General features: G+C 43.6%; 18 protein-coding genes, 6 long non-coding RNA genes and 1 other non-coding gene across 50 annotated transcripts; 15 read left to right on the forward strand and 10 right to left on the reverse strand.

Moving 5' to 3' along the window:
• Positions 1-18,947: 18,947 nt before the first annotated feature.
• CDH4 (cadherin 4) lies at positions 18,948-478,500 on the forward strand. Of its 4 annotated transcripts, XM_065691453.1 has the most exons (16): positions 18,948-19,069; positions 21,121-21,232; positions 300,546-300,769; positions 315,977-316,153; positions 376,761-376,916; positions 384,493-384,637; positions 399,382-399,554; positions 434,010-434,147; positions 455,708-455,893; positions 460,967-461,220; positions 464,641-464,783; positions 468,139-468,372; positions 469,457-469,690; positions 473,738-473,877; positions 475,702-475,866; positions 477,634-478,500. In XM_065691453.1, the coding sequence occupies exons 1-16, from the start codon at positions 18,998-19,000 to the stop codon at positions 477,838-477,840; spliced, it is 2,760 nt and encodes a 919-aa protein (XP_065547525.1). In that variant the 5' UTR covers positions 18,948-18,997; the 3' UTR covers positions 477,841-478,500. The 4 variants fall into 4 exon arrangements, with proteins under 4 accessions (XP_065547525.1, XP_065547526.1, XP_065547528.1 ...); XM_065691454.1 differs by lacking the exons at positions 18,948-19,069; positions 21,121-21,232 and adding an exon at positions 144,751-144,839; XM_065691456.1 differs by lacking the exons at positions 18,948-19,069; positions 21,121-21,232; positions 300,546-300,769 and adding an exon at positions 375,011-375,062 and having other exon boundaries at positions 315,981-316,153.
• A 15,115-nt stretch (positions 478,501-493,615) lies between these two features.
• On the forward strand, positions 493,616-497,771 carry LOC136020403 (CMP-N-acetylneuraminate-beta-galactosamide-alpha-2,3-sialyltransferase 2-like). 5 transcript variants are annotated; one of them, XM_065691465.1, is made up of 8 exons: positions 493,616-493,852; positions 494,247-494,389; positions 495,337-495,599; positions 495,867-496,057; positions 496,259-496,438; positions 496,702-496,747; positions 496,918-497,037; positions 497,149-497,771. In XM_065691465.1, the coding sequence occupies exons 1-8, from the start codon at positions 493,827-493,829 to the stop codon at positions 497,314-497,316; spliced, it is 1,137 nt and encodes a 378-aa protein (XP_065547537.1). In that variant the 5' UTR covers positions 493,616-493,826; the 3' UTR covers positions 497,317-497,771. The 5 variants fall into 5 exon arrangements, with proteins under 5 accessions (XP_065547537.1, XP_065547538.1, XP_065547534.1 ...); XM_065691466.1 differs by having other exon boundaries at positions 493,654-493,723; positions 494,247-494,445; XM_065691463.1 differs by lacking the exon at positions 493,616-493,852 and adding an exon at positions 494,071-494,149 and having other exon boundaries at positions 494,247-494,445.
• A 1,068-nt stretch (positions 497,772-498,839) lies between these two features.
• Positions 498,840-514,495, reverse strand: ERGIC3 (ERGIC and golgi 3). Its single transcript, XM_065691467.1, has 13 exons — positions 514,331-514,495; positions 514,144-514,214; positions 513,563-513,650; positions 512,739-512,858; positions 511,850-511,943; positions 510,893-511,058; positions 510,116-510,173; positions 504,409-504,440; positions 503,658-503,754; positions 502,266-502,330; positions 501,254-501,390; positions 500,264-500,319; positions 498,840-499,615 (listed from the first exon to the last, which is right to left on the reverse strand). Exons 1-13 carry the CDS (start codon positions 514,416-514,418, stop codon positions 499,536-499,538), a joined length of 1,152 nt encoding a protein of 383 aa, XP_065547539.1. The 5' UTR covers positions 514,419-514,495; the 3' UTR covers positions 498,840-499,535.
• A 523-nt stretch (positions 514,496-515,018) lies between these two features.
• On the reverse strand, positions 515,019-521,651 carry LOC136020402 (centrosome-associated protein CEP250-like). 4 transcript variants are annotated; one of them, XM_065691459.1, is made up of 9 exons: positions 521,566-521,651; positions 520,447-520,608; positions 519,679-519,872; positions 518,977-519,104; positions 518,627-518,796; positions 516,669-517,670; positions 515,937-516,092; positions 515,438-515,551; positions 515,019-515,267 (listed from the first exon to the last, which is right to left on the reverse strand). In XM_065691459.1, the coding sequence occupies exons 2-9, from the start codon at positions 520,519-520,521 to the stop codon at positions 515,235-515,237; spliced, it is 1,872 nt and encodes a 623-aa protein (XP_065547531.1). In that variant the 5' UTR covers positions 520,522-520,608; positions 521,566-521,651; the 3' UTR covers positions 515,019-515,234. The 4 variants fall into 4 exon arrangements, with proteins under 4 accessions (XP_065547531.1, XP_065547532.1, XP_065547530.1 ...); XM_065691460.1 differs by lacking the exon at positions 515,019-515,267 and having other exon boundaries at positions 515,465-516,089; positions 516,873-517,670; XM_065691458.1 differs by lacking the exon at positions 515,019-515,267 and having other exon boundaries at positions 515,465-516,089.
• Positions 521,652-522,168: 517 nt separating this feature from the next.
• Positions 522,169-529,182, reverse strand: LOC136020652 (centrosome-associated protein CEP250-like). The gene is made up of 9 exons (XM_065691926.1): positions 529,177-529,182; positions 527,924-528,006; positions 527,190-527,355; positions 526,378-526,484; positions 525,565-525,783; positions 524,895-524,985; positions 523,568-523,743; positions 522,732-522,884; positions 522,169-522,403 (listed from the first exon to the last, which is right to left on the reverse strand). Exons 1-9 carry the CDS (start codon positions 529,180-529,182, stop codon positions 522,190-522,192), a joined length of 1,215 nt encoding a protein of 404 aa, XP_065547998.1. The 3' UTR covers positions 522,169-522,189.
• A 5,233-nt stretch (positions 529,183-534,415) lies between these two features.
• Positions 534,416-537,942, forward strand: GDF5 (growth differentiation factor 5). The gene is made up of 2 exons (XM_065691474.1): positions 534,416-535,192; positions 536,761-537,942. The coding sequence occupies exons 1-2, from the start codon at positions 534,559-534,561 to the stop codon at positions 537,627-537,629; spliced, it is 1,503 nt and encodes a 500-aa protein (XP_065547546.1). The 5' UTR covers positions 534,416-534,558; the 3' UTR covers positions 537,630-537,942.
• Positions 537,943-555,198: 17,256 nt separating this feature from the next.
• LOC136020619 (ubiquinol-cytochrome-c reductase complex assembly factor 1) lies at positions 555,199-594,675 on the forward strand. Of its 5 annotated transcripts, none has more exons than XM_065691877.1 (10): positions 555,199-555,306; positions 558,197-558,301; positions 560,067-560,171; positions 561,567-561,674; positions 564,784-564,856; positions 568,873-568,930; positions 572,854-572,962; positions 590,048-590,125; positions 591,551-591,664; positions 594,329-594,675. In XM_065691877.1, exons 1-10 carry the CDS (start codon positions 555,229-555,231, stop codon positions 594,461-594,463), a joined length of 963 nt encoding a protein of 320 aa, XP_065547949.1. In that variant the 5' UTR covers positions 555,199-555,228; the 3' UTR covers positions 594,464-594,675. The 5 variants fall into 5 exon arrangements, with proteins under 5 accessions (XP_065547949.1, XP_065547950.1, XP_065547951.1 ...); XM_065691878.1 differs by having other exon boundaries at positions 560,073-560,171; XM_065691881.1 differs by lacking the exon at positions 555,199-555,306 and adding an exon at positions 555,382-555,457.
• An 8,722-nt stretch (positions 594,676-603,397) lies between these two features.
• On the forward strand, positions 603,398-625,810 carry FAM83C (family with sequence similarity 83 member C). The gene is made up of 4 exons (XM_065691876.1): positions 603,398-603,952; positions 610,620-610,787; positions 614,253-614,377; positions 624,411-625,810. The coding sequence occupies exons 1-4, from the start codon at positions 603,398-603,400 to the stop codon at positions 625,348-625,350; spliced, it is 1,788 nt and encodes a 595-aa protein (XP_065547948.1). The 3' UTR covers positions 625,351-625,810.
• A 1,135-nt stretch (positions 625,811-626,945) lies between these two features.
• Positions 626,946-633,340, forward strand: EIF6 (eukaryotic translation initiation factor 6). The gene is made up of 6 exons (XM_065691888.1): positions 626,946-627,101; positions 627,169-627,254; positions 628,107-628,282; positions 629,841-630,017; positions 630,614-630,795; positions 632,016-633,340. The coding sequence occupies exons 1-6, from the start codon at positions 626,995-626,997 to the stop codon at positions 632,023-632,025; spliced, it is 738 nt and encodes a 245-aa protein (XP_065547960.1). The 5' UTR covers positions 626,946-626,994; the 3' UTR covers positions 632,026-633,340.
• Positions 633,341-636,518: 3,178 nt separating this feature from the next.
• MMP24 (matrix metallopeptidase 24) lies at positions 636,519-672,301 on the reverse strand. Of its 3 annotated transcripts, XM_065691872.1 has the most exons (9): positions 672,162-672,301; positions 670,017-670,165; positions 664,631-664,747; positions 662,556-662,860; positions 651,761-651,922; positions 641,547-641,761; positions 640,245-640,383; positions 639,071-639,337; positions 636,519-637,924 (listed from the first exon to the last, which is right to left on the reverse strand). In XM_065691872.1, the coding sequence occupies exons 1-9, from the start codon at positions 672,258-672,260 to the stop codon at positions 637,587-637,589; spliced, it is 1,791 nt and encodes a 596-aa protein (XP_065547944.1). In that variant the 5' UTR covers positions 672,261-672,301; the 3' UTR covers positions 636,519-637,586. The 3 variants fall into 3 exon arrangements, with proteins under 3 accessions (XP_065547944.1, XP_065547945.1, XP_065547947.1); XM_065691873.1 differs by lacking the exon at positions 670,017-670,165 and having other exon boundaries at positions 672,162-672,243; XM_065691875.1 differs by lacking the exon at positions 672,162-672,301 and having other exon boundaries at positions 670,006-670,059.
• A 7,283-nt stretch (positions 672,302-679,584) lies between these two features.
• On the reverse strand, positions 679,585-696,216 carry MAP1LC3A (microtubule associated protein 1 light chain 3 alpha). Its single transcript, XM_065691884.1, has 4 exons — positions 696,093-696,216; positions 686,403-686,458; positions 681,393-681,499; positions 679,585-680,806 (listed from the first exon to the last, which is right to left on the reverse strand). The coding sequence occupies exons 1-4, from the start codon at positions 696,130-696,132 to the stop codon at positions 680,644-680,646; spliced, it is 366 nt and encodes a 121-aa protein (XP_065547956.1). The 5' UTR covers positions 696,133-696,216; the 3' UTR covers positions 679,585-680,643.
• A 4,821-nt stretch (positions 696,217-701,037) lies between these two features.
• On the reverse strand, positions 701,038-706,186 carry DYNLRB1 (dynein light chain roadblock-type 1). Of its 3 annotated transcripts, none has more exons than XM_065691887.1 (4): positions 706,036-706,186; positions 704,871-704,946; positions 703,124-703,297; positions 701,038-701,548 (listed from the first exon to the last, which is right to left on the reverse strand). In XM_065691887.1, exons 1-4 carry the CDS (start codon positions 706,036-706,038, stop codon positions 701,505-701,507), a joined length of 297 nt encoding a protein of 98 aa, XP_065547959.1. In that variant the 5' UTR covers positions 706,039-706,186; the 3' UTR covers positions 701,038-701,504. The 3 variants fall into 3 exon arrangements, with proteins under 3 accessions (XP_065547959.1, XP_065547957.1, XP_065547958.1); XM_065691885.1 differs by having other exon boundaries at positions 705,967-706,061; XM_065691886.1 differs by having other exon boundaries at positions 703,130-703,297; positions 705,967-706,053.
• Positions 706,187-716,207: 10,021 nt separating this feature from the next.
• Positions 716,208-777,162, reverse strand: ITCH (itchy E3 ubiquitin protein ligase). 2 transcript variants are annotated; one of them, XM_065691273.1, is made up of 24 exons: positions 777,055-777,162; positions 752,105-752,195; positions 747,617-747,755; positions 745,328-745,452; positions 744,078-744,215; positions 742,184-742,226; positions 739,644-739,813; positions 738,200-738,449; positions 736,862-736,957; positions 735,471-735,645; positions 734,434-734,500; positions 733,510-733,594; positions 732,016-732,144; positions 731,335-731,407; positions 730,286-730,357; positions 728,434-728,522; positions 727,613-727,772; positions 726,363-726,496; positions 723,687-723,827; positions 721,813-721,933; positions 720,962-721,066; positions 720,653-720,749; positions 720,214-720,286; positions 716,208-719,616 (listed from the first exon to the last, which is right to left on the reverse strand). In XM_065691273.1, the coding sequence occupies exons 1-24, from the start codon at positions 777,154-777,156 to the stop codon at positions 719,517-719,519; spliced, it is 2,775 nt and encodes a 924-aa protein (XP_065547345.1). In that variant the 5' UTR covers positions 777,157-777,162; the 3' UTR covers positions 716,208-719,516. The 2 variants fall into 2 exon arrangements, with proteins under 2 accessions (XP_065547345.1, XP_065547346.1); XM_065691274.1 differs by lacking the exon at positions 777,055-777,162 and adding an exon at positions 771,533-771,550.
• A 10,013-nt stretch (positions 777,163-787,175) lies between these two features.
• Positions 787,176-815,675, forward strand: AHCY (adenosylhomocysteinase). 2 transcript variants are annotated; one of them, XM_065692070.1, is made up of 10 exons: positions 787,176-787,284; positions 788,986-789,176; positions 792,056-792,131; positions 793,934-794,086; positions 798,946-799,058; positions 801,501-801,708; positions 802,490-802,577; positions 803,211-803,328; positions 809,651-809,845; positions 814,679-815,675. In XM_065692070.1, exons 1-10 carry the CDS (start codon positions 787,257-787,259, stop codon positions 814,808-814,810), a joined length of 1,302 nt encoding a protein of 433 aa, XP_065548142.1. In that variant the 5' UTR covers positions 787,176-787,256; the 3' UTR covers positions 814,811-815,675. The 2 variants fall into 2 exon arrangements, with proteins under 2 accessions (XP_065548142.1, XP_065548143.1); XM_065692071.1 differs by lacking the exon at positions 787,176-787,284 and adding an exon at positions 788,215-788,313.
• Positions 803,335-807,814, forward strand: LOC136020716 (uncharacterized). 2 transcript variants are annotated; one of them, XR_010615466.1, is made up of 3 exons: positions 803,335-805,818; positions 805,966-806,003; positions 806,788-807,814. It is a non-coding gene; the product is annotated as an uncharacterized LOC136020716 (long non-coding RNA). The 2 variants fall into 2 exon arrangements; XR_010615465.1 differs by having other exon boundaries at positions 805,966-807,814.
• Positions 815,676-825,426: 9,751 nt separating the features above from the next.
• Positions 825,427-833,942, reverse strand: ASIP (agouti signaling protein). The gene is made up of 3 exons (XM_065691630.1): positions 833,742-833,942; positions 830,097-830,158; positions 825,427-828,509 (listed from the first exon to the last, which is right to left on the reverse strand). The coding sequence occupies exons 1-3, from the start codon at positions 833,920-833,922 to the stop codon at positions 828,333-828,335; spliced, it is 420 nt and encodes a 139-aa protein (XP_065547702.1). The 5' UTR covers positions 833,923-833,942; the 3' UTR covers positions 825,427-828,332.
• On the forward strand, positions 832,924-841,342 carry LOC136020498 (uncharacterized). Its single transcript, XR_010615350.1, has 3 exons — positions 832,924-833,060; positions 836,587-836,639; positions 839,930-841,342. It is a non-coding gene; the product is annotated as an uncharacterized LOC136020498 (long non-coding RNA).
• Positions 841,343-860,856: 19,514 nt separating this feature from the next.
• Positions 860,857-871,161, forward strand: LOC136020620 (adenosylhomocysteinase-like). The gene is made up of 7 exons (XM_065691882.1): positions 860,857-861,008; positions 861,194-861,382; positions 861,809-861,997; positions 866,946-867,058; positions 869,506-869,713; positions 870,495-870,582; positions 870,881-871,161. The coding sequence occupies exons 4-7, from the start codon at positions 866,999-867,001 to the stop codon at positions 871,074-871,076; spliced, it is 552 nt and encodes a 183-aa protein (XP_065547954.1). The 5' UTR covers positions 860,857-861,008; positions 861,194-861,382; positions 861,809-861,997; positions 866,946-866,998; the 3' UTR covers positions 871,077-871,161.
• Positions 871,162-876,732: 5,571 nt separating this feature from the next.
• On the forward strand, positions 876,733-894,712 carry LOC136020538 (uncharacterized). Its single transcript, XR_010615392.1, has 6 exons — positions 876,733-879,094; positions 881,050-881,257; positions 882,545-882,634; positions 891,507-891,663; positions 891,878-892,146; positions 892,715-894,712. It is a non-coding gene; the product is annotated as an uncharacterized LOC136020538 (long non-coding RNA).
• Positions 894,713-921,320: 26,608 nt separating this feature from the next.
• On the forward strand, positions 921,321-932,449 carry EIF2S2 (eukaryotic translation initiation factor 2 subunit beta). The gene is made up of 9 exons (XM_065691440.1): positions 921,321-921,480; positions 925,939-926,119; positions 927,042-927,145; positions 928,097-928,232; positions 928,566-928,666; positions 929,051-929,199; positions 930,097-930,153; positions 931,154-931,239; positions 931,980-932,449. The coding sequence occupies exons 1-9, from the start codon at positions 921,466-921,468 to the stop codon at positions 932,153-932,155; spliced, it is 1,005 nt and encodes a 334-aa protein (XP_065547512.1). The 5' UTR covers positions 921,321-921,465; the 3' UTR covers positions 932,156-932,449.
• Positions 932,450-948,343: 15,894 nt separating this feature from the next.
• RALY (RALY heterogeneous nuclear ribonucleoprotein) lies at positions 948,344-1,058,223 on the reverse strand. 4 transcript variants are annotated; one of them, XM_065691610.1, is made up of 10 exons: positions 1,058,113-1,058,223; positions 1,015,969-1,016,059; positions 972,269-972,533; positions 964,310-964,382; positions 956,125-956,172; positions 955,717-955,877; positions 955,116-955,229; positions 954,439-954,584; positions 949,264-949,312; positions 948,344-949,023 (listed from the first exon to the last, which is right to left on the reverse strand). In XM_065691610.1, the coding sequence occupies exons 3-9, from the start codon at positions 972,522-972,524 to the stop codon at positions 949,268-949,270; spliced, it is 843 nt and encodes a 280-aa protein (XP_065547682.1). In that variant the 5' UTR covers positions 972,525-972,533; positions 1,015,969-1,016,059; positions 1,058,113-1,058,223; the 3' UTR covers positions 948,344-949,023; positions 949,264-949,267. The 4 variants fall into 4 exon arrangements, with proteins under 4 accessions (XP_065547682.1, XP_065547681.1, XP_065547684.1 ...); XM_065691609.1 differs by lacking the exon at positions 1,058,113-1,058,223 and adding an exon at positions 1,057,549-1,057,773; XM_065691612.1 differs by lacking the exons at positions 954,439-954,584; positions 1,058,113-1,058,223 and adding an exon at positions 1,057,549-1,057,776.
• Positions 952,323-952,395, forward strand: TRNAK-CUU (transfer RNA lysine (anticodon CUU)). The gene has a single exon. It is a non-coding gene; the product is annotated as a tRNA-Lys (tRNA).
• A 4,889-nt stretch (positions 1,058,224-1,063,112) lies between the features above and the next one.
• LOC136020624 (uncharacterized) lies at positions 1,063,113-1,086,621 on the reverse strand. The gene is made up of 2 exons (XR_010615421.1): positions 1,086,531-1,086,621; positions 1,063,113-1,064,481 (listed from the first exon to the last, which is right to left on the reverse strand). It is a non-coding gene; the product is annotated as an uncharacterized LOC136020624 (long non-coding RNA).
• On the forward strand, positions 1,078,758-1,087,614 carry LOC136020625 (uncharacterized). 2 transcript variants are annotated; one of them, XR_010615423.1, is made up of 4 exons: positions 1,078,759-1,078,883; positions 1,082,883-1,083,052; positions 1,083,326-1,085,038; positions 1,086,954-1,087,614. It is a non-coding gene; the product is annotated as an uncharacterized LOC136020625 (long non-coding RNA). The 2 variants fall into 2 exon arrangements; XR_010615422.1 differs by having other exon boundaries at positions 1,078,758-1,078,883; positions 1,082,883-1,085,038.
• A 5,184-nt stretch (positions 1,087,615-1,092,798) lies between these two features.
• LOC136020552 (uncharacterized) lies at positions 1,092,799-1,124,601 on the forward strand. The gene is made up of 2 exons (XR_010615407.1): positions 1,092,799-1,092,922; positions 1,122,357-1,124,601. It is a non-coding gene; the product is annotated as an uncharacterized LOC136020552 (long non-coding RNA).
• Positions 1,124,602-1,153,433: the final 28,832 nt, after the last annotated feature.

The following is a 1,153,433-nucleotide window of genomic DNA, read 5'->3' on the forward strand; positions in this document are numbered from 1 at the left end:
CTGCATTTTTTCTGTGTGTTATCTGTAGCTAGTCCTTCAGGCACCTATTTCTTGAAAGCAGATGCAAATCTTCAGCATTAATAATTGTATGTACGCAGTGAGGTTCTCTCCTGAAAATCTGTCTCTATGTTCCTAAGTTGGTAGCAGAAAGGAAGCACCATTTAACTTCTGACTTAAGAAGCTACTTTAGGAACACAAAAGGCAAGAAATCAAGGGGAAAAATTGTGTTTCTGTTGTCATTGACTTCAGAGCTCTTTTTGCCCATGAAGTAAATGCTGATTACTGCTGATTATTTAGTGCGAGGTGTCCCTGCCCATGGCAGAGGGGTTGGAACTAGATGACCTTAAGCTCCTTTCTAACCAGAACTGTTCTATGATTCTATGTAGAAAAGTTGTAAGTATTCCTCATACAGAGAAGATCCCATGGGTCGGTAAATGCAGACTGCCATGTACCAGTCATTATAAAAGGAAATTGAATACAGAGTCAATAAGTTTGGCAAATGTGCTGATTTCTTTAGTGCTTGTAATACAGTAGAATTTTTAAAATGTGACATATCTGAATCCAATAGAATTCAGGAGTTAGTCATAACCCCCCACACACACACATTGTTATCGCCTGATACCCAGAACCAGTGATCACAAAATGCTGTACATGAACATAGGAAGCATTTACATTTGAGTCAGTTTGGAACAGAGGGTTTGATTCTTCTTTATCTTGTGACTATTTAGTACCAGTCCAACCATCTTAGAATGAGGAGGAAAGCTCAAATTCCTCTTTGCATATCCTCTCTGGCATAATGTTGAATGCTTCCTTGATTATTTACAGATGGCTATGGTATAACCATTTCATCATATTGTGAGAGATGCACATAGCTTGTCATATAGAACTGTAGACATTTAGCAGCTTCAAATCATTTTCCCTTGTGGTTAATATAATGATTCCTGTTGATTTCAATGAGCACTGGGCAGGGCCACTAGCACAGTTTTTCCCCATATGTGTTCAAATGAATGTTTCTTGCCAATATTTTCAGGTTTATTGTAGCTTCCTTCTGCCTCAGGCAAGGAAAAACAACAGGACACAATGACAGCACATTATTGGAAGTAGCATGATAAATTCTAAATAGATATAATTAGCATGTGACCCAAAAGAGACCTGCATATAATTAATATTGAAATATGGTGCATGCATTATATAGGAAAACATATTGTGTATTCAGAGCGGATCGTTTGGAGAATGGAGGTTGTCTCTAAGTGGCTTGTCATTTTTCCATTTTAATCGGAATTGAAATTTCGGCATTTGAAGAAATAGAGAACAATCATTAAAAACACTTGGACTTTAGAAATGACACCACCTGCTTCCTTTCCCTCTTTTTTATTGTGACAGTGGGCAAAAATCCTTAAATCTACAACTGGGGAAATGTGCACTAATGGGGAAACAGACCTCTGAGGAGCTAGCAGATTGACAAGCTGTTCAGGAGCATGAGGCTTTTCAGCAAATAACATTCACTTACCTAGTAGGTTTTGGTAGATTATGTCATATCTAGAAGTCCATACTTATTTGAACCAAGCAAAGTGAATGAATAACACATACATAATGAGCATACATGAAAAAGGGAAGAAACATCTCCGATATGAGGTGCAGATGAAGAGGGGTAAAGCCACCAGTGAGCTGTGAATGTGTTGCCTTCTGAGTGACATTCAGTTCAGATCACACAGCAGCTCATTATGCAGTCTGTTTATACCAGAGGGAAACATATATAAAAGTTAGTCCTTTATGTTTAACATTGAATGCAAAGACTTAAAGGGAACTGAAAGACTTCATTATGGAATGTGATATCACCCTTTGTGTTTTGCCGGGTCTTATTTTGAGTAAACTGAGTAATTTTAGTGGGGTTTTAAAAGACTTTATATCAAATATTTAATTAACATTTATTCTGTATCTTTGGAAGCTGAAGCTTTGGATCCAGGATATAATTTTTTATCAGAGTGAATAAATATAAACCAGATGTTAAGCAGAGGCAATAAATTTCTTCTTAATTGTACCTCTAGATATGCCCTTCTCACCAAAACACATTTATTTTTCTCTGTAGCTTTAATTTTCAGCTCTGTAACTGACACCGTCCACTGTGAAGCTGTATTTTTGGTTTTATTAGTTCTTCCAATTACATTTTTGCACTGAGATAAATGCAAGCTCATAGTCACATTTCCCAGTAGTACTCGTCACAAACAGACTATGTCATGGCTTAGAAGTTGCAAATTCAATATTTTGGATTTTGTGGCAATCCTGTCTGCTGAGGTTCTTATGACAGAAGGTATCTGGCATTTTTGTTCTTAAAATCTCGTATGTGTGATTGTATAATAGACTAAAGGATGGCTGGTGTCTGCTTTGTGACCTTGCTAGAAAACTTCATTAGTTAAATGAAGTTTGATTTGAAGCAGAGCTGAATAAAAGCTCTTTAAGATAAACCCAGATTGCAGTGGGAAGTGCTGTCAGTCAGCCACAGTCTAGCACTTTTCTGTGAGTTAGTGCTTGGAAGTGATGTGTCTCTGGGTTTTGAACCATTGCCCAACATAAAATGGAGCTTTCAAAATGTGAGTTCATTAAAGATAGCATAACAATGTTCACAGAAGTGGCATAATTGGACGTAATAGTTTGTTTCACCATGTTTCATGTGTTCTAAATGTTTTCATCAATTAATAATTATTCTGCATTATTTCTTTTTTCTTTGCTAAATAGTTGTTTAATATTATGGTTGAAAACAGTGAAACTCTTCCCTTATCTGTGATTTCCAAGCAATTAGTTCTGGGCAATGGGCTGCCCATGAAAACTCCTGACATGTCTCATGGCCAGAAGAAATAAAAGGATAAAGCAAACTGAAGTTATTATAGAACAAATTATAGACTTCTGCACAATATTGCTCAGTACTGTTGCCTCTTGGCAAACAAAGAAAAAAGCCAATCTGCCTCATGTTTGCTTTATTTACATTAAGTGATTTTAGAATGAATCTGGTTCAGATTTAGGAGACTGCAGAAGAGGTTAAAGAGAGATCTAAGGGGGAAAAAAAAAGAGAGAGAGAAAAAAATGTTCATTGTACTGATCATAATGATATTTGAATTTATCTTGAAATGTGTATTAATTGAGTGTTCAAGCTGCTTGAATCTCCACATGTTCGTGCTTTTCATTATATGAAAATTATATGACAAAGTGCAAATTTTTTTATAATTGCTGCAGAATGTTTTATTAGCTTTATTTCCAGGACTGTCCTGTTACATTATTCAGTGCTAGTAGCAAACTGTTCATCTTTGGTAGACAATGCACAACATGAATCTTCAGACTTCTGTGAAGACAGGCCTGTTAATACATGAAGGGAAATGTTTCCTAGACCAGAGTATCATCCACAGCAGAATTGCTGAGCAGTTTTTATGATGCTTTGATAAGAAATTAAGCAAAGACAATTATAATTCAATCCAATCGTATTGAAATCAGTAGAACCACTAAACTGGACTACTGAACTGCATGACTGGAGAAGACTATTCCTGAAGACCATCAAACATCTAGCAATGCTATGCTCTTAATTCCAAAAAATGTGTGGCTACTGCACATCACTTACAAAATGTGCTGTTAAACGAAAGGCACAGCAGCCTCTAGTTTCCCTGAGTTCTCAAGCCACAAATAGTCCACTCGCTTTTCTTTTGTTGTTAAATTGTAAGCTCCAAATAAGGATCTCTGTCAGTCATACTGCAAGTGTCTTTATTTTACCCTTTTCAAACAGTGAATACAATTTTTGAGCTGTTATGAGGTACTAGTTTTATACAAAATAATGCTTGTGATGGTAAAATTGCCCGTTACACATAGTAATTCCTTCACTGACTGTCAGACCTGTCGTGCTGCAGAAAGGTAGGTCAGTTGAATTGCTTATTAACGAATCTATTAAAAAATAAGCATTTGGTGTTTGTTTCCACAAAATAAAATAAAAAGGAATGGCTACATCATTTATCTGTGGGAAATGAATAATGTCTTTATCCTTTTTAGCCAATTAATAAACTGTGATCCCTAGAACAGTAATTTCAGGATCATGCCATTATTTGCTAATTCTTCATTTCTTCATTTCCTAAGAAAATACTAAAATTGCATTGGCCACAGCAGGACAGGCCCATGTATCACTGGAGAAGCCAGTAATTTATGATGCATTTGGAACTCTATATTAACATTTCAGACTGTAATGAAGTTTCATATTGAACAAGGTCAGGCCTGATTGTATGATTAAATAATTTGAAATTGTTATTAAATTTTGCATTTCTCCAGCTTTTCAGCATGACTGTTTTACTTTGGGGCACTCCATTAATCAAACCCACACAAGCTTTTTGGATCATGTTTGTTCCATCACCTATTTATGTAGCCATAAGTCGTCAGGTTAAACAAACTGCAGAGGGGTTATAAAGTTTTTGCAAGTTGGTGTTTTTTGCTTTTCCTTCAAACCTGGATATTTGATATATATCAGTTGTTGTGGCCAGGTCTTTTTCATGCTTGGGCCATCACACTGTGAAAGCGAATGACTTAGACCTCAACCAGGTATGTGTATCTTTTGAATAGTTATTCTTCTGTTATGCTTCCAATTAATCTTCCCTTTTTACCAAGTTTTCAAGGTACAAAGCTGTGTACCTGGTGTACATTGATAGCTCCAGTCCTCATTGATGCTCTTTATGGCACATCCAGTGCTTCAGAATGGTGGATCTATCCTAATGCCACCTTGCAGTGCTGCAACCCCTGTTTCCACATGGAGAGAAGCAAACTACTGAGCTGAGAGGATGGATCTGAGATTTCTCTGGGCTTCTGAGATAGAGTGGCTGGTTAAACTCAGGTCTCCTAAATCTCTTGCTTGAACCTAATCAATATTTGGGAAAAAAAAATGTAGGAATATTTTGCATGTTAATAAAGTGCTGTTTGTAAAAGATGACACAAATATGGGGTTTGAGCACATTTTGTTTTCCTGTGATTGAGACATTAGTCTCTACAGCCCCTTAAACATAAACTGGGGTACAATATATTAATACTTCATGTATTTTTAATTGAATAAAATCGTTATGCAGTTTGCTGCTGCAAACCCCCACTAATATCCACATTTCTCCGGTAGAAATCTGTGAAACTGAATCTCTCCTGCAAAATTACACTAAGCCATCCTTCATCCTGCTACTTAGCAAGGACCTTTGGTCCTTGTTTCTCGCCTCTTTTCCTCAACTATAGCACTTGTCAGTTTGTATTATGCATGCTTGTAAGTAACAGAAAATGAAAAAAGATATTATCCAGGTAGAAGGGCATGGAAGTTTTACAACGTGAGCTTTGAATAATACCAAATGATAATTAAAGTGTTAGATTTACTGTGCATGTGTATAAATGTATATATGCATTATTTTTTTATATATGTATTTATTGCATAAATATATATGTATATAATATTGTTATCATTTCCTTTTCCAGTAGCGGCTAAGCTCCAATACCGGAATATATAACAGAAGTTTTACTGTTGATCCCAACAGTGTTGGATCATGCCAAGAGGATAAAATAAAAAACAACTGTCATGAATATTTTGTTCCCTGAATTTGCTTTCTTTTGCCTTGGTGGTAGAGCCGGCCATCCTCTTTGGGAAGCCAAAGCATCCAATGAGGAGAGATGCTTAAGTGAACACTATTGTTCAAGTCAGCCCTGAAGCTGAGAAGAAGGATGGGAAGGCTGCATGCAAAAAATAGAGCAGCTCTGACTTTTCCCAGAAAGCTTGTCAAGGAAAAAAAAAAAAGATGTTCAGAGCTGGTATTTTTTGCACTACATATTCAACATTCACAACAAACTCAGAATGCCAAAAACCATGGATTTTAATTGGAATGAAATGAAATGTGGAGCTTTGTATGCTGAATGGCCAGTTCTGTGCCCTGTTCTCCTCTCTTTGTAAAGGAAATGAAGGTTAACTTGAGCAATCAGATAGGGATTCCTTTTGTGTAATTGAATTTTTGATGGCTTTAATCCACCTACCAATGGTTTATTATATAAAAGCGTGTCAGGGAGCAGAAAGGGAATGTCTGGAGAGTTCAGCAATACAGAGCCAACAGAACGGTTCCAGGTGCTGTGAAGAGGAGCAGGCTTCCAGCTCTTGTAACTGTCATTGCAGACCAAATACTCTGTCCCCAAGTCCCAAGTGGGCTGACACACCAGCCACAGCTGAGGTGCATTTGCTGTAGTTCTGGATCTACAAGTTTTGTTCTGCTTTTAACACTGAACTGTGAAATAATAAATGTGCATTTGCAGACTTTATCTGTGGGCCTTGCCAGAGATATGTCATCTGATTGTGCATGTAGGTAGCATTTAACATAATCTGCCCTGGCACATTCATAAGATAAGACAAAAATAATATTTTATCACCATGCAGTAACAGCCTCTTATCAAACTCCAAAGTCTTAATTAGGGATTTCTCTCAAGGTCCCCACTTGTCTGATGACCATATAAATGTCTCAATTAGATAATTAATATAGTCCATACTGCATGATAGTACACAGCAATTTAAAGCAGTGAGCTCAACAGAAACATTTCAGTTTTTTATTGATAGGAATTCAGCTAAATATGGGAATCTACAAGTTCCTCTTCTGATATTGATTCTATTTTTTAACTTCTTAGAATGCTATTGTCTCCATTCTTCATAAACTCTGAGAGATGACAGGATATTGGGTTGTTTATGATGCTTGACCTGAATGCCATTTTATATTTTATTTCAAGTTTTAATCGATTTTTGGTCTGCAGTGTGCAGATCAATATGCATACAAGATGTACACATTCTAGAGTGGGAAGACCTACCCAGTGCTTCATTTATATTCCAAATCTATTATCCCTATTTTTCTTAGCTAAAAGCTTCTTGCAGATTTAAACAGGAGCTTTCAAGTTCCTTATCCATTTCTACCACTATAGGAATTCTGCCTAATATTTAAACAAGTTTTTAGTGAATGAGACTAACACTCAGAGGTAGTATCTTAGTCTGTAAGTCATACAAAGCCATTAAGTTTCCAGAATTTTCCCTTGATTGTTCTTTAAATATAAGGTGTTGTATTTGGGGTTTTTTTCCAAGTAATGACCAAAGATAAAATGGCCATGAAAGCATTCACAGTCTAAGGTGCTTGTGTCTTCTAAGTGAGGAGATTCATATTTGAACCTCCTTGCAGATCCAGTCTGGAACAAGGTGGATCAGCCACGTGGGAAAGAATTTTACATTAATTTCTCAGTAAAAGACAGCTGGATAGATGGGAGCATTGTTTTGGAGCATCTCCATGTTTCCTCCTGGGTAGTGGTAGCAGAGTCTGACCCAGGCTGTGCATAGCCAGGACAAAGCTCTAGAGGCATAAACTGAACATTGTCACTCTTTGAACTTAACACACTCAGAGACATTGATGTCAGAAACCAGAGTTAATGGTATGTAGCAAGATCCAAGGCCAAATTTACAGGCAATCTAATATAAAGAAAATTAGTACCAGAAAGCCAATAAAAATTGAAAACTCATCTGAAGAACTGAGGCTGCTGCTACTAAGTTTGTAGTATCTGCTTAGAGGTACAACAGTAGGAATTCATCAGCTTAGAAAGTCTGCTTGTGGTTGGATTTATCCTGATCAAAAAGCCTACTAAAGAAAAAGAAGGAAGTACAGGAACACTAGGAAAAGCACAGAGACAAGCAAGCTGGCCTGATGCCACAATGCAGTGCTGGCCTCAGGAATATGAATTCTAACACCTGGAAAATACAGTATCGGCCTGCATCACAAAAATGACATTAATGATGAAACACATTGGTTAAATCTTGGGAAACCTGAAGTTGACTGCAGAGGGGCCGACGATCTGCTCTATGTTTATGATGGTGAAGCCATTGATAAACAAGAATTTGCCAGAGGAATTTTGGACCGCTATAATTTTATTTGTGAATGTGTAATGGGCTGTCTAAAAATGTGAAACGTTTCAAACATTCTGAAATAATATTTTAGCTAATTCAGAAATTTGACTCAGAAAATGATTTTTGATCTTTCATGGTTTCCTTGTTTGGGGTAGCTTATTATTCTGATACGTCAAAAGCTTAGTTTGGATGGAGAATAATTTCTACGATCACCTAACATTTATGTGTTCTATTGTTGCTTTATGCAAATTCCTGATTTGCCAGTGCTTTTGGGACAAAAGCAAGGGAGAGAAGGAAATTTCAGAGGAATCGCTCTGGGTTTGGATCTGGGGCTGACCCTGTTCGTGACACTTAAATTTTGCATTTCTGCTGCTCTCTCCAGAGCTCACTTTGGACAGCTACTGTTTCTTATTATGTGTTTGCATCTAGCTATTGTCTGGGGCTCAGAAATTATGCTACAATGTACGTAAAGTTACTTCGGGTGTTGCGTTTTCTCTAAAATTGAAAAGGGTTCCTTCTGTTAAGACTTTACTTGCTTTTTTTCACCTGTTATACTCCTTTTTATCAGACTTTCTGGTATAAAAGCGATTTACCCATGATACTTCTTTCTCTCCTGAGAAATTCACATCTGTCTCTAGCATCTGTCTCTAGCTTCATTCAGAAACAGTGGTGGGGAGAACATTAATGTTATGGATATACTTGTATCATTGAGTCTCGTCAATAAATCATTTCTGATTTTCAAGAAGAACCTGCAGCCTCTACCTACAATAACTTTCAGAAGCAGGGCTAATGCGGAGCAGCTGAAAATAATCCCGTGGAACAAAAGTGAAAAAATACAGAGAAGTCAGTGTTGTGAGTTAACACTGACATATTTTACCAGAAAAGGACCAAAGAATCAGCAACGCATCAGCTTGTTTCAGCAAAATTTATAGTAGTAATCAGTTCCTGTACAGCTTTGATACCCTTTCAGCTTTTGACTCTTGATTTAAATCACTTCTCTGGGAATATTGTGAATAAAGCAGCACCCTGCACACAAGTACAGTTCACAAAAGGCACTAATCCTCTCCCCAGAAGTTCCACCTCTTTTTTTGTAAAGGCATTTTGCTCAGCACAGCAACTCACATAGGCAGATATTCACTGGGTTTCAGTGTGAGGTAATGTTTTAAGGTCCTTAGATTGGATAAATAATGCTGACTCCTGGACTGTGTCTGGGCCTGGCTGTAGACGCACCATCTACATGGGTGTCCAAGTACAAAGTACTGAATTCATTCCATGATGAGCTGAGAAATGCACCAACAGACCAGGTGGGATCCTGAAATGTGATTTATGTTTATATTCACTGCTCTATCCCTTCTTCTCATCCTTTGTTTTCTAGGACAGACAAGTGGCAGAACAAAGGAATAAGCTGCTTCAGAGACTTGTGGTTAAATAAATTCCTCCTCCTTCAATAAAACAGGAGAAAAGCTTTGTGATTCCTGAACTCAGTGTCTCCATTCCTGGGACAGTGAAGTTGCGTTCCCTAATCCCTCCCCCGGATGTATTGCTGCAGCCTCAACTGAGAGGCAACACGTATGTACAGTTGCTTGGGGCAAGAACTCGCATGGGTGTCAAAATGTCAAAACAGTTCCTCTGCTGCCTGCATTTACACTTCTCCTGGGACTGAAGAGAGCAGAAGTTGCAAGCTTGCATTCTCCTTCCAAATTTCCATCCTATTTTTAAATTGCATCTTTTTGGAGGGTGGGAGGGAGTAAATCAAGATGTAGATATATACTCCAGAAAGAGCATGTTCTACTTTTTTTTTTTTTTTTTTTTTTTTGTCAGTTGATATAAAATAAGACATTTCTTTTAAAAACAAGATTACTATTTCTGGAATAATAGCAAGTATTTATTCAAACCGGCTTTTTTCCTTCACTGTCATTTGGTAAGTATTTCTGGTTCTAACGCCCATAAACTCAAAGAAAACAATACTGATTCATTAAAAAGGAACAAAAGTAAGCCAGACAAAGCATTTAAAAAATTAGAACTGTTTTCTGTAACCCTCCACTTCAGATGCTGTATGCCAGGGCTCAGTCTTTGGATTTCTCTAATCATTTGGATTGGCCTGTTCTTCCCCCTGATTAATCCAGTGGTGCAGGAGGATTACATCAGCATAATGGACACTTGTTAAGTGTCTACATCAGTATAATCAGCTTGACAGTGTTCTGATTTATTCCTTCTTGAAAAGTGTGGCATCATAAAGATGCTGTACTGTATATAGCACCACTTAGTGGCAGAAGGCTACTTCAAATTCCCCCTTCTGAAATCTAATCTGAGGAACTTCGTTCCAAGTGAGACCAAACCAATACATCCCTTATCCCTCCTCCCTGACTTTGCACATTCAGAGTCCCCCAGTGCTGCTATGAGTCTGTCTCTCCAGCACAATAGCACTCTGGCTCTGAGCAGAACAATCGCAGCATATCCCTTTTCTGTCTCTTTTCTCCACTCCGCTCATGCATGTTCCTCGTTTGGCTGTGCCCACGGAGACGGACAAGTATCTTTTGCCTGTGTTCGTGGCTGACCTCAAGTTGTGTGTTGTGTGTAAATCAAAAGGTGCTACCCTAACTGCTGTTATACTTGGTTATCAACGCAATGAACAGAAAAGAAAATAGGAAAACATCACAGAGCAGGCTGAGGGTGAATCCCTGCTTTCAGTAGCCAGAGCATTACCAAAACAACTCAGACAGGTATTTTAATTTGCACAACATTAATGTCAGGGATGTTCAGCATGTAATAGTGAAAGTAGTGAAAGTAGTTCATTGTAGCGAATGTTAGCAATGTCAGCAGAAGTTTCTAACTTTGGGGTTCTAAAGAGAACTACTCTGTTTAGGGATAAAGGAACCTATAATAACATCAGTGCTTGGAAAAATTAAAACAGATGGATACTTCATTCCTCAACAAAACTCACTGAACCTTCCAAAGGGGTATTGTGTTGTCATACTACGGCCCCTGCTTGCATGGGAAGAAAGGGTGCTTCATCAAGAAACATAAAGTAAAATCTGCTGTTTATAACACATACTGGACAAGCAACAGCAGGCTGTAAACTTCAGGTTTAATTTTAATGACACTATCTCATGTGCCATTGCGGTAATTTTATTTTTGATGAGTGTTTCTTTACAGTACTTATAGAAATGGCTCTTTTCAAGCCATAGATTAGCACATTATGGTTATAAGTGGATGGGAAAACTAATGGTAGAGACGGTAAGTTCCATTCTTATTGTAAACTTCCTCACAAGCATTTGCAGTTTCTTTCGAATGCCCTATCAGCTGTATTCTGATCGTGTGCTCTGCATCAGTTATTCCAACACAGTACTGAGAACCAATTTTTTCAATCAGTTGTGTCCAAAATGCATATGCAATCTCACATCTGAGTTGTGTGTACAATTACTGAGATTCCATGCGTGCATTGGGTAATTTCTCACATAAATGCACTTAATTAGTCATCTGTGCATGAGCTTTCCTATTTGCATACATACTTAGGGCAATTTTGCATGCAAATTAAGCACTTTATATATATATATGTAAAAGTTTGACTCTCATCATGTTTACTAAACAGAAGCTTATGTTAGATCTGGAAGAAAATAATTAAGTTGTCTGACAGCATACAATACAATGTGGTAGCTTGCATATGGGTTATTATAGTGTCCACATCCTGCTGAGGTTTTCATAGAAAGGTTATTAGATTTATCTCTCATAAAATACTTGAGGATCAGCTGTGTAAATGACCAATCTGTTGAAATATCCGGATAGGTGAAGTACAGGTTATGCAATTCTGCCCATAACTTGCACCAGATATAATTTGTATTTGTTGTTGAAACCTTATAATAAAAATGTCCCATCTCGATCCTGTGCTTCTTGTGAGGCTACAATAAAACCTGCTAGGTATTTTGACATTTCATATTGATGGATTAGTACAATCATTGTACAGTCATGTACAATATGCTTTATTAAACCACAAGTCTGCCTGTAACTCGTAATGGAAGATGGTGTAGGAATATCTCCCTTAGTATTTCTCTCTCAGAGAGATCAAAACCACACATTATCCATTGTCTATCAGAGTTACTTTTTTAGCTGGGGGTTACTCAGTCTTGAATGTACCAGTATTTTTAGTGCCTACACACATGTCCTAGACACAGTTAGAGACAGCCTGAGTTAAAAGCATGTGTGCGGTTTGGAACAGATTAGGTGATGTGAGACCACAGGATCTATTGGTTAGAGTTAACAGGATAACTACAGATAATCTCGTTAGATGAATGCATGAACTCGAAAAATAAATCTTTGGAGTTCAGATATTTCTAGACACTGCCAGAAGGCAGCAGTTACTCTGCACACAGAACTCTCTGGGCTTGCGCAAGAGCCCCACCAACACCAAAACCCAGCACATATCAGTTGAACAGTAGAGTCAGGTCACAGCTACCAGCGGCAGTTAGCAAAATTTTTCACCTTGTGACTCTTTCTCTTCCTTTCTGTTTATGTGTGTGTGGAGGACTTTGAGTTTTATTATTTTTAGCCTGCAATCACCCTGTACTATTCAGCTTACCAATACAACATTCCTAAATAGTTCCCTTTCTTTTATGTCTAGGCTTTATTTCACTTAGGCATGTAATATTAGTAGTAGAACTCCTCCACACCATATTATTATCCTTATTTATAGCTAAATCATAGTGATTCAGATATTCAGTTAAATTTCATATACATCTGTAACTTGGCTGAAGTTGCATGGAGACAAACACTAAATTTCTCACTACCATTTAAAACTGAAAATGTACTGAATTTCTGCAAGTGTGTGATATTTTGTCATAAAGTGATCTCTTACAAAAGCCCATCTCTTCCTCTCTCTCCAAGTTTTCTTTTCTCATTTTTTCAGCTCTCCTATTCAAATCCATAAGCTGTCAAATCTGTCACTTGTGAAGTGTTTTGTCTTCCAGGTGGGTTTTGACCAAAGATGCTGACAGCTCCAGAAAATGACTTCATACTAAACAGGTAACTGGGGCTTTCTCTGAGGAGTTCTGCCTCAGCATTTAGCATGCACACACACACCTTTAGAGTATCTGCTGTGGTGCTAAAACTGTTGGATATATGCAGGAGGAAAGAATATTTGGGAGGCATACAAAAAAGCTGGATGCCACAAAAGGCAGAGAGAGCTCAGAATAAAACTTCTATTTATGCTTTACCAATCTGTGCAGAAGAAAACATGTACTTGGGTTTTTTTCTGATGAAGAAACAGAACATGTATTGTCAGTAATATAAGAAAGCCCGATCAGGGCCTCGCATTTTTGATAGATAGAAGAGTGATCATTTACTAATATTTCTGCTTGTACCATGTAACCTATTTTGAGATGGGGGCTGGAATAAGTTATATTAATGTGAACACTTTAGTGTCGGTAGAGCCATGTTCACCAAAAGGGGAAAGGCAGGCAATGGTGAAGTGTTGAGGAGAATTGCTGCTGTAAAAATTAAACCAGCAAAAGTTGCAAGTCTGAAAAATCCCCATTTTCCTTTGGCAGTCCCTATAAAAGCCTGTTAATTATGTTGATATTCATTTGGAGTGTTCTGATGTGTGATGAGTAAAAATTACAGAGCTGTAAGGATTCCTAGGGTAGACCCTACCCGTTCCCCTGGTACCTTGTTGCATCTGCGAGTATATGCAGTGGTACAGGAGATCACGGGGACAGGACTTGTCAGAAAAACCTCCTCAGCTGCTGAGGAGGGTGCTTGAAGAGGGTGGGGAGGAAATCACTTGGTTTATATCACTTCAATAAGGTTCTTCTCAGATTGCTGTTACAGCGTAAAGCCTAGTGTGAATGCAGCCATTTTTAGATGATGACTACTTTAGGTAACTCTTTGTTTCTGAGGTGATGACACAATCACACTTAAACACACGCTTCTATGAAGAGTGCCTTAAAATCAGTGAGTCTGTGGAGGCTTTGGGAAAACTGGGAATATGTGGCCTTCCTCTCACTTGTAAGAGGGCACAATGGCTGTTAAATATTGCTTGTGCTAAACCCGATGGGGTTTCATTGTTCCTGTGATCCGAAGCATTGCATCACAGAGTGGCCTGGGAAGCTAGCTGCCTGCTGTGTCTGGCATCTCTTGGAGTATATTCTCATGGTGACTTCTTGTCTGAGGCACCCATGTTCGCCCATCAACCAGAGAGGTCATTTTCTGAAGCTGTTACAAGGGGAATATTGACATAAATAGGCACATGTCTGAGAACAAACCTAATTCTGCTTTAGGTGTTTTTTTTTTAATATCAACTGCAGTCTGCTGTAATGACACAGACCTAGGAAACCTCTCAGTCAACTTTTGCCTTTTTTCTCCATTTTTGCAGAAATAGAATATTTTAATAATGAAAAAAGTAGAAATCTTACTGTTTTGCATAGTTCAATTTTGTTTTACAATATTTTAGTAAGAGTTACATTAGTATAAGGTGTGTTATCTCACCTAAGGTGAAAGAGACAAAGAATTGGGATTTTTAAATTGATTTTAATATAGCCATTGCTGGCGTGCTGCCATAAATGCTTGCATAGTTCAGGGAGGACAGCACAGTGTGTCTCATAATTGGAGGTCAGTCTACACTAAAGTTGGCCTCCCTTGGTCAGTGTAATTAACGGAGCAGGAAGGTTTTGTGTAGGGCCTCTGAAGCTGTATTTTCCTCATTGCCATTCACGTTACGAACTCAGAAAGAGAATCAATAGGATCCACAATGTACTTGATCAGTAGGTAGAGAGAGAGTTCAAATTCCTTGGCACTGCAGAAAGCAGGCACTATCTGGCAGGACTGAAAATGTGACTTCAAAAATCCTGTTTAACCAGGAAGGTAGATGTATCTCTCTCACCATTCCAGCACACAGGTAGCACTGCAGAGCAGTACAGAATCAGCTTAGATTAAAGCAAATTCTGTTCCCATTCAGTGCTGCTTTTTCCTGTGGATTTGTTCTTCAAGTCACTTTCTCCTCCGCAACTCATCATTTTGTCTTTAGATTTTGTACTGGAGCCAGGTCATAGGTAATCCAGAATTTTGAGCTGTGCCCAACTGTAGCTGCAGTAATTTGCTGCTGCTTTAAAAAATTACAAATTACATAAATGTACCAAAGTCTGGCTCATACTGTTATTATTTTCCCTCTATGGTTGTGACCTTCCTACATAGGAGCATCCTTTGTTTCCTATGTTGGTTTCTGCCATGGTCTGGTAGATGCTTAGGTCTTTCCCTGATCGTTAATTTCTCTTAAACTTTGATTTATCTTTCATTTCAGTTCCGTCTTGTCCCATCTTCCCTACACATCATAAAAAAGATCCCAAACATGAATGAAATCTGAAAGCATTTCTCATTCATTTCAGTTCTGAAGTACTATTTGCCATTATCTGTCACTCCAGAGCCATCATTATTTGTCTGGTTCTGTCCTTTGTTACTACTTTTGATGCAAATCAAAACTCGTAATAATGACTCTTGAAATCACCGACCAGCTCACTATCTCTTATTTAAGAAGCAAGAACTCTCAGGTCATACAGAAGAAACCTGAAATGTGTTCTGCACACTGTATTAATTTAATTTCTTATTACTTATCCGAGATTTTAGTAAACAACTTTTTATCCTTAGCATCTAGGCCATGACCGTTTACTGGAGCTCAGAGAAACATTTAGTTATCAGAGGATTAAACAGGTTAAGCCAATGGGAATATTTCCCAAATAAGGAATTCAGATATGAGCCCTAAGCTAGGAAGGCAAAAGCCTCTTGAGACTTTGTTTTCTCACCTCCTGTCCATTTAATTTGTTATTCCCATGCTTTCACATATTTGATGGCTGCTTGACAATTCTATTGTATGTTGTACTGTCCCTCAGTGATCACACTTCCCTCTCTCTCATTTCCTATCTGCGGTCACACAGCTCACATCTGATACTCATCTCCACCACTAAGGGTTCTATCGTACCCTTGATATGTACGCACAACTCCCACTGCTGTCAACAGGAATTACACGTGTGCCTCAAGGAGAGAAAAATCCCCTGTGTACTCTACGCTCCTCATTATCTTGGCACAGTCAGTTCTGTAGATGTCTTGTCTATGAGCCTTTTATTCTCTTGAGTGTTGTGCACTATAGCAAGTTGGCTCTTAGGATCAGCAGTTTTGCTCTTGAGGTGTTTAGCAAGTTGATTTACTGTGCATGTGTATGCTCTTCAACGTCTTCATCCAGCCAAATCCACATCTTGCAGCATTCATATGTTAGACAGTAGAGCTTCCTATTTCCTTTTTATGCAGGAATACCAATTCGTAGTCTCCCAGCAGACTCAAGGCAAAGTGAGAGTCTGAAGCTAATCCTCCCAAATAACATATGTTCAGGCCCAGCTCAGACCTGTGCGCTTAAATGCAATGGTTTGTGAAAAATTCAATAGGTACAGAAATGTAAATGGCATATTTTAATTTTTCTTAAAGATCCAATGGAAGATATTTTATAAGCACTTCATGTCAAGTGCTTCCAAACAAAGAAGTAGTTGAAATAGTAGCTGATCAGTTAGCAGAACTTTAATGCCTTCCAAAATTAATCGGAGTGTCAAGAGTTGAAGGAAAATGGTAGAGTAAAAACAAGCACATATGTAAAGCACTGATTTGCACTGTGTGAACACTGGATTTGTGTTCCCTTCTGGTCCTTCTGGAAATACATCAGTTTGTAAAAGTACCCTGTGTTATTAGAAACGTATCTGGGAAGCGTACTCACAATACCACAGCTTAGAAAAGAGGGATGGCAAACTAATTTGGGAAAGAAATCAATTTCCCATCAGATTAGAAATCAACTGTAAACATGTTGAAGAATTCTGGGTTTTTTTTCACTACTGCTCTGCCTTTTCTTCACAATCTGTTGTGGTGTCAGACTTATTTTGACAATACTTGTAGAACTTGTCATATTAGCAAAGTTATCAAACAGAGCCAGCACATGCACAGCAACAGCTGTAGTTCAGCAAGAGTCAAAAGAACTGGCCATAGGTATTCACAAGGAAACAGCCACACTGCACTTTCACAAATCCAAAATACCCCCAGAAGTCTCCAGAGGACTTGTAGTTTCATTTAAATAGCAACAACTGCAGCTGCCCTTCAACCTGGCACAATTTACTCCAAACTTTGAAATTTAGGATAAAAATGAAAGGAATAAATTTAGGTTTTGTATATACAGATAAGGATTTATTTTTGCTGTGATGGTGTCATTCGATTATTTCTGCCTTTGTGAAAGTGCTTCACAAAAAAGGGTATACACTAAATTCATTGCAATGATGGGATTTATTTAACGTTATGTAACAAACTCAGAAACACTTGTTTAAAAACGGAGTAAACCCCATAATCCAGTAAGACTGTAAATTGGTGGAGCAGGAACAATCTTTTCATTATTCGTGTCTACAGAGCTTAACACAATGAGGTCTCAGTTCTTCGCTAACATCTCAAGGTGTTAGCACAACGCTATTAAATCTACTCAATAGCAAAAGATGCTGTCAGTGGATTTATGTGTCTCATTCCTTTGGAAATGTGTGAATATAACAGAATAGTTTAATGGCCAGATTTTTCAGCTGCAATGTCTGATTTTGCACGTACATCAGATAGAATGCATCTCTTTATGCAAATTGCTGTTGGATTTAGATGCACAAAATATACATGCCTGAGAACTCCTATTTGTGGCATTAAGCTGCATTCAGAAAGGAAAAAAATCATGTTTGGATGCTAGGGCCATGCTGTAGGAAAATAGCAGGAGCCATACTTAGCACTCAGAACCACTGCTTTCCATTTTCAGTTGTCTGTGAAAATGAAACTGACTTTAAGTTTCACTTTCCAGCCCTGTTTTGATCTGCCTTTATCTTTACACCAGAAAACCTCTAGTTTAGTGCAGTTAGCTTTATCTGCTACTGATGTGAACACGGACTAGGCCTGACATGCCTGTTTTCCTCTAAATAAAGAAGGGCCAGGCACACACTGGCTCATGGACACAGCTGAGGAGCTAGTTCAGGCACTACCCATTTTTCTACCTGGTCCTGAAACTGACATTCACCCACATCATTCTCTTCTCAGGACAGCACTTGCTGTACCATCTGCTGTTTCTGCCCAGGGTTTAGATAAGCCATGGGCAGAGTTAGCCCCCAGAACAGTCTGGGGAACAGTTCTCCCCTGCCAACCCCCAAGTCCTTGTGGCATCCTAGGGGTTTTCCCAAGACCATGTTTTCCCGGGTACCCCATGGCTGTCCTGCCAGGCCTCCCCCTCCCAACAAGGTGATACCCAGTGAAAGCCTCTGCAGGCCGGGGTGATGGGGCTGTGATTCCCTCTGTGATTCTCTTCAAGTATCTTGTTTTTTCTACTAAAATAGATTTTTTTTTCCTCCCCAGCACATTATTTTTCCCTGTAGATGTGCTGCTCCCCACATGCCGCCTTCCCTTCACGACCTAGGCTATCCTCTTCTCACTGGACGCATCCATCATCCCCGATAGATGTCTCTCCTGTGGACACGCCAGCTTTCCCTCGCTGCATACACTTGCTTCCCACCTGGTCATGTTGCATTTGTCACTAACGGGTACATCTTTCCCTGGATACATTAGTTTTTCCCTGGATACATCACTTTCTCCTCAGTGGATACACCTCTCACGTGGATGTTCTGTTTCCTTCCCTGAACATCCCCTTTGCAGTCTGCACAGGTACGTTTGCTCTGCGCGCATTCTGTTTCCTACCGCCCCGCGTTCTCATGTGCGCGCCCGCCCTCCGCGGGGCGCCGAGGGAGACTCAGACATTTCCCCCCCCTCCCCGCCCCGAGTCCCCTCCGCGCTGGCCGCCGCGGGGCGGTGCCTGTCGCTTTAAGGCCGCGCGTGCCCGCGCGGCCGGTGGGCGGGGCGTGGCGGCGGCGCGCGGCGGGCGCTTCACCTGCAGCCCAGAGCGGGCAGCGAGCGAGCGAGCAGCGGGAGCGGGGTGGCAGCGGCTCCTCGGGCCCGGCTCTGCGCAGCGCAGCGCGGCTCAGCCGCACCGCCACGGCCCGCGGGGCTGGGCCGGCCGGGGCCGCCGCCGCCGGGGCCATGAGGGCCGGCTCGCGGGTGCCGCTGGCGCTGCTCGCGGTGCTCCTTCCCGTCTGGGGCTCGGTGGCAGCGGTAAGTGGGGCTGCACCGCGGGGATGGGGCATGGGGGGAAGCAGCGCCCAACGGCTCCGCGCCCCGCGGAGCTTCCGCCGCAGCTCCGCGCCCTCCGCCTGTACCCGCCGCAACTTCGGGGTCCGTGCGGCCGCGGTGCGGGAGCGTGAGAGTGGGTGAGAGGGAGCGGTGCCCCCGCAGCTTCCCGCCGCCTTCGCGGTTTCCCTCTTGTTTTATCCCCTTTGCGGGTCTAAGTCACCGCTTTTTAACGCCGGCGGTCGCGTTGCATCTGGGGCTTCCGCCGCGCCCGCACAAACTTGCCCTCCGCCGTGCGCGGCTCCAGGTAAACTTCGCGGTAGCGGTGCGTCCCGGTGCCGCCGCTCCCGCGGAGCCTCCGCGCCGCCGCACAGCGCTGCCCGCTGTCTGCCCGGCGCCCCTCCGCTGCCGCCGCACCGGCAACTTTTGTCTTTACGAGCCCGTGAACACCGAGTGGGCCTGATCCGCGCTGGCGCCAGCGGCCTGAAAAGTTTGGGGTTTTCAGGGTGTCCCCCCCACAAATTAGGGGCTGTCCGCGGAACATCAGCAGGTGCCGGAACGCGCGGCTGCAGCGGCACTGGGTGAGGGGGGTGGCTGATGTGTTCGATGCTGGGCTGGCCGCAGGAACAAGAGCCGCTTATTTTCGTCCCTGAATCCCCCTGTGCCAAGTTGAATCCGTGGTGTCCCGAGTGCAAGCCCTCGGGAGGCTGGCGGTTGGGCAGAAATAGCCCCGGTGTGCTCTCAGATGGCGAGCACCGTTTCAGTAATTGGGCGATTTCAGATCCAGAGCCCGTTATTTTGAGTCAGACCTTTTGAAATATTTCTCAATGGCAGCATCTTGCCAGCGATCGCTAGAGTCCACAGAGCCGCCGCTTCGCTGCGCTTCCCATGCAGTAGCTGGCATCCGTCTCCCGAGCGTGATTTTTCGCAGAGTACGTTGGCTTGCTTTCTGCTTACTAAGCTGTTCCGAAAGGACCCTTCGCTCCTCTTCTCTTCTGCCTTTCTCCGTAATGCAGCATAGTCTGTGTCCAAGAGTGTTTCGGGGACCCCGGGGGTGTCGTGCTCGTCTCCCGGGGAGGCAGGAGCACGCCTGGAGTTGCACTTTCTTGGGGAAGTGACTCTCCCGTTCCCCTGGCTTCGGCTGCGGGGACTGGAGGAGTCGGAGGTGCAGCCTGCATCTCCAAGCGATGCTTGGCTTAGCCCTGCCGGCAGCCCGGGAGTGTTAGAAATCCCTTGCCACCGGCACTTGTTTGTGCATAAGGCACCTGGCACTTCTTAGGCATAAATCACTGCCTCAGTGAGTTGGGGTCTGCATCCTTCCTTGTAGGAGAATGGGTGCCTTGTCCCAAGGAGCCTGGAATGCCATGACTGGACTAACCTGTCTGTGTGGCAGGAGCTGGTTCCCTGCTACACAGTCCAAAGTTACAGCAGATTGTTTAGATGGGTGCTTCCCCCGGGTGCTGGCAGGTTGTGTGTGGGGCTGTGCCATTCAGTAACGATGTTGTATTTTTTCATTGGGCATCCCCTCTGCAGTGCTGGGCAGGCGCAGAGCCTGAAGGGTCGAAGAGGCAGCAGCTGGCAGAAGGGGAAGGAAGGGGGCTTTAGGTGGTCATAAGTTCCTGAGGCTGCTGGGAGCTGGGATTTTATTCCTCCTGGGGTTTGCCCAGATTCTTAGTAACAAAACTCAGTGATATGGATGTTGCAACACAGGCCTTTGCGTGGCTTCTGTATGAGTGCTAGCCTTGATGAATTGCTGCTCTTTGTTTCGTCCCCTGTTCTGACAGTGCCCAGTATCCCAGCCTTCCTACAAACAATGCTCTCTTGTAGTCAGGCAACTATGTGCTAGCCCGTTTTATTTTTGCAGTTACAGTATGGATCCGCTCCAAGAGATAGGCACTTCAGCACAAGCAATTTCTACTTGTACACTACGTTACTGTTCAGGTTTGCCTGCGCCTAAACACCTAGTCATCGTGTGCAAAATGTTTTTCCAAATGACAGAAGTCATGGTGTGCATCTTCCTCATTTTGTTTTTGCAGGCACACAATGGGGATCTTACAGTTAGACCCACATGCAAGCCTGGCTTTTCAGAAGAAGACTACACAGCATTTGTCTCCCAAAGCATCATGGAAGGGCAGAAGTTACTCAAAGGTAAGCGGAATAAAAAGCTTAATAGGTTCTGCAATAACTGTATTTTCAGGAGGTGAAAGGAGGTTTGAAGATGCTGGTTTTGATGGTGAAATTGTCTGCAGAATTATGTTTGTAGGAGGATGAAACACTAAGTGGTTTACCTGAGTGCGGTTTTGAATACAGATGGATCGTTCGAAGTCTGTGTGCTGTCTGCCTCAGGTAGATTGTTTGCCTATATGTGAGGTCATAATTTCACTTCTAAGTCTCCCACTCCCACCCTGTCTGAAGGAACTCTACATTTGATATTTTAGAAAGTATTTTATGTATGAAATTCAAAGATCCTTAAATTATCTCTGCTTTGAAATGCATGATAAAGCAGACGTTGTTGTTGGAGATGTGGTAAACAAGCCTACAGACATTCTGTTCACAAATGTGGCATTCATTTTCATTACTGCCCCACTGACAACATGAAAACACAGGCAAAAAGAAGCTACCAATTAGCTTTATAGTAATTGTGGGATTATAACCACTTCTGTGATTGTAGACTCTAAGACATCTTCATAATCCAAATAACACTAGATTATCCTGTGTATTGATGTCTCTCCTTTTCAAGTTAAAAAGTAATTAAACTTTATATTTGCATCGTATAGAAAATCATTGTTTTACTCCAAGGCAATCTGTGAAGATCAAAATCCTTCCCCCACCCAAAGCACACCCCTTCAGTTAAATCACTAACCATTGGTGGATGCCACAGCAGTTCACTTGGTATATTGTGGAAACTGGGGAGCACATCAGGACTTGATGCTCTACTCAAGAGTTTATAACCCTTTGCTACTTTCTTCCGAGTACATTTACTCACGTGCATATGTCTCTGCCAGAAAGCTGGGATTTCTGTCTTCCTCCAGAGCAAACACCTGCTCAGACACTTTGATTTTTCTTGAAAGAGAGAAAGATTTGACAGTGTTCTTTCTGGCTTCAACAGAATCCAGGACTGGACATTTTTTCTCTACATGAGCTGGCAGTCAGTTTTGTTTCTGAGCCCAGTTGTCTTAGTTTTGCTGTTCAGGAATTCTCTTGACTGGCCTGGCATCAATTAGTAAATGTTGGGGAGTTTCTATTTAAAGATAACCAAACAGGGATTTTAAACAGACAAGCCCAAGAATATAGCAACACTTGAAGAGAACCAAGTACCACTTGTTTACGTATTTAGTATCAGTTTTTCCCAAACTTATACACTGTAATGCTGTATAGGTCAGTCTGTAAACAGTAAATTTCATAGCAAATTTCATGCTTTTTAGCTTCGGAAATTGTTTGATAAACATTCTCCTCCAAATACTGTAGGAAGTCTTGTCATTAATGTATTTGCTCAGAGGAGTATTTTTTGCAGTCTAGTGCTTGACAAACTGTGCTGTGTGTTTATGTAGGTGGACAATAGAGATGGAGCAGAAGGTCTGTTCAGGGGAGTTAGCTGGCAGTGACTTCGAAGGCAGCACAGTGGCTGTCATTTCATTTCAGTTTTAACTGATAATTTTTTAAATATGAAATTATATTTAGATAGGCTGTCAAGTTGATTTGAATGAAAATATATTTCTATTTAATTTTATGCTTTAGGGGCCAGCTGTAGTTTTACATTAGTCATGGCAAACCTGGCTCTGATTTAGGGCTGCACTGGCCCTCGGGATATTGTGTATGCATGCGCCACTTGTAAGATTCATGTCCTGATAACGCTGTCACGAGTTATGCTATTTGTAAGCATTTTGTCAACTGGATAAAGGGAAAAAAATGCAAATGCTGTGTTTGATAATAAATAAACACCTTTTAATCTACAGTTAAATACATGCTGTGGTTTATCATAGAAAAAAAAAGATATATAATTAACTTGTACAGTAATGGAGGATAAAATTCCTCTTCATGCTTGTGTTCTTTATATATACTCTAGCATGTAAAATTGGTAGTTTTCCAGTTGAGGTTTAATTTTACTTCCTCACACTTGATGTGTCTGAAGCATAAAATGTTTATCTCTTTCTTCCATCTGGGTGAAGTATTGTACAATAGTTCAGACCAAAAATGGGTTCAGATTGCTTAGTGTATCATATTTGATAGATTGACATATGTACCGTTTCACACCATCTTACCACGCAAAGCTCTGCTGCCAGCTACCACCATCTTACTCATCAGCATTCAGTAATTCATTTTCAGGCCAAATGGGACTGTTTGCCTAAAAAAAAAAGTAGGTAGGAATTCACCTGTCGGTGCTTTCATGGAACTGGGGAGGATAAAGTGTGTGTGTGTGTAGTTCAGATGGCTCTCAGGGGATTCCAGTGATGCTGTGTAGTCTTCACTTGGTCCTCAGCAAGGACTCATTAAAGGTTAGTTCATCAGAAATCGGGTGGTATGAGAGCCTTGGCATAGTGGTGATCTTCAGCCAGCATTGGGAAGTTTAGATGTTACATGGCTTGGGGATAAGCTGTATGGCAATAAATCCAGCATTTTCCTTTTAAGCTTTGTAACCAGCTCTCAAACGTATGCAAGGTTATGAATGTATCAAAATGAAAGTGCTTGTAGTATTCTAGGTTTGAATCAAGTTAAACAGATAATGACTGCTTATAATTGACTCATTCCAATGGAAATAGCTTAGCTTTAATTTGACAACAAAAGCTTTTACAGAGTCATTGTTTTATTATAAGTATGCCATAAGCTATTAACTACTACTTTGTGGTTCATCTTATTTCCCTGAGTCAGCTCTCTAACATCCTCAAAACATACAGATTCTACCAGGAGCTATTTGTTACACAGTAATTAACTTGTTTATGATAAATGGATGGGAGAAATGTCACGGCATTTTGTTTTATGTATAAATGAAAAGCATCTGCATTCTAAAAATTTCATGTTAATTAGACTTAAAATAGTTTTCTCCAGTAGTGCCACAAATACCACATATTACCCATGGCTGCCAACACTGTAGCCTTCTGATGGGGTATTAACTGAGTTGATTTGTGGAGCCGGTGCCCACCTTAGAATTTGGTCTTCATTTTTGTTTGCAGGATAATAAACTTAGTCTTGATCACTGGTACATACTGATGGTTTAAATGGGATCGTTAACTGTTTTCTTCAGCCTGAGGACAAATCTCAAAGCCTGCAGTATGTCGGAGGACAGTTATGGCATGGGTATCTTTCTCTTTGCTAATCATTAATGTTAACATTGGTCCTAAGGGGTGGGAAGCAATGACATGCAGTACTGCACTGAAGGCAGTTCAGCAGTGCCTCAGGGGATCTGATCGCTGAGTATTAACTCAGGTGTATGGGAATGATGATTGGCCTCTTGGGGAAGGAGATAAATAAGGAGTAGGATGCTGAAAGTGACATGTAATATGATATAAGGGGAGCTGACACTCTTGATACTGGCTTTATGCCCTTTTCATTTTTTTGTGAGGTTTTTGAAGATTGTAACTTGGAAAAAAAAAACCCCACCACCATTTTTCAAAATTAGAAATTCCAGTTTTATTGCTGTGCTGTGTGACCGTGGCAACTGGTAGTGGGTGGAATGACATCATGGTGTTAAACACGTTCTTTTCCCAGCATCGTACCATCCCGGTTGTAGCAGGTCACCTCTCAAAAACACAGCTATACAAAACAACTTGGAGCTTCCCCTGTGATCAGCAGACAACGTAAGCAGTTGGGATGTACAGCCCTTTCTTTGTTTTAATGTGCATTTCTTTATCTGCAGTGATTCATGTTTCTGCTGCCCATCCTAGATAGTGCCTGTATGTAGCAGCAGAACTTCACTTGTGTGGGCAGTTACTTTTGGGTAGAAGCGCGTGGAAGCAGAGTTTGTTTTCATAGGAGAAGATGAATAAACGGCGCCAGCATGTTCTGCTTTAAGCAAGTGTATGAAACCAGAGGTAGCCAAGCTTCATGGAAGTGTATAAAAATGTAGTTGCTTCATAGTAAAATTTTTACTAGTATTGGTTTGGGTAAAAAAAAAATGTGTATATATATGTATATATATATAAACTTCATGGAAATATCTGGGGTTTCATTCATAAGAATTCAGTGTGGAGGTCCTATCTTCCACATTTTTTAGAGGTAGGATGTTCTTGATGGTCACAGCTTTTTATTCTTCCCACCTGAGGTTTCAAAGCCTTCATCTTTTTCAGCCCTCATCATCTCCAATAGGAGGGCTGCAAATACTCTTGAAAATACAGAACATATAGATAAAAAACCCCAGATTCCCAGTTCTTCGTGGGATGGTGTAGAAGCAAACAATAAATAAAAATACCAAAAGGGTAAGGAGAGAACATGACCATGCTCTTGCGAGCTAGGTTTGAGTCTGGTTGCTAGTAACTCATGTAATAGTAAATGTAGGGTTATATTCCACCTCCTTTTGCAGGTAGATGCACTGCATTCTTGGGGTTAAGATAAACTAGGAAACTGAATGTTGAGTGTTTGAGTGAAATGTACAAACAGCCTCCATTTGAAAAGAATAGTACAGCTTCAAAATACTATTGCATCTGTGAAAACTGGCCTCTGATAGCATGAGTCAAAGCTTTCAGAAGGAATGCCAACAGCTTTGCAAAGTGTCCAGGGGGAAGTGGCATGCCTCTGTGGTGACAAACCTGTCAAGCAAGTGTGTATCTGAAGTGTTGAGTAGCCCCAGTATGTGAAGTGGTTAATGGGGATGCTCTGCCTGTTTCTACATCTGGCTTCCCGCTTCTCCTGGATCTAGAGTTCAAAAAATGCATAGGTACCCAGCAGCTGTTAACTTTGTTCAGAGCTTGGTGCAGGTCAAGGTCTACCTCTGAAGCATGCTCAGGGGGATGCTCCATCCTGGTGTCATCCTGCCATGGGGAGTGCAGGGTGTCTGCAGTGCTGCATGTGCAGCTGGTCATGCCTCTGTTTTCTGAGTGACCCTTGGGGTGTTATACGGATGATTTTTCAGAAGCAAAGACAGTGAGGGATGTTGGGATTTGTTCTGGTGTTTGGTGGGCCTTTTGAGCACCTCTTGAGGGTTACATGGTCCTCATAGCAGTACAGAAGCTCTGCTGCAGCCTGCTGAAACATCCAGTGCCTTCTCTGAGTTGCTCCAAGTTTAAAAGGCAGAGAGACTTTTCCATTCATGCTTTCATTATTTTCTGGTCTGTGATTCTGCATGAAAAGCAGTAACTGAAGTTATCGTACACATAATTAGCTTCACAGTTCCCTAATAAAGTCTGAAAGTAGGCAAAAGTCCACTGGGAACCCAGAACTCTTTCCTAACCTTTCTTCATTCCTTTCTTAGAGGAAAAAGAATCAGACAGACATCAGCTTTCTATGTTAAACTTGTACATGCTCCAGTGAAGTTGCCTCTCAGAAAACACATCTCACATTCCACAGGACAACTCCTTTTAAAAGCAGTTTCTCTTGATGGGCACACTGTAAATCAAAACCTTAATTTCAATCGAGAGTTCCAGGGGAGACCCCAGAAAGAGCTCGTGCAGATCGCGGCACTGCTGATGCATATTTATTTTTAATGTTATTCTTCAGATCTAACTTCTGACACAAAAATGATGTTTAAGATGACATTTTTATCTAAATAAAACTGCAGTTAATGAGACTGGAGTAGTCAATAATGCTCTATAGAGTTAATCCCCTTACACTGTTTAATAACTGTATATATTGCTTTCTAGATCAGAGCTTTGAACCAAATTCCTCAAACCCCAGTAAAATTACTCTTTTCTGCATTCTGGGAGCTAACTGATTTTTATCTGAATAAATCTGCTTCTCCAACAACAGTCTTGAAGTTTCTCTCTTTTTTCAGGGATTTGTCAAAGAATTGTGCTGCTTCAAATTAGGCACTCAAAATAAATAGATATTAAGGAAGAAAATTAAATGAGCATTTCTAATTTATTCATTTCTTTATGGTTAGGCTTTTAGGAAACAAGTTACGTAAGGAATGGTAGCAATTTGTTGTTTATTGTGAAATACCTGTTATTTTGAACTCCAGACCAATGTTAGGCCTGTAAGGTTACAAAATGTCAATTTTAAAGTCACTTCTTCCTTCAGAAACTGACTGTTGCTGACAGAGCTCCTAAGCTCTGATCTCACAGAGCAGATGCTGAAAGCATTTGGGACATTGTTTTTTTTGCATGTGGCAATTGAAACTTATTTATTCTAGCAGTGAAATATTTTCTTGCTCTATTTTCATTGACCTAGAGCTGGTTCTCATTGTCTAATTTCATTGATACTTACGTGCAAGCTTCCTTCTGCCTTAGTTTCTACCCTGGAAATGAGCGTGAGGCTTTTCTAGAGGTCGCTTATTTCATTGCAGACTAAATCTGGTGAATACATCGTTCACCATGTGCATAGCTTATAATATTTTAGTAATATAGATAATACTTAAGTTTTATTTGAAGGGCAAGAAGAGATTAAAACTACAGAGGATAGGATTTCATTGGAAATCTGCTTCTTAATTTTTTTTTTTTGTATAATAGAATGAATTTGAATAATACAGGGAAAGAAGTGACTTCCTGTTTGATTTGAGGTCACTGGTATATTCAGAGTTAGTGCCATTCCTGTATAAAACTTAATTTTATTTTTAAGCAAATGGGAATATCAAGAACTAAGACCAGAGAGTGATGTTTGAAAATAAAGGCCAGTATTTGCTTTGGGAAACTCCAGTTTTGACTGGTTTGACAAGAGCCAGACTCTTCAGTGGTGCACAGAGAAAGGGAAAAATGAAATGGGCATAAACTGAAATGCAGGACATTGCATTTAAATGTGAGAAGACATGTTCAGTGTGAGGGTTGTCAGACACTGGAGGAGGTTGCCCAGAGATGTTGTGGAGTCTCCATCCTTGGAGATGCTCAGAACCCAACTGGGCACAGTCCTGAGCGTGCGCTAGCTGACCCTGTGCTGAGCAGAGACTTGGATGAGATGATCTGCAGTGGCACTGTCCAGCCCCTGCTGCGCTCTGATTCTGTAAAAAGCTTCACAGGTGAATGTATGAAAAGGCAGAGGGATGAACTGAGCTTTTCTGCAAATACAGATCAAATAGCTTTAAAGAAAAACATTGCAATGGTCTGCAAAAAACCCCAGAAATAATGATCCTTACAGGGAAATTGTATTTCTTTAACTTCTTGGAAGCATAACCTCCAAAGAGAGAATAATTGAAACACCAGGGACCAGCATTCTGCTGTTTGCTTCCATTAATGTCCAGACTTAACTTGGGCATAGTTTGTCTCCTGGCATACAGAAGTGTTACATTTTAAATTCAAAAAGCTCTTGGTTTCCTCTTTATTTTTAGTAGAATAAAAGGAGAACATATGGACTTTCTGTTTTCCCAAAATATTTGTCATTAGAACTGGTTACTTTGCTTCATTCAGCAGAATCTTCCCCTGGAGAGTTTTGTGTAATACAAAAAAAGAGTTGAGTTGAACAAGATTTTACTTATTTATTTATTTATTTTGCCAGAGGCTTCCTGATTTTATTTTTCTTGCTTATATTCATTGTCCCTAATTTATTTATTAATTTTGAATTGCAGTTGCACAGAGGGAGAGAAGTGGCAAATGTTCTGGCATATGGGCTGCTCTGTCACTGGAAGCAGTGGTGTAGCCGCTCTTGCTACCCCATGCCTCATGACCCCAGGCTTCAGCATCCCTCTTTGCCAGCCTGTTCAGATTCCTGCCTTCTGCTCCCTTCCAATATGGAATTGTAATTATTTTTTGCTTTGCCCTCACTACTTTCCTGCCACTGTTCCTCAGCACTTGCCAGCATTTTGTGATAGAGAGCCAGTGGCAGTAATTCAGCACTCGGCTAGTTATACTGTGCAATAGCTTCTGCTCGGAGGGGTCACATAAACTACAACCTATTAACATTAGCATGGTAATAACAGCCACTATGTGGAACACACAGTGGGGATGTTGGAAGCTCCTCCAAGGGCCTTGAAGATATGTATGGGCCACCCATGAAGGAGAAAAGAAAAAATAAATGGCCTTTCTGCTTTGAAATGAGCCAGTCTGTGCGTTTCCTTGATACCCAGAAGCGCTGCAATCATTAAGGCTATTACCATGCCTATTATAAATCACGGTTTTGTAGCAGTTCATAGGTTAGTGACAAAAATTACTTTCAGTCTAAAGTTTTGTTACATGGAGCTTGTCTAGTATAATTCCAATCCTTATTAAACAGAATTATCTTTAAAATAATTATGAATATAGCAATTATCCACAGATAAATAGTGTTTCAAAAATTGTTCCGTACAAAGCTGTGTATGAGCTGGCTCTGTCAGTTCATGTCTAAAGAATTGTCAAAGGCAGGTCAGTGAGACAAACATTTGTTACTTCACCGTGCATCAGAAAAAGCAGATTGGGTTTATTGGCATATGAAATAAAAGCATCAAGAAGCAAGCTTGTGTCAATGTTACAAACACAATGGTTGCACTCGAAAAATTGCAAATTGAGATTAGTTTACAACGTAAAATTTAATAACCTGTTTGCTCCTGATGCAGTCAGTGGTGATTAATAGGTAGCTCTATTTGTATCAACCCTGAGTGTTTGATCAGTCTGCTCCGTAGGTGCTTCTGGCCATAGGTTCTTCTTTCTTTTTTTCCACGAATTCTTTCTGATTTCCCTGAGAGCTGTTTGTGGCATTACCTGGGCCATCTCCTTACAGTCTGTTTACTGGTACTTTGTGAACTCGTATTAAAATGGAGCTGGAGGAAGTCAAGGATGCCTCCTCAAGGCATGAGCAGCTCCTTTGTATCAGGCTTTTTCCCAGCGTGATCCTGAAGATTCAGGCATAGGGACCATAGCTAATATATTATGTTGTTTCCCTTTCCTTCGTGTTTAAGCTGAAGCACTCCTGATGTAATCTAAACCTGCTGCTATTTGTGTTATTTGTCATAGACACAGAGAACAGTTGTTGCCTTTTCTTTATTTTTTTCAGTGTCTGTAGGCTGAACCACTCATCTGTTCCCTTTCACGTGTCGTGCCTGGGCTCCCCTCTCTGGGCCCTTACGTTTGCTACTTAGCTTGATGCCCGGAGTTGATGTGACTATACCAGCCAAGTCTCGCAGTGCTGAACAGACAAGGATTACTTTGCCTGTTTTGCAGGCAATACTCCAGTTGATTTATCTAATGTGATGACTGTTTTGTTTTTTTCCCCCTTCTTAACAGTATGACACTATTGACTCATGTTCAGCTTGGGATCCAGTATAACCTCCCACTGAGGAACTGCTACCTACCCAGTCATTTTTCATATGTGGAGTTGGTTAATCCTGCTGAATTGGGTTACCTTGCTCCTCTTCTATTGAATTATATCTATAATGTATATATATATAATTCAATGTATATATAAAAATATATATTTTATCAGCCTGATCTGACTTGCTAAGATTGTTTTGAATTAAAATCTTGACTTCCAGCAGAGTTTCAGTTGCATCCTGCTTTTGTATCATTTGCAGATGTAACAAGCATATGCTACATTCCTGAATCTGTTCTGTTAGTAAAAGCATTGAACAAAACCAGTTCAGAACAGACTGTCACAGAGCCCCTGTGACAGAGCCTTCTGTTTTGACCATGAACCATTAAAACTTATTCTCTGGGTAAAGTTATTGAAGTAACTAAAATTTAAATAGTGGTTTGTAATCTGAGCCTTTTGTATCTCGATGCCGTGGATCTGGGATCTGTAGGAACACAAATCCAGATGTCTCCAGTTGTCACTAATTTTCCTTGCTTTTATGAGAGTTACATATATTGGGATTGAATTGAGTTTTCACCATCTGGAAACATTCCAGATAAAAACTTAAGTTCTTGCTGTCACTGTTGGAGCAGAAGGACTGCTTCAGTTCTCTGATCAGCGTTGGACACGCTGAATTGGAGGGGCTTTTAAATGCCCCAACTCATCTGCTGGCCAGCACCAGAGGTCTGTTTCCAGGCCACAGGGCTTGCTTTTCAGGCTGGCCTCCCCCAGGACTCAAGTGAGGTCTGCTCAGTAAAAGACATTTTTATTGAAGGAGCAGTTACTAAGCCCAACATGAGCTGAAAGAACAGGATTAATTTAAAGCTAAGTAGCAGATGGGAGTGTTGTACCTGTATGTGAAGTGTGGACTCTTTGGTGTAGTCTGTTTTCACTGTACTCATTGTTGTGGATTTTGACCTTTGCTGTATCCCATTTCCCGTCCTGTGATCTGTCTAATCTTGTACTGTGTTGAGAGCAAGTTGTTCATTCTGTGCAATACACTTAGGTCTTGCACTGCCTGTTTTTATCATATCTGTGTTATTCATAAAGCTTTTTAGACGGCCTAGCTCACACTTACATATTTTACAGTTTAGTATCTGTGTTCAATTTTCCCCATCATGCTGGCATGTTTTTGGTAAATGAAGACATCCAGATGCAAGCTGATCTCTGTGTTAGAGGAAGAGACTCCCTCTGCTGATAAGACCTCATTCTGGAGCATCTCAGTTCAGGCAGTAGAAGAGAGCAGGGCTGGTGGAATTCAAGTATGTCCCCCTCAGTGAAAGTGCTTCCCTGGAAAATAGGAAAAACTCATCCTTTCAGGACCTGTATTCCTTGCTACATGTCTTTCAGAAGCCTAATTATTGCTGGCTGGTTGCTTAGCTCCCCTGAGAACAGAAGATTTACACAATTACACATGAAAGGCAACTGTTTTGCTCATCTCCAGAAACTTTAAATGTTTTTATTTTGTGCCTGAATTATTTGGGTGAATTATATTTTCATTTATTTATCTTTTCATGGGCTTTTGAACACCTTTCAGTTGACTCAATGCCCTCTTTTGCCTTTGATCCTCTGAGGAGGATAAAGAAATGTGGGTAAACAGCATTAAAAAAAAAAAGAAGATATTTTCATGTTATTTGGGTTTTTCTTTTCCTGGGGAGAGGAGGGACTGGTTGAGGATGAAGAAAAATGTGTATCTGGTTGCTTGGACATGACATAGGTCATGGTAAGATTCGGTATGATGAAATCTTCAAAGGTGGCAGCTATCAAAAATATTTGGGTTGCAGCCAAAGATTTCCCTGTTAGGATTGCAGCCAAAGATTTCCCTATACTATGTTCAGACTACAAGAAGAGACCCTCAAACCCTCATCAGCAGAAGCTCGGTGATCTCTAGGTCACTAAATTCTTGATGCTTGTTCAAGTAGCTGAATAGAAGATTGGTTAGTCCTGTGCAAAGGTTACTGAAAGGCATTTTTTGACTCTTTTTTTTTGGTTTTGCCTTTAGTTTGGGATATAAGAGAAATTGAAAGTTAGAAGGCTGGTTGTTATAGCCTGGTTATAGCCTGTTGGCTGGTTGTTATAGCAAGCTACTCTAAATGTACTGGATGGTTTTGATAGCTCCTGACTAGAAGACTAGGGGAGGTTTAGACTGGATATTAGGGAAAAATTCCTCATCAAAAATGTTGTCAAGCACTGGAACAGGCTGCCCAGGGAAATGGTGGAGCCCCCATGTCTGGAGGTGTTTAAAAGATGTGCAGATGTGGTGCTTCGGAACAGTGGTGTACTTGGCAGTGCTGGGTTAATGATTGTACTTGGTGATCTTAAAGGTCCTTTCCAACCTGAACAATGCCATGATTTTGTGAGAGCTGTCTAGAAGGGTTGTGTGGCACAGTGGTCATTTAAGAAATACTGGGAGACATCTTGTATTAGACATAAAATAGAGGTTTAATCCCATGTTGATCGCTGAATACCTGTTGCACGAAGTATTCCTTCTTTGCAGGGATTTCCGAGAGTTATGAGTTAACTGTGGAGTTTTGGCAAAGCTCAGAGCAGATGATGCATTTTACTGGAATGAATTTTCCTAGTATTTTCAATAAAACAAAGTTTTATTTTCCCTTTATGCTGTGAATTGAGGTGTAATGTTTGCTGTATCCTGTTAAATAGCAGCAGAACTTAGCAATAGTGGCACAGCTGGTTTTACTTTTATTATAATATAGCAGGTTTCATTGCCTGAGAAGGCGTGATGATGAAGCAAAGTTCAGTTAATGCAGCAGTAGTGTCCTTTGGCAATGAGATTGTAAGATGGAGAGTTTAATGTCTGTGGAGTGGGGTTCCTTCTAGAAAAAATCCAGATAATTGAAATAGGGTGGGTGGGAAGAAGAGGTGGACATGGGAGAGTGGAATGCTGAGTGCCTGTAGGGTCAGGTACTCCACAAAACTGGCTGGGCCACAGTTCATGTTGGGTTTGGACAAGTCCAGAAGTGGTGTGTATTGTAGAGACCTAAAGAGGAGACAGCGTTTCTGCAACAGCTTATTAATATAGAAGTGACTTTTCAACCTTTCATCTGTATTGGGGTCCCTTGTGAGCAGTCTGTCATTGCAATATATCTGTCCTCCCCTCCATTTGGAAATACTTGTTAGGGAATTGCACACTGAGAAGCCTACTGGTCTTAGGAGAGCTGTCCTGAAAAAGAAGAAAGGGGGGGAAAAAAGGCAAAAACTCAAGGTTATATACAAACATCAGTAACATATGCTCAGAAGAAGATAATACCTGGTGAATGTCAATTAAGTACTTTCCCAGCTAATAAATAGCTTAGGAGGTATAAAATTTAATACTCCTAAAATTGCAGAAGCCTTTGAAGAACACTTAAATTGGACTCACTGGAAGCAGGAGATTTAATACTGACCTGTTTGGAGGTGATTACTGAAAAAAATATGATGGAGTGACGCTACTTCTTGAGTATGGAGTCTTTTGGGCTTCAGCTTTTCTTTTTTTAGTTAGCTTGTGAAACAGTTTACTTTTAAGTTCTTGTGAAACACATTAGCCAAATTGCACTAGTAGCCAGTGTCTTATTTATAAGGCTAATTCTAAGTGTTTCTGAAGGCTCAGCTGGCTTGGGAGTGGGTTGCTCTGCCATGGGAATAGCATGAATATCAACTCCACGTAGTTTTTCACATGGCCATGCCTGCAGGTTCTGCTTACTTTCAGTCTTAAAAACATTAATCTGTTGCCCATTTAAGGTCCTCAAGCACTAGAATAATTTTCAATTTCCTTCTTCTATAAGGAAGAAGCTCTTTATTGTGAGGGTGGTGAGGCACTGGCACAGATTGCCCAAAGAAATGGTAAATGCTCCATCCCTGACAATGTTCAAGACCAGGTTGGACAGAGCCTTGGGCAATGTGATTTAGTGTGAGGTGTCCTGCCCATGGGAGGGGTTGGAATTGGAAGATCTTAAGGACCTTTCCAACCCGAACCGTTCTATGACTCCATTAGTTACCCATCATGGTCCCACCTATGGGAAACAAATGAGAGATGTGCGCACTGTGTTTTGGTCAGTCTCCTCTTTTGAGAGGAGAGCAGATAAGCAACAGAAACTGCTCAGAAGTCACCATGCCGTGATGTAGTAGTTATGAGTTTGTTTGGAAATCAGAGCAATCCACACTTTGCCCCAGTTGGTTTCCTTCCTGTTGAGCAGTGCCCCCTGTTTTTTCCAGATGTGTGGTTTTTCCTAATCCCAGTGGCAGTCGGGTTTTTTTGGCACTTACAGTTAGGAGAAAAATAAAGTTAAGTAATACATGGCATTTGTTTTGGCCCTTGTCATGACTCATAAATAGGAACAACATCTGTGCTGATAGTTTTTTGTGATAAATAACCAGATTGAGCGAACAAAGTTTTCATTTATTGCTCTTCTTTTGCCATTGTTATATTTATGGAGCTCCAGTGTTGAGTGAAATTATATGCTTATGTATATTACTCATGTATAGATGAGGATTTATATACATCTTGTGAATTTTAATTTAGCCACCATATCTTTTTAAACTAAAAATGGCTTGTTGCCTTTCCCTGAGCCTTACAAAACTTTTTCAAGATCCTTACCCAATCTCACTCTGTTGAAGACTCATGCTGCTGCCAAGTCTACACCAGTCTTTTAATTAACAGACAATAAAAAGAGAAGTGAAACTTCCAGTGGATGTAAATCCTTATAATCCTGAAATGATGTAAATCAGTGCAACTCCTGAAGTCATTGGGGCTATTCTGACTTACATCTACTGAAAATCTGGCACATAATATTCCTGCTGGTCTTTTCTTTTGCCCGATAGTTGCTCTACATGGAGTTGGCACTGCAGACAAAGTGCTCTCTTACTAGCTGTCAGAGGGTGGCACGGCTTCCAGCACTGCTGATTCAGCACAGCAAAGGCCATTTTCCTGATTTCTTTGTGCGCTAGATTAAATTACTCTGCAGGCTGGACCCGAGCCACAGGCCATAGTTTTACAGCCTTATAACATGGTATCCTAGCCCATGGCATCTGAGAGGTCTGGCTGTGCATGAAGCTCTTCTGCTTTGCTATAAAGGATTTTTAGATTTGGCGATCTGTCTCTTTATAAGCTAATGCCAGCAGTACTGAAAATATTTTGATTGTCTAGTTGAGGCATAATAAAATGGGATTCTGTTAATTGCAGGAAGGGATATCATGGGGATCAGAGTAGTATGAAAACTCCACTGTGTGTGTTTGTCATGGCAACATTCCATCAGATTTGCCTTATGGAATTGCAGGATAACAAATAATGAATGTAAGTTTTTAATGATTATAACACAACAGTAGCACCAGGGAGACGTCCTGTCTGAGTTCTGGGGGTTGTGCCATGAGAGCTGTGTGAGTGACTTACCAAAATGTTGGGAAATCCATTTCATTTTGTGTGTTGGTATATGGACATTTCTTGTCTAGCCTGAGTGGGTTTGGAATTGAAACAAGGGGGTGAAGCAGTGGGATGCACTTTGTGGCGAGCTTTGTCTTGCTCACATCCTACAGAGCTGAGAAGTGGGATGTCTGTGACTACTATAATAGGCACATGGGTAAAGGCAAAAGCATGTTTTCTGTTCACTGACAGCTACTGGCTTTGTGTATCAAAAAAGCATAGCCAGCTCTGCTTGTACTCACAGGTTTAGCTTCACTATTGCAGCTCATAGCAAAATTGGTCTGGCTTTCTTTGGACATGTGCAGTTGATGTTCTGATTTACCCTTTCCCTTCCTATGCTCATGAATGGAGACAGTGACATTGTTAATGAGGGGAGAAAAGGTCAAATAGATCAAAGAGTAAAAGCCATCTTCACGCTTTCAGCATGAAGAACGATCCTGTGTAAACCAGGTGTTCCAGTGAAGTTACGACCGTGCTTACAGAATTTTCACAATAAGTTTAGAAGTTTCATTCCATCTCTTCACCCTCATATCTAATCACTTTGTTTTCTCACTGTAAGAGCTTTCATTATATCAGAAGGAGAGCAGCCCATACATGTGGTTATTGTTGAGTTGCCTTATTGCTTTTCAGCTTTATCTCTCTGGTTTAAAAATAAATATATAAATAAATGAGTGCCACAGCAAAAACCTCCTGGTTTTAATACAGAGAAGGATGCATTTTTACAATTAAAAAGTGTTACTGAATCAGAACATTTTTCTGAGGGTAATTCTCAGAGTGTGATACAGAGGTGAAGTTGATATTGCTAGTTTCAATGCCAACACGAAAATTTGCGAATCAGGAAAGTTCTTTCAGAGCAGTTTATTCTAGTTTCTGAGCCCTAGTTCAGTCTCGTGGTATCAGGTAGTGCTGCCAAGCAGAGGGTTTATCTATTGATTTCTGAATGTATTTTGCTGTTAATCTAAAACTTCATTCCCCAGTGGTATTTCTATTCAGAAGGCTCTAGCCAAGCTCAAGAAAGTTATTTGATTTGGGAAGTTTGAAAGAATAATAAAAGAAGGATTGATGCCATTGGATTTTCATGAGCTCGCTCTTCTAGTAAAATAGACAGGCATCCGGGATGGTTTGGTTCATTATTTGGGAGGAAAGTAGAACACGGAGATCACTTAAGTTTTACTGGCTGAGAATTTGCAATTATGAAACTGTTCAGAAGAAAGTCTTCTCATAGAGAAGAGTTTTGGTGATATAACAAAATATAAAAACTAATGAGTTAGTGCAGCTTTGTCTTTTCATAAATTTATTGCTTTCGTTCTTGGCTATTTGGCCTTTTCTACAGATTTTTAAACTGGTAAAATTTAGTGCTAGAAATGAATGAATGTAGTTTCCCAGTAAGAGAAGCGTGGCAAGGAAATTGCACTATATATACCGAAGGACCTTGCCCCTCAGATGTTTCCAACATCCTTCAAGTATTAAAGGAAACTAAACCTTTTAAAAGAGCTACAGCAGGGGAGTAAATGGTGCTTTATGGACATTCTAGTTATTAAAATGTTCATTACTTCTAAGAACTTAATACAGGAATAAACAATATGTATTACAATAAAGAACTCGAAAAGGCACTTTTTGCTGTTGACTGGACTGGTATTTCTTCAGCTGTTTGTAGTGCAGGAGGTAAAGAAGGAAGAGATTCAATTGGTAGTGATATGAAAAAAATATTGAGATATTTTTGCCTTTTTGAGACTACAGTCCTGGGTTGCTAGTCAGTTGCCTTTAACTTCACAGTGCCCATGACTGATCCAATAATAGGTTTATACTGTTTCATTAGGATCTTGTCCAATTAAATCAAGGAAAGTGGACTTGTGTCTAAGAAGAGATTCCTTGTCAATGTTCCTTGTCTCTGGAGCACTGTAGTTTGTTAGAGATTATGGTTCTCACTTCCTTGGGTTTAGAGGTATGCTTGTTGCTCTTACTTATGCAAAAAATGCAGCTCTCTGGAGGTATGTAATTAACCTGAGGCATTATTTTATTGCATACCCACGTGGGAAGCTGGAAATTAGAACTGTGCATGAAGAATTATCTGGGTATGGGGCAAAATGTTACAACAGCTATGCAGTTAGTCTTTGTCAGCAGCATTTACAGTTTCTTCAGTCCTTGTGGTGAGTAACCTAGCAGAATTTATTGGTGAATAGTTAAATTGATGAAATAGGCTGATTTTCTTGAGTAGGCAGAAATTACATCTTATTTAATGTCTCAGATTTACTTTAAATGAAAGGCCAAATCCAGTTTTGACTTCCTTGTCTTCCCAAACTCCTGTTTAAGCACTGGGTGAATAGGACACGTAGGATTTGGCTGAGTAAAATGTTCGGAGTAATTTAATTTACTGGACCTGGGGTAAAGGCCTACTAGCATTTAAGACTGCTAAAGATCCAAGTTTTTGAACCAGATAGGAAACAAGTGGGTTTTTTTCTACTTTTATTTTTCTTTTTAATCCCCTACGTAGAAATAAATGCTTTAGAATATCTGAAACATCCACCAGTATCACTTCACTGCTGAGAATTGGGTAGCTGTGTAAAATTATATTGACCTGAGGGGATCAAAATATAGAAGTGGCCGTGCGCTTAACTGTGCAGGAATCAAACTGTTTTACTGATAACATTTTATTGATTCATCCTCTCTCGGTGTTACAAGTAGCCCGAAGCTTTGCAAAATGAGCTGGCAATGTTTTTGTGTTGTGGACGTTGCAGCATTGCAGCTTTTCATAGGTATTGAAATTTTATATGTAGGCTGAGAGCTCACGTAATTATTGTGATTTGTAATGACTGCGACTGCAGATGGGGCTTCCCAGAGGTTTCATTTCAAGCCGGATAACTAGTAATTCCTCTTTTCTGTTTAAGAATCTGTTGTCCGTCCTTTTCTCTGCAGCTGTTGAGGTTTCTCTCTGAAAAGCTGAAAAATGTATCTCTGACTTAATGAAGATGCGTAAAATGATTGAAATTGCCTTAACAAGGCAGCGCTTTTCTACAGTAGCAATGAAAATGTGTCTTGCTGTTCACAAGGGATACTTTGTCCTTTTCATAAAGGAACCATGGTTTTTTTTTAACGATATTATAAAAATAATAACAATAATAAAAAAAAAATCCTTCTTACGACAGAAGCTGAAAGAAAATTAATGGCTTAAAAAACCACAATGGCAGATTGTGAGTTTAACCTGCATGTGTTGACTAATTAGATTCTTTTGAAGGAGCTAATTTTATGTATTTTATTTAATTAAGGCTTACTTAAGATTTTAATGATGTGGGTCTTTTCTCTTCAGTAGAATGCCATATTGACTCATGACATATTTTTACACAGGCTTCATTCTGCCATGAACAACAGTAGTTGCAAATAGGAGTGCTTGATAAAGTATCATTAAATTAGCTTATTGTAGTTGCAGATTTTTATTATGCTACTTCACTGGGATATGAATTGATTGCGTTGTACTTGCTGTTTTTTAAAGGTGCAGCATTGTTATTGGTTATGCTACTTTATCTCAAGTGTTTCATCAGCCTGCTGGCAGGCTCATTCCCTCTACAATTTTAGAAAGTACTAGCCTTCGTATTTTCTATTTCATCTGTGTGCATGTCTTTTTTCCTATTGTAAAGACACGGAAAGATACTGTGTTTCGTGCTTGCACCGTGCCCTTGTGCACAGCGGCTCTCCTCCATCCTGTGGCTTTGGTTGCTAACATAGGAAGATGAAATGGTTGGGGTCCCTCTCAGAAGTGCTGTTGAATGGTCTGTTGTCCTGGTCTGATTTTTCCAAGGAATCAGATTTACCAATGCTGAGGGCAAGATCAATTCTGCTCAAATTTTATGGCATATGCTTTGGAACAGGGGTTTTATCTATGCAGTCGGTGTGATTGTAAAGCAACGTGTGTCACAAATGAAGTTGGAAAAACAAGAGCCTACATCTTGGGTAGTCCAAGCTTTCATATATTTTTCCATGTTAACTTGAATAGTGGATTTCTTCTATAAATCTTAGAATATGCAGACCTACTTCAATACTAAGTGTATTGGAAACGGATTGCTGTCAAGGCTTGTCCATCTAATTAAATTCCCTTATTAGCACTGAAGCTGCAGTCTTCCAGAGACGACATTAGATGAATAATCTTTCCAACTTATCTAGGTTAAAAATAGGTAGCCTTTCATCAAATGCTAAGCTGAGAGTGCAGCCACAACATATGTAAGTGTTGCTCTAGTCTCCCTTTTTGTGTGATCTGTGGTAATTCAATATATTCCTTAAGTATAAATTGGTATTCCAGCTGTTTATGAAACATTTTCAGACTTCAATTTTCACAAGCGCTTCGTGCTGTGAGGGCTGTGTCACCTTACACTTCAGGCTGACGGCATTCCAGCAGTGATGTCTTTTATACGTTAATAAAGTTTACCATGATTCACTTTGACATATGCTCAGCCAACGTAAGAAACTTCTTGTCATAAAGTCCCACTGATCCACAGGGGTTGTTTGTGCTGTGTCATGGTGATTGTTGTCCCCTTAACAGAAAAGGGAATAACAAGAGTTTGATGGGAGGGGCAAAATACTCAAGTTTGAGTGAGAGCACTGATGTATTTTGTAACAGGAGGGGGACTTGCCATTGGAGGGAGCCACCAAGTGAAATGAAATATGCTTTGACCCTTGAGCTTTGCAGATGAGGTTTGAGTGACTGCCAGCAGATGTACTTTACCCATGTGTAATCAATTGACCCCATGGAATGTGTGTCGCAGGTGAGAACATCTAGGGGTACTGCAGGCCTTTGGCTCCAGGAGCACGAGGGGCCTTTCCTGTTGGAGATCAGGGATGTTGCAGGTGTTGAATACCTTGTTTCCTTGTATAAAGGCAAGAGAAAACTGTCCTTATGGCAGAAGAAAGGTCTGCACTAGTTCAGGGTTGGTAATGAAGAGTATCATCATAATACTGAGCAGGAGATGTTTAAAAATTGCCAGAAGTCTCAAGAAACAAGATATTTATGCTAATTAGACTATTTGCTTGTCATCTTTATTCACTACTTTAAACAACAAAAAACCCTCAAGTGAAATCAAAGCGTGGTAGAACATGTTTCTTCAATCTCCTTGATCAAAGCTTATGGAAGGAGGGGAATACTTGTAACTATTTCCTCAAATAGAGATTCAAGATATATTCTCTATTGTAGCATGAGGACTTTTATATAGCCCAGGTGGTGGAAAAGTGCTGATTAATATCTTTCAGGTATTAGGTAGACATACTGCTCCTTTTCAGGTATACCTGTGATCACTTAGGTTGTGTTTTTTTTTTTTTTTTTTGTGGGTTTTTTTTTTTTGGATGTGACAGAAATGAATGGTTTCGAATAATAAAAAAACCCCACATGTGTCTTGTTTATATTCTTACACATTGATTAATACTGGTTCAGAGTGTCCTGCTCTTCTTCTGTAATTACCTCTTAATCTTCTCTTAGATTGCAAGTAATCTTTGAGATGGAGATTACAGCTTTCCTGACCTGAGTTTGTAAGGCATCCAGCATAGTGGGATCCTGGCCATGTGTGGGGTCTCTTAGCTTACATCTTGTAGGGAATAATTAATAGAACAAATAGGAGATGCCTTTGGGTAGCTGTTCAATCTGCTGCTCAGATACTGTTTTAGAGCAGGGTAGTAAATCTGTCCAGATTTTTTTTTAATTATTATTATTTTTATTATTTATTTATATTTTTGGTGGTGATTTTTCAGAGAGGGACATGAAGCAGAAGAAAGGCAGTTGCTAGATTTGAATAATTGATAAAGGGGGCTCTTCAATGTTGATCATCTGTGGATGGGAGAAAGTAATAGAACAGAAATGGACCCAGAGAGGAGGCAGTAATCATGTGCATGGACCCTTAGATAGGAATAGACTACCTGAGTGACATTGCAGAGGTTGGCTTGTCTGGTGCTGTAGCACTGACAGTTTTGTGTCTTACTGTGCAGTCTGGAAGGAGGACTAGAAAATGCCAAGGAAATGGAAAGAAGCCTGCCATAATTGTGACACAAGATAATCGGGAAATAATGCAGTACAGTGCAGGAGCTCATGTGCTGTCAGCCACTGATGTACATCTTACTCCATTCTCAGCTTAATAACTTGCACTGAAAATCTTTAGTCAGAAATCAGCTGATTTCTTTGTTTCTTTTCATTCTGTTCCTTCTAGATAAGGGAATGAAAGGATTACTCCATAGTTGTGTAATTCAAATGTCAATGATCTGGCTCATTACAGAAACTAGCACAGCCTACGGGAAAGAACAAAGCATCAGCATGATACCCCATCTGATCACCTACCCAGGCACTCTTAAGAAACTCAGGAACCCCACCAGCCTGAAGGATTTCCTACTACTTGAATTCCTCACCTGTGCTTCTGTAGCTGACTTGTTTTGAATTCTCAAGTCACAGATGGTGTGTCGTTTCTGCACAGGTCACTTTGAAGGAATTTTTTAAATCCATGTCCTTCAGTCCCTCTCTCCTGCTGTGTCAGTTGTCATGTTTATTTCTAGATAAATAGGTGAAGTCATTTGGAAGAAAAGTGGGCCCAGTGTCCTAAGTAAGACTGTATTTACTAATCCGTAAAGAATAAAGAGGAAGTTTCAAAGTTGGATGCTCTGAGTGGTACTGGGCTGGCCAAAACCAGAACTTCATGGTTTATTTTTGTTTTTTTTTTAGCTCTGAAACTTTTCTCCTCTAAAACTTTAGTTAAATGTCTTTAAATTCACTTCTACTCAAAGGCATGCCTAAAAGCATGAGAGAGGCAATAAGGGATGAGGGTAGGAAACAGGAGAACTCAGTGAAGGGTCTGCTGGGTTTCAGTAATAGTTTAATTTTTTTCAGCAGTTGACATGCTGTGACCTTAAGGGTAGCTCTTGCAGACTGAGCGTTCACTGTTCTGCATGCCTGTTTTACTGCCATATATGGGTCCCGCTGAACTGGGAGGCCAAGGGCAGTGGCTAAAGGTCTGATTTAAGGATGAGAGTTACAAGATGGCACTTCTGCAGAGTAAGGTTCTAAAACCAAACACATCAGTGTCTAAAGCTTTTTAACTGCACCCTGTAGGGTTTGGTTCAGAAAATGTTTTAAAACTGTAAAATAAAAATGACAAACAAAAAAAGGGAAAAACGACGTGTTTGCCTGCTTGCATGCAAGTAGCCCTGAATAGCTGATGGCTTCATTTTTACTTATTTATGGGCAGATTATAGAGGTGCATCTGTTCCTCCTCTGTGTACAGTCAGGTGTCTCAAGCTTTTAAGATATTTTTGACATTCTTTGAAGATTTAAAGCCAGGTGGAGGATCAGTTAGAATTCCAGAGATCCTCAACTTTCAAAATAATGCTCCTGCCTGAAAAACCTTCTTGCTTTTGCTCTCAACTTTAATGAGGCACAGCCTAAACATCAGAATAACTGAGGCAGAAAAAAGGGAAAAAGTCCAACCCAACAAGTCACAAGAAGACAATCTTTTCACATGTTTACAGTAAAGCCAAAATATTTGTGCTGTGTTTATTTAACTTAGATGCTACTTATTGGTTTATTCCAGTAATGACATTTTTGTAAGATGACACATCCCTGAGCATTTAAGTCAGATCCCAGAACAGGAAACACTTAGATGGTCTCAAGCTTTTATTATTATTACAAGTTGCTTATACTGCTGTCAGTAAAGAGGGCAAATAGCCGCAGATAAAGCTCTTTGCCTGCCGTTAATTGTGAGAGTAAGTACATGCCTTTAAATTGCAAACAATCTGATTTGCATGTGCAATCAGGCAGCTAGGTATCCTGTAGCTAGCCTTTCTACATTGTAATTGTGTCTGTAGGATGGTGTCTGCAGAATGTGAGGCTTTGCTTTAAAGATCACACCCCTAGAAGTGAAGAACAGGTAAGCTGTCTGGATGGGGAGTTTTGTTTGCTTTGCTTTTTTTCCTCTGAATTCATTCACTCAATCAAGGAAATATATATGCACCCTTTCAAAGTATGGCCTGAGGAATCTGACACTAGCCATCAGTTAGTGGATTTTGCTTAGTAATTGCTTCATCTATTCAATACTATTGAAAATACCCTTGAGCAGAATATAGCTGCAGGGAACAACACTCTAAAGCAGCAACCTAATTAATGAATCTCATTGCCACTTAGACGAGCATTATACACTTGGCCTTGTTGTCAATATAGATCTGTTCCTACGACATTATATATTTGTCCAGAAAACTGGTGTGATTATTAGAAAACTGAATAAAGTGGGTTTGGGAGGGTGGTGTGTTAGGGTGCATGAGTGCAGTGGATTGTACTCGCAGTATGCAGTTGCATTCCTGACGTTATATGTGTCACACGACATCCTGTGGCTGTGTGGAACACTAAATGCATTCTCTTCATTTTTATCTCAGTAGCCGTGGCCAAAATTATTCACTGCATTTAAACCAAGTGGAAACAGAGTAATCATAGCTGGAGTCTGAAAGTAGGTAAATTGTTTTCACATAATAAATGGGTGAGCAAAACAGAAGCAGGTTTGGTGGGGTTTTTTTGTTATTTTCTATTTAATATTTAAAAACCCACAAGCTTTTGTGTGTATCCAGTGAGCACCTGGGTTTTGTAATCTGGATGTTGGGATGGAGTGTTTGTCTCCAGTTGAGTAAATTGGACAATGATACCTGCTGGGGAGCACATTTATCCTTTGGAATTAGCCACAACACCTTTCAGTGCTGATCAGTCATTTTTAAGTCAGTGAGCATCTGGGTTGGTCATTAAGTAGCAGAGAAATCAAGTAGGGCCAGTGGCAGTGTGTTAGATGGAGAGGACTGAAATACATGAATTTTACCGATTTCTTGTCCTGTACATCCAGGATCCATACAGGCAGGTCTTAAAGCTGTGTGAGAACTCAGTGGAAGTTCTTTTCTGCTCTTGCATGTCTCCTGAATCAAGAATGAATCCTCAAGTAAACAGAGATGACAATTTTCTGAGGTTCAGAATTCCAAACTTTGGTAAAGCAGCAAGCTAATTAATAAAGCATAAATTGTTGGCATTATTATGTGGAGTGGTGCTGAAGATCCATTATTTTATTTAGTATATTTGTCTTAAAGTGATTATGTTACTAATTACAAGGCTCACTACTCTGTTTAATGGCAGTCCAAATAATTATAATTTGCTTGCAGTTCCCACCCTGCGTATTTTCATGCAGCAAGACAAATATTTTGTGGAGTGATTGATCTTGTGCATTCCTTTTTGAATGTTTAGGAAAATGGAAAGTTTAATTTTTGTTCTAAAGTAAATATTTCCAATTTTGCCACTCTTGTTCTGACAGAACCTTGGTAAAGTTTGAAGAAACGTGAGCATAAGGCCACAGGAGGGATGACTGAGCAGGGCTGGAACCAAGTATGTTCCCAATAAAGTCTAACAAAATGCCTTTTTGCTTTTGCATAGTTTACTTTGTTTTTTAAAGAAATAGATCTAAATTCTCAATCCTGGATAATCTTCAAGCAAGAGAAACCCTCCAGCCTTGGAAGCAATTTGGGAGCTGAGTTCTTTGCTCTTACAGGAGTAATTTGAAGGGCAAAATTCTTAACAGGCTTTTCAATGAATGCTCAATTTATGGCGCTTTGGAATCATCAGCAGGCATTTAAAAGCCTACATGAATGTGGGCCATCGAAAGAATGTGTTATTTAATGTTAGGCAAAAAGTTGTCAAGCTCTTATAAAAGACTCAGCAAATTGAGGCTAAACTACCTAAGTCACTCTGATAACTAGAGCTGTACTTCAGAAAATGAGAAGTCAATGTTGTGAAGTTAACTCCTTGTTTTATAGGGAAGGAGTTGTGTCTCTAAATCTGCTTGTAAGTTTGCTGAAGTTTAGGTAGCAAAAAAGCATGATTTGAAAAACTACCTAGCAAAAAAAATGCACAATCTCAAACTTTGATAATAGTTTCTGAAAATAGCTGGGCTGCCAGAATGTCAGGATTTGAAATAAGAAGATTGCTAAGGGGAAATGGCAAGTAATAAAGGGCCTAAAGACACATGAAAAGCCTGCGGCTTCATTTTGATTTGAGGGAGAGAAAATTGCTTAGCACTACTTACAGCATCTTTCATTCAAAGATCTCAAAGCTTGCTGAACCAAACATAATTCTTTGAAGAGAGGTGTAGACTAATGATCACTTTACTCATCATTGAAATGCAGCCGTCTCTGTGCCGGAGCATACTGACTACCTGGCAGCAGGCATCAATGCTACCTTGTAGTTCAGTGCATGAGGTAAAGAGCTAAAAAGCAGTTGGGAAGAGGCTGGGGCAACAGAATGCGCTGAGATGCCAACAGTTAAGTCTCGGCACTACCGTGCTTTTAATTTATGAAAAAATAGTAATAAAAGACCAAGGAGTGCAGATGAGGTTGTTTCTTCTGACATTCATGTTTATTATTCTGCCAAATATTTCCTTTATTAGGAAGAAAATGGGGCAGCCAAGATTCTTAATATTAAAAGACTTTAGTGGAACTTAAAATTTCACCCTGTTCAAAACTTTGATGCCAGTTGGCTGTATTATCTCTATAATTTTCTTCTTCAGTGCATACAGAACTGCATTAGTTGGTCACTTACCAACAGACTTGAAAGACCACTACCGTTTAGCTGGAAAAATAAGTGAGGGAGAAAAAAAGATTGAAGTGTTATTTACTTTTTGATGATGATAGTAGTAGTCTTTATCTCCCACCTGCACTTTTCCCATGGAGACAGGAACTCCCAATTTTATTTTCAGTAGTGTGAACACAAAAAGTTCATCCTCAACTGAGATGCATAAATATAACCCCTTTTACTATGCAAGTAATAATTGAACTTACACTTCTCTTAAGAGCTGTTAAATGCATGAACAAGTCATGAGAAAGCGTTTGTCATGGTTATTTCAAATAGAGACCTTGCTTCAGAGTTCATAATCTGCAGAAGGAACCTTTGTGTGCAGCGCTCTTCACAGCCCTGGGGTTTGGTGGGGGGGGGGAGAACTGATGAACATCATTAACCTGAATACTTTCTCCAAGTCTTGGAAAGTCCTTGCAAGCAAAATATTATTTGATCACTGCCGATAATATATTGCAGGCATTTAAGCAGCATAAGTGTGTTTATGCTGAGCTTTCTGAACCAGAAGGAGAAAGAAACTTCCTAATGAACCTCCTGGAGAGCCAACCCCGGCGCTGGGTCTAGCACTGTTTTTTCTTCTGATACCAGACAGCTCTAAATAGGTCTGCAAGCAGCTCCGACAGTTTGTGCTATTTAATAAATCTAATCTGTAAAACAGGTCATGTAGAAAACCTAAAAACTTTTCTTCTAATTACAGTAAGATTTTATTGAATGCACATTATACATATAGATCATAATACTTATTAAAAAAAGACTATTAAGATTTTACAGTTCAAGATTTTTACAGGCAATGGGAACAGTAGAAGTCTAATGCTTTCGGAGAATCATATCTGCATTAGCAAGATAAAGGACAATTTAGGAAGATTACAAAAGCAATGATTTAGAGTACAACATAAAAATCTGCTGAGAACTAATTCGCAATGCCAGCTGCTGCTAAGCTTCTTAATCTTTATCTAGTTCAATTAAAATCTGAATGTTTGGGATTTCATTAACAACTTGGGACTTGGAAATTACATGCACTTTTACGCTGTATTCAACTGCTTATGCACATTATTGGAAGTTGCCCGAAATGTCTTCAGGTAGACTTGAGATATAATTAAAACTTAAGTACTTAAAGGATAATGCAGAGGTAAAAGAGGATTATTTTAATTTTTCTGTCAGATCCAATTGACAAAAAAAAAAAAAAATAAAAAGGAAAATCTTGCACAAGTCAGAATGGATTGCAAACCAGTAAGAATTTTAATGCAAGTGATATTTATGGATGATTGCGCAATCAGATGTGCGGATCAAACAGCTTCACTGGAGGGTAAAGTGATTTGGATATTGTAATTGTGCCCTGCACTGGTTGTATTTTCTTTGTGGAAAAACCACTTCACATCTATCGCTCACTTCTGTACTGATGCAACCACGCTGCTATCAATTAATTATGCATTTCAAAGAATCTGCAAGTAGGCCTTTCTAAAATTAACCTAAGCAAAGTGATGAACAAGCTTTTAATCACTTAATACTGTGTATAAAAAATAGTTTCTTTCCATTAATTCCTCAAGAATAATTCTTCTAAAAGTTTTTCAGAAATAGAAAAGCACTTTCTTTTCCCTTCTTTATTGTTTTTCTTCTATTTCCCATGAAACATTTGACCATCGTTGGCTGCTGAATTAAAAAAGCAAAATAAAATGTGTCAGTGTTTATTATTTTGAGGCTTATATTTTGAGGCTGTCATTGAAAAGGTTGAAGATTTGGTCATTTGATGGTGTGCAAGAACACTGGCTTTTTCTTTTCTATCTAATGGAATTGTCATGCTGGCTGTATTTCCAGAGTGAGCAGGGGTGCTGGGGAAGTCCCATTGGGCAGGGTTACATGGGGCTGGGGCCCCCACAGTGGAATCTGCTAGTTAAGCTCTGGGTTAAATTCTCAGCTGGTTTAAATTTTCAATGTTTCAAACTGGAATGGGTTTCTTTCTCTTTATTCTGTTGTAATGATCTTAGGTGCCACTACAGGATGTGGAGGTAAGGCTATTTTGGGCACCAGTGAGGGTATTCAAGGTGGTGATGTTTCTTTTGGAAATGTTGAAAAGATGTAGTACTGTGGGATAATTGGTACAAGACTTAGAGACAGACCGGCCGTGTTTAAATGGTGTGTTTTGATCAAGTTAACTTTAAAAATGATACAGTGATAAAAAGAAATTGTTCAGTAGTGAAATTTCTTAACATGCTTCCTTTTCTCATAGGGAATTAAGGCGCTATTCTTAGCCAAAGAAAACAGTAAGGTTTTGTCTGCCTGGCTACTTGATCTTTGTTTTTGTATTCCCTTTATTTAAAAACATGGTGTTAGCAAAGCAAACCAGTGCTAGTAGTGTGTAGGGGTTACTGCCAGATACAATTTTCAAAACCAAAATACCATGTTTGGTTTTTTTTTCCTTGCTCCCTACCTCCATCATGATTTTTTGTGTGTGACTGGGTTGCTCCAGGCAAGTGGAGAATGCAAGAAAAAAAAGTGAATTTTGACTTTAGTGTACTTTGGCCAAGAGGATAGCTAATGCATAATAAAGGGAAACCTATTTACAGAAATAAGTATATGATGGTTTTCTTCCTCCTGCATGTTTGGATTTTGGTTTTTGAATAGTGATGTCTTATATATTATTTAATAAGATCAATTGTAGTTTCAGAATTAAAAGTAGGCCTTTTGCATTCTCATTTAAAAACTGAAGTAAAAGTGTCTAGATTGCAGGATTTAATCTTGAAAAATCAATTACGTTATTGTACATATAGTACAATTACAATTGTACAAGATGTACAATTGCATATTGTGTGCAGCCTATCCAGGGCTATCTTACACTGCAAAGGGAATCTCACAAATGATTTTCCATACTGGATTGCTTGGACTGGAGCTCTGGGAGGCAGGGGAGAACAGAGTAACCAAGCAGTGATGCCTGAAGGTGTTATCAGTGCCTACAGGAGATTTTAGTTGTGATAAACCATTCCTGCTGCTCAACCCTGCTCCCACTTAGAGCAGTCGGTGGGAGCAGGATGGAGTAGTCCTTTCGTGTGGAGCTGATCCTGGGACTTCAGTAAATTGAAATCTAGCTATAACCTTCCTCATGTGTGGATGCTAAGCCCAGTGAGGTGTATAGTATTTCAGCTTCAGAGATATTAATTTCCCATGCTATGTGCTGGGATTGGTGTCCTCAAAAGATCAGAAAATCTGCTCTTTCCTCTGCCTGTAGAATACATTGAGTATTTAGAGGTATTTCTTTAGGGTTTTATTCTCTGATCTTAAAATGGATCAGCCATTTTGTAGGTAGCCCGGAATGACAACTGGGGCATAGGCGTTTGCTTCTTGGATTTAGATCTTTTCAGAAATGTGGGGGTTGTTACCAAAGATTAAAATAAGCTTCCTTCTTTTTTCTTGCAAAGAGAAAACTGAAATAAATAAAATGAAGAATATTGATATTTCACAAATGGAAACAGTAAATGTGTCGCTAGGGAGATGAGTGGGAGTTGAGAGCAAAGATAACTACAGATATGATAAGTATCTGTACATTTGGCTTCAGATATGAAAATCCGTGCCACAGATTATCCTTCAGGAGTAATAAATACACATTATCTGTAATTATTCTTGAACTTCATAAACCTTACTTTAATAACATACTTTGCATCATTTTTTTTCTGAGATCTTTTATTTTTATGGCACTGTCAGGCTTTTTAATTTTAATTCCAAGAAAATTGCTCCAGCTGTTATGGATTTTGTTTTAGCTTCCTTTTCTGTCATGCTCTTGAAAGCTGATGAACTGTCCCCCTTCTGTTCGCTTCCTTTGGAGAGGTCTGGTAGCAGGCTGGAGTGTTCTTGTGTCTGAGCTACCCCCAGATGATTGTTTTTAAATGATTGTTTTTCTTTTTAAAGGAGATCACAGGCAATGAATTTGCAATTTCTATGATCCTACAGCAGGAGCCAGTTTTCTTTGGGGTATATCCCCTTTAGCAGAGTGGCAGTTGTGGAGAGCTGACTTGGTGCATGTTGCTTCTCTTTGTGGTGATGTGGTGACAGTCACAATTGGACTTCTCAAAGAAACTGAAACCTTCTTTGAGTTAATAGAAGAGGCCATCAGACCTGGTGGTGCAAAAAGGTGTGTTACCAAGAGCTGCATTAGTGTTGCATTAAGCTTGATTTGGATCTCACCTGTATGAACAGAAAAGAGAAGTAGTGTTCCTGAACAAGAGTGGAATTTCATGTCTGGGTAAAATTGGGCTGCTTCAGGTAGGAGAGGAAATCTGAAAATTAAAAAAACTCATTGGGCTTGAGTGGGTAGAAGAAATGCTTTTATATGTGAATGTGGGAGACTTGTCTTGATATAAATCTCATGCAAGAGTTTGCCTGTAAATTTGGCAATGTAAGCAATATTTAATATTTTTAACTTGAATCTTACAAATATTCTTTATTTTAAAATATGATGTTAAACAGGCAAAATGTTAGTGTTAAAATAAAAACATTAGTGTTAAATAAAAAAAGTGTTTATCAATGGACACAGTAGAGTGGTATGCATGCTACCAGCACTCCCATGGTTGCACGTTGAGCTAGGATCAGCATGAATATTGAAACTACTGTTGGTTTTTTTCTGCTGTTATAAGTATGATCACATTTCATGATGTCCTGAGGTCTTCAAAAAATCAAGAACCAGCAGTAAGCAGAATTTCAAGTGCAGCTTTTCTGAAGAACAGAAATGAAATATAGATCAGTGCACTCCTGCATACCTTATGACACATTAACTGCATGCTATGAGATAAAGCTGAAGTTGAATTTTAGACCAGTTAATCTGAGTACGCAGTTTTGTTTCCTAATGGCAATGAAGTATTCAAACTTCTCCCATTTTCGTCAGTGTAGTCCTTTCCCAGCTCCTAATAAGGTGAGGTACACAACTGGGGGCAGTAGGCCGTATCTGCTCACGTAAAACTGGCCATGTGTCTAGCCATGTGAGGGGGACTCTCAAGGGAGCCAGGAACATGAATTTTAGTGGAAACATTAATTATTTCACTTGTTCAGGAAAAAGAGTCGATTTTGAGCGTCATGTATGTCACCATGCTGCTCTTTTCTAAACATTGTGTAAAAAAAGAAATTATTAAAAAAAGTCAATTTTAGGATGAAAAGTAAATCCAAGCCTATTAAAGCCCATTATCTATTGTCTTTTTCTCTTTTATAAAATGAAACTTGAATGATTCTGAATAACTTCTGGTCAATTTCTTGAATGGAATATTTATTTATTCTTCATGCAGTTTTAATTTCAAATTTTGCATTTACTAATGACACATCTTTACTGTATCTTAAGATTGCCATCTACTGGTATATAAGAGCTTTGGGGTCTGCTGTTAGTAAATTTGAAAATTCAGTGAAGTTGTTATTTTCTCAGTTGATGTTTCTGGTAGCATTATGCTTCATAGGACAGGGAAAATGGTAGGGAAAACATTAACAGTATTTACTTTATCATACCAGCACTGTGCAATTTCTGCTTAATTAAAAGCCCATGATAACAAGATACTGATGCATCCCACTTGAATGAGCTTTCCAGTCCTCCAAATGAAGCCATGTTCATATATCTATTCTATAAGAACAGAAGAACACATTATTAAAAGGTTAAAATGTACATTTTCTCTAAGCAGTTGGAGTGATCCTGACCTGTAACAGTTAGGTAGCTCAATAAACTAGCAGGATAGAATTTAATAGTGTAAATTGCAAAAGCATGGGAGGTGCCTCTCCCTCCTCAAGTAAATTTATAGTTAACAGTAAAATTCATTAGGTTTCTAGACCCTGATTCCTTCCAGCACAAGGATCACTGGAGGGGGACATACTTTCTCCCCACCAGATTAGAAGGGGCTAATGTAACTGCACCAAGCACTGAGCAGGCAAGGAGCAGTTAATCTTCTGCTCTAAGCTTCAGTATTGATATGCACCTGGAACCTCCATCATCTCAGAAATTTGGGGTAGCTGTGATGGGAAGGTGGCTGCTCTGCACTGATTGCAGGTGGGTGACCTGTTTTTAAGGAGGCCAGTGGGTGCTGGGAATCTATGCTTGCTGTGAAGAGCTGAAGAGCTATAGTCTGTGTGTCTGGCAGGGGCTGCACCTCTCAAGCATGTGAGAACATCCATAAGATAGTCAAAATTGTGGGTTTTTTTTTGCCTAGTTCATTATTCTTAATGGTGAGGTGCTGAGCTTGCTACGTCTTCTTTATCTTACTTTTAGGTGTCAGTTTCCTGTGAGGAAGCCCTAGCTGGGGCTTTGTTTTTCTTCCTAGGGACCTGGCACCTAAAGCTTAGCTTTAACTTACCCTGTCCTGCTGTGTGTGATCTATGTCGAGTATCACAGCTATGTAGCTAAGCTTTAGAAGTAATTTGCAAAGGGCTATGCTGTTCTCCTGGCCAAGAAAGAGTATTTTCAGCTGTGGCTGGTCTATTCTTGCTTGAAGCGGCACTTACCACATAGGCACTAGTACCAAGCGGGTGATACTGTGAATGTGAACGTACTGTTAGTTCTTCCACTGTTATGAAGCATGCAAAAAACTGCATTGCTCTGGTAAAGTGGCTTGTATCTTAGGGGTAAGGCATAGGTAATGTGATGAACTCATTGTTGCTGTACTATAACTATTCAAGCTTTTATTGAATTGGAAACTAAGTAGTTATGTAAAACCTCTGTTGATTTCCTGAGATGTTAACTAAAGCATGTTCACACACACGTTGTGATTGAGTTTCTATCTGCTATTCTGATTTTGTTTAGGAGTTTGCTGTATTTTGTGTATTAGCAGCCATCTTGTCTGAGTATCCGATGTTTCTCTTTGATGTGAGAGGTCTTGTCTGCAGAAAAGAGTGAAAATAATGGTAACACAACACTGTGTGCTTACATGGAAAGGTGTGTTCTAAGGTTCTTCTGTATGAACTTCATAAAGTGTATTCATTTGAGATATTCTGCTGTTGGCACTGTGCTTGGATTTTTGGCTAGCTACAGAGTTGTCAGTTACACTGTATGTGTTTACTGTTCATTATAAATAGCCTTGTTGGCTTTTTAAGGCAAGCAGGCTTTCCACCATTTGCTCACATAAGCCAGGTTTGTACTTCGCTGAGGCATAACTATTTTGAATGTAGAAGAGTGGGGAGATTTACGAAGAGGCTGTAAGGTATGAGCTTTCAACCTGGAGCTAAGTTGACTGTAAAGATAATTAGAACGAAAAAAGAAAATCATCCCATCTTGTGTAGATTGAGGGTGTTTTTGCTATGCCCCAGCTCGTACAAACACCAGATTCATGTGATCATGCTCCAGACTGGAGTTTTCGGCACACAAGAGCAGTGCGAGCCAAGCCATCCAACCAGGTGCATGTTGTTTCTTCTCCCTGCTAGAAAGAACATTTACCTCGGGTTGTTTCTTTCACCCCTCATTAGATAAATATTGACTTTTTCAATTCTTTAAGGAGAAGCATCCTCTGAGACTTAAGTACTGATTCCCACCTTCTGTAAGCATCTCCACAAAGTAAATATGTGTTTGCAATGAAAAATGGAGTACCCCATTAATGTGGTGATTGATTGACATGAAAAAGCAGTTCTGTGATGGATGAGACAAATGGCTCACGATAGCTCTGAGGAAACGCAGTCTAAACCATCCTCGTCACTACAGATTTTTCAGTGGTTCTTTTTTATTATAAGCAGTCAATTTACTTCCAATTATAACATGAGCTATAGTAAATCTTGCTGTGGTGGTTAATCAGAGATCAACAGGCATAAATCACAATAGACAAGACTTGGCTATTAAGAGATGGACCATTCATTAGCAAAAGCAATTGCATCATTCTGGTCTCCTCCATGGCAGGCGGAAGTCTCATTTCCTTTAAGATGTTCACAGTACTCGTGTTGGCCTGTAATACATTTCAGTATCATTAGATGTGGAGTGAAAATTCCCCTGCCTACGTGAATTAGAGAAAGTAGCTTGAAGTTTCTCAGCTGCTGATTTGCCAAAAATTCCTTTCAAAATGCATATCACAAATTATTCAGGCATACACTTGTTCTTTGCATAAGTATATTAAAAGGTGGTGAGATGAGAGCCCTAAATTGAGATTCTACCTTTTTTTCTGTATGGTGGTATAATCTGACCCTTGGGGCGGCCTGAGCCGAGATTTAACAAAAACTTCATGCAGATGATTTCAAACTTGTGAATTGCTGTTGCTCTTTTCAATGTAATTAATTATTATTTCTTTTATTTCCTTTTTTTTTCTTCTAATGGTTGGGATGAGTTTGCGCGCAATCAGTCCAGTTGTACTCCTGTCTGCTGGGTAGTTCTAAATAGGGGTGACAAAACACAGTTTTTACTTAAAGTGAGACTGAATAAATCTTTGGGTGCATGAATAAATCTTTGGTAACTGAATAAATCTTTGGTGGGTAGGAGGAAGGGCAGAAAGAGGAAAGAGAACTCATCAGCTCCTCAGCTTCTTTTTGCAGGCATTCCCTTTTGATTAAATATGCTGCATTTTTTGAAGAAATAAATCACTGTGTTTGCTAAGGGTAGAGCAGGCTGCTATTGGCGATGATGATTTACCAGGGTAGTCATGTCATTGATGGATTCCAATATTTGTTAGTACATAAGCTTGTTAACAAATGAAACATGAGACTATAACTTCAGTATTTCCCTGATTTGTTCACAGGTGTGTGAAAAGGGATTGATGAAATGCCCATTCCAATCCATGAAAGTCTGCGATTCTGATGGACTTTGGAAGAGGATTAAAACTGTTTACAGCTTTTTGGTTGAGTTTACTTACAGTAAAGTGTGCTTAAAGCTAATTGTGTGGTTTTTCAGCCCTTCAGATAGCTGAGTGATGATCATGCTTATAAACATGACCTTAATTACAAACAAAAGAGGTGGGGAAGGGGGAGCTGCTTGGCCTCAAATGCTTTGCCTCTCTTGCTGAGACTTGAAAGAGCTGAAGTACTTCTCTCAAAAATGTTTTCTTGCTGTGCTTTGTTGCCTCAATAGCTCCTTATCTGTGAACCCGTGAAAAATGAGTCTGTGTCATGGACCATCTACCATTTGTGTTTTGATTTGCATTTCAGAATATGGCTTATATCTGATATAATGGGTTCCTCCTTTATTGTGGCATCTATCCTTGGCTACACACTATTACCTCATTGCAGGCTCTTACTGTGTGGAGATCTGATGCTCGCCCTGAGCACCCCCTTTTTGTGAGTCTGTAAATTACATGTGTGACCTCAGGAGGTTTTTGTGCAACTCTTCCATGTGTGGCAGAGATGATAAAGCTTCCTTGTCTCACTGTGGCATTTTGTGGATAAATTCATACATGGCTCTGTGGGGCAACCATCAAATAACCTGCTTGCTGGCACTGTTGCTGGCAAGTAAGCCTGGAAATGTCCAGCTGTGGGTTTAATTCTGTTCGGCATCTCTGTGCATAAATGTCTGCTTGGTGAAAGCATTCAGAAGACTGTTCTTATGTATCTTCACCTGAACATCTGTGGCTTAAACAAAGGAAACAAAAGTTCAAATGACTCCTTTTAAAATTGGGAACTGTATTGTATCTTTGTTGCAGGTTATCCAGCCTTGTTCCTTTTACTGGGGAGATAGAAAAGTCGATTAACTACAGTATTGATGAACCTTCCATCCCTAAATCTAGCATGTACCTACAAAAGGGCATCCCAGGATGTGATTGGATAAATCTATATTTATGCAATATATTGGTTTTATATGAAAATAACTTGACCTTAGTGGCTGTGGTCCCCTTCGTTCTCTATTGTTATCTGGAGTACATAATAATGAGAACATCATTTCAATCAGTGCAATCAGACGAAGAGATTCTGTTGCAAACTCAGGGAAGACTGTGTCCCAGATGGGAACAGCAAATTTAATTACTGACAATGGAATGAGTACAGAATGTATCTGCACGCGCAGTTCTGGACAATGCACTGCTTTGAAACCCTTGCAACTTGACTTTTTGCAATGTTGTGCTGGGAAGAGTTAGTGGATGGTAATACCCTCAACTGAGGATGAGTGTGTGTTACAGAAAAGCTGGCGAAATGCTAATGAATTCGTTGAGTGAAGTCTGCAAAATAGCTAAACATCTAAAGAGCAAATATCAAGCACTGATATTTATGTAGAGATAGTACAGAGGACAGAAAAACTGTTTGTCTTGGAGAGGCCCTGTGCTTCCAGTAAAGCATTTTTTTTTAATAGGGAGAGCTTTTGTTTAGGTGACTGCCTTACCCTGAGAACACTCCTCTGTGGTGGTGCTGCAGTTCTTCCTCTGTAGCAAGAGGGCAAAGGTGTGTAAATTGGGAGTCGCTGAACAAATACTGCAGATACAAAATAAACCAGAAGTTGATGACAAGCTCTAATTCTTCTTGGACTTGCTGAACAGCTGCCTGTTGCCATCCCAGTGTGCTGGAGGTAATGACCTTCTGGATGCTTTCTAATAAAACAGCGAAGAGCTGACTTTATCATCCTTAAAGCAGATTACCTTTGAGAAAAATATGCTTTACAAATACCAAGGGGTGCTCTTCAGATAGGCATGTCTTCTATTATAAAGTCTTGAATATTTTTCTACCATTAAGTGGGAGAGTTTTCCCAATCCAGTGAGGTATATAGGGGAATAGTTCATATGGAGAAAGCAGGGTATTTTCTGTTTAGATCTGTCTATAGAAGACCTGTGTCATGAGGTGGGTTTCTTTTAAGTTGTCTTAAAGAAGGTCTAGTAAATTAAGGTTTTTGATTTGTTTTTTTGGTTTGGTGGGGTTTTTTGTTTTTGTTTTTGTTTTTGTTTTTTTTTTTGGGGGGGGGGGTTGGAGGTGGAAATCACATTTTGCATCACATTTCTTTACCTACAATGATCTTAGGTAAAGATGTTGTGGTAAGTCTAGCAGTTCCTTGCATGTTTGTGTCTTGGGCTCTATGTGATGGCAAGATGACAGCAATAGCACAGTGTGACCAGGGCTGTGGTTTTGCAGGAGGGAAATAGAGGTATTTTCCCATCAGTCAGAATACCCAGTGTCCAGACACGTGTTGGGTTGCTGTCTTGTGGCTCGGCCCCGTGATGGTGTCGATTCTGGTATGCAAACAGCTCTGTTCCCAGTACTTCTGTTCATCTGTTTATGTTAATACTGGGTAACAAGGAAAACACTAGGCTTGGCCCCAGTATACTACTGTGGGCTTCCTGCTGACTTGTTTATGCCTTCTCATCCCACAGGTTTGTCTGTTGTCATAGTTCCCATTTTCTTTCTCTTTTTGAAAGCAGGACAGGAGGTCTCTATGGAGACAGGCATCAGTTCCACTCTGTGCACTAAACTGTAGGGGTTGCTGTAAGAGCAGAGCTGCAAACACATTCTGTCCCCTGTGGAAGCCAAAAATGCTGCCACACTGACATCTCCAATCCCCAGTGTCTCTGGGAATTAACATTTCAAGGTCATAACAGCTTCGCTGTAACAACACTGCGTGCTATTACCTTCACTGGATCAGTAACGTGGTAACAGGAACATCATCCCTGCACAGTACAACTTCAGCTTCCAGGGTTTTTTTTTTCCTGAACTGCATAAAAGACACCATACTGTGCCAATGTGTCTTTAGAAGTAGGTCACATGAATTTCATCAGAAATGAAAGTTGATCGTAGGTACCAGTAAGTCATTGTGGCATGGGCAAAAAGCTTTTTAGAACTGATATTGTCACAGAGAAGGAAGTTCAAGAGTTGTCTTAGCTGGTGTGTGTATGTAGGTACTCAAACTTGTACCCAGAGGAGCTGTGTTGCTGAGCAGTGTTGTGTAAAAGATGTGATTTGAGTCTCCAAAACCCTCTGAGCAGCAAATGGCTGGAGGCAGGGAGGTATCCGTCTCACCTGCTGTCTTTGTTTGGGGTTGAATGTTGTTGTTGTCGTCATCAGCTGTGTGATGGAGATGATGGGAAATGCTGTCAGGTTTGGCTCAAACAACTTTCATTCGTGTAATGACAAGGAATGTGTTATGGGTGTAATTTTCAGAAGTGTCCGAGCAACTCAGGAACCAAAATCCATCAACGGTGCAATCACTGAAGTTCAGGTTCCTATATCACTGACTGCTTAAAGTGTTGCTCTATCATAGTTCTGGTTTGTGCCTAGCTGCGTCTGAAATTGAACCAAGGACATGGAGAAGTGCGTGTGCATATATATATGTATTTCTGTCCAGCTACCTTTCGTGTGTGCTTATCTGTAATCAGACAGCTGTATAGGATGAGCCTTTGTTTGCAAGGCAGATAAAAAAGGAAATCATAACTGAACCCGCTCTGAGAATTGAAGGGTTGAGCTGGGTAGGATGAGTAGAATCTGAAAACTCCACCAGATGAGGAATGAGAGTTATGTGATGTTGTGTTTCATTTTTCTCTCCTGGAGGGGACAGTACTGATCTTGCATGAGGTTTATTTCAGGGTCCTGCATGGATTGGTGGTCCTGACATGATGCTAATAGAAGTATCATCTCTTGTTAGTTTACAGCATATGCTATGAATAATAATTGCACTTTATAGCAAATTTCCTGGATAACACACGTAATTAGCTAAGTGTAATTTCAGTAGGACATTGGCTAAGTGTGTTTAAAGGAGTGTTTAAAATATCCGTGATTGAAAGGTGACACAGTATTTTGTTCAGTGTTGTGATCCCAATTAAAAAAAATATTGTAGGATCTGGTGTCACATGAAGCACAAACAGCTTGTAAATGCAGATCAGCAGTTTGCCTGAAGGATAGCATCTGAATGTTGTCTGTCTGGACCGGTCCTCATCCTGCCACTAGTACTACCAACGTGTAGCGTTGTGCCACATCTAGAGATAGAGCAGAAAGATTGATGGCTCAGTATTGGTTATGGAATAAAGGTCAAGTTCTGCTGCCTGATAAATGTGCTTTCTGTTAACGTCCTTGTATGCTATGAAATTAAGATTAATTCAGATAAAGCCATAAAGGATTATATTGGTGGGGGCTGGTGTAATGATTCCAAGCTGGTGCATAGTTTAAGAGAGGGAGTAGTCCCTTGGGCTGCTGGCAAGAGAGAAAATACCCCTTTTAGTACTGTAATTTCTTTTGTACATTTGCCAGTTGGGTTCTGTTGGCTCCTTAGGCACAGGTGGTTGGATCTGCCTCAGTGCTGGAGTTTCATCAGGTTATTATGAGGTCTCTGAGTGCTCAGTTTCTTGGACTATTTTCACAACTAAGGACAATTAGGAGAATTAAAACCACCTTTACGTTGTAATCTAACTTAGGTCTTCAAGGCTCTTTTAACCAGTACAGAGCAGGGGGGAGTTTCCAGAGGCATTTGTTGTATCTCAAGATAGGTGCTCAATGTAGGACATCCTCTGGGACTGTCTATTGGAAGGGCTCATTGGCTGTGTCCACTGTGAATGGGTTTTATTGTATTTCTCTATACAGGATATCACTGTTCCTTCATCACTGATGAAACGTTACTCAGAACATAATGATTGCTTAAGGCAGTGACTTTGGCCTGCATATGGTATTGAAGAAGTGTCAGAAGACTGTACTTACCACGGGTGGAAAAAATGAATAATAAGTCTTCTGACTTACTGACATACTTCTGTTTCGTAATAATTTATAGATATGAGCAGAAGTAGGAGCTGTAGATAGGAGGAAATAAGAATAGGCACCAAATCAAATAACAAAATTTTGAAAAGGTCAAATAGATATATTTTTACAACTATCTTTCACACGCTGCACGAGGCATTAAAATTCTGATTATAAGTTCTCGTGAGAATGAATTGTAATGAGAACAGGAACTGGCACATTATAAATCCTCTCTCCTGGTAATAATTTAACTAGAACAGTAACTGGTACAAATGTAATTCATTAATTCATTTTTATGACAATTTAAAGATGGAATCTGATTATCATGTGGCCTTCATATGCCATATCTAGGGCATTTTTTTGTAGCTACAGAGTTGAAGAATTGAGACTAAGATACATTATAATAACAGATGGATGTAAACTTTGGAGTCTACCTTATCACAATTGCTGCCTTTTATAAATCTCTTTCACTTTAGATTGGGTTGAAAGAGTATTTAAACAGCAGTTCTGATTTGTGTCTATTTAGGACAGATGGCTAACTTAACCAGTCTGAACTCAGTTTCCTATTGGACCCCATCCAGTGGTCTTTGCTAGTCTGATATCTGAATGCAGCATTTCCCCAAACCTTCAGGTGCAATAACAAAGTAATTAAGGCTGCTTTAAATTGTAAATGTCCATTAAAAAGTGTGAATTTTTGGTAACAACATTTGTGGAGCTTTCGTTATTTTGCATTTTCAGTTGCTCTGACAGTGAAGACTGACACCAGTATCACAGAATCATAGAATGGCTTGGGTTGGAAAGGACCTTAAGATCAACCAGTTCCAACCCCCTGCCATGGGCAGGTTTGCCTCACACTAGACCATGTTGCCCAAGGCTCTGTCCAGCCTGGCCTTGAACACTGCCAGGGATGGAACATTCACAACTTCCTTGAGCAACCTCTTCCAGCACCTCACCACTCTCACAGTGAAGAACTTCTCCCTTATATCTAGCCTGAACTTCCTCTTTTAAGTTTGAACCTGTTACCCTTTGTCCTGTCGCCACAGTCTCTGATGAAAAGTCCTTCTCCAGCATTGTTGTAGGCCCCCTTCAGATAATGGAAGCTGCTTTGAGGTCTCCATGCAGCTTCTCTTCTCCAGGCTTAACAGCCCCAACTTTCTCAGCCTGTCTTCATATGGGAGCCCTCTTATCCTCGTGGCCTCCTCTGGACTTGTTCCAACAGTTCCATGTCTTTCGTATGTTGGGGATACCAGAACTGTACACAGTGCTGCAAGTGAGGTCTCATGAGAGCAGAGGGGCAGGATCACCTCCTTCGCCCTGCTGGTCACGCTCCTTTTGATGCAGCCCAGGATACGGTTGGTTTCTGGGCTGCGAGTGCGCACTGAAGCTGGCTCATGTTCATTTTCTCATCGACCAGCACCCCCAAGTCCTCCACAGGGCTGCTCTGAATCTCTTCTCTGCCCAACCTGTAGCTGTGCCTGGGATTGCCCTGACCCGGGTGCTAGGAGTATTGTTTGTTCTTAATAAATGCTTGTGACTGGGGAAAAGCCTGGAACAATTAAAAAAAAAAATTCTATATTTTAGTCTGTAGAGCTTAGATATGAGCAAACCTTGGCTCTGCTGCAGTCAACAACAGAGCTCCTTACTGATTGTACCTGGATTGTTATTTATGCCAAAATAGAGATGAAATTATAGAAGAGATAAAATTATAAAATCTATGTTAATTTTCTCTCTCCCCCACCCCTTCCTTCAGAAGTACCAAACATGTTTCCCTATCCACAGTTCATACTCTTCCCATTCTGCCTGTGTTGGGTACGCTGACTCTTGTGCATCTGCTGCTACTTCACTGTAACAGGCTTTTGTGTCTTCTTCACCATGGGATGTGTGGCTTAATCTTAATGAAGATGTCCACATAAGCTCCCATCTGAAGAGCTGCCACTAGAGAGTTTCTCTGTAACACCTAACTCACATGTACCAACTGATCAGTGCTTCCAGTGTCTTCATTAATATTATCCACGTTTAGAGGCATTAATGATGATCATAATCATGGGCTTAATAGAAGATTGTTTGGGTAGGAGAAAATGCCAGTAGGGTGTTTTTTACAAGAATTGCTTTAAAAATTGATTTACTGGAGAATAATAGATATAGTTTTAATTATTAAACTGTACACACTAATAGATCTTTCTTGTAAACAACAATGTGTTTTCATGAAATGTTGCTTTGTTGTGCCCTTTGGAAATGTAGGTTCTTCACCTTGTCTAGCCATATATTTACTGTTAATCTCATCAGTGAAAAGTCTGTTTATACCACAGAATTTCATGAGGTTTATATCCAAACTCTCTTTTTTTCCTTCCCATTCTTTAACACAGTCTCCTTATTAAACTGCAGGTTTTCTATTTTAAAGATCTTTCCAAGTACCAGATTGTTGAGTTCTTACTAAATATATATATATATATATAAATATATAAATATAAATAAATAAATATATATATATATATATATAAAAATAATAGAAAGGAAGCCTTGCAATAAGCAAAACCATGATCCTAACATGTCCTGTATGGTGGTATTAAAGTTCTGAGTAGAAGCAATAGATTATTTCCTATAAGCCCTGAACTAATGGAGCAGTAGCTGTAAATTCCACACAAATCTGTTGTATTTAGGAGATGCTTTGTGGAGCCTCAAAATGAGGTATAGACTGGTTAAAATGAGGGGATAAATGTATTTGTATAGAAAAATAATTTTATGCACAAACCTGTCCCTGTAGCTGTGTCCCAGCAGTGTACACTGCCGAAAGGCAGAGTAACGTGTGGTCTTGCCTGGGTCTCTGGTCAGTAATCTGGAGGAAGTGTGGCAGAGGAAGAAGTTTATAGACCTCTGTGAACACAACTAAAACTTCTGCTTGAGGCTATCTGGGAAGATGCGGTGTGACAGTATGCTGTGTGGACTAAAATACACTTTAATTTATGCTGCTAGAAAGTGGAGGGGAGAGGGAGTATCTGTGGTTCAAACTATACACCTATTTATTGAGAGAAATCAACATAAAAGCAGCCTGGTGATGGACTTTAGATCAGCACACCGGCTGCACACTTGCAGGGTTTTCTGGTGAGCAGCAGTAATTCAGTGTACATATGGGTCTTCGATTTGCCTTGAAGAAACAACAATAGCCCTTTAATCAAGCCTGATCCATGATCTATGTGCAGCTTTCCTGAAGATGATGTGTTTTGCTTTGGATTTTTGCCTCTACAGAGTAGTGCCAGTCTACAAGATGGTGGTATTTTTAATTCAGGTTTTACAGCCCAGAACTGGTTTAACTGCATGGGCATTACACTGTATCATGGTGCTTACTAATGCTGTTTCCTTTCTGCTATTAGCATAACTTCATTGAAATTCATCTTTTCAGATGGAAAAGTGAGAAATGACTTAGAATGGTTGATTTTTGGCTTACTGAGACTCTGGGAGTCCTTAGCTCCAATTACTAGGAAGGGCACTTAGTTCTTCTGAGCTGGTGGTGGCTCAGATGTTCCGGATAGAGAAACTGCTGACAGTGGAACAGAGTGAACTGCCCAGTAAAATCTCTTGTTGTTGTTGCACTATTTTAATTACTATATGAACTTTAGACTATTTCTTGTGCCTCAGAAGAGGGATGCAAGGTTTATTTCAGTCAGATGTTGAAAAGAGATAGGAAAAGCTTGAATTTTCACTCCAACTTCAAAAGATCTTACAAGGCAGTGGGAATTTTTGCCATGGGAAATCTCCCATAGGTTTCAACAGGAGAAACAAATACTCTGTATTTTAATATGATGACTTGTTGAGTGAAACTAGAAAGGTGAAATACGTTGACAAGTCATGGGTCTGTATTGTTCAGCCTGAGTTTAACTTGAAAAGTCAGCAATGACAAGTACAGCTTCTGAGAATTTGAATATATGACAGAATTTGACAGGCAATGAAGCCAATTAGTTAATTGGCAACTTAAATGCTTGGTTTTTATATACTGAACAAGAACCAGTAGGTCAATTATAATGTAAAAATGCACATTTTATTTTAGCTTTCTGTTTATAGGATTAAGCCATTTATTCAGCATAACAAGAAAAGAGCAATAACCTTTTGATTTGATGATATACACCTTTTATGTAAACCCATGAAAAGTGATTACTGGTATCTTGAGGAAACAGCACCTTAGGGAGATTACTAGGTAAGGCGAACAGCTGGAATCCATAATCTCCTGAAAGTCTGATTGTCTGTGCATCACCATGTCTACCCCAGGGAGCTGTAAGTGGTACTTTTTAATTCTTCAAAACAATAAATTCTTTGAAAATTTTGACTTTAAAATTGTTAGTAACCACAAAATTTGACCAAGTGCGAAGCTGGATCTTTAAACAGAAAATCTTAGCTTAGGACTCTGTGAAACTTTTTTCATATTTACATACAGAAACATCTCTTACTTTCTTGACATCTAAGATTAATTATTCCATCAGTTTAACTGAAGTTTAATTTAACCGGAGGAATACATATATCTAATCTATTTGACAGTTGGTGTTTTTTTTCCAAGTTAATTTAAAAGAAATTTAACTGCATTTTTCACTGAAATAGGTCTAGCTTTGTGGGTATGTGCATTGATTTAATTAGATAAGCTTTAAAAAAAACAACGGACAACTTCAGTGAAGATAGAGCAACTGTATTTTTCTCTTCTAGGGTACAATTCTCTTGAGAAATGTTCCTGTCTCTCCACTGACGTGGTAGTTTTGCCCTCGTTACTGCTGTGCATTAGTGTTTGAAAGGCTGCAGGCTGTGTGGCTGGGTCTAGTCCATGCACGTTCACTTCAATGATGAAGCATGATCTGTGCCTTAAAAGAGATGTTACATCGTTCTTAAAATCCTACTTTAATCATCTTTTTCGTATTTTAGTTTCTTACTATTAAGGTAAAATATCCAGACCACTTCTAGCACATCCAGTGATCTGAAATAATACATGTTTTGAAAATGATACAAAGCCTTAGTACCCAAAGCTCTGTCCTGTGATTGTTCCTAGCGATGCAGTAGGGTGTTGCTTATGTTGAGGGAGTGTTTCTCTTGGAGCTAATCAGAGTACCAAGCTCCTAGAGATGTGACACAGTATAATGAAACTGAAATCACTATTTTCAGCCAAGCATCCTGCTCCCTGTTGGCTTGGAAGCCCTGATGTCGTGTTGTGCACTGCTGACTCCAGAAGTGTTTCAGGGAGGGTTTGTCATCTATTTGGATACCATGCAGACATCTCTAGCAGGTGTGTTTGTGTCTGTCAGCTCTTTCAGAACACTGATTATTTTCTAGCAGTTTGTATCGCTTCCTCCCAAAATTCTAGTGCCTTTTGCTTGGTCTGGATCTGAGGTGGAACCATCTGGGGGGTACCTGGAGAAAAAGGTATTTGAGCTTCTATTGTTGAAATGCCACTTTGTGAGCCTTGCGGGAGGGTGTTCCATTATCTCTGCAGCTAGAGGTGCTACCGAAATCTTCAAAGCCAGCTGTTGGACTTAACAATATAATTTTCACCTGAAACTTTTTGTTCTAGCAGGTGATAATGATTAGGAATTGGATGTTGAAAATCTGCTTTTTTCCCCCAGGATGAGATTTTAGCCAGGCATCAACACAGGCAGAATGTCTGTAGCTCAGTGCTGCTTTCTCTCATCTTAAATGCCCTGTTGCAAGCACCTGCATCATTCTTGAAATGTCATGGTAAAGCTTGTCAAACAATGTCTGTCCCTCAAAGTCAGATTCCAGGTGATCTAAATGTACAATTTGCATGTTAATTTAAAAATGTCAACTGGTTTGGGGTCACACCCACTGGTTTGGTGAAAGCTTTGAGAAAAGTTTTCAGACAATGAAGATGAGTGATTAACAGGCATTGTGGAAGGTAAACATCCACACCTTCTTGTCAATCTTGGAAGTTCCTTAGGAAGCCTCAGTTCGAGGAGGGTGGTTAAGTCTTTGAGCATTTACATTATCAGCAGTAGAACTGTCATATCATAGAATTAGAATGGTTTCGGTTGGAAAGGACCCCAGGATCATCCAGTTCCAACCTCCTGCCATGGGCAGGGATGCCTAACACTAGACCATTGTCACCCAAGGCTCTGTCCAGCTTGGCCTTGAACACCACCAGGGACGGATCATTCACAACTTCCTTGGGCAACCCATTCCAGTGCCTCACCACCCTCACAGTAAAGAACTTCTTCCTTATATCTAACCTAAACTTCCACTGTTTAAGTTTAAACCCATTACCCCATGTTCTGTCACTACAATCCCTGATGAAGAGTCCCTCTCCAGCATCATTGTAGGCCTCCTTTAGATACTTCAAGGCTGCAATGAGGTCTCCATACAATATCCTTAAAGGTAAGTATGTGTCTAAGCCCATTCTTCAAGAATAGCTCTTGGAGCTCTGTTGGAGGGCAGGGCAGACCATCATTTCCAAGTAGCCATCATGTTTATATGAACAGTAAGCTTAGGCTTGTCCATGTTGAAATTTAGTTGTTGAAACTGTGGTTTTGTTGTGTGTGACTCAACATTTTTCTGGCTGGTGAAGTTATCTGTTGCTTCAGAAAATTTTGAGCTTTCTTTAAATTTCCTCTGATTACGTATCCCTGAGTAGAGACAACAGTTGAGATTCATCATGTTTCTTTCATAGAATCATAGAATAGTCAGGGTTGGAAAGGACCTCAAGATCATCCAGTTCCAACCCCCCTGCCAGGTGCAGGGACACCTCACACTAAACCATCCCACCCAAGGCTTCATCCAACCTGGCCTTGAACACTACCAGGGATGGAGCACTCACAACCTCCCTGGGCAACCCATTCCAGTGCCTCACCACCCTAACAGGAAAGAATTTCCTCCTTGTATCCAATCTAATCTTTCTGTAAGTCTGTCTTGTATTAATTATGCCTAACCATACTGAGAACTTGAAATGGATTTGCAGATGAGGATGAAGGGTATCACTTGTGTACCATTGTGTATCACTGTGTACCAGAATGCTTTTTTTCTTAAACAGTTTATTTCCATCCTGTATTGGTGGGGGATGGCTTGTTTGGCCTAATTGTTCTTTACTACCTCTCATTTCTCTAGTTTTATCATAGCTTGATATTAAAAATCATAATGGGAAGAAACTTCACATGCCAGCTGCTAGACTGCACATAAATTCTACTCTGGGACCAATACTTTTTGCTCATCTTAAATTTTATTTATGATTTTTAAAAAATTCTTCATTATTCTTGTTTTTAAATGTTTCTCATTTCTTTTCCAAATTAATGTGCTGTGTGATGCTCCGGTGAGTCATTACAGGATATTGGAGGAATTCTGAGGTAGAGAAGGACAGATATGTAACCTCAACGGAGGGGTGGGTGGTAGTGATGGTTTAATGACAGTAACACATGCAGAATTTTAGTAAGTTTCCTCCAGGTTTAGTATGTTTAGTATCTCAAGCAACAATAATTCATATAGCATTGTGTTGAAATAGTGCCTCAGAGCCTCGTTGCTGAGCACAAACCAAACCCCTAAAAAGATGTATAGCCTCTGGACTAAAGAAGCATTAATCCAGCCTTTGAGATGTCACGTGGAGACCAACTGATGGAAGACAGAAGAAAAGGAGCCAAAACTGGAATGAGTGAATTGGTGTTGATAGGCTTTAATTCTTAAATATTGGTAGATAATTGATACACTCCCTTTACAGGAGGATTCAGTCCTCCTTTTTGGTGTTACCTGAGAAACTAGGTTTGCCAAGCGTGGATTCTTTGAGATTTTGATGCTGAGAGTCATGAGAGAACACTTAAAAGAATAAAATTGTCATGAGTTCCAGCTTTACTAATGTTCCAGTTCCTTTCATGCTGTGTCTTGCTTTGGAAGGCCTGTAAAAATAAAGGGGGGGGGGTGGAATGGGATAAAAATGTCTCAGAGGAGAGACCTGTTTCACAGGTTTGGCATGGTTGTGTTATAGAGCTTCTTAAGGATAAAGTGAGCAGGGGGTCTGCTCTCCTGTTCTTCCGTGCACACCATTTCTGTGTTGCTTCTAGATTGCTTGCATAGTTCACATCTGTTGTTAATGCACACAATAAAAGTATGGATTGCAGACATAGATTGTATGCATCTTTTATGTGCACCCTTTCTAAAACTGAGTAGGATAATGATGATGAATGTCTGTGCTGTTGTGAAAAGTGCCTGAAGTTTTATGTAAGTGTGGGAAGCTGGGTGTTTTCTGTTTCATCTGGGAGTGTAAAACCTGGATGGGAGAAGGAGGGTCAGATTATGTCTCAGCTGGGGTAATAAGAGTTCAGCTGTGGCTAAGTTGCAGTAGGATGCCAGTTTTCCAGCGTGCAATAATGCCCTTTAGTCATGCTTTGTAAAGGTGTCCTTTTTGCTTAATGCTGACAGCATACTTATGTGCCTGTCTCTACGTTTATCTGAATTCTGCCGCAGCTCTCTAGAGCCTCTCAGTAGGTGCTGAGAGGTAGGCTTTGGACTTTGGGTAGACTCAGCACCAGTGCTTTTACAGGTGATGTGTGGGCTTAGAGGGATTGTGCCCCTGCTCCAGGCACAGCAATGCCTGTGCATGGCAGGTGCTGCAGCCAAGGTGGCGTGGCTCATGTAAGCCTTTGCTCTTCTTCCTGCTTGCATTGGCCATCCCAATCCAAGTCATGACATTGCTTTCCCTTCAGCAGAGGCACTTGAGGTGGTTTTGGAAGAAGTACTGATCTAATTCAGTCTCACTCACTTGTTTAGTTCATGCAGTGAGATTTTAGTCTCGGCTACAGAAATATTAGGTTACAAAGATGGATAAACAGATGCGTATGTTGTCTGTGTACTACTTTGAAAAAAACTGGGGGAATTAATGTTAATATACGTGTGTGTGCATGTGTGTATGTATGTATATACCTATGAGTATGTATATGTTTAGTATCTATAGCCTTATTGAAGGAAAAGCATTTATGGACTTTACCTGCAGAAATTGTCCTAGAGCAGAGTTTCTTGCGAAATATTAATGAAATACCAGCTGTGAGCAGCTTTGTATTTCTCCAGCCAGGACCACAGCAGTGATTTGCCTTAAAAACGAGTTTGATTTTTTTTTTTTTTTTTTTTTTTTTATGACTGTGTTTGGGGAAGAATAATCCTGGTCAGGCTGCTCCAGGCTTCTCCTCTTGCTTTCCTCTTTGCTTTACTGATGGAAAGGCAGTGAAGATGATTGCTGTGCATAAGGAGCTCCATGCTTCCGTGTTCTTTAAACAAAAATTCATGCCCTTATGCTAAATGGAGCTGCATCAGCAGCTTTCTTGGTTGAATAACCAATAGGCTGTTTTATGTTTTTATTTAGAAATGGGAATGAAGGAATTCTGGAATCAGGTTAGTAAACACTTGTGGTCTGGCAATTAGGAAATTGATTTGGGACCTAATTCAGTATAACATAGTCCATCTTTTGCCAGGACTGTAAATATTTCCTTATTGCTTAAATCTACAATATCCTTAATAGGAAGCCTGGTCATTTGTAAGAAATCAACAGTACATGTGGTAGGCTCATCTGTTTGTCTTGCTGTCTTTTTTTGTAATGTTCATTTGGAACTAAAGTAAGTTGGTGCAGATAAAAAAAGAGCAAATGGTAATAGGCTTGAAGCTGAGAGCTCTTAGCTTTTAGCAGTCAAGCCCTCAAAGTGGAGGATTTGGAGATAAAGAGACTTTACTTGTGGGTTAGAGATCCTTTGTTCTGTGCCTGGCTGGTTTTTGTGTTTGGCTTGATTTTCCTGCAGCAGTAGATGGCAGGTTGCTTGCAAAGTAAAGATACTTAATTCTAGGGTCTTCAGCTCATAAAACGCTTTTGCAAATGCAAAGCAGCACTCACTGGAGGCCCTTTGGCACCCATGGCAGTGTCAGGATTTTGGATTACTGCCAGTCCTGCATTTCAGTCTGAAAAATTGTTTTAGCTTTCAGAGAGCGTGCTGATTGTGAGAGCAGGCCATACCACTTAAACTGCTTGTACCAGGCACCCTGGGCCTCCTGAATTCACAGAACCTGTGTGCTTCGCTTGAGGTTTGCAGCATAACTTTCCAGTGATTTCATGAGAAAAGGGGTAAAACTGAATTGTAATAAGAATTGAAATATATATACCAAAAAGATGGTATATGTTGATTATGTACAGTTGATTTCCATCAGACGTGAATGTAGGCAAAGCTTATTGCTGGCGCCAAGCAGCATCTCAATCAATTACAAAATGAACTTTTAAACCCTTGGCTTTTGAAACCTATGGTAAGCAATAGAGGAAGAAGTATGAATTGTATGAAAATGCAAGCACAGGCTTTATTGTTTAGAGGCAGGGCTGACATTTATAGCATCTTCTTAGCCTTTAAGGTGAATCAGTCTTGCTAGGGAAGGAAGGGCAGCCTCAAGCTCCTAGTGAAGTCAGCTTTACTTGACTGAGAGCAGGGTCCCTCTTGGTCAAGCAGCAGTAAATGAAGTGATGGCTCCCTGTTCCTGTGTAGTCCCTCCACTCATCCTGATGGCACTGTGGGCAGCATTAAAACAGATATGTTACAGCCTTAAGGGCTGGCACCGGTGCCCTTCATGTGCTAGATGTGAGGAAGAAATGTTTTTACAAAAGGGTGCTGAGGCGCTGGCACAGGGTGCCCAGAGAAGCTGTGGCTGCCCCATCCCTGGCAGTGCTCAAGGCCAAGTTGAACAGAGGGACTTGGAACAACCTGTTCTTGGGGAAGGTGTCCCTATGACCTTTAAACATCCCTTCCAATCCAAACCATTCTATGGTTCTTTGGTTTGCAGAAAGCATGTTCCAACTCCCTAAATGCAAATATAGAGATGCATGTATTTGGAGAGGAGTTAAGAGTAAGGTGTTTTTTATAACATTTGACACTTCTTCCTCTCGCATGTAACAAAGACGAGGAACAACACAGGATGTGGACTCCCGTGATCTGTCTCTGTGCTTCCTAAATATAAATATCTGTGACAAATTGCACAAGGATGCTTTAATGGCAGTTGTCAGAGACATTTAAAATGGATTAGACCTGTTAAGTTTTTCCTTCTAATAATGAATATTTAGTGAGACTTTAAAGCTGTTAGCTATTAATTATAGAACCTAAAAATACAGTCATGTTCAGTCAAGTAGGTATCGGCACTTCATTGTATGCAAAGGTACGTTCTCTGTCTAGCTTTTGTGACATAGCTTGCTACTTTACATTTTCTTTATAAATACAAGAAATAGGTTTTCAACGATGACAGCTGGTGATGAAGCAGATGTGCCCTTGGAAGTTGTGAGCAGGCTGAGAATATTAACACTAACGAGTTAAAGGGATAGATTAATAGATAAATGTCCTGATACTCCGATAATGTATGATAAAATTAGATTACCATAAATTTAGTTCTGTTGTAGACATCAATTTTGTTCTGAGGCTAGAAAATCAAGTGTGGAAATAGAGGGTTAGTGTTTGCATTAATAAAAATGCAGACCATTGTACTGTGCTAGTGTTGTTGCTGGTTTCTGCAGATAAGAAATCGCCTTTCTCTTTAAATTCATTTATACTACCAAGGGTTACTTTTGCAGATTGGAAATAAATAGGGTTATATTTTTACAGCTAAAATAAATGTTTCTGCCGTTGAAATAAGTGACTTATTCCAACAATAGAAAGCTGATTACACTATTGATAAAGAGGCTGTCAGTCAAATAATTCTCATTTATGTATTCAGAAATCTTAACTAATAGTGCAATGAAAAAAGCTCTAGTGGCTTTATTAAATTTTTGCTTTTCAGGGTAATTTTTTTTTTCTTTGTAGTTAGAAATCATCTTCTGTTTGCATCTTGTGGTCATTTCTCTGAGAAAAGTGTTAGAATAGGTCGAGGAGGCTTAGAGTCCTTGGTTTGGTTACTCTGTTTTGTTGGTAGTTTGATTTGGTCTTTTCATCACCCAAGTTAGTCAGGTAGAGGGGATATGTCTTGTGGGATCTAGTTCCAGTCTTTGTGGGTCTGTTTCTTTGGGAGAAATTGCATCTTCAGAAGACAGCTTGGCAGTACCCTTGTGCTCCAGTGAGACCTAGCCCGGTTACCAATCTTAGTAATCTGTCTGCAAACTCCACAGACCATCCACCTTGGTTCACTTGGCCTCCTGGCACTGCTAGATAGCAGACACTGCTCTTGCTCTTCTTCTGGCTGAAGGATTTCTCTCCTCTGGCATTAGTCATAAGAAGTTAGACACATAGCCTGTGTTAGTTCGATGAGCTCCCTCTTTGGTCAGCTGGGAGAGGGAGAAATGTCCTCAACATTGCCAGTCCTCTCCTGGCAGGGAAATCTGAATGCTTTTTTTGTTCACATGTGTCTTTGGTCATGGAGACTGCTTTAGGTAGGCTGTGCTAAGCTCGGGTTAAATGAGATGAGTCTCAAGACTTGCACAAAGTCACATGGGAAATGTCTGGTGCACCAGCGTCCTGCACTTTATTGTTTACATGTCACTGTCTGATTTCCCAACCAGCGGACCTCTGCTTTGCCATTGACTGAGCCAGGAGTATGACCACAGAGCAGCCCTGACCCTGAATCTTTCCTGAAGTACAGCATCAAAAATATTTCAGTTTCCCCTTTGTCTTTCCTGCTTTCTTCCTGGAAATTTCCTTGTCCTCCAGGTTTCTCATGGAGACCCTTCCAAGCATTTCGATCCAGCAGCCTTGAAAGTCCTGTGCAAAGTAGTTATGGCATGGGGAGTGGGAAGGTGAACTAGACTGAGTTCCTTTCTGGATATAAGGCCAGGTTTTCTGGATGTCGATGGGAATGGGACCGGAGCCTTTCCCAACTCTTCAGCAGAGCACACTATTAACCTCATGAGAACTATCACAGCTCCAGGGAGGGTAGTGGGTGAGATTTTAAGCTTGTCTTGTATAGATTTGATTGCTTTTCCCAGCTAGCTTTTACTGTAAGAAGTGTGAGAAAATAAAAACAGAGAAACACAGAACAGAAACTTGATAGGGGAGAGGCTAAAGAGCTCAAGAATGAGTTCCGAGTCCACCTGTGTGTGTGTGTACATGCATTTATTGCTAATAAAGCACTGACATTCCTCAAAGTACTCTGATTTGATAGCTCTGAGTGCCCTAATGATAATTACATTTACACTAAATGTGGAGCAGCATCAATACTGATATACAAATAATTTAAATCTGCCAGCCAGCTGTCTTAGCTAATCAAATGGAGATTGCCCCTTGTCTCAGGCAGTAAACACAGAAGAATTCATCTTCTTTAAGCAAGAGCTTAAAGAAGGTGAATGTGGTAGCCATTCCATTAAAGGTGTCCTTCTAGGAAAAAAAGATGTGAAGAGGAGCAAGCCGGCTTTGTCTGCAGCCTGAAGAAAGCTGTGCTGACTTGCACCAGCCTTGGGTTCTGGAGCATCGCTGTGTGACTGAGTACAAATGATTAAAAATGTATAAATTTTTATAGTGACTCGTTTTTTTCAGCTCTTAAACAGGAGCATCTCTGGTTCCATCCCTTGCTGCAGTCATACTCAAACCAGCAAAATTTACTTGCTATTGTTTTTGGAAGGAAAACCAGCTTTAACCTTGAGGTGCTGAAACAGCAAATCAGATACTGTGTTCAGGTAAGGATCTGTGACCTGTAACAGGTGTGGGGGGCTGCAGCAGTGACCTGCTTTTACTTCACAGCATAGAGTAGAGGGAACCTTGCTGAGTGCTAATTAATTGTTGCTTTCATGCAAAATAATTTTTACCTTCAAATAGCCTTGAAAAGAGTTCTCCCAGTTTTTTCACCTAGGAAAAGTAGGTGTTGAATTACAGCCCCATAAAATGGGATCCAATTCCAAGGACTGAGCTCTAAAATTATGGACTTTGAACTCAAATAGCTTTTCTACTATTTAAGAAGCCATACTTAGCATAGACTCATAGAATAGTTGGGGTTGGAAAAGACCTTAAGATCATCCAGTTCCAACCCCCCTGCCATGGGCAGGGACACCTCACACTAAACCATGTCACCCAACTGTCTGTCCAGCCTGGCCTTGAACATCACCAGGGATGGAGCATTCACAGCTTCCCTGGGCAACCCATTCCAGTGCCTCACCACCCTTGCAGTAAAGAACTTCCTTATATCCAATCTAAACTTCCCCTGTTAAAGTTTGAACCTGTTACCCCTTGTCCTATCACTACAGTCCCTAATGAAGAGTCCCTCTCCAGCATCCTTATAAGCCACTTTCAGATGCTGGAAGGCTGCTCTGAGGTCTCCACGCAGCCGTCTTTTCTCCAGGCTGAACAGCCCCAGCTTTCTCAGCCTGTTTTCATACTCAATTTAAAAGTAATACTGTCTGTTTCAGTACATTATTGTGAAGGATTTGGTGTGTGTTGGTTTTTTTGAGGGGCCTCATTTTTTGCTATGGAAGTACCTCCTTTTTGGGGGTTCTGTGGCTCTGCATGCAACATTTTTACTGAGATATTGCTGTCATTTGACCTTGTGTCATCAACTTGCATGGGCTTGTTCCTCGTGCCCATGCTTGGAGTGGGATGGGTGCGGTGCTCAAGTATGAGGAGAAGATGAGGAAGCAACTGCCAAGCTGGGCAAGAGGAGCTGGATGGGACTTGGGTGTTCCCAGCCACCCTGCACACATGGTGTTTGGGCAAGCTCATCTGTAGCTGTGAAGGTGCCCAAACACACGCTATATATCCCTGGTAACACAATTCCACCCTAAGTATGGGATGCCCAGCTTGCCTCAAAGCATGTGCCACAGGTAGTTGTGTGGGAATACCTCCAGTGGCATTTGTTCAGTCATTCATTCATTTCACAGTGCACTTCATCCTGAGAAATTGAAGCAGTTTTGTACAGAAGCAACCACCTGCTCCAAATACATAAATGAGACTCTTTGATACGTAGTGTAAAATACAGCAGAGCACAGGGGAGATTTCCGAGGAGTGTTTATTATGGTGACAGGTAGAACTGAATGAATAAAAGCCTCAGTTGGCTCTTGGTTCTGGAAGGTCCTCTTTTGTTATTATAGTCACGATGATGAAGCAATTAAAAGCTAGTGAACATATATTTTCCATGTCTGTGAGGCTTCTGGAATAATTATATAATAAAAAAAAGCCATTAAAGAACAATAATGTTATTAGTGCATCAGTTGGAAGAAATACACAGCTTGGCTGCTAAGTGTAGAAAACAACAGAAGTCCAAAATATGCTGCAGCGTTCAGGACAGGACATGTGTGACCGGGTGGTGTTGCTGAGCTCTCTGTAGATTCCTAACGAGTACCAGTTCCCTAATTGTGCATGGTACCTTGAGATGTGTTGCATAAATTAGAATAGAAAAGCATCAAAGTGCAGCTTTTGTGCTGTGTGTTTACAAGATCATTAATTTTTAGGACTATGTTAAGGTGTGAGCCCTTCTCAGCGTAGATCCAGTCCAGTCTCTTAAAACAGGTTTGGGATCCTGTGAGCAAAATTGTCCTTCAGTACATCATCCAGACCATTCAGCCAGGCCATTCAATTCCGGCTCTGTTGGCACACAGAGGGGACAGAGAGGTTTTTCTTCCTGGACCAGTGAAGTATCTTTCACAGTAGAGCTTGAAACTCTGTAAGAAAGCAAGTAGGGAGTTTTGAGTGAGGATTTAATTTCTGTTGTCAATACTGAGGTGGCGAGCACTAGCGTCAGCTATTCTGGCTGAACCATAGCCAGTTGGAGGTACGCTGATTGATTCAGTGTTGTCTAACCTTGAAGCAATGAAGACCTTGATGCATAGAGTTCGTTAACTTATCCTGAAAACATAGGGGAAGCTAGTGAGTCAAGTGAATGTGAAATAAAGTTGATGAATTCATGGATATTAGGGTCAAAAGGGTCAACTATATTTCATTTGACTTTTCTGAGTACCTTTGTAGCACATCAGGGAATGTGTCACCTGTTTATTCCTCTATGAAGTCTAATAACTATTTAATGCATAAAGGTGCTACAATAATGCCTGTGTCTGTCACTGATTGAAATACTCAGTTATGTTCCCACAAATATTTTTTGAGTGGAACAATTAATTCTCTTTTTCTTAACCTTATCCTGGAAAACGGGCACTTTGAAGAAAGGAAAATTGTTAGCAAATAAATGCTCAAATAAAAATGAAGTTATTAAAATTAAATGCAAATAGGTAAATAGTGTTTTCCCATATGTAGATTTCCATTAACAAAATGGTAGCTGAAATCTATTTGTGTAAAATATTTTGATTTACGAAGGTTGTATTTTAAGGGAGAAATTTAAATTATAGCTGTACTGAGCTTAATGGAGTCAACTCCCAGAATATGGGTTCAAAAAAAAGTTATGATTTCAATGATTTTCAGAGGAAATTTATTTTCTATAGGGCCTCTCTTTTTTTCCTACCCAACATCTGGGTAGGAAAAGGTTTGAACTTGGATCGGTTGCTTTTCATTCATATATTGGTTTCTTTGGTTTGCCTTTGGTAGATCCATACAGTGTCAGCTCCTTTAGAGATTTGCGCCTTTTAAGTATTTGTAACCGATCTATCTGAGAAGAGATGGCAAATAGCAACGTGTTACATCTTTACATTTAAATGGATTTGTATTGATTGTAAATAATGTAAAATACTGTTGGACACAAACACTGATGTCTCCCAGGTATGGAGCTAGAAACAGAGACATGTTCTGTGCCTGTTAATGTATGTGTAAGATACTCTGAGGCACCAAAATATTTACATCTCCAACTGACTAAATCCTTTCTGCTGTGAATCCTTTTAGTGTGTTAAATCTAACCTCCATGTTTGGCATAGTCCATCAAAAAGCACAAGACACCTGAAGTGATGATCCCTGTGTCCTGGCTGGCATTGCCTCTTTTAGTAAAACCACCTGCATGATTAAACCTTGCAAAGATGTGAGATACATTCCCAGAGTGCAAAGCCTATTTTATTCCAAATTCTATGTGGATGTGTGTTTCTGTTTCTAGACCTTATACATTCAGTCACTGGCACAGTCCCATCTTGCATCTACCAAGATGTGCTGTGTCATTAATGAATGCCATAAAGGCTGCTTTAGTCCCATCGGTCCATGGTCTAGGCTCATCATTTTTGAGTACTTCAAGGTTTAGGTTAAGGTGGCAGACCTAGGAGTCTTAATTCCATTTAATCATATAGAGAGAAGAGTTCTTGTTAAATAACTTGCATCCTATTCCCTCCTTCTGGATAATTAATTAATTTGCTCTGAAGGACAAGCAGTGTTGATGAAAGCATTGTAGAGGTAGAAGCATTTAAATAACAGCTGCAACTAGTAATTTAATAGACCTGCAAAGTATCAAATATATGTAAAAATCTATGAGAAGGAAAAATGTTCAAAAAGTCCCTTTTCTGGTTTGATTCTTGAGACCGTGGGTTGATGGTGGCCTGGGTCGCTGCTTGCTCAATATCACCATGGTTTTGTATGAGAGGAGGGCACACAGGATTGTGATGGCTGGTAAATGAATCTGAACAGGAGGTCAGGCAGCAACTTCCAGCCTTAAATTCCAAATCAGCTCTGGAGACTTAATAATACCCTGCCTGAAAGGGGCAAAACGCTTAGAAAGGAGGTCAGGTATGCACTTAAGCTGAAACATAATAGTTTTGCTTGTAATCTTTTTGAAGTTAAAAATCTATTACAAGAAAAGGCATCAGATTACAGCTGTAGGTTTGTGTGTTTTGTTTTAGTGACTCAAAGTACCTTTTTAAAAGCACTTATTCAAGAAGAAACAAACTGACATCTAAGTGAGTGTATGTTTATTTCTTTGAAATTTATTTAGATGTCCAAGAGTAACACAAATAAAACCACAGTGCAAAAGGACCACATAGAGGTAGGATGATCTGCAGTTGATCAGGCTCAGGAGCCCAGACTGTTTGGTCTGGGGGGAAAGCAGCACTGGGCTGACTTTGCTTGGTTGGTCACAGTATTGCCCTACCTTCTGCTGCATGTGGTTTGCCACTGACGATGGAGAGATGATGGAGACTGTGGTGTCCCAAATCCAGCAAATTTATTGTCTAAGGGTAGATGTTACAGATGGGTGAGAGAAGCTCCAGCCCAGCCTCTGTGGGAGGACAATAAGCCATGTGTGGGTTGGGAGTAGGGGTGGATTCTCTAGCTTGGGTTTATAACAAGCAAGGCAACACCATCTTTATTTAGACAGTGCTTACTCGCACATGTAACGAGCCTTTTAATTAAGTTTTCACAATGTGACAAAAAGTCTCTCATCAAAATATTTATAGTTCATTTTTGATTTCAGTCTTCATCACATGTATAAAACAAAATTTGTCATCTGAGGGTGCATCTGGCAGGTTGGTAAGTGTTAGCGCATGAATCAAGTGCGACTATTTTGGGATTGGGAAGTTAGATGTAGTATGGATGTGTCCAAGGAAGGATGTGACTAAAGCAAGGATGGCGAATTTAGGCTGTGTTGTTTTTCTTAAGTCTTTACTCATGGCAACAAATTTAAACACAGCTTATCCAGCTGTTTTTCCAAAGTTTGATTGGAGTCGATAGATACGGGTGTCCATGGGAGCCCACCACCTTGGTAATGATGACAGTTGTGGAAATTAAACTTTTAAGATGGGCTCAGGTCTTAAGGCAATGAGAACACAGGTACACAAAGTTTCTTCCATATTATTATCCTTGCAGTGCTCTGGTGACAGGGAAAATGTGGAAGTCATAGCTGTTTATGATTTGAAGTCTTGCTTATTTTAATCTGGTGGTGACAGTCAGCAAAGGGAAGGGGCAAAGAAGTCTGCTGTACACCTAAGCTGGGAGCAGCACACTGGGACCTGTTCTTGGGCTCCCCAGCTCCTGGGGTCCCACTTGGGCAACTGGCCCCATAGTAAGTAGCTGGAAAAAACCTTGTAAAACAGAAACCTCTGAAAGTTCTGCTTTTGGGGAAGACCTGATTCACAGCTTCTTCCCTCTGGAATTCTCCCAGAGCCGTTTCACATCATGCAATGGAGCAGCCGAAACTGCATAATTTGCTTTAATTTTGATGGAGACGTTTGCCAGTGTTTCTGCTTTTTAATTTCTCTAGCTTTATTTGTAAGCCCTCACAGAAAGCCTCTCCTCTCCCCCCCCCCCCCCCCCCCCCCAACTCTTTTAAGAGGATTTGTTTGATCTGTTATCTTATCTAAGATTACGGATAATTACTCAATAAAGAACTTTTTTTCTTAGGCCTTTTCTTCTCCCCCCCCCTTAAGTATCCTCTCACAGGATGAAATTTCTTCCTCTTTTGATTTTGCTCCATCGCAACTGAGCTTTCATCAAGATATGTCTTGGAATCTGAAGGGAGCAGTTAGTGTAAAATGAAGCCTTTAGATTTTTTTTTTTTTTCCTTTCCTTTTTACACTAGTGATGGAGCATATGGGAAAGAAAATAGCATTAAATCTCCTGCTCCAAAAGGAAAAGCACTAAGGATCTGGCCACTGCAGGAGAGGTTTGAGCTGCATGCTTCATTTACTACTTTGTGTAGACATAACAAAGAATTTACTTTAGTCCCCTTGGTGCTTGCACAACCTAATGTGCTGTAGGCACAGAGAAAGCAATGAGCCCAGTGTTACCGTACAGCAGCAAGATGGGAATTAAGGTGGTTTAAAGACAAACGTTTCCTTAATAATCTCATAGTATAGACCCAGTTCCTTTCCGGTTTAGGTTTCCCTTTTCTGAAAAAGGGGCTTTTGTGCCATGTGCCAGTAGCTTTATTTGAACATAGCGTAAAATGGGGCCCAGAGCAGAAATTTCACTTAATAATTCAGAAATTTAAAGAAAAAGAGGGGAGAAATCCGAAAAGAGCAACAAAAAGTCCTACACAGGAGATCTTTCAGGAGTATTCCTTTTAATAGGAAAAAGGAGAGGGGAAAATGTCAGAGAGCTGAAGTCGGATTTCTCTTGGAATTAGTGAATTAGTTCTATTAAGGAAGGACAAATACTGGAATGTTGCTTAGCCTAAACTAAATTTTGGATTTGAGATTATACAATTTTCATACATGATTAGCCTCTTGGCAAAGTCTTAAACATTAAAAGCCCCCAAAGGGGGTTTCCTCTATTGCAGACTGGGGGGAAAACCTTTAAGATTCCAATCTAAACCTGAAGTTAATGCCTCAGAATACTGAAATGCACAGTGTGGCTCGTGGCCATTTGTGTGGCACTGTGGTGGTGTGTCACAGAATGCAGTGCTGTGCCTAAAGTACTGGGACTAGATGAAAAGGCTGATTGAAAGGCAGAGGGTTCTGTGTGCGTGCATCTTGTTATATTGACAAGCAGAATAATATTGAAAAGCACTAGACCATTCAACTGAGTTTGCAGGAAAATATCTGGGTCTGTACAGATGGATTGTCTGCAATTTAGGCCTTTGTGCTTGCAAATGAAGTGGGCACATCTATTCTTCAAGTTGTTTTTATGCTGGGTGGTTTGTTTTGGCATTAGAAATGCCAAGTAAACAACTTGCTGCTCTCCCACCCCTGCCCCAAGAACCAAACCAGCTGGTGTGGTTTTTATGAGGCAGCTATTCAGACTCGGAAAACAGCAAGCAGAGAGAAATGGATTTGTCTATATCCCGTTGAGAAGAAAGAATGGTAGAAATAGGGGAAATTTAATTAAAAACAAAAGGTCAAGTGATTCAGCTCTCCTCCTGCCATGTTGCCTAGGCTGAAGCATTTTGGGTTAAGGTGTGTCTTGGGGGGAGGAAACTTGTTGAATTCACATATTGAACATAATAATGAAATTATTTTAGAACTTATATTCATTGTGTAGTCTAGAAATATTCTGTGAAACAGTGATCTAAGTTTTATTTTGTGTTCTGGCAGTTCTGAGTAGGCAGTGTTGCATCAAGAGCTTTTCAGCCTGTTTTAAGCAAACAAAGCTCGAGTGCCCCTTGTCTCTCTCCTCTCTTATTGACTTCCTAGTAATTTTTCAGCCTGCTGCCCAATTTCACTATCCAGTCCAGATTTTGCTGCCAAGAAGTACAAGAGTCAAAGATAATAAAGTTCCTGCAAGGATTATAGGTGGGCATATGAGGAGAAAATCTTCTACCAGAGGGAAGAATCTGTGATGTACGTTATACCTGATTTGACACCAGAGCATTTAGGCAGCAGGCAAAACCTTATAAATGCTTCAACTGCGGGGAAACTCTTCTCTGAGCTTATAGTTAACCATGGGGAAGGCGGGCTTTGTTAGTGCTGGTATTTCCAGATCCACTTGTTTCATTAGTGGTGAGGAAAATAATGCTGCTAAGTGGATTGCCTGGGCTTTCATATATGTGATCCCCAGGCCTCCTGTGTGCCTTGTTCTCTGGTTGCATGAACAAAGTGCCTTTTTCTTTTGGTCTTCAGTAAAAATGAAAGCATTTCCTTGACTTGAGAAAACATTTTTGTTTTAACAGCTCTTAAAAATAATGTGTTGGCACTTCATATGTAGGTTCTGCAATGCAAAATATGGAAATGGTTCAGTTTGGTCTTGGCACAGCAATGCTGTGATTTTTACCAGCAGCTGAACCTTCTCCCAGGGCTGCCCTCTAATCCTGTAATGACAATGCACTTAATTTATATGAATTTGTGTCTCTGAGGTTTTCACACAATTTAATCACCTAAATAGATGTTTTTCTGTGAGGGGATATTGAGGTAGACTTTTGGTCTTGCTCAGTCCTTTCTTGTGATATTAGCGCTTGGTTAATTGCCACTGTATTTCAGTACGAAAATAAAGGTGATGAATGATATGAACAGAAAAAGCAGAGAGGTGTTTTGGTATTTAAATTGTAAAGGAGTTTTTCTGTAATAGGATAATGATTGCTGTCAGCTGACAATCAGCTCACTAGTCAGAGCACTTTGTCATTCCTGTCAGCCTGCCTTCCTTCAGATTTTCCAATTTCCTTACAATATATTAGGAGCAAGTCCTGTTTACTGAGGTCTCCAGCATTCCCTGAGGTCCTGGAGCTAAGCCCAAAAGGAGTCCCAACAGCAGATATTGAAAGTTGTGGATTTTTCCAGTTTGAATGAAACAAGTTTGAGCATAAAGATTTGCAAACCTAAATATTTCTTAAAAGTGTGTTTATAGAGTAGGGCATAGTGAATAGAGGGTCATGCATCTTGGGGAGTACCTTTATGATAATAATGGGGGGAGAGGAGTTAGCAGATCTTGGGGCAGGATGGCTGGCAAACGCAGGCCAGTTGGCATGCAGTCTGTCCTTAATGCTGAACTTCCCCTGATCAGACATTCTGAAGCACATGTTGTGACTAGTGAATGAAAAAATCTGCTTCAGATTTGAACTTTACCAAATTAAAGAGAGTGTAAATTTAAAGTTGGCTTCTGAGAGAAGATTGCCTCTTTAATTGTACCCGTTTTGGCAAGTAAAATCTGTGTTTGCCTGTTTAGCCTAGTTTGAGAGATCCTTTCACTCCCTTATGTGAAAATGAAATTACATCCCAAAAGTTCTGTGGACCACTGTATTGCAGTTTCCAAATTAGATGCTGAAATTGCTAACTCCATTTTGCATTTGGTGACCGATGGCTTTTTCTTGGCTAGATTGTAATTTAAACCTTCACATGTTCAGTCTTTGTGACCCTCTGCAATGAGAAGGTCCAATGTCAGAGGCCTGGTTTCTTGAAGTATTTGCAAAAATGTTTTATGAATTTCAAGCCCTGCACTTCATGAAGCTTCCTGGGGTCATCTTTGGCTCTGAGAATTTCTCACTTGTGACCACTGGAATCTTTCTCCTGTGCTGTAATTTCATTATTAGCTTGTGGTTTAGCTCTGCTAGAAGATAAGAGTTGGGCTCTGGAGGCATCAAGACTGAGCATCAGATGTGACAAGCCACGCCAGTAACCTGCCCAAGCTCTATAGAGGCAGCATAATTTGCTTATTGTATTCTTGAAGAAAAACGAAGATATGATTATTTTGTCACCAAATGATAACTTGCATCTGACATAACAGCTTCTTCTGATTTAATTGTAAAATGTGTGGCCAAAGACAATACAGTCTGTGAGCCATTAAAGCGACAGCTTTGGTGTCTTAAAAACTGCTTAATAAAATGATTATGGAAAGGAAAGGCACGGTGTGTACTCCACCTGAATTCTGATGACACCCTGCAGTTTCTGTTGTGACGGCAGCGGTGGCAGCCGGCGCAGACGCTGTTCCGCGTGATTGTTAGCGGCAGGAAGCTGGTATTTTCATTTATCTGCATGCCACAAGCGTTCCACACCTGCACGAGCTTGTTCAATAACTGAAAATTAGTTAAAGCCAGCTGTTGGGGTGAGGAAAGGCACTTTGTCAGGCTTCTGTTATTTTTGTTGTGTTATGGTGGGAGCTTTCTTCAGGGGTCTGAGGCAGCTGCTAAGATACGTCAAACCCAAAAGATGTTCAGCGTGAATGACAAGGAGATGGGGGTGGTTTTCAAGGAAGGGGAAATATGCTGCCTTTGTGGAGTTGTGTGCTCTGTATTTAAATACAGGTATCTTGATTACCTGTGCTTGGCCATGGGAGTTACAATGGCACAGGCACTGCTGGTTATGTTTGAGGGCACAAGGGATTTCTGTTACCCGAGAAAGTGGCCAAAGTGTTCTACCAGGCATCCGTGATCCAGGAGCTGTGCAGGTGACCTGGGTAATCCAGCCCACTTCCAACACAACTGCTCTTTGCTTTCTTTTGCTCCCTATGGGAATTTGGCTGCTTAGGTCTAAGAAGAGAAGCGTTTAATTTTGATCAAAGTGAGCTAAAGGCAAGGCTCTTCATGTGGTTTCTGTTAGGAGGGGGATCTGCAGATGTGTGTTTAGAGGGTTGCAGTTGCATTTGAGTGTAGAGGGATTTGGAACCCCTTTTCCCTGCAAAGCACAGTGCTTTCCTCCTCACTGTGTTTCTAGGGGTACGAAAGGATTTCCATGGGCTTTCTTCAGGGATTTCCAAATTCCTTCTTGGATTTGCACAGGCCATGTCCATGGTTTTGGGGTTTTTTGGTGTGGTGGGTTTTGGGTAGTTGTTTTTTTTTCCCCTTTCATTTTCTTTTTTTCCTCCTACCTCTTCTTTCAGCTTTGTCTGGCTGTGGCACAGCAGGACAATAAATCCTTCCATCTCTTGTGGGTAGTGGGATTGCTCATGTGTGTTGGCATTTTAGGTCTGGTGAGCACAACCAAGTGTGGCTCTTCTGGCTACTTTGTATGAAGAGTATCATGGCATTCCTTGTTGACCTGACTTTGCTTGCAGCAAATTGCTGCTTCATAGGTAGTGCAGTTGGGCCCCTGACTAACCAACATAGTTTTTTGATGACCGTTATTTTTTTTCTCACATTTCAAGCGTGGTTGGAGGTTGAAGCAACTTGTATTGAATGGTGAAAGCAAGGCTACAAATAAGCTCCAGAACTGTTGATTGCATTGATTTTGAACCTTTTAATACTGGTTTATGACACATACAATGAAAATTTTCCTTTTTACTTAACATTAAGTCCTTTACTTAGAGGACAAAATTTATTTACATGTAACTTACAGCACAATAAGCTGTGCTGGAGTTAATACTGTATTAAACTTGTAACTGTTTCATTAACCGTATTAACGGTTAATAACATAATCGGGGCATGGAAGTTTGATGCCTGTCTTAATATCATTGGGTTTCAGCTTTGTTTACAGCTGTATCGGTATTGCTGGAATAAACCACATTGCTGTTTGAGCAGGTATTCTTACTTCATAGTATGCAGACCTTTTAATTGCCCTCATTGCTGAAATTTACTTTCTATTGAATTTTGGGAAGTGATAGCTGCTGAAGCGTGTAATCGGACTGGGATGTGTTCTGCAAACATGAGTCCAAGGTCCCTGTTGCGGCAGCTGCTGTACCACCTTTGTGTTTTGCCATGTGTTGTAGAGATAGGGACGGAGGGAGTACTGAGGAAAGAAGATGATGTTTGACTGGGTCAGCAAGCTTTGCTTCTGCATTTGATGAATAATTAGGTGACGTTAGTGCTATTGTAATAGCTGAGATGACTCTTCTGCTGTGAGTTCTGCCTTTGAATGAAGGTAAACACCTATTTATCCTGCGGCAGCACTGAACTCTGTTTTTATCTCCCCCAAAATTACTTCTTGGAATGAAATTTCTAGTGCTGAGTCACACTCCCTGAGATTTTTTTTCCTATATGAATTTGGACATTAAATTGTATTTGGCTTATTGGAGCATGCCGTGTATACTTTAAAAGTAAATCCTCTCTCCCCACCTGCTGTTGGTCAGCAAGTGCTTTCCAGTCGAGTCAGACTGTCAGAGCTGTTGTTTTCTGTGAAGCCTGAAACTGGACTTTGACAGGGTTCATGATAGTGCTCAAGTCTGGATTTACTTGTGCTTCCGACCTCTCATAAGGAACATGGGATGCTGTGGTTCAGTTTCCTTGCATGGTAACAGAAACTTTGACTCCTTTCTGGAAGTTTTGGCATCCTGAGAGTTCAAGCTCTGCCCTTACAGAATCCTCTGGGGTACAAACCTCTTGAATTTGGTTGATGGCTCGTACCAAGGCTACTGTAGCACTGTCACTGTGCAGCATAATGACATCCAATAAAACTGAAAGTTCCTGCAGAAATAGCCCATGATGAAAATAATTGTGTGAATCCTTTCTAGGAAATAGCTTACAAAGGGATGTAAATAATTGTCTATAAATACCTTACGAATCTGAGAGACTCGGGAGAATAAGCACTGGTGACTGGAAAGGCACACTGATAACTTTTCTCAGGCCACTTTGAATAGGTGCCATATGATAAAACTTGCTGGATTTTGAACTTTGTAAAATACCAGGTTTTCTGGGACACTGTAGGGAATATACACTCAGTTAATCTTTATTTAGTTCCTTTTTTTTCTCTTTGGCATTGAATATGTAGGAGTTCTGGGAGCTGGTGTTCAAAGAATCTATCAGTTTTTCCGCATGGTTTTCATGCAGTCTGCCTGTGAATGTTGGCTGATGCCACTGTCACCATCTCCCACAGGGTGTCCTGACTGAGCGCTCTCCTGGGTCACTTCCCCTCTGCTTCTGCTGCTTGTGGGGAGCAAGCAGAAGGGATCAGCAATTCGCATGCACTATTGAGAGCAGCTTAGCAGGAAATCCCACTATAGTGTGCTTACTGGGGCTGGGAAGGAAAAAATGTGGCTTCCTCTTGGTTTTGACCAGAAGTCCAGTCTGTTTTCTCAGTCATCACATCAGGATTTGGGCCTTTGAGAAGAGCAAGAAAAATCTGCCATCATTTGCTCACCCCAGCTCACCAAGGGGATATTCCAAGCCATATGACGTCATGCTCAGCATATAAAGCTAGGGGAAGAAGAAGGAAAGGACATTCGGGGTGATGGTGTCTGTCTTCCCAAGTCCCCATTAGGTGTGATGGAGCCCAGCCTTCCTGGAGGTGGCTGAACACCTGCCTTCCCATGGGAAGTGGTGAATGAATTCCTTGTTTTGCTTTGCTTGCATGCTTGGATTTTGCGTTACCTATTAAACTGCCTTTATCTTGACCCATGAGTTTTCTCATATTTCCTCCCATTCCCTGCCCCATCCCACTGTAGGGCGCTGAGACAGTGGCTGTGTGGGGCTCAGCTGCTGGCCACGGTTAAACCACAAGATGCTGTTAAGATTGTTAATTTCTTTCCTTCATTGCTGCTATTCCAACCTCTGACAGTTGTAAAAGTTCAGTTTAATACTAGATGCAGGAAAATAACCTCCAAAAATGCTTTTACTATCTCTGGAGGAAATAGGGGCTTTATTTTATATATAAACATTGCATAAATGTGTGCATTGCCACTGCAAGTACCACCTGTAGTTAAATGGCTGCTGTTTCTGCAGAGAATCAGAAAAGCTCTATTTTCCAATTACAAATGGGAAAATCCACAGGGTGATATTGGATTAATTGACAGGCAGCCATGCATGAGTAATCCTGCACTTCCAAATGTAAATAACAAGTGCTTTGGAACAGTTAGAATAAAGATTTTTATATTTATTGAAATTAATCCAAAATCCAGAGCTGTGTCTGTACACAGCAAAGAAATAAGTGATCATTAAACAAAATCCATGGCCTTGTCTATGCTGCACAGGACTTGTGTACCAGCCTTTTAAAAAAAGTCATTGTTAGAGTAATTGCTTTTCTTTCTGCTTTAGCATGTAATGGCTCCAACATCGCCATTTCAAATGGGAAGAAAAATGTGCTATAAGTGACTTTACTTAAGTAATAACATGCTTAGGCGCGTAATTTAAATGAAATGGCTTGATTTGTTAATAAGCTATTTAAATTAATAGGGGGGAAGAAGGTACTCCAGCAGTTCATCTTACACCCCTGTAGTTGAACATGGTATATTACACATTCCTGCTGTTTAACGTAGAATAGTGTTTCATGTGGCAACGGAATTTTGGGGAATAATATGCCACCAACAAAAAACCCCCAACAAAAAACCAAGAAGAGGCATTAAACCCCCAGTAAGACGTATTTCTCTTCCTCACAAAAGTAAATCAATGGAGGGAAATCACACTGCATGGGCATAATTTCATTTTGTTTGCTTTTATACAAATCAGGCTATGGTAGGTGAATTTGTTGTGAACTCGTACAGACCAATTTGATGTTGTCCTAGAAAGATGTACACTTGAATATTTAACAAAAGCAACAATGCAAGTGAATGGATGACACTGAAAGTATTGCTTTTGCATAATTTATGTTCAGTAGTGCTGATATCAGGCTTCACTTCATCACCCGCTTGCACAGAGTGCTAGATGTTTCAAATCTCATTAAGCTATTTATTCGTTGTAATGAACGATTTTAATGTACTGTATTAGGGTTATGCCACACTGCAGTGCTCAAAAATCTATCTTACTGTACATATTTTTATGTTTGCAGCCAAATTAATACCTTTATTATTGCCTCAATGGTTGAGTGGACACTATTCATACATGAATTATTGTTGTCTTTGCTTTATCCCACTCCTTTGCTTAAGTTTATAATGCCATATTCCCTGATAGAGATGTAATAATCTTGCCATCTCCGTTTTGCATGCAAAGCCTAATGTCAGAGGGTGGTAATGGTGTTACTCGGTTGTCCTTAGATCCACAAAATGTGTGGTATTTCACCGCATGCTGTCAGAAAAACATCAAATTTTAAGGTAATAGGTATATACCCTGCAGCCCCTGCTAACTTCCCTTCCAAAATCCTTTGTATTGTTTTCTGTGCCCAGCAAAGACAGGGAGTAATACTCCATTGCACCAACAGCAAGCAATTTAAAGTTCTTCTGTAATAAATCTGATTGGATTTGCCTATTAAATGCATTTTTAAAACATACTAATTGCCAAATGCCAATATTATAGGTGGCTGATGTGGGTTTCAGACCTTACTGTTAACATAGCAAAGGGCAGATGTCAGCTGTTACAACTGTACTTGCAAATTATATATGTTCACTTAATATGGTTTAATAAGTAATGTCTTTTGAAATGATTGTCTTTTCCCTGGAGTTTTTGACTCCTGGTTCTTTATTATCCACTCAGTGCTTGTGGAGAGAAAGGGGGGAAGAAATTTAAAAGCTTCATTTTACAGAAAATTGATTGTGGAAAGTTTAGTTAAATGGGCTTCAGATAATGAAAGACTGATTCTGCTCCTAAGACACTGAATGATTTTGATGGCAAAGACTTCTTAAGAAGTCCAGCAAAATCAGGAAACAAAAAAAAAAAAAACAAAGCAGCAGCTTGGATGGTAGCTAATCTGACTGCCCAAAACATTCATTACCCAAAATCCTGGTTTCTTGCACGGTATTTAGAATTAGTAGTGGTAGCTTTTAGCCTTAAATGAATGCTTTAGGTATCTTCATATAATACCTGTGTATTACAACAATATAAGAATAATGGAGGTTTTTCTTCAGAAGTTTTGTTTCCCGTCATTAGAAAGCAGAACAACTCTGCAGTGTGAGCTGAGAAGCTCTGATGTACAATAGCTGTACAAGAAGTAAACATTTCTTTTGTCTGAAGGCCAAAATCGCCAGTGGTTTCCAGCACCCTTATTTAAGTGCTTTATATTTAATTTTGTTTTTACCTGTCAATGCTGAGAAATGCTACAACACTCACTGTTGTGCTTTGTAAAGGGGAGTTGAGAGGGTTTCAAGTAGGGGCAGATCTGTGAGAAGTGGGACTTGAGGCTCCTGGATGTTGCTAAGCTTGAGCATAGGGGACTTCAAGGCACCAACACTGTCAAATGCAATATTTCTGAGGGCCATGATGGAGGATCTCAAACTGACCAAATGTCTCCCTGCACCTGTGCTCAGTCATTGACATAGTGTTTGAGCAGACAGACTCTGTCAATGGCTCATCTTCAGCACCTATTTCCTAGGTCATAGTCTGACATTCAGATATAGGTACTTTGCTTTCATATAGAGTAACTGGAGGGAGTTACAGGGCAAAATAAAAAGTGAGATATAATTTGTTTGGAATCACAAATGCTATAAATGATCAGAAAACATTCCTGAAGAATACAAGGAAAACCTTAGAGGTTCACAGGCTCCTTAGTTTAAGTTGAACTTCTAATATAATATATAAGTATATAAGTACTTATACTATATAAGAGTATATAAGAGTGTAGGTGCTGCTTAATGCTGTTGGGGTGAAATCAGGTGCATCTTCCATCTCTGTGGGTGGAACCTTCTGTTTTGGTCAAGGAGGCCCTTGCAAGTCCCTCCAACTAGGAAAGGATAGGGGAATTTCTGTCCTTAAAAGTATGTCAAAACCTGGGGACAAAGATGTAGGTGGGCTGAGGTCAGTGTTTTCTAATATGGTGGTACCTGTGTGTCCAAAAGATAAAATATAATTAAACACTTTCTGATCCCAGGTTTCTCCTGACTTGTGAGCACTGTGCTGCTTAAAAGCATTAGTGAAGTTCTCAGACTCCTGACAGTTTACAGGATCAGGCTCTGTGGGAGTTTACCCTGCGCACAGCATTGGCATGCTGCTGAGCAAGCTGGAAGAATTCCTAGCGATCCCAACTTTGGGCTAGGTTTTCTCCTAGTTGACAGAATGTCAGTGAGGCAGGGAAGAAATTTAAAGGGGTTATCTTCTCAAGATATTAAGCTCTTCCCAGCTGACAGCTTTGTTGCAAAGGTCAGCTAGGAGGAACAAGAAAGAGGCCCTGTGATCCAAAGATGGACTGACAGATATGATTTCTTTTCCCTTTACTGAGTTATAATGTCAGTGGTTGTGTCCCATTACTCCTACGAGACTGGAAACTTCCATCTGAAATTGGAAGAAATGGAATTTACTTGGTAAAGATAGATTTTTTTTTTTTTTTAATTGTGTTTTATTGTTGTTGTTCACAACCGCTTTTTAAGGTAACTGAAGTGCAAGCCAGCATGGGGGTTTAGCCTGAGCAGTGAAATCTAAATTAGCTCAGGATATGGCATAGAAGCAATGTGAATGGAAGCACTGAGCTTTATTTTTTTTCCCCAGTGATGAATCTGCTGGGTCACCAACCTCACAGTCCACAAACAAAGGGGTTTGTTTAGCTCAACTCAGGAGATGCAAAGAGGAGATGCAAAGTGCTGCAGGTGTTATCTGTTTGATTCACTCTGTGTTTGAAGGGAAATCGCAAGTACGGTTTTCCTCTGTAAATTCTCTCCCTAGTTGTATGGTTGTAATAACACTGGGTTCCTTTTTTTAGCGTCGTTTTCCATCTAATTCATTTCATTTTGGTCTGTTGCTACATACACAGCAGAAAGGTCATCTTGCCTATTGTGCTCTACTTTTGATGGCACTGGCTCCATTTTGACAAAGCTATATCATCAGCTACAATCATCAGCTTTCTAATGTAATTAAAGAGAAGAAAATCCTTAGGAAAACTGCACCGAATGTGCACAATTATTTCGGGTAGTGTTATGCTCAGTGAAGATAATTGGCAAGCTGGAAATAGCTTTTTTTTTCAGCTATATGTGAAATGTCTAGTACAGTATGGCTATTACAGCAAATATATTACGTATTAAAGCTTTCATATCAACAGCTCTGTCCCCTGAGTAATGGCATCAGGAAAGAGGGAATAGGCTGGGTCAGAGACTGTTGGCCCTATGACTTAGGGGAAACCTCCCAGTTTCTCTTTTCCAGGCCTGAGATGTCTTCATAAAACTGGGAAAGCAATTTGACACATCAGGAGATAACATATGAATTAGGTATATGTAAGAACCATATTTACTTATTTTAAACTACATTTGTTCCTATTTCCTAGTGCTCTGAGTGGCAAGGGTTGCAGAACCTGACTTTAATACTGAACTTGAAAGAGGCTTATCGGGTTATGTCTGGCGGTGATAATTCATCTGGTGACTGTAGCAGCTGAGCTGAAGACAAACTCATGCTATAGAGAGTGCTTATAAGAGAATAATTGATTAAAAAGAATGCTATTAAATACAGTGTGTCGCTGTTCTTGAAAAACCCTATATAAACATTGGAATTGTCTGTCTAGTGGAAATAACAGAGAAAGGTTAATTAGAAGAGTGGGTCTTGTAATAAATTCTGAGACCAAAGAACTATGGATAGGTGAAAAACTCCTGGCTTTTTGTACTTCTTCCTTCCCCAATAACTTTTTGCTAACTGTGTAAGTATATGAGATCCCAGCCTTTGAGAACTCCGTACTCTCCTTATCTGGAGGAAACCCAAAGCATTTTGTGCAATTTTAATTGATTTTATCTAGCTATTACACCCCAGGGACTGATCCCCATTTCCTTGACACCAGTGATCTAACTGAAACATGAGTGCAAAAGAAGAACAAGACTAAGCCATTGTTGTGCTTAAGTCATTAAATAGTCTCATTTGTGCCTCTCTTTCCCTGAGCAGGACAAGCCCAGCCTGCACAGCTTTGATAACTCCAATTTGTTTCCTCATACATCTACCCCTAAAAATGGAGCGGTGAAGGGGGCAGAGCTGATGGGTGTGAGGACCTCTGTGGTAGCTCCTGGAATGGGTAAAAGTTGGGGAGCTCACCTGCAGCTGGGTTTCTGAAAGAGCTGTCGTTGGGACACCCATAGTGCAGACTGGAAAGTGTAGGAGGTGAAGACCCCTCACACTTTGACACCCTCACATGCAGCTTTGATCAGCATCATTTAAAAAGCTGTTGGCAAAAACTGTTTTAAAGCCCTTGAGGATGACTCCTGCTGAAGCTTTCATTGGTGGTGCTGAGTTTGTTCTACCTCCTCTTGCCAAAGCAAGTATGGATCAGGGGGAATGCCAAATGAATAGGCTCTCCTGATTTAAGAGATCGTCCGGGAGACTGGTTGAGTATTGAGCTAGGTTCATGTTGGTGAACGTTTTACGTTTATGTGGTTTTATATCTAAAAGGTTAGTTGCAGTTGTGTTACCTCATAGAGCGGTAAACTTCCCAAAAGAGCTGTAGAGATGCTAGTTGTACGTTGGCCAGTCTTGGCAGTTTGCGAGGGAAGTTTTTCTGATGGAGCAGCTCATGCAAACAGACAAGAACCAACGCCATTTAAAGAGGGAGAAGGTGCAGAGAAGGTTTATTGAAGGGAAAATTGAAAGTCTAAGTGCTTTGCTTTGGTACCTGCAGAACGTATTAAATCTGACAAGAGCAGCTGATGAAGGTGTGGGTGAGTGGCCCCACAGGCTTGTTGACAGAGCACTGCTGGGAATAACAACAGTTTTTTGGTGGTGACTGATGAGGCACAGCACTTCTGTCACTCCCTGTAGTGGGCCAGAATGACAGCCTCCTGTATCCCATAGAAATGGTTAAACCTCTTTATCAGACTAAGGAGAAATGTAGGAAGCAGTGAAATGAGTTCTCTGTAACCCTGAGTGCTTTTCATAAATGCTTACAATACCGATGATGTGTATGGCTTGAGAGATGCCATACATTGCCTTGCCCAGTGCAGGGCAGTGCATTTATGTAGTTAGGTCTCATTCAGGTATTTTGTATAAGAAAAATACATGCTGGCTTTAAACTTTTTTCCCTTCATTTTTCTGAGGGGGTGAGCCTAGGAAATTTGAATATAGTGAAAGGTGAAATACGATGTTTCTTATAGATACAGAGCTAAAGCAAGCAGAATGTTATTTGATACCCATCGAGTTAGATACTTCTCATGAGAAGGATCCTCTTGTACCTCTCATGGTACATCCAGGCTGCTGTTTGAAGCTATTAGGGATGTTTTACTAAGGCATGCTTCTGGGAATGGAAAGAAATGTGGCATGAAAGAGGTTAAATCAATATACAGATTTTCAGAAATGTATTTCAAAGAGAATTGCAGCAGTTGATTTTCTCCATTTTTCAGGGAGGTAATGAAAAATAAATGGAAAGACTACTTAGTACTTCATGTCTGATAACTCGGGGAGCATATATACAAAAATGTAGTCAATTCTAATAGCATTTAAGGAACTATGTATTTATGAAGGCAACGTGGATGTTGTCCTTGGATGTGCTGCCTAAAACAGGGGGAGTCTGTGTGACTGTGGTAACCTGTATATATTGAGTTCTGTATCTATGATATTCTCATGCCACTGACCAAAACAGTCTCATGCTTTGAGGCCTCTCTAATATGCCATCTTGATCCCAGGAGATGGTGTCGACAAAGAATAAGGCGCTGTTCTTGAACAACTGCAGGTGGATACTCTTTATAGTGCTAACTGAAAATGCTTTGAAAGTAGAGGTAATTGACAGCCCACGTTCGTAATATGGTTTATTGCCTCCTACCTTTTGACTACTTGACTTTGCAATTTTTGCATTCTCTTGATGCATTTGTTCTGGATGAATGCTAACAGGAATAATTAGACTTACAGGTCTTATTTGAGAGCAATAGTACTGTGAGAGTGGCCCTGCTTGCAGAAATGGTGTCAGAAAGTGATGTGGGTCCACTGAAGACAGTGGCAAATTCCTGCTGATTGCACTGTGACAGTGATTTGGCCCAGCTGCTGGAGGCTTCAATTCATCCAAAGCCATAAAATAATTGAGTGTATTCAGTGTACATGTGCCAGGATCTTGCAGAAATGCGGAACCAGTTCGGCTGCTTGATTATTATTTTTTTAAATTGCATTCAAAATATGAATTCTATGTATTTTTGAATATAGCTTTAGTGTTCCTGTAGATGCTGCATCTATTTGTTTATTCTAGCTGTGTTATTTTATATGCATAACGCATTAATGTGCAGTAATTAGCTAGGTCTTCACTTTGAGGTCCATCACAAATTCTTTAGTGATGTGAAAATTCAATTCATTAAGTAATTTCCTGAAATCTTAACCTCCATAGTGACTAAAGGAAACCTTGCTGAGAGCTGGAACATTTTATAGATAGCGCTATTTATCCAAAGTTCTATTACTAGCCTAGAAAGAGGGGCTTACCATGTGTTTTTATTAAAAATGACAACGTAGTTAACATCTTTAATGAAAGCTAACCATTGTGATATGAATTTAGAAACCCTGACACCTTATTTTATAGAAATGAAGTCCCCTAGTATATTAAAATTAACATTTTTAAATAACAAAAAGTGATATAGTCTGCTGGAGTAGGGCTAAATTTATCTTACGATTGTACTTGTCATGGCCTTGAGTATTTATTGAGTAGTTTTAAAAGTTCATTAAACTCAAGAGATTAAATATTGCCCCAAGCAGTGCTCCATAAAAGAAAAAATATAGTGCTATTACTTGGTAAAATGTTGTGCTATGTTGTTAATTTAAGTCCCCTGAGTTCTCATCTTCTGATTCAAAAAGACATTTCCTCATGCTGTTGAATTTGACATTTTCAAAGGATCTTGGATGTGGTTGTCCTATGCTGCTGGTCTGCCTGAGTAAAAGAGCTGTGAGGGGAGTTCTCTGCTGCAGCGCCTGTTGGCAGAGCTCACCATGAGGTACCATTGGCAGCGTCGGCCACCAAAGGATTGCTGCTTTTAGTCCTTTCACCAAGAATACACCTTTGAGGCCTTCAGATAGCATTGTATTTCAGATTCTCAAACTGAAAATGTGTGGGGCACCTGTGTAATGTGGTTTTAAATAACGTAGGTAGTGCTGCAAGTGGTCACAGGGCAATCTAGTAAGAGCATCTTGTGGCAAAACCAATGTGCTTCCTATGATGGCTTTCAAATAAATTTCAGTGGAGTCATAAACTGAATAATTTTTAAACAATTCAACATCTCTTGCAAGAGATAACTTTTAGCAGAAATTTTGTTATACTCTCTGTAACTCATGCGAAGTGACTCGTTTTTTAACATATACCTTTGGGTAGCTAGGCGGCTTTATGGGTAGTCTGGAAATCAGCCTCACAACTGAGATTTGCTTATTTACTGGTGTGTGTTTGCTGTGGCAGGTGCTTCGTATTTTCTGTGCTCTTGAATTTGCAGCACTGCTTTCTCCTTATGCAGGTGGCTGAGGGCTTTCTGTAATTATTATTTTTAAACCTCAAGATCTGCGTGTGTAGAAGTGAGCTCGGTAGATGTTTTTCCAATTATGTATGTTTGTATAACAGGCATGCCTGGGGACCTACCGTTTACACATTACACACACGTCAGTCAGGGCGTGTGTGTAAATCGAGGATTGATTTGAAAATTAAACTCGCTGGCCCTGTGGCAAAATCTAAGTTTACAGTGACAAAATTATACCAGGGAATTAGAGAGAACCTCTCCGAAAATCAAATCAAGCTCTTGTTTTGCAGCAAAGAATTAGATTGAAATTTGTTTCATCACAAAACTCACTAGACCAGTGAATTAAACTATCACTTGTCTTGCAAAAATAGTTGCCTTTGGACTGTTTTAAAGTGGCCATTCTTTGCCCAGATTTTCCCTTTTTGTTACCAAATCAAGGTTTTGCATTAGCATCAGTAGCAGCTGCTGCTGTTAAATTTGTAGTCTCAGATTTGTTAACTTAATTTACTGCTGGGCTTAATTATGAAATGTAACCTATTACTGATCTGTCTAATAATGGTATGTATCTTGGGACAACCTGACTGCGTCAGAGCAAGTCCTGAGTGAGTTGCCTTATGCAGGAGTTACACAGTATACTGGAGTTGTATAGCTGAGCCTTTGGGTCAGACACTGCGCATCTCTTCACTATTATTGCTTCAATCTAAAAGGGTTCCTTATCCTAAGGAGTGATTCTCTCAGGCTGTGGTAACTTCTGTGACCATGTTTCAGTAGTAAAGTAAGAGCTATGAAGTCCTGTGAAAACTGAAAATGCATTGGAAATACAGTGATATGTTTCCACTGAAGATTTTCTTCTGTATGTTTGCAGTACAGTAACGCTTCCTATGTGCCTAAGTTTGATTTTGTTGAACTGAAGATCTTTGGTGGAAGTAAACTTTTGTTATACATTTGAGTACAAATCTTCCTGAGATCTCACATCTAAGAGGCATGTTAAATTTGTTTTTAGTATCGTTGATGTGTAAACAGCCACACAGTATTGTTTATGTATACCCAAGGCTGACGGGAGAGAGACCAGGACTTCTGTAAATGCCGGTGTGATTTTGGAAGGTGTGTTCCTTGTGTTGCATTTGTAGTGGTGCAGGCAAAGCTGGATACTGAACTTCTTAGGGGAGTTTACAGGGGAAAGCTGCACACCTGACTTCAGTGTGGGTAGAATCAAATTCTTTCTCTTGACAGGGTGAGATCTTTAGTGCTTGGATGTCTCGACTTCTCTGTTTTTCAGACAGTTTTGTGTTATTTAAGTCCACAAGTCAGTGATGCGGTGACCATGGGCCTCCATTGGTATTTGCATTTAAGTCTATATGCCCTTCTTAGCAGACACTGGTCAAGCCTGTGTGGCTGTTTTCTCATGGTTCAGATGGATTTTTGTGCCTTGTTCCCTTACACAGCTGCTATGAGAGTGCCCTGAAATCTTTCTCTGCTTTTGAGGAATATTTCTGAGGTGGAAAGGCCATTGCTTATTACTGCTTTTGTTGTTTCTTAGTTTTGTTTGTAGGGCAGTAATGCTGCTTCTCACATCCTTTTGTTGGTCTTGGTCATGGATGGTTGTGATGGATGGGACAGAATGGACAGGAGAAGAGGTTGCGGGGTTTGGAGAGGGGCATTGCATTGTTATAGCTACTGAGTGTTTCTGTCTTCCTGGGGTTGTCTTAAAAACAAACCAACCCCCTCAAGATACAAACACATTAAAAAACCCAACAAACCACAAAATCCCCAAAACAAATAAACACAAACAAACAAACCCAAACACCGAATTTAACTCATTAGGCCAAAACACTGTGCTGGACCTTCACCCATGCGCTGGTTTAGACCTGATGAATTTAAAGGAAATTTGACCGGAATCTAGTTTATCATGTAATGAGGATGCTGAAGGAACTTGATCTGTGCACTCAATGTAATGCTCCATAGCACTGCAGAAGCCACATGGAATTAGATTTACAGCCCTTTGTGTTTGCCAAAACAGTGATTGAAATTTTCTTTAGAATCATGAGCTTTGCCACTGTGCAGGACAAAAAATAACATATGGTTCATCTTTTGCCATTATGGCCATTTAATGCCTCCTTCTCTGATCAAAATGTATTTAGTAATTAAAGGAGTTATGTGGAATATTCTATTTATCAGCCAATTGTTTTTTTCTTGTTACTAATGCATTTGTTTGAAACACAAACGTGTTTTTCATTTCTGGGAAGATATATCTCCTGTATGTACAAATAAACATGAGCTTTAGCCTTTAGCAAGATATTTCAAAAGGGAGATATATACATGCTTAACTTACTGAGTTTTGCAGAAAATTGCAAAACAAAATTGTATGATGCTCTATTGCCATTAGTATGTAAGGGTTGTGTGTGTGAGAGAGAGATACAGCTCTTCCATGGCCAGCTAATAAAAGATGATGCTTGACCATTTGAGTTTTGACCTTCTGCGTGCCTCACAGGCCTGAAATGACTCGGAGAATCTGGGAGATGTGCAAGAAATATGATAATCTGTTGAAAATGAAGCATTTCACAGTTACTTGCTGCTGTTGCAGAAGCTTTAACCTTAGTGAAAGCACATTTAGAGGCTTATCCAGCTTCCCAGCAGTGTCCCGGCTGTTCTTCTCTCTTATGCTCCCATCTGTAAGGCAATGGTACTGTTGGTGCTACAGGAGTCCTCATCAATACCAATGGGAGTGTTAGATGTTGATCATGACTGTGCACATCTTGTATCCCATGGATGTGCTGCCAATCATTAATACTGTGTTTTGTGCAACTCTGCATAACAGATAGCTGTTTTTTTGGATTTTGACTATATGTTGGTCAGCGTTTGAGTATGCTGTGCCAGAATCAAGGTCAGTCATATCTGACAATCACTCTCAGTGTGCAGTGCAGTTTTACGTTGTAGCAGCATTTGTCCTTGGAAACGGTTGAGAGAGAATTTACGCTTTGAAGCACAGGGGAACTGAGGCTTTTATCAGGGTAGGAGAGTTGTTTGTGTTTCACTGCTGGCTTTTTTTATTGGCTTATACTACAGCCAGGTGGCTTTATAGAAATGCTCAAAAATCAGTTATATTCAGTGATAAATTTTGCTGTGGTGAAATCCAAGTTTTGAATGGTACTTATGATTTGATGGTGTGCTCATCACAAAATACCGAGGTGTGTGTTTCAACCTGACAAGGTATAAGATTGGAACCCTATTGAAACAAACAGCTAGTTTACGCTGTTATTCTGTGATTTACGTGACTTTTTGGGTGATAATTTATTTTCACAAGTAACTCCTCATAATGTGGGGTGAGTTCTGAAACACCAATCTACATACAGGTTAAATCTTCAACTTCTCATCTGGTTTTGATGTGTTAAGTAAGCAAATTATTTTTGATAGCGTTTTTAATTAATCTAGCTCATGTCAATTCGAGCCATGGTTGCACTATGCTGTGGTTTAAGCCCAGCCAGCAACAAGAACCATGCAGCTGCTTGCTTACTCCCTCCCCTTCCTCCCCCCACTCCTGGAGGGATGGGGAGGAGAATCAAAAGAATGTAACTACCATGGCTTGAGATGAGAACAGTCAGTAACTAAGGTATAACACAAATCACTGCTGCTGCCACCAATAATACTAATGATAAGGGAAATAACAAGGGATAGAATACAACTGCTCACCACCCGCTGACCGACACCCAGCCCAACCCAAGCAGCGATCAAGCCCTTCCAGGTAACTGCCCCCAGTTTCTATATTGGGCATGACGTGCTGTGGTATGGAATATCTCTTTGGCTAGATTGGGTCAGGTGTCCTGTCTCTGCTTCCTCCTGGCTTCCCCTCCTCCCTGACAGAGCACGAGACTCAGAAAGTCTCAGACTAAACATTACTGAGCACCAACTGAAAACATCAGTGTTACGAGGCTGAGAGTCAAAAACACAGCACTGCACCAGCTACTAAGAAGGAGAAAATGCTGCTGCTGAACCCAGGACGCAGTACTGGCAGTTTTAAGTTCAGATAGACAGAGCTCCAGTATTTGAAGCTGAAAGACTGATTTAAAATTGGTTACAAGACTATAGGTTCACACATCTATAATGTAAGTTTTTTCAGGCTCTGATTTGTTTTCCTGTAATGTCTTTTTTGCCTCAAATATATGAACATGGACAAATGTGATTTAATCAGCTCTCATATTAATGCAATAAGTAAATTCCCTTACCAGGAAGTGACTTTTCATAAAGTTTTCAGATTATTTCCCCCCTATTGTACAGTGCGTCTCTTAAGTAATGCTTACATGACCTTGGCTATTGGTTTTGCTTTTTAAGTAAAATCTGAAAACTACAGTAGAACCCTTAGAAAATATGAAGATCTTCATACATTGTTTCAATAATTTCTTGAAATATGTAAGTGACAACTGTGGTAGATTAAAATAAGGATATATACTACTATCACTTGACCATAAAGCTTACGGAGTTGTGACAAATACCAAGCTGTTTTAAATTGTCAGCCTGAAAATGCGGAAGTACTTGCTGGTTTCCCTTTTTCCTGTTTCCATTCATTTGACTCAATTTACTGTGTAGAAGTAAGAAAATTCCATTTTACTTTGAAAAGTGAGTTTTCCTTTCTCCACCCCCACCCCCCCCCCCCCCCCCACCCCCCCCCCCCCGTAGGCAATAACATTGCAGTTGCTGAGCATCCTTAATAATGCCATCTTTGAAGATGGAGGTAATTCGCTTAATTTTCACAGTCAGCACACTGTCACAATGGTGGGTTGCTGTCACATTTCAACATCAGAAAAACGTTATGCTGCTTAGCATTTCAGAAATGACCAGTGACATTAAAACTGTGTATAGCACCTGGCATGGAGGTAATTCTTTGAAACTTAATTGTAATTATGATGGTTGCGAAAAAGCTACATGATGATTCTTGATGATGATTGCACAGTGAAATGGTAACGCTGTCAGGTGTGGGATGGCTTGAAGGATTTGCTGGTTTATGTTTTTCCTCCAGATTTGTAGTTTCACTGTTAATGTATAATATCTCTAGTGCCTCATGTGTATACAGTACATTTAAGAGAGCTACCCATGTAGTCAGAGATTGCAATGTTTCAAACATAGTGTGCAATATATTGTGGATGCGTGAGATTTTTTTTTTTGAGTAGGGAACTTGTGTATTGGGTTTATGATGAGCTGAAGTCAATAGACCCAGTTCAGCTCGAGTGTGTGCATAGCTGTCTGCATTGATATATACATATTTATCATAGAAACCCAGACTGGTTGGAGTTGGAAGGGATCTTAAAGATCATCTAGTTCCAACCCCCTGCCATCGGCAGGGACATCTTCCACTAGACCAGGTTGCTCAAAGCCCCGTTCGACCTGGCCTCTGTGTGTGTATATATATATGGTACTAAGGGAATTGTTACCTTAGGGAAGGACAGGGTGTTTTGGATTTTATTATAAAATCATTTTACTGGAGAGAAGTCTTCGAAGCCCAAATAAGTTGACTGAGCAGTTTGGCTGATGAAGCAACCCTGGTGTAAACTGAATGGACCAGTGTAGAAGCAGTTGTGTTTGGAAAACTGGTTGAAAGAAGGGAGTTTTGTGAGGGATTTGGAGGGTAAAAATGAGCTTGTAGCACCAAGCATCAGGGATGGCTTTCCCTGAAATGCTGCCTGCTTTGAAGCAGGCATCAAATGAAGACGTGCAGCAAGCTCTGGGGGAGCAACATACTCTGAACACACAGCGTGTGGGAGAGGGAAGGTAGGTGAAGAGCGTGCTGTGGGCAGGATGGGCCAGGTTGGAGAATCCAAAACTTGCTATGGGTGAAGCTCACGTGTAGCCGGAGATGTGGGAAGCAGCAGGTGGATGGATGCGCAAAGATATCAAAGGTACAAGAGGGTTGTTGAAGGCAGGGAGGGATGTGGGCTTGAGGAATTGCTCCTTGGCATTGCCTGTGGGTAAGATTAACCACCTGTATAAACACTTTACACCATCCAGGCCCACGCTTTATTTATTTTTTCTTTCAAAGGATGGGTTCTAGCAACATTATGTAGGAAGAAGCAGCATGAGCTGGCAGCACCGTTTCCACTGCAAAACTGTTAAACAAATAAGTGTTACAGAAGTAAACCTGTGAGAAGTGAAACATCTTTGTACTTTACTGAGCCAATTAAAAAAAAATCAGGGAACCCTTCCTACATGTATTAGAAATCTGTTTTAAAATCTGTTAAGTGGATATTTTCAGCTGAAGGAAGTTATGTTGCTGTAATGTTTTCTCATTCGTTTCATCTCAAATATGTGAAACCTGCTGTTTCCTAAATAAGTAAAAGCAGATGGAGCAGCCTCGGTGATAGGTTTTGCTGAACACTTCAGCTCTGTTAGTTCAATTCTCACTTACTTAATGCTATTACATTGAGATCTACTTGAAGGTCGCAGTGTGGAATGTTTCACAAATATAACATTGACTGGAAAAGTCAGTGAAATACATAAAAATAGCATCTATCTAATCTGGTTTATTCTCTTCAGTAGCTTTTACGCCAAAGGATTAATTTGTCCAAATCATAACATACTACATCAGAGTTGTGCCAACCTCAAAATAAAAAACAAATAAACAAACTAAAACTCATGAGTCAGTCTCCAGATGTTTGTGCGATTGGTGGGGAGGGAGTTCTGTTCTCAAGTTCTTTATTTGTTCCTTGGCTTCGAGAACTTCAGATGTGCAGTAATTTAATGCTTTAAAGCTTTTGTAGTGCACCTCACAAAGGTTTCTATATATTCTAAAGGAAGACTTTTTCTGTAACCTCTCGTTTTCAGGGTCAAGAAGTAAAAATAGATGTTGCAGGGCTCGTGATGTCACTGGTAAGCAATTCTCGTAACCATGAAGTGAATTCTATGTGATTTTGGTTTTGGCAGCTTTCAAAGTGAGGTTGGGTATTCATTTATTGGCATGTCAAGGTTAAGCAGTACATTTCTAGTCATGCACATTATGATTTGTACAAATTAAGGCTTTGACCTTTTGATTTTCGTTGCCTTCAGAGAGGGATTGCCAATAAAAGTGTTGAAAAGAGTGTTGTAGAGGAAATAGGTAAGAAGGGAAGGTTTCCAAATAGAATTCAGTCTGGAACTCATGTTCATCAATCTTTGTAAGCATATCAAATCCATATGCTGTAATCCTGGCCATGCATTCCCATTGCTTCCAGTAGGTAAGGATTTCATTCTGGGGTGCTGCTAGAGTATTTTGAGCTTTGATGGAAATAGCAAGTACTGCCTAATATTCATGCTATGGTGAATGAAATTAACATGTAGGGTAAAGAATTTTCCTTAGTATGTCTGCTTTTCAGGTACAGAAATTAAATTAATCCTGAATTTGTGTGCTGAGAAAATCTCCTTTGAGTTACATAAATTTCTTCACATTATTAACAACATTGAACATGGGTAGTAAAAATATCAACCCTAAAATTTGTCTTCCTCATGGAATTTGTTTTGCCATCTGGTAGTCGTGAATGAGAGAGAAACTTTTCATTCCTGCTGAGAGAACTGTGAAGGCTCCCCCCATCCTCCTTTCCACATTTTGATTAAATCCAGTGCTTTCCATGAAAAGAAAATAGCAAATGGTCAAGATGGGACCTGGCTTCCATTAGCAGGACATGACTTTATCTCCAGATGCAGGAGAGCAGCAGGAGTGGAGGGCGCAATGCTGTTCTTGGTCGCATTTGTTGTAAGAGCTCCATCTCATTTCTGTACACAATGCCCATGGAACTAATATATTTAAGAATAGTGGAACAACTTGCATTTTCTTAATGAGACTCATGATAGTCAGCGTTGCGGGTCTTTTGGAAATGTTAGTGTAATAGAAGCTTTCTGTGATGTGTATTGCATCTTCTTGTCTGCCTTAAAGGCTCTCTGGCAGATGGACTACAAGGAAAATAGTTTAAATGGGGACATGGGTTCAAAATAACTAGCCATTTAATTGCTCTCTTTCAAAATCATCGTGTATCCTGAAGGTTTTACCACTAGTTAATGTTGCATTTACAGTTCTTAAGTTGTTCATTATAGAAACACATTCAAGAGCCTTTTCTGAAGGGAGCTGGCTTGAGCGTTCCCAAGATACTGTAAGCTGCGAGGCACAACTTTTTGGTTGGTTTCAAGCAAGGTACTAAGTGGTTTGCAAAGAATTTTAATTGATTCCAGTTGCAGTTAATGTTCAGCTTGCCAATGTTGAGGTGAAGCTTGTTTAGCATGGGGCAAAATATCTCTGTATTTTTCATCCTGACATACAGGATTTTTATCCTCTGTTGGTGTAAATTAGCCTGAAGCCACTGACTGCAGTGGAACTGTGGCGATTTATGCCACTTGACCTCCTCTTTTTGCTGCCTTACACACAGAACACAAAGGGATTACTGACTATTGAGTGCCTGCAGAATCAGGCCCTTCAAAACAAATTAGTCACATCTCTGTCCAAGCAAATTGCAATAAAACAAGAAATAGGAGCAGTGCTTTTAGAATAATTCTGAACATAAATTTTTTTACTGTGTTTCTTTTCAAAGGAACTAAAATGTGGTCTCTTACAGATAAATATAAATGAGCAGACCAGTGAATTTGGATGAAATCATACCTTTTTAAAGATGCAAATTGAAAATTAAGCCTCAAAACAATAGAATCCTCCTGGGCCTTTCAGGAAGGATTGTATATTGCTCATCAGACTCTGCTGCCAGGTTGCAGATTTTCTTTTGCAGCGAATTCCATGGGAGGGCTGCTTGAGCTCACTTTTAGGATGAAAAGAGAAAGATCTATTGAAAATTCTGTGTAGCATTTCTCACAATCTGGATCTTCTTTTTTAGGAAGGATATTCTTTTATGGGGAGTGTTAGTTTTTTCCATGGCTTGCCTGGGTCTCTCCATTAAAACCAGCACTTCTGTGTGAATGTCCATACTGGTAAGGCAGAGTCTCATCTTTTTCCTCAGTTTGGGCCCACAACTGCGGCAGATAGTTTTTTCCCATGCCATTTTAAAGCAGTTTCCTTTCCATTTTTCTCTTAATCTCCATTCTTATTTTCTTTCTCATTTTATTCCAGGGCAGATTTTTCCCAGCTACTCTGTGATGTCTTTTGACCACAATCGTTCAACTTGGAATTGTGTCCCCAGACTGAAAATATAGAAGGGGAAGGATCTGTTGAGGAATTATTCCAAGCAAAGTATAGCCATAATGAAAGATGTTAAAATTAAGCAGTTTACCCAAGTGGTAAACTCCAAGTGCAAGAAGGACTGGTTAAAACGTGAGAAATTTCTTCTTTACTAAGTTATTATATCCTTCTAAGTTATGAGGAAAATGCTGCAGTCTGGTTCACTCTGATGGGGACAGAGTAGGGCTTTTAGGAGCTATTTTGCAGTGCTGTCATCCTGTTTCTGCTGTTGACTGCTGCTTTTTATGGGATATGAATACTGGACAAATATGGGAAGGATAACAGTTGGTTTACAAACATAATTCCTAAGGGTAAGCTGGAAATGTCTCACAAGCCTCCAGTTGGCTATTGGGTATGTCTGAAATGAATCTCAAACTTTAATGTTTTCAGTGATTGATCTTTACAACATATTGCTGTTAAAATAAAGTATGTAGAAACAGTACGTTTTGGGCTTTTATAGTATAAAAAGTACAAAGTACTTTACTAGTACAAAATGGCTGCTGATTGCAGGCAAAGAAGCTTCAAGAGAAAAGTATAATTCTGATTATGGAGGAAATATTTCCATTACTTCTAATGCTGTATTCAGAAAATTCTCCTGCTTGTGGATAGCTCCAGTTAATGCAGATTAGGTTGAACATGCAGTTTTACTGGACAACTCTGGAGCAAAGTCAATAGTTAATTGTTGTGGGCAGAAAAGCATTCAGAACATCTCTAATTCAGCTGTTATAGATGTTCATTGGTAGTTTGACGGACTGAGCCTCTTATTTCTAGCTTCAGTTTAGGCAGTGGTTATAGTAATTCTTGTTGTGTAGCTACAATATTAATAAGCCCATGACTATAAGTACAGCAGTAAGCTGACACACAGAGGAAATAGGGGAAGAAATGGTTTGTGAGTGTGACTTTGCATATGTTTTCAGTTCACTAGGAATTTATTTTAACTTGCAAATTTCCAAGCAAGTGGTGTTACTCACTGAGAAGGAGACTGGACCCTGCATTATAAATCAGTTTTTTCTTCAATAGTTGCATGCTTCAGACCATCTTCAAAACATGTTTGAGCTTTTTGCTTTTTTCCTTTCCCCTGTAACTCACTTTTCACTTCACTGCCAACCCCAGCCTGTCTTTGCGTCTGTGCTGTATCTGAGTGGAAGGAAAGCTCATTTGTGTGAAACTGCTGTAGCCTTTTGTGCTAGTCCTGCTTGTGAGAAGGAGGTCAGAGGGTTGATTGACTTGTGGGTGCACCCAGTCAATCACAGCAAATTCCTTGGCCTAGCGAGGCTGAGATGAACAGAAGCAGGGTCCAGTCACACTTCAGGTGGACTCATTTCCACGAGACTGTTCGGTTGCTTAAATATTCCAGTTTAAATTTTCAATGTAGATAATATACTGCAATTAGAATTTAATTTCAAAGACATACTAGAGAGCATACCTTGGCATGCCTCCTGTATAGAAAGTTTAATTCACATTTTTGGGAAAGTGAAGCAGTAGGTAAATGAGATGTGAGTAATAACTTGCAGATTGCCAGAGAAGTGTATACCTAGGCATTTTAAAAGTAATGGTAATGTTCCACCAGCTCCTGAGATATATATCAAAGATTCATAGATTTTAAGGCCAGAAGGCACCGTTAGATCATCAATTCTGACAGCCTGCGTAACAAGCTAAAAACTTTTCCAGTAATTGCATCAAACATACACAACAATATAAAAGAAAACAATTTTGATTAAACGGCAAGAAATGTGCACATTGAAGGTATTGCTGTTTCCCCAGGCTTCAGTTTGCAGAAGTTTTGTTTGCTTGCATGATGCAAATTGGATCTGCTGCCTGGCTCATCCAGCGGTACCTGAATTTTGATTCCTTGTTTCATCATTTATAGCCTTTAGGTGGATTAGATGTTTTTATATATGAAAAAGTTGTTTCACACGCAGTTGATTGAATCCTGAAGGGGAGAAGCATGAACCGAGCAGCTGAAGCAATCTAACACTGCCAGGTCTGGGGCCTTCTGAACTTTGCCCGATTCACTGCATGGTTTCTGCTAAGCATCACGAAGCACCCAGAGCTTTTTGGAAACAAGTAACAACGATTAAAAAATAATCCTAAATAAGAAACTCATCACGTTTTGAGTATCAGTGGTCTGCTTGTTTTTGGAGCCAATTCCACTATTTCCTGCAGTTTAGATTCAGTTTGAGCTCTTTGTACAAATGATAACTTGTGCCAACCTTCCCTTTTTTGCCTGTTGCCACACCCTGAGTGATTTGATTTGATTTGATTTTGTTTGCTACTGAATTATGCCTTTATACAGACTCTGGGAATGGTATGCATATGGATCACTTAAAATAAATCTGTATATAGAAAATATAGATTGTCAAGTAGGCAAAACATAAAGATGTCTGTGTACTCATAATTTCTTAGTGTTGCTGTGCACCACACTTACACAGGATTAAGAGCTGTGTATCTTCCCTGCAAAACATACGTTCCAACAAGAAAACCACCTGCATTAATTTCATTTTCAGCTGTCACTGCAATGTATCTTCACTGCCTGTCAGGGTTCATATAAATGGCTGATGTTGCATCTGAAGATAACACGCTGTACTGGGAGGAAATATACTGTATGAACTTGATGCTGTAAATAGTGTTATTTAGATTCTCTGAACTTCATCTGCTCAGCTATTCTCAGTGGAGGTATCTAAGGCTACTTGGGTACTCACCTGGCTTTAACTATAGTTAAAAGGTGAGTTTAATACCTGACAGCTGTCAGATAGAAGGCATATCAAATTTCCAATTTCACAGACGGCATTTTATAAAGTGCTTTATGTTGCTAGTAGTGGTGTGCTGATGGTTATGATGAGTTGGTGTAGTGATAAAATCATTCAATGATGCATTTGTCAACTGTGTCAAGGTAATAGAAATTACTTGAACATCATCTCTTGCAGTTTATGCTTTGAAGGAGCTGAACTATTCCCTAAACATGCTTGAATTTCAAATTACTGTATCTGAGAAACATAATTTTATTCTGCAGAACCTTTAGTAGTTAGTCTCTGCAGTTTCATATAGGTACCGTTTCCATTAGTCTGTCCAGTTTGGTCAGTAGTGTTCAGTCTCCTTCTTCCTTCCTTCCTCCTGCCAGCTTTGTTTCTGTATGTTTGACATTATTGTTCAGGCAAGATATACTGCAGATGGGTTGTAGAAAGCTCACATTAGAATAAAGTGAACAAAGATGCTCATTAAAATCACTTACTGATGTGGATGTGGTGATCACTTGAAAATGCTCATCATTTCTTGGTTAAGTGATCGTGGTGAAGTTTTCCTCAGCAATATTTAATAGTCCATTAAAGACTTTGAAATATGGCTTTTCTGAGAAACTATAGATGGAAATATGCTCTTGTTCTTTGTGCTGATTGATGCCAACTTGACCAGCATCCACAACTGAAAAAAGTTATAGCAGCGGTTGAGAGATGTGTTTCTGCCAACCACATTTTTAACCGTGGTGGGACAGGGGTTATTCACGGATGATCTAAATTTACTAGAGGCCATTTAAATTCTGACCACGGCTTGCTTACACTTCTCTTCATAAGGAGACTTTAAGGGCTTAATTATTTTCCTTAATCACCAAAGCTCACCTGTGAGAGGACGTGGAAGCAGCCGTTGACATCTTCATTGCAAGGTTGGACCTATCCCTCAAAAGACATGTTCAGGGTGGTGTGGTTCCGACTGGGTCTGGTTTGGTTTTGGTGCTGGTTAGAGTACTGTTTTATGAGGGTTTCTTAAACAAGTAATTTAATGCAGTAAATCCTGATTCCCTTCATTTCAAATGGATTTGATGCATTAATGGCTTCTATTATACATGAAATTCGCTGGACTTCCTCCTTTTGTTGGTAGCATCACGGTCTTTATTTTGGATTGGTGTCCTCTTGTCCTGGGTTCAGCAGCAGCAGTCATTTTTCTCCTTCTTAGTAGCTAGTGCAGTGCTGTGTTTTGATTTTTTTGGCCTGGGAGCAGTGCTGATAACGCCGATGTTTTCAGTTGCTGCTCAGATGTTTGGTCTGACCAAGGACTTTCTGAGCCTCACGCTCTGCCAGGGAGGAGGGGAGGCCGGAAGGAAGCAGAGACAGGACACCTGACCCAAACTGACCAAAGAGGTATCCATACCACAGCATGTCATGCCCAGGGTGTAACGGAGAGTTACCTGGAAGAGCTAGTTCACTGCAGGGTTGGACAAGGTATCAGTCGGTGCTCGGCTGGGGGGAGCGGGGTGAGTTATTGATCGGCTGGTGTTGAGGTGTTGTATTCTTTCCTCTTGTTATTTCCTTTATCATTATTATCATTGGTGGCAGCAGCAGTGATTTGTGTTATACCTTAGTTACTGGGCTGTTCTTATCTCAACCCGTGGGAGTTGCATTCTTTTTGATTCTCCTCTCCGTCCCTCCGGGTGTAGGGGGAGGGCAAGAAGGGGGGGAGTGAGTGGACGAGGTTTGTGGTTGGGTTTAAACCATGACACCTCTGTCTGCACCTGCCTTCTCATATCATTGCTCATTCTTTTCTTTGTAGCTCTGACTGGAAGGACTAGCAAACATCTCCAGATTTTAAAACAAAACAAACTAAAAATATCAAAAAAAGATCCCACCCAGACATACATTAATAGTTGGTTATTTTTGGAATTTGGAAGAGGTTTCCTATCCTATTCCTGATGAATCTGGAGCAGCTTAGAATTACAGCAAGAGTTGTAACAATCCCACCAGAGAGAAGATATCACTAAAGAATAGTCATTTTTATTACAAACGGCAAGTGGTTAACTTAGAGTAGCAAGCAATGCCAAATGTCTGAGTTTGCAGTAAGTACAAGGGTTGGAAAACATCATATCATGGGGTAGCAGAGGTAGAATCAAAGATGCAGGTAACAACGATGATAAATATTCAGGGCAGATGCAGCTCTTGCCAAGACATAGATCACAATCAAAGAGGTAGATATAAATCTTTTCTGTTTACTTAAATTCCCTGCTAGGTCAGCAGTTTCTCTCCCATTCAGGAGCACTAGTGACATGTTTCACAGTCCTGGGTTTCTTTTTATTTCTCACTAACAGGCTGAGGTTCAAAGCTTTAGTTAAGGTATCAGATACCCTCTTCTAGTGTCCTTCCTGGCACCTCTCTGCTTCCTGGTGGCAGGGTCGGTTGGATTTGCAATGCCAATAGCTTTGGAGCCCTATGTGTGTGCACTGTGCTCTCTGTGCGTAAATGTGGACAACTCGAAGTCCTGCGTCGGATCATCTGAGTAATCATTCTGTTACTTTGAATGTGCTGCCTGGAGCTGCTGACACCCTCCTGAAAGGTTCTTGCTGCTCAGGAAGTTAAAACATGGTTTAAAATGGATACAGTGCAGTCCTGGGTAGGAGGGCTGGCATAGGTGCATATGCTTTGATAATTGATTTAATCAGAAAATTAGGTGTGTGTTAAACATCATTAGTTCAGGATATTTTCTTTCTTTTTTTTTTTTTTTCTTAAAGAAAAAGAGGAACCCAAAGCCTATTTTAAGCCGCAATAACAGCTTTGCCTTCTGAAGTTTGAGAATGAATTCTAACACACCCTGAGGCATATTAAAAAAGGTCCATGTTCTTCATGGATGGGGTCATTGGAGAAGCATGGGAACAAGCTGTCAGTTACAGCATACAAGGAGCTGTTTGTTCCTGTTCATTTTCAGTGGCTGAATGCTGCTGCTTCATGTTTTCTCTGACAGTGCCTTTGTCACGCTGCCTTGCAGAGGTGGAGGGCACACAAACCATCTTAGTACTTCAGACCCATTCAAAGACTTGCGTCTCATTGCTGTTGCCATAATTTCGCAAAGGTTATAATTCAGGCATCTCGGATCCCTGCTGTGTGACTATGAGAGGGGATGGGTTGAGGAGAACCATCTGTGCTGTGGCAATGGTGGTGTCTTCTCTTAGTCCCAACATCTCATGAATGGATCTAGAGGAGATCTGTGCATTTTTTATTGCTCTAGATAATCTGTGCAAGTGACCAAGTGCATCACAGGAGCTGCAGATGCTGTAATAGCCCTTGTGGTGATAAGCTTGGCAGAGTCCTCGTGAGGGTTCTGAAGCTCAGAGGTGGGTGGAGGTTTTGGTCATGGCCAGTCATGAGTAGGTGTCGATTATGGCTTTTGCCATATCTCATCACTAGGTGAAAGCTGTAATTGCTGGGTGGGATTTGTTCTCTGCTTGGGTCCACAGATGGCACTGCAGTCGTGTTTGGCTCACCCTGGGATTCATTGTTTTTATGTGAAGTTTTATAACTGCATTTGACCATACCATGGTGTTAGTATGCTCGAGAGAATTTAACTTTGCTTTGTTTCCATCTTAGCATCAGTTCCCGCCTTCAGTTGCATGTTGGAAATTCAGATGCTGCAATAATTTTGCCAGTTATAAAGATCTCAGCTGATCAGGAAGGCAAGAGCTTCATTTATAGTCTCAAAGTGTTAGCACACTTTGAGTGTAAGTATGAAATCAGAGGATAGCTTTCTGGCACTGTCAGAGTAATCTGGTTGGTACTGCTACTCATCTTCTTGGGTCAGCATGCTAAAGAGATGCAACTGGTGAGAAAAGAAAAAGAAGCAGTTACTCTCAGCTGCGCCCAGGTGTGCAGCACCCTGTCTGTAGGGATGCTCTGGCTTAGTTCAGGGTAGGTAAGGAGCCGCCTTCCCTCCTTTACTAACAAAGCACAGGCATGCAGGAAGTGGGGAAAGGGTGCTACATCTGTGAAATTAAACTGTTCCAAGTATCTATAATGGAATGCATGAATTGGTTTAAATGGAGTAACAGGAGAAAGATAAGAGTTTTGACAGCATTGCTGTAGTATTAGGCAAGGTTTTGAGCATCTGAAAACCAGATTCATCTGCCTATTGTCAGTCTAGAGTTCCAGGTAGCCTTGTAGGGGGAAAAAAAGGGGGGAGGAGGCAAAAATAAAAGCCCAGTATGTAAAGATGTAATGTTACAAACAGGCTTCTTACACAGATGGTGGCTTGCTCTTAGTGTATGCATGGCTTTCATCTCCTCTTAGAGGCAGCTCCAGTTAATGTTGATATAAAACTGCCTGTTAATTGGAGTACATGGAGATAATGGTAGGAATAATCTCTAAGTAAACTCTTAAAAGCTCTGGAAAAAGGGTATTTAAAAAAAAAAAAAAAACCTCTCCCCAAAACCTGAGTTTGCACTCTGCTTTGAAGATAGACTCATCAGTGTGCAAAGCAGACTTCTGCCTCCGGGCCATTTATAGTGCCGAAGCTTGTGAAGCTAAAACAGTTTGATGTGTAATTGCAGGAGGAAATGGAAAACCTGCTGAGCATGGCAGGATATAGTGCCTTATCACCCTTTATGTGCATCCAGTGCTTGCTGAAATTGCCAGTGGATCCGCAACATCGACAGAACGGTGACATTTTTCATGGGCCGCCGTGTTCTGAATCAACACTGCAACAGTGCGATTAGAGTAGGTAAAGTAGGGGGAACAATCAAAGAGTTGCATGTGACAGATCAGGTTTTAGTCATTCGGTGCTCCTTATTGCCTGCTGTCTTGTGTGATATGCAAAACAGCTTCTCCAGACGCATTACACCTTCACATTACCTGAAAATTGAATTTTATTTGGTGGCTTGCATATAATTTATAGCACTCTTCGAATGCACTTCAGTTCTCATTTAGCTAAAAGTGTGTTCTTTATTTCCTACTGGCAAGGAAACAGAGAAATAAAACTGAATATTCAGGACCACTTACAGTATATAAGAATCCAGGCTATTGAAGTTTAAAGCTGCTTGGGTACATTATTGACAAGAACTGTCTATTCTGGAGTTAAGCACACAACGTATTTGATTCCCAGAGGTGGTATCTCTCCATAGTAATTAATCAGGGAAAATGCACTGACTCTGAATAGCAGTACTTGAAGTCATAGGCCACTATTAGCACTCAAAGTGTAAATGGAAATTGAACATACCGTATGAGGAGAAATAGGGGTCCAGGAACTTGGGATCCAGCCTTGCAGGGCAGGGAGGAGAAAGGGTGCTGTTTTCTTTAATTATCCAAATAGAGTACTCCTCCCGCTGAGCGTTCCACGGTGGGGAAGAATGTGCTGTAAAATAATTTGCTGCTTGTGTTTTTTTGTGTGTAGTATCTGCTGTTGGAATCTATGCTCGGACCAGCACACGTCCATCTGTACACTCTAAACCATGTAATGCTTGTAATGCAATATCTGTGCATCAACAGCTACTTAAGTATGGAAGAACTGGCAGTGAAAATTCTTATGGAATATAAAATAAATATTTATAACAAAGAGTTAGGGTTTATGTTTATTTCTCTTCCACCTTAAAGCACAATGCAATGGGCTGTAAAAGATCCTGGGAAGTTTACTCAGTGAGCAGAATCTTAATTTGAGTATTGGGATCCATGGAAAAGCTGGCCGAAAGGCAAAGGAAGTCATGGGAAACAAAGGTGGATCGCAAACTGTGCTGGAGAAGTCGCAAAATTTGTGACTGGTGCAAAAGCAAATCATGGATGAAAAAATAAATAGCCCTGCATCTCTTTTGCACCAACCATCTCCATGCACCAACGTTGTAACGTCTTTTGTATGGAGGTACAGGTTTCCAGTTCGTGGTGGTGGGTGACATAGCTTATGTTGATTTATGCAGCCCTCAGAGAACATCAAAGACAAAGATGCATCAAATACCTTGTCATGTCTTTAGGTCCAATTTAAATTGCTTCATGACAAGTATAGCAATACTGATGTTACCGTGTTTTACAACCAAGGTTTGCAGTGGAGATATCCCTCGTTTGCAGTGCTGCATCATCCAAATTTTAACTAAGGGAACCTGTGTTTTATCTGATGCTTTCTCAGCTTTCTTGCAGCTATTTTTCTTTTAATCATGTGGGTTCCTTCTTACAGTTCTAATTTTTATAAGCTGAATCTACAGATCTGATGTTTGGGTTTTTTTGTGCATGTTGTTTTTATGTGTTCTGAGCATGATTTATATAGCAGGTCATTTGCTGCAACCAAACATTTATTTCAGTCTTGTCCTTACAGTCTGATCTTTCAAATAAACTCAATTTAATTTTATTCTTCAAGAAAAATTCATCTTATCTAATAAGCTTTCAAATTTGATAGTTTGAGAAAAAGGAAACTGCTTAAATGCTGTTTTCAGGCAAAACTTGTGCTGTGTAGGACAACTACTAACAGCAGTGTGAATTTCCAAGTCTAATTACAGATGTTATTATCAGCTGTGAAATTCATGTTGCTTGTGGGGAATTTAACTATACAAATGTATGTTTTAAATTAAAGCAAACCCCCAAAACCAACAAAACAATCTTGAAAAGCATGGAGTGGAATTCATTCCCACTTCTGTGGTTTTATTTTATTGCAAGGGTGAGTTGCAAAGGTGTATCTTGGAGACGATTTCAGAAGGGAGATGATTTTTACTGGCCATACCTACTTATAGATTGGCCCTGTCTACTTCTAAACACTTATCTTGTAATATAGAAAGAAATAGTTAAATGTAGCATGTTCCGGGCTCACCATGGATTTTGAATTTTCCTTCGCTTGTTTTCTGTATCTTTCTGGTCCTTACTAAGGCTGTCCTCCTTCAGGAAAATGCAACTTTCAGTAGAGACCAATCTTGCAGTGTGAGCTGAGAATCTTAGCTGGGGGCTTGAAGGGGGAAGAATTGCCAGACCTCATGAAGACTGTGAATCGTATGAGAGGAATCCTGCTTCCAGTGAGGCATTCAATTAATTTTTCTTTCCTCTTAGAGGATGCAGATGAAGCAGCTTTCCTTTCATCTGATAGACTCAAAGGCTTCTGATTTTTGGCAACACTTTCTACTGATATTTATTTAGCAAAACTACTGCTCCAGCAATACCAGATAATGTTCTTTGCATTCTTAATCTGAGCTATTGAGCAGTTTGCTGGATTGATGTGCTTTTTGACTTGTAACTCTTTAAAAAAGTCCTATATAAGCATGTATTGCTGCACATAGCAAAGGCTGTACGGTTTGCGAGGCAAAGCAGGGTAACCTGAACAGCTGTTCCAGAATTCTCTTCTGGGATATATAGCATCATAAATCAAGAATAAAAGGACTGATAATATAACATATGTTAATTTCACATACTAATAGCACTCTCAACCTGGTCTGTACATACCAAGATATCTGCAAATGTAGGAGTCAGACCTTTCACCCCTCAAACAATACCAGCTAAAAAACTTCTTGCAAAAAGTCTTCAATGTAAGCTTTATAGGTACAGCAATAACAGGGCAAGAGACTGTGGGTAATGTGTTTTTAATGTTTTTGGGCTGTAAAGTGTGACTGTCTTTCCCTTGTAATTATTTTGTTAGGTCTTTACACCATAGTTGTAACCTTACGTGAGCTTTCCTTAGCAAACGAATAACAGAGCTGTTCTATCTATAGACTCTCTTTGGCATTGCTCTGGGATGTTTTACTACAAAACTCTTTTCTGGTGAATTGATTTGATAAATATGGTGGTGGATTTTTTTGTCTTATCATGAGAGCAAATGCAGTTACTGTGTAGGCTTGAATGACATCAATACAGATCTCATCTTCGAAGGGTAGAGTTGATTTTTGTGTCTTTGTGGAAACATAACCTTTGTTTTGGTGGGATAACAAGAATCAAAGAGTTTTTCCTCATTTCCAGCTGTGAGTGACTCCTTGCACTTTATCTTGATAAAACACTTTGTGAACAAAAAGTATTGAAATAGAAGTTAATGTTAAGAGAGGAAAAACAGCAGCAACACCATCCTGAACATGCTCAAATCTTGATTACAGTGCTGTGAAAAGTTGGTAAATTATTAATGAATTTCAGTCTTCACTGAAGAGCAAACAGCTTTCCTCATGCCTATTTAAGGCTCAGATCTAGCACTTTTAATAAATGCACGTTAGCAGCTCTCAATTTCTTAAATAACAAACTTTAAATTATGCATTTCATTAGACATACTGATTTTTTTTTACATTTATAGTTGCATTTTTTGTCATCTCTTTGCTATATATGTGAAGTAAACAACAGTAAACCACAATCAGTCCATCAGAAATGATAATATGTGTCCCCTGTGCTGATGTTATGGAGTTTCCTTTACAACAGAGAGTCATGCTTTCTCCTAAATTTTAGTTTTATAGACTAGGTTTTGTTCTCCTTGAAAGTACATTATAAATCAATAAGATGCATTTTACAGTGAAAGGAAAACATGTGTAAAGTACTCTTTGCAACTTTTCAAGTGTTCAATAAAATGTAAAAGTCTTCCAAAATGGCATGCTTGGAGTAAGAGTAACTTGGCTTTCCAGTGATGCTGACTTCCGATTACTGCATATCGTCTCCTATGCAAAATTTATTGCAGATCTGGGTAAGTTTATTTCAGTATCATCCCGAGAATGTTTATAGGAGTGAGCTGTCCTCTGCAGTAAGCGAAGGCAATACTTGCCAGAGAATGGATCGATATATGTGGAAAACCAGATATAAAATCAGTTGCTGCAAAAATATTCTGGTTGAAATCATAACTCATTGGAGTGAGTGTGAATTTTGCTGTTAAGCTCAAATGAACTGATTGATGCTTTCGTTGTTCATGAGCATAGTAGAATCCTCAAATACTCATACAATGGAAGTATATTGTCCAAAGGGCTCTTCCAAGATTGTACAACACTACAGACCACATCATTAGAAAGAAGCCTTGAGCATGTAGCAGACTGTAAGGGAGGGATATTTCTGGTTTTGTAATTACCTCCTTCTGCACAGAAAAGATGAGAAAAATTGTGAACAGGCTTTGGAGGAGCTTGGGGCTCCTCAGGAATCTGCCCGTTGGCATCATGGGTGATCAGCATCTTTGACCTTGGTACTGGTTTTAAGTATCTTATCCAAGGCTTGTGGTTACCCCACCAGGAAGGAATCCTTGTCAGGCAGAGCTGCTGACCTTAGGGGCACTCACTCAGACTGCAGTGTTTGGTACCTGGTGGTGAGCTCTGTGCTCTGAAGGCATGCACTGATTAATGAGTCTTGTGCAGATGTTTCTCTTCTTGCTCATAGATGTACCTCCTCTTCCATGTGGTTAACTGCTCTGCCCCTCATACTTGAGTACAATCTCCAAGGCTATACAAGGTCTTAATCTGGTTCTTATTTAGCTGAATAAGAATCAAACAAAATTGATTTTCCTGTTCTTACTGTATTTGAAATATGATGTGCATGCCCTCAACAGGAGAAGAAATAAAATCAGGCACTAGAAAAATTAAAACAGCTAAATGAAGTCAAAATCCCAAATCACAGGAAAATACTTTGATTGGTATCTCTTACTTTGCTGTGATGGATTTTTTTTAATTATCAATAAATCTGTCACATCAAAAAGTGTTTATTTAAAGGAAATAGTTACAGCAGTGTTTTAGGAATCATATCATCTAAAATGAAAAGAAGAATCTCTTTTAGCTGTGTGGTTAGAGGCAGTTTAGCAACATTAGAATGTTATATTTAGTTTCAGCCAGGTGATGCATTGCCTTGCTGTCTAGAGGCTCAATCTTTCTCTGAGTGCTTGACCTTTTTCTAATAAACATCTGCTCTATAAAAAGCCTGTGTTGTTCTGTTTTCTTTTGCATTATCATAAAAGGATACAAGTGGAGGGTATGAGGAAGCAGGACCTGGAAACATTTGGAGCCACAACTCTTCCAGTGACATTAATGACATTTGGAAGCAATTAAACTATCTATCTCCCATGTTATTTATTCAGTTTTTCTTATGGGGCAGTGTGGTCTATCAGGATATGCCTCCAGGTGAATACCTGTCCTGTGCATGTTGACTTCTGCCTGGTGGAGGACACAGAATCACAGAATCACAGAATCCCAAGGGTTGGAAGGGACCTAAAAAGATCATCTAGTCCAACCCCCCTGCAAGAGCAGGGTAACCTACAGTACATCACACAGGAACTTGTCCAGGCGGGCCTTGAATATCTCCAGTGTAGGAGACTCCACAACCCCCCTGGGCAACCTGTTCCAGTGCTCTGTCACTCTTACAGTAAAGAAGTTCCTCCTGATGTTAACGTGGAACTTCCTATGTCACTCTGTATGACACTCTGGACATCTACATGCTTTTATTTTGTGTTGGGGACTTGGAGTTTCTGTTTTAATGCAAATAATTACCATTCTACTACAGTTTCATTATATCTCTCTCAAAAGAGAGAAAGTGCAGAATCTCTTAATCTGAAGCACATTCCTACTCGTGTGGTTCTGAAGCCACTAGCTTCAGTGGAGGATGATCTTCAGAGTGAGGAGACCACGGAGGAATGCTGCATTGTGCGGGAAGTACTTCACTAGAAAGGGAACCCCTTTTCCTGGAGCTCTTTGGTGAAAAAGTTCTTTTTGTAAGGTTTTCAGGCATAATCTTCTAGGGGAAGAGAGAAGCCTTTTTTTGTGGAAAAAACTAAACTGTGAGAAGCTTTTAATGCTTCTTGGGTGAAGCCTTGTATTTCAATAAAACCCACTTGTCTGGCTGTAGTTGAATATTATTTTCTTATGTGCACCTGACTTCATGGTCAATACAGACACATTCCTGTGCCTTCCCTGTTGCCTCAGAAGTCTATATGTGTCCTGGGATTAGCTTGACAATGGAAAACAAGAGGTCAGCATCAGTGGAAGAGGCTGGGTGTTTGTACATACGTGCACAGATTCTGTGTCAGTGGCAGGGCACAGCATACTTAGGGTTTTGCTGTGCAGTAACACGAACTGCATATGGAAAGCAAGTTAAAGACACTGCATGTCTCTTGTTAGCTTTATTTCCAAAGATGCTTCATTACTGGAATAATCTTATTCAGACGATAGCCAAGCTCTGTTTGTCTCTGATGATCTCTTGGAAGCTTTGGTGCAGTTTCAAGGATAGGACAAGGGGTAATGGGTTAGAACTTAAACAGGGGAAGTTTAGATTGGATCTAAGGAGGAAATTCTTTCCTGTTAGGGTGGTGAGGCACTGGAATGGGTTGCCAGGGAGGTTGTGAATGCTCCATCCCTGGTGGTGTTCAAGGCCAGGTTGGACAGAGCCTTGGGTGACACGGTTTAGTGTGAGGTGTCCCTGCCCATGGCAGGGGGGTTGGAACTGGATGACCTTAAGGTCCTTTCCAACCCTAACTCTTCTATGATTCTATGATCATCAGGTGTAATCTGCTGCTTGGTGCTCGGACCTGCACAGTTGTTACTGAACACTGGTTCAGAATTGACAGGCTTCTCAAGTACTGGTTGTGAAGGAGCTTCAAGGAGCCATTGTTCTTTCAAGTTAAAACATTTAAACATTTAAATCCTAAAGCTAGGACTGCAGGCTCATTTTAATTATACCTTTAGTCTTTTGGAAATACTTTCCTGCTGATGATCACACAGCTGTCACATATACATTACCTTTAGTCAGAATACATGACAGTGCTTTCCTATTAGCTGTCATTGTTTTACAAGGAAAACTGAACACTACTAGAGCAGACATTAATTTCAAAAAATGACACTGCTGGCAAAATTATTAAAATAAAAATATCTGAAGACTCAAGTTCATTTGATTCATAGCAAAAATCTGCTCTAACGTCTCTTGGTAGTTGAGGTGACTGGCTTTTTTTGATTGTCTTAGGGAGGTGCCTGCAGTCCTGTCTGTCTGATCCGTCTCCATCAGGCTAAAGAACAATACATGAACTAGTCGGTGATGTGTTATTCCTCCTTTGCAAATCATATTTGTCAGCAAGATAAATAACATTACTGCTCTATTACCTGTAGTACCACTTGTGAAATCTCAAATATCTCAGCTATCTTTACTTGCCAATCTTGATTCTCTGCCATTAGCTACCAAACTCAAGGTTAAATATGAAACACTGAAGAAATCCTCAAAAGCAGTAACTGGTTTGGTTAAAAATGTATGGAAGCACTGTGCTTCCAGCATTGGGCTCCTAGCTGAGGAATAATTATCAATAATGGTAGGAAAAGAGTGAGTTTTGTCATAGAAAACTGATGATGCTTTATTCCCCCTTTGAACTCGCTGATATGTGTCAAAAAGCTGAAGGACAAGACCAGATCTTCCTAGCTTTACTTTCCCTCTCCATTTTTGCCTTCCCCATTCCTCTGCAGTGCAGTGACTCTCACCGTAGGGGTGTCTGTGCTCTCCTTCCCTGCCTGGTCTTGAGCACGCAGACCTGCACCCTGCTTTTGCTGTCACAGGTGTTGAGGCGGCTCTGCATTCCTCTGTCTGTGCCAATGCAGCTGAGTCCCATGGGCAAATGAGTGTGCTTTGCCTTGCGAGTTAAAATAGTGGTTCTGAAAATGGATTCCTTTGAGAGAAATTCCTGGTCGGATGGTTTTGGTTTTGTGTCTAACTCATCCACTGGCTTCTAAGCTGCAGCTACAGTTTACTTTCAAGACTGAAACACCTACTTGTTGTTACAGGTAACTGTGATTCCAGTTGTATCGACTACTCTGGGTGCTTTTTGAATTTTTTCTCTTGGAGAGACTGCAGGAGGCAGTGCTGGGTTCTGGCATAGCAGTGGTGTTATTTGTTTTTCATATGTATTCTCGTATTTCGTATGAGAGATAACATAAAATAGAAAATCAAGAGTCTTACACACAAATGCAAGATGGAGTTATTTGCCATGTACTGTCCAGCTAGGTACAGTTCCTCATGTGTGCCTCTTTCATGTCTCATCACCTGAAATATATAATGTAATTTTATTTTTCATTTTTATTTGCTATGTTGGCTTGGAAAGAAATGCATGCAGTGTGTTTTCTGAGAGCTCCAGAAGTATTTCAAAAAGGGCAAACTAAATTGATTTAATCACAGATATTGTTAAAGGCTTTTTTTAATGGAATGTGCTGTGATTGCTGCTGCTAACAGCAGATTTTCGTTGAAGTTGTTATTCAAAGAGAATATGCATGTCCCGAGAATGAACTACAGAATCAAACATAATAAACCCAACAACAAACAAGTCATAGGAGGAAAAGCTTTTTTTGTATGAGAATAGTTTGTGTAAGACCACTGGAGCATCTGTAACAGTTTTCCTGCCCCTGTATGACAAATTTATTAGGAAACAAACTTTCAGAGTCCTAGTAGTTTACTTTAAGTGCAGTGGAGAGAGGAGAGAATGACTTTTCCTAAAAACCACTAAGTTCAACTAGAAATATCCAGGTACCTGGTATTTTGCTGTGAATGTGACATATGGAGTCATTGTCACTAATAGCTTATTAAGAAGACAGGAAAAGTTGGGGTTGGAAGTTGTGGGTGCTGATGGATTACTTTATGACAGTGTTGTGTTTATGGCTTACAATCCTGTGTGAGTAAAAGGTGTTAATGTTGGCAGTGCTCTTCAGGGGGTTTCCACACAGAAGCAGAAGTGTGCCAAGAAGAAGCAAGGGTGGATTTAGCAGAGGTTGTGTTTGATGATGACAGGTAAATGCTATCACACTGGAAGAAAAGGGAATAATTAAAGCTTTTCATATTCTATTATGTAAGTTTCCACTTTAGCTTCATTAAGGTAACAATATGAAAAGACAAGATAGCGTGGGCTGAGATGGTTTTCCTGGGATGCCACAGGAAGAAGAATGTATACACAAATTTGAGGGATCCTTTTCTTAAAAGTTAACACTGGGTGGTTTGTGGGCATAAAGTCAAAGTAAGCCAGAGAAGATGTTTGGAGGATAGCCAGTGTTTAAACATTTTTAGCCAACTGTCTGAAGTGAAGGTGCAGTACAGGTGGCTAACAGAAACCCATGATCGAATCGCTGCTGGAGACCCTAGCCTTTAGTCAGCATAGACAATCAAGGGGGTGATTTAATTTGAGCATGAAATGATGGAGTAGAAATTAATAAATAGAGAGGATACTGTAGATTCGTGCACTGTAGGTATTTCTGCTGGTCCTTATTATCAGTTCAAGTAGATTCTGATCTCTTTTCACATCTTTGTATACAAATAAAAATACTTAAAGAATGGTGCTCTTCAAGGGATAACTTATATGGCTGTGAGCAGCTTCTGATTGTGTTTAAATGCCAGCGTGAACTTGAGCGGCGTTCTGAACTGTAGGAGTCAGTTATAAGGGCTCTTCATGGGTAGAATCATTCTTTTCATGTTCTTCAATTAAAAAAAAACCCAAACCAACAACCCAAACACCTACGGTGTAAAATTAAGGAATTTTCTGTTCAAGTGAAGGTATGGAAGTCACTGGTAATTTCTCTGGGCTTCATTTTCGTAACTGCTGAGATGGGAGCATTAGCAGGTGTTACAGGGCAGAGCAAGTATGGTGCATTTTCATTTAATGTTCTCACAAAGCACGTGTATCAAAATCGACATCCACTTCTTGCCTACAGATGCATTTTTCTGGTGGAAACACTTGCATACAAAAATGAAGACTACTGTCATGGTTCATGTTCTGAGTTGTCTAATAGCCATAAACCTGCAAGTGTTGGTTCTTGTCCAGGCAGTGCTGGTGCAAATTTGAATACGGTAATTGTCTTCTGACATTTGTTTTGGTTTTGTTTTCCTGCTGTGATGCTACACAGTGTTAGTACACTGATATCTGTGCTGGATGTTCCGATTCTGTCTTCTGTATTACGTAACTGTCCATATATCTGCAAATGTCCATCAAATTCTGAGTCCTTATTAAGCAAGGGAACGAAGATAATGCAAATGAAACTTTGAGAATTAACCATGTCAGTTTATAATAAATGACTAAATGCCACAAAGAAATCAAGAAGTACAATCTATTTAGCGAAAACCTATATTAAGTGTATTAAAATATGCAGTGCAATTAAAATATCACTTTAACATGAGACAATATTAGTGATTTATATCTTATACGTCTAGGGCAAGATTCTGACTTGGGTAGTAATCCAGGAAGCTCACTCAGATACCTAACCTTCCACTGAAATAGATCTCATGTTTTGATCTGATAAGGATGCTTTGATGTAAAAGAGGGTGGAATGATAGATTTGTGTTCTGGTGTTTTCTTGTTATGTATTGGTGCGATTCCTTGATGGCCATGTAATGCATCAGGTTTTTACAATCTGACTACAGGCAGATGCAAATGAGGAAGAATCTTCCTTAATGTAGCTGAGTTGAAGCATCTCACTTCTGAATCGTAATCCCTCTGGCATTCTAGAATTGAAGACTTCTGCTCTGGCTGCCAGTTTTGCTGAATTGTGCAATGGCTTTGTGATGTACACGAGTGGTTGTGAGGGACTGAGGTAGATCTTTCGACCTAAGGCAAATAGAATTTAATCTCTGGTCCTTGGAGGTTTCCTTTATAGTTCGAGTGGCTTCTGTGTTCCTAGTCACTGTGCTTAATGATTGTTGGAAAATTGGCTTACCTTATTAATGTGTGTCAAGTGACTTGGATGTAGTATGTCTGCAAATACCCAGGGGTGGTTTTCTCTGATGTATAAAGCTGGTCTTTCACAGCCTGGAAAAGAAAAGGCAGAAAAAAGTACTTTGCTTCGCATATTCCTGTCTTTTCAAAATTTCTTGACATTAATTATGGCAGCTGCTTTTGCAACTGTTGATAAAGTCCTGACCGACTAAGGGCTTGCGTAGATGTTCAGCTTTGTGCACTGACAGTGATCATGTTAACTTGAATAGGTAAAATAGCAGTAGAGAAAGTTACTACTGGTACCAGTTTTGAAGTAATTTGATGCTTTCATTTGGACTTCCCTACTCATCCCAATGTAGTCTCAGGATGCAAATCCAATTGCTTTTGCAGCAAATTTTAGCGAGTGGGTCGGCAGGAGAGAGATAATGTGCTTGGAAAATATGTTCCTTTTCAACTGGGATGGAAGAATAGGAACTTTTTATGTGCCTCTATAATTTTGCAGAGCCTCCAAGCTTAGGGTAGTTAAACTTGTAATATACAGTGAGTTGTTGCTTTTATGCGCATGTATTGAGCTAAAATCTGATCACCAAAATATGAGACAAATTGCTTTCAATTGCCAATAAAATGACTGGGAAGACATTGTATGACTGATCATTATATTTTAATGCAGAGAGCGCCCTCCTTCAAATTGTGTAGAGGGTCAGCTCTCATCTTTGTTATCCCACTACAGACTCTGAAGAGGAAAATGCCTTAAATGAGTTTACTGAAGGCAGAGTTTATAGGCTGGTAACAGTGATGAATTCTGCGCTAAAACAATTCGTCAGTGCCACCATTCGCTTTTCTGTCTTCAACCAAGACTCTCTTATATCTTCCCAGAGGTTAACAACATCTCAGATCATTTCTTTTGTCCCCAACAAGGTGTAAGCCATGGGAGCTGTCTTCATGGGCATTTTTATTCAAATAATCATGCAGCCTTACTCTACATGAAAGCAAAGGCTTATGCAAGGCTGGGATTTCTTTGGTAATGACTGCTACATAATAGAGCCACCTGGTGATTTGTGTGTTGCATTACTCGGTAGGAAACTTGAGCTCAGAAGCTACTTTAGGGCTCCGTCTGACAGGGACCACACTGGGCAGGTATGTTCAGCTCATTTGCTTCGTCTCTGAGTGAGGTCATGCTGACCAAGCAGCACTTTGAATTTTTCTCACCTGCTGGCAGATGTAAGCACCAGCGAGGAAGAAGCATTCCCCAAGAAACTGTTTGCAGTAGATGCATACTGAAAGCTGGCAAATTATGGAAATGAACAGCCGGAGCAATAGCAGGATGTGGATTTTCCATGTATTGCCTGGCAGGAAGGTTATTACATCTAATACTGTTTATTAAACTGCTGTATGGGTTCTGTTGTCTATCTGTTGTATTTTTTCATACAGTGAAAGGGTACAGTAATGAACACAGCTGCCTATGAATAAATGCATTCAAATTGTATTGTCTGGTTTTCATTAGAGGCTGGATTTTGGTACCAGATGATCTGCATACATTTCTTTCCAGAGTTCATATCTCTAAATATGAGACTTAATTACTCTGCTTATCTTATGTCATCAATTGGATGCTCACTCTTCCTGTAGAAAGCACCACAATCACTATGCCTTATGCTGAGAACACTCTGCAGAGAGCACAGTGGACGTCAAAAGAACAAGAGCAACTTTATCAATTTATACCAGATAGAATCAGACTTGGAAAGCAAACCTGAGAAAGGAGTGGCTTTTTAGTATCGTGAACATGCTCTTGGGACCAAACTAGCTTTGCTTTGTTAAAACCTCACACCTTTCTGCTAGCACATCTGGTCAAATTATGCTAAATAGGCAAAGTTGTGTAAATATAGTAAGAATATTTTTGCACTCTTTTTGATAAGTGAATCTTCTTTTTCTTCTTCTTTCCTTCTTTGATGTCTTGAAAATCTTGAAAGAGGAAAAGTCTCTTGGGCACTATGGGACTATGTCTCTTTGCGAGTTTGGGAACAGGATACCAAAGTGCTCGCTCCCTGCAAGGGGGTGAGATGGGTGTAAGTCCTGTACTTATTCACATGTCCTGTGCCAGCCTGGACAAATAGCTTGGTCTCACGATCATCCTGTAAATGGAGGATAACTTTTCTCCTTACAAGAGGGTATCTAGCAATAAAATGAGAAGTATTTGTGAGCATTCAGGTATTAGACATGGGATCTGTGGATGCTCTTAGAATAAACACCTGTGGTGCTTCTCAAAGTTCTGCTTTCTGATCTCTATGGGAATAATCCCCAGAGGAGTGAAACCGTCAGGATTTACCCAACTTGCAGGAACTTTTAAATAATTAGAGTATTTTCCAGCATTCCTTTATGCCATAACCAGGGGATAAAATAGAGCATGCAAAATTCACCACAGCTGAATTAACAGGAAAGGAGGTTGTTATAATTAACTATGCATTTTTCTGTAATTAAATGGGTTTCATAGAGAGAATGTTCCTTCTCAAGGAGAAAATCTCTTAATTGGCAGTTATGTGGGGTTAATAAACTACTTAGAGAGGGAGAAGTAGTGTGTGTGTGTATGAGAAACCCCAAACCCATATTGAGTGCCAGAACTCAGCAAATCTGTTATCAGAAAGAGCTTTAACCAAAAACTGATGAGATCAGACTGGTTCTGAGAGCAGGCACTTCCCAACAGGAATGCTTGGACAGCGTGGGGATGCTGCGGATGAGAATAGTTGACTGCGAAATGCGCGCTGAAGGGGAGCAAGTCATATTAAGGAGGCCATAAATGCCAAAATCTTAAATAAATAAAAGGCAAGGGGTGTGGATTGGGATGGTAGATCTGATTTTATTTATTTTTTTTTTTTTTGAAAGTGCTGCTGTGGGGAAATTGGAACAATCTCAGTTTGTGTTATTTCTGCATTTGTGAGGTTGTTCACTTAACCTGTGCGGTGACCTGGAATACTCAATGCCACCGAGACAGAAAGAGTAACTGAGAGACTTGTGATTTTATTGAACAGCAGCAGATTTACTTTCCACTTCAATAGTAAGCGATAACAGAGGAATTATTCAACATGCTTTCTTATTCTGGTCCTGGGAGATGATGTAAGTTTTGAGGGCACAGAACACAGTACCTTATATCACGAAAGTAGAATCTATTTCAAAATTAACAGAAGTGCTGTGTTTCGTAGACCTGTTTAAGTTTCTCTAGCGTTCCTCTGAAGTTTTAAAGTCATGGTAATGCCTTTTGATGAGACATTTGGACAAGAGAGGAATGCTGAGTGATCAAGAGGTGAAATGTGAAATTCACTTGGAAATTTCAGAGGGCGATGGTTTTGGCAGTAAACATAAACACTGGTTATGATGTGTCAGTCTGTATCAGACCCTGCTCTTCCTATCTTTCCATAGGCAGATGCTGGTTTTTTCACTTCATGGATTTGTTAAGGGTTTTGATCTGCCTTTCTGGCACCCTCAGGCTTCCCATCCGCCTGACCAAAAAATGCATGTCATATAGAGTTCACCTTTTCCTGTTAGATTAGATACTCCTGGGTGGTCAGCTGGAAGATTCCCCCCCCCCCCCCCCCTTTTTTGGGGGGTGGTGAGGCAGGTGGGAAGGAGGGGAAGGAGGCTGAATAGACTTGATGCTTGGAATTTGACTTCATAGCTGGTAAGCATCAAGGAAAGAAGTGGAACAGACTGTTACAACAAGAAGATGATCCATTTGACAAAATAGAAAGGCTGATATGAACAAAATGTACAAACCTAAAACTGCTCCTTATGCACCAGGTAGTCTCCACTGGATAGTCTGTGTCCATATGACTGATAGTAGTTTGTGTTCTATGTAGCTCTGTGCATGCAGGAGAGAGTTTGGATCAAATTTTAAAATTCAAATCAGCTTTCTGCAATTCAGTATTGAGTTCATACATACAGTGCTTCTGATCATGCACTCAGAGATGCAGCATGATGGAAACCTTTTCTTATAGAACAGTGACATGGTTAATAGACCTTTAGAAAGACACTCAAATATCGCTGTGATTTAGCCAATTTACTGGTTAAAAGGAGGAAATCAGGTAATCTCTTTTTGGCAGGTCTTTTCTAGGTTGTGTGCTGACATCACTGGTGAAATTTGTGAGGATACACTTTAGGTTGTTTTAATGAACTCTTGGCTCAAATTCCTCCTTGGTTCATTAGGCTCCAGTCTGCATTCTGCATGCCTGTGTAGCTTCTGTAGGAGGGATGACATCGGTTACACCAGATGCGCACCTTCTGATTGTCAGGAGTTGTTAGCCTGTGTTTGAAGAGTGTGAGCAGCCTTAATATATGTCAGTATTTTCTAAAAGGATGTTTTCAGATTTTCAGAAAGAGAAAACTTTAAAGGCTGATAGTTTTTGTCTTTTGGCTATTAAGTGGGTTGAACCTTTTTCTGTTCCTACAGTGTTCTCATACCAGTGCTAATAAGACATTTTATCTGGTATTTCTAGGTACATCTTTCTTATGTAGAGAAACCCCCTAAATGCTGCCTTGCCTAGGGCATCTTTTCCTTTACATGCGAACTAGGAGATTGGCAATAGTATGTGTTAAACATGCATCTTATCTGTCCATCTACCCACCCTTTTTTCCAGTTTCTGAAAGGCTAAAGATACACATTCTTTGTTAACTCAAAAGTGCATAATGTTTTGAATATGTGTGCATATATATATATGAAAATATGTAAGTATATTCATATGCTCAGCATAGAAATGAACCATTCTATAAGACATATAGGTATTTTGATTTGAAGCTCTGTGAGTCCTGAGTGCTGCTTTGCCAACTTTATCTGTAGAAGAGTTAGCTGACCTAGGAAAAACAAGTGCCAGGGTTTGGGTACAGGGAGTCAAATTTGAGCCTTATAAAGCAAAACAGAACAATATAGTAACAGGTTGTGATTCAGGGCATACCAGTTTGTAATTACCACTGAGAAACCACACTTAGTATGAATTAAACAATACTTTTAAAATGTCTTATATTTAGTTAATATAGTAACAGGTTGTGATTCAGTGCATACCAGTTTGTAATTACCACTGAGAAACCACACTTAGTATGAATTAAACAATACTTTTAAAATGTCTTATATTTAGTTCTGTAGTGCATAATGCTTGCAAAGGTTAATTGGTTTGCTTAATGCTAGAAGCTGTAGTCTTTGATACATCAACTCTAAGTTAGCACAAGAGCTGCAAGATGTTCATAACAACTTTGTGAACAGTCTGATGGCTAATTTGAATGCCTCAACCATCAAAAGTAGTACAGCGTAACTGGGTTGAATCAGGAATTTCTCTAGTGCTGAACTGGATAGTGAAACTAAACTAGGTTGGGTAGTTTAACGATGTAAATTTTCATCCAGCAGAGAGAGAGAGTTCTTACCAAACAAGTTTTATCAAAAAACAAAGTCCCCAACTTCAGAAACTTGGGAACACAGTGGAGAAGAATGATAATTTCATCCAGGTCATGCATTTTTACATTTTTTCCCTATTTAATGTGCTAAAGCCTGGAGATGTAGAATTTGGTGCATGTATTGGGCAAGTCTTTGGAGTTACTGTAGGTCTTCAAAACACAAGGGGTTTGGTTTCAGTGTTAGGTTTTTCTTCTTTAACACTCTTTTACATCTAAAGACTGGGATGCAAATCCCTGCTGAAAGCCAAGAGAAACTTTGATCATAGGCACTGAACACTGGCAGGGGTATTTGCTGTGGAAGCAGAGCGGGTGTTCTCCTGCAGAGCATGGAAATGAATGCCCAAGAAGAATATTCAGGGGACAGGCTTTTTTCTATCTTATTTAAATGGGAAAACCCAGCATACTAGCCTCCACACTCTAATACCTGAAGTTAAAAGTTAATGTATATGTATGGAATACACTGGGGGGCTCTCCTATCCACTTACTAATACAGCTGAGAACAGAGTGCTGGCAGGTAACTCTGCTGGATTGAGGACCTTCCTAAATTAGGACAAAAATTCTCCTTTTTCTTCAAAAAGAGTTCTCAGCTTCTCATTACTCATTGCACTGCTTTAGGTTAGGGCAGTGCTTTTGACCTGCTTACTTTCACCATAATGCTGAAATCTCACACTACAACACAACTTCGTGCTGCTGCAATAGCTGGTTGACCTGCTCCCAATTTAAAACCTGACTCTTCCTGGCTGATTCCAGTGGGATTTCTGAGCTAGGACAGCATTGGGAATAGGCCTGTGGGCAGTTAATTGATAGGTGAATTTTTACAAAAGGCTTTGTATATAGTGTATATGTCTGGATTTCTTCCCAAATGTAAATGGCACGAAGTTTTGGGCTTGCTCATGCGTTATAAGAGAGCAGGTGATTTTCACTGAGTTACATGTACTTCTCTACCAACAGAAGCATTATTCAAAGATGAATGAAGGTATGAAGCCAAAGACACTAAGTACAGCATGCAATACTCATTCAGGTAATGAGACAGGATGAGAACAAAGCTAAAGCTTTCCAGTGCTGCCCAGGCATGAATGCTGCTATCAAAGTGTCCAGGTATGACTGCCTTTGAGCTAACATTGGTGCAGATCTGGTGGAACTGACAGCCATTTAATAGGAAGCAATCTTGTTTGATTCTACATGGCTATTTTTTCTTTTATCTTAAAGTAATTTAGAAAAGAATTATGTGAGTAACAATTATGCATGTAACAGGGGTTAACACGACCTCAAAGACATTGGTCAGGGCTTGTATCTACAAGCTCAATAGAAACTTGAACTGACACTGTGCATTTGACTAGCATATAAAAATTCCTAATAGAAGCTAGGAATTAAAAATGATTATTGTTTAGGCTTTGGTCTACTTTGGAGTTGTTTGTTTGTTTGTTTCTTTGCTCTAAAGAGACGTCTTCTTAATCAAGAAGTGTCATGCACACTGAACTGATTTTCTGCTCTGAACGGGGCATCTATTCCTAGTATCTTCTAGGCAGAAAGTCACCTGCTGCAGCTGATGCAATACACATGCCTAGTTCTACACTGTCTGCAAATCTATACTTAAAGGCACTTTTAGGCAGCACTTTTTATAGTGAAAAGGACTTAACTGGGCAAAATGTGCTAATCTTGTCTGAACCAGGGGAATGACTTTATTATTTCCACCATTCTCATGCCATCATTATGATCTAGTGTTTTCCCTCCATAGATGAGAACAGTAGCCTTGCCTCTGACCTCCATTAATGTGTATCATAAAAGCTGTCTCTATAATATGCTCCTCAGGAAGATCTCATTCCCTTGCAACCTGTTCTTTGGATGGTCATTCAGGGGAATGTTATAGATTCCCATGAAACTTAACAAATGGATGTGATAACCCCACTGTCAAAGACAGGCTGCATGAGCCATTATGGAACATATATTGAACAGTCTGTTTATTATTATATAAACTCCTTAAAATAATATTAACAATAGTTGGATGAAGTCAGACACTGCTGGGCCCTGTTGTAATAGGCAAAACATGCAACTATCAGAGCTGGGGTCTGGGAAAAAGGAAGCTTTGATCATAAGCGGTAAAGGATAGAGATGTTGTATCTTGCGGTGTAGGTCTGGTCCATCCCCAAGTACACTAAAGAAGGAAATCAGAACAAAAATGCTGTTTGCATGGAGGAACATCTCTCCATAACTGCACATATTTAAAGTGATTTACACAGCTTGTTTCTACTTCCAGCTGCATGATTTTGTAGCTATTTGCATATACTTTAATATTGCGGAACTTTATGGAGCAGTGAAACAAGTAGCAAGTAGGTATTGAGCAGCACCTGACGGGAAATGCAGATAAGGAATCCAGGCTGTACGGACATTAAAAAATAAGAATCTGAATTTTCCCATCAGCTGTGAGTAAATTGATGGAAGAGTGGCCAAGCTGCTCTGTGTGCTGTGTAGATTTTTGTGTGCTCTTTAGAAGATTTCCTATTGTTGCTCTTTTAGCATTTTTCACCAATACGATGTCAATTAATCCTAGCTATATATAGCTTTCAGAAATCACTTTATACGCTGTCTCTGTGTTTCTCCTGGGTTTTGTAATATGAGAAATATAGTCTTTCTTTCACAGAAATGTTATGAAACAACTTTTAATGTTGGTTTGTTGTTTGTTTTTTTTTTTTTTTAATACGGCAGTTAAAAATGTATAAAACACTTCTATGTTACTTTGGCATGATTTATTTTGTGAGAACAGAAAATGCAATATGAGTAATGAATCAGAGATTGTATTGATCAGACTGTCGCTGTGATGACCTATTAAAATCTATGATGTTTTATCAGTCTCCTAAATTGGATTCAAAATCTATACAAAGCTAAGGATATAGTTACTAAATGTTGTGCAAGTAATGCTCATATACATGAACAGCAGTTGTGCTGGAGTTCACAGAACTGAGGAGTAGTTGAGGCTGGAAGTCACCTAAAACACCCCTGTGTTATCAGCAATTTTTTTGAGCACAAATCCTGACCAGAGCTCAATACTATCTACTGTGAAGAAAATGAACTCTATCTCAGCCAAAACCAGCACAGTGCCCATCACCCCCTGCCCTGTCACTGGGCAGCCTCGGCTGTGAGGACAGTCATGATGCAGCTTGCAATGCTGAGAGTCTGCGGGAGTTCTGAGAACAGCACTGGCATCTTTTAGCTGTACTTTGCTGGTTCCACTTCCTTAATCCATTATTTCCTCCAGACAGTTCTAGTCATAGACTAGTTACATTTAATGGCCCGGGCTGTCAATATTGAGTATCCAAACACTAGTAATAGTAACTTTTTCACTAAGCTCTGCATTTCTTGGAGAAGATTTTCTATTGTGGCAGAAGTGCCGGGCATGGAAAATCCTGCTTTGGTGAGTCAGAATTAAGTTACTGTGGAGTAAATCTCATTTAATGCTTTGAAACGTAAGAGCACATTCCTATTTTGATACATACAGACAATAAATCTGGTCTCATGAAGCTGTTATCTGTCTAAGAATAGCAAAGTATAAAGAGAAAGAAAATGAATTCATACTGCATATAGATTTAAGTGGTAGCCCTTTCTGATATCCAGGATCTTTTTTTCCTTTACAGTATAATGACTTCTCACAATTTAACAATAATGGGTTATTATTCTACAAGGCCAGCAATATTTCTTATAGCTCATGAAGTACTGATTTATTATGTTTGTTTTTCCTTTCATAGGCTTGCTTTACGTTTTGACCCAGAAAACGTGGGGCAAGAACACTATCGCCTTTGGTATCTTGAATGCACATTTTTAGTTGTTATTGGTGATGTAAGCAGCACCTTTTGCTTAGCTGTGCCCAAATGTTTGTTATTCATCTGAATATGAAATTTCTTCTTTATTGAACTTTGATAGCTCTTGTCTTGGTTGTGTCCAAGCTCAGTAGCAAGCACGGTGGACTCCATGGCATGCGTTGCCCAGAACACAGGGAAGCTCAAACCTGGTATTAGGCTCAGTTGCTGAGCTTGATTTTGTCACCATCTGGAATTTGCATTGTGCTTGTGATAGCCTTCAGCTAAGGCAGTATTTTCATCCTCGAAAACAAGAATCAAGCTAGCTGCTGCTTTTTCAAAAGCACTTGAAAAACTTGCTTGTCCCATGTTTAAAAGCCCGTTATCGGAGTGATTTGACTGCCTTAATAGGTATTTAAAAGTCCTGCAAAAAAAGATGCTAAGTAGTTTAAAGTTACAAACACTTGCATGTCGATATTTTAGAATCGTAAATTCATAGAATAGTTTGGATTGGAGGGGATCCTAAAGATCATCTAGTTCCAACTCCCTGCCTGTTTTGATATCCTGCTTGCTGAGATCTTTGTAGGTCTTTTCTCTTGGGCTCTGCTTTATATAGTTAATGTAGAAAGAACACAAAAGAAAAGATTTCATAAAATTAACGTCGCGTATTAACAGTAGGGTGTTGTCCGCCATGGCATCATCTGCTGCTGACAGTCAAGCAGTTCTAATTACTTTAATGACTCCCATAGGTCCCCTCTGTAACTGCTGGATGATGCCTGAGGACACTCTTCATAGGTGGGAGAATAAAGCTGGGGAGCAACCAGAGAATGAACTTCTCTTTTTGCAGGCAAAAAAATGTTTTACTGAAGGCCTGTGGAGTTATTAGGACAGACACTTTCTGCACAGAGACCTCACAGTAGCTTTCCAGTATTTAAAGGGAGCTTACAAGGATGCCAGAGGGGGACTCTTCACTACGAACTGTAATGATAGGACAAGGGGTAATGGGTTTAAATTTAAACAGAGGAAGTTCAAATTGGATATAAGGAAGAAGGTCTTTACTGTAAGGATGGTGAGGCCCTGGAATGGGTTGCCCAGAGAAGTGGTAAATGCCCCATTCCTGGCAGTGTTCAAGGTCAGGTTGGACAGAGCCTTGGGTGACATGGTTTAGTGTGAGGTGTCTCTGACTATTGCACGGGGGCTGGAACTAGATGATCTTAAGGTCCTTTCCTACCCAAACCATTCTATGATTATAGGGAATGCTTCTATCTCCAAATTACTTTGGATCTCAGAATCTCTGCTGTTTTCTGTTGTTTTTTTATGTGTGTGTATATATATATACATATTTTAATAAATTCTGATTTTCTCAGAGTATTTTTTTTTTTGGTGGAGTTAGGCTGTGGATTTTCCCGTGTAGTTACTAGTCCTAATTTTTTATCCCATTTTTATATGGTGAACTTTGAACACCTGAGACTATTTGATCATTCCATTTGTGGGGGGGGGGAAGACTGGCAGGTTTTCTTGGAATCACAAGTACTGAGTTTTGACTTTTTCCTTTTTTGTAATCTTTGGCAGTGCTCACTTTCTTGAGATTCACTTCCATAATGGAATTGTACATTATTATTGGTGTTCTTAGATACAAAAGAAATTTGATACCTTCGGGGCTATAAATATCATTGATTCACTCCAAACAGAAAAAGATACTGCAATATTCTTTAGATTATTAAGACTTTTCAATTTACTCTCTGGTGGGGAAGAGTTATGAATTTGGTAATCACCATGCCCTAGGTAACTTAGGTTAAGCAATCAAAACCTCTCTTTAAAGCATAATTATGATTGTTTGCAACATCTAATGCCACCTTTTTTATTTTTCAAATATTATTTTTTAATGCCTTGAGCACTTTCTGTTTTCTGTTTCCAAGAACTGCTCCTGTAGCCTTTACAATAGAGGAAAGTCTTAGTAGCTGCACGGCAGAATGTGTTTCTCACCTGCAGAGCTTTTATGGAATTATTGAGCACTTCAAGATGTTGTAGTAGGAATCCAAGCTTGCAGTAAACATATGGATTTCTTTTTGCCTCTTGAATGACTAGTATGAAAAAAATCTCAGTCTTGTCCATATGGATTTCAGTTTCTTGACCAGCTTGTTTTGAGTGCTAGGTTGAATCTTATGCAATTGATAGTTGTTTTAATAAGTGATATGAAAGCATGTGAGGCAGAAAGCTAACAAAAGTTATGTGGGTGTTTATACATCAGTCAATAATATATTTGGAGATACAATAAGGGAAGAGTTTTATCTGTGCATGCACATAAATTCTGTGTAAAATCTAAGTTATCAATATTAAAAGAGTTTCATTTTTAAATTCACCTACACTTCTGCAAGCTGTAATGGAAATGGGTGGCCTGCAGAATGTTCAGAGTCAACAGCTGCACTTTGAAGTCAGTGGTAAGATTTGTTTTGAATTTTATGGGGACAAAAGTGCAGATATGAAGAAGCCTGGTCAGTTTGTGACTCCAGGTACACTGCTGTCCACCACTCTTGTATCCAAGTCAGGTAAACCACAAAAGTCCTGCTGTATGGCATTAAATTTCTTAAACTGATGCTCGTGAAGACTGAGCAGCAAAGAGCTCTCTAGCTAGAATTGGTGGGGTCGACTGCCTTCCATCACATCTGCTGTATGACCAGCAATACCCTTAAAATCAAATATTCTTCCATAAGGAGAAGCTGAAAAACAACAGTTGTGAGATGTGTGCTGTAAAACCACCAGCCTTGTTTGCTTTAAGAAGTTCCAGAAAGCTTTTCTGTAATGAGTGTGAAGCACAAGTTAAAGCACAATAAATGGTGTGTGGACGTTGACATTCAGGAGAAAGCTTAAAAGTTAAAACCCAGGAGGAGGACAACTCTGCTCTCATGGGAGCACTCATACTGGGGTTTAATGTACTGCAGCTCCTGCACATTGCCTGCACACCATTAGGTGATTTCCCTCAACTTTCATGAATGTCCTTAAGTTGATGTGCCTTTAGTCCTGCTCTTGTTGCTGCCTGCAGACATATGGCCATGTCTATCCATGGACAGACGTTACTCTACAGGCACTGTGCCATGTTCCCCTTACATGTCAGTCATTTAATCAACCTTTCAAATCGTCTCTTCAGCCCCAGTTAGAAAGGGCAAAGTCCTGTGGCCTCTTCTAATTTTTAAAATGAGAAAACGATGTTCATCACTGACACTTCCTTTCCTGTAGCATGATGTGTCTCAGAGCCCTTTTATCTGCTGGAGCTGATGCACATGGTGATGCCTTTACTACATTAACACAGACTTCAGCAGCACTGTTCCTAGTTTAGGCTGATTAGGTTAGAAGATCATCCAGAATGTGATGATGATGATTCAATATTTATGGATTTTATCCACTGTGGGCTAAATACAGTCTTTGCAGGATATCTGGGGTTTGAGAGGGACAGTGAAAATGCTCTGCTTTATTTTTAATGGATTTAGTAATGCTCAGTAGAAACAATATCTTCTGTTTTCTTGGTACAGACATTTATAGCAGAGTATTCTGTGCTATAAAGGCATTTAATTGCCTGTCTGATGTGTTTACTGTACATCAAAATCTGCTGTTTAATTGCGAGTATGAAACTGTGACTGCACAAAGGATCAATTTTTGATTTCCTAAGGTATTTAATGTATTACAAATAGGAAAATAAGCCTGCAGTCAATAATTTTATTTCCTATTTTTAAGTAGTTGTCAAAGTTATGAAAATATTTATGCAGGAACTACTGCTTCAGTTGTGTGAGTATATAGAAAATTGTGAACCTGTGGACTTTAATGGTAGAGAATTGAGATTTCCCCACTCCACCCCAAGACATCTACCAGCTTTAGACACATTTTTCAATTAATCCAATAGAAAGCATGAGACATTGACACCATCTCAAAACAGGCATCTAATTCAGGCATCTGTTGGGAACCTAAGTTCTTTAGATAGTCCATTAAGTTTCCAGAGGACTCCTACTCATCATTCAGGGACTGCAATAGTTAAGTGTAAGCTTGGGTTATGGTCTACACCTCTAAACTCACACCCTGTAAGAAGGTGTGAATACTCCTGTGTGTGATTAAAGCCACCTCTTCAGGCTTTGTGTCCATGTAGAAATATAAATTAATGTTAGTGTTTTAGCTGACAGTTGCTGTCGCTAAACCCAGGGCAACTGCAGATAAAAGAAATGTTGTTCTAGAGCATGGTAGTGAAATCTGAAAACCGTATTTCATATGTGAGTCTGTTTTATTAAACTGAGGGCTACATTATAATGGGATTTTGCAGGAAATTTGCAAGTGGTACACTAAGAATTAATTTGCTGCTAGGTTTGGGGACAGAGCAATTTCATAATTATTAATAAACACTGAGGGGAAAAAAATTGATTAGTAAGTGCTTTATGATCTAATTTTGAAGGAGGATGAAATCCTTTGCTCTTTTTAGTTGTACTGTTTCTGGATAGGAATCTGTGGATGATTATCAGCCAGCGTAGAGCTAGAGCAGCGTAGAATTGGTTTGACCTGGAGCAGCAGGAGTCAGCTGCAGTGTGAACTGTCAGAAGGTACTAGAAGTGCTCAGCAACATGTGTGACTATCCAGAAAAGAAAGTGTATATATTTATCCAATTAAAACTCTAGAAATAAACAAGCACTTTAGACACAATCTAATTATCTGGTTAGAATTTCTCCAGGATGCTAGGAGTTGAGAGCCCTTGAGTTAAAGGTATCCACAGGGAATTAACAGCAGAGTGTGGGAAGTTCAAGTCTGCATGGCCAGTGTGGGGTGCTGGGCAGCACTGACAGTACCCACTGCAACGAACTTCCGCTTTAGCCCTGTCCTCCATCAGGGTACCCTGAAATAGCATGAAACATAATTAAAATAATCTTGAATTACCATTATTTTAAGTGTCGCTAATGGCACCATTTGAGACAATAAGATGAAATAGTATCTATTTTTTCTGGTTAATACTATCCTTTTAATTCCTCTTCTATACAAGCCTGTTCCTACAGGCTCTTGAGGAGGATGGTGCTGCAATACAAGGTATCACAGTTTTGGATGCTTCATACTCAGATCTTTAAGGAGGAAAGATTCTTTCTTTAAATTTTCTTTTCGAGCTTCTCTGTGGGGGCAATCTCTGCAGTAGAAAGTCCTGTTTTTAAGAAGTAGTAGTAGATACAGTAATACTACCGTGTTTGTAAATGATTTTTTCACAGGCTGGTTCTTTGCAGTTGTAGCTGTCTCCCAAAGAGCAGCTCAATTATAGAGTATAAACTGGCAAGATTAATTTTTAATGTGATAACTCTGGCAGGGGTTTTACTCTTTAGCAGTGAAGTGAGCACCTGTGGACTCGGGGGATGTCACAGCAACAGAGTTTTAAAATGTGGTTCTTCCCCTCCTCCCTGAAAAACAAGGGGAATGAGTTTAATTCTAAGAATTAGAGGCTTGGGGGGATTTTGTGTTTAATGATTTTGAGGCATTTTCTTTTTTTCCCTCTCATGTTGTTTGGTTTGGCTGACATGCACAAGTGTGTGCTTCTTGGGTCTACTGAATTAGAGCATTGATAGCAATCCCAAATGCCTCCAGGTGAGTTTATGTGCTGTGGTCACCAAGCGTAATTCTGACTTCTCTGAATAGTGGTGTGGTTTCCAAATGAATTGACATATCCTTCCCAAGCAGTTTTACTTCACAGCTGATGATGACTTGAAGTTTCAGATGCAAAATCTAATCTGCATTTTTTGGGATCTTGGCAAATGAGACACAAGCTGCCTTCCTTCCTGCTCCAGCCCTGTTGTGTGCCCTGTGGCTTGGTCATCAGTGGAAACATTTAATTGCTTACCTTGCTCTTGATGCCATGTTTCTATCTGATACTGGTTGGACTAGGAAGAACCCTGAATGTGTTCCTCTGTATATACCCCATAATAAAAGTGTGTATGCTCCAGGAACCAAGGTTCAGAAAGTCCCAGTGAGGCACTAGTAAACCTAGATGTTGCAGTCCCAGTCAGCCCAGGCACTTACCGCTTCAAACACAAAGCAGTGTGGCTTGACCATATGCTGCAGAGCCTAACTCGGCATTAATATCTGATAGATGTGAACAAAGTGTGTACTATTGTATCTGTAATATTGTCAAAACCAGGCTTCTATATATCTATGCATGTAAGGAAGCTATGTGGTATACAGCAGAGACTTTATGATGGCTGTATAGACAGGATGATATTTATCCATAGGGATAAATTCCTTTTTACCAATTATAAAGAAAAGAGATAAACACTGTGTTTTGCTTTAACAGTTCCTAACAGTAACACCATTCTTTCGGTTGGTTGCTCAACTGTTAAGGTGATACTGGGGATATTGAACAAGACTGAAGGAAGTGCTAGCAGAGGATTAGCCAGGTGAGCTTAATAACTGAGCATTTCATATTTGGGTGGGAATGGGAATTCACAGCTCTTTTAGGAGAAACAACTAAATTAGATTTTATTGAGAGATTAATCCGTGTCAGCGCTTATGTCCTGCAAGATTTCCTGTCATCATGGAGACCAGTTCTTAGCAGACCTGGTTGTGGAAGCTTCTGCCTGGTCTTTCAGCCACCTGAGTGGCTGTGGTTTCCCTTAATGTTAGGAAATGGTCTTTCTCTCTGCCAGAGGCAGAAAGAGCCAAGTGCCATCCATTTTGGATAGCACGGGGTGTTTCTGGGTGTGTTGCAAAGCATGGATGTGATTAATGAGCAGACACCATGGGGATGGTGTCAGGGATATCTTGAGATCCTCACTGTGGTCCTTAGGGAACTGATTTCTGCAGACCATGCAGTTACTCCAAAACAGAGCATGGTTGGTGGCCTAAGGGAGCAACTCCTTTCCACTATTTATCTGCCTCTTTCATTTACTAACAAGCTGCTGCAATACTGCACTTCACTGCTTTACACTCATAAGAGAAGGAAACTAGTTCATGCATCCAATGTCTGCCCTACAAGCCTGTCCTTCATGAAGGGGATCCATCATTCAGTTTCCCTCTGTCTGATTAAACAGCCCAATGCTACTGGTGTTGGAAGGAGAAAAAAGTGAGCCTAGTCTTATTCGCCTCTTAAGAAAAACTGTTAAATACTGAAATGCAGGCTATATTTTTTTCATCTCCCTGGGAAGTGCCTCAGGGCAAGGTTACGGTAATTGTATGTTATGTTACCCTGCTATACAAAGTCCCATTATAATTTGGCTCGGTTTTGTAGCATTTATCTCAGGAGGATCAGTTGGAGTAGCTATTGCAGAATGTCATTGTGGGATTACAAAGGGATCTGCTATGTGAGCACATTTGTTGGGAGGATGTCTTCAAGCTGTAGTGGTAAAGATTGCTGTGGGTTTTTTGACTGACAGTTGGAGGGTTTTTTTTTTCATTTTTGCTCCCATTTTTTTCTAACAGTCATTGAAAAATTAATAATTCTTTAGGCAAAAAGGATTTTTTTTTTTTTTTTGTAGGTTAGGTAGAAAATTGCGGTCTTTTAACTGTCATGTGTTATTCTCTGGAGGAGCACACAGTGCGTGGCACTGATACCAAATGATGCTGCACTTCTTTCCTCATTGCTCTTATCCCTGTTTTTCTTTGTACCTGCTAATTCTGGTCCACCTGACCTATTTCTGACCAGTAGTCTTTATCCGATTCAGGGACAAGTTAGTCAGGCTTTATGTGTAAAATGTCAGTTCTTACAATGTAGTGAAATGATCCTGAGCTCATTTGCTAACTTCCTCAGAAGATGAAAGTGCATCGCTGCTCAAATGGGGCCCTTTTTTTAGACTTTACCATGTCTTGGTGTACAGGTTGTCCTTTGGGGACTGCAGATCTTTCATGACAGACACAAATCCCAAGTACTTTGTTTCTTAATGCTTGCTAAGCCTTTACCATTACAGAATGGGAATTTAAGGAGTTGGAATTGGTTTAAGGTCTATTTGTTTTCCCTTAAATCACTGCAGGTGTGGAGAATGGGTTAGTTTATGCTTTGTTTCCTGGCAGGAACATATTTTCAATACAATCTGCACATCTCTGTATGTCCTCATCATTTCAGTTGTGCTCCACAACCCTTGAGACATGGGAGCAGAATCACAGAGTGGTTTGGGTTGGAAGGCACCTTAAAGCTCATCCAGTTCCAACCGCTGCCAATGGCAAGGACACCTTCCAGTAGAGCAGCTTGCTTCAAGCCCCTGTGTCCAACCTGGCCTTGAACACTGTCAAGGATGGGGCAGCCACAGCTTCTCTGGGCACCAAGTGCTAGTGCCTCACCACTTTTATAGTAAAGAATTTCCTCTTAATAGATAACCTAAATCTCCCCTCTGTCAATTTAAAGTCATTTCCCCTTGTCCTATCACTACACACCTTTGTAAGAAGTCGATCATTCCCTGTGACCCTGACCACATTTGTCGCCATCATTTCATTTCAGAGAATGATTCCCTTTTGTCTGAGAATGAGGTGCCTGAAAGTTTTGCTTTCCCTGGTGCTTTTATCACCTATTTCAGATGCCAGAACATCTTTATAGCTGCATCACATACTGTTCTGTACTTCTCATCTGAGCTGGGTGCTTTAATGGAAGGACAGCTTGAAAAATATGGGGTACATACAGTGGTTTTAGATGTTATTCCAGCTGGTGGGAGTTACTCTTATGTTCTTCTCTCCTGCCCTATTTTATGCCAGCAGCTGGAAGCAGCCAGACTTTCTTAACATGCATCATCCAAGTCGTTGCAGTTGTTAAAAAAGAGATTGTGTGTTTCAAGGTGTACAGGCAGCAGTGTTGCCTAGAAGCTCCCTTTTAGCAAAAATAAGAAATTCTGTGAACATGGGATGCATTAAAAATTTAAAATGCAACTAGCATATTTCATATTGTATGTACATCAAGGAGTAACCTGAGCCTTTGCTAGGGGATTGTTTTTATCCTACACAGCTGATGCGCTGTGTGTGCCCGGAGTCCAAACGCTTTCCTGTCCCTGCCTGTTAAACTTCCCTGTGCTGCTTTAGCAATCCACCCCAAACTGACTGCTCCTGTCGTCCCATGGGTAATCTTGCACACAAATCCTTATGCAAGTTTTCAGTCTGACGAGCTTGAGTTTCAGAGAGGTGTTCAGCACCATTTGTATTGCTGTTGGACTGTAAACTCTGCTCAGATGTTTATCGCTGGAGTTTTCAGACCAAGACCACTCTGTTCCACACAACTTATTTTCCTGATGGGGCTTGTCTCAATCTAACTTCATGCATAGCAGTTTCTCTGCTGGACAAGGATGTGTTTGCTTTTTTTGCTTATGAGTCTGTTGTCAAGCTCTGTTGGAGAAGGAGCTGAGTCCTCTTTATAAAACTGGGAAGATAGGGCAAAATATCAAGAGCAGGTTTTTTTTCTCTACAAAGCACACCTGCTTGCATTTGCTTTTGACACTACTACCCTTTGACCATTACTTTGGTATCTTGTCTCACTTCTGACTGCCTCAGTGATGTTAGCAGGAAGTTAAATCTTTGATGACCACATTGGCCATCATTTGGTGGATGGGTGGAAGCCATTCAGAGAGAAGACAAGACCAAGTCTGCTTTTTCATTGTAGAAGTGTTGTGTGGTTTGGCTTTCTGCTTTAGGGAGGCAGAGATGTTGGAGCACGACAGACAACGTGCCAGGAGAGGGGTCCAGAAAAATAGGAACTGGTGATCCAGAGGGAACCAAAGGGCTGGGCAAAGGAGGTTGTGGCTGGAGTGGAGGTGAGGGTGGGCAGGGGATAAAACGAGCCATGGAGCAAGAGTGGGCTGGACTAATGAGGAGATAGAAGTAGGGCCAATTTCTGGGTGAAGCACAAGGGAGGAGACAACTACCAAAGCTAACTGAAATGTGAAAATGAATTAAACGATGGAACTGATCTTTGGATTTGCAAATTTTTAGCTGATTCCAGTCTCTGTTTCCTCTAACTACACGTTGCGTAGCTCTGCAGAGTGCTAGGTTGCTCCTGAGGGATCTATGGCCTGCTCCTAATGAATTACAGGCCTGCTAGATCTCCTGGTTTGTTTAATTTGTTTTTCTTTTGTAAGGTGAGTTTCCTTTGGTTTTGTACAGCGGGTGGAATGATTTTTCTTTTTCACTGTGCACAGAGCATTATTTTATAAACTCCAAGAGGACTGGAGTATGGAGTGTCAAAACTCTGCATAAGTCTTGCATTTGAATTCTTGTGACTTCTTCACAAATGTATCGTTATTCATTTTCACCTTTATGGGTGTTGCTTTCTGTATGAAATGCAGAATAACCAGCTGCTAAGTGAGTTTCAAATGGAGCTTTTCATTTTCTTCTGAGGAAATAGCATGAGCTGTGCTGGCAATAGATCATCTGTATATGAGGTAAATCTATTTTTTATGAGTGAGGTATTTTGATGGTAAGTGCCAAAATGATGTAAAAATAAATATACGTATTGCAGACAATTAGTTCTGAGACTTTTTTTTCATTGTTTTATTTTTATTTTTAGTGTGTTAAGCTCTTAACTTCTTTGTGGGCAGAGATGAAAAGACGTTTACTGTGTTATTGCCTACTGGAGTTTCACCCAGATGACAAACTACATGTCAAAGTTCACAGGATTTACCATGAGGGTGAATGTAGAGCATACAACATCAGAGCCCACTGCTGAAAGCAAATCTTCCCAACTCCCAGCTGCCTTCAGCATCAGGGTGGATTGTATTGGGTATCCAAGAACTGTTGTAGCCAATGTGAGAGCAGGTTTTGGAGATACTTATCTCACTGATCTGGCTGTAAACCCATCCTGTCACTTCAACCTCTTCCGAAGCCCAGTCAGTCATCCCCAGCATGCTCTGGAGTACTTTTCTGGGTTGTTTTTCTGATTATTTTTTTTTGTTTTCAGTCAAGGACACAATGGATACAGTGGTTGTGGGTCCTAAATCCTTTGTAGTGCAGCATGAAAACCAGTGAATGCGTAGCTGGGTCTAGGTGTGGCTGTACAGGCTGTGGTCACTGACGCTGAATAGAGAGCCGTAATGTTAAAAGAATAAAGGCTGAAATACACTTGTTACAACCTCTGTGAAATTTTAAACATTGCTTGGATGCAAAACTGAAGCAAAGCTTCTCCAGGTGATGCCATTTCATGGATGTGCACCTCTCTGATTTGTTCTTTGTAATGTTTTTTATTTGCCAGATAATGAAAAATATTATTGCTTAGGTTGAAAATTAAATTTCTGATAGGATATACTGGGGTAATAAAGGGAAAGAGAATGTAAGGGCTCTTCCGTGATAATTAAAAATTATAAACTCATTACTTAAACTTGCTTTCTGAATTACAAAGAGAATTAAAGTGCTTGTTTCAGAGCAGAATCCTTGTAGCATTCCTTCATTAAAATTCTGTATTGTCAAAATGGATAAAAATGCATATACAATGACTAATTTTGTTCAAATCTTGCCTCTGCTTTGGGCCTTATCTCTCTTCACAACAAAGCTCACCTTGAAGGGACTGAAGTAATGATATATATTTGCTGAGCTGGAAAAAGAAAGAAGAATCTACTTTTTGCAATCTCTGTTCTTTCCCCTCAAGATACTGAGAAGGAAAAGACCTGTGGGGTACTAAAGCTCTCATGTACCATAAAGTGGTATTATAATGAAAAGTATTACTTTTTATGGCATCTCTACAGTATTGGGAAAAGGCATTTTTCTATAAATGTTAATCTTTAATCTTTATAAATTGCACTCTGTGAGACTGGAAGGTCTGTAAAGCATTTGTCCCGAAGGCTTAGAAGGATAAAAATAGTATTGCAGACTTTCTCTTTTTTCTTTTTCCTTTAACTTAGAAATATTAGCCTGTTTGGAAGAGAAATGCATGGGAGTGATGTAAGCCATTAGAATTCCCTTCCAGGTAGCCTGTGAGCTGATGTTCAACTTTCATGTCTGCTTAAGTCCGGTTTTATCACTGGGACTTAAATCTGTGCTAAAATTCTGTCTGGAATAGGAGGATTAATGAATGCAAGCCACAAATGCTGAGCTCCTCTCCCAGATTTCTACCAGCTCTGATTACAAAATACTTCAGGCATATGAAACAAATTCAGCAGTAAATTAAAACTGTTTTATTTATTTTCTGCCTATGAGATTGTTCCTTATTCTTCTTACCGGTGAATTTCATGTTTTCTGCTTTACCTCGTTATGCTCAGCCTTTGCTCTGGGAGGTGGAGCTGGTGTTTTAAAATGACTGAATTGGGTTACACCCTGACTTTGAACCTTAATATTTAGGTTTTACTTTGATACCAGCTTGCCTAGTGTTGTATGCATTTGTAAAAGTCTGGACTTGGGCCTTGCTTTACCAGCTGGTGTACAAGGAGTTGATTAAACCTAAATTGAGAGTATTAACAAATCCCTGCTGAAAGTTGTGATAAGCATCAGCAATTTCCAGTTTTGTTGAACTTTTTAAACTTACTTAGTCATTCTGAAAAATGTGCTTTAATGGTGTATTAATGCCTTGCTATCTGTTTATCAATGAAACCTTCCTGCAATGAAGTATTTATGATATGTAATTTTAATCTATAATGAAATTCTGTCTGCCGCGATCTCATAATTTAAAAGCAAAACTTTCCCAGAAGTTTTAGCTCTGCCTCATGTGTCCTTTATTGTACTTTTTTCTTTTTCTTGTTTTTCTCTAGGTAAGTGTCTCCATTCTGAAACTGCAGGAAAGTTCTCTGAATGCTGAAAAGTTGGATGCCCGTTGAACAAGTGCAGCTGCTGTGTCCTTAATTTTTGGTAAAATCTGTCAAAAAAGATTTTCAGTGCTTTCTAAATCTATAAGAACATTTTTATCTCCATGTAATTTTGTGTGTCATCAATGGGTGTCAGTGGGCTCCTGAAGGAGGAAGTAGACTTGTGCAAAATAGGATTTCAATTTATATTGAAGTTTGAAGCTGACTATAGGTGAAGACTTTATGGAGTAAAACCAAGAATCAACTCCAGTAGGAAGTCCACTGCTGAAACATGCGTGGGGTTTTACATATTGCGATGGTGGTGTTGACTTCAAGTCACATTCATTGTTAAATTGCGTGTGAGTGTGCAGGCAGGCTGAAACAATCCGGTGCTTGTTCATCCTGGTGGATCCTTGATGATGCCACAAAAATATTACTGAGTTAATACCTATAATTTTAACCTTCATACTGTTTTGAGCCGTGGAGGGAGGTTTCAGGGCTGTTGTGCTATTTCTCTTTTACACAGTTGGTTTGCAAAGCACTGTATTTTGGTGTTGGTAGCAGTGCAGGGATCAGTGTTTGAAGAGTGCACTAGAGGAGCACATCTCATATCCTGTGAAATTCAACCTTCCCAAAAAGCTGGCAGTTGGTGGGTTAGCAAGGGCGAGGGAAAGGTATCCAGGTGCAGTGTTCTTACATATTTTTTTATTTTTTATTTTTTTTAAGTGGGAATTGCTCCAAATCTGGGAATTCTTCTCTTTCCCCTGAGATGAAGGTTTTTACTTGCGTCCAGGTCTCTAAAGCTTAATGTCCTGATGCTCTGGTTTCACTTCTGAACCCCGATATCTGAGGTTTCAGAGCAAATCCAGTTGCACTCTGTTAGTTTCTGACTTGATTTGAGTGGCTGAGCTGCATCTTGCTTCAAGATTGAAATAAAGGGGTGGGGGTAAAAGGCTTTTGTTTCATTTTTTCATGTAAGGTTAAGAGGTAAATGCACCGTTCAATGCAGATGTAAATTGTAATTGTGGCTTTACGATGTATGTATTAGACTAATGACCTGAATTGATACTACAAATATAATTACATTGATTCTTTACTGATGGCTATAAACAGTGACATTTCCCTTGATCTTTGAACAGAGCTAGTTACAAAACACATGCTCCACTTTTATATTCACACATTGCATTCTCATCACTTTTGTCTCTTACTCCCCAAGGGCTTGGTTTAGAAGAAGTGTCTGATTTAATGGAAAAAATGATGAAACAACACAGACAGCAGTTCAGAGCGTTTCTAATGTAAAATAAGGTGTTTCTTTTTGATTACGTTCCTCAGATTTCATTGCTTATGTTTTAACATTTTGCTTAAGAAAAATATGAAGCCAGGCTACTTTTAAAATGATTTTGAAACATGTATCTGCTTTCATTGATCTCGGAAATGACTGTTACTGAAGTAAGTGCGACTGTGCTGATCTGATTTAACAAATCATGCTCCAAACTTCCCATCAGGTTACCAGACTGGAAAGAGCTTTTGTTTGAATGGGCAGAAATTAGACACGAGAACCTTGGATGCTGCAGTTTTCACTAGTGGCAAATATATATGTCATAAAAATAAGAACTAAACATTAGGAAAATTGGTTGGTATTACTGTGTGTAATGTAGCCCCGTGGCTTCATTTCACAGATGCTGCAGAAGCACCTCCAAGTGCTGACTGATGTTCTTCCAGGTAGATACTGAGAAAAAATGCTCACAAATAAGCATTTAAAAATATGTAGGTTTGTTCAAAAATAACGTTCCTTTAAATTTACTTCCGTTGACTTCTCTTATTCTTTAGTCTGCGCTGCCGAGTTGCTGTTGTATCTCTGGAAATGGTTCCTGATTTCTCTCTCACATCCTCAGAATCATCATCCTGAGGATATTGTGAAATGAGACCAAAGTAATTGTAACTGAGATTGCTAAATACGCTGTCAGTGCTAAGATTATAAGTGTGATTGTTCTGGCAGTATGCTGTGATCAAGTCACCATGTTGTTTACCCTTACTTAGAGAGGAGTTTTTCTGGAATCTTATTTTAGTAAGCTACAAAAGGAATGATCATAATGTCTTGTTTAAGGAGACAAATGCTTCTGACTGCTTAAACACAGAACAGCTTTGTGTATTGCTCTTGAAGCACTAGTCAAGGGAGTTTTCAATCTCACAAGAAAAATGCCAATAATAGCATAATATTAAAATACTTTTAACATCTCCCCTTTGCAGGGGTTGCCCATTTGACTTTTAAGAGGCACAACTGATGAAGCTGGTGTTTGTGTGTAATCTGGTTTATGCATAAAGAAGTAGAAAATAATGAAAGTGTTTTCCAAAACAATCTGGAATAGCATTTGCCAGTGTCTCTCATTAGAAGATTGCAGAGTAAGCCAGAGCTGTCTTGATTGTAATAACTATCTTTCAGATAATACAGTATTACATTAGCACTTTACAGTTGTTTTGTAAGTAGATTTGCTATGGTTTTGATTTCTAGCAGAAGCCAAGCAAAAGTGGCTTATGCTTTTGACCATAATGAAGGAATTCTTCACAGTCTTTCTTTCTTTTGGCTGCTGCTTTTAGAAAGTGTCAAGTAGTTGTGGGGCAGATGTCTTGATCTTGTGTCAGTGGAAAGGGAGCCAGGGAAGACCCCTGGAAAGATGGACATCTCTGGTTTTAGCAGGGTGGGTGCAGTGAGCTGAGACATTTACTAGCATTTCTCCTCTTGTGTATTAGTCCAGAGGAGCACTGTGTGCTCTCCAGGCACAAATACACTCTGAAATGCTTCATAGCTGTTTATCTGGGACACACGTCCAGTGATACTCACTATTCCTGTGGTTTTGTAACTGGTTGAGGAGCGCTTTGGTATTTCTGCCGTTTTGTGTGTAGGGGCAGAACTGTTCAAAGCAGTGATTGCTTCTTCCTTGGACGTTTGGGAATGTTACGGGTTTGTGTTCCTTGACTCTGCTTGCTTTTGTTTCAGACCCTCCTGCTGGTAATGGTGCTTATGATTTCAGGCATTACCAGGGCTTGGCTCGATGTGGTTTGACTGCATTGACTCTTTAACCTCCCCCACCCCGCATTGTGTGAACACTGCACATTTCTCACTGATCCACGTACAGCACGTTATGGCCCCTAGAAATAGAACTGTGTCTCTTCAGATCATGCTCAAGTGGCCCATTTTTGTAGTTCCGGAGATGCTCCATTCAAGCGTTGCATGTGCACCATGAGGGCAGGCTGGAGTGATACAGAAGGTCTTGTAACTGCATTTCTGGTTTAAGTGTAGCATAAATCAGCCACAGCACAACACTGTGCAGTCCAGGCTAGAGACAAGTGTAGTAAGATTCATGTGGCAGGAAGAAAAAAATCTGTGTAGGTGGGCACACTGCATGTTGATGTGTGTTGGTTTGGGGTGTAGGGGTTGAGGTGGACAAACTGCTGTTACATGAGTAAACGCAGCACTTTTGTCCTCAAAGACCTTGCAGACACCACCTTGCCTTAGTCTTTACCCTGTCTGATACCTGTTCTCCTGGTTTTGCTTGGTTATTATAGAATCATAGAATCATAGAATAGTTAGGGTTGGAAAGGACCTTAAGATCATCTATTTCCAACCCCCCTGCCATGGGCAGGGACACCTCACACTAAACCATGTCACCCAAGGCTCTGTCGAACCTGGCCTTGAGCACTGCCAGGGATGGAGCAACCCATTCCAGTGCATCACCACCCTTACAGTAAAGAACTTGTTCCTTTTATCCAACCTAAGCTTCCCCTGTTTTAAGTTTTAACCCATTACCCCTTGTCCATTATACCAAGTTAGCTGAAGAGAGATCGGCATATTTCAGTATAAAGGCCTTTAATCAGGGGGAAAATTCATAGTCTCATTTATGTTTCAGGTGTAACACTGGCTTGTCTTGCTTGGATTGCAGTACAGAAAATACTGCTGTTGCTTTAAATACCTGTTGCAACTATCACTGGGGGTTTAATATTGCTTATGATATTACTTTACTGTGATTAGCGTAGTGATATATTCCATAACCTCTGGGCTCTTTCTTTGAAATGCATTTCCATTTTAAAAGTATAATAGTATGACCATACGAAAAGGAAAATTTTGAAGTTCAAAAGTCGCAGATGCTGGTTATCTCTAATAGCACATATAACACTATGCTGTCACATTGTGCAAAATGTGCTTTAACCATGCATTTCTCTCTAATTGAACAGAAGCTGTTGTTTTCCATATTGTGTAAAAATACTACCCTTACGTGTGTGTCAGTTCAAAGGAGCTTTCATAGAGCTAGTTATTTGAATTAACTGATCAGAAAGCACCAGGAGTGTACCTGGATGTTTAAAGCATCTGTATAAATCATGTGTCAAATACATTTTTCAGTCACAACAGTGTGTGTGAGGTTGGGCAATTGATTAATTTGGTGGAAATATTCAGCCCTTTCAGCATTCACGGAACAATTTTCCTCAGTGAATTGTTGTACACAGGCATACCTGCATTGAAGGATGCTAGGAAGGCTGTTAAGAGCACACAGACCTTAAGAAATCCTCAAATTAAGATTGTCTGTGCAACCTTTATTTGCATCTTGTGGTCATCTACATTACAATAAGACCTTTATACGGTCTAATGCTATTTTTGCACAACATCCTACCCTCATTCAGTCCACAGAAAGTAGGATGCTTGGTAAATGAGAGGCTATTCAATATTTTGTTTTCATTAATCAATGTATCCCCTATGCCTTATTTCTGATCATAATTCAAACCATGTTCTGAAGAGAGAATTATTAATTTGCTTTTGGGCTCCTCTGTAGTGCTCATCCTTTTAGTATTTGACTGGTTCATAAGCACTTAAGAGTTTCTTTTCTTGAATTAAAACCCCTTGTGAGGTAAGGGAGTTCAAGTTATGCCTCACATTGTAGGATTGAATTAGCCAACAAGATTAAGGTCAAAACTACCCATTAATTTCAGGTGTCCAATCTAAAATGACTTGGACCTGTTTTTTCAGCCTACTTAGCAATGTACAGCGCTTTACACAACCAAATTGCAGCTCCTACTGAGTCCTTTTGCAGCTGTGAATATTCAGTTCCGGCACTTAAGATAATGAAATCATAGTCAGCAGTGGAAAGATTGTGTTCCTTCATACAAGCAAACACTGATGAAGGTGAGGAAGGACTCTGCTGGCAGGGGCTTCTTAGTTAGGCATTTCCTGGAGACCACTTGATTGGACTCTGCAGTCTTTAGCCACCATCTCCCTGCCCATTTCATCCTCTCTGCCTCTCTCACGTGTACCTGTGAACATCCTTTCCCTTCTCTAGCCTCTGCCGTCACCACAGTCTTATCCTCCGCACCTTTGACACCCCTTTAGCCTTTCTGTGCCTGACGTCTTGCCTTGTCTTGCCTGACCCGTCCTATCTTTCATGTCAGTCATTCGTGTTTTTCTCTGGAGACCTGACCTGCTATCTGTGTAATACCAAACAGCTATATACAGAAAAGCTTTTTGCTGATTGTGTGGGAACTGAGATTCCAGTTTTCACAGGACTAGAAGAAAGGTCTATCTCACGTTCAAAGCCCACTGTGTTAAATCCCCAGTCATTACTCAAAACTATGCCGACACTACATCTTTTAAATAAAGATTGCCAGACTGTTTTAGTGCATATAGACATTTTATCCATGTTTATTGATCTTGAAACCAGGTGACCTGTTTCAGTTGGAGCTTTCAACCTGGGACAGGCAGCTGGAAAGCCATATCCTGGCGAGCCAGCTAATGCTTTGGTTAAAAACATTTGAGAAATAGGATTTTACAAAAGAAAGACTTAGTAGTAGTCAGGTTGAAATGCATCTGAAAGGTACCACATGCATGAGACATGAAGTAAAACTTTGGATCATAGGAGCATTTTTTAAAAATTATTTATATTGCACAAAAACCCCACTCTGATAACCTGACGTGAGTTAATGATGGCAGCCAGGTACTCAGTACACAGCAGTTGATATGAAAATTGAATATAATCATTCTCCTTTCTTATGTGTGATAAAGGCTATGATGTTTGCTGTCAGAATGACAATATTGATTGGGTTTCCTGAGAGTTTCAGCTGATGAAGTGCTGTGTCTAACTCAAAACACAGCCCAGCATAAAATGCCAGTTTCTATTTCCCATCCTAATGGAAAACATACTTGCTTTCTCAATCCTATCTTGCTTTTATTCAACAAATGAGACAGTCACACCTGTAATAGATTAGAATTGATCATATGTGGTTCGTACACCACTGTGAGCCCTTGTGGCATCATTATTTCATCATCTTCTGCATCGTGTGATGCATTGTTCCTAGGTTTTCAGGAACACCTGTAGCATTCATTATTCTTCTATGTCTGGCAATTCAGCACTGCTAAGAATGTGAAAGGTAAACGAGGCAGGAAGCCATTATAAAAGGTAGTTTTGTTAATTGGTGATTGCTGAGGTGGGAATGGTTATCTGTGTTTTGCCACAGAAAAGCTGTACATTTCTGTACATAGGTAAATATTCTGTAAATAGGTTGATACAAATGAAGCAGAGTGATAAAGTTCTGGGCTGGCATTCTTTTTGCTTACCTACAGTATATATAAAAAAATAAACTAATATGCATGTATGTATAGGGTATAGATATAAAAATAAAAGAACAAAACACCCTCTCACTGAGTCTCTCTGGGGTTTTAAGTCTTGAGATACATCTGTGTAGTGAATGGAAATTCTTTTTCCATTCACTTCATTTTTTTCACTGTTCACTGGGTTCTAGACAGGGGCTTGTGAGGCGATTTCATAAATTAGAGATAAAATGAGGACATGCAGTATTTCCATGTTCTCAGAATATCTTCTGTGACTGTAGCTATTCCATGCTACTTGGGGACCTGTTCCAGTTTTAATGGTTTCCAGAAGTACCACAGACCGAGAAGGTATTAAAAAGAATTACAGACTTTTGCAGAGATTGACAAAATAAAGCTGATGGGATTTTCTCTTTCCTTGAAGACTGGGTTAAGTAATAATACCTCTGTGTGGTGTTCAGAACTAACATTAATTTTAATCAAGCAGGGATAAGTACTTTTCCCTTTCTGTTTGGGACGCGATAGAGCTGAGAAGTAGTGTCAGAAAGACGTTGTTCTTGGATTCAGGGAAGAGGCTGTGCAGGTCCCTACAGGCTGTTGGGGGGCGGGGGGTGTGGGTGGGTGTTGCACTGCAGCCTTAGTACTGAGCAGAGATTGTGGGGATGGAGAGGGATGCATAAAATCTCTTCTGGTGGTGTTTTTAGGAGAGGAGGAGGAGAGGTGGGGGAAGCTCATAAATACAAACCCCATCTTGTCCACCTGGGGCAGTGCTGGAGCCTCTGGTAGTCAGGTGCTGAGAAAAGTATTTTTCAGTATGTGTGTTTAAGAAGACTTCCTTGGGTTTCTGGTCTGTAGAGCAAGAGGAGACAGCTTAGTGGTTACTGTAAAAGTCCTGTATTTCTCTCTCATAAAGTGAGCTGTAACTACAAGGTCTGAGGAAGAAAGGAATCCTATTTTCAATTCCATGATTTTCCATTATCATCACTGCATAAAATTAAATGCCAAATGCACTGGTACAGCAGCAGCAACTGAACATTTAATTCATGTAAACTGGGAAAGTATATTAAATCTAGCTTTAACTTTCAAATATTGCCCTTTAAATTCTTATTAACTGATGAATGCATTCATAAATATTTTAAAAGCACAAAAAACATACACGGAAAGATGCTGGAGAATGGTGGTCTCCTAGTGAAGCATCAAGTTGGATTCAAAACTTCAACTTTACTTAAAGGTCTTATTGTGCAAGTATGCCAAAGTCCTGTGAATGCTTTCTTATTAGCCCTCTGAAGTGGGTGAATTCACCCATGGTGATGAATTTCCACTTGAAATGAAATTCAAGCAACTTCTGAATAGCAGCCCATATACTTCATCTCCTCTGTACTCACTGGGTTAATTGAGGTGGATCTCACCTGGTATAAAAGTCTTCAGAAGAGCCATGTGCCGATGTTCTTAATAGTATTCACAAAGACAGAATCTATCACCTTAAGGACATTGATACTACAATAAATTGGAAGGAACTATTTCCACATCTCTCATGTATATTGTGTATAATGAGTCTGGGATGTCTCCACGCTGCTGATATGCAGCCTGCAGCAAAGTAGATACAGCTCTTTTCATCTTGATTTCAGACTGCAGCAGTTGACTTCTGGGGCTCAGAAGCTTAGCAGCAAACCAAATAATGCCCTTCACAGGCACGACTTTTCTGGGCTTCATCACCAGTCCAGAGCTGGATGATCCCAAGCTGTTTTCATGCTGCAGAGCTTTGCAAGGGTGCTTGGCACTGTTGAAGACTGTTATGTAGTTGAATCAGTTCCTTGGACTTTCAGATAAAATTAAAGTCTGACTTTAGTGCTCCTGCATCGCTGTGGTTTCGCTCAGAAAGTATTTCAGAGTGAGTGAATTCTGACCATTCCCCAGTGTGACTGCAGGTGACATTTTTTCCTCTCATTTTCTCCGTGTCTATTCCAAAATCTCCCATCACGCTACTGTGGCTGCTGTGGTAGTGTTTGACTTTGCGCAGAGGCACTGCGTGGGGAATCCTTCAGTGGGATTGGTTTTGGTGCATCGAATGTCAGAATTAAAACTGTAAAAATTAGGGTGAGCCAGTTCAATTGACCGAGCTTTATCCAAGCAATACAAGTCCAATTGCTATAATAGGCTTCATTCTGAACAGAGCAGAGAGGAATGAGAGGTTTCGTAACAGGGTTCACTAAAATGTACATTACTACTGTATTACTTACACAATGACCCAGTTCTGCTGTTGTGAGCCTTAAGAAAGATAAAATAGGCCATCAGATGGAGATAAATCAATGGAAGTAAAATTGAATGTGTTCATAATCATTTTAAGATTTTTATATGAGGAGAAGATTAATTAAATAGACAAAAGTAATTTTCAAAAGAGCCTTTTTAATACTAATTTTCAGATAAAAGGGTAAATGGAGAAATATATTGTGAAGCTTGTAAGTGCAGCCTAAAAGTGCTTGTTAGTGGTTGCTTGTATGAGCAGCAGGACAACAGCTAAAGGTCAGGGCAGTGCTGGGACCTGTGTTCTTGGCTTTGCTCACAGTTTGGCCCCAAACTACATTACTTCTCTGTGCCCTGCTTAACCCAGGTGGGCAGGAAAAGTACTTACCCCTGCAGCTGCTCTGAAGCTTGGTTGGTTGGTGTTACAGAATCTTAAAATGATATAATTATAGAGCTATTGGGTTGGAAGGGACCTTAAAGCTCATCCAGTTCCAACCTCCTGCCACAGGCAGGGACACTGTCCACTAGACCAGCTTGCTCCAAGCCCCATCCAACCTGGGCTTGACAGGCTTTGTCCTGACAGTGCTGTGTCAATTACAAGTGCAAATTTATCATGAAAGAGGAGAATACTACAGGACAAAAACCTGTTTGGTGGCTATTCTCAAAATTGCACCATATGCATTACCATCCTTGTATTGCTTTGGGTGCTTCCCCCCTGTGTGAACATGGCAGGAGAGCAGCGAGCATTCACTAACCTACCTGAGCGTGGCCCTGAGAGCATTTTTGTGCAGGAGATTCTCACCTTGAAGTAATGAATGGTTTGGCTTGCATGAAAACCCTGGCTGAGTTTTTTAAAGCAGCAGGTGCCGAATTCTTCATGCAAAACCCCAAAGAGCATCACCCTGTCTCTGTGGACCACATCAAGAGGCACATCTGTAATACAGACCCTGTTCTCCATGCACTTAATGATGGGACTGTGCTGTCTCACATTGTTTCTTACTATGTTAAACCAATTATTATGTCACTAAGTAAAGTGGCATAAATATATTTTACCCCTTACTTTATAAGTCCCTTTGCTTACATAAAGTTAATGATTCTGTACAGTCAGAAGCAAAATTTTGGCCTTTGTTTCACTCCAGGGGATGCAGCAGTGGTCACACACAAATGCTGCGCAGTGAGGTTTGACTTGCAGTGATGGTGTAGAGCAGTGCAGGGAGATGGCAATGATTTCTTCTTTATGCTGCCAGCCTTTCCCTCTGCTTGCTCCTCTCTTACTGCTTCCACTCTACCCACACACATCATTTCACAAAAAAAATCTCATGGATAAAAAGACTTCCATTGAAGTCAGTGTGGTTTTGCAGATAAATCTTCAGGCAAAATCTTGCCATCAGACTCTATATTGCCATAGCAAAGCAAAGCATTGAGAACATGATGATTCATAACAATAAAACATCATTATCTCCATGTGCAGTAATACCTGTATATTCTAGTTCTTCCTCAGCTTCAAGGTATTTTTTTGAAATAGAAGTCCTGATCAGTTAACTCACGTTGCAGTTTTTGTGTTGGCCAGAATCCTCCAAACCTAAACAAATGTACCATGTACATGTCCTCACCGAGGACATGAATGACCTAGTTTAGAATGAAAATTAGTTATTTGTTATTCCAGCAATTAACAAAATAAATTTTATCACCTTTCTAAACACTTTCAGAAGTCTTAAATTTTTTTTCACTCAAACTGGCCCAAGCAGCTAGATTAATTCCTTAATAATATTTCAGATGTTTTGAAACCAATGCATAGGGATTGCTGTAATTTCTGCCTTCCTAGCCCATTTGTCTACCAGTGCCAATTGGTGGTAGCATTTTCTTGAGCTTTAGATATTTGTCATGCAGGTATAATTGAGCTGCGTGCTTCAGGCAGAGATGTCACGGGCACTGAAATTTCATGGACACATCTACAGTGATTCAGCTGCTTCAGAGCCAAGTAAGACTGCCTGGCTGCTACACATCACTGAATTTCATATTGCTGTTACCAGTAAAAAGAAATGAAAACTCCACCATTATTCGCAATTACAAATAAATGGACTATAATTGCATTTGACCTTCCCACACCCCTCCCCTCTTGAAAGGAAGGCAAGCAGGGGGCCTTTTTTCTTTCTTTTTTCCTACTAAGCAGTTAGGAATGGATATATGATATTTGAAAGTTTGCAGATTGTGCTTGCACTTAGGAGATGTGAAGTGTGCTGGCATGGAAGCTCACCCATCCAACATGGCAGATCTACAAAATTCTGTAGTCCAGAGAAGATGGGGTTTGGAGCATGATGTGAACTGGTATGGGCAACAGCATTGCTGCTGATATTTTGTGTGACATTTGCATACAGAGCTTGTTTTGTCCTTGTTTATTGTCTGTTTTATATATATAGTTTTCTTGTTACAAAAGAAAAAAGTAAAGTAATTCCATGCTTAAATGCAGCAATGGTGACAATTTTCCATATACTGTCCATGAAGTCATTTGAACATTTGTATGTTAAAGTATCTGATGTGCCAAAGGACTGTTTGTCCTCAGCTTGTCATCTTGGACATCTTTCCTTGGAAAATGAAACAGTCCTACTACTGTGCTGAAAGATAAATAGACACTAAATTTCCATAATTCTCCATGATTTGATGATATAAAATAGAATACGTTGTACACATAACTACAAACATGAAATAGTGGATTTCCTGATTGTTTAAAATGGTGCTGCTTTCTGGCGGGAGAAAAGCTAAAGTGAATAGTGTTAAGAAACAGCTTTACAAGTGTTCATTTAAAATTTAGATAAATTCACCTTGGCCGTGATTGTATCACTTTGCTCTTTGCTTTCTGCATGCATTTGGGCAGTCAGCTTTTACTGCGGAAATTCAAAACCAAGCTGCGTTTGTCACAGTGTGAAATCAGCTGCAGAGGCTGTAGAAGAAGAGAGAAAGCATAACTAATTGAATTTTAGGCATTTTGCAGAATGGAGGCGGGGACAGGAAGCAGGGGGCATTGATGCTCAGGCCCTGCTCCTGTAGTAAACACTGGGGGAAGTCAGTGGGTGCCTGTGTAGGCACATGCTATAGGAGCTGGTATCAAGGTACATCTGATGGTGACTCTTAAGAGTAGGAGATGCTAAAAGTGCAGAAGCTTCTACACTCAGGAGTTGGTTGTCTGCACTCCATAGGTTTTCCAGAGTCCAAGGCCTGCAGCCTTTGATTGGTTGTCCCTGTCTTATCCTTTGTCGTGGTTTAAACCCAACCACACAGCTCGTCCACTCACTCCCCCCGCTTCTTGCCCTCCCCCTGCTCCTGGAGGGATGGGAAGGAGAATCGAAAGAATGCAACTCCCACGGGCTGAGATAAGAACAGTTTAGTAACTAAGGTATAACACAAATCACTGCTGCTACCATCAATGATAATAATGATAAAGGAAATAACAAGAGGAAAGAATACAACACCTCAGCACCAGCCGACCAATAACTCACCCCACTCCCCCCAGCAGAGCACCGACCGATACCTCCTCCAACCCTGCAGTCCCAGCCCTTCCAGGTAACTCTCCGTTACACCCTGGGCATGCCATGCTGTGGTATGGATACCTCTTTGGTCAGTTTGGGTCAGGTGTCCTGTCTCTGCTTCCTCCTGGCTTCCCCTCCTCCCTGGCAGAGCATGAGGCTCAGAAAGTCCTTGGCCAGACCAAACATTTGTGTTACCAGCTCTGTTCCCATGCCAAAAGTCAAAACACAGTGCTGCACTAGCAACTAAGAAGGAGAAAAATGACTGCTACTGCTGGCCCAGGACATGCTTGAAGACTGTGCTTGTGCTGTGGCACAGAGTGGAAAATATCACTTCCAGGGAGTGGGAGAAAAGTGTTTCCCGCACAGCGCTAACAAGAATATGATGCATTCAGCTGTGTGTATTGTGTGTGTGTGTAAATAAGGTTGAAGTAATAATGACTTTGTAGAATGATAAGAAAAACACCCTTCACTGCAAGCAGCTAAATTTGCAGTGCCTGCTGTTGTTAGACATTAAGCTGTTTGTCCCCCGTTAGCATATACATAATATCGGATCTTACTGTTTTCCACATCTTTATGACTTTTTCCTATAAAAGAATTCTGCTATTGTGCTGGCTATGATGAAAGATGTCAAACTGTTCATAGTGTCTAAACAAAATGCTCCTTACATGGCTTTGTGTTTTCATTATATACATGTTATTGCAGTGCAACTTCTGCTGTGGCAGTATGGGACTTTGCCGAAACAAAATCTTTCCATTATTTAGAAACTGTAGCTCTGGATTCCGGTCATGGAGAAGTGCAGGAAAGAGTATGTGGTTTTCCCAAGAAGGGCTGGTTGAAAAGTTGAATCATGCAGAAAGAAAGTAATATGCGTCATAGTTGAAAGGTGTAAGGGAAAGTGCTGCTCTGTCACCTGCTGTTGCAGTCACTGAAGTTTGATTTTTTTACCAGGTGTGTCTATCTTGCAGTGAAATGGTTAGCATAAATCTACCATGTGCATTGGTATTTCTTTTTTAGTAGCTTTTATTTAATTGGGTAAAAGGTAACCTGTTTTTATTAATTGAATTGCTCTCCCTCCTCCCTCTGTCACGGGCAAAGCTTCCCTTGGAATTTCTCTTGGAGGGGAGAAAACAAGCAAAGCAACCTCAGAAAACACTGGTATACCTGAAAGCTGAGAGCTTTCTGAGTCTTTCCGCCATTTTCCTTGCTCTGCTGTCTGCAGTAGCTGCTTTAATTCACTCTCTGGGAGACTGCTGCCTCTATAATCTGCTTCAGCACTCCCTTTCTCTCCAGTAAACAAAACAGGTAACCCCTAACCTCCGGTGTGTCTTGTCTCAGAATAAGAACATCGCTTTGTGTGTTGAGATGACTCTTGAAGGGCCACTAGCTGGAATGATGTTCTGCCATTCCTCATGGATTGTGGCCACACGAGCTCTCGTGGGTTGTATAGAGGTGCCTTTGAGCCCGTTATGTCTGGGTGTATCCCCGAGCCTTGCTAAATACACTGAACGGGAACTGATGCCTGTTCAAAGTTGCTGCTGATAAACTTAAGAAGAATTTGTAGTACCAGCTATATTCATAAGGAACTAGCTTTGGGATGATAACCTTCAAGTTTGCCCATTGCCTGCGCTGAGGTATTATAAACCATTCAGGAGTGACTGCTACCGCTGATGGATTTTCTCAGGGTAGCCAACACTTCTGAAAGGGAGTGAAGAAGATTTGAATTCTAGCAATGGTTTATTGCCTTCTGTAGAGGGAAGTAAATATTGATACAGAATGCTTATTTACTGATCAGGGGTAGTGTCAGCAAAATTAAGGTGTGTACTTTGCTCTTCATTTTACAGAAGAAATAGAAGCAATTGATAGAGTTCAGAGTGATGTATGAGACAGTGTAATTCAACCCTTCATGGGTTCTTTTATTTTCTTTTCCTTTCCTCTTGAGAGGTGTTACTGGGCAGTGATATGTAATAAATCTCCCTAAAATCTGTTGATTCTCAATACCTAAAGGAGACCAACAAGAAACCTGGAGAGGCACATTTTATAGCTGCATATAGTGACAGCACTAGGGGAGATGGCTTTAAACTGACAGAGGGGAGATTTAGATTAGCTATTAAGAGTACTGTAAGAATAGTAAGGCCCTGGTACAGAAAAGCTGTGGCTGTCCCATCCCCGGCAGTGTTCGAGGCCAGGTTGGACAGGGCTTGGAGCAACCTGCTCTAGTGGAAGGTGTCCCTGCCGGTGGCAGAGGGGTGGAACTGGATGAGCTTTAAGGTCCCTTCCAACCCCAAACCTTTCTAGGATTCTATGACTCCATGATGCTTAACAAATGCCAAATGCTGTGTCAGGGGAGAGTCCTCTTCTGCAGCATCATGTTGATAATGTTTCTATAATGTATGGACCTGTAAAGGGTTGTGGTTGTGGCAATTCTTCTTTACTTAGGCAGCATCACCTCTTCAGTGGGATTCAAAGGCCACTAACCTGGCCAAAATGCCCTTCTGCCTTGGATTACATGCAGGTATGGCCTTTTCCCTAAGCCAGGGTCACAGATAATATTGGGCAGAACTAGGAGCAGAACCTGGATCCTCCTACTCGCTGCAGTGTCCCCCTGCCCAGGCAGTGAGGTTTCACGTTGGTTTTGGGGGGCACTTCAGTGTTAGCAGGGGGTGCTGCACACATATGGCAGGCTGAGGAACAGACACCCTGCAGCATAGGGAAAAAAATAAAGAGAAGGAATTAGTGTAACTTTACTACTACCCTGCTAGTAATTGCTGCTGGATCAATGCCTTGTATTAGCAGGACTCTGCTACAAGGGGAGTTTCAGCAGCATTGCAGTGTAGGCGCTTCCACTGGGGATTAGCACAGTCATAAATGTAGGAGAGCTTAAAAAAGGAGTAGCAGGGGAAAAGTATTCTATATCTGTTAATTATAAACCACAGATTGTACTCGCAGAAACAGTGTCGGGAATGAATAGCTTCTATTGTCCTATTTCCAGCAGCACTTCAGACTATGAAAACTGATTTTATTTTAAAAGGCTATTTTATTTTCAGTATTACTTCACCCAGCTTGACCTGGGGAAGGTTCACCTTCTAGAAATCCGGTGTAAAACAATGCTTCTGACTCAGTGCTCTTAGTAGTAATAGTGTTATTTCTATGGTGATAGCCAGTAACTAAGATCAGGGTTTTATTGTGCTGAGTACAGAGAAAATACATGCAAAACCAGACTGATAACCTCAAATTTCTTACACTGTTAAGAGCTGAACAGTGCAATTGTCCGTTTAAAGAAGACTATCAGGGGTTGCTCAGACTTTTACTTTCTCCATGTTACGAGAATATAAATAAGTAGAAGTCAATACCTATGGATGGGGGTGGAAGGAACATCCGTGAAGATGATGCTTGCACTAAAAAGCTTTTAATTCTGTTAAAAATAGCATAGCACACTTTCTCTTCCCCCCCCTGCCTTTCACCAGCAAAGTTCTGTTTCCAGTCAGAATTTCAAAGACACTTCTTTTTCCAGCAACCCAGCCTCCAAAACTGGGCTGGCAATTAATTGTATTTGTACATTTTGAGGCTTAAAGGCTGATATTAAGCATCTGCTCCATTACTATTTAGCTACCAAAACAGCTACATTGTAGTGCTGAACACTTTATTAGTATTTGCTGAGAGTACGTGAAGAGGAGGTTTGATAGCCTAGAAATTTTAAATGCTAATTTGTCATCACAGATTGTTTACCTTTTATTATTATTATTATTGATGTTTTAAGAGCATTTTATGTAGGCATAAAAGAGAGAGATTTATCACACATGCCTCTGCTTGGCCCTAGCCCATAGTCAGTCACTCTAGTAGTTGAATATCAAGAGCTGGGTGATTCACAAATTGAGATATTGACAGAATTTTATGCAACATTTTTCAGTTGCACCTTTGACATGGTTTTAAATAGTACAGCCTTTCCTAATTTCCTAAAAATAAGTTTCCACCAAATCATCCACCCAGATGACTTGTTTCCTACAAAATTGAAATCACTTACGCGCTTATGTTGGTGACTAACTGCAAAATTATCAAATGGTGTGTTTTAATCCAATTACATTCTTACTAGAGTGAAACTTGCCTAACACTTCACATGCATTCAGCCAGGGCATTGGTTTCTGGCATGAATTTTATGTTAGGGGCTCAACAGCATTTAAAGGCTTGTGAAGTTATGCGTTAATACTTTTTTGAGGTCTCAAAGACAACCCCAAGTAAAAACACGGTGTGACTGACTTAATATGTACGCTAAAGGAAATTATTAACAATACCAACGTATTACTCTAATACTCACAACTGCTGTGATATCTGTGTGAAAATACTTAGAAGGGATGTGTAGCTCGAAAGAGAAAATTCATAGTGGTGGCAAGATTTAATAGGTTTAAATAAAGTTTTAGAATAGAGGAATGTAAGAGTGATCACTGCCTTTTACAGCCTTGTTTAAGAGATGTGCAGCTGTACAGGGTGTATGAACATTAAAAATTGTAGGATGCTCTGTAAGGGCTTCTGGTTATACATCTGTGTGATCAAAAACCCTTTCCAGAAATGTAAAATCTAATTATGTCACATTACTTTTTAAACAGCTCAGTGTATGCACATGCTATGCCCTTATTTTCAGTTAAGGATTCTTGATGCTTTCCACTGTAAGACTTTTTCAGTTGCCTGTAGCTTTGACAAGTGAAAAGAAATGATTCACGTATTTTGCATGGCGTGTGCCTGTGTGTCCCAGGTAGTTTTGGAAAGCATTGGTCATGGTGGTCTAGTCATACTCAACAACATGCTTTGGTGCAAAGCCATCCTGGTTTTCCAAGCTTATGTGATGTGTCGGCAGTTTTTAAGGTCTAGCATAACTCTGGTGCAGGAACTTGATATTTGGCACAAGCTTGGAGGTCACAAAGGGTGGTTTATTTCTTACAGAAGCTGTAACCAGATTTTCTTGGTCTTTGAAAAAAGATTTGTGTGACATGGTCAGTAGAGCTGGGTTAAAGCATGGATTTACTTATAAACACCAGATGGCAGAGGTCTTGTCTTTCTCGGATTTTGCTGTCATTTCTTTGGTGTTGACACAAATGCATGTGTAGCTGTGGTATTGAAAAGTAACCCAGCAAAAACCCCCAAACCTAGACCATGTTAGTTTTGAACTGAGTCCTTAGACCTCACCGGTGGGAAGGGAAGGAATGAGGGACTACAGGAGCAAGAGAGAGCAGACAGACATGGTCTGCATGGAGAGGACACCATCCTTTCTCTGTCATCTGTGTGATGAGATTGCCCTAGGGAGTTCCCCCTTGAGGGCAGCCATAAACTCTATAAATATCAAAACTAGTGGATGCTCTACAGAGGATTCCTTAGCACAAATACATGTCTGCTCCAGATTCTTCTGTATGTGCCCTTTACATTATGAGCTTGAAATATCTGAAAGAATTATAATGAAGAAGAGCTAATTATAAAACAGGTAATAAAATAGCTTATTCAGGTGATGCTGTTTTATTACCATCTCATTATGATTAAATAATTCCTATTAAGTTCTGGATCAAAGAGAAATATCTCACACGAGAGTTTACAGAGTAGTTTAATGGAGTCTATTTATTGTATAATCCCAGGGCGAGTATTGGCTTTTATACTGTCATATTAACCTATTGTGACAGTTCTATGCAGCGCTCCTTTATGAACACTGGAGAGTATAAAGGGGAAATTTTCTCCTTCCTTTCGTTTTTTGGGTTGGTTTTTTTTTTTTTTATTTGTTTTGTTTTTTAACATTGATGTCCAACAGGCTGCAGAAGGGTTTCTTTGGTGGAATATTTTGATCCTGAGCTTCTCTGGCTTTAAACTAACCAAACTGACATGAGGCTGTCTTAAGGCTCAGATTAAGAAAAACTCTGGGTAGCTTTTCTTGTTATTTGTGCTGGTACTTGGAAGGATATAAGGCACAGGTTCTGCCCATGTAGGAGAGAGGGAGCATTGACTTTACAAATAAAATCCCTGTAGATGTGCATGATGAGCTCTTGGCTCTTTAATTTTATTTGGAGGGTTAGTGGGGTTTTCAGTGTGGGTTGGCTTAATTGTGTTTGCTTTGGGAGGGGGTTATGTGTGTGTGTGTTATTTTGTTGGGTTTTTAAGTGGTGTGTTTTGGGGTTGATGGCTGCTAAGAAAAAGCCATAAACGAAAGTAACAAGTTAGAATCCTAAACAGAGAAATCACTGCAAAGGTATAACCCAGATTAAGCAGAAACAGGAGCTTTCCCAGGTACATTTACACCCTGATGTGCCACATGCCAGGGATCCATTTCCTCTGCCAGGGGCATTATTTATTTGACAGCTTGATAACTTAAGGTGAAGAGTGTCCCAGGCAGTGCCACAGCCAGTGTCATCCCCGGGTGATGCTGCTGGCTGCTGTGGTTCACCCCCTGCAATCAAATAACTTGAGAGTACTTAACGGATTTGGGAAGATTTCAGCTCGCTTTCACAGTCTTGGAGCAGCAAGTTGACCTTCAGGATTCCCTTGTGATAAATAGTGTTTTAACCTTCCGGTTCTTGGAACAACATGACTGTAAGAAAATGGCCTTTATCTCGTTTAAGGTATTAAATTCTGTAGTAAATGTCTTAACTTAGTGTTAGAAAAAGGGAGCCTGAAAAGAGTGATATAGATATGTGTAAGATAAAAGGCAGTTTACAAAGAACCCAGGAGTTGGGTGTGTTGTGTTTCATTTCAAGTCACTGAAACGGTTTCGAGTGGAGCTGACTCATGATGTTTGACTACTTCAGGCTGAAATGCTGGCATGGAACCAATATCATGTGATGGATATGAACCATCTTCAAATGAAGGAGATCTATTGAAATACTTGGCGCAAGCATTTTGCAGTCATCTTGATTATTGGAAATGTTTGTACACATTTTTAATGCAGAACTTCAAATGTGTGTGCAATTTGCTCTGTTTGGTTCATAAGCGGAGAAACAAATATGTTTTAATGGAAAAAAACTTTTAATGTATTTGCTCTGTAGATGAGTTTGTTTGGGAATAGATCTTGCCTTGATGTTTATACTTCCTGTTTCTGAAGATCTGGTTTCTCTTATTCCTTAGGGAGGAAAGGAATTATTCACTCATTTCCTTTCATATTTTTTTTTAATTGAAGATTGCAGCAAGGAGATTGTTTAACTGCACTCAATTTATTCTCCGTACAAATTATTGTCTTTCATCCTGTGTATGACAGTTACAGCTCACTGCTTTGCAGTTACCCAAACCTGGTAGCAAAAATAGCCAGGCAGAGGTTTGCAGGTGTAACCCTTACTGAAATGCTGTTCTCTTCACACTACATGTGCCAGCCACGTTTGTGCGCACAGTGGCTTGACCTGCATGTGCACCTCCTTTGATAAGGTTGCACTAATTAGGGACAGGGCTCTGTGAGCTGTGGGGAAGTACAGCATGCCACAAGAAGATCCTGGTTTGAGCAGAAGTCCTACGTTGCTGTAGGATGGGCTTCTTCAGAGCAGAGCCAGCTGGAATATGGTACTGTGGTTCACAGTTAATCTTTAAACAGGACACAAAATTAAAAATGAAGCCGGGCAGAGTTTCCACACTGAAATGTTTCCAAGCTGTGATTGTACAACTCACATTTGAAAAACTGCATTATAGCTGCAGCTACACAGTGAAGGCTACTGAAGGTCTACAGGCCCCATCTTCAAGACCAACCCTAGCCCCTCCTGTTAGAAGAAATGCATCACTTTGACTCAGGGTTTAGTAATGGAGTGATACAGGTTTGGTGTGAATGTGTTCAAGTCACACGTAATTCCCTTGAGATATTGTCATGGAGCAAGCCTCTTGGAAGGCGTGTAGATAAGTTAAAAATAAAAGAGCTTTTCTTCTGTGTGTCCACGTCCTTGTTTTGGGGCAATACTTGCTGGAGGGTTGTTTGGGAAGTGTTCAAGAAAAGGTTTGGAACATGGTGATTAATTGATTGTCCTATTTCGGATGAAGCTTTGCTTCCTTCAAGAATTCTCATCATTCTTACCTAGAGCAAGTGTGTTTGCCCCAGACTCTGTGTGAGAAGGAAGCCTTTCTCTTTAAATGAAAAGACAGACTGGAATCACTGAATATTGCAGGTTTTGCTTTGGGTGCCCAAAGCTGGAAGGTGTTTAGTCAGTGCTGAGGGCCCCGAAATATAAGTGCCTTTGTAAATTCATCCCTTCACCTTCCTTTGCTGCAACTTCAGAGCCATAAAAGCATAATTGCACTTCTTTACTTCCCAAGGGTGTTGAGGGAATAAGTGTTTCTCAATGCTACGGAGCGGTACTGTGAGGAGTGAACATTAGGGTGACCAGTGGGAGTGGGATACCTGGCACCATGCAGGAGGGAGCCCGTAGAGAGCTAAACCACAAACTGTTGGGAGAAAGGATGAAGGTGAAACTCCTGCCAAATGAGATGAGGAGGACCAGAGAGTCCCCATGACTTGGCAGGGGCTGAGGTTAATACTTGCTGAATAGAGCTGGAAATTGGACGTGGTAACTTACTTCCCCTAGCATCACTCAGGGAAGCACTTTTTTTTTAAAGGAGGATTTAGATAAAATTGCTTATTAGTAAAGTGAGGATTATCCAGGATTTTAAAGTTTGTTCTTATCTCTAGTGTTATTCAAGTGTGCAAACTCAAGGATGTTTCAGTCCTTCATCATGGATCTTCAGCTGTAAAAAGCCACAGACAGTCTTACTGGACTGAAACCTGTCTGTAGCTTGAGGGCTTTTACAGCTGTGGAAGATTCATGATAGACCAGGAAGAAAAAGGGTGACAGAATTTGTAAAGAAAAGTGTAAAATTGTAAGCCAGAGAGTCTTTCTTTGATTCCTCTCTTTTTCTCTTTTCTTTTCTTTTCTTTTCTTTTTTTCTTTTCTTTTCTTTTCTTTTCCTTTTCTTCTTTTCTTTTCTTTTCTTTTCTTTTCTTTTCTTTTCTTTTCTTTTCTTTTCTTTTCTTTTCTTTTCTTTTCTTTTCTTTTCTTTTCTTTTCTTTTCTTTTCTTTTCTTTTCTTTTCTTTTCTTTTCTTTTCTTTTCTTTTCTTTTCTTTTCTTTTCTTTTCTTTCCTTTTCTTCTTTTCTTTTCTTTTCTTTTCTTTTCTTTTCTTTTCTTTTCTTTTCTTTTCTTTTCTTTTCTTTTCTTTTCTTTTCTTTTCTTTTCTTTTCTTTTCTTTTCTTTTCTTTTCTTTTCTTTTCTTTTCTTTTCTTTTCTTTTCTTTTCTTTTCTTTTCTTTTCTTTTTTTTCTTCTTTTCTTTTCTTTTCTTCTTTCTTTTTTTTTCTCTTCTCTTCTCTTCTCTTCTCTTCTCTTCTCTTCTCTTCTCTTCTCTTCTCTTCTCTTCTCTTCTCTTCTCTTCTCTTCTCTTCTCTTCTCTTCTCTTCTCTTCTCTTTTTTCTCTTCTTTTCCTTTTCTCTTTTTTTCTTCTCTCTTCTCTCTTCTCTCGTCTTCTCTCTTCCCTCCGCTCCCCTCTTCTCTCCCCTCCCCTCCCCTCCCTTCCCCTCCCCTCCTCTCCTCTCTTCTCCTCTCTTTCTCTCCTCTCCTCTCCTCTCTTTCTCTCCTCTCCTCTCTTTCTCTCCTCTCCTCTCTTTCTCTCCTCTCCTCTCTTTCTCTCCTCTCCTCTCTTTCTCTCCTCTCCTCTCTTTCTCTCCTCTCCTCTCTTTCTCTCCTCTCCTCTCTTTCTCTCCTCTCCTCTCTTTCTCTCCTCTCCTCTCCTCTCCTCTCCTCTCCTCTCCTCTCCTCTCCTCTCCTCTCCTCTCCTCTCCTCTCCTCTCCTCTCCTCTCCTCTCCTCTCCTCTCCTCTCCTCTCCTCTCCTCTCCTCTCCTTTCTCTTCTCTTTTCTTCTTTCTCTTATCTCTTCTCTTCTTTCTCTTCCCCTCTTCTCTTTTCTTCTCTCAGCATCAAATGGATTATTGCAATTTCAAAGTGCATGATTGAAATAGGCCTTTTTATAATTTGAACATTTTCATCTCCCTTGAAGTGTCTTCTCCCCACACCCTCTTTTGCCATCGTCTGTCACAGTGTGTACTTGACATCAAAAAGACATGCACTGAAAAGTCTTCGTGCTGCTGATGCTGCTCTTTTGCCTTGCAGTTGCTTGGAGCTTTGCCCCACGCTGAAATAAAGGGTGGGATGAAGTGAATGGGCCCTTGTTTCCCTCCTGAGTGATGATTTCATGGCTGCTTATATCATGTGACAACACTTCAGAGGTGTGAGTCCGTCAGGCAGAGTTTCTGGTGCCCATCTGTAGAGGTGTTAGACTTGGACATGGCTAGAAGTTTGTGATGGAACTTAGAATGGGGTCCAGTAAATGGTGCAGCAGTCTTTGCTATTGGGTTTATGGGCCAGTGCTGCATTTGTGTTGTGCCCCTAGCAAATTCAGCTGGTGATCCCTTTCTGCCTACAAATTTGGCTGCATGAATAATCCATTTTCCAAGTAAAACCAAAAGCAGAAATATGTATCTGTTTGGATTGATATGCTTTGAAGGATTATTTTTCTACCACTCTATCTCTCTTTCTCCTCATTTGAAATCAAAGAATCTTAGAATGGTTTGGATTGGAAGGGACCACCCCTACAACAAAAGGTGGGAGGGACAAAAATGAAGCTTCCTCAGACAAACCTTCCGTCTGCCCTGGTACAGGATAGTGCATTTCAGGTAGTTATGGGAGAAGCCATGAAACATTAAACTCAAGAGGCAGAGCTATGGAAGGATGTTGTACTAAAATGATCTCTATATCCTCACCTGTGAGCTGAATTCAAGATATGCAAGCTGCCACCTCACCTTCTTCCTGTAAGACATGAGCTCAACTCTCTCATGTCCGTGATGATCGTCCTGATTTCCACATCACTGAGGATCTGGGAGGAGGAGATGGTGCTGGCAGCTCCTCCTGCTGCTGTTGTTCTGCTTAGATCAAATAATCACATACTTGCCAGAGAGGCTCTGGTGCCTGGGTGTGCCAGGTGCCGGGTGTGTTTCATTTGGGCACACATCTCGATGGGTTGAGCACCTCTTCCTGGAGCTGTTCCACTCTACCCTGAATACTGAGATGTGAATTCAGCCGTGTTTAAGGGGCAGAGTTCCCATTTGCTCAAATGTTTTCAGTTGTACCAGTGACATATTTGGGCTCACATTCCCTGTCTGGTGGGAGAGTGCAGGAGTTAACAGTTCTCTCTAAAATGATGTGGTGCACAGAGTGATGCTATTTTAGCCTTGGCAGCAAAGCAAGCTGGAAAGTTACGAAAGGAATTCCTAGAAAAAAGGGAAAATGGGAGTGTGGTCTAAGGCTGTAGTTCTTACTGCTACAGCTGCTGTCGCAGTAAAAGCTATTATTGCTACTCACTGCCCATCTTTCTCCTAGGGGAAGAGCGTGTTGTATCACTGTCCTATAATGCATCCTCCTTGCAGAAAACCTCTTTCTCACTCCCACCCGCTTACCTCACACTTCTGCTTCTTGTCTCTCCCTCTTTCTTTAAGAACAACATAGTTGGTGGCAAAATCGTTGCTGTCTTGGCTGTGTTGTTAGTGCCCTTCCGCACACGGGTAATTTCTGCTTCATTCTATTCCATTTTTGAGTAGGCATCTTGCAGGGTAGGAAAGAAATCTCCATTTTTCAAGGTAGAAAAATAAGGGTGAATTTCTTTCTTTCATATGGCATAACCCAACAAGTGAATATTACACTGCCACTGTCAGCTGTTCAGATAGCTCTGCTCCATACATGACACTTTTAAAAGGAGAATTTTTTAGAAGGATGATTTGAATTCTCTTTCTGTGCTTCCAAAAGACAGAGCAAGCTTGAATTTTTGCTTTTTTCAAAACCTCAGCACAGACTTAGATTGATTTAAATCCAGTCTGTTTCAGATAAAGAAATGCACAAAGGAGTGGAGGCTGTTGGTTTTCTGTTTGTTTGGTGGTGGTTTTAATTATTGTTTTATTTTGTGTTTCGGCATTATCATCCTGTTTCTACTTCCAGCTGGTAATGCTGATTTAATTTTTTTGTTAGGAGAAGTTTATATTTCATATTACATGCAAGTGTATTTGAACTGCACTAATGTAATGTCTCTCTGTGGATTAGGAACATTATTTAGATTGTTATTTAAGGAAATGGTAGGTAGCAGGAACGAACATCCTGTCGTCTCTTATGGCTGAGTGAGCAGTGCATCCCCAAAGAAAACTACAGCAGGAATGAAGATAAAAGTATAAGCTGAATAGGAGATAAAATACAGTAAAAAAATGGAGAAGGAAGGGACTAGGCTGCTGATGTCAGAGTGACAAAACTTGGCCTCAGCGAAGGTGAGAAATGAGTTTATGGCTTTGTGAACGTAATCTAGGTCTGTAGAGGCAACCACCTGGGATTGAGATTAGCTTTTTTTAATTATTACTACTTCTACTACACGTACTACTATTAAATCTTGCATTTTACTCTCAAATTCACTTCCTTTCCCATGTGTTCATTCATTAAGAAAGAGTGTCTATAAAATGCTGTGTTCTCTGAAGATGACCTCCAGTATTTTATTATGTTAATGAAGCTCATATGTGAACTGTGTATTTAGTTCTTTGTGGTGCGCCTTCCTGTGTCCTGGAAACTGATCAGGATCTTGAAATAGTGATATTGTTCTGCTTGCTTCAAATATGAATTCTTCAGCTCTCTGCAGCAGCAGTGACGTTACATGCTCATGTGCCTAAATTTGACAATGTAAGGCTACAATTCTTCAAAGCTTAAGCTTATACTTAACTTTAATCATGTACTTGGCCCCACTTCTATACAGCTAAGCATTTTGGCGTGTGCTTTTGTCCCATTAATACTGATGAGGTTTAGACATATGCTTCAAAATACTTTTAATGCATGGAAGTTCAGTTATCAGTGGAATAGTGCTTTAAGGCAAAAGCAGTGCCTTTAAGGCAAAACAGGACACAAACAAGTAGAAAACCCCATGGGTCCTTATATACTTATCATTGCAAAGATTGAAATTAATTCCTTTGTCTTTCTACTTTTAATTGGCATGTAGATGCTTTATAAATTAGGAGCATGTTGTAATTTAGCAGGGGAAGTGCTGACCATCAGCAGGCACTTGGATTATAAGCAGATGTTGCCGTGCTGATAGGAGAGTTTGCCTTTTAGTCTGGCTTTTTAGCACTGCAAATTAGAGTCCCCTCTCGAGGCAGCACTAGCCAACAAAATGCAAGTGCTACCAAGTGAAGATCACCGGCACGCGCAGCAGTGTCCAGCAGCATAACTTCACTGAGCATTCAAAATATGAAACAATAAATACAAGCGTTCTCATGGTGAGGGTGGTCCCATGTCTTTTGTATTGCTAGGAGGTAGCAGTTGCTATGGCAACTCCTCATTTACTTGTTTTTTTCCCTCCTCCCCCCCCCCCCCCCCCCCCAATTGATAATTACATTAAGCAGCATGTAAAGGCTGCTAGATGGTGCAGGGCTGTGCTGCTGTCCTGGAGCTGCAGTGAACTCTATACCCTTCATTCTGAAAACACTTCCCTTTCTGTGTTTGTGTGCTGTCCTCTCATCATTATGAACTGCCTGGTCATGTAGTCCAAAGCACTACTGAATTGTACAGTGATCCTGTGTATGTGATTATGTTTATGTAGCCCTTCCCATAGGCAGCCACAGCACATGCTTGTTTCTTTCGTGTGCTCGGTCCAAGACTAAAAGCATTGCTGTTGGAGGTGTTCTTGGAGGTGGACCTTCTATACCGCTGCTAGCTGCTCACTGTCTGCAGGGCTGGTGGATCTTGCACAGCCCTGCTGGGAACTGGTGCTGGGAGGAGAGTCTGAGGTTCTAATAGGAATCTAAGACAGGTGGAGCTGAGCTGGAAAATTTGTAAGCTGAGCGTACATTTCTACATCACCAGATTTGTTAAGGCTATGCCTCAGCATTGTAGCTTAGTGCCTGCTCCCTCTAGGGACTTCCCATTTGAATACATTAAAGAAAACAAGGCAAACCAGCCAACATTCCCTGCTCCTGCTCTGGTGCAGAAAGTAAGCCTTCTGACTTAAGGATGTTGCATTTGCTCAGCAGCATGTCTCAGCACTGCTTATGAATGCTGGACCGTAAGTAGAATTGTAGGTCTATGAGAGAAGAGCGTGTCTTTGACTGCAACTTCTAGGAGACTCCATGTCATGGAGCTGACATCTTTTTCAGTGTATCATTTACATGATACTTTTACATTTACATTGGTCTGTCTGTTTGGATTTTTTTTTTTTCAAGTATGGCCATACCTAGATTTTACAGTGCAAGTGACATGCAGTGTACTGCAGCCAGGGCTCTCCGCCACATCTCTCCTGTTCATAAACTGAGGTTGGCCCCATTCCTGGGGTCCTGCCTCTGTGCTCAGGGGGAGGAGGTTCAGGCAAGAACCTGCCCAGTGCTGGAGCCATGGAAGGAGTCTTTTCTCCATAAGATGCTATTAGTGAATAGTCCAACAAGACCCAAACTCCTTCCCAGTTTTGGGGGTGGACTTGTGGCAGGGGCTTTACTTCTCATGTGGAAGGTGTTTGCTCTTGGTAAATATTCTACGAGTTGATTTAATCTGAGCTGTACAGTTGGCTCTCCCTCACCTATGGGTGCAAGTACCCATTACCACAGTATGATGGGTGTAAAATAATTTTATATATTCTCCATTTCACAGCCAAGTCAGCAACCTTAATTGCTTTGGCAGTATTCCAGTAACGCTGGAATTGAATGGCGTTGGTGTTATCACACTGACTTCCAGTTGTGTGCAGCTGTAGTCAGACAAACAGGATATTCACTTTAAAGTTTTTTACTCATCTCTTGAAAGCCATTTTGTCACTGTGCATCACCTGTCATGAGTAACTTCGCCTTCAGAAAGAAAGTATAAGTGGGAGTGTACAAAGGGGGATTTGACCGTTTCACTTGCACCAAGTATCTTCTTAATTGTATATACCAAAATACCTTTATAGTTTAAAAAGTTGTAGTTTCAGACTGTAAGCCTGTCAAGGGAGATAAAAATAAGGGCTTGTGAATTTTTACCTGCTCATCAGAGTCTGCAGATTATTAGAGAGCTATTTATAATCTGCTTGGGGTTTTATTTAGTATCAAGTTGACTGATATAAAAATGGGTATTTCTGATTGTAAAGTTTCTTGCAGCAAGTTTTAACAGGCAAAGATGATGCTAATTTCATCAGTGTCATGTTCTTTCGTTACTTTCACAGCCATGATACATTACCCTTATGAGAGTGGAAACACAGCACTATTCTCTTTAATTTTAGTGATAAAAATAAATTGTAAAACATTTGTGATTTGTTGTTGGTAAGAAAAACAGCTCAGATATTTTAGTGAATGGCCTACTTACAGCTATATGGCAGAATAATACTAGGCTGAAAGAATTTCTTAAACACTGTGTCATTACAAGTAATCTTGGAAGTGTAAATTGGCCTTTTGGAATGTTTATTTCAGCTGAACTACAGAAATGGTACTTTCTTTTACCCTAATCCTGTTACATTAGAGGCACAAACATAAACTCATTTGTCGTAGCATGCAGTGCTAATTTTTTACAACTGCTTGAATTATGCTAAGTGATCCCGTGCAGTCTGAGGAACACCAGCAGAGGTTTTGACCTTGCTTCTTTTTGCAATCAGCAGAGTTGAAATTAAAATATCAAGAGAAACAATTTCTGCAGCAAAATTGTAAAAGTTAATAGAGTTGAATCTACTTTTGCATTCATGTTCCTGTTGAGTCAGTTCTAGCTGCCTTGTATTTCTGAAGCACATAAAAAAAGGAAGCCACTTCTTTTTTGATATCTTTGATGTAACAGATAAAACAGAAAAGCTTAAAATTGAATTTCCTAAGTGCATATTTAATTTGCATTTAATGCAGCAGATACTGTATGTTAATCAAATTGAAGATTACTATTAAAAATATTTGTTAAGGATGAATTCTGTTTGTGACAGTTGTTGCTAGATGTATTTAGAAGTGCCATATAGTACAAGCAAGGGGACAAATTCTGTGCTAGTTTCTCCCCCAACCAGCTTCCTTTGACTTAGTAGCAGCATGGTTGAATTTTGCTTGGTTGACATTGTTTCACAGTTTGTTTAAATGAAATGGATGGGTTGCTTACAGGCTCATACTCCTCAAAACGGGCATGGGCATGGGCATGAGCAGTTTGTCTAGGCAATGAAAGTGTTTCTTTCTCTGTAGTCATTATATGGGGAATTTAGGTGCACTGAGTTGGTTGGATATTAGGCTGAATACCTGCCTGTCTGCCTGACCCACATGTGAGGATCTTCAGGGCTGCAAATCACTGAGCAGTGAGATCGGCCCACAGTGGAACTCACCCCTTCAAATACTTCCAGATGTGGGATGATCTGTTTGTTTTTACAGTGTTAGTTCTGCTGATGAAACACAGGCAATGGCTATTTTATACTCCTCTCCATCCCACAGTCTACTATGTGACCAGATGCAAAACGCATGCAGTATTGTCAGCCTTGAGTAGTAAAGGAGAATAAATTTTAGATTATAGATAACTATCTCTCTTTGTCTCATGCTATTGAAGTGAAATAATACTGGGCTAAAACATGCCAAGCTGCCAATGATAGTTGCAACAGAATAGTCAAAGGAAGATGTTTTAAGAAGACTGGGTAGTCTGATAATATGTATCTTTAAGGATATATGCAGAAAAGGAAATTGTACTTGTCACCATTTGGATCAATACTTTAAAAAAATCATAATAAATGCTACTTATTGCTACTTAGTAGAGCATAATTAGTATTAAGTAAACCAATATTAAAATGTATGCTATGCTTTAAACTGTTTGGCTGTATTAGCATTTAAATACCCTATTGTGTATTTGCTATTTCTTCCCTTCTTATAAAACTGTATTCTCCAGAGTTCAAAATGATTAATTTCCTTTAGAATACGTACAATGCAAGGATTTAACAATACTTTGTATTTAATAATTGCTCGGTAGCCAGGCTTATTATTTCGCATAAGCACTTGGGTACAGAGTCGTCCAATATTAGGTCAATCATGCTAATAGCAGGATCTGCATAGCGCTTCCCTTCTCCCGGCCCGTGGCTGCGGAGCGGCTGGCTGGGGAGGATGAGAACAGCTTCCACTGCACAAGCATGGTATGAATTCATTTCACATGTCATCCTTCATTTTCTGCCTACGAGAACAATTGACAGCTGGATCAGGGGCTTGACATGTCTTCAGAGAGTTTTGCCCTCCTTGGCATTTGCAGACAATTGTACAGCTCTGTCGGACAAACAAAACCTTTTTCTTTTTTCCTTTTTTTTTTCCTTTCCTCAGCAAACTGACTTCCCCTTCTCTTGCTCTTGCTTACAAGCAGCTATTCTCTCCTGTGCACAAGGGGCATCAACCACCAACATTCATTTTTACTCAGACTCCAGCTTTAGCCCTTGCAGTGTGATGAAGGGGTGTCCTGGATTCAGCTTAAACCACGACAACGGGGTTCTCTCCACCGTGATACTTAAAGTATTTATGGAAAGCCCTGTATAACTCTTGGAAATCATATTCCCTCTTCGTTTCCCCCTCATATAATCTAACCTTTTTTTCCCTTCTGCAACTGTGAATAAGTTATTAAATACATGGCAGCTGAGCTGGTAGAGTGATTTACGTCCTGCTTGCACGGCTAGCCATGAATATGATAAGTGTGCCTGTCTGAAAGATGGAGCTAAGAAGGAAAATTCTCCAAAAAAAACCTGGTGAGGCAACTTTTCTTGTGGCAGAGGGTGTTGAGAAAATCTGGTAATAAAAATGAACGTTGAGTTTGGTGGCTCGAGGGCAGTATATTGTAGCTACAGGCTATTTTAGCAAGCAGCTTTGTCATCTCCATATCGTTTTCCCTGAGGTGAAGATAAAGCGATTGGAGCTGCCCTGGCTGCTGAGACCTGGCACCTCTTGGTGCTACACAGGACTGAGTGTCCTCTCTGACTGCTTCAGAGCAGGGGCTGCCTTTATGCATGTTGTAGCTCTGTGCAATGAGAAAGGGCTTTAAAACTCATTTTGCAGTAAGGAAACTGTGGCCTTGTGGTTTCAGCTGGGATAGATTTAATTGTCTTTTTAGTAGCTGGCACAGTGCTGTGTTTTGGATTTAGGCTGAGAATAATGTTGATGACACAGAGATGTTTTAGTTGTTGCTGAGCAATGCTTGCACATAGTCAAGGACTCTTTTACTCCTCACACCAAGCACCAGCAAGAAGGCTGAGGGTGCGCGAGGAGCTGAGAGGGGACACAGCGGACCCCAACTGAAGCAAGGGATATTCCAGCCGATATGGCGGCATGCTGAACAAAAAGCATAGGGAGAATTGGCCAAGGGGTGACCCACTGCTTGGTGACTGGCTGGACATCAGTCAGTGAGTCGTGAGCAATTGCACTGTGCATCACTTGCTTTGTATATTCTTCTATTATTATTACTATTACTTTCCATTCCTTTTCCATTTTATTAAACTGTCTTCTGTCAACTCATTCTCTTCCCTATCCCTCTGAGGGGGAGTGAGCAAACGGCTGGGTGGTGTTCACTGCCTGCCAGGTTAAACTGTAATGGGCCTGTTAAGGGATCAACATGGAAAGCCTGAAATATCATAGACTGGTTTGTGGTGGAAGGGACATTAAAGCTCATCCAGTTCCAACCCCTGCCACAGGCAGGGACATCTTCCACTAGAGCAGCCGTCCAGCCTGGCCTTGAACACTGCCAGGGATGAGGCAGCCACAGCTCCTCTGGACACCCTGTGCCAGCACCTCACTACCTTTACAGCGAATATGGCTCCATTGTCACAGTTCTTGGACCACAAGGGCAGTTTAGTGCATCTTCTATAACTCAGTTTGTCAGCTTCTGGTGGGGGTTCTGTTGTAAAAGCTTCCTCGCAGTCATGTCCTTTATGGAAGTTCTCCTCAGTTGTGCCTCTCCTGAAGGTCCCTCCTGAGGTAGCAGCATCCCCTGTCAACACTGACCTCAAGGTTCCTGCTTTGGCATGCGGCTGCTTTATTCCTGTGGGGCAAGAGTGGGAAAGAGGTCCGTTGGCTTGGAATAGAGGCAGACATATCAGTGGAGGTGTGCAGGGGTGTTTTGGCAGGAGGCAGAGGGTCAGCTGTGCCCCTTCCCAAATGCCTGCTGAAGAGTGGGAGCCAGGCCTGCCATCTGCACTGAAACACTGTGGTTTTGTTTTGACAAACCTGCCAGTGGACATGGAGAAGAAATTAACCATGACAGCCTCTGTTTGCTGTGTAGGCTTTGCTCTGGTTGAAGTTTGAGGATGGAAATATTTCCTTATCCCTGCTATTTCTAGGGGCGGGAAGAGAGTTGTTTGCCCACCTAAATAAAAGTGTGATTCAGCTTTCTAGCTAAACACAATTAGTAATATTTTTTAGGAACAGTTTTAGAGCTCAGCATTTTTAAAAATACACTAAATCCATCTTTTCTTTGATCCAGACACATGAGCACTTAAAAAGACAGGGATGGGATTTTAGAAGAAAGCAAGAGCTTAATAAAGCTACAAATTTATTAAGGTATCCAGTCAAGCAATTTTCAAAAGGATGGTAGGTGTGAGTTAGGGTGCTTCTGCTTCATGATGACACAGGTGAGCCTCTTCTTGTGCACTGGGCATTTCATTTGTGCCCTTGAATTCTTCACCTCTTCTGAGGTGAGAGGCAGAAGACACAGCAAGGGAAATCACTGCTCCCCTTCTCAGAGGGCTTTTTCTTTGACCTGTTATCTCCACAGGCCTCCAGGCATAAGCGATTTTATATTAATGTTCCCCTGAACGACTGAATAATGAAGCTGTGAGTCTGCACCTTTTAAGGCGATAATATCATTCCTGTGCTGTTGTCTGGAAAACGGGACTTCTGCCTCACCCACATGGGATTACTGGGGACCACTCAGACCTGTGGTATCCTGAAGATGCTGCCCAGAAGGGACATCAGAGAGTCAGGGTCTCAAAACACCCTGGTAAACAGCGACGTTATTGAGGGTTGGAAATGAGTGTGAAAATGTTTTGCTCATGTTTCCGGAGAGGTTTTTCTTCCTCACCTGCTACCTGATCAAATCTCCTGCCCTGCTACAGGGTATTCACTGCTGTTATGGATTTGTGTGGCAGGGATATGAGACTCCCTGCTCCGATAAGCCTCTGAGTTTGACTTTCTGGACTGAACATGTAGCTAAAAGCCACCCATGGCCTTGCAGTACTGTTCTGTTTTTCATAAATGTAGGATTTCTAGCCCCTGTCAGTCTGTGCTGCTCAGAGATGGATAGCCTTGCACAAGACTGCGGTTTGCTGAGGGTGTAGTATTGATAGGTGCTTAAAGAAGCACTGTGCATCCTTCTTTATCAAGAGGATTGCATCTCTGATAAGGAAAGGAACAATAGGAGTTGGATTGATATTTGATTTGAATGAGAGGGATTTCTTAGATCCCTCAGTCTAGGGAGGAGATGAGAGATAAGCCTTACAGAAGAATTGCATATGGTTTCTGAAATACCCAACAAAACTTTACTCTCCCTGTAGGCTCCTCAGCCCTATACCTTGTGTGGATAAAATTGCCATCAAATCTGTCTGCGCTCTTTCTGCTTTCAGAAAACATGTCACCGAGGTGAATATTTAAATCAGGCTTTTAAATTCTAGTGGTAGTGGTAAAAATACATTTCACTACGGCACATTAATTGGTGAATTACAATTAATTTCCTGTAGAAGCATGTATTATGTTCTCAATAATACCACATGACACGCCGTAATCAGTATTGTTACGGTGAATTCTGAATTAATTATTAATGTCTTGCTGCTTATTTTAATGCCTCTGCTTGGGTCATTTGCATCTCTGGCAGGAAACTCTTACAGTCCATGCCATTGTGCGTTTACTTTTGCTGTGATCACAACAACTGTTAGCTGAGGATTTGTTTAAATAGAGTCTGAGATTGTTCCTTATGGAAGAACAGGTTTTCCACAGTCCGTGGTCCTTCATACCCTGTTGAGCATGCCAGTGGGTGCCTACTTGTGGTGACGGACTCTTCTAAACTTAGTGAGACCACCAGAATACTGTGTGCTTCCCTTGGTTCACTGCTGACCTGGGGTTTATGTGAGCTCTTGGGTGTGATGGGGAAGGGTGGTGACCCCTTTTGACTTTATGCAGTATACAGTGCCCTTATTGAACTGTTCATAAAACAGGTTTACTTGTGTTTGCAATGAATAGTAAGGGGAGGAGAGCAAAATGGCCGGAAAACACAAAGAAAGCTAGAAGTAGGTGTGTAGTGGCTTTGATAATCCACCCTGATTTACAGCAGCTGAAGGTCATACCCAGTCTCTCATAGGCAGTGGATAAAGATGGAGGCAAGAGTGTACTATCATCCATCAGAAATTCTCACAGTTTTTGTGGTTTAATGGGACAAGTGTGTATTTTCTGTGCATCAAGTAGTTGATATGAGGGTTACTTTACCTGTCTTTCCTTCTTGAAATGTTTTCTTCATTCAAATTGGGTTCCTCTTCCTCTCCACCTTATTTACGCCATATGAAGACAGGCTGAGGAAGTTGGGGCTGTTCAGCCTGGAGAAGAGAAGGCTGCGTGGAGACCTCATAGCAGCCTTCCAGTATCTGAAGGGGGACTGTAGGGATGCTGGGGAGGGACTCTTCATCAGGGACTGTAGTGACAGGACAAGGGGTAACGGGTTAAAACTTAAACAGGGGAAGTTTAGATTGGATATAAGGAGGAAATTCCTTACTGTGAGGGTGGTGAGGCACTGGAATGGGTTGCCCTGGGAGGCTGTGAATGCTCCATCCCTGGCGATGTTCAAGGCCAGGTTGGATGAAGCCTTGTGTGGGATGGTTTAGTGTGAAGTGTCCCTGCCCGTGACAGGGGGGTTGGAACTGGATGATCTTGAGGTCCTTTCCAACCTTAACTAGTCTATGATTCTGTGATTCTATAAGTGAAATACTAACGAAATATTCTGTATTATATCATAAAATTGTTTTTCACTCCCCTTTTTCTTATGTATTTTCTGTGTAGGGTCTTTTGGTTAAATACAAAAAGTGAGAAAGCTTAACAAATGCAGTGGCTTCCTTCAAAGTGACCTGGATTGTGGGAGCATTTAAAGTGGAAAATATAGAGAGTATTCACTCAAGTATATAACAACTTAGGAAATATTTTAAAGACCATAAGTCTTGGTACCATATAAATAAAAATATCAGGGGGGTCATGTTCACCAAGCAAGCTGATACTTGCAATAATGAATAAATACAAATACGAAGTTGAGGTGGTGGAGTGGTTAAGTGTTAAGATTTGTGTATAGTTTACAAATGGAGCCGGCTTTTTGAAGCAAGAGGAGGACTTACTGTATCAGTTTAATAGCAAGCAAGGTACAAGGTTTATTCAAGAATGTTATGTCCAAATGAGTCTTAAGGAATACTAAATCAGTCTGAGCTCTGATAAGCTAACTTTAAATGTGAGAAGTTTAATTATGTGTGATATGGTTTTGATTCTGTTAGAACAACATAGCATTTGAATAAGGAAAGAAAATGTATGCCTTATGAAACAACAGGATCATTTCACAAATTAGCCATTGATTTTATGACATACACGCTATAAACTTATGATGTTAATCATTGTTAAGCATAATGAATAAAAGGCAGTGGTCTCATGCTTAGGGAGCACTAGAAGTTTGATTCTTCCCTGATAAATGCTTTCTGCGATCAATGAAAGACCATGTGCTCTTTCTTCAAATATTTTGTATTGATGATGATCCTTTGTAATAAACCATTGTAAAACGCCAGTATCTGATTTCATTTGTAACTGCTAATTCTGGTAGTTTTTCAAAGATATTTTCAAGGTAGTAAATGGATAAAAGTACAAATAGATAAAATATATATTGGATACAAATAGATAAAAAATATATTGGACTATTAAGGACATGTTAATAAAAAAGCAGAAAATATTCACCCTGTTGTTAAGTAACAAAAATCTCTTTTGATATCAAGATAGAAATCCATCTTTCTGCCAGAAGTCTCAAACTAGCAATAGCTTTTGTGTTTTGCTGCTGCTGCAGCAACCCAGTTTAGCGATGCAGAATCAGGTGCAACTCCTGCACAGAGTTAGTCCTCAGTGTTCTTCAACTCCAGGTCTAGAGACTCAAAGTTCTCATTACCTTTCTGACCTTTGGTACCGACATCAGCAGGTGAGGCAAAACCAGTACATTTTAACTGTGTATGCTTCAGCATGACAATGTTCTCTCCTCTCCTGTGGTCTGACATGACATGAAGCAGTGCTATGTTGTGTGATGTGCTCATGAACTGTTAAACCTGAGCCAGATCTCAAACTATAGACAGGAATTAGTATGAGGATTTTTATACATCTTTTAAGCATATCTGTATATATGTGAAAAGAGGAATATAATGTTGATCCAGAATACATTGGTGTTTCAAAAGGAATATTCCTCAGCCTTCATAGTTTACCACATTGATAGGAGTTTCAGCCACAACTACTTTGGGCTTGATGTGAATTCATGTTCACGTATTTTAAGGGCGAAACCAACCAAGCAATCCAGACCGAGCTCCCAAACCCAGCCATTTCCAGCCAATTTCTGTCTTTTCACAATCTCAGGTGAGCTACAGAGACTTACTGACATTTGAATCTCCACCTCCCGAATAGCAGGCTTTGCACTCCACCCCATCTTGCGGGCAGGAAGAGATGCCTGGGGGGAGGCCAAATTCCTGGAGAAAGGCTTGTTCTGATGCAAAGCCAATGTGGCAGGCTTCATGAGAGACAGAGGAATGCTGTGGAACCACTGAACTCTGAACCTTTCAGCTTGGGTTTGCAGGAGGTGACGCTGCTATAGCTGTTAATCCCTGCCTTTAAGATTACTGCTTGTAATAGGGAAACCAGTTCCATGTTCTCAACAGATGGCAAATGTTTTCATCTACTTTTTTTCCTAAGTAGGTTTTATCTGTAACAGGTTTTTTTATATTATTTCTACCAAGTTTTCTTGGATGCAAATACTGTGTTTTTATTTCACTGTGGTTCTCACTTGGCTATAAAATTCATCTTAAATAATGTGGGTTATGCTTGTTTTAATTTTCCACTATAATTTTAACACTGGCAGCTTAAAGTATATTTATGATGCAATCCAGTGTTAGAAAATGAGCTGTAATATACATTATACTCAGTTTCCTACAATGTAAAAGTATCTTTGCAGTTATATTCTAAGCAATAACTGTCCTTAGGGGCTAAAAAGCACAAGCAGTTTACTTTGCTTCTTAAAGTTAATCATCACAATTCAAATGTAAACTTAAAAAGCATTAACTGCTGCGATAAAATGTAAGGAGTATTTTGTGGTTTAAAAGCACAAAAGATAATACAAAACATTTTATTGCAAAGGGAACTTTGTATTACCTTTTGGAGAAATATGCTGTAATAATTGATGATCACACTCTTGTGTTGGCCATGTATAAAGTGGAAGAATATAGGATTAGATGCAGTGAACTGCAGCATTCTGTCTGAGTAGCCAACCTAGGAGGAAACTGCTGAATTCCTAATTTTCATCCAAGTGACTTGTTACTTTTTGTGCTCTTTGTCATATGTCTCATTGCCAATCTATTGAGAACACAAATTTCACCGTTATGGGTTGGGTTTTTGTTGTTTTTTTGTTTTTTTTTTTTAATTTATTTATGTAAGCTGAATTTGAAAGTAGAAAGAAAAGAGCATAAATATGAAACAGAACAGAGATTTCACTTACCTTCGTGTTTTCAACCCATGTATAAATTTCTAGAGCCGGTAGTAGAAATCAGCTGGCCAAACGCCCATACAGCACTTACAGTGTTGGGCAGCCTCCTCTGACTTGTTTCCTGCATGATTCATGCCTCTTTCCTTGGTATAAATAGTTTGAATTCTCCTTCTTTCTGAGAGAGGTTGTGTCTTCAGAATGGACGCAGTCTTTAAGTGGAGAAATACCAGTATTAAGAGAAATGGCCTTTAGATGGGGACCAGTAAGTTGTGTCACAAAATACTTTATTTTGGGAAAGTTCAGCACAGATCAACTGTGACAAGAGTAAAATAGGATCTGCAGGTTGGCTAAAATATATTTAAAATAATGTATGAGACAAGGAAGGAAATAATCTTTCTCATTAAATGATCCCAGCAAGCAGGATGGCATTGTTAGCGTGGTAAAAGGGATATTTCCCATAATTAAGTATATTCATATGACATGAAATGTCTGAGGCTCAAAGCAATTTATATGTAACTTAAGGAATAATCGATATTGATTTGGAATGAAGAATGCTATAATCTTGTTTTTGAAAGATTCATACAACTTGCAATTGTATGAAAACTTGATTCTATCACACCTTCCCTGCAGCAACAGACTATAAAGATTGATTATACATTAAAAGCAATATTTGGGTGGAAAAAATACATCACACAGGTTTTCAACTGTCTCTTCTGTAGCTGTTTTTGCTTTCTCCTTCTTGATGTGCAAGCATAAATGTTTCCAAGAGGGGCCACAAGCATGCTTAGACTCTGGTAGCGTAATAATACCTAACACTTAGATAGCAGTTTACACAATTGCAGCACTATACAACTGAATGAATTCATTTTCAAAACACCTTTGAAAGAAGAACTCCTTTGAATATTGCATATGAAAAGGGATTAATGAACAATCATATTTGTAACTTATTTTTCATTTTCTAGGAATACTTGTTCAAACAGGTTCCTGCTTACAAGGTGGCTCATGAATAAGAGAAACGTTTGTAAACACTCAAGCAAAATACACTGTATGCTCAAGCGTTTGCATCAGTAGAATTTGATTGCTTTGAAATCTCTTTCGGAGATTAGGGAACAAAAGCAAATCCTGCTTCAAAAGGTTACCAACACATAGTTCAAGGTATAAATGGCATATACTCAAAGTAGTAATTCTGGCAAGTAGCATATATTGGCAGCTTTGGCTGGTATTTGGTAGTGCGTGGACATACCTACTTTATATGCTGTAGCTTGTGCTTTATAATTTCCGCTGTTTACTGCACTAAAAAACCTGCCCCCAACACACAAATAATGCTGTGATTTTGTTTGAAAAACTTACCTTCAGAATATGAAAGAGAAACGTGTAACAGCTGTTTTCATTTCTGCAGCAAACTAGAGGCAACAGTTCTGGGAGAGGCGCACTTTGTATCTTGCTGTTTTGTGGGTTCTTGTTCAGCAGCCTGACAGTGGAACTGAGCCATCATCCGTGCTGCTTGCCGTGCCAGTGCTACATAAAACAGCAAGAAAATGCAGCACAGTAATGTTCTGGAAAGCTGCAGAGTCTCGTAAGAGTAGCTGTTGTCCACTCTGTTTGCAGTAAGTGTTGATGGTTATTTCAGGAAGTTTTATGGATGTGTAGACAAGCACTGTTTGAGGCTTCTCCTGCAAACAAAAGCCCCTGCTTAGGGCTGTCTGTTCGAAGAAACAAAGAAAAATGGTTCCTTTAATGTTCTGCAAACTTCAAGAAAGAAGCACAGCACTACTCCAATTAGCACACCATATAGGGCTTTCATCTGTCTCCATTTCAGTGCACATACCTTCTTTTACTACCTCAACGTATTTGTCCATGAAGGATTTTGATTTATCTTCTGGATTTTTTTTCAATCACTTCCAAATTTTCCATACATCTGGCACTTGGTAGGAGTTCCTGTGCAATAGGTGTGAGTAGACCTAAAGTCTGAAATCCATCCAGCCATGTCCCATGCTTGATCCATTAATTATAAGAAAAGTCATCATTAGGGGCTCATGTGTTAAACAGTTCATTTGAATGTGTGTAGTAGGGTTGCTTCCTGTGCAGTGCTTGCATACGTATTTATTTGTCGGGAAACCTGCACAGAAATATGGCAGCTTTACTCCAGAGCAGTCCTCTGGCTGGAGCTGGATTTTTGGTTGTTTGTTGTTGTTACTGTGGTAGTGCAAGTTTCTGGGTAATTATTGGGATAAAACATGACATTAGCTATTGCCATGGAATGTGACAGATGCTCTGGGACACCTATACCAACAGTAGGTGGAAACAGACTTGGTGTGCAGAAGGTATTGCCCAAGTGTTGAGGAGGATGAGGGTTATTTAATAACTGACGCAAAAAGAAGTCAAAGCCCAAAGTAAATATGGAAGATTTCCAGTATCTCCAAGGTTGCAAGGAAGAAGAAATTTGTTAGAAAGCCTAAATTGAGAATGTGCTTAGGAGTTGTGCTGCTTCACAAGGCTTCAAACCATGTGTGTGCTTCTCCTGCTATTGCAATGTGTTGTCTATTAAAGCTCATTGATATTTTTCCAGAGAAATCCTGCTGACCAGTTGTTATAATTGTACTGTGACAATTCCTTGAAGCTACAGTGCCAAATACTTAAAGATACTTTGAGTCCTAAGTGTAGTTAAGAAGCTGTTTGTCAGTGAATGCTCTGTTTTTCTAGTTTAGGACTTAAAGCAGTGAGTTTTATCATGGCCAATATATTCTGGTAATATCGTATGGTATAATATTAAAATATAGTTTGTCTATGATGTAGAATATTTTTTTCTAGTTTTCTGAACATTCCTGAATTCTTTTCCTTAGTGGAGATGATGAAGGGTATCCATGCTGAAGTGATTAAGAGAGCCAGGTTCAGAACCTGAGCCTCAGAGATCTATTAGCCACACAGAAACAATGCTGTAATCAGAGAAGCAATTTTGCCATCATGGTAATTCCAAACAGATTTCAAAATGCAACCATAAAATAGTTCTCAAGGCAGGTTAGATGTTTTTTATTGTTTTTTAAAAATGTGTTTCTGTCACGTGAGGATACATTCCTGATTTTCCTATTTTAGAATTCTCAATCTTTCATTTTTCATTGTGTTAAATTCCTGAAGAGTTTTGTCTTTTAAATTCAAACAATGTATTGGCTTTAAAATAAATGCATGAGTGTCAAAATAATCAATGAAATAGTATTGAATGCATGAGTGTCAAAATAATCAATGAAATAGTATTGAAGAATAATAGGAATAAGGCGAAAGTTACTATAAACAGGAAACAGTGAAACCTTGATCGTTCCAATTCTACATCTGTAAATTCATGGTGAGGCTGTATGTACGTTAACACTTACATGCATGTAAGAGTTTGCAGGGTTGAGATCTGACTTAATACCATCACAGAAGTGCATAATTAAATGCATATAGAAATTAAAACACATATGAGAAAGTAGACTAAAATGGAATTGAGTAAAGAAGACTTGAAAGTGTTCCCAAACTGATACTATTGTATAATGCTTTATTAAAAACTGTTAGGAACCTATTTTTGTATATGTAATACTGTATCTAAGCAACATGTACCCATTCTTTATAGGATACTGTAATCAGAGGGAATAAGATTGTCTTATTTGAAAGTCTGAAATAGCTTGATACATTATCCTTTCTTTTTCAACTCCCTGAAACAAGGTGACTGCAAACAGTTCCTTGTTGTTACAGCGTAGGTGGTTTTGAAGACATTAAGACAGGAGCTGAGACCATAGTTCTCATTCTGTGACTTTCCAGATTACCTTCAGCAACTTACTTCCATCTACTTTTTAATTCTTCTTTTCCTCTGCTGTACAGACCCAGGGTTGGAGGGCGTGGCTTCCAATGGTTTGTTTCTATGGTATGTGCTGTATGCATGGCTCTAGTCCTTAGAGTACTTCTTGCTGTATTGTATTAGTATAAAAAGTAGCATTTGAAACTACTAGAATAAATCTTAGTTTTGTTCTGTCATCACATTTACCAGCAAAAAAGTGGGTTTGGCCTAGGATAGAAGGGTTTCCTTCTATGGCAGCAAAACCCTACTGAAATTGGGAAAACATCAGATAGAAACCAATACGGACACGTTGCTTAGAAAGACTTGGTCCTCATGTTTTAGTAAAAATATGCACTATTCAGAGAGTTCAGAGCTGTGATGATACACGGGGATCATGTCTCGTTTGTGTGCATGTAAAATCCATGATAGTTGGGTCAGTGCAAAAACTCACCTTCAAACCACATCAGGAGAAAGAAAAAAAGACAGCGCCATGCACAGCAGTAGCCCCAACACCCTGCTCCTGAAATGCCTGTGTTTCTACAAGCCCACCAGCTTTTTGACAGTTTAATCTTGCCATTCTCTTTTCTTTGTTTCTATTTTGTAGCTGTTGTTGGAACAGCAATAAACCTATGGAAAGTGATGGCTGTTGTTGTGCTGCTCTGTGGTTTGAAAAATGTGAGTTGGCTTAAACGCAGTTGTGGGGACTCCGTTCTTGCAGAGCTGGGACAGTCTGGGTTTTAGTAATTCTCTTCCACCACCTCTGTGTGCCCTCCATTTTCTTCACAAGTCTATACTGAGTGACCCAAAGCCAAAAGTGACATTGTAGCACCAGTCAGTGAATTCTCAGGGACATAAATTATATATCAGGCAAGCTCTGGCTACACTATAGAGAGGTCTGAACGTGTACGGTAGCATTCCATAGTGAGTCATTCATCTACAGTGGTCAGCAAACTGCTGTCCCAGCAGTGACTGTAAGACAACCTTTGGATGAGTTTGTTTGGCAGCCTGCTGACCTCAGGCTCCAGTACTCATCTCTGATCAGTAACCATCTGCTCAATGCAACCCAAATGCCTAAGCACTTTTCTAACTGTCAGGGATGACCTGGAGAAACTCATGGGGGAAATAAAACTATCAGCCACTGATTGGAATACTGATAGCAATCATTTAGTGTGGTGCTGCAGGAAACCAAATTATGCCTGCACTCCCTGCCTCGCTGCCCGGCAATATTGTCAATTTGAAGTTAAATCTTCTTGATCAATCTGGGCTCAATTTTGCCACCTTTTATTGTATTGAATTGTGCTTCCTAATAGGAATAGTCTCATGGAATCCAGTGGAATGCATCACTCTGTCAGAAAGTGAAGTTAAAGAATGTGATGTTTTACAAGCAGTTTGTGTGTTTTCCTTATTTGGACTAGGCTCTGATCTGTGTTTTTATGCAAGTCTGGAGTCATACTTCAGAGTGAAAGGTAGTGTGTTAGTTTCACTGTGGTGCAAACATGTAATGAAGTTGGGTCATTGGAAATCTTTGTATATAGAGGAGAGATTTGGTTTGACTTGTCGAACTCTTCAGTTTGCCATAGAGGCAAAGCACAGAGGCTTCTGTAGTTACTCATCTTCAGGCAGGAAACACACTTTTTGATTGTGACATGCTTAAACCCGTAGAAGTCAAACACCTATGATAGGAATCCTTTGTCAGTCAGCATCAGCTAGTCTACAAAATTTCCTCAACATCTGCTCAGGCATTACCATATTAAATCTGAGGTACCACTAATGCCTGCATGTCAAAAGAAAGATCTGTATTTTAGATGCCCTAATTGAGTTTTAAATGTTATTTCATTACCTAGGTCACAGGGCACATAGAGAAATAAAGTTGTTTGTGAAAACTCAGAGCCAAATACTGCAGTCCTCTCTTGCTGTTTGCTCTGGGAAAACTCTGGCTGGCTCCTGCTGCATTTGAAGCCAGCCACAAAGTGTTTGGCCTCGTGTGGGGAGAGTTGGTGATAATCTGTTGACACCCATAATGCAGTATCATGGTGATGCCAGTCAGCACAAGAACCAACACATCATGGTTTTCTGTATCTATAGGTAGAGATAGGTCTTCCTGACCCTCTTTCTCCTGCCCTGTGTGGGTTGGTCTGCCAGTGCTCTGCACTATCTGCAGAAGTCGGGTAGCATATGTGACAGGTTTAATAAGATATTAAAAGGCTTAAAAATAAAAGCAATATGACAGATTTGCATGCAGGAGCGTCTTTTGCTCGGTGTGCCATGTCTGGGAATTTTCTTCCCAGTTTGCAAAGGCTCTGCAGGTATAGGCTTTAATATTGCTGATGTGAAAGATACTGAAGCATATTCCTAGGCTGAATGTGTTGGCAAGTAGTGGTCAGGTGCTCTGTAGCCTTTCTTGAATCAAAGCACTCTTTTTCTTACAGATGAGTCCTGTGTAGGAGTGCACTTCTCTCCATGTTCAGTTTTTGGAAAATTCGAATGGATTTGTCGTGCTAAAAAGGTCACAGGAAGGAATTGACATGAAAGAAGGTTTACAAATATAAAGTTTATAGAGATAAAGGAATTTCTTTTCTGGCGCCTTAATTTAGGCATGGATCTTTGACATGAAGTTGGCTTATGGCTTTACAGAGATTGACTTATAACCATGCCATTTTACTGTGTCATCTTATTTTCTTGTTGTATCGATGCACTGATTACTGATCACATGGGGAATAGTTTCTCTTTCCTGCTAAAGAGTCTCCTTGCAACTTGAGCAATCACTTGTACCTTGACATTTATTCCAAGGTGTACTTAACGCCTATTTTTGTACATATATGTGGGTACTCTTTAGTCTGAATAGTCCTATTAATACTGAAAAGGGCATGAACACCTTGTTCAAATGGACTGTCTCAGGAGTAAAGCTGAAGGATGGACTGTGTTTTTCTGAATATTTGGTGATGACTAAAAATTTACTGTAAACTGCTTGGCAAGCGAGTGAATGTGTGAGAAGGCGCATTAGACAGAATCAAGATGATAGGGAGAGGTGCAGTGAGCGGAAGCAGGGAGACTTCTGTGAGGGAGGTCAGGCACTGAGCTCAGTTCTAAAGGGAGTATGTGGTGGGATTAGCAACAACTGAATTGGACATGCAAGCCTTTTCATGCAGGACCACTCAGCTTCTCCGTTCTGGTGCTGTCTGGTGGCCCCACTCCATGATTAAGCTCCTGAGTGGGACTGACCAAGCCAGCTCCCTTAGCAAATCTCAGGTAACCTGAGCTGAGGCTGTGCTCAGATCCCGCCTCGGCTCGTGGCCAGGGGTGTTTGGATGTCAGTCAGCAGTGCTTCGGAAGGGCAGATGGAGCACAACTCTCATGCCTTTGTGTTTCCATTGCCGCTTGTAGCACACAGTCAGAGCATGGTGTACCTGGCTCCAGCTTCCCACGTGCAGAGGGGCAGTCCACTCATATCTCGTTGGGGCTTTGCCTGGAGACATGACCTGGCTCTGCTCCCAGCTCTGTCTGGCTTTATCTGGTGTGCATCAGCCAAGGACTTGGCAGAGGGTGATGCCAAGTCAGCACCCTTACTGCTGGGGTTGGCAGATGCTGACCCACATATTGTGTTGCAGCAGTGCTTTCCTCCCTGCCCTGCTCTGAGGTCACTGTGCCTGGCTTGAGTTCCATAGTGCTGGGACTTGACATTGGGCAGTGAGTCTCTGCAGCCACAAACTGAGCAGCTGGAACTTAATCACTCCAGCTATCCTTGATTAAGCCTCTGAATAGCCCTATCTGCTAGCCAAGTTACTGTTAGCCCAGTCCTACAGATGGTGAAACTGAGACACAAGGAGGTTAAGTAACTTGCCCAAGGCTGTGCAGTGAGTGGTGACAGATCTAGGATTGGAGCCTGTGAGTTCTTGGCTCGCAGTGGCTCCCGCGGTTTGCTGGACCATGCTGCCCAGCAGCTCGCTCTGGTCATGCATGCTGCTTGCATCAGAGCTCTCCCAGCGAGAAAATCTTGTCTCCCATCTCCAGGGGAAAGTCTGTCATCCTCTCAGCACAATCAAATCATTGAAGGTTGAGCTGGTTTGGGCTTCTTTTTCATTTATTGATTTTGTTTTAACTGTTACATCAGCTCCTCAGATGATTCCCCTGATCCTCCCAGGGTCACCTAGCTGATCATACTTTATAATCCATGCATTACCTGAAGAGTCAATGGGTGTGGAATATCTTTCATTGTTCACACAGTGTTTGAAAGCCTGCTCTGCACCATGCCCTTAATGTGAAATCCCAGGCCAGCAGAAGAGCAGCTCTTTTTATATGCTTTATGCTTGTATAAGATATATATATGTATATATATAAGCTGGGTAAACAGGTGCTTTGCACATGGTGCGTGGTGCATCAGTATCATCATAGGAGATACTGACACAAATATTGGTCTTACACAAGAAGCTGCTATTTTTTCAAAGATACTTTGTGCTGAAAAGGTCACCTCTTCCTGTTACAGGCAGTTGCGTTTTTCACCAGTTAAATTCCTGACTCACTCCAGGGATGTTCTTCCTCTGCCATTCCAAAGGAGGTTCCATCAGCTTCCTGATGCTTTCCCCAACCCCATCATACCACATCTCTCCACAGCACGAGACCCCAGAGTGTAGCATCCTCTGCTTTGCATGGAGACCCTGGTGGTTCCCCCAGCCAGCTCCACACCCTGTCTCACTACACAGTTGATGAGGACGCCAAGGGAACCTGTGCCATCTGCGGTGTGCAGCCTCTGCAGTGCTGCTCCAGCCATGTTTTCTGCAAGGTCTCAGCTGGTGAAATTCTATAACTCTCAGCTAGATTAGGGTCTGCCCCACACTTGTATCAGATGCCTCGGGCAGTGCGGTTTGAGGACGATGAGGTGCACCCCTCAAACACTGGTGTGCGAGAGGCACCGTTTGTCTCTCAGATTTCACGTTGGGAAGCTGCTTGTTCATGTGATAATCTCCTAAGGGCTAAAAAAAAAAGGATAATAAAATTGGCTGTGTGGTTGTAATGCCATGGGTGGATGACAGAGAGCAGAACACAGCTCCTGGCTCCAGGCTTTCACTGCAAACTCTGCGTTGGATTGTTTAAATATTTTTTTCTCTTTCATGCTGCATGTTGTGCATCTCCACACTTCCAGCTTCCTGCCACTATGGCAATATGAAATGTCAAAAGAGAAAGATTATTCCTGCAGTGTCTCTAGCCCAACTGGAAGCAGTCAGTGCCAGAAGTGTTAAGGCAAACGCCTGTTGTGACTAGGCTGCCAGCTTTGTTTTGCTGGCCCAAAAGGTCCAGGTAGGTTGAGTAAGCTTTGGATGAGAACCCATGCTTCTGGCGCTTATCTGAACTGAACAGCCAAACTGTTTGAGATCTGCCCATTGCTTCTTGAGACCAGATGTAAACCCATATTGTGCTTTCAGCAACGGAGGGAAAACTGGCATGCTTGTTTATGCATGCTTAACAGCTATGGGGATATTAATTACTATTATTTAGCAGTATTCTACTATTAGAACACAACTTTAAAATAATTATTTCTGATTATTTTCATCTACTTCATTCTGTATTCACTTGATCAGGGCTAAGTAAATAATTCAAATATTTTCCTTTGAGAAATTCTTTAATAAAGACTTGATCACAAAATCCTTAGAGTCCATTCCATATCTGAAATTCTTTGTAGAAGTCTTTCATGCATCATTCTGGCATTTTGCTTTCTTCTAGGACTGTAATTATCACCAAATTTTGTGCTGTTGCATTTCTGTATTATCTTGTGCTTTGGTTTCCTTTTCTGTGCTTGACTGTTACACGATTAGCCAGCACAGTATAAACTGAAACTTAGAATTGAATACACAGTTGGAAATTATTTACAAGCTCAAAATCTGTTGCCGTCTTATTCCTCAATGTTAGTTACAAAACTGGAATGCTTGAGTGTTTCTAGGAAGAGATAAAAGCTTTGTAAATATTGTTGAGCTGAACCTGAATCTTAGCTTTCAAATCCAAGAAACCTACTTCCCCTCCAGCTCTCTCTAATTTCTACTGAAGTAGAGATTTACAGAGGCCTTGAGTTTATCTGCAAATCTGATTGTATTTTACCCTGCTGTTGTTTCTTGTGATAACAATCCATAAATATATCTTGTGACAGCAATATGTGGATACCCATCATTTTGTTGATGGGGAGCACGACAACAGTTCAGGGCACAGAGGGGGAAGCAGAAGGTGAGAGATGGGGATAATTCCGCCCTTCAGGAGGTGAAATTGCAGCTTCGCATCCTGCTTTCAATCTATGGAAGTTCCTTTGCTGTATAATCTCAGCGTGTAATAACACAGCCATGACAAGGGGACCAATCATATTTTCTATCCTAAAAATAAATACATAAACAAACAAAAATCCCAGTCTAAAAGCTTGAGATGGAAGGAAATACTATATCAAAGAGAATTAAATTCAAACCTCCAGTATGCTTCAGGCATTTTAGGACAAAGAATTGTTTTGTTCTGGGTGGGACTTCAGGGAAGCAGCCACCATCATTTGTCCTTGTCAACACTTGGACTGAAGTTTAAAGGGTCTGAAAGTGTTTTGAGAAGGAAAGTGGTACCCTTGCTGGTTTGGCAGAGCAATAAAAGGAATACTGAAATGTACCAATTAAAAGGTGTGAATGGCATTTTTATAGCTCCATTCTCATGCAGAATTTAAGCAACAAATGGTCTGAAATTATTCACTCTGATTTATATTCTTTAATTAAAGGCTTTTAAGATTTAATTATATTGGGAAAATATCATTGGTTCTTAGGTCAGTTTATGGCACAGGAAATGGTCTTATTTTTATTTTCTAAGCTGTGGTTGCAAAACAGAGCTTCAGAATCTCCCTGAGTGGGCAGACTTCCCAAAACATTAGGTGTGCACAATTGTGCGTGCACTTCCACAGCTTGCACAGCAACCCAGTTACTGCATTTACCTGCTTTGCATGCATAATGACATTAATTACTTGGGCAAGCTAGCTATGCATTATGCATATTTTTACAATCATTGGTTGTACTGTACGCTTGTAAATATAACTGAGTTTTTTCTAACTGTACTATATAATGTAATGAGAAAATTATCTGTGGAGTGGTAAAGTGGTGCCTTCTGTATTGCCAAGAAGGATTTCCAGCATGCAGCAGTTCTAGCTGTGAACATATCTGATTAAATTACATGAGTTTAGAATGAAAGTTGAATCAGTAGAAGGTGTTTTCATCATCTTACTGAAGGCCAGAATTTTCAAGCTGGTTTCAGCGTTCTGGACCAGTTTTTCAGTTCATCATAGTTTCCCCAAATAATAGAAATGAAAGACTGCATAAAATTGATACATGCTTAACAATTAAAAGTCCAACTGATGACACTCAGAATATACAGTACATATTTAGCTTCCAGGAGATGGATGTATTCTGCAAGTCCACTTAGATTTTTATCTTAGATTCTTGGATACAAGCCTACCTTTCCAGAACTCTCAACACAAAACTATCTCACCAAAAACTGTTGAAGCAGGAAGGGGAAAAGATGAAGACTGCAAAGAATCCACACTTCTGTCACTCAGATATACCAGAGTGACTATATTTTCTCTTCCTGGCACTGTTATTTTTCATACCTTTGGTACCATTGTTCCTTGCCGGTCTCCAGTTTTTGTCTTGATTAAGTATGCGGTTTGGATATTGGTGCAGGACTTTTTCATCTGTTAGATAATGTCACAATTTCCGGGCACTGCATATGTTGCCTTCCTAGGTAGCACTTAGCAATGTTTGGATTCCCATCTGTTACCTCAATTTGGCACATTGTGCCTGCACTTTAAACTCTAAAATGTAATGACACTGTTTCCTATGTCTCTGGGTGCCAGGTGGATTGGAGCCATTCCTCGAAGGATGCGTATGTGTGGTGTAAAGGAGTAAATAACTTGGAATAGGCATTTGTCCTTGCTGTGAAGGACTGAGAGTGTCATTGTTCAATACCCAGCACAACCCAAGCCAGCTACTTCCCAGAGTAATATTTCAGCTTCATGTTAATTATTTACTGAGAAGATGACAGCTACTTGGACACTGTGATTGTGTTTTTTTCGCTAAACTGCACGTCTCTCTTAGCAGAGGTACTTTCCTATTACTTCATCTTAGGGGAAGTACATGGCCATGTTAAGCAGGTAAACTACCCACAGTTTATCTGCTTGTTTAATAATCTGTTCCCTAGCTGGCTTGTTGTATATGTCAATTCTCCATGTAAAGGTAGTGAGAACGACATCCCTCTGTGTCTTTGCATCCTGTCTGTCAGCTCATTACTTACCTGGCAAAGCTTTGAAACAGTTCTCCTCTCTGTCTCTCAAGCCATCTTTGCCATCTCCCTTTCCGTATGTGCCTTCTGAGCTTGTTAAAACATACAAGCTATCATTCTCCTTTTCACCCTTTTTCCCCGGTTTGGGTGGAGGGTTGGGCCAGATGACGTGCCAAAGTCCCTTCCAACCTAAATTATTCAATAGTGGTCTTTGCTTGTGCTCTTCCTGCCTCCCAATACGGGTACCTGGTGGGCAACTTAGCAGCTTGTATGAAACCATAAGTGCTGGAGTGGTGAATTCAAAAGCATGTATTTTAATTATTTTACACAAAAAGATGAAATTCCCTCAAAATAACTTCACTAACAGGCATCTAAATACTCAGTTCTGTCTGTATTTCATCAGAATGTAACTCCCTGATGTGTTGGTATACATGAGAGTCGGGTTAAAAGAGCTTGAAAATGGAGGAAATTGTAAACTGGTTTGTACACAGTGCAAATATTACAGTACTAACCCATGTCCAGCACATTATTTTTAGTGTAAGAAAGACATTTTGCATCACTTTGCATTGAGATTTGATGTAACAGTGGTAGTAGACTTAAGAAGAAGAAAAAGCCATTTTTTTTTTCTGGGAAAATACTGCTTGAAATCCTGTGGTCTAAAAGCCAAGGGTAGGGACTGGGAGAGTGGCACCTGCAGGGGCTGGCATTTCCCATATGATCCCTATAAAAAGATATTAGGTAACAAGATGGTACATCTAACCAAACCCCTCAAAATCATCTTCAAATTTAGCAGTCACCGCCTGAGGAGCCCAAGGGATTTAAGCACAAAGAACGGTAGAATAAAGCAGAATCCTATTAATGAAAAGGGCAGCAGGGCTGGCAAAATAGAGCGTTGTTAGGTTTGCCCCAGTCTTTCACACATCTCCTGATGGCAGGGTGGTGGCTCCAACCTGAAGGGCTTGGCAATTAAAAAACCAGGCCTATCTGCACCAGGCAGGGAGAAACAGCAAGAAATAAGAACAAGACACATGCTATCAGGCATCACGGTGTAACAGCAAATACGCTGCCACTGTATGCTGCTGCAGTGCCAGGTCCTGGTCCAGAGACAGGAGGCATATACTTAGAAAATAATCTCTTATCTTTGCTCTGTTACAGGGCATGAATTTCGTAAAAGGCAGGTTCTAATGATGATCTTTTCACATATTTTGTCTGAATTTTCTTACTTTTAAATAGCATTGGTAAATGAGCTGTTGAACAAACCTTGACGCTGACAATAAGGTTAAGTGTTTACGGGACAGAATCAGGGGGCAGGCCAAGAAGGCAGAGCCTGTTACAGACCACGCAACCAGGATGAAGAAGCAGATGAAATGCTATATAAGCAGCTGGGAGAAGTGTAACAATTGCTAGCTTTGTTCTCACTGGGGGACTTCAACTTACCACTGGAAAGAATATCAGTGGAGAGGAAACAGTCTAGGAGTGTGTGGAAGAGAACTTTCTGACGCATCTGGTGAGTGACCCAGCTAGGGATGGCACCCACTGGACCTGCTGTTTGTGAACAGAGAAGGACTGGTGGGTGATGTGATGGTTGGAGGTTGTCTTGGGCAAAGCAATCACAAAATAATAGAATTTCTGATTCTCAGAGAAATCAGCAGAACCACTACCTTGGTCTTCTGGAGGGCAGACTTTGGCCTGTTTAGTAGCCTGGTTAATGAGTTCTTTGGGAGGCAGTTCTGCATGGCAGAGGAATCCGGGAGGACCGAACACTCTCCAAGAAGGAAATCTTCATGTCACAGGAGCAGACCATACCCATGTGCCCAAAGACGACAGCCTGGCTGAACAGAGAGCTTTGGCTGGAACTCAGGGGAAGAAGAGTTTATGACCTGTGAAGGAAGGAACAGGCAACTCAGGAGGACTGCAAGGGTGCTGCAAGGCTGTGCAGGGAGAAAATTAGAAGGGCCAAAGCCCAGTGAGAGCATAATCCCTACTGCTGTAAAAGACAACACAGAATGTTTCTATACAAACTCATTAGTAACAGAAGTAGGGCCAAGGAGAACCTCCATCCTTCATTGGATGCAGGGGAAACATTGTGACAAAGGATGAGGAAAAGCCTGAAGTACTTAATGCCTTCTTTGCTTCACTCTTTCATAGTAAGACCAGTTGTTCTCAAAGTACCCAGCTCCCTGAGCTGGAAGACATGGATGGGGAGAAGAATAAGGGCACACACACACCCTGCCCCCCATAATCCAAGGGGAAATGGTCACTGGCCTGCTGCACCACTGAGAGACAAGCCTGAGGAGCTGGATGGGATCCACCCAGGGGTAATTAGGGAGCTGGTAGAAGTGCTCACTAAGCCACTTTCCATCCTTTATCAGCAGTCCTGGCTAATCGGGGAGATCCCAATTAACTGGAGGTTAGCAAATGTGGTGCCCATCTACAAAATGGGCCAGAAGGATGATCGAGGGAACTGCAGACCTGTCAGTCTGACCTTTCAGGTATTTGCGTGGAGTCTAAATGATTACTTCCTGCATTCCAGATCATGATTGAAATACAGCATTGAGAAATAGAAATGATTTTTTTTTTCAGCATTTGGTGGGTTTCATTTTTTCTAGGATTTGCACTGTGCACATCTTCACTCTGCAGCGGGAGCAGAGCTCTCTCCCCAGCAGTAGCTGTCACCAAGCCCAGGGAAAAAATGCTTGATTGAATTGAAAAACTTACGATTTGGGCAACAATTGAATTGTTGTCATCCTGTCTTGTTTTATCTAAATGGTAATTACTTTCTTCAAGTAACTTTGTGAGTAGGAAACGCTGTATGTTTCTAAAACAGATCTAAGAAATGGGCATGCAGGTGATACTAAAAAGAACCTGCTACAGTTTACAAGAAACAATCTTTTCCTAAACAGTTACAAAGGAGAACAGGCTTCAGCGCTGTGAAAGTGCATGTTATTAGCTGGAGAAGAGGCCAGTTTATCCGCTGGTTTAGCATCTCTTACTTTGGCCATGAAATACCAATTGCTGTTCAAAATTCTTTTGAACGTTTTCCATGATCAGCTTTTTAAGTTAAAGAAATGTGTTAAGCATAGTCATTTAAAGCTAATTCCTGCTGTTCCAGAGAAGAACATTCCTATTTATTCTTGACTGGTTAGTTGTTTTCTTTAGCCTGACCAGACATGTGCTTCTTGCTATATGTGAGGAAAAGATTTCCAACAAGAAGACACAAAGAGATTTGAAGCTGGCCAAAAATGTGACGAGCTTGAAATATGACTTGCTTGTCCCTTAGCTGATTTCTCATGAGAAAAAAAGTGCTACTCTCTGAATGATAAAACTGCAGAGTCTGAAAAATTAATCAGAGGATACGAGATTTTGGGGGTACCTGACTGAGTATAGAGAGGACAGTTTTGAAATTCAGCATCCACTGAAAATCTTTTTTTTTTTTTTTCTCTTTTTAAATTAGGCTTCTGAAGATACAGAATTTGTAACTATGGGCTAGCCTGAGATTTTTATTTTTCTGATGGTATTCTTTTCTGTGTAACTGCTTTTGACTTCCCCATGACCTGCCGTTTTAGCTACAGCTTTTGCCTAGAAGCAGTTCAGGTTCTTTCTCAGGTATTGTGCTGTACATTTAGAAACTGCTGAGCAAAATTCAACCCTACTGTAAATTCCTAAAAGCGAAATCGCCCCATATGAGATGAGTGAGGTTTAGAATGCATCTTAGTGAGATAAATAAATGCCGAGAATGAGATGCAAGGCCGGGAAGTGTGCTTGTGCCTAGGTTTCCAAGGATGTGCATGACCTACTTCTAAATGTATTGCAACCCGTGGCTTATTCCAAGAGGTTTTTTTCTTATGGATTGCTTTTCTGTAGCACATAGGCAAATAAATTGTCAAATGCCCAGAGAAGTGCTGTGAATGCAGTCACATAATTAGTTTAAGAGCACTCATTAAAGCAAGTCAGTGAGTTCCTCAGGAACCATGGGCCTAATCCTCAGAATCCTGAGCTGCTTTAGCATCCTGTCGTATCTACCCTGCATGTGGGAGAGGAACCACCTGCGAAAATGGTGTCTGAGCATTTGTAAAGGTTGTGGGCAATAAAAAGCATCACTTAAAAGTAAAAGGGTTGTCTAAAGTGATAGAATGTCTTAGGGACCGTAAGTGGTTTCAAGCCCTCTCTCTCTTACTTAGATCAGGTTAAATTCACTTTGTACCTTTAAGTAAGTAGAAACTGAGTTTTAATTGTGGCTGCCTACGGGTCAGCTGTAGCTGGGGCTACTGATTGATTGGGTCCTCCAGAGCAAGCTGAAATGAACACAGGACAGTCAGCAGGAGTAAATTCAGGCCAATTAGTTCCCAGTGCTATCGGCAATGCTATGGGAAATCCATTTTTTTATCAGTAAGACTGCAGCTTGCATCAGCAGTCTCCATTCCTCATAAGCAGATCATTGACTTATAAATTCCTCTGGTATCTTTGGGATGTTTTTATCCTCTAGCCTATTGCATGTACTAAATTCGAGGGGACATATCACTAGCTGTAGCAGCGGCAAGGCTAATATTTTCTTTTGGAATATTGTGTTATATGTCAGCTGAAACAGCAAATGCATTTTTACGGTGTGTTTTGCTGTCACAGAACTGCATATAAGAAAGAGAACATGTTCCTACTAGAAGCCTGTGTTTCCCCCGATTTAATGGGGTAAATAATCAAGGTTGCTGAAGCTGGGCTGAAAATCATGCTACGTATTGCAATTCATTTAGAAAGCAATAAAGCTTAGTAAATCAAGGCAATTGATTAAGCATCTATCCTAAATTATAACAGAGCAGATCTTCATGTGGTGTCACTGGTAATGTGTTTTTAGGATTGAGTATGCATTGTTGTGTCCTTCAATTTAATTAGGTACTGGTGCGTAAGGAATATGTCTGGGGCTCACTGCTGAAAATTATCCTTACCAAATACGAGGCACAAGTCCAACTAATCGCTGGGATTGGTATTGGCCAGAACTGACTGTTGAACTTCTGGCACATTATCCCATGCCATTCAGGGCATATTTAATGTCCTGTCTCTGCTGGGAAATTGGCCCCATTCTGCAGGTATTCTGCAGCAGTCAGTCATGCCAAGTGTATGAGGTAACTCACCACCACTTAAAGTGCCTGTCTGAAGGCCATAATGATTTCAGAAAAAGTTTCGCTGGCCCGTGTAGCCCTTCTGATCTTCACTCAGAATGTTTTTGTTTATTCAGTACTTCAGGTATTCTTGATCTCTTCAAAAATGCTTGTTTGCGTTGTCTTTCTGAAAGTTTTGTCAAAAAGAAAATCAGCTAGAAAAGGAGCGAGGAAGTATGGATTGATGGTTACCCTTGTAAAGCATGAGGAATCTGGGATTTAATGGCACAGGTAAATCAAAGCCTCCTTGGTCTAGAGAACTTTTAAGGCAGAGTAAATAATGGGGTGAAAACCATTTTAGCACATCGGTGCATTTCATAATGCATGCAGAGAAGCTAAGTGCATGGCATGTACACTCCAATACATCAGCATTCACATGCTGTTATGTATTTTTGAGTTACTGCTGCATAAATGGTTAATATGTAAGTGATGAGAGGTGTATTTAATGTTTGGCCAGAGAAGGTGCTTAATGAATGTGCATTTGTGTTTTCTAGGGAAGCTGAGACTCGGGGGCCAGTACAATGATGTGACTTTGGGCAAGAGTCTTGTAACAGCTGCTCAAATTATAGGAAAAGATCTGATCCCTTTCCTCATCTGCCTGTTCAAGTGCATGGGCTTTTGTTTGTTCTGACAGCTCCATCATTTATTATCTGTGCCTTTTTTTTTTCTTTTTTTTTACCGTAAAATGGTGCTATTTCCCCATGATCAGCCAAGTGTTTTTTTAGGACTGTCTTTCATGAAATACATGTACACTGTCAAATACAGTGGGCCTGATCCAAGCTGGAATACAATAATTTTGCTGCAAACAATAAGATACACAGTAAGATTTATCCCTTTAATGAAAAGAAATCAACAGTTTAAGAGAAGTAAATGCACCTTCTTGCATCATCAAGGGACATTTATATTCTAAACAGTGATAGATGGGTATTTGAAGTAAAAAGATATTCTATCCTTACTATCAATCACTGTCAATTGGAGGTAGGTGACATTTCCTGTAGGCTGGATTAAAACAAGGACAAGCAGAAAGGGGCTGAGGTTTTCTTCCAGAGTGTATAGGTTAGACATGTTTGCATTCACAAATCCTTTAAACAAGGTGCTTCTTGCTGTGGTGTTTTCAAGATGTTCTGTAGTGTAATGCTTTGCCTTAGGTTACTCCAATTACAGTTTTAACACAACAAAGGTATAGCAGTAAGCACTAGTTATTCTGCGTCCCTGGCGGGGTTCCACAGCCAGAGGATACCTGACATGTTTGTTGCCAGGGTATTTGGTTTTGAATGAAGAGAACTGTGAAGGTTCACCCCTTACCTATTACCTTTTATCCCATCATGATGAATCTAGAGCTTCAGATCATATGGAAGGACCCTGGGAGTTAAATTCAAGTAGAGAGGATGTTTTAAGTATGTGGCTGTTCTGGTACTAATTTATGCTTTAATACTTAGCTTTTATCACAAATGGTCATGTGAAAACAGTGAGTAAGATGTTAACAAGAGACTTTGTCTTGTTTCCCAGATCTCCTGGTGATATCTCAATTCAGGCCTTTTAATTTGGGTAGGTTTCCTTCGTGATACAAATGTAAGGCAGAGGAGGAAGGGCAGATTTTTGTCCACTGCCTGTGAAAAATGTTTTTCTTGGAAGAGTGTTAATGTGGGAGCAGCATTCATCTTAGGTCCTGCTTAAGTGCTCTTTTGGGTCAAGTAGAATGTAGGGCTGTGTCAGCTCTGTAAGCACAGGTTGATATTTTATGTCAGTGCTTTTAAAAAGTGGCTGGTTGACATTTGGCTCCGGAGATATGTTTTTATTTATCCATATGTCCTGGATATTTTAATGGCCAGGGTGGCTTCCCTGTGGTGTCTGTGCTGCTGAATAACTACAGATACAAGAACCTAATTGCTGTATTTTCTCTGGCATAACCCACAACTTGGATAACCTGTTTAACAGTGATGGTGCTTCAGAATGAGCAGTAATGTAATCCACATTCTCAGATAATCAGATCAAATGAGAGACAGAGGAACTACTACAGGAAAGGGCAAGCAGTGTGTGATGAGGAAGTAGAAGGCTATTGGAAGCAAGGAGGCTCTGTGATAAAGTCCCTGTTGTCCCCACCTACCCTGCTGCTGGGTTGCAGTGGGGCTGCGATGTCAGCAGGACAGATAACCCAGGGCATATGCATGAACACATGGTGCTTTTTGTGCCTCTTGTTTTCTTAGCCTTTTTATTAAGACTGAATAATACTTAGGTGCTTCTGCTATGCATTGTCTCTATTTTTCTTAGCTAGATTTAAATGAAAGTGCAGTACATAAAAGCTTCAGATCACTAAAGTAGTCTCCGTGCAAGTATAGTTTAGCTCTGCTTCCCATCGTAGTGTCTCTGAAATGGAAGCATAATGCTTATTTTCCATGCACTTGTCTGCTTCCCTCATAGGCACACCCCTTGCGTTTTAGTCATCCCAAGTCCAACAATGCCAACGTGTATTTTTGTGAAATAAAATGGCTAATTAGATCACACAAACTTTCAGAATGTAAGAAATAAAACTGTAAAACAAGCAGCTGTGCACTTGAGGTTCATCCAGCCCCTTCTGCACAAGCTGCATTTTGATCAGCATGAAGACAGGGAGTTCATGGCAGTCACCCTCTCCAGGATCCAGCCTCAGTGACATTCTTGAGGAACTGCCTTCTCTAAACAAATTGAGCATTTAATTTTGTTGGGCAGGTCCCAGCTGTAGGAGTTTTTCTGTAGCACCTTCTTGTAGCCATCAGTAGAAATTCACCTCTCTGTACTAAGCCAAATAATATCCCTTTAAGAAACTGTATAGCGGTCATGTGTCTCTGAAGGAACATACTACTGAAAAGGAGAATTTGGAGATTATTTCTCCTTAAAATGGGAAGAAAAAATGCTGCCACCTTTCCTTGTGCAAGTTTCCCATTGAGAACTGATTTGCAAAGAAAACAATGAATGTCTTCCTTTGACTGAGGAAGTGAAGTGCATATCCCTTACTGCTGTATTCTGATTAAATAATTCTGTATTAAATAACTCTTTGCCTGACAAACGAGTTTTCATCATTATTCCTGCATTCCCACTAATGCTGAATAGCGTCTTGACCTCCAAAAATGCCTGTATACTCCAAAGCCAGAGGGGATAAAGCCCATATGACGAAGATTTCTCCATGCTGCCTGTTGGCATTGAAAGAACTATGGACCACAGTCAGTGTTACATGCTCTGTTGGCCCAGACCATTGAGCCAGGAGGAATTTCTCATGAATAGGTGTGCTGGCAATAGAGCTTAGAGCTAAGCAGCTCCCATATTCAACTGGCCTAGGATTAGACACAGCCGTGCAGCAGCATGGTGCTTGTCTGGCCTCAAACATCAGTGGGAGCATCTTTGCACAGCCCCACCACCACAAACACATGGGAAGTTTCTTAAAATGGTCTCAGCACGTGCTGCGGGAGCCCAGCATTTCTCTCTTCCTTTCCAGATGTTTATGTCCTTCGCTGAAAAATTATTTCTGTTCTTAGATTTTGCATCGTTGGTATTTGCATTTGTTTTATAAAGCTATTAAAAAAACAAATAGAAAAGGAATATTAACACACACAAGCAGTTACTGTACTGAGAGGGGTAAAATAACTTGAAAGATCCAATTATTAGTCTCAGGATTTGACTTAATCTTTTAAAACAACTTGGCTTCCGAAATTGAGTGAATGGCAGCAATAATTAGAGAATTCTTAGATTCACAGTGCAATCAACAAGTCGTTTGTGTAGACTTCCTTGCCATTTTGAACCGGTTTAGAAGGACAGAAAAGTACGTGTTTAAGGAGATACATGTATAATATTATGTATTTGTGATTAATGTTTGTTACTCTCCAGACTTCATAGAAAAAAACAAGTTTTTCTGATCTGTTTCTTCTTTTGAGGCTGCATACTTTTGTTTCTGACGTAGAATATCCCCCTGGGTTTTGCAGCTGTTAGTTTTTATGGTGTATTTATTTCTCTTCACTGATGATGCGGTACTTTGAGACTTATGCATGTGAACTGCTCCTGAAAGCACTCTGTGCTCAGAAGTCCTACTGAAATCAATATGAGAATAAAGAACAAATACTTGCCAATTTGAGCTCTGGGTGCTTACAGATACAGCTGTAGTGCAGACAAGATTCTAAAAGCTCAAACATATCTGCTTTTATAGTTCTACAGAAATATGCCATACTGTGTGGGATAAAATCTAAACCTCAGCGTAACTGTCTCAGGTTGGTAATTAATATTATCATCATCGTATTACAGATGGCAAAAAAATGGCACCAGAGGAGCTTTAGTTTTCCCAAGGCAAAAAGGCACATTCAGAGCCGATGCTGAAATTCAGGTTGGCTTGATCTCTGCTCCTCTTTGCTGAGCTCTCTAGAGCCAGTGCCGGAGCAGATGCTGTACTTAATTTTCATGTTCTTTCACTTGAGTGAGGAGCGCAGTTGCTTCTCAGCTTTCTACCTTGTTAGTGAGAAGTGAGAGATATTTCCACTGGGCAGTTCAATTTGTTCAAAATCTGAACTGCCATTTTTCTCTTCCTTGGCTTCACAAGCAGCCTATGTGTCCTTCTGTTCTTTTAAAAGGGGTTTGGCCTGAAGTGCATGGAAATTTTAGGCTTGGGGGAAGAAAAACTTCAGTTTGACTCATTGTCACAGGTACTTTGGAGGTACGAAGTTTTCTTCAGAAATTACAAACTTACCTGAGTCTTTCATTTAAAGTGAAATGAGAGGAATGTGCGGTGTTAGTGCAATCATCCTGGCTACCCCACTGGCCGCAGGTATGTGAGCATCCTGGGGCTGTGGCAAGGTCTTTGCAATTCACGATGGTTTGTCCGGGGAACATCTGTAGTCCATGGGAATAGTGACATCAATGCTCCTGCATTGCTGGTTCTGCTGGTGTCTGCCCCAGCCCAGTGGAGCCTGCAGGACTGGTTGTGTGTGCTGATAGACACACGCTGTTGAAATAAATACAAAGCCTAGGTAGTCTGATCATAAAACAGAAAATTGCTGTCCCAGTGAGAGCACGGTCCTTCCGCATTCTTGCTGTCTGGAGGGGTGCTGCTGTTGGAACAGCAGGTAAGAAAAAACTAGAGGCAAATATTAAACTCGTGTTGGAAAAATAAGGGCAAGAGGCAGAAGTTGATTTTCCATAGATTTCATGCTGAGACAGTCTCGAATAGAATGTATTTCTCAGTATGTTGGGACTAATAAGTACATTTAGTTATTTATACAGAAGAGCTGAGAGTGGTTCACAAGGAAGAATAAACATTAAATTACCATAATTCTTCCTTCTTTCTTTACAATAAAATGCATAAAGGAGCTCTAAGAGCCTAGGATAAAAAAAAAAAAAAAAAAAAAAGAAAATTTTTAGCTCAAATGAGATCAAGGAATTTTTTTCCTAAGCAAAGCTTTCAGAGAAAATGCTATCTAATATTTAAGCCTTGAAAAGCAAATGCATTCCTTTGTCATGGTCAATTCAGCATACAAATAATACTCAGCTTTTACTATGAAAATGTCCACTCTTAAGTTACATTAGGGTTTTTGGTTTGGGGTACAGTGTCATAGGGCCACAGTTTAGCTGGAGTTTTGTCTAAGGCAAGGGACTCCCGTGGTGGAATTTATCTTCAGCCTGAGAGCTGGTTGTTTCATACAGTCAGTATTCCAACATTTATTTCAATCTTAGCCTTCATTTCTGTTATTGACCCAGGGAAAGGGTATCTGCAGGCACTGAACACTTCTGCTTGTCCAGTGACATACTTGTTCATGTGTCCAGATCAATAGAAAGGCTCTCCTGAATGTTAAAGACAGCAGGCTGGAACTTCAGGTTCTATTCCACAATAGAAGAGGACAAGGAATGGAGGTTATTGGTGATGGATTGGAGAGCTTCCTAATGAGCACTTTGGTGGAAGGGATGCTTTGAAGCCGGAAGCAGAATAGTACAGTCCACATTAATTTATGCAGCCTGTACTGTTCAAGAGAACACAAATGGACAAATGAACCTACTTTGAAGGGTAGCTAAGATTTTCTTTTCTGTTTTTGAATAATCCCTTGATGTGTTGAAGAAAAGGAAACAAGGGAGTAATGTGTTTTAATTCAGTGAATGTTGTACAGCAAGAGCAGGCTGTGATCTGATTCACCTTAAAGAAATATGCAGAAATATCCACCACTGCCCTCATTAAGCATTAGTCCAACCATTAGGCAATATTTTGAGTTGAGAGTGGGAGAATATATTGTATGAATGCAGTTAAATAAGTATCGTGCACTACCATTTTTTGTTGTTTGTACAGCTCCTTGCACAGTGTGGATATGAGTTGGCCTCATTAGTGGTATTGCGATAGAAATAGTAAGTCATGCTAATCAAAGAGTTTTAAAGTAGAAGGAATGAAGAAACAACAAACTTGCAGAATGCTGATTTATTCTTTGTTTTCATTATATTTTTAAATGCACAATAAGCTGAAGGTATTTGAGTCTTTTAATCATAAAGCATTGTCAAGACAACCAGGGTAATGTGTATCATCTCTGATGACTGCCTTTAATTGGGGGGGGGGGGGGATGGTGAATCAAGAACACTCTCTCCTTCAGGAGAACAGACAATAGTACTAGCAGGATAGTTAAAAATATTTTAAATTGATTTTTTTTTCACTGTTTAGGAGACATTAGACAGGCTTCTTCAGCACTGTGCAGGCTTCAAGAGAATGAGAATAACAGGAACTCATTTAAATTCCAAATGCATCCCTGTCTGTGTAACCAGCTTGTTGTTGTACTCTGCAGAATTGTTCGATGTGGATTAATACTGTTGACTAAATTTACAGAGTGCAGGGGCGGAAAGATTGAACTTTGCTTTGGGGTCTGGATTTCCTCTGTTTCCCGAAAGGAGGGCAGTAGATGCAGCTTATTTGTGCATAGAAGGAAAAACTAAAAAAAAAAAAAGAGTAATTAAAAACCGCTGCCTATTTGCTAAGGGCTGAGAGAGGGCACGGTTTTGCTTTAAGTGATATCTCCACATTTAGCTACTGGAGGAGCAAGTGTTTGGGAAAAACCACATGGTGCTCAAAGCTTGCTCTTCCTATTAGAAAAAAAATAAATCTGTCCATGCTCAGCAGTCAAGATGGAACATTAATTAATGCAATGCCTAAATCACTAGGAACAAAACTGAAATTAATCCCTTAAATATGCTATTTTTATTCCAAGTCTCCCTTCCCAACTTGCATTTATGTGTTTTTCTGTCTCTGATAAAAGTGGAGCAAATGTATAAATGTGGCAGCATGAAGACCTCCTCGTAATCCTCTTTCTCTCAGGGGACAGAAGAGCAGTGAGCCTCAGTTTCTTTTCAAATGAGCTTCAGAAAGAGTTATTTCACAAGGGCTCCAGTGCTGGTGATGGAGTGTTTGCTGCATGCGACAGTTACAGCTGGGCTTTGTGTATTAGTCGGGAAACTTCTGCAAACTTGGCCAGTCAAATGACATGGTGAGCCAGAACGGTGCAGCATTACCAACAAAGTGATGGACACAGCTGATCCTAGAGTAAATAGACTACAAAGAGTAGGTGGGACTTTATGAACACTAGGCGTATCTGTTAATTATTTTAATTTCTTATTGCTCACTGGCTCCAGCTCAATTAAGAGGAGGTGATGGTAATTACTGTCTGAGATGGAGACTATATAATTCCTTCTGGGTTGCAAGGAAAGGGGAAATAGTGAAACTGGAGGCACCCCGAAGGAAAAGCTTTTCTGTAGTGTCTAATTAGTCTGCGGAGCTCACTGACACACAGTATCATTGGGAAGTTTCCAAAACCTATTTGGCTGGAGAAGTGGCAACAGGGAAGATTAGCAAAGAGTTCTAAGCAGGTGAATTGTTAAAGCCTGGTTTCCTGCTGGGTCATCTCTTGGAGCTGGCTGCTCCAGAGCCCATACTGCGACAGCAGCGCTGGATGTGGCTGAGCCTTCATGAGGACCCTGTCCTGGGGGATTGCTGGGAATCTGGTAGGAGCTGAGCTCACACTGCAGCCTTCCCCGGTGGAGTTACTAATGCAGTTTCTCCCCAGTTGCCTGTTATTTGCCTTTTCTGAAACTTGTTGGACAATGAAGTTCTCGAGATCTCTGTCTTTCTGGCAAATTGAGCTGAAGTGGGATAAAAGCTTCTGAAGTTACTTGAAGGGGAGTGAGCAAGGGTGGCACACAGACATAGAGATTCTTAAATACTGTTTCCTAGAGAGATGAGGCTACAGCACCAATAGTCATAACTCGAGGGAAAGACATAATTTCCTGCTCTGGTAAATCTGTGAATTGTACTTGGTCATGTCCTGGGTTTAGCAGTCGCAGTCAGCAGACAGTTGCTGCATTACTCTATGACTGCCAACCACTGACTATTTTGAACCTAGATCTGAATTAGATGTTTTGAAAGAATGTCACAGACATGATAACAAGAGATATTACTGTAGTGCCTTGATCCTGTATGACAATTTCTGTTGCCTATTAATAATATTCCTGGTAAATCAAAAATTGAAAGGGGTAAGAGAAATAGCGGGAGAAGCCACGAAGCAATGATGTTTACACAAGCCATAATAACAGTGCGCTGATGCACTGCCTCCACCAGAAAAGCCTTTCATAAAACAGAAATCCCCAAATAAAATTTTAGCCCTCAACTTGTTTTATTTTTTGAAGTGCAAGGCTCTTCCCATCTTTACATTTCTCCTGTTGCAATATTACTTTCATGACTGTTAACTCCAGCTCTCATGCTTTGTGATCTGCTGGTAGGAGTGAGAAGTAATTTGTTTTGAAAAGAAAAGCAATGTAAATGTGTCATCTCTAGGTTGTCTCAGAGCTGATCTGTAGCGTAGAAGCCATGAGAACTTGAGAATTGCTTTGAGTTTTGGTGCTTCCCATGTCAAATCTGATTCTTGCTCGTTCTCTCCTCAACTTAATTGTTTCAACAACTTTTTCTCCTCCTGTAGTAGAGTGCAGGCTTTGCCCATCAGTTCCACAGCCACTTCCAGTTTGCTGCAGATGTAGTTCTGGTTACACAAGCATCTGGGAAAGCTCTGTGACTGCACAATTTTTCTTCTAGCGCCTTTGCTCTAAGGGCCATTTCAACACTGTAGGTTATCTTTTGACTTGCTGATGGACCAGATCTCTATGAATGTGGGAAAAGTCTCTACAGATCAGTGGCTAAGGTTGCTCTGTTTGTTTTCCTTCTGGGTGACAGCAGTCATTCCTCAATGATTGTGGCAGTACTTCTTCCTAAGCCTGCTACTCAGCAACCTTTTTTTCCTGTGCTTTTTTTGCTTCTATTTCACAGTTGCTTCCAACTAAAAACTTTCTCTGTCATCTTTCTTGCCAAAATGAAATCCTGTCTTGTTGCATTTACGTGTTTAATGCCATGAAGGAAGGACAGACTTTCAGCTTCTGCACTGTCTTGGAAGGAAAGGAGACCAGCCTAATGGTCATTTAATGAGCTCTTCCCAGCAGATGGTAATATGCCCAGAAATAACGTGGCAGAAACACAGTTTTAATGAATAAAGGATGTGGAACAGGTTTTATTATAATTTTCAATTTGCTTTTGAGTTGCGCAAGCTGCATGAATATCCAAAGACATTTCTCTCCATTTGTCAACAGATGAATGCCCTCTGAATTGTTAAGGGCAACATTTTGTGAGCAGAGAGATGTTGGCCCCAGGCATCTTGTCTAAATTGCAATTTGGGTAATTGTTTCACCTGCCTAAATTCCCCCTGTAGTTTCTCTTGGATGCAGAGCTCTTCTCTGCTTCTGCCCTGCACTGCTGTGCAGTCGTAGTATCTACTATTAAACAGCTGCTGCCCATAAGTAGCTGAAACATTTTGGGATCCTCTGGGATGAATAGCACTGTAGAAATATAAAATGATACCATTATCATGTTTGAAGTAAGATTTAATATAAACAAACGATTGTTTCAGTAGATGGTGCTCAGCTGAGTTATAGCAGCTCAGAGGCTCTGGGGAAGCAGTGGAATACCAGCAATCCTTCCCACATATTACTGTGTATATGAGTTTTCAAAGAGGAGAGTAAGGAGAGAAAGCTTTTTCACCCTTCCAGCTGATGAAGGGAATAATGCCTCCAAGGCACTGGAAGCAGTGAGCCAGCTGCTGCTACCAAAAGCAGAGCATACAGAGGTGGTCTCAGGCTAGTACAAATCCATCTCCTGCTCACCAACAGGAGGCGAGTCGTAAAGGCATATATTTTTTCTATCTCGGGAGAGAGGTTCGTTACTACCTTCTCAGTTTTCAATGTGATAGAAAAACGTGCTATGAAGGGAGCATATCAGGTTAACGTTTTCTGTATACCAAGTTACCTGGTACATTTTTCAAGTTGTGGTGTAAGTGGTGGGAAGGAACCGTTCCCTAGGTGCTCTTGTAGATCGGTTTTCATAGGTGCTATTGAGTTATTGCACAGCTCTGCTGCAGTAACAACCTGGCAAGTTGGCTTCCAGACAGCAGCTTCTCTTATTTCTTGAAATGCGTCTGCACACAAAAGTTCAAAATGTCACTTACTTTTCACTAATGAGGGAAAAGTGTGTTGTAATCTATGGACAGGGATTTGCTTAATGTGTACAGCCAGTCATGCTGGACAACACCCAAGCTTCGCAAATTAAACATTCATTTCAATAAATATCCATTTTGCTCACAGCATACTTGGTTTAATAAAGTAGGTGCCATTAAAAACGTTCCATTTAGTGACGGAATCCTTAATGTTTTTAATGGTGTTTTTGATAATTCCCCATTCCAAGCATTAGTGAGGATGCAAATTCCATCAGTAATGGCAAAGAGAAAGTTATTACAGCTTTGCGCTGCACATCGAATAAATAGGTCATTTCTAGGTATTACAGGGAAAGAGAGAGCACTAAATACATAGCCAGGACAGTGGAGATGGAGGTAGCTATTTTGCCATGGCACAGCCACATATGCCCCCTGCCCCGGAGATGTGACCTGCTGGAGTCAAGCCTCCTGCACCTTCTGTCCGAGAAACAGGTGTAGCATGACCCTAGAGATCCTGGCTGTAACTGTGACTGTGGACTCATTACCCAAAGGATTTGAGAGGATCCCGTGCAAGAATGTAGCCTATTCAACTTCACTAATATATTTTTATTGAATAAATGCAGTATTTAAAAGATTACCCTCTGTGTTTCCGACGGAAACCTCTACTTCAAACAGCTCCTTTTTTGTTGCTTACAGGAACACCAGGAGAATCGCTAGATTTACCATCTCATTATCGCCTTCGTGGGGATGCTTCTTTTCTATTAATGTTTTTATGTTGCTTGGCTGCAAAATGCAAAATAAGTATATAGAGGCTGCTGAACAAAAGAAACCACGAGATGGATTCTCAGCTCAAGTCTGGTATTTAACTGTGATTGTAATCAGTGGAACTGTGTTGATTGACATCACTAGAGAATCTGGGTAGGACTCTGGGTGGCTGCTGTGGCTTATCATCGACTCTGGGAAGCTTCTGTTTCTGAATGTCTCTGATTTTTAGTATTAAATGCTCTACAAGGTGCACACCACTTCCTGATGTGTCATCTTTTGAGTCACTAAGAAACCTCTCTAATAATGCCGAGTTATCTCATCATAACAGAAGTAAGTTCAGAGCAAAACATTACAGGTTTAGTGTCCTAAAGCACCCCTTTCTACATGAAACTTGTGTTATGCAGTCCATGCCCCATTTATCACAGGGGAGTGCTTCAATTCCTCAGTATCAGCCTCCAAATGAGGTGACAAAGTCAGAAGCCTGTTCTCTCCAGGCATCCTGTGTAGTTGGTGCAGACAAAGATGCTGCTTTTGTGGATGATTCACCAACTTTCAGGTGAGCCTGTCTTTTTCCTTCATAGAGGAGCACAGGCAGATGTCTGCAGTGGATGGAGTCACACCTGGGGTGCATTACAGTGGCTTCTTTTCTTGTTTCTTATCCAGCATGGCTTCTGCTGGTGCTGATGCTTTTAAGAACCCTTAATGTTTAATCTAGTGGTGTTCTATCGTGATTTATCACTGGGAGGTCACAGCCGTGTTCATCTAATTATTTTCTGCTGATAATTACTACTTATATTTTATGCTTGCTGTTTTATGCAACCACATAGGGATAGAGTCCCACCATGCTAAGCGAAATGCAAACCATAATAAGAAAATGGTGCCTACATGAAAAATTTGTAGCCATTGTGTAACAGGCAGGAGGAGCAGGTGACCTTATGGTGATGATTACATATGATGGGCAGGATACAGCCTCCAACTCTCGATTCTGAAACCAGAGCAAATGTTTACACCCATTATAAGGATGTGTGGACAGCAGCAAGCACTGAAACAATGCCATTTCAACCGAAAATGGGACAGTAGGTGTTAGTTTGATGTCTCAGGGAAGTAAAAACTTTGCTGTGAAAAATGAAAAAGAAAGGTTGATTAGGGTTCATTTTTAAGCTGATTTCCTTTTCGATCAGTCAGTAAAAGAATGGTGTGTATGTCAGATTTATCTGCAAAGGAAGGCTCACAGTATGCTTCTACACTATTTATTGTTCATACAGAAAAATGGAACTTAGTGATTGTAGTGAAATAGCAAATTAAAGGTGAAATTGGTGAGGCATCTTTAAAAACACAAGAAAGATTAAAGAATGCTTATTAACCTGTTTGTCACAGATGCGCAGAAAACGTAAGCCTGCCTGCAGTTCACCACCTCACCTAAACAACACGTTTGATTCCCGCTTCAGGAAGTGCCATTTATTTATAAACCAGGAACAGGTTGTCAGGGCGTTCCTTAATCTTGCTTTGGAAGTGTTGGGGGTAAATATATGAAGTATTCTGAATCAAATCAACATTTTATAGGAGTTACAACTGTCATTTTTGTAGCGAACAAAGAACCAGGAGAATGAGGGGAAAATACCAGTTAATTAGTAGTTGAAATCACCAGAAACATCTTGCAGACTCAAGGCAGTACAGTGATTTATGAAAGCTTACAGCTGCAAATATTTTGGTGGCTATATGTTTGTGTATATATGTATCTGTAGATAGATTCCTTTTTCAAATAATGCCGCCTTCTCCTTCTCCTTTCATCGCTTCAAAACATCATAAAATACATCCAAAACTTGTCCTCATGCAAGGTTAGTCCCATTACTTGCTTGAGATGGGGCTGTGATTCTCCACCATTGCTCTTTTATGTTGGCAGTACCTCACCAGTCCTTCCAGCTTTATTTTCCTCCTATGTGATGGAGCTCATTTTCTCTGCACTCTGATGCACCCCATGCTGCAGGAAATACCAAGCATGTGACAGTCGCCAGGTCTTTTATCTTCAGTGTGATACGAATAAAATGGAGGGAGAAGTAGGAAGGCTTTTCAAACAGAAAAAGCAGCCACTGACTTATTGTCTTTTGAGGGTGTGAGTGGGGCCTTCCTGAGGATTTCAGTGGGCTTCAGGAAATCCAGCACTGCCTTTAATCTGGCTGTTTGATTACAGTTACCAAGGCCAGCCTTTTAACTCCACTTTTCTGCAAACAGGACTTTTCTTGGCCTTTCACTACAGTGTTTCTTTCAGCAGTGTCTTCCCATTGCCTACTATCGGAACAAAGTGTTTTAAAGAGCTGGAAATCTCATTCTCAAGTTAAAAGGGAATTTCAGATGGTTTTACTGGTGCTAAAATTTGGCAGAGTTTCATGGGCCAGGATAACAAACGGAATCGATGTCTGTAGTCAATAGGTCGTCTGCCCATTTCTCCCTGTTGGACAATGAAACCATCGCAGAGAAAGTGGCTCTGGCGAGCTGCAGCATAACATCATGCTCCCAGACCTGTGTGATAGAGAATATAAAACTAATAGTTGAGACAGAAGTACTGTACTGGTCTCAGCATGATGTGTCAGTGTGCCAGAGATCCTGTTTCGGTGCTCCTCAGAGCTTTTTGCTCTAATACCACCTTTAAACAAAGAGATTCCCCATTATTTTTTGTCTCCTCACAAGGCTCGGCTGACCTCCAACTTGCCGCTAACAAGGCTGCTGTTTCTCTCAAGGGGTTCAGCCTACCTTGACTGTTCTGGCTGGAACAATTCTTCAGTCTCCTTCCCAAACCCTGTTTGCTTTGAATTGTCCCCCGTAGCTCTGAACTCTGGTGTGTTGATCCATTTGATCCAGCAGCATCAGGGCAAGTGTTTTAGGTGAGGAATATGTTGGTGAATACCGTGTATAGCTGCCTAAAGATGCTTAAATGGATGTTTGCCTTCTGGCTGCCTCAGGTTTTTTTATGATCTCTCAAGAGGTTATGAAATGCTCCTGAGTTGATACTGGGAAATTTTGTGAAACAGGGAATGTTGAGAGGAAGCTGCTGTGAGATGGTGGGTAGAAAACATTCCTGTAAGACCGTGCTCAACAAAAATAGCCAGTTTTCTGTGAGTCTGTCCATAACAAGAACACTAGAAACACGTATTCTCATTTGTCCTTGCTGTACAGCTTGATGTGGTGATTAAATATAAGAAATAGGTATGCCCTGCGCAATAATAGTTTGCATAATTAATTTTGCTACTTATGGCTCTGAGCATAATTTCAAGAGGAATAGAGGTAAGCCCCATATAGCGGTTTGAGATAGGAATCCAGTGTTTTATCTACTGATAAAGGGTTGGGTTTTGCTCTGCCATCGAGAGGCTTGAGCATGAGTGCGAGGCAACTTGCCCTTGATGTACCTGGAAAGTGAAGTGGACACACAGGTTAGGGCTGTTTGCCCACCTTACCTGCTTTATTAATTTGCCAGCTCAAAGAACCACCATGAGATGGCAGCTGTCCAAGTTACAAGCTAATGTGTGGAATTTGAAACCAGTGAGAATATTGTAGTTAGTTTAAGTAGGAGAAGCAATTTTCTTGTTGTAGGATTAAATATAGAAGCAGTGCAGTGTTTTCATGTTTTTTATTTATTGACAACTTCTCAAAAAGCCCACTTTGAATTTTAATGGTCATTTTAGAGCTATTAGGTCATCAAGTATTTAATGGTTTAAAGACTTTTAAAGACTGTTTAGGGGTTTTTAGACTAAATATTGCAGTATGTGAGTTAACAAGTTGCCTTGCTTTAAAAATGTAGCATTTCCAATTCATTTTTGACATGCTTGGGGCTACTCCAAGTCTTGATACTGAGAAGGAACCAACTACAATATTAGGCTTTAATATTTTATGATGAGAGTCAAGCTGTTTACAAGGTATGTAGGAAAAGTGGATTACATTTTGTCACAGTGCAAGTTTTCAGTCAGGGTTAGGCACAGGACTATAATGGGGCAGGTCTAGCTCCTCCCCACCAGAAAAAATATAATGTGACTGTCAAAAATGAAAGAATTTATTGCAGATGTTGAATAAATTTGATTGCAGACTGTTCCCAGGAGAACAAGCTGATTTTCAGTTCTGATCTAGCAAAACGTCACTTTCTGGCCTGCCCTGCTTGTTCCCAGTCCTGCTAACATGTAAACCTGGAGTGGGGTAAAGGCTTGAATTCATGCACCAGGGAGAAGCTCTTTGATGGCTGGTAAATCCTTGCAGCAGGTGATTTGGCTGTCATGGCCATTTTGTGCAGAGCAAATGCAACTTGACCATAAAGTATGCTTATTAACAGTCATTGAAACATGCCAATAAGTTTATGATTCGTCCAGTATTAACTGCTAGGCACACACTTCCAGCTGGATCCCAGAAATGTCAATTCAGTTTATCAAATGCATGGTTTTAAGTAATTTCTGTATGTTTTCTTCAGGCTACCCTAGAGCCTTACATTCATTCCTCCCCAAACAAATTAATCCTTTCAATATTTACCTATATATACTAATTATGCATAGTTCTTTTTTTAACCATAGCGTTTCTTATGATTCAGTTTTCTTTTGATCGTTTCTTAGACTTAGACAAATCTTTAGCTGGATTCTAATATCTTCACGAAATAGAAGAATGATGGCTTAATATTTTTTTCCCCTTTCTAATAAAAGGTGACCATTCAAAACTGAACTGCCTTAGTGACTGCAGAACTGTTATTACACAGGGTGTGAATTACAGCAAAAGGACTGTAAAACGCAGTAGAATTTCAGGCTCTGATAATAAGGATTCATCTCAGATCTCTGAGATTATAAAGGTGTTAAATGACTTTCTTTCTCTGCCTTTCTAATATTTCAGATTTCATAGTAACATCGCTGTCGAGATCTATTTGACATTCTGTAACACTTTCTCAAACAACAGCCTGTCTCTTCTCCTGACAGAGAGCATGCTTTGAATGGAAGTTCATTAGTCTATTGAAACATCTCAGTTAATTGCTAAGCTAGTACCCAGAATTGTCGAGTTCATATTTCCATCTGTGCCTCATGCATAGCAATAAAGAATTTTTTTTTGGACAGGTTAATTTGCCTAAAATACCACGTAGTCAATCAGAGTAACAAAGTTGTTGATGGGAGCATCTGTCAAACTGGAGCTTTCATCCGAGCTGTCCCTCTTTGCTAGACGAACATCTCTGGCTTCCATGAGTTGGCAGAAATACAGCAAACAATAACAGCAGCTGCACTAGAATAATGTTATTCCGATGCTAAACACCAAACAGCTGGGTGTTGCATTGGTAAGAATGGTTTATAGTTCAGCTTCTTATGAAAATAAAATCCAGTCATTCAGAAATAGCATTGTTTTAATATTTAATTTGGATTGTTTATATTATTTGCATTTTGTTAATTTTGCATTTCATATAATTTGCTTGAAAATAGCACTTTCTTGGAGATTGTTATGTACATGGGCGTGCATAAAGATTCCCAGTACATGGTGCTTTTCTTTAAAAAACAAAACAAAACCAAATTAAATGCCTGTGTTAAAAGCAAATTAGATGTATAAACTGAAATTATTGAAATGAGTTAGGAACTTGCATTGAGATTTCCAAGGCATGCACTACATGGCCCACAGTGTGCCTTTAATTTTCTGACAATCAGAAAGATCATTTAACAATTAGGTTCCAATCTTCTACTGCATTTCTCTCATTATTGGTAGTGCATAACAGTGACTTCATCCACTGTTAAATACATGGAACACATCGATGTTAATGGAGAGAAAAATACAGTAACTTGTTTTCCTACAAATGTCATTTTTCATGCTCTAGTCGACGAGCTCAAAACTCAAGTAATTCCAGTCAAATCAGTGGATTTAGTCCAGATTCACTTAAGTGCGAAAGAAGGTAAAATCTGACCAGTGACATCAAGAGGTGCAGAGCATAAAAGGAATGAGATTAGAGTTACAGTATCCAAAAATAAGCTTTCGTCTGTACCTTTTCACTAGTTCTGAGAGAACAGAGGTTCCTTGAAAGGTTTCCTTGCAGATGCCTCTTTTATCACTGACGACTATAAATTTGTGTGCGAACTGAATGACTGATGAAGGTACTTTGGTGTGTGAGGGCTTGTTTATGGGCACACCTGCATTCTGTCACAAAATTTAGGATCTTGGAGAGCTGAATTATGACTGAAGTGATAAAATTTCTATATTCAGTACTGATGATTTGACTTTATGTGCAGTACGCCACTGTCATCTGCGCAGCAAGAGTTTTAAATGGAATTAGGTCTTTGTCTTTGTAGGTACTTGTCCATTTCTAGTAAGCACATGGAATATTCTCTGCAGATGATAAGTGGTAGGTCTAATAAAATCTATAATATGTCTTAAAAGCACACGTGCACTTGGGGTACAGGTAAACAAGGTAGGAATCAGTTGCCTTCATTTAAGGCAGAAAAAACTTCACTTGAATGGGACCAAGTTTTCAACCAATATCCAAATAAGATTTTTATATCATAGAACCACTTTGGAAGGATACAGAAGACCATGAGGTCTTTGTTGCAGGGTGATACAGTGCCAGCACATTAAGGCCAAATTGCTGCAATGGTAAATATGTGGAGTGTGCGACTAGAAACGAGACAGAGTTTGTAGAGGAGGGAAGGCTACTGTCTTTTTTGGGTTGGGTTTTTCTTTTTTCTCCCTGAAAATAAAAGGTACTATTTCCAATTGCTCTCCTGCTCCTCCTCCTCCCCGCCATACTGAGGAAGCAGGTCTCTCCTGCAGCTGCACAGCCAAGCTCCCTACCCCATGTCCGTCTATTTTAGCAGCGCGATGGGATGACAGCCAGCTGGCATGCGGGTTGGAGAGCGCTGTTTGACAGAGAAGGGTTGTCACACGATACCAGATAATGGATACTGAAGCTTTCCACAGGATTATATAACTTTTGAGGACACTTCTATGAGTAAAGTCTCAAATGTGGGGTTTTTTCTGTTGTTGTTGAAAAACACTAGCTACTTGTGCTGGGTATTCACCAGGCATGTGAGAGAGCAGCAGGGAAGGGCCGTGAGTCTGTATGTCCTATCCCTAACACCTAAGCATGGACTATTAGACTGTTGGAAGCACGATGTGCTTTTTTTAATGCAAGTATGTGAAATGTTTGAGGCTAACCCCAAGGCAGAAAGAAAAAAAGTCACAATTCTCTACATGGGAGAGTTTCCTGAGCATTTGTAGGTTTTAATCTCTGTGATAGAGTGCGAGGCTTGACACTGCAAATTAACAATACTTATCCAACTAAGATGTTGCAGGCTGTTTATTTGCACAGCACTTTTAACATCCTCTTCTAGAAGATGGTGGAAGTGTACCCAGCATTAATACTATTTTGGTCCTTCCTTGAAAAAGCATCATTCCTCCTCCTGAATACATTCACTTCTCAATCATGGCTGGGTTCCCTGGCAACTTCCTCAGTGAAGTCAAACATATGTGTGTTAGAGAGAGAGTCTGCTGAAGGGGAGAGTGTTACAAAGCTCTTCCATGGGATACAGAGTCCCTTGTCATTGCCTCATCCTGATGTTTGGCAGTGGGTGGAAGCAAAGAGAGGACAAGGTGGGTGAAGATAAATTTGTGGAACATTTGATTGCATTCCCCCCACCCACACCGTTCTGTTTCTCTCTAGGCCTTTTAGGTGAGGAGGGGCAGCACTTGGCAAGGGGAGATTTGAGCAGTAAGAAAAGTCCATCAATTTTGAATGAACATAAGCCTATCAGCTGCTCTGTATTCTGCCAGGCTGTGGCGGAGACCTTGCCTTGTCTTATTAATGTCATATCAATATGTCTTATTAATAATGATAGAACCACTCGATACCATCCAAAAAGAATATAATAAGATCAGCTCTGATAAAGGGTCAGGTCATGGAGAATTTTTTTCTGAATACAGACACCCATACAAATGTAGAGATAGGCTTCTCTCTCTCCTTTTCTTCAGAGTTTGTGTTCTTAGCAAAGTCAAAAGAGGTTGTGCAGGAAGCCTCTCCTATTTTCATTGACCTGAAATTGTGACTTTTGCCCTTGGAATTGATCTGAGTATCTCTGAATCCACAGATGTTTTCAGACAGGTAGTCAATGCGTATAGTTCTGAAAGTTTACCCTTGTTTGCCCCAATTAGTGTATCTTGTCACTGGAATCAATCTTGTCCCGAGAACCATTTCCTTATTGAAAATCTTGCCAATAAAACTATGGCTTCATTGTCTTGCAGATCGGTTGGGTTTGGAGTGTTGGTTTTGTTGTTGTTGTTGTGCTTAGGGGTTTTTGTTGTCATTTTTATTTCTTCAAATTTACAGCTTCAGAGTAGAGCTTTGTAGATGCGGTTGGTTTCTGCAAAGCTTTGCAGAGGTCACTCTAGTGCCGGGCTAGAAATCTGGACTCTAGGTATCAGGACATGCCCCAGCTGAAAAGTAAATAATGCTGAAGTCAGTTCGTAACCGGAGAAGAATTTGTCCCAGCAGTGTTCTCTGCTTGCTGTATTACCCATCTTGATAAATCCAGAGTTGGAACTGATTACTTCCAGCTTGCTGTGTGAAAGAGGGTGGCTCCAGATTGTACCTTTTTTTTTCTTGTTTAGCTCATTGGAAGTTGCTGGTGTAGATGAAGGATGAACTGGAGGCAGTTAAGAATTTTTCTGTGTGACTTGCTTAAGTTGAGTCCAGTCATGATTACTTATTTAAAAATAAAATAACTGACCAGCTGTTAATGGCCAACTTTTGAAGGGAAGGCTTGATCCTGTGTTAACTTTACATTCCTGGAGGACAATTTGTCATGAAACCAACATAATGTGTTGCTAATGATTACTTTATTGAGCCCATCAGCTCCCTGGGAACCATTAAGCTGGAGGACCATCTGCTGCTATTATCCCATGCTTGCTAGTCCTGTGGTTTGACCTGTGGGTAGTGTGCAGGGGGTTTGGGCAGGCATGGGCTTGTGCTGTTTGCCCTAGTAAACTCTCAGCCACAACTGCTGAAGCAATGCTAAAGATCATCAAGTCAGACCAGTTCTGAATTTGCAGGAATCCATAAACAGCCATTTACGGAGGCTTAGTGGGATTGTTAAGGCTATGATCAGCACCAGGAGCTAAAGAAAGCTGAAGAAAAAACAATTTCCCAGACAACAGGGATAACAGGAGATTTATTAGAAGTTGCTGCAGTATCCTCATTGAACCAGCCATGCTGTCTTAATTATCTCCTTTTAGCAGATGAACTGCAGCATGGAGTCTGGATGTGCAGAGCCCTTGGTGCCTCACAGGACATGCAGAGGTTAACGCAGCCTGAGGCCCCAAGGGACTGGTAGGTCACGGAGTGACTTTCAACAGATCAGAAGCTGTAGGATTTTACCCTGTAACATCTATGCAGTTAAAATGCTCCTTCCAGACAGACAGCTAGTCATGATTTGAAAGCAGTGAGATGTGGAGCATGCCCCTCCTTTTGACCCATTGTTCCATCTCGTAAGTGCCTTTGCTGTAAAGAAAGTTGAACCCTACAGCTTATTTTCTGCCTTTACTCTGTGGCCATTAATTCTTGCTATTTCATTGGTGGGTGGAGTTCCTTTGTATTTTTGCCTTTTGGTTGTACAGAAACCTTGAAATGTGATTGTTCCAAGCCCAAAGATCTCACAAATACATATAAGAAAGCTTGCATGCTTTTATTCTGTATGTCAGTTGGTCTAATAAAACAACATTGCCTCTTCCTATAATTCATGACAACCTAACCTAAAAACCATTAGTGCTGTGAGAACACACCACCATGTAGAGTTCTTATGTTGCATCTTACACCTGCACTAACGTTTTGGGTATGTGTATAGTTTGGCTTCACTTATTTCTGCCTGTGAGCTCATGCACTTTGTGGCATTACAGATTATGTCATATAAGAACGACAGTTTTATTGGCTTTCATTGTCCACCGTGGAAGCATTGCAGATTTGATTCTAAATTAATCTTTATTGTGTTTTTAAATTTCTTCATATTCCTTGACATAACCTGCTATCTGTCAGACTTAGCTTTGCTGGCTACAATCAATTTATTATTCATAAATTCTCTGTTTTGACAGCAGTAGACTGGATTCAATTACTGCCAAAAGGCCCAGTCATACTAGGCTGCAGTGTTAGAAAATGAATTGCTCAGCGATGTGATCTGTCTTAGTGAAAGTTAAGTGATGCTTTGATAATTATATAGACATACGTATGCTGGAAAAGGGAAAAAATACAAAAGCTTTGGGAACTTTTTTTTGTTAGCCCCTGTGGAAAGCAGCAGAGAACAGTGGAGGAAGATAAATTGGCAGATTGTTATTAGCTGAGGCATCATGTAAAGTCAGCAAAGGCCCTATTGCTCCGGCCCCGCTGTGTGTGCCACTGGAGGGTGGACCGCAGCAGAAGGCTGAAGACTGCAGCAATACATGGAGCAGCAGACAAAATTAACACCATCATTTAGTTTTATTTGTTACAGTTTTAAGTGAGCTGGAAGATAAAAATGGTTAAAATAAGCCCTCTGAGTGAGACTGTGCTGGAGAATCCCAGAATCTTCATATTTCCAAATGACAGAACCATACCTCTTCTATTATTTTCATGGAGAAAAAGGAAGAAGGGAAGATCGGTCCAAGTTATTTTTCAGGCTGACAGGTGAGGGGATTAACTGTAGGAGTTTTGAAGGCTGCACAGGGTGTCTGTCAGAAGACAGCAAGTTTTGCTGACAGCATCAGTTTTCCACACATGGGCACGCACGTATCCTGTACACTGAGGCAGTGACTGAACGCTGACTTCCTTCTTCAGACTACATTTCCCTTCCAGGATAAAAACACTTTCTTACTGAAATAAGACCCTGCGGACACTGTGGGTAAAAAAAGCTATTTTGCCCTAAGGTTTTCGTTGTGTTCTTTTATGAGAATGGATTTTTGTCGTTGCTGCTTTCCCTGTTCAGAGCCGCCTGTGGGATTAAAGCAGGTACAGGAGGAGGACAGAGGAAATCTTGCTCTGTCACATGGTCAGGCGTTTTTCTAGAGCAAGAGAAATTTGGCATTGTGCTGTCTTTTCACCATGTGAAAATACATGGGTTCAGATCCTGAAATGTGCCCAATGGTAATAACAAAGGATGGAGGGATCCTTAGGGAAAACCAAGTTCCAGTTTTGAGTGGGAGTTGGGGGATTTTAGAAGAACCCTTCTGCAAACGGTGGGATCTGTTGTGGGAGAAACTCTCTTGGAAGTGCAGTTATTCCTGAGTGTTTAAAACAGTGACAGAAATTGGAACTCCGGGGAGCTGAATTCTTTTGAAGGTCAAGTCCTAAGTCTTTCAGATAACAATTTCATACAATACCTTGAGGAAAAAACTGAGTTTTCATTACAGAGTCAGCTAACTCACCTCACCAGCTTGCAGCACTTGGCTCAGAAACTGATACTAATTATGCTCAGCTCTTCTAATAGTATTTTTCATGAGTAGATGCTGAGGCAATGAGGCATTTCAGGAAGTCAATATCACTGCAGTTATTTTACGCCCAGAGAAACTGAGGCAGAAAGGTCATTCAGTAACCCACTGGTAGAGCTGTGGATACAGCCCAGTCCTACACTTTTTGAGCTCTTTTAGCTGTTCACTCCTTGTAATTGTGAGAGAGATTCTTTTAAGAGGTATCTTTATCTTTCATGAATGCCAGCAAAATCAAAGCAAGAGAGTCCAGTGACAACTCTCCTCTTCAGTGCTCTCTCACATGCATTCCTTTTCATTTCTGTTTCACTGTTTTGCTTTTCTTCAGCAGTGATTAAGGAAAACATTGGAAAAAAATGAGGAAAAGGTGAAGGAGAGAAAATGAAAAATCCCTGCATGAGCAAAGGAATTCTAGTGCAGGAATTGGAGGTAAATGTACTGATGCTGTAGCTAATAAATGTATTATTGTTGTCAGGATATGAATCCGAAGGTGGGGGTTGTTTGGTTTTGATGCCTGTTCTCAGAGCAGTGGCTAACCTGCTTAATTCAGAATAGGACATTGCAGGGTATCCACAGCCTTCTGAACTTCCTGTAGCAGTTACTGATATAGGTCTAATAATGGATTTCACACCACCACATATACTTCCTTCTGTATTTACTTCTGCTTGCTCGTGTGGACATGCATAAGCACCACTAAGTTAACGTCATCTTTAATTTCTCTGTTGTCGTTGTTTAACCCCAGCCTGTCACCAGAAACCACGCAGCTGTTCGCTCACTCCCCACCCTTCCTCCCCCCACTCCCGGAGGGATGGGGAGAAGAATCGAAAGAATATAACTCCAACGGGTTACTATAAGAACAGCCCAGTAGCTACGGTATAACACAAATCACTGCTGCTACCACCAGTGATAATAATGATAAGGGAAATAACGAGGGATAGAATACAACCACTCACCACCCGCCGACAGATACCCAGCCCGACCCAAGCAGCGATCTAGCCCTTCCGGGTAATTGCCCCCAGTTTATATACTGGGCATGACGTGCTGTGGTATGGAATACCTCTTTGGCTAGATTGGGTCAGGTTTCCTGTCTCTGCTCCCTTCCGGCTTCCCCTCCTCCCTGGCAGAGCATGAGGCTCACAAAGTCCTTGGTCAGACTAAACATTACTGGGCAACGACTAAAAACATTGGTGTTATCAGTGCTGTTCCCAGGCCAAAAGTCAAAAACACAGCGCTGCACCAGCCACTAAGGAGAAAAATGACTGCTACTGCTGAACCCAGGACATCTGTGTTTTTGTAATTAAAGTGGTCATTCTTGCCTTTTTTACCTGTTCACCCATTGCAGCTGCATTTTCCTCCCCGCCTGTGATCAGCCCCTCTCTGGGACTTTCCTCTGGCACCCCCACTGATGGTATTATAGCTCCTTGCAACATCGCTGGGGCATGTTGCATGACCATGAGCAGCTTTTTGGTTGGGCTTTTATGCCTTCCTTGGATCAGTGAAGGTTTTTTCCTGATACTTTCTGTTACCTGTGATACAGCTTGCCAAATTATTAAATGACTGTTCAGTTGTTTTTATTCAGTAATGTATTCTGACCATTAGAATATTGGGGGGGGGGGGGGGGAGGGCAAAAAATAAACTATTCAATTAATATCAATTACCGGCTCTTCTTAGAATTGTGTCATAAAATTCTGCTAAAACTACCTTACCTGGGGGCAAAACCCAGATGTCTTCCATACAAATGTTTCTTATAATGGAAGAGGAAATGGTGGAAGTGGTGAAGGAGAAAAGCAGAAACAAATCACCCTGCTGTATATTTCCTTTATTAACTAACATTCTATGAGAGAGCAGTGCATGTTTAAACAGCCATTGTTCTCCTTGTTACTGATTAACATTAGTCTCTAATACAGCTGGAGTTGAATTAATTGCCACTAAACCGACTTTTTTTCCCATTCCTATCCTAGCTTGACTCCAATAAAAATAAGGTGTTTCAGCACTTCATTTTTTGGTTACCTGGTCTAATATACATTTCAAATTCTCCATGCACAGTTTGGTCTCTCTCTGCATCCCTTCCTTTTAAAATGATTATCCTCTTATTTCAAACGATGAGTTCTCCAAATAGTAAAATGGTTCTAGGAGAAACTAAAGTAGAATATGAGTGGAATTGAAAACAGAAAATAACTTCTTCCTCGAGTCACACCATCATTTGTAAAACTCAAGAAAAGGAAGGGCCAGACATACTTTTGGGGCTGTAGGGGGAGAAACTGTGTCTGCTTGGCTAGACAAAATGGCATTTACAGTGGACCAAATGGGGCTGAAATATACCAAACAATCATGCTGAGACAATGAGACATGGGCAATAGAACTATTTTCCCCAGAAAATGATCTGGAAATATACGTGTACACTAGTTTTTGCTCCTTTTCCTTATTTTTCTTCCCTTTCTTTCTCTCTCCATCAAAGTCAAATCTTCCACTAGAGAAGAGGAAGATCTAAAGAATATCCTTCTTCTGATTTTGTTCAGGATAAAAAAGACAGGGGTTTATTGACTATTTCTTAAATTAGTGGACATAGAGAAACTACCTTTGAACTCATGGGAGAACCCAGCCTAACGATAAGCTCATGATAGCTCTGACGAGGCTCTTATTCCTGGTTAGTAGTTAAAAGAAACAGTGGTTTGAGGTTTCTGCTGTGAGGACAGTGTGCAGCTACACGTGTGTATGTCATAGCAGGAATGTCAAAAGGCATGACTTTGGTGGTTAGTTGTCTGCTTCACCAGTCCTTAGAAGCCTCAGCTCAACATACCTATCACAACAGAAAAAGAGTAATAGCTGAGGAGAAGCTGCTGTTGCTAGCAGGGGGTCAAGTGTCAGAGAGAGAATCTGGAGGAGAACAGTATGGATTGAGGGCACAGTGAGCATTGAGGAGCTGCAGATGAGCTTTGGATGCTCAGTAACGATACTGATTTTTCAGTACCCTGTCTCACTAGGTACCTCTGCAACCACTGGTGGCTTTTCCTGAATGACCTGCATGCTTGAGCATCGCAGGTAGTGAACATGCCATCTTCCTTTCGTTGAAACGATACATTGCCTCCTGAGACTGGGAAGAAAGCAGCAACTCAAAGCTTAGTTCTGTAAGGGCTGAATATTCCAGAATGATCTTTACAGTGCAGTAGATATGTCTTCAGTATCCCAGTAGGAGAACCACTTTTGCAAGCTCAACTTTTCCCTCTCACATTCTCCAGCTAACTGAAATGCTACTGCAGTTTCCACTTCCTTTTGTATATTTAGTTGTAATCCAAATTTCATGCTGTCTTTGGTCATCCACTTTACTACCTACCAAAGCAGTTTCTCAGACTTTATGATAAGGAAATCATCATCAGTGTAAACTTGACTGCAACATCTGCACTCCCCCCTTTACCCCTCTCCCCATCAATGACACCATCAAGTCTGGCTCCACTGATAGTGAAGCAAAAAATAAGAAGAAACCAGTAAGAATGTGCATTGCTGTCAAAACAAACAAACAAACAAAATATATATATGTACATACAGCAAGTACCCAAGTAAAATTATTGCAGTCTATGAGATTCGGACACCGTTTGTGGAGTTCATCAAAAGCAATGAACTAAATATGCTAGAACAATAATGATTTATTATCTGCCTACCTGACCCCTAGCTAACATAATCAATACATTTATGATCCAGACTCTGTAGAGTCTCTAAATTATGTGTTCTGCGGCATCCTACTCTAGCAGTAGCAAAGGCAATTACTCAACAGGCTGTTGATAATACCCACTGGTAATTTAACATCTTATGTCTCATTGAATTAATTGATTTCCTTTATTGGCTGTATGTATAATTTGTGGTGTTTCATTATTTTTTCTCTCTCTCTGCTAGTGAATACTTCATGCCTTTCCAGTGTGCTATAGTAAAAAAAAAAAATAAGTTTATTGAAGTGTTCAGGTCTTGAAGGGCAAGAAATGAATGGGATATTATTTCATAACATATCATGATGAATTTATAAATAATAATCCTAATTGTGTCTCACGCATGAAGTAGCTGCTGAGATATCAGAGCAAACGCAAGTACTCTGGCTTCCACCTTAGCTATGCTGCAGGTTGAGAACTGCAAAATACCTGCTTGTCAAAGGGGTGCTGTGCCTCCCATGCAATGGAGAAGTGCCCATCTATAGCATTTTTTCTCCGTGAGGTGGTTAGTGGGACTTTGCCAGCTAAAGAGATGGTGGAGCATGTGCAGCAGGCTGTATCTGCTAATTGCTGTGAACTTGTTTGCAGATTGTTGCCAACCTGCCATGGGTAAGGAGCAGTTCTTGCCAATTGTTGTTTGCTAACTCTACCTCATTCCTTCATCCCCTACACCTCCACCCCCAAAGCTCCTGTAATGCCACCCTGCCAGGCTTTTTATGCAGATTTTATTTGAGAAAATGATGTTTTCAAAATGCATCTTTCTAATTGTGTTCAAAACCACACAAACATGCTTTGTGAGGTTTTTCATCTTCAAAGAAATTTGTAGCTCTAGCTGATAAATATTATGCTACAGTTAATATATCAAAGCATAGTGTGGTCTGAAACAGAATTGCTAGGTCATCCATCTGTGTCACATGAAAAGAACTGTTTTCCTGGTTTAGTTTGCTATTTACCTCTTTACCAAACTAAAGCAAATAACTTTGTAGTGCATCTTCAAAGAGATGTTAGATTGTTTCTCCTTCCTCCTTTTCTTCTCTTCATAGGGATTTGGAATAGTTTTAAAGCATCAGAAACCTGTTGTATTTGGAGAAGGTTTCATAAGCTGACCATAATCTTTACTCTGTTAACAGCTGTTAGGTCAGTTGTTTAACCAAAGCTAATGTCAATCCCTTTGGAAGCAAATGACTTTCTGGAAAAAATGGTGATATGTTATCAGGTTGGCCACAGTAAGGGGAGGTGCTGGCTGAAGAGGCCTCTATTTTTCAGTTTCACATGAACTCAGTCCTGTCCCTTTAGACATTTGCTGAACATTGGTAAAAGAATATTACCTTATATATGAAAATTAGGAAATGACAAGGTCACAAAATAATCAGAGAGAGCAGTGCATCTGAAAGACCAGCATTTCTGATTCGTGCTTTTGCAGCCCATTAGATGTTTGACTCTAATCAGACACATGAGAAAACTCTAAAGGCACCTGGTGATTAAAGCCACCTTTTCAAAGATAGAATAAAAAAAAAAATACACACAGCAATTAGCTTAGTAAATTGGCTTGCTTCCTGAAACATATTAATTCTTTCTTAATTATTTAAAGTGACTTCTTTTTAGTTTATAAAGATTTTTGGTGATCTTACACTCTGTATCCTCAGACTCTGAATGAAGGGCAAATTTAAAGCCATGAAACCCATGATGACATGTGAACAACTGCCAGATACAGCTCTGTACAGCTTTTAGAAATGGAGATAATCTAGTGCCCTCACCCACTATGTCAGCCTGGTGGAGTTTACAGTGACCCCTACTCGTATCTCTATTTAAATCCATAATCTGATATTCTTGAAATATGGTCTAGAGTTTTGAGAGAAAAACACTAGCTGCCGTTTTTAATTACTATACCTAAGAAAGCCTCCAAATTTCAGCTACCATAGTCTTCTATTGTGCTATCATGCTGTTAAGGATCTTTACAAGCAATTCCATAATCCATCTTGAAGCCTTTAGTTTGAACGAGAAATATATAAACAAGGAGGTTTGGTCACAGACACAGAGCAAATATGAGAAGGGAGAGCTTGAAAACAAGCAGAGGGAGATAGAGTTTGAACTGTTTTGAACTGAATAGAGTTTTGGGAGGCAGATAGAGTTTGAACTCTTTCTCTTTCTTCTAAAACCTCAGCTCTCAGCAGATCATCTTTTGGTCTGATAACTCCCAAAAATTTGAAGGGCAAATGGTTCTTGGCCCTTCAGAAAGCACAAGCACTGCTGGTGAAGGACTTGCCATTAGAATAGGTACTACCTTATCATAAGCTAAGTGATTTGTGTCTGAGGTAATGGATAACAAATGGATTTGGTAGCCAGGAATCTTGTCTTGGACTCATTCCAGTTGTTGTCTTACATACGTTTCTCTTTGTCCTGGATTCAGCTGTAACACTCATTTTTCTCCATCTTAGTAGCTGGCACAGTGCTGTGTTTTTGACTTTAGCCTGAGAACAATGCTGATAACACCGATGTTTTTAGTTATTGCTGAGTAATGATTACTCTGATCAAGGACTTTTCAGTCTCATGCTCTGCCAGTGAGGAGGGGCATGAAAAGTTGGGAGGAAGCAGAGACAGGACACCTGACCCAAACTAACCAAAAGGGGTATTCCATACCACAGCACATCATGCCCAGTGTAGAAACTGGGGGGAGTTACCTGGAAGGCTCAGATCGCTGCTTGGGTCAGGCTGAGTATCAGTTGGCGAGTGGTGAGCAATTGTATTGTGCATTACTTGTGGGTTTTGTTTTCTTCTTTTCCTTTTCCCCTTTTAGTTTTATATTCTTTCCCCTATCATTATTAGTGGTGGCAGCAGCAGTGGTTTGTGCTATACCTTAGTTACTGGACTGTTCTCAAATAAACCACTGGGATTTACATTCTTTCAATACTCCTCCCCATCCCTCTGGGATAGGCGGGGAAGAAGGAGGGAGAGTGAGCAAGTGGCCACGTGGTTCTGGGTTACTGGCTGGACTTAAACCACGACACTCTTATATCTGATGAAAAGTGTTGTACTAATTTTTATTTCCTTATTATGCCAAGGATTAAACTTTGAGAACAGCGGCTGGTTGCATTCACTAGGAATTCTTTAACTATAAAATTATGTTCATGAAAATGGATCAATTAAAGTCAAGGGGACTACTTACATGAGTAAATGCTAATTAAGAAAACTGAGGCTCTAATGAAGAGGACATGATAACATTGCAGATTGATCCTGAATATTAAACATATTTTGCTCAGCAGCAGTAGAGGTGTTTACTCTACAGTATACCAGCACTTTATTGAATTTCTGGTTGTAAATAAATGCTTTGGGTTGGCTTTCTAATTGGTAAATGTTCTGTACTTTTAGACTCAAGTGCTATCTTAAGAAGTTAGAATGCATATGTGCTAAACGTGCTCTTAAGTCAGTGCTGGTATGTAGCTTGGTGATTGCTGATACCATCTGACTATATCAATCTGTGACATTGCCATTACAGGTAGGTGACTTTTCTGCAATAAAAGTTTAAGATACTTCTTGCCCAAAATATAAAATAAAAAAAAGCCTAATTATAGAAAGATGGGACATCCATTATCACATGGGAGAGAGTCTTTAGAACAGCTTGGTAGCTGGATTTTCACATTAATTTCTTTTCCTATTCATGGAAATTCTACTTTCATCACCAAGTGAACTTCATGCTGATTAATTAAATATGAACTATTGATTAATGTATAAAGAACAGCGAAAGCTGTGGCTACAGGACTGGTCTATTTTCAGAGACTTTTCTGTATTTTAACTAACATCTAAAATATTTCATAGTTCAGGTCTGAATTAGCAGAAATAACCCCTTTAGGGGAGATGAGGGGCTGTCTCAGCAATGTGTCTTTGCAACAGGGCTGTGTACAAATAAGAGCTTAAATGGGGACGAAGCTTGGCTTGGTACAATACCCTGGCCGTGATTCCCATCCTGACTTAGAGATGGACAGAGTGTTATAGTACGGCTTTCCTCAGCTCAACAGGCAGCAATTTCCTGCTGGCACCAAGAAAAGCTGGGAATAATGCCTTTGATCTGAGCAGGAGTTGGATACATTGCATCTTTTGCCTAGCATCCTCTCTTAGGTCTGTTGGGGCAGAATTGAGAGAGATGAAGGTAGGATAGGCAGCAGAAACAAGAACTGCTCAGTAGGGGAGAAGATGAACGCTAATATGTCTTTGTCACCAGCTGCTGAGTGTCTCCTCTGGTCTTACTCCTTTGCAGTCCTCTGATCCTCTTCCATCCTTTACATTTCATTTCCATGTTTTTTCTCAAATGTGGGTGGGGGTGGTACACCTAGCAGGTCTTTGTTGACTGAACCTTATTTCTGTCTGCTGCTGACACCACCTGAATCTGGGCTTGTCCTTCTGACCTAAAGCTTAGTTGGAAAGGCAAGCATGAAACCAAGGTGATTGAAGGGCCTGGGCATGCCCCTGGCATAGAATTCTTTCATGTGCATCCAGTGGGAGAGAGTGGAAATGTTAGATGGGTAGAAATGTTAGATGCAAGCCCATTTCAAGATGTTCAAACCAGTAAACATACAATTCCATTGATGTTTGATGAAGTTCACCACAAAAAGGCTTTTCCTAAAGAGGGTCTTTGAAATTGAAGTGACGGACAGATGTCAAGATGATTTGCTAAGCGTGAGATGAAAAATTTATAGCAAAGAAATTATTTAAATCATGTATAGGATGTGATTTCACCCAACCATGAAGAATACGTGTCTTTTATAGATGGGTTGGAGTGTTATCAATCACCTGTGGCATATGTTATTTGTGCATAACTGCATGGCTTTCACCCAATATTCAGTAATAAAGGTTCTGTGCGTGTTTATCATGTCATTTGATCCCAGCCTCATCTGTCATTAAGACATAATATATTATATGTAACAAATTTCCGCTCTCCATGTAGTTATAACTTACTAGCATCTCCATTATAATCTCTAATTGCCCTAATACCAATCCACAGAAAGCTGAACTTCTCTCTCCAAGATAATCCTGTTCCAGCACTCTCAGGGAACGACAGCTTTCGATCAAAAAGGATGTATCTAGGTTTGAGCAGGGATTTCCAAGGTAATAAATGCACTATGATGTTTTGTTGGTTTGCGTGGTACAGTGCCTTTGATGCATGGCCTGTCATGTAGCTTCCTATATTCAGACTTTCAGATCTTCATAAGCCTGATGGGTAATTTCAGGGGTGTAATGAATAGTGGAACATTGGCTGGTTAGCTTGCAGGGCTCTGCAGTGCTAATTAGGATCTCAGACGTGCCTTGGTGACCTTCAGTCTGCTTGTATGTGTTGTGTGAAGGAGCACAGTCAGGTGGGGTCAGGATAGACAGGTAGTACTCTGACATACTAAATATCAGTTCATTAAAACAAAATGGCATTGAAAGAACTTGGGGGTTTAAAAAAAAAAGGATTTGTAAGTTGTGTTACTGAATTAACTAAGGATAGGGGGTCTAAGCCATGATCTACTGAAGTCAAGAATATCTGGACATTTTAATTATGCTTAAAGAAAGAAAAACTAAATTGTTGTTAATCACTGCAGACAGTGATAGAGGTCCCTGGTTTTCTGATGATGATGGTCTTTGTGTTTCACAGTAAAGCACCTATGCCTTTTTTTCAATGAAATCTCAGCAGTGGCTGAACTTATGTATTTTAGATTGGATATAAGGAAGAAGTTCTTTACTGTAAGGGTGGTGAGGCACTGGAATGGGTTGCCCAAAGAAGTTGCGAACACTCCATCCCTGGCAGTGTTCAAGGCCAGGTTGGAAAGAGCCTTGGGTGGTAGAGTTTAGTGCGAGGTGTCCCTGCCGATGGCAGGGGATTGGAACTAGATGACCTTAAGGTCCTTTCCAACCCTAACTATTCTATGAGTCTGTGATTTTACAGCATTTTGGGGAATTAAAATACAAACTTTTTTTCACTTTCTGGGAACGCATTGTCTAACAAGTATCCTTTTCCATTTTCCATTATTTTTGCAATAGCGTTTATAATAAAAGTAAATTAAGATATTTAAACACAACACACTGAAAACATTTGTTCATGCCTTCTGGCCGGATTCCAATTTGTGTAATTAAATCTTGCAGTCTGTTACCTAAATACTTCCCACAGTTTCTACCCAGTGCAGTCTCTTTCCTTAGTTTCTAGCCTCAACTAGTTTTACTGTTGCTTTGCACTGCAGCACAGCTGCCACATTGCATCACAAGGATGGCTGCATTTCTTTGGGAAAAAAAATGACTTTCATATATAAGTAATTGTTAAAGTGCTTTGGAAACCTCCCTGGGGTGAAGAACACCACTGAAAAATAATAAGCCTTACAAATACATTATTAATATTGATCTCATTGGCTGTGTTCAAACCAAGGGGCAGGGAGAAGGTTAGTCTTACAGTCTGTGTCACACCCTGGGACTCAGTAAAGTTGGGGGTGAGACCAAGCTCTATCCAAACCTCCTGTATGGGATTGGGTATCCCTTTGTGCCCTTTGGACTTCTTTGCTCTGTGGCTTATTCAATATGTATTTTAGGCTTTTCACAACAAGGGCTTTTTGTTAGTGTGGGTGGCAGATTTTCTGTTCGTGCTGTTGAGGTGGAAACCATGAAGGAAAGGCTGGAAGGAGCAACCAGAAAGTCCCGATACATGGATTCCAGTTTAAACTACCCCTTTTTGTCACTACCCTTTACAAATGAAGTTAGATATACTGTGTATTTTCTAATTTAGAAAAAGTTCTTACTGTTGCACATAGGATCGCCCAGCAGTGTAGTTTGTTCTGTGTTGATTTTCCGTTCCAGAATGTAGGCATTTAAGGTCTGTCCACCACCAGCTTTTTTATCCTTCTTCACCCCTTACTTGCTCCCTTGCAACCTTGGAAAGCAAGTTGTAATGCATGGGAATGTGCAGAAAATAGTGCTAATTCCCATACAGTAGAGCAGTTACTTACAGCTGTCCTTTAGTTTGAGTGAAGTCCTTCACTTTATGCTCAGATTAACCACTGTTCCAAATGGATTTGATGTTATCTCTCTTTTATTGATGTGAATTATTTATAGCAGAACTGTTGAATCATCAAAATGTGATGCCTGAGACTATTATTTATGCTAAGATATTAATCCCATGTTCCTATTAAGATTTATCCCTCTGTTCTTTCTGGATTCCTGAATTAAATTTAATTATTCCATCTTCCTCTTTTGCAATTCAAGTGCTGCTGGGTTTGCATAGTACAAGTACTATATTGTGGGTGACTGTGCTGAGGTCAACCACAAAATCTGTCTTTCCTGCTTTTACCAGAAGGTGTGGATTTGAGTTTGTATCACAACCAAAAGTAGCTCATGGTTAGTGCCAGGGTTAAAGATAAACCTCCTCTCTACATGGTGTATTTCTGCATGTGTGGAGGCAATATTTGGATTGATCCAGATAGAGACATTCACATTCACTGCTCCCCAAAAGGTGAGAAAGCCCAAGTGGTAACACAGGTGCCCTGCAGTTTTGCTGCTCACCAGGATGCTTCTTCCTGAACCCTCTATTTGTGGCTCTTTTCTCTTCCAGTCCTCCTCCTGCAAGATAAAGCCTCAGGAGGTAGATGGAGGTGGCAGGTTTTTCTCTCCATCTCACACTTCCATGTTTATTTTATGAGTAGCTTCTTGGAACAAGTGTTTGCTTTCTTCCTTATGTTTTTCTTTTGCTCCGCAAGGGAAAATATGCCGTTGGGTCTGGTGTGCAGAAATCCATGTGCAGCCTGGAGGTAGCATCCACAGCCTACATTGTATCAGCTGGGGGGAAGGGTGTTTGGAGATGTGCCTGGGGCAGAAACATGGGCTGAACATCTTTCAGGAAATCCCAGCAGCATGTTTGATGAATGAGTGCAAGCATTATGGGACCATCGCAAAGGCCAGTGCCAAACTGGTTCTCTCTGGTAGCCTGAAGGATCTTGCAACTCCAGGGTAAAATGTGGTTGCTTTTATTTTCCTGCATTGTCTCCCCACCATCAGAGGCCAGCAGGAGTGAGGACACGGGTCTGTGATGTCTCTCCCTCACTTTGGGAAGGAAGAGTAATAAAACACAAGCGGTCCCTGTGCTGATCCCCTCATATCTGCACCATCCTCCTGCCTTTGCCCAGCTCCGTCTAAGTCACAGGGTTCCTGCACTGAGAGAGTCTGCAGGTTATGGCACTGCATTTCATTTTGTGCAGCTACAGCCATTTGCCACAAGCACTTTTGCAGATGATTTTAGGACCTTTGATAATAATTATTGTTTTCTTCCAGGCATTTCTGCATCTTTGTATTCCAGCCAAAACCCCCATCTCTTGCGGAATCTCTTGAGAATGATGCTCTGGCAGAGAGATCCCCCCGGCTTTATTAGACTCAGATTTATACAGTGCTTCTGTCTTGAATAATTCAATACAGGACCCAAACCAGGGCTGTGGATAATAGCCACCCATAAATGTAGGGCAACCCTGGTGTACAAGTTTGCAGCTGTGGTTCTAGTTCATCTCTGGCCTTTATCTACATATCTGATAAAAATAAAAACCCCAAATATCTGGATTTAAATACAAAACAACTCTCAAGAATTCTTCCTCTGCATTCCACATGCATTCACACACAAGGATTTGGAAAACCTTTTGGCTTTAGGTACCTTCAGGTGGTTCCTCAGGAAGCAAACATCCAAAGCAGGAGTAGGGCCTTTTGTTTCTGAGTGTCGTCTAGCCTCTGATGTATGATTGCCTTTCATTTGTTCTGAGAGCAGAACTTAAATGGTCTTCCTCCAGGGTGGCAGGGTTAAACAGCTTCTGATACCACGCGATGGGATATAACAATACTGCCAGCCAATAAAGTGCAGCCCACTTTAAATCATTCCTAATGATTTAAAGAAGGAAGAATGTCACCCAGAAGAACCATTTCTGCATTTCAAAAGATATTTTATGATATTTTCCTGTGAATGATGTGCTGGATGCAAGCCCTTGATCTTCAAATCATTGTTGTGTTTTCAGTGATAAGTGGTAAAGTTCTGCTGTGTTTGAGTGTAAGCACAAGTATTGCTGTGTGGTGCTTGGCATTGCTGGAGTGATGGATTCCCTGCACTCCCAGAAAACATGTAACACTTCATTTAAATAATTACACAGAACATGCAGGTGGTCCTATCCTTTTTTAAGACCTTGACCATTTGAACCATGTTGCAGCACTGAGGTTAGATTAGCATTACTGTTACCAGTGGGGCTTCCTTCATTTACAGTCCTGGCAGTTAGGTTTGGGTTTTTGTTTGCTTTTTTTCTTTGATTCAGATCCAGGATGCAGCTTGTTTGCATTGTCATATGCAAATAAAAATAATATTTAAACCATATAGTACTTTACATATTCAAAACACTGTGGAAACATTTGCAGTCATTCTCACAACACCCTGGTGAAGTAGGTAAATATTGTACTTATTACTTTAATGCAGTTTTGCGTGGGAGATAACATATTGCAGCACTGCCGATGCAAAACAAGCATTAGACCTCCAAAACCGAGAGTGACGTGAAGGGACTTGACACGTTCAATATTATTTGTATCTTAGTTTTAGAGCTTTCAGAAATTACTTTTTCAAGTTTTCTTGACAGTGAGGACTACTGAAAACCCCTTTGCTTTTAATGAGCCATGAAATGATGTCACATGTTTCCTGAGGCTGGAGCCCCTCATAAAGCCAGCAATATTTCACAAGACTTCCAGGCAGGGACTGTATCTTGTGCCACTGAAGTTGGTACAGATATTGTCACTGAATTCGGTAGGATTTGTGTAACTCCTGGGTAGAGCTGACAAAATTTCAGGGGCTGGTCATGGTAAAAATACCAGGTTTCATGATTTGCCATAGATGAATAAAAGAATCCTAGTTAAACTATGCGTGGAGATTAAAATTCCTGGACAAAATGAGAAGAAGTGGTATCATTCTGCCTGAGACAGTGGTATTTGTGGGACTTTGGCCGGCCCCATGCAATTGCCTGCTTTTGGTGTGTGGATCTAGGTGTTTGGGAGCAGTGAGTGAGGAGGCTGCAGCCATACCTCCAGTGGTCCATTATGTTTCTGTAGCTGACAAACCTGTTTCTGTAAACTTCTATTCAGGTGGAGAGGACAAATCGTGTTAAAATTAATGTGCTGATTGAGTGGGAATTAAGCTTACAGATGTGCAATACACAGTATGATGTGCCCTATGAAAGGGCATCTGGTGGCTGGAGAGGTGGCTCTTGAGCTGTCTGCAACTGCTTCTCAGCCTGAGCTACTCTGTGCCAGGTTTCCTCATTTTTATTGAAGGAAGGATAACCACGTTGTAGGAAATTACACCGAGATTCCTATCTAACGTTGGGGAATTTGACAGTGTTACCCTTGCGTTCATCTAACTGGATTTCCATTTCTACCAGGAAAGAATAAATGAAATAACAGTTGGTCCATTTATGCACTGCTGTCAGGAAGTGAGTGACCACAGAAGGAAACCAGACATCCTGTAATCCGTGGTCCATAGGAACCCTTTATTAAAAAGGAAGAGATTTATCCATGATGTTACCCTCCTGTATTTATAGGGCTTTGAATGCATATATGTAGTTATTGGTACTAATGAGCTTAACAGAGCCTTTAAAGTGTTTTCTAAATCAACTAGACAGAGCTCACCCCAGCTGTCCTTGAGGCAGCTTTTTTCTTTTTTCTTCCTTTTTTAAATAGATGATTATATTTCTGTCTCTAAGGTATTTACGTGATCTCCAATACTGAGTACTGATCTTCACTACATCTCCTGGAATATAGATTGCACAGGGAGGAAATGACTGATTGGAGGAGCAGGGAATTGAGACCTACTCTGACATCCTAAAATATCTAAGCAAGGATCCATCCTACTGCAGTTATTACTGTCTTGTAACATTCATGTGGCTATATTCAGAGGCAGATGGGCCTTCCCTCCTGTGAAACACTCTAAAAGTAATTTAAGCTTATGAAACAAAACCAATATTCCACAATTATTAAGAGTTTATCATTTACTTTTTGTAATTCCACTCATCGCAGAGAAGGATTTCAGCAGCTATGCAAAATTGCAGCGGTTCGAATGATGCCACGCTCATATTATCAGTTTTAGCAGACTTAATCTTTTGCTTCTCTAATACTTATCTGATGCTGTAAATGTGAGGTGCGCCTTTCTACAGATTTTGTTCATCACTAGGATAAGTAAATGCAAAAAAAAAAATTATCTTATGGTGCGAGGTCTTTCATCTCCATCTACAGCAGAGAATGTAATTATGTTCATATCCTTGATCAGGGGACCCCTCCCATTGCTCTGCAGTCCGTGTAACATTGGGATTTAGCATTTAAAACTATATTTAAGTAACTGATATATTAGACAAAGGAAATCATGCAGTAACTGGATTGCCATTCTACTTTTAGCTCAGCATGCTTGTTGAATAAGGGCCAAACTTACTCGTTTCCTGGCGTTTCCTTTATTGTAGCCTGAGGAGCAGTGAATATCTGTGTGCAGTTGGAGGTTTCTAGCATTTCACTTCACTGAATTCTCTGTTCCCTGTTGGTTCTTACAGACTGTCAACCATTTGTATTTCTGGGTTGGAACTAATCAGACCCATCTGGTCTTGCTGACAGTGTGAGCCAGGAGAATAGCTCTGCATCATGATACAAGATCCTGGAACTTGGGACACGGAGAAATTTACTGCCTCGCCTAGTCCTGTTTTTTAATAAACCAAATAGTGCATAGTGCAGCTCATTTTCTCCTTTGTTGTTTTTTTTTAATCAAAGAAGGTAATTATCTGTCAGCGCACAGATATATAAATGCTAAGCAATCCATAGATTAAAACATTTCCTTCTTGCTTAACCTGTAAGTGGTTCTTTGCATTCACACTGGATGGAGAATCTTGTGCAGGAATGAGTCTGTCAGCCAAAGAATAAATTAGAAACCAGACAAAGAATAATGATTGTCTTTTCAGTGCTTCTTAATATCAGCTCGTAAATGAAGGTTGGTAGTGTAAGAGCTCCTGTCGTCTCGCCTGTGTTGGAAAGAGCACCCAGGCAGCTCCTCCGTTAGCCAAAGAATGCCAAATCAAAGGCAGTGCGAGACACTAATGCTTCATATTGTATGAAATGTGCATACCTGTGAGTGTTTGAATTCTGTGTTAATTGTACAGTAGGGAGAGAATTCAAGGAAAATCAAAGTTTGTATTGATTTGGGGACTGGGGGAGGGGTTGGTGAGGATTATCTGAATAACTGTATTATTCACCTTTCTTCTGGAAAACTGAAGTGGATAGTGCAAAAAGCACTACTGAGATAAATGAGCTGCTTCATTCCAGAATGAACCCTCGCCTCAGAAAAGTGTTGATATTAAGTGCTTAAATTCCTTATGTACTTAGTAGAGTTATCTGCATAAAATATCCTTTAAATTCAAGAATGACTTCCATCAGCCCTGTAATGATAACAGAGGATGATTGTGCTCCCATTTTACTTCAGTGGGTGTACACAAATACTCCTATTGTATAAGATTAATAAATCACAAAGGATGTGTTTTGTGATTATTTAGGATGGATTCCACTTCACCAGCTCCAAACCTTGCAGCCTTGCTCAGAGCAGTAAAATAAAGCTGTATGATCAAGAGAGACATTGCTGTGCTTTGAGTGAACATGCTGAACAAGAAGGAAATCTGTAATTGAACTTTTACCAGGACCTTTGCCAATGCACTATTAAAGGTACATAATTTTATATAGTCTCTTATATGCCTTCTCACATATCGTGAGGCAGAAATGCTGTGCTGGAGGACTTAGAGATTGTACCTGAAAACATGGAAGCCACAACACAGCTTTGTGGGATCCAGAGGTGCATTTGTGCCCCTACTCCATCATGGCCTTGCAGTGCAGTTTGAGGTAGTTTTGGCATTGGTGAATTTGGTTTGGTGATGTTAGTGCTTTTTACTGATAAGCGTGAAAAAGAGAAAGTTAAAAAGTCCAAAGTCTGAGTCACAGCAGACAGAAAAACTAACCTGACAGCAGAGGGGAAGGAAAAGACCAGGGAGCAGGGAAGGAAACTGAAAAATACCTTTAGGTATCATGCTAATCTGGCATGGAAATAAGAAACAAGAGCACCAGTGGCAGCTATAAAAGTACCTCACGAGGAATTTCTCAGTATTTCTTCAACCCCAAAGTCTGTTACGAAATGTGAAGAATATTTCTTCGTGCTGTAGGAAGGGGTGAAAAGAAGGTGTTATATGGGTAAACAACAGCACTGGTGGAAACGGTGCTGAAGCAAGAACTAAGGCTTTTGCAAAAGCTTTTTGGCAAGAATGCATCTCTGAAGATTTCCTGTGGTTAGCATATCCCATTTTCCTCATCCTAGAGAGGAAAACGTCCTGGGGCTAAACCCTCAAAGTACTTCTAAACATCTTGCAAGGTTTTCACTTTGTTTTCTGAGTCCTGTCTCAAATAAGCTCCTACTCGAGTCAATAGAAATTTGCTTTAGTCCTAACACTATAAAAACTGAGTAAGCACTTTGAGATTTGCCCCATTGATTTTGCCAAGTTTTGGTTGAGTGAGAACTTAATAAAGATTTTGGATTGTGAAGATAAAGAACTGACTTTTGACACCTTGAGTCAATTTCTAGCCCGTCATTTTGCAGATTACCTCCCACTGAGTTCAGCAGGAGCATGTCAGTGCAAGGGCTGAGTCAGGATCCAGCCCCCAGTCTAGTGCCAAGAGTCGATGTCTGCTTCTTTTAATCTGCCCACTGAGTGAGGATTTCAAAACTTCAGGGAAGAAACAACCACTGGTTCTGTGACGAGTTCGATCATGGGGCAGGGGTTGTGCTGGCTCCAGGCCCTGGAAAGTTAAAAGGAGTCAAAGCAGAGGGAGGGATGGGGACGACATTTGGTCTCTAGAACAGGAAGGGGATTGTATGGCCACAGATCAACCCATGTGTATCAGCAGAGGAGAGTGGCAGAGTAGTTGCTGTAGTTAGAGGTGTGATGCTTAGATTAAATCCCGGAGTGTAGAAGGAAGAGGGCTATGTGGAGGTTTTATCTGTGTTGATGATGATCAGAAGGTAACAGGAAGGTGAGTTGAGTGCCTTGCCATGGCGAGGAGTGTTCACCACACTGATTTGCATCATCAGCTGCAAGAAAGGGTCCACATTTGGAGACCAGTGGTCTGAGAACATTTAATTTCTCTATAACCCAGGCTAAGGATTGCAACCTTGAAGGGATTCAGGAGCTCAGTGGGGTTTTTTTCTGTATTACTGGAGGCTATCTGTCTGAGTAGGGTCCCTGAGGTGGGTTACACACTATCTGTGGGGCATGTGTGGCTCTCCTGCTTCAAAGGTGTCACTTCCCCCAGCAATGCATCGTTCTCCATATCCCTGTATTGCACAATATAGACCCTTCAGAATTCCCAGTCAACTTCCTCCAAACCAGAGGAGCAGCAAGGAAGCAGCCACTTATGCTGTAGCTATCCCTCCTTCCTTCAAAGGCAGAAATCAGACTGTTTTCATATGGCTTCCAGAGTTGCTGTCATTATTATTCTTCCTTTTCTTTCATATCTTTTTAAAATCACTTATACCTACCCATGTGAACACATTCTTGATGTATCCAGGATATTTGCTGGAAGATGCCCATCTGAGTTTGGCAGGACATTATGTAGCATTTGTAAAAGTTCTCATACATAGAAAATATATTTGGGAAGTGTGGAAGATCTTTAATTTTGATGGGGGGTGCATTTCTTTGTAAAGCTTCTGGTAAAGACTAATAAATGAACAAGAGTTTGTTTAGAAACATGAATTTTGTTTCTTGAGTTATATAAGCATGACACAGTCTCTTAAACATTTTAAATCAATTTTCTTTGCACTCTTAGAATTCAAAAACCACAAAATGGATTCCTTTCAAGTTTCCTGTATGCCAACGTTCAGCCCAGAGGGATTTTGTGTGTGTGTGTGTGTGGTTTAAAATAGGGTTTTATAATGAAAAGCCTGGCAGATCCTTTACTATACTGTCACTAGGTACAATACTCTAATATACAGTATGAGATTAACTTGGATTTTAATAAAGCATCTTGAACAGAACAAAGGGAGCATTTAAAAAGTATTAGTTGAAATCTCCATTAATTTGGTTTGACCCAGTGTTAAAAGAGGTGTTACGTGAATAAACAACAGCACTGGTGGAAACAGGGCACTGAACGAAGAACTTTCCATGGTTCAGTTAGGTAACAAGCTGTGATATAGGGAGGTTTGGCTTTTCAAATGGTTAAATATTTCACTGCTCTCTTCCTTACAAAAGTTGATTCCTTTTGAAGATGTAGCTCCTCTGTCAGCTTCTCAGAATAATAAAAATGTGCTGCATTTCTTGATGTAACGTATCCCTTCTTCCCAGTTTCCTCCTTTAAAAGAAGAAAGTTTGCTCAACTTTGGCTTTCGCTTGTTTCCACCTGCATACGTGTGTGATTGCTGCTGTTGTGCACGTTGGATTACTGAAGGATTTAAAATTGTTCATGATTAAAAAGTTTATATATGTGTGTTATATGCATTCTAGTTGCATGCATTGGCACACATGTATGAATGTATAAATCTGCCTAGATGTAGATGTTTGTTTATGTGCCTTTGTATTATATGTCTAATATATCTAGTACTGGCCATTGGCAAGGATAAGATGCAATTCACAGCAGGACCTTCGATCTGATCCAGTGTATTAAATCTTACAGGACATAAAGCTTGATGGGCTTTGTGAGAGCCCTGATTACTTAGGTGAGAAAGATGGCCAGAGCTGGATTAGTGAAGAGCATAAACCTTCACTCTTTTGGAGCAAGCTCTAATTAAGGAAGTAATGAACAACATCCTTGTGCTGATAATATCTTCTGTAGCTCACTGCTGGGAGGTTGTTAGATGGGCTCTGCAACTGGGGAGGAGGTTCTAGACCATTGGCCTCATCTCAAATGGCATTTTCTATCTTACAGTTCACATGAGGCACTCAGATATAAACTGCATTAACATTACTACGGAATAACTTCATACAGAGTTATTTCAGCTTTATCAAAACCAGAATCTAGTCCGTACTTGGTGGAACAGGAGTGCATGTGTGAAATACTGTACACCATAACCTTTGTGTTGCAGATATGTTGCAGCCATTGGGCACTGAAGTGATTAAATGTGCACTGAATTGATCTTTATTCTTTTATGGTTGCTGTAAAATGCAGAGCCCTTTTTCCATGTTTCAGCTAGGACAGTTGTATACCGTGGATGTCTGATCTCTGTTGCACATCCACATTGGCTTTGAAAGTGGAAGCTATAACATGTAATCTTGTCTTGAAGGCAAATATTAGCTAATTTAGCCAGATATAATCTACCCCCAAACGTCTGCCCTACTCACTACTGAAGCAGTGCCTTTAAAAGGTTTCTTAAAATAAGCACAAATTTTAAATTGCATGTTTAGCTCACAGTGAAATAACTAGTATTTAACTTGAGCATTGGTTTCCCTGTGCCATGCACTGCTGATTTACTGAACCTGGACAAAGTAATTCCCATCAGCATTGATTGAGAATGTCCAGGTTTTGCCTTTCAATTAATTATGAAACAATCTGTTGTCAGCATTCCCAGCAGATAGTGAGACTTTGCCACTCAGAGCTAATGTGGATGAATGTGGATGTACTTAGACACCAGGAAGAAAGGTTGCAATGAAATTCAGGCTGAACTGAACTGGAGAAAAAGGGCAGAGAGGAGAAAAGAAAGAACGAGCACATTGAGATCCTGAACTAATAAGAGAGGAGCTGATGAATCGTCCAATTCAAGCAAGCAGCATAGCTGCTGGGCTCGGAGGGACTCGGCATGAGGAGTGAATAACTCAACATCTCTCAGTGAGCAAAGTCCATCTGGGGCCCATAAATGAGCTGGGCTGGGGGAAGGGGAGTGGTGGAAAGGGAATGCTAAGAGCTGCTTTCCTAAGCTGTCACCAGGATGCTGGCACATTTGCCCATTCGTCAGCTTCCAGGTGCTCATCTGTGATAAGGACATAGCAGCAGCAGCAAAAGCTTCCAAACCAGATAATGTTCACTTAGCTCCATCATCATCATATCTCTTGTGTTAATGTTTGTTTCTAACTGCTCCTCCCTCAGAGTGCATCAAAAGGTGTACAAATGCAGATCAGTGGAAAGATCCATTGGTGTTGATTGCTGATGTGCTGAAATGTATGAGATCCAGAAAGCTGCTGTGTTTGATGCAAGCAGTATGTGTGTGTGTATGTTCCTCCCTGTCTGTCTTTAGGCAGACGTGTGGACATGTTTAGCGCTCATCCAGCTGTCAAAAGGGATTCAGTTCCCCAAGGACACCAGCAGGTGCCTGAAGGGATTTGCAAAATGCCAAAACCAGGTGGCTCCCTAAACCTGGTGAAGTGAGTTTGATTGGGTACATAATTCACTCATTATAAGGAACTGAGCTGAGTCTTTGGGACAGCAAAATGCTCTTTGAAAATCTGACCTCCCAAAATCGTCTAAAATATTACTTAATTGCACATAGGAAATGGCTAAGGTTTAGCCCTGGAGACATTCAAGGCCAGGCTGGTTAATGTTCTGGGCAACCTGATCCTAGTTCAAGATGTCCCTGCTCATTGCAGTGGGTTGGACTTTGATGACCTTTGAAGGTCCCATCCAACCCAAACCATTCTATGAGTCAATGTTTCTATGTGCACTGCATGATGCAGATATTGCACAAGTTTGCTTTGTGGTATTTTTCCCCTTAGTAACTTTAGAAGTCATTTTCCTTGTGTATTTTTAATGCCACAGGGCTTGTGCCAGCTAGGAAATTAGCAGAAAGCCATGCAGTCCATCCATCATTGCTGGGGGTTTTGTTGGGTTCTTTTCTCCTCACATTGTATATTGAATCCCATAATTAAGACTAATCTTTTAAATGCCTTTGTAGAAAAGGAGCACAGCAGGCGCAGAATGGACTTTTTATTAAAATTAAGAAAAGAAATTAAATTTGTACATAACATATAATTGCTGAACATAGACTTAATAATTAAAATTACTTCTGTAAGCCTGTTCTTATGGGTATTGAGTAAATAAAATTGCAATTTGCTGGTAGATCGATATTTCTATTCACAACAAAAAATTTGTAATTTAGAAGAAACAGCTCTCCCATCATAGGCTATGAAATTCAGTGGATTATGTCCAGCATGTTAACGGCAACAAAAATAATGAAGAATCACCAGCAGTTGTTGAGAATGGTATATTTATAGTTATATCTGGGCAGAAGAAACTCTCAAGTAGAGGATACTATTCAAATACTGAGGTGTATTAGCAGTGTTACTGTTTATAGAGGCCAGTTTTGGGGACTTAGATACAGCTTTTTTTTAAGCACTTGCTTATCTGCTGTCCTGGCTCTAACTAGTGACCTGTGCTGAATGAATTGGAGCACGTGCCAGTATTTTTTATAGCCGTGAAAATTATGGTATTTAGAGCTATCAAGGGAATGGTGCTATAAATAAGCATTAATTTGGGTTTTTCTAGCCTCCCCAATTTAGCATTTAACAGCCCAGTTTTAATAACCAATAAAACTGCTTTGGCTTTTTATTGATACTGATCACTCCAGATTGTGTTTTAATATTATGGAAGAATTTAAAAAATATTTTTATCTCTCTTTTGTCTGTAGCTTTACTTAAAAATCTAGTCCAGATATTAATCTCTTTAAGAAGACATGAATGTTCAAAAGAGGGATTGGGTGATTTCTCTCTTGGGTGGTACAAGTTGATTATCTTGCTGATTGCCATTTCTCCCCGTTAAATGGTTTTAGTGACTACCTAGGAGCGGGAATGTCCCAGATGTAGCTTCTTAGCAGATGATGAATGCCTTTTATAACATGCCCTTCGTAGGGGCTTAGACAGTCTGGAAGGATTCACAGTAATACCTCAAGATTACTCTGAGCACATATACACAATAGCATACCAGCTTATGTTTATTCGTCTTTCATGAAGCATGTGTAGGCAAGAAGAGCAAGGTTGTTTTATGATACACTGGGGTCATTTAACATCAAACATGTCTGAGACCTTTGAGTGTATGATGTTAAGGCCGTGCTGCTAACTGAGCAAAGATTCCATTGTTAACTGGCACAGTCTGCTGGCATGTGTCATTTTTCCCTTTTTCCCCTTGACTTCTGTTTTTTTACTTTTTATTTTTAATTCCCTCTGAATCCTCCAAGATTATACAAGTTTACAATGAGCTTTATTTTAGGATGGAAAAGCTAATATTGACAGCGGGGCAACTTGGTAAAAAACAACTGTGCTAAGCAATCATAGAATCATGGAAAGATTTGGGTTGGAAAGGACATTGAAGCTCATCCAGCTCCAACCCCCCGCCATACCCCCATGTCCACCTTCTTCAGGCACCCTGTGCCAGCGCCTCCCCACCCTCACAGGGAAGAACTTCTGCCTAAGAGCTCAATCTCCCCTCTGTCAGGTTCCCCCTTGTCCTATCCCAGCGTGTCCTTGTAAAAAGTCTGTTTCCAGCTTTCTTGTTGGCCGCTTTAGGCATTGTAAGGCTGTTATAAAGTCTCTTTTTGCTCAGTGACATGGCTTTGGAAAATTCAGGGGTCTGCAGGATGCTCTGGGTAACTTTTGACACTGGGGGTTGCATTCAGGAAGACTTGGTCAGACCTTTATGATATGATCAAGTCCTATTGCCAGCTTGGTTCTGGACTTCAGGGCTGACACAAATGTCTTCTATAGGGATGATCCTGCCCATGTTTCACAGTTTTCCTGAAAGGATGAGGAGGAGGAGAAGAAAGAATGGATATGGCCAATAATTGTGGTTGCATTAACTAGATTACTAAAATTAAGCACATTGTTAGTATCCCGTCTGGATTGGGCCATTGTGCATTGTGATTTGGAGATCAAACTTGAAGAGTGATACTGGAGCTCTCTGGAGACCATAAGGGCTAATTGCTGCAGTCTGGTTAAAGATTAGGAGAAGATCCAGTTGTGAGGCTATCTCATCACTTTTCTCTAGCATCGTTTACAGTAGGGTGCCCTTGGTTTTACTGGGATAAGGCCCCAAAGTTAGTGAAGTTACAATTATCACTTTACAACTCTTGTCATCTCTTAATGATTAAATGTGTGAAATGGAACTTCACCAGAGGAAGATAAAAGAGTGTGTCTTTTATCTTCCTGGGGTGAATGTCTGCCATGGCGCTTATGTGTTCTGCAGTATTGCCTGGGAAGCTTTCCCTTTCTTCTGTATGCTTGATATTTTCTCTTTTCTTCAAAAAACCTCCAGCAATAGCCAATCAAACAAAGAAGGAGGCTTCTCAGCCCTGATCCCCTTCCCCTACCAACACACTGAAAGACTTTAATAGAAATCACTTTTGGCAGCTCTGTTTGAGTGACCAATGTGGAATGGGATGTGACATCGGAGCATAAATAAAATGTATAAATTTAAGCAGGATGCAATACTACAGCTGGAATAAAAGATTCAGATGCCTCTCTTTTTTTGACACATTGCATTGTAAGGTCACAAACCCAGCTGGATATGCAACCTGAGGAATGAAAATGTCTCAGTTGATGTAAACTGGTTTTAACCCCCTCCGTAGTTCAAGATAAAAAACATTAACTTGAAGGAAGCCCAGTTTTGCTTTACATTCAGCCTCCCTGCTTCCTGAAGAACATTTTAAATCTTAGGGGCCTGAGCCAGCCACAAATTAGGGAATAATGGTGGTATCAGCAACGTTGTTTCATGGTGTTGATCTCTTAAAATTAGAAGAACTCTTGGTGAGGCACCAGGAGCTTGCTTTTTTTTTCTTCTTCTTCCTTGCCAGCTTTTCACTGTATTCATTTTAAATTCTTCAATGAAAATGGGCATGGTAAGATCAAAATCAGTGCTGCGAAAAAAGCGAGCTTTTACAATTCAGTCCTTTTTTTCTCTTGTACCAGGTAAGAAAAGATATCCTTGCAATTTTAACCTCAAATGAAATGTCAGATCTAATATTTCATATAAGTCTCTATGTCTTTGTTAAGGTCTCATTATCTCGTGAGCATGTGGACCAAGTCCAAAAGAATTATATCTTTAATATTTGTCTATCAGTCTTACGTCCTTTCTGCTTCTAACAGAGTTGAGACAGGGAGGGTTTGTTAGTGCAGGGGTTACTTCATTAGTTTGATTCGACATGTCTTGGATTCACAGTGCTTTCAAGAGACATCATGAAATAAATTCAGAATGTGTTATGAGGATGCCCACAGAGCAAATAACATGAGCAAATTACCTCACAGCTAAAGGGAAAATAAAAATCACATATCTACTGCAGACAATATGACAAAATAGAGCAGAATGCAGGGAGGGAAATCTCCTGTAAATACTACGGATTCATATTCATGTGTTTTACATTAAGGCAGTGGAACCCATATAAAACTGCACTCATTAAAATAAAATGGTTCTAAGAAAACAAATAGCTAAGTGCTGTGGAAGCAAGCGGAAGCCTGAAAAGCACTGTTCCCTCAAAGAATAATCTTCTTGCGTAACTTAGAGTGGCTTTTAATTATTTGCACCACTCCAGCAAGCAGAGCAGTGGTGAACCTGGTAATATATGGCACTGTTTAAGGTTTAAGTGTTCCACATGTGGCAACAACAGTGTTTTAAGTGAGAGAGGGCATCTTTGTGAATCTTGCTATGCGTAATTAGTTTGGAAATTCTCCCATATGTAGGTAGCTGTTTTGAAAAGGTATCCGTATGGATTAGTGTGATAAGCAGTGGGTATTAGGTTGGATGAAGCAGCTCCCAAAATCGGTTGGTTTTAATAATACGTATCTGTTGGTTTTAATGTGTACGTGTGCATGTGTGTGTGTATTTTGAAAAGAATTTGTGGAGTTGTTGTTTCTGGAAGGATGGATGTAGGTTTCCATAGCTTAGGGAAACTGACAGTGAGCTTGAAGTATGAGAAATGCTATCCCGTAATGGTAAGACTGTAATATTTTATTACAGGTCTGACAAATTGGAAGTGTAATGAGGTTTATAAAGATGTTACTGTTGACTTCAACAGCAGCAAGATTGGGTCTTCAGAAGATTATGTGGGAATAATCTCTATGGATAGCTCATTTACAAACATGAATAGATCATTTAGACTCATGGGACATGTTTATTATTCACGTATAAGTGATTAATATTCAAGCATAAGGGAATATATTCCTCTTAGTTTTTTGCTTTATAGGAACTGACCTTTTTTTCGCATCCAAAATCCCCCTTCCCACATGTCCTGGCAGAAGTTACACCCACAGTACAGTCGGATACAGGGGCTTCGTCTGACAAAGGGAAGGTTTTTTTGACAGGATGCAGCTTGTCCATTTAGACCTATTAAACGTGTTATTTCCTGCCTAAACAGATGCATTTGAGGAGTTTGGAATGCAAGTTAGATATGGGCCTTATTAATTATATATGAGTAAACATCCAATTCTAGCTGAAATTGTGTTCCCATTCCTTTCATTTATTTTGTGATTGAAAAAAACTCCAAACCAAAGTAGGAAATAATTATCTAGAGCAAGGTTGCCTCTTCCTATTGCAAACACTAAGCATTCATGTATTAGAAAGCAGGTATTTAAATATTCAGTTAAAACTAGGCATCATTGTACTGTAAATAATGTTAAAATTGACAGAAAATGAATAGTGTTTAGCTACATGCAAATTATGAAGCATGGCTTTCGGGGCAAAAATTGCATTTGGGGCCTCACTTTGGAAAGCAGCGTTTTTAGATATATCTTCTAAATGACATAATCTCAGGAGGAAGAACATCAGGCACCCCAACTGCTGGTGTTTTTAAAAAGCTCTCCAAAGACTTCATTCCTTAGAATTCAAATGTTAAAATACTGCACTCATTAGTGTAGGGATTAGTTATGTGTATGCTAGCATGTATACACATACTGTAATTAGGGGGTTTATTTGATCTTTTATGTATTTGATGAAAGTAGTATGAGGAAAAGAGTAATCTCAAAAAATATTTCGCTTCTGCTGTGATTGCTCCTCTGATGGTGCTCACAGGGATTTTCTGAACCTCCTGTTACAGCCGAGGCAGCGATGGCCCTTGGTGAGATCTTGCAGGCATGCAGAGCCACTTCTGCAAGTGTGTGCGATGGGGCTGGCAACAATATTCTTCTCAGTTCCCAGTGGGGTTCTTGTTTCTTCCTCTTTCTCACCAGGGAGAAAGGAAGAACCAGTAATTCCTTTGCAGCAGAATCCCTAGCATATATCTGATGGGGTGGGTGCCACCCACCAGGGGATGGAATGTCTCTCATTTGCTTTTGTAGACTGAATATTCCTGGGAGAAAATTTGCTGAAATGACTTAGGGTTTTGCTGTTAACACTAGGAAGGGCTTTTCCACTGAGTGCAAGAGACTGCTCTGCATTTTTACTTCTGTCTTCCATGCTTTGGGTTTTGATAACATCCTTCTGATTAGGCTGCACTTCTGCTTTTTCCTTCTTTATATAACGAGGGAAACAAAAAGTCAGTGTCGATCTAGGCTCAAAATCTTTACCTGTGCCTCAACCCTGCCTCCACCTGTTCTGAAAACGGATTATTTGCTAACCCTCACTTTGCAGGTGCAAGAAAAAACCCCCAAGAAATCTGCTCACATTTTGAAGTCCTTTAAATAGCCTCACACCTACATGCCCCAGAATTCTCTCCTGGGTTAGTATGACACATACTTTCTGCTGCTGTTTATGCCTATTTTGGGGCTCCTGCGTGTGCAAACATGGGTGCGGGTGTGTGCATGCTGATGCTGAAAAGTAGAAATCCATCCCTTTTTCAGAATGAACGTTGTCATTCCAGTATATTCTGTGTTTTTATATTCCGTGTAATTGGGAGATGAGTTTATCTTTTGTCCTATTTCACGGCAATGTCCCATTGACATAAATGGTATCAAACTGTGGCCCTTGATTTAGGTCATCTGCATTTCCACTAGTTGTATGTGGGAAGAATGTGCCTTCCTGTATAATCACAGATTCTCTGTGCAGATGTTACATTGTCATTCTTGCAGGCATATCTTTTGTTCCGTAATACACAGTGGAAGGGAGGATATAATTTAATGTGAATTACCTACAAATTGTATACAGTGCCAGCAAGTAGCTCTTTGCAGTACCCAGTATGAGTTTCCTCTCACTGACAAACTGAACAATGTGTCTTCTCTGAAATTTCTGAATAAAGTATTAAAACTGATGCAGTAGAATACAGGTAAATTGTGAGGTGGCAAAATTTATTAGACAATTTCTCTATCTTCCTCCCTCCCTGCATATTTATATATATATGCATATGCTTCTGATGTTAATAGAACATAATCGATAAATTGACACCTGAGTATCGCTTAAAATTTTGGTACAAGTGCCCTTAAATGGAGAAGACAACAATGGCTCTGCAAACATTACTTAGTTGCTGTTTGTCTTATGCCAGGCATAATGTGCAAGGCCTTGGCAAAAGGATTGTTTGCCCATGAATATACAGCAGCTGAATTCTCGGTATACATGACAGTGCATGTGTGAAAGGATTTAAAACTGTTAAAACTGAAACAATAGTTACCTAAAAAGAGGCACGTTATTCTTCCATTAAAGCATATGGTGAACTTGTAAATTTTGGAAAGCTGGTGAAAGAATGGACTTTAATATAATCAGATTTGTCATCCTGTCCCTACTGCAGTATAAAGGAATTACTGGAGCTGAAAGTGTTCTTGTCATAGGTACACACAGGCTGCAAAATAGCTTTCAGTGCTGCTGCTTCCCCCCAGGCTGCCTCCTGTAAGTGGCTGATGTGCTCATAGCTGCAGCTTGATCTTGACTTGATCTTGGATAGAGTTGAGAGCAAGAGCTGTGTCTGCTGTGCTGGTGGTAGGACATGGTTTTGGGACTTGTGAGCACAAGAAAGGGGCTTGGAGCAACCTGGTCTAGTGAAAGGTGTCTCTGCACATAGCAGGAGCTTGGAACTAGGTGAGCTTTAAGATCCCTTCCAACCCAAACCAGTCAAGGACACAGCTAAATTGCTGTTTGTGCACTGCCCATGCTTTCTGCTGCACAAATGGGCAAGAGATTAATGCTGGTCCCCTGGGATCTCTGTTAATGTGTGTTATGTGAAGTCATACATAATGCACGGACATGGCACTGGAAAGTCAAGAGTTTGAAGGGGGGATTCTGAAGACCAGGTTCAGTAGTTCCAAGGCATTGCGTAGCTGTGTGACCAGTGCCCATGTTGAAGAACCCCTTTTGGATGTCACAGAGCATGGGTTTACAAACCATGGCCCTGGCTAGGGCAGGAGTGCATTTCAAAACTCAGCTCTTGCAGGTGAGTTAGATGTGCTACTGCCCCCGCATTTAGTGATGCTGCCTTGGGTCAGCACTTCCATGCATCCAGATGTTTGCTATCCAGAGACTACCAAAACGTTGCTGAAGGGGAGAGAATAAAATGGAGATTTTCAAATCATTACCTGTCAAATCTGAAATGAATTTCATGGACCAAGGAAAAGCCTTTAGGGCTTTTTCTGAATTTCCAAGGCTAGCTGCAAACAATGACAGTGTTAAGAACTCAAAAAAGGTCACAATCATATTATATATTAGCAAGTGTTAGGTAGCATAAATGCAGTGGTTGGAGCCAGCTCTCCCCATAAATAATATATACAAACAGCAAACCAGGGGAGACAAGAGGCTTGTGTTATTCCTGCTAACATGCAGCAGTATCATTTTAATGGGAAAAAATACATACAGAAAGTACAGAAAATGTTGAATACTTTTTCAGGCTGCTCTTGAGAAGCTCAGTGTCTTTATACAAGACGGGAATGACAGCTCAGAGTACATTAAAGTGAATAGAGTTCCCAAGTCATTCAGCAGTGGCAGAAATTCACTTAATCTCAGTTTGATATAAGGCCATTTTTTTTTCTTCCCACCAGGGTGATTGTCTGGGTCCGTACATGTGCTCTTGCTCTCTCTGCTTCCCTCCCCTGCTCAGGTGGGGTGTTTGTGTGTGCACACACACCACTTCTGACCTTTGGGATGCTAAGAAACGTTACCATTGATTTCATTTGCACTATGCAAAGCTACAGATTTGAAATAGCTTTCAAAAATAATAGACTGTTATGAAGGGCTTGTATTTATCCTTCCCCAAACCACAAAAAAAAAAAAAAAGAAAGAGGATGAAGACAGTCTCATCTCCTTAATTTTATTTTATTAAGTACCTGATAGAATCATAGAATGATTTGGGTTAGAATAGACTTCTAAAGCTCATTGTCGAGGTTTAAACTGATCCACACAGCTTGCTCACTCACTCCCCCCCCCTTTTCTCCTTCTTTCTTTCCTCCCCCACCCCTCCCCACTCCCAGAGGAATGGGGAGGAGAATTGAGAGAATATAACTCCCACGGGTTGAGATAAGAACAGCCCAGTAACTAAGGTATAACACAAATCACTGCTGCTGCCACCAATGATAATAATGATAAGAGAAAATAGCAAGAGAAGAGAATACAATACCACCGCTGAACGAGTGCGACCCACCCCGAAGAAAGACCGTGCCCTTCCGGGTTAACTCTCCGTTACATCCTGGGCATGACGTGCTGTGGTATGGAATACCTCTTTGGCTAGCTTGGGTCAGGTGTCCTGTCTCTGCTTCCTCCTGGCTTCCCCTCCTCCCTGGCAGAGCATGAGGCTCACAAAGTCCTTGGTCAGACCAAACATTACTGAGCAACAACTAAAAACATTGGTGTTATCAGCACTGTTCCCAGGCCGAAAGTCAAAACACAGCGCTGCACTAGCTACCAAGAAGGAGAAAAACGACTGCTACTGCTGAACCCAGGACACTCATCTAGTTCGAGCTCCATGCCATGGTCAGGGACACCTTCTACTAGACCAGATTGTTCCAAGCCCTGTCCAACCTGGCCTTGAACACAAATTGCTGATAAAAGTAGCTTATAGAAGCATAGTGTGGATAATACATGCTTAGTGGTTGAAGTAGAATCATAGAATCATAGAATAGTTAGGGTTGGAAAGAACCTCAAGATCACCTAGTTCCAAACCCCCTGCCATGGGCAGGGACACCTCACACTAAACCATCCCACCCAAGGCTTCATTCCACCTGGCCTTGAACACTGCCAGGGATGGAGCACTCACAACCTCCCTGGGCAAAAAAAAGTAGGAGTTCAAAAAGATTGTGAAGCCTGCCAGTTAGGATGAGCCCTAAAAATCTTTTTCTTCTAGCTATACGACCCAGAAAGCTACTGAAAAGAATGGACATTTGTAGCTTCTTCATAATTTTTTCAACCCCACTAAGAGATGTGGAACCTCATGAGATGCCATTGCAGGCAGACATGATCATCCCTTTAAAATTCTGCTTAATCTTGAATGTAAAATCTTTGGCTGTCCTATTTGCATTTGCAGAAAGCCAGCTGGAATAAATTCAACTCTGTTACAATAAAAATATGTAGGCAAAGCTTCTCTCCAATAGTTTTCTTGCCCCACTTCTCTAAATCAAACCTTGGCAATCCATAAAATTGGAGAGAGGCAAAAACTGAATTTAGGAGTTAGCTGTAGAACAAGGGAGCTTGGGGCTGATGTTTTAAATGGCTTTGGATGGCGATCTGACCTCTGTAATTGCACCTGCACCACGTTGTCCACTCTGGTTTATATATTTTGGGTATCCAGGTGTGATTTTGCCTGCTGGACCCATACAGGCAAATAGCAGTTACAGATACTGAAGCAGGTGCAAGTACAAAACATGCAATGATTAATTTGTAGGATGCCCCTATAATTTCATGCATATTAAGCCAGTTATGCAAAGCAGTTTCAGTACAGTTTGGAAGCACAGATTTTGCACATTCAAGTCACTCAGTGAAAATAAAGCTCATAGCTGTTTGTGCAGATTAGCATTTGAATATCAACCTACCCAGTTTGGGGGGCAGAAAGGGAAATATCCCATATGGTTAGTCACAAAAGTAATTCTGAGTGGCTATTTTTAAAACCCCAGTGTCAGTAAGTTATTTTTGAAACAAAGTATTTCTATTTTAGTGGGTAACTAAACTGCACTTATGTTCCGTTGAACAATATTCAGTATCCTGCAGAATTCATTTGCCAATTACTTTTAAACATCAGCAATTCCGTAAACCATTCCAGCATCAGAGGAATTTGAAAGAGGGCTCCATGCAGAAATGATCTCATCCAGCAACATCAGTGTTATGGGTTGGGGGGGGGGGTGCTCCCAGGTGGAAATAAGACCAGTATGTTTACAAATTGTCATTTTTTAGGGTTTTTTTTTTATTATTATTATTATTTTGCCAAGGTGCAGGAGAGCTGTTCCAGTTTTTACTGAAGGAATAAGAATTTTCACAAAACTCTGTAGATCTACAAACTGTTCATAAATTTATTGACAGTTGGCAACCCTGCTGTGTGTGCTGTACTGTTACATATCTGCGTTCTTCACATCTGCTTTGTCGGGGTATGAGACAGAGTCAAAAGTAGCTTAAGGAGGCTTAGCAGTGTCTGGAAATAAAATGGGGGAAAAGCTTTATTTTTCCCTTCCTTCAAGATTTTCCTTTTTTTTTTTTAACGTGAAAGGATTTTAATGAAATTCTTGAGTCTTAAGAACAGCAAGCGCAAAACAAAGAGCTATAGCTCCTGTGTTTCCTGTGATTAATTCCCTCAGACATGAAATGAAGGAGTGGAATAGAGCATCTTTCAAATGCTGAAAGCAAAGTCTTCATTACCTAGAGTATCATTCTCCTGCTACTGCTTTTACTGTTGATTGAAATAGGTAATATCAGTGCTAGGATCCTTCTGTTAACAGGTGATATCTCGATTATAGTAGTATTCTGGCTGGTTTTTGTCATCTTCCATAAAAAGGCTAACAGTCACGTGGAGCAGGAAAGCTCAGAATATCAATGTATTTCCAAATCTTTCATTTTACAAGAAAAATAGGCTGCTTTGGTTCCCTGCAAAGTTATCTTGCACAAAGCCAAGCCCAGGGCTGCTCCTGCAGTTGCTGGGCTGTGATGCATTGCACTGTGGATTCTGCTGACCACACTGTATAAATCGCACCCCTCCTGGCCAGTCTTGCAAAGTCAAATTTAACTGGTAAAATTGAAGTACAGTGTCTGGGGCTTAGTGAAGCAAGGCAAATCCTTTCTATAAGCTATAGAGGTGACCTTTTCAACCACCTCCCACACCAAGCCTCCTACTTTTATTTTTGACACTAAATATAAAGCATAGGAAGGGCTAGTGAGAGGGCTGTAATACTTGTGCTCTGCTTGTGGCTTTTACAAGAATTTTAAGCAAAACTAGGCAATTCTCCTGTTTGTGGTTTGACACAGTTAGAGGGACTTTGGTGCCATGACAAATGACAGTATTAACTCAACACCCTAATTCAGGTGAACAGAGCCATTGGCCAGATTTGATCCTTCCATAGGCAATGGGTAAGCACAGTGACAGAGCTGCTGAATCAGACAGTAGTTTAAACATCTACTTCACTTTAATTGAGCCTAAGAAGTATTTTTAGGGAATGTTTAAAGTACAAAGGAAAACTTTGTTTAAAAATAGATTTTTGACAATGTAAAATAGGTTAGTGCTTCCTTTGAGGCAAACAAACAACCTACTTAAGAATTAAAAATTTCCAAGCAAATGATTTGGAAATCCTTCCTTCTTGAAGGATGATCAAAGTAAAGCCTTGACAGGTAGCATTTATCACAGGTAGTACCTTCTGCTCAGTAAGTACTTGATGAAGCAAAAAGGAAAAGTAAAATGGTGGTCCATAGTTACATGAGTATCTATTGTACTTCAAGCGTAAAAAGACTCCCTTTAGGAAGAGGTTCAGTTTGTACAGAAGCTGCAACTCTGCCTTGAAACTATGGCTTTGTCATTGCATAACTGGGTTTCTGTTTAGAAGAAACAGAAATGGAGAAGAGGGGTTGAATTGCTCTTTCAGCCTACCCTGCAGAACAAGATTGGTTGGCCACTCTTGTGCGTTTATCAGGATGCTGGTCCTTTGAAATGTTCCACATGGTGGGACTGCAGCCTTGCTTCTGCAGCATCATCCCATAATCTTATGCAAAGCACTTGAGTGCTTAATTTTCAGCCTGGAAATGGACCAAGTGAAGTGAATAAGGATTAGTTAGGGTCTGAGGAGAAAACTTCCAAAGGCATAGAGGACAGTGAGGGCATCTAATTCTTTTCAAAAGCCATAGGAAGTCAAGCACTGAGTACACACATACGGAGACTGTAAATCTTTCCATAAGCAAAAAGCAGGCATTGAAGTGTTGGGCAGCATTAAGAGAAAGAAATCTTCCTACGAAGAATTTCTCCTCTGTCTTAATATTCAGCCTTAATTTCTCTTCATCAATTTAATTCTTCCTCTCCTGGGTGTAGTAGCTGACACCCTTCTAACTCAATATTCACTTTATTCTTTCTTACTTTCCTTGAGGTCAGGCTTTGAAACAAGTGTTTTGTGCTGTAGGCAGTGAAATTATTTTCTTTTCCTCCAACCCCCCCAAGAAAACCAACCAACCAAACAAAAAGAACACAATGATTTTTAAGAGAAAAAAATCTGTTTCCTTCTTCTTTAACTAGATTTAGATGTCAGGACATTCCTTGTTCACAGAATAATGCTTCCTCATTTTAATTGCTTAGAAGCAGAAAATTTGACAGGGAACATGGAGATAACGTGGTAGCTGAGATCCTGTTGAGAATGCAAAGAAGGGGCCTAGGTTGTGCTTTTAAATAGTTCTGAATTGTCATCATGCTTAGAACTTTAAACACCTTTTCAAGAAGACTTACAGTGCAGTCGCAACACATTTCAGATCTTGCTCGTAATGTAGTCAGTCTAGTACTTCTTGAGTGGGTAGAAGGTGTACAGTTAATTACCCCCCTCATAAAAAGCGTGTGTTTTCAAGAACAGCCATGTCAAAATTTAGTGAGCATTGTAAGTGGTTATGAAATGTACCTGCAGCATGTGGAAAGCATCCAAATAAATCTTATTTCAGCTTTTCAGATCCACAATTCTAGATTTATGGGCATCCTTTCCTGTGCATGAAGGGCAGGATCTCAGAGTAAGGAATGCTGATTCTCTTTTCCTGCGGAGAAGCTGTCCTTCTCTGTGTTTTACTGAGCAGCTGATTTTTAAAATAGATGGACTAAATGGGGGAAAGGTTTATTAAGCATCTAACCAGTCACAGCCCCACCCCAAATACAGCAAGAATACACAGCCTAAGTGAGCTCCCGCCTAATGGATCCAACTTAATTTATTTAAAGACATTTTTAGTTGCTTGTCCATCCTTCACAGCAAAATGCCTTCAGTCAGCAGTATTCCCTTCAGTGTAAGTACAGAGCTGCCTGCTGCTGGGGTCCCGTGGGAACCCACGATGCAGAAGGTACACGTTTCTTGGGTACCTATGCCTACAGCTGATGTCAAACCTTTAAAATATTTAGGAAAGTACCAGTTCAGATTGTGAATAGGAACTTACCCATGCAATGCTTTTAGTACTTTTTGTTGGAGGTTGCAAGACTTTGCAGGGAAGGCGTTCAGGCTGTTGTCTGCACTTAAATACCCCAGCTTGCAGTAAAATGAAGCTTTTGAGACAGCTTTTTTCTCTTGCAGATGTAGACACTACAAGCCACCTGATTGTCAGCAGTGGTGAGCAATCACAGCTTCCATTCATCTTTTTGAGAGCCTCAGTGCTTGCTACTGTTGGAAATAAGGCCACTTGTGCTGAGGTGCCTAACATTCTGAAAGTGAGGTTGAAATTGTGTTGCCTTGAAAGGGAATTACAGTGATTTGCCTTCTTGAAGATGACTGAGCCAATGTAAGACACTCATTGTCTGTGGAGTGTTGAGTTGTTCCTGGAAGGCTTTGCAGGTGACTTTAGGGGATTCAGCAGTCTTCAGGAGATGGCACTGCTTTTCTCTGGATTAGATGTGTGCTTCATGTTTGTCTTTGATGTTGATGTACTGGTCAAATCTTGACTGAGCAAATGAAGTGCTACCCTTGCTGTGTCCCTTTTGATCAAAATGAGTAAGAAAGGAAGAGTTAATGCATTCCTAGTGTTCTCCCAGCAGGAGAACAGGTTCCTTCCTTGCTCTAGCACATTTTTGGAGTTGCTCCAGTTCATGCTGTTTGCAGACAACCTAATTTCTTGCTTATGTTCTGTGCATACTGATGTTACAAAATGTGTTTCCATCGGTGACAGACACCAACAGCCAATCTTGTTTCAGTAACCCTGGCTTGTACAAATGCAGTGGGATGTCACTCAGCTGTGGAGGTATATGGCCTTTACAGTTAGCACTGTATTATTTAAGAATGAACACATGCAAACCAGACATAATCTGGCATGGAGATGAACCCATTTCTTAGTGACAGATATCTACAGACTTTTGGCTTTCTGAAGGCTTGGGACTTGCAGATTTCTTTCACCACTATTTAATCTTCAGCCTATCGTGAACTAGGAACCCTTCAGAGGACAGAGGACATTCCTTCATGTTTGCTGATAGGTACAGATCAGACACTTCCCTCAGTACTTGGAAACTCTTCTTTATCTGGTTCCTCATAGGAAAAGTTCCATTCTTAAGGTTTTCTTCAACAAGAGTCCTTACTAATGCCATGTTTTACAACTGTTTGGTGTAGCCTTCTTTGAGTCATTTGAAGGACTGAGTGTTACACAAATGCTACAGGGAAGTTCTGGATCACGTTATGGCCATATATATGTGTGTGTGTATGTGTTTTTTAAAAGATGCTATCCCTGTTTATGACATAAATCGTGTGTCATGTGTCTTTAGATCAAGTCCTTAGACTAACCTTGGCTGAAACCATGTACGGAAGCAAAGCCTCAGGTCAGAAACCCTTCTGCTGACAGGGCCTTGAGCAACCTGGTCTAGTGGAAAGTGTTCCTGCCCATGGCAGGGGTTTGGAACCAGGTGATCTTAAGGTCCATTCCAGCCCAAACCAGTCTGTAATTCTGTAAGGGTGTGTTTTTTGCAACAAGGTGCTTGCACGGGGGCACAGATTCGAATGGCTTCAGGCTTTTCGGCTCCTGATTCCTGGTTGCTGGGTCTGCAGAGACACCTCACTAATTGGAAACATGAGGTGCAAGAACTCAAGTGGAATTTAGACTGTCTAAATCCAGGCTCAAGTGCTTTCATTTTGCATTTTTTTCAGATATGTAGTGGAAAAGTAAATTGATGGTAACGTGAAATAGCACAATTGCTTTTTAATTACTTGTCTAAATGGGAAACAATTACGGGAGTGTATGCAGGAGCCTGAACAAATGTTTAAATAGCAACTGACAAACAATTTTGGTTTTGGTTTTGTCCGGTATTTTTTCCAGAACATTCAGTCTGCTTTGAGAGACAACTGCAGGGAGAAACGAAGATCTTTAAATGTCTTGCTGTAACATATAGGAGTTGGATTTTCAGTGCCTGGAATCTGTGTTAGGCACTGAGCAGATGATTCAGACAATTTTCCAAATGAAAGATAGTGAGAGGCACTTGAAATTACCTAATGCTGTGCCGTTTGCCTGTTGAGATCTCTGCCTTTGTACACATTTTCTCCTCAGGCTGTAAAAGGCTGGATGTTGTCTCTCTTTTGTACTTCACAACGCGAGACTCTGCATTCAGTAAGACGAAAACGCCTACATATTTCAGATACATGTCATGTATTGTGACCTTTAGCAATCTGAATGCACCTAGTTACCTAGTTCTACTTTGCCATGCTTGCCTTGCTTCTCTTCTTCCAGGGTCCTCTTTCCCTCAACTTTTAGAATCCCATGCAAGTAACCTGTATGGAAGTTAGCTGAATAACATTATTGAGATACAGAATTCCCACTGACAGCAACTGCTGATATGTACAAACGTGTGTAAATAAGCTGAATGTTGTGAGTGTTTGAGAAACAACCGTAATGCAAAAATACCCTTCTGTTTAAGGCTATCAAAGGGCTCGACTTCAGGTTTGCTGGGAGTAAAGACGATTCCCACTCGCTTAAGCAGGTTGTGTGTCAAGGCGTAGACTTCTTGGTGGTTTTTATATACTCACTAGACCCACAACACAAAGTGACTGAAGAAAGTCTAAAAAAGAAAGTATTAGAGCAGAGGGAAATGAAATGCCGCTAAAGAAAATTGATTTTGTTTCATCAAATACTTTTTGAAGTTACGAAGTTGCGGTATTTATCTTAGAAGTACTTATTTTCTGCATGGATTTCGGAGCTATAAAAATATACATTCTTCTTTGTCAACGTTTTTTCCTAAAAGAGCTCAGTTTAGATAGCTGGACATGCATTAATCCCTTTTTATTCTACAAAAAGGAAACAATTATTTGAGTTCTTATGAACTCAAACAATTTGTTTAAATGTGTTTTATGCCAAATCTGCATACTGAGCTGGGAAGCTCTTGGGATGATTCATACGGACTTCAGAAGCCCAAGCATTCAAGTGGTACAAAGGACAAGAAGTATGAAAAGTCATACATAATTTTAGGTTCGGTATAAGCCTATAGATTTTTACTTGGATATCGCTTTGTGTTTTGGTGATAGCCTGAAAAGGGTTATAAACTCTGCCTGTCCCTGAGCTATCTGCCTGTCCTGTCATGCTGGCGTTTACCATATGCTGTAGCAAAGAGTTCATTGCCACAAGATGTCACTGACACTAAGAATTTAGTGAGGATCTTCAACAGGAAATATGGCATTTAGATGGCTGAGAAGTTTTCAGAGTTTCAAAGCATCATACTTGATAACTAAGAGATATTGCTTGGACCTGAGCTGATCCTGGGGTCAGGATATATTGCTCGATTTTCCAACTGCCTTCCTCTGGTTTTCCTCTGACCAGGTAGGGTGCAGCATGCTGGGAGAGATGGCTTCCAGGTCTGATCCTGTGCAGTGACTCTAACATCCCGTTTCCAATTTGTTTTAGTCAGCAACTGGTGTTTGCCAGATCCTCAGCCTGTCAGATGGAAGTGACAATAATTACTTGTTTCCCAGGGATGGTGAAAAGCTTAATTGCCTTAAATTGTAGTCTTGAGATGAAAATACTTGGAAACAAAGCATTACTGGGATACTCTATTGCTGTTAAACCAGCAGCTTTCCCCACCATTAATATATCCACCACATTCTGGAAAGAAGTTAATATGAAAGAGAACTGAATTCACAAACAATGGCAAACATTCTAGATAGTGGGTCTATACGGTGTTCCCTGCTAGCTTTGTGGTTAGTCATATCAAAAGACAAGACTGTATCCGGTCTAGCTGCGGTGTGGCAGAGTTTAGAGAGGGATGAATACCCAAGCCTCTGTGCTGAACATCCACACTGCCTCTGGTGTCTACACTAAAGCTGCTGGGGTGGTCTAGTGGAGATGTTGTCAAGATTTCTCTGACTTACAATCACAGGAATACATGGAGTATAGATGGAATCACCCCTCAGCCCCAGATCTCCTAACATTTGCTAAGGAGAGTATCAATATCCTTAGGGTGGGAGGCTGAGAGAAGTGGCTCACCTGGTGCCATGGGGCAGATCAGTGGCAGAGCTGGAAAAGATGGTCCTTACTCAGTGTCGAGTGTGCCATGTCCAGCTGCCTTTGTGTGTGCTGACTGACTTTGGCATGGGGAGGCTGCAAATACTGATTAACTTCAGGAGAGGGGTTTTTTTGCCTCCTCCAAGATACTGAGAGATTTTTCCTTATGGAAACTGTCCTTTGTCAGTAGGTGTGTACTGAGCTGGAAATTGCTGTACACATTTTCTAACATATATACAGATTTATTAATGTGGATGTACTGCATGTTAGGATTCCCACTGAATTGAGGGCAGACTGAGCCTCAGGCAGGAGCACAGTGGAAAGATCTGTTCTGGAAGAAATTTTGAAATTTCACCCTCAAAAAAAGGAATGAAAATTTCTCATGTGACTTTGTGCCTAGAAAAATTCCAACTGGAAATATTTCAATATTCCTTTGGCAAGATTTTGTTTCAGTGAAGCCATGGCAACTTTATCACAGGGCATTTATACTTCAGGGTCTTTTCTGAATTTTTCAAGCCAGCTTTACCTATTGTGGTAGTGTGAGTACTTCCTCGGGGAAATAATGGAACTGAATCTCCTATATAACATACTGTGATGGTAGCCACTGGAAGGTTAACAGGAAACTGCACATGGCACTTCCAACAAGTTATAACTTTTCGATTGAAATTTGTAATGTGTCAGAAGAGAGCCTTCTCAGAGAGTTTAATTTTGCAGAGGAAACTCTAGCGCTTCTAAGCATGTCTACTAAGCAAAAGAGCAGTGAACCGAAAGCATAACACAGTATCAAGTACAGCTTTGTGAAACATTCCCCAGCATCCTGAGGTCTGTATTACGTCCTCGCCTGTGGGGCTCTCCCTTTCGAAGGCACTGCCAGGAGTCTCCTGGGGTCTTTACGGAGAAGAGTTTACCTTTAGAAGTAAACCTTCGATATGCTATGTTTATCCAGATGGGTGGTGGGTCAGGGCGAGATGTGCAAAATCACATTCGAGATGAAGCCAGGTCTCCCTGTGATTGCCAGCTGGCCCTCTGTTGAGAAATGTCCCTAATTCCCATAATAGTGTGCCTATTTCATGGTACTTTAAAGTGAGAGCTCTCAAGTGGCCGGCCACATAAGCAGCTTTCACATAAACACTTCAGTTCTGCTTCACCGAAAATGGCTTAGGTGCTGATACGTGAATCTACACGCTTTGACATGCCAGAGAGAGCCGTTTAGTTTGTGTGCTACAATTAAATTGTCTCAGGCAAGACTCACAAGGTACACATGCCATATAGGTTCCTTTCTAATAGTACTCCTCAATGATCTCCTGTTTTGTCCTCTCGGAATAAGCTCTGCCTTGTTACACACCCCACACCCCACACACCCCACACACACCCCCACACACCCCCATTTACCCTACTATTCTATGATGGGGCTACAGAACTGATGGACAAGGGTAAAGCAGTTGATGTCATCTACCTGGACTTGTGCAAAGTGTTTGACACTGTCCCACATGACATCCTTCTCTCTAAATTGGAGAGATATCAATTTGATGGATGGACCACTCAGTGGATAAAGAACTGGCTGGATGGCTGCCCACAAAGAGTTGTGGTCAATGGCTCAATGTCCGGCTGGAGACCGGTAACGAGTGGTGTCCCTCAGGGATCGGTGTTGGAACCGGTCTTGTTTAACATCTTCATTGCTGACATGGACAGTGGGATTGAGTGCGCCCTCAGCAAGTTTGCCAATGACACCAAGCTGTGTGGTTCGGTTGATACGCTGGAGGGAAGGGATGCCATCCAGAGGGACCTTGACACACTTGTGAGGTGGGCTGATGCCAACCTTATGAAGTTCAACCACGACAAGTGCAAGGTCCTACACCTGGGTCGGAGCAATCCCAGGCACAGCTACAGACTGGGCAAAGAAGAGATTCAGAGCAGCCCTGCAGAGAAGGACTTGGGGGTGCTGGTCGATGAGAAAATGAACATGAGCCGGCTTCAGTGTGCACTCGCAGCCCAGAAAGCCAACTGTATCCTGGGCTGCATCAAAAGGAGTGTGACCAGCAGGGCGAAGGAGGTGATCCTGCCCCTCTACTCTCGTGAGACCTCACCTGGAGCACTGTGTGCAGTTCTGGTGTCCTCAGCTTAAAAAGGACATGGAACTGCTGGAACAAGTCCAGAGGAGGCCACGAGGATGATCAGGGGACTGGAGCACCTCCCGTATGAAGACAGGCTGAGGAAGTTGGGGCTGTTCAGCCTGGAGAAGAGAAGGCTGCGTGGGGACCTCAGAGCAGCCTTCCAGTACCTGAAGGGGGCCTACAAGGATGCTGGGGAGGGACTCTTCATTAGGGACTGTAGTGACAGCACAAGGGGTAATGGGTTAAAACTTAAACAGGGGAAGTTTAGATTGGATATAAGGAAGAAGTTCTTTCCTGTTAGGGTGGTGAGACACTGGAATCTGTTGCCCACGGAGGTTGTGAATGTTCCATCCCTGGCAGTGTTCAAGGCCAGGTTGGACAGAGCCTTGGGTTACACGGTTTAGTGTGAGGTGTCCCTGCCCATGGCAGGGGGGGTGGAACTGGATGATCTTGAGGTCCTTTCCAACCTTAACTATTCTATGATTCCATGATTTGAGTGGAACAAGAACTACACTCATAGAATCATAGAATCACAGAATGGTTTAGGTTGGAAAGGGTCTTAAGGTCACACAGTTCTAACCCCCTGCCATGGGCAGGGACACCTCACATTAGACCATATCACCCAAAGGCTCTGTCCAACCTGGCCTTGAACACTGCCAGGGATGGAGCATTTACCACTTGTTTGGGCAACCTGTTCCAGGGCCTCACCACCCTCACAGTAAAGAGGGTGGTGAATATGATATTATTGCTGATATCTGACCTGAACTTTCCCTGTTTTAGTTTTAACCCATTACCCCTCGTCCTGTGAATACAGTCCTTGGTGAAGAGTCAGTGTCTTTTTAGGCCCCCTTCAGATATTGGAAGGTGCTCTGAGGTCTCCACACAGCTTCTCTTCTCCAGGCTGAACAGCCTCAACTTTCTCAGCCTGTCTTCATATGGAATGTCCTCCAGCCCCTGATCATCCTCGTGGTCCTCTTCTGGACTTGCTCTATGTCTTTCTTATGTTGAGGACACCCCACATGTTGTCTGCACAAAGTACTCCAAGTGGTGTCTCATGAGAGCAGAATAGAAGGGCAGGATCACCATGGGCATGAGCATTATCTACTGAGCACATTCATTTAAGCTCTGCTTTGTGATCAGGTATGTGTGCAAATGTGGAGGTAGAAATCCCTGCACAGCTGTGCATCCTTAAGCTGTGATCATTTAGGGCAGATCTTTGTGCGAATGGCAGTTAGATGCACAGAGCAGTTGTTCTGGCATGCACACGCTGAGTGTATGCAAGCATCTGCCATTATGTTTGTACATCAGTCAAATTCTTGTTTGGATGCTTGACCTTTGTAAGATGGAGTATTTGAAGACTTAATATAGAGGTCTAAAACTTACACAGGTTTTACTTACAAGACATTTTGTACACTGTTCTTTCTACTTTCTCTAGGGCTAAGTCAAGCCTTATTTGTTCAAAACTCCAATTTCAGACATCTATGGACTTAATAAGTCAGAGGGATGTGCATAGAGAGGTCTCATTCTTCACTTCCCATGTACCATACATGGGTTGGTCTGAGCCTCTTGTATCCTGGGCATGGCAGAAAATGTAAGTATTGTCATTTAGGTGATAATTGGACATTGACTTATCAGGTGCTTTGAGTCACTTAAAGTGTTCTTTCTGACTGGTGTGGTCTTGTCTGGTTGGTATCCCTGAAATGCCATTCTTCCTTCCTCGTGTTCCCAGTCAGCTATAAGTATGGCAAAGCTCTATCCTGAAGAGCTTCGCTGAGCAGGTGGTTGTATTCAGACTTATGTGTCTTATATGTCTTTTTCAAGCTAGTGGTGAGCAATAGATTTGGGGTCCCTATGGCTCATTTCCAAATTCCTGGCAGTGGAATTCCCAAGGGAGGCATGTTTCTGGCACGCATGCCTCCCCTTTGACTAATGCACATTTGACACTGTTAGCACACTGATTATTCTTGTCCTGGGACCTGAAAATTGTGAAGGGAAGATAGGAATGAAGACAGGGTGTTTTTCAGCAGAGACTCGGAGATAATTTTTCTCCTGGTACAGCCATAGCACAGCTACAAGGCTTGAGCTGTCAGTCAGCTTCCACAGTGGGACAGGACATATTTGTTGGAGAACCTGCTGTCCGCGGTTTATTCCCTGTATCTTCCATGTGCTGTAGGGCATAGCTCATAGACACTGCCAGAACTTCTCCTCTGCCAGATTTTTCCAAAGCAGATGGCTTGTGAAGAGTGTATATGTTAAGATATTGGCAGTGGGTAGTTAACACTAAGCTGTTAGAGTTTGTGGCTGAATGTTATTACTGAGAGAGGTCCCCTAGTAAAGTGTATGTGGTTTAGCATTTTACATGCTCATGGAATCATGGTGCAGATATTTTTGCATGTTAATAAATGTGGACAGTCAGATTGTTTTACCATGGGAAAACAAGGCATGGACATTAGTGAGAGTGGGATGCTGAGCCTGTGCTTCTGTTTCACAAGCACGAATGGAGTCTGAGGAACATTTTGGGGTAAGTTTGATTCATTCATGCTTTCATGTGAATGAATCAAAGAACATCTTTCTACATCTCTCCTGCATGACCTCAGGTAGACGTAGAGTTGGTGCAGCCACTTTCCTACCCGCTTGATTTGAAATTAGAAGGGTTTGAGGATTCAGCAGGCTCTATTATTGTAGCAGATCATTGCAGGTTCATGTCATCATCTAGTGCGGTGCTTGGTAAGTGGGCATGTCAGGATTTAATCAGCATATCTACATAGTGTAGGAATATTTGCAGACTACAAAGATCAATAAGGCTAAAATGGCATTCAATTATTTTATTATGGGTATCACAGTATACATCTTGAAAGAGGGTGGTTGGTCTCTTCAAGATATTTTCTTCTTCGGCTTTTTATTCCTCATAGAATTACACTGGAAGACCCCATCCAGAACATGGGTTTGACTTTATTATGAAATGCGGTATTTCGGCTATTAGTGGAGTTTTAGTATGTTCTGCTATGAAGCAAAGTTTTCTTATATGAATGCTGATAGAAGCATAGAATAGTTTAACAGTAATAACAGATTGGAGAATCATCACCAGAAGTGATTGATCGTCCCTTGTCAAAATGAATTTCATATCATGCACTTTCTGCCCAGGGAGTTTTAGGTGTTTGTGAGCGGTAAAAAATATTATTCTGTTTCATTTTCTTGTTTTCTTGTTGCTGTTGGCAAATGCCTAACCTGCTGTCTGTTTCTACTGTATTAGGTTGCAGAAGGAGAAAAATAGTGAATCTTCAGAAAAAAAAACAATCTTTTATTAATAGGGAAGGGATTAAAAGCAAGCAAAAATCCATATTTTCATTAAGTGTTTCATGAAGTGTCCTTGTTTTGTAGAAACATTATTAAAATACTTGTCAGAGAACCAGGTTCTTGTAGACTGAGCTATTCCTGCTAACCACAATATTTGAGCGCGGGGAGAAGAGCAGTTGTAAAAATCACCCATTGAGTTTATTTCTTGAGGCGACTGGGGCTTTTGCCTTGCAGCATCACTCATGCCACCACGGTGGCTGTGCCAACTGGTGAGGAAGGAGATTTTCTGTAAGGAAAACCAGCATACCTAAAGCAAACAAACAGAGCTGAACTAACTTCACAGACAGCTTCTTGAAGCCTCCTTTTGTTGGCTGGGAAATACAGTGGGAACATCCATTCCGTGCTGGAGCCGAGCGCATTCACTAAAGTATTTTACCACCCAACTTCTCAGTACTTTAAAGGCAAGATTAATGAGCACTTTATCCAGCGCATATGAGCTGCCTATCAAGAATATTTTCAACAGTGCACCAGTGATACACTGCAGATAGTGCTGACAGAAGCTAAAGTGAAATGTCATACTTTCAGATCTGACGCTGTGTGCAGTTGGAAGAGGGCCTGTACTGCCTTCAGAGACTGACAGCTAAATCCTTCATTCTTTCAGCTTCCAACATATGGCATGAAGTAGGGTGTGAAAGAAAAATTTCTTTGGATAGGTGCAGAAAATATGTGCAACATTTTTACTGGTTGGCTGCATAAAAAAGATCAAAACAGACGTGTTTTCCGAGAGAAGGAATTTAAGGCTTTGAAACTTGTACATCCAGATTGCCCATGTTAATGATGGGTACCTGCCTGGAGGAATTAAGAATTCTCCATAAGCCTAGCAATGATGCTTGAGAGGACATGGGTCCATGGGGCCACGAGAGTTCCCTTTCTGCCCTCAGTTGCCTTGTGGTATAGTTATTGTTAAAATAGATTTGGAGAGCTCCAAATATGACTCATCTTCTCTTTACATAAGCAGGAGGTGTCCATGGTGCCATGCTGGTCTCTGTGTAAGCATAACACTATATGGCTATGGGTATGTGTAGCATATACTCCTGAGTTATTTCAGGATGGGACAGACTATGAAGCAAAACAGTTACTTTTAATCATTTATTACCCTGATACAACCCTGTCAAAAATTTGATATGTGCTTAGTAGTCTGTTACTTAAAAGATTTCATCTTTGCAGCTGAAGCCAAATGCTTCATATAGGTGGGTGGTTTAGCCAGACAGAAGATAAAATATCAAGCTTGATTAACTCAAAGTAAACAGATGTTCTCTGATGCCAATATTGCTAAAAACGATATTCATAACTGTATATATTAGAATCAGTGAAATTTATTCTCTCAGGAGATCTGAGCTATCGTGGGTTTACAGGCAAAGTAAACAGGCAGACAAGGAAACCAGTACAGTATGTGATAATAATATAGAGAACATGAAAATGTGGAATTTGGGAATGAAAAAAAAAAAAAAACACTTTTATATTGTCCTTTTATAGGAATTAAGAAAAAAAAAAAAGAAAACATACTCATCAAATATGCCCCCTTTTTCAAGCCTCCTGCCTTATATATCTCTCCCTGCCCATCTGCAGTCTGTTCTCTTAATTTTGTATTCAGTAGGACAGTACTGACTTTTAGCTCTGCCTTTGCGCTCTCCCCCAGATGACAGTTCCCTTACCCTGTGGTATGGGGTGTGATAATGGTACAAAAGATTTTGTTTGCTTCTGGTATGAAATTTTAGTAAAAATTCTCTGACACACATTTTCAAGTATTTATTTAAACTGCCTCAAATGTTACCCAGAACAAGTTCAATATGTAACGTTTCCTTTCCACCTGCAAGTTGGTAACAGAAGCACCCAGTGGGAATATTCCCAATGAAACATGCAAATGTAAGAGGTCTCCTTTTGGTGAGTGTGGAAATCAGATGCCTCCTGCAAGTAGAATTGCTATTTAAAATGTCATATTCTGAAAGCATGGCTCGAAGATTTCACAGAATATTGGAAAGTTATTATATTTATACCTTTGCCACAAAAACACTGTTCTGTGCTGTTGCATATTCTTATTACAACATAACAGTGATATATTTGAATTTTAACGTGAAATGTGGGCATCTAGGACACACATTGACCTTCTCTGCATTTTATGTTAACTGCCTGCCCATTCCACACTTCCACAAAGGTTACTCAGGCTGCAAACAGATGCACATGGCCCAGGCAAACAAGAGAATACTGATAAGCTCAGCGCAGGGCATTCTATTGCCATGCTTCAGAAAATGTGTAGAATACTTGAAGTCTTACACCTTCATGCAGTAATACATATTGCAGTGCAAACAGATCTAGCCCCCCAAGTTATATAGTTGTGCCATGGATAGCAATAAGACTGGGACCAGGCATAAAGTTAACTTGCTTTCATTACAGCTCTGAGATTTATTTGGCTTTTCTCCTGGACTCCTACCTTTCCAGCAATGGAAGAAGTTCGAATGCTGAATATTCCAACAAACTGTTTGCATTTTAAAACCATCTTCAGATTTATTAAGGTAGCATCTCTGCAGGAAGAAACCTACTTTAGAGGCTAATAGTAATAGCAATAATTTATATAAAGAGCTGCTTTCTAACACAGGCAATTCTAAAGCATTCCATAAATGTGTTTCACCTTGGTCTTGTAGCACTGCTTGTACGAAAAGATAGACCATCTATCAATAGAGACGCTGCTTTAAATTGCCAGCTTTAGGGACAAATATGGGTTTTTTTCTCTCCTCCCCTCTGCAAAAGTAGCTCTTCCCTGGAACAATGATATGTACGGATCATAGACTGTGCTTTAGGCAAGCATCCGTTTTCCCAGTAGAGACAGGATTGACCAAGAAATGTAGCTTCTGTAGGGATTTCTGGAGCCCTGGCCCTGTGGGAACTCTGCTCCCGGAGAGAGGCAGAAAATGGAGGTGGTGCTATTTATTGCAATGTAAATTGGGAATAATGCCAGTGAAATCCATGAATGTGCTACTATTTAAGATAAGACTGAAATTAGACTCCAGCTGCATTTATAGGTATGTACCCTATTAGCTGTAATAACTCAAAGGAGCAGACACCTTTGAGTGTTTTATTCTTTTTTTTCTCCTTTTTGGTTACGAACCACCTCATTTATGTATAGGTGATTCTTATTATTTCTCTACTTAGCACTTTATGAGCAAATGAAACTGCCTGCAAAGTTGCCAGTTAGCTCCAGCCGAGCTTGGAAGCCAGACTGCCAGAGCCAGCTGTAATTCCACATTGGCAGCCACCGCCAAAGGGTGGTGCAGCACCAGCTTTCAGTCCCTGCTGATCCTGGATGGCTCTCTCACCGGGTGAATCAAGTAGGAAAATATTCTATCCCAGTATCATTTTTTGCAAGCTGATCCCTATGCTAATGTTTAGTTTAACAATTCAGGGATGCAGAGGAAGAGGCAAGTATCAATCCAGTGTAGATTCAATGAAAGTATTTTAGTGACAGTGGAAGAGAGACCTGACTGGAAAGCTTTCTTTTCCATCCTTACTGGCACTGGAGGGGACTGAAGATCTCCAAGAGACATGCCACAAAGACAGACTGCCCTTTCATAGAATCATAGCATGGTCTGGGTTAGAAGGGACCTTAAAGCTCATCCAGTTCCAACCCCTTCTACAGGCAAGAACACCCTCCACTAGAGCAGGCTGCTCCAAGCCCTGTCCAATCTGGTCTTGAACAGTGCCAGGGATGGGGCAGCCACAGCTTCTCTGGGCACCCTGTACCAGCACCTCAGCACCCTTGCAGGGAAGCATTTACTTCTCTGTTCTTCCAAGTATCTTAGTATTAAGAGCTTTAGGGAGGCTGGATGCTGAGCCCTGGCGGAAGCCAAGCGAGATGTAAAAGCACCCTAAGGACAGTATGGTGCAGTTCACTGAGTTTTGCAGTTTGCGCATTTGCCAGTGTACAGCAGTGGGAAGTTAGTGGCACATACTGCTTTTATTCTTTAAAAAAAACCATTAATCTTTTCAGTGTTAAGGGAACTACAGAAACAACAAAAAGACCATGAAGGAGGTTGGTAAGCAGTTCTGAGAAAAGCCCAGGAAGTGATTACTGCTGGCCATAGTGTTCATAGTACTCTAGGCATTAATTACACAATTGCCTTGTACTGTTTGTTTTCCTTTTGAGGTACTGAGTCACGGTCTATCTGCATGCACAGATACTGTGATTTGGATATCAGTTCTGCCGACTGTAGTTCCAGTTCCATGCAAAGCATAATTAGAACATGAAGATTTCTTAGAAGGACACCCAGAGTCTCAGAAAATGAAATAATATATGGACCACAGGTTTAAGTTACTTTACCAAGTATAGAAGCATCCTTTGTCACGCCTCGAGATAGGTTGGGACTAATATTATACCTCTAAACAATAGTGCAGGGAAGTATTACTGCAGCCTAACTACAGAATTAGTTTTGCTTATTAAACAGGTTGCTTACAAAATACCTCCATGTTACAGAACTTAGTAGATGCCCCAATTTGCCAGTTGTTCAAACTGAGCTCATGGGGTATAGGTTAACATTACTGCTTCTGTCCTTCGGTTTGCTAGATTTCAGGATGTTCCAAGCAATTTGGGTTCCTGAAAACTGGAAACTGGAGAAACCAAAGTGCTTCTCTAAAAGAGATGCAGCTGATGTGCTTGCAAGGTTGTAACCTTGCCTAGAAAGTGGGATAAGCAGCTTTTTATTCACTTTTCTTACTTAGCTGTAATTTTAAGAACTAGTGTAACAAATAATTAAAGCTAGAATTTTCAAAAGATGCTAAGCCAATTAGACTCAAAATACAATAGAAAGTCAAGGTAAGTTAGGCTTCTAATTCCCTTAGGGTCTAATTTCCAACAAAGTCCAAGAGATTATATTAAGCCTATTCATGCAATATGAAATTATAAGTGTTTTATAAAAAGTTATCTTGTGTAGCTATCAGTTTACTTCAACTTGGCAATGCTGATTCCTTTCAATAAGGAGAAAAGACAAGCAAAGGAAAGTAGTAGAAAGTGTCTGGCAGTTAAATCTGTTTGGCAACAGAGAGGAGGTTTAGTCATAGACCTTTGGAAGAGATCTCATATGAAAGTAGTTTGTTATGGCCATAATGGCTGAAAGTAATTTGTAGTTTTTCATAGTCCTGGGTTGCTCTGAGGGCTGGAGAACCTCTCAACCTGCTTTACATGGCTCCGGGACCTCTTTGTTGTGCTGTCATGGAGTGGGGGCAAAGATCTTGTCCTTGACACCATGCAATTATTGTCTTTTGAATCCCAATGTCACCGAGCAGCACATGGAGTGTAAAATTTAAGGCACCTCTCTGGAGTCTCAGGAACAAGATGCAGGTGTCAGCTGATCTCTGATCACTGTCTATTTCTACCTCTTTACCTCATGGCATAAGCACAGCAATTTGGATGAGCTGAGACCATGGTTCTTGACCCATGTCACACACGTTGCAGGGGACAGCCAGGCAGCATGTCCAAGGTGGCTGTGCTGGATCTAGTATCACCACCTTGCAGGTGATCTGCCCGTGTGCTGTAGCTGTCATGTGCCCTGAGCATTGCCTGCATTCAGGTCTGCTGCTGCGTGTGCTGATACGCTCCAGAACCCACAGGCTTTAGTGAGGGTATCTGCATTTCATGTGTGTGGCAGTCACCAAAGAGCTTAGCTAAGGCATTTAGTTTGTTAACCTGATGAAAGCCTCACTGAAAGCCAAAGTGCTCAACTCCATCATACAAAGATGATGCCCATTGGTTTAGTCCAGTGCACTTGGAGAAAAAAGATGTTTAATACAGTATTCTTAAGTGTTTCTGAAGTATGTCCTTTTTTCTTCTTGTAACCACAGAAATCTGAAACCATCCCTCCGTATTTTCTCATAGCGTGGAGAGCCGCATTCAAACATAATCACTTCTTATGTCACAGCTTTAATTATATGATTTACACTACTAAAATTAAACATGCAAGTACTAATAATAATAAAAAGTGTTCTGGGTAACTCTAAAATTACTTCTGCTGGCAAACAGATCAGTGAATTCTTTGTTCAAGTTTGGGAAATATTTTCCATAGAACAGTTAAGGCTGAAGAATGTCATCTGTAATTTTGTTCCTAAAGTTGGGGGTGTGCCTGTATTTGAACATCCTGTGACTTTAGTCTCAAAATGGTATGTAATTGTGCATGTGCTAAAAGTACCAATGTTTTTATTCCAACACATGGATACAGACATGGATTGCATATGAGAGTAAGTCTTGCATCGTTTTAGCTCTGGATATAGAATCAGAATCTGTTTTGCAGGGAAAAATGCTGACAACTTAAATTCCTTTCTGATAGGAAAGCACAAACGCGGTGGAGCACTGGGTATAATCCACACATGCAATATCCCTGTGGTCTCCTTGTCATTTGGGCAACTTGTGTGTGTAATATGAGAAACTGAATTTGTGTATGTAATGCATATGGGAAACTGAATTTGCTTTCCAAAATCTTCTTTAAAACTCCTCCTCCAAATAGAGGATTGGGGATTTGGGGAAAATTGGTGACAATTTCCAAAGATCTTGTGACTGGGGATGACCTATTTTGGTTCTGCAGACATCAGAGAGCCATTGCAGGGACAGTCTAGCTAAACCCAGAAGGGCTTCATGCAAACTATTCTCTTCACCCAGATGAAGTTGCAGGATGAAGAGCTTTTGTTTGTATTTCTCTGTAATGAGAGAAGATGAGAATTTAATGAAGCTGGATATAAATTGCATGAGAGGTGTGGACACCACAATCCCTGAGTTTGCTGGCAAAACAGCTTTATCAAGTGCTTATGACGGTTTTCTGGTTTTGTATTTTACTTTTAACTTGGTAGGCATTCAGATTTTGCAGTTAATTATTCCATTGTACATGAAACTCTTGCACTGAGTGGATTTTTGCTGTTGAAATTAAACAGGGAAACAAAACAACTGTTAGTAATTAGACATATTTCATGTATCTGCGTATGCATCTTAAAACAACAAAAACTGTCTATGTTTGCACTGGAGCCTCGGATTTGATAGCATTCAGTAAATCTAATTACAGGCTACAGGAGATTGCAAAAGTCCCTGAATGTTTATGTACAGTTTTACCGTTTTTCCCCAAAGTACTTTGATGGATATTGCAATTAATCTTCAGATTCATTTGATTGAAATTTAGAATTCCTGGGTTACATCTGTCACTGGTTGTGTGGAGCAGGTTTACCCTACAGCAGTTACTATTGTGTGTCCTTTGCATACATATGGTTTTTCTTACGTACCAATAATATTTCACATATAAGTTTCAAATGAGAATGGAATCAAAGAAATGGAGCTTTCTTAAGTCCCAGAAGATTTTGAGTACTGCAGGCATTGTTGAGTTGCTGAAGATAACAAGAGAACAAAGAAATCCAATTAAAATAACATTTCTTTTCAACATCCTTTCTTACCTTTTTTCTGTGAAATACACAATCCAGTTAATTTCCTACTTCAGCAGCAGCATCCATAAAATCTGAGGCACTTTGGTCAGTGCTGGGATGTCCTTTTTGTAGAGAGGAAGTTTTTTTCCAGATGAAGCCCTGGAAAACTCATATCTTTGGGTTTGCTTTGAACTCGGGCTTTGTTTGTCTTTGCTGGCTGTTGTTAATAACCCCAGCTCTATCTGGAAGAAAAAAAATGCAAAAGAATATGCCCCAAGAGAAATCAGCCTTCAAAGTCCTGTGGCTTCTCTTCCGGTCTGGAGATGCAGAACACAAGTCAATAGAGGAGCTGAACTTCTCTGTCTGGATTTCTTAAACATATGGAATCTCTTTTTTGGTACAGTTTCTCCACAAAAAAGAGTTCTCAAGCAACTTGTTTTTTAAGCAGCTTATTAAATCTGGATGCTTGCACTTTACCTGCTCATTTCACATTAGGACTTGTAGCATTCTCCCACATGAATACTTGAAACCCTGTTAAACAGCACGGCTGGGATTTCATTGCCTGATATTCCTGCTTGCAACCAGAAGAACACAATTGCTGCTTTGCACCCTGGCAGTGCCAGTCTGCTCATTTCTTCCTAAATTGCAGCACATCCCATGGGCCCGTGCTGCTGCTCAGAGCTGGAGGGTTCTTTGGTTCAGTCGGGTACCACTGAGCCCCAAGGGCAGCTCTTCTTCCAGACTCTGCTTTCCCACCCATAGGATTTTCTGGTTCCAGTTTGTTCCTCGTCCTGCCACCATCTCCTTACTGAATTTGTCACAAAAGCCCTGCCCCGTTGGCTCCTGGCAGATAAAGCTTTTCCCTTCTCCTTTGCCTGACTTCAGCTGCATCCGCCAGCGCCCAGGGGAGCAGGGAACAGTCGAGGGGGTCATGACATGCTCTGATAACAAACTTCTGATGATCACATCACCACCACAGCTACCTGACAGACTGGCACAGCAGGCAAACAGATTTGTTCCTGAGGATTACCTTTGCTTCTTGCACAGGTAATTCCTGGAGTGACCTTCTGCATTTGAACACATTGTAGAAAGGCACTCGTGAGGTGATCCCAGCAGTGTCTTTATGAATCTTAGCAGTACATGACAGACAGCAGTTAGCAGAAACAGCAAGCAGCAAGTGGCCTTTGAGACACTGCAAAAGGGATACTTTGACACGTTACCAGTCAGTGAGGGGAAGTCGCTTGGGAGTTGCTTTTGTATCACTGCAGGGGAGTACAAGGAGCTGCTGAATAAAAAGTGGATTTAATCAGACTTACTTGGTGAGATCCTTTCACCTCACCCTTCTGATTGTATCTTCGAAGTAAGGAGCTAGTTAATTTTGAAGATAAAAACAGAGAATCTCCTTACTGAGATTTAAATTAGGTTAATGACTAGTGATATGGCTAAAGGGTATGATTTACAAAACACAAATCCCTTATGCAGAAGTGTGTGTGTGGTGTTCAGTATCACACATGGAAATCCTTTAATTTTGATTTGAATCATTTAAAGCCAAAAATCAAACACAAAAATTTTAATAGCATTTCCAGAACTGAAAAACATGCCACTTGAGTGTATATTTTCTTCTTTGAAAGGGGATTCTGCCTTTGAGCAGGTGGAACTCCTGCCTGGATGTTCCTCTTTCCTTTCCTCCCCAGGGTAATACCTGGACTGTGAGAAGGGCTCAGCCCGTATTTCCAGAGAAGGCTGGGGTCAGAGGCTCAGATGTTCCCTTCTCATAGGTGAAACCTGATTTTTAAGGATGGAGCCTTCTTTGAATCATCTAATGAAGTTACCAAGTTTACTGCAAGGTTTGAGTCACTGGTGGCTGACCATCTGTCTGCATGTGTTATAATGGGAATGGGGCATCTCTGATATGATGCCCTTAGTTATTTTTTACCTGTGTTTCAGCAGAAACTGCTGAGATGCTGGTCTCTCTTGGCAGTCTGGCCTCTTGTGTTTGCACTGGGCTTTTACATCATTGCTTGGTACCAGAAGATGCTGAAAAAAGTGATGCACATAGATCCTTTGTTATGATAGCAATATCCAGCTTAAACCATAATGCAGAATAATAGTATTCAGCCAAGCTCACCTTCATTCAGTTGGTACACCCCAAAATAATAATATATTCCAAAACATTAGGAAAGAGGGGAGCAGCAAAAGAGTGATGTGCTGAATCACCAGCCTCAGCACTGTTTCTCTTCTGCGTGCCAGTCACCCAATTGCATGTTTCCTCAGCTCTCCTTGCCTCTTGTCCATGCCTTCCAAATTACACTTTTGTTGAGTAAATGGGAATGAAATGAAGTGTGTGGAAGTGAGGGAAAGAAGATGGGGGACTTCGAGCTGTAGGGTTTTCCTTGACTACTGGTGGAGTGGCAACATCAGCTGCTCTTGTGTCCAGCAGTGTGGGCAGAAAAGAGATCACAGAAAAAGGGAAGTGCGGGAGCACCCAGAGCATATTTCCTTAAACCTTCCATGCCTCCTGCTCAGCCCAAATAAACTTGTCATCTTTAATCTGCACAAGCACAGGTGAGCTGTCACACAGAAGGATAGAAAAGGGAGTACGGTGCAAAAACATTTGAGGTACCATTGAATTAAAAGGAGAATTTCCTAAGCTTGCCCATGTGAAGGGACACAAAACTTTACACAGTGGTGTTTTTTGGTTTTTTGGTTTTTGGTTTTTTTTTTGGGGGGGGGTGGGGCTAGTATGTGTATTGCTCATCTCTTTGGCACTTAAAACAATGTAGAAACTAAATCATGTTTCTGTGCTCTCATGGTCAGCTGCAGTGACTGCCTGCTCAGACTTGCAGGAGAGCATCGCTCAGATGGGTTCTGATGGGCAGCACAGTGCTGAAATGAACATCAGTTTCCCATTAGAACCAAATGTTTCCTGGTGTCTCTACAAGCTGTGGTGTGTGTGAAATAAAAACCTCTGACATTGATGAGGTTCTTTACAGTATAGGAGCAAACATTTACTCTTGGTGTCTTAATTTCATATGGCCATTTTATTTGCTGGGTACATTCAGTGGCATCCTTAAAGAACAGGAGTGACATTAAAGCACCGCACTGAATTGCTGGTAATTTGTATAACAGAACTCATTCTTTTCTTATCATTTACCATTTTATGAACATGACATTGTGAACAGATTTGACTTCAAAGTGCACTTAGGAAATAGCAGTGCATGCTTTTCCAAGTCATCTCAGAGTGAAGTTATGCTACTTCCTATCCAGTGGAAGTCTGGAATAAAACATTTTAAAATAGATTAATTAAGAGATGCTGCAGCTTAAATGAGCACAGCAGTTATAATAAAGGTGGGTACCCTCAAACATTTAACAGAGTGGGCTGTACATTTGCACCATGCAAATGCAATCAGAGGAAGGAATATAGAAAGTATTTCAGGAATAGAAATGAAAATGAGTCAGTTGAGAGAAACAAGGTTTATAGAAGAAATGATACCAAGTCATTAGACTGACAGGAAAGACTGACTAACCTCACCTGTGTCCCTAAGAAAGTTAGGAAATGGATGAGGAAGAGTTGCTGTTGTAAGTTGGGCCTCCCCTGTTCACACTTGTAATCTTAACCACCTGTAATAGATAAATCAGTGAATGTTTTCTAAAGACAGTAGGTGAGCCAGTATAACAGTAGCTCAAATCAGAAACTACAAATGAAAATGACCAGAAGAACAGGATGGATTTTAAATCAATGCAACCACTAAATTGTGTTGGGAGTGGGGATTACTCAATTAAAAAATGCTTTCAGTGTTTGCTGCCTGTTCCCTCATGCAGTTTTCCTGGTTTCAACTCAAATGTGAATAGAGATAGGCCTTTGCTGGTATTAAAACATGTAATAGGTAAGTGAGTAAGGACTGTGTATCTTTATATTTGCAGCTACGGGAGTTCGTGTTAGGATTGCAAGGTGAGCACAGGATATGCTACCAATTTTAATCTTCTGTAGGTAGCAGGCTGCTTGGGGCATGGCAGTTGTGGTCAGGGTCTTGCACCGTACACCTGGGGTCTTCGTGTTCACTCCCCATCTTTTTGGAGGCTGAGCAATATGAGTTCTGCACCCTCAGTGTGTTTGAATGTCTTCAGGGGATGTTATTTAGAAATCCTGTCCTGGATGATGATCGTTCTTACTGTTTTCCCTCTGAGGCACTTAGATACTAGCTATTCCTCATCAGATGCTAAGGGCGTCCCTTCCCTTCCTGCCAGAAGACCCCAGGCATGCAGCACTGCGTGTGCAAGGACAGAATACAGCTAACCACTAAACTTGGATTGAAAAGATCTGGAAAGTCCTATCCTGTCATCAAACCATGTAACATTTCAGGGTGCAGCTCCTACTGCCGTTATGTGTAGATGAGCTGTGAGACTTGATCATGCGCCAACGCTTCTTAGTGGAAATGAGAACTGGATAAAATTGGTGTCTTAGCCAGGTATGTTCCAATGTGTTTTAAAATCTTCAGAACTCATCAGTGAATTGTCAGAGAGCTTCAGACTCGCTATTTTTTTAATAGCGCCTTTTATTACTTGCTAATTATAAGGTAGAAACGTGTCAGGCACCTCTAGTATTATAGTTCCTCAAGTCAATTGGAGCAGAAGGTCACAATAAATTGCAAAGTTATTAAGTGCGTAGTTTGCTGGAGACATAATGCTTGTCATTATAAAGCATGGGAATACCGACACTCTGGTTTTTTTAATGTCCACAGATGGCACAAGCTAATTATTCTCATTTGTATAGCACCTTACACCTCTGTAGGGTTTTTTTTTCAGAATGTTGAAAAACAGATGATCACGTCTGTTTTTGTAGCTGTGTGAGAGTTTTTCATTAACAAGATCAGGCAGGACCATCTGTGTGTTCTAGTAAAAAGTTTACCACCAACAGTGAATTCAAAACTTTCAAACAATGGATGAATGCATAATTTGTCATGTGTAGATACAGTGCATTGGCTAACAGCCCGTGCAGCTTAGTCACAGGTCCCTGAATGCATTTCTTATGTCTTGCAAGGAAAAAATGCCAATCACATTCTGCATTGGATTATTGACCGAGCAATGTGTTTAGGTTTGTGCCTTTTATGTAGGTACATGTGTTCACCTGGACCACCTGCAGGTACCTCATTCAGTATTGTCAGGGGAGAGGAATGACCCCAAAGGATGCTGGCTTTGGAGAAGCAGCTTTCTCTCCCCGCCTTATGTGGAGACGTAGGAGGTAGCCAGGAAATCTAAGGGAAGCTGCAAAGCTAGTTTTACATCATAGCTTATGTGGTTTCTCCTCTCCTGTATTGAGCCCAGCAGAAGGATAGGCAGCTCCACGTACACCTTGCTGAAAAAACGCTGCACAGTGTAACTTCAACCTAAAGCAAAATCTAACTGGGACATGGTAATGTTGAACACAGCTGATGATGGAATCAAATAGTGTGTGGGAGTTAATTGTCTGCTCACTGTGATTCTTCAAGAGTGTTGTCCCTGTCCTTTCACACTTCCCATGCAATTTCACACTGCCCCAGCATTTTCACACTCCCCAGCTGCCTCTCCCTCTTCTCTTTGCTTGGGTTCAGCACAAAGAAGCAAAGTGCTTGGAGACGGGCAACTTGTAACTGCTCCATGCAGGCCCTTGTGCAGTATAGATCCATTCTGTTCCACTATAACTGTCGCCAAAGTGTGGCAAATGCCCCACAAAGCAAGCAGACAGTGAGGCAAGCCCCTTGCATCCCCAGTCCAGAGTTGTTCTGCAAAAGGGATGGGTCGTACTGTGGACAGCCAGCTGGGTAGATAGTGCTCATGGGAAGTTGCTTGGAAAAAACAATAAACAGGGAAAACAGACGGAGGCAGAGATGCCTGTGTATTTTAATTGTATTTCATCACTTGTAATTTCAATGTTGGGCACAGCCTGGAGTGTTGGATGGGTGCTTGACAAATACTCAGGAAATCAGTGATTTGTAACCCTGATCATACCAACTTTTCCAGTTTAATCTCTGGCTTGTGCATCTCCCCAGTGAAGTTGTCAGCAGTTGCTCAGAGGCTGTATGGCTTGTTAGCTATAGATGTATATGGCTTGTTAGAGGTAGAAATGCATCTTGTCTTTCCAAGGGAAGCATTAATAATTCCACATTGCAAATTAAGGGGTTCATTTAAGTCTCTCCCAGCATTCCCACGAAAAATTGTGACTTATATACATGCATCCTCAGCCAGTCTTGTTTCCACTAGAACACACCAATTTGAGAGAAGATTTCATCTCAGAGTGTGGCTCTTTAATGAGGAGATACCTTTGTGTCCTGCATTATTAGTGTACTTTGGAGTCAGCTCATGTGGGGGTGTCAATAGCTCAGTGCTGGGGCTGCTCTCAGGTTTAGTTTTATTGAGAAACTTAAAGCTTACCCCAGACTAAAATGGGTAGTTTCCAACATTCCAGTAGCCAGTGGGAAAACAAAGGTTCAGTGTTGCTTGGAGTGTTTCGTGGTTTGGCAACTGTCAGCTGGGTTTTCTTGGATGAACCATGTAACGTTTCTCGTTCTCAGGTTCCCGGTTTTGCAGAGGGGGAATGGTGATGGTTTTGTACCACAAAGAAGCTTTTCTGGATTTTAATTAATGACTGGCATATTTTGATATTCAGGGATGAAGTCTTACTTGAATTCTTGGCTTGTGAGATTATTTGGTTTAGAATGGCATGTGAAGAGTTTCTTCACATATATTTCAACTTCTCTTGGTATCCTTCATCTTCCTTGTTCATATGTCCTAATGTAATTATAAAATGTTCCCTTAGAGAATAAAAATTGTAAGCGGACTCTTTTAAGCCTTGCTTGAAATTTGGGGAAGAGGGGGCTCCTTTTGTCGCTTCTTTTGTTACTTTATTTGTACAGTAATGGTATTTGGCAGCTGCAGTTGTCGACACCATTGTAGTAGGAGCTGTACAAAATACACACAAATAACTTGATCCTTGCCCTTGTGGGTTTGCCGTTCCAGTGTAAGATGGGACACATTTGATGAATTGGGATGGACAGATGAGGTGAGTCCTCAGAAACAGAGACAGCAGTTTCTGCACGAGAGGCAGCTATCCAGCATGCCAGCTGCCTAGCCACTATCAGGACCTCTTTTATCTGCCCTGACAAAGGAGGATGTTTTAAGGAGGAAAATGTGAAGGTACCATTGCTGCTGGCTTACCAGGAGCTCTTCCAAAATGATAGAGCAGCAAGGGAGAAATGAAAAAGCTACTTGGTTGAGAACAAGAGGAGCAAATGCCAAGTCTGTGGTAGCATAGGAGAGGAAGAAGCACTTGAGGGGTCAGACACTGACCTGCTGCTTTGTGTGATGGAGAAAGGAGACACAGGGATGTGCAACGAAACAAAGCAGCATGGGGGAAGGGGCAGCCAGGAGATGTGATCCACACTGGGGGCTTGGAGCTGGGCTTGAGCAGATTGAGATTGCATTTATGAAGATGAGAGGGGCAAGGGAAGCGGGGGGTGAAGCTCTACAAGCAGTGTTAATGGGTGTATTTTTATTATTACAGTCCTATTTTTGTTGTAAATATGGTTGGTTGTAATCCATTTTTATAATCCAACACCCAACCCACACCCCAATGGTGGAATGATTCATTTCTTGGCTGGCACATAGTTTTGTTATAAAAAGATAACCTTCTAAAAATAATAACTAGAAGAGTTAGGTACAATATTCTCCAGCCATGGAGTTCATTTTCAGATTCTGCCATATTTGCAACAAAAAAAGTTAAACCTTCAGGGTATAATAATTCCTCCTACAATTTGGAGATTTCAGATCCATATACAAAATGTTCTTTGCTGTACACTTTTTTTACTTACCCTCTGTGTATGTGTTTTTAATGATAGGCGTGCTTCCAAGTAGCACCCAGCTTCCTGCTTCCTCATTAAAAGCAAGGGCTAAAGACAGATCAAGTGTTATGGTGAGAAGATGTGTCACAGATAGAAAAGAAATCCAGAGAAAACCTGTCCTGGTTGGATACTTACTCTTTCTGTTACAACCTGAAAGGTGTTATTAACTAAAGCATCATTCCTGTAGTTATCCAAAGGTATAATTGAGAATAATTTTGCAGACTGTGTTCTTTTGTATTTAAAATTAATTAAACAGAAGTTATTTATTCATGCCTTTACCCTCACTGAAAGAAAGACCTCTGGTTACTTTTAACAAAGGTTACCAGCCTTAATAGTTATGTTGTAAGATGATCAATAGCGTGGTAATGAGCAAACCCTCTCCACCATAGGAGGTGAGAATATTGCTATGGGTGTGCTCACTTTAACTCAGTACCGTGGGATGATAAACTACCTTTTAATAGAATATTAACATTAATCTAAACAAGATGAGTGGAACAAAGCATTGTACGAATAAGCTTGCTCAATTAAAACAGATGGTCTTCCATGCTGCATTCCATTATGTTAATAAAGCCTCCCTTGCATACCCACACAGTTGCATGTGCTCACGTGAGCTCTCCTCTTCTGGTTGCAAGCACTGTGGTACATATAAATTTGCTTAGCTTTGTGCTGTAGTGCTTATTTTATCATCTACTCTGAGAGCTCTTCAGAATTTCATATTTTTCAAATTATTTCTGAATGATTAACACAAGATCTTTACATTTTCTTCTAATTACGTGTCTGTCATTAATCTTCGCTATTTCTTTTGCCCCAAGCATTTTAGAGAAGGTGGAGAGTGATACGATTCAGCAATTAGAATCGGCTGTAAGCATGATTAAGGCTGTCTAGAATCAGGGGAGAAGAAAAAATCCAGGACTGCAGCAACACTGATGTGTAGCGTTAGGCAAAATTAATGATCAAACCTTGCATCCTAGCATCTTAATGTTGTCTCAGGCAAAATGGCTTTACATTTGGAAGTAAAGCACAGTCACAATCTAATCACTATTTTTCCCCCAGACAAGCTTTTACTGTTCATTACTAGAAGAAACAGAATTTTGTTGCTTCAATAATGATTTTTTTTTTTTCCGGGGCTGAAACACAGCAAGAGTCACGTGTGTGAGGAGGCTCCAAGCTTTATAGATTTTTTTTTATTCCTTGCTTTAAAGAAACATCTTAAGGAGCAATTCATCTCTAATGCAATCCTTTCAGCCCAAATCAGCTAAATTAAAAGGTGGCGTAAACAGACATGAATTCACCTCATGTCCCCACACCCTGCCTTGCTGCTAAAATGGAAGAGAATAAGTCAGTATTCTATCTATCTAGAGCTAAGTAGAATAAATCACTAAATATTGTATAGCTTAAGTTTTAAGGCTCAGAGCATACAGGATGTAGCAATAGAGTAACAGTTTCTGCTTTCTCTTTTGCTTATCCCTAACATACTCTTTGCAGACTTGGTCATCATTTACCATTTAAAAAGTGTCAGAAAACTGCCTAAATTCACAACTAATGGAGATAAACCCTGCTCAGGAGGCAGCAGTGTAGCTGCCTACCAGCCCTTTGGACGCTGGTTATTTAGAGCAGCCCTAAGCCTGCTATGTGTTGGTTGGGTTTTCTCTGTTCCCTTGTAGACTAGGTAGAGTTTCAAAAGATAAAGTGATGGTGTTTGTTTGCCAGGCTGACTTCCTCGGTATCATTGGGTGCAGCTGAGGACCTTTATCCTTCAGTCTTCCCTTTAGATATAAAAGTGAAAACCATACAACGGCATATAATGCTAAATGGAACCAAGATTTTCAAGACTGGCACCACCAGGCTTTGGGGCAAGAGGTTACAGAGGGCACAAGCACTTTCTGTGGCTCTTCTGTGGGATGTTGAGTAGTAGGTGAATAAAGTTCATTAACCCCTTAGTTGTTTTCCTGCTTTCTTTGAAATATTTGGCACTGCTTTATTTGAAGCTCGCTTTTAAATCAAAATGCCCCAAGGGCTTTGCCTGTACCCAGAAACAGAGAGGGGACTTTGGAAAGGAAATAAACTGTCACTAAAAGAATCATAGAATCATAGAATAGTTAGGGTTGGAAAGGACCTCAAGATCATCCAGTTCCAACCCACCTGCCATGGACAGGGACACCTCACACTAAACCATCCCACACAAGGCTTCATCCAACCTGGCCTTGAACACTGCCAGGGATGGAGCACTCACAGCTTCCCTGGGCAACCAATTCCAGTGCCTCACCACCCTAACAGGAAAGAATTTCCTCCTTAGATCCAATCTAAACTTCCCCTGTTTAAGTTTTAACCCATTACCCCTTGTCCTGTCACTACAGTCCCTAATGAAGAGTCCCTCTCCAGCATCCCTATAGGCCCCCTTCAGGTACTGGAAGGCTGCTCTGAGGTCTCCACGCAGCCTTCTCTTCTCCAGGCTGAACAGCCCCAACTTCCTCAGCCTGTCTTCATATGGGAGGTGCTCCAGTCCCTGATCATCCTCGTGGCCTCCTCTGGACTTGTTCCAGCAGTTCCATGTCCTTTTTATGTTGAGGACACCAGAACTGCACACAATGCTCCAGGTGAGGTCTCACAAGAGCAGAGTAGAGGGGCAGGATCACCTCCTTCGCCCTGCTGGTCACACTCCTTTTGATGCAGCCCAGGAATGGCCGTGTGTCTGCTCTGTGTTTCAGGTGTGAATAACTTTTGGGGAAATACTCTCTTGAAAGCCAGTCTGCCTGGTAGATTTCAATTTGGATTTGGGAAACAAGATTATGGGGTGAACAGAGGTTGCTAAATATGGATGGTCACTGGAAACTGATTTATGGATATGTACACCACTGCTCAGTCCACTGTGACTTAAATGTAAATGAAGTTTAATGTAAAATTATGTATGATTGACAATTCATTAACTATGGTCTAAAGCCAGCCAATATGCTGGTAGGAGTGTTGGCTTTTCATTTCTCAGGTTCTATGGCTGGCTTTTCCATAAACTAGAGGCAGAGGTGTAGTTTGTAACTCAGAAATATCAGCTTTGCACCAAAGATAAATGAGCAGTAAATCACAGGAGAAAGGAGGAGGTGTTTTAGGAGTGAAAGGCTGTTTCAGAGGATAAGCTTTCTACCCTTAAAGCTCATAGAGTTTGCAAGATAAGGGTTAGCTCATGAAGAAATATCTATTTGGTTCCTAGTAATAGGGAATGCAGAGGCTTTGTGCAAGTCGTCAATCATTGTCAAAAACAAGCAGTGCCACACAAGGACAAGAACTGTGTGAAGTGAGCTGCAGAGCAGCATCTCACTGATTTCCCTAGCACCAACAGAGCATAGCTGAACGGGATATTGGTCCTTTGCTGCTTAAGCAGCCAGAAATAACAGGGTAGAGAACTAACATATAATATCAGTGCTCCACAGGGGCGTTCTGTAGCACAAATACCCAAGGAGAAGGGCTGCGTAAACATATGACAGTGGTTTTAAGCAAGGCAGTCTGTATTTTTCTTTCCAAAACTACTGGTTGGGGGGATCTTCTCCAGATGGTGGCATCCCTCCCTGCTACCCTCTCATTTTACAGCGTCAAACCCGTTGGTGCTCAAGGAAATAAGCAGCTGGCAAGCCAAGCATGCTGCAGGTAGGTATCACGGAGGTGTCCTGGCTGCCTGCACACACCTAGCCTTGAACACAAAAATAATCAAGGCCACATATTCCAGTAGTGAAATACAGGATATTTTTAAAATCCCAGGACCCTGATGTTTCATACAGACAAGTTAAAGTTGTTTATATATCGTGGAGCATGAATCCGAAGGGCTCATTGAAGTTCATATCCACTTTTGGACAATTTTCAGTAATAAATTCAGATGATAGAGTGTGGACTTTTGCTAGTATTTACATGCAAGAAAAAGAAAATACTTGGTTGTTTGGGCAACCACATTCCAAACAGTGATGTGTCCTTAGCACCAGACTACTTATCAGAAACTTTTGGGGATTAGAGTAACCAAAGGAACAACTGGGTGAGCAATGTGTCTCTCTTCAGACAAATTGAGGGGAGTGACTGGTGAAGTTTTAAAGGCATTTTATTTTTACAGAGCAGAAATGGTTTCATATTGGAGCTGCAGAGGATTCCTCATGATTAGTTCCTCTTTTCTTTCCTGTTTTTTTATGTTACTTTGTCTGTTTGCCCAGTGGACTGAGTTGTTCATATTTCTTGTAAAGGCCAGAAACGTCATTAAAACTGTATCAATTATGGACTGAACAATAGTTTTCTTGTTTCTTATTCCAACTTTTTCCAAATTTTTTATTAAAAAAAAAAAAAAGAAAAAAGTAGAAGATGGTTAATTTTAGTAGACATTTTGGGGAATGTTTTGGTTGATTGATTCAGGTATAGCCCCTGGTAATAGATATGAAATTTCTGGTTGTTGTACTTCATATTGTCACTGCAGGTATGGAACAGGAGGGAAATTTAGGACAGGCAAAATTCTTCATAAATCCTGCACCAAAATCCAACATATAATCTGTTACTGGGTTAATTCACTCCTGATATTGTAGACACTAAGGGCAAAAAAGAAGCAAAATTCACCTTGTAGGCTAAGCCAATAGTATGAGCCATCCCTATGCATAAATATTTTATTGGTTTAATGAAGTCTGTTCATGCAAGCAGATTTTATAGAATATCCTGCTTTTTCTGTAAAGGGAGTCTGGTTTTTTTTTTTGTTGTTTCATTATTGGATGGTTGCTGGGGCTTTTTTTTTTTTTCTTATCAGATAGTGGAAAAGTAACGTGATTAATGAACAACTTGAATTATTTGGTAAAAACTGAGATAAACAAGTGCCCATTCTTCCTCTCTTTGCATATTAGCTTAAATTGAGACCTGATGAATAATTAAATAGTAAGAATTAAAACTTGTGGTCATAGCGCTGCAGTATAAATCAATGCGTACATGTTCTGTGAAAAGATTTATTTTAGGAGTTGGAATAAACCTGAAGGTGGAATTTCATCATGTTACTAAGGAAGTGTTTACACTGAGCTAGACATTACTGACAGTGGTAGCTGACAGTCCTTACTGAGGCCTGGTCTTGGAAGAAACTGCAAATGTGTGATTTAAAGTGTTGAAATGGTGCTACCCCTGTTAGGAACACTGAGCCAACTCCTATGGTCAGTGCCAACTGCTGCCCTCGTATCTGTAGGGAGAGGATGAGTCTCCAGCCCAGGTGTCTTCATCACTCTGTGGTAACTATTGGTAAACTGGGATTGATGTATCTTGAGGCTGTTTTACACAGTGTGTGGTTTGTAAAAGAAATGGGAATCAAGGTTTGGTAGGGCTTTCTTTGATGCCATTCATCACGCTCATTTAACCTTTAAAATACATCAGCCAGTCGATGTTTCTTTTTCAACCAATCAATATATAAATAAATAAAAAATTAAATGACAACCTCATAGCTGACTTTTGTGTCTTCGAATGGCCTGACTTTTTGATGTCAGCTTGAAACTCTCGCAATTGAGCTGATGTGAAAGGAGAGCAGACAGCATGATGATGGGCAATACTGAGGAAACGTGGAATATGTTATATTTTAATCGTGTTTCCTCTAGGAATCACTTCAGAATGACAAGTAGTGGATGTCAGTGCGGATTTGGAAGAAGAGAAAGTATCTGTTTACATGCAAACCTTTTTAATTACAAAACACTTATAGAGACAAGGAATATCTTACATTCATATTACTCCCTCCAAAGAGTGTATTGGTGAGCAGAGGAGGGTTCAGCACACAAGTCTCGCTGTGTGCTGACATTGGGGTGAGGGAATACCAGCTATCAGCTCATTTTGCTTTCCAATTTCAGCAATTCAGACATCTGTAGCAACTTCTGTTTTCCATCATACTCCCAGAAATTCTGTGCCGTGAGTAGGACAGGATTTCTACATAAGTGCTTGGACCTAAGCTGCCCAGTCAGTGCATTTGGCTTAGGGAGAGGAGAGCTGCTGCTCCTTGTGGAGGGTGTTTGTGTGGGACCACTAAACGCTTTTGGCAGACTCAGTCATTTATAGAAGCATTATGACATTTCCAGAAATGGATTTTAGTCTTTTTGTAAGATGGGAAAAAGGTTGGTTGGGTTCGCCATGTCCTTGTTTTTTACAGAATTAGTTTTGATGGATGAAGTGGTGGCAGAGAGTTTTGAGGTTTGCAAGCGGTGTTTGTTTATTGCATTGTATATTCTTTTATGGTGGTAGCTGTTCAACCGTACAGATTAAAAAGTCACTTCTAAGTCAACTTTTAAAGATCAAGAGCTTCATCAGAAAAAAACTCAGGCAAGAAACTTCTCAGTATGAAAGCTTCCGACTATTGCATTCCTGATTGTGTTTGTCTTACCCAGGGGGCAAAGAGTGTTTCATTCTTCAGGCATAGCCTAGGTCTGTTTCATCTGCTGAGGACGTGCCACCTTAGAGAGGTTCTTTAGAATATCAACACCTGACCATTGAAACTGGCTTAGCATGCCCCAGACAGCCCCCAGAGACAGGCAGAATGGTGCAGTAATGATTGAGTTTTATTTGTAACCAGACTGGATAATATGAGGAGCAATAGTTAGTTATTGTAATAAAAAGCTATTTCTTCAGCACCCTATTCAGGAAATCAGGTAAAGGCTTGCTTGCTAATCAGTGGTTTCAGTAGTGCTTTTGCTTCCTAAAAATTCATCAGAGAGATTTTCTTAATAAAGGCCATATGCGTATTTTTAAGTATATTTTTGTACTATTTTTAGAGAGGGCTTTTGGTCTGCAGTTAGTAGCATAGAAAAATATCTAGATGGGTAAAACAAATACAAATGTAATGATTACAAGATCTACTCATAATTAAAATCCAAGGGGAAAGAAGACATGCAATAAATCAGAGTTGGTATGGACCAGATGTTGTATATTTTGGCCAGTGATGAAATTCCATGTGGCTCTCGGAGATCAGGCTGATGCTTTGTGGACAATGAAATACACTTTTCTAACAGCATCTGCTTGCCTGCATGTCTTGTGCCAGAGCTCACACACCTCTGTCATTTGCCACTGTTCACCTTAAAGGTGGCCTCCTTTTAGCCTTCTGCAGTTGGGTAGTTTATGCGGCTTGGTAGTTTTAAAAAGCTTTAAAATGGAGGAAGAGAGGGTTTGTTTTCTGTGAGAGAGACTGCAGAGGTAGTGGGATGCTGCTGTGAAGTATCACATCCTGCTTCAAAGGGATGTGCCATTGTTGCAAGCGTTTCTTAAAAACAGTTCTGTTTTAAAAGCAAAGTAAAAAAAAACAATGTGGTATATCAAGGCTGATGCTATCTGCGCTCAGGAGCAATTTGATCATAACCCTCTTTGTATCTGTCTCTTCCTCTGCCTGAAGTTCCTCGCCTTAAAATGAATTTGTTCCTGAGACTACTCACTGGGGTAATCTAAACTGGTCTTTGCTATCAGCGACACGTGTATAATGACATTTTACTGCTTGTCTTATCCAGCGTGTCTGAGGAATCCTACTGCTAATTGTTGTCTTATCAGCTGCCCACACAGCCCTGGGGGAAGATGTGGATTTGGGGCTCAGACAGCAAGCATGGGAGACATATCCCTCCCGTGGGAGCTTCTGCTTCCCAGTCCCCTCTCAATATGTGTGGGGAAACAGAGGCCAAGGTGGGCTCTGACTGACCAAGAGCTCTGCACACAGGATGCTACCGAGAGGTGGTAAATTGTAAATTACACTGCAGCAAGTCAGTGTTTTCCTTTTGGATTCTGGGTTTTGTGTGCTTTTGGAAAGCATTTGGCAGCCACAGCAAGTATGTTTACAAAAAGAGCAGAACTGGTAAAGTTCAGGTTCGTGTTTGGATTCAGCCCCAGCAAACTGAAGCTGAAGCTGTGCCAGACGTTTGAAGCTGCCAGACGACAGTTCATCTCAAACAGAAAGCTGAAGAGGGGGAAAGAAATTTGTCAAATGTATTCCATGTGGAATTTCAGGCAATTTAATTTGATTCACTACACTCTGAAATGTCTTGGACTTCCCTATTGTTTCTTTGCTTTAACACTAAATTTGATACCTTCTGGGATCGTCGGTGCTTTGTGCTGCATTTGTCACGTTCTCTAATTTACTGGCTTTAGTCTCTCTCTCTGTTTTAATTGATGGTGCTGAGCCCTGCCAAAAGCACTCTGTTAAATTTAAGGTTGCTAGTTGAATCCTGAGTTAATTCTTCAGGAGAGAAGAGTGGTGCCTTCTGTTGGAGACCACTGTAGTAAGGGGGACAGGGGGGTGAGCATGAAAGAGGGCAGGGAAAATTACAGTAAGCTTCATTCCTATGTCTGTGTTGGAAGCATCAGCAGCTGCACCACAGCTGTGGGAATGCAGTTGTCAGGACATGGCCCATTCAAGAATGGCTGCAGGGGCAAGGAGCTTCATTTTTATTCAGTGATGACCAACACCAGAGAGCAAGGAGCTGTGTTTTATTGTGGGTTTGCTTTTCCAGCTAATTTCCTGCTCTGTGGCTGAATTTCCTGTGAGTTCAGTGGACACTGGGGCCCAGCCCTGGGGCAGGATGCTATGGCTCTGCAACAATGCAGCTCTGCCATCTCTCAACTTGCCTAGTATTTATTACCCACTCAAGTACAGCTTGGGCATTGAGGCCACTTTTTCTTCTGCTCCCTCTGACCAAGTGCCAGAAACAGAACCCAGAGCCTCCATCTGAAAATAAAATTCTCTGAGTTTGTCTAAATATCAAAGCAATGGAGGCCACCAGGTACCAAGCTGGTTTATCCTACCTGATTTTAATTTCTCTTGAAGCCTCAAGACTTGTATAGGCTCTAGCTGAAGGTAAGGGCTGCAGCTGCTTTTTGTGCAGGCAGATGAGCAGAGGTGCACAGAAGCTGCAGGTTAAATATAGCTACGCTGCCTTGATTCCTATAAGTAACAGAATTTTCCATTTCTAATATTCTTGCTTGAAACACCTTTTCATTTACTGCATTGTGATTTCACTTTCTGGACCAATGCACGTTTGCTCCTGAGCCAGGCTAAGGAAGACGAGAACAGTCAAGCCCAAAGTTGTCAGTGTTTACACGCAAGTCAAGTCCGTGAAGAGTTCCGTGCCTTTACTGGTGTGTCTTGATTTTTTTTCCCCATGACATGTGCAGTCTCTGTTTCAAGGTGTTGAGAGTTTGTTTGTTTTGAAGAGTGTGAGGAGAGAGGAGCCTGAGGCTATCTGACACGGCTGCGGCTGGAGCATCTCTTTCAACTTCTTTTCCTAGGCTGAAAATGGCCTGTGCTCGCTTTTTTTCCCCCTCCCTACAGTCTTCCTGCAGTTCCCTGTGTCTTTCAAATGCAGTTCTGCAAGCTGAAAAGAGATCTGTCACAGAGAGGAAGAAGCCCCAGGGCCAGCAGGTCACCACTGGTGGGGCAGCGGGAGCTGGCAGGGTGGCTGCGGTTGTACAGGAGCTGTGTGTGCTTTCCTGCTTCCCACCTCTGCTCTGGATGTTCCCAGTACTTACAGGGCCAGGCTCCCTGCTCTGCCCAGGAGTGCTGGAGAGAAGGTGCTTGATAGAGCACACCCAGGGTTTCCCTCAAATACAGCCCCAGCCTCCCAATAGCTTCTCCCAGGGATGCTCCAGCCAACAGATAAGATGGGAGCAGCTGTTGTAATCTGGAGGTTGCCCTGCAATTACATAAACTCCTCCCTTTATCCCGTCAAGCTACCCTACAATCTTCAGTTTCTCCTCAAGAAATACACAGCAGTGTTTAAAATCTTCTCCAGTGTAGGTAGGTTGGCAAACATGAGTGTTGTGGAAATCGTTAGTGCTAAGGCTAAAACCTCCCAATGAAGTGCCCTGGGATTTATTTAATCTGTGCTGTAGTAATAATAATTAATACACATCCTACTGCAGGTAACTGCCACAACTTGCACTTTCCTCTGAAGCTGAGAAACTCATTGATTAATCTATGGGGTCAATCAGTCCATCTTGTTTGGAGAGTTAATCATAGAAAGCCTGTGCACCAGACCAAGAGCAAAACAGGTTTATTTACTGCTGCTTAATCAGAGAACCCAAACTCTCCTGTAGAGTGGTGAGAGGTTTGTTGCTACTTACCCTTTAATTGCAAAATGATCTCATTAGTGCCATGGTGAATGTCAGTACTGTCCTACAGATGCATGGAATTTAAAGAAGAACAAAGGACAAAAATGGTTGCCTGTGAAATCTGAGCATTGGCCAAAAAGTGTGGTGCAATTGGTATCTGCAAGATTACCTAAACCAAGCTTCTCTTTATTAGCCTTTTAATCAAAAGCTAAGCTAAAACATCAGGTCTGCATCCCAGTAGCTTTTGGTCAACCTTACTGTTAAGAACAGAGGACTGGTATAGTGAAACTATTGTGAAAGGATTTTTATCCCAGGATAAAGATGTCTATTGAAAACAAGAATGGATGTCTATTGAAAACAAGAATGGAAGCCAACAGCATAATTACCATGCCATTCACTGAAGAAGAGGGTAGTCCTCTGGGTTATCCCAGCTCAGAGTGCTTCTTTGCAGGGGACTTCAGATCGTATTCATGTCCTTCTTACTGGCCTCTGGCATCAATCACTGGCTTATTGTAGTTAATTTCTGAAATGTCTCAGTAGGGTACAGGGATCCCAAATGGGCAATGAAACCACGATTAAAGCACTTGTTACCAGTGCAGATGCTGGAAACCCAGAGGTGAGGTTGCAGACCCATGGAAAAGCCCTTAGGATAAAAATGTGGAAAACAGTGAAAAAGATCTCAAACATGGGGTGCTAATAGATGCAAGTTCATGCTCCTGTGCTGAAGAAAAGGCTTGAATGTGAGTTCCATATCATCCAAATCCAATTCAAACTCACTGCCCTTTGAAATCTGGGTCATATCTCTCTGCCTTTGTCATAGGAAGCTTCTGGCTTGGGATTTAGAAAATTGGGAATGAAAGGACTACTCTTATCCCAGTGCTAAATACCAGGAAGAGAATAGAGGAGAATATTCCCTTTACTAATACTTGTTTCTAATCAGATAAAAATAAGTGACAGTGTAGGAAGAATCCCTCTTCTAACTGCCAGAACATGTCGATTTATCAAATTTTTCCACTGTTGCTCTTTTTTGAGCTAGCCTCAGAGCTGACAGTGTATGTTTTACAGTGCAGCAAGGTAGATTGATTGATCCTAAATAGAAAAGCCTTTGGGGTCTCAAGCTGATGTTTTAGCTTTGGAAAAAAACCAAGCAAAGCATGTTAATATGGAGAAAGGAACCTGGTTTAATTGGACCAACTCCTGGCTTGCTGAAAATTAATGGCTGGCTGGCTGTTGCCAGAGTGATTCATCTTTTCTATCATGTTCTACAGTCCTTCTCTCCAGGGGTCTGTACTCCCCTCCAATTCCAATGCCAAAAGTGAAATACACTTCCTTATTTTTACTTACTTAAAAACATGTATTTTAGTTGGATTGCCTTCCAGTAAATGAAAAATAGCACTGGTGGGAACATGAAGGAGGCAAGGCAGTGTCTGGGAATTGGGTTTTGTTTACTGTAGGGCTGGGTTTTGTTTCGTTTGAATGGGATTTAGATCTTTTTTTAATGTACTCTTAACTCCTCATTGTTACTGGCTGACTGTACAGATGACAGAAGGACTTTCTAAAGGATCCTGATTTCACTGTGTTGAACTGTATTGTTCCTTTTCATCTGGCCACAGAAACTCTGTGTAAGCAAGAGCTGTTACAAGTGAAAATAAAGCTGGAGAAGATGTTGAAAGGATTTAGGTGACTCTGGAAATGAAAAGATGAATTTTCCATGTAGCTTTATCAAGTCCACAAAAGTATTTTATTTATTTTGAATAAGTGCCTTGTGCATGACAGGGCTTGCCATTTTCCCCATGAAACCTGTTGGAAGCAGTCCTGGCTTTGTGAAAGCAAAACAGCCTCTGAATGAACATGAGGTGGTTAGGAGTTCAGTAGTGTGTTCCCAAAACCTACATGGGTAATCTGATCATGGAGGGGGATGAGCTTTGGCATTTAAAGTGTGGAAATACAAAATGTGGTTTTAAATGTAAATACTTTTATATGCCATTTGACGTCTACCTTAATTCCTGCTGGAGGTGGATTGCTGCTCGTTTGCTGATTCAGAGCAATCTCCAGTTGACTACCACATGGAGGCCTTCTTAACAAGCATATAATAGGTTACGAATGCCATGAATGTTGTGTTATTGCATATTCTATACAGGAGGATTCTCTGTAGCTCCAGATTACAAGAAGATAAAGAAAGATTTTGTTTAATATGATTGCATATGGTAAATTGTCATGGTAATTTATTGTTATTCCAATAAGACAAATATTAGCAGTCATAGCTCAGAGATCATAAATTTGGTAAATTTGATGTAATGTTTCACATTGACCTGAGATATGGAAAATCGGGAAAATTGCAGCAGATTTCTGTACCATTGATTGAAGAAAATAACGTAATGAACATGCTGAACCATGCTAACTATTTTGAGCAGATGACAGACTGGGGGGGCAGTTCATTAATTCTCCTAATTCATTCATTATTTTGGGGTTTTACTCCAGGAACACTTAATGGATAATCAATGCTTTGTGAAGCTGAGGGTGTGGGCATGCCTGTTTTCATGTGCATCCATATACCAACCCAAGTACATACATTCATCTCCAACACTTTTTTGTATCAAAGCATTTTCTTAAACTGTATCCTCTTAAACTTGATCACTAGGGATGTGTTTATTAGACTCTGAAGGAGCCATTTGAATTGCTGTTTTTTACCTTTTACCAGTAGAGCTTGGTTCTCCCTCAGTGTTATAAATAATAAATAAAGACACCGGGAGTTTATTAGTGTAATATTTTTTTATGGGGACATGCTTGAAAATGTAAACTGTAAAATTAGTAACGGGAGGATGAAAATTACACGTTGTTTCTACCAGGGTTTGCAGGCATCATTTTCTCCTATTCATGTGAGGGTGTTTTTTGCTGTACAGCAAGAGAAGGGCTCTGAGTGTTTTGTCACCTGCAAGAAACAAATCTGGTTGTGTATTGTACCACATTGTGGGATTTACCGTAAGCAGGAATGGGACAGAAATAGGATTTTGGACTTATGTAACATTGTGTGTAATGGCTCAAGTCAGTTTTTGTTTCCACTAAACACTGGAACAGCAACATTTCTGGATTCTTTCAGAGTGTTCAGTAGCGTGCAGTAGCTGGATGTATTCATCCTTTTAGCACAAGAGAAAGAATCTTTCAGCATTGGCCTTTTGTAGACAAGATATTTTAGTCACAGAACTCCACCATGCGTTTGCATTTCCTCATAGGACTCCCATTTTACAAAATGATTACAATAGTAAGTTATATGATCTTCCTTAATTTTTTAACCCAGTGCTAATTTGGAAATGCACCAGCAGTTTGTAGGAATAAGAATCTGCCTGTATTTGCTTTTTGAAGTGCCTGTAACAGTCTATTTTCCCTATTTAATATTTTTTTTCTTGTTAACTTGCATGTGAGTGATGGAGACAGCATCACCTGGCAGTTTGAATAAGAAGCGGGGAGGCTGAATTTCAGGATTCAGATCCCGCCTTTGCTGGGGATTTCCAGTGTGGCCATGGGGAATTCACTGACTGCAGGTCATTCCTACTAGTGTGAAACAGTTTTCTCATGGAATCGCAGAGGAATTGCATGAACATAAAGAAAGATACTCGATAATGTGGCTATGTAAAATTTTGTACTGCATACTTACTTAATGAAGCTTCCCAATGAGGCAAGCACATCCTGGTTCACATTGGCACTTAATGGAGGAATTGGTTTGAGACAATCCAATGCAGTCACAGGGTGCCCGGGTATATGGACTTTCCCTTGGCTAACTGAGTGGTTTCATGCATGTGCTAAGGCAACAGGTTCCTATCCACTAAGGAGCTGGGTTTTTTGATTACCGATGTGGTGCATGCAGGGGAATGCTGGCCAGGACTGCCACCCCCCTGCAGAACCTAGTGAAGATGGATGAGTGCAGATATAAGGAGCATTGGGGCAGAAGTGCCAGGGCAGGAATACAAGTGATTTGCTAAAGATCACACGAAAGGGACATTTCCATACGTGCTCAGGACACTGCAGGTTACCTGAACATCTGAAATTTCCAGAGGTTGCAGTTAAGCTGTCCTCATCCTAACAGCGTTCGCAGAAGTGGTGCAAGGGGTGGATTTGGCAGCTTAGGTTTATCACAGCCGCGCCAGAGTGAAGGGAGCTGTTCAAGAGACACGTCTTGAAAAGCAGATAGGATCCCGCTGTAAATAGTGGTGAATGTTTGCTGCTTTGAAGTTCATTGGGAAAGAAACATTTTTTCAGGTTTAATCCGCAAAACCACAGTGAAAAACTGAGTCCTGAAGGGACCCATATCCTGAACTGAGGGATGATGTCCCGCCAGGGGGTATATCCTAATAAATAAGTATTATCCTTCCTGCTTTTCTGGCCCTGTGCAGCTTGCCAGAGGGAGCACTTTTTAATGGACTAGGAGAAGTTAAAGGAGAATCCAGAAGGGTAAGGCTTAAAGCGAGTTCTGTGGTTTATACCATTTGTAGTCCTATTAAATTCAATATATTTCTCAGACATTTGGGGGGCAAGGAAGTTCAGTGTATTCACACATCTTTCAAGATCCTTGCTTGATCATTTGACTCTGTCCAGCTAGCTTAACAAGATAATAATAAAAGGGAACAATGCAAAACTTGTTGGATTTTTTGCCACCCTGTGTCCTTTTTGAAGAATGAAGAAAAATACCATTTTTTTCCCCTCAGATGCCCAGCAGTTTGCTGCACACTCCTGCAGCTTTTCCGCTCATCACTCAATACCTGTTTCAACATATCATTTTGTCTTACTTCCTGCTTTCATAGCGAAGCAATTAAAAATGATGAGGGTAAAGGGTTAAACCGAAAAGCCCGCTAATGAGGGTGCCTTCTTGGTTTTCTTTTCATCAGGCATTTGATGCTGTTTTCAGCATAAGCTTTCGATAAGCATCACTGAACATTTTTGCAGCACATATTAAAAAAAAAGTGGGGTTTTTACCATCCTGCAGAAATGATAGATGTGTGGCTCCGCTGTTTATCTGAAACCCTAATTACTGATGCTGCAGCTTTTGAATGTTAAATTCATGCAGTGTTCTTTAGACTTCAGGCTGGTCAAAGAAAGATGGATTTGTGTCCACAGAGAGTTCTAAGTCTAGTAAACAGAGCCAATATTTGTTTGCTTATTTATTAAATTATTTTAAAGTCAGGAGTTGTATCAGCTGCAAATTACGCAGACTTGGAGCTTTCCAAAGGAGAAAAAGGAAAAGAGAAAGTTTTCTGCCGCTCAATGAAATTTTAATTTCTGTTTCCATGAGAGCAAAGAGTAGAGGTAAGAGGTGGAATTTGAAAGCACAGAGGTCTCTTTTCCTTGAGCTATGTTATTTATTATAGAACAATAGCTTGATTTTTTTTTTTCCCCCAAACCTGTGCTTATATATTTGGAAAAATATCCCATGTATATATTTATTATGTACATATATATGATGTGTGTATGTACATATATATACGGCAGTGCATCTCAGCAGTTACACAACATCCCAAGGACTCATTTTCAGAGTGCAGCAAGGAGGGTGAGCACCGACTGGTTTCATAATGAGAGTCCTTGCAGCCATGTGATGAGTGTGAACAGTTCACCTATACTGTGTTGCAGATGTGTTTTCTATGCTGTGTATGAACAGTGCCTACAGCACCAGCTCCACCTGACAGCCGTGAGCATGGTGATCCTTAAACTTCAGCCCTGATGAGTTTTTGGATCATTTCCCCTGTGTGGCTGACATCTTCTGCAAAGCCACTCTGGTGACCCATGGCCTATTGCTGCTGTTCAGAAAGGAAATGCTATGGACTCCCTATGTCCTTGAAGCTTTTTTGTGCCTGCAGCTCCTAAGGACTCTTCAAAGAGGAGCTGGCTGTGTTAATTCATTGCTGAGCATCCCTCCACCTGCGCTACCCGTGCAGAGCAGTGTGCAGCAGAGACGGTGCTTGTTTAAAAACTCAGACAATTCCTCTCAGGATTTTCTCTGTCTCCAGTCAAGTTTGTTTTAAACTAATGGAAGTAATTAGCGAGTCACAGAGGGACTTTGTCTGAGAGGTAGCCATTTTTAGATAATGGAGCATAAAAGTCGACACAGTGACATATGACACCAGAGCAGCATATTGGAGCCACGTGCTGTGTCTTAAGCAGATGTTTAAGTACTTTGAATACTGAAATCACTACGTACACGTATAGGAAGGGATTTATTCTTTTTTTTTCCCCCTCTCAGACTACTAGTACACTGTAGGGCTTTCTTTTAATCTCGGTAAAATCAAAGTAAGCTCTGAATTGTTTTTAATGTGCAATCGTTATCACACCTTTCTCTCTTCAGATATCTCTTTGTATATGATCTCTGGGTACTTCTGGAGGTATAAATGGAACTTGCTTTTTCCATTGCTGTTACCCAGCAGAGGAGTGCAATAACACACCATATAATGTGCTTTCTAACATCCCTGGCAGTGTTCAAGGCTGGGTTGAATGGGGACTTGGACGACATGGTCTAGGGTGAGGCATCTCTGCCCATGGTAGGGAGCTGGAACTGGATGATCTTAAGATCCTTTCCAACCCAAACCATTCTGTGATTCTATGGTGTGGAGCTGAAAATAAATAATGTATTAGCAGCAAAGCACTTGATGTGCTCACACACATTTATTGTAGCTGTGAATGCAGGGGAGATTCACAGAAGTTCCTGAGAGATGAAGGAGATCTCACAGTAGGGTGGTCCCTGGGGGTGTGAGGTTTCTCCATTAGAAGCACCAGCCGCCCTGCGGGTCTCTGAGGCAATCCTGGTTTCTCTGGGTGTGCAGTGTTGGTTCTTGTAGGTGCCACCCAGCCATGTGTGTGTTTAACCTCACTCAGTGCTTGCATGAATCTTTATTTTTTGGACTAGCCTAAAAACCGTGTCCTCAATGTTAAAGCAAGCAGGGCCTGGCTTGAGTCTGAGAACTGGCACGGATTGCCCACCTGGTTGGATTGATGGTGGCACCACAGGGTTTCGGAGTTAGTGCTGACCATGCATTGTCCCCAGCAGGCCATTGGCAAGTGAAAGCTCATTTGGGGAAATAAGAAATTTTGCTGTCAGATGAGCTGTTGTGTGCTGGTTGACTTAAAGGCCAGAGCCTCGGCGGGTAGTCCTCAACACCAGCTGGATTTGGGTGGGATGGCTCGCATGCTGCATGGCACCTGTCAACTTGAGAAGGGCCTGAGCCCTAAGTTAATATGTAGCATAGAAAGCCTTTGTAAGATGTATGCTTATGATATGATCATAGTTATTGAGAGGTGCAGTTTAGTGAAGAAGGGAATGGATTTTCCCTTCCTCCACTGCAGCGTGCTCCTCATTTCTCAGTATTGTGATGGCGCTGGCGGATTTAGCAGGAGGACTGGTTGAGCAGTTTCCTGGCTGCTTTTCCCTTTTGCCTGTGCCATCCCTTGGGTATTTTTACTCAAACCCAGATTATTCCCTGATCGGGCTCAAAGCAGCACTGCAGAAGCAGTCAGCTGTGGTATGGGAAGGGGGGACGGTTGGGGTCAAGCTGGCTCAGGAGCTACACTCTCCTGGATTGCCACTGCATCCCTTCTCCTCCTACCACAGCCAGTCTAGGTAGGATTCATCTGACTTAGTTTGTCTTGTGCAAAATTAACCCTGGGCCAGCAGGTTTTCCTTATCTTGGGGCAGACTGGGAGGCATCACTGCTGAGCACTCAGAAGCCACAGCATGAGAGCCCCAGTAGCAATCCAAACTGGAAAGCTATATATCCATTCTCACTCACTTGAGATGTTTTTACGGGTACAATATGTTTTCCTTCACCACATGTGTGTTCCACCCCGTGGATTACTCCAATGGCAGAAAGTGTTTTTGTTTCCTATGTGATTAGCTGCAGGTTCCATTTCCATCACATTTGTCAATTTTGTCATATAATAGCTTTTTTCGGCCTAATGTATGTGACATGTTTCATAATGCCAATAAAAACAGTTTTCAAACCAGGCTGTGAAAGAATTTGACCAAAAAATCACCGAAAATACCAGCAACCGGGGAGCTTTGATCTGACAAGTGAAGGCTTTTAAATGACACACTGTCGTTTGTGAAGCAAAGTTTTATGGTTCCTCTTTGCCGTAGCTGTAACGTGTGGAGGGGTCACCTAGGGTGGGATTGTAGCTGTGGCTGGAGGGGGTGGGGGGGTTCCAGCAGCAGATGCATTCTGCAAAACAATTTTATTTTTTTTCTTTATTTAATTTTCTTTTTGGTTTTATATTTCTGATAATGGAATTGTTATGGGCTTCTGAATTTCAGTTAAGAATGTGCAAATAGGCTATCTGGTAAGTAGGTTATTGAAGGGTTAGGGAAATGGAGAACATTCCGTGCAAAAAAATACCCACAGTGTGGGTAATAGACTCCAGTCGAATTTAAAAGATAATGGCAGCAAGGGAGAAATCCACTTGTAGAAATGGGGAACAGCTGTGTTTGAGACCTAATGAAACTGTATCAAATACTTTAAAAATGGCTTACAACTTCTTCCCTGGGGAACGGAGATAAAGCACAAGAGCGCTCCTGAAAGGTCGAAGAAACAGTTAAATCATTTCCTTGATGGTTATTAGAGATATAGAAGACATCAGTGAAAATTAAATGTCTGAAACTTGTATTTGATTGCTTTCCTTATCACGCCAATCTCACACGTTTCTTCCATCTCTTACTCTCTGTTCTAGTAAAATTTAATAACTGTGCCGGTAACAAGGGAGTTCGGTATGAAACCAACAGCCTGGACTTCAAGGTGAGGGCGGATGGGACCATGTATGCTGCCCACCAGGTGCAAATGCCCTCGAAGCAGCGGATCCTGATGGTGACCGCGTGGGATCCCCAGACCCTGGGCAGATGGGATGCAATTGCCAGGCTGCTGGTGGCAGAGAAGTCGCAGCACAATGGGCACAAGGTAGGAAGCTTTCAAAGCTTTCGTTCACTCTTTCTTTTCCTGTGTTCCTCAAACCTTTAGAAGTTACATGAGACGCTGGATTGTGCTCCCTGGCCTGTGCTTCGCAAAGTATCCAGGTCAAAGATACCATAAGCATAACATTTCTTGCAAATGACCCTTGAATCTCTCTGACAGGTATTATTTAAAGTCACCAGTGAGAAAAGTGGTTTCTAAGTTCATACTTCAATATTTTTAAGTGACTGCTTGGCTCTCTTATGTACTACAGGTTATATACCTTGTGTTTGCATCTCGTTCTTTTGACTTGAAATAAAACCTGCAAATGAAGGGTGCCGCCCTCTCTCCAAAGGCAGCCATCTTCTTGATGGTTAAGTTCGGATTTCTTTTGTGACAGCGTAGACCTGGAGTCGCACACAGGCTCCTGCTGCTGTGCTGAGCATCTCCCTGTTTTTTGCTATCATTGCTTTCTCTGTGAGCCATCTGCATGGCCCTGCAGCTTGCAGTGGGGAGGGGGGTGCTTCCAGAAGGGAGATTTGGGGTTGTTCTGTTCCCGTGCAGCAAGGACAGGGAGCGTTGCTGCTGCCTGATAAGGGACATATGCTCAACGTGGAGTATGGGCCAGCCGGGCAGTGAAGCAGAACATGGCACCGCAGTGCCAAACGTTCCCTCCATTCACTGCCAGCATCTTCCCTTTCCCACAGCTGATGAGTGAAAAGCCAGGACCCTTCAGTATTTCAGACACATGGTTACAGGAGCTTTCTTTTATTCTTAGTTTCACATATGTAGCTGAAGAGCAGGAAGGATCTGCCCTGCCTGGCAATCTGAGAGCAGTATTGCTTCAGTTAAGCACAGGGGTGGGCTGCACATGCCATTGTAATTGGGGAGTGCTCCAGGAAGACACATTTCTTCTGGTCTGCTCCTTGAGTAGGTGTCTCTGTCCCACCTCTTCCATATCATCTTTGGCAGCAGCAGCTCACCTTTTCATTTTCTCCTCCTTCCTTTTCAGTGTTAGTCCAGGCTGAAGATTCTGTACTACACTGAGTAAACACAGTTACATTGTCTGGTGCTTACTCAGAAAAAAAGACCAGTTCTGTGATGGCTGGGCAGTTGCATTTAAGCAGGATTTGGCAGGAAATTGGTTTTGAAGAGCCTGATTTAGTGCTGGATCTTGAAGACCTGCGAAGCAAGAATGAAGGTGTGTGTCCTGGCTTACAGCCATGGCTAGTTCAGGGACAGGCAAGGTCACTTGTCCATGGCTGTAGTTGTGATTAATAAACCACAGTAGGTGTCAAAATAGCAAGACTCAATTCTCCTTTCTGCTTTTCTGCAGTGCTTGGGCAGAGAGGGCAGGACAAGAAAAGATGGGGAAAGAGGGAGAGACTTTCTGTGCTGTATTATCAGAACGGTGCCGTGTGCATCTGTGCCATTTGGGAGGACTTTTGCCGCATGTGAGACAAGAAGGAAAAGACTTAGGGAAACTTAAATCTACCAGTAGCCCAGTGGGCTGACCTCTGAGGTTTTGAATGGCTTAGAGTCATATAAGCACACTTCTGCTGCTCTTCAGTAAGGCTCTGGCTTTTGTAAGATATAATTAAGCCCTGTATATTATGTCAACTGAATTTACCATTTACTAACCAAAGAAATACTGCTTTCTTCTAAAAGTAATTAAATATTGCAGGAGCAAAGTAAGATCTCTTATCTACCGCTTTAAATTCCTCCTCAGTGTAGCAAAAAGAAAACTGAATAAGCACACAATTCTGTTTCAGCAAAATATTTGGTCTGAAACTGATCTAATGCTAACATAAGCTGAACTCTTCTTCTGTTGAAAATAGGAAGAACTAAGCTTTTTAAAATTCATATCCCTCCTTTCTAAAAGCCTTATTAGTGTATAGTTTCAGGCTGGAAAAATATGGAAAAACAAGACTAATGACAAGGTCATAAGCAGTTTAGTTTTGGGTCCCTATGGCAGGCATCTGACTTGTGTTTTATTTAAATGCTGCTGCTTTCCACAAGCACAATAATCCTTTGTTTACTAAAGAAATAAATATGGTTATGAGATTACTTTAAAAAATAATAGTGTTTATGCTAAAAAAAAGCATCAAAACCTTACAATATCCAGTTCAATATGTTTCAGACCATGACCCTTATATAGTCATGGCTTTTACTAGAAACGGATTTCACATTTGGTTTTGTATAGTGTAATGACTCCATACATAGTTGTTTAAAAGACATTTTAGAGTGTTGTGTTATATTCAGGATGTGTAGACGGCAAACACGGGAGAGAAGGGCAGAGGTGATGTGGGAGATTGAGAGAGACCATCTCTCTGTTTTGGCACACGTCTCCATTTCCATTTCACTTTGTAAATTTGTGACTGATTTTGTGAAAATGCTCAACAGTTCCCAGCCGTTAAAAATAATTGGCATGAAATTTGCCTTAGTGCACCTGCTGATCCCTGTCTGCTGGCACCAGCAGCACAAACAAGTCCTTTGCCTTGCTCGCCATCCTCTGTGCTCCTGTAGGCTTCTCCATGACTGATGGCCCTCAGCTAGAGCAGCCCTACTGTGTGCTAGCCCTCTGAATCCCATCTAAAAGGATAAATCAGAATCCAGTTCATTATTATCCATGGATTAAAGCTTCATGAGAAAATGATTAGCTCTCCTGGAACAGCAATTATTAGACATTTGATTCATTATGAAGGTTAATACAGAATAAATGTTATAGAAGTCAACATTGTTGGGATACTGGCTGAGGTCCTGGGGGACCAGAAGTGAGGTCCCTGCTCTGCTGCAAATTCCTGGTGTGTTCTGGGGGGGGCAAACCCAGTCTCCTGTAGCCTGCTTTCAAAGTGGAGTCAGTGGTCTACTTCCCAGGAGAGCACAGAGGACAAACCCCTCAATACATGAGCCTCTGGATTTGTGATCCTTCATCATCACATTGTGTAAGACTGGAAATGTCCATAATGAGCTGGGAGAGCTTTGGTGGTGGCCAGCATGCTTTCAGGTGGCTCCTGTGGGGATAATCATCATTGCTGTCATTGCAAAATCAGAGGGTTTGGTGTTGATACCTGCATAGGAGCTCCCACAACTGTGCTGTTACTCTCACACAAGCTGACATTTTAATGGTGAGTGACCCAGTATGACAGCAGCTTCCCCTCCTTCATAGTGTTGGCCTTATAAATGTGCTAACTGCTAAAGCTGACTGTATAACCTGGGCAGACCTGCACATTTTCAGTGGCAACCTCTGTAATGAAAGAAGTCTAACTACTATGTTAAAGTTTAATGCTAGTAGGAGGAAATGATAGCAAAGAAGGTGAATATTCTTTGAAGGTATTTTATGATACATGAAGCATACAGTTTTCCCTCCTCCCCAGCAAGCACTTGAACATAAACTTTTTTTCTGGTTAATACAAGTGATGTTAGTAACTCTGGGAACTTTTTTTGTTCAGTCTTGCAGGAAACCTGATAGCAATTCAATTAGAAAATGCAAATGAGGTCACATATTTCCCACAGGAGTGCTGAATTACCCTAGAGGAAACTGAGTGATATTCTGGCATAACAATAAATACTTAAGATAAAGTTTCTTGTACTGTTCTTGTCTGGCTGCCTGTTGTTGCAATTGAAAGTATCAGTTGGACCTGTGGGTATAATTTGGAAAGAAGAGGAGAAAGAAAAGAAAAAAGATTTTTTTATGAAATAATATAAAGCCCCTGTAGCTTGTGTCAGCATTTATAAAAGATAATCTTGAGTGGGATAATGTTCCAGACGAAAACAAGGTAAAGCCAGGCTTTACTTAGCTGGAATTATCAGTGCAATGTCTTCTTTTCAAAGAGTGCATGCTGTTATTTTGAACAACCGGATATTGATTCAACCAAAAGTCTAAAAATTAAGATTATGTTTGTGAACAGTGACATTGATGAAGATTTTGGTCTTCAGAATGTCCTCTGCCTCTTAGTTGCAGAAGCTCAAGTCTTCCTAAGTACTTGGATAGGTATACACCCATTTGTGCTACAGTCTGAGCTCCTCCACATCGCCCCTCACTAACAGATGTCCTCTGCTCCCTGTGTTGGGTCTTCCCATCTGAAGTTCTGGCCCACTCTTTTGTATTGATATTTTCTTTATTTTTCAGTGCTTGTATGTGTCTAAGTGGGTTAAGGCATATCTGACAGGTTTTCTTATTTATCTATTTTCTGTAGTTCCCATCTTGTGAGTTAAAACCAGGATCATAGAAATGCAGCATAGAAAGGAACTCACAGTGAAAGAGCTTGGAGATACAGGGTATACTCAGCACATGTAGGATGTCAGTCGTCTGCTGCCAGTGACTTATTTTAGAAAAAAACACATTCTTTTCTTTGAATCATGTTTATGTCAACTGAAGTTTCTCATTGTCTTAGTTTCTGAAGTCCTGAGCATTGAAGTATGTAAATTCCTGCAACGTTAAATCACTGGGAATTGTGCAATTAATATCTTGCAAATATGCGGGTATACAGTTACTGTTTAAAACACTCGGAACTGCTGTCAGAAATCAATCCTTGCTTAAGCTCAGCTTGTGTTTTATTACATCTCATTTTATTTTGGGCTCCTTTCATAACCCAAGTATGAGTCCACAGCCATACAATATGAATGTGAAAAAGCTGATTCTTACAGCCAGAGTTTGTTTTTATTTAAAGCCTTTAAATAATCATCTCTGACATTTTACCTGGCTGAGATTTTAAATTCCAGTACAGCCTTTTATTGCTGATCACAAATACAAAGGTCTCTGGGCAAGGAAAGGCTTATTCAGCACTGATCTTGTTTATGACCTCAGTTATTGTGCTAGCCAGGATGCTCTCTCCGCACAAGGCCTGGGAGCAATGAAGATGTAGCCTTCCATTGATGGAAGAAAATGACAGCTAAAGTGAGAGCTGTGCTTCCTGGGCTCCTGGTCCTCCTTATGCTCTCAAGTGGGTGCACCTGGAAGAAACAGGAAAAAGAGATGCTGCATTTGTTCCCTTTCCTTCCTTCCCCTGCATTGGGATGAGATATTACATGTGTCATCGGAGGGATGGAGTTCACCCCATCAACCTGTGTTATCCCTGGAGAGAAGCTGAAGAATTGAGACTGTATTTGTCATCCTGCCTTTTTTTGCCCATATTTATATGCAGAAGTACTGGGTCATTATTCTGGGGCTGTCCTGTTTGACTGCCTCTGGGGGGGATCCAAGACAGTAGCTAAGCCCAGTAAAACAGGAGCCGGCATCAGTTTTATTTCTGTATCCTCATCAGCGAAACAAGGCCTGAACTGATCACAGTCAGTGAGAGTAGATACAGAGCTTTCTGTTTCCTTTAGGTAGCTTGTGAGACATTGTTTGGGGGTTTAACAAATCAGATCAGTGGAAAAGATGAGAAAGCTGATGACTAATAAATTAATATCCTATAATTACCAGTGAGACTGCTGATGTTAATTGTGGGAGTCTAATGAAGATGTTTCAGGTGAACTTGTCTGACCTCACGCTTAAGTGAATTTGAGCATCTAGCATTTAATCATCACATGAGATGAAAGTGATGTTTGTGAAAACACATGAAATACTTGGCCTGATTTTCAGGTGTGTTGAATCACATTGCCTTGCAGTGAAGCCAAGATAAGATCTGACATACAGGTGCTCATTGCCTTGGAAAATCAGCCCACTATAGGAAGTTTCCAAGCACTGCACTTGCTGCATTTAGTTCTTTAATAGTCAGCATCTTACCAAGGGTCAGGCTCAAAGCTGTACTAGAAAGATCATCTGTAAGTGAAATTCACTCCGAATCTGTCTTCCTTCACACAAAAGGAAGTCCTGAGGATTGAACTGCCTATGTGGAAATAAGCTTTTTTTCTGATAAAACAAAACCCGTGGACTGCTGCGTACTGCCTGCCTGTGATGTGTGCCTTGCCCTTGTGAGATCAAAGCCTTTGACCTCTGGTTTCACGTTCTTTGTTGTTAACTGCTGAAGTCTGACTGCCACTTCCAAAAAATATTTCGGACTGAATTTCCTAGAGAAACCTTCACTGCTGTGGTTATCCACTGACGGTTGTGTCTAAACATGAATTTGAGTGAAGACAAAAATTGCTTCATGCAGGCACATCCATTAAAATAAACCTTTTTATTAGGGGCTGTGAGCACCCACTTGTCTTTTTCTGTAGCCCAGCAAGCTGAGACAGCTTGGTAGTTAGAAGCTGAGGGTGAAAAAGGGCTTTGGTTCCTCCCAGCTTCTGAAGGCTAGGTCCTTGCTTACTGGACGTGGTTTGAATGAGGAGGGCCAGGCAGAGGCCAGTGTCCTCAGCTGCATGTCATTGCCACCAGTGAAGAGGAGGTATATCAAACCCTGTCTCCATCCAGTGACGTATTTAAATACACGCTTAAATGTCATCATGCAAATGGAGATAAATTGAATGCATTCACATGTTCAGGTTTAAGCGTTTGCTTAGGTGCACTCTAGAATTGGGGAATTAAAAGAAGAACAGCCTTTTCTCAAGAGCCTCTTGAAATAACCAAAGGATAACTTGAAAGGGCAAACTCACACACAAGCACTGGGGAGACAAGTACTAGAATGAATTACTTTGCTTTGTGCTAAAGTAGCAGTGGTGCTTGTGATCTCTTAAATCTCTTATGATCTTTTTCCTTGCAAACATTATGAAGAGAGGGAATATTTTTACATTTGATTCATTATGATTATTTTAATTCATCTATCTTCTGAACCTCATGGCTTTAGAAAAATAAAATGAGATTAGAATTTCTCACAGGCTTGTTAAGCGGTGGATTTGCTCCCTCTCCTTTCTGTGATGAAGAACAGTTGTAGCAGGCAGAGTTCTAGAAGCAAAAGAAATGTGTTTTGGAACAATTTTTGCATTACTTCTTAGAAGTTTTACCTAGGAGGAAGAACTCAGCTTTCTAGCCCAGATACTGCACACATTTTTCTCGAAAGATACATGCAGAATGAGAGAAGTAATATCAAGCTGGGGTAGTGGGGTTTACTGTATAGTATATGACAAGACCTATTACCTTTATTGCTGTCCTATAGATGTTGGAAAAGGTAATAACTATGTAGTATGCTGTAATTTAATAGCCATGCTCTTGAGAAGTACTTGTAGTTCTGAAGCCATTGTGTTTCTTCTTCCAATTATGAGAATGACATTAACTTGACGATAGAAGTGTCTTCTTGTAAACACTAGAAGGTAGAGTACAACAGTAATTTAGATGTTTCTTAAACAATCCTACCGAAGAAGCACTGTGAGATTAGATCTTACAAAGGGGATGTGAAAAGGTCAAGTTGATGTTTGGAGCTATACAAGCAAACAGTCTCATCAGAACTTTTTGTGTTGGGATAAGATGTTCAAGCCTTAAAATGAAAGTGCATCAAGAGCTGTGCTTTGCAGATGATGTCATCTTCTCCTGTTCATTGAAGGCTCTTGTGATAATCAGAGCCTGACGATGACAAGAAAGGTATAACAGGTGCTTGAAACCTGTGGGAACCATAAAAGATTCCACCAAAGGCCGATGGATTTCTTATGTACCTGCTTTGGTATGTGATTCTTCCACAGAATGGAAGAGGGAGAGCATCACTTGAAATCTTGAAAGCAGTGCGTGGTCCAGCAGAGACCTCTGATCATCACTGCAGCATGCATACCACAGAAGGAGTTTCAACGCAGCTCTGCCTCTCCACCCCAGCCAAAACTTCCCTTGCCTTAGAGGCATCTTTCACATTTCATGTCTGCTCAGTAATGAACATGAGCGTGCTGTTCTGCTAGTACTAAAGCAAAGCGTATTGAGGTGTGCTCATGCCTTAGCAGATTTCAACTTAAAACAGTGATAATTCACCAAATGTTTAGGCAAAAAGAAGGTGTGGGTGAGTTCAGGTGATTTCTGAATTTCAGTTAAGTTGTACTGGAAAATCAGTTTCTTCTGTCCCAGTGGGTCACATGGGCAGCAGCCACCTGAAAAGCCATGTTCTGGCTCAAGGGGAAAGCTGCACTCTGTGGCTACAAGGTCCTTATTTGGGCCATGAACCTTGTTAGTTTTTCTGATCAAAGTGAATAAATTATATTTTGGGGGTTTTTTTTAATGATAGTTTTCTATGGTAACTTTAGCAGACGTCTCTTTAATCTGGAGTCCAGTCTTTAGTTACAGTTGCCCACTAAGGGTCTTGCTGCATCTTTTGCAAAGAAAGGATGTTCTTCTGCCTGAGCTACAAGCCAGAGTGTTGTGTTCTCCCTATTTAAAAATAACTGGTTTAAAATTAACTGGTTTTACCCGTTATTCTTCTTCAGCTTTTTCCTTGCTTTGGATCCTTATAGCAGGAAGGAACGTTTTTATTCCTCAGTCACACTGATCACATTGTATTAGCTGTATCGGATAAAATTGTCCAAAGCCTGCAGAGCCAGACAGGTACCCAACAACCTCAAATTTGCATGCATGCCTCATTTTTCAGCTCTCGAGGAAGAGAGCACATAAAGGCAGTTGCTCGGCTTTGACACAGACTCCTTGGGAGTAACAGGCCTTTGGCGTGGCTGATGCATGTGTGTGCATTTTACGTGGCTCATTCTCCTCCTCTGGGGGCAGTAACTCTGAGATTTTAGGCAAACTTTTTCTTCCCCGTCAGCTAATGTGCTCTGGAAGCTCACGCACTTGCCAAATCTGACAATTTTTCTTACTAATTGACTCTAATGTGAACTGCTCTATGCAGCCCCACTGCTAGCTGATAAAAAAAAAAAAAAAAAAAAAAAAAAGAAGTAATGAATTTTTGCTTAACTAGCTGATTTAATTAAAATGGTTTATACTGTACTTGTATGGTTTCTATAAATGGAGAGGTAATTTTGTTTAATGAGTTCCTAACCAAACATACCGTTCCTGGCTGTACATAGCTAGATTTGATAAAGGTCACAAACACTGCGATTCCACTGTTTGCTTTTGCAAGTCGTGATGTTCAAACAGCTTGTTTTGGCACTTGAGATATCCTGTCAGGATTGGTTGCCTCTGTTCTGTTTATACGAGAAATTATTAGTATAGTTTTAGAAGCAGAGGGGGCTCTTCTCTGTATCTGAACACTGTTCATTATCTTTAAAGTGGAAATCTACTGCCAGAATCACGTCTCATTGTCAATTAGTGGCTTCTCTGCAAACACATTAATTTAATACCCCCGCTGAAGAACTGTGCACATTGGAACATCTTGCTGCTAAAACAGTAGTTTTCAGAGCACTTTGACACAAATCACTCATGAACAGCAATTTATGCCATGATGGTAATGGGACGTGACATGAAGCTATCTTTGATTAAATTTACCACAGCTTACAACTATCAGTAAATAGAGCTAATACAGCTAGTCATAACAGGTTTCTAGAAGGTGGATAAGGAAAAAAACAGATTATGGATTCCTTACCTGTGCAGTTCCTAAAGAATACCTTCACATAGAATGGCTGCAATAAATGAAAGTCTGAAACAAAAAGTCTGATCTTAAAACTACTTTCTTCCTGTCTACAACATTGTCAAATTCAGCAATGACCTAAATAAAAAAGAATCAATTACCCTAACATAAATACATTTGCTGTTTGTTCTCCAACCCTTTCATTATACTGTGCGAGAACACAAAATGAAATATCTCTCTCTGCTAAAAGATCAAAAACTGGGGAAATAGTGCATTTTGGGAAAAAAAGGGCTCATTCGTCCTCCACTGCCATCCCTGATGTCAGCAAAATGTTGTCTCCTTAGAAGAGAATTCATGCAAATGTTTATTTTGTGGCGTTCTCATGTTCCTTTTGTTAAAGAACTAAGCTATATTTTCATTGACTTATTTTCTGTTTGGTAAATACCATTTTCTCCTGTCTTTTCCACAGCTACCATGGAAACAAGCAAAAATGTTTCAGATTAAATATTTTTAAATAGATTTTTTTTTTCCTTTGTAGAAAATGGTACCAGTTTTCAAAATGGGTATTGATACAGGAGATGAAGGGAAAATTGTTTGAGCAATGGACTAAAAGGGGGCTTTGTATCCCCTTGTATCGATGAAAATATATTAAAAACAAGTTGGCTCAGTTAAACCTTAGGTGTGACACTGGGAACAAAGCAAGCCAAGTATTATTTCTTTTCTGAAGAATGTCTAGTGGGAGGTGTTAAAGAGACTATGAAAATAATAAGATGGGCTTATAAATAAGACATGGGTTAAATCGGAAATAATTTTGAAACTTTGGAAATAAAAGCCTTATTACCTCTCCTCGGATTGCAAGTACTTTTTACTCCAAGTGCAAGAATAATATATTTTAGTGCTAAGTGTAAACCATTTTGTTTTGCAGGTTGAGCCCTATAAAATTAATAATCTCCAACAAACATACCCTAAAATGCACTGTTATTTATATGCAGAGAATGGTGGTTTATTTACCCAAACATTAGAGTGATCCAAAATGTTCAGCTAAGCAGGAACACAAAGTATGATATTATATTATGTAAATGGGTTTGTGATACGCTCTGCTGGATAATAACTTCCAGATGTCTCTGTAGCCAGAGGCTGACGGATATCAAAGGCAGGTTGGCTGGGAAGGGAGACGTGCCAGCTGGCGAGACTGGCTACTGCTAAGTGTAGCGGAAGGTGAAAGCTGGTATTTCTTCACACTCACTGGTTTTATTTGTGGACTAGTGAAAATTCAGTGACTTGCATGAGCAGGATAGGGCTTGAGGGGCTATAGGGGTCCTGAGTGTCCTGTTCTTTCAGTGAATTATTTTTTGACCTCTCTGTGAGTAAGGATTGAATTTGGTCCAAGTCTCCCAGCAAATGAAAGGCTGACAAGCCATGGACTAACACTGGCTAGCTGGATGGTTATTCTGACTTCTCTTTTATTGCCAGTGCTAAATGCAGACAAGGAATCTTCCTGAGGTCTCAGTGCCATGACATAAATAGAACTAGTTGGAAAACAATACAACCTCACCAGTTTGGAGTAAGATTTCCTAAATCTGTTTGGCTTTAAAGTCTGACAGTCCCTAAGGGTTTATCTACGTACATCTTCCAAATGCAGCAGGTTGTATTCTCCATCATTAAATGCAGTGCTGGACTGAAAAGGAATTGGAACTTACTCCTGTAAGGTGCAATTGAAGTTACTGGCATAGACTTTGAGAAAGCCCTACATCTTCTGTGGACCAACCTTTAAAAACAAGGATCTTTGCATAATCCTTACAGATGAGACTATGCCTCCTTCAGCCTCACATTGCTATCTGAAAGCTTGACCTGTCATCTCAGTGAAAGGTTTCTGGTTGACTTTAGTTGGGTTTTAATTGACTCTAACTGATAGCCCCAGAAAATCTGAAAGAGTGTCAAGGCAATTGTAGGGTAGATTCTACGTCGCTGTACTGCTGTTAATCCTCAGCTCATCAGTCTTGATCGAACTTGGGGAGGATGGCTTCTGAGAGACTTCCCCTGTCCCACAACTGCCCGATACTGTACAAATATTGTAGTTGAGCTTTTCAGAGAAAGGAGCATTTTGTTAGCAAAAGGTCCAATGGCTGCATTATAATTTGCCCATATTGGCATTGTGCATACATCGCAGTTATGGGCTTACAAGCCCATTGGAGGGAGCACTGGACAACTCAAAGGCAAGTTTCCAGAATGTAGGCTTTCATTAATACAGCTAGCAAGTTAAGCCATAAAAAATTCTGCCCTAATGTGAATACTAAGTCATGAGATTATACTGAATCCAAATTTTCATAACAAATTTACATCCCAGCATGGTGTTTTCTCCTGTTGTTTCAATTCATCACATGCTTTGTAATCACTTTCTCCTTGAACTTGAAGGTTTTCATCTGTTCTTGTTTTTTTTTAATTCTGGCTTATCAGTGTCCCAAAGTAATAGACAGGCATAATTACTGAATTACCTGATATTTGATATCCTCATTTAATTGTCTGTGAATTGCCAAAGACCATGCTCACATGTTCCATGTTTGGTGTTTGATCCTTTTGTAATGTATTACAAATGTCACTGTGTAATTTTCAGCATGGTGAGTGGATTTAATATATTTATTATCTCCATTATTAATAATGGAGTGTAATGTAACACACTGGGCATGTGATTCATAGACTGGGTTCTCTTTTGCTGCAAATGCCCATCATCCTTTGACCACACGTAAGAGGTGATGGCACCTCAGAAAAGCAACTGGATCAAAACTGCCCTAAAGCAGTAGCACTAGAAGTGCTTGATTTTATTGTGAGAAGAGCTTTGCACAGATTGTGTTCCGATGACACTACAAAAGGTAGAGGAATATTTAATCTTTTGAAAATGTCTGTCTGAGATTCTGGAAAGCATCTGACCAGTAAAACCATGAAAGAAGGAGCAGTTTTTCCTCTCAGTGAAAACTGTTATTCAGCAAAAACAGAATTGGAAGCTGTATTTTGTAATTCATTTAATTTGATGTCGCATTCTGCTTTTGAGTTGAACTTGAGAGCCTTGCAAAGTCAGAAGTACAGGAGTGTTTTCTGGGGTTCATGGTCAGTCACTGCTGTTATTCCAGAGATGTTCTTGGATGTTTCAGTCAGAGATCTGAATAGTGCTGGCATTTATACTCACCAGACTTTGTTACTGCATTTGTCTCACAGCTTTTAAACAGCAGAAAACATGTACAACGTATTTAAACAACACCAGAGAAATTAAGGTCATGAGAATGCATTGTCAACAAATGAAGATAAAAAAGAACTGTTGTTTCAAAGAAAAAATTGTTGTTGCAAGACGCTTTTGAAATTCTACATACCAAATTCAGAGTCATGTTGATGATTTATTCTAATGTAGGAAAACATCATCAAGAGTGACAAGCAAGCTAGTCACTGTCTAGTCACCTGCCAGCAAGTATTTCAGAAAGACTAAAAAGGCTGGTACTGCCTTGCTGAGCTGACACTAATTATTTCAGTATACATGGAGCTTTGGGATTTGTGTTAATTCTCAAGTCTGTCTTTAGTTCAGACTCATTCCACTGTGTAAACTCAGCAGAGCACAAATTATTTGACCATCCTTTCATAATCTGTCCCCACGCTCACTTCCCAATTATACAAACTGATCCAAATACCTGCTCTCAAAGGATCCCCATTTGGGAATCACAAGCCAATTAAAAAAAAAAAAGGGAGGGGGGGATATCCACTTTTTTGTGTCGCTCATGTCTGGTATTCCTATTCCATGTTGACATTCATTTCTGGGTCTCTTCTTTAGATAACATTGTTTTCATCAGTGTTCAGAAAAGATATCTTTCTGGTGATAGAACCCTTTTTAGATGAAAACTTTATCGGATATAGCATATTGCATCCCGTAGGAAGGATGAAGTCAACAGTGCCTACCAGTGTGCTGAATATCCCAGAAAATCTCCTACTGCCACATCATGATGCTGTTTCCTTGTTCATTATACATTTAAGTGAGCATGTTTTAGGAAAAACATCTAAATATTGAATAGCGGTGTACTGATCTTGCAGGGGCTTAGTGACAATGCCTGTTGAAGGTGTTTATACAGCAAAGCACAAAACAGAAATCAACTTGGTGGTGAGAGTGTGAGAGGGTTTGAAAAACGTGCTTCTGTGTGTGACTGAAAAAGACCGTTGTTGTGTGTTCTGTGGAAATTCAGCTCTGGACCTGGCTGGCTTTTAAGGTCTGCAGGAAATATATAGCTGCATTTCTGCACAAACGCTTCCAGCGATTGCAGCCAGTGGATATCTGCCCTCCACAGCTAACAAGGATCAGAGTCATGATCAAGCTGTGAGAATGGCCTCCTGGCTGTGATGCCTATATCTCAGCATAGAGAAGGTCCGTACAGCTTTGAGGCCACTACTCAGTTCCGTATACTGTTTAGCTTTCATATACTGTATAGCTTTGAGGTAACCGCCTACTTCGTTGTACTTCCAGTTCAAGAATTGAAATGTGCTAATAGATGGATTTGCATCAAACCATAAACAGTAAAGTAATGATTCCCACTGAAATCAGTGCCTACAGATAACTGCTTGCAAGCGTGTGCAGGGTGTTTGAGTTTCTACATTTGAAGTAAGAGAAAAATTGATTGTTGTTTAAAATTGCAGGAGCCTCAGAAAATACTTTGATGTTTTTTCCTACAGTGTTCTGGGTTTTGGGGGGCATTGGCTTTTGTGTTGTTGGGGGATTTTTTAAGGAGGGGAAAGAAAAATAGCTGAAAATTGTAGATTTCAGAGAATAGTTATTCCCACTGGATCTTGCCTCAAATTAAGAGAATGTGACTTGCAGTCTTTCTGATTTATGAAAGTTTAAACATTTTCTGGTGGGAGTGCAGGTCACCATATGGCAAAAAAAGCTTGTCTTTGTTAGTTATCTTTTCTGCAGACTTAACAGAAGTACTGCCTGGAATCCTAGAAGCCACAGAATATTTAAGTATTAAGACTGGTTAACCTCTGAAGAGCCTCTGCAAATCCAAAGTTCATTGATTCATCATTCTGTAAGGCTGAAGTCTTCTAATAATGAAGCAGACTCCTTAAGTCCAAACCATGGCCCCACAACAAACGTGTTAATGTGCAACAGTGAAATATGCCATGGGCAGAGGCTGTGGTTTTAAAAAAGCTTAACACAGAGGGACTCAAAGGTGCCCCAACTAATCCAAGTTGTTACTGAATGAGACATGTTACTTCCCAGCTTGTGTGGGAAGATGTATAGTTGGGATTTCCATTAAAAACCCAGCTCTTACAAGAAGGTCATTTGTCATTCATTCAGCTTTGCAACCATAGAGCTGACTCTCTGGCTGTGGTTTGGCAGGATACACCCACAGAACCACAAACAGGGTTACTGTATACCTCCTCATGCCAAGTTGCTGGGTAACTCTGCCCTATGAAACTGGACCCATGACATAGGCCATAAAGGAATTCTCTTTTTTTTTTTTTGCATTCTGGTAGGCTTCATTGCATAGAAATTTGGAAACCTCTTTAGCCCAATGCGTTGCTAAATCTCCCTGAGGCTGGTGTAATGAAGACAATATATTCTGAGAGGCATCTTGATTCGAGGGTGACAGCTCCATATATTTGTGAAAATGAAGTGGCAGCAGAGTTGCCGGTAGAGCATGTTTTGTCTTTGTGATGCAGAAATACATCACGTTTATAACAATAACTTTCGCAGTTACGTGTGACCATTTGTAAGCAGGAAAGCACCACTGCTGGGAACGAGGTCTTAAGGACAGAGAAAGACACTAACTGGCCTTGCTGTCCTGTTTCCAAACAGCCAAAAGGAAGGAAGACCGTGCCTGGAGAGCCATCGCAGCAGCAAAGCGACACTCTGCTCCCCTGGCGCCAGCATCAGAGCTCGAATGGCCTGCGGCGGCAGAAGCGAGACTGGGTCATCCCACCCATCAACGTGCCGGAGAACTCCAGGGGACCCTTCCCGCAGCAGCTGGTTCGGGTAAGCGGAAAGCAGAAACAGACATAATGATAGTGGCAATCTTGCAGTGGGTCTAGTGATGTAGTAGGTGCAGTGCAAGCTCCAAGTCCATGCCATGGGAGGTCTGGCTCGAAGCACAGGCTCTCTGCTGTTCATCCCTCGTGCAGGAAAAGTTGCCTTTTGCAGACTGCTGAAATGCTTCTTTTCCAAAGCAATGTGTCCCAGTTTTCCCTCCCGCAGCTGAACAGCAGCCTAATCGCCTCCTTCCAGCCAGTCCCTCAAGAGATGCTGGCATTGCTGCCAAGATGGCACTTTGCCCACGCTCTCATCCAAAAAACGGCTGCAGGTGGAAAGCTGGGTTTGGTGGCACCCAGTGAGGAGGGGGTGCTGTATTCCATCCCTTCCATCTCAGAGCCGGGGTACAGATGCGTGGCGGGGCTGGAGGAGGTTGGCTGCCTGCCGCTGCTGCAGATGGATCCCTCGTCCTCTGTATGTTACTAGTTTCTTTCTTTACAAGCATGATCTCCAAGATCGAGTTTACCCATGTGGTTTTCTGTAACGATTATTGGATGACAGGAAAAGAAGAAGAAGGGAAACGGGGCCGCTGACAGACCCTTTGGGCTGATACATTATTGCTGTTGAAAAGTGTTAGCAAAATACAAATACACACTGCTATTCCTCTTCTGAGAGCTGGTTTCAGGTTTTGGAGCAGGAGAAAGATTAGGTATCCCTGGCAGACTTTTTCAGCTCTTCCCTTGGAAGAAAACGGCAGGTTATAAAATTACAGAACTTATTTTGAACAACAGTAGTGTGCCACTGGCATCCCTTCTCAGGAGTTCACCTAGTCATCTTGAAACAGTGCCAGGATTCAGATGAGTTGTCCTCATTACCTGCTTCACACTATCTGATACTCTCCTGCACAACCCATGTCTGGGAGGAGGAAAGGAGCTTTCTGAGTCCTCTGGAAGTTCAGATGAAGCTTGCAATTACTCATGCAATGACAGAAAGAGCATGTTCCCAATTCACCAAGTATCGGGCAAACCAGTTGTTGGCATCGTTTCTTTGTGCAATTAGGGAATTAAAATTAAATAAAAAAGTAGCAGGTGCTAAATGTTTTTATGCCTGTCCTGGAAAACCAGGGAGGGAAGCCAAGGAGTCTTTGTGTGCTCAGCAGAGCTGGCTATGGAGTGACCCATTAGTGTGTTGCCCTGTGAAGTTGAAGAAATGTCTGAAGAAAAGACTAACCCTGTGTGTCAAAAATGTCTTACTAAATCAGATTAATAATTTAGATTAATTCCTGAATTCCTGTGCAAAATAAGCAGAGTACTTGCAAATGAACCCATGCCTTCTCCCACTCCCTGCTGATTTCTTTTGGGCTTTGACTAGACAGCGAGGACAACTTGGCACAAGCTTACCATGACCTATTTGTTGATTTATAAGGACTGAAATCTCTTTTTCAGAGAGGAAAAAGGGCACTTTTTCCCCCTGCAGACTGGAGATGAAACAGAAGGACTCAAGAATGCAAAAATCCAGTATTAATGAAGGTGACAAATACTAAATTTTATATAGGTACAGAAGAATTTATATTCATCATTTAAACTACAAGTAACCTTGGAAAGATAACCTAGCTGATAGAAACACAGAGCTCCCACACTTTCAGTAATAGAATCCATTGCAGTTTTTAAATACAGATGCTAGAGGAAACACTGAAAATTAAATAAAATATGGGGTGGGTGGGAAAGAAAGAAATTATTTACAAAGGGCTGCTTTCCTTTTCACCTGACATACAGTAGGGAAGATCCTACAAAGAGGGCAACTTCATTAAGCGTGAGACCTCTGATGTTTCAGGCTTGGGTTGAGTTTCTGCTCATCTGCAGCATCTGGTCCATGTGCTGGCCTCTGAATGTGAAGCTTGGGTGATTCCTAGCAGGAGTTACAGCTTCTCCTGTTACACTTTTCTCTTTAATTGTCCAGAATACGACAAATCAACATCTTCAAAGACCAGCACTGTCTGACTATTTCCATCCATATAATCTTCAGATTGCCCTGCAGCATTCTCCTGTCTCCTAGATCTAGGTAACAGTTTTGATCCGATTTCACATGCTTTTGCTCACTGGGTGCTGAGTAGTTTTGCGTCCATCTGCTCACAAACTGGAGCTAGAAGCGCACATGTGAAGTTACAGTTCAGATCCATTTGTACAGAATGAAGTCTGTCAGTTTTCTCTGCTACTTTATATAAAGCATTCAAACCCAATGCTAGTTCCTGGACACTGAGCTTTTCTTTGTCCAGAGAGCCATGCTTTAGCTTACGTTTTATAGGTGTAGCTAATGAAAACCAGTCCCTCCATTATGTTATATTTGGTTCTGGTTAACCCCAAGGGCAGGGAGGGATGGCATGAAAAATCTGAATGCTGAAAACCCCAGAGCCCTACCAGAAGTACATTTTCATAGTACCACTTGCTGTTTGCTTTTTTATAGGTTAGACTACTTTGAAATGCATAGGCAAATCTTTCACTTTCCCTCCTACTCCTGCTTCCTATTGTGAAGGTAAAAATTCCATTTTATGGAAGTTGATTAGTTACTTGTCAGTATTTTTAGCAAGGCTGTACCTGAGTGAAGTTTAAATCATAGCAAAGGTGAATGCAGCTTGATGGGAGCTACATACCTCAAAAGCTGAACCTGTCTGGTTCAGCTGGGATCAACTATAATTCTCTGCTCATTAAACCATTTCATTCTGATAAAATACATTAAATGAAAAGGTGTTTAGAAAGAAAAAGAAAAAAGGAAGATGTCAAAACATTATACCTGCCAAAAAAAAATTCCTCTGTTAATTACAGGGTTTTTTCTTTCAAAGGAACATCCGTGTCTGTTCATATGCATCAACCGCACTAACTAGGAAATGTATTGCAGTAAGATAATACGTAAAAAATAATAATAGGAATTTCTGATTAGTTTTGGCTGTTGCAAAGATTTTCTTATTCGTCAAAGAGTTTAAATAAACATCTGACGTGTATAAGCTAAAAATAATTTTTATTGGTATGAAAATGTTTTGCAAATACTGGTTTTGTCTTTGAGCTGAGAAAACAGTTATCAAAATTTACTGATATATGCTTACTTATTTTGTAAACATTTATGAAAATCTCAGGTTTAATTTCATTGTGCTTCACTTCTACCTTTGTATTAGGAATAATATTTTACATGCTGTGAAATATTTTACTGTAGTGAAGATAATTTCGTTACTAATTGTCAGCTAGTCTCATTATTACAACTATGAGGTCCATAAAAATTCCCATTAAAAATACAAAACCAATATGAAATCCCCCTCCTCCTCCAAGCAAATGACTCACGCAGGCACACTTATCAACTAAGATAATATATTAAATAGTTGTGCCCTTGCTGAGTACCTTCTATTTTTTGACTCATCCATTTTAGCTACATGTGTAGCTAATTCTTAATTATCTATCTTCTAATTATCTATTAGATAATCTTGTATTTAGTCTTCTTTTGCACTTCAGAAAGTATCTGCATGAAAAGCATTAGTTTAAAAGACCACCAGTCTCGCGCAGGACCCGTCTGTGGTCATGGCATGGTTAGATAGTCGTGTATGAACCACTGCAACTGTATTCACCTTTACAAATGCTCTCAACTTCCAACTTTATCTCCAGGACTTTTCCACAGCTCTTATGAATCGCATGTCTCTAACTCAATCCGCATAGACCCTATTTTTTCTATCTTGCTTTCATTAAACTTGAAACTGAAAAATGTGATATTTGCCCATTAGATCTCTTATGATAAACAGCTTGTTCATTATCATTACACCAGCAGTGAAAATCCACTGAGGGTGACCGAGACAGGATCTCGGTGCTCTTACAAACTGCCTTGATTGCGTGCTACAGGCACAGCATGCTCTCTCATATCCGAGCACTGGTAATCTCAGGCACAAGAATGCTAGAAGTTATCTAATGTGTATAACAGGGAATAAGAGGGAAGGATGGTTTTATGTAAATTTAATCAGAAAGTCCTGAAGTGGTTTGGAAAGTTGGTGGAATATAATATACCTGAAGACTCTTGCATTGCTTCTTAGCAGAGGTGTTGATTGGTTGGGTTTCATACTGCACAATGCATGTTGACGGAGCAGCCAGATCTTCCTAGTGCACTAGAAAGCCCTATGATGGACTCATTGGTGGGTTTAGCACATGTAAAGCTCTACAGTGAAATTGGGTACTTAATATGGAAAAGGCTGATAACACATTCTAGACCTCCACAGCCTATTTCTGTGCTGTAGGACCCAGATCCTTCCTTCCTGGCTCAGGAAATAAGAGTAGTGAAACAGTTCTCCAGAAGACTAAAATCCCAGAGTTACGCTGAGCTGTGAAATCCCCACTGACTTGGACCATCAGCCCTCAATATTGCTATTTCAGCTCATCAGGGCTATTTCAGCCTGTGCCTTTGCACTGTTTTACATAGTTTTATTGTAGGAAATCCCTCATGCCTCCTCGATCAACCACATTACTGCTGTGAAATCGGCAGTTCAGAATCCTTTCACTCCCAGCTGCAGGACAGATGGCAGCTGTCTGTGGTGAGAGAAGGCTGAGAAAAGGCCTTGCAAATGCTTCCCAGAGGACATCAGACCTTACTTTTCCTGAGAGACATGGACAGGCTTGATTACAAATAGGCATAGATCTTCCTTGTTCTTCCTAGATCTTGCTAGTTCTGGCTCTCAGTAGGTCTTGTCTTTGGTACCCCTGTGAGCATCACAAGCTGAAATTGAGAAATTGGGTGATTTGATCATTATTGTGACAGACAGGGATAGGAAAGAGCAAGCCGAAAGAGTGGAGAGGAAACAGGACAGCATGCAAGTTGTGTCACTCTGTAGAAGCACAGCCTTTCTTTGAAAGCTGGGTAAAGGGTGTAAATTATAGCAGCTCTTGGCTCTTGACTGTGTTTTCACGCCACAAACCAACCTGACACCAAAGAGAGAAAGATTAGCAGGAAAATGATTCATTAAGCATTTGTGTTGCCACGGTCTTGGCTCTGGTATTGATCTGTCCTCTGTGTGTGTGTTACCAAACAAGGGCTTGGCACATTTAGAATGAATGGAGAAAGGGAAATACAACACATGGCTACTTTCTTGACACATCCATTGAAATTTCTTATAAACACACAGTTTGAAGGAGGTTCCTAAACATATACCACACTATACATATTCCTCAAACAACATTCATTCTCTCTGGCGTGTGAAGATGTCATTCTTAATCTCCAGCATTTCACAGAAATAGAAGGCCAGATCCTGAAGTAAATTCACGTGTCTGCCAAAGCTGGTGGGGCTACACCAGTGAATACCATTTGGGAATCTAGGTCAAAGAAAGCAGATGCCCAGTGCTTTATGGGCTTTACAGGCATGCACACATCCAGCATTATGGATTGAAAAGTGCAGCTACAGCATAAATGCTCCATTTAAAATTCTCTTACAACAGCATTTGAGCCTATACTGTAATTATACATATTGTATTTCCTTGTATTCAGACCCATGGGGAATTTATATTGTCCTTGCTAAAGCCAGAGGGACTGAAGGAAAGCAGTCATTTAATGATTCAGCTGTCTTGGGCTCTATGATTTAATCAATCATATGAAAGAAATTTTTAGATTCTTTGTGTTTAGAGTTCTCTTGTCTGAGCAGAAAATGTTCCCTTTTTGAATTGCTTTAATAGCTGTATTTATGCAGCTGAAAGTTCCTTAAGAAATGAAAGTAAAATCAAATTGCTGAGAATGCCTAGATAATTTATCGGAGAATATTCAATTAGAATATATTAATATTTTAGATTTCCATCATTAATTTAATATTCAGAGATTTAATTTAGTCGTTGAATTGCTGTAGTGCCATGCGTGGGTAGGTTGTTAGGCTGAGTGCTTAAAACACCTGCCACAAATGGGTGAATCTCACTTTGATTCCCAAGAGCACAAATGCCTTTCTACTGACATAAGTCTTGCAGCAAAAACTCAGACACTAAATCTTGCCTGTGCTCTGCATTTTTCCATAATTGCAGAATGGAATAATACAATCTTCCAACAGAAATAAACGCAAGAGCCTTATTTATTTATGCATTCAAATCCAGACTGAAGGGGAATTTGGTGCTTTGTGGGTCTGAGTTTGTCAGTGTGTTACTGAAGAATTTCATTTTGCCAACCCAGTCTTGTTACTTGCTCAAGGAGAACCATTGTAAGTGAGGTTGGGATTTTAAGGTGATTGACACTTTGCAGACAAATATCAAGGACTCCCATTGCACAGTTCAGCTAAAAATACTGCCCTTGAGATTTTGCCATTTTCGAGGATGCTTTGGGAATAGTAACACAAATGGAAAAAAGCCCCGCTAAATAATAAAGAAACACTAAATCATAAAATGCCATTTGATTTGGAAGTGACACATTTCCATCAAACACCGTGTCCCAGCTGCATAAAAGAAATACAGCCAATTTTTAATTTTCCACTCAATATAAAAACTGAGATTCTCCAAAGCCATTGGCAGCAATGAGACTGCTTCCCCTCTGACGGAGAAGTATCCACATGATATTTCAGAAGCCTCAGAATTCATTGGTAGTATTTCTGATTTTCTCCATGGTAAAGCAGAATCTCAGAATGTTGCTTTTTTAGTTGATTGTTTATAGTATGGCTTGAAGTTGGGTTGGGGTCCAGGTGCATCACTACAGGATCAGGGCTTGTGCTTGACACTTGGTGTCTTAAAACTTACACCCATATATGTGGATGATTAGTTATTGTTGGTACAAATCCTGGTCAGATTTGTGCTAATAGATTCCTGAAAAGGAAAGCCATCACATAGCTACCGGTTTTGCAAGCATGAAAAATTGAGAAGTTTTGAAGAATGAAGAACAGTGAAAATCTGGGGTGCAGTGAGTCAAGCCAAGAGGGTACAGGGATAACAGACCTTTGGTCTGACATTATGTCAGATGTTTTAAACTGTTTTGCAGTTGTTCAGCATCCCTGCAGGGCAGTGGGGTGGGATATACTAGCAGGTATTTGTGACCCTGCCACCAACTGCTACTTGTTAAATATATATTGCAAGTTAGAATCATAGAATAGGTTGGAAAAAACCTTTAAGGTCATCAACATGATTCATACATAAGTCTTTGCTTAGGTATTTTGTCATACAGGATCTGATCTTTTCAGCCTGTTTCCCTAACTGGGGATTGTTTTTTGTTCACAAATAAGAAACCGAGGCAGGAAAGATGAGTGGCTTTGTTCAAGACCACAGAGCTGTTGCCATGGCCATGAACAGCACTCTCCGGTATCAGCATCTGGGCCTGTCTTTGGGTTATTTGAAGAATCTCATAATGGACTTGAGTTTTATGGAGTATTCAGAAATCTTTTGTTGATGGCTCTATTCAATCACTTCATTTCCTGTCTGGGTTCAGCTGCTACATCTGTGCATTGGGTCTGCTAATGTACAGGCTTGTTTTTAGAATGATGCAAAGGTGCTTGTCTGCCATGATCCAGGGACTAAGCAGCAGTTCCTTTTCTCTGCTGCGTCTCAGTCTATTCCTCCACCAACACCCCCATCCAGCCCTTACGTTTTAGCTCCTGCTCCAAGTTCACCTCGGGAGCAGGAAATGTGGGAAGCACAGAAGGATAAGTACCCCCCTCCTTGAACTGTCGTACCAGGCATACTGCAAAATAGTTCATCAATCACTCCAAAGAGTATTTAGCTGTAATACCCCATTGCACATATTGCAACATATCATTACATCCCCAATCTCTCCAGAAAGTGAGATAACTGTAATAGCCGTTCAGTATGGCTGTCATTATGCATAGAGGCAAAGACAGGAAGGCGTAGTCAGAGCTAATGTACACAGCTCATGAAAGCTATCGAAAATCTGTAAAGACAAGAGTGTACATGAAAACAGTAGGTTAATTTGCTACGAAAGAAAAGCTTTGGTTTTGCCACCTTTGGTTTGCCATGCTTTTTGCAAAGAAAAACAGTAATAATGAGAAAAGCTGAGACAGGAGCAAAGAACTTGCAACCTGCGTCTTTGCTGCAGTGGTTCATTATTTAACGTTCATCACCCACATTAGTAATAGGTTACTGTGGGACTTGGCTTCATGATGAGTTGAAATGGAGTCCCGAAGACATCGTGGCACTGTGTGGGTGTGAGTTTGGATTTTCAGAACGATGGTGCAGTGTCCTGGGTTTACCAGGAGCCGTTTTGCTCCTTCTTAGTAACTGGTGCAAGCTCTGTGTTTTGACTTCCAGCCTGGGCAGAGAGCTGATAACACCGATGGTTTTAATTGTTGTTAAGTAATGTTTATTCTGGCCAAGGACTTTGTGAGCCTCATGCTCTGCCGGGGACGAGGCGAGGCTGGGAGAAAGCAGAGACAGGACACCTGACCCAAACTAGCCAAAGAGGTATTCCATACCACAGCACGTCATGCCCAGGGAGGTAACTGGGAGTTACCTGGAATGGCACTCTCTCTCTTTGGGGGGGGTCAAACTCGTTCGGCAGTGGTATCGTATTCTCTTGATATTTTCTCTTATCAATATTATCATCGGTGGCAGCAGCAGTGATTTGTGTTATACCTTAGTTACCGGGCTGTTCTTATCTCAACCCATGGGAGTTACATTCTCTTGATTGTCCTCCCCATCCCTCCAGGAGCGGGCAGGGTCGGTGGGGGGGTGAGTGGACGAGCTGTGTGGATCGGTTTAAACCATGACATGCAGATATAACCTCGACAGCTAGGCTGTTGCTGAAATTCACTGTATCAGGTTGGAGTGAGATAGGAAGCAAAAAAAACATCCATGCTTTTTAATTCCTTACTATTGCATATGTTCTTGCTAGTCTGCACCACTGAAGAATCAAATTCAGCACCTTGGAATTTCTGATGTCAGCTTTTAAAATTTTAGACAATTTACTCTTGGGATAATTTTAAGCTTTCACTGCTGCAGTTAATTGTTTTATTTATAGCTGCTGAGATTTTCCCCGATAAAGGTGTCACCATCTAAATCCTTTCTCAGCTGTCTCTAACTCAGACTGATGAGAGCTGTAAGCCTTAGATGGTGGGGCAGCAAAGAGAGGAAGTGCAGTAGTTTACCACAGCTTTGTTAAAGGGCCCATTTCTTTGCAATTTCTTCTTTTCCATAGCTCTTACAATATTTTAATAGCATTCGTATTTGTTGTTAATTTCCTTAATTTTCCTCCTATTTGAACATTAAGACAACTTAAAAACAAACAAACAAAACCTTGGATTCTATTAAGGAAAACATTTTGCCCAAGGCAGTTTGGGTATCTGCAGATGGTACGGAACATTTTGGCCCTTGTTCAGCCAAGCAGAGATTTAAGTACGTGCCTAAATTTCAGCCTTTAAGTAGCTCCAGTGGCACTTCTGAGTCTATTTAGTGCCTGGAAACTAAGGACACGAATAGTGCCATGCTGAATATAGACCAAGCATTCAGCATTATGCAGTACCAAAATCTTTGGCCATGCTTACAGGTTTTTTTCTTAGATTCTCTATTTTACTTACATTTCTTTTCATGTACTGGAAGCATACAGAGACCACACTTCCAGATGTGCATACACATCCAAGCTTTTGCATATGTCATGCAAGCATACTCCTTTTTTCCTAACCAAGCCAGCCAAGCAGAGCTTGGTTTCAGGACCAGGTTGGATGGGACTTGGAGTCAACCTCCTTTAGTGGAAAGTGTCCTTGCTGGTGGCAGGGGGTTGGAACTGGATGAGTTTTAAGATCCCTTCCAACACAAACCAGTGTGGGATTCTATGAATTTCTTTTCCCTTCACAAACTAACAGAAACTCAGGCATCCCCTAAAAGCCCCTGCAGCAGCTGGGCAGGGTGAGCGCACCATTTAAGAGGGATGGGGATTTGACTGCAGGTGTGGAAGGTTTTGGCATCTTCTCCACGGGAAAGTGAGATGTGTTTGATTGCAGTAGACCCTGGCTGTGGGTATTCTGTGGAAAAAGCCTCTAGGAGTAGCAGGGGTTGTTCATGCTTCATGAAGGATGAGAGAGATGTGCTGGCAAAGGACTTCAAGGTGAGTGACTTTTTGGAGCATGATTCAGGGCTCAGCTAAAAGTAGCTGGAAGGTCAAGCAAAGGAAACTGCTCTTGCTCAAGTGTCCTGTGTAGAAGAGAGCAAGCTAGCAAAAGCTTGAAAATAAGGATTTGGTGTGGATTGTGGTGTTATTTCATATCACTGGGGGGCTGCTGAGCATGCACCCAGCCTCACACAGCCCTGGTGAGTCTGTGCAGTGCATGGGGCTGGGCTTCATCACTAGTTTGTTCCTGGATGTTGATGGGAAAGTGAGAAGAGAGTAGCTGAGGGTAAGGACTCAGCAAAGGCTGGTGTGCCAGTAAGGTGGTGGCTGAGAAAACTTTTATATCACACATGTAAGGGGTTTCTTCCCTACCTCAGGTCTGTGCATGGTTTCTGGGATATATATGTGTGTGTGCATATGTATGTATGCATATGCATATATACGGTGTACAGCTGGGAAAGAAGTCATGCAGAGTATTCAGCTTTGTCATAATGAACCGTCGGGGTGTAACCTCCCTTGCAAAGCTTTACCTGATTAATTCCACTTTAGGGACTGGGGTTTGGAAGACTAAGCCTCAGTCTCTATGACTCAAGATAAAACCCCCTAAACTAAAAGTTTCTAGTGGAAATATTAGACCCTTAAATGCCCTAGTGCTGGGACAGTTTATCTTCCTGACTCCTTCTTTCACTCCTGATACCCACTCATTTTAAACAAAGCATTACTTGACCTTAATGAGGTTTTTGCATCTGTGCTTGGTTTTATAGCCCTTTCAGGCTGTTTTGCAGTTGACATCTTCCTTTGTGCTTTGAGGCTTTGTGAGCTATAACATTTCTTTAAGCAAAGAAGCTAACTTTATTGTTGTAAAAAGTGGGGCAGTTCAAGGAAGGAGAAGGGCCGTATGGGCTTGATGTTTCTGTCCAAAATGTCCAGAAAATGAAAGGCACACATTGTGTTGTGAAAAGATTGAACATAAGGTCTGTGGTTTCCCCCTTAGAGAACTGGCAACCTGTGGTCCTCCAGTAGCCCCCTCTCAGCTAATGAAACTCCTGTGGTGAAAGATACAGAGCTGCAGTGCCCCTATTGCTATGGGACTTGGAAGAATTCAGTAGAAATAGCCAATTTCCTGTATTTCCAAGTCACTGTGAAAAGTGTGGCAGCTAAAAGGCAGTGTTCCTGACCACATTAAGCTGTTCAGAGTTGTTTCTCAAGTAGTATCGCTGGCAGCGTGATAGTAGAGAGAGGAAAAGAAATTAAGATTAAGAAACTGCACTAAAAAGTGTTGCTAGTTAATCTACAGCTCTCTGAAGGGATTTCTGTGAGTTGGAAAACAAAACTAAACGCTTGGCCATCTTACATTTTCAATGGTGTGGCTTGCAGTGAAGTGATGATACAATTTACTTACCAGTACGTGGCATTCAACTGCATCTAATGAAAAGAAATTGGAGTAGAAGAATCAGACATCATCAGAGTGTAAATCTTTTATGGAAGATTATAGCAGTTATTTATTACTTGAAAGCAAAGAATTGAGAAGCAAGGTGGCAGTTTGCTTTCAGTGATGGGGAATGTACCCTCTAATGTCTCCATGGAAAAAAGGAAAAGCTGCACCAAAGCATTCCCATTCAGCTTGATGGCAGAAACACTGTTTGTTAGCATCTGTTTTTGCAGGGAAACTCCTGTTAAGAGAGGAATTAAAGTATCGGTGGAAGCATTTCTAACAACTGTCTGAGTTTACCAAATATTTCTCAGACACTGTTATGTTTATGGCACAGATTTTTGTATGCTAAAGGAAAAGGCAATTCAAAATGTATGGAACACCTGCTGTCTTTTGAGCACCTGGGGGACAGGATGACACAACATATATGGATTTCTGAAGTCATTAAAAGAAAAATAACTTTCTGTTATTCCTTTTGAACCATAACGCATGATATCTGCAAGTATTAAAACATTTTCTTATCATTTTTTAATTAGACATGAATACAAAATTCAACGTTCGGTTGAATACAACACAGTATTAGGAAATCAGCTCTTTTCCTTCTCATTCCGTATCTATCCTGTTGTTAAATGTCCCCCTCCCTTCCTTTTTCTTTTAACCTCTTGTTCTTAATGAGACTTCCTCCTTCTCCCTATGACTCTTTATGTAAGCAACCTTGGCTCTTGATTAATCAGTAATTAGGGAAGGAGTCGTACTGATTTCAAGTCTCTAGTATCATACTCTTCAGCTGAAAATCAGAACTAAAATCTAAAGGAAAGTCATAATGTCAATATTATGCTATGTCTAACCATATGACGACAAAATCGCATCAGAGTCAGACCAGGCAATATCTGTTTTTACAGACACAAATGTGTCCTGCTTGATATCGAGTGTAATATAATCATAATTCATTCCCACAGCTGCTTTCCACACACATTCCCCATTATTGCCTGCCTTTTTTGTGATCAACATTCAATATTTCACCTTAAACTTTACTATGCCTTCTGTCGTCTTATCTGACACATACTGTTTCACTTCATGTTTGCTGAGCAGTTAGGGCCTAATTCAAAGTTTAATGAGCCCTCATTAACCTCTGTGAGCTTTGGATCAATCCCTTGTAGTCTAATATGGTATTAATGCCAGGGTATTATGGAGTTAAAAGCTCCCATACAGTGGTCTGAGGATAAAGTCACTGCGGGCGTGCTGCTTAATGGGGTATTAATTGGATAGAGGGTATTCATAAGTACTGAGCACTGAGTGTGTATGTTGTTGGAAAAAGAGAATAAATGCTGGATGGCATGATCTTAAAGGAAGGAAAACTTGAGTTTCCTTTTGCATCAGTCTTTACTATAACTATGTGTTATACTGATGCTACACTATGCATCAGACATTTGAGGAGTTAATGCAGACTGGGGTGAGTTTTGTGGCCCAGGTTAATGGGTGCTGTCGGTCACAATTCATCCTCCCTATTGTAATCCTATTCTGAAGTTCTGCCTGCTTTGGCTCCATCAAAATTGTTCTTGAAGAAACAAATGCTTTGCAAAAAGGTGTAGCATTGGAAAGGATTCATCAAAGGGAGCTGCTAATTGCACACAGCAGCTTCTTTATTTCCTTTTTTCTTGTCTGGGATAGGGTGCTTTCAACACATCATTTAGAGGAACCTAAAATGTCTAGTCTGAGCTCTTGATGCCAGTAAATCTGCTGTAAGCGAGCCATTGAGGCTGGCTTTTGTTTAGGGGGACTACTTAGAAGATTCCCTTGAGGCTGTGCTGACAGAAGACCTACCCCAAGGCATGTCAAAGCAGCCCATATTAAATATTTTATAAAGTTTTCTCCTTTTTACCCTATCCAGATTTGAAAGAAATTTCAATTCTTGGAGGTGCTGTGTTTATTAAGAGCCACAAATGGGAGCTGTTGGAGCCAGGGGTAGAGGAGGCTGCTCACAGCTCACAGCCTCCTTTCCCTCTCCCCTTTACAGCCCTGGCCCATCCAACATCCCGATGACCCGAGCAGAGGCAGAGCTGGACTCTGCCTGCAAGATGCTGCATAGGCTCAGCCTGCCTGACTCCAGTCTCAGCACTTACCCGTGTTGCCCAGATTGCCTGTCTCAAAGATAAGAGCCCTGCCGTGCCTTGCAGGGGATTTGTGAAGACAAACACATTTCTGTATTTCTTTGTGTCAGGAGCAGTGTGGTGATAGAAGCTACATCTCTACCTCGGGCGGTGTGCAGGGAAGGATCAGGCATAGCAAAGAATTAAACCCTGCTGATTTAGATTCCCATATGGCCCAATGGGAGTTAGATACCTGGGTGCCTTAGCAAATCCTGCCTCATACCCAGATGCCTTTAAAGTGTGGATCTTCATAGCTTAGGACCATTTTCCGTTTCTTCTCTGCTGTGTCAGGAGATAGTCCCTTATAAAAAAGAAAGACAGGAAATGTGCATGGCCCTCCTTGACATTTTATGCTGTTTCAGATCTTTAAAGGTAAAAGAACATGAAGGAAACAGCATAGCAGTGTGGGAACATCCACAGGGCAGGAGTGAAACTCAGCCTGGGGCTGTGGAGCTATCCTGATGCCCTCCCAGTTCCTACACATAATGCAGAATAAGGAAGACTGTGGGCTCAGATACCAAACTCTGAGTTGTAACAATACATGTGGACAGGGGTAATCCCCTGCTGGTCCTCAAACATGGTCAGGCCTGAGGGAGAGAGGAACACCTCAATTAAAGCTGGTAGAAATGGCCAAACTACCCCATGAAAGAGGGTGAGGGCTGCTAGTGCCGCCTGTCCCAGTGACATGGGTCCCACCTTCTCACTGGTCTGACTCTAGCAGACGTTGCTGGCTTTCATCAGGGAAGGAGGACTGATTCATTTATTTATCCTAAATATTCCCTGCACTTCTTGCTTTTTCCTTTCCTTCTGTGAAGCCACAGATGTACCAAGTCCTGTGTTCCTCCACTCAGCCAAGTGCTTTTCCCTTTGGGCTGCTGCTAAGTCACTTTTTCTCCATATAGAAAAGAAAAAAAGAACAGTCACATATGTAACCATTATAGAAATATTTTTCTGGAAACTCCCAATACATGTTAACTCCAGAAGATGTCCCAGTTCTGTCTTGCTCTTAAACAAAAGGCTGCGTAGTAGTTGTCTCTGTACTGCTTGTGCCAGCCTGCAGTTCTCAGCACCAATTCTTGCCTATCCTAATCCCATATGTGTGAACGTGTATGCTACAAAGAACTAGGAAATTCTGCTTGATTTGGTGCTGTCCTTTTTATTTGTTGCTTGATGAAGCAGCTTCTAAAATAAGCCTTCCCTTTGAGTTCCATAATTCCCTTCTCTCCCCTCCAGAACCTGCCTTCTGTGTGCCTTGATATTCCCAGTGCTCCCTTTAGACTTGTCTCCTCTCCCTTCATTTTGGGTCTTATCTGCTTGTGCCTTCACAGTTTAATTTTGCCGTTGTGTGTTCCTGGGAAGATTTCCCCATGTGTTTTCCCATCTCAGATGGTACCCATGCTGCTGCTCTGCCAGTCATAAACCCTAGAAACCATGAGGCCAGCTCTAGTTCTTGCACCTTCAGTCTCCAGTTCTACATCATTGCAAACCTTTCTGCTCAGGCACAAGAATAAGAAATATTTAAAAACAAAATTAAAAAAAAATCATTAAAAAAAAAAAAAGGTGGATTTGCAGTGACTCCGGGAATTAAGAATGTAAATACAAAGCAATTGGTCATGAAACCCAGAGCACTCCACTGGTGTCTCTCCTTGGACTTATGTACCAGTTAGATGTCACCACTCGAGTTTTCTTGAAAGGCTGCTGTGTTTTCTTACAGCACAGTGTGGGTGCAAGTGTGGATATTTTACAACTGAGGATATTGCTTTAAGGGTTGAACTAAAGTGTGGGGGATTTAATGAATCTTTTTCATTCAGTCTCTGTGGCTGGGCTTTTTTTATTTATAATTATAGATCTGTCTGATTGAGAAAGATGTTTATCCATTCAATTTGATGATGAATGATCAAGAAGAAAGTATGGACAGGATGCTTTTAGAGGCTTTCAGCCCCGTAGTTTTAGCCACTTATGCTGATAGCTCACACTGGAAGATGGAATGTGAATCAGAGAAAACATGGGAAATAATAGGAGGAAAATGCAGACTCCATTTCTGATGAGTTATATTAAACCCAAAGATCTTCCACTTCATAGAGATATTATTGAAGTTTTATGCAGCTTTTGAGATTATGACAAGCTGAACAACTTGTTCTGGCTTGATGCTCAAGCTCCATATGGTACTACTTCAGCAATTTGATGTGATATTATGAATAAGAGTGCCTGAGTAGTGAAATGTTTGGGGTTTTTTGTATCATATTGGCCTTCTGCAGTGGATGTTAAAAATGAATTCTGTTTAGAGTAAGGAAAGGGGGGAAAGAAACCAGACCTGTGGGTTTCAGTAACATAATGACAGCAACCAAATGGAAATGAATTTGTGGTGATTAAGAGATTAGGTGCTGACAGAATGCCTTGGACATGTGGGCACAACCCGTGTTCTACAGGCCCTGCTCTCCTTTTAAGTGTTCTCTGGTACAACACTAATACGGTCTTTGAGGAAAAATATCTTTATATGTTAGTTTCTATGTTCAGGACTAGTGGTTTGCAAATAATAATTGTTATGCAAGTGGAAATTAACTTTGTGTAAAAATAGAATTTTAGGATAAATATGTAACCTCAGACAAGTATATTAAAGTAATAGCAAAAGATAATAATAAAATCTCAATGTACTTCTGTAGAAGGGCCATCACTATTCCTTACGTTACTTTTCTGCTAGTTATAGGAAGTTCCTTCCTTGCATTGTGTTGCTAAAAGCAGTTCATGGATAGCAGAATGCAATTGCTGAAATTTGGAGGATGAAATAATGTGAAGTCTGTTGCAATTCACAGGTAATGATCTCTGTTAGTGTGCTGAATTCTGTAGGTGCTGCAAAGTGCTCTTCTAAATACATGCATCAAACAAGGATAGATCTGAAATAATCCATTGTGTAAATCATGTATCTGGAGATAGCCATGGCGAATGGAGAAGACCATGTTGGCACATGGCTGTGCAAGGTCCTTGTGGGCTGTAACTGTTAGTGCTGGTGTGCCAAGAGGGGACAGGACTGGTCCTCCAGTCCAGAATTGCTATGAGGAGGAGAGGTGGTGCCCAGGCTGTCTGAGGGTCCATAGCTTTATTCTCTTTCCTATAGCTGAAATTCTTGAGCTGCTGTGAGAGACTGAGGCTTTGACCCAGCAGCTTAGAGGATATCAGCACTGGGTAATTTTACCACTTCTCTGTTTCTAAATGTACTTTAAAATGGACAAAAAAGGTTATTTCCCAGCCTGCCCAGAGCAGAGACCCTAGGGATGTGTGTCAGGCGTTGGCTAAAGACAGATGAGCCTGGGGCTGTTGCTGTTGCTCTGGATGTGCTCCAAAACAAGAGAAAAGTCTCCTGACCCTTGGGGTGTAAAGGAGGGTGTTTTACACATACAGCAAGATTGTGGTCTCTGTGCCAGCTGCAAGGGAAGGAAGGTGTGCCCTGTGGACACCAGCACTGGTACTCCTCCAAGGTGGAGGTTGGCAGCTAGAACCAACTTTACCTGCAGCAGAAGGTGGCTGCTGGGGCCCAAACCTATGGATCTCTGTAGCTGTGGCTTCATGGAGCCTGCCCTAATGTAGACGCCATTCTTTGTAGTGTGTTTTAGTTTCCTCAATATGCAGTTAATAAATAATAAATGTCCTTTTTTTTTTTTGGGGGGGGGGGGAGGTGGGGAAGGGGTTTAAAAGGAGTGAGGATAGCTGAGACCAGTTCCCAATTTTTGTATGTGAAACTCACTTGGGTATGAACTTTGCACAAAGGCTGCATGAGGAGGAGGGAAACGTGGCCAGGGAACATGAAGATGATGGGTTAGATTGATGCAGAGCTGATCACCTGAGTGTTTGTGATGCTGGAGTAACATCTTGTACTGAATGCATGCCTTGAAAATTTGACCCCATTTCTTAGTCTGAATTAGAGCTCTATTAGGAGAGTTTTAAGGGACAAATGCTGCTTCGAACGCAACCTGTTAATAGGGGAAAATGTCTGGTCCTTTTAATTTTTAATAATTTTGAGACAGTAATTTTGGGATTTGTCATGTCTGGATGTTTCCCTGAATTTCTTTTTCAAACGACATTTGATTCAGAATAGAGCTTTAGTTTATAATATCTTGGTTTTCTGCTTTGGAGGATTTATTTTTTCTTGTTCTTAATATATTCCCAGTTGGAGTTTAGTTTCTGAAAAGAATATTCTGTGTTTCTGCAGTGATTTTTAGCAGTTGCACCCTTTTATGCATCATTTTGCCACAGTGTGAACATTTTAACCTTTTCTTACTTATTAGCATTTCCATTCCTGCTGTTCATTAATCTACACTGGGCACGGACCATGATGTGTCACCCAAGGATGCTGCTGCAGCAGCCGCTCAGCTCTTGCTCTGTGGAAACCCATGGGGCAGCTACTGCTTCCCTTTTGAAGTCTGAACTTAAAACTGATTTATTTATTTCAGAATGGGTAGGTTGGCTGCTTGTCCTGGTGAGTTATCTCCTTTTGTTAAGCTATTTGAAGTGCTAGAGAGGCTAAAATGTTGTAAAATCCAAGTTGTTTAGTACTGAAAAGCGGTAACAGCAATGCATAGCATATTCGTAATACAAGTACACAAAAAACAATTGCAGCTGAATTATGGCTGACACATGGTAAAATGTAAAACAGCAAACTGATAGAGATTAAGCAGTAAATTATCCACCAAGGTTGAGGTCCAGCCCCTCTTCCTGTGGCTCCAGTTCTCACTTGTAAATTGAATGTGGCTGAGTCTGTAGCTTTAGCTACCTGGGTTTTGTTCTCTGATATTTAGTTGTACATGCTCTCAGACTTCTATTCACAATTGAATTGCGGGAACAAATGTTGTTGATGCTGAGAGAGACTAAATGACTTGGCAAAAATCAGAAAGGGTATATTTGAGAACTCAAATGCCTCAGTGTAATTCCCATGTCCCCTTTTTTGGCATTTGCTCTGGAGTTGTTAAGATACTGGTGGTGGTAAGTGGAAATCAGAGCTGATAGATGTTTCTACAAAGCTGAGTTATAAAAGTAAAATTCAGCCAAACTGAGATTTATTTTGATTATTCACATTCTATATTATCATCAGCAGTATTATACATTTAGTAACGAACAAAGGCACTGGTTCTCAAAATATAACTGTATTTTAACTGAAATTAAGATTCCAATTTTTATGTAGGTTTAGTCCTTCATTAATTTTCTGCAGATAAAGAAAAAGCCCACTTTCCAAATAGCTTTTATTTAGAATACACCTGGGTTGTGTTCCTGAATAGTAGTTCTCACAATTATTCAGCTCCAGGTTTCTAAACTATTTGTACTGAAAATGGATTGGTGAGAGTAGAGTATTACTATTTTTTCAAGTCTAGTACTGGGCAAACTGTGCTGGTTTTGATGTTAGTGGTAAAGCTTCATTTTCACTTCTTCAATCCTCATCATGTCTAAAATAGTGCTGCAAAACTAACCAGGAACATCATTGCATAAAAGCTGGGCAAACTGGAGTGATTTTTTTTTTCCCCCATTCCAACCAGCATGGTTACAGTTTTCATACTTTGCTTTTTAACGCTTTACCAATTGCACAGAAGCATGTATTCCCTACCACCGTCCAAAGATTTTCGTCCAATCTTATAACTTTGTCCCACTCCCTCCTGCATGGAAACAGTGAAAACTGTATTTGAATCCAAACAGTCTTTAATTTCCCTAAGCTAAGATCTATCTGCAGCCAAGCCGCATTTGAACAGCTTGCTGCGTTCACGGCTTTGCTATGTTTTGAACATGTTGCCTTGTTTGGATGGCAGGAGGTTAGGAGAAGATGGCACCCCTCGAATACGTGCCCTCTTCGGAGAGGTGCTGATTGACCCTTGACTCCTTGTTTTCGTGCCTGATGAGGAGTGCTGTTGTACATACACAATTATATTGGCTGTGTGGTAGGAAAGAAAAATTACTTTAAAAATTCTTAGTAATTGGAAAAAAGGAAGAAAAAAAAAAAGAATATTGCACAAACAATCTGCTTACTTCAGTGCACGCTGATGCTGCACCTGCCAGCAAGCACTAGCAGGGCTTAGTTCACTTGATTAGACATTACTCAGGGGAGATTTTGGGCCAAGTTTCCAGTCTTGCCAGTAGTTTCTTTCTCCAGTTCATTAATTAGCAGCTCTACCTGTTTATATAATGATGTGCGGGGAGAGCCTTTTTCAGGGTGTTGCATAATAAATGTCACGATGTTCTCTTGATCACATTAGAAATGTCTGACCGGAAAGTCTCCAGCATTTCAGGACACTGTGTGTGACCCATGGAAGCGAGCAGTCGATGGTGGTGCTATTGCAAAGTCAGTCCAGGCATGTTTTCTGTGGTATAATTTCTCAAAGCTCAACTATTTGAAAGTCAAAAGATTTAATACTTTTATGCATGCAGTGATTAAATTTAAACTTCTGTTCTCAAATGAGATGTTTTAATTCAATTTTGCTTAGAAATAGACAACTGTAATTTGATTACAAGTCAGGGTAGCTGAAAATAAGCAGTGTCAGCCTATCTGATGACAGGGACAGGTCCTGTGCAGGGTTATACAAAGTTGGTATGAAGTTGACATCAACATATGTAACATTTTGGCAGCTCCCTGCCAGAATAGTGCAGGTGATCTGGTGTACGACAGCATGCCAGACAGGCAGCTCAAACACAAGCATGGGTGTTTTTCAGGTAGGAGCTGCACAACAAGAAAGCTTCATTGCAGGATACACACCTTTCTACTTCAGCCATTGCCAGCTGTGTACACAAACTAGAGCAAATCCCAGTGTGAAGTCTCTCCAAACTGTTTAGCCTCATTAGGTCTCTAACCAGTTTACAATAAATGTGGAGATGCCAGGTTTGCCGTCGTTTTAAGAGTGCCCGTGGTGGGGTTTGTATCTACTTGGCTTTTTCTGACAACTGAGTGTTGACATCCACAGAAGTAAGCACATCTGATGGTACGTACGAAGTGAAATCACAGCTTGCACTGGGGTTCTGGTAACAAGCTCGTATAGGTACATGTAGATTTCTGTAACATTGGTTGGAGAAAGATATAGGGCTGCCAGCAGGAAATATATTTAGGTGTGTCTTTTTCTTTCTTTTTAAAGGGGACCTGTCTCTATTGCGATGTGATTGGCGATTAATTTCTGTGGATACTAGTATTTAAAAGGATTTTCCCTCATCTTTCCTTTAGTCCCTTTTTGCTGAATGTATGCTTCAGTTTGTTCTGTTCTAGACTGAGATTTGTTGAAAGAGATGGGGAAGGAGGTTTGTATTTCCCTTTCTGGCAGCCTGAGTTATATGTGGTTTGTGTAAATTCTTCTTTCAGCATAGAACATTTAAAGGCAAGAACTCCTTTTTGTGTCTGTAGAAGGGTAAAATCAAGCTTCTCCTACAGAGCGTTTCAAAGCAATTCATTAGAAACGAGCATTTTACATTCACATGCCTTAACCAGAATTCATTTTGAAGAGTCTTGAAGGCAGTGACAAATAGAAGGGTTTTATAATGTGTAACTTGGTTGAACTGCTAGCGTTCGGCAGAGAGGCATCCTTTGTGCAAAGCTTAAAATGTCATAGGCTAGAATGAAGCAATAGTAAAAAGTAAAATTCTGAGATTTCCCTTTAAAAATATGCTTCAAGCATTCACAATAGAGCTGTGCTTTTAAAGCAGTCAGACCTATCCCCTACAGATTAATTAGCAGTACAATGCTTGATTTTGAAAAGGAGAAGATGGTAAAGGTGGCTGTATTGAAAAACTTACCAGATGTCTTGAAAATACACAGAGAGATGAACCAGCAAGAGCACTCTGCAAGGAGGCAGAAGGATGGTCCAGAGCTGCACAAATCCTTCTGCAGTGGAAGATTTGTGCAGCTCTGGACCATCCTTCTGCTTCTTACCTGCTCTGGAAAAGGTGGCATCAACCCTTTTGGGTTCAGCACATTGTTCCCTCTGGCATGCAGCCACTGCTCAGCTCTTCCTTATCCACTCAGGACTCTATACAAATGAATGATTCCTTACTTTGGGTCAGGGGATTGTAATATCCCTTGGCCATCACAGCAGATCTGTATGGGTGAGAGATCAAAACCCAGCCTGTACTCCACCCTCTGCCATCCTGGTCACGTTTGATCCTGGAACACGTTACTGTTAAACTTTTCTATTACTCTAGAGGGAAGGAACATTGTCAAACCAGATAGCTCAGCTTTGTGGAGGATTTAACATGCTCTTACAGTGACCTCATGTGGAACAAAACAGACACCTTGGTGCCCTACTCCAGCGAGGGAAGGCTTGTCATCAGTACCTCTCCTCTGGCATGGCACTGCCTGGTAGTCCAGCACTTTCCAGCACTTTTCCCTACTCAGGGAAGGAGAGGTGGATTTCTTTCCGTCTGGATGAACTCTCACCTTTAGAAAAAAGCCTCCATTTTTTGCTTCAGAGCCACAAGCTGCTTGGTGAGCGCATATCTGAGAGGCCAGAACTAGCGTGTGCTCTCAGCAGCTCAAGTACCCAACCTTGTTCTTTGCATAATGGTTTTAATAAATGTTATATCAGTTTTAATATCATGGGTATTTCATTTACAAGGTGATGATGTGTTTTGTAGAGCATGCAGTGCGTTTCATTTAGCAGTTACATGCACTGAGGGATGCATTGAATAAAATATTACTTTAAAATGAAATTATTTTTTTAATTCCATATACATGCTCTCCAGGTTGATGCATATTACATCTGATTCAAAGGGTGATGTAACTTCTGTAACCTAGTTCTTCATGCAGTGTAATTTTTTCTATTGTGTTGTCCAGTGAATTTTATGAGTATTATTTGTTAATATGTTCATTTTTATGCTATTCAAATAAGAAAGCAAGTGATTCCAACACAGTAACTGATCATGCTGTGAAATTAGATTTTCAGAGCAGGCTTTAAAGGGGAAGAGTCTGCTTTGCCTTTGTGAGAGTGTCTGTAGCTCTGATGTGGTTCCTTGGGAGATGGTGCGGCAGCAGCTCCTCAAAAGCAATACCCAGCCAAGGCTGGGAACATGTGATCTGAGGAGGCACTCATTAGTGCAAGGGCCCCTTTGTTCAGCAGAGCCACCACTTGGAAGAGCCAGGTATGGGGACAAGGCAATGGGGAGATCTTGGGTCACATAAGACAGATGAGTGCTTTGAGCAGTGCTGGCTGGAGGCAGGACAGGAGCAGGCACAGGGAACTCTTCACATGAACGGAGCAGAGGACGTCCTCCTGCTGGCTGAGGCTATGAGGACTCTTGTATAGGGGCTCCAGCCTTCCCACAGTACTAGATACATCACACCAGTAGCCTTCCATGTCTGGGATGCACTAAGCAGTGTTGTCAGCTAGCTGAGGGCTTTCCTTTTTTCTTCTATCTTCTGCCTTGTTTGAGAGTGTGTAGAAAGAGAAATCAAGGCATTCAGCCTCTGTGCTTTGTGAGTCACTCATGTTGAGTCACTTTGAAGACACAGAAAGGGGGAAAAAGCCCTTTCTGAGCGTCCTTTGGCTGTGCTGCGGCGCTCCGGCAGTGTGCTGTTGAAGGAGTCCGCAAGACCTCTCAAGTAGCTCCAGACACAGTTTCTAAGCCCTTGAAAGTTTCATTGCTGTGTTGTTTGATATGTTATCCAACAGAATAAAATATTTCCGGTTAATGTTTTAAACATGTGCGGCACTAACTAGCTTGTGCACAGGGGGCAACAGCTAGCACAGGTGAGGCAACCAGCATCCCAACCTGCTCCTGATTCTTGCCAACCAGTTATGAACCACTGGAATCTGCAGTCCCGTCTCTTGCTGCTTTCATGTAGGATGGGGAGAGGAAAGCAGAGGGAAGGGAAGGCTTTGGGGAAGCTGAAGCCACCAGCTCTGTGCTTCACTCTTGCCCCTGTACAAAAGGAAGAGAGGATTCTGCTGCTGTGGAATAAAGGTTTTGTTGGCCTAAAGTCAAGATGATTGGAAGAGTGAACTCATCCTGCAGGTTCTAGTCCATCAGTTTCCCATTCAGAAGATGGACCTTCCCTCCTTAGAATCCTGATCGTTGTTCAGACAGGGTAGAAATGGGCCCAATCTGCATACTGGGAGGCAAAAGACTGTGTTTGGGGCAGGGCAGCAGATCTGAAGGCAAGATCTGAGTTCCATTCACATCCATGGCTGGGTCTGTGCAAGAGCCAAAACTGAAGCTGGGTGGATGATCTCAGGGCTTTGATTTGGGTGAGTGTAAAGTCCAGATAAGCCTCACAGATTTCCACAATTTTTATATAATTCAGTGGGAGAGGCCAGGAAGACTTCACAAGCCGAAGTCATCCCCACTGTGTCCTGAAATTACCACTGGGACCCAGGAGGTGCCAAAAGGCTCCTCTTGCAAAGAGACAGCATCTCCGATTTCAAACACAAAACTGTTATCTGAATAGTAGTAGATTGCCTTAAGCAGATGATACTTCTTCATGTCTGTGTAGTGCGATTTCTGTTGCCGTGTGAATGAGCGTGTGACACAGCAGCAGGTGTTCAGCAAGTTTTAAGCAGATCATTAGTTGCTTTGTAAATCGGCCTTGTCTGATGAAGTGAAGGGATAGAGGAGGGCATTTAACCTGGTGGCTGGAAAGCTGATCCCAGTGAAGCTGTGTAGGAGTTGCATCTTCTGATAACTGCATTAATTATATTCTGAAAGATTTCTAATTTTCTTTGTATTTAAATCAGGTAGAACTTTACTTTCTTCCCCCCATTCCATTTTCACCCTTTTTGCAAGCAGGACTGCTTATCTAATCAGCCACTAGTGTTTTCTCTGACAGTCTCACAGCTGTAGTGACACTCAGTCTCAGTCACATCAAACAAGTAAATTACTTTCATTCACAGCACCTTTTGTCTGATCAAATAGGTAATTACTATGTGAAATTAAAAGCTTCTTTAACAAAAAAGTTCTATATTGTTCCTGACTGACAGAAGTGATACAAAGAGAAACTGCTGTGATTCAAACACCGCAGTGACACCAGCCCCATCTTGGAAGCAATCAAAGGCATTATTTATACACACCCCACTCACTGAGTGAAAATACAAACCAGGCAGAGTCAGACTGTCAGTCTGCCTTTCATCTTTGCTACCCCCCAGAATTCTCTTTCCCCCTTTTTTTTTTTTAAAGGAGAATATCAGTTTATGCAAATAGTAAATATGACGGAAAGATCCAGATATTTGAAATGTATTAGTACGATCAGTGAAGTTCCCACTACCAGTGAGCAGGGTGCTGTCTCTGCTGAATGATAACAGGCTAATTCATGCTGTGGCTTTTGGGACTTGCAGTGTTGATTTTCTTGAAGCAGAAAGCAAAACAAAAACACCTCTTTGAAAATGAATTTCAATATTTATCCCCAGCATCTCTTCTTCAAGGCAACATTTCATCCTCTGTTCTCTCTCTTTTAATCACGTCCTCTCTCCACTGGTGAGCATCATTCTCTGCTCTTTGCATTTTACCTCTGGGAGAAGTAGATTTATCACCAAGGTGCTTTCAAACCAACTTTCACAAAGGACTGATGATAAAAAATAGAATGGATACAGTTTTTTTGAACACTTTTCCTTAGTGAGGGCCACAGGGTTACCGCAGCCAGCAGAACTAATCACAGGGCCTGGTTCTGCAGCATTATCCTGTGCAACAAAGGTAAAAAGAAAGGTAAACATAAAGTAAATATGCCTGTTTGTCTATCGGTTATTAGTGGTACACGGCTGCCAGGGACTGAGTCAAGGTCGTGTTTGAGCAGGTATCTGTGACAAGAGATGGAGTTCTGAATTATGCCAACAGGGAGATACAGTATATTTGCACTTGCCTTGCCCGTGTTGTAGGCCAAGTGGGTAAACTTTCAGTGTAATCTGCTTGCTTTTCCCCTCAGTGCTTACCAGGGAAACTTGGATTTATGGACCTGGTTTTGAGCTAGGGGATGTGATGTTCTGAGGTTAGTTCCTGTGCATGGATGCTCCTGCAAGGGCATCTCCCAGGTTCAGGCTGGGGCTGCACCTGCCCTGAGTGAGGCTGTAGTCATGGAGCTGCTCCTCTTGCCTTCAGTGGTATTAGTCACAGAGCTGTGTATTAACCCGACACACTCTCTGAACCCAGACATTCACAAATATGTAAGGAATACTAACAGCAGTGTGCTACAACGCTCTATGTGCTCAAGAAGAGGAAATGCTTTGTACCCGTGCTGGATACACCTGATCAAGTTCTAGAGGTGAGATGAAAGCACAAAGTTTCTCAGCAGAAATCACAGATCTGGGAAAGAATAGATTCCCCTCATCCGCTGAAGTAGCACAGAACAACCTAAAAGCCAGTACTGTACAGTACTGGCAGGAATTACTGGCCACAAACCACATTGGATCAAACTGTGGGTCATAAATCCAGCTGCTTCACAGACTCATCTGCCATTCTCCAAGCCTGTGTCTTCCATGCCCTCCACTCTTCGCTGTGGTGTCCCCACTGAGCACAGTTGAGTGTGTAGTTCTATTAGAAGCAGGGCTGCTTGTGAAAGATCAAATGGCAATTCTAGCCAAACATAGGATTTTTCCTCATCTGCCTCTAGCTAGGAATAGGAGACAAATCCTTTCTCTGTGGCCGGTGCTGTACATGAGGTTATTCATTAGAACTGGTCGGGAGCTCAAATTAGAACACAGCTGCCAGTCGTTGGGTAGTCCATCATGCAGAAAGCAGACCAGTTCCTGGCTTCCATGACTGTGTGGAATTCCAGTGAACCTCAAGAGGCTATTTTTAACCTGCGCATCACCAAATGGGTTGAGTGGAGGAGAGTGAGCTCCTTGCTCCAGGGAGTCCTTCTGCCTGCTCCTGCCATAGCTGACAGAACTAACCTCCAGGGATCTTGCAGACCATGCCTTCTCACAAGCCCTTATCAGGAGCAGGATTTGAAAGGGAAGGCAAGGTGGAATTTTGTTATTCAGTTATATAGGGTTTCTTAAGCTTTTGAGAGTCAGTTCAATCAGCTAGATAGAATGTATGCAAAAATATGTGCTTGATGTTGAAATGCCTCTAAAGCCCGGGAAGAATCGCAATGTGTGGATGTGAGCTTTCTCTATTCTTGCATGGGGTTTATTGTAGCCAAGATTTAGCAGCATGGGATATTGCTACCTGTAAATGGAAGATACTGCTTTTGCTCGTTGACAAAGGCACCTGTGGTGTTTGCAGGTCTGTAGGAAATGTAGGCTAAAAAGCTGAAGGGAAAGATGTCTAGCAGACTGCTGAATGGGTATTAGAAAACAATTGTAAGAAATACACAAACCAGAAAACTACATAAAATTACTTTATAATGTCCATTTAATGACAGTTTAATAGCTAAAAAGGCCATAGGAAATAAAGACAGCAATACACTTCACTTAACGTAGCAGCGGAGATCCCATTTGCATAGCTTCTGGTGTCAGAGCTTAGCCCGTTACCAGGAAGTGTGCACTCCAGCAATGGAAAGTTTGATTTCTAACCTTAAAGATACAATCTGTTTTCTTGGATTTGTTTCAAACTCTGCATTGCCAGCTGCATAAAATACCACTAAGCTTTTGCACAAAGAGACATTTATAATCACTTTACCCTGTAGCAGAAAAAAATGTCTCTATTTAGACACTCATTTTGAGTTCATACGCACATTAAGGACAAACTTTAGATCTTAATGAGGTGTAGGAGGGCTTTTTCTCCTTTAGTTCTGTTTTCTGTTCTCTCATAAATCATACTGTATTTCAGAGCATTAGGAAAAGAGATGCTGAATCTTTAATGTGATGTGAAACAAAAGAAAAATTCTGAAATGCAACAGAGATGAACTTCAGAATTGTAATCTCTTTAAATCCTGATCCAGCTCTCACTGAAGTCAATGGAAAGTCTTTGATTGATTTCAGCTTCTAAAGCTCAGTGGGTTATGTTGGTTTTTGTCTTGTTAGTATAACAACTTGCACTGCCTTCTTTGGAATTTTCTTTGAGTAAGTTTATAAATATAAAAGCCTTCCAAAACCCACTTTAATAATGTAATAAAAATGCAGTGGTTGTGCTTAGTGCTGGCTGGAGGTAGTGGTTTACAAAGAAGGGGTTAAATGGAAACCTTCTCTTCCTTTCCTAGTCCCTCATGAATCATTTCATCCCACCACACCATTTTCTGTTCACCTCTGGGAGTACTTGCCTGTCCAAAGTGCACACCTGATCCCAACACAAATGGTTCAGACATGCCATGCCCTGTGTGCCCAGCCCCTCGGAGTGCTGTACCAGCTCCCCTTGTGCTGCAAATGGAACAGGTATCCTCATAGTATGTCCCTGCATCTCTGTGTCCTTGGTTCCACCACAGCAAAATTTTCCCAAGCTTCTGAATTTGTGTTTGTTTCATAGCAGGAAGAAAATAAAACAGCTTCACCATCTTTACTTTGGGGAAGCCCAATTGGATGAAAGCATTTATTTTTTTTTTTAATAGAAAAGGACATGCTGTTTGGGGATTTTTCTTTTGTTAGTTTGAATTTCCTTCTCTCTCTGGTGAGAAGTGACCAATGAGCTGTCATGGTTTCAGCCCAGCCGTTAACTCAGAATCACACAGCCGCTCACTCACTCCCCAACCCTTTCTTCCACCTCCTGCTGCCAGAGGGATGGGGAGGAGAATCAAAAGAATGTAACTGCCACGGGTTGAGATAAGAACAGCCCAGTAACAAATACAAACCACTACTGCTACCACCAATAATAATAATGATAAGGGAAATAACAAGGGAAGAGAATACAGCACCTCACTACCTGCCGACCGATACCCAGCCCTACCCAAGCAGCCATTTAGCCCTTCTGGGTAGCTGCCCCCAGTTTATATACTGAGCATGACATGGTGTGGTATGGAATACCCCTTTGGTTAGTTTCCATCAGGTGTCCTGTCTCTGCTTCCTCCCAACCTTTCCTCTCCCCTGACAGAGCACGAGACTCAGAAAGTCCTTGGTCGGCGTAAACATTACTGTTACTACTGTCGACACTTTCCTGTTAGGAAAATGCTGTAACTGTGGAATATTTTCATTTCACAAAAGCTCATCTTTCAGCAGAGACACCAGTCGTGAAAAGCGTGTTCATAATTTTGTGTTAAAGTGCAGATCTGATCAATTATATTAGACTATCTAGAGCATGAACATAAATATTAACCAAGGGCTCTGTATAATTCACTATTTACTTGTCAGCCTGTGTTCCCTTGGCCAGCGTGTTTATAACTGGATACTAAAGGTTTAGGTTTTTTCTAGAATTCTGTACTTCAGGCCTGATTACTAAAAAATACATATCTCAACCCTTTATTTGCATCTGAGCAAATTGGCTGTGGTTTTTGTGTGGCTGGTTGGCTTTGATTCTTGTTAAATGTTTGCAAGTAAGAAGAGAATAAAGAATGTGAACGAAAGGCTTTTAAGGATATATCCTGCTGGAAAAGCAACCTAGAAGTCATGATCATGAAGGAAGAAACTAGTACAGGAGCATTTATATATGGCACCTTTTACTTCTGCAGATCTTATCTTAAATACAATTTGTTGTTGTGTTTCACAACAGATTTTACTACTGGTGGTAGAAATAGAAAAGTTATATACCTGACACTTGTGTGCAGAAGTTAATATCTGAATGGGAAGAGTGGTCACCTCTCACACTGTGCTATATCGAGCTTACTAGATATGTTAGGAAAATCAGTCAAATCCTATTCTAGCTGGTTTAATTAGTAATGAGCCTTTTCAAATAAAAATAGGCCTTTCTGATAACCACGAGACAATTCATATTAAATTAGTACCCAGTTAGGATCCACTATGACTCTGGTTCACTCATTTGAGAAATGCCACCGATTTCCCTGGTCTTAGAGCAGTTGTAGAATTGGAAAATGTTGGAATTTGCCATGTAAAAAACTATGTTCTTATTGAACATAGGGGAACATTTGGTAAAGTAAATAAACTATTAAGATGTGTTACTGTGCCGTGCAATGCTGAATAGTAGACATTAACTTCTCAGCTAACATGCGGACTTGTATTTTTTGTTCTTGTATGTCCCCAGATGCAGGGGCTGTTTTAAGTACGTAACTGGCAGATGAACTTGGTTGCTAGAGCATGAAATTAAGTATTGTTGTTTGTGATATGTACGGGGCAGCTGATGTTAGATGTTGATTTGATGAGAGCTGAGTGCCAAGATATGCTATAGCATGTAAAGTGCACAGCAGAAAACAACATGCAGAGAGTAATATGGAAGGATTTATTGTTTACACCGGAGAGGCTCCCAGGTGATGTTCCCCAAAGGAACGCTTCATGAAAGAGCCACTGGCCAGCTTGCCTGGCCTGGATCACAGGGAACTGGAGAGCATGGAAAACAACATAGCCACTTTTTATTCATGCATAGGTTCAAATGCACAAAGCACAAGGCTGTAAAAGATGTTTAATCTTTGTCTCAAATCTTTTCAGTCTTGACTCTGGCACTGATTTGCCTTTACATTTTAGGAAGATGACTTCAACCTCTTGGTCAGTTTTGCCTATAGAAGGGCAATTCATCCTCTTCTGAAAAGAATTTTAGGTTTGGTTAAAGAATAAATCTCTTAAGGGTTTTGGGGGTGTCTGCAAGTATCTTCTACCTGCTGTATCCTTACAGCTAAGCTGTATACTTATTCCTGTAAGGATACCAAGTCAGAGTCAGCTCAAAGCTTCCCAACGTTGTGGGAAGGAGGGAACAGAGCTGGGATGAGGGTGGAGAGCCCGGGAGGTGCTAAGTTGTGTTCCTGCAGGGAAAGATGGATGCAAATGGAAATGGTTGCCCTGGGCTTTGGCATTGCCATTTTGCAATTTTATGAGGGTTTTTTTCTCTTTTGTGATACCAGTGGCAGCAGCCAGACTGGTTTTCCAGGTCTTAGAAATAGCTAAATGAGGCTAAAGGGAGCAGAGTTGGTTTTGTCACAGCTTCACAAACTGGCTTCCCCACACAGCAGCCTTCTGCTCAGAGCCAGCCCTGTATAAAACTGTCACAGGAATTTCATCTCCTTTCATATAATGTAAATGCAGAGCAGTTCAGCTGCCCAAACTGAATGTTTTTTAGATTGCCCAGAGGTTGCGGAGAGGAAACCACAGCCCGTAACGTGCACTTGGTATTTACACCATTTCCAGCGCACAAGCAAACATGGTTGCTGCGGGATCTGTAACAAGCTTTGTGTTTTGCAGTGTTTCAGGTTGTGCTCAGATGTCCAGCTTTGAGCAGAGTATTGCACGATCCCAGTGCCACGAAGAAGGATTGAGCTAAATAGTTGCTGCCGGGAAGGGACCCAAGAGCCCTGAGGTCAGCGCAGATCTGAGCACTGCTTGAGAACACCGAGAGCTCAGCAGTGCTCTGGGGGGATGTTCTTGGTTTAGATCTGGGCAGAGAAGTAGTTTCCTTATCAAAAAAAAGAAAAGTGGAGGGGAAAAAAGTGTTCTCTCCTGAGAGAGAGGAAAGCTTGCTGGGGTTATGCTGTGTCTACCATGTCCCCTGCAGTACTGGTCTGTAGAAGCTCAGGTCGCACTTAGGGTAATCCGTCCTTGCATCCTGGCAAATGATCTCTTGCCTGACTAATTATTCAAATGTGAAATGCCTGAATTAAATAAGGATTTGAACATTCTACCCTTCTGGTTTCCTGAGAAAGGAGGAATGTTCCTCCGTGTCTGCTCACTGGAGTAAGAGGCAGTGGTAGTTTTGGGGTGACCTCTTGTCTACAGAACATTTCTCTCCAAGCGGGAATCTTGGGGAGAAGGGAATGGTCTGCTGCTTGCAAGGCACATGAAAAGGAAAACTCTGTAACTCTGTGTGCTGTAGTCACTCAAATCTTGTTTAGAAAGGGCATAATATCTTTGCCATACATATTTGCAGTGTTGAAGCTGCTCATAATTAAGACCTTCATGAATTTATAACACTGTATGCTCCAGCAATGCAAAAGGCTCCTACACTTGAGTGATGAGATTTTGATAAAATAGGATTTAAATATTCTATTACCAGAAATGTTACATTAAATGATGAGGAGGCATTCAAATACTGCCTGACTTTCACCATGTGACTGTGAACTACATTATGCTTGGGTCAATTAGGCTATTTTAAACCCAAGGCTTGCTTGCATTAATCCTTTTCATAAAAAGCCTGTGTTCGCTCTGAATTTCACCGTTTCTCTCCTATGGCCTTCCCCTAATACACAGCAATGTGCTAGCAGATCCTGCAGGCTTTCCTTTTTTCCTTTCTTTTGTACTATGGTATGAGTTACAGTGCATGAGCATTGGGAATGGGGTTAGCCTTGATCCAACTTGAAATAAGTTCCTCCAGATAGACTCTCAGCTTCTACGTGAATCTCCCTCCTGTCTCCAGCTGCCCCAAGATAAACTTGTCTTACATTTGTCCATTCCCAGTTCATGCTTGGCACTGCAGGGCTTCAGCATGCTTGGAGGCAGAGGATGGTGCTTTTAAGGGGTGTACAGAGGCTAATCTTTTAGGAAGGTTGCAGATGAAGCAGCTTTGTCCATGTCTGGTTGGCCATTTCTCAGAGGGGAGGGAATGGCTATTCTGAGTATTTGTTTCCTATATTGTGGCTAAAAGCTTAATAAAGATCAAATGGGATTGTGTGGTAAGATAGAGTGGGAATTTACTGCACCCTTATTATTTGCACACACACTCTACAAGGAGTATTTCACTGTGAAAGTGGAATAAGATGTTGCCCGCTGTGACATTTCTAAGGCTAATACCACCCTTGGGAGAGATAGGGGGAAATAGCCACAAAGTGGGAGGGAGAGTAGGAGGGAACTGGGACACGGTGGTGTTCTGGATGAAGCTGGAGAAAAGGCTTCCCCCAGAATTTGTGGTTGTGGTCCAGGTGATCAGTAAATCATTACATTTGAGTTGACTAATCTCGTATGTCTGTGTGCTAAGGTTTTTTAGCAGTTGATGGGCTTTTTCTTTCCTTTTTATACTTTAGTGGTCTCTAGAGCAAAGCCAGCACACCTGTAAGTCGCTGGCATGCTATAATAATGATGGTCAATCTTACTGCTTTGTCATGACCAGGAGTTGACCTGGTCCCTCTCATAAACCAGGTGATTTCAATGATTCAGTATTAAGCCACAATTGCTTTAGTGGATCCAAGAAGGGATAAATCCTGTAATATTAAACTCTTAGTCAAATATTCTGAAATGAACTGAGGCCACATAATTCCTAATCTTTTTTTCATTTTTCAACATGAAAAACCCTACAGGACCGTAAAGATCACTTGGCGATCCTCCACTCAGTGATGTTTTATGGCACAGTTGGTGTACAAAGGCATTGGATCAGAATCAAGCCAGAATGAAATTTAAGCTCAAGAAACTTTGTTCTCAGTTTTGATTCTCAAAGCTGCTAATCCTAAATTATCATGAGAAAACATGTAAAAAAGAGATATAAAGACATCAGAGTAGCTGAGCTTTCAAATGGAAAGTCGTCAGACCTGCAGTCTGCGCCCTCTTTGCTTGCCAGAAATGGGACCTTATAATTGCATTGACATCAGGTGTAATTCTGTTTACCTAAACTTGCCATCAATTTTTTCGTTTACCGAAGTCTTAAGAAAGCTATTTCTGTGAGCCATCACAAGAAAACAAACAGAAAATAGTATAAATCATCTACAAAACCCACACACAAATCAATTCTTGGGGCAGCCTGTATCTTTTCTCAATGTTTTCTCACATTTGGTTGTTGCAGGTGGTCTGCATAGCAGGAATACCAAAGTCTGTAACGATCCCACAAGTTCTGATACCAGAGTTGAAAAGCAGAAGTGTGTGGCTCACCAACGAAATCCAGACAAGCAAGCAGCAAGGGGGAAGGTGCAAATAACATGAAGAGGGGGAGCAAAAGCATGGAAAAAAATGGGCAACATATTTATATTCTTTTTCACCTTTCACATTGACATCTCAAGTAATTGTCTGGGATGGACTTTTGCTAACTCCTATTTAAGGAGTACTTAAAGGTCACGCAATTTGGCCAGGCAAGATTAGCCATCTTTACAGGCTAAAAAAAAATCAATTTTCAGACAACATCATGGCTTGCATTTAGACACAACTTATTCCAATTACATGTTTTAAAAGAGTCATAATGCATAGAGTGCAAATTGATAATGAAAACTTGTTAAAGGTTGTTCCATTCTTACAGGAATGAAAAGAACATTGAGTCCTCCAGTTTGCAGAATTGAGTCTGCTCATGTGCATTCATTCAAGAAGCCTCCTTCCTTGTCTGTCACTGCTTCTCATGTAAACTTTAAAAGCATCCCGTACAGGCAAAATAAATATCCTCAAACCAAAAAAAACCCTCTTAAATCACTAATCCTGGATTCTCTATATTTGTGTGTGTGGTCATGAATAGGCAGCAGCAGTAAATACAAGTTTTTATCCCCATTAGCATCTAGATGTGTAATTATTATTGTTTGTATTATAGCTAACAACAAGTGTCATCCCTATTGCTAAAAATAAGAAGGTTACCAGTAGGTCTCCTGAAAGTTCAAACATTTCATTAAATGGTTTTATGTTAGGTATATAACTATGCTGGTGATAATATAGTGTAATGGTAATATAATAGAAGCTACAAATAACATTTTATGAGTGTTTTGTTCTCTGTACTACTAGTCTAAATGGTTTCCCTTACAAGCCAAGCAGAAGGTGTTTTATAGCAGTGCCTTAAAACCTTCTAATTAGCAGCAGTTTTAAGATACACACTTCTTGGCAATCTTTTGGGGATCGATTGATAATAACTGTAGCAGACTTTAAATCTTCTTCCTGGAAAGATTATCCTAATTCTTTTTCTAATTCCCTTGTCCCAAGGCACTATGACTGGAGATTTCCTAACAAAACATTGCCTTGCTGGCTGCCCTGGCTTGTAGGTCATGCACTCCAGAACCACCACATCCCATGTGCTAATTGCATGGGGTTCAACAAACCCATTTTCTTACAACACCCCAGGAGCTGTTGAACCACCATGTTTAAGCACCCAATTAAAGAAATCTGTGCAGTAGGTGGTACTCCAGTTCATTTGCAATACTTTTTTTTTTCATCCAGAAGAAAATTTCCACATGTATTCACATTCCATGGGGTCTTTTAAGTCTGTGATTTATCATGTCTCCTCCAAATCCATCACTGAGATCATCATATGCATTTACAGAGGCAGCAAAGTTGTAGATGGAACTCATTTTAGGATGACATTTTAGTCCCTGTTTTCTAAGGCAGTGTTTTGCCATGATTTAGTACTTACGTGCATAAGATACAGTGAAGTGTCATATTTGATGTTCTCAGTGTTTCTTTTCCTCCCTTCTATGCTGATTGGTATAATTTATATGGACGCTTTAAACCCCCCACTGTGTGTAGTCTACTTGGAATGCACATATAATTACCAGCCCATCTTCCAGCTTTGTTTGGCTATGTGGAAGTGTTTTTAAATGTATTTTAGTTTTGCCAGTGGATATGCACCTACACACTTACACACACATTTTGGGTGCATGGTTGCTCAGTCTTTATAACATATTGTGCATCATTGATAAGGCCTTCTGAAGGAGTGAACAAAATGTCTTAAAGGTAACAGTATGCTGAAGCACAATGTATGGAAGGGAAAATTGTTTTCTATTCTTGCTAGGCTAGCAGTACGTCTCAAAGGAGACAGGCTAATCTGAATGGGATTCAGGTTTCTGTTGCTTAAGGGGTTTTTTTCTCTAGTTTGTTAGAGGAAAAAATGTCTTAGAAATTATGTTCTTAAGCTCACTAGCAGCTACATGTTCTCATCCTGATGAGCTGGTGAGACATCCTAAGAACAAATACTCTGATCAGGATTCAGGCAAATTCATCACCCATTACTTCTTTTGGGGTGCAGAACTGGAGGAATAACTGCAAGTGACTCACATTGTGCAGTGAATCATTCCTCCAAAGCAAGCATTAAAATGTAAATAAAATACAACAGGGTTAATTATTGACAGGGTCTCAAATGTATCCATTGTCTTTGGAGTTTTGGTATCAGTACATATTAATAATGTAATCTGGAGCTTGTATGCTACAGGCTGTGCTTCTAAAACTCAGGGTCTGCTTGTGAAAATGGGGTTCATGGCATGTCAAGAGTCAAATCTCTTCAGCTTCCTCCTACCTAAAAAAAAAAGAAAAAGCTTAAAAGCTAAGGAGTTGGTGTCCTTCAGAATCTACTTGCAGCACTAGTTTATTGAGGATCAATATACAAATGTTGGAGCTCTAGTTCTGTGTTTCAGGGTTACTCATTTTCTCAGCTGATAGTACATCAGCCTTTAATCCCCCCAAGTGGCTTTCCCTGTTGCACAAACTGCCAAATTTGCATTTGTTTTGAAGAGGCTGTTTGCGCACAGAGGTTTCAAAAGCTGGAGAATCAAAATGTAGCCACTGGTCTCTAGATATTATGAATTCTGTAAGTTTGTTATGCCACTGTGGAGACTAATGAGCAAACTGATTTCATTTGCAATGTAGTGTACAGCTCCCGTAAAGACCCCATGCTCCAAGGAGCTATTGCTGCAGCCAGTGCATCTGCATTGCCCATAGGGTCTCTCTGGGATAAAGAGCAGCACAAAGCTCTGAGTAGTCTCTCTCCCTCCCTCCTGTTATTTTCCTTCCTATAACAGGAATTTTATAGCAACATCTGCCCTTCTAGCATGGGAGGGAAGCGTGCACCTGTATGGAAACACAAGACAGATGAATGATCATGTCTTAGTTCCTTTTCATAAAGATGCAAAAACAAATGTTAGTCATCAAGACCATCAAGTTGCTGCGGACGCTCCCTGGAGTACGTGTTCTCTAAAGCCGCACAAAATCTGCTTTGGCAGTTTGTGAAACATGTCATCTGCTTTCCATATGTTTCCTTTCCAAATTCACAGCAATGTCAGAAAATTTACAGTTGCTTCCCAGCGCAGAGGGCCCAGGTCCCCCTGGTGAAATTCCTTTCCCAACATGGCTTAAATTTACACTTTTCCTCCAAGAAGCCGAGTGCTTTTAATGGCATGTGGGTCTGTGAATTGTTTTATTCCACATTGTAATGTTGCTTGCTGCAGAGGGGGCATGTTGTACATCACTGCACTGCATGCAGGTAAACATCATTTTTGTCTGATTTTCATCCAGTGTTTGATTTTATTTTTTTTTTATGACAAGAACAGAACACATTAGGAAGGGAACACCATGTTTTCCCTCTTGAAGCTCTCTCTGCTTTGCTTCATCTTCCTCTGTTGTGTTCGTTGCATTTTGGTGTTAAACTGGTGTCCTTAGACATCTCAAACATGCATATTTATGTTGTTTTGACCATTCCATTCATTGCTGGCAGACACTGTCAGCCATTTGAATTAGTAAAGAGGAGGGAGTAAAATCTGAGGTCTGTTTGCCAGTCAGATATATCTGGTTGTATTACCTTATTTAGGATTACCTTGTAAAAACACTTAGAGGCGATATCTATCTATCTATCTATATATATATATAGATATAGATATATAACCTTAATAATGTTTTCCAGCAACAGCCTGACATAGCTCTGACCTGTGCAGATGGGTTTGTGCTCCTGGTTGCAGATGTGGCTGGGAAGGTGCCTTGGATAACCAAACGATCCTTATAATAGCTCCCATTAGATAAAATGCTCCACATATGTTTTATGAGGTGGGCAGAGGCTGGGGATGTGATAATGTGACATTATTTTCCTCCTTTTTAATAGGGGAGTAGTCAGCATTACTTTAAATCCTCATTAGAATTCAAAGAGCCCGAACATCACCAACACTGTTTTAGGATTAGAATTTCTTAATTAATTTAATCCTCTCCCATTCTTCACCCTCGCGGATTCTGCGGCAGCAGATGGTAAATCCTTAAGACTTCAGTAGGAATAAAGGGTTAAAATCCCAAAGCCTGGATCAGATGGGATTGCAAAAAGTGCATGAACAATTCTCAGTGTCTGTCTTATGGTTTGCCAGCTTCTTGGGAACAAACTGCTGAAGTGCAAAGCAGGCAGAGTCCCTGGCTATTAGCAGTATTCAGTCACAGTAGATAAGATTTGGGGCTACGTTTCCTGAGCATGTCACTGTCATAATTTACTTGTTTGTTACAACTGTTTTCCAAAATCGCAGGATTGTTCCCTAATGTGTTGGTGAATACTGTGGTTACTATTCTAGCCTGCAGTAAAGGGCATCTCAGTGCCTGGAAAATCACTCGTGTAATAAAACCACTGCCATTTTATCATTTTAATAGAATAACAATTTTGTGTAACGCTGCAAATATTACTCTCCAATAGATGGTGGTGGCAGTAACAACAGAAGACAGCCACTCTTACAGCAAAAAATTATTACCTTGTTTAGATTATAAGATGAAATTTTTACTGTCACATTAAAATGAAAACGAAGTGAAAACCAATAAAACAGAGAAGGGCCCTGTCCAAGCAGAAGTTCTGGGGGATGCCAGCCATCACTCATCCAAGGAAGCCATACTGAGAGGTCTCCAACTGATTTTACATGGAGAAATTCAGTTGCCCAATATGCTATGCCAATCGAGGATGACTTCTTGAAATGTTTTTAGGGTATAGTAGTAGAATGGAGGAATGCAGAGGAAGCCTCAGGCTCTCTCCTGTTGCATTGTTGGGAATAAGTGTGAAAAATAAGGAAGGATCAGGTCTTTTGAAATGTTCTTCCTGTGTAACAGTCAAACCCTTTGGGGGATCAATACACCTCTCGCTGATTTGAATCAATACTAGAGCAACCTGCTGAAATGAGGAGTATAGCATGAAACAGCTGGGTTGTAGGAGAACAACTCAGCCATAATGCATCCCTGGCTCCTGCAGTGCTGTGGGGTTTATCACTCATCTCTGGGTCTGCCAGGAACAGCTGTAAAATTCAAGAGGGGGCTGCCCCCTCAGTCCCTTGTCTTACCCGCTGCTAAGAGAAGATGGGCAGGATTCTGCCCAGTGAATGAGCACTGACACTGCAGCCTGCTTATTTAAAATCAAATCTTTGACTGCTTCCTGAAGGTCAGTGCAAATTAAATTGTTACTTGTGGTCCAAGAGATATAAACCACTATTTTTAGCATCATTATTCTCTTGCTGCACATGTTTCTCCCTTTCATTATTTGCACCCTGTTTGGTATCTGCTGTTGATATATCCTATTAGATTTGTCTGATTCTCATTAATATCTTTCCTATACTGGCACATAGAGATTTTACACTACAGTCTGCAGATACAGTAAGATCTTTCTGCCTTATCATATAGTTGTGACTGATCTCTTTCTCATCTCTTCTTCCTAATATTTCCCTGCCACAGTGTCAGACAAACGTATAGTCTGGTTCAGTACTAGACTGACATTATAGTTTTGCTCCATGAACCCATCTTAATGTTATATCAGCCTTACAAATGGGGTGAGATCAACACAGCATGATTAGTAACGTGGGGTTTTGGAGAGTTGCTCACAAGTTCACCGTCAGTTCAGGCAGGCTGGTCGTTGTGAGGCATCTGAACATCTGGAAATCAGAGGAACGATCTTTAGTGTGATTTGTGTTTAGCCCTGTTTCTTGAGGTTTTTAACCTTTCAGTTGATAGAAGCAAACTGTACAGAAGGGTAACATTTGTTCTTGGGGATATCATAAAAATGGGCTGATGGATGCAGGACTCTTTCTGGGGTAAAGAGAACCATGTGAGCTCAAAGCTCTGACTATAGCTCCCTGATGGCTTCAGTCTGAGGATAACATCGTTTCTTACCCTTGATGAATATCATGCAATGGTCAGTCCCCAGGAGCAAAGCAGGTTTGGTTTTGAAATGCTGGCTTCTACAGTTCAGTTCTTAATGTGTTGCCTAGATGGACAGAGTCTAAAAAACACTATTTATGTCTTTGGGCTGATATCCTCCAGTGTTTAGGATATCACAGTTAGCTCACCAGTCTATAGAGAACGGTATTTGTGTCTATAACCTATGTTAGCATCAGTGGTAAAGTCCCAAACTGAGGCTTTATTAATAGTTCTTAAAAAAGCAGGACAGGTAAGTTTTCTTGCTGAAAGGCCTTGGTAAGTTCAAGGTAAATGCTTCAGAGTACAACATGATACTCTCTACTAACTACATTTGGCATATCTCCCAGCACATCCCAATCAATGCAGAATTAGGTCTACCAAGCATTGGTGAGAGCTGCATATGTAATGTATATGCATATATACTCTGCATAAATCACTGTAAACAGTGCTGAAGCAGATAAGACAATTCGGTACCAGAAATCAATTGTCAGGGACCTGCTGCACAATTCCCAGCTCTCCCAGGATCAGACAGCAGTGCCCTGTTTCCTCCACGGGAGACTGCAAAAGGCAGAACAAGCCGGTAGCTCTGGGCTGCAGTCAGTGAATGCAGCTTCACAATAACAGAGCTCCTTTATCTGCTCAGAGCTTGTTCTGTCATCAGTGCTTGTGGGAGCCAGAGTTCCCGTGGCACAGTCACGGAGTACATCAGCACAGCACAGGGCAGCAGCAGGCGGGGATGGCCATGGTGGCTGTGAGCAGCTTGGAAAGCCCGCACAGCACAGGGCAGTGCCCTACAGAGCTCCCAGCCCCAGTCCAGAAGCGGTACAGCTTCATTAGTGTGGCACTCTGCCCTGGCTAATAGACCCAAAATCTCAGCAGGACCAATTAGCGAGGGCAGCCTTAGATACACGGCTTCTGTTTCTGGTGCTAGCTCACTGTGCCCTGTGGACATGGCATCTAGTGTTACACACTGAGTGGCCAGGCTGCACCACCGCATGTACCTGACCCCTTGGTGTTTCCTTGAACATGGCCTTTCCTGAAGACGGGCTTCCTTTTTCCCATTGCACTCCTCATGCCCAGTGATCCCGTGAGGGCAGGGAGCAGTACAAGCACCACGTGCCACGCCCCAGCAGTGATTCCTGATCCTCAAGTGTGTCCCAGCTGGTGGAGTAAGACACAACTTGCCTATCCCAGAATAAAGGGAACAATATAGTCTCTTATTTCTAGCGTCTTTTTTAATGGCTTTGTTCTGCTAATTCCTTGAATGCGGTATTTTTCACATAAAAGGTTTCTTTCTGACTTCCGTCGGCATTTGTCAGGTTCTTGGGGCAGAGGGCAAAATTCAGAACCTGTGATGGGGAGTGCGGTTCCATTGATGTCAGCAGAAATTTGCCTACTCGCATCAGTCCTGAATTTAGCCCATAGTGGTTCTTTTGTAGCATCCGAAAGCTTTGTGTGTGTCTGAACTGAATGTCCATGCTGGAAGATCAGAGTGTGTCTGGGACAATTGGCATGTGGGTAATTGGTATATTTCTGTGAGAGAAAATGGTTCATGATCCTTATAAAGGAAAATAAAATAATGTTATTCCCCACGGACATATTAAGTGAATTGATAGTGGTTGAAAAGGCAGGTATTAAATCTGGAAGCAGCATGAGCGTTATGAAGTAGCTAGCAGTTTTATCCTAGCCATTTAAAATTCCTATCATTCAGCTCTCACTGATTTGAAAGTCACACATTTATTTTAGATTGTAGCCATGAATTTCTTGGGAATTACCTGACATGAAAGCATGGAAGAGTCACTTGATACGAACTGACAAGACAATATCAAAGAAAACATCCTGATACACTTAATCCAGTTGCAAGCGACTTAATGAAAGTGTTTTCATCCAGCCATATTTTTCATTAGTAGCATTTTGCTATTAGGAAAACTATTAAGTTAGATAAAAACTCTGGGTGTCCTGTAGGGCGATAATCTAAAGCATCCCCAGAGATCTGATTTCAGAATTCAAATGGATTAGGTCTCTTGCTCTCTTTATATATATATATATATATAGTTTACTCATGAACATGAACCGTCTAGCTCTTCATTTCCTTGCTGTGCTGTTAACGCAAAAAATGTGACATAAAGATCCAGCATGTCAGGGAAAGAAACTATCACTGAGAACACCTGGGACCACACCAGTAGGTGGATTAGAAGATAGGACTGATTATTTTTACCTTTGGACTGTACCTGTCCTGTTCTGCCTGGGCTTAATGGTCCCAGCTTTCATGATCACTAGAAATTCACCAGCTGATCCAAGCTTTGAATTACTACAGAATGAAAGTGCGGAAGATGAAGCAAACAAGAAGGAAGCCAGATGCACTTGGCATTATCTGACAGCACCACTGCTCTGATGTAGATGACCAGATGTTTCAGGGCACAGGGGATCTCTGGTTTTCTTTTGACTGTCCTGGTGTCCTGACACAATGTCAGGTTGCAGAGATGTTCTGGCTCTTGCTGCTAGGAGCTGCATCCTCCCATTACTCCACCAGATGACTTGGAAACCGTGACCTTTTTCCCATGTGAGTGATACCCAACACCATCAAACACACAGGCTGTCAAAGCCAGCTGTTGCCCTGAGGAAAGGACGGTGCAGTGCAAAGGGAGGGGGCACACGCTGCTCAAGCCACAGATTCTTCTTCCAAGGATGCAAGATGTTCTTGCAGGCCTTCTCTAGCACTTGCCTGGGAGTCGATGGCGCAGCAGATTTGGTACAGGTAATACAGTGCTTAATAGCTGTGAAGAGCTCACATGTGCTTAGTTAAAGCAAGCTGGAGACCTCAGTCCTGGCTCAGTGTTGCTCTCAGTAGGAAGCAGGGAGGAGCAAGACAGAAGAATGGATGTGTTTGTCTTCCCTCAGCTGAGAGAAGGAAAAATAGTTCTGGGTTGGGGCTTTTTTTGTGTTGGCTTTAACTTTACGGTCAGCATCTGTTGTTGATGAGCAGTGGGAGCTCTGAAGTGCTGACCAGCTCTTTTTGTAATGCTTTAAATAACCAGAAAGGCACCCAAAGTAATAAAAAGAGGAGATGTGAATCCATATTAAAGGCATTAATAACTCTTAACACAAGTCTCTATTTAAATAACGTTTCGAAACATGCTGTCAAATGTTGTTTATTGTGTGGGGTTTGTAACCCAGCCTTGTTTTCCCCTGAAGACCTAGGGACTGGAATGTGCCAAGTCACACAAGTGCAGTTCTACATTAAAGAAATTTTCATTAAAATTCCCAGGAGACAGTGATTCTCTTCTGCCACGACTGTCAGTGGAAACCTTAAGACCCTCGTGCAAGTAAGGATTTAATTGCTAGGGCAATGGATGTTTATTCTCTTACAGAACTTCTTATGGATGTGTTTCTGTGTCAGGACTAAATGGGAATAGGATTGAACAGTCTGCATGCTTCTCATCAGAGATGCCGGGTGTTTGTGTACCTTATAGCCTTTCTAAAAAGCTATTCTGTTTTAGTTCAGTTTAAAGAATGAGCAAACGCTTCCGAAGCATCTGCTAACACCTTTCTTACAAACAGAATTCTTTATTAAACTAATCTTTTTTTATTTAATAGCATTTTCCAGAAAAACAAATTCGAATGCCTCTGTGCTGTGGGTATTTGGCATCGCCAAGATCTCCCTGCATAAATAGGTGTTTTGAAAGAATCTGCTCAGACAAAGGAGCCTATGACTTCATAAGTGTTAATTGTATATTCTAGGTATCATTTCAGTTCTGTCACTAAAACAGTCTTTGTCTGTGTGCCTTCACATCACTCCTGTCTCTGCAGTACCCAGGAACCTCATGAGAACACAACGTGGAAGTAGACTTTTCTTAATCAAATCCATCTACCAGTTTCCAAGGGAAACATACCATTTCCCCCATGCTTATTTTCGTACTTTCACACATCATACACACAAAAACACTTTTGCTAATTTAAGAATTATGACAATTCACCCCTTCTTTCCTTCACACTACAGCAGCAATACAGTTTGAGTCACATCAGTAGCATTCCCGCTGACCAAGATTATAGCTCAGCAGGAAAACAAGTCATTCCAAATTGTCTCCTGGCATAAACATTTTGGATCGTTTTTGTATTACAACTGAAAGGGGAAAAATTTTGGGTCTCAGACTTTTTTGTGCTTGTCATGTGAAAAAGGACAGGGCTTTTATTTTTACAGTGAACATTCCTTTTGCTCCTTTTTTACTGCTTTAGAAGTAGCAACTTTTAAGGGGAAAAAAAATACCGTGTTTTAGTATGCTGTTACTACACATGCATCTGCGGATTAAAGGCTCCCTAGGCACCTATTGATACAATAGACCGTAACAGCTCCTTTGGAGTCATGTCAAACTGTTACAATCAACCCTGTCAGTGATCCACACTTAATAGAACATTAGGAGATGCTTGAACCATATCTTTCAGTCCCAGTCATGGTTATCTGAAGCAACATGGAGGTGAATGCTCTTTGGCCAGTGCTCCAGTTGCACACCCTGAGATGACCACTGAGGTGACACTTGGATGGAAGCAATGTGAAAGAAAGTGATAAACAACATCTCCCTTGGTTGAACATTGCAGTTTAAAATGGCAGCATAGCTACAGAAAGAGCTGCCAACAGCTCCTGCTGTGCTCTGCGTTTGTACTTCTCAAAGGGTTTTTATATAAAGGGTTTGTCTAGAAAGCCTGGGCTTTAGGTAAACAATGTTCTGAATCATTTTCTACCAAAAGACCTGGTGATCAGGGCTCTGGTAGCTAGGTGTTTGTTGAATGTTTGCATTCTTCTCTTGTTGCTAATGGTGGTGTTGGGGTCTCCATCCATCCATCAAAATAAAAAAATCTAAATGAGCAGATTCTTGTACTTATTCTGATACATTTGTGGTCTACAAGGATGATGGAGAGGGACTCTTCGTCAGGAACTGTAGTGGTAGGACAAGGGATAATAGGTTCAAACTTAAACAGGGGAAGTTTAGATTGGATATAAGGAAGAAGTTCTTTGCTGTGAGGGTGGTGAGGCACTGGAACAGGGTGCCCAAGGAAATTGTGAATGCTCCATCCCTGGCATTCAAGGCCAGGTTGGACAGAGCCTTGAGTGACATGGTCTAGTGTGAGGCATCCCTGCCCATGGCAGGAGGGTTAGAACTGGATGATCTTAAAGTTCTTTCCAACTCAAACTGTTCTATGATTACATAATTCTAAAATGTCCCATTGAATGTTGACAGAAGAAGGAAATAGACAGGATGGAACATTTAAATCCAGAATCTTTATTCTTATAATTACTGCCTCAAATTTTCTCAACTATTGTGTGATCAAGAAAGCCAGTACAGCCTCCACTGCCAGTCAAGCACAGCACAAGTGACTTCAAGTGGGATTTATCTGTTTACCAGCTAAACCTCTTCAATGCATGAAAGCTGGGGAAGTGTAATGCTGGAGCTGAGAAAAATATGGTGTTGCTGGTTCCTACATGCTATTTGAAGTGCTCTTTCGGTTTAGGTTCTTTAATAGGAAAAAAAGAAAAGTAATTTCTTTCACAGACTCAACACTTAATTTCACCAGCTCTGGGAAGAACCTAATATTGTGAAGGTCAGTGAAGTCATGAGCCCCAGTGTTCAGGCCTAATTTTTCCCTTATAAAATTTAAAAGAAGAAATCCTTTTTATCCCTCTTAGGTCTTCAGATTTGTGGGTTTAATGGATAGCTTCCATAGCTGTTGGTAGAGCTAATATATCTGTTTGTAGGTCTCTGGTACCTGTGGCTGGCCACACTTGCTGTTAACAGACTCTGTTTTGCTGGTAGCTTTGCTGGATTTTGACTATTTGAGATGTTTGTTGTTTGTCTCAGGCAGAATAGTTTCAGAAAGCTTCAGCTAAAGCAGTTCTTTCATCTCATGCAATTAGGGTTAGACTAAAATACGTTTTCTCATTCTGATGGCTGTTTTCTGTGCTACAGGCTGTTCTACAGCTCTTTGAAGTCGATGGAAATCTGTCCATTAACTTCAGTAGGCTCTAGTTTGTCCCTAATCGATAGTAATTTGATTAAAATAGCTCTGAATGTTCCGGATCCCAGTGGACATTGCAGTTGTCCCTTAGGTTGTAATAGCCCCCAGCTTTTCTGTATGCGGTCAATCCTGTTTGCCAGCATAAGGGAGAGTGTAAGGAGACATGTGACTCTCACAGTTATCGCTGTTCTTGCTAAATCACAGCAGACAGGTTTGAGATAAATTAAACCCACACTGTGCAATGTGGTTTCTAGTGACTGAATCATTCCACAGCCTGCTTTCTGCAAGCAGCAGGGTTATCCTGGTGCAGAATGGGGAGGGGATGGTATCTGCTTTGTTTTCCCTTTTCTCTTTCTCCTCCCAGCCAACAGGCAGACAGGGTTTGTAATGCTTCGTGCGAGTGCAAGACACGGGCCAAGAAAAAAATCATAATGTTTCATTGTATGAGTTTTCTTGTTGCTCTGAAGCATTCCTTGTGTTTAGACCATAATCCTTTAAAAATTGGAGTGTCTTTCCTTGCCTCTACCTGCCTTGGAAGAGCTTCTTCCCTGGAAAGCGGTGTTGATCTTCAGTGGCAGAAAAGGCAACTGTGGTAATTCGTCCATCCTCCCCTTTGAAGCTGAATTGCCAGCATTGTTTTCCCAGCTTGGTCTGGCCACATCCTGGATATCTGTCTGGTCTTTCTGCTGCCTGCTCAAGTATAGCCAGTGAAACCTTTCCATACCAACCTTCTGAGCCTTTCAGGGAATTCGGATCAGGTGGTCAAAGATGCTTTTGGTCTGATCTCTTGTTTATTTACCATCACCCTGAAGTTTGGAGCTGAAATGCTGGTGTTTCTTAGTAAGAGCTACCTGAATGAATGCTCACAACCTCCCATTACTGCTCGCCCCATGCCAGTGCACCAGTTTCTTTTCTCAAGTCCTGTGTCTTTTAAACTCAACATAGAAGTGAAAGAGAGGAAAAAACAGCAACGAAGCTCTGCATTGAAATTGAAGTTCACAGTCTGACACAGATGCACAGAGTCTTCCAAATCAAAGAGAATTGATGAGCCTTGCACAGGCAGGTGCCCCAGCTCAATCACAACCTAAATAATCCTGAAATTAAGATCAGAGCTTATCACTGCAGTTGCTGCCATATGTAGCCACTCTCTGGCTCTGCCTCCTGTGCTGAGGCAGGGAGTTGGGTGCATGAAAGCACCAACCCACAGAGCAATGGGAGCCCTGGCACAGAGGCAGCCCGGCAGCAGGAGCACTGCTCCACTGCAGGGAAGGCAAATTCTGGAGTCCTGGAGGCTTGGGATCAAAGAGGCGCGGAGATGACAAGTGTGGCATGTCACAGTGCACCTCCTGCTAGGCCGATTCAGGGCACGGTGTGGACAACCACACATGCCACCTCCTAATTAGAGGGAAAATGCTGTCCCCCAGTAGTGGCCTCGAACCAAAAGGGATGAGCTACTGCAGGGAGTCATCCTTGGAATAAAGAGATGGGCAAGAGCACAAATGCCTGGGAATGGGGCCATGGAGGGAATGAATAAGATGCCCTTCCAAAGCTACTCTTTCTTTGTTAGTCTTATTAAAAAATACATAAAAATGAGCTGCAACTGTTATGCTCAACACAGCATTTTGAAAGTTCTCATGGTTTTCAAGCATACCCCGCTAAGCACAAACTATGATTCATTTGGAATTTGCTAATTAATACTGGCATGATATTGTCTCCTGCTGTTGCCCAACTTCTTGCTTGAGAAAACTTTTTCTTTTTAAAGAAGAAAGAAAATATTTTCTCTTGGAACAGTAAGGTGCCTCTTCAGATGTGAAGTCTGCCAAGACAGAACAGGAAGGGGGTGAAATAGGGGGGATTTTGTCTTTGCTTTCATTGAGTTCCTTTATCATCAGTAGCACAACCTGACTCTTTAGTAAAGTGGTGACCAGAAATAACTTTGCAAGAAATGCTAGCTCTTCTCTCATCCCTATCTTTAAATATGAAAAAGCTGGGAAAGAATAAATCGTCATTTAAACCCTGGATATTGCAGCAGGCAAAATGATTTGGCTTTTTTTTTTTTATTTCTCTCTGTAAACTAATGGATGTGGAATCTTTCAAAAAGTAAACTGACTCTTCTTAATACAGCTCTGCATATAGATATTTAGCAGCTAAGCACTAAATCCATGGTATAGGGGAAAAGTGCAGAAGTAGTGGATTAATATAAAAAGGATGCTTTTTCCCCTTCAAAGCCTCCTTAAGTGCTGACTGATGGAATAAACCCTGGAAACTTTCTCTCTGCTAATTGTCATGTTCCTTGGCTTGCATCCCATTTGCTGTCCGTCATCCTCTGCAGTTGAAGAAGTTTCACATAAGAGCTCTCTTCTTCTGTTTACAGGCATACCATGTAGTTTATTCAAACCCAGGGATAGTTCAGAGGGTCAGGAAATCTTCCTTCTGCTTCGTATTAAGAAGAAAGAAAGAAAGAAAGAAAAGCCCTGAAGATTTAGGGTTTGAAGAAACATCATTCGCCTGCATACATCCAGCTTCTCAAAGGCACAAGAGCCAACTTTCAGCTTTTCTAGAAATAAACATGAAGCCATATCCCACAAAAATCCTGGGTCAGTTTGTCAGTCAGTGGAAATCAGTGTAAAGCCACTGAACTTAAAGAATCCATGCTGATTTACGCTAGCTTGGAGACCAAGGCATGGCTTATAAAGCTTCACATGGTTTTGGTATGTGACAGACTGTTTTCTTTTCATTTCCTCTGATTAGGAAAGGGTACTGTGTGAAATAATGATAATCTGTTCGTTTTTAGCATCACCTTTTGAGTCTGTGTGAGATTGATAGAGGAAGATGACCTGTAATTCTATCTCAATTAAATGCTGAAAATCAGCAGTTCACAATTCTTTCACTGGTGGATTATTTTCAACCCTCCCAGCTCCCATAGGACCTATTCCCTGCGTTATTATGAACTTTTTTAAATTGAAAGTATTATGAAGGCAATTTCCTGCCACCAGTGACTTTCACAGCACTTTCTCAGGGCCCTGCAGCCTGAGAACAACCGCTACGACTAAACCCATCAGCAAAGGAGGATCGCATGGAATGCCCTGAATTACAAGAAAAAAAACCAAAATGCTCCCAAAAATGCTCTGTAAGAAATGGTTTTCATTGACGCCCTGTTGATGGTTGTTGAGGACCACCATGTTTCAGGTCTGCTCCTGCTGTCACCAGTCTCTGGCCAGGCTTTCAGATGATGTGGGTAGTGGATGGGATGGCTCTGCGAGATCTAGAGGGCATATTTCTGACTTACAGTTGACCTATAAAATCCACTGTGACAGTGGATACAGTGAACAGATAAAGAGCACGAGAAAATACAGAAATGTAAGAGCTCAGTTTTGATTTGTGTGTCAAAAGAGCAAACTGGGACAGGGTTTCCCAGCTTTGTTCCTGGAGGGTTGCTCGCAGGGGTGAGGGCCAGGGTGGGTGCTGCACAGTGAAACCATCTGCAATGCAACACCTTTGCTTTCAGTTTCTGTTAAGTAAAAATCTTGTCCAAGGCTCACACAGAGGCTACAACCAACCTGTGGCTGAACTGTGGGAAGCCAGGGCCAGATTTTCTGCATATTCATAGTAAGATGTGCAGCAAGCCTAGAACTAATTTGACTTGGGTTTCAGGTGCTTCGGCAGGAACACAATTGCACTAATGATCTGGCCCCAATTTGCAAGTGTCGAGTATCTTGAAATGTGATGCTGTAAAATGCACAAAGGAAATAACATTTCCTTCCAGTCTCTTTTACTTTACTGTAATTGTGTGTGTTAGTTGTAGCTGTACTTGACTGAGAATAAAAGTGGCAGCAGAAGCGTGATTTGGGGTTGGTAATACCCCTTTAAATAAAGCCCAGCGTGCAGATTTCTGTACTTCCTACCTTATTTGGCTGTTCTCAGAGATCGCTGCTGGTCCTTATTCTCAGTATTGCCAGAAATATCTCTATTACAGTGTGGAAAACAAGCAGAGGGTCGGACAGGTTCTCTATGCTTGCAGTCTTTCTCTATTTTACTCCTCCAGCTGCAATTGACAGACCCAGCGGTGTGAAACAAACATTGCTCCCATAATTAACTGCTGCCTGTTAGATCTGCAGGTAATATGAAGCTCAGGGGTTGTAGAGGGGCTTTGGTGGCAAACTAGAGGTGCATGTAATGGAGAAATAGATAGGTGATGGACAGACACATGCCATTTCCTCTCATGGGTCGCCTTGAGAAAGCATTGATATGAGTATTGGGCAGCTCTGGTTAAGAAATTGAGTTAGTCCCTGCCAGTTGCATTTACAGTGCTTTGCTAATCTATTCTTTCAGACACCACGAATAGTGTATTTCATTGTGCTGCCTTATTGATTGGAGGAAAGATTCAATTTGACAGCAGTTTCAGAAAAGCCTTCAAGTTGTCCAAGTTGTGGCGGAATTATTAACTACGCTAAGCTGACATATGGTAATTTAGTGTTTAATGTTTGCCCTGACACACTGAGGAGTCACCATGCCAAGCTACCAGCTGATGCCCAGAAGTTTATAGGTACATAAATAATAGCTGAAATAGTTTTCTGGAGCCATGTTTAGATTTAAACAGCCTTTTATATGTTGTGTGTTATAGCTAAACTTTCTTTAGCGTGGTGCCAGGAGCTGGAACCCTGCTGCACTACCCACTACAGTTGGAATAAATGAATAGGATTTTGCAGCTTTTTGCAGCTGTATTTGTACAACTTCATCTTGAAATAATTCTAATTTCTGTGCCTAGGCTTATAATTTTTTCAAGCGTGTTACACAGTTGGCTGTACATAATTATGTCTTACAGCCATAAGCACTGACAATCTGCTTACCTAAACTATTCTGCTCTCAACTTGTCATTTCACTGATGGTGAAGGAATTGTATGTAATTCACCAGATCAGAAATTAAATTATCAATTAATAATACTGCAAAAGAATTAAATAAGAAATTCAGTGTGTCTGGCAGAGTATCTGCAATTAAAAAGGCAGTTGAGCATTAGCATCCATGATGAGACTGGACCCCTCCACCCTTGTTCACCAAGTCCACCAAGCTGCAGGTTTGCTCCTCAGCTGCTTTTTCAGGCATCTGTGCTTTGCTCCTGCTGCAAGCAGAAGTGCCACCATGCACACAGTTGTTGTTACTGGGGGGTTTGGAGGCTTGTGGTTGTGTCCATGCTCATGACTCTTGAGGACTGCTACTGGCTTTGGGGGGTTAAATTCAGAAACTGAATGTGCTGTTAATAGAAGTGAGATGTAAAAATGCTCTAAAAACTGTGAGAAAATACTTTTTTTAATGTATGGTGCCATGTGCTCAAGCAGAGCTGTCTGCCTCTTGTGCATGTGGACAGGAAGCACATCAATAACTCATGTGAATAAGTTTAATGTGGATTCAAGTCAAAGTAAGTGGGGTCTTGGATCTAACCTGCATAGAAGTATAGTTAATGAAAGATAAAAACATGCCAAAAAAAATCAGCCCTGTGAATTCGTTCCAAATGAGCAGATTCAACCAGTTTTGATGTTTCCTAGAATGTGATCTCCCATCCCTAGTGCTCAAAGCAGAATTGCTGGGTGTTTGAGTCTGAGAACACTCATGCCAGAGGGGAAGGTACCTCTGCAAAGTGGAACTGCAGCTCCTGGGGGGGGACCCTTAGCAAAGCCACTGAGCTGCAGGAAAAAGAGATGGGATGCTGGGGCAGAGGAGAGCTGGCTGGGAGAGGAATGCAGGAGGCTCGGCACTTGGAAGTGGTGGGGCAGAGCTTGGACACCACACAAAAGCTATAGACGATCCGGTATTTTGTCTGCATAACATACGAGGATGAGTCCTAGGACCACAGTCATCTCACTGGCATTGTTCAGTGGACAATAAATCATAGAATCATAGGATATCTTATGTTTAAAGGGACCCATAAGGATCATCAAGTTTAAACCTGCACTGATGCCCATTAACATTGCTTCTGTAAGTGCATAGGGGGAACTTCATTTCCTGCTTCTCACACTTGGTGTTTCCCTTTTCTGACCATTGAAATAACTTCTATATATTCTGTGCCATGTAATCTACCCTACAGAACAAACGAATGGATTTGCTTTTCCTGTAATTAAACTTATTAGAGAGACTTTGAGAACTGCAGAGCTTTTAAATCCTGCTCTGCAAGCATCCCAAAGTAGCGTCTCAAATGGGAGCCTCAGCAAATTTTGTTCTCCAAAATATACACATTAGAGGGTTTTATTATTTTTCCTATTGTTAGCTATTTGCAAACAGGTCCAAAAGCTTAATTTTATGCTGAGACTGGCATTCGCAATCATGCCACAGCACCACTTCTCCATGATCAGTAATATATGTGTTCTGCAAAATGTGAATTCAGTGCATGGCTGTACATGATTGGGAAAGCCAGAGCTCATTACAAAGCAAAGGTCATACTAAGACCAATTATATCCCTTAAGTCTGCGAAAAACACAAGTGTGTTTGTCCCTACTGAATACTTTTCCCCTGTGTCTGAGCTCACGGTCCTACCAAGAGGAATGCTGCTTGTGTTAAATTGCTGTGTGGTGTGCAAAGATTGTTATTCACTTCTTCTTCTGCTGCGCGGCTTAATTTTTAAATGCCATGGACCAGGTTTTCAGCTGAAATAAATCAGCATGCCTCTGCTTGAAGCCAGTGAGTCTACACTGATTTGTACTCCCTGAGTGCTTCAATCGTTAGTTACAGTGATCAGGTTACTCCTGTGTAGGTCAGTATTTGCTACCCTTGTTTATCCTCTGCACTGAGCATTCAGGTTTCCTGCTAAGTTTTATCCAGAAAGGTGCTGGATTCTCTTTGCCAGGCTGGCTTTGTGGCAGATGTGGTGTAAGGCTTCAGGGCAGACACACTTCAAAAAGAAGCGAGGACAAAGTCCTGCTACCATGATGTATTTTTCTTGACTTCATCTTTGTTTATGCATAACCATAGCAGACAGCAGTAGGGTCAGCTGTAAGAAGGTGCTGCAAGATCGTGCCCTGTGTAAGGATAACAGCATGCAGCCCTTCATAAATAGATTATGATCTTCTCTTGCCTGCCATGACTTCTCTAACACAGGAATAAGAACAGTGTGGTTTGAACTCTCAGAGGTATTTGCTTTGACTTTGTCGTGGAGCATCCCTGATAGCAGAGGAAGGCTTGTGCATCTGCTTCAAATCCCAGTTAGTTAATATCAGCCCCTTGCATCTTGCACAGGGTGAACAAGTATCAGTTCTTCAGGGCCAAAATTCACCTGATAGCAGCACATGCAACTCCACTGGGATGCCTTCAGTCACTACACTGAAGAATCTGCTCTCTTGTAAGAGAGATAAGAGGAAGAGTAGTAAAAATTAGTTTTGTTGCTTCTGTTATCAGTGTGCTGACAGCGATAAGACATTGGCAGTCATGTGGCAGTATTCTGTTGGTCCATAATAATCTTCTCTTTCCATCAGAGCTGCTCTTCTCCCTTTCACTCACCTTGCTGCAATCTGAAGCATTTACACAGTGGAGTACTTTAAAACTGAACCAGCTGCAAAAAGGCCTGAAGAAAGGCACATGTTGCTTTAGAAATCACTCTGCGGTATCAATTACCATTAAATGTGGAAGGTCCATGAGCACTGGCCAGTTCCTGATACAGGCACATTAGCTTCTTGACCTTCATAATAGTAAGTAATGAAATATACTTAATTATTTAAACATGAAGAGCATGCCACAAATTGCAGTTTAGTTTGTTTTTACTGTAAAGGCAGAGACTTGACAGGGCTGCTCTTGTCTTAACTGCTGTTGGTCCCAAGTCACCACTTGGAAACTTTGGCCTGGCTGGAGAGTTACACAGCAACCAGACTGGCCCTATGAATCCTGCAGACCTCAGTCTTGGTGTGTCCAGACAACTCATGCTACAGCAAAAATCCTTTGCTGTTTCAGCTGGTAGGAAAGCAAAGCTAAACTGCAGCAGATCCTGAGCCTGCTTTCACTGCTGAGCACCAGGTATCCTGTGCTTGTAGCATTTCATCTTATCATGTGTGAAATACGGTTCCCTTAGGCTATTGTTATTTTGTTTTATTCCAAGCAGAATAATGGTAATTTTGAATTGGACCATGAGTCTGTCGAGTTCATTTTCATCCTGTGCTTATGCATGGAGTCACACATGGTTACTGGCCAGAATCGCGGGCAGAAGTTCTTCTATCCCACTGCATTAGGGTCTCCGTATTGAACCTGATTTATACGCTCCTGTTCTCCATCTGTTCGATGTTGCATTTTTGTCCAGGTGGAGCAGAAAACCCCTGGTAGGCAATTGAGAAAAACCTGGAAGGGAGAGAGGAAGTGAGGCCTGTCAGAGCCACCAATAGGCATAGGGGGAAAGCTCCAGAGAGATGTGCCCATGTGGACGTAATTGGCCTGAAGGGAGCTGCTGCGTTGGAGAACAGCCCTTGGACAGAGGGAGGCACATGAAAGCCAAAGGACCTGTGAAACACTGGAAGCTTTCAGCAACTGAACATTTGGAGAAATGCCTTAGCCAAGCTCTCACAGGGTCAGTGCAGAGAAAGCAAACTCGTCCTCATAAGAAGCAAGAGAGCTGGAGGGGGAACCTTCTCCTCTGCAGGCAGCAGAATGTGAGCTGAGTATGAGAGAGTGGTTCTTCTCTTTGGGGTTCAGACATTTTGCTCATTCCTTTTTTGTTCAGACATCAGTTTCATTTCTTTCTCTAATGCAGGCTGTACAGTTAATTACATCAAGAACTTAAATGACAGCTTAAATCCCTTTGACGTATTAGATTTACTCTAGTTTATCGTCAAAATAAATGCATTATAAATCACTTTGCACAGATTACAGCTGGAGCAGAGGAAGATTTAACTTGAGAGACATCCAGCTATTGGGAGAAAGGGAACATTTTTGCAGTTTGGATTTGGATTTTAAAGAAGAGGAAGATATTTAAGCCTTAGTAATGATAGTAGCTAAATGCTGTTTGTAACTGCAGGAAGAATGGCATTCATTGCAGTGACTCTCATCTACGTAAAAATTAGACATCTAGTCTAAGTGTAATCCTTGGTTCTTTCTCTATAGTATGTGGAAAGAGAAAAACACTCGTTCCAGGAAATGTAATGTGTACTTAAGCATTCAAGACAGGAGGATGGATTTTAATCTGGAAAGGCTTCCTTGTCTTCTGTTTATTTGGCTATCTTAGACCAGATACAAAGTTATTAGAAAGTTATGTATGAGATGAAACTAGTCCCTTTTGAGGGAAGAAAGAAATCCACAATTACAAATGTGCATTTCCATCTGTTCTTTCTTTGCCAATAGAGACCTTTTCCTAACTTAACCTTGTTTGCAAATACCACTGCCATGGGAAACTTGGCTCAATTGATAGTCATTTTATCCAGTAGAAGATAAAGACTTGCAGGCTGCTACTAAGACCAGTGTTGTACTTAGTGGAAATAGCTACATACTCAAAATTATAGCTGCCTTGCCAAGTCAAAGCATCTTATTTGCAAGGTGCAGATTAGATGGTTTTCTCCGAAGACTTGTTTTTGAGGATCTTCGTTTTCTTTTTCCTTTTCTTTCTGGGAAGTAGCTTGGGATCATTGGCAAGTTTGATAAAATGGGACAGAAGTTAATAAATACCACACTAACCTGGTTGGGTCTACAAATGTGTCTTAATTTTTCTCTGTCCATTAGACTTTTGCATTTATTTATTGAAACCATATGTGATTCTTTAAGCAGCACGCAGTAATTTGTTTGGAAATACAGGGCTAGAGATGTGTCTCTTTGCTGGCTTCTAGAACAATTGTGAAATAAGAGTCAGGAACTTTTATACAAATGAGTCTTAAACATATTGCAGAATCAGTTAAAAATAAATGAGGAAGTCCTTAGCAAGGATTTCAATAAGCAGTAAGAGTAGCTGAATTTAAGTATTTCCACTAAAATTAATGAGCCAATCCTGGAATGCTTAGACTGACTCTTAAGTGTGCTCTTTTAAAGACTTTGAATATGTTTGCCTGTCTGAATTTCTATGGAGCATTTTGAATGCATGACAGATTATAGTCTTCAATTACTTTAATTTGGTTTTCTTAATGGGCAAAATAGCTAAGAGCTTAATAATAGAAGTTACTTACTGCTTATCAATTACATTATTTTATGTGTTCATTAATAATTATAATGGGGTTTATAAAACAAAAAAAAAAATCAAGTCTAAGTCTCCCCAGGTCATGTTAGTTGAAATGTTGTGTAGTATTCCATGGGAGATCTGGAAAACTAAGTGTTTTGTGAAGGGCATTCTTAACTCCATATGTTATACAGCAATCTGGAGAACTTCAAAGGAAATTTATTTTCTAGTTTGTTCTGTGGATAAGAAATGCAACAGTGTGTAAATGGCTTGTAATGCTTGCTTAGATACATTCCTAGGCACTCACATACACCATCACATGGTGATGGGCAGAACCTGGACCATGTGAAATCCTCTCTGTAGAGTCTGTTAGGTAAAGAAATACTGTTGTTACAGTCCCATCTTCTCTTCTGTAGGCTCAGATGTCCTTGTTTGTTCAACCTGTCATTGCACACTCGTTTTCCCTAGGCTTCCAGGCTTTTCCTTCACTGATATCTAAACGATCTCCATTGGGCCACTTTACCTGTGTAATTTATGGACTTGCTGGCAGCCTCCAATCTGCTGGCTGTATGGCTTTCCATAGTCTGCATTGCCTCTGCTCCTGGCACAGAAGAGCTAGAGATCTTTGGTGGTTCTTATCTGCTAGGATAAGAGGGCTTGTAAATTCAAAGCCCAGCAGTGGGAAATGGAAGTGCTATGAGCACCTGAAAGGTATGGATCGACAGGAGCAAAACAGAATGATAAAATCTGGTTCCTCAGAGGAACTCATCAATTGAAACTTTGCTTACCAGTAAAACTTGTGCGAACAGCTTAGCTACCCAGTAAATCCTGTGGAGATGCAAGAACCATAAGGTTTTACCTGTAAAAGCGGGACGCAGTCCTGCGTCAGAAGCACAGGCTGATTTTCAAGTCCATCTAAATGTGGCATTGCTACAAAGGAGAAAGCCAGCTCTGAAGTGCTTAGCCCTGTATTACTTCAAGAGTTGCAGTGTTCATTTTCACATATTTTAGTTATTATATCAGAGCCTGCAGTGGAAAACACCCATCTGTGAAATCACACTGATTTCTCTTGTTCCTGGGATTACTCTAAAGAATTGAGAGCTTGAGTCAGACTCCTGGTGTTCTGGTTCCGAGCTGCAAATGTTGACTGCAGCCTTTGTGCTCTGTTGTGGATGGTGCATTGATGCTTTGAGCTCAGGCTTCTCTACAGCCCCCCGCTTCACTGTTGGGCTACAAGGCCGCTGTGTCCCTGCTTGCCGCAGCCAAGGGGAGATCTGGCAATTCAAGGTCAGTGCCCAGCTCTGCTGCAGGTTCCCTCTGTGGCTTTGGTGGCCAGTCCTGCAGTTCCCAGATGGTCCGTTTGTATGTTGTCAGTGTATGTGGGGATACTTAGCATTCATCCTGCCTGGAAAATTTCACCTGTGTTCAGGACATAGGATCAGGGGGTCACACCTTCCACCATAAATTGCCTTTTGATCTGGGACGCTTTCCTGCATCAGTGTAAAATCCACTCAAAGCTCTATCCCAAAGGTGTTTTTAAGAGTATAAAAGCTGCTTTACAAGCAAATTCCTCTTACGACAGTCATCAGCCATCATCGTTTATGCTGCACACCATACACAGTGTTGTACCGTGCCTGGCTCAAGGGTCCAAGGGTTATTCAAGTAAAAAAATGTCTAAATGCAGCTAAGGAAAACTGTTCTTCTGCCATCTGTTCTGAAACCCAGAACCCTGCATATCTCTTGTCTACATTCTAAAAGGAAAGATAAATGGATTTTAAAAAGCATGTCTCTTTTGCCCATATAATACGGGTACACCACCATCTTTTCACTTCCCAGACATAAAGGAAGGAAAAGCAACTCCGCTGAACCAGAAAATTCTCCAACCAGTAATTCTCTTCTCCTGATCTAGTGAGCTCCTGGGGAATTGGGAGGGGGGTTTATTCTTAATATTACTATTATTATGGTAAACTGCTCCAGGAATCGTTTCAACAAAAGAAGTAAACCTTACATTGTATTCAGATAATGTTCTAACTTCTCAACAAGATTTACTAAATTACACCCTGGGAATTATGCAAATGAAACTTTTGGTCAAAATGTTGCAAGATTACTGGAAAAAAAAAAAAAAAAAAAAAAAGCACCTTTTTTTAAAAAAAATCTCATTAAAAGTGCTAAAATTACATGTTCTAATATCAAAAGCATGTGCCTTTGTGTGATGAATATCTCACTGGTAGTAATATGTTCTATTACGTTCTGTGCTTCATTGTCAGTGGTCTTTGCAACTTTTGGCGACAAGGGCTACTCCTTATATGTTGTTTTCTGAACACTTCACATCGTTGTATTCTTGCTGGAAGTGGAATTAAGTACAGGCAACAGGCAAACCATTGTAGTATGATGGCAATTAACAACAAATAATGAGCTATTGCTGAATATTTGCAACATATTTCTGCCTGTCTTTGTTTTGCTCAATGCAGTATAATTAGCTCATGGATTTTTCTTAGTATGACTGGGAAAGCTGTGTGGGTCTTATGATATAATTCGTTTCCTAGATCTGTAATGATTTACATACAGACAGCTTAGACCCTATTAATGCTAATAAAAGTGCTGCAAGGACATCCTGTAGCATACACTTTATTAAACTGTACATAGCTTTCTTAGAGAGCTTCTGTTTATTTGCATTTCCTGAAAATAAAATATAGTGCCTTTAGCACTGAATATTTAAATCCAGCCTCCTTTTCCCTGCTCCTCTCTCTCTCTATGCATTTCTAATGCTTCCATCACAATGGGATCTGGGTACTATATGCAACAGGAAATAGAGCAGAAAAACGTCTGTGAAGAAGTAAGAGGCTCTCCCCTTCTGTGATTCAGGTTAAAACTGCTTCCATTTTAGTTCCTTGAAAAGAGACTGGTGTGCTGTTTGGTGCTTGTGCTCCTTACAGCCACAGTTAAGCTGGGCTGGGGCTTGGGGCTGGTGAGACCCTCCCGGCTCCTGTGCTTCAGTGAGCAAAAAGGCAGGAAAAGCGCAGAGACCTTGGGTTTGGTTTTCTTCTCTTTTTCTTCCACCTTTGTTAAAGAAAAACTTTGTTAAGGATGAAGGGCTGGTTTTATCCTGACATGTTATAGGTCCTTTGGAGCTGTGCAGACACACAGTGATAGAGACAGACCCACAACTGTGTGTCCCATGTTACACTTCCTAAGATGGTAACCCCACACTGGCTCAAACCTGGAGGTCCAGCAGTGGCTTCCTACATTTTCACTTACCTTAGGCCTAGATACAAGTGTGTACAGGGCGGGATAGAACTTGAACTCCCTGACTTGAGCTATGCATTTGCCGTGGACATTCACTGAATTCAACTTTCAGCCCTTTCCGCCTGCAGGGTGAAAGATGACTTTCTGAAATGGGGACTGTGGACTTCAGTTATTGAGCTGGTGAGTCAGTTGCCATCATTAAAACACAGTTGTACAAGCAAAGCTTGATTTTAATATACTCTTATTCACCCATGGATTTGCTAATGAAAATTGGATTCATTCATGTCTACTTGGGTCCCTATTACAAATATCTCCTGGGCCCCACAAAAACCTGTATAAACCATTGTGTGCATCATGAGGGCACTTTCACAGTGTCCCCAGTACCTCTTTTAAGTGATTATACCAGTGTAAGTCCAATCTGTTTTTCTTGGTACTAACAGCCTAACAAGCAGTGAATCCTGTAGAGAAAAGACAGATGAAACTGTCTCTGTTCCCTGACCTTCAGCTCCAGAAGTGTAGGTGCAGCACGAATCAATCCCGGCAGTGTCTAGTAATAACTGACATTATTAGCTGTTAACAGGAACAGACTATTTGGTGGAGGCAGTACAAAGAACACAGTGGACAAACTTGGTAATGATCAGGACAAAGGCATCAAAGGAGATTCGCAAAGCCAGGGGATCTGATATTATTCTGCACCAACACATTCAGTATCTTGTCAGCCTCCCGCGTCAGGAGAGGAAGAAATAGCTGTAGGTCACATACAGGAGGAGTGCGAGAGCAGCCCACAGTCCCATCCCAATTCCTTTGCCCGACAAAGCAGAGCCTCCTCTTCTCTTGGGAAATGACCTTCACTCCCCAAATTGGGGCTGTTTGGGGATTGCAGGAGCCTCCTGCATCCCACTGAGGCCACTCAGACTCCTTCAAGCTGCTGTAGCAGAGATGCTAACATGCACTCAGCTACAAGGTTTCTATTATGTTCCCACTACTTTGTTGTATTCATAGACCCGTTGGGGAAAAATTTATGCACGTCGCTTTTACACTGCCAAGACAGTTTGTGATGATGCGGGGGGTGGTAATTTATTTGTACCTTGCACTTTCAGGAATAGTCATGCTGTTGCAAGAACTTCTTTCAGCATTTGATCAGAAAATTAAATTTGGGTTTAAAGAGATAGTCGGGGTTGCTAGGACAACGTATTAACCTCCCTGTTTTATTTTCTGGGCTCTGCATCCAAGGTTCATGTAACTCATCATGCTGCATTCTGTTTGTAGTGGTGCTCTCAAAGTATGGGAGGGAAGAGGCTTCAAAAGCAATGTGCCAAGCACGCTTTTCCGCAACAAGTAGCCGCAGGAAATGGTACCATCCACTGACATTCCTGGCCTTGTCAAGCCAGCAGATTTGGACAAAGAGGGAGCAAACAGCCCCAGTTCTCCAAATTGCATGGGAGTATTTGTGTGCAGTCACAGGTACTGAGCAAGAGGATGTGGGATGTTGCAGACAGCATTTTCAGAAGTGATTAATGCCTGGGAGACCCCAGGTATGGCTGAACAGTTTGGACACTTTGAGGAGCCTAGGGTTTCAAAAACATCTAAACAGCATTTTTTTGTGCGTATAGGTTCTTCCCCATCCTAACACAAGGAGTCAGAATTTCAGTGGTTCCTAGAAAATTGTCATGAATAAAAGAAGAGAAAAATAGTTGAAAATATGTGGAATATACTTTTCCTGGCTTTTCACCAATTCTTTGGCATACAGCTCACTTGTCAAATTGACAGCAGCATTACATTTATGCAGCTTTCAGGCTCAGATCTTTAAAGTTGTTTAAACATCCATATGGCTTTTGTCCCAAAGTTATCGATTGCTGTCTTTGTTATTTCATCCAGATTCGTTCCGATAAGGACAAAGAGATCCATATCAGATACAGCATCACTGGAGTGGGAGCCGACCAGCCACCAATGGAAGTCTTCAGCATTGACCCTGTGTCTGGCAGGATGTATGTGACTCGCCCGATGGACAGAGAAGAAAGAGCTTCCTACCATGTAAGCATAAAATTGGGTTCACAAGCTCACAGTGAAACTGTAGCAGCATTGCTGGGTTCAAGGAGGGACACGCAGCTTTGAGAAGACTGGGGTTTTTGTTCAATATCAGAGCCCAGATCGCAGTTTGGACGGGCTCCCTGTGTCAGCAGACCTGAGGAGCTGACTGAACAGGGGTGCTTGGGCTTAACTGACAGTGCGAGTCTCTGTCTCACTCTGCTGGAGCAATTGTGTGTGTGTATGGAGATGCTGGCTTTGTTTCTGCTTTCTCTTAATGTAACCTGCTAAATCAGCCAAACTAGCGCAAATTGGCATTAAACTGATGTCCTTTTCAGACACAAAGTCAGAGTCATTTCTTTAAAGTGGGACAACTTCACACTGCTTTTTAAATCCATGCAAGTTTATGTGCAGATCAACCCCCCTAAAACTATGAGAAGCCATTCTCTGTGTTAGCGTGCCTTGAGAAAATACTAATTTAAGAATTGTTTACTGCAGTTAAACAGGCAATAATTGGTATAGCCATTTTTCATTTTAAATCACTGGGAGATGTTCAGGCAGTATGATGGGGGTGTGTCAGATAGGTTTTTAAATATGCAGATGGGCTAATATTAAATATGAAGAAATTAATTAAGATTAATTACACTCAAAAGTGGCGCCTCATGCTAGTTCGTAAAATGTTCTACCTGCAGAATATTTAGAGTGTAATTGGCCGTTATGTTTTGATATAAATCCTAGCCCCTATATTGCACAGCATAATTGCACAGCAGGTACAGTCCTGCAGATTGCTAAAAAAATATGTTGTACTTTGCATGCTAGCCCTGCAAAATCTCAAACATTTCCTGCGTCTACACTTTAGTTCTCTCCTGGAGTGGTTGTGAAAGGTTGTTTCATGGATTGCTTTGTATCAGCATTAGCCACGTATATGGGCATCGTAATAGCCGTTCCCAGGGATGCTCTAATGTCAGTGAAGAGGCGTGGGTCGCTTCCAGTGACACCATATTCCTAACTGCACCGACAGAGATGCACATTCTGACAGCTTTATCAGGTTTCCAGTTAACCATGTTGACACAGCTCCTGGACTGGGGTGGAAGGATAAAGAAAATAGATTACCTCTTTAGTTGGGTGGAAAAAGAGATTTCCCCTGGGTAAAGGAAGATCTGAAGGAAAATTATTTTATCTTCTGCGAGCAAGAACAATTATTTTGCTTGTTGTGCCTAGGAAAATATGAAGAGAGGTTGTTTTGAAAAAGGAATGTTTGAGATACAGCGCGTGTCATCTCGGCACTGTTGATATTATTTCAGCAGTGCCAGGTTATTATAACAGTGTAGTCAGTGATACAATACTCAACACTTCTGATGGAGCCGCTGTGATTTCTACTATGAGACACTCTCAGTCAAAAACGTAAGATGAAAAAGATACTGTCCTCCATAATAACAAATCTTGTGTTCCCTAATAACAAACTTAACCTTGTGGTTACAGTGAATTCAGTAAACTTAATTCTTGCCTTGGCAAGGATGGCTGGATAAGTGTGCCTCATATGCACCGCAGGACTTCCAGTCTTTTCTGTTCCTTACAGAAACCTTGAACCAGTGACATGCATATGTAAATAAGCATATTCACTCTCTGAAGGTTACAGGAAAATGTAGCTTATAGAGTAACTGATAAGTATGTTGTGAGACCTTATAGACAGGAGTAGTGATAGAGCATTTTATTAGCAGAACAGTAGAAGGTGATGGAGAACATTTTAAGCCATTGCTGTAAACAACCTTTAGATCCTTCAGCCTCAGTAGCAATGGACTGATGATTTATTGAACTAGCAATTGTTTGAAAACCCTTTATAAAACATTTATAAATATACCATGCACAAAACAATGACTCGCTAGTGCAGAAACTTACAGTAGCAATGAACCATCCTAGAGACTGGAAAAATTAGGCCAACTTGCAGAAAGAAGATAGTGTCCAAAGTGTTGGTTGTTGCAAGTTTTGGAAAGGTAAAGAAATTATGCCACTTCATAGCTGAGTATCTAACTGAAAGACAAACTGGGAACCAGACTTACACGGAGTAATGGAAGACAAGTGACTGAGGTGTAGGCTTGGATCTGAGCTGTAGAGCTTGGCCATTCATAAATTGGTTTGACATCCGCTGTGGGAGATTTCTTTACCTTGGATTAGTAGCCTAACTCTTCAGCTGGGGTAGAGGATGTCAGTGGAGCTGCAAGGCATCATCCATGGTCCTTTTACCCAATAAAACATGAGCTTCTTGTCCGATATGGGCCTGCTGTTTTGGCTGAAGATAGATGTGCCTATAGAGCTTTGGGTTTTCTGCAGTCCTAGCCAGAATGGTCTTCCCAGCATCTCTGTCACTGTGTTGTCCTTGCTGTTTTCATTCCCAGGTAATCTAAAAACTAATTATAAAAAAAAAAAAAAGGAGAATTTGCAAGTGTTTGTCAGGCTACATACAAAGAGTTCTGTTTCATTAACTCCCACATCTTCAACACATATTTTCTTATGCATAATTATCTGTATTGCTTCAGGACTACCATTCTTAAAATGCTAGTGTTTTAACTCTCCCTGCCTTTAGCAAGCCATTTGTCTGATGAAATTTACCTCTTTCCCTAAGGTGAAGTAGATTTATTCTAATTGGATCAGGAGTTCCGTAGCAGAACTTCCCCTGTTTTCAAGATCATTCTTGAACTTTTAGGGACGATCATTCCAAGCATGATATATGCAGAGATGTATATGCCTCTGGGACTTGCAGTGCCTGCCCAGGCGCAGTGTGTGCTGGCATTCCTGCTTTAACCTCCCAGCACAATTGGCAGTGGGAGCAATTGCAAGTTCAGCTGTATTTTGGCCTCATCTGTTTTCTCAGCTGCACTACAGACTGAATACAAACTCTCCAGGGACCTTGCAGACATCCCAGATGCAGAGTCAGCTGCAAGTATGAGCAAAGAGAAACGAGAAGGGCTTTGCAGCCACTTTACCCAACACCATGTTGTGGTGCAGAACTGCGTGTGTTGCACTGAAGGATGCTGTGGGAGCTGCTCCAGCATCTTTAGTGTCTGGCAACTCAGCCTTGGGGCATGCTCCCAGCACAAGCACGAGCTTGCTCTGCCCCATCCTGCTGCCATCTCACTGCAGCAGGCGTGTGTTGTTGCATTTCCCATTGTAGCCAGCCCTTAATGTTTATTGCATGCCAAGTAAGTTTCAGCAGGTAGTAATATTTAATATGCATGAGTTCTCTTGGCCTTACTTAGCTGCGTTCCCAAAATCCCGTTTGTGCTGCTGACAGAATTAGTGACTCTGAATGTCTTTTCTGATCTAGACACCAGCTTCATATTAAGCTGCAGTTAGTCCTGGTAAGTAAAAGGCATAGTAAATTGGCAGGTTAGTTTTCCAAGACTTTCTTCAAGCTCCATTTTCAAAAGACATCAACATAAACGTGTCAGTAAGTAGTTGTTGCTTACAATACTCATGTAATGTCCATTATGGGGAAAGTTTGAAGCAAGTCCTAATCCAGTCCCAGACACATGTATACCTTCAGCATCAGACTAATGAAATACTATCTCAGTAATGGCTGGAGAAGGAGGGTAATAGTCTGTTTGAAGGGCAAGAAGACAAAAAAGTTTACTAGAAATTTAGAGATACAAGAGTTAATTCCAGAATTTTGAACCCAGTTCTAGTGAGTAATGCCAACCATTTGTGTCACAATACTCTAATTTGAACTTTAGATCACAATTAAGAGCACACAAATTAGGCGTGACATTGTATGCTTATTGCTTAGAGGCTCTGTCACTGATTGATAGTGTATATTTGTATTAGTAGTATTAGTGCTGAAGTAATACTCATATTTAACACAATTCACTGTGTTGACTTTGACTAACTACCTTCAGATACCACCAGCCTCCAGTGTAATCAATAATCATGATACTAAATCATTTCTATGCCAACAGCTATGTTTATACTGGAAACTTCGGTACAAAAACCTCAGTCCTGTGGTAGCTGCTGCTGAATATGATAGCAATGATTGTCATACTTTTAAACAATATTTGTTGAATCATGTCTAGCAGCTCCTTGGCTGGTGTAAGCCCAGCAATGCACCAGCTGAAGATTAGCCAGCTACTTGTATTTTTCAGAATCCTCTGCAAGGTATTTAATTTCATTTTGTGTATTCCTTCTCTACTCCTGTCGTGTTCTCCCTCTTGGGGACAATGTAAATATTTCAAACCGACTTTATAAATGCTTCCTAACTATGTCTCCAGCTAGGCACCAGCTTCCATTTAAATACTTGTGCATGACCTGTGTCTGGCATGTGTCCCGTGGCCCAGGTTGTGCTCACCAGCCTTTACACTCGTGGTTTTTCCAACTCTAAATGACGCGTGTGTCTGACGGAGCAGAGCCATCACTTTTTGTGCCTTGCTCAGTGCTGCAAAGCATTCATATGCATCTGCTTTTCATCCCATCCATCATTACCACCCAAACACCCTCTTGGTCACAAGCCTGGGCCATGGAGCACCACAAACTCAAACTGTGCCTAGCACAAATGATCCCTGTCTCAACATCTGAAGAATGACTCCAGAACAAAGTGTGTTGTCCAGTTTGATGATGCCTCATTAATTTAAAGAGTACGGCAGGAGAACAGGGGAGAAGGTGAGAAGGTGAATTAAGGAAGGGAAATCATAGAATCACAGAATGGCTTGGGTCGGAAGGGATCTTAAAGATCATCTAGTTCCAACCACCCTGCCATGGGCAGGGACATCTGTATGTATTATCCCAAATGTAACATCTGATCTGCCTTGGAGATAGAACTAGTTTCCTAGTGGACAGATTGCTCCACTGGAGTCCCTCCTTCCTTTCTCTCTCTCTGCTGGGAATGGTCTCTAATGAGGAATTGTCTCTAACAAGGGAGAGCTCCCATTGAGCCGAGTTGAGATTCAACCATCTGGCTCAAGCCTCTCTTCTCCCTCTGGTGCAGTTGGCACTGCCCACAGAGGAGCAACATGTTGTGGAAGGGTAGGGAGGCATTGGCACATAAGAGCTGCTAAAATACCAATAGAGAAAATTCATGCCAGCAAGCACAAGAGATAAAAAGAAGAAAACTTCATTGATATCAGTCACAAAAAGACTAGCAGGAGAGGGAAGAGGGGTGTGCAGAAAGGACGGCAGAAACACCTGCATTGGAGGGCAGAGAAGTGCAGCTATGGACACCCAGATACCAGCGCAGTGCAGGAGGTAAAGGTGCAGGGTCTGCTGGCTGGGCCTGGGGAGTAGGCACCATCCTCCTGGCTGCCCAAAAGCCTTTAGTCAGGACCCCAGTGCCTGTGTGCCCAAGCGCTGTCCTCCTCTAGAGCTCAGCCTACATACTGGGCTGGGGACAGCGGTGACACTTGCGCATGTCACCGCAGGTTTGATGAGATTCTTCATTTTCCTTATTGAATCTTTTTTTCCCTTGAGTGCAGGCAGCAATGCGTTTGTGCGTACATGTGCTTGGCAAGTGCAACAAGCAGGTAGATGTGCATTGCTGAGAAATCCCGTCCTCCTGGAGCTTTCAAACAAAAGTTTTCAAATGTAATTAAAAATTTGCAGGGGGAGAGTCAGATCTGAGGGGGGAGATAGCAGCTTTGCTCTCTGCTTTATCTCTGAATGGAACCGTTCCTGCTGCTGGAAATGCAGCAAGAGAGAGCCCCGTGCTGCCTCAGTTTGAAGATAATAACTTTAATTTTAGCTCCGAATTCCTCTTTTTTTTTTTTTTTTTCAAAGGCAGTCTGACTTCTACCTGGTAAAGTTACTGAATTGCTCCGTCTGACGTGATGAGGGGTAGCTCAACAGGTGAGAACTGAAGCAGTTTGTATGCAGGCAAGAAATGCAGGTATTAAGAGCATTACAGGTTGTGAAATACAAATTATGCATCCTGTATGGAAAACAAAGCCAGACTTCTTCAGTCTTTAAAGTGGTGCTTAACTTCCTTTAAAAAAGTAGTGGTTTTCTCCTGGCCCATTTCACGTGGAGGTTTGTTCTTTTTGCTTGATTAAATGTTAATCCAGCCCACCCTAAGAGTGTGCAGTTTCTTTTGTTAAGCTCTGGACTTCTGAACACCGTAGATGAAGGAGAGTGGCATCAATCACAGGCACAGCGAGAGCGGAAGACGGAAACCAGTGCTAATGCAATTAGCACATTTATTTGTCATGCATCACTGGAGCTGGAGCCCTCCTTGGCACAGGAGCTCCGACTCCTGGCAGCAGCCCGATGGACCAGGTTGCTGCTGGGAGGGACCAAAGGCCTTGATCCCTCTGGAGGCAGGAGCTGGTGTGTCCTCAGTGCCTCAGCCCCGCTCATCCAGCCACCAAAGGCCTTGATCCCTCTGGAGGCAGGAGCTGGTGTGTCCTCAGTGCCTCAGCCCCGCTCATCCAGCCAGCCCTTGCACCAAGCTAACATCCTCTGACGTCTTCACCTTTCCTCCCGCCAGCCTTTCAGGATGTCACCCTACTGTCCCCGATTGAGGTGGCAGTACAGAGGCTCAGCAACACTCACAGGTGCTGAAATGACAAGGAATGACAAATGAAATCTGCAGTGCTCACATCGGGCAATGCCTCTCGGCTGCCCAGCCATAGCCAGGGGCCATGCAGCCCTTTGCTTGCCTGTCTGAGTTGTTCTCTGAAGCCGACATCCTCGGCTCCATTCAGTGCACTCCATTTACAGTCGCCATCTGTTCCCTTTAATGAGAGAGCTATCAGTTTTTTTCACCTGATTACTGATTGTTCCAGACTATTGTTGATTGCTTTGTTTTATTAATTACTCATTTTGACATGCTGTATCTGTCCCTTTTGTTCCGAAAACAGATGCTCTTGTTTTCGAGCATCATTACTGATGGTTATTGCTAATAAGATAAAGCCGCAGTTCCAGTTTAACTGAGGGGCTTAACACTGTGGCTCCAGTTATTCTAATGTTTTATCACTGGATATTTTATTCAAGCCTGAGAAAAATATTTCATTTTCAGTGCCACAGGGGCTCACATCATTTGAAGGAAAGGGACTTTTCTGTGTTGTTTGACGCATAGAGCAATGGGGTCCTTAGCTGTTGCTGTTCCTAGAGACTGTGATTAAGCAATCAACAATACTAATGTCATTGTGAAATCACTTACTCATCCCTGTTATTGTGGTTATGAAAGGCTGCAGGTTCCCATAAGAAACTTCTCAAGTCAAAATCGTTTCCTCACTGTGTTTGGAACTAAGCAAAAGATGCTTTTCAGATTGTCAGACAAGGTTCACCACATCTTAAAAATGAAAATGCAGTGGTCTATTAGCAGCGGGGGAGGTAACAGCACTGCACCAGTTGAAAGTGTTTCCACTAACAGTTCCTATTTTAAAATACTATCTCGGTCTTGTGTTAAGCCTTGGAAAAACTGTCTGTGTGTGGAGTCAAAATGGAAGCCACGTCAGTGCTTTCTGCTGGAATTAGATACTCACTCAGTTCAATTTTGAGGAAGTATTTATGAGGTGAAGTCGATTCTTGCAAAACATGGTCTCTCATTCTGCAACAAATCCGATTGCTGATACTGTGCTTTCACTGTGCTTATTCCCAGCTCCGGGCTCATGCGGTGGATATGAATGGAAACAAGGTGGAGAATCCTATTGACCTGTACATCTATGTGATTGATATGAATGACAACAGACCAGAGTTTATAAACCAAGTCTATAATGGATCTGTTGATGAAGGCTCTAAACCAGGTACAGTTGAAAAAAAGTCTCAAAGTTTCACAGGCATTCCAGCATTAATCTGGTATGGTGGCTTCACCTCCTCTTGAGATAGAGGGAGAGGTTTGCTGTTGCTAGCTCTTTGTTGAAGGCCGATGGAGGTGAGAACAATCTAACTAGTGTTCTTTCTCTAGATGCAGAGAAAGTGCAGACTGGGTTTAGAGTGAACCTGGGTCCTGGTGGTCCCTTCCTAGATGTGGAATTTGCAAAAGCAGCAGTTTTGTAGAATAATGCTCTGTGTTGCCGTGCTCATGTGTACAGGGTTGTTAGTTTAACTAGAAAGTGCTGACAGCCAACCTGGCAGCGGCCGTTCCCTGACCTTGTGCCTGAAACACTGAATAACTGTCTCTATGATACTTAATCTCGTCATTTGCAAACTCAGTGTCTGGTATCCACTCCAAATAGGTCTCTGTGAAGGTGTGAAGATAATCCTTTCTTATTTGGGACCAGATGCAAACCTGTTGAAGTGGGAATGTTCCCACTGAAATGGTTGATTCACCCTCCACCCCATGGACTTTCTTATGGAGGGAGAAATGGGGGAAAACGATTTGTCGGTGAAAAATTAGTGAGGGAGTAAGCTGTACGCAGAATACAAGTGATGATTTTTACATGACCATGTTTATATTCTTGCAAAAATACAGTTATAAGGGTCTTTCCTGTTTTCTTTTCAACTATATTGTTGATTTATTATTTAAGCGCAGTGTAAACCCTGCAGTTTCCAATATTGGTAGCGGGGTTGTTTTAGCTTATTGCTGAGCATAACTAATCTGAGTGTATTCATTCTCGGAACATAAATTATACTGTGAAAACTGTCAGCAGTACAATTGGAAGCCTCCTGAAATCAGAGGCAGATTTTTCCAGGGCAGATTTTATCCGCAGTTGTTTGTTGGCTGAGGGGGTTGAACCCCGTGTGACTTTATTTGGTGTCAGCAAACATTTATCATGGCTTCTCCCCTGCCTGAGATGTCATAGGAAAGTCTCTGGGGGCCACTGGTTTTAATCAGGTGATTCACAGGCATGATTGATTGTCTTTCAGCACTGTGAGGATTGGGCTGCTGTGGTGGCATGCAGTGGGAACAGAATGTGATGTTATTTTTGAGGAAATAATAGGTACAGCTCCGTTCCTGATGTGCTTTGGGTGGTGATGTACTGGCTTCAAAGTGCTGATCCTGGTCCTGCTCAGCAGAGGGGATGTGAGAAGTCCCTGAGCTAATGCTTCTATTGACATCTACCTAGAGGATTTTCTGGCTTTCGTTTGAAGGCCACTTAGGGGCATATCAAGGTTTGAAGACTGATACATTTCCATAACAAATCATACTTCTTACATCTTATTCTAGAACAGATCAATATTCAAAGTGTTCCCAAATGTTCTAACTAGCTCTGCTCATTTGTGTGAAAGAAGCAGTAAATTGCATCCTCTTCTTGTCTGAAATCCAGATAAGCCTTTGTGCTATTAAATCAAAATAGGATAACTTTGCCTACAAAATACTTCTGCCTCTTGCTTCTATCAGTGATTTTTGGTGTTTTGTATCTCAGGCTGGAGTGCCTGCCTTTAAGGCAGGCAGGTAGAAAGCAATCTGGTTTTATTCAAAAGCAATTACATTTGTCTTTGATGTGTTTGTAGGGGTTTGAGTTTTTTTCCATCTTTCCTGCTTAATCGCTGTTCTTTTAAAGGTTTATATTAGTATTGAATTGCTGTTCTTAGCTTTTGTAGAACCTCATGGGAATTTGGGTATCTGAGGCCCTCATTCCATGTACTTGGCAATAAACATGATGCTGTGTCTTTGAGAAAGTGATGGAGAGGTCACAGAGTTTCTGTGGATGTCTGCATGCTTCTCCTTTGCCTCAAAGTTCCGTTTCCCTGTTCCATACAGAGACAAGTCTAAATAATGTATTTAGCTACGCGTAGATCTTGCAGAGATTTGGAAACATTTTTATGGTTCAGGATGCTTCAGAGGATTATAGTAACAAAGGAGGTGCCACACCAGCCGTTGCAAGAATAAAAATATGCAGCCAGAATTCATGATTATTTGTGGCACTGGTCGACAAATGAAAGACATTGCATATTCCTGGAGTTAACGGCATAATGTGTTCAATATTGATTCAACAGTATGTTATATATGTCTATGCATCTATAAATATGTATATGCATATGTGTGTATATCCATGTATAAAGTACAGATTTGCTTCAAGCAAACTAAAAAAACCTTATTATATGTTAGAGGAGTTCAGCATTCATTTTCCACTGTTCATTGCTACTCAACTATGCCTGAGGACTAAAAATGTTTCCCTGGATATTCTGTACAATTGTTATTTCTCACATCTTCCATATGCCCATTTATAATGGCTGTGATTAAAAATGCAGTGTTACTCGATTACCGCAGTATCTGCAAGGTTCTTCATAATTTTGCACACCTCTGATGAGAAAAGTAGCGTGCTAGAGTATCCCAGATAAATGCTGACTCTGAGGGTAGCTAATGTGAGCAGCCAGTGATTGGTTGAAGTCAGTAGGAATTTTGCCCAAATTTAAATAAAAAAAAAAAAAAAAGAAAAACGGGACATATGGAGCTGGAGCTCTACCCATGGAAATTTTGCAGAGCAAGACCATCAAAAATACGCTGTTGAGCACAGACTGAGCAGGGCGCAGTGACCTTGAGCTGCAGGGAAAGCCCTGTAAAGCTTTAGCAGGATCAATAGAGCAGATCCCATTCAAAGTGAACAGGAAGGGTTCAGTGGTGCTGTCAGAGCACACCCCGGGGTAGAGGGCAAAGCCAAGCACCTGGAGTGCAGGCAGGGCTGTGTCTCCGAGGATGCAGCAGCACCAGAGGCAGCGTGGTCCCCTCATAGCATCCAGTATACTGTGAGCTGACAGCACTGTGCCTCATCTCTGACCCTTGTAGGACAGCTGCAAATTGTGCCTGGCCATGGCAGGGGATGCAGGGTGGCCAAGGAAGATGTGACCTACTGACTCGACACTGAATAAGCCAAAAGGAGGTAGAGTGAACCAAGAAAATGAGGATGCAGGAAGGATGTGTACTCCAACCTGTGGCACAGTGTGATACTGCTGGGCATTTAGCCTCCCACAGAAGAAGCAAGTTTGCTTTAGCCTAAAATACAAATATCCTTCAAAGGGGATTGTCCAAGAGCTGTAAGAATTGCAGCAAGGTGAAGAGACTCATTAGAGACAGTTTGATGGAGTTTAAGTCAAGGGATTCCCAGACTGCAGAGTACTCAGGCTGCCTGGGTTTCCAAAGAGTGTCCTCTTTACAGTGTGCAAGTCCCCTTGAAGCAACCCTTGACAGGAATAGAAAAGAAATCATTAAGTATTATTAATTATAATAGGTTGTTGTTGCAGGTTAAGATTATAATAACTTAATTGAAATAGTGTCTTACACCATGGCCTAATGTTCTTGAAACCAGAAGCTCATTCTTCATGGAGTAAAGTCCTCTGTCGTGCAAACACGTGTGTCAAAGCCTGGCCCCTGTACATCTTCAAATGTGTGCTGGCTCTTAAACTTAATTGCATTTCTTTCTCCTTTTCTGACACTCTCTGGAAAGCATTTTAATGCACTTCTAGCTTATCTAGCCTAAGGTCATGCAGCTGGACAATTTAAATGTGCAAATGCAGACCCTTCCAAAAATGCAGAACAGGAATAGTGATGCAGGGTTTTCTTTTCCAAAAGACCATGTTTCTTCCTTTACTCTCTCCCTCCACGAGCCGTTTTGATTTAACACGACACTGTTTGAAAGTGTATCTTAAAAGACCGTGTTTTACTCATATTGAATAATGTTCTGCCTCTCTGAACTTTGCCTCTATATGAAGAACACAGCCGAGTTTTAAAAATGCAGCTGCAAGCTCGAGCTGAAATCCCCCTGGTCCCTCTGGCAGCCTTAATCAGCAAAGTTCTCCTGGAGCTGCAGAAGTTGCCTTTCAAGCGCTGATAAAGCGGGACGGGTTGCACAGCTTCACTGCCCAGCGCTGCCTGCCCTGTGAGGATTCTGCTGCCTTTTCAAAGCCCATGTCTCTGAGCTGCAATGTGCAAGCTCCACCACCTTACAGCAGAAAGGAGCTGGTGCTTGGAGTCTACAACACCAATTACTGCCTGCTGTAAGCCCAGCCCTGCACTTGTACCTCTGAGCTTGCAGCATCCCAGGGGTGTCTGTGGGGAGTGCTGTTTCAGAAGAAATTCTACAGGTTTTGCTCAATAAGATAGAATGAAAATGCTTAAATGTAAAAGAAAAAGGGGGAAGTTAATCACGAAACAAAAACATGATGGAGAGAAGTTGTTTTGTTCACTGCAGAAGCTCAGCTTTGATATAACCACCACAAAATGTACCTTATGGTAGAATGTGGATGTCTCACTTAACTGAAGCGTTCAGTTCTGAAAAGGTCAATGTGAAATGCACTGCAGCGACTCGAGTGCTTTGCTCTGAGTTGTATCTATTTTGTTTTAACAGAAAGATTGTCAGAAATTAACACATCTCTCCAAAACAATTTGTTCTTGTCAGACTGGCCTTTTCCATTCCCATTCATCCTTTCCACTTCACTAACTTTCTGAATACATCTTTCAAGTCAAAAGCAGAAGTCCAAGTAGCTTCTTTTAAACTAGAGTTTCATCCAGCTCTTTCTTTCTCATGTTGCTGTGTAGGATAGTTTCCTCCTGCCACCCTCCCTGGGAGCGGTGTGAATGATACTAAGTACGGACAGTCCTCCAAAACAAAGGAATATTAGTATTTCCTCCATGAGGAATGTTGTCATTTAAAACCTCCCAGTCTTCTCCTGATTTCATGGAACTCTGATACAATAATTGTTGATGGCATGCCATGTGAAAAATGGAATAGCTGGGAGCCAAATCTATATGTGGCAAATTAAGTTAAAAGAAATCTCATAAAAACAAGCACTATATAAAAAACCAAGGATTTTAAAAGCCGATTATTCTACTAGTGTCCCAGTTTGTTTATTTTATTTCTCTGCCAGCAGAGATTCCCTCAGAGATTAGCACCATGGACTAATGCACAGATGGGGCCAGAAACTTGAAAGTCATCTGAATATTAAGAATTTAAATCTTTAGCCTCAGTGATTTGAACGGAAAGCCAATTATGAGGCTGAATTAGTTTTCAAATTAAACTGCAATTTAAGGCTTGTGAAATTAATCTTTTAAGGCATATAGTTGTGTTTGTATATATATTCATGTGGAGAATTTGTATTCTGCTGTTCTGGCTTGTTCCTCTTCTCCAACCTACACAGTACAATTCAGAAAGAGATGACTCGCGTCCTGCAGGTTGCTCTTTCAGTGAAGGAACAGAGCGAGTGTTGCTGGGTGGCAGGGGAGGAAATGAAAGCAGCAGTGCTGGAGATCTGAAGAGAAGATGCTTCATCTTTAAAAATTAATAGGACGCTGAGTGAAAACCCCTTTCTTCCAGTAAAAACCATTCCAAAACCACCATAGCGCTGCTCATAATTAAAACATTAAATATTCTTTTACCAGCTGGAGGCAAATTAATTTGAGCAGTTAGGGAGGACCTAATTCAACAGAGCACCTGAACAGGTTGGCGGACCTCGGATGACTTGGCCGCTGGCACAGGGCAACCAGGGTGTTGATAGCAGTAGAACCTAGAAATAATCCCAATGCCCTGAGACAGAGAGATTATGTAAAGTTAAAATGGTAAAATCTTCAAGAGCCAGAGTAGTTTTCGACAGATTCTGCCAGTCATCCAAGAGCTCTTCACATGCTGAGTGCATTATTTCTGGGTTCATCACAAGCCTAAATACACCTATCAATGCAGTGCCATCTTCTGCAGCTTGGATAGGTGCTACTCTTATCCTTGCAGTTTATCTGCTGTTAGAAATGTCTTTGTCCAACCCATGTATTCTCTCACACATTACACACAGACTTTAGATGCACAGTATTCTTTTTTAAGTTCTTTTGCTCAGCCAAGAACAATTTTAAGATAAGGAATCATTTTTCTGCAGCCACATGGTGGCCTTCTATGATGGGGCTACAGAACTGATGGACAAGGGTAAAGCAGTTGATGTCATCTACCTGGACTTGTGCAAAGTGTTTGACACTGTCCCACACAACATCCTTCTCTCTAAATTGGAGAGATATCAATTTGATGGATGGACCACTCGGTGGATAAAGAACTGGCTGGATGGCCACACACAAACAGTTGTGGTCAATGGCTCAATGTCCGGTTGGAGACCAGTAACGAGTGGTGTCCCTCAGGGATCGGTGTTGGGACCAGTCTTGTTTAACATCTTTGTTGGTGTCATGGACAGTGGGATTGAGTGCGCCCTCAGCAAGTTTGCCGATGATACCAAGCTGTGTGGTTCGGTTGATACGCTGGAGGGAAGGGATGCCATCCAGAGGGACCTTGACACGCTTGTGAGGTGGGCTGATGCCAACCTTATGAAGTTTAACCACGACAAGTGCAAGGTCCTACACTTGGGTTGGAGCAATCCCAGGCACAGCTACAGATTGGGCAAAGAAGAGATTCAGAGCGGCCCTGCAGAGAAGGACTTGGGGGTGCTGGTCGATGAGAAAATTAACATGAGCCGGCTTCAGTGTGCGCTCGCAGCCCAGAAAGCCAACCGTATCCTGGGCTGCATCAAAAGGAGCGTGTGAGACCTCACCTGGAGCATTGTGTGCAGTTCTGGTGTCCTCAACATAAAAAGGACATGGAACTGTTCGAACAAGTCCAGAGGAGGGCCACGAGGATGATCAGGGGACTGGGGCACCTCCCGTATGAAGACAGGCTGAGGAAGTTGGGGCTGTTCAGCCTGGAGAAGAGAAGGCTGCGTGGAGACCTCATAGCAGCCTTCCAGTATCTGAAGGGGGCCTATAGGGATGCTGGGGAGGGACTCTTCATCAGGGACTGTAGTGACAGGACAAGGGGTAATGGGTTAAAACTTAAACAGGGGAAGTTTAGATTGGATATAAGGAGGAAATTCTTTCCTGTTAGGATGGTGAGGCACTGGAATGGGTTGCCCAGGGAGGTTGTGAGTGCTCCATCCCTGGCAGTGTTCAAGGCCAGGTTGGATGAAGCCTTGTGTGGGATGGTTTAGTGTGAGGTGTCCCTGCCCATGGCAGGGGGGTTGGAACTGGATGATCTTGAGGTCCTTTCCAACCCTAACTATTCTATGATTCTGTAATTCTATGTGGTAATGCTTTCCATTTTGTTTCAAGGTGAGTGGTTATGAAAGCTGTGCTCTTAATTTCCTTTTCAGAAGCATCCGGTCCCAAGAGCAAGGAAGTGAATTATAGGGCTGTAGGTGAGGAAAAAATACAAATCCGCAGGCTGATGGTTTTTTCTTCCAGAAGAAACGGCCAAGTTGGTATAAACAAAAAAAATGTGGAAACGAGTTTTGAGGCCACGCTATAAGGGAGTTAAAACAGTCCACTCTTTGCTGCCTTTTAACCAGCAGTTACAAATGCCATAGTACGATATATGTTACAGTATTTAAATTACTTTACATTACGTTATAATATATTTATTATATCACATGGTATTGTTAAAATTCAAGGATTAGATTCAGGCCTTGTGGATGATGCGTAAAGTCTAAGGTTTTGCAGCTGGGTCTGTATGAATTCACTGGTTCCATACACCTTCAGTTAAGCACGAAACCCAGCCACACTTTCAAGCACAGTTCTGTGGTGGTTTTCCGGATATCTTATCCTGAGTTACACTTTCCCTATATTCTGAATTCGACTCTGGAAATCAAGAGGATTCATCTGCAGGAGCTCAGCTGAGCTGAGGCTCATTGATTTATGCAGTCAAAACTACTTGCTCAGAGGCCGAATGTTTTACCTCTGTTATTTCTCTGCAACATGCAAGGTCTCAGTAGGCTGCAGACTGCTCTACAGGAATTATCTCCGAATCTAGCCGTGCCCACGTGCACGCTGCATTCAGTGCATCCGTTCATTTCCTCTCCAGAGGTATATATTTCATTTCTAACAATAAGAAGGTATTATTTCAGTTCTGGGTGACAGCAACCTCTTCAACTTGCTCAGTCATCTCTCCAGACTGCTTGCTGTCTTTATTCTCATTAGGATGGCTCTTGCCTTGTTGAAGGCTGAGAATCTGATGTCTCCACTAATTAGGAAGTGGCATCCTTTATGAATTAGGTTAGCTGCTTGAAAGGTCAAAATTTGCCAATGATTACAAAATAATGGTGGAAAAGAATGACAGTAGATCTCTGTTAGGACTGAAGGAATATCGTTCAGAAGGAAAGTGCTGTTTCTGTTTAGTTTTCTATCTACAGCATGTGGGGTGCAATTTAAGTATATGATACAGTTTCCCACAGCCTCCTTTTAGAGAAACTGATTTGTTATGGTCTAGACGAGTGGTCTGTGCAGTGGGTAGGGAGCTGGCTGACAGGACACACACTGCAGGTGGTGGTCCTTCTCCAGCTGGGAACCTGACACTAGTGGGGTCCCCCAGGGATCGATACTGAACTCAGTGCTGTTTGACATCATCTTAGGTGATCTACATGATGTGATCAAGTGTCCCCTGGCCAAGCTTGCTGCTAATACCATTTTTCATTTGAAACCCTCAACAAGGAGTACATGAAAGTGCTTCAAATCACTCACTAAGTTTTATTTTTTTCTAACCTGAGGGTACAGATTAGTTTGCCGAGATGTTTTAGTCTTTAACACTACAGCAGTTCTCCAAAAACCGTTCTCAAAATCGCACTTACTGGGAAGATAAATTCACCCATAAGGAGCTCTGTGCTGTGCCATCCAGACTGCTACTGGTATCCCAGGTAGGGCAAGTAAAACCAGCTTGGGATGGCTCATTAGCATTGCAATCTGCATACCTGAAGACAGCTCCCTCCTTTCCCTCACCTCAAATCCCACACTGTAATGGAAGAATCTTCTTAGTTTTATCGATCAATTAAAAAAAGTCGTAGCACAAGAACACTTCAGCGTGTTTATGGGTAAGAAGGATCATATTTTGCATAGGGAAGCTGTATGCAAGTAGTCGTGTATAGTTGTACTCTGAAGACTTGTTTAGGATCCCATCATGCTTCCTATTGCACCTTAGTTTTGATGCCTTTGCTTTTCTAGCGTTCTACCTTTCTGTCCCTGAGATTTACTGCAATGAATGAAATCACTTAAAGGGTGAAGTGTTCCTGTCGTGAGTAGGGGCATGAGATTCCCATCCTCTGTGGGGAGACAAACTAACATCAGGAAACACTTCTGAGTGGAAAAAATTATTTTCAGGAAATGTTGTGAATTTTACACCACTTTTCAGTATTTAATCTTCCCATCAGCAGTTACTGTCTTCTCTCTATCTGGCATCAGATGCAGGGTATTTGCTAAGTGAGATTTCCAATTTGGGGTGAAAAAAAATTAGGAGTTAGGGGAGGTTTCCATTAGTACTAAGACATTATTAACTTGGGTTAATGAAGATCTAATGTAATATGGCCATCACCACATGTCTGCACATAATGATTCAGTCCTTTTCTATGGGGGAATGATTAAATTAAGTAGCTTGTAGGTCAAAATTAGACTGAGAAGGTTAACCAACCTTTAATGATTCTGCAACCATTTACCAGCCATTAAAAAACATAAACTGTAAGATAAAGCTGAGTAGAGAATTAGAATTATCAGTAAAAACTGGATGAAGTTTTAGCTTTTTCTGTTTCTATCACATGAGTAAACTGAGGATTGTGCATTTTTATAATGATATGTGGTATAAAGGGCAAAGTGAAAGGTTTTTTTATCTCTTTTTTTTATTGTTATTTTGACTCCTGGCAAGTGCCCATTAGCTCTTTTTTTAAGCATGCATTAAATCTTACTAATGGGTATCAAACCAGCTTAGAAAAATTGTAATTATAAAGCAATTGAAACACAGACTTTGGGAGCAAAACTAAGGTACTGTTTGTATGCCTTAAAACCATAAAAGCTCAGTCTTTTCAAAGAAGTGAAGTTGCATAGATGGGAGAGCAGAGCTTGCAGATGACTTGATGGGAATTAGCACTCCTCAGCATGCTTGGGGACTGTCTGAGCTGATTTTCAGATTCCGGAGTGATTTGGGGGGGACACTTGTTTACAAATGTGTGCTTATCTGCTTACACATGCACAGGACAACTACCTTGTTTTGCTTGTTTTCACTCAACATGTACAGTTGGAATGAGATATAGCAAACCTAACAAACCTTTCTTGCAGCTTTTTCCAAAGAGATGCAATCAATTTTATAATTGATAAACAAAACTAAATACAGAGGTAAAAATTATCTCCCTTTGCTTCCATCCCCCCAGGTTCTGTAAGGAGTTATTTTGCCTATCCTGTAGCAAGCTTAATTAATCTAAAGGGAATATATTCCATAAGAGGTGCTTTCAAGCATCTCTCTCATGTGTCTTGTTCTTTGTTAGACTGAAACAAAAACACCTCATTTGATAAAATAACATCTAGGAGATGGCAGTCTCTGGGAAATCAAAGGGAACACGTGAAGTTGCAAATTCTTGGGGTCTTGCCTTTTACTGATAGATCTCCTTTATCATGCCATACATTAATTTTAACTCAGGTGATATATGAACTTGGTGCATTAGTTAATGAAAGCTAATGCACAGTAATCTTGTCATCACTAGCTGTGCATGATAATTCAATCTGTTTCTCGGAAGAGCTGTTCAACATGCAACAAATTTGATTTAATATTGACATGATGTACTAGGTTAGGTATTTTATTTAACAGACTGTGTGCCTTATTTAATGAGAAATGGTTTTCTTTCAACAGGTTATCTACCTGACTTAGTAGGCCAGGTGTGTAGTTTAATACAGTTATATCAAACACTGTCTGGACTGGGTATTCATTATGTGAATACACTGCACAGACTGGGGCAAATTCCTGAGTTTTGGCTCTTGGTGCATTCACTTAATGTTATCAGTGTGCTTGAGAGCAAGCCCTTCAGAGTGGAAGAGTAAAGCTGATGCTTCTCTCATGCACTGAAAGCATAAATCCCCTCCTGCCCCATTTGTGCACTTCTCTTGTGGCTTCATCACCACTGACAAGGTCTGGCCCAAAAATCACAGAATCAAAGAACAGTTTGGGTTGGAAAGGATCTTAAAAATCATCTAGTTCTAACTCCCCTGCTATGGGCAGGGTCAACTTGACAAAGTACAGTGGGGGGGTCTTGAATGTGAGGATTTTGCCTAGTGTTTCTGGTCTGTAGTGACTGCTTCCAGTCTCTGTTTGGGTAGGATATAGCAATTTCAAGGTGGTGTGGTTAATACTTTCATTTCCACAAAACACATGCACACATCCTGTGGGCCAGGTTGGGCAGCTTGTGCTTTTTCATTGAAACCCTAACAATACCATCCTCAGTCCTCAAGCGTGTAAGAACTGTTCTGTCTGCCACTGTATATTTGCCTAATTTGTGTAGTAATAGGGGCCGGATATGGGAACGTATTTCCTTTATTTTAATATGAAGTATATGAAGATATATCCCCATGCATAGAACCCAAAAACATAACTTTATTTACTTTTATAGCAGGTAAATCATCACAAAACATCTTAGTATAGTGGGAGACTTTATATAGCACTCAGAAGATGTTTGAGACGGTAACAGTATATATCCACATTGCTCTACTGAGTACTCTTGTGCATAGATATATGTTTATGTCATTCGCTGCAGCACACAGGTACCTAGAAGTTATCTGTTGCTTAAAGACAGCCTAAATGTGCAGAAAATTGAGTGGAAGGTAGATGGTGAAGTAGGTTGCACTGGCACCGTGGAGCAGACCTAAAGAGTGGTACCCTTGGCATGGGTACTGAAAGGAGATGCCATCATGCTCTTATCTTTGGGTCAGCATTGCCAGGTGGGAAATGTGTATGCATAGGAATGGGAAGAGATATATCTGCCACCACCCAGACCACACAGAGGAAGAAACAATTTGAGCCGATTTACAGCAGACTATGGTCAGACAAGCAGCCCGAGGGAGAGCCGGGGAAGGAAGCAGCTGCTGCAGTTCCATCATGCGCTGCAGAGTGCTGCAGCCACACAGGATCCTTTGCAAAGGCCATTTTATTAAGTTACGAGTTAGTAATTAATGCCAAATTCTTCTCTATTTTCTCTGTGGTTGAGTTTCATGATCAAAATTAAAGGCATGAGTTAGGGAGCAGATGCTTCTTGAAGTATAGGTCCCTGGTGCTTAGTTCATGACCTTAGAGACGTTTGTCCAGTCCCATCTCCCTTTATGGGGATGTAGGTCAAATGCTGTTGAAATAGTTCTCTTTTTCTAGAGCATGTGTGCTCAGTCCAGTGCTACACTGCAGGGAAGAAGCAAAAAGGTTAGGGAAAGAGTGAAGGAGACCGACTGTGCACTCCATCTGCAGGATAGCTGCTGTCAGCTCACCCTATGCCTACCGCAGCTGCAGCCTGCTGGGTTCCCCAGCCAAGTTGGGAACATACCATCTTGCACTTTCCTAGTTTATTTTGGAAGCTACAGTGCAGTCTGAGAGATCCCAGATGAAGAAGGACCATAACCGTGGGGTGCCCTTGTCTGAACCTAGTGGCCCAAACAACTTTCTTTTTTGAGGTGTTTCTTGCACAAGAAGTGAATCATAAAATACCACCTATTTTTTGGAATATGTCCAAAGGCTGCACATGTCCTAAAATAGATGCTGTTTTCCTCTTCCACTCCTGTTTTCATTAGCCCCAGGTTTTGACATTCTGTTCAGAGGTATTTTCACAGTATAGAATACATTACGATAACAGAAATTCCAAATCAAACATCTCATTCAGCGTATTTCCTATTTAAATTTCTCCTGTACATTTCCACTGTACTTATCTAAGTCTTGGCTTCTTTATTTGTATCAGTTGTCTCATGATAACTGGTTTTGCAAAAAAAAGGGGGAAAAAGAATGTTTTAGGAGAAAGGAGAAAATTTATTGCTTCTACAGCCTTCTTTCAAGTCAGTGTGCCTTCCCTCTCCTGAAGTTTATTGATCGGAAAACTGTTCAAGTTGTTGAATAGTTTGTTTTCATTTCACAAATGTGAGTCCAGATTATTGCGGAAAGATAGGACTGTATTCATCATTAGAATTTGCTTTACACATTCATTTATTTTTTAATCTATAATTCTTATTGAACTAGGAAAACTCACAGGAACACGTATCACCACAGAGAACAAAAAGAGCCTGATTGAGCCAGAAGGAAGGAGATCAGCAAAGCACTTTGCACAGTGCAAAATACAAATTTATGAGGCCACTTCTTGCTAATACTGAGAAATGTTGTTTTTCCCAAAGTTGGGGAAGATACTGGGGGGATTTTCTACATACCACGTGGTGTAAAAACAGCTGGGGTACAGAATTTGGGCATGTCAGAGCCATTGGTAGATCTGCCCATGTAGAGCATAGAGTGTGTTTTTAAGCTCTCTTGCGAACAGATCTCCAGCTCTCTGCTTTCTCTGAACTGGAAGCTCAGTAGCTTTGTGGCAAGCTGGGGATCTGGGCTAATTAGATGAGACACGATGCAGCATTGATGTAGCCACATCTCCTCGAGTTTGCCAGTGGCTCACATCTAACCAAATGAGCAGAACAAACTGAGCTCTTTCGGCAGAACAGCACGTGGCTCTGTCTTGAATCAGCTCAGGTTCTTGTTGGGACCACTTTGCATCCCTCCAGCACAGCACGCTCCTAAGTTGTTTCATCTGCTCAGAGTTCCCGAATGAGCAGTGTTCAGGCAGTTCCTTCCATCTCTCCATTGCTGCTGTTGGGTTTAGTGGTTACTAAGCGGGGTTATGTCTGGTTTCACTGTCTCTCTCTGCCTCCCATTCCTCCTCTCAGGTCTCATATCGTTAGGTTTAGCCACTGTTGCAGATTGCTTTTAGTAAGCAGTATGTGTCTGCCCTTTTAGTCATTCTCTCCTACCAGTATAGCAAGCGTAAAGCTGGGCCCTATGAGCTCTAGGGGGTCACAGGACCATGCAGCTGCAGGAGTCCATCCAATCAAGTAAGATCTTTTACCCTCATAATGATAATTTCCCACTCTAACACAACACCCTGCTGCCAAACTCCAGTAATAATGAGCCTGTCAGTGCATCAGTGCACTCCCAACAGTATCTAGAAAGTAGGGATTTTTTTTTTTTGCAAGCAAATGGAGACACTGGTGATTAGCAAGAAACAAACCAATGATTCAATGCATCGCTGGCCACACACACCAAATCATTGATTTTCTGTCCTGCTGGGCAGCAGCTGTTCCATTTGCTCTGCAGAAATACTTTCTTCTTCCTCCAGAAAGGGCCAGAAGGGTGGATGTTTCTCCAAGAACTGGAGGCAGCAGGCAGTTGCTTCCTGCGCTGGGCATGATGGGGTCCTTCTGAAGGTGCTAAGAAATCTGATGGGTATTAAATTCAATGTCTGAATGCATGTGAATGCAGTGATTTGATGGAAAGAAATCTCCTGTGAGAAACTATGAAATTGCAGGACAAAAAATGCTGCCCTAAAACTTACAATCACTGAAAGAATTAGAAGTTTATCACAGATAACCTGATATACTTCTCACTATATACCGGTTGTGTGTAATCAGTATCCTTACAGATCATCTAGTCTCAGCAGGGTTGCTATTTTCATAATCCTCGCCTTGCCTAGCTGGCTGCATTGAAATGGGATGTCTACTCCATAGTATTTCTGAGTAAAACGCATGACCTTGAGTCAATAGACCGCAATCTGCTCTAGAATGAGATAGTCCTGATTCATCTTCTCTTGTTCCAAGGTACCTACGTGATGACGGTGACAGCAAATGATGCAGATGACAGTACTACAGCAAATGGGATGGTGAGGTACCGCATCGTGACGCAGACCCCACAGAGCCCATCGCAAAATATGTTTACCATTAACAGCGAGACAGGAGACATTGTCACTGTGGCTGCTGGGCTTGACAGAGAGGTGAGTTTAAAAGCCATCCTACTGGGTTTCCCATTGTTGAGGGTTACTGACTTACAAAGCCCAAATCCTGTTTTGAATACTAAGCCTCTAAAAGTTTGAGTTGTGACATGGAGAACGCGGTCTTTGCTTCTGCAGCAATTGTGGGGCATCTTGGCTTTGATGTGGTATTTTTGTCTGAATCCATATCCAGTCAACGAAACCCTGGGAGAATCTTCAACCTCATGAAGCTGATATTTTTCTTGCGTAAATTTGTACAACTCAAAGATGTAGAAAATATTCCAGAAGGAGCAGGGGGATGAGTAAATTGGCATTTGCTCTTCTGTTGTGAGACAAAGTGCCAGACATCGATAGCCCTTTCTAGACCTGTCTTGCTTAGTTCTTGTGTGTTACCTTGGGAAGGAGTTACACAGCCTATACTCAACACATTTTGCATGTGTCATGATCTTTGTGTCATTTCCAAACTAGGAAAATGTCTTCCAGTGATTTTGGTTTTGCATGAAGCTCTGCCTTTAATGCCTCTTCTTCCCGGTGTTTTAGAATGTACAGCTTTTCCAAATGCAGGAGAAATGTCATTTTTACTGATAAAAACATGCTCCGTCACTGGATGATTCTCAGAGCTCTGCCTTCTCTAGTTGTGAGTATAGCTCAGGGACAAAGCAGTTATACCTCACACGTTAAGTAAAAATCAGTGTAGCATCAGTGGTGGGTTGGAGTGTCTGGGGAAGAATGGGATGGAGGTCAATGGGTGTGAAGGGAAAGAATCCCAGAACTGAAATTCTTCTCCACTGGCCTGTGTGGTTCATGGAGTGTTGCCTGTCCAAAACAATTAGTAGATCTTGATCAACTAAATGATGAGAAGGACCATTTGTTCATTAAGCAAACAGCCACAGACAGTATGGCCATGCAGCAGATACAAAAGTGACGACTTACATAGTCTTAGGTTTAGATATTTTAAGTTCAGGCAGTCCCCAGAGGTAAGAAGTCCAGTGAAATCCATTCTGAGACAGCTCAGTGTGCGGCATTCCTGGGAGGAGGCACCAGAAACTGGCTTTGTTCTCCTTTCTCTCCCTTCCTCCCCCATGACTGATGGCAGGGACGGCATGAGCAGGATGCCCAATATGCAGGCTGGTGCATGGGTTTCCTGCCTGGGACACCCAACTCAGAGGGGTGAAAACTTCCAGCACCTCAGATGGGTTTTTTTGGCTTCAGAGCTGCACAGCAGCTTTGGGGTGAACCCCAAATGCGGCTGCGGAGCCGCTGCTGAGAGGGGATAAAAGCTCTGGCAGCAGCTCAGCAGCAAGCAGAATGCCCCCGGGCAGCCAGTGGGACCAGCATGGGATGGGGCTGCTGGCTGGGAGTGATGTGGATTTGGGTCTTGCCCAAGGCACAGTTTTAGGCAAGTCAACCCAGGGGCAGACACTCTGTAAAACAGTTTTCCAAGGAGAAGGTTGGGTGAGTGAAGAGCATTCCACATGCAAAGACAAGAAGGAGAGCTGGGGGAGCGGGAGGAGCACTAGAGCCTGTTCCTCCCCACCTGATGTGGCAGGCTTTGCAAGCACAACCTGGGGCGGATTTGACCTTTCTCTGCTCTTTTTATGTAGAGAGCCAGAAAGTCAGCTGAATCTTAAGCAGGTGGATTATCCTAGGCAGGGCTGAAGCCTGCAGCGTGCTTGTAGTCAAAGAGGAGAAACAATTGCTATAGAGATTGATGGCAGCCCTCAGGGGGATGGACAGTGGCAGGGTACTCAGAGGAGAGATCTGAATTCTGGCAGGGAAGCACTGATTTTATGGAAATGACAGAAGTATTATTGCCCCCTTCACATCAGTGGGGGCCAGCATTTTGAGGTAGGGCTTTATGGGCAGAGAAAGGTTGTTGGTTTGTATTTATTTCAGAGACATAGATCGAGGTAGCTTAGTGGGAGAGAGGTTTCAATCTTGGTAAATCAGCTGAGAAAAAGAGGAAGGGATAATTAAAGGGGAAAGGATAAGCAAAACATCATCTTTTTCCAGTTTTGTCTTACTGCATCTGAAGTATTCTAAAAACTTGCAGGGGAACCATATGCTTCATGTTAGTTCCCCTATTGCATTGGGTCTCGGAAATCAAGGCAAGCAGGCACATTGTATATGGAGATAGAGTGTTGAGTGTCCCAAGCTGGTGTGAGGTTGGGCAAGAGACACTTGGATGAAGGCAGAACAACCAGCTCTGGGCACAGTCCTGGAGCTGCCCTGAAGCTACGAGACATGCTTATTCCCAGCACTCTATGCCGCCTGGCAGGATAACATCTGGAATTGGCAAAAGTTTCTGGTTTATGAACATAAAATTGCGTTAAGTCTAAATTGAAAAATGTGTTTAAGCACTCCCGTAACTGTAGCACAGATTGGGACTTTTTGTTTTTGTTTGTTTTTCCTGGAGTCTGGAGAAGGCTATTAGAGGAGTAAATTTGGTTTTGCTGCTGACATTTTCTTGTTGTTAGGAAAAGGAGCCGAAGAGCAGTACTTGGAATGCAGATTTGTGTAAATTAAAATGTTAACAAATCTGACCTATTCAGCTGAAACTGCTACAACCGAGATGAATTCCCTGGATACCAGTTATTTCTCCAAATGCTTATTGACACATTTATCAGTGCCTATGACACTATTATGTTAAGCTGTGTTGAAACAGAACCAGGTTTTCAGTCTCCATTGGTCCCTTCTGCCTTGCCTCCTGCAATGCAAAGGTGCCTCAAAGCAGGCATGAAAATAACTGTCAAAGCTGTTCTATATCTGAGACAGGTCTGTGTTCCAGATCCAGCATTTGTCTTTCAGAGGGGAGAAAAGTCACTTCAGAACCGGTATTTCCAGCTCAACCTTTCTGTTGCATGCCTGATACTCCCAGCATCTCCACTTAAATATTTATGGAATCATAGAACAGTTAGTTTTGGAAAGGATTTTAAGATCATCCAGTTCCAACCCCCTGCTATGGGCTGGGACACCTCACACTAGACCATGTTGCCCAAGGCTCTGTTACTGGTTTCTTACATTACTTTCAATTCATGAACTGTCCAAGGAACTGGATATGCTCCAGCTTGCTCTGTGTCATGAGAAGTGTTTTGGTTAAACTGCGAGGAGCCGATTTTAAGACAAATTCGTGTAGTTTGCTGCTGTTTCTAAACCCTCATTTCCACCAACCAAGGAGGAAATTAAAAACTCAGCCTCTCAAATTGTGCTGGTCTCTCTAAATGTCTCTGATGCTGAAAATAACAAAATCAAAAGCCAAGGCGTTATAATAGTGATGGCTTTAAAGTTATCTTATCTGGTTCCCATTAATCTGGATGTAAATATGGTTGCAATGCGTGGTATCTATTCAGTCATTATGTCTCTGCTTAATTGAATGGATCCCCAAGGAAGACAGAGATAATTGGACTGCACTTCATGAAAATTTTTAAAGGAGGGCAGTTTAGCAACAGCCTGATTTAAGCTCCTGGATGCCTAAGGGTGAGAAATGCCAAAGGCGGAACAAAGGAACATCTATCCCTTGAACCAATAGAGAAAAAGATAGGGATTTAGAGTATGCCAGAGGTTCAAAGGTGAATTCAGACAGCCAGGCTTAGATGAAAAGGTTAAAAGCAGATACTTGCTCTAATACAGGGAAATGTAGGAAATCTGTAGCTGATTTAATGAAGCTAGGAGGGAAAGATCAAATAGTGCTAAGAGCACAGAATGTGTGGATTAGTAGGGAAGGCTGTGAACACATGAGCTGAACAAGTTGTAACAAAGTTCAGGGGATAGGAGAGGACCATGCTAGCTTATTGAATTTGTGGCAGGCTGCTGCAGAAATGGGTGGTACTGCTCGGAGATGCTGCCTAACTCATAGCTTAATTTAGCAGCGCGACTGAATTCCATGTCCTAGCTTGCTTTTTTTCAGTGGGAAGAAGATCGTAAGAGGTAACAAAGGGTCGGCTGTCCCCACCTGGGGCTCGGAAGCAGACAGAACATTCATATTTCTGTTTCTATATTCATTCTATATATTTCTATATATATTTCATTCTATTTCTGTATATTTCATTCTATTCATTTCTGTATTTATTTCTATATTCATTCATATTTATCCACTCTAAGTAACATTTCTCCTTACACCCATGCAAAAGGAACCAGATCTGTTCTGTGTGTTAGCTCATTTCGTCCGCCACTGCTTACACTGGCGTCCCAGGCAGGGTTCGAGCCCAGACTGTCAGTCTGACAGTAAGCTCCTGGGGCAGAAATTCAACCCCATCAGCTCTTTTGATTTCTCTGGTGGCAGAATATCTGTCTCAGTAGTACCGTAAACCTGCACTGGGGCTATAGTATAGACAATATCAGCCTCTGAAGAGCTTCCCCTAAATATTTTATGAACACGGACTTTGAGCAAGCAGGAGGAAGAAAAAAGCAAGGAGGGAAAGGGAGCTGGTTAATCCCACACTCTGCTGCCGGGCCAATAAATGTCGAGACAGCTCAAATGTCGTTCAAGCTTATTTGAGATAATAAGTGGTGCCTGTAGTGTAACGTTGCTAACTTTCTGAAATCTCATTGAGAAAGGAGTCCCTTCCCAGCGCATTCATCTCGTGTTGAAGGAATGAAGAAAGTGAGGAGCTCTAAGTTGCTTCTTCCGAATTTCTCTATGTTTATATTTCTTTTTAAAGTGATTGGCTCTCAGCTGCTGCAGATGCTTTTAAAAATACATGAAATCCGATTCTATGATTACTGCGCTTGGCTTTCCAAAAATGTGATGTTGCTACTCTTTCTCAAGTGAGTGAAAGATAAAAGGGAGAGCCTGCCAACAACTGAGTTAGTGGCTTATTTTATTTATGAATGAAATGGCAGTATTTTGGGGGGAAAAGGAAAAGTTCTTATTAGCAGAGACAGTTGATTTCTTTTCCAACACTGGTTTTGGTGCAACTCAACTTTTCTGATAGAGCAGACTTTGGAAACGTTACATTAAAAAAAAAACCCAAAAACAAACAGTATTCTGCTCCTCCAAAAACTGAGCAAGGACTGTGTTTTACCATCAGTAGTAAGTATTTTCGGTGCTTTTAGATCCAGGTCATTGCAACAGCTTTCCAAAGCCTCGTTCCTTCATTTCAAATGTTGGCTGGGAGTAAACAAGGCATTGCACTGGTGATAGGAATTAATTTAGCCATTAAGAGTGCTATAATTTATCCTTTGTGAAACAGTTCTATAGACAGCAATCCACTAGTTTGAGATCACCCAAATACTGTAGGTTTAATCTGGGCTTGTCTCGTCCATCCAGTTGATACTCTAAGATACATACTCTAACTAAGTGTAGCCAACAGGTAACACAGGCTGAGCCTTGCCTATATACTTGCTTATATACTTACAATACCTTACTCCTTATACCTTTCTTATATACTATATACGTACTCTACTAAATGTAGCCAACCGGTAGTACAGGCTGAGATTTGCTTTCTGTACCAGGAAACTTTCCTCTGACAGAGGAGTCCAGCAGCTTTCAATCCTTTTTCCAGCCTTGGGATATAACAAAAAGAATGTATTATGTTCTAAATTATCGTTGCCTGTGTTAATTATTTCCCTTCACTGCATATCAGTGTGATGTTCTGCAGACCCGTGCCACCTCCTCTGAGCAGGGCTGGAGGAACATCTGCTGCAGCATGAGGCTGAAGAATCTTGACACAATGTGAGTAATAGATGAGTGAATCTGTAGAGATTATCAGTCCTGTATGTGTACAGACAAAACACAGAAAATTAGAGAAAGTGACATCTAAATGGCTTAACTGCATCCTAAGAGTTTCCCATTTTCCTCACTCAAATTAGCCATCTCCAAAGAGCAGTGAGGACTAATACAAAAATTGGTAAGAGGTTGTCACCTTGTGACAGGCACAATCTAGCGTGCACCGTGGTTGTTACTTGTATCTATTACAGGAGTTCTTCAAAGTGAGAGGAATTCTGGTTTTTGTGTTTTCTCCATTATTTTTTCCAGAGAAGAACTAAACCAAGCTAGTTAGGTTCTGCTGAGCCACAATTATCTTGTTTTTAAAGATGAAGTTCCCACATCACTGCATTAAAACATGCAGAAGAATGCATCCATAGCCTAACTCACAGGAGGAGAATGAGAGTGAGAGACTAGTGATTATTTTGCCAGTGAGGCACGTCCATTTCTGTGAATTTGGACCCCAAGCTACTGTATTTAGCCTCCAAACTCACAGGCTTTCAAAGTGTTTTCCAGTAACTGAGATGATGGACTGTAACAGAGTTCTAAGGATAAGTGGCTTTTCCAGTTCTCACAGCATTCAGATAATGGTTGTAAGTCTTTGTGGAGCTTGTCTTCAAGCCAGACATAAACTAGCAGAGCCTTAACAGGAATGTGCAGGTAAAATACTATAGAATTCTCTGAACAGCAGGTCAGGCTCTGATCTACTTGTCCCTTCTAGCCTTGGCCTTAATGTATTGGACAGTTTCCCTTTGCTATTGAGAAGCAGTTTGCCCCAGTGCTGTCACACAGCAGGCTCTGCCTTCACTGGCTGCCATGTGCCATCCCAGAGATTTGTGGAGCACAGAATCACTCTAGGGGATGAAAGCCACTCTATAAATGTCATTTATCACTGAACACTGTGTTATTCCTGATACCTTATAATTCTTCAGGTCCATGTAACAAAAATATAAATACTGAAGCTTCATATATTAATATGCCTGAAATCATTACTTAAAGATAAAACTACTTAAATTATTCAGTTATAAAATTATCCCATTTCCACAGCAGCATATCCTGTCAAAGGAAGAGCTGATTAGCCATAAACTGAATTTAGCCAGTAGATTTATGGTTGATTCTTATTTACATTTCCACATTGTATGTAGGACTGATTTGAGCTCACTCCATCATTCCAGCATGCATTTCATTTTCTTATTACAGACAAAAATGACCTTTTTCAGCAAATTATGGTGAGGAGCACTGCCACTCATCAGTGAAGAAGGTTCATTTTATTAAGCTCATTTAGTGCCTGTGGAAATGCATCATGCACACAATGGAGGGCCACTTGTAGTACTTTGAGATACCAGAAACTGGTAGATGGGGAGGGCTTGAATCTGCTCTGAGTGCTCTTGGTCCAGCATTGCTTAATGGATTCCTCAGTAGCCCCTGTTGCAGGATGAGAAAGATGTGAATGAAGCCTCATCATAGAAATGTTGTTGCTTGTTTTAATTAAGAGGGGAATTACGTCAGTACTTCTGAAGCCTTGTTACAGTACCTGAAAAGAGTATGTCTTCCCATTTGTGTTTCTCAAATAGCAATGGCTGTGTGTCTTTTTGCTGGGTGTTTCCAGAATCCTCTGTACCTTCCAGTCTTCTGCATGATGGCTGCAACTTTCTAAATGTGATGCTGCCAATCAGGTGTTGGAGCCTGTGTGTATGGAAAGGGTTTTGGTTTTTTCATTATTTTTCCTGCTAGCTAGGTAGACCAGTGAAATCAATAGAGCAAGGGCTCCGAGGCACGGGCCTTGGAAGATGATAGCTTTAGTATGTGCTTCACTAAAACAAAAAAGATGATTTGGAGATGATAGGAGAAACTTCTAAAGAATCATAGAGTGGTTTAGATTGAGAAGGAGCATAAAGCTCATTCAGTTCCAACCCTCTCCCGCAGACAGGGACACTGTCCACTAGACCAGGTTGTTCAAAACCTCATCCAAACTGGCCTTGAAAAGAACAAAAGAGCTTTCAAAAAAAAAAAAAAAAAAGAGGCTGGAAAATAGCTTGGAATGTATGGAAGTCCAGTGAGTAGATAGGAAAATAACCATAGTATTTACCTCCAAAAATAATTCACCAGCGAGATGATAAGGACACAAATATAATGGGCTGGAGACCAACTGGTTATACAAATTGTGATGATCTGTTGGCACCATTTGAATGTGAGTTTGTGTAAGCTCAGCCTCACTGAGATTTCATCCGCACATATTCACTCATTATTGTCCCTGTGCTTAGACACTAATGTCCCTGTCATCACTGTGGGGTTTAGGAAGTTAATAACATTGACAAGCAAAGATAAACACTAATGAAGGACATAAGCACAGCAAACGCTTATTTAATCATACCGCCTGGACAGGCAGAGCACACTGTATGTTTGCCCATATTGTTAATCCTTGACCAATAGATATGTGGCATTTAATCCTTGACACCTCTGCTTTTGGCAAAGGAGCAATTTGCATGCCCTGTAAAAACATGGCAGAACAGACCCAGTTTGGTTAAGCAAGCTGCTCAGTCTGATAGTTTCTATGAAACCTCATCAGGCTCTTCCATGTATTTCAGTCTATGCAACACAAACTCTTTGGGATTCAGAAATTCATGGTAAACCTGTCACCAAGATAAGTGGTCCTACCCATATTTTTGATGCTAATTTTGGACTTGTCCTCAGTAATTCTTTGTGTTGTTGCTGGCATTGCCAAAGGGCCTTGATTGTGACCAGGACATGTTGTCTTTTTCACCACTCTTGCCCTTTGAAGAAGGAGAGTGTCGTAGTTGTTTGTGAGGGATGAGGAACAACTCATGATTTTGTGGCCATGCTGATCCTCTTGAGAAGTTGGTTTCACATTTGGAGACCAGTTGCTGAAGAGGCTTCATCTTTCCTGATAAGAATGATAATCCCTGTGCTCCAGTTAAATGTAGCTGTTAGAACAGCTGACGGGGAGCACTTCAGCACCTTCAGCACCTCAGCACCAGAGCACTTCTCTCCAGTAGGGATCTCACAAAGTGATCTGCCACAGACAGCTTGCATTTGTATTGGCACTGCTTCTGTCCTGTCATTCCCCATCAAATTGCTTTTAATAACAAGGATCAGCCAGAGTGCTGCTTTTATCATTCTGGTTGCTCTATGAAGTTTTTCGGCTTGAGTCCCTATGTGTGTCCTTTCTGAAGATAGAAGGGTGCTCTAACCGTAGAACAGAAAGAACCAGTACATAGAATTAAACCTACAGCCAGCTTACATCTCCCATGGAGCTGATTCCACCAAGAACGGGTCCTGCCCTTTGGCTGAAATGAAGAGTTTCCTCCTGTTCAGACAGTGCATATGATGCTATTTACTGCCCTGCCAGAGTAGCTCCCAATTTGTTTTTTCAATTCTTTTTCCATTTGATTTTGAGATTGTACTGATTCAGATGTTAATCTGTAATGACTTCTTACTCATATTTGGGCATGCTACTGAAAATATGGTACCAAATTGAAAAGCTGCATGATTTGGGGTTGACCTACTCAACCCCAAACTGGATAAAGCTAACCTTTGAGTGTGATTGGATCCAGTTATAGAGTCTGAGAGAGAATGGGACTGATACCCAACCTAATCAGTCCTGTTTTTTGAAATGTGGAAATCTTCAGAGCCTTTCCTATAAGAAAATCCCACCTGCACTAATAGTCTATAGACGCTTTACTTTCTTCACAAACATTTTAGTATGTTCAGAGAGTTCTGGTACAGTCTGGTTGCATTTGTTTCAAGTTGCTCCTGAAATCCCACCTCTGACTACAGTAGGTTGGTTTATACATTATTCAATAGTAAAATCCCAACTGAATAGGGTGGAGGAAAAAAAAGTTAAGTATCAGAGTGGAAAGCTCACCAGGTCCTTAGCATAATCTCTCTGGTTCAGACCTGCATTTCTTTTTCCATTTGAGCTTGTCTTACAGTGGAGGAGAGTGTATCATTCCAATTTCAGATAGAAGACTACCTGCTCAGCTCAGGCAGATTTAAAGTTTTATTTCCGGTACATCACATACTTTCCAACAGCACCTTCCCCTCTCTAAAGGGATTATTGTCTAAATCTGTACTAGGTCAAGTGAAATAATTAAGCAGAAGCTGGCTCCGCTAATTAACTTATCCACAGACCATTGTCTGTTATTAGCATTTTATAGAGAGGCTCTGTTAACTCTTTCTTCCTAAACTACTATCTTTTTAATAACACAACTAATTTCTATAAGCATCTTGGGCTACATTTCTTAGTAAAATCTTACCATCAACACATCTGCTAGAGCATGAATGAGTTTACAGGATGTTTCAGTCCGCAGCAGTGACTTTTCTTAACAGAGCCTAAGAAAAAGGCATCTTAAATGCGAAGTAATTCAGCTTTCAGGAGACCAGGTATAGAGGCTTGTATTCTGAAAGTATTCTTAAAATTGAAAGTTATCAGTAGAAACGGTGGAGTGGCTATTACGTGCTTTGTAAAATACAGTTAAAATGGAGGTACATCTAGTATCTTTATAGTACATCTCATCGGAGCACTTGAACAGTGCCAGAATCATGGAGTATATAGATGCTGGGGATGTAACACTTCCAAAAAGGCAGAAATTTGTGCATAGGGACAAAAATGTGGGAGTTTGCTATTCAGCACTACAACTGCTGTCTTATTCCTTGAGTTCTGTACTAATTAGTACCCAAAAAGATGGCAGAAGGTGCTCTTTGAAGGGGTGAGCTCTTCTTGTTAGATACTTCCAAGCATCACTAGACGGACTATAAATAATCACAACATCAGGTGCTGAGGTCTGGGATATTCTCCATTCACTACAGTTTGAGAGAAGGGTGTCTTGGGTAAGGCCAGCACGGTGTCATGTGCTGGAAGGAAGGAGCTATGTGTTCTTTTTCCCAGCGTTGCACATTAAAGCATCTAGGAGCTTGTAGCAGCAGAACAGTGAGGCAGTTTGTTCTTTTGTCATGGTAACCTCACTGGGTTTTCTTCCAGTTTTTAGGCTAAATATTTTCCTTTCATTGCTGTTCTGTTATTCTGTTTAAAAAAAAAAAAAAAAAAAGTGGAGATTTAGTGGAAGAAATCCTCATTAAGTAGAGTATGTGTCAGTACAATCATGTTTTATTCAAGCTATTTGTTTTTTGCACTTACAATGCTTTCTGTTTCAAATGCCTTTCCACAAAAGTAAATGCAGCTTTCAGTTAAAGTAAACAGTTCACATACTGAGTGACCTCAGATCTGATGGCTAAAATTTAGAAGGGGAGCTAATTGAATAAAAATGCAGTGACTCATATTATCCAGGCATCCAATCAGTTGGCCCTTCCAGTCTTAATTTATATAGATCTCTGAAAAATAGGTTGCGGTTTTGCTTCATATCAACATGGAATTTATCTGTTTATGAGGAAGGATCTTGTTTAAATGCTTAAAAGTTTGGGCAGATGCTCGAAGGCAGTTCCTGTTGCCTGAAGATAGGAAGCAGGGTTTGTAAGTCAACAGCAAGTGACTCTTGTAGAGTTGGTAAAGCTTTTCTAGTAAATAGTTACTTTTCTAAAGGGAACTGATACCACCCAATAAAGAATATGCCAAATAAAAAGCCTACTTCGGAGGTGTTGTTTTCACCTTCTGAAGGCGAATTTCAGAGAGATAAGGGCAGCAGCATCCTTCTTCCTGCATATCCCTTTGCTTGGCTTGAAGCAGAGTGGAGCTGATCCAGCTGTAGAGATCTGCAGTGTCTGAAATACCATACAATATATTGTATGTGTTTTGCTCACAGGCGAACTTGTACTGAGGTGAACTGAAGTAGTAGATGAGAGGATACTCCAAGCATTGTTCATTCTGAAAGTGGTTTGTTTTGGAGATGTGTATGTTTCTGCAATTATTTTAGCCATTAAACTTCAGCCCTGAAAATGCTTTCATCTTTGCTGATTTGTGGCCATGGCAATGCAGAGGAGTGTGATGGGAAATGTGTTATTAGATTTGTGAATTATGTGCATTTTTCCCCCTTTAATGTTTGATATTGGAAGACATGATGTTTGACAGAAAACATAATGAACAGTATTTGTTTGTAAATCAGCAGCTAGATGTGCTTTGTATGAATCCATATTTGAGCATAAAGAGAAAATCTGGAGAGGTTACCAGTACTCCTCACTACTGGAAAATCTGCTCTACAGATGGGAAGGGAGGCAGCTTCCAGTGGCTTATTCTGGAGATGCACTGAATGACTGTGTGACCTCAACAGATCCCCCATTTGCAAAGCAGTCACTGCCCTGACCATAGCACATGTAGACATACTTACATTGATATTCCATGAGCAAACTTCACTAGTGGTAGGAAAACAGCTCAAAGACCAGGGCAACCTGCAGGAGGCTGGATGGATCTTTGGATTGGTGGTAGCTCCTTTGGCCATGGCAACATTGCTGTGAACCCCCAAAGAGAGCTGGAGAATCTCTTGGCTATATGCATTGGAGTAGAAATTGAAGCATCAGCAATCACTTATGTAGATGATCCTGATTAGGCAGGAAATGCCCCACAGAAGTTTCCCAACCCCGGACTGGGACAAAATAATGAATTTTTTTAATTGTGATTACACATCAGAAAATAAAACAAAAAAAAAAAATTGAGAGAATCAACATCTTTATTTTAATAGCTGCAAAAATGTCACATTGATATTGGTCTGCTAAAATGATGTTTGACATTTTAAAAGATCAATTTTTCTCAAAGTTATCTCAAACCATTAAAACAATTTTAAAAGGGACTATTTGCCATGTAAAAATTAATTCCAAGTGAGGGAGACTTTTTGAATGTCCTTCCTTGGGAGCAGTTTCACTCTTGGCATCTTCTGATGAAAAACCACTTTGTCATTATTCTCCACCAGTTTTCATCCTCAGGCCCCTTCAGCTCTCTATATGGTTTCTGCCACTACTGTCATCCTACCGTATCAAAATGGGTATTTAGGGATGTTCTTCTGAAAACTAATTCCACTGTTTGCAGTAAGAGCCTATTAATGTAACTCAGAGTGACCATTGCCTGCAGTATTAGCATCTTCAAAGGCTGACTGACAGATTTGAGAAATGGATTTCACATTATTGTGCTGACCCCAGATGCTGTATCACGGCAGGTTTAGAGAGGAGCACAGGCATGGTGCTTTTCTTACAACATCCATAGGAAATAAGATAAGCTAAATGACATACTTAATAAGCAGATGTGCAGGGGAGCATTGAGGGAAAACACATCAAAACATCTTGCGAAAACTCATTTAAAGTTACATAAATTATTGTTTGCGTTTTCACATGCAGTTATTTTCAAGTCTAACCAGCTGTATATGTTTGGAGTGGCCCTAAATAAATACATCATTACATAAACACAGAATTTGTTCAGGGATTTTTTCCCAGTGAGGTCCAGGCCCTGCTGGCTTCACAGTATTGCACAGACTGTGAGAAGGAGGTGTCTGAATTTCGATGGGACATTTTGACACAGAAGTTCCCATTCTTACTATGTTTGGTATTTCTAAATTGTATGGTGACAGCTACCTTAAAAGAAGATGCAGAAAATAGTATGGTACACTTTTTGTTAGAAGGATTTGAATGCAGGTAGAAAGCCCAAGCAGGTAACTGCATTTCATTTAACATTTTTCACCCCATTTTGGTACAGCAAGCCAACATCTGGAGCATGCTGATGCACTGTACTGGTGTTTTGCCGCCACATTTCCCAGCAGCATCTTGGTTCACTGCTTATTTGGGAAGCCGGATGATTGCTATTTGAGGAGAGGGCTGTGTCATGATCCACGGTGATAACGCTGCAAGCCCCCCGTCACTACGTTATCATCTCACAGGATGCAATTACCTGATAAACAGTGAGGCTCTCTAGAGTTCAGCATTGGTTTTACACTGCTGCAAGTCCAGACCACAAAGTTCAATCCAGCATTCAAAAGTCCTTAAGTACCATTGAAGTGTTCTCCAGTGGGACCCTGGGTTTTATAAATGAGTTTTATAAATAAGCAAAGTAACTCAAGGCACAGAGAAGCTCATCTGTGCCTTCTCTGATCCAAACCAGAGTAAAATATGAAAGAATTATCTGAAAGACGTGGAGGTTTTTATTGAAGAAATAATCACAGAGTCACTTATCAGAATCGGGAATCCAGAATCCTGCTTTATCCTTTGTTGCATTATAAATAAGAATTATATTTGTTCTTGGGAAACAAGCCTGAAGTACACTGAAACATGTTATTGCGAGTGATGCACAGGGAGAGACTGAATAAATGCTGCCTGCCTGTTCCATTAGGTGATTTTGTTTCTCACATTTCTCTACGTTCCTTACCAGGAATGAGTTCTTTTATCATTTCAGATGTGCAGTCTGACCAATTACAGGGTCACTCATTGCAGGGTCTCAGTTCAAAGCTGACTGAAGGGAGGATGCTGACTGCAAGGTGAGGAGCGTGGTGGTGGGGAGGAGGCCAGGGGCTGGCGTCTCCAGCTGTGCCCTGACCTGCTCATGGCCGAAGTGGGCTCTCCCGCTGCTGGGGGAGCCTGTAATGATGTGGAAGAAGGGGGAAACATCTGTCCTGCAGTCTTCTGCCTCTCCATGATTGTGGAGATGCAAGGGAGAACAAGAGAGGATAAAACCAAAAGGGGAGGAAGAGACATTTGCAGGGATGGAAGATTAAGATCAGTACAAAGGGGTTTCTGCAGTTACTATTTTTTATCGTTTTTCCACTCTTCTTGGCAAAGGCTATAAGCTCTGAATTCAAAGGGATACAGAAAATGCTGTCCTAGATGGTACAACCTGCATAGTTCAGCATCTTCTCATGCTACAGGCGTCTGTCAGAGCTTCAAGCATGTGCTCCTGGAGCTGTGTGTTTCGTGGTTACGTTGCGTTAGGTGATTAGATGTAAAATTATACAGCATTCTCCTGACTTGGAACATAAAACCCACTTCCATGCTCTGTCTTGACTGTTCATACATTTCTTGGCAGAAGCTGCTGCAGACACCAGCTTTCAATCCTTTCAAATTAAATGTTGGTGCCGGAGTCATCGTCAGCACAAGCATCCTGCTCTTTGTGCTTTCCCTGGTGCTGGGGAGCGGTTCTGCACCCCCAGAGCTCGCTGATGAGCAGCTCATCTGGGAGCAGTTTCGAAGGAGATCTTTGACTTTCTTTGGCTTCCCAGAGGAATTCATAATTATTTCCTCCTTTATCATAGAGTGCAGCTGGAGGCTTCAGCTCCATTAGAATTGCCCTGGTAATTTCACAGTGTGAAATTTACAGCAAACTGGGGACATTAACATTAAATAAATTTATGCAACAGCAACCCTCACCCAAGTCATTAAAAGTGTGTGCAATTTTTAATGGATGCTTCAGCATGGCATTTGATAAGTTGGTTCGTTTCTTTTCCCAGTCTGTTAAGTATACGTATACACACACACATAAATTTTCCTGCCAGAGGTATTGGTAAAAGCTGGCGATGGCCTCGAATGTCACCTCCTTGCAAACACTTTAAACATGGCTTTAATCCCAACCGCAGCGGAATGAAGAGAGGCTGCTGCTGAAGAGTGGCTTTGTGTGTGTGTATGTGCGTGAGTGGGGGTCTGTGCAACCAAAATAATCCAATTGAACTATGTAGTGATTCTGAATTATGTCTGTTTGAAAAGACAGGATATCATAAAGACTGCTAATATGGTGGAAAATTGTATTAAGCTGAGACAAGGCAAAGTTGATTATGTGCTAGACTAGTGCAGATGTGCCTGTCGCTAGTCGTTTATGCGTATTGATTGATCTTAAATATAGCCAAGCAGAGGATGGGAGTGGTGTTTGTATGGTTATTGATTTCGTTTCAACTCCTTGGGCTGTTGTCATAAGCTTTCAGATCCAACTACCTGGGGTGATACAACTCCTGATCGGAAAGCTTGATAAGGAAACAGGCATGAGGCTGACGTCCTAGCCAAAGAGAACATGCCAGTTATGTCTTTTTAGAAGCAGACTGTTGCACTTATTTCATGCAGATATTCAGAAACGTGCCAGCTCTTTGTAGCTCAGTGGAGCCTGAGTGTAAAATTCATCAGAAGGCTGCAGCTGGTCTTCAGGAGGCTTCGGGTTTCAGCTGGCTTTGGGTTGACCGAAGACTTGGTGGATGTTACTGCTCTGGGCACTGCGTTAAACAGTCTCAGAGCGCTCACAGGAGTCAATTTGCTGCATGATCTGCTTTTGTTCAGTTTGCTAAAAGGAGGATTCTTGGTTTCTTAATTGATTGAGTCTGGCTTTTGCAAACCTGTACAAGCAGAACTGTTGTTTCACCACCTCTCCCACGTTCCAAGCAGTGAAGCTGTAAACAGGAGGGTTTTTTTGTTTGGTTGCTCCCTCATCCCTTTATTATTAAGGTATCTTTAGTACTGCAGTGCCCAGAGCTAGTGACCCTTGCCACCAGGAAGCCTGGCTTCCAAGGGCTCTGTAACTCTGCTGGCATCATTTGCGTGAAGCTTGAAACGTGACATGGGAGTCAGATAAGATGCTGGTTTTCTAATAAACAAAGTATTCAGGAGTAGAGAGAATTAGACCATAAGCAGTCAATAAAATGGATGTGTTGCAGTTTGCTTTGGGAATTTCCTAATACACCAATCCCAAGGGTTTATACAAACGTTTGTCCATCTCCACCTATCTTGACTGCAGCCTGAGCTCTGTGCGGGTGAAGTCTGCCAACCCAGGTGAGTTGTCATGATTATAGTTTAGTTCTGAAGCAGAAATGTATAAGCATGTTGAATTGAGTGCATATCATTTACTTTGATTAATGTTTGAGCAAAGGTGAAAGATCTCTGTCTGTGATTATAGACATCAAAGACAATATATTGAAATGCAGTTATAACGTACACATCATTTATCAAATTCCTGCCCAATAATGCCAGCATTTGCTGCATGGAAAATACAGTTTGATGGATTAGCTGCTTCTCACCATCTTTCCGAAGGCCAAGGAAGGCAAACACAGAATTACTGCAGAAATGTCGGACTCGGGCTCTTTCAGGCTGGGGAGAGGGACTGAAACAAAAACCCACAGGGCATTCAGGAGAATACTAAGCAGGATGAGAATTTTAGGGGGCTTACAGTCCTCAAAGGAAACAAGTTTCTTTGTTTCCTGCTCTCATCAAGAGCAGGAGCAACCCACCTACTACAGGCAGAGCATGTGTCACCTTTTGCAGAATTTGGCCTGTTTTAGTGCCTGCTCTTGAGATGCTGCTGATCTATAAAAAGCACATTTTTACATCTAAAGCAGCAGTGATCTGGACTTGGATCCGTAACAGCCCGTTCTTGCCTGGGAACTAAAAAAAAAAAATAAAATTGCTTTGAAATATGAATTTCAAATTAAAACCAGCAAGAAATAAATAGCAGAAAATACTTTTATTTCTTGCTGAGCTTCTATTGAGTTCCTGCTTCCTGTTTTGACAGTGTAAGTTATACTTGGGCAGGAAAAAAAGGAAGCCCACAGACGTAATTGCAACCATGTCTAATTAGGCAGATATGTAAATTTAGTGTTTCTACATGATTATAAATGTCAGGAGAGCCTTAGATAAGACATGAGAGTTTTGAGTATCTCTTGTGTACCTAGTCTAAAATGTCCTTACTGCTAATCCTATTCATCTGGAGTTGCTTCCTAATTAGAATATTTATGGGCTAATAAGGAGGTGAACAAGACACTCGAGTTCTGTTCCAAAGGTGAGAGCAGGAATTCATTAGACTCAGCGTCTCTGTTTTGATTGCTGTACAATGTAATTAACATTGTGCTAGACAATCATTTTAGATTTACCTTAACAACAAATATTTAAGAAGGTTCCTGTTGTTCTGGCTTTGATCGAGGTCTACTGAAACCAGCGGCAGTTACATCATCAGCTTTGAGAGATGTTGAGCTTCCTGGGTGGCTTATTCCTATTTTATTTTGCGAACTGGCTTGACCTCTGTGTGAGAGTTACTGACGTGGCTGAGGTTTGTGCATGCTAGCTAAAAGTGACTGTTTTGCATACTTTATGGATTCATATTTTTTAAATTTTACATCACCAAGATCTATTTTATAGGAAATGCTTATTTTGGTGGGTTTTTTTCCCAGAATTTTCAGTTGCATGTCTATGTCCAGTGGCTGGTGTAAAAAAGCATTTTTAAAGTTAGGTATGGTTTAGCTGGTTTTAGTTTATACTGCCATGAAAGCATAGTGACTGGCTGACATTCAGTGTCTGGCTCTGATTTTTCTTCTTCAAGGCATTGTCCCAGCAGGAGGCTGCTGAGCCCAGGACAGCAGCAAGGGAAATGCTTCCTGCACCCAGGCTGGGATAGTACCAGCACAATTCCACGAATTCCACCCCACTGTGTTGTAGACCTTTGTGATCCTCCACTGTGTGAGGACTTGGGTGCTTCCCTTGCAGGATCTAGTCATCCCTTTTAACCCTTGAGGGAAAGTCCAGTCCTTGCCCAACCTTCCAGCCCAAGAGGTGGGTCATGGAAGACATCTTCCAGCCTTCTTCCTGCTGCATCCTTTGTGGCTTTTGCATGATGTTTCTTACTTCTTGCTGCCAGATCGCCCATTCTGAAGGGCCCCTGAGCATAGCCTAAGAGAAGCTGGGGTGCAGTTCCCCATGCCTCAGAGCTATTTCCTCTTGGATTTTAGAAAGGACCAGGGCACAGAGTTTCTGTTCTCCCTCTCCCTGTCTCCCTTTACGTGAAGCCCTACTTCTGTCAGCAAACTACGTCAAAGTTCTGCAAAGCAGTGTCCATCATAAATACAAATGCTAAATTATTCTCCAATTTTTGCCAGTGTGGATCCAGTCTCTTACCCCTTTTCAAGGGTAAGCTGCTTAAAGCAAAACCTGAGGAGCTTGGTTTCCTCTCTTTGCTTTCCTTCACATACTGAGAAATGGACCTGTTGGCTGAAAAAAACAATGTTCTGTGTCTTTAAAGGTGTTATCAGAAAAGTTGTTAAGATGGCAAGTCACGTTGCTTCAAGCCTTCTCTGTGTAAATTACAGTTAGGTACGAGAATCTCATAGATAATGATAAATATAGCAACATTCTACTGCTGATGGAAATCATTATCAGCCATTATCAACTTTAATTAATATATTCACATTATTCAAATCCAGGTAGAAAATGTTCTTTGGCATCAAGTCTAGAGCAGTACAGTTCATGGCTTTTCTGCAGCTTGAAAAGCAGCTGGCAACAGGGAAGCAACTCTGAGGAAACATTTTGTTTAGCCTCAGGGTCCAGCACATTGTATGTCCTGCAGATCTCACCCATTTTCCATGCCTGTGTACAAGGGCTGGAAGATCTTATGTTTCCAAGGGACATTTCTCTCCTCGGTGCACTGCTTCCACACCAGAACAGCTTTCTGCTGTTTGTGGCATCTCTGTTGTCTCCGTAGCAACCAGGGCAGTGCTGGGGAATACACAGTTGAAGATGCTGTAAGAATAAGCACTGCTAGCAAATGTTCTTTGCTATGAAAAATGACTGAAAACAAACAGAAAATATGGGCTAAATAAACCTCTGCTAGTTCTAAATGGAATGCTTCTTGAAAATTTCCATTAGACCTTAGCAGCTCTTTAAATAAATAACCATTACGTCCCCTTCCATCTGAAGAGTTCCATCTGTTGATTTGGTTTGTTTGCTTTCTCCCCTTTCATAAAAATACCGAGGCCCAGTTCTGCACACACAGACCCAGGGAGCAGCACCAGGCACATGGGGTTGAGCACCCTCTTCCCCTTGGAAAAGAATCTTAACAATAGCATCAGGCAAATATACAGACCCTCCCAAACCGCACCTGCCACTCCAAATGCATAAAAACCTGAATCCTCACCCGCTGTGTGCCTCTGGGGCATAGCAGGCGGCTGGGGCATAGCAGGCGGCCTGTTTATCCACCACAGCATTCCAAGAGAGAGGGGAAGACTTTTACAGCAGGCATTCCCAGTTGATCCACTGTGCTAAACCTGGCCCCCATGCTGCTGAGGACAACAGTGTCCATTTTATGTACACAATAAAACAAACAGAAAACTGCCTGAAGAGATGCTCCTGCATCCATCTCCCCCACTCGGTACCCACTTCAGCCTGCTCACAGCATGCCAGACCCCTGGCACAGGCTCACGCTGTCTCACAATAATCCCTGGATAATAAATAACTCCCACAGATATGCACCTTGCAGTGTTCAGACCAGAGGAATGTGCCCACGCAAGGTGGTCTTTTCTGTTTCAAATGAAGCGGTGAAAATGGGATCTCTGTGAAGCGTATTCTGTTTTCCATTTCTACCCCTTCAAAGTGACAGGGCTGAATGCATGGGGAGCAAGGTCTGTCCTCTAAATCAATGACTCCATGGGCTAATGGTTTAGTTAGAGACCTTAAAGACTCAAAATGAGGACCTGCTGCAGCTGGTTTGAGTTAACACTTTGTTTCTGCTGTCAGATAATACTTTCCTAAACCTGGATTATTCTGATATTTGCTATGAGAAAAGAGAAATAAAAAATCCATACAGCTCCCATTAACCAAGAGTGAGGTAAACACTGCAGTTAGTGGGATGAGATAAAACCTTTTCACCTCTGGGACACAAATGTGAGTGCAGCTTAGGATAAAGTTAAGTACATTTCATGATCTCACCTTATTCCCCACAGGGAGTTAATCCATCTCACAACAATCTTGACACATACTTATCACAGCCTCCAGCTTCTTATGGAGAAACCAAGGATTAGAGTTCTAAATGCCTTCACATCCTGCCTGAAGAGGATGGTCGCACGAAGTCCAAATGGAGCCTGGTCTTACAGCCTTGCTTCTTGTTTGCAAAGTGCATCACCTTCTAGTCCTTCTACTTTCACAGCACAGTTTTCTGAGAAGTGCAGGAATAAAGCAACACACGTAACATTTATTCAGTGTAAGTCTGGACACCACCTCCAGAACCTGAGATAAGGTCTACAGAAGCTTAACATTATATACTGCTGCAGGAGTAGGATAAATACTTTCTTATCCAAAAGTTCAAGTCTCACCAGCCTTTAGGAGAGCATTAAGCTTAGGATCTCATCAGCCCCTTCTAAATCTGCTACAAGGGTAAGATGTTAAACTGGATTCTGACGAAAATACTGGTGCAGTTTTGGAGATGTTTCCCTTGTGTCGTACAGGAAGCTGAGACTATAGAGCACAGGACCACAGACGTGGTTTCATTTGAATTCAACATCACGACCAAAGCAAATATGCTTAGTTTTGAGAGATTCTTCATGCCACAATATGCCCTTTTTTTTCTAATTGTGAGAAAGCATCAGTACTAGAATAAGGACTGTTGTTTTCAACTAATATAGCTTGAACAAATCACAGCTAGCGTGTGGTCACCTGAAATGGGCTCAGGTACCCCAGGCTTACTGCAGGCGAAGGGGAGCATGGGAACAGATCCTGCGGAGGGAATAAGGCACTCAAGGCGCTGCACATCTATACCCCATCTTGTCTTTGAATAACTTTGTCTTAATTCCTCTGCCTGTTCTCCATTTGAGAAATAGGGGTGATTCCCAGCCCACAGAAGTTTAATGAATATGAATTTGTCAATATTTATGCCTACGAAGAAAATAAAATATGCCAGCATTATTTATAGCATTCCAGTAAGTTCATCAGAGCAGCACCATGTATGATCAGGCCATGGGTTAACAAGGATTAATTATCTTGGCAGAATTCTGCTTTGTGATTTTTCATTTCAGTCTGTTACTTTTAAGTATTTTGTAATGCAGGATACTAAATTCAGGGTCATTTTCCTTCTGTGAAATTCAGTCCTTCCGTACATACATGTTTTCTAAGAGGAAACATAGCCAGAACTGGAGGGAACTGAAATACTGAAACTCCCTTTTGCAGCTAATAGCCAAGAATACTACTACATTCCTCCAGTTTTATAACAGCAAGAATTGCATTTCATCACATAAAGGTGGTTGACAAGTTCTTCTTTCATGCTTTGTGGCAATTTGAAGTTAATTCCGTGTTACAGGAACCTGGGAGGCTGTCAAGGGGGTTTCAGTGGTGCTCACTCCTTTATAAAGTTTCCCCTGATAGGGTAGAACCTGCTCCTGGTCACTTAAAGGCCTTTGACACTTGCAGAGATCCCTTAGATGACGAAAAGCATAGAAATTAAATGCTGCTTGATTAAGGCTCTGATCTAAGAAAATTAAATTCTGCCTTCAATTATTGAAATGGCTTGTGGCTACTGCTCGAGCCTCATTTTACAGAGGCCCAAGAAAGGGCCCAAGTTGCCCTGACAAAGGTCACCCTGTACAGTTGGGAAATTTTAGGATTATCAGAAATTCTTCTTGGTTGACTCCCTCCTCTTTGAAATTAATAAACATGGCATTTACATTTCCCACTTGGAATATTAATATGCTGCTTCTGGAGCACTTTCTACAAAACTACTCTGACCAGACCTTCTCCTCCTGCTGCTGACATGAGCAGTTTGTTTCCTGGATGATGATTGCTCTCTTTGTAGTCTCACCTGGACATACAGTGATTCTGCTAACGGAGATCTGATTAAAGCTGACAGGCCCAATATGGGAAGGAAAACATCCCTGCTCATCACAGCGAATTCTCACAGTGGCACTCTGCCAGCCTGGCTTCTCAGTCATTTACTTTATCAGCAGGTTTTCAGTTTATCATGAAGTCATTCATTCCTGTTCCTCACTTCCCCACTGCTATCTCTTGTCTGAAGCCTTCTGAGCAGGCACTATATTGAGTTGTACAGGTCTTTACTCTCCAAAGCAGAAAACACATGCTGGAGGATGGGGAAGTCCCACTGAAGCTGGGCTTCCGTCAAGCTGTCATCACATCCTTCAAAAGGCATTTGCAATGCTTCTGAGTGACCAGAAGTTGTGTTTCAGGCCTCATTGCAGTGTCTCTCTGCTGAGTCTTTGAGTGCAATTGAACCCAAAAGATGCAGACATCATGAAGGTCAAAGTTTGGAGAGGAGGGCAGTGGAGGAGGCAGGCAGCACTTTTTGCTGTATGTCCCCATGTTGCTCAATGCCTGGTGCTGGTCTAGCAGACCAAACATTAGTGGTGCATACAAGGCATAGTACCCGTGACGGCTTTTAAATGAGGGGTTGGTCTTCCAGCCAAGTCTACGCTGACTTAACCTGGCCAGTTGATCATGTCTGTAGTATTTGTGTACAGCACCTGGAAGAGCATAGCCACGGAAACAAAGCAATTTGCTGGTTTTGACAGAAGCCCCCATTAGTATTTCTAACTTCACAACCGAATTGAGTTTCTTTTCCAGTAACTCTGTCAATCACACTCTCAGCAGATCAACACATGTCCCTATCCATACTGGGCAACACAGCTTTTAAGTGAAATACAATAGGGAGATTCTTGCATTACTCTCTTCTCAGTTATTTGACTGTTCTCCACTAACCTTTCATTCTGCTAAATCTAAATTAGTGTCTTTTCTGACTATACCCTGCTCCTTCACTGTTTGGATGTTTCCTTCAATTCACAATGGTGAAGGCATAGATGATATGCGGGTAGCAAGGACTTAGCCAAGCTATTTTCTTAACATAATTCCTATCAATGGATAACAAATGACACCAAATTAGTTTATTTCATCTAGACCATACTGTCAACACAGTACAGATTCCCAGGACTTGTACTGCGCTCCTGACTGCCATTAATTTTGAAATCCAGGATCTTTGTGCTGTACTCACCATGTGTATGTGCATAGGATTAGAGGAAATGGTTTGCATATAATATGTTTATATTGCATTGATTTTTTTTAATTGCTGCATTGGTAGGATTTAGAAGACCTCACGCTCCTAAGAATAAAAAGGTCTGACTATTGCAACGGTGTCATGAGTGTGGAATTTCAAGCCTATCTGCAAAAATGAGTCCAAGTATAAATAATGAGCAATATTATGAATATTTATTTGCCTACACTGATCTTCTTGATGATCTTTTTCAAGCTTCCAGCTCGACAGAGCTTAAAGAAGAAGGCAGTTTTACCTGAATTGTGAAAGGCTTTTCTTCCTCTTTTTAATCAAGCGAGATATACCAGAAAACAAATCAGGCTGATGAAAACAGAAGTCAGACTTACAAGAAAAAGAGCTGTAACAGCTAAATGGCTTAAAGCAGAGAAAGTAGGAAAACAGCATGTGGGGCTAATGATGGGTGGTTTTCAGGTTTCAGAATATATTAAGGCATTCTCCCTGTTTATTAAATTGCTCTGGCAGCATTTGACAGCAAAGGTTTTGTGGATTATAAGAGTGCAATGGACATAACTAGGATTTTTTTTTCTCCTAAAGCCTGGCCTTTGGGTAATCACCAAGAAGTTACACACTGTAGGAAGAATTTAGTTTGCACAAATCCAAAGAAGGTAATTTTTTTACTTTAAGAATTGTTTCTTAGGTTGCTATTTACTTCCCCTTCTCTGTGGTCTGCCTGGGGTTTTTGGACTTTTTCTGTCTCTCTACACTCATTCCTTTTGTCAGAGAGTGGCAGACACAGCCCGGAAGCAGCATCAATTTAGTGCTGGCATATTTACCAAAGGGCACCTCTCAGCCGCGATGGCTGCTGTGTGACCACCTAGGCATTGAACTATTGCTCATCTCTTCCTGCCCAAGGAAAGCCAAATGTAATTTCATGGTTTTACAAAAATTGCCTCAGCCAAACGTTAGAAGGCTTATTCCTCGGGCCCCCTTTTAAGTGCTTTGCTAGATGACCTGGCATCTTTGGGGCATAAAGCCTGCAAAGCCTTGATGAGAACTGAGAGCAGCATCTGCTGGGTCAGAGTTGCTTCTTGATTCCGCAAAGATGCCAAAGAATGACAACTTCTGCATCAGTACCCAGTGTGGATGCCTCCAAAGGGGAGAGTGCCGGAGACGGGTACTTCTGCAGCCCTCCTCATCAGAGTGGCTGAATGCTTCAGCAAGCTAATGGATTTTTATTCTCACGATATCACTGTGAGATAAGAAAGTGGTTTAATTTCATCTTGAAGTGTTATTTCCAATTTCTTAGAGGCATGGAAAAAATTAAATGACCTACTAAAGGTCACCTGGGGAGTGTTTGCGAAAATGCAGAAGAAATCCAGGTCTTCTGAACTGCAGCCCGCAGCCTTAATCACAACCCTTCTCTGTTTTGGCACCCACTCAGTGGCTGTAGTCAGGATCAAAATACATTGTACAAGATATTTGTCGTATCTCTTTTTTTTTAATGGAATTTATTTGTAGCCCATACCAGCTCACTGCCACCCCCTTGCATGTCTAGAAGTGGGGACAATCAGAGGCATGTAATTCATTTCCCTCCTGCTTCGTTGTGGGCTTTGTCTAATCTGCAGTTTGTATCACTGAAGAGTGAGGTGTAACCCACTTCTAATGATTCTGTGGTTCTAATTTTGGCATTAAATGAGAGAACCTATGAGAGGCTTATTAACTGTCAGTCTTTCTAAACAGCAAAGTTGATGCTATCCAAGGGCAGAGACACTGTTACAGCAGAGTTCTCACAATAATTTTGATAGTAATTCTGTTAATAATTTTGAAGTCAGTCCATAGCACCTGAAGAGCTTCAATAGGCTGGGCATGGAAATCTATAAGGTTCCTCAGTGGCAGCATCAGAGTGTGAAACCTTTTAAGACTAGAAAAGAAATGCTTCAGAACATTGGCCTCTTTCTGATGGTGTTTTTCTTTTCATATGTATCTTCTGAAGACAGCCCAGTCCTTTTTTCCGGTTTGCTCCAGGCTTGGTGTTCTCTTTGTCAAAAAAAAACACCCAACCCAAAATATCCCAACAAATGTTATGTTCATGTTATAAAACTTCCTGAAATTGGAAAATACTGCGACAGCCTGAAGTATTGAGGTCCTATTTACGTTTTGGGTGAGCTGTAGGGAATGAGGACAATTTTAAAGCATTATTTCAGATACAAGAACAATTCTTTGGGCTTAACATTTCTTTAAGCAACTACATTCAGGTTTTGACAAATGTCTGTGCTCAAACATCAGCTAAAAGATTTTGTGACCTCTAATCCCCACCCTCTGCAACTTGAAATCTAGAACACGTATCAGGTTAAACGGACCCAACTTTGCTATTAACCTTGTATACAGCATACTTCAAACCATGTTGCTGCTGTATGGGCTGGCCAGCTGGGGTTCAGAGCGTGGTAAACTCTCTGCATGGTGCGTTTAGGTCAGTTGACTATTTTAGTGGATGTTTTTTCCAGTAGGTCCTGCTGTTTCTCAGGCAGAAGTTGCTGCATTGGCATTCTTCATGTGTTCCAGCACAGTGGGGTTTCAGCTTGGGTGTTTCTTCAAAATCTTGGTAGCTCAGTGTCTGATCCCTCAGGAATAAAACTCACTATAAAAAATATAGACTACAGATATCTATATGTATATGTATATCATATGAATGTGGTTGCTGCATATCACACTCAAAAGCATCTCTGTTCTTGTTGAATACAGCCTTTCCTATGCACAGCATTGCTAGCACTAGCATTAAGAAACTCATGAAAGTGATCCACCAGGATCCTTGGTCATTCATTGTTAACACTTTTTCTGCTGCGGGGGGGTGGGGGTGGCTCTGGTTTTGTTTCTGGGCTTTTTAGTGTTTGGAGTATTTATTTCTAAGCTTCCCTTTTTATCCCTGACAACCAGCAGATCGCTTTCTGGGATGAGAGTCTCAGTCGGTAACACAGCTCCTGGAGCTGGCTGTTCACAGCCCCTGGCTCTCACAATGAAATTAGGCAGATGAGCAATTCAGTTTGGTTCACTTTTCTGTCCCGTATGTCCAGGGGCACACAGCCAGGGTGCTGGAAGGCTTTCAGTGTGACTGCTAGGGTCTGCTCTGTACCCAGCATGGCCTTTGGAAAGCTTTCCACTTCCACCACTTTCCCTGCCTGAATAACAGAAAAAAAGGCAACCAGGGGCAACAGCCACTGAACTGTTTGGTCTCACACTACTGAAAGGCCAAACAGAGTGACTCCTGAAAGGCTTTCCAGCATTCTTTGATGTTATAACCTCTCTGTGATAAAAAGATCATATTCGCTTTCTTCCTGGTAACTTTTAGAGCACTTCCTCATGCTTTCATACAAAAGCTCAGTTCACTATTGCTGGGTGTTGTACCCACCACCAGAAGCTATTTTGCTTTCAGAAGCTGCTACAGAGAAGAGAAAATAGCTGCTGAGCTGGAGCAGGTCCCATTTACACCTACATAGGAGATTAAACACCAACCCTTGGAGAGATTGGAAGAGTTGATGATGTGTCTGCTGGTCCTGAATGGGTTAAAATGTGCAAATTGTAGCACATTAAAATACTATCTGAAAGTGTAGTAGCTTTAAAAAGAAATAGATTACTTTTATAAGGTGGGTTACAGGTCTCAGGTGCTCTGGGAAAGTGTTAAAAAGTTCAATTGCTGGTCATTAATCAGGCTGCCAGGTGAAAGCTATTAAAGACTGATTGTCAATATAGATGCAGTGCCAAATGCCAATCCTGGGGCTGGCTTGTGGCCACTGAACCTTTATTTGTTTCAGAGAGACTTGGTATATGTTAAGCTGGTTTCTGATGGTTTGTGGAGCAGCCCTTTCAGCCTGGTGGTGTGGGTGAAGACACCCAGTGAGTCAGAGCAAGCCCTAGAAGTGCTCTTCAGACTCCTCAGTAAATATTTTCCTCCTTTCTGAGTCATGCACGCAGTGATGATGGCAGAGGGTTAGCAAGAGATGTCATCCTCTCCTGCCTCCTCTGTAGGCTCCAGTTAAGTACAGCACGTATGGGAGTGGAGTGTGTGTGAGCTGGGGATGGTCTTCAGCATGCTTCAACCCTGGAGAGCAGCAGAGAAACATCTCCCATGGGTGTTTGGTTGGTGTGTGCCGGCTTCCCTGGCCTCCAGCTGTCTGTGCAATGCTACCAGACTGAAATGCTTTGATGTGAGCTGCTAGGCTTAGTTTTAATGGCATGGGAGAGCTGGGAATGTGCTTCGAGGTGTGGTTTGGGGAGCTGTGGGTGGTGAGGTGAGGCTTTTCCTGAGCTGAAGGCGTTCATCAATATCTGGATGAAAGGTAGGTTTGGTCAGATGATAGCAGGAATTCAGGGGGTCTGACCTGCATGTCAGAGCTTGAAGTGTTTCACATTGACACCTTTGCTAAGGAAAAAAGCCAGCTTAACTAACACACTGCTGTTTGCAGGAGGTAAGTTGTCCTTTGCTAGAGTCAGACCAGGGCACTGCCCCAGAGCAATGCAGTCACAGGTACCTCATAAGATCTAATATGCCAAATCACCACAGATGGGAAACACTGTGCAATGCTTGAAGAAAAGTCAATATAGCCCTAGCCAGATGGAGAAGATAAACCTGACTGTTTGCTTCACTGTTCATGACTGTGCAGCACTAAGCACAGTTAGTTTAAAAATTGGGGTCCCCTCCCTTGTTCCAACCCTGCCCTAGCAGAAGCACGACCGCCTCTGATAGTAGCTGGTCCTGTATAGAGAGGTTGAGATGGAGCAAAACTGTGTCTTTTTAACTCAGACAGCAGCTTGTGCGTTAAGATTCACAGAGCCAGGGTTTGATGTCTGCCGAGGATGCTGCATACATGACATAATGCTGTGCTGTGTGTAAGAAATGAAAAGGTCAAGTTATATCAAAGGCTCTGCTTGACTCTGGCACATGGCTGAAGCTCACTCACCACCACCGCTGTCTCTCGGGGCAGGGGGGGGAGCTGGGAAAGGTGTCAGGTGCTCTGGTTGTTCTGTGAAAGCTGCCTTCTTCACTGAGCATTCCTCTGGAAATACGTGCTTGTATTTAGCTGTGGCTAAGTAGGGAGTATTAAGGCATAAGTGCTTTAAAAGATCTGCTTGTGAGCTTTGTTTAAATGACAGCTAGTTAGATCTTCTTGGGAAAAGTATTTCTGCTGAAGTCTAGTGGATGTTTGGGGGGAGTTTGTTTGTTTTCAGATCGGCTTTCCTGGCTCTAGTACAATATTTATTACTTCTGTGTTCTCCGTCAACAGTCTCGTACCGAAGAAAGCAAGCATCAAAACCTCAGTAGCATGTAAAGAAACGATTTAGGAAACATCCAGAACATCCTATATTCTTCCCATTGGCATTGCAAGTGTAAGGGGAGATGCAGAAACACATAAATACAAAGAAGATGGGAGGATAACCATGGGAGGAAATAGGATTTAGATTTTCTATCTCCTTCGCCAATGGATTCCTACTCAGTACACCCTACAGCGGCATCCTGGTAATCCTATTTGCTTTACCAGACACGATGTTAAAATTAGCTAGTCAGACATTTTTCAGGAAGTGGTAATTAATTGGACAATATTTGTACAGAGCTTTGAAAATGTAGGTCCTAATTTTGCAAACCTTTTGTCCGTAATGCAGATTAATTTAATCACATAATTACTGCGTTTCTGGACTTCAGTATTCACAGTTACCCAGCTCCTGTGTGATTTATAATAATTGCATGTGTAAACCAGGAGCAGCCACATTCCTAAAAACACTGTGTTTGCACATCTGAAAATTGGGATCACAGCACTTCATTGCTAGAACTTCATTTTGAAATACTTTGTTCTTTTTAGGCTCTCTCTCCGGATATGATTTACTTTTGTTTATTACCTCTCTTGGCAAGACCATGCTCAGCTCAGCCAGGGATTTGTCTGTCGTGCCAGCCCGTCTCTTGGTGGGAAGAGCCTCTTGCAATAACTGTAATTTTGTTTGAGGCACCTTTTCCTTTGTGTGAATGGAATGGGCTGGTTCACTGGTATCAATCAGTGTTAAGTCTTAACCCACTTTCACACAGACGTGTTGGGGTGTTTGGACTGAAAGGGGTTTTATTCTTTTTCTTCCTAAATAGTTTTTTGTACGCAGTGAGTGCTGAGAGATCCAAGTTCTGATTTAGCTCAATTTGTCATAATTTCTACCTAGACCAAAAGGATTTTATCCCTACTTTAATGTATTCTTCTGAACATTTTTGCTTCTCAGACCCTGTCTTAGATTGCTCCAGCATCTCACTCATTTAGTGGTGAAGGACCTACTCATTTCCAGCCTAATTTTACTCATGGCCAGTTTAGATCCATTTGTTCTTGTGTCAACATTGTCCTTTAGTTTAAATTGCTCCTTTGACTCCCTAGTGTTTATCCTCCTGATGTATTTATAGTCAGCAATCATATCTGCTATCAGCCTTCGTTTGGCTAGACTAAACAAGCCATGCTCTTCCAGGCTCTTCTCCTGTGATGGGCTCTTCACTGCCGGCATCTGGTCAGATCGGGGTTGCTTAGCAGCGAATACAGGGGACCTGGATTGTGCACAGCATCCTGATGAGGCCTCAGTCTTGGCACGGGGAATTAATATTGCCTTATCTTCAAAGCTGATACTGCAGACTATGGATTCACCAGAAGTACTTGAGACCTGCTCATTAACAGGGAGGTGATGGGACATGATGCCAGTCCTCCTTGCTTGTGCCTGATAAACCAGCTTCCAGAAGAATTTTGTTACTAGTCCCTTGCTGCATGTTCTTGTATTTTGTGCACATCTAGTTTCTATTATTTGTCAGGTTACTTTTCTTCCAAGCTGTTACTTCTTCCTGTACAAGGCACTTCTATCTTTTTCAACCAAGCCTTTGACTGACTTCCTATTAATCAGCTTAACTAATTTCTTCAACTCATTCCCATCTTCTGGAATTTAGCCGATGTATTTCTTTGTGGTAGTGTGTCAGATGATTGACAGAAGAGCAGACAGATTAGATCTGCCACACTTTCTTTAATCATTCTGTCCTTCCTAATTTTTTCCTTCAAGGGCCCTTCTTAGTTTTTAGGTCAGACTAAAAGCTCTGCACTTATCAAGATGAGGATTTTTTCTTCTGCTTAAGCAGCGCATTTGCATTCTTCTAGTGTGACAATTGGTTAGATTTATTAACAATACTGTCCACCAGGCCCCCCAGGGACTTCACTGAGGCTGTGATTTTAGCCTGGACCCCTTGCGCAGAAGCTCGTTTCTTTAGTTCCACTGCATCGCCATCACAGCAAACATACAGTAACCATTTCATTTCTCTGGGTTAGGACCATTTTATGTTACTGCAATGCTGTTGTTTCTGCCCTGTGCTATCTAAAATGTCATCTTTGTAAAGAAAGAGAATATAAGAATTATTCTGTATGATTAAAATGCCATCAAGAAAATGTCTCTTGTGCTTGGGGGCATGTGGCTGCCTATTTTGTTTTTTAATAGTTGTAACAATACTAATAATATTAGCACAACAAACTAAGATGCCCCTGGAGATGTTGTGACAAATTGAAAGGACATGTTGAAATTGATTGAATAGTTCAATAAAATGAGCTTAATGCACAAGAGCAAAAAGGTTAGCTACAGGGAAAAAAAAAAAAAACAAAACAAAAGAAATCGGTAAGTTTTTATCTGCTGGGGCCAATCTCACTGGAGATTGAATTAGTTATAAACTAAAACTAGATACTTTAAAGCACCACTCTTGCATGCCCACACAGGAGCCTTTCAGAGCTGGACATGGATGCCAATTGAGTGCTTAAAGGTTTGACATATCTCAGAGTACTTTATTTGGTGGACTTGGCAGTCTTAGGTTTACAGTTAGAACTTGATGGTCTTAAAAGTCTTTTCGACCTAAATGCTTTTGTGGTTTACGTATATATGATTTACATGTCTGTGTTTTGTACAGCTTTATGTACAACCAAGCCCATTCTCCACGACAGATTGCACTTTTGCTCTAAACACAAGCTATGTCTTCAGCAGATGGAAATCAGTGCAGCTTTGGTGATGTCTCTTAAGTTTCCACCACCAGCTCACCTCTCATATGTCCCTGATTGCTGCAGCTGCCTCCAGTATCATGAGAGATACAGCACCCATCTGAGATGTGTGCATTCCCCTAAAAATCCTACCTGATCACTTCGTCCATTTGAAATCTCCTCTAATTCCTTGTATTTTCACACTAGGATTGGGCTTGCATGCATGCAATGCTTCTTTGCCATCCTTCCTTTCATCCCATCCTTATGCTCTTTGTGGCTGGTATATTTGTACATCACTAAATCCTGGACATTTTCTTTTTTGGCATTGTATTATGTGATTGATAAAATCTTTCTTTTAACTTTAATTTATCATTCTGAATTTGTGCAGGGTTTTATTAACACTGCTGTGATGCTTAGGGAAAGGTGTCTTATTAAATAAAAGAACCTTATTGTAAACCTGAGATTAATAAGACAGTGTCTGAGTATGCACACACACAGATGTGTGTGTCATTGGAGTATGTATAATTTAATAAGCAGTAAAATTGTGAAGTTAACAAAGCTTTTAAATGAGACTTTCTAGTCCCTTCCCCCTTCTTGTATGAGAGAATTCATTTTTCCAGGGGATGCTTTGGTTGAGGAGTGAATAAAGGAGCTGAAGGCGGTGGGAGTTTAGAGGCTGGGTCAGGGTATGAAAAAGTGCAGTGCAGACAGAGTGTGACCTTACCCACAGTCTGCAGCTTGTTCTCAGAGTTCAGATAACGCTGTCACGAGCTGTGGAATCACTTCTGGCACAGAAGCAGAGCTGCCTTTGCCATCCCCTTTCCGGAAGCGCCCTGCTGTGATGGTCCCAGCTCGCTCCGGTGGACACATCCATGAGCTGTGAAATAGAAAACCACCCAAAAGTAGGAAAAAAACCCTAAAACACAAGCACCCCTGTCAATGGAAGCTGTTTTATAGCTCTCTCAGCTGATGGGAAGGAAGGAACATATTTTTTTCCTGCAGTTGCTGCTGAAGCACTGAAGCTTTTACAATATCGGATGTGTTACAGCTATGCCATCACATCGGAAATGCTGGGAATTATGTGTCTCTATCTCACTGCAGTGAGCAACGTTAGAGATGGCTTTGCCATTTAAATGCACTGTTGAAATGGAATCTCTCATGTGGGCCTCTGACCTGATTTTCTCATTTATGTGGGATCTGATTGCTCCTGGTTTTGGGGTTTTTTTTTTTTTTTTTACATTTTCCTGCCTCTTCTAAGATTTAAACCTAATTTGGCTCACAAGGATTTGGCCTGTTAGAGAATACTTCTGTCAGCCTCCCAGGTTGACTGTGAGAGAGAATACGAAAGGAAAAGCTAAATATGAAATAGAAATTATATTCACTAATAAGGACATTTCAGCTTTTCAGTTACCCAGTGCTTTACCAATGGAGAAATGAACAGCAACCCTTTGTGTGAGGAAAACCAAAGGCTAACAATAGTTTCTCCCTCATGTTCTATTATACAAGGTGGCAAGAGATAATGGAAGTGCATTTCCATAATATATTCCAGTTGCAAGTTGCTGATGGATCCCTGTATGTGATGGGTTGTCAATTTAGCAGGTTAATATCTGTCAGTTAAGTCCTGGAATCAAGGTAAAGTTGAAATTCAGATCTCTGTTATTCTAGCAACTCAGAAGAATTATAGTATTAAGCCAATTACAGCACCTCAAGGATGTTTATATAGGAGTGGAGAGACCTAATTGACCTGATTCTTGCCCTTGGAGATTTCAAAGGACATTTGACATTTTACGCAAGCTTGTAACATCAGCACAGGAAAGGAGCAGCTCTTGAGAGCCTAAGCTGTGCTCTGAGAGCAGGAACAATCCAGCATGCAGTCAGTCGGTCCTCACAGCAAAGTCCCTCCACTTGGCTTTGAAAAAACTTTTCCTGCATAACATCGTGCCTCGGTTTGGTTCTGCACACCCTTCAGGCTCTCTGATGTGCCCTCAGATCTGCTTGCTCCTTGCACCCCAGCTCACATTTGTAATTAAACCTTAAGGAAGAGAGTGTAATGTGTAGTTTTGCCCTCAGTCACACTGATTTTGTTGTATCCCTCCCTGGTTCTTGGCACATCACTCTGCCCGTATTTCAGAAGAGGATCTTTGCTTTCATACCCACCTGGGAAGCGCTCTGCGTACCCTGAGCATGACACGAGTAGGCATCAATAGTAAATTCTGCTGATCCAAATAAAACGCTTGTTGTTGAGGCCAGTTTTAAAGATGAGGAGGCTTTTTGTGGAGTGGGAAGATATTCCAAAGTAAAGAGACATCCTAGTGAGATATACACACGTGCAAGCTCCGATGCCCTCCTCTGTTATATTCAGGTTTGTTTTCCAGTCACATTGACATACAGTGTCTTTTAGAAGATCTTTAATGGGTGATTTTTATGGCTGGCTCTGTAAGGCTTTTTCTTTAAGAGCCAGGTTGCTTGGAGTGCTCAGGAATTTGAATCAGTTCTGCTGAACTTCTCTTTATTGCACTGAGTATTTTATTTAATTTTTTTTCATACTGGACTAAAATTCTCCTTATTTACCAAGATTGTGTTAAGGATTGAAACATGGGGAGGATTTTAAGTATCAAAATGCTTTGTGGGCATCGAACTGTGTGAGCAGAACGAGCTGGAGAGCTGCCACGTAATGTTGCTGTCAATTTTGGGAGTGTAATGTTCTTAGTAATGTTTTCAATGAAAACACATTAGCAAAATTTTTACTGGTTTTCAGAAGGCAGAAGCTAATGTTGCTGAAAATGCTTAAAAACTAACAGAAATGTCTGTTTTGACCAAGGAATTTTGCCCGTAAGATTTTTATTTTACCATAAAATGTATGCTATCCACCAATCTCTGTAAAAATCCCTTCAAAAATGTGATAGACAATAATATCTGGGGGTTTTTTACTAACATTTGGAATCTGATTAACTTCTTAGTGTGCGTAAAGATTGCACTTGTACACGGAAAATAAACCAAAGCATTTTACAGGATGCATTTTTATTTCTAATCTTTTTCTTTTTCAGAAAGTTCAGCAGTATATAGTCATTGTTCAAGCCACAGATATGGAAGGAAATCTTAACTACGGTCTCTCAAACACGGCAACAGCAATCATTACAGTGACAGATGTGAATGACAACCCACCCGAATTCACTACAAGCACTGTAAGTATGGATACATCAGCACCGTGATACATGGACACATATGTTTGTAATTCATGGATGTTTACATGCTCCATCTCTCTTAGCTGGTTTGGCAGATAGGAAGAATGTGACAGATAACCGCAGAACAAAGTCTTTCAGGGGGAAAAAGGGGAGAAAAAAGATAAAAAAGAATGATTCATGAACGAGCAAAACAATTTGGTGACCAGTTTTGCTAAGGTACTAAAGAAGCTGAAATAATGTGGTAAACAGAGGATGTCCGAATACACCAAAGAGGATACAGTTGTTACACAACAACTGGCTATAGGCATACCAGAGTTATTATTACTTGTAGTAAAATCCTGAGCAGTAAGAGATATTTCAGGTTTACTATCTTGAATATGATTTCAAGGAAGCAGTAAATATTCTATATGGTAACAGGTATCTAGTAAAATCTGTACTTCATTGACAGCTCTAACAGAGGTATTTGTGTGTGCTGGCAGTAAATGCGTAGACATTCTTCAGTACATCTGTTTTTAATCAGTTAAAGGTCTTTCTTATATTAGCACAGTATTTCTTTATTATGTCCTCATCTGCTCCCAGTTGCTGTTACTGGGGGACAATGGGGAAAAAATAGATTGCTTTTTAAAGCGGGTTGAGGTAAAAATGAAGAGTTGGAAGTTGAAATGATGGGCTCTGGTTCTTTCCAGCCTTCTGATAAGACACAAAACATCTGAAATGTGCATAGCATGTAGACCTCTACTTCTCTGAGGTTTCCAGAATTGCTAATAAATGAGAAATCCGCTGTCTATATTCATATGAGGGTCTACAAGGAGCAGTAAATGATGTATCTGAAACTGACACCAAATCTTTAAAAATACGGAAAGTCTGACTGCGTTGTGCTCGAGTCGCTGAGCATCCTTTGAGGAATCCTTTTATTATTTGTATTATTCTGGATTTTCATTCCAGCTTAAAGGGTCTGCAAATATTTATTAAGGAAGTACTGAAGTTTCCCCTTATCGATACCCTTACAAACTATAAATATGTAGCAGAACTCAAGGCAGGCATGTAGAGCCCAGTTTATGCCACTGTGGACTCAGGTGTGCTCCGTGCCAGCTGTGAAGTCTGCGTCCTTCCCTCCCATCGCTATCAGATCCTGTGCTCATGGATGTGATGTGCTCAGCTCCTGAGCAGTGCCAGAATTTTCTGATGGAGTGACTAGATTCCACTAAATTCTTCCTGAACCAGAGAAAAACAGGGACAAAGCTGTTTTTCAGATCTGGGTGTCAATCTGCAGCTTGTGTATAGGGTGGGTTGAACAGCAGCACATGTACTTTATACCTGTCATAGTGAACACACCGAGCTTTGTGTTGCAAAGTTATCATTGAATATCTTCTTAAGTATGATGCTGTGAAGAGCCATAAAAATCTGATAGAAGTCTCGGGGCATGTAGTCCTTTCTCCTTCCAGCATGGGATTGTTCTCTGGAAAGTTTTGTAGCATCCAGTGTTAGTTTTGTGTCTCTCAGGCCATGGGACTCTTCACCACAGCAGTAAGCATACTCCAGTTTCCTAGTGTTTGCAGGGGGACCTTATTCTGCCAGGTAAATACTACTTTAACTTCCATTTGAGTGAAAAAGGAATGACATCTAGTGGCCATGTCATTCAAGCGCAGGTTGTTCCAGATGACCCAGGTTGCCTGATCCTTTCCAAGCACAAGTCCAGAGCTGAGGCTTTGGGTAGCAGGATGAGCTGTGTCAGGGGTAGTCACACCTGCACATCAGTACCTTCTGATAGGCAGTGTCCCTCCCGATGTGGTGAATTTTAATGCCTTTCCAAAACACTTTCCAAAGCTGAATCTGATGCAGGTGTGATAATAGAAATTTGCTTTCAGGTGAATCCCGAGTATTTAATGTCGCTGAGTGTTACACGTGGAAGGAATAAAAAACATTAAAAGAATTACCCATAGGATTGTGTTAAATGGATTAGAAAACGCTACTTTTCCTCTAAGCAGGGATGATGTGTAGCATTATTTATCTAATTTCAATCACTGAGGATTTTTAAAGAACCAAAGGGCTTTATACAGTAGAACACAAGACTTTATAAAGATTTGAAAACCAGTGGTGTTTTACAGTTATATTTTCTCATTCTGCGGAAACAAATATCTTTGATATATTCCTGGGTATAGGCAGGATGAATTTCATATGAGTATGAAAGTATAATATGGTTTTCCCCTGACTGACAGAGAGAACAGCATCAGGCTGTCTCTATAAACCTGAGCTGAATCTCCTCGCTGTCCTCAAATAGGCTGATCTGCATTTTAACACCTCTAAAAACCAGCAGAAATCTCTTTGCAGGAAATCCACAGCTCCTCAGAGGGTAAGAAAGCCCATGGTCTCTTTTAAGACTGGGGACTGTTCGGAGAGATATGGGATATTTATATTTTGAATACTTGTGTATTGAGATGCTGTTGTAAAAACAAAATAGGCTGAATAACTGAAACTGTGGTTTCCTCTTGGCAAGCTGCCAGACGAAAGGAACTCATGGAACCGTATTCAGCATAGACACATACAAAGGCCCACCCTGTAGTGCTCCTAAATTACCTGTCACTCACCCAGGGTGGTTTTAGACTTAATCATTTCTGGGTAAGAATGTAGCTCAGGCGGACACTGCATCACGCTGGTGTCACAGCTCATGTATTCAGCAGCAGGAATTAATGTTGCTGCGTAAAATTTAAGAACAGGACGGGAGAGAAGAAAACAGCCGCTGGGATGGTCAGGGAAGTCAGGTCACGTCTGCAGCTGAGCACACTGTGCAGGGGGAGAAGAGACCGGCATGCACAGACCATGTGAAAGTTTAGGCACAGGCATGCGAGTGCCAAAATGCCACGTTCGTAGGGTAACCTGGGGAGGTGTGTTAGCTAATGGACATCCAAAATACCAGATGGGCTGTGATCAAGTGTAGTGCTAGATAACAGGTGGAAAAAAAGCAATAAAGTGACACAGAAGATCCTTAAGTGTACAAATAGAAGATACTCCAGTAAAACTCCAGAAAGATCGCTTGCTTATGTGAAAATAGATTGATGTGGATTTCACAACCTCTAGAACATCACTGGAAAGGCTGGGGGAAGACCCTGCACAACAGCAGGGGAAGAAGCAGCCCCAACTGAAATTATACTGGGAGGCGGGAGGAATCACAGTCTCAAGGTAAAAGCAATTTTAGACTAAAGCCAGCTGTTAGGTTGAGTGCAGTCTCCATCAGCAAGGGGCATGACCTGTCCTGGAAGTCACAACCAGGACTACCTGCACTGAACTGTGAGGTGCTGGGGCATGGCAAGGGTGATCTCCTGTAATCCTTTCCGGGTCTGCTTGTTGTGATGGTGAATGTTTTCTTACCTATGATGCTTTCTGTCCATGCTGAGAAGCGTCAGAGAGCTAACAGTGAGGAAATCTCTCACAAAAGACCGTCCCAGATCAGGAAGCAATCAAATCTGCACCAGGAGAGTGGAGCATCCCGCAAAACACTGTTAACATCATAGGCTGCTATTCTGGGCAATAGTAATGATTTAGTGCAGGACTGTGACCCAGGGAGCACTGTTCTGGATAGCTAAGGGATTTCAACTTGCTCTTTGTGTTGTGTTCTTCATGTGACATTGTTGCTTACAGGTGTAACATAGTGACATTTTGACAGGGCTGTGTTACAGCGGCTTTGTAGGAAGCTTTATTGGGGAAACTGGCTCCATTCCTGTTACAAGATAATGGAACTGGTATCAGTGTGTCCTCCCTTACGCAGAGCCCTTGTTCCTTGTAACAGGGTCATGCCCTCTGACGTGTTTTAATTATGTGGAAATTCCTCAGCCTCCCTTCAAATATTTATCTCTCATGTGCAGGCGAGTTGCATTCTGTCCGTGTTAATACAGATCCGTAGCTGAGCCTCTGGCCAGATGCTCATCTCAGATACAGGGGGGTGCAGTGAAATTAGTGCTAGCATTTCAGAGATTAAAAGTCAGCTGAGACAATGCTGGGTAGTCTCGGGTGAGATTTTGTGTAATGTGGGAGCATCTTTTTTGCTCACAGAAGGAATGCCTGTAATTCCAGTGAGCCCGTATCAGCTAGGATGCTTTTTCCAGGCTGACCCATGATACTGTTACTGGCCATCCAGGGGTTTCCACTTTACCTAAGGAAATTCATAATCAGAGGGGAGGAGAAGTGAAAGAAATCCATGCACACTTGACTCATACAAAGTCTATTTTTATCGTATTCAATCAGGAACAATCAGGCGCTGAGAGGAGACGCAGATGAATTTGCATGATCAGACTTCTGTGTCTTAAATGTTAATTAAAAGTTATTTTAAATTTGCCTACTGTGCAGAACTTGTTTTTATAGTAGCCTGTGTAAGGGAAATATTATTTCGCAGGGCTGAAGTGCTTGTGATTAGTTGAGGTTGTGGGTTCCTGGGAAAACCTGCCTGGCAATCAACATCTCCTTTAAAAAACAGAAAAGGAAAGAAAGGAAGGGGGAAAAAAGAATCTGGGCTATTGAAGTTCTTTAAGCTCCTGAGCCTTAGGAGGTCTTATTTAAAGCTACTTTAAAATTTGCCCTTTGGCACTGCTTTGAGAATCTCCTCTTCCAAGGCTGAATCCAGTGGAGTATGTTTTAAAGAGGCAGCTCTAGGACCGCATCCCCTTCTCCACCATGCTGCTTCGCTGGCTAATCTGGGCACTGAATTCCATTAAGAACAGCTCTAAAGGTTTAGGAATGGACTGTTGGGCAGGGGTGGATGCTTCCCAGCTCACAGTGCCCAGGCAGCATTGACTCTTGCTGGCCTGGCAAAAGCAATCTGATCAAAGGCTGGCTGTGAGCTCAAAGCAGAGCACCTGGTACAGAATAACACCCTGTGTACAGAGAGACTCATATTCTAGCAGAAGAGCATATATAGCTGGGTAAGGTTAATCTAGTTACAAAGAGGATTTCACTAGTCATTGGAGGAGCAAGTACTTGTTGCAGGTACATTAGAAAAAGCAGTTCTTGCCACTTTTTAACTGGGCTGTTTAATTGTGTCAGATCAGGCTCGTTTCAGGCTCCTACAGTAACTCTGAGTTAGTAACCAGGCTCGTACTGGGCTGAATCAGTCAGCAGTGAAATCTGCAGTTGAAGAGCTTGTTTTTTCATGGGCAATATGCCGTGGAGACTCAGGTTAAATGGGCTTTTTGGTTTTGGCGTTGCACTGCCAAAAATGCCTGACCTTTGTCTGGCAGGTATTCTGGCTGCACTGAATACCATTGAAAATGCTGGTGAGCCCATGCCAAAAAATGCTTTGAAGTTTGAAAGTGAAGCAGGCTCTCTGTGCAGTACTGCCATGCTAGCGCTGGCCTTTACCATAGTCCTTCCTTCTCTCATTTTGATGTTTCCTTCCCATTTTCTCTCCCATCTCCACCCTGATATGCTAGTGCATATCGTTTGGTGAAGCTGAACAAGCCAAGCTCCTCCAACCCCTTGTTACATTACAGCTTTCTGTTCCCCTGCTTGTCTTGCTGACCCTGCTGTGCTCCAGGCTCTGCTCAGATATCTTTCTTCTGACCCAATTTGTATATAGTAATCCAGATAAGATTTTTTCAGTGTCTTGAACAAGAACACTCATATTTCCTAGAATCAAATCTGCCTTTTTCACAGCTGTGGCATAATGCCGGCTGAGTCCTGCTCTGTGAATTTGCCAAGATACTGGAAAAGCAAACAAGCATAAATCAGAATTGTACTCCTTGTTCTGTGTGCATTTCTTATGATGTCAATTGTTTGAGGACAAAAACATAGCTGTGCATTACCTAATGCAAGAGCAATGCTATCCAGAGCTGCAGAAATAACTGGTGTGAGATGTAAGAATGTGGCTTTGCAAGTGGCAACCTTGGGGTGAAGCTTCACCTTGTCTTTGGCCCCACAGCTGAATCCTGCTGAGCTCTGGTTTTAACGGAGAGTTCAAAAATAGCGAAGTAGCAGAGGAAACCCTGAGCTTTTCCTTCAGGCTGCAAGATACTGACTTCCAAATGAGTGTAATGCAAAGATGTGAATAGGTCTAGTTTGGGGAAAGGATGTTTAATGGAGGTAGGAAACCAAAATTGGAAACCAAGTCAGCCTGCCAGCGGTTTGAGGTTTCCTAAGCACATTTATAGCCACATGTATCCTGAAGTATTCAGTACATGTGAGCATTATCCTTTTACATGCATGCTCATGTTTTACAAATTAGTCTTATGCTGTGAAGGGAGAATCCAGCAGGAACAGGATTTCAGTGGGATTTCCTGCAGACAGCGAAAAAGGACCAGTATGCCTACAAAGGGCTTCCTGAAAAGTGGTCTTACCACACTGATCCATGAAAAAACCAGCAGGAGTGAGTAGCTAACTACCTCCCAGGACCGGGACACATGTCCAGACCTGGAAAAATCAAGGTCTTAAATTCTGAGCCCAATTTCTATATGTAGTTGCCCATTCAGTTCTCACAGTCCCCATCATTACATCTGTGCCATTCAGAAAGGCTCCAGTGGCATATGAGTATAGATAAGCCTGGATGCTGCGGTGTTATAAAATCATCAAAATTATGCCCTTTGCATAATTTAGAGGCATTTGTCATAAGAGGCAGAAATCAAGTTGAACAGCGCAGGTCAGAGCTGGCAAGGGAAAAGACCTAATATTGCGGTGAGCAAGTGTACAGGACTGGTTCCTCTACAAACGCAAACAAACTTGGGAGCTCTGAACAGTCCTGAAGACAGGCTTTATCATTAGAAATCCATTGTGCTTTCATGGGAAATCCCAGGTGACTGTGTTCACTTGCAATTTTCCAAGCTCAGGAAAACTGCACAGGGAAGCTTGGGTCGTTATAGAGCTGTCATCGTGTAACTGGAATAAATTGTTATATTCAGGTGAATCACATATGCCCAGTAGCATTTGGGTACATGAGCATCTACTTAACAATGTGTGCATTTCAATTAAATGTATAGTTGGTGAAGTCTTAAAAACTACCAATCAGTTTAGTGTTTCTAAGTAAGAACTGGGTGTTTATACATTGAAATGGGCTTTCTCCTTCTCACTGCAGCTCCTGATGAAAAGCTTTCTCACGAGCAATGAATTAGACTAAGGATGTCAGGTCAAGAGGTAGCATTAACAAACAGAGGGAGCACAAGCAGAAACTATTCTTTCTTCTCATCCTGTTGCAGCTTTTGCCCAGAACTTGTCCTGCAAATGCCAGGGGCTTTGCTGCCCCAGACGTAGCCATGGTTAGGAAAGTATTTACGTCTTGATAGAGGTTACTTACATCTTGTCGACCTTCTGAATCAAAGAGGTTACTTACATCTTGTCAACCTTCTGAATCAAACTGACCTTTGGAGATGGATGTCTACCTAAGTGCAAAGCCTGCCCAGCAGAGCTTAAGAACTGTGCTGCCCACAGAGTTTTGATTCTGATAAGGAATGAGTGAGATCCCAATTCAGGGTGCAGATCTTTTGTGAGCAGTGTGGCTCTTCCCAAGCACAGCATCTTTAAGTGCCTGGAGGCCCTTTCAATGCAGTGCTATGGAAAACAAGACACGCTGCATGCTCTCCTGTGGATACTCAACTTTTGCTCTTTATTTTGTCACCTCTTTCATCTGAAATGAAAGATATTTCTCAGTTTATGGGAAAACAAAAATTCCTCATGTCTTAATAAAAAGAGCATCAGCCCCTTCTGTGATCTCTGCTAAGACTTTACACCAGTGTAGCACACGACAGAAAGGATGAAATGCCTTTGAGCCTACTTAGTATAGTCTGCAAGATGGATAGAGAGATATAGCGATGTATACCTACAACTACACAAACATAGATAAGCATATATAGCTAGATTGAAAGCATAGATAGATACTGATATAAGGCAGGCAGTCATCAATAATATCCAAGTCTCTACTCCCAGATCAATTGTGGCTTATATGCATTATTCCATTACATAGTGTGGGTATATATGCATTCGTATGAAAAAATGTGGTCTCCTTGATATAAGTCTCTTACTAATAGACCCTATTAATCAAAACCTAAATTTACAGTGGCTTTTGTTTTGTTTATTTCCTTTCAGTACATTCGTTTTCAAATTATCACCAAATTGATCATGTACAGTGCTTTAAACCTACTGCCATTCAGTGGAACAGTTCTGGTTCCTCACCATCACACTGAGCGTTAGTTATTAAGGCACAGTTCAAGGCTCTGCTTAGCCTGATTCTGTCCTGAACCTAATTGGAATCAGCTAGATTCTTCCTTATAAATGGGTCAGTCACACAGAAAAGACATCAAATGTAATCTTGAGATTGGGGTGGGGGGGTGGGGGGGGGAATAAATAAATAAAAAGAAAAGGGAAAAAAAAGGATAATTTTATTTCTCTTCATTGCTACCTGCCTGGTGGTTAAAAGAAGGATTAAAATGAGGTCATTAAACTTTCCTTGGAGACAAAACCCAGACCTCAGTGGTAATATGATTAATCAAATATAAAAGTGAAGCTACTCTGAGCGAATAACTCATTTTTATAAAATATCTAATTACTGAAATGTCGTCTGCTGCAGAAAAAGAAGGGGGGGAATTAATTGCAATAACAATTCAAGAAGATAAAGTTTTTCTGAATTAGGTCTACACAAGAAGCTAAATTGAGTTGATTAAGTAATTTTGGTTTCAGGAACACCCTTGATGGAAGTTAGAAGTAATGAATTTTTCAGACTTTGGAGTTTAAAATTGCCAAAGACCAGTGATTTACAAAATGGGACTGATAGTTTCATTACAGATTTCAGTTTTCTGTCACAAAAAAAAATAAGAAAGGGAATAGGAAAAAATACTCTATTGGTGTCTCTCAGATTTGACACGTGTACTGCTCAGTGTAAAATCAAGAGTAATATAACCTCTTCTCTCCATGCTAGAGAGCACAATCTCAGCCTGTTAGAGGTACCACAAAAGAGGTAGAGCCCACACTGCTGCTCATGCCCTGCTTCTCAGTACCTAAGTAGCTGAAATCCAGGAGTTAAGAGCACAGCCTCTGCCTGTGTACCTTATACATTATAAGCCCACTGTAATGTACAACAAGATGCTTTCCTTTCTTTACAGTGCTTTCAGGTAGCTGTTGTTGATGGCATTGAGAGGCATGTGTCTATCCATCATCAGCATCATAGTGATAGGTGATAATTTGTTATGACATTTGATTGTCCAGCCTGCTGTTTTGCTGGTTTATGCAGTCAGGTTCATATTACCAAAACACAGATGATACCTGTACAACGCCAGGGCCACCCCTGTCCCATGTGGTATTGATGGCACCTATCAGCTGTCACTTGCTATAACCCATTAGACATCAGATGTTTCATTTGCAACATCTGGCAGTGCTGTATCTCCTGGTGCGATGTCTCATTTAGCAGGGACTTCTCTTCTTCTTATACTTCCCTGTTTAATATGTATGATCTGGAGGGAGAAGCTGTAGACCACATCGTCAGACTGTGCCTTCGATAGTGTTGTGGAGGAATTGTCTAGAGAGAAGGAGGTCCCAGGGCACATGTGAGATACGTGTGTGCAGTGAGGTGTGACACAGCCAGGTGCCGCTGACAAAATCTCTGTAGTCAAAAGGAGTAAACATCTACAGAGAAATACCCTTCCTACTCTGGGATGTGCTGTGATGGAGACCACTATGGTCTCTACCACCTGATACATGTGTGTGGGTTAGACACCATTCCCATAATCCCTGGTGTGCCAGTCAAGATAAAATTTCAAGGAGAAATCAGACACTAATGCTCCTGTATCTCATGTACCTACCCATGCCAGCATTTCTTATCTAGCTTTTATCCACCTGTAGTATTTCTCTCAAATTTTAATGATTTTGTATGGATTGTGGGCCTCTTCCTACTTTGGGATATGTATTAAATATCCTAATTCTCCTCTTAAGGCCAGACCTGGCCTTGGAGGCCCCAGTTCAGTTGCCTGACTGCGGGCACTCAGCACCATCCAGGACATCCACACAACTCTGGCAGATACATCTCCACATCTGCCGGATGTCCCAGGCAAATATGCATTTATAGTGGATTATTTCTTTATCTTAAAAATACACAGCATCTTGGGCACTGATGTGAGGCTGAGACATTTAAATGCGTTTTGTAACTCCACTATAGGAAGGCACTGAAATAAATCCCCTTCTGAAGTTGGCTAACTTCCTTGGGTCGGCAGGTTTTTAATTCTTCAATATTCTGTTGCCTTAAAAGTATTTGCTTCCAGGGGATGTCATTTTAAGAGGACATATATCTGGAATTTCATTAAGCACATTTCACTTACGAAATCTTCAGTGACATGCTGGGGGGGAGGGAGGGAAGAGATTTAGCAAAGGATTTGGTAGTGCTGTGAGTTTTCTCTTATCAAGTATTTCAAACTGTCCAGGATGTCTTAGCACTTCCCAATCGTAGAAGAGAAGGTCAGAACACAGAAAACAGAAGAGCTAAAATCATAGAGAATGGTTAAAAGGTTTCTGAAAAGGGTTTTGAGTATGGTAGAGTTTTTCAAACCATTCAGCTTAATGCAGTAATGTGTTTTAATTGCCAAAAAATAACAGAGAAGAAATAAGAATGTTTCCCTTCCTAAACTTACAAGTATACAGGGACTCCTTCACTTTAAGCCAGTATTCTCCCATTTCTCACTGCATTTCTCTTCTCTGCTACATGCACTTTGACTTTCTTGCTGTAAACAGAATTTCAGCGAGAAGCCTCTTTCTCATGGCAAGTCTGATGAATTGCACAGCATTTAATTTAGTCTTCACTCTGTGCTCTGAATTACTCTAAGCAGGCAGGCATGCATTTTTCTGTAGTACCAGATTTTGCTCTAGTTGAAGATGTCCCTGCTCATGTCTAGATGACCTTTAAAGGTCCCTTCCAACCCAAAGTGTTCTACAATTCTGTGGTTCTGGGGAGTACATCAGAAGGTGGGGTTGGAAGGGCAGGTTTCCTCTCTGCTTACTTCGGAGCAGTGCTGCAGCTGAATCATCTGGGTTTATCTCTTCAGCAACCCCTGCAATGTGGAGACGTGTCCCGCACTTCTTATTCCCTTCCTGTAGAAACCACAGCACAGGGGTGCAGGTGGGAGCACACAGATCTTCCTTTGCTCTCACCCCACCAACATTGCCATTACATTTTATATAGCAGTAAGGAGATGAAAATTGACCATCAAGGCACCAGCTCAGAAAATCCCATCTTTAAACTGTGGTAGCAGCACTTTTAGACTAAAACATGCATCAGTGACTTTCTCCTACAAAGATGCTCTGTTTAGTCAATATAAACAATAACCCTGTTTATGACCGAACCCTGAGGGTTTTTCAGCACCTAATTATGGTGTTCAAATCTAGTCATAAAGAAAAAAATCCCCTTGTGTGCTAATTCTGAGACTAATCTGGAAACAACAGAGATTTCAGTTGCAGGGCAGAGGTTTGAGCAGGAGTCAGTGTGCAGACTGGCTGAGCTGTGCTTCATGGGAAGCTTGTTAAAATTCTTAATACCAGGATTATAGCATACATCAAAAATTCAGTTTCAGTCCTCTTAAAATTCCCCCTTTCCCAAATACGTGTCTTCAGATCCCAAAGGCACATGAACAGCTTTTATATGCCTTAAAATCTAGGAAAAAATAAATAAATTAAAAACTCATTATGAGGAGTGGGCAGTTAATAAGAAAATCCTAAACCAGAATTATCAGCTTAAGGCCCTTCTTTATGAAATGTTATTACAGGTGCCTGAATTAAAGCATAGAATCATAGAATCATAGAATAGTCAGGGTTGGAAAGGACCTCAAGATCACCCAGTTCCAACCCCCCTGCCATGGGCAGGGACACCTCACACTAAACCATCCCACACAAGGCTTCATCCAACCTGGCCTTGAACACTGCCAGGGATGGAGCACTCCCAACCTCCCTGGGCAACCCATTCCAGTGCCTCACCACCCTAACAGGAAAGAATTTCCTCCTTAGATCCAATCACATTTCACCAAGAAATACAGAGTCAGAGCTGTGAAGTGTGTTTTGCTCACTTAGGAGCTGAACTCTGTCGAACGTTATTTGTCAGTCTGGTTTACATGTAGAATGAGGAAAACTGTTTTCAGAGTTTTGTTCAAAACGGGGGCATTATTTGCTACTTTGTAGTGTGAGGATAGAAAGAAATGTGAGGCTTGACATGCCATCAAATAAATTTCATCCACTTTTAAGGAAGGTGGTTATTTTGGAGAGTAAGTGCGAACAAGGCAGCCTGCATGTTGGAAAGCTCTCTTCCTGCCACGCTGGGTGATGCACAAGATGCTAGCGCTGCTTTGGAATTTAAAGTCAACGTATCTAAACCACAGTTGGCCTTTGAGATGGTGGGAGCTTCACAACCAGTTCTTTTGGCCTGTTTTTCCCCAGCTATACAAACCTGTTCATGTTCCCCAGTTGAAGCCAACATGGTGCAGAGCTTGGGGAGGAGCTGGTGATTGAGCTCATCATCTCCAGTGCATGGATCCCTGCCAACATTCCTGTCTGGGTGCTTTTCCATCTCAGTAGCTCAGCAGGGATCAAAGGGCTACATGGCAATGCACTAGGGAGATCAATAGACTAATCCAGGCTGACCTAATGAATTTATCAAGTAGCACGTGAATTAATGAAGTTTTCAGGATCCTACCCCAAAACAGGCAGCAAAGGGCAGGACAAGGTTCCAACCCATTCTACAACTACATGGGCAAGTCCCTTAGCCTTTAGCTCTGCAGCTGAAGGGAAGCATAAGGCTGTCAGCCACTGTAAAGTGATAATGTATCTGTGCAAAACTGGTTTGTTGTATAAATATGTGTGTGTTATTAAGAATGAGGCTTTGTAGGCAGTTCCAGCTGTTTTAAAATCTATGCCTCTATTTAAAAGATAGCATTACTAATTACACATGACAATCCAGTAGTCTGCAGAAAGTTATCAGCTGCCTTTTCCTGCTGTTCATTCTGAAGGCAAGAAACAAAGGTGTGTTAGACAAGAGAGCAAATGAAATGTTCAAAGGATTCTTGTCTAAAACTGGAAAATAAAAGGCTTTGCTATCAGATCAGAATTTTAACATGTACAGTTTCCACTGGCTCCTGACATAAAATCTTTTATTGTTGAGTATAACCATTGTTAAAGGTCACTGTTGCAAAGGCCATATTATTTAGACGAGATGAGATCCCATTTTGGATAAATTCACAATTTTAGTTCCTAACAAGGAGATAGTATCAGGATTTGAATGTACAAGAGTGCCAGGTTACAGATTAAAGGCTTTTGTGTTCTGGAAACCACACTATGCCAGATTTCATGAGTTTCAGTGAGACGTGCAAGTCCCCAAAGTCAAGTAGGTTGATTAAAGTTGTCCTTTACAGCCTTTGAAATGAAGATAAAGTACAACTTTCCTACATGGGGTTAATGTAGAGTATTTTTTTTCTTGACAAGGCTATATGCCTTTTCAAGGGCATAATTTTAATGTCTTCTTAAACCTTTCGTATGAACATTGTAAAAAGCTCCTTTGTGTTGTAATGCATTTTTATAAAATATCTAAATTCTATGCAAAGTTCAAACCTCATTTCATATTTATCTGGCAATGATTATCTTGCAGCAGAATAGTGTCCTGTGGCATCAGTTCTGTGGCATCTTTTCATACTGTCACAAGAATGTAACATCTGATAACGAAAAAAAATAGTGCTCATTGTCAGACATGCAAACTCCTTTTTTTACCTTTAATATCCTTTTACTATTATGTGCTCTTGTCTCTGAACTCCTGGCAAGTACTCGAAGAGTCTTTGAACCAAGGCGAAACCTGCACGCTCCTTCCTCACCAGGGAGTTTGAAATCAGACCGTTTTCTTCTGCTGCTTCTGAGGAAAAAAAAGGGTCTTGCTTTCTTGTCCTCTGTTCCTGTTTTGTCTTCATATTCAAAGAGTACGTCTGGTAATTTAATCAAATTTGGTCATTATTTGAGGTCTTGAAATAGTAACACAAGTCAGGACAAAACATGAAGCCCATGGCTTTGATCAGCTGCAGGAACATGATGAGATTTTCTACATCCTGTCATAAGATCAGATTCGGAAGTGAAAAACTTCAGGTCCTGCTGTTGTTTTTCAAACTCATCCAGCAGAAGTGGAACCAGCGCATTGGGATCATGCTGAGCATCACCCAGCATTCCTGTAGACACTTCCAATAAACAAGTAGGTGCACCAGCTCCACCGCACCGTGGAGCTGGGAGAACTGCTTTGGAGGCAAATGACGCATCTTAGTAGCACAAACCACTGACGATGAAGGCAGAACTTCCAAAGCATCCTTTAAAAGTTGGTGAGCTAATTGCCGTGTGTTTTCCTCCACTCGGCTGGGCAAGGCTGACTCCTGCCTGTCAGCCACAAGCTGGTGCTTGCAGCCCAAGCAATTCATTTCTGAATGACCACCATGACAGCTGGGCCTGGTACCAATGGAGCAAAACTGTGAGCTGGCAAGAGTGCAGTGGACACTTAGCAGAGAACATTTTGGGAAGCATTTGCCACGTGTCATTTAGCTAGTCTGAAGTATGATAAGCATACATGGATGCACTGTGGAGTAGATCCAAGTGAACATGAAGTTGAGGCAGGGACACTGCAGTGCAGGACATGTTGTGGGCATGAGATAGGAAAACCCAACAGCTAAAAGGTTTACAGAATCACACAGAATCCCAAGGGTTGGAAGGGACCTCAAAAGATCATCTAGTCCAACCCCCCTGCAAGAGCAGGGTAACCTACAGTACATCACACAGGAACTTGTCCAGGCGGGCCTTGAATATCTCCAGTGTAGGAGACTCCACAACCCCCCTGGGCAGCCTGTTCCAGTGCTCTGTCACTCTTACAGTAAAGAAGTTCTTCCTGATGTTAACGTGGAACTTCCTATGCTCCAGTTTACACCCATTGCCCCTTGTCCTATCACTGGATATCACTGAAAAAAGCCTAGCTCCATCATCCTGACACCTACCCTTCACATATTTGTAAACATTGATGAGGTCACCCCTCAGTCTCCTCTTTTGCAAGCTAAAGAGACCCAGCTCCCTCAGCCTCTCCTCATAAGGGAGATGTTCCACTCCCTTAATCATCTTTGTGGCTCTGCGCTGGACTCCTTCAAGCAATTCCCTGTCCTTCTTGAACAGAGGGGCCCAGAACTGGACGCAATATTCCAGATGCGGCCTCACCAAGGCTGAGTAGAGGGGGAGGAGAACCTCTCTTGACCTACTAACCACTCCCTTTCTAATGCACCCTAAGATGCCATTTGCCTTCTTGGCCACAAGAGCACATTGCTGGCTCATGGTCATCCTCCTATCCACCAGGACCCCCAGGTCCCTTTCCCCTTCACTACTTTCCAGCAGGTCACCCCCCAACCTGTACTGGTACATGGGGTTGTTCTTCCCCAGATGCAAGACTCTACACTTGCCCTTGTTAAATTTCATCCAGTTTCTCCCCGCCCAACTCTCCAGCCTGTCCAGGTCTCGCTGAATGGCAGCACAGTCCTCTGGTGTGTCAGCCACTCCTCCCAGTTTTGTGTCATCAGCAAACTTGCTGAGGGTGCACTCAGTTCCCTCATCCAGGTCATTGATGAAAATATTAAACAGCACCGGTCCCAGCACCGACCCCTGAGGAACTCCACTAGTCACAGACCTCCAGCTAGATTCTGCGCCATTGACCACAACTCTCTGCCTTCTTCCTTTCAACCAGTTCTCGATCCACCTCACTACTTGATCGTCAAGCCCACACTTCCTTAGCTTATCTATGAGGATGCTGTGGGAGACAGTATCAAATGCCTTACTGAAATCAAGAAAAACTACATCTACCGCTCTACCATCATCCCTCCACCTAGTCACTTCCTCATAGAAGGCTATAAGGTTGGTCATACATGACTTCCCCCTCATAAAACCATGTTGGCTGTTCTTAATGACCCCCTCATCCTTGATATGCCTAGTGATGGAGTCAAGAATAAGTTGTTCCATCATCTTTCCAGGGATGGAGGTAAGGCTGACCGGTCTATAATTACCCGGGTCCTCACAGAGGGGTTGCTGCTGGTGTAATGCCATGGGCTGCCTCAGAAAAAATGAGTACTCAGTTCCTGTTGGTACTTAGAAGGTGGTACTTAGAAGGTGATGATCATCTACTGTGAAGACAGGCTGAGAGAGCTGGGCTTGTTCATCCTGGAGAGGAGACTCTGGGGAGACCTTAGAGCAGCTTCTAGTGCTTAAAGGGGATGACAAGAAACCTGGAGAGGGGCTTTTGACAAGGGCATGTAGGGACAGGGCAAGGGGAAATGGCTATAATCTGAAAGATGGTAGGCTTAGGTTAAATATAAGCATCTTATCTAAGGACTGTGAGGGTGGTGAGACACTGGTACAGGCTGCCCAGAGAAGCTGTGGCTGCCCCATCCCTGGCAGTGTCCAAGGCCAGGTTGGACAGGGCTTGGAGCAACCTGCTCAAGTGGAAGGTGTCCCTGCCCGTGGCAGGGGTTGGGACTGGATGAGCTTTAAGGTTGCTTCCAACCCAGACCATTCTATGATTCTAGGATCATTCAATGAGTGGGTATTTCTTTAATAAAATGTGGTAAAGAAGTGAGCATCTCAAATCTAATTTGCAAAATAGGTTGACTTTATACAGATCTTGGGGAGATTCAAGCAAGCTTGTGGTCTCTACTGTACAATGACAATGGTGAAGAGAGAACCTGAAGGTCACTATTTGACTGTCACAGAAGCTGATGGCCAAGTCTGACCCATACAGTGCAGAGGGGTAGGATAACTTGCAGCCTAGCACAGTCATCCATACAGCAAATGATATTGGAAATTAAAGGTCAGAGAATTGATAGTAAGGCTTAAGAAAACAGCAATTAGGCTGCCAGGAAGAAAAGCTAAATTACCAGTAGTAGGAGTAGGGGGGATTTGGGGGGAGGAGGATTATTGATCTAAATATCAAGTTGGCAGATACACAGAGTACAATCTAGAGGTTTTTTACACCTCTGGGCTTATTCAGCCCCCATAATAAAAAATGCAGGCCTATAAAGATGGAATAAGAAGCAATCAATTAGGATGGCATTTGCTTGTTTCCACGCTGCGGCTGGGCAGGCCCATCACAATTAATGATTTATTAGGAGATTTTAATCTTTTTTTTTCCCATTTTACACAGATTGCAGCAACCAGACTGCAGTTGTTTATTAATTTCCCTGCTATTCAAGTGTCTTTGTTAAATATCATGCAGAAAAGGTAAGCAGTTGGCTCACATGCCAGCACTTGGATAGCAGGAGTATGCCCTTAAGCATACTTGTGCCTGCTCTCTCTGTTTGCTGGGTTCCCCAGCTGCACCTCACCTCATATCCAGAGCTTGCTGCATAACAGTATGGCCTGGGTGCAGAAAGCAGTTGGAGATGGGACGGCTCATGCCATGTGCTCACGTGTGCTCTTCAGTTTCTTTCAACTTAGGGAACCTAGAGAAAAGATGCAGCACTTTGCAGCAGTCATAGCTGTCAGCGTAAGGGCTTAGAGTCTAATAAGAGGACTGAGATACACTTATTCTTCTGCATTAATCCATAGCTATAGGTCATAAAACACTATTTCTCTAGGCAATTCAGCCTTCAGAAACCACTTCTGCCTGTAACAAATGTTGTGTCATCATTAGCAATTCTTGGAGACAACACAAAAATCTTTCCTGCAGATGTTCATGTGAGGAAGTCTGTGCTTTCACAGCTTTTTAGCAAAACCAGCTAGAAAAAAGCAAGAACATTGGGAAAAAAGGAATTCCCTTTAGAAGGAAGCCTGGATAATTATCTTTGTATGCATCCATCTCCATGCCACACCTCCCTAGGAGTGGGTGCAGTGAGCTAATTGGTTTTACTCTGCTGTGCATGGCTTCACCGCCCAGACTTCAGATTTATTGCACAAAGTCAAGTCATTGTGTGAATTCATCATTTGTCCCCTACATCAATCCCTTTCTCCTCCCGAGTGATATTTGTCTGCATGTTTATATGCTGTCAGGTACCAAGTGAGATGAAAGAAAACTCTGGGCTTAACCAATTTTAGTATAATCTGATTCAACCCGAAAGTCAGAATGAATTATTACCTTTCCAGCAAGACATGACTTCAGAAAGGCCAGCTGCAGAGGAATGAGAGAAGGACATACGCCAGCACAGGCTTTTAAGGGACGGTGTCCTTGGTTCAGCTGTAGCAGTCATTTTTATCCTCTTAGTAGCTGGTGCAGTGCTCTGGTTTCAGTTTTAATATGAGAACAATGCTGATAACACACCAATGTTTTTAGTTATCGCTAAGTAATTCTTACTCCAATCAAGGACTTTTCAGTCTCATGCTCTGCCAGTGAGGAGGGGCCTGAAAAGCTGAGAGGGAGCAGAGAAAGGACACCTGACCCAAACTAACCAAAGGGGTATTCCATATCACAGCACGTCATGCCCAGTGTAGAAACTTGGGGGAGTTACCCAGAAGGCCCAGATCTCTGATCAGGTCAGGCTGGGGATCAGTCAGTGGGTGGTGAGCAATTGTATTGTGCATCACTTGGTTTTATTGTTTTCTTTTCCTTTTCCTCTTTTAGTTTTATATTCTCTCCGCTTGTTATTTCCCTTCTCGTTATTATTATCGGTGGCAGGAGCAGTGGTTTGTGTTATACCTTAGTTACTGGGCTGTTCCTATCTTAACCCATGGGATTTACAGTCTTTCGATTCTCCTCCCCATCCCTCCGGGAGCAGGGGGAAAGAAACGGGAAGTGAGTGAGCAGCTGCATGGTTCTGAGTTACCGGATGGGCTTAAACCATGACAGAGGGGAAGGAAAAAGACCCTATGGAATTTAAGGATTTAGGAACATGCCAGGTTTAGAACAAATCCTTGTCTGAGAAGGGAGGTGAAGTGTGTAATGATCAGCCATAGAAATCCTTGTGAATCGTCTTTAAAAAGGCACTCTGGAAATTAAAGTCTTCAAATGCAACAATTGAAAGTGAAGCTAAGTGAGATACAGGGGAATATGAGTAACTGCTACAGGTGTAGGTCCAGCACTGCTTTATCAATCTTATGTTTACTCCAGCACCTCCTCCGTTGCCCATTGTTTCACCTTGTTTAGATAGGTATGCTTCTCTTTATTTCAAAATCAATTGTAATCTCATGAAAGAGAAGTTACAGCACAGGGGGTGCTGGAAAGCAGCATAGTGAAAGATGCTATTGTTCATTATACTAAATTACTCCTGGGTAGGAAGGGAAGGATATTAATGAAGTGTGGGTAGCTTTGAGCTGCCATCCTTCCTTTAGTAGGTATAATTTAATGTCATTAGTTAATTTTTATTAAAGGTAAAGACAATTGTGGACAACACACATTACAGCATTTATTTATAATGATAGTGGCAGAATGTTAGAGGGAGAAAAGGCAGGCTCCAGTCTGGATTCCCAGTAGCTGATGACAATTGTTCTTCATGGTGTATCTCACCAAGATCTTTTTAACCTGAAGAGTTTTGGATGGCTCCTTTGATTCCGGTGAAGGTAATCTGTTCTCATCAGAAAAATATTTGTCTTTATAAGTGCAATTAATAGACAATGTCCACCCTCAGTGCTGCATAGGACTGACCATTCCCTAACTATACCTAATAGGCATCCTGGATTGCCCAGTATATGCCAAGCACTGTGGGCTTCACACTGATAAAAAAGCTTTATATGCTGTTGGGATCTTTCTCCAGGCTTTGTATCGAGATGTGCTTGTGTGTTATAATTTTTGATATACCTTATATTTTAAAAATGTCTTGTAAACTGTCATGGGTTATGACCTGCTGATGGTGTTCAGCAGCCCATAGGACTGGCTCTATTCAGTGTCTTAAATACAACTGATAGCTTTCTCTTGATGAGTTAATTCTGTTTGGTTCTGCAAGACATAAGCTTAGTAGTAACGGACAAAGAAATGTGGTCCTAGGCCAAAGATTTGAGACAGCGGCACATAGCACTTAACACCTTTGAAATTACAGTACAATAGCTTGATGTTAGTAGTGCAGCCACCTCCTAAAAGAGACAGGGACTCATCAGCTTGTCAATCCTGGCATGCCATATGACATTAATTTAATGTAATGGCAATAACTAGGGGGGATTTAGTAAGAGACAATCCTGCTTAACTAATCTCCTTCAGTTCTTTGTAGCAGGTTTCAGACAAGATTGGTAATAGGAGTGTACATATGACATAATCTAATAGATTTTTCAAGAGGCTTTTGATGAATTTCCATATGATATTTCCCCTGCATTAGCTGTGTGCCACAGAGATTCCAAACTGAGCAAGAAAATGGGTAAAAAATGAGAGAAATCATGGGAAATAAAGAGAAAAGAAGAGCTGTAGTGTGTACTGGAATTAGAATTATCCTGCAGCTTCCCACTGTTCTTGCCCACCACTCAGCATGGCTGGAAAAAGATGCCATCTGCATTCACTAATGAAAACTTGTTTAGGACAGGTGCATAGCAGAAGAGAGGGCAAAATGCCACTCAGGATACCACTAAAGGGCAAATTTAAATTTCCGCTAACATGAGGCAGATTGAATATTTTTGCTGTCAGTGGTAGAATAATATATACTAGATATAAGCACAAATAACTGAAAGACTCCAGTGGATGGGTATGGGGTACGAGTGGAGAGGGAGTCTTGTGCTAACAAAGGAATGATTTACTATCATTTACATAACCTGGCATTTGTGCACACCAAAGGCCAGGTTTCCAGTAGTGCTCTGCTCCTGCAGTTTGGGGCCAGGATTTCAGCTGCAGACTCAAAGCCAGCCGCTCCCATCATTTACCCAGTGTTTAATTTGCCATATGTCAATCAGAGTGTTAATTCACAAGTGCTGCTAATAGGCGATGCTGAGAGATGAGGACAGTTGAAAATTTGGGAATGTGTCTTACTGGCAGCCCCAAACACTGGAAGCATTCACAGGCCAGGATCCCTGATCAGCCGTATGATAAATCAAGGGCTGGAAAGCAGGAGAATGCAGCTAATGCATCAGGATACGCCTGAGCGGGACATGCTCCATGAAAATCAGTGCTAAATGAGAGAATTGAGCACCAGGAAAGGCTGTGGCAAAATCCCAAAAAACACTTCAAATAATGAGACAAAATCAAATCAAGGTCAAGAAAGAAAGAAAATTAAGTAAAATCACTGAAAAGCAATAAATTGCCATCAATGAAATCTGAGTGAGGCAAAATACCTCGGGTTAAAGGGACATAGTCATTCTTAGAAATGCACATTTTAGTCTGCCGTTTTTATATGCTGCTGACAATTAACTGTCTGATTGCTGGAACCGAACAACAAAAGCATTTTTTGTTCATTTATTTCAAGCATTTACTCAGTGTTGGGCAACGGTTTGGTGATAGAAGTTTCTCCTCCTTGGGGTGGAGGTGAAACTAGGCTTTGAATGGTTTGGAAAAAATAGGAAAACCTGACGTGAGAAGGGGGTGTGTGGACCCCATTGGTGCTCTTCATGAGACCGATTTCCCAGTCAGCGTGCTGATGTAGAGGAGAGGAGAGGTAGCTGTGAGGAAAGCTCCCGTCGTGACAGCTCCTGTCTTTTGTTTGCAGTATTCAGGAGAAGTTCCTGAGAACAGAGTGGAGGTGGTGGTGGCAAACCTGACAGTGATGGACCGGGACCAGCCTCACTCCCCCAACTGGAATGCCATCTACCGCATCATCAGCGGAGACCCCTCGGGCCATTTCACTATCCGGACAGACCCGGTCACCAATGAAGGCATGGTAACCGTTGTGAAGGTAAGGGGGACAACAAAGGAAATCCAGATTTGTCTGGATTTCTCTAGGCTAGCTAAGGCTACAGGAATTGCCAGAAGCCTGCAGTTATTTCATGGCTTCTCTACCCTGGAAATGCAAGCGCTCAAATCTGTTGTTTCCCATCTCTCCCCATGCAGGAGTCCTGAATACTTTTACTTCAAGCATATGCTGCTGGTTCTGGGTTTCCCAACTCAGCCCAGCTCTCACCCTAAGCTTTCATGAAGCTGAAGGCTCTCCCCAGCCTCTGAGCCCGACCTCCGTGTCCTGCTCCTCCTTAGCTTTTTGAGCACTGCAGGAGGGAATGGCTCCCGGTCTGTGCTGCCCTGCCCTGCCTGATGAGGTTAGGGCAGAGGCTGCACCTTCTCCTTCTTGAGCCAGAACACTCCCCATCAGCTGTGAATCAGGGGGTAGTGTTTCACAGCAGGGGATCAGTCAAGTGATCCTCTGTGAAAGCAGGGAGTGAAGAAGAGGTAGCGGGAGGAATGCATTTCCTGGCCACAGAAAGAAAGGAGAGATTTTCCTCCAACTGAGTTGCTTGGCAGAAAAAACTTGGAGAAATTTTCCTAGTATCAAGCGATAAACACCGTGTGGGGCATATCCTCAGCTCAGAATAGCTCCTCACAAGTGAAATCCATTCCCTAGATCAGCAGAGGATCTTGTTGAAAGAATGTGAAATAAGACTGTTAAATATCCATCATCCCTTCTTTCCTCCATCTATTGCTTTCAGCATTAGGAGAGCTTGTGCCCTCAAGATACCTGCAGCAAGTATCAAATTCTGTTTTCCTCCTTGCCTCCAAAGAACATGACTTTATCCTTATCTGAGCATTCTCTTCCCTTTCAGTTACTGAGGCCAGCAACCCAGGCAGTGAATGTTTTTGCAGTCACTGCACACAGCCAGAACATAACCAGATCCATTCAGAGTTCACTGAATCTCTTCCCAGATAAGATACCTGTGGATGCTCCCTCTGACTACCAAAAAAGCAGAGGCACCACGAATAGGCTGCTGGGGTCTGTAAGAGCTCGCACGACACGCACTGTGCACTGCATCTGAAAAACATAATACACGTTGCAATGCATAAAGCCTGCATCTTGTGATAAGTCTGGCCTTCTCTAACAGAAAGTTTTAATCAACAACATAGGATGAAACACTAATGTTTGAAGAGCACTGTGATTTAAAAACAGCTCTGTGGTGCAATAAAAGAACCCCACTCCCTTGTAGCTAATAACTGGCAGTCATTCTTAATATACATAGCTTGGGTATTAGGAAAAATGACATCAGTGAAATGCCAGTGAGGTTACACTGGTAGGAACGTGTGAGCTTGTCCTGTTCTCTGACCCCCCAAGCTATGTGTGTGTGTCTGCAGATGCCACTTTGCTGAAACTTTAAGGGAGACATCATCTTACCTGCTAGATGGTATTTCAGCAGGGTCCTTTTATTTGTGCTCTGTAATGATAGTTGACAGCCTTACCTGGTGCAAGGTTACAAAACCTCTCCAAGCTTAGCAGTGGTCCTGGACACCCATGTCTATGGATGCATATATGCATGTAAGTGTACGCATATCCATATATATATATATATATATTCTGCTTAAACAGAAAACATTCAACAAAGTAAAATGCAAGAATTTAACTTCCACAAACATCAGCAGCCAGTCTGCAATTGAAGTGCAATGTTTTCACTGGGAGCAGGGGAGGGCCCCTTAATCTAGTGAAGTGTCAGGACTGTAGGTTAAAGGCAGATCAGAATGGACAACAGGGGATTTACATTATCATCACTGCTACACAAGGACTTCTGCATAATGAGCCATCCCTTATTCAGAACTTGCAGGGAAAAAGCACGAAGGATTTGCCAAGACACCACTGATGCTGGTGTTGCCTTTCCACTGCTGTGTAACCCACCATGATCACAATACGGAGAACCACAGGAAAATCCACCATTGTCAAGCTGAGCTCAAAGCTTGAAATTGCATTAAATGTCTTCACTATGTAACCTCATCTCATCCTCCTGCGCACCCAGTTTCCTGCCCTTATCAACCCAGGAGGCTTTTTGGTGTATTTTCACCAAGGAGAATGAGTGAAATTGCTTGTGATTAAATTTTCATGGTGAAGACTCTTAGGATTCCACCTTCTTCTTTGAAATATTTTGTTCTCTGTTAATAAGTGAATATGCTTAAAGATTTGGGGAATGTGTGCACGTCAGACTGGGTGGCCGATCAGAGCTTGTTCTTCGTGGTGTTGGAGCAGTATCTTGCTGGTTTGATCACTGATGTAGATTGAAAACCCAGGTCAAAAATTAAGTCAAGTAATGAACCTTTTATTTACAGACCTTACGTGGGTGAATTTTTATGTGGCTCTTTGAAGCTGCTCATACCCAACTCTCCACTGCTACAAGCAACGGGGTTTGCATCTGGGCTATGGCAGTCACAGAAACAGTGCAGAGAAGGATGTTCTGTGAAGGATCCCACCCCTTCACCAGTAGTTTGGGGGTCAGAAATGGGGGCCAAAAATGCTTCCAAACCAAGAAACTTCCTGGAGTCCAGATGATGCTCTTGGCAGGCAGGGCATTTTTGTAGCCACCCTTGGCAAAACCCCAGCTCCAGCCCAATCACCAAAAGTGTAACATTTCCTTCTTCTGTTCATGCCTTTCCAAACCATTTTCATAACTGTGCAAGACCCTGATCTTCAAAGAAAGCCTCGATCAAGGGAAGAGAGAAACTTCCCACTCAGATGAGACACCGCAGAGTCTGAAGGCAATCTCCCAGAGCAGCAGTGGCTGCCCTGTGGCAGCCAGCTAAGTAAAACGGTATTATAAACTCTGCATGGATCAGAGCTCTGAACTTATAATGGAGATGCTTCCGAGGCTTCAGTTATTATTTGCCTCAACAATAACATACGAGAAATTTGTTCGCTTTAGTTAAAAACACCTTGAGAAAAGGAAGATACGTGGCTTCACTCTGCTGCAGCCAGGTCAGAGGCGCTGTTGAAGGAGGATGTGCAGCATCTCCAAGGGGATGTTTCAGAGCAGCTGGGCCAGATCAGACACCGAACATCCATCAAGGGGTATCTGCAAAGGTGCTACTTTTTAATTTCACATTACATGGTTCTTGAACATACAATTAAAAAAGCAGGCAAGAGCCCAGCACCCCCTTGTCCCAGATGTAGTGGCTCTATGGGTTTTTTTAGGATTCTGCTGTCATAGAATCATAGAATTGTTTAGGTTAGAAGATCATCAAGTCCAGCTGTTAACCCAGCACTGCCAAGTCCACCACTAAACCATGTCCCTAAAACCATGAACTGATGAATATGTAGCATTTTCAGTGAGATGCATTAAAATGGAAGGGTTAGTGCAGTGTGAAGAGCAGAGAGTGCTGCGCACCATTAGGGAGGCAGTTTTAGGGAGCAGAAGTATGAACTGTTGTGGTAGAAATTGCTTATAGTGGTGCAAAAGAAGTTCTGCTTAGGGCTGGATTGTGTCTGGCTGCAAGGGGCTTCTGTCCCACTAGGGACAATAGCACAAACACTGCCGTGAAGGCACAGACTCCTGATTTTACCTTGTATTTTTGACAACAAAGTATGTGAAAGGGGACTCGGACGTGGAAGAGGAGGCAGATGATCTCTCTCTTGCAGGCTGAAGTGCTGTGGACCCCGCCACCACGTTCCAGCAAAGTTAGCAAACAGGCCAGCACAAAAAGAAATAGATAAATAAGACTAGAGAAATATAAATCAGAGGGTTGTGAAAAGAAATTGAGGAAATGCATTAGTCAAGTTGTTTCAAAGCCTTGAATAAGGTTTAAATGGGATCCTTTACCATGCGTCTTGTTTGAATGCAGGACAAGTCTGTGAGTCAGTGCTGGTGGGTGTACTGGGAATCTTTGTGCTTCCTTTTATTTATTAAATGTTGGCCCTGCCTGTCAGGAAGCCATTTAGCAATAGGAACATTTGCACTTCAATCAAATAGAGATTCCAATGTTTTACCTTTTGTCCCTGAAATTTGCTTCTTTCATGTAGCCTCCTATGATTTGATTTCTCTCCTGACAATACTGGGGTTTAAACAGAACGCAAAAGCCAGATCTTGCTGATGTAAATCAGTACAGCTCTACTGAAATCAATGTGACTGTGGTGGTTTACATCGGGAAGAGTCCACTTTGCAGACTCAGCGCTGGAGGAAGGATTGGGGAGAATGGTTACACTTCTACATTTATAAATCATGGCAAAGCACTTTTTAACAAGCAGAGGTGTGATCCTGCATAACTCAAGCCTCCCTGGCAGATGATTAGTGACTTCCCTCGTAGTAATTAGTGGGATGGTTTAGAAATTATTATTATACTGTGGTTCAGTCAGTTGTGCCAGCAAAGGCTTTTCTCTCCTTCTGGCTCCTGAGACACATCGTCTTTATGTTTCTGTTGAGAAGAGACCCGTGGCCACCTAACAGCAAATCACATCTGTAGGAGTGTGCAGGCAGCCTCAGGAGATCACAAGGTGTCTTGCAAGAGGACAAGAGGTCTCAGTGGAAGGATGGCCTGATTAAACCAGACCAGGCCTTCTTCACTGCAGCTCCACCTTTGCTTATAAACTCACTTAAGAGGAAGAATGAAGAGCACTTCAAGCTCATGAGTCCTCATAGACTGTCACAGTTACTTAGCAGCTTTAAATGCTAATAGCATTGCTAAGTACCTGTCCAGTCCCTCTAACAGGCTTTGCCTGTTGCATTTAGAGCAGCTCTTGGTGGATTTGTTCACTCACTGCTCAACTAAGACAGTTGTTTTTTGGAAACCACTTAGCACTGGAACAAAACAGAGGGCAAATCCCCCCTGCTGTTTGCAGTTTTTATTTTGTGGGGTTTTTTAACTATTTGACCCAAATCCTGGAAGGCCAAATCCTCCACTGGATTGAAGCTGGTATGGATTTACACCTTCAAACAAACTGAGCTCACAGGAGGAAACGAGTTGGGGCAGTGACTTTGATGTCATCTGCCTTCTAAATCTTGCAGCTTTCAGCCAGAAAGTAGAATTTATTCTGTGCTTGGCTCTATGCTTGCTTGTTTGTTTGTTTTAGGCAGTCGATTACGAGATGAATAGAGCTTTCATGCTGACGGTCATGGTATCAAACCAAGCTCCCCTGGCCAGTGGCATCCAGATGTCCTTCCAGTCGACCGCAGGAGTCACCATTTCAGTCACAGATGTCAACGAAGCACCCTATTTCCCAACAAACCACAAGCTAATCAGGCTGGAGGAGGGGGTGCCTACAGGGACGGTCCTGACAACGTTTTCAGCAGTGGATCCTGATCGCTTCATGCAGCAGGCAGTAAGGTGGGAGACCAGGCAGCCAATGAGCTCATGTACAGGTGGGGGATTGCAGCTGCAGAGGTTTGGAGAGCAAAGCAGCTGAAAGCTAATTCACAAACTAACTGACATGAGATGAGTAAAACGCTTGGCAGGGATTGGCACCCTCAGTCAAGTGCCTGCAGAGCATCCTGCAGGCTTGTGAACTCACCATCCTCCCTGCTCCAGGTAAGCCAGGGTGGCTGGGTACAGGAGGGCAGGCAAAGTTGGATTCCACATTACGGGCCTGCAGAGGGGCAGTTGGCAGCTTCAGGTGCAAGCAGTCAATAGCAAGGGGTCTCTGCGTGGTTACAGAGCCACAGAGGTCAGGGCTGCATTCTACTAAACGTTCTGATTCTGCCTTGTCAAGGATGCTTTGACCTATGTTGTTTGTGTACTTTATAAACACAGAGGCATAGGAAAAGACAGCTTTGTTATTTTCTGGTTTATGGGGGGAAACTGAGGCACAGAAGGGGCTAAGAGCTAGATTTCCAAAGGGAATTACTGGGATTTTTAATCATGTCTTTTGTTGCTTCCAGAGGATTTAGGTTCAGCCTGGCTTAAAAAGCATAGTACAGAGGAGCTGTCAGCCCATTCAGAGCAAGGCTGGCTCAGTTACAAATAGCTGCTGAACAGGCTTTTAAGATGTCATACAGTTAAATATTGCCTGAGCAGTCAAACACCCATTCACATGCCATTGGCACTTGGTCTTTATCCGACTAATGCCAGTCCAAATAAAGCACCCCAGCAGCCCTTGCCTGCTCTACAGTGGATGAGATTTGTTCTCACCTTCCCTTTCCCTTCAGACCAGCTGCCAAACATATCCTCCTCATCAGTTGCCTTCCCTATGAATGGGATGCAGCTGGAAAAATTTTAGCCTTGTAAAAGTTAGATGTTTGATCTAAGCAGTTCAAGACCAAATTTAGTCTGTGCCGCAACCAGGAGGCTGTCACTCATTGGGGTTTTTTGTCCCTCCTGGCAAACTGGGGTCAGAATCCATTGTCCAGGACCCCAGCTCATACACCTTCCCACCAGGAATTGCATTGGGTAAAAGTGTGTGTGTGAATGAGAGTCCTTGTGACACCTTTTCCAGGTACTTCAGCCTCCATCTGCACGGATGGGAAACGCATTTCCTGCTCTTGGCTACTTCTGCATGCACAGAAGTTTGTTTCTTTTTCACTCTGTCAGTAAGTACCGCAGTATGTTTGGCAGAACCCGAGTATACAACATGAGCACATCCAAGGCCACTTAAACTTACATCAGTTGTGACATTTCGTGTCAGGAAGAGTTTGAAATATTTCACCTGGCACAGAGCTGTCTGGTCTAGAATATGATAGTTTACTCACTGCCTTCTCTTGTTGTCTTTAGACAGGTATTGTGACTTCTGAGGAGAGAGACCATCCTCACTAACAAGCCAGTTCTTCTTATATTCTTTTTGAAATATTGGCCTTTGAAGGGTCTTTATTTCCCCCATGTCTGTACCAAGGCTGGTTTTCAGGGGAGAGGACAGCTCATTTCTGACTGAATACTCCCTCTAACCCAGAGATGGATGATCTGTAATCCAAAGGAGCATCTGCCGTTCCTGGGAGAAGGACCGGCTCTGCTAAACTGTTCCTGTCATCACACAGAGCAAGTGCAGGGTTCTGTAAGACTTTCTGTGAACATGAGCAGCCAATTGCTTGAGTTGTTTTTCCCTAAGGCTTCCAGAACACACATTTTGTGTATCCACCAGCACTTTGTTTCCTAACCCAAGTACAATCCCTCTTACCCCCTTTTCGTCAGGAACAGCCCAGTGCCGAGGCTTGGGAAAAAGCAGTGGGGCATTGTTGGGGTCCTGTCTTTGTGAGCTATGCAAAGGATATGTTGTTTTTTCTTCACAGCTGGCATTGGTGAGTTAGGGGGAAAAGATACCCAAACAGCTAAGCCCACAGATCCACGACAAGCACTTCTCAGAGCTGATCCAGCTGCTAGAGCCTTCAGTCTCTAAACAGTCTTTGATGAAATGGAGCTTTTAGAAATAGAAGAAAAGGAAGCAGAAGCATCTCCAGTAAGGCACAGCTTGGCACGACCAACGTCACACCTCAAGTTATCCTCATTAGCCACCGACACATTCACAAAGTCAGCTTTGAGGCTGGATGCCTGGTCATGTAGCAGAGAAAAGGCAGGGGACTCACAGCAGTGATATTAAAAAGAAATGAAAACATCCCAAAGAGTCTAGCTCCGTGAAATGTAACTCTTTCCTTTGGCAGGGGCTCGTGCAGCTGTGTGTTGCTTTCCTGCTCCCATGGATTGATGCTGCTCAAGTTTCACTTTGAGTTTCAGCTTCAAACAGCCCATTTCTGGAAAGGGGTATTCACCAAAAGCCTTCCCTCCTGCCTGTGTATCCAACTACAAAAATGTATATAAAACTACCAGCAGGTCGGAGTTACCCATGGAATAAGCTCAGTTTGGGTTTGTTTATTTCAGTAATCTGGCCATTTCCTAACTTTCAGTTTAGGTAATAAGGGTCCCGCTCAACTCAAGCTGTTGTTCTAGTAAGTAAGGAATGAAATAAAACCAAGAAAACAAGCAAGTGAGAAAGGTAGACAGAACATGGAGAAAGTTCGCCCAAAACAAACCATGTTCATATCTGCCTGTGCAGAACATGAACAGATTTGGTCTATGAGTTAACTGAGTCGTTGGGATATGAATCCGCCCTTGGGTTCTTCCAGCCCCAGGGCATGCTGGGGACTGCCAAGGGGACCCCTTTGTTGCAGCTCTCTTCAACCTTCACACATGCATAGGATCACCTTACCTGCTATTTTAGGAACATATAAAAATGCTTCAGGAAAGTAGACCTGGGTCCATGCCTCAATACAGCTGTGAGTTCCCATTATAGTGACCCCAAGGCAGATGCTACTAAAGATAGGATTCTGATAGAAAAGAGTGCCCTGGAAACTGCCATTTTCCCAGTGTGGTATTTCCCAAACTGTTATTAGCGAAGGGCAGAAAACAAGAATAGAAAACAAAAGGCTTTAGAGCAAGAGCTATTTTAGAAAAGGCAGCATTGAGAAAACGAGAGAGCAGGAATCCATCCTCTAATTCAGGTGTACGAGTGCAGTGGTCATCACAGACCCCATTTCTCCCTGGCTGCAGAGACCTCAGGCTATGTCCACTCCCAGCAGCAGGAAGCTGCCATGTAGGTGGCACTTAGTAAAAAACAAAGCCTTTAAAATGAAAGAAATAAAAAAATTGAGTAATTGTAGAGGTCAAAACCCAGATACTCAATTAGTGTTTTGTTTGTCAACAAAACCAGTTATCAAAGGTCCTTTGAATCATGGGTCAGGAGTCTAGAAAAACCTTATTTCAAGCAATATTAAGGATGTGTCAGTGAAAAGACTGCCGTGTATTTATTTCCTTTCTCTGTAGATACTCTAAGCTGTCAGATCCTGCAAACTGGCTGAACATTAATGCCACAAATGGTCAGATCACTACTGCTGCTGTCCTTGATCGAGAGTCAGACTACATTAAGAATAATGTCTACGAGGCCACATTCTTGGCGGCTGACAACGGTGAGCCCAGGCTTCACATTGTTCATGCTTCAATAAGACTCTAATGTGATGCATTAAGAGAAATGATGCCCTGACAGAGTTGTCAGTATAAGTTATCTTTTTCCCAGGTTTTTATGGTCAAAAATGTGAAAGTGGGACGGGAAATTGCTGGAGTAAATTAAATGTGCACAGTATACAGAGAGTGTTATTAAGGGAAGGGGAGGACAAATGGAAAATCGATTTGGGGAGTTCAGTATAGCCTGAACTTAAAAAAATGTCAAAGGGATGTGCTCTCCACGGGCTGCTGAGCACACTGGTCCTGGTGATCATCCCAAAGGCACCGATCAGAGCATTCCAGAAACCTTCCTTCAGGAAATCAGAAATAATTGTAGGGGATGGCAGGAGGGTATTAAAAATAAGCCGATGATCCATTGAACTGCTGTGGCTTTCATGAGAGATGTCTGTTTGTGGGTCTGTCGTCAAGGCTGATTTCTCTCTGTCCACCACCATTTCTGAAATGTCCCACCACCATCAGAGCATCTGGATGCAGGTGGACCAAAGCCACTGAGGCCAGTACAGATCTTCTCATGGAGAAGTCCCACTAGGGTTTGCTCTTCATTACTCATTTAAGGTCACGCAGTGCTTTTGGTCAAATTAGCACTGTGAACCTCAGCACTGGCCTCACTTAAGGGCACATAGTCCATTGCTGCTGCCCTGGATTTTTCTTCCTAATTCTGATTAGGAGGAGTCGATGACTTTTTTGCTAATGATACCGGGATGTGGTTGTGCTGTTATTTCGTTTATCAGTTCCCCCACTTGGAAAATGCTTTGTGGAGGGCCCAGCAGTTTTCCTGGGCAAGAAAAGGGTCTTCCTCCACTTCTGCCACCCTCACCGTCCCCATACAAGGTGCTGAGCACTCACATTAAACCAGAGCCATGCTTCAGCAACAAAATTAAGTCTAGGCTTGGCTGTGAGCACCTAAGGGTGTTGCTTGTACTCTGTAGATCCTTTCAGGTCAGTGTGTGTTAGCTCTTGTCATCCCTCAGGCTGAAGGGTGCCATGTCCATTATGAGCAGTTATGGTGATGCTTGCAGGGCTAATGAAAACTTGCTCCCTCTGGGGTTTCAGGCTTCACTTCAGACCAGGGTCACAGGGGCAAAGGGGCAAAGCAAACTCATGGAAGTTTCAATCCTCAGTAGCAGTACCAAGAAGCAAGTTTTGCACCTTCTTTGTGCCATCAGTGGTAGGATTTAGCCCCATCCTAAGCTTCCGCTTTGCAGCCAGGGCAGCAAAATCCAAAATAGTCTCAAGGAGATCCAGCAGCATTCATCTGCAAGACCCACAAAACAGATCAAATAAGTTCGTCAAGACTATTCACAAAAGCAGTGGTAGAACTTGAACCCATCAAACTAATCCTCACCATCTGACCTTGCAAATCCCAGGCACTTAGTACAATGTGATAAGGAGTTAACCCCTTTCCTTGGCTTCAGTGCTGACACTGCAATGCATCAGCACTTCCACATCCATCATTCAGCAGCTCAAAAAGTAAGGACATACATAAATCTCTGTATTTTGAAAAATTAATCCATCACTCATATAGCGCAGCCATTAAAATGCACATAAAGCAATACCTTATTTAAAATTCTGTCTAGAGTGCTTAGGATAACAGCTAAAGTTTCATCGAGACTAATAGACTCTTTCCACACTTCTCCAAAGTTCCAGGCTCTCCAGCATCATGTACTCATTAAGGAAAGGCTTTGCCTCAAGGGTTTTGGTGGAGCTTTTTGTTCCTTTCCTGAAGAAGCAGCGGCATCTTGTTTTCTAGAAGTTCTTTTTGCTGTTTTCAGTATATGATAAAGAAGTTCAGCCAAGTACTCCTTGGACATGCTTTCTTTCTCTCCCTGAGCTACAGTGCAGAGATACTCACTTTAAGGAAAGTCTTTTCTGCAGTGAAAAGGGAGGGAGGAAAAGTGGAGTCAATTCTTTTCATTTCTCCTAAGACTGCCACAGAGCTGCACTCAGGAGCACAAAGAACCAAAATACCAGGACCCAGTGCCCAGTGATACTGAATAACCCTACAGAACTGCCTTTCTACGTGCAGCAATTGCAGGTTATTTCAGCCACATGCCAGTTAGCGCCTCTCAGGACTGCTAGTTCCCGTTCAGTCTATCTCAGAGGTTAGAATGTGAGCCTTGCATTCATCCCAGAAGATACTCTGGTCAATGTGAAAACAGCAAAACCACTTTTCTTAGCCCCAAAAGTCAGTTTTCACATTCAGCCCCAACATCCCATCTGTCTCTCCAGAAACTTTCAAGGCTGATCAAAGACATTGTTTTAGAGGGAGACTTACCCCATGCTTCCTAGATGAAAGGATGAGATCAATGATTGAAGAGCTTATGTCGGAACCATGAAAGAAGGATTTTCAGGGCTCCTTCAGAGTTTTCAAGGCTCCTTTGAAAAATGGAGCAGAAATGAGAAAGGAATGTAGGAGGGAAAGTCTGTAGCAGCAGAAGTAACACTCGGAAGCCTAGTGGGGAAGTGGTTTGTGTAGCATTACATCCAGCACTGGGAGGAAGAGCTAAAACTGAAAATACAAAGTCAATGAAGAATACTTTGGCATTTCAGGGAAGGCTGATCTCTCTTGCCAGGGCAGGTATCACTTTGTGTAAGTGGTCATTAGTCAGACAGATGTGGCTTTTCATCAGGAAGGGACTGGAGGACTGAGACTGCGGTGCTGAAGCATCCCTGCTGTTTGTGACAAATGTAGGGAGGATGAAGAACTGTATGTTGGGACATGCTGCTGCTGCCATGGGCTAATGATGATGGTTAGCTCATAGCTTTGAGCAGGGACCTTTCACCACTGAAGCTAGGGCTAACTGCGGGATGGGCTTTCTTTGCAGCAGTGTAATAGTCTGCAAATCTAAATACTGGCTAGTAAGTGCTACAGTAAATGCTGACCAACAGGTTACACTACTTACCTTGTTTTCCCCTCCAAGCCTTCTTCCTCTTGTTAGCTATCTTTCTAACAGTTATTCATCTTCAAAACAGCCAGTACCAAAATTTGCACTAGCAACTTGACGTCACCTCCTTGTATTTTTAGAGTTTGACTAAGGACATTGCTGTAGGCTACAAATCTGCAGAACTCAACCTCAGTGTTCTGCAGGAGTGAAAAACAGCAACATTAGTAGGCTTGGGGAACTTTTAATAATACCTCTTAAAGCAAGGGACCGTGAAAGTGCAGTATGTCCCTAATAAGGTCCAAGGAGGGAGGGTGAAAATCCTGGTTTATTGAAATTGGATGGCGGAGAGGGGTCTGTTGTCAATCCCACTGCTTCTCAAGTGATGGTCATGCTTGGCTCTGCCTCTCGCACTCAGGTATACCCCCCGCAAGCGGCACTGGCACTCTGCAGATCTACCTAATCGACATCAACGATAATGCTCCTGAGCTCCTGCCAAAAGAGGCACAGATCTGTGAAAAGCCAAACCTGAATGTCATCAACATAACAGCCGCGGATGCTGACATCGATCCAAACGTCGGGCCCTTTGTCTTCGAGCTGCCAAGTGTGCCATCTGCAGTGAGGAAGAACTGGACCATAACACGGCTGAATGGTAAATGGGGCAGGCAATCCTGAGGACATTTGGACTCTGATTCGCTAATGAGGCCACATGCGGTTTCAAACTTCCAAACTTTCCTACTTTTTTATCTGATTTTTATTTTTTAAAGCACATTATGGCTGACATTATAGACAAGATAGTTAATCAGAAATGATTTGTATCAGACCTGCAGCATAACTCTAAAAGCCTTGGCACTTGGCTTTTTTTTTAATGCAGTTCATAATTATGAACAGTTATCAGTAGTGAACAGAGTATAAATCATCCATAATGGCCAAGGGGAAAAAAGCTATTATCAGTCTTCCTTATGTTCCTCCAGTGTAATTGTCATAAGCCACAATCAGGATCAATGTTAATTTCTCTGACCATAATTGCATAAAGGCAGCCTTTTAATTTACCATGGAACCAGGAGGGCCAGGTAAGTGTGAAGATTACCAGCATGTGAAGGATTTTTATATTGCAGTGTGTAACCATAATTGTTCCTCTTATTGGTAGTTTCAGCAAAGGATGGAAAATATCAGGGAGCCACGGGCTGGTTTTGGCTTCAACGCTGGGCCCTCTCGCTGAGGTCTTGCAGCTTCTGCCAGGCCAGGGGCAGTGGCTTGTTCCCTCACAGCTCGGGGCTCAGTCCCACAGATCTTGTGTCTCCATAGGAGGGAACACAAGAGGGATTGCTTGATTGATCATGCCATCAACAGGCAATGGGCTTCCCAAAAATCCCAATGAGGGAGGGTGGGTGAGGAGAAATCTTCCGCAGTGGCAGCCCAGACCCAGGGAGTATCATCCATGCCTTGCTATTTGCATTTCATGCTGTTTTAAACACGTGCAACCAGATTTGCAAATGGCATCGAGGTAGGTTAGTGCAGCAGTGCGAACACAGTATTTTACAAAGCACAGCCTGATTGTTGACCCAACTGTTAGGGCAGAAGTCTGAAAGTGTCCTGCCCAGGTGTGCTGTTGATAGCCTCCTCTTCAGGACTCAGAAGACTGCTGTAGCAGAGGAGCCCTGCACCTACAAGTGCGGCTGGAAGGCTCTACCAGTGTCTGTCATCTGTCTGTCTGTCTGTCTTGGTCTCTCCAGGCGATTACGCCCAGCTCAGTTTACGAATCACATACCTGGAAGCAGGTGTGTATGATGTGCCAATCATTGTGACGGACTCGGGAAACCCCCCCTTGTACAACACGTCCATCATCAAAGTGAAGGTGTGCCCGTGTGACGAGAATGGTGACTGCACCACCATCGGGGCGGTGGCTGCGGCAGGGCTGGGCACAGGTGCCATCATTGCCATCTTGATCTGCATCATCATTTTACTCAGTAAGTATTACAAGGCTCACGCTGCTGGGAAACATGATGTTTCCCATCCCATTCCCTTTTGTCACACTTCTATACATGGTGTTTTTCCAGAGCCTTGAGAGCTCCATGCCAGGGACAGCACCATGAGCTTTGGGCTGCAGGGATTGGTTCACACATCTGCTTTTGAAGCCCCTTCAATGCAGCATCAGCAGAATGAGCTAGTGCTCTCCCTGCATACATCCGGCTTTTCTTTCTAGGACTCCCAGTAGCTTTACAAACATAATTACACCTGACAACATCTTGTAGGTAGTGAGTGCAGGACCGGGTTGAAGGACTTGTCCAAAATCCTGGGGCAGATTGCCCCATACCTCTCAGATTCCTGGCTGGCTGTGGATATACTGGTTCCCAGTACCTGATGCACTGGTTGTGAGAGTCGGGTTGGTCCCTGGCCAAACCAGTGCATAGCTGTAGTTTTCTGGTTGTTCAGAGCAAAAGATCATGGTGGATGATGACTGCTGTAAGAGGAAGGATCCCCAGTTTGTCGGGAGCATTGGAGAGCTGGCAGTGCATTGCAGAGAAGGGCTGGCCATCCCCTTGCTTGAGGCAATGCCATCCCTTTAGCCCAGCAACGTTGTTAGTCCCGAGCTTCCATGAGCATTACCAATAACCATGTGTGCACACACTTAAAAATAAAAATGATACCATTATAACTTCAAGCAGGAGTTGGCACAGTAGGAATAGATAAAAACAAGCGTTGAAATGAACAATGAGGTAAATATTCATCAAGGAACACAGGATGAAACCATAGGACTCCCATTAAAGCTAATGGGAGTTATGGTGCTAAATCACATTTAATATTTACCCCCAATGTGTTTAAACAGAGAGCAGACAGAGCAACGTATGCTACAAATGTCTTCTAATGTGGATATGATGTGGTACATTAAGAGAATGGGTCATCTTTGGGCAAACATCCACCCTCCTGGGCCAGCGATAGGAATATATTGTTGTATAATTGATTTACTGTATTGGTCTGGAGAACGAGCAAGAAAACCATGTTTGTGGCCATGCAGTCCCATTCCTCCTCCAGCCCATCCGAGCCAGTGGAAGCATCCCTGTGCCTAGCCAGGATGCATAATTCCTGTCCTTTGCTGAGTGAGGGGTCCCAGTGCCAAAATGTTCCAGGCTGCTCCCTTCAGCCAAGGACATTTGTTGCGAACACACCACAGTTGCACACCCAGAAGAAGACGTGGTATTCCTCAGTCCCACCACGTTTGGTACTCTGGGATATGCAGGAGCGCTGTACTGGAAGCCACAAAGGTGATTTAAACACAGGGCTTTCCTTTTGCTGGTCTTGCATGAATCCAGTGCTAAAATACGATTTGAAAAGTTGAAAATCCCGTGGACTGAAATTAAGTTTAGCTGAAGGACATTTGATTTAAGAGATTCCTTTTTTCATTTTCAGATACATTATCACATTTTAAATTATGGGTTTTATTACAAAAGCTTATTTTTGCATTCATTGTCATTCTAATTGGCTTCTTTTTATCTTCGAGAGCTGCAAAAGCACTGTATCAGTGATGAAAAATGTAATATGTGACGAACAGTTTTCCATTTACATCCTTCTGTGTTTTGCCTCCTTTCTATCTGTTTTATATCGTGACCTCTGAACAATAGCCTGGAAAAAGGCAGATGCAGGTTTTTTTTGTGCTATTTGTCCATTTTTGAGTCAGCAGGTCAAAGTTTGATGGCTTTAAAAGGAAGAAGCAGCAAGAGAACAGATCTAAGGTTGCTCAGGTGAGGGGAGTTTCTGCCTTTACCTTTGCTCAAAGGTTTTTTTCTTCCCAATACCTGATGTATTAGCTGCACAAATAATACATTTAGGAAAGCCATGCAATAAAAAATTGTGAAGGGTGAAGACAATAGATTTCAAGGAAAGCTACATGCAGAGTGAAAATGGGTCTAACAGCAGTAATAGCACTTCCCATTCTGCAGAGTGAATAAAAGGAAGGAGAGTGCACTACATCCACTATTGACACTTTGAAGGTCCCTTTTTTTTTTTCCAAGGTAGCTGTGAAGGCATTAATGGCACAGAAAAAACTATAACTGCATGAAAAAGTAGCATTAAAAAAAAAAGGCGGGGGGGGGGGGAGAAGAAGATAAACCCTAGTAACCATTATAATATTGTCTTTGTGGACTAGGCAGGTATCTTGTTGTGAGAGACTTGAAAAGGAACAAGGAGAAAAGGACTTCAATAGTCTGCTAAATAGCTGAGGTTTTATATTGCAGATAAGAGTTAAATTTTCTTCGCTTTTCTTTATTCTCCCTTGAATAGATCCAGGATAAGCATTAAAGAAATGCTGAACTATCTGAAAACAATTCTGTTAGCTGGCAGGCGGGGATGGCAGCCAGTTGGCACACAATGGCAGTAATTAGCTGTCCAGTCCTCTTCCACTCACTTCATTGAATTCCTGTTGGGTATAAACACTTTGGTGCTGGGAGGAAGAACTCAGATCCTCCTCAACACCTCCTCACAATGTGGGGCTGCAGGCTGAGCTGCTCACCCATGTCCCCAGGGTCTGGTCTCTTCTCTATCCTTGGCCTTGGTGAAGCAACACCCGGGCTCAGTGGACAGGTAAAGGGAAAGAAAATGTGTTTGCTTGTGCAGCTAAAAAATACAAGGAACGTTTGGGGTCTTACGTCCTGTCTGGGTTCATTTGTGTTGGATGCATTAGTTTGGCATGGTCAAGAGCTGACCCAGATGAAACAAACCTGGGCCACACGTTCCCACCTCCACTGTCCATCCATCTGTCCCTTCTCCAGCAGATTGCCTCCGTCACAGCTTGGTGTGTGGCTTGCATGGAGAATGGAGGCGGAAGCAGACACTAAGAGGTGTGACTGCCTCAGCTGCTCACGCTTAATTTCTGTTTTGATGGCATTATTTGCAGCTACTGAGTATGAGAACAAGAACGAGCATATTAACAGGTTCTTGAAGAAGACAAGGTCTGGTTTCCTTATGTTAGTGGAGACTTAGGTTTCCAGAGCAACTTCCACACAGTAAACCACAGGGAGCACACAACCTCTGAGATGTGAGTGGACTTGTGAAGGATGAGGTTGTGGAGCAGGAAGTCAGCATTCCCTTTGGGTAAAGTTGTTTAAGTTGGGAAAAACTTCTCGTGATCGAAGAACTGTTCCTCTCTCACTGTTATTGTGCTGAAAGAGATTTGCCAGGTCCTGGCATGTAAATGCTGATGCCTGAGGAGGTTGGCTGTGTGCTACCAGATCTGCTCTCCCTTGTTCTGCAAAGCTAGCCCTGCTCTCTGAAAGGATTTCAAATGATCTTAGAGTTGCTTTGCAAGTCAATGGCCAAATGTGTATGATAATGTCCTGGCTGATGTGTTCTTGGAAGTCTAAAAAGCCTTCCTCATGTACCAAAGGAAAGTATGAAGGAGTCCAAATCCAATTACAGGACCCAGTGTTACACAGCCTCCACAAACCAGTCTTTCTTGGCCAACTGCAGACAACAGCAAAATGACTCCCGTGACCAGGGCTTGTGACCTGAATGGGCATTGCTGTATCACACTGAGGGAAGAGCTGCTTGTGCACAAGATGTGGGCCATCTGTACCCATTTGCTTCTCAGCGCCTCTGCAGCTGTCTTCCACCCACCTTTATTTTGTGCCCCTGAATGAAATAAAGGTGGAAATCTAATCCTGAAAATTCAGGATTTAGATCAAACGTTCTCAGAGAGCTGCAGGTTTCACACTTCCTGTTTCTTTACATTTGATGGTGTGTTTTACATCTGATAAAAATCGGCCGCATCAGCACTGGTGATGGATCTTAAGGAAATGTCTGTGGTGGAGGCCTGTCACAGCATTCACAGCTTTCACTGAGCTTATGAAGCAGAATATGCAATAAGACAAAATTTCATTCCTCTTACTAGCAGCCAGTGAGGTTCTCCATAGTGGAAGAGGGCAGGTGATGCTCTGGGACACGCCACCACACTCTGGCCCATGCAGCCTGGACTTGTGCCATGTGAGTTTGCAGCTCACCGAGCTTCTTCCCTGTTACAGCCATGGTTCTGCTGTTCGTGGTGTGGATGAAGCGCCGGGAGAAGGAGCGCCACACCAAGCAGCTCCTGATTGACCCCGAGGACGACGTCAGGGACAATATCCTGAAGTACGATGAAGAGGGAGGTGGAGAGGAAGACCAGGTGAGAAGAGGCTGTGGGTCATGGCCAAGGAGCAGCTGTGCAATCTGTACTCTCAAAAAGGCAGAAACCACAGTATTTTCACTAAAGTACTCGCAAAGTGTTGTGTTCCCCTTGTTTATGCTCAGGAGGCTTGATTGGCTTCCCTGGTGTGGCACGGACGTCAGTTAGAGCCAGTGGAGATCCAGGGGATTCAGCATGTCACTGGGACACTGGCATTGGAGCACGACTGTGCCAGGAGTCCGATGCCAAGTGGATTTGTCTATGCCCTAGGCAACTTCCTGGGGAGGGACAAAAAATCAATCTACTCCACTCATATTCGAACAGTATTTATGTTATTTCAGTCATTAAATTTGTGTACTTTACCATTCCCCATTAGAGATCTTATAAAACCCAGCCAGCAGCTACCACTCTCCCCAGAACCGTGGCTGCAGGCATTTGCCTTGGCTTGCTTGAACCTAGAGCTTCTGTGGGATTTCCCTGCATTTACTTAATCGTCTCTAATGCTTCTTTAATTTCTTTTAATTTCTAAATGTAGTTTGTGAGAAGTGTCTAAATACATTTGGGGATTTTCTTTTCCACTGCGAAGCGTACGGTGGCAAAGCTTTGCTTGGTTGTGGCGCCCTAAGCCACAGTCTGCCTGAATGCATCAGCTTTTCTGTGGTGGCTTCTTCTTACAGACACCGATACTGATGTTACATGAATACTTCCCTCGCCTGCACTCCTGGGATGTGCTTTCCCTCTGCTAGGGATGTATTTTCTCAACTAAAACAGCAAAGTTTGGTTGCTCATGTTCAAAATACCAGGGGTTTTATTCCCACCTAAGTAAAGAGCCTGTTGACACTCTCAGATATAATGTTCACACAAATTATGTGGCTCTGCATCATATAATGGCTCTATTCTTGCTTGCTTCAGTCCTAAGGTCATGGTTGAGGGTGGTCCCGGTGGCATCCAAAGGCAAGCAGATGAGCCTGGTGAGAGCCACCTCAGGGAGCCAACGCAGGGACTTTGTCCAAAACTTGAGAAGTTCCAATTGCACGGAAAAATCCTTGCAATTGGCATTTCTTTTTCTTGTCACTGACAAGTTATTTATAAATATTGCTCCTGGAGATTCAATCATCCCCGTCTGAGCACAAGAATAGCTTCACCGGTAGAACAAAGTGCTGCTATAAGCATTCAAACCAGCTGAAGTATCTGGTTTCAGGCAACTACATTGTAGGCTTAAATATTTTAGAAAGGATTCGTTAAAAATAACAGCAAAGGAAGAGCAGCAAAACACCATTACCTACATGAATACATTTTTAATGAAATATTACCTGGTTCGCATTCCTTGGTAGAAACCTATTCTGTTGGGATTTTTCATGAGCAGAAAGAACATACTTTGAAAGGCCTACATGCATAAATGCGATGTACCTTTTAATGTTTTTACTTCTGTAGAAATGTAATTGCAATAATATGTCTACCAGCAATGTCTTTACGTTACATATTTCATACAAAGCTATGTGTATCCCTGTGCACATGCAAACAAAAGCCAATTTTTTATCCCAAAGGTTTAGGTGCCATGTGAAATATTAACGAAGTATTTAAATATTTGATTTTACTCATGTTTTAAGATACAATCTTAGGAGGTCAATTTTATGAGCTACTCAGAGGTCAGGTTCATCTGTAATTTCGATAGTTAGAGGGGCTGCATACTTGCTGATCAGATTTGCCATTGAACTTCAGCTGGAATAGGCTTAGACCTCTGAACTTGTTTGTACGTTGGGTAAGCAGATGATGGAAACGAGAAGTTCTTCGTTTCACTCTGTGCCTTTCCATTTTTCACAGGATTATGATTTAAGCCAGCTCCAGCAGCCAGAGACCATGGATCATGTTCTGAACAAGACACCTGGAGTCAGAAGGGTGGATGAAAGACCTATTGGTGCTGAACCGCAGTATCCTATAAGACCAGTAATCCCACATCCAGGGGATATCGGTGACTTTATTAATGAGGTATGTTCTATAGGGTGTCTTGTGTCACATATTGAAAGCTCGAGCAGCCAGCAAAGATCAGCTATGCAACATTCTCCTGGCTGGATAGACCAAGTGATGCTATTACTCACATGAGAAGTCAGATGCAAACTAGGGGAATAAGTGGTATGAGCAAAGGACACAGAACTTGGCCTAATAAAGGCGTTGAGCCTGTAAAAAGCCAAAGATTCCTGATCTGTGGATCTCACAAACGCCATGCTTTTCAGCATCCAGGCAGTAGAACCTGATCCCAGTCTCCTCTGGGATTATTGCAGCTGCTGAAGTAAAAGCTTAATCTGGATGTGGACAAAGGAGTGTCACCATCATAGGGAGGTGGTGGCAAGGCAGCTGCATGGGTTCCCCAGAGACAAAGGACCCATTTGGGACTCCTGGACTTGTAATTATTTCACCAGTCTGTGCCTTCCTAGTAAGTTCTATTTGGTCTAAAGCCTCAAAGAGTTTACAGAACAGAGAGATTCATCCCAGATGAGAGAGGATTTCTTTGTTTTATGTTAGATTACTGCTCCTTTATCTGCTTGTACAAATATCTATCCATTTAGTGTTTCTTATCTTGTTTTTAGTTTTGAGTGATTGAGTGGTTACAAACCAATCAATGCATTATTTCCTCCGAGACACAACACACCATTCATTTCCTAAATTAGAAAAAGAAATGTTATAGCAATTTAATTCTATTATTATATCTACTTCCTGCTGTGCTTTTTTCCTTATTTTCATCATTAAAATTTCTTCTTCCTTTCCTCCTGCGCATCCTTCACACACATATTTACATACATCTATGTGCGTGAAGACTGGCTCTTAACACATGCTCCAGCTGCTGTTTGCTGCGGTAAAACCTGCTCCATCTCCCCATGCTGAGACTGGGGTTTTGGAAGGTATGAATGCAGAACGTTTTGCTTTATTGCAGGTCTATTCCACTCGGCTTTTCCTGATGCCAGGCTGCAGCAAAGCAATTCTTTTCCTTCATATCCCAAGGCCATTTCCATGTCCTGCCTACACTGCTGCCCACAACAAACAGGACCAGCAATGCTTCCCAACCCTCTGCCCAGAATTTCATACCCCAAGTCTCTCTTAATTGCAGAATTTTGCTAGGATTGATGTTTGGGGGTTTTTCCTAAAGGAATCCAAATCATCAAAATTAAAATAATGGTTACTGGTTGGGTGCTTGTCATTCTTTCACTGGCCAAGCTGGAAATCTTAACAGGCAACCCCAGAAACTACATGCTGTCCAGGACTGCAAGCTTTTCAGTTCCAAACCTGGATCCTTGGAAATAACTCCCCTCCTGCTCCATCCGGCTCTTTTACAGTGCTACCGGGAGTTAGTGGGTTTCTGCTGGGGGCATCCAGGAGGGCTCAACCCTGGGGGTATCCAAACATGGGGAAGCTGCAGAACCCTCTTTTTCACACCATCATCATTTCTCTTTTCTCCATCGTCTTTTAGCTTTGCTATAGGGATCCCAAACATCCCACCAGCCCAGATCCTTACCCAAACACCCTTCCTTAGAATCATAGAATGATTTGGGTTGGAAAGGACCTTAAGATCATCCAGTTCCAACCCCCTGCCATGGGCAGGGACACCTCACGCTAGACCATGTCACCCAAGGCTCTGTCCAACCTGGCCTTGGATGGACACTGCCAGGGATGGAGCATTTACCACTTCTTTGGGCACTTCTTAGCACCATCACCCTAACAGCTGTGGTGGGTATTCACAGCCTGTGTTTGCTTCCCCAGGGCCTGCGTGCGGCCGACAATGACCCCACAGCCCCTCCCTATGATTCCCTGCTGGTGTTTGACTACGAGGGCAGTGGCTCCACTGCCGGCTCCGTCAGCTCCCTGAACTCCTCTAGCTCCGGGGACCAGGACTACGACTACCTTAACGACTGGGGGCCCAGGTTCAAGAAACTGGCGGACATGTACGGGGGAGGCGAGGAAGATTAAACTGACCTCACGTTATTTAAAAACAAATATAAGAAGAAGATAGAAAAGAATATTAAGAAAAAAAGAAGAAAAAAACATAGAAAAAACAAACCCACAGACGACAACATTAACAAAAAGAGCCGATGCAGAAGCAAGAACTGTACAGATGTGGCAGCTTTTTTAATTAATATCCCCTGCTGACTGTGTTGTTATTTTTAGTGGTGACATAGGAGGTTTCTTTTTTTTTCCCTTTTTTTTTTCCTTTCCAATGTTATTTTTTAGAATATTGAGCTGTCTCGCATGAACACTTGTCTCTGCTGCAGGTTTTTTTTGTTCTTTTGGTTTGGTTTTTTAATGTCAGCTGGGATATTGCTCGTTTACCTGCTTTATGACTAAAGAGAGTGAAAGGCACTCTGTCTTAACTTGAATTTCTTAGAACAGAAGCACTGTTTTTAAAATATATATATATATATATATTTGAAAGTGCCTTTTGGTGCATGTATCAGATTCCCTTCAATCTCAGGAGTGACGAAAACAAACATACAACCATCCTGGGCAGCACTCCCTGTGACCTTAAGCCAGTTCTAGCTGGGAAGGATTTAACAAAAAGGAACTCTGGAGATTGGTTCTTTTTCTTTTTTTTTTTTTTCCCCTTTATTTTTTTTTCTTTTTTTTTCTTTGTTTGCCTCTTTTTTGGAGGGGGTGACTCATTCTGGGTGGAAGCAGATGGGGGGGTCGGGGAGGGGGAAGATGTTTTGAGTCAAAATCTGAACAGCCATCTTTAAGCCTCAGCAGGTGGTGAACTAGTCATCATGTTGTATATAATTCAGTGTTATCAGATGCAAAATACCGACTGGGGGCTCTGCCATCACCTGGTCACACTCAATGTAGCTGCATAGAACTATAGCGTTGATAAAGCCTTTGGTTATTGCAACAGAAATTTCCGACAGCCCTTGCCTAAACCCTGCAAAGTAAATCGTGACATGACCAAAGGCCCAGTTGTTTGTTTTTATGCTATCGGTGTGTGTTGGCTCCCATGACCTCTGGAGTGATGTAAATACCAGCTGGGTTAGGTGGTGGTGTCCTGCATCCCCAGGGAATCCTGATAGCAGGAAGGCCAACGCTGTTTTCCTGGTGGAAGCAGGGGTTTGTGCAGTGGCTCTGCTCGAGGCTGAGGCAGCGCGAAGGGCAGGAGCAGTTTATCAGCACTTTTGCCATCCGTAAGTATGAAGTTAGTCTAGTACAATATTAATGCCTTGGAGCATTAGTAGCCAAAGCTCAAGAATATCGTGTAACTCAGCTAATGTGTGTCCTTTCTATTTGATGGGTAGGCGCTGCTATCTGTAGTAAATGTGTTTTTTTGGAGGAGAAGTGCAACGAGGGCCTATTAAGTATCTTGTGGTTAATATGCTCAAGCATTGCCAAGTAAGCAAGAGGTTTTGCAGCATCCAGGCATAATTCAACATCAGTATTATAAATGGTAGCATACTACCTAGTTTATATGTAGGGTCAGTTTAACCAATAACGAATAGTTATTAGCTTTTTTATTACATTTTTCCTTTACTGATTTGGACTAGTGGGTTTATGTCTAATGTTTGTAAAATGATTTAGACTGCATGGATGTGTAATATAAACCACATTTAATGGATTATGAGCCACTTAATTAATGTGCTATGAAATCTTGGATTACCTGTGTTTTATATTCTGCAGACGATTTTGCAGTGGGTTCGCTAAAACTTGTACAAGTGCTTAGATATATTTTCATTTAAATCCAAGAATGTGCACAATATTGGAAAGTGATTATCCAGGGGATAATCATGCTTCTTTTGATATCTCTATTAATTCTCAAGTTGAATGCTAAGAGTTTAAAGGGGGGTGGGAGGGAAGCGAGAATGAGAGGACGAGAGCTTGCGGTGATGAGTGGACGTCGTTTCAGAGGGTATACTAGGCTGCAAGATCGTCTCTATAGATTTTTGAAATGCTCCTGGTGCATTTTATATTTCATTGTATCATATTTTCTATAAAATGCAATTTCTGTAAATTAATGAGCATTTGAAATGTGTCTTGTATGAAGTGGAATGTGGTAAAAGTCTGCCCGAGGGGACTCCAACGTTACCGGTATGTAAATAACTACCAAGGATGCGATCCTTCTTTTTGTCCTGGTCAGTCAGTCGATGGGACAGTTTGTCCTTTCACAACTCTCTCACCCAAGTTCTTGAGGAAGCAGGAGGTGATGGCTTGGGCTTCAGGAGAGGGACAGCGCTGATGGCAGCAGCAAGGCAAGGACATTGTGCCACACAGCACATGCCTCAGCCAGGATGAAGTGCAGTGCCTGGTAAACTGCCGGCATCAGATGCCTTCCCAAATTCCTGTTCCATAGTTGAGACCTCAGTTGCTTGTGTGACCATTATGAAAGTCTTAGTTTGCTTCTGCCACGTTCTGTCCACCTCCTCCTGGCCACCCGCAGCAAACTTCACAGCCCTTGTCCTCAGCCAGCTGGCACAGGTGGGCTGCATTGCCTTGAGACACTGCTCTCTACCTACAGGCAGGCTTGATTCTTCCCCTTTCTTTCCAAAAAGCCGTGGGCTGGAGTATTTCACCATCTGGGTTTTGCACCCCCACAGAAGCTGCCCGGTCACAGCAGAAGTAGTGAATAATAAAAATGCACTTAGTGTTTCTTGCTGATGACTACCCGCCAGTGTTTTGTGTCCATCACCATAACCTCATCTCCAACTCAAGAGAAGGACGCGGATCGAGGGCTGGGGTGATGCTGATGGTTCTCCATCCATTGGGTTGCTGCTGCTGCCTGCCAGCTCCATGTGGCTTCAGGGGTGCTCATGTAGATCCCATGATGCCAGCTGGGTCTCTGCTGCAAGCCAAGCTGTGCTATCTACCTGATACCATTTACCCAAGAGCAGTAGCAAAGTCCCTGCTCCAGAGCGTTTGGTGCCTGCTTTCTGCTGCGGCCTTGGCTGAGGTGATGGATTTCAGGTAGGGGAGGGAATGGCAGCAGTGTGGGGTGGCTGCTGTGGGGCTGGAGGCTGGAGAGGCTGGTCAGCATCGCCCGCTGTCACCCATGGGGATGTGCCATGCAGTGACAGGAACCACTTGGCCATGAAGGAGACGTTGTCAGACATCAGCTTGTGTAAACATTTTGAGCTTTTAAGAACATTTATGCAATTTAAGTCAAACAAAACGGATTGAGTGACTAAAAATAAATCAACCTATTTCTGGTTTTTTTTTAAATCAGCAGATATTTTTTTCTGCAGCATTTGCAATCCAGCCGTTCCAACTCCACAAGCCCATAAATCAAACCAACTAGTTTATTGTCTTTTGAGCCAGTTCTGCTCAGTCTCCCTCTGCAGGACCTCCTCCTCCTCTTCCTCTCCCTCTTCCTTTTCCTCCTCCTCCTCTTCCTCTCCTTCTTCCTTTTCCTCCTCCTCCTCCCTCCATCACTTAGCTTTACAACCCCACAAGTAAAGAGCAGCATCAGACCCCTTTCCTCACAGTGGGAACAGCAGAAGGTAAGCAAGGAGGACATCAAGCAATGAAAATAGATCACTGCTTGCAAACATTTTTGCTTGTTAATACTACTTACAGATTATAATCCAGCTAAGTAAATTAACATTAATCCAAGGGACCCCATTGAAAAGGTGACTGTGTCAGTGCTCTGTGCCCCCACTCTGATCCTCATTCGCCATTGCCATTCACCGCTGGAGGTGACAGTGGCTTACAAGGAGCCAGTCTGGGGAAACGGCAACTCTGAAGGTACAGTTCAGGCCACAGAAGTGGTTAATGCATTGAGACCACAATCCTTGCTCTCCAACTAATCTAAACTAAAGCATTAAACTTAAACTAGTTAAAGAAGCTGTGCCCACACATGCAAGTCCCCACTCTGCACACCATGCGGCGGTCGGGAAGGACTTGCTTTCAGGCCGGTGGAAGGGAGCCCATTCCCAAAATGCCACTGTCACCGCCATAGCCCATAGCAGTGCCAAGGGACGCCACAAGAGCTCTCCACGCTAAGGGATGGGGACAGTGAACCGCCAGGACATTGGGGCACACTGGACATCTCCTAGGCGTGAAAACTGCACATCACCAAGCCAAGGACCATGCAGGTCCAATGCCGGCAGAGCATGGCCCACACCTCGGTGCAGCCTATGTTATGTAGCCTGCAAACAGGGAAAAGCATCAGTGACGGAAATGCTTTGCAAGGCCAAGAGGAGACTTGGCAGGTAATTAATGACAGTGAATAGGCAAGTCTGTTCTAGGTGTCCTATGTGCTAGTCATAGTTTGGCTTCTGGGTATGCATTATTCCATATTTTATATTTCTTTCCTTTCTTGTTGGACCGGGCAATGCCATTGGTGGACGTAAGGTGGTGGTGGGGAGTTCACTCACCTGCAGCTGAGCCACTTTGAGCCTCTCTCGTATTGGTTTTAGGGGTAGTTGTGTCCAAATCCAGCCTCCAGGAATAAGTGGCACTCTAGGAAATGGCTGTATCATCTGCAACTGCTTTGCATAGGGTAGATGGTCAGGCATTGGAGAACAGCATTGGTCAGTGCAGGGTCTGTACAACACAATATGCCAAGATTGCAACTTCGTTTAGTCTCAAAAAAAAAAACATATTAAAGGTAAATTATGGGACTTTTATTGTGATGTCTTGGAGCTCTTCATCGTAAGTGTGAAAAAAAAGGGGGGGGGGAATGCTGTATAACAAGGAATGCATATGTTTAAATCAGCAGCTAGACAACATAGGGGTCTCCCACACAAAGTTAACTGGGTTCCACGGGGAAAATAAAAGTTCTTTCCAGTACACACCGACCCCATAAGCAATTGCTCACACCCTGTGTACATAATGTAGTTAGTGCTTGAAGCTACAAGTCAAATAGAGGCAAAAAGCAACAAGAACATATAGATGTGTAACTGGAGCACTTTCTCTTCTTTCAATTCTGATTCTGCATGTTTCCTTTTCCGATGGAGAAGCTGTGTAGCAGCCCGCATGACTGTGGTTGTTCTCAAGGAAGACTTCTGCTGTTCCGCTGTATTCACGCTGAAGCGCAAAAGCAGTTTGCATCCGTTAACCCAGTTCAAAAACCTTTTTTTGTAACCGTCAACAGCACAAATCTTTTGTATTGTCGTTTGTACCATTTTTGTACCAAAAACAAAAGAGGAAAAAAAGAAAAAAAAAAAAAAAGGAAGAAAGTCAATGTTTTCAGTGTGTTTTTAGTGCCACTGCAATCTTGGTTTCCAAACTGAGTGACGGGTTTGCTGATTTATTGTGTATCAAAGCTGAACTGGTGCACTGACGTCTGGCTTCAGTGTAATGAAAATAAAGTCCCCCTTTTGAATAGTCTCACTTGCTTTTTTAGTTTATTATTTTCATGTTTCTTATTTCCTTTTCCTTCCCCACGTGCCCATCCCAGCTCATTCATCGCTAATGGCACACTTACGTACCCTTGCAGTGACTGGTAAATGATAGCCTGGTGGCAGGTGCGGGTCTTACATGTGAAGACACCAGTGGGAGTTTGGAAGGTCTCGGGTGCTTCTGCGTGTGTCTTTTAATTCCTTACAGCAAGAAATATGCCTTGCCCCCAGCCCTTGTCATTTCAAGCAGCAATTCCTCCCACACCCCCATGCAGACACGTTTGTGCTGCACTGAACTGCTGGTGCACATATGTTGGGTGGTGATTTTGCTCCTGCAACACAAGATCTTAGTGTGTTAGTGCGATTCAGGCACATTCTAGGGTCTTTACTAGCACATTGGTAGTCCCCATGGCTGCTGCACCAGAACATTCAGCCCCTTCCCCTGCCCGCAGCCCTGCAGCTCTGCATGTGAGCTGCAGCACTCCCAAGAGCAGACAGCCCTTTTGCTGCCAGGAATGGTTCAAAAACGTTTAGGGAATGACCCAGCACTCTGGGCCAGCTGATGCCCAGAGGAGGAAGCCTGAGCTGGCTGCTCCCAGTTGTATTTCTCCATCTTCTCTGCGCACGCAGGAGCAAAGCCACGCAATTAGCACTGGCAGCAGCACTCACATCGTCCTGCATGGCCTGAGCGGCTGGTTGGGTCCCCATCACCCTCACCCCAACAACAACAGATTCCAGCAGGTCCTGGAGCTGAGCAGGGGCCGGGGAGGACACAGTTCCAGCAGGGCATGGAGCTATTGCAGCCGAGCGCGAGGAAAAGCAATGCTGTCTCATTTTTAATAAACATTAAGATGAATGCAAATCCTGTACACGGCAATTTCCTTCCCCCCGGAGTCAGCTAAGAATATTTTATTGCTAGTTTTGCTAATTCTCAAGCTGTTCTCTTTCTTAGAATCATCTGTAACTCCTGAATAATGCAAGACTCTTGCATCACAAATATTAGTTTCTGCTATCTACCTGCGGAAGTCTGGGCCCTCATCGTCACATTATTAGGCTCTTACCTGCGGGCAGAAATTCTTGTTCCTCAAATGATTTAGCTGCGTGCTTAACTTTGACCATTGTTTTACCAAGTTTCACTAAGCTGATGGAAACAGCCACGCTCCCCTAAATCCATGGACTTCTCTACCGAAATTAAAAATAATAACAATTACTATTACAGTTGTTATTATAGCCGCTTGGGTTGGCTAGGTTTTCTTCTCTCAAGTCAAAGGCAGATGCCATAATTTGCAGTAGAATTTGGCTCAGATCAAACCAACGCACACAGGGATTACGGTTTTTTCCTTCGTTTACTAAATAACTGAACTTTTCTTTGTTGTCCAGGCTAAAGCCTTTGCATTACCGACACCATTTCCCACACACATACACATCTTTTTAAAGACAGCAGGGATTTTTAACCAAAACCCGAGTTAAGAGGCACAATAAGCAGTTTTAGGTAACACAAAAAAGACCAAACAAAACTTTCTATGTAATACTATACCATTGTCAAAACAGAGGAAGCATTAGGTTTTTATTAACCACAGTCGAAGCTGTCCCATTTGCAAATTTCATTCCATCTATAAAGAACAATTTGCACAGCTGTAACTACTGATGGCCAGAGGTCCTGTGTGTGAGCAGGAGAGTGCTTCAGCTGAGAACATGCCCAGCTTCCCTTCTGCCCAGTGCTAGTGCGTACTGGAGCTAACAGGAGCCTTGAGGCTGAGCTTTGGCTTCTTTTGTTGTTGTTGTTGTAATAGTGATAGCATCAACAGTATTAATAGTACTATTAGTAATAGTAAAAATATTAATCGTGAAGAAGACCTCATGGACAGCTGTACTGTGCAGCAGTCACTCTCCCTCTTCCAAGCAGGGTCAAAAGTGCTTCAAAGGACCAAGACGTGTGTGGGACAGACAGGGGACACTGGAACACAGACAACTGTGGGAACTGCGTGTCCAGCTGGGTTCTTTGACCAGTTACCTTGAAAATACTCCCAGCACTTCTCCTTCCAGCCACAGCAGCACCATGCCATAAACACTCATGAGCCAGAGCAGCAGCATCCCTCATAATCCCAGTGTAAATGGAAAAGCACCTAGGACAAGGGCACCCAAGGACGCCGCAAGGGACCAGCACTCACATGGGTGCTGCACTCTGCTCAGATGAAAGCAGCGATGTTTGCGGTGTTATTTAAGATGTTCTCCTTTCCCACCTGGGCAGATCCTGGGCACGGGGGGACAGAATTGATGAGCCATTAACGATGTGCAGGTCGCTGCGAAGCAGGGAGGGCAGTGCATGTCAAGGGGAGGGTGGTCGGATGTTCCCATCCTGAACAATGGAGCCTGGGAGCAGATCAGTTCCCAAGCAGGGACTGAGCCGCAGCACACCAGGGCCTTTGCGGCATCGTTTCACACCAACAAACGCTTTCTCCTGAGAGAGCTGTGGGACTTTCCCCCTCCCCTCTCGATGATTCAGGTACAGCTTCTCCACACTCAGCACCACAGCACAATCCATCTCCCTGCCCGTCGCCTGACCCCCCCCTTCCCCACCTTCTTCCTTTGATGAGAATATGCTCTTTTAGGCTCTTTTTTTGCTGCAATGCTCTTCTGCAATGGGGAGACAGCAGCAGGGGGCGGCTGCGGGGAGCGGCAGAGTGTCCCTGCAGTGGGCACATGAGGGCTGGGCTGCAGTCTAGCACACCTCTAGCCCAGCGACAAGGGCCCCATGCCATAGCAAGGGCTGAAAAGTAAGTCCAATGCAACCTCCTGGATACTCCTGGGCTCTTTTCTGCAAGGCCATGGCTTGCTGGTAGGTTTGCCCTCCCTGCCGTTGCCCACTCAGCCCCCTCTTGATGGAGAGAGGAGTGGGAAAAAGGATGCCTCGGTCAACATCTTTCATCCACCTTTTTAATCTGGCCTATCCCAAATGACCCCAAAGCTTTTCTGAAATGTCTGGGGGCTTTGGTGAGCTGTGCTCAGCTGACAGGGTTAGAAAGGAAAACTTTGCTTCAAGTAACACCATGGGTTTGCATGAATTAGTGGCCCAGTTGCTTTAGGAAGGGTCGTTTCCACCTGCAGCAAAAGGGAGCCTGCCCCTCTCCAGCTAACAGGGAGGAGCAGGATCTACCTTTAAATCTGGTAATAAAGATATCAAAGATTCATCACCTAGCACCCAGCAGCTGTTGAACTGCGCTGGGCAGCAGGGCATGATGCTCAGGCGGGGAAATCAGAGGGCAAGGATGAAGAGCTGGGCTGGCCGGCCTGGCCACCATCAGTTCAAAGTCCTTCAAACCTCTCTTGGTTTGAAGAATTGGTGCAGCCCCTCTGGTTTATGCTTATCCTGGCTCTGTTTTAGCCTCCAAACACTTGCAAATGTTTGCAACATAAATCAATGGGTTAACGCTTGCCCCAGAATAGCAGTTTTCCTCTGAGAGATTAAAGTCTCTCTATCTGTGCTGGAAGCTGCCAAAAGTGGATTGTCAAAAACCCCTGGGAGGCTGCAGAAGGAATAAGGCAGAATCGGGTCTCTGTCAATATTTCCATTCTTAATAAACCAGATTTATAATATCTGAGGCTGCATGGAAGCTTTATCACTGAGCACATAATGGCCATGCCATTAACCTGTGCTATCTATAGCTGAACTCATTACTTTATGAAGTACTTTGAGTTACCTTGGAGTACAAAAGGTAACATAACTAATCCTGGTCTGTGAAAACCATATTGATTGGAATGTAACCACCAGGTAATGCGGGAGCATTTATAGTCCTCTGCAAAAATGCAGTTTGAGCGCTTGTTGCTCTGCACACAATACCCAGCCCTTTGCATCATGGGTTTAACACCCCATCATCAACCTCTGTGGCACAAGCACGGTGGGGATGAGGTGTCCTGCCATACCCCACACAGCTTTCCCCAGGTGAATGTATGGGGTGGGATAAAATCCAGTGCCAGACACTGCTGACGATGTCTCGTGCTGGTGAGACCATGATGTTGGTGCTGTGTAAGTGCTCAAGGTTTGGTCAAAGGCGAAGGCTTTGCTGATTACTTACCCATGTTGGATACCTTTTATATCGTTTGTTTACAGCCTGAGCTTTCCAGCGTGCGCACTGTCTTGCAAATGCCTATGCTGAAGCTGCTAAGGCAGTCACTCATCACCCAGTTTTTACAGCTGGGGTACCAGTAAGTGCAAAGCAGACATATATGTCTATATATCTACGTGAAGACTCGCCAGCCTGTGCCGTCTAGCTGTTCGCCATCTGAGGTCCCTGCCAAACATTTATCATCATGAATCTTCTTTCACATCACACCTCGCGAAGGAGCAAATACGTTGCTTTAATATAGTACTATTGATCCCAAGAGCTTAAACGAATAACCATCGTATAATCAGAATTCACTTTTTTTCTGGGAACTGAGTTGCTTTTAGCATTTTGTAGGGACAGAAAGAAATTCAGCATCTTGAGAAAAAGGCACGCAAGACGCTGGGGAGGAGAGGATGTAAGAATCCAGCTCTACAAACAGCCCCGAATCCCAGACCTCGGGCAAAAAACAAAGTATGTCAAGGAGGAAATACATCACATTACTATAGTACTGCATAAAATATTTAACTTTCGAGTACACTACCAAAGTGGTTTCTTTTGACATTACATTTGTGCCCTTGTAAAAGACATACAGCCGACAGCAAAGACCCATCCCAGAACAAGCACACACCGCTGCAGCGCAGTGGCCGTGCTGGCTCCGGGGACCCGGGCCAAGGCTGACATGAAATTTCCATTACCTCAGCTCCCCAGGAGGGTCTGCCCTTGCGAGATGCCACCACGACCATGTGCTGTGTATCACCCCAGCTACCAGCCCTGGCTGAAATACGCTCCTAAGTACATCAGAGCAGGAAAACATGCATGTACAGGAGACGTCTGCTACCTAAGTGCCTCTGCTCAGAAGTATTATTCTCATCTTACCCTGTCTTAACTCAAGGAAGCGTGCAAATAGAAAGCATGGCTTTACCACAGGTATTTAGCCATCTGCAATTAGGCAGTGCCTCGCTTCCAAACCTTATAATAAATAGAAGAGGAACAAACTTTTCCTTGCTCAAAATGGTTCACTAAATATTTCACTGGGCATCTTGGGTTTCCATTTGTCCTGCTTCAGCTTGCTGCTTGTCACCCCTCTTTGTCCTTACACTTTGCAGAAGGACCTTGGTGGCACTGAGGCAACTGCATGTGCAGCAGAAGGGGGGACCCACTCAACTTCCCGTTTGGCAAAGAAAGCACCGTTGCAGTTCAGCAGCCTTTTCACAAACAGATACGTTAGAACACGAGCCCAAAAGAGCCCCGAAGAAAAGAGAACACAAACCTTTCCAACCAGACTTAGCAAATAAACAATAAAGTGAGACTACAGATAAATGGAAGTTATGTCCAGTCATGGCCGGAGCCGTGGCCACGCCACCACTCTGCAGATGGAAGCTCAGTCCCCTTCATCTGGGCTCCCTCCTTCTTGGGAGAGGCTGCAGCAAACCTACAGACTTCAGCCAAGGCAGAAGAAGGCTTTTTTAAGAGAAACTCTCCATTTCAGTACCTCAGGACAACGCAGATGAGCAGGCAAAGGGCCAAGGCCAGGCTCAGCCTGCCTTCTGCAGGAGTGTATCAGGGCAGGATCCTCAAGGATCACTTTTCTCAAAGCACCCTAATAAGTGCAGCTGAATAATGCTGAGGCTCCTTTTGGGGCTAAGCATGGAGCAGAGGGCAACATTGGGTCTTCTCCAGAAAGGAGTTGTCTTTTTAACAGGGTTTCTAAGAAAAAGCACCCCTGTGATGCCGGCATTCCCTTTCCTGCTTGCCTTCTGCTCTGCACGGATCACTGAACTCATTGATGAGGAGCAGCTAAATTAAACACAGCCAGAAAGAGAATTAAGTCCCTGTGCTTTTTGTGACCAAAGAAGAGCTTTGTCAGCTCAGACACTTCATTCAAGGAGAAGATAAACAAGAATTTATATAGGCAAAAAGGTGTCTCCATGGCAGAGACCTTGAACATGCCCTGAGCAAGGATAGAACCTCCAAGAGGATTTACAGCCAGCTACAAGGAACCACGAGGAACCCAATGTCTCTTTCCATTGGCACTTGTGAAACAGCTTGTCTCCTATGAGGTTTCCATCCAGCATCCCACCAGAGCCTGGAGCCACTGATGGAGAAGTAACCCCTGTTTTCCCTGCAAGCGAGACATGGTGGCGTGCGGTGAATGGAGGAGCAGTGTTGGACCCCAGGGCGAAGGGCTCAGCAGGACAGGGAGCAGGGCAGGACCCAGCCCTGTCTCCAGGCTGTGAGAGGGCTGCAAGGCTGTGGTCCAGGGTATTTCAAATGCCTCAAAATCATCCCTTGGGCTGTGTCCTAGTTATTAATAGGAGCTTATTCTTGAAAGTCTCAGTGGGGATTGGAGCCCTGCTATGCTAAATCCTACCCTAACACACATTAACAGCCCCCAGACAGGGCTTGCTTCTCAAGTTGTGATTTAAAGTCCGCACAGAGATGGCAAATTGGAAGCAATCCCTCCCCGGAAATGTGCTGTAGACCTTAAAATATGCATTGCCATCTCTCTCTTACCTTGTTACGGGTTTATGTAGCTTTTCCTAGAGTGAGTTCTGGACTAGGCAGGGTGATGCCAAGGCTCCTGCGGAACACACCTGGCAGCTGACAATCTCTGCCCAAGAAATGCAGTTTCACGATGAAGACAAAGTGTCCGGCCTGGCTGGGTGATCCTGCACAGGCTGCCCACTCCCGAGACAGCCTAATGCTGCTGACCGCAGGCAGAGGGTCTTTCAGACTGATTGCATTACAACTTAATCCATCCTTCAGCGATTTTAGTGCTCAACATTGTTGTTATTTTACACCTCAGCAGAAGTTCATGAGGAACAAAATGAGGTTGCAGCACTCCAGGGGGAAGCTGGCAAGAATCACAAATCCATCTTTGTGGAAACAGATTTAAGCTTAGGTCCAAATAATTAGTTCTTTACCCAGGCTTTAAGCTAAGGAGAAAGTGAGTTCATCTGCAAAGGCTGCAGAGTAACTTCCTGGGAAGCTGTGTTAAGCTCACAGGCTCTTTGCACACTCCTTCATGCAGCAGCGGCTCAGCTCATGGTCAGGAGCCGGAGCATGGAGCGGTGGTGTGGGCAGGATGACACAGTGCTCCTGCCTGCACTGCCAGGAGGAGCTCTTGCACGGGCACCAGAGAGACCCAAGGCTCTACACTGAAACTTATCTGGATAAAAAGGGGTTTTTCCCACCTTGTTGTGATGCCACCAGCTTCCTGCTGCTGAAGCACAGGAGATGCTTGAAGCAGAAAGTGCAGCGGGATGGGAGGAGGGAAGATGCACACATGGGGAGCTGGTTTAGACCCAGCCAGTAACTCAGTGCCACAGAACCGCTTACTCACCTTGAGCTGCTATTAGCTTTAGTTAATAACTAAAATGAAGTAAAACATAGTGATAATAGAAAGAACATCAACAATAACAATAATAATAATAGGAAGAAGCAAGAGAAGAAATGAAAGCTCAGGAAACACAATTGATGGACAACACAATTGATCACCACCTGCCAACTGATACCCAGCCCAACCTGAGCAGCAATAGGCTCCTCCCAGCCAACTCCCCCCAGTTTTTATACTGGACATGATGTGCTGTGGTATGGAATACCTCTTTGGCTAGTTTGGCCCTGGTGTCCTGTCTCTGCTCCCTCCTGGCTTCTCGTGCCCCTCCTCAGTGGCAAAGCATGAGACTGAAAAGTCCTTGATAGGAATAGGCATTACTTAGCAACAACTAAAAATATCAGTGTGTTATCAATCAGTATTGTTCTCAGATAAAGCTGAAACACAGCATCGCAGCAGCTACTAGGAAGAAAAACTACTGTTATAGCTGAAACCAGGAGAGGAGGCCCAGCTACATTCCCAGCAGCATATCCCTGACTTTGGAAACTCAGTGATGAATTAACGATGCCTTAAACACCTCTAAGCAGAGACACGGCTAAGAAAAGCCTCTTGGTGCAAACAGCATGAAAGAATTGGGAGATAGTGAGTGAAGTGATCCCTGTTCTCCCATGGGTTGCTCCCTGCTCTCCCCTGGCACCTGGATAATATCTTTGTGGAAGAGTCCGCGATGCAGAGCTGCTATAGACCAGTGAAATACTGGGCTTTAACTGGGCTTTAGCTTATTGCCACAGCATCCCCCTTCCACATATAACCAAAGCAAAAGCAGGGCTGAAGGATCCTCCATGCGTCGGCCTTAGTAACAGGCATGTGCTCAGAAAAGATCAATTTTCATCATTGCTCTCCTCTGTGACAACAGTGACTGAAGCTCTGCAGGGCAGGAGAACACAGTGAAATGGTGCCAGGGAAGGAAAAGATGAAGGAAACCACCCCATGAAGGCACCCAAAGGGAGGAAATCAGCCGAAGAACAGAAAGTTAGCTACATAAATTTCTGAAGCTCACAAGGCAGGATAAAGCTCAACCCTCCCCTAGGCAAAGAGTAAAAGGATAAAAGCAGCCCCATTACACTGAGCCACTTAAATCCATTTGACAGATATCGGCGGTTCCTATCAATCCGATGACTGCTGCACAGGCAGGAATTCCTAACACACACACACCCCCCTGCATTTACTGAGCTTTATTCCAGGAGCATGGGCTGTGTGCTGTGGGATTTCAGCTCATGGGGCTTTTCCCCACATTTTTCCCTGTGCCCAGGAGTCCTGCTGGTTTGCGGGTAGTTCCTGCACAAAAGGAAGAGCTGGAGCCGTGCAGAGCTCCTGCTGTACTGCACACACCTCAGAGAGTGCCTGGTGTTAGCCCAACTTTAAGACCAGCCCTTTGGTCTTGAGCATCGAGCCCCGCATCACCGCGCAGGAGACATGGGCTGAATTTGTCTCTCCCCACACCAAACCCCAGGGAAGACCCCAGCTCCTCTGTAGCTGAAAAGTCAAGAGACCCAGAGGTTCCTGTTTGCTTCCCACCGTCCCTCGCTTCCAAGAGGGACACATCCCACCAGCACCCACCACCCTGCTCTCTCCACAAACCTCCTCTCCGAGGCTTTCTGAAAGACTGCAAGATAAATCCTTCAATCCACACACGAGCTTTAACTCCCCCTTTGCCCGCAGGGAGCTCAAAGCCACCACGCTCCCCATGCAGTGTCGGTCAGGGAGTTTGCTGGGAGCCACAGAGACCTGGCAAACTTGGCTCATGCACCATCTCAAGCAGAGCAGGATGGGGAGCCGGGGGCAGAGGCTCCGGAGCTGGCATGCAGACCCCTGGGAAGGGGCCTGTGCTGAGGGCTGAGCACGCTCAGTGCATGCTATTGCAATACAAGTAGTTGTTAAATGCCGTTTTCTTTTACATGACATTACTGACCCAGTAAGGTCTGATAAATTAATGCCGATCTGCGGCTACGAGTTCAAGCAGTCGCAAGTGAATCCGCGGTTCGGACACGCGCTGCCGGCTGCCGTTGCGCCCAACGCAACAGCCAGGTGGGAAACGGAAACAGAGACGCGAGCAAGTGCTGTGGAGCCAGCAGCACCCTGCGGCGCCTGAGCCCCCCTGAGTCCTCCCTCCAGAAAATGCGCTTTGTGGCAGCTCGGGGCATTGCTCCCCTGGCGCCTGTTCACCCCCAGCAGTGCTGGAGAGGCCCTTTGAGCCCGCCGCCACTAACCACCGTCTCTTTGGTGCTGTGTGTTTCATGGGGCTGCTCTGGCTTGAGATGTTACACCTTCCCCTTCGCACTCTCCCCCAGGGACCAAACCTCCTCTCAGGCATGAGAGCAAAGAGGCCTGACATCCCCTTGGATAGCATTACTCACAGTTCAGCTCACATGGCTTTTCTCCACAGGCTGCGTTTTCTCCATTGCTGAGGCACATTTCACAGCTTTTCTCTGTCCTCTCTGAGCCCAAATCCCATTCAGGTGAGAAAAAGAAACCAGCTGAGGGAGACCTTCATATTGCTGATATCAGTGTCTGCAGGAGATGCTCCATCCCTGGCACTGTTCAAGGCCAGGTTGGACGGAGTCTTGGGTGACATGGTCTAGTGCGTGGTGTCCCTGTCCTGCACGGCAGGGGCTTGGAACTGGATGATCTTAAGGGCATTTCCAGCCCTAAGTGCTCTATGATTCTATGACCCTCAGGCCCAGGAGGGCAGTTCCACTCCATGCAGCTTCTCCCAGCCTCAGACGAGCATTGCAATGATGAATTTCCTGATTCAGCCCTGGGAACATGGCCAGGGCATCCAAATCCAGCAGGACCAGTGGCTGCACGGTGTGCTGGGGCTGTGCTGGGGCACCAGGGTGACAGGTACCATGCAGGAAGGACAGTGGCTCTGAGCTCACTGTGCCACTCGCCCCGAGGCTCTGTTTTCTGCCACGTAATGGTGCCACACTTCCTCTTCCCGTGGTGAATTTTGCATCTTGCAACAAGCGCTGCTGAGGCCACGGAGCTCGGAGCATCCCCTTCACCCGTTCCTGCTCAGCAGTGCTTCCTCCAGGAAGGTGAGGGGCCCTGGGGACACTTGGCTGGGGTCTCTTTCCTGGCTGCAGGGCTTGGGGAGCTCCTGGCGATGTCCTCTGGGGCAGAGGCAGTGGCTTGTGGTTGATGGCACCGGGCCGGGGAACCCCAAGGTGAGGGCATGTGTGGGTGCGGGGCAGGGGGAAGGAGGTGTTTCAGTGGCCATGGTGGTGTGGGTCCCATCCATGGAGCAGGGGCTGCACATGGGCACAGACAGGGGGATGTGGCGCTCAGCCCTGCCTGGCAGAGCTCTGCCCTCCCAAAGCATGGTGACCGCAAAGAGCTTCATGGAATATTCACTGTGCTGCCTGAGTCCCCTGGCTCAGGGCGCGATGGAGCTGCTGGCGCCGGCCATGCAGCCTCCGGCAGAGAGAGCACTGGGGACCTTCAAGGTCCCCCCAAGCCTGCGGGTGAGGAGATGACATTTCATAGCTGCTTCCTGCTCGGGAGCACCCGTGTCTGTGTTTCCGGTGCGGTGGGGATAACTTGTTTGTGCTTCTCTTCAAGAAGAGCTGGCGGTTCGGATGTGTTTTGGAAGGGCAGGCTCGCAGCACGACCTGCTGTGGTGACCCAGGATCACCCAAACACTCCTCACCATCTCCTGCTTCTGCTCCTTGCTTGGGCACCCGGAGCAGCAGCTTTGCTCTCAGGTGTGTGTCCTGCGGCTCCTGTTTGAGTGCAGCTGGTTGGGCACCACGGCAAGCAGGTACCTCTGTGCTGCAGGACCCACAGCACCCGGGGGACTGGGGGGAGCAGAGGGTAAAGGCAGGAGCGGGTTTCTCTCCTTCAGCTTCCCCAGTAGGGAGGGGACTCCCTTCCTGCTTCTTCATCTCTCCCCAGAATGGAGGCTGTGCCCACATCCCTTCTCCTCAAGCTTTCCTTAGCCCACAGGATGCAGGACCTGAGAGGCTGAGCATTCTGTGAACTCCCTGAGGACAAGAACACCTTTTTCAAGTGTGACTTTAGGTTTACTTTAGTGTTTTTAGATGGAGAACAGAAATGTCACATAATTATGGTATTTAAGACAGGTTCATGCAGTCAGTACCTCCTGCTCCTGCTCCTGCCTCCTGGCAACGGTTCAGCGCCCTCAAAGCTGCAAATCCCCAGGCTGAGGAGCGGGTGATTTGCCACCAGCACAGTCACACTGGGGAGGCCAAGGGGCTTCTATGCCCAGAGGCTGCTCCCTGGTGCTGGTGTGCATGAGAGAAGGTGGCAGGGCTTTACGGCAGAGGAGCTGCTCCATGGGCAGAGGGCTGCTGCTCTGGAGGGGTTTGGCTGGCAGTAGGGGTGGAGATGCTTTGCTTCTTGTTCAGGGGTCAATCTGCAGACCCGAGAAGTGTCACAGGCAAAGAGCAGCTCCTTGTACAGCATGTGCTGCCAGCCAGCCCTGCTCAGACTAGGTAACTATGGCAGTGCCGGAAGGAGAGCACAGCAGTAAAGCTGTTTGTTTGAAAAGGAAATGAGAAGCAGGCTAATTCAGGTCTCCTGCAGTACTGGTGAGCAGCCAATGGATGTCCCGGGAGGCTGGGCAGGGAGGATGGGTGGGAAGGGGTCCAGTGGTGCTGCTGCCACTGGTCCCTCTGACATCTCACTGCAGATGGTGTGAGGATGCTGTGCCAGAGGCGCATGCAGGTGGTGCTGGCCCTGTGCTTGCTGCTGGTCCTGTGGCAATGCTTCCAAGCCCTCAGGGGTGGCACCAGCCCCTTTCCTCAGGCTCCTTCCCACCTTGACACCCCTGCTGCCTACTGCACCACCACCAATGGCTCCACATGGTTCAATGCCCGCTACAACACGACCATGGGGCCTCTGCTGACAGGCACAGCCCATGAGCTCTCCTCCGACGTGGTTCAGTGGTGGCTGGTAAGTAGGGGCATGGGTGGGAGATTGGGGCTCTCCCTGGGTCTGCCTGTGATGGGCAGGACCAAGATTAAAAGCAGGGACAAAATGGGTGCAAAGATTCACTATCCCCCCACACCATCTCAGAGCTGTCCTGCACCCTTTTCCTAACATCCCATTGGGTTTTTCTGTGCCTTTCCCAAGGCTCTGCTGGGAGGAGCAGGGCTCCCCCCACTTTCAGGGCACTGGCCAGGGGCTGATGCTGTTTGTCTATGCACTTTCTGCCCGCAGACACTGCAGGGTCCCTCGAGGGGTGTCCAGCTCCAGGCCATACTTTGGCAGCTCTTCACTGTGCTTCCGGCTCCAACCGGCAGTGTGTGGGACCCGAACCACTGCAGGACTTGTGCGGTGGTGGGGAACTCCGGGTGGCTGAAGGGCTCCGGCCATGGGCTGCGGATTGATGCGCACGACTGGGTGCTGAGGTGGGTGACCTGAAAGGTTTGGGCTCTCCCTGTCTCCCCAGGACCCTGGTGTGCTCCAGCCTCCAGCCATCCTGCATCACCCATGTCCCCTCTTTGCTGCTGGCCAGGAAGACCTGGTGTCCTTACCTGGTTAGGCTGGCAGCCTGGGACCAGCGTGGCATGCACCTTTGCTTTAGGATGTGCCTTCCTGTTGTCCTCCAGGATGAACAGGGCTAAGATTACTGGCTTTGAGCTGGATGTTGGCATGAGAACAACCCATCACTTCATGTACCCAGAGAGTGCAGTGGACCTTGAGCCTGGCGTCCACCTTGTCCTCATCCCCTTCAAGCCACTGGACCTGCAGTGGGTGGCCAGCGCCTTCTCCACTGGAGAACTCACACAGTGCGTTGGCCTTGGGGGACAGCACATACTGTGCTGGAGCCCCTTGGGATGGTGTGGGGTGGTCCTGGATTCCCTGGTGCCTCAGTGGGGCACCATGGTCCTGGTGAGACCAAAAGGCCCCTCGGTGAGAGTCCTTGCATCCCTCTGTACTGCAGTTTGTGGGCATGGGTGGGATGGTGGCTGTCCCCACTGGAGGGCTACCTCCAAAGCAGGCCCCAGCAGCAGGAGTGCCCCTGCTCACTGCTGTCCTCTGGCTCTTGCAGCACATACATGAGAGTGAAACGGTTCATCAAAGCAGACAGAAACAAGGTAAGGGCTCCAGCTCCTATGGGGCACTCAGAGCTGCCTGGGCAGAGTGCAGTCTTGGTTTTCAGCTGGATGTGGGCACAGCCAGTGAGCAGGAGCCGCACTGGTGGCAGGAGCTGGCTGTCCTGTCACATCATGGTGAGCACCTGATGGCTCCTTCACTCCCCACTCAGGTGCTGATCCTGAGCCCAGCTTTCCTCAAGTACATCCATGACAACTGGATGCAGCACCATGGGCGATACCCCTCCACCGGCTTCACGGCCCTGCTCTTTGCCCTGCATGCCTGCCAGCAGGTGAGTGTGAGAGCATCCACGGGGCTGGGCACCACTGCCGGGCCACCATTGCCTGTGTATGTGTGCTCCGGCCCAGTGCCCTAGAGCAATGGCTTTTGCTGCTATGCACAGGTGTCCGTGTTTGGCTTTGGAGCGGACATGAAAGGGAACTGGCACCACTACTGGGAGAAAAACCGCTGGTCCGGAGCCTTTCGAAGGACAAGGGTCCACGATGCTGACATCGAATTCAGCCTCATCAAGAGACTGGCAGCTGAAGGCAGGATTTTATTCCACAGATGATGTATTTTCAAGAGACTGAAGCCAGGCTGTTAGTGCAGGAACTGGCAGCTCCCCCCACTCTTTAACTTGCTTACGCTGGTCCCACCAGCCGGGCACTGTAGGTGCCACGCTCCCATGTCACGAGATGTTGCACATAGCTGGACACGGCTCTGCCCGTTCTGGTTGGGAGAGGAGAGACATGAAGCTGGAAGTGCGTGTGGTGCCTATGAGCTGCTGTGTGCATCCCTGCAGTGGCTACAAAGCCAGTGGGTGACAGCAGTGGTGGTGGCTGTCTGCATCATGGAGCTTTCGGGGGATGTTTGTAGTTGTTCTTTAGGAAGTCTTCTTATAACTAAGGAAAAAACTCTGAAGCTCTATCAAGAAGAATAAGAAAGGAAGAGAAGTCAAGCAAGCTGTCTGAAAACAGCAGAATCAAGTGCAGTTTAACTCATCTTTGAATAAACTTTGAAAACACAGGTGAATCTATTATTATTTGCTCTATTACTGAGCTATTACTGCTTTGGGAAAACAGCACAATCTGCCTCAGCTTCATTTGCAGAACAAGACTGCAGACCCTGGAGACAACTCCCCAGTGGAGGTTTTCTCCTCCAGAGCAGGGTTAGCAGGATGTATTTTCCCTTCATTCAATCACAAACATGAACATCCTTGACTCAAACTCAGCTTTTCCACAGCTATGAGTTACTTGGTCTTTCAGTCTATTAAAGTCACCACATTTTAATAGAATCTCTCCTACTCATAAGCTCTTTAATACCAGAAGCCTGCATTACTTATTAGCTTCAATGATTTTTTAATCTCCATTTCTGTCTTCTGTTCTTCTTCTCTGTCATACCCAGTTTCCCACACTGAGTCCAAGTCTTGCACTTACCTACCCCTCACCTTCCCTGTTTTCTCTCAGTCCTAAGCCATCCTCTGTGCTATGTGCTCAATGTTTTCCTGAGCTTTACAAGTAGTTTTCTAATGAAAGACAAGTGATAGCTGGTAACTGTTTAACTGTGGGTTAACTCTTGCTGCATTCATCTTCCTCCTCCTGAATAAAAGGTTTCGGTACCAAGCTTTGTGCTCTGCTGTGGGACTGAAGCTCTTCAGGTCCCTTTCCTCACACTGTAATAATATTATATAATCCTGACCCCATGGATTTATTAAATATCCTTGTTTCAAATGTAAAACAAAAACTACTTTCAAACTAATTATAGAATAGCTTTTACTTTGCATTATCTGATCCTGGGCCCACCACAGTATGCACTGTGGCACCAACCCCTTGGACCAGGTTAATACCAAAGCTGGGATTTAAGAGCAACGATTCTGGTTTGCCTCAAAATCCACAGTATTTCATTTTCCCACACTATTTTCAAATTTATCCCACTATAACTTCACAGACCAAGCACTTTACTCACTTGTGTAAGTCATTAAAGACAAAAACCCCAGCCACCATGACAGCTACAGACTTTGCCACAACACGTGTTTTTAAATGAAAATTTCAAACAGTACCAGCATTAGTTCAAATCAACTATTCTTTCAAATGCTTTAGCAAAACACACAGAGAAGGGGCTTTATTTCAAAATATAAACAGACGGGAAGTGAAAAACACAATCAGAGTTAAAAACCAATTAAAACTCCAGCTGGTTTTTTGCTGAAACATCAACTTGCGTCTTTCCTAAGAGCAATCTGGAGCAACTGCAATGCCCCACAGTACACTACGGACATCCCAAGTGCTATGTCTCACCATGTTGCCCCAGGACAGCTAGAAGGAATACAGCACGTTGGCACAGAGGTCTGGCATACAGCATCAGCACTCAGACACATTTCTAGGAAAGCTTAAAAGCTAGATGGTATTGCTAGAAAGCTTATTTGGTGGCAACTTTAATCCATTCCAGGTCTCATGACAATACAGTACATTATTCCTGGAGGCAAACAGAATGCAGCATCTCCAGCATCAATTTCAGGGAGAGGGGTGGAACTGGATGAACATGGACGGGCACAAAAGGGGTTTTACAGTAGGGTCTGCACAGCCAGACAAGATGGCTAATCTTTATAGCAGCAGGGTTCAAGCAGTTCCATCTACCTATTAATGCCAAACAAAGAATGATGGGACAGGAACCTAAGTGTGGTCAGGGCCATCTGGAATTTCAAAGCCTCTTCTTCTGTGCACTCAGATCACTCGTGTTTCAAAAAACCTGTTTAGTTCTCCTTAGATGTTTTTCTATGGGGTCATTGCTTATTTATGTCGTCTTCCCAAGTTCAATTTTCTTCTGGATGGCACGTGCTGAGTGATAGATCAGGGAGTCAATGAGTCCTGCAACTAAAAGGAAAAAAAATGGATCAAGCCAGACAACCCTCAAAGAGAGAACTACCACAGAAATCAAACACAAACCCTTCTGTCAGTGGAAAGGAATTCCAGCTCCTCCAGCCAGAAAACAGCTGCTGCTGCCCAGAATAAGGTGCTCATCTCATGAGGACAGACAAGATCCAGCTGGCAGGCCAGAGGTGATCATGCTTCTCCAAAAACAGATCTCTCTCACAGAGGTAAAAATGAGACAGGCCGAGTCATGTGTGTTTACTGATGAGTGAGAATAGCTTGGAGAGGAAGCTGATGCTGAGCTTTATGCAATGTCATTGCCCTGACCATTCTTGTTAAGGGCATGGTTCCCATTTCTCATTTCACAGTAACCTGAACAGTAAGCTGCTCTACCTGACGCTGCCCTTGATGAATGCCCTTCACCAGAAATCACAATGTTTACTCACCAAGGACACAAAGCAAAATAACTTGATGCCTTTAGTTCTTTCTGCAGTATTTTCCCCAAATCTCTCCAGCACTGAAGGAGACTATTAAATTCAGTGCTTGTTTGGGACCACAGAAAAGCTCAGAATGGGTCTCCTGCACCACAAACTCCAGACTACCCTGCATCCATTGAGGTGGCCTTCACAGGACAGGAACCTGAGCTCCTACCTGTAAATATGCCTCCAACGATGGCACAGACTCCCGTGAGAAAGTGCGTAAAGGACCTAGAATGAGGAAAACAATTTGAACAACCAGCAGGAGCTCAGATACTGTCAAATAAGTAACAATTAGCTTATAAAAACTAATTCATAATTATAATAATGTTCATCATAGCACATTAGTATGCATTATATAGATATTAATAGATAACAATTAACAAATTTAACAAATAACCCCTATGGCCTACAGAACGGAATTTATCACTGACACTTTTCCTGAGCGGCACCGGGCAGCATTAGACCACTGTGCCCTAATGAGCTCAACAGTAACACTTGGAAGCAAGTACTGAATTTATAAACCTTTTAATCCCCAAGCTTTTATTCATTCCTATCCAGACAGAATGCATGGCAGACTTCTGTAACTCAAACTAAATCCCTAAGCATCTCTTAATATACTTTAAGGTATAGTCACTGGCTGTCTCTTATTATGATCCTAAAAGATAAAACAGCTAAAACACCTTCCATTCCCTTGTAACTACATGCCTGTGATTAATGGAGGACCCGAAGAAAAGAAAGGTTCCACAATGACTACAATACATAGAAAAGCTATAGCAAACGCAGACTAAGTAACCAGGTTGGAGCTGTTGGTGCTAGTAAGATGGGTATGCTATACAAATCTAGTATTCACACTGAAAAAAAGACTTTGAGGAAATCAGTTTGATCCAAGAACCACTGCATCAGACTTCTGCTCCCTGCTCCAATTTCCTTCTTCATCTAAATACTGGATTAAAACACTTCAGATACTATCAGAAAACCCCCTATCCCTTCCAGCTGCTCACATAGAGAAGGACATTTGAGTGTGCCTCTTCCTCTCCACTGACTGGGAAGGGGCTCGGATAGCTTTCAGGCATTTGCATGGTCATGTCTAAGCAAGGATGGAGTTTTAAGCTATGCAAAAAGACAAAATCAATGGAGAACGAATTAAATAGATGTCTCTTACCTGTGTTTCTCTGTCAGCTTCACCATCATGGGTGAAAGCTCATAGAGCACAAATACACCAGGCAGGCCTTGGTCTCCTAGTAGCCCATTGGCTATTTTCTCATGCCGTGTAACTGAAAACTGGTTAGTCCTTACCACCTAGCAAGAAGCAAATACAGCAAACATTGTTTAGTTAACAGGGGACAGGAAAGGCTACTATTAGGCCACTAAACCATGTGTTGGGTGAACCATATCAATGTAGCCCTGTCCACTCACTTATGGGGGTCTTGGCAAGTGGTTACAAAGGGTCTTAAACAGCACCCTCAGGATCAGGGGTATTACTACAGGCTAGTCATTAAAGCCGCAGCTAGCCAAAGGACAAGTGATGCACGTGTCCCCAGACTGGACTGTTTTAGTCTCTGCCGCAGGTAATGAATGGCATAAGCTGTCCCTCTCGCCCTCAACCCAAGAACAAATCATCCTGTACCAAGACCTACCTAAGCATGTTTCAAGAGACTGCACTGAGGTGAGAAAGCCATATGTACTCAAGAGTGAGGAAATAGTACAAAAGTCAGGAGAGTGCCAGAGCTGCAGAAGGACACAGTTTCTGTTCTTGGGATCTCCACCTCACCCTGGTGTCTCCTCAGTAATGTTTTTATCCTACCTGTTCCAAAAGGAGGACATGTTCTGAAAGCAGGGCTGGAAAGTATACCCACCCTCTTTTGAAGGCTAAAGGAGTTTTTAAATTGGAGATAAGCTGATCTTGGGTTATTCCCCAAAGAACATTTTTAGGATTTCCTTACTGCTTTGACTTCTCTCAAGTATACATTATGGGATTCATGAGGGAATATGATGAAAACACATGATCATTTTGAAGTAGGTGGGATTGAGAAGGTTGAAATCTGCTTCATCACTGCTGTGACATTACAGGTAACATTGCACCACAGACACCGTTATTCTTGCAAGGCTGGTGATATGAAGAAAGTCAAGCAGATTGTGTTGCTTGCCAAAACAACAGGGAAAAAGGTACTTACTTCACCATCTACTTTCATATACACCGTGGGAACCACTTTGACAAAATACTGAAACATCATGGAAGCTATAAGCAAAGACAGAGAGACACAGTTAATAACCATGGAAGAGCTGGAAAGCTTAACTGACAGCTTAGGTAGACACAACCTGGGTTTGTTCAACTTGTCACAGAACATCCTTCTGCACAACAGCTCCTGGGGGTTTTCAAGGACATTAATGTTACTGGCTGACATTACTTTTTCTTTTGCCAAAGTGAGTCTGGTTCCTGTCCCAACCACACCCAAAACTACAAGCATTTTGACCTTGACTAAATGGAAAACTTTCTACAAACCAGTTACTTTGCTATTGTTTTACCACTACAACTTCTTGAAAATTTTTATTCTGGCACACAAAAACCTTAATATTTAATGTCAGAACATCATCAAGGAATTATTACTAATTAGTCCTAATTCCTCAAGGATTTGCCAACAGGTTCTCCAAGGCCCAGGTTGGAGAGCTTCAGCTTACGGAGAGAATTTTACCAGCCAGCTATGGGTCCTCTCTCTCAGAGTTTGTTACTCCACAGAAAACCTGTGGCACCACGATTGTATCAAGGATTATGACACCTTTTCATTTTTCTGTGTTTTATTTTAAGTACCATCCTTTGATTTGGGTTTAAGAATTACAATTGATGGTGGAAAATTTAAAGGAATGGATTCAGGGAGGATTAACAATCCTACAACTGCTTCAACTGCAGTGGTACCACTGCAAACAACTTCTTTCTCCAATTTGAGTATATACCAGCACCCCAAGTACCTGCAAACACAGACTTTGCAGACTTCAGTGGATCTAAACAAATAACTGATGTCTGCAGTGGTTTATGAAGCAGAAAAAGCACACAAGCAGGCTTCTGTAAATAAACCAAGATAACAGTTTGAGCAGCAGCAGCATGAAGGAGAGAATTGCCTTTCCTTCTCCAGACAGCAAACTGGAGCCATCTAGAAAGATCAGCAATATTTCAACCTCACTGCTGCTGTTCAGCTGTTACTGTTGGATATACGAAGGTCAGGGCAGAGACCACAGCTCTCCAGCAACTACCAATTAGGCCTTTTTTCTCTGCTGCATCTTCTGGTTATCTCCTACTGCCCACAGCTAGACAGGGCTGGTGCAGGCATCTAATAATGATGTGCTGTACCTGCTGTTGGGCATCCATGAACACTGAAAAGAGAGATCTTTCAGAAAGCTCACAGAATCAAAACACGCTGGCAGATTTGTTCCAGATGTATGGAGCAGAAAGAGCACAAGATGGAGTCCACATTTTGTACAATACTGTCAAGGTTCTTGTTAAGGACCGGGAACTTTGCTCCTTATTAATACAGCCATTTAAAAGGAGATTTCTCTCAGCTGGCTTTTACCTTGCTGTGCTGTGACATCCGTCCCATCCAGAGGGTTCACAATGCCTGGATAATCCCTTCCAAAGGAGAGATGTTTGATATAGTGCGTCATATTGATCTGCAATGGAAATGCCAATAACTCAACTGCACAGCATCCAAGGTGCAAGGTAAGGGGCCTAAAATCAATTATTTGTGTATTTTTCTGAGCCTGGCTCTGGAACAGACAGGTCCACCCTTACTCTGTGTGTCCAGACAGTAAATTCCAAAGCACTTGCTAATCTTTTTTATTCATGGGAGACTCAAAGATTGGAATTTCTCCTTTTCCTGCTGGAAATCACCAGATGCAGATGCCCTTCCTACCCACCTACAGAGCAGGCTCTCCCACCCAGTCCTCTGCCTGCCCCTGCCATACTTGCAGCATGCTGTCAGCTGCCTCGTGGCATAGGCATGGGTATCACCTGCTTTCCTCCCAGCACAAGATAAACTCCAATAGATCCAGAAGCAGTTGTGAAACTGTCAACCTTAGAAAGCTAGGAAACACAAATTAAGGAGCAAGGCAGTCTCAGGTAGAGGGGAACAGACTTGTCAGGCAACATGCAGATGTCCCAGGACGTACTTCAGAGCCCTGTGTGAAACCTTCCCAGGTACTGCTGACACTCATAAAGCCAAATCCGGCTGGGATCAGAACACTATATCTCAATGGAGCAAAGGGGGGGAAAACCAGAAGGAAAACAGACGAAGAAAACTAGAACACTATCTTGGCAACACTTACATTATCAAGTCCGAAGCTCTGCAGATCATGAACTGTAATAGAAAAATAGTGTAACAATATAGCTCACACTGTGGCAACAAGCAGATCTATTTACCTTATTCTAGCTTATAAGGGAGCTCCTCTCATGTCCATCGCGATCTAAAACAGCAAGAAAATCACCTGGGTTTTTCTCTTGCTTGCAGTAGGGCATGTGACCGCTGCAATTCCCCTCCTGACAGAGACTAGCCACTGCTACAGTGAGGGAAAGGAACTTTAATTTGGGGTTACTTCAAATTAGGTATTTCAGTCCTCACCTGAATGTATTCTTAATCTAGGGCAAAAACAAGATCCCAGGGTCAAGCCAGGAAAACTGCACTGTTACCTCAGTCACCACCTGACACACATAGCTCCTCACCACAGTAAAACACAGAGGCGCAACACATCTGAACTAACAACTGAGCTGAGCATAAGCCTTAACATCAGATGCAAGTGCCCTAAAGAAATCATCATCTTGGTGACTCCCAGCACTCTGCCTATCAGCCTTGTTACTGCTGCCTGGAGGACACACTGGGAAAGGAAAAGTCTTTGTGGGGATGGCCTGAACTGGAAATCTGTCAAGTACTGGTGGGGCCAAGGGGACTGTCACCGATGCTAGGGCTTGGGGAATTTGGCCTGCCCTGCATACAGCAGTATGACAACACCAGCAGCAGCACGCATCCCCAGAAGGGATCTAGCAAAGATACAGGCAATGGAAAGCAACAGATATCTTTTGGTTGGCTACTTATATTTTTGACTTCATGCAATGCCAGAAGCATCAATCTCAGGGTGAAAATATAACTTACAACTTGATTTCAGTATTGCTCCTACCAGGTTTAGCCAAAGTCACACAATAACCTTAAAGTAGCCAGAGGCCATGGCATATTTTACTAGTTAAATTCACACTCAGGAAGTGAGACCTCACCTTGCACCTTAGCAAAGAAAAACACACTTCAAAATCATAGGCTATTATTCTGGGAGCTGATGGAGTCAGATCACCAAGTGCTGCTCCTTTGAAGGGCTTCCGATATACAGCCTAGCACAAGACAGGCTAAGCTAAAGAACTGACTGGAACTCACCTCTCCTTTAAAACATTCACTTCAGTATGCTGTCAACTCAATCTTTTTTCCATTAACATCTTTCAGTAAAACACCAGAAGCTTTACTTCTATTCCTATAAAACCCCTACTAAACCCAAAGAGATATGCATGCAAAACTGAGAATACATAGTTACAAAAGGAAACGCAAAACTGAAACACACAGTTAGGAAAGTAAATGCTAAGCCTGAATGATACTTCTAATGATTTGGGAGAGGCCCTTGCATGTCACAGTTAAAATATTCAATGCTCAGAAACTAAGGCTGCAATCACTTGAATTAAGACAATGGTTCTGCATTACAAAGAGCTCCGATCTGCAGTGGCTTCAGACAGTCCTGTTGCTGTCTAAGGCAAGCAGGCAAACCACCACCACTAGAGCACAGTGGTTTGTGTGCCTGAGCTGCAGCTGAAGCAAAGAACTCATCTGGCTTTAAAAAAGAAACTGACAAAAAATACAGAAACATGTGAAACGGTGGGCAGGGAAAGGGAAGAAGGGAGAAATGGCCTTGGGATTATGCTGTGCTGGTTTTCTTAATGGTTACCTGCAACACCCTGCTTCACGCTGCAGTACTGTTTGCACTCAAGTCAAGAGTGCAGTGGCTTAGCCTGTTTAGAGAATAAACAGAAGACCTTAACAGACTTGTAGACTAAGACTGGAGACTTATTCCTGAAGAAACATAAAAACACACTTCTTCCTTCCTGTAACTGCAGGTAAGTGCCTAGCTAGACAAAATAAAGAGACCTGTAAAACACCTCAGGTTTGTCAAGAAGTCTGTTCTGCTTTGTATAAATTAGCTTTCTTCACTCTTTTAGGAACAAAGTTTGAAGAACTGCTGTCTGAAGAGCTCTCCCCCATTTCTGAGCTGAAAAACCACACGGCCTCATCAGAGTCCGAAATGCAGTCCTTTAAGTGCTGTTAACCTGTTCTACAGTTAAGGCCACTCTGTCAATAAACACATGAAGACTGCAAGAAATCCAGGACACAGCTACTCAAACACAGTGCCCCAAGGTGAGCTGAGAAACCAATTTGCAAACTGGGAATGAATTTTCTACATGAAAATACCTCACAGGAAGAGGATGCATGGCCTAAGGATGCATTGTGAAGAGGGGACTGGGGCAACCAGCAACACACAAAATGTTGCAGCTAGGGGAGGGAGCGAGCAAATTCAAAAGCCTGAGCCCTTTGCCAGATGTTCCTGAGTTGAAATGCCACATCTCAACCTGGAACGACCACCCTTAAAAAAATCCAATGGCTAACAAACACATGGAAAACCCCCTACCAAGTACTCTGAGATTAGCATGAATTCCCAGGAGAAATTCTCTAGTCTGCTGTACAAATGAGATTCTATGAGATCATTACTCCATCTGACTTCAAAAGACAGAAGTCGCTTCGACTTGCCACCATGTCCCCCTCAATTACATTATCTGCAGAGAGCAACTATTAATCTGCCAACACTTAATCTCCAATACCCATACATTCAAATTGATTAAGACAAAGATTCTCAACCTTTTCAACCTGCTGCCCTCATTTACCACAGAAGATGATCTGGGATGCCTCTCTTTTTAGCTTGAAGGAAATCTTCTCAACTCCCAGCCTAGAGCAATAGCTCCTCTCAAAGGAGATTCATGGGCACAGCAAGTAATTGAAATTACATTAGCTCTGTAGTAAAAGTTTTGGAGGGGACAAAAAACAAAGGATACAGCAACACTTACTCTCAACAGCGTGCACTGCAAAAATGAGCAGAGTAGGAGAGAAAAGAGAAATATTCAGATCCTTTCAATAAAATGATACAGAGATTCAAATAGAGCAGCATTTAAAACGTGTACCAAAATGGAGAAGAGTAACAGCTTTGCTGCTGTGCTTTCTAGGCAAGCGACTCCCTAGCTAGCCAAAGGACTGATACAGGGACAAGCAACCATTTATAGTGTAACAGAGAAACAAAACTGCAGGAATTAACCACCAGAAGTTAAAATACAGTGGGACGCCCATATATGCTAAGTGAGCACCAAAGCAGCATGCCAGAGGACAATGCTGGTTATAGTTAAGATTCTTTTTCAGTCTTAAGATAACAGAAAGGTCATTTTAGGAGCAAAGCTATCCAGAAGTGCACTCCAGATTCATAACATCAAAGTTCAAAACTGGGTAACAAGTTCTTGTCCTCAATCAGTCCTGTGCTTCTTTCATCACACCTGATGCACAGACAAGGCAGCAAACCATGAGGTTGCTGTTGCTCATTCCATTGCAATATCCCAACAAAGGCAAATACCTGGAAGGATGGAGGGTAGGGGAAGTGCATGTTTGGATGGCATAGCTCAAAGGAGGTGAAGTAACCCCCATTTTTGTTTGTTTAGGAAGACCATTCACATATATTCAACACCGTGCATGACAAACTGTCATAGACTTACACCTCCTCACATTTGGGCCTCTGAATTCTTCACACAGCAATTTCAACCACCTTTGCCACATGCTATACCCTGGTGGTGCTTCTACAACAGCATGCGTTTTGGTTTGGAGAAGTATGAAAAATACAGAGCCTCCAGATGGCTGCCTGAAAAAGGCTAGGCATTCCAAACAACTGCTATGACTTGAGTTCTGGTGGATTATAGTGCAGTGACAAATGGAAACATCACATTTGTGGTGTCCAAAACAGACTTGATGTAACTTGAAAACAGTTTGTCTACCTGCACAGCAATGGGTAAGACTTTGCATCTTTCAGCACCAAGACAATGAAATGCCTAAAGGAGCTTACCAGCATAAAAAGAAAAGTCGTGAGCAATGCTGAGGATGAAATAAGAATCTCATCCTCCAGTATCCAGTTTGGGGATGAAAATTATTTATTTCCTGGCAGACACCACTTTGGGTCAGAAGTTAAAGTGAGCTCACACAAACACCCTCTGTGGAAGGAATAATGTACAGGTGACCTACCACAGGATCTGGATCTCGTCCACACCAAAATAGTGCCCTTGACTGATGGGGATTGAGTACCACACTATCTGATGGGCAGAAGAGCTCAGATGAGGGCAGAAGGCCTGTGCACTAGTAGCAGCCCCACAACAAGTAGGGCTCCAGGAAAGGAACAGAGAAAGAGGCTGCAGTGTCTGCAGAAAAAAAGAACTTATGTCACTTGCTCTTGATTACCAGTGAGAAGATACCAAGGGACCTAAAAAATGACAACCAGTCTTCAGCCAAAGACTGTATGTCCTTTTGACATTCAGCATTCAAAACATTAAATGTAATGTCACACTTCAAAAACCTGACCAAGGTAACTGCAAACATTCTATTAAACCACGAATATTTCTATCAAGCTCCTGCTAAAGATATAAGGGAGCAAAGTCCCTCTCACTGTAAGAGAAGATCATGTTCATGACCACCTGAGGAACCTGAACATTGCATTTTGTCTATGGGACCGGAAAAAACACATCCCAGTATCCTAAGGGAATTGGCTTGTATAGTTGCCTCACCACTGTGCCTGAGAAAGTCATGGATCAGATCTTCATAAAAGCTATGTTAAGGCACATGAAGGACATGAGACAGCCAGCATAGCTTCACCAAGGGCAAGTCCTGCCTGACCACCCCAGTCACCTTCTGCAATGGAGTGACTGTATCAGCAGAAAAGGGGGGAGCTACTGATGTTGCCTATTTGGACTAGTGTAAAGCCTTTGACACAGTCCCCACAACATCCTTCTCTCTAACTTGGAGAGAGATATGGAGTGTGGAATATCCAGTGGATGAGGAATTGGTTAGATGGTCACATTCAGAGGGCGTGACCTTTTAATAGGGCCTGAAGCTACAGGACAAGAGGTAATGGTTTTTAAACTGGAAGAGGGTAGATTCAGACTAGATACAAGGAATCAGGGCAGTGAAACACTACTAGAAGTTGCCCAGAACAGTGGTAGATGCCCCATCCCTGGAAACATTCAAGGCCAGGCTGTACAGGGCTGTGGGCAACCTGACCTACTTGAAGATGTCACGGCTCCTTTCAAGGGGGGCTGGACTAGATGACCTTTAAAGAACTCTTCCAGTCCAAATCATTCTATGATTTTATAAGCTACTGCTATTCTGGACACTGTGCGTGTATGTACATGTATACTTGAAGAGTCCTTTGTATCTTAAATTTTACTCTAAAGGTTCTGAACTGCTTTAAAATTCTCCTGAGGCATTCTCCAAAATATCCCTTCCAAAGATACTGATACTCAGGTCCTGGATTGAACACCTTCTTTGAGACTGGTTTACAGCAGAGCAGCAAAGTTTTACGGAACAAATGAGACTGTTTCAGAGCAGTCTCTCATTCTCCTCCAAGTTCTTCCCCACACATGTGGCAACACCTCCAGAAACCACTTTTCTATTTGTCCATGCTGGTTCTAAACCTTTGTTACAACAATTCAACAACATCCTCCCCACTGAAGCAGTCCTTTACTGTTATGGAGAGCAATGCAAAGATACTGTGACCCACGGCAGGGGAGTTGGAATTAGATGATCTTTAAGGTCCCTTCCAACCCAACCAGTTTATGATTCTGCATTCAAAGAAATTCAAAGAAAAAGGTCAGGTACACTTGAAGCTAAAGGCCAATAAACAGGGAAAGAAAATGCTTTACCATGCACATGAGACTGTTGGAAACTCTTTCCTGGTGCAAAGTGAAAATTTCCAGCTACCTGCACGAAAGAATAATCTTTCATTAAAAGGTGTGAATCTATATAAATATAAATACATACTGATGCTTAAAATAACTGGTTTATGCAAATTACTTTGGTGGACATAAAAATGAGAAGGAGGAGGAATTTACTGGGAGGGAACTGACTGTTGCTACAGGAAAAACAAAATGGTATCACAAAACAGGGTTTGAGAGAGTAACTGTGAGGAGAGTGAGCAGTTACTAAAATAAGCAGCGGTGATCCAATGTACACAGCCACAATTTAGAAGCTTCATGCAAAAATAAAGCACTAAACTGAAACCTCTGCTGCCAGGTTGTTGGTTTCTGTTATCTCCAGCATCCACCAGTGACCTCTGTGTTAAGACTCATAGGGCAGTTGGAAACATCCAACCACAGAGAAACTGTCTCTCTTCCCCAGAAACTGTCTCTCTTTCCCAGAAACCTCAGCAACATGACTTACTAGCCAGACAGTAGGAAAAGCGAAGCTTCTCCAGCCAGTGTGCTGCCCACCAGCCCACACAACCAACCACAGGATTAGCCCCTTCCCACCACTTTTCCTGACTCTCCTACTGAGCCCATTGACAGGCACAAGCACCTGCTGCGCCCAGGGTTATTACATTGCAGGCCTGGGAACACCTACAGCTGGAGAAGGAGAGGAACTTTGCCTTTTCACAGTCCTCACCATCATGCAGCAGGTTCACAGCAAAACCCATGTCTCACCTTGTTGACCTCTAGGAAACCATACACTTGGCAGCCCTCGTTCTTCTGCTCTTGCATTTTCTGGCTAAACCCTTCCCTCTTGCACTGCTCTATGCTATCCGGGTTCTTGAAGGCCCAGCCTCGCCGCCTGTAGGCTTCTCTGACATCATCACAAGTGTTACAACACCTGCAAAAGCACAAACACCATCTTCCCATCTTTATCACTTTGAATCCTTGGCGGATTCTTCTTCAACGAAGCAATAAAGGAAACATCAGGGACCAGATCTTGAAATGTGCCCAGTGCTCCTAAAGGATCTTGAGCTTCTTCATGTACTGAGATGTTGACATGAGGATGCAAGCTGGTTTAATGCAGAGCTCGAGTCTGAAGAGGGCTTTGCCTGTCCAGTGAGATAGCCAAGTCACTCCTTGACAAAGAAATGTGCTAAAAAACTGACATCAGTGCCCCATGGCTCTCAGCAGTTTGCACTTCCCCATGTGAACAAAGCATCTGCCTGCTTCTACTCCTCCTTTGCTCTCTTTTTTAGGCTAACACTGTCAAAATGGGCAGAAGGGTTAATGGCAAACTTTTTTGATTACCTTCCTACCACTGGGTAACACCTTAGTCACAGTAAAAAAAACAGGTTTCTTACTTGGTTCTCCCGTCTGGACGCAAAATAACTCAGAAAGGCTACAGTTTGCTGAGATATAAGCTTTGTGCTACTGCAAAGTCTGTGCAGCTTGCACTGCCCTTAAACAGGCATGTAGAAGAACTAGATAACCAAACTCTACATGTTCTTCACGAGCAGGAGTGCAGTTTCCAAAGGCATAACAAAAGACAACAATTCTCACCATTCTCTGAACACATGCCCAAGACGATTTAATTCCATAGACTTTCACAGACATTTGGAAAAGAAAACAAATGCAACATAACAGCATGAAGTCAAGTGCTAAGAGGATACAAAAAGGTACAGACGTTACCGAATGTCCTCTGACTCTGCCCCATAACAGCTCTCACAGCGATCAGCATCCAAAGAATTTGGATCAAACACTTTTTCTTCTTCTTTCCCCAGCTCTAAGACAAAAGAGGATTCAGAGTGATGAGGCGGGTCTAGAAAGGGTACCTTGTACTCTTGTCCTGCTCAACTGAGCGACATAAATCCACTAATTTACTTCACGCTGTTACACAGAACCACACTAGCTCCCCGCAAAAGGAGCTCATGTTTGCAATGGAAACACTTGGACAGTATTACTGTTAGATGGCAACACCTGGCCACTGTTGTGTCTGGTTTGTATTGAAGGAAAAAGATGAGTCCTAATATGAAAATAACACAGAGCAGAGGTTTCTGTAACCAGGGACCACATACTACAACTTCTAAGTGATAAACCAAGTAAAATACATTTATCAGGTGTGCATTAACACGAACAATGCAATAAGGTGCAAGTTTAGGCTTAAGTTTAGGCTCAAGTGTCCAGTCACTGGAGCCTTCCCTGGAGAGAGGTTCCCTCCTCCAACCAGGTCATTCCATTTGTCAGCCCACTGCAATTTAGAGACACAACCACAGCCCCGGTTTGCCAGAACAGCTGCTGGACTTCCCATTGTAAAAGACCATTAACTCGGCAGCTGAAATGCATCCACAAGTCCTTGTCATTAATTTCAGAGGGACCAGGCACAGATTTGCCTCGCACAAGCAGCGAGTACAACTGGAGTCTGTCTGATCTGCCACTTTAATAGACTGGTGTGCTACAAACTCTGCAAGACTCTGAGGTATTTAAATGCTCTTCAGCTGTCACCTGCTCTCCAAACAGGCACACAGTGATGGGAAGACTACGAGTGCACCCATCAAAGCAAGGCAGAACAGCATCTCACCGTGTCTCTCGGCCTCTGGAGTCACACGCTTGCCAGCTTTATCCAAACGTTGCTTAAACAGATTGTGCTCTACATCCAGCTGCTGCTCTCCTGCTACGTCCATGGCATCGATGCTCAGGTCTGAAACCAACGAGTAAGGAAAGCAGTTGATGACCACACATTTGTTATGGCCTGTGCCAGGCTGAGGAACCATTCAACCAGTAAAAAGACAATCTTTCAGCGAGGGAGACAAGAATGTGCCAGACTGACAGCTTCTCTAAAACAGCAGAGCCTTCCAGCCTCTCTTGCCTTCTAACACCCTTTCACATGTGAGGAAGGCAAGACCAGTAATATATCTTGGCTGGTCAGAAGGAAGTCAGACTCACTACATCAAGCCAGTGCATTGCCCAAAGGAGTTACTACAAGAGAACAAGCAGCAGGGCATTACAGCCAGAAGAGAAGTACAAAAATCAAAGAAAAGTTTTCTCTCCTTAAGTGACTCCCAAAGGAGGCTCTTGAGGTTTCCATCACCACCGCAGCCACATCCCGAGTCCCAGAGGAACCCTGCCACAGCTTTTTCAGTATGACTGAGCTCTGTGATTAGCACCATACACAAGTGTAAAGGGGATTTATGCATGTTATCTTCACTTATAATCCAGACAAATAGCACTGCCTCACAGCAAGCACTGCTTTAAGTGTCCAGCCTGACTGGAATGACAGTGCAACCACAGGGATCACCTCTCTGCCCGTGGCCCAGGCAGCAGCGCAGTGCTCTGAACCACCAGACACACTGGGCCTCCCAGCAAGGAGCAAAATCATCCCCACTACTCAGAAGTCTGACTCACAAGCACAGGGCATATGTGGAAAAATAACATCGAGGTTGATCTTCAGTTTATCTCCCCTCGATTTGTCCACGTATAATTCCGGATGAACCTAGGAGCAAAGGAAGAACACAGAGCCCTGTTCCACTTGGCAGCAAATCAAAGGGCCTCCGTCCCTCCACCGCCCGGGCCCAGGAGCTGATGTTTAAGAGGCGGGATTTGGGAGACGGGCGAGCTGCTGCCTCCCGCACCAACCAAGCGCTGGCCACCGCAGAGACTCTTACAAGAGCTCCTCCTCTGGGAGCCCCAGCGCTGGGGGGGCGGGTGGCACGGTGGGTCCTGCTCGCTCTCTCTGCGGCCGGCGCAAGCAGCGGGAGAGGCTCCGAGACACTCATCAGAGCAGGCCGCAAGGCAACCACTGCGGCAGCGGCTCTCCGGGAGGGAGGACGCGAAACCGCCGGCAGGGCCGCGGTGGGTGAGACTGCTGCCAGGGAGGCCCGCAGGAGGCGGCGGGGAACGGCAGCCGCAGGGCCGCCTCTCCGTCGGGGCACCGCGGGCACGGGGCAGCCCCGACGGGAGGCCCGTCCGCCACCGCCGCTACTCACCTCCTTCGTGAGGTAGTACTGCAGCTCCGAGAAGAACAGCACCACCATGATGAGCCCACTGACCACCGTCACTGCCGGCGAGACGAGAACCGCCGTCAGACCAGACGCGGCCCGCACGCACCCGACGGGCCGCCCGCTGCCGCCCGCCTCTGCCCGGGCCCGCCGCTCGCCGGCCCCCACCGCTCACCCAGCGCGCCGCCACACGTCTTCACCCGAAAGTCCTCCAGGGTCTTGGGGAAAGCATCGAACCGCTTCAGCCGCCACAGCGACTCCATGGCGCGGCGCGGCCCGGAAACAAACCCGCCTCCCGGGCCGGGGCCGCCCCTGCCCCGGCTCCGCCCCGACGGGAAGCGCGGCCCGGAGCAGGCGCGGAGGGGCTGGGCCTGCCCGGCTGCTGCGGGGCGGGGCGGAGGGAAGGGGAAGGGAAGGGGAAAGGGGGTCGCTGCCTCCTCCTGCGCTCCTGCCTCTGCTGCCAGTGGGCCTGGGCCTCTGAGGGGCACCCGAGAGACACTGGGCAGTGGGGCAGGGCCTGGGCTGGTTAATGCTGCCTTTGCCTTAGGCTTTAATAGTCACACCAGCCATCCTCGGCGTACTTGCTTCCCTGAGCCAGATGACAGTGATGAAGAGCTGACTGAAGTCCCCATAACGCAGGAAGAAATAGTTAGCGACCTCCTGCTCTTCTTAGACGTACGCAAATCTGTGGGTCAGGAGTGCCCGCAGGAGCTGGCAGAGGAGCTTGCTAAGCTGCTCTCCATTATCTGTCAGCAGTCCTGGTCCAGTGGGCAGGTCCTAGAGGATTGGAGGTTGGCCAGCGAGACACCCCTCTATGCAAAGGGCAGGAAGGAAGACCACTTGCTTCTCCATACTGAGCGATTGCAGAATGTCTTTTATTAAGAAACAAAAAAGGAAAGTCAGGAGTCCCTGCCCACATGTAAACTACTTCTAAATGTCAAGAGAACAAACCCACCCTCTGTCCCACAGCAGTAAAAAGAAGACGGTTCTGGGAAGGGTACAGGACAGGAACCGCGTGGTGCTGCAGCTGCTCAGGAAGTGAGAGCTTTCTGGCTCCTCCCCTGGTTCTGCAGGTCAGGTCATTGATGCCTGCAGTGTGCACAGGACTCCTCCTGTAAAGAAAATGCAAGGATTTCTTTTTGGTCTCTGGTTTGGCCAGGACCATGGTCTATATTTGACTTATACTAGGTCTGTATTCGACTTCTAGTAGGTCTATACTGGGGGGCTGCTGCCCCTGGGATGTGTCAGAGCCTCCTCCCACCAACTAAGCCTCTGTTCTCACCTGTCTAGATGCAGGTATCTTGTGCTGGTGAGACTTGGAGAAGGAAGATCCACTTGCACCTGGCAGCGACTGAGCACGGTGGAGCCTAATCAGTTTCCTCCGTTGACATTCCACCTGCACATTGGATAGGAGAGAGGGTCACAGAAACCTGCCACCGAACAAGGAGAGAAAGGGCCTCTCGGGTGAAAATGTTGGCGGCAAAAAGCACTCAGTGTAGACTATGAACAAGAAAGAGCAAGAGGAAACACTTCCTGACACACGAGAGTCCAGTGTGTGTGTGTATGGGGACACCGGGGCAAGAAGGGTGGTACTGGAGTGAACGCGCATTTGCGAAGGCAAATGAGGTGCCAGAAGAGAAGGAAAACACAAAAGGGTGTGTCCAAGGGGAGAGTGGGAGAGGGAAGGGAACAAGCAGAGGACCCCAAACTGCTCTCTGTGGAGACGTGTGGTGCTCCAGAAGACTGTGAGGCTTAGCGTGAGCAGTGAAAGCCTGTTTCACCTCCTCAAGAGTCTTCTTGAGTTCAGTGTTGAATTCCTTCAGCTCAGTGTTGGCAAGTTTCAGCCTTGCAACTTCTTGCTGCAAACTTTCCAGCTGCTGCAACAGGAGCTTCTTCTCCAAGAGCCACGATTGCTGCACTCCTTCTGCAGTAGCCTGCTGGGTATTCAGAGAGGAAGTTACGTGAGCTCGTGCCACACAAAGGTTAGAATGTGCTAAGTCCCTTCTCCCCCTCCTGGTCCACAGCCCAACACAACAAACTCTCTTCCCAGGGGCCCTCCTCCAGATCACCTTGGAGAAATCCACATACATTTTCTTTCAACCATTTTTGGCACATGCCAGGTCCTAACCACAACATGTTGGCTAAGGTTGCTTAGACAGGAGAGGGCCAAGTACCCACCCCCAACTTTTGGACTTGAGTTCATTTGAACAGCAAGCTCCGTGGTTCTTTCAGTAGTTGTGGGCCTGACAGAAACCATTCTAGCAGGTGAATGGGCTCTGGCCGGAGCTATGCAAACAGGCAAGCCTGCTAGCTGCAGTCATGGCCTCTTTTGGCCAAGCAGGTCATAGTTTGATGGGACCACCCAACGTTTTGTTGAACTGAATCTGTGGCTGCAGTTACTGTCCCAGCATAATCCTGTGACTTTTCATGTGCCTTCAAGTTTCTTGATGGGAAACATCACTAGAATCCTTTATAGATGTTTTACTTGACTGATGAGCAGTCACAGGGCCTACCTGATGATGAAACCTGTCTGTGTCTCTCTTCTTCGCTACTTTCTCAAGCAGATTACCACACAGCCATGACATATTACTTTCCTTTGTCTGCTTGAGGAACTCCAAATTGTTCTCCTTCAGTCTTTGTCTCATTTTCTCAAGATCCTGCTCTAGAGTCTTGGCCTGTTTGCCTGCTAACTCCTTCTGCTTTTGAAGGTCCTGTACATGTCCTTGTAAAGACATTATCTCTTTCTCTCGGGCGCCTAGAGAAGACTCCATGTATTGTAGTTTTTGCTGTATGGCTTTAGTCATCACTGCTGACTCCTCCTTTTGCTGTTGAAGCTTCGAGACAGCCTCCTCCAGAGCCCTTATCTTCTCTTCTCTCTCTTTCAAAGTCTGTTTTGTTGCTTGCAGATTTTTTTGCTCAGCTCCATGCTTCTTCTCCTTTTCACTACATGCCTCGCATTGCTTTCTAAGGGATACAATTTCTTGATCTTTTTCCTTTAGCAACACTTCAAGTTGTTGCAGAGTTTTCTTCTGCTGTTCAGAGTCTTGTTCTTGGTTTTGGAAGGTCTCAATCACTTCCTTCTGAGATTCAATCACAAAATCCTTTTCTTTCAGTACTGCCATAGCATATTCTAAGTCTTTGCGCAAGACATTAATCTTTTCTTCTGTTTTCTCCTCATAGCTCCTTGTTTGTTGTCTTTGGATGGCTAGGAGTCTGTCCTTTCCTTTTAAGGTTTCTAAGGTCTGTTCCACATGCTCACGGACAGCCCTTAACAACATTTCCGTGGCCTCTTCAGCTTCCTGGTTTTGCTTTTGTAGTGACTCCGGGTTTTCATCTGTTACGTTGTTAATAATCTGGTTGCGAGCAGTTTCATGCATTTCTTTCTGCTTTTCCAGTGTTCTCGTCTGTTCCTGGCACAATGTTTCTCCCTCCCTCTCTGACAGGATGGTGATCATGTAAGTGAGAGTCTCCTGCAAAGCTTTCGCCTTCACTGCTTGCAGCCTGTCCCGTTCATGCTGTGAAACAGGGAGAAAAAGGTTCAATAATTCCATCTGTATGTATTTGGTTTTCATACGAGATTTGAACTCCTGCTCCAGTGGCAGTCAGGGGCTGCCCACTCTCCCTGCCTCTCGGGATCCTGCAGACCTTTCCTGTGCCACCCTTCACGTTCTCTTTCCCAGCTTACTCAGCCAGGCCCAGCTTCCTTTCTTTCCTTCTCTGAACCTCTTCTAGCTCTTGTTTGTTCTTTTGGGGATGAGCTACGAAGGACTACAGCCAGGACTTAAAGCGCAGACTAGCCATGAGTTGGGCATGGCATGATGATGTTCTCTCTATTAGGGAGGAAGGGAAGAGAGAACAAGCCTGACATTTTGTTTCACTACTTGGCTTTTTGCCTTTTTTTTTTTTAATATCTCTATTGTGTATGGTTTTCGTGGTTCCAGCCTCTAGAACCCCACTGTGCCCTCTTGGAGGAATAATGCTCACATCAGTCTGTCACTCTCTGAAGTCAGGACTAGTTTTTGCCTTGCAACGCTGACATAAGACATGGCCACAGAGAAAGTACCAGGAACAAGGGGACTGTTCCATATACTTCAAGCCCAGGGATACTTCCTCCGTCAGCCATTAAAGAAAGAAAGGAAGGAACAAAGTTTACTTGACTGCAGTCCCCAGCACTGTTAGGAGTCTTCTCCATGGTAGGCAGGAGTCTGGTAAGATCCCACCTCTTTGGTACCATGCCTTGGGGACCACCCAACCTTTTGTTGAACTGAATGTGTGGCTGCATTTACTGTGCTAGCATAGTCCTGTGATTTTTCATGTGCCTTCAAGTACGAGCCATTGGCTCTGCTGCCTGGCCTAGCAAGATGTGGCCTATCAGGGAGGCCTGCTGCCAGTTCTCACGCTCAGGTTATTACTCTTCTAAAGCCAACCCACAAAGCCTGCTTGAGGAAGTCAGAAGCATATTGTTTCCTACCAGGGCTTGCAGGAGCTTGTTTCCTTCCACTTCGTGATCAGTTTCCCGAAGCTCGAGAGTCTTGTTATGCTGCTGTTCTGCCTGCAAGAGCTGTTCTGCCATGTTCTTCCTTTCCTCCTGCATGAGGGATCTCTCAGCTTCCAGCTTCCATCTAAGGCACTTCACTTCCCCTGCAAACACAACAAATGGCAGGATTCAGAGTCTACACAAAGGGGTTCTGGCCTTACTAACCTAAAGCCAATTGAAGGTCAGTGGAGGAGGGAACTCTTTCCAGCTCCTTCACTCAGAAGCACTGCAGAAAGCCCGCTGGCCGTGGGGGTTATGGGAAGCAAAGCACATGAGGCTCTCACCTTGTATCACTTCGTTGGCCTGCGTGACTGTTTCAAGTTGGGTTTCCAGCTGGCTCTTGGTGATCTCCAACTGCAGTATGTCCTGCTGAGCCTCAGATAGGCTGTACTCCAGGGGCTCGTTCACTGACCTTCAAGTTGTGAATACAGAGGGAAATGAGTTTCTTGCTCCTGACACCCACAGGAAGTTACGCCAGTAAGAAGTGCCCTCTAGATTTTCAGCATGAGCCTCTAGACCTGAATTCTGAACTCCCTGTGTGGAACGACTTACTAAGGAAAGGTCTATGTTCAAACACACGGACCAAGAAACCAAAACCAGAAAGAAGCTTCAAGTTTCAGTAAAGACCTCTATGTATGAGTTATTACTCAATGCAGAGCCAAAGTACCAGATACTGAAGAATTATATTGGCTTGCTTTGGACTTCACACAGGAATGTGCAAGGGGGCATAAACATGAGCCGAAGGCTCGGGAGACTTGTCAGCTTTAGCTGTCAGAAAAATAACATTCAAATCAAAGTGTGCCCCTTGCTTGGTTTTTTTTTTTTTTGTTTGTTTTTTTGCTCAAGATTCTTCCATTTTCTGTCCATGGAAGGTGAAAATATCTGAAAAGCACACAGGATGCAATAAATCCTCAAGTAACGATTCCCACCTCTGTAATTACAGAGCTTCAATACCATCCTGCCTAGGGTCTCCTCCCTGCCTTTACCTGGCCGGTGTCAGCTGCTCTGAAAGGCCTTGTCTGTCCTGCTCCAAGGCTGCCAGTTGCACCTCTAGGGCAGCCACCTTGTGCACCAGCAATTTCTTCTCGCTGCACATCCCGGCCAGAGCGTGCACTTGGCCAGAGGACTCTTGGAGCGGCTGCTCCAGATCAAGCCCGGCTGATTCTTGCTGGTGGTAAACCTGAAAACAGAGCAAAATACAGTTGTGTGCAGAGGCAGTGGTGCCACTTCTGAAGCAGCGGGCAGAGAAAGAACTCCTGTACTGGGGGCTGAAAGTTTCAGGGCCTCTGCTGAGTACTGCTCTAATACCCTGGGCTGGCAAAAGGCACTGGCATCATTAATGTGAAAGTGATGGGTAAAGCCATACTGGGTTGCCTGGGACCAGACAGCTCCTTCAGGACAAAAACATAGTAAGGTTGAGCAAAAGCAACTTTGCTCACTGAAGAAAGTGAAATGACACACAAATTCTACTTAGAGAAAAGAAAACATCTGTAGAACAAGCAATAAGGAGCAGGGAAGATGGCTCCATGTAGGTGCAAGAAGCAGCAAGCAGAGAGAGGGCAAAAGGTGTGATGAGGTGGTGGAGATCAAGGAGAGAAAGCAGCAGAGCACAGAGTTGGTGAGACTGGCAAGGCAGTGAATGGGAATGGCAAGGCTGGACAGAAACCAGCTCAACTGGCTAAGTAAAGGGAAAGTTTTAAGCTAACTGAGGCATTAGCAGCTGAGCCTGTGGCCTGACAAGCAGAAATTCTCACCTGTGTCCTCTCTTGCCTCTTTGCTGGTTGTTTCTTGCATAATTCAGAGGCACACTCTGCCTCAGTGGAGCTCATAGAAGAGCGGGTGAAGCTAGACTCAGGATGCTGGCTACTGGCAGCCGGGGCAGTGCTGACTGTGCTCTCACCGCCATCTAACACCACCTGAAAGCCAACATCAAGCTGTTACTCTTCACTCATTCTACTTGGTCTTCTTTCTGTAGTGCTCCTTTTCCCCATACTGCACCTAGAGTTATTAAAGCCTCAATTCTCTCATTTGCTCAGTCCACAAAGCACTTTTGTCCCTGTGGCCACAGGTACGCCAGGCATTTCTGAATACAGCTACTCTAAACAAGAAGAGAAAAGTGTGAAGTGGCTGGAGGCTGCCTCAACACCCAATTTCTTCAAGCTGTGTGGAACAGTTTTGGTCTCCTTCAGCTTCTTAGAGCCATGGACATGAGCACCAGCTGAACACTGGAAATGGCAAGGAAAGGAAACATTAACGCTCCCCAGGGAGAAAGAAAGCTGATGGACACTGGAAAACAGGAACCAAAAAGCCACTTGTCCTGGTTTCAGCTGGCATAGAGTTTATTTTCTTTCTAGAAGCTGGTGGTTTTGCTTTAGTTTGAGAATGATGTTGATAAGACACCCATGCTTTAGTTGTTGCTCTAGTGAGCACTTACCCTGATCAAGGACTTTTCAGTCTCATGCTCTGCCAGTGAGGAGGGGCACAAGAAGGCAGGAGGGAGCAGAGACAGGACACTGGACCCAAAATAGCCAAAGGGGTATTCCACAGCTTATCATGCCCAGTATAGAAACTGGGGGGAGCTGGCTGTTTTTCTGGCAATTCCAGAGATGCACCAAACACTGCAACATGCTAAGGCCTGGCTCAAGCCTACCCAGCCCTGCAAAACAACATCCAGAACCCTCAAGGGGAAGAGAAGGTCTCTGGACCTGCTGAAAGTGATGGGTAAAGCCATACTGGGTTGCCTGGGACCAGACAGCTCCTTCAGGACAAACACATAGAAAGGTTGAGCAAAAGCAACTTTGCTCGCTGAAGAAAATGAAATGACACACAAATTCTACTTCTAGAAAAGAAAACAACATCAAAGCGTCACTTACTTCAGTGTGTAAAGCAGTTGGATGCAACGAGGGAAACAACTAGGCAGGGAAACAGCCCTTGTGGGCCATCAGAGGGGCTTCAGCTCATGTGGGAATTCGGAGCTACACGGTTTGTTTCTTTTGCCACATGGAGAGTAGCAGCCCCACTCAGATTCATGGACAGCACAATCACCTCTTTGCAGCTAGTCAAAATCCAAAACAGAGGTCAACACAGACAGGCGGGTTAAAAGAATCCACACAAGCAGAGGACAACTGAGAGAAGTGCACAACAGCTCTGAGAGCCATCAACACGTTTCCAAGAAGAAGTAACCAAAGCCTTGAGACCTCCAGCACTACCAAGCGACTGTCTCCTTGAGAAAACCACGTCAGAATCCAACAGATGCAGCTTCACTGAGACAAGCAGCCAAATGCCCACCCAGAGAGCTCTGGGACTTGTATCCTCTGTAGGAGGTTTGGCTTGCACAGGAAAATCCTCGACTTCAAGGAGCAGCTCCGCATCCCCTGTGTGTCTCTGACGTGCTCCCACTTCAGCTCTCCCAATCACAACGTGGGGGGGACCAACTGCCCAAGGAGCCTGTGTGCTCTGACCACCATTTTCCAAGGAGAAGACCATTTTCCCTGCCTTCAACTGCCAGAAACAGCACCTGTGATGATCTGGCCGTCACATCTCCCTCTCCCATAAGGTGACTGTACCTTCTTCAGTCCCACGATAAGCTCATGCTTGTCCTGCATCAGCTGATTGCTCCGAAGGAACAATTTGTCCAGTGCCTCTCCCACAATAAACAACTTTCTCTGTAGTAATGAATGTTTTTCTTCAAGTGCAGCAAAGTCCTTCAGCCTATGAGAAGGGGAACAAACAAGTTTTTCCTGTGAAAACATTCTCCTTTCTAAAACCAAGATACAAGCTATGTTCAAGATATGGCAGTTGGAATGATTTCCAACAGCTTTCTATGTACGCTTAAAGAATGCAGGAATTTCCTGATTAGAGCTGCAGCACTCTTTGCCAGGAGCTGTGCTGTGTGGCAGTAGGGAGCCAGACCTGCCCCTGTGCTCCCTTCACCTTTCTATGCTACTCACGATAAGCATGCCAAAGTTGTTATCTTTATGGTGGGCCTCCTTAAGCCCAGCAGTGCTCACCCCTGCCCAGAGAAAGCTTTAAAACTCACAGGAGCCCATGCGCTCTCTCCAGTGCCTGCTGCTGCTCCACCTTTTCCTTCAGCTGCTGTTCAGTCTTCTGCTGAGGCAGATGCCAGGCTTCTTGCTGCTTTATTAGATTTTGCTGTAGGTCCTCCTTGATTTTCCTAAGCTTGGCACAGTCACTGCAGAGACAAGGCTAAGTTAGCAGAGAAAGAGAGAAAGCAGCAGAGCACACAGCTAGTGAGACTGGCAAGGCAGTGAATAGGAATGGCAAGGCCAGAAAGAAACCAGCTCAACTGGCTAAGTAAAGGGAAAGCTTCAAGCTAACTCTGAGGCATTAGCAGCTGAGCCTGTTCCCTTCTTAGAAGGTTTTGCAGTAGGTCTTCCTCGATTTTCCTAAGCTTGGCACAGTCGCTGCAGAGACAAGGCTTAGTCAGAAGAATGAAGAGGCCTGAACAGTCACGGATCCCATTTTCATCATGCCAGGATGGAGCTGTGGGCAGCACAGTAAGGAAGAACTTCCTCTTCCCCTCATAAGGTAACTGAAGAGGGAAGATGTAAGGAAGGCAGGCTTTTGCCTTTATTCACTGAGAAGCAGTGGCTAGGAAAGGGCACCTAAAGAACAAGAACTCAGAGAATCGGCATGTCGAGAGGGAGGCCTCTTGTATTCCAACAGCACGCCGAATCTCCTGGTCCTGCCTTAGCATTCACAGTAGAGCATGAAAAGCTGTGACAGAGGGATGCTAAAGTGCCAAACAGGCATACACGAGGTAGGGCAGGCGATTTCTTTGCCCATAACACCTCTGAAATCTTAGACTTGGAAGCAGATTGCTTCTAGAACACAGGAGGAGGAGGGAACACTCACCTTCTGAGGGCATCTGTCAGAGCCTGCAATTGCTGCTGCTGCCTGGGTGGCCTGCATTCCTCCTCCAATTGCTCAAGTCTTTGCTGCAGCATCTTGCACTCCTCTTCCTGCTGTCTGCACTTGTGCTGCAGCATGTTGATGGTGTTGTCCTTGGCATAAAGCTTTTCTCTTAGGGTCTGCAAGCAGTAGACAGGCAAAGAGCATAAACAAGTCATCTGGAGCCATCCTTCACTGCAGTGAGTAGGGAAGATGGCTCCAGATATGTGCGAGAAGAAGTAAGCAGAGGGAAGGCAAAAGGTGTGATGATGTGGTGGAGGTCAAGCAGAGAAAGCAGCAGAGCACAGAGTTGATGAGACTGGCAAGGCAGTGCAAGACCAAGAATGGGAAGGCTAGAAAGAAACCAGCTCAACTGGCTAAGTAAAGGAAAGGTTTCGAGCTGAGGCATTAGCAGCTGAGCCTGTGGCCAGTGGTAAAGGCAAGCAGAAACACTATTCAGTACCCTCAAGGGGAACAGGAGGTTTCTGGATCTGTTGGCAAAGCCCCAGACAGTCCAGCAACGAGCACTGCAGCTACTCCAACCCCAGCAAATCACTGTGGCAACTCCACCACATGGGTGGCTGTCTGGAGGCCTCTGTGACAAGTTGCAGACTGCTGAAGGAGGAGGTGAGTAGAGTCAGTTTGCAGAGGTGAAAGCCATCCAGCTGGCTCTGGACATTGCTGGGCAGGAAACATAGCCAGTACTTAATTTCTGTATTGACTCATGGATGGTGGCAATTTGGTTCCTGTGTCTTCTGGTTTATTCTGCTTGCTGCTGTGCCTGATCCTTCAGGACAGATCTATCCAGTGTGACAGACTCCCAGAGCTGTACACTGGTATTTAGATGGGAGCAGTTTACAAGTATAGCTCCAGAAAACCTCATTTGCTCTGCCTTCAGCTCTGACAGATCTCTGTGGGGTGGTTGCAGCAATATAAGCAGAGTAAGTGGCAACACAGAGGTAAACACATCTGGCTATTGTGGCGAGATATTGCTACCCAGGTGCGGAACCTGGTGGTGAAGATATGCCACATAGATGCTCATGCACCCAAGAGTCGGGCCACTGGGGAACATTAAAACAAGCAACAGGTGGATAAGACTGCTAAGGCAGAAGTGTCTCAGGTGGATCTGGACTGGCAACGTAAGGGTTCTAAGGAACTTTGATCCCCAGAGACTTAAAAGTCATAAGCAGAAATAGTACTGGTGCTGCCTCCATGAAGAAGACATCTGCACTGTGTGTGGCTCTGCTGCCATTGCCTGCATCTAGACTGATCAGATAGAGGTAAATCATACTTCTAACTCCACAGTGTCGTTCAGCGCTTTCAGCTTCTTCTCCTTGTTCTCCCTCTCGGACTGTTCAAGCAAGGCTGAGAGCTCCGCCACCCTGAGAAGAGAAGGTCCACATGCCATTCCAAAAGCGTTACCCACCATCGCCTGGTAAAGAGCTAAGCAGCTCCCAGAAGCATGGCGGAGAAAGTTCAACCCAGAAAACACCACAAAGGCAGTGTTTATCTCTACAAGTTAACATGCTGGAGGTTGCAAAATGGAACCTCTGGCCCCAAAGGCCTTCTGCACTCAGTCCTGCAAGGACTGTCGCTACAGAGGTGCTACACTGCTGATGGTGGCCCTGGGCAAATTCCTCCCAACTCCTTTAGCACAGCCTTGGGTAGCAAAAGGGCTGTACAAGAGAGAGCCCTCACTTTAGACTGGTCTCAGATTTCTCACCAAGAATCACTTAACAGCAAAACCACTGGGATATGCAGTCTCTTTCCCAGCTTTGTCCTACTCAGGAGAGTTTCTGTCAGTCTGACATTTTCTTCTATCCTTTCCATTGAAGGCAAGAGTTGGACAAGGGTCAGAAACAGCGTGGGCATGCTTTAAATGTGAACGCAACCCACCTATGAATCCAAGAAGCAGCCACAAAAGATAATGCTGGTAATAGCAAAGTTTAAAACACCTTTACCTGTGTTGAAGCTCCTTCTTCTCCAGCTCATGGAAGCACATAATTTCCTGAGTCTTCTGGTTTATTCTCTGTCCTGCTTGCTGCTGTGCCTGGTCCTTCAGCACAGGTCTGCACAGACTGAGGGACACCTGGTGCTGTAGACTGGTGTTCAGCTGGGAGCAGTTTAGGAGTATAGTTCCAGAAAGCCTCATTTGCTCTGCCTTCAGCTCTGACAGATCTCTGAAGAAGAATAAAGAGCAAGCCAATGGTCACACCACCGTCTTGATCAGCTCACCTACTTCCAAAGCACATAATAGTGCAACAGTAAAAGCTATCAGGAAAGAGGACATCTTTGATGGGGACAAATCATTCATCTGATAGTTTAGGACACATCTTGACAGCTAAGCAATGACTCTGCTGGATAGCTGAGGAATAAGTCTGTTTTCTCCTCAGAGGTAAGAAGAAATGCATGGCACATCAGATCTTAATCCCTCTATAGAAGGGACCGCTCTCCATGCTGCATCATAGCTTTGGTGGGTCTATTCTGGTATGTGCCTATGTCCACATGTGCCTGTGTCTGTGTTAATATGCCCAAACAACACCATGGTCACGTTCAGCTGTTCAGTCCTCTGCGCTGCTTATGGCCCGAGCCCCTCAGTTTTATCTGAAAACTAGCACAAACCAAAATGATTCTCAAAGTAGCCTCAAGTAGCTTCATGGCATTGCCTCAGAGAGCAAAGGAGCTGCAACTAATGTTAACATTGAGGCCCAAAAGCAGGTCTGAAGGGAAGCTGCCTTTTTCCTTCAAGAGACCCAGCCTCAGCTTCCACTCACCGGTCAGTAGCAGTCTTCATCTCCAGGAAGTGCTGGCGGAAGGTCTCCACCTCACGCCACAGGCTGAGTAGACGGTTACGTTCATCCCTTACGTAGTTGTCATAAACCTAAACATGCAAAGACAAAAAGAAATGCAGGTTTAGCCTTCACTGCCACTCTACAAGTCTTTCAGGTAGGAGAGAGGACAACCATTATCATCAGGTCTCCTTTAATAACAACTGCAACTGGGGCACCAAGGACTGAAGAGGCAGCACAGAGGAACCATCAATAGACCTGCCACTTAACTTCAAAGAAGGGAACATCCGCACTTCTCCTGCAGGAATGGATATCAGCAAAGCAAACAGATCACGATTCATTATCTTGCCTTGCAATGTCTTGGTGGTGGAAAACAAAAACAAGCTCCTCCACAAGCAGTGTCAGATTTGCTTGCAATAGGCTATGGGTTCAGGAGGCCTGTCCTGTTCTTCTGTTGGCTACTCTGACTCCAAACACACAGAGACCTCTGCGGTCTCCACTGCTGTAGACAGAGATTTAGGAACTATTAAACAGATGAGCGTTCCTGTGTGACTGCCCTACAGTGCCCAGCAACAGCAAGTGTTTGCCTTCAATAGTTTGGTCACAGCAGGTGGGCATCTTCCTTCACCACAATCTGCTCACACTCCTCCATCTCATACCCCTGCCTTCTGCTCCTCAACACCAGTACACCCTCAGCGTAGCCACAGCTTTCACACAGCAAGCTCTCCATGCCAGAAATAAAACGCATTCCCATTCCACCCTGGCATCATGTCTGACATTCCATAGCCAGGACTTACCTCGCGTTCATTGTGCTGTTCACTCTCCTTCAGTTCCAGCTCCTCCTGGGCCTTCATCTGATCTGCCATCAGTTTTCCAACATCTTCTTGGAGGGCTGAATTAACCTCATTCGCTTTATTGAGTTGCTCTCGTAGGCGAGAGTTTGCTTCAGCCAGATTCTCACACCTTGGAAGGGGAGAAACAGCAATGAGGTCACTGAACAACTGCTATCCACAAGCAGCCAGCATCCCTGTGATTTTCCAACTCCCTTCCCCATTCACTTTGTTGTCAAGCTGAGAGGCAGTAAAAGCGCTTCTTCCTAGGATTACCTAAGAGCTCTCTGTGATGATAAACTCATTTGCTTCTTGCTTTGAGCCTTCAATTCCCCCTATAATTTGGACTCCCCCTCCTCTTTCAACTTTGATGATGCCCATAGTTAAGTGTCTTGCCTCCCCTTTGTGCTGTCTGATCACCTTTCTCTAGCATCGTCCTGAGTTACTCATGTAATGAACCATAGCATAATTGAGGCTGGAAAGGGGATTGTGGAGGCCACGTGGAACAGCCCCCTGCTCAAAACAGAGCCATTCAGCACACAACACTATTCCTGCACACAGAGCAGACTGTGGACCTGTCTCCTTTCAAAGCCGCTTGCCCAACCGCTTCCATTGGAGAGACCAGGTAGCACTGACAGGTTTTCCCTCACTTCCAGGAGCATCCAGGATACCAAGTAGGAGGGAATGCTTCTTTCTTGTACCTTAGCTTCTCCTTTTCCAGTTCAAGCAGCACTTTCTCCAGGCTGTGGTCTTCTGTGGCTTTCCTTCCACCTGGAAGGGATCCCTGCAGAAGAAAGGGAAGAAGAAATTATTTAGTCCAGTTCAGCTCTCTGCTCTCCTACCCTTCATTTCCTAGGTTTACTTTAGCCATGAAGCAGGAAGAAAAGCACAGAGCCAGCTCTGTAGGTTGAACACCAGCATAGCTTCCAAAATGCTATGCTTCAACCCATTCCTCTTCAGAGACAACCACAGAATGGAACAGGCAGTGTAGCCCTGTCCTGAGACCTGGGTCAAGCTTTACTGCGTCAGCAATAACGCACGCGTTCACGCTGACAGCAGATTGAGATTAGACATTAGGAAGTTCTACCCTGTGACAGTGGTGAGGCCCTGACACAGGTTGCCCAGAGAAGCTTGGACGGGGCTTGAAGCAAGCTGCTCTAGTGGAAGGTGTCCCTGCTTGTAGCAGGGGTTGGAACTGGAGGAGCTTTAAGGTCATAGAATCATAGAATAGTTCGGGTTGGAAAGGACCTCAAGATCATCCAGTTCCAACCCCCCTGCCATGGGCAGGGACACCTCACACTAAAACATCCCACACAAGGCTTCATCCAACCTGGCCTTGAACACTGCCAGGGATGGAGCACTCACAACCTCCCTGGGCAACCCATTCCAGTGCCTCACCACCCTAACAGGAAAGAATTTCCTCCTTGGATCCAATCTAAACTTCCCCTGTTTAAGTTTTAACCCATTACCCCTTGTCCTGTCACTACAGTCCCTGACAAAGAGTCCCTCCCCACCATCCCTATAGGCCCCCTTCAGGTACTGGAAGGCTGCTATGAGGTCTCCACGCAGCCTTCTCTTCTCCAGGCTGAACAGCCCCAACTTCCTCAGCCTCTCTTCGTTTTGGAGGTGCTCCAGTCCCCTGATCATCCTCGTGGCCTCCTCTGGACTTGTTCCAACAGTTCCATGTCCTTTTTATGTTGAGGACACCAGAACTGCACACAATGCTCCAGGTGAGGTCTCACGAGAGCAGAGTAGAGGGGCAGGATCACCTCCTTCAACCTGCTGGTCACGCTCCTTTTGATGCAGCCCAGGATACGGTTGGTTTCTGGGCTGCGAGTGCACACTGCCGGCTCATGTTCATTTTCTCATCGACCAGCACCTTCTAACCCAAACCACTCTGGGATTCTAAGACCCTTGACGGGATTTTTCTGGCCTGCTATCTTTAGTTGGCAACCCGCATGCTCCCCCTCGTGCTTCCAGCTGCTTCTCTAACGCTTTGCACCGCTTCCAGTACTTCAGTACCTGGACAGGTACACGGAGTGAGGGGGAGCTTGTACCAGACACGGCTCCTGCTGCTGCAGCTTTTCCCCCCGCCGCAGCACAGCCCATTCCTCCCCGGCTCCGGGGCCTCCTCGCCGCCTCTCGACCCCTCCCGCGCTTCCAGCCCCTGCTCGGTACCGCACGACGGCGCTCGCAGCCCCGCGTGTGCGCGGAGGTGCGGGGCAGGCGGAGCGAGCGGCTCCGCAGGCGGCAGCGGCGGGGCCAGCAGCGTGCCTGGGCTGCCCCCCGCCTTCACCTTCGCCTTCGGGGGCCGCCCCACCTCGTCTCGCCGGCGCAGCTCCTTCGCCAAGCTCTGCAGCCGCCGCTGCGTGACCCAGCCCTGGGCCGCTGTCGACGCGGAGCTCCTCCCGGCCGCAGCCGCAGCCGGGCGCGCTCGGCCGCAGACCCTGGGCTCGCTGCTCGCTGCTCGCTCGCTCATCGCTCGCTGCGGGGTTGCCGCTGTCGGAGCCGCCCGCAGCTCTGCCGAGGCGCGGTTACGCCGCGCTGCAGAACGCGCCGCAGAACGCGCCGAGAACGCGCCGAGAACGCGCTGCAGAACGCGCTGTAGAACGCGCCGAGAACGCGCTGTAGAACGCGCTGTAGAACGCGCTGCGCCGGGCGCGGCTGAGGGACTGTTCCGTCGAACGCGGGCTCACTCCCCCCACGCCACACAGGCTCGAGATGCTCTTTAACTCCTCTTTGCGCAGCGGCGGGTGCCAGGTGCACGTCCACAGAGCCAGCACACCCTCAGGCTGCCAGCTATCCCCTCTGACACATGTCAAACAGGGACAAGCCGTGTCTTCCCCGTAAGGGCCAGGCCGGAGCTGCGCATACAGGCTCTTATTCTGGCTTTGTCTAAAGACACAGGAAGGAAAGCAAGCTTGTCAGGAAACATTGGTTTTTCCAAACTCCAGATTTTCAGGCTTTCACACCCACAGTCCTTTACAAAATCTGAACTTCTCATTGCAGGGGAACAGCATGGGGGGCACGGGGACACCAGGGCAAGGAGGGTGGGAGAACAGCGACATCAGAGGGGTCTGTCAAACCGGGAAGCCAGCGGAGCAGCTGGATCTTCCTACAGACAGCTCCAACCCCAGCCCTTGACTGCCACTGCAGCAGCAGTTCCAGTGCCGTACGAAAGCCAAAGCTGCATACAGGGAATTAAGGATTTATTCCTCCCGGCTTTGCAGCAGGAAGGGGCCAGACTCCGAGCACCGGGAGAAAAACCAGTATGGCAGAGAAAACATCACAGTGGGGGGACAACGCATTTGTGAATTCAGCTCTATTTCGTGAGCTCATGAAGATATGCAACAAACATGTACAGAAAAGTGGGCGCAGACCCCCTTCCTTTGCCCAGACTAGTCTGTAGGGGAATTCACTTACTCAAATGCCACCCATTTTACGGGGAGATGACTAGGAGTCTGTGGTAGCTTCAGTCACAGCTGGGCCACGGCCTGCATCCTGGTTAGACATGAACAAGAGGCACCTGATGAACCGAGAGCTGTGCTGCAAGCAGGTGCCAGCAGGTGGTATGCTCACAGCAGAACAGACCTGTTGAACTGACAGAGGGTGTTGTAAATACAGCAGGTCTAGATGGGGTCAGGAGGAGGCTCTGGAAGTTCTCACCAGCTTGAAAAAGGAGGGATCCTGAGCCTGGGGAGGGATCATGCAAGCCTACCCCTCTTAGCCTTTCTTCCCTGGCTGTGCTCTCACAGGCAGTGTTACATACAGGACACTAACCCGCACATTTAAGCCATGCAGCTGCTCTTACATGACCAGTGCTTTCCCACTTCTCCATTTACAGTGACTCCAAAACTCAGTTATGGACACAGTTTGATATATGCAGTGCAGTTCTCACTTCTTTTTTGACTGACAGCAGAAAATGGGCATTGAACAGCGAAACCAACAGAATAGTTTTCCACTAAGAGCTCAAACTTCTGCCCATGACTGCCACATGAGTAAGAGCTCAAATCCAGTACGGAAAGCAAACACATATAGATGGAATTATTGAACCTTTTCCTTTCTGGTTTGCAGCATGAACAGAACAGGCTGCAAGCAGTTAAAGAAACACTGGTATGGGAGAAAAATCTTCTTCAGGAATCAGTGACAGCCTCTGAAACCCCCGCAAATACAGTGACAGGCAGGAATCACTGCCTTGAGCAAAAGCTGCAAATGACAGTGTCTGCCTTAAATATTAAAAATGAGGAAGTGAAAATGCAGAGAGAAAAGGCAGATGCTGCAGAAAGAGGCAGTACAGGCAAAAGCCTTGCAGCAGTCTCTCACTCGTGACTGCCATCCTGTCAGAGAAGGAGGGACAAATGAAGTTGTACTGGGAACAGACGATAATGCTGGAAAAGCAGACAGAAATGCATGAAACTACTCGCGGTCAGGTTATTAAGCGATGTAACAGAGAAAACCAGAAGATGGCATCCCAGGAAAAAAGACACAAGACCTGGAAAAGCAGTGAGAACTGCTGGGGACTTGTGTTGGCAAGGTCAGCAAAGAGCTGGAGGAGAGAGACCAGGATATCAAATTCCAGGAGGGGCTGGGGCCACCCAGCTGCTTGCTGGGACCCTGCCAGTAATTCCCTTTGGAGATCAAGTCTGACATGGTGCTTAGACAGAAGCAGACACTTGGAGATCTTACGGAGCAGTACTTCAGGAAGTTAGGAGAAGTTGAGGCAGTGTAAAATGGGGCACTCACCCAGCAGCAGTGCTATATGTGGAAGGGCATCATATTTATAGATTGCACTTTTTGTCTCATTTGACAGGAATTTATAGCTCTAAATAAACCTCCCTCCTCCTCTTCTGATCAATAAGCTCAAGGTCATTCAGCCATTTCATACAAAGCAGGTTTTCAGAGCTCATTCCCTAACCCCTGTTTTGCAGTCACTGCTTCACAAGACTCTATCCCCAGTCCTCAGTATTTTGGCTTTTGCCTAGATTTTTTATGATCCTTCAGCTATGTTAAAATACATGGGGCTGAGTGCATCTCAATTTAGGCTTCCACTGTATTTGGGATGATTATCTAGACAGTTTTCATAGTCAAGAGAGAAACACAAGATACAAACTAGAACTGTAGAAAGTCACACTTAGCAATGATCTGGCAAATCCTTCATCACCTTGCATCAGCTTGCAGCTACGTGCAAGGGAAAATGTTTTCCACACAAACCAGGGTTCAGGACTCCCTGCAATTGTCTGTTTGGAAAGTGGCACAGCTCCTGTAGGCATAATCTTAGGATCTGGAGAACAGGGTGCAATGCACTCCCAAGGAGCAGGGACCCAGGTAGTCCTTCCCTTTCAAATCCCTACGCACACTGTGTGAGGAGCTGCATTTACAGAATGGGCCGAGAAGGACAAGCGGGCTGTGCGAACCAAGCTTGGTAGAGTGACAGCGCTCTCAAAGATACCAAATTCTTACACGTGGTGTGAAACCTGGAAGCTGGGTAGATGAAAACTCAACATTTAGCTGGTTTTGTGGCCTACTGCCAAGTTAGTCAATACCCCCAAAGGGCAGAACCAGACATGGCACACTGCCTTTCGCCTAGCAGGAAGGTGGGCAATATGCGAGGATAAAAGGATGGCATGCTTGGGAGGGACACAGCGTGGAGTCATTGTAACTCAGTGAAAAGATGCTTTTTTTTGATGGGAATATCAAAACTACAACTGACATGAGAGGAAGGACCATTAGATCAAAATCAGGAGGACCGGCTTTTGGATCTGCCTTATTTGTGAAATATGTGAAATCACCAAACTCTTCTATCCTTCAGTTTCCCCATCAAAACAAGGTAAAGCGTTCAGAGCTGCTCACGTAGAACGGGCTGCAGGTTGTTATTTAGGAAAGTAGTTTGGTGTTTCTGATACTAGTCAGGGTGGGCAATGCTTCAGCATGCACAAATCAAGCTAAAAAGTCTTGTGTCTTTTCCCTTTCTTCTTGTCTCAGAAATAAAAACATCAGTGCAGGGTGAGAGAAGGGTCCCATTAATTCCTGTTCAATCCAGCCCAATGCCTCATTTCCCAAAGGCTCATTGAGAACAACAGATCAAATTTGCAGCTTGTGAGAGACCCGCTTGCTCCACACTGTTCTATGGCAAAAGCAGCAGGACAGCCTTGACACCTCAGTGCCACCAGCTCCAACCAGCAGCCCTCTTGTGCTGCAGGGTAGGCGGCTCTTGACAATTTTACACCTAGTTTTAAAACAAAGGCCAGTGTTCAGCAGCCTCTGGAGGAAAGGCTGTGTCGGGGTGCTGGAGGCAGAGGCTGTTGCCTGCAGGGTGCACTGCCGCCCCATGCTCGCTGCCCATCTGGCCGGGCATCCCCAACCTCCTCCTCCAGCTGGGCTTACACGGATTTTCTCTTAAAGCATAGCAATAAATATGCCAAAATACACGGACTGCGGGCATGGCTGTGTGCTGTTTGTGACAAATCAAACTTCACTGAGCGCCGCGTTACCAGCTCAGCCCTTCAGTCACCAGAGGACAAAGTGAAGCCACTGTTACAGCTCTCTGGAAAAAGAACAAGCTGAATTATACTGGGATACTTTAATGTATGTGTCCAGGGGACTGCGTGACAGATCTCAGCTGTTGATCTTGCAGTTTGTCCTGTTAAAACGTGAAGTTCATCGAAGGCTAAGGTAGAGGTCGTATTGCCACTTGAAAAGGCATCCTCTGGAGTGTTGAGCCTGTGGAGCTGTTTCACATGAGGCAAAGTATGACTCATGCTAATGAAAAGGGTAAAGAAGATTTTTTTAAAGAAATATATCGCAGTTAAATTAGTTCAGACAGCATGACATCAGAGAGTAATTAAATAGGTTTGTTGGAATTCCGTTTCCAATTCCTGAGTTCAGGTTTGTAAAAGATTTCTGAGCACCTGCAGGTCTCTGTGTGTGAAATATTTTCACTGGAAAGGATTCAAAACGTTAAAAAAACCTTTTAACACAGAGGCAGCATTACGCCATTCTTCCTTCTTGGAAAAAAAAAGCCCTTGGATTTAAACAGGACTCCTTCAAGTTTTCAGTCAGTTTTACAGAAGAAAACGAGGTGGTAAACTTTCTCTTTTCAAGAACAAGTTCTTTATAGCTGCTAACTGAAATCAGGGGAGACCGTGTCTGAATACATGAGCACTTCCACTATGGGACTGGATACAAGTATTGAACAACAAGATTTGAAATGTTTTCATCTCAAACGAAAACCATTTTTGCTGACTTTGGTTTTTAATTTCTTTCATGTTTTCTTCTGCCAAACTGGAGGAACCTTTTCTGATTTTTTCTTTAGTGGCATTCAGAGGAAGACCAGAGGATGAAAATCCTGCATTTTCTCACTTTACTGCTTTGGCATTTGACTTGGCTGTCTCTGGATCTAGTTCCTGGAGCACTGAGTAATTCTGAAGTAGGCCAGAGTAATCCAGGATCTAAACTAGGTTTTTTAAAAGCAGAAGGAAAAGAGAGGAATCCCTCAGCACGGGCAGGTTCACTGAGGACTGCAAGCCATGGATATAGTACTGGGACCTCAAAGGCTAGGACTAAAAGCAGTGCTGTTCAGGCTGGAGCTCTGCTGGCCAAGAATGATGAATCAAAGAAGGTTCTCTCAAGAACAGCAGCCACGGAGGGCAAGGTAGGACATCTCCCCAGCAGACCTGCTGGAGTAAGGACAGTGACTCCAAAGGTTCAGAATCTTAGCAGCAAGGTGGCTTTGAAAAAACCTGCCACAAGCAGTACTGACACTGATGCTTTCAAAACCAAAAAGACTAAAGAGCCTGTAACCCAGAGGGAAGCCAAGGAAACTTTCCGACACCCCCCTATAACGCCACATGAATACATGCTCTCTTTGTACAGGACTCTCTCAGATGCAGAAAGAAAAGGTGTTAATGGAAGTGTAAAACTGGAGGCTGGACTTGCCAATACAATAACCAGCTTTATAGACAAAGGACAAGGTAAGAAAGGAGCTCGTGTGTGTGTGTGTTTATACAGAGAGAGGAATATGAGTGTGTTTATACATGTGGAGAGTTTTAGAAAATAATCATCCTTCTTTAAAGTCAGATAGCTCTTTCTAATGGAAGTCGTACAACTCTGCTGCAGGTTTTGTCCTCCTGCCTTATCTTGGACTATGCAGTTAGAAGCAGAGCTCGATGGTTGTGTGGCAGCCAAACAAAACATTTAGAAAATATTTTAGATGCATATTGTTGAAAATCAATCTGTCTTTGCATACTTAGGTGTTTAAAAACCTTTTATATTTATGTCCTGTTTACTCTGCATAACTAACTCCTGGAAGCTGCTAACATTAGATTTATTGTAAGTATGGCTGAAAACACAGGATATACTAAGAACAGGACTATTTTGTGAAGAAAACCCACAAGTTCCAGTACTGATGGGTCAGCCTGATTTGTTCAAGGTAGAATTGTGAGGCACTACACAGGAGTCATTATAGCGTAGGGTGGGTGTATCTGTACCAGCTTGAAGCTCATGCTTTCAGGTGCCACCAGCCTTCTCTCCACCAAAGCCCACAGCTCAGCACAGACTAACAGGAGTTGTAACTTCTGGGACTCCACAATTGGGGTTTAACATTCAAACTTCTTTTGAAACTTGGACTAGTGTCTGCTTTCACACCAGAAATAACCAGGCTCCCAAAGAATTATGTTCACCTCACTGCTGTGGCTGGGGAGCCCCATGTTGCTTCCAGTGACGTTAGTAAGAGTTTTGTCGTGTATTTAAGGAAGCAACACAGGATACAGCTGATAAGGTGGATGGTGATAGAAACAGCCGGGAATGGATTTGTTTGCCATCCAATTATGAATAGCTTGTTTTCTGGGAAGGGATGATACACTGCTCACAGGTACTACATTCAGGTTCTTGGCTCGCCAATGGAAGGCATTGTTAATGTGCTGTCACTAAAACGTTGGCTCAGCCGTGTTCCTTGTTAGTGCTGCTCCAGAGCTTCAGCAAGCAAATGCATTGTCAGGTCAAAGGGAGGTGTGTTTTTCTGCCAGTTTAAAGAAGTTGTGAATCATGTGGAGTTAAGTTAATACAGCAGTTATCCTTGTGTGTGGCAGTTCCTAGGGGATGTTGGGTTTAAAGGACTAATTCACTATTGTGTCATCTAAGGGTAGATTTGCTCATGTTTGGAACCAGCATGAGGCCTGGGCACCACTGAAGCTCTGTTCCAGTAATTTAAGTGGGATGGAAGTGGTGAATAGGCCCAGGGAGTGCTCAGCCCTGGAAAAGGACTATTTTTCAACTGGTCAATTGCTACATTGAAGCTAGAAAAGATGGTGAAAGAAATAAGATTTCTACTAAAAAAACTCAGAAACTCATTTCCCTTGAGTCACTGAATTCTTCTGGGTCCCTGCACAAAGCTGATTCCTTAGACCAAAACTGCTCTTTCTGTTTGGTGGGCTAATAATGGAAACTTCTAGGCATATGAGCAAGCTTTAAGAAATGAATAACTGATGCTGATCTATGCTTGATACGCATTTAAACACGTGTGTGCTTTGCTTTTTTTTAGACGAGCGAGCACCAACTATAAGGAAACAAAAATACATTTTTGACATCAGTGCGTTAGAAAAGGATGGTTTACTGGGAGCAGAGCTTCGAATATTGAGGAAAAAGCCCTCTGAAACATGGAAGCCTCATTCTTCTGGAAAAACTTCCCAAGTGAAATTATTCAGCTGCTCTACAAACAGACAAGCAGCAACCCTTCTGGACTCTCGGACTGTCAGTATCACAGATACACCAAAGTGGGAAGTGTTTGACATCTGGAAACTTTTCAGGAACTTTAAAAACTTGGTTAACTTGTGTTTTGAACTGGAAACCTTTGACAGGGGGAGAGCTGTTGATCTCAGGAGTGTGGGATTTAACAGAACAGGAAGACAAGTCAATGAAAAGGCTCTCTTCTTGGTATTTGGGAGGACAAAAAAAAGAGACTTATTCTTCAATGAAATCAAAGCTAGATCTGGCCAAGATGACAAAACTGTTTATGAGTACTTGTTCAATCAGAGGCGGAAGAGAAGAGCTCCTCTAGCAACACGCCAAGGGAAGAGGCCCACTAAGAATCTGAAGGCAAGGTGTAGCAGAAAAGCCCTCCATGTGAATTTTAAGGATATGGGCTGGGATGACTGGATAATAGCCCCGCTGGAGTATGAAGCATATCACTGCGAAGGGCTTTGTGAATTCCCCCTTCGATCCCATCTGGAGCCCACCAATCATGCAGTGATCCAAACATTAATGAACTCAATGGACCCAGAATCGACCCCCCCGACTTGCTGTGTCCCAACCAGGCTGAGTCCTATTAGCATTCTTTTCATTGACTCTGCAAACAATGTGGTCTACAAGCAGTATGAGGACATGGTGGTGGAGTCATGTGGTTGTAGGTAGCAGAATAGTTGGTCACATGGCTATGTCATGAAAGATAATGACACATTGAACATACACTCTCCTCAAGCAAGGTTAACTAGATTTCATACCTTTAGGGGAAGTATGTTTACAAGGATGTAGCAATAAACCCAGTGCTTCTATATGTCTCTCCACCATGGACATACTTCAGTAGTATTTGGATGCTGGCATGTAGCTTGACATAAGGCTTGTGTTGGCAACATGAGACTGGCTCTAACTGAAGTCCATGATAGAGAGGATTATACCTCCACATCTCTAGACTGCCTGCTTTTAGTGTCAAGGCACTAAAAGCAGTACTTATGGTATCAGTGAGCTGTGGATATGACCTGTTTGATTCCTTGAACAATGTTTTTGAGACTGAATTTATGTCTGAGTCCCAAGTGCTTTGTCCATTAAGAAATGTAAGAAAAGAGTCTTGATGTCTGCAAGAAAAGGTTGTGTTCTGGTGTGCTCCCATCTTGGTGTAAATAGTTACACTGTAATATTATTTCCTTCTGATTAGCTCTTGAAACTACACATATATAAAAAAGGAGTCGTTAGATATAATATGTTTAGTTTTAAGTTTTACATGGAGATAGGTGATGCCAGAGGTATTTGCTTCCATGTATATTTTCCTCCAAGCTACATATCTTTCTTAAGTATCCACCTTTCCATTGTTATGTTATATATTACTATGTATAAGGTCCAAGTTGTTTTCAAATGCTCATGGTAAAAGTGTTCCATTATGGCATAAGATGTAATAAATTATTGACACAGTGCTACATTGTATCTAGCTGTTCAATTCTGCATAATTATAATGCTATTAAGAAATTGGTTTTAATGTTTTTGTACAATAAATACAGGTGAAAGGGACTTTTCAGCGCAGCAGGATACCAGTGGTATGCAAAATGTGTCCATGTATTTTGCTGCCACTGACAGAAAGAAACTGTGGAAACATTGGAAGAAAGGTCTGAAAGTATGGCATGGTTTGCCCTGGTGGGGAATGATACTATCACTTGATATATCTGGGACAAAAATGAGATATGCAGATGATTACAAAAAGGCTCTAGTATCCTTTTATTCAACCCTCCAAGGGCTGTGTGTTTGCCTGTCCCCTTTATCTATTCTACAGATGGATTATTAATTTATTGTGGGATTGCTCTGTGTATGTTTCCACCTACAAAATGAGGTTAATCTGTGGACAGGCCATAAGAACCATCAGAAATTATTGAAGTAGCTTCTCAGTAGTATAAAATATAAATCTAAGGTTTCATATTGTTTCATCAGAGTTTAAACCATCAAGTAACACAAACAACCGTCTGCACAGCATCACTGGTGGGGGTAATGGCAGGGAGCTGGGTATGGCCCAGGGGTCCTCCTGGTCAGTACCCCAGACTGGACCTGCTCTGGCTCACACTAGCAGCAAACCATCCTAAATTCCTGGTCAATAGCCATAAACAGTGATAAAAAGTTCTGCCCTTCCTCCTGCACTCTCTAGGTGGCTGAGCATTTAACCAGCTTGAAATACCTGCTTAAGCAGCCTTGCTGCCAGACACATGGGGCTCCCTTGTGTGGGCAGACCTTGTCAGGTACCACATGGTGACAATGAACAAGCGCTGCAGGGAGCTTTCTGTAATCTCTCTGTAATCTCTCTGTAATAGGTTAGCACAGTGATTTCTACCTGCAGGAATTGATGTTCCTTGGTTCAGGCCATGCAGTAAGACAAAACAATGTGGGTCAGAATGCTGTACCTGACAGGAGGGTGAATCACTAACTAGCATGTTAACAGGCATGTAGAATGCACTTCAAGCTATTTTGTAATGTACACAAGAAGTTATGGTACGTTACGGATTTATTTTGTGGCTTGAGGCTATCCCCACGGCTCCTCTATCTCCCTTCAGGACTGTTAGCATGTCCTGCTCTTCCTTGTCCTGATGGGAGTCTTAGGCCAGGACCAAGAGTTACTGTCCCTGCACTAACTGCTTATCACCAGCCAGCCTCATATGACTTTCAAAACAAAAAGGAGTTTTTAATTCTAAGTTTTACCACAGGTTATTCAGATATGATTTACCATTGCTACAGCAGGAGAGGAAACATTCTTCTGACAACTCCACAACCAGGAGAGCATCTCAGAGTCTGTTTTTTTTTTATTGCCCATTCCATTCAAGCATTTCTTTTCTTGCTCCTGTCTGTTTTCTAGGTGACTGGCTTGCAGCTTTTAAGGATCCTTTCTCTAGCACAGACCACAGCTACCTTCTAGAGAGGTTGGCTAGATGACCATGAGCAAGGGTTGTCTCCTTTCTTCCTTGCATGAACGACTGCTGCTCCCCACACATGTGCCTGTCTGCACATTCCCAGCGAAGCCCCTGCTCTAGCGTATGACAGATACAGCTGTGCCAGGCCGTTGATTCAGCACACAGGCACATTCCTCAGTGGCTCAGGTATCAGTTTAAAATAGCACATACTGCCTATTTATGTTCACTTGAAGCAAATCTAAATAGTCTTAACAGACAAGTTAATTCCTGGGATTATAACTGCCTGCAAAGGGCAGTTTGCTTCAGTTCCAGCTGGATCCATGAGATGCTGCGGCAGCTTTGGAGGAAGGTAGCACTGGTGTTACACACAATGCATGATGGTTTGGAAACCCAAGGAGAAATGCTGCACACTTCACATGCAGAGCTGTGGATCAGCCTGAGGACCCTGGTGAGGCTGGTCATGATAAAAGGTTTTAAAAACCTAGTAAATATCTCTTGGAGGTTCTTGTTTCCTATCCTAGTATGAATTTCTTAATACATGAATAAAGCAAGATAAAAACTCAGGTAAATGTTAATTAAATTGAGTATGTATCAGCATCTACATGGAAAATAATCCCCAAACTAAGATTTTGCAATTATCCCAAAGCAAATAACATGAACTGAGGAAAAATTAGAAGAAATACTAACATACTGAAGTGTTAAAAATCATCCTTTGGTGATGTTTCAAAATGCAAAATACTGCTTGGTAGTAGTTACATCTTGAAGGGAGAAGAAAAAAAGAAAACAAACCCCACACTAGTTGGTCTTTAATGTCAGTTTAAACAAATTTTAAACCACAGACACTAAAATGCTAGAATTATAATAGATTATAACTGCATCAAAGTTGCCAGATATTATGTTTGGCCTAACAAGAAATAATTTCAATCCCAGTGGTCAGGTTAGGAGCTAACATGACATTCACTTCGTTTAGTTGGTAGCTCAGATGTGGTGACATCCAGACAGGATGGTCATGGCACTACTAAAGTTTGGTCTAGCTCAAAGTAAGGAATTTCTAATGGTGGGCATGGGATTAGGGAGTTTTTTCACTTTTGACTCTCAGTTGAATACCCTTGCTTTGTGACAGTTTCTAAACCAGGGCTGTGATGTCCAGAGTATCCTTTCCATTTACGTTACTGAACTTGTGTGGTAACTGGCAATTCCAGCTCAATGCGATTTTATTCTGGAGTGGTCTACTGACTTTTCCATGGTGTAAATGCATGAATGAAGCTTATAGGTGCTTCACTGGTGTGTTGTTTGAGCCATTGGGATCATCTGGCACAGATCTCTGTCTCCAATGAATTTTAAGATACTTACTGAATGGTTATGATCACTTAAATTTACAGCATGGAAGACAGTGACCACTTACTGCTTTTCTCAAAGCAGTTTCTGTTCTTCTTAATTCACCTAAAACTTAAAATATCCATTCAATTTCTACTCACAAACCATTGCAAATATTGTCAAGACTTTACATGCAAATCTGCAGTTTCAGTATCTGGTGTGAGAACAGAAACACGTATCTTCCCAAGATATGAGAGTGGTGACCATTACAAACATTCATTATTGCTCATAAGCACAAAAGCACAATCCAGGTGGACTTCCTTCAACTCTCATTCCTCTCTGAGAACAGAGGTTTAGGGATAGGGCACGGTCTGGGGCTGACACACAGCAAAGAAACTGGAAAGAAACAGAGGACCTTGAAATTGCAGAAGTTTGGCACTATTTCTTTAGCCTGGTCATTATATAATGTGCAAAGATAGACACCCTAAATTATTGTTATGGCTTTCTTCCCATGGGTGAACTGGTGTTAGTAACTGGATGGTAGAAACGCAAAGAAACCTGAGCTGTAAAGCAATACAGGTTAAAAGTTCAGCTTTCCACCTTTATGATGGCAGGTTTCACTCTCTCACTGAGAATGCCTCATTTGTATTTACTTTTTAGGGTCATTATCTGTCCCACGAGAGTCTTTGTGAAGGTCCAAATTTCAAATAAACAGTACACTGTAAGACAGGTATGTGTGGATAATTTTTGTTGTATTTGGCTAAAATATGGGTACTAAGCTCAATAGGTAAACATAAAAGTATGCCATTGAAAACAATGCATTCCCATTAGTGTTTGAATATGTGCCTAAACTCCATGTACACTTTTACATGGTTATGTCATTTCCTGTGTAAAATGGGCTTGTTTATACAGCAGCCATATGAAAGATGCAGTAACCCGCTATGTGGGCTATTTGAAGCTTTCTTTAAGAAACATAAAAACCCCTTGACCCTTGTATAATAAAAGGTGTTAAAAGATACTGCTTTTATAACATCTTAGCCAAGACTAATAAGAATGTACAAAGCAAACAAGTTGGGGTTTTTTCACTCCATAGTCCTGGTCAATCACGTGTTATTTTATGAATTTACTGTTGCTGTTGGGTAGTAAAATGATATTTAAAAATAAAATTGCCTGAGATTTCATTGCTTCTCGACAAATTTAATAAACAAGGAAATCTAAATGTTTTTGGAAAACCAGTAAAACCAGTGCAATAAATGCACTTTGCTGAGTGCTCAGAAGACCCATTTGTTCTGTCATTCCAAGTTCACTGATGCCCCTGTTTTGCTGGGGCTTCTTTTCAGAACTAGTTTCAACTTTCTGCAGTGATTTGGCTAGCTGAAGTCATGCAAATGGATTCAGTTTTCCCTGATGTCATTTTGAAAGGCACAGCTGTCAAGAAAAAATTACTCTGTTAATAATAACAGTGATTAATTGGCTGGAGGACAGAAAACGCTCTTTTCACTGGTATTTCTCTAAGTCTGTTTGCTATATCTTATGCCAGGCTTTGCCATCCAGGAATCCAGGCTGAGCAGACTCTGCCCACTGTACTGCCAAAGAAACGCCATTAAAAATTAGGGTATTGCTTCTGCACGTTCAGTTACTGTCTCCCTGTTTTTTAAAGATCCCCTTTACCATGGCATAAAGTCAGAAATAAGCCTTTTATTGATAAAACCAGACACATTTCAGTTTGCTCATGCAAATGGCTTCAAAATATTAATCTTTCTCCAGAAATATTGAAACACAACTTGGCTCCTCCACGGGCTTAGAGAAGGGGCTGTATATCTTCACGGGAGCTCGCTTTTCTGCAAAGGTGCAATAAGACTCATAAAGTTTAGATGGCAAAGAAGTCATTAACTCATATGGTTAGTGATCAGATTACAGGAACCCAGCTAGGGAGGATAAAAAGCTAATGGTAGCGCAGGGAGAAGCACATGCCGCAGGAGGAGGTGCTCTAAAGAAACACTTGAGGGCGTATGGCTTGGGAGAAAGGACACAGGGAGAAGTGGCTTTCAGGAGGATGCAGACAGGCAACCCCACAGCAGTGGAGCACAGCAGGGGCTGAGGACATGGTGAAAGATTGAATAGTAAGACACTCTACAGTTGCTCCTGCAACCAGGACAGAATGCAGGAGCAACTGTAGAACGAATGTACACCCAAATGAAACAAGAGATGGATTAGGTGGGAATAGAAGTGTCTACATGCCTCCCAGGAAAAGAAAAACTTTTCTGAGGGTTTGGTGTGAAGGAATTCTTCCTTCCTTCCACCTGCCTGTCCTCATGCTAATGGCTTTCAGAGCTTTACTCAGACCTTTGGCCTAGAAGGTGCTGAAGGCTTAGAACAAGAGCAGGCTGCTGAAGTCCAGCAAAGGCAAGTAGTTTCTGACAGTGGCATTGAACAGCCAAGAAACAGTGGTAGCTTTAGCACAACACTGTCTGTGGCCATCTGTTCTCAGCAACAGAGCTGAGAAACCTGGATCTGGATGCTGAGGCACTATCATCTGTGAGATTTTCAGATGGATGATGAATTTCACTGCTGGGCCACAGGCAGACAACCAGTCTGTCTTCTCCAAGCCATTTGCAGCCTGAGCTTAAAAAGACCAATCATGCAGCTCTGGACAGTTACATCAAGTACCGAAATTTGGCATTTCGGTGCTTTTTGCAACAGCCCTCGGCTTAGCAGGCTGATTTAGAGCACTGAAGTAAGTGGCTTCCCAGAGAGTTGGAGGGAAGAGGCAGGCTCTGGGAGAGCAAACTGAAGTGGCACCAGGCACAGTGTCTCCTACTGCGCACTGCGTTCGGGCTGCTACTTAGGAAAGCTCTATTCCTGCGTGCACACTCCAACATGAAGCCAGGTAGTGCGCAAAGGAGGGCAAGCACACCTTGCAGAGAGTGCACCCTTCGGGGAACAGGTGATCTGACCTGGATTTCTAATCTAAATGACACAGAGGAAGGACTTGTGCTAAATGCTTCCACATTCAACCTTTTACACCAGTTCCTTAGGCCAACAGCTGTATCGCAGGCAGCCTGATATTTTAGGTACACTGTGAGAACAGCTGCTGGATGAATTCTACAGGCAAGAAATACCAAGTGCAGGGAGGGAGAGAGGAGAGAAAGAAAGGAGTTGAGCAATTGTCGGCTGCATATCTGATACTTGGGCTCTAGGCATGCACCCAAATAGATACTCTAGCACATAAGTGTGTTTTCAAGATATCACTGACAGCAGAGATGATACACGTCACAGTATTTTTACAGATCCCTGCACTATACCCTGGTGCCCAGGCTCAGTCAAGGCTGAGATGTTTGAACATCTAGTGCCTATAGTCCATACACTTTCACTAAATAGCATCTATACTGGAATTTAAAGCCACTTGGTGTGGGTTGGTGATGGAAAGTGAATCTCCGATGTATGTTATTTCTACACTAGAGAAATGGGACAAGTTTATTGACGACTTAAGGGGTTTTTTTTTCCTATGGAATAATGTTGTGTGAATAATATTTGATCTATGAGTTCCAGAAAATGTAAGCTGGAATCTTTCTGAGGCATAGAAACTTTAAAAGCAGCTTGATTCTATGGAGTTCTAAGAAAAATGACCTGCTATTTATCTCAAAGCACAGTGGAGCTATCTGTCTCCCAAAACATTCTCATGTTTTTGGTAAGAGAAAAAGCCATAAGAAATAATTCACTTCTTGCAACAGTAATGAAATATTCCCCATGCCAGTAAGATAAGAAAGTGATGAGGAGCATTTGCTGGCATCGGAGTTTTAAAACATTTAACCTGCACCAATAAGCCTCCTGATTTTTAATAAATCTTGGAATTCTGGGGAAATTCCAGAGGTTTGAGAGACTCAGGAGAAAAGGAATTTAATTCAGTACTATAAAGGGTCACTTTGCTGACCTGGCAATTATAAGCAAATTATGGGACTGTTGATGCTGACTGAATCTTATACTGTGATTGAAGGATTGAGTTGAATTCATAGGCACTAAGGGCAGGAAGAACAATTAAGAGCATTTAGCCTGATGAGCCCTGCTTACCCTAGGTAAAAAATTATACCTCGGAGTTCCTGAAATGTCAGCTCAGTTTTTACAGCAATCAAGGCAGCAAACACGACTTTAGGAATGACTAGGAGAGAAATGGAAAACAAATGAGAAAACAATATGCAGGCACTCCAGGGATTTACACCACTCTTGGACACTTTGTGGTACCTTTGAAGAAGGGCAATGAGAACAACTGGGAGTATGAAACAGCTTCTGTGAGAGGAGTAATTAGACTGGAGTCCTTCAGTGAAAGGTGACTGGGGCGAGAAGGAAAAGTGACGAGAGCTAAGAATGTGAATTGGGAGCAAGTTTTCTCCCTAACAAAGAATCACAACGCACCAAATGGAACTGGTTCAGGACAGGTTTAAAACAAGCAAAATGGTACTGATTCCCACAGTACAGCCCAGCTGCAGAACTCCTGACCACATCCTGCTTTGAATGCTAAAAGTCTACATATGCTAAAAAAAAATAGTAAGTTCATGGAAGAAAAATCCATGAAAAGCTGCTGCTCTTGAGTCCATAGGACCTTCTGAGCCACTGGTAGCTGGAAGCTGAGAAGCCGTGCCAGGAAAACCTCACTGCACATTTGTCCTGTCGTTTTCTTTTTAGGGATCTGCTGTTGCCTATAGGAATTGGGCTAGATGGATCCATGGTCTGACTTGGCAAAACCATTCTCATGTTCTGTAGGAAGCCCAAAACTTGCAGGGGACTAGTACAGTGGGACCTCCTGGCTTAATCCATTGAGCAGGACTTACCAGGGCTTTGGCCACTGTCCTGAAGAGAAGCATGGCTTTCTGATGTGGTCTCTTTTCCCACACGTTTTTTTTTTTTTTAAAGGAAACCTATTTTTAAAGTTCCTTGGAATTAAATGACGCTATAATAGCTGGGTCTTATGCATTTGGAAAGAGAAATCCAGGATTGATTTAAAGACCGAAAGTTTTAAAAGCTCACCACATTCAGCTCTAAGCTAATTCTGTGAATATTAACACTTCATTTTTTAATAAGCAGCTATTTCTACCTACTGTCCAGTTTCCACTTTGAATCAGTGAACTGGCTTCTTTGTCTGCTACATGAAAGAACTTCTCCCATGGGCATTGTTCTACCTGTAGAGACTGATGAATTTTTTTCCTTTATTTTCTATGGAAGAGGTAGATTCTTGGTTGTGCTGTTGCTGTACACCTTCCTTCACAGATTTCTTCTTGTGGTTTTTTTTTTTTTTTTCTTTACACTCTCACTTCTCTGAATATTTTTTGTGGCATGAACACCAGAACTCATGTAATGTTGCAGTAACAGACTCATCAATGCCACAGAGACACTACTAACTCTGTACTTTTACTAGATTTTAACCTTCATTAGAGTTCAGGGTTCACTTTGCCTCTCAGCCACAGCATTAGGAGTTCAAACTCAGCCTTCTATTACAACCAACACTGCTTTTCCATAAGCACTGCTTTCTAATGAAAAACTTTCAATTTTATAAGTTCTTGCCTCATAGTTGAAAATCCTTGTTTACAGCTGAGTTAAAAAGCAGCTCAGTCCACTAAAAGGTTCCAGCTTGACAAGATTTAGATCATTCCTGTTGCTCATTATGAAGTAAAAGTTACTTTGCTTTTTAGGGTGAGGCATTGAGACAAGTAGAGGCACAATCTCATGAGCCCTGTCAGACTTGAAAGGCAGAGATGTGTGTTCCAGGCTGGAGGACTGACCACCTGGCTGTGCCTCCAGGAGGAGAGAGCTCTTCAAGAAGAAATAAAAGAAAGACACTGACAGCAATCTGTACTTCTTGAATGTTGAAGTGCTGGGCTTTGAGAGCTGGGCGAAGGACTGACAGACCCTCTGCTGCTCACGCATATTCACTAAAATCTTTTATCTTAGGACATTCTCCAGACACCAAGAGGATGTGAAGATCAAGATGTGCTCTCTTTGGCATGGATTTAAGGGTTACTTGAAAGCTGCTGTGGAGCAGATGCTTAACTCATACAGATTTTGTTCTGCTGTCAGCCCCAAAGAAGCACATCCATTTGATCTCTGAAGCAGGTTTGCTCCTCTTACTGCGAGTCCATAGGGCACCTCTGTAACCTGCTTGTAACCGCTTATTCCTGGCCAGAGTGTATATGGCATGCAGAAGTTCTCCGTGGTGCCCTGCTCTCCCTGCACACTGCTGGCTGTCTTGAGAAGGTTTTAATTCTGGACATTGGGCTGATTTTTCCAGTGGTCTCCAGTGCAAATATATGGAAGCTCCACAGCAGTGCTCACTTCCCTGGCCCAGCATGAGTGGTGTGAGGCTCACTGAGGACTACAGGGCAGCTTCTGCTCCCCAGTCTCTGAGAAGCTGTTGGGAGTGCACAGCTGGACACAGCTCCTTTAAATGAGGCTGGGCCTTTTACTTGTTATTTTCAGGATGTGGGCAATACATTGACACTGCATGAGCCATCCTGTTGATCCCTCAAGGATTCTTCAGAGCAGCAAGAGCCTCTTGCTGCCACAGTAGAGGGCCACTACTCTGTCCTATCCCAGCATATGGCCAGCTCCTGTGGCTCTTGTTGGGAGCCATGTGAAGGGAAAGAAGGGAGAATGACTGCTGGAAGGTGGTGGGATGAGGAATGATGGGGACGTTTCTTAGTGAAAATTGTTCAGTCTTTGCTAGGAGGGACTGACAGCACGCCGCTGGTAGATTATCCCAACAGCCAAACCTTGCCCCATATTATATGGTTTTCATCACAAACATAAATGCACTTGGTATAAAACAGAAGGTCAGGAAGGTTTAAGACATGGTATATGAGAAAACATTTTCCAGATTTCAGCTTCCTCCGAGGTAATATGCAAGTGTAATTAAAACAGAACCTGGAAATATAGAGTACAGTACCCTATTGAAAGTGTGTTGTATGAGCTGAACTCCCTTCATTGATAGTTTTCCAAAACACACAGCTGCAATAATCTTTATCCAGGAGAAGGGAATAAATTAAGTCTGAACACCTCTGCATATAGTACAGCACAGTGTATAGCCCTGCACCCCATATAACCTCTTAGCGGTAATGGAAAGCTGAAGGAGGCGCAAGTGGAAAACCTCTCTGACCAGCAAACACTTTCTTCTTCAGACAGCATACAGATGGGAAGAAAAGCTCATGAAGCAGAGGTGGCTTAACCACTGGGATGTCTTGTTTCTGAAGTGGTCTGCTCCAGGCACTGGGACTCTGCAGTGGCAGGGTGCCAAAGCACACTCCAGGTTTGACAGGTGTGGAGGGAAACGTCCTGGGCTTGCCCCAGCAAACACTGGGCACTGATGGCAAGCTCAAGTGAACAAATAGGAGTTTATCGTAGCTAACAGTAGCAGCAGCCACTAGGATATAGAAGCTCAGAAAAAGTAATCAGGTCCTATTTCTACTTCCCCTGCACGGTTCAGTCACGGAGTTCAGGCTTTGCTTGCTAGATTTCACCAAACTCAGTGAGGTGCGGCACTGAGGAGCCTGTTCTGCTTCATGTCTGCTTTTACTCCTGCAGCACTGGTGCAGGAGAGAGGTAACTCCCTTCTGGAGACTAGAGAAAGGATGACTTTTCACCCCTAGCCAAGGAATTCCAGATCAGGGAATCGATCTCCATACTTGCCAAATCTGTCAAGGTCCATCATGCATTTTAAAGATTGTACTTGTATTGAAATATTACCTTATTTTCATATTTTTAAATAGCATTTATCCTGGGGAACCATGGTAGCAAATGTATGCACACTGACACCTCAAACTGAGTATTCAGTTTTATGGACAGCACTAAACATCTGTAGGTTGGTAAAAATATAATTAGCTTCCACTAGAAGTCCTTTTCCAGCTTGTTAAGTCACCCTAAGGCTGGACTTGATCTCAAAGGGAAGGCTGAGGTTCTGAATGACTTCTTTGCCTCAGTCTTCACTGGCAAAGGCTCTGACCGCACCACCCAGGTCTTAGAAGGTAGATGCAGGGACTGTGCGAATGAAGACCTTGGGCCCACTGTAGGAGAGGATCTGGTTCGAGACCATCTTCAAAATCTGAAAGCACACAAGTCCGTGGGACCTGATGGAATCCATCCGCGGGTCCTGAAGGAGCTGGCGAATGAAGTTGCTAAGCCACTGGCCATCATATTTGAAAAATCATGGCAGTCAGGTGAACTTCCCGAAGACTGGAAAAAGGGAAATAGAACCCCCATTTTCAAGAAGGGGAAAATGGAAGACCCAGGGAATTACAGACCAGTCAGTCTCACCTCTGTGCCTGGCAAAATCTTGGAGCAGATTCTCCTGGACAGCATGCTAAGGCACATGAAAAACAACAAGGTGCTTGGTGACAGCCAGCATGGCTTCACTAAGAGGAAATCCTGCCTGACCAATTTGGTGGCCTTCTATGATGGGGCTACGGAACTGATGGACAGGGGTAGAGCAGTGGATGTCATCTACCTGGACTTGAGCAAAGCGTTTGACACTGTCCCACAAGACATCCTTCTCTCTAAATTGGAGAGATATCAATTTGATGGATGGACCACTTGGTGGATAAAGAACTGGCTGGACGGCCACACACAAAGAGTTGTGGTCAATGGCTCGATGTCCGGCTGGAGACCAGTAACGAGTGGTGTCCCTCAGGGATCGGTGTTGGGACCGGTCTTGTTTAACATCTTCGTCGCTGACATGGACAGTGGGATTGAGTGCGCCCTCAGCAAGTTTGCCAATGACACCAAGCTGTGTGGTCCGGTTGATATGCTGGAGGGAAGGGATGCCATCCAGAGGGACCTTGACACGCTTGTGAGGTGGGCTGATGCCAACCTTATGAAGTTCAACCATGATAAGTGCAAGGTCCTACACCTGGGTCAAAGCAATCCCAGGCACAGCTACAGACTGGGCAAAGAAGAGATTCAGAGCGGCCCTGCAGAGAAGGACTTGGGGGTGCTGGTCGATGAGAAAATGAACATGAGCCGGCTGCAGTGTGCGCGCGCAGCCCAGAAAGCCAACCATATCCTGGGCTGCATCAAAAGAAGCGTGACCACCAGGTCGAAAGAGGCGATCCTGCCCCTCTACTCTGCTCTTGTGAGACCTCACCTGGAGCATTGTGTGCAGTTCTGGTGTCCTCAACATAAAAAGGACATGGAACTGTTGGAACAAGTCCAGAGGAGGCCACGAGGATGATCAGGGGCTGGAGCACCTCCCGTATGGAGACAGGCTGAGGAAGTTGGGGCTGTTCAGCCTGGAGAAGAGAAGGCTGCATGGAGACCTCATAGCAGCCTTCCAGTACCTGAAGGGGGCCTGTAGGGATGCTGGGGAAGGACTCTTCGTCAGGGACTGTAGTGACAGGACAAGGGGTAACGGGTTAAAACTTAAACAGGGGAAGTTTAGATTGGATATAAGGAGGAAATTCTTTCCTGTTAGGGTGGTGAGGCACTGGAATGGGTTGCCCAGGGAGGCTGTGAATGCTCCATCCCTGGCAGTGTTCAAGGCCAGGTTGGATGAAGCCTTGTGTGGGATGGTTTAGTGTGAGGTGTCCCTGCCCATGGCAGAGGGGTTGGAACTGGATGATCTTGAGGTCCTTTCCAACCCTGACTATTCTATGATTCTATGAAATTCACTCCATATGCAAAGCAGAAAAATTCTGCAAAAGTGAAGTATATATAAACTACCAGTTCAACCTTAAAAATGCCATTTGCCTTCAGCACCCAGACAGAGCTAAAAATCCAGTGGAACTCGGGTTTCCCCATGCGGTTAGATGGCCCCTCACTGCATTTCTGGAACTCGGAGTTCTGTTAAGAGCAGTGCAGGGACATCCTTCTAGAAGAAGACATTCCACATGTACCATGGCTCCAAGGGTCTGATATCACTAATCTATGCTTCAAGTCCTAAAAGGGAGCATTAGACAGGATGTAGTGCGAGACCTGCACTGGCTCTCTGGGTACATACAAGGCTCTTTCAGAACCTGAAGCACCAGGAAAGTCTGCTGCAAAGACACTCAAATAGCTGCAGGGGCCAGCTGGCAGTCTTGCAGTATTGGCACTGAACCAGGGTTAACAAGACCTGTTGGACCTGAGCTGAGCATTTCAGTTGGGTTTCTCTTTATCATGATCTCCAGAGGGTCCTGGAATACCCATATGGACTACTTTTCCTCTTGTTATCTGGTGCGCCCCAGCCCTGCTTGTCCCAGGTAGCATGGAGAGATCCTGTTTCCCCATATGATTATGAGATTTCTTTTGACTTTTCTTTTGCAGAAGCAGAAGCAGGTGGTTAAGAAGGAAAATTGATACATGCACTTAGACAGGAATTCTAGACTGAGCAGAGGAAAGACTGAAGTTAAAAGATCTGTACTTTTGCCGTAGTCTAAAGTATGTTTGTTTCTCAGAAGGAGGGAGCTCTCCCCAGCAGGTGTTGGGCTAACAACTGCCTTATCAAGTTGATTTTAATTCTTCATGAATGAGAAGAGAAAAATACGAGAAGTTGTTATGGGGTTTTATATATTTCGAGTATTTCAAAATGGTTGATTAACCCACATAGATACATTTAAAAATATAAACCCAAAGGCCAACATAAAAGTGATCAGCTTGCTTTTCTGTGTGAAAATGGGAAAAGCATGTTCTGTGATAATTCTGAAATAAAATTGAGATAGGAAATTACAAGGACAGGAACATCAAATACTTGTAAACACCTTTGTTTAAAAGGTAGCTACCATTCCTTGTTAATTAAGTCAAAAAAAGAACTAGAAATGTAGTAATGATTACTGAGCCAGCTTGGGAGAGGTTAAATGCATATGTAATCTCAGGAGCACAACAGCCAAGGACCTCTGTGCAGTGAAGGAAAGTCTTTCGAAAGTGGTCAAAAATACACAGATTAAAAACACACACAGAAAATGTGTTTCCTGGTTAGCTACACACAGAAAGTCTGACTGCAGAGTGGTCTGCACAGAACATCATCACTGCTGGAGAGGAGGAAATGTGGCAACTAAAAAATACCAGAGGAGGTCATACAGGTGCCTGCCTCTGAAGTCTGAACAGTGGAAAATTCAGGAAAGATTTAACCTGGAGGTTCCAGCTTTACAGATCAGGCAGCTCTCACTGTGCTAAATTCTTGGGTGTAGCCCTTTGTCTTTTCAGTACTGTATTGCTCACTCTGAAAGACACAAGTGCTCCTCAAGGCAGAGATAAGCAGAGGGGACACAGGACCTGGATTGCTGGCTCACCATACCATGTCTCGTGTTTTTGACAACATAGTCTCCATGTGCGCATTTGTGCTTATTTCTGATGGCACTACAAGAAGATACTTAAAAAAATCCAAAACAAACAATCAAAACTGTTTAATTCTTTTCTTATTCTGAGGAAATACGTGTATATCCATTAGCCAGGTGAAAAAACAAGTAATATGATACAAGTTATATGCGAAAAATCTTGCAGAGCTGTGATAGGAAACCTCATCTCCAGAACATCCAGCCAAGTTTCTCCTCATCTCTACAATGCTTCTCACAGCAAACAGCTTGAGGCTGATTTCTTAAAGTATTAGACATACTCTGCTCTTTCCTGGTACCTTTAGGAACTTGACATTAAAGGGAGAAGAATGGGACTCACACTGAGCATCTTGATGTTAAGAATGAGAAAACTTTCACAGTGAAAGATTGGAACAAGCTTCAGATGGAAGCTGGGAACCCCTTTACCAAAATTTTTAGGTGCAGGTCAGGGAAACATGCACCAGACGGGTCTTAGTATGTTTAGTACTGGAAGTGGAGGATGGTCTAGATGATCTTTTCAGCTGCACACCTACAGGATTTGCAGATGTCTGTAATTAACTATGCCAATCAAGGAATAACATAACAACCCAGAAGCAAGTTTCAGTCTCTACCATAACCTAGAACACAGCAAATCATGTACGTGTCATAGTCCACCTGGAACATTTTGACACCACTTCTTCATGTAAAAATGACAGTTAGTCAAAACTGAAGTTTCACGGTAGATAAATACACAGATTTGACAGGGTACAATTCTGAGACCAGCAAAATACGGAGCCTTTGTCCCGCTCTCCCCATGGAGAATGTCCAGTGACCTAGGCTAGGGTACTTCTGTGCAATACTATCAATCTTCAAATTTTGCCCTGGTTAAGATTTAGGGATTTTAATCTGAATTTTTCATACTGAGGGTGGTCATCACAATTATGATTGAGGGGCCTATGCCTCTCTTCCTATCTTTCGTGTGGCACTTCATGAAGTTCAAATCCTGCACCTGGGACAGGGCAATTCTAAGCACAACTACAGGCTGGTCAGAGACTGGATGGAGCAGCCCTGAGATAAAGGACTTCCGGGTGTTGATTGATAAGAAGCTCCCCATGACCCAGCTTCAATGTGTGCTCGAGCCCAGAACCACGCCATGTGCTGGGCTGCACCTCCAGAGCGTGGGCAGCAGCTCAGGGAGGGGATCCTGCCCCTCTGCAGTGCTCTGGGGAGACCCCCACTGCAGCCCTGATCCAGCTCTGGGGCAAGAGCACAATAGGGACGTGGAGCTGCTGGAGCGAGGCCAGAGGAGGCCATGATCAGAGGGATGAAACACCTATTCTATGGAGGCAGAGGAGTCATAGGTAAGACAGTCATTTTCTCCAACTGAAAGGTGTCAAAATCCTCCTGTGGAGGATTAGGTGACGCAAACCCAGGTGAGTGTCAGAAACTGGCACCCAGCATACTCATATATGCAGCTCTGAGTTAGAAAGTGTCTGCTATGGTGGACAGACTATTGCACACCTCCATGAGACTCCTGCTACTGACAGAAGTGCAAATACGCACTGTAGGGTTCTTGAGCTTCATCACTTTTAATGACTTTAACTCACTAATGGCAAAGAGAAGGCTTCAGAAAGGTGCAATCATTCTCCATCGCCTTCTCACAAAAGATATGCTTTTAACAATGGCATTTAATATTGCTTTGAGTCTAATACACACAGGACAGCTAACCAAACAGGAAGAAGCAGAGTTAGCTTTAACTTTCCTCCCTAGAGCCAACCACAGGCTCAAGAACGAAATGAAATGTAGCATGTCCCTGACAGATCTACAGTTCCCTGTGTTGCTCGGCATCCAGCCCCACATCAGAACAACTTGTTCACTTAAACACATCAGGTTTTCAGTTAAACCTGTTTCAGCAGATAGCTGTGGTGAGTCAGAACATCTCAGAAAAGACTGACTGCAAGCACAGGGTTCAGGGGTGCCTGTGGAAAAGAAGTCCAAGCAGATGATTCCATTGGCCCCCCGAGGCCTGATATTTAAGAACATATGAAAGATTTCTAAGGACTACTGTTGGAGTTTCAGGGCCATTAAAGTGGCTGCTACTGCCCTCTTGGGAAGCTGACATCCCAGTAAATATGCTGGGAAAGAGAGGAGTAGAATATTATAGTTCCCCAAGCCCTTTAAACCAGCAGAGCGGTTCTGCTCTCTTCCCCAGCTGCTCTTGCTCACATCTGCACCAGCCTTCTGCGTACCAGGACTAACATTTGTGAGGTGATGTGGATGTGATCCAGAGTAAGACCAACGTGGCAAAACAAGCCAGCTCCTTATAACCTGCCGGGTTGCTGCTCAGGTTCCTTCTGTGTCCTCATGAAAGCAGGTGCCAGCAGGAGGGGCAGGGAATACAGAGCAGCAGCAGCTGGGACTGCTCCTGGCAGCAGGGCGCTGACACCAGAGCCTGTGGGGCACCGGCACGAGGGGCCCTGCCATGTTCTCCTGATGCTACTGCTATGAAATCCGCATGGTGGCACCTGTGCGGGCTCACACAGATGCCGTCTGCTTGGAGCAACCAGAATGGCCAGGTCGAAGCCAAGGGAAACCACCGCTGCCCTCTGTGCTGTCACCGATTCCTACGGGTGCAGCCTTTGAGGAAAGGACTGGCCACGGCGGGCAGCACGGCTTTGCCACCCCTCCCGACCCCGAACCAAGCTCCAGCCCATCTCCCCCCCACAACGACGCTCCCCTCAGCCGCGCCCCGCCCCACGCATGCGCAGCCGGCGGGCGGAAGGGGCCGCGCCGGCGGAAGCGGCGGGAGGCTCCATGGCGGCGCTGGTGCGGGCCGTGGTGAGTGCCGCCGGCCGGGGTCGCCTCTTCCGCCGCGGGGATGAGCGGCGGGCGCGGCCCTGCGGGAGGTCCGAGCACCACCGCTCCTGCAGCGCCCGGCGCTGCTCCGCGCGGTTCCGCTGTGCCCGCGGGCCGCCCGTGCCCTGTCCCAGTTAAGGACGAGGCTGCCCGGCGGAGTGAGGGCACCGGCTGGGGGGGGGGGCGGTGGCACCAGTGTCTCTTCCCGCCCTTCGGCAGAGCTCTGTGGTGAAACGGGGGGCAGCTTGTCCTTCAGAGTTTGAGTTTATACAAGAATCGTGAAGGGCGTTAGTGCTCCTCATCGGGGCTTGAGAGTTTGGGGTTTTCTGCAGTCTGGTACTTCTCTTGTTGCCTGTGTGTCCTGTGGCTTGTGGATTCCCCTCTGACGTGAGAGGTGTTTGATAACAAGGTTCATGTAAAGATCGTGCTAAGTGGAAGAGATTGGGTTCCTTTGAGAACGGATTATGTATCACACAACTCCTTTTTCATGCATTTGTGTGCATTTTGTCCTTTCTGTTAACCCTTCAGGTCTTTGTAGCTGAGTACCACTTTTAAGTATATAGCCTAGAAAGAAGTTTCCTCCTGGGTCTGTGTCGTGGTTTAACCAGGGACAGTCTGATATTCCATCACAACGCAAATACAGGGCTGGCCTGGTGGGTACACATCTGTCAGGAAGATGAAAGGCCTTTAGTCAGTGCCCGCTTAAGAAATCAATTCACTAAGGTCTTGGAACTGATGTCTCAGGGTGTGGATTTTACAGGCATGCTGTGTCGTGTCCTTTGAGCTCTCAACCTGAAGGTGACTGAAAGCAAACCTGCCTGAGAGCAACCCAGATGCAGTGAGGTGGAATTCCTGCTTTCTTCTCCTGTTCCGACTCTTCTTGCTCATGTCCTTTCACTGTTGCCTGCCATTGTCTCTTCCAGCGTTTTTCTTGTCTACTATGCTTCAAATGCTGGAGCAGTAGAGCTGTGGCAGCACAGGTGGGTTCAGCTGTCTGCAGAGCTGTACCCCCGGGGTGCAGTTTGCAATGAGAACCTGCTTGCAGAAGGTGCAAGACTTTCGTCTCTTAGGCTTACCTGTCCCTGGGTAACTCCTCTCCCAGCTGCTTCTGGCATTCATCTGGCAAACTAAGTCCTCAGGAGCTTGCAGCATATGATACAGTCATGATTATTGTCCAGACATTTCAGCTCTACTAGTTTTTACTACCGTTATCATTAAAGTGTATCATTAAAGTTGTTCTTTACCTAAGAAGAGATCTTGATGAATAGCTTGATTGGTACCTAGGGCTTTCTTAATGGTTGCCAGGAGGATTTGGAAGACTATAGTGATATCCTTTCATCTGTATCTTAACAAGGCAGCTGGCTGCAGGAGGTGCTTGCACTCTGTGGGCTATTCCTGAGTAATCCTGTTCAGGTTATGCTCAGTACCTTCTGCTGTTGTCTTTTCTTTATTGTTTATCACACCTCACCTTTTAAATGTGAATATGCGTATTTTATGTTTTCATGTCTCTGTCCAGTTTTGTTGCAGTAGTGCTTTTCAACAGCTATAAACTCCACATATTCAAGCTCTAACACATAGTGCAACCTAGGCATGTTTTCCTTCATATTACAGAGAAAAAGCTTGAAAAAATTGTCAGGTGCCTTGGAATCTTGTAATAATTATTTATTAAAAATGCTGTCTTTTCTTTCTCACTTAAGTGTTTGTTAAACTGGTTATATCAGAGCACTGGATTACCTCAAGAAGTACTTTGTGGTACACAGCTGAAATGTCTTTGGTATCATTTTCATAATTTCATTTGCTGGGTAGTGGTGTTATGGAGGAAGAGCAGCAACTTAGTATTGCTACAGTAGAAGAGGAGAGGTAGTAGTAATGAGCGCTAATCACATTTGTTATGGCAGGGCATCTGTGCCCTCACAGTTATTAAAAGCCCAGTTAAATTTGTTAAATGGATTACAAGTGCCCCTCTGCGAGGTGTTGAGGAGACAGTACTGAGGGACAGTAGTGACTCTGCAGGTACAGGAAGCAGGGGACAGGAACTCAAGTTGGCTTTGTATCTGTTCCTCCTAATCTTTGGGCACATCTACTAGTCTCATAGTTATCCTTTCACTGGGCACCAGTAAGAAGAGTTTGAGGTATTTACACAAATTAATGAGATTTCACTGGAGTCTTCTCAAAGCTAAGCTGTATGTTGGATGCTTCAGTTTCTTTAATCATCTTTGTGGCAAATTGAAAATGAAGCTGTTTTTAGTAGAAAGAAGCATATCCATTCTGATAATGTCTACATTATTTCCAGTGTTAATGTAGAGTATGTATGATGGAGGCAAAATTGTACTAACTTGAATACTGCACAAAATGAAAGGTGCAAAGACAGTGCAGGCAAAGAAGACCCTGCCTCTTTTCCGTATGATCTGACATTTTCATTACAGAAAGTTATTATCTTCACTGACATTTATTGGGGCAATATATGCTTTCGAAATATTGAAATTCTTAGCTGTGCCTGAGAAAAGTATGACAAAGATGCATAAGAAGCTAAGAGTGGGATTAGGGTTTTTTATAGACCACTCAGTCAATTGAAAAATTCTACTTAAGCATTTGAATTTATTCTATGTAATAAAACTTGTGGTGTAGTGTTATGATGTGGACAGCCCACCTTTTCCTTTGACTGCTCTGGCTTTGCCATCAAACTTGGGTTGTGTGCTTGTACTGCAGACAAGATTCTTTTAAAACCAGAATTTATGCTGCTTTCAAGCACAAGTTGGGAGTTTCATTTGAGGGTTGTGGCATAAATGAATAAAACTTGTGGAAGCAGGAGGACAGTTCAATGTTTTCTGGGTATTAGGGTCCTTTTCTTCATTGCTGATCTCTGTTCCAGAGCTGCCAGACGGGAGTAACTCAATGGATAGCAGCATGCAGCGGGTTACTACAGACAACCACAGTCCAAGGCCAGTGTAGACAGATGCTCTACAGTACTTTCCAGGTAGGATATCAGAGTATGTTAAAGTGTGTAAAAAATGGGATAAGTTTAAATTAGTAAAAAACCTCACGGTTTTGTTGTTTGTTGGGGTTTTTCTTTAAATAAAGAGGCTTCCAAAAGCGATGTCTTCACTGTCTGTGTATTGGTGAAATATCAAGGCAACTTAAAAGCTTTCTGCTAAAAGTGTGAGCTTCCACTCTTCAATAAACAGTTGTCTTCATTCCAGTCTTTTAATGGATCTAAATGGTCTGTTGTGAGTAGATTAAACATGGAACTCCAAATGTAGGTCATTTTTCCAAAGCAGCTGTTACAAGCTAGTCATGATGGCATATGATTTCCAGCACTTTATTTAATAGAACATCTCCACTATACAATAGTGTTGGACTTTCTAATACTGATGGTGTATTTACCTGGCACAGCACAACATTAAGTAGTGCTGTCAGTGGGAAGTACAGCTTTGCATTTTTGCTTCCAGTTCTGTGACAGGATGCATGGTGTTAGATTGTGTCTACCCGTAGAAGATTAACTAGAACATCTTGTAAGAGCAGTTGATAATGAGGGGAAAACTGTGTAGGAAGTGGGAGTAGTTGCAGGCTCTCTGAACAAATTATAGTGTACTGTTGGTGTTTCCTTGTTGCATACAATGAAATGAGAGATTAAGCCTTTTTTTATCTTCATGTGTATTACAACTTGTATCATAGAGCCATGACTTACAGAATTAGAAGCTTGCCTGTGAGCTTTTTGGCTTGGATGTCTTTTCTCAGATTAGACTTCCAACCCTGGGAAAATTGGCTGTGATTTTGTGACACACCATACTGTTAAAACACCAGTTCCATATCAAATCGCATAAGGTGTGGGGAGTAGAGAGGGAAATGAGCAGTTGTGAAGTTCATTGATAAGGTTGGGCTTACTCTGAGCTACCAGTGGATTCAGTAGACTTCTGGGATGAGTGCTCTGATGTAACCAGTATATTTACTTTGTCTGAATTTATTGATAACAAGTTTTGCTGTTAATCTGGCTGTGCTGGGAGGCTATGATAAGTGTTCTATTCAGTGAGCAGCTTCTTACCTAGAGATCCTGTTCACTCCTACTTGATAGTTCTGTGCAGTAGCTCTAAGATAGAGATTATATGAAGATCAGGTTTGAGACCATCTAAGAAGGTGCACAAGTCCATAGGACCTGATGGGATGCATCCACAGGTCCTGAGGGAACTGGCAGATGAAATGGCCAAGTCATTATCCATCATATTTGAGAAGTTGTGGCAGTCTGGTGAAGTTCCTGCTGACTGGAAAAGGAGAAGTATAGCCCCAATTTTTAAAAGGGGGGAAAAAAGGAAGACCCAGGGAACTACAGGACAGCCAGTCTTACCTCAATGCCTGGCAAAATCATGGAGCAGTTCCTCCTGGAAACTATGCTAAGGCACATGGAAAATAAGGGGTTGCCTTAAAGGGGCCGACAGGTGTTCTCTAGTCAATTCCATCAGTATGGAGTGTTCTTCAGTCAATTCCATCAGTACATTTACAAACCTTACAAAATGTCTGTTGTGGAGCATTAATCATGGAGAACTGTTTTGTTTGCAACAGTTATGATAAGAAATTTGTGGATTTTTTTAATGTTTTCAGGATTAGACTAAGCTGTAATTCACTTAGAAGCAAACCAAAGGAACGGAGGGTAATTGGTGTAAAGTTGTGTCAATGGTCTCTTCACCTTTTTTGTTAGGTTTTTTTTGTTTGTTTTTTTTCCTGTTTTCATTGATCATTTTTGCTAGAGACAGAAGCCTGGCCAGTTCACACTATCTGAGTCCTTTGGTGGATTGATTCAAGCCAATGGAGCCATTACACATCAAAGCAGATCATTCTCCAATACACATAAGGTTAGAAGAGTTTGGGTTTTTTGTTGTCTGTGCTATTGTCATTGTGCTAGGGATTACACAGATACTGGTACAAAACACTTTTCAAGTCATGTATGAGGTGTTTCAACTTTTATATGAAATGTTTTAGTATAGTGTGAGCAATGGATCCAGTCATTTGAGAAGTGCTTTCTGTTCCTCTCCAGAAAATTAAGTGCTAGCACAGGGAGATGCAGTTACAGTTGGGTTATCTGGGGTGATTCCAATGAATCTTCATTCATTCAAAGAAGCCTGAGGGCTTCTTTGCAAGGAGAAAAAATACTAAGTTAAGAATTATTGAGGTGGGGGCAGATGTGCCTTTCTTTAAAAAGGGGAACACAGAAGCTGCCCCATACATGAAGTGGCAAAATATTTCCTGCTTCTTTAGCTTGGGAATAATGTGTGATGCACAGTTTTGCTGTCTGTTAAACATTGAAAATCGTCATACGATCTGCTACTACTAATTATTATGTAATAATTTATTTACTGTTCATATGTACAGTTAATTTGTGGTCTCTGCATGTCTTATGTTTATTGTCTTTTGTCTTGGAACAGAAGTTTTCTGGAGCATGAATCATCTCCATAAGATCAGTTTAGTGCTTAATCCAAGGGAGCTGGTGTCTTTCAACTAATATATATCCTGATCCTGCTCTTGTTAACTCAGTGTGAGGGAAATGGCAAAATGGAATGTATACACGAGAAATGAGAGGACAGGAGGAAAAAGAAAGTTAGGGATGGATGGGTAAAGCTTGCATAGAAATCACACTCCCAGTATGCTGTCTGCCTGATTGGGTATTTTGCTGGTGTAGAGTTAGAGGTAAATACTGATAAATAATTTTAAATGGTTATTTTGATATGGATAGACAAAATGAAGGAAAGCAAGGAGATGTATGGAAGTAAAGAACTCCTGCCTGCTTGTGCCCCCCTTCTTGTACCTGCACAAGCATCATGTTTAGAGCAGATCTGGGAGAGTAATGGATGACAAGGTGGTAGGTCTAACAAGCCAGGAGTGACATGAAGGGTGTCTAGGCAGACTTGCAGAATAATGAAAAAAGAATCGTGGCATTTCTTTGAAAAGGGAATCTAGAATGGGAGCCATATTTTGGAAAGCAAGTTTCTGTACTATTTGAGTCTGAGCTTCCAATGGGATGCTTTTGTCAAAAGAGTTCTGCAGTGTTTGCATTCATAAACAGAAGAATAGCCCATAGGAGAAACAGTGTAATATTTTGCAGAGAAGACCTAAATATCTGTTTGTTTTGTTGAAAAAAGAAAGGAAGCAAAGCCCCTAAAATTCTCTATTAAACTTGTAACTTTTCTGACTAAACTGATTTCTCAGTTTTAATTGCTAAGACTGAAATATGTGATATTTTGGTTTTACAGCATCTCTCTGCAAAAGATTCCATGCAGCCATCTGAAGAGAAAGTGGGCACTTTCACCAGGATAATAGAAGCATTGGGTTTCACAGGACCACTGAAGTATAGCAGATGGGTAAAGCATTCAGTTAATAATTCTTTTGGTTATTTGATGCTTTCAGAGTTCTAAAAAGCAAAAATGCCCCCACTTTTTTCTTAATGATAGGAGCAATACTTAATAGAACAGTTCTAATTATTACCTGTGTAAATTCCTGTTTTGTGCTGTGAGGAATAATAATCCATAGCTTGAACCTGCCTTGATGTATGCATTGCCATTGTCAACTTAAGTATTAATATTGTATTTGCTTTCTAGTGTCTAATACCTTCTTGAATTTCTTCAGATATTTATCACTTCATTTTGCACCCGAGAACACAATCACAACCTTGCTGTTGAACACTCACAGAGACCATCATCTTCTCTGTAATAGTGACCAACTGGAGTTACCTAGAAATAATTCAATTTTGGGAAAAGCATATTGTGATACTTGTCTCATGTGCTCCTCCAGCCCACAGCAGTTGTCGCTTTCAGGACTTTCTGCATGAAACTGTGCATTTTTTTTTTAACGTCTGTCTATCTTATCTATCTATCTATTTATCTGTCCACATGCACTTCAAACTCTTGTAAGTTTATAGCAGTCATAGCATTCAATGTTAGGGAGTTCCATAGCTTGAGTCCCCACCAAGGGAAGAGGTACAGTTGCTATCAGTTGGTGCCTTTTAATTTTGTACTTAAAGATAATAGTGATTACTCTTTCCTTGGAGTGTATGTTCACATTCTCCCTTCCACTGATGATTTTATGGACTTGTATATATCATAATGTCTTAGTCTTTCTCTGAACTAAGGAAACAGTCTAACTTGTTTCTGTTCCTGAGGCTCTTCCATGTTTTGATTTTTGTTGCCCTTCTCAGATACTCTTTCAGTACCTGTATTTCTGTGACAGGAGGGTCTCCCAGACAGACAGTAGTGAGCTATGTTCTCATTGCTGTTCGAGTCATTGGTCAGTAGTAGCTGACTGGGGCAGTCACACATAGGTCCTCCTCTTTCGTGCTCTTTAAATAGTCCTTTCATAAAGCAGTTCCTAACATTGACTAAACTTAGGAGTTCTGTAAGATACACCTTGAGTTCCTTATGCAAAAGGGAAAGACAGGAGTTAAATTCATTATTTCTTGGCTCTGAACTAGGACAGTATAAAGGAGTGAGAGAAGAAGACTGAAAGAAGGGCTGAGCCTGACTGTGCAGGAATTAAAACCTGTAAGGTGCTTTCAGTATCTGCAAGGCAGAGTGGACCTCTGAGACTAATGCTGATTGCATCTTACTCCTTACAAAGAAAATATAAAGATAACTGACATTTAAGGGGTTTAGGGATTTGCTTTTAATCAGGTGATGCTAAATCTCATGAGAGAGCAGTTTCTCTCTCGTGTGCTTGCATACATACTGTTGTAATAAAGTTTCTTGTTAGCTCAAAGTGTTGATTCAGAGTTCTCCTTAATTGCTACTCTTTACTGCCTGCTTTTGGCTGGGGAGCTTGGATTTGGAGGGAGTTATTTTGTGGTTAGGGCCCAAGAGACGTGAGTTCATTTTTGGCCTGCCAGTGCTCTCTATGAGATCTTAGGGAAGTTTCTTAATATTTCTCTGCTTTTTTTCCATTTTCTTCTCCCTTCCCCCACACCTCTTCCACACCCTAAAGCTTCCATGATTAAATTTCACCGGTTTCTCCGGTATTGCCCCCTTTACTTAAGGGCTGCATTGCAGGGACTGTTCTTTACAATATGTTTTTAATGTCTAGTAATGCCTAGTCTGGGGCAATGGCTTTCACTGGGGAGATCTCTACTCCCAGGCCAGACAGCATTTCCTATATAAAGGAATCCTTCAGAACTCCAGCAAGCAGTGTGAATTATTTTACTGCAAGAAGTTTAGATGTAGACTTGATTTGTGACAGAAACCTGAGATTATTGAATAAGAATAGTGGCGCCTCTGTTGCCACATCAGGAGACCAGTAGAAACTTCCGTATTTTTCTTTTGGCTGACGAAGACACAAGGAATTACTTTGGTAATTTGAACTGCCATTTGGTAGGCAGAGTGCTCTTCTCTGTATGACATCCACCCTTGTGGATGTCATGCCCTAAGAAGAAAACAACCAACCCAGGAATGAGGGACAGCTATTCTCTTTAAGATCCTTGCTATTGGTTAGTGTGCTCTTTGAAGCTTCAAGATATGTATCTTGGTTATAGATGACGCTCTGGAAGTGTTTGTGGTGCAGTGGTAGGCCAAGAACAAAAACAGAAATGCCAGAGCACCTGAGTATACCTCATGTCATTCACCGCTTGGGACTCCTTGGTCACTTGTGAAGCTTAGCTGGTCAATTTTCATTTTTGTAGGGAAAAAAAAAAAATTGTTTTAGGACATGGCTGGTATGTCAACTTCTTTAAGATTTAAAACTTAAATTACACGAAACACTGAATGTTATACATCAGTTAAGGTTATTGGAGGAAACCAGGAATTGTGATTTGGAGTCTCTGTAAGGAAAGACATTGGATTTATTTTTCTGTAGTGACAGAAGTGACAGGCTGAGAAAGTTGGGGCTGTTCAGCCTGGAACAGAGAAGCTGCGTGGAGACCTCGGAGCAGCTTCCAGTATCTAAAGGGGGTTACAGGGATGCTGGAGAGGGACTCTTCATCAAGGACTGTAGCGACAGGACAGGGGGTGATGGGTTTAAACTGAAACAGGGGAGATTTAGGTTAGATATAAGGAAGAAGTTTTTTACTGTGAGAGGGAATAGGCTGCCCAGAGAAGTGAAAAGTGCTCCATCACTGGCAGTGTTCAAGGCCAGGTTGGACAGAGCCTTGGGTGACATGGTCTAGTGTGAGGTGTTCCTCCCATGGCAGGGGTTGGAACTAGGTGATCTTAAGGTCCTTTCCAACCCAAACTATTTGCTGATTCTGTTATATTATACTAGATTTTAAGGGTATTAAAGGAGCCTGTCAAGAATTTTGTTTTGCATTAAGGCAAGTTTGATTCTGTTTGTATCATTCGTGGCTGATACCATAGTTTAATGTGCTCAGGTGATTGTGATTCTCAGGAGAAAGCTTTTCAGCAAATGCTAGTTTATATATTTAACAAACCCATTAGTGTTCAGTACCTCTCATGATGAATACTTGAAATACTGTCTTTTATTTCTCTTTAGAAGATTAAGGTGGCAGCTTTGCGCATGTACACGTGCTGTGTGGAGAAAACTGACTATGAGGAATTTTTTAACAGTAAGTAGTGGGCTTTCTGGGATTTGGAGAACTTCTGATGAAAATTCATTACATACATTTATACCAATAAATATGACAGCAAGAGAGACTTGTCAGCCCGTAACAGTACATGGTCAACTAGAAGCTAAGGGTACTACAGCATCACCTTGAGCTCTGTAGTGGCAAAGGTTCAAGGGTAGACTCTGGAGTCTGGGATTGTTACATTTTTGTCTGCTGCAATGGAGAACAAGAGCAAGGGTGGGATAGGTAAAACCCAGAATATCCTGGACCTTGAAGGGTATTGCCTTTTTTCTTACCGGGGTGGGATAAACTACAAATCCAGGTATCTCTTTCCTTTTTACTGGGGTCATATGGTCTCTGTGTCCTACTCTGTCCCATGACGAGTTGCGAGAAGGTCCAGTATAACTCAGATGCAGGTGTGAAATCATTCCTATCCTGGTGCACAACTTTATTTATGATAGTCAGATCACAGTGTCTTACCTGTCTCTGTTCATTATGGATGGGGCAGGTTTGGCTGGCACTTAAGAGACTTTCTATGTTTTACTGATCATTACAGCATTAAACCAAGACACATTTCTTGACTGTATAGAGATTATGACTAGAAGAGGCACAAAAGTCCCTCCTTTAAGTATATAGGCATGGATATGATGGATGGACCACTCGGTGAGTGCTTGCTGCTGCAAGATTTTCCAATGGTTTTCGGAAGGTTTTCCAAAACTGTGATGTGGTTTGAGTGGTTGCAGGAGTGAGAGAACTCTGTGAGCAGCAGGAGTCATCATTAGTGATCAAAAAAGGAGAATCTCATTTTCCCTGTGCACATACCTCTCCCCAGCTGTGTGCCCTCCCATGCTTTCTCAGATAAGTTCACTTCTGTTTGTCATATTTGCCTCTCAAATAGAGGCTTTGCTATTTTTAACTGGTGTTTCATTATCTCTGCTTAAGAGATAGTGCAAAGAGATATAAATGTTGCCCTAGATTAAAATATAAAGGAATTTCAAAAAATATCTGTGAAAACATCCTGGTACAGATTTTCAGGCTCAAGACTGGTGAAATAACTGCAGTTGTATTCTTAATAATGTCATACTGTTTTAAGGAGAAAATTCCCAGAGCTTCCCCTCACTTTATACGTATCACAAGCAGCAGTCAGCCTTTCCTTCAAGTTTCATCATTTTCTCCAGGACTACTTGTATTTTTGCTCTGTAGTACAAGTTGTAGCCAGTCCGTCATTGAATTTACACTGAGAAGAACGTAGGTTTGCATTGGCTTGAGGCTGTTGTTAGGTAAGGAACAACATGTTTTGCTGAGATCGACAGTGTGTTGGTGTTCTAAGAACACACACAGTGTCTATGGTTGTGATTCCAAAGAAATCATTGCTTTCAGAGGAAAACAGATATAAGAAGTTTCTGTTAGTTCTGTGTAGTTAGAGCTACAGTTGTCTGGGAGGTGAGCTCTAAAATTCAACAGGCATGTGATCCGTGTTCAAAAAATAGTTCCCCTAAAAACACAGATTATGTGATGAATTGATTTTGACAATATAGAAGCTTTAGATTGTGATTCCATGAGCAGCTGAGTCAAAGTAGTGGCCAAAGAGAAAATGTTAATTTCTCCATCTTCCTCTACCTATTTTCTGGACTGGACAATTATGTCCTCTAGTGAACTGAAAGAAAATGGCCCAGTTTTGTACTAATTTATTCTTTTAGTGTGTTAGTGAATGTAAGTGGCACGTGGAAGGGTCTGGTGGACAACAGCTGTGGCATAAAGTGGGTGGTGAGGGGAACATGGCCTTTCATATGGCTCCTAGTGGGGCCACCAAGCAGCTTGAAAGCGCTGGAGTTTACCTCCAGGGCTCTGGATTCCTCTGTCTCCCTTAGCCCATCAGGTGCCTTACAGGTGCTTTGCTCTCTGCTGTGCACAGGGGAACACTGACATAGTGCACCTGAACTGTTTTTTTACAGGAAGTGGAGATATTATCCCATTGCGTCCTTCCTAAAATTGTGGTAGTGGCAAAGATGATCTGTCATGAAAGAAAGTCCACGTTCAAGTTTTGCATCCCTTACCTGATGAATTTTAAGGTCAGAATATGGCTGGAGGAAGAGGTATGTCCTCATAATCCTGAGCATTCATGTCTCTTACTGTATGCAGACATGTGAGCAGGATGTGTTCTGTGCACAGATTCATTCCCCAGCTGATAATAGTCGCAGTCATTTCATAGGTAGCTTTATCATCAGACATTTTTTTTTCTGTATCTAACTGTATTTTGAAATGAATAGTTTTCTGTTTCATTATAGGGTGGCTCTTTCTCCCCAGTTAGTCTCCCAGAATAAGGTGTTCCAACCCACCAGATTTTATAATTTCATTCCTTCTAAAAAGCTGATACCTGAGGGCAAGCTTCGTGCTTTAAAAGAGCCATCCCACCTTTAAATTTACACTGTAGACAGTCCAAATATAGAAGCTAAAAAATTAATTATAAAAATAGAAGTTGGAAGAAAAAGTTCTCCCCTCCTGGATACTGAATAGGGCTTTAAAAACTTTCAGTATTTCCAGTAGTAGAGGTGTGAGCTTTGCTTTCCACTGAAAAGTGATTTCTGTGGTGGGAGACTGATACATGGCAACTTCTACTTCAGAAACCTCTATTGAACTAAGTGCTTTACTCTGAATCTTGCCTCTGGAACCTTCATTTAATGAAATGGTTTGAATAATGAAAGCATTGTGTACTCTTGCCCTAGTTAGAGACGTCTTGGCATGCCTTTAGGCCAAAGTAGTCATTTCTAGGCACATATTTCTAATAGGGATGAGAGAGCCAAAAGGGGAGAAGGGTGAGGGAAACCTGTGTTTCCAAACATAGACTGTCTTAGAGGTGGCATAGGTGATGTATGGACACTGATGCTGAAGCTTGGCACCTCCTAGGCACTGATGGAGTCATCTCTCTGGGGAGGGATGAATAGTGATGGTTTGCTTGGTGGTTCTGGTGGTTGGCTGACCGTATAAAAAGAAAGAGGCTGTGAAAAGTTTTGCTTCATGATCCAGGTGAATTTCTTTGGTAATACTTGAGAGACAAGAAGTATAGGAGCTGGGAAACGAATATATTCAATGCAGAAAATACAAGGTTGACTTCCTAGGGGCACATCTGACTGGAGAGTCTATTTCTGAATACTCTGGCCTTCATACAGCTAAGTCCAAAAGACAAGAGCAGTTGCTGGGTAGGCCAAGGTGATCAAGATCCTTTGCATTAGGTACTCCTCATAAAAACTTATTCAGGAAACAGATGTAGACGTGATTTCCTAAGAGGTAGGTTTGAGATTGGCAGGAACAGAAGGACTTAATGTGCACATAATCCATAGGTCCATGCTTTTCAAGCATGAGGAAGAGGAATATGGTTTCTGTGCCACTTAACCTAAATCTTTGGCCTCACGTACTAATGGCAGATGTAGATCCATAGTGTGAACGTGCATGTGGACTAACCATCCGTGGAAAACCCAGTGGCTCTCGGAGTAGAACTAAATCTGGAAACAGAAATTGTTACTATGGTTGGCTGGTGGTTTTAATCCTGATGTAGAACAGCTAGAGGCAAGGTATGCTCGGAGTGCTGTGGGTTGTACAGCCATGTAGTAAATCGGAAGAGAAGAGTAGGAGCAAAGATCCAGCCAGTACATGTTAGAGTGTAAGAATGGAGCAGAGCACCATTGATAATTCCCTCTTATTCTCTACTGCTTTGGGACTTCTTGAGCTAGAAGCCACATGTTTATTTAATTCTCCACTCCCAAATACTGTCTGAGATAAAAACACACGAAATCTTTGGAATCTACAACATCCTGTGGCTTCGTGTTCTGGAACTTAAGCACAAGTGTGACAGTAAATGATGTTTGCTTCTGGTATATACATCCTGTATAGCGTCAAAAATGAAATATTAAAATGTATTTAGGTTTTGGGGTAGTGAATTTCTCTTAGGTGCAAAACGTGATGAAATTCATATTAATATTTGGCTTTGTTTTTGTGTTTTCCCCCCTCTCCTCAAGGGTGCCAAATGCCTGACACTTTGAATTCATGGTTTCTAGTAGCCCAGCTTCATGTCTGGTAAGTGAAAAATAATCTAGTAGTATAACTGTTGTCAGGAAAAAGAGTGATACGTACCTTAATGGGAGGAAAAGTGGGCTCCATGGTTCCTGATAATAGTGGTCATATTCAAATTACTCCTTCCTGAATTTTAGCAGATCTCTACTAAAGAACAAAGTGAGCCATACAGAAGCTAACATCTCAAAATTCCTCAGTAGTGGAATGATTTCTGCCATAAGTTTTCTAAAAGCCTTCTCAGTCCATGTGGAAAAACCTTAGTCGGGTGTTTTAGGAAAAGTTTAAATGTAAATTTATGTAAAATCTGTGGTGATTGAAGTTGCTGCTCGTCAGAAGCATTTAACAAATTATAGCACTGGCATTTATTCCTGCACCTCTGAAACGTACATGCAGGCTGGTGAATGCCAACTTGGCTACCTGTAAAAGTATTTAACACCTTAAACATTAATTTTTTTCCTTTTTTTATTTGTGAAAATAGTAGCCAAAAAAATCAGGTTTTCAGCTAGCATTACATCCTTGTAAAGGTCAAAGGGATGCACAAGGGAGTAGAGTAATTTTTGTGAAGTGCCAGATCTTTCAGGAGACTGAAGTCCATAGACTTGGTTTCAGCTATCCAAAGGCTGAGAGGAAGTTTGTACTGAAATAGCTGCACTTAAGCATAGGCCCCTTATTTCCTTGTCTCCTTTTTTCCCCTTTCCCTCCTTTTCATTTCCTTTCTCCTCTGCATATTGAAAGATGGGGCAGCTCATTTCACTAAAGAATGAAGAAATTAGCAGAACTGTTGACATTATAATCAGTTAGCGATGTGGAATCAAGCGAGGAAGGCCCTCAAAATTGACGCATTGTGTACTTGCTGTTCCATGTGGGAAAAAGGCTTTTAAAAGTTAATAAATAAGGTAATTGTTCATATTGATATTTGGAAAATGACTAAAATAAATACTCAAACCCAGACTCTTAAGTATCTGGGGAGAAAACAGGGAGGGATAACATGAATATGCAAAGAACACCTTGGGTTTTTATTCACATCATCATGATCTTGCATAGACAGGAAAATGTACCCTGTGATACACAGCATCAAGAAGTATAATACGGCAGCACACCTAAACTGCATGGCAGTTGACAGGGTGGTGTCAACTACCACGTCTGGTATTAAATCAGTCTGCTGGCACTGTGGGAATACCAACAGGAGCAATTGTAGCAGAGGCTTTTGCGGGAAGCTGCTAGATCTCATCTAAGATGGATCAACTTAGAGAAGCTCCTGTTCCTTTTTAGGCATCCTTTCATTGATTTTATTCTAACATAATCTCGCTGCGTAACTGCGAAAGTTGCCCAACACAGCGAATTTCAGGTAGATTTCCAAAGATAGCTTGGAATAATTTTGCTTTCATGGTTTGATGAAGATGAGTCAGTATTTGACTAAGCTACAGAACAGATTCTGTAGTGAAACGATAAAATGTTTCACACTGCAGTGATCAAGTTGAAAGGTTTATAGTTTTTAGAGTCTGTGTCTTTTAAACCTCAGACAGCAGGTGTAGTAACAAACTACCAAATTCTCAAATAAACTGCAATATTCCATGATCTCACCCATGGTGCTGCAGAACAGCTCTGTGACAGCACTATGCATCCAAACACAGCTGCCTTTTAGGCTTTGCGGGTAGAAGGCATTACTCTGAACACCACTTCAGCTCTGCTCATCAGTGACCAATTGTTAGCTGTTGGTCTGTGCACTGCTCTCCTCCTGCTCCACCACCACTCGAGGCAGACTGGATAGGAACCAGTACTGATGCTCAGAGGAGAGGAGCTTTTCTTGCCAAGCCACTCTTACTTTCCTCCTCCACATCCCTCTGAGCTTGCGTATTCAGCAAGAGAAGTATAAAAATGCTTTTCTTAGCCCCAGATTAGTCTCTTAAACTGAGTCGTTTTGACCTGTTAAGAGTGGATACAAATTTGGAGCACAGTAACTTTTACTAATTAACTTTTTCATGCAGCTCAGTTACGTAAATGCACAAGAGGAACAAAGGTGTTGAAATGGGTGGAAGTAAAACGCAAGTTTTATGCTCTTTGTCCATTTGTGTTGTGGACTGGTAACTGGACAGCTGTTCTCTGAGTTCTGGAGCACTGTTTTAGCAGAAAGCATTGTCATCTTTCTAGGAGCAAGTTGAGGATTAATTTGCTGATACCATCCTAATTGCACTGGATTGCTGGGACAGTGGTGCTACTGGACAGGTACCAAATCATCACTGCCGCAATATAAACCTTGGGAATCCTTACACAGGTCTGTTTGCTGCAGTTTTCTCTGACTGCTGACCTTCCCCTTCTCTACGGAAAGTATCTCAGTCATTCTACTGTTGAGTATCACTGGGTCTACTTACCATGTCCCGGTCCCTCTCTCCTGTCTTCTGACCTCATTCTCCCTGGCTTGTGTTGAAGCCCTAGCTGTCTCTTTTATGGCCAGTGTAATTTTCAGCAGTTCTCCATGTAGAAATCAGATTCTTGTCTGTGGGCTTTTCTTCTTTCAATTCTGGTGTTTCAGTTGAATGGCCCTTGTATGGGACTTCAATGTATGGTTCTAACAGAAAAAATAATATAGGGCTAATGCAGTTTTTGTTACCTTCAGCTTTTTTTGTCTCTGACCCATAACTGGCAAGTAGTTTTGCTTTCTTTGCAGGTTAAAAAAATATCTTCCCTTTACTAACCAGTAGACAAGAGAGAATCCATCATAAAGACTGGCATCTGTCCTTTTACAGGTCAGCTCAACAGCCAAGCTTCAAGCATTTGATTCTCCCTCTTGAGCTGGCATTCACAGATCACCAGATACTTCTAATGCCTGTAGGGAGGCCCAGATCTTATGTCCACTGAAGAAATGAACAGATTAGAAAACAATCATCATTTTTAGCTGCTAACTGTAGTGGCACATTCACTATTGTTAGTATTCAACTCCTTCAAAGTGGCCCCTAGTAGTTTTGCTCTGTTGTTTTCACATAAGCTGTGAGAATTTCCTGTGAACTGTTTCCCACCTGTAGCATGTCTCTGTGCAAAGCAGTGATTTCTTCCAGCTCCAGTGTTTGAGCATCGCCTTGTCTACAGTCAGTCCTCGACAGGCAGTTCTGACTCAAACATCAGAAGTTAGTGAGGTGGAGAAGGTGGGCCTGGGGACGGAATGGGGCTGGTCTCCTGGCTCACGGAAGGATTAACTGCTATTTCAGTTCATGCTGTTTACAGATGTTGTAAAAGAAGCCAAATACAATTTCATATTTATTTTTTAAACAGAACAGCAGCAGTGAAGTTCAAGTGGCTTTAATGCTTAAAAAGGAAACCAACTCAACCTGGTATTCTCATTAGGGTCCCACAATGCACTTACTAACATGTGAGTTCTTGTAGGATGTACTGTGTGTAGGGGTTTTGCCAAGTAGTTGGATGTCCATCCAAAGACCCTTGTAGTTGAAATAATTTAGGACATTGCTAATGTGAATTTGGGTGAAGTCTGTAACTTTCTTAAGCTTTCACACCTTGGCTAGTTCAGGCTCTTACAGCACTTTAGTGTACCAAGCTGAATTACAGCTGGCTTCTAGCCTAGGATTAGACAAGGCGTTTGTTCCTGCTCCAAAGGGTGATGTGTTCTTAAGGCTGAGGAATTTAGGTTGCAGTACTGTTAACTAGATTACAGTACTGTCAGCAAGAATAGTCTGCTGTCACTCTTCTGTAGCTGGATTGGTGAAAATCCAGCAGGTACAAGCAGATCTTAAGTGCAGAATAGAAAAGTTTGTGATAGTTTATTTCAATAAATGAATCTATATGTTTTTTTTTCCTGATCACAGTACCACATACTGTAAGGAGAATCTTAAATGAGTTGAAATATATTTAATTTACTTTTTACATTTGAATTAAAACTAGAAAGTATGAACTTGGTGTTTGTGTTCTTGCAGGATGTGTCTGGTCCGAATGAAGCAGGAGGGTCGCACAGGAAAATACATGTGTCGCTATATAGTTCACTGCATGTGGGAGGATGTGGAGCAGCGTGGAAAGGTGATGGGGGTAAGTCATCTTTGGTGTTGATAATCTTGATGATTCACATCTTTCAGTGATTCTGTAACTTTGCATGTTTTAGAAGAATGCCAAAGAGTCAACCTGTAGCTTATTTCTGTATTAGCTTAAGCTGATACATAGAGCCCTTACTCCTGAACATGCATTCTTGCAGCTGTACTGCCTGTTGTCTTGAGCCATTGACCTTGTTTTTTAAGCTGCTCTGGCCTGGATGAAGATACTGATTTCTCTGAAAGTAACTAATTTTCCATGTGGTTTACCATATGATTGCAGAAATGTATGCTGCTATAACAGAATGGGCATTTATGGACAGGAATAATGCATCAGCTGAGGTAGGGAGAAAAATTACTGGTGCCAAATGTATAACTGCAAATTAAGTAGTTCCAGCAGACCTTTGAGTTTCCTCTATGTATAGGATGATGAGTAAAAGGAAAGTTAAGGGACAAGGTTTTTATTGTAACATTATTGTAACTAGTCATTAGTTTATTTTTCATTTTGGATTCGTAGTATCCCTGGTCTTTATCATGAAAGAAGCATCATGAGGAGAGCAGCTCCAAGGATGGTTCATTCACAAGTTTGAAGGAAGTACAAGGTTGGGTTTTTTGGCCCAGTCTGAGAAGGGTTATGCTAGCAAGTTGTAATGGTCATTTCTAGCCTTAAAGTCTCTAGGTGTGTTTCTTCAGCCTTGTGCTGGTGATAGTATTCAGAGAAGACAGTGCAAAATCAGGAAGAAAATTAACTCTATGCCAGCCAAGGCCAGGACAAAGTAGGAGACAGTTGATAGTTTTCATAGCCCTGGTATCACAGTGGTGACAGGAGACCTGGTACAGGTCTCTTGAGGATGCTTCAGTAAACTTCAAGGGAAAAAAAATAGTGCTTTGCAGTCAGTTCCTTGTAAAGGGAAGCCCAGGGTTTCCATTTCTGCAAACTAAATCTTCCATTGCTCCCTAAAATTCCCCAAAGTGTAAAAAAAAAAAAAAAACCCAAACCCAAACACCAGTGTCCTTATGTTGTTATCCAGTCTGGCACCTCAAATGTAATGTACTTATTATAATGTAATGTGCATATTATAATGACACGGTTGCTATTTGATGCAACTGCAAGGAGATCTTAAGTTGTTTGAATGCCATTCATTCTTTGCCTTGGCAGGTTAGACATCTTTTCAGTTTATCCTTGATTTCAATTTCACAATCTTTGTTTGTAATAACAAGCATGCTTAGTTTGCAATAATATGATTCCTGTAATATACTTTGTGAACACTAGGTTACTGTCCATAGCTTTTATGTGGCAATAGCTGATGCTTTAAAGAAATATGTCCACGTTTAAAGGCTTGATCTCAAAAACAGTTACATCTGTGTGTATATTTAATATAGTTTAGCTGCACAGAGGCCCATTGATTACAGTGAGACTCCTTGTGAGAGAGTGTGAACTCCTGAGGTAACAGCAAACTAGACTGGGCACTAAGGGTGTGTATGAAAGCACAGTGACCTTTCCGAGACTGTAAACTTGGAAAAGAGGACTATTCCCTCCCCATCATGTTTGGCAGGCACAGGGCTTTCAGAATCTTTTAGTGATATTTTTTTCATCTTTTAATTATTCCTAATCTTTCAGTAATTATTTTTGTCAAGATGAATGAACTTTTTTGTCTCTTTAGTAGTATTTATTGTACGTTAATGTACTGATGTTTGAACAGGTTAGCTGTTCCCTTGCTCCTTATCACTGCCTTATTTTCCCTCCTTGGTATTAGTGATCCTGGCTTAATATACCACTTCACCCATGCTCCTGCATGGGCAGTTCATGTTTCTTCCATGCGTATTCACTCTTCTTCACTTACTTTCTTCCCCTTCACATAGACCTAGCCTGATTGAACCCTGTCTCACATCTCAGCATCAGCAGTTGCACAGAGTTTTAAGTGATAAGTAAAGGGTGGTTACCCTCGGTGTTACGTTCTGCTTACTGATCTTGATATATTCAGCAGTGTTCAAGGCCAGGTTGGACCTGGTCTAGCAGTAGGTGTCCCTGCCCATTGCAGGGGGTTGGAACTGGATGACTTAGGGTTCTTACCAGCCTTGTCCATTCTATAATTCTGTAATTTTATTTATCACTAATGGTTCTGTTAAAATGAAGCTGCAGTAATGGGAAAGGGTTTGTGAGCTGATCGACGTATATGTCTATTTATTTTCAGTAATTTAGTTCTGCAGTCAGTATATATTCTCCCTCCAAAAGAAGACATTTAAATATATCCAGATAAGAATAATAGATAAAAAGATGACATTAATATTCCTCTATTAATGCTTTCAGATTTCAGAGTTTGAGCTTTTCTCAGAAGTAAGTTAAATGGAAAGAAACTTTACTGAATACTATTAGGGCACTAAGTTATCATCTGCATAGCACCTAGCAGGGAGTGGCATTTCCTAACCTCCTATTTTCTCATGCAGGGTATCAAAGGTCAATATTTAGCTCTGATTGGTACATTCCTGTATTGTGGTATAAGTGACAGAGCACCTGTATGAAACTCCTGGTTAATTTAACTTGTTGACAAAGCTGCAGTTCTTCAGCTCGTTGCCGTATCTAGCAACAATTCCAATGCTTGGTGCAGAAAATGGATACTATATTCCTGAACTGATACTGATGGTTTATTAAAATATACCATCTGCTCTTAAATACACAAGTTCATTGGAGCCGAAAGTGACAGAATGTGAAGCATTTTAACTACTCATTTACATCAGCTCCAACTCCAAAGGGAGTTTGTATTATTTCAAAACCTGGTTGTTAAAAGTGCTGAGATCTAAATCTCAGCTACAAAGTTTTGGGACCTGTTAGCCTGAGCTCCTTCAGCACTCCTGAATGTCGGCAAGAGTCAGAAACCCAAACTTGACACAGCTGTAAAAACACAGCGAGAGCCTGTGGCCTCAGCAAATTCTACTGGTGCAGGCATATTTCAGATATAAATTTTACTCTGCTGTCCCTAGTACTAATGAAGTCAGTTTCTTTGGGTGGGTTTGCAGCCAGGTGTGTCCAGTTCTGTGGCTAACCAGTGCTCTTTACTTAATTTTTCCACTAGTGACATTTCTATCAAACTTTAAAAACAAACAGAAAAATTGGCTTGGTGCAATGGCTCAAAGTGTTAATAGTAACATTAGGCTGGGTAAAAGACTTCCTTTGGATCCTGCTTTGCCAGAGATCTCCACCTCGTGGCTTGCAGGGCATGGATTTGTACTGTGCAAACTGGCAGCTGCCTCATCACTTTGTGAAGGGAATTCACTTAGGAAGACAAATAGCAGCAATTTCTAACAGAGTTCTTGAGCAACTTGAATATTAACCTCACTGACCTGAGTATTGTGTTTTAGTAACTGTGTTAGTAAAAGCACTTGCTTCAAGTTTTAAGTATATTTTAATACCCTTAAGTGAAGCTGCAGAGTTGAACACAGAGACTTGGAGGTGCTGGACTACACTGGAACAAAATTTCAGCTGATAATGGGACAGTATAGATACAAGGTTAAAAAGGACAACCAACGCCAACCTAACCAAACACCAAAAACCAACACCCCCACCCCCCTCCTCATCCTCTAAGAACCCCATTCTAATACTCCTGGGTACAAATCCAGTGCTATCTTAGAAAGATCCATCGGGCTTTATTCAAATACCTGTAAATTGTTGTAGGCTCATTTTCACAGTGTTAGTCTTGTGTTTTGTGGCATTCATGGTCTAGGGAGAGGCATCCCTGCCCGTGGCAGGGGGGTTGGACCTAGATTATCTTAAGGTCCTTTCCAAACCAAGCCAGTCTGTGATTCTGCTTCTGAAACGAGTATGTTTTTTTCAGTGCAAAAGAACGGTTAATTTTGCAACCGTACATGTTCTAAAAGCTGCAAAAGAGATAAGAACTCTGTCAAGCCCAGAGTGCCAAACCTGGTTTAATTTATCTTAATCTCACTTCCCTGTGTTCCCACCGGACCACTTAGACCCCTGCCCCCTTTTTTTCCAGGAACACATCTAGGTGTCTTTTGAATTTGTTTATTGGCTCTGCTGTGTATAGCACAATACAGTCTTTGTTAGACTTCTAGCTATAGCTGTTTATATACAGTGACCCATAATTTGCTCAGTTACATTGGTGAACATCTGAAGTAATGCCATCAGAACCAATAATGTGGTTCACATAAGTGTAATCAAGAGCAGAACTGAGCTCTGTGAACTCAAACACAATTTTCTTTCTTCACAATTGGAATACTTCAGGTGATTAAAAAATGCCAGTTTACCTTACAGTAGCTGCAGAATTTCCTAGCCTTGATATAGTACAGTTTAAGCTATTCTTATGTAGACACTTGTCCTGGGTTCAGCAGTAGCAGTCATTTTTCTCCTTCTTAGTAGCTAGTGCAGTGCTGTGTTTTTATTTTTTTGGCCTGGGAGCAGTGCTGATAACGCCGATGTTTTCAGTTGCTGCTCAAACGTTTGGTCTGGCCAAGGACTTTCTGAGCCTCATGCTCTGCCAGGGAGGAGGGGAGGCCGGGAGGAAGCAGAGACAGGACACCTGACCCAAACTGACCAAAGAGGTATCCATAGCACAGCACGGCATGGCCAGGATGTAACGGGGAGTGACCCGGAAGGGCTAGTTGACTGCAGGGTTGGACGAGGTATCGGGTCAGTGCTCGGCTGGGGGGAGTGGGGCGAGTTGTTGGTCGGCTGGTGTTGAGATGTTGTGTTCTTTCCTCTTGTTATTTCCTATATCATTGTTGTTATTGGTGGTGGCGGTGGTGATTTGTGTTGTGGCGGTGGTGATTTGTGTTGTGCCTTAGTTGCTGGGCTGTTCTTGTCTCAGCCTGTGGGAGTTCATTCTTTTCGATTCTCCTCTCCGTCCCTCTGGGAGCGGACGGGGGGCAGGAAGGTGGGGGAGTGAGTGTATGAGGTTTGTGGTTGGGTTTAAACTACAGCAACACTTTTAACTAAAGACTCAGAAATCAGAGTGAGAGAAAGGAGATTGTTGAATGGCTTTAGAAGATGAGAGGGCAGGATGTAAATTTTAAAATAGAACTTGATCTTTGTATGACTTGAACTATTGCAGTTGCTTCACCTGCAGTGGGAAGCTACTGTTCTTGAATACTGGGGGGGAAGGAGGTCCTTTTCAGACCTGTATCTAAATTCTGATGGGGAGCACAGAGTCAATTTGGGGTGCACAGGACAGAAACTGCATTAGCATGGGAGAGATGGCAGTCTTCAAGGCCAGGTTGGACAGAGCCTTGGGTAACATGGTCTAGCATGAGATGTGCCTGCCCATGGCAGGGGGTTGGAGCTAGAAAAGTCCTTTCTGGCCCAAATCATTCCATGATTCTAAGGCTCTCTGCTGGGGCAAATGGAGAGTGTGTGCAGTGTTCTGGTACTGCAGTGGAGGGGGAGTCGAGATGGGCAGACTGTACTGAAGCAAAACATTATGGAGGAGGTAGTGATTTTGTTTGAGGAAAACAATTGGGATATAAGAGGATAGTGTTTAGTACAGTTGAAAAAAGGTTTTAAAAACCCTATAAAACTTAAAGAGGAAAAGTTTCAGTTTCAAATGATTTATGTATCTTTGGAAATGTATAACTTGGACATTCTTAAGGAGAAAAATTATATGAATTTTTAAATGACTATTTAGAAAACATTTTATATAAAATCTCACCAGTTTCTAGTGTTCCATTTTTTAGAAAAGAAGCAAGACTTTCTGAAGTAGAGATACAAAAATGCTGCATGTCGTTTTGTGCCTTTTTTTGTTGTTGTTTGCTTACTGGGATACCAGATGTATGATCTGTTTTAACTGAACTTAATGTTTTATGAACATCACAAAAGAAATAATTTGTGAACCCTTGATCCTTTCTCAGAGAACTCAAAAGCTCCCAGGAAGTTTCCAGTATTTTGTCATTTCATAAATGAATGATGTCAGGTACTGTTCCAGAGTAAATTGGGTACATTTGATTCTGGAAATCTTAACTTGAATATGCAGGAAAACGCATGTGTATAGAATATTACCTTGAAATACCTTGACTGTGATAATATCTGGAATAAACAGGATGCATGATGATGCAAACTCAGCCTTCCCAGGGCATGGTTTGAAATAGGGGTCTCTTTCTCATGTTATTTTCATGTAGTTGTTCTAGAACCAACACCCATGGAACTTACACCACCTGGCTGTATGAAATACAGGCATGTTTGGGATCTGCCAAGGATGCCTGCTGTTGAAATCAAGGTATAATACATGGTTGGGTTCTTTTCAGCTAGCCTGCCCCAGTTTTCTGTAGAGTCTGGCATTAAAAAATCCATTTAAATTTCCCAGATGTGTTGGATCCTGTTACTGTAAGGTCGTATCCTTGGTCTGCTCTGTGCCTGCAAGAAGTACACTGGAAGCTCCCTTATAGCACCTTGTCTAGAAATCTCTTTCTCATTAGTCCCCATGTTCATGTGAGACCTGTGGGACTCGCATGCCAAAGTCAATTTTACCATGCAGTGCCTGTAGGTGTTAAGAGCTGCCCTGTGTCCTTCAAACTCTACAGAGCATAGTGTGGTTTCCAAAATTCAGATGTTAAGCAATGAAAGTACTGCATAATTTTTATGTTGACAGTGTAAAGATGGTGTGGGAAACAGGGAAACGATCCTTAGGGAATCCACTGCAGGCTCCAGGCTCAGTGAGAATGGGTAGCACTGATGTTGTCACCTGTGTTGCTTTGGGTATCACTTTCTGATTTGCCTGCAGACAGTATAGGGTTAAGTTACATGTTGTTATGCTACATATTTTCAACTTCTACATTATCAGCTTGCCATCCTTTTGGAGTTTGCCCCAGAATTCCTCAACTGAGCTCAGCTGGTCTGCTTGGCTAAGGCTTTTGAGACTCTTGGGAGCAAGGTATCTCAGGTTGTGGTTGTAGTTCTTTCTTGACAACTCCAAGCTGCTGCAGCGAAAACACAAATGCACTTTTAAGCTCCTTTGTAAATACAGAAGAAATACCAAGGCCAGATTCTTTTCTAAATCAGAGTAATCAAACAAACCGTTGTGAGGTTCTGAGTTGTTCCCAATGCATTTTAATCATACTGTTGCTTGTGCTTTTCACTGGTGGTAGAATGTCACTGGTATCTTTTGCTTCCTCTTCAGGAGTGAATAATTCAACTCTTCTTTATGGCTTTGGTGCCTGCCTGTCTTGGAAGTCAACAGCATGAGCATCAGTTAAGGTTCTGATACAGTGCAGGGGTGCTGCAGGGGCTTGTTTGGTACTTGGGATCTCCTCTGTTATCTTTATTTTGAGGAAGGATTAATAAGTTTGTTTTATTGCTTTGTTTCCAAGAACAAAATGTGAGTGCAGCTTTACAGGCTAAATTGTGATTGTTTCCAGGAAAGAGGCACAGTGTGCAAGACAAAATCATTTTTCTGTTTCCTCTGTGACAGCCAAGGCGTTCAGACTAATGGGATCTTCATCAAGGTTGTATGTGTAAAGCTATGGTATTTAGTAATGAGTCTTATTCTCTCTTAGTCCTGCTGCCCGGTGAGAAGAGCATGAATAAATGATAATGATCAGGAAGTGCAAATGCAATACATTCAATGATCCCAATGCTCACTTTCATGCTTGCCTGCTTTCATTTCTTTTACTAATTCAATATAAGCAGCAGCATGTGATCCTTTTGTACACATCTAGGCAAACTACTGTGTTCTTCTGTTTTCCATTGTGATTTAGGAATCTCAATAGATTCTTTCTATTCCCTTGTCTGTTGTGTCTTCCTCTTGTGTTTGTAGACATGCAGAGCACTTGTTATATCTCTACCTGTATTAACTTGTTAATTATCATTTCTCTAGGAACTTGAATGTTGTTGTTTCTGTATTCAAAGGGCAGGAAATAATACAGAAGGTTAAAAGATTTGACCAAAATAGCAGCATACCTGCTCTTAGAGATTGTTATTTGTTGCTAGCAAACCATACATCATGTTGATTTGGAAGTTGCTCAGATGGCCTTCGCAAGTACGTGAAAAGGGAGGCTCAGCTACCGGTATAGATCTCATGATCTATATGATGGGGTCAATACAGCCTTGATATATGTGAAATGAGCAACACTGGTCTGAATTGGTTTTCACATGACTTGGGTGTGGACTCCATAACAGCAAATACATGTGGTAGGTAACAGAAGGCTGGCAGGCATGTGAATCACCAGTGGTTTTAGGGGCTGTCACCTGAACTATACAGTCATTTGTCTCCTTCATTCTGGAAGTGCTGGCAATTCCTTCTGGCTGTGGATGCTATTTGAAGACTTCATTTTTTAAAAGTGAGGAAATGGCAGAGACCCTGTAATTGCTGGAATTCCGTGACTAAAGCCCCAGAGGACAGAGCCATGAGGAGCTTGAAAATAATGTGTCTCATTGAGAGCATCTGAAATTTGCCCTTTTGTATTTCCTGGTGTGTTATGTACTTGCAAGGGGGAAGATGGCCCATATGTAGGCTTAGTCTGTGCTATTTGGGAAACAGCATGTAAGGAAATTTTGGGCTTCTTAGACTCCTTGCCTGTGCTTTTAGTATCTTCTGGAAGTTTATTTATTCACAGCAGCATCAAGTCTGAATGAAACACAGAAGTAAGATGGAAAAGTCCCAGTATCTTACCATGCAGCTTTTTCATGGTTTGCTTTCCTCCTTTGCCTTTTACTTGAGGGCAGAACTAGGGTAGAGAAATAATTCTTGTTCGCTTCTGAAAGGTCACAGTAATAAAGAAACTCTTGTTAACATCAGAGTATATGGCAGGCAGGAGTTTTCACAGTCTGGCATTGTTTATTTTACCAGCAATTTGGAACCTTCTGCACTCTTAAAATATTGGCAAGAAAATATTTAACTGTTAACTATTCTGTGGCATGTGTGTGTTTGAAGCCCTGGGGAGGAGGAGTGCTTGGGGAAATCGGGGTTTTCTCAGCTTCTGATTGAAACCAGAAGGTGCAGAATATTGGTAGAAGGTGAAAGCAATGTGACTTCAAATTAGAATTCTACCCAAATGTGGAACTGATGGGAGAATGTCACACAGGTCACGTAGGAACAGGGCTCTGCTAGGAAATAGTGGCAAGTCTGATGGAGCAAACACAAATCAGCTAGTCTGCGAGGCCTTGCAGGAATGAGTGTGAAAGTGAGATAGTAAGAGTGAGGATTTGCATTTGTCCTGGTCATTTGCATTTGTCCTTTTCTTCAGCTCACTGGAGAAAAGTTGTAGCAGTGCTAGGTGTTAGCATTAGGAATTAGACTGACTGATTGCAATGGAGTTGCTGATGGACTCTAGCAATTGTCACTTCATTTTGGAATGAAATAGCCTTTTTTGTGGAGAATTTTTTAGGAGAGGAGATGTGGCTTGCTTTTTTGGATGGGTGACTTGCTGTTCCTGTCCAACAGAAACTTGTTCTGGTCCCAGATTCTTGAGGAAGGAATTTTTAAATGATTTTTTTTTTTTCCCCCTAGGGGGAGGATGATCTGTTTGGTATGAGCAGGATCATTCTTGCTCTTATTTTTACATAAAGTGTAGCCTCTTCCCCTGAGGTTCCTAAAAGCTATGATAAAGATGGCAGTGTTCTTTATTTGCATTAGCATAGTTCAGGTGAAATTCGTATCAGGTCAGAGAAGTGACCTGATGACTGGTACCCAGGGTCATCTGAGGAGCTGTGGCTGTCTTGCTGTAAGTCAGGGCAGGAAGAACTACACAGGGAGAAGAGATACCAGTCAATATCTGCAAAGATCAGCAAGAGGTGAACAAAACATCTGACATTTTCTCATGTCAGATGAAGATCCCGTGTCCTATTTCTAGCAATGACCAGAGATATTTGGGAAAAAGTGTAAGAAGCAGGACTGTGGATCAGTATTGTCCATTTTCTTGCCATTCACTAATAAGTAATATGAGAGTTGTGTGGGGACCATCATATTTAGTGTCTACTAACAGAATCCTCTTACGAATGTGCCTTTTTTACCCATTTCATATTTTTTGCTCTTTAATGCCCTGTGGCAAAGACTTCTGGCACTTCATTGTGTTGTATGAAAAAGTACTTTTAAAGTATTATTTGGTCATTTCATCAGCTTGTTTTCTCCATATTTTTTTTATGAGAAACAATGAGCAATAATTCCTTACTTACCTGCTTGATACCACTCATGATTTTATCTCTCCATCATCTTCCTCCTCATTTTTTTGTGAATATAACTAGTGTTTCCTCGTGTGTCTCATCACCTTTGCATCTTCTCTGTGTCTTCAATTTATTTTGGACGTGTTCTGAGGTTAAAAGTAATAAATATCTACAGCATTTTATATGTGAGGACTCAAGGGATTTATGGCAGAATAGGGTTCCTCTTTTGTTCTATATTCCTTTCATAATACTTCCTAAAATGTATTAGTCTTTGTTCACTGCTGCTTGTTGATCTGTGTCTCTTTTAAGACCCGTTTCTAGAACTGTAGCTGCTAAATGTGTGCACATTGTTCCAGTGTACTGGAACCCCATCAGCACTGGGTATTACTGGTCATCAGTATCTGTGGTTGTTCTTTTCATTTATTATTGTATTTTCTACTGATTTGTACTTACCTGGTTCTGCTGCAATACTTTTCAAAGTGGATACCACCCTTCATGGCTTTGCAGTCCTATTAAATGTTATCTAATATGTTTTGTTTCATTTAATACTTTATGATCCCAGGGATTTTGTTGCTATTGACTTAATAATACTATCTGAAGTCTTTTTCTATGGGCAGATCATATCACAGGGCATATGATGCGTTCAGAATCCAGAGGTGATGGAGCAGTGTGTATTCACTGCCTCAGCCAGTGAAAAAACTGAGCCCCTAGATGGAACTAGCAGGAGGCAGTTTCAGAAGAAACAAAGAGGAGGTGATGGTTCTCATCATGGATAGCAGACCAGGGTACTTGCTGAAGCATGTTGTGGATGCAGAAAGTTCACTGGCTGAGTTGCTTGACATGGAGACCTTTTGAAGGTTACTATGGAAATAAGTATCAAGTGTTGAGGGTTGTTCTAAGCAGAACTTGGTTAGGAGAATACTTGGAGGAAGTGTCTATCAGCTTGTAGTCTTTATACTTTTCAGTGTACCTACCTACTGTTGAAGGCAAGATGCCATGTTAGGTGGACCTTTGGTCTGATCCAGTGCAGTATTTCTTGTGTGTGATTCTTCCTGGCAGTTACAGAGGTTTCTCTCAGAGAGATGAAGTTTTACAGGATTTGTCTAAGTGCTCATGGTGAATATCTACCGTAATCATTTATCTTCACTGCTGTCAATTGCCTCTTTTAAATTTGGTTATATGATTTCCTTTCAGTTTGTCAGCCTGAATTCTGGATTCTGGTGTGTTTAGAAACATGGCCATGATCAGTTTTAGGCTTTTAGCAAGTAGTATTTTAAAAGCGGCATTGCAGGAAAACCCTTCTGCAAGAGCTCACTCTTACAGAGTCAGCAGGACTAGGTAGAGAGCTCAGAGGTTTGATGTCTTTTCCCTGATCTTTCTCTTGAGAGGTTGTCAATGGGCTCTGCCAGTCACATACTACAGAGAAAGGTATATTTAATACAGTGAGGATTGTGCTGGAATCTATTCTGAATCTCTTACCTGCTACCATAGTAAACCACGACACAGAGTTTCCAAATTAACAGACTACAAGATAGAAACCTGTCTCATTTCCTTGATACTAGCCAGCTAAGGGTGACCATCTGGTTTTGCTGGAATATGTAGCTAATGTTGTATAACTTGCTTTTCTTTGCTTCAAATAAACATGCTCTAAGGAGTGTTATTGATGATTATGCAGTTGTTATGAAGGCAACAGAGCTTGCTAAAATTTCATGTTCCTTTTATGGATTGAAGATTGTAGCAGGAACTGGTTCCGATGCAGTCTAACATGTAGCTTTTGTCTGGGTTAATACTCTGTTGAAGCAGGTTGTCACTGAACACTGAAGAAGACTTTAAAGCCAATTCTCTGAATTTAATTCTCTATTGAGAGGCATTACAAAATTACTTTGAATTAGAAAATTAGTTAATTTATCAGAAAAGTTAGTATTCTAAGGTATATGGGGACTCACCACTGTAGCCAGTTTGCAGACAAAGGAACAGAGTGATTAATAAGACTCAAAAATGAAGGTTGGAAAAATAATCTCTGCAGTATCTTTGTTGTTCCCCAACTCTGAGGTTGCCTGAAGGAACTCCGTTTTTGGCACTTTGCTATAGAGATATTTTTAATCTGTTTTATTAATTTAATCTTTTTGATCCTAGCTACAGTAATAATTATGTTATTGGAGGAAATAAAAGGGCTCTATGCAGGTTTTCCCATTTAACGTCATGTGCATTTATTAAGAGGCAGCAAACCCTTTAAAAGCCCATATATAGCCACATGTGGTTATATATTATTTATAACTAACACAAACTATATTTTATAAGTCATTCTTTCCAAATGCAGCCTGAGAGAAGGTGGTTAAAGAAGCCTAAATGTTTGAGGAGTGATGTTTTTTATAATGAAAGATTTGTGCTGTATCTCCTTTGGGAAGTTCTGCTGATACTGAATGCTCCAGAAAGCAAAACCAGTGTCAGTAGGAGCCATTGATGGTTATGTCAGCATGGCTAATAGAAGTCCCCAGAGTAGACTCAGTCATAACAAGTGTACTTCTACCTGTGTAACTTGTTTTGCACATGAGATAGATTAATTTTTACTGTGTCAGCATAAAACACTACTTTGCTATTACAACTTCAACCACTCCAGGGGTGCACTGATGATGTAGTATCAGTGCGCCTAATGCAAGCATAACCTTAAAGACTCTAATCTTAATGTGCAAAGATGACTGTGCTGACACATCTGCTGTGTATAGGTACAGGAGCAAATACATTGTACAAAAGAGGTTTTTTATTCTTGCAGGAATGGTATAACAAGACTGAGGGGGTGGAAACTTAAGCCAGAAAACTCAAATCCAAAATGAGAGACACATGTTCAACTGTGAGGGTGATATGCTTTAGCCAAACACAATTTACTGAGCGTAGTACAGAGGGAACTCAGTGAAATGTAATGGTCTGTGATATGCAGAGGTCAGGTTCTATGATCTAATCATTTCTTCTGGTTGAAATTTCTTCATAAAAATATCTAGTTCAACCATAACTTATGGCCTAAAGAGAGGAATTGCTGCATGAAATTCAATGACTAGTGCTTGTACAAGGTACAGTTAGAAGTGGCCCTTCTGCCTTTATAGTCTATGGATGGATTAATGTGTTAAAGTAGCTTAAGGGTGCAACACATGTTGGCAAAAGCTGTAACAGAAAGAAACTCCTGTTAAAGTGCTTTCAAATAGTGTAGCCCGTGGACATCACAGCTATGTCTACATTAGCATTTAGTGTGGTCTGTTGGGAACACATTTGTTGAGTGAAGCAGTTGATGATCCAATGTCCCTGCTCCACAGGGGTGATCTTTTACTCTGTGCTGGTTCTAAGCTGATCCCATGGGCTGGATGCCTCTTTGGAGGTAGAATGCATTAGGGCAATGTTTCCCAGTGTGTGCATGCTGAGACTTCTCTGCAGTATAAGCCAAAGCACAGGACATGGGGATAAGGAGGAGATTCGTTATGAAAGAATGCTCTTGATGTAACAAGAGGCATTAATATGGATTAATCCTATAGCAGCTTTCAGTTTAAAGGCTGTGCCGATAGATATTTTCCAATATTTTTTCCAACATATTTTTCAGCAGTGTGCTCTTACTTTTCTAGAAATTCCTAGAATACCCCATCCCTGGAGAGGGGCTTTGGACAAGGGCCTGTAGGGACAGGCCAAGGGGAATGGCTTTAACCTGCCAGAGGGGAGACTGAGATGAGCTCTTAAGCAGAAGTTTTTCCCTGTGAGGGTGCTGATTTGCTGGCACAGGGTGCCTTGACAAGCTGTGGCTGCCCAGTCTCTGACAGTGTTCAAGGCCAGGTTGGACAGGGCTTGGAGCAACCTGCTCTAGTGGCAAGGGTTTGGAACTGGATGAGCTTTAAGGTCTCTTCCAACCCAAACCACTCTGTGATTTTATGATTTTGTTAGAATCAAACCCTTAACTGAGACTTGATATTGTGAATTGTCTGATATAGCAGAATTCTCACCAGTTGGCTGTCAAATGATGTGTATTGAACTCATTGAGGCTGAAGACGAGGTTTCTTAGTTTGGCATTATAATGCAAGTGCAGTAGTCATGTGCTGTAGTTGTCTTGTAGGAGGATGGGGCATCATGGGAGTCTTTCACTGAAAAGTTGTGACATGTAGAAGGAAGCTAGGTTAGCTGTCCATTCCTTTTTTTAAAAGGTCTTATAAATGTGAGATGTACCAAAAATGTATTCATTGTTTTGAGCCAAGATAGTTCTGTGTGTCAATTTAGGAGGTGGTATATACATTTATTCTGGTGACAGCTCTACAATGGGTTGTTCCAAAGAAGGCAAAGGGGCTTAGTCCCTACAAGAGCTCCAGATGTTACTAATTGTGGTGATGTTAGCAGTTACTTACTTGGAATTGTCTAGCAGGTTTTTTTCTTAATAAGAAATGGTGGAAGAGTCAGCAGAGTCAGAACCAACCAGATCCTGACCCTTGCCAGTGGTAAAAACATGAACAAGCTTAAAGACAGGAATCATTTGCAATAAATGCTGATTTAGCTTTACTCATTTGCCCTGTTTTATAAAGATTTTTTCCCTACAATGTTTGTATTTAACCACTGCTGGTTGTATTCTTCAGATATTGCAATATTCCTTTAAATGTAATTTTATTGCCTAAGATAGTGCTCCATCCCCAAAGTCATATTTTCTATTTTAAACTAGTTGTCTTTTAAGATGTATTTATTGCCATGTTTGTTTAACTTGGTTATCTCCTTCATCAGTCTATTTCTTGCTAACTTAAAGCTGCTCTTAGCTTTTAGTACAGAAAGCTGCTTCCCTGGGGATGTATAGTCCAGGACTTGTCTCTGTAATGGGACTATTTGTTTTCTTTGCCCCTTGCAGTTGCCTGCTGTAACATTTGTAGTATGTGTTAAGTAATCCTTGAGGTAACATTTTTATTATGTCATAAAAAGTGCGTGGCAAATATATAATAACTCATGGAATTTGTTTGTTTAAAATGGAAGGATAATTTATTGAGTGTGTTACATGAGACCTGCTCCCCCTTATTAGAGCTGTAGAAGTGCAGCTTATTTAGAAGTACGTTCTATTGAGAAAAACCACGATCTCTGACATGCAGAGAAAGTTTGAGCATGGTTGGGTAGAAATGACATCATAGTTTATGTACTCCATAAAAATTTAATTAAGTCATTACAGAAGTTGCAGTCATCATTTAACCCTCTGATTTCTTATGGTTAGTTCTTTTTTTTCAGCAGGCCGTAATAACGAGTCTCCAAATCTTGAGAGCCTGTAAAATAGCTGCATGAATTTTAATAGTTTATATTAATGGAAAAATATGAGTAACTGACATAAAAGGAATTTTCCTTGTGTTTGCACTATATGCATTTCTATAAAAATCAACAGATGAAAAAAGGCAGTGGTTTAATGGAAGACTGTTTGAACGGGAGATTTGCTAGAGTGGCAAAAACTAACACATTTTGATAGAAAAGCTGTTGCATAATTACTAAGGTGAGTACTGTCAAAGATACTAAGAAGCTGTTTAGGACATGTGGTTCACGCTGTTGTAAGTGTGACAAGCTGTGCACCAAAGACAGCAAGGATTATTCCGTATAGAACTGATGTCATACTGTGTATTCCTGTTTGCAGTTTTCTTTTTTGTAAAACCTGTCTCCAAGATGCAGTCTCATACGTGAGTGGTGTGCAGGTATGGAGATTATTACGCTTGCCTTTTGAAGAGCATAGAATCACGGAGTGGTTTCGGTTTGAAGGGACCTTAAAGCTCATCCAGTTCCAACCCTGTGCCACGGGCAGGGACACCTTCCACTAAAGCAGATTGCTTCAAGCCCTGTCCAACCTGGCCTTGAACACTGCCACAGATAGGGCAGCCACAGCTTCTCTGGGCAACCCATGCCGGTATTTCACCATGCTCACAGGGTGAGCTTCCTAATATCTAACCTGTATGCAAGATCTGTAGAAAAAAAATGCTAAGTGTCTTTTGGATCTCTCCCAAGAGTCAATACAAAGAAGCAGCTTTACCTATCGAAGCCCTCACGAGAGGAGCTGTTTATTAAATCATTTTGTGGATCAAATTAAAAAGTACAGGCAAAAGGACTAAATAGTACATATGAGGGAGATGCATGTGAGGTATTTCAGCCATCACTCTGGACCTAGCTGTTGATCTCTTTTGGTTCTGGCTTAAGCTCCCAGGGGGTCAGTTCTACAAGCTAATGGGTGGCTTAGGCCAAACCAACAAATATTTAAGCAGCTGTTAAATTGAGTTAAAAGTCAGTGTGGAGCTTGACTGAGTCACGCTTACAGCATAAGCAGAAGTACCTGGATCATCACACACTCTGAAAGAAATTTAGTCATGGTAAAAACTAGTATGTCTGAGCTTCTATTGAAATGCTGGAGAAACAGAATTCATGTCATTCCTGAATGAGGAAATCAGTATTGACAAGTGAGGAAGGAGTGTGGTGGTAGGGTGGTGCCTTCACCCTCAGTGTTACAGGACTTTCTCTGTGATAGCACATCCAGCTCTGGAGTCCATGCTTTAGAGCAAAAGTTGAAACACCTCTGAGTTTCTAAGAATGAATCAAAGTCTGCAAGACCTGCTTAATAGTTGAAGTACAGAGGAGTCTTCATTATCTTAGCCTGTGCTGCCACTGAAAGGACAGCCTTGCCTTTGCTCCTTCCCCAGCTGCAGTTTTTCTCTGCTCATGTAGTTACATGTCAGTGCTGTTGGCTGAGGGGTTTTCTGCCATTCGTACATCCAGGGTAACGCTGACTTTCATGAAGTACAGAACTAACAGAGTTGTATTGTGTCTTGTTCTAAAATGTTTGACTGCACTAACATTGTTCGTTACAGCCAAATCCTAACCTATGTGGGCCAAGGCAGTGTTTCTTGACTGCTCAGAATGAAACTGATACTATTTTGTCATCACCTCCTCTTTAGAGCCTATATAGATGGTTTTCTGGGTTTTTTTTTTTTTTTTCAGATTAACTCTGTTGTTCTAAAGCAAGATATGAGAAGTATGGTAGAAAATTTCTATGCAGCTCTGTTTGGATATGATGAGGTAAGATGTTTTCAGAGAATGTGCAAGAACATGTAGACCATCTAATTCACAATTGAATTAGATGGGCAATACTCAGATGAAATACTGAATTACTGAATACTCAGATGGGCAAAACATTTGCCATACATATCTTTGGAGAAATGTTATGTTATGGAAGCAGACTTCATAGTTACTGTGATCATCTTACACCTTGAATTAAAGTGCTTTTAAGAAGAAAGCAAGCACATGACAAATTAAATTGTGGGACATGGAAAGAAGGATGTTCTTTATACTGCTTCACTGTCACTGCTTGACCATCAGTAGATCATTTCCTCCCTCTGAATCCTGTTGTTCTCAGCTATGCTTTCAAAGCAAAGAGAGTATTTACAGGGACTCTCTAAGAGAGGGTATTTTTAGGAAGCATCTCAAAATATGGGGGGGCAAAAGCACAATTGTGACAAGTGTCTGCAGGGCTTTCAAGAAGATAATACATCATCTCTTCTAGTAGTTACTTTTTTCTCTTGTGAGCGTTGCTCTTCAGATGGTCTTATTCACATGTGAAATTATTTTTATTGCTTGCATTATTAATATCTTATAAATGTAAACTTTGTAGAGTTGTGGATAGTGTAATGGATGCAAGTCTTTAGTTTTAAGCATAGCCAAGATTTGTCTGCCTGTGACTGTCATCTTTTCTTTTCTCTTTTTGTTGACACTTTTTGAATAAAAAATACCTAATTAAAGACAAATGTTGACACTTTCTATTTTTAACTGAATGCTTAAAATCCTCTCTTGCTTTGGCAAATGTGTCAGCAGAAGACTGGATAGATGAGACTATGGTGATAACACCACGTAACCTAAAAAGACAATAAAAGTGTGAGGGAATTTAGACAAAAAGAGCTCATGGATGTGATTCTTGTATAAGCCAAATTTAATACTAGATTTAACTGGAAAAGTCTAGGTAGTTCTTGACCTGGAGGGTTTCTCTCTTTCTCATGTAGAATGCAAAATAGAAAAGCAAGGCAAAATAGCTAAGTCCTGAGTATGTTTCTGCATCCTTCAGTTTTTCTTTTCCAAGTGCCATGAGCTTCACCCAGTTCTGTGAGGTGGTGTTGTCTGCTCTGTAAGCCCAAAATTCTTAAGGTTAAGATTTCATAACATAGAAATGTACAATAGAAAAATACACTAGGAGTACCCTGACCCAGTTTGTTTTCCAAATTAACTTTCCAGAATATCTGTTACAGGCTGCTCTGTAAATTAATTTAAGGCTGGGATTGTTCTTCCATTCTGGGAACGAGTGATGTTGATGCCTTTTCATATGTACAGCCCATAGCAGCTGTGGGCTTTGGGACAGCTAGTATTGTCAGTTGCCAAGTAGAGTAATGGGGTTGTCTTGTGTTCAGACCCTCTTCACTTGCAGTTTTTAATCTCCCTTCGTGTTTTCTTTAGGGAATCTTGTCTGATGATCATGTTCTGGCAGCAGCTCTTTGGAGAAACCTCTTTAACAAGAACTGTGAGGACCCTCGGCATCTGGAGTTGCTTGTAGAGTACGTGCGCAAACAGGTACGCTGCAGTTCGCAGTGCAACTTCTCTACATTCTCCTGGTTAGAATATTAACTACTTATTTTTATTGCTTGCATACTATGTAGCTCAGTTCTCATAACTAATCTTTATATTCAGTGATTATTTTTAAGGAGAAAAAAAGTAAAAATACAAAACCAGGTTGATACTTATTGCATTTTGATGAAAAACAGCTGCAGAGAAATACAGGGAATATTAAAAGCAATCTTGCTTCTAATTTTCTGGACTTGTGCTGTGGAGGGTTTGACAAAATATGTCAGAAATGGGCTGCAGCTTGTAGAGTTATAATTGATGTTGCAGAGTTGGGATCCTCTTTGTAATGAAATGGCATGCAGAGTTTGAAAGTCTTCTGACGATATTTGTGGGAAATAAGTAAAAGAGGTTTTGTTTTCCAGAGTTATTATGTTTCAGTTATTACCTGGAAGAAGCTCTACCAAGTAGTGTTTGACCTCTCAGCCCTTGGGAGGTTTGTGAACCAGGTTTCTAGGAAATGTGGTAGGAGTGGCTACCAAGTAGGTACCAAAGACAGAAAAGGGCTGAGAGAGGTTCTGGAGGAAGAGTGTAGGCCGTTGGACAAGGAAATGAAGACCAGAACCTCCACATGAACATTCTCTTTAATGTTTCCAATGCTATATTCAAATAGAGATTTGAAGAGAAAATATTTCAGTGTGTGTCTGAGAAAATGGTAGGGGCAGTAAAGGGTTGAACTTTGTAAGGGATGCTTTTGGAACCTCAGGAGGGGCAGACAACATAAGCATCAGCAACCTTAAGCATTAACATCAGTGAGGTGAAGGAAAGTTTAAAAGTGAAGATTGGCAGGGAGCAAACATATAAAATTATGTACTTTGGGACAGTTTGCTGCCAAATGGGGAATTTCTTGCATTTCTGTACAGGCAAACAAAGAATAGGACAGAAGCTGTCAGCAGTTCAGTAGGAAACAGTGATCATGTAAGTGGATGTGGCACACTGGGGAAGAATCAGCACTGCTTCTTGTTAATACAGGTCATTCCTATAGACAACTCTAAAGTGGTGCACTTGAGAAAAACATTGCCAGTTTTACATATATATTGATGAGCTGTGAACTGTCTGTTACCACACAGGAATGAGTCCTTGAGATTGCAATTATCAAAATGTCAGCTCAGCCCTCTGTAGTGTTTAAAAAAAGAAGTGAAACGAATGCTCAGAATTACTGAGAAAGGAATAGGGAGTAAAATAGTGTTTTCGTGCCACTTCTTAAATGATCAGATAGTACCCTTGTAATCTTGAATAATGTGTATGGATTGGCTTCTGACCATAAAAACCAAAATGAGGAAGGCTCAGAGAAGAGCAGTAAGGAGGACATGAAACAGCTTCTCCATTAGCAGTGAATAGGATTCCCTGCCTGAAAAACAGCTGAGGAAGAATATGAGCCAGCTTTGGGAAATCTTGAAGGCATATGAAAGGTGAGCAAGGAAAGGTTGTTTACTGATACAGGAATGTAGAGACGTAACGTTGCCGTGGGTTATTTGGAATGTGACAGTGGCACGTGGGTTCCAGAGCCACTGGCTATGGAAGATAAACCTGTACACGGCTATTAAATCCACAACAACCACTTCAGGCTCAAAATTCCTGAACTAACAGATTTTGAAAGGAAGGAAAAATAAACAAGGAGAATAACATTGTATGCATGCATTGACCTTAACTGGGGAATCTGCTGTTGATGACTGTCAGAAACAGGATATAGTGCTTAGGTGGCTCTTTGGTCTGACCCGCTGTGACCATCAGTGTATTCCTTCCTCTGTTGAGAAACTCCCTTGTCAGATTATCTTTAGTTCCCAGTCAGCACTGCGTGCCAGGTCTTTCCCATAGCTTCTTGCTGAACCTGTCTTTAACAGCGGTTATTAGGGGTTACCAGAGAAGACTATAGTAACAGTGCAAGCATCTGTACTTGGAGGGTCAGCTCTCCTGGCAACCAGTGTTCACAGACTTCCTGAGCCAGAGATAGTGGTTTTGTCTTTTACTATCTCTCGATGGACTTCCTCTCCTTTCCCCCTTTATAGTGTCCTGTGGCAGTAAGTTATCCCTGTGTTGTGTGACGTGGGGTCTCTTTATTTTGCTTACATTGCACCTTGAAATTTAGTTTGATCCCAAGTATTTCTTGTATTGCAAGAATGAGCGTTCATTCCATGTTCATCTCCTCCACCTCATGGGCTTTCATATTACAAATCTCAAGTGTTCCCTGCTGGTCAGGCTTCTTTTTTTCTATCGTGCAGAGCCTCAGTCTGTGTGAAACCACTTCAATAAGAGCACTCCAGGTAGATGATGGTGCTATCAGTGTGTCACCTGAATTAAGTGCTGGGGAGATAAAATGACTCATGTTAGCTTTGTGTGGCTTCTCTTTGTCCTGTTGCCAAACTTTCAGAGGAAGCATTAGGTAAGGTATTAGTAGAAGACCTTATGCAGTTAACTCCAGTGGATCTGCAGATACTTATCTCAGCCTTTCCCTGACTCTTAAGACTGAAATATGTTAAATTATCTTTTCAGGTCTCACACAAATGACAAAGAATGTTAAAATCTCCTTTTTGCGCTTCATTTCTGGAAACCAGCCTATATGTGTAGCACTTAAGGGGTGATGGGGCACCTTGCACTAACTCCTTGTCCTTGCAGATGCAGCACCTGGATGCGCTGAGCGGGGAGGACCTGCTGCTGACGGGTGAGGTGAGCTGGCGGCCGCTTGTGGAGAGCAATGCCCGCAGCATCCTCAAGCCGCTTTCCCCTGTTTACAATGATGAAGGACTCTGAGTGCCTGACATCGCTATCAGATTGTCAGATCAGCTTGGGAAGCATGCTTGAAATGGGACTGGGCTGAGGCTGTGGAGTCAGAAGGAAAATCTGCTGTTGGAAAGGCAGTATTTAATTAGATATCCTACCCGTGGTGCCTCAGTACCAGACTGGACAGCCATGCTTTTCTGACTGTTCACCTGCAAATAAATGCTAGTTCGTTTGAGAACCTCTGTCCGTTTTATGGCACTGAGTGGTCCTTGCTGAGAGACTGAAAGACCTGCCTTCTGTCTTTAGGAAACCAGGTATTTTACCATGACTTAGAATTATCTTAAGAAGACATTTCTGTCTTCTTTAAGAAGACAGTTCTGTCCTTTGCCATGTTTGGAAGCTGCTACTTAGAGGCACAATAGTGTTCCTCTGCTCACTGAATGGTTGTGAATGCAAGTCTGAGCTTTGCATATTAGATGTTAATGTATTTTAAAAGCCTGATATCAAGATGAAGTGTTCCATTTTTGCTTTAGTGGAGTTAAGAGTTGCTTTAAAAGATTCTGAATGGTTTTCTGTGAAAACCTTTTTTAGGAACTCTGCTGTGTTGCACAAAGATAGGAGGATGCAAAGGATAATGCACAGTCCCAGTAATCCTCTGTGACTCCAGCCATCTTAATGAGAATAAAATCCAAACCAGGGCTGAGCTGTCACTAAAAGCTCCTTAGAGTAATTGGTATTTCAGTCTGCCTTGCTGATATTTCCATATTCTTTTTAAAATTGTGGTCTACGAATTTCTTTAGGAAAAGAACATGCCTGGTTTTGTCCATGGTTCTCAAGGGGACAGGACTATCCAATCCTGCATCCCAAGTCTGATCCAGAGAGTTGCAGCAAGACCCCAGTTGATCTGGCTGTGCAGGCAGCTTATGCCAACGTAGTAATTATAGGAGCACGAGCTCCAATGATGAAATGGGCATGGGCTGAGGTGTGCTGAGTAGGTGGATGGTTCACCAGGCTACTTCCAGATCAGGGACGAAAGTTTTCATTTCTCTCCTCTCTAAACCCCTAGTCAATAATAAACGTGAGTCTGGGTAAAACTGATGTGTGTGTGTTTTCTGTGTGCACTTCTGATAAGCCTTATAATATCAGGACTTATCCCTAATAAAACCATTAAACAAAAGACCAAGGTGATAATCCTCAATTTGTGAAATTAATCCTTAGTTTGTGATTCTGTAATGTGGTGAAAGCATGACTGTGCCTGGCTGTAACTGTTCTTCCTTCTGAAGCTGCTTGCTTCATATTGTGTGTTTTGGGGAATATTTGACATCCCTTTTCTATGCAGAAAGCAGTGGGATGCAGAATATAGGCTCCCAAACACTGGCTCACATTTTTTTGTTTCTTTAAATCTTCTCTTAGGGAGCCTTCTCTGTATAAAAAAGGCATTTTGTTCCCTTCTTTTTTTTTTTCCAAGGCGAACTTCCTCAGTTTAACTTGTTATAAAATGAGTCATGTAAAGAAACCCTCTCTGTGTGAGGTGTATCCCTTCTCTGTGAAAACATTACAGACCAAACAACTTGCTTGCAGTTTATTTAAGATGCTTTTGTTGAAAGCTGAGCTAAGCAGAGAAACTTCTTATGTGTGAAGTATTATACAGTGTGTGTGAGATAATAACACCTTGTAATTCATTACAGCTGGGTTGTATTTACATAAAAGAAGGCTGAGCTGTGTAGGAATTTGCTGATTAATTTATTTTTAATGAGAGTGAAGTATACCAAGTACCAAAATAAACTTTACTTTGTGTATCTTACTGCTCCTGAAATAGGTGGAAAAATTAATGGTAGATATCTTGGCTCAAAGCTACATACATTAATTCATATACAAAACAGTTATTTAAACTTTAACCCCTTTCCTGCTATGTAATTTAAACCTGGACTTGTTATCCATGCCATGGGAACACAGGGAGTCCACCACCAATCAGCCTGGTGCTGTGTGCAGGTCAGTGGTTGTGTCATGTCTGTGGTGCTGATGCTGTGAAGCCAGCAAGCTGGGAGAATTGTTGGCACCGCTAGTCTGGAGATGACAGTCCTTTAGTACTGTGAATATGGGACAGCCACATGGTCAAAATGGAGCCCTTTCCTATGTTTAGGAGCAGGAGGCTCCAGAAATCATGGTGCCAGATTGGCATCTGCTTTTGCACTTTTTATTAATATGAGAATAAAGACCTATAATCATGGCTCTGCTTGTTCCATGAAATGCCTTCAACCACCCCACAGTGACAGAGCTGAGCCAGCAGTGAGGGTGTGTTTTGGACAGAAATGTGTGGGGCCTGTTAAAAGAATAAGGCAGAAACTGTCTGTGAATTAAAAGGGTAATCTGTTAGAGAGGAAAAATACACCAGAGACTACTTAGGGCAAGGGAGGACTTTGCTTCCCAGCCATTAGTTACCTGGAAACAGGATTTGGATGTAGAATATGACCCCCCTTACCCTTGAGAGGTGAGTGCCAATAGGCTCAGAACATGCCATTACCAATATCTTTATATAAGACATCTTTACAACCAGAATTTAGAGTCCTTGAGAGAGGATACATTTCCAGTAGCAAAGTGTGCACCTTGCAAGCAGCAATGATTTCCTGTTAAAAGTGATTGCTGCGTACAGCACTGCTCCCACTGCGGCAGAGCACAGGAGTGTTTAACCAAACATTGCACAGCCCACCTTTACCTGTGTTCAAGGTTTTGCAGAAAGAATGACTGAAGGTGTTTTGGTTATGGACAGTTTTGTGTTTATGCTCTTGGTGTTCCTGAAAACAGTCTCGGCGCATCAGCTTGGGAACACTTACTGTATTTTAAGTGAATATATGCAGTAAGGAGCCATGGTGAGCACTTTATCATGCAGCCTGGTCTCCTATCTCACATGTGGAATTTGGACATTGCTTTATGATTCCAAAGGACTTGCTCCCCCAACTTTCCCAGGTGTCTTAAAACCAAGAGACACGAGCCTCTGCAAAGCATCTGTTGTTTCAGCTACATCTTGGCTTTCTTGTGTCTGTGAGCAGAAAAGAAGGGTCAGTGCTCAATGTCTTCCCTTCCTTCTCTGCTGTCTTGCACCAGAGGGAGAGTAGGTGTTAGGTTTTTCCCACAGGGTCAAACTTGGGAAGTCTCTTGCTTCAGACTGATGTTCTGAGACATTTGGAGGCTGGGGGGAGTCATCTGATCCCCTTCAATGCCTACTCTGTATTTTAGGTGGTTAAATGTCTTTCTGTGTCATCTCTGCTTGGGTGTTCACACTGTCTTTTGGTATTTATATCTAATGTGTTTCTCCTGCTGCTTCAAACAGCTGAAGTGCTAAGAGCACAGGCATTCACAATGAGCTTCACGTTTTCTGTACTGTCCAGGTGCATAAGCCCTATTAAAGTGCAGTTACCACTTCCCAGATTTCTGCCTCCCATCCTCACCTTCCACAAAGTGACGTTTTTAGTCATGCTTCCACCACACCAAGCCCTCGGGTCAGAACTGCTACTCCTGACATAGCAGTTGGACTTGACCACTGACCTGCCTCACTTGCCCTGCCTTTGGCTGGCAAATAAGCAGAAACTGGAGGCTGAGGAAGAGCAATTTTCCAACCAGAGCTTCAAATGGAGTAGAGTGAATGAAGAATAGCAAAGCTGTGGGAGGAGAAGCATCAGCTGGAAGGGGATGGTGACTGGTTCTGCAGTCATTGTCCCTGTGATGTATGCCACTGCATGACACCCCTGAGGAGCAGTAGGAGCCATACCATGACACCCTGTGACCCACTCATGTTTTTCCATTCGCCTGCTTCCAAAAGCCTGCAGAGGGGGGCTTCTTTCAGAAATTTAGATCAACATAGACCTGCTGCAGGCAACTTCTAGCTTTTCTGTTGTACCAGCTTAATCTTGCAGCAGTGGTCTCCATCCAGAGATGTGCTGAAGAACTGCCTGGGCATTTGGAGGAGTTTGCTGATCCCCTCTACAGGTATGCTGAGCAATTGGTTGCTCATCTTGAGCTCCAAAACTGGACTGTGTGTGCTTCCTTCCAGGAAGATGAAAATACCAATGTGGGAGTCTTAAATGTTTGTTAACACCTAGAAATTACTGAGTGTCTTTCTAACTCTTCTGCTAATAGAGTTGTGCCATGAATACATTTGTTGTGATGTTCTCCAGCTTTTCAGGCCCCAGTGCAGGTGTTTGTGGTTTTAACCTAGTACATGGGGAGGTAGGGTAGGGGTTTATGATGCTGGTGGCAGCTAATTTCTTAGTAGATATTCCACTGTATAAGCTCCTGCCCTTCCAACCTGCCTTTTCACATTTGCCCTCCTTTGTCACCTCTGTTGTCTTCTTGTATAATAAATAAATTCTAATTGAGTTTTTTTGCTCTTTGCTTCACAAGACCCTGCGCCCTGTGCTGCCTGCTGAACAGTGCCGCATCAGGCTTGACTTTGGTGTCTGAAGGCTTGGTTAACACCTCTCCCAGGAGCATGGGTGATGGTACTCCTACCACTCTGCAGCGTGCCTCGGGGAGCAATATCACCATCTTTTGGGCATATTGTGTCTGCACAGCCTGGCCCACAGCACTGCTTGTCTTTTCCTGAAGGTCTGAGGAGTCAAGGAGAGGGCAGGAGCTTACACAGGAATCCGCGAAAGTTGGCAAGAACATAGCAAAGACCCTGAGGCTCCTCAGGAGTGAGTGGGAGGCTCTGCTGCTTAGGCAGTTGTGCTGTGCTTGTGAAGTATCCACCTCTTCTCTGCCTGCAAAAGGAGAGTCACCCGTTGGTGCTGGGGGCTGCCTGGCCTCCTGCACTGTGATGGGGCAGTTGCATATTGATTCTTCCCAGACTCCTCTGGTGAGCTTTTTATAACTGCTGCCCTTTCTTCAGGTGTTTAGGGTTGTCCTGTGCATCCTCCATGTGTTCTTCCTGAAGTTGCTGAACATGTTAAGGGAGTACTTGTTTTGCTTACAGTCATTCAACCTGCCTAACAGCTTGCTCTGCTCATTTGTGGGACAGAAGAGATGCTTGGGCCTCTTCCTTCTACTGGGAATGCAGAGCAGGAGCTCATGCTAGCATGATTCCCCCTTCTGCTGTTACATTTCAGTGGCTGCTCCAGCTAGGATGTGCTGGGAGCCGAGAGGGAGTTTAGGACAAATTGCAGTGGATGTTCTTGAGGGATGTGGGGCACACTAGTGTAAACAATTTCCCGCATGCAAGTGCAGGAACCAGGAATATTGACTAACCTGTTCTTGTCTTGTGCAGGTATGTTCATGTAGGAGGACCCCACAACATGTTGCCAAGACTGGATCCTGGTGGTGGTGGTGTGCTGCTGCAGCTCTCTCAGGAGGTAAGAGCTCCCTTATACATACTTAGGAAGCAAGGAGTCTTGCACATGCAAAGCCTTCATTAATGAGTACCTGACTGACTGAGAGAGTGAGCTGGGCTCCTTCATTCCTCATCCCACCTCCAGCTTTCTGGGCTGCTCCACATCCTGTCAAAGCCAGGTATCATATTAGGATATTCTCGTCCCACATCCCTCCCTTCATGCCCTTTTTCTCTGGCGACTAGACCCATTGCTGTTACAATTCCCATTCTATTTCTGTATGTTTCCTTTGGAAGGAATGACGGAAGAGGTGTCAAAGTGTTTTTTCACATGTTCAGTACAGGGCAGCGGCTTAGGCAAGAGGCATGCTGTGGTCCTTCTCATGACAGCTCTAAAGCAGCACCCTGAGCAGCTCAGGGCTGGACCTCAAAAGTGCCACTAGGGTGACTCTATGGCCACATGTTGGCTTCCCTACATGACACATGTGGAAGGAAGAGCAGCAACTGGAAAGAACCAACATGCAGGGCACACCAATGAGCAGGGAGCCAGCGGAGGAGGTAGGGTTGTCTACTTTCCCTCTGCCAACACTGGCAGTTAGATCATGTGGCCTATAGCTGGCAACTGGTATCCAATGCCCTCATTCAGCTGAGCGGGTACAAAGCCCTCTCCTGATTTGGAAGTCTTAAACCATAAGGAATTCATATGCTGCTGCTGTGTTGAGAAGGATGATTCTGTAATGCTGTGGTCAGGAGCCTTGGACAAAAACCTGGGAGACTTGTCCGCACTGCTCTGTCTCAGAGTCCAGTGCTGACACAGACCTCTGGACAGTAACTAAAATTTAGAGTTTTCTCCTCTAGCTGCACTTGCTGTTTATATCTGGCCAGTGAGTTCTGCACAGTGGAACACTGATATGCAGATGCCTTCCAGAAATGCATGTGAAATAAGTGTGTTTGAGCACCAAGATGTTTTGTGATGGAAGATGTGGATTTCAGTCTGCAATAAAGAGCAGGGGAAAAGCAAATCTGGCTTCTTGTATTCTCAGGTGAGTGCTGTCAAAGAACTGTTCTGTTACGAAGCAACTTAGCAGGCTCCCTTCCATTTCTGCTTGAAGAGGAAGCAGCAGGTACATTTATCTAAAGTTTAGGCAAGGTGTTTGTGTTTGATCTCCAAGAACATCTGTAGTGGGACACAAGAATGAAGCATTGCCTAATGCTTGGATCCTGACAGAGCTATATCTCAGCTATACTCAGCCAGAGTATAGCAGCCTGGGGACATTGCCCTGAAAGTGGGACTTGGTGTATGTGTTTAGCCAGAGGGAATTTCCCCCTTGTCTTTCTCTACTGATTGCAGAAGGTGTGTAGGCAACACTTTCCAGATAAAATCCTTGCTTTTAGCTGGCAAAAATTGGCTGATGTGATTCCCACATCCTGTGGTGGCCAATCAGCCTGTGGAGTGCCAATTACAGACATTTATCTCTTTCGCAGACAGCAGGGGCAGGATACCTCTCATCTAATTTTAGATGTCTGCATGGTAAACCTCTGTCACTGAGTGTCAGCCTCAGCTCTCCTGCTCAGTGGAGGAGATCAGCACATTTCATCTGACCTGTTTCAGATGTCTGCTGCAGGGTGAGGTAACTGACTCCCCAGAAATCATTGCCTCTCCCCACCACCAGCTGAAGAAGCCCAGCCTGACAAGCTGGGCTGGAGATGTTTACATCCTATGTGCTTTCATATGCTGAAGTCCATGAGAAATTACTGCAGGGAGAGTAGATCATTACCACATACCAGCTGGTGACAGTGGTAATCCCTTTACTTTACAGAATCAGCAGCAGTTTTTCATCTGGCAGAAAACACACATTTGGTGACTGTTTTAACATTCATATTCTTTTCAGTGGTGTAGGAAGGCAAAAAGTAGGGTGATGTTACCCTTCTTTTATGTTATCACCAAGGTGATGTTATCACCCTGGCAAAGCAGCTCCAGAGAAAGATGCATCATGTTATAGCTGCTTCTATTTGTTTTTTCCCCAGACTTCCTCCCATTGCATCCTTCCATGGCAAGGGGGTTGGAACTAGATGATCTTAAGGTCCTTTCCAACCCTAACTATTCTATGATTCTATGATTGTGTTTAGCTGTTCACATCCCATTTTAAGTTAATGTTATTCTTTAGTTTTGTCCCATATCTGTTGTCACTGCTGGCTTTGTGCCTGCCTGCTTTATTGCAGTGCAGCTCTGTCAGGCAACTTAACATCTTCTGGCTAAAGCTTGTGTTCTTGCAGTTTGCACAATGCTGGTAAGAGATTTTCTGACTTCATGAATCTAAAGGCTAGACAGAATCTAAACTAATCGTCCCACTCCAGTTCATGGGTAGTGATAATCCCTTGGGGACATGATTCATCCCAGTTGACTTCAAAACTTGGTGTCTGAATGTGCTGGTTCACACTTACGCATGGCTGTCTCTGCATTGACTGCAGCACAGTCTGAGAGCAGACATTTAGCTTTTAGATGACTTAATTTAGGCTGCATGAATTTAATTCACAGGGGTTTTGTAACTTGTAGATAAAAGGCTGGCTGATTAGATCAACTATCCAGCCAGTTCTTCATTCTCTGGTTAGCCTCTGTGGAGTTTAGTAGCTTGAGGTTAAGTGAGCTGTTTGGGGTGGGAGAGGTCCGCACATCAGTCTGGGGACTCATGTGCCTCCCGTGCACAGGTTTTCGTGTGCTGCATTCTGTTCTGGGTAGTGTGTTCCTAGCACAGCATTTTAAATCCTATATTAACATCTGCCTGTATTGTTTCTCAGAGAATAGCTTCATGATGCTTTTGGGAAGCTGGAATTAACCATTCCCAGAATACACAGCATATGGACAGCATCATAATTCTCATAGCACCAGGTTCCTAAGTTTGAATGCTGCTTTCTTGAAGGATTTCCAGGGAGATGCTAAAAAACACATGAGCTATGGCTCTTGTAGCCTGGGGTATCTAACAACATGAGCTGTCACTTACTGTGATCCTGTGATATCAAAAAAGATGTTGTTTTGGCTTCTCTGCCAGGTGTCAAGCAGAGCTTGGGCTGAGAAATGCTGAGGAGTGTTAGCTATGGCTCAGGGATGAATAAGTTTCTCGGCCAAGTCTGATTACCCACTTGGGATATTTGTATTTCATTGTAACTGACACTGAGAATCATGTTTGATTTGAAACAAATTTCAAGCAGGAACAAGTTTCAGCATCTGCATTTCCACTGTGAGCACAATCAGGGACAAAACAGGTTAGAGCCTGCTTGGCCAAGGGTGGGGACCTCTCAGTAGGGAAGGGGAGGGCAGCACATGAATCAGTTACAAGGAAAGGGAAGGAGTAGGTTGAAGAGCTGAACTTCCTCCCTTGCAAAAGGGATACTCTAAGCACCAAGTGTCAGGTATGTTTCTGAGGAAGCCAAGGAGGGAGCTGGGGAAAGCCAGCTCCTCCCACAGAGTGGGAGGCTGTACCTGGTAATTAACTCCCAAGCAGAGGAGTGGAGCTCGTGCTGAGTCCTGAAGGAACCTGTTGGGAGGAGCTCAGGAGTGCAAGAGGGACAGAAAGGACATGGAACCAGACAGGGGACTAATCCAGCTGGAGAGGCACTTCCTAGCAGCAACAGCTCCAGTCATGTTCAACTATCTAGCAGTAGAGGTGAGACCACAGTTCCACCGCAGCTATGTGGGACAGCAAGGGGTGTCTGGGCCACTGAAGACCCGCCTGGAGCAGCTGAAGAAGCCATGGTGGAGGGAGCCCACCCCACTGGTGCTCCAGCACAGTGAAACAGCCAGGCTTGCTATAGATGCCTTTCTTGAGCAGGGGGAACGTGGCTATCTGAATGCCATCACTGAGGAACGGGAGCTACCTTTTCTTTCCACACTGGACATGGAATATATGAGCCATCAGAGAAATCAAAGCTTTCCAGATCCCAGTGCAGTGAAAGACAAAGATGCTGACTCTGGTGATGCGGACACTGGAGACAGGTCCTCCCTCAACTCTGAACTAACATCTGGCACCTACTTTCCACTGATGTCTGATGTGCACCCTCCAGAGCTGGAGCTGGGCTGGCCAGGGATGCCCTTCCTCACAGTTTCTGGCCAGACGCAAGCCACTGTGATTTTCCAAAGAAACAAAGCCAACAGCATTAAGGATTTGCTCCGGTCTCTGATCAGCCGGGCACGGACGGTATGTATAGAGCTGTGTCCCTTGAGTGGGGTCTTGTGTCACAGCACCCATGTCCTGGTGGCTGATCCCACAGCTGTACACCCCACGCTGCAAGCTGTCATGTCTGACATGACGTGATTACTTTTTTTGCTAGCAGATCTGTAACTGTTCCTCCTCCTTTCCTTTCCTGTAATTTTTTTATGCCTGGGATTTCATGCCATACAGGCAGTGCCCTTTAAGGTACCTTGCACTGTATTTGTGGGCATGCAAAGCATGGTATCCAAGCCTGGAACGAGTGAGTGGCAGGGTGTGCAGCATTAATGCTTAGCTGTCCTCAGCTGGCAAATGTGCACCAGCCAGCCCTTCTGGTGTCTGCCCTTCTGGTTCTGCCAAGGAGTTGGCATAGCCAGGGCTTTTCCCGATCCCTGGACAAGCAGGATAAGAGGATACCACAGGTGAGTTGCTGTGAGAGAACGTAGGACCTGAGTTAATTTGTGGGACTGAAAGCCTGTGGTTTGAAGTAGTTTAGAATAGATCATCATATCTTCTAGACTTGATGTCTGTGCTTCTCTCTGAGGATGAGTAAGATCAGCCCGTTTTACCCCATTGCACAATTTCTGCTGGGTAGAGATTGCCAACCCTTGGATGTAATAAAAACTGGACAATTACAATATTTACCTACCAAGCACAATCCTGGGGTGAATTTACTCACTAAATTATGCTCCTTCTTTTTTCCTTTTACTTTGCCACTATACTGTGTAGTAAAGCAGCAGCTCAGACAATTGTCTCTCGGACACATTTTCAGCTTTTATTGTCTTTGTCTTCTTTATGTTTCTTTTCATCTGTCCCATGTTAGTTTTCTTTTGTAGTATTTCATTTCAATAGCATGACGATACTGAGTAAGCTTTTAGCGCAAAGTTCAATTTTAACCAGTCAGCTTCTAGCCGATTTCTCTTATCAGTCCTGTAGCTTCTTATTTAGCTTTACAGTCACTCCTTACATTCATTGCTGCCTAGTGCAGAAAGAGGGAGATAAGGAATTGTTAAGCCTGGAGTTCAGCTGTGTCAAGAACACAAGCAGTTTCCAGGCAGGCTGACCCAAAGTGCTGTCTTCTTATCTTCCATCACCATCTGCAGAGTTGAGCAAAATTATGTTGTCCCCAGCGAATAAATGTGGGGCCATGCAGCAGCTCAGGTTGCTGTGCAGCATCGTAACATCATCAAAGAACCACAAAGCATTGAAATTTGGGTGTGAGATGAGGATATCTTTTTTGTTTGTCCAGAAGAAGACTGTTTTGCCATGTGAGCAACTGCTCCATTGTAAGCAGCGATTGCTTAAAGCCTGAACTTCCATTGCACCTTTATAGGCAAATACAGGAAGTTTTCTCCAGGAAGTAAGTGACAAAAAGTTCTGTTTGTTCTTGCAGGCAGCTGAATTATGATACTTTAAATGATCTGAAAAGTCCTGTGACACTTACTGCATCCTTTTCAGCAATGAGGATTAAGACATAGTCATGGCAGAATGCACAAAGTAAATGGCTACTAAGACATGTCCCTTTGTCACTTAGCACGTGTCCCGGATCTCTGATGGTATTATGATCCTTTAAACCACACGAAAAACATTTTGCTGCTTTCTTAGTCCACAGGAACTTCTCTATTGCTGCAGGGAGGTTGCCCAGGCAGTAGGTGCCTTATTATACTTTAAGTATGTTTTGAGCTTTTGCCTTTTTTTGCTTGGCTTGAAAAAACACTGACAGCCCTTTGTGTTCAAGTTGGAGATTTTCACAGTGTTTTTGACTGTTGCGTTATGCGTGAGAATGAGTTTTCACCCATCTTACTGGTTTATTACTGGTGTTTTACTGGCTTCTAGGTTACCAGCTCTGGCCAGTGCTTCCCATGATTAAGTTTATGATTGACAGCAGTTCCAGCTCATTCACAACCCCAGTTACACATCTGCTTAAAGTTACTGAGTCATTTTGCCCATCAAACCATCCAAAAGGACATTACCTATATGTCCTTTAACGACAAAAGTGCAACCAGAGGTTAAAACATCTTTTGCTTGAAGTGCCAGTAGCAGCTGTGCAGAGAACTCCTTGCTTTTTTGCTTTCCAACCTCAAGTATTTTCTCCACTAAACTTTTATGCTGTCATTATGTATCCCTCCTTTAGAATGTTTCTCCTCCTGTGTACTTACAGCCGACAGGGAAGGGGGATATGGTGCTGGTGGCATGTGGGAAAGAAGTTGAGATCCCTGAATGTTTTACCTGGCTCCTGTAAACAGGAAGGTGTGTGTCTGGAAATGCTTGCTGTTTTCTCCTGTACAGTCATAGAGAACATCATCAGCTGACATATTTTGCAACAGCATATTTGTACTGACAAATCAGCAAAAAGGGCATTTGTTTTATTGGTACCTTTTGCTGGTGCAATTTGTCTTTCTGCTTTGCTGTGTTTAACCAGCTCTCTTTGAAGATGCAATTTGAGATTTGAGCTTTTCTCTTTGCAGACATTAAGAAGATGTAGTGCGGCCACACCTTAGCCTTCATTTGATAATACTATTACAATTTTAGTTTAGTTGAAGAAGTTCCAGTCTGGTTCAAACTGTCCATGCTGCTTCTTTCACCCCTCTTGTACAACTCTGACACTGGCTGCACATCTCCATTTACATGCAGTGGCAGAAGGGTCCCTTATGGCCCCCCAGAAAAGCAATGTATTGTTTCAAATGGCAATGCTACGGTAATGACCAAAGCCACACTGCTATTGGCAAATACCAGTAAAACCAGCTGTGCTGGTTAGAAACCAGACAGGTGGCAACCCCAGTGGGGTGCTGTAATTCCCAAGGTGGTGACTGCAGTAATTGCTGAATTGTGAGTTTCCAGAAGTGGATTTAGAAATGCCATGGTTTAACCCTCCAGTGGCGAGGTGTGAATCTTCCAGAGCCTGTGGGGCAACAGTGTCTTTGCAATGCCCTGACCCCCCAAGGCTGTGCCATGGGCTTGGAGGTCATGATTAGCATGGAGAGGAAGGAACTGGGATGCTCTGAGCCTTGCAGGTCCCACCACTGAAACCGAGGGGCTGGAGGCACTGGACATAAGTTGCTTAGATTTGTAAGGCCAGATTGACTTAAATGCCCAAGTCTTTTAAATGTGAGACACCAGCTGACAGGAGCCTGAATTGTAGATGGCACTTAGGTACCTCCTTCCATTGCTTTGCAAAGCTGTTGGAAATGATCTTTGAGGCTTTACACCTCACTTTTACGACAATATGTTTTTAGGAGGCTTCAGGGAGTAGACTTCCAAATTCTTCTTGCCCCAAAACTTCTTGGCTTTGGGGTTGAGCTGATGTTACTATAAAAACAGCCTGCTTTGTTTTACTGAGAGGATGTGGTGATCTGAGTGGTCCTTAAGCTTGTCTTGTTTAGAATGAGCAGCCCCATCATGGGTGTCTGCATCTCCACCATGTGAGGCTGCAGCAGGATGCAACCTCTGCTTTCTCCCTGCTGCAAACTGCAGTGCTCATGGGCTTGCCAGCCCACTTGCTTGGTGTTGGCTATGGGTGCTAGCCAGCACCACCATGAGCAGCTCTACCCACATCCCTCCTTGAATAGAGTGCAGCCTGCTGCCGAGTGAAGCCCTGCTCTGGCACACTCGGGTCTATCTGCAGGGCTCCACCCAGCTTGCACAAGCTGGCGTCCTGCTGCCCGGGCACGCGCTGACGCCAGAGCCACGCAGCTCCAGGAGGTGCAGGTCTGCCTGCACCCAGCCCAGGGCACTGGGTGCCACCAGTGACTGTGCCACATGCTGCCATGCACACCTATGGTGTACTCAGCATGTCCCTCACACAGCATGTGCTGTAGACTGGCAGTGCTGGACTGGGGTAAGGGACAGCACTGAACTACCAAAGCATCTGAGCACTGGTAGAGAAAAGCAAGGTGGTGTGGACCTTCTGTCTCTATTAGATACAAGCAGTGCCTTGAGCACTGAGGACGAAGGAGCATCTTGGCTCCATTATACTGACTTCCCAAGGCAAGTTTAGATTGTCTCCAGGCCAAGCCTGCCTCAGACCTAAGCTTGAGATGAACTGGAATATTGTGAGGGAAGTGTGGCCGAGAGGGACTTGCCCGAGGCCTTACACAAGGTTTGGGCTATAGTTTTTTCTTGGTGCTTCATCATTAGAGGATAGGTGGCCCGTCAAAGTCATTTGGCTAAATTGCCTTTGGTCTTTGGTGGAAAGCCAGTGTGGAAAGACGTGGTGAAGTTCTGTTCTGCTTCCTGTTGGGTGTCAGCGGTACCTAATGCTGATAGCCCAGCAGCAACATTAATTTGGGAAGCTGGAGATACTTCTCAGTGCTTTCAGAGCTCTCCCAGGCCTGACGCTCCTGTCCTTGCCAGATGGATGCATTTCAGGAGGGGAGAAGAGTTTGCAAGAGCCTCATAAGACATCTGGCAAGACAATAGTGAGAGCTACATAAGAGGTGCCCTTTGGAGTCAGGCTCTGAAGCATGTGTCTCCCAGGGCCAGGGTGAGAGGGTGGAGATGTGGTTTTGACTTGGACAGTAGGAGTGATTTTTAGTTCTTGATGACAGCTTTTGTCCCTTGTGGATGCCTTGGATCGCATCAGCCTCCAGGAAGGTTCTTGCCCCAACTCTGCTGTAGTGGGTTGGGGCTGGAGATCTGCAAGATGCTGAGGACTAGTGACAGTGTGTAAGGCATCATCACAGAGATTGTCTCTGGGGACAGATTGGGTAGAGCCAAGAAACCTTGTCCATCTGCAGAAGGGATAAATCCCAAAGGGAGCAGGAAGCAACTTGTTGGCATGGCTGCCCTCCTCTGCCATGGCTTGGTGCAGTCTCTCTATACGTGTGCAGGCAGAGCAGGGCTGAGAGGAGCCAGCTTGCCAAGCAAGAGACTGGGCAGGAGAGCAAGGTGAACCCAATGGGGCCCTGCTCTGCCCATGGCAGTTGCCTCCACTCACCACTTAGGCTGTGGTTATGAGCCTGGAAAGAGGCAGTTCATTAATGAAAACGGAGTAGAAAAGCCATTGGGCAGTGGGTGATCTGGGGCCAGCATGCCAGTCTGGAGCAGAGACATGAGCTTGTCCCCACACCCAAGGACAGTGACACTTGGAGCTCCTCTGCTCTTCTGAAACTATTCCACTTCAGACCCATTCACACATAAAAGTCAGCCTGACTGCTGTCCTCTGCATTAACTCTTTAGAGAGGAGCAGCTGAACAGAAGTGGCAGAGGAAAGCTCACCTTACATGGTCTGTTCCATAGGGTGATTTGAACTATGGAGAATTGCATTCATGGCTGTGTTCTAACACAGGCAGAGGAGGTGTTTGAAAACAGGATTCCTGCCTCTTCATGGGGTGTGTGGTGTGCAGCAGAACAAACTCTATCATGCATTTTGTGCACCAGGTGTAGTGTAGGGCATGACCATTGTGTAGCAGGGCAAAAAGGCCATTGGATCATCACTCCAAAACTGGGTGCTTTTTAGACCATCTTTATTTGGGCATCTTCTTTGGAACTCAAAACCAGTTATGTGAACAACTTACAAGTACTGAACAGTTACCTAATTAACTACCAATCTATGGCAAAGACTGAGACTGAAGTACTTTGTCAGTAGTTCCATTACTTTTTCAGCTTTTGAAATGCAGCTGGCCTGTTGGTAAATCCTTCACTACTTTACCTTTCTCAGTCCCCCACTGCGTTGCCTTCTTCCATGAGTTCTCAGTGTTAATTGTTAGTGGTTCAAGGTCTAAGTCACTGGATGGCTCTGCAAGTAACCTCAGGTGAAGTGTGCCAGATCTGACAAATTGTCCAGCTCAGAAAGTGCCCTTCTGCCTGTTCCTTCCTTCTCTAAGATGTCCCCTGATTCCTGTCACTAATAGTGATGGCCAACAGATGGATCTTTGGAGAAGGCCATGGCTTTCTTCAGTCTCATTCTTTAAAGGACTAGCAGTTCTCTTTGATTTTTTTTTTTCCTTTTCAAAACCCCTCCCTTGGAGACCTTTTCTGGCAAATCTTCAGTTTCTGTATTCTTTTAAATAACGTTAGTGTTATTCTTTCTTCCTGACGTTGGGTTTCATAACCATAGCTTCCATCCTGGGCTGTGTTAGTAGGAGTGCTGCCAGCAGGAGAGGGAAGGGATCTTTCCCACACACGATTCTACAGTTTTGTCTGTTTGCCCCTAGGACATAATCTTGGAACATGGACATGCACATACTTGATCAAAATACCTTCTCCCTTACCTGGCAGTGTGTCTTTCTTGAAGAAATACTTCTTTATATGAATATGGTAGTCATCTGTGGAGTCACTCATACCGACTGAATAATGATTTTGGTCAGTCTCAGCTCTTCCATTCCTATGCTGTATTTCTGTGCTTAAGGCCATACATACTTGTTGCATCAATGATACTCAGTTTGTGCACAGGCATTACCCTTTCAGCTATTTCTTTCTGTGAGTGAGAGATGAGACAGGAGGTAGCTGCATCAGGAATGTCTTCATAGTTATTAAAAGTGATTTTATCTGCCATGGTGGGATGAGGGCTGTTAAAGATCCAGAAGCAGTCTCCAGTCATGTGGCCACAGATGCTCAGTAACTCGGGAGGTTTGAATACTTAATTCATAGTTTAAAGCACAGTTCACTTGGGCATGAGATTTCAACAGCCTTTTACCTCTTTTCCCCTGGCTAGGTGATAGCAATTGTGATGGATCTGTTTACAGACATGGAAATACTGTGTGACCTGCTGGAGGCCTCAAGCAGACGGCACGTCCCTGTTTACCTGATCCTGGATGAAGAGTACTTGAAGCATTTTGTGGAAATGTGCAATAAAATGGCTCTTACTCAGGACGACTTCCCAGTAAGTTCTCATTTATCATACCCACTGTGTGACTAACTCTTGGAATCAATAAAACCCAGGTACCCTTACTCAGTTGAAAAAAATCACGTTTTTAAAAACCTCATGTTAAGATGTGCTTTTAGGCTTGGCGTTTAGGCTCACGGGTTCATGAGGGATTTGTAAAAAGCCTGGTTCCCCATTCAGTGGAGTGCCCATCTTCAATCGTGGGTGGTGCCCAGAGCACACAAACAATAAAAATGAGTGTGTCAGTGTGACAAGCTTTCTTGGGAACTTGCAGACTCAGAAATGCACCCCAGTGTCTTGCTGCTCCTCATACAGCCTTTCTGGCTGCCACCTATCAAGGAAGTTGGTTTTTTGTTGTCACTTCTTAGTCATAGAGTCCCAGACTGGTTTGGGTTGGAAGGGACCTTAAAGCTCATCCAGTTCCAACCCGTGCCACAGGCAGGGACCCCTTCCACTGGAGCAGCTTGCTCCAAGCCCCTGTGTCCAACCTGGCCTTGAGCACTGCCAGGGATGGGGCAGCCACAGCTTCTCTGGGCACCCTGTGCCAGCACCTCGCCACTCTTTACAGGGAAAAATTTCTTCCTAAGGTCTTATCTCAGTCTCCCCTCTGTCAGGTTAAAACCATTCCCCTTTGTCCTGTCTGTAAATGTTGTAAAATATTTTAGTTTTACAACATTCAAAATAGATGCAGACATTTAAGACATTTATAAAATTTATAAAAGGTCTTAATTTCCCCTAATTTTTAACCTGTCTGCACAAAGATTAATTTAGAGATGCTTCCTTTTCCCCCCATGTTGGCAATGCTCTTCTCACAAGCCAGATTAATTTTATCCTGCCTCTTCAAATGGCAACTGTTAGGAAAAACTGCTTCGTGTTGGTGCATGTTTTCTTTCATAAACAGCTGCATCACTGAAGTCACCTGATGGATCCAGAGAAATTCCATCTCTCCAAGATTTATTGTATTTGCTTCTCATCCAAGAACCTGGCTATTTTTTTTAATTAAAATGAGAATGAGTTTACATCCATGGAGATGTCTATGTCTCTTTGTTAGACCTGATGTCACGTCTTGTGCTTGGATGGCTAATGAGCACTTGCCTCCCCCACTGGGTGACTCAGGTCTCATTGTGAAGTGCCTCATAAGCTGATGCATCTCATACATGCTTGATACATACATACATTAACATACATGCTTGATATCCACATCTAAGTGGAATGAGTGTTTGTGTTTTATTCCTGGCTCTGACTTGTGACAGGATGTGATGGTAAATCTCCATTTGGAATAATTGGTGACAATCTGTAGTTTAATGGGGAGTTTGGAGCAATTGTCCCTCCAGCATCTTACTTCTAAGAACATTCTGTGAGCCCGCTGGTGTCAAATCCTGGTGCTGAGCATCAGCAAATCGCACAGTGGGAACATTGGCAGCAGTCACAGTGGGAGACTTCACTGTGTTGACTGGGTTTGTTTTCAAGTGGCCATCTGCTGAACGTAAAACTACTGTCTGAATCAAGTGGGAGTGGTACCTGGGAGTCTGACTTTCCTGCAAGACTGCTGGATTCTCATATGGTTTGGACAGTTCAGAGCCTGGATTGCCAAGAGGGTGAAAAGAATGGAAAAAATAAGCCAGGTATCAGAAACTCACCCAGCCTTGGAAAGAACAGAGAAGAATAGAGGGAGGGAAGAAATACTGTGGCAACAAATATGGATATAAAAAATAGGGATTAAAAAAAGGATTAAAATCAAAACCTGTAATATATAAGATATATTAAAATATTCATAAATTTTAAAAAATTAAACCATAAGAATTCTAATTTTAAAATACTTATAAAATACGTATAAAATAAGGATATCTCTTATTTGAAGTGGGTTTAACTACATTGAAGAGGAGAGGAACCTCTCCTCCCAGTGAGTCTTCTCGCTGGTCTCCCTGGAGTCTTCTCTTCTCCAGGCTAAACAACTCTACTCTCTCAGCCTTTCCTCATAGGAGCTGTTTCCAGGAAGCCCACCTCCTGCCCACAGGGCCTCCTATGGGAAGAGGGAAGCCATCAGGAATTGAGTCACCTGCCACAGGGTGACTGCCTCCTGTTCCTCACCCCTGAGGCACAGCTAGCACACCATGAGCCCCACGTGAGGCCAGACTGGGAGAGCCGGTCCCTGGTCCCTGACCAGGTACCTGCAGCCTGGGGAGCCCACACATGCTCAGCCTGCCCTGGAGGGGGAGAAGGGGACACAGTGATACCCAGGAGCAGCTCCTGAAGAGGTGGCAGGGAATGGGTCTGCACCCTGCAGGGAACATCTGTAGGCAAATCACAGCTATTCCTGCTTGTCTGTCTGCAGCACTGGCTGTTACAAGCTGCTGTGCCTGGCCTGACTGAAATCTGCTGCATGCTGGAGGGGACACTGTCAGCTCCAGCAGGAGCACCCATGGGCAGCAACCACCTCTGCCAAGAGGCAAAACAGCCCCATCAGCATGTGCTGCCTGTACCAACTGCCACGGGTCTGTCTTCTGCAGGGCTGATGATAGGCAGGGATGAGCTGCCCACAAAGAGATCTGCTGGGACAAAGTGGTGACAGTTTGTGACAACCCCTGGTGTGCCAGAGCCACAGCGGATGGCAGGGGACCTGGCAGGCCAGCTAGGTGCAGCCTTAAGGATGTCTATTTACATATGAGATGTATTGTTTGGCACTGATCAGGCTTGTAACTGCTTCCAGTGACTGTTCTCCTCATTGCCTTCCCCAGCTGAGGTGCAAATAACTTCTATTGTGGGCAAGAAACTCACATTACAAAAAAGGCTCCTGATGGATACTGAGCCTTATTTCCCATTTTGCACTGGGCAGTTGGTTTTACAGGCGAAAGTCATGTCAGAGAAGTTCTTTGCAGTCTTTAATGAGATGAGGCTTTATTCACTTGAGTACAGCAGCTGAAAATTCTAATACCATTTTTAAATATACTGATGAAAGGCAATTCTTAAAATGTAGATGTACCTTTCTGTAAATCTTTTATTGAGAGATATTGTGCTGTCACCACATAAAATCAGAACAGTACAGTCAATTGGCTAGTTCATAGCACATAACATGTTCATAGCACATAACAACAAAAGTTAGCTTAAATGCAGAGCCACCAGTTAAGGTGGTTAGTTAAATATTATCAGTAATCTGGAAGAAACTATACTCTTACATACTTCAGAAATTATCTGTAGGTTCATAGGATTCCCCAAATAGTTTTCAAATCAGCATTTGCACCTACACAGAACTTGTTAATACTTGCTGGTATTTTAATTTTATAGAAGCAGACAGTGTGACAAAATATTTGGTATGCAGAAGCCAAGAAATACTTACAGCCTTGCTGCATTCTGCCTCTGGGAGCAGAGCTCCTGTTTGAGGGACTCCAATGATGCATAAGGGGACATTTCAGTTTGGTTCAATACATGTGCCTTGACCAGCTATGCTCTCTTTGGTTTCAGAACATGCGCATAAGATGTCTGAGTGGAGACATGTACTACAGCAAAGCAGGCAAGAAATTTGCAGGCCAGGTTCTGGAGAAATTTATCCTGATTGATTGCGACCAAGTTCTTGCTGGTACATACAGGTAATTAAGTATAGCGACTACTGTGACAAAGACTGGTGACACTAAGATGTTGATTACCAGAATACTGAATAATGCAGTTTTTATTTTCTTTTCTCCATGGTAATGGTACACTGGTTTTCCTCTTCATTTTCCCTTATAAATGTAAGGTTTCGTTTTGATGCTTTACCTTCTTCTGCTCCATCCTTACTTACATCTTACTTACATCTTTCTTACATCTTACTTTCTTACATCTTACTTTCTTACATCTTACTTACTTACATCTTACTTACTTACATCTTACTTACATCTTACTTACTTGCATCTTACTTACTTACTTTCATCTTACTTACATCTTACTTACTTACTTACATCTTACTTACTTACATCTTCTACTCTTACCTCGCAGTTTAGCTTTCAGATAACATTAACTGCTTGTCTGCCAGCATTGACATCTCTGTCTGTGAGTATTGCTTCATTTCTTAAAGATGTAAAAAAATGCTCTGCCAGCTCAGATGATGCTCCACCTAGCCTAGATTCTGTCTCTTGCTGATGCTGTTTAGGAAAAGCAGCCCAAACTGCTATGTGTGGTCCATCCCTCTTGTCCTCCCACAGCATGTGTAACCATTGCATACATCCCTACTTACTTCCTTCAGTACCTCTTCTGTTCCTTTTGTCTGTGAATTTGTTCTAGCTCGTCTGTTCTAAACCAATCTCCTACTAATTTAATGAAGTGCCCTAGTTCTAGAGCCGCAGATTGGTTAAAGAGCTGTCCTACGTTCAGCTAAGTCATCACTTTCACAATTTTCCAAGCCTCCATCTTATCCACTCTCATTGATGCAGAGACCAGAGCTGCATGCAGCCCCCAAGATATAGCTGCACCAGGGTGTTACAGAGCATCAAAATAGTGCTCTCTGCTTGATAGTATCACCCTTGCTGACAATGGACAACACCCATTGTATTTTTTAGCTCCTACTGCACATTGAGGTGATGATTTCAGAGAATTGCTGATGATGATTCTGAGTTCCTTCCTTAGCTGTTCCAGGTTCAGCATCCTTCCTTGTTTTGGCTAGGATAGAGTTAATTTCCTTCCTAGTAGCTGGTGTAGTGCTGTGTTTTGGCTTTAGTCTGAGAACTATGCTGATAACACACCCGTGTTTTAGTTGTTGCTCAGTAGCACACACCCTGATCAGGGACTTTTCAGTCTCTTGCTCTACTAGTGAGGAGGGGCACAAGAAGCCGGAAGGGAGCAGAGACAGGACACCTCACCCAAACTAGCTAAAGGGGTATTCCGTACTATAGAACATTACTACTACTACTACTACTATTATTATTATTTATTTCAATTATTAAACTGTTCTTAACTCACAAGTTTTAGCTTTATTTTCCAGTTCTTCTCCCCATCCCACCATGGGGGAAGGTGAGCAGAGGGAGGAAGTGAGCAGCTGTGTGGTACTTAGTTTCTGGCTGGGGTTAAACCATGACAACATCACACATTTTTCCCTATGGGTACACCACATTTTCCTACACTGAAGTTCAATTGCCACATATTTGTCCACTTGCTCAGTTCTTGTGACAATTTCCTCTGCTGGATTTCCTCACCTTCAGTGAGGTGCTGAACGACCTAAAGGAATTGAGATCCTCTGCAAACCTGCTCCCCTCCATGCCTGGGGTCATTGACAGAATCGAAACCAGTCCCAGCACCAGTCTCTGGCTCCTCACTGCTGACTCTTACCCATGCTGAAAAATTACTATAAAGCCCTACGTACCCTTTGCATCCTGTGCTTTCACCAGCTCCCAGTCTGTAACATGACCTTTCTTCCATGTCTATGGCAACTTAGTTTCTGGCTGTGCTGTAGAACCTTGTCAAAGGCTGTTTGAACACCCCAAATTATGTATTTGGCTGGTCCCTTTATCCACGTGCTCACTGGCTCTCTCTCCAAACTCCAGCAGGTCTGTGAGGCAGGGCTTGCCTTTACAGTAGCCCTGTTGACCTTTTCCAGAGGCTGTGCTGCTCCATGCCATCAGTAACCTTGTTCTTCACAGCACTTTCTGCCATGGCCCAGGGTGGAGGTCAGCTCCAGAGGTCAGCCTTCCCCAGTCAGCCCTTTTTGATGAATTGCTGCATTTTTACACAGTTACCTTTCTTGAAATTGAATATCCACAAGCTGCATTTGTTTAGATTGCTCTCTCTCACTAGAGTTAAAATCATGTTGTGATCATTATTACAAATGGGCTCTTCCACTTACACCTCTGGAACCGAGTCTAATGCATCATTCCAGACCACATCCTGAATAACATCTTTTCTTGTGGTTCAAACAATTTAGGGTAGTTAATTCTGGCAAGTAATGATTTTATTGCTTCCAAAAAGTTTTTCTCCACAGCTCATCCCAGTGAAGCATTAACCTAGTATGCGTATGAGTGGATGAAATCTCCCACTATTACTGTCTGTCCTAACTTCTCAGTCTCTGTAATCTCAGCGTTGTCTGACCAGCACCACTGATCAGAGGGTGGGGAGTACTGTTCTTGTACTATATTTGTATTAGTAGACTCTGAGTTTTCCACCTTCGGATCTTCCCCACACTATTTTCACACTGGTACATACCATGTTATCCTTCGCAAACAGTGCAGCTCCCCAGGAGACAGTTCTGATATTTCTGGGAATTTGGTGCCCTGGCAATACTTTATTCTCCTTTTACCTGGTCTCCTTGAACACTGTGCTCCCTCTCCCTATCTCTTTCCAGTCTCCCAGCCAGCACATGCTGGACCCTTGATCTGCCAAAGTCTTCATCAGTGTTATAGCTCCAACCTGCACCTTCTCCTCTTCTTCTGACTTCATCTCCATGTGTGGAGTTTTCACCTTATCAAACACTGGCAATGAAAAATGGAAGTACCAAGTTGAAACTGGGTGTGTAGAGTCTCTACATAAGCAGTGTGGAGAGCGGTGTCTGGCAGCATTTTGACCATCCTAAGACCTGTATCTAGGAACAATGAAGTGAATTACTGCCTGGAAACGTCTGTCCATTTCCAATGACTGCACGGGGCGGGGATTAGATAACTGAGACCACTCATTTTTGAACGGCTAAAACTGAACGTGTGACAGCTGGATTGAAGCCTATTCAGTAATTTCTCATGCAAGAGAACTTCCAAACCTTTAAGCATAATGTCTATCTTTTGTGAGACAAATTGACCACAACTGCATGAAGTGGTAAAGATATCCCCACCCACTACACTGCAGCATTGTAGTGTAATGGTGACTTCTACCTTTTCCTCTGTCCCTGTTCTGGCAGGTTCTAGTCTGCTGTCTGCCCTTTAGACTCATGCTAAACATTGAAGTAACCTTTCTTGAACTGCCCATGGGAACCCTGACCTCTGTTCTAAATGTTAATATCTGAGAACTCATCAATATACAGAGACCATCGGGAGTTTTGCACCAGTTTGCATTTACTGACATTGATTTTTGTCTATTATCTGTCACTTACCCACCCCATACCATAAGATCCTCTTGCAGCTTCTGATTATCCAGTTTTCTTTTGACCTCCCATGATAATTTTGTCAAGAGCTCTGGCATGGACTGTTTCTACCACTTTCCAGGATGTTTCTGAATATGCTGAACAGCAGCAATCCCAGCACAAAACTTGCAGGATTCCAGTGGGTAAATTAAAACTATTTCTAGCATTTGTATCCCATTTTTAGTCAACTGTTACTCCTCACAAAGACCTTCCTTTTTACTCCAGGATCACTTAGTTTTTCTAAGAGTCTTTGCTGAATGACTGTGTCAAAGGCTCTTTAAAAACTCAAGCATCCAACATCAGGCAGATCACGTGAATCTGTGTGCTTACTGCCTCCTTCAGAGAACTGTGAGAGGTTTTTGAGGCATGGCTTCCTTCCACAAAAACATGCTGAGTCTTCAGCAGTATGATTATAGTTATTTATGCATCTAATCATTTTCCTCTCCATTTGCTTCTACCAGTTTGTTCAGTATGGAAATAAGCCTGGCTGGTTTGTAGTTTTCCAGGAGCTCTTTAAAAGGTTCACATTTACTACTTTCCATTCCTCTGGTACTATGTTCAATTTTAAATTATAGGTTATTCCCTGGTTAATAATTGGAAAATTGCTGACTTCCAGTTTTTGAGGGCTGTTTACTTTAATATTTTCCTTTAATGCAGCTTTTAACTATGGTGACTTTTTGGATGTTTTAAAATATTTTTATTTTGATAGGTACATTTTCTCAGAGCCTCTAATATAGCATCTCCAAACAACCTTCATGCTGCCTCAGGCATTTAACCTTTTTGGTTACTCTTTGAAATCTCCTTTTAATAGTATTCCTCACTTTCTCTTTTAAGTATTAATGTTGTGGATTTATTTCAGTCCTGAAAGAATATTGGATATGGGTACGTCATGATTATTTTTTTGCCAAGTGGCCTTTCCCTTCTGAACTTGTAATGTTATTTCTCCTTTTGCTGGTTTTCTGGTTAGTTTCTTCAAAAAGCAGTCATTTATAGTGTCTAAACTGCAGTTTCTTCAGCTCTTCTAGTAATGGCCCCTATTCAACATGGCTATAACTGAATGTCCCTTCAGTTCTCTGCTTTCTGCCTTAGCCACTTGGCACTTCCTTAGCATGGCATAGTTACCATCAGCACTCTGCTCAGAAAGATCACAGCCCTAATACTATGTTTTTCCTATTTGGGAGTGGAATTTTAATCCAACAGGAATATGTTTCATTTGTTTTGATATATATGTTGATATAATTGTGCCATTGCCCCAGCAACATATCCTCTATTTGTCCTTTCTGTATAATTTCTACCCTTGCAGTTATACTGTTCCTTGATTTTCTTCTACCCAGTAAGTTTCTGAGACGCCTCCTGTGTCAGAGTCGTCATTTCAATTCAGGTATTTCACAACATCTGCTTGTTTCTTTAGCTCGTAAATTTGGAGTTGCCTTAGAGGAGATGAAATTTCTCAGCTCTAAATGTAAGATCGTCAAAGTATCGGTGTGTGTCCTGCACTGACAGAGCAAAGGAGCTCATTGTTTGCTGTATTGTACTGAAAGAAACTCAAGATTTGGGGTTGAAGCTGACACGGTTCTGAAACTGAGAAATGAGAGGAGGAAGTTGAGGGTTATAAAAGCTCTGCACACAGCTTCAGTACAGAGGAAGAAAAACTAAGTACATAAATGTTTGGCAATGGACAGGTAAAGCAGCATGGGTTTGAAGCTGGAGGAGGCTTGGAATTTCTTTAGATGAGAAGTGCTCATACTCTCAAGTGTCCATGTCCCAAGTAAGAGGAAAGAGTTTTTAACAGTGAGTTCCAGATCTAACTCGAGTGGTCACCTCAAGAAAGAAATAACTAAGCAGAAAGTGAGTGCATGAGGAATGGAAAGCCTAAGTGTATCAGCAAGGAAACCCTGCGCAGGTATGTGTAGCAATAAAGTGAGCATTGCCAGGAAAAAAGTTATACATAATCTTTAGAGTGCACCAAAGCAAAGAGGAGGAAGTCCTCAGGTGTATAGATAAAAGGTGAATCCAGAAGAAAGAGAGAAGGCATCCTGCTGTAAGGGTGCATAAGAAGTAGAAGATAACTAAGATGGGATACCCAAATTAACTGAATATATTGCACTGTTTCTAGTCAAAATGAGGAGTGGAAATGATTTCAAGTGCTATGGAAGCAAGCTTAAGCTTGTAAGTAAGCTCTTTAAAGAGCTTACTATAATAAAGTCAGATTATTGTATTTTTATTCATGAAAAAGGCACTTGAAACTAAAGGTCTAGTAATGAGTGTTATGTACGATCTACATTTAGCAGTGAGCAAAAATGATGCACAGAAGTTTGTACTGGCGTACAGAAAGAAGAGAATACCTTTGACAGCTGAAGTGAGAGAACAGCAATGAAAGTGAGCAAGAGAAACTACTGGAAGAATTAAAACCCTTTCTGCTGCAAAGGTTGGAAATAGCTGCAGCAGAGAGGCTGGGTGTGAAGAACTGGAGTCACCTGTACAACACAGCATAGAAAGGCCACTGCAACCCTGGACCCTACAGGGGCTTTACAGAGGGGTCCGCAGAAGAACTAATCCTGTTGTCGAAGCCACTGCTGAGCCTGGTCTCCAACGGGGACACCGCAGCGTGCTCCTGCCATCGGTGCTTGACCCCAGGCAGAGCCCCGGTGCAGGGGTGCTGCGGCAGGACGGGCAGGGGGAGGTGATGTTGCACCTCCATCTCCTGGCCAAAGGCTGAGCTGCACGAGTTCCTGTGGGTTCCTGCTCCAGGACTGGCTTGGAAGCAAGGACCTTGGCATAGGGGATAGGGTTCCTGTCCTCCAGCCATCCTTCTATGGACTCGTGTAATTTGTGCCCCAGGGTGATTCAGAACTGGGTATGGGATCTCTGTGTGCAGCTGTTTGTTATGGAAAAAGTAATGGCAGAAAAATCCTGCCACTTTTAGAAACTCACATGAACTTGTAGCATCCACAGTGGCCTGCAGCAATTAGCTCCACAGCTTGCCTGTGTGTTGTGTTGTGCAATGAAGTACCTCTTCTTGTCTGTATTGAATCTGTAACCTGTTAAATTCATTCAATGCTTCATTTTTATACCAGGAGAGGTAAAGAATGAACATTCCATGGTATTTCTGCCTTGCCATTCATGGAGGAAAACACCTTTATCAGTTTGTAGTGATGGGAATAGACACAGCTGGCAAGGCCACATCATCCTGTCATGGATACCTGCACTGTGGCAAGGAGGAGGGCTGTACCAGTGAGGGGATTTGGATGATTGCTTCCAGGTCCTGTTGTGGCAGAGTGGGCAGGCCCCTTTTGGACCAGCATGGGAAACTGGAACACGGTAATGCCTGAGCTGGGGAAGGAGCCATAGGATAATCAGTGGCAGGGACAGTCTGAAAGCCAGGGGAGTGTATTACTGGATCTGAGGGTGCTCCCCTTACAGGGGAAGGGACTGTTCGTAAAGATGAGAGGATGTGGCTGGGTGTATTATTTGTCTCATGCATTTCTGTAGGGAGGCAGTACTTGGGGCAGAGGGTGCTGGGAGAAGATGGAAGGTGGAAGTCACTTTGTCCAAGGAGTAAAGGGAAACCTAAGCAAGACCTGTTGTTTACCTCCTGCTAAGGTGAGGCCAGAGGCCTTGATGGGTAGCTGTTGTGATGTTCCTGCTGGACCACCTGTGTCTGAGACATGAGACCTTGTCTCCAGAACGAGGAGGACAAACATGACCCCTTGCACAGCTCCGTTTCCAGGTTTGCTGGCAGCAGTGGTGCCAGGCTGGGTAAAGAGGGGTGGCTGACATTATCTGACCAGAGCCCTTTCACAGTCCACAGCAGTGTGAGGGGTGCACATCTGCCCCTCCAGAGGAGAGGTGCTCAGCCCCTGAGTACATCCGTGGGTTTGAGGAGTTCAAAAGAACACAAGTGTGTGTGTGAGTGGAGTAGGTGCTGAGAAGGGATACATCTAAGCGCTGCGCATTGTAGGTGCAGCATGCTTGTGTAGAAGGGTAATAGCTGTAAGCAACATGGACAGGAACAACCAGTGCTCCTGGAAGCCAGGCAGTGCCCTGGGATAGACGCCTTTGACAGTGTCAATACAGGCTGCATGCAGTCTACCCTGTCTGGGCTCTTGGATTTCTTCAAAGAACTCTTACAGCTTGGAGAGAGATAACTTTCCTTTGCAAAAGTCACCTTTCCTATCTTACCGTATTTACCTATATAGCCATAAATTGTGTTCTTTAGAAGAGTGTCTACTAATTTGTGCTGTGCAGTTATGAGACTTAATGGTCTGGAACATTAAAACAATTACAGCACTTTAGCAACCTTCCACACTTCTGATAACCAATGCACTTTCAAGTGACAGCAACACATCCTGGTTAGTAGCTGAGCTTTTTCATCCTTGCATTCCATTGGTGCTTTTGGGTTAATGTTACCTGGTCCTGCCAATTCATTACTGTCTGCTTTGTTGATGTTTTCTCATCTCTTCTACAGAGATTTCAACATGAGACTGATCCTCCCTTATGTTCTGTATAAAAGTGGGTTCAGGGCAGGGATAATCCCAAGCTCCTGTACAATAAACACTGGTATAGAGGAATTGTTTGAGTGAGTGCTCCTGTTACACATGTGCTAGCCCCACAAAGAACTGAGTATTATCTCCTACACCTTTTGCAATGTGTGACCCAACCTTTTTGAAAGGTGGGCTTTCCGGTCTTAATAGCTTCTCTTCTGTCACTTAGCCATCCCAGCTATTTTCTATTTGTTTGTCTGTCATATCTCTCTGTGAAGTTGTATTCATTTGCTTTGAGCCTCCAGTTTGGTATCTCTGGACACTCTTCATGCCATCTGCAAAGGTTCTTCACTCTTTTACTACTTCATTCTTACTTAATTTACCTAGTTTGATATTAAGCAGAAGAGTATTGAACTTTTCATTTTATGTTGCTCTTTGGGGGGGGTGTATGCTGAGTGTAAGTATACTATGTTCTTCATAACATTATGAACTGTAGCAACTGCATACTATTTAGGAACAAGCCAAGAGCTGGTTTTCCTACTAAAAGTTCCCAAATAGCTGTCTTGTGAAGTAAACATTGATAAGGTCCCAAAACATAATGCCAGTATCTTGTCCTGAAATGACATTTACTTGAGAATGATGTAACCTCCATTACAATTGCTCTCCTGTAGTTTCTGTGATTTCACCCTGCTCTTGTCAAAGTCTGTATCTTGCTTTAGCAGCTGATAATGCAGCCCTACACTGATACTTTCCTCTGTGAAGGTTCTGTTTTATTTAACACAATTAGTCTGCTAGTCTGGTTTAACTATAGCAAGAATAAAAGAAGCAGCTGGTGACTGGGGTGACCAGGAGCCTGGGGAGCCTACTGTGTAAGAGGAGCTTCCCTATTTGATCTAGGAAAATGAAGACTGGGAGGAGAAATGTGGTTATCTGTAGATATGGTGGGGTTGTTTAATTAAGTTACAGTTTTGGCACAAACAACAGGTAGGGTTAAACAGATAAAATATGCAGAGTGGCAATTAGTGAAGGTTCTTCACCAGCTGCGACAAAACCTAATTTGTCTTAAGGTGGAATATAACAAGGTCCTAGAAAAGATCCCAAGGCGTTGTACTGCAAGAGCAGGGACTGGACTTGCTGAGCAAGGGACTGGTGAACTTCTAATACCATGCACCTCTGAACTGGATGCCATGGTGGAGTGAGTCTAGAGAATCTCGCAGCAATATGTGTGGAAAACATCATCAGCTTTCCTGTCCTGAGGTATTCCTGTGGGGCTTGGGAGACCTCTGCTCCCCTAAATCTCCATTCCTCACCCTCCTGCCTGCATAAGTGGCTCCTTCAACTCCATCACATGTTGCAGATGTTAAGGACATGAGAATATCACTCCTGCCAAGGCAAGTGTGGAGAGCAAGAGGCCAGGCATGCCTTGGTATCCACCTAACAGTCTCCTTGCCCTCTGTGGAAGGAATGGGTGCAGTGCAGTGCACTAGCCAGATGCTGGGCTAGAAAGTCTGCAATACAAATTGGGCAGAAAGAGCCCTTGAGTGCCCTGTGCTTCGTATCTCATTTTCCCACCACCACACCACCTCCAGACAGTTGGAGCTTTCCTTGGCACAGCCTGCTTGGTACAAGCAGCACCCCTTGCCCACAGTTAGCTGGTACTGAGTGGAGAATGGGAAAACGTGGATCCTTGCTTATGGGCAGAGAGTGCTGGCAAGAGGGAGATGGAGAAGAAAAGGCTCAAAACGTGCTGCTGTGCTTTTTAGGCAGGGACCAGTTGCTGCTGTGCATCTTTCATGAGGCTAAGGAAAAGCAGCTGCTATTTCTTGATTACTGTTAATGTTTTTATACAGTTCCATTTTTATACAGTTCCATTTTAGGGTCGTTCTTCAGTAATTATGTAATGAGTACATTAATTTCTACAAGTAATCTCAGACTTGCACACTTCAGGGAACATTTTAATGATAAAAATGGGGTGGCAATACATCACTCCAATGCTAAGTCAATGCTAGGTATCTTGGCACTCTCTGAACTAAGGTTACATGTGTTTTCCTTTATTCACAGTTTCACCTGGCTTTGCAGTCAAGTCCACACTGGCCTGGTGACCCACTTCCGGGGTCAGATTGTTGCAGAGTTTGAGAAGGAATTCCGGTACTTGTATGCAGAGTCCAGAGCAGTGACCAGCTTCTGTGTGCCAGATCCTGAAACGTGCCCCGCTTCTCAGAACACCTCGAAAGTTGTGAGCTCCCTTTTAAAACCCCCACAGGTGAATGATGTTGAAACCACGAGCCCCTCCAGCAGCCTTTCCAATGTAAGCATCAGAAGCATAAAAGTGTCTCCCTTTCTGAAAAACTCCAACTGCAATGTGCAGCTGGAAAAGCAAGATTCAAACTCAGATTCTGGTAATAATAAGGGGAAGGAAGACACATCTCTGAAGCCCACTTGCCCTAAGCAGCAAGGAGAACCACCAGATTCACCAAATAGTCCTCCAAATAAATCCACCCCTGCTTTGTATCACAAATCAAATCTCATGACAGCAAAGACATTCCTGCCACCAGAGCTTTCCCCTGCCCTGAGCTCCAATAAACCTTGTTATCAAGGGGACAATACAGCTAACAGCAGCCACTGCTCCCCACAAACACAGGAGCAATCCCTGCAGTCCCTTTCAGAGGGTGCCAGTAGCAATGGGACAAGCATGAAGCAGAAAGGGCCTGCTGCTGCCCCCGAGGAACCAACAGCAGAGAACACCACATTTTATGGGCTGGAAAGAAGACAGAGTCCTGGACAAGGAAATTTGGACCTGCTCTCCCCATACAACCAGCCAAAACGAGATAAAAAGCCAGGAGTTCCTTGCTATGATAAACTCACTGAGGACATGCTGATGGAAAAGAACAGTGCATATGGGGCCGAGAAAAGAATGACTCTTGGGCACAGTAAGCTGGATCTGATCACCAAGTACAATAAGTTAAAATCAAAACACATACACAGTCGGTTCGAACTCTGACCTGGGTCTTGAGGTGTCCTTTGGTCTTATTTTCAAGTGGTTGCTTTTCCCCACCAATCATCATATCTGGAGCTTGAAATCAAAATATGGGTGGCAAATTAGTCTTGTTCCTGTTCAAAGGGGTCTGTGGTGGTTTTGATTATATGCAGATGACTGATTTAGGTGAGATTAGCAAGTACCGTTCAAATTTTCAATTACAAGATCATGGCAGGAGAGAGAAAATAGCACAAACATAATCCACACTTCTGTGTTCTTTTTACTCATTTCAAAAAGAACCATTTCCCCCAGAACTTGCAGTAAAACCATTGCTATGGCTGGAAATGGTTTGGCCGATGTGGTCTTAGGGGTGAACCCAGGTTCTCTTTGTACAGAGCAGTTTCTCTCCCTGTATCCCTGTACTGAAAATGAGATGGCCAAAGGCAGGGGAACATTAAAAATAAAGGAGCTGTTCTGCTGGAAAGAGCTGTGTTGGGTCCCTTGAGGGAGTTGAGCACCCCAAGCATGGCCAGCACCCTCTGTGCTGAGCTGTGCTGGGAGGATGTGGGTGGTGTGTCTGGGCACATGGCTGGCATCTGCCTGTGGTTGACATTGTCATGTAAACGCTGTCTGCACACGGGTGGTGTCTGCACATGGATGGTGTCTGCTCTTGGTCATTTGTGAGCACAGGAAGCAGCTGACACAGGTTGTGCCTGGACATGGGTGGCCCTTAGACTCATAAGATCATGGAATCAACTTGGGAAAGACCTTTGAGGTCATCCAGTCCAACCGTTCCCCAGCACTGCCAAGGCCACCACTGACCCATGGCAGTGAGGGCCTCATCTACACAGTGTGTGAACACTCACAGGGCCGGTGCCTGCAGCCCTGCCCTGGGCAGCCTGTTCCAATGCCTGAGCACCCTTTGGTGTTCCTCGTCTCCATCTAAACCTCCTTGGTGCAGCTTGAGGCCGGTTACTCTTGTCCCATCCCTTGTTCCTTGGGAGCAGAGCCCAGCCCCTCCTGGCTCCATCCTCCTGTCAGGCACTTGTAGGGAGCCATCAGTGCTGGGGCACTTGGGTGCCATCTGCGCGTGGGTGACAGCCGCAAATGGGTGCTGTTGTGCACTGATGCTGTCAGCACAAAGGTGGTGCGGGCACAGGGACGGTGCGCACACGCGGGCGGTACCGGCCCTGCGCACAGGGGCTGGCGGCCCGCAGTGGTGTCACAGACCCGCTCGGGCTGGGAGCGCCCTCCGGAGCTCGTCCGGTCCAGCCCCTGCCAGGGCAGGGCCACGCGAGCGGGGCACACGGAGCGAACAGGCCCAGCCCCTGCAATGGCTCCTCACCAGGGAGGCGCCCCAGACCCCTGAGCAACCGCGTGCCCTCCACCGGACCCTCTCCAGTGCCCTGCGCCTGTGGTGGCACCGCCCGGCGCTCCGCAGTGACCCGGCGCGGCCCAGGGACGAGCCCCCCGCACCCGGGCCGCCGGGGGCACCGGCAGTTGCGGCCGGCGCCGCTCTGCCCGCCCCACGCCTTCCGCCCGCCGCCGCCGGAAGCGGAAGTCGCGGTGCCGCGTGCGTCCGGCCCAGGGTGAGGGTGCTGTTCCGCGCCCGTTCCCGTTCCCGTTCCCGTTCCCGTTCCCGTTCCCGTTCCCGTTCCCGTTCCCGTCATGGCTGTCCGCGCCAGCTTCGAGAACAACAACGAGCTGGGCTGCTTCGCCAAGCTGACCAACGCCTACTGCCTCGTGGCCATCGGCGGCTCCGAGAACTTCTACAGGTGAGGGAGCGGCGCGGCGCGCCCGGCCCGGCTCCGCGCCCCCGCTGACGGCGCTTTCTCGTTGCAGCGTGTTCGAGGGGGAGCTGTTCGGGACCATCCCGGTGGTGCACGCCTCCATCGCCGGCTGCCGCATCATCGGCAGGATGTGCGTGGGTACGTGACGGGGGGCCGCGGGGCCGCGGGGGGATCGGGAGGACGAGCCCGGGCGGGGCGGGCTGCGGCGGGCAGCGCCCGTCACACTTGGAGGTTCTTACCCACAGCTCGGGAGCTGCGGCTGCCCCATCCCTGGCAGTGCTCAAGGCCAGGTTGGACACAGGGGCTTGGAGCAAGCTGCTCCAGTGGAAGGGGTCCCTGCCCGGGGCAGGGGTTGGGGCTGGGTGAGCTTTGAGGTCCCTTCCAACACAAACCAGTCTGGGATTCTGGGAGTTCTGTTTCTCTCAAGGTTAATGCTGCAGTGCCAGCGCCGGGGGGGGGGCAGAATCCGGGGACCGGGGGGGCATTAACAGAAGGCAAAGTTGGAAAGAAGCCTTTTGTCTGTCTCCGGCGAGGAGGACCCCGTTCAGTCAGACAGGCTTCCTTTTTGAGTTTTGTTTCTGTAAAAAGAATGTGTTTGTCCATCACATCTTGCTGCTTTGCAGCAGAGAAGGAATGCAGGCAAGTGGCATCTGTACATTTTGGGGGGCAGTCGGCATCTACAGGGGAAATTCCTGTCAAAGTGTTTCATTGAGAACCTCAGGCTTCCTTTACTTCTGTTGAAAAAGAGCAGTGATTAAAGGTACCATTCACCTGTTCGTATGAGCTAAGTCTGTGCTTCATCCTGGTTTGCCCTTACCAGCGGTGCTGTTCTTTCTAAAGGGAAATGTTATTTCTCTTGGGCTGAATTCTGGGCTTGGGAGGAGTGGATGAAGCAAGGGCAGTTCAAGCCATGGTGTGACCAGGAAAGCAGGGCCCTGGGGAACATTCTTTTTTTCTTCTTTGTTTCCTTTCTTTTTTGTGTCATTGTAGGAAACAGACATGGACTGTTGGTCCCAAGCAGCACAACAGACCAAGAGCTCCAGCACATCCGCAATAGCCTGCCAGATTCCGTACGAATCCAACGAGTGGAGGAGCGTCTCTCAGCACTGGGCAATGTCACTACCTGCAATGACTATGTAGCTCTTGTTCACCCAGATCTTGACAGGGTAAATAGCTCTATAATGCTTTTAGATTCATAGTGGGTACATGTGAAATGATTGCCAAGTTGCAGTTTGGGTTTGGAGCTGTTGAGGATTGCTGTGTGTAGCAGGGGGACCAGAAGAACTGTGCTCACAGCTGAGCTGCTGTCACAGAGCGAGCTGCAGTGTGTTTCCTTTTTTCTCAACAGAGAAGTCTCTAAGTTGGACTTTGGACTTCTGACTTGCTTTCAGTTGGTCTGCTTCTTATATTTATCTTTATTGGAGCACTGTGTGCAGTTCTGGTGTCCTCAGCATAAGAAGGACATGGGGCTGTTGGAGAAAATCCAGAGGAGGCTGCGAGAATAATCAGGGGCTGGAGCCCCTCCCGTATGAAGACAGGCTGAGAACATTGGGAGTGTTCGGCCTGGAGAAGAGAAGCTGCTTGGAGACCTCAGAGCAGCTTCTGGTGTCTGAAGGGGCTACAAGAATGCTGGAGAGAGACCCTTCATCATGGACTGTATTGATAGGACAAGGGGTGATGGGTTCAAACTGGAATAGAGGAAGTTCAGGTTCGATATAAGGAAGAAGCTCTTTACTGTGAGGGTGGTGAGGCACTGGCGCATGTTGCCCAAAGAAGTGATAAATGCTCCATCCCTGGCAGTGTTCCAGGTCGGAGCAACCTGGTCTAGTGTGAGGTGTCCCTGCCCGTGGCAGGGGATTGTAACTGGATGAGCTTCAAGTCTTTTCCAGCCCAAACCATTCTGTGGATGTGGGCCCTGCCCCAAGCATAGCGTGTGCACTCTTGTTCTGCATGCTGTGGTGAATGCACTTTGTAGAAGGGAAGAAGCGGGGTGTGGAAGCATGTTGTCAGGTGCAGTTCACTTTGTGTATGTGAAATAGAATGGATAAAAGAGATTGTGCATGTGTGTGATGAAGAGAGCATAAAGAAGAGTTCAGTCAGGACTATAGCAGTAGTAGTTACAAGCTACTGCTGAGCTTGCTGAAATTGATAATAGTTGAAAGAGGCTGTGGATGTGGTGGTGTGCAGGTTTACAGAGGGGTGGAAGGAAAATGGAAGCTTCTTGTATGAAAGTTTAAGGACAGAGGAGACAGAGTTGCTGCTACTTTATGTTTGAGAACTGGTGTCTTCATAGCATTAGAGAGAAGAGTATTGTGCGGCTACAGGTAGTGAAGGTCCTTATGGTGCTTTCGGTTTGTGCTAAAGGAATGGGACTTGCTGTTCAGAGTGCAAAGTTAAAAAAAAAGGAGGAGGTGGTGGGGAAGTAATGGTCTTTGCAGTGTATTATGTTTTAACTAAGAGTAAAAAGTGAGGGAAGATAGCCAGAGAGGGACGGATCAAAATCATTCCCAGTGAGATGCTGGAGTGGAAGGAAGTTCTTACACAGAAGGATAAGACAACTTTGACCCAGTGGTTGGGGAGGCTGAGTAAGTGTTTTGTAATGACTGGATTGGAAGGGGTTGTGGAAGCATGGGCAGGATCCCAGCTGTGGCTGTGGGAATAGCTTGACTTCAAATTCTACAATACCATTTCGCTGAAGACTTTGTCCTGTCTTTCTGTTTGCAGGAGACAGAGGAGATCTTGGCAGATGTACTGAAGGTAGAGGTTTTCAGACAAACGGTAGCAGATCAGGTGCTGGTAGGAAGTTACTGTGTTTTTAGTAACCAAGGAGGAATTGTGCACCCCAGAACTTCAATTGATGATCAGGATGAGCTGTCTTCATTGCTCCAGGTCCCACTCGTGGTAAGGCATTTTGGGTTTGTGTTTTCTCTTGACATTCCCTTCCAACCCAGTTCTCAGTTTTAACGTTTCTACATCTCGTGGGCTCCCAGCTACTGTTTGTCTGCAGAGCAGTTCCAAGTGGGAGATGAGGAGAGACAGCTTAAACAGAGCAAGTCTTCAGGGACATTTTCTCTACATTTCCTGAGTCTGAATAAACTGCTTAACACCTCTGGTTTGCTTCTGAAGCATTGCTCTGCTGGGATTATGCAGGTTGTGCTGATGGATTGGTACAGAATGTGTGTGGTTTGGCCAAAGGCAGTGTTTAAATAATTAAGTAATAAAACCTTTTGCCTGCTCACTTGGATTTGTGAATTCCACAATTCCTGTGCCTTTGTGCTTCCTTCTTGTTAGATTTTATTTCACTGAATTTTACACAATTTCCTCTCCAGAGATTAAAGGCTGTCCATAAACCCTTTTTATCTGAAATCTTTCTAATGTTGTTTATGGCAGAAGCTTTAATCTTTCCAGGAGCATGAGCTGAAGACTTGTAGTGAGGATGTGTAAGGGAACGTGCTGCTGTCAGCGCACCCTGGTAACCCTGTGCTTTGTTTTGCCAGGCTGGAACAGTGAATCGTGGCAGCGAGGTCATTGCAGCAGGGATGGTTGTCAACGACTGGTGTGCCTTCTGTGGGCTGGATACAACCAGCACCGAGCTCTCGGTCATTGAGAGTATCTTCAGGCTGAATGAAGCTCAGCCAAGTACCATTGCTACCAACATGAGAGATTCCTTGATTGACAGGTGAGCAAGACCCAGGTCTGTATAGCCATGGTCAAAACAGGCAAGATTTTACTGTAAAACTGGCTGGTTTCATAACTGATTTATCTTCTTTTTTGCAACTTTTTTGTTATTTTTTTGGTTTACTTCCTCTTCTCTTTCATGGGGTTACTGACCACAGTTACCTTGTTGCAGAGGGGTTTGTTTCCTTGCAGCTGCTGAGCCTGCTTAGTCCTGTATGGAAAGTGTAAAGGAGTTTATTGCAATCAGAATACTTCTTGTGTGAACAATATCCATTCCGACTTCCGGATCCCACCTGTTTTTTTCTAGCTCTTCAGTGTTTGGCTACGACATGAATGGACTTTTTTTAAACAAATCTTGTTTTAGAAGTTAAAATGCCAGTGACTTTGCCTGGCATCTTGGCTTTTGATTGTTGTAACCCATAATGTTTGCTACAAATGCCTGCTACAACTACTTCTGGAGCAAAAAACACTCTGGAGTTTGCTTGCTGCTGCTTTGAATCTTTTTAATTTAAGGCTGCTGCCCTAATTACTGGGTTTTTAAGCCTTTTTGTCAAAGGCTTTACCCAGGTTACCTTTTAATGGGAGGCAGGTTTTCTTGTTTCCTTCCGGCAGTCCTGGTGGTGTAGGACCTTGCCTGTTCATTGATGCATGCAGATTCTTTGACAGGATTTAGGCATGTGTATAGATGAATGTGCTCTGCACGCTTCATTTGGGCTTTCCTCTGATTACAGCTCTTCGAATCATTGCTGTAGTGCTGGAGTGTGTTCTTGAACTGCTTGGGCCATTGTAACTTAGTGGCTGAGTTCTCAGTTACCATAAAAGTGTGTGGGAATGGTTTATGGCCTAAGGAAAGTCTAAGGAATTCCTCAAATGAAGAACCCCTTGGGAGAGTTCTTTGCTGCCCCTGTACAGTTGCTGTATAAAGGGTGGATGTTTCCGAGGGTAACAGAGCCATAATTAAACTTGCTCTGAGCTTGATAACTATCCAGACCAGCCTGAATGTACATCTTGCCTTTGCCAGCTTGACTACCTTGTTCTTGGGCCTGGCTGTGAGCAGCACTAGGTCTGCTTCCCACTTTCATGTTCTAGGAAGGGAAATTTGTACTGGGCCTTTGTAACTGGGGAACTGACTGTACTGGTGTTTTGAAACGCCTTTTGCACTCGCCTTTTGCACTCTCTAGCACTTGCCTACTAAATCTCCTTTCTGTTTTCTCTTTCTAGCTTGACATGAGCAGTGTTGATTCCTGCTTTCCAGAAAGCTCCTAAGGAGTGAAGTGTCAAGCTGCACTTTGGATTACAGACATCCAGACCTTCTGATGTTGTTTCTGGAGGGCTGGCCCAAGGAAAAGGCTACAAACCCAATCTTTTGTAGTGTTTTGTAAACTGTTACCTGACAAATAACATGCATAAGTTATGAATAAGGAATGCTCTTTATCCCTTTGCTGGCATTTTCCAGTTCTTCAGCTGTGCTTTCTCGTGTTGTGATGCTGACTGTGCCCTTCACATGAGCCCACTATATTTACTCCTATGGCTCGTGGGTATTGATCACTATAGATTGTTTTGCCTTTAAATAATCCCGTATCAGTGTTCTCCTGCACAGCACTCTAGTTCAGGACACATATGGCACTGCCCTCTCTTTCCACACTCTTGCCAAAGAGCGGTGGTTTTGCTGTACGTAGACTTAAAATCCCCTTGTATGTCCAGTGCCAGGAATACAGTAATTTATGCACCACAAAATAGTCCAAAGTCATCCCCTGCTCTCTTGCTCTGACCTGCAGCTGTTCCCCCGCGGGTGGTGATGCTGAAAAGATCAGCTGTCATTAAAACTGGGCTTTCTCAGGGTCAGTCCGGGGACTTCTAACAGCAGCAGCGCGTGACTGCCCCTGGAACAGCGTTGGGTGGTCTGTCGTCTGGTGGTACGTGTGCTGCTGCTGAGGCGCCTGCAGGAGAGCTCAGACATAGCCAGTGGGCTTCAGTTTGTTCTACAGGAGATAGCCACCTATGCTGGGAAACTTAGAAATCGTCGAATCAAAACCACCCCATCTTGAGTTATCTCAAGAGTATCTTGACTCTCTCTCAAGAGTTGTCTCAGGTACCTTGAGACAAAGGTTAAGTAACACGGGTCTAACCAGTTACACCCATTCAGTCAGATGTTGCAGATTTGGGAGCTTGCTGGTTGAGAACTCTGCCCTCAGAGGGGAGTGATGATGACAAAAAAGAGCTGTAAGTACTGGTTTCAGGTAGAAGATAGTTGTTTGCTTCTAAACAGCTGCTGGTCACTGATCTCTTGTTTCAGTTGCTTCTGCTTGGCTGTTAGAGGTGTACTGGAAGCATAGAAATACCACCATTTCTCATCATGAGGGTATGGTTACTCCCAGGTGGGTTCTGTTGAGTGCAGGTCTGAAGGCAGTGTGGGCAGAGTTTTTTGTTTGGTGCTTCTGGCTTTGTAGAAGACTGAACTTTCTTTTTTGTTTGTTTTGTTCATTTTGCCTGGATGTTTAGGGAAGGTTTTTTAAGTCTTCATTAAAGGTTGCTCCTTAAATAAAGATTGCTACAGGATCTTCTCTGGTCATAGCAGTCCTGTCTTGGACGGCAACTGAGCCAGGGATGCCATTTCCAGAGAGCTCCCCCTTCCTTCTGCCACTGGGGAAGCCTGTAAGCAGCTCATAGCTCCGTGCTTCTTACAGTTAGCAACTTGTGTTTATGACAGCTTTGATACACTGAACCACCCTTCTTGGCACTGGCTCCAGGTCTCCTCTTAGCATGTCTCAGTATTTAGAGTGGTTTCTGTAAGCTAAAACACCCAAAGAAGCCAGGGCAAGGGAGTGAGATTCTCATTCCCATTGGAGCCTGCCTTGCAGTGTCGGAGCTGGCAGGTGCAGGGCCATGAGGATGAGACCATGAGAACAACTGTGAAACAGCAAGGGAGGAATGAGAGCTTGGGCACCGCAGTTACAAGAGGCAGACCCTTGGCATGACACAACCTGAGGCACGTAGAGCACTGTGCAGTCCTGACTGACCCTTAGTATGTGCTCTGTCTCAGAGTCAGCACTCTCCAGTGGAGATACCAAAGAAGGTGTTAAGGAATGGTTAACAAAACCAAGGCGTTCGTCTGCAGTGCTGGGAATTGCTACCATGGGGTCTCAGGATTCTTAAAAAGGAGATTTCTGAACTAGGAGCCTGTGGTTTATATGCCACAGGTAGCTACCAGCTTTGCTTTCGGGCTGTGGCAGCCAACATTTGATCTCAGGTATTACAGAGGGTTGCTGGAATCTGCTGAGGAGCTACAGCTGTGCTGGACAAGAAAGTCTGGTACTATGAGAAAGACTGGAATCAAGCCCTGGGATGAGTGTGACGGGATGGAGAAGAGTTGTGCAGAGGTTTTGAGGAGGAATGAATTTATCAGTTGCAGCTCAAGATTCAGTGGGGAAGCCACAGGGGGTGTAGCTTTGGCTGCCGTAGTGTGTTTAATATTCAGAAGTGTTTGTCAGGATCCTTCACTCAAGCTTTTGTGAACCTGAGTCCTCATGGTGTGAGATGGGAGATAGATCGCCTAGAGGTTTAATGATTAATTATAAATTAGGAACAATTAATCCCTCTCACAGTGGAGAACCATCTCTGTTCTGACTGTAGCGATTGTTTCCCGGTGTGTTTCTAACTTACTTGGAAAATGAGCCTATATTACTGGTGATGCAGTTATTTATAGTCAAAAATGGACATAGAGGAGTAGAGTGCTGAGTGCAGGGTAGTGCATGTCGAGGGCTGCTCGTTGTAGGGGCTGCCACTGCTGCACTCACAGTAAATGTGTGCCAGGACTCCCCTGTGGCTGCACAAGTGGCCTGTGCTGCAGGGTGCTGTGTCCCTGCCAGGAGCACAGTGACAAGAGCCTCTTGCTGCTGGCTTAGAGTTGACAAAGCAGCGCTGTGCCCTGCTCCCCTGCGGTGGCAATATGTCCTGGAGCTGTGCTTCTGCGCAGAACTGGAACATGGGCACCCGTCCATGGAGGTGCTGGTGGGAAGCAGACCCAGTCGATCCTCTGCCAATGGTGGTTGTGTTTCTGTAGCATAAACCAGGATCCTAGCAAAGAGCTCAGGGGTGGGAATATTTAGGCACTATTCCTTACATGAATATTGATGTTTGAGCCTGGAGCCAAGTCATCCCTGGACTGCCAAGGGGCTGGTCTTGACAAGAGTGAGATGATAGCAGTGTGAAGTGGGTCAATTGCTCACCTGCCTGCCCCAGCCTCCCAGCACTTGTAACCGTACAGGGCTGTTCCTCAGCCCCTTAAACACTTACTTACATAAACACTGTGGCTTTACAGCAGGAGCCAGCCATGAACCAGATAGAAAAAGCACCAAGCTGCTGGTCCAGTTCTTCGGAGCAGCAGTTCCTCGGGGCAGGCTGGCTTTGGCAGTGCAGGGCAGGCAGCTTGCCTTGCTGCAGGGGGGAGCCTGGCTCTGCAGACCACCACCCAGCTCACAGGACACAGCTCCGCTTGCCGCAGCCCTGGGTGTTGTGCTGCGTGTACCACTTGTAACTGAGCAAAAATCTACCCCTGGGCAGGAGGAAAGGCCGACACAAACCAAACCAGACATTTCTCTAGGTTGTAATAACGTTTGTTTTTTAATGATGGCTGTTGGAAGTTGCTCAAAGGTTTGGGCTGTCACAGTCCCAGAAGAGATGGCAGCGTACAGATGAGTTGGATGTGCCATGTGGCTGTGGCATTCAGAGTGTGCATTCTACCACATACATAGTACACATAGCAACGACGGAGTAGCACGTGTGGGGGGGTGTCTAATTAGTAGCTCCGATTTCATTTGGTCCTTTGCACTCCTTCACCCATCATGAGACATTGTCACTTTTTTCACTAAAATTCAAAGTTTTGCATCTATAGCTCCTCAGTGTGTAATACGTTTGTAATACTAGTTTTTAATGTATAAACACAATAAACAGCTTGGCTATGGAAATCAAGTTATGAAGGACAAAATACAGTCTGAAACCACGTTATGCAGTCCTAATGGGCTTCACTAGAAGTCTCTATTTGTCTATCCTGCTTCACCGTAGCAATAGTTGAGCACTAGGTGTAAATTCAGAATGCTAATGATTTCTCTGTTTCTTCATTCCTCATCACTGGACTTAGGAACATTTTGAGCATGTTTGTCATGCCTGGCGTGTTTTTCACAGCTGCCATTCTAAAGCTGCGCCTTTGCTACAGTAACTGGACATTCTGTGCATTGCACTTCCTGCACTCAATTAATTCAATTGCAGGCAGAGGGCTCACGCTAATCACCTTCCAGGGAGCGTGAAAAGCAGTTCCTGTGCTTAGAGGAATGGCACTTCCATGCAGGGCTGAACTTCCCCAGTACACTGCACTGCAAGAAACTTTTCCTCCCCTCTTTAACAGGTAGAAGTACCAATATCAACAACAAAATGGACCAAATTTGTGGCTAGGACACAACATCCTAAACCAGTCACAACTGTAAGAGGGATAAGCAGAAGCTGCAGTTGTAGAAGAGACTTGTGAGGACTTGCTGGCCGAAAGTTCAGGTATTTATCTAGCTTTTACCTGGGTTTTATGTCTCTGCCAAATGTGACTACTGCTGACCTTGTTCTGCTGCAGGGCGCGCTGCCTTTGGGCCTTGCCATACACTTGCCTGTGAAGAAGTGAGCAAAAACCAGAAGTTTTGAAGGCATACAATGTTTGTGACATCGACAGGGACTGAATTTAGTTTTACAAACAGGCCTAATTCTTACTGTATTTTGACTAGTTCAGCAAAACATCATGATCCCACTCCAAACAAACATTTCCATTCTCCTGAAACCCAACATACAAATTCCACAATCTAGTTACACATGCCACGTAACAACAATTCATCTTTTCCCAGCATTGTAACAGGGGCAGAGTGCAGGGTACGTCTATACATGTTTGTCAGTGTATCTGTAACCGTTGGTTTATTGTTTCTTGCTGATGGGAGCGTAAAACAACATCATGTGACATTTAAATATTTCTTTCACGAATGGCTCCCAACACAAAACCATGAATTCCCATGATTTAGACCCAATTACTTTGTCTTCAGATTGTCCCAGTCTAGGGCTTGATGTTGCCAGGTGGCTGGTTTGGTGCTTCTTGAGCTTCTGCTCTGCACTCCTTTACCTCTTCGAGTGCTTAGTGGTTCCTCATGCACTGTGCTGAGTGGCAGCATTGCTTAGTTATGAATGTACAAAACATCTGACCAGCAGGTATTGGAAAACCGTATCCAGGTCATTCCCTGGATTTTGTAATAAACTAAGATCTTTTAGAATGGTTCAGCATCAGAATGTCTTCTGCTTAACGATACTGAATTGTTCCTGTTCATAGAATTCATGATCTTCATTCATTATGAGACAGCTATTAAAAAAATGGTTCTGTTCAGAGGTGGTTTAGCTACACTGGAGAATGCTGGGTTTAACAGGGAGCACTGGTGCAGGGAACTGAAGGAAGTTTCCCAGGTCAGTTGAAACCTGTCTTGAAGACTCTGATGTTAGCAGAGTGAGCCTGTGGAGGATGGCACACCAAGACTGACACGCAACTGAGGCAGTAAGAAGGAAAGAGGCTCCACACTGCAAGGCTGCCTGTAGCTTTTCCAGTTTTCCTGCTTATTTCAGTCCCAGGCTGTCCAAAACTTGTTGTCACTGAAGTAGTTTTGTTTGTAGGCTTTATTTCTTCTTTTTTTTTTTCTTCTTTTTTTTTTCTTTTTTTTTTGTCCATAGTCCTCACCAGTTCCATGAGTTGAAAACGTGCAGCGGGCTGTGTCATACCCATTCCTGGACAGGTCTTTTGTAATACACAACATTTTGCTGCACCTCTTTGTTTTTAAACTGGAAGATCGTGTATACCAAGACAAGGATACACAGAGACAAAATGCACGGGATCACGACTGCGATCGCATTTACAGTGCTAGGCACATCGTTTATTGTCACCATAATGTCCACGTCGTCGTGGGGGAGGCGTCTGTCTTTGCTTCGTTCAACATCCTTCTGGTTACAGCCCATCCAGTCTTTGAGGATTGACCTGGGGTAGCCTGGCTCCACAGTCAGCTGCTGGTTATCAAACTTCCAGTACTCCTTCCCTTTGTAGAAGTAGGTATAAACTAGGAGACAAAACAGAGAGGATTTCTCACCACACCATTTCCAGCTGGGTAAGCTGTGCTTGTGTGAGGATACACAGACAGCCTGGAAGGCTGCAGGTGGCTGCCTGCGCTGATAAAACACAGCCAGGTTTGGGGATTTTGGATTCCAGAGCACCCCAAAACCACTGAACAGTGAAGGTGGTTTTGGAGCTTGGATTTGAAGGAGAAGCCATAACCCTGGCTTGTGGGTGCAATGCTGCCCACAGAGCAGCATTCCCCTTGGCCAAGATAAGCTGTGAATACAAAAATCCCAACTAACTTTAAAGTATGTTCTGCAGTGAGTTATTTTTCACTAAAGCATCTGTCAATATGAAAGAAGGCTGAGTAAGATAAGTCCTTTTGGCCACAGAATCCAGAAGATGTGGCATTTGTTAAGAAGCACTCTTGTGCTACTGCTAATAAAAGGCTGATGGTTTATGCTGTGTGTTGCCTGAAGTACCCAGATGTCTCCTTTTCTAATCCCTCTCAAGTGATTAGGAAAATAAAAGGCAAATGGAACAGTGGTGGAAGTGTTGGGTCTCCTGCATCCATCCTCCAGCTCAGCTCTCAGTGCACTCCTCCAACCCAGCCCCACAGCCCCAGATTTAAACACAGCCTCAATGGCACAAGCCCCTTCTGTAAGTTCTTTCCCCAACTGGAAGAGAAGGAAGGACTCTTCAAATCAGAGAAAGAAATGTGCTGGAAGGAGCCTCTGGAGGTCCAACCCCCTGCTCAGAGAATGGCTGCAAAGTACATCAGGCAGGTTGGAGCCTGTAACAGTGACTGAGCTACAGGTAAGAAACTAGGAGGAAAATGTAAGATACAGCATCATTGTAATCACAGCCCAGGACAACTCAGGTAGGGGCTGCTGTGGCAGCAAAACTTGAACAATTCCGCTTCCCAGCCCCAGAAACGGCATCAGGATAACACAGTTTAGCAGCTGAGGAGGTCCGTGGGTTAGGGTGAGGTTCAAGGAGGCTCTCAGGCTGTCAGTGCCTGCAGTGCCACTGCGACCCTAGGACATCTGAGACCTGATTCCTATTTCACACACCCCAAATCCAGCCACCCGGCTCCCAGGGGAGACAAGCTATCCCAGATCTAACAGGAGTAACGACTGCAGATACATACAGCCTTCTTTGCTGATAAAAGCTCCCTGTGGAGCCTGAGGGATTCCTCTCCACACGGTGATGGGCTTTGGGTATCCTGGGTCCGTTGCTCTCTTGTCCTCGTTGTACCTCCAGTACCTGTCTCCTTTGAAGAAGTAGGTTTTGCCGACGGGCTCCCAGCGCAGGGCCGTGTCGATGCCCTCCCGGGGCAGGCAGCTCCCCAGCTCCACCAGACTGTGTGGGTAGCCCGGCTCTGCTGTCACTTCTTTGAAGACCCAGTATTTATCTCCTGGAGGCGAATGGGGACACAAACAACAAACAGGTTTGCCTGATTAGTAGCTGAGTGAGCTAAATGTAGAATAGCCACAATGAAGCACAGCATGTGAGGACTTCCAGGCTTAAGTGTATTATGTGAAAAATCTGCTCCTCCTCTTCATTTTGAACCTGAAACCTCCTGATTCCATTTGCTGCTTCTCAGCTCGTTTTGGAAGGGATGTTAAAACACCTTTTCCCATTTACCTTCTCTAGACCAGTCATTTCAGAGACTTCCTTCACACCCTGTCTTTGTCATTCCTCATAGAGGCTGAGGAGCTCCTTGCAGGATGTCAACTCACACTTTTTGATCATTTCTGTTGCCTTTCTCTGGGCCACCTCAAGTTTTAATACAGTTTTTGAGCTGAGGGATTGAAGCTGCAGACATAAATGGGGAAGACAACGTACTGTGGTTTTGTACAGGGCCACTCCTCCTTGCTTACAACTTGCTCTCAAGTTACAGGACCCTAAGGAGCTAATGTGGACCCCAGCGTAAGGTTGGACATTTTGTCTCTTTAGGAGACAATTGTCCAGAAATGTGGTTTGGGAATGTCCTGTACCCGGAGAGGCCTTAATGCCTCACCAAAACATGTTCAAGGAAACAGGCAGGAGACTCCAGACCATCCTGCCTATCACTCCCTGGGTAATAGGAGCTATTTCTTGTTATCATACGGAAGCCAACTTCCACTAATCAACATTAGCTTTATACAGAGACTGTCCTGGCAAGGCCAGCCCATGCTAAACTGTATTTTAAGAATTAATGGCTGCTTGAAGCGTCCCCGTGGAAAAGGACAAGGATGCAGCGTACCTCTTTTCCCCATCTTCATGCCGTAAGGGTGTGATGCGGGGCAGAGGAGGGAGGCTGGTACTGAAATGTACTGTACCTTTGAAGAACACGAATTTGCCATCAGAGCGCTCATAGGCTGCATCAATCTTCGCGGGGAGGCCCTTCCAGAACTGCTCGATTTGCATGGGATAACCCTCCTGCACGCGGTTGTTGCGCAGCCGCCAGAACCAGCGATCCTGAGAAAACCAGAAGCCTCTTCAGACTGAGTGTTTTTATCTTGCAGTCAAACCAGGCTGGGTGTCCAGCATCAAGCACTGCTAATCCCCGACCAGGCCCCACAACCATTAAAGACAGAAGTCCCAGTTCAGGTGACAGCTCCAACCCAGCCCAACACCACCTCCAGCAAGGGAAGCGCTCCATGGGGAAGATGGCAGCCAAAAGGGTGAGAAGTTGATTGCTGGTGCTGTGAAAAAGGGTGGAAAGAAGGAGAGGAAAAAGGAGCAAGGGGAAGCAAGCCCACAGTTACAAGTGTTATGAACTCATCTGCGAGTGACCTCTCTGCATGTGTTGTCACTGAGGTGTCACGTGTCCTGGTACAACTGCTGCTCTGCTATCAGACCCCAGGAGAGCCACACAGCCTTAACATTACTTGGGACTGTGAGAAGCACACAGTGTCCAAAGGCACAAAGGAGTTATTAAATAACCCTTTGAGATCATCAGTTAAAGCCACAATGGACACTCAAGGATGAGTAAGCGCAGGACAGGGCCTGTGAGGCTCCTCGCAGATACTGTCCCAGCCTTCAACTACTTTCAATTCAGGCTTTTTCTCCAGCTGGTGTGGTCTGTCCATTTCATGACCTTCAACATATCCCTCTCCACATTCACACCACTGGGCAGAGTGAAAGTCACCAGTATTTCCATGTTCAAGGCACCCTAATGCGGGTTATTGAAGAACGCCTCTCCTTCCTGCCTGCCTGTATTTTACAAGCAAGGTTGACTCAAACTCCCCAGGTAAGCTGAGTGCTCCCTGAAGCCCCACATTCCACACATGCCATCTCCGGAGGCAATGAGGCTCAATCTCTGGTTAGATACTGGTATTCTTTTCTGGCTTTACAGGTGGCTCCTCTCTGAGCTTGATGGTGTCTGAATTCTCTGCCAGCGCATCTAGGTCACATTTTGGTGCACAGGCTGCCTGGGTGTTTTGGGAATCCCATCAGGCACTGTTTCCAAATGTTACAGGGCCAATCTATTCGTCCTTTTAATACTGCTCTTTCAGCAGCCTCAGAGGAACAGAGCTATTTCCACAGACATTTCAAATCTTACTACCTTGTACTTCTATCAATCTTTTCCAGCAATAAATCTAAAGACAGACTCACGGGTAAGCAGGAATTCTTAGTACCTTGAAAACAAACATTTCTCCTCTGAAGAGAGCCACGGTGTTAAAGTTGCCATCACAGATGTTTGGTTTCGAGCCAGGAGGAGACGGCCTATCACCCAGAGGAGGACTAGGAGGTCTTGGTTGTCTCTCGTGTTTCCTTTCCGAAGTGGAGTGAATTCTGCGAACAGGAAGAGTTGGTAAAGGCCTGGTTGGCTCCAGGGGCTCAACAGGAGGACCTAGAAGTGAAAAGAAAAATGTTCAGCAAAGCGGAAACATTTGGATTTTCTGTGCTTCCCTTGTAGCTTTCAAAAGGCAACGGGCTGGATGAAGAGCATGGCGAGGAATTTACACACTCCTTATGCAGAGCTCATTCCCTAGAAATGGGGAACAGAACAAGATGCATCCACATGTGAAGTATGTCCCAAAACTATGAGCAATAAGAACTGAAGAAGAGCCAGTATGTTTCTGTAGGTCTTCCCAAGGAGGCTGGACCTGAAAGGAAGGAGCAGCCACACCAATCATGTTCCCAACTGAAATGAAAGGTAATAAATAACCCTTGAACAGAAACCTTTAGGAGACCATTAAAAAAACCCAAACAACCAAAACACACACACACACAAAACCAAACCACCAAAAACACCCCAAACCAAAACCCAAGCAAAATCGGGAAAAACCAATGCTACCACCTAAGGGGAACTACAAGGGAATTCAGAAATAAGAAAGCAATTCCTTTACTACAGTTTAGTCACTAATCTTTGCTTTCAGAACACTATGGGAACTGATAAACAGCTTTGATAAAGGCCCATATTCTGACTCACATGTTGCCCTTCGATCCTTACTCAGCTCAGCTTTGAGATTTGACAAGGCTGAAGGATATAAAGAGTAATAAAAACACAAGTGACTTGAAGCAGAGCTCTGCTTTTAAACCAACTCTGCCATAGGATGGTTTCATCAAGTTAGTGATAAAATCTGGACCAATCTCTTTAAGAATGTCACAGACTTCTTGCTGCTTCTCAGAGAAGGCCACAAGTTAATATGGCACTAAGCAGAAGGCTACTGGAAGCAAGAGATTTTACCAAGTTTTATGTCTGAAGTAATCAAATGGGATTTGATCGTTTATTTGCATGGATTATTGTTTCAATACTGTGTAGTTCTCATCCCCCTCCATTCTTAGCTGTTCAGTGCCCAGCATCTTAGCAGACCATAAAGATCTTCTAAATAAAATTCCCAAATTGTGATATTGCTCCTGCTGGTGATCTCTGAACCTTCCCCAAATGGTGTCCACCAAAGGTCTGCAGACACTGCCTATCACAGGAGCAGCAGGGTCAGACCCCTTGTTAGCCAGGCAACATCTGTGCATCTACACTGGTGTTTCAGTTCAGCTCAGGAGTGTGCTTTTGCATGCTCCATCATTTGCAATTGCTGTGCTTTGATTCACACTGCAGTTCATGAAATGCATTCTTTTTGGACAAAGCTAAACTTGAAGATGCACCTCTGGAGCACATCTGCAGCTGCAAAAAGACATCACAGGGCACAGCCAGAGCTAATTCACAGTAACCACCCCCTTCCTGCATAGAGTGGGAGTCAAGTCCTCAGCATTCTATTTACTTAACACCATCCCTAAATGCTGTTGTATCTACAGATGTGCTAGTATCATTCTTGCTAGCAGCCATAGACATTGTTTGCTAATACAGCAATAGGCAACTTATTGTGGTGACAAGCACATGGGCTGTGCCAAGGCATCTCCTCCAGGAAGCAGCAGGCTAGCTGGTACTACTGATTAAGGTTCGAAAGCTCTATGGAAGTAGGACTGAGTTGGTACAGTGGGATAGGCTGCAGAGGAAAGGATGGGAATGGGGAAAGAGGTCCCAGACAGATCTTACACAAAGAAAGACAGGGTTCTGGTTTGCTCAGATGGGATGTGGGAGCAGTGTCCAGCTCCTGCTTTAGTAAATTAAAGGAGTAAGAAACTGGGAACCTGCTCTGGCTGCCAAAAATGGCACTTGGTGCCAGTTACAGTTCTTGAATAAATGAAGTCTGAAAATCAACAACTAACATACTTGAAGGTAGGAAATACTTGCATTAAGGAAAGGTAAGTCTTGACTGGGACCTAAGCAAGGAAGCAATAAGCAATGAGTTACTGCACACTACAGGTCTCATTAAACAGCATGATCCCTTTACTCTTGTGCTGCCAACCACATGGCTTTGAGCGGATGTGTTTGTAAGTAACACTGAAAAAAATCTATTACGTGTCCTACATGACAGGATTCCCCCGCCAACAGACTGGCACAAGGATCACCTTTCTAAAAGAGCATGTTGCTACAGAAGCACAAGAGCAGCGCTGTTCATTCCCTCCCCTTTGCAAGATGCTAACGCCATGCACTGACCAACTCAGAGAAGCATTTCTGTTGCCGCACATGGATCAGAAAAGCCTCTTTGATGGTCAGCTTAACTGACAGTGGAGCAACTCCATCAGACAGCTGTTTGGTAGTATGCATAAGAGAGCCACCAGCTCCAGCACAGGAGAGATCGCTGTGTTGTGAGAGGCAGCCAGAAGCAAATTCACATCGCGATTGCAAGGAGGATTCCAAGGAGCATTATTGCCTTTAAACAGTGAGAGTACAGCGAGCTGCAATGCAGAGAGGCACACCTGCTGTTAGAAGGGATTGTCTGGGAGGGATCCAAAAAGTCCCTGTTTGTCACAGATTCAAACCGCTTGCTGGAAAGGCAGAGCAAGAAAGGGACTGACTGCCAATTCAGGGCAGTTCTGCTTCTCAGACACAGCAAACAGAGATACTCAAATCAACAGCAGCTCTGGATTTCCAGAAATAACAACCCCTAAACTCCACACTTCGAGAAGAGAGCAATGAGAAAGTTGCATAGAGATGACCATGAGCAGGAAAATGAGGACATGACAATGATTTTTTTTTTTTTTTAAGGAAAAAAGGGTGGACAGGGTAATATCTAAAGAAAATGATGATGAATGTGTCTGATGAGTTACAAAGACACATAGAATTTGATAGTAAGGTGCAGAATAGGGATTACAGTATTGTAGTCAGAAACTAGAAATTTAACATCATGCCTGATCTGAGTTATGAAAAATTCATTCTCTCTATGTAAGTGAGAACCATTCGTACCCCAGGTCACAGCCTGCCCTGCCCCTGCTGCAGGACAGCAGTCAGCTTTAACTCTCTCATCCAGCTTATGTGCCCAAAGTCTGTCACACTCTTCTGTAGAGAAGAGGAAAGTTAAAATAGTACCTGTAACCTGAGGGACTGACGTAAAAGTTTTAATTAGCCCCAAGATGCCACTGGAACAGAATGCAGTAAACTCGCAAGGCAGAAGCACTTGTGCACACTGTGCTCGGGATGGTGCAAGTGAGCAATGATTCAGGGGAAGTGAAGATTGGCATCAAATGAAATGTTTCCTAGAACAGTGGAAAGAGGTTGCAACTAGGACCAACAACAAAAGCTAGGCCACCCTATGCACTCACTGCTTGCAATGGCCAAACTAGTGCTGGTGCACTGCTCTGGAGGAGGCTCCCAGTACTGACAGGGCCTCCCAAACATTCTGCAGCTGGTACTGCAACTTGCTCGGATGCTGACTTCATCATTTCCATCAAAATATTCCTCTTCCGGTCTTTCCCTGCAAGCCATGGATTTTCCCCTGCTATCTTTCACTTCTCTTCTTGGTTTTATGTATTCTGGGCCTTCTAATTTCTCCTGATTGAAGTCCTACCTCCTCTTGTGGTTATACAGATTGCATTTTAATTTTTAATTGCTGCCTTCACTTTGTCACTGAGTTAGGGTGGGCTTACAGATAAATGGGGAAGGTAACCCTACAGTAACACACGTGCAAAGAGCAGAGGAGCACATACACAACATGAAAATCCTTGGGTCCAAGCGCTAGGCAGGCAGAATTTAGTCTACAGTTAGCGGTATGGAAAGCGGAAGCACAGCCTGTCCACTGCTGAAGAAAGATGCTATCTTGTAAGACCTAAACCACTTCAGAGCACAACCTGGCATGAAAGCAGAATGAACAGACCCTATACAGCTTGGCACTCATTACTATTTCCAGACTCTCATCACAGTAACCTGCCTCCGAAACAGATGGCTAAAGGCAGGATGTAACAGATTTCTAAGCAGCAGAGATGACCATGTGAACAAAGAGTCACTTGAGAGATGATAGCACCTTGGTATTTATTGCAGGAACTGATTACACCCACCACTGACATAACTACCCAAGCAAATCACACACAAATCACAGCCTCTGTCACTGTGTTTCCAAGCAACTTCAAAGAACCAGTAGAGCAAATCTCACCGAGAAAAAAATTAAATGAGAGAGGCTATTGCATGGATTTGCAAGCGGGCCTGAAGCCAGTCACCTTGTTACTGCACGTCATCCCAGCACCGGAGCCAAACCCACCCCCAGGGCTAAGCCTGCAGCCACTTCCACACGGGAAGCAGGTAAGAAACCTCACGGAGCTGGAAACTCTACATGTTGAAGGGAAGAAACTTGCTGGACTTTAAGACACTGTGTGAAGAAGAAGATTTTCTTCCTCTCTATCACAACCAAGGCAAAGAATGTCAGAAAGCTTTTGGGTCACAGCAGATCACCTTCAGAGTGTGACTTCCGCCACTGGCACTTAGCCTCCTCCCTTCATGCTTCCTCGGTCGCAGACCATCTGAATACCAAGGTGACCTGTGAAGATAACACAGAGAGAGGAGGCATTTAGGAGACACTGTGTCGATAGTTGAGGACAAAATATAATCGTACTGTCCTCCTGCCTATGGACAGAGTGTTCCCTCAACTGCACAACACCTGCCTGGAGGCTCAGCACCCTGCATGGCTCAGCATCCATCACAGCCAGTCCTGCCTGAGCCAGGCAGCTCTCCAAGCCTGCCAGTGCAGGGGATGCCCTTTGTTTCAGACCAGGAGGGATAACATTCCACCTGCAAACAAAGGCTCATCTTTATCTTCTCGCTATTCACTCCAAGAATAAAACTACCATCCAGACTTCAGGCAGGCACTTAGGCTTTTGAATAACACGGAGGGGTTTTTTGGTTGTCAAAGGCTGGGCTGCCTGCATGTTTCTGCAGGACGGCATCAGCTGTCCAGGTACACAGGAAAGGCTCCTCAGTTTCAAATCAAAATGTATGATCCAAAGGAGCCAGGGAGGGTAAGAGAAACCCACCTGGCTGTTCTGCAAGCTCCAGCCCAAGGGAGGGTGGTCCCTGTTCATATTAGATTAGTTCAGGGACAAGCGACAGTCCATCCGCAACAGCTGAGCTCAGGAAGGACTCATTTCCTTTGCTCACTTGGTAAACCTGTCCACAGGGTACTTTGCACTGCTGGGGTTAGACTTCAGCAGTGAAATCAGCTGGCTGTTTCAGAAGGTTTGGGTAGCCTTGCCACAGCGCACTGCAGTCTGCAGAACAAGCCCCAGCACCCACAGCATACCCAACGGTTGGACAGTTGAGGTCCTTGTAATCATCACAGGGTGGCAGGAAGGGTTTCTTGAGCCCTTCTCGATAGACGTTCTCTGAATGACCAGCTGCCACCCAGCTCACAGAGTGTTCACCCGGGAGACCAGCGCCCATTGCAGAACCCTCCAGGCATCAGCTGGACTCCAAGTACAGCACCAGAAACCAGGGGTTACTCCCTGCCTGTTCCTTGAAGGAACAGGAATGGAGACCTGGCTTACAGCAGGTGAGACTCAGTGGACACACAGAGGTGGTCTCTGGTATTTCCTGCCGAGTCCAACAGGACAGACAGTTAGACAGGAAGAAAGATGCAAATGAAGGGAGGCAACATAGAGAGTCTGGTATCTCTGCAATACGCCAGGGATGTGGCACCGGGGCAGATAACTCCAGCTCTCTTACTGCCATGCATTTTCCTTCCCCTGGCCTCCTACAAACACAGCACCATAAGGCATGGATCCAAAAGTCTCCTATAGGTAAGGCCTTGGAGGTTATTCTATTCTATTCTCTTCCCATGTTCAAGAGGACATTATAAGAAAACAGGCCTATACCTAACATTTCCAGGTCCTGCACAGCAGCAAAGCTTGCTCTGATGGCCCCATTCACAATGCGTCACCATGTGGAACATTTTGCATAACGTCCTTCTGTTGTTTCATCACACGCCATCTCTACACATACATGTAGGTTACAAGGAGTTGGGACTGCTCTATGGGCAGCCACTGGGAAAAGGTGAGGAAGGCTGAGACCTGTGCTTGCTGCACAGGAGTAAAAAGGCTGGCAGAAGGTGCTGTTTGCTCATGGACACTGTACCCTGCTGATCCCCTGCTCCTGGATGTCAGAGCTGGTGTTGTCTAGCTCCTTGGCCAGGGGCTGGTGTAGTTTCATGACAACCCTGGACCTCAGCCCTCACGGGATGCAGCATGTATACCAGCTGGGAGCTGTTCTCTTGAGCTGAAGAAAAGACACGTAAGGTTGACATGTCATCAGTGAGATTTGGGACGACTCAGACCCTTAAGGTTGTCTCCAGGCTTAATGATTTGGTCTATCTTTGAGTTGTTAGCAGACCTTTCCTGTGTGACCTCAGGCTCTGAAAGGGCCTTGAAGGTAATGGCCTGGTTTACCAGCTCCAAGCATCCATCTGGACATGAACTTTTCCTGCACATCATGTCAGCCCCTCTGCTCCCCAGGCACAATGTCAGAAGAGTCACTCCTAACATGACTGGGTGCTCCACAGCCTGCTGCTAAACAGTACTTAGAGCAGGATGTACTTAGAACAGGAGAACCAGTGCTGAAGGATGATCAGCTCAGGCTGTGTGACAAGACCATGGCTTGTTTCCTCTCCCCATCTGCACTGTAGCTGCATGCTGCCCTGACTTCAATACTAGCAAAATTAAAAGAGGCAGTCACCTTGATAGCATATCCTACACAATGTTCCTTACCGGGCATGTCACTTGTGACATGGACATTAAGTACAATAGGAGATATCCCTCTGAAACACATGTAAAGGACAGTCATGCTACTTCCCTCATTTTGTCAAGAAACAGGCTACAAGAAGCATTTTTTCAGAAGATGGGAATACTGCTCACTTGTCCACTGTGTCACACACAGTGAGCCACTGGCCTTTTCTTCCTTAGCTCATAATTGGAAATAACATTTTAAACACTGACCATATACTAACCAGCATGAAGCACAAACAAGAGTTCGCATTACCTACTGCCTCTTCAGGTGAGTCTGGAAATAAATCCAGCAGAAAATATGACGGATTTTGACATATTTCTTTTCTAATGGATAGACACGGATACAACGTAAAAACCCAATGTGAAATGCATCACTCTCAAAAGAAGGAGATAAAATGGACTTCAGCTTTAGCAGAGCCTCTGTTGTTTGTTCTAGCAACTTTGAAGGAATGAAAAACGGGAAGTTTTAGTTGGATTTATTTTTTAATAAGGGTGCTACAGGCAAGGCAGTGGCTCTGGCTCTATGACTTATTTTGCATAGTGGGCTCCTAAATAATATATATTGAGCAGACACAGCTGCACTGTAAAGAATGTCAAAGCAGCAAGAAAGCAGGAGGTTATGATATCTGGAGAGGTGCTCTGGTAGATGGGCTTTTGGCACTCCCAAGGCAAAACAAAGCAGATTGGCACTGTGGAAATAAAACACATTAGCTCAATGTTCCTGCTAAAGCTACAAAAAGGATACTTCAGCTGTCCCTTCTCAGTTGTAAGAAGCTCAGATGAAAAGATCCATTCTCATGTCTCCAATTCCAGGGAGAAACATAACCTGCTTTTTCCATCTTTTCTTTGTGAACCGTAAGAGTAAAACCTAGTTTTAAACGGTTTGGACCGTAGCTCTATGCTAAGGACCAAAATCTTTACACAGGGAATCAAAGCTCCTACGGCAGAAGCTACTCCTTCTTCTCCCTGCAGGACTACTTTTCTCTGCAACCACTCCAACATCATCCCCAATCTACTCCAGTACAAAGGCCTTGGAGAAGAGCCTATGATTCCATGATAGTCAAGAAATTAATTCCTAGTTACTACCTGCACTAGGTAGTAATTCATTCATACTGCTTTTTTCAAGCTGAGTTAAAACTCTCAGTATATTATATTGCATACAGAGAATCTGTATGTGATTCTACGATTCTATGTGGCTAAAGTCAAATGTCACTACGTAAGTGAAACATAAATGGAGCCGCAGTGGCGCTGCTGCCAAGCGGCAGAAAGGATGGTACTGAGCCTCTGCTCTGTCATAGCTCTGCACAAGATGCTGTGCAGTGCTCTCACAGACTGTCAGGGCCCTGAGGACACTATGAGGCCCAGACCAACATCACCCAGTACCTCAACTGGTGCTGGAGCCCCAGTTGAGCTCAGCCCGGGGCGCTGGGTCGCTGCCCAAGCTGTGCTGGGGGAGTGCTGGTCCCCAGCTCAGCCATAGCTGAATATTGGCTTCAACCCCAAACGTGAAGCAGCATGGCTGTCAATTCCTCATCTGCTCCCTCTCCAAAAGGTGGCTGAAAATAGAAAAACCATCAGCCTTTTCCTGATTGCAGCTGCGCCATCAGCAATAAATTTAGGTATTTTTTCCCTTCTTGATTAGTCAAAGTTCACAGGAACTACATCAACATTTCAAACCAGAAGCAGCATAAAGACACTTCAGCAGCTTTCAAAAATCAGTATTTTGAAAGGTGTATTATTTAATGAAAAATGTAATACTTACTACCCCAGCACTTTCCTTCAAAACCATCCAGAGTCTCTGTTATCCTGAGTATTTGAGTATGTACTATGTTAAAGAATGCATAATTAAATGATACCATAGGACAACTGTCATGCAACTTCATCCTGGTAATGAACAATAAAGAGAAATCTTCAGCTGTACTAATGAGAAGAGATAGCTCCCACTGAGTGTACTTAAAGTCATCTTATTTTACACATTGGACCTTACTTGGGTATCTGCCTTACACTGAGGTTGAACTGCATTCTACAAATGCTTGGGTTTTCCCCATTGTCCAGACAGGAGTCAGAGAAACCAGCCCAGACAGATTTATTCTCTTTAGGCATTTACATTTGAACAAATGAATCTCACTCCAGCCACAAAAAAAAAACCCAAAACAACCAACAACAAAACCCAAACCAAACCAAACAACCCCCAGACTCAAACAGTTGACAGTTTAGACCTTTGAAGTCTTGCTGTACTGCTTAGAGCCTTACAGGTCTTGGCACAAATCCTAGACAAGTAATTTAAAATGCACTGACAGATCGCTGATGTAAACCTTGACTAGCGCCAGGTCTGCCACTGATCCCAGCAGGAATCCCTCTTTCCCACTGACAACCATCTTATAAGGGGGTTTTAGGTCCAATTCATATAATACGTGCTCGACTGATACTGGGAGCTAATATTTGACTCCAGATGTCAAGTAGCTGCAGATGTTGCACAGCTACATAGCATAGTTGTTCTATGCTACATTTATTAACCTCTTAGTCAGATCTGTACTTTCCTCAAAGAATGAAATCAGGGATGTTTGAAAAAACCTGTTTTCCATGGGCTGCCACAGACTGCATCCATTAGTATCTTCTAGCTCAGCCTCCCCTTCACTGTGGCTCCTAAAACCCGCATTCCCCTCTGCTCCCAGAGTTTCCCTGAGCCAAGAATTCTCTCAAAGTCCCTGTCCCCGCACCCTGGTATCCATGATCCCATCATACGGTAGCACATCATCTCCAGCCCCCTGCTTTTCTCTATACCTTCTTTCCTCTCTTTACCTTGAGCCCGTATCTTTGTGGCACATGTACAACAACGTTCAGCTGGAGATTAAAAGAAGCATTCCCTAATTCCCTACCTTGTGTATATGGAGAAAAAAAAAAAAAGAGTGCACAAATACTTTTTACTTTTCCTTGATGTTCCATGTTCCTTGCATTTCTCCCCTCTATTGCACTGGCTGTTCCTAATGGACTTACTTTGGGTACACCAATTGCTTGATTTTGCCTTTCTAATGCTCCTTGATATTGAGGACATGGTGAGGGATGGAGCAGCAGCAAGATCACAGAAGTGTGGTTATCCTGACTTGTGCAAAGATATTGCCATTGGGAGAGTTCTCCGACATTTGGCTATGGATCAAGGGCTTTAAACAGCTCCTCACTCAGCTACAGCAGGAAACCCAGCCCACCAGCTACAAGCATTTTGCAGGTCTCCTGTCTGTGTAACATACTCACTGAACTCAAGCTCATTGTAAATAGATGACTGGGTAGCATTGCTCACCATAGATTTTCTGAATTCCTTGGAGGTCATCCTGGGGCAGTTTGAAGTTGTGTGTTTCCATATACTGGTAGAAAGGAGCCATGATAGCACTGGGATCATTGGAGTGTTCCAGACCCAGCGCATGTCCCAGCTCATGAACTGCAACCAGAAAGAGATCATTCCCTGTGGAAGGAAGGCACAGCCAGGTTAGTCCAAAGCCTGATGCAATCCCAAGCCCACTCACTCATAAAGCAAGAAGCTTTACAAGTGCTTTCCTACCCTATTGCACAGTAGGTCACAGTGCCAGGGCCAGCTCCTGCAGATGGTTTTAGTCCTGAAAGTATGTGCAGCTTTTACAGCCATTGTCACAGAATGGGCAGGGGGCTACTAACCCGTGACCACCCATGACCATGAGCATCCTCAGACCAGGCAAAACAGGCAACTGCCTGGAGTGAAAGAATACCAACTGTAGACTCTTCTGTAGAGAGCTTACAGAAAATGGCCAACAAAACTGGCTGCTCCAACACCACTGCCTCTGAGTGCTGCCAGAGAGGTGAGCGCACTGCTGCTCTTCACTTCAACAGGGGGTCATGGTGGGTACGGAGCTTTGCTCTGATCAGAGCCATGCTCTGATCTATCTGAACCACCAAATCCTAGGGGAAATCTGTAAGGCACCTAGCGAGGCAGAAGGAAGGCTAGAGAAGACCAGGAGTTACACCCACCGTAGAACGTGTAGTACCTGTGACAACCCCATCTCCTCTAGCACATGCTCCTCAACATGCTTTTACTTTGCTGGACTTCTGGCACTGCCATGTCTGTGGGAGGAGGCGATCCTGCAGAAGTCAGAGCCACATAGGGGAAGGTTGGGTTGGATCCCAATGGCAGAGGGGAAAAGAAGAAAGGAGGAAAGAAGGGATGTGCTCCGGACAAGAATAGAAAGGGCTGAGGAGCCCTGTCTGGCCCAGAAGCTGGTGGAAGTGCAAAGCAGGAGTACCTTCAACTGTATGTTACAGGCATACACTCCTCTTCAATGCCATGGATCCGGGACCCTCATCTCCTTGATCTAGTGTGGTCCCTGGGTGTCCTACTTCATGAGGGCACCTTGACATGGGAGGTGACACAGGCAATGCTGTGTGAGGGATGAAGACACAGCCAACAAGGACAGATGTAAGAGCCTCCCCATGTCAATAAAATGCCTGAGCCCTCAATTCTGCCTGAATTTGGCTTCTCTGCTTCTTTTGCCAAGGCAAATCCAAGACACAGGAGAAAATAGTTGGCAATGGCAGCTCAGGAGCTACTCTGCAGCACCTCCAGTGTGTCTCCAAACGGCACCTATCTTAGAGGTAACAAAGCTCAGTTTTGTGTACACAGCTGAGCAATTCTTAGGACAGGAGTTACAACAGCAGTTCACGTACAACTATCTCTACTTTTTAAATACTTATTTCTTTACTATTACCCACAAAAACATGACCACATAGGTTCAGGTCTGCAAGTTGCCTCAACAGGGTGCTTTGCCAGCATCTCAAGATACTTAAAGTCAGTAACAAACAGTGCTCAACTGGTCATATGCACCACACCAAGATGATTAAATTGTCTAAATATTTGAGTTGAAGGGTGTAAATACCTGTATATGCAAGATATGTTAAAATACACAAATGCATTTCAAATACATGTCCAAATACACATCCCAAATTATAAGTGGGCTAAAATTTAGCCATAAATGTATCAAAATTCCAGAATTTCTGTGTTTGGGAAATACAAATGAGGACTTCCTTATTTTTTCTCATCTGGTGCTGAAAACTTTGGTGTATGCAGGTCAAGTAAATAAAATGTCCAACAGCATAGCATAAGATGCATTAAGCATGAACCTCCTACAATTCTCAAAGCTATGGTTGCTTCTCGTTTCAAGCCCTTGCTGAAAGGCAGTAGAAGGCAGTAGCAGACACAGCTCCCTCTCCTTCTTCCCCCTGCCCTGGCCAAAAATGTCTCACCACTGTGTCAGCCCCTCATCTTTTTTTGTTCTAGTCTTATCCGAAACATATCTGTCATTCTCTTCCTTCCAGCTTGCCCATGTCAGCTGAATTCTCCACCCTACCATATAAAGGGTCCCAAGTCTGAAAGCAGGTCAGTCATTCTCAGGGTGTAAGCGGACAGCATACATTTCATGGGAAGAGGAGACAGGAGAAAAAAAAATCCAAGACCTTTTTGTAAGCACAGAATGCTCAAACACCCACCTCTAGATTTATCATCCTATTTCTCTTGAGGGGTCAGTTCCCTGCAGAGGTCAGAAACACCTGGCTTTATTGCAACACCACAGAGAACACTGTAGTCAGATAAACAGATCTATGTATATTTATGTCATATACTGCATCCCTCATGCTTCTTCAATTTTCATCTCCAGCTGGAAAAATGGCTGTTAAATCAGGAAACAGGTATCTTGAGAGAGGTTTTCTTTGTGAAACTGCTAGCACATGCCTTCATGTACAGTTTCATTCATTTTAATTATGAAAATCATATACAAACCTTTTCCTTACTTTATTAAGTCAATGCATAACAGGATATCCAACTGCCATTCGACTCACTCCAACACCTATCATTTACAGTAATAGATCACAGCAATACTGTGATAGCAATGTTGTAATATTACTATCAATATTTACCCCTGAGCACAACACCTGTAAATATAGCTGCACCGAGTGTAGGTAGGCTCTTGTAGAGCACCTAACACAGTGGACTGTAAATCCAGGACAGAGCCTCTGAGACCACAGAAGTACACATAATATTCTGTATCTGACTAATAACAGAAAAGCAACTTTGAATCTCTGATCTTTGTCATATTAGTTCTGTATTTTATTAACTGTATCATCATGCTAACACATCTATGTATTGCAGTTTACTCAGACATAACTAAAAAGACATATGAAGGTTAAATTTTGAGATTTTATTAAAGAATATACTGAAGAAGTCAGATCATTGGCTGTGACAATAGCAGGCCTAGGGTAATTACAGAAAAGATAGTGTGAACTAAGCATGCTTTAAATATACTAAAACAATTCCTTCCTCTCCAACAGCCATGTAGAGGCAATTGTTTTCCAAGCACAACTTAAAGAAGCTTTAGGGCTACTGTAAGCTATGCCTTGGTTCTTGCATCTTCAGACCTCATAGGTCTGAATCATCAAACAGAAGAACATCTGATTTGTCTGTACTCCTCCATTCACCTCCAAAACACGCTCTGCTCAAGAAAAGCTTTTCAATCTTCTAAACACCATGAAGAAGTGGTGATAGTGCTCTTCCATTTGTTTGCATTCAAACGAGATGTGGAAAACAGCTTTTCTACCTAGAAAAGAAGAAAATACATGTTAAGAAGAAATACAGATTTCATTTTATCCATAAATGGTTGTTGTAAACGTAGTACCTGGTACAATGCATCTTACAGACTTCATGACAACTCTTAAAAGTGCTTTAAGAAGCCTCACTGGAGAAAGAAGAATGAGTGATATGCACTCTTAACAGAAACTGGACCACAGCCAAATTAACAAATTGATCTCCATGAGATCAAGTGACTACAAAAGGACAAAGACCTCCAGAACCCCATTACATTACCAATCACCATCAAAGATGAGCCGTTTGCCTTACTGTCCTCAAAAAGACAGTGTGCAAACTAGACCTGCTATCCGTGTTACAGACCTGATTCACATTGCAAGCTGTGCTTTATCTGCCATGGCTATGAATATGAGGGCTATCTACTGCAGAAATTCACAAGAAAAATATAAAGCATTTTTCTGGAATGGTGAGACCAAAACTGTCTGAGTGATGTGGAGGCAAAAGTGGGCAGCCAGAGAGAGGGGAAGTCGTGACTGCTTCAGCTGGCTCAGCAGCCTGACATTCAGTGGAGTAAGAGTGTACTGTTGAAAAATGTTCCCCTATCTTTCACAAGTGTAGGTTGTAATTCAATAACAATTCAATATCAAAGAATTTCCAATCCCAAAATGAAAACTCATATTCGCCTGTATTAGCATATCATTCCCTGATTTGGTAGAACAGATGGTAAAGACAAGAAAATTCTCATAAAACTATGGAAAATGTAGATATGACTTTCATTCCATCACTCTTGAAAAGAACTTATGCTGGTGGCTTTGTTCTAAAAGTATTTAAATACAGCAGGGTCTATAAACAGAATTTAATGCTTGACCCAGATGTGGTGCAACCCAAAGGTAACCACAAAAAGATTTGGAAACAGTCTGAAGGCTGGCCCAGTGTGTTCCAAACAGGTCCTGGCATAGGCAGCATGAATACAAACCACTCTGCGTTACTTGGGATTCTTTTTTGCCAGTCCAGTTGCAATCATATTTATCTCCTGGTGTCGGCAACAGAGAAAGCGATGTTCTGGAAGCTCTAAGAGTTGCCCTTTGCCACAAAGAGGGTGTTTTCTATCTAGAAAAAGAGACTTCCTGTCTTTGTTCTCCCCTGACACAGAAGGTTCCTCATGAGGCTGTAAAGACTAAATAGGACTGAGAACTAAGAGAACTGGGATGGATGAGACATCTCCCCCCTGAAGTGGTATTCTTGGTGGATTTAGGTAGAGAATGCAAATTAAACTGTCTGCAAATCTTTTTTTTTTTTTTTTCTCTCCTATTTCTGAAGGAAATGAGTTTAAACAACTCCCAAGCTGCATTTTGGCTTGCTTCACATCCCCTATTTCTGCTTTATAAAGGAAGACAGATAGGCTCACCTTGATTCTCATGACCTGCACTTTAACTGTTGGGGGTTTTTCTTCTTTTTTTAAGGAAATGACACGTAACTTTGATCCTTACTGGTTCCTCCCTACGAATCTCAGAGTACCTTATTCTCTGTGGAAAAAAGTAAAATATTTTACTTTGGTTATACAGCAATCAACAGGATTCCAAGTACCTACAGAACTGTCTTCATACTCTGTGTATTAAACAATTACTGACAAAAGCAGTAATTTTCTGTATAAAACACTCTGAACATCAGGAGTAGTTACAAGTCTGTTGCTTTGAAAATGGAATTTACAGGTGATCCTTATTAATGAATTTCAGCAATTTATTAATGAATCAACAACCAGCACTGCCAATGCTGCAAAAGGTAAAAATCCAGACTGCCCCAGCACAGCCCTACTGTAATGTCACTTCTAGGTTTGTATAATGACAGCACAACAAAGCAAGCACTACTTACAGAGATGATGTCCAGCAGTGAAGGGTAAGAATTTGAAGCTGGGAGCCTTTCACATGTGCTGGTGGCTTCTCTCTTCACTATACTTTTGTAGAGAATTTTAGTTTGCAAGTTCTCCATTTACAGCCTTCTGTGTTGGGATTGATATGGCAGAGATGTAAGCTCAAAGTGTTGCCGGTTTAAGCCGCCTGATTTGATTTCTTTTTACTGTGGTGGAAGCCATGTGGTGGTGACTGAAACCAAACATGGTCCTGAAACCATGTATCTATTTGCTTGCTCAAATTTGGTTCAACATTAGCATATGGAGTTTAGAGAACTTTGGCTTATGGGAACAAGTCTCTCTGAGCAGTTACAGGAAGAAACCAATGTTTCATGTATGATTCCTGTAACATACAATGCTAAGTAGGTATGTTCTGGAGACTACCAAACTGATCTTCAATGAACAAAAGTCATGACCAACAGCATGTTCTGGTGAAGTGTCATAAAAAGGCCAGATAAAATGAACTGAAATTTTAATACAATTTATGCCCCACTTGACTTCCAACATCTATACAGAAGTCTTTCAGACAACAGGTCTTCTGCATTAAAGGACACGTGAGTAACTTCAAAGCAGCTCTAATTTTTGCTCTGAAAAATACTGATGCTCATTATCAACAACAGCGTCAGTAGCCTGAAAAATAATGGTGGGTTCAAAACGCCATTTGTTAGAGCAAAACTTTTTAGATGTGGAGATGTTCTGTACCTGAGAAATCAGAGAAAGAAAATTAAAAATGTATTTAACAGCCAAATAGCACAAATATTATATGTGCACTACACTGAGGGTACACACACTCTGTCAAATTACTCTTTATACTGTTACTTTACAGATTGCCTTTGCTGCCCCCAACATTTCCATAGAAAATGAACATGAAAAAAAGTTGGTAAAATAAGCAAGAAATGAGACAGAAAGCAAGGCAAAATTCAGAGGAAACGAATTAATCCAAGAGGAAAGACTGCCAAGTTCTTGCAATAACCGATGGCACAGGGGTTGAGGAAAGCTGTACCTTCTTGAAACACCCACTGTACCTGACAAATCGGGTAAGTGCATTGCAAGCAGACAGTAGAGACTCAACCTAGAAAAGTGGATACCAATACAAATCTCAAAGAAAAAAAAAGGGACAGCTGGATACTCTTCATTCCTTAGTCCCCTCCCTCCACCTAAAACATCATGACTGTAATCACGCAGGCACAGGCTTTGCTGCCTACAGCGAGCAACATCTACCAGCAGTGGCGAGTCTCGATATGGACATATTAAAGTTTGCTTGGCTGTTTCTATGGCACATTTCAAGTGAAAAAAGCCCAAGACTTGGAGAAAGTAGAGCAAAAACTTCTGGTGTCCCTTCTGGTAATACAAGCAATTTGGATACTGAGACTGCCTGCACTGATATGTAACTCCATGACCAAATGCTGTGCCACTTGGCCTGCAAGCAGCTACACACAAACAGGTACACAATGTGCAACTGAAAGACAGTGACTCCAGAAATGGCTTCAGTTGTCTCCAAGTGCCCATACATTGAAGCCTAACAAGCCAGAGCCACTGCTGCTAAAAGTCTTGGATAAGCTAAAGGCGGAGAGCCGCTTTGATTTCTATTGAGGAGCTCGTCCAGGACAAACATGAGGTAAGTCCCTTCAGCTGTGACCATGCCAGCAGCTCCTTAGTGTGCAGTTGCATAGATGATTTACCTCTAGCTGTAAAACCACACTCCTTTTTTAGCGGCATCCTGTTTGCCACATCACCTTCCAAATTCCAGTATTCTGCTTCATGCTTCCAGCTGCTCCCATTGACATTCTCATTTGAAAACTCAACAAATGAATTCCATATCCCATGATCCCAGTTAATAAGGACTGCTCCAGGAGTTCAACTTCCTACCTGGTTTTGCACATCCTCATTAAAATATTACCTAAATTAACCTTCCACAGCTTGCTTATGTAAATGTCAGACAAGGCAGTACAATTAAGATCATAAATCAACAATTATGAATTGAAGGCACAGCATTACTTGGCTAAAGGAACTGAATACTGAATCCATGAGTAGAACTGTAACTAATATCCAGAGGGAAGGAAACTGCATTCACTTTGAAAGCCTACACAGGTTCATTCTTCACAGCAGAAGATAACAGAAATGTTGGTGCCAAGGGCCCCCACTACTACAGTCTCAGAGAGACAACCAACAGAATCCTAGCTATCATGATTATACTAATAATTTTAAGGGACATGGTAATGGTCATTCTGACCACAAGAGGCAAAATCAGTGTAATAATAACGATCATGCAGGATGATGAATATATAAATCCCAACTACCCAGTAGCTGGTGCAATAAAATCGCTAATGAACCCTAGTGGGTTACCACAAAGTATCTTTACAAGGTAGAAGCTTTCATCAACAAGATATATCCCATTCTCCATTTACAAATCAGTTTTCATAGAAAGATCTGTTCAACTCATTCTTCCTTTTTTCTGACAGGAGGAGGCTTCATGTGATATCTTCCACTTTTATCCATGTAATAAACTGAACTGCTGGTGAAGACTTCGGAACAGATCTTCTGTGGGGTGGTAGCTGCACCCAAACATGGACCTACTGTAATTCTACAGTAACACAGTAGGACAAATGCAGACCTACAAAAGCAAAGCTTTAGATCTTACTGGTTTGTAATGAAAGTCTATGGACTAAACAGATCAGCCAAATATTGAGGACCTATGGTGCCAGTTTCAGCATCCTGCTCTGCTGACCAGAGATTTACCTTTACAATTGTTTCAAGGCGGAAAGCTTTGAGGCAGACTATTCACATTTCCCCTTCAACTGATACACATTTTTGTCAGGAATGGAATGTTTCACGTGGTTATATTTTGCGGGTTGATGTAAAGATACTAGTGTTACTTCATGGCTATTTTAAGGTTTCTATAATCACTGAATGGATGCTGAAAGGCCAAAACAGCTCCTTTTCTGCACGTGAATAAATGAGAGCGTTGCTACTGATCTACTGGTAGGATATTTTTATTCTTTCATTCAGCAATTTCTTCTGTTCCAGACTGAACATCTCCATAGCCCCAAAATATCATGAGGACAAGCAAAACCTTGATTTGAAAAGCTACTTCCTGTTAAAAAGGCAGCACTGTCCTCACTAATACCTTACTGCAATGAAAAAAAGGCAATGAACAGACCACAGTGCAGGAAACCTCTGACCAAGAAGAAACTCTTTAAGACCTGCTAACAGCATTTCAAGTAAAACACATCGGAGGTGAGAACCTTGAGCTAGTAGGAGCTCCAATGACAAGGAATAGTGAAACAGAAGGAAAAGCCCTCCTAAAAGGGCCTGGATCATCTAATGAGGAGTTAGGACATTTTCACATTTGCATACCAAGGCTATGAACACAGGCAAAACCAAATTCCTTGCATTTAACATGCACATCTATAATGCTCTGACTACAGGCTTATCCTGTCATCCTCAACACAGGACATTCCCTGTCATCAGCACTCTCCCAGGTGAACAGAACAAATATGATCTCACCATTCTCAACATCCTTACTGGTGACTTTTAAAAGAGGTTTCCATAACTCTGATGCCCAGTTTATGTAGCTCAGTTATTTGAAAATACACAAATGACATTTATCTTCCCAAATGGCAATTTCAACTCTTCTATCAATTTTCACACTCAGAGTGCCCACCAACCCTGCAAATACCAATTACATGCATTTTGAGGACACTACTCATGACAGTCACTCAGCACACCAGAGGAGTACATAATGTTTTTGAAAGAGTCCCATGGATAATGCATAAGAAGCAGCTCTTATAAAAACAGACTGATCTGCTCTCAAACAACATCCTAAAAACTATTAAAAATAACTCAAAAAAGTGATAATCATAGAATTGTAGAATAATCTATGTTAGAACATTCTACCCAGGAGAAAGTTTTCCCCAGAGTCATCCCTACCATTCTTTAAGCTACCTCCCAACCTTGCTAATCATCAGAAGGAAGCTTTTTGTGTGGAAAAAGAAAAAAAACTTGTGCAACTTGTCAAAACCTTCCTGTAACGACCTTGCTTCTATCCCAGATACCAGCACTCCCAGGTCTCATATCTGAGCTTACCTGGGAAGTCATATCCAGCACACAAGCCACCCTCACATCCCACAGTTGAGATCAAATAACTACTGAGACCAGACTGAACTCAACAGACCACTGATACAGCACAAACACACCCAACTGCTGCAAAAGCAGTTCTCACAAGGTAATCATTTGGTCCCTGATTGCCAATTCTGAGCCTCAAGAGAAACCCACAAACTGCCCTCCAGCCACAAACCTACGAATAAAAATTAGTTAACATTCAAGATAGCAAGGCACTGCTTCTCTGCCACACCATAACCTCCCACACTCTCCACACTTTCCCCCCCTTCACATCCCATAGGCTGTAACCTCTCTCTTTCTTTGCCTATGTTTAAACATGCCAGGAAACATTACTTCTCTTAACCTGAGAAGACAAATATAACATTTATGCTTTCCCACAAATTAGCATTCCCACGTTGAACTTGACAGCTCCATTTCCTTTCAAAGATGCTCTGATAGATACTGAGGGATCTTCTCAGCATACATTCCATTCTGAAAGCAAGCTGTCACTTTTAGGTCAGGCCTGAAGGTGGCTTGCATGCTTGAAAGCTTTTCTCCTCAAACTACACGGCTGGCATAATCAAAGACATTACCTCTGCATATGTCCTTAGATGTCATGCCCACAACAACACTACTATGTTTTTATACAGTTTAAAAATCAAGCCAGATTTACATTCCAAGTGCACTTCTAACCCTTATAAAATGTTTCAAATTGTGATTTTGAGTTCCTAAAGGTTTAAAGCCACATTATCCTTCCCAGATCGTTAAGACTGTAGAAACTGCAGTGATAGTTTATGAGGCCACCATAAAACTCTGGTTTTCCAACTTAAACTTTACAAGTCATCACTATCCTCAACCAAAGATCTGAAAAGAGATTAGAAAGTGCTCATTGCCATTAGAGAGAAAGATAAAGGAAGATGCAGAAACTCTTCATTGCTTAATATGGTAAGAACAGTTGTCCTTAAGGAAGAACTGCCTTCCTTAACAAACCAGCCAGCCCAAACCTCTGGTGGACCAATTATGACCATAGTCGGACTGTAAGGAAACAAACATGGATCAAAAGGACTTGACATTCAAATGTCTTCACTCTCTTAACCTTCTATTCACCATTACAACCAACTCTAATTGCTCTTGTGAATTATTTCATGAGCCACAGCATTTACACTCTCTTGTTCACCTTTTGCCTCCCAGAGCCATGGTTTCTGTATCAACTATGGTCCAAATCTTGAGAGATGTAAAAAGTCAGCAGAGACACACTCCAGTTCACTCCTTAACATCACACATGTGCAGAGAGGCATGCAGAGTCACAAATTTACTAATAAAGTTCTTGACCCATTTAAGATAGAATACATGTTTTAGAAAACATCTGAACCATTGTACAGGAGGTGAAAGCTCCACTACCCAAGTATTTTCTAGTTGAATGCCTGTCAATGTGTCTACATTCAACTTATCCTTGTTTTGAAAAACGACCTGTACTCTTACCATCATGATTAGAATTCCCCAGGGTCCATGGCTCATCTGAATCGAAGTGAGTATCTCCTCCTATTCCAGGTCCAGGAAAGTAAGCATGAGCTAGGAATCCACCTTCTCCATCAAACGGAGAACTGTCTCCATGGAAACCAGAAGCAAAAAATATCATAATATCTGCCTCCTTTCTGTCATTTTTAATTTCATGGTAAGGGACCTCTTCAAAGGTAAGTGGTGTCACTCTCTGCCACACATCAAATGCCTGACGAATGGCTCTCCTTGTGTCAATCTCTCCAACTTTGGGGGTATAGTTGTGTACACTGCATGAATGAGAAAGAAGGGCTGTTTAAATTTGCAGAATACATTACAGACTTCATATAATTCCAATAAATAGCCACATCTACACATTTCCAAAGGGTCTTTACTTTTACAGACACTGCTTTGTGCACAAAAAGTTTTGCTGATGCAAATAAGTTTTGCTACCAACAGAACAACAATCCTTATCCGAAGTCTACATTTATTAATAAGAATCTTCCCAATACTTGAGTTGATCTTGCATTGCCTCCTAAAAACCTGACAACCTTTCAAATCCTGGTGCAGACAGCCAAGTAACCTAGTTTAAAAATGTAAATTACTTCAAATTTGTCTGAAATTATCATGCTAAAGTGGAACCCAGTGTATGAATGAGCTTTAAGGTCCCTTCCAACCCAAACCATTCTGTGATTCTATGAATATGAAATATCTGCCATGGAAACAACTTTCAGTCTTTAATGAAACTGTCTCAACTCACTATAATGACTGACAGATGAAGACTGTAATACATTCAGTGGTGAAACAGAACATCTATCACTTGACTGGCACACTACAAATACTGAGAGTGGGAAGTTAAACAACTAGCAGTTTGACAATGGCAGAAGTGAAGCCATCTGCCAACCTGCTTCCTGAGGTAATGCGTATGCTGAAGATACGCTTTATTTATACGATTATACACCAGTTTTCCCTAAGGCCCAGAATAGGTTAGAAGCAGGATCTAACTCTCAGATCTCCACATACACAAGGAGCACCCTTACAATTTAAGGGAATGATTATTGGAGGAAGCTTTGAACAAGTCCCTCCTCCCAGTCTCTGCAGTCCCCAACTGTTACTTCAAGAATTCTCTTCCTCCTTGCTCATAGCTCTTGGCAGAAGCAACAGAGTGCCCTGGGCCCTGATTCTCTTTCCCTGCACACCACCGTATCTCTTCCTACAGATTTTGGCACCTTTCCCATGCTGGTCACTCATATTTCTCCCTCTTCACCACATACTTCCTTTCTGTCTTAGCCTTGCTCAGCCATATCTTCTTCTTAATGTCTACACTCCTCATTTTTACTCTTCTGCAAACTCCTTTCCCTCCTCCAAAAACAAAATAAAAGGCTACACTTTCAACCGGGGAATGGAGGGGGGTAATTTTATTTAAGTTATATTCTTATTGTCAGAAACTTCCATTGGTATCATTCAGCAATTGCCTTTCAAATGCTAAAGGTCTAAATGACAAACAAAACACATCTCTGCGAAATAACCCTCACTACATAACACTCACTTGATACCTGTAGCCCACTTCAGCATACTGCCTCATCAGACCTAAGTCTAGACAAAAGCAAGAGTTGTACCACAGGAGCAAAAGTAAAACCTCTGCAAAAATAAATATTCAGGAATAAGCTACAAATTATTAGAGGGAGAAAGTATCACACCTGTAGACAGTGATGTTCCTTCTGCATTAATGGGTTGTTAAAGACTCATAACCTATGAGCTAGATCCTTTGATTGCTAAGGGAACAGAATGGTGCTTACTAGGATTTTCCTGCCAAAATTATACACTGGGTGATTGGATTTAGGCATCTTTACTGATCGGTTATTTTCTAATTGAGAACAGACTCTGCAGTTACCCCAGTGTTGTGAAAGTGTTCCCCTCCACCATGTTGTCAGAATGAAAGCCTCAACTAGGTGTTACAGGGAAACTCCAGGATTTAAAAGTACACACAAAATCTGCGTAGCAAAGTAGTACAGAACATTTTTTCCCCCAGACAAAAAGAGTCAGGGAGTGGACTATACCTGTAGGTTATATGCTTCTGCCTCCACTTTTGTCCAGTTAGCGCATACCGCTTTTTCCTCCGGCTACGGCGGAGGTGGGGATGATCTGGAACTCCACATCGAGGCTTTTTCATCCACCTGCAAGGGAAAAGAAGGAAAGAAAAAGCAAGTTAACAAGGAGTCTCAAAGAGAGACTCAAAAGAATTCAGGGGTCACTGGAAGACCTCTGAGGGATGGCCAATGCAGACACCACAAGGGCTCAGTCTTCTCTCTCTCGGGTTCACCCTCTCTGCACAGAGCTCTACACCCCACCTCTGCTGGCAATCCACACACCTCAGCATACCAAAAGGAATTAATTTTTCCTTTTGGAAACCAGATCAGGTCACCACATAACAGATCAGGTGGCTTTTATGTTTAACAAGAGCTTAATGATGATAATGCCACAAAAGAGACGCAGATTAAAACAGCATGTGTGTGTGCACTGGGATCAAACTCACCTATCACCTCCTCTATCCTCTATTTGTTAAAGTGCTCCTGCCCCAGTAAGAAAACCTTCAATTCATAACTTACTAGATAAGATTGAACAAGCGCTAACACGACCCTCCCAGACAAGACTAAAGCTTTCACCTGTAACAACCAGAACAGACTGACCACAGCACACATTCTGTCTTTCCACACAATCTTTAACTCTTCTGATGTCACTCATGATGTAGGAAACTCCTGCCTCTATGGCCAGGTAGACTGGAAGAGCAAAGAATGCTGTTCCTTGCACAGGGATCCACGCACTATTATCAGACATGTCAGGTCTTCTCTCCTCCTCCTTTACCTCCAGCCTTAACAGACCTTTTGCTTATTTCTTGCACCAGCTGGAGGGAGTCAAACAGTGGCACAGGTTGTCCAGAGAACTGGCAGAACCTCCATCCCTGGAGGTATTCCAAACCCTACTGGACATGGTCCTGGGCAACTCGCTCTAGCGGTCTCTGTTTGAGGAGGGGATTGGAGCAGATGGTCTCAAGAGGTCCCTTCCAACCTGAATGGTTTTCTGACAAGGAGAAACAGACTGTACTCCAGAATACTATCCCACTTGCTGGTGTAGGAACACTCCAGAGAAGGCAGAAGTGGCTTATAGAGGAACCAATCTGCCTATCACTGCATGTGGCAGCAGGGGAAAAAGGAGACAGGGACAGGAACAGAGGAACTACAGATCTCCAAGGTTCCAGCACAGCAACCTTCTGTCCCAGCCACATTCTTTAGGATTCTGCAATGCAGCCCAGGACAGGAGACCGGAACCCAGGAATAACACAAGCAGTCTCCGACCGCAGCTCTCTGGCACTGCCCTTAGCCTCCTGTGTGGCTGCTGCTGAGGACGTTGCCACTGCCATTCCTCAGGTATTTTATGCATTTGATCCACTCACTTGGATGGCAAAGACACGTGTCTACTGTGACACAACACCTTAAGAACACACTGCAGGCATGGGATGCAGAAATGTGCTGCTGCCTGGTCACACAAGAAGAGCATCGTAGCCCATCCTGGCAGATTTCTCACACAGGACACCAAATTCTCACCCTTCTCCTCAGCAGGGCCTCCCCCAAACCCCTGGCCACTCCGGGAACAACTTTTGGCCCCCAAATGCAGACATTCCTCCATCAACTGTAGCACTCCAACAGCAAGCAGTCCATGCGTGCCCACATGTCTGAGCCTAAACAATGTACATCTCTATCAAAATTATTAGCCTCACACCTTCAGGAAGGGGATGTCTTCCTTTCACTAGTAAAGGCTTTACAAGACTTCTTTCTGGGACACCTGTTAAATAAAAACCAAAGAGACATTTTGCTTTGTACAGCCTCACAAGAACATTCTTTCACAGCACACGCACCCATTCCCAGTTCAGCTGACCTTTCCTTGGTCCACTTCCTATATGTAAAAACTACAGGTGCTTACAAATCTCAGCGCAGTCATCTCTGTCTACCAAAAACAGAGCAAATGAGAGCTATTATACATATTGTACTGTACCTGACAAGAGCCCAAGCTGTGTATGTGAAGCTGGCATGGATCTTCCCCACTTACAGGAGCTTACATTTATCAGTACAGTATGTCTTTCAGAAATCTAAGCAACCTGCAGAAATCAGATCTGTCTTGCCCACACAACTGCTGCCACCTTCAAAGAAAAGTGGTACATCTAAGTTTTGCTTTTAGAAAAGCCATATTAATTCAATTTCAATACACTGTGTTTTTCCAAGTGTCCTTTATTTGTGTTCTTCTGCATTGCTTCTACCACTCTACTAGAGAGAGAGATGTCAGGCTTACTGTAGCTTGTATCCTCCTAGGTATTTCCTGTCAAGCTGAGAATGTTTCTCTGGATCAGTTCCCTGATTCAACTTACTTCCCAGACACATGGGCCCATGTCGAATCATGGGCCAGGGTACAAGACCAGCCATCTCTTTTTCTCAGCAGGGCAGATCTATGGCAAAATAATCACAAAGCTGTAGCTTACTGCCACTGATCTCCTTTAGCTGAGGTTTTTGAGAGCCATTCTCTATTGAGCAGTTTGGATAACCCTTTTTGTGTTCCAGGGCGTTTATCAAAACACATCACATCAGAAACTACAACACAATTACCTGAAGCAGGATTCAGACTTCAACTTCTGGTTACTCTCTGTCCCGCATTCTGAGGTGAGGGACCCACACAACAGGCTCAAGACAAAGCACATTATACTTCCAACACAAGACTATTTCTTGATTCCCTCCAGGGCCATGAGACTGATTACAGTGAACATAGCAGTAACCACTTCTGTTAGGTGCCAATGTGCCTTCTTTCCCAGCACACTCACAGGACTATATTTCTCAGCCTAGCTGCTGAGAAAATTCCAACTCAACCTACTAGTTGCAGGCAGACACAAAGTTTCTTGAGGCACTGTCAGTTGCAGGGTATGAGGAGGCCACGTTACACACTGTCATCCACTCTCCTTACAGAAAACTATATAACTCAACCTCCTACCTCAAGGCAGCCTCGCTGCCAAATGGACCTTCACCCAACCTTCCTTTTGGGTATCAGTAAAGAACACCAATGGTGATGTCCCTTCTCATTTCCCACTCCCACTGTCAGCACCTGCATGGTAACTTTCATACACTTGGTTACCTGTCTTGGAGGAAAGAACAAGCTTGGGGTTTGGAGGCACGTGGGGAAGAGATGAAGAACTTTAGTATAGTAAACAGAACATGCAGAACCCATTCCCTAACAAATAAACCACAGAAAATAATAACTTCACACTCTGATTCTAAAGTGACTTTCAAGGGGTAGCACTTACAGCACTGACAGAAGTGACAAAAATTTGTAATTGCAATTACCAAAACTTGTAAGAGAGACAGAAATAAGAGTTTAGCAAATGTCTGAGCAATTCAGAGCTCTCAGAGCCAGCCTGCCTCATCAGCTCTTCTCCTTTTGCTCAGCTTCCATAACCAGGTCTGAGGAAGTGACAGCCCAACAAGGCCCAGCCACCCATGCCCCTCCAACTCAAACTAGCGGCTCACTGCTAAGAGCAATTAGGACCTTCCTTTCTTTTCATGGAATTTCCAGGTAGGTGCTCCTGCTCCACCCTGCCAAGCAAAACACGGACCTACTGATTCAGGACAGATGGAGGCAGAACAACATCACACCTGCAAAGCACACTCACATCTGGCTGCACCTGAGGTTCCAAGCCTTTGGAGACTTGAGTTTCAGAAGAGGGGAACCATCTTCCCCAATCAGCCTTCCAGTGTTCATGCACCAATCAACCCCTGCCCACATACAAATTCACTAAAGCATGGGTAACACCTTCCTTTCCTCCAGAAAAATACTTTCACTTACTAAAGCAGGGGCTCCCATACGCAGTTTGCTCCCTTCCCCTGTCACTCACAGGGCAGCAGAAGCAGCTCCCTAACTTTCCAAACTAGCACCCCAATATCATAGCCCCTTCTTCCCAGATCCCCTTCCAACTCATAAGCATCCTGACTGCTAGCTTCTACACACCAACCGCAGATACACAACCTTGCTTTCTGGCTCTGCTTCAGCATTCACTTACAAACCGTGTTACTGGTGGCAGAGATACCAGATGGAAAATCCCCACCTTTAAAACGCATCTCATTTTCAACTCATTTGAACAGCAAAACAACAGGATTTTCTCTGTCCCTCAAGGGAGAAAAAGGAGCTTTTCTTGTGATCTAAAAGAGGGAACATTACATTCACTGGAGAGGCACTCCCAATCCAGGATGATCCTTTTCTGCCTAATTCACTCATTTATCCTGTTTCTCCCTCTTGTAGTCTGGAAGGCATAAAATCAAACCCCTTTGTTCTTCACACTATTTGGTTACTTTGTGCCCCCTTCTTTTTTGTTAACATGTCCCTTTTGCCATCAGAGTGCCACAATGGGAGAGACGAAGTAGAGAGAGCACACTCTAAAAGGGTCTGCTAATGCAGTAAGAAAATGGCAAAAGAAAAACTCTCAGGCAGGGCTACGCATGTTCTATTATTTATATATTCTTTTTTTTTTTTGCTCACTATGAGATGCTTCTTTCCCCCAGAAAGCTTTAGTAAGACCATATCTGCATCCTCCTTTAGTCAACAGATGCTCCCCTAGTCCAGACCAACAGCCAACATATTCAACCAGTACAGAACACCCAGGCAATCAGATGACAAGAAGCCAGTGCAGTAGCAGAAACAAACACTGCTCCATGCCAGAACACCACATGCACACCACACTTTGTAATTATACATCAAAGAGCAGACTAAAGGCAACTGCCTTCAAAGAACAAAGTTCCTCCAGCCTTGGTGATTTAGACCAATGCTTCTGTGCTATCAAATCATCACTCACAAACAATATACATGGTCAACATACAGCAGAGAACATCTGATGTCCAGTAAATGGCAACCATCCACAGCTACATAGTCTTGACTATCGTCACCAGACTACAACAACTCACTTCAGCTCAGACTACAGATCGCCACAAATACCATCTATGGAGATCCACAACTCCAGTTATTTAAGGTTATTTAAGAAATATATTAAAAGCCATTTCTGGAGCCAGATTTGCACCTAAATCTGGACAGAGAAGAAAATGAATTAAACACTCGGTGTTCTTCACTTTCAGAAGCTTACAGGATTCATGCTTTGCCTATGCATCAGTAATGGGCACCTATGTACAAAATAACAACATTTAACAAGAACTTTCCCTCACACTCCCAAAACAGCAGCGTTGGCAAAGAGAAGAGGTGTTTTCATTAGGGACACCTTTTCACAATCAACATTTCTCTTGCTGAGCCAGTCGAATCTATCTCTTTTGAGGACTTCTCACAGCTGGAATAATTACCCAGGGAATACGACAATGCGTTAAGAAAGGGAAAGACAAAATTATCCTACGTTAATCTTACTCAATAGTTGTCTGGTCCAAAACTCCTGTTACTGGGATCCCATAAAACTGTTGCATAGTGGCAACTGCAGACTGCACAGCTTTGCCCGACTGCAATGCTGACATTTGGCTGTCAGATGGAAGTAAGTAGCCGTAAGTTTTTAACCAGCCCTGAAAAAGAAAGAAACAGATGGTAAGATGCCACGGAAAGTTTTTAACTTAACAGATCAGAACATCTCCTCAAATGAAAAAGTGATGAACTAGCCCAAAAAATTCAACTACCTCTCTTTTTTTATGGCTAGGTTTGGTAATATCATCTGATCCCAGGAAGGGCTGAAGACCCAGCTTAACTTCCTGTCCTGGCAGACAGTGCAGACCTGCCAGTTAGAATGGCATCATCCCTCCTGAGTAACTGGGGCAGACTCAGGTCTTTGGGGCAACAGAAATGCCCAAGATGCTTGGTCCTTGTTCCAAAGGCTTCTTATGCACCCTGTCACCTTGCATCACAAGATGGCAAGGTGACATCTCACTTCCCACTGCCGCATGCTCCCACTAACACTCTGCCCACCACCTACTGCTGCCTCTGGACCATCGCTCCAAGCAAACAGCTTAACAGGCCTGGGTGATCCCCACAAACACAGCTTCAGCTTTACCCTTGTACGGAGAACAGAATTACTTACATAAACCCCCCACACACCACCACCACCAAAACCCAACCCCAAAACAAACAACCCACGCGCAGCAAGCTTGCAGGGACTCTGTTTGGATGGACTTTTCCTCTTGTAACAGCAGACAGCCAGCAAACTGTCAGAATAGGAAAACAGCCAACTCTTCTCAAGGAGCTTTGTCCCTTTTCCCTGCCTCCCCCCCAAAACCCAGCCTTAGATAAAACCACGTCAAACTTGTCAAAACGCATTTTCAAAGACACACAGGAATTTAGATTTTTTTTTCCCCCTCTCCTCTTCCCTCCCTCTCACTTTGATATTACAAGAAAGAGGAACATCACCATTAAGTGGAAGTGTAATAAAACCTGAATGAAGGCTTGCTTTCAAAAACCTTTCACCATAACTTTTCTCACATACACCCCAGTGCTGTGCTTCTTTCTTCTGGCCAGTGCTCCACCCCTCCAAGTCAATTCTTAGATGAGGATTACTACGAGATAGACCACAACGACAATCCATCTGACCCACAGGACACAGCCCCCAACACACAAGCACTGATGGCAGCCTGAACACTTGGAGCAAAGGAGAGAGAAGACATCTTCTCTTAACCTAACATAGCAGCAGGAAAGCAGCTCAAGTCAGGAGGAGCACAAGAGGGAGAACAATCCCCATTTCATTGTGGCAACAAGAAGATAACAGAATCCACTGGGAACAGGGAAATGTCCTGTTTCCAAGGTAGAGAATGAAGGTGTATGACAGCATCTGGGCTGCGTATGTTAAAGTTCACCAACTAAATAGCCATACAGAGCATTCGACGCAGGTGAAGCCAAGCTACAAAACCGCTTGGAGACTGGACACGTGCTACCACTGCCCTGGCATCTCGCGTTGGCCTCTGACAAACAGTATGCTGGAGCTCTCGGACCTTTGGTCTGACCAGAATACACTGTCCTTGAGCAGCAAGGGCAGAGCACGCCACCCAAACCAAACACCCAGACCGGCTCTGCGCGGGGCTACCCTCGCGTTTCCCCTTTTCCTCCCCGCCAGACTCGGACGCGGTCGGGGGCAGGGGAAAAGGACCCCGCGATGCCCGCACTGCCACAGAGCTCCTTCCCCCCGGAGGCTGATGCCCAAGAGCACCCGCAGGGGCCCGGCTGCCTTCGCCTGCCCGCCCCATCCTGCCCAGGCGCAGCCAGAGGAGCTGCCGGCGCCTGCGGCCGCACAACCCAGCCCGGCCGCCCCGGAGGGCCCGCAGGAGATGCCCGAAGGCTTCCGGCGGGCAGGAGCGCCCAGGCGCGGCGAGGGGGCTGGAGCCGGGCGCGGAGAGCCGGGGAGCCGCTGCCCGCCCAGCTTCGCAGCCCGGCCCCGGGCCACCACAGCGCACAGCTCCCGACTTCCACCCACCCCGGTGCCAGCTGCGGCCCCACCGACACGCGGCCCCACCGTGCCGCTCAGCGTCTCTCTCAGCCCCCGCCGGGCCCCGGCCCCGACCCCGCTTCCAGCCCTACCCGTCCGGTGCTGGTGTCGGCGGCGGCGCGGAGCAGCGCGCAGAGCAGCGGCAGCAGGGAGCCCGCCGCAGCCAGGCCCCGGCGCCGCCTCGGCGCCATGGCAGCGCGGCGGGGCTCCGGCCAACGCTCCGGCCCAGCGGCGCGGGCGGCGGCTGCGCGGGGCAGGCGGAAGCGGAAGGCAAGAGCCGCTGGAACGCCGCTTCCTCCGCCGGGCCGGGCAGCGCTGCGGGGGAACCGGGCTGCGGGGGAACCGGGCCGCGGGGGAACCGGGCTGCGCTTCCCCGTCGAGAAGGGAGCGGGGCCGCGCGCACGGCCCCAGCGCCCCGTCCCTCGGGGGGGGGCTCGCAGCAGCGCTGCGGCAGCACCAGGGCAGAGCCGGGGCTGAGGTGTTCCTCCGTGCGCCTCTTCCCGCACGACGGGGCCGTGTCCTGTTCGCGGAGGTCCTGCTCCCCGCCAGGGCTGGCTCTGGCCGCGGCCTGGGGATCTCCAGAGGTGCGTGGAAGCTGCGTGCACCTCACAACGAGCCTGCGGAGAAGGGGAGGAGCGGGGCTGGCAGGGTGCTGGACAGTGCTCCTGCCCTGAGGCCGTGCCTGTCTGCAGTGTGCTTCTGAGGCACCCCTCGAGGATCACCTGCTGCAAGCTCAGGAGTGCTGCATCCCAACTAGAAGGAAGTGCAGCAGGAGGGCCAGGAGAGCTCCTTGGATGGATAAGGAGCTGCTGAGGAAAATTCAAAGGAAAAAAGGGGCTTATATAAAATGGAAGCAAGGACAGGCGGCCTGGGTAGAGTACAGGGATGTTGTCTGGGAAGCCAGGGACCAGGTTAGGAAGGCTAAGGCCCAGTTAGAATTAAACCTAGCCAGGGATGTTAAGGATAATAGGAAGGGATTCTACAGGTACGTAGCAAACAAAAAACAGAGTAGGGACAAAACAGGCCCCCTGAGGAAGCTCTCGAGAGAGTGAAAATGAACATGAGCCGGCTGCAGTGTGCACTCGCAGCCCAGAAACCAACCGTATCCTGGGCTGCATCAAAAGGAGCGTGACCAGCAGGGCGAAGGAGGTGATCCTGCCCCTCTACTCTGCTCTTGTGAGACCTCACCTGGAGCATTGTGTGCAGTTCTGGTGTCCTCAACATAAAAAGGACATGGAACTGCTGGAACAAGTCCAGAGGAGGCCACGAGGATGATCAGGGGACTGGAGCACCTCCCGTATGAAGACAGGCTGAGGAAGTTGGGGCTGTTCAGCCTGGAGAAGAGAAGGCTGCGTGGGGACCTCATAGCAGCCTTCCAGTACCTGAAGGGGGCCTATAGGGATGCTGGGGAGGGACTCTTCGTCAGGGACTGTAGTGACAGGACAAGGGGTAACGGGTTAAAACTTAAACAGGGGAAGTTTAGATTGGATCTAAGGAGGAAATTCTTTCCTGTTAGGGTGGTGAGACACTGGAATGGGCTGCCCAGGGAGGTTGTGAATGCTCCATCCTTGGCAGTGTTCAAGGCCAGGTTGGACGGAGCCTTGTGTGGGATGGTTTAGTGTGAGGTGTCCCTGCCCATGGCAGGGGGGTTGGAACTGGATGATCCTTTCCAACCCTGACTATTCTATGATTCTATAACCCAGGGGTTTCTCTGCTACCTCAGAGACCCAGGGGCTTTGTCACGCTCCACTTCTCTCTCTTTCACACAAGACCGCGAATGGCACCTCGTGGTGGCAGCTGAAGTTTGTGGGTAGCAGAACCCCAGCCCAGCCTCATTTTGTTCAGAGGGTGTGAGGGAGCAGCCCGCAGCCTGCATGGCCACACGTGCTTAATAAACTGTTTTATCAGGACTTCTGGGGGGGAGAGATGCTGTGCTACCAAGCACATTTCTTGCTCTGTCATTAACTTGGCCGTGCTGAGATCAGGAGTTTGAATTCATGTCTGCTTGGAAGGGAATCCTGGAGCATGGCGCTACAGCCAGCCTGGCACACGGGCAGTTTGGCTGCACATGTGTGCCATGCAGCGCGTGTCAGTGCATCGGGATGTGCTCAGACCTGGAGTTGCTGTGCTGGAATCTCAGGCCAGAAGGTGCTGCTGCTCCCCCACAGAAACACTGAGGATGTTGGGGTTTAGAGATTCAGCGAGTTCTTCATCCAGTGCAGCGTGCACCTGCTCATGTCACAGTTGGACATGAAGGATGGCCAGCAGGATGCTCTGAGGAACAGTATCAAAAGCCTTACTAAAATCCAGAAAAACATTCTCCCCCATCCTCAGGGATAACTCAAAGCCTTTGAGATGTTGAAACAGCAACATCTAATTGCAACTTACTCAAGTCAGCTGGATGTGGTAGCTCAGGAACTTGTTTCCTGCATCTGTGTGACTGCTGACGCAGCAGTCCTACTTGAAAGGAGTGAAAAAATCAAGTGCTTGGACATCCTGTGATGGTACAATTAATACAGGGAATGTCACCACAGCATAGCTCATCACTATGAGCTGATTCTCCTAATGATGACAAACATCACCCTTAAGCAGTGTAATACACTGAACCCTGTTTGTTATTCTACTCCCTTTACTGGGGCAAGGAACTCCATACCACGATTGTGTAGTAACCTGTGAAGCTGAAAAGGCTTGAGGAGATTTAACAGATGTGCCATTTCTAGATCCCAAGCTGGAACTATATGCGGATGGGTCTTTGTATTATCTGAACAGCAACTGTTATGGGTTATTCAATAACTACAGTGAATGGAGTAGTGGAGGCTTCACACTCAGGCTGAAATGGAGTGCCCAAGCAGTGGAATTAATTGCACTGACAAAGGCCTGTCAGCTGGCCAAAGAAATGACTGATTCTTGATGTGCATTTGGAGTATGCCATGCTACTGGGCAGTAACAAAAGCTGTGTGGGTTTATACTTCTAGTGAAACATGAAATGCTTCTCAAAATACTGAACTGTTAAAAGCCTTACAATTCCAGAGAAACTTGCTATCATTCATCAGCTCATACCAGCAGGAGGACAAAAGAAGAGATAAGGAATAGTCTCACAGATACTGCCCTAAAGCTGCAGCACAACAGCTGTATGAACCACAAGCACCCACCAGTGCAATCTGGTGTTGCCTGCTCCAAAAAAGATACTTTTGACTCTTCTTGCTGAAGAAATTGACTCTAGGAAGAGGTATGAAGTGACCAGAGATTTGCAGGGAATATGGAAATCAGGTACTGAAAACCTTCCTGTTTTACCAAAGCAATACCCAAGTTTCACAGCAAAAATGCATCACCATGGAGTTCATTTTGCACTAGCCCAGACAGCGCTACAAACTGGTTGACCAGGAATTTATGCCGCAGCCAAATAGGTACCTGTGTCCTGCAGCCACTATTTAGCCTTCATGAATATTTAATAAAGACCTCAACAAACAAGGAAACTGTCTCCCTATGAAGTACGCGTTTTATTAGCAGGAAATAAAGATGTGGCTGGGTATATTTTACAGGTTCAGAAATTATTAAAATCCAGTCAGGACCAGGCACAGCTGAGGTACTGAAACCAGTACCTCTAGAAGGGGCTCTGCACCCGTCCAATCCAGGGCATCAGTGTTTGGGGGAAAGTGCACAAAACAAAATATAACCCTTCCTTGGGAGGAGGCACCATTTCTGTTATTGCTAACCTTTCTCAGCAGTAAAGATGAAGGAAAAATCAACTTGAGTCCATCACTCCCACCTAAAAGCTGCAGCCAGACTGGAAGTGGGAACCAGGAAACCTTCCTGCCACTGAGGGAACATCCACCACCGCAGAGACTGACTCACCCGCAGCTGGGAACTTACACAGAACCAGTGGGTTGGCTGTGAAACCACTGATCTTGCATAAGAATTCAACAGCAGTGTGGAAAGTACTCTCATGAGTTGCCCATGGACTGTAAGGGCTGGGAATTGAAAATGCCAATGTGTCTTTAAAAATAAGAGAACTATGGAAATGGACAATTCAGATCTTTGGGCATAGCAGTTGACGTCATCTACCTGGACTTGTGCAAAGCGTTCGACACTGTCCCAATGACATCCTTGTCTCTAAACTGGAGGGACGTAAATCTGATGGATGGACCATTCGGTGGATAAAGAACTGGCTGGATGGCCACACACAAAGAGTTGTGGTCAATGGCTCAATGTCCAATTAGAGACCAGTAACGAGTGGTGTCCCTCAGGGACCTGTGCTGGGACCGGTCTTGTTTAACATCTTCGTCACTGACATGGACAGTGGGATTGAGTGCGCCCTCAGCAAGTTTGCCGATGACACCAAGCTGTGTGGTTCGGTTGATACGCTGGAGGGAAGGGATGCCATCCAGAGGGACCTTGACACGCTTGTGAGGTGGGCTGATGCCAACCTTATGAAGTTCAACCGTGACAAGTGCAAGGTCCTACACCTGGGTCGGAGCAATCCCAGGCACAGCTACAGATTGGGCAAAGAAGAGATTCAGAGCGGCCCTGCAGAGAAGGACTTGGGGGTGTCAGTCAATAAAAAATTGAACATAAGCCAGCAGTGTGCACTCGCAGCCCAGAAAGCCAACCGTATCTTGGGCTGCATCAAAAGGAGCGTGACCACCAGGTCGAAAGAGGCGATCCTGCCCCTCTACTCTGCTCTTGTGAGATCCTGCTTGGAGCATTGTGTGCAGTTCTGGTGTCCTCAACATAAAAAGGACATGGAACTGCTGGAACAAGTCCAGAGGAGGCCACGAGGATGATCAGGGGACTGGAGCACCTCCCGTATGAAGACAGGCTGAGGAAGTTGGGGCTGTTCAGCCTGGAGAAGAGAAGGCTGCGTGGGGACCTCAGAGCAGCTTCCAGTACCTGAAGGGGGCCTATAGGGATGCTGGGGAGGGACTCTTCATTAGGGACTGTAGTGACAGGACAAGGGTGATGGGTTAAAATTTAAACAGGGGAAGTTTAGGTTGGATATAAGGAAGAGGTTCTTTACTGTAATGGTGGTGAAGCACTGGAATGGGTTGCCCAGGGTGGTTGTGAATGTTCCATCCCTGGCAGTGTTCAAGACCAGGTTGGACGGAGTCTTGGGTGACAATGGTCTAGGGTGAGGTGTCCCTGCCTGTGGCAGGGGGTTGGAACTGGATGACCTTAAAAGGTCCTTTGCAACCCTGATTATTTTAGAATTCTATGATTCACACTGTGTGTAAACCAGGCTTCCTTAGAGCTGGGCCCATCCCTCCACTCGCCCTGTGGCAAAGCTTGCAAACCAAGACAAAAATGCTGTTTCCTTCTCACCCCCCTAGTTCAGATTCCCTGTAAAGTTTGGACGAGGGCTTTGGAAGGGAGGGAATGAGTCTGATAGTGCAGAGAAAATGCCTGGACACTTGAATGAAGGGAGGCACCAGCAAACACTTAGGAGGAAACTACTGAAAGCGCAAGGGTGTCAGGTCTGTGTGTGTTGTCTGACGGAGCTGCCCAGGGTCTCTATGCATATTCTGCATGGTGCTGCTGAACTCCGGAGATGGTGTTCTGGATGCTTTGTGGTCACAAGACAGCAGCAGTGGTTATATTTGGCCCTTGTTCTAACACTGGCAACTCTGCTCCCTTGCTTTCAGGCTCTGTTCTATTATAGGGAACAGTTCTTTCTTGCTGTGCCTTGGGAAATAGCTCTGGGATGGCTGCTTCTTAGAGAATTATTTCCTGGTGTCCTGGGTTCAGCAGTAGCAGTTGTTTTTCTTAGCAGCTGGTGCAGTGCTGTGTTTTTGATTTTTGGCCTGGGAACAGAGCTGATAACACCGATGTTTTCAGTTACTGCTCGAATGTTTGGTCTGGCCAAGGACTTTGTGAGCCTCATGCTCTGCCAGGGAGGAGGGGAAGCCGGGAGGAAGCAGAGACAGGACACCTGACCCAAACTGACCAAAGAGGTATTCCATAGCACAGCACGGCATGCCCAAGATATAACAGGGAGTTACCCTGGAAGGGCTGGGGCACTGCAGGGTTGGAGGAGGTATCGGTTGGTGCTCGGCTGGGGGGAGTGGGGGTGAGTTATTGGTCGGCTGGTGTTGAGGTGTTGTATTCTCTTCCCTTGTTATTTCCTTTATCATTATTATCATTGGTGGCAGCAGCAGTGATTTGTGTTATACCTTAGTTACTGGCCTGTTCTTATCTCAGCCCGTGGGATTTGCATTCTTTTCGATTCTCCTCTCCATCCCTCCAGGAGCAGGGGGAGGGCAAGAAGAGCGGGGAGCGAGTGGATGGGCTGTGTGGTTGGGTTTAAACCACGACACCTGGGAAGATCCAGGATTTCTGCATATTTGCAGCCAGGGTCTTGTTCAACCTGCGAAGCTCCAGAGGATTCCCAAGCTGCAGCACGCATTATCTGTGTCTCCAGCGAGCTTCTCAAGAGATGCCTGTTAGAATGCCCTGTTAAAAGCTGCTGTTCCCCCTTCTCCCAATATTTCTTCCATGCACTTGCCCAGATCTTGGCTTTGACTGAATAGTAGAGTAGTTCAGTTTTGAACTGCTCACCTCTCCCCTCCATCCCTGTGCACTTGGTGCATCTGCCCTTCAGGCACCAGCAGTGAAGCGGTGCTCCGTGGCTCCTTCCAAGAGCTGTCCAGGGGCTGTGACCCTGTGCTGACTCTGCTCACTCCAGCAGCGTCTGCAGTCACTGCAGATGGTCTTCCCAGCGCTCAGCTTTAGAGAGAAGTTGCCCACTGGGCCATCACAGCGTTGCCATGTTGCTGCACTGGGCCATCTCATGCCACTCTACATTGTCTTATCACTACGTTCTGTGCTGTGGCCTGGCTGCTGGCCACTGACAGCATCTCATCATTCCCACCTGGTGGTGGGCAGCAGGTACAAGGGGAGGAAGTTGGGTCCTGAGCTAACAGGGGTACCTCACTGTATCTAACCACTGATCGCATTCAAGTAGGGTGCAAATGGAACCCCTTGGGCAGCTGTTTGGAGCTGCTCCTCCTCAGAGCAGTGGGTCTGCTGTTGGGGACTGTCCCCTTGGGTCGGGATGCCATCCAAGGGAACTCCTGGAGGCTGAGAGCCCTCCCTGGTTAGGTGAATGTGCACTTTGGATCACTGGCCATAAACTTCAAGAATCAGCAGAGTAGTGATGAATCCATGTGACATCCCGGATCTGTAGGTGATGTCAGTGGAGCTTTAACTGAGTTTGAACCATAAATTCCATTTGGCCTCAATTTATAGGTTCTGTGACATTAAAATTGGTGTGGTCGGTAGGATGCCTATGCAGGAATCGTTAGGGAGGCAGGGATGTGCCCCTTCTCCCCCGGGTGTACAGTGGGTGAAGGAGAAGTGGTTCAACCCATTCCTGGTCATAGAATCCAATAAAGCTGCAGGTGTGGCTGTGCTGGTAAAAAGATCCCCAAATCCACTTGTGTCTTCATCACTCTTAGCTGATCCTGGGGACATTAACATGGACAAACAAGATGGGAACAGAACATTCCTACAAGACACAACTTGAATTTATGTTTATTTTATATATATATTTATATATATATACCTTTGTATAGATTAAACCGGGTGGGATTTTATCATATACATTTTTTTGGTATAATACATGAGAAACAGGAACAGGAACATAGCAAATATAAATCAGTACATTCCTTGAATGAACTCTTTGCCACACAGAGACTGAAAAATTGCATGCAATGGGCAGACAGAGAGAAGGGAAATCAGTTTTATTAAAAACAAAACCCCAAAGACAATCTAGGTACAACTGTCAACAGAGGAGCAGCACTATATATGGCAAACCTGTATAAATTAAAGGTAAGTTCCACTCTGACATCTACTATGCTTTAAAGTGCAATGAAGCCTGATTTATTTACCTACAGAATACAGGAAAGATTACCCCCCTCTCCCCATTCCAATCTATCCCTAAAAAAACCCCAAAACCAAACCACAAACGAGAAAACAATAAAATAAATCTAAAAGAGATACATTATCCACAGTCCTATAGAGACGCCTACATCTACTCAGTAGCACCAAGAATCTGATATGGGTGTAATTAAATCAATTAAAACTGGGGAGCAATGGGAACATCTTTTGCTGCTTTTGCAGACCTCCTGCCCTTCATTAGTGTCTTGGAGGGGAGGTGGCTCCTCTCCCTGTGCTGGAAGCCAAGGGGACAGTGTCCTGTCCTCTCTCCATCCCTGGCTGAGCTGTCTTGGCAGCAGGCTACAAACGCACACGCACACACACAGAGCACAGTGAGAGCAGCTGCAGGTTACACCAAGGGGATGTGATGGGAAGCCGAGGCCGTATGTGTGCACACACAAGTGTCTGCACATGGGTGCACGTGTGGGGAGGGAGCGGGACTGATCTACACAGAGGTGAAGGGCTGTGCGAGTCCAACACATGCCACGAGCCTCTCTGGTGAGGGGGTGATGGGAAGGGGAGAGAGGGAGAGAAAGGGACTCAGCACAGTCCTCTTGCCAGCCTCTGGCTGTGTCATCTTCCAAGGCCAGGGGCCTGTATGCCACAGTTCATCCGTCTCCACGTGCCACCTCTCAGCAGGCTTCAGTAGCCAAAGGTCTCCTGGGAAGCATAGACCATGTAGAGGAAGCCATCCTCATCCTTCTCTTGCTCGTAGATCTCCGAGATGGGGGTAGACACACTCACCATGCTGTGCTGGTTCACCAGCAGGAAGAAAGCCTGGGTGGGATTCAGCTGCAAGCGACGCCTGTGGGGGCAAGGGCAGGATGGCTGGGGTCAAGCCACAGTATGTTCTGCCTCCCCCCAGCAACACTGTTCACATGGGGCCAGGCCTGCAGCGCTGGGACCTTCTCCACAGGCTCAGGACACGGTGTTTATTGCTCAGCGGAGCTGGCTGGGGGCTCCAAGGCCTCCAGAGACAGGCCTCTGCAAACCCCTTTCTGCAAGTGCTACTGACAAGGGCAAAGCAGACAGGTGTGTTCCATGAGGATATGGAGGCACCTCTGCCCACGGAAGAGGCGTTGGAACCAGATGACCTTAAGGTCCTTTCCAACCCAAACCATGCTAGTATTCTATGGTTCTATAAACAAAGGGGATTGGAGTCCCCCTTATCAGCTCCCTGTGAGAGAGGTCAAAGTCCTTCACTAGATGCTAAGAACCTGTCTGCCCCCCATGCCAAACAGTCTGTACCACAACACAGGGCTGCTGTGGTTGTCATGTCCCCCTCCAACCCTGAGCAGCTGCCTCTGCCTCATTCTCACCCCACACCCTGCGCTCAGGGCCCATGGGCAAGGACAGGTTCACAGCACACCAGCTGCAGCCACCGCACTCACCGGATTATTTTGACCAATTCACTCATGTTGACATGGTCTGGGACAAGGAACTTGGTCTTGTCCAACACTGGCAGCTGTTTCTCCCCTTTATAGCGTTCGATGATGACCTGGGGAGAAAGTCAATGGTAGGGTCAGCCACAGTTCACAGCGCCCCAAGCACTGGCCTCAAGGTCAAGCACAAATCAAACCACACAAACGGGAAGGTTGAGGTGAGGCCCTCCCAGGGAAACATAACAGAAGGAAGCAAGCAGTGCCCGTGAGGCTGGCTGCAGACAGCTCTTCAGCAAAAAGGCATCTCTGCTTGAGCCAGACAGTGGAAAGCATCCAAGATAAGTGAACTAAAGCACCAATTGCTCAGGCTGCCTGAGAAACAGTTGGTATTAGTGGATTGATTGAGCCACCTCCCTGACATGCAGGAGGTACAGCAGAGGAGTGAGGTTTACTTTAACATCACTTTCAGACTGACCAAACCCATAAGTTTTGCTGGCATAAGCCAAGGACTGAACTCATGGTGCAGAGATGGAGACATTTTCCGTCCCTTTTCAACCACAGCTCTGGGCTGCTGCTGTTCAGCATCAACCTGCCTGCTCAGGAAGAGCTGTGGATATTCCCAAAGAGTATTCTGAGGTTTTAGTTTATAATATTTGTTATAATAGCTTATAATATTTATAGGTTTTAGAAATCACTGTGAAGCCACCCAAGGCTTTCCTTCAGAAAGGGGGACTTTGGATTTTGCCAGTCCCGCTCCTTACTTTAACACTGCAGTGTGCAGACACATGGACTCCACAAGAGATGAACTGTGTGGTGAGCTTCCAGGGCATGTCAGCACAGTGCCACCATGGGGAGAGCCCAGCTTGTCCTCCCCTATAGGAGGTCTTGCCTGGGAAAGCTCTTACCACATTCTGAAAGGGCTAAACAATGGTTTCTGTTCAGTTCTCCTGCTATTATAATTAATGAATTTCTTCTGTTAAGGAGTCTGCTGACAGCTACAATTGCCATTGTAAACCAGCTTGGAAATGTCCTATTTTTATTCCAAGGAATAAGGTGGCAGGCAGTTAAAATAAGTATCATTTATAAAGCTCAATCCATTCCATTACAGTGATACTCTGACTCACATCTCTCCAATACCTACTTATTTTCTCCACAGAAAGACACTTGTACCCTAATCAGTTCATTGTCCTCTCCGAGTTGAGACTCGACATTATTTTTCACTATAAGGAGTTCTATAAATCATCTTCCCAGCTCTTTTCCAAAAATAAATGGGAGACTGCAAATGCCTTTGGACAGAGGGACGGAGCAGCATGCAGGGACCAGGATCCCCACAGGATGGCTCTGTGGAGCCGAAAGGATCAGGAGAACCTCTGAGAACACTGATTTTCCTTTCCATGAATCTGTTGACACACACCAGCCTCTACCAGCAGCAGCAGCAGCAGCGTAACTCCTGCTGCCTGTCCACACCAAGGCCAAATCAGACACTGGGTGGGATGCTGCGGCACCACCGGCGAGCTGGGAATGCCTGAGGAGTTCCCTGGAGCGCTGGGATGGGCACAGCTACACCGCAGGCAGCCCCGGGTGAGGGAGGGCTGTGAGGCACCTGGGTGAGAGCTCTGCACCCAGAGCCTCTGAGGAGCCCATCCCGGACAAAGCTCACGCAATGGGAACCCAGAGCCCGACGACCAGGCAAGGAGCATATGAAAGCGCCCCGGAGTCCACCAATATATTCTCACATTGGACGTGTCTCCTCTTGATACTGAGCAAGAATGACAAAGACCAGGGAAAGCCAAGTATTGCTCCTTCAGCCCCTGTGCAAGACAGGGAGCTGATGAAAGAACGATTTTCTACAACAGGTTATAGCATGCAGCAGAATGCCCCTCACCAACCTGCTAACATCCCTTCCTCCCTGCAGAAGAAAGGTAAAGGCAAAGAGAAGCAGAACCATCCTATTGTATTTCATTTGTCTTGATTGGACATACGAGTATTTTGGCTCTAAGCGGATGAACAGTCCCAAGGGGCTGGACACTCACAGCAGCCACATACACAGACGTTGCTCGGCCACTGAGAAAGAGAGGCACAAAAGGGCAGCTCTGCAGCAACCTTTCCATGCAGAGAGGGCCCTGTACAGTGGGGCTACGCCTCACTTCTCACTTGCATCTAGCAGGAACAGAAGCAGACATCTCTCATTACCAGCCAGGTCCATCCCACAAAGGACAGCCTCTCAATTAGTCCAAAAACGGGCTGAGAAGGATGTCCTGGCTGTTAAAGCAGCAGCTGCCTTGTGTCCTGAACAGACAGAGGGCCTCTCATGTAAAATAGCTCCGGGGGTTTCTGTTTCCAAGAACATGAGCTGCTATTTGGGTAACTAGCTATGGGAACAGGTGGCCAATGGACAAAACGTTCTTGTCCAGCTTGGAGGGAAATGCATGATCAAATGCTAATATTACATCCCTGTGGCCACGGGGCTTATATACAAAGCCACCTCTCCTCCTGCATCGTGTTCCAAGCTGCTGCCTCATGCCAAAGGGTTACTCGGTGTGGGACACTGCTCCTGGTGTGGTGAGACCCCGCCACAGGTCTCTGCAGAAAGAACATGAGCTGGGCACCAGTGGAAAGGCTCAGGGCAGAGCCCCGAGTCCTGATCCCATCACAGAGGGGGCTTCAGCAGCATTTACAAACTGAACCCCTGTTCTGGAGCCAGTCTGAAGAGGCAGAAAATGATTTTGGTAGGGAATGGGGCTAGATCCAGCAGCCTAAGAGAGGAAAGGCTGCCACTGCTCCATGCCCCCAGGTTCAACCAGCAGCAAGGCACAGAATGTATTCCCAGAAGGCACATGTGTACGCGTACATACACGTGGCCAGCCACAGAGACCACCACAGACGTGCAGGGCGCTCACACAACCACAGAGAGCACCAATAGTTTCATCCTGTCCCCCTCCAGCTGAGCAGGATGAAGGTCCTTTAATGGCAATATCGACAGCAGCCCTGTCCAAAAGGTGCTCTGGTCATGTCAGCCTGGACACTGGGTCTAACAGCTCCCCAGAACAGCCCCTCGCAGGAGCCCAGAGAAGGCTGTCCCACCAGCTCTCTCCCAACACGTGTACGTGGCACAGCCCCTTCCTCAGCCTGCTCTGGAGACAGGACAGAGATGCCCTTCCCCGGGCACAAAGCCAGGCCACGCACACTGCAAATCACCCCGGCCCTCTGCCACAGCAAAAAGGGACTCACTCACAGAATCCACTCAAGGGTTCTGAGTGGAAACTGGAGATGCGGGACGACGGCAGCAGCTGCAGCACAGCCTGCTGTGCTTTCTGCAGCAATACGGGTGTGGTGTGACCTGGGCCATCTTCTCCCCAACTCCCTCTGGGCTGTGGGCTCAAACCCCTTTGCCAATTCCAAGTGCCTCCTTGAACCAAGACCTTCCTACAGCCAAGGTGCTGCACTGAACTGCTCAGACCCACAGCTATGCCCTGCACCATGTTGCAGTATGAGGCTTTGCTCAGCCCAAGCACTGAAAGCAACATACAGCGGACTCGCAGAAACTTTGCTATGTAGAAGAGAAGAGACGGCATCAAACTTGATGTCAGGATCTACCTGAGACCAGGCCTTTAGAGGTACCAGTGACACAAACACAGCTGGAGCCGCCAGGGCCACTGAACAAAGAGGTTACTGGGAGAGCTCAGGTCTCTGCCATGGCTAATCCTACACACACACAGCTCCCCAGACAGCCACACCAGTGCATGGACCCTGATGACACAGAAGCCTTCTCCTAGGGCATGTGGTGGCTGACCCCAACACAAAGAGCAGCCCAGCTCAGCTCTCCCACCATGGTTCAGCCAGGCTGGTAAAATTCTGCATGTAGATGCAGAGCTCTGGCTCCTCCTGTTCATTTCCCAGGCAATACACATTTGTGTAGAGACACTTGATATATGTGTGTATATTTTATGTACAACTTATTTCTAGCCTGTCTTTATTGCTAGAGCTTAAGGCATTGTAATTAGCTCTGCCACAGCTCTGGAGAAATGCAGACCCAGCCTGATGCCATGAAATCCATGTTAAAAGCAGTGATCAGTAAATGTGCAGATGATATGGCATACTGGCATTCACTGTGCTGCAAAGGTCAGCTCTGCTGAGCTGACAGCACGTGGAAAAGCAGGAAGAGAAAGAATTCTTTTTGCTAGAAGACGCTGTGCTAGAATCAAAAGAAACACAGGAATGGACTAGTATGTGCCAAGAGCAGTTTGAGACATTAAGCCTTGAAGGCTAAATATTGATTGTATGCAATTCTAATCCAATGCCGAGCGAGCTGAAGTAGGAACACATCCCACTTTTTGGTCATACATGCTATGGTATTGCAAATACTAACTCCAGCAATTCCCAAGTGTATTATTTCACTAAGTTCTCCATCTTCTCAGGAAGAGAAACAAATACTAATACTTAGCTAGGACATCACAAGCACAATCACAGCCAAAGAACAAGACAGCATATTAAGTCTGACATGGACAGGAAGAACTGGAGTCAATTCATGGAGTCTTCATGGAGCACATGTCAATAGCAGGTAATGGGAAAGCACAGAAAGTGTGTGACCGTTTGGTTGTGGTGCGAGTTATTCTAACAGGGTCTCTGCTTTCAGTATAGCAAAGATCATCTCGTACATCTTTCTCTGGGCAGATGCAGACAAATCCTTACCAGGGTGTCCAGGAAAAGCCAAGTAGCTACTACAGAAAACAAACAAAACCCAACCCACACAAAGCTGTATTAGCTTGGAAATAGAATTGAGATCAAATCAGCTCCTTGCCTCTAGGGCAGGTGTGAAGCGTAGGAGAAAGGCTGCACTTTGCATTGCTCAGGATGTAGCTGGCATGCACCAGGCATGGGAGGCTTATGGAGCATCCTGTATTGATTCTGCAGAACAAGGCTTTGTAACCTCTGTGGCTGGCTGGTGGAGGCAATCCAGCAGCAGCACCGAGGGGTCATGAGCACAAGGGCTAACACAGAACAGTTGCAACAACTTACCGGGATTTTGTTGGGGTGCTGCTCTCGGATCTGCTGCACTTCTTTACAACGATCCGCTGGAGAGAAAGAAGTGAAGAAGCAGGGTTATAAACACGTGGCTGTGCAAGCTCAGGCAACCCGAGGGTAACCACCCTGCAAACCACAGACAAAGAGGGACACTGCTAAAGAAATGCACATTCTGCTCATCAGGCCTTTTCTGACCAGTTTGCAGCAGGGAGATGGTCAGGAGATGTCAGCTCCAGTGATCAGACCTTAATGGCTTCCTACCACCCCAGTCACCTCCCAAGGCAGGGACATACTACCCTGCCCAGTAAAACTGGGCAACACGCATGGAAACCAAATGACTTGAAGCGAGCCCATAAGGATAACAAAACTATATTACATCTGCCTTAAGCGAATGCAGCTCATTGCCATCAGTGCTGGGCAGCAGCACAGCTTTAGGGCTCAGCTCTGGAAGTTCAGGCTCTTTGTGCCTCCTGGCTGCTTCCCAGAGGAGAGGAGTCTCTAACTGGGGCTGGGTTTTAGCCATTTCCTTCTGCCCTTTGTACACTTCCAAGCACTATCTCTGGCACAATGCCTCAGTCCAAAAGAGACACACCTCGCCAAGGAGGGCTCCTTCACTATCACAGACCTACAACAGCTACTGGCCTGACTGAAAGCACTTCTAGACCTGTTGTGGAAACAGGAAATAAAACTTAAGCAAGGAGATGACCCAGGTACTAAAAGATGTTTTTTCCTGCAGTTGCTCTTACACTTCCCAACCCATTTTCCTCCGGAGTTCATGTCTGACACACACAACAGGCAGCACATAAAAGCCTGTATGCTCTTTGAGCTTACAGGAACAGGAGAAATTCAAATGTCCCCCTCATTGTTTTATCAGAGGGCCCTCCACTTACCACAATGCAAAGCAGCAGGAAAGAGAGGCCAAAACCCTGCCAGGATCAGCTATGTCTGTGTGTGCTCTTCCTGCGACACTACAGACCTATGCTCCTCCTCTGCATTACCATTACCCTGGGAAGTGCTTCACAGCCTACAACAGCTCATCTGAAGCACCCCGGGGAAGCAGTTTCATGGATCACAGCAGGTAAAGCCAGGGATGAAGGCCAACAACTAAGGACCACCTCGAAATGCAAGATCTGGGTCTTGCAGGATCTGTGATGGGATCCTCCTGTCGCTGGCGCAGCGCCCTCTTCAAGCCTGACCCCCCTGAGCTGCTTCACACAGCCCCAGTTCCTCACAGCCTACCACGACAGGGCAGGATAAATGCATGTGTTTGAGTGTGTTTTCTCCCCACAAACATTAAGCATTTCTTCTCTAACCACTTGCTAAAATCCTATTTCTTATAAATTGAAATTGGTTAGATGCTACTTTGGGAACAGACTGGAGTTTCTTTTGGGACACAACTATAAAGTCACTGGATCACAGAGGCTTTTAAGTACTTAATTATCTTTTTAAGATAATGAAGGGAAATTATCTTTCTGCTAGGAATTGCCAAACTTTTCTACTGTAGGACTCCATGGGCTAGCAAGACAAAGCAAGATTATTTGGATTTGATGGAAAATTCAGGCATTTTTGTTTGGGGTTTTGTGACTGAAGATGTAGTTCCCCATGTTTCCTTTTCACCATGTCCAGTGCTCCAAGGCACCCAGATTTATCCTTGTCCAGGCCATTTTCCCCTGAGGTCCGAAATCAGCAAGGAGTTAGGCAGCAATCAGCATTGCATGTGACACTGGTACAGCAATGGCTGAAGGACACAGTGACGGAAAGCATCAAGCACACAAGCAACCAACGCACAGGACAGCATCTGAAAGGCTGGAGATCCAGAGCATGAGTGGACAACACTTACCAGCACAAGCACTTTAGGCTCAGACTTGCTGGGTATTAACAGAGCCTGCAGAAAGCTGTGTCCTTATGGCTGGAGAGTCCATGCTTCAGTATCCACCCTATCCTGTGTCATATCTGGTAAGATGGCCATCTGGCCTCTGGCTATCTGGTAAGATGGCCATGTGGATGAACCCCCCAGACATCATGCATTTCCCTGTAGGGTCACAGAACTTTTTGTGTACAATTATGAGAAGGATCTGAGAAGCAATTTGCTGAAGGTAAGTTGTCAGCCTTTGCATGTTACGATGGCTAGTGATACACATAACCTCGGAGCATCCAAGTGGTCTCAGCTGCATGAACCAAAAGGCAGCCCGATACCCACCTTGCTCCCTGGAAGCACCACCAACTCCAGCTCAAGGGTTTCTTCCAGGTCTCACTGCCTCTACACGCAGCAGGAATCAAGGGCAGCAGCCACGAGTGGCAAAGCTCTCAACCAGCCTCAAGTCTGACATACAGTCCTCTGACCCATTCTTTAAGACCTGCCACGTGCCCAGGACCTGGTCCCTCAGGTCAGATGTGTGCAGAGCTTTTGCCCTCCCTGTGTGAGGGGGCTGATCTGCAGGTTACCACAAGGCAATAACAGTTGGTGCTCCTTTACTCAAAGGGCTGCAGGATCCCTTCAGCATTTATGTGTGATTGCAGCTACAAGCACCTAAGCTCTTCTTCCTCTGCTCAGGGGAGGCCTACTTCAGAAACTTCATTCTTGAAGGCAGCTGGGATCAACCACACCTAAGCTGTTTAGATGCCCCAAGATCCAGGCAGAAGTTTCCAGGCCATTGGAAGATCTGGCTAAGGAGTCCCATCCTCCAACCAAAGGTTGGATCCAACCAGACAGGCTTGGGAATCAAGAGAATCTATCCTGCCTCAAACGCTGTACAAGGGTCATTTCCATGTACACCACAGTTCAGGTGCTAGAGATCTCCTGCAAGAAGTAGGTGATGGTCACCCACAACCTCCTCAGCTGGGAGTGGGAGCTAGAGGTTGATCCTTTGTCTCACGTCAGCATATTCAACATCAAATAGCAAAGAATGGCTATAAATGCCACCTTTAATTTCATGTATCTGTAGCCTAAGTCACAGGAATAAAGAGAAAACCATTAAAGGGGTCTCAAGACAGACATGGTGGAGATGCCAGCCTGGCATCCAGGCTCATGGCACGTACAGCACTGCAGGCAGGTTGCTCCCTCCACCCTGCCACTAGCAGTGTCTGCACACTCACACTCCATACATGACAGCTCTGACTGTACAAGCCTTGTGCTTCTCCTGTAGCTCCCAAATTACAACTGTGCTATTTGAGGTTAAGACTTTCCCCTTTCCTGTAGCGCCCGGCCGCAGTTAACCCTAAACCTGTATGTAAAGGGACCCACAACTGTTTGTACAACCCAGTCCCTATCTACATTTTTTTCTCTGTCCCCTCCTTGGTAAACACCTGATTGCAGCAGCTCAGGGCCTCCAAGCAGGATGGGACAGAGGAGCTGAGGCAAGATTCCTGACCTGCACACAGAGGGAATAGCACCGTGTCTGCTCCGCATCTGCTGCAAGGGAAGCTGGGCTTCTCCCCACTGCCAGGATGTGAGAGCTCAAGATGGCAGCAAGATAAAAACCACACCCGTTCCATTAGTTATTCCTAGCAAAAATTCACTGCTGGGGCCTATGAAAGACAGGAGTATTTTTGTAGCATTACATATGCCACAGAAACTGCCTGTTTCTCCTCCAACTGCTGTTTCAACTGTTAAGTACCCACAGCAAAGCTTGCAAATTGCCCAAAACACCAGAATCTCAGCTGTTTTTCTTAACTGAGGTCCTTCCCAAGCTGTTCTCCCAAAGACGTGGGCACACCATGTATCCCATGGCAATGAGGGATGAGCTAGTTATGGCAGTTAAGAACAGCAGAACATTTTAAGCCAGACTTTCCAAACATGAACCGTTTTATCAGCAATGTCCAGTAATGTGTGCTATGGGAGAGTGCTGTGCTGGGTACTGTGCAGACACAGGACACAAGGACAGCCCTGGATGCAAAACAGTTTAATCAGACAAGAAGTACAGATGGTGGAACAGAAGGAAAACACATGGCAAGTTCTCCAGCAATGCAGTTGTGTGATGGACAGCACTTTTCAGGAGACACTGGACAAACACTGGTACTGCCCTGGGGCAGCGGATGGACTCTACAACCAGCCCTGTTGCCTGTGACCAACAGGAATGCTATTAAGGAAACACCATGAAGTAAAAACACCACCTGGAAACGTCATCAATGTGCTACCAGGTCAACAGCTCCTGAGCCGAGCAAGAGCTGTGTGTGGAAAGCAAAGAGCAGAAATTCACAAAGTCAGCTACTGCCTCTCCCTGTGGTTCCACGTCCCACGACTCCTGGTCCAGCCCTCCATGGCATGAAGGGAGTGTGCGGATATCCCTGCACTGGCAGCAGGCTGCCAGCCCTGTGGCTTTCTCACTGCCCTCCACAAGACGCTGGCAGACAGCTTAGGGGTGGATCCACCCCGGATCTGAAGCAGATGCAAAAATGAACATGGTTCTTCACGAAGCTGCTATGGTCTGTCCCAGGGCAGAGGGTTGCTGGAACCTGGTCCTCTCTCCAGGAGAGTTTCTGTGAGGAGGAACTGGATGGTTTGAAATCAGGGCATGTCTGGGATGAGCTGGCAACTGCTGAAGACACAGGGAAGTTATGCAGGTCATTCCAGATGAACACCCGTAAGTATTTCTGTGGTGTCACACCACACTAAGGCCGACACCTCTCATCACCAGGAAGCGCACCCCGTGTATGTGTCCATGGCTCACACCACAGCTGACCTGACCTGTCCTTGCCCAGTGCTGGAGGGCTGGTTCGCAGGTCTGTGGCACTGCAGGAGGAACAAGAGGAGACTCCACATCCAGGAAAGGAGGGCAGAGCTCAGGAGGCCAGCTGTGTCCTGTGAAGGCTGTCCTTGCTGCTAAGAAAAGGCTGAGTAGTCTGAGGCTACACAGGACAGCAGCAATGCAGAAACCCGACTGTGATTCTGATCATTGGTTGTATTTTAGTTCTGTCTGCAAAGAGAGGGCTCTGGACAGGATGAATGACCAGGGACCAAAACTGCACTGGTTTGAACTTCATGTCTGATACAAAGGTGTCTCTGCAACATAGTGTAGGTAGAGCCTGGTGCTCTGCTATCACAGCAAGGCATGAACATGAACGTGGAGCAACTGATGAGGCCTGCAGGACTATCCCTTTTGCTGTTACAACTTCATTACAAGATGGTTAATGTCGGGCAGGATTTCTGAATACCCAGCTCCTAGAGCCCTGAGAGTGCAGAGGGATCTCAGCAGTTTGGTTATTTGTGTATCCCAATCTTCCTGGCTGCTTGACAATGGATTTTAAAAGACAAACGGGAACCTTCTTTTTTTTTTTTCTTTTTTCTTCCGTTTCAAAATATATCTGAATATAATTGAACCTGACTCCAGGAATGAGTATTTGTAGCCGGCAAATCCATAAGGGCTCAGCTCGTGACCAAGCAGAGCCACACAACAACCATGAAGTCTAAATTCATGTCAAGACACATGCTCTCTGGATGCACAGTACCATGTCACCCCTGCCAGGGGCCATGCAGGAAGAGCTGCGGGCCTCCAGCATTCAAACAGCTTTAAACAGGGCTTTCAACTCACTACACCTCCTGAGCATGGGAGGCAAATGGGCAATACCTTCTGTGCCCTGTTTGGATGGCATACTGAGTACTTACATCAGAGTTCCAGATAAGAAATGGGTTTATTTTGCTCAGTGTTTAATCACAGTTCACTAGCCTTGAAAAATGAACAGCAAGTTCCCTCTGCATGAGCCTCAGGAGACTGTCCTCTGTGAGGGCTTCCCTCTAGCTTTTGGTTGACCTTTTCTTCTGTCTTGACAACCTTTGCAATTATAAGCCTCTAAGACAGGACAGATGCACTCAAATTCCTCAGAACTACTCACAACGCTTCAAATTGCTCAAAGAAGTGGCACTCCTGACAGAACTGTGTTTTAATGCAGAACACCACATGTGCATGCACAAAGAGAGTTCACACAGCCCAGGACATTGCTATTTGTGCGCAAACAGGCCTGGACATGCACAGATTTGCAGAGTCTATTTGGAGAGATGTGCCAGACTCAAGAGTCTTGAACTTACTCCTTTATTGTCTCTCACGGCTTATTTCCAAACTGCCTTCTGAAGACAAAAGGCAACAAATGACTGCAGGACCAGAGTCAAGAGTCTTTACGCACTGCAGGTCAACCACAGAACGTCACCCAAGAGGGTGACGCCTTCCAGGGGACTCTGGGTCTGGCCAAGGAAGGAACACAGAAGCCAGTGGAGGTGACTTATCTGTGGCTCATGGCTACCTGATGACAGGCAGCAAGACTCCAGATGCATCAGTCTCCACCTTCCTGGCTCAAGGGAACATCTGAAGTTCTTGTAGTGAAGAGAGAATTAAGTAAAAGTGAAGGACACGCAGGTTTCATTACCCTGGCTGCCAGTCAGTTTTGTTATATAAAAGAATAATAATTAAAAAACACAGTATTTGTGGTCTCCATGTCTGGCTGGCATTAGCTCTGGATGTTTGTTCAGTTCTTCTCATACCAGCATTTTCTTCAACACTGATAATTAACCACACATCAAAACACGTCACAGAATGTTCTCAGTAATTAATACAAGACAGGCAGCTAAGCATCAACTTGCAGCAGCAGCCTCGCTTCAAGGAAGCCCAGCTCTTAAAGCACAACTGCTAGAACATGACTACTGCAAGCACAGTCTGAGGACAAACTGACTGATTAACCAACCTCACATCAGGACATTTTTCCAAGCCACCAACAAGCAAAACTGTTATGACAAGCACGGGATGGTGTGCGAGACACGACAACTCATCCACTGCTGGTCTTTCAACTCATAAACACAGCTTACACTAAGGTGAGTCCCCAGAGAAGGCAACACTCTTCCCCAAAGCCAAGAGGAGAATTCAGCTCCGCACACTGCCATCATCTAGTGCTGCCTTTCCTCTACAGAGAGGTGGCTTCCCAGAACTAAAGGCAGATCTCCCAGAGTGCTGAGCCTGGGATGAGAATACTCAGCCCAGAGGGGCTAAGGTTAAACCTCAAAGTTTGTCACCTGGCCAAGGGCTCCAGCTGCCCAACAGGACACAGCGTATGCGTCTCACTGCAAGTGCCTCCATTTCAGAAGGATGCTGGGGCACGAGGCCAGCTGGCACTCAGTGAGCCGACTGGTCTAGGTTTAAGGCCCGTGGCTGTCACCACACTGGCTGAGCCCTGCGTTGAAAACAAAGCTTGAAACCTCTTGTCAGCCTCGCAACAGCAAGCAGCCAGTTCAAAACAACCCCTTCAAGAGCAGTGGGAGGTACGAGCACTGCCCAGCACTCCTGAGGACTCATGTCTTTACAGGAAACACAATGGTGTTGTCAGGCTGCTGCATGCTCGCTGCAGCCAGGACACCCTGTTCCTCTGACACAAACCACAGCTTTGTTCTGGGCTCCTATGAAGGATCCGACTACACAGAAGACAGCCACCTCGGTGGCTACAGCCAGGCTCACCACATGAATGCAGAGGGTTACTGTTGGATTTTACCCCCATGCACCCAGACCAAAGATGCTCTGCTACAGACATGCCAAAGACAGAACCAGGTCACAGAGCATCACCCTATCACCACTAACAGCACTCCAAATCGCAGGAGAGGTCAGCTCTCGGTGCTCTCCACACATGCTGGCTCAAAGCCCTGGTGCTTTCCAGCCAGTCCCTTTCCCACATCCTCAACGATGAATTTTATTCAGGATATACCCAAGGCAAAGCAGATGAACAAGCAGAAGGAGATAATGGAAAAAGAAACCCCAAAAATACAAAATGGGGGAAAACATGCACTGAGGAAAGACTCTTCAGTATGGGGGGGCAGAACAAGATGTAAGCAAGCAACTTGCTGTGAACCTGGAGCCTGGGTGCCTTTTGTAAACAGCCACATTCCTGACTCTGCCTTTTGTCTGGTTGTTTTTAGAACCACTCCACTTCTGTAAAGTTTTGAAGCCTTAAAAATCAAGCCCTGCTGAGGGTACAGCGTCACTGCTGATGTTTTCCATCAGCCCTCTCCAACTGCATCGTAAACAATCACTTCCTGCCCCTGTTGTGTAATGATTTGAAGACAAAAACAAGCTGTATTTACTTTCTCCAACTGAGCAACTCCAGCCCTGACCCAAAGCAACTGTGTGGGCTGCCAGGCCTCCTCCTCCTCCTTCCCCTCCTCCTGGCTGAGCTCTGCAGACCAGTCAGCTGAGAGAGCAAAAGGGCAGAGGAAAGTACACAGAAACAAGGAGCACTTGCAGTTGCCGGCACCGAACTCCCTCACCCCCTCCTTCCCTCCCAGGCTATTTTAATCCTGCTTTCTTTTAACTACTATGAGCCTCGGATTTTGTTTTCCTTCTGGCTCATATGAAGCCTGAGCAACCCGCAAAGACAAACTAGGTTCCTCCTGACCATAATAAGCTGATTCTCACCAGTTTAACAGCAGGTAGTTACTAAGGGTCACTAAGGACTTACTAGGACTCTACTTCTTTTAATATATAGCTCAAGAGAACAAAGCAGGGTCCAAACAAGCGTCCCAGGGCACCCAGACTTCCCTTGTTTGTGCATGTTCCCTTGGCTCAGTTGCTGTGGCAGGAGAAGGCTGCATAAGTATTCGAGGCCTGGAAGGTTGTGCCAATAAATTACCAAATATTTACAGTTTCCAAGAGAGCAATGAGGGGTTGGGTCAGCAGGAAAAAGCTCCAGTTTTAAAGCTAACATAGGAAGCACGCCCTTACCTGCCTTTGGACAGCATCTGACACAAATCAAGGCCTCATCTGGCATGAATACACCGATTTCAGCATTATTCAGGCAGTAAAGCTCAACCAATAGCTCCCTTGGGATATAACTTGCCAGAAACATGGACCTTTCCCAGTGCCAGCTGGCAAAGGTCAGGCAAAACAGCAGTTGATGTTTCATCTGATTTCATTATCGGATCTGGCAATCCAATCTGGGAACTTATGTGGTCACCGTCTTGTCGGTTTGAGTTTTCATTTTGAGCTTCCCCACCACGTACTTTAACAAAGGGATGGGTGTGACGGCAGCATTAATTCTTTTGGTATCAAGAACACTAGAGAGGGTATATCAAATTCTTGAAACAGTAACTACTCTAAGCTGAAGGAGATGGGGAGGATGGAAGGTAATTTTTGAAGAGGTCATCATGCTCGGACAGTCCAAAGTGTAAAGACTGGACGCAGGGCAGGAGTGAAACAAGAATCGCAGAAGGTCTGGGCTGGAAGTGGCCTTAAATACCACCTAGATCTAAAAATATTTACCTCCTGACTCCTACCCTCGCCTGCAGACTTCAGAGCTCCTTGTAGCCGACACCCCACCCCAGCCGCCCCAGTTCCTCTGGTGGATGCATGACACAGGAGGGTGACAGCTCAGCAACCACACTCCAGAACCCCTCCAGCAGCCGCCCCCCCACACCGCGCTCCCGTGGCCCGTTTTGTTACTTTGTGCTTTATGCAAACGGAGCTTACCGAGGAGGAGCGACCGAAGCTGGGCTCCGGTACCCCGGTACCCCCGGCGGGGCGCGGCGCTGCCCGCGCTCGGGGCTCCCCCGGCCCCTCCACCAGCTGCCACGGCCGCCCCCCGAAGACCAGCGGCAGGGATGACATCACCGCGCGGCGGCCGCGACACCGCCCGCCCCTTTCCGCGGAGCCCGGCGGAGGCCAAGCCCCCGGCCCCGCGGGGAGCCCCCAGCCTCCCTCCAGCCCGGCTCACCGAAGGTGCGGCGCTGCTTGAAGGGCCGGTCCGACGGCATGGCGGCCAGGGCGGCGGGGCCGGCGAGCGGCTCCTGCGGCGGCACGGCCTGCGAGGGCGCTGCGGCGGAGTGGGTCACTGACGTCACCGCGGCACGCCCGGCGGGGCGGGGCTTGGCTCGGCTCACGTCGGGGGAGGGAAGAGCCCCGCCCGCCCCCTTCCGCTGTGCCGGGACGCGGCGGCACCGGCAGCAGCGCGGTTCTGCCCCGAGCAGCAGCTGACCTCCAGCCTCGCTCCGCACTAGCCCCGGGCTGCGGCCGTCGAGACTCCAGCGCATGCTGGCTGCTGCTTCTGGAGATCCCGGCTCCGGAGTGGTCTCAGCGGCACGGCTGCTTCCAGCGCAACCGCCGGCACTGCGAGGGGGCCCGCATGTGTCCGAGAGCACAGACCACGGGCCCAGTTCTGAGCTTCCACAGCGCACAAACCCTGACACAAACCGATCCCATCGGGGTCACTGGGTACCTGCGATTCCCACGGCTGCCTCCATCATTTCCCAACTAACGAGTCTCTTGTTTTCTGCATTCAGAGCTGCATCTATGCTGAATATTTTAAAGACTACAAATAGGGCAGGCTATTTCTGAATAAATGAATCAAAACCACACAGAACCAAAACCACACGGAATGTCAGCATTCCATGAAGAACAGTGTTTAACATCCCTCCTCAGTGTATGTACAAAGCAACCAAAGCCCCATTCTGTGAACAGTGTTTCATTGCTTACAGTGAACTGGCACAAAACACAAGTGAATGCAGAATATTAGAGGATTAAGTACAGCCTCAGTAAAAAAAAAAAAAATCATCTGTTAAAAACAGCTCCAATTATTGAAAGTGTCACCAATTAAAAATAGGTTTAAGTATAATCAAATTCTTTTCTCCTCTTAGAGCTCTCCAAGAAAGGAAACAATTACTTTCATGGCTAACATCATGGATTTTCCTTGACCAGGCAGTAGCAGTACTTAAACAAACACAGATGTGTACGGAAGACTCTTCAGAGTCACTTTTATAATTAAGATACAAGTAGAGATGTTTCCAATACAGGTCCTTTTAATCAGAAAACACATAAGGGAAAGCTGTAATGTTGAATGAGGCATGGCGAGGTGGTCAACTTTACAGACTGCATCCTCCGGCAAGGTAGTTTTATTACTATTGTTATAAAGTGTGAACCTCTTTCTGATGAGAAGCACAAGGAACTTATAATTTAGTGATTTGATCCCTGATTTTATCCATGCAGACTGACCTCATTGCAGGACTGGGATCATGATTCCACAGATTATTCATACACCTGGAGTAGGAGAAAAGACTCTGGTTCATGGAAGCTCTGGAGCTTCCAAGAATGTTAATGTACTTACAAAAATGGGACATGGATCAAGGAAGTTCTACTTCTAATACAGCAGAGTGTGATTTATACACTCCTTCCTTCAGCCCTCAGCCTTCCTGAAAATTCTTGCACACACTAATACCTCTTGTACCTGTTCCTCCTGATGTTATTGGCAAAACTTCTTATTTAAGGAAGTGCACTTTGTATCAAAAAAACCCTGAATCAGTCAAAGGTTTTGAGAAGATAGCAGAAACCAGCCATATGAACCCAGCAGCAGCAAGCTGTCCTAACATGACCTGTGATCAACAACCAGGTTTACACATGACAGCATTCTTACAGGGTAAACACCACTGATAATAAGTACCTCTAGGTGCTTGTGAAACCTTGCTAAGCAGAGGGAAATCTCCCTGAAGGAATCCTGCAGTGCTGGTAAAGGAACAGTATTTTTGTCAACAGAAATGGTGCTGATGCTCAGGCTCGCTGCCCCTGCACAAACCAGCTGCCACAGCTCTTCCTACACATCATTCTGGTTCAAGGAGCTGCTCTAGCTCTACCAGCATAAGGCGAGCCTATATTGTGTAACTACCTATGCCAGACTTTCATCCCCTAAAGGTGTAGCTATACATAACAGTGTTTAGACAAGATCAAACATAAAATGCCCTGTTGGTGGAGTGCTGCACAGAGCTCAGCCACCTCAGGCAGACAGGGTTGCTTAGGAGGGTGCTTCAGCAACCACAAGCTGAAGCAGCTTAAAAGAGCTGCTCTCAGATCCACAGATGAGTTTCTACAGGCCTAGCTCTGGCAGTGTGAATATGTTATCATCTTCATTCCTCTGCCAGAGCCTTACTTCGGAGCAGAATCAGCACAAGAGAGCATGTCCTTGGGCCTCAAGTGCTGTTGTTCACAGCTCAGAGCCATCCCTCAACCACGAGCTCGTTAATGCACTAGGGATTTGTTTCCACATCTCAGCAGCAGATGCCTCCTCTGCCTTCAGAGAGGAATCCATCCCAACAGGCTTCTCCAATTAGGCCAGTCTCCAACCACAACACAAAGCAGCACTAAGGCACAGATCACAAAGGTTATTTGCATCCTCCTTTGAACCACTTTGTCATGATTTCTGGCTAGAAAAAAGAACTATAATGCTTGTTTTTCTGCTCTTTCTCAATTAGACAGTAATTTTACCATACAAGTAACTAGGCCCAGTCTCAGCAAACAGGACAAGAAGTCAAACTTCATCCCATCTCTTTCTTGACCCTCTTTATGATACCTCAGGAAAAGTGAAATCCTCCTTGCATACAGTGAAATCCCAACTTGCATACAGAGGAAGTGCTCTGAGACTCTCTGATGCTCCAGATGCAAATAAGCCACTTTGTCTCCATGATAATTATTTATATAGAAGCTATTGTTCTTCAGCCTCATCTACCCTTCGCCTTTTCCAAAAGAAAAATACTGAATTAACTTTGAATGCTGGTGTGAAAGCAGCACTAGCACGGCATAAGCAAGGCCCTGCTCTGACCAGATGGATTTGACAAGCTCCTCCAGACTCCAAAACCACTTTCTTCAAGACCCCATTATTCAAATTCCTATTTGAAGTCAGACTGCTAACAGTCCTTGAAAGATAAAGCATAAAACCCCCCAAACGAGCTCCCAAACCCCAATCGATCATCACAGAGCAAGACCTCCATAGTATCACTGCAAGTTTATAGTCTCAACACAATGCAGAAAAAGGGCACGACTGTGTTTCTGCAGCTTCTTTGTTTAAAAAAACCAAACACCTCAACACTCTGTCCCAGAGTCAGATATGACACCAGCTCACTGGCAGGACAGCTATCCTTAAGGAATTGTCCAAAGGAATTCATGCTACTGGAGAAATTCTTCACTGTTCAAAAGGGTAACACTGCCACCTACCAGGGAAAGCCAAAATACAGGAGCAGGTCACCACCTTCAAGGAAGCATTTCTCTGGCTATGAACAACAAAAGATAGAAACAACTGAAGTCACATTCTTCTTCTGCCTTTCCTCACTGTTCCGTTGTTTTCCAGAGGCTTGAGCTTGCTGGAGGGCATTTACTTGAAGACAGCATTCAATTACGTCATGACAGCTCACGTGTATTGTATAAGCTGCCGTGTATCAGGGACTACTCCAAACGCAGAGCATGATTTCAGACCCTATTCACTGGTTGGATGGCATGGCTTAAACCAAAACTTAGTAATAACAGGGCCACTGAACGCATGCTGTGTGAGTTCTCTCACAGTTTCCTGTGCCCAGGAGGAGGATGTTTATGTCAGTCACTTCTTGGCAGGATGACAGCTCAGCTACCTGAACTACTACAAAGCACCCTACCCTGATGCTGCAGGACTGTCCATCTTACATATCTCAGAAAGCATTTCTCTGCTTCCTGGTCATCCCTACCTAAAAAAAATTAGACCTGGTCTATTAATTAATACCCAAGTCTGAAAATGCACATAAAACTTAACGCTGAACATAAAGGTTTGAGTCACCACATTCCCACCCCATCACCTTGTGCTCTGAAATCCAGAAAAGTGTCCAAGTGACATTTATACTAAAGACTCCAAAACTGCACTGCAGCCTGTCACCTGGACTATCCCCAGCCTGCTGAGATCACCCATAAATTCTTAGTCTATTCCTCAGTGTAATACTGGACAGTATCACAGGTTCCTACTACTGCTTGTAATTTTGAAAGAACAGGGCTAAACATGAGCTAGACACTTCTGCTGACAGGTACATGACTCAGGAATGATCCCTCATCAGCACAAGAACAGAAAACTGCAGTTAGTCAGTCAAGGTTCTTTCTTTAACTGAACAGTACGTGTCATGCCTGCAGGCTGTGCCTCTCTGCTCATGTGCACCTGCAGAGAAATTCCTTTTCATCCTAGTAAAACATTTTTACAAGAAGAAGTCTGGGACCAGACCTGTGAGGAGGCAGCTGCACTACCTGCAGGCACCCTTTCTCTGTGGGACACATGAGACTGGGGAAGGATCCAGCTCCCCAAGCACTGCTCCTGCTGTAGCAGTTGGCTGGACAAGGAAAATGAAGAGCAAGGCAACAGGCATCATTTCTGAATCTGGTCTACAATGTTCTGCACATCACTAAGACTCTTCAGCACAAGCCAGAGCTGTGTCTGACACACAGGTGACAAATATCTTGAATGTGAACATTCTGTACAAATTCTTGAACTCTGTGTGCCATTACTAAACCCTTTTGAGGCAAGAAAAATAACCCCTTTAGTATTGTGGAGGAACCAGATGACCGTGTTTTCTCCTTGATGGCCATCAATAAAAAAAACACTGAAGGACAGTACTAGATCAAATTGGCTACTGAACTGTGACAGCAGGAGAGCTCCAACAGGCAGTCTTGATGGCCTTAGCCACAACACTTCTGCCTGAAACAAAGTGGTAGGAAAATGGTCCAACATACAACGCGAATATGAGTACACTGCATATACAACTAATAGTTATTTAAAGAAAGCAACAGATGAGTAAAAGTAGTCCTAGGAAGGTTCTACATTCTGAAGAAACCCTTGATCAATCCTGAGCATAATGAAAATCTTCAGAAGGAAAACACAAAAGTCACTGATGACACTTTTTAATTTGATATGGTCATACTTTGTGTCAAAATAACTTGTCAACAGAGTAAGACAGAACTAGATAGGCAAGTTTCATATTTACAGTCATTCGGAAGTAATAGTGTCAAATAGCGGTGACAGAAGCACAGGAACATACAGAGAATCATCTTTTTTAGAACATTATTAGAATTTTATTACATTATCTTGCTAACTATTAAAAGAATCTGTTGCATTTTTTACTGCCTGATTCTAATTCACCAACTCCTCAAAGTGATTTGCAATACAAAAAAAAACAAAAGCCACTTTTTCTGTTTGTAAACAACAAAACCACCCACTTCTGTTTTCCCAGACATTACTGGAGTGGCATAGCAGAGCTGACACTAATGCTTTACTCTTTACCATTAAATAAAAAAATAAAGAAAAAACAAACAACAGTTGGGCAAAGGGAAAAAACAGACCAGGTCAGTGGAATCATTCAGTTGGATTCTGGATGACAATCAGGAAGTAGTCTTTATCTGGAGAAAAAAAGAAATAAATTACTCTTTCATTGTTGATATTTTTTCACACCAACAGTAAAACTCAACATTTTTTGTATCTCCCTGGTATGCTGTGGGAACTGTAAAGTTCTGACATTCATTCTCACTGAGCAAAACAGGCCTGGCATGTCAGATCACTTATTTTTGAGTCTTACAGAGAAAAGGCATCAGATTTAAGAACTGCATGCTCCCAAGGCTATTGAACTTAACTCAGTTTGTGCCTAGGAAGTAATAGTAACTGGCATATGCAGTGATGGAATCAAAATCAGTGGTGCAAGATGGTGATTTCCTCTATCTCACAGGCAGGCTGCTGGACTGCAGTGACTGTAGCTACATTTTTGCTGGAGCAATGCTCCTTCCTCTCTGGTTTCCACATGAAGGATGAAAAAAGCCTGCTTCAGCATAAACGCCGGAGCCTGCCTTAACATCTGCCTGGCCAGTCCCTACAGAGCACCCTACTGCAATTGCAGTCTCCTCCTCTGCCTCCCATCAGCACAAGCCCACCACAGAGCCACTGCAGCATGGAAAAGCAAAGCTGAGTTCCTGCCACATTAGTGAATCATTGCTTCCCATTCTGTAATTTGATTAAATAAAAAAGGATGTTTCCTGAAAAAAATAAAGGTTGCTGCTGATATAACTGTACAACTCTTGACTACACAAATGAGTTCAGAGTTGAGCGAATCCAGAGGAGGCCACAGAGATGCTGCGAGGGCTGGAGCAGCTCTGCCCTGGAGAAAGGCTGAGAGAGCTGGGCTTGTTCAGCGTGAAGAAGAGAAGGCTCCAGAGAGACCTTAGTGCAGCTCCCAGCACCTAAAGAGGCTACAGGAAACCTGCAGAGGGGCTTTGGACAAGGGCCTGTAGGGACAGGACAAGGGGGAAGGGTTTTAACCTGCCAGAGGGGAGACTTGAGATTGGACACTGGAACGAAGCTCCTCCCTGTGAGGGTGGCGAGGCACTGGCACAGGGTGCCCAGAGAAGCTGTGGCTGCCCCATCCCTGGCAGTGTTCAAGGCCAGGTTGGATGGGGCTTGGAGCAACCTGCTCTAGTGGAAGGTGCCCTGCCTGTGGCAGGGGGTTGGAACTGGATGAGCTCTAAGGTCCTTTCCAACCCAAACCATTCCAATTCTATGATTCTACAGCTACAATATGCTCTATTACATTTCTCTGACCTGGAAAGATCTATTGGATTGCTTTGTTTTATCACTTAGCCTACAGTGCTGTACTGAAACTGCTCTCAGAACACATTCCTTTACAACTCTTGTGTTGTAAAGGAAAGACACAAAGCATGAGAGGCTGCAACATGCTCTCAGAAACTATTTGACACTTTCTACTTTGATCAAGATGAAACAAGGAAATTTCCCACATTCAAACATGAAAAAAGCAAACTTAGGTCAATGATAAGTTTCAACCTTGAAGAAAGCAGAACAGCTTCTTGGTAAAGAAGAGATTACACAATATGAACAGAGCAGCAAGCAGAACTTTTCTCTCAGGCTGACAGCATCAACCTCATGAGAATTCTGCTGGATTCCCTGATGCCTCCTTTGTCCCCACTCACTTTTACCTGGTGCTACCATGATCTCATTTTTCTTGGAGCGAATCCTCAGGAAGGTGAGGTCATTCTGGGGGTCGATGTCTCGCACGGTGCTCCTCGCCTTCATGATGAAGCTGTGCATGAGGCCTGCGTACTGAATTGTTGTGGAGTTGTCCATAGTACTTTTGATAGGAATACCTGCACAGAACAGGGGACAGGAAAGGTCAGTGACAAAACTCCAGACCTAACTCTGCCTTGGGCATTACCAAGTCCAGCTGGGGTGGCTATTTATCCTAGCAGATGTTGTCCCTACACCAGGGATTAGAAGTGGTCATTTTAAAGGCTTAAAGGAAGAACTTGAACAGAAATAAGATCTGGAAAGGCTAAGACCACAGGTGGAAGTGAGAAGAACTATTTACCTCTAGTACCATCAGTGCTTTACTGATGCTTTTTTATGATATTTATAAATATATAAGAGATTTATAAATATATAGTAACAAATGATATATGAGATTTATAAATATATAGTAACAAAAATAAATTGGGGGGGGAGGGGAGAGGAAAAAAAAAAGTTCAAATTTTGTTCTCCTAACTGGGAACTTCTTTTCCTATCAGAAAGGCTCCTGAACCTCACAGTTAAATGATATTCAAGTAAGCCAGGCTGGTATCAGCACAGAGTGTAAAGGATATCACCTGCGGCATCACACTGTTACAAAGCTGAGGCTCCAATATTTAACCTAACAGTTGAGGTAGTCCTGCGAGGTCCCTGTGCACCAGCCAAGAGGGCAGATCCACTGTCTGGCCAGAGCTTTCCCTCCCTTACACTTCTGTCACCCATTAGACATGTTTTCCCACAAAAAGCCAGCCAAAATTCAGCTCTCATGTCAGAAGAGTGCAGCAGCCAACTACCAAATTTCTGGCATGGCAGAAAAACTGCTGCAGGTGGATGCTCAAATAAGCACAGCTCCAGCCTGGACAGCACAATCCCATCATTCATGACCATGAAAAAGCAGTGAGGAGGGACACAAGCTGCATACAAGCATGCAATGATCTGATCTTCAAAATATTCATATACAGAATCATAGGATCAGCTAGGTTGGAAAAGACCTTTAAGATCTTCAAGTCCAACCTCTATCTCAGTACTGCCAAGGCCACCACTAAACCATGTCCCTGAGGGCCTTGCCTGCACAGTTTGTGAACACTTCCTGGGATGGTGATTTCACTCTGTCATCTTTTTTAAGGATTATTTCTAGGAAATATTAAAATTAAATTGATAATCACACAATATTAAGAAGTTGGGCTGCTCATGGTATATTCAGAGTGCTCTGGACGAGTCTGCTCTGTTGGACTCTTCAATGACACCTAGCTTATGAGTCTCACAAGGCCACAAGCATCAGACAGCTCAAGTCCACCAAGACAGCAGCATTCTGGGCATGCACAGCAGCAAGACTGCAATGTCAGGAGCTCTTTTAGTGCTACTAATAAGGGCTTTGACAGAACAGTCTCAGACACTGGCATAACTCAAATATTTCTAAGCTTTTGCAAAATTTTTTAATGTATTTATTTCCTAAAATAACAAACGGAACTTGCAGAAAAGCAGAAATGAGAACTGAGTTTTCTCTTGTAACCTAACTATTGTCTGTCTTTTGGTTACAGGTATATCTTTACTAAAGACAGAATGTAACCTAAACACAAGTACAACAATCAGCAGCCCTTAAAAGCGCGCACTTGGAACCAGTTGTATCTCAGCAAAACGAGAATGACACCGTACCTTCCGAGTTCACAACAATGATTCCCTGCACTCCCTTTTGGCTCTGAATTCGCTTCAGTGTTTCTTCCACCTCAGCCTGCAAACAGAGAAAGCACAAATCAAGAGAAAATTACAGCTGCTGTTTACCTTCCACCAAAGCTTTGTAATACTGTGCCTGAAAATAAAGCCACACAAAGATGAATCAGGCACATACCACCTACACTGTTCTATACAGCTAAGCACCTGCACTTTGGTACTACCTTTTCTGCATGGTCTTTTCAGTTGTTTTCTGTCTTTGCTCTTCGCTCCTCTGTGATTACAGTATTGGGAAAATGTGGAACTCCCTCTAATCTTTCCCAACCCTCCCGCAACCTTCCACCTCAGTTCCTTGCTGTAGGCTTGCAACTAGATGATCAGATTTGCTTAGTCAGACTGCTGCAATTTAGCTGTCAAACAAAAATCATGTATGAAAATACATATGGAATTTATGAAAAGCAGAACATACATTCTGAGTGCAAGACCACCTTCCTTTTTATCAAATGAATGCTAAGAACAATTGCAAATAAGAAAAGGGGAAAAACAATTAATAAATGCCATATATATATATATATAATTATGATTTGTGTTGGAATAGCTCCATGATCATAGAATCACAGAGTGGTCTGGGTTGGAAGGGACCTTAAAGCTCATCGAGTCCCAACCCCCGCCACAGCTGCTTGCTCCAAGCCCCTGTGTCCAACCTGGCCTTGAGCACTGCCAGGGATGGGGCAGCCACAGCTTCTCTGGGCACCCTGTGCCAGCGCCTCAGCACCCTCACAGGGAAGAGCTTCTGCCTAAGCTCTAAACCAAACCTCCTGGGAAAGCACCCGCTGAACACGAGCAGGGCCGCACCCGCGCGTTCCTAGCGTAGAACCCAAACCCGAACCCGAACCCAAACACGAACCCGAACCCGAACCCAACTGAGAGAGAAACCAGAGAGAGACCCAACAGCTGCCCACAGCCGCGCCGCGCCTCGGACGGGCCCGGACACAGCTCGGCCCAGCCCCAGTGGCGCGGGCGGCTCCAGGGCCGCTCCTCTCCGCCTCACGGACGCGGCGTCTCCCCTCCGCAGCCGTACCAGCGGCGCGCGTCCCGCGGCACCACAGGGGCCACCCCCCCATCGCGGCGCGGCCGCGGGCTCACCCACCATCTTGAGCCGCCACCGCCCCGGCACGGCCCCGCGCGCTGCGCCTGCGCCCGCCCCGGAAGCGCTTGTAGGGGCGGGTGTTGGTGAGGGGAGGGCGGTGGCGCGGCCGGGCTGCCGGGTCCGTGGGGTGAGCCCAGCGGCTCTCCCCTCACAGAGCGCCGGTGGGCGGAGGGGGCTGGTACACCTGGAGCACGGTGTTAGAGCCGGTCCTCGCTATAAGGGAAGGATGTGGATGGGCGAGAGGGGGTCCAGGGAAGGGCCACAAAGATGCCCCAAGGACTGGGTAGTATGTGAGGGAAGCCTTCGGAAATGAAGGCTCAAGGCGCATGTTATCACCATGTTACAGTAGTTAAAAGGTGGCTATAAGGAAGATTCCCTTTATACAATGACGGCGTGGAGGCGTAATGGGCACAGCTTACTCGTGGGGGGATGGAGAAAAAGAGGGAAACTTTTTACACCAGAGAACCCATAGGAGTAGGTGTCCCAGCCTGTTGGATTGGGTCCCCAAAAATGGTCATGTGAAGACGTGGATGTAAAAAGTTCGGGTGATACCTGGGAATAAAGGGTTAACATTGTGCCTGCTTCCTTAAGCAGACATTGTGCTTGGTGCAGCAGAGCCCTAGGAGTCAAAGTTGCTAGAATGGTGAAGCGGAATTGCAGGAGTGCAGCTGCTAGGCAGAATTGTAGTAGATAAGATTCATAGCTTAAGATTTCAGACATTCTTGTTTAAATTGTGTCTTTAGAAAGAAAAGGAACAAAAGATAGCCAGAGTAACAAAATTTGCAAACTTGACAAGTTTCTGCTTTAAGATACATAAAACTGGCTTGTCTGCCAAGGCCATTTGTGTGTGCTCACAGCAAATACAAAGAGATCTTGGGTCAGAAGAAGATCAAGAAATGTATTTACAGAGCAACAAACAGCAGCACAAAAACTCAACAAGACAACTCTTCTAACACCAGACTACAACTACCCCTGGGCAGCGGAGCAGAGCAGTGGGAAGGGGCTCTGGGTACCCGGCCCCCTCTCGCTGCCCGGGCAGGGCAATGGGGCCCTTGCTCCGGCAGGAGCTGGCGGGAGGCCGGGGGCTCCTTGTGCAGCAGCACCCACCAGCTCTGGCAGGCTGGCGCGTGCAGCCGGAGGATCCTGCGCCTGCTTTGCTTCAGCGCCTTGCGGGGCGGTAGCGGCTTCAGGACCTGCCAGAGCAGAGAGGGCAGGGGTGAGCGGCCGTGCTCCCTGCCTGCGGGACCAGGGCACAGACCCAGCGCAGCGCCTGCCTCGGCACCCACCGGCTCCTTACTCTGCGAAGGCAGCCCTTGGCGTCCTCGCCTCCGCAAGGGCTGGGCTGTGCTGCCAGCAGGACCCGGGTGCTGTTCCAGTGGGGCTGCACAGTGGCACCGAGTCAGGGACCGTGGAGCAGGGAACGAGGGACTGCAGCAGGCAGCAGGACAAAATGGCCGGTAGCAAGCCAAAATGGCCGGTAGCAGGGCAGAAGGGCTTGGGGGTCCAGGAAGGGTCAGAGGTAGCGCAGGACAGGTGTAGGGTGCAGGGCGAAGGTCTGTGTTGCGCGTCTCACTGGTAATGGGCAGTTGCCGGTGGGACACGGGCTGCAACATCACAGCTGCATGACACCGGAGTTCAGGAGCCGCTGCACAGCAGGGGACGGGGACAAGCCCCGAAGGCGCTGCTGCTTCATGGGGGACACGGGGCAATCCTAACCTTACCTCTTGTGACGACTGAAATACACTCTTGTGCATAAATAAACAGTAAACTGGTTGAACGCTGCAGTGGCCATCTCCACGGGGCCAGGACCATCTCCAGTGCTCTTTCAGTGTGCCACAGTCAGCCCGGGAGCGAGCTGAGCAGTGCTGATGTGCTGCAGCTGGGATGCGTCCCTGGGGGTGGAATTCAGCCCTGCTGGGCTGTGGGATGCAGGCGGCAGCAGGCCACGACTGCGTGGCCACGTCCTCCAGCCGCGTCTGTCACGGGTGCCCCACGCTCAGTGAAGGCTGCGAGGGCAGCACAAGGTGCGGTGCCAGCAGCGTGTGTCCGGGGCTGCCTGCTTGAGGAGGGGTCTGCAGCAGCTCTGCACCTTGAGCTCGCGTGTCCCCGTGTGCGTTTGCACGCACACCTCATGCACGCAGCGGCTGCCCCTGCACCCCGCTGCCGGTTCCCTCTGGGAAGCGCCCCCTCCGTCCCCGTTTGCTGGGTCCCCACATGACGGAACCGGCGGTGACCCTGACCCAGGTGCAGCCTCCCAACCTCTGGTGTCCCCAGGCCCCTCCGTCCCCAAAGCCTCTTCCACCCTGCGGGATTGGAACAAGGGGTCTCGGCAGAGGGAGATGGAGAGAGGTAAAAGGCTTGGTTTGGGCAGCAGGATCCAACTGCAGGCAGGGTGCGGGCTGCTCCCGCAGCCACCTGGGCCTGGGCACGCTGTGGTGCTGTGATTCCATGACGGATTCCTCGTACGTGGCCGTGTTTCCCCCAGCTTGAGGAACAGCCCAAGAAACCTTGGTCAGTGCTGGCACAGGCCGTGCCGAATGGCAGCACCGGGCCAGGGGCCCTCCAGCTGCCAAGTGGTTGGTGTGAGCACCCTCACCTTTGGTCCCTCACCTGTGCCCTACCCAGAGCTGCAGAGAGCCTGAAAGAGCCGCTCTGCCAAGGCAGGGAGCCCCTGCGGGGCATTTGGGGTGTCCCAGCACCCAGTGCCAACAGCACCGGCGCCCTCCAGCCCCAGGAACCCAGAGCAAGTGGAAACCACTTGTCTGCCAAGGCCTTTGTGTGTGCTCACAGCAAATACAAAGAGATCTTGGGTCAGAAGAAGATCAAGAAATGTATTTACAGAGCAACAAACAACAGCACAAAAACTCAACAAGACAACTCTTCTAACACCAGACTACAACTACCCCACTTTAAACTGCAACCTGCTAAGTGCAACTGTTCTACTAGCTTCACATCTTCTACAAAAAACAACTCTTCTACTAGAATCTACAACTACAAACCGAAAACAATAAAACCCACAAATCTCCTGAAAAACCAGCAACTCTTCTTATTAAACCAGCTTCCTGCTCCGTGAAGATCCCCATCTCGGTCGTCCCTGGGAGCAAGCAGCACAAGGTCGTTTCAGCGAGGCTGCGATGGTCATTGTGCTTGCCGCAGCCTGGGACACGCTGGGGAGAGCGTGAGCGTGCTGCGGGCTCAGCCCGGCTGGGGCTGGGAGCCGGGCTCTGCGCGATGAGGCTTGGCTCGCGTGGCCCAGCGGCAGCGCAGGGCAGCGCCGTGGTGGCGCTTGTGGCGCCAGGACGAGGGCACCGGGCACCGTGTCCCTGCAGCAGGGTCAGCCCCAGCGCGGCAGCCCCCGAGCCACTCTGACTGCCAGCAGTGGATGGAGGCACGTGCTGCCTTACTGCTGCTCACTCCACCTCCATCTCCTCCTGCTCCTCAAAATAGATGTCGACATCCATGTCCTCCTCCTGCAGCCCCACACGGATCCTGCTGGCAGCCTCGTCCTCCGGCTCTAGCGTGTATTGAAACAGCCTAAGGCAAAAGGCAAGCAGAAGAGTGCGTTGGTTCTGTCCTGGGCAGCGGAGCAGAGCAGTGGGAAGGGGCTCTGGGTACCCGGCCCCCTCTCGCTGCCCGGGCAGGGCAATGGGGCCCTGCTCCAGCAGGAGCTGGCGGGAGGCCGGGGGCTCCTTGTGCAGCAGCACCCACCAGCTCTGGCAGGCTGGCGCGTGCAGCCGGAGGATCCTGCGCCTGCTTTGCTTCAGCGCCTTGCGGGGCGGTAGCGGCTTCAGGACCTGCCAGAGCAGAGAGGGCAGGGGTGAGCGGCCGTGCTCCCTGCCTGCGGGACCAGGGCACAGACCCAGCGCAGCGCCTGCCTCGGCACCCACCGGCTCCTTACTCTGCGAAGGCAGCCCTTGGCGTCCTCGCCTCCGCAAGGGCTGGGCTGTGCTGCCAGCAGGACCCGGGTGGTGTTCCAGGGGTGCTGCACGGTGGCACCGAGTCGGGGGCCGTGGAGCAGGGAACGAGGGACTGCAGCAGGCAGCAGGACAAAATGGCCGGTAGCAAGACAAAATGGCCGGTAGCAGGGCAGAAAGGCTTGGGGGTCCAGGAAGGGTCAGAGGTAGCGCAGGACAGGTGTAGGGTGCAGGGCGAAGGTCTGTGTTGCGCGTCTCACTGGTAATGGGCAGTTGCCGGTGGGACACGGGCTGCAACATCACAGCTGCATAACACCGGAGTTCAGGAGCCGCTGCACAGCAGGGGACGGGGACAAGCCCCGAAGGGGCTGCCGCTTCATGGGGGACACGGGGCGATCGTAACTTTACCTCTTGTGACGACTGAAATACACTCTTGTGCTTAAATAAACAGTAAACTGGTTGAACGCTGCAGTGGCCATCTCCACGGGGCCAGGACCATCTCCAGTGCTCTTTCAGTGTGCCACAGTCAGCCCGGGAGCGAGCTGAGCAGTGCTGATGTGCTGCAGCTGGGATGCATCCTTGGGGGTGGAATTCAGCCCTGCTGGGCTGTGGGATGCAGGCGGCAGCAGGCCACGACTGCGTGGCCACGTCCTCCAGCCGCGCCTGTCACGGGTGCCCCACGCGCAGCGAAGGCTGCGAGGGCAGCACAAGGTGCGGTGCCAGCAGCGTGTGTCCGGGGCTGCCTGCTTGAGGAGGGGTCTGCACGAGCTCCGCGCCTTGAGCTCGCGTGTCCCCGTGTGCATTTGCACGCACACCTCATGCACGCAGCGGCTGCCCCTGCACCCCGCTGCCGGTTCCCTCTGGGAAGCGCCCCCTCCGTCCCCGTTTGCTGGGTCCCCACATGACGGAACCGGCGGTGACCCTGACCCAGGTGCAGCCTCCCAACCTCTGGTGTTCCCAAGCCTCTCCGTCCCCAAAGCCTCTTCCACCCTGTGGGATTGGAACAAGGGGTCTCGGCAGAGGGAGATGGAGAGAGTTAAAAGGCTTGGTTTGGGCAGCAGGATCCAACTGCAGGCAGGGTGCGGGCTGCTCCCGCAGCCACCTGGGCCTGGGCACGCTGTGGTGCTGTGATTCCATGACGGATTCCTCGTACGTGGCCGTGTTTCCCCCAGCTTGAGGAACAGCCCAAGAAACCTTGGTCAGTGCTGGCACAGGCCGTGCCCGATGGCAGCACCGGGCCAGGGGCCCTCCAGCTGCCAAGTGGTTGGTGTGAGCACCCTCACCTTTGGTCCCTCACCCGTGCCCTGCCCACAGCTGCAGAGAGCCTGAAAGAGCCGCTCTGCCAAGGCAGGGAGACCCTGCGGGGCATTTGGGGTGTCCCAGCACCCAGTGCCAACAGCACCGGCGCCCTCCAGCCCCAGGAACCCAGAGCAAGTGGAAGCCACTTGTCTGCCAAGGCCTTTGTGTGTGCTCACAGCAAATACAAAGAGATCTTGGGTCAGAAGAAGATCAAGAAATGTATTTACAGAGCAACAAACAACAGCACAAAAACTCAACAAGACAACTCTTCTAACACCAGACTACAACTACCCCACTTTAAACTGCAACCTGCTAAGTGCAACTGTTCTACTAGCTTCACATCTTCTACAAAAAACAACTCTTCTACTAGAATCTACAACTACAAACCGAAAACAATAAAAATCACGAATCTCCTGAAAAACCAGCAACTCTTCTTATTAAACCAGCTTCCTGCTCCGTGAAGATCCCCATCTCGGTCGTCCCTGGGAGCAAGCAGCACAAGGTCGTTTCAGCGAGGCTGCGATGGTCATTGTGCTTGCCGCAGCCTGGGACACGCTGGGGAGAGCGTGAGCGTGCTGCGGGGCTCAGCCCGGCTGGGGCTGGGAGCCGGGCTCTGCGCAATGAGGCTTGGCTCGCGTGGCCCAGCGGCAGCGCAGGGCAGCGCTGTGGTGGCGCTTGTGGCGCCAGGACGAGGGCACCGGGCACCGTGTCCCTGCAGCAGGGTCAGCCCCAGCGCGGCGGCCCCCGAGCCACTCTGACTGCCAGCAGTGGATGGAGGCACGTGCTGCCTTACTGCTGCTCACTCCACCTCCATCTCCTCCTGCTCCTCAAGATAGATGTCGACATCCATGTCCTCCTCCTGCAGCCCCACACGGATCCTGCTGGCAGCCTCGTCCTCCGGCTCTAGCGTGTATTGAAACAGCCTAAGGCAAAAGGCAAGCAGAAGAGTGCGTTGGTTCTGTCCTGGGCAGCGGAGCAGAGCAGTGGGAAGGGGCTCTGGGTACCCGGCCCCCTCTTGCTGCCCGGGCAGGGCAATGGGGCCCTGCTCCAGCAGGAGCTGGCAGGAGGCCGGGGGCTCCTTGTGCAGCAGCACCCACCAGCTCTGGCAGGCTGGCGCGTGCAGCCGGAGGATCCTGCGCCTGCTTTGCTTCAGCGCCTTGCGGGGCGGTAGCGGCTTCAGGACCTGCCAGAGCAGAGAGGGCAGGGGTGAGCGGCCGTGCTCCCTGCCTGCGGGACCAGGGCACAGACCCAGCGCAGCGCCTGCCTCGGCACCCACCGGCTCCTTACTCAGCAAAGGCAGCCCTTGGCGTCCTCGCCTCCGCAAGGGCTGAGCTGTGCTGCCAGCAGGACCCGGGTGGTGTTCCAGTGGGGCTGCACGGTGGCACCGAGTCGGGGGCCGTGGAGCAGGGAACGAGGGACTGCAGCAGGCAGCAGGACAAAATGGCCGGTAGCAAGACAAAATGGCCGGTAGCAAGACAAAATGGCCGGTAGCAGGGCAGAAGGGCTTGGGGGTCCAGGAAGGGTCAGAGGTAGCGCAGGACAGGTGTAGGGTGCAGGGCGAAGGTCTGTGTTGCGCGTCTCACTGGTAATGGGCAGTTGCCGGTGGGACACGGGCTGCAACATCACAGCTACATGACACCGGAGTTCAGGAGCCGCTGCACAGCAGGGGACGGGGACAAGCCCTGAAGGGGCTGCCGCTTCATGGGGGACACGGGGCGATCGTAGCTTTACCTCTTGTGACGACTGAAATACACTCTTGTGCATAAATAAACAGTAAACTGGTTGAAAGCTGCAGTGGCCAACTCCACGGGGCCAGGACCATCTCCAGTGCTCTTTCAGTGTGCCACAGTCAGCCCGGGAGCGAGCTGAGCAGTGCTGATGTGCTGCAGCTGGGATGCATCCCTGGGGGTGGAATTCAGCCCTGCTGGGCTGTGGGATGCAGGCGGCAGCAGGCCACGACTGCGTGGCCACGTCCTCCAGCCGCGCCTGTCACGGGTGCCCCACGCGCAGCGAAGGCTGCGAGGGCAGCACAAGGTGCGGTGCCAGCAGCGTGTGTCCGGGGCTGCCTGCTTGAGGAGGGGTCTGCACGAGCTCTGCACCTTGAGCTCGCGTGTCCCCGTGTGCGTTTGCACGCACACCTCATGCACGCAGCGGCTGCCCCTGCACCCCGCTGCCGGTTCCCTCTGGGAAGCGCCCCCTCCGTCCCCGTTTGCTGGGTCCCCACATGACGGAACCGGCGGTGACCCTGACCCAGGTGCAGCCTCCCAACCTCTGGTGTCCCCAAGCCTCTCCGTCCCCAAAGCCTCTTCCACCCTGCGGGATTGGAACAAGGGGTCTCGGCAGAGGGAGATGGAGGGAAGTAAAAGGCTTGGCTTGGGCAGCAGGATCCAACTGCAGGCAGGGTGCGGGCTGCTCCCGCAGCGACCTGGGCCTGGGCACGCTGTGGTTCTGTGATTCCATGACGGATTCCTCGTACGTGGCCGTGTTTCCCCCAGCTTGAGGAACAGCCCAAGAAACCTTGGTCAGGGCTGGCACAGGCCGTGCCCGATGGCAGCACCGGGCCAGGGGCCCTGCAGCTGCCAAGCGGTCGATGTGAGCACCCTCACCTTTGGTCCCTCACCTGTGCCCTGCCCACAGCTGCAGAGAGCCTGAAAGAGCCGCTCTGCCAAGGCAGGGAGACCCTGCGGGGCATTTGGGGTGTCCCAGCACCCAGTGCCAACAGCACCGGCGCCCTCCAGCCCCAGGAACCCAGAGCAAGTGGAAGCCACTTGTCTGCCAAGGCCTTTGTGTGTGCTCACAGCAAATACAAAGAGATCTTGGGTCAGAAGAAGATCAAGAAATGTATTTACAGAGCAACAAACAGCAGCACAAAAACTCAACAAGACAACTCTTCTAACACCAAACTACAACTACCCCACTTCAAACTGCAACCTGCTAAGTGCAACTGTTCTACTAGCTTCACATCTTCCACAAAAAACAACTCTTCTACTAGAATCTACAACTACAAACCGAAAACAATAAAACCCACAAATCTCCTGAAAAACCAGCAACTCTTCTTATTAAACCAGCTTCCTGCTCCGTGAAGATCCCCATCTCGGTCGTCCCTGGGAGCAAGCAGCACAAGGTCGTTTCAGCGAGGCTGCGATGGTCATTGTGCTTGCCGCAGCCTGGGACACGCTGGGGAGAGCGTGAGCGTGCTGCGGGCTCAGCCCGGCTGGGGCTGGGAGCCGGGCTCTGCGCGATGAGGCTTGGCTCGCGTGGCCCAGCGGCAGCGCAGGGCAGCGCCGTGGTGGCGCTTGTGGCGCCAGGATGAGGGCACCGGGCACCGTGTCCCTGCAGCAGGGTCAGCCCCAGCGCGGCAGCCCCCGAGCCACTCTGACTGCCAGCAGTGGATGGAGGCACGTGCTGCCTTACTGCTGCTCACTCCACCTCCATCTCCTCCTGCTCCTCAAGATAGATGTCGACATCCATGTCCTCCTCCTGCAGCCCCACACGGATCCTGCTGGCAGCCTCGTCCTCCGGCTCTAGCGTGTATTGAAACAGCCTAAGGCAAAAGGCAAGCAGAAGAGTGCATTGGTTCTGTCCTGGGCAGCGGAGCAGAGCAGTGGGAAGGGGCTCTGGGTACCTGGCCCCCTCTCGCTGCCCGGGCAGGGCAATGGGGCCCTGCTCCAGCAGGAGCTGGCGGGAGGCCGGGGGCTCCTTGTGCAGCAGCACCCACCAGCTCTGGCAGGCTGGCGCGTGCAGCCGGAGGATCCTGCGCCTGCTTTGCTTCAGCGCCTTGCGGGGCGGTAGCGGCTTCAGGACCTGCCAGAGCAGAGAGGGCAGGGGTGAGCGGCCGTGCTCCCTGCCTGCGGGGCCAGGGCACAGACCCAGCGCAGCGCCTGCCTCGGCACCCACCGGCTCCTTACTCTGTGAAGGCAGCCCTTGGCGTCCTCGCCTCCGCAAGGGCTGGGCTGTGCTGCCAGCAGGACCCGGGTGGTGTTCCAGTGGGGCTGCACGGTGGCACCGAGTCGGGGACCGTGGAGCAGGGAAGGAGGGACTGCAGCAGGCAGCAGGACAAAATGGCCGGTAGCAGGACAAAATGGCCGGTAGCAGGGCAGAAGGGCTTGGGGGTCCAGGAAGGGTCAGAGGTAGCGCAGGACAGGTGTAGGGTGCAGGGCGAAGGTCTGTGTTGCGCGTCTCACTGGTAAGGGGCAGTTGCCGGTGGGACACGGGCTGCAACATCACAGCTGCATGACACCGGAGTTCAGGAGCCACTGCACAGCAGGGGACGGGGACAAGCCCTGAAGGCGCTGCCGCTTCATGGGGGACACGGGGCGATCGTAACTCTACCTCTTGTGACGACTGAAATACAATCTTGTGCTTAAATAAACAGTGAACTGGTTGAACGCTGCAGTGGCCAACTCCACGGGGCCAGGACCATCTCCAGTGCTCTTTCAGTGTGCCACAGTCAGCCCAGGAGCGAGCTGAGCAGTGCTGATGTGCTGCAGCTGGGATGCGTCCCTGGGGGTGGAATTCAGCCCTGCTGGGCTCTTTTGCCAGTGTGCAGGGGGGTGTGGGATGAGTCCCGGAAAATGCGTACTCCCTTTCTTCAAGGCGTGACTTGGTAAACTTGAAGGATGATGGGCACAAGGTACCCCTGGGGAGATTCCAACTGCTCTCACGGATTAGTTACCACCATCACAAACAACCAGCAGGTGGAATAGTTACCCCACAGAATTGCTGGATTCCTCAGAACTGGACACTACTAAGGTCTGGCTGGTAGAGCGTTGGGAGTTCAGATCCTGCTCATGCTTTGCCTTTAAAGGTTGGAGCAGGTAAACCATGAGGTCCCTTCCAGCTTGGTATTTCATGGTTGTGATTCAGGCAGCCTCACACCTCACCCGCGCAAAAGCACACACACAATTCTTTGGCACATGGATGCTTTGTAACACAGAACAAACAACGATGAGACCTCCAGCTCTTTAAGTAGTTTTATAAAAGTATTTGACTTACTGAGATACTGTTACAGTTACCTGAGTATTTGAAATTACAATGCAAGGAAACTTCAACAAGGAATTTCAGTACAGTATTTTACAATCCAGTGCTGCTGATCCCAGTTTATAGATGAGTTCACTAGAGCACATATACACAAACAGTGATTCTTGAAGAAAATTAAAAGACACCACAAAAAGGGGGCTGGAGATACCAATACAGCAGAGAGCCGAGACTGCAAATCCAGTGCAGCATGTCATAAAAATGCAGAAAATAACATCATACAAACTTTACCAATTTTTTAAGTTTCCTCACAATAATAAACCCCCTTCTTTTTAAATGCCAGCACCTTGATTGAAACTATTTCCATTCTAGATCAGATGTAGGCATGATGCATTTCCTGTGCATTTCATTAGTATATTAACGTTTCCTGAGCTGCCAGAGCAACAAGGCTTTGTTAGTTCTTCCATCAGCATTTCATTTGGTCATGTCATTCTCCCAAGGGAAAACTCTAACTAAAAGTTATTTTTAATACTCAAGGAATTGTTATCAATTGGCAATTGCCTGCATTGGCAGAACCTGCATTGTGACATACTATGACTTTATGCAGTTTGGGGTGCTCAATCAGCTGGATGGGAGACAAATTCATTCATCTGCTGAAAATGTTACTTGGAAGCCCAGTTCCTCACAACCTGCGATCTGGGCTTCGGGATGTGCTGGGCTCAGCTCTATCTTCTTTCACCAGCTCCCCATAAAGAGCAGAACTGCACCAGCGGCTCATACGAAGTCTTTTATATTTCTACACAACATGCTGTAAAAACTGAACAGATTTGTTCACATTCTCAATGCTGACAGAGCAAACTGGCTGAGGAATCTTAACCTCCGACTTCAGAAATGTCACCAGTTTTACACGAGATATTTGCTTTATTTTCTGTATATTTCAGCCAAGCCCAGATTTCACAGATTATTTTCCCCCTCTTCCTCCCTCCCAGTGCATTCTTTATTTTTTATTTCTTTATCTTTTAAAATCCTGTCTGGTGCTTGGGATATCCAGCCCCCTTTCCCCCATCCTAGTACAGCAGAAAAGACATATAAACATGCCATTTAAATTAAAGAAAAATGGAATACGTGGAATCCCGGACTGCAAAAATATATACAAGCATTTACCTTGTCCTGAACTAAACATTTCAACCATAAAAATATTCAACAGCCACACCCTATAGAACTAGGGCTAAGGCTATTTCAATTATAACTATTCTTTAGTTTAAAAATATAGGGCTGAAAGCCTTTTGGGTGATATTTATACATTAACAATAGTTCTAGGTTCCCTACATGAATCATAAAGCATTATGCAGAACACAGACTATTTGTCATAGCTTAATCTTGCATTATCTTGCTTAATTTAATCTCTCTTGGAAATATGTTAGATAACTACCTTTCATTGTAAGAATTCATACAAACAGAATATATTTATAAGGCTTTTTTTTTCCTCCTCGTGAGCTGTGTACTCTAAGAAATCCATCAAACCTTTCTGAAGTTGGCAGATTTTTCTCCTAGTAAACCCATGAAGTCAGATTGGTTCTACCAGCAATGGAACTAAGACAGGGTCATTTCTGTGTCATCAGAAACCCTTTTCCATGCCTTTCCTAGAATATGCATGACAAAAGACCTGCTCACTCTACACACTGAGAACCCTGCCTTTCAGTAAGCATCTCTTTGTACAACCCAAAAAACTCAGTCAAAACCTGGTGGTTCTTAGGCCTGAATCAGTTCTTCCCTCTTTAGTTTAGACAGAAGGGACAAGAAGAAAGAAATGCTCTTTTCAAGACTAGAAGTTCAGTTTTACAGTTTCCCACTGTCCTGTTTCAGCTCCCATACCCCAAAGCCTCTTAAAACCAGCTCCTGGCCCAATGCTTTGAGCTGCATTATGCTTTAGTACGTGCTACATGGTGCTTCAAGTGTCACATCTCCTACCATGGCTACCAGCTCAGCTCACTGAAGTTTGCTTTCCTCCCTTCACACAGGGAAGAGCTGACCATACCCAAAAAGTGCATTCAGTCTAAAGGAGCAGTAAAATGCAAAATGTTATTGTAAACCAGAAGAGAACTGAGTATTAACAGATTCTAAAAGGAAGTAAAAGATGTTATTAATCCAATAGGAACTCACTACAAAAGTTACTAGCTACAAGCAGTGAATTGGCTTAGAAACCTCCCTCAGAAACGTGAGTTTCAGTCTTTATGGAACTATTCACTGATGCTCCAGCTTTTCAAAGATCTGTAATTCCTGTCTGAATTTTCTCATCCTCTTAGCCTTAGCCATCAGTTCATCACCAGAAATGCTAAGTACTATCATTTTCTGACTCCAGTTGTTTGGTACCTCATCCTGAGAGCTCAAGAGCTTTCAGAGCAACTGACTGCAACACGTAAATAACACTGACAATAACGTCCATTAACACTGTTGACAAGAAACATCAGTCTGCAAACAGGAATCTACATGGAATCAGTGCAATTCCAGGTGGTCTTCTCTTTTGCAAAACAAGTGAAGTACCACGGTGTTAATAATGATTTAAAACTTAAATGTGTTACACAGAAAAAAGGATCAGAACTCTTCCAAGGGCACACAGAAAGGTTCCAACAACTTTGGGCGGGTGGCTGTTTTGCTGAAATTAGCAGAATTAGGAAAAAGAAAACCAAAGCAAAGCTTTGCCCTGGATTTGTGCCACAGTTTGACATCCCCTTAAGCAGCAGCTTGAGTCCAGCTGGCATGTGAGCAGACTCCAGGCAGGGAAAAAACAGTCTGGTCACACTTGAGATAGAAAAAAGGGCTGAAGTGATGGATTTGCTCATCGACAGGCTGGCTCTACAACACTGCTGAAAGAGGCTTAGGATGCTGCTGCAGCACTGCAGCTACCAATGAACTTCCCAGTGCATCAGTAGCAAAAAATGCTACTAAAAAGGAAAGACAAAACTATTGGTAAAAATCTGTCAGTTGTTAAGGACACATTCTAATTAATGAATGGTAAACCAAAGCAGAGCCCAAAGCTGTATTAAAACCTCTACATAGGTCAGAATTCATTTGTAGCCATATCTGATTGCTCATTTGATTTCTGAAAGTGCTTAGTAGAAATCCAGAGTTACTGTGGATAAAACCTCAGGATAACATCCACTTACTTACACATTAGTATTGTTAAATAAATCCAAGTCAAGTCTACTTTACAATGAAGTGTGCAACAAGCAGAAGAAGTGAAGACCAGACATTGTGTTGAGTTCACATTCTTCAAGGTGCAAATTTTAGCTATTCTTGCCCGAATCCTTCTGTTTCTTCAATTGCAAACAACAGCTTTTCCTTCAACTGCTCATAATTCTTATAGGGTGGAAGGTCTAAGCGATTGAAACTGAAAATAAAGGAAAACTTACATAGTAAAAAAAATTAAACCATCACAAAAAATCCAATATGAATATACGTAATTAAACTTTTTGCTGTGTACATGGATATCTGGCTTTATATCCTTGGAAAAGCAGACTCCAACATAAATTTATGTACTTCTGAGAGCAAAAGTTAGAGTTCAAGAGCTGAAAGTCAGAAATGCAGTGTGCTAGTGATGGGTTTTCATAAACTTTCCCTCGTTGGTTAAATAGTCATCATTCACATTTGACACGTGGATTTACTCACCCGATACACGGGAGGAACATGAATGTGGCTACTTCACTATGAAGATAGAGTGTAGTGATTACTAAAGATTAATCCCCTCTCTTTAGAAAGTATTGCTTATTACTGTAAATTTTCAGTAATACATAAATCCACAGAACCTACAATGGAATCTACTCCCTACGACTTCTTCAGCAGTTCAGCTGGTTTATTGGTGTAACTTGCTGTTTGCTCTCACACAGCCTCAACCAGTGAAGTATATTACCATTTACCATAATCTCCAAGTAGATTGCTGTCAGCAAAACAAGGACAGCAGCAATAGTTTGGTTTGTTACATACTCACCAGGTATGACTTCTAGGTAACCAGTTTTCCTTGCCAACTTTTTCAACACAAAATTTCTGGGGTCCGTTGCTCCCTATAACAAATTGAGATAAACAAGGTCTAGCCACTGTTGGATCAGTAGGTAAGATACTACAACTGAAGTGTTAAAGGCTTAAACACAAGATTGCCATTACTCACACCAATAAAAGACATCTCTCCTTCGCTACAGAACTCTGTCTAGCTCAAAGTACGCATGTGGTGAAATGCATGAATTTGAAGTGACTTTGAAAGTCAGTACACTAGGTGTAAACATCCCCTCCATGTCTTTTTCCATCACAGCTCAAATATATGCAGGGCTTACAAAATAGCATTAATATAAAAATCATTAAAGTGCCCATAAATTTGCAAATCAGTTCTTTTAAAAAACATCTAATGCATTAGAGGGATTATTTATACATACCCATGAGGTCAGCAAATCCTCCCACTGGTAATCTGCATGTTCCAGTAACAAACTGCAAGAGTCTCATTCTCTTCTCATTATCTATTTCTTTCACAAACTGAAAAGTAGTAATTGAAATAAACATGTAGGGATAGATTCGATAGTCAGATTTTCACATCATCACCGTCTACAACAGGCAATTTACATGACTTACAAATGGCTGGATTAGCAGTAACAACGTCTGTGTGTACACACTACAGACGTTTTCAGTAACTCTGTTCTGTGGTAGGCAACCTCTGTAGGTCTGAAAACAAAGCAAAGTCTACAAACCTGCCAGAACCACACTATCTGCCTGCTGGTCCTGGTGTAGTGCCTGTAGATGGTGTGTCTCTGCCAGTCATTCAAATCAATTTCTTGCATTCCACAGAGAAGCACCTTGAGGGTAGAAAAGGGGAAATAAACACAAGTTATGACTTTCCTTCTGCGACTGCCCATGTAGAAAAACTGAACATCAATTGCACCCATAATTAGAAGCATCTACACTGATAATATATGTGGTTTTGATTTTAAACTTTACCCCCAAAACTTCTACAACAAAGAATGATGTCTGCTCATGACATGTATTTGGAGAAGCCACAAAACAGAAAGCATCTGTATCATGGAAAGTGGAACAATTGCATTTAGACATTCAAGCCAGGAACGGGTTATCACTGCCCAGCCATACAGTCCTCTGTTAGGAACAGGCTGTTTTGGGTTTTATGTTTTTATCTTTCTAAATTAAACAGACGCTTCAGAAACTGCAATTTTGAGAGACTAAAATCACCTAGAACCTGGCCCGAGCTATATGTGATCATCCATTGTGTATCTGTTTTTCATCTCCCTTTCTGTCAAGTTACTCATTCTTTGAACACAAGCAAATCAAATTGCTGAGGATTACAAACGCAACTCGATAAGAAATGTCTACTGGCAGAATCTTAGCCTTTAGAAACATTTAAGTAGGTTGCGGAAAGGTAAGTGAAGGGAAACACACTAATCCAATACACTCCATCCAGTTTCCCTCACATGTCCTTTAAAGCAGTGTTGTCAGCCTTGGCAAGTTCTGCTCTTCAGACCTAATGACTGGAGTTTGAATATTTCATGTGTAATGACCTGGATGCAGCAACAGCCAAACAATCCTTTACCTCCAGTTCTTTAGCATCAAAATACTGCAGATACTGTTGCGGCAGAATTTCATTGAAGCCTTCAAAGAAAGCCTGAGTCTGCTCCTCAACACCTCGGGAAAGTCTCCATTCTGCTACTAGTCTGTAGAAAGAGATACAGAAAGATGATTTAAGCGGCCCGTGCTAACCCATGTCCACATCTTTGTTAGCTTATTTTGAGATGAACTGTGAGCCAAGTTCAAACAATATGGAAAGTCTGGAAAGTTCTGGGGATAGAGCATTGTGTAATTTTAGTAGTTACCTTTACTCTCTGCAAGTGATTTTGTTTTTTCTTTAAGTTAAACCCCTATGTTTCCAACCATTCTGCTACAAAAGTATTTTAGACTCAAAGAAGAGGCAGCATCTATTCACTGATAATATTAATGAGAACACAGCAGTCCCTAGGTATCTGAAGAAAGAAAAAGATGCAGAGCTACATTTGTCTACTATTCTCCTGAGAAATCTCAAGTCATTATCCATGAAAAGGTAAAAACTAGGGCAAGTTGCACTGGAGAGGATAAGTAGGACTGCTAGCTTACCAAGAAATGACTATGTCCATTTGGAAAGTTCCATATTTGTTTCTGTTAATCATGAAACTTTGCTCTGTGGCAGAAACTCCACTCTCCCATTAATAAAAAGGTGGAAAGCGGGCAGGAGACCTGAAGAACCTGAACCCAGGGAGAAGCAGATATTATGCTGAATTCAAGCCTAACCTGTCAGAAAAAATGGAGTCTAAAGGAAAAATGGCTTATTTTCCGATTTCAATCCTAGAAACTCTGGAGATTTAAAGCAGGACTTAGAGTAAGACAGGAAAACAGGAGTGAAACTGGAATCTGTGCTCTCTCTGGGTTCTTAAAAACTAAAAGAGAATGGTTTTCTGTAGATCCTCCCTATTTTCTACCCCAATATTAGTACTGCAAAATGCCAGGGTGCTTGTTCTGCAACTGCTACCTTTTCTGTGAATCACTGAAATGTCTTCAGATTACTCATGTGATGGAAACAGAATCCACTCCCTCCTCCCTCACCCCTCCCTGTGAAAGGAGCCTTCATGGAACACAACGTAAGGAAGGGAGGAAGAAAGTTCACTGTGATTCAGTTTGTTTTGTGCCTGCAATGTGCGACTTTTTGTTGTTTTGCAAACACGTCCTCCATGTTTATATGTTGAAGTTCACACCTTAAAGCAGAGCTTATGTACTGCTGCACGCTGAGGAAGAAGGGAATATTTCAGGACAAAGCAGGTCACTGTTTACATCTCTGTTCTTTCATCACACTCAGGCACCTCTCAACTTACTGCTTTAACACATCCTGGTACTGCAAACGTAATCATTTATGACAACAGAACTTGTGACCCTGTTACAAATGCAAGACCTAATTATGCTACAAGACCACTTCAGGTAAAACTAGCAAGTAAAAAAAACTACCAAGTATCTCTAAAAAAATAAGAATCATCACAAAAATATTCTTAAGTTTAAAAATACCCCAACATAAGAGGCTGGGCAGAATATCAGCAGGCTATGAAGCAATAGAATTCTAATATTAAACTTAAGCAACAGTTTCATTAAGTATCTGACATTCACATTTGTTGTCGCGATGTTCTGCTAAACTTAAATATCCCTAGGGAAAAAAGTGAACCTTCTACAATGTTTGGGAGAAGTGGATTTTAAAGCTTTATTCCTATCAATATTCTTTCAAATCTGATATCCAAACAACGGCCACTTGTTGCCCACATCAGCAATTACTCAGAGACAGAATTTTAGCAATGCTTCCCATTAGAGTTTTGACTATCTCGTCTTGCTAGAAGTAAAGAAAGAAATGACTAAGATGAGAGTATTTTATAAACCTTCTTGTATTCTTACCTAATGTATTCTTCTTTGTTTTCTTCTGTGACCAGAATGTTGCTACCATTTGGCTTCAAATCATGGCTTTTGATTTCACCTAGAATTTCTTTATCAACTGAGAAAAACATTTCCAAGCCACATTCTTCAATATCATTCTCTCTGTTAGGAAAAAATATGATTTTTAGTAACTGTGCCAAGACCTTGTACTCAGTAGAGGAGATGGGTATGAAGAACTTTAAGAAAAAAAGTTTGAAGTTAGATAATGAGGATAAGGAAACATTCCTTACACAATCATTATGCTTTTGCAAGCAGTACTGACTCACTGCACTAACATGCATAAATGGATTGTACTCCTGATCAGAAATTTTTCATCAGCTGTACCCATCACAAGGCTGACAAGCCACGTCCTAGCATCTGTGGAACATTTATGGAATACAGAAACTTTTCAAGTAATGACATTTTAGCATGTTTCATTTAATGACTGCTGCTTCTAACAGGTAATGTAAGGACGGTGTTAAACAGCAGCTGTCACTTTGTCAGATAATAGCAGTAAGAAGCAACTAGGACTTAGTTAAATGCTTACTGAATTACCTTTGACTCCAGTAGATATCATATATGAGACAATCTTGTAAGCATATACTAAAAGGTTCAAAGCTCCCAAGTTAACGAAGTACAAATACTCCTGCTAAAGAGGAATTCTTTGAAATTTTGACATAGAAGGAATCTGTAGCCAACAAACATTGCTCAAATAAATTCTGTTCTCTTTATAGGTGTTAATAACCAGGAGAATAACAGGTACAACACTGTATGTTGATGGATGCTTCTGTAAAGTGAAGAATCACTTGCATATGCAGTCTTTGATGACCATTTCCCCCCAAAGTGCAGTGCAAAAATCAAGGTATTTGTCCTCAACCACAACACAGAAATGTCAGTCTTGAGAACACTGCTGTGGTTTACCTAGCCCCATGATGCAATAGTGCTTCTGAACTTGATCTTTCCAAAACACATGCTATTGCAGGACATCTCAGATGTGGAAGGCAGGCTTCAGATGGATGGATGATGAAATAAAATCACCCCTTCCGTCTAAAATGAAAGCTACCTGCTCTAGCTCAGTCTGAGCAGACAAGTTTGACTAGGTGACCTCTAGAGGTCCCCTTCCAGATTCAATCTGTGACATTTTCAAAGTTGTGGGAACAAGACAAAGAGCCGCCTAATGGAAGAAGCACCACACATTCACAAGTACTGAAAGCATCCTGGCAAGTGCCAAAGTTTGCTTTCTGATGAGGAACAAAATTATGTGCGCCCTGACAGACATGACTTCTTTTCCCCTACAAATTTGCAGCCATTTTCTTAGAGACCACCTTCATCAGCAATTACAGCTAAGCAGGCTCAGCAGCACTGAACGTGAAGTTTGGGTCTCTCTGCCTTGAGGTCAAATGTGCACCCGTCACAGGTCTGAAAGATTTTCTCTGGAATTTTCGTACCCTTAACTGCATGCAGCAGTTTTGCGGCACCTTTATTCAAATAGCAACTATTTAAAGTTTTCCTAATGGAATTTTAACTCATTACACCTTTTAGCAGCACACACATTGAGTACAGAACATGCTGCTGTTGGAAAACCAACTCAAAATCCCTATCTCAATTTGTAAACATCTTGTAAAGCTGCTTCCCGCACCCCCTTCCTTCATTCAAGAGAATGCTTCCACGATTCACCATCACGGGAGGTAATAATCCTGTCTTTTGTGTTTATTTCTGCACTTCTAAAACCAATCTATCCCCACAGCTTTTAGAAATTTCTCAAAGCATCTTTAAAACTATTCTGGCTTTGTATGTTTCTTAAGTAAAATGGTTGCTCTCTCCAGTCATATAAAAAAATACTATTTTTTTCTGCTAAATTGTTTTTACTATAGCAGAAAAAATAATTTTTAACTGAATTTGTCTTTTTTTTTTTTAACTGCTAGGACAGGAAAATCACCTTTGTTACTGGAACAGATGGCGCACATCAACCATGGACTACAACACCCTTGAGTGCTGCTATTATCTAATCAGTACAGAATGCCAACGCTTTAGACCTAAGGGGCTTTAAAAACTACTTCTGAAAATATTTTTAACAGGTAATTCCAAAATAATGATGGTCTAAAAATTCCAGACCCTTTATGCTTGCTGGTCTCTGGAGAGGAATCTGCAAAGCAGTGGAAAACAAGGACTCCAAACAGTATGAATGTAGAGAGGACAGATGACTGACAATGCATACATGGAAGAGTAACTACAATTGTTCACCTCACATTATTGTACACTAAACTTCTCTCTTTTCTAACTCAAGCAGGTACTAGAGAGAAACACTGAACGGGCTTTTGCTGATTTCATCAGTTACCTGATAAGTTTCAGTAGAATTTGCTCAGGCCATTTTATTTGTAACAGCGTTCAAGACTGCCACACAGGTAGAATGTCTACCTAGGTTTATTTTAAACCAGCAAAAACAGAATGCAAGAGGCTGTGTAGATTATTCAATGAACCAAAAAGGGTTTTGCATTATCAAGTTATTTGTGCATTTAAAATTACAGGAAAACTCCAGTACTGCTCTGCAATTGATATACTTCCCAGTGATAATAAATTTAACACCTACTTCCTGGCATAAGTGAAAATAAAACCCATTATATTGCGATTTCAAGAACAAAATCAAGTCAAACTCACTTTACCCAGATGAGAGAGTTGTAAAACTCTGGGTCGACAGATTCTAAATCCTTGAGTCCTACCGGCTTGTTTAGGATACGTTTATAGAAGGGCAGAGAGAACCCAGTGTCAATGAATTTCCCATGGAACAAAGCCTGAAGAACATGAAAACAGACAAAATAATGCAAAGGGTGATTTAATATTTAATACAACAACATTCTGTACTATGCACCAATGACATCTGACAGTCAAAGAATTAAAACAACTTTGAACATCATGACTGCTGATATACTGAATTAACTTATACCAACAGCAGTTATAACCAAACACCTGGTAATAGTTTCAACTAAAAACCGAATTAACTTTTCATCTGATGATATGCTTGAGGGAAGGGATGGAATCCAGACAGACCCTGACACGCCTGAAAGGTGGGCCAATGCCAGCCTCATGAAGTTCAGCAGTGCAAAGTACAATGTCCTATGCCTGAATTGGGGCAGTCCCAGGCACAGCTACAGGTTGGGCAGAGAAGAGATTCAGAGCGGCCTTGCAGAGAAACACTTGGGGGTGTTTGGTCGATGAGAAAATGAACATGAGCCGGCAGTGTGCGCTCGCAGCCCAGAAACCAACTGTATCTTGGGCTGCATCAAAAGGAGCGTGACCAGCAGGGCGAAGGAGGTGATCCTGCCCCTCTACTCTGCTCTCGTGAGACCTCACCTGGAGCATTGTGTGCAGTTCTGGTGTCCTCAACATAAAAAGGACATGGAACTGTTGGAACAAGTCCAGAGGAGGCCACGAGGATGATCAGGGGACTGGAGCACCTCCCGTATGAAGACAGGCTGAGGAAGTTGGGGCTGTTCAGCCTGGAGAAGAGAAGGCTGCGTGGAGACCTCAGAGCAGCCTTCCAGTACCTGAAGGGGGCCTATAGGGATGCTGGGGAGGGACTCTTCAGGGACTGTAGTGATGGGACAAGGGGTGATGGGTTTAAACTAAATTGCAGAGATTTAGGTTAGATATAAGGAATAAGTTCTTTACTGTGAAGGTGGTGAGGCACTGAAACAGGCTGTCCAAAGAAGTGGTAAATGCCCCATCCCTGGCAGGGTTCAAGGCCAGGTTGGACAGAGCCTTGGGCAACATGGTCTAGTATGAAGCATCCCTGACCATGGCAGGGTGGTTGGAATTAAATGACCTTAAGGTCCCTTTCAACCCAAACCAGTCTATGCTTAGTTTATAGAAAAATTACAGGAGAGAACCCCTTCTACTTTTGAACTTACCATGGCAATGAATCTTCCAATAAATCGGAAGTATTTCAGATGGTCTGGATTAATGTAAGAGGCTGGGTTTATCTGTAAGCAGTAGTTATCTTTCCCTGCATATTCAAACAGGCAATACATTGGGTTCAAAACTTCATGTGACAATAGAAAGAACCATTCCCTGAAATCACACAAACAAAAACACATTTCAAAATAAATTAAATTAGAAATTACTTTAGCTATCTCAGTTCGGCTTAGGCACTTGTTGGCACAGAGACAGTCAGTCCAACCTCTTTACCAGGAAGTCCATTAGACCAAACTGAAACCAAATTGACACTAAGACAAATTATTATATGCAAAGTTACAATGGTATACAACTGTCAGTGGTTTTGATACAAAACCAGCCTTATCTAAATAAGAAGATTAAAAGCCTACCACCGATTTAAACTTGAGTGATTTAGGGAATGCCTATTCATATATGTACTTCTTAGTTACATTCCTGTAAAGACTTTTGACTTGAAAGTAGATTTCCATTCACTTTTTCAATAAACCTCTACTTTGACATGAACTGTTGTGCCAACGGCTTACTGTCATTCAGTAGATCACCTCAATGATCAGAGATGCACAAAGTAATTCCTAATACAAACTGGAAATAATTTCATGCAGTTTTAAGACATGCATACACATCTTAAGGAACTGTCTTCCCCAGATATTCTGAAGGAAGATAAGGAATGAACTTCACTGATACTTCGAAAGCACTGCAGTTTAAGTATCGACTTTGGGGAAGTCTTCACACCAACAATGCAGAAAAGGGTATAACTTGCCATTTCAGGTTAGTTTACCTTGCAACACCTCCATAATCTAAGCCTTCTTCACCAGGGAAAATGACCCATAAGCGTCTGCGTAGATCCTGAGGGCTGAAGCTCATTATCTTAGTGAAAGAAAAACAATCAAATTTTTTTAAATAACAGCTGTAAGCGCTGGCTAGACTTACTACTATTCGCTATCAAGCAATATAGCATTTAATAATTCAGAACATAAAATGAACTATGAGTGTGTGAAGTACATGCTTACGGAATGTTCATGCAGTTTGAAGCGTCACTGCAAACCTATTTCCATAGATTAAAGATATGTAAAAGAAAAAAATAAATAATAATCCTGGTACTAAAGACGTGGGGTACTTGGGCCAGCAGCCTGTCTGAGGAACTTCACTAATCCTGGGTTTAATACCGTGACCAAATTTGTAATTATGCTGATATGGTCAACTCTCAGAGGTTTACATGAAGAAACTTCACGTGATGCTTTTTGTGTCCAAGAACCTCGAGTTTTGTTCGCCAGAAAAGGCACGGAATTTGGGCCAAGATTTGCATTTTAATATCTCTCCTGGATGTCTGTAGGAATCGTCACAAAAAAATTTATAATCCTAGCAGGGATACTGCAAGTGATGCCTAACAAGTACAAAACACTAACTTGGGTCTCTGCAATGATGTCATCTAAACTACGGATCAGGCACCCTGCTTTCCTAAGGAAACCTTGGTTTGCTGATGTTCTCGCTCGATTCTTTCCAGTACAGCATAATTTCATTACCTGCACAGTTACTGTAAAAAACACCAAGCCCATATGCAGAAATAAAGCTGGAGCTAGTTTTCGGTTACAGGATTTATTTTGTGCCTTTTTAACCCTTTTTATTTAAAGGCATCACTGTTCCAAATGAGAAGACTAGCCAACAGCACTGCCTGTTGCTTCTGCTAAGGCAGTTTACAGTACTTTGAACAAGAAAACATTAATCCTTATGTAAGAATATATTTGGCTCAAAACACACTGTTCTATTTGTTCACATTTCCTGGCTTGACACATCTGTGTTAATTCCTACAAGGAATGAAACCTGAAGACCTATAGGGAATAAGAAAAACTTAAGAAGATAGGGACTTTCAGCTTCCTCTGTCCCTAGCCAAATTTGTTAAGTTACTCTTAAATCAGGAAAATAAAGAAGTGGCCAAGATGAATCATTCCATGCTCTTCCAAGCCCGTTTCTATCTATCTTATGAAACTGACAAAGAGCTGCTTTTGGCTTCAATTTAACCAGCAATGAGTGATTCATTGCCACAACGAACATTCATAAAGTAAAATTCAAAAGCACCTAGAAAAACTGTATAGGAACAAATTTTAACCATGGTTTAGGTCTATAGACATTAACAAGAATTTTGCTACTAAGAACCTAAATAGATTTAGTATTTTTTGTTCCTTTTAACCATTTCATTACTCCTTTAAAGACCCAGGATCTCTGTAACACCAAGACTAAGATAAACGTGATATATTTTGGTACACAGCCCATGCTAATATGACGAAACTGTTGGGAAAAACATGTCAACAAACACAACATGAAAACTTCCTGCGATGGGGGAGCTGCTCTGCTGCAGCACTCCCCTCAAATGAACGCGGGTTTTAAAGAATTCTGAGGGAAGAAAGAGAAACACCTTCTCTGTCAGACGGGTCAGTCTTTGGAGCCAGAACTTCACAGGTTAGCATGACCTTTAAATATGGAAGTATGAATGTATCCTAACTATTAATCTAGTAGTTACTCTCACTTAAAATGACATTAACAAGATGGCAAAGGATCAAGAGTGACACGAGACAATACGTTTTATCAACTCAGCTTCTCATGCCCACTGCTAACAAGTTTTAATACAATACCTGTTGAAATGAATCCTCGAATAATGTTTTTCTGCTCACTGTAATTTTTATGTGCTGTGGCATTGCCAGTTGCTGAAATGAAATTTTCAGAGGTGAAGTATACGATCATTTGAAGTTTTTAATACTGTGTTTGTACTGTTACTTGTTGTTAATTGTATTGTAGCATATATTGCTTTAGGAAGTAGTTACTAATTAATGTAGTTAATAATTGTAGTATATATTGCTTTAGGAAGTACAGTTGAATTTTACTAATCCACATAAAACAAACCCAGCAATTGTTTTAATTTACTCCAAGAAACTGCTTCCACTACTGGTATCTACAGTGAGATATACATGTTGTTAGAGCCTGCTTACAACAGATTCAAATACTATACTCTTACGAGACAGCAGAAAACGTCAAGATCAATAACATTCTAGTTTAATAAAGAATTAAAAAATGCGGAAATTTAGGTTACTCTGTGCCAAATTCAAAGTGAAAAGTTAGGCTAGTCTATTCTGGTTTTCAAAGGATAATTCATTGACTCTTGAAAACTGGAACATTCAAACCTGAGACTTTTCCCTCAATACCAGGTTACTTTATCTCTTGATATACATTGAGTTTAGAGGATCAAGACTGACACTCTGGAAACTGATGTTACAGCACATCTTCTTGAATGTTTAGACATGCATGTTCTGAGTCACATGCCCTGCATTTTTGTCCAGATGTCTATATTTGTGCAGAAAGTAATATTAACTATAAGAATTCTGTATCTCCCTGTATTCCCTTATTAACAACAGAAAGAAAGCACTATTCTGAACCCCCCCAATTTTAAAAGAAAACATCAGTTTAGCTTTTTTATTGTAGAAGTTTCAAAGCCTTAGCTTACCTACCTTTAAACTTTATATGAGTTTATATACATCCTGTATTTACTCCTTCCTACTTTAACTCACCTTTAATGTTAAAGTAGTTTGATTACCTTACCACTTGCAAGGTATCAAAGGAGTTCATTTAAAGCATGTAAGCAAACCCCAAAAATGCTGACAAATACTCCCAAGTGATGAATCCATACCTGACACCAGAATCTGAAATAATGGACCTTTGCCTTGAAATCACGCACATAAGCTATCTGGGGTCCATTGTCTCTGGAACCAAAAGGAGAACAAACAAATGAATTTCGGAAGTGGTTTTGTAAGTAAATGCCTGCATCTGCATTGGTTATACAGTGGTACGGTTTAGGTGCTAACTAGCTGGAAGCTTCTTACTTACATTTTTTGATTTTGAGGTGTGTTTTTTTTGTTGTTAAGCTATAAACAAGTTTTCTCCACTGTGGAGCATACACACACTACTTTTAAACAGTATCTGATTATTATCTAAAGAAGAATCTAACAATAAGGATGGGATAACATCCAGTTAAAGTTGGGACTTAAACTCTGGTTTTAAGTCCATCCTGGTCCCTAAAAGTCACAGACAGGCAGACTTGTAACTGGAAGGAAGGGATCTGGTTCAACAGTACTAATGAAGCTGCTCCACGACCCTCACATCTTGTATACTACTTGGCAAGAAGGATTCTCAAGTGTTCAAGACACTGCCTTCTTCAGGGACAGTTAACAGTGGATGAAACAAACCCAGAAAATTAACAAATCTTACTACATATAAAACTTCCTGCATACAAAAAGAGAGAAAAACCTTTTAAAAACAGCAAGTGCTGAACTCAACATGACACTAAGCCTTTGAAAGTCAAAACACTTACAGAGCAGACTTGCCAGTGCGGGGATCTATGTAGGTAGTGGTTCTTCTATTGTGATCCACAAAATATGGAATACCATCCACAGTAAATCGCATTTCCCAGCCCTCTGGTAAGGGTTTCTCATTTAATTGACTATGGATACAATAAAACGCATGGTAACTGATCAACATCATACATTCAGTCATTAGAGCAATACCTGACACAGTAAAAATTGTGGCAGATCTAGAAAAACTACGGATTGAGAAACTTTGCATCCCATATTTATTCTTTTTTTCCCCTCTCAATTTTTCATATGAGTTCTCAATTAGGCCAAAATGACTGTTCAAATAAACGCTAGCTCATTTGACTGCACTACCTCCAGTAAGGGCAAATGGAAGTTTCAGAGAAAAATGTCAGCAAGGTTTAGCAATGTTCCTCCATTAAACAACATAATTTTGTCTTCTAACTATAGGTTTTTACTTGAAAACTGACTTAATTTTACTAGGCAGCTTCTGGTGCCTCATGTGCAATCACAGCATCCAAAAAAGTTTCAGAATGGCAAAAATAGAAGAAAATGCAAATATTGATCTTTTAGGATTATTCAACAACTTTCAACTCAAGTCTGGTACAAACAAAAATAGATTCTAATATATTTGGAAGACCTGAGCATCATCACTTCAAAGTGTTCTCACAGTGACTTCCCTCTACAGAATTACATTGTAGAACCACGTTTCTAACTGTGAAACCAGCACGCATGGTTATTGGGTTGTATTAAGAGTATTCTCCAAACACACAGCCCCAGAGGTGACTGGGATGTAAAAGCTGTCACCTCTGGCTACAGCTATTAGCCCTCCACATGTACTTGGCTTTCTTTCCCTCACCCCCCTTCTTACTCCTCTATGGAGAACAGATGAAGTTGCTTCACTAAGTGGAAGTTTTCAGCTCGAAACAGGAAGAGCTGGGATTGAACATCCCTCACCCTTATTTCATAACCTGCCTTACTCCAGAGACTCAGGATGACCAAAGCCCAAAATAAACAGTACTCCATCACTGTGAGTAGTGCCTCAAGCTCTCTATGTCTCTCCCTCCACCTTTTTAAAAGGTGTGAGGTGGTGGGCTGCAGTTTTTCAAGTTTTATTTCTTCCTGCCTCTTAGCTATTTACTATCTAGGAAATAAATCCTTATTCAGGATCTTCTGCACTATCCCATCCATCACTGTATAAAAGAAATCCTACCCCCAATGATACAAATGTTTAGACACATGTTTCAGAGTAAGTAGGAGCTGTTCTGGGGAATGAACTTACTGCTATTGACCAAGACTTTCCTGGCAATTGTGCCATTACTAAGTAATATTTTGACAGTTCCATTTTGGCTAGTACCTTCTACTATTTCAACAGGCTGCCTGCAGTGTGTAGGACAGTCAATACTTTGGTTGCGGGCACCAGGTGGGCACCATTTCCTAGCTACTTTGCTACATTTTCATTCCAGACTTACACAAAGCTCCAACTCATTTCTTACCCCTGACTCCTGGGATCTTCCCACTGAGTGATCCGTGTGTTGTGATTGACAAAATACACCCTGCCATTGCTGTCAGTTCTCTTTTCTGAAAAGATGCAAAAGGGGGAGGGGAGAATAAAAATCAGTATCTGCTTAATGTATTGCTGAGACTACATCAAATAAAATAAATAAAATCAGCCAGCAGACCCAGCCACAGCCTCTATCTTCAGGCCAAAATCTGGCTACAACAGGCAAAATGCTTCATTTTACAGAAGAAGTCTGGAAGCAGACACTTGTAGACGACAGTGGAACTCAACACACTGAGAAACTCAGTTTTGTTGTTTTCTAGGTAACGGCAGCCTAAAGAACTTTCTTTGAAATATTATATATGTGCCACAAAGCACAAGTATAGGAATAGTTCTGTTTGAAAACCAGACCCAAAACCCCAGGTCCAACTCTGCCAAGTAATTACTTGCTTTAAAATACATAACTCTGAGAACTTTGCCTATGTATCATGAAATTTGCATTCTCGTATCTTCTTCGTAGTCACACCAGAAATTAGTTAGATTTTCAGACCAATAAGAAAAGGCTCCACAAATTGGACTGGAGTGAGAATTTGGCAGTCTGATTTAGAGGGGATGTGGAGTCTGACTTGGCAGGAAAGGGATGGGGGGGAGCAGGAACCCTGCCTAATGACAGCGGTAAAAAAAAAGGATGACAGTGTGAAAGCAGCTATTATTTCCCTTGAGAAAGGGAGTAAACCAGAATACTTCATGGTTTCTAATCCGCTTTGAAACTGCACATCCTCATCAGGACTCTGTTCTAACAGCACATTTGATTAGATTTAATTTTAAGAGCCTAGAACAGCTGACAAACTAATTTGGCAGAAATACGCTTTATTGTTTAATTACATTGCATTACAAAATACTTTCAAGTCAGTCTTACCCCATCCATGTGGCAGAGGGCCAAGAGGATCAAACTCTTTGTTCTGTGTTGATGAAAAGTCCTGGTTCTGCAAGTCACATAAACAAATGGTGCATTAATGACTAGTCGTTTGTTTTCCAGATGTTCTACCATAGGCATCATGAATTATTGAAGCAAATGCATTTTTATTAATGTTACAAAGAAGGTAAGATGCTAACAGTTTATTTTTCTTCACAGAGAGGGCCTATTTTGCAGCCCTTGGCATGCTTCATTAACTCTAGTGCCAAGAAAATATTCTTTGTTTAGTGCCCCTGTATACGCAGAGGGAAATTAGTACAGTAGCACCCAAAACAATCAGAAAGCAACCCTCTTCAGTCCTGCCCTCAGCATACTTCTCCCTACCACCATCTATGAGGTCCATTTTTATTCTCTACACATACACCAAACTTAGAACATATACACCATTCTTGATAAACTACTAGCACGAGCTGGAGTTACCTTAAGTCTGCTATTCATCAGAGGTAAACAATGGATTTAAGGTTCTGGAAAGATTATTTTCAGTTTCCCTGCTTTCATAACATTCATTGTGCTTATTATTATTATTGTGATTATACCCAAACCAGAAGTACATATCCTGTGAGCCTGCTTACCTTCCAGGTCTTTGGCAAAGCCAATTCAAGACATAATACAAACAAACCAGCTTTATTACTAAGCTGTAGTTTGTTTTGAACCAATGGCTTTTATCAATATTGTACATAAAATTTATCAAAGAACACCACCTATATTCAGCTGACTACACTGTATGTGCTGCTTGCAGTCACTGTGAGGACATGAACAAGGGTTATCAATTAGTACCTCCTGCTATGCTACACACACAAAGATAATGTATTATCGTAAAGAATAAACCATAATAAAGTGCAGTGACTTTATGGGGAAGAGTCACCCACAAGCATCGCCGAACCCCAAATACACTTCCAATATGCAAAAGAGAGACTGATGGCTTGAAAATTTGAAAAGATGCCCCTCTCAATCTTTCCAGTCACCATTATATTCCTTACCCCATATATAAATCTCTGGTTAAACTGCTGCATAGCTCCTTGAAGCTGACTGCGCTGAAGCTGCCACTGCTCGTAATTCCGGACAGACTCTAACGTTGGTCTCTGCCACGTTGTTGTTCTTGTGAAGTGGTCAACGTAATAAATTCTCCCCATGTTGTCAACTCGTCGCTCCCAGCTTTTGAAAGAATTACAAGCAACAGTTCTCAATGTCAGACAATTTTAAGGGCTCAGAAGCACTTTTAGGCAACAGGCAGTATGTTGGAAGTGGATATAAAGCACAGGCTCATCAACAGGCAGCTTTCTTCCCTTTTACCCTCCACTAAAAGTATGAAAGAGCTAAAACTGTTTGAAGGGAACCACTCTTATTTTGTTGCATACTATCCTAAGACAGACTCATTCTGTTTACTGGACTTTCAGGATTTTTTGAAACAGTTTAAGAGCTACACAAACCACTGACAATACTATACTGTCATTACTGCATTTATGCTGCCCAACCCATATGACTATGGTCTGCTTGCTTCTCCTAAAAGGCAGCAAGCCCTCTGACAGTTTGGGCTGTATATTCTGACTTAGTGGAAAAGGAAGGTGTGGGCATTGGGTTTTGGTTTGGTTCTTTTATTTCTTTTCTTTGTTATTATTGTTTTCAGTTCAGATGAAATCAGTACTACTGATAAAACTTGAATGAAAACGCTAACACCTGAATCACTAGTCAAACCTCTCAGAGTTCAAAATACATTGAGTGTGAAAGGTGGGTTCCCATTATGAGACTGTCTGCCATTTTTTGTTCTTTAGTATCAAGTTCTCTTCACTATTTCACATGTTTTTACTTCATAAGTCTGTGTAGTGTGTGAACCACATGAGTATGAATGAAAGGCATCAGAGTAAAACTGCTTCCATGTAGAGACTAACAACCCTGGCTGCTCTGATGCCAAGAGCTCAAAAAGCCAAATAACCAAATATAATAACCATAAGAGTACAGTAAATTAGCAGCTGGGAATCCTGGGAGAGGCTCAAAGGACTGCAAACAGTAGCCTCAGGATAAAGAGGCATCCAAGGGCACTCTTGCTCAAACTGATAGTTACCTCAATCCCAAAATACTTTCTGTGGTCTGGTTCTCTTCTACAGTTGGGGATGTCTACTGTCTTTAACTTAATTCCATTTCTCAGTAAAGATGCACTTGCTTAACCTTTGACAGAAAACTCAGATTCTGTTACTTTTGAGTTTCAAGTCTTCTCCACACTGCATACTATGCATTTTTGCAGCACTCCTTGGAGACAACCTGGAGCAACTGCTTGCGCCAGGTTCACATCTCTCTTTACAAATATGCTTTCTAGTAAACTGTCAATCAATTTCTGCAAAATCCTGACATCCTGTGACTTCTCCTGGCTCACCTTGGAGGAAGAGGCTCTGGGCGATCCCACGTTGTTCTTTTTTCAACATGATCTACATAGTATACTCGACCGTGTTGATCTACTCTTTGCTCCCAACTGAAAAACAAAACAGCATTTTTATCTGCCTCCAGATCCAACCATTTATCTTCAGTATAAAGATGAGAAATGCTTGTTTTCATAAAATGCTTATTTCTAAATATAATGCCTGAAACTCACACATGCTTCACACGATGCATCAAAACGCTGTACATTGTGGTACAATGGTCATAGCAACAGTAATTCTGTGTCAACTAGAACACAAAAGCATTTCATGTGACCACCTTCAGTTTGTGGGAAATTGAAGCTCAAGTTCATGCCTACATATACAGTTTTTAGCAAGCAACCAAGCAAAGATTTGTACTCAGTATCAAATATATCATTAACCTGTTGAATATCCTCATCCATAGAGCATAATCCCCTTTCAGAGTAACATTAATTCAAATTAAATCCTCAAAATATGCAACTCTGCAGAGGTCATCATAAGGGCACTGGTCACATTTTCTGCATATGCAGCATTTGCGATACTGCCTTAGACCTGTATTTGCATCAGAGGTAACACCGCAGGAACAGAAGCATGCTAACCTGCCATTTCTGCTGAAATCAAATGGTCAAGCAACAATCAGTGTTTTCACGACTGCTTTTCTATTTCAGTTTCCCTGTAAGGCAGAGAGGCAATGCAATCCCTTTCCTACTTTCTGATTCAACTGCCTGCAAATTAAGGCAGCTATTTCACCAATTACACCATCCACATTGGGAAGCTTTTGCTTTCCATCTCTCAAAGAGTTCAGAAATTTGTTTAAAGTTTAGAATCTAAGTGACAGCTCTGCAGCAACAAACCATCCATCTAGCAGATTTCACAAGAGCCTGAAACACAAACGGTGTGCCCGTACTACTCCCAAGAGCTGCAGTATGAAGTCCAAAACTTCAGGATATACTGCAGAATATGAAAGGCAATAGTAGCTTTTCCTCTACGTATCTGACTCCATTCTAACTTAAAGACAGCAAGCTGTCATGCTAAAACTTCTGTATTTCATTGGCTTAGGAACATATGACAAGTACCAAAGATATCCAAAAGATCAATTCCTTTCTTGACTAAACCACACCAGAAGGCCTACCAGGCAAAGCAATTATGAAAACCTGCAAATTTGTACTGAGGGAAGGATTTCTGTTACGCAGCAAAAGGCAGATGTTATAAATACTTTGTAATATTGACTTACCTGCTGTAAGTAAAATAAAGTAAGCCAGAAATGCCATCATCATCACAATAACAATAATAATAATAATAATGAAAAGTCATACCCAGGTGGAAGAGGGCCTTGACTGACTGTAGTAAGTGCCTGAGGTGGAGGATTTACTGGCTGGATTTGTCTTGATACTGGAGGTGTGGCGAGTGCAGCAGTTGCAGGAGCTGTTGTTGTTGCTGCTGTTGCCCCTGCTGTTGCTCCCTCAGGGCTCTGCTCAGAAGATGTATTTGCAGCTGGACCTGCCAGTGATCCTGCACTGGCCCCGTCGTTCTCTGTGGATGTGGTTGAAGGACCATTTGCGCTTGCTACGATGTCAAAGATATCAAAGGCAGAAGATAAAGCACCTTTAGCTGGTATTTATCACCGATCTATTTTAGAGGTTGTAAATCACAAAAGTAAACATGTGAGAACTGGTATTTCAAAGCCCACACATACAGCCACATTGCACACTTTACACAAACACTAATTCAAAAGCAATTTTGTCTCACTTCATAAAGACGCTTTAATCCAAGAACTGCTACCAAGGGCAGGATTTTGATATTTCTGACAGAATAGGTAGTATTTACCAAAGTAAGCTGTCTGCATCCTTTAAACACTAAATGACTATAAACAAAAAACAACTTACTTGCATTGATGAGCTCGTTATTTTCCATTTTTTATTTGGAATAATAATTTAAATGATAATAAGCATAAAATTTTCAAGAAGAGATTTGGTATCACATGGAAAGAAATTACCAGAATGGGAGGGCAAAATATTCTTAAAACTTTTTTTTTTTCTTAATGCATTTTGGTGGGTGGGATTAAAGGTTGCATACAAGTCAGGCCTTATTACTGACCTACACTAGGTTCATCTTTTAACATCATTACTGTGTCACAGTTTTCCATCCAGACTCAGCATTCATCAACTGTAATAATGGGACTGCTGGAAGGAAGACTGCAGTGTATGAGGGTGAAGGAGTTACCCTAAAAACAACAACTTTTTCAGGACTAAAGTTTTGTAGTTTTTAAATTATCAGATAATAAAAAATTAAAAAAAAAAACCCAAACAACCTATCCATTTGAGTGCAAGAGAGTAATGAATGTTTTAAGTGCTGCTATTTCACAGAATTTAGCTAAATTTGTAGAAATTAATAACTAGTATTTCAAAACCCAGTATTATCAACTTGAGACAATTCTGTGAGCCCTTCAGGAGATTTCATCTCAAACTCAGTGGATATTTCAGAGCAGTAATAGCATTCACTTGTGTTCTTTTGGTCTCAGCTCCATTACATGTGGCCGCATCACTGCAATCGTTACTTAGCAGACATGGAAGCAAGACATTTCTAATAGGAACACTGATTAAACAATACGTACTGAATGCAAGCTAAAATATAGTCCCTCTGAAGTTATCTGCGAAGGAATTTAACATGAAAAATGTAGCTAAAAGTCAGCATCAAACTGCTATGTTCATCCAAAGAGTGTGCAGCTTTGAAATGACTGCCTGCCCCTAGCACACATACCAGCTAGTGAAGTGGGTCTGCGAGGCGTGGGTGGAGGTGGTCTGGCAGGCCTCGGAGGTCTTGAAGGTTTGCAGCTTCCGTTTGTGAGTAATGGAGAATCACTGCCATTAACAGTCTTGTTTTCACTGGGAGAAGCATCTTCACTGCTTTCAAGGCCAATTGAGTTAGTCCTTTTGCAGGAAAAGACAGAAACAAGAACTGTTCTAATAGTGTATGGATGACATTAAACTTTATGAAAGATACTAGAACATAAGTTATGACTAGATTAGACTCTTACATTCATAACAATAATAGAAACCTATACATCTGTATAATCATGCTAAGTTTATCTCCTGACGTGTATGAAACCTCAACTGATAAAGAGGTTGTGAAATAGATGTATGTAACATCTGTCACTGAAATCTCCTTTTTCATTTCCCAACTCAATACACCTGCCTTTAGGCCCAGGCTCTGGATGTTGCTGCTCAGCTATTTCCACCCATGAATTCCACCTAATGAGAAAGGAAGCTGAGCATGACCTGAGAACAGCCTGCGTGTGTTGCTCCACAGGGCTAGCAGATGCTCAGAGGACACAGAATGCTCTGTTAGAAAACTATTACACATACACAATTTTTCCCCTAAGCTGAATTCTGGAAAGGGCTGGAGAATTTAGTACTAAGCATTAAAGTTTTGACCAACAGTTATGAATAAAAGCTTCTCAATTTTACAAGAATTAAGAAACTTAAGAATTATGAAATGGAAGTATTTACCCATTCTGTGCCATTCAGTTTTCCTTAGCAGTGTATTATTCTGATGTAGCTCCTTAAGCAGAGTTACAGGTATCTACACTTTAATTTAAAAGCATTTTATTTTCAGGGTATGTTGAGCAAAATAAAAAGATTATCAACTAAAATCCAAGTGGATTGGCAGGTCAAGTACAGAGACCATCAGGAATGAAACCACGGGTTAAGGTTTCAGCTCAGTACCTCCAAAATGACCTTCCTTTAACTGTACACAAAATCAACGCCAGCAGGTAAGCTGAAGTAAATCCCAAGTCATAGAAGATCAAGCAAAATCATGTACATTAAGTACATTTGACCTCATTATCATTTTTCTCTATATCAGGTGTGGTTCACATAATTCATACCATATCACACCAACCGCAGAGGAACTGGGGTTGGTCAACGCTTTTTCTCTACACCAGGTGTGGTTCACATAATTCATACCAACCCCAGAGGAAATGACTACGAAAGCATATACAAATCATGAGTGATCTGACGTTTGGAAGGGCTGTAACCTCAGTGCCAGAAACCATATTGCTGCTGTTTGAACACTGAAGTCAAAAGTATAGCCTTTTAACTCTAGTGTATTTGACCAGTTGGCTTAAGGTATATCAATGTATATCAAAACATTATTCTACATGTAACAATAGCCACTGGTAGGCATATTCCAGATCATAGAATGGTTTGGGTTGGAAAGGACCTTAAGGCCATCTAATTCCGAACCTCTGCCATGGCCAGGGACACCTTACATTAGACCATGTTGCCCAGAGCTCTGTCCAACCTGGCCTTCAACACTGCCAGGGATGGAGCATTTACCACCTCTGTGGACAGCCTGTTCCAGTGCCTCACCACCCTCACAGTAAAGAACTTCTTCATTATATCTAATCTGAACTTCCCCTGTTTTAGTTTAAACCCATTGCCCCATGTCCTATCTCTACAGTACATTTACATGACCCTCAAAATGGACCTTTAGTGACATCAAAACCCCCATTGGTTGGTACTAAACCCAAATAAGCTATTATTACTGTTATGCTATTATATACTCAGGCATTCTGAACACCCAAGCTCAGAAACATTTTAGTGAGCATGAAAAGGAAGCAGAACAAAAATAAGCTTTCATGGGAACACTTCAACCAACATAACTAAGAGTTGTGACCTATTAAAAACACAGTGAATTTAACTTAGCACTCCAGATGTCACCCAAGAGTGTTGTGCATCGTACAGATCCTTAAAATGCTTGTAGTGCTTGGAACTAATTGAAGTGGCATGGTGCTCACTGCAGGTTAATCAAGTATGGTCACACTTTTATCCTACCAAACAGCAGGGTACATAATCCAATATCAACCTTAAAACACTGCAACTGCTAGAGCTTTTGGGATCTTCTTAACAAGGCTAAATATAATTCTGATAGCTCCATGCTATAAAATAAAACAGTGCAAAAATAATCAGTGCTTTTTACTCACCAGTGGGACTTTTTTATTATTATTTATATTTATATGCTTTGGATAATTACTGGGAGAAAGATGAGGAATATGAAGGGAAAAAAAACCTCAAAAGATCAGTCAGGTATGGAGGCAAACTGAGGCTAGGCGATAGGGCTCATAGGAAAAACAATTTAACATGTGAATGCACAATGGTACAGTATTTTTGTTTAGGACATGCTCAGATTTTAATATACACTCTGATTTTTCTGATTGTCTTCTTTACAGAACATACAATTCCTCTTTCAAAACTGCAAACACTAAAAGACAGCAAAAAAACCAAGGAAAAGCTCCTTACCGTGTATCATTCCTTGCTTTGGAGCTATCACTCTGTGTAGGACCTTAAATACCAGAAAGGAAAAGACAACAGAAGTATAAGCAACATTCTGAATCATTTCCAAGAAGCAAGTTTATAATGTTCACATTTCTTTCAAATATGGAGATGATACACTATGTGCTGTTTATGTACTGTCTTATTTTAAAACTGTACACACTTTGCTTGTCTTTATATGTCTGTCTGTGCATACATTTTTTTAACCACTGCCACTGTAATATTTTCACCTTCTGGAAGAAATAACAGGTTATCATTTGACCTTATGAAAATTGCCAAACACATGCAGAGCTCAGTAACTGACTCCTGCCTTTTTAGCAGTATCAAGCAGTGTCCATTATTCTTCAAGTGGAGCTGACTTTTCATACTCTCTTTCAACGATGACAGGCAGAGCAAGAAGGGCAAGAACTTCTCTACAATCTTCTCTCTGCTTGCTGCTAGCAAGCAACCACAGGGGTTTGTCTCCTGGGGCTCTCTAGCCTGTACCCTTCCCTTTCTCTGCAAAGTATTTAGCATAAAATCATTCAAGCAGGTACAAAATCTGGCTGCACTCGGAACAGAATTATAGCAGCTCAGCCTAGATTTGCAAACATTTTGCAAGTGCTAATTCAGCCAGCCTGGAAATATTTGCCTTTTGTGCCAGCATTTGTAATGCTTGAATATGTAGCACAGAACTGCTCATTCATGTAGACAGCACAAATACTTTATTTCCACAGAGTTAAACAAATGTTGTTAACAAAGAAGTCAGTTATCAATTCTGATAGGAGCTATGCACAGATCTAAGGCAAAGACACGTAAAGACCAATGATAATGTGCTGTTAGCAAGCTCAGCACGGAAGTGATTTTAAACAATGTATTTGCCTGCAGGTGCTTTACCCTGTACAATAAGAACATGTTAAGACTACTTTATGATTTAACTCTTTCCCCATGTGTTCCAGTGCCCTGATTTTTAAAAACATTGGTTTTTACTTACAAATCAGATTGATTGATCTTTTTAACAAGATGCAAAGAACGCTTTAAGAAATAATGGTCACAGAGCTCATGTGTTAATTCCATTTTCCTATGATACTCAGGTGGAATCTCAAAGCAATGTCTTCTAGTGCTTTAAAAAAAATCGCAGAAGCCTAAAAATTGCCAAATGGTTGTCTAGCCAGTTGCTGCAGGACACAGTCCCTCCAATGCTGCCTTCTGGAGAAATAACCTCTTATCTGTTCCTACTCTGCAATGTACAATACCCTCAGAAATGCTCCATTTCCTGTCCTGCACCTATGGAATTAAACCCCATTACTTTTTATTTTAATGCAATTCCACATTTTTACATGTATTCAATATTTTCAGTTAAAACTCATACTAACTATCTGAAACTGAAGGCATCAACTAAACAGAATAGTGGATCCCTCTCTGCAGCACTCCACAGGGAACAAAGTCTATGAAAACATTTATTTAAATGAGATATTTTAAGAAAAACAAATATAAACCCAAGTCTCCCAGTGAGCAGAGTACTTATGATGATTATGAGATTAAACTAACTTCCTTTATATACTCTTCTGTTTATTCCCCTGATGTTATTACACATTCGGGGAAGCTGAGGGTTTCATTACAGTTTGTGATTGCTAGATATGTTAACAAAGCCCCCCAAAATAAAGATGTTGATCTTTCCATTACAGTAAGGCTGAAAATCTTCACTAGGGACTATGAACCCACCTCAAATAAAAGTGCATAAGAGTTCTGGTCTCTACAAACAGAAGTTATAGAAACCGCTGCTGTTATTATTAAAACTTTGTGTTAAAGGCTCCGGAAAAAAAAAACACCTTTGTATACCAGATGTATGTAGAAGACATTTGAATTGAAAATTACTTACTTCTTGTACTTGAGGCATCACCATTGGTTAGGAGCTCTGGATCTACCTGCATGCCATCTAGACAGACAGACAAATCTCCTACTACTTCTGCTGGTTCTCTGTCACCAACAAGATGCAATGTCACCACTACCTGCTCAACTGAAAAGGTACAAAGAAGAACAGGGGTTTATCTTCATGAGAAAAAAGTGTATTTTATTCAAGAAGCCATGCTTAGAACACAGTGATCAAAAAGACCAAAACAAACCCCAGTACTACTGCTCTGCCTCTCCATAACGTTTTCTGGGTTTTGTGATAAAATTTATCATTTCCAGATGTCAGGAAAAAGTTACTATTTCTATAAAAAGGAGAAAATTGAAGCATAAGCTTGTTGTTGGCCAACGAAAGGATTATCATCACAGCAGAGATTGTCTCATGTTTCTGTTCACAGTTCTAAAGCAATTAATACACCTGTCTTCAAAAACCTGTAGTCAGGAAATGGAATTCACCTTATCCTTACATGGAGCAGGTATCAATTCTATTTTCTGATTAAAATATTTCACATTTAATGACATCAATATTCACATTTAGAACATGAAGATTTTGCATCATATCCCTAGACCAAAGGTATTTTCAGGCTAAATAACTGCTTTTCAGTCCTTGATAAAATAATTTGAAACACAAATGCAGTGCCTACAGCAGGATATCTGGTGTCATACACCACAATGCAGGTCCCCTTGGGTAATTTTCACCCAGATTCAGCAGGGCAGTAACACTCTGGCACTGCTATCAACAGGCTGCATTTATAGTGCCCACATCTGGAAGCTCAGAAGCAAACACTTCTTTAAAAGGACAGAACTTCAGCGTGACAGCACTTTTGCTTTACGCTGTAGCAAAAGAAATTCTGTACCAGGGGTGCAGAATTCCACATTTCTTTCAACCTTCCTTGGATATACATAGTTCCTAAAAGCTAACTGCTTCTGAAATGCGTGAAAAACTATCTAGAACAAAAATAACTTTATACATTTCCTAACATTAAGAAGATCACAGTTTGGTTTTTAAGCTATATAAAAGGAAGCATTTTTCTTTAACTAGGCTTTCCCTCTTGCACAGACCAGTAAAATGAAAAATACCAGGTTTTCAATGGCACCATAGCAGACTGTCTATAATGAAATAAGAGGACACTGAAAAAGTGGAAGGAAGCTCATAAATGCAGCCTGTAACCACAAAAGGAACCCTTACAGGCCATCTACAGAGTTGCACGCAGCACTTACGTTTCATACTGTTTGATTTCAAAGTCTCTTGGATATCCAGAGCAGCACTTCCCAGAAGGACATCAGATTTTAAAGTTTGATGGCTCCAGACTCGAAAGTTTAATTTACTTACAGGAGTGACAATTCTGAAAAGAAGTTAAGCACTGAGTAAGGCCATTTGTTGGCAGGGGAAGTGGACGAACTGACCAGTTTACTGCTACTTAAAGTCACTGAAAACTAAAGAAACAGCAGTGGTTAACATCACACCATTTCTATCACATCCTAGTATGCAGGTTGTCACTTAAACACAAGACTGTTGCAAGGCTGTTCAGAAACTAAGTTTTTTACTATTACTACTTCAAGGGAAATACCTACAGAAAAAACTATCAGCTCACAATTAGCATCTGAGTGTAACCAGGATTATAAAAAACAGACTGATTCTTGCAGGTTCACATTTCACGAGTGTTCAGCATTTGGGTACCCTGATGTGGTGTCTTCCTACTGTGTGAAAAATTCTCACATTTGCTTTCTGTAGAGGTTATGAGAGAAGAAAATCACAGAATCACAGACTGGTTTGTATTGGAAAGGCACTTAAAGAACACCCAGTTCCAGCTCCCTGCCACTGGTTACTCCAAGCCCCACCTAACCTGGCCTTGAACACTGCCAGGGATGGGGCAGCCACAGCTCCTCTGGGCACCGTGTGCCAGCAGCCTCAGCACCCTCACAGGGAAGAGCTTCTGCCTAAGAGCTCATCTCAATCTCCCCTCTGGCAGGTTAAAGCCATTCCCCTTGGCCTGTCCCTACAGGCCCTTGTCAAAAGCCCCATATTAGGACACCCCATAAAACGTGAAGTACTCAGAAATCCCCAAAATTATTTTTAGAATGACTGCTCCCCTCATAAGCTGGCACATACTTACATTGTATTCTGACAAAGTAGGAATGTATACAGAAGTATTTAACATTTTACTAGTGTACTTCTGGCTTCACAATGCATTTCCTGAGACTAGACGGACACACTATCTCTCCCATAACTTCACAATTCATAAACTCCCCTCACCATCTCCAGGAGCAGGACGTATTACTTCTACAGCGTGCTAATTTGATTATGTTGGTGGAGAATTGGTTCCAGGTTTACTATCAAAAAAGACCCTTATGGACCAAACTATCACAACAGTTTCTCTTTATTCCAAATCAAGTAATTCAAAGAATTCAACCATTTATTTCTAACCCCTTTCACTTCCCTGAGGCTTTTCTTACATTTTTACTTGGTTTAGTGATACAACAATTTGAATTTCATTCAACACAAGGTGCTATAAACTGGAAAGATACCTCCCAGAGAGCAGACACAGTACAACCAGCCACAACATCAGCCTCCACATAGACCAAACAAGAGCCTTAGCTCCCCCTGAAAAATCTTGTGGGCTGATAACGTCATAAAACCACAATACTGCAGCCTCTGCCAAACACAGACAGTCTGAATTTGTTGACCTATGCTCCTAGAAAAAGCCACCAGCAGTGTCACTCCCTAAACCTGGAAGATCCTGATCAAGGATTACCTATGTGGTCAGACCCCACACTCCAGACCTAGCAGTAATGTACTGGGAAAGCCCCTACTGGAGAAGAACACATGCACACGAGATTTGCTGTCACAGCAGTTACTCACATCCTCCTCCCTCTAGCTCCAAAACAAGCCAAATCTAAACATGCTATTTCAAAACTGCTAAATTTAACCAAATCTTCTGTAGCAAGATGATGGCAGGTGAGAAAGTGCACGTGAATAAGGCATATCCTGGAGAATAATGGAGCTCTCCCAGTGATCAGAGAAACCAAAAAGCCTGGATTTTTAACTTGTCCTTCTTAAAAGTATTCTGGCAACAGCAGAACAATGAGCATCATAAGAGAGCTCATACTACAGAATAGACTCACAAAACTTTTTTCCTAGAAAGTTGCTCTCAGAGATCAAGTATTCACCTGCCCCTTGTGCTCCCTTGAGTTTTGAGAAGCCTTACACCAGACAAACAAATTGATATCAGTATTGGTTGGACAGGGCTTGGAGCAACCTGGTCTAGTGAAGGGTGTCCCTGCCTGTGGCAGGGGATTGGAACTGGATGAACTTTTAAGTTTCTTTCAACCCAAACCAGTCTGCGATTCTGTGATGTACGATTATAAGATATTTGCTCCAGAAGTTAACACAAATATCTCCACTTCACGTAACACTGAATGACTGGCTTAAAAACACAAACCTGAAGTTCACTGTCATTTGCATTAACTTTGCTCTAGTAAATTGGAAAACAAAACCATCAAACCTACACTGTAAGATGCTGTTTCCACTTTGGACTGTTTGTATTGTTGCATTTTTCTGTCTTCTTTGACTGCCCATCTACACAGACTTCCACGTAAGGGCTGGGTCCAAACCATTTGTTTTTTTCTTTGAGTTTTGCTGAAATAACTGTCAAGAAAAAAAAAAAAGTAATTTGCTCAATAAGATTTCAATTACAAACAGTATTTTTCAGTTGTGTGCTTCAGTATTCAAGTATCAAGTCACTGATGCCTGACAACAACACTCAAGAAAAAACAACCTATGTTAGATGGACAAAAATGCTCTTGCATTCCAGACCATTTTATATGATGCTATAGCTCACACATATGCCTAAAACATGCAACAGCACTTCTGCAGGATCAGACACTATAATTAATAATAATCAGTATAAGATCCACAAAAGGGCTTAGGTGTTAAAAGTAGAAAATATCTTCTACAAGCTCATCCTATCACCAGGCAAAAGAATTCCAGGAGTTTATTACACTGCTTGTTAAAAAGCTCAAAACATGCTCTGTCTTCCTCACTAAGGAATCGTGGAAAACTGCCACAACTTCTGGTGAAAAAAACATAATTAAGAAAAATAAGTTTGTGTTAAGTGTTCTGTATCAATGCAAACTTACAGAAAAGCTAAAGGCAAATTCTAAGTTCCAAATTTTTTTTGAAAAATCATGGCAGTCAGGTGAAGTTCCCGACAACTGGAAAAAGGGAAATATAACCCCCATTTTCAAGAAGGGGAAAATGGATGACCCAGGGAACTTACAGACCAGTCAGTCTCACCTCTGTGCCTGGCAAAATCTTGGAGCACATTCTCCTGGAAGACATGCCAAGGAACATGAAAAACAGCAAGGTGCTCAGTGACAGCCAGCATGGCTTCACTAAGGGGAAATCCTGCCTGACCAATTTGGTGGCCTTCTATGATGGGGCTACAGAATTGATGGATAAGGGTAAAGCAGTTGATGTCATCTGCCTGGACTTGTGCAAAGCGTTTGACACTGTCCCACACAACATCCTTCTCTCTAAATTGGAGAGATATCAATTTGATGGATGGACCACTCGGTGGATAAAGAACTGGCTGGACGGCCGCACACAAAGAGTTGTGGTCAATGGCTCGATGTCCGGCTGGAGACAGGTAACGAGTGGTGTCCCTCAGGGATCGGTGTTGGGACCGGTCTTGTTTAACATCTTCGTCAGTGACATGGACAGTGGGATTGAGTGCGCCCTCAGCAAGTTTGCCGATGACACCAAGCTGTGTGGTCCGGTTGATATGCTGGAGGGAAGGGATGCCATCCAGAGGGACCTTGACACACTTGTGAGGTGGGCTGATGCCAACCTTATGAAGTTCAACCACGACAAGTGCAAGGTCCTACACCTGGGTCAGAGCAATCCCAGGCACAGCTACAGATTGGGCAAAGAAGAGATTCAGAGCAGCCCTGCAGAGAAGGACTTGGGGGTGCTGGTTGATGAGAAAATGAACATGAGCCGGCTTCAGTGTGCACTCGCAGCCCAGAAACCCAACCGTATCCTGGGCTGCATCAAAAGGAGTGTGACCAGCAGGTTGAAAGAGGCGATCTTGCCCCTCTACTCTGCTCTCGTGAGATCCTGCTTGGAGTATTGTGTGCAGTTCTGGTGTCCTCAATATAAAAAGGACATGGAACTGTTGGAACAAGTCCAGAGGAGGCCACGAGGATGATCAGGGGACTGGAGCACCTCCCGTATGAAGACAGGCTGAGGAAGTTGGGGCTGTTCAGCCTGGAGAAGAGAAGGCTGCGTTGGGACCTCAGAGCAACCTTCCAGTATCTGAAGGGGGCCTATAGGGATGCTGAGGATGGACTATTCATTAGGGACTGTAGTGACAGGACAAGGGGTAATGGGTTAAAACTTAAATAGGGAAAGTTTAGATTGGATATAAGGAAGAAATTCTTTCCTGGTAGGGTGGTGAGGCACTGGAATGGGTTGCCCAGGGAGGTTGTGAGTGCTCCATCCCTGGCAGTGTTCAAGGCCAGGTTGGACAGAGCCTTGGGTGGCATGGTTTAGTGTGAGGTGTCCCTGCCCGTGGCAGGGGTGTTGGAACTATATGATCTTAAGGTCCTTTCCAACCTTAACTACTCCATGATTCTACTGATCTAGAAGGGGTCCTACAAGAAATCTGGACAGGGATTTTTTACAAGGGCCTGCAGGGACAGGACAAAGGGAATGGCTTTAACCTGCCCGAGGGGAGACTGAGCTGAGCTCTTAGGCAGAAGCTCTTCCCTGTGAGGGTGCTGAGGCGCTGGCACAGGGTGCCCAGAGAAGCTGTGGCTGCCCCATCCCTGGCAGTGCTCAAGGCCAGGTTGGACACAGGGACTTGGAGCAAGCTGCTCTAGTGGAAGGTGTCCCTGCCCATGGCAGGGCGTTGGAACTGGATGAGCTTTAAAGTCCCTTCCAACACAAACCACTCTTTGATTCTAAAATACAATTCTTTGACTTGCTGCTCTAGAAGTTTGAGGTGGTGACAGACAGAACACATGGGACAACACACAGGACAGGAATCGTGGTGAACATAAACAGGCACGTATGTCTTGGTGTTTTGTTTGTTTGGTTGTTTTTTTTTTGGTGGTTTGATTTTCAGTCTGTTTTGTTTTTAAACACTCAACAGCATTGACTGTAACACTCCTGTCTTTCCAAACAACCATGGCTATGCTGCCTCCATGTAGCCAAAGCAGCATGTGTATGCACCAGCCTACCCCTGCCCTTTGGCTCTTGGATCAGGAGTGTTTTTGGGGTCCTTCATAACACTAAACTCACAAGCCAGTATATAAGACAAATTTCAGTACTTAAGATATTACCAATTGGGCAGTGAAGTCCACTCTGTTCTAACAAATAACAACTTGGTCTCCTGGGTTTTTGTCACTCACCTCAGCTGCACTACATCCTTAAAAAAAGACGACTAATTCAAGCCCATATGGCTAATCTACCTAGATTCCCTTTATAGTCTCTGCTCCTTTAGAGATTTAGACAAGTAGCTTAGTATAAACTGCTCTGAACTGCTCTCAAGGGAAACTCTTTCTCTATTAAAGACATCTTACAGAAATTAACTCCAGTTAGCTAACATTAATTCTCACAAATAGCTCCCCTTGCTTTCCCCTCATGTCTCCAGTACTTCTATACTACAGCATCTCATGCCTTAACATTGCTATCTCAAAGACATCAAGACCCACTTACAGGCAGCACAAAGCAGTCTTGTACCTACTTTCAAGGTTTGTTCTCAACCAGACAACCTGAAAGTTGATTTAAATCTAGTGAAGAGAGTGGAACAGGGAGCTGAGGGTAGGGCAGGTGTTGTTTACAGATAAAGTAACTCCTGCTTGCACAGGAAATAGTTTGCTTGCAGACTATGGCTCAACTTCGTACAAATTGAGAACCACGCAAATATCTTAACAGTCTCATTTCTAAACAAAGCCATTTCTTTCATTATATGAGTCACAGGTCTTTAACAGAGTAAGCCTTAGATAGCAATCACCACTTCAATCCTTAGCTCTGCTCTTTATAGCTATGTAAAGGATATACCCCCTTCCAAACCTCTTCATTTTTTCTCTCCAGTATCAACATGTAGGAACAAGATTTCTCTTAAAGACTCATGGCCCCCTGAGAAAAAACAAGCTTGTGACCTCAAGGTGACAGCTAGAGCCAGTACAACTTACTCAATTCCAACCTTCTTTCTAGCTAAAGCTTTCCCATCTATTTTTGACAATTCTTTTCATCCCCATAATATCAACTTTGTGAAACATCTGCATATACCCACAGATCTTCCACGCTGAGCATTCAAAATATACCCTTGATGCTTCAAAACCTAGACCTGTCTACATCCACAGATCTCATATGCCAGGCTTCAGCTTTTATGCTTCAGTAAAGTTTGTTAGAGTGAGTAAAACTTGGGAATTAAGTTTCAACAGTTACTCTGTTGGTGGGGCACTGAAAAAGCAAAGCATGGCAGGCAAATCCATTCCGATGCAATCTACAGGTGATCAACTATATCAGTATTCTTACCAATATGTTTATTAAAGCTCCTTTATGACGGTGGCCACAAAAACATGTCACAAGGGAGAAGCAATAAGTCAAATTTAATGAACAGCAGTTTACATTCACTTAGCTTGAGGCTGTTAGGGGTAAATGCTGGATTTGGTATTATGTCAAGTGTCAGCTGAAAGCAGTATCATAATACAGGATCACATTTCGGAAGACTGTTCTGTACAATTTACTTAACAGCATTTAAAAACAATTACTCCTTTTTTTAATGCATTTTAGATAAAATCCTGAATAAAACAGCTGTCAAGTAATGGTGGCAAGACACCTTCAATTTTACTATGCGACTTTTCTTGGGTTTTGTGCAACCCCAAAGTCCCCGAAATACAACATACCAGTGACTTGCAATTTATTGTGAGAAAGAAAACACTTCTAAGTTTCTAACCAGAAGAGAGATTTCCTTTCAAAAGGCTTACCAGTGATCTGAAGCTGTGATTTCATGGATAACCCACTGGATGGTCCTGATCTGGACCCACTGCCAGCCATAATACGGGCTGGATCTTGAATCTGGATGAAGACACAACGTAAACATTTGAATCCTCAGAAACTCAAAAATTAAATCATCTGGTTTTTGGCATGTAGATACATTATACTGCAAACAAACCCACCATGCTCATTTTCTTTCTAGTTCCTTTGCATTTCCCCCACAGTCCAGAAAATGGTTTTCAAAGGGCTTAGTCTCTACTCTTACATGATCTGTAAATATTCATGTCCTACGCAAAAGAGGTCTTTTGATTTTGTCCCTTCCATTTGTCAAGTAACTGAGAGGGAATGACATTCTCATTGCAAAGTTTGCTGTACCTCTTATGTCTGAAAGTATCAGCCTATTTTGATGTTGTAAGTCCTGGGCAAATTTAGCTGCCCATGTCAAGTATTACTTGGTTATATATAAAAAAAACCAACCAAACAACCCACAAGCATAGGAAAAAGACTGAAAATGAATGATTCAATTAAAAAGTGGGTTTCGAATTTAAATAAACCCATTTCTGTATCTCTCAGAATTGACTCAGATCAAGTCAACAGAGAGGGGCTGTAATTCTACAAAGCACTTTAAGAGAGGAAATAGATCACTTTTGAAAGAGGGTAAGATACCTTTCACATGAGCGCAACCTGACCTCTTACCACACCCCAGTCCTCACACTGGTGTGGTAGTGGGTGCTACCTGGTGCTAGGCTGGACTCCTAGCACCAAAGCACACAGATATTCCTACTGCTCTTTGAACTTCATTCAATTCAGTATTTGGTTTTGGGAAGCAGGGGGAGAAGAAGTGTACAGTATGCATCATAGAGCTTTGAAATTGACAGCAATGAAACAGCATGCTACTACTTTAAAAATTGACATCACTTTAGAAATGTCCAGCCATCCTTGTCTCCTATTCATTTTTAGGACACATTTTCAGCTCAATATCCCTTACCAACTAAACTAAATATAAACCTCTACAACAGATTACCCAATGGAAAATGAATGGCTTCTTGAAAACTCCAAATTACCCGCTGGATACAACTTACTGCATCCCTCTAGTGCTGTACTCCCTCCTCATTGTGTTTGGTGGTCATAACCTACCACAAACCTATTCATCCACCTCTGTGTCTGACCCCTCTCTCTTTGGGTTCCCACCTGGTGCGGGCTCAGCTGCTCTGGCCAAGGGACTGGCTATTGGGTATGCACACGTCTCCCAGCCCATCGCTGTGCATGGTCAGCCACCAAACTGGAACCCCAGAGCAGATCAAATACTACATGACAGCTCCCAGGTAATTTTCTGCACACTGTATTCTTTCCACCAAGGAAACTACCATGCTAATATCTGTACCTTGAGAACAAAAGGCTTTACACATATGAATGGACTGATAACACCACAAGTGGTCTAACCAAGAACAGCCCTTGCCCTCCACGTGCATAACATTACTTGTAGAAGGAGACCAGGTCTGAATGTGGCAACTTTCTTTTTAGAGGCTGCAATCTGTATCCTGTGACAATTACTATGAAACTGATAATTCCAGAGGTAGCTACCAATGGGATAAGAAGAATGGGAAGTTCTTGAATCCTACAGCTTGCTGATACTGAATTACTAGAGAACTTGACACCACCAAAAAGAGTACTAATGACCTGCTGCAACAGTATGTAGTGTTATCAGTGGAGTTCAGTACTGTTCATTACTAGATTCCAGATGGAAATCACACAAATATAAATCCTGCTCAAGTGAAAAAGCTCTTTAAATCAGTATTTCAAAAGTAGTCTAAATGTAGAAGATTTAACGGAAGATTCTCATTCTGATCCTTCTACCGAACTCACTAGGTGTCCTTTATACTTTAAAAAAGCAGCTGAACAGCACCATGACCAACACAGACATGCAGGATAGCCTCAAGGAGTCTGCATTTACAGAGGAGCTTCTATTTTCCACCTAGAGAAATAACACTGCCCAGAATACAAATGCAATTACTGAAGGTGATAATTTCTAACTGAAGTCATATAGTAGGCATATACAGCATACAACATCTATTCAGGAGCACGTGTTAAAGCTCACTTTCATTTCTAAGCTTGCAAAATACACTCATTAAAATGACTTTATGAATATTTCACCATTTTGAGAATATGCAGAAAAAATCCTAGCAGCTTAATCACATCTGCAGTGACTGTCCTGCAACATTTGCTGAGTTACCACATGTATACATGCAAGCACGTAAGGAGTGAAACATGTTTTTCACTAACAACTATCTTGGTTCAACTGAAAGAGCCTGTTGCCTCCCAGTGCTTCTAGAAGAAAAGAAACTACATTACACATAGAATCACAGACTGGTTTGGGTCTGAAGGGACCTTAAAGCTCATCCACTTCAAATCCCCTGCCATCGGCAGGGACACCTTCCACTAGACCAGATTGCTCAAGGCCAGTCCAATGTGGCCTTGATTGTTGAGTTCTCTCAGCTGCCATAACATTTCTAATTATTTTTGAGCTATCAAACTTTGGAGTCTTTATTTTATTACACACTTGCCAATATCCAGCAGCTCCTCATTTAAAGCAAGCTCCATTGGTTAACCAGGAAAAAAAAGAGTTCCAAGAAAAGAAGCAGGAAGCAACAGGCTACCTGTACCCTGCATTTCAGCATCCTATTTCTCATGTTTTCAAACCCCTCAACTCCAACAGCTTTTCTGCTCTTCTTGACCACCTGCTGAAAAAAAAAGAGCAAACAGAATCCCTGGTTCCATGCCAGGCACCCAGCAAGGAAGAGCTGAACTCGCACTGCAGCTTCTCTCTCAGCTGGGCACTAATCTAAGCCTTTTCCAAGCCTTTTCCCGGCCGTGCATATATATACACTCTGTCCAGATTTTTATAACTCAGAAATGTAACCAACTTTGACACCTCCATCTCCCTCAATTTTTTGCTGGAGTGGATCAGCAATCATCAATGCCTGCCGCGCAACACACAGGAAAAGGGGACGAGCTGAACAGGATCAGCAGGTGGAATTGTATACACCTTATTTTCTTAGGAAACAAGGCTAAAATATATTCATTAGTCAAATATGAATCAGTGATGATGAATGAACTACACTTAGAACCACAAAGAGATTGCAAAACACAATAAACCCCTCAAGTCACACATATCCATCTGATTTCTGTATTTGAGCTTAATTTTTTGCATTTAGCTCCTCTTTTGTTTATATAACAAATACACAAATTAAGTCTCTTTGGTAAGAAACTACTGTCTTAAGAGCTATCTTTAATAGTAGCACTGCATAGGATTTCAACTCAAAACCAGCCTGGGGCTGCTTAGAAACTTAATCACAAAAATAAGACAACATACACTCTGGAATCATTATCAAGATATTGCCATTTGGGTTTATTACAATAGAAAACACATTCAGTATTCCGTGAAAAGCAAACTATTTAAGACAAGCAGTTCTGTCAGCAGCTGGATGCGAAGGGCCATCATGTGTGAACACCAACAAGCATGAGGTCCTTTCCAACCCTAACTATTCTATGATTCTACGATTTTAACTGTATGAGACTTTCAGAACTCTTGCCAGTGGAAATGAGCTCAATGACTACTTTTAAATTATGTCATAAATAATAATTTTCTGAGCAAAACTATACTCTGAGAAATCACTATAAAGTAGCTATGTCTGCTTTATAATTCACCGTAATGCAAAAAGTACTCCCACAAACCCAGAATGTACACGCAAGTGGTTTTTCTGTAGTACAAAGTTACACACATCTTCCTACATATTTAGGGCTTTGATTTGAGTTTGTGTGTTTGGATTCTTTCTCCCTGGTTTTGCTTTGCTTACATGATGTTATGGCTTATATTGCCATTTTTGCCTTGAGATGTTGCTACCCTTTTCCAAGAAACCTGCCAGAGTTTGTAGTTTAGAAATACTAGTTGCACGGTTTGAAGGCTGTGACAGAGAGAGCAGGGCAGCATAAACACTCAGCGAAGGATCAGGTAAGCAGAATTTCCTCAGAAATGAGCAAGACAAATTATATGGCATATAAAAAGATATAATATGGTACACAAAAAGATGTAATACAGAATAATGTAGAATTAACTTCTTGTCATTAAAAAGAAACCTTTCAAACACTTGCCTGAATTTCTTAGGTGGCTGAACACTTACTCCCAGGTAGGTAGGAGGTCTGGTTTTATAGCAGGCTCCCATAATGTGTAGATCATCAGATAGACTACACTCAGCTTCATTACTGCATATGCCAGTGTTTGCACCCAGGCAGGTTTGAACACGCCTGAAAAAAAATCTCCCTCACAGTAGGAAATTCACTGCACGCATCCTTTTGGAATTCAGCTCTTTGAATTCTACCTCTAAGTAGTGAGCTTTCTCAGAAGCCTCCCCTATGGCATGACCTGATGCTGCCAGCCCAAACTGCATCATCTGTGGTGGCATTTTAATCCAAGACAGCAAACTTCATCACCAGATTTTTTTTGTGAGAGTGGTGTGGCATAATGAAGGCATTCTAGTGGAGTGCAGCCCAGATGCTACAAACACTCTCAGAAATGGAAGGCAGAAGGGGATTATCCTCATGTTTTTCTTTTAAGAAATCAGAAGAAAGAGTGGGGAGCACTTTGAGTGCAGCCTTGAGTGCTTTTTGGTTAAAGAAAAGTGAGGGAAGAGGTGGGAAGAAGCTTCTTACCCTACAGAATCAGGGAGTACACATCAAAATAAAATGCTGCCGAAGACTTGAGAGATCTTCAGAGCATTACAGGAATTCAACTTACAGTGAGTTTATTCAGTGATGAGATTCATGTTAAATAACTGGCTTACTGAAGAAGGTAATACTGTTTCCTATTTATTTCAAAGGATAGAAGAGACAACTAGGTCAGAATGAAACCCCATAACTATGTATTATACATGCATAGCTCTGAAAATATGTTGGCACATGCTCTTTATAATTTAAAAACTACTGAAATAATTGCACATTGTTGGCTGCTGTAAGTCTTATGTTTAGTAATTCATTTTCAAAAGAGGTTAACCGGCTCTTTACAGGCTTCCCAATCCAAAGTGCATTTGCTGGTTCAATAGCCCAGTAAAAAACATCACTGCATCATGAAAAAGCTTATTTACCACAGCTAGTAACAGTGGTTTTGACAACCCCACTGTGCAACCCAGGAATACAGGCTTCTGGGGAAAGTGTAAAATATGCAAAGTTTTGTTTGAAAAAAATACATAAGCTGTAACATGTCCCCTTTACAACAGTTATTTTTATCAACAGGGATGGGAATTACATACAATTAAGAAGAGATAAGATTAGGTATTTCAGAGCAAGTTCAGAGTCACCTGTTCACATTGATATGGCCCTTCTTTGTGCAAGAAATAAAATACAAATGCTCCCCCTCCTTCCACAAGACACTGAAGCTTCTTTTTCACTGAAGGCATGGATTTTGTGGAAAAGTTCCCTCAAACATTAGCTGTAATCACCCAGAGACAGCTAGTTTGTCAACTTACTTGTTTAGCAAATTTGCAGTTACTTTAACTGTTCAAATTTCATCTTTAAATTAAAAAGGACTGTGACAGAGCTGGTTTTATTGTTTGACATTTTTGTTAGTTTTAAGGACATGGTCAGTTTTGTCCAAATAAATAACAAGACACAGAAAGAAAGAAACTGATGAGTAATCAACCAGGAAGAAAAGAATAGACATATTATAAGAGTGTTGAGTACACGTTGGAAAGGGAAGCAATTACGAGGTCTGCATCAAGGGATATTTATATAAGGAATGGAAACAGAGGGTTTGAACAGCAGAATGGCCATTCCTGCATGTGAGCAGCACTACGCCTATTCACGAGAAAGGCAGTAAAAATCAAAGTAGTCTGTGCTGTAATACATCTGCTGAAATTTAAAATCCAGAAGCCTAAATGGCCTGTTGAACAGCTGTGAAATGCAGAGCACACTGGAAATCAGCCCAAGACTCTAGGCTGAACTACTGAGCTGGTATCAACACATCTCCACTGCTATCAGCAAAAGTACTCCCCAGGTTAGACCCAGCACCAGATGCACACCTCCCTTCTACTGCATACACACTCTGTTTAACTATTCACAAAGCCACGTAAAGGCAGCTGCTCTGGTAAGAATGAGTGAGATGCAGACTCGAAGACAACACTTGAGCCAATTCAATAGACTAAATAAAAATGTATTTATGGGAAATACAATTTAATCACTTTAGAAAGCAACTCAAGTGACATGACCTTCAGAGGCTGCAACAAGGGGAAAGCAAGATAGATAAACCAAGAACCATAAGAGAAGAGGTGTCCAGCTGTAGTCCTTTCCCTACTGTGGGCTTGCTAATGAGAAATCCTTGACATTGAAGTAGAAACTTCACCCATTATGCCACCGTAAAAAGCGTATTTTACATTTTTTACCCCCTATCTAATTTATATATACACTAGATACAATCCTTTGTACTTTTGGCTCAACACAAGAACCACTCTCTTATTGCATCTGCTTACAGGCTTTCATTTCTATACCCTTTCGAAGTACAGCAGTATTTCAGAGTCAGAAGTCATATCTCCTTTTACCTCCTGCAACAGGTATGTGTGTATATATATATATATATATATATATACACACACACACATATATATATAATCTTGTGAGTGAGATTATCTGGGTAACTATTATCCTGAATATTCCTATTGGATGTTTTTCTGCTACAGGTAAACATACCTTGTAGACAACTGTAATGGAGATGTTAAGATTCGTATGAACTAAGAAGGAACGGAAACATGCATGTATAAACCTGGAAAACCAGCAAAACAAAGGTTAAAAGAATAGCTTTTACTGATAACAAAGGACACTTCTTTTCTGAGGAGTGTGTCAAGACCAGGATGCCTTCACTCTGATAAAACACAGCTGACTGGCCAGCAAAGGAGCCTGTGGGTTAAAGAGAGTACCAGCAGGATTACATTATATCATATACATCCTTCCTTTTCCTGTTAGCCCTGCAGGAAAACATACTGCAGCTACAAGGACATGGATATTCCAAATAAGGAATAAAAAAACAACTTCAGCCTTTACTTCAGATTTATGAGAGCTGAAGTAAGCCAGATTCTAAAGCAAAGGACTAAGCTTAAAACAGCTCTACTGCCATAGGATATAAAATATCCACCTATAAAGTAGGTTGTCACCAAAAGGAACCCAAAAACATGACAAACAGCTGACAGATACCATTAGCTCTGCATTGCATGTAAGAGACACTGACTATACCACCTCAACACACAAATGTCCTGGTGCTTGTGAGTACACAAGTGTGAGAAAAAAGAGGAAATGATGTGTAGGAGAGAATGAGTGGAGTGGGTAAAATTAAACTGAGACTTTAGAAGTAAATACCAAATTCCCTTCCTGTAAAGTCTCACTGAGATTTGTCATACTAATTTCCACCAACCTCATACACAATATAAATGATCAGTTGGACATTCTACTGATACTCTACAATAGCATCAGAAGATGGTTCTATGTTGTGCTATGAACATATTTAAAATTATAGTAGCAAAGACTGAGGAACTACAGATTCACAGCCTTAAAGACTTTCCTAAAAGCACTGGGACAATTAATTATGCAACATTAATCTTCATCACCAATTCCTTGGGTTTGCTAAGTACCACTTCAAAAGAGAATCAAACATGGGAAACTCTTTTGAATCCACAGTTTCTAAGTTGAAAGAGCTGAAAAACATTTAACCTGACTATCAAAACAAAGAGATTGCCTGGGGAAAGACAGAATAACTCTGGAAATGTTGTGGCCAGACACCCCGCGATATTCACACTGTAACTTTTACCTCAATACCAGGGATCACCAGCATTCCTTATGCAAACTGTGCAGATAGAACTGGTCCATCAACTTCAACACGCAGACAAAAATGCTTCCAACAGCACTGTCTGCAATCCAAATTAAACTATGTCTTCAGGCCTCTCAAACCAAAGACATACATCAGAATTATAGAGAATTCATTCATTAGCATCCCTGTGCACCAAGAAGCCTGCCTGTATAACCTGCCCCTTGGCAGAAATACTTCCTAGACTTCTTTCTACATACAGATAGCATTTGATACCGAACAATTGGAAAAAAAGACACATAAAGAAACAGTACTGCAATATACAACATTAAAAGGGCTGCAGAGGGGGGAATCGAGTATTTTGACAGTTTCTTCCCGTTCAGCAGCACATCAGTAATTCCCCAACCGCAAGCTGTTCTCAGGCTAAGGCTGTGGCAGGTAGGACGAAAGGGACAGAACAGGCTTTGCCACCAACTTGCGTAAGTTGCCAATGAATTTCCTTCCTGACTAAAAGGATGTAGCTTTTACCGACTTGTAAGAAATGCTCAGAGAGGAACAAAAGACAAAAGTGTACATGAACATCATATGCCTTTTGCTTGATTCCAAGAAGCCTGGCAAGGAAAGCCACTGCAGAGAGCTGCATGAGAGAATTAAAACCATTTGTAAAAACAAAGAGATGGTCTATTTTTATTTCAGCCATTTCCTTCTTATGGTACAATACATTTCAAAGAAGACAACAATTCATATATGCAAACCACTAAGACAAAACTGGCTGAACTGCTGTAATCTTAGAAATAGAGCAATATTTAAAATGCCTGGTTCTTAAATACCACTGTTGGAAAACAAGATATATTAAACTTGGCACACATGTGAACCCACAGCAGAGAGAATTAAACTGCTTTTAGGAAGACAGAGAAGAGAGCAAAACTTGAATCATGCTACGACAATCAGATTTCGAAACTGTTGGATTAATTGGTATTAACTGGACAGTAATTGGATTAACCCCTTACAAATCACTGCTTTTAGAAACTTATTTTAGCCTTTTAAACTCTTGTTAAAAAAGATTTTGTAATAACATAGTTTCAACACAGTACTGCATTGACTCCAAACTATGCTTCATCCTAATATTTGTGATGAGGATTCAGGAAAATGCTTTTAATGGTTGTGCACACCTGATTTATGTTCTGATCAGTGGACTGGAAGGGAAGCAGTCACCTTGCTACTCACAAAGCAAGACAATGTTTTTCAGTCAAGAAACCAGATATTCCAGCCTATTCCTTTTATGGCTGGAAGTACCCAGGTGTTATTATGGGCTTACAACACAAAGTTGGTTTATAAGGGTTTGTGCTCTTTTATCCATTTCGCGATGGGCAAAACTATTTTCCTGGGCCCCCTCTTGTGGAAGATTATCCTATATAGCAAGATCTTGAAACAGCTGTTGGTTGCAGTTTCTTGAGTATCAAACCCCTGAAAGCAATGAGTACACAATGTTCTTATTTATCTAAGACAACTTACCAAATTTAGCCCAAAACCTGTCTCCATAGTAGGTGGTTTTATTGGATTTGTGTGGCTTCGGTAGCAGGGACCCTGCAGGGGTAACCACTGCGAGAAAAGACCAGGAGCTGTGCCGTGCTGGAGAAAGCCAGCTCCAGGACACCCACCACTAGCGCCAGCTAAGCCCATCAGAGATGCTGGTATTGTCTCTGCAATAACACACTTAACAAAGGGTAAAAACCACAGTGCAGCAGTTGTGTGGGAGAGGAGTGAGAGAATGTGAGAGAAACAACTCTGCAGACACCAAGGTCAGTGAAGAAGAAGTAGGGGAGGAGGTGTTACAAGGTAACAGAGCAGAGATTCACCTCCAGCCCATGGAGAACACCATGGCTGTCCCCTGCAGACCATGGATGATCCCACAGTGGAACAGGCAGATATGCCACAAAGGAAGCTGCAGCCTGTGCAGAGCCCACACAGGAGCAGGCTCCTGGCAGGAGGCTGCAGTCGACCTTGTGAGGTGGGCTGATGCCAACCTTATGAAGTTCAACCATGACAAGTGCAAGGTTCTACAACTGGGTAGGAGCAATCTCAGGCACAGCTACAGATTGGGCAAAGAAGAGATTCAGAGCAGCCCTGCAGAGAAGGACTTGGGGGTGTCAGTCAATAAAAAATTGAACATAAGCCAGCAGTGTGCGCTCGCAGCCCAGAAAGCCAACCGTATCTTGGGCTGCATCAAAAGGAGCGTGACCAGCAGGTCGAAGGAGGTGATCCTGCCCCTCTACTCTGCTCCTGTGAGACCTCACCTGCATTGTGTGCAGTTCTGGTGTCCTCAACATAAAAAGGACATGGAACTGTTGGAACAAGTCCAGAGGAGGGCCACGATGCTGGGGAGGGACTATTCATTAGGGACTGTAGTGAGAAGACAAGGGGTGATGGGTTAAAACTTAAACAGGGAAAGTTTAGACAGGATATAAGGAAGAAATTCTTTCCTGTTAGGGTGGTGAGGCACTGGAATGGGTTGCCCAGGGAGGTTGTGAATGCTCCATCCCTGACAGTGTTCAAGGCCAGGTTGGAAAAAGCCTTGGGTGTCATGGTTTAGTGAGAGGTGTCCCTGCTCATGGCAGGGGGGTTGGAACTGGATGATCTTAAGGTCCTTTCCAACCCTAATTATTCTATGATCCTATGAAAGAAGCCCATGCAGGAAGAGGTTTGCTGGCAGGACCTGTGGTCCATGGGGACCCACACCGGAGTGTGTTCCTGAAGGACTGCATCCCATGGAAAGGACCGATACTGGAAAAGTTCTTAAAGAACCACAGCCCATGGGAAAGCCCCACACTGGAGAAGTTTGTTAAGTATTGTATCCCATGGGAGGGACTCCACAATGGAGCACATAGGGAAATACCCCTTTAGCACCTGCAAATACCAAAGTTCATCTGACCTTACACTATTCCTGTTATTAGGACTGTTAGACATCTCTAAAAAGAAAAAAAAAAAAGGCATCAACTTTTAGCAATCAGAACTTCTACATCTTGTAAAAATTAATTACGGCTTTTTTTTTGATTCTTCCACTTCCTTGCAGTGTGAACCATGTCCTACATGGAGCTTGGGGAAAATACAGGTTAAAAATAAACTGTGCTGTAACTTCAGGGACATCCTTCCTCAGAGAAGACAAGACAATTGCAAAGACTGAAGCAATGTCATTGGTAGACATGTGCTGACAGAGCCCTAATGCGCAAAACCCCCTTTTATATTTTACTTTTTAAAAACAACATTGTTAGATTTCCAGGTTTTTAAAAGAAAGTACTTCAAAAGTATAAACGTTTTCCTGTGGTAACCTTAGAGGAGAATTTTCTCAAGGGAAAAGCTGGTGGTGTGGCCAGGTGGTTATGAGCAGTTACTGGTAACTGTGCACTACCAGTACACCAAGCAGGTAGCCAAAACCATTTACTATTTGCTTTGAATTGTGTTTTGAATTGCAGCTGTTTCATTAAACCAATATTCTGTAGCATGCAACCTTGGTTACACTTTACCTAAGGAAGATTGTACCCTAACACCCTACCTGCTCAGAAGTACATGAATTTGTTTCGTAATTCAGAGATTATTTTTCTCAAAACTACTCATATTTTAATTGCAACAGAGAGCTCTGAGCACAAAGAAGCACTGAAGAGATGGAGTCCAAAAGAGTTACAAAACAGAGTTACCAAAAGCAGGAATAGTTATGTTCTGTTTGCTCTATAAAAATCTCATTTTGCCCCACAGCTACATTAATGCTTCAGCTGGCTCTGAGGCTAAAAGGTTCCTACAAAGCAAAATCCCAGTCTTGAGCATCTCAAATATTAATGCTGGTGATTGCAACAGGTAATTTTAGACCTTACCGTGAAAGACAAAAAGGAAATTCTCTGAAGAACTTCACCGAAGTCTCTTCCTGCATGTTACTATGGAAGGGGAAGGATGGAATTTATCTTGAAGCCTCCACTTATCACTGCATTAGCTATGTGATATGGTAGTGAGAAGAGATGGACGCACAAATCCATGAGCCATAAGCCACTATATTCATGTTATTAAATTGATTTTTAATTAGGGCAATGAAATAATCGTAATGTTATCACCCAGAACAAAAATTTTTAGTCACAATTGTAAGTTATTTTTATTCCTTTAAGCAATTTTCATACTTGTAATTTATCAACTGATGATTACCTGGAAGAGATACCTCAAATCACCTCTCTTTTACCCATCTTTTTGCAGTTTTAACAGTTATTCTGAAATGCAAGTTAGTAGAAATAGTGAGGAGAAACACAAATTAACATTTCCATATTTCAAACAAAGATACTCAATGATTAAAAGTTACTCCACATAAAACAAATGAACAAAACCTGCCAAGATAAAAATACCACACCATAAGATAAGTAAATTTTTCCCTGTTATGGTTAGACAACGACAGACAAGGGGACAAATTATACACAACAGACACTGATTTAAAGCTGGGATACAAAGACTCTCACACAGAATGAGGAGAGTTTGGTTTTACTCTCAGACATTTCTGAACACAGCCTAACCAACTGTCAAGCAGCACTTATATCTTCTCTCTCAGAACCTTCCCATGTATATTTTTGTTCAAGTTTCTCAATACAATGACAGCAAGTGACACTGTAGTTTCACACTAACACATATCCTAACGCATAAATGTGCACAAACACCTCACACTGAGCCTCCTGCATGTCCCTGCCACACTGCTACTGAAATATATCAAGAAAAACAAACCATATTTAACATGAAACTTAAAATATGAAGGTACCTAAAGATGAATTCCTTAGGAATTCAATTCCTCTCAGTATTTGCAATAATATGGAGAAACACAGTGAATAACCGGGGACCAGGGGAACTCCAAAGAGAACAGCCTCTCTACCCCAAGCAGCTACCTTCCTGTCACATTCAACTATAACTTCCATCTCATGAGATATTTCTCAGTTAAGGTAATTTAATTCTTTCAGGACTTCATGCAAACTGTAAATCAAACTGCTTTACTAAAATCAGAGGGCAAAGGTAATAGTTCTAAAAAAAAAAAAAAAAAGAAATTATATGACAAGATTTATTTTATGATTTAATTCTTAAATGTGTAATTATTTTTTCAGCACGTTTGTACATATATGTTTGCATATTCATTTCCTAAGGCTCTCATTTGAAAGACTACGAGCTTCTAATCTAAATCCTTCTGAACCATTCTCCATCTCACTGTTTTCCAAAAATAATTCCAGGGTTAGGGAACGTAACAGGTATTCCTTTAATACCTTTGGATGTGTGTTTACATGCACCTTTTGTTAATGAACATCCACTTAAATGTTTCTCTTTCAGTTTAGGTTTCTTTCTGGTTCATTTCTTTTTTCTTCCTGAAGACTTTTCCTGCTTCATTTTGTACACTTGTTCCTACTGCACACATTCAAGGGAAACTAAAAGAATTCATTTCTAAAAGTTGTATTTAAAAATAGGTTTATTCCTTTTTAGGTCATATTAGCTTATTGCACTGTCTCATGGCTCCTAAGCTTCACTGAGGGAAATACCTGCCAAAACAGATTCTTCTTTTATTAGAGCCATTGTACTTGAATCTTTCTCAAAGCTCCTTGTACACACCTCTCAAATACTGTAGTTGACTTGTCTTTTTACTGTTATAGCATCTTTTAAAATGGCAATAGCCTTTTTCCAGGGCTGACAGGCTTTAAACTCTCACTGTACCTTCCTTAACCAGATTTGCTGTGGCCATGTCCACATCAGCAGCTAGCAAAATGTAACAGCAGAGGGGGTAGATAGTAAGAGGGGTCCAAAGCCCCAATACCAACACTGTACACATTTCTGGAGTTTGAGTTTTGGAACAGCTTTACTCTGATCACACAGCCCCACACCAGTGGGACTGCAGCTTCCAGTTTAGTTTTATGCAGAAGCCAGTCAGCTTTTCTGACCCAAGCTCACCACAAGTCAAACCAAAGCACAGTCTGTGAGAACAATCAGGGGACTCACTTCCAAAGTGGACTCCTTGTCCACATAAAAACAATTATAACACTAATGCAGCTGCCTTCCCTGTTTCCCGTTCCCCTGCTCCTCTGTGCGATGCATGCTAGCCACATGGAAACCCTCCACAGTTCTAAGTTATGTTCACTGACTAGCTCATTCTATTGCATTAATTCCCAGCTCGTGGATGTAAAGTATTTTCATGCATGAGTATGCTTAGTCACTTTGTGTCAGGACTTCTGTCTTTCACTCTGTTTTGACAGCTTCAGAGTAGATTCTTCCATAGAATGTTTTTCTTTATAAAAAGATAAAAAGGAAACCCCAAAGTTCCTCACTCTCCATCATTGCTTTTTCCCTTCTACACAAAATAAAGGCTAGAAAATTTTTCCTGCAAAACTACTGGAAAGACATGACCATAGCAGTTAAAACTAAATAAATAACGATCCTCTTAGACAAACAGATTGACTGCATTTAAAGCATGTATCTATTTAACTCGAATGACTAATGCACAAAATACTTGTGTCTGCAAACAGGCTAAGAGATAGTGTTTCTCTGAGACCCGCAGCAATGGGATGGACCACAGAACTACTTGTTTCATGTGGAAGTAAACCCAGTAACTGAGTATTGCTACCATGTAAACACAAATGTTTCTTTTTACAAGAGGGATATATTTCAGGAAGTATCAAGAGATGCTAAAACCAGAAATTCTTTTTCCCCATCCATTATGTGTGCTAGAGAAAATAATTTGCTAAAACTAACATTTCTGATAAATCTCTGAAGTTTGAGCTCCGTGAAGCCCAAACTGCCATGCAAAAGTGAAAAGGTCAGTCAGCTCCTCTGAGTGACTCCCCATTCCCAGGTACTGAAAAAGGTGTATGTCACGCCTTGGGTCAAAAGAACAAGACTAACGACCCAAGAAACTACAGGCTGGTCAGTCCCCTCTCAATCCCAGGGAAGGTCAGGGAGCAAATTCTCATCAGAGCCATTTATTAACATATTATAGACAGAAGGTGATTTGGATTAGTCAGCATGGATTTATGAAGGGGAAATCACTTTTGGCCAAACTGACAGCTTTCTATGATGAGAAACAGCAGTGACAGCAGTGGATGCTAGTTACCCTTGACACTGTCTCATACAACATCCTCACAGACAAAATGACATATGGGTCAGACAGAACCATGGGGTGAACTGAAAACCTGGCTGAGCTGCAAGACCCGAGGGGCTGTGGTCAGCAGGATACCTCTCAGCTAAAGGCCAATCCTTAGTGCCGTAGCCCAGGGTACACACTTGGCCAACACTGTGCAACTTCATTTATCAGCTGGACAACGGGACCAAGCTCACCCTCAGCAAATACGCTGATGAAACAGAAGTTCCACAAAAGGAAGTGCAAAATTCTGCACCTGAAAAGGAATAAACCCATGTGCCATTTTACACTTCATATGCACACCGATTGCTGTCTTACTGTAATTTTCTTTTGCCATGGTAAGAAACCTCATAAAACTTCACACAGTGCTGCCTTGGAGCCTGCGGTATACCTTCATTATTTACATAACATCAGAGGTGGGGAAGTTACTGAATATAATGGTTGATATTCTGTTTATTCAAAAAGACATTTTACTTTGCTGATGGCAGGTGTCAAGCTGTTCATACCTTTAAGAATTTCCTTCATTTTAACTCATATCACAGTAACTTTCCAGAGCAGATCTGGAGAGTAAACAATATGTTGCTCCATATCTCTCTTACACATGATAAAGCCTCTGTCCCCACCCCTGCAGCACTTACAATCAAATTACACTAAAAATATCCTATGTGTAACAAATTTGGACTGCTGTATCACTTAAAGGATGCTGATCTCCTAAGAACTTCTCAAAGTTTCTGACATATCTGTATAAATTAATCCAAACCTCAGTGAGAAAGAATGGCAATGAAGTTTCTCTTACAATATAAAAACCAAACAACGATACTGCCAAAAATCCCAGTGACATATACAGGTATTTTGATTGTGGAGGCACAATATAGCTGCATACCAAACTGATAAATCCACATCAGTGTGCTGCTCTACCACTTCAGCCTTATGTTTTTAACATATCCACTAACTTTCACTCATTTCACAGTTCCCAGTGCATACATTTAGCTCCCTTATCTCATTATTACAGAAATACCACAGAGCATCACAGTTCACATGACAGTTTTATGTTATTTCCCAATTAAAATGGGGGAAATCATTAACCTTCATAAACAAATTTCAGAAACTGCAGAACTTCTTTTGATGCTCAGGGAAAGAGAGCTAAAACACTGGTAGATCTATTGGAGAACCACTTGAGCTTTAACTACTCTGACTGCTTATTTTGTGCTTTGGCATCAGAAGAAAACTACTGGTTTTGTATCGCAGCTATTTTTAACTGTATTTCAAAGGCATTACTTCTGAAGTGTCAGTAAGAAGCAACCTCTATATTATCAACTCTCACAACAACAAAATGCAAGGCCACCACCTTCTGTTCCACCATCTACCTTGCAGCTTTAGAACAAGTCACTTTAGAAAAAGTTATATATTCAGTTCCTAACAGAGGACAGAATCTACTCAGGACTTTGTAATCTCCAGCCGTTAGTTTTTCTTCTTGTTTACAGCTCAATGCTTGCTACAACATATATCCCTATTCCATTCGCACCACTCTGTTGAATATTTAGTGACTCACACATACCCTTATTCAAACTAAGATACATAAAGGTTTTAACTCTGGGGGGATGGAAATAGAAAGTTTGACCACTATATTACACTATTACCTGTAATCATTACTAACAACCTCACCCACTATTAGTTATTTTACAGATTGTTGTTAAAAGAAGCCTTTTGAAAGGATGGTGTTTACTAGCAGTCTAGAAACCCAGAACCAAAACCAGATCCTGTCACCTGTTAAGATATTCTTCAACCACAGAGTAAAGCTGGTACCTATATTAACCTTAACATGGTTCTTTAGTATGCTCCGTTCAGAACTGTACAGCATGCAACACACCTTGTTTTCAAAGAGTGTTCAACAGCACTGAGGAAGCGCTGTACACCTGTACAAAGGTGCCTCTCTCTGGGGCAGTAATGATGAAGAGATCCCCAGACACACCTCATGAACACAGATAAAAAGGGCCATAGAAATATCAGCAGAAAGATGCTGGTGAATGATATTGCCCAACAAAAACTACTTTGCTGAACAGGCTGTCACTGGAGGTATCCAAGCAATAAACTAAGCCAAAACAGACTGCACAGATCTGCAACTCAACCTGGCAAGGCTCAAAGAACTGCTTCATTCTCTACTACCAGTGGCAATCACAAACCTGAGCTTTGCTGATTATTTGGAATCTCTTGAAAAAGAAAAAGTTCTTTGTTGCTTGTACTTGCTTTAACAAATTAGACAGTACAAGATACAGTTCCTCTTGATTAACTTGGACTCTGCTGTAAGAGCAAGAACTTCCGTACCCAATGCACTGAAATTCTTACAGTTACCAAGAATGTATGTACATTGCCCCATAAGAAAAATAAGCTGCTTCTCTGAATACTCTTACGCATTACAAATAATCAAAGAAATTAGAACTGGAAATCCAGTATTTGCAACAAAATGAAGTAATATTCCCATGTGTTAAATTCAGTGCCAGCTGGAAATAAAGTTTGCCTATTTCCAACCTAAATTATGCTTTACTGAAGTAAAATACACGAAGCCAAAAGATGTAATGGAAATGAGAATTTCTGGGAGGGTGAGGGGGAAATTGAGATGATTTAAGTAAACAACAAGATATCTGAAAGTCTGCTATGGGTCACTGTCTTTTTTAGAACTGCAAACTGCTGCAAGCACAATCTTATGTTGCAGAGGAATCATCTTCATGCTTTCTAATTCCAACAGAAGTCCACCACCTGCTTCCTGGGAATCTTTTGCAAGTGACCAGATGGCAACAGGAAAGCATAGCCAGGAGGGGACAACAAAATCACCCCAACCCCGCAACATTCAACTGCTTGTTACATTCCAGCCCATGCCTCTGAAAAATAAATCAGAAATTATAGGAAAAAGATGGATTAGAACTGCACCACTACTTCAACATTCTCGGCACTTCCATTAACTGGGGTTTTGTGGGGCTGCCCTTAAACCCTTTTGCCCTTTATCAGAAGATAAAGTAGGGTTCTCTTCTGAAACCTTTGGACTCTGAAACCCAAGACTTCCAATTGTAGCAATAAATAAAATCCCTGACTGAAAGTTTCAGTCTTTATGCCCCATATCTTCTACGAAAAACTGACAACAGCACACTTAAAAGAGCAGGTTTATGCGCTAACAACAAGTTTTAATTGCATCCTTCAGCTCCCAGGGAATCACCATACTGCAGGGACACAAAGCCCACAGGTATGTGAAGAAGCTTAGAACTGCCTCTTAAACTGAAACTTGACAGCGAGCCAGAGGTAAGTGCACAGTAAGAATGACAGCAGCACAGTTATCAGGGGAGCACACAGTCCTACTGTAGCAGTCTGATATTGCTGAAAGAGTCTCCCACCTTCCTCTTCATGTTCCTCCTAGTCACGCATGGGGACTCCTAGTCCGCATCTTTGTGCCAATTCTGCTGTTGAACTGACACTCACTGACCTGTTTAAATTCAGCAAATCCTCAGGAAGAAGAGAAGCCCAGAGTTCCTGAGAACTGAAAAACTAGTTTTAGTTTTATTTTTAATAAAATAGGCATACTTTGCATGCCCTGACAAACCCTCCTATACAAGGAGCTTAATACAGTGTGAACACACTTACTACACCATACATACACTCCTTCATGGCTTACCCATCCATGCAAAATGTGGCAAACCAAGAAGGTACACACACACACTAGAGTAAAAGTCTGTAGGGTCATAATGCTGCGTAATGACCTCCTTAATCAGCACAGGAGTCTTCCAGATGCAAATCCTGAGTCTACATGTGAGGAGGTCTGACAATTTTGTTCAGACAAGTTTTATTTAGCTTGTAATGCATAAAACCATTCCTGTATTTGATTGTAAGTTGTGACAGCAGAAATACAAAATACAGAGTTTACCATTTTAAAAATAGGAAGTGAAAGATCAAAAAGCAAAGCAATCCCAGCTGTGGTACGGGCTTTCTCTATAGATAGATCCTATCCCTATCATTACTGTCTACAAAGTCCCTGCCCTCTTAACTCCAACATTATCCACCCTTAACTGTCCATTCATTTTGTTTGTATTTTCTACAGTCAAACAGAAGTTCACAGCTTTGAGGTGAACACACATTAATTTGAGAGCATTTTCACCTCTAACATCACCATTGGGAACAGCATTATTTTGTTCAGACATTCACATCCCAGGTGAAAGCAAGATGATTCTTAAGTGTCACCTTTGCTTTACTAATTCAAGTTGTCACTAATGCCATAAGTCTCATAGTTTTGAGGGCCTGACTGCGGTGGGAAGAAAGGGAAAAGAATAAAGTATGATACACTACACCTCACAGGATTATGTTTAAAACCTTTACACCACTGAAAATACCTAAATGATCCACCAGCAATGGCAAAAGGTTTCCACACAGAACAAACACACTCACCCAAGTTAGATTTCAGAAGAGGGGTTAAAGGCACTGATCCGACGGTGCACAAAAAAGAACAATGAGAACACCCTCACCTTGTGATCACTTATTCATTGACGTGAACTAGATCTGGTTCAAGCAAATGTTTAACAAATGTAGCATTGCTCTGGAAATCGGTCATTCTAAATACACAGCACATGCTGCATTTGTAAAAGGCAAAGATATGCTCACACTTTAGAATATCATGTTAAACTCAATTTAACAAGCACAAAATGGAGTACAGCCATTATCTGCAGAAGTACTGCCCACTGTCAAGTCTTCCTCTGTATCTTCAGCTTCAGATGATGAACACTTTTGAATGGAATTAAAATAAACTAACACAATGTAAAACAAACCCAAAAGTTCAGGTGACAGCTATTTAGTCTGAATAGCTATAGAAGGAAGGTGGTCAGAGTGCTTTCCTAAACCCTCAGCGTGGTCCTCCTCTTTCCTGTTATCATTATACCCATTCTTCCATTCCAAGCAGCTGGAATAAGAAGCTGCTTTGAGGACTACATCATTGATGACAACATGTGCCCTGGATGAATTGTGTACACTGAAGAACAGAGGCAGCCTTGCTATCCTTACACAGAAAACAAGCCAGTGTCACACTGCTACTTTTTACCTTCTAAGCTCCTGTATTTTCTTTTTCCTCACTTCCTTTACAGAGTGAAGTGCCCTTCATATGCAGGATCACCCCAGGAGGTCGTAACTTGAAGAGACAGTAACAGGTGTCCAACTACAGGTAAAATCTAGTGAAAATATGCAGTTCCCCACTTTTACAAAGGTTAGTAAGCCTGGTTAAAGATCAGACCAAACACATTATCATCTCGTGAACATTTTTATATTAATTTCATATTAATCCCAATATTTTTTATCTAGTCTCTGAAATTATGTGTTTACAGCGGTAGGAAACACACACATACACATAAACACAAGGCACTTACAGAGGTAAACCCTGTGAAGAGAATTTAATCAGTGATTCAATGGTCAATTAGTTCAACTCTGACAAGCCAAAGTAAAAACTCTTTAAAGTTGAGGAATCCTTATAAAGAATCAGCTCACTCCAGCCAGCTGCTCTGCAAATAAATGAAGAGAAGAGCAGCTCATGGCACTGGCAGAGCAAGATCCAAGGTGTCAGAAAAGTACATACAAATGCAGTATTTGGAGCAGCAGGTCTTAATTCATTCAAACATTTATGAAACCAGCAGTGAAGAAATAATATTTGGATATGTGAGCACTCTAACTGTCAAGCAAGAATAATGATTATTAATATATAATTAAAAGACAGCACTGGGGATAGGGGCAGGCACTCGAATGGTTACCGACCAGAAGTACGTTAAAAATTAACACAATCTGCTCTTCCATGTCTCAGCACTTCTTCTTCAGCTTGCTCAGCACCCAGCCTTCGTTAGTTTTTTGCACTGCACTGGACAAGACAAAGCTAAAAGGGGCAGTAATCACAAATTACTTGTACTGGCAAAAGATCCATCACAATCACGCGAAACTGAAGGAATCAAAGAGCCCATTTTATTTTTAAGTAAATTAACATGCTCCCAGTCACAAATTATATTCTTGATGGATATTTCACTGCAAATGGCCATCCACTTGTTGAATAAAAGAATGAAAGAGAACCAGATTATAAACCTGCCTTTACTATGTCTTTTTCTATTCAAGATTGCTTTAAACCTTAACTGATCTTTCTTTTCCTTAGCATTAAGCTTTTAAAAAGATAACCACATATAGAGCTAATACTAAGAGAGAAAAAGTCTATTGAAAGGCTACCCTTGACAAAAAACTAGGCCTCTAAAGAACAGAAAACAGAGCATAAAGATTTCATAGAGGCTGATATTAACACCCTCTTCTTGAAAGCTCCAGTTTCTGTATTATCACCTACCAAAGTCCAAATACAAGATCTGCACATTTTGGGTAAAAGGTAAGTCACCCAAGTTTCACTTTTCCTTGATTAGAAACAAGGTTCCACACAATAAAACTTTAACAATCCACCTGAACAGACCTTTTCCTGCTTACCAACAATACCATTTGAGTCTAAACTCTGAACTTCAAAAATCAATGATCTAAATGCAAACATGCAAGTAGTTCTTCTCATGCCTGAAACAATAGGTCTCTCCTACCAGCATGGTTTAGAATAGCACAGGCAGGTGGGTGGAAAGCAGGCATTATCAGTTTCTAAATGGGAGGACTGTAATAAAACTTAAAAAAGAGAGAGAACAGCATATTAACATACTGCCAAGTTTAAAAAATGATTTGAATAACCAGCATAACAAGATCTAGTATCGTGTTTCCTCAGAGAGGGGGGTAAAAATGTGCCCTTGATGTTTTACCAGGAAGTTTGTTCTATGCCCGTGTATAGTAAAAGCAGAAATTGCCAGCATAACTGAAGAGCTGGTCATACAAAATAGGGCCTTGGCTGCTTTAAAATATTCTTCCCCAATTTGTCACAATCCTGTCATTTCTATTGAGTGTAATTTCAAATTCTTACGAAGAAAATGATCAGTCCTTCAACTGCAGCAACTCTGCACTACAGCAAGTAAAACCAGAATGCCAGTCTCTTACAGAAAATGTTCAAGTCCATATTGCTTTATCCTTCACAAAAGAGGGATGAACAGATAAGAGGAATGAAGTAGAAAAACTACCTTTCCCTCTCCAAACCGCAGACACAGAATTAGCTCATATAACAGTCAAATCAAGCCCAAGGATTGCATAAAATTGTTAAAAATACTCAACTTATGAGACAGTAAAAAGTAAATATCTAGAAAAAACAGAACCCTTCCAAGCTAGACTACAATCATGGCTTGTCTATTTCGTCTTCTGAGGTAACCACACACTTCAAAGTGCTTCTATAGCTGGCCAAAGTACGGTTACAGGCAGCAGCTGAGACAAATACTCTCCTCTAGGTTATGCACACGTACTCACTTTCCTCAGGTGTAAGGGCACAAAGTAGTTCCTTCAATTACATGCAAGTGCAGCAGACTGACAAGAATTAGAACATTACATGAACATTACTGGCTAGCCAAACAGAAAGGCTTCGCAATAAACAGCACTCCCAGAAGTTTCACCATTACCATTTGCAAGGGGTTTATCCTCTGCTCTAACCCTACAGACTCTTTTCCTTGCTTTTAAGCAGAAATCAACTGAAAAACAACATGAAAACCACTTCACTATGGTTGAACAGATTTACCACTTGGTTTAAACAGCTTAAATTTACAAAATATGGTCATTTAGATGCTATCCACTGATAATGCTGTTGAGAAGCCACTTATCCATCACATATGATCTACAATAGAAGAAAATGGATTGATTTTGTACACCTCTCAAGAAATATTTTTCAAGTAATGCTAAGGCGAGCTTGCCTAGAAACAACCATTAATTTCAACTCTACAAGAGAAACATCATGCTACATTAGTTAGTACCTGTCTTCTTATTTGTTCTGTAGTTAACTTTCCCAAACCATTTTGAAACTCGGAAACAAAGAAACACAACAACTTCATATTTCACATCTGTTCCACCACAGAACGAACAGAACTTTAAGGGGGGAGAGAAAATTGAGGGAAGAAAACAAGGAGACGCCACTTAACTAATAAATTCATGTAAATAATCTTCTCTCAATCTCTCTTAAGCCCCAAAGTAACTGTTTAATCTGTAAGAAGCTTTCAAAGTTAGCACTCAGAAGTCTCAGTTATTTTCCACTGCAACATCATCTTGCACATGCACTGTATCAGGTCTTTCCTTTGAAGACAAGAAAATTCACTTCGGATCAGAATGCTACATATTATTTCACTGATCACTGGGAGGGGAACGTGTTCAGTGCACCGATTAAAACTGTCAGACACTACAACTACCAATGCACACCACAGCAAGTTTAGATTCAAATGGCTGTAGCAAAGAGCAATGTAACTGGCATTACACCAGAACTGCTTTGGACTTTCATTGTGAGAGAAAAGAGTTTAAATTTGGTTGTTGGGTTTTTGTGGGTTCGGGGTTTTTTGGGGTTTTTTAACATTTATTTTTTTTTTAAGCACTACAATCCTCAGAATCTAAGTCTGCAGTTCGTATTTAATTTTTAAACATCTATGCCTTATTTCAGATAAATACAAGCAAGCAAAGCTGGATCTACTGTCATACCCTCAAGAGTGACTGTCACTTTACAAGTATCTGTCTGTATCCCTCTCCTTTTCCCTCTGAAAAGGGTGAGTGTCAGGGTAGCAGACACCAAACAAAGTTATGAGAAACTCACTAAAATAAGCAATAATATATTGGGAAAATATGGTCTAAACTACCCTGGTTTCTGACTTCTTTGTCTGTAACTAAACTATAGATAAGTTTTGCTGGGGATATTTTCTGAAGCTTCAAGGGTAAAGGATGGCACAAAATGATAACAGATATCTCAAATGCTACACCTGCCTTTTCCTCTGCATCACACACAGCTCTGAAGTTCTTTTTGCCGTTTAACATCACAAGTTACAGCTGAATTCTTGGCTATCAGAGCCACTAAAGGCATGCTCAAAACCACCATATTCTGCTTTTATCTGGATACTATTGCTATACAAGGTCAAAGACACCTTCTTTGGAAGCAGGAGGTGTAACGGCTGGAACTTGTGTTTCCAAAATAGAGCGGTGGCACCAGCGCTGCCATTCTGCTGTGTTTACAAGAGCGAACACAGTTAAGTATAAACCTCCAGCTACAGTCACGCTTTATCACTGGGAAACATTACTTCAAGGTACGGCTGTACCCTGACGAGACAAAGGCAGCGAAGCTTCGCAAAGAGGCTGCAGCGTGAACTAGAGGGGCCCCAGGACGAAGAGGGACGCGCTCTTCAGAGGAGCTAAATACGAAGGCTTGATAGGGCTGCGTTACGGACCGACTGCCGGAAAACAAAGCCTCCGACGGGAGCGAATCCCCAGAGCCCAAAGAGGGCGAAGGTTTCGAGGTTAATCTAAGCGACACGGAGCCTGGAAAAGGCGGCAGGGGCAAATACTGCTGGGGACAACGGGAGCAAGCGATGCAGAGATGGGGGAAAACAGGGGCCCTAGCCCGGGGTCCGGCAGGTGTCCCAACCCGCCGGAACGAAGGAGCTCCCCAGAGCAGGCCGGCAACGTCGGCAGAAGGGCGGCAGAGCCAGGCAGCCCTCGCAGGGCAGCGCCGGGGTCCCGGCACCGCCGCCCCGTGCCCCGCGGAGAGAATGACGCTGCCGTCCCAGCCCGACCTCCGGCCCAAGAGCTACTCCCGCCACGGCCTGGGGTGGCAACGCGGGCGGAGAGAGGCTCCCTCAGCGAGGCCCTCCCGGGGCGAGAAGCCCCTCAAGCAGCCAGGCCTACGCCCGCCGGGGTCCCTCTCGCCCCCCTGCCTCGGCACGGCCGCCGAGGGAAACGCCGGGGAGCGCTGGGGAACGCCGCTCCCTGCAGAGCCCCAACCCCACCGTGCCCGCCACCGCCTCCCGCTGCCCGCCCCGTCCGCGGCGCGAACCCCGCTCCCTCACCGGGCACGGGCGCAGCGGCTGCTCCGTTCCCCGGCCAAGATGGCAGCGGCTCCAGACCGGCCTAAGGCAGCGACTTCGCAAAGTCGGGCGGGAGCTGCGCATGCGCCGAGTCCCTTCCGGGCCACCGCCTCGCCGTGACTACAGTTCCCGGCGTGCTCCGCGGCGGGTTCGGCGTGGTGGGTCGGCCCGGCCGGCGGTGCCCGACTTCCGGCTCGGTGGCGGGGCGAGTTGTGCGCGCGGGCCGTGGCGGTGGGGGCGCTGGGCGCTCCGCAGCACTCGGCTCCCGGGGCAAGACTGGGCTTTGGCCGTGAGGGAGCCGCTTGGGCCTGGTCCTCACCTCACGTGCCACAGAAACCATACGGGCCAGGGCCCTGGAAGGGGTTGTGTGTGTATGTACACACAGCGCATACACAGAATTCGAAATCGTAGCATCAGCTCGGTTGGAAAGGACCTCTAAGCTCATCCAGTCCAACCATGGCCCAGCACTGCCAAGGCCACCACTAACCCCTGGCACTGAGGGCATCGTCTGCACTGGTGTGAACACTTGCAGGGCCGGTGCCTGCAGCCCTGCCCTGGGCAGCCTGTTCCAATACCTGAGCACCCTCTGGGGCAGGAATTGTTCCTCAGCTCCATCTAAACCTGCCCTGGGGCAGCTTGAGGCCGGTTCCTCTTGTCCCATCCCTTGTGCCTTGGGAGGAGAGCCCCCTCCTGGCTCCATCCTCCTGTCAGGCACTTGTAGGGAGCCATCAGGTCCCCCCTGAGCCTTCTCCAGACTGAACCCCCCAGGTCCCCCAGCCGTTCCCCATCACACTTGGGCTCCAAGCCCTGCACCAGCTCCATTCACTTCTCTGGACCCACTCCACACACACTACAGTAAAAATCATTGATCACCAAAGCAGCCCCGCAGGTTAGGCTAAAGCTCTGCTGAAGTTACAAGAACACCTTAACAAGCCACTGGCAGTGCTGGGTTATCACAGCAACACTAACGGGAAATTTCTGAAAGCACAAAGGGACATTCTGGGTATCTGAGTTTCTTACAGACAGGCAACTGCGATATCAGTGGTAGTGTGGGCTTTGGCCACACGGTCAAGGTTTTGTGGGTTTAACTTATACACTGCAGATACTTAAGCTATCAATATTACTTGTTTCAAGTGTTATTTTTTCTTAACCAGGACGCACCATTGCATAAGTGAATACATGGGTTTTAAAATACACTTCCTGTTTTGACAGAGAGGAATAAAAGTGTTCAGTTTCCATGCAGTGAAATCAGAGAAAAGAGTCCGTTATTTTCAAAGAGTAAGAGAATATCCTCGCTAATGTTTCAGGGAAATTGCACATTTTACAAATGCAAGGTTTAGCATTTTCTTACAACTGGTAGGGATGTAAAAATCCATCTTCTCTTCCTGCCTCACGCATAAACTCCAATAAGAAAGATTCCATAGCTGCAATTAAATGACTGTTTCTGTTGATGAGGCCTAAGCAAGAAAACAGCTCAGATTGCTTTCCCCTAAGAGAATAACATACATGTTTCCATGCCAGTTAGCCCTCTGCAGTTATGATTGGCTAAGGTATATATGCACATAACTTCAAGCACAGGAATCCCTTTAATTCCAGCACAGAACAACACTGGCTGCTTGGTCAGAGCCTGTGAGTGCTGAGGAGTCAGAAGTGTGTGGCTTTGCAGAAGGTGTGCATCCCTGGGAAGCAAGTTTGAAGCCACGGTTATAGCCCAGTATAGGAACCAAACAAACTGAACAGCTCAAATAAGTTCTGGAGATTTGGTTGGTTGGTTGGTTAAAGTTTTTCTATGCACTTTTAAATCTTTGTCTTCCTTTACAGATATTTGACCACATACACATACATTTATAGTTACATACTTAAATGGCCCATTCCAGTTAATGAGTTCTGCAAGTCTTACTTAACAGATATTTCTCTCTCCTGCATCACTGATGTAAAGTCATCTCTCATCCATTGCTGTGGTACATTGCTGTGCTGGCAGGACAGTAAAGCTCAGGCTGACTTCAGCTGGAGTTCCACATCTGCATAGCTGGGTTTCCCTTACAGTGTATTTGCTCTATCTCCCATCTGATACATAACACTGGGTTTGTTTTTGCAGATTGCCTGTGGTTTGATTCCCAAAGCTGTAGGGACATTGAAGCTAGGTGTATTATGACCTCTTACCTCAGCTGTCTGAATTAATATGAGCTTTAGTAGTTTAGAGTTTTCAGGAAGAAGCTGAATGCTACTCCAAGTACTCATACAGGTGACTGCTATTGAATTCAAGAGATGTGCATATATCCTTAGGGCATTGTGGCCATTTGCAGTCTCTGCTTTTGTCTTACTGGTTTTTAGGTTTCCAAGGTAAAGGTTGCTAAAGCAGATGTGAATTAATAACAGTGACTTTTTTCAAGGACACTGCACAAGTTGTCCTCTGTGTTACTATTTTTTTCCTCCTTTTGTAACTGGCATTTCAGAAAAATGATTGTTGTTCAACACCAGCAACCCGAATCTCTTTATTTTTCAGCTTTTGATGCCTCCAGTCAAGTTCCACTGGCGCCATCTGCTCTGCCAAATTCATGAGAAAAAGAATGCATTCCAGGTGCACAAACTATGATTAGTCCGTACTTGCCAGGACAGGATGAACATAGAGCAATCTTCACATTCACACTCCTTCAGAGATCATTTTCCGTGTTAAAAATCGTAGCCTGGTAGTGACCTGGAATAACAGATAATGAATTGACACCAGAACAATGTGGCAAGCACAGATGAATATAACTGAGTGGCAGAAGAGCTACGTATGTATCCAAGGCTTTATCTTTCTTTTATTTGCTTATTTGGGGAAAAGGGAAGACTATTTGATTATTTTCTTTTTCCTTATACTTTCTATAACTACAAGATACTCAGGCAGGATGGAATCTTCTTGCTATTCCCTATCATAGCTTTCTTTTGAGTGCTAAGAACCCCAGCAGGTTAGGAAAGTTATCTACAGTTTCCAGGATGATCTTTTACAAAGGCATTCTTGAAAAATTGTGCATGCTTTATAGCTTTCCAGATTTGCTAAGTTTCGTACACTCAAGCAGTGCTTCTGGGAGTTAATTTCTGAGAGATAATAATAGTCATAATATTTTTTTCATTCTTTCTCACTCCAATAGAGATTCCAAGGTCACTGTGACAGAGATTGTTTCTTGTGGCAAAATATGTATAGCATTTATTCTCAATTGGGCTATTGTAAGTAACAATATTCTAATCACCAATTCAGCCTTGGGGTTACTCCCTCCCAGACACAGAACTAGCTGTTGAGTTTCCTGAAGTTTTTGTCTACCTTCATTTAGGACCTCAATGTAGTAATGCTATGTAAGTCAACAACATAAAGCTGATCCTGCTACTGAAGAGACCACAGTGACTATCTCCCTATGGAAGGAATTTTGCTAGTGTGAATGCTTACCTACTTTCTGCTAGACACAGCCTCAAGCAAATATCACAAAGTGACTTGAACAATCATCAGATGTCGTCAGCATTCATTAGCTGCTAAGCTATTTTAAATCTCTGACAGTGGCTTAACACTTCTGTCTGCAAAGTTGGTGATTTATAAATGCAGGAATATTTTGGTTTCGTCTCATTTTTCATTACTGGATTTCAAAGCACTTTATAAGAAAACTATAACGTAAATTTTATAAATAAGTCTTCTGGAGCTTTTTGTTATGTAGGTAAGTATTGCAGCAAGTGCTTTATTTTTTTTAAAACAGACTTGATTTAATAAATATTTATAAATAAAATTTTGATTTAATAAAATCTTGAAATTGTCATCGCTAAAAAAAGATTTTTTGCTATGCTGCCTTATTATCAGAGTCTGAATTCATGATATCACTCATGAAGATAAGTGTGGAATCAGAGTTTATCTATTTCTAATTGACTTAAAATCAGAATTAATTAATTTGGCTTGAGATTTATGAAAGTATCAGTGGGAAAAGATAAATTACTTCCTGTTATCTGCAGAATGAGACCTTCAGGTTGATGAGAAATTATTATTTCCAACTAATCTAATTAAAGGGTAAAACAAAGACGTGGCTGTTTAATTAAGTGTTTTATTACTCAGTTGCTTTACAGTGCATAATCAGAGAACTGTGAGGGAGTGATCAGGTGTCTTGAGAATGGAAATGACACAGCCATGGTATGTATATGTTTTAAAGGAAGGACAAGATACTGGGAAAATTGTTCCTCTCTTCCCCACACAAAAGGCTGAATATTATTTTTCCCTGGGACTGAAGAACATGATACTGTAAATCACTGCCTACACCAAGACCTTGCAAACAGCCTTCAGGTCAGCTGGGCCTGTGGTGAGACAGCATGGCAGATAGGCAGGGCACCTGTGGGCACTACTTGGGTTCTGGTTACACCTTTGGTGTCTGGATGCTGCATCTAGGACTCTTAAAGGATGAGAACACATGCATTTGCTCAGTGTTGGTGATAGTGGGATGCCTGTTTCTGCCAGGCTCTTTGAGAAGAGTTTTTGAAATGGAGATGCCAGTAGAAAGAGCCTTTATTTTGTTTAGACCAGGTTTGTTCCTGTCCCACCCTGATAACCTTCCTCATTTTATATAGTTTTAAATTATCTACATCAGAAAGGCTGACTCATGCCCTGAGTGGTTTGCCTCCTTGCAAATTGCTCTGGTGTAAATCAACTTGCATTTCAGGGCAGAACAGATGCTGATAAAAAACTATGTAATGTTAAAACTAGTACAAATGGAGAAGATATGATTTAAATATCTGGGGCTTGATCCAAAGCCAAATAAAGCTAATGAATTGGTTTCCATTGTGAATTCTTGAAAAGTATCAGCTTCAGGAGTCTGTACCTTCTTTACCTTATGTATTTCCTTGTACCAGGATACCCCAATGTCCTCCTCTAAAAAGAAAAAAACAACCCAAGCTAACAATCCTGTTGAGTAGGAGGTGAAGTTGTGTGTTTCAATAAGCCTGTCTGTCCCTTGAAGCTGCAGCATTACACTTCTGAACAAGAACTCCGAACCAAAGCTCCAGTCTTGAACTGCAGGGAAGGTTAACAGGCCCTGGCTTTGAATATCGCTTGCTGAGTAGTAATCTTACTCATTCACTCAACTTATTTCATCCAGCCTTTCTTATGCTCACTGTGCACTTAGTAACTGGGCAGCTGAATTACAAACTTGAGGTGAGTAACAACAAGGGGCAGGAAGGTTGCTGTACCAGTCCCATCACATGCCATTAACATACCAGCTGCAGTGCTCATAATCTCCCATGCTGGATTAAGGGAGAATTTACTTGGTTAAACTTGCTCTACAAGACTCAGGGCTTGGTCCTCAGTTCATGTTATGCTCATGCTTGCTACAACTGCAAGAGGGAGGAGAAGACAATGTCATACTGACTTGCCACCAACCCAGAGCTTCAGGTTCTCAGGGTCTGAACCAGCCTCTTGTGTAGCAGGCTGGCCTAAGAGTTCCTCTAAGAAACAAACCTGGTGTTTTTTCTCATGTTGGGGGTCTAAGGAAAATAAGAGGCAAGAGGTAAAATCAGTCCAAACTTCCCTTCACGCAGTTAATTTATTATCTTCTAGCTCTTGCTTCAGTTCATGCTTGCACTTGTGTGTAAAGACAGCATGTTCACAAGTAAATAATTTCTAGTGTTCTTGTCACAGAAACATAGCCTACTTTCAACCCTTGTACTAACCGTACTCTTCCAAAAGGCACCAGCTTGATCATAACAAACTGCTGCTAGTCCTCATTCACCTGGAAGGCTAAATGAAGGCTCCCTCTGCCGTCTGTTGGGCAGTCCATGATGGAAAATGGATGGTACCAGCAACACAGAATCAGGCCCCGGTGAAGTGCAGAAGCCTCTGCTGAGGAAAGGGGTGGAGAAAGTGGAAAATTCACAGCAGAATCTGGAATGTCTTGAATTTAATATCACTGGGGCAAATTATGTTATCATGGTATCGTAATGCTAATGCTTGCTACAGTAGTATAAATGCTGCTGTGGATTGAGATGGTATTAACTGAGCTGGATCCCCAGTGGTGTTACTCTGTGCTGCTGCACAGGATGATAGCAGTCAGGAAATCACGTTGTGAAGGACTTTGTGCAAACCCACGAGACAATACATGTCTCAGAGTTTATGCTTGAGGCAGGTAGGGAGAGTTTAATTGCAGAGAGAGCTGTAACATGTTTGTAATATAAACCTATGTCTATGCTGCCCATAACAGCACTATATTAAAAGACAATATAAGGCACAAAAAACAAGGGCTCTCATCCACATGGGACCCCTGCTAAGCTAAATTAGCAGTGTGAGTCATGCAGCCTGCATGTAAGAAGGCTGCTGCAGCTTTCAGCTCCTGGCTGGGGCCCTCACAAGCCATGAAGCTACAGAGCAAAGCACTGCACTTAGAAGATGCCACCAATGGCGTCACTGTTAAAACCTTCATTAGGCACCTTGTGACATTTACCATGATAAAATCCAACTGGATCATCACTGTACCTGCCTCACTGCACAGAACGGCTTGTCCTTGCTGGAACAGTCATTACGCAACACCTCTTTCATCTGCGTCATTCACTATGGGTATTCCTCACCAAACCTCTGTGCAGGGTAAAACGACACTAGTTTCCTGACTCAGGGTGCTCCTGAACACTGCCACCACAATATCATAGTGTTTCACAGGCAGAAATCTTTGCAAAGTGTATATAAGTTTGTGGGAAAGTGAAATCGTTGTCTGCAGTTTCTGGGTATGGGTGAGCTGAGGTACAGAATATAATGTTCTAAGTGTTTGTGGGTATCCGTTTGAGACATGCAGGGTTTGTTTTGTCAGAGTATTTGGCATTTTCGAAGGTCAGTGAACAAATTATGGACATTCTTTTTATTACCCCCCCAACAATTCAGATTGCACGAAATTCTTCTAATAGTGTACCTAATAGATTAATTGTCCAGTCAAGCAACTACCTGGCTTTGTATGGAGTACCTGTGTGAAGTACCTGTATTATCAGAAGCTTAGACTGATGTTTTCTCCTAGCCTTGAAATCTATAGCATCTCCCAGCCATGCCAGTAAACCTAAATCTTTTTAAAAAAATAGAATTCTGAAGAAATGTCATATTCTACTTTTTTAAATTTTTCCCCGTTTCACAGCTTTTCAGTGGCTGTGAGATATTTAAATTTACAACCCAGAACTTCCCCACTTGAACTACTACAGTAAATGAAACAGTCACAGGGTGTATAACATGAATAACATCCTGTTGTTGTTTCATGTGCTCTGTTAGGTAGTGCTTTTTGTAATTTTTTGTTCTTTTTCCTGTTCCTTTTTCTTCACTACATCCTGTTCCCTCCATTTTGTGCCTATCTTGTGCCATCTGGTGTCCCAAATCTACCACTGACAGCAACAATGAAAGGACCAGGGTACATACGAATAGGCAGTGCACTGACTACTGATGCATTAAGATGCGGTAAAATATAGTGCTATGAGGCATCAATCTCCTACATCAGAGGATTAGGGCAAACCATGCCGCTAGCGTGACTTGCCTTTAAGAACTCCTTGAGAATATCTGCTTTGGAGCACCTTCACGCTAGGTGGAGCTGATCCGTCCTCCTTTAATAAATGCTGTCAGCTCCTGCCACCCACTCCTTGATGTAGCTGTGGGAAGGTGCTGGTCCTTTCAGCCTTCACAGAGCAGTATGCCTTGAGCTGAAATTGGTGGGAGTTATATGAAATGATGTCTTTGTTCTGGTCTTGCTCATTAGTTAGGAAGGACATTTTGTGTGTATGGGTTGCCATGGGTTAGTACCAAAGGACACTGACTATAACTGACAAACTGACAACGGAGTTTGCTGGAGAAGCTGTGGGCTGGCACCTAATGCAGGGCATGTCTGGAGCATTTTGTTGCCCTTAGGTCATGCTGCATAAAGTAGAGCTGTTGGGAAGTCTCCTGCTTGCCCATTGGCAGAGGCAGGTGTGCAGGGGCACACAGAAACTGCAGTTTGGCACCGATGCAACCTTGGTGTCTCAGGCAAGATTGCCAGAGCCTGAACTCCTGTTCTGCTGCTGTGAGCCAGTGATTTGAGCTGTGACAAGAAGGTTGGTGATGTAACCCAGTGAAAGCATGACTGAGTTAGATGAACCTGTCCCAGGGGAACAGACACGCTACTCCTTTGGGAGTTACAGAACTCTTTGGTGTGGTATCAGGTATGCCAGTGTGCCTGCAGCACTCCAAATGTCAAACACAAACATTACCACTTGTGTATGTTCTGTCTGAAGGGCTATAGATTTCCTACTGGGACTTTTGCCTTTCTCTGTGGACTGTTCTCTGTAGGACTGAGATCAGCTGCCACTCAGGTTAACAGATATCAAACCCTGTTTCTGGAGAGTACTGTGAGCTGGGGTCTTGGGGTGAGCTCTGCACTGAGAACTATTTCAAACTTTGCAAGATGATTCAGGGAGAATTTCTGTGTAAGTATGAGGAAATCATCACTTCCAACTATTTTCACAGATAAAAGGTACATAACATGCTGGTTTCAAAGTTTGCCTCAGTTTATGACTGAGGCTTATGAAAAATGTATTTGTGCTGGTTGTGGCTGGGATAGAGTTAATTTTCTTCACAGTAGCTGGTATGGAGCTGTGTTTTGGATTTGTGCTGGAAACAGTGTTGATGATACAGAGACCTTTTAGTGTGCTTACAGAGTCAAAGGCCTTTTCTGCTCTTCACACCACTCCACCGGCAATTGGACTGAGGGTGCACAAATAAATTTGCAGGGGACAGAGATGGGACAGCTGACCCTGACTAACCCAAAGGATATTCCACACCATATAGCATCAGGCTCAGCATATGAAGCTGAGGGAAGAGCAACAAGGAGGGACATTCAGAGTGATGGTGTTTGTCTTCCCAAGCCACTGATACATGTGATGGAGATGGCTGAACACCTGCCTGCCCATAGGAATTGGTGAATGAATTCCTTGTTTTGCTCTGCTTGTGTGAGCAGCTTTTGCTTTAAAACTGTTTTTATCTCAACCCAAGGGTTTTCTCACTTTTAGTCTTCTGATTCTGTCCCCCATTCCACTGTGGGGGGAGCCAGCAAGCAGCTGTGTGGGGCTTAGTTGCTGGCTGGGACTTAAACCACGACAGTATTTCATATTTTAGAAGTGTGTAAGTGACCCCCAGGCAAGGCTGAAGCAGGCCTCTGCCTCCTGCGTGCCCAGCGAGCATTGGCTGCGGCAGGGGGCAAGGCCAGCAGGCCTGCCTGTGCCATCCCTGCCCTGCACCTGGCAAACCGGCGGCAGGCTGGAAAGAGCAGCGGGCTGCAGCCAAGTCCAAGGTCCAGGCAAACAGAGTGGCTCACGTGCCTCAGCTTTGTCCGCATGGCATCTCACCAGCACGCTGCCCGGCCTCACAGGCCCCACTGCCTGAGCTGCACACTGCCCTCAGCCCTGCTGCAGCAAAGGGTCCGCACACCACAGAGGAACTGCTTACACTGACCAGCTCATGGGGTCATTCAGAGAACCTCCCAGTAGAGAGAGACAGGTGTGCCGGCTGGTCAGTGCCCACCATGTCTCCATGGCCAGGCCTCATACCGGGGACCAGGGCCACTGGAATAATCTCCCCAGGGAAGTGGTGGATTCCCCAACACTGGACGCTGTTGATTCAGCTGGACAGGGTGCTGTGACATCTAGTCTAGGTCATGCTTGTCTAGAAAGGTTGGACTATACGATCCTTGAGGCCCCTTCCAACCTGGTATTCTGTGCTTCTACGATTCCATGCCTGTCCTGGCAGAACCCCAGCCCCGCTATGGTCCTGCTCAGCTCCAAAGCCTGTCTTGGCACCCGTGGTGGTGGGTGGCAAGACCGCTCCAGGTACCAGAGCCTGCCCTGCACTGGCTTGGGTCCGGGTCTGGGTCTGGCCCGGAGCAGAGGAGGCCTCTGGAGCCTACCGTGGTACTGGGGGGGGGGCAGCTTTTGGGGATGGCCCAGGCCGCAGGGGGATCCGAGGCCCGTCCGGCCGCGGGAGGCGGGCTGGCCGCGGGCCCATGCGCTTGGGCCGCCCGGTCCCCTCTCGCTCGTAGCGGCCTCGGCCCGGCGCGGCCCAGCCCAGCCCGGCCCGGCCCGGCCCCGCCCCGCGCAGGCGGAGGCACGGCCTCTACTTAAGGCGCGCTTGGAGCCCCTCTTCCCTCCTCCGTCGCCGGCTGCCGCGGCCCGCCAGCATGTCGGACCGGCTGCCGTACAAAGTGGGTGAGTGCGAGCCCCGCGGCCGGGGCAGCGCTGCGGGCCTGGCCTGCTGCCGCAGCGCCGCGCAGGGGAGCCGCGGCTGGATGCGGCCGCGGGGGGAAGATGGCAGCAGCCCGCTGGCCGAGCCGCCGCGTGTGCTGCCGGGCACCCGCGGGGAAGGAGCGGGGCTCGGCGGGCCGTGCCCGTCGCGCGGGAGCTGCCGGCCCTTCCTGCCGCGGCTCTTCAACCCGGCATTCTGCTGCTCTCCTGCCCCGGGGCCCACGGCCTCTGCTCTGCCCCCAGCTCCGCTGGGACGGGCTTTCGCTCCGGACAGGAGTGTTTGAGTCTGGGGCCTGTGCGGCACGCTTCCCCGCAGGCTTTGGCGGCTGTTTCTGTAGACCTGAAACTCCACAGAGAAAAAAAAACAACAAAACCCCCCTAATTTTTCTGCAGAGTTGTGTGCTCTTTGAAGGCTAAATTCAAAGAGAAGAACCTTAGCCTATAAGGCTGAGATTTATAACGCATTTAGCCTGGAGGCTGTGGATTAAATTCTGCCAGGTTTTTTATCTTATTATTTTCATTATTTTTTTTTAAGCAGCCCTGGTAAAGCTATGGAGCCGTTAAGGGGGTGAGATTCAAGACCTCCCTCTCCTGATAGAATTGTTTCCATGGCCCTTCCCCTGCCGTGGATTTTTGCAGTCTCTAGTTGGTGTAACAGCTGAGCACCAGTCAGCCGAAGCAGAGGCAGTGGTTTCAGTGGCCTCCAGGCTTCATTCAGGAGCAGAATGCAATTAGCTTGTCTGTATTACACACGCAGTCTGACTCTGAGGTCCTGCCTGGTGTTCTCAAGTGCTTTCAATGGCCTGTGTTCACCAGGCAGGTGAAAGAAAACTATCTGACCATGTTTCTTAATGAAATGGTAAGCTTCTGTCATGCCTGAAAGAGCCAACCAAGCAAGAGGGCCACTGGGTAGTGGCTGACGCTGCGGAGTGCTGCACCTAGGCACCAGCTGTTTGACCCTTGCCTTTTCAAGGCTGGAATCAGGCATCCATGGTGAGCATGGTATTTTCTACTACAAGTTAGCATCTTGGAAGTCTTTTGTTCATTTTTTTTTTCCTGGACTTTTCTAGTCCAGATCCTTTTTATAAAGCAGCTGTAGACTTGTATTTAAGGTAGTTGTGGGGCCTTGAAAATAATCTTTGTGGGTATAAGGGGGTAGGAACCCTGCAGCACAACTCTTAAGAGGGGCAGCTGGGCTGGACTCAGCTCCTGGTGCACTTGGCAGCTGCCATGCTATCTGTGCTGTAATGTGGGGAAGCTATTGCCATACCAGCAGCCCCTCCATGCGTGTCTTAATCCTGTGGAAGTAAATCTCTAGGAGGTGTCAGGCCTTTGGGCAGTCTCTGCAAGGAGGAACACTTAGGGCTGGGGCGTACCAAATTAAAGGCGCTTGGAATGTCTGCACATTAGATCGTGCTGATGAATATGCTCATACAGCAGCACACTTTTTCCAGAGGGGCTGTTAAGTTAGCTCTAAACTTGTTTGGAAGCCTGTGTACCATAGTGAAAAACCAGGGAGTAACTGGAATAGGGTCTGTTTGCCCAACTCTGTCTGCCAGCTGTTGCTGGTTGTTCAGCTGCTGCAGCCAGTGCCTACCCACAAGAGTATGAACAGATACCAGAGTCTTTGCTACTTCAGCTCTGACAGCTGTCCTTCTCTTGCAGCTGACATCAGCCTTGCAGAGTGGGGTCGCAAGGCCATTGAGATTGCAGAGAATGAGATGCCAGGGCTGATGAAGATGCGGGAGATGTATGCTGCATCGAAGCCACTGAAAGGTGCACGTATCGCCGGTTGCCTTCACATGACTGTGCAGACAGCAGTTCTCATAGAGACCCTTATCAAGCTGGGAGCTGAGGTAAAGTGCCTGAGTTTCTCCTTTAGTGTGCTCTTAGATAATGTTCTGCCTAGGGTACTGCTTCTGCTTATAGAAGTACCTTAGGAGTTTTGGCAATTGGCTGTAATTTTTGGAACAGACTGTGCTGCAGTCCCCAGGTGGATGGACTATGTCTTCTGTCCTTAAGCAAAGAACTTGTCACCTGCTCTGCATACACCTCTGGGATGTGGTATGTGTCTTTCCTCTGGACAAGCTGCATCTTCATGAGTGGCTGTTCTGGGCTTCGTTGCTGGCTGCAGCGGCTCCAGCAGTTGTGTGTACGGCACCCTGAGCAGCAGTGCTGAAAGCTGGTACCACACAGTGATGTTATGCTCGTGCACATATAGTTGTTGCTACTAATGTGGAAGCTCAGTGACAGCCTCCAGCACAGATTAGCCTGTATTAACAGCTACACTGTGCCCTGGTAAAGTCAGCAAAAAACCAGTGAAGCTTCCGAAGAGCTCGTGCTGGCCCTTTAGCTATGCAGGTAAACAACACAGAGGCAGTGCAGCTCAGTGATCAGTGACTGCGGACCCCGATGACTTTGAATTTGTTGTGTGACTATGGACCAGTTACCCTGGTCTGTATGAAATACTGAGATACCTGTAAGCCATTTACTGTGTGGTGTCCTCTGCCTGGCTTGCTGGCTGAAGTCCAGACATCACTGCTGAGTGTTCATTGTGCAGGGCATGAGGAGAGTCAGGCATCTGAGCACAATTCATGTAGCTCACATGCTGAGCAGCAGGGAGCTGACTGGAACCTGATCATGAATTATGTTAGGTATGTATGTGATCTGAAGCTCCTTCCAGAAGTTTAGCTGTCTGAACTCAGGCTGCCCAGAGGTGCTTTATATGGGATCCCTCCCTGTGAATTGCTGAATGAGTTGAGCAGTGTCATGCGGATCAAAAGGCACTGGGAGAAAGGGAAGCTTTCTCTGTAGCAACTAAGGCATTTCCTCAAAAAGTGGAGAGGGTAGGTCTAGAAACATGCCAGCTCAGCCTGGGCAGGGTAGGTACCTGCTGTTGTGCGGGGTATTCTTCAGCCTGTTCAGGGTTGTTCCACAGTTGCTAATGATGCAAGACTGAAAGAGAGCTTTGTGGAGCTAGTCCTGGCTTTATGCCAGCTACTCTGTATATGAAACTCTTGTCCCTCCACAGGATTTAAAAGAAAGCAGTAGCCACTGAAATTTGGAAAGCTCCTTGCTGCTACTGTTGGTTGCTGTATGTCAGCATGGCTGGCCTGGGCAGAAGCTGTGTGCTTACTTGAACATTGCCAAGCTGTTCTATTCTGAGTACAATCCCCAATTAGTTTGTGTGGGATTCATCTAAGTCATTCAGGGAAGTACCTGCAGAGATTTGGTTCTTCTAAGCATAAGTGCATAAACATGGTTGTGTTTTTAAGATGTGTGCGGTCATGTTAGCTCTTTCCTTTTCCCAATGCTTGCATTTATTTAGTTTAGACTTACATTTATTTATTTTAGACTTTGGCTTGGGTTTGGATTTAGCCCTGGTTCATCTGTTCTGCCAGAACTTTGGTGCCTAAGAGGGAGGAGTGAAACTAATGAAACCATGCCCTACAGAATGACCATGTAGCTCACTACAGCATAGTTATCTTGGTACCCCTTTGTTGGCTAGGTTAGCAAAGATAGAATAAATACTCTCTCCCTCAGAGTGCCTGAGTTCTAAAATTGTACTAAAAATGCATTATCTTCATAACCAGTGATGTAAATATTGGCTCTGAGCCCATCGGATATGCTCGTTATTCTAGGGTCTATGCTGTTATCACAAACTGGTGTTATAGATCTGAGGATGCAGTTGAAATGGCTGATGTCTTGTATCAAGTACTTGAAGTGTAACCAATAGACAGGTATTTTGTATGCTTTGAATGTCATGACATCTGCCAGTGTCATCTGTACAACCCAGATGAGGAAGTGCAGTGCTTATGGTCATAAGTTTGTTTTTCCTGTGCTCCTTCCATTTGTGTTTTCACTGACATGTATCGTGTAGGCTCAGATGAGGTGCTTCCTACTGCAGCCCTTACTTTGAAGTGTCAATTATTGATAAAGTGGGATAAGTATCTGGAAACAGGCTGAAGGATTATGCCTTATTGCTCTCTTTCCTCGAGCTCTGTTACAAATAAGCATGCAAAAACCTGCCAGTCAGCCCTGCAGTGAGAACTTGTGTGTGGCTCTGTGATGTGCTGGGTTTTGTGCCTGCTGGGGAGGTGCAGTAAGTATGTAGATACTTTTCAATGCAACTCAGCAATATGCTATTGCTTTTCTAGGTGCCTGAGCCTAGTGTGGAAAATGCTTAGCTCAGCTGGAAAAGCTTCTATGACTGGAGCACAGAGAGGGAGGTGGGTCAGCATAATCTTGGGAGAATGCCTGTTTGATCAAGTGTAGTTTCAGCTGCATTTCTGACCCTTCTGAGTGTCAGCAAGTGTGTGGCCGCATATCCATATCCCTCAGTGGACATCTGCTATGTGGCTGTTCTGAAAATCTGAACTTTATTGACCAAAACTTTCTAAAACCCACCCTACTGTGCACTTCCTGCAGATCTATAGCTGAATGTGTGCTCTGGCTGCATGGCAGAAGCTCTCATGAATAAGGTCTCATGAATAAGCTCTCATGAACAAGTATGCAGCACAGCTAAAGCTCCATTATATTCTCTCCTCAAGTGACATTATTTCCCCAGGCCTAGTCACTTGATTTTCACCTTAACCTTTCAGAGCTACTAAGAAAGGCAAGAACCTGCACTAATATGCCTTTCTGCTCTTGCTCCCTCTTCACCTCCTGTGTCTGGAAGAGAGTGCCTGATATCTCAGAACTTTGTTCAGCAAACAAAACTTGGATTGTTTTCCAGGTACAATGGTCAAGCTGCAACATTTTCTCCACGCAGGACCATGCTGCAGCTGCTATTGCAAAAGCTGGTATCCCTGGTAAGTTTTCAATGTTCTAATTTGGCTCTGAGTTGGGGTGTACTGCCTGTTCCAGCTAAATCAAACTACAAAACAAGCTCTTCTGAACAAGCTTCAGGATAGAAGTAGCCCATCAAAAAGTAGTGATTGTTACCAAACAGGATGTTTGATTCAAGCTTTGCATCAGACTGTGTGTAGCACTCCTAACAGTGGCTGGTGTTGGCCTATGGAAGAGCCTGGCTGGATGTTACCAGCTTTAAGCTGATTGAATGGGCTTGGGTAATTAAATGGATTGGTGTTTAGGTGTGTGTAGATGGTGGTGTTCGGTGCTTTCCAGCAAGCTTGGTGCTAAATAGGGGTTGGGGAAGGGATCTTGATGGTAGTGTGATATGTTACAGTGACAGTGTCAATCCTCAAGATATTTTTAGGCTAGATCTAGGCCAGCTGTGTTGCTGCCTAATGTCCCTGAAGCACTTTACCAAGATGCTGCTGTTCTGTTACTGTCACCTTCCAATAGAGAGGCAGTCCTTGCAGATACATTAAGCTGTCTGCTGTGTTGGCTTAAGGACATGCAGTCCTCCTAGCTCTGTGCTGGGAACTGCATAGCTTGAGTCTGGATGCTTGCAGAGGTTAGATCTGGTTTCTGGCAGCCTGGTTTTTTTTGCTTTGGGAGGTGTTTTTCATACAATTCAATAGTGCCAGAAGTCCTTCCACAGCTCTGTCCATTCTAAGGTAACACAAGAAAGTGGTCCCTTCATTAGTAGCTGCAGGTAACATGTCCTCTGCCTGTCTCTGGCATCTGATGTCAAAGGACCAGATGGGACTCTAGATCTGATGTTAGGATGTTGACTTCCTCACTGCTCTCAACACCCAAAACTCAGATGAAGAGCAGTTTACAGGTAGAATGTTTGTCTAAGTTTTTGACCTCTCCTCTTGGTATCCTTGTTTTGTGAAACTTGCTCTTTTTGTTAATACTGCACTTCACGTACTGAATTTACAAGATGCTGATCCTTTGGATACAATATAGGATACTGATTTGCCCCTTCAGAAAGGGCAATTGCATGATTGGCTCTTCATAGCTCAAGGTTAATTTTCTGTGTAAACAGTGGAAAACATAAGAATTTAGCCCGATGTTGGGGTGTGTAAGTCATCCCTAATATGTGTTTGAATGGACTGAATACCACTGAGGCTGAAGTATAGTATGAATCCAGTACAAATGCCGGGAAAGGCAGAAATACTGCTAGATACAACATGCTAGTGGTTGCAGCATGTTGCTGGTGTTAGATGTACCAATACAGACGTATACCCTATTACAAGCTGACAAGGTATGGTATCTTGGATTTTGGTGCTGTGCTAGAGGCTGAAGTTTAAAACTTGCTGATAAGTTTGCTGCTAAATTTTAGTCCCTCTTTTCTGCTGTGCTAGAAAATGCTGTAGTTGTGTTTTCATTTGTCTATATAAATATATCCAGTGGCTATTTCTAATTCCTAGTAACATAGGGTGTATTAGGGAAGCATGTGAGTGTTGCGGATGTATCTGGTTTGGTTTGCTTTGCCTTCTCTCTCTTAACATGGAAGAAGGATAAAGAGAGCAGTGAAGCCTCAAAATTTGACCAAGTTTCTGCCCTGGAACAGAAAGCAATGTGATTTCATTCCTGCTCATTCTGAAATCCTTTTTTCAATTCAAATGTCTCTTCTGACCTGCAGGCACAGATAATAATCTGTCTGTCTGCTTCTGAGAGCTGCTAATGAAGTCTTCCTTTGGCTGCTTTACCACATGCTGAGTAAGAAACTGGCTAATTGTGTGTGTTTGTTCTTGTGTAGTGTTTGCCTGGAAAGGGGAGACAGATGAGGAATATTTGTGGTGCATTGAGCAGACCCTGTACTTCAAGGATGGGCAGCCCCTCAACATGATTTTGGATGATGGTGGAGATCTTACCAATCTAGTTCATACCAAATACCCACAGCTCTTGAAAGGTGAGTGGTATTTGGCTTTGCCAGGCACAGTTCTGCTTTGGAGGCTGTTTGTGCAGTCTCTTTCTGTGGGTGGGGTAGAGACGGGCATGTGCAAACAAGCTGTGAGTCTATGAAAACTGCTTACAGGCCAAGACCAAAGCATCTTACCTGCAGGAGCTGCTTCCATCTCTGCTTTTTAGTATATAAGAATCATAGAATCATAGAATAGTTAGGGTTGGAAAGGACCTCAAGATCATATAGTTCCAACCCCCCTGCCATGGGCAGGGACACCTCACACTAAACCATCCCACACAAGGCTTCATCCAACCTGGCCTTGAACACTGCCAGGGATGGAGCATTCACAACCTCCCTGGGCAGCCCATTCCAGTGTCTCGCCACCCTAACAGGAAAGAATTTCCTCCTTATATCCAATCTAAACTTCCCCTGTTGAAGTTTTAACCCGTTACCTCTTGTCCTGTCACTACAGTCCCTGACGAAGAGTCCCTCCCCAGCATCCCTATAGGCCCCCTTCAGATACTGGAAGGCTGCTATGAGGTCTCCACGCAGCCTTCTCTTCTCCAGGTGAACAGCCCCAACTTCCTCAACCTGTCTTTATACGGGAGGTGCTCCAGCCCCTGATCATCCTCGTGGCCCTCCTCTGGACTTGGTTCAACGGTTCCATGTCCTTTTTATGTTCAGGACACCAGAACTGCACACAATACTCCAGGTGAGGTCTCACAAGAGCAGAGTAGAGGGGCAGGATCACCTCTTTAGCCCTGCTGGTCACGCTGCTTTTGATGCAGCCCAGGATACGGTTGGTTTCTGGGCTGCGAGCACCCACTGCTGGCTCATGTTCATTTTCTCATCGGCCAACACCCCCAAGTCCTTCTCTGCAGGGTGGCTCTGTATCTCTTCTTTGCCCAGTCTGTAGCTGTGCCTGGGATTGCTCTGACCCAGGTGTAGGACCTTGCACTTGTTGTGGTTGAACTTCATAAGGTTGGCATCAGCCCACCTCACAAGCGTGTCAAGGTCCCTCTGGATGGCATCCCTTCCCTCCAGCGTATCAACCGGACCACACAGCATGGTGTCATCGGCAAACTTGCTGAGGGCGCACTCAATCCCACTGTCCATGTCAGCGATGAAGATGTTTAACAAGACCGGTCCCAACACCGATCCCTGAGGGACACCACTCGTTACCTGTCTCCAGCCTGACGTTGAGCCATTGACCACAACTCTTTGTGTGTGGCCATCCAGCCAGTTCTTTATCCACCGAATGGTCCATCCATCAAATTGATATCTCTCCAATTTAGAGAGAAGGATGTTGTGTGGGACAGTGCCAAACGCTTTGCTCAAGTCCAGGTAGATGACATCAACTGCTTTACCCTTGTCCGTCAATTCTGTAGCCCCGTCATAGAAGGCCACCAAATTGGTCAGGCAGGACCGATAAGCTGCAGTGACCTGTCCTGGCCATCATTCACAGTGCCCATAACCTGTACCAGTGGTACAGCTGGCTTGCCAAGGCTTTCAGCCTTCCTGGAAATGGGCTGTGTTTTAGAATTGTTCAATGTCTGCTTGCAGTTATTATTTTTACCATTAATGCTTTTTCTTCATCTTAACGCACTTCTGGGTGAAGTCATGGCAACTTGTAACCTTTCTTGGAAAGGGAACAGTTTTCTACCTTATAAACTACAAGGCATTGACTCATCCAGCTTGTTAGTCAAGATGCTGATGGAGTCAGGATTGGGGCTCTTGCTTTAGCTTATCTTCAGTGTAAGTTAGTGAAACAAACTAAAAAACTGATCGGTGTGGTGTTGCTGACACATGTTTATGTAAAAGGATTTATCTGAGTAGAATTTGGCATGACCTGCAGGAGCTGACCTGTGCCTCCCAGACGTGGCTTCTCCTGAGCTCTCCCAGTGTCCATCATCTGTGCTGCTGCAAGCTGCAGACACCCAGTGTTGCTAAAGGGCACGCTTGATCTGGGATGTGAAGAACATTGGAAAGTGATATGTGGTGGAGATTATACTGATACAGTGCGGTGTACTAATATTCATTCTAGGTCCGTAGAGGTGAGGTTGCTGTGAAAACCTTCTGGATCAGTGCTTATTCTTGCACTGCTTTAAGAGGGAGCTATGGGGGCAAAATTTGAAGGTGGCCACCCATGGATATGGCTGTGTGAGGGGAAAAGTCTGGGGCTGCTCCACATCTGTGTGCTGATGTGGGTAGGGGCAGCAGGAAGAGAGGAAGCTGCTTCTGTGTAACAGGCCTCAGCTTCTCCTTCATCCTCAGCCTGATGTCCCTAGTAATCCAACAGTCAACATCTTACTTGAACTGTAATGAGAGGTTTTCATTGGTGTCTGCTAAGCCATGCTGGGATCCTCTCTTCTGCCAAAGGTCTTCTTTCTAGATTGCCTCTGTCTGATGTTCATGATCTCCTGTGTTCCTGCCATACCACAGCTGATCATGCCTCTGTGTCTTCCTGGCATTGTCAGAGGCCAAAAAAAATGCATTTTCCACATTCATACTCTTTCGCAGAGTTGCTTCTTTGCCATGCACATGAAGCACCTCAGTTGATGTCCTTGTTCTTCTGGGTCCTCGTGCTGAGCTCCTTTCACACTTCAATCCCTCCTGCTGTCTTCTGTTTTGTCCTCTGCAGCCCTTTGCTCCTTCTTACTCGTGTGGTCCTGGTGTGGAAGGGACTGGTATAGTATGGTGCAGCAGGGCAGTGGCTGTTGAAGTGTCTCCTGTCTTGGCCATCCATCTCTAGTCTGCCATTGATGATAAACACCCTGCTGCCTGGGATTGCTCCCTGAATTCATGGGGATAGCTTTTCTACTGTATTTGTAGAGTCTAGACAGGATGCCATATGTGCCAGAATGTGTGCACTATGTGCTTTTAATTTAGTAAACTAATTAAAGACTGATCTCAGGAGTGTGACAGAACTTGATCTGTTCAACCTTTCAGTCCATTGCTCCTTAGAAACAGCAAAACTTCCAGAATGTACCACTGAGTAGTCTTGATCTCATTTAATGAAGTTCCTTGCTTAGCCCTTTGATGCAAACACTGCTTAAATGAAGCTGTGTAGCATCTGTTTTTATTATCTTGATGATAACAGAGGCTAATATATCCTAAGGGCTTGCGGTGATATTTTACCTCTTTGGGTGAGAGGTAGGACAAAAGCAACATTAGAAGAGCACGCACGGTGTGTGGGAAGACTTTACTGTGAGCAGAGGAGGCATTTTGGCATGCAGCATCTGAAAAGGCTACTTGTCATTTAAAGGCTGATCAAGTTTTCTGGGCTAATTTCAAAGGGAACTGCCTGTCTTCTAAGCTTCAGCAGCTTCTAATTTAAATAGAAGTTAGTTCAGTACTAGTGTGCAGCTAACAGTCGAAAGTAGGGCTATTCAAGCCTACTTCATCTAGGAGATGTGTTAAATAGCTGTGTGGAAATGCTCAGCAAGCTTTTTCTCTCTCTCATCATGCCTGCTGTTGGAGGGCAGAATGGCCTTGTTACTTTGGGCTTATTCCACTAAATTAAATGCCCTTAGAAGTAAGATTAAAGGTAGGAATGGTTGAAGTAGAACTGAACAAAGGAGAAAGTCATCTGAACTTGTGCAAGGGCGGTCTCTGGCATCTGTGCAGAAGACTGCTATTGAGAAACAGTAGAGAAGATTGGATCACTTGTGATCCATTGATGCAGACTTGCTCATTGACCAGGTAAGAAATACAGGGGAGCCAAGTGCTTAGCAAGGCTTTTTCAGTGTAATTCAACCTTTTCCTTAGTGTAGGCCCTTAGCAGTCACTGAAGTCACTCTGGCATTGAAGTTGAGTGGTGTAGGCAGGACTTTCAGTGGAGTTGCAAAGCAGTTTAGAGCAGTTCTAAATGTCACCTGGGGGCAGCAGGCAGGTGGCCTTCAGAGAAGGAAACCTGCTGGTGTGTCTGATGTGAGGTTCACGTAGCAGACTGTCTTTAAAATTGCACTAAGCTTAGGAAAGTCAGCCTGGAGAGCTTTTGAAGGATAAGTGTGTCTCCTGGTTGCCAGATACACCTGAGGAGAGAGAGGACGGGTTTGAACGGGAGGTTTCTGCTGTGACCTCCCCCCGATTTCCTTCACACAGGGATGATTGTACTTGATCTAAGCAGCTGAACTGGGATATTGATACTTTTGGGTAACTTAACTACAGATGCTGTATTTAGCTGTGCACGAGGCAATGTTGTTTAACTGCTCTGTCCCCTCTAAGTAAGTCCTAACTGTGCTGAAGCCTGAATTTGTTCTCTCTTCAGGTAACCCTCTGGGAAGTGCAGGTACTGTAGGCTTGGTGTGAGGTTTGGGATTACAGACCTCTGGGTATAAATCAGCCTAATATCTACTCCGTTTACTTCTGGCTTAGTTGGTCTCATTTCCTTCTTGTGACAGAGAGTGCCAGTGCTTCAACCTGGTGCTCTGGGAAGGAAAAGGGAAATGTAGTGGCTTTTAAACTCCATTGAGACTGGTGCAAATTCTGTTATGAGTGTTTGGGACTAGGTTGGACTGGGTTTGGAGCAACCTGGTCTGGTGGAAGTTGTCCCTGTCCATGGCCGACAGCTTTGATTGCCCTCTGGGCAAAGCCGGTGGCTCAGCTGGAGGTGTGCATCTTGAGCTGGTCCCTTCTGTTTTTCCAAAGAATATTTTGTCCTGCTCTTTTAATTGCCTTATGGGGAAAGAAACTTGCTTGAAGTTTCGAACTGCTGTTTGTGGACCAAAATGAGGGTTCTTACCTCTTCCCTGCTTCCTGCAAAGGGTTTGTTAGGCCTCTGGAATACGCTCCCAGTGCTTGGATGTGTTGGTTTGCAGCACAGCTAACTCCAACTAAGGTGAATCCTTTTATTCTCCCCACAGGAATTAGAGGTATTTCAGAAGAGACAACCACTGGAGTTCACAACCTGTACAAGATGAAGGCCAATGGGACCCTAAAAGTGCCAGCTATCAATGTAAATGACTCTGTCACCAAGGTAATGCATCTAGAGCCCTTCTGCTATGTTCTGCTGTCTGACCAGTTCAGTGTGGGGATGTCAGCATTTCCGTGCAAGTATTGCTTCTCTTGCGGAGCTATTCTTGATCTGGTACTGAACAGATTTTTGCCATATCCTTGAAGTGAGCCCATGGTGTCTCTAATGGGACATGCCATATTGTTAGAATATGAAGAGCTTTTTTTATATGTAAGGGCATGCATTCTTCTACATCTTGATGTGAAAACACCTATGGAGATCATGGCTCCTGGGGTACAGTTCCTATGGGAAGGGACATGTCCTCACTCTTGAGTAGCTTAAAAGCCACAGGTAAGTGGTGGATACCAGATGGAAAAAGGAGTGTGCATAAGCTTGTGGCTGGTAAAAGGTCTGATATCTCTGAGCAGCAGTTGCAAAGGACAGGGCAGGAGGTATTTATACTGTTCTTAGATGTATTACTGCTTCCTGAGACAAATCCCAGTGAATTCGGGGATGAGGGGGAATGGTGTTCAAAGAGTGCTGGTGCTATTTGAATGCAGGTGAATTATAGTGGTAATTACAGGTGTGCTTAAGGCTTTATGCATGTACATGTTTAAAGTCCAGTTGCTAAATCTATTTCAAGTTACCATACTAACATTATCCTGTTGGGCATGGCAGTTCTCACTGACTGTTTGGCCTCCTTTCTCTGCAGTTTGCTGCCCTAAGAGTATCTCCTTTCTGCTCACAAAGAGGCATCTGGCATTGTTTTCATAGCTAGTGGGCTGGAATGCACTCGTTCTTGGAGGAAGCTTTTTCTCTTTGCATCCTTTTCACCTAGATTTATGCTTCCTGCAGAATAACTATTAATACTCTTTAGTAGATTTGGAAATTCATCTGTTTCTAAAAAAGCTTGAATGGATTCGGGTTAAGCTCACTTTAGTGCCAAGCAAGTGCTCACTTTCAAGGGCTGTTTGTTATTTATCCAGTAAAAGATTGGTACTAAGCACAGTTGTGCATCTCCAGGAAGACATGCAACTGAGCTGACAACTCCTGCTCTACCAGTTAGATATTTATGTTGGTTGCCAGGTTCCTATACTAGTGTTTGGAGAGAGAAGTAGGCAGCATCCAGTTCTGTTCTTCCCTCTTGCCACTCAAATGTATTTTTGTGTTGGGACAGATATCTGCATCTGGCACTCTCTTAACTTGCCTGCATGGAAGTACACAGGCACCTGGAAGACTCTGTAATTGGGGGATTTGGTGATGAGGAATCAAATCTGACAATGCTGTTTTCCTCCGTAAGAAGGCTTATAATGCAAAGAAGATCTGCTGGAGGACTAGAAAACAGCATTACCAACTGGCACTAGCTTGCAGTTTTGAAGGACACAAATTTTCTGAAATATTAATGGCAAGTGTGCCTGTGATAAGACTTACAAGTGCTGAGTGAGGATCTTGTTGATCTGAAGTGTAAGTTCTTACACATTAGTCCTCGGCCTGCCTCTGAAGCTGCGAGTAGCATGCCCGTATACCTGGTAACTTACTCAGATGGTGTATTGGAGTCATAGTCACAGTATTTTTATTTTTATTATAAATCTATATACTTATGGAATTTGTGCTTTTATTGTAAAAAATTTGTTATAGTTTGGAATTCAGTCTACAGCTTACACCACCGTACACATGCTCGGTAGCACCAGCAGGGCAGGCTTTGAGACCAGAAGTTTGTTGTGAGTGGTGAGTTCTTCATACCCTGTGTTGGGAAGTATAGTAGCCAGATGGTTTTAACTTTTTGACTTCTGTAGCTCTTCAGATAATCAAATCTGTTTATACTCCCACACTCCTGGTCAGAACAAAGTGCCCAAAGAGAAAAGGCAGGGGCATTACAAAACTCAGTACAGCAACATGTTTCTGAGGTTAGTTCTATGTTCAAATGGAGTATTATTTGTCATCTGACTTAGCATAGGAACTTTGATTTGGAGGTCTGGCTGTTAAGCTTGTGTTAATGTTACAGTAGGGGAATGTTTTGCGATGGGGCATTAGGAGATGAAATCCAGGGGTCTTTGGCTGGAGGGACCAGTGTTGTGAATGGCTCTTTTCTGGATTTTTCTATATCTGAGCACTCTGGCAGCATTAGTGTAACTCTTCCTGGGAGAAGATGCTATTTTGATCTTCCTGGACTGCAGGAACCAGTTTCTCATGGTTCATGTGGGCACCTTGCTGCTTCTTCACGGTGCATGTGTCTTGCAAAGATGATAATAAGTTGTTCAGATATTCTGCTGGCATTGTTTTTTGTCTGCTTGTTCAGTTCATTGTCTGATAAACAGCAGCAAAGAACTGGTGGACATCAGGTCAAGGAACTCAGATATGCCTGTGTACACAGCATCCTGGTTTGTGCTACAAGCATGAGTCAATTGTTTCTTTAAAGAATGTTTACTTGCATCTGCTCTGAAACTGCTCCTTTTTCTTCCTCAGAGCAAGTTTGATAACCTTTATGGTTGTAGAGAGTCCCTTATCGATGGCATCAAGCGTGCGACAGATGTCATGATTGCTGGGAAAGTAGCAGTTGTGGCGGGTTATGGTGATGTGGGCAAAGGCTGCGCTCAGGCCCTGCGGAGCTTTGGAGCCAGAGTCATCATCACTGAAATTGATCCCATCAACGCACTGCAGGCAGCCATGGAAGGTAAGAACTGAAGGTGCTGCAGAAATTAATGCATGTGTCAGAGGTGTGTGTGCGGCAGTGTAGAGCATCAAGTGATAGCTGGCCAAGGAAGTTTTAGTGGGTTTCAGCTCCATCCCTGTTGAGGTAGAGGTGACTCCAGTTTAACTGTAGGAATTCTTTCCTGGCAGTTAGGGAAGGAGTTTATTAGTGCAGGCCTTGAAGATGTCTTTGCAGTCAAGGATATAGAGGCTGTAGTAGGGTAGGGCCACTATGTCATAACATGGTAAGCCTGCTTTAGGACGGCTTTGTTACCTTCAAGTTGTGTCACTCTAACCTCCAGCATGCATTAAGATGCCGTGCTCTCTGCCGTTCCAGCTGTGCTCATGGCACTCTCTGGAAGCTGTGCTCCTTCTCTTCATGTGAGTGACTGCGTAATTGTACTTAGTACCAGTTTATCCCATTTCTTTCCATACCTGACTAGAACCTGCCGGTGTTGTGGGTGTAATTCCCTTTGCAGACTTGACTCCTGAATCCAGTTTGAGTGCTGTGCCAGATACTACACCCGCAACCATAAGGCATTGAATGTATAGATCTACAGACTGGAGATGGGTGAGGGGTAGATATTTTGACGCTATGTTTGTATTTAGTAAGACAAGTATGCTTATACTTTGCATCCCACATAGGTCAGGTGGTGGGACAGACTCTTCTTATTCTTTTTGCATACTTTTCTTCTTGAAATACTGTATCTCATTTTTTAATAAGTGCTTGTGCTGGATAGAGGAATAACATTTTCTCTTCTCAGGTTATGAAGTTACAACCATGGAGGAGGCCTGCAAAGAAGGCAATATCTTTGTTACCACCACTGGCTGCACTGACATTGTTCAGGGCAGGTATGGTCTAGCCACTTGCTTTGGTGAAAAAATACAGTCATAACTTGTCAGCAATATGGTGAGGGTTAACGTAGATAATCATTGCAGGACATCAGAATTTAGCATCTATTTAGTGAGAAACTGGGGCTTTGGTCTTTTGGTTCAGTTGGATGCTGCCATGTTGCAGTTGTTCCCGTCTTACAGCACGTGATGATGGGGAAACAAAAGGTGTAGAGGGATAAATAGCTCTCATGCTCTTATTCTCCAGAATATTCTCTGTTAGGACAGCTAAATATGAAAAAACGAGGTAGGTAAGGGTTGAAAGTGATTCCATCTGTGAGTAAACATGTTTCAGGTTTGACCAATTAAAATGGTTTTACTTTCCATACTGGGAAAATATTTTCTCCTCAATAACCTCTTGTATCTCTGGGAAGTTTCCTTCCCTAGAAGCTGTAGAGTTTTTTTCCAGTAGACTTTTCATGCCTGCAAGATTACCAGAGCCACACATCTTAAAGAAGTCAAATACCATCAGTGTGAGCACTTAGCATTTCTCCTTGAACAGAGCTGTGGACCAGAGCATCTTCTTTTGCTGAAGAATTTTTTTTGTGCATTAACTTTGAATGTAAATATTTTTTATTTTTTATTTTTTTGCAGGCACTTTGAGCAGATGAAGGATGATGCCATAGTGTGTAATATTGGCCATTTTGATGTGGAAGTTGATGCAAAATGGCTGAATGAAAATGCAGTAGAGGCGGTGAATGTTAAACCTCAGGTGAGACAGCCCTTGTGCAAGCTCTACTGCTCGAAAAGCAGTATCTGTTCAGTGTCTGTTTCCAGAAAGGGAGGTATTTCTCTGAAGGTACTCTGTGTTTCTAGCTTTCTTGGAAGCCAGTGTTCCTCTGGGGTGATCAGAATGGAGATTCTACTCTGCTCTTCCGTGATTAAACTGGAACAAGCTGCATGACATATTCTTGTGTTGGTATTAACATAGTTGGTTCCAGCCAGTGCCCAGGTGCACAGCATGTGGATGCATCTTTCTCCATGTGTTCCTACTTCCTGGACAAACAGGAGCCTACCACTCGGTAGGTGGTGGCTGTGTAAACAATTAATTGCCTCAAGTTGATTCCTTATGGGAAGTCAGCTTTGACACTTGGGGTATTGTGAGGAGACATACAAATGTGCTTTCTTTGGTAGTCCTGAACTAAAAATTGATAGTCCTGAGCTAAAAACAATGCCATAACTGAGTTTCAAAAAGCAAGCTAGAACAGACCATAGAGACCATATGAAACTGAAGAACTGAGCCCTTATGTTGCCTAGTTTCTTCTCAAAGCTGCTTGCTCATGTAGTGCTCTGCACCAGAGCAATCTTGGTCTTCGTTCTGTGTGCCAGGACTAGCGTGGATCTCAGGGGAATTCTGGAGTTCTGACAAGGTTCTTAAGAATTCACAGCTCTGTTTTCAAAGGTTTTTTTTCAGTCAGAAGCTTCAGGAAAGCCTATCTGGAGTTCTGCCCAACTCAGACTTCTCTTCAAAGAGGCTTCATTTTAGAATCCTGTGTAGAGCAGAAGTCTGTGTGTGGGCAGACTTGTTATCCAGATGTGTTATCCTTCCTCAGCTTGCAGTTCCACCATGTATTTACTTCAAGCTATGGCTGCTGCTACATAGGTGTCCTGGGTTCAGGTGTAACAGTAAGTTTTTCTCCTTTTTAGTAGCTGGTGCGGTGCTCTGTTTTTGACTTTAGTCTGAGCACAATGCTGATAACACACCGATGTTTTTAGTTGTCGCTAAGTAATGCTTACTTAATTTGAGGACTTTTCAGTCTTATGCTCTGCCAGTGAGGAAGGGCACAAGAAGCTGGGAGGAAGCAGAGACAAGACACCTGGCTGGGGCTCAGTAAGTGGGTGGTAAGCAATTGTATTGTGCATCACTTGTGTTTATTGTTTTCTTTTCCCCTTTTAGTTTTATGTTCTTTCCGCTTCTTAGTTCCCTTATTATTATTATTATTAGTGGTGGTAGCAGTAGTGGTTTTATATGGTGCATTAGTTACCAGACTGTTCTTATCTCAACCCATGGGATTTCTGTTCTTTTGATTCTCCTCCACATCCCTCTGGGAGTGGGGGCGGGAAGAAGAGGGGGAGTGAGTGAGCAGCTGCATGGTTCCAAGTTACCGGCTGCACTTAAACCACGACAGTAGGGAAATGGGGATCTAAAATTTCAGCTTTTCAGCTTTGTGTCAAAGCAGAGAAACTAAACTAAATCAAAACTGGTTTGTAACACCAGCTTTGAGGGAGAATATACCATAATGCAAACCAGGCTTTGTCTGTCTTGGCGTGGGACTTCTAGTTGACTTCTAAGGAGGGAGCGTGCTTGCTGATAGCAGGATTCTGGGACAGGTTTTCTACTTTTTTAAAAACACCACACCCAAGCATGCATACATAGTAGATCTTAATCTGCCCTTCCAATTTTGTTAGCTCCCCTGTGGCTTATTGGCTACCCACATCAAACCGTTACTAAGCAGTTAAGAGTTTTTTCAGGATTGTGTTTGCTGTTGGGACACCCTGCATGGGCTCAACTTGAATATTTGAAGTTATACCCTCAAGTTCTCACTATACTCAAGTCTGTTCTTGCTCATGACCTTAGTGTGGAGCTGGTTTTGCCCAGCAGCTTTTGTCCTAGAGGAGCCTGTAGCTGGCTGCTTGCTTTCTGCTAGCTCAGGTTTTAAAACTAGAACTGGGACTGCTCAAAAAGTGTATGTTGTTGAAGGCTAACTTGGATGCTGGTATGGTAAAATACAAACTACCTGCACATGGCTGTTCAATGTGGCTCCTAAAGTCCGTGTGAAAAATTGTGTCACTATCGGCAGAGTAGCAGTCTGTTTTTCATTATATACTCTATTGAAGGAGCCAGTATGTCACAGATGTATTGGGTACAGTGAGATGCAGTTAGTCCAAGGTATGAAAGCTGTAACAAATTTCAGGTTAAAACCAAAATATTACTGTTTCAAAAGGGTGGATTTGAAGTCAAGGTCATCCATGTGGTGTAATGTTGAAAACCTACCTGTTTGAAAGGAATCGGCTAAAGCTTGTAAAAGGTAAAGCTCTCACAGCTCTGAGTAGATCACCTCTGTCTCTGCTTGATGCACAGATAGTGAAGCTGAGAGAATTTACTGAGGGAAATAGCATTTTACCCTCGGCCTGCTCTTGGACTTTTCCTTACCCATCATGTATACACTGCCAAGCCCAATAAAAAGCTGGTCTGATTCAGGTTAGTCCTTGGGTTTTGCTGGCTTTGACTGGTGAATCTGAAGCACTGTTAACTAGTTTGAGTCTCCAGTTGGACTCTTATTGCTGTACTTAATGCTATGTGCTGTGATGGTGATATATCCCTATGCTTCATTTTGTGTCTGTTTAGATTTGTTGTCCCTAAAACCTTCAGACCTGCATGACAAGGTGAGGAAGTACCTGCTGAGGAGGTATTATGTGAACAAGTTCTGCTGTGGAAAAGCTTCAGTATTCTTTTTCATTCTCTGTTCCTGATAGCCATGGTGGCTTGGCAGTTGAGCAGGAATGGATTAATACACATCCTAAGAGCATACTTGTTCCTAAAGAGGGACAGGCAGGAGTGGAAAGCAAAATGTGACTTCAGAGTTCCAAATTCCATGCTTGAAACAAATTAAAAGTAGAAATTTGCTGCAATTGTTTGACTCTTCCAGGACACATGTTAACTTTTGCTTTCAAAGCAAGCTCCCAGGAGGTATTATAGAATCATAGAATAGTTAGGGTTGGAAAGGACCTGAAGAACATCCAGTTCCACCCCCCCTGCCATGGGCAGGGACACCTCACACTAAACCATGTCATGCAAGGCTCTGTCCAACCTGGCCTTGAACACCGCCAGGGATGGAGCATTCACAGCTTCCCTGAGCAGCCCATTCCAGTGCCTCAGCACCCTATCAGGAAAGAACTTCTTCCTTATATCCAATCTAAACTGCCCCTGTTTAAGTTTTAACCTGTTACCCTTTGTCTTATCACTACAGTCCCTAATGAATAGTTCCTCCCTAGCATTCTTATAAGCCCCTTCAGATACTGGAAGGCTGCTATGAGGTCTCCATGCAGCCAGTATCCTGCAGCTTCTGTCCCTCTCCACCTGCATGTGAATTCATCTGCATGTCTTGAAACCTTTCTCAGGGCAGCAGTTGAAGATTCATTATAATAATTGATGGAATTGCTCTTACAGTGAAATCTGGGAAGGAAATTACCACTTTGCCAATTAAACCATTGCTGGTTTTTCAGTTTTGTTGCTCAGATTCATCAAAGGTATGCTTCTGTGGTTATCTTGTCCCTAGTCCTTTGGGGACCTCAACGGGAGGCTAGGCCTGTGTTCAAAGAGTGAGATGTTGCACTTATCCTTAGAATAACATGTGTGTTTTGCACATTGGTGTTCTGGGTGAGGTATCTTATGTTTTAGAATACCAAGTACTAACTCCAAATACTTAAATTTTTACTGAGACCTGGCAGCTTTTTTCTGTATCTTGTAGCAGGGAGGGGAATATAAGTCAAGAGCAAAAATCTCTGACCTCCTGGGAAGACATCTGTTGGTTGATCAGAGGATCAGTACTGGAGCTGACGGTTCCTAGACTTCAGCTAGAGGTACAGAGTAGTTGTGAAAGTGTCTCACATGGTAGTTTTCAGTACCATATGGTCTCCATTTACAAGTAGTGAGCTGGTGTAAGAAGTGTTTAGTACTTGGGAATGGAAAACATCTTACTGTGCCATTCTGACTCATCTGTTGTTTTCAAAGTACAGTTAAGGAGCAAGTAGTGCTGAAAAGCTGGCAGGTTGTTTTGAATATGGGTTTGCACTGCAGCCCTCTGCAGCTCTGCTCTGGTATTAGAAACTGATGTGTAGTGAAAGCTCAGCTCTAGAGGGGAAGGAAGCTTCAGGGTGGGATCAATGAACTTTGCCTCTGAAAATAAATTATTTGTGTCATGATGTGGAGGGAAGTGCAAAGCAGACAGAAGGTCCAGAGCAGCTAAATGCTGATGGGGAAAGGAAGGAGGCATTTGTGTTAGTGTGGAGATGAACTTAATGCTTGGATAACTTGACTTCTATTTCCGTAGCAATTTCTTGAGCTTATGAATCAGCCTGTTTATCTGTCCATAGATGAGATGTGTTTCCACAGTTCTGACTTAAGCCTCTGGTGGTACCACTGCTATTTGGTATTTATTTCTGAAGGAATAAATTAATTTGCATTTTCTGCGTTACCCTGTGCGTTGACTGAGTCATGTCAGGAGCTGCTGAAGGTATGCGATTCCCTGCCCGAGCGAGCAGCTGGCCAGGTGCAAGTTGTGTGAATATTATATGGGTATAACATTTTGACATCTAAAGCACCCAGACTTTAAAACTGAAAAGGTATTCAACTGCTTCCTTGTAAGTAAAATCTTAAATATAATCTTGTAGCTGTTCTCAGGGTTTTTAGTGTTCTTACTTATGGGTGCTTCCTTCTTTGTTTCATTTCTTCCTCTCATAATCTTACAGTAACCCATATGGTATTTTTTGGATGGACTGAGCACTGTCACTGGTGGCCCTCAGTGAGGAATCAGCATCCGTAAGAAATATTGCAACTGCTCAGTGGAGAGAGTTCTTACTAACCCTACCTTGCTGTCCTGCCCTTGGACAGGAGAAAGTAAGAGTATTGTTTAGGGCTTCTGTTTGGGGTGTTTACTGTCATCATCTGTGCTCAAAAAACAATTTGTGTTATGAACCCGAGAAATAGGAACAGTGCTGTGATTGAAGCATTACTGGGGAAGACAGGTGGAGACACAGACCTGCTCTGAAGGCAAAATACCTGTTCAGTAAAATGATTTCTATTGGTTTACTTTATTACATCTCTGCTAAGGACCTGCACAAAGATGGGCTTTACAGAAGACAGTACTGTTACAATTAAAGCTTCATCCCACATGGCTTTTAACTTACAGGGCAAAGCTTTAAGACTAAAATTGAGCGCTGGGTGTTTTGCTTCACATTAAATAACTTTAATAAGACTAAAAGTATAAATACAGCTGTGGGGAGGAACCCTTTTAAGTATTTCACAGTTGCCCTGCTATGACAGCATAGGTGGTCTAAAACATTAACCATTGTCTAAGGTTGGTTGTTGACTAGCTCTTAAGTCCTTCCAAAGGTTTGCTTTACTCCCTTGTGGTTGGTGTAACATGACCAATAAATACCAATGAGTACTGAATTTTCTTGTAACTTATAGCCCATATTGATGCTCGATTCTGGGCTTTAATATTGTAACCTCCTACAGGGGTGAAGACAAGGGAGAGAATAGCTAGTGACTGGTACAGATGAGAAGCAGAGTTAACGTTAACATTGCAGGAGCCTCATCTGGCCCAGACAACTGAGGCACATATTAAGTGACATTATGTCCTGGGTTGTGTGGGACACTTATATAGCTGAGACCCTTCTTCCTTAGCTCATCTGAGACTTGATTCTATGTGCAGAGTCCTGTTGTCCCCACCATAGCTTGGAAATCAGTCTGAGTGGAGGACTATGTCTTTGCCCCCCCTGACAGCAAAAAGGGGGATGCAGCAGAAGCTAGAACAGCTGCTGGTTATACTGGAGAGAATTGGCCTTTTGAGAGCGGGAAGGGTTACATGGGAGCAGTTTCACCAGGCTGAGGACTCTGGCTTTTACCCCTGTGTGAGATGCAAAGGCTCTGGACTGTTTGCCGAGGTGTTCCCTCTTGTCTCCTGTCTTTCCACACCATTTGTTACAATTAGGTATATATGAGCTGCATTTTACTGCTAGCAGCATGCTTCCCACCACAGCCATCTGAGACAATGCGTATGCAGAAAAGCCCCATGAACTAGGGAACTGGTTCAATATGGAAAGCAGATGCTAAAATTCATGTGCGAAGTCCGGAATAGCTGTGAGCTTCACAAACATTGGTGGGGAATTGAGGAAGGTGATGTCTCAATTTTGTCGAAGTCTGTATTGCAAGCATATTTCTGAATTGCAAGAAAGCCCAAAAAGCTTTGCATGATTTAAAATGCTCTCTTTACCCTGACCTAGCACTGCTCTTGCTTTTTCCCACCCAGGTGGATCGCTATACGCTGAGGAATGGCCGTCATATTATACTGCTAGCAGAGGGCCGACTGGTCAACTTGGGCTGTGCTATGGGTCACCCCAGCTTTGTTATGAGCAACTCCTTCACCAACCAGGTGCTGGCACAGATCGAGCTGTGGACCAATAGTGACAAATACGCTGTTGGAGTCCATTTCCTGCCAAAGAAGGTGAGTTAGAATACCAGGAAGATGCAAGCTTGTAAGGAAGTCAACTTCAGATGTGGTCACATACATTTGTTTTGTTTGTCTTTGAGTTCGTTTTCCTACTGAATGCTGTTGCAAGGAGCTTTTGTCGATTTGCAGGTGCTTGGCTGAGTCTGAAGTGGGCTGAAGTCTGAAGTGGGCTGAGTTTCTGTGTCTTACGTGTTGTGCAGAACTGGGACTTGCCTGTCCTGTGATAGGAATGTCCAGTCCCTTTTTGGCTTGACCTGGGGCTCTTACTTAAGGTGCTGGGAAGCCCTGTGCTGTTTCAGGGTAGTAAGGAGCTTCTTCTAACCAACTTGTTCCTCCTGCTGAATGTCAGTATTCGCAGGAAGCTTTCACACACCCATCCAACAGCAAAGTCTAGTGGGATAGAGTTGAAGCTGGAATGAAACTAGGAATCACTTTTGCTGGGTTCCATTTGCACCTGAGCAGAGCTTATCAGAACCCAGTCCTAATACCATCACAAAATATTAATGACAGATTCCCTCAGGTTTCCCTTTAAACTTATCTCATCATTCTGTGTTCTTGGAAAAATCTGGATCATATAACTCACAAATTCTTTTTTTTTTTTTTTTTTTTTTTTTTGAAAATGAACCTGGCTTTAATTTTCCAAAAGAGCCTGAGAACTTGAGATAATCATTAAAAAAGATACTGGAGTTAAATTCCACTGCCTTGGAATGAAACCACATTTGAGATTAAATGTGAAAATACTTTTCGTTTGGGAAGTGAGATGCATATGTTTGGGCTTACTTATGGAGTGCTTGCTGAAGGACTTCAGCTTCCAAAACCATGTTAATGAAAGCATACCAGAAACACAGCATAGGAGTTGATCAGGAAGTTGACACATCAGCTTCAAAGGAAAAGTTTTGTTGACAATTGTCTTGAAAATAATAGTCCAGTGCTAATAAAATGTGGCTTCATCCTTTTCCTGAATAACAATTTTTAGTGTACTTGAACTGGAAATGAGAAATAATGCAACGCCATTTCTGAGTAACTGATCTGAGCATGTTAGTGGATCATACGGCAGTGATCTCTTCAGGTTCATGTACTGTGATAAAGTGCCTTTTTTACCCTCTGCTCTCCATAGAGAATTTCAAAGAATAAAAGATTTGCCTTGTCAGAATCAGCTAAAGATGGGCAGAAGAGCTTTCCCTGAGAATATTCTGGCTAATATCTTCCCTTGTTCTGCATAGTGGTTTGATGTCCAAATGTAAAATTCAAGAATTACTAAGTGCCTTATATTACACTAAATCTTTTTTTTTTTGACTGCAAGATATCGCTTTGATGGTAAGCTATTCCAAACATGCACTCATTTCTGCCATGTGTGTTCCTGGAGATCCAGGCAAACTGTACTGTCCATGATGTTGGCACTGAATCTGTGCATCATCATACTCAGCTATCTGATTTTAAAGTAAGAATGTTATTGTAGTTTAATGCAGCCAGCAACTAAGTACCATACAGCTGCTTGCTTACCCCCTGGATGGGAAGGAGAATTGAAAGAATGTAGGTTGTGGTAAGAACAGTTAATAACTGAACCCCACAATATAACAGTACTACTACTACTAATAAGGAAAATAACAAGGGGAGAGAATATAAAGCTAAAAAGTGGAAAGGAAAGCAATAAAGTGATGCACAATACAATTGCTCACCACTGGCTGACCAATACCCAGCCCAACCTGAGCAGCAGTAGGCTCCTCCCAGCCAACTGTCCCAGTTTCTGTACTGGGTATGATGAGCTGTGGTATGGAATATCCTTTTGGCTACTTGGGGTCAGGTGTCCTGTCTCTGCTCCCTCCTGGTTTCTTGCGCCCCTCCTCACTGGCATAGCATGAGACTGAAAAGTCCTTGATTAGGGTAAGCATTACTTAGCAATAACTAAAACACTGGTGTATTATATGCACTGTTCTCAGACTAAAGCCAAAACAGCACTTCACCAGCTACTAGGAAGGAAATTAACTTTATCCCAGGCAAAACCAGGATAGAGTGTCGGCTTACTTTCATCTAAGCTTGTGTAGCTTTTCATCTAAAACTTGAAGGCCCCAAGTTAAAGCAGCTCTGAAACAACTTCTCTCTGCTGCAGCTTGAGAACCTGATCTGGGAATGTCAGGGACTCACTTGCTTTTCAAGTGGGTGTAATTTGTCTTAAACTTGCTGGGAAATACACTCATCATATTGTCACGTGTCACTCTAGTCAACCAGATATGCATTCCTTTTTTAACCCTCTTGGTTTTTTTGGCAGGATCTGCTGAGCTTCAGGACTTGTTTCCCTTCTAAACACAGTCCTTCCAGTTGGCTTTTTCTTTTGTGATTTTTTCCTGACTCTAATGTAGTGTTCAGTAGCTTTCATTGTTCACTTCCACATTCTTCAACCACTTCATCTTATGCTTTTAATTTTGCCTTGTACATCTTTGGCCGTGTTGGTGCTCAAGAGAGGCTGGCAGTTCCATATTACTGTGAGCAGGTTGATCTGCAGCGAATTAACTCTATATAATGGTACTCTGTACAGTAGCTTTTTATCTGGTTCGTTGCAATGGGATTATTTCAAGGTAGTTGCCACACTCCCTTTGAGTGGGAAATCTAGGACTAGCTACTGAATCATTGAGGACATGATGTTTCACACAAGCTGAAGATCTTGCTCTTGATTGTTTTGTTGATTTATTGCCCTTCAAATATATTGCAACCCTTGGCATGTATTTAACTAGTATGGGGGAAATACTGCCAGTCTTTCCTGTGCTGCTGGAATTTAGACTTATCTTCTCTCATTTAGAATCATAGAACAGTTAGGGTTGGAAAGGACCTTAAGATCATCTAGGTCCAACCCCCGTACCATGGGCAGGAACACCTCCAACTAAACCATGTCACCCAAGGCCTTGTCCAACCTGTCCTTGAACACTGCCAGGGATGGAGCATTCACAACCACCCTGGGCAACCCATTCCAGTGCCTCACCACCCTAACAGGAAAGAATTTCCTCCTTATATCCAATCTAAACTTCCCCTGTTGAAGTTTTAACCCGTTACCCCTTGTCCTGTCACTACAGTCCCTGATGAAGAGTCCCTCCCCACCATCCCTATAGGCTCCCTTCAGATACTGGAAGGCTGCTCTGAGGTCTCCACGCAGCCTTCTCTTCTTCAGGCTGAACAGCCCCAAGTTTCCTTAACAGCGATTACTTGTACTTTGCAGGAATTACAGATGGTGGTAAAACTTGTCCTTCTATTCTAGCAGCAGTTGATCTCTTCTTAGAGCTATCCTTTCTATCTTTGAATATCTTTTATGGCTCTTACATTCCCCTCTGACTCAGCAGCTAGTTTATTCCAGTGTTTTTGGACTCCTGTACCTATCCCCTGTAATACTTAACTATCTTGTAGCTTACGTATTTTTTCTGTCCTTTTAGTCTGCATGTCTGCCTTGCACATGTGGGGTAAAGTATATTAACATTTCTGAGCCTATGTCCTGCAGCCAACCTCGACTTTTTCCTTAATGAAGACATAGATACTAGCATTCTTGCTGAATTAATGATTATGAATTACTTAATACATGTACTCCTAAGATGGGGATATCTGGAAAGGAGATGCATTCTTCCAGTATTAGAACTTACAGAATCATAGAATGGTTTGGGTTGGAAGGGACCTTAAAGCTCATCCAGTTCCAACCCCTGCCACAGGCAGGGACCCCTTCCACTGGAGCAGCTTGCTCCAAGCCCCCGTGTCCAACCTGGCCTTGAGCACTGCCAGGGATGGGGCAGCCACAGCTTCTCTGGGCACCCTGTGCCAGCGCCTCAGCACCCTCCCAGGGAAGAGCTTCTGCCTAAGAGCTCATCTCATTCTCCCCTCTGTCAGGTTAAAGCCATTCCCCTTGGCCTGTCCCTACAGGCCCTTGTCAGAAGCCCTATGTTAGGACATCTCATAAAATATGAAATACTCAGAAATCCCAAATAATATTTTCAAGTATTTTTAGATACTCCCTCTCCAGGTTTCCTGTAGCCCCTTTAGGCACTGGAGCTGCTCTAAGGTCTCCTTCTAAGGAGCCTTCTCTTCTCCAGGCTTCCCCAGCCCAGCTCTCTCAGCCTGGCTGCAGAGCAGAGCTGCTCCAGCCCTCGCAGCATCTCCGTGGCCTCCTCTGGCCTCACTCCAACAGCTCCACGTCCCTCTTGTGCTGATGCCCCAGAGCTGGATCAGGGCTGCAGGGGGGTCTCCCCAGAGCACAGCAGAGGGGCAGGATCCCCTCCCTGAGCTGCTGCTCACACTCTGGGGGTGCAGCAGCACATGGCGGGGCTCTGGGCTCAAGCACACACTGAAGCCGGGTCATGGGGAGCTTCTCCTCACCCAACACCCCCACATCCTTCTCTAAAATTATTTGAAGCTGTAAGATGATAGCCTGGTGTGTTGAGGTGCCTTCATAGTGGAAACATGAGTGGGGCTTTACCGTTCTACCCATCTGAATATTCTTGTCTCTGAACAGATTATCTGTTTTCTTTACTTGTTGGAGGATGTGATTGTGTTAATAAGATAAAAATGGACTTAATGGAGTCCTCTGTCTCATTGTAAGCTTAACTTTATTCCCTCAAAAGTTTGGGCCTTTTCCATCTAAATGCAGTTCTGTGCTAAAAGCAGATAGCTCTGCGCTTAAGCAGGTGAAGTATGTTGGCTAATAAAGACCTGTCTGACTGTTCATCTGTGTCAGTTAAAGTCCTCCATGTAGCTGTTACATATTTTTTACATTCTTGTCTCACTTTTTACCATGACTTCCTGAACTAACTTACTCTGCTAAAATTCTCACGTCAATGTTTTGTTTTCCAGCTGGATGAAGCTGTGGCTGCTGCTCATCTGGATAAACTATGTGTGAAGCTGACTAAGCTGAGTGACAAACAGGCCAAATACCTAGGCTTATCAAGAGATGGGCCATTCAAGCCAGACCACTACAGATACTGAGCAGGTGGCACTACCCAAAGACCAAAGCAGGGATACAACCTTCCAAAGCTCGTGTGTGCTGGGCTTCTGAGAACAAGTCCTTTGCCATTATCCTCTCAGTGCTGCAGAACTTCTGCTCTCACCAAGGGAGCTTCAGGGCCTTGTTTAAGAGGATCACTTTGACTCTTGGAATTGAATTGGTTACTTGGCTAATGTTATTGTGAAAAGGATCCTATACAATTTTTATTGGCTTTTAGTATCCCAGTAAGGGGGGCAGGACAGAAGATTGCTAAATGAAAATGCGTAGTCTTGTCAAATATGTGACAACCTGTAGAGTGGCCGACCAGTAAGATGGGGAACAGTTTCTAGAGGGGTTTGCTTTCTGACATGCCCTGCTCGAATTACATGCATCCTTAACATTAGGGGGCTGGCAGTGCCAGGGTTCTCTCCACAAAGGTGCCCTAACTGAAGTGCATGTTGTGAATCTGGAGGAAGTAAGGAGGAGTGTATGTTGTTTGGTCTCAGGTCAAATCAACTTAACCTCCTACTCTGAGATTAGAATTGGAGGTTTTGGGTGTTTTTCCTGTGTTAATTTACTCAATCAGTTTTTGTTAGAACACTGACCTTCTATGCTTCTTCCATACCAACTTGAAGAGGGATGAGGCAAGAGTGACTCTTTTTGGCAGCCTTCTAGCACGTTGTGAATGGCTGAGGAGCCACTGAGGGGATGGTTAGGTTCAGGGACCTTGTTCAGTCCTCTGGAAACACCAGCAGCACACTTCTACCCCCAACTTGATTTTTTTTTTTGTGTGTGTTGTCATGTCTGCTGTATCTTGTTTGTCACTGACTCAAAAGTGCTTTTATTAAAGATCTGATTGTGGCCTGATTTGGTTTGTATAGCGAGATGCTTTGGGTTTTGCCATGGATCTGTATGATCCTGAAGCTACTGAAAATATGTTAATGTTACCTACATAGGGTTTCCCCAAGGCAAAAGCCAGTGCTGTGGCTAGCCTGCATCATATACGTGAGCTGGGAAAAGCTACTCCTCAGGTTACTTAAATATCTGAGGGGTTGAATCTTACAGGAAAAACACTGTTCCCCCTCTCTCCACACACTTATCTCAATATGTCATGAAAGTCCTCTCTTGACACTGTTCAGCAGTGAGTAATATACAGGAGGCTACCTCTGTGTCCAGATGCAAGAACATGAAAGGTTTGGTATGATAAAGCGTGCTTCAAGTGCTCTGAGGTTCATTCATCCAAGCACCAAGTGTAATGTCAGTGAGCAATTAAAACTGATGGTGTAGAGTATGAAGTGCTGGAGGAGGAAAAAGGGGAATTAGTACACAACGTGTTAATCTGGATGCAACATTTTTTCGTTGCTTTCGTTTGTGTTGACCTCTAAAAAGTACCAGTTTGAATTTGGGTCCCACAAAGCTGCTATAAATGATTCCATAATCAGTAGTGAGGATTATCTTTTAAACTGAGCTATACACAGTTGTAGTACACATCTAAATGTAGGTGGTGGTCACCTTCTGTCACAGAGCACAACTATGACAATGTCATTATAAAGCAAATGCAATAGAAACAAGGACTGGGTGTTGTCTTTCATTAGTTTCCAAAGCTGGGCATTGGCTTCTCTACACCTGTTTCTCAGCTGAACATCTGCTATTCTGAAATACAGGGTTGTAATTCTGCTGTTGGACTTGGATCATGAATTCATAGCATAATTTAGTTGTACCTGGAAATCTCTGGTTCATCTCTGTTCTCATGGCAGGGCAAATTATATCAGGTTGGAGATCAGCTTGCCGATCAGCTTGCCCGTGTGAGCTTTGGTTGTCTCTGGGGACAGATCACAGACCTCCTTAGGCTTGTCTCCCAGTATTTGACCACATTCTAGATGAAAATATTTTTCTGTACCTTTAACTGGAGTTTCCTATGCTGCAGCCTATGTTCATTGCTTCTCATTTTATCCCTCTGAGAAGTATCTACTTCCATCTTCATTACAGGCTTGTGTTAGGTAGTCATAGGCAGCAACAAATTCCCCTTACATTTCTCTAGGTTGGATAAACCCAAATTTAGTCTCTGCTTCAGTTCCCTCATCATTTTGGTGGTCCTCTGTACTCAGATGGATGCTTTCAGGTATGTTGGTGTCATTATTATACTGGGGAGTGAAAATGTTGCAGGTGTTGTTAAAGCCAAACAAGATAAAGATGCTTTCTCTTGACCTGCTGGATCTGCTTTTGTTGGTATAGCACTGGATAAAGTTTGGCTGCTTTGCTGTGTGGGCGGGCAAGGACCTTACATTTCACAGTCTCTGGAGGAAAGGCTGCCTCCACCTTTCCATCTCTAAACAGTTTTGGAGGTTTTTTTGAGTAAGAGATCCAGCAGCATCTCCCTTAGTTGGCTCATTGATACTTGTGTTAAGAAGTTGGCCCTGATGGTCTCCATAAATCTCCTGCATTGCTTGTGCACAAACCTCCTACCCTTCCAGCAGATGCCAGCGGGGCAGAGTTCAAACTCCAGATTTTGCATTGGGCTCTCCAGGCACAGTTTTACACACAGAATCTCTCACTAGGAACACTCTGAAACTCAGGAGCTGCTGCCCCTGAGCTGAACATTTACTAGACTTCCTAAGAGCTCCAACAACAACAAACCCTCAAGTCTTTCCAAGGGAAACCAAGTGTGCGTGTTTATATATACATGCAGATTTCTCTACGCGTTAAACAGATGAACTCTGCAAGCAATCTGTAATGAGGATGAAGAAAAACAAAAGAATGTCCTGATCCGCTACCCTGACATGTCTATGAATCTTGACGGAAGTATCCAGACACTAGCAGCTTGACCAGGTCTGAAACAGTTCATCTGCATTGCAAAGGCTCTGGGCAAGGGTGCTAAAGCATCACTGTGAGCAGGAGGTGTCGAGCGACTGCCTCGCAGAGCATGGTCATTGATCAAACTCTCAAAAGTCTGATTAACTGCTGAAAATACAGCAGTTTCAGAAATGAACGGTGTGGGAATTTGTGTGAAACATGGTTTGAGGTGATAAAATACAAAATTTATATTTGGAATATATCCTACTAGATCTTCTGTTTTATTAGTTGAAGAGGATGATCAAACACAGATCCTAATAAAAGCATTGACAGATTTTCTGTTCCTTCCACTGCCTGCAGTGTTGTGGTTTAGTGCTGACTGCAGCAGAAACACTGCACCCAGTGCCTGTCAACAGTCTGGTTTGGGAATTGGCAGTGTTAACACAAGAGGGTTAGATATTTTTGTTCAGCTGCTTCTGTACACTGTAGTTGTTGTTTAGGTACAGCTCAGCAGGCTCTTCCTAAACAGGGGTCATCAAAAATATATTGTTGTCTCATGTCCTTATTCCCTGTTAATTTTTCTACAGGTGTCTGATTTGTATTGAAGGTGGCTAAGAAGGCCACAAGCATCCCGGCCCGTATCAGCAATAGTGTGGCCAGCAGGACCAGGGAGGTCCCCCTGCACCCAGCACTGGTGGGGGCCTTAGTTTAAATCCTGTGTTCAGTTCTGGGTCCCTCACTACAAGAGAGACACAGAGGTGCTGGAGCGGAACCTGGAGCACGAGTGTGGTGGGAAATGGCTGAGGGACCTCGGGGGGGCTTTGTCTGGAGAAGAGAAGGCTCAGGGGGGGACCTTATTGATCTCTACAACTGCCTGACAGGAGGATGGAGTGAGATGGGGGTTGGTCTCTTCTCCCAGCCAGCAAGAGATAGGACAAGGGGAAACAACCTCAAGTTGCATGAGAGGAGGTTTAGATTTGGCATTAGGAAAAATTTCTTCACCAAAAGGGTTGTCAAGCGTTAGAACAGGCTGCCCAGGGAAGCGGCAGAATCACCACTCCTGCAGCTATTGAAAAGATGGGTAGATGTGGCACTGAGGGATGTGGTTTAGTGGTGGACTTGGCAGTGCTGGGCTAATGGTTAGACTCAATGAACTTTCCAGACTAAGTGATTTTGTGGAATCACTTAGCCTTATTGCTTGCTGGCTTTTTATTGGCAAGAGCTGTCACCGAGAGTTTCACTGCCTTATTTACAACTTATTTTTTAGCTGTTTTCTCTCTTTTTTTTTCTTTAATCTATGTGCAATTAATTCAGTATTCAGCCTAGCCTGCGGTGTAGCATCTTGATTCCCTGAACAAGAACTGTCAGTCCTACTGTGATTATCTTACAATGGTTTCAGCAGGAGCTGAGGAATGAAGAACAATAGCCCTGAAGAGAGCCTAGCACTGAAACCCCCTCCCTGTGTCAGCTCATGGCATTCCACATCTGGCATGGTGAGTCATAGTACAGTGACAGTCTACAGCTTTTCTCACTTTTGTGACTTTGCACAAACGTCACGTAGAGTGATACGTGAGCCACAGGCTCTCTGGATCTGAAACGCAGGATCCCAGAGAGCGGCAGGTGGGTTATTGCACTGTATTGTGAAAACAGAGATGGGATGAGAGTGTGAAGTGGGAAGAAATGCAAGTTTCAGTCTCAAATTTGTGAAACTCAGTTTTGGTGTATGGGTGATGTGCTTAACAGTAACCTTGCGTGTGTTTTCTGTGAAAGGTTCTGTGAGGAGGCTGCTCCACCACAGTGTTCATCGGGCTCATGTCCTCAACCTGGCTGAGAAAATGTGCTAAGTCTTAGAGCAGCCCACCCTGCTTCCAGTTCATTAGCCTCTTCCTCCAGTCTTGTTTGCAGGCTCATTTTGAAAGACAAAAATATAAGTGAGATTTCTAACTGTGCATGAATGAGGTCCAGTTTGGGAAAGTGTGTACTGGATGTCAGAGGAATGTGGACAGGTAACGTGCTCTTTTTCACAAAATAGGAATTGACTCAGATTTACAGCTCTGCTTCTGGCCCCTTGCTCCTGAAATACTGGCAAGCACTGGCGGAGAACTGGGAAATGCCTAAATCCACTCTAGTTTATAGCTGTTCCTCAAATTTAGCCATTCCTAGTTACTAATTTTATCAGGGATAAATTTTAATTAGATCAGGGTTAAAACCCCTATTAACAAAGTAGTGGTAAATTAGACCTGTTTACCACACTGGGAAAAGGTCTTGTTTAATGCTAAGTACAATTTCAGTTTGATTTTTAACATCTTCAGTAGTTTCCACTGGCCTTCAGTGTGGTTGGCCTGTCCCAGGATGGTGATGAGTCTTCGAGCGCTGCCCCTGCAAAATGATTGAACCTTGTGGTAAAATGAAATTAGTGATGACTAGTCTGTAGACAGCTCTCTGATTTGGTCAGAAAGAGTAATTATGTATTTCCTCAAATGTCTTTCAGATTAATTTTCTATTAATGTTACCACTGAAAATACTATTCTTTTATATATGGCAACTCTTGCCTCCGTTTTTCCTCCCCTGTTGAGTCAGAAGTGATAAAAGAGTACAGGCTGTACATTTTTCTCCATTTATCTGAAGCAGATACACTAGTCTCCATGATTTTTAAAAAGCAACTGTTTTGCTTTGCAGTCCTGCTAGGCCCTGTTGTGTGTTTTTTTTGGCATGGCTAGATGTTCTGTGAAGTGGAGATTGATGGAGGCCTGCAGATAGCCTTAGGAAATACGGATCCCTATGAGCCAAGAACAAAGGATGGGTAAATTATTCCAGTGGTGACTCTGTTTCATGACTGAGCTTGTTCTCATAGCAGGGGTTCGTGAAGATGATACGAACTTTCTCAGAAGCCAGTTGTGGTTTTTAGCCTTTGGGGCTGTTTTGTTAAGATACATGTAGTAAATGTACACTGTAAAGCCCCAGTGGTTTTTGCAGTAGCATTGTTTGCCGCTGGGCAGCTTTGCACAGCTATCAGAAGCATCAATTGCAATTGAACATGTTTTTCCTCTTTAAAAATCACTAAAACTTGTGGTTTGCATGTCAACTTAGGAAAGCAAAAACAAGCAAAAGGCAGCAAGAAGAAAAAGCAAGTCATTCTCTTGAACTGGATGGGGACTGACATCCCTTCTGCTCATCTAATTCCCTGAAATGTTGTAGCAGAGAAATTAAACTCTTCAGGGTCTTTAGAAAGCCTGTAGCAAAGTTTTTGCTTCTTGTTCCATCTATAGAGTCCCGAGACAGTTTTCAGCAAACCCGTTACTTTTCTGTAGCACTCTGGTTTTGGTATCATCAACTGGGAAGTAATTTCCATAAGGGAATATTAAATGGGCCGCATTCATAGGCATGTGCTCGTTTTCCCTGATGGAACAGCAACAAGTTAGAAGTAAACTGAACAGCATCTTAGTTGCAATATTGCAAACACCTTAAATGTTAGTAATCAGCCTGACACCCAGATTGTTTGGTTTTGTTTTTTTTTTTTTTTTGTGCCAGTGCTTATTGTAGGTATCTCTTTTGCATTATTAACTTGGTTTCTACTCAGAACAAATGTTTGGTGGTCCTGGTTTTCCTCCCCTTCAAAACTTGATTCCTATATGTATTTTATTAGCAACTGGACACTTTTATAACACTGCCAAAACTGACTTATTTTGACACTGAAGCCTTTTGCCTGCAAGATTGTCTGACCTGCCAACAAGATGCTGATTTGTAGGTAAGGACTGGCATCTCTGACTAAACCCTTGCACTTAGAAGAAAGCTGTCATGATGGAGGGATGTTGAATATGTTGAAGAGAATAAAGGGGAGTAAATCATCTGATATGCTCGTTTAGTGCTTGAAATATTTGCTTCCCAAATGGAGAAGTTATTATAAATTGAATCACAGCGTTATAGTAAGGAGGTCTTTCAAATACTAAAACCTTCTAGCTTCAAGTGATCTGGATGTGTCAGGTATTTCTGTGGCCTTTTCAGAGTGAGGGACCTCTGGCTGTTGAATTACTTTAAATGCAGCTTCTTCCATGTCCTTTCTAGAAGACTTACAGAATTGCTGTGTTTCACCAAGAGGTAGAAGACCATCAGCCTTTAATGAATTTGTTAGGGTTTTGTTTGGGTCTTTTTTTAATGCCACTTGTTTGTTATAGAACACAAGGAAGAGTGAGACTGTGTAATTCTGATGGTCAATTTATGGCTATTACTGTTGTAAGTTGTATCATACTGTCATTTACCTACGGGAGGCAGCTGTGCAGAGTGAAGGGAAGCCCATATGAGATCACAACTGACATTTCAGTTGAGGAAACTGCCAAAAATAACAAGGGCACCTCCAGAACACTGTTCTTAGCTAAATCCACCTGGTATGGTGGGAGAGAGGGAGCAATGAAGATGGCTATTAAAGTATATTGAAGTCAGTAGAAGATTTCCACTGATTCAAAGGGGCCTGCACTGGATCACCAGGGAGGGTATACTTTTATCTTTTCCTGCCTTTACATGTATTAAATGAATGCCACATGTCAACTGTGTTATGACAATATTACAGCCGTTTAAGGACTCCCCTATTGCAGGCCAGGATTTCATCTGAAAGGATTTCCTGGATAGAAATACATGTGCATATGCCACACAGCAGCTGTAGTATTTTTTCATTTCACTGCAGAAATTCCTAAAGCCTCCCTTTTCTTCTGGGAGAGGTGGAAGAGGGACTTACACAGATGGCCAACACATCACTATCATCTGAGAGGTTTGCCAGTAAAATAGTTGTATTGCCTCAGAAAGTAATCTGCAGGCACCACAAATTTAAGAAGGGCATTTGGAGAGTGAGTGATTGCTCTTAGAATCATAGTATCATAGAATGGTTTTGATGGGAAAGGAACTTCAGCTCATCCAGTTCCAACCCCTGCCATGGGCAGGGACTCCTCACAGTAGGCCATGTTGCCCAAGGCTCTGTCCAACCTGGCCTTGAACACTGCCAGGGATGGGGCAGCCACAGCTTCTCTGGGCAACCTGTGCCAGTGCCTCAGCACCCTCACAGTAAAGAACTTCTTCCTTATAGCTAACCTGAACTTTCCCTGTTTCAGTTCAAACCCATCACCCCTTGTCCTACTGCTGTGGTCTCTGATGAAGGGTCCCTCCCCAGCATCCTTGTAGCCTCTTCATAGACTGAAAGCTGCTCTGAAGTTCTGGCGCAGGTTGCTGTCTTTTTCATTGTGTTTAATAAGGGCATTAAGCATGTTACAAGTACTCAGATGCTACAACAGGTCCTGTAGCTGGCTGTGTAACTAACCTGGGTTAATTACATAGGAGCCACACAATTTTGATTCCATTTTGCAGGCTTAAGGAGCTATTAAGAGTGAGGTCTATTGTTTGTGTTCCCATGTACTGTATTGTTGCAGGCCTATTGTTAGTGTTCCCATGCTTTGTGTTACACCTGTATTGACAGGAGCTGATGATGCCATTGAAAAATACCCAACAGAGTCTGGATACTGGCAAAATAAAAGCTGAAGCGGCTCTGAGTGGAGGTTGTATAAATAGAGATGAAAGAACCACTCACAGAGGGCCAAGATTCAACATTGCCCATGTGTGTTCCCACCTGTGGTGCCCCAGTTGCAGAATGATGACTGTGTTGTGACTTGCTAAGTGTAGCCTTTAGCAGGCTGGGTGACTTCACTTATTGCCTTTGCTGGGGTGCCCATCAAAAGTGACGTGGGGCTTTGTCTCATCCCCACACCTAGAAAACCATGCAGTGATTCGGGTGGTTTTGCATCTGACACAAGAAGCAATTATTTCAACTGTTAAATGTACTACAAAAGGGAAGGGATGCCATCCAGAGGGACCTTGACACGCTTGTGAGGTGGGCTGATGCCAACCTTATCAAGTTCAACCAGTTCAACCAAGTTCAGAAAGCCAACTGTATCCTGGGCTGCATCAAAAGGAGCGTGACCAGCAGGGCGAAGGAGGTGATCCTGCCCCTCTACTCTGCTCTTGTGAGACCTCACCTGGAGCATTGTGTGCAGTTCTGGTGTCCTCAACATAAAAAGGACATGGAACTGTTGGAACAAGTCCAGAGGAGGCCACGAGGATGATCAGGGACTGGAGCACCTCCCGTATGAAGACAGGCTGAGGAAGTTGGGGCTGTTCAGCCTGGAGAAGAGAAGGCTGCGTGGAGACCTCATAGCAGCCTTCCAGTACCTGAAGGGAGCCTATAGGGATGCTGGGGAGGGACTCTTCGTCAGGGAGTGTAGTGACAGGACAAGGGGTAATGGGTTGAAACTTAAACAGGGGAAGTTTAAATTGGATATAAGGAGGAAATTCTTTCCTGTTAGGGTGGTGAGACACTGGAATGGGTTGCCCAGGGAGGTTGTGAGTGCTCCATCCCTGGCAGTGTTCAAGGCCAGGTTGGATGAAGCCTTGTGTGGGATGGTTTAGTGTGAGGTGTCCCTGCCCATGGCAGGGGGGTTGGAACTGGATGATCTTGAGGTCTTTTCCAACCCTAACTATTCTATGATTCTATGATTCTAAGATTATGTTTCTTTTTTGGAAATGAGTAGCTGTTTGCTGTGCACTTTCGGCTCTGGAAATTTGGTGTCTGTGACAAACCTGTTCCAGGTATTACAGGGATTTTGCCGTGCAGTAACGATGGCAGGCCATCCCATGCATTTCTTCTATGTGCTGAGATCCCTTTGTGGAGAAGGCTGTCCAGAAGGGCAACAGTTCGCAGCTCAGCAGTAGAGAGAAAATGTGAAGTGCTCATGCATTTGTTAGGAGAGTCCCTTTGTAATTATTTTGGTTTTCAGCACTGATTCTGCAGCTCAGTCATGTCTCTTGGAGTTGCATAGGATGCTGGGTGTGAACAAATGCAGAATTAGTCTATTTGGGCTGTTTATGGATTCTCTTTGGCCACAGAATGGTCTAATTCAGCTTGAAATGCTTTGATGAAAAATGTTGACCGTTTAATGATTTTTTGAATTGGCCTTGGATGTCATTTACTGTCTACACCCATACAGTGGGTGACCTGAAGACTGCAATATTTCACAAACAGTGTGTCCCACGGTATGGCAAGAACCATGTTTGCTGTAGGACTAACATGATACTATTTTTGCACTGTGAAACAGAGCTGCCACAGAGTCAGCTTTGGGCATGGCATGTACAAGTTCTTCCTTGGCTCCTCAGTCTGGTTATTCAAATTTCCATCTGTTTCTCCTGTAATTCATTTCTTCATGAGATTGGCACTATCTTTGCATCTCAGAGGGACTTTACTGAATCTCTCATCACCCTCAGCCAGAGCAGCATCACAATACTGTTGACTCATAGAACTTGAACAAAATTGTGCTACCTTCCATAAAATCTTTCCTTTTCTGGGAAGATCCCAGAGTCTGATATGGGCAGTGTTTGCTTTCCTTCTGGGGTCTTCCAGTTTCAGTAATTAGTGTGGAAAACTAAAAGGTGTTTAGAACTAGTTTGGCATAGTCATTAACATCTTAATTCTACCATATGTTTTATCCATCAGGGTAAACTTAGATTTTATGGTCATTGCATGTGACAGTAGGCAATCAAGTCAGGACTTTGGATGGGAAAATACAGTATCTGTTTTAAATTCACACAAGATAGGCCAGTAGTTGGAAAAGCTAATAGGGATTTATTTGTGCTAAATTCTACTAGGCTATAATTAGGATGAAAATCCCATTATTCTCTAGGAAAAAATGACTCTGTCACAGAACATTACTGGGTCTGTCTCTAAGCTTGAATTCCAATAAGTTTTCAGTGGAGACATTTTGGTATGTGACAACTGAAAATTAAACACTTTGTCTTTGTTATGTTTCTGTTTTATTATCTGTGTGCTGATGACATTTCAAATAGGTCCCTTAGGGAACTCTCATACTTAGAAAGCGACTCCTCATATAAATATCTGTTCAAGCTAAATATAAGAAGTAAGTATTAAGTGTACATGTTTTACTGATTTCTGTGTCCTATCAATACAACCTGATCTTTACCCAGGAAAGTGAAATCACTAAGGCTAATAACAATTTCAGAGTACTTGGTTGTATATATTCTTTGGTGCAATAGATGAATGTCAAAGAAAGCATAACCTCTTTCTAATAAATTCTAGTTACAAAAAAGGCTTATTAAGAAGTCAAATTTGTGGAAATGCACTATGCATAAATGCTATACTGAAAAGTATGTTCATGTGTGTTAAAAACCACATCCCTTATTCTCATATGAAAGGGTCTTTCTTTTTCCTTCATTGCGTACATGCGTCACCCTGTACTTTGTTGGTTCAGCTTCTGCGTCTCCAGCTCCTCGTTGTGGCTCTTGGCACTTTCCATTTCTTTAGCTGACAGCCACAAGCTGTGACTAACATCTTCATAGATGATCTGGATGATGGGATGGAGCGTATCTTCAGCAAGTCTGCATGCGACACAGAACTTGAAGGAGTGGCTGATACTCTGCCATACAGAGGGACCTTGACAGCCTGGAGAAATGGTCTGACAGGAACCTCATGCAGTTCAACAAGGAGAAGGGCAAAGTTCTGCATCAGGGGAGGAACAACTCCAGCCAGGAATATCTGTTTGGGCCACCGAGCTGCAAAGCAGCTTTGCAGAAAAGGGCCTGGGTGTTCTGGTGAGCACCAAGGTGAACAATAGCCAGCAGTATGTCCTTGCAGCAAAGAAGGCAAATGGTGTCCTGGGCTATGTTAGGCTCTGTTGCTGGCAGGTCAAGGTGATCCTTCCCCTCTGCTCAGCACTGGTAAGACCAAACCTGGAGTACAGTGTCCAGGTTGCCCAGGGAGGTTGTGGTGCTCCCTCCTTGGAGATACTCAAAAGCCATATGGACGTGGTCCTGGGCAACCAGCTCTAGGTTGCCCTGCTTTTGTGACAAGGTCATCTTTCTAGCTGATCAAGGGAAGGCCAGTAAATGTGGTGGGTTTGGATTTTAGCAAACCTTTTTATACTGTCACAGTATCCTTCTGGGTAAAATGTCCATCATGCAGCTAGACAAGTCCATAATACGTTTGTTGACCAATTGCCTTACAGGTCCCACTCAGAGAGTTATAGTAAATGGAGTCCCATCAGGCTGGCAGCCACTCACCTGTAGGGTTCCCCAGGGCTCAATTTTAGGGCCAGTGCTCTTTAATGTTTCTATAAATAATCTGGGCACAGGAACTGACTGTACATTAAGTAAGTTTGCCCATTATACTAAACTAGGAGGAGCTGTGGACTCCCAAGAGGGTATAGAGAGGCCTTACAGACAGATCTGGTCAGGCTAGAGAGCTGGGCAACCACTGACTGTATGACATTTAATGAGAGCAAGTTCCTGATTCTGTACCTGGGACAGGGCAGTCCTGGTTATACAGGCGCACTGGTGGATAAGAGGCTGGAAAGCAGACCCATGGAAAGAGCTCTGGCAATCCAGGTTGATCATAAATTGAGTACAAGTCAACAGTATGCCCTGGCAAGCCCAAAGGCCCAATTGTGTCCTCAGGTGCATCAAGCACAGCACAGCAAGCAGGGCAGTGACCGTCCCTCTCTACAATGCAGCAGTGTGGCCCCCACCTCGAGTCCTGTGTGCAGTTCTGGGCACCTCAACAGGAGGAGGACATCAGACTATTAGAGTGTGTCCAGAGGAGGGTGACCAAGGTGGTGAAAGGTCTTGAAGGCAAGGCTTAAGAGGAACAGCTGAGGTCACTTGACTTAGAGAAAGAAAGCTGAGGGGGGCCCTTCCTCATGGGAGGGAGATGCTGATCTTCTCTTTCTGGTGACCAGTGATAGGAAATGGCATGAAGCTATGTCAGGGGAAGTTCTGGTTGGACATTAAGGGAAAGGGTCTTCACTGCGAGGGTGGTCAGTCCCTGGAACAGGCAGTGGTCACAGCACCAAGCCTGTCAGAGTTCAAGAAGCATCTGCACGATGCTCTTTGTCATATGGTTTAGTTTTAGCTAATCCCATGAGGAGCAAGGACTTGGACTCACTGATCCTTATGGGTCCCTTCTAACTTGAAATACTCTGTGAAGAAATATTTCTGTCAAAATCTGACTTCTGTTCTGAGCTCTGGAGTGATTATTAGAAGAAAAAAGCGTTCATATGGCTTGAGCCCCTTCAGAGTGCCATCTCTGTCATCTTTGCCTGCCTGGAAGATTTTTGTAGCCCTCAACTGTGCTTAGAAATAAATCAGTAAAGAAATTGCCTCTCAATTAGACCTGCACAGAGCATTAGAAAATTCCTATGGATACAACTGGGGAAGTCATGAGGCACAGATATGTTCAGGGTTCAAATATACCAGTATATTATACACCTTGGAGATACTGGTTTATGGCAGAACGAGTAAAACCCTGGGGGTGGATGTACTGGTGCTCTGCTGAAGATGACTAAAAAATTGCCTTATTGTTTTGGGTCTGTCTTTTCAGGTAGAACAACCTATATAAATTCTTATCCCGATATTTGCTGAATGCCTGAAAAGGGAATTAGCCCTGAAACCTGAACTTTCACCACGATATTGTCTGTGCTAGAAACTGGTGCTATGCTGTCCTTGTGGTAGCCTTAACCCAATGGAAAAAAACCCAACATTATCCATTTAATTTTAAGAAGGGCAAATGCAAGCTGCCAGCTTCAAAGCTCCCTACTTTGATTGCTACACACATGGGGCGATTTGAAATCTACACATGAGAAGCTAATTGAAAGACAGAAGCCCTATTGTGTTCCCGGTCTGGCTTTAGCACTTTGGGTTTAACATTAAACATTTGCAGATTGTCTGGAAAATTCGGCATCTGCAAAAAGCACAGTAGTTACAACATGAATTCAGGTGTGGTTTGCAGGTTTTGAAGTCTGGCACGCAGTCAGCAGCTGGTGTGGGCCTTGGTTTCAGAGATGTCTTTGGTCCAGCTTTTTTCTAGATGAAAAGACAGGAAAATTCATAGAAATGTAAAATGAGTATGGGTCAGAACAAAGCGTAGGGGCAAAGTGAACCATGGGAGCTCCTGCCTTGAGATGAGTAGGCAGTTGGTAGTGGTGAGACCCGTATTAGCAGCAATATAGAAATGTGGTGGGACAGGATCATGGGAAACAGTGGCTAGAGCAAGATGTTTCCCTGTTTTAAAGCATGACTGGATAGCGAATTGGAAAGCGATCAGGAGGGAAGAATGTGGCAGCAGTGAAGAAAGGGACACGAGAGTACGCAAAGACAATGACATCAGTGGAACAAAGTAAGGCACTGCCCTTGGATCCCCAAGGGCTTCAAATAAGAGAGTGAAACCTCCCTGCCAATGTGTGGAGCTGGTACCCACATTGTTTCCTGAGCTGCGAGGCTGGGAGAGAGCGGAGGTGACTTGGCAATGCTCTACCTCTCATGGTTTGTTTCTCAAGCTGCCTTTGGAGCTCAGTACGCTTTGGTGTGTCAGATTTGTGCATGGGAATCCTTAACCACAGACACGGGTAAGTGAGCTGAAAAAGATCTCTCAGCCTGCCCAAGGAGTGCTGCTTTTCTGTCTGTGATTTGGAAAGGTGGAAAGCTTTGGGTTGATCAGCGTGTGCCTGGGACCTGGGAGAAACTCCGGAGCTTTCCAGCTGCAGGCGCCTGATGTGCTTTTTCAACCTGGTAGTTTCTCAGGAGTTTCAATTTTAAGGTCAAATGTTCCAAGGTCTCCAAGTGTCTTAGGAGCTTTTAAGCTAAAATACTTTGACAGTGTTTGATGACAAAAATGCCCTTCTTTGAGCTGAAGGTGGCACTAAATGATGTTGTGAGGCCCCTTTCGACCTGGCTCGTCCTGGGAGTTTAGGAAGTGTTTCAAAGAAGGTTAACCACATGAAATATCAATTAAAATGGAAAAGAAGCAGCTCTAAAAGCTTCTGGTTGCAGCAATGACTGGTTTGGCTATATATGGCTATCATAACATATTAATAATAATGTAAAAATGCTATTTTCTACTTTTCAATACAGTCGTTAAAATAGAGGAGTCCAGTCCATGTAATACTTCACATTCAAGACCTAGAGGCAACATCATATGAAGGAAATCTATCAATTTGAATCTACTGATGTGATAAAATTACTAGTTAACATTAAACCAAATACCACCTTCTTTCTATGCCTGTACTTCAAGTTTTTGTCACCTGCAGGGAAAAATCAGATAGGGAGTTTGTGCCCTTGAGCAGCAGGTGCCTGAATGATTTTACAAATACTTAAAACAGCTCAAGGTTAAAGAACTTCTCTTCGTGTAAGAGAGAACTGTAAGAAATGAAAGGAAAATCAAAACCAACAAGACCCTTCAAGCCCAAACAATGACCTCTGATTAATCCACATAGTTTCCTTACTACCATTAATGTTTTGCATCTCTTTTGACAGTATTAAGAGCTTCAAACTGTATGTGAATTATTTAACTTGGGGAATGGCCATAAGAACCTTGCAAATGAATGCATTGAGGAGGAGTGTGGAAGTGATAAACCATTCTAATTCAACAATGTTTTCTGAACAGCCACCTACCTTGGAAGATTTCCTGATCTCTGCCTCTTTCCTGCTGACTTTCTGGGATCTTTTAGTTAAATCTTCAAAGAGAACAGCACAAAATAACATTACATCAATTTTACAATTTGAGACACTTAATACTATTTTTGTGCAAAAGGAAGCAGGTAACTTGCATTTCCACCTCATCACAGCATGTTTTGCAGTGGGGACATTCATCTCTAGGAGCCATCCTCACTCAGACGTAGAACCATAGAATCATAGAATAGTTAGGGTTGGAAAGGACCTCAAGATCATCCAGTTCCAACCCCCCTGCCATGGGCAGGGACACCTCACACTAAACCATCCCACACAAGGCTTCATCCAACCTGGCCTTGAACACCGCCAGTGATGGAGCACTCACAGCCTCCCTGGGCAACCCATTCCAGTGCCTCACCACCCTAACAGGAAAGAATTTCCTCCTTAGATCCAATCTAAACTTCCCCTGTTTAAGTTTTAACCCATTACCCCTTGTCCTGTCACTACACTCCCTGACGAAGAGTCCCTCCCCAGCATCCCTATAGGCCCCCTTCAGGTACTGGAAGGCTGCTCTGAGGTCTCCACGCAGCCTTCTCTTCTCCAGGTGAACAGCCCCAGTGTCCTCAGCCTGTCTCCATACAGGAGGTGTTCCAGCCCCTGATCATCCCTCATGACCCTCCTCTGGACTTGTTCCAGCAGTTCCATGTCCTTTTTATGTTGAGGACACCAGAACTGCACACAATACTCCAGGTGAGGTCTCACAAGAGCAGAGTAGAGGGGCAGGATCACCTCCTTCGACCTGCTGGTCACGCTCCTTTTGATGCAGCCCAGGATACGGTTGGTCCTTTCCAACCCTAACTATTCTATTATTCTATGATGTTAGTTGATGCAAAACCCATTCTTGCCTTTCAAGTTGTGATTCAGCTCCAGCCATGTGTTCTACTGAATTTGAGCCAGACGCATCATCTTTTGATACCATGAGCCCTGTGATTGATTGACAGGTGTGTGAACAGCTGATTGCAAATGAGTTTTGCTACTCAAATATGGCTACAGCAAGATTTAAAACCTGAGGTGTAACTTCAGTCTCTGCTTTGTGGCTAACCAGAAGGAATGGTGCTTGGTGTAAGATGTCACTGAGATAGAAAGCTCTATCCAAAATGTTTAAATCAAGCTGACAAGAAGTTTTTTCTGTTAGCTTATACAGAAATCAGTTATGTCTATCAGAAAATAAATCATAACATGAATTACAAAGAAACTGACAGTATGAGGAAGGAAGTGGATGCTGTGGTGATTTAAGTACTCTCAATATTTGCTTTAAATTAATTGTTTCTGTGGTGGTGAGAACAGCTTGTCAGCCTTTTGCTGTGAAACTTCTGTTTCAATAAATATTACCACATGTGGCTCCGTCCTTCCTCCCGAGTGTTGCATGGGTTTGCTGTGGCTGTAGGCAGATGGAGCAGCAGCAGAGCTGGAGGAGCCACCTCTGCCCTTGCCCTTCCCACTTCTGCCTGGCTGCTTTTTCCAGCTGTTTTCCCTGTTTGCATTAGTTTCTCCCATTTTGACTTGTTTCCATCCTCTGAAGGACTGTGTCCAAGGCAGTCTCTCTCTGTCTAGCAACTCTTCTTACTCATGTCATTTGCCAGCACTGTGAAGGACACAGCTGCATTTCTTCATCCAGCTGCTGCGTAATGCACAGAGCCCAGCAAATGTGCATTCATTTGTCTCTACTTATGCCTCACAGTTCTGAACAGGTTGCTCACACTGGCGCAGGTTGCCCAAGGAAGTTGTGAGTGCTCCATCCCTGGCAGTGCCCAAGGCCAGGTTGTACAGAGCCTTGGGTGAGATGGTTTAGTGTGAGGTGTCCCTGCCCATGGCAGGGGGTTGGAACTGGATGATCCTAAGGTCCTTTCCAACCCAAACCATCCTGTGATTCTATGATTCTATACAAGGATTGAGTCAGGGGATGCTATTCCCAGCTCACTTCAGTGAAAATGATGGAATCTGCTGCCATCCCCCTGCTCTCAGCAGGGCTAGAAGGTCCCTTGGTCTCGGAACCTGAACCCCAAAACAGTGTCAGCCCGTGTCCTTTCTCCTGCACCTTCTTTCTCCACCCACTTTCAAATGCCCTTCAAATGCCATGTGTTAATGAATTCTTTTGATTAATTTATAATTAATCAAATCATAGTTCAATTAGTTAATAAGTGATAAAGGTAATGTGGCTACACATCACAACCCAGAAATAGCATGTGCCATTTTAGCTCCAAAATAAACGATTTGAAAACTTAGGTCAGATTTCTTTGAATGAGGAAAAAAGAGGAATGGTGTGTCTCAGTTTTCTCACTTTGTGATTTTTCCACTCTTCTTTGGTTGTGGACAGTGAAGGGTCAGGCTGGCCTCTCATCTTTGAACAAGTGGGCTGCAGAAAGGCCTTGGGATACCTCTGGAAATGCCTTGTGCCTCAAGAAAGCGAGCGCAGTCTTGGCCAATGGAGTTACAGTGGGGTTTGCATCTGTGTTTTCTGTTTTGGGATAATGAGCCAAGACAGCCTACGAAAGAGGTGAGTCTTATGCCAAGATCTATTCTTTTGAATTATTCTTGTTTTCAGTGTCAAATGTTCATTCCGTTTGTATGCACGTAGGAGGAGAATGAGGGTTCAAGGACAGGCACGTTTTTGTGAGAAGGTAGAAATCAGCTGATGTGAATGTATTTTGTCTCTCAGAATTTAACTGGAATAAAAAAGTTATTGGAAGTGTCAGAGTGAAGGCTGTTAGGGTCATAAGGACCATGAAATGGTGTGGCCTGAGAGGCCTCTCAGCACAGGCTTTAATAAACATGCAGCTGAACAACCTGGAGTTAACTCAGGATTGAGAGGCTCGGGTTTCCTTGGAAATGCATATGTGGGGTAACAGTTTCTCCTGAAAGAAACATTGTCCTGAGGAAGAGTACAGAGGAAATACAGGAAACAAGGTAAGAAACCAACCTTCTTTTGGTAGAAGTCCTAAAAGCCTGTAGGAAGGATAAAAGAAGCTTTATTTTTTGAATTATTGAAGTGTTGGTACCATATGAATGATCTGCAACTGATTATCCACAAATACCTGTTTCTTGAAAGAAAGAAGTGGGCTTAGATTACACAGAGGTATTTAGAACAGAACCTAGAAAGGAATGTTGTGAAGTTAGTTAAGGATTGCCCTAATACAGTTCTTGCCTAAGAGGCTGATGGTCACCTGCCAGTAATGACAGGGACATAGCTGGTCCTATCATAGATAAATAGAAGACCTCTGGCTCTCCCTTGGGGTGCTGTTTTCTTCCCCTGGTTGAAGATCCCTTGTCCCACAGGCAAACTGAGGTTATCGGAGACCTGCTGATTTCTCTGCCACAAGAGCAGAACCTAAAAACCCCACGTTATGTTAACTTTTTCTACTTGCACTAAACTGTCAAAGGAAGATTAATGCCTGTATTAACAGAAAAACACTGCAACGCACAAGACTCGCAGTCTGGGATGCTGTGGCTGCATTGGCATTGCAGTTCTGCATGCTGCCAAGGCAGCTGTATGAAACCGCAGCGTTGCAGGAAGCTGTCAATCCCAGCTGACAACTGTATTTTCTGCAAATCTTGTTGCTTTGGCAGTGAATGGCAGATTTCACTCACCTGTTATGGAGATGGGTGGGAGATCGGAGAAATTCATCTTCTTGTTTCTTGACAGGCTGCATTCTGTCTTCTCTTCAATTACCATGTGATGATCGGCAGCTCTGAACAAACTGTAGCAGAGCAATAGGCTTAGGAAGAGGTTCTTCCTTTCCATCACAGGGAGGAAAAATTCCATTGTCATGAAAACCAAAGCTGGTCAAAACCTGCATGTAAGAGAGACACAAGGAGAGGAATCTCAGCAAAGGTGTTCCACCGTGTTGTGCGGGTTCAACAACCCGCTTTTAACAGTTCTTTTGTTTCCAGCACTTTGCCTCTAATACCACAATAGCTAACTTTGCTGTGATCTAGTGGAAAGATGCTATCTCAAATATACCTCCCTTGGGTGCTTTTTTCTTGTTTTCCAAGTATTCTTTTCCCAAAATATTTGTTTTCCGAAGAGCTCTTAGTTCTCCGCACGGAGTTTCATGCTGTTTTTTATTGTAGGAACCAGGGGGGAGGAACTTCTACCAGTTTTGACCAGCTCAATGACATAAATAAGATTGTTCCCAGAAAGTCTTTTTTACAAAACCCAGACAATCAATAATTTAAAACCCCCACAAATTCGTTTTCTCCATTTAGAACTAAGTGATTAAGAAATAGCTTGTTCTATTATACCCTTAGGTGGCTGCTCTGATCCCATAGTAAATCATAGTCATAACTCAAGCAAATTACAAAAGGCCCAGTGCTGTAAAGCCTTATGGGCCTTAAGGTTTAGTATGTACTTAATAAATTTTAAGATGTAACGAAGTCTGTGGGATTTGAACATACTTATGGAGAGACCTGAGCTTTGCAGGGTGTGGCTATGGCAGAAGAAGGCCGCTGGCCTTGGCCAACCTGTGTGTGACACAGTGTAGGCATACAGGGCACACAGAGTGTATCACCCTTGTCTCCTTTTCCTGTAGGTTCATCGTGCTGCTGACGTTTGAAGTTGATTTTTATTTCCATGTGCATTAGTGCTGTGCTGAGGCGGAGTTATGGGAATCTGCCCCCAGAGGCGCTGCCAGCCTCCAGATTTATGGGTAACTTTTCATAGAACCGCAGACTGGTTTGTGTTGGAAGGGACCTTAAAGCTCACCCAGCTCCAACCCCTGCCACGGGCAGGGACCCCTTCCACTGGAGCAGCTTGCTCCAAGCCCCTGTGTCCAACCTGGCCTTGAGCACTGCCAGGGATGAGGCAGCCACAGCTTCTCTGGGCACCCTGTGCCAGCGCCTCAGCACCCTCACAGGGAAGAGCTTCTGCCTAAGAGCTCAGCTCAGCCTCACCTCGGGCAGGTTCAAGCCATTCCCCTTGGCCTGTCCCTACAGGCCCTTGTCCCAAGCCCCTCTCCAGGTTTCCTGCAGCCCCTTCAGGCACTGGAGCTGCTCTCAGGTCTCCCCTTCAGGAGCCTTCTCTTCTCCAGGCTGCCCCAGCCCAGCTCTCTCAGCCTGGCTCCAGAGCAGAGCTGCTCCAGCCCTCGCAGCAGCTCCGTGGCCTCCTCTGGCCTCACTCCAGCAGCTCCACGTCTCTCTTGTGCTGCTGCCCCAGAGCTGGATCAGGGCTGCAGGGGGGGTCTCCCCAGAGCACCGCAGAGGGGCAGGATCCCCTCCCTGAGCTGCTGACCACGCTCTGGGGGTGCAGCCCAGCACATGGGGGGGTTCTGGGCTCATAAACTGAATCTGTGTTACATTTGCTTTTACAGCCTTCTCTGACCCACTCTTCCTTGTGAGATGTAGTCCTCTAGTTCCAAATGCTTGGGCTCATTCCTCAAACAGTCTGTTCTACAGGCCATGCTCATGTAACAGATCACTGCTGGGTACGTCAATGCTGCTTTCATTGCTGTTATAGCTGTGCCATGAGGAAATCCACTCGGATGTTTTAGGACTCTGTTAGGATTTGCAGGGACACATGTACTGGATCCTTTGTGTTTTAGACATCTTTGTCATTTAGACATCTGCGTGAGCCACAACAAAAATAAATGTATCTTAGCTTGGAGTTTTACTCCAAAGGAGGAGGGATTAACTCATGAAGGTCTGAGTGCTGCTGTGTTTGTATTTCGAATGATACCCGGCTGGTGTTGTTCAAAGCTGGTATAAAGTTGAAACCCAAGCTGTCCCATAGTTGTGACTGTGGATTGACATCTCTTTCTTGTTATAGGAGCTGGGAGTATTGTTTAATTTGATCACAAATCACCTACTGGATGAGAGAGCACATCTCATTTAGGAGAAAAAATGCTATAAAGGAAAGGAACAAGTCCTGCCATGAAAATCTGTTGGGACGATTAAATTGTGGGGTTTTCCCCCCAGCTATGGCACATCTGTTTTCATTTTTAAGTCATCTGATCTTGTAAACTCTTATACAGATGTACAGCCTTCACCTGCGGTAGTTGCCTGTGTCTAATGGGAAGTGTGTGAAAATATTCGTTAGGTCAGGACCCCTGACCTGGTTTTATCTTTTCATTTGTATTGAGATACTTTTTTTATTGTTTTTCACTTGCCTTTCACATAAGATGCCCAGACCTGATTGGTGCTTTCTAGAGACTGTTCCAGCACATAGTTTTATATGTAGATAATCATTTTGGTCATAACCATAATCTTTCCGGTCATAATTAGAACTTCTATTTATGTAACCAATTGTACCAACCTGAGTATCGCTGGTGATGTTTGTATTCTAGGTATATGCTTAAAACTAAAAAAAACAAAAGAGCTGAATAATGGGCTTGTGTGCCCAAAAGCTTGTCTGTGCTTTCCAGGTATGTACCTGGTCAAAATACATCACTGCTTAAAACATATTATCTTGCTTAACATTTATGTATGCTTATTTTCACAGGATGGAGGCGTACATGGAAGGAAGGAATGTTCTGTGATGAAGGTGTACGGCAGGTACATCCCCCCCGGCCAAACCCCAGACAAAGACCTGGCAAAAGCCCACCAGAGCTTCTTCCCACAGAGAGAGGAAGTTGGGTCCTGAGCTAACAGGGGTACCTCACTGTATCTAACCACTGATCGCATTCAAGTAGGGTGCAAATGGAACCCCTTGGGCAGCCGTTTGGAGCTGCTCCTCCTCAGAGCAGTGGGTCTGCTGTTGGGGACTGTCCCCTTGGGTCGGGATGCCATCCAAGGGAACTCCTGGAGGCCGAGAGCCCTCCCTGGTTAGGTGAATGTGCACTTTGGATCACTGGCCATAAACTTCAAGAATCAGCAGAGTAGTGATGAATCCATGTGACATCCCGGATCTGTAGGTGATGTCAGTGGAGCTTTAACTGAGTTTGGCCTCAATTTATTGTTCTATAACAGGGTGCTGAGGCGCTGGCACAGGGTGCCCAGAGAAGCTGTGGCTGCCCCATCCCTGGCAGTGCTCAAGGCCAGGTTGGACACAGGGGCTTGGAGCAAGCTGCTCCAGTGGAAGGGGTCCCAGCCTCTGGCAGGTTGGAAGTGGATGAGCTTTAAGGTCCCTTCCAACTCAAACCAGTCTGGGATTCTATGCTGCAGATCATCAGAGATTGGAGTACCGTTTCCTACACCATTTCCTCTGTGCTTTGGCTTATTGTATTTAATCTGTAAATGAGGTATTTTAATACTTAGCCCCATTGATAGCTCTCGCAAGCATTTTTCCTGAATGCAATTCGGGAAAGTGACAGAGGATGTGAAAGAACTTTTTGTCTCTTTTTAAACTATTTTTTTGTGATGTCATATTTCACAGAATCACAGAATCACAGAATCCCAAGATATTTAAAGTCTCCATGTAGAAATATTGTTTCCCCAGAATCACATTGTACATTCAACACTTTTGAGAGGAACTGTATTTCCTGTCATAGCTGATTTCACCCGATTTGGAGATTTAGTCTCACACAACAACAGCGTGAACAGTTTGAGACAATCATACATGAAGTCTGCCATGAACACTGGCAGGGGACAAGTTTTCTTAGGAGGTCTGAAAACTTAGGACCAACTCATAAATAAATCAGCATCATTATAAATAGCTGAAAACAGCTGCTTAGAAAAGTAAAGTGTTAAATGATGTGAACAAAGAAGTATAAACTGTGTTAAACTACTCAGTAACTCGCTGACAAATCTTCACTTACCCTCTGCTGCTGTGCTCCTGTTTTCAAATGGATAGGATAGAAAAAGAAGGAAGGCAAGGAAAAGAGCGAAAACTAGTGGCTGCCTTGAAAGATGCTGAGATTTTAAGGTGGAGGGAGACTAAAGAAAGTTAGGAAGTTAAATGTGGAGGTTAATAGTATGACTGAGTCATTAGTTGTGAGTGATTATTTCATGGTCACTGAGAACTGGGCTATCCAATCTCAGTAGCAATCCCATCTCAGCCCTCAGGTTTCCTCAAAGAAATGGTGACAAAAAGGGAAATAGCATAGAATCATAGAATCGCAGAATAGTTAGGGTTGGAAAGGATCTTAAGCTCATCCAGTTTCACCCCCCTGCCATGGGCAGGGACACCTCACACTAAACCATCCCACCCAAGGCTCTGTCCAACCTGGCCTTGAACACTGCCAGGGATGGAGCAGGGATGGGATCTCTGCTGCTGAGAAATGCTCAGTTAACTTCTATAGTATAAGTGCAAGGGAATGTATAGAAAAACAATTGACTGCAGCAGATATTTTAGCATGCTATCTTGACAACTGTTGAGGGAAGCTATCAGGAAACTAAAGGTCTAATCATTCCTTAACTAGTGTTAAACATAAAAGGTTACTTAATCTACCACTTCAGCAGAGAAATCTTCATCTATGATTAAAGGACTTACTGAAATTTCTAAAGTAAAGAAAAAAAAACCATCGTCAGCAGTGACTGAAAGAAACTATGAGAGTATGAGTACTTGGGAAGCAAGTTGTCTGCCATTCTGAAGGAGCGTGATTACTTGTGATTTTGAGAGAATAAAATCACTTCTAGATTGCTTTTTGCTCCAGACAAGTTTCACACACATCCTTAAGACTTTTCGCACATTACACGGCTAAATATCTACAAGGACCACCAGAAGAGTCAGAGATCAGCTCTGGTTCACAGCTCTCTAGTGAGTAATGACAGCCTCAGACTTGATGGTCCTTTAGCAATGGGGGTTGCTATTGCTGGCGCTGGGTAGCTGTTATCCCCACAATCAGCACCTGTTCACCTCTTTGTAGGTCCAAGGCTAGGTAGACCTCTGTTATTCAAAAGTAAAGACCTTCTCCTTACTTTCCACATAGAAATTAAATTTATTTGTAATTTGCAGCCTGAATTTATTCATTTCCACTATAAGTGTACGGGCTTTGGGGCAACATTATCCTGCAGTACTGAATTATCTGCTCTTCCTTTCTTGATCAGCTGTCGGAGAAAACCTCCTTGCAGATAACTTTCTCGGCTACTGCCAGCCCTACTTTTATCAGCATATCTCTGCAGGGTTTGTTTTTCATTAGTTCAAACCACTTGCATTTATGATTACCACAGTATTTAAGTTCTGGAAGCCATGAGAGCAAGGTGAATTCCACTTACTGATGAGTTTTTACGTTGAATCAGGAATGCAGATTTACGTTTATGTGGATCCCTCGTACAGAACTACTAAAAATCATTGCACAAATGCATTTTACACAAACAATAACAGCCACTGCAGTTGTTCTGAACATAGTTACATATTTATAACAGTCAGTGTTCCTTGCTCCTTTTTAATTTCTTTTTTTGATTTACTTTTTCCCAGTATCTATTTTATGTTAATCCAGGGCCAGGGGAAATATCACTATTTGCTTGTCCGATTTATGTACTTTTTTCTGGGCATCTTCCATTCTAACCTAACACAGTCCCTCCTAAAACAACTGCCGCTGATTGTGGAAAACAGGTTCTATGCTTTAAGGATCTGTTCAGTCTGATTAACTTGTTCATTATTTCATGTTCTACCTTTGCATTTTGGTTTGCTAAAAAAGAAAGCAAAGCATGCAGCTGTGGTGCTTAGGTCTAAATACATCCTCAGTTTGGTTAAGAAATGATCCATGTGTTCTTTATGAAGATAGACACGGCTGTAGCTGAAGAGCAACCTTTTTCAGATTTCAAGCAAATTTAGGTCCAAGTCTCTTTTCTTTCAAGGGCGACAGTTGAGACTATTCTAATAGTTGTCCTCTAATACCCCTGCTTAGTGCTATCAGCTAACTTTCTCCTCTAGCCTATATATTTTCCCTTTTGCTTTCCAGAAATCTCCCTGGAGCTGCACTGCAGGACAAGGGCAGTGGTTACATGCCTTTGGCTCAGGGATTTCATCGATCTGCTCAAGCTGCTGCCAGACAAGTGCGTGTTCCTGCTGCCTGTGCGAGACCCTTGCTTGGGGTGATGGCAGGACACCAAGTTCCTCCTTGCTGTGACCAGGTCACCTAAAACCTCAGCTTTCGCTTTTCACAAAGTGGATTTAAATCCTTACTCACCTGTATAAAAAGGTTCAATCTTAACTTGTTTTTAAACAAAATATGACATGAATTTCTAGGATTAAAGTTTTCATGGGATGCCAGTGTGTTGCATCCAAATTTCTGCTTCTTTTCTCCTTTAAAATGAAAACAAAGCTATAAAATACTATTGACCAAAGTAAAATAGCAAGTGGCATTGAAGGCCTTCTCTCAGTTCCTTCTGATTCTCTTTGTTCTTTCTTCCATACTCCTATCTCTGGTCTTCTATGTAATTATTTTTTTTTTATTCCCAAGTATTCCTAGCACAATGGGCACTGTCTTTCCCCCAGTTTCTCCATACCAAAATCACAACCAGTTTACTTATATGAATTCTTGTGCCGAGATGGGTAGTGTTTGTTGTGGTACGTTAAGCTTCAGTGCAAATTTAAATCTAACACTTTTTTGATGTTATTGAACTCAGTTTGCCCTTTTTGCTCCCCTACGCCTTTTATTTCTATTTTCTGGTTCTACGTTTTCTTTAATTTTCAGTGATCACCTGCGCCCTGTTGCTTCTGACACAGAGCTTCCTTTAGGCAAATATCTCTTTCCTTTCTTTTTCCTTCGCACTCTTTTGTTGTTTCCCTACCTTGTTCTTATCATGTCCGGCTGGATAACCCCGAGGAATGAAGCAGTGGAACTGTATGAGATGCAACAGTGCAGAGGCCAAGTTCAAACACTTCAGCGTGAGAGAAAATGTTTCTGAAGTTAATGGCTTCTGCATTTCGAATGATAGAAGGGGAAGATCTGGCTGTATTGATCACAGCATGACTGAGGGGGCCAATATGATGCAGCTGTGAAAAAAAGCAAATCCAGTTCTAGGGTATATCAAGAAAGGTGTTTGTAACAGAAATACAAAAACATTTAATATTGTATGCAGACACTGGTCTTTAATTTAGAGCGTAGCATCCAATGTCGGTCATCCATGTGGAGTAAAAATGCATTTAAATTAGAATGAATGCCAGCAAAGAATAATGAAATCAGTACAAGATGTCATTACCTGAGATATAACAGTGTCTTCAATGCTACTGTCCTATACACCCAATCTTTTATACTGCACCTGACATAACTTAACATGGAAAGTGTTGTAGATCTCTGTTCCCCCATACATGCTGATGACAAATATGAGAATGTTTTATCTACACTTTGATAAGCATAAAAATAATTAGAAAAAAGGAATCTTGTTCTGTGCCTAGAAACACTGCTTTACTGATCAAATTCATTGCTTGCTCTCCTCTCTTCTATTGCTTATTCAGAGCCATCCCTAGCTGCTCAGGTATGGGCTTCTTTGTTCAGGATGGACAGGGCAGCAAGCAGAGGTTTGAATTACAGGAGAAAAGGTTGACAAAGACATAAGGAAAACCTTTCCAAGGCTCTGGATAGAGAAGCACTGGAATAGCTTACCTGGAGATAATTATGCAGTCTCCAAAGTCAGAGGTAGTTAGGAATGAATTAGACGTGTCTGTCAGTCTGCTATGCACTTCTCGTATTCAAAATTAACACAGATGAAAAAACCCAACAAACAAAACAAACCACAAAACCCCAAACAAAACTACATCCTCTTAAAAACTATAGAGTGTGATGGTGCACATAAGACAAAGGCTTGGGTCCTTGTCTCAGTTTTCCTACAGATGTTAGAGTAGACGCCACATAGAGTTTTCGAAACAAAAAATAGACTGTAATAATAGAAATACTTAGATACAATTAATGCCGGAAAAAAGTAACTGAATGATGGGGACTGTTGTTCTATCCAAGTGGAAAAGGCCCGGGGAATCAGTAATTTTTATGCCTGCTTGTCGTGATCAGTATGAATGGTGTGGTTCTTGGAAACTGTTTCCTGAATGCTCCCTGTAACAGCGCTGTTGTGCTTGCTACTGTATGATTACAATGGAGTTAGAAGTGACTATTGAACTAACGATTTAGAAGAGCTCTTAAGTAGCCAGAAACGCCCATGGTAGGACTGGATAAAGAATGTGCTGCTAAATATCTAGGAGTGAGCAAAGTTGTAAGGAAGCTACAGGCTTACAAAAGCAAACAAGACCATTGTGATCATACAATCTGACTTCTTCAATGACAGGCTATAGGCCCTACCTGGATTTCACTGCTTAATTCTTAACTAAACCAAGTGAGAAAGTGCCTGGTAATTTGTTACTCTAAATTTATCTTATTTCAATTTCTAGGAACTGAATTGTTCTAAACCTTCCTCTTCACTGTGGAAAATGTTTTTGTTTTCTTGATTTTTCCCCTCCTGAGAAGTGCTTAGATGAACTGGTTGCTTCCCAATAGTCTCCCATCTCAGGTGAACATGTTGAGCCCATACAATTACTAATTATAAAATACTTTTGTCCCAGTTCTCCAGTTATCCACATGGTTCTTCTGTTCAATTGTTTAAGTTTTCATTAGAAGCAGAGGTAGAGTTCCTTTAGCAACCTTGCTGATGACAAATAATCTCCCTAATCAACTCTAGTAATTTTTAATCATATTCTCTATTTTCTACTCCAGTTTTTTTTAGGATCTGAGTCAAGCCAATGCATATGAATGAATTTTAGTATGAGGTGTCCCTGCCCATAGCAGGGGGTTTGGAACTAGATGGTCTTGAGGTCCTTTCCAGCCCTAACTGTTCTATGATTCTATATATAATGGCCTTACTGTCCATGTAGTCATTTAAGTTATTGGCAATTATCTAGCTATTCTATGTCTTATTGAAAATCAGCTTCCCGCTCAGCTTCAGCATAACAGTTAGCACTGACTTTGTTATCCAGCCTTCCTTCAAAGCAGCAACTGATTTCACCAGTATGGGATGAAACCCATACTGGTGAAACTGGGAGTGGGGGGGTGGGATGCAGGGGGTGGGTGGACAGACAGACTGATTGATCAATCAATCAGTCCACAGGTTGCAGAAGGAATCCTGGATTCCTGCCTAAGGACTACAATGGGAAGGAGTGCTCCACTCTCTCTATGCTGAATGTACATCGCAGTTATGAGAAGCTTGCTGTTCATCAGGCAGCATGTTCAATGCTTTGTGGCAAGTTATTTTAGACCGGTTGAGTTAAAACAGCTTCACTACTTGTCTTCTGATTGACTGGTGGAGGGTAAAGTGTTTTTAATATCTGGTTTTGCCCCAACAGTGAATGGGTTTTTGATTTAATTTTTTTTAAACTTTTGCCTTTTCTGTGTTGTTATTTTTGGTTTAAGTTCAAGTCATATGCTACCGTGTAATAGATGCATTGTTAGGGGGGCTTATCTTCAGTGCACTCTACAGGGCCTGTTTAGAATTTAATCTGCCTCCTAGAGATTATCAGTTTGCTTCCTGTTTTTAATGAATTCTAGTGTTCTGGTTTATTTTTACTAATATCAACCTCATAATATTTTATTCAGGTTGTTTGAGGCTCAGGGACAGGACTCTCTGATTGTTTCAAAATGTACTCCTGCCTTTGTATTGAGATTTGAGGCACTTTATAAAGCATTCTTCAAGTGTTCTGGTATGTCTCTAATTTTTTGAATGTTTAAGTCTTTTTCTACCTCATCTGGGAGAAATATAAGTTATAATTCTTTCCAGGTCTATGCAACTGCATCTAGGAGAATAGACATATTCTCCGAAGATGGGAAACTGGCAAAGTGTCTATCTTTGAGGACTGTAGGAAAGAGGAAGCTCTGAAACTATTGTTGTTCCATGTTCATTTTTCAGAGAAAGAAATATACGAAATACTTCACCTCTTATTATGTTGTAAGAGCTTACATATTGTTTTGATTAAAGGACATTACTTTTTAGACACATCCATCTTCTCTTTTTCTCTACATGACTAGATATAGGCTTTACAGTCAGGGATATGGGAGATATCCTATTTGTATTGACTATAAACCCTGTATTGTCTTAGTTTTTGTTCTATTTGAATGTATAATTCAAGAACAATTTGACTTTTATGTTACAATCACCTAAGAGGTGAAGTTTGGGTTAATAGGGTATGAGTTATGAGATATTTGATCTGTGACTGGTGGAGGCTGATGGTGGATTAGCTTCAGCAACAACAATAACCCTTCTGGTGATGATGTCAATGTGATAAATAAGAGCAGTGGTTGATTTATATCTGATGGTAAGACCAAAATGAAATCTCTCTCTGGCTTTTCCTGCTGATTAATTTTGAGCCACTTACTTAAAGTCAGAGGACAGAGAGTTTCCCCAGTGAAGGTAATGGAACAGGAAGAAGTGCTGAGTTCTATATGGTACCTATTTGCAGTGGATGGAAAGCAAAATGAGTAATAGGCGATGCAGCTTTAGTTGAGAGTGGTTCCTACTGTGCAGTATATGCATAGAAGATGGGGTACAGCTATAGTGATCAGACTTGCTAATCAGTCCAGGATGTTATATCTGAGAGACTGTTGGGGCCTCAAGTGCACCAAAAGCCTCTTCCCCACTCTTGACTATTTGGCTGCCTGTGCTAGAGGCTAGCTTTGATATGGTGTAGCTGTAACAGGGAAGGGCTGGGAGATGCCTTCTCAGGGCTCCCTGCTTCCCTTGGATGCCACGGAGAAGGCAAGAATTACTCCTTGACTGCTGGCAGAAGGATCTGCAAAATTGAAACTTGAAGGGGCCCCAACATAAGGGCTAAATTTAAGAAAGAATGATAAACATCTTGTATTTGTTTTCCATGTGTAATGGATCTTCTAAATATCCTGCCCTTCTGCTTGCCTATATCCTTGAACTCGTAAACTAAGGGGTTCAGACCATGTTAATCTTTGTCTGGCAACAAACATAATTTCTGCCTGAAGGTACAACTTGGATATTGGTGACATATGTTGGCTTGCCATAGCTGAAAAAGTAATGAAGAGGGGGAGGAGGGACTGTTCTGTTATGGTCGCAGGTGGCTATGGGGGAAAAGGTGGTTTCTGGATATGCCTTCCACATCTGAGCGAGCTTGTGTTATCCTGATTGTGGCAATGGCAAATAATAACAGTTGGAGTCATTAAAGTTTGCAGTTACTTAATGCAAATTAAATTGTAGCACTTATGTGCCTTTTTTGAAATGAAGTAATAGAAAATAAGTTCAATTGCATTGTTCTTGTCCATGTGACAGAATAATGTGGCATTGGTGAATCAGACATTGTGTACCATATGGAAGAAAGACATTGGAACAGTCTTCGCTATCTACACAAGATCAATGAGAGATCTGGACTAGATCTGCAAAGCATTGAGTGGCACAGCTTTCTTCGTAGAAGAAGGGAAATCCATGTGTGGCCCATAAGTGGGAAGTAAGTATGAAGACCAATGTCTGGAAGATAGGTGTTAATTGATAAACTACCCATAGGAAAACAACAACCCAACTAAAAGTGAAAAAATTATAGACAAACATCTGAGTCAAAAAGTAATTTCAGGATGGGAAATACTCCTCTGGGAAGCAGTGACTTCAAAGGGTGGAAATGATCTCACAGTGTAACACTACTGTAAAAACTGTTAATGTAGTTCTGAAGTGAGAAAATTGGACCAACTTCAATAGGAGAGAGAATAAACATTTGAGATTGGTATAGCTGTCTCTGGAAGGTACTCCAAGAACACCAATAATTGAGTGGAAAGCATGGATAAACTGCAAAAATTATCAAAGGAATAGAAAAGTATGTCTAAAAAGAGCTCTCAAAGCTCAGTCTCTTTAATACCAAAGAGAAACTGTAGAGTGTCTCAGTTCCTGAACATACTTGGCGTGGTTGGAGCAAGGATGGGGTGACAGAAGGGTTTTCAAGCAACACAACAAGGTATAATGACATGAAGTCACCAGAAGTAGAAGCCAGGTCTAAAAAGCTTCTAAGATCTAAACTATTTAGGCTCACTAATAATTATGCTTTAGAACATCTATTCAAAGGTTGATAGTTTTCTACTATAGGAACTTAAAATCGAATTTTAACTCTTTTTTTCTTCTTTTTAAACTAAGAAATAAAAATTTTAAGCAGAATTGCTGGAAATTGTATCATTGTCCATGTCATGTGCTAACAAATGATTAAACTTTCAGTTTTATTTATGAATTTACAGGTCTCTGAATATTTGCCTAGAGTGTGGATGTTCACTTCGAAGAGATTGCTTTAGGGTTGTGGCACTATAGTTTTCCTACCAACTTAACCTACCTCTCTGCTTATTTATTTCAAAGCATGTTGCTACTTCTTTCTTTAATCTTGAGATTTCTGAAACCTCTTTAGCTCTAGGAAAATAAATTGTATTTACCTTGTGTCAGGCTTTGAGCCAGACCTACTGATGCAACCCATTCAAAATTTTGAGAAAGCATACACTGAAACAACAAACTTAGAAAGTCACCATGCAAGTGATAGAAAGCTCAGGGTGAATTCCTAAATAATATTTTTTATATAATATGCAGTAGTTGCAATGAACTTGTTTTTCATGCATTGAAAAAATTGCATGAATTCCCCTGAAAAGCAGAGTGTATCACTTTCAGCCCAACGTTGGTTCTCGGCCACTTTATATAAAAAACAGGATAGGTAATTGTTGTGGTTTAAGACATGACAGAGCAGAGCATCTCTCCCTGGCAGAGCATGAGACTGAGGAAGTTCTTGGTCGGAGTAAGCGTTACTTAGCAACAACTGAAAACATCGGTGTTATCAGCGTTGTTCCCAGGCTGAAAGTCAAAACCATAGCACTGCACCAGCTACTAAGAAAGAGAAAAATGACTGCTACTGCTGAACCCAGGACAATAATAATTATCTGTAGAATCTGCATGCTTTAGGTTCAGAAAGGTGTCTGTATGGTTTCTTTCTAACTTACGGTTTTAATATATCGCAGGAGTGAAATAGATCTGCTCCACGCAGAGCTTTGTTTAACTTCAGCGTATGTTACAACTGGTTGTTCACTGTGGGCCGTTGCAGATAGTTCCCCACAGTGGAATAGGGCACCTTTCTAATTTTTCTTTTAAGCAAATATATTCCCACCAATGAGAAACATGGGTGTCATTAGCAGCTGCAGCTTTCTCAGAGGCGCCTGTGAAAGAGCATACCTGCCACCATCAGCAGCTGGATACTGGACCCGCAGCTGCTCTGAGCACAGCTCCTTATTTCAGGGTTGCTTTACACCAGCACAGGCAATGCCTCAGTTATAGACACCTTTGAAAAGTGTCAAATCCACTTAAGAACATACTCCGCAGGAAGAACAGAAACAGGCTTATATGTGTGCGATAAGTTTAGGCATTTTTGATGGAGATACTTTTATTGACGGGATGAAAACTTCATAGTTTGCTGAATGGTTTAAATTATCATGTTGAACAGATTTGAAATGATTAATTAAATACTATAATTAACACAGTGTCTTCCTAAGTATTTGTAGGTGAGGATGCATCTCAATTTTTTTTTCATGGTATGAGCATAAAAATGCAGGCAGAAGCAAATGAAAAAGGTGCAGTGAGAGCACTGATCAGTGCTTCCTTCTACTGCGTTAGAACTCCAACACACTTATTTCTAATTAAATGAAATTTTAATCACCTGATCAAAGAAGAATGAAGAGTAATAGAGTGATTTGAAAAACAAATTTCATCAGCAAACAGGATAGAATAATTCAGTGCAGTTTTCCATTAAATTTGCCCCCCCCCTTTTTTTTAAGTAATGCTGTTAAAACTTTGACAATAAAGGTTATTTACATATACCACATGGGCATCCACACTTAGTTAACATGATGTTAACTAGCCTAGTAAAGGATTTTAGTGGGTCTTTACTCTGCAAAATACTGGGGGCTAATTTCTACGTGTAGCTCTATTTATGAGTCTGTTAATGTGTAACAGATTAAAGGGAAAACTAAAGATAAGACCCTATATCGAAGCTGGCAAAATCCCTTTTCAGTTTTCAGTGAATTGATATTTTTCCCTGGTTACCTTTCCTATCAGTGATCACTTATATATTTTTGCATTTAGAATGCTCATGAAAGCTTTCTGAGCCAGTTCAATGCATTAAAAATAATGACTCTGTAAACTGGCAGATAAAGAAGCACGACGTCGATATTTAGAAAGCCAAGCAGAGAGATGTTCTTTTCAAAAAACCAACAAACCCAACAAACAACCCCCCCCAACCCAACAAACAACCAAGATCAAACTGCAAAATCTCCCTGCCTGAAATCTAACAACCTCAAAAGACCTTTTTGAGAGAGGCTGTGACCAAAACTGCCCGAATGTAGAGCAGGGAGACTTCAAACCATCCAAATAAAATGTATGCAACTCTGAAGGGCAGGGGATGACTTCACAATCAAATAACATCTCTAAAGAGCCCTTACTGTTGCAATCAGAAGTGTTTCTGATATTAACAAGATGGTCCACACACTATGAAATAAACTGCAAAGCAACAAAGGCACGTTTAAACACAATTTTTACCACGTAGCTGAAGGTCAAAAGAAAAAGAGAGCTGAATAATACATGAGGGGAAACAAAGTAGGGAAAAATGTAGGAAACACCCCCCAACAGTAAGAAATGTACTCGTTTAGGAAAATAACAAATGTAAAAAAATTAACAATTGTTCATTTTCTAGTCACTGCAGTTACTGTGCCATTGATAGAAATGCAGTAGAAATACAGGTTGGAAGAGAAATGCTAGTATTGCCAATGGCCATCATAAATAATCCTTCATATTTTGTTAATTATTAAAAGGAACTGTTAATTGCTACACTTGCACAGAATTATGGAATATAATGAATAGTAATGGAGGATTAGACACTTGGATATGTTCAATTCTGTAGTGCAGAATTAGTTTTTTTGTGACAGGCTATAAAGAGAACTTAAAGGCAAATTAGAAAAAGAATTACAGTCTGAAGCTTGAAGAGAAATATTATCAGTCCCAAACCAAGTAAAATCCAAACCCTTAAAATCTTCAGGAGTTATAAAAGCTTTAAGAAAATAATTATTTTGTTTCAATATTATATAGTAATTGTTTACCTCACTTGAATGGGGTAAAAAGTAATTCAGCTATCCAACTGAAGCAGTGTAAAAATACAGCTTAGGAAATGTACTTTGTTAACATTAAAATCACACAATAAAAGAGCATATAGAGATAATACAACATTTAAAGTCATTTCAGGAAAAAGCTTTGACACAAGAAGACTAAATTAAAAAGCAAAATTTACAACAAAATCCTGAGAAGCCAGAAACATCAAATAGAATTAAAACAGTCAAAAGCATGGGCAATACTGAAAAAAGAAGTATTTGAAGTTGAACAGAAAATTGGAGTGAGTAAATTCAGGAGAGCATACAGCTAAAATACCAAAGTTATGAGAGTCCTAAAACTTTACTGTTTCTCAGACTACTGTGGGATATTTGCAGGAGTGATTTGAGCGTAATGAAGTCAAATATCTCCAGTGCCTTGTAGCAGTAAAACGCAATCTTTTTAAGTCCAAGCAACAAAGTGGAAGTTAAATGCCCTGTAGAAGAGTTTAAATGTTTTGGTCCTACCGAAACAGTAAGTTGTGGTCCTATTCATCAGGCCCTAACGAAAATCTATGCAGCTGGTCTCCCTTGTTCGGCTGATCTGTAGAGAATATAGGCAAAGCTTTTGGAGTAGTCCCATTTGAGTGCTGAGCAGCCTGCTTTTAAATATCACCTCCTCCCGAAAGCAATGCAGAAGCAATTACTAAATTTTAGCTGACAAAATTATAGCCGAGATGAACAGTCCATGCGTTTCTACTTGAATTCCTGCTCTTTCTCAGTGCTTTTTTTTTCTTTTTTTTTTTTCCCCCCTCTTTTACTGTTGCTCTGAAAAAGAAAAAAATCTTTTGGAAAGTTGACCTCCAGCCCCTCCTTTTTCTCCGCATGTGAGAACCACAGAACAGTCTTGATCCGAGAGTCTTCGGGCAGAGGCATTTTCAACTGATGGCAACTCATTTTTTTTTCTGTCACTCAGGTAGAAAAAGGAACATAATACAGAAAACCTGAAAAGACCTGCAGATAAAATCTGCTGTGCTCTTCAGTACTTGTTCAGGGCTCTTAACTGGAAGTTTTCTTCTCTGACAGTCTCGCTCTCTAGAAAGAGCATTATAAATATACAAGCAGCTCCTCAGCAGTTTCCTAAGCGTGAGAATAGCAATTTTCCTTTGGTGAACTCCACTCCACTGAAGGAGTCTTCTGGAGTAACTAAAAGTAAAAACATACAGGAGGAAAGGCTTTTTCCTCAAGCTTGATAACTGCATGTACTAAACCCAGGTAAGTTTATCAGAATGCAGACTCAATAAATCAAAACATGTCATCTCCCTTTATAATTTCATGGGTTTAATTATACGTTTCAATGATACATTAATATTTTTAGTTTGCTATTTTTACAGCCATGTGCGCATCATATGTGCCATGGGCTTGGGTTTTTTTTTTTATACCTGATTAAGTTCTGTGCAAGGGGATAGTTAGAAATGAGCAGTCATTAAGCTATTTGGCCACTGACAAGACAGCTCATGTTTGCAGTCCAGGGCACCACAAGTTTGAGATCTGAATAAATGATGAAGTGTCAGCCTGGTTTTGGAAGCCAATTGATCAAATTTGATTTAACAGCCTTAAGAGTGTTTGTACGAAAATAAAAGCGGGGTTGGGGGGGGGGAGGTGGAGGGAGGGAAAGGCCCTCATTTGAAATAAAGCTGCAGCCCCTTTGCATTTCTCTGTGTGATCAACAAGGCTATTTTTATGAGGATAGCTTTTCAGTGATCCTTCAGGATCGTATCAAGACTCTTCCTGGGTTAGAAAAAAAACCTCTTTTGTAAGGTCTTTTTACTATTTTTTTCCCCTTGGTAGCCTTCCCCCAAGTGTTGCCATTTAGTTGAGCAACACTATGATAATACAAGCTGACTTTACAGGACGTGAAACATTTGAAAACACTTTAGGGCCGTGGGAATTGCTGCTTTGAATCTGGACCCCCTCCTCACATCCCACACCCTGGAAAATTTTGTAAACATCAAAAGTTTAAAAATTCGCTTTTCATTTCCTACTCCATGTTTAAAGCACTAACAGATTGTGAAGCTGTCTTCTGGTTTTTAGAGCTTTCTAGAAAGTTGTTGTCGTGGTTTAAAGCCAACCAAAAAGCTCATTCTCTCACTCCCCCCCCTTCTTTCCCTCCCTCTACTCCCGGAGGGATGGAGAGGAGAATCAAAAAGAATGCAACTCCCACGGGTTGAGATAAGAACAGTTTAGTAACTAAGGTATAACACAAATCACTGCTGCTACCACCAATAATAATAATGATAAAGGAAATAACAAGAGGAAAGAATACAACACCGCAGCACCAGCCAACCAATAACTCGCCCCACTCCCCATAGCCAAGCACCGACCGATACCTTGTTCAACCTTCCAGTCAACTAGCCCTTCTGGGTAAACTCCCTGTTACACCCTGGCCATGACGTGCTGTGCTATGGATACCTCTTTGGTCAGTTTGGGTCAGGTGTCCTGTCTCTGCTTCCTCCTGGCCTCCTCTCCTCTCTGGCAGAGCATGAGGCTCACAAAGTCCTTGGCCAGACCAAACCTTTGAGCAGTAACTAAAACCATTGGTGTTATCAGTACTGTTCCCAGGCCAAAAATGAAAAACACAGCACTGCACCAGCTGCTAAGAAGGAGAAAAATGACTGCTGCTGCTGAACCCAGGACAGTGGTATATTTTTTTGACGTTTGAAGACTTTCCGTTTCCGTATATTTAATCACAGATTTCTTCTTCTTCTTTCTTCTTCATTTTTATTAAATTACCACAACTCTTCACTGACAGCAGCCATTTATTTACTTAGCTTAAAATACTGTGCTCTTGTGATTGGCCTGAGTATCTGTAATGACTGATTTCCTAGCAAAATCCTGCTGCTAACAGTATGGGTATTCTGGGTAGGCTGATTTCCTTCATTTTTTGTTTTCCCTTTCCTCCATTAGAAACTAATTTCTCCATTTTTGGACCTGGGTTTTGCTTTCCCAGTGTTACAGCTTCAGTTCTCCTCTTCCATAGTGAAACACAGCAATGAGTAGACCACAGTCTTGCAAATTAGGAAAGGTTTTGATACACATAGGAATGGTAAGATACCAAGGGGACAAAAAGCAAGTAACTGTGTGCTTTAAGCATGTACGTGGCATTGTTTAAGCCCAGCCGTAACTCAGAACCACGCAGTCGCTCTCTCACTCCTCCCCCTTTCTGCCCCTCACTCCCAGAGGGATGAGGAGGAGAATCGAAAGAATGTAACTCCCATGGGTTGAGGTAAGAACAGTTTAGTAACTAAGGTATAACACAAATCACTGCTGCTGCCACCAATGATAATAATGATAAAGGAAATAACAAGAGGAAAGAATACAACACCTCAGCACCAGCCGACCGATAACTCGCCCCACTCCCCCCAGCCGAACACTGACTGATACCTCCTCCAACCCTGCTGTCCCAGCCCTTCTGGGGTCACTCCCCGTTACATCCTGGCCATGCCGTGCTGTGCTATGGATACCTCTTTGGTCAGTTTGGGTCAGGTGTCCTGTCTCTGCTTCCTCCCGGCCTCCCCTCCTCCCTGGCAGAGCATGAGGCTCACAAAGTCCTTGGCCAGACCAAACATTCGAGCAGCAACTGAAAACATCGGCGTTATCAGCACTGTTCCCAGGCCAAAAGATCAAAACACAGCACTGCACTAGCTACTAAGAAGGAGAAAAATGACTGCTGCTGCTGAACCCAGGACAGCATGTAATCTACTAAAGTGAGTGAAGGTATTCAAAGACTTAACAGTGACCATGGGCTTCTATGTGTTCCTGATTCAAGGTAATTTTTTTCACAGACAGAAGCCTGAAAGAGTTTTACTAAAGTCATAACGCAACAACTCCAGATTTCCATAGAGATTATTCGAATTGGAGAATAAAATTTGACCAAAAATCAGCTTTTCATAGAAGATGTATATAGCCATATAATATTACTATGCAAATATGATGCTAAAGAGTATTAGTACTTGTCCTGGGTTTACCAGGAGCCGTTTTGCTCCTTCTTAGTAACTGGTGCAAGCTCTGTGTTTTGACTTCCAGCCTGGGCAGAGAGCTGATAACACAGATCAGTTTTTAATTGTTGCTAAGTAATGTTTATTCTGGCCAAGGACTTTGTGAGCCTCATGCTCTGCTGGGGAGGAGGGGAAGCCGGGAGGAAGCAGAGACAGGACACCTGACCCAAGCTAGCCAAAGAGGTATTCCATACCACAGCACGTCATGCCCAGGGAGGTAACTGGAAGTTACCCGGAAGGGGCAGGCTCTCTCTCTTCGGCGGGGTCGAACTCGTTCGGCGGTGGTATCGTATTCTCTTGTTATTTTCTCTTATCAATATTATCATTGGTGTTAGCAGCAGTGATTTGTGTTATACCTTAGTTACCGGGCTGTTCTTATCTCAACCCGTGGGAGTTACATTCTCCTGATTCTCCTCCCCATCCCTCCAGGAGTGGGGAGGGTCGGTGTGAGGTGTGAGTGGACGAGCTGTGTGGATCGGTTTAAACCATGACAGTACTACAGTAAACAGTAGCACTAATGTAGAGTTTGAGCAGTTATATTAAACCCCATCAGGTGTAAAAGGGCTGTTAACATCTTTTTGTTTCAAAATTAGTAACTTCATAATTCAAAGAAAAACTTTGGCATTCAAGATGTCACTTTTTGTAATAAAAAATTGAAGAAATGTGTTTTCCTATTCCAAGCCCTGGTATTGTCAAATGAAGATTTCTGAGTGCCTTCGAGGAAATAGTAACTAAGAATTTAGTATTTACATCATTACACAATCGAAGGGGTAACTAAGCTGCATGTTTGTAACATTCTCTTAAAGTTTTTTACTGTTTTTGCCACTGTAGTGTGGCAGTAACAGTGAAAAGATGTGCTCAGGAGCTAAGTTTTTAATGTGAAACCAACCTCTTGTGGCCAAGCCTCTGTGCTTTGCAAGCCAGCAGGAATGTGCAAGGACTCAGCCAAGGGATACACAAATAATTAGTTATTTATTAAGCATACTGTTAGAAATATAATGACATGAATCATGAAGATTGGGATACTTGGGGCAATCTTACAGGCATAGGCCATTTTGCTTTTGTAATCCTCAGAACACCTAACTGGAAACTTAGTCTGGGGGATAGTTTCCCCATTTGATTTAAAATGTGTATAGAAAACCTTACCTAGATTTTGTGACACCAGTTTAAGTACCTAACTCCAGTTTGAAAGTTGCTCACCTGTTGTTACAGACAAATATAGCAAAGACCAAAAAGTTTTCAGAAACTATCATGTTTGGTGTGAATTTCTGAGTAAAATTATATCCAGAATATCCAGGGGTTTCTGTTCCACTAAAGAAAATGCACGATTCTTTGGCTTTGCTTTTCCAAAAAGCATCCGGATGTTAGCTTGGATTCTGGAATCACTTCAGTCAACAGAGTTCCTGTGGAAAGATACGCCCAGCAATCAGAAATGTAGGGGGAAAAAGAAATCTGTCTTCTGTGTGTTACCTGAATGTGCTTGAGATGCTTGAGAGGCAACGTTTGAGGGACCAGACAGAGGTGAACATGGTGAGCAAAAATAACTGTTTGGTGCTCCAAGAAGCTTCTCAGAGTAGCTCTGAGAAGGAACTTAGAACAGCAAGAGGAAGACAGGCTTGCCAGAACATAATATTTTGGAGGCTTTTGAAAGACCAGATGTTTTTCTCGTTTTCTTCTTGTGTTACTTCACTTTTGTTGGGGGATAAATACGAAGTGACACACTTACTGGTAGAATGGTTTGAATTTTAGAGGATTGGAACGTTCTCAGTTGTTAAAGTTGACTCTTATCGCATGAAAATTTTTAATAGCAACCAAATTTTACAATGGAAAGAATTTTTATTGTAAAACTTTATGTGCTGAAATCTGTAGGGCAATTTACAGCATTAGCTATTTATTTTCTTTTGAAAATGCTATTTTTACTCTATTTCAAGTGTTCAAATTAAAAGTGTTCTGATTTTATGTTTTATTTTCCATTTGAAATAAGAAATAACTTAGTCAAAATTGCCCATAAAGGAAAATCAATTTTTCAGGCACTGCTGTTACCTGAATTAGGGCCAGATTCAGCTTCTATTCCAGCCCTGAGGCACTGAACTTACATCTTGCTGTATTATCGTAGATATTTATGGTATGTAATTAGTTTTCTCATAAAAAAAAAAAAAAAAAGAAAAAAAAAGGAATTCCAGGGACTTGTTCTGTGCTGCTTTGAAACGAAACTCAGCTCTCACTCTGGAGAGTGGTTTAGGTTGTCAGACATGATGAAGGAAGCCTGGTTTGCATTCACGGTATCAGCAAACGTAGCCCAGTAAAAAATTTGGGGTGTGCACACGTGTGTGTCTTTCCATTCTGTTTTATCTCAGTCAGATTTTCATTTTCTCCCTGCTCGTCTCATTATATTTTCTACTGTTGTAAGTTTACAAAAAATACAGGTATTTATTTTGCTTTTCCTTTTTTCAGCCCTTATTTCCTCTCCATAACTGGCACATCTTGGCTTTTCTTCTGTATTGCCTCATGAACGTATTCTTCTCTGACATTTGTCTTCCCACATTTCGTTTCCTATCTGCTATTTCCTTGTCCTCCCTTTGGTGTTTTCAGGCGCTCCTCTGTCTTTCCTTCATCCACCTTATTTTTTTTTTTTTATTATCTATGCTTTTTGTTCCCTGTCATTTCCCCCCATTTGTCATTCTCTCCATCTCCTCAGAATTTCATCTGGCTCCCTCACCATACCTGCATCTCTCTTTGTTACCTCCAACGTGCCTCATTGTGTGACTCCTGTCTCTTTCATGCCTCCCTCCTACCTGTATGTGGTACCCTCCTCACGTGTCCATCTTTCTGCAGACGTTATTATTTGCATTAGGGCTGGGATGAGACATGAGCAGTTTTTCTCCTGTTTCAGATGCGGATGTGTTCTTTTTGCAATTCGGGCAAGGATCAATGTGTGTCCCTCAGCTGAAAACTCAATTGAATTAGTCTGTGGATGGCCACAGATTGTATTTTTTAACTGTCTCATACTATCTTGTGCTAGGATTTGATGTCTTTCATGGGTTTATGAGACCAGATGCTTTTCGGCAATGTCTCTTTGATTTTGAAGTTATGGTTGTGTGAGAGAAATCAGCCTGATCGATCCTTGGTTTGAAGCATTTATATGGTGCAAGAATGTAACACTTATAATTTACGTACCTATATTTCCATTGCAAATGCTTTCATCAGGAAACTATTGCTATTCTGAAAGCCTTTGCAACTTGTCTTAAGGTGTTTTTGTCAATACATGAATAAGAAACTTAGAAGCCCAGAGTCCTGGGTTTACCAGGAGCCGTTTTGCTCCTTCTTAGTAACTGGTGCAAGCTCTGTGTTTTGACTTCCAGCCTGGGCAGAGAGCTGATAACACCGATGGTTTTTAATTGTTGTTAAGTAATGTTTATTCTGGCCAAGGACTCTGTGAGCCTCATGCTCTGCTGGGGAGGAGGGGAGGCCGGGAGGAAGCAGAGACAGGACACCTGACCCAAGCTAGCCAAAGAGGTATCCATAGCACAGCACGGCATGCCCAGGGAGGTAACTGGGAGTTACCTGGAAGGGCACTCTCTCTCTTCGGGGGGGGTCGAACTCGTTTGGCGGTGGTATCGTATTCTCTTGTTATTTTCTCTTATCAATATTATCATCGGTGGCAGCAGCAGTGATTTGTGTTATACCTTAGTTACCGGGCTGTTCTTATCTCAACCCGTGGGAGTTACATTCTCCTGATTCTCCTCCCCATCCCTCCAGGAGTGGGGAGGGTCGGGGTGGGGGGGGTGTGAGTGGACGACCTGTGTGGATTGGTTTAAACCACGACACCCAGCTAAAATTTAAAGTTGCTGTTATTTGCAGGAGTTAATTTGTCATCCCACAATTCTTTTTCCATCTGCTATTTTCCTTTCTTCTTTTTGTTCTTTTCAGGCGCTCTTCTCTGTTCTTCACTGGTTCTCATAAGAAAGAGGTTCTCTGTGACATGTTAATATCAGCAGGTGATCGAAACGTATTTGCTGGAATGTCCAGCTGGATGGATAACTACAGAATTCACACGAATATGCTGCTCACTTCAAAAAGGAGAAATAACGTGTGTCGGGGCAGCAATACAGTGTGAGGATGGGGAAAACTTGTCTGGGTTGTTGCCATACTTCAAAACTCCTACAAGTTTTCTGAATCCATTTCAGTCTATGATCTGCCTAATCCGACATTTTGTCATTAGAAGTCTTTATAATTTTCAGATACAGTGTGATCTGGGAACGCAAATATGAAATAACTGGCATGTAACAAAAATCTTTGAGTAGGAAGAACAGCAGAGTGGAAATCTGCACCTTATATACCTAATATTTCAAAAACTGAACTCACTATTACAGGCAAGTAAATCCTTAGCCTTACATGAAAAAATTGATAGAAATAATTAAAAATAGACTAATGAAATGTCTGTAACATCATGATAGGATGAGGTTCGAATAATGCAATCAGCCATGAAAGAGTTTCTTTGCAGAACGGCTGTCATCTCTCAGCGAGGCTTCTCATTGTATTAAATGTGAGGTCCTAATCCTGCCTGAAAACAGATCACTTGGTTAAATAGATTATATCTGATCTAGTTCTTGCTTTTTTGTGGGAATAGATGTAGCAAAAATCAGAAGTACCACTTTATGCACATTTGGCTTTGGTGGAAGGCAGTTTAAGTTCATTACTATTTCAGTGGCACTTTTCTTGCTGCTAGCTCTGCTACAAAATTAGAAGGGTTTTCTGTAATAACTAATTGAGAATATGGTCATATTTGGCTTAAATATTTGGCAACATTCAGATAAGGCTTAGCATTTGGAAAGGTGACACATGTGAATGATAGAAGTGAAATCCATGTGATTTATGGTTTTGAGTATAACATTCTGAATAGTTGCTTTACATTTTGGTAAAGAATACTACACCAGTTCAGAAGAATGTCTTACCTTTAGGCTTGAGAGGTCTGGTACTTAACGGTTTATCCTCAGATCTGAGAAATCAAACAATCCTATGTCCCTGGAAGCAGTCAAAAGGAGAAAATCCACACATGACTACAGGTCAGTGACAGTTTATTGCTCTACCTTCCCTGACAGTTTAATGTGCTATGGTCATTATTACCATATGTTCTCTTCTTCCTATCGATTCCTGAGAAGTTTGTATCACGCATTGTCTTTCATTCTTATGATGATCTAAATTCTTTCTGCGAGATGTGACCTTATTTCCTTGTGAGAAATAAAAGGTATGATTTTGCTTTGCAATTTAAATGCTTTTTTTCTCAGAGAAGAGAAATATAGTGAGTATACTGATCATGGAAATATTAAAAAGGTCAAAGATTTTGGACTGGAACAATCTCAGGCAAAAAAATAATTGAAAAAGCTTTGGAAAAATAATCCATACAATCTTTAATTATGTTTATTTAATAATGGCAACCACCAATGAACAGTTAATCTTAACCTTTATTTTTCCTTTTGTACCTGATCAGAAAGGGCTTTAACTGAAGACTATTTCACGTTTGTGTTGTAAACCGATCTGGCTTTCTCCTGCTTTCACAGAAGTAAGTGGTAAAACTTTAGAGGTTGTGTCCTTAATTAGAAGTTTCTTCACTTGCCTGGAGAATAAAGACAGCAAGAGCAAAACAGAAAGAGCAGAGTATTAGGAATAATGCAGGGAAGAAAGAGACAATGGTGACATAAAGGTGATAGATAGACAATAACTACTGCCAGTAATATTTTCTAGGTATGTTACTTGTTGCATCTCTTTCAGCTCCGATCGCGCCTGTGATATGGTTTCAGGATTTTAAATTCTGTTTTTAGGGAAGGGTTTTTTGTTACTGTTTGGAGTACCTTCTGTATATCTGATCACTGCAAAACTAATACATGGTTCATCGCTATGCTTCAAAATGCCAATTATATATACTACACATGTATTTTACACATATAAAATAAGGTTTTTCAGTATTTTACATTAAATATTCTATTCTTTTCATTTTAAATTGCATAGACATGACCAACTCATGAAAGGAGAAATAGTATTTTAATTAAACATGTAACATTCTACATGCACAGCTTTGTTTATTCATGCTGCAGCCATAACTTTTTCCACACCTCAATGATGGATTGTGCTTTGACAAATATATCTAAACATTAAAACAACCTGTGCTGGTCATATCTTGGAAAATCCTAAAGGAATTTCAACTATTCTATTTATTTAACTGTTCTATTACATTTACTTTCTAACCAACCATAGAAAAGAATTTTAAGTAGCTCACAATATTCGATTAATGTTCCCACATTTCTGTCTGCTGCAACGTTTTGTATTGGACAGTTCTCAGTAGTGCTGCTCTATGGTTTCAGATGAATTGGTACATTTTGAAAGGGAGGGAGAAAAATCCTTTACCAAACCAGCATTAGAATAAATTTTTCTTCCTTTTAAAACTTCAAGCAACTGGAAATGAAGATTGTTAAACTTATTGCCGCACGAAAAGTCACCTATCTGAGCTAGACACCTTCCTTTAACAAATGGAGTGAGCATTCTTGGAAACTCACCAGAATGAACCTTAAAGCGTGAAACTTCTCTGGCGTTTGTGTGAGAGCCACAGCACTGCGCAGGCAAAATCAAGCATCATATTTAATGACCTCTCCATTAAATCCTGCAAATATCAGCACTCCCACCTGCTTATTTTCTGTCCAAGAAAGAGACATCTGATCCTTGTTACTGCCATCAGAGTCTACAGGATGCAGAAGTTTACGCACATTGTAAAATTATCGTGTATAAATATGAACATATGATGCATTAAATAAAGAGTTGCTGATACTGGAAGCGGGTAACAAAACATTTCAGAAATAGCTTAAAAAAATGATCTTACATTCAATGAAGTCACTCCTGAAACAGAAAACAAGATTTAACTCTCCACAACAAAGAAACTACTTATTTTTCTCTATAACATAAAGAATTTGCGGCCAATATGAGACAAAACTCTAAAAGAAGTGAAAGCATGTTTCATATGGAAAGATATTTATAAGTCTTAACTATCCAATTTTTACTGGCAATTGGGTAATTTAAAAAGCAGAAAACACTATCTTGCTCCTAAAGAAGAGTTGCAGAAATTGGTATTTTCATGTAACTAAACTCATTCTCTCAATTTTTAATATATTCATGTTTTGTTTCACAAACACCGGTGAGTGGTTACTCATATTTCAACTGACCAGTGCTATTATTTTGAAAGTAAATGATAGATATCGTTATGTATACACATAAGCAGAATCTTTAAACTATAGCTTTCTCTGTATTTTCATTTTAGTTTGCAAAACAAATCCATATCACGTGTACAGTTCTCTCGGGAACTGTATCTTCTTTAAATATTCTGTTGTAATTTAGAAAAACTGTGGAAAATAAGAAGTTTATTAATAAAAGCAAAACATCCACTTAAATAACAAATCTTTTACTCACCTCAGCCATGTAGCTGAGAAGAGTTCACTTCCAGCCAGACTTTAAGGTGACAGCTGAATTGCTGGACTAGAGACTATATTCAGTATAGTCTTGATAGCAGGTTACTTCTACAGACCCAGACTCACAGAGGGAAGTTGACTGGTTAGGTACCTTCCTTTTTTGGAGGCATGAATGAGCATCATGTGTGGCTTAATGGGGTTTCCAGGTTTTCCAAAAGAACACCCACCCACCCAAAAATTAGGTTTTTCTAACTAGATATTTTGCCTCCTCCAGGGGCATGAGATCTCATGGCCTCGTGAGACAGAGTCCTCTTTGGGCAACACCACCAGAACATTTGAGCATCCAACGCTAAAATCAAGCTACTGAGTGCTGGGTTTCTGTCAAATTTGGGAGGGATTAAAAAAGGTTAATGAGCTTCGGGTGAGGTAAGTGCCTCTTGCTGGCTCCTTTGCTGGGTTCCTTTGCTTGGTTTCTTTGCCAGGAGCTTCTGATTAGCCCCAGAGCCCTTCTGCCAAGGATGACATATGCTTGTAGCAGCTAAGGTCTTGGGGTTGCTTCTCTTTTATCCACTTCTACGGCTGGAAACCATTTCCTTTCCTTGCATTCCCAGAGCACTCACTGATCCCATATATGCTGCAGCTGGACTCCAGCCACCTGCTCAGGAAAGGGAAGAAGACTGATGGCTAAGGGGAGAGGAGGAAGAGTGCAGCCGTGCTCTGGCTCCCACTTCTAAAGTAAAGAAGTGCCACACTATCATGGCCTGGAGGCAGAAGATGGAGCAGGGACACAGCATGGTCAGGTATTGAGGGTCTGGCTTGTCCATTCGTGTAGGCCAGCAATCTGAGGCATGAAGCTACCATAACAGATGCTGTGATTGTATGGGTGTCTGGTTGGAATGCACAGTTAGCATCTTGCTGCTGCTGTGATGTTGGTGTATCATCTGTCCTTGCGCTGAAACTGTTGAGGGCTGCATGCTAAACAGCAGCCATGGCCTGAGTCAAGGCTTTTCCTAGGCACTGCTGACTGTGGGCTTCAGGGATGTGGCTAAAAGCCTCATGCATTGGAGAGCATGTGGAGGATCCCATGGCTTTCTATATAGTTTGATTCATGAGGTGTTTGGTATGTACAAGCCATACAGAAAAGAAAGATGCAGGTACTGGAAGAATTGTACTGCTTTTTCTCTCTGTGTTCTCCTGGGTCTTTGTCCTCCATTGTGTATGTCAAGGACTGGGAGCAGCAACCAAATGGATCTTGTATTAATGTGAATCAGGGGGATGATGCGAGGACAAAGGGAGAGGAAGAAGTCTGGAGCTACAGCATCCAAACCAATTGCTGCTTGCCAGATGGCTGGATACGACATTCTGGAAGACCTACTTGACACATGGTCCATCTGCCTCTGCTAACAGAGACAGGGGTAGGTTTTCCTCTTGCTTTCCCTTTCAGCAACTCTGCATTTCCTAAGTGTAAGGGTACTTTTATTTTAATTAATTGTTTTATTAAGCAATTATTAAGCCTGAATAAGCATTGTGCAGTCTTGAAAACTTCCTTTTCATTTTTATGGCATGAAAAATTGTTGACCTTTATTTTTGCTGATGGCATCACAGTACTAGGCTGAAAGCATTGCTCAAGGAGGGCTGTACTTTTCACAGGCCAGAATGTACCACATACAGGATGCGAGAGCATGTCAGTCAGTGCTAAGCATGGACACTGAAACCACTCATGTAAGCAATATATTCATAGAATCATAGAATAGTTAGGGTTGGACAGGAGCTTAAGACCATCCAGTTCCAACCCCCCTGCCATGGGCAGGGACACCTCACACTAAACCATCCCACACAAGGCTTCATCCAACCTGGCCTTGAAAACCGCCAGTGATGGAGCGCTCACAACCTCCCTGGGCAACCCATTCCAGTGCCTCACCACCCTAACAGGAAAGAATTTCCTCCTTAGATCCAATTTAAACTTCCCCTGTTTAAGTTTTAACCCGTTACCCCTTGTCCCATCACTACAGTCCCTGACGAAGAGTCCCTCCCCAGCATCCCTATAGGCCCCCTTCAGGTACTGGAAGGCTGCTATGAGGTCTCCATGAAGCCTTCTCTTCTCCAGGCTGAACAAACCCAACTTCCTCAGCCTGTCTTCATACGGGAGGTGCTCCAGTCCCTGATCATCCTCGTGGCCTCCTCTGGACTTGTTCCAACAGTTCCATGTCCTTTTTATGTTGAGGACACCAGAACTGCACACAGTGCTCCAGGTGAGGTCTCACACGCTCCTTTTGATGCAGCCCAGGATACGGTTGGTTTCTGGGCTGCGAGCGCACACTGCTGGCTCATGTTCAATTTCTCATCGACCAGCACCCCCAAGTCCTTCTCTGCAGGGCTGCTCTGAATCTCTTCTTTGCCCAGTCTGTAGCTGTGCCTGGGATTGCTCTGACCCAGGTGTAGGACCTTGCACTTGTCGTGGTTGAACTTCATAAGGTTGGCATCAGCCCACCTCACAAGCGTGTCAAGGTCCCTCTGGATGGCATCCCTTCCCTCCAGCGTATCAACCGGACCACACAGCTTGGTGTCATCGGCAAACTTGCTGAGGGCGCACTCAATCCCAGTGTCCATGTCAGCGACGAAGATGTTAAACAAGACCGGTCCCAACACCGATCCCTGAGGGACACCACTCGTTACCGGTCTCCAGCCGGACATTGAGCCATTGACCACAACTCTTTGTGTGCGGCCGTCCAGCCAGTTCTTTATCCACCGAGTGGTCCATCCATCAAATTGATATCTCTCCAATTTAGAGAGAAGGATGTTGTGTGGGACAGTGCCAAACGCTTTGCTCAAGTCCAGGTAGATGACATCAACTGCTTTACCCTTGTCCATCAGTTCTGTAGCCCCGTCGTAGAAGGCCACCAAATTGGTCAGGCAGGACCGATAAGCTGCAGTGACCTGTCCTGGCCATCATTCACAGTGCCCATAACCTGCACCAGTGGTACAGCTGGCTTGCCAAGGCTTTCAGCCTTCCTGGAAATGGGCTGTGTTTTAGAATTGTTCAATGTCTGCTTGCAGTTAATATTTTTACCATTAATGCTTTTTCTTGATCATCTTAACGCACTTCTGGGTGAAGTCATGGCAACTTGTAACCTTTCTTGGAAAGGGAACAGTTTTCTACCTTATAAACTACAAGGCATTGACTCATCCAGCTTGTTAGTCAAGATGCTGATGGAGTCAGGATCGGGGCTCTTGCTTTAGCTTATCTTCAGTGTAAGTTAGTGAAACAAACTAAAAAACTGATCAGTGTGGTGTTGCTGGCACATGTTTATGTAAAAGGATTTATCTGAATAGAATTTGGCATGACCTACAGGAGCTGACCTGTGCCTCCCAGACGTGGCTTCTCCTGAGCTCTCCCAGTGTCCATCGTCTGTGCTGCTGCAAGCTGCAGACACCCAGTGTTGCTAAAGGGCACGCTTGATCTGGGATGTGAAGAACATTGGAAAGTGATATGTGGTGGAGATTATACTGATACAGTGCGGTGTACTAATATTCATTCTAGGTCCGTAGAGGTGAGGTTGCTGTGAAAACCTTCTGGATCAGTGCTTATTCTTGCACTGCTTTAAGAGGAAGCTATGGGGGCAAAATTTGAAGGTGGCCACCCATGGATATGGCTGTGTGAGGGGAAAAGTCTGGGGCTGCTCCACATCTGTGTGCTGATGTGGGTAGGGGCAGCAGGAAGAGAGGAAGCTGCTTCTGTGTAACAGGCCTCAGCTTCTCCTTCATCCTCAGCCTGATGTCCCTAGTAATCCAACAGTCAACATCTTACTTGAACTGTAATGAGAGGTTTTCATTGGTGTCTGCTAAGCCATGCTGGGATCCTCTCTTCTGCCAAAGGTCTTCTTTCTAGATTGCCTCTGTCTGATGTTCATGATCTCCTGTGTTCCTGCCATACCACAGCTGATCATGCCTCTGTGTCTTCCTGGCATTGTCAGAGGCCAAAAAAATGCATTTTCCACATTCATACTCTTTCGCAGAGTTGCTTCTTTGCCATGCACATGAAGCACCTCAGTTGATGTCCTTGTTCTTCTGGGTCCTCGTGCTGAGCTCCTTTCACACTTCAATCCCTCCTGCTGTCTTCTGTTTTGTCCCCTGCAGCCCTTTGCTCCTTCTTACTCGTGTGGTCCTGGTGTGGAAGGGACTGGTATAGTATGGTGCAGCAGGGCAGTGGCTGTTGAAGTGTCTCCTGTCTTGGCCATCTATCTCTAGTCTGCCATTGATGATAAACATCCCTGCTGCCTGGGATTGCTCCCTGAATTCATGGGGATAGCTTTTCTACTGTATTTGTAGAGTCTAGACAGGATGCCATATGTGCCAGAATGTGTGCACTATGTGCTTTTAATTTAGTAAACTAATTAAAGACTGGTCTCAGGAGTGTGACAGAACTTGATCTGTTCAACCTTTCAGTCCATTGCTCCTTAGAAACAACAGAACTTCCAGAATGGTACCACTGAGTAGTCTTGATCTCATTTAATGAAGTTCCTTGCTTAGCCCTTTGATGCAAACACTGCTTAAATGAAGCTGTGTAGCATCTGTTTTTATTATCTTGATGATAACAGAGGCTAATATATCCTAAGGGCTTGCGGTGATATTTTACCTCTTTGGGTGAGAGGTAGGACAAAAGCAACATTAGAAGAGCATGCACAGTGTGTGGGAAGACTTTACTGTGAGCAGAGGAGGCATTTTGGCATGCAGCATCTGAAAAGGCTACTTGTCATTTAAAGGCTGATCAAGTTTTCTGGGCTAATTTCAAAGGGAACTGCCTGTCTTCTAAGCTTCAGCAGCTTCTAATTTAAATAGAAGTTAATTCAGTACTAGTGTGCAGCTAACAGTCGAAAGTAGGGCTATTCAAGCCTACTTCATCTAGGAGATGTGTTAAATAGCTGTGTGGAAATGCTCAGCAAGCTTTTTCTCTCTCTCATCATGCCTGCTGTTGGAGGGCAGAATGGCCTTGTTACTTTGGGCTTATTCCACTAAATTAAATGCCCTTAGAAGTAAGATTAAAGGTAGGAATGGTTGAAGTAGAACTGAACAAAGGAGAAAGTCATCTGAACTTGTGCAAGGGCGGTCTCTGGCATCTGTGCAGAAGACTGCTATTGAGAAACGGTAGAGAAGATTGGATCACTTGTGATCCATTGATGCAGACTTGCTCATTGACCAGGTAAGAAATACAGGGGAGCCAAGTGCTTAGCAAGGCTTTTTCAGTGTAATTCAACCTTTTCCTTAGTGTAGGCCCTTAGCAGTCACTGAAGTCACTCTGGCATTGAAGTTGAGTGGTGTAGGCAGGACTTTCAGTGGAGTTGCAAAGCAGTTTAGAGCAGTTCTAAATGTCACCTGGGGGCAGCAGGCAGGTGGCCTTCAGAGAAGGGAACCTGCTGGTGTGTCTGATGTGAGGTTCACGTAGCAGACTGTCTTTAAAATTGCACTAAGCTTAGGAAAGTCAGCCTGGAGAGCTTTTGAAGGATAAGTGTGTCTCCTGCTTGCCAGATACACCTGAGGAGAGAGAGGACGGGTTTGAACTGGAGGTTTCTGCTGTGACCTCCCCCCGATTTCCTTCACATAGGGATGATTGTACTTGGTCTAAGCAGTTGCACTGGGATATTGATACTTTTGGGTAACTTAACTACAGATGCTGTATTTAGCTGTGCACGAGGCAATGTTGTTTAACTGCTCTGTCCCCTCTAAGTAAGTCCTAACTGTGCTGAAGCCTGAATTTGTTCTCTCTTCAGGTAACCCTCTGGGAAGTGCAGGTACTGTAGGCTTGGTGTGAGGTTTGGGATTACAGACCTCTGGGTATAAATCAGCCTAATATCTACTCCGTTTACTTCTGGCTTAGTTGGTCTCATTTCCTTCTTGTGACAGAGAGTGCCAGTGCTTCAACCTGGTGCTCTGGGAAGGAAAAGGGAAATGTAGTGGCTTTTAAACTCCACTGAGACTGGTACAAATTCTGTTATGAGTGTTTGGGACCAGGTTGGACTGGGTTTGGAGCAACCTGGTCTGGTGGAAGTTGTCCCTGTCCATGGCCGACAGCTTTGATTGCCCTCTGGGCAAAGCCGGTGGCTCAGCTGGAGGTGTGCATCTTGAGCTGGTCCCTTCTGTTTTTCCAAAGAATATTTTGTCCTGCTCTTTTAATTGCCTTATGGGGAAAGAAACTTGCTTGAAGTTTCGAAGTACTGTTTGTGGACCAAAATGAGGGTTCTTACCTCTTCCCTGCTTCCTGCAAAGGGTTTGTTAGGCCTCTGGAATTCGCTCCCAGTGCTTGGATGTGTTGGTTTGCAGCACTGCGAACTCCAACTAAGGTGAATCCTCTTATTCTCCCCACAGGAATTAGAGGTGTTTCAGAAGAGACAACCACTGGAGTTCACAACCTGTACAAGATGAAGGCCAATGGGACCCTAAAAGTGCCAGCTGTCAATGTAAATGACTCTGTCACCAAGGTAATGCATCTAGAGCCCTTCTGCTATGTTCTGCTGTCTGACCAGTTCAGTGTGGGGATGTCAGCATTTCCGTGCAAGTATTGCTTCTCTTGCGGAGCTATTCTTGATCTGGTACTGAACAGATTTTTGCCACATCCTTGAAGTGAGCCCATGGTGTCTCTAATGGGACATGCCATATTGTTAGAATATGAAGAGCTTTTTTTATATGTAAGGGCATGCATTCTTCTACATCTTGATGTGAAAACACCTATGGAGATCATGGCTCCTGGGGTACAGTTCCTATGGGAAGGGACATGTCCTCACTCTTGAGTAGCTTAAAGGCCACAGGTAAGTGGTGGATACCAGATGGAAAAAGGAGTGTGCATAAGCTTGTGGCTGGTAAAAGGTCTGATATCTCTGAGCAGCAGTTGCAAAGGACAGGGCAGGAGGTATTTATTCTGTTCTTAGATGTATTACTGCTTCCTGAGACAAATCCCAGTGAATTCGGGGATGAGGGGGAATGGTGTTCAAAGAGTGCTGGTGCTATTTGAATGCAGGTGAATTATAGTGGTAATTACAGGTGTGCTTAAGGCTTTATGCATGTACATGTTTAAAGTCCAGTTGCTAAATCTATTTCAAGTTACCATACTAACATTATCCTGTTGGGCATGGCAGTTCTCACTGACTGTTTGGCCTCCTTTCTCTGCAGTTTGCTGCCCTAAGAGTATCTCCTTTCTGCTCACAAAGAGGCATCTGGCATTGTTTTCATAGCTAGTGGGCTGGAATGCACTCGTTCTTGGAGGAAGCTTTTTCTCTTTGCATCCTTTTCACCTAGATTTATGCTTCCTGCAGAATAACTATTAATACTCTTTAGTAGATTTGGAAATTCATCTGTTTCTAAAAAAGCTTGAATGGATTTGGGTTAAGCTCACTTTATTCTAGTGCCAAGCAAGTGCTCACTTTCAAGGGCTGTTTGTTATTTATCCAGTAAAAGATTGGTACTAAGCACAGTTGTGCATCTCCAGGAAGACATGCAACTGAGCTGACAACTCCTGCTCTACCAGTTAGATATTTATGTTGGTTGCCAGGTTCCTATACTAGTGTTTGGAGAGAGAAGTAGGCAGCATCCAGTTCTGTTCTTCCCTCTTGCCACTCAAATGTATTTTTGTGTTGGGACAGATATCTGCATCTGGCACTCTCTTAACTTGCCTGCATGGAAGTACACAGGCACCTGGAAGACTCTGTAATTGGGGGATTTGGTGATGAGGAATCAAATCTGACAATGCTGTTTTCCTCCGTAAGAAGGCTTATAATGCAAAGAAGATCTGCTGGAGGACTAGAAAACAGCATTACCAACTGGCACTAGCTTGCTGTTCTGAAGGACACAAATTTTCTGAAATATTAATGGCAAGTGTGCCTGTGATAAGACTTACAAGTGCTGAGTGAGGATCTTGTAGATCTGAAGTGTAAGTTCTTACACATTAGTCCTCGGCCTGCCTCTGAAGCTGCGAGTAGCATGCCCGTATACCTGGTAACTTACTCAGATGGTGTATTGGAGTCATAGTCACAGTATTATTATTTTTATTATAAATCTATATACTTACGGAATTTGTGCTTTTATTGTAAAAAATTTGTTATAGTTTGGAATTCAGTCTACAGCTTACACCACCGTACACATGCTCGGTAGCACCAGCAGGGCAGGCTTTGAGGCCAGAAGTTTGTTGTGAGTGGTGAGTTCTTCATACCCTGTGTTGGGAAGTATAGTAGCCAGATGGTTTTAACTTCTTGACTTCTGTAGCTCTTCAGATAATCAAATCTGCTTATACTCCCACACTCCTGGTCAGAACAAAGGGCCCAAAGAGAAAAGGCAGGGGCATTACAAAACTCAGTACAGCAACATGTTTCTGAGGTTAGTTCTATGTTCAAATGGAGTATTATTTGTCATCTGACTTAGCATAGGAACTTTGATTTGGAGGTCTGGCTGTTAAGCTTGTGTTAATGTTACAGTAGGGGAATGTTTTGCAATGGGGCATTAGGAGATGAAATCCAGGGGTCTTTGGTTGGAGGGACCAGTGTTGTGAATGGCTCTTTTCTGGATTTTTCTAAATCTGAGCACTCTGGCAGCATTAGTGTAACTCTTCCTGGGAGAAGATGCTATTTTGATCTTCCTGGACTGCAGGAACCAGTTTCTCATGGTTCATGTGGGCACCTTGCTGCTTCTTCACGGTGCATGTGTCTTGCAAAGATGATAATAAGTTGTTCAGATATTCTGCTGGCATTGTTTTTTGTCTGCTTGTTCAGTTCGTTGTCTGATAAACAGCAGCAAAGAACTGGTGGACATCAGGTCAAGGAACTCGGATCTGCCTGTGTACACAGCATCCTGGTTTGTGCTACAAGCATGAGTCAATTGTTTCTTTAAAGAATGTTTACTTGCATCTGCTCTGAAACTGCTCCTTTTTCTTCCTCAGAGCAAGTTTGATAACCTTTATGGTTGTAGAGAGTCCCTTATCGATGGCATCAAGCGTGCGACAGATGTCATGATTGCTGGGAAAGTAGCAGTTGTGGCGGGTTATGGTGATGTGGGCAAAGGCTGCGCTCAGGCCCTGCGGAGCTTTGGAGCCAGAGTCATCATCACTGAAATTGATCCCATCAACGCACTGCAGGCAGCCATGGAAGGTAAGAACTGAAGGAGCTGTAGAAATTAATGCATGTGTCAGAGGTGTGTGTGCGGCAGTGTAGAGCATCAAGTGATAGCTGGCCAAGGAAGTTTTAGTGGGTTTCAGCTCCATCCCTGTTGAGGTAGAGGTGACTCCAGTTTAACTGTAGGAATTCTTTCCTGGCAGTTAGGGAAGGAGTTTATTAGTGCAGGCCTTGAAGATGTCTTTGCAGTCAAGGATATAGAGGCTGTAGTAGGGTAGGGCCACTATGTCATAACATGGTAAGCCTGCTTTAGGACGGCTTTGTTACCTTCAAGTTGTGTCACTCTAACCTCCAGCATGCATTAAGATGCCGTGCTCTCTGCCGTTCCAGCTGTGCTCATGGCACGCTCTGGAAGCTGTGCTCCTTCTCTTCATGTGAGTGACTGCGTAATTGTACTTAGTACCAGTTTATCCCATTTCTTTCCATACCTGACTAGAACCTGCCGGTGTTGTGGGTGTAATTCCCTTTGCAAACTTGACTCCTGAATCCAGTTTGAGTGCTGTGCCAGATACTACACCCGCAACCATAAGGCATTGAATGTATAGATCTACAGACTGGAGATGGGTGAGGGGTAGATATTTTGACGCTATGTTTGTATTTAGTAAGACAAGTATGCTTATACTTTGCATCCCACATAGGTCAGGTGGTGGGACAGACTCTTCTTATTCTTTTTGCATACTTTTCTTCTTGAAATACTGTATCTCATTTTTTAATAAGTGCTTGTGCTGGATAGAGGAATAACATTTTCTCTTCTCAGGTTATGAAGTTACGACCATGGAGGAGGCCTGCAAAGAAGGCAATATCTTTGTTACCACCACTGGCTGCACTGACATTGTTCAGGGCAGGTATGGTCTAGCCACTTGCTTTGGTGAAAAAATACAGTCATAACTTGTCAGCAATATGGTGAGGGTTAACGTAGATAATCATTGCAGGACATCAGAATTTAGCATCTATTTAGTGAGAAACTGGGGCTTTGGTCTTTCGGTTCAGTTGGATGCTGCCATGTTGCAGTTGTTCCTGTCTTACAGCATGTGATGATGGGGAAACAAAAGGTGTAGAGGGATAAATAGCTCTCATGCTCTTATTCTCCATAAAAATTAAGATGGTAGATTTAATTAGTTTTTGAATTGCTGAGGTGAGCAGCTCGAGAGAGGACGCCTTCAACACCGGAGCGGGGCAGAGATCAGCGTCCTGGAGCCTCAACTCAGAGCGGCCAGAGCCACCGAGGGAGCTTCAAGTCCTCGACAGGACCTGCCCAGGAGTCGGCAGCTCCACGGTCGCGAGCAGGGACTCACGGGGGGAGCGGCCAGGATCAGCAGCACCAGCCCTGAGTGGGTAAAAACCTGCCCCAGGGAGCGCGAGCGACCAGGAGCGCAGCGAACAGAGCGGGACGAGGCAGTGTACGCGGGCAGGCGAGCGGGATGGTGAGCACCCGTTCTATGACCAGGGCCCGCTCTGGGAGCTCTGCTCTGGCTGCCCCGGCGGTGCCCAGCGTAGGCACCCAGACAGAGCCGATGAGAGGGGAGGCTGCAGTGCAGAGCTCGGGGTGTAGAGGGTGCCTGCGCTGGTCTGGTGAGGGAAAGGAGCACGACGGGCAGGGCTGCGCTCGGTGCTCCCTGATGGAGGCCCTCCTGCAGCAGGGGCTGAGCTGTGGAATGCTATTAGCGGGCTGCAAGATGTCAGGGTAGCTGAGAGGAAGCAGGGCTGCTTGCTCCAGCCCCATACTGTGCGGGGGCCTCAAGCTTCCCCTCCAGCTCATGGAGGAAAGAAGGAGGCCGCCAACCTGGGAAATTGGGAAATGGTGACAAAGAAAAATAACAAAAGAAGGAGGAAAAGGACAGTTAAAAGCAAGGAGCTTCCTCCTAAATCTGTTGTCCCCACGCAGAACCGCTTTGCTGTCCTGCAGGAGACTAACGGGGAAACACACTTGCACCACAAACAGCCGGATTATGCACGGGTTAAGATTTCTACTGGCGCTACAAAGAAAAAGCGGCGGGTTGTAGTAATAGGGGACTCCACTTTGACAGGGACGGAAGCACTCGTCTGTCGGCCTGACCCCGTCTCGAGGGAGGTGTGCTGCCTACCAGGGGCACGGATCAGGGATGTTACAGAGAGGCTGCCTGCTCTAGTAAGTTCCACGGACTATTACCTGCTCCTGGTGATCCATGTGGGTGCTAGGGATATAGGTAGTAGTAGACTGGGGACCATAAAGAAAGACTACAGAGCCCTGGGAGAGGTGGTTAGGGGCTCCGGTACTCAGATAGTCTTTTCGTCAATTCTCCAGGACACAGGGGAGGACCAAGAAAAAGCTAGGAGGATTGGCCAGGTCAATAGATGGTTAAAAGGGTGGTGTCATAGTCAGGGGTTTGGGTGTCTTGAACATAAGACTGAAGTTAGTAGGCCAGGTCTACTGGGGGCTGGTGGAGCTGCTCTGGTAAAGAAGGGGAAGAACAGTTTTAGTAGGAGGCTAGCCAGACTGGTCAAGGAGGCTTTAAACCAGATGTGTTGGGGGAGGGGGGCATCATTCCATCCCAACACACCCAGTCAGTTGCCAGCACCTATAATAAATGCTCGGAACAATGTAGATATATTCCAGCTGCTCCAGCCAACGAGCTGGCTTCAATTGGAGCTCGTCTCAGATGCCTCTATACAAACGCCCGTAGCATGGGGAACAAACAAGAGGAATTAGAGATGTGCGCACATCTACGGGGGTATGATATAATAGGCATCACAGAAACATGGTGGGATGGCTCCTATGACTGGAGTGTTGGAATGGAAGGTTACAGGCTCTTTAGAAAGGACAGGCCTGGCAGGTGGGGAGGGGGAGTTGCCCTTTATGTTAGGGATAGGCTGGAGAGTATGGAACTCTGTCTGGGGGCAGGTGAGCAGTTTACAGAGAGTTTGTGGGTCAGGGTTAAAGGGAGAACAGCCATGGGAGACATTACTGTGGGGATCTGTTACAGGCCGCCTGATCAAGAGGTCTCTGTGGATGAAGCACTCTACAGACAGATAGGAAAAGCCTCACGCTCGCAGGCCCTTGTTCTCATGGGGGATTTCAACCACCCTGACATCTGTTGGAATGATGGCACTGCACGGCACAAGCAATCCAGGAGGTTCCTCGATTGTGTGGAAGACAACTTCCTTCTGCAAGTAATAGAGGAGCCGACAAGGAGAGGTGCCGTGCTTGACCTTGTGCTCACCAACAGGGAAGGGCTTGTTGAGAATGTGGTACTACAGGGAAGCCTTGGATGCAGCGATCATGAGATGGTCGAATTTGAGATCCCCAGGACAGTGAGAAGAGCGTGCAGCAAGCTCACTGCCCTGGACTTCAAAAGAGCAGACTTTGGCCTCTTCAGGAGCCTGCTTAGTAAGGTTCCATGGGATATAGCCCTGGAGGGCAGGGGGGCCCAAGACTCTTGGTTGATATTCAAGGATCACCTGCTGCAAGCTCAGGAGTGCTGCATCCCAACTAGAAGGAAGTGCGGCAGGAGGGCCAGGAGACCTCCTTGGATGGATAAGGAGCTGCTGAGGAAAATTCAAAGGAAAAAAGGGGCTTTTATAAAATGGAAGCAAGGACAGGCGGCCTGGGTAGAGTACAGGGATGTTGTCCGGGAAGCCAGGGACCAGGTTAGGAAGGCTAAGGCCCAGTTAGAATTAAAACCTAGCCAGGGATGTTAAGGATAATAGGAAGGGATTCTACAGGTACGTAGCAAACAAAAAACAGAGTAGGGACAAAACAGGCCCCCTGAGAAAACTTTCGGGAGAACCGGCTACACAGGATTTGGAGAAGGCTGAGGTTCTGAATGACTTTTTCGCCTCGGTCTTCACTGGCAAAGGCTCTGACTGCACCACCCAGTTCTTAGAAGGTAGATGCAGGGACTGTGCAAATGAAGACCTTGGGCCCACTGTAGGAGAGGATCTGGTTCGAGACCACCTTCAAAATCTGAAAGCACACAAGTCCGTGGGACCTGATGGAATCCATCTGCGGGTCCTGAAGGAGCTGGCGAATGAAGTTGCTAAGCCACTGGCCATCATATTTGAAAAATCATGGAAGTCAGGTGAAGTTCCCGACGACTGGAAAAAGGGAAATATAACCCCCATTTTCAAGAAGGGGAAAATGGAAGACCCGGGGAATTACAGACCAGTCAGTCTCACCTCTGTGCCTGGTAAAATCTTGGAGCACATTCTCCTGGACAGCATGCTAAGGCACATGAAAAACAACAAGGTGCTTGGTGACAGCCAGCATGGCTTCACTAAGGGCAAATCCTGCCTGACCAATTAGGTGGCCTTCTGTGATGGGGCTACAGAATTGATGGATAAGGGTAAAGCAGTTGATGTCATCTACCTGGACTTGTGCAAAGCGTTTGACACTGTCCCACACAACATCCTTCTCTCTAAATTGGAGAGATATCAATTTGATGGATGGACCACTCGGTGGATAAAGAACTGGCTGGACGGCCGCACACAAAGAGTTGTGGTCAATGGCTCGATGTCCGGCTGGAGACTGGTAACGAGTGGTGTCCCTCAGGGATCGGTGTTGGGATTGGTCTTGTTTAACATCTTTGTCGCTGACATGGACACTGGGATTGAGTGCGCCCTCAGCAAGTTTGCCGATGACACCAAGCTGTGTGGTCCGGTTGATATGCTGGAGAGAAGGGATGCCATCCAGAGGGACCTTGACACGCTTGTGAGGTGGGCTGATGCCAACCTTATGAAGTTCAACCATGCCAAGTGCAAGGTCCTACACCTGGGTCGGTGCAATCCCAGGTACAGCTACAGACTGGGCAGAGAAGAGATTCAGAGCGGCCCTGCAGAGAAGGACTTGGGGGTGCTGGTCAATGAGAAAATGAACATGAGCCGGCTGCAGTGTGCGCTCGCAGCCCAGAAAGCAACCGTATCCTGGGCTGCATCAAAAGGAGCATGACCAGCAGGTCGAAGGAGGTGATCCTGCCCCTCTACTCTGCTCTTGTGAGACCTCACCTGGAGCATTGTGTGCAGTTCTGGTGTCCTCAACATACAAAGGACATGGAACTGCTGGAACAAGTCCAGAGGAGGCCACGAGGATGATCAGGGGCTGGAGCACCTCCCGTATGAAGACAGGCTGAGGAAGTTGGGGCTGTTCAGCCTGGAGAAGAGAAGGCTGCGTGGGGACCTCATAGCAGCCTTCCAGTACCTGAAGGGGGCCTATAGGGATGCTGGGGAGGGACTCTTCATCAGGGACTGTAGTGACGGGACAAGGGGTAACGGGTTAAAACTTAAACAGGGGAAGTTTAGATTGGATCTAAGGAGGAAATTCTTTCCTGTTAGGGTGGTGAGGCACTGGAATGGGTTGCCCAGGGAGGTTGTGAGTGCTCCATCACTGGCGGTGTTCAAGGCCAGGTTGGATGCAGCCTTGTGTGGGACGGTTTAGTGTGAGGTGTCCCTGTCCATGGCAGGGGGGTTGGAACTGGATGATCTTGAGGTCCTTTCCAACCCTGACTATTCTATGATTCTATGATTGTATATATTGTGTGCTTTCCTGGTGGTGTATGTGCCGGATCAAGATCCGCGGTGGAAGGTCTCTCGTATGCTCTTATCAAAGATAACAGGAGAACGGTGACAGACCATGGACTTGAAGCCCCATATACAACTCATTTGATACAGTCTCTCTGTGATACTCATGTACCAGAAGGTGGCAGGTCACCTGTATTCCCACAGGAATAGAAAGTTTTATCTCTTGCCTCAATAACATTGCTTAATGCAATGAATTGTCTGAGGTCATGCTTTAGGCTCATTGGTGAGAGGTTTATTGTTCTGGAGACAAGAGGCCAACCTCAGAATTTCTAGGTGAAGTTCCCTTGCTTTGAACATAATGTTGACAACTGAGTCATGGGTACTAGTCTCTTTATCTGGAGCCTTTAAAACAGCAGGTAGAAATATTTAGTGTTCAGTCAGAAGCTGCAGTCCTTATGGATAGAATTCCTTTAACTAAATGTAGATGCCAACAACTAAACTAGTCAGCCCACAATTGTTTCACTGTCAAAGACAGAAAACAGTGCATTAACAGTGCATTTACCTTTTCCTAAAAGGAGCATCTGATACAGGTGAGACGACTCACGCCCTGGAGATGTCAGTTTTTCACCATTGGATAAAAAGATCATTTGCAGATGTCTATAGTAATACACAAATGAAAAATAATACTGTACAGACAACTTGCAACGAATAATTCAAGCAATTCAACTACTGCAGATAGCTTTGTTTCCACAGAAAACATTTTGGAAAGTGTAAATAAATGTGTGTTCATTAATGAAGCAGTGAAGAGTAAGACTAATGTGTTTTCTGTTAGATGCTGAGCAGTAAAAAGTAGTATTATAATGTCTAGTTCTGTAAGATAATGTCTAGAAAAATGCTCATTATGTGTGTGGGTATCTGTGCTTATGTTCTTTCTATAACAATTGTGAGACTTACAATAACTGAGAATTTGTCTGTCTGACAATGTAGGTAGTGAGTGAAGTGCAGAAAAACTTCAAAGATTGAGTCGCCAGATACCGAACTAGTTGGGGTTAGTTGTATGCACTCAGAAGTGGAATTACCATGTTAATTTATTGATTCTATAGACCTGGGATCCAGAACAATGTTTGTCCCATTTTTTTAATTCTTAAAATGAAATGCCTTTGGACCAAGTTTTGAAAGGCTTAATTTATCAAGGTTTATTAAAGATCAGAGTGCTTGAAAAAGGCAAGGGAAGGAAAATGCTACCACCATTTTAGGGTCAGTATCTATAGCAGCACCTGGCCTTTATCCTCTTAGATCTAGGATGGATAAATTCTGGTGTTTGAAACCCTGCTATGAGAAGATCACATTTCCCTCCAGATGTTACATAAAGTTCATTAAAGCTGACTTATAGATGGGAGGTGTCATCTCATCATAACTTGAAAGTTTGAAATAGTGCAGTCTTTGAATCTGAGGGGAAGGTTTCATGGCAAGAATCTGTCAAGTTCTTTAGAAACAGTTCACAGACGAAGAATGCTCTTTGGTTTTGTACTTTGATTCTTTACAAAGAAGTCAATACTTTATTGTTATTCTCTTAATAAGAAGAGACACTTTTTTTTGTCTTATTTCTACTTCCTTAAGGGCTTGAGTTTATTAAATGTTGCAGTGCTTTGTCTAGGTTGCCTCTCTTGCCCCAAGCAGGAAGGCAAATACCAGCTTCCCATGAAAAGCACATGGAGCCCAGTACCATCTCTGTGCGCAGAACAAAAGACAGTTTCATTTTAATTTGGTTGTTTTTTTGTTTTGTTTTGTTGGGTTTTTTTGAGGAATAGATCCAGAGGCTGACAAGGAAAACATGCAGGTCATGGGGGTTCCTTTGCTTTTTAGAGCAGTTCCACTGCTTGAACTGCACATGAAGCTTCTAGGTAGGTAGAAGCTTTATGTGCAGGTAGAATTTTCACTGATTGAAAACATAGGATGATCAGAAATACAGTCTGAGCGGGTAAATTGCCATATTCCTTGTCAGACAGATAGAGACAATCAAGACATCTCCAGGTCTTTTCCAGGAAAGCTGTTCCCCAGCTAGCCTGTCCCCAGCCTATAGTGTTGCAAGGGGTTATTCCAACCCAAGTGCAGGACTTTGCATTTGTCCTTGCTTCACAAGGTTTTCACAAACCTTTTCACAAGGTTTTTCTTGGCCCATTTCTCCAACCTGTCTAGGTCCTTCTGGATGGCCACCATGCCCTTGACAGTACTGCAACAGCAAGTGCTGCCTCTTCCAAGTCACTGACAAAGATACCAAAGAGGACATGTTCCAGTACTCCATTTATTACTGATCTTCAGGTGGTGCATGACCCATTAGCACTACTGTCTCAGCTCAACCATTCAGCCATTTTTTTACCTATCTAGTTTTCCAACTATCCAGAGTGTATTGTTCTAACTTGGACACAAAGAACAGTGTGGTAGCATTCTCTGCTCTCCCCTCATACACAAAAGTCAATTTCTATTTAACACACGTGTGAGTCTCTAATTTTGGTGTGGCTATCAGAAATAAATCCAACCAAATTAGTATTAAATAGATCACGATATTACCCTCATCTGGTGATCAGTGTGTTGAAACAAGGAAAATAACCCTTCCTGCTCCTGCAGACTTTGGCTGTTTAAAAGCATTAGCAGTGGTGCATGTGCTCACTGCTTTTGATAGAAATGCTGAGGTTTGTGGCTTTTCCCTCTGTCCGTTTTAAAAGGAAAGATAAGAGAGCACAGACCGATACTCTCATTTCTATTGAGACTCCAGACAATGTTCAGCCAGATGAAGGAGCATGACTGACATTGTGGTATAACTTGCCTGCATAACCTTTATGCAGGGAGAGAAAGAAGCTTGCAAATTCCGATTGTGGCTGAAATTTATTGACTTGGCAAGAACACGGATGTTTTTCAGACACAAAAGCTTGATTTGAAATGGTGGGGGGGAGGAGAACAAAAAAAGAGAAAGGAGGTCAGAAATACCATCCAACTAAGTTGTCAGGATAGACCTGATCAAGATGCCTATACGGTTCAGGCTACAGTGTACTTCAAAGAAGCAGAGCTTGAAAAAAAAACCCAAACCCAAGCAAAACTAGAGCACCTAACTAACCATCCTAACTAACTAGCTAGCTAATAACTAACTATATGTTCTACATAAGCGTGTTTGCTCTACAGGTGTTCTCTTGTTCAGTGCTCTGTAGAGGTGAAGCTTGCTGTAAAATCATTTAGAAGCTATAAAAATATGCTTTCAGACTGTTCTGGTTGTATTTATTCTGATTATGAAATGTAACTTACACTCGTCCCAGACTTCATGCCTTTGGAGTTGCTGAGGTTTATAACCCAAAGAGCACCCGAGCTCTGGAATGGGATTCAAGTTTGTGTGTGTTTGCATGGGTTTAAGGGTGGAAAGGGATACCTGGAAGTTGGGCGCTGTTAAATTTTTATAAGATACCCAACAAATAAGGATTTCCTGGTGGTCTACAGAGAAGGCAGCATTTGATTTTATGACCTGGTCCAGTTAGTCATGCTTCTTTTCATAAATGGTCTGCAAACAGATTGATTTCCTCAGATATCATTGCCTGACTTACTACGGATGCCTGTTTCAGTGCAACATACAACAGCTGATAAATATGAGAAACATTAGCTATTTTTGAAGGAAATATGCTTGTGACTTACCATCTCTCTGACTGCATGAAACCAACATCTTAGATTTCAAAGCAACTGCAGTGACATCAAAAGTTAATGTGCGGAGATAGTTCCTGTGTTTCACTTAAGAAGCTGTCTATAGGGACTCTAAGCCAGCAATTGTGTATTTCTCTATTTCTGCAGGGACTGGAACCTCAGCTGAGCAGACCTCAGGTATTTGCAGAACTTTCTTTTTTTTCTGTTTGCATAAACACAACTTCGGCTTTAGGAAATAACGACTTGGTTTTAAGCCCAAACTTTCAGAATTAGCGTTTTACAAACAGGAGCATTTGAGAAGTTGCAATATTTTCCCAAATATGGAAGTGATCTAAATATTTAAGAACAGTAAATTTTGCCATTTACAAATAACAGCAAATTCACTCTGCCACAGCTTTAAAGTATTTATTGTGTAGATTTGTCTGAGTAGAAATAACAAAATAATACACTAAAAAGTAAAAAAAAAAAAAAAAAGAATAAAATGTTTCATACCGTTTATATTTCTGGTGAAACAAAACATTGTTTTCTGCAGAAAATTCTTGCTGAATTCAAGGCACTTGATTGTTATTAACTTCAGAATTAATAGGAATAACAGGCGGGAAATTAATAAACTTTATACCTAAAGAAAAGCAAGACTTGTTTTTAATCAAGTTTTAAAAGAAATTAGTTGTCATGGAGATGGGAATGTATGGCCCACCTTATAAAGGGGTTTGTGGGATCAGGACAGTAGCATACAACAAACAAAATTACTCCTGTGTTATTTATCTGATTTTTTATACTAGTCCCCTACTGTTCTGTGTGTGCTTATGCGAAAGAGAAGTTCAAGTTTTTTAAATATGCATTTTAGAACTTGATCATTGATTGCAAATTTACAGACTTGCCTTGGTTTTGGTGAGGGTAGAGTTATTTTTCTTCCTGGTAGCTGGTGCACGGCTGTGTTCTGGCTTGAGTGCGCGGCTAGCACTTGAAAGCACACAGATGGTTTAGCTGTTGCTCAATAGCACTAATCCTGATTGAGGACTTCTCAGTCTCATGCTCTGCCAGCGAGGAGGGGCACAAGAAGCCGGGAGGAAGCAGAGACAGGACACCTGACCCAAACTAGCCAAAGGGGTATTCCATATCACAGCACGGCATGCGCAGTATAGAAACTCGGGGGAGTTGGCCAGGATCCCCCACTTGCTGCTTGGGTCAAGCTGGGTGTTGATCAGTAGGTGGTTAGCAACTGTATTTTGCATCACTTGTGTTTCCTGGGCTCTAGTCCTCTCTCTCTTTTTATAATTTATTATTTATTATTTATTATTTATTATTTTGATTTTGATTTTTTATTTTTATTTTTTATTTATTATTATTCCTCCATCTCCATTATTATTGTTGCTGTTATTATTATTATTATTATTATTACATTTTTCATTATTTCATTCTTATTTTAATCTGTGGGTTTTTGCTTTTTCCCAGTTCTTACCATCCCACCAGGGTGGGAATGAGTGAATACCTGCATGGTACTTAGTTGCTGACTGGGGTTAAACCATGAAGAGTGAAAATGTAAACTCTCAGTCAGTTTTGTAATAAAACTGAGTGCTAATGAGCGATTTTCTATGAAGCATGAATTGAAGGATAAAGAAATCATGGTTCTCTGCTTCTTCCCAAAGATAGAAATCTCAAAACTGAAAAAGAATAAAGCAGTTATTTGAACTTCAAATATACTGCTTAAATTTCTGCTGAAGGCAAGATATTTATAGACTATAGCATGAAGAGATACATCTGCTTGCAGATGGCAGCTGAGAACTGAACATGTACCACAGTAGGACAATATCTGGAAGGGACACAGTGCAGTCTAACTGTGGAAAAGAGAGAATTTTATAGTATCTGTGCAAGGAATGTATAATTCAAAAACTGTTTTCAGTAGTGTGACTTTTGGGAAATGAGTGCTGCTTTTGCTGTCCATTCTTCATTGATACCTGTGTATGTAAATAAGCAAACCTTAAATCGTTCAATGTTTTCAAGTAGCTTCTTCATTGCAAATTCTTGCTTGATGAGGATGAGTTCATATATTTGATGTTCATATACATTATGGAGCCTTCAGTCTTAAAAACAAAAGCCTGAAAGACTTTCTGATGTGTTTGTGTCTTTAGAAAAATCTGTCTTGCCTCTTCAGAAGGACACTCGGATGAGGCTTTGCAAAACGGTTAAAATGAAATCCTGACAGCTGAAATGAGCCACCAGTGGTGGCTCTGCAAGCCATGCTGCAGCAAATGAAGAGACTCTGCTCAAGCCTAATGAATTGCTACTACTAACTTGCTGCTGGAAGTATGCTCCTTTTCCTAAAGTCATGCTGTGCAGGTACCAAGCTTTAGTTCAGGTTTATGTCCTTTTGAAAGCTTCAGGTCTCTCAGCAATGCCCATGGGACAAATTCTTAGTCTGAATTTTCATGTTTCATTCTTAGTCTGAATTTTTCATCTTTGACTGGGTAAATAGCATGCTTGCTGTTTACCAAGTATCTTATTCACCTAGTGCAATGAGAGCTATGGGGGGAGGATGGCATAGGGATGAGAACAGAGAGCTGCACTGTCTGGCCTTTTCACCCCAGCCCATGTCCATTGCTCTCTCAACTAATCAAAACTTTGATCCCAGAAAAATAATTTAGCTATTTGGTGACTGCATTTGGTGACTGTTTTGGTGACAGCATTTGGTGACTGTTCCTTAAGCCCTGCTTCACAGTCACTGTGCTGCCATCAGCCCAATTGTTTGTCACAACAAAGTGGTTCAAATCAAAGTGTGCTGTGGATTTGGGGGTTTATTTGGTTTTTTTTCCTCTTCTTTTGAAGTATGAAATAAGTTTTGCTGAAATCATAGAATCATAGAATAGTTAGGGTTGGAAAGGACCTCAAGATCATCCAGTTCCAACCCCCCTGCCACAGGCAGGGACACCTCACATTAAACCATCTCACTGAAGGCTTCGTCCAACCTTGCCTTGAACACTACCAGGGATGAAGCATTTACAACCTCCCTGGGCAACCCATTCCAGTGGCTCACCACCCTAACAGGAAAGAATTTCCTCCTTATATCCAATCTAACTTCCCCTGTTTAAGTTCTAACCCATTACCCTTGTCCTGTCACTACAGTCCCTGGCGAAGAGTCCCAGCCTGGTTTGGGTTGAAGGGACCTTAGAGCTCATCCAGCTCCAGCCCCTGCCACAGGCAGGGACCCCTTCCACTGGAGCAGCTTGCTCCAAGCCCCTGTGTCCAACCTGGCCTTGAGCACTGCCAGGGATGGGGCAGCCACAGCTCCTCTGGGCACCCTGTGCCAGCGCCTCAGCACCCTCACAGGGAAGAGCTTCTGCCTAAGAGCTCAGCTCAGTCTCCCCTCGGGCAGGTTAAAGCCATTCCCCTTGGCCTGTCCCTACAGGCCCTTGTGAAGAAGGGGTTTAGATCCTGTTGCATCTCTCTCACCTTCTTTCCTGAGTACTAGCCAGCTCTGTATTGGTCCCTCTCAGGAAAAGGATCTGAGACAGCAGCGAAGTGGGCAGTGAAACTACTCATTTACAGCACAGCTCCCAGCCCTCCCTGAGTAAGTTTGGAATTCCTAAAGGAACATGAGTAACTTATTTAAAATATGTCCTCTTCCAGGTGGCCACTGGGCTCATTACTACAGCATCCATCAGTACAAAACTGATAATTTAAGGAGCAGAATTTTCAAAGCCCAAAGCTTAAGTCTTGGTGAGTTTGATGTATTCCTTGCTGGTTTTCATGTTCAAAGTGGACATTTTTAATTGTAACCTGGTGTGATGTTTTCCTTTTTCTTTGGGATTCCCCCCCCCCCCCCCCCAAGCATTAAAGAGGTAAGTGAACTTATAAGGGGCTATCATTAAAGTGGTACTTTACTTATTTTAATTATCACAGTTTTCTATCTGCTTTTTTTTAAGGGGTTACAAATTTTTCACCTGCTATACTATCAATTAATTATTCTATCATTATACTATCAAATAATGTGTATGTTCACACAGGATGTAATTAGAGGCATGGACTGGACATTCTCGATTTCTTATTTAGCTTGGCTTTTTTGACACAAAAATGCTACTAAGTCAAAAGGTTTTCTTGAAGCCTGCTAGCATAGTCACGCATGATCACTAGTTGTATTAACAGGAAAAAACCTGTTGGAGACAAGTATCTAGATTTTAGGTGCTGTTGAGCACCTCCGTGTTCATGGGCACACAGCAGAATTATTGATAGTCATTGCCTCTGAAAATCAAGGCTAGTATATAGATCTACAGATAGAGAACTTAACCTTTTCCTACAGAAGTTTAGATCCTGTGCAGAGATTTCACCATTCTAGGCAGTGGATGCAGTGCTTCCTATAAAGGGAAGGTATTATTTAGTACATTTTCTTGGCCCAAGTGATCTTTTTTCAGCAGCCCCATAAATGTAGTGATGGCACCTCTTCCTCCAGAAATGGTAACTTCTACTTTTGTTGTTATTGTAACTGTTAGCACTCTGGTTTTGAGGAAAAAAGCCCCAAACCCATGGTCTCTCCCTAGAATCAACACCACAGGGAAATGTTTTTCTTTAATGTTTCATTTTTGTTTTCATTTAATGTTTCATTCTTTAATTCTTTAACTGACTTCAGTTTTATTTCAATTATATGCAATTAGAAGCAGCAGCTTCAGTGCAAATCACTGAATTATTACGAGACTTTGCAGAAAGCAAAGATTTCAAAATACCAGATGGCTTAAAAGAAATTGGACCATTCTTTTCTAGATTCTGACCCTTCATTGTATGTTTATGTCTTGGTTTCAGGCTTTTGTGCCCTCCTGCTGGCTGAGAAGTTTTGGTTGGTTGGTTGGGTGACTTGGGTTGTTTTGAGGTTTGGGTTTTTTTTAGAGAAAGAAAAGAGAGGATCTGAATTTCACTTCTTTAGATAAGCTGAACAAGCGTAATTGAAAGAAGATACCACAGTCTTTGAAACCTGCAAACAAAACCAGCTGTTCATTGCAACATACAGCTCAATCCCTTTGCTGACAGGTCAGAGCTTTGTATTGTCATATGACAGCAGTTTGCACCTCAACCATATGAGTGCGTAGGTGTCATAAAAACTTCAGGTGATAATCGTCTATTTCATGTTTAAACTGCTCTGATGGCTCCTTTCCAAAGTTATGCTTTTGGCTTGTTTTACTGGGTAGTCTGGCTTCAATTTCTAGTCAGTATTGATCCCACTTCAAAACTAGAGAAGCTCTTTACTCTAAAAATGCGTTCCCTAAGTTGTTCCTGTTAATTATAGTGAGGCTGGGTCTTGAATTTTGAAGCCTAGTTTATTACTGAAGATATATTACTGAGAATTGGCTCATAAACATGGAGGCATGTGTTGATGTGTTTTTGCAGGGTTATGCTCACTGTAATGCTCACACAGCACTCACATAACTACATCCCCCAACTTTGGCGGATGTAGTTACGAGCACTGGGTTCGTGGCACTTGTCATTCGTTAGCATCTTTAGTTTCACAGAAAGCTTTTTATGTTGTTCGAAGAAAGTCAGTGATGTGAATTCATCTAAAAATTAAAGGGGAATCTTTAGGTCTGAAAACAAGATGTATAGAATTATTTGGTATGTTTTGACTGAAAAATCTGGTGTAATGTGAACTGTGGATGAGATTTAGTTCTAAACAAACACTTTTTCAAATGCATCAGTGTTCATGAGGGTAGGGAGGAAGAAGCTGGATATTAGCTTAATCCCCAGGAGGAGTGCTCCCTGCTGGAGCACAGATTGCATTCAGATTGCATCCATCAGTCCCTGGCTTCAATGTTTTGGGTGTACTTTTGACCTGGTAGTATCTTTTGTGTCTTCTGTCTGCCTTATCTGAGCTAATATAAAGAGACAAGAAAATCTCCCCTTATACTTGATTTACAGCATTGAAATGCGCATAGTTTAAAGATTAAAATCTGACAGCTTTGGGTGAGGAATCACAGAATCACAGAATCCCAAGGGTTGGAAGGGACCTCAAAAGATCATCTAGTCCAACCCCCCCGCAAGAGCAGGGTAACCTACAGTACATCACACAGGAACTTGTCCAGGCGGGCCTTCAATATCTCCAGTGTAGGAGACTCCACAACCCCCCTGGGCAACCTGTTCCAGTGCTCTGTCACTGCTATGGAGAGGAAGAGTTACGGAAATAAGAGCATACATCTGCAGTGATGATCTTCACACAATTATCCATCTGCAAAGACTGATACCCAAAGTGAAAAAAGAGCTCAAAAATCACAATGAAATCATAGGTATTTTAAACATTGTTTCAGCAGCAGGTAGATACTACTGAAATTACTCTTACCCTTGAAGGCACCACCATCATAGCAGCAATTGAAAGATAAATAAGCACCTTAAGAGAAATCATTAACAAAGCTAAAACCTCTGTTTTGACTGAGAGCAGTAGTTAATGCAGGCAGGGCAAGCATGAAGTTCTAGACTGTGGTGGGTTGCTCTGCAAGTGAGCTTCTGAAGTGGCTATATGTGACCTGGGTCTGCTACAAGCTGAGGTGTAATATACTGTGGGATGCTGTTTAAAGCAGCGCTCTTTAGCTGAGTCGTAAATGCAGCAGAGTTGGAGTGCCACGTTGAAGCTGCTGTTAGAAACCCTAGGACCACCACAGAAGCTTGCAATGCTGATAGTACTTCAGCAAGCAGATTTCAGGACTGTGAAGTCTGGATATGCGATATTCTGTCTGTCATAATACGATGTGCCAGACATCCCCAGTATATCTGCATCGATGTTAATGACTTAATGATTGTGACATTCATTGGGTCTGTGAAGTTCAAGTTTGTGAGAAGTTAAAGGCCCATAAAAGAAAGCAATTTTAAGTGAAACATTAGCTTAACTGTGATGCAGCTCTTATTTCTTTTACTTCTGGCTAGTAGGTAGATTAATTATTTTCATTTTATGTATTTACCTTGAAAAATTGAGGAGACAAGAAAGGCACAAAATCAAGTTTTTCCTTGTGAAAATAGAAAATGTGCAATATGTTCTGTCACTGGTAATGAAATAGTCCATTTGCCTTGGCCCTAACCTTCATAAATGCTTCGTTTCAAGCAGTCTAGGAAAAGGAAAGGAAGAAAAAAAATGCTTCTTCATTAAGTTGCTGGGGCAGCTGCAAACAGGCAGTTTGAGCAGAATTTTGCCATTGCAAGGCATATTTTTAAAAGAATACTACAAATCAGGTCATTTTATCATCATGTGTTTGCAGTTTTAAAGAGAAATAGGTGTTCACTTTAATGCACACATCACACAAGGATTTAGAGTAGTTCCTGAAAAGAAAACTTGTTGGAGAGCCAACGTTGAGGCTGTTACTGCAGCTGTTACTGCTACCTTGCCAGGTAACCCAGTGTTTATGACTCCCTGGGCTCACAGAAGAAAGTCTGTAATTGTTACTATTTTCCACTCCCGGTCTTAAGACACTCTTGTGTGTTTACCCGCACATCATCTTGTCTTCTGACAGAATTTTATAGTCTGTTGTTCTTCACTAATTCTGGTTTTAAAAGAGCAAGAATGGGATTATTAGATGAATCAGTAATGTCATAAACAGATTTATTTTATGCTCTTTGTAAGGAAGAAGGGCTTCCAGGAACTTGGCTTTTCAGATGCACTGAAAAGGAGGAAAAGAACAAGATTGTGCCGATTATGTGCCAATGGATCAGAAAATGCTACCTTGATAAAATCAAAATATTTTGCAGGAATATATTAATTGCAATAAACACTCTCCGAAACACTAACAGGTTCTGATGACTTCTTGCCTTGGCTTTTGTGCTGTTTTTGGAAGAGTGACCCTAAATGCTTTGCTGTTCTTTTATTGTTAGCAGTTTTGTGGGATATTTTCCCCCTTCCTCCAAAATAAGGCTTTCAGAGGAAAAGTCTTTTTGCTAGAATACATCCTTCTCTCTGCGATAGAAAACAACCTCATAGTGTGAGCTGCTGTAATAATCTATTCTTAACCTATGAATAAGAGTCAACAGCAGCTCACAATTAGTCCTGTTTAATCACTGCAACTAACACCTTTAAGCCAGCAAAAGCTGTTAAGGAAGAAAATGGTCTGTATTTTGAACTTCCAATTCAAATAATTATTTCTTGTGATACCGTTTGTCAGGTCTCAAATGGCATAAGCTCGATTTCTGACAAGCCCTTATCGTTTAATTATATTGTTTCGGCCTAAAGATCAGGCAATGAAACCTAACTTCTGTTAAAAAGGGAGTGACAGATATCCAAGCTCAGAGAACAAGCAAGTGGGAAAGGTGTAAGCTCAAATGCATTCTTATTTGGTTAGCAGGCAGACGAGGAAGTTGTGTATAAATACTGGGAAAAGAGGAGGGAAAGAAATCCATCTTGAAGGAAAGGAAGGGAAATCATCTCTGAGCTGCTGCTGCAGGAGTAGAAATTAGTCTCCTTTCTTCCTCCATCTCCTTGCATATCTCTTTTGAGAGTCTCCTCTAAGAAAGACTGCTGAGATAGGAATTTCTGCTAATGTCATTTCTGTGTCAGTCTCTGCAGCTCTGATGCACCTTCAGACCATAAGGCACACCGAGCAGTATTGACCTCTTTATTCTTCAGGTTGCATTTCGTTTCTTTGATTTTCTTTTCTTGTAATGCCACTTAAGCTTTTTTAATAAGGACCAACCTACCTTTGTGTAACATCTGCATGCAATTGCCAAAGGCAGGATTCAGTTCAGTCTCAGTCAAGGTCAGACATTTGTAAGCAGAGCGAAGAAGTCATGGTCTAACCATCTTTTCTCAGTAATTTTCTTGCTTTTTCCCTGAAAAACCTGAATTTGTTTTTTCATGGTATCCCTCTATGTAATTCCAAGGTGTATCTAAGTTAGTAGCTCATCTGTAGATCAGCCCACCTGTAATCTCCCCAAACAGACTTGTTAAAGCATGTACTAATACACATAAACAAAAACTTTACATTTAACTTGATTAAAAAGAGAAGTAAAAAGAAAGCAGAGGATTAACTTCAGACCTTGGCACTAGAAGTGCTGAGTTCCAGAAAGCCAGCCCTTCCATGGAGCCCTGTTCTAGATGCTGCCCAAGACATTAGGTTCTATGAACATCAGAAACCAAGAAATGCTCACCAGGTCAGCCTGCCTGTCTGCCTAACCTGATACTCAATCCAGCAGCGTCAGGAAGAAATGTTATTCAAGGAAAGCAGGCGAGCTAAACCATAACGGTGGTTTGCTGCTCTGATACTTTCCCCTCCTCTTCTCATGGCACTGCAACTGGGCTACCTGCATGATGGTGACAGATCTATCCCTGTGGCTGGATGATGCAAGTAACAGAGAATGTGACCCCAGCTGTTGCGGTGTAGCAGGTTAGCCATAAGCCTGTCTTCTCAAATGGACTTCAAGCCTGCCTGGAAGTTTGCACCTGGAAAGCATTTTAAAGGAGTGGTGCTGGTGGGGTAACTTTCTCCTGGAAATAGTGAGGGAGTTGCGTATGTAAGTGATAGACATGGAATTACATGACAGTTGTGTAAAACCCTATTTCTGACTACGGAATCACATTTGTCATCCTAAAATCATGCTGGGTGTCCAGGGTTCAGCAGTAGCAGTTATCTCAACCCGTGGGAGTTGCATTCTTTTTGAGTCTCCTCTCCGTCCCTCTGGGAGTAGGGGGAGGGCAAGAAGCGGGGGGAGTGAGAGAGTGACTGCGTGATTTATGGCTGACTTTGTTTAAACCACGACACTGGGATCCAACAGTTTTATTTTGCACTGATGGTAGTGGGTGAGAAAGTAAGAAGTCACTTAAGTGAAGTGGTAGCTATCTGTATTTTATATTAGTTTTAGACCAAAAGGTATTGACTTGGCTTCTAAAGGGTTTTTTTTTGGAAGTTGAATAAGGAACAGTTTTAGCTGGGGTGCAGCTTGCATATTCCCTCCTCATGGTTACTGACAAACAATCCAGGCAGACTATAGCTAATCAAAGTTCTCCATAATAACTCGGAGCAACTTTCGCATATTTTCTTCCTGAAAGAAGCAGTAAGAAGCAGAGTATCTACTAAGTTCATGTAAGATTCTGGATCTAATGAAGACAAGGCAATTATGTCAACATCTACATATTTAGTGTAGGTGTGAAATAAAGCACGCACCTACGTGAGTGTCTTAGTCCAGACCAAGAGTACACTTTTGAAGGAGATCTCCTGAGAGACTCCATTCCTTACCCATTTGCTTTGCATTGCAGCCACTGGGCTCTTCCCAAGTAAAACTGTGCCCAAAGGCTTAGACCGGGAGCCCACCTAATGCACTCAGACTCCAACCTCTAACTGCCATTCAGGTCATGGCACCAGATTAGAGCAGGACTAAAGTAAAACCTCTGCAATGTGCATATATGCTGGCTTCTCAAGTGTTGACTGTGTTGCTCCACCTATGTGTTGCTACTGAGCTGCATTACAATCCGCAGCTGTTGTAGCCCCACTGAGAACTTCCACCTATGCTATATCATCTGGAAGTGCTGTATTTGAGCTCATCTTGAAGCAATACCACAATTATCATCACTCTGAAACTGAGTAGACTATTGGTAACAGTTACATATGTGACTGTTATTCATGTGAATGTTAAATTTCTTAAATCCAAGCAAGTTCTATTCTTGCTTGTTTCCTGGAAAACAATTATAAATATAAAAAGCCATTTATACTAATTTTTCTATTTCTGTCAACACTTTTTTACAAGCTCTACTAAGTATTTGTCTGCATCTATGTATTCAGAGGCCTATATGTAATCTTCAGGTGATTTCTCTGTTCTGTTGTATTTATGTAGTCTTTCCATGTTATTTTCATCTGGTTTAGGATCTTTTAAGTTGGAAAAGACCTTTAAGATCATTGAATCTGACTGTTACCTCAGGACTGCCAAATCTACCACTAAACCGTGTCTTTCAGTGCCATATCTACATGTCTTTCTAATACCTCCAAGGATTGGGACTCCACCAGTTCTCTGGGCATCCTGCTCTAGTACTTGACAGCCCTTCTGGGGAAGAAATTTTTCCTAATGCCCAATCTAAACTTCCCTGACTCAAGCTGAGGCCATTTCCTCTTGTCCCATCATGGACCTCCCCAGACTCCCAAGACCTTTGGTAGATGATTGAGAGCAATCCTGCCATAACATCTGCTAGCTCCTTCAGTACTCTGGAATGAATCCCATCAGGCCCCATGAACTTGTGAACATTCTGCCGGTGCAGTTGGTCCCTGACTATTTCAGTGTCTACAAGTGGCAAGTCACTGTTTCCACACTTGTGGTCCTCCAGTTCAGTGGACCCAGCAGCCCAAGGTCTTTCAATCTTATTAAACACTGAGGCAAAACAAACCCAAACATTGGATGGCTCCACTCTGTCTTCATCCCTTTTAGTCAGATGTCCATCTCCAACAAGGTCTTGCTTGGCTGGACTCACCAGGCAGTTCTGTTCTGCACACTGATGTTTCAGTAATGAGGACTATTGCACAATAATGAAAAGCAAGTGTATGCTGCTCTCAAAGCGTTTTTGCCTGAATCCCCTAGCTCTCCCTCATGAACATCTCACAGTTGCAAGTGTTGGGTTTTTTTGAGAGGCTCTTCTGTGCCCTGCATAAACACAGACCTGATAGAAGGGAATTTATGTTGGAACTAGATGATCCTGAGGTCCTTTCCAACCCTAACTATTCTATGATTCTATGTGAGTTCAAGGGGCGATTTTTTTCCCCCACAAATAAAGGGAGGTTTGTGATCTGAGGAGTTGCTGTAAACTTGGAAGGTTTTAAGTTTTTGGCAGAAAGTGTTTCTCCACTCTCTTTTTTTCAGTAATGTGGGCACTGTTCCCTTTGGATGAAGGAGCCACTCTAATTGTTCTTTCACAGGAGTCTAGATCTCTTCTTGCTCCTTAATTAGCACAGGATTTTTCCCTTCTGTAAGGGTGGGTTTTCCATACACCTGGCAGCTTGGGGACATCAGACTGGCTTCTGTCAGTGAGACCCTCTGTTGAATCATGCAGTTCAGAAGTTCTAAACTCCTTTCTGAGGGGAGGTTCGGTGTGGCTGGATCCAGACTTGGTCTCAGAGTTGCCCAAAGGTTTATGTCTGAAGGATTACATGAGCACTATCAGTCCTTTGCATCATTTAAGATGCAAAACATCTAAGATCGAAGATCAAGGATTTCAAAGTTTCAACGCGCTCATTCCTGATTCATTTACCAAGTATCTGACGTGATAAGGATTCTCTCACCCTCAAGGAATAACTTGAGAGGTGTCCCTGATGCAGGGGAGATCCTGATGTGCAGCCCGCTGCTGTAAAGGAGAGCTCCTCGGACCGAGGCCTGTCCACTATTTATGGAGTAAGATGATTGACTCATACTTGCTTAATATCCGTATTTCACTTGGCTCATGCTCAGCTGTTGAGCAAGATTAACAGCTTTTACCTGTTGTGTTGTTATCCCAATAGGTTATAACATGTTGTCTTCCCAGAGTCCAACTTAAGTGAGGTGCAGCCATCAAAGGACCACCACTGGTGGCTATTGCTTAAACAGAAAAGGGCAGGGGGAAGCACACAGCCACAGATAACCATCTCTTACATATATAATCTTTTGCCACTAGCTTGCAAAATGCTTTACAAAGAGAATTCAGCAACATTACAAATAGTGAAAAGGAGACAGAGTGGTGCAGTGACCTTTATGTGGAAATGCAGTGATGGTAACAGGCAAGACCTGCTGATTCCCAACCACTTGGTGTTACAGGAACTCTAAAAACAAAGGTAAGTACATAGTACAAATCTCAAAGTTGCCTGGATGGTCTGGTTTTCCTCTAGAAAACAAAGCAGTTTGCATGTTTAAAATTAAGCCAGTTAACAACTCAGTCCCCACTTGAATGCTCTGAAGGAGGAGAACTTTGGCTTCAATTTGGTTACATAGAAAAGGCTGAGGAGAAAGAAAACAAGTAATTTTTACTCATTTTATTTTGGAATCCAGTGGGATTAGGAGGTTTCATTTTCAAGATGCGTGGCTGCTGTGCCATATGACAGTGCGAAAATGCTGCAGTTTGAACGCAGGAACAAAATAATCGGTATATCTGAACAGCAGCTACAGCTTGCAGCTGTGCAGCCTTTCTGTGGGCCAGCTTCAAATGAAACGGAAAACTCTGCACGGCACAGTCCCCTTCCTCCAAGTACAAAACTGAGTGTATCCATCTGCTTCTATGAGACCTTCAGGATACACTCGGAATACAGCAGGGACCAAAGGTATGTATCTACTGCTGGGTTTCACCTGAAAATAAGCAGGATCAAAGAAACCACCCAGAATAAGGATGGAAATGTGGAATATTGCAGTAATTTTAGATGTTTGTACTTATTTCAACTGTTTCTTTCTTTTTTTTTTTTTATTTTATTTAATCTTTGTGGGTGTTGGATTTTTTGGTTTGTTTGAGGGTTTTTTTTTTTTAATAATAGCTCAGGGAAAGTTTTCAGTTTGTTTCCCTCTTTCCCTTGGGCAATACAGAGAAATAGAGAAACGTACTGAACCTCAGTGCTCCCTATAATCTCTCCAGTACCCCCAGGACTAGCAGTCAGAAATACAATGGTAGAATCTTAAGTAATTTAGATGTTTATAAGCCACTGCTGATAAAAACTAGTGTCCAGTCTTGCACACAATTCTTGTCCCGTGGCAGTTTAGTTTCTTTAATTGCAGTCTTCTGTTGGCTTTTATCTAAATATTTTATCTATTTGAGACTGTCACAACTCACTTGTTTAGCACAGAACTGTGACGGGTTTTTTTTTCTCCACAATCATACCTCCTTTACTTGCTCTGCAGGAATCCAAGGGTTGCACATACAGATTGATGCAATAGACTGGCTCTTCAGACCTGACAGCATGACCAACTGCTATGCACAGCTCAGTACTCCTTTGCTGCCCATTTGAGTCAACAAGCAGCTGTTTACGATACATAAACTTGGTGCCCCTGCATTATGGACTAGTGTGTCTCCCACACAACAGATAGGTGACACCTGCTTTTATGTAAGTGGGAAGACAGAAATCTGGACTCCCACCCTTAGGAAAATTAGTCACTGTGGCTTTTTTTAATTGAAAGGTTTGGTTTAAAAACTGCTCAGAAGTGGTTTGTCACAAGCTGTGAAACAGTTTGTCACGTTACATTGACCTTGTTTTGGTTTGTTTTGCTTTCTTTTGTTCCAATAACAAAAAAGTTAAAGGTGATTTCTGTTGTGTCGCCTAAGGATGCCTCTCATTGCATTTATCTTATGTTCTTACACTCTTAAACACTCAGACTATATCCAAAATAGACAGTCTTTTTCACTGCTGGCATACGGAAGAGAGGAACTCTTCATCAGGGACTGTAGCAATAGGACAAGGGGTGAAGGGTTGACACTTCAACAGCAGAAGTTCAGGTTAGATATAAGGAAGAAGTGCTTTACTGTGAGGGTGCTGAGGCACTGGCACTGGCAAATGCTCCATCCCTGGCAGTGTTCAAGACAAAGTTGGACAGAGCCATGGTGTAGTTTGAGGCAGGGGGCTGGAACTGGATGATCTTAAGATCCTTTCCAACTCAAACTAGTCTGGGATTCTACGATTCTAAGATCAGCTTCTTAACAGCTGACAGCCCATTCAGGCTGATCTCTTCTTTGCAGTGACTGGCCTGTTACAATATAGAGGTAGCATGCATTTCCTCTAGCAGAAAAAAATCAGGTGCATCTCCATATGCCCTTCTACCTGCTCAGTACATAGAAATTTCCATGAAAAAGAAGATCTAATGATAAACTGCAACTGTGCTGCAATTTCCAAATACTATAGCAAGCTGTTACACCATATAGGTGGTTGAAATACAAAACCATGACAGTAGCAGAGATAACTATGGTAAACACATAAACCTTTAATTTTCGGGTTATTAAAAAACAATGTTAATGGAAGATCCTTTGTGAATTAGGTATGTTAAAAGTTCTCATTTTTGACAGGAAAGTGAGAATTCCATTTCTGTCAGTACTTATTCTACACCTCTTTCATGTCTTATATATACATCATGTAAGTATGTATACTTACATATATACTTATATATGCACGCATACATATATAGGTACATGTATACATATATATACATGTATACATATACTTACATATACTTGTCTTACATATACATATATTCTTCATTGTATGCAAAAAATTGAGGTCTGCAACATTGGGAGAATCTGTCCTTTTTTGGTTATTCTAGGAGCTGAAATGCCTATCTCTATCAACAAGGGGTTTTTTTCTTCAGCTTCATGGAAAATTTAGAAAATAACAACATTCCTAACCAGGCAAGTACAATTTTACCTGAAAATTATTCCTTTTTTTTCAAGATGTATTATTCAAAAAACCAGGCACGTATTTATTTCTTTCACAAACCCATTTGATGATTCAAGCTCTGATACTGCTTTCAGAAAAGAACAAAACCCAACAGTCACTTAAGACTTAGACTGCTTTTATGCACACACATGGGGAACAGTGTCAGACTACTTGAGCTGTCACACTGAGAAAAAACATACAATTTAACTGCAGCTTGCATTTCTTTGGTAAGAGGAATGTATTGTCTCATGTTTTGACACATTCTAAACTAACATTTGGGAAAACAAAGAAAGAAAGAAAGCCTAAGCAAAACATGGAAACATTGATTTTTTTATTTATTAGTGTTATGACTACGTGCCTTTTTGTGCTTTGAAGCATTTAATATTGATGATGGTTTACATTATCTTAGACTTTGTTACGATCTACTTAAAACATGAAACAAATAAAACTGAATATGAATATTGCACATCCCAAATGTTTCCATCTGAGTGACCGTTAAAATAAAACAATGTATGATGTTCTTACCAAATTGCTTCCCCAGCACCTTTTCAAAACCGAGTTAAAAAATTGCTATAAACGTTGGTAGAAAAACACTTTTTCTGCTTCTTTGGTAGTTTAAGCAATGCCATAAATCCAAGAGACTCGGGAAATGAGATCCCTGTGTTTTAAAGATGTTACAATTCTGCAGGGTGTAGTTGCAGTATTTGCCTGAATCTGATGAAATAAAACTTGTAAAGAATATTTTCCTAGATGATGAGAGATTACTCAACTACATAAACTGAAACAGGTGAAGGGAAGCAACAATGATATTAAAGAAATATGGAAGGCAATTTGGACATGGCCTGCCAACTGAATGCTGGCTTTGATTTTCAGTGTTGTTGATAAGCAAAGGCAGGTGTGACAAAGAGACTGAAGAAAGGAAAAGGCTTAAAAAACAAAAACCAAACACAAGAGGAAAGCAAAGCTGAATGGCAAGACAAGCAATACTCAGACTCAGAATACAGAGTAGAATTGCATCCCAAGCAGAAAGAGTACTAAATAAGGAGGCAGTAAGTTCTCCAGGGAGATAACGGTCAACTGGTCTAACTTACAAATTATGAAGTGAAATGATTGTGATAATTCAAGGCCAGTAGGTTAAAATGCAGTCTAAATCTTAGAAAAAATACAGCCATTTCATAAAACAACTCTCTGGATGGTGAGACGATTGATTAAGATCAACTCTACCAGTTACATTTATGTTACTATGATATTTAGGAGTAGTTTACCATTAATTAGGAATGCATACATTTTTCTGCTCAGCTTTTAAAAGCGGATTTTTTATAGCACATTCTGTATATTTTCAGGTAGAATATAATTTAAATATCGATGTGTTTCTGCAACTCAAGCCAAATTTCGAGGAAATCAATTTAATACTTACTCAAATTAAGACAGTATTTTATGCACTGCCTGTCTGCTAGTGATAGAAGCAGCAGATGCCCCTGATTTATTTTTAGTGACCAGGAAAGCGATATCCATAGCATAGAATAGCATGCTGTGGGAAAGATTCAACAGAGGCAGCTGTTGATCCTGATGCTATGAACGTGACTTAGCAGCCTCCAAGTCTCTCTGATGTTCACCCATGCTGCAGTGCCCCTCAAAGACATCTGGAAGTCACTAGTTTCTTCTATCTATCTCACATGACAATGCCTTGAAACCAGACTAGGACTGATGTCCTCATGAAGCCTTGTGTTCCTATACGAATGTAAGGGAGGCCAACACAAAATCTCTTTGTTAGGGTTATTTTCCTCAGGTTGGCAAATTTTAAAAGCAATAGAGACTTTCTGGGAGAAAGCCAGTGAAAATCTGTCTCCATTTAACTCATCACAAATGTTGTAAATACACAATTTCTTTGTGTGCAATGCAAAACCCGCAGTTGTTAGTTCTCATCTTCGGCCTATCAGTGGTGTAGTTAAAAAGAAGCAGCAGATGTAAAGGACTCATTTGAAAGACACTAAGCCTCTTTTACTAAGAAATCTAGTCCTTTTTTGTCAGCACGGGTCTTTCACTATTGCTATTGTTCAGGAGAATTTGAATGTTCTTAATCCCTTATTGCCTTCTGGGATTTAGGGTGTACTGGTTGGCCAAATATTCTTGCAGTGAACAAGGCTGATATTAGTTTTTTACAGTTAAAGCAATGAGAACCTGAAAGCTAGGAGATCCTAGGTAGGTAGGTAACAGAAGATGTGCTCAAACCAGGCCTCCCCATGCAGCAGCCAGCACCCAACAGTATGCTCTGAATCTCTCCCTGGGGAAGCTACTCTCAGCTGTCTGCAACAGGGAGCCTAGCCTTGGGATGGTGGAAGCATCTAAGGCTGAATACTGTTGCGTCTGTGCTAGCTGGCTGCTAGATGGGCTGAAGTACAGTGAATTGTTACCTTCTTTGCCTCTCTTTTGGATGACTTAAAACCCTCCCAACAAACTCACAAGATGTTGCTATTCTTTGAGGACAAGATAGCATGAAGCCACTCAATATGTGTATACAGAGGGGCAGTCTGGTCTGTTGGTGCTGATGGTGTCTGCCCTGCTTTGCTGTTCTTCTGAACATGAAACTGTTCCAGATAAAAGGTACGAAAGACTTTTTTGTAAGGCTGACTTTGAACTAGGGAGGCCCAAGAGCTGTAAGTGCTATCTCCAGCTGTGCACCAGATGGGGACAAAAGGAAACCAGAGGTTGACCTGCTACCTTGAGATTATTTGCACCAACTGCACTCAACAGTTGTGGATTTAGATGCCCCTGCCTGGGATTTATCTCCATCACAGAAGAAAACGTTGGCTTTCCCAGTGCGAGTGGATACAGCCTGCCGTGGGCTGGAACTGGTATGAAATTAGGCTCTGCTTTTGTTGTGATTCATGCTGTACTTGCTGTCTCTTGGTTGACCCACACATTCAGTTCCAGTGTATTGTGGAAGAGCTTGGCTGGTCTTTCTCAGCTCCTGTGGGAGTGTATTATCAACTGGCATCTTGACTGAATTAATTGCCAGAAGCACAGCCTGTTGGCTGTTACACATACTGCACTACAGAGAAAGGGGGATATCAGGTCGTAAGGCAGAGTGGAAGAAGTGTTGACGGTAGTATGCTCTGCTGGTGCGACAAGGATGAATACATGTGTGGCAGAGGAGGCAATTCAGAATTTAACAGATGGGTGCTGGTTCTGGAGAAGTCCTGCAGCACCAAGCGCAGAGATTGCATTATCATGCAAATACGGCATGACCAGCACATAATCTCTCATGGTTTCAGAACTCCTGTCAGAAAAGGAAACCTGCATGATCATCTTCCTTAGATCTTCAATATCAGGACTGCGGTGGTTAAGGTCAGCCAGTGGCTAAGCCTGGAAGTGGCACAGTTGTTGCTGGGGCTAGGATGGTGGTGCAGTTACATGGTCATGTTCAAGAAAATGGTGGTATTTTAGGTGGGGAAGGTTGCTGTTATTCTGGGGACTTGTCAAAAGACTCTTGAAAGGTATGGGGGATGTTAATGACCCATCTGGGCTGAGGACTGCATGTGAATGTGTACAACAGAGTTTGATATTAAAACACGCCTGACACCCTGCACTTCTCAATGTTGTGGACTAGCCAGGAGTCCCTTCCAGCTAGTAATGTTCTGTGAATTTTACCCACTGTTTTGGTGCTGTTCCCTGCTTTCCTGGTCCAGGAAACCTTCCCTAGAGTTGGCAACAGGGGGAAGAAAAGGTTAACGTTGCACTGGGTGAGTACAGAAGAGTGGCAGTGGAATGAGTGTTTGGCTGTCACAAGTGCCTGTGTGCATCCCTGCATTTAAAACCAGCTATTTCATAACTTCAACAAATTCATGATTCTTGGGACTGAGGGTGGAGGAACAGGATGAGGGGGAACACATGGCATAAACCTCCAAGAATTCAAGGAACTGAGAGCTAGGGCCTTGGAGAAGGCAAAGGGAAGAGGATGGAACATGAACTTACCATTTCTTAAAAGAAGCAATATTAAAGACAGAAACTAAAGCTAGTACAATGAGCAGGTAAGACAAGTGTAATAAGGAACCAGTTTGTCTGATTTGCAGTCTTTTTGCCACAGATGAAGTGGACACTAGGACAAGTTACAGAGGACATTATGAAAGACTAGCATGAAGAAAATTCAGAAGGCCAAAGTGGGATATAGCTAATAAAGGACCAAACCTACAACAAGAAAATACGTCCAAGAACATTACTATAAAGCCCAAGTCTAAGAGGAATGCTGATGTCCCACTTAAAACTATGAAATTGGAGATTTTAGTGACTGTATTGTTTCAGTTCTCACAAAAATGTCTAATTGTAATTAGGCAGCTTACAATACAAAGATGGCTGAGATCTTGGATGAGGATGTGAAATGAGCATGCAAGAGGAAAGTTAGCTCAAGATTTTCACATCATGTGGGCTCAATATATTTTATCTCAGTGTAAATTTGAGGAGATGGAGAAGACTGGCTATGACCAGGCAGTAACCAGCCCTAACCATCAAGGAGGCGGGGAAAGAATCAGCCGGTGAGTTGTGTTTCTACCAGTTTTCTCCAAGATGTCACCAAAGAAGCTATGGCAAGCTGATAAGCCCTTGTGGCTATGGCTAAGCAGCACTGTCACATGTCTTGTCCTAGTAAGACTTCAAATGCATGACACTTTCATAAGCATGTAGAAACATGTTCTGAATGAAGCTGCAAAACTGCTGGGAAAACATGGAAGCTCTACCAACTGATAGCTGTCAGAGAGGAAGAATGCACAGAGGGTACCTAAAGTGGAGCTGGAATAATCAATTTCTTCAATATGAACGAAGGAACCAGTAGCCATGCAACAGCTCTACAGGAAAAATCTGGCAGCAGAACCCACAGATACTGTGGGTTGAGATCCAGCTTGTGCAGCACTGCAGTGATTGTTCACAAGCTGTTTCTGAGCCCACCACATCTGTTTAAAGGCAGGAGTGACACCAGAAGCTGTGAGCAGTTGGATGGTTTGAAAAAATGTGGACTAAAACTTACCTCCATAGTCAGGCCTTTGCTGCAGTGATACGTCCAATGCCGGAGACTGAAAAGCATTTGAATGAATGAATCCCAGAACACTGGGCTACTATAAAAGCCGAGAGGGGAATGACAAGCAGAAATGTGAAACTGCCACCTGCAGCTGATATTTTCCAAGAAATCAAAGAGCCAAATAATCATAATCAATAAATCAAAGTCTCTTTCAGAGAAGAGCTACTGCTGAACTGACCCCCAAACTATCAAAAGCTGTGGCTCAGCAGTTGTTAAGTCCTTTAAGCAAAAACATACGTATCGTATCCTCTGACAAGTGAGGAAGGCAGCTTAACTGTGAGTGACCCAGACAGCCCTGCCAAGGCAAAGCTACTCCTTCTGACCCAGCGGTTGTAAGAACTGAATTAAATGAAGCTCCTAGGATCGCATATGGGCAGTGTGCTACGAGAGCTTCAAAAGCAAGAAGAAAGAAAAAAGCAAAACATCTAGAAGAGCACAAGTCCAATGAAAGCACAGAAATATATCTGGGGCTTAAAGCTTCTGACTGTGGTCTTTTAAATAAGAGCTGCGCAGGCTTCAAATTATAACCAGGCTGCATGTAAAACAACTTCAGTAGATGACCTGACCCCAGAAATGTGTCCATGTGTCTAGCCTTAGGGTGAGTAGATCTGGGAGTAGCATGGGACGTGTTAGAAGCTTTGGGTTAGGGAAGAATAGGCTGTGAAGTAAAGAGCATAGCCAACAAAAAGTGAACTGTAACGAAAAGGAATGGCCTTTGCTACTATATCTCTCTGACACTTTTCCTCAGGGAAGGACAGAAGAGGAGGGCGACTATGTAAGGAGAGATAGAATTAGATAAATAACACAGCAATGGATCTGCAGCAGCAGCAAACATGAGCTCACATACAGAAATGGCCTTGGAGGTTTGGGAGGATGGGACAAATCTTAGGATGTGTCCTATTTGATCCTTGACAGAGATTAGGATGAAAAAGGGAAGTTGAGTCTCCACCACACCAGTTCTGGAGTAGGGATGCCCATCATCTGCTTTACCAGTGCCTGTGGACTACAGAGAGTGCCCTGCAGGTACAGTGAATTTACAACATGATGGGGCAATAAAGAGCTCAGGATGCTGTTGGGTACTGGTGTGCCCATCGCCATAGTGCTGGGCACCCAGCTACCAACCTCCATTAGGAGCTACAAGAACTATTAAGCTTGAATCTGCTATTGGATGCACAGCAAAATCCAAATAAATTTGACCTACTGAAGCACGTGTCGGCTTCAGAAGAGGAGCTAGAACATTTTGTGCACAGCCTAATGCCAACCGCCTGCCAGAGGATTAAGAGATTAAGAACAAGAATTTCTGCCTCTAACCTGTTTGGGGAAAACCAAACCAAACCTAAATGAATTAAGATATTAATACTGGATTTAACAAACAGCATCCTTATCTTCTGTCACACAGAAAGTCAAAATAACCCTTGGCCATGGTGGAAAGCTGGGAGCTCACCCACAGAGGCATATTAGAGCATGGAGTAGTTGTACAATACCACATGCCTGTAAGGATCCCATTTGGCATGTCCTGAAAGCAGATAGCAAGGCTTAGCAGGTAACATCTGTTTGTTTGTTTATTAATAATTCTAATTTCATCTCTAATGTAGGAATTAGTATCTAAAACACTTTAATTAATAAATTTTAAGATCAAATGCTATTATGCACCAAACAACAGCTTTTGTAACAAAAAAAGATATGCTAGTAGTCCTAACTGTCATAGTGTCTGGGTTAAAGTGGTTAAGTGTAATTATGGAATTATAAAATGGTTTGAGTTGGAAGGGACCTTAAAGATCATCCAGTTTCAACGCCCAATAATAAACTTGGTAATATACTTATCACATAAGTAATAAACTTAGTAAATAACAAACTTGGAAATTGCATTACTTGCCCTACTGCAAAGCAGTGTTGGTACAAATCTGTCTTTCCTAGCCAAGGACAGCAGTAGAGCTTCACTCAGGTTGCCCAAGGATTTCACAGTACCCAGCTGTGTTATCCTTTCATCATCTGGATCCAGGAAAAATTATCCTAAATTGATAAAGCCTATATATATGTACATGTAGTGTTTCATGATCACTCACATAGAAGTTAACAAGTGAATTAAACAGATGCTAGCTATAGTTACAGAAACAGTATTAAAAGCAAGTTGGGAAAAGTCCTACCTAGTACAGAGCAAAATAAAATGCCTGGGAGTAGAATTGGATGTCTTCGAAGGGCCTCTTCTTGAAACATGCTCACAACTTCACTCCAGCAGTGATGTGTGAGGCTTACCTGAATCAGGTTGGTCTGTCCTGCACAAGCCTTTGAACCCCAAAACTTGGAATTCTTTCAGAAACATCCCCACTGGCATTTCAGGGACTGGGAGGCTGCCTGCCAACTGAGAGGCAATACTGGCTGTGCCAGCGTGGACAGTGCTTATGGTAACGTGATAAACATGGGTGTAAAGGTCTTGTGTCAGCAAGAAGGCTGTGAATGAGGTTAGTTATTGGGTGCTATTATCCAGCTCTCCAGCCATACCCATGGGGTAGAGCAGCATTCAGGGGAAGGACAGCAGCAGACATAAATTACTGTGAATGTTCTTTGCTTTCTTAGATAACCTAATCCCCTCGTGGAAGGAAAATGAAATCCCCTCATGAAATGTAAGACTATTGCCCTCACCCTTGCAGCATGAATAAGAAGCATGAGTATACCTGAATAAGAATACCTGAGTATCCATGTGTAGGGTCTTGTGCCATACCTTGAGTTTATGGTGTTTGTTTCTCCTTCCATTGTTTCTCAGTTACTCCTTTAAAAAGACCCAAACAACAAAACAACCTCCAAACCCCAAGAAACCCATAGTCCCATGCTGGCAAATTGTCAAGTCCTACCTGTTTTCAGGCACAGTCCAAGCTATTGCTATTCTCCCCTGTCTTGGAAGGGCCCCCCTAGGTCTTCTTTTGTTTATTTTGGCTGCAAAATTAAGTAGAATTAGAAAAGAATTGGGAATATGAATGAAGCTAAAGCCTTCACATTTATAACTGCACAAGGAAGTCCTCAAAAGAGCAGTCCTATCAATCTCAGGAGCCACCTGAGAAAAGAACTAACATCTTCATTTAAAACAGGGCAGCTAAACTACATTAGTGCCTGTATAGATCTGAATTTCAATGGCTTAAATTCAGTTCAGTTTGATGACTTCTCGCAGGCTGAACTACAAAGATTTGTACATAATTTTCTCCCACTTATGAATTTCCATTTCAAATACATACAATTGGAGGCACATTTGCTACATTTAAGATGATTTTATTTTGCCCCGTCCTGTACCTCAGGCAAGAAATTTCTCTTGGATGAAATATCAAGAAAAGCTAGCAAAACTTTTACCCAGCTAGAATTTTGTTTCTAATCTGAGTGAACCTGTTAAAGATCGACTATGAGCCATATTGGGCAGAACAGCAGCCCACAATCTAAACAGCTACAGATCTACCAAGCCTTTGAGTAGCCATAGGTGGTTCCTCTCCTTCTTCCTGCCAGTGCTGCCCCGATAGCAGTGTACTGTGTATAACAGCCTGCTCTTGCCCTAGATCGATTTTAAAGCATGAAGAAGGTGATTATTTCTACTACAGTCCTTTAAGAAGAGCAGACAATTATTTGTGAGGTTTAGATCTGCCCTGGCTCGTTCCTGGATGAAGTACGTGGAAAGCAGGACCAGCGCTGTCGACCTACAGTGCCAAGATGCTTCTATTAAACCTTAACAAGAGAGCACACTGGTCCAGTTTTAGATGTTGCTGTTTCAGATCTGTAGTAGGACCACACATCAGGTGGCAAGTAATGAAAACTGGAAACTGAAAAGTCATTTTCATTCACATTTCTCACATACGAAGTGGCTGAGACAGGCTCTAAAAATTAGGTGTGGAGATGGGGAAACCAGAAGGTGATTAGGGCAGAAGAGAAACTTTTGCAGATGAATTTGTTTTCTCCGGTCTTTGTTTTTAAGGTCCCAGAATTTTTTTTCTCTCTTCCTTTCCTGTCCAAGAATTCATTAGATTCTTTAATCTGCTGGGCTTTACATTCATTACAGAAAAATGTGTCTTGCCTTTCCTTGTTCTTTCTTTGTTTTCACCATTCATTTCTTTCTTTGTGTCTGCTGCCATTCCCTCTCACTCGTCTTCTGTATTTTTCCTTCCTGTATGGATTTGGATTTAAAAAATCTGTACTGATATAATATGTCAATATAGCTGTGCAGTTATATATATACTGATACATATACTGTGCAGATATACATATACTGATACAGCTTGTTGTAGACTCTTTGCCTTCTCCAGAGGTTCTTGTGACTGGGAGACAGCAGTCTGAATGACGGCTCGTTTGCACTAGATGACTTGCTAAGATAGTTATTTTCAGTTGTGATTGCTGAAACTTTTCTGTACTACAGATTGTCCCGGGTTCACCAGTAGCCGCTTTGCTCCTTCTTAGTAGCTGGTGCAAGCTCTGCGCTTTGACTTCCAGCCTGGGCAGAGAGCTGATAACACCGATTGGTTTTAATTGTGGTTAAGTAATGTTTATTCTGGCCAAGGACTTTGTGAGCCTCATGCTCTGCTGGGGAGGAGAGGAGGCCAGGAGGAAGCAGAGACAGGACACCTGACCCAAGCTAGCCAAAGAGGTATCCATAGCACAGCACGGCATGCCCAGGGAGGTAACTGGGAGTTACCCGGAAGCGCTAGTGCACTGCGGGTTGGATGAGGTATCGGTCGATGCTCGGTTGGGTGGGGTGGGGCGAGTTATCGGTTGGCGAGCGGTGAGGTGCTGTATTCTCTTCTCTTGTTATTTCCTTTAGCATTATGATCATTGGTGGCAGCAGCAGTGGTTTGTGTTGTGCCCTAGTTGCTGGGCTGTTCTTATCTCAGCCCGTGGGAGTTGCATTCTTTTGATTCTCCTCTCCATCCCTCTGGGAGTAGAGGGAAGGAAAGAAGGGGGGGGGGGGGGAGTGAGTGGATGAGCGGTGTGACTCTGTTTAAACCACGACACAGATAAAAATATGCTTCAAGGTGCTGTATCCCAGTAAACAAGAATGAGTTGTGTTGCAGATTTATTGCCGGTCAGTTAATATTGATGTTTTGTGCTTTTCCCCCATACATCTCAAGCAATTGTAAGTGCTTTTGGCTCAGCCTTATTCAAGCTCTGACAATTGCATTAAAAAACCAACTGGGAGGGATATTACATCATAAAGTATTTTATAAACATGGAGATAAGGTTGCTACATCCTTTGTAAATAAAGTGTCATGTGCATAATATGCTTAGTCCCTTGCTTAAGCTATAAACCCCACCTTTTTTGTTCTTTTGAAATGCAAGATTTAAAGGGCAAACATTTAAGGAGTGGGCAGTTAACAGTAAAGAGCTTCCATGCTATGTTTTGGGTAACCTTGGGTGGTGCACAGGTCTTGCCTCTTTTTACTTAGGTGCATCTTGCTTTTGTTACATGCTTCTGTGCTCCATTCTCTGTCCTTGGCATCAGGAACAGAAAATTCGCTCTTTTCTCTCTAATACTCAGCACAAATTTTAAAGAGTCACTTTTATATGTCACCCGTTGCTTTGAATAACCTGACTGGACCTGAGTGCACCCAATGAAAGATGCAACCATAGCATCTCATTTGAAAATTCCAGATGATGCATTAGTAATACTGCAACTGTGAAATCACTCACCCAGGAGATACTACAGACAGTGAGGTGATGCTGTTTCCTTATCCAAAGAAACAATAAAATACATAAAGGTCAGCAGGCACATCATTTATAACTACATAAAATGCACTGCCCTGAGCTAGTGATTCATTTAGGTCAGAGAAACTTCATGGTGACACACTGAGAAGGCTTGGAGATGAATTCCTCAGTCCTCTACTGAATGTCTGTCCTCTTTCTGGTGAATACAAATATTCTTCCTAATCCTGTGGTCTCAAGCCCTTTTCTGGATCCTGTTAAGCTCTTGACTACAGTTTTATTTCATGACTATAAACCGCAAATTTACTGTATCGAGGTAATAAAACACTCTTCATCTGTTTCAAAACTGTTACCTTTCATTTATTGTTTGTATCTTCCCTTGCTCTCCCATTTAGATACCCTGTTTTCACAATAAGAGGCACAATACGTAAGCCGGTCATATTCCCACCTGTTCTTTTACTTAATATCTAAACTGGAATTGACAAATGAATTAGCATAGCTACACCTTTACACTTCATGTAACAAATGTGTGGAAGACATCTCAATGCTGAGAACTTCTGGAAACATTGCTATTTTTATCTTTTTCATTATTTGTTGGACTAAACATTTACACTTCTTGGAACTTAGAGTATTTTTAGTCAGAAATGTTTATTATTTTCCAATGGCTCTCTTTCCATGAACTTGTAACAAATATAGCTTTGTTTAGGCTTGTGTTGAAGGAAATAGTGTGGTTGAAATTGCAGAGAATAGAATGCAGTTAGGGGAGGAATGAATATTGAAGCTGTTCAGCTTTGGCTCAACTTGAAAATCAAGTTTCATATTCAGGATCATTCTGTTTATAACTCAGAATTATTTCTTTGTTATAGAAACCTCATGCAGACTTTTTCATACCCTCATAAAGTCTATTAAAAGATGTCACTGTCAGAGGAACCATTTGCTTTTGAAATATTTCATTACAAACAAATGAAGTGTTTGTTCAAACCCAAAAGAATTATTTAACCACTTTTGACCATAAACGAAATTTGTCCAAAACCTCAACAGTTTTCTGTGACTTTTACAGAGAAGACACTCAAATTTTACAGTTCCTAATGGTATATGAAACAGAGAAGGGCAGATGCTATTTATTGTATTGTTTGCGATCAATGAAGCTGTTTTATTAGCATATGTAAATATTGGGAAAGAATGTACATTGCACTCTTGATTCACATTTGTTTCTTTCCTCCTTTTCACAGCTACAGGTTGGACAGAGAAGAGATTCAGAGCAGCCCTGCGGAGAAGGACTTGGAAGTGTTGGTAGATGAGAAAATGAACATGAGCTGGCTTCAGTGTGCGCTTGCAGCCCAGAAAGCCAACCGTATCCTGGGCTGCATCAAAAGGAGCGTGAGGTCGAAGGAGGTGATCCTGCCCCTCTACTCTGCTCTTGTGAGACCTCACCTGGAGCATTGTGTGCAGTTCTGGTGTCCTCAACATAAAAAGGACATGGAACTGCTGGAACAAGTCCAGAGGAGGTGTCCTGGGTTCAGCAGTAGCAGTCATTTTTCTCCTTCTTAGTAGCTGGTGCAGTGCTATGGTTTTGACTTCTAGCCTGGGAACAGAGCTGATAACACCGATGGTTTTAGTTGTTGCTAAGTAATGTTTACTCTGATTGAGGACCTTGTGAGCTTCATGCTCTGCCAGGGATGAGGGGAGGCCAGGAGGAAGCAGAGACAGGACACTTGACCCAAACTGACCAAAGAGGTATCCATACCACAGCACGGCATGCCCAGGATGTAACGGGGAGTTACCCAGAAGAGCTAGGGGACTGCAGAGTTGGACGAGGTATCGGTCGGTGCTCGGTTGGGCTGGCTGTGGTGAGTTATCAGTCGGTGAGTGGTGAGGTGTTGTATTTTCTTCCCTTGTTATTTCCTTTATCATTATTATCATTGGTGGTAGCAGCAGTGATTTGTGTTATACCTTAGTTACTAAACTGTTCTTATCTCAACCTGTGGAAATTGCATTCTTTTCGATTCTCCTCTCCGTCCCTCTGGGAGTAGGGATAGGGAAAGAAAGGGAGGGGAGTGAGAGAGAGACTGTGTGGCTGACAGAATTTAAACCACGATAGGAGGCCACGAGGATGATCAGGGGACTGGAGCACCTCCCGTATGGAGATAGGCTTAGAAAGTTGGGGCTGTTCAGCCTGGAGAAGAGAAGGCTGCGTAGAGACCTCAGAGCAGCCTTCCAGTATCTGAAGGGGGCCTATAGGGATGCTGGGGAGGGACTCTTCATTAGGGACTGTAGTGACAGGACAAGGGGTAATGGGTTAAAACTAATATAGGTGAAGTTTAGGTTGGACATAAGGAATAAGTTCTTTAATGTAAGGGTGCTGAGGCACTGGAATTGGCTGCCCAGGGAAGTTGTGAATGCTCCATACCTGGCAGTGTTCTAGGCCAGGTTGGATGGAGTCTTGGGTGACATGTTTTAGTGTGAGGTGTCCCTGCCCATCTTAAGGTCCTTTCTAACCCTAACTATTCTATGACTGTAGGATAAACGATTACAAACTTTTTGAGTTTCCTGAGTGAAAAAAACCCAAGATGGTGAACTTGTTTTCATCATGGAGTGTCTGGCAGTGATTTCTTAGCCCTTTGCTTTGAAGAGCCATTGAAAAGCATTTGGAAAACAGCACACGGCAATTAGTGGGACAAAACCTGGCAAGGTATGGTAAAATAATCCCAAGAAAGGAGTTTTGCCTGAGTGCTTGCAGATGCAAGAAATTACATCCAATAACTTTCAAGACAGAAGGACTATCTGTGTTACCAACTCCGTGTGTTCTCTAAAACAGTCATTCCTGTTTCTGGCTTCCTCTCACTATATTCAGAGTTTTCTTAAGCATGTTATTTTCCATCTCTAAGATCTCCCTTCTGAAGTCTTCCTTTTGCAGGTTGCATTTTTGGCAAAGAAATCCAAAGCTCTCTGTCCATGACAGATGTGTCGTCTTGTTCCATCTCCCACACTGTAAGTATGGTGTGTCTCTCTCATTCTTGTTCCTTAAAACAATGCCAGGGCTATCACAGCAGCTTGCGAGCTCCTTCATTCTCTTTAGTGTTGCAGATCATCATAAATGTCATTTATAGAATTTTAAACTATGCAAAACTAATGGAGGAGCAGGAACATTCCAAGTACAAGCTGTGAAGTGAAAAAAAAAAAAAGAAGGAACATAAGTCAAAAAAGTCAGGAATATGAAAAAAAGGCTGATCAAGGCAACACCTAAACGCACCTAGAAAAACTCCTTGCTGAGTACGGAAGTTATATTTCTCCTAAATTGGGCCACCTTTTGGGATTGCTGAGTCTACACAGCAAAGACCAGCACTGTCACTGCCAGGCACCTTCCACAGCCGTACCAAAAGATCCATGCATCTGGCCTGAACAGGAAGGGACTTCCAAAGCCTTTTGTTGCACCCCACTCCCTGCCCATTTTTATGCATGTTTTGTCTCTTAATGTAGATAAGCACCCCAAATTTCCATGGAGGTGAGTGGTAGGGGCTAACGATGCTGCACAACTCTGGGCAGCATCACACCAAAGTGTTCCCACAGTAAGTTTGGCATGTGATGCCCTTTGTATGTTCTTATGCAAAGAAATTACAGGGTAAAGCATCACTTCAGTGGAGAAGCAGATCTGCTAGAGGCATAGGACAATATGTGATTACATGGGACTGGTGTTTTGGTGTCTCAAGGCCCAGCAAAAGCATTCGCAGGTACCTTGGAGCGACAAATAGGCAAGAAGGAAGAAAGATGTACAAAATGAGAGGATCTGTAGCAATCGGCAGAGCACAGCTCTGAACAGGCACTGGGTTACAGTCACGCGATCTTCTCAAGACAAATCACAGGGGGAAGAAAGAACACAAAGCCTTGTCTGCATAGCCATGAAAAATGACATATATTTCACTGTACCAGTATGTATGTGTACCTGTATGGCGAATACATGAATGTTTACCTTCTTCAGAATGTATTCTTTAGAATGCTAAAATAATTAAATAAGCTCTAAGCTAAGACTTGGGAGAACGTCAGAAAATGAGAAGTTGCCAACAAAGCATGGAAAATATTTTCACACCCCCATGAAGGTGTCAGGCAAGTTCCCTGTCATCAGAGAGGCTTCCATTTTCCCTAGTACCAAACCAACCGCAAGATTTTCTGCTCTGCTGGGGAATAAAGAATGAGTCTCCTAAAGCTAGGGCAAAGTGTGTGATTCTCAGAGAGAGATGGCAGTTACAAAACTGCTAAACATCTTTGTAATGCTCCTGTTTCTGAAATGCAGACTTTCTTGGACTGTAATAAAATAATAAAAATGAGCTATTCTTACAGTTGAGTTTAATTTTGCTATCTTAAATGCTCATGGCAGAAGAGATCCTATGATAAACAATATGCTTTCAGGGAACAAATTCTGCCTGGGAGAGATTTCCACATCAGCCTGATAAATGTTTGCTAAAGAGCTAAAGCCCATGAGGCACAAAGGTGAGTGCTGCTTCTTGGTCTGTTCTGGCTCCTGTCTTTTGAGCTTGAAATCTTCACAGCCCCTGAAAGTGGAGTGGTTTTGTCTGTTTTCCTTCGGGAAGCACTAACACTGCAGCTGCACTCAGCCATTGGAGCAGGCTGCTGGGCCTGCTGCTCTGCAGCTGGGTGAGGCAGCACCACAGCCTCTGTGAACTGTGAGCTACTGTGACTAATCTATGAGGCTGTGACTGCCCCTAGCTCTCCTATGAAGTGGGAAAATCACAACAGCCCTTTAAATCTTCAAAAGCTGCTTTTTGTTTCCCCATTCTTTTCTGTCCCACAGACTAGGGGCCTCCTAGGGAGGGACAGATTGACAGATCAGGCCCTGTCCAGCTTTGGTTTTCATTTGCTTTGAGGTTAAGGTTAAAGCTGGCAGCCTGCAACAGCCTCTTAGTGTTGAAAGGCATTGTTCTACACTTGGGTGTGTTTCTGGGAAAAGCACTGCTATTGTTTGTTTTGCTGTCTTAACTGCCCCTTGGTAAAATCTATAACAGAGAAAATTGGTGTCAAGGATTGTACTGGGTTTGCTTTGCAAGGTTTTGGCAGCTGGGGGAATGACAGGGGTGGCTCATGTGAGAGGTCTCCCATGCCGGATGGAGCCAGTGGCAGGTAGCTCCGAGACAGACCTGCTGCTGGCCAAGGCTGAGCCATAAGAGGTGGAGGTTGCACCTCTGTGATAACATACTTAAGAAGGGGAAAAAAGGCTGTGTGACAGTAGCTGCAGGAGAAGAGTGAGAATGCGTGAGAGGAACAGCCCTGCAGACATCGAGGTCAATGCAGGAGGAGGGGAGGAGGTGCTCCATGCACCTGAGCAGAGATCCCTCTCCAGGCGATGGTGAGGCAGCCTGTGCCCTTGCAGCCCATGGACATCCATGGTGCAGCAGGTATCCACCTGCAGCACATGGAGGACCCCATGCTGGAGCAGGGGGATGCCCAAAGGAGGCTGTGACCGAGTGGGAAGCCTGCAGTAGAGCAGGGTCCTGGCAGGACCTGTGGCCCCATGGAGAGAGGAGCCCACGCTGGAGCAGGTTTGCTGCCGGACTTGTGACCCCATGAAAGGACCTGATGGAGCTGTTCATGAAGAATTGCAGCCTGTGGGAAGAACTCATGTTAGAGAAGTTCATGGAGAACTGCCTCCCACGGGAGGGACCTCACACTGGAACAGCAAAAGAGTGTGAGGAGGAAAGAGTGGCAGAGACAGCGTGTGATGAACTGACCACGGCCCTCATTCTCCATCTCCTTGTGTCACTTGGGGGAAGGAGGTATAGCAAATTGAGAGTGAAGCTGACCCTGGGAAGAAGGGAAGGGTTGGGGGAAGGTGTTTTAAGATTTGGTTTTATCTCTCATTATTACCCTTCTCTGATTTGATCAGCGATAATGTCAAGTCTGTTTTGCTGAGGGATCTCTCTGTCCTTATCTTAACCCAATAGCCTTTTGTTACATTTTCCCTCCCTGGTCCAATTGAGGAAAGGAAGTAATAGAGCACCTGGCATCCAACTACAAGGATGGAAATATAAAATGAGTAGAGAGATTAAATGGCTACATGTGCAACATGTATGGTTTCCAACAAAGACATATGGCGATACACAGTGAAGCTTGAATGTTACTCCTGCATAGCTGCCAGAGAAGCTACAGTTCTGCATTGGTCTGTATTTCTGTAACTGCTTTGGAAAAAAGTATCATTTCAGTGCTCAACATCCTGGGCTTTCCACAAGAATCTGGTTAAGCACAGTATAAAGACATAGCAGAGCCTCTGAAAATGTTTAGCTGCTGCCACGGCATCATAGGAGCACACCATGAATCGTGTCTCAAAACAAACTTGAAGAAGGTACTTCTTCAGTTTTGGCGAGTTTAAAGTAGTAGTTTCTTGCTCACATTCTCTATTTTGTCCCTCTCCATTAATTTGGTTTGGTTTTGAGTTGAATTCTTAAAACAGATGAATGCTGCTGGATGTAAGTATGAGACAAACCAGCACTAGAAAATGCAGTAAAAGTCACACTCTTTCTGTGAGAGCTGAGCTGAGACGAAGCCACCAGTATGGATACACTGAGCTGGTTCGTACCTGTGGAGTCAGGCTCTGGTGCAGGATGTCCATCTCTGTCTGCAAACTCATGGTGAGCAACTGGCTTCTTAGGCTTTAAATACCTTAAAGAGTGGCAGAGCCCATGTCAGACAGAACTGTAAACCAAAAGTACTGCTCATGTGTTTGCCCCAGAGATACTTACAAAAAGCAAAGTAGCGGTTCCCTCCATTACATAGGGGTAAGGCCGCTATGGATTTTCATGAGAGCAAAAATATGTCTCTTGTACCAGAAACAGCCTGTGGAGAAACAGCTGCCTGAGGCAGGAGATGGTGACACCTTCAGAATTTGAGCTAGCTGCTTTCCCCAGAAGACCAATATCAGGGGAGGGTCTGTAGATCTGCCAGCTCAAAGGGGACAGACTCCTAAGCAAACATACAGCCAAAGGTATCAAGGAGAACGGGGTTTCCCAAACTCTATTTCTTTCAAGAATAACTTCCTGAAATGACATGGTGCTGATTTAGATTTAAAATATTCCAGTCTGTTGTACTTAAAAGGGACCTGGATCAAATGATGCAGGAAATGAAAGCACGTGCCATATCTAACAAAAGGGTGACATGCTAGTAAGTCAGAGATAGTCTTAAACCCAAAACCAGACAAGCAACCAACTGAAGAAAAACCCCACCAAAAACTCTAGAGATGTAAAGAGTTTGGAAAGGCTCTTAAACAACGGTAAGGATCCTTTTCCCCCCCTCTCTCAGGACTTGCTTTCACTGAAGTATTAATCGAAGCAGTTAACTCTGGCAAGCAGGCGATCCCCAACTGTGCATCACTGAGGCACAATGACTATTGTGTGCACACTCCTTACTCATGAAGGCTGCTGCCTTTCTTCATCCCTCATTGAAGAATGTTCAGCTGAAGGGCATCACTTTGCACTTACCATTGGCTAAACTTCTAAACACAGTTGTTGCCGTTTAGTGGATGTGGTCTAGTGAACAGTAGCTTAGCAGGTGTGGCAGCTTGCTACCTTTCCCTAAATTACTCATGTGTCTGGTTTCTCAGCTGTACGTCTCTTATTCACAAAAGCACCCTCTAAAATGTCTCTATATTGCAATACAGAAATGATAAAGCAGACAAAAAGATGAAATTTTGAGGCAGAAGTAAGTAATGCTCCATTAGAGGTCAAAGGCTGTGTGGATGGCTATTTATCTTAATGCTTCACTGGTGTGATAGCTGTTAAAGATCATCAAAAGAACCTGTTACTGCAGGTAGCCTGCTTGAATTGATCTGTTCAGGAGAAAACATACAATGGGGAGTTCTGCGCTGACATGATCCTATTATGGGTAGAAATAATGCTCTGGAAACAGGTCAAGTCTCTGCCTTTCATATAGTGTTAGCAGTTTTAGAGTATGGGAAGTGTACTTACTGAGAATAAATTATCTCAAATTTTCCTTAAACAGTTTGTCTTTCTTCTGTAAGTACTCTGAGTTGTACTTAAACCTCACTAAAATTACATATGTACTAATGATAGAACAAGAAGCTATCTTGTGAGGCAAGAGATTGCAACAAAAGGGATGAAAATGTTCCTTTGAAACCAAATTTGCTATTGACTTCATTACCAGGTGATGAACACCACTTGCTGGGAATTCTCAGATCTCCTGTAAAACTGCATTGAGTTGTAATTTTTCATACAGAGGGTTAAAATTTAATATTGGCAGCAAGTGTGTGGGAAGGAGCTATGTTTTCAGAAGATCTGCTATTGGTTTGAACTGTAGAAAGTGTTAAACTTTTCCAGGGTAGTACGTGATCCAGATGTTATTTCTGCTTCCATTACAAATTCAAGTTTCTTCCAGCAAGGTGGCTTCAATATCTCCATCAAAGGGGATTTTTATTTTGTGATATTAGAAGACTTTGTTCTAGGTTCTCCAGTTAGAATCTTTCTGTTGTTGTCTCAAGCACAGCTCTTGACTTGGATTTTCTTAACTTCACTATGTGTTAAAAAAGCACAGCAATCATTCGACCTCTTTTCCTTTTAATGCCACTTCAGGTAGAGCAGGCAGATTGCAGGGCAATGTCTTGGCTGGACAAAGACTGGGTGAGTTGCATTCAGGCACCTGAGAATGGCTGAGGGCTGTGTTAGCAGGATGATGGTCTTGGCTTCTGAGAAGCGTTGTTGACTTGAGTTCTGACTAACACACCCATTGCTTCAGGTTCAAAGCAACTGCCACGCTCCAGGATTCAAGCCTGTGGATCAGACCTGAATGAAACACATGGCTGAAAGCCAAATTCAAAGAGGAAATGGTCAGACTTACTCTACAGCTTTGCTCCTACATCTCTCAGGGTAGGAATCATCTTCCTGCATGTCTGCAGAGACCATAATGTGAAAAACCATGTGAACACAAGGGAATTGATCTGATGGCTCGCTGCACATGGATGCAGTCTTGGGCACTTCCAGGAGTTTTGGTAGGCACCTGGCATCCCGACAGGGTCAACCCACCCCATGCTTGTTCATCTCTGTAGGTGGGGGAGAGTTCCAGATTGTGTTTAAAAGAGGCATGTGCAAGCGAAAGGCAAGTGTCAGACACAAATGAAATACACTTCTCAGAAGTTATCAGTGATCTAATGAGATAATCATGACTTATGTATGTGAGCTGTCTTTGTCTTTGGCTGCTAATCCTTTCCATTTACTGTGGTTTGGTCTATTCATTGCTGTGGCAATAACAGAGGTTGGAAATTTGGTCCTGAAACAGAGGGCTGTCCATTCCTCCTAGAAAAAAGGAGTGATAGCAATAGACAGTGTACTGAAGTAACTTCGGGACAGCAGGCTGATCACTGCAAGAGATAGAAGACTTGAGTCAATTTATTGATTAAATCTGTCAACAAATGAGGGATTCCCAGCTCCTTCTGTAAAGAACAGACACCAGGATCTTCTGTCCTTCTTGGCTACCTCTTTCAAAACAGCTCCCTGCTCTGTGCTTGCTCTGCTGTGTTGTCTGTTATCTTCTGCCCAGCGTCTGTGTGCTTGAGTTACAGCACAAATCAGTGCTCTAACAATATGCTAATCTTTGGGAACTGACAGTGATTTAATTTCCTATTATCACAACACATAGATATGCCCTGCATGCTCAGGCTATAGAAAACCATCTTTGTGAATTTTTTTTCAGGCTGCTTCTGAGAAACAGAAGCAGCATTCTGAGACCAACACATTTTTTAATTCTTTGAGTATCTTATAGACAGGTTGGCCTGAAATTAGGGCTTGTGAGTGATTTTATGCAGCTAACAGTCTAAAAATATTATTGTTTGTAAAGAAAACCATGTCTGATCTTCATCTGATTTATCCTGTTTCATTGCATTGCTGAATCACCTGGCTGTTCTACAAAGCTATTTTTCACTTTTTCAGCACCTCCCCCCCAACCCTGATCCCTTGAGATCCATCTGAGTTCTTGGATAACTCAAAAAATGGTTACTTCATTTATTTTTTTTTTTTGGTGAGTGCTCAGATGTTGTGGTTTTAGCCCAGCTGGCAACCCCAAACCACGCAGCCACTCGCTTGCTCCCCCTGCTTCCTCCCCCAGCTCCTGGAGGGATGGGGAGGAGAACTGAAAGAGTGTAACTCCCACGGGTTGAGATAAAAACATTTCAGTAACTAAGGTATAACACAAAACCACTACTGCTACTGATGCGTGGGTAGACTCCACAACTCATTAAAGTTGTAAGGTAGGTATGCTTTGTTCAGCACTGAGGCGCATGAGGGATAGCTCCTCCAAAAGCATGCACACCTCAGCATTGCTCTCCTTCATATTTATCCTCTAAACTATTACATATTCATGAGGTTACACAACACACCTATACATATTCACGACCCATCCTTGCTTCATATTATAATGAGGTAAAAGGTCCTTGCTTGTGTACAGTCTCCTGGTGGTCATGGGCTGGGGTCTCAAGATGAAGTAAACGAGTCTTCCTTGAACTTTTCATCTTTAGTCATTGTGCATGTTCCCTGCTGATTTAGTCACTTTCCAAACTGCAAAGCTGATTTCAGTCGGTTTAGGGGTCCAGAGAACAGGAGTTACTGTTCCTTCCTCCTATCAATAGCCTCGGTCCTCCCACCCTGTTCCGGCAAGCACAATGAGTGTTGATCAGGTATTTGTTGAGTAAACACAAGTAAGCAGTAACATTGTTAAACAAATGGCTTAACCCTAACCCCCCTGTACATCGGTTAACCATTCGCATCACTACCACCAGTAATAATAATGATAAGGGAAATAACAAGGGAAGAGAATGCAACTGCTCACCACCCACCGACCAATACCCAGCCCAACCTGAGCAGCGATCTAGCCCTTCCAGGTAATTGCCCCCAGTTTCTATATTGGGCATGACGTGCTGTGGTATGGAATACCTGTTTGGCTAGTTTGGGTCAGGTGTCCTGTCTCTGCTTCCTCACGGCCTCCCCTCGTCCCCAGCAGAGCATGAGGCTCACAAAGTCCTTGGCCAGAATAAACATTACTTAGCAACAATTAAAAACCATCGGTGTTACCAGCTCTCTGCCCAGGCTGGAAGTCAAAACACAGAGCTTGCACCAGTTACTAAGAAGAAGCAAAACGGCTCCTGGTAAACCCAGGACACCATGAAGTTCAGCTTTAAACTATAGCTTTCACCCTTTTTTATGCTGCTTGTGTCTTTCTCAAGCAGCATTAAAGTGACTACCTAATTTAAACCCACTGCTTAAGATTTTGCCAAGAGCCTCAAAGCTCTGCCTTTGTGCGTGTTTCCATACAACTGCAGTGCAACTTAACATTCCCTTAATTGTTTTAGGTTGTTTGAGAGTGATTCTATTATTTACTCCAGTTTGCAACAATACAGAATCATTTTTGGAGTGGAAAATGGATTTTAGGATGGCTAATTACAGCACATTCCACTTCCTCATAAGCAATCTATCAGTCCTCTGGAAGTGATCTTAAATGTTTTCTCTTCAAACACTGTTGAACACTTTGCCTCAAAAGAAAGCAAATGTTGAACCTATTTTATTATTTAATAACAGAAATTAGGAAAAAGCACAAGAAACAGCAGAGAGATGAGGAAGAAAATATCAGTGAATCTACCACACCAGCAGCCTGAGCACTGCTACGTTTTCCTGTGACAAAGAGGAGTAAAGATGGATTTGGAGACTGGTTTTGAAGTGACTGAGGAATTCACACACTGGGTAGATAAAACCATGGTGAAAGACAGAAAGAAGAAAACTTGCACTGAACCTGTGATGCTAGAGCATGGGCTGGCAGAAGCCTCAAAAGTAGGCATGTTGACCAAGTGTTATATCCCTTTGGGAAGAGCTTTCACCACTGTATGAAAGGCCTGACTAAAATGTAAATTTGCCTATTCAAAAAGATGTGTAGAGCAAGGCCACAGGGAGGGTCTGAAATCCTCTCTTCCCCTTTTGACTATTCCTTCGCCAGAACTGTTATCACCTCCATCCCTGTCAGCTTGGCTTTTGGCTGTGATGCAGATCCTTCTCTGTCCTCACCCCCAGGCTGCGATCAAATCCTGCAAGCTTCCTCTGTCTGATGCCTTCTCATAGGAGTCCTGTTTGTCTGGGCTGCTTTACTAGAAAGCTGTCCTTTTGCATATAGCTACTTCTCCAAACCAAGTTTACATCATCCATTCTTCAGGCTTCCCTAAAAGCACAGACCTTTTTGCTCCAGATTTCCATTGATTCTTCTTGCTGTTTCACTTTTTTTGCGTGGACATAGGGCTACAATTCTATCTTATGGTTACCTCAAGCAAAGGGCAGCGGTTAAACCTGTGTCAGTGAGTTTAAGCCCAGCTTATTTCAGTTATTCCACAACAATCTTTAGACTAGACATTTTAACATGAAATTACTTGCTGAGAGCAGAATTCAGTGCTATGCATAGACTTAGTAGAAAATGTCTTACACAAAATGTAAAGCAAAATCTGTTTTAAAACTCAATGCTCACATAAGGCTTAAACTGCGCCCAGACTCACACCAACACCATGGAAGAGTGAACTCCACTCTGTACAAAAAGAGATGTTTGGCCACCACCTGACAGCAGCCAGAACAAAATTCTTCCTTTTGCTCCCCAGGAGATCACACAACATAGCTCAGATAAAAACAGCCATGAGTGATGCTCATGCTTTAGTCATAGTTTATGTGTGTAACAGATGCTTAAAATAGATGTCGATGTTTTCAGTTTCTGACACAGTGTGAAAATATGGCTTCAGCACCACAGGGAGCTCTACAGCAGGGCTCAGAACACAGAAGCAAACTCACAAGGTCTTTTTCTGGAGGGGTGGGGAATACTCAGGGGGGAGACGTCTCCACAGCCCCCACAAGTGTATTTCACATGACTGGGATTTTCATTGTGCCATCCCCCAGTTCAGGTGGCAGCTGAAGTCTATTCATGCCAGGCTGTGATTGCTCATCACTTTCAGACTCCAACTTGGAGAATGCATACAACTTCCAGTGCACTCAATTTATGAGATTTAAGTATCTGAATTTTAGTTAGTAAAGTTAAAATTCTACTGCATCTTATACCTCTTTCTTAATATGTCATGATTCTCTGTGTTTCTGCAAATCCTTTAACCCAGACTGTGCCTTCCTAATCAAAACTCATGTGGGACTTTTTACCCAAGTATCAGATCAAAGACACTAGTTCCAGCTGTTCTTGGCCGAATGCTGCAATTGGTAACAACTAATAAACAACTAATGCAGCAGCACTCTTAAATTTCTGGAACTTACTTAATTCACAAGGAAAGCAAAAAAGAAAACAGAACAGTGAAGTTCTGCATCTTGAATGTCAGCAGAGGAGGGGTTAAAATCAATAGAACTTGATTCCTAGGCATGCCTTCGAAGTTGCAGTGTCTGCAGCCAGGAGCTTCAAAGACAGTGTTTTGGCTTCTATCTGAAGATCAGGTTGTAACTCCAGGATAGCACTTCCTGCAGCTCCCACCAGCTCTTCCTTTGGTATTTTCCAAATATTGTGTATTATGTATGTGCACAACATTATATGTTATGTATTATACATTAGGCAGCCCAAAATGAGGAAATATTGGGGTTTGTGATCAGCAGGTATGTCAGGGCATTTGTCACCAATACTTGGTCCCCAAGTATTACTGACAAAGAAAATGGTGAAGTTTATTCTAGAATGTATAAACAGATATGTTATGGATGAGATACTGAGGGAATTATGCTGCTCTATTTGGTACCACCAAGGTATCCAATGAAAGTACTATGGCTAGTATACTGCACTTAAGTACGTAAGTCAGTGAGGTGCAGAAGACAGCAACAAAAATGAAAAATGAACAAAAAAATATGTTCTTGTGAAAAAGGTTGGAGGGGTTGGATTTACATCTTCTGAAAAAGAAGACTGTGGGGGCAAGACAAGAAGGGGTCCAAAGGTCTGTGGGTTGTCACACACAGAACAGTGAACTTCTGCGTCCTCAGCAGACACTACAACAGGCATTGGATTAAATCACAGCAAGGAAGATGAAGACATGTTTTTGTCTGCACTTGAACAGGCTGCAGGAGAATCTCTGCCCATGGTGGGTTTTAAGACCAGCTTAAACAAATGAAATTGGGGTGATATAAAAATATGGTTATCCTGTCTCAGGACAGTAGGCTGGTCTGGGTGAGCTCCTGGAGGTGAGGTGGGTGTCAGGCTGTGGGTAGATCAGTGCAGGTATGGTCATTGCCAATCCATGAGCTTCATGCTAATGAAGTGTTTCAGCGTTAACAGTCTCAAATGACAGGGATGCTGAAGCAAACACTTGCAGCGAACAAAATAAGAATTTGGTGGGAGACCATCTTCAGTGTTACAGCAACACCAAATGTGTCTGCTCTACTTATCAACAGCATTGAGTAGCAGCTGCCTGCAGTACTTGACAATCCATGGTATCTCTGAGACATAATAAAAGTAATAAAGACACAAATGCTGCAAAACCCCAGGGGAATGTGCTGGTATTGAAGCAAGCAAGAAAGGTAATCTTTTGAACTTGTGTTTCAGAGGTTTAATAGAAAAGTCATACCAGGAAAAGCTGGAACTGACCCTGTCTGGGTGCTATTATGTCTCTAAACTGATGGTTTTGTGTACGGCGTGCTGGGTGTCCTCATTTTCAGCTGAGGAAGCAAGAAAGGTGGGTGAAAGGAAGACCAAGGATAGACAAGATGCACATTCTTTTCTTGTAGCTGATTAAAAGCAGTTAAATTATATAGAGTGCAAAATCTCCCACTAGTAAAAAGAATAGTACAAGTTTACATCACACAATAGGAAGCTGCAGAACTCCAAGAATGCAAATGTTTTGGAGCTATTAAAATGTAGAACATCCCCTAACAATATTTGGGTGGATGTCTCTCCTTTAACACTGTCTTGCATGAAATGGATGACCTTTTGATTTCGAAGAGTTGGTTGGGAGGCAGAATTTTAACACACACTTTGTGGTAAGTCATTCAGTGGTATATTAGTGCCATGTTCTTCTATTAGCTAGCACTATGGAAATGAAACGAGGAGGAAGGACTAAAAGGATAACAGCATATGATGTATGAGAAGCTGAGAGCCTGGGCTGTTAAACCTATAAAAGAGAAGGCTCTGAGGGGATTTTATTGATGTGCACAGAGGGAAATAAAGCAGACAGAGATGACTCTTTTGGATGACAGGACAAGGGGCAGCAGGCAAGGTGGAAGTACAAGAAATACCCTTTACAGAAAACCCATTTTCATCATGTAGATAGTGGAACAGGTTGTGGTGTCCCTGTCCTTGGAGTTACCCAAAACCCAGCAGGACAAGGTCCTGAGCAACCTGTTCTGGCCACAGCTCCTGAGCAAGCAGGTTGGACCAGGCGCTCTCCTCAAGCCCTTTCTTCCACCAAGGAGCCTGTGATTCTGAGGGAGCAAGGCAGGTCTGCTGTTTCAGTGATGGAAACTGCAGTATTGCCTTTCTCCCTTACTCGGATCAGAGCCACCACCAGCTCTCGCCCTCGCCTCTGCCCTGTCATTTTCTCATTCCTCCTTTCCCCTTCACGCCTTAGTATGCCATAAAGCTGGCAAAGATGCTCTTCCTGGGCCCGATAAACCGCGGGAAGAGGCGCCCTGTGAGCAGCAAGGGCTCCTCCAGGGCACACTGCTTCTTGAGGGTCCTGCCGCCGCGGCTCCCCTCCTCACACCAGCACCCACGGTAGTGGCGGCCGCTGCCCGACTGCCCCCGGGGCCTCCCGCCGGCGAACGGGCGGGACGGAGGTGCCAGTGGGGCCAGACGGAGATGCCCTATGGGGCCGGACAGAGGTGCCCTATGGGGCCGGACAGAGGTGCCCTATGGGGCCGGACAGAGGTGCCCTATGGGGCCGCACGGAGGTGCCCTATGGGGCCAGACGGAGGTGCCTATGGAGCCGGACGGAGATGCCCTATGGGGCCGGACGGAGATGCCCTATGGGGCCGGACGGAGGTGCCTATGGAGCCGGACGGAGATGCCCTATGGAGCCGGACGGAGATGCCCTATGGAGCCGGACGGAGATGCCCTATGGGGCCGGACGGAGGTGCCTATGGAGCCGGACGGAGGTGCCCTATGGGGCCGCACGGAGGTGCCCTATGGGGCCGCACGGAGGTGCCCTGTGGGGCCGCACGGAGGTACCCTATGGGGCCGCACGGAGGTGCCTGTGGGGCCGGCCGCGCTGAGCTGCTCAACAGCAGCGGCGACCCCGCGGAGCGGCGCCTCAGCAGGCGCCTCCCGGAGCCCGGCAGCGGCGCAGGCGCGGCCCGGGAACGACAACTCCCGCGAGGCGCCGCGGCGGGCGCGCAGGCGCGGGCAGCGGGGGAGGGGAGCGCTGATGCAAGAGGCGAGCGCGGCGGTCGCGGTAACGGCAGGTCTCCGCGCTCCCGCAGCTCCGCTCCGCCGGCCCCCCGCGCCCCGCTCCGCGCCAGCCCGCAGCCATGTCGGGCGACGAGGTGAGACCCGGCAGCCACCGCCGCCGCCGTCGGGGGAGCCGGGCCCGAGGCCTGCGCAGCGGCCGGGGCCGCCGCCATGTGGGCGACCGGGCCTGAGGCCTGCACCCGGCGGCGAGCGCGGCCTCCGCCCCTGGTGCGGAGCCGGCTCCCCGGAGCTCGGCGGGGCGGCGGCGTGCGGGTCCCGCGGCCCCACCGGGAGGCGCCCGCCGCTGCCGGCGCCGAGCAGAGGGGGCTGAGGCTCGGCCGGGTGCGGGGCTGGCGCCTTCCCCTGCTCCTCCCGGCCTCGGCGCGCCGCGGATGCCCCGGGCCGCGGGCGTGGCCTTTCTCCGCGGCTCGTGCGGAGGCCCCAGGCCCGCCGGGAGGCCCCCGAGTTCCGCCGGCGCCGCCTGTGCGGGGCGAGGGCCGGGGAGGGAGGCCGGTTCCCCGCCACTCCTTCCTTAGCGCGTTTCGCGCCCTTCGAGGGATACATGGCGTTTCGTCCGCTTACTTGCGGCTGTTCGGAGCTCCAATGTCTGTGTTTTAGCCCCGAGAGCTCAACACCTACTTCTTAGCAAACGGTCACTTCAGGTTTTCCGCATCCAGTGGTGTTTGCTTAGGCACACATCCAGGGAAGTAAATACATCAGTCTCGGAGAAATCTTCCAAGTGTTGTAGGTGTTGGCACCTTTACTAACCTGATTTCTATTGCTCTTACTGGGAAGGGGAAAGCTTTACGTGTATGAGGTTATAAGCACCCTGGCTGGATGACTGTATAGTGTGTGGGAAACTGCGCTGAGATGGCTGTTGTTGTTCTTGTATCTTCTTTCTGGTGTTGTTCAAAATGCCTGTGTAGCTTGTTCTGAGCAAAGTGATCGCTCTAGCCTTGGACACAGGCAGGTCATGGTTTGTCCTACATAATAAAGGAAAACTAGTGTAATAATTAATGGTAGCTGTGCCTGACTTATTCAGCTGCTTTTAACATCTAGAATGAATGTACAGCATTTTTATGGCTAATTGTGTCCTTGGAACTGCAGTTCTAATTCCTAGGTTGCACTCTGGTTCTGGAAATTAAGACCAGGAATCCTTGCATCAGTTGCTTTCTGTCTCAGGTAATAATAGGTCCGTGAAGAAGTTCATCTAGTTTCTGGTTTGGATTTACTTTTAAGTGTCAGGAACATAATTTTTCTTGCATAATGCATTTGTTCTGACATTGAGGTATCATCAGGAATACCTAGTATAGAATCATAGAAAGGTTGTGGTTGGAAGGGACCTTAAAGCTCATCTAGTGCCAGCCCCCTGCCACAGGCAGGGACACCTTCCGCTAGACCAGGTTGCTCAGAGCCCCATCCAACCTGGCCTTGAACACTATTAGTAAAATTACGTCTCTGGATTGCTTATGTACCAGTCTGACAGAGTAAAATTGGTAGCAGATACCATAGTTGAAGTGTTGCTCTTAGTTCTTCTGGCTAATACACGTGTAAGTCTATAGGCCTTCTGGAACTTCCGTATCTCAGGTTCTTAAGAGCCAGATAGTTTATTACTGACATTAAGTTGGTGAAATTTTAAAGCCAGCTGGCCTATAAAGTTGAGGAGGGTGAAGACATATGAAGACAGACTTGCACCTTGAACTGGTATAGGTGTTTCAAAACCTTGTTTTGTTGCACTGGACTGTAGCTTAAAATTTTCAGGGGTGTGTACAGGACTCCCTGGTAGAAACCTGTATGATTCAGGTGTGACACAGAAGAGGCAATACAGGCTCTATTTGGTTTGCTAAAAATCCTACTAGATAGCTAAAAGATCTTGCCCTGTAGTTTTGTGAAGCTTCAGGAAATAATAGTGAATAATGCTGTTGTTTTGAGCAGCCAGAGGGTTTGGGTCTCAATTGGTCTTAATAACTTTGCGCTCCATCATAGACATCAACTCAGTGTCGTGTAAGGATACCTGAACTAACTTGATCAGTGCAGTCGCTGTCTGCTTTGTAGACGTGCCTGTAGACATGCATGTTTGCTCAGACTGATGAAATGGGATTTACTGTGAGGTGTCCCTGCCCATGGCATGTGGGTTGAAACTAGATGATCCGAAGGTCCTTTCCAGCCCTAACTATTCTATGATTCTAAGTTGGGATTTTGGCTCTGTAGGCATTTGGAATAAGGAGCAGGCATATACAGAGCTGGATATGAGAAGGAACTGTGTGGTCTACAGATGACCCTGTATAGGAATTTAGTTTTGAGGGCAGAAACAGGTATTAAATTTGTAACTGTGTCTACTCAGGAAAAGCATGGGTTTAGTGTGTTTGGGTTGGGAGCTACAGGCCTTTCAGCAGAGGGCCTGCAACTTCCTACAGTTTTTCAGTGCTTAAATGGTATCATAATGCCTCGACTCATCAAACATATACTGCACAGAGACAAGGAACAAAGAAACTTCTGATGTGTATGTCAGAAAGGCAAACCACAGACTAGTTGGTTAACAGGCTGGTTAGTTTATATCATGATTTATTAAAGTGTGTGTGACCCAAGACCCCTGCTTTGTTTTCAAGGCCTTGATGAACACAGACCTCCGTCTCAGGTTGTGGAACTCTTAAATATGTTTCCTGAGAGCAGTTAGCATGTAATGACTAGGTCCTAGGTTTGTAGAAGCTTGTCTTGACCTGACTGGATGGAGTGGACCTTCAGAGCAGTGCACTATTCAAGGCCAGCTACATTGTTTTTTCAGCATTATAACTCCTGCATGTGGAAGTCGTCCTTGTGTGTTAACTTCAGGTTACTTCAGGTGTGCTACTACTGAAGACAAAGCCTGCCTCTCATAGACACAAGATATGCTTTACGGTGGTTCAGAGTGAAAGATGTTTTTCTCTTCACAGAGAGGAGTGATTTGGGGCTGGTGGGCTGATTCCTTCTTGGAAATTAAGATCTAAGCATAATCTTACATGTTCTCACATGGCTAAGCAAACATGAAACTCTTCATAGTCTTGCAAAGCTTCCTTGAAATGAGTCATGATCTTGAAAGTGGTGCTCATGTGCTTGTTCCCAAGGCTGTGTACTCTTGCTGGTGCAGGCAGCTTTCCTTCTGTTTCAGCAGACTTGAGGTTACAAGAGGAAGGCAGCAGACAGTGTAACCGGTTGTGCATATTCTTTGATTACTGTGCATTACAAGAGCATGATTCATACATGATCTGTCTGAGCAGTAGAGGGAACCCTCTGGCAGAACTGCTTTGAAAATCTTTCTAGCACAGTGTGTTCCACTAAAAACACACTCAGCAGTTTGAACGCCTGAAGCGTCAGTGTCCCATGATGCTGTGCTTCATACACCCATAGGTGCCTTGAACAGAGCCTTTATGAAACATATAAGTTTCAGAAAACTGTAAGAATATCGCTAGAATACCATATATAGGAGAATAACAAGTGTGAGGAAAAGACTGCTTTGTGTGGGGAGGGAAACTGCCAGACTGGCAGGGTGCAGCAAACCAAGAAGTTGGAGAGCTGCTCCTCTGATGAAGTGGTGGTATTTTCAGGAGTGAGGGTATTTGTGATGCTGAATTGTAACTGTCTCTGAGAACACTTTTCAATTACTTTGTAAGAAAACCTGGAGAAAGAGTCATTTAAGTCTCTAAAATGGTTTAATGTATTAAATATATACTGTGGTGTGGAAATATGGCCAAGATGTATGTAACAAAGCTGACCAATGGCTATGGTATCAGGCTTGCATCTTTCTCAAGTGGAAAAAAAGTATGAAAAGTTCCTGTGTTGGAAAACTGTGTTAAATATCCAGGTCTGCAGGTGATGAGTAGGTTCAAAGTGAGTCTTGGGGTTAGTGTCTTCTTCACAGTCAGACTAGCTGAGTGAAGCTGCTTCACTGGCTACAGAACTCATTAATAGCTTTTAATCACTTGATCTGAGATTGTTTCCCACCTGTGGGGAAAACGATGAGACCTTCGCTACTTCATAGCACTGAGGGCTGATACAGGTCTTGCTGTATCACCAGCCCCTTCTGGGTTTTTCAGGCTCTAGGGGTATAGATGTGCTTGAAGTTTTTCCTAATGCTGAGTGACTTAGTGATTGCTTGGCACAGTCTTACTTTAAAACTTGAGTCCATAGTGGTAGTAAAATGTAGAAGTAGTTGGTAATTAGTCTGTCAAAGACTTTAATATGTTTTCAGCTGAACTAGTGAGTAGATGGCAGGAAACTTGGACTATCATAGGAAAAGTAGCAGAAGCATTACTCTGTCAAGCAGCCTTCTCTTGTTAACTGTTCACATCAGTTATACTTTGGGACAGGTCTGTGATGTTTCTAAAGAAGTCTCTAATCACCCCTTTGAGTCAACTAACTTGTATTACGTTGTTACAGCTCTAGAAAAGTCCCTAGTGGGGACTGAAGCCAAGAAACTGTTTGGGTAACTGAAGGAATTAGAGAAACTTTAAGGTGTCCTAAATATTAAATGGTAGGTGATTATTACACTGCTAAGGAACTCTTGACTTTTACAGATGATTTTCGATCCCACTATGAGCAAGAAGAAGAAGAAAAAGAAGAAGCCCTTTATGTTGGATGAGGAAGGAGGGGATACACAGGCGGAAGAGACTCAGCAGTCAGAAACAAAAGAAGTTGAACCAGAACCAACAGAAGACAAAGATGTTGAAGCAGATGAAGAAGACAGCAGGAAGAAAGGTAAAGTTAATCCACACAGACAAACTCTCAAAAGTAGTGCTTCTGTATTTTGAGACTACAAGCCCCAGTTCAAGAATTTGGCATCACAGTGTATAATGCTGGGGTTGTAGTTTTTAGAGGCTTGAGCAATAAATACCCTGCTGCCTATTTGGAGGGTGTATTTCTTTCCCGATTGAAATCACACTCACAGGCATACAGCAACCTACCAGTGCTTTCCGAAAATTCCACTGTCCTGACTCAAACAGTTTTTTGTGTGAGGCAATGAAAAGAGAATCCCTAAAATAGTTAGCATGAAGTTTTAAATCTTTTACTTGCAGTTTGTTGCAGTAATTCCACAATTACAATGTTTTTCATTTGAACAATTTAGCAATAGTGTGGGTGACAGAAATATGGTTAAAAGAGTTTCTGGGTTTTGGATGACTATGAATGTGATAACCAGTGTGTTCTTTGAAATCTTTGAGAAAATAAGTTTGTGACTGTGGATATAACCTTGCTTTTTAAATTAAGGCCAGTGTCACTTAAGATGACCTGATTCAGGGATCACCGTTAACTTAAATCCAGTTCGTTGGTAAAATTGGTGCCTACAGTAGATCAGAGAAACTGTACATTCCTCCTACAGTTTCCTTTTCTTTCAGGCTTCTCTAATGTCAAGTAAGTGGTTTCTCTTATACAGCAGAAAGAAGGATTAAGCATTTTACAAAAAAGTATGAAAATATGCTTAGCACATGCAGAAACTGTAAAATAGCATTGAGGTATTTGGGGTAGATGGAGTGACCTCTTTAAAACCTGAAGGATATCTATAAGGGCTACAGACCATTGCTTATGTCTTACTGTAATGTTTTGAACATTTGGATGTAAATTAAAAACCTTAAAGCCTAAACTGTTCCTGCAGTTACACTTCTTTTGGCAATCCTGTTTTTAGATGCAACAGATGACCTGGATGATTTAAACTTCTTCAATCAAAAGAAAAAGAAGAAAAAAACAAAAAAGATATTTGATATAGATGAAGCAGAAGAAGGTTTAAAGGTTTGTTTTTATAACTAGGCCATCTCCTCTATGGCTGAAAACTTTCTTGCTTTCATTTTTTCAGGATTGGCAGTGCAGGAGCTGTTCTGAGTCTGTCATTGTGTCTTAGTGCAGTTAATGATGAAACTTAGATTTCTCCATGTCTTTCATATGTAGTAGGTTCTGTTGAACAAGTTGCTCCTGCAGGGAGTGAAAAAAACCTAACTGATCTGTGCAATGAGCAAGTAATTCTGCCATCTGTAGTGAGTGCTGACTGGCATCAATGTTAATTATCTTTGGGGTGAGAGAAGTAAATGGATGTTAGAAGGCACGCTCAGAATAGTCCTCTGAAGGCCAGCCCTTTAAAAAAAGGGTATATATCTGCTAAAAAATCTGTTTTTACTCTGGTGTTTTCTTTACAAGTGATTTGCAACTGTTCTGTGTTCCAGAAGGTGTATGAGATATTTTTACTTTTCCCAAGTTTTATTCCAGATTGTGTTTTTGTACCATGTGTCAGTGTACTTGGCAAGCCCAGAGAGCAAGAGGACAGTGAAATGTTATATGTGAACCTCTTCTTTAGATTCTGCCTTTTGGGGAAAAAAATGTCTCTCTGATCTGCTCCAGACAGACAAAATACTTGGTCTGAGTTCTGTACATGTGCAGAATTGTGATAACAAGTTGGACTAGCTGCAGGTACTAGCACAGGTGTGCCTTACCTTACTGCCTGGCATGTAGAGTGTTTTGTTCTCTGCCTCTAGGTAAGTATAGCATGACCTTGTTGCTGACCTGCCAAGTTAGATCAGAAGGTAAAAATCTGGCCCTGCTTCATGGTAGTAGTGCAGTAGTGTCAGGATTGTGATGGATATTATTAGTACTCATCTAATATAGTGTGCTGCTAGTATGTTTCTAATGCTGTACAATGGAAATTTTTGTTCTAATACTGTGAACTATAGTGGTACTGTTTCTTTGCAGGACTTGAAAATTGAAGGAGATGCGCCAGAGGCAGTAGAACCTGAAGATGACCTTGATATCATGCTGGGCAATAAAAAGAAGAAGAAGAAGAATGTGAAGTTTCCAGATGAAGATGAGATAATGGAGAAGGATGAAGGTAAAAGTGTAATCTGGCTCAGCGAGATGTTGAAAGTGAAGCATAGTCCATGTTGTAGGTGAATAAGTTCTGTTAAAGTGCCTTTTTTGTTTTCAAAATTTGTTTTATTACCTATACCCACTACATTTATCAGAAAAATGATCTATAAAAGCACTGTATAAATTTTCTGTAACTGGTGGTGTCAGAAGTAGGCAGACAGAGAAGACTTGTGTCCACATTGCAGTGGAATCTTCTTTGATACTCCTTTAGAAATGGTGTAAGCAGGAGGTTAAAGAATGTTTCTTTACTCCATTCTTTTCTTGTTAATGAATACCAAACAACTTTCTTTTACAGCTTTTGAGGATGAAGATAGCAAAAAAGATGATGGAATTTCTTTTAGCCTTCAGTCAGGACCTGCATGGGCAGGCTCAGAAAGAGACTACACATATGATGAGGTAGTGTTCAAAAGTCTTTTTCCACATTGATGTGCAAAAGTAGAGCAGAGCCTTATGCTCATGTCGTATTTGTAACTTAAAGGAGCAGAAGCTCGTATCACAGTTAATTTTTGTATAGGGCAGTATTAGTGATAGCTAAAACAGCTCTGCTAATAGGCTGAGGTACTTGTAGATATGAAGTAAGCACTTGGAAAAACAGTTTTTATGTTTTGCATTTATCAGAACATTTTGAAGTGTGTGTTAAAAAGCATGTGGGGAGATGCTAATGGGCAAAGACAGTCTAATACTCATTGGGAACACTGTTTCAGGTGGTTTTTTAGAAGTGATGTACTTTATTTGAGAACTACAAGATACTCATCTTGATGTGAATCCCTCTTTTGGCAGCTGCTCAATAGAGTATTTAACATCATGCGGGAAAAAAACCCGGATATGGTAGCTGGAGAAAAGAGGAAATTTGTCATGAAGCCTCCGCAGGTTGTAAGAGTAGGGACCAAGAAAACATCTTTTGTCAACTTTACAGATATCTGCAAATTGTAAGTTTCCCCTTTTACTCCCAGGAGTAGCAGATAAACGCACTTTTCTGTGCTGTTGGCTGTTGTGTTGAGTGCATGTTTTCTGGCCAAAGAATGGCAAACCAGATGGAAGCTCACAGTAATTTCAGTCATACTGCTTATTGCTTCTGTATTTCTCTGCAAGAACATATTTATGAAGGTGGTTTATTGGATAATTTCTTATTTTATATCATGGAAATGGTAGACTTGCTACATGGGCCTCATGGACTGAAACTAAACCTTTTGTGATTTCACTGCCTCCTATCAAGTGTAGCTGATACTTATTTGCAAGTCTTAGGCAAGAGGGTGGGGAAAATTCTTTGATTTGAGGTAGCTCCAAATACATTTCTCTTGGTAAATGCTATGGAAATCAGTATTTCCCCCTGCCCATCCCCCCCCCACCCCCCCGCTGTTTTCTGCAGTGCTTTCTATGTCGTAATAATTTCTTGTGAAGGTAGTTCTGTTCTTAGTGGGTACTTACAGGAATCCATACTGGTTTTGTTTCGTAAGTGTGCTAGAAAACAGTCCTGGTAAAATGACACTGAAGAGCTAGGTAGTGCACTAAAGTGAATTTTTAAGGGCAGTTAGCAGTACTTGTTTCAGGGAATGGCAGGGAGACTGGAGAGTAAAAATAGAAAAATCTCAAATAGAAAACTTACTTTCAACAGTTACTGTAATTGTGGGGGGGTGATGGTGGCTTTTTTTTGTTGTGGACTGTTCAGCTTTCTCAGTCATTGCCTATGCTCTTTGGTGCAGGCCTTCTGGCACTGCCTCTGTTTAAACTTGATAATTTAAGGCCATTTTAGCTTGCCTAGTCCTGTATAAATACCAGCTTTCCCTGGAAGGGGAAGGTTAAACATATTCTTACTTTATTTTTAGATTACATCGTCAGCCAAAACATCTCCTGGCGTTTTTGTTGGCAGAATTGGGCACAAGGTAAGGTTACTGGGCTGTGTATGTGCTCGTGCATGTTGGAAACAAGGGCAGTATGGTTGACATTGTCTTGGGTTTCTATATTTACTTGAACATCAGGCTTTTCTTCCATGCACTTAGATGCTGTGCTGAGTGATTGAAGAGACACCATCTTAGGGAAGAGGTACAGAGGCAATCTATTAAGTCCCAGGGAAGAGTCTGGATAAGGCTTTGAACTCCCTCTTTGGGACCTTTCCCAAAGATGCTGTGATAGCAGAGCTGTGTGTCAGAGTTGCTGAGGATGTCTCTGTGGCTCATTTCAAGCTGAGGCTGATGATGGGTAGCTAAGGAAGAAAGAATGCCTGACTGCCTAATGGTGGGTCTTGTGGGCCTGTTGCTAGTTATTCTGTCTAATGCTGCAGTTAAATCCACCTGTTTTAACATAAAACCTTACTGAAGATCTCATGGCATGGTGGTGTACTTTCTGGTTGTCTAGTCATTGCTGTTTTGTAGGCTACAGTGTTGGTATATGTAAACACAGAGAATCAAGGAGTCTGGTTGCAACGTTATATAACAAATGCCCATTTGATTGGGCTTTGGGGTATCTTCAGCTCCAGATGACTCAGAAACCATAATGTGAAAAAACATTGAACTTACTACATCCAAATGGCTAGAAAAGGGTCTTACTATTCATATTAACCTTACTAGAGGGTTGTCTTGGTCACTTCTAAGCAGGTATTAATTTCCAGTTCTGTAAAGCTCTTCTGATGTGGTTAACTATGAGGCTGATCTCTGCTGGAGTTTGCCTTTAATGCATTGAGGGTTATGTTTGGACAAAACTTCCTGTAGGCTTTTAAGTGCCTTCCTTTTTTTTCCCATTTTTTCCCCAAAGTAATTCTGGCTTACTCTTACCTTGAAGAATGCATCATTATCTTGCTTCATGTTGTTTTACACTTGTTTCATGACTTCTTTCAATGCTTGACATCTTCTGCAAATTAAGTAATTGATTTTTCTTTCAAATTAGTGGCTCAATAGACGGTAACAACCAACTTGTAATCAAAGGAAGATTCCAGCAAAAACAGATAGAAAATGTCTTGAGAAGATATATCAGTAAGTAAAACTCCTTTATCCATTACTGATTTTTCTCTGAGCCTTTTTGATGACCAGTGGCCCACATGTGTGTGAATACTGTGGAGGTTCTGTGCTAAGAAGCTACAACTTTGTTGCAGCTTTACAATGGAATAATGCAGGTACAGGTGGTTCTACCCTGGTTTTAATCACATAGGTTGTACTCTGTCCTGGCACTAAAACATACCAAGGAAAACAGAGCATTTGGGAATTGCGTGTTGGCTCCTGATTTTCATCTCTTTGTGTTGAGGACTATGGAAAACAGTGATTGTTAATGTTAATTTTGTGTTCTTGAAATGTTTAATTTAATTTGTTGTACACAGTAATTAGCAAATACGTTGTACCTGTCACAGAGTGCTTTTCAAAGTACTACAGATTATATGTAACAAAATGTACTTCTTTAATGTTCTGTGTGTCCCAGAGTTGCTGTTTCAGCAGAGGAAGTTATGGAAAGCCAGTGGGAAATCTTAACTAGTGGTTGTTGTTTTTAAAGCACCAGTGTCAGCCCTTAATGTTCCATCTGAAACCTAGTCTTTATTAACTTGGGAATTAAAGGGAATTTTTTGGTTGCCTCAGCCTCTGGTTTTCATAGTAAGCCACTTCTGAGTAAATGCACTTGAACAGCCTTTCAAGGCAACTGTTAAACTAAGGGCTGAAGAAGTGGCGACTTGTCTGCTGACAATGCATGATCTTTTAACTGCCACTCAATTCCTTTTCTACAGAGGAGTATGTCACCTGTCATACGTGTCGGTCACCGGACACAATCCTACAGAAGGACACCAGATTATATTTCTTGCAGTGTGAGACCTGCCACTCTCGCTGCTCCGTCGCCAGCATCAAAACTGGTTTCCAGGCTGTCACAGGCAAGAGAGCACAGCTCCGTGCCAAAGCTAACTAGTTTGCTAATCAACACTGGATTTTGCAAAGTGTTCTGGGGAGATATGACTGGACAGGTTTACAATCGGAATGGATTTACCATTGTATTAAAACAAGATTGTAAAAACTACAAGAAATTTGGCTTTTGATTGGTCTGTGAAATCCTTGCAAGATGCAGATCCTCAAGCTGTTCACATACATTTGCTCATTGAATATATTTTACCAACTGTAAGGAACGTGATGGGAAAGGAGGTGCTTTTTAATCCATTCGGAGTTCTGTAAAACACAAGATAAATTAAAGATACTATAACAGTGAGTGTCTATGATTTGGATTTTTCCTTCAGTTTCCTCTTTTAAACAGCTCATGGGAATGGTTGGCATGTTGTTCTGCAGATCATATCACTGAACTATGTCCAAGACCCAGAATAAAGTTTAAGATAAAGGTTATTTTGCTTTTACATAACAAGCTTATTTTTAGTTTAGGGTGTCATTAAACAGAGAAACCAGTCACAGAAAATCACAGGGGTGATACACCAACGTGAGAGAACTGCTCATGCTTTTACAGCCACATTTATAGGGGATGCCTTTGCACAAAAAGTGACATCAGGACTTGTTGATAACTGCTTAATCAGGCAGAATGTAGCTCTGAAATAGTTCAGACACCATATTGATGCTGAATTTTAACAGAATTGTACTGTAAGCTTTCATAGTGTCATAGTACTCGATTTTGCAATTTCTAATAGAGAAATGTTTTTATTTCTTAAGTCCTGCACTCTTCACTTTAAAAAGAATCTAACTAAATGCAGCAAAAAACCTTAAGTATCAGTAACATCATTTTATGATGGCTGCAGCACACTGTCTTATATAAATCTTGAATTTGCAGAAGATACTGCCAAGTAGTTTGAGTTGTAAACTAACACATTATGCTTCTTGCTCCTAATGTGCACTTCTCTTTGCTCCAGCCACTATCACTACTTCTAGAGGACATGCCCAATGCTGTCCTAACTAGTTTTTTCTAGTGCTGTAGAGATTTTGTTACAGCTGCCAAGTACAAAGGTGCAACCAGGGAGGAAAGTCCCTCTTGAGTACCCTGAATGGGACAGTTTTCATTAGAATTGCCAAGGACATGGTGTAGTAGCTCAGGACCCCGGGCACCCATCCCTGCAGGTAAGCAGAGTAGCCTCCCCAGAGAAAATGGTCATCATTTGCTGAATGCAAATATCAGAAACTGAAGGGTTTCTACCAAGTTTCAATCTTTGTATGTATGTTAATACAGAACACAGTCTTGCCGGGAAGTCATCTACTTGCTATTTGAAAACCTGACAGCACTGTAAGGCAAAAATCAAGGATTTATGATTGGTTTCTTAAAAGCATTTTGAATTTCAAGTGAGCTATAACTAATGTTGGATGTATCTTTAAGTGAATAAAGCCAGGATCAGTGCCTCTTGTAACATTATTGTTGTATTGTTTTTTCTCTAGCAAATAGGCATTCTCCTGTTGGAAGTAAAACCATTTGGAGAAATGCTAGTTGCCTTTTCGTTTCGGTGACTTGCTATTGGGACACACTGAAAATAGCTGAGGCCAATGGTACTTTGTTTTTAAATGCTTGCTTTTTCCTGGGTCACATACCTTTAACATACTAGTGCATTAAATACGAAGTTTGACTTCAAGTGTATTTGGATCAAAAAGATGAATTTAATACATCAATAAATGTTCAACCCTGTGAGCTCTCCTAGCTCACAAAAGAGCTTTATAGGTGTATCTTAAAGATGTATTTTGAGTCTGCATGAAATCCTGAAGGTTTGGATGACTAGTATCTGAGTGCAACATCCTGAGCTGTAGACTCTTAATGATGTGGAATAACCTCACTGATGCATGAGAAGTTCTGTGTTTAGGAGTAGAGTTGATTTGGTTTTAATGTTTTTAAATTACCTTCCAGCCCGCATTCAGAGTGGATATAATTTGCCACAGGGGTGGTGTGAACACAAGCACTTCTTGCTGCTTGTAAGGGTGGTGTAAGTTTGAAGTGCAGTTGTGTGTTCAGAGGCAATAGGGTTTTGTACTTAAGTGGAATCTAAGTAAGCAGCTAAGGCTGGAGTCTACTAGAGTAAGGTGGTAGCTTTGCCTTGGATCTGCATGCAGGCATGTGTTTGGAGGCAGACAAACTGTGTTCCTCCATGCTTCGTGAGCTGGAAATTGGCTGTGTGGTACTGATGGAGGTGTGGGAGCCAGACTTATTTTTTTTCAGGTACTGAAACACAGAGCAGAATGGAATTTGTGTTTGAATGGTTGGGGAGGAGCTTGGGAGCTAACAAAGAGCATAGAGATGCAATTGTGTTGCTCCTCTCCATGTCTCCTGCCATGGCCAGAGTGCTTGTACATCTTATCTAAGTAATTGAAGCTGTTGCAGGTCATAGAATCATAGAAACAGAATCAAAGGTCTGTTCCTTTCATGTTTTCCAGCCCAGAATAAGCAAAAGAAATTCTGAGGCTTGTCATGGAAGGTCCTGGCAGAATTATATGGAAAACATTTTGCTGTCAGCCTGAGCTTTACTGATACTATAGAATAAAATGCTTTGGGTTGGAAGGGACCTTAGAGACCATCTTGCTCCAAACCCCTGCCACAGGTAGGGACACCTACCACTAGAGCAGCTTGCTCCAAGCCCCTGTGTCCAACCTGGCCTTGAGCACTGCCAGGGATGGGGCAGCCACAGCTTCTCTGGGCACCCTGTGCCAGCGCCTCAGCACCCTCACAGGGAAGAGCTTCTGCCTAAGAGCTCAGCTCAGTCTCCCCTCGGGCAGGTTCAAGCCATTCCCCTTGGCCTGTCCCTACATGCCCTTGTCCCAAGCCCCTCTCCAGGTTTCCTGCAGCCCCTTTAGGCACTGGAGCTGCTCTCAGGTCTCCCCTTCAGGAGCCTTCTCTTCTCCAGCTGCCCCAGCCCAGCTCTCTCAGCCTGGCTCCAGAGCAGAGCTGCTCCAGCCGTCACAGCATCTCCATGCTCTCCTCTGGCCTCGCTCCAGCAGCTCCACGTCCCTCTTGTGCTGCTGCCCCAGAGCTGGATCAGGGCTGCAGGGGGGGTCTCCCCAGAGCACAGCAGAGGGGCAGGATCCCCTCCCTGAGCTGCTGCTCACGCTCTGGGGGTGCAGCCCAGCACATGGGGGAGGGGTTCTGGGCTCAAGGACTCACTGAAGCCGGGTCATGGGGAGCTTCTCCTCACCCAACACCCCAAGTTCCTCCTCAGGGCTGCTCCATCCAGTCTCTCCCAGCCTGTGTTTGTGCTGAGGATTGCCCTGACCCATGGGGAGGGTCTTGCACTTGGCTTTGCAAAACTCCATGAGGTTCTCATGGTCCCACCTCTACAGCCTGTCCAGGTCCCTCTGGATCCCATCCCTTCCCTGCAGTGTGTTGACCTCACCACACACCTCAGTGTCATCAGCAAACTTGCTGGGGATGCTCAATCCGCATGTCCATGTCGACAGAAAAGATGCTAAACTGCACTGGTCCCAACACCTGAGGGATGCTGCTTGTCCCTGGTCTCCACTTGGACATGAAGCCACTGACCACAACATGAGACCATCCAGCCAGTTCTTTATCTACTGAGTGGTCTACCCATCGAATCCATGTCTCTCTAATTTAGAGCAAATGATGTTGTGCAGGACAGTGTCAAGAACCTTGACAAGGAACATGACATCAATCTCTACGCCAGGTAACCAGGACTCCCTTTTCCTTCCAGAGGGGGCCCATGTTTTCCCTGTTTACCACCGACATACCTATAGAAGTTTTCCTCTGCCTGGCTCTGTCCAGATGTAATTCTGTCAAGGCTTTAACTTTCTCAGCCTCTTCCCTGGCTGCTCAGACAATTTCTTTATGTTCCTCCCAGGCTACTGTTCTGGCTTCCATGCTCTGTAGGCTTCCTTCTCATGTTGGGGTTTGTCCAGAAGCTCCATGTTCATCAGTGCAGTCTTCCTTCCATCCTTGCCTGAATTCCTCTTTGCTGGGATGTGTCAGTTCTGAGCCTGTAGGGGATGATCCTTGAGTATTAACCGGCTTTCTTGGACCTCTCTTTCCTCCAGGGATTTATCGCATGGGATACAGCAGAAGCAGTTAGAACAGATAGAACAGAACAATCTTTGTCTAGAACAAAGATTTTGTCAAAGCAGTAGTATTTCTGTCCATCAGAAAGGGTGTAAAGAAGGAGAAGCATTTATAATTGCCATTGGGAGTGGGGATTTCTGATTCATACTGGGTGTCATTAGTGCCTGTGGGTCACCACATACTGTGTCCTTCTGCCATGTACACCACTCCCTAAGATCCCTGGTTTGTGTCAGTTGTGGGCCTGCTTGTCAGGGAAACTTGGTCAAATACAACTGTAAGCAAGAGGAAAAAGCAACGTTCAAAGCTGCTGCTGAAAACAGGACAAGGTTTGTCACGAGTTGCATTGGATGTTCTGCTGTAGTCAGGCAAAAACGCGCATGATGGTATCTAGTGGAGGTACAGAAATAGAAACAGCAGGAAAGCTCAGAAAGTCAAGAGTGTGATGCTGATGGCTGTGATTCGTTAGAATTTATCTGTTAATCTTTTAAATGACATTTCCCCAGCTATCTGTTCTGCCTCTTTGCTCATTTGTTTCCTAGAAGTTTATTCCAGATTACCAGGCTAATAGAAGAGTATCCAAGCAAATGAGAGGCCAAGCTTTGAGAAAGAATTGAAGACAGATGTTTAACAGCAAACTGCAGCTGCACAAGCTGCCAGTTCAGCTGTAAGAACAAGCTGCGACACTACACCGCTTCCAAAATGCTTGCTTTTTTGTTTTCAGTTTGGTTTTGCCATAGTAAAGCTTAGTCCCATGTTGCCTGAGTAGCAGAATACGATCTTCTGTAGCGCTCTGTTGGACAAGTGGTTGCTCTCCCAGTAGGTGGGTTTGTGCCTGGCTGCTGCAGTGCAAGCTCTTCCCTGAGCAGCCTATGTCTGGCCCCTGCCAGAGGCAGGACATCAGTCTGGATGTACATCCAACCCTGGATGGTAAGATTGGGTTCACTTACCCTGGTTCTGAGCTCTCCTGTTAACTGTTGTTCTTCCAGCTCATTCTGCCCTTTCTGCTTCACCTTCCTCATAAATGATGGGAAAATGGGCAGTTTGGTATCCCTGAAGGAAAATGGTCAGGAACAGGTTGCAGACAGTGCTCATGTACTGGGACAAGCTTGCCCTGATGAAAGCCTCCCTTGGGCTTTTCCAGCAGTGCAAAGGCAGCCTACCGCTTAAGTCTGCACATGTTTGGATTCTCACAATGTTCATGGGGATCAGCCAGGGTTAGGTTGGACCTATATGGCTCTACCTCATATTCTGCTTTCTGCAGCAGAATAGGGGCATTTGGGCAGTTAACCTAAATCGTGGCTCGGTCTAGGCCCAGGTGTCTGTCAGCTGTGGGAAAGCATTTCTTAAATGGCTCTGATTTGGGCTAATAGCTAAAAGGGTGTTGGATAAACTATAAAATCCTATGGTGAGAAGGCAGCACAATTCCACATTTCCTTTCCCTCAGTGTGCGCGTTTCAATGCAGAGAGCTGATGGAGAAGAAAGGTTACTCTGATCCTGATGCTTTTGAAGGCAGACATTTCCTGGAAACTGGGGAATCCTAAAGAGAAACAGGTTCAAGGATTCTTGCTGATCTTTACAGGAGAAGCTCTACCTCCCTTATAGAACTTTTGGTTTGAAGGGACCTCATCTGGCTCCAGTCCCTTGACTAAGAAATCCTTTGTTTTCAGTTCTTTCTATAGTCCCTAATGAAGACAGGGAAGTGCCTCCAGAGGCAATTCGGTCTCTTAGTTTTTAGGAAGAGTTTAGGGAGACTGTGCTTTTACTGTAGGCGTTTCAACATAGATTAATATAGCTAAGATACACAGATGTATTCACATAGGTATTACACACACGTATACACACTGTGCATTCTTATATATCCTCTATATGGAGTATGGCTGAACCTGTGTTAGTCTCTGTCACAAGCCCAAGGGAGCAACCGTAGTAGAAGCAGAAATTTAAGCTGGCCCTGGAAGCACCTTGCTGCCTGATGGATACGAGGAATTGGCTTTTCCTTGTGGAAAGAGAAATGCTTTCTCCCTTCCTTTCTGCTTGTGACTGTAACACCAGTCTTGCTCCTCGCTGTGTGAGCCTGCTGTTCATCCTATTTTCTTCTTTGCGTATTGCAAATAACAGCATATTTCTGGAATAAAACAGTCATAACTTCACATCTGTGTTATTAATAATTTTGCTGCTAAATACCCAGCTGAAATGGGTAGTACCATGGAGAAATGCCCCCCTCTTCAGCCCATTGCATCTTCCACAGTGGGTCTCTGGGCTCGCAGAGACTTGGGGTTTTCTAACACAGAAGCAGCTCCCTTAATTCTACATTCTTTACCAAAACGACTTAGTTTTAAAAGCTTTGTTTCTTTCCCCAGTATTGCTTTGGGCAATTATCCCATGGAATTTGTGCATTTGTTTCTTCCATGTGGGAACATTGCACTCGGGGTGGAGTGGGACTGTGTGACTGACGGCAAAACGTATTTGTGAACTAATTGTCACCAGTGTTACGTGACACAGCTGGATCTTGTTTCTAATGTACCTTAAAATGCTCTTGTGCTAATACGCATTTTCATTAAAAAAGAAAAAGGGAGCTTTATTGCTGTTGTTACAGGGAGGAAAGCTTGATGTAATTCATCTTGAAAACAAGGCAAGGAAAAAGTAGGGTTTAGTTCTTTTTAATTTTGTGGACTGAAATGCCTTTCTGTACTGCTCATGGTCCTCAGAGCCTGCTGCAGGCCTTGTGCTGTGCCCTTGTTCAGCACCAAAACTGCCTTTTTTTCCACCATGAACATGAAAAAAAGAGTCCTGAGAAATGTGAGCTCACTTGAAATGAAGCTTAAAGAACTTTTCTTTGCTGCGTTGTCTCTACACTTTCGGACACCCTCACACAATGGGTTGCTCTCCTGCAAGTCCCAGCCAGCAGAGTGGATTGCATTTCTTTCATCGGCAGGAGCTGTGCGAAGATCTCTTGTGTTCTCTTGACATCGTTATTTACACTCGTACCCTACTCTATTGCTCTGTGGTGTCCATTGAGGTCCCCCTGGCACTGAGGCCGCCTGGGGCTGGCTGTGTAGTCTCCAATTTTTTGTACGTGAAAATTTGTTTTTATTTCCAGGCCTGGTCCATTTTCTCAGATTCATTTAAGCTGTGTGCTGAAACACATTGTTTGCCTCTACACTTTGTTGTGGGTGAGGCAGGCGGCCATTAATTCCTGCCCCCAACCAAGAACATGTTCAGGCTTAAAGAATGATGAGTGCTCATCTATGCCCCATCCCTGGAAGTGCTCAAGGCCAGGCTGGACACAGGGGCTTGGAGCAAGCTGCTCCAGTGGAAGGGGTCCCTGCCCGTGGCAGGGGTTGGAGCTGGGTGAGCTTTAAGGTCCCTTCCGACACAAACCAGTCTGGGATTCTATGAGTGTGCTGGGGCTGGGGCCGTGTCTGTGCTTTATGGTGATGCTGTGGGCGGAGAGGTGTCTTCTGAGGTGGCCAAAATCAGGAGACAGGATGCTTTGGCCTATGTGGGTATGAAGCAGATCTGCCTAGCAGTGTGGAGAAGACCAAGCTGGAGCACAGGGTGAAGATGAGTGGATGTCCTAGCCATGCTGCCCAGCCTGTCCTCCTCTCCCTGAATGGCTCAGGAGCAACCAGCAGAAAGAGCCCCCAAGCAAACATGGGGAGCACCATTGTGGCTCGGAGCCCATCCTGCCTGTGCTAACCTCCCCTCTGCAGCCCAGCATCCCCCACTGGCATCTCGCAACTCCTGCTGCCACCACAGTGGTCCTGCTCCTGCTGTTTTAGCAGTGATGGAGCTGTGGTCGTCCCTATGTAGCAGAAAGGAGTACTACTGTGGAGGCTGAAGGGTCCTTGAATACAGAAAGGAAACACACAGTTAATGACAAAATAAGATTAAACATGATGTATATATGCTGGAGGGAAGGGATGCCATCCAGAGGGACTGCCACACAGAAGGCTGCATGGAGACCTCAGAGCAGCCTTCCAGTATCTGAAGGGGGCCTATAGGGATGCTGGGGAGGGACTCTTCGTCAGGGACTGTAGTGACAGGACAAGGGGTAACGGGTTAAAACTGAAACAGGGGAAGTTTAGATTGGATCTAAGGAGGAAATTCTTTCCTGTTAGGGTGGTGAGGCACTGGAATGGGTTGCCCAGGGAGGTTGTGAGTGCTCCATCCCTGGCGGTGTTAAGGCCAGGTTGGATGAAGCCTTGTGTGGGATGGTTTAGTGTGAGGTGTCCCTGCCCATGGCAGGGGGGTTGGAACTGGATGATCTTGAGGTCCTTTCCAACCCTAACTATTCTATGATTCTATGATTCTATTAGGCAGGTATGCAAATGCCACAGAGGATAAACAGAAATGCAATCAGAAAGGTAGCGACTGTGTGTGCAGAGGTACTAGCTCTGGGTTAGTATTCCTGCTGTCTTGAAATACTGTCTTTTGAGAGCTCTGCTCTTAAAAAAGGTGACTGTGTATATCAGGTTTACCTTTCTAATTTGGACTGTGATGCCCAGTGCACTATGCTTTGCCTGTTACACATTGAATGTTTTTCAGAGGAGCATGATATTCACAGTGGGTCTTGTATATTCATAGCCTTGTGGGTTGAAATAGTGCTTAAAAGGAAGCAGGAAACCAGAGGAAGGGGAGAAGGGAGTGCTGTGAGGAGCATGGGAATGAGTCCGAAATAGGAACTAACAGCCCACAGCTACAGCCCATCTCTTTGCATTCTCATCGAGTGCTCTGTCACACCATCTCTGTGGCCAGCCTTTGTCTTCTGAAGTACTGAAAGGATTAGACTATATAAAATCTTTTATTTCCCCACTGGGTGCTGTCTGTATATTTTCTATTGCCACATACGAATTAAGGTATGAGCAGGGTTTTTCCAGCTCTCAGTTGGGTTCTTTGTATATCCTCTGTGTGGTCATTTTCTCACCATCTTTACTGGCTCAACAGACTCTTTGAGCTGGTCGCTGCCATGTGTTTAGCAATTCTCCAAGGCAGACATTCTCCACACGCAACCAATGGTGATGACAGCAAAAGCTGGATGTCTCAAGAAAAATCCCATCCTATTAGGATAATTCCTTTTCCCCTTTCTCATCTCATCTATCTTGATGCACTCTCTTTGTGTCTCCTTTGGGTGAACCGCTGGGGCTGCGAGCACAAGGAGGAGGTGCAAGCTGGGATCAGTGGGAAATTCTGACGAACCCTCCCAAACTGCCAGGTCTGGAGCGCAAGTGGTGTTTGCCTCCATACCTGTTGCAAGCGAGGGTGAAGGGATATATAAGAAGACTCTGCAGGTTAATGTATGGCTACGTGACTGGTGCCAAAGGCAGGGGTTTGGGTTTTTCAGTCACGGGCTGCTGTATGGGACACCTGGTTTGCTGGTGACAGGCGGGATACACCAGTCCCAGAGAAGAAAAAGGGTTTTGGGGCAGGGGTTAGCAGGGCTTATTGACAGGGCTTTAAACTAGTTAGGAAGGGGGGAGGGGATTTAACAGGGCCTGTTGGGGACAAGCCCAAGAGGAACATGCTAGGGATTGAAGGGTGGCGGGCTAAGGAGGACTATCAATCTCTTGTTTCACTTGTGGGAAAGGATAGCTCTTTAGACCCTGTCCCGCAGGGGAAAAAGGGTACTAGGACTGGCTCCCTGAAATGCCTGTACACCAATGCACGCAGCATGGGGAATAAACAGGAGGAGTTAGAAGTCTGTGTGCGGGCTAAAGGTTATGATCTAGTGGCGATTACAGAGACATGGTGGGACAGTTCACATGACTGGAATGTGGTCATGGATGGCTATGTCCTTTTTAGGAAAGATAGGTCAGCGAAGCGAGGTGGTGGAGTGGCTCTTTACGTGAGAGAGCAACTAGAATGTATTGAGTTCTGTCCGGGGTCGGATGAGGAGCAAGTGGAATGTCTGTGGGTACGAATCAAGGGGCAGACTGGCACGGGTGATACAGTTGTGGGGGTCTATTACAGACCTCCTGATCAGGACGAAGGAGTTGATGAGGCTTTCTACAGGCAACTGGAAGTAGCCTCGCGACTACATGCCTTAGTCGTCGTGGGGGACTTTAATTACCCCGATATTTGCTGGAAGACTCACACAGCCAGTCATTCACAGTCTAGGAGGTTCCTCGAGTGCATTGATGATAATTTCTTAATGCAAATGGTGGACGTACCAACTAGGGGAGCAGCACTGCTAGATTTAGTACTCGCCAACAAGGAGGGTTTGGTCGAAGTGGTGACGGTCAATGGCAGCCTTGGCTGCAGTGACCATGAGATGGTGGAGTTTAGGATCCTGTGTGGGAGGAATAGAATACCTAGCAAAGCCACAGTTCTGGATTTCCGAAGGGCCAACTTTGGCCTCTTCAGTCAACTGCTAAGGGAAGTCTCATGGGAAAGGGTACTAGGCGGTAAAGGGGCTCAAGATAGTTGGTTAGCATTCAAGGACCGCTTCTTCCAAGCTCAGGATCAGAGCGTCCCAATGAGTAGGAAGTCAAGTAAGGGATCTAGGAGACCAGCATGGTTAAACAAGGAGCTGCTGGGCAAACTCAAGTGGAAAAGGAGAATCTATGGATTATGGAAGGAGGGGCTGGCCACTTGGGAGGAATATAGGACAGTTGTTAGAGGATGTAGGGAGGCAATTAGGACAGCTAAGGCCTCCTTGGAACTCAATCTTGCTAGTCGGGTTAAAGACAATAGAAAGGGCTTCTTCAAATACATAGCAAACAAAACTAACACAAGAGGCAATATAGGCCTGCTGCTGAACGTGGTGGGTGCCCTGGGGACAGAGGATATAAAGAAGGCAGAGGTGCTGAATGCCTTCTTTGCCTCTGTCTTTACTCCTGCAGACTCTCCCCGAGGGCCCCGGATTTCTATAGCCCCAGAAGGAGTCAGGACAAAGGAGGAGTTTGCTTTGGTAGATGAGGATTGGGTTAGGGATCAGCTGTGCAATCTGGACATCTGTAAATCGATGGGTCCGGATGGAATGCACCCACGGGTGCTGAGGGAGCTGGCGGAGGTCATTGCTAGGCCACTTTCCATCATCTTTGGTAAGTCGTGGGAAATGGGCGAGGTGCCTGAGGATTGGCGCATGGCAAAGGTCACACCGGTCTATAAGAAGGGCAAGAAGGAGGACCCGGGTAATTATAGACCGGTCAGCCTTACCTCCATCCCTGGAAAGGTGATGGAACAACTTATTCTTGACTCCATCACTAGGCATATCAAGGATGAGGGGGTCATTAAGAACAGCCAACATGGTTTTATGAGGGGGAAGTCATGTATGACCAACCTTATAGCCTTCTATGAGGAAGTGACTAGGTGGAGGGATGATGGTAGAGCGGTAGATGTCGTTTTTCTTGATTTCAGTAAGGCATTTGATACTGTCTCCCACAGCATCCTCATAGATAAGCTAAGGAAGTGTGGGCTTGACGATCAAGTAGTGAGGTGGATCGAGAACTGGTTGAAAGGAAGAAGGCAGAGAGTTGTGGTCAATGGCGCAGAATCTAGCTGGAGGTCTGTGACTAGTGGAGTCCCTCAGGGGTCGGTGCTGGGACCGGTGCTGTTTAATATTTTCATCAATGACCTGGATGAGGGAACTGAGTGCACCCTCAGCAAGTTTGCTGATGACACAAAACTGGGAGGAGTGGCTGACACACCAGAGGACTGTGCTGCCATTCAGCGAGACCTGGACAGGCTGGAGAGTTGGGCGGGGAGAAACTTGATGAAATTTAACAAGGGCAAGTGTAGAGTCTTGCATCTGGGGAAGAACAACCCCATGGACCAGTACAGGTTGGGGGTTGACCTGCTGGAAAGTAGCGAAGGGGAAAGGGACCTGGGGGTCCTGGTGGATAGGAGGATGACCATGAGCCAGCAATGTGCTCTTGCGGCCAAGAAGGCAAATGGCATCTTAGGGTGCATTAGAAAGGGAGTGGTTAGTAGGTCAAGAGAGGTTCTCCTCCCCCTCTACTCAGCCTTGGTGAGGCCGCATCTGGAATATTGCGTCCAGTTCTGGGCCCCTCTGCTCAAGAAGGACAGGGAATTGCTTGAAGGAGTCCAGCGCAGAGCCACAAAGATGACTCAGGGAGTGGAACATCTCCCTTATGAGGAGAGGCTGAGGGAGCTGGGTCTCTTTAACTTGGAGAAGAGGAGACTGAGGGGTGACCTCATCAATGTTTACAAATATGTGAAGGGTAGGTGTCAGGATGATGGAGCTAGGCTTTTTTCAGTGATATCCAGTGATAGGACAAGGGGCAATGGGTGTAAAGTGGAGCATAGGAAGTTCCACGTTAACATCAGGAAGAACTTCTTTACTGTAAGAGTGACAGAGCACTGGAAGAGGTTGCCCAGGGGGGTTGTGGAGTCTCCTACACTGGAGATATTCAAGGCCCGCCTGGACAAGTTCCTGTGTGATGTACTGTAGGTTACCCTGCTCTTGCGGGGGGGTTGGACTAGATGATCTTTTGAGGTCCCTTCCAACCCTTGGGATTCTGTGATTCTGTGAAAACAATCCACCTGCTAGGAAATAAATGTGGGCTAAACTTGAGGGTTTTCTTGCTAAAGTGTGTCTGTATTGGCACATACCCATCCACACATCACCGTGATGGGTACATGAGCAGTGCCGATGGTGTGGGGCTCAGTACAGGCAAGAACGACTGCTTGAGCCCCTCTGCCAGACACACACAGAGGATATGGTGTATAGGTTGAGTCCTTTTGGCATCAGACCATCCCCAATCCAAGGCCTGGGTGGGTTTTCCTGGCAAAGGATGGACAGAATCCACAGGAGCCCTTAGGGTTCGTGGTCATGTCTCCAAATGTTTCCATAACTTTCTTGAGAAGAGGAAAGATCTGGAATTAAATCTCTTGCAGATAATGGGAAGGACGGATATGAAAACTCTCACAGAGGCAGCAATTGGATTTCACAAGTTCCCCAAAGAACATATCCTATTACAGCTGCAGGAATTGAAGTATTTGCAAAGCACCGCATGGACTTTGATTGTGATGCTCATTAAAGGGATTTATTAAAGTCAATGGGGGCACAACAAAGTATCTCCTGACTCAAACTGAATGCAAGATTTAGAGGTGCTTTGGTCTTTCTATCTCCAGAAGCACATAAAAGGAGGATTTGCCCTGCAATAACCCTACTCTATTGCTCTAGAAATTGCCAAGGCCAGCATATGAAAAAACAGAGCACCAAAAGTTCTTGCCCATCTGCTGTTCCCATCCAGAGCGGCACATTAATGCCCAAAGTGTTTTGGCAACCTCAGATGTTTCTTATTTTCTTTCCAGAGGTGCTGGCAAGGCAGCAGAGACACAGAGACCTTTGGTTTTGTTTACAACAAAGACCATGCTGCCGTTGCCACCAAACGCAGATGGGATGGCAACAAGCACAGCAGCAAATGTGAGATGTCAAGCAAGGTCCAGGACTCTTGGTAATGAGATCTTGCCTTTGTGGGTGGTGGGGAAAGCCTTTAACAAAGCATTTCTTGTTTCCAGGTCACAAGATGGAAACTGCCTGTTACGTTCACTTGAGTTGCTCGGTTTATGCTGGTTGTTTTTCTTCAGAATGTGCAGATGAATAAACTGCTGTCTTGCAGGAAATGTTGGGGATAATGGACTAGCCCAACCTTCATCTGCCCACGTTCCAGCAGGACAGGGATAATTTACATGGAGTGGCTCTATGGGGACAATGGATTGTAGAAAGAGGTCGATTGATTGCATGTCAGGTGGTACCCTTTTATATTCATTCAAGAGCACGTAAGATCTAGCAGATCTTTTTGTGTCATAGATGTTTAAAATGCTTTTGAGGAGCACCACAAATCTTCCTGTTCATCAGGACAAGCCCAATAACGAGGGTTCTGCTCTTCACTCTGGTCCGCTCCCCTGTGACAGCAGAGTGTGGTGTAGGCTGGGGTTGAGGATGAGGATGGACGGGCTGTGGCTGAGGTGCTGTGTTGTGCTCTGAGTGTGCAGCACCCCATGCTCACACTTGGGAAGATGGGCTGGGGGAGTCAGGGAACGGGAGCAGACTGTGATCCTGATGGCAAACGTGCCAGGGTTTGGATGTTTACTACAGTGAACACGTGCAGCTGGCAACGCTGTGTGAGCTTTGCTCTGCTGAGGAAGGGACTGGGGAAACAGCCAGAACACACTGTGTCTAAGGAGCATTTATTAGCATCGTTGCCTTGTGCAAACTGGAATAGCAACCTGATTTTTTCCAGTCTCTTATGAGCTGAGCCCGTGCAAAGTCAAGAGATTAAAGGCCTGGATCTGTACCCTGCTCTCCTGCATCAAATGACTTCCCAGGCCTTCAGAGGAAGAGTCCTAGAGCCCCTGTGAATGCAGACGTCTGGCTCAGCCCAGTGGGATATAATTTGTGTAAGGGGAAGTAAATCCTGTGGGCAGAGTGGAAGCTTAGGAAGGGAAAAGACTTCTCTGAAATAGAGGAAAAAAGCATGTGTATGTGTATGTGTGTGCATATGTGTGTAGGCATGTGAGTAAGTATGTATGTGTGTGTATATGTGTGTATGTATGTACGTGTGTGTGTATGTGTGTGTGTATGTGTGTAGGCGTGTGTATGTGTGTACGTGTGTATGCATATGTGGATGTGTGTATGTATGTAAGTGTATGTGTGTGTACGTGTGTATATATGTATGTACGTGTGTACGTGTGTGTATGTGTGTGTACGTGTGTATATATGTATGTACGTGTGTACGTGTGTGTATGTGTGTGTACGTGTGTATATATGTATGTACGTGTGTACGTGTGTGTATGTGTGTGTACGTGTGTGTATATGTGTATGGGTGTATGTATGTGTGTAGGTGCGTGTCTGTGTGTATGTGTGTGTGTACATGTGTATGTATGTGTGTATATGTGGATGTGTGTATGTATGTGTGTATGCCTGTGTACGTGTGTATGTATATGTGTATGTGTGTATGTATATGTGTACGCATGTATGTGTGTACGCATGACACAGAGAGAAGCAAATTAGATTTCTTTCTTTTATTATACAGGATTGTATGTACAAGGTCACCTTTCTCCCAAACATCAGCATCACAGTCAGTTCATAGCAAAAACTGCAGCTCATCTCTCAAAGCCTAGAAAACAGCTCTACAACGGCTCAGTACAACACAGTGGGTAAATTGTACAGGAACCGGAAAAAGGTAGGAGAAAGCACGGCTATCCCTTAAATCCCTCATGAATTCTTGGAAACTAAGAAATGCAAATAAACATTGTGCTTCAAGAGCCATGCTTGCTCCACAATGGCCCTCAGGGGAGGGAAGCTTTGCCCCCAGGACCTGTTTTCCCCTTCACCCTTAGAAGAGGGATGCTGTAGATGAGGTTTGGCTCTGAGCACAGGAGCACTCTATGAGACCTGGGGGGGGCACATGTTTTGTGGGAGAGTTTGACCACGGAGGAGGTGTGGACACTGATCTGGATTCAAAGCACTGACCTGTATGTATGTGTTATGGAGGGGAAAAGGAGACATGGGCAGTACACATCTGAGTGACTGAGTAAAGTGCTGTGTGAGTTTCAGTCCCATCTACCCTGGAACTCAGAAAAACTGGATAAGGAGGAACGAACAAGAAGAGAAAGGTTGAGAGACCTGGTGTAAGGGGGTTCCCATGACAAGCTGCATGCTGGCTGCTGCAGCCCTCTACTTGCAGGACATGGCATGGATCAAAACCAGCTTGAATCTGGGTAGGCAGGGGAGGTGCTTGCACGCGCACATGCATCATGCTCGGGGTATTCACCGTTACCAGCCACGTTACGGTCAGGCCAGTTGTCACGCTGTGCAGATCATCAGACCAGTGGTGGAGACTGGTGATGGAAACTGGATGCCTTTGCAGTCAGGAGCAGGAGCTGTCGCATGCTCACCCAGTGTGCCAGGTCAGTGTGAAGAAACAGAGAGGTTGGGGCACCCTGGGGAAGGGGCTGATGTCTCTGACACTGGAAAAGTGCTTGGATAACACCCCTTGCAGCTGGTCCCAGAATGGGGTCTCATCCACATAGCACTTGAACCCCCTCACTCTGCAGCAACTTGCCAGCCTTTACATTGTGGTTTCCCAGTGGAGAATGAGGAGACAAACCATTCTCTGGATCACTGAAGCTGATTTATGCTCCTGCTTGGCATCACTTGTTTCCTGCAGGCAGCTTCCTTTCCCTTTCCCCTCTCTTCAAACAGATACACAGACATAGCACATACACCAGCACAGACTCCTGGAAGTGACCCTGTACTCACAGCAGCTTATGGGGTAAAAGAGACACGACTGGATGTGACAGCTCTGGGAGGACAGCTCACCCCACACCCTCTTCCTCAGCATGATCTTTAGAGTGAGAACTCAAATTGTCCAAACTGAGACAGTACTTCTCCCCCAGTTAGCAAAGGCTCTTGCTCTCACCTAGCATGGGAAAAAAATGTCTTTATTGGATTAGGCTTAGTTCTCCCTCCTTGCCTACAAAAAGCTGACTCATTAACATAGCATCTCTGACTCATTTGGTGACACAACTGCTCTCCCATTATCTGGTCAGTGATGGTTCTGGATTGTGCAGGGTTTGGACCCTGCCTCTGCTATTTGCAGAGCTCTGAATCCATTGCACAGGGTAGTGGGGATTCACTGGTATGATGGGTTTCCTTTGTCTTTGCTTTACAGATGGATGGAAGATGTCAGGCCATGTTTCTCCTTTTGAATGCCAGGTAGAGATGACAGCAGCACTTCAATTCAGCTTGTCTTGCTCAATGTGCCAGGACAGGGTTTAGCTTCGTGCTTTCCTCACACTGTTGCTCACTGCTGTTCTGAATGGGCTGCAAGGAGAGAAGGGCAGGATGAAGGTACATCATTTTCCTTGCACCTCAAAGTTTTGTGATTTAGGAAAGGGAGTGGGGGGCTGATCTGTGACCCAGCTGAGCAGCCAGGCTCAGTGCTAGGAAAACACCGAGGATCAGTAAGAAAGAGCATCTTCTGAAGCAGCAACCACCCCAACATGCATGGAACGAAAGCTTTTGCTCAGAATCAGCCTCTAAAAAGCAGTGTATGAGCTGTACCTGGTTACTGTAGTCTGGCATCCTCCACATCTGTGTAATGGCTGTTCTCCTGGAGGGAAAAGGGAGCCAGAAACAGTAAATCATCACATGTTCCTCCTGCCCTGTCTAGGACACTGTGATCCCACTGCACATGTGGTGACCAGCTGGTACCATGGTGTTGGAGAGCAGTGAGCCGCTGCTCAGAGCAGCGGGGGAGCTACAAAACACACCTGATGTGGACACTGGGTGCTGTGGCTGCGGCTTCTGGCACACACAGCCTCACGCAAACCCAGAAACTTCCTCTGGCTCCTTACTCTGGAAGGTCTCTTCCAGACAGCCCTGGGATGTGTGATTCCCTCTTGGAGTCTGCAGTCTGGCTTTTCCTGAGCCTCAAAGGGACTGGGATGAAACTAAGCCCAGCTTCCCTTGTGTAAAGCCAGGCTTCTGATCTGGGCTACACCAGAGCCTGCACCTCCAGTGGGCATGTCCCAGAAGTCCTGAGCCTGTATCATACACTGCTGTGGTTAGACTGGATGCCTAATGAGGACAGGTTAAGTCCATGCTCAGCACTTCCATAAAGGCTACTGCGTGTGCTTGCACAGCTCACACCTTGTTGTAGCACTGTGAGAAGCTAATTTGGGACCTAGGACACACCAGGGAACGGGCATTCCCACATCACTGGAACTGACCAGTGATGCTAAGTGGTAGCCAGTTTGCAATGGCAAATCATGTACAATGCAATAACTGCTGCTGAACACAGAAGCTGGTCCCAGTCTGCAGCAGAGATCATCGTCCAGAATGATAACATTAATAATCCTTATCACTTCAAAGGCCACAATAACCGTGCTGATGTGCTGAACCACTCCCCACGCAACAGTGGTTTTGAAAGCACAGCATGTGGAAGTACCCCCTCCTGGAGCCATCCTGCAATGCAGCATCATTAAAAGAATTAGGTGCTCAGCAGTAGGATTTCATCTCCTGAACAAGCCAAATTTTGTGGTGAATATTTTAGAGATGGAAATGGATCTGGATGCCTGCAGGGGATGACAGGTAATCTGAAAGAGAAGGCAAGGGAGCCCAGCCTCAACCCTGGCAGCAGCAGCCTGGTTTACAGGGCACTGAGGGAGATAAATAGATTTTTATAGACAGGGAGACCAAGAGGGTCTTTTCTGAGACCCTGCAGGCAAAAAGCCTCAGAACTGCAACGCATGAAGGAGGAAAAGCTAGGTACCAGGCTTAAAGGAGCTGTGGATGGAGCCTCCCAAGAGAAGGAAGTCTGGAGGCTTATGACTGCTGGCAACAGAATAAAGGCTCCTTCTCTGTAATGACAGAGCAGGCAGCACCTTGGGAACAGGCTCTTCTGGAAAGCCAGGTGAGGTGCCATGTGCTCTGGGAAAAGGAATAGCCCACATCACAGGGATTTGCCTTGGAAAAGTGGGTGAGGATGAGGGGCCAGACATCACGGCAGGTATCTGCTACAGACCATCGGATACGAAGTCTCCTCGGGAAGGCTGGAGGAAGCCTCCCGATCACAGGCCCCTGGCCCCCTGAGGGACACCAACCACCCTGGCAAGCTGTGGGAGGCAGCAGGGCTGGGTGCAGCAACCCAGATTTCTGGAAAGTGTCAGGAATAACTTCTAGACACAGCCGACTGACCAGCTCCACAGGGGAGATGCTCTTCTGGACTGCTGCTCATGGCCAAGGAGGAACTGGTCGAAGGTGTGAAGATGGAGCGACCATGAGCCTGTGAAGTTGAGTACTGTGAAAGAAGGGACCAAGGTAAAGAACAGAATCAAACCCCTGAACTTAAGAGAGTGGATTTTGGGTAGTTCAGGGATCTGCATAACAAAAGCCCATGGGACACTGCTCTGGAGGCAAAGGAGACCAGGTCTAAAGTGCTTCCCCTCAACTAGCTGGGGCTAGCAGCACTGTGAAACAGCACCCTGCTTAGCCATAGCATTTTCATATGAGCTGAGGTGAACTCCCCTACAAACAGGGATGCTCAGGACTGCTGGTCCCCAGGAGACATCCTCCAGTTGCCTACAGGGTATAGGTGGGACCTTAGACCCAAGTCCAATTGGATATTCCCCAGCTGTCACCATGGGGAAGAGGTTCAAGGCAGGGAAGTCTCTGTGCTGCATACAGCCCAAGTGTTGGCAGCTCTGGTTCCTGCCTTGCACAAACTATGTCCCTCTCGCTTGTGCTGGAGCTGGGTCCAGGCAGAAGAAAATTAATGCTATTGTGTGAGAGCCCAGCACCAAGCCCCCAGAAATGGTTTGGCTGGAGACTGGGCTGATAAATGGCCAGAACTACATGAAGACAGTACAGCATAGGACTAGGAATCAACCCCTTCACACTGTAAGTATCTGCAGCCATGAGGGCCTGTTGAGCTCCCCCTCCTCAGCACTGAGCAGGGATCTCCACTTTGGCAGTGTCCTGGGTTCAGCAGTAGCAGTCATTTTTCTCCTTCTTAGTAGCCAGTGCAGCGCTGTGTTTTTGACTTTCAGCCTGGGAACAGAGCTGATAACACCGATGGTTTTAGTTGTTGTTAAGTAATGTTTACTCTGACCAAGGACTTTGTGAGCCTCATGCTCTGCCAGGGAGGAGGTGAAGCTGGGAGGAAGCAGAGACAGGACACCTGACCCAAGCTAGCCATACCACAGCACGTCATGCCCAGGGAGGTAACTGGGAGTTACTCAGAAGGGCACGGGCTCTCTTCAGGGGGGGTCAAACTCATTCGGTGGGTGGTATTGTATTCTCTTCCCTTGTTATTTTCTCTTATCATTATTATCATTGGTGGCAGCAGCAGTGGTTCGTGTTATACCGTAGTTACCGGGCTGTTCTTATCTCAACCCGTGGGAGTTACATTCTCTCGATTCTCCTCCGGGAGCAGGGTGGGGGGAAGGAAAGAAAGGGGGAGAAAAGTGGGGGGGGAGTGAGTGAACGAGCTGTGTGGCTCGGTTTGAACCATGACAGTTCTTTTCGGACCCCCCCCCACCCCTGCCTTGCCGGGATGTCGGAGTTCCGCGCTGACTCTGCGGGGGGACGTGGGTTGTGTGGCTGTGTGCCCCCCTTCTAATGCCCGGCTAGCTCAGTCAGTAGAGCATGGGACTCTTAATCCCAGGGTCATTGGTTCAAGCCCCACGCTGGGTGCCAAAAAGAACTGTCATGGTTAAGCTACTAAGAAGGAGAAAAACTGACTGCTACTGCTGAACCCAGGACAGGCAGGGACACCTCTCAAGTTTATCCCTCATGTCTGATAGATCCCTTACCTGACACCTGGCATTGATGGGTTGGTAAGTGACATTTTTTGCATGCATGCAACATTTAAGACACATATAATAAGTTTACACAATAATCTTTGTATTCCATACTGCAAGTGGGGTAAATAGAGTATTGACTGCCAGTCCAACTGTACTTATTAAGTATTTTACATACCTAAATTTACTGATTATATCTCAATAAACTGACTACTAGGTCAGATCTGTCTGACCTCTGTCTCTTCTCCTATGATGCAAGGGTCGATAACGTTTTTATGGAGCGGTGTGAGCACCATGTCCGTGAACAGCAGGTGATGAAGGCTACGCTGCTGTGTGTAAGCCAAAGAGACATGGGATAAAAGAGTCACTCCCCTGGAACTGGGAAGACTTTAGATCTGCTCAGTGTTGTAAGGCCAGGAGCAGAATATAAAAGACGGCTTTTGTTAACCACCTCACAGTGTTTAAGAAAACATCCCTGCAGACGAACTGCACACGTTAAGCATGCTGAGCACATATGAGCCTGTCTGATGTCGGCAGGAAAATGTTTCTGATCTCAGCACCACTTTAGGAGCAGAGAGTTGCAGAAAATAGTTGAAAGGGAGCTGAAATAGTTATCTTGTTCATCTACTCTTAATGAAGACCATTCTTCTTAAATCATTGCCAGCAGATGTCTGTCCACTCTGTTTCCTTATCCCACTAATTGCAGGATAATCCACATTTTTTTGTTGACAGGCTGTGTGTTATCATTATTAGTCTCTGCAAGTTTCTCCCGATTGCCATCATTCGTTCCCCTTGATGTAATTCAAACCTGGCCTTCCTTTTCCTAAGTGACACAGAGATGGAGGCCAGATTTTGCCTTTCTTCTTTAAAGCATCTGTTATGTCGTCTCCCCTTAATTAGCTCTTCTCAAATTTAGGGGTCATGGACTTCAGCTGTGAGGCACCAGAAACCAGAAGAGCTGAAACACCGCGTTTAGATCCCATCATGACTAAGGTGAGGCAGAGCAGAAGACTACAAAAAAGCTGGGAAGTGTTTTGAGTTAGAGGAGCTTTTAGGCCACAGGAGGAAGGCTGTATATGTCAATGTGGGCTGTCACCTCAGCGATGCTGAGCTTCATCCTTACTTCTGCTGCCACCAGTGAGGAAGCAGAAGGAAGGGAAGAAGCATGCACAGAGCTGTTGCAGGGGACACTCATCACAGGCTCAGAGACTGCCCGGGCATCCCCAGACCTCAGCAGGAGAGCTGTGCCAACCCAGGGCTGCAGTCCTGCAGAAGAGGCAGGAGGCAGGGCTGCCCTTCCACCCCAGCACCCTGCTGCTCTTTGCCTGGGTCTGGAGCTGATTCTGTTCTCAGAGGAGTCTTAACGGGTTCACTGGGAATGTCCTTATTCAGGGTGGGACTAATGCCAACAGGACTGATGTGTGCATGACGCCAGGTCAGCCATGCTTGAGTACAGCCCACCCTGTGATGTACAGCTCCAGGCACAGCAGCTGTGGCTTGCTCGGACCTTACAACTCAGCTTATGCCATTTCGTGTCCGTCCAGTCAACAGGGCATTGCAAATGCATGTTGTTAGGAAAGTGTGGTTAGTGTAACACAGCCTGTCTGCCGTATGTTCCAATCCATCTGAGAATTACTTGGGAGCAGAACAACTTGTTTTAACCACCAATTAATAATTGTGAAATCAAGGATAAACGTGGTCTGAATTTCAAGAGCCAACCACGTTTCTTCAGCATCCCCACATGCATCTGCTAGGTCATCGCTTTTGCAAGCAGCAGAACGGTTTGAAAGAACAAGCTGTCAACAATCACGGGACTTAAACACAACAATTTCTCTTGAATGAAAAACTATTTTTCTGGGGATTTAGTAAGCTCCAGTGAAACTGTGTCCATTACTTAACTCCTCTATCTGGGGAGGAGTCTGTTATCCCAACTCACCAGTTCATCTTCACACTCATCCCGTGCTAGACCTTCTTCCTCGCCCTCGTCCCCATTCAGCGGCTCCTCTGTGTTGGCCTCTGCCTCTGATGCTGTGTCTTCCTGTGAGACTTCGCTTTTGCTGCTCTCCACCTTCTTCCGTACCTCTGTGAGAGCAAGAGCCAAGCCACCCGGCTCAGGGCTGGGGAAGCCTGATGACACTAACCCAGCGGGAACCCAGGTTCAGTTGGGAGGGGAGTAATGCATCTACTTTATTTCTGTTTTTTCTGTGTTGGGAAGTCTTGCTGATTTTGGAAGGTGCCCAAAAGTAACCCCGGAGAGGGCAGAGCAAGTCATTGTTCTGCATCCCTCCGATGGGGGTGTGGGAAGCGGACAGAACAGAATAGAACAGAACAGAACAGAATAGAATAGAATAAAAAAGCAAACTGAAAAGATACAAACTATATGACAAAAGAAAGAAAAATATCTTACCATTTTAAAACCCAATTCCGTAATTTGGGAAATTCTAGCCTGTACTTTTGGCCTATGATTGTACCCTGGAACCTGGGGTTCCATACTTCACCGTCAGAGCCTTGAGGATGCTCTAAGCCACAATGGTGGCCAGCTCTGCAGGGTGCTTCCTTGCACTCTGCGTATTTTATAACTGGCCCCGAGGCACCCGCATGCACCCAACTGACCTGTGGACACCTTCTGCTCTTCAGCGATCTGCTCCAGTCGGCCCAGGAGAGCATCAATGTTGGATTTGATCTGCGTCAGCTCAGTTTTGATTGTTTGCAGCTCGCTGCACTTCACTTGGAGAAAGAAAGGGAAAAAAGGCATTTAGAACTCTGCAGAGCACCCAAAGTGCCTGCCTCACCCCTCTGTCAGCCCCAGGACAGCCCACTGAGCAGGTTAAAATCTCAACTAGAAACCCTATGCTAGAAATATACTCTTTGCATCCCTGGACTCAATGTCTGGTGATGCTTGCATGCATTTGAGCTTGTCTATGCTGGAAGGAGCCATGGTGAGGGGTGTTCAGGGCGCACAGCTAACAGGGGCATGGAGCAGCAACATGCTCTCGTCCATCACCTTGCTGCCCTGCTCCCTGTTACGGCACTGGCAGGGATAGTTGGTCCTTTGCACCCCAAAAAGCCTGTGTGTTCAAGTCCTCACTTGGGCTGCTGTTTCTAGACGTTTTGGGGGTTTCCAAGGTTTTCCTTGGGAGCATCTGGCCCTGTGTGTGGATGCCTGAGGATGGGAGGTCCGTGTGCACACCAGTCTCCACACGCACATACTCACGCTTCAGCTTGGCCGAGCTGTTGGCGATGGCAGCCGACCTGGCGAAGAGCTTGACGGGGAGCGTGGCCTTCACGCGCCGCACGAGCGGGATGGTGACCCGCGGCCGCTTCACAGGGACCACCCTGGGCACCGGGGAGACTCGGCCCCGGTACTCGAAGAGCCTGGAGTGGGATGGAAGCATGGTGGTGGGGGGAGGCTGAAGAACCCTGCAGCACCCCCAGCAGAGCCCTGTGCCTGTGATTGGGTGGCACAACCGGAGCCCAAGCAGTGCTGGTGGTGAGCCGGGGCACAGCCTGGCCACAGGACCTCACTGCCCTGGGCTGGGCTGGACCACCCTCCACCCCACCTCGCTGCAGGGAAGATGCTGCCCCGTAGGAAACCCCTTTGGCTGATGCCTCCCCTGCTCACCTGTCGTAGAAGTCATCCCTGTAATAGTCATAGTCGAAGTCGTAACCACTGCAGAGACAGAGGCAGGATAGCACAGGTTAATTACTGCTGGCACAGGTTAATTACTGTTGGCAATTTACCATTATTATTCCCCTCATTGCCTGCTGAGCCTCCCAGGTCCTTTATTTATTCTCCCTCCGTAGAGGAGTCCCAGTCCTTCCAGCTGGCTGGAGGTGGGCTCAGCCCAGGAGAAAGATATGGATCTTGAGCAATCTGCTCTAATGGAAGGTGTCCCTGCCTGTGGCAGGGGTTGGAACCGGATGAGCTTTAAGGCCTCTTCCAACACAAACCACTCTGTCATTTGGGGCAGCTGAACACACTGGACAGGGTGATATTGGCAGCAAAGTGTTAACCCGGTTATCTCAAGGCAGAGTAACATGTGTGGAGTGGATTAAAACCTACAAACTAGGTGGGGAGAAATGCCCACAAGCTCCAAGCCTGGGAAGCAGGGACCAGCCCTTCATCCCCGGCCAGCCACACAGGGGTGTTGAAAGTACAGCTAAGGGGTTGTGTCTGTACAGTGGCATCTGAAATGTTCTCATGGCATTGCTGACATCCCTCCATCCTGCATTTAGTACAGCAGGACCGTGTCAGGCAGACACCGTTCTGCTGCCACCCTCATATGGTTCGTTTTACATACAATATAGAATTGTTGAGGGGAATGTCAAGAAGAAGAGGGTATTTATTAATTTAACATCTCTGCTAGTGAAGATGTTTAAACCCAGCAAGACATTGCCAACATCCTCTTTTCTTGAGCTTTAACTGCATTTTAACCCGAAGTTGGAGCAATGCCTTGGAGACACAGCAACAGCTTTCTCTCTTGTGCCAGATGGCTCTTCATGAGGCAACACAAACCAGGTGGTTAGAGTGGGTAATCCCAGCTCTTCAGAGACAAGACCTGCTCTGGTGCTGCCTGATGCCCTGTCACACTCTCAGCAGTGCAAAGAAGAGCAGCACTGCTGAATGTACCAGCCACCCCCAGCTGAACACAGCATCTGGTTCCCTTGTGTGCTGCTGTCTGAATTAATGCTGGTGAAACAAGACATTATTCTGATGCTCCCTCCTCTCTGAACAAAAAGAATTGTTACTGCAGTCCTTGAAAGCAAAGAGTCTGTCCAGCATCATGAAACCCCTTGAAGTGGCGTATTAAAAATGAAAGAAGAAAATCTAATAGGAAGAAAGATTGATGGGGAGAAGGAAGGACTCTGAGCCAGAACAAACTGGGGCATGGGGAGAGGGAAGGATGATGTCCTGGGTTCAGCAGTAGCAGTCATTCTTCTTCTTAGTGGCTGGTGCAGCGCTGTGTTTTTGACTTTCAGCCTGGGAACAGTGCTGATAACACCGATGGTTTTAGTTATTGCTCAAATGTTTTAGTCTGACCAAGGACTTTGTGAGCCTCATGCTCTGCCAGGGAGGAGGGGAAGCCGGGAGGAAGCAGGGACAGGACACCTGACCCAAACTGACCAAAGAGGTATCCATAGCACAGCACGGCATGCCCAGGATATAACAGAGAGCTACCCAGAGAGGTTCGCACAGTATCGGCGGGTGGTGAACAATTGTATTCTCTTCCCTTGCTATTTCCCTTATCATTATCATCACTGGCGGCAGCAGCAGTGCTCTGTGCTGTACCTTAGTTACTGGGCTGTTCTTATCTCAGCCCCTGGGAGTTGCATTCTTTTGATTCTCCTGTTCCTTCAGGAGCGGGGTGGGGGGGTGGGGAGTGAGCGTGAGAGCTGCGTGGTTCTGATTTACAGCCTGGGCTGAAACCACGACAGATGAGTACTCAAGTATGTAGCTGGGAGTCAATCTGGTGTCCTGCATCTTAGGCAAGAAGTGACAGGGAGAACGTGAGGCTGCTCAGGATGGCTGGTGGGAACCATGGTTTGGACCAGAAATTCCAGGCTTGACCCAGGGCGCCTGTGCTGGCTCTGCTGGCACTGGGCTTCCCACCTGATGTTCCAGTACTGCTGGTTTCTTAAATGTACTTTTTCCATGGTCCTTGGGCGCTCCTTGGGCTCCCCAGCAACCCATGGCAGCATGTGGAGGGTCAGCCTACACCTTGTGGGTACCTGAAGCACACTTTGGATGGTTGGAGACGCCAACCAGTCATCCTCTGGGGCTGGAGGCAGTTGGTGCAAGGGGTTAAGGGCAACAAATCAGCACTTGCACCTACTGCCTCCTGTGGGGTTTGCTGCCACCACCATGCACTGCCATGGTGACTTTAAGAGTGGCGGTGGTAGGATGTGACTATGGAGGTGTTATCACCATAAGCCTTCAGATTTCAGTTCCATGATGAATAAGAGCCATTTTGCTGACAGCTGCAGCACAGATCGGAGTTTCAACATCATTTCAGCCCTGGAATCCTCCCCTTCTGATCTGACTCACAGGCAACGTTTCTGCTGAGCTCACAGGAGAGAAATTAATATCCTGGCAGCCTTCTGTCCCAATCACTGCACGATCTGCAGTTTTTCTAAATCGAAAGGGAAAGAGAATTCCAGCTCTTGCTGGAATATCACCAGCCTGTTTGTGTGGCACAGGAGATGGGCAGTATGGAACAAACAAAGGTATTTTCACGGAGATCTTCATAACTGCTAACTTGATTTTTGTTCTAACCTGGGATGAAACCTGGAAATACAGAAATTCTCCAAGAACACAGACCTCGTCAACCTGCCAATCTATTTTCATCACCGCAAATAGAACACAACCAAAATAGGAAGTAATTTGAATGGGATTAGGGTGTTTCTGCACTGTCAGACTTCCCCCCTTCATTTGGTTTTTTGCCCTTAGATGAAACTTAAATGCAATCGCTGCTATTTTGTAATACCTGACAGGCTCTGGGGAGCTGCTTCTGGGTACCTCCAGCAGTGCCCTGGAGCCAATGTTATCTGTAGCCACATTCAAGAGGAAACAGTGGCACCAGTCTGCAGCTCCCAGACAGACTCCAAGTGGGATGAAATGATGTCTTTATCCATGGCAAAAATTCCCTCCACGGGCTGTGGCTCTTGCTGGGAAATTTGCTGTGGCTTGGAGACCATGAGGCAGCTTTAGACTGCTCATAAACAGCACGAAGCTTGGTGGCATTTGGCAGAATCCTGACATGCCCGGACTCCTTTTTCTCATCCTATTCACACTTCTGGTCTGAGCTGCTTTTCTCCTGAGCCAGCTCCCTGGTGAGAGCCCCATTGGCAGAGCTGTGGGCACTGCGGGCTTAGCAGACAGCTGGCTCCCTGGGGAGAGAGGGATGGAGAGGAGCTGCAGCTCCAACCCCATCGCATGGGCATTGCCCTGCTGATGTCAGCCCTGTCCCAGGTGAAGCCTTGCAGTTAGAAACAAGGAATGAAGGCCTGAATGGGGTGGGCACCCTCCATCTCCAGCACTGACCCTGCCCTGAGGCATTTGAGCACCTCTGCCTCACTCCTGGGCTTGACTCCAGCACCAACAGGATGAAGCCTGGCATCAGGTACTGTAGATCCAACCTGGTGTGGGCTAGGGAAGGACGGAGAAGCCTAAAACCCCAGGTGGAGTCCTAAGCCTTTTTCAAGACTAGTCAAAACAGAAGTTTGGGATATGAAGTCATTGCTAAACACTGCAAATGTTATTTCACTGTTTGCAGAGGGATGTGTGAGCAAAGCTGGGCAGCCTTCTGTTTTCCTGATGGAAGTTGCTACTGGCCCAGTTTTGCAGGTTCGCAGGGGAGTTGGGTTACAACATCCCTGATCTGCAGGGCAGTGGGTCCAAGAGCATCTACTAATATTTGTGGGTGAAAAGCAAAAGGGTGCACGTGGGACTCCTGCCTTAGCCCCCTATCCTCAGAAGACACTTCCATCCATTTCAAAAGGAATTAGGGGCATAATTAGCCTGGAGAGACTTCCCAAAACCAGTGGGATTCATCTCATTTGGCTTCAGACACTGGGAATGTAAAGAGATAAATACATGCCATGGGAGAAAGAGGCAGTTTCAGGTCATGGTACATCACACCTAAAGGCAAACATCTAAAACACTGTCAGGTGAAGAACTGTTTTTATCCAGCAACCATAAGGGGAGTGCAGACAACCAGACCATGTAAAAGCCTTGACAGCAGAGGGCTGAACTCGCGTGAGATGAATCCACTCTTACATTCAGTGTGATGTGGGACTGCCAATCCTCTCATCTCAGCCTCTGGAAGTACTGCTAACCATGCTAACCATGAGACAGCCCTCAAGGAAGGCAGCAGGTTGAAACAAGGGATTTTTGGAAGCCTATGACTGTAGGACCCTGCCCTAACATGCCAGTCAGGCCAAGGCTTGATGATACTAGGGAGGCAGTGGAAGGATGCTTTTACTAGGATCCTTGGAAGTCAGGCATTGAGCAAAGTCAGGTCTTCCAATATGCATGCAGGAAAACACCGAGTGAAAGTGAATGCCCTAGTGCGGGTGATCTATCTGGACATCGTGTGCCTGATAATTTCACTGTACATAGGATAAACCTTCCTGAGACTGATGGATCATGTGTCGGTGACCTGGCAGGTCTTCCTTGAGGTACAGGAATCATTTTTGCTGGTTTTCAATCAGTGGGTGACACTGCACCCTTTAAAAATCAAGCAGGGACAATTAGAGTGAGAGGCAGCAGAAGGCTGTAAGGCTGCACCAAGTAACATGATGCTTCCACCTCCTGATGCATTTCTTCTGCTTTGTTTTCCTTTAGTAGTTATAGAACATTTATTTATGACTCACAAAGGTTCAAAATCCAAATATGCATAACTGAAGGGCTATTGTTCACATGCGCTGCCTTTACATGACCTTTGTGGTGCCATTTCTGAGCATTTACCTGAACAGCAAACTTACATTTGAGCTTTCAACTACTGCCCGACAGCCCTGCACTGATAATCACAAGTAACACGTTGTGCTCAGCTCAACATCCTTCTACTAATGGTTGCACAACCTTCATTATTGCAGCAGTAGAAATAATACTTGTTGCAAAGCTACTTAGAAACTGTGGCATTGATCAAACAGTGATCAATTTTCTGTTCTTGTGTATCTGATGTAAGATTCCTTCCTGCAAATAGCCAAGATTGCAGGAAACTGGGAGAGAGATGTGGGAAGGGAGTCCGGCATTTCCAAGATGCCAGGGCTGCAGTGAGGCTCCTGTAGGCTGGGACAGCATGCACATCCTTACTGCCACTGCTGGGTCTGCTGGGTTTGGATACCATTGCCCATCTCCTCCTCAGCCCTGTGGTTGTTTCTCAGCCCTGTGTGGATTTGGCACTGGGGCTTGCCGGGGTGTCACTGCTCCCACCACCGCTGCTGAGACATGGATCTCTTTGGGGATAGGCTGACACCAGCTTTCTGGAGGGATCATAATGGGAATAACAAGGGATGTGAATGCCACCTGAGCTGGAAGGAGGAGATCATCCACTTGCATCTGTAGGCTGTGAAAGTAATTCAGCAGTGGTTTGTGTCTGTCACCATTCCAGAGACAGTTCCTCAGGCCACTGAGCTGCCAGACACTCGGTTGCTCTCACAGTTCTTGCTTAGGTTGTCTTCATTGTCCTTTTGGCTACAGAGCAACATTAGTACCAGCATTATGGGGAAGGGCAGAGATTTGTACTTTCAAAGGTCACCTGCAGTGCTGGCAGCCCCCACTGCCCTGGGGCCACCTTCCCTTCCCAGCTCACAGCACAGGAAAATCATTGGCAATGACCCCAATGCAGCACAAAATGCCCCAGGAAATCCTGTCCAGACATTTGCTATGCAGGCAAAAAAAAAATGTCGCCTGAAGGTAAGAGGTTTTGAGACAGGGTATGTGAGTACCTGGGGGGCATGGTCGAAACACAAGTTCATTTTCCAGCCATCCTCACTAACTCATCTGCAGTATCTCCAGGTATATCTGTGCTCAGCAGCGGTGGCTGTGGCACCAGGCAGGAGCACCCAGGGGACTTCCCATGTGCAAAGGGATGCTCTGGCAAATGCCAGAGCCAGAGGGAGGGTGGCCCTGGAGATCCAGAGGGAGGAAGGGACAGCAGTGATGACAGCAAGGTTTGCTATTAACTAAAGGTGTCTCGTGTGGACAGACCTAAGAAAATATATGATGGCATGAGGTAGATGGGAGGCTACATCCCTAAGGACTTCTATTAAACACCTAGATACACCCCTGGGCTGGTGGATCAAATAAGACTGTCAAGATTGTTGCTTCCTCTGTGTCCAAAATGAGTTTTCCCTTCCCCTTGACTCTCTCATAAAGACTTGGAGTGAGGCAAAGTAAAACCCAACCTCTGAAAAAAAGAATCTTGTGTGCTTTAACACAGCATCTCTGTAAATTATAGTGCTGTGATTCTTAAGTCTAACATTTAGGAAAATTTATGATGATTAGGGATGCTATCACCGTGGCTCACTGCAAACCTGGATTCCCTGCTGCCCGGAAGATATTGTAAGTTCTGTTGGTCCAGATGGCAAAGTTTCAATCTGACAGCCAATCTGGGATGAAATACTACTTAAGCTCAGAATAGCGTAGTCCTCTGGCCTGTATTTTAGCATATTTGTCTTTGTGGGAGGCAGCAAATGAGAGATGTTTGCATTTCTTCATCTACATGGCAGCCTGGAAGCCTGAAATATTGGTCATTGCAGCAGAAATGGATTAGCAATCAAGGCATGGACGAATAGTGAACGAAATGCTCTTTGCTGCAAGATGTATGGAATGAATTGATCTGCGTTATGGCTAACAGCACCACGTAAGCTGTATATGTGCAGCTAAATAGAAAGATTTGTGTCATCTCTCTTTCCATAGATCAGCACAGATAATGCAGAGTCAAGCAGCCTCCTCTGTGAATCCAGAGGGCCAAGTTCTGGTGGGGGTCCAAGCTGGCCCAGGGTGGGAGGAAAACTTTGCCTGGTGAAAGCTGCAAAGGAAGAGCTCAGGTGAGAGCTCTGTGGAAGGTCTCACAGATGCGGGTGGTGGTGGGAGGTGGCTGTAGCTCTGGTGGGCATCCATGCCAGAAGGGCACTGGCACCACTGAGGTTTTCCAGTCTGTGGCCAGGCTGAGTCTGAATCGCAAGGTTTTTTTCATTTCTCTTTATCCCTCTCACATTCTTTTTCTTTTAGTAGAAAACCCTCTGGTTCTCCCACAATTTCCTTTCTTATTACATCCACCAACAACACTGAGACTAATTTTAGTCTTTTCTTCGCAATGGCACAGCTTCTAAATCCTGACTCAGTGCCCCAGCCTCCGTACCATGAGACTGGCTTAAAAATAATGAGAATTTGTAAATAAAACACATTTGAGGATCCTATTGTTTGGTTTTGGTTCCTGAACCTGCAGGGCGCTCTCCAAATACCTTTGCAAGTTTTCCCTTCTGCAACCACAGGAGCAAGAACTTCACAACTCCCTCCCACATTCCCATGACTCCAGACTCTGGGCTTAAAGGAAAATCTTCACTTCTTATGAAAAATCTTGGTATCAAATCTCTAGAGCTGGCAACAATGGCACTGAAAGCTCACTCTGACATCTGTACCATGCCACATATCCCACAGACCTAGTCCACATCCTGCTTGTCCCTCCCATTCCCTTGGTCCCTTGGTCACTGCTCCAATGCACAGCCTCCCTTGGGGCTTCCACTGGCCACCTCCTCAGTCCAGTTCCATTTGAAGCTTCCCACTTTCTTTCTTTCTTTCTTCTCTTCCTTTTCCTGTCGGTTTTCCCATGCCCCTTTCTCCAGCATCTTTCCCTAAATTATCCCTGCTCCCTGTTCTCCCCTAACATGCAGCATGTGCCACTGTGCCCCACTCCTACTCCCAGCTGGTGAAGCTGGGGCTGGAGGGGAGCACTCCTCATTACACCTCTTTCATGACCTCTGATGTGGTTAAAGAAGGTACTATCTGCCTTCCTCCAATGACCTCCAGGTCCAACACAGTTCACAGGCTGGACCATGCCCAGGCAGAGTCCCACAACACCGTAAGTGCTGGCCAACCTTGGCTCTGCTGCTGATGCTTCTTGCTCGCTCCCCCCCTACAGCCTAGCACTGAGAGGCATTGCAAAGGCCCAGAAGCGCAGGGAGGGGCAAGATCTGAACGTGCAGCAGTGGCCTGGGGGGGAAATGAAAATCAGCCCCAGCCAGAAGGCAAACACCAGCCCCGAGACCTCACCACAGGAGGTGGCGCGATGGAGACCTACCTGTACAGCGTGGAGGCTGCTCTCTTCAGCCCTTTAGGTCTGTTGGGTTTGGGTTCCCCAGCCATGTTGATATCTGCAATGAATGGACACACAGTTGTGACGTGGCATGCCCATGCTCACCGGCAGCTATACCTGAGCATGGAGCAAGGGATACTCTGCACAGCCCTGTAGGAACGAACCCCTCCACACTTCCAGTCATATTTTCACCTGCTTTTAGGATGTTTGGGGCCTGGATGGAGCCCCACAAAAAAGCAAATACATCTTGCACTTGGCAAACCTCTTTCTCCTACTTTAGAAAGCCATTTATATTTTAAGTCAAAGCCCTGCACATGATCTAACCCAAGCACACAAATTCAGGACAGGTTTTCAGGAGAACTCGGTGCTCGGACAATATATGAACTTCCCCAACCAAGAAGAAAAGAAGAGTAATTGTGGTGGGTGACTCCCTTCTGAGGGGAACAGAAGGGCCCATTTGTCGACCGGATCCACCACACAGGGAGGTCTGCTGCCTGCCTGGGGCTCGGATTAGAGATGTTAAAAAGAAGCTCTCTGAACTGGTGCAGCCGTCTGACTACTACCCACTGCTGGTTTTTCAGGTTGGCAGTGACGAAATTATTACGAGGAACGTAAGGGCAATGAAGAGAGACTACAGGGCCCTGGGACGGCTGGTTAAAGGGTCTGGAGCGCAAGTGGTGTTTGCCTCCATACCTGTTGCAAGCGAGGGTGAAGGGATATATAAGAAGACTCTGCAGGTTAATGTATGGCTACGTGACTGGTGCCAAAGGCAGGGGTTTGGGTTTTTCAGTCACGGGCTGCTGTATGGGACACCTGGTTTGCTGGTGACAGGCGGGATACACCAGTCCCAGAGAAAAAAAAGGGTTTTGGGGCAGGAGTTAGCAGGGCTTATTGACAGGGCTTTAAACTAGTTATGAAGGGGGGAGGGGATTTAACTGGGCCTGTTGGGGACAAGCCCAAGAGGAACATGCTAGGGATTGAAGGATGGCGGGCTAAGGAGGACTATCAATCTCTTGTTTCACTTGTGGGAAAGGATAGCTCTTTAGACCCTGTCCCGCAGGGGAAAAAGGGTACTAGGACTGGCTCCCTGAAATGCCTGTACACCAATGCACGCAGCATGGGGAATAAACAGGAGGAGTTAGAAGTCTGTGTGCGGGCTAAAGGTTATGATCTAGTGGCGATTACAGAGACATGGTGGGACAGTTCACATGACTGGAATGTGGTCATGGATGGCTATGTCCTTTTTAGGAAAGATAGGTCAGCAAAGCGAGGTGGTGGAGTGGCTCTTTACGTGAGAGAGCAACTAGAATGTATTGAGTTCTGTCCGGGGTCGGATGAGGAGCAAGTGGAATGTCTGTGGGTACGAATCAAGGGGCTGACTGGCACGGGTGATACAGTTGTGGGGGTCTATTACAGACCTCCTGATCAGCACGAAGGAGTTGATGAGGCTTTCTACAGGCAACTGGAAGTAGCCTCGCAACTACATGCCTTAGTCGTCGTGGGGGACTTTAATTACCCCGATATTTGCTGGAAGACTCACACAGCCAGTCATTCACAGTCTAGGAGGTTCCTCGAGTGCATTGATGATAATTTCTTAATGCAAATGGTGGACGTACCAACTAGGGGAGCAGCGCTGCTAGATTTAGTACTCGCCAACAAGGAGGGTTTGGTCGAAGTGGTGACGGTCAATGGCAGCCTTGGCTGCAGTGACCATGAGATGGTGGAGTTTAGGATCCTGTGTGGGAGGAATAGAATACCTAGCAAAGCCACAGTTCTGGATTTCCGAAGGGCCAACTTTGGCCTCTTCAGTCAACTGCTAAGGGAAGTCTCATGGGAAAGGGTACTAGGCGGTAAAGGGGCTCAAGATAGTTGGTTAGCATTCAAGGACCGCTTCTTCCAAGCTCAGGATCGGAGCGTCCCAATGAGTAGGAAGTCAAGTAAGGGATCTAGGAGACCGGCGTGGTTAAACAAGGAGCTGCTGGGCAAACTCAAGTGGAAAAGGAGAATCTATGGATTATGGAAGGAGGGGCTGGCCGCTTGGGAGGAATATAGGACAGTTGTTAGAGGATGTAGGGAGGCAATTAGGACAGCTAAGGCCTCCTTGGAACTCAATCTTGCTAGTCGGGTTAAAGACAATAGAAAGGGCTTCTTCAAATACATAGCAAATAAAACTAAAACAAGAGGCAATATAGGCCCACTGCTGAACGAAGTGGGTACCCTGGAGACAGAGGATATAAAGAAGGCAGAGGTGCTGAATGCCTTCTTTGCCTCTGTCTTTACTCCTGCAGACTCTCCCCGAGGGCCCCGGATTTCTATAGCCCCAGAAGGAGTCAGGACAAAGGAGGAGTTTGCTTTGGTAGATGAGGATTGGGTTAGGGATCAGCTATGCAAACTGGACATCTGTAAATCGATGGGTCCGGATGGAATGCACCCACGGGTGCTGAGGGAGCTGGCGGAGGTCATTGCTAGGCCACTCTCCATCATTTTTGGTAAGTCGTGGGAAATGGGCGAGGTGCCTGAGGATTGGCGGATGGCAAAGGTCACACCAATCTATAAGAAGGGCAAGAAGGAGGACCCGGGTAATTATAGACCGGTCAGCCTTACCTCCATCCCTGGAAAGATGATGGAACAACTTATTCTTGACTCCATCACTAGGCATATCAAGGATGAGGGGGTCATTAAGAACAGCCAACATGGTTTTATGAGGGGGAAGTCATGTATGACCAACCTTATAGCCTTCTATGAGGAAGTGACTAGGTGGAGGGATGATGGTAGAGCGGTAGATGTGGTTTTTCTTGATTTCAGTAAGGCATTTGATACTGTCTCCCACAGCATCCTCATAGATAAGCTGAGGAAGTGTGGGCTTGACGATCAAGTAGTGAGGTGGATCGAGAACTGGTTGAAAGGAAGAAGGCAGAGAGTTGTGGTCAATGGCGCAGAATCTAGCTGGAGGTCTGTGACTAGTGGAGTCCCTCAGGGGTCGGTGCTGGGACCGGTGCTGTTTAATATTTTCATCAATGACCTGGATGAGGGAACTGAGTGCACCCTCAGCAAGTTTGCTGATGACACAAAACTGGGAGGAGTGGCTGACACACCAGAGGACTGTGCTGCCATTCAGCGAGACCTGGACAGGCTGGAGAGTTGGGCGGGGAGAAACTTGATGAAATTTAACAAGGGCAAGTGTAGAGTCTTGCATCTGGGGAAGAACAACCCCATGTACCAGTACAGGTTGGGGGTTGACCTGCTGGAAAGTAGCGAAGGGGAAAGGGACCTGGGGGTCCTGGTGGATAGGAGGATGACCATGAGCCAGCAATGTGCTCTTGTGGCCAAGAAGGCAAATGGCATCTTAGGGTGCATTAGAAAGGGAGTGGTTAGTAGGTCAAGAGAGGTTCTCCTCCCCCTCTACTCAGCCTTGGTGAGGCCGCATCTGGAATATTGCGTCCAGTTCTGGGCCCCTCTGTTCAAGAAGGACAGGGAATTGCTTGAAGGAGTCCAGCGCAGAGCCACAAAGATGATTAAGGGAGTGGAACATCTCCCTTATGAGGAGAGGCTGAGGGAGCTGGGTCTCTTTAGCTTGGAGAAGAGGAGACTGAGGGGTGACCTCATCAATGTTTACAAATATGTGAAGGGTAGGTGTCAGGATGATGGAGCTAGGCTTTTTTCAGTGATATCCAGTGATAGGACAAGGGGCAATGGGTGTAAACTGGAGCATAGGAAGTTCCACGTTAACATCAGGAAGAACTTCTTTACTGTAAGAGTGACAGAGCACTGGAACAGGCTGCCCAGGGGGGTTGTGGAGTCTCCTACACTGGAGATATTCAAGGCCCGCCTGGACAAGTTCCTGTGTGATGTACTGTAGGTTACCCTGCTCTTGCAGGGGGGTTGGACTAGATGATCTTTTTAGGTCCCTTCCAACCCTTGGGATTCTGTGATTCTGTGATTCTGTGATGAAACTGCTGCATGCTGTTAACTGCTAACAATTTATCCTCTGCTCCTTCTAGGACAAAACTGAATGCTGAGCATGAGCCAGCCGGGCATCGTTGTGGTCTGGGCTGTGTTAAAAGCTGCACAGGGTGCAGGCACACGCCTGCAGCCACCCCAGCTAATCTTGGAGGAGCATCTTCTACGAGAGAAGGTGAGAATGAGCTCTTCTAATCTGCTGAGGAAATTCCTCTCCTTGGTCTCAGTGCTCTTGACGTGAGAATAATGTGATACAGCCGATTTCATGAAGGCTGCTGAGAGCCTGGCGATCTAACGCTGAGTGTGGCCCCAGAACCACAGTGAGGTGAGCTATCGGGAGCATGAGGCCTCACCTCTTCATTTTTTGGCCCAGGAGTCAGCAAATTGCCTGCTGGCTTCTGCAGTGAGCTGTAAACTTTTCCTGTTCTGCAGGACCTTTCTTTCTAGATAGGTGTCAGACCTCCGGACATGCCGGATCTTAGTCAAGAAAGATGGGATTTCCTTATGTACACTAAAAGCACCATTTGCATGGGGTTGGACATAAGGTGCCCCACAGCACTGGGACTTGTGCTAAGCTGGTGGCACAAGTCACAGTCTCTGAGGTGCAGGTGGATTTGAAGTTCTGTACAGAATCCCAGCCTGGTCTGTGTTGGAAGGGACCTTAAAGCTCCTCCAGTTCCAACCCCTGTCACAGGCAGGGACACCTTCCAATAGAGCAGCTTGCTCTGGGGCTTGGGGTTCATGGATCTGTGACTGCACACTGGGGTATTCATAAGCTCACCTAACAAGTGCGGTATTGGGGTGTTGCTCAGCTATTACATTGAATGTTCCTCTGGAGGAAGATTCAGATCAGCATGTGCGTTTTCTTTGCTGCCTTTTGTCCTCCATCCTCCCATACTCAGCTGCTAAGGGGAATACAGAAGAGCACTGAGCCTGAATGCTAGCAAGGACGTGCATGGCCATGGGACAGGTCCATGGATAACTGCTGCCAGGGTGAACATTAAGCATTTGGTTCCTCTTCTGAGTCTGTTGAGCAAAGCAATGCTTCTGGCAATGCTGTTTGCTACAGAGAGGAATAAACTCTTCCATGGTGAAATTCTTCCATGGTGTATCCCAGAACACGCACCTCCTGTGCCCCAGTTCCCTTGTAGTGAACCCTTTTTGCTGTCAGTGTGCATCTTGCCAGCTGCCAGTCACTTTTCTTGCAAACTGGATTGCTAATGACAGCCCCATGCTCATTAACACCCTCCAAGTGACACATAATGAAAGCCCAGTGGTGGACAATGACAATTAGCTCCATGTTCTGGTACCAATCACTATTGTGGAGCCTGCACTGGTGCATGCAGACAGCCCTACGGTGGTGATGGGCAGTCAGGTCCCTCAGGATTCTCTTGATAGTGAACAAGGAGAGACAAAAGCTCACCATGCACATCAGTCTGGAGAGATTTTGCATTACTCCCATTCTGCAACACAGAACCTACCTGCCCAGCTCAAGGCAGTATTTATCCCTCCTGCCCATACCCTGTCATCTTTGCCCGCACTAAAGGGAGAGGTTGTGCTTTGTGTAGTCAACATGGCAGGGTGAGGTTATGGTGCGGATCCAGCTTCCAGTGCAGAGCTCCTCCACTGGAATGGTAATTGCCTCCTGCAATGACTGGGGTGTCTGGGAGCCTCTGGAGAAAGCACAGAGGTTGCCGGGACCTGCCTGGCAGAGCAGTCCATGTCCTAGCACAGGATGGGCTAAGCCATGGTTTCAAACACCTCCATTTGGTGATGCATCCAGTACCTTGCTGATCAACTAAAATGTAAGATTGATTGTGTGTAGGGTGACAAAGGAGAAAAGAGAAAAAAATGGAAGAAATGCTATTAGACCACTTAGCTTGAGAGCTGACCTCAGCTGGGAGATGCAAGCTAGAAAGATACTGCATACTCCTTCATTCTGGTATGTGAGGAAAATGTCACCTGCTAATCACAGCACTCATGTCACATGCAAAACTATGAGGTTTTCCCATTTCTTACGTGATGGTGCAAATTCTCCTTCCCATGTGAAGAGCAGAGGCAGGAAAGGCAGTTTCATTCCAATTGTGCCACGCGGGACTGATACAGCTGAGTCACTGCAGCAAGTGCTTGCCGTGCCCAGTAGCTCTGGATTCAGACAGGGATGCTGTCCTGCTGGCACTGGGGACACATGGTCCTATGTGGTCATCACCTTCTCTTTTCCTAGGGAGGGACTTTCTACCTTGTTTTGTGCAAAGACATTTGCTAACTACACTGTTCAGCTCCTCTCTGCTGGGTTCTCCTGAAAGGGGAGTGTCTCTGTGGTCCGTGAACAGCAATGGAAAGCCTGCTGAGCTCTTCTGTGGTAAGAGTGGCCCATCAATGGAAGGCAGATGAAAGGGAGCTCAATTTGCACCTCACCCAGTACATGTATAGGACTCTCAGCTATAATATGGTCCTTTTGACTTGCTGGCAAGCCAGAACTCTGGGACCAGCACTGTAAGAGGTTCCTATCATGGCAAACCTTTCAACTCTCTCTTCAGCTAAGTGGGCAAGCGCTGCCTGGCTCTTAGCTGCATATCTTTTATCTGCCTGGAGCATCACAACGAACTCCTTTGCTCCTCAAGGCCCACTCTGTCACTATCTATGGACTCTGCAGATGTGGGTAATGCCTGGGCTGGAAGTACCCCTGGCACACTGCTCCTGGCCTTTGTCTGCAGTTCCGCTCTCTGGACCATGAGAGAAGTGAAAGAAGTTTTTCATGTCTGAGTAAGTCCTAAAGATCAGACCTAGCATGTGACTTCTTATTTCAGCCTGCTGTGCCAGAAGCAGGGTGGGAATGGGCTGCAAATCGCTTTACTGAGTGCCCAACAACCACTGCCTGCAGCCAGGCTTGGAAATAACCATTTTTCATTACACATACTGTCTCCAGTTCCAATTCTCAGCTTAGAGCTGGTGACAACAGCTTCTCAGCATATGACACTTGAGAGCAATCTGTAGAATAAGGATGCAGCTGGGAGCAGCTGGGGTGGTTCTGTTTGTTATTTCTTATCACACAGCAGTGCAGACAAGACTTTCATGTTTCTGAGGGGGCGTTATTTAACATCAGCTGGCTACAGTTAGCCTGAGCTAGTTTGAGTTTGACTATCACCTCTCTAATTACAAATACTCAAATATACTGGGCAACTTCTGTGTAAGTAAGGTCTCAGGGAGACCTTACTGCATCATTTCAATATATAAAGAAAGCTTATAATAAAGTTTAAGGGAGCCTTTACTAGGGCCTGTAATGATAAGATGAGCAGTAATGATTTCAAACGGAAGAAAGGTAGGTTTAGGTTGGCTATAAGGATGGGGCTTTGAGCAACCTGGTCTAGTGACAGGGGGGTTGGACTAGATGATCTTTGATGGTTCCTTACAATCCAAATCATTCCATGTTTCTACATTTCTCCCTTGACAGGCAAATGGCAGAAAGGGAGCCAGGCAATGTCTTTTCCCTCCCTTGTTTTTCTCCACCATATCAAAGATAAGGACATGGGATGATTCAGAACTGTGTTTTAGCTTCCACAATCACAGCCCATAACAGGAGGGTTTGGACCACAGTGTCACAGCCCTGAGAATACTTTGTCTGAATGGCCATGACCAGCCTTGCTGTGACCTATATCCACATTGGACCCGGGAGCCTTCAGCCCCTATCTACCCAAGCTGTGCTGTAGTAGTGCTAGTCTCCAGCTCTGTCACAGCATATCTTTGCCTTGCTGTGGACCCTGTTGATCCTGACCCACTGGCTGACTTCCCAGACCTGCCTTGTCACTATGGACCCACTCAGTCATCATTGGGTTGTGTCTGACCAATGTCACCATCACTAGACCTGAACTGCAGATTGACGTCCCAGTTTTATTGTGGACTGGACATCACTTGACCATCCCCTGTGGAGCAACCAAGTCACGTTGCCCCTGGACACCCAAAAGAGCTGAAGAAACAACTTACCCAGTGTCTGGCCAGCAAGCACACGTCCGTTCTCACCCAGGACAGCAGCACGTGCATGCCTCTCGTTGGAGTACTGTACAAAGGCGTAGCCCTTGTGAACAGAGCAGCCCACCACTCGCCCGTACTTGGAGAAAATGGTCTCCACATCTGACTTCTTGACCACAGCTGTGTTGAGATTGCCAATGAAGACTCTGGAGTTGATGGACTTGGGGTCATTCTTGTTCGTGATGTTGCTCGTCTGCACCTTCAATGACATCTTGAACACCTGAATGAACAACCGACAGTCAGGGAGGTGTGCAAGGGGATTGCCGGAGTCTTACACAGCGCGGTGAGGGATAAATCTCCCAGTAAACCTGGAGCAAAGGAACCAGCTCCTCAACATCAGCAAGTCACAGTTGAGGGGGTCCCATCAGAGATCCCCTGTGTACTGGGGAGGTGACTGTCACAGCTCTTGTTGTAAACCTATTTATCAGGCCGACACTCTGGGTGTAAGCTGGTTGCTTTTAATGGCCAAAACAAGATTTAAATACATTTTACATCTACATAAAAGCTTTAATACTATTATACAAAAGCTTTTACCTCTCTATACTTAATTACAATTCAAAGGACTGCTCTTTTGAAAGCAGTTTGCAGTCAGCAGCTTTGTTCATGACCACCTTACCAAGCTTTCCTGAGCTGAGTACCATCCAGCACAGGCCAGCTCTCACCATGCACAGGGACAGCCTTGGCCTTGTGGATCCGCACTTTCAGCTGGGAAAGGATTTGAGTTTTCTGGACGCAAGTGAACAGATGTAAGTGGCAAAGCAGCCCCATGTGCTCCTATCTGGTATCTGCACTCTTCTGCCTGCCTGTGCACTTGCATGCTGGGCTTCGAGCAGAATTTCGTGCTGACAGGAGGTGTCACTGTTAGCTTGGAAATCGCGAAGCCATCAGCCAGATCAGCTGGAAGCCACTCCAACCCGCTTCCCATAGCTGTAAGGCACAATCCTCCAAGTTTCTTGCCTAGGGTATTTTTAGGCAGCCTCTGAGAATAGGCTTCAGCTCTTCAGCTCTGAGGACAAAGAGGACCAAGGGACAGGACTGGACATTGTGTGAAATTAAAGCTACCCTGGCTGCCTGCTTGCATTTCTGCAGCGAAAATTAGAGCTGTCCAAAGACATCAGTTTGATTTTCATCTTCCAGAAAGAGAGGGGATGCTTTAGGATCGCTGTTGTATGCTCCATACATAACATGTGGTTGTTACCTGGGAAAAGGCAGCTCAGAACTATGGAAGGTATTTTATAATGCATATGGAGGTGCTGCTGCTCTTCCCCAGCTCCTTCCAGCAGCACCTACAGGTACTCCCAGCACCTGGGGTAATGCCACCAGTGTCCCCTCAACTCCAAGTGGTCACTGAGCCTGGCACAGGGGATGCACTGCTACCATAGTCCCATGGTATCACCTCCTTGGTAGTCCCCAGCATCTGCCCTGCACTGGACAGAGCTAAAGCACCATCTGCCTTTGGGGGTTTGGCTCTCTGGGCTTAAAGACCAAGTTTGTCTGGGTGCAAGGTGGGGACAGTGGCAGCTGCCCATGTGCATGGGTGCAGCTCCCGTGGACCCAGTCCCCAAGCCCTTGCTCGCAGCCCAGCCTGCCCGAGGCACTGACACTGTCAGCATGTGATGCTCTGGCATGTGATGCCCCTTGGGATACAGGCTGCCCAGGGCAGTGGTGGAGTCACCACCCCTGGAAGTGTTCACACCCTCAGTGCCATGTGTTAGTGGTGGCCTTGGCAGTGCTGGAGAATGGTTGGACTTGATCTTAAAGGTCTTCCAACCTGGTTGATTCTATGATTCTGTGACACCCAGCAGGGGCTGCTCCTGTCCATAGTCCCATTTTGCCTGAGGGTACTTCTACCCATACAGACAAGCAGGGCTCCTGTCACTGGCTCTGTACCTCCAGGCTTTGGAACTTCAGTTCAGCACGAAAATAAGAGACAACAGAGAAAACTCACCCACACTATTTCCAGGTCTGACCCAGCCACATGCCAGCAGGGAGAATGCCTTCTTCCTCAAAACAAAACCTAGCGCTCAAATATACACTGCCTCTGTCCTCACACCCCATCACTAAAGAGTTTTACTGCTCCCACCCCCACCCAGTCCCAGCTTAGGGAAAAGCCAGGCTGCTGTTGCCCAAACCCTTCCTGAACACTCACCAGCCCAGATGTGTGCTATTGCAACAGTCAGAACCACTGACCAGCTGCTTGCCATTGCAAACACCAATTATACCAGGGCACTGAACTCCTTAAGCCTGTGTAGGAGGAATACGGGTTAAGCTGCCTCTGTGCATGAGAATAGAAGAGGCTGTTTGGGGGATTTGGGTAGAATGGCAGGGCGTGGGGCATAAACCATGTGATTTTCCCCCAAATCTAGTGTCTGCAGCTTCTCATCAGGTGCAACATGAGCCAGCTCTGCTGCTGTCAATGGACACTTTGCTGTATGGGCTTCCTTAAAAATAAAAGCTGGATGGAGTTGAGCTGTTTCTCAGGTGGGCACTAAGGCACCAGATGGATTTTCACTTCGGGAAAGACTTCTCCAAGTCCTTCCTTCCATGACCTTGGGCATCATGGAGGTGGGGGCTGAAGAGGAACCTGCACCTCTCCCAGGTCCTTGCTCCCTGTCCCCACCTTGCACCCTCCTCGTCTGGCTCCTGTGGCCTTCCCCCCTGCTTCCCGCAGCTGGAAAAGCATGTGCTTGTCTCCTCTCCTCCCCATCTGGGATGCTGCATCCCTACAGCCTCGTAAAGCCTGTGGCTATAGAAACTGGCGATGAGAGAAGTCACTTTTACCACTCATTGCAGGGAGCAGTGATGGAGTGGGGAGCTCAGCATCCACCTCCCGTGGTACAGCCTTGCCCTTGGCTCCCTGGTGGAAGTCCCAGTGGCTTTGGGGCCATGTCAGGACACTGCAGGTCTGCACAGGAGATGTGCCTGTGGCTGATGAGTGATGGGATGGGGTCACCAGATGGCAAGCTCAAGGTCAGGCAAGGCAATGGCCACGCTGCTGGGAAAGACCTGGGAGGAAGCCAGCAAGGCCCCAGTGTCTCTGCAGATGAGGTGCTCTCCCAGTGCCATCCGCACACTGACACTGTCCCTGCCCAGGCAGGGAGCAGGGCTTGGGCAAGGAGCTCTGCCCAGGCAGGGAGCAGGGCTCGGGCAGGGAGCTCTGCCCAAGGCTGAGGAGCTGGGACTTTGGGTTCCTAGCACAGCACTGCTCTGAGATTTTGAGCATCACCAGCACTGCCCTCAGCCTAACAGAGAGTCTGCACACCTCTCGCTTTGCAGCTTATAAACCACTGGTCAGTGTTCAAAACCGCTGTGCGAAGTGCTCTTCTGCTGCCCTGTGCAAGCCTGGCATCCCTGGAGAACGCAGCCTCCCTTGCTTCCTCTGTCCTGTTCATTTGGGGCTTCTTCTTACACACAATATTCATTTCACATCACTTATTGGTCCCCCCCCTACTGTATCAACTGAAAAAGGACACCTTAATCATTGCATATTAATATTTCATACTCCAACTAACTGCCTTCCAGCCGAGCACTTTGTGTAGTGCCCAGATTACATTCAGCACAGCCATCAGGCACATTGGCTTAGTGTCCTTTCCATGTGAAACAGCACAGCTCACCAGAGCAGTGCTATGAAGAACAGTGTCTTCTCAAGCCACTGTCTCTTTGACAGGCCACATAAAAACCAGTGAGCATGAGTCAGAGCAGAGTAACTCAGACATGAGTGACGTGTCTGATTAGGAAAATATACACAGCACAGACACATATAACTGGTTATAGATCAATATTCTAATAACTATCAGCCTTCAGCAGATGCATTTTCACAGCTATTATTTTACCTTTCATCCCCCAACCACAACTGCAACACAACAGACTTGGGTTGGAAAAGAGAACAAGACAGAAGGTAAGTAGTAATAACATTTGGACATAGATGAATGTATACAGGGGTCCTTCACCTTTAGGACCTCAGAGAACACCAAGCACAGATGACTATGATTTTCTGCAAGGGAAACTGAGGCCCAGACAGGAGAGGTCTGGAGGGTGTGTGCCACCAGCATCATCAAAGCTTACAGAAACATCATAACCACACCTCCCACTCCCAAATGCACCCAATGACATAGGAGACTTCTGGAGATTTAAGGATGAGATTGTCGTAAGTTCCTTCCTTCAAGCCACACCACGGTGAACCCATACACACATCCATCTGCACGTACGCTGTGCCACCCCAGGGCTCTCCCACCATCCCCTGACCATCACCCCTGCAGCCTGCCCCTACCACAGATGCCAGGACCACAGCTCTCCATGGATTCACCACCCTGCTATGCATGGCACAAGGAAACCTGTTTGCCAGGCTGCGAAGAAAACATGGGATTGACTGAGCTTTGTACCCAAGAAGTCAAGGATCCCCACTGCCATTTCCTGGAGGTGTGAGGACCACTCTGAGGTCCTGCACAGCTCCCATGCTTAAGGAGAGGCCATGCCTGCCTGCATATGGCCCCAGTAATGCTGCAGCACTCAGAGGTGCACAGATACCTACTGCTAGCACTTTGTCCTAGGACAGCATGGCTGGAAACAGTGTCACAGTCCTTGCTGCCACAAACATTCAGGAATCCCTTCAAAACACTGATATTCAATCTGGTAACAGCCCAAGGCCAGAGCTGCTTTACCTGATAAGCTATTTTTCCTCCCTGCTTTAAGTGCCTTGCTTCACAGATTAGCTGTTTAATTGAGAGCCAGGTGTCTGAAATCCCTAGGGGCCTCTGTCTTAATGATGAACTGTCAGAGAAGAAAAAGGCAAAGCAAACCCACCGAGCCCCACCACCCTCTCTTGCAGAAAGCTCTTTATTTCAGCGTGACGGCAACACGCAGCCGGGCTCTCATTCTCCTCTTATCACGCTTCTTCACAAAAGAGGAGACGTGGTTTTTCATCCTCCATCCAGTAACAAGTTTTCCCAACTCAGTGGCTTTCCACTGTGCGCCAGATGACAAATGAAGACATCCTGCAGGGACCAGGGCCAGGTTTGGGGACAGCTAGGCATTTGGAATACTGAAAAAAGCAGCAGCAAACCTGTGTCTTGCCAGCACACGTGACAGATGTTGCAGCCTGTGGTGCACTATGCTCCAGTGAGAGCTGGGGGTCCCCAGCTCCGATGCCAGGGCTGCTGCACCCCTGCTCAACGCTGGAGGAAGCCTGAATGACACAACTTGATTCAGGTCTTCTTTAACCATACTCTTTCATAGGACAAAACCCAGTTCTGCACCACCTCACCGCTTTTTGGAGGGTGCCTGACTCTTTTCATCCCCAAACTGTAATGTCTGTACATCTTCCTTACAAGTGGGAAGAAGGATGGTTTTTAGGGAGGAACAAGGCAGTTAACATGCCCCGGCACAAACTGGCCTGGCTGTGACACTGAGCATCTCCCTTCAGGCAGCCATCAACCCAGATGCTCATCTCTAAGGGATTTCTGACTAAAACAGTCCTTCTTTAACCCGAGTCTTAAAACAAAACAGAGCCAGCTACAAGACAGAGGAGCTCCACTGACTGCACTGCCGCAGCACCATCGACAGCACAGAAATGCACATGCATTTAAAAGCAAAGTCCCTACTACCCCTGGTGCCAATCATTCCTCCCCCAGGAGCTGCAAGTAATTTGCTAGTGAGTCCCCAAACGCCAGAGCCGAGCTCCGAAGCATTAGTTTAATAACCAACACAAGCCCTGCAATGTTTTTAATAACTCCTGAGTCCCCAGCATGTCCTGCAGAGAAACCCAGAGGGGCTCAGCCCTCCTCCCGGAGAGCAGAAAGACCCTGTTCTCTGTTCCATGGTTCAATAAAAACAGTAAACTGGAAGGAAACCAGTCCTTGGGGTTTCCGGGGGAAACAGCTTTGATTCTCCCAAACGTGATTGTTAAGGGACCAGACAGTTATTAAAAAAGGGATATAGACAAAGATGTCACAATTATTAGACCACTTCTGCAGGACCAGGGCTGACTTCTGGGGAAATCTCTGCTCTGCTCAGAGAGGTGGCAGAGCCAGAATGCTGGAGATCAGCTCAGCAGGAACCAGACTAACTTGTGGTGAAGCTGTGGGCTCCCTTGTAAAATTCCTCCCCCCCCCCATGAAGTGCCTGAGGACACTGTTTCCTCCTCCCGAGCATACAGAGTCTGTAGGCACAGTTTCAGCCCAGTTTCCACCCTGCACATCGTATTTTCCTCGGTAGAATGAAATAATTTTAACACCTGACATGCAGGAGACGCTGCTGCTGTAACAGCTCTGGATGGGGACTGCCTGTAATGACATATGTGGTGATGCATCTGCACCGCCCAGGGTCACAGGAGAGCATCCAGCAATTACTGCCTCTGCGAGCACACTGGGAACTCCTGGGGAGCTCGGGGTCACAGCTGTATTTATAACCTGCCCTCACTGCCTGCTCCCCACCGAGCACTCAGGTCTCAGTTTATGGGGTGGGTGAAGGACGGGGTGTAGCTGCTGCCCACCTCTGGTCTCCTTCACCCCTGTTTAGATGGGGGCTGCATCCATCCTGTGCACTTGGGCAGCACAGAGGAGAGAGCAAAGCTACTGAGCAGGAGGGAGAGAAAACATCAGCCACATCTGGTTCAAGCACATTTGCTGCAGGACCGTAAGCAAATAATCCTGCCTGACACCATTAGTGTGTGGCAGATGCCGAGTTTTGCATTTCACAGGTTGCTGGTAGGAGGGACTGGTCTGTTCCCTTGATCCGTCTTACTCTGTGCCACCTCTGACACACATTTACATTGGCACATCCTCTCCCAGAGCCGCTCTGTGTCACCAGTACACACTGGGTTATGTCACCTATGGCTGAAGCACTGGGACCAGCAAGCGTGGGGATGCTGATGCCTTTGTGCTGGACAGAGGGGAGCAAGGCAGAGTTGGACTCCACAACCTCTCTATTTTTGAGTGCTACCTCCACAGATTTGGGATTAACTCCCTTTTGATGCAGGGTGCTGCTGCCCAGATGAGTGGGTACTGAGCACACAGCAGCATGGACAGAATCAGCTCCCTCATAATCTTCCTTCAACTATCTGTCTTGCTATGCAAACAGCCTCCTTTTTTAATTTTTAATTAAAGCAACAAGCCATTTTGAACTGGAGAAATCCTGCCAACTGGCTCTGATTTAAATTGCAGTGCAACTGGTAAATCCTTCCATAAATAATCAATAGCTGGTTTAATAAGTATTTAATCAGTTGCCAAAGGTACAACGGTTACAAAGTCTGTCAGGTCAGCACACAGTTTATAGCTGTGGCTTGTAACTGTCTGTCCTACACATTATTCATGCCTATAGAAAGCTAAAAAATCTATTCATTAGAGCCTTAAATCCTGTCCAGTAAGTGTGATAAAGGGATGACCTGCAGCTGGATCCTCTGAGATCCATCCAAGCAGCCCCGGCAGCAGCACTGCTCCTCACCCTGCCTGTCTCCACAAACTTGGGGCTCACTCCAAAGGATGAACACGGGTGTGTGGTCATGCTGGAGCTAAGAGGATGCCCTGTGGGGCAGGACATGGCTCCTATAAGGCAGATGCCAGAGGTGTGCACATATACAATGATGATCATGGATCACCACCTTTACACCAAGGCTGCTGATATGCATTGGCTTTGGAGGCAATGTTTTCTCCTACCTACTTGTAAAGCCGAAGTCTCTCCTTGAGCCAAAGATAGACAAAAGTTGTCCCACCAGCAGTGCAATGTGACAGCAAGGAGCATCCAAAGTGCCCCTGACCCTCAGTCCTGCCCTACAGCTCAGAGAGGAATTTCTCTGGAAACAAGGATGTGTCATGCACTGACCAGGATTTTTAGGCAGGTATCAACCTTGGTGGGTTAAATTTGGGTTTCCACTCTAAAGCTAACAACACTGCATTTAAAACATGAGAGTCCTGACAGCATATGAGGCAAAAAAAAGGAAACCCCACCATCAGCAGTGTGCTAGGAGCATGAATTAGGGCATCCTCTGAAGCCTACCTGGATCAACATGCTGGGTTTCACCTATAAGAAGGAGCTCCTCCACACTTGGACATGAACTCCCCATTCTCATAGCACTTTTCTGGACTCTGCTTTTCCCATGAAAATATTCTTTGAATGAAGGCATTTTTCTCCTAAAAAACCCCCCTCAAAAAGGATCATTCTTTAATTGCAGGATATGCAACAAGTTGACTTCAGGAGCCTGCTTCCAATCGTCTCGGAAATCTCTCATGAACAGACTAACATTCTTTTTGACAGCAGCAAAATAAATTTTAAAGGTCAACTGAATCAGATAAGCCCAGCCTGGCAGCACTTTCAGATGCAGAATTCCATGGATAATGTTTAGGTTATGTTTGAGAACAGAAACAAAATTCTTTGGAGGAAAGAATCTTTAAAAGGAGAAAAAAAAAAGGGGGGGGGAGAAAATGGGAAGGAAACAGCAATAAAATAGAATGTCACCCATAATCCCAGTGGTGCAGAACCTGATGATTACCCACTGGGCTATGGACAATGCTACACGTATTAATCTAATTAAAGCCCTTTTTTACAGGCATCTGAAGGCAGCTCATTACTGTGTTTCTGAGATGTTCATTAATGGCTGGCCATGACTAATTTCTTGAGAATTATTCTTTAATTCTTTATCATTCGCAGCCTAATAGGGAAACACAATGTTTCCATCCCCCACTCTCCCACTCGTACTGAGTGGAGACAGGTTCTCATCAACTGCCTATTGACTTGATGTTCCTTAATGAACAACTCCCCCCACCAGACCAAATGTTGTTTTAACAGCAAATGATTTATTTATGAGGAAAAGCAAGTGAACTTTCCGGGAACTTTCTGAGCTGTTAATGAACTGGCATCTTTGCTGATGCTTTTTGCAGCTCCTGCTTATGGCAGAGAGGAAATGGAGTGGCGGAAAAGCCGGGCTTCCAGACTGGCTGCAGAAGCGCCTCCTGCTCTGGTCCATGAGCCCAGCATTCACCTCCTCATACAAAACACCTCTGGCCATGGCTAATGGGTGGCCTCAGGACCACTCCCAAGATCCAGCATTGGGCCATGTCACAGCCTAAACAGGGCACAGAATCATTGAATCCCAGATTGGTTTGGATTGTAAAGGACCTTAACATCATCCACTTTTAAGGCCCTGCCATAGGCAGCAACATCTTCCACTAGACCAGGTTGCTCCAAGCCCTGTCCAACTTACATGAGACAGGTTCCTGTGAGGATATATGGGTCTCCAGAAGTAGGGGGGAAATGTGGGCTCCTATTTCATGCTGCCAACCCACCACTAGGTAACTGAATCACATGCCAGGGCCCCCCAGCTTCCAAAAGGAACTGCTGCAGATGGAGCTTCACTAATGCAATCCTCAGTATTTAGCCCTTCTATCTAAGCACAAGTCCTGCATCTTGATGCCACAGCCCCTTTAACACACAAACACTACTCTGTTCCCAGCCAAGCTGGTCCTGCTCATCCCAAAGGTTGTGCTGGGCTCCTGAGGCCATCCCTGCCTCTTCCAAGCCATGAGGGCTATGGCCGGTTTTCCTGAATGACTGAGCAGAAATCAGGGATTTCCACATCACCACGTGCTTCCTGCTGCTGGGGATTTCAGCAAAGCCCCAAGTGCCAGGAGACTTGGCAAAGCCAAGAGCTGGGGAGGACACCGTGAGTGTAGTCACCACAAGCAGATCAAAGGAGTCCCTGTGGGACCCAGATCAAACTGTTTCTCCAAAATGCTTGTCCGTGTTTCCTACAGAGAAAAGCAGCTGATTGTCCCGACACCTCTACTGGACTTCATGTCATGGGTATCACCAAAGCCAGGCGCTTGCTCCCCATGGAGCTGAAGCAGGGATGGGGAGCCTTAGGGATGCAGAGCAAGAGAAAATTGCTGGTCGTTGGCACACTAACCTTCAGTTCTTTAACAGCTGAGGTTTCTGACATGCTCCTTTCTTCCCTCAGTTAATTAGCAGTTGACTGCCTTTAAAAATTATGTCAGACACTAAATATGCAGAATGACACAAATGATTATGATACAGAAAGTGAAGCCGCTGAGATATGAGCTCCTACTTCACTTGTGGTGGGATTTGCTGAGGTTTGGTTGTCTAAATACCACCTCCAAGGCTTCACAGTAATTGGGGAGGGACCCTCAACCCAAGGAAAGCATCTCATACGGGAAGGATGGAGCCTGCAGCGATGGTACAGGGACACCTGAAAAGCAGCTGAGCTGCTCAAGACGACCACTATGTCAAGACCTATGTTAGTAGCCATTCCTTTCCCATTTGAGAAATAATAAATCCTGCTCCCCATCTACTGGTCTTTGCCTCCCCAGTTCTCCAGATGCAAAGACTAGAAGAAAGCCTGGACTTATGGAGGGTACATCCGCCCCCCTGTGCTGTGCTACCCTCAGCATCAGTTCACCTGAAGCCCAGGGGTGACTGATGGTTTGGTGATTTTCCCACTAACGTCAGCAACTGTTGGGTCAAAGCCAGAGATGAAAGTACCTCGTCTACTGCTCTCATTCTCCATCAATATCCTCATGCCACTCCTGCATACCGTGACTATGTGTGACTGTTTAGGACTGTGTGGACTCCTGGAGCTCGCCGTTGATGCCATTTATATCCCTTCACACTCTGCCAGCCCTTCTCCAGGAGAGCATCACCCTTCCTATCACAGTGTTAAGCTACCACAGAGGAGGCTAAAGACACCAACCCCTTTTTAATAATACAAGATGATTAGTACCCCATCACTGTTGTTGATTATGCTCATTCTTTGCTGTAAATGAAGTTTAGAAGTCATGAAAAGATTTATCAGCTGTGACTTATGAGCCCTTCTTGCTGCAGGGGAGTGAAGCAATGATGAATTCTCTTCACCACCATATCATCTGTTATGTGTTAGAAGTTGCCATGTTCCAATTACCAGGGACCCATTGAATCCATAAATGAAAAGCAACTCGAATATCCTGCACAGTTGCTGGGACCGTTAGTCAGAGCCGGTGGGATTCACAGCATCAGGCTGAGAGGGAGTCAGGACTAAAACCACTTCAGTGCATGCAGGGCATCACTGGCTACTGCATGGGTCTTTATCAACCTCAGTGTTGCCTTGGGCAAACCTTTGGGGAGCTGGACCAACTCCTGCCTTCCCAAGCAGGAGACAAGACTGTGGGGCTGCTGGAGCTGAGGGCTGGGGTTACTGGGACATGACCAGCACTGGGTGGTAGGATGGCGCCAGAAGAGCTCTGTAGTCAAGTCAAAAACTAAATAAAACAAGCAGCTTGCTCATTTTTCTTGCTTGCAGCACAGTGGCAAAGGATACAGTTAGTGCCAAGTGCTGTGCTGCCTTGTCTGCCACTTCTGATGAAGCTGGCACCAAGAACTCCCCAGCTCTCTGGGGACCCTGCAGCTCCCCACCAACATGGGCTGCTCAACCCTGCCCTTCCCATGGGATGCTGAACAGCTTTTCTGCACCAGACACTCTTCCCCTCAGTCATATACATAAGCTACTGGCCCCCGAGTCATGGCAGGAAGAGAGAAGCTCTTCAGGTCATCACAGAATCCCAGAATGGTTTGTGTTGGAAGGAACCTTAAAGCTCATCCAGTTCCAACCCCCTGCCATGGGCAGGGACACCTTCCACTAGAGCAGCTTGCTCCAAGCCCAATACAACCTTGGCCAGGTCTCTGTAGCACCCTTTCTCTAGTCCTTGCCCTGGGGACTAGCCCCAGTGTGCAGATTACACACAAAGCCGATGCCTATCAGTGCCTCCCACTGCTCATCCGCTGCAGGTGAAGGGCACGCATCGGGTGTTACCAAACTGTCTGGATGATGCCAGGGAAACACTGCAGAGCTTCTTGTTAACACGACAGCTTATAAAATCAATTAGATCACATTAAATGGCAATTTGGCCCTCATCACACTTAACCTCAATGTGAGAGGGGTAATGGCCCATGGAAGTTTACTGCCTGTTTGGCTTTAATTTGTTGGGCATGGTGGAGGGAGCATTCAGTGACAAACTTTGCTTTCCCAGGCAACAATATCTATTACTAAAATCTTTGAGATGGGCTTCTCCTCAAGCTTTTCTCTATGAGACCCCGCTGAAGGTGTGCAACGGGAACCAAACCAGAGCAGGGACTGCAGTCACGACTAGACCACTGTGTCAGGAGCTTGTGTCCTGCATCTGGCACTGGCCAACACCTAGCCACTGCCTGCAACACCAGCAGAGGACTAATGTGCCCACTCAGTGCAAAGAACTGCCTGCAGGTCCCCTGAAGAGTGTGGCTGACAACCTCACATGCAAAGCTTGATTGTCTTTCATTCACCCTCCCTCACCATGCAGGCAGGCATTTATCCTGTTAACCATATTTTATCCTGTTTTACCCTATCAAATCTGATCTTTCATCAGCAAAACTGGCTGCCTGGATCTGTGTCTACCAATGCTCACCCGAGCCAGCGTGACTTTCAGCTGCTGTTTGCTTTCCTTGCTGTGTAGGACATCTTTGACTATCACCAAGAACTGTGAGCAGCAACAGATCTGTCTGGACATGGCTGCTCCACAATTACTCATTTTAACAGTAGCAGTCATTGGAAAAGCAAAAGAAGAATGATTTCATTTTCATAACCTTGAGCTCCCCCTGCCCTGCTTGGATGAGCCTGCCTGCATTATTTTCATCCCCCGGGAACACAGACACCACATTGCTCCTGCTGCAGACAGCACCGCGCATCTTTCACACCCGCTCAAGACTTGGTGTTAGCACTCAGATGCCCAGGGCTTCACCAGTGTGGTGGATGATGAACCCCTCCCCAGGAAACCTGCTATTGACCCAAACAGATAAACCCTGGCCAACCAACCCGCACTTGATCCCTCTAGTTAGCGCTCATGTGTAAATGCTAAATGAGCCCGATGGGAGCGTTTGGGAAGGACCAGAGATGTGATGGGAAAAAAGGATGGCTTGTTTTCTGATAACTGCAGCGTATGGGGGATCAAGTCAGCTCTTATCACTTGAGGCTATTTAAAACATCTTTTTTTTTTCCCCAAAGGAAGAACTCATAAACAGTGCTACCTGGCCAACTCACCTACAGCTCCTGAGCACAGAGGGGTAAATATCACTGCCGTCACTTCCTTCACAGTTATTTAACATCTTAACTTGTCACAATGGCTCAGATACGCTGCAACTGGCTTCCAGCTGGGGACAACGGCTAAAACTGGGAGGGCTCTGTATTAAGGCTGCTGATCATCCTTCATATAAAGAGGTAGAAATTTTCCCCTTTGAAGCACCCACAAGCACAACTTACACAGGAAAGCAGGGAGAAATCCTCTCTTTCACTATGATCTTTAACCTTCATGTGCCATAGTCCACATCAGCATAAAGGGGTTGCTTTTTGGGCTCAATATAAAGTCACGAAGATTTGATCATGGCTGCAAATTACCTTGATGAAAAGCAACCTGTAAATGCAAATGATGACAGTGATAGCTGCTATATATAATGTTTCAAGATCATTAATGCCAATCAGCTCACATATATGGAATATACACCTTATCAAAGTAAAGTGAGATCACTTTACAATAAGATCCCAAGCTGGGTTTAGAGAGGTAATAATAGTATCAATAAACTCAGACTTAAGATGTTTGACTTGGGGCACATGTTTCCACTAGAAACCTGAACAGTAAAACATCAGCTTGGATTAAGACCTGGCTAAACAGGGAATTCTCCAACCATCACCACACAGCTGCTGTCAGGGCCCCACCACAGCCAGTTTCTGCACCCATCCTGTTTTCTGTCTTTACTAATGATCTGGAGGAAGGCATTAAACCATCAGTGCTGCTGTCTGCAGGTGAGATGAATAACAGGGTGGGTCACAGCAAAATGCAGGGTACTGAAGCAGAGCACATGGGCTAGATTCACATGGTGAGGCACCCTCTTTTGGACACAGAAACTATGGGAAGTCTTTGAGCTTATTGTGGAAAACTAACTGGACCCAAATGGCTTATAAAGTCCTGGGGTGATCAGACCAGGTATTGGTTTTGGGAGGCAGATAATCCTGCTAATTCCTGGTCAAAATCCAAGGAAGTCACAGACAATTTGGAGCTACTAAAGTATTGGAAAATACTCTATTTTTTACAAAATCTTTGTTGTTTGACAAAGAAGAACATACCTGGTGGCTTGGCCAGGGGCCGTAAGTGCCATGATGGACAGCGCAAGTGCAGAAGAGAATCTATCAATCTGCTGGACCAAGCCATGACAGCAGCTGGTGACTGAAGGTGAAGCTACTAAACAAACTGAGATGATAAACAAGGTACAAATGCTTAATGCTGTGGGTAATCAGCCTGAGAGACTCCTTGTTTTGATAGATCTTCTACTGGTTTTAAAGCAAGGTGGATTATGTTCCTAAAAAGCCTGCTACTGCTTGTGTTGGTTCATTATGGCATCCAGAGCCACTCCAGGGCCTGATTTATATAGGTGGTCAGATTAAGGGATAATTTGATTTAATAAATTTATTCAGCACCTTATCATACACATGACTGCTCATGCACATGCTGTATTTGATTCACTGCCAGACGAGATCTCCCTTCACCGTCACCAGGACATGCTGTCACAGGCAGGTGATCTGGTTGCCTTGCTAAAGCTAATGTCAGTTGTAACACTTTATCTAGAGTCCTAAAATCTATAAGAATGTACCCCTTTAGCTGTTTCCCCATTTAAAAGATGTTCAGGTCTTACTTTCAACTCTCTTTGAAATGAAATCCACATTTTCAATCAGTCACTATCACCAGATGAATCCTGATTTCAGTCCAGCACCAGTAATGCTGCTGGTATCACTAAAACTGCGCAGGGAAGAGACACTTCAGTGTTTACTCAGGGTTCAATTCTCATTCAGCATGAACAAAACCCTGTTAGCTTAAACTTCACGTGGCCAGCTATGCAATAAAGATAGGTGCTTTGAGCTGATCCTTTCCTGACTCATGAACAATTCCCCTCCTACATGCCCACACAAAGACTGGTTCCTGCTGCAATTAACTATCACTGCTCCATTGAGATCACTAGCAAACATATAGTGGGAATATGTGAATTACCGTTATGACTTTATTTGGCTTTTTCCTGCCTGAAACCTTGTGTGATGCCATTTCTTCCTGCACTCTACAGTCCTGCATTGGGATCAGTTCAGCTGTGGTTCCTCCTGGCTGCAGAGCAGGAGAAGATGAAGTGCTAAATACACACTGATATCAAACCGCATGCAATCACAGCCCTACTTTTGGGAAGCAGCATGTGCAGTGCATGTACTCTGCAGCCTAATTTCTCTCTGGGATAAGAATGGGCTGCAATGAATGGCACAGGCCTCTTGTGCTATGCATGAGCAGGAGCAGACAGTATCTTCTCCACCTGCACATCTGCATTACAGACCTGGTGTAGAGCCTGAGAGCAGGTAAGGAGGGGCAAGATCCAGAGGAGAGGTTTGGGAGCCAGAGAGGCTAAATCAAGCTCAATCCAGAGCATGGAGCAGGGCATTACACAGGAATTTGGTGAGATTTCCACACCTTTACAAAGCTCCCTGCTGCCTGGATATCTCCTGACTAGAAAGATTAAAGGGATTAGAGGCTTACAGATGATGAGGCAGGGAAAGGCTTTAAAAAATACCAAGGTCTTAATTTACAAGGGATGTTTAAAAAGTGAATGGAGTGAGGATTTTCTCCCACAGGAAAGTGGGAAAATTTATTCTGAAGCAAGGTTATTTGACCAGTAAAGTGGTTGGCTCATTCCATGTGAAAGTACTAATGTGTATTTTACACGGTGCAGAGACAAAGGCATCCCTCATTTCCTCCTCTACAAATTAGGTGAAGAGAGTGCATAGGGTTAGTAGGATGGGTAGAGAATATGGTGTTATGAATACAACAACGAAATCACTGCTAAAGTAAAGCTGGGAAGCACTTTTCCAGATGAGTAGTTCACTGACTAAAAATTATATCTGGGGGTAGGCTGAACACTACTCCCAAAGCATGCAAAAAGTCCCACTGGAGCACTTGCAGAAGGAGTAAAGTGCAGATATCTTATTTTCCATACACATACATAGTTCAATATTGGCAACACCCTGCTGAGCTTTCTCCTGTCTTTCACTCCCATCCTTGCCCCAGGAGGGTCGTGCTGTTTCCCATGCTAACTGATAGCTTGGGTGTGCCCTGGTTAAAACTGAGGCTATAAAAAGCAGGGGGGTGGAAAGAGCCCTTGAAGGCTTTCCAAAGTAGAGTTTACAATAAAGAATATGCTTTATCCCTTTCCATTCTCCTGAGGCACAGATCCATCAGAGAAGGAAAGGGCAGGATGGGTGATGCTGAGCAGCCTGCAGAGGCTGGAAGATTCCTGCCTTGGGTACAGCCTCCTAGAAGACAACATCCTACCCAGGCTTGCTCTCCTTGGCCGTGAATGTAGCTCTTGCAGAAGGAGAAGTGATTCCTAGTGTAGGTGTCTTTCCATGCTGGCTCTTTCAAGTGTGGTTTTCTCCATCCTCAGTCCCCACTGACCTGTGCACCCCAAATAATGTTGTATCACCAGGAAGCCAGGCAGCCTGTGCCTCCAGTGAAAGCCTCATCTTCATGGGTTTGTAGAGCCGTCTCTACAAACAAGATTGTGCACAGCTACAAGAAGGCCCAAGATTGTGCACAGCTACAGCGCTTCTAGAAACCCTCTCAAAACTTCAGACCCCAGCACCAAACCCCCTGTTTGCAATACATCTGAGCCAGTATGAAAGGGTCCCAACACCTGCAGGCATCTGCTCTGCTTGTGCATCACTTACGCCCAAGGTCCCAAGGGTGCTTCTGACAGCCCTGAACCTCCTGCTGCTGAAGAGATGCTTTGAGTTTGGTGTCCACCACCACAAATGAGCCTAATACCAAAGAGTGCTCAGCCTCATAGAATAGAATCATAGAATCATAGAATCATAGAATAGTTAGGGTTGGAAAGGACCTTAAGATCATCCAGTTCCAACCCCCCTGCCATGGGCAGGGACACCTCACACTAAACCATCCCACACAAGGCTTCATCCAACCTGGCCTTGAACACTGACAGGGAAGGAGCACTCACAACCTCCCTGGGCAACCCATTCCAGTGCCTCACCACCCTAACAGGAAAGAATTTCCTCCTTAGATCCAATCTAAACTTCCCCTGTTTCAGTTTTAACCCGTTACTCCTTGTCCTGTCACTACAGTCCCTGATGAAGAGTCCCTCCCCAGCATCCCTATAGGCCCCCTTCAGGTACTGGAAGCTGCTCTGAGGTCTCCACGCAGCCTTCTCTTCTCCAGGCTGAACAATGCCTCCTTTGCATTTGCCATGAAAACCAAAGATGGTAAGAGGAAGATTAATACACACAGGGCTAAAGGTACTGACTCATTCTGTTCAAGCTACACGACGCTGGCATACATCAGAAAGCAGAATCCACCCTTGTGAGATGTGAAGCGGATGGAAACAAGGTTTGGCTGGATGAAGGGCTTGTCTCCTAATGCAGATATTTCCTCAAGCCATAGAAAGTTGGTGCAACTGAATCTGGGCCACGAATCATGTGCAACTGAATCTGGAGTCTCTGTGCTATGGGGCAGATGGTCTCAGGGCAGAGCACTGAGACAGAGTAATTCAGAGCTCCTCTGAATTACTTCAAGGGCTGGATCAGGAGGAGGAGAGGTGTTGTGTCATGGTCATGCAATAAAGCCTTTTAAACTGATTTTTGATGTATTGAGCTGCAACCAACTTACCCCTTGAAGAGCAGAACTGGAGTCACACATTCCGCTAATAAAGAACACCCAAGATCCAGATACTCTGTTAGAGAGTAAACACCAAATGGGACATCAAAAGGGAAATAGCCCATGTGGTTAACACAGCATTAAGTCTCCTCCTGGTGCAAATCATAGGTGTGCTATGTGCAATCCCACCGAGAGAAATATCTGTCCACTGATGGTCACAGACAGCACCAACGCTAAAAGCAGCAGCAGAGCTAAACATCCCTCAGCAATTCAAGGCCACACTGATGCCCTTGGCTCTCAGAGGTGTACCCACAAAACCAACCCATTGCAAACAGATAATTTAGATTATATTTTAAAGCAGCAGCAGGGGTGCAGAGAGGTGTGAATTGTGACATACATTTTACGCAGTTCAGCCTCCCCTGCAGCATCATAAACCCTCATGAAAATAGGTCCATGCCAGGGGGTATGAACGGGAGTGTTAAACCTGTTAATCTACTTATACTTCAAAAACCCTAGGTGAAGTTGAAGGAAACTCAGACAGATTAGGGCTGTTAATGGAATTCAGTGGTTTCAGGTGTTTCAGTTACAAAATCCCAGCCACAGAGCCAAAAAGGATGCTCCACTGAGGCTTCCAGTTCCCAACAGCCTGACCTGGTCATAAGGTTTTTGGAGTCAGATTGTCCCTTGGTTCACTCATACTATGCCTTGCAGAAAGGGGCTGTAATTCCTGAACTGATCTGTGGTTCACTCCTGCAGAACAATCAATAATTACTATAACCATGCCCTAGCAGTGCTCCTCTCTCTCATTACTCCAATTTTGGAAGTGGTGTAACTTTGCTCTTTCCAGGACTTGCTCCTGACTTATTTCTAGGGTTGTCACCTATTGCTTTCCAAGCAGCCTCCACTGCTGCAGAGGACTTGCTGGTGGCTCCTGGGGAGAACAGTGGTGTGAAGGCAGTGGTCTTCTACCAAGGGTGCTGGTGGGCTCCAGCTTCAGAGGAGCAGCACCCTCTACCACAAGTGAGATGAACACAGTGTCCCCACTTCAAGTGTCAAGTGGCACTGACCATCACTGGCTGAGCATAGAGAGTCCCCTTCTCCCTTGGGCGCAAGCTCTGGGGGTGGTTCTCATGCCTTTCCCACTGTCAGTGTGTCCTGGGTATGGGCACAGACCCAGCAGTGCTCAGCCCCAGCCTGGGCAGAGAAACGCACTGATTCAGAGGAGGCTGAGATGCTCCTGCTTTGGGCACAGTCTCTGTTGCCTCTAATAGCAATGACCGAGTGAGCTGGCAGAGCACATATAAAACTTTCCAAGCTTTGAGTGAGATTTACAGAGCACTGGGCATAGGAAAGTATTTACTGTGGAGCAGAGGCGAGAGTGAACCGAGAGAGCGGGACATGGGATGGAAGGCAGCATGATTCATCAGTGGGGAAGAGCAAGACAACTTACCTGTTTTCTGCAATTCCATTTACAGCCAAGAAAAATGAGCCAGAAACTAAGTGAAGCAAGAGGGTATGAGTTGGGGGAGGAGATGAGACAGAAGGAAAAAGGCTGTGTGTCAAGGGATTGGAGATCGGAGATGTGCAACCTAGAGCAGGTACTGGAGCAGCTGGAACATACCAGTTGCAGGAGACAATTTAAAGAAAGGAATTAAGAGATAGACAAGGAGAGCCTAGAACAACAGACCCCAAAAGTCATTCCTTTCAAAACCAAGTGTGAGACAGGCTTAGCAGTAAGCGGTCCCCAGCAAGATGAGCGGTACAACCTGACCTGGCAATCTGCAGGCAGATTCCAGCTTGATTTGAGCAGCACTGGGAAGCAGACAGCTGGAGTCAGTGGCTGCAGCTGCCCCTGCAATGGCACTCGCTTAAGGTGTTGCCACAGATAGCAAAGCTGGGTGATGTGTCACTGTGTTGCTGGCATGTGGCTGATGGAAATGGGGGGGCAACAAACCCACCTACAAACATCTCACTGAGATTCATTGCCTTGGAGGTCTCCAATCGCCCAGCCTTGCTCTCTCTTGAGAGCTCTGCACCATGCACTTCCAACCCAGCACCCGTTTCTCTCCAGCCCAAGCCATGCAGTCAGTTAAGTTCATGTTGGGAGTATTCCTCTGCCTCCTCCTCACAGCCTGGCAGTGCAGGTTCAGCAGAGAGCATGGACCTTCTGTCCTTCGCTCCCCTCCATATCTCCAACCAGCTCTTCTGGCTTGGCTGGCTTCATTCTGTGGTTAATGCAGCAGCAATGCAGGGTAGAGGAGCAGCATATGCCAGTGAACCATGCTGCTTGCTTTTGTCTGTCCAATGTCCTTGCTACACACTCTGTGACTGCCCGGACAAAGGAGCACCAGTGCATGATCCACAGGGTCAGGTTCATCATGCTGTAAGTACCTGTCTCCCACCTAGAAACCTGTGTGTTCTTTGGGAGACTGGCTCTAAATATCTCCATGTCAGACAAAAATACTGAAGCCTATATTGCAGATATGAAAAGCGAGTTGGCATCTGACAGTGGGCTCCTTGTTTGTTATGCAAATACCTGAACAATTGCACTGTACTTAAAAAACACCCCAAGCCACCAAAAAAACCCAGTGCTTGAGCATTCAAACCAAAGTTCTTGCTGGTCACAAACTGCTGCCTGCTAAATGGAGAGGTAGTCTTTATTAACCATCAACTGCAGCACAAACTCACGTAACAACAGTGCCCAAGAGCCAACATAAATCTCAGAGACTCTCTCCAGCCAACACAGTAGAAACATGAGGGTTTTCCAGCAATCTGTGATGCCTGTTTAATAGCAAGGATGAAGGACATTGAGAAAAGAGATTGGCTTGGCGTGGCTTGAACTACACTGAGCAGATCACCTCAGCACAGAGAAGCTGTAGTCAATACCCGAGTCTTCAGATTTAGACTTCCAATCAAGTGCCCAATTAAGTAAGAGAGCCTAGGAAACCCAGGTTCTGGAATTCAGTAAGTCACTCGACACAGAGCTAAAGTGTTGCAGGTATCTGAACTTTTAAATATCGTGAGAGAGTGATAAAATGAAGACTATGCAAACAGAACCCCTTCTGGGGTCCACTGTACGGTTTGCTGAGAAGAAATGAGGATGCACCACCTCTGGAAAGGTTCTGAGATGGTGGCAGAAGGATTCATTGAGGGGTTTGATCCTCAATAGCTGAAGAGTCACAGTGTCTTTGATTTCCAGAGGATATCCCAGATTTCCATCTGCTATGATGACTGAACTATGATGTGCTGCATCCTCCAGTCCGCTTTCCCTGGGTGTCTTCACCAGCAGAATAAGGCTCCTCTTGGATGAATCAGGTTGGAGGAGCTGGAAGGTGACCAAAAGCCATTGTGGCAGCTTTGAGGAAGTTTCAGAAAATCTGGGTCACTTTGGGTCTCTCCTTTTCTCCCCTGCATATCCTGATGGGAGGATCAGAAAGCAAAATGCCCCAGTAGAGCTGGAGGTGCCCTTGGTCCTCAGTGATGGTGGCCTTGGGTGCATCACTGCACAGGGAGTCTGGTGGTTCCAGCTTGGTAGATACACATTAGGGATGGCACTGCCCAATCTGAACCCACCTTTGAGAGCACAGCGTGTCCTCTGACCACCCAAGGGAAAGAAGTAAAGAAAGCACCAGGGAGCAAGGCTAGGAGAAATGAACTTCAGATCAGTATAAACACCAGTATGTGCTTGCATTTAGCCCAATCCTGAGCTGGCCTTTCCAAGAGCGGTTAAACAGACATTGCTAGGGAGCGTGGTGGGGCACCAGACCAGAAAGGAGATGTTGTATCTGTCTTGGCTTTGTCATGTGAAAAAGGTCTGATATGAACTCATGAGTAATTCACGCTGATTTAGTTTAAGAACATCTCAGTTCAAAATGATACTGCCAAAACTGAGCCAGATATTGACCTACAGTCTTCTGCAGGGGCCTATTCACAAAGGCAATAATAAATGGGTTGATGTTATTTTAAACTGAAATTCATCCTGCACCTTCACCAGGAGGAGCACATTCTGGGGTTTCACAGCTGGAGCAGGGTCAGTGCTGAGCTGTTAATCCAGACTCAGACTCACTGCAAAGAATTGCTCTGGGCAGTGTCTTGCACTCCACATCCAAATGGGTCAACGGGTGTGATTGTGTGATAAATAACCACACTGATGGGTCGGCACAGGCTGGTGGGGCCAGATATTGATCTCAGCAAGACACAGCAACATGGACCTCAATGGCACGTGCTGCGGCTCTACAGATGGACAAGTGAGACTCTCATCGCTCGCTGGTGGACCGGAGAACAGCCAGGCTTTGACTGAGCACCTGGCAAAGCCACCACCAGGTATCTTTCCATATCCTTCGCTCCTGCACACGAGATGGTGGCCAGCAAAAGGATGGTTTGGTCCTTGCAGCCTGCAGGGTAGAAGAGCGCCTGTCAGCACAAAGGCCACAGCAGAAGGCTGCAGCCTGGAGCTGAGCTTCTAGCACGGCTGGTTTGAACACAAGGACCCTGCTCAGACGTGTGCTGCATCCTCCTGCCAGCCCTTGGAATCCTAAATCCCAGGCATTCGGGGCTTCCTGCTCAACAAGCATCAAGCAAGGGAGGGTCTCAGAGACCAAGGTGTGGTTTGATGGGCAAGTCTCCATGCTCAGGGCTTGAGGTTCGGCAGGACTTTTGCACTTCAGATTTGAAAACTTAAACACCTAATTCAACATCCAAATTATAAAGATCTTAGAAAAAACGCAGGTGCAGAATACAGCCACAAAGAGGACTCAAGGGTTGAAGAAAATGCTTGATAAAGAAAAAATGAAAGACTTTGTTCTGTTTAGCTTATCAAAAAGGAGATGGGGAGGTGATGTGTAAGAACTTTCACCTGCAGACAATACTGGTTACGAAAGGGCTCTTTAATCAAAAGGGTAAAGGCAGAACAGGAATAAATGGCTGCAAGCCGAAGCCTGATCAATTCAAATGAGACAAAGGGCACAAATTTTAACAGGGAGATGATTAACCACTGGCACAAGTGACAAGAGGGCAGGGGAGTCTTTGACTGTTCACTTCTTCACTGCATTTCTTTTGAAAGAGCTACTTTAATCACACAGAGGTTCCCAGGATCAATCCTGGCCACAGGCAGGTTAGATTGTGAATGAACACCAGGAGGCAGAAGCAATGGTGGAGTGGTGGTGATGCGCTGAAGCCATCACCCAAGAAATCCCTCCAGCCTTCCTCTGAGGGCAACCCATTCCCAGAGATACTTTGCCATCATTCAGAGGCAGCAGGTTAACACTGCCTGTGTGGGAGATGCCAGCCTGCTGCTGGATTCCAGCTTGTGGGCCCAAATTTGGAATCCCCAGCCCAGCCACAGTTCATCTTCTCTGCCACATGGCCCTAACTGAAAGCTTTGCAGAAGAAGCTGTAAGCACTTGACTGTGTGTGTAAAACCGCAGCACCAGGTGAAATGTTTTATTTGCTTCCTTAAATCACAGCCCCGCTATTTTACACTGCTCTAAACATGAATGTCTGCCCTCGGCTCTATTATTTCCAGCATTTCACACCCGGAAAATATATTCTGGCAATTTCTCCTGGTTCTGGTTTTTAAGTACAGCGAACAATTACACTCAACTGCATTCATAAGCCAATGGTAATGAGCCTTGTCGACACATTTTACTGATAGCAGCTGCTGCACATCACATTATCGATCTGTGTGCTACAGAGATAGTGCAAACCCTCTCACTTAAATCTGAGTTTCCTCCTTTGATGTGACCACTACAGTGAGACGTGTGCAAGCCCTTCCCTACTGCTTCTCCTTTCCCTGCCACCGAATAAGCTCCCTCGTCCTCCCAGGTGGAGATGCAAGTGGGCACAGGCTTCCCACTGAGGTCCATGCATGGTCACCACCAGCCCTCTGCCCTCACCATCCAGTATCCCATCCGTGCTAAGCTGCTGCACACTGCTGCCACCCTCTGCCCAGTGATGTTCTGGGAGAACCGTGGGCTGCTACACTGCTCTGCATGCTGAAATCAGCGTGTGGGTGGTGAACTCCTCTACAGCCCACCCCGGGGGTAATGCAGACCTGGTGCGGTTATTTCTCCAGGGCTGAAGCAGCAAGGCAGATCTATTTTGTCTGACCTCCAAGGACACACATCACCCACTGAGGGACTGTGCATGGCTCTGTGGGGGGACCAGGCAGCCTGATCCTCTGCTCAGCCCAGGACCCATTCATGCTGGCAGAGGTTTTGCCCATATCTCTGGGCCTATGTTAATAGAGTCACTGCTATTCACTGCTCTGATAATATTTACCCACAGGCTGCCAAGTGCTTCTTGACAGAGCAAATATTTGTGTGTTACACCCCGGCTGTCCCACTGACTGCAAAGAGCATCATCAGGAAATGGATCAATAGGAAGCTGCACATCTGAGGCTGCTCCTCAACAGCCAGAGCCACGGCAAAGACCAGCAGGTCTTCTTCCACAGTGTGACAAGGGGGAACATGCCTGGGAACTCCAGAGCATCCTCCTGAGGGAGCCTGAGGTTGCTCCTTGTTGCCACAGGGCTGGTCTCTAATGAAAGGGTGCTGCAGGGATCCCCCCAAATCCAGCCCTGAGCAGAGAGGACACAACTAATGTCTAGAAATTCCCTTCTGGAAAAGCCCAGCTCCAAGTGGGAGGCTTAAAAAATATTTCAGTCAGCAGAAACCATGAAACTTTCTGGGAAAGACTCTTTTTGGAGTCAGGAGATGGCAGGTTTTGGAGAGGTCTCTGCTGAACCCAGCTGTTCCCACCCCTGTGAAATGCAGTAACTGGATCCATCCCCTTTCCCCAAGGCCAGGAGCACTCCTGCCCGCTCCTGCTCATCCCCGTCCCAGGGGGGTGTGAGCTGCCAGAGATGCCGGATTTGGCCACCACGGGCTGCCCAATACCAGGCTCCTGCCCAGGCCATATAGGAATGAAAGCCCCAGAGAGGACTCCAACTCAGCCACCCGAGAGACAAAGCAATTACTGCTCATTACGAGGCGGATAAACAGGAACTGGTGGAGGAGAAATGCTGCGGGGGCATGGACCAGCACTGAGGATGGAGGGCACAGGGTGAACCATCTTGTTAGGGGAACAAGGCAAATGTTTTCAGCACCTTAAGGAGGACATTTAATGAGCTGTGCCCTGTGACAGTGCTGTGCCCCTGTTTGTGTTTCACCCGAGGAACGGCCATGGCGCTCAAGGACCCAAAGTTGATTCCCCGTGTGCCAATTTGTCTCTATCTCCAGCAGCCCACGCTGTTCTGGTGGGGCTTGACAGTAACACTGCCCTTGAAGAATAAGCGTGTGCTGTTAAAAGAGATCCTTCCAAATGCGATGCACAAGTGTTGGCTGGAAGGAAAGCAGCAGTCGCTGGGGAGCAAGACGCATCACCCCGGGTCAGGACAAAGGGCTGATGCATGGAGAGTGGCCTTGCAAAGGAGTCCTATCAAGTCTATTAGAAAATTACCCCCTGCTTGACAGGGCCAGAGCAGCCGGTCAGGATGTGGAAAGGTTTTCCATGAAATACGTGAAATGAAACAGCAAAGCTCGCAGAAAAATATTCCCACTATGTCCTTTTTCTTAGATTAAACCCCCAAGTTACAATTTCCTGTTTCTCAGTCAGTGTTACAGCTTTCATTCTCCTTATTAAAACCATGACAGCTTCCAAAGAAAATACTTTCTATGACAATCTGCACCAAAAAAGAAAGTAGTATTTAACCTAAAAAACTTGAATTACAACTCACCCTTTTTATTTCTGTTCTGTAGAACAAAACCCCAATGCTACCACTGCGGAGAGCTATGAGATCTAGGAAAGGTGGATTCCCATCAAATCCTAAGATCACTGCATTATTGATGTATCACACTCTGCAGGACTTCCCTTCAAAGAGACTGAAAAATGCTGATTATCTACAGCGTTGGTCAGCAAACTGCAGTGTGATAGACTGCTTGCTGTGCTGCTCCCATGATAAATAAATAATACTTTATAGCATTGATGAGAACTGGTTAAAACAAATAAAATTAAATTAAAAAATCACAGGAGGAACTTACACTTACTCGTCAACTAAATCTCAGCCTGAGGCAGGAGGTATTGCTATTAATTGTGTTGTTTCAAAGGCAGCTGCAGTGGAATGGTGAAGATTTAACACTCTCCATCTGTGGCTCAATACAGCACACACTGAAGCCAGCGGCAAAGCCCTCTGACTTTCAGGGTGTAGGATCAGAGATTACATGTTTCTGTGGACCCCTGCATTGGGTGCAGTCGTACACAGGTGATGCTCTGCCCCAGCACTCAGACAGATGCAGAGATGGCCTGAAGGATCATGGAAATGGAGCCCAAAGAGGCCTTTAAAACCAATCAGTGAGCAAAAGGAATGCTGGTGTACACTGTATGAGCAACCTCTGCTTTCATCACACATTCCACTTCTTTGAAGAGTGCCCAGTGGCATCTCCCAGTGTTGGCTATGGCACGGTACCATATGCAGGGCTCTAGCTTTGTCATTTCCTATTGTGCTCCAAAACCACCACTCATTTTACAGTTATAAGCTTCTAGAGCTGCAGCAGCCTCGGAGGCTAGGGGACACCACTCCAGAGACCCCAGGAGAGCTGCAGGGGTTTAGGCAGGGTGGATCTGTCTTTCTCATGCTGCAAAGCCCATAGCAACTGACACCAGCTGAATATGAGGGGCTTCTAGCCCAGCATCACCTTAATTTTCACCAGGAGAGGTGATGGTTGACACCCAACCTCCTGTTGCATTTAGCAAACCACAGGAGAGAATGTCTGCACTGCAGTGAGATGCAGCTCAGGCAGGAGATGCAGGCAGGACACTGCTGTATCCACATGGCACATGAAGACACCCTTAGTATGGAGACACAAGGAGGCAACATGCTCTAGAGGGGAAAGCAGTCACGAGACACCAATTTCTATTCACGTACACCTCTTCCTCAGCTTGTTTCCCCAGATTCCCTGCCATTTCACTGCCATGCTCCTACATTCATTCCTTGCCATGCTCTTACATCCATCCCCTCAGCATCTCCCTCCTCCTCTCCTCCTCCTCCTCACCAATGGAAAACGATGACACTGGGCAGCCCCGATTTCCTTCTCCAGAAAGAAATCCCATACCAAATACTGAGATTTCATCAAATTAGTCAGAGCAAAGCCCTTTCTTAGGATAAATGTTGATCTTTAATCTCCAGGGGCTTTTGCCACCTGGAGTGTAAGCTTCATTCTAATTAATGGTGTTAACAAAGCTTTCTGCACGAGCAGGATTTCAGTGGGGTTTTACCAAGGGCTTTCTCAGAAGGACTCCAGCCTTACGTTACCTTCCTTGGGGAAGCTATTTTGGAGGGCAGACCACATGCCTGTTTGTTCCATGGCACTTGGGCACCTGGACAGAGGCAGTTATGCTCCAGAGGCCTCATCTTCCTTCAGTGCCTTCTGTGGGCATCACAGCTTCCATGTACTGGCTTTGACTATCCCCACGGGGTTGGACTGGATGACCTTTGAAGGTCCCTTCCAACCTAAACTAGTCTATGATTCTATGACCTGCATTAGGCAAAAGCAGTCTCCTGGGAAATCCGTGCAAGATGGGAGGAATCACTGCTTTCACTTATATGCCAGAGACACATCTGGGATAAGCAGGTCAGCTTTTGACATGTATTTTTTAAGAGAGATAAATCACAACTTACTGTTTGCAGCCAGAAAGTTCCGACCAGGGAGCTCACCCCACATTTCAGAAGGTAATGCGAAGTAAGGTCAGGCCACCACAGCTAGGAGATACTCTGAAACCCCAAAAGCTCTCCCTTCTCTCTCTGTCCATCTCACCACAAGCTCACCAGAGCCAGGGCATCTCTCACTCCACTGACAGCAATCCCTTAGACAGAGCTACTTGTTAGTTTGAAGTTTTATAGAATATAGATCTGTTTCTTTCCCAGCTCTGAACTTTGCTGACTCAAAGGAAAGTGATCTTTAACAATCCCCTAGAGAGATGTATTTTCCTTACCTAAGTGCACACAAATTGCAACCTACAACCAATTAAACAGACGGTTTCTGGGTTATTTTTCACAACAAATGCAATTTGTAATTCCAAAATGTCAATGAAGAGTTTCTTCAGTTTTATATTCCATAGGATTTGCAACTCAGCTTCGTCATTTTGGAGTCAATAATTCAAAAAAAGGCCATTAGGGTATTAACTGAGAATCACCAAGTTCCTTTATGCAACATGTTGCATATTTATCCACTCCACACATATTTATCCTAACTGCTCATACAACACTGGATGCTGCTCCATCACTGCAGCCAGAGCTTTGAAAGTGACACATCTCTCCCTGCCCAGCCCTCCATCCCAGCCTTGCCTCTGGCTTCAAACACTCAGACAAGTGATAGATCTGGTACAGCGGGAGGGAATGATGAATCATGGAGGGATGGGCAGGATTTACCCTGAACTAAGCTGTGCTTGCTTATTGGAACAAGGTGGGAAAATCCAGCTTGTTCGCTATGGAGAATTTCAGTAAGAAAAGAAGAAAAGAATTGTCTAAAAATGTTCTTGTCCACAAGAACCACAACAGTTTCAATTTATAAATGACACTTTTTGTTTCCTGCCTGCTGTTCTGCGTTATTTTTAGAACTGACAAATAGAAGAAATCCAACAGAAAATAGATTCTTGGTATTGAAAAAAACCCAGTAATCTAGTTACCAGCCCAAACCTCACTTCCATGCATCCCTACCACTGCCTGCCTTCCCTGGAAGAGGGTCTGGATATGAGATCCTCAAGCCAAGCAGGGCCCCCAAGCTCTGGGGAAGTGCAGGACCCCATAATCCCTATGCCCACATCTGCCCATGGTCTTGTCTTGCACCAGGAAAGGGAGAATGTGGGTATGGAAGAGGAATATTGAAGAGGATAAGGCTGTTAGTTACCGAGTGTCCCCCGGTTCTGCGGGTACAACCCAAAGGGGACAGCTGTGAACGGCCACGTCAGCCATGTCCCCTCCACATGCTTCAGCAACTGTCCTGCAGCCTGGCATGTTCAGAAATGGGATGTTATTCTCTTCACACTAATATCCAAATTCATAGGAGGCATCATTGATGTGACAGATTCTTTGCAAATTGAAACATGAAGTCAGGAAAGCAGCGTGCACACACATGCCCAGGCATAAAGGTAATGCACTCTGCTTTCCAAAGCTCTCTGTTGGAGAGGTATTTCTGATATCAGGAGGGATATTTGTGATATCAGAGTGCTAATACAGTGCAGCTTTAGATGGACTGACAGCACACCACCTGCAGTATTGAGACTGCCATCAGCTGTCTCATCACACAAAGAGAAGCATCTCGATAAAAACCCAATACCTTGCAATTTTGCAAGTTTGATGTTAATACCAAAGCCGAAGAAGAAAATACAAACCAGCTGAATGCAGGTGGATGTCCTTCCAGTTTAGCAATGCTCCTGCCTGAGAATGAGCTCCACTGCACCAATGAAGCAGCTCTGGCACTGTGGTAGTGAACACAGCTGTTACAAAAGATGAAGGCAAAGAAGCCCAAAACATGCCCTAGGGACTGATATGCTATTGCAGGCATCATAGAAATACTTCTGTAAGTGAAACTGGCTTAGGCAGACCACATGGATTGAGGAACAGAGAAAGGCAGGCATACACGAGAAGGTCTGGGCACTGACCTCATGAGAAGCCAGTTTGTGGTGCAGCAGGAAGCATCCTATTTTTGTAGCACAAGGCAATGTTCAGTGGTGATGATGTACCCCATGCACTTCTTCAGCCACACTGCCATCCTTGGGGCTGCTGCAGCATATCAGTCCCAGGAGAGGCTTTTGTGGTGGAGGGACTTTGGTATGAACCATCACGGTGCTCCCTGCTTCCCTACAGCTCACATGGGGGGAGCTCACAGGAAGCACCAGAGGCAGGAGCTACGTCTCTACTCTGTCTTGCCTTCATGAAAGGTTTCCAGTGCAGACACCACGATGCTGGCCACTGTGTCCTGCATTTGAGGTGTTGTGCCTGGTCTGCTGTGCTCCCAGGCAGTGCTGCCTCAAGGAGATGCTTTACCAGTCTGCAGGTAGAGCTGACACCAGCCAGGTCCCTGCCTGCAATAGGCGCGACATCTCTCTCAGGATGCCACCCTTAGGAGTTTAAAAGGCAGCACTGAAAGGACATACAAAGGGCAAACAGGACAGCAAGTGCCTGGCAGAGCCGCTCCTGTGGCTTTGTTTTCTCTTGCAATTGAATTAGATAAGAGATGGTGAAAGATTTTCATGCCACATGCGGCTCTGTGATGGAGCTTCTGATCTATGGATTACAGTTTACCAAAGAGACAGCTCTGTGGAAAAATGCTTATGAGGAAGAAATGCCACCGATGTAAAGAGAAGCTCAGGGAACCGCTTTCTGGGGTCATTTCTCTTAGAAAAACAGCCCCATAAAGTCATAGAAAGATTCTTAATGGCTCACCAGGGACTTGGCAGCAGGACAACTCCAATGTACTCATCCTCTGAGGCTTGCCCTAACCCTGCTCACAGCATCTTCACCAGCACTTGCTTTGAGGCAAACAGGGCTGAGCTTGCTTTCAATTACTTCTCCAAAGAAATGAAACCAATGCTGTGTGGTTTTACTTCTTAGGTCCACTACAACCAGTCAGATGGCTCCAATGTTTGGGCTTGTGCCATGAATTGTGCCAGGACATTTTGAACAGCCAGCCATGCCTCTGACCTTCAGCTTTTGTACTAATAAACTGAATAAACCCCCATTTGCCAGATACAGAAGGCCAACCTTCCCCTCTGATTAAAACATTTACCACTGACTTATCCACATCCACAAGCAACTGGTATGCATCTGTGACTTCAGGGCAAAGCAAGCAGCACTCCTGAAAAGCCAAGCAGCTCCTTGCAAAGTAGCCACCAACATCATCTAAGCCTCATTTGGAAAATCCCAGTGCAACAACTGTGGGTTAAACGTTAAACTAGATTGATTCTACACAAAGTTAGGCTCCTTTCATAACCCATTGGTTGGGAAAGACTTTTAAAGCCAATGGGAACTGCCAAGGTGCACTGGCTGGGAGTGAGCCACAAAATCCCCTTTCCTGTACCAAGGGTGCCTATGAGCCATACCCACGGGATACGGATGTCTACAGTAGGTCCCTCACCACAGAGTCCTGAAGCCAAAAATCAGAGAACTCCCCAAACCTTACATTGCTTATCAAACTTTCACCCCCCGCCCCATGCACTGCTTTTCCAGACTATCAAGACTTGAACCCCCAGGCCCAGGAATGCCATCATTTATACTCTGCTTGTGGGCATGAGAAAAAGCTCACTGAAAGGCTTAGCCACTCCTTGTTATAAACTTCCTGTGCCCTTACACACTTTTCCCCCAAACTACAAAATAGCATCCCGTGCTTTCACGATGCTGCAGGTTTCATGTGCCACAAAGAAGCTTCTGTGTGTGTTCCCCGTTTCTGCACGGCTTTGACTTACAGCATGCCTTAATCACCTGTTCTTGTTTACAACATACAGAGGAAAAGCTCCAGCGCAGCTTTCCACCCCCTGCAAATACAGATATTGCTGTTTATTTATAGCTCCTGATTTGCAGAGAGCCTATGGAGACAAGAAGAGATGTCACTCACAGGGGAAGGCAGATGTATTGAATCAATCACCACGCAGAGGAGCCTGGGGTATTTCACAAAAGAACCACAATTCAGAATCGCAGATAAATTATCCAAGCAGTTACGCATCCTTGTCTGTCAGTTACTGCCTCAATACAAACTTCACAAAAAATGAAGCAAAAGCCCCTTTTCTCTAGATCTAACAATAAAACACAGGCCTATTTTCCAGTTTTTAAGCTTGTCCAAGTTGCAGTGACAAAGGGAGCTGTGTCTGTTTCTATTTCCTTAGCTACTGAGGCACATCTAAGTTTTAATCTCAATTCCCATCTAATGGATACAGTCATACCACTGAACGACCACCCAAATGGTCTTCATTATCTTTAAAAGTTTCATTTCATACGTCAGGAAAAAACCTCTCCCAACCCAAACTGCCGTAAAACACTATATGGGTAGGGTGGGGAGAGCCCTACACTGAAAAAACGCTATTTCTGTGCCTGCAGATGTAAAGCAACAGAGATAGAAGGAAGCTGGTCTGCTTTCCCATGCAATTATATCAATTGTTGAGGATGGGCAGGGGGAGATTCTTAATTTGGAAAAAGGGTCAGCACTTCACAGACACCTACAGATTTCCCTGAAAGTATCAAGAAAGTGACCTTCAGAGTTTATAGGACGATCCTATCTATGACATCAAGCTTGAGTGAAAAAGGGAGAATGGAAAATAGGAAGAACTAAAGAGAAAAAGAGAATAAAATAGTTATTAGAATAGAATAAAATAAATGAAGTAAACTGGTCCAACTAAGGGCTGCGGCACTTAACTTGGAGGGAGGAAGGTCTGCCTTAGGCTGGAGCTGAATTCCCACTTTTCAGGACCCATCCTACACATGCCTGCTGAATGCAGCAGCCAGCTCCACATGGGGCACAGACAATTTCCATGATATAGCTCCATTTATTTCCTAGCAAAATATAACCGTGCCAATACCTCACTGCATTATTTATATTTATATTTATATATATTTATATATTATATATATAGATATATTTATAACCAACCCACCAATGAAACCAGCAAGGTTCAATTAGTTTCTCAGGAACAGACCTTCATGGGGACCTTGCAGGCACTTTCTTCGCCAGGGTCCATGCTGGGCAGGCCACACACTCCATGCCCCAGAGCTCAGCCATCCTCTGCTGCCTATCTGAGATCTTCTAGACATGGCCCATGCAATGCCCTTTGTATTTCCCCATTTCCCACATGATGCTAACATCCCGGGGCTGATACACTCAAGTGCTTACCAATGTGATGGCCTGAGAGACAGAAGGAGATAAATCCAAACATGTCCTTTGCTGGAGACAAACTCGCACTTTATATGCTCAGGTCCTTCATTTGGACGTAACTGGCTCAGTTACACAACGTCCCATGAAATGGACACCACGACACAGACCTAACCAGAGTATTTTTTAGCATGGACAGCAGAGGGAACTACATAGATAATCAAAATTTGGAGGCACAGCATGCTGATGTCCTATGCTTGTTCTACAGGAAAGCAGGTAATAGCTCTGCATCCTGCCTTGCTGTGTGTACTCCCACCTCTGACCCTCTCCCACTTTTGGGCTCCCTCTTTTTCTGAGCCTGTGGCCAAACAGCTCTTGTGAGCTGAGCTGTGGCAGCTGAGACAGAAGAGTCATTTATACCCTCTCTTCTTCCACACTATCCTCACTGTCTCAATGTAGAGCGGGCAAAACCTCTGTCACAGAGAGCTGGGCCGTGAGCAGCCAGGTCTCTCCAGGCAGGAATAGCTGCACTTTCTCATCTCCAGGATAACAACAGGAAGAAAGAGCTGCTGAGAGCACAAACTTCTCTCCTTGGTCAGGGATGAAACCCGGTGGAGTCTGACCCCACGAGTCCATCCCTGCCCCTGGGGGTGACTGCCTGCCTGCAGGTAACTCCATGGAGAAACTACATCAGGTTATGGCCATTGAACCTCTTACACTGGGAGGAGGCTCATCGGAAAAGGACCTTTTCCTTATCGCAGCAACTTGGACAGAGATTACCCAGACTTAATTTTGAGATGCTTGGAGGTTGGGGTGGAAGCCAAGCACAAGCAATAGGTGATGGGGACCCAACAAACAGCAACCTCAGCCCTGCTGCGACAGGAATTACAAGGCAGCAAGGTCACTAGTGGGGGAAGGAATTCAGCTGAGCAATTTGGAGGGGAAGGGAAGAGTAGGAGATGATGCTGGCAAGCATAGGGTGAAAACAAACTGGAGAAATCAATAAAGGGAAAGGACAGAGGGGGGCGATGGGACATGGGAAGAAATAAATTAAAGGCTTGCCCAGGTGCTATGATGGCTAGTGAGCAATAAATTAAATAAAAGAGGGCAACAAGGACAAGCAAAGTAGTGTGAAAAATCAATTAAAAGGAAGGGAGGCATAACCAAGGCATAAACCATGGGTACTGGCGGAAGGACTAGAGCGCTTAGGCAATGGAGAGGCTTCGGAAAGCGTAATGACAGCCAAGGCAGAGGCTGTAAAGGCTGTGACCATGTGTGAGGGTCAGATAAACAATGCAGATGCATTTTCAAGACTATGAGAAGCAGGAAACCATTGAAGAAGAAAGCATCTGGCAGGAGGCAGCGGCAAGAGGTTACTTGTGCAGAGGTGCTGGTAATACCCAGTTCCACTCCTTGGCTTCTGCAGCCAAAATGCAGCAGGGTGTTGAGTCCCCCCATCTGCCTGTACGAGGTCTCCTTCTGCTGACCCCTCTGTCCCCACAGGAGAGGCCAGGTGCTGCCTGCAGGATGGAGCATTGGAAACGGGTTATTTTAAGAGGGGGTCTTAAATGTGCCTGGTGAGACACAAGGAAAGGGGTGAGCAGGACTCCCCCCAGTTCTCCAAAATGAACCACAGATGCCCTGCAGTCGTCTGAAGTTATCCCCTAGCTCCAACATCTCAGCCACTGCAGTTCAGTCCATGCCCTGGTGTGGAGGAACCCTGTTGTCTCTGTCAGGCTCATGCTACAGGCAGATCTTGGGTGATGGGCACAAGATCCTGGCCTCAGGGGATTTATGTGGTTTATGTGGCAAGCACATACTTACATCCAAGTTCCTGCTGGGTCCATTTTCCACTGGGGACTTGAATGCCAGGTCTCAGACTGCACAGGGGAGTATCCTGCTTGCCCTGAGCATTATCCTGGGGTGAGTCCCCTCACCCCTTTACACTGAAGCTGTTCCACTTTGAACAAGGTAATGACATGCACTGGGAGAACCACAGATGGAGAAGGGAGTGGATGGAGACAGCTCAACTCTGCAGCCTGGCAAGTCAGGCACCTCACTCGAGCACCAGGGAACCTGGACTTCCCTGAGGTCCTGTTTCTGCCCACCTTTGTGAGACAGGAGTGAAGCAGCTCTCTATTGGCTCCTTGCTCAACCCCTGTCTCAAGGCACCAAAGCTCTTGTGCAGTGGGGACCTTGAGGCTGCTGCTCTGGGCACTGTGCTACATGGGGGCAGACTGAACCCCTGTGGTCCATCGCCTGCTTCCTGGCCTCAGGTGCACCAGGGAGGCAGAAATTAGACATGGGCTGGGGCCTCTGGCTTCAAATATATGTCTTTTCAGCCCAGGATGCTGGTGCACCCACAGGGCTGCCCAAGACCACAGGAGCCTCCTCCAGTCTCCACAGCAGTATGAGCAATGAGCTTTGTGAGCTGCTACTGCCCATCGCCGCGAAGCTGCCTGTATCAGTATTTCATTAGAGGGCTGCTAATTGTGCTGTAGTGCAGGTGGTGCTTTGCTTTGGGGGGATTTCTCCTCAGGAGCAGGGATGCAATTGTGGGGGAAATCATTACATGAATATTTTCAGGCCCTTCAAATCACTGGAGAAAAGAAAGAACTGGACAAGTCTGGATCACCTTCCTTTAAAACAGCATTCTGTCAAATGAACAGGAAGCCTCAGTGCTCAGAGACAGCTAAGAAGATTATAAGCAGAAGGTATCTATGCCAAGGAGAGAAGAAGAAATAACAAAGGCATTCAAAGCTATGACAAGCAAATGAAAAAAAGTAATAAAGCAGACTTCTTGGATGTGCCGGGAGAGGTATAAGCAAGATCAACACACTGACAACAGCAGCCAAAGTTGGACAAGGAATAGATTCAGAGCATCACCATGGGGTTGAGCCACCCCACCCGGCAGACAGCACAGGGATTTCCACTGGTCTCAGTGGCCACCAATTAGGCACTTCAGTGAACGCTTGTAAGGGAAGTAGGACAAGAAATGAGAGATAATTAACCACATTAAAGAAAGCTAAATGGGCTCCCTAACCTTCTTCTGCCTCACAAACTTCTCTCTGGGTCTGTTTGAACCCAGCTGTAGATAAAAAAGCAATAGGGCATTGTACCCTCTGCATAATCAGAAGCAGGTACGGTCTCAGGGTGGCTGTAACATAGAGGAGGAAAAGGCTGTATTTCCACGGCTTTCTAACATACCAGAGCAGACACACACAGGTACTAGGGCCCAGCCCCACAAAATACCAGTTTGAGTTCAGCATGGTGTGGAGATGGGTTCTGATCACAGGAGCCTGTGCTGGATCCAGAGCTAAGAATGCTGCTCCCAAGACCCCACTCCACAAGACACTGCCTGCCCTTGTCTTAAAAGTAATGAACTCAGGCTGCAAACACAGATCCTGGAGCCACCTCCCACCTCTCGTAACCCTCCCACCAGTTTTGCTACTGAGATGCAGCCGGAGGTTTGGTGCACAGGACAACCCAAAGCTGCCTTGCTCTTTATCACAAAGGCACAAGGAAGTGAGTGAGAGCCCCAGGTTACCAGGAGGTGATGGTTCACCACTCCCCAGCGCATCGCTTGCAGCCCATCATTTGGCCACCAGCACACAGTGGGTGTCAGCACACAGTCACTCAGTGCAGCTTGGAACCTGGTGACTTGTTCGGCTGCTTCCAGACAAGACTCGTCCACCCGTGCACTTGGACTCTGCTACTGACGTTTCTCCTAAACCCATATTACATGATGCTGCATGTCCCCGAAGTTGCATGTGAGGCAGATCTGCTGAGCAGGACAACGTTCCCTTCACAAGTTATTCCTCTGAATATAACCACATACAAGGCTTTTGCCTGCTAAACCACTAATTCCTAACCCTCCCAACTACAGAGAGCCATTGTTCAAGGGTATGGTGTTAACAACACACCCAATTCACCCAGTTTCAGAGAGGCCTGAGACTGCCCTGCATGCAGCCCCTTTAAAGGAGAAATCTGTTATTCAGGCAGTATCTTCTGCATATCCTGGCTTTGGATGTGTTGGAAGAAATTCAAGTATGACAGATACATCTACCCCATGGCCAAGCACACTGAGGTGGGCAGCGCAGGGACCACTGCCACCAACAACCCTTTTCAGGCTTCCGGACACCATTGCTCCAAGCTATGATACCACTGGCTGGGGGAACCCCAGAGACACCCCAGGTTCAGTTCTGTGCTTAAAGCAACCCAGGCATGTGTTCCATCTGCAATCACAGCCTGCAGGAAATGAGATCAGGTGAATGGAGAGGAGGAGATTACCCACGGGAGGTGAGCGGGGCGCAGGTACCATGCCCTGGTTCCCAAACAGCTTGGCAAAACCAAGCTTTTAGGGGAAGATGCAGGGGAATGAAATCAGGTTTGATTATAAGGCTTTCCCCTAGCATACAGAAAAAGAACAGGCAAGAGACCAAGGCTGCCATCGTCCCTGTTTGTCCCCCTCCTGTGAAGAGCCCACGACCAAGAGCTTGTCCCTAGAGAGCTCGTCTACCAGAAGAAAGCTGGGGACCCAGCTCCAAGGATACCCAGCACATCCCAAGCTCACCTTTACTGACCCATTGACCCTGGTTTTTTTCAGTTGAACCCTCAGAAAGAAAACAAAAAAGAGAGTCTTTTAGAAGAATAAAACCCCCAAATCCCTACCTCACACATCATGAACACAGGGTACGTGCCATCATCCAACACAGAATCACAGGCTGGTTTCAGCTGGAAATGACCTTAAAGCTCACCCAGTTCCAAACCCCTGCCACAGGCGGGGGCACCTTCCCCAGACATGCTCTAGATGATACAGCACACTGGGGAAAGGACTCCAGCACAACCTCTGCAGCCAGCACACGGGCCTGTGCATTAGCACTATGTCTTTCTGTCATACTGCTGCCAGGGAAAGGTCAGTGCCTCACAGAAGCAGCACAGATGATAATGAAATGCTACAGAAGGGGAATGGTAAAATAGGCAACTTTTGGGCTCATTTCCGGAAATCTCCAATTGAAGCCAAGCTAGAAGCAAATCTCAGGCCTGGATTTCTACCGAGGAAGGAATGTCGCCATCTGCCCGTTTGTCTTTTCTGCATTTCTTGCTGTTGTGGTTTAAGCCCTGTTGGCAAGTCAGCCAGGCAGTTTCTCTCTCACCACCCCTCCCCACACCCCGCATCCCCCCCCCCTTATTGCCCTCCCCCTGCTCCCGGAGGGATGGGGAAGAGAATCAAAAGAATGCAACTCCCAGGGGTTGAGATAAGAACAGTTCAGTAACTAAGGTATAACACAAATCACTGCTGCTGCCACCAATAGTAATAATGATAAAGGAAATAACAAGAGGAAAGAATACAACACCTCAGCACCAGCCGACCGATAACTCACCCCACCCCACCCAACCGAGCACCGACCCATACTTGGTCCAACCCTGCAGTCCCCATCCTTCCGGGTAACTCCCCGTTACACCCTGGCCATGCCGTGCTGTGGTCTGGATACCTCTTTGGTCAGTTTGGGTCAGGTGTCCTGTCTCTGCTTCCTCCCGGCTTCCCCTCCTCCCTGGCAGAGCATGAGGCTCACAAAGTCCTTGGTCAGACCAAACATTTGAGCAGTAACTAAAAACATCGGTGCTATCAGCACCGTTCCCAGGCCGAAAATCAAAAACACAGCACTGCACCAGCTACTAAGGAGAAAAATGACTGCTGCTGCTGAACCCAGGAAACTTGCTAACCCTTATTTCTCTCCTTTTAAAAAAATATAAACGTTCCATGCTCTCCTGTCATATTTGATGCATCTGACAAGGCCAGAGCCTTCATACCCCATCAAGCACGCACCGATACAGCCTTGCAAAGGGAAGTCAAGAAGAGATGTGCAACCAGAGATCTATTTTTGTATTTTCATTTTACAGCATCCCCTTGACTCCTGCTTTCTGACTCACCTTCCGGCTCTGGTACTCAGAGATGCAGCCAAAAAGCTGCATCTGGTTAGGAGAGGACAGAGTGGACAAGCCCCACCGAGATAAACACTTGTCTTCTGTCCCCAGTACCTGAGCACCTCATGGAGTAATGTTTTCATGGTCATAACATCAGTTCTTGAGCAGTAAGACCATTCCCTTTTGGAGGCTGAGCAGTGAGAAATTCAGGCACAGCTCCCCAACACTGCCTGGAAATCTTTCATGGCTGAAGCCCAGCCAACCGGCCAGAGAACCTGGGAAGACTGTGATGGAGAACTTGAGCCCTGAGGCAGACACTTAAACACATCTCCATCCAGCATTAAATCCTGTCCATTCTCTCCACAATACACAATTACTGCTCAAGTGGGCAGCAACTGATTCATGACAAGGGATGCAGAAACCACCTCGTAGGTGATGGGCAAAACAAACCAAAATAGTGAAGATCTGGAGTTTCAGAAAGAGGTGAGAAGAACCCATCCCTAGTCCTTATGGCCATCAGCTTGCGCCGCTAAGAAGCATGTAAGGTGTTAATAAATGCAACCCACTGCACTCCAAGCCTGTAAGCACCCCATGAGTTCTTCACAAACTCACTCCAGCAATGAACGCATATACACAGCCAGGGATACAGCTATGATAGACCATGAACAGCTGGGGCAGCTCTGAACTTCCCTCTGGAGCAATGCAGAAACTTCTAAGGTTCCATTCTGCAAACATAAAGCTTGAGCAGAGGCATTATCCTCAACTATAGCAGAAGACTGGTACGATCATCTGTCAGCTAGTGCACTGTCTTAATCTGAATTAAAATTCAAGTCTTCAGAAGCTCTGAGAAACTGGTCATTTCAAGAAGCAAATGCAGAAATTAAAACCACAAAAATCCCCAAATCAGATAATTTAAATTGAGATGTCATTTTGATACGATCAAGTTTTGCAGAAAACTTACTTCTCGGATACAGTATTCAGTATGAATTGCTTGCTCAGCTCTTAAAAGAATTAAACGTTGTGGTTGATCACAGGAAACCAGATCAGATCTAGAAATTAAGTGTTGGCTCAGGAAGGTGTTATTAACCCATGGCTTGCTTTGAGCAGATGAGTTTTGACTGAATTTATAGGTTTCAGATTAGACATATGTTTGAGTCCTTTGGGCTTTCAAGGTTTTAAATCCCAAACCAGGCACAGGGCAATCCACTGGATCATGTATGCTACGTGAAGGCAGGTCTGATTTTCTGTTCAGCCTTACTGTCCTTAAATAACAGCAAATGCTCAGCTCTTCTCATCTAGCAAGGAATGACTGAGCTACATAACCTTCTGCTTGCAGATGCACAATCCATGACAGGGGGATGGAACTAGATGAGCTTCCAACCCAGTTCAGTGTGTCAGCACTTGGCTCTCACTGGAAAACCTGATCCTTTATCAGAACTGCCAGGTTACCACTCAAAGCCAGCTAAGCTCAGCTCTGCATAGGCAGAACACACATGGGGGCAAAGGCTCCATAGGAGAGAACTTCAGAGCTAGCCGACACCAGGGTCTGAGCCTGCAGACCACAGACCTGGTGCTTGCAACTGCAATCATCTTCAATCAAAAAACCCCTGACACACTCCGCTTTCGAAACAAACCTGAGTGCCAAGAACACTTCCTACTTCAAAATTCCCCTGCTTCCCGCAGATAGCAGTCATGGACCATGGTCTCTGCGTGAGGAGAGTGCTCCTCTTGCCTTGTGTTTGCTAGGCGAAGCATGAACCTATTCCAGACAAAACCTGCTCCAGATGAACCAGCTGCCTGGGAACATCCTCCAGCCAAGTGCTTATAAGTATTGTACATGCAAGTAGATTACTTTCAGCACAGACATGTGGGCAATCCTTCTAGAGAGTCTACTTAGAAAGGATTTTAAACTGGGTCTTTGCATTTATTTACTGTAGATAAAGATTGGTAAGCGTTAGCCACTAAAGACAACTGAATTTTACTCTGTTCTTGTAAATACTTTAATTTCACAAAGTCAGTGTCAGAAATATGTGGACCTGGTAACAGGGCTCAGAAAGCAAAGTGCATTGCACCCTGTCCTGAACTACTGGGTATTTCAGCTTCACCTGGTCCTCTACTGTAATCCCTGTGCTGGGAAGGGATGCTGCTGGGATATTGCATTCAATTGCATCTTCCAAAGAGAAGAGAAATGAAGAACTTGTGCAAGCACACATCAGAATCTCCACCGCAGAAATCCTGCCACCTAACTGGCTGCAGAGACATAAATTCTTTATATTATAAAAAAGGAAAACAAGCCACAAAGGGCAAAGCCAGCCTGCAGCAGCCACACACTACCTGCCCACACTTGTAGAAATGTTATTGCTGTAAAGTGAGCGTTGCAAACAGGAGAGCCAGCAGTCAACAGGAGGCTACCCCTGCTCTCACCGCTTTGCACACTGCTGCTCCTAAAGGGCTGAGGTTGTTTTCTGATGGTTTGTGACACCTGGGAGCCTCTGGAATGAATTACAACTTTATGGTGAGATACATGAGTTCTCCTACAGCACGTTCATTTCCTTGACAAAGGGATCCCAGGCACAGAGAGGCTTGTTTAGAACTGACGATGAACCCTGCGAAGGCACCATTCATATCCTGCAGCCTCCTCCACACCGGCTATTGCAGCCCTTACCCAGAGCCTGCACCTACAGCACCCGCTGGGCCCCGATACCTGCACCCTCCTCCTGACCTGCACTGTCTTTTCTAAATTAAGCAGACCTGTTACATCGCTTCCTTCCTTGGCCCACAGGGTGCTAAGAAGGTCACTACCAGATCGTAGCTTAAAGGGCTACTGAGTGCCATCCTAAGCCTGGAAGGACAGGAACTGCTGGAGCTGATAAATGACCGGAGCAAGCGATTACGGCCTGGCTTTATGTGTGATTAGACACTGCAATGGCACACTCCAACACCGTGCCTTTTCTAAGACAGACAATTTCATCCATCCAGTTTTTCTTGAGCTACCTAGGATGCTCCATGTCCTCCTCTCACTATGAGACACTTCCAACCCTGTATGGGTGGACTCAATCACAGGTATTTCTGTGACCTTCCCTGCACTGCTGCAATAATGAGCATTTTCATCAGCCTTCCCAGCTCTCCAGAGTTACTCTCGGAGCTCTTTTCCAACTGCCTCAATGACAGGTATTTTCGCAGCTTTTCCTGCATCCCCCAAGAAATGGGTAGTTTCACAGCCCCCTCAACCACCCTATATTCCGTGCACTGCCAATGACTGGAGGGAGAATTGGAAAGTAAAAAGGCAAATAATCAAGCAGCAGCAGCACTCAAGAGTTCAGGAGTCTCATGGAAGTGAAGAGCTCATGCACTGAAGAAGTTGCTGCGGTTCAAGCCCTGCAGTCTGTGCACACACTTTCCTCCACTTACAGTAAATACCCTGTACAAAAGAAGGCTCCAGAGTGCAAAGCACTGTTAAATACGCCAACAGCCAAAACAAAACTTTTAGAAATGTCTGCCAGTGTTCCTCCTTTTTAAATGTTTTGAATATTAACAAAATAAGGTAATTCTTCAATGCTGCTGAATCCCATAATTTTGTTTGCTGAGTTAAATCCTGGTCTATGGAATTAGGGCACAGGAGTTCTCTTTATTCATGCAGAAAACAGCTTTTAGTCAACTTATTTGTTTAACATATCTGTACATCAGAAGCTTGAAGTCCTACTTTATGTCAAGACGCTCTCACCACTACTAAGGGAAGGTATATTATACTAGAAGCAGAAAATGATTTTAGACAAATCATAAGCAGACACAAATTCCCTTTCTCCTTCAACTGCCTGGTTAGGTTTCAGAAAGTTCAAGTCAATCTTTTCCTCTCTGTTATTTGCAATTTTCTGGATTAGATTTCCAAATAGGGAAAGAAGTGTAAAACTCTTGGATCCTATTTACTGTATGTGCTATCTGCCGGGGTCCACCAAGCAACAGAAGAGCTCATGCCTGTATGATAACAAGTTTTGTCTGATCACGTTTGGGTTTTCTCACTCCTATGTAAGTTCCTAAGGAAAAAATCAACCATGATACCAATTAAAACCCATGTGTTCCACCAGGACTGCAAACCCTGCTCAACTGGAAACTGAGGACTTCCTTTTATCTCTCTGGAGGTGTTGAAAATGTCACACTGCTCCATCCGCATGGTGTGAGGTGCGCATAGGACAATTACTCATTCACCCTCTGCAGAAGCAAACTCAAGGTTTTATTCATCTTGAGTCCATTCCCACTGAAACAAAATTCCCACAGAACCAGACTCCCAGCTCAGGTCTTCACCGACACCATTGCTCAGGAAGCACAGCAGGTTTCTAATAGCCACGGTGATTCCTGGACCAGCATTTCCCATCACTTAGGTCATGCTGCCACTGGACATGATCCCTAAACCCTCTCCCATCCCTCCACAAAACCTCTTCATCTAAGAGCTGCTTTCAGCTCAGGCTGCCTGAGTGCTTTCTCCAGCCCATCTGCAAGAGGATGCTTGCTTACCCTGTGCACAGGCAGCACTAGGGTTGTGATCAAACTCAGGGCACCTCCTTCACCACCGCACCAGCTCTGCAAGGTTTGAGTCTGCCCCAAGCACAGTGTCCCCATGCACAGCACTTCTCCCCAGTTGCTCTTTGCAGCCTCTTGCTCTGGTGTGTGCATCAGGGAAGTCAAGAGCAGAGCCCAGCTCTGCATTACCCAGAGCTCACATTCATAGGCATGTTCACTCACAGCAAACCAAAACTTACAACTTTTAGAAGAAATACAAGCAATAAATCAGAAATGAAAACATGCTGAAACCACCATGCCCAAAACACTCACAATCTGCTCATCAGGGTGTAATTAAAGCAATCCTGTTTCTGTTGTCAATAGCACACAAGGGAATGGCAGATTCTCAGCACATCCATCAACCTCTAACTCCTTGAACACTTACATCAGGCCAAGATGAGGCCACTTTCAGCACACTCTAAGAGAGAACACCTTCAGCCTGAATACAGCATGAAGCCCACTCCTCCAGTTCAGCATCTCAAGCAAGGTGCCCTTGCTGCCCCTAATCTCACTGCCGAGTCGCACCTCGCACAACAGAACAGCAGGGAATTACAGGGATCTCTCCTCATGTCTAAAGGCACCTCAAGACACAGTTACTCACCGGGACTGGTGTGGGCACTTGGGGTTTGTCAGTCCTTCCCGGCACCGGTCTGGGAGCAGGCGCAGCACCCCTCTATGGTCTCAGCTTCACCCTGCAAGAATCAGGACACAGAGGTTTTGGTGCCAGTGGTGGTAAGCAGATAAACCAGTACTTTCTAACCCTCAGCAGGGAAGGGTGCGCTGTACTGGAAAGACAAGCTGCCGGCTGGTTGTCTGCAAGGATCAGATCCAGGGCTTTCTGAGCTAAGACTCTGAGCTGCTTAGCAAGGAGCTCAACCCAGAGCAGACAGCCGGTTGTGTTCACAGGGCTCAGTGCTCGGGATAGCTGCTGAGGAGGTGGTCCAGGTTGGCTTAGGCATGAGAAATCCCACAGGAACTGCTGGACTTCGTGTTCATACTCGCAGAGAACAAGGTATCCAGCAGATAGGAGCAGGCGACAAGTACTGGTCATGATGGCTGGGATTTGTTCAGGGAAAATAGGGTTTCTTCAAGCTGAAACCCCTGAAAACAGGGTTTTCTTCAAGCCACAGTAAAGCAGAACATTTTTCATTGGTTTATTTTATTTTTTTTTCTGTTTTGAAAGTGAGAATTTTGGGTCGGGTTAAACAACCTCAAATTGAAACATTTTGTTGATGTTATTGAAATGTTCTGCTTTACGTCAGTTTCTTTAAGACCCCCAAGCTGCCAGGATAGCTCCTGGGACTTCAGTTTAAGGTGCTTTCCCTTCCCTGCCATGGGCTGAGACAGTCCATAGTTGATGGAAACTGGATCCAGGTCTCCATATCCCCGCTCCGGTGCCTAAGCCATTAACAAGATCGAGTGATTTAAAACTATTCCTTAAAATCAGCCTTCTCAGACTACTGATCTACAACAGAGGCAATAAATCACAGTGAGATTCCTGCTCTGCTTTCTCCAGTCTCCTCGAAACTGAGGATTCCCACCCCCTGCCTTCCAAGCAATGTCTCCCGTGTAACCATGGATCTTATCGAAAGAGGAATACTTTTTCCACCCTGTTCTGTGAACAGCTCTGGTATATGTGCTGATACATGCCTGACCCCATGGGGAGGGCAGGAGGGACAGTCAGGGCTCCTGCCAGTCATCATAAATGCTAGGGTGAATGGTTACAGTTCAGCCACCCAGCCTGCCAGGAGACACCTCCTTACTTAGAGGCTCAATTCAGTCTCAGCTATGCCACAGCACTGCAAAAGGTCAAACCAGAATGGGGCTTTTAATTATAACAGAGAAAGCACTAAAGAGAGAGAAATGAAGCACTGGGCTTCAACCAACAATGAGGTCACGCTATCTAGTGAGCTGAGCAGAGGTGACACACCGGCTTCACAGCAGAAGCCTCTGCACATTGATGATCCATCCTGCACAGGGTTTCAAAGCCCTGCGTGAAGAGGCCACCACAGTGACAAAGGGTAAATGCAGGGGACACTGCCTCATGGCCAACATTTCCATCATCCAAAACCACAACAGAACTTCCCAGTGCTGTTTCCTCAATTCCCACCCCTTTAAATGGACCCATCAGTCGAGTTAATTGAGCTTCTCCAGAGATCTGGTAGCATCTCTCAGAAGTTCAACTGAGTATCAGAAGTGCTGCAATCAACGACGAGTGCAGCAATGCCATGAGAATGGGCCTTCATGCAGGAGAGATGCAAAACAAGGGAGAGAATAAGTGAAACTCAAGATCAAACCAAGTCTGAACAGAGCCCCTTAACATCAGCTCTCAGAGACAGTAAGGGATATGGAAAAGCAAATGGCTCATGGCCTGCTCTAATCATACCTGCTGGAGACCTGGAGGCTATAAGCCCGCTTATCTTGCTCCTAAAGCCTTCTCCTGATGATAACAACAACTCAAAAGTGTGCAAAGGTAGGGGAAATATGGGGGGGAAGATGGACATGGTGCATCAAAGAGCATCTGAGTCCTACTCTTGGCTCCACTGTGCAGCACTTTGAGACCAAGCGCCAAATTAATGCATCTCTTTGTGTCCCTTGGGATGTTAAACTAGACCTAGGTGAGATTTACAAAGTTGACTGACAGCCTGAAGTAGAAGTTGTACAGGGGGTGGCATTGAAAAACCTCACCATTAGCAAGATCAAGGGAGCTAAAACAGGGAAGTCCACCTCTGCTGCTCTGTAATCCCTCTTTTTCCTTTCGACATGAAAGACCAAACTGTCCTGCTCTCATACTCAGTTCCTCTTTATTGCATGAGTCCTACCAGATTGAGGCAGCAGGAGCAGCAGACTCCAGCCCTTGCAAGGCTGGAGTCAATCACTGGAGTGCACCACGCTGTGATTTTTCTAGAATCACTTCAACCCACAATGCACAAAGTGAAGGAGGAAGGAGGAAAGTACCCTGCCAAAACACAACATCTTTCAAACAAAGTAACTGCACTAAAACGTGCTGCTTTATTTGCACTCTGGGCTCCCAAAGCATTTCCCTTCTCTCCCTGAATGATAACAGGCATAAAAATTAAATATAAATTCTCCAACAGAAAGCGAAACACACTGAAGGGTAATAAATCACAGGGGCTGGATGGCATTCAGAGGAAGTTGGGGGAAGGCATAAAGGATGAAATAGTGCAGATACTGGCTAAGATATATCATAGACCCTTAAAAACCCAAGACTCATCCTCAGGGCAGGGGACTGGACACACTGGGCTGAATGTTGATGAAGCAGCAAAGGAAGCTGCCCGGTGAAGCAGTGGGGTTAGAACGTGGTGCTCATGGTCTAGCGGAGCTCAGAGCACAGCAAATGTCACCCCAGCACCAGACTTGCAGCCTCCCTGCCGTGCAGAGTTGAAGACCCTAATGAAAACATCTTCTGATTTCCCCAAAGCCACAATTCTGCACCAGTTGCTAACAGCCAAGGGCAGGAGGCCTGGAAACAGAAAATCTGTTGTACGGGTTTCTAACTTATTTTGTACAGAACAAGAGATGCTTCCTTGCTCACCCAAAGGGCCAGCAGGGATGTTCCCAAGGGACTGGTGCTGCTCGTCGTTCTCCTCAGGGCCACATACCAAACATGAGCCATTGCACTAGCACCAGCAGTGGGATCATCAGGGACTCCAGAAAAGGTAGAGGGACCAGCCCAGTGCTGCCATGGGGATAGGCACATTTCCAGACAGCAGCAGTCAGGGACTGGATGCTCTCTCATCTGACGGCCTGAGATTCTAACATCAGCATCTCCAGTAACCCAAAACACTCCCCAGGGCACCACACAGAAGCACGATACTCTGGAAACACCACACATCAGCACTGATTTTCTTCTAAATCACCTCTAATTTAATTCTGCAGGCACCTCCTACTTCATTAAACTTAAAGATCTTGCTCTCCAGGGGTTTCCTCCTCAACTGGGACAGGAAATGAAGAGTCAGAAAATGCAATTTAATTGGGGATGAAGCTTCATCTTTCCACTGCCTGTCATAATTACGTGTCATTTAAAACCAAGCATGGAGCAGGTGTGAAACGGCACCAGCTCTGTGTGCACGCAGAAAACGTTGACACCAGCAGAACGTCTCAACAAGAATCAGATGGTGTAACTTGAAAACTCGCTTTGGGTGCTTCCTTCCTTTGTTCCCTCAAACTTCTAAGGAAAAAATCCTTTTGGAATGGGAGAGAAGAAATGGCATCATTCAGCAATGAAACATGTTTGTCAAGTTAACACTGAGGGTTTCAGTCAACCTTCTGCCCAGAGCAGAATCAAATAAGAGCAAGGAGGGCTGTGTATATGGGTTATGCTGCTTGTTACAAGGGAAAGGAGGCCTGGAATTCATCCTTTGAGCTGCTAGTGAGTCCCCACGGGATTTAGGGCTGCTTCCCAAACCAGCTTTCTCCACAGAGGCTTTTCCATCTGAGGAAAGCCAAAATCCGAATCATCACATGTATCCCTCTATGCTGAGATCTTGTCGGGCATGGGCTTTCCATGAGAGCTTGGAGCTGCTTGTGCCTCAGCCTCTCTTCTACACAAATCCCCTTCCAAAATCTGCATGTGGGAATTCCACCGGAGCACTAGGAGAGGCCACCATGGAACATGGAGAAACCAAGCCATTCCACCTCAAAACAAACACAGAGCAGCTCAGCTCGGAGCACGAGCGTTCCCAGGCTCCTTTGTCTGCTTGCTTGGTCTGACAGGACTGCGCACTCCTCCTGAAAATGAGATGCCTGAAACTCGAGGCAGAGCAGAGATGTCTGCGCTTTTGTGCTTTTCTGGCTGTTATCACTAACACTCGGGATTTAAATAGCTCGTATTTTTCTAACAAGTGTCTTTTCCATACTTCCAACCACGGGAGATAAAATAGGATGAACTCCATTTAACTGATGCACTTTAATTTGTTGCCTGTGGTTGTCAAAGCCCTGCACTTACATTCTGATGCAAATTCACGGCCTTTCAGCTTAAGCAATATGTCAGTTTGGCTTTAGTCTTCGAGTCATCCTTTAATGTCATGTTTTCTCCCCAGTGAATCAATATTCAGATCCTCTAATTGGAATTTCTTTGCTCATTCAACCTTGGGCTAGGTTTGTTTAGCAGCAGAAGCATCAGACACTCTTACTGACTGAATCAGAGGAGCCGAACTTGGCACAGTAGCTTTTAGGCAGAGATGGGATCAGGGATGGGTCAGTTTTCCTGTTCCACTTCACGGGGCAAAGATACAGGTCACCATTGTTTCTAATTTTAAACCACAACATCTCCATCTTCTGGCTGTAAGTTCTCTCCTGCTGTCAAAAGGTCACCAGGCCAACTGGGAAGGTATGTTTCACAGCCCTGCTAACCCAGAGGCACCTTACAGAACAGATGGAACAGATCAGGGGCCAGCAGCACTGCAGGTGAGTGAAGCGTTGCAGGCAGACCTGGCCTTTAAGGTACCAACCAGAAAGAAGACAGACAGAGAGAGCTGGACTGGGTCAGCCTGGAGAAGAGAAGGCTCCTGAAGGGGAGACCTGAGAGCAGCTCCAGTGCCTGAAGGGGCTGCAGGAAACCTGGAGAGGAGCTTGGGACAAGGGCCTGTAGGGACAGGCCAAGGGGAATGGCTTGAACCTGCCCGAGGGGAGACTGAGCTGAGCTCTTAGGCAGAAGCTCTTCCCTGGGAGGGTGCTGAGGCGCTGGCACAGGCTGCCCAGAGAAGCTGTGGCTGCCCCATCCCTGGCAGTGCTCAAGGCCAGGTTGGACACAGGGGCTTGGAGCAAGCTGCTCCAGTGGAAGGGGTCCCTGCCCGTGGCAGGGGTTGGAGCTGGAGGAGCTCTAAGCTCCCTTCCAACACAAACCAGTCTGAGATTCTATGACCTGCAGCTATCAATAAAGAATGTGCAGCAAGGTGATGATCCCATGCTCAGCTCAGGATCTTCTCCCATCACCTGCTGCCAGTTGTCAGCAGTAAATATTTCTATGGAACTGCAGATGTCCAGCACTCTCCCTGAAACAACTTTCCCACTCCTCCTCCCTCAGTTTATTTTACCATGTGGACTGATGAAATCCACCGCCGACGGATGGACCTCCACTGACCATCCTTCTTTAAATTAACCAGGAATTGCAAACTGGCCCCAGGTCTGCAACATGAACACAGGCATCTCCTGGAGCCTGAGCTGCTTCTCTCTCCATTGCTGGCCCAGCACTGACACTGCCTGTGGCAGGGGACAGAGCAACTCCAGACCCATGCCAGCCTCCAGACATGCCCCTTGGGAACCTGGGACAACCCCAACATGGAAACAGAATGAAAAGCATCTCAATATCTCTGGCCAGCCACAGCTCATCCCATCTGTAAAACATAGAGGGCCCAGCTACCAGGGCAAGAGGTGCCTGCTGACGCACCCAGAGATAGAAGTGGAAAGGAAACCCTAAACTGCCTGTCAAAACTTCAGTAGGAGAGATAAGTGCTTTATACACATTTATCCCCACACCCAATTATCAGCTCAGTTTAGCGTTTGAGTTTACATAGCTCTGGTCCAGCAGACCTGCTGTTGTTCTGCCTCTCTAGCTCTTTTATGTATGTGTGATCCAGTCCCTAAATCATTCTTAATAGCTTCTTTACTCGCGTGCCCTCCTGTCTAATTCCAGCACAAGGCAAGGCAGAGATATGAAAAAGCTGACATTTCTCTTTTGAGTAATTTGCAGTGGATTTCTTGCCTGCTTGATGTAGTCATTTTGTTCCCTGCGCTGATGTGACATTAATTATTGTTAAATATTCTTATCTGTTACATTCAGCTCTGTTTAGATAAAGGTCAGTGCATGAACCCCTGACAGTGCTTGCCGCTGCCATGTTCTAAAGCCAATTTGTCATTCTCTCCCTTCAATACCTTCAGTGTAGTTTCAGTCCATTTTTTCCCATTAATTCAGGCACAGTAGAGAGCCATTAAAAAATGCAAAATATCTCAGCTGTTCAGACTGGCACTTGGACAGGAAATTATTAGCTTGGGTAGCACCAGTTGCACAGGGAGGTCAGGTAATAGCTCCCCTGAAAATCCAGCAGCAGCCTCTTGCTAAGGATCTGCATGGCTGTCCCTGCAAAATAAATACGTATTTCTGCTTTAATTGAAAACCAGCTAACCTTGTGTACCCTGCAATGCCTTCTCTCAGCCTGGTTTGCAGAGGGATAACAAAAGCCCACAACACCCTCTCTTGGCAGAGGACAAGAAGGGCAAGCTCAAGCCATCGCCACCAAACCTGCAAGATCAGAATGTGATGGCGCGATCCATCTGCCTGGGACCTGAGGAACAGCTGGACTCGCATGAACCCAATTGCACTGAGTAAAACCTACGCCTGCATCTGCTCAGTCTTGCTTTCTATCTCTCTGACTGAATAATCCCTGTGTGTCACTTCCCACGATGGCACTTGCGGCGTGGGGATAAGGATGCCGGGGCACCCTGGCTGGGACTCGCTCCATCACCCTGTACCCTGCCTGCTTTGGGACACCTCAATGGGCCAAAACAGCACCTCTGTAATATTACAGGTACATATTACGAGCATGGGCACAGCAGGCTAGCAAGCTGACAGAAAGCAGCCTGTCAGCTTGAACGGCTCCCTCCCAGGGTACAAGGTGATCATATGGTCTTTCAGGGACACTCATCAGTGTGGCACAAACAGGCCTCAGGACACTGAGTCTGCACCAGCGGAGGGCAGGGAGCTGACACAATTCCCAGGGCATCTTATACCAGTAGCCACTGGGACAAGGAATGGGGCTGGCAGCCCCCAGTGCCTTATAGACCTGTTTTACTGCTCGGCTGAAGCTCGTGCGCTTTTATGCCTCCATCCAGCAAAGTGCTTCAGCATGTACTTAACTCCAAGCCCACAAATAGCCTTAATTCCATCGAGGGAGCCATTCAGCTGCTTAAATTGAAGTCCATGCCTAAGCGAGCACCTGAGTAAGGACTTTGGTGCAGAAACAGGGAGCAACGAGGATGGTGAGGAGCTGAGCCTGCAGCCCCACCAAGCCGGTGATGAGAACTGGGATGGAGATGCTCAGACAGGGCAGGGAGGTCCAAAAGCAGGACTAGGAAGATGCAAGGGCTGAGAGGGTGGATTCTGGTACATGAGTCCAGAAGGACGCAAAGGTGGATTTAGCATGACTGAAACTGACATAAAATAAACATGTGCTCATTCCAGCACTTGCCAAATGGAAGAACATTTGATCATTTATTCAAAGTGACATTTCATTCTGCATTGTGCTAGATCATTTTGGGCTTTTAAATAAAGGAGAATAAACTCCTAAACTCATCCCCCTCTCAGTAGAATATAAAGAAACACTGCATTTTGCTGCATGTAATCAAATGGGTTTTTTTTTGTTCCTCCATTTCTTTGTATATGAACGAGATAAAAGATAGAAGGAAAAATCACACTGGGCCCCCTCAGTGCTAGGCTCAAGAAGGAAAGCACGGTTCACACTGGTCCCTGCACGTGCAGTCCTGGATGAGCACACACACCATGATTCCTGCTCCATGCAGACCTGCGGATACTCGGACATGTACTAAAGGAGACACGTGCAGTGCAGAAGCCCCTGCACTGAACAGTTTCAGTCTGTACCTGACCCTTGGGTCCTTGCTTTGTGACCACAGACCACTCTGCACTCAAAGGCTCCTCTGCCTTATGTCACTCCATCTCATGTAAGTGCCTTCCTCATCCTTTCACAATGACTCTTATTCAGCACAACCATCAATAAGCTCCCGGGCAAGAGGATATTCACGTCTCAGGTCCTCAGCTCAGCTACACCGGTACAAGTGGGAAGAAACCGCACTGCCACCCTCTCCTTTTCTAAATCGGGACACAGAGAAGGGCGAGAGCTGGCTTCACGCGTTCAGGAAGGTATGAGAAAACGCAGGTCCCCTCCGGCTGTGGGGACAGGATGTTCTGCAGCTAAAAATACAGAGACAAGACAAGAAGTCAAGGCTAGCAAGAGGCATTGGTAGGGTGACCGAAGACAGAAAGACAGCTTGTTTGTTTATATAGCCAGTGACTGTCCAAGAAGAGAGGCTGAAACCTCCACACATGCTGCCTGCGTGACAGACAGGCTCCTACCAGCTGTAGGAGTCCAATTTCTCATGCTAACACAGGGGTTCCCTTTCTCTTCCCTCTTTGCAGGCTCACACCTTTCATTCAATTAATTTTAGCTGCTGCACAAAGCAGGGTAACGCACAGGAACAGAGGGGAATGACAAGGGATGGAAATCCCTGCTCTGGTAAAGGCTCTCCCCCTTCCCACCACATTAGGGAGCTCGGGATCCAGGTGTCATCAGGTTCATACTCAAACTGTGCGGAGTTTCTGGGATCCAAGAAGAAAATCTCTCCTAGAGGCTGTATCTTGAGGTGGGTGGGAGATGCCCTACACTGGTGCAGGGTTGGGCTGCTCTGTGCTGCCCAAAGTGCTCCCACCGTGCCTTCCTCATGGGTCCTGCCCTACACCAGACACAGGCATCTGCTGCAGATGAGTTTTGGTTCTTTATCAGCCCAAAGGGCCAGAGCTCCAGGGACAAGGTCCATTGCTAAAAGCAGCAGGATACAATTTCATGGTGGCACGGCTGGCAAGTGGCAGCCCTAAAGAACAGCCCACTCTAGAACAGCCATGTCCCATGGCTACCGCTCAACCAGCCCGTGGATGGCCACAGTTGATAAGACACAAGCATCAATCACACAGGAATGAAGCATCCTTCAAAACCTGAGCAAGAGGAGCAGCCAGGCCATGCAGCTTCCCTGCCAGGACAATCTTGGCTGCACCACAAATCCTTCACTACAAAAGGGCAGAAAGATGCAAATATGCCTGAAGGAATATTCTGCTGCATTTGGGACAGCATCTCTCAAGTACTGACTTCCCTGCAATAGCTGCTGCATATGTAACTGTATACCAGTATCCCAGTGCATATCAGGCCTGACACTGAAGTTCATCTAGGGTGGAAGCTGTGGTCTGTAAAGCTTTCTTCTGTTTTTTCCACCAATTTCCAAGTTTGAGAAAAATGCTGCAAAAGGCTATGATAAGATTCAGGTTTTCTCAGCCTGATTTTGCTCCTGTCTTGCTGTTAGAGGAGTCTGGGTAATCACAAGGAAAGCCCAAGAACAGATGAGACCCAGGGGGTTGCTGCTTGGCAGAGTCCTCTCCTCCAATAACACCTGCAAAGTTTCATTTACCAAGGTTAAGCAGCGCTGTGCCAGAGCCCAGCGGGTGTTGGGAAGCAGCAGCTGGGGCTGCAGGGAAGAAGAGGCATCCTGCTCACTGTCAGCATCATTTAGAACAGCAAACTCTGAGCTAAGAGGACTCGAGATGCTCTCAGAAGTCTGGCCATAAAAGCAGCAAAGGGTCCTGCTGAATGGAGCAGTGCATCAACAGCCAGGGGATGGACAGGGTATAATTTATTACCCGTGACAGACATGAAGGATTTAACAACAGCCAGGCGCAAGTGATGCAGAGGACTGAAGACCTTCTGCTGGTGGCTGAACCCTCTGACACCTTTCTGTAATGAGGCATGTGTCCTTTCCACAAGCTTTGAGGCCAGCAGAAAAGAAATCAATGAAACTTCTCTATGCCCTGAGAAGACATCAGGTCAACCCTTTCTTATGGGCCACCTCCATTGGAAAACCAGGCACAGCCTTCGTATCTCCACAGTGAAGTGTCCTCTGCAGAATGCTTGGGTGTTACAACACATGGGGGGCAGGTCCTGCTGGGGTGATGCTCAGCTGGGGTGCAAGGTATACAAGAGTTGGGGGCCACAAGAGCTGTGGACCAAGAGGTCACAGCATGTGTTGGTGCCAGTGTGCCAGCTCCCAGGGCTGGGACCCATCCCTCTCTGCAGCAAGAGGAATGGCATAACACGAGCCTGTAAGCTCAAGCATCAGATTTTTGGCAGGGAGAGCATCTCCTCTGTCCCCTAAGTCACAGCTGGATGTGCCATTTGTAGCAAACCCTCCTTGTATGCTGTGTATCACCTCCCACCCAAATCCTGATGGGCTTTTGAATCCAGAGACTGCCAGGCCTCCCTTCCCTTCCCACTTGAGCTGTGTGGCGGCAATCAGCACATATCCACATCCCAAGTCAAACATGCATCCCCAGTTCAACTCAGGTCAGGATACAGTGATCCATATCACATTTTAATTCAGGTTCCAGAACTAATGCTTGCCAAAATGTCACGAGTGCTTCTGCGACAAATATTTGACGTCTCATCCCAAAAATACTTCTAATTGCAATGCCTCAGAGGGCTTTTCCAAGGGAACTGCAGAAACACAGAGCTGGGATGCAGCAAGCTAAGGGCTGTGCAACACCACTAGAGCAAGTGGTCCAGAGGTCCACCAAATAACTGCAGGTACATCAGAAACAAACCCCTGGGAACACACATACCATGTATTTAAGTAAAGAAACAAGAAGGAGGGTTTCCTTTCCTGCTTGCAAGTTAAAATGGTTGCAGCCATTAGAGTTCAGCTCCTCTCAGCCGACGTAAATGAGCAAAATGCTGACACCAAGACGAACAGACATAAAAACCACCACGGGAGCACCACAAGGAGCCTCTGAAACCCACGATATGCCAGGCTAAGCTTTCCATACAAGGCTCTTCAATTCAATTTGCCTTACTTCATTAACCTCAATGGATTTACACCCGAGACCATCACTGAAAAAAATCAATTATCTATCTATTTAACCTCACTGCCCTGATATTATTCCCTCTGTCCCATATTTGGCTCTCCTCTGACATCTGAATTTTTGCAGACCTGACAGATTTGGGTGCAGTCTCCATGCTGCAAGACAAAATTCCTCCTGCATTCACCAAGGCAAGGAAAGGATAAAGCCATTTTTACAAGAGTGATTTCAGCAGTAAAGTACTGCACCAAGTACCAGGCTTGGGGCAACCTGCTCTAGTGGAAGGTGTCCCTGCCTGTGGCAGGGGCTTGGAACTGGATGAGCTTGAAGGTCCCTTCCAACCCAAACCAGTCTGGTATTCTATGAAAAATATTACTAGACAATCCCAGACCTCTAAGTGCAGCCGTTCCCTCTATAACTTGTACTCGACTGCATGGATTAAGGTTTGTGCCTTGCTCCAAGAAACCATTTCTTCCTGATCGGAATGCCGCTGGAGCTCCTGTAACAGCAGGCACTGCATTAGAGCTGAAAGGAAGAATCAATAGACCAGAGCATCAGTTAGCAGAGGCCTGACAAGCTGCCTGGCACCCAGACAGTGCAGCTGGTGCTGGTTTTCTGCTCACTGCGGTGGTTCTGTGCTTCTACCTCACTGCTGATGGCAGACACCTTGCAGGAAAAGCGGGTCTGAGAAGTTTTACACAACAGGGTTTCATCAGACCGGTGCCATCCACTCCTGACTTTGGTGCACTGAAAGACACAGGAGGAAAGATCTTCAGTGTGGGATAAATAATTGCTTGGGCTGCTTTGGTCTTTGAGAACAGACCAGATCAGGTAGAGCTGACATGAAAATCAAGCAAAGACACCTCTGCTGCCCTACCACCACTGAGCTTCAGACACAAAATCCACTAAAACCCAACTCAGTGGCCACCTGAAAGCTTGGTCCAGGTGCAAGACCACAGTTCCCCAAAGCCTTGGCCAGCTGGGAAAGTCCTTTCTCATCCTCATCTCACACAGACACCTCTTGAGAGCCCCCGTACAAGAGAACCAGCATTTCTAACACAGCTGCATGAGACTCAGCTTGGCTGTGTAGACCTCCCGGGGGTGCCCACACGAGCTGGTGCTTGCACAGCTCCAAGCCAGGGAGGCAGATATTAATTCTGTACTAAATTTGGTGGGTTGCTGTACACAAGCAATTGCTTTTTTTTTTTGTTTTTAATGAAATGGGTGTATCATTATGATTAGGCACAGTCGTTACATTCAGCCTTTAATTAGATTTGTGTAATTAGAAAGTCACTGAGTTATTTCACATAGTGGAACAAATATTGCTTGGATGGGATTATAGAAGACATCGACACAGATTTCTCTGTAGCTCCCAGAGCTGTCTGATAATCTGAAACAAATGACATCTTCGATTTTAAGACCTTCTCAAGGTGTGCAGAATGCTTAACTTCTGGCAGGTTTTTCATGGCTAAGAGGCAGAAATCAGGCAACAGCAAGTGGAAAATGTCATAACCAGTTCCTACTGCCATCTTCTCCTCCTGCTGAGATGATGATGCCCAACTAGGGTAACTGGGAGGTTGATGCTGCAGCTTCCAGTGTTGCACTGTAGGCATCAGCCCCAAACACCCGGCTGGACACACCACGATGTAAAGGGCCAGGAGGAAGAAAAGTCCCCAGGTCACTGCTGCAGCTTGGACACACAAACAGAACGTTCATATACCAAATACAGTGAAGGTCACTTGGAGAAAGCCTGACGTATCAGAAGGCTTTCCCAAGGGACCAAACAGACCCATACAACTCAGATCCAGTTCCACTGCTGCACCTGGGAAGCATCAACAGGAGGCATCAAGCAAGCTGATTGCTTGGTTTTGGCTTGTTTATCCCAGCAAACAAAAGCTGAGGGGTAAGACAGCTGCCTTCCACAGGGACAAGCATCAGGCCAGATGGAAAGTCATTCGAGCTAAAGGAGAGACTGCAACATGGAGAAACGGCTACAAGCTGGCTGTGAACAGGCTTAAGCAATAAAGCACTCAACTACCAGCACAGAGGGGCTGTGCTGATCCTCATCTCTTCTCCCAAGATAAAGCTGTTGGTTTGGGGTTATTTATGACCATTTATGAGACAGAAACAATAGACTACTCAACTTCAGGGCTCCCTTGCAGTTCTTCAAGCCAATGCCCAGTGTGCAGCAATGCAAGCGGCTGATCCAGCCATGCTTGCTTTGGTTGGTTGCTTTAGTCATCAGAGATAACTTCTAGTTTCTCCTCATTGTCATGCTGAACATTCAGCTAGAAGAAACACCTTTTGGAGTTTTAGTGACAGCACGCTTGTCCTGACCATGGGATGCAACAGGCATGAGGCTGCCATATAAGAACAAACGTTTTCACTTCTTTCTTTAGGTTTGAGCTAAGGAGACACACGTTCAGATGTCCTGGAACAGATCAAGCTTAAAACAAGTATTCACTGCAAGATTGCTACTGATATACAAGTAAGTTAGCCCTGCCAGCCAGGGGTTTCAAATAGATGGAAAAAAGAGGGGGGTTTCTTTTCACTTGGCTGGGTCTTACTATCTTATAGCATTAGTAATCAGAAAAGAAAAGGTAATTCCCCAAGGTCATTTGCACAATAGGTACCTTCCTCCTTCCATCAAATCCTATCGCCAAGATGGAAGAAAGAGGACATTTTTTCCAACAAATGTGGTATTTGCTTAAGGTCCATTCAGAGAGTGAACAGCTATTTACTCATACATATAAATGTATCTTGGAGCCTGTGTGTATGTCTATACATAAGAGAGCTCCCTCATGGCCTCCTGTCAGAAACATCTTATTACACTTCATCTCAGCATAGCCCTTCCAGAAGCAACCCCTCCTTAGAGCAATATTCTTCTCTTTCTCTTGTGGATCCCCAGGTACTACAGGCTAAATAAGTCAAAACAAAACCATTATAGTATAAAAAGTGTACCTAATCATTCTTCTTCGGACATACATGAACACACAGCTTTCCCCTACATCCATTCTTTCTGGAAGGAACACTTTTGATTTTGAAAAAGACTGCACCTCATCTTGTACCGACAGCAAATGCTGCTTGACTCAAATGGATTTTGCTTCCACATCTTCCCATGCACAGACATGGACAGAGTGTCCCTGCAGGAAAAAAGTCTGGTGATGCTACAAATCAAGTAGCCACATCATAAGTCCATTTTTCAGAGGCAGCACATGGTCTTCCTAGACATCTCCTCATGCTCTGCACCACAGCTGCTTTTAGCACTCCAGCCAGGGGGGGACACTGAAACCCAAAGTCATTTTAACTCACCCCAAGCATCTTGTGGCATAGCCAGGAGCAGAATCTGGACTCACCCCACAGCATCGCAGCATAGAAAAGTTCCACAAGCTCTTTCTCCTGTGATGGCTGCTGGCACATCCCTGCACCAAGCACCTGTAATGGGTGAAGTGTTCCCTGCACCTCAGAGAACACCAAAAGCACAAAGCATTCAGTAAAGCACCAGGAAAATGCTCTCCAATGAGGCTTGAGCCTGATGTTTTCCCAGTAGACTATTTTTACAGCTGGGGAAATCAAGCAAAGACAAGAAATGGCCCTCAGCCATGGAGTTTGCTACTGGCAAGAGAACAGCCAGATGTACTAGCACATTTACACACCACTGCCTTGCTACTCTGAGGAGTATCTGCACATTAAGTAACTTCTCCTACTTAAGCAAGGGATGGTGTAGCACAGCCAACGTGGCACAGCAAGGCTTTGCTTAGTGATGAGGTGGTCCACACCTTCTCCTGGAGTAGCCAAACAGCCCATACCTTCCGAGAAGATAACATCTACACTCTGGCTTGGCTCCAGCTGTGAGCGGCTATGGCAGGATTTGAACAAAGCCGTAAGAGATAAAGAAAGGCGTCTCTAACCAGTGGAGATGACAAAGCTTCTAAAATCAGAGCCTTCTCCTTCAGAGTTTTTCCGTTAAACTGCTTCTCAAGCAGCAGTGCTGGTGGGTGGGAAAAGGAGGAACCAGTTATACAAACAACTCACAGTGGTAAGAGCATTTGACTAAGGAGCACTTTAAAGAAAGTCCTTAACAAACATTTGAAGGACCCCTAATACATGTTTGCAGTCATGTCTGAAGCTAATTTAAACAAAATGTTTATTTGCACAACCAGGTGACAGCCAAAATCTTGCTTTCTTCCTCTTCTGCAGCGTTCCTTTATGTACATAGCCCCTGCTACTTAAATTCCTCCCAGTCCTGTTCATGGGAGTAGAACTTTTCCTCCCCACCTGCAAGCTTTCAGGCTTGAAGTGCTCATTGCAATCACAGCCCTGAGTGACTCTTAGAAACACTCTAACTTCTCAGGCCAATCACAAACAAGCAGCACAGCTTGAATGTCAAACAATTTTTGAAGCTGAACTCTAAGAGCTCTTCATCAAACCCATCTGATGAACAAGCTTGGGTGAAAACTCATGTCTGGAGAGGTGGCTGGTGCAGCGGAGGAAGCCGCATCCATCAGGAGCTAGAGCTTGGGGTGGCTGCTCATAGCATGCCATGTCTTCCTCTTGATAACTAGTGCTCATTGAGCTTTAGGCCAGTACCAAAGAACAGTACCAAGCCACCCATGAGATGAGCTGTTCCAAGTCTGTCTGCCTTCCAAACAAGACCACATACATCTTGTACAAGATGTTTCACAAAGTAAATCTCCCAATGGGCAATGAGAAACTGCGTTTGTACTCAATGGGTGCCCTGGCTGACTGATGCACAGCCAGCTCCTCACAGGTACCAACTGCTGAGAGAGGACCCATCCCCTCGGGTGGGCAGGACAGGACTGCCCACCTTCAAAGCTACAAGGATGAGCAGCAGCAGCGTGAGTTAAAGATGTGAGTGAGCACATGTATCCTCCAATATGAACAGTACCTGAATCACTGTGCTGAACCCCACATAATGGGCACCCAACACAGAAGTAATGTGAGGAAGGTATTCATATAGTATAGAGTAAGGTATAAACTGACTTAGGACAGAAGTCCATTTTCACTTCACTTAAAGGCAGAAATATTTCACTCGTTGTCCAAAACTACTCATCAAAACAGTCTACAGAACACGAGGTGATGGGCTTTGAAAGGAAGAAAGTGGAAATTATTTTGGGAAAAACCCCAAATCACCGCTGAGTAATTGATTTCAGTAGAAATCTGATCTGCAAAGCTGAGAGACTCAGAACCACAGAACGATTTGTGTTTGAAGGGACTACTCGTCAGCTCATCACCGGCCTCCACTTGGATACCAAGCCGCTGACCACAGCTCCGAGTGTGACTATCCAGCCAGTTCCGTATCCGAGTGGACATGAATTTACGTATCTGTTACACCTAGGAATGAAGAGTGATTATTCAAATACTCAAACTTTCAAAACTCTATATCTTGCTGATGTTGAAAGAATCTTCTGCTTTTTCTCTGGTATAAAGCATTCAGTCTTGGTCAGGCAAAAACCATAAAGGATCACCTCCACAAATTGCTTGGATTCCCCATGATGTGCTAATAATAGCAGTAAGCATTATAAAAGACTCCATCACAAGCAGAAACTTGAAACAAAAGTTGGATCTTCAATCAGACTTTTGAATGGAACACTTTTCCGCGCAGTAGTTTTCCTGGCACATCGATATTTCCCCAAACATTTCAAATTTGATATAAAAAGTTAGACCTCCTCATTCAGGATCTCTTCTTGACTGGTTGCATGAAATGATCTTACAGTGATGAGTAAGTATTAATTTACCTCAAGGTGCTAAGTGGGTGGTGATTACAAGAGGACAGCTTTTATACACTCTGAGAGAAATGCATCTCTCAACTGCACATCCCACATGGTGTATAATAACAGTGCCACAGGGCCACCACAATAGGTCTCTCCAGTCTGTATCCCTGTCAAAACCCTTGCCCAGTAAGGTCATCTTTTATTTGTTGTTTCTGTGCACTCAGGAATTTGTTTTCTTCATTTTTAATTGTTTTTTCTTCTTATTGCGAATTGTGCTGGAAACAAACCACCAGCAATTCCCATGGCTGCTCACTACTCTAAGCTGTGCGAGATCTGCCTGTGTCTTCTTCCACTTGCAGGATCTACCTTGTGTAAGCCTCATCCCTGCACTTTGCCAAAAACAGCCTGTGCCAGCGCTGCTCCATCCTGCAGCACAAACAGGAGGAGGTGACAACAGATCCAGAATGATGGAGCTGCTGAACATCACCCAAGCAGGACGAGCAAACAGAGTGTTGCTTTCTGAAGTTACATACAATGTGGTGGATGAAGAGCCTCTGAGGTTTGGACCTCTGTCTGTAGGGATGGCGAGGGGGTTGCTACAGCCTGAAGGGTGAAAACAGAAGAGCTCAGAGAGGTTTTGGGAGAGATCCTTGGAAAAGGGCCATTGGGATAGAGATAGAGAAGCCTGATGAGGAGGAATCCCATAGGTCAAACACAAGGTGGCCCTCTGCTAGTATGCTGTGAAAGACAAGTCCATCCAAGCAAGAAAGACCAACCCACACCACCATTCCCAGATCTCTCCTCAGTCCAGACATGTCTCCTACAGCTTCTGAGGCAACTCAGACTGGACTAGTGGCCTCCATAGGTTCCTTCCTACCTAAACTGCTTCATTATAGAGGTCAGGAGAACTGCACTGGGATGGCAGGACTTTCCTCTTGGTCGTGAGATGCCTGGATGTCCTTAGGCTGCAGGCAAACAAGCAGAGAATTTAACTCGCTAGAGATAGACATGAATGGCTTTTCTGAATGGCAGTAAAATGTCCCCCTACCTGAATATGCTTCTGAAAGCAAATGGTGAATGAGAGACCTCTGAAGGAAACATCAGCCCGTCTTTCAGCATACCGTGTGTGTTATCTGTAATACAAGCCCTGCTGCAGGAATCACGCCAGCCACCCCCATGGTATCTGCATGGTGCAGCACCCATGAACCAACTCAAAACCTCCACAAAATCCCAGACACGAGCTGCTTACACGGCCCGTTAGCAAACTGCAGATGGCTAACACTGAGAAACCCAGCAGCAAAAGTGACTCCATGGCTCCAGTCCAGCTCTCCATTGGGATGGTCCCGCAGGTGAACCATTGTCTGATGTGAAGCAGTGGTGTGTGAGGGGACCAGACAGTTCAGCTGGAGTCAGCAACTAACTAAAGCTGTCCCCTGCTTGCTCAGCAGCCCTCAGCAGAGCTCTCCCAGCTCACTTTACTAATGTACACACATACAGTTTCTCCTTGCCAGGACAGATGGGTGTACAGAGGGGACAGCCCAAGGCACGTACCCATCACCCAGACCTGATCCCCAGCACACGCTGGTCCTGGCAGCCACCCACTTTAGATAAGCATTTCCCTGATTTCAAAAAGCATCATCCCTAGTTTGATTTAGCCCAATTTGTCCTAAATTGATTTCCCATTCCTGCTGCCTTAAGGGAAGAGGAAAACAGATTGGAAGTGTATTTCTGATTCATGCAGCTAAGCTGCTTAGAAAATGCACAGGTCTTGTTAAGGCAGGAATATCAGCCTGGGATTCCTACTTCTGTGTGCGGGGAAAGAACCTTTCCTCCAACGCCACTGTGCTTTCAAGGGGCAGGCAGGACCATGGGCCTGTTTCAACCTTGAGCTAACATGCCTGCTCCCAGCCAGGACATCGCTATTCAAAGGGCAGGTTGTTGTTATGTTTGCTTTTCTGCCCGTTTTCCCAGAATCCAATTTAAAACAAACTTTATTGGTACTAAAGCTGGATCATATGAAACATACTGCAGAATACATTAGGGGAGAGATAGGGCCACCTATCTTTATATGATAAATATCTATATATAGGGCTCAGCAACTATCTTTATTGCTGGCATTACACATGGCTTATCCTTCTGCATTCCCTCTGGCTGCTAGGCTTGGCTTTTCGAAAACACCTAGGGAAGGCAAGTGATCAAATACCCTTGGAATTCATTAAGATGCAAGTGAGATGCAAGTCAGTGAGATACTTGGGCCCCACAGAGAGTCCTGCCATTAAACATGATATATGAAATACATTCTTACCTTCATATTATGCCTCTCATTTCAAGGGAGCCCAAAACACTTTGCCAGGATGACATATGCTGCCCTATCTTCACCTGCAGAGGCATATCTGGACTGAGAAAGTGGCTGTTATTCAACATCCTCCACAACAGCTCAGTGCTGACCTTACCCAGCATCACAGAAGAGGTGGCACCACAACAGCATTCCTGTCACTCACCTGGTGTCCTACTGTCACCTACGGTGCCCCTGCTCTTGAGATGAGAAGAGCTTTCCATGAGCCATTATATTCAGCCAAGTTATTTAACCCATCTGCTCACGGGGCACAAAGTCTCTTCTACACACAACTGCCACTGTAGCTCAAGGCTGGCTTCCTTCCTGGGCTGTATGGGCAGGAGGAATAACAATTATGGACATACAGTTATTTCCTACTCTAACAAAACCCAAACAAAAGAAGATCTGGAACCTACCAGTGTTTCTAGTGCATCTGAGTGCAAGTTTCACTTAAAGCACTGGGACAATGGAAATATTTAAAATCACTACAGCTGCTTCCCTCTTTTCTGGTTTAAATGGCCATGTTCTGGCTACTGGCCACATTCAAGTCATGCTATAAAACCTGGTAGTTCTTTGGCATCAGCACCCATCCTTGCATGTGGACCTGCAAGATTTCTCTCTCATACCACAAAACAGCTTTTAGTCTTAAACTATGGTGCCAGTTCAAAACCAGGCAAGAAATCCAAATGCATCAGCCATTCTTCTGTGCTGGGCTGCTACACAGATTAGACAGTGTCAGGCAGCAAAGACGATGAACTGATTGGCAATGTTGTGTGTGGACAAGCACATGAAGACCATGAAGGCCTTGATCCAGCCTTGAATTTACAGCCGAAGACTCAGGAGATCCTCAGATCAGGAACAACCTCTGGGTCTCCACTGGTTGTTGATGGGAAACTGTAGACACTCATCACCTCTTTCTATCCCACCTACTCCAAGTATAATTTGCTCAGAACACAACAAAATGCCCTTTGCACACTGAGACCCTGACATTAGCAGGGGCAGCCACAGAGCTACTATTACCCAAGAGCATGTTAAAACCAGTAACATATCTGGATTTGACCAAAATTCCTTTTATAGACACATTTCACTTCCAAAAAGAAATGGTCATGCTCTGTTCATTTTCACTGGAAGAGTGGAAGGAATAAGGAACAGGAAAAGCTACTGCAATGGTTTAAACTGAGAGCGAGTAGATTTACACTAGAGATTAGGGAAAGGCTGTTCCCTGTGAGGGTGCTGAGGCGCTGGCACAGGGTGCCCAGAGAAGCTGTGGCTGCCCCATCCCTGGCAGTGCTCAAGGCCAGGTTGGACACAGGGGCTTGGAGCAAGCTGCTCCAGTGGAAGGGGTCCCTGCCCGTGGCAGGGGTTGGGACTGGATGAGCTTTAAGGTCCCTTCCAACACAAACCAGGCTGGGATTCGATGAAAAAGTGTACAAAACCACCAAGAAAGCTTTTTATTATTGAGGGGGCAACTGCTCAGAAAAGGTGACAGCATCTACAGCAAGCGCAGCAGACCTCACCTCACTGGTTCAGGTCCCAACAGCTCTATTATGAGTCACCAGGAGCAGTCAAAATGTTTAGCCATGGCAGGTAAACACATTAGCTGTATCACATTCACCTCTTCTTTTTAAGAGGAGGAAGCTCTGGGGAGATTAAATATATCCCAGAAGTAAAAGAAGATTATTAGGTGAGGAGGAAAATGCAGGAACAATAAAGCTATTTATTTCCTAGGAAAGAGCAGCAGGCACAGAGCAAAGCGAGTGATGATGCCAGATCTGTCAAACAAGAAATCACAACTACTGCTAAGTGATGCAGATAGAGAAAGACCGAGTCACACCACCTGGGCATGCAGCAACCCCCCACAGCTGGGGGCTTTAGAAAAATGAAAGCATCCTCAACAAAACTGCTTCCATTTTCCTGAAAGAAAACGTCCAATTATGGGGTTTTCCAATGAGAAACATGAGCACAAAAAAATGTTTTGAAATACTGGTTGAAAAACAAAAACCCAACCCACAAACAAACAAACATCACAATAACTCCCATTTTTCTGTGTTATTTTGACATTGCCAACAACGTGTTCAGGAAAGGGTACTGCAAAACCTAACGCTGAAGTAGAAAACAACTTCCCCAGATTTGTCTTTATTATGCAACTCCTACTTTCAGTTTGTCAGAAGCTCTTGTCAGAACACAGGTACTGGAGCAGTAGAATCTCTTGCAGACAAATCCCCATTTCCAGAAACTCTGTGCAGACAGTGGCGGGGTGCTGCTCACAGACCTTTCACCAGCAGTAGCTCAGGGCACTGCTCTGCTCTGCAGCTACAGCCTTTGAGGTGATGGGGACACAGACGCCTTCAAAGGATTCCAGGAGAGAGGATCTCTATGTTAGAGGACGTTCAGCCTCCAAATTCATGAATCCCAGCCTCATTTGCGTTGGAAGGGACTTTCAGACTCATCCAGTCCCAACCCCTGCCACGGGCAGGGACCCCTTCCACTGGAGCAGCTTGCTCCAAGCCCCTGTGTCCAACCTGGCCTTGAGCACTGCCAGGGATGGGGCAGCCACAGCTTCTCTGGGCACCCTGTGCCAGCGCCTCAGCACCCTCACAGGGAAGAGCTTCTGCCTTATACCTAACCTGAATCTCCCCTATTTAAGTTTAAACCCGTTAACTTAACTTCCTCACTGCAGCTCCTGTTCGGTTTCTTAGTGACTGGGATATGCTGCACTTCTGACTTACTTACAAAAAACCAGCCCCACCACTAGATCACAATGAGGTGCCATGCAGTGGTGTCCCATGGGGTATCACATCACCTCTTCATGTTCATTTGGCACCTGAGAGCAGCGATACCCCCACATCACAGGGACTGGGTATCTGAGAACCTCTCAATGCTTCTAGCGTTACCCCACAACTGGAAGCAACTTGTCCTTGCCATGAACTGCACTGGGGGAGCCTCCTGCAGAGCAGGGCAGGCCCCCAGCTCCCTACATCAACAGTATTCACCACATGGGACCTGACTTGAATGCCGCATCTCCACACTCCCAAAGTGGTCATGGGAGAACACAGGAAGGTACAACCCTTGCAGGGGTAAGATGGCTTATTCTTCCTCACTAAATACAGATAGACCAAAATAAAGGCACTCACTAAGTACTCCCTACTGTGAAGCATTACAGAATCCAACCATGAACTGCCTACCTCTGACTGAAATAATGGATCAGTTTTTTATTCCTCTTTCCCTCACATTCCCTTATTATCACCACTAAGCCTAACAAACGCAATTAAAGCTAAAAGCCTCCTCACATCTTTCCCCTCCTCTCAACAGGTTCCCTTTTTCCCCTGAAACGGAACACCAACTAAAGTCACAACTTCAACAAATACAACTTAATATGCAGGAGCCTGACTAGCTGTTCCACCAGGATTCCCAAACACACAGCCTCAGAGATCAGGAAATAGAGGGTGTTTGTGCACAGACCCACGAAACAGAAGTTAAATGTTGTGTCTGGGCAAGAAGAAGGCAAATTAAAAGATGGGATATTTCTTTCTGCCTGTACTGGTTCAGCTGGTTGCGACACTCCCTGCAAGCCTCTAATGCACTCCAGTTGGGAGGGGAGGCAGGTAGCACAGCAGTGCTTAGCAAGCTTTATCATTACTTTTCAGGAGGTCCCAATTTTCCCTGCTGCATTGGATTCATTGCACCTTGGTGCATTTTGCTGTCCTCCGCTTTATTTTCTTTCCTCCCTTCCTCCACTTCTTCTCCCTCTCTGCTCATTTTACAACACCAAATTTTGGCTACCAAAAAAAAAGCCTTCACAAGCCCATCACAACTAGGCAGCAGTGATTTGATCCCTCTCCCCAAAGCAACAAGACAGCATGTTGCTGCACCCCAGTGTGGCTACTGCACGGCACATGGGGATGGCAAATCAAGGCAGCTCCCCTCTGCCACATTCCCCTCCAAGCCACAGCGCAGTTGACGCTGCTCACTTGAAAAGAGGCATCCTACACATGCCATTGCTTTACAGCAAGTGCAGTTATCTACACATCATAGAACCCCAGCCTGGTTTGGGCTGGGAGGGACCTTAAAGCTCATCCAGTTCCAAGCCCCTGCCACGGGCAGCGGCACCTTCCACTGGAGCAGCTTGCTCCAAGCCCCTGTGTCCAACCTGGCCTTGAGCACTGCCAGGGATGGGGCAGCCACAGCTTTTCTGAGCAGCAAGTGTAGAGACAAGAGTCAAACAAAAGATTAAGCCTTAAGACGCATGCACTATTTATCTGATCAGACTATATGTGTATCAATGCATATGGCAGGAGCTGCTGTGAGTGGACAGCCAACAGTGCATGCACATGTGGCACTCCAGCGTGGGCTATGTAACACAGTGTTTAATTCCCTGCATGGCTTCTCCTCTTCCATCATGCACACCACCTCCGGGACAATCTGCCAGGCCTACAGCAGACTGTCACAGAGAGGACGCCATCCCCCTGCGCCTGGAAATACCAGGCATTTCCCCCTTGGCAGTCTTATAAGGAGCCACATGGAAGCAGGAGACCATCAGTCCTTCTGCAAAGCCCTCTTAAGTACACCTGAAAGTGGCTTTGGCCACTGATCCTCCAGCATGGAGGCACCCTGATTCCCTGCTCCAGGGAAGAGCAGCAGAGCATGTCCCACCCCAGGCACTGGCCAGCAGAACCCAATTCCTGCTAGACCTGGAAAAGAAACACCTTGATGAGCAAGGGGAAGCCACTCTGAATCAATGGTCCAAGTTCTGGAGGAGCTGGAGCTCTACCCTGCATCATTGGGTACAACTGTCCTGCTTTTACCAGCTACAGACAAGGTTAGGTTTGCTTTTGCTGATCAGGATGAGCGCAAAGCAGCTAACAGGCTGGGAAACACCAAGTTTGGCTCGCATGGAAGAATACCCTCATGAATTATCTTCCAAAGGCTGTGGAACAGATGGGCAAAGAATTTTCTCATGCATTCCCTAGCAAGGATGAAGAGCCACAAACCCAGCATACATCCCGTACACACCTCCCATCTACTGCAGCACAGCCCAGCACAAAGCTGATATTGATCACTTGCTAATGAAGCACTAAGAGGTCCAACACTCCAATCAGGCGGTCAAAGGACGACTATTCTTCAGAGCAAACCCTCGCTGGCTGGGAGCCAGTCCTGATGCATGTCTACACACAGTGTTAAGGGTTTATACACTTCATCTTCTGTCATCTTCTACCCTGGAGGAAGCAAGCCTCTAAATTGAATTATCACAAAGAAATCAATTCCAGATCAAACCTCTGTGAAATTATAATTGCCTCAATGATCTGCAGGCTGGAATAGACAGGGCCCAGGGAAAGCGCTGTACACTTCCCCAGTGCACAAGGTTCCTATAGGAATCAGCCGTTGCTCACAGGGAGCATTAGTGTTTTCTAATTCTGTATTAATTTAATCTACTATTAACTTTCAATTATTGTTATTACACAGGCACTTCCTTTTTCCCCTGATGCGAGTGCCGTGCAAGATCCTGAATTCCAAACAGCTCTGCGGTGAGCTGACAGGCAGCAGCGTAGCCTTTAAAACAGAAAAACCCCAACCCTCAACCCCTGCTGATGAAGACATTGCAACCAAACAAAAACATATGAAAAAAGAGGCCCACAGAAACCTTTCTGACTCATCTGAAAATGCTATCAGCAGCCTGTTTAGCCTAAAGGCTTACATCAGTGAGGTACAGTGTGTCTGCAGAGACTTTCATTAGAACTGGCGTTTTGACAACTGCAAAAACCCCTCTCCCACAACCCAACTCACAACGTGATGGGCAGTTTAAAAATAATTATGAGCCACAGGACAAAGGCACCCAGGGAAATGGAGCTTCACGAAGCCCTCTCCCCCCTAAAGGTGAATATTACATTAAGAAAATAATCAAGTATTCTTCCTTGTTTAATTGTAGTTGCAGAACATAGCTCAGGATTTTCAACATTACATGCTAGCAAGAGCAGCAGCAACACGTCTGTGACCAGAGCTGGCCTGGGTGGATGGCAGGAGCATCTGGGAATGCGGAGGGATTTAATTCTTAAATTTCACGTTCCAGAGATTCTGCTCATCAGAAAGCTGCTGGTGCTAAGTGCAGACCCTCTTTACTATGGAAAACATCCGAGATGCCAAAGGGAAGAGGAAGCACTCTGAGAACACAGTGCTTTAACCCCACCAGTGTGGTTTCACAGGTGCTGGTGGGAGAAGCTTACCAGAGGGAATGGAGAATGCCTGCTGGTGGACTCAGGCCAATCTGCACCAGCTTGGCAGACTACCCTCAAATTTTCCATATACAGCTAGAATTGCATCCAAGAACCAGTAAACTAGTGAGAGACTTTCCAAAGGCTTCAATAGCTTTGGATCAGAGAGACTCATATGCCTCCAATGCATTCAAAACAAGGAATTAAGCAATACTGCAAAAATAAAGGCTTGGGAAGTGCCCTTGATTTTGCTGGTACAACATCACTCAGGATGAGTCCATCTGAGTGGAGAACAAGCAGCATTATAGCAATAAACACCTGGAAGGGCACATACGCCCAAAGCCTGGTAGGGCTGTGCTGCATGAATCTCACAGCAGAGCCAACCTGCAGCCCTGTCTTCAGGGCTTGGATGCCCATCTTGGTGGGTCACCTCCTCGAGCTCACTTCATTAGTGAGCTGGGACAAGCCTCACACAGTTCAGAGAGGTGATGAAGTTGACTTCCCCACAAACTTGGGGCACACAAATCACCCCAGAAACTTGTAGCTATCCAAGACCCTGAAATACAAGGTCTAACCTGCCTACAACAAAGAGCAGAGAAAACTTTGGACAAGACTTCAGGGGAGAAAGAATACAAGATACCTGTGTTTTTCCAAGAATAATAGAGTGCTACAGCTACCTCATCAGGTTAGAAGGTCCTAGTCTACTGCCTGCTGCCCTTCTTGCCCCACTAAGGCCCTATTTAGTGTAGGGGTCCATTCTTCTATTCCATTACATTATATAAAACCAGCTGTAGCAAAATCAGAATTGCTGCCAGTTCACACCAGAATACCAGCAAAGTAAGTTTGTCACTTCAGCTGTAAAAGTGTTTCATCATGGAAAAGCTACACAGTGAGTAAAATCATCTTGATAATTGGTAACTGGACAAAGCCTTGGGTGGCATGGTTTAGTGGGAGGTGTCCCTACCCATGGCAGTGTGCTTGGAACTAGATGATCTTAAGGTCCTTTCCAACTGTAACTACTCTACGATTCTATGATAAATGGAACTACATCTTTAGGTACAATGTACATGGCTCCCCATGTCAACATAACCTCTGCAGATAGCCTGCAACCAGCTGGATTTTGGCCTGATTGGACACCGTGCCTGCAGGAGCAGGTCACAGCCCTTTGGGGACTAGCACTGGGCCTCTCAGTCCATCCAACATCTAACACATACCTAGGGCACATGAAATAGCAGTGCAGATTATCACAGCCTGCCCACAATGCAGGCAGCAAGTGATGGAGACAGCCAAGGTTATCCCTGGAATACTAACAGAGCTTGCCCAGCCAGCTATCTGCTGGAACATATGAGGGAGATAAATGACAAATCTGGCCTGGAGACCTCTCTTCCAGAGCAGAAGAGACTGCCACCACGAAGATCAAGAATTTTGCCAGTATGAAAGACAAATTGGACTGTCAGAGAAGTACAGGCAGCAATTCTAGACATCTTCAACAAACAGTACCTTCTTTGCCATTTCTGTGCTAGTGCCCATCAGACAGGATCCCAATCCTGCAGGTCTATGGGGTGGGTCAGGAGCACAGTACAGGTACCACTACATGCAAAAAGACACATTGGTGCAAAAAGCCCTCAGAGTCACCCAACTCCTTCAGCTAAGGTGTGGACCGAGATGAACATCAGACTGTGTTCACTGATGCGTCTTCTGAAAGGGGACATCATCACACCCATAAAACCACCACACAGCATTTGGCCCCATTTTCCATCTCCTCTGCTTTTCTGGGAACAAAGTGAGCTGTGCTGCCAAAGAGGGTACCACGAGTGGTGGTTGTGGCTGGATGAAAGTTAGTGTGTTCTCCCACTATCCACCCTGTCCTGGGCAACTCCCGTTAAAACAGCATCCTGACATGAGAACTGTTCCTAATGCCAAGTTACACCCATTTTTATGTATGCTGCTCCTGTACTGCCACATGAAGCCCCATGCAAACACCTGGGAAAAAAGATTGACCTCAGGCCTACAGCATTTTAGTCACTCTCTTGAAGTCATTTATTATACCCACAGCAGCAGCATTCTGAGTCGGAACATCACACCAGCGCGGTAACAGCCACCTTGTACCTCCAGCACCAGAGGGGCTGGTCCATCAGCTCAGCTGGGAAATTCAGCCTTTAGATGCCAACTCGGTCTGCACAACTTATCAGAGCACCAGCCTAAGTCATCAGTTCTCTCAGAGGCTGCGTGTAGCCAAACTGAATGGGCAGCAGGGGTATAAAGAGTGCCCATAAAGTGGGCACTTCATGCTGAAGCATACTGGTCTACACAGTGGTCCTACAGAGAGCGAGGCCAAGGATGCATCCTCCCCCCCCCCCCCCCCCCCCCGACACCCCAACAAAGCTCCACAAACTGTGGTTATGAAGTTTTTACATCTACCATCACCATTTTCCCATGCTGCCTTTCCAAGATCCCACCCAAGGGAAATGTGCAGCTGTGATGGGGCGGTACAGATGTGCAGGACTCCTGATGAAGTTCCACACTTTACGTCTAAGCCCACTCCACATCATTCATTCATCATGAAAACAACAAATTTCTCCCCCTTTACCATGCATAAAAAGTCACTTCTCCCACCTCCTCAGTTCCTTTCCAAGGAGGAAAGGGTGACATGCACACAGCCACCAGCACTTGAAAACTTCAGCCGAGGCAGGGGAGCTCCTTCCTGTCGCTGCAACACAGATCAAAACAAAGTTCTGCCACATTGCTTGGTCTGGTGTATTTCTTCTTCTTCCAAATCAAGTAACTCACACTGATCTGCAGCTAAATCCCTCAGTGCAGGAGGCACTGCTGACATCTGTAAGGAAATAATTCCTGTTCCAAGGGACAAATAAGATCTCATCAACAACACCCAGTATCATATTCTTATCTAAAGGGAGCATCAGGCTCTGCTAGATGGAGAGGAGACACCTTGCTTTGAACATTGCTTTAAGGATGGCCAGAACGACAAGCTGCCCACAGGGGAACAGGCTGGTTTTCGCAGGGTCATGTTTTATACATGATGCAGCACTGCAGCTTCTGGAGCACACTGCTTTGAAGAGTTACAGTTTATGAATGTGTTACTTCAATAAACTGGAGCAAGCAGGGGACACAGGATTCCCAGCTCCTGCGGCATTCCCGTGTGATTTAAGATCAAAGTAATCTATATGTGCACAGAGGCAAATCAAAGCATACCCCTGGTCACAGCTTGGTGCGTGAGCAGCAGGGCTGGCAGTGAGACAGTGCTGGCAGGCAGCACACCCAGCCCAGCAGCACATGTGAACTTTTAGTTCCTTTTAATAGTACAAGCTAATGGGGACAACCTCAAAGTGCTGGAGCCACACAAGTGCCTCCTGAACTCTGACCGTGATGGTTTGCTCCTGAATCAGCAACAGGAATGTGTTCAGCTTCAATGGAGAGCTGAGTATGCAAAGGCTGGGTAGCTAGGAAGGGTGCAGAGCCAGTCCAAAAGAGCTTCAGGGGCAGGGACAGCTTCACCCTGCCTCCTATACAGCCTTAATGCTGCATTGGCTGCTTTGGACAAGAAACAGGTAGACAGAAAATAACTGCAGAAGGTTAATAAATTCCTCTCCATAGAAAAGAACAGGAGGCATATAGAGGGGCTGGTGGGATCAGGGCACAGTTTGGTAGACTCCTGACAGTCCTAGGACTTCCATGGCCCTTGTTGCTCTACCCGAGATGTCATATTTGGCTATCAGGGAAATTACTGCAGCAGCTGAAGTACAGGGCTTATTTCCTTCTAGTTATAAGGAGGGAGAGAACAAACGGGTTGCCTGAGAAGCAGCTGGGTCCTGGAGACCAGGCCACTCAGGAACTACAGCTACACCTGATGCTTTCCTGGTATCACAGGACTGGCACCTTGACCAACTGTGCCCAGCCCCTGGGCTGGGAGAGGGGCTCTGGACTCTGGTTACCGGGTTCTTCCAAGGAAGATGGTGCTCACCACCTCAAGGGCAGCTACAGCTTGAGTGTGCCACCATCTCCTAACACAACAGCATGGAGCTGGGTTTCACCAGCTCATCCAGATCCAGAGCAGAGCCAAAGCTGTGGCATGACCACAGTAAGGGACTGATGTCTTGAAAGTGTCTGTACACCAAAGGCTGTGTTCTCCAGCACCCGAGCTTTAGTACATTTGGTAACTGAGACCTTCAAGCCAAAGGTCTGTAGGAGGAGAAAACCAACATTTGAAAATCAAGTCAATTCTTCACAAACCAGGTAAGCAACAGTCCCTCATCCATGGCTAGAGGTCCCAATGAATGTACAAACCTACTAAAATCCCTTTTCTCCTGCAAACTTGGAGACTGTTGGCACCTGAACTCAGCTTTATCCCATCCTCTCCCACCTAATGAATTTACATAAAATTAATAAAGGCTTTGTTGAGCTGCTGGAAGCACAAACTTCATCCAAACCTTTCCCCAAAGGACTTATTGCCATGAAAATGTTCAAAATGACAGTTTTGGTCGAAATAGTCACTTCTCATGTAAATGCAGGGCAGGGAACAGCATTCTTCCTTCCTCCTTTATTCTCAAAAAAATAAGCCTTGTTTTAAAACCAAGTGAAGAGTGAACTGCAAAACACTTCAGCATCTCTGTTTGCTTCCTAATCAGAATAGCTGAGAGATGCCCAGCAGCTCTGGGGACACCGCTTCTGTACTCATGCATAAACCAGTGACAACAGCACAGCGGATTTGTGCACTGCTCTATCTCTGCCTTCCTTTTAAACTGCCGCTGTCACCACTGAATCTCAGCTCACCTTCTGCCCAAAACAAGCCAGAGATCTCCCCATGGGTCTCCTGACTCACCAGCACATTTTCCTTTAAAGGTTAAACCAACATATGTTGTGACAACAGGGATTTCATTAGTTTCACTTGGTCAGCAGGGACTTAAGAGATGGGTTGCACTCAGGAGCTTCCCTAACAATGCACTATGCATCTTATTTAGGAAGAAGGGAAGGAGCAGGCATAGGAAACATCCCATCCCTTGATGTCCTGCTGAGCACAGCAATGGAAGAAGGTGATCTCTCCAGCCGAGAGACCTGTACCGAGATGTCCTCACACATATTTACACACCAAGAACCAGGATTCCTGCTAGAACGCTTGCAGAATAGGACAGAATAGGACAGACGGATCTTTTACTCCAATGTCCCTTCAAGCGCTCCAGTACCGCTCTTTTCCAAGCAACTTTTGAGCAACTCCATGAAGCCCAGAGTCCACTTCCCCTCACAGGAAGCCTGCTACAACCCATACCCAGTTTCCAACACCAATACTCCTATATCCATAGGTCAACCACAGCCAGAGCAGCTCTGGGTGGACACCCTCCTACATTTACTGTTCAAGTCAGTAGGATCTGCTCATTGCCAAGAGGTCCTGAAGTGCTGGCACCTCATCCAGCAGCCCCAGGGTGCAGAGCTTCATGTCCCGTTTCAAGTCCCTCAGGAGGCTGGTAGCGCACGTAGATGATGGCTCGTTTGCTGAGGGCAGAGCTGCGGATGACGTTCATTTTCTCGCAGACGCCAGCCCTCTGCTGAAGGAGGAGGCGACAGGTGCAGCCCTGCTTTGGTTTCACATGATTCCTGATAGCCTTGTAGAGCAGGCACATCAGCTGTAACACTAGAAATATCCCCCACACCGGGCTGCACTGCATCCATCTCCATCTGCTCCGATCCTCCTCTGCCACTGTTTCACTGTGGTTGCTTGTAAGGTCATCTCAGCTAAGGAGAAATTAGTTGGGTAGCAGAGCCAGGTCCCTCTCTGGCTTTCAAATAAACACCAGATCCTCCATTTATCTGCTTTTAACGGATGTCCCACGGGGTGACATTTTGAAGTCTCTCCACTCTAAGGCTTTCCTCCTGTGAGAAAAAGTTCTCACATGATCACGTAACCTCAGAACTGAAGACAAAGAAACTCCCCAGTGTGTAAAGACCAGCCAGATTAGTTTAGGTTCCCTACTCCATATACTGGAGTCAAACTAAGGAGATCAGAGGACCACACTTGAGTAGGCAGATTAATACCTAAAAATTGAGCCACACTAGTTTCACCCTAGTAGAGCATCTTCCACAAGACCAAATCATCTGGATCATCAAGCAAAGGGAGACTCCCAACCATTTTTAGGGTGTTAGATCAGGTTCCTAACATGCTTCTGGGCAAGACAGGTTGTCTGTTTCCAACTCATTTTATCCTCCACCATAGCCAGAGTCAGAAATACCAGAACAGGATTTGCTGGGAGGAAGGAAGCAGCAGGGAGAGCAATTTGCATTTTAAGACATACAGCAGTAGAAACACAGGCTTCAGAGATTAGGAAACAGGCTTTTTAGTGAGAGCAAAGAAAGAGGCATCTGCTGGAAGCATGGCATGGAAGCATTTAGTATTTTGACCTATAAGGCTAATCCGATATGACACTCCATCAGCCCTGGATACACAGCTTAGATAAATCTTTCATAAATAAAGCTCATTGTCACAAACCTGAAGCTAAGGGTAAAGCTACCTCACCTGCACACACTTTCCCTTTGGGGTCTTTCCCTGAAGACATTCCTTATGGAGCTGGCATGCGAATTTTGTGCTTCTCCCTCCCCGGTTGCAGAAAGGAAATGCTGTCAAGTTTAGTCTCCATAAAGAAGTGAGCACACATCTGACCTACATAGAGCGCACAGATGTGAGTAGCCTCATATAGCACTCCATAGATTTATTTTGGGTTTTAATGCAAAAGAAATTAACCACCACCTGCTTTGCCTGGAGACGTGCAGGAACAAAAGCCAGGAGTGCTGCATCAGGCTTTATACCGAAATATCACCACATCCATCTTTCCTTTAAATATACTTTTCAATGGAACATTTTAAAGATTAAGACATAGCTTTTGTTGCCAAGACAGAAAGCACTGGGAACTCTGTGCAGGATCCTGAAGGCTCAACATCTGTCCCATAAGCACCTCTGTAGCTTTGCACGATAATTAATGGTACAAGCACAGGAACCGAGAGAACTGGACCTGCTGAATCAGGCAAGCACTACATCACCTCCAGCACTAGTGCACATAACCTTTTTATTCCCAATAAGCTCTGTGTATCCTCAGCATTCAGATGACCCATCAAAAGCTCAAGTGCATCAGGTGTCTGCTGTCACAAGAGAATCCCAGAGTTTAATCCTGAGACAAAATAAAAGGTAGGAAAATAAGATGCAGCATCACAAAACAAAATGAAGGCGCTCCAGCCAGATCTGCCAAGATCCTAGTATGGAAGGTGCCTGGCAGAGGGTTACCTCCTCAGAAGCCAACATTAAGCATTGCAGAAATGGCTGCAACCTCCTGCGCCGAGCTAAATATCACATGCCAGGCATTTCCCAGCATCCAGCCCCTCCACGAGAAAATCAGCTGCGACAGGGAAAAGCCTCTAGGAACGGGAATTACAGGGAGAGGCGGCAGGCTGGGCTCGGGCACATGAGACACCGGCAACCAGTTTGGCTGCAAGTCTGGTTTTTCAGGCAGGTTTTGCATGAGGAGAGGCACAGAAACTAACGTCAGAGCATGCAAACTGGGAGCAAGGAAACTGGCTTCGTTCCCAGCATTGCTGCCACCCGAGGTCAGGCCATGCCACATGCCCTCCTACCTTTTATATATTTAGAGCATACGCTCCGGAGCCGCGAGTAATTCTCACTAGCTACGTGCACAGAGCTGCAGATACTATCACACTGGGGTTTAGCTGAAGCTCTATGCAAGTATCTGAAGTACTTGATGAAGAAATAAGCCAAGGATCGGTAAGCAAGTCCTCCAGACTTTTAGTATGTGTTAAAAATACAGATCTTTATACCCAGGGAAGGGACAAGAACCAGGATGCTGCTGACTGTAGAGGATGGGAAGCCTTATCAATATTCCTGTTCTCCTTTATTCTTAGTAGCAAACTAGTAACAAATGAAATTCAAGGAATAAACAAGAATAAAGCAAATTAATTTACATCTGTTTTATGTGTTAGTCTTTAGTCTACTTGCTCATGACTGTGATGCTCAGATGGCAAAATAGAAAGTTGACAGACTTCAGGGTAAGAAAAAAATCCAAATTTACTGCCTGCTCTTATCTGGGTATTTAAAAACCAGGCACTAGAAGCAGACATCCTCACTCCCTGCAATTGGGCTCGAGCACCTTGTGGGCATCAGCCTGTTTCTTCTACATAAGGGCATCAGTTCAGCACAGGCAGAGGCCATGAACTTCCAAAAGCATTTTCTTTCCTCAAACAGTAACTCAGTGGATCTAAAGGCTCTTCTCCATCATTGCACGAAGCTTTCTCCCTCACATCACTGTTGCATCATTACAGGTTGCAGAGATGCTTGCTTGGTAATGCTCCTCTTCCATTACAACCAAGAAATAAAGAACTGTCTATGTTCATAAGATATAGCTGGGCTGCTTTGTCCAACTGCATTCTGCCCTATGATGAGGCAACTTTTCAGCCTGAGCAGCCTCTTGAAGCATGGAGTTCATCCATGTTTCAGACTTCTAGAGAAGCCTTGTGTAAACATACAATGTTTAGTCCTCATACTAATATTTACTCCTCATGCTATAGATTGCCAACCCAGCTGTGAAGACTTGGGGGAAGCCATAAATTACTCACATAACTTGATGAGTAAAAGCCCATGACTTGCAGAACTAGAATCCCCTGCACCAATACCTCACAACAAACTATAAAACATGGAAGTTTATGCTACATTCATGGCTAAAATCTATTAATCCTGAGGTCATAAGCACAGCGTTTTTCCCCTCTCTTGCAAATCAGTCTTTGAGCAGGCATACATCATCAGCCAGAAGCACACAAAATTGGACGGTGATATAGCATCTGCAAATTGAACTGCAGAAGGAAATGATAATACAAGTAATGAATGCAGAGGCCGGTCCCTATTACAAGTCCACACACAGCCTTTTCCCCCACTGCTCAGGCTGCTGCAGCACCCATTTCCGTGGCAACCTTTAGCTGGACAAACCCATCTGCACCCCAAATCCTCCTGGAGCTCCTCTCACAAGTATATTGGAATATGCTCCAGGAACAACGGTGGTCACACATCTAAATAACAAGTCAGTTACACACTCCCAAGTTCTCTTCCAGGCTGGTACCCAAGACCCAGGTTTACTCAGGAAAGGGGTAGGTATGAGCTGATACCATATAAGTGCTAACAAAAATGTATCTGCAGATGTAAAGCGGTCATCACAAAAGTGCTATGTAAGTTATTAAATCTTGCTTGCTCTAAAATGGCACCTTCTGGGGTCTTCCACACTGAATTAGCCACCTCCACTGTCTCCTGCCCGTTTGATATGGAATAAATGCTTTGCTGTTGTGCGGTATTTTTTTCTCATCATTGGTGGGTCTCAGTGCTCAAATGGGAAAGGAAGGAGGAGATCCAACATTTCTTCTCCAAAGTAGCCTGCCAGCAGCTACCAATGCCAGGCATCATTTCACTGCTGCATCCCACCAGCTGCACAGCATCACCCAGCAGAGACTTCCCACCACTTCAGCCAGCACCAAGGAAAGACCCCACTGCAGCAATAAAGGGAGAGCAAGGATCCTGCTCAGCAAACAGACCCTTAAGTAGCTTTTGCCTTGAAATTAAGTAGCACTTTGGCTTTTCCTTTCCTGGATCCCTGCTTCTTTCCAGACCAGCATGGAACCTGAATCCAAGAGAACTGGGAGCAGAGACATCAGCTGATGTACACTTTGCTTGAAAGAGCTTTATTCTTCTGGGCCATATACATACACAGCCCATTCATTTTGGGAAAAGAGGTAACTTAGGATAGCTTTTGTAACGCCTGCTGCCAAAACAAAGACGAAGGACTGTAAGAGGTGATCAATGTTTAAGCCCATCTTCAAAGTGATTTGAGGAGCTGCTGAAAACAAACAAGCAAACAGGGCCCAGGAGCCAGGGTAAAAGCTGACAAAGAAATTGCCTTTTTTCCTAGGCAAACAGAAGGTGGCTAACAGCTCGGTTCAGCGAGGCTGAGCTCTCTCCCCTCCTAATACAAGCAGGGCCAGAGACCAGATTTAATTTCTTCCTCACAACAACTTTAATTAAAATCTAAGCCCTTCCTGCCTCTCTCCTGCCACGAGGTGTAGTTCTGCTCACAGGAGGTATTAGCAAACTCCAGCTTATTGATGTGCCCTCCCTGAAAACGCTGTTTATGCCACAATCAAATGGCTGGGGAGCCCATCTGGAGGAAAGCACTCCATTCCTAATTAAGAGAAAAACCACAAAGCCCACCTTTGATGTGTAGCAATGGCAGCAGTCATTCCCCATGTGCTGGTGTAGCTGTTCAACAGCATCAGCTTCACAGGGCATCCTTCCAGAGGAATTTACCATCAGATACTGCTCTTCACCATCACTTGTGCCCTGTGAGTGCCAAGATGCTACTGAAGCTAAAGAAAGCACACTGACTGCATGAGATTAACTGTATCAAGGATCTTTCAGTAGTTTTATAAGCACTGAAATTTCAAAGCCAGGTTCACAGTCTAGGTCCCATCTTTGTGAGGTGATCTACAGCGACCCATACCTGTGTCTGCATGGATGCCCTGCTTGCAGTGATGCCTGCAGGTCTGTTCCTAGGCTTGGGTACCAGCCTGGGAGAGAATGTATGGGACCTCTCAGCTTCAGCATAGATGAGGGCAAGTTTGACTGGGTTCTTGAAATGCATGTGCAAGAGTTGCACACTAAACTTTGGAGTAAAAGTTTAAAATTATAAATAGAAAAAATAAGCCTAAGTTGCCAGAAAGCTCAAGAGGATTTCTGCAGTGCTCATAGCTCTCACCAGCTCCCCAAAGCGTTCCAGGAGCTGGTAAGACCTCTAAGCATTGCGCATGGCTGCAGAACCAACAGTCACAAGCAAATACCTGTTTTACAAGCAGATACAGCTCCAGGGGCAGAAACCAGGAGCTGCTGAACCACCAAACCACCACAACGCTGCCCTTCCAGCAGGAACATGCTCGGTCAGGCCATGCAGCACCGTCAGCTCTGCAATGGTATGTCCCAGAGCAAGCATGGATTTTATCAAATCTATCTACAAAAAAACCCCACAACAATTACGTTTGAGCTGCAATCTCCTACACAGAGGCCACATCTCGGACCAGGAGAGTCACCTTGAAGTCCTGGCAAGCCTAGGATGCAACTGAGAAGAGAGGGAAGGCCAGGTGAAAGGGACAGCGCTGCCTGCCAGTTCAGTCATAAGATATCCACTGTTGCACCACGCAGCCCCACATGGTCAAAGTCCAAAACTCTTCACTGGAGCACTAGATCATCCGTATCTTTCCCAGACACTGGCTTTCATCCACAAGTTTAGTTCGGCCCCCTCACACCTCCAAGCAGAGGTACTTTCTCCCTGTGCAGGAGAGAGGGCAGAACCAGTGCTCCCCACATCCTTCTAGAGGAAGCATTTTTCCCACAAATGAAGACAGAAAAAAGGCATGAGATTCAGATTAGTAAAGGCATCAAGAGCTCAGGAGGGGAACATCTGAAACCGCCACCTCTATCCACCTTATGTCCTCTGCCTGCCTAGTCCTGAACTCAGGAATTCATGCATTAACATCAATAATAGCATGGATCTAGTCCCAGCTTCCAGAACAAGTGCCCATTGCCATCATTTCCACACTATCTTCTCCAGCAGAAACTGTCTTCCCTATATCCATGTTCAAGAACTCTCACCGCAGGCAGACCCCCATGTGGAATGATGTTCTCCTTCCAAGGAAGCTGGGACGCAGCGGGAGGCACTTAATCCTGACACAGCAGGAGCTGGAGCTGCACTGCCCCAGTTACTGCTCCTGCTCATACATCGTGCCTCACCATTCTTCCTCTGCTTGTAACAGCAGTCAGAAGATAAGTTCACATTCATTCCCACTGTGGCTGTGTTTGTAGAAATAAAAGCTGCTTGCAAAAGCATCAGATAAAGCTACGGCACTTCTCAGTGCCTATTGTTCAGGACCATCACACACCACCTTCAGATGATGCTGCAGACTTCACCAGGGAATCACTGAATTCACACAGACGTAGTCCGGAGGTGCCTATGCTGTTTACATCTTTCTTGTTTTCTTAGAGGAAAGAAAAGGCATTATGTTTTCTATTTTAAACCCACACTTTTGGGAACAAAAATAAAATAATAAATGAGAGTGCAGTATCACTGGCAAAGGCTACAAATGGATGGTCAGTAAAGGAAATACTCTGTAGCAATGCTCCTGAAACTGAGTTCGGCACATCTTGCTCTAGGTCAGTATTTGGTTTCAACATGTTCTTAAGGTCTGCTATTTAAAAAAGATAGTACCATTATTAGGTGCCAGATTGACTCTGGAACAGCCTCAGCAGCCCAGCAGGTCCCCTGGAGACTGTGCATCTACATCTTCATGTTGGAAGATACAAGAGACCTCAATAAGCAGAACAAACAGGATTGTTTGTGTTCAACAGTGTTATACAAGAGCCAAAAAGATGACTCATGCTGCCCTTATAGCCTTTCCCCGGATATCCAGAACAAAGCCGGGCACAGCCACAGAAAGCAGTTGTCTCTCAGGGGGAGGTTAACTCCAGGGATACCTCCTGCCCAGGCGATACAGCTTCAGTCATCGTTAATAACATCAGTGCTGCTTTAAGGTGGTTAGATTTTAAGACAAAAATTGCTCTTGTTTTGTCCAAGAAGAGGAAGTCATTACAATACTCCCACTATTCCACCTTCCTTAAGCAAGGAGGACCTCACTGGGAGCTTACAAAACTACAGATTGCAGGCAATATACTTTTCCACATCCATGCTTCAGCATCATCTGTTGTATCATGCACACTATCCCCCATCTCAGGCTCCACAGGAGTAGCTTCTCTTGTTTGCCCACACCCTGGCAACAACAGGATACTATTTCTGATTGTTTTAAGCCGCAAGAAACACGAGAAGCCACAAGAAAAGCTTTAGATTCACCATTTGCATGCATCAAGCTGAGGATTTCCTAAGAGATGCAGAGGAAAACAGTCTTTGCTCAGCATTACAAGCCGTGGCTTTGATAATTCCAGCAGCTTAAATGCAAAACTAGACACTTGCAAGCAGATGTTAATTCTGCAGAACGCGGGGTCGGAGTCAATCTCTGCCCTGGTGTCACCTCAATTCTGCCTTTGGCAAAGCACATACAATTAATTTTATGTTGGGATGATGGAGCTAGCAGACATCCGACCTCCTCATTAAATACACACTTTCAGGTGAGAACCACCATGTAAAATTATTCACTTGAATTAAACAGATAGGCCAGGACTGATGGCAAAAATAAAAACAGACAGAGTTGACACCATGCTGAGGAAGGCGGCAGCATTCTGTGCACAACAGCAAAATCAACTTAATCACAAATGACAACTTCTGAAAGCCTTTATTTGGGATTCATCCTTGGCATTTTTTCTAGGCCAGCTAGAAAACAAAAGCTTTGTCTTCTTAAAATGCAGTAGCCTGAGGCACCTCTAAAAAAAGTGACATAACTCAGGTCTGAAAAATGCCTCCTGGGTTTCAGATTCTCCTAAGAGCCTCTTTACTATTCAGCTTGATTCAGATTACCCACATCAGCATGAACGCTGCAGATTTAGCCTCAGCTATCGACACAGGTACAAAAAGCACACATTTAGGACTGGGGATTTTTTTTTTAAGCTATATGATTAAAGAGCTACAGTTATAAAAAGGAACTTGTTATTGATCCAAATGCTTCCTCCCTCCCTGTTCTCCAGTAGGTTTATAAACACTCTCTGATGACAGTTCATCCTGAATTTCACTCTGTTGGGCTTGTTTCAGACTTTTTTCTAGCATGTTTTTCTTGCTGGGTGTTTTCAACCTTTCCACCACAAACCTCAAGCTGTGAAAAGAATGAGCAGCTCGTTTTGGAGTCAAAACTTGGGCTCCAAATATGATTCTTGTTTCTTTTCCCTTCTTCACTTCAGCAGTTCTGCAACCAATACCTTTGTGTTTCTTCAAATACAGGGACACAACCCTGTGCTGGGCAAGACAGTAACTTAATGGGAGGGAGCAAGGAAGGAAAAGCTGCAAATCTCTTCAGACACAGCTATTTCTAATACCCATAATTAACATCTTGGATAACTCTGCAGTACTTTTAGCATATCAAAGCTTTTTATATCCATAGGCCATTTTCTTTGAGTAGATGCAAGTTTACATCTAGGTCTGAAAACTTCTTATGCAGCCATCAATAAAGAACTCGGATCAAAAGTTCTGTTGCTTTTATTGATAATTTGGGACAATGAGAGCCGAAAGCTCTCCTGGCACTGGGAATGTGTTAAGAGTTATTTTTCTGAGTGATCAAGTCTCTTCACTTATGCCACATAAACTGTTTACTGGCAAGAGCTTTAAGCCTCTCTTTACAATCCCCAAATAAAACATCCTTCCAGAACTTGCTGCCTATTATCTGCCTTTTCTAAAGAAAGTGGTTCTTAAGAGACCCACCTTCTTCTGCTTTGCCATTCCCCTGAAGCCCATCTGCAACATTAGCTTGACACAAGCAGAATACCGCAATCTTTCACAGCACAGCACGGTGAACTAAATGAGTGTCTGTCTTTACATCCTGAAGAACGGTATCACGCACAGCCGAGCCAAATGGTGCTCACCACAAACAAGGGTCATAAAAAGGCTTCCAGGAACTCGAGCGATAAACCTTGTGACAAGCTGTCACCAAGAGTAGGCAGCCCAAAAAGGATGCTACAGAGCAACACTGCTGTGGCTTAACCCGAGGTTTTGCTCGTGACACAGGTTCCTTACCACCCGTGAAGATCCTTCATACCACATCAGTGCAGGCTCCTCGGCCAGGAGCTCTGCTGCTGGTTTGCCTAGAAAACAAACTGCTTCCCTATCCTTTAGCATAGAATTAAACACAGAGAGCGCAAATCAGAGCAAATCACAGAATAAAAGATGGGACAAAATGCAAGTGGAAATACCACTTCCCCCTTCTCAACTGAGGAATAGAAACCAGTTGTGGAAGCACCTGTAGAAGCCAGCAGGTTTCCTGCTTGCAGCAGGGATGATCCAGAGGTCCTGCAGCAAAGCCTACACTTTCCTCCCCATGACTGCTCACCCAAAACGACAGCGAGCATTGCTCAGAGCCAAAGAAAACAGGCTCAGCCTGGGCGCTGAGGTCCACAGTAAACATCAGCCCCGATGCTCACACGGCCCCTGCCAGCCCAGCAAAAGCCACCAGCAGTGGCAAACATGCACTGCCCACCCTGGCAAACACCAGTACCAGCTACCGATACCCTGTGGTATTTATTTGCAGGGGAAAGAAAACAAGGGCTTCCTTAATATTAAATAAAAGGGTCTTTTTTTCTGGCCTCAAAAGTAAGCCAAAGTCAATCATGATGCTATTGATTCCAGTCTCCACTCCAGCCCCAGCATAAGAGCTACTGGAGAACGTGGGAAAGCCGGGGAACACGAAGCCAGTGCAGGCTTGCTCCCTGGCTCAGCCTTACTGCCCGGATCTTCCCCATGCTGGGATACAAATCTGAGCTTCACACTCGGCAGCACAGTCAGGAAGAGAAAGGCGCACATCCACACTGTTGGCACAATTTCCATCTCAGCCTTTATGCTGTGTAATCATAGAAGGACTCAGCTGCAGGACCACCCTGACGGTTTGGCATATGGCATTGTGACAGCAGCCCGGAGTAAACACGGGACTTCCATCCACCACCTCAGACACAGAAATTGACAACCCGAACGTATCCGCGGCAGAAAACATTGTGAAACGCTGTGAAACCGAGCTCGTAGGGCTCAGCACCACGGCGCCGGGGAGCAGACGGGGGTACTCCAAGCCCCCGGGCTTCGGGGCCGGTCCCACTAGTGCTACCGGTCCCACCGGTCCGCCCGCGCCTCCAGCCCGAGCAGCTCCGCAAGAGACACCGAGCAACTCGCGATCGCTCCGGTCCCCCCGCGACACCCCCGCACCGACTCCTCCGGGACCCGCGTTACGGGAGAGCGGGCGCCGCCAGCTCCGCACCGGGGCAGCGGCGGGGACGGGATTTCACCCGGCAGCCGCTTCCAAGAGCGGAAGTTTCCCATCCCGCAAGTGCCAACATCGCGCTTCCTCCCCGCTTCCCAGTGAACAGGGGGAAACGGGGAGAAAGAAAGGGGGGAAAAAACCCCACAAACAACAAAACAAACGTAAGAAAATCCATGGAGTAGAGGGAAAAAGAGGAGACTGCAGTAAAAGATGAATAAAGAAGGCAATAACTCACTGCCCGCCGGCAGCGCAGCCCCGGGAAAGCTCGCTCCGTCTCGCAAGAGGCAGCCCCGTCCAGCGGCGGCCCGCGGGGCGCGGTGTGCGCGGCTCGGAAGCGCTCCCCGCGCGGGGTGCCGGGTACCGACGCAGGGCTGCGGACCGACGCGCACCGAGCCGCGGTACAGCGGCCGGCACAGTGCCGCGCACCGCCCCGCCGCTCCAGCGCCGTCCTCCGACCGTACCACAGCGCCGCGCCGGCGGGGTGGGGAGCGAGTGCCGGAGGAGGGGGACGCGTACGGCCGGGGCCGGGGCCCGTGCCGCGGTGCCACCGCGGCGCTGCCTGCGCGCATCCGCCCCCGGGAGCTGCGCCGCCCCGTGCCGTGCTGCGGGGCCCCGGCACAGCGCAGCGCCGCTCCCCTCCCGCTCGGCGGCCGGCGCGGTGGAACAGTCCAGCGCGGGTGGGGCGCTGGGGCGCGGGTTCGCTCCGGGCGGCGCGGTCGGGGCTGTGGGCTCGGCGGGTCGCAGGGCGCTCCCGGGTTGGGCAATCCCCGTTGTGCCCGGTCGGAGCTCAGGCTCGTACCCACTGCCCGCGCCGGGTCCTGGCGGCGGCCGCTGGAACTCCGGCCCTGACGCTCGGCCGACGCCGGTGCTGCGTGTGACAGAGCGGTTCCCGTCCGGCTGCTCTTGCTCTGTGTTTGCGCACCGCGCGCGCGAAGTGAAACCGTTCTCTCGGGAATCAGACCTTTTCCTGCCTAAAGTCGTTTCCTCACTCGGTGCTCGCACGGTAACAGCCCTGGGACAGACCCACGCGGAGATGTTGTGAGGAATAAGGCAGCACCGGCTGGACTGCGAACCCACGTGTGGTCCCAGCACCCTCCAGCCACTGGGACATCTACTGCAGCATCTCCCCGCTCGCTGCAACGCTCCAGCATGTCCCCGTTCAGGCGCTCCTGGGATCTCTCCCTAGCGCAGGTGATCACAAATCCCCCTTCGGAGTACTCTCCATTGATCCCAACGTAACCACGGTGGTGTTTAAGTGCGCAGTTACACAGAACTACCCAGCAGAGTGCTCACTCCTGCTGAGGCTGGTGGGAGGATGAGGCTCTCAGAAGATGCCTCCAAAGGCCAGGTTGTTCGGTAGTAGGAGATCTCTAACTGAGACGAACTCTCACCAGCATCAAGACCTGACTGACCCTGGGCGGAAGGCAAGATGTCTGGGTACACACCAAGCCAAACCTGAAGCGTTAACTGTTATTTCAGCTTAATTTTCCTTGGGCAGCTCACACATCTCTTCCAAGCTCCAGTTTTTCCCTTGCAGAGTGAGCTTCCCAAAAAAGGGCCGAAAGTCAAAACCACATCAGTGTCCCAGCGGAGTACATCGGCTTTCCCACTGAAATCCGCATACCCCAGTCTGGCATGGGACGTTGTGTCCCCTCGCTCCTCAGAAACCAATCTCCTCCTTGGGTTTTGCTTCCCACACTAAATCAGCACCCAGAGTGAGGGCAGGCAATCCTGCCTCCAGGGTGTCAGAGCGCATGTCCTGGGTGAGATGTGCTCCAGGTTTCCTTCCAGAAGGAAGATCAAGGGGCACTATATTCTAATTCCTATAGAGCTACACAGTAGCATTTCAGAACAATTTAGTGATGCTTTCTCAGTCTGGGGACATTTATTGACCCAAATTCTCACACAATAAGCCCCAGTAACATCAATAAGCTGCTGCCAAAGCAGGTGCTTCTCATATTAGTCCAGAATTAATTTTTCATCAAACCCTGATTTTCTTTAAAGTCCTATTTATTGCTTAACAATCACTTGAAAGTCTATGGGTGGGAAGTAACACAAAAGCATCTTTCATTATTCATTAAGGACAAGTGATGCAGGGCTTTTGGAAGGGAATAGAAAGTACACATACTTTTGTGCATTTAAAACAATTATTTCTTATTAATAACCCTGCAGAAAGGTGCCCCGCAGAGACCTGCAGTGTGGATGTTTTGAAGTCTCTGGATCACAAAAAGAATCATTTTCCCCTGTGACGTTTCTGAGCAGAAATCCTGGGAAAGTTTTTCTTTCATAATTTTATTTTTTAGAGAGATTTAGACTGTTGGGTTTGGGGGTGTCCCCTTCAATGGAATGAAAAAGTAATGTGGTGGTAACGATGGAGGTTGAGAGCTGTCAGCAGCATAAAGGGCTGCAGGTACAGAGCGAACCTGCAGCAGGTTTGGGAAGAGAATTGAGAAGCCACAAGATCCCACTGTAGAGTCTTTCCCTCTATAAGGGGAGGTCTTACCCTTCGTACTGGCATCCAGGTAGAGTACAACTCACCCCTAGCCTGCCCGGAGCCACCCATCTACACTGGGATGTCCCAGCTTGGATGCCAGGATGCTGTGGGAGCCCCAGGGTAAGTGGGGTGGTGTGGGATCCTGTGTAAGGGACCACAGACGATGCTTATCACCCATCTCTGTCACTAGGACAATGCTTCTTGTCCACCTCATTCCAGGAAAGGCCGGATGGGGGAAACTCTGGTCTGCAGAGCAGGGGCCTGTTGTTCCAAGTACATTGGTCTGTCTGCCCTGAAGTCACACGCTGGTCCTAAAGCTGAAGGACCAGCACAGAGCAGTTTTGCTGTGGTCACACTGGCGAGGAAGGTTCCAGAGAACAGCGAGCTTCTCTTGGCTGTGCCTTGTGATAGGATCAGTCCCTCCAGGCCTTAGAAGGTGTCCTTGAGCCTGCAGACAATGAAATTCAGTCAGGCTCTATAAGCCGACCTGGGGCTGTGCACAGCTGCCTGCAGAGTGCCCCCATTGCCAACACCATTGCTAGGAGGTGTTGGGACCCCATGAGCTGTGTATTGGGGGAGCTGGTCCTGGGATATCACTGCCAGCAGCCCCTGTCCTGGTTTTCCACATCTCCTCCTTGGCATGTCCTCTCCCTGCCACCCTGCTTGGAAAAATGGGGCAGACCAGACTGGAGGCGACCTCCTTGGGAACCTGGGGCCATTTAGGACCTGAGTGCCAGCCTGGCAGGAAGGAGAGAGCATGGGGACCTGCCACACTGGAGAGAGAGGCTGGAAGCCAAGCGCACTGCTTGGGAACTCCATGGGGCCACCACGGCTTCTGGACAAAATCCAAGGGATTTCTGCATGCTGAGACCTCCTGAGGAAACCAGTCCTCCTGTGAGAGCCCTCCCTGGCTCCTGATTTGGTAGTGGGACCCTGTAAAAGAGGTAACAGGTCCTTTTCATCAGCACGTTTGTCCAGGACACTAAGTGTGTGGCTATGGTCCCTCAGACATTTAACCCTGTCACTCTCCCCATTGCCCTGATTTCAACCTTCCACATTTGATTTTTGTGCTGGGAGATAGAGAAATGTCAGTGGGTTTGTTTTCCTTTTTTTTTTTTTTTCTCCTCCATTTTTAATGAATTTTTCATTTTGTTCCACCGGTACAGAAGGAATAACAATGAAGCAGCACTGTCAACATCGAAAGAATTCTCTCCAAAGTCACACTGTGGCCAATCTGCAGCAACAAGAATAGATTTTATGAATCCCATGAAAGAGAATTGTTGGTGGAGGGGGTGGAGGTGCATCTCGAAGGCTCCTAACTCTGATTTCCACACCATGAGGCCCTATTATAAGGAGCTGTTTAAAACACAAGCCAAGAAACAGGATCATTCTGGAAAAATGGATTTCTAATAGCAGTGGAACAAAAAAACATATAAGTGCTTCACGATGGTTGAAGAAAATAAGTTGCCTGAGAAAGCAGCTTTCTCCTCCATGCTCTGGGAATCGGGCAGGATGCTGCCAGGGGCTGGACACCACAGCAGGGCTGAACAGGCTTCGGGTTTTGTCTGCACTTGCAGCCCCACTGGCCTCAGGCTCTGCAGTGGCTGCTCCAGTAATAGGGATGCTTCCAAGGGCAGGCAAAGTTCTCCTTTTATGTTTGTTGTTTCTTCCAGGAGGTGTTAACACCAATTTATGAGCTCAGTGGGATGACAGCGACGGGTGAGCAGCGCTGACCTCGGAACTTCCCTCTGTCAGATCTCTTTCTTCCATCTCAAAGTTGGTCTAAAAGCAACAGAAGGATGTTGGGTGGATGGAGGGGGTGGACAGGGGTGGTGGATGGGGGGCAGAGCTGGGGCTTGTCGGTGTTCACCTTAGAGGAGAAACTCAGTGAACACCATCTAAAAATCGTTTGTCTCTAATGTGGCCCTGCTGTATACATAAGCTGTTGTCTTGGGGAAGGGCTGCACGTTTCATGCCTCCTGCACACAGTGAGTGCAGGAACACCTGCACAGTGTGAAATTAATACTGGCATCATTTTTTGTTCCTGTATATATCCAAGTGCTTTTTCTTCCAGGAACTGCACAGTACATGCAGCTTAGGAAGGTCTGAAAACAAAGCCTGTGCTTATTGTCATACGTTTTCTTACTGCTGTTGAAGTGAGGAAATCAAAGATATGCTCTTAAGCACTCACTGCACCTCTACCAGGGTACGTAGCAGCTTGTAAGCTGTGAATGAGGAAGAGCACAAACAGGATTCCCTTTAAAAAGAAGGAAAAGCAACATGATGGGGAGGGGGAAGCAAAGAAAGAATATTAGTGCCAAGGATCATCCAAAATGAACTTCTTTGCCCTAATATTGGAGGTTAAACAATCAAGCTGACAACATTTTCTTCCTGAAAACATCACGTTGTCTGTCAAGGTGTTATTGGTCCAGACACACTGCCCAGCTCCAGCAGTGATAGTTTATGAGCTATCAAGGGAAGGTGACTGCTTTAAATGATTGTCCTGAGGGAAGTGAGCAGAAATGTCAGTGACACCTGTCCAGGTAGCACTTCTCCCTTCCTCCTCCCTTGGATGGTGCCTGGGCACAAGCACCAATAAATCTGCTACCCTATGGGTATCAGCAGTGTTTCCCAAATCAACATTTCCTCTGTTTGCTTTGAGAGCCTGACAAATGATAGAAGCACAAGAACAGCAAAGACTAAATCTTAATAGCCTCCAGATATATTCATCACTCAAGGAGGGAGAAATTAGGCCAGAAACTACTGGTGTGAACCCAGGTAAAGCTTCTGACTTCACCAGAGCTGTCTGACTGCCATCAGTGAGAGCTGGCCATACAGTTAGTTTCTCTTTCAGGGTGTGCGCTGACTATGGAGGAACACTGGCCACATGCTGCTCTCAGCATTCAGGTTCTTCTCCTGCCCTTGAATCCACCTAGGATGGCAAATGCATGGTGATGCTCCTGGAGAAAAGGAGCAAGTGGGGGCACCGGTACTGACCAGGCAGGAGCTAGGGAAGAAGAGCATTGAGGGGCTGGATAATTCGATTCCCACCAGTGTGCTTCCCTCTGCCATTTCCATGCTGTAGGAAAGGAACACAGATGTGCTTGAAGGATGCTGTATTTTCCAGCACTTCATGTACTGCTCTCCTGTAACCATCAGCCACCTGCCCGGCAGCCCTTGTCCCAGTCCCTGACATCTTAAAGGATTTATTTCCCAAGAAAGCTACCAAGATCCTTCTCACTTGCAGTCCCTGGCGTGCACTGGTGAATGGATCCAGCATCTTAGGAGCTGCCCAGGGAAACAGAGGAAGAACCAAACCTTTATTTGAATAGAAATGAGAACTCTTGGGAGCAGTGGATGGGGGAAAGGAGGACTCTGGCAGCAGGGGCAGGGTGCTAAAGCCTGCGGGCAGCAATCCTGCTGAGCTGCCATCGCCTGTGCTGGTGACTTGCAAATGGGTACAGCAGCAAAGAGAGGAAAACTCACAGTGGCTTAGGGAAATGTAGATCCAACCCCTTTGCAGAACCCGGCACCCACAGCTGGTGTCTCCCAAAGCACGCAGTATTTCTGCCCACTCCAAGTGGGGAATCATTTTTCTGGACATACCTTGTGCTTCCTTTAGCATTTTTCCCTAAAAAAGCCAAAAAAGGGACAGCTTCTGCTGAAGTTCCCACCCTGGAGTTACCCTTTGTAGTTGGACCATGTCTACTACTCAGTGACGTGCTGTCATTAGGTGCCCAACTGAAACGCTCTAATTAAAAGGGACATTAAGAGCTCACTTGTTCAAGCCAAAGAACATTAGGAAGAATTTAAATAACGAGATTTTTAAATCTGTGACATTTGTTCTAACGAGAAAACACTTTCTAATCCTGAGCATTTCCTCATTCAAAACAGATTGCAAAGACTGCAAGTGAAAACAATATATTTTTACCTCTGGAAAAACACATCCTGTAATTACCAGGCCTAATTGCCAAATAACATTCATCTTTTCCACACAGCTTCCACATCAGCTTGGAAGCAGGCAGTGAAAAACAGCATGTGGATGTACCCACGCACGTGTGTGTTTTGTGTTACGACAGGGAACAGAACTCACAGAAATTGCCATCGCATCAATCCCAGCATCTGAGGTGGAAACCATTACGGAGGATGCAGAGCGCTCCTGGTCCACCTAATGAAAGGCATATTGCTGCTGCGGTGTGCTGAATGCTGAGGAGGAGCAGGGAAACAATCTGGTTTGCGCTTCCAGTAATTTGCTGGAGTAGAACTATTTTTATCTGAAAGCACTGAGGTAATGAAATGTAAAACAGCGGCAGGAAGAAAAGTGTAAAGCCTCAAACGAGAGTGACTTGGGAACCATGCAAACCATTTCAGGAGAATTTTAGACAGTTGCTAGAGAGATGAAATACAATTCCTCTCTTCATGGTCTTTCATTTCACCATGGCCATCGGAAGAGAACGCAAGCAAGCAAAGTAGTTGTGAAAACTGCTGGCTCCTTAATTTTCTATGCATTTCACAAATGAAAGTCCTGCGCAGTGGAAGGTGACATGACCTGCTCTCTCTTGTTTGTCCTTTGTTTGGGAACATTAACCTCAGCATAAAACAGGCTGCTGGCTGCTACTACTGCTTCTTCGGAATTCCAGTCGTCCTTGATCCTTAAGAATTTGATCCTTCTCCCTAGGGGAAAAAAAGAAAAAAAGACTTGATTGTTCCAACAGAAATCCTTAAACCAGCAGCAATCCATCAGTTCTCCCAGTCCCTTCCATGCTGGGATATTGACCTCCTGCTATGACAGCTTATCCTGGTCTCTCTCCTATAAACTGAGCAGTGGTGACCAGCCTTTCCTGGGCCTTGAGCAGCATCCTGCTCTGCTCCTCTGGGCCCTCATTTTGATGCTCTAATGTCTTGTAACCAGAGGCAATGCAGGACTGTATCACGAGGAGAACATCTTCTCTGAGCTATAGCATAGGGATTTCTGAATGAGGGCACAGTGTTCCAGTGTGTTCAGACATCAGCCTGAATCCACCTTCCCACCTCCTTCAGATTTTGCACAAGTTGGCTCCAGAACTAAAATTCACTGTTGCTCTTTTTCTTCTAACGGGGCAAACATCAGAATCTGGACAGAAAGACCCGTATTCTAAAGTCTGGATCTGTTTGTGGCACATATGTATCTTTAGTTGGATGCACAACGTTACCTTCATCAACAACTTGGTAATATATGACATTATCTTATTTAAGTATTCAGGTCTGGCTGGTTGCTATTATTGAGTGGATGCCAATGCCAGTGGTTCCAGAAGGACTGCATTTGCGTTGCTTCTTATCGCCTTGCCGTAGATACACAGGCATAAGTGACAACAATATTCCCAGAAACACCTACTTTAAAGCATGTATCCATAACTTTGTGCAAGTAGCTTTGAATTCATCCTATTGAGTATCCACTTTGGAAACATGAAGCACTTTACCTATAAGTCCAATTAAAATAACTTCAGCTTTAAAGCTTGTGTACTCATAGCCACCTTCTTGAATGAGTAATCCTGTGTTGGCATAAGTAGATATAAATCAATAAAGATCAAGGCACCAACACTCGTTTATGCTTACTTACAACCCAACTTAGATCTTCCTCAGTAAATCATCTCAAATAGTGTGGAAAAACTCAGAACTGTTCTGAAATACTGCAAATAAAGAGACAGAAAATGTATCTCTTGTTTCAGTGGGAATTAAATCACTGGAAATAAGGGGCTCCTTAGCTTCTGGAGGCAGAATCTGTAAATATAAAGCAACAGCAGTCATTTGCCAGCTTTCAAAATGGGTCTCTTAATCATGACCATCCCCTCTGAGATCCCATCTGTACCTCCAGACAGCTTTTCTGTATTCTAATCTTTCCTTCTCCTCCTCTTCTTTTGACTCTATGTCACCATGGGTGACACACCATGAATGAAGGATTATTGTGTACCAAACACAGCTTTTGCTTCTGGGGTCAATGCTCTAACTCCTGAGCTGTTGGATAGGAAGGCTGTGAAGCCTAAAGAGTTCAGCTTGGGTCTCCATCACGTAGGTGTACCTCTAGTCACCTCCTTGTCCAGCTTGAGAAGATAACCATTCATCTGTGAGACCTAATGCTCTATCTAAAGCCAGGCTGGACAGGGCTTGGAGCAACCTGCTATAGTGGAAGGTGTCCCTGCCCATGGCAGGGGTTTGGAACTAGGTGAGCTTTAAAGTCTCTTACAACCTAAACCATTCTACAGCCTGGAGAATAGAGCCAAGGCAGCACTATGAAGGCCTGTTGAATTTTAGGCCTGTTTTCGAAATGGTAACAGGGTACACCAGCAAATCTGTAGGAGGATAGATTTGGTGAAGGCCGAAATGGTGACCAAAGGGAAAAATAAAGGACCTAAACTTTGAATTTCTGCCCAGCGTTTCTTGTCCCAACCTGCTGCAGCCCTGCACCTGAAAGCAAGGAGGGGGTCAGAACAGTGCTGGGCACACAGGGCTGACCTTCCCTCCTGAGTCTGAAAGCCAGAGTCTTGGACATCCTGAAAGCAGAAGAGGCTATAGATTGCCTTGTCCGATGTCTGGTACATGAAATGGGATCTTACTCACTTGTTGCCATGCTGAGAACTTGCATAGAGTTAAACTTGGTTAAACTGCTAGGGGTTCAGCAGAGCAGGGAGTGTTGATCTCCTATATCTGGTGGTAGGACAGGAGGAAATGGAATGAAGATGCATCAGGGAAGTCCAGGCGGGACATTAGGAAGAGGTTCTTCACCGAGAAGCTGGTTGGTCCTGCTGACCCCTCCCATCAGGGAAGTGGTCATGGCACTATGCCGATCAGAGTTCAAGGAGTATCTGAGTGATGCTCTTAGCCACATGGTTTAGTTCAAGGTAGTCTGCAAAGAGCAGGGAATTAACTCTATGATCCTTATGGGTCCCTTCCACCTTGAGATATTCTCTATGAAACTTACCTTCCTGAAGAGCACCTGAAAAACTTGCCTTCAGAAGAAGGTATTGAGAGAGGGTCTTTAGGCCAGCATTTTGGTCAACCCTCCTGATGGTTAGTCTCACTTTTAAACTGTGTGCCTTGTTTCCTCCAGCAACTGTTCAGCTTCTTTCTGCTACACTGAAGTGGCCTTCAAAACCCACTGCTTTCTGCCTCTGAGAGCACTTACCAACCACTATCAGATGCCTCATGAGCCTTGACACAACCTGAACGCACCATTGCAGCCCTCACTTCACAGCGCTTCTCCATCTTTACACCCTATCAGTGACTCTTCTTCATTCTAACAGCCTTTTCAACCCCAGGCTTGGCACTGTACTTAGTGCTGGTGCCTTAGAGCTGTGCACAAACCTAAAAGAGCCTGATCATTCCCCCTTAACTCCCTATTGCAACACCCCGTGATAATGCTGTGAGCTGATAAGAACTGATTTTCAACAAACTGAATTTGAACAAACTGATTTCGAACAAACTGATTTCTTGCCAGTTTGAAGCCCAGTTCAACACTCATGCTGTTCTCTGGAAGCAGCCTTACAGAAACTACCAGAGCAGCTTACGGGCTGTGGTGGCACTCAAAGCAAACAAGGGTGGCAGAACTAGGTCTGCTGAAAGGAAGACGCGAATGAAATTCACCTTCCAGCATTCACTGCAAGTGAAGCTGATCTGTGTTTCTTACACCAAGCAAAGGCTACAGCTCAGATGCTAATTTTATCTTGCTGGCTCTGTAGCGTCCTTGATCTCCAAGAGAATTCAAAATAACATGTAGCAAATGTATAACTAAGTCATTTTAAAGAAGTAACTGCAAAGTGCATAACAGCTCAAGGGGAAACAGCTTCTCTGCTGAACGCAGAGGATGAAATCAGATCATACTGACAGACTGAGCAAATGGGCTCTACACCTTATCCTCACAAGTGGGCTGTTGGGGGACCAGGGCAGCTCAGTGTCCATCTGCCCTACAAACCCATCCCTGATGGGAGCATATAGGAAGGCCAAGCCCACCTTCACCTCCTAACAGCTCGTGACAACACAATCCCTTTGCTGAGCAGATACAGGGCGATTGCCTGTCACAGACATCAGGACCACTTTGTGCTAAGTGTCAGACACAGCTATTAAAGAAACCCCTCTCTATCCTGAGTGTAAATACACAGTGCCAAGGGCTGGGGCAGGGAAGGGCTGCTCCTCTCTCTGAAGACAGGCAGTCACCCCTGCAGTGGTCAGAGCAAACCCAGGAGAAGATGAATGGGAAAGCAGACAGCCCCACCACTGCTGTGTGCTTGCCTGGCTGGGGGCATTTGCACTAGGAAGGGAAGCACAAGCCCAAGAGAGATGAGTCTGGAGTGCTTCAAGCCCCGCCAACAGCTTGTCAGGGCATCTCCAATGATCAAAGCTTGGGCTTCTCTCCCCCTGCAGAGCTCCAGCTAAGGCAGGAGTTTAGCATGAGCTTCAGGGCTTGATGCTCTGGTCCCAGGAGAAGGATCAAACCTGTGCTAAACTGTCTGTGTAGATACATCTGCTGCAATGGTCTTCAAGGGTTTTTTTTTGGTCTTTCATTGGTACCAAACTCAAGAGAAGTCCCTCTATTCCAGGTGACAGGAATAGGAGTGCTAGGAGTGGTGCTGCAGAGCAACTGCAGCTCCAGACAGCAAGAGGCAGAAAGCACTTGGGCAGTCAGCACACCAGGTCCCACAGCAAGGGTGGTACTACCAGGACAATTTCTACACCTTTCTTCCAACTCTTACTAAGCAAAAGAGAAGAAGAATGAATAGCAGCTCTGTCTGAGGAGGAGAAAGATAAATGACTGGCATTAGCTGTGGCTAAGCACACCTTGGAGGCAATTAAAATAGCTCTAACACACTGAATAACGCCCTTGCAATTCCTCCTTGCACTGGTAAGACAGACCTGGGCTGGGAAAATGCCTACTTTGCATTTGTGCAGCCGTGTGCACCATGGTGCTGGATCAGCAGGGTGCAGGCCAAGTGAGCTGTGGTCCATCATAGCCACCACAAGAGGATGGTGCGCAGGCTCCAGAGGTCTCTTCTGGAGGGAGGTGAGATAAAAAACGGAGATAACATTAAGTTCTTCCTCACTACCCTCCATCATCACCCCCACGGTTATTATTTTTGTGCTAATTTGACCATCTTTCCTTCTCAGCCAGTGCTGATGTCTCACAACCTCATCAAATGTACCTGCCTCCTTAAAGAGGGGCATATCTAAAGAGCTGGGTCCTCATGAAGACAAAGACAAGAAAGAATTTAATCTGACAGCACGGCAACCTCATCCCCTCAACCTGCAGAGCTCAGGTGCAGTCAGAGATGCCTGCTCCACAAATGGAATCAGGATATTTCCCAGGGATTTCATACTCTGCTCCCTGCCTGTATTTTCTCTCTTGCTGGAGATAAGTAAAATGAAAAGAAGGAACTGGAGAAGTTACTGAATTGAAAATGAGAAATGAACTGAGATTTATATTTTGGTTGGGTTCCCCCCCCCCCCCCCCCCCTTTTTTTTTTTTTCCTTGGAATTAACAGAGCTTGGAATAAAGTACCAAGAACCAGATACTCCCTTACTGAGCTACTCATGCCATCCCCACTGCAGCCTGCTTTCCTATGAGCCCCTCTGCCGGCAGAGCGGGTACGCTGCTGACAAAACACCAAAGGTGAACCATGGGAGGTGCTGAACTTGTCTCTTTCTTGGGCACACTTGGACTCACATCACTTCTCCCAGTGCTTTCATTGGGTATTTTCCCTTATTTTCAGAGCAGGTGCTTGTTCCCATTCTTAATGAATCACTCTGCTCACTTGTAAACAAGACCTTTATTGGCTCCGCAAGCATGTGTTTGTTTCTATTTATACGCCTTCCGTATCAATATTTGAAAGCACGCTACCCTATGCTGAATTCTTCCTCCGTGCCCTTTTCCATCCCTGCTGCCTCTTTCCCACCTCTTCTTTCTCTTCCCTGTCTGTTCACAGTTTGCACTCTCCCGGGTTTTTTCCATGCTGATAAAAATGAGCCCTAGATTTTACATTTCCTTTTTTGACCTGAACCAGATAATTGGGAACTTCTTTTCTGAATGATGTTCATTCAAACATCCCTGTATAGGTACAGTCATTCATTCACATCCCTGTATAGGTATAGTGCTTTACATGCATTAGAAATTGGTGGGAGCTGAAGACCTAAATCCTCCCGGCAGACTTCTGAATGTCTGTTGTCCACCTTATTTTGGAGAAAGCTACACACCTACTTATTTGTTGGATGCTGCTGCATCTTGGATTTCAAATTCTGGTCTTATTACAGGGAATTAATGTTCTGGGGTTTAAATATGTGAAAACAGGGTGCTGCTTCTCCTCTCCCACCAGCTGTATCCAGGGACAAGACTTCAGTTTCCCTTACCACAAGTGCTAGGAATAGCTTTGTAATGTAAATAGGCACTTAGGGTATTTTTAACAAGCACCTGCTTTATCACGCTGCCTAATGAGAGCCTGGACAGAAATGCAGTGAAAGCAAAGGCAGGCAAGGCTACTATTTAAGCTAATTAACAGCAAATTAAATTAAACTGACACACACATATATTTTGGGCCTCCACATCTAAGGGGAGAGAGTGCTGCAGAGATTTCATTATTCACATTTCCCATCATCCATTTTTTTCCCCAGCACCTACCCACCCAATTACCTGGGAAAGGAAGAGGGAGAAAGACACTAAAACCAATAAGATAATTCTCATTTGCATAGCCATTTTTCTGCATTGTGTGTAATAGTCTGCGAGAAACTGTAGAAGAATATATAGTCCATTCTTTAAAAAGCTCCAATGCACTAATTGAAATTAAATTACATGGAACTCAGTGTCAGTCTTCTGTTCATTGGGAGATAATATGCAAGCCAGTTTTGTGTGTCATTGTTATGTGATGAACAGCTGTACTCACCACAGAACCACTTCCCAGATGTGTTTCTCCTCCCTTCAGCTGTAGGTGAGCCTCAACTGGTGGTTTTTTTCATCATTAAAATGCCTCATTTGCTGCACCCAGGATTACAATCCTTTAGCATTCCAGACAGTCATCACTGCAGGTAGCAGTGCCTATTTGCAGCATTAACACTAAGTAATGCAACTGCATTCTTTTCTCACATTACTTTGCATATGTTATAGCTCAATTAATCTATCAGGGTGACACTTCCATCACAAACATCGTTTAAGAGAATTTAATGCTAAGTCGGCAGGCCTAGAAAGAGGACTCTGATGTTACACCCCTCAAAAGAGGCAAAACGTCAGGACCTGCTTCCCTACTTCCCAGCCCATTGTACAAGCTGCTGAGGCAGGAGCTCAGGTCTTGCTGGTGCTTGCAGGAGATTCAGCCTACGTGGCAGCTTGCTCCTTGCCTTCTCTTCCAAGGCTGCTAACAAGGGAGCCAATTAGTGCCAGTTGTGATGGGAGCATTTTTCCCACCAGGAGCTGAATTGAAACCTTTCATTCATTTTGAACAGACAGAGGCACATGAAATGGTCAAGCATGGAAGAAAAATCCAGATGGAGGGTTTAGAGTGTCCCTGTGGGTTTTATTCTTTGCTTCAGACTTGCAGCTTTCATTAAAATAGGAAAAAAAAAAAAAAATCGCTTCTTGCCATTCCAATGGTGAAACTGATTTTCTCCATCCAAACTAACAGCAAGCCTTCAAGCTACTTGTGCTCAGGATGGGCTTTCTGTCCTTCGTGACTCTGGGACCTTGGAATAACAAGTTGCCAAGCCAGGACATCAGTCCTCTCTGCTGATGATATCAGACAGCCTGCCAACACCCCAGGTGCCTCATGACATTTCCCAGCATAAAGCAGAATAGCCAAGGAGCTCTGTGCTATTTTCTTTCAGTGAACAAGATGGGGATGAAGAGCCCCTCCGTCACTGTCTCTGTCCCAGGTGTCCCAATTGCACCCTGAGCTCTCAGCCGGTTCTGCTGCAGAGTGCCTGGTCTTTAATTCCATCACATTTCAATGTGGGAAGGACATTGATCTGCTTCTGTGCACCGATGCTGCCCTCTGCTTGGATCTCTGTAGGGTTAAAGAGAAGATAAACTGTTTCTTCTCCCCCAGGGCCTGGTTTCTGTCCCCCTGGAGACAGACTTTTCTCCTAGAGGGTGCAGAAGATCCCCTGAGACAGCAGAACTGTCCTGAAGGATGGTTTATACCAGTGTTGCCTGAGGAATCATGCCAGTGGTCCAGCAGCACTGAGCAGCTCAACAAAGGGTGCAATGGACCAAGCACAAGGCTACAGTGACTGTTATGTTAGAAATGCATGAGGTGCTATGGCCAGCTCCCATCAGCGGGGCTTGGGAGCATCACTACTGATGTGAAGAAGGCTGGACCTAGGTTAGATTGCCAAGTCCTGCCATAAAAGACCCAAGATCTTCTAGAGGGGTGACATTTCCTTTCAAAGAAACTGATCAGACAGTGCTCACACGCTAACAGGAGGGTATATATCATTTCCCACCAAGGTAAATGGGAATGCAGGCTCCCTGCCGTGCTTTAGATGAGTCATCAGGCACATGCTCCTGAAAACCTCCTGTCAAATAGACTTTACATTAAAGGCAACGTCAGAAAGCACAAAGTGTTTTTCTCAGGACTTGTGCTAAGTCCTGCAGCTAATTAATCCATGCTTTTTCCAAAAGAAATGCTTGACAATACACACAGTTCAACTGAGTTTAAGATATGAAAGCAAATATCAGAACAGGAAACCTACACATCTTTAGTCCGTAATTCCTATACATTACACCTCTCCTCAGCAGCCAATCCCAGAAAGAAACTTCTTCATCCCTCCCTCCCCACCCAAGTAAAGCCCTTAGAGTCAAACCCTGTTTTTTCACTCAGACCAAGGGTTCTGCACCACTGACTTTATTAGGAATGCACTTGGGAAAAACCATCACCCCAGTACAGTTCTTGGGGGAGATGCAAAATACTTGAGTGCAGGAGCAGCAATGGAGAACTTCTTCCTCAAGCACACAGCAGATGTGTTTAGGTACCTTGCTGACACAAGCATAAGGAGGATCCAGCTGGTGAAAAGAGATGTAGCACTGATGGCTGGTTCATTGAGCTCTTGGCTTGGGTGTTCACACCAGCATCTCATGGCTTTTGTGGCAATAGCACAAGATTCTGTGCAGGGCTGAGTCTTTCATCCTTTGGAGGAATGGATAGGTTGAAGAGACCTTGTAGCTACTGGAGATGATGGTTTCCCAAACAGATAGATAGAATGGAAGTGACTCTGTAAGCTACTCCAGTCTCCAAGAAAAAGCAGAACCATAGCAAAGGAAAAAGAGAGGGTTGGAAGCTACAGTGAGAAATGGAACTAAGCCTCTGCTTACTACAGCAGTGCTACATCTGTGAGACATCTCTAACATCACAACCATGAGAGCTGTGCCAGTTCAGCCTCACTGCAAACACTGATGATCTCTGCGATCAGTAATACCTTCCACTGTACAGGCACCTCTGGCAATAGGTGGAAAGGTGGGAGCTCTTGTGAGCCGAGGCAGATTAAGCTAAGGATAGCAATATTCCAGGAGCATATCAACACTTGGCCTAAGGGAGAAAGAAAGGCAATTGTAACAGATTGGAGATTTAAGGAACGTCAACAATCACAAATGTAATCCCAGAGCATGGACTCCATGGGATGGAGAGATCTGCCCCTGCGTTTCTGAACCAAGCAGGATTGTGCCCTGCCTAACTCTCCAGAGCCAAGTGTTATTAATTGGTGTTTCACTGGTTTTATGGGGCTTCTGTAGTTTCAGTAACTCAGTTTATAGCTGTATAGCGCAATTGTATTGCTCATTCCTTTTGTCAACAAATGAGGCCGTTTACAGAGTTCTGGCTTGACTGCATCGGGTTTAAATGCTGACCAGATATGAGGACAGTGGGAAGGATTACGTCCATGCTTATGAGTCCCAGCTCTGAGGGCAGCCTGACGTGGGGACACAGCTCCCGCATCACTGCCTGCAGCCACTCACACTCCACAAGCAGCACCAATGGACCTGCTCTGGACCAGACTCTCCAGGCAGACACTGACAGTGGGTCTCCATGGAGTGTTTAATAAGTGGTGTGAGAAAAAGGAAAGCCTTACTCTAATAAATACCTCAGTTCCAGCACTGACACTATTATGGGCTTTCACACTACTGAGTCTTTCTTTTAGTTTCCAAGAAACACACAGTAACATATAACATTTGCTTGAAAAAACACTGGCTTCTAGTTCTCAGCAGCAGACTAAATATGGAAAAGATGAATAGGAGATACCAATCAGCTACTGAATGGATTTAAGAATGAACTAATGCCAGTCATGTCACTTCTGTCCTCAGCAATGCTCATTCTACACAAAAGACCCCTGGAGAAGCACAGAGATGCTGGTCACCAGTATGCTTGGGTGTTCCTTATACTGTGTGTTCAGTGAGTAACTGGTGCAAGGGCAAGCAGCTCTTACGCATCCTGAGCTCATAGACAGATCCCAAGGTCAGGAGTCAGTGCTATCAGGGCTCTGGCTGTGTAAGCCTACGATGATGCCGTGTAAGCTTACAATGATGCCATTAACACACAAAGCTCATTTCACCTTTCCTGTCCAGTTTAGGCAGGACAGTGTGCACTGCTGATAGTTGGAACAGGGCAGCAGGGAGCCAGAACCATCATACTGTCCTGAGAACTGCTAAGACCTGTTACATTGTCTTTACGTAAAGACTTCAACAGATAGGGAGGTAGGGGACAGAGTCAATCTCAGGTTATTCCATGTAGCTTAATTATTTCATAAGAACATCTTTAATGCATTTTAGAAGCTTGGAAGGACTCTTTTCATGCCTAATTGCAAGGCTTTCTGAGAAAGTAATCACCACTCAGAGGCGTTTTCCGAGGGTTTTTTTTTCTGTCTTTTGCCTTTGTAACATCAGTCAAGCAAACCACTATTCAGCAGTCTCTGTAGTCTGCTTCTCTTTTTAACCTTTCCTGTAAAACCTTTGGATATTATTATCCTTTCCCTATTTGTTCATGTCTTACAGTACAGATGCTTACTTGGAGCTTGCATTAGTGCACTCACCAAACAAAGAGAAGACATAAAAGGAACAAAGAGAGCAGTTAAGTTGAAAGTCTCTTGGATGGGCTTGGAAGTTATTTGTTACCAAATGAGCAGCAATCTTTCATCTGCTTTCACCTGGCAGTGCTTCCCTGCTGTGGGGAGCTGAGGACTAGGGCAGGCATCCAGCCGCAGGTGAGGAGTCTCTGCAAATAACTCCAGCTCTTGTAAGATGGGAGAAGGCTCCCTCAGGGTGCTCATTTGAACACTTTATCCCCGGGCTGCAGCACTACAAAGGCTCACACTGAGCAGAGGCATTTTCACCATGTCAGTCACTCCTCCTGGCTTACAGGAACAGTAAAGTCAAGTCTAATACCCTGGCTGTGCGCGGGTGAACTCACACGATGCCAGCAGCAGCTGCATCCCTGGCTGCCCGGCATGGTTGCCGTGCTGAGGGGCTCCAGCACCAACCGGAGCCCTTCGCACTATGGCCACTCGCTGCAGAACAGCCGAGCCATGGGAAGAAGTTTTTCCTCATGCTCAGGTCACCCCAGCACAAGGCTGGAGGGATGGGCAGAGCTGGATGAGGAGGTGCAGCAAGATGAGCCTCGCACAGGCTGTGGGAGCAAGTACATGGTGTTATCCACCCCTCATACCACAGTGGCTTCAGAGACCTCCTGGGAGTAAACACACAGCAACTGTGACCTTTTGAAGTTATCTCCACTGAGTAATAGTTCTCTGTAATCACACAACCTTTAATTGTTTCATAATAAACACATTCCCTCAGTAGTCAGTGGGAGTTGGACACATCGGCTCCACCACTCATGAAGCTTGCTTTGCTCCAGCTGTTCTTGTGGGACTGATCTTGGAGGCACCCTATGTGTGGGGCACAGGCCCACTTCAAATAGAAGGACTACTATATCTCATGTTGCTGGTGTTCCAAGGGACAATAATTCCCCTCCCAACCAGCCTAATTTGTCTGCATTTTTTCTGGAAAACCAGCTGGTGGCTCCTCAAAGTATTTCAAGAGCTGCTGGGACTCCAGCTGAGTCAGAAATACCCAAAGACCTTCTCTTAATTCCTGCTTGTTCATACCTCTCATCTCTCTTGGAGACTACATTCAGTTAAGGTATCAGGCATATCACTTCTTACTATAAGCAAACTGCATGCCCCTTCACACATGAATCATAAGTTCATATTGGGCTCACAGCTGGAAGGTGAACGTAGTCCGTGTGCAGTATGCAAGTACCATAACCATGGAGCATGACACTGCTCTTGCTTCAGTTCCTGCATGGAGACCTGGAGAAGCGAGAAGCCCTTGGTGGTTGTGCCCGGGCCTGTGTTCTCCTGCTCTGGAGGAGCAGCGATGGTGGGGGTTTCCTTCTGATGAGGTGTGGAGGAAGCATCAGGAATCATAGCCACCTTTTGATGACCCTTGTTGAACATTTCAACTCCAGCTTCACGGTAAAGAGTCAGGAATTGCCTTTTTTAGCTACGTTTTTTTCTGTTGTTTCTGGAAGGATGAAAGCAAAAAGATGGGAATCTCAAGAATGGTAAACCCACACTGGAAATGGTCCTTGCACAAAACCCAGGGAAGTGTGATCTCTTATCTGACAGCATTGGCCTCCTGTACTGCTACAGGACATAGAGCTAGTCAGCCTTCTGCTAAGGCATATGAAAAACAGCAAGGTGCTTGGTGACAGCCAGCATGGCTTCACTAAGGGGAAATCCTGCCTGACCAATTTGGTGGCCTTTTATGATGGGGCTACAGAATTGATGGACAAGGGTAAAGCAGTTGATGTCATCTACCTGGACTTGTGCAAAGCGTTTGGCACTGTCCCACACAACATCCTTCTCTCTAAATTGGAGAGACATCAATTTGATGGATGGACCACTCGGTGGATAAAGAACTGGCTGGACGGCCGCACACAAAGAGTTGTGGTCAATGGCTCGATGTCCGGCTGGAGACCGGTAACGAGTGGTGTCCCTCAGGGATCGGTGTTGGGACCGGTCTTGTTTAATGTCTTCATCGCTGACATGGACAGTGGGATTGAGTGCGCCCTCAACAAGTTTGCCGATGACACCAAGCTGTGTGGTCCGGTTGATACGCTGGAGGGAAGGGATGCCATCCAGAGGGACCTTGACACGCTTGTGAGGTGGGCTGATGCCAACCTTATGAAGTTCAACCATGACAAGTGCAAGGTCCTACACCTGGGTCGGAGCAATCCCAGGCACAGCTACAGACTGGGCAAAGAAGAGATTCAGAGCAGCCCTGCAGAGAAGGACTTGGGGGTGCTGGTCGATGAGAAAATGAACATGAGCCAGCAGTGTGCGCTCGCAGCCCAGAAAGCCAACCGTATCCTGGGCTGCATCAAAAGGAGTGTGACCAGCAGGGCGAAGGAGGTGATCCTGCCCCTCTGCTCTGCTCTTGTGAGACCTCACCTGGAGTATTGTGTGCAGTTCTGGTGTCCTCAACATAAAAAGGACATGGAACTGTTGGAACAAGTCCAGAGGAGGCCACGAGGATGATCAGGGGCTGGAGCACCTCCCGTATGGAGACAGGCTGAGGAAGTTGGGGCTGTTCAGCCTGGAGAAGAGAAGGCTGCGTGGAGACCTCATAGCAGCCTTCCAGTACCTGAAGGGGGCCTATAGGGATGCTGGGGAGGGACTCTTCGTCAGGGACTGTAGTGACAGGACAAGGGGTAACGGGTTAAAACTTAAACAGGGGAAGTTTAGATTGGATCTAAGGAGGAAATTCTTTCCTGTTAAGGTGGTGAGACACTGGAATGGGTTGCCCAGGGAGGTTGTGAGTGCTCCATCCCTGGCAGTGTTCAAGGCCAGGTTGGATGAAGCCTTGTGTGGGACGGTTTAGTGTGAGGTGTCCCTGTCCATGGCAGGGGGGTTGGAACTGGATGATCTTGAGGTCCTTTCCAACCCTGACTATAATATGATTCTATGATTTCCTTCTGGTCTGGTAAACAGATACCAGATCTGCTGCATAAGGTGTCTGCATACACATCTGTCACACAAACACCACAGCTGGCACCTGCAATACCTCTGCTGAAACCACACACAGAAGCTGTGTTACTGGCAGGCTCTGATAAATATGAGCTCGGAAAGCAAAGACCTTTGAGACGTGTTCTTACGAAAATAAACACAGGTCCATGGAGTATTACTGCTTTAGATTTGATGAGGATCTGTTAATGCTCTTTCCATTCTCCATCACCATCTAACTAGGTTTCCTGACCGTAAGATCACAAATCAGGTCCAGGAAGAGAATCCCTGGAGATTGTCAGTGCCAGCAGACTGGTTTCTCCACACTGCTTGTTAACTGGGCTTTCCAAGCACTGCTGGGCTGCCTGGCTGCTGCTCTCAAATCCAAAGGGAATGGGCTTTGCTGCTCAAGATTTTTCACTTCTCCCTTACCTGTTCATGTGATTTTGGGAAGGAGACAAATTCTTTTCATTTGTGCTGTGAACAGAAAAGCAAACCAAGGTTTCCCCAGGCCTGCAGCTCATGAGTAATGGTGTCAGTGCCAGCCTCCCAGCGCCATCAGTATTGTGGCAGCCAAAAGCACATAAACATACCATGAATGCTAACTCCATACCTCCTGCATGACACCAGCACCACATCCACCCACTGGCCCTAAAGCAGGGGGGAGGACTTGTTGCCGTACTTAGAGCTTTCAGTCAAGGCCAGGCCTCAAGACCTCTCAGTTGTTTGGGAGAAGCTTCCCACATTGTCCTGGTTTGAGCAGCAGCAGTCAGTTTTCTCCTTCTTAGTAGCTAGTGCAGTGCTGTGCTTTGGTCTTTTGGCCTGGGAACAGTGCTGATAACGCTGATGTTTTTAATTGTTGCTAAGTAATGTTTATTCTGGCCAAGGACTCTGTGAGCCTCATGCTCTGCTGGGGACGAGGGAGGCCGGGAGGAAGCAGAGACAGGACACCTGACCCAAACTAGCCAAAGAGGTATCCATAGCATAGCACGTCATGCCCGGAGGGGGAACTGGAAGTTACCCGGAAGGGGCAGGCTCTGGCTCTTCGGGGGGGTCGAACTCGTTCGGCGGTGGTATCGTATTCTCTTGTTATTTTCTCTTATCAATATTATCATCGGTGGCAGCAGCAGTGATTTGTGTTATACCTTAGTTACCGGGCTGTTCTTATCTCAACCCGTGGGAGTTACATTCTCCTGATTTTCCTCCCCATCCCTCCGGGAGTGGGGAGGGTTGGGGGGGGTGAGTGGACGACCTGTGTGGATTGGTTTAAACCACGACACACATTTACAAAGAAAACTCATCTGGCATGCTTTTGTTGGCTTAGTCAGTCACCCTGACACTCACACATTGTAGAACTTGTCCAAGAGTTGAAATGATACCAGGCAGGAGAATTAGACATAAAGGAAAGAACAGGGTGTGATTATGTGATAAATCAAAGCATTTCAGTCATGAGACCAGAAACATTTGCATCAGAGGGAGCTCAGAATAGAAGTGGAGCATCAAACATTTTGGCCACTGGAGTACCACAAATATCTAACAACCATAGCATTTTCACAGCTGACTCTAATAGCCAGGTCTCTATGTTTGTTGTAACTCTGTAGTCAAAAGCATGTTATACACACAAGTCCAAGGGCTTCGCCTGGCCCAGCTCCAGAAGAAGAGACCCACCAGATCTGACATAGCTGGTATTGGAGAATACTTAGTTGAGCAAGATCTGTGGGAAGTTCTCCACTTATATTAGTGTCATCCTTCACCTTGATGATAACTAAAAATAAAGTGCTGCAATAATCAAATAGATTGACTAAGACAGATGCTGCTTTTAACATGTGTACTGTAATTAACTTACAAGGCTAGAAAGCTCCATCTCATTTCTTCCCACAGTGGAGGAAGTTTGGCTTTCTAATAATAGGAGCTGGTAACACATGTTGAATTACAGAGTAATCAAAGTTGGTTTTGGCATGAACAATCCAGATTTGTCGTGCTTCCATTTAATCCCCATATCTGACAGGCACTCATCTCCCTATGGACAGGCTGCTTTTCTCATCGCTCCCTCTGAACTTCTTTCCCCTGGCATAAGGTAAAGCACAAATTCTTCGCAGTAAGAGGGGAGGATTGCTGTCCCTTGACAATGCATGCGCTGACTTGCTCTCACATGCCATATGGTTTGCACACACTAGTCAGCAGCCACACGTACACATCGCAGCTGATCTGGACACACGTTGTGTGTGCACACCCACAGAAAACCTGCTGCAGCTATAAGCTGTGTGCTTCAGTCAGAGTGCCCCCATCCTGAACTGTCACATATGGGATTGCACAGCACTGTGTGAGCAGCTGATGAAACATGCTTCACTGCCCTCTTCCATTTTCCAGCCTGCATGCATGCAACATCGTGCAATGTCCTTTCATTGCCTCTTGCTGCTGTTGACACAGACATCTGCTATTCTGGGACACAGCCTTGACAGTAAATGTTAGTTAGCACTTTCTAGGTTATTAACCTTCCTCAGAAATCCTCTCCTATCACATCCCGATTTCAATCAGTCTTAGCACCCTTCCTGGCACCCCAGATGTCTTGGGATCATCACTGGCATTACCACTTCCCTCCATCACACACAACCTTTTCCCTTCCTCCGCAGCTGCACTCTCCTTTCTTACTTGTTCAGCCCTTGCTTGGCCAAAGCACACTTTAGGTAGTGATCTAGAAGGAATGCAGTTTAGGAAGCCAGTCGCTTGCTGGCTTTCACCTCACCAGCTCAGTAACACCCACAGTAATAGGTGACAGCAAGGGTTTCTGTGCATTCTAAAAACCCAGAATCCACATTGCTCAGTTAACTTGGGTCACTAAGCCATGTCCCATGCCTTTTTGTTAGTGTTTTTTGCCAGGTTAAGAGGCCCATAATACCCTCACATCTCTAGCTTGCCTTGTCAGCATGCCACCCTTCACACATGCAGAGCACCCTGGAGGTAACACAGAAACTGTCCCTCTTCATCTCTCCACTTCAGATCAGCTTGACTAATGATAACTGACCTTCATTTTACTCTTATATTTGCTGCCTGCATTTCCCTGTGCTCTTAGATTTGCAGAACCATTTGTCCTGGTCTGACTCCTACATCCACACATAAAACACACCCCCACAATAATATTAGTGCAGTTTGTGCAGACACATGCCACAAATCCTCATTCTTGAAGCTATGTCTCTAAGGCAGAAGAGCATGGCTGTAATGGGCCAGGAGTGCAGAGAGCCCTCGGCTGCAGAGGCTGCACCTCCCCAAACCCTTGCTCAGCAGGCATCACAGGCAAAGACTTCAACACCCTTGGGATGCTGCGTGCACAAACAGCACCCTCCCAAGCTGCTGCATCTTCACATTTTTTCTAGCTTTGGCTATGTGCAACTCTGCAGACCTGCCAAGGACAAGCAGCATCTGAAAACCTCACCTCAGAGCCCTCAAACATCAGCTGGAGGTGGGCAATGGGGAAGTCATTCAGATGCAGTTGAAGAACAATTCATGTTTCCCAACAGCTTATATCTCCTTAGGATACCCAAGGGAAAGTCCCTGGCCATGTTCACATGGCATAGCATTGATCTTGCTTCTAGGGAGGTAGAGAGAGCTTGAGAGTGTTACTAAACCCTTCTAGGGATCCACCAGGCTTACAATGCCCTGGGTGGACAAACATAGAAATGAAGTTTCCTGATTGCCTAGTCCAATGCAGACTTAACAAATCCAGCCTTGAATTTGCTTTGGTGTAAGACCTGCCTATCTCTTGCGGCTCACTTGTTGTTTGTGATGTTTGGCTATTATGCAAAGCAGTGGTCACTCACAGCACAAGTACAGTGCTGAGAGGAGTCAGTCTAAGAGGATTAGATTAGTAAATCAGTGCAGCTTTCCTTCTGATTTATTAAACAAGAAGAAGGCGTAAAGCAGGAAAGCATTCTTGTAATGGGAGAGAAGGACATGCACACAGAAGATGAAGAGGCAGGCTGTAACCATGTTAACTAAACCAACCCTGCAGAGTTTACAGTCCCTTATGACTTTCATCCTTATCTGTTGAGCTTCCTAATGAGGACATGTGATTTCACTTTGCTCTCACGTCACTTCAGCTGATGCAAATCAGGTTTGCTCCTGTCTGTTCTGTATGTTAACATCAGCAACACAGAGGTCATGTCCCTAATGCCCTCATTAGAGGCAGCTCCAGTAGCCCTGAGCAATCTGGGTGCCTGCTTCACTGCACTCAGACACATCTAAGGAAGAAGGGCTTAGCAGCAGGGCCTGAGCATGCCGAAACCATGAGGGATATGAGCACCATGAGCAGGTTTTACAGCTCGCCCAGAAACTCAATAGCTTGCTTTGCTGCAGCAGCCTGTGTGCTGGGATAGTATCTCAGAGGCAGTCTGCTGTGCGTCCAAGGGGGTTCTGCACCATGTCCTCGCTGCAGCTGCCTTTTAACTACAAGATAAAGGGACTGTGGAGAGCCCAAAGTCATAGGATGCTGTTTCATGATCCAATCTGCTGCTGTGCTTCCCCGGGGCTTTATTTACAGCTCTGCTCTTCACCATGGACGAGTACTCTGAGCTGTGCCATAATGCACTGCAGCTCTGATTGAGACAAGAAGCAGGGTGGGGTGGTCAGGCAATTGGAGAACCAGGCAGAGAAAGCAGCAGTGTCCCCACAGCATTATCAGAACCAAAGAAGCACCACTTCAGGTCACATTTGAAACTAAACACTGAATTTCAAAGCAGGATGCTTTGATTCAAGCTAAGAACACCCAAAATTAAAACAAAGTGCCAGTACTTTGCCTGTGGAAGATAAGGAAACTCTGCCAAGGGTCAAGTTTCATGCCATAGAAGTTACTTATTACAGTGAGTACAATGTGCTGGACATTTCTAGAATCCCTCAAGGCACTCTCAGCATCGCTTGCAGCAATGTACCAGCATTTGCTGTGCTGCAGTCACACATATGATTTTTCAAAGCTTGTATGTCAGTTCAATCCAAAAGTCTGCATCTAAACATGAAAAAGCTTCTCAGGTAGACACATGTAATGCAGATGTAACTTTCCCATCTCTCCTCCAACCCAGGAGAACGACATCACAGTTTCCTCAAGCTTGTGCCTTTGGACCAAGGATTAACCAAACCAAAGCTCCAGTTCTTCCAAAGGGAAGTTAAAAAGGAACTGAAATGGTGAAATGGAAACGTGTAGCAGAGGCTCTGGCTGTGCTGACTTCTGAAGGTTTGCAAATGGTTGCAGGTAGGAAATGCTGCTCTGAAAATGTCAGGGATTTACAGGAAAGAACTCAGACTTGAAAATATAATACACACACAGAGTGAATGCCTGCACAAACGGCAAATACAACATTTATCCACCTACTCTGGCCCTTTATTATAAGTCAGTGCTTTTCCCCTCATGCTTCTCTTTGCTGTGTACCAAGAGTAGCAGGAGAGTGGATTTCAAGCATCCAACCAGGACAACTCTGCATTTTGAGCATGTAATTCTCAGTGAAAGATCCCCCTTCCCTTGCAGTGATGAAGAGAAACCCATTCTGCCTGGACCAGACTGGTTTTCGGATGAGAAGAGGCAAGAGCCCTGGCTACCACCTTGGAAGGGAACCTCACTGCCAGAGAACTTGGTTCTGAGCAAGCAGCAGCAGGTCACAGCTCACAGCCACAAGAGGGTGGCTACAGCAGACTGTGAGAGGAGGTGCAGAAACTGTTAATGAAGCAAGAGAGCAAGGGATGGGCATTTTGGAGACTAAACCGTCAGAGAGGATGAAGACCTTGCTGGGGACTGAGAACCAGGACAAGAATAGATTGGACTCCTTGAAGTCCCATGTTCCCACAAGCTGTGATCTCCCTGAGTGCAGCCCCCCCAGGCTGATTGAGGACAAGGTATTTGTCAGCACTGAGAAATGCCAAGCTCTGCTGCTGCCATGGAGTCTCCAAGCCAGAAGGAACAAGAGCAGAGCACAGCCCTACCAGTATTCCCTGCCACCTTCTCAGCCAGGTACAACACAAACCCTGATTATTGGTTTTCAGCAGAATTACCCTTTATGGCAAGATAACACCATGCAGCAGCTGTAAAGGCAACAAAATTCAGCTGGCTGCTGCTTCTATGACTCAAAGTTCTCAAAATGCAGTCAAAGCCACTTTCAGCTAGTTTCACTTGAAAAAAGTCAAGCAAACCCACGAGTTTCACCCAAAACACAAGCCATAAACCATCAAAGGTTCTGTTAGAGGGTTGGTGAACTTTAGCAATGCCTTTGATGAAAATGGTCTGAGTTTCAAGTGTGTAATGAAACCCCAAATCATTCAAGTTTCACATGGTTGCAAATATTTCTCACAGTTCTGATCAAAGGTGTATTCAGCAGGGAAGAAGCTTTGATTTTGCAGTACAGGGGACGTGCTGAAATTTTCAAAGCCAGGCCCTGGGATTTAGATGAGCAGTTCTTCTTGGAAGCGATACAGCTAAACTTAGCAACGCTTAGGGGGAAGTAATGTGAAGATGGCATATTTGGATTACTGCTTTTACCCCAACTCCCTTTCCAGGGGGAAGTTTTAATCCCCTTCTCTGACGTTCAGAAGGCTGCACGCCCCCACAGCATGGCTGGGTTCAACACTGTCCCCCCTACATAGCCATTTCCAGTACTCTTCCTAAGCTTCACTCTCTCAGCTGCTGGCATTGCTGCTCTGTAGCACAGCACTGCAGAGGAAAACTCAAGTGTTTCTTGAGGAGGAGGCATTAATGCTGTTGGAATTGTTGGCGACCCGTACTCCAGCAGGCCAATGCAAAAGGCACAGGACGCAGCTTGAAGGTTTCCCCGGATACCTATACAGGGACCCTCCATCACCCTGTGTCTCCCAGGCCAGCACCACCTTGGGTGGACCAGGAAAGCAGCTGCATCTTCCACTGCACTCAGTGATGAGACCCAAATCCCCCCAGAGCCAGAGGCATATGTAAATGTCTGGTTTTAATACCACTGCCTTGCTGTGAAGTCTTCATTTGTGACAAAGATTTCCATAGCAACAGACTGATCTCACTAGCAGGACTGTGGTCCCCTTGGAAGAGCAGGTGGAAGGAGGGAATAGAGGAAGCACAACCCTGCACAAAATGCTATAAGTAAGCTGACACAAGTATTTATGCAACAGAGAACCAGACTTCAGCAGGTCAAAACTCCCAGCGAAAGGGAATTCACCAGGAAAGCTGTGCAGAGGATGCTGTGAACTCGTTAGACTGGGGGTAAGGAGACAAATCACATCTCCTCACTTTGATTTGCCTGCACACAGCACAGGGATCCCAACACTGTGCTCCTTTGCTGTGACACCTTGCCTATAAGGGACATGTTACAGGTGCCTTGGGAGCAGAGGAACACTCTTAGGTGCTGCAGCCCTCCAGTTAGAGGTGTGTAGAGAACAGATTATGTACCATGCGTCAGCAGGTATAAGCTCTTACCCCAGCCCTGCCAGATATTTGCTGTATCCCCAGATCACCTCACTAGCCTATTTCTGTCCTCCAAAGGCAGCAGCTAGTAACACTGACCTACCAGACTGTTCCATAATTAGCCACAGACTAAATGTTTAGACACTGCCTTTAAATCTGTAGTTACTTGGCACTGCAGGAATGCAAAGCTTTGTCATGCTGATAGATACAATACTTTTACACCAAAGATACATTGCAGATGCTGCTTTCCCCAAAAACAACCCATTTTACAGGCAGCCTGCCATGATATGCTACAATTCATTCCCACACCCAGCTTCTGATCAGTACAAATAACATGTACATGTATTACAGAACCATCAACTGCTGCCTAAGAGACAGCAACAGTGTTTGGTCAGAAAGAGCTGGGGCAGCCAAGAACTCTTTTAGGCAACAGTGTTTTCCTTTGTAATGTGTTTTGCTTCTTGATAACATTGTTATTCTCACAGAGATATTACAGTAAGTGGCTTGATTGAACCTTGTGATTCTGATAAATAAATCACATCACAGCAATTTAACCACAAAGGTAGCACCTTTGGCTGGCATATTTCACTTTAATGGGTCTAGAGGCATTTATGCAGAAAGCCCTGCAAAGGCAAAGCAGACATTTTTCCTGCAGTCTGAGTAACTGCCTATTTAGTTGCTTTTAGTGTCCAAGTAAAAGGTACTGTTACAACAGTTTCAGACTAGAAGCTTCAACTGTTAAAGAACAAGATCCAGCATCCCTGCAAACTTTATCTTTAGCATTAACTGACTTAACACTTAACCCAGCACTACCAAACCCCAATGTTCCTGAAATTCAAGCCTATTAAAGGTCTTAGTGCTTTCTGAGATACTGACAAGTATGTTGAGGAGCTTTTCTTAAACAGATTCCTTTGAAGGCCTGAATGCTTTCATTGCTGAAGGCACCATCATTGTGAGAATTGCAATAATTCCCTTACTAAAGCTACTAAAGGATGTCCCCAGAAGACACATTCAGGTCTCAGGTTTTAGGATGACTACAGAGATTCATGTATTTGTTAATAATTCCTGCATATATGCACTTCTGTTCTTACTACCACTACCTTCCACTTGACAGAATCTCCCCCCCACACCCCCTTACTGCTCATGTCTTCTACTCCATCATTCCCAAAGCAGAAAGTTGAGTTAAAGGGTGCCAGAAAAAAGTCAACCAGCCAGACCTCCAAACAAAAAACCTTATGAGCAAGAAAAGGGCTATCATCAGTGCCTTGCAAAGCTTAAACAGGGTACTTACCAGCCAGCTCAAAACACACAAAATTCCCCATCTCAAACCAACATCCTGAGCAAAATAACACCTCTCTTTCCACACCAGCAAACCCACAAGCCTTTCAGGACCAACCTTTTATTCCTCATGGGGGTAAACAATCAGCTTCCTGCCTGATTTGCCTGATTTGCTGTATTTCCTCCCCCCTCATGCAAAAGAGCAGTTAATTATTTACAAGGCTGGCTGTAATGCTCTACTTTACATGCTGGAATTTACATGATTTATTGAACAAAATAGCATTTTAAAAGAAATCCTGTCATAGATCTGTCATCCTTAGAAGAGCCTGAAGTTTTTCCTATGAAGTGAACACATGAAGGAGTTGTTGAAGATGCCTTCTTTTGTTTGCAGCCATTTACCCGCACAAGTCATCTCCCTCCTCTCTTTCATTCACAGGTTTGTGATGAAGTCTCATTAGCTGACTAACCTTTGCGAGCATGTTGGTGTTGCAGCAGGAACTGCTTCATGAAGGAGATTATTCATTAATCATGAATTCCTCAAGGACTGTCTGAAAAACCTGGGCAGGTCAGCTGCTAAACCCTGTGTTGATTGGTGGCCCAGAGAGCAGAGCAGTGGGAAATTAAAAGGGTATTTAACCCTTGCCAGGCGGTTTGTGGGGTTTCCTTTTTAACCCAAGCCTCTTATTTATCCTGCTGTGGAAAATTAGCTTTGCTCTGACAAAACATTTGATAGTGATTGTAGTGGACTAGTGGCTTGCTTGGCTTAAAAGCCTTCCAAATGTAGAAACTGAGATTTGCTTTTCCTGTTTCAATTTGTTCTTGAACCAATCTCCCACTTAGAAGGGAACTGCTGCTGCATGTCCCTGCACATTATTCATTACCAAAGCAGTCTGATACTGTAGAGCCTCATTTCTTACTGGGAAGAACTCCATACTTCTTGGAGCTGGACCTTCTCTAAATTCAAAGTCAGAGCCTGCAGCCTCCAAATGCAATTAGCTGAGCAGTGTCTTCCTTAAGTGGCACTAAAGCCTAATGCATTTAATGCTGAGTCAAAATGGTTGAAACTTGAACTTCAGACAATAAACATATCAATCATTTTTCCTCTGTCGGTTTGCACCTGTATCAATCATGATCTACACAACAACCATAAACCCACTGTTCCTACGCTTCCCACTGCTTTAAGTATCAATGTCTTTGCACTTGGCATGGGTGACCTGCATTCTAACTCATCCTTTGTCAGGTGAAATGCCTTCTAATTTCCTTTTTTGACAAGCAGGTATGATCCATAACTGCTAAAACACTAGGTCCATTTTTTAATTGCAGGAAATCATGTAACTTAATAGAAGTTACCCTGTAAAATATGTGAATAACAGGAGTTTGGCTGCAGGTAAAAGCTAGATATATTCAAATAGAAATAAAGTTCACATTGGGGCAGTGGCAGTACTTAAATCACTGAGTCAGGTTACTGAGAGATAGATATGGAGTCTTTTGAACTGAGGTCCAGTGTCCTTTTCAAACACTGTTCTGCTGCCAGTCACTGGCTTTGATGTAGAAGCCCTGGTGTGAACTTTGCTTGCCTGTGCTATCAGGAAGATCATGATAATCATAATGGTCCATTCTGGCCTTAAAATCCCTGGCAAGCTAAAGCAGTGAATCTGAGTATGAATTTTTCAACACTGACACTAATGTCTCTCTTCTGCAGAGCTGAGCTGTGGAAATACTTGACAGCAGGTGAGCTCAGCAGCTCACACCAGAGTGTCTGTGGAAAACATTCCGAGCAAGATTATGGCAAATTATTGCCTTGCATCATGTTAGGGATGTAATCAATGAAGTGCATTATTTTCTCTTATTCCAGCTGTTGACAGCAGAAGTATGCTCCCAGCCCACTCGGTGCCTGGCTCCCCTCTGATTTTGGGCAGGCTGGAATTACTCTAACTAATGGAGTGGCTCCTGGCTTTTGTGTGTGAATGATGTGAGACTCCAGCCTCAGGGGATGCAAAAAATAAGCCATGTTTTCCTCCAGTCCTGCAATACAGGAGAAAGATGTGTGCATAATCACAGATGAGGACATCCATTTAATGTGAGATTTAAGCACACACAGATTGATGAGATAAACCTGTGACTAAGTCTTAGCTGTCTGTTGAACCAGTTAGTGATGGACCCAAGAGCCCCTACACCTACAGCATTAGAGGACAAAGTGACACAATGCAACAGATGTGACGTGGGAAAGATAAACCTTACTGAGCAAAGACATGAGTCCCTTCTGAATTGCAGCATGTGCCAAACTAGAGTGCTGCCACCTGCTTCTGTTCTGTGTTTAATGAATGTTCCCTGAACAAAAGAAAAGGATGAGCAAATCATTATTAGATGAGGCAGAAGAAAAAAGTATCTCAAGACACAATCATCTCCTTCTCTGCCTACTGAGCTGAAGTTACACTTTTTGGCTAATAGGATAACAGCAACAGCAGTCTGAACTTCCTATCAGACTGCCGCTGTGTGCCTGAGCTGTTACCTTAATCCACCATCTCCTCAACAAAATGGAAGTCTGGCATCTTGTTCTCAATCAGTTCTCAGCCTGGACATCAGAGAATGCCAGGTAGATGAGCCATTGCTATAGGGAAAACTAATAGCATCACTATATGTCCTAGTTCTCCGAGCCCAGTCACTGGTAGTGGCTTGCTCATTTTTCTGAGCATGTGGTTTGTGTTGTCGTTTGCAGCCATTTATCCTCTTCTTTGGTTGGTAGTCAAAGGATCTATCTCAGACAGGTTTTATGTGGGATTTTCTTGTCAAACCCTGCCTGCAGCATCCTGGAAGGAAAATTCTCTGAGAGGTGACGATGAAAGTGCCACCTCACGCAAGGAGGCCTGAGGGACCAGCAGAGTGCCCAGGACACTCAGTGCCAGGCTGATGGTTTTATGAGCAGCTTGGCTAGAGCATGTGTCCTGCCAGTGTGTTGCTCTGTGATGCGCTCATAAAACAAGGCTGTCCTCCTGCTTTGTACAACCGACCACAGCAGCTCTCACTTCAGAGAGAGCATTTTGAGCTGGCAGAGGGAGAGATAAAACATAGAACTTGCTTTGGGCTCCAGCTTCTAACACTGCTTTGGAGCTGAATCCTCCTTGCCCATTCACTCTTGGCATGCTTTTACACAGGGTGTCCTGATTCTCCCTCTCATCTGCTTCAAACATGGGATTAGGCAAAGCATTCAAAATCAGGAACAACCACAAAAAAAACCCTTAGCCACTAGATAAACAAACCCAGGCCTTCACAGGGTGAAATCAATTCCTGTTAGTATTCTGTGCGATGCAATTGAAGCAATTCTACTTAGCCCTGCCTTAAATGCTGCTATATGTCACACTTTGCAGAAACTGATAGTTCAATTTTCAGCATATTGATTTCCAGTTAAATCAATGGTTTTGAACAAGTTCACCTGCCCAACCCACAGAGCAGACTTGAGATACCCAGCCTGCAGCAGGGGTGTACAGAGGCCTGAAAAGGTAATTGGGGTTGTAGGAGATGGTGTTCTGGTGCACACACATGTAGCATAGCTGAGCTTCAGGACAAAAAGGATGCTTTGCTTTGTTCATTAAGGAGCTCATTTGTGTAGAAGCACCCAGAGGTCCTGCCTAGCGGGAGCTTAGGGTTATGAACAAGGGAATGTGTTCTGTGACATATGCGTATGCAGCATTTTGAACAATGGATGAAGGCCAAAGAAAGAAAAGAGCTATTGAAGTGTAAGGGAAAATATGGCAAAAACCACAGAACAATTCAGGACTTCTTTCCAAGATGACCTCACCATAGAATGTAGTAGCAAAGAGAAGTTGGTGCATTGGTAAGGAATGGTGAGGAAATCATGCATGCTCTCTATGTCTGCAAAGTTCATATGAACTAAAACCCTCTCTTTCACCTTTGTTATCACCCCAACCAACTGAATATATATGGTATAAATGCCCTTATTCACATAGTCTGAATATACATACCAGTTTTGACACCAACCTACAAAATGGCAAGAATAATACCTTCCTTACTCTGTCAGTACTCTGAATACTAAATCCTAAAGGAAAAAGATTTGCAAGGATTTACATAAGATCTGGACATATTGCCACAAATCAAGGTAGGCAAATACAGTTTGAAAGAGTCATTGTTTACCTCACTGTGCTTTGGGTATGGATGCAAATGTTCTAGGTCTGAAAATACCCACCCTGTCCGCCTCAGCACTGTAACCTCTCCTCACTTATGCTTTTAAGGTCAGTGCTGTTTCCGTGGTGGTCAATTGACACTGCCTACCCCAGCCTATGGGAAATGGCCACCAAGAGCAGGGGCAGACGCTTGAGCATCCCGGGCACAGGGGCTGCCTGGGACCAGCACCCCAAAGGCTTCCTCTGGAGGATGTTGGGTGGAGGGGCGGTAGAACCCCCATGCCACAATGCCTGCAGCAGTCACAGGGCCCTGGGATGGGATAAAAGGAGCACATCCTCCTGTGCCCCACTGGCAGCCTGCACAGCTTCGCTGCTGGGACAGTGACATGCCAGAGGAAGTCTTTGAGGAGCTGGTGGAATTACTTGGAGAAGGCAGAGGGAGGAAGGCTGGAGGGTGGTGAAGGAGCTGCAAGTGCAGCTCCTGGCAGGGCCACATTTAAAGTTCTCCTGACGGAGTGAATTCTTGCCTCAGCCTTCTGGGAGCAGCTCCTCAGAGGATGAAACCCCCAGCTTCAGAAGCTGCGCAGTGCCACTGGGCTTTTTCATCTGAATAGGAGTGGGAAGACTTCAGAACACCTTCTTGAGAAGCACTGCAGAGCTCACTGTCCTCATCCCCTGCGGAGCCAGGGGCAGCAACCGTAAGAACTGGGGTGCACAGATGATGCAAGGGGTGCCAGTGCTTTGGAGCACCCACTGGTGTCCTGCCAGGCATGGGAAAGATTCTTGTTCCAAGGCCAGGGGTGCTTTTCCATGCTTGGAAGCTGCTGAGATGCAGGCTCCAGGGTGAGGGAGAATAATGGTTGGGCATCTTCTGGGAGGCACGACCAGCCCCTAGCAGGGCTCCTTTGGACCATTTTGGCTGCTAGTGCTCCACAGAGGTGGCTCTTGTGCTCCCCATCCAGGGGGAGGAAGCTGAAGCAAAGAACTCTGCTGGTCCTTACACTGAGCAGTTGCATCAGTGCTGGACAGAGAAAGAGGACCTCATGCTGAAGTCCTAATGCCTTGTTCTGCAAAACCAAGATATTCCATACAGGAAGAGCAGACAAGCCTGTAAGGTCTAGAGATAACAGTCAAATTAGTTGTTATAGCTTGTATAGATAGTTATAACTGTATAGTTAATACAGCCCTGGGACAGAGAGTCACCATTTTTCCTTACTGAGCAGTACATTCAGCCATAAGGTGCTGCAGTTTTTCCTCAGAAAAAAGCTGCCTGAATACACCTTAAAGTTTGCACCGAATGTGGTAACATAAAGCAATCTCAGGTTGGAGTACTGGGATAAATTAATCACTAGCATGGCTCTGACCCCATGCTCACAGCTAGTTACTAAGTACCGTGCTGGATGTGGGCGCTCAGCACAGCAGGCAGCAGCAACCCCAGAGCCCTGGGCTGCAACATTTATGTTCTTGTTTGGTTTTTCTTTTTGAAAGGAATGTAGCAAAAAATACCAAAGGCTTTTAATGGCCAAGGCTACACTTGGTCAGAACACAATATAATGAATTGGAACAAGACTGGCAAGATTAACTACCCCCAGGAAAACAAATCATCCTTTCAGGTTAGACCTTTCTGAATCAAAACAAGCTCCTTGAGGGTCTTTCTCTGTCACTTCTGCTTCCTAGCTGTGAGTTGTTCCCTGCTGCAGGCCAGGAAGCTCCCCAAGCATCTCCTGGTGACGCTGGTGGCTGTTCATCATCTTCACTTGCCCTCTTGGTCTCAGCACTGTCTCCAAGCCAATGTTATATCAGAGAATGAGTAACCCTATTCCAGGTGCTTATAGTGAAGATAATGCAATCAAACAGCCCTTCTTGCCTGGTTACACCATTGCTTTGGCAGGATACCTTTGCTCAGGGACTATGAGCAGATAGCTTCATAACTCTCCGCTATGCACAGACCCTCCTCTTACCGGAACCTTCTCAGATTGTGGAGAGGTGGCAGCTGGTGAACATTCCCATATAGGACATTGCTAATGACTGTGGTCAGCTGAGATTAATAACAAGGTTTAGCCAGAGATAGGCTGGGCAATTACTGAGGATTGCTTTTAGGCATAGGGGACCTTAGCTAGTGAAGTCTGTTGGTGGAAAAGCAGAAACATGGGTAATGGAAGCTATGCCTATTTGACAGAGAAGGGGCTTATGAGGATAAGTGAAGTACCAGATGAGAAAGCTGCTTTTCTTTCACCACTGGGCAAGCTGGGAAATATAGCAGGTATAGAAGTTGCATAAAGTACGCTGGCTGCATTCAGGATGGCTGGGGTTTAGACAATGTCCTTTTATGATTTTCATTTATATGCTTCTGTGCTATGATGGGTGATATTTATCAAGCTTCATTGACCTTCTCATCTGAGTTTTGAGCACCAGCTCACCTCCTTTCACCTGCTTTGGGCTCCCTCCCTTTCTGTATGAGCAGCCTGCCAGAGGAATGTGCTTTGTAGAAGTTTGTTACTTTTCTCTGCACATGTTCTCTCTGAAAGGGAGTGGTGAAGTGTGGTGTAGTTGTGTAGTGCTGTGTCTTTAACCTTTTAATCTGTGTGAGGTTTCTGTGTACAAAGCAATCTCCCTGAGGGTGAGCCATTGTCTGCTGTGTGCTACTGTTGTCTCAGTTAGGGCCCTTATGGTACATGTGGGGTGAAAGTGGTGAAGTGGTTTTCATGGGCTTAGGAGACTTTCAGGGGGGTGTGCTAGTGTGGCCCATGAGGTAGGCTGGGAAGGCATCCCTGAGCAGGGAATGTCTCTTTTCCTGGTTGCAGACCAAGTATATGCTTGTAGGTTCAAGACCAGTCAAGCAGTGTGCCAAGGAAAACAGCAAGGAGCTAATGGTGGGATTTTGACAGCTGTGAAACTGTGCAGAATAGGCTACTGCCTAATGGGCTCGTTAGGTTAGATACAGCCTAAAAACGTTGATGTACCTTGAATCACTGCTGCTGGGAAGGCACAGCATAACATCCAGCCTACCAGGCTGTTCCAGATCCACGATGACTTTGCATTGCACCAGCTCTGGCACTGCTGCTTTCTTGGCAGTTTTGTTCCATAGGCATTATCTTATCCCTGCATCCTACTCTCTGAGCCCTCCATGTGCTAATATTGCTGGGCTGAGAAGCACAAGGATTGTTTTAACAAATATGTATGAAAGTATCCCTGATACATTGTTATGCTCTTGAATATCTGCCCTCAGCAGAGTTCCAGCTAAACAACGCCAGTTTTTCTCTGTATCTATTTCTTAGTAAATAAAGGAGTACAACTTGCTCAGTGGGGATTAAACTGAAGAACTTTAATCTTTCTGGTTTGCTTCTTGGGCTCACGACAGGTCCAGGGCTGTCTCACTCAGTGGCTGCTTTCTCGTCTTTCCATGTTCCTGGGTATTGTAGGGAAGTCTCTTCTGGAGGCAGGTTTGAGCTCATTGCCTCAGCACTAGCGGAGCTGCAAGCCCGAGCAGCTCACAAGCTGAGTCTAAGGTTGAAAGCCCAGAGGGTATTCAGACACACATACAGAGGCATTATGGAATAGGAGCTGGAAGCTGTTTTCTCCTTTTCTGACCTATTGTTAGTGTAGTTGCAGGGGAAGTGGCAAACTCCACAACTCCGATCTTTGCTTGTGACCAGCTCTCCAGTGTCCCTGCAAGGAATTTAATTTTAGCTTGATGGGTTTTAGACTTTAATTTTCCTTGGTTCAGTTTGTGACCTTCCAACGCACCTGAGCTCACGGAGCACAAACACATTTGCTGCTTTTCTCCACACAGAAAGATACTTGGCTGAATTTCCCTTGTGAGTTTTAGATCTGGATATCTGTGGTATAAAGGAAATAAAATACTCATGAATATTCTTTTGAACCAGCTCTTCATAATCCTAGAGCTGGGATTCAGAGCTTTTCCACTTATTTTCCAATCATTTGTGGAAGATGAGTTTTTTGTTCTCAAAAAAGGTTGGCTAAAGCAAAACTGTTTCGAATGCTTAGAGTCCACCTGCATCTCTGTGGCAGCAGGCACACAGTGCTAGGTCCCATTACAGGTCATAGTTTTCCTTCTCAAACCAGCCAGGAGCAAGGTGCTTCCATCTTCTTGTTGATGGACAGTCTGCAAACAGTAGAAGTGACCAGATGGGTTGTGCAGAGTTAGGTTGGCTCTCAGGTTAAGCCCTTTGGGGGTGGTCTGGAGGTGAGGGTTGGTAACTCTGATTTTACTGGCTTTACAAGAGATTGTTTTTCCTGGCCCACATTGTGCTTCCCAGGGTATGGGTCAGCCTAGGCAGCTCTAAGCTTGCTGTCCCCTCACCTCCTAGACAGTATTGAACACAGTTTAACATAGCGGAGGCACAGGGATGAGGGACCCCGCTCCCTGGGCCAGAAGCACCATGAACAACACCTTGTTACTGAGACTGTGCTGCTGCTCCTGCTCTCTGTAGGATCAGAGTTATTTATAGATCCTTTATTTCCTTTCCATCTCCTGCTGCCTCTTGCCTGTTTTGTGGATCCCAGTGCTTTTCTTTGGTGTATGCTGAGATCAGGAGCAAGAGCCTGCTTCCCAGTGCTTCCTCAAGTGCTCCAACACAAGTGGAGAGAAGCAGCTGCTTCTTTAAATGGCAGGATCCTTCCCATGCTGTCTCCATTAACATGAAGCTGTTTTTGTAACAGATATTTGAAGCTTTTAAATATTTGCTGGTGAGGTTTGAATCTTGCTTTTAATTCCCTGGCATCATTGTCTAGACCTTCAGTCGCTCCCAGGACTGTTTCTAGAAGCAGGATGTGTTATCCCTGTTCTCACCCTCCTCCAGTGCAGGCGAGAAGCAGTGTTGAGAACAGAGGTCACTGAGCATGTTGTTAAAACTCCTCCATTTGCCTGACAAATAAACAGGACAGACCCAAAAGCAGTGACAAAAACCACAACTGCATTGGCATTGAGGAGACGTGGTGTGATACGCGGCAGGATGCGCCATTAGTGTTTGGCTGAAGCAATGCTAATCCAGGCCTGACAAATAGGCAGCCCAATTACTGCAGCTATTCCACGGAAGTAATGGGGAGTTTGGGAATGGGACTGATGAGCAGCTTCCTAACGGACTAATGAGCAGCCTGGCTGCTCTCCATCAAAGGCCTAGTGGAAGTTGGTGCAAGACCCCTGGGGTGGTACAGGAGGAGAACGTGCAGACCCAGAATTGTCCAAATTTAGTATTAAAATACAGCATGAACTGAGTGGAAGCTTGTGCTTAGCCTGTGGATAAACCAACTTAGTTGTGACAGGTTCATGAGAACCAATACATTCTCGAAGGGGGCTATATATGCATTGTACAAAGGACAATGAATAGATTAAATGTATATCTAGGAGAGCCATTTTATAATTAAAGCTTCTGGATGGCTTGGAGATACCTTTTATTCCAGCTAGTGGAGGAAACTGCCAAGAAAATCAGCCTCTTGGGGTTTGATTATTGAGGAAGAAGAGAGAAGAAGGGAGAATAAAGAGCTGTGGGTGAAAAAACAGGTATTGGAGGTGGTTTAGGCCAAGCTGATAAGAGACAGATGAGGAGATGGACAGGAGCTAAAGAGGACTTTAGGGAGAGCCTGGGGATGCATGTGGAGCTGAAACCATTAATCAGGCACTTATATCTGCTCTCTCATAAACAAGTGATAACTATCATCTCCATCCCTTTGTACTGGATGTTCATGAGATCTTTAACAGCTTTCTACTGCTCCTCATCATAGGTTAACTGAAGGGCTGGCTGTGGTTGTGAACATCCGAATCCTGCTGATTAAATGTGAGAAATTCAGTCCTGCTGGACTGTAGGGTATATTTTTTCTTCTCAGCATTTAATTTTTTAAGGATCCATGAGCTGAGGGCATTGGTTAAGTCGGCAAAGTCAAAATCTCAGAAGGAGGCACCCTCTATGCATCCTAAATTCCCTTCTCTGATTAAGCATGATGCAATTCATTCTAATGAACTATTCCTGTGCATGCAAGAGCTGACCTGCAGCTGCTTTTGCTGCCTCCCCGTGCTCCTGGCAGCATGGGCCCTGCAGGTGTTGGTTTATCATCTCTCTTGTGTGGCTGGGCACCGTGAGGTTAATGGCTGATTAACTGGGATTCAAGATATATTGCTTTGACTGGCAGCTATTACAGCATGCGAAATGTGTCTGGAAATCATGTCCCAAGGTGGCTCGGAATTGGAGCCCCAGAGGATTTAAGTAACTTAATATTCTCCAGGATGAGTAAAATAGTTGCTATTAATTATAGTTATCCAGGAGATGATTGGAAAAGCATCTGTCAAACAGTACATGCAGTGGAAGCCTGCCCAGCGCATGGGTTAAGTCCCTACTTAGAAGCGTTGATGATCTTTCTCAGTCAGCCTCTAATTTCTTCCGATTTCTTGAAACGTAATGATCTTGCTGCACAGGCCTTTAATTCTGAGTGATCCCTTGGAAGCCCTTAACTGTGTGTTAGCAACCTGAGAGGAGTGACTTGCTTGGAAGTGGCTGGGTGATGATCTCAGAGGGATGTAGAGTAGGGTAAGATGTTTTGAGTGTATCGTCAGTTGCTCCTGAAGTGATAACACGAATCCCTTGCCAGTCTTCCACTGTGAGCAGCAATCAGATCCTGCCTGTTATACTTTTGATGAGGGAAGTTGCAGTGTCTTAGAAGCAAGACTATCTGACTGACATATTTTGCTTTAGCTGCCAGAGTAATAAGTTACTTCTGTGCAGAAACTGAGTTGTAATTATTCCTAATGGTGTCATGTTGACTTCCTTCTTGTACTGCTAAGTAAAAAGCTGGTTTCTGTAAAGACAGGAAACCAAAATCAATTAATAAAAAGGATGACTTCTGCAAGTGTGGACCTGAATGAAGAACGTTGAGAGATGTGTGAATACTTATTCCAATCAAAATAACAAATTTTCCAGCAAGTTATTTCTGATCCTTTCAGTCTATTCCTCATCAACATTCACAGAAGTAGAAATTGTTTGTGAGAACTTCTGTAAGAAAAGGAGCATATGAATATTAATGGTAATTACAAGAACTGACATGCAACTATATGTGCAAAATATGCCTGTCATGGGGTCTTGGTAGATTTTGCACAGTTTTGCAACATCTCTAGTGACAAATGTGGGTACAAACGTAACATCAGGTGACTGATCAAGCCCTCCAGGCAATAAGTAGCTAAGATTCAAACTAAATGATCTCTGGGGAAATCCTTGGCTTGATCTCTTTTTGCCTATAACATTTAGTTCAGAAATAAATGTGCATTTTAGTATATTTACTAATCTAAATTTTTGTAGGCTGTTGGAGTAGGCAGTGGAAAAAGCACCTACTGACTTCAACAATGTCAGGTTTTCACCCGCAACTCTTCAAACGCAACTTGTGAGCGCAATTTGCCAACAAAACAGAACCAAATTTATTGGTTATTCCTGTGACTGCACAACTGTGCAGAATTTTATACCTGTGCCTGGGACTGTTGCTGCTTTCAAGTAGAAAATGAAATAAAAATGAATAGGGCAAAGCAATGACTCTCTGAACAGATATGTATTAATACAAGTATAAAAATCAGCTGCTTAGAATTCAGGATTGTTTTCCTGTTTTGCATGAATCTCGGATGGTCTGACACCAGAGTGTTACTATTTCTGTTTCATATCCCCCCCCTACACAGGCAGTGGTGTGATCATCCTGATGATGAGGTGCTGTTGGTAGTGAAGGTTCTATTAATCTGTGTGTTATTGATCCTTCTACCCTAAGCTTCAGTAGTGCACAGAGTCGCTTCTGAGCTTCTAGCTTAATCTGAATTAGAGATAGATTTTTAGTGAGATCTCTGCTTAACCAGCTTGTGCTGCTCTCTAGTTCTGGATCCATGCATGTTCTCATTGGAGTGCATTTGTCAAAGTTAGTGCTACAAGGGTTTGTTTGTTTGTTTTCAACTATACTGGGACTTCTTTTCCATATTGAATGAGGTGGTGTTAGAAACTGATTCGGTTCATTTAATTTTGAAAGAGTGCTAATAGTTTATCTGCATTACTGTTTCTGCTCCTTTATTGAATAGCCCACCCTTCCTGTCTTTGAACCTACAGGCTTCAAATCTGCTGTCAGTGGATGTGTTGCAATATCTGGTTGAATGTTTGCTTGTAAAGTGCTTCTAAATAATAATTACAAAAAACCTTTCAACCTGTGAAAGGGAAAAATTAGTGGGGTATAAGGATTTGGAAATATTTGCTTGACTCTGAAAGCTGTGGTTCGTGGGTCCTTTTCTCTACGGCTCCTTGGGAAGTAGGAGGGACACACTGAAGGTGGTTGGAGTGCTGCCACCTTTTGGTACAAAATAAGGGGGAGTTGTTGCCAATACTGACTTCGGAAGAAAAGCTTTTTCAATAGCTAAATAGCAGTAAAGGGGTGACCTGGATATACCCTGCTTGACAAGAATGTTATCCAATGTAGCTGCTTCACTTTCTTCCTCCTTTGTGCACTCCTTCCTTTTGTCAGCTCTTTATTTGCCTGTTTTCATCAATGGTTTTCATCCCATTGTTTGTCATGTTTGTATCTATGATGAATGTGACATGAAACTGCTTACAGCATCGCACAGCCTTGAAAGAGGATGCTCTGATGCTGCTTTTAGGAGGAGCAGTGGCTTAAATCAAAGATGTGTAGCAGCTGAGCAGGTTGTAGAAAATTGCTTGACATAGAAAAATGACTTGTGTCTAAGTGTTGCTTGTCTTCTAGCACTCTGGAGCGAGGATGTGAATTGAGCTGGTTTATCAGTCACGCTAAGAGTCAGCATAATACACAATTAGACTTGAAACGCTGCTGCTTCCTCCGTGCACTGTTCAGGGACAGAGAGAGAGAAAAGGAGCAGTGTGCCACGTTTGCGTGCGGCTTTCCGTCCTATGACTGCGTGTTTAAATGTTTCTGCTGAAAATTGGATGCGGTTTTAACCCATAGGGGAAGGCAGACACTATACAGACAGGTCATATGAAATTGTTTTCAGTGCTTTTCACACAATTGAAAGGACATGGGACCAAACTAGAAACCTCACTTGCTTTCAGAAGTAAGTTTCTTGGCAGGGGTAAGAGATGCCACCTAGAAACACTCTAATGTCACCTCCCAGACTTTGGGATGGGAGGTTGGCATGCAAATATCTGTAGGGTGCCTAATTCCTACAGAAGATCATTACTGCATCTTGTAGGAATAGAGGCAGTGTATTATTCAAGGAATGGCTCGTGTCCCCACAGAGCAGCTGTCCAGCACCAGGCACCGATTTGTGTTGGGGCTAATCCTTCACTGAAGAACGCACTGGAAGTTATCAGGGTGTGCTGATAAGTGGCTCTCCCTGGATGTGGAGGTGCTGTGAGCAGCAGGCTGCAGGTAGTAGTGGGTGCTTAAGGTTTTTAATAGCTATTTTCAGGGTTGGTAATGACAGCAATATTTTATTCAGTGAGCAACCCTTTTCCTTACTCTGTAGGTTCCAGCTTATAACTGATAGTTAAATAGTACTGTAATTATACTTTAAAATACTTGCAAGACCTGGGTTTACAACTTTGAGAAGTACTTTCTCAAAAGTAGGTTTTGAGGATTAGGTAGTAGGAGTAGGTTCCTTGACTTTAAAGACAATGGTCACATGAACAAAGATGCAGATTCATGTCTTAGATCTGTATTGCACATGCAGAATGCAAAGTATTGGTCAGATGCTGTAATTTTTATTTCTGTACATGTTATGTGTGGTTGCTTCTGTCTGAGGATAAGAGTACTGATAGTGAATAACTGAGAGGAAGCTACAAAGGAAACTTGGTTGATATTCAGAAGACAAGATGTCATTCTTCATCCCATATGAGAAGACATCTAATAACTCATAAGTGAGTGTAAATGTCATATCACTCCTAAAACCTTATGCATTCTCTCTCAACCAGAATAATGAATGATTACGAATGTTCCAGTGCATGAGACGCCAACAAAAGTGAAGCATGAAATTGGAGAATTAAAGTAGAAAATAATGATAATGTTACCATGCTTTGCTTTATTAACACTTACCACCTGGAAGGATCTCAAAGCTCTGTGGGCAGGATGGCTGCTTGCTGGCTCCAGACAAATCTGGCCACACATACACAAATACTCGTACATTACTGACAGCCGTTGGCGCAGAACAGGATGTTTTCTAAGTCTTTGTGGACTTGCAAGGAGGCAGACGTAGCATTCTGGATAAAACTAAATGCTTTTTGAAGGTTTCTTTGCAGTTGCAAGCACTGGAAAATGAGTGTGGGCAAAATGAGGAATAGCTTTTGTAATCACTGGACTCCAGGAGCTGAATCATGTAATACCCCCCGTAGAGTCACCAAATGGGGGATGTTCCATTTTCTGGAACATCCTAAAGATCTTCTGCAAGGGTTAATGGAAAAAGTAACATCATCACTTCTCAGTTTTCCTTATTTCTGGCTTTGTATACTTTTTGTATACTCAGGCATATTCTGTGCTTGAAAAGTCCGTGTTAGCATTTTCACCCTTTTCCTGTCCATTTATAATTTCCTTTGGGGATTTGAATAGAAGACACAGTTACTGTTATTTGTCATATTTGTGATTTTTTTTTTTTTTACTCAAGTTGTTTCGTTTTGTTTCACCTGGAACTGAAAAACGTTCATCTGCAAAATGTCTTAAAATGCATCTGAAATCTGTGAAATAAAGGTTGGTTTAAAAACTCTTCTTCAGAAGCTTAGATTACAGAGTGTTGGGTGTATTCCCTTTCTGTGCTATTGATGAGCTCTGCTCCTTTTAAAAAGTAACAAAGCCAAGTGGTACTTAGGAGAAAGTATACGTTTTGTAAATCTCATGAAGGCAAATGCAGAGACTAGGCAGAGGCATCATAAAGCCATCTCCCAGTGACATGTTGTGGGATGCTGGTACCCAACTGCAGGTTGTCTGTAAAAATCTTCTGCCTTGCCATGCATTTTAAAATGAGTATTTCTATCAGGGCAGGAGTAACTGGTCTAAGCTGGCTTCTGGGACAGAGGAAGGTGATCCTTACACGTTTCAGCAAAAAGCATCTAACGCTTTACATTGACCATATGCTCCTGAAGCCTTGCTTCTAAGGGTCCTTTGTTTAGAATAAACACTCCTGGGCAGATATCCTCATGAAAAATGAACCAAGCAGTTATCTTGCATCAGCACTTACTGCAGTGGGTGTTACTGTGTTTTCATGTGTGCTTGTATAATGCAGTTGCCGTACACAGAATGAGTCTGAGGTTGGAAAGGGGGAAATTATCCCCAGGTAGGTTGTAGAGCAGATCCCAGGCTCAGCGGCAGTTCAGCTGCGCATGGCATGTTTGCTGGTGGGGGGTGCCTGGGGTGAATTGTGCAAATGTGGCTTTGCTTGCGAGTCCTCCCTGATGCTGTTGTGTTGTAGGAAATAGCAGGGAAACTCCACAGGGCATAAATAAACCTGGACTATCTTCTCTAATAACATTTACTTCCAGGCCTGTAAGTTGCCTTTTACATGAGCAATATACCCCTTCATTTAGCTGTCTCTGTTGCTGATGTTCTTCCTCTCCAATGCTCTTCTGTTTCTGTGTCTGTCACTATCATAAGACATTTCCTTCCATCCTGCTTTTGCATTGTGGTGTCGTCTTGGGGCACCTCTTCCTTTTTGTTTCTTTCCTTCTTTCAGACCTGTGAAACCCACTGCCCTAATTCCCTTCTTCAAGAGAGGAGGTTGCATTCTACATTACGCTTTCATAATGTTGGTTGAGTGGCAAGAGCCAGCTTGTAGCCAGAGACAAGGAAGTTCACTAGGGACTGGCTGTGCCAAGCTGTTAGGCTTCTTGTCCTAGAGCAGGAAGAGGAGAGGTGCAGTTAGTGGAAGAGGGAAAGGACTGCAGAATTCCTGGCAAAGCAGAATCCAGAAGAGAAGTGAATGCAAAGGGCTGTAGGTAAGAGCGGACAGCAGGAGCCTGGGACTTTGACTTGCGAATGTCCTGTGAGTGTGAGAATCTGTATTTAGGATCCTGTCCTGAGCTTTCTTACAACAAAAATGACTAATTGTGATGTGATGTGTTGTATGGGTACAAAAGAAAGGTGGAAAATCTATTTGCAAGCATCAGCTGTTGTGTTCTGTGCCCCTGTAAAGCCTATGTCCTAATCGTCCAGGTTCTGTGCAGCAGCACTAGGAGCAAGGCTTTATTTGTGAGCCTGTGGAAATCTGTGCCCACAACAGGGTGTTCTTTAGTAATGGGGCAATTTCTAGGGGCTCTTGTCCTTGCTCAGGAAAACCATGGGGAAATCCTTTCATCTACCATGAAATCAATCTATAGCTTTTCAGAATCACCCCAAAATTATTTTACATTATGCTGTTAAATAATGTAGGATTTTAACCTAATTTCTGTAGAACATTAGTAGTTATCGGTTAGGTTTTTATGTCTTTGCCATTAGATGAGAAGCCCAGGGATTAAAGCAGCTGAATGACCTGCCTCTAGTTCACTCATTTTCCTACTTCTGCTTTAGGGTCTAATCAGTCCATTGAGTAAACATCTGATAACAGGCAATAGGCACAATTCGTATTACAGTTCCATGCAGTGGCCTGGTGAGCCACGTGGCTTCATGCCGTTCCCTTGCTTAGAGAATGTATTATCAACAGAAAAATTTGCAGGGAGCGATTTTCCACCTCTGCCCCCAGAGTGGCCAGAACTGCTCTAATGCTCATGCACACAAATGTTTGTGTGCACGGTATTGAATTCACGGCAAGAGGCATTTTATTTTTACTCAGGAGCTGGTGCGTCTGAAGAGCTGTGCTAAGTTCCCTGCATGGATTATGGCTTTCATAAACCAATGTAATTTTTCCAGAAGAAGCCCTGCAAGAGCATCTTGATCTTATTCCTTCTCCTTGCCTAACCCAGGGAGCACTTTCAGAATTCCCTGTGTATACCTGCTGATAACCTGTTGTAACTGATGAACAAACTCCCAGGGCTGACAACAGTGTTGTTTATAAACAGAAATTACAATATATACTAAATCATTCAAGAGGAAATAATTAGTACAGCAAATAAAGTAAATGCATTTTATTGTTGTCTCATTATAAATGCTTAACTGCTTCCAGCAAAGTATATGCAGATATAAATATTAGATACCTTTTTAAAAAGCCTTACGGGAAAATAGACAAACTTGCAAATTAAATCTGTGCTGTAAATTCCATAGTAGTTCAACAGAGGTTGCCAGAGCAGTCACTGTACACTAATATTTATTGCAGATGATGCCTTTCTGCTATAGATGGTGAACTTAGTGAACTGACCTCAATTTCTCATTGTGATGCTGGTCAAGCCTTTTAGAAAGAAACAGAAAATTGTATTGATTATGCAAAATGCTCATAAAACACTTTTTATGAGGGAGATCTGGGGGCATTAACACAATAGGCTGCTGGGAATTAGTTGAAAACCGAAGCCCAAGGAAGGATGAGGAATATTTTTAGAGCCATCCCAGATCCAAACCATCAGCAGTGTATCTCTTGAGAGCTATAGTTGATGATAAGTCCATGCCCTTTTTTCCTGCAGGTCAGTGTTCTCAGCTTACTGGTGTCCATCAGTGGCTGACCCAGAGCAGGGACTCTCCTAATGTGCTGCGATGATAACATGGCAAATGGTCTGCACTGGACTGTGCGAAGGGCTGTTCTCTGTTGTGGAGCAGTGCATGGAGGGTTCCTCTCTCTCACAGGCCATCACAGTGGAGTTCAAGAAGCGAAAATTTCATTTTAAAGAAAGAGCTTCTGATTCTTTGCCTCTGGAAAGCAGACTGTCCATGAAAGTATATGCTCAAGTGCCCAGGAAGAAGCAGAAGTGCCAGTCCAAGTGCTGTTAGTCTGGAGGAAAAGGGAAGAAGTCTGTGCTTTGGCTTTGCTATCCCCATTGAAGGGACTTCCATCAGGAGCTGGGGAGCGCAGAAATACTGGCAGATGCTATGTGTAAATGTGGGGGAAAGACCTGTCTCATGATGTACCTGCAATACCCTGGTTTGGTGGCTTGAGCAAGCCTACCCATGACTAGCTTATAGTAGTTTATGCCTGTAGTCTGTATGCTGCTTCACTTCTACCAGGACCTAATTCTCATGGGAGACTGAAGCAGATTTCCTCTAACGTTCCTCAAGGTAAACACCAAGCTCAGATCTTGTTAATAACTTCTAGTTACAGAGAGGGAAACTGAGGCATGGAAAGGTGGCATGAATTGCTGTGGGGTATTCAATGACATAAACACAGCTTCCATGTGCTGAACATTCCCTTAATCAGTGCTCCATTTCTCCTGTGCACAGTGTTTAGCAAATAGTTGGAGCGTACTTGCATCATTAGCTGTTACAGGATGCTCATGAACAGTCCTTAAGGAATAAGTCATAAAACCAGTTGGTACCTAATGTATACCTGTATTCTGATTTTTGGAAGAGAATCCAATGGCCAGACTGCTAGTCATGCAGATTGAAGTCTACCTGATACTTCCACCCCTCCTCCTTATATGCCTCGTGCCCCTTAATGAAGAGAACACTTACAAAGGTTAATTCCAGTGCTGTTGAACTGATGGCTCTTCTGAAGCTGATGCAAGGCAGGCCACTGCAGTTTTAGTTTTTGTCTTTGAAAGGCCCAGAGGGAAAGAGGAAAACAAGTGCGGATAAGCAAATACATTAGCCCTAGGCAGTGCTTGTCATTTGTCTTGGTGAGCCGTGTGACATCTGATTTCACAGGTCCTGGAGGTAATGTGACTCTATGAAACCTTAGCTTTATGAGAGGGGGATCATACCACAGGGGAAACACTGAACCTGATGAAGCTTGTTTTTGTTGTGAGTGTCCACATGATCCTACCCCTACTCAATGTCTTCTCAGGCTTATCCTCCTGACAGCTCCAGCACTGTCCTTCATCCTGTAGCTATTAGCAAACCAAGAGGCTGCTTCTGAGTGTGGCTTTGCTGGTCAACTGGTGAAATAACAAGGGTAACAAGTAGTTCAGGCTTGGTTTTTTCTGATGGAGTCTAGGTTTTTCTCTTTCCTGCTTGTGATTTTCAGGAGATAAGAGATAATTGCATATCCACAAGCATCTACTCCCCTGTCAAACTTCGCTAAAATTTAAACAACTGGTTCGAAAGATCTGTGGAAGATTGGGCTGGAAGGATCAGCATAGGCAGCATAGCTACATAGGTCCACTTTCCTTAGGAAGCTAGGCTAAAAATATCTTAGCAAAGGCTCTACCAGTTCATCAGTGCAAAGTATGCATTGGTGGACCGTGATTAGCTATCACCTGAAGAGGTGTACTTTGTGCCGTGTACTTTGGCGAAAGCTGAATTGACAAAGTCTCTCTTGCTAGAGTGTCATAGATTTAGGGACATACTGTTGACAACGGTGTGTTTTCTTCCTATTCTACCTCCCAGTCTACAGTTCCTCCTCTGATTCATATGCTGCCAAAGCACCTTTTTAAATATTAGATGTCAAGTTGGACACAAAATGTTTTTGGAATAGGGAGGTGCTTAGTGCTCCACTTGAATGCTAGATGAAGCATTTGGAACAGAATTGGAAAGTAGCTTTAAAAGTTAAAGAATTCAAAGTCCCTTTTTAAAGTGGAAAGTATTTCATTGGTTAAAAATGTATTTCTTTAGGAAAAATGAACTACCATGAGATCATTCCCAACCATGAAGGATGAGGAAATCTGTGAAATCCTGACTGTAAATCTCAACATGGTGCTCAAACTGCCTTTGAGCTCTATGGGAAGAGTCCCGGGCTTTGCCTGAAAGGAAGCAGGACTTGGGTTTGTTTGGCTTTTTCCTTGTTCTTGATCCAGGAGAATTGTGACTTGGTGGAAAACTGTGAGAGTTGAGAAGTGCATCATAGTAAGAGTTATGCCAAAGGTTAACACAGAAGTGTTAAGCCTTCTGTGCTTGGACTCAAGCCTGGAAATTGCCTCATAGCTATATGGGTCATTACCAAAGGGAGATAGATTATGGACATCATCATGATTCTGTGGCATAAAAAGATAAGCAAGTTCTGATAATGTTTTCTCTGCTCACCTGGGCAGAGGTTTCCTTACAAAGCTGCTCTCAGAGGGTGTAACAGCAGGCAAAATAGGATTGAAATTTAAACAAGACTAAAGGATTAAAAAAGCAGCACATTGATAGCTTTGTAAGTAATTCTAGTAAGCAGGATTCCATAGCATGTGATCATACTGCATATAGTCCTTCTCAATAGCACTTATTAAGACTCCTATGTCAAATTTCTGTGATTGCAACATATCTGAGAATACAAACCTGGGATAACAGAAGGTGATCACACAGGTTCATGCAGTATGTTCTGTATGAAGAGGGGATCTCCATCACTTCTTTTCCTGCAGAAGTCTCCTCTGCTTTTTTTCTGCGTGCTGTCCTTGGCAGGAGACAGGATCCCAGCCTTGGATGGACATCAGACAGGGATCTGGTGTAGGGGTTACTTGTGCTGGTTCCCAGCTCTTTACAGTTCTGAGAATGCGACTGTAACTGGGAGGCTATATTTTTAACCGTGTGTTTGTGAAGCCCTTTGGTATGAGCAAACTAACTTTGATGTCAAGCTGCCCCATGAAAAGCTTTTGCCTGGGTCAGGTGGAAAAAGTTCCCTTAAATAACTAGGACGAAGAAAAATGTGATGGTGCTGGGGGCTAGCAATAGTTCCAACATCAAAGGGGTAGAAACACAACGAATCTTCAACACTAGCTTAGGGTAAGGAGAACTTTATGAACATTGAGGGGGCACTGGCTCAATGCATAAGACCAAACCTCAGTGCGAAAGCTGAAATTATAATTGTGAACAACTGTTGACAATTGTTTACTTTATTTCTCATATTATGAGACAATGCAAAGAAATGACCAAACTTATTCTGGATTATTGTCCTTTCCTGGCATTATCTGTGTGATGTTTAATGGTTGTATCCTCACCTACCTGGGCTGCTTGGTTTACCTGGGTGATCAGCTCCTCCTCATCCTCAGTTCCTTTAGTTCTTTTTCTTCTTTCTTATATCAGTGCCCATAAATTGATCCAGCAAAGTGCACATGTTGGGGTCACCGGTGTTTCAATTAATGCTGCTGGTTGCTATATGGAACAGAGGCAAATGTGTTTGCTCATGCCAAATATGCAGTTCTGTTTAAGGAGTGCTTAGAGGAAAGGTTGTGTTTGCATATGAGATGTCTAAATGCAGGGTGTAGAGCAACATATGAAATAGGATATGGAATAAAACAAGTGGTTTTTCTGAGCTACTTGAGACCATACAATTTGAATGGGCAATCTTGCAAGAGCGGGAGATTTTTAAGGAGCAGTATTTCAAGAAGTGGCCCCTTAAGAGCTATTTCATTTTTCACCACGTCTGGATGCAAGCAAAGCACAGCTCTCGCTAGCTTGCAACTTTGTCTTCCCCAGCAGAGCTAAATCAGACAAGGTTCTCATGAAATGGAAACGTATATAAGGGAAACAGTTATCAGACAGTGCTCATGGAGGAGTTCTAACAGATCAGATGAAATTTGGCACTAATAAAGTATTCCTTAGCCTTTGTTTTACTTGACCAAGGCTGAGCTGCTTTCTACCCACTAACATCAAATAATCAGGAAAATGCTTCTAATTAGCAAAGAAAGGTGTTTCATGGTAGGAGATGGTCTCACGTAGACTGTATATTACCTACACAGGTAAAAATATTGTAAGGTTCAGAATATTTTGTTGTAGTTGAGAAGTGCTGACTTAGTGATTTCACTCACTATATTACTGTATAGCAATTCCTGTGAAATAGCAGTAAAGACATGTTTGTGAAAGGCTTGGCTCCTACTTAGATCTGCAAATGAACATGAGAACAGTGGAGCAAGAGGCGTAATTTCTCCCAGCTTGGTGAGTTCACCCCTGCTAGCAGGTATGTGGTTCAGTTCAGATGCATTTAATTAAGATGTTATACTAGAGGAAAGGGAAGTTGTTTGCAGGACAGAAATAATTGATTAAGAACAAAAAACTCAAAAGATGGGCTAAATCAAAAGCTTTTGTTGAAGCCTCTGTACATTAGGTTTGTGGGGCTATTAATTAACTCAGTTCTTAACCATCTCCTGGCTTTGTGTTTGCAGAAGCTAATGAGGTTTTAACGTAACAGCTAGAAAGAGCAGGCACTGGGGATCACATCATAGGTGAGCTGATTCCAACTGAGGCACACGGATCTTATTTGAAGAAGTTGAATTCTGCTTTACAGACCTCGATCACCCTGGGAAGAGTCCTCAGTTCTCACACAGTGACACACAGGTTCTGTGTTTAGGTCAGTTGTTGCAGTGATCTGCTCAGCAAGGACAAAGGACATTAGCATGGACATATGCCTTTGAAACACCAGACAAATAACTCAGTGTGCTCTTCTGGAAAAGCATCTCAGCATTTAAGCTTTGCTTGTAGTAAACCTTGAACCAATTAAGCTAACATCGGGTTTTTAATTGCCTTGGTTAAGGTGGTGCAGACCTCAGTGGGCATGCTCATAAATCAATTTAAATGCAAGTTGTAGCTTCTCAGTGAAATTTATGTTACAGCAGCACAGTTCCCCCTCCTAGCCTCCAAAAAAGCACTTCCCCAGACTTCTTAAACAAAAACAAGACTCGAGAGAAAACAGTTCTCAGTGACCTTTTGCAGATGCCCTGGGACGTTGCACATTGCTCCAGCACTGTAGCTGCTGATGCAGCTTCTCAACACAGAATCATGAGTGGAGATGTATCTTGTAGGGAAGGGGACCTGTGCGGCAGTGGGAGCTGGAAGGAAAAGCCCAGGCACTGGGCAAAGGGCAGCACTGCAGCTGAGCCCTAGAGAGGAATCAAGAGGTGAGCCCTGGATGCTTGGGGGAACCTCACAGAGAGGAGCTGTTTGCAGCAGTTGGTGAGGGGTCCTACCTGTGCCCTTCTGCTTTCAGCTCAGGTTTCCTCAGCAGAGCAACAGGAGCTGCTGCTGCTGGTCCCCTGTTGGTCAGTGCCCCAAAGCATCCCACTGTGTCCCACTATAAGCTACAATACGGTGTTAATCCTTTCACCTCAGGTGTGACCGTATCAGCTTTGCCTTAGCCAGAGCAAGCTGCTGATTACCTTTCTTCCCCAAATCCTAGTGCTCTCGCCTCAAGTCTCTTGTAAGTCCAGCTTTGATTCAGTGATTTTTATCCTCGGGAGATTTTCTGGATGGCAAGGGGGAAAACAAGCCATTCTTCTCTCTGTCACAGTCCATTAACTTAAACCTCCCTGCATGGCTTTTCCCCCTCTCAGTCCCCTCAGCCCAGCTACTCCACAGACTGCATGACTTCCTATGGCTTCTTGGGGCGAGAAGGAAATGCTCCAATATTCAGAACAAAGCTGTGGTAAGGCCTGGAAAGAAGGAAAAAAGGGCACTTATTTGCTCCAGCTCCCACCTGCAGAGACTCCATGTGGCCAACAAATGCAGTCTGGGAAGAATAAATACAGGCACAACACATTACTAAACCTTTAAACCGTGATTTCCAGTGCAGTGCTGCTCTCGCTGCTTGCTCCTCTGCCTGTGTCCCAGAGCCTGACAGACCACCGGATGCAGCAAGTTGGCAGAGGAGCATCGCTGTGCACACCTCTTGCTCGTATAGGAAAGAAGTATGGGCAGAGGAAACCTTTTCCTGAAAAAGCTATAGAGATTTCCTAGGGCAAGCTCGTGCATAACTGCTCACCAGTGAGGAATCCTAGTGTGCCAGCACTGTAGTTTATTGTGTTAAAGGTATGCTATTTGTCAAGAGCTCTTTTTGCGTCTCTATTAATCCTAGTTACATAAATAATCTCTGTGGAAAAGAACACAGTACACAGCAATCTTGAATTCACTGAGGTCCCTAGGATTGGAATTCCTACAGCTGTGAAGCAGCTGCAGTGTCTCAGTTCTTGTGATGCTCAACTGTGGGATTGGATAAAGATCATTTAGTAATGCACATAAGCCTCTAATACCTGGCTATGATTGCATGAAAAACTGGATCTATTTATGCCAGAATGAACATCCTGGGTTTGTGTAGCTGACATGTGAAGCACAGATCAGTTACCATGAGTGAATTGAGCTATTATAAGAGGTCGTGTGTGAGCAAAGAGTGCAAATGAGCGGTGGTAGTAGCACTGTCTATGCACCATTACTTGCAACTTGCTTGTGTTAGTGTTCCTAGAGCAAACTTCCTTGAAACAGGCAGGCTAGAAAGGACGGCCAGGGTAAGCAAAGTAAATTTAGTTCTGAATGTCAGATGCTTTGATTAAGAAACAGTGCCTTGAGGACTGATTTGGGGTTTGGAACATTCTGAGTATCCTGGAGGTGGTAGATGAGATGTTACAGGATTTGTCAAATTTTCTCAGTTGGATTTTGGGTGGGAGCTGTTGGGTGAGGATGTACTGGAGGAGGGTGCCAGCCTCATCAGCTCTGTTAGCTGCAGGAGCAGGGATTTTGCGTCTTCAACAAGCTCTTTTCAGACAGCTTAAGGTTGGGGCTGGAGCTGTACCTGCACTTAGTAAAGGGGAAAATCACTATCATGTGAGGACAGCAAACGTTTGTCAGAGCTAGGTTGGAGCTTGACCTGTGCTGGTCCAGAGGAAAGGAAGAAGACAGCTTAAAACTAAGCCTTTGAATTACAGGAGGTCCTTCTTGTGTATGCAGAACCTGTACAAGAAGCCTGCAGACAAAAGTGGACACTGTTGTGTAGAGCTCTCACTTAGGGACTTAATCACAAAACCATCAAGCAAGTGTCTTATGTTGATGTCATATTTGTATGTTTTTTCTTTCCCTTTCCCCCTTTTTTCTCAATTGGATGTCAGCCACATGGCAAGTTATTCTGTTAGACAAGCTGGGAAATGACAATGACAGCATTATAATTAAGTGCCAGGACATGCAGCCAATACAATTATCATACTATTATTACACTGGATGATGTGCTAAAGAAGCTCATAAAAATGCTGTAAAGAATATAAATCATGGGACACGTATACAGTTGGAGAAGAAAATGTTTCCCTCTTTGCTAATGCTAGGTAACACCGATGAAAGAAATGTTTCCTTGCACTGACAACTTTCCTACTTTCAGTGGACTCTAGGAGCAAGCAGTGCTGCTTGGTTTCAGCTTCATGCATGGTGCTGCAAAGCTTAACAATTTTTAAGCTAGTATTTTCCCCTGTATTTTCAGACAATCCTTTCCTTTGTACCTGCACCACTGTCATATCTAACCAAATCTTACCAATTGCCAGGCTTCTCTTGCTTTTGTGCAGGCATTTGTCAATGCTGCCAATACTGACCTATTCTGCTGATTATCGTGGTTGTCTTCTTGATAAGGCAGTTAAACCAAAGCAAGGCTGAATCTTCCCACCAAAGGCAGAGGATCCAGGGAATTCCAGTGGAAGTTGCCAATTACACAGAACTCTGATTAATAGCATTTTCCTCCAAACCTTACTTTCAGTCTCTCATTCTTCAGATGGATGGTGAGTTTGAGGTTAGTGCTTATCAGCATCTACCTTGAGCCAAGAAATCTTGACATCCAGATCAAAAGGGAAGCTGATCTGTTATTCGGATCTTTGCCCTGGAAGACCTTGAGTCTGGCATTGAACTTCTCTAAGAAGCAGACTCCCAAAGCAGGGCAGGGCAGGAGGAGCTCTGGTGCTTTCTGTAGCCAAAGGCAGTTCTGCTGGGATTTTAATGCTTCACCACATTGCTGTTTTGATGTTTTTGTTTTGGATCATCTTCTCTTTAAAAAGGCACTATTCTGATATCATCAGAAAAATGACAAAAAACCTTTTTCATCTTTTAATTGGCACGGCTTTCTGCTGTACGGCACGAAGCTGGCATTTCAAATGGTTAAATTCTAGCAGTTTGAAAAGCCCAGCACTTTGAAATGAAGGGTAAAAGAAGTTAAATTGTCTCCACTGGCTGTTTTGATTTTTTTTGATCTAAACATTCCGGTAATTTGGATGATTTAAGGCGTTTTTAGGGCTTTGAATTCTAGACTGACATGCGAAATTCACAGCCCTTGAAGTGCTCATGGTATCTCAGATCTGCTCCCAGCACCTCCAATACCTTAATTCCTCTTTCAAAGCTAATCAAGGACAGCTTCTGTTTGAAAGAAAGGATGTCCAAACCACAGGCTGCTTCCTTAACTCTGCAAAACACCTGATGCTCCTCTTGAGCAACACTGCAGGATCAGGCCCTGAGGCCTCCTGGATGGGCTTTCATCTCATTAAGCTGAAATAAAAGCAAAGAAAGGGAGTTTCTGCCAAGCCTGTGTTCTGAAGCACGGAGCTGGCGAACTTGGTTTCCTGTCCCAATAGCTGGTAATTATCCTGGTTATTTGTAAGTGTTGTGCTGCCTAATTTCTTCTCCTGAGGGTTTCATCAGTTTAATCTCACCCAGATATTAGCAATTTCTCTTGCTCTGAAGTTTGTGTTAGGGAGCACGTTCTGAGCTGACTCACGGATGCAGAGCATCTTGTGGGACTTGAGCAGACTCTTCAAGACCTTGTCTCTGCTGGCCCCAGGGATGCAGTAGTGTTTCTTTGTGTGCTCCCCTTGAGATAAGAGGTTGCCAAAGAGTATTGGTCAGTCCCTTTGTGATAAAGGGTTTGTCAAAGGCCGTTGGTGAGGCCTTGCTGCCTCTGGCTGGATTTCTCTTTCTGTAAATTCTTATCACGTTCAGTTGCACATAATGGAGAGCACTGCAGAGATGACAGGGCTTTATTATTACTTGTTATTATTTTAAACTTATTCTTTCATAAAAGGCAGGACAAGAGGGTGCTGCCTGACACTTCAGTCAATTCCTTTATTTCATATTTTAAAAGATAATGAAGAGCCTGATGTACTGACTGGCAGCTGCAGGCAAGCATCTTCCTCATCAAAAGATTTAAACGTAAGGGGAGTTGTTCATTCAGCTCCAGTCTCCTGCTGGGACACAGGAGTCTGTGAGGAACAAAACACATCCAGACATGCTGGGAAGGATTTGCAAGTCTCTCCTATAGTGCAGGGAGAGCATGAAGGGAGACCACAGGGGTCACTTGTGTCAAAGTCCCTTCATTGGTACCATGACTGCCTGATGTGTCAGTGCCTGGGTGTGGGGTAGTCTCTGCATGTAAAGGTGCTCCTATGGGCTATCAGGGCTGTGGAACTATTGTGGGTTCAGGCCTATCTATGTGTGTGCTGCTGCTTGATGGACAGACTCAGGACCCTGTGCCTACGTGCTAAAACCACAAAAGCCTGTCCTCGTGTAGTGCCCATGGGGTCCCTCTGTAACTTGGAGGCACTTACCTCTACCTCCACTGCTTTTATGATCCAAGTGCCCACAGCAACAACCATAAGTCTCTATTCTGCTCTCCATATGTGCAAGGGAATGGATGGTACAGAGAAGCTGGGGATTTTCTGAACACACTGCTGCTTGGCCACAGCTAGAGATGAAGCAAGCAGGCAAGCACTGCCTGCAAACTCCTGCGTCCATGTGCAGCTGCCATGGTGGCTCCTCCGTGCTCACAGCTCAGCAGCTGTATCTTTGCACCTCGGTACCTTTGCTCCCCTCTCATTCCCAGCACTACTCTTCTTGCAGGGGCCTGTTTCTGCTGATCCTGTTCTTTCCTTTCCTGTTGCTGGTGTATTTTTGTCACAGCCTGGCTGAGTGGGGGAGTTAGGCTCTGTGTTGCATTAGCACTATCCGTAGTATGCTGACACAGGAGGGGAGTGGGACCCGGCTGGGCTGGGCTGGGCTGAGCTGCTCAGTGGTGCAGGGACTCCTATGGTCTTGCCTTGAGCCATGGTCTCTCTCCATGGCTTTCTCTGCTCCTGAAACAAGCAGATTAGCATCTGGTCTTCCGCTTCATGCTGGAGCAAGAATAGTTGAATTATATTTATAGAGTGACTTTGGTGAAAGGGAAAACAACTAATTCACACTATAGGCGTCAAACATTGCCCAGTAATGCAGATTACTGCAGTCATGCTGCAGGAGTACTGGAGACCAAAATATACCTGGGTCTACATGATGTATTCCAAAGGATATATGTGAAACACAACCTTTGCAAGACTGTCTCTGTTATCTCTTTGCAGAATTGTTTTTATCTCTTTTAATGTCCCATCCCTTGGGACCATGATTAAGTATGAAATCCATATTTTTCTCTTCATTTCCTGTTCCCTCCAAATGACTTTCTAGTCATCTTGGTTGTGTTTTGGTTTGAGATTAGTCCAAATTCTATGTTACTTCTTTTTTTTTTTTTTGGTCCTAACTTTTTAATGATTTTGGACACTGAGCACAGGCGACCATTATGCAGGATCCTTTCCCTTGGCTGGGCACTCTTATAGTCTCAACTAGTCCATGTGGCAATGTAGACTGCTGTGCTCAGATGATGCTTTTGGTCTGCGAGCATCAAAGTGCTCAGCTCACCCTTCTGCCTGCTGTCTATGCCACACAGCGAGGAACAAAGTGAGCAGTGCTGAAAGCATTGGGTTGTATTCAATGTATTCAATATTCAAGGCTATGTGAAAGCTTGCCTTAAGCGTTTTCTGTGGGATAAGGGTGGGAAATCTCTGGAGGCGAGTGGAAGGGAATTGATGTACATACGTACATCCAATTGGCATACACAAAATAAGGCAGCTGACCTTATTTTCAACAGGTCACTGACCTTGGAAACTTTAAGTGTAAAAGAGAAGGGATCTTGTAAAGACTTGTGCTGTGCAAGGAGCAGACTCTGCCTCAGAAAGGTTTGGGGAGATTTTCTCCCTTCACATCTCCTGCCATGACTGAGCCTGAAAATGTTTGTGTTCCTCTAATTGTCATGTGGACTAATACAGAAATGATAGCGAGACAAGAGGCATCAGTGGGATGCAGTGCTTGTGTTTGCCAACGACAAAGATGTCAAACTTCAGAGCTGAGTCATTTCAAAGAGGAATAAATAGCAGAGTAAGATGGTGAGCTAATCCTCAGTATTGCTTGAGTTTTATATCCACGCTACTGCTCTGGTTTCAGAATTGAATCAGAAATCCATGGTGAGATTTGAGCCTTTCTTCTTTATTCCGCAAAGATTCAGAAAGACAGCACCAAATGTTCCTCATTAACTACACTAATCTGCAAAACTGAATTCAGGGGTGTGAAAGATCAGCAGAAGCAACTCCCTTAAAACACAGGGGCCGCCTATGTATGTCCCCTGGGATTCCTGATGCGCAGGGGGCAGTGGGAAACCCTCCAACTTCTGGCTCTGGTACAGCTGCATAGGAGGAGGAAGGAGCCAAGGGAAGCAGTGGTGGGAGAATTTCAATGGGGATGGGAAGGACTTGGAGAAAAGATGTGTTTGAGGGAGGAAATAGCAAGTGGCTGGTGGGAAGACTGTATTACTGCGGACTGGAACCCAGCGAGGTGGTGCATGGTGGTATATGGGGGTATTGAGACAAAAGATACCACTGCAGTGCTATCCTTAAAAGGAAGAGCAAGCTTATTAAGGTATAAATAAAAGAACAGTCAGAATAATTACTGGTGACATTCAAGTGGGAAGCAGGCAAATCTGTTAAGCGTCATCAAAGGGTGCTGCTGCCAGTGGAGGTCTACTTTGCAGTTGCTTAAATAGTACAAATAACAGAGAAGCGTGTGTTGGTGCTAGTGGTGCTCAAGCTGTGCCCAGCCGGACTCTGTTCAGAGCTGACTGTGGTACAGCTGCAGCATGGGGAGCTTATCTCTGTGCCAGACCCTGTGAGCATCTGGGGGGTCCTGAGGTTGGTCTCCTCCATGGACCAGCACAGCAGATGCTGAGGTTTGGACTTTCTCAAGCAGGAAGCAGTGCTGGCCAGCTGGTGTGACTTGCAGTGTGTGCAGAGCCGCAGATGGTGTACGTGGTACACAGTGAGAGAGCCAAGACAACTCCAGACAGCAAGCGGAGTCCTCCGTGCTCCTTGTTTTGCACGCAGTGCAAACGTCAGTCAAACCAGGAATGATTTACGTACAGGGCTATGTTGGATCCACCTCCCAAGATCCAGTGCACAATATTTAGAGGTCTGCTGTTTTCCTTCAGATGAAGAGATGTACTTGGGAAACAACAAATTTGAGCTAAACCACAGTGAATTTGGTTTCAGACACTGTAACTGATGCATTGTTTTCCTGCTGATGTGCAGACAGTCCCTGCTGCTTTCTTAATCTTTCCTCAGTAAGTGCAGTACCAGTGTAGGTGCAACATGCTGTCAGTGGCCATGCAAAACTCATGCCAAGGTGGCAGGAGGGTAGTAGGCCAAAATGACATGGGCACAGTGAGCTGTGTGATACTGGCGAGGCCTGGAAGGCTGCTTCCCTTTGCCTTGCCTGTGTTCTTCCATTACCCTAAGGGCTTTTTGTCTGGAAATTCAATGAATAGCAAACCCAAACCAATTTGCCTCTTTGACAAGGAAATAGTGCCTGCTCTCAGATAAATGACTCACTGAAATCAGCTATGGTTAAGAGCAGGTGAAAATGAAGGTGGTAAACAAGGATGCTGGAGAGGGACTCTTCATCAGGGACTGTAGTGATAAGACAAGGGGTGATGGGTTTAAACCTGAACAGGGGAAATTCAGGTTAGATATAAGGAAAAAGTTCTTTACTCTGAGGATGGTGAGGCACTGGCACAGGGTGCCCAAAGAAGTGGTGAATGCTCCATCTCTGGCAGTGTTTAAGGCCAGGCTGGATAGAGCTTTGTGTGAGATGGTCTAGTGTGAGGTGTCCCTGCCCATGGCAGGGGGGTTGGAACTTAAGTTATTTTCTAACGCAAACTATTCTGTGATTCTATGAAAATGCTGTTTCAAAACCTGTCTAGAAACTGTGGCTTGCTCATCTCAGAGGCCAAAGTATTTGCGGGGAGCAGCTCGAAGCAGGTATGGTGTTGGCTTCCAGCCTTGGGGCTGGCTGCTCTTTAGCTTCTCTTGGGATATATGGTTAAGCCTCTTTGCAGCTATGGTACTCTCTCGCAACTCAGCAGGCCAAGCAGGGGGCTCAGTGATCCGGTGAGAGCTTTTGAAGGAGCTCTGAACTGTTTGTGCTACATCCTGCAGCACAGGAGATGTGTCAGACTGGGGAGAAAGTGGCAGCATTTTGAGGTGTTATCATGGCTTTAGTGTTCATAATCCTGGGCTTTGGGCACTGACAGGATAAAGCTGGGGTCTGGTAGAAAATGGGGAGTCTTGCCTTGAAAATTTGGGCAACTGGATTTGTTTGGCTTTTTCCTGTCAAGTTCTGCAACTGAAATGGCTTCTGTTGTGTCACCAGGGAAATATGTTTCTCTATATTCTAGCTCTGGTGTTTTTAGGAATGGAAACTTTTGTGGCTGTCTCTGTTCAAAAGAAGCAAACCTGCTGACAGATCTTCCTTGATTCTTTTTTCATGGCGTTGCTCAGCACTTCCTGCTTCATCTCTTGATAGCAGATGCGCAGAGGAAAGGTCAGGAAATGCTGTGCTTGAATCCTTCCCTGGCCACAATCTCTCTTTTGTTCTCTATGGGTGATGTGCCCACATATTTGATGGGACAGATGTCAGATTATGACTAGCCCTTGCTCTGATCTCCTCTGGAGAAGTTAAGACTGATGTGACTGATATTGGAACAGAAGAATAAAACTGGTTTCTTTGCATTTAGGGAACTTGTAGCATGTCCAGGACTTGTTTTCTTTCTGCAGTTGAGGTTGGTTGTTGTGGTCTGCTGTAGGTGCTGAGATAACTTTCCCTACCCCTTTGGATGTATTCCCACTTTAGACTGGCTCCTTTGTGCACTGTTGCCTCCTTAGGATGTCTTCTGGCATCCCTGTTCCTCTCATTTGCAGTCATGGGAAGATGCAATGAGTGTGTCTGTGAAGATGCCTGGATGTCAATAAGCTGCCATGGTGATGGAGTACAGAACTAGCTCTGGTGTGCACAGCAAATAAACAGTGCTCGTGGAGGCTCTGCAGAGCAGATCAGTCACCTCTCCTCTGCCATGCCTGACATCTGTCCTGGGCTTTCAGGCCAGCCTTCTTCTAAATGACTTGCAGCCTCCACAGAATGATAACTGCTTAAAAGAAAAAGGCAAGCAGAGCAGAAAGCCCTTTGTACATACCGTTTCAGACTTCCCGGTTTTGAAAAGCAAACTAGATGGCAATACTGAAATGAACCATTTATTAATGGAAGCGCACGGAGTACGATGTAACTAAGCAAATCTGAAGGGCTGACTTTCCCACAGAGGGCTGGTCAGGAATAACTTGCTTAACAGTTGTATCTAAAGGCTCCGTCCTAGGCTAAGAATGCTGGATCAGACTTTGCTTAGATTCCTATTGTGACTTAAAACCCAAAGTAGCTGCTTCAAAGTATGAGAACTTAATGGAAGCAGGTATGGAAGAACTCGCCCGTGCATTGCATCTTTCATGTCTTTAATGATTAACAATTAGTTTCAGACCTGACGAACAAAGTTGAATACCCCTTGCACAATACTATTGTTGTAATTGATACCTCTGAGTATTCTCTATTAATGTGAAGGCCAAGACTGCTTTCAGATCTTAAGGTTTCTCCTGTCTTGGTCAGTGTTGATTGTGTTTGAACTCACTTGGGATGAGATATGGAGACAGAGACTGTGGGTTCCTCTAGCATTCCCACCTTTGACTTCCTGGACTGTTTTCTTTCATGGATAATAAACAGCAGAACTGCTTAATTTTACGAATATGCTGGCACCCACCCAGCTTTAAATAAAAATATTTACAATAAAATCATTTCTGTCTCTCTTTGAACCATGATCCTGTTCTTTTTATTTTACCTTTGTTTTTTCTAGGTCTATTGCTGTTCTCTGGATTCTTGACCGGTTTTGAGCCAGGATGACCGCTACAGTTGTCTTAAATGAGACATCTGTATGTCCAAAGACACAGTAGCCTCCTTGGGAGAGTCAACTGATTTTTGCTGTCTTGTCTAATTCTTTTCTGACTCTTCAAGATCTTGACCTCCTGCCTCAGCTCTCTCCTATATAATCTATCTTTGTTCTACATACTGGAAAGTCTTTGGTTTCCCCTATTTCAGAACCTGAATAAGAGAATCTGCAATACTGTTCTCCCTCCATGAAGCTGAGCTACATGAGAGCACTCAGAGAGAGCAAGGAAACAAGGGCTGCCAATTGAAGATCTCCCTCTCCTCCACGTGAAGCTGCCAGGTGTATCTGCGCAAGAGAAAACACATGTCCTCAGCCTGGAACAGTCTCAGCAAAAGGATGAGAGGAACAAAGGGAAAGAGCACCGAGTGATTTCTGACAAAGCCTGGAGGAAAGCCAGAGCTCGGGGCTGTGTGCATGGGGAAGCATTTAACCCTGTATTTCCCACTCAACCCCCTGTCAGCAGGTAGATGGCTGTGCTGGAGAGCTTGGCCTCCTGGCCTGTGCGTGGCACATGGAAGCTAGTGGATGCAGAAGTATGACAAGAGATTTGAGTGGGGCTCAATGTTCATGCCCTAAGAGTGTCTGATACTGCTGTCCTGCTCCAGAAGTGAAGGTGGTCTCAGTCCCCAGAGCTGCCCAGAGTGATTCTGCACTGGCTCCTTACTGCTCTGCTTGTAATTTATGCACCTTAAGTCTTAAGTCAGTCCCTGTTTTCCCTTTTCCCTGAGAAAGCTCCTTGCTCTAACCTCTGGGAATACACTTTCCTTCCCAGATTTCATGTAGATTGATTTCTTTCACCATCACAACCACATTTCTGCATCCAGCTCTAGTTTCTGTTGATTATCCAGCTGTGATATAGCAGGAGAGGAGTGGAAGAGGACCGGCAGCAGGTTCATTTTGAAGCCTTGATCCACCCAGCAGAACTGGAAGGTATGAATCATTTAAGTTGTGCTTCATCAGCCCTTTGAAAGTTTGCTACTTTGAAAGTAGACGGCTTGAAAGTCAAGAGGAAGAGTTCCAGCCTCTTGCAGAAGGATTCAGTGAGTCATGAAGCTTCCTGTCAAACCGTGTTCTATCAAGGTGGATTTTAAAGGGCACAAGGGTGGTTCAGCTTGGAAGGGATGTATTATGCCCTCCTTACGGGCACACCTCTGCATATGCAGTGGTTGTGCAGAATAACTTTTGTCTCCACCTTCTAACGTACCTTTCTCTGACCTATAGCAAGACCTGCACTCGTGGTTTGGCTTTCCTCTGTCCTGTTAAAACGCATGCAATTTTGTTTGCTCAAGGAGAAAATGGGAAAGCCAGAAGGAATTAAGCATCATTATTCTACCATGCTCAGTCATGTTGAATATAGTGAGTGAGGATGAGAAATTGGCTGGGCATGCTTTTGGAGGAACACAGTATTCTCTACCTGCAGAGTTCCTGTTCAAGACATAAGCGAGGCCATAGAGAAACATGAGGTAGACTTGGGAATTCCACCTTTTTACAGTGCTTCTCTTGCTCAGCTGTGAAGTAGACTACTCAGCCATGTGAAAGAAACAACCTATTTCTCAAGGTCTAGGAGTCGAGATAATTAAGGTGCATTAACATTATGGAATCACAGTGTGTATGCGTGGAGGCAGGTTTAGACAGATCACTCTGTATAGTCCGGCTGTGCTCCCAGAGATACTGGCGGCCAGCTTCCCAAGGGAGTATTAGGAAAGGATAAGGCAAATGTTACTCTGCTCTGAAAATTTTAAAGAGGTCATGCGCTGACACCAACCAACCACGTAACTGTGGTGCTGCAGCCCTGATTCTGCTCGGCAGTTTCATGCCTTACCACCTCGTCTAGCTATTGCTTAGCTTTGCCAGAAACGCGTTTAGCCCGATCTGGTAACTCCTGGAGCTGCTTCAGTTTCATCTTATCCTTATGAGAAAAAGGAATGTCTGAGGCTGTCTCACTGAAAGTGTGAGTCTAAACCCACTGCATGAAGTCCTCAACCTCCATTTTAATAGTTGAGGGCAGTTTGCATCTTGTAAACAAGTTTTAACATTAGTATAAAAAGTAATCTCTTTAGTACTGAATATTCAGACCTCTTAAAAAATTGAGTCTGTTCTTCTAAGCCCAAAGCCTTGAGCATCCTGAGTTTGAGACTCCCACAGAGCTGTTGTTATCTGGGAGAGGACAGTCTCCTCCTGAGTCTGACACTTAGCATTTCACTCATTTCTTTTTTTAACTTGTTCCAGACAAGTACCTGCTCTCTATTTCCTACCTCTCTCAGGACTCTGATTAACCTCTGCTCATTCCCTTTCCAAAGGAAATTCACGTTCTTCTCTTTCTCTAGGAGAAGAAAATAAATCATTCCCATTACTGCTCTGTGGTTCTCAAGCCAGTCCTAGCTGTTCTGTATGGCTGTAGGGCATGGTGGACAGCAGATGTGTCCTGGTGAGGTTAAGATGCTCTTTTGTGTAGGAGCATTGTACTGCTTAGTGACAATTGCTGTTCATTACCTACAGAATCACAGTATGAGGACTCACATTTTCTCTAATTTTCCTTTTATTATTTGGTGTATTTGAAGAAGCCCTTCTTGTCCTTCACATGCTTAGTCAGATATAATTTTGGCTTTCCTTGTTGTGTTTCTGTATACTCTGGCAACATCCCCATATTCATTCAAGCTGCCTGTTCTGCTTCCACCTCCTGTATATCTCCTGCTTGTGTTTGAGTTTTGACAGGTGTTTCTTGTTCATCCATACAGGTCTCCTTCTTCCTTTGTTTGATTTGTTGCCCATGGGGAATGCACCTTTCTCTGGCTTAGAGGAAGTGATCCTTGAATATTAACCAGCTCTTTTGGACCTCTCTTCCCTCTAGGGCTCATTCCCATGAATTCTCCCAAGAAGGTCCCTGAAGAGGACAAAGTCAGCTTTCCTGAAGTCCAGGGTTGTGATCTTGTTGCTCTGCTTCCTCCTCATGTGATGCTGAACTCCATGATCCCATGGTCACTGTAGCCTAGGCTGCTGCCTACTTTTACATCACCAACTTGTCATTCCTAGTTTGTTAGTGTCATGTCCAGCAGCACACCTTCCCTCATTGGCTCCTCCATCGCCTGAAAGTTGTCATCAGAAAGTTATCATCAGTGCTCCCCAGGAACCACCTGGGTTGTTTGCTCCTGGCTGTGATGTTCCTCCAACAGATGTCAGGGTTTTGAAAACCCCATGAGAACCAGATTCTGTAATTGGCTTCTTCCAGCTGTCTGTACATGGCCTCATCTTCAACCTCCTGATGAGGTGGTCTGTAGCAAACACCCACAAGTGCCACCCTCACTGGTCTGCCCTTTAGGCCTGACCCATACGCTCTCGACTTACTTATCATCTGCTCCAAGACAGATCTTCAGACATTCCAGATGTTCTCTCCCATAAAGGGCAATTCCACCAACCCTCATAAATTCCTGTTGGGCACGGAGCCAAAAATATGCAATGCTAAGGTAAAATTTGTAATAGAGCATTGAACACATACGTGATGTACAGCATACAAATGAATGATTGTAAAGCTGTCTTAATATGACTCTGCTGGCAGCCACATTGAAATTAAAACATTGACATACCTGGACCTTGGCTTGAACAGTGGCTGAAATCTTCAGTGTGGCCCAGATCTTCATAAAATCAAGATGAAAGACCTGTAAAGAAGAAGCAGGGCTGGGATTCTGAAGCATATGCTTGTTTCAAATCTCAACACACTCTCGGCAAACACATGCCCTTTCTCAAGTGCTCCTGTTGATCTCTTGCATCCTCCATACAAGGCAAATTGGTGTGTGGGAGATACCACCACATTCAGCAGATGTCTGGGCTTTCAGCTTTGTTAAAATCTGTTTAAATTTACATCCATTATTATAGCATGCAAATTCCTGGGCTAAAAGGAGAAGGAAATGCACATTTGTTTTCTTTTTCGTGATCATCTTTGGTAGCCATAGGGCAGTTGGAATAATGTGTTCTCTTGCAAATGAAAGCAAAGGCATAAAAATAGATCTTCAGAGCCTATTACTGTGGCAAGATCTTTAAATAAAACCCCTGAGAATATACTAGTTTCAAATTTGCTGCTTCAGTTAGATTCCCCACATCACCTTCTCTCCAGAAGATGTTTTTATCTGGTGCAAAACTAAAGGATATTCAGTCAGAAAACCATTAGAGATGCTTTTCTAACAACCTACGATAATACCTTTGCCAAAATAAAACATCTTTATGTGCATATGTATATACAGTTTTCTTTGCAGTTTTCACTGGGTATAGTTGTCTTCACTCCTGGCCACTGCTCTTAAATTGCTACTGCATTTCCCTGCTGAGACTCCTGCATTTTGTCAATATATGAAATGACGCCAAATAATCCATTGTCCTCAGCAGTACCTCTTTCTGTTTAGGGAAGTCCCTCAGCTAGAATGGGAATCTTAGCAAACAAAATGGTGCCAAAGTCACTTGTGGATGAGAGGACAAAAATCGCAGGACTAAATTGCTGTAACAAAATTAATATGTTGTCTGGGCAATGTCTATCAACTTATTCACTTGCATGTGGGTGAGGATGTGGGCCACCAGAGCAGGCAGAATGGCCGCTGACCATTTAAGACCAGATATTCTTGTAGCTGTCAAGCAGAAAAGCAGCTGTCCTTGGGATCCAGCCTTCAGGAAGGCAAAACCATCATAGAGCTCACAGCCTAGAAATCTGGGTACCTGAGCTGCATAAAGCTGCATCCTTGGTTCATAATTAAATATCCTGATGACCCAAATGTATGTCTCGATTCCTGAAAATGAGTTTCCCTTTACTCTGTGACTAATGCATTACCATGGATGTGTTTGTGCCTGTCCAGTGATGATGATGATGACTCTTCTCTGTAATTCTTTTCTGCTCAAGTAAAAGCCTGGATCTGAGCAATGGAATAGGTCAGAGAAATAAAAGCAGTGCCAGGTTGGCAGCTAGGATTTCACACTCGAGCAGATTGTTGTTGCCATTCCAGCACCTCCAGCAGCGGGCTGGCTTGAGGGAGGATGCTTGAGCTCAGCAGATCTAGTTTTTGGGTTCTGGCTTTCCTGCAGACTCGCTGTGTGCATTTTGGCAACTTGCTTAATTTCCCTAAACATGATACAAAACCCAGGGAAGTCAAGGAGAGTCTTTCCAGGAGCTTAAATATGCTTTAAATAGGCTCTTTATGTCTCTGTTTCTAGTCTATAAAATGGTAAATGCACTCTCTCATGTATTGGTTGTAAACTCTGTGCTCGGTTTGTTTCTTACTGCTAGCACAACAGAGCACTGATTTTGGTTGACCTTCTGTAATGTGAAGGTGAACATAACCAGTGACCTTTCTCCCCCTGATACACGAACTCAGCTGGGTAGCAAGCATCATCCTTCCAAATTTTATGCTGCTCATGTACAGGAAAAAGTAAAGCTGATTCCCACTGTCTGGGAAACAATTCAGACAAAATTAAAAACAACAGGAGAAAAGAGGTCAGGCACTTCTGTTCTTTATGGCTTTGGTTTGGCTTCTGCTCAGAGATGCTACCAACCCACTGGCATGATCATATTCCTGCAGTCGTTTCCCTTTACCTCTTTCTGTATACTTTGTGGAAATGAAAGTGCTTTGTGATCCCCACGCCCTGATCTGCTTGCTGGGAGAGCTCAGTTCCCATTGACTCCAGTGCCACACTGTCCAGCCCGTGTTCTCACTGGGACCCTGGGAGCGCTGTAGGAAAACACTGCCTGCCAGGAAGCCAGGTGGCTGCAGCAGCCCCCTCCTCTGCCCTGCCAAGCAGTGCTCACTAATTACTGAGCTCATCGTGTGTCCTGGGGCTTGATGGCTCATATTTACCCACTACAAAGAAAACACACCCAAAGAGGGTCATAGTTAGTTGAAGAGGGTTGCACTGTCAGGGGAGGAACAAAGATACTAGTATGACTTAGATAGGAGGATTCCTGCAGATTTGTAGAGGGTTTTTGTTTGCATAAGCAGCATGAGAGACCTTAGCACAGCATCCATCAGGTCAGAGCTGGATTCCTTTTCTGCTCCATGGTACCAAGGTGTCGGACTTGTAGTACTGCCTAGGAACTAGGCAGGAAGTCTTGTGTCTCCCTGCTTTCCTCCCTTCCTTCCCATCTTCTGCAGGAATCTGCAGTCAAACCTCTTCTTGCACCTCCTGCACAGCCTGAAGCGTAGCTGAACTCAGAGGTCTGCCATGCATTCCTGCTGTGCTCAGTAAATGTCATGGTAGAGGAGAGCCAAGAGATACTCGTTTCCAGCAAGCCACAGGGCTGGAGATGTTAGCTGCAAGCCAAGTATGTTAGAATTTAAGTCCCCATATACAAATTGTCCTTATGGCCCAACATAAAGGAGACCATGACCATTCTGCTCCTAAGAGGAGGATACAGCTGTGAAGCTGAACTGAGGCTGGTAGTTTTAGTGGCCAAGGAGAGGATTATGTGGGACTGCAGGAGGGGACTGCTGAGAGCTCTGGAGTCTTGGATCTCTGAGATGGACTAGGGAAGAACCAGGATATAGAGGCATGGAAAGTAAAAGTCTGTGGGCAGGAATGGTTGGGGAAGACATCATGGGGATGCTTCAGAGTCTCAGTATTGAGCCAGGACTTAGCATGAAGGTAGGGAATGCTTTCCTGTGCTGTGTGACTCTATTTTGCTTCTGGAAATTCAGTAGCTTTGGGCATTCAAGCTGTTGTGCCTGAGTTGGTATATGCTTTGCAGTGGTGAAAGAGATGCAGAAAGGATACGAAGCCATGTGGTTTCATGCCTACAGCTACAAAAGCTTTTGGGTCACTGTCCTGGGTTCAGCAGTAGCAGTCATTTTTCTCCTTCTTAGTAGCTCGTGCAGCGCTGTGTTTTGACTTTTGGCCTGGGAACAGAGCTGAGAACACAAATGTTTTAGTCTGACCAAGGACTTTGTGAGCCTCATGCTCTGCCAGGGAGGAGGGGAGGCCGGGAGGAAGCAGAGACAGGACACCTGACCCAAACTGACCAAAGAGGTATCCATACCACAGCACGTCATGGCCAGGAGATAACGGAGAGTTACCTGGAAGGGTGGGGGGACTGCACGGTTGGAAGAGGTATTGGTCAGTGCTTGGTTGGGTGGGGTGAGTTATCGATCAGCTGGTGCTGAGGTGTTGTATTCTCTTTGCTTGTTATTTCCTTTATTGTTATTGGTGGTAGCAGCAGTGATTTGTGTTATACCTTAGTTATTGCACTGTTCTTATCTCAACCAGTGGGAGTTGCATTCTTTTTAATTCTCCTCTCCATCCCTCCGGGTGTAGGGGGAGGGAAAGAAGGGGGAGAGTGAGTGAATGAGCTTTATGGCTGGGTTTAAACCACGACAGTCACCATGTGGCCTAGACAAGAACAAGCAGTTTTCTCCAAACCGCTAGTGTTCTGCTTCAACAACTGATGGCTCCCATGAACTTTGTTCATTTAAAAAGTGTCCATTAAAGCATTTCTTAAGAAAAGTCTTTCTGCGGTATTTTAGGGAAGGAGGAGTGAATGTATCTACTTTAAGTTCTGGACTTGAGGCATTCACCATGCTTCACAGGCAATTGTTGCCCACCACTGTGATGTATAAGAAGGGAAATGCACTTTTTGTTACGAGCTCTTTATCACACAGTGAAAGACAATTCTATGCTCAAGAATACCCGCTGTACTCAGCATAATTCTGGGCTCTCCAGAGCAGCTTAGAGTTCAGCTGGCTTTTGCTTTTGCAGCTCCATTCCTGAGGTCAAATCTGAGGCTGTGCAACTTTCACTGGCTTCTGAAAAATGTAGATTTAGGATTCTTTTTGCTCATTGGCAATTTCCATTCCTTTAGTGCTACTATAAGTTCCATTAACTTAGAGTTAAGCTAAGGTTATGCTCCTGGATGAGCATCATAAAATACACTACCTTGACTATGGAAAGTATTTCTTTCATGGTGCTTTAAGAGGTCTATAAAGCTGTGATTAAGTGATGTCTAAGTTTAGCTCTTCTGCACAGTGTTTTGCTGAGAGCAGAATCAAAACCTTGTTGGGACCTTTTCTTTAATATGCTACTGTCATAGCAAGATGCAGAACCATCAGACCTAGCAACGCTGCTTATTTTAAGCCAGCAACAGCTGAGGTGCCAGCAGTCCCATTGCAAATGCTTGTAACATGATGATCACGTAAGTAACAGCCCAGCTCATTCTGCGATGCCGGGGAATGTGTTAGTCTGTGTACAGGGAGCAGCTGGCAGAGGAGGGAGGGCTGAGAAATGCCATGCAAGCAGGAGCCTGGGCTGAGCTGAGTGCTTTGAAAGGCACAAGCTGTGCAGAGTTTGTTATAGTGAAACAGCTGCATGTAAGGGGGAAAAAGAAGGAAGATAAAAAGAAAAAGCAAGGAGATCTTTTGTCCAACCCAGTTGGATGTTCGTGGCTGTTCTGTGCAGAAGCTGCATTGTTTTAGTGGAGCAGCAGCAAGATAAATCTTGCTGCTTTTTTAGTGTGTTTTGTTATTGAAGTGTTTCAGCTTCCTTCTGGCTTGCTAGCAGGGAAGTGTTCCCCTTGAACTGAGCCCATCCCTGATATGCTGCACAGCCAAGCCTCAGCTCTGTGTGCCACCCATGGCCACCACATTGCAGACCACTTCTGAGGTGACACATGCATGTAGAGGAGTAGGCTCATGTCCCAGCCAGTGCAATGTACTTTAACAGGCAACTTGAGCACAGCAGTTGAGTGGTCATGAAAAATCACTGCTGCTTTACTGTGTGAACTGCCAGACCTAGCAAGGACCTGCAATCTGCGATTGAAGAGGGCTCATGATTAACACCAACAACTTAAGCAAATCTTTCTCCTGGAAGTGAATAAGTAGTTGTCTTTGAGACTGACAGAAGTAGAGCTTGTTACTGTGGTGTTATTTTAATGCAGGTTGTGTAATTTCACCTTGTTCTGAACTCCAAAATCTTGGGTGGGAATAAGAATGCTGCCATAGCATGAACTATGCTGCCAAAGCAAGAAGCCTTTGAAATGTCCCGGGAAGGCTGGTGAATGTGGTGTTGTGCAGCTTAATAAAGAGACAAAGTTTAAACAGGCAGCAAAACAGCAAGGTCTAAGGTCCATATGAATTCACACTATTATTTGCTTTCATGGCTTCCTTTCCTTCAGAAGAGGCAGCTGCGTCAGGATCTCTTAATCTAGCAAAAAAGGGGGACCGTCAAGTGATTCCCATAGGAATGATTTCCTATGCATAGCCAAGGGCTACACTTCATAAGACTAAGCCTCTGTGGTGCTGTATGTTTGAGTCAGTCCTTGCCCAGTGAGCAAATAGTCTATATGCTGTGTACAATGGGAGAGGGGATCTGAAGGCACAGGAAAGGACAGTGACTTTTGCATGGTCACACATAGAAGAGTGGCATAGCAAGGCAGAAAACTAGAGGGGACTTCACATCCTGGGTCTGTCCTGAAGGCAAGGAGCCAGCAAGCATAGGGAGGGGAAGGGTGAAAAGATCATTTGTAAGTAACTTCTAGTCCCAAAAGTGATTCCCTCCAGTCCCTCTGACAGCTCCAAGTATTTTAAACTGAGCAATAGGTGTTATCCACATAAGAATCTTGAAATCAGTTATTGTGCAGGACATGAAAGAGACCTGCCAGCCACTGGTCATGGTCATGCCCTGCCCAAATTCCTTTAACTCAGGACCTTGTTACCAAAGGCATGCTTGCTGGAGCAGGTCACCGTTTTCACTACGTTTACTGCTTTCATAAAGAAACATCTCTTTCTTTCAAGCAAGCCTCCTCCTGGAATACTTGGCTCAGCTGCTAAACAGACAGAAAACCCAGTTGACTGAAAAGGACTTTGTATTGCCCCCATAAATCTTTCATGTAATGCCCTCCAAGTGCACCAAAAGAAATATCAAGCTGCAAAAAAGTAGGATCCGTAAGCATATTTCCTAGTTTTCATCTTTTGTTGTAGGTGTAATTGTGGCTCAGGAGATTGTATTTTCAACTTGGCACTAATGCACTTCAGAAGCGACAGTTCCTATTCAGCATGAGTGACTTATCCTATTGCCCCATTGCTGTATTTTGAGGGCTATCACTGTCCAGCATATTTTTCTTCGGTAATGCCACTTTGTGGCTATGAAGTCTCAATTGCAAGACACATGTGTGAACACTTGACTAGTCATTCGTCTAGTTTACAATTTGTAAAGATGACATGTAATTTAAATAGTGTATGTAACGTTAAGAATCCCGGTACTGATTTAGTAGCTTTATTGTTACCCTGTCAGCAAAATTAATGTTCTATTTGCAGAAAGCATCAGTTCATTCTTCCTATCTGCAGAAACAGAGAGGTTGGGATACGGGCTGAGGTGTCTTGACAACTGAGAAGTATGTTGTATGCCAGCACCTGTCACTGCTGCAAGCAGAACAGGCATTTTCCAACACTGCCTTGCATTAGAACCAGCACATCCCAATTACCAAGTAAGAAGGACAACAACAGAGTGACAGGCAGACTGAAGTGTGAATCCACAGGCAGCAACTGGCTCCTTTCCAGCAAGATGGTTGAAATTTTTGGTTTGAATAGAGGAGCCTAAGGGAAAAGCACAGGAAGTAAAATATTAGCAACAGGTTCTGCAAAGCCGGGATCAACTTCCTCTGCTTTATGACAAGAGGAAGGGAGATCCTCTCCCCTGTTTCCCCCCTTCTCTGCATTGTGCATTCCAACAGACACAGCCAGTCGTTAATTGCCCGGGGAAGCAGCTCCCCAGGGGTTGGAGGTAAGAAGGGTCCAGGAGTGGACTCCAGCCAGGAGTGGACAAGGGGGCAGGCATGGGCAGCGTGCTGCTGCAGTCCCTCAGGACCTGACCAAGAGGCATGGGTCCAGTAGCAGTCACTAGTGGCAGCCAGTCATTTCCAGACAGGTTCATAGTGACAGGTCCTTGGTCCAGCCACAAAGCCAAGTCAGGATCAGCAAGATATGAGGCCAAATGCAGGCTGAGCTCTAGTTAGCCCAGGCAGGGACTAAAGACAAGGGCTTGAGAAAAGTGGGTGGCTCCAACAAGGGCTCTCACAGCTCCTTCCCTGATACCTGCTTACAGCTGCACCACCTCAGAGCTGGATGTTGAGTAAAAGCAGCCAGGCCCTTGCAGGGTGCTTTTTTTAGATACAGCTTTTGAACTCTTGTAGTGCAGGATCTCTATTTTTGATACACTGGAGAGGTTGGGAGTAAATTACAGGGATCACAAGCAGACTTTGCACCCTGACAGCCTCATCCCCAATCCAAATTACATTTCTACACCTCTGCCTTCAGTGAGAGCGCATATCTTGTGACCCAGTTGTCTGGCAGTTTGCATGGGGACAGGGTATAGACGGCTGTAAATATTCTCTTGTGCAGTGGCAGGAACCTGTAGGAGGGAAAATGAACTGTCAGCTTGAGAAGTGAAAGAACAAAACCATTAATAAGAGCATAATAAGACTGTGGAGCATGGTACAGCGGCACGGAATGGCTGCAAGCAGGATGAGATCTACTGCAGCTTATCTAGAGGTGTCTCAGGCCAGTAAACCCTTCCAGCAGATGCCTTGATGTTTGGAATGGACCCTCTGCAGAAGCCCTGTGGTGATAGGTAGATAGATAAGCACCTCTCAGAATAAGGTTGGACCCTTCTTACATTCTCTGATTCTTCAAAAGTGAGGGTACATGGGAGTATCCCAAAGACATTCATGGCAAGGTGGCCACTGAAACCTGTGAAGATGAGATAGGCTGAAAAGAAAATGAAATGTAGAAGAGCCAGTTGTTAAAGCACATAAATTGGTGAGGTAACCAGATATTTATCTTTTTGAAGCTATTAATGGAAGAAGAAAAATAGAGCAATGCTGAACCGGTTTGGACTGGTCTGCCATCTCTATTTACACCCGTATTTTGATGAAGGCTCCTATATTCATGAGGCTTTTGTAAAGCAATTTATTCTGCAATTGATGTCTAGTTTCCTGCAGGTTTATGAACCTTTCGTATTGTCTTGGGTTAAGCTGTTCAGCCCCTGGAGTTGTGAAGCACCAGAATAAGTTGCCCATGTGGGTTGTGGGATGTACATTCTTGGAGGTTTTCAAAACACAGTCAGGCAAGGCACTGAGTGACCTGATCTAACCTTGGAGTTGACTGCTTTGACATTTGCTATGATTCCAAATTCCCTGTGCTACCATGAGACTAGAAAAGAGATGTTTTATTAAAAGCTGAAATGTTTATTCAGCCTCTTAAATCTGCACATCCAAGAAAGGAGAAATGATTTCTTTTTAGTTATAATACAATTCTGACATTTCAGGACTAATCTGATGAAGACTCTGATGTGTTCTCTGCCTTCCCATTTTTTCAGTCCCCAAATGCTCTGATAAGGTCTTTGCAAACCAAAAAGCCAGAAGTTGTTTTTAAAAAGGCAAGGAAACCTGCTCCTGGTGACCTCTCCTTTAGCTCCTCAGAGGTAGGTGTGGAAATTTCAAGCTGCCCTCAAGCTGACTAGGAGGAAACAGCCCAGGAGCTTGGTTCTCCTGGAAATGCTCTTCATGTGGGAGAAGAGAGAGGAAGGCATTTAAGGACAAGAAAAGTGAGTCAGGGAAGAGCAAACTTAATCCTCCGTCAAATCATGTTTAGGGCACGGTTCATTTCTGTCAGCGCCGTATCTACCACTGGGGTTTACCTACATGGAAGGAAAAAAGGGAGAGGTTTGTCTGCAGTGACTCTCTGGAGCTGGCTGTGTTGTCATCAGGTCCTCTCTCCCAGCGAGGCAAGATGTAGGCCAGAAGGTGCTTTTAGGCAAGACTGAGACCTACTAAAATGATCAAGTGTTGCAGCTGTGCAGGTCATGGTGTCTATTTAGCTCTCCCTGACCTGATGGTGATCTCTCTCCCTGGGAGGTGAGAGATGTGTATCCCTCCTTTGGCCAGGAAGACCAGTGATAGTAGTAAATGTACCTGTCTGTGTACTCTGTCTTGTTAAATTTGTGCTTATCTATGCTGCAGTATACAGGAGATGTTACCTTGGCACAGGAGTCCATAGTAATACAGGAGATCTGGGCACAAAGGTGAGTATAGAAGAGGTTGGTGGGGAAGCATCCATCAACTGAAGCAGAAAACGTGACTTTAAAATCCTTTATCCCCTACATCTTCCCAAAAACATTTCTTTGCAACTTCCTTATGGAAATTAAACTCAACTCTGGCAAGAAAAAAGCTCATGTAACTTCCATGCTTCGAGCCAGTCTAGCTCTGTCATTTATTGGGAACAAGAGAGCTTGCCTTGCCTTCTGTTCTTGGTTTGCCTTGTCTCGGAGTTATATTAAACTAAGCAAAGCATCTTTCATCCTATCTCAAGATGTAGCCTGCAGGGTACAAGAGTGGAGAAACATCATAAAATTAGTTAGGAGCTTCTGGGACCATCATCTCACATTAGGAAGAGTGCTGCTGAGTGCTAATCTGCCATGTGAGGCTAGCTAAGATTAGCATTCGTAGGATGTCACTTGGGTTTGTGCCAGATTCCCTGCACCCACCATTCTTGTCCATATGTATCCTGGTGAGGAGCTGACCATCCTGATGTTTGAAATACTCAGAGGAGGGTGGAGCCCTTCTGGGGTTCGTGCCAGCATCAACAGTGTGTGTTTGTCTGTCTGAGAGTGCTTGCTATCCTCCCCTTGCTCATCCTGCCTCACCTCCAGGTAGCTGGGGCCTTAGCCATCTGGCATCAGCCATGCATTAGTCATTCAAAAAGAAAGGCTAGAGCTGATACAAGTATTTCATAATCCTGCATCGACAGCTCCCATGGGATTTACCAAGTATACCAAGTCCTCAGGGCAGGGACCCTTGAACTGGAAGGTTTGATGTGTCAGGGGTGCATTAGTCTAAAACCTGGTGTTCAGTGGACATCAGAATTACAATCTTACTTAACGAGTAAATGGTTCTGGGTAGGAGCTCTTATATAGGCTATATAAGTAACGACCTTGTCCTGGATAGCTACCTGAGAGCAGCACCAATGATGGCATGCACTCATTAGAGCATCCACAACTAAGTACACAAGCATCACTGCAAACAAAATGATACATAAAGAAAACCAGACTGAGATCCATTTGTTCAGGGCAGTTGCATGAGAATGTCACTGAATAACCCTCTCTTCTGCTCAAATAAAGGGCTGCTAGGACCCAAAGAGTCACAAAAAGAAGATACTAAGAGGATAAGACACAAAGAGAACACAAATGCAAGGTGTGGGCAGACTTGGCCTTTGACAGAGCCTGGGGATAAGTGCATCTGTGAAGAAAAGCATCCATGGAGAAAATCACCATCTCAACTCTCAATGAGCAAATCTTACGAGCTTCCTGCTTGGTTTTTATCAGAAGAGCTAATTGTAAAAAGAACAGCTAGCCATGCCATCTTTCGGGGTCATTTTATAGCCCATACTATTATTTCATGTCTAACCCTCACCTTCTTGGCCTTAAGATGAGCAATAACTGGGTGTAGAGCTGGTGTATAACATTTGGAAAGCCAGTATGGCTCTACATGCATTCTCATCATTGATGGGCTGGTTTCTCTAAACATCTTTGTTTAGAGAAATACATTTTGGAGAAAAGGGAGTGACATAGGATAAGGGAGACCATCAACCCCTTCTTGCTTTACAGAACATAGTTTATTCTTTCAGCCAGTTTTGTTCAAGGAGCTCAAGGTGAAGGAAAAGCTGTTTCCACAGGACTAGGATGCACTGCATTTGATTTTCAAATTGTGGTGGTGTTGTTGGTCAACAGCTATAATGAGGTGGAGCTGACAAGGTTGGCATCAAAGGCAACATACTTGAGAAACTGGAGAAATGCAGTTTTTGCCCGAAGACTTCATTAGCTTTTGTTTCCAAGAAGAACTTCCCATAAGAACTCCCATTAGCACTGATAGATCTATACCAGCACAATCTCCTGCCAGGTAGAACCTTTTATCATCCTTTTGTGCAATATCTGTACCTATTGCAGAAGATTTAATACAACAGACCAAGAAGTGACAGCACCCTCAGCCCAATTCCTGACACTCAATGGTGTAAAGCAGATTAGAAGATAACTGCTCTTATTCCCACAAGCTTTGCTTGTGCAAATCACAGCTGCAGTTTAGAGTGAAATTCTCTCTAGTCCTATTGCATTGCTGTCTACGTACTTGAGGAAATGGAACTGGAGTAAACTTGAAGTTAAATGTTTCTGCTTACTTTTCCCAAGTGCTAAACATTGGAGGGCAGGTCTTTAACTGTTGGAGAGTGATCTACTTCCTTTGACTTAAGTGAAGCTGTGATAATTTATATAGGAAGAACCCTTCCAGTGTTCTGAGAGCCCAGGCAAAAGGGAGATCTAGGCCCCTTTTGTCTTATGAAGTGACATTGTCAGAATATTTATCTGTTACTAAGGTTGTTTTGGTGATGATATTCTTACTGACGAGTGCTCTTGTCTCTCTTGAAAACTTTTCGGTGTGTTTGCAGTGACTAAAGGAATAAGCTTCCACATACACTCACTGGAATTGACTGAAGTACCACTGAGCTGATAAAATACAACCCCTGCTTGGGCAGACACCCACAACTTCTACAGCTGTTGGCTGAAAAGAGCTGATGAGTGTAGCTGCTTCACCAGCTTCCCTAAACAGGAAGCTAAATTGAAGTGATAGTATTAGCCTAACAGGCTTTGTACATTGGCCCATCCTTCTGCCCACCTTCCCATCACTGCTCCTGCTGAACCTCATTCTTTACAAAGGAATAAGGACCAAGTGACTGCACAGCAAAAGGAGCCATTGTCAGAGTCAGCCCCCATTTTTCGTATTGCACCTTCTCTGAAATAATACAGCATAATTACTGCCTCCCCCCCTAAATGACATCAGCCTTTCAATCATCACAATGCAGTGTGGTTGCCTTCCATTTATTTATCTAATAATTAAAATGTGCACGTACTTCTAAAATCTCCTTAAGTGTAATACCAGAAAAGTCTTGAGAAAGCAACTGGTCTCAACTGAGCAGATGCACTTCTTGTAACTGGGTTCTGCAACAAGCTCTGCCCTCCTTGTTCTTTTCTTTTTAATGACTACTTTGCCGTTTTCCTCAGGTAGGGCAGTTTGAATTCTGCAAGTTGACATTTTTCTAAATGCTCTTTTTGTTTGTGTTTTCCTCTGGAAAAAGAGGACATTTACACCCCTGTACAAACTAATTCAAAGGATGATAAAAGAACATTCCTCAGATGCAATTTAACACTTTACAAGCAAGGTGAATAGGAAAAGGGAGCAATTCAGTACATGAGTTATTGCTTAAGTATCTCTAGGTTTGGGGGTTTATTTTAGAGAGAGAAGAAAAAGGAAAGAAAAGATGTGTTTCTCCATCTTGTAATTCAGAGGCTGTGGGAAGCTTGCAGGCTTTCTCCTGCCTGCTCCTCCCCTGCTCCCACATCTCCTCTGAGCTCTGCCCATCCCTGTGTGGGAAGGGGAGTGTGGCTGCAATCTGTGGCATGTCGTCACTTGTTTCACAGGTTGTCATTCCCTCCTGAAGAAACCTTACACTTAACTCAGGGGCCCAGATCCCCTAGGGCTGCTGGAGCTCATGATAGCTCCACCAAAGCCATTTCTGTGACCTCGCTGTATACTGGGAGTCTGCAAAAATACTCGGAAGAGAAAAGTGTCCTCCAGATGGTGGTTAGGTAGGAGTAGGTAGAGCAGGAGTTGCTGTCTTTTCTGTTTCCTTTCAGTCCTTTTCACATGTTTGGGTTTTTTTGCGTTGTTTTATTTGGCTTTTTTGGTTGGTTGGGTTTGCTTTTCCCCCCCTCCAGTGGACAACGGGAAAAGAAAATGGAATTATTTTAGTTAGGGATTTATTTCAGTGGCAAGTCATTTAGCACAACCAAGCAAATGGTTCAGAGGTCCAGAATGTTGTTTTTAGATGGAGAAGTCTGTATTTCCCCCAAGAATATTTTTCGTGTCTATCCCTACACAGAAAATGCATTTGTATGGATAATATGTGTTGCAGAACGGCTACTTATGCATCAGTGCGGCTGTGTTATTATCACTGAAGGAGAAATTCAAGGATGCTGTACAGCCTGAAATGTGACTCTGAGTGCATTGGGGAGCTGAACACCTTTTGTGCTTTTGTCCTCTGGTGTTTCCAGCTTCGCCTTGCCTTTTAGCTGCTAATAGTAAAACATGTTCTGTTGTTGAAAAAACAGCGTTTTCCTTCAAATGACCCTGTGAATGACCCAGTAAAATACCAATACCTGATTAAATTTGTCCTATAAGCCAATGAGCTATACTGATGGGAAAGGAGGGACAGTGGGGAAGTAAGGGGGAAGGAAAGCTCCGTTGGTTTTGGAGTCAAAGACAAAGGATTTGCACAACCTGTACATGTCTGACTGTCTCTGTCTGCCTCCAACCTCAGCAAAACCTGGTTGTATATCCCCATATCTGCTTTCAGTGCATTTCTAGACAGGCCACAATTGTGCCAATGTGTTCATCTGGGCTTAAAAACCTGTGAAATGACTGACTGATGAGGCTTTATGAAAACTGAGATCTTCACAGTGAGTCATGAATCACTCCTCTTCGTTTGTCCCTACAAGCTACATGAGTTCTTTAAAAAACAGCACAAATTGAGCAGAATAGCTAATAAAAAAATTGATTCCTTAAGAGAAAGACTTGGGGGTGTTGGGTTATGAAAAGCTCAACGTGACCTGGCAGCCCAAAAGCCAGATGTGTCGTGGGCTGCATCAGTAGCAACATGACCAGCAGGTCAAGGGAAGGGATTCAAACCCTCTACTTTCTACAAGGACGTGTAGTGAAGAACAAGGGGGAATGGCTTTAACCTGCCAGAAGGGAGACTGAGCTGAGCTCTTAGGCAGAAGCTCTTCCCTGTGAGGGTGCTGAGGCGCTGGCACAGGGTGCCCAGAGAAGCTGTGGCTGCCCCATCCCTGGCAGTGCTCAAGGCCAGGTTGGACACAGGGGCTTGGAGCAAGCTGCTCCGGTGGAAGGGGTCCCTGCCCGTGGCAGGGGTTGGGACAGGATAATCTTAAGGACCTTTCCAACCCAAACCATCCTATGGTTCTATGGAAAATAGTTTCTAAAAGTGTATTCACAGGACACATTTACTGAATCTAAATGAGAGGTAAATATGAACTCTGCTGTCTTCATTCTGTCCTCAGAAAAGGAAAGCAAAAGGACTTTTCTTTTTACACCGTTCTTTGCAGTTTTATTTTAAAATGCAAGCAAACAAGCATGCCAAATTGTGCTCCTGTTCCTTTCATCCTTGTGCACTTCAAGAAAGAGCTTTTAGACATCTTCATTTCAGAGGATCAAATAGCAGATATTTCCCCTTTATCTTTTGCCTTCCTTCTTTCTCCTCCTGTTCGGATATTACAAACACGATCCAACCCTTTTCACCTGAAATACAGCAAGTTGAAAGCAGCTTACCTGCATGAAACGAGGCTGGCTTAGAACCTTTGCAGTGATGGAGGATCAGTCAGAACAGCTGGACAGCAAAGGCTGTGCATGTGGGGGGCATGTGTCTGAATGTCTTTACAACAATGATACACAATGCAGTGAGAACATTTGCCTGCAAACACACTATTATGAGAACTAGATGTCCTCAAAGCAGAGCTTTCAGATCTGGGGTTCACCTCTACTTGCTTCTCAGCCAGCTTTTTCCTGGGAAGGGCTCCCAGGGACAGTCTAATGTAGCCAAGATTTAGAGAGAATTTGCTCAGGATCTGTAAAGACAATGAAATTCCCTACATAGAACTTCATTTCAATCTTCTGATGACTTGGCAATATCTATGAGTGATCATATCAGTGAGCTGGGAGTGTGACCTGAAGCAGAACTGATAGGAAATATGGTTTTCCAGTCATTAAGACCTACACAAATGAGAAATTTTGCAATGGGCATTGGTGCAGTGGCTGTAGCACAGGGAAACCTGGGTTTGGGTCACTGCCTTTACCATAAATCCCCTTTCTTCTGAAACATACTTTCAGTTTCTCTTCCTGCTACCATATACTTTAGATCTTCTTGCAGGATGTTCAAAGGTAAAGGGCAGCCTTAGCCCAGTGTTTTGTAGCAGTAACTCATGTAGCACTGGAAAAATAAAGGAACCTCAGCTGGATCAAGGAGGAATAATTTTGGGCAGAATGGGAATTGAATCCATGTTTTCTATGCCTAGCTAATGACAGTCTTGTTTCAGTTTCAATAAGAATTTCAGTGCTGGATTTCAGAGGCTGTTCATCATGGGCGTTCTGAGGAAGCTGACATTCTGTGCAAAGTTTGGGGTTAAACAGCTCAGGATCTGTTGATGTGACAATGTCTACTGCCAAATTAGCAGTCAGATGTACACAAAGTACTGGGTACGTTAACAGAAATATGATGTTCTCTGACTGATCTGTCCTTAGAGGATATAAGATCTGCCAAGGGATTACAGCTGGCAGAGCATCGTGTTTTGGGAGCTGCCAAAGGTGAGCTCTTGGCCATGCTCTTTGCATGTGATTGGTGTTTACAGAGTGATTTGGTTGCTCCTGGCAGCACAGAGTGCTGTTTACTCTCAGGTTAGAGCCCTTTTTCTCCCCAGGGTGTGGAAGAAAGCCCAAGATACTGCGGGTGTCAGGTGGAGAAACAGTATCTCTGCAATAACGTGCAGTGGGGCCAAATGAAAACCCTGCTGCAGGGTTGCCACAAGCTCAAGACTCTTTCAGCCTTGCTGGGAGTCTGCAGATTGGTTTTGTTTGCAGTCATTTGATGGAATCAGTTCAACATTCTTTTATTTTGGAATTTCACCACCTCTTCCATTAAAAACGCTCCAAGTGCAGACCACGGTGTGTTCTCTTCCACATTTCTTGATGCTTAGGACCCACAGAAGAGTTACTGGCTGAATTCAAGGGAATGGAACACAAGATGCAGTCCCATCCGACATGACCAAGAGCTGCAGGGTCACAGCATACAGAGTATCAGATGTCCAAGAGATGCGCACAGTCACCTTAACAGCAGGATTTCTTTCACTAAGCTTTAATCTTCTATACATCAAAATGAGAATGCTCGGCTCCTTTTATCCAGTAATTCATCTGATCTGAGACATCTGTGTAGCCATCTGCAGCATCTGCCATCTCCCTGGACAGGAGAGCTTCTCTGGTGGGTCACAGAGTCCACCCAGAACCTGCGCTGCCTCCTGAAGACACATTTTTCCTCATGGATCAAGAAAAGTTCCTGCCACCCATCCCATATATCTAATACATGTGCTGTGAGAGCAGGGCATGCTGCGTGGGCAACGAACCTTGTGGTTTTCAGCATAGGAGGCAATTCTAATTACGTATCTATTGTTGCAAGGGAAGCAAAATTACTTGCATAGAATAATAATCTTTAAGAAGGTTTGAATACAACCTCAGTCTTCATGATGTTTTAAGTCTGATTTTGCCTTCACAAACACAGCTTTTCTGCGGTCTAATTTTAACCTTCCAGTATTTGCCCAGCCTTGCTTAAGTACTAATTCTAGATTGCATCCCAACCCCAAATTTAGCAAAAGTCAGAGAAGCTGAGGAACACACCTAATTGTTGTTTTCATAAAGAGCAGCTATAATGAAAGAATATATTAACAATACATCAACAACATATTAAGCGCAGTGTCAAACAGCCATGCAAACAGGTACTGTTTCAAAACCCAAAGAGGTGGCAGCTCATGTAGCTTCCTGCTGAGACTCGTGTGGCTTTATGTGCTCCATGGATATTGCTCCTATTACCTAATTATTTCACTCAGCAACAGGCTCTGCAGGACTTTTTGGCTTGCCATTGTACACACTTTGGTTCCGCCAGAGCCTGGAAGGGCAGTCTGGGTTTTGATGGCGTCCAAGATCAAAACAAGCTTGGAGTATTTATACCTCATGGGAAACCCCACGGAGCGGAGGGGGAGCTGGATGAACTCTCGTGGCTTTTCTATGTCTGTGTTTCTGCTGGGTAGGAGTCCTTTTTTAAAGGTGTGAATCACAGTTACTATCTCCTCGGGAGGCTATTGAGGGTTTCGAAAGCTGTTCATGGAGTTCATGGGGATGTTCTCTCTGGGAATATGACCCTTCTGTACTGTAAAGCTGAAGTGTTATAAAGCAGAGAGCTCCAGATAAGGAAATATGACTGTCCTTTCTTATCTTCACTCGTCCTAACAGGTGTCCTTGGGGTTGCAAATTTATGTGAGGGGAAGGCAAGAACAGTCTGAGGTATCTTTAACCTTATCACAAATGTTTTCTCAGGCAGAAAGGTTGACAATACCGTGAATAAAGGCTGAATTGTAGCCTCGGTCCCTTTTTCCACTGAGTCAATTGCTCTAGAAAACATGGTTGCTCTCACTTGGTTTGTGTGTGCTCTCTGGCAGACCTTTGTCCATCCTGTGTTGCTCTCAGTGCCCTAAAATAAAACCCAGGCAGATATTTACAGTGAAATACCTGATTCCTCAGAGGTTTGTAATCCCACAAAGGAGAATTTGTGTGAGCATGCTATCACAATTGTTACAGTTTTATTGCAGCCAGGCCAAAAAGTCAGCTTGGAAATGAGGTGGAATTATCCTTATTTGTCACTTTTGTGGGAGGGATGAATCATTCCATGCACTTGCCATAGGACCCTCATTCCTTCCAGTGCTTTACGTTGCTGGATATATGGTCTAATCATGTTTCTGTGATGCTCAGGCTTGTGATGTGAATGACTGTACCGCAACTGCTGAGCTTGCCATTCTCTGCTCCTCCTGAAAGAGGTATTTGTGTTTGAATAGGGGCTTTCTTATCATACTACCCATTGCTTTTATTTTTTTTCACCATTCTCCATTAAAATAAGGACTTCCTTTCTCATCCCATTGTGTTGTCATGGAAATTATGGAAATTGTGCTTTTATCTTTTGAGGAATCCTTGCAGCTTGTAGCCAAAACGGTTCCATGGAGTTGATGAAAGCTGGGACATGTCCCCCCTCTGCTGCTGCATTACATTTAGTATCTCCAACTTCCTCAGGGGTAAGGACCTCTGCCTGGCTTTTCTGCTCACTCCCTTTCTGAAGGGAAACCCCAAACACTTTTCTCACATGCGAGAGCCCTGGCTCTGTTGGTAACCGCATTCCCAGACACACTCCAGAGGGACATTACCATTTCCCATGTCTGGGGCTTGCCATTGCTACCACCTCTGTGTAGCATTCCTTCACCCATGGGAGGTGCCAGACACAGCCCTGGTGGACTTCATCTATGGGGCAAGAACTATAGGGAGCCCTGTTGGGATCATCAGGCTAATACCTACTTGTGAGATGGAAGTAACCCTGCTGCCAGAGAGGATAGACAACAAAACTATTCTTGCTGGGAGCAAGGCAATGCCTAGTCTCTGGAGGTACCTTTCACAGCCCTTCTGTGCTTCTCACATGCTGGCTGCAAGTAAGCTCAAAATGCTAAAGCAAGACTGAAATCATCTGTTATCCACTTTGGACTGAAGCAGTGGACCATGCTGTGGCCCATGGCCACAGGAATCTATAAGCATCCAATGGAAGCCTCTGGAAATGCAAAGTTCCCGTTTTATCATCTTGGACCATTCTTCTATTTTCATGTGAATGGGGGGAAAAAAAGTACAGTTCCGAAGTCTGTCCTTACAATTGGACATCCTGTGTGCTCTGAGTTTCCTTTTCCATGGGGGCAATTCTTCTGACTTGAGGGAAGAAAGAAATTGATGTCTTTATTCTTGTGCAGTATTTCAGAGGGGGGAAAACAATGAGGTGAAACGTGGGCTGACAGGGGTAGGAAAGTCAATGACAAGTCTGGGCTGTGGATGATCTGTGAGAGTTCTCACATCACTGTTGATGAGGACTGAGTTCCCATGCACACACCCTGGCAGAACCGTACCTAATTTTCCTGTGCTCACTGAGTGCATTTTCCTCTTTTGCCCTGAAAGACTTCACAAACCTATTTCTGTTAAAGAGAGAAAAGCCCAGAAGGCAGATAAAAAGGATAACAATCCCCAGCACCTGAATTAGAACAAACCCGCCTATGTTCTGTACTCCCAGAGGGTTGGTTGCCGAGCTAAGCTGTGCCATTACCCTCCTACAGTGACCTTCACTTCTAGCTTAAGAGAGCCGAGTCCTGCAGGACAGCAAGGTCTGAACACTGGAGCTGTGCGGTCCTGAGCTCCCCTCACTCATGAGCTGTGCTTCCACCTACGAGCAGCTCCCTCAGCCACCCCTCACTCCTCGCTCCTCTCCCCTCACAGCCTTGCTAATAGAGTCTTATTTTTAGCTGTTGGAGGTATAAGCGTGACGTTGAGAATTAAACACGCTCTCAGCTCACACCGTTCTCTTTCTGTGTGCATGAGGCTCTTCTTCAAGCTGCTTTGTCTTTTCCTGCTTCTCAGGCTCTGGCCTCAACCCCAGTCCATGTCCTCATTCCACATACCAGAAACTGCTGCTGGGGTGGTGGGGAGGTGTGGACTTTGATTTAGTGTTGATGCTGTCTCTTTTCTCTTTTATGTGTACAAACTCTCCTTAGAATGAGGGTGTTGAATTAGGAAACATTACCTTCGGTTACCAGAAAGTTTCAATTTCTTCAGTGATAAAGGCCCTGAGAGGACAAGTTCTTGTGTTTTTACTTGAAGTACTAATGTGTTCAAGTGTAAATGTCTCAGTGTGAGAAGATGGATTCACATTTCTATGGCTCCAAAAGCCATGATGTGGAGAAGGACCCTAATGGTGCAGGACATTCTCATAATTTAAACAAAATCTGGTTGTTCTCTATCAGCTCACCATACCTACCTGCTGTAAAAATCTTGCCAGCAGCAATTCTAGAGGAAAGGGAGATTTCAGGCAAGAAGTCTATTTTTCTTCATTGGATGTTGTAATGTCTCTGCAGGAGGCTTCAGTTCTCCACATACCAGTCAAGGCTTTCCTGGGAAGTGTCTATAGATAGAAAATGAAGGAGGTGGGCAAAGACTCCCCACTCCAAGACAGCTATATAGAATCATAGCATAGTTAGGGCTGGAAAGCACCTTAAGATCGTCTAGTTCCAACCCCCTACCATGGGCAGGGAAAGCTAGAAGTGTAGATACTCTTTAACTCAGTGCTTGATGCTCTTTAACTCAGTGCTTGATACTCTTTAACTCAGTGCTTGATACTCTTTAACTCAGTGCTTACAATTACTGTAATTGTGCATGAAAGCGCCCCAGCTGCTCTGCACAAATCCCCACTTGGGTGTGCAAATTGTTATTTGCGTTTGCAGTTACTAGGTGAGTTCACATAGCTCCCTCCTTCTCTTTACCAGTTAAGAGAGACCCTACTGATTATAGGAAGGAGTGTAGATTTACAGGGACAATCAAGGAAAAGAGGGGTTGTAGCTGAAGGTTAAAACTCTGTCTTTAGAAATTGCTTTTCTTCAGTTTTGCTAACGGATAAACAGAAATAAAGTAATTAAATCAAAGGGACTGGAAATAAGCAAAGAAGATCTTGAAGCTTGAACTTATGTAATAAATACTTGCCTCTTAGATCTGCCTTTTGTTTGCAGCAGTCGGATCCACACGGTGTATTAGCAAATGAGTGCACGAAAATTTGTATTTCCAAGCATTTTATTTCTCTTGTAGTCATTTAAAAATTGCCAAATTGAGCATGAAACTGACTGGATGCAATTGCTGTCATCAGAAAATAAGAGTGAGTGGGCTGGAGAAAGCTATCGTCCTTCCCAGTAGCAGCCCAGGGAGGGAAACTGCACAAAGGCAGAGTGAGGACATGAAGATGCTGTTGCTTGTGTGGTGCTAACATTCTCCTTCAGTCAATACCCATCAGTAGTCTGACTGCACATGCTTTAACTTCTGTAAGTCAAGCAGAATGTGTTAGCCAGGAAATAGAGCTCCTATTGCAAATGGGCAGCAGAGTTTCCTCATTCTTCCTTCACACCCATTCCTTATCTTCTAACACCACTGATACCAATGGTGATGTGTCTAATGAACAGCAAAATGAATCAGGGTCCAGCCAGTGTTTTGCAGGAAGCACAGTCACATGGAGAGAGAGAGAGAAAGAGAATGTTCTTTTCCTTTTGAAATGATCTGAACATCAGCTGCTCAGTGTAAAACCCTGTGAAGCGCAAGCAGTACCTGTGCTCACTTGGGCTCCACCAGCACAGGAGCTCACCTGAGATGTCACAGCTGAATGAAGCTTAACAAGATTAGGAAAAACAGCCAGGGAGGTGCTAAGGGAACTCCACCGTGATCAATATTTCTCGTTTATCACTACATAAATAGTCCTCCTGAGCAGGCTGATTCCTGTTCCACCTGCCACATGGCTCCTGCAGTAAATGAAATCTGTGTGTTAACTGTGTATGCACAGGGCTGACAGAGCAGCTAAATCTGTCTGTGAAAAGCTGATGTTTCCATCCACACCTGGGTCTTGTGAAATAGGGCAGCCTTTGTTACCAGGTAACAATAAAACGTAGGTTAAATGCCAAGGTGCTGGTTCAACTTGTACTGAAAACATTCCATGTGAAGAACACTGGGGTAGTGCATCCTCTAGGTAAGTTCTTATGTAAGCACACAGATGAAGTTGAAGTGGCTGCTTGGGGTGGATCTGTCTCTGGGAATGATCTGCTTGTAGCTTGGGATCTGTCAGAACAAGAATTGTTCAAAAACACCCCAGTATTATTTTTGTATGTGATGTTGTAGCAAAACAAGAAATGGCTGACTTGTAAATGGATAGAACTGGTTTATTGTGTGTTTCTTGGCAGCTCTGTGGCATACAGCTGTGTAAAAACTGCTCGGGTTTTCCTCACTGTCTTCGTTTTTTCTTGGTTTAAGTCAAGGTTACCTGGAAGTCCAGAATCCTGAATATTCATTTGCTTTAAAATCAGAATTATATCTTGGATTTCTTATTTATTTGGTTTTATTTGTTTTTTTCTGTCCTTCAAAAATAATGGCCTTGGTTACCAGTGTATTTTCCCGATCTTATTCACTGAAGGAATACCAATAGCCAGCCAGCACTAGGAGTCAGAAAAGATCTTGGCCTGAGCAAGCCTCGCTCTTTAATATTAAATGTGAAATAACAGCAGAGTCAGTAGCTTTTTGCATTTAAAAAATCAGGGAAAATATTTTTTTCAGTCTTGAAGATGCTCACATGTGTGTGCTGCTCATAACAACAGGGGATGTTGTTTTGTTTTGCCTTGTCTTGATTCTGCTGCCGGCATATTCCAACAGCACTTAAAATGCAGTGGGAAACCCCAGCACTGGTGAATCAAACATTCAAACAGCTTTTCACTGCTCAGGGCCAGAATTTAATGGCATTTTGACAGAAAGGGACTTTTCCCCGCCCTAACTCACAGAGGGAGTGAATGAACAAACAAGGATGCTTTTGCCTCCCATCCACTACAAGCATCTTCAAGGTAAAGGATAGAACGGCATGGAAGATTATGGAGTTTTGTAACCTGTTGTCACTTCACTTCTTCTTGCTCAGATAAAGTTTATCTGCACAGTAGACATTGATTTCCCCTGTATGAAGCTGTCTGAAGGTCTAATTAATGTTATGATCAATCTACTTTATTTCTGACATTGGCTTTATATTGGTCATGCCTCTGGCTCCCTGTGCTTGTGTTCGAAAGAGATCAGTGTAGGAACATTGCATCTGTGGAGTCTGCAGTATTGCACCATCGTGTTCCTCAGCACTGTGTGTCATCCAGCTTGTAGTCTGAAAAGATAGATTTGGCAATAAATATTGAGTTTTGTAAAGAGTTCATTTCAGGGCCTCTGTTTTCATGTATCTTTCTAAGTATTGTATGTACTTATGTAGAAGGAAATATAGATGTTTCTGTATGAACTTTCTGTATGTGCTTGTGTTGCTTTGTTTATTTAGCATGTCTTGTTTGTTGTTTTTTCTTTTCCATTTTGCCCGTGTATTTTGGTTCTGAATCATTCAACAGCATAAAGGAGGTTTGTGGTAGATTCTAATTTGGGGGGCAAAACCTTTCCTGGCAAAACAGAATCAACTTCCATTAGGAAATTTTGCAAATCTGAGTTACTCAAAGTCAAAAAATGGAGTATGAAAAAAGAAATAGATTTGATTTCAAAATAAGATGTCGATGATTCCAAGTTTGACGTTTTCCCCCTAGAAATATCCTTCAATTTCTTTTAAAAATACCCTAAAAAGCCAACCCTGAAAACATCTTCTGGATCTAAAAGGAACTTTGCCTCTCCCTAAATCCTGGCCTGCCCCAAGCACAAATTTGCCATTATCTGAGTCTGTTTGAATTCCCAGCTGCCACGCGTTTCTTGCTGAGTGTCCCTCACTCAGGAGAATGAGAAGGAGAATGACAGTACTTTTATTTGGTATGAAATGTCCCTCAAGGGAGAGCAGGAAGATTTCTGCACACATCCTGCAGGCTGACCTTGTGAAATGGTGCGGTTTCACAAGTAAAGAATAACTGAGCACTGTGCTCTTCAGCCCATGCTTTTGAACATTGAAGCTATTGAAAGATGGTTGAAAGGATTTTGGAAGAGAAAAGGGGGGTGTGTGTGGGGAGGGGGGGGGTAACCAGCAGCAAAACCCCACCTAGAAACAGTTCTCCACAAATAACCCACACAGGCTCAGCTCCCAAAAGCCTGGCCCTGAAATGCTTTATGTGAAATAAGTGTGCTCCTCAGATGGTACCATTGGCGGATGGTCTCATTCTCACTTGCTTCCAAACGGCTCGTACATTATTAACTTGTGCTTCTCACCTTGTGTTTTCACCTGTGGGAAATACCTTTAGATGGGAATTGAAGTGACGGGCTCAGAAGGGAAAAGCTGGCTGCCCAGGGCAGGCAGGCAGTTGTCACAGGGATGAGCCAGCCTCCCTGCTGAGTGGAGGAAACTGCTTGAAAGGCTTCAGAAAAAGATATGTGAGAATACCCAGAAAAGCAGCATGGTGCTTTGCTGGAAATAGCCCGGGATTCTCCATTTGCATACTCGCATTGGAACAAATCCGGGGTACCACTGGCACCATCAGCGCATGCGTGTGAGAGCCTGTGCTGCAATGCAGTGATGCAAGGAGCAGATGTGGGGCTCTCCCTTGACCCCATCAGTTTTACTACCACCTCCTGGCTGCTTTTCTACTGTCTAAAAGTTTGATATGCTGCCAGCTACCTAAATATAATGAATGTGTTTTGCAGTGGGGATGGGGAGAGTAGTGCAACCTCATAGGAAATAGGGTTTTATCACACATCTGTTAACATGGAGAGCAAGCATTCAGCACTGAAATGCTTGCTTTTCCCTTCAGCAGTTAGATCCCATAAGCAAATGATACTTCCAAAAGGCTTACTCAAGGAAAATATTAAATACCCTGAAATAGGTTTTAGGTTAGTGTCAAGGGAGTATACTACAAACTGACTGCTCAGTAGAGGTGACTGTACCTAAAGGTCCTACACATCTGTAAGAGGAATCTTCACAGCCTGATTCTCATGGCTGGGACCCTCCTGTTGTGGTCCCACCTGCAGAGCCCTATGGGATCTGCTCAGATCCGCACATCAGCCTGTAACAGCATCCCACGGGAAAAAAAACATTAAAAAGCCAGCACACAACCCACAAAGCCAAGAAGCTTCATGGAAGGGTGGAACTTATGCAAACGGAGATCTACAAAAACCCAGAGTTAGTAAAATACATCCTGCCCATGCATTATGAAACGTATCTGCCTGTAGAGTGGCATGCCAACTTTAATTTTTACTTTGGCTTGGCAGAACTGGTCGGGATGAAAATGACTGCATGCATTGGTGAGCAGCCACCTGCAGATGTGTGCACGCACCTTCTTCATTCCCTCTTTCTTTTTCTGGGTGCCTGACTCCAGCAGAGAGTTTTGTGCAAGGGGCTGGGAACATAGAGTTGATTTTTCGTAATGCCTTGGAGATCCGGGTTGAACAATGTAAAATACAGATGGAAGCACAAAGGAATAAATGCAGCAGCTGAGACTGGTGGTCCATCTACTCAGGGCAGATTTGCTGGGAAGGCTGTAGGAGCAACACCCTCCTCTCCCTTCTCCCTCTCTCCATCCCATTACTGCTGCAGTGTGTCTTGCTAATGCTGTGCTGAAAAGCAGCTGCGAGGTTTCACTGCTCACCTCTGTAACCAAAGCAGCTATTTCCAGGCCAGTACTTTGAGAATCAAGTGTTTCTGGAAGAAAATTGCACATGGCTCAGAAATTGAATAAGTGCTCTGTGCAGGAAGATTTTTTCTTGGTCTTGCCAGGATCTGCCTTGCAGACAGAAACAAGAGCTAGCCCTCCCGGTTTACGGTCTTCTTAATATACTTCCACATCTTTGGTATTTACATCCGTTACTGATGACTTCCATTTAACAATATGATGTGACTGTGGGTTCCATGGATCACCTCCTTACTGTACAGAAATGTACATCCTTTCCTGATGGTTTTTCTTTCCCCCAGGTTTACAAAACTTGAGAGGAAAGTCTGTCACCAGGGTTAGGAAACTGCCCAGGATATATTGCATGTCAAATTTTAAAGTCAGACCAGGCAAGTGCGTTGAAGTGTATGTGGTACCCGCCAGCTGCAGAATCACAGCTCTTCAGCGAATCATTTCCCTGCCCCAGCTCTCCATCTGTAATGGAGAAGAGGTTAAATATTCAAGATAGCAAACAGCAGGAGGAAAATTGGGAAGATTAGAAATGAATGCTCCCACATTTCCCCTGGAGGGAGATGTTGCTGTCACTGGGGCTGTTCCTGTTACAGTGAATGCTAGGCAGCCCCTTAAGGGAGAACCTTCTGCTTGACATAAGGCTGGGGTTTGTACTTTCAAAGTCAGCCTTCAAAACTGCATCAATGAGCAAGTAACAAAACTTTCCTGCTGTAAATATTTGAACAGCAGTTTGTTAATTTTTGTTACTCTAAACGTGGATTAATTGCTATTTTATTATCAGCTTCAACTTCTATTAGTTTAGGATTTACATCTTAAATGATAGTATCAGAGTTTGTCTTGAATAAAACATTTTGTAACCTAGAGGAGTTTATTAAATGCTTGAAGGTGAACTGACTGATTAAAGGCAGCATGAGGATCCTGATGTGTTTTACAATTGAAAGAATATGCATTTAGAGTTCTACAAAACAACGTTTCACGTTTTAGACAGCTCCACTTCAAATAGATGCTGATAAATACTGCTGCTTTTTGAAATACTGTTGCTCCTTGTTATCTCCTATTAATAGACTGTTCTGCACCTATCCTCTCCCTCCTCGAGAGCTAATGAGTTGTCACTTGACACAAACAACTAAGGATGTACCAAAGTAATCCTCTTCATGTTGCTCTTTCACCTAATTAACCTCCACTGGTGTAGGACTATCCCCATGGTCCCAGCACGGGTGTTGTGATGGCGCATCTGCCATGGCCATCCCTGACTACCCAGTGCTGTGGGCTGCAAGGGTAGAAAGGGAGGTAAGTCACACTTGTGCTGCTAACTCAGTTCCAGTAAGAGATGTAAGAGATATGTCTAAATTTAGATGGAAACCCATGGAAAACCTGCTTGTTGCATTGGGAAGGCTCAGACTGTATCCGGAGTAACGCTGTTAACGGCAGTGTACCTGCTATAATGAAGGGGAGACGTAATCAGACCTAGAGAGTGTGCATGTTTATCTGCCAAGAGATATGTGATTAGTTATTCTTAATTATCACACCTGGTGTGATTAATTATCCTGTACACACAGGCTAATGAGTGTTCAGCTGAGCCTCCTTTCAGGCTCAGCTCTAAAGCTGTGGTCTCTTCTGCACCCAGCCACCCTGGGTGATGTGCACAAGCAGGAGGGGCAGGAGGTAGGGTGGAAGGGCAGGTTTTGGGGTTACCAAGCGCTCCATGCAAAACAAAGGGAAATTCTGGCACTGGAACAGATCACTTGGAGCTATTTCTTGGCTTTGTCAGGAAATCTGGCACCCTGAGCACAGGAGCTGATGTGCAGGACTTTGTTAGGCACTTGGGTTTACTGTAGTGGTCTGTCATAGGTGGAGGATGGAGCTGCAGGAGAGGTTCTGGCTCTGCTGCTCTACAGGGCATTGTCATCATGGCTGTGTTCCAGAGATAAGGACAGAGAGGGTGGGCCAAAGCCGGCCGGAGTGTGTGTTCTGAATTTAGAGGGCTAAACAAATAAACACAAGTGTGAGAAAATAACACAGGGCTTAATGCAGAGGCATGGCTCTCAGAAGTATTACTGGAGAGGTTCATTTAATCCCAAAGAGATTCAAAGGGATAATGGCACAGGAGCAGCTCTCCAGACTTGCCTGCTGGAGGTTATGTGGGCTTTCGGGTGATTGATTCATCTGCAGAGCTGGGGGAATTGGATGATCCAGATGACTAACAACGAGATTTAGGGGTGAATTTATCTCAGTGGAGGTAGTTAAATCTGATGGGTTTGTCCCCCGGGTCTTCTGACTGAAGTTAATCCAAGTTAGTCATGAGCACAAGTTTCTCCTGTTAGGGGATGTTTAGTGACCTTACATGAAGTGGTCTTGGCAAGTCAGACAAGCAGGCGGTCTGAATAAAGGAGACTGCTGATATGAGTGAATGTTGAGGTCAGCTCCTGGAAAAGCTTTTACTGCTACTGTTAGTGTTACACAGGCTCAATGGCTGTACAGAAAAACAACTCTCGAGGGCATAGTCAAATGCACTTCTTTGCATTAGTTTTTTCCTCTTGATTTCGCCATCAAAAGGAAGGTCTGTGTAACACTGCCTATTCTGAGGTTAAACATATGTAATCATTGCGTGAGCGCATTCTCTAACTGGGGTTTCTCTCAGTGCGCAGGGCTGGGTGTGCTTTTCCAGCCCTAACTCTGTGCATCTCTGATGTGGAAAATCTCTGCCTTTTTTAACAAGTGTAGGGTATATTTCCCCTCATACATGCTGCAGATGCAGAAACTGGAGGCATCTACAAGCCACCCCCGTTTAAGAAGAGATCACTTGAGCTGTAAGCCAGCTTGGTGACTTTCCCCCCACCCTGAAGCTGTGGGAAGCAGACCTGAATCTTTACCAAGGACAGGAACAGGCAACCAGCAACTCCTGATTGAGGATGGCACAACATGAGGACAAGGAGTGGGAAACTGGGAGGGTGGCTGTGGGCCAGGGGGGGCTGTGCTCTGCTGCTGTAGGCTCTGTAATGGATAGTCTAATTACATTGATTAGGTGCATGCTTTACATTGCAGTCGTGTTTCTATGGCTATTTAAAGTCTGTTTAAATGTTTGCAGAGCTTTTATGCCTCTTAATTAACAGCTGGATGCAAACGTGTAGAAGGTGAGAACACACAATTTGGGTGCACACACATACATATCCCTGTGCCTTTCTACAAGACCCAATGATGTCCCTGCTGACAAACAATGATGCTTGCCTTAAGAAGCTTATTCCCATGGGCTGCTGGCAATGGGGGGGTGTTTGCTTTTAAGGAGTATGGTTCTGAAGACCAGCAAGATACCCAGTGAAATCTGGCTCTCAGCAAATTTCTGCCTGAGATCCCTGAAATGTGGTGTGAATTGCGGCAAAGTTAAGTGTGCATGGGGTTCATGGTAACTGGAGGGGCTGACTAAGCAGGGGAGCAGTTTTATCCCAAAAGACAATGGACTAAAGCTATTTTTGGCACAGGAATGGAGCTAATTCAAATTCAGAGTGGTTTACACTGAGATCTGGAACCAGGTTGGAAATAGTTTTAGCTGTCCTTTACAAAGGGAGAATAAAATCAGCATTGCCTGGTGCAGAGATGCACCATTTGTGTCTGTCTCCCTGGCATGGCCTGGATATCCTGCAGTACATCATTCTGAGACTGCACAAGAAAAATACACCTGTGAAAACAAAAGGTCTGTGACTCCTTGGGATGTTCCATCAAAGCAGAAGGTGCTGCTGGATTTACAGAGGGAGCGATGGACGCTCTCTGAGTCAGGTGAGACCACCAGCCCCACTAGAAGGGGTGGGTACCAGATGTTGATGTTGCTGACCCTTGGCTGGTGCTTCTTTCACTTTTACAGTTAATCTATATGGCGAAACTAACACAAAGCATATCCTCGTTATAGCAATTAATTTGAGGGCTTATCACCTACCAGATCAATTGCCAATGTAGTGTTCTACTTATTTCAGTTGGACCCACCAGAATTAAATAACATTTCCACAAAAATAGCTCCTTTTCTGCTTACTTGGACTGCTTCTGGCTGCTTTGGCTTCCGATGAGGGTGTTCGGTTAGGTGCAGAAAGTTGCATCGTTATTCTGTTTTAATAATGTAACAGGATACTGAAACACGCAGAGGTGGATGTAGCTCTCCCTTGCTGCTGCGAGGTTACAAACAGGATCAGGAAATGAATGCAGAGGGTTTTCATGGCTGAACGTTTCCAGGTTGTTGTTAGCTTGTAACCCTGTGGTGCAGAGCATGTTGTGTGGGCAGGGAGCAGGGCCTTGGGGGAGCAACTCGTGTGCTCTCTGCTCCCTGAGGATGTTACTCTGTAAGCATCTCAGGGCAAAAGGGGCCTCATGGTTGACTGTGAATTCCCAGATGTCTCTGAAGATAGACAAATACCAATGAGTTTTAGTTTCCTTCTTCCAAACTGAAATAATAAGAGAGAGAGGGGGGAGAGGGAAGGTTTGGACCAAAGACAACCAGAAAATGATCCTGTTTCTTCAGTGATACAAACCTACACAGTGCCACTGGCTTCTGAAAAGCACTTTTTGTCACCCCCAAGTGTTCTGTGTCCCCTTAATAAGAAATTTTATCTTAGTTTGGAATGCTCCTTGTTTTCATTTGCAAATATCAACCCAAAACACAAAGGAAGAAGTTTCCACTAGAAAACATCGGCTGAAAAGTTTCAGTTGCAAATATTTTCTCTTGTTTTGTCAGTGCAATGCAAACCCGAGTGGCACTGATCTTGTTGAAAACCTGACTTTGATTGAATTGACTATAACTGAGCAGAAAAACACCCCCATTGCTTGTTCCTGCCTACAATATCACACAGCAGGATGG

This window comes from Lathamus discolor, chromosome 11, assembly GCF_037157495.1.
Source record: "Lathamus discolor isolate bLatDis1 chromosome 11, bLatDis1.hap1, whole genome shotgun sequence".
NCBI lineage: Eukaryota > Metazoa > Chordata > Aves > Psittaciformes > Psittacidae > Lathamus > Lathamus discolor.

Bases quoted from the DNA above. Each gene is read 5' to 3' on its own strand.
- CDH4 (XM_065691453.1), top strand. From the start codon at position 18,998: ATGAGGGCCGGCTCGCGGGTGCCGCTGGCGCTGCTCGCGGTGCTCCTT. The intron at 316,154-376,760 runs GTAAGCGGAAAG...TATTTCATCCAG, and splicing joins TCCCGCAGCAGCTGGTTCGG to ATTCGTTCCGATAAGGACAA. The intron at 468,373-469,456 runs GTAAATGGGGCA...TGGTCTCTCCAG, and splicing joins GACCATAACACGGCTGAATG to GCGATTACGCCCAGCTCAGT.
- LOC136020403 (XM_065691462.1), top strand. From the start codon at position 493,861: ATGTGTGGGTGCGGGGCAGGGGGAAGGAGGTGTTTCAGTGGCCATGGT. The intron at 496,058-496,258 runs GTGGGTGACCTG...GTTGTCCTCCAG, and splicing joins GCGCACGACTGGGTGCTGAG to GATGAACAGGGCTAAGATTA. The intron at 496,439-496,701 runs GTGCGTTGGCCT...TGGCTCTTGCAG, and splicing joins TCCACTGGAGAACTCACACA to CACATACATGAGAGTGAAAC.
- ERGIC3 (XM_065691467.1), bottom strand. From the start codon at position 514,418: ATGGAGTCGCTGTGGCGGCTGAAGCGGTTCGATGCTTTCCCCAAGACC. The intron at 511,059-511,849 runs GTAACGTCTGTA...GTGCTTTTGCAG, and splicing joins GCAGAGTCAGAGGACATTCG to GTGTTGTAACACTTGTGATG. The intron at 503,755-504,408 runs GTAAGTGTTGCC...TTTCCATTGCAG, and splicing joins AGAGCTTCGGACTTGATAAT to ATCAATATGACGCACTATAT.
- LOC136020402 (XM_065691457.1), bottom strand. From the start codon at position 520,521: ATGAGCTCCACTGAGGCAGAGTGTGCCTCTGAATTATGCAAGAAACAA. The intron at 519,873-520,446 runs GTGAGAATTTCT...CTCTGTTTTCAG, and splicing joins AGAGGCAAGAGAGGACACAG to GTTTACCACCAGCAAGAATC. The intron at 519,105-519,678 runs GTAAAGGCAGGG...CACAACTTGAAG, and splicing joins GAGCAGCTGACACCGGCCAG to GTCAGTGAACGAGCCCCTGG.
- LOC136020652 (XM_065691926.1), bottom strand. The intron at 525,784-526,377 runs GTGAGTGGAAGC...ATTCTTCTTCAG, and splicing joins ATGAAGACTGCTACTGACCG to AGATCTGTCAGAGCTGAAGG. The intron at 522,885-523,567 runs GTGAGTGTTCCC...TTGTCTCTGCAG, and splicing joins CTGACAGATGCCCTCAGAAG to TGACTGTGCCAAGCTTAGGA.
- GDF5 (XM_065691474.1), top strand. From the start codon at position 534,559: ATGAAAATCCTGCATTTTCTCACTTTACTGCTTTGGCATTTGACTTGG. The intron at 535,193-536,760 runs GTAAGAAAGGAG...GCTTTTTTTTAG, and splicing joins CTTTATAGACAAAGGACAAG to ACGAGCGAGCACCAACTATA.
- LOC136020619 (XM_065691877.1), top strand. From the start codon at position 555,229: ATGCGCAGCCGGCGGGCGGAAGGGGCCGCGCCGGCGGAAGCGGCGGGA. The intron at 558,302-560,066 runs GTAGGATATCAG...CATTTTTGCTAG, and splicing joins TGCTCTACAGTACTTTCCAG to AGACAGAAGCCTGGCCAGTT. The intron at 568,931-572,853 runs GTAAGTGAAAAA...GTGTTCTTGCAG, and splicing joins GTAGCCCAGCTTCATGTCTG to GATGTGTCTGGTCCGAATGA.
- FAM83C (XM_065691876.1), top strand. From the start codon at position 603,398: ATGTTCAACTATCTAGCAGTAGAGGTGAGACCACAGTTCCACCGCAGC. The intron at 603,953-610,619 runs GTATGTATAGAG...TCCCCTGGCTAG, and splicing joins TGATCAGCCGGGCACGGACG to GTGATAGCAATTGTGATGGA. The intron at 614,378-624,410 runs GTAATTAAGTAT...CTTTATTCACAG, and splicing joins GTTCTTGCTGGTACATACAG to TTTCACCTGGCTTTGCAGTC.
- EIF6 (XM_065691888.1), top strand. From the start codon at position 626,995: ATGGCTGTCCGCGCCAGCTTCGAGAACAACAACGAGCTGGGCTGCTTC. The intron at 628,283-629,840 runs GTAAATAGCTCT...TTCTGTTTGCAG, and splicing joins TTCACCCAGATCTTGACAGG to GAGACAGAGGAGATCTTGGC. The intron at 630,018-630,613 runs GTAAGGCATTTT...TTGTTTTGCCAG, and splicing joins TGCTCCAGGTCCCACTCGTG to GCTGGAACAGTGAATCGTGG.
- MMP24 (XM_065691872.1), bottom strand. From the start codon at position 672,260: ATGGCGCCGAGGCGGCGCCGGGGCCTGGCTGCGGCGGGCTCCCTGCTG. The intron at 641,762-651,760 runs GTGAGCAATGCT...TTTCACTTCTAG, and splicing joins AGGAATTCAGAAAATCTATG to GTCCTCCTGTTGAGCCCCTG. The intron at 640,384-641,546 runs GTACTAAGAATT...TGGTTTTCTCAG, and splicing joins GAGAAATGTTTGTTTTCAAG to GATCGCTGGTTCTGGCGGCT.
- MAP1LC3A (XM_065691884.1), bottom strand. From the start codon at position 696,132: ATGCCGTCGGACCGGCCCTTCAAGCAGCGCCGCACCTTCG. The intron at 686,459-696,092 runs GTGAGCCGGGCT...CTTTCTCTCCAG, and splicing joins CAAGCAGCGCCGCACCTTCG to CGGATCGTTGTAAAGAAGTG. The intron at 681,500-686,402 runs GTAAGTTGTTGC...CTTTCTCCCCAG, and splicing joins AGCACCCCAACAAAATCCCG to GTCATCATCGAACGCTATAA.
- DYNLRB1 (XM_065691885.1), bottom strand. From the start codon at position 706,038: ATGGTGGGTGAGCCCGCGGCCGCGCCGCGATGGGGGGGTGGCCCCTGT. The intron at 703,298-704,870 runs GTACGGTGTCAT...TGTTCTGTGCAG, and splicing joins CATTGTTGTGAACTCGGAAG to GTATTCCTATCAAAAGTACT. The intron at 701,549-703,123 runs GTGAGTGGGGAC...TTTTTTCTCCAG, and splicing joins CATGGTAGCACCAGGTAAAA to ATAAAGACTACTTCCTGATT.
- ITCH (XM_065691273.1), bottom strand. From the start codon at position 777,156: ATGCGCAGCTCCCGCCCGACTTTGCGAAGTCGCTGCCTTAGGCCGGTC. The intron at 742,227-744,077 runs GTAAGTAATTTT...CTGGTATTTAAG, and splicing joins TGATGCCTCAAGTACAAGAA to GTCCTACACAGAGTGATAGC. The intron at 739,814-742,183 runs GTAAGGAGCTTT...TTCCTGCAAAAG, and splicing joins AAAGCAAGGAATGATACACG to GACTAACTCAATTGGCCTTG.
- AHCY (XM_065692070.1), top strand. From the start codon at position 787,257: ATGTCGGACCGGCTGCCGTACAAAGTGG. The intron at 801,709-802,489 runs GTAAGAACTGAA...TTCTCTTCTCAG, and splicing joins ACTGCAGGCAGCCATGGAAG to GTTATGAAGTTACAACCATG. The intron at 803,329-809,650 runs GTGAGACAGCCC...TTTCCCACCCAG, and splicing joins CGGTGAATGTTAAACCTCAG to GTGGATCGCTATACGCTGAG.
- ASIP (XM_065691630.1), bottom strand. From the start codon at position 833,922: ATGACAATGGAATTTTTCCTCCCTGTGATGGAAAGGAAGAACCTCTTC. The intron at 830,159-833,741 runs GTGAGTGAAATC...TTCTCTTTGAAG, and splicing joins CCCACCCATCTCCATAACAG to ATTTAACTAAAAGATCCCAG. The intron at 828,510-830,096 runs GTAGGTGGCTGT...CTTTTCATCTAG, and splicing joins AGATCAGGAAATCTTCCAAG to AAAAAAGCTGGACCAAAGAC.
- LOC136020620 (XM_065691882.1), top strand. From the start codon at position 866,999: ATGAAGGCCAATGGGACCCTAAAAGTGCCAGCTGTCAATGTAAATGAC. The intron at 869,714-870,494 runs GTAAGAACTGAA...TTCTCTTCTCAG, and splicing joins ACTGCAGGCAGCCATGGAAG to GTTATGAAGTTACGACCATG. The intron at 870,583-870,880 runs GTATGGTCTAGC...TGAGGTGAGCAG, and splicing joins ACTGACATTGTTCAGGGCAG to CTCGAGAGAGGACGCCTTCA.
- EIF2S2 (XM_065691440.1), top strand. The intron at 928,667-929,050 runs GTAGTGTTCAAA...CTCTTTTGGCAG, and splicing joins GAGACTACACATATGATGAG to CTGCTCAATAGAGTATTTAA. The intron at 930,154-931,153 runs GTAAGGTTACTG...CTTTCAAATTAG, and splicing joins TTGGCAGAATTGGGCACAAG to TGGCTCAATAGACGGTAACA.
- RALY (XM_065691610.1), bottom strand. From the start codon at position 972,524: ATGTCATTGAAGGTGCAGACGAGCAACATCACGAACAAGAATGACCCC. The intron at 964,383-972,268 runs GTAAGTTGTTTC...CATTCATTGCAG, and splicing joins GCTTGCTGGCCAGACACTGG to ATATCAACATGGCTGGGGAA. The intron at 949,313-954,438 runs GTGAGTTGGGAT...TTTTCCCTCCAG, and splicing joins ATGAGTGTGAAGATGAACTG to GAGAACAGCCATTACACAGA.